We start from the raw sequence: 1,153,433 nt of genomic DNA, 5'->3' as shown, positions 1-1,153,433 counted from the left end.
TGCTATGAGTATAAACACATGTATATGTGCATATATGTAGTGAAATATTATCCCTCATAATAATTTTAAACAAATTAGCTTATAATTCTACCAAAAATGTCTAGTTCCCTATGTGTTATGCATTTGTTTTCCAGACTATAGCCCATTTGTCAGAATCACTGGTCATCTTAAATTTACAGAGGTAGCAAGAGATTGGATGAGACTGAATAGAGAAGTTTGAGGGTCAAAGCATCCACAGCTCACATTTCTATCACAAACTGAAAAGGAACTACATGTGACAAGAGCTTCAGATCTGGAACCCATAAGCACTAGTAAAATCAAAGGCCCAGATTCCATACAAACTATGCATTTTCCATCTATATCAAACTAAGTTGTTACAAATGTATGTACTTTCCTACATTTATGAAACTGGGTAAGAGACACCATATATATTAAACTCACTATAAATATATATATATATATATATATATATATATATATATTTCTTTTTAAGATTTTATTTATTTATTTGACAGGCAAAGAGCAGCAACAGCAGCAGCAGAGGGAGAGGGAGAAGCAGACTCCCTGTCGAGCAAGGAGCCAGATGTGGGGCTTGGTCCCAGGACCCTGGGATCATGACCAGGGCTGAAGGCAGATGTTTAACCAGTTGAGCTACCCAGATGCCCCCTCCTTTTTTTAAAGATTTTATTTATTTATTTGACAGAGAGTGCTTATTAAAATTATAATAAATAACTGATTTAATAGTAATACAATAAAGTACTTTGAATAATTATATAAAAAACTTGTTATAATCATAACAATTTTTGTCTACAGTGTGGCCATTTTTATCAAATGTATTTTTATTAAATGTATCAACCATTATTTTGAATCATTCTATACTCAGACAAAAAAGAATGACTACACCCAGTTATATTTAATAGAAAGGATTATTATACTGTCCTTTTTTAAAAAACAAAATTATCCCAATGTAGTATTAAAATAGGTGCTCTAGAAATAATGTGGATTTTTTTTGGATCTGCCAACAAAGGCATCCACAAATATTTGCCAAAGCTTGTTTCCTAGGCGCTCTCATCCTTGTAAGTGCCAATCAGCCAATTATACTGGTGACGAGGAGAGAGGAAGAACTTGAATTACAAAGCATATTCAGTTCCCAAAGAGAATAAATCCTTGAAAATTAATGCTACCATATTTCATGGACTCTACAATGCATACTTTCTGAAATTGGGGTGCCTTTTTGTAATCAAAATCATCTTAGATTTGATAAAATTTGTTAAATCATTGAATGAATTTTAATCAATTCAGCTTGGCACAGGGAGAAGCAGGCTCCCTGCTGAGCAGAGCCCAACATGGGATGGGACTCCTAGGGCTCATCCTAGGACCTTGAGATCATGATCTGAGTTGAAGATCATGACCAGAGGTTTAACCAACTGAGACACCCAGGTGCCCCTGAAGTTAGAATAGTAAAAAAATAATTTAAAAATTTTTTTTAAATCTCAAAGAAATGTTCATCTATATTCCCTCAGATCTCTCATGTTCCTTGTAATCCAATTACCTTTGTGCATATTGCAATTTCCCCATTATAGCTGGAAAACACCACTACATATCAGAAATCAGGATTAACTATGTATTAATTTAGAATGATAGTTATAGAATGGTAAATTATAGTAGGAAAGTAAAATAATGTGTCCAACTGAGAAATTTCTATTTTTGGACAGAATCTCTAGCACCTTTTTAGTGATAAACCAGTCTCTTATTAATGTCTTAACCATCAGTGAGTGCTGACTGTGATACACTTTACTCATAATATTTCACTTAATCTTCATGGCAATGAAACAGATATTATAATCCTCATTTTTACAGATGACCAAAAAAAGAAAGACATTAAATAATTTGCCTAAGATGAACTGAGCAGCATTTCTAAACTGGCCTTTCAAACCTCAAAATCCATTTTCTTAACCATTACACTATACTCCCTCTTGGCCCTACTGAATTGCCATAATGTAATTTGAAGGTGGGAATGCAGTGACATTACAAAACCAGGAATTGAGAACGAAGGATGTAGGGATCCCTATAATCTGCTATTTCTGATTGCTCAACATTTTCCAAATGGCATATCACGTCCAGTCAAGACAAACTGTGTGCCGACAGAAATTAGTCCATAAAAGGCAAGAGTGCTGTGGAAAAGAAGAGGCATTCATGTGAGGAAACACGTTTTTAAAAAATAGGATAGGCAACTTAATTTTTCAATTCCTTGAGTTTTACAGTGAAGATTTAAGTAAGAGTTGCAACATGAAATGTTCTGAGGTTTTGAAGAGCAGAATTACTTCCCAAATTCCTCTGGAAGACATGAAAGACTATAGTGGGCTAATATTTTTAATGATACTGAACAAATCTCACTAGAACATTTAGATTGCATAAAAGAAGCTTCTCAATACTAAATACTTAGGAAAATCTCCTTTCTTTGATGTGAATGATGATCTTTAGCATGAAAACACTTTACAGCCAGGGAGACTCTAGGCCAAAATCAGCAAAAAATGACAATCCCTGGTAGGTAGTACGTTGTTGCATGCGGATGTGAGTGAGATGCGAGAGGGCGGAAAGAAAAAGTTATGTGGCAGCAATGACATCTCTATGCTGGGAGCACCTACCTGCAGACACACACAAAAGACTGCAAAGGTTATCTGAAAATCTCCAACATTTGCACATAATCTTCAGTAGAAAAATTACTCCTTCAAAAATAAACGAATCTGGAATTTTTTTTTTTAATATACAGGTTTGATAGGTAATTCAAAATAGCCTGAGATGTGAAAGATCAAATTCTAATGATATAATAATCTTATAATTAGGTTAACAACCTAGGCTAGTAATTTTGACAACCAAATAAAAGTACCAGTAGTGGGAAGTCAGATAACATCTAAACAGGACAAAGTCATCATCAAGAACTAGTCATGAGCCAACTGTTAGTTAGGGGTTTTTGGGGGGGGGGGCAGGGGGAGGTTGGGGGTTGGCCTCCAGTCTCCTTTCATACAAGAAAAGTGAACCCTTACCTCCAAATCTATTTATCTCATTTATCTGAGTTCTCAATAATTGGAGAATTTCAGGAGCTACCCCAAGGTAACGACATACATGTGGTTCCAGCAAAATCCACATCCACCTAAGTAGAAGGAACTGCTAAAGAAGACTTACAGATTTTTCCCATCAGCCCTCCCATTCCTTGCTCCAGGGATCACTCCTCCTAGCAGCCCTTCTCTGTCTTTCATCCCACTCTGCTGGAATCATTTCACAGAATTTGGGGAAATGTTTCTAGCAGTGCTCATATCCCACTGTTGCCGCAAGTTTGAAAGAACTGTTTTGATCCCCACTTTTGCCAAACAGACTCTGACCTATACTGGGGATATGAAAGTCTATTATAATTCCAGGTACTATCTCAAATTGTTGGGGAAAAAATGAAGGTGGAAACAATCGAGTTTTGTTCTGAACATATTCTGCCAATTCCAATTAAAAACGACAGCTATAGATATGTCTTTTTCAACTTGTGGGAAATCTACTGCTTTCTGGTAACAACCTCCTACTTCTCTCTACAAAATTGCAGCTTATAAGTGTGGAGATAATGAAAAAAAAGGGCAGGCTCCAAAGGCCTTAATTTGTCTGAACCTGTTTCGTACTGGCACACAGAGCTGGAGAGGCAGGCAACTAACCCCCTCAGACAAACTGAAGGGGAAATCCAGCAGAAGGGCTGGAACTTACATTAGTCCTCCCAGACTATGGCACTGGGCTTCTTAACCATGCTGTGCCCTTAATTTTTCTTTTCCCAGAGCAGAACCAAAAGGAGGGAGAGAAAAGAGAGTGGAAAGTTGGATGTTACATCTCCAGTAGTTTTTCAGTCCAGGAATTTAGGAACGGTGCTAAAAGGAAATTCAAGCTGGAGCACCTTTAGCTACAGACCTTTGGAAAAAAGAAGAAAAGAAAAAAAAAAATCTTGTCTCCATAGCCTCCCGCACACCAGACATGGTTGTCTTTATTTTATGAAGACGTCACTCTACCATCCATAAGAGTGCTGGAGGTGACTGATAATAATTAATATATCTCTTCAATTACAGCCTCTGACAATATTACTGATAGGCATGTCATGGGTAACATTACATAACAAAAGATATGCTGAACGTATTTTGTTACATGACTATTCCATCACTTACATTTTCTACAACTGCTACTTTCCTTTCTCCTACTAGGATTGATGTAATGCTTCCAGTGGCATTTACAAAATTCCAGCTGTACCTCTAGGACCAAAGCTTCATGGAGCACTGCTATATTCACCTGCGGAAAAGCATATTCACTATTTCCAGAGATGGATTTGACTCAAGCAAAAATATCACCTAACGTGGCATGCAGATGTTACACTTTCTTTAACTGAGGCCTGGGACTAAGGGAGTCTGAATTATGAATCTGTATTTTTTAATGTGAGAAAGCCAACTCTGTGCTTTTTGAAAATGTAGCTCTTAATGTATATTTGGTTCTCAAGAGGAAACTCAGGCATCATGGTGTATTTCCTAAATTAATCCAATTATAATGATTTCTATATTTAACGATGAGCCACAAATGTTTTTAATCATGTCTTTCTCCCTATAGTACAGCTTACACAATACCATTGCATATAAGCTACAGAACAGCACAAAAATACCCTTGTACACTAAAAGAATACCTGGCAAGTCAAAGAATTCATCCTCAAAGCTCAAATCACTCTCTGAGAGGGCAGAAGCCACAGACTTGAAACCAAACTAAAGTTTGTCACGCTTGTGTTTTCTTTGGCTTTTTCTATCTAGCCTAACTGGATGATTACAATAAAAAGAATTCACCTTGGGGTCTAAAATTATGCCCTTAAAATTAACAGGATAATTACCACTTTGTATTTCTCTTTTATTCTAAAGACATAGAGTTGTTTTATGGCTTCCCGGAAGAAATACTAAGAATTTTTTTTTTTTTAACATTTTATGTATTTGAGAGAGAGAGAGGGAGCACAAGCACAGAGAGTAGTAGAGGGAGAGGGAAAACCAGGCTCTCCACTGAGCTGGGAGCCTGATGTGGACAGCATGACCTGAGCAGAAGGCAGATGCTTAGCCAACTGGGTCATCCAGGTGCCCGCACGGAATACTAAGAATTTTTTTTTAAAGATTTTATTTATTTATTTGACAGAGATCACAAGTAGGCAGAGAGGCAGGCAGAGAGAGAGGAAGGGAAGCAGGCTCCCCATGGAGCAGAGAGCCCGATGTGGGGCTCGATCCCAGGACCCTGAGATCATGACCCCAGCCGAAGGCAGAGGCCTTAACCCACTGAGCCACCCAGGTGCCCCAATACTAAGAATTTAATAGAGGAAAAAAAAATTATCAGGATTAGAACCTCCCTACATTACCTTGGGTGCCAGCATCAAAATCCAGATTGATGACTGGGGTCCTGCCTTGAAAATACCAGAAAGCATTTGATGATTCTTTTCATTTGTGATCTAAATATAGTTATATAACAGTGTAATTAAAAATGAAATTTTATCTAGAATTAAATAGAAGTCAGTAGAATTAGTTCTATGTGTTCAAAAGGATGTTTGGCAAGAACCAACCAGAAGCTACAGGATGAGTTAGGGTGACATCTTAGTTATGTGTGCTCATTTGGAAGCTTTGGCTCTTTAACTTTTGAATATTCTCCAAAGGGAAACAGTGAAGGGGATTGTGTTAGTTTCCTGGGGCTGCCAAAACAAAGTAGCACAAATCAGGTTGGCTTAAAGAATAGAAATGTATTGTCTCATAGTTGTGGAGTCTAGAAGTCCAAAATCAAGCTGCCAGAAGGGCTGTCCCTCTGAGGATTGAGGGGAACAATCTATTCCATGCCTCCCTGCTAGCTTTCATCTCACATGTTTCTTGACTTATAGGTCAGGCATTCCCTGTGCTTTCACACTCTCTTCCTTCTATAATTGTGTCAAAACTTCCCCCGTTTTTATGAATGCCAACCACACTGGATTAGAACCTTCCCTAATGAACTCATCTTAATTTGGTCATTGACAAAAATCCTATTTCCAAATAAGGTCATATTCAGAAATACTAGGGGTTAAGACTTAAAATATTTTTGGGGGGAGTGCATAATTCAACCTGTAACAGGGATTAAACTCTTTCCAAAAACACTGAGGATCTATTAATCTAGAAGTAAGTTTCCTAGAAAATTATTTTCCACCATGCAATATCACCTGCCCTTGACTGAGTAGTATATAGATAGATGAGTGGTTCTCCACCAGCTGAACAATGGGGAGAGTAGATAAAGATTAAGGAAGACATGATGGGGAGTAATGACTAAATATCATGGAAGAAAAATATACCACAGATGAGTATCAGAATCAAAACGAAGAGCCCAATGAAGGCTTGGACGCACAACCCTGAGAAGACCTAAGCTGAGAACCAGAGTCATACACTCAACTGACTGAGCCACCCAGGTGCCCTAAAAAAATAATAATTTCTAATATTAAAGGCAAAAAGTAAACTTCAGCAAAGTATTGTTGGCTGGTGGAAATAAATGAAAGATATTTCTAGTCTCTCCTTGTCCATGCTCCTCCTCTAGGATCAGTATATGGCTTGGGAGTGGGAATTTTGGAGGGTTGCACACCACTAATCTCCTGTCACTGTTCCCTAGAAACAGTAGCTTCTCTGTCTTTATTTCAGTCCTCTGGTGGTCTACCAGTTCTCATGGCACCCCTGGCCACCCTCACAGAAGCCCTGTGACATGCTGGAAATATCCACATCTGAGGTGTCTTGTGGAGTGGGAGCTGGTGATCTATAATCTGAAAGCCAATCCAGCCTACTACTTGATTTTATAAATAAAGTCTTACTGAAACACAGACACACCCATCCATTTATGTATTATCTATGGCAGTTTTTGTGCTATTACTACAGATTTGTATTATGTAGTCCACAAAGCCTAAAATATTACCTGAGTTTTAACAAGAAAAATTTGCTAATCCATGCTCTATATGTTTGCAATCTTTAGTTGTATACCCAAGGAAGTTATGCTACTACATACTACTACACACACACACACACACACACACACACAACCATACATTCACAGCCATGTTCTTGGACTCCTCGGTAACATGTAGATACTTCTGTGATACTCCTCCTTCAATTTCCTCTCCCAAAAAAGGACAATAAAACACCAAGTATAATTCTTCATTTTACTTTGGTCTTACTTTTCCCATAACTCAAGAGCGCAATAAGGGGTAGATCTTCTTTATATCCTGTTCTTTTATTTGTTCCAGACACATTAAAAAACAGAAACAAAACAGTAACTTCTATACTCTAGTAATGCATGTCTGGGTCTTGTAAATAAGGGCCAAAGGAAATGGAAAATGCTTTTCTTTTTTGAGATTGTCTGGATATCACTATTACAGCCTTGTACTCACAACAGCCAGCCTTAAGATTCAAAGCACATCAATGACCTTATGGGTTCCAGGAAGGAGCCATTCTCTCTCATTCCCTAAAGCAATAAGCTTCACCTCTCAGCCTTAGGAATGGAATGCTAAAAGGGAATATGATTTAAGCTGACAAATACATTGGTTTAATATCACAAAAGTATTATCACAATTGCATAAATGTGCATCATTATGCACATGATGTATAGGAAAATAGAAATTGCAGCATACTTGTACAGACTTTAGGGTTTGTTTGCTTGTTTTTTTTTTTTTTTTAAGGGGGGAGTCAGGCAAATGTTTTGTCAACCAGCCCTCCCCTCCACATATATCTCAATAAAAATGAGACTGTTCCTGTTGCTCTAAAACTCAATGGAGGGAAATAAGTCACTGCGTCATATTTATAACATAAAAGAAATCTCTTCTTTTGCAAAAGAAATTTGCAAAAACCCTCCTTAAAAGTTGGGAGGCCAGCCAACCTACTAAGTCGGAGAAAATATTTGCAAAACATATATCTAATAAGGAGTTAATATCCAAAATATTATATGAAGAACTCATACAACTCAGTGGCAAATAAGAATAATTGTAACCAATTTAAAAATGGAGAGAGGATCTGAATAGAGATTTTTCTAAAGAAGATCTACAAATGGCCAGCAGGTATATAAAAAGATGATCAATATCCCTAATCAGAGCACTACAAATCAAAACCACAATAAAATATCACTTCACACCTGTTAGAATAGCTATTATAAAAAAGACAAGAAATTACAAGTATTGGCAAGGATGTACAGAAAAGGAATCATTGTGTACTATTGGTCGAAATGTAAATTGCTGCAGCCACTATGAAAATAGTAGTAATATACATATATATTATTCAGCCATTAAAAAAGGAAGTCTTTCTATCTGTGACAACATGGACAGACCTTATCGGCATTAGGCTCAATGAAATGTCAGACCGAGAAAGATAAATGCTATGATTCCATTTATATGTATAATCTGAAACTGTTCCAAAAAATAGAAATGGAAGGAAAACTTCCAAACTCATTTTATGAGGCCAGCATCACCTTGATCCCAAAACCAGACAAGGATCCCATCAAAAAAGAGAGCTATAGACCAATATCCTTGATGAACACAGATGCGAAAATTCTCACTAAAATACTAGCCAATAGGATTCAATAGTACATTAAAAGGATTATTCACCACGACCAAGTGGGATTTATTCCAGGGCTGCAAGGTTGGTTCAACATCTGCAAATCAGTCAATGTGATACAACACATCAATAAAAGAAAGAACAAGAACCATATAATACTCTCAATAGATGCTGAAAAAGCATTTGACAAAGTACAGCATCCCTTCCTGATCAAAACTCTTCAAAGTGTAGGGATAGAGGGCACATACCTCAATATCATCAAAGCCATCTATATGTATAATCTAATACTAATAAACAAAACAACCAAAAGCAGTTACAGAGAGCAAATATGTAGTTGCTTGAGGTGGGGGGGGGGCAAAATGGGTGATGGGGTCAAAACATACAAACTTCAGTTATAAAATAAATAAGTCCTGGGGGTGTAATGTTCAGCATAGTGACTACAGCTAATAATACTCTATTATATATTTGAAAGTTGCTAAGAGGTTAAATCTTAAAAGTTCTCAACACAAGAAAAAAAATCAAAACTATGTGTGTAAAACAGACATTAACTGGACTTACTGTGCTGATCATTTCACAATATATATAAATGTTGAATCACTACACCTAAAACTAATGTTATATGTCAATTATATTTCAATTTTATTTTATTTTTTTAGATTTTATTTATTTTAGAGGGGAGGAGGGGGGAGGGTAGAAGAAAAGGAAGCGAGAAATCCAGGCAGACTCGGGACTGAGCATAGAGCCCCACACAGGGCTCGATCCCACAGTCCCAATATCAGACCCAGCTGAAATGAAGAGTCAGATGCTTAACTGACTCTCCAACCAGGTGCCCCTACAACTCAATTTTAAAAAAGAAAAAAGTTGGGAGGCTGGAGGAGTTATAAATATGTGTTTATATGTTTATATTTGTATATAATACCACACAAAATAATGATAGCTCCTACTTACTGGCTGCCAGGAACGTCATTAGATCTCTACACGCATGTACCATTTCATTGGTGTCTCTTTATGTTACGAAGAAGATATTATTAACTCTGCTTAACAAATAAGGAAACTGAAGCCAACTCACCTTATCAAGTTGCCCATAGTCACAGCGTAAAGGAGAAATAGAGCCAGAATTGAGCCCAAATCTACTGAATGCTAAAGTATAATCCAAGAAAATGCTTTCCACTTTGAGCGCTTACAATCTAGTGACACTTTGATAAGACGTGATGAAATTAACCTGTTAGCCAAAGGGACTCAGAAGGGTCAACTGATGAGGGAGAGTGAAGGGAAGGCACTTCTCAGTGAAGCATAGATGGGGAACAACTGGCTCAACATTTTTAGGGAGATATAGGGGCACTACGTATCTAAGCACAAGGGAGTATCTTCATGGGAAATTGAATACCTCAGAGTGGGTCTGGGCCCAAGAATTTCTTCTCCTATTACTTTTTCAACTTACCCATCTCATGCACAACAATTTGCTAAGCTTATTAGGCAATAGTGACTAATACAGATCAATGATCCCCTTCAGCAACTGGAACTCCACTCCTAACCACTAGCTAACCTTTGACCATGCATCCAAATAGACCAGTGGTAAACTGGTTAATGTTTATCAAGCAAGTCTCCGCTAAAAGATAAAAACAAAATAAAAACAAAGAGAAAGGCACGATTTGTAGTATTTACCATTTTCCACATTATAAATATTTTCCATTGTGACCAGTATTCACTACCAACATGGCAACACTCAATTCAGAGTTAGGGGAAAAATACCCATAGTTGGCCTCTGGGCGATGGCATGAGCTAGCTCCAGCATACCACTGACCCAAATGGTGTCCTTCTACCTCCCCAGAATTTTCTTCCCAACCACTTTATCCCACATTTTCTTCTTTTTCAAAATACTTACAGCTTTGAAGTCAACGGCACATTGCTTGAAAGTCTTTCTTTTATGGCCATATTATATTCCATGTTGTATTACAGTAATCTCTGGCTACATCCAGCCTTAGGAAAAGGAGCAGCTGATTTATCTTACCATTCTAAGTGTCACTTTACAGATAGTTTTGTCTATTTGTGCCCGGTATGATGAATGGTTAGTTTTCTTTTAGAACTAGTTCTCAAACTTCTTAAGGACAGAGAAAATATCTAATATTTCTTATTTATTTCTCAGAGAATACCTAAGAATGTGCTGGTGGTTAAAAAATACTTGTTGACTGATCTTTCTAGGTCACGTTCAGACCTTTGAAACTACTACAAACTTACGAACTGCAGCTACTGCACATGTGTTTTGGGAACTTGCTAAGCTTGCAAATAATACAGAGTTTTGTTTTGTTTTGTTATTTCCTTCCGCCTTCAAAAAGAAAACCTCAGGCTTTAAAGCTGAGGTCCTGAACAACTCACTCTGAACCAAATATATCCAGTGCTCTCTCCACCTCTACTCTAAAGTCTGCTCACTGCTTAGTTCCAAACATCTCTAGGAAGTCTGCTCCACAGAGCATCTATGGGAAAGGAAGAATTTGCTGATTCAGGTTGGATCCTCCTTGTTGTAGAAATTAAAATCTAGGATCATAGTTCAAAAGTTCAAAAATTTAATAGCAGTTATGTTTTTTTTTCCTTAAGAGAAGCTAGTTTCCATGTGATCAAGGATCTTTTCTGGTTTGTTCACACTTAAATCTCTAGAACCTAGAACATTATAGATGTTCAATGAATATAAATGAAAGGCAGTACAGCCATAAAAGTGAAAGGAAAGAGAAAAGTGAAATGAAACAATATAAAATATTGGGCAGAAACTCCAGTATAAAGAATATACAAATGATGCTCAGGTATGAATTTATTTTATAAGTTTGAATTCATAATATTCACTCAGTGAGACAATCGATAAGAAAACAAGATTACTGGACTGTACATGAAACTTTGAAATGAGGCACCACAATTGATGGTTGTAATCTAATTTCAGCATGAGTATCCAATTTATTTCTGCATTTGTTTTGGTTGCAGAGGCTAGAGAAAATTCTGATTTACACAGATGATGAGTAAATTATTTTAACATCTTTCTTTGTAACCTCAGAAGTCTTCAATTAAACACATCCAGAATCTTGAAAGAGGAGTAGTACAAAATCTGTGTTTGTAATATGAATTAGTAATATCTCAGAATTACATTTGATGGTTTTTCACCAAGTTTAAAATTATATATATATGTATATATGTGTGTGTATACATTATATACATCTCTTGAAATATTATGAAATTCAGTAATGTCACTGAAGAATATTATACATTTCAAATGCCCATCTCAATCACATATTTACTCAGTTTTATAAGAATCAAATTTGCTTTGTTTTTACATTGAATCCAAATTTTAAGTTTCAATTTTATTGCTGATTTTATAGGTAGTTGTAAATGAGATTAACAAGGCACGCTAGCATTGTCATACTGAGTTTCTTCAGCTTATTAAAAATGTCAACAAGAGACACAAGCAGGCAAAACCATGTTTTAAGAGAGGCTCTGTTAATGGTGTTATTACCAGGAAAGAGGGGGGAAAAAAGAGAGTTCTTGTCTCTTTTGAAAGATTTGTATCAGCACTTAGCCTTGGGAGAAGTAACTTCAATTGAAAAGGGAATTTTGGAACTCATTTTGCGCACACGTGTGCGCGCACACACACACACACAATGCTAAAAATTCTGCATTACAAAGAGTACACCTTTAAAATTTGGCAATTTCTATCAAAAAAATAAAAGATTGTTTGAAAGATGCTTATTAACCTACTTCATAGCAAATGATTGTCTACTCAATATACCACAATTATTTGAACTCATTTTGGCAACTGCTCCTGTATTACAAATCCCATAGTTTTTCTAACCATTACTTTCTCAATGCTAATTGCATACCAATCCATTTTTGACAACTGACTTGATGGAATTTTTTTTTAACTAAAATTAACTTAAGCACTTTCCCTGTTGTATATGCTTCAAGGATCTTATTCAGTAATGTATATCCTTTGTGTTTATTTGTTTGATCCTATCTTACCAACAAATTGGTGTAATGCGTAGTACTCACACCTTGAAACAGGTGAATTAAAATAGTTTCACATATTTCACTTTTTGAAATAAACAATTCTTTATGAGCAGCTTCTTGGTATCTTTTTCACACAGTATTTTAAAGGAATGGCAATAAGTGTGTACCTCATTTCTTGCTCATTTACCATGACTGTAGCAAAATCAATAGCATAGGATTGAATGAGTCTTTTCCTGATACTTTGTGCTTTTTCCTTTACTTACATGATAACTTCAAATGGTGCTGTAAATACATTTTTACTGACAGATTTACATTTTTAAGTGTACTTTTTCAATAACATTAACTGGTGGCTCAAACTGTACTAAAAGATGCTGGGAGACTTATTTTTTAGTCAATCTTTCAATTCAGAACTTAAGAACACATCAGAATTCACAGAACAAAGAACTTTGCAAATTTTAATTTCACGAACACAATGAAGACTTTGTGTAGAGGACACTGTGTTTGGGGCTGATGTAACTTAACTTGTGTCATGTTATCCTTATAATTTTCATAGTATTAGCCAGGAAATTCTATTTTCTTTGAAACTTCCTGTTTTTAATTAGTGATTGATTTCTAGTTTGAACAGCAATTATCCCACCTCAATTTTCACAGTTACACTTATGTGTATATTTAATTTAGGCAAGTAACATCTGACACTTCATTTGGAAAGTAGGGCCATGACGCAGTGTGTAGAGTTCACCTGTTACTGCACAATTGTCTAATAAGCCATGATGAGAGCATGAGCGAGCAGATGTGCCTGAGCCCTGCTTGCCATTTACTGGAGCACAGTACACACGTGCTGAAGTAGTGAGCTCATTTGTACCATTTGACATGGGCAGACATGTACAGGCTTGAATTCAAGGAAAGACCAGAGAAAAGCTCCTTCCTTCCTACTAAAGTACACACTTGTAGGGAGGACAAATATACGCATAAATAAGCAAAAGGAACCATAGCTTAAAATCTGCATGAAAACAAAATAAACCCTGTGTACCTGACATGTTCCATAGTCTCTAAAGTGCTAAAAATTGGCAGATACATTGTAGAGTCTGTTGTTTCAGCTTTAAGTTTTCGCTTTGGTTTTGATTACAGCTTTTAAAATAATGAAATATAATTTTTAGTTGAATTAAACTTGAAACTCTATAGAAGCAGCTTGTAGAAACCTGAGGTTCCCCAGAAAGCAGTTTTGTTTTTTTGTTTTTTAAGATTTTGTTTATTTATTTGACACAGAGAGAGACAGCAAGAGAGAGAACATAAGCAGAGCGAGTAGGAGAGGGAGAAGCGGGCTCCCCACTGAGAAAGGAGCCTGATGTGGGGCTGGATCCCAGGATCCTGGGATCATTACCTGAGCCCAAGGCAGACGCTTAACGACTGAGCCACCCAGGAGCCGCCGAAAGCATTTCGAAAGTACATCAACATCCCCAAAACACCTAGCGCAACATAAGGCATAGTCAAACTGTTTGGCTTGTCACTTCCCAAATAAAATCACCCGCTGAGAACAGGCATAAGGAAAATGGAAGGTCATGAAAAGGAAGAAGGAAGGGAGAGAAGGAAAGGTATGGAGGGGCTAGGGGAGGAGAAGCGAGGCAAGAGACAGAATGGGGGAGGGAGGGAGACAAGAAAAAGGGGATGGAAGGGAAGGAGGAAGGAGAGAAAGAAGAAAAAGAATGGGTCTTGAGCTAGTGTTGTGTGACTGGTCATGTTCACATTCTCTTAAGCCTCTACCTCCACTGCTTCCCCCTCTTACCTAAGAGAAGCCTCCCTCTCTTACTATCCACCTCCCACTAGTCCTGCTCTCTGTCAAACTCTCCACACCCTGAACTCTTCTTGTAGAAGCAAACCTCATTTTACTGTGCTTCACTTTATTACTCTGTTTCTTTTGTGCTTTGCTGATATTGCGTTTTTTGCAAATGGAAGGTTCGTGGCAATCCTGCATCTAGCAAGTCTATCAGCAACGCTTTCCCAACAGATATGCTTACTTTGTGTCTCTGGGTCACACTTTAGTAATTCTCATACTATTTCAAACTTTTTCATTATTATTATATTTGCTATGTGTATCTGTGATCAATGATCTTTGATATTACTACTGTAATTGTTTTGGGGCACCACAACTGTGCCATATAAGACAGCAAACTTAATTGATAAATACCGTGTGTGCTATGACTATTCCATTGACCAGCTGTTTCCCTATTTTTCTCCTTCTCTTTGGGTCTTCTATTTCCTGAGACACAATATTGAAATTAGGCCAATTAATAACTCAACAATGGCCTCTAAGTATTTAAGTGAAAGGAGGAGTCACATGTTTCTTACTTTAAATCAGAAGCCAGAAATGATTAAGCTGAATGACGAAGGCATGTCTAAAGCCAAAGCAGGCTGAAAGCTAGGCCTCTGGCATCAGCTAGCCAAGTTATAAATGCAAAAGAAAAGTCCTTGAAGGAAATTAAAAGTGCTACTTCAGTGAACACATGAATGATAAAGCAAAACAGTCTTATTGCTGATATGAAGAAAATTTTGGTGGTCTGGATAGAGCAAACCAGCCACAGCATCCCCTTAAGCCAAAGCCTAATCCAGAGCAAGGCCCAAACCCTCTAACCCTCTAACCCTCTTCAATTCTATGAGAGCTGAGAGAGGTAAGGAAGCTACAGGAGAAAAATTGGAAGCTAGCACATGTTGACTCATGGGGTTTAAGGAAAGAAGTCTTCTCCATAACATAAAAGTGCAAAGTAAAGCAGCAAATGCTGATAGAGAAGCTGCAGCAAGCTATCCAGGACATTTATCTAAAATAATTAAGGAAGGTAGCAACACTAAACAACAGCTTTTCAATGTAGACTAAATAGGCTTATACTGGAAGAAGACAGACTTCTCATAGCTAGAGAAGAGAAGTCAATGCTGGCTTCAAAGCTTCATAGGACAACTTGACTCTCCTCTTAGGGCAATGCAGCTGATTATTTCAAGTTGAAGCCAATGCTCATGTACCAATCTGAAAATCCTAGAACTCTTAAGAACGATGCTAAATCTACTCTGCCAGTGATCTAGAAATGGAGCAACAAAGCCTGGATGACAGTACATCTGTTTATAACATGTTTTAATAAATATTTTAAGCCTACTGTTGAGAACTACTGCTCAGAAGAAGATTCCTTTCAAAATATTACTGCTCGTTGACAATGAACCTAGAGCTCTGGTAGAGATGGACCACAAGATCCATGTTGTTTTCATCTCTGCTAACACAACCTCCATTCTGCAGCCCAGGAATCAAGGATTCATTTTGACTTTAAAGTCTTATTATTTAAGAAATACATTTCTTAAGGCTATAGCTGCCATAGATAATGATTCTTCTGCTGGATCTGGGCAAAGTCAACCCTTCTGGAAAGGATTTCCATTCTAGATGCTGTTAAGAACATTTGGGATTCACAAGAAGTGGTCAAAATATCAATATTAACAGGAAGTGAAGAAGTTGATTCTAACCCTCATGGATGACTTGGAAGGGTCCAACACTTCACTGGCGGCAGTAACTGCAGAGGTGGTAGAAGCAGCAAAGGAACTAGAATTAGGAGCGGAGCCTGAAGATGTGACTGAACAGTGGCATTCTCATGATCAAACATTCATGGGTGAGGAGTTGCTTCTTAGGAATGAGCAAACAAAGTGGTATCTTGAGATGAATCTACTCCTAGCGAAGATGCTGCAAAGACTGTTGAAATGAAAACAGAGGATTTAGAATATCACATAAACTTAGTTAATAAAGCAGCAGCAGGGTTTGAGAAGATTGACTCCAATTCAGAAAGAAGTTCTGCTGTGGGTAAATGTTATCAAACAGCATCACATGCTGGAGGAGGAAAAAAAAAATGTTGGTGAAAGAAATAATCAATTGACATGAAAAATGTTACTGCTACCTTATCCTAAGAAATTGTCACAGCCACCCCAACCTTCAGCAACCACCATCCTCATCAGTCAGTAGCCATCAACACTGAGGCAAACACCCTCACAAAAAGATCGTGACTCCCTAAAGGCTTCGATGATGATTAGCATTTTTAAGTAATAAAGCACTGTTTAGTTAAGGTATGTACATTGCTGCTTTAGACAGAATGCTACTGTACTCTTAATAAACTACAGTATAATGTAAACATAACTTTTATATGCACTAGGAAACCAAAAAACTCATTTGACTCACTTGATTGCAATATTCACTTTATTGCAGTAATCTGGAACTAAATCTGCAAAATCTTGGAGGTATGCCTCTAATTTTCCTTCCCACAACTCAAAGCCATTTCATGAGGTGTGGTGTGTGTCTATCCCCAGAAGACACAACAGAAGAAGGCATGAGGTGCTATGTTCTTTGCTGGACTGGTAAGGGACTAACAATTTTTATGAAGTTGCAATTAACCATGCCAATAACAAACATGACTTTTTTATTTCATTAATCTGTGACTACAGGAAACATTCATTAAACAAATGCTTCTTGAGCACCTACTGTATGGGAACAAGTGTTAAAAAAAAGATTGTAATGACCATTTATCAACCACTTATTATGTGCCAGGCACTGGGTTAAGTGCATTCCATACATAATCTTTTCATTTTTCACAACACTATGAGACAGGAAATATAATCCTCTTTTCTCATATGGGAAATTTTTGGCTTAAAAACATCAATAGCCTAAAGTCAAACAGTTGGTAAAGGGATAGGGAGAGAATTCAAACTATATCTATGTGATACAAAATCTGTGTTAATAACTCAAACTCCATAACTCTTCCTTCAAACTTGCATAATCTTTAGCTCACTGTACCTCCGACCAATTAATTGCTCAGGAGTTAAATTTTCCATCTGACTTAGTCCATTGTTGCAGATTATAATTTATTTTAAGAGATATTTTTTCTGTATCATCATTTTAACTTTACACTTAACCTGCCCAATGCAGGAGAAAGGACATAGAGACATATTTTTTTTAAAAGACTGACAGGTTTCAGTGTATTCTTAAAACCCAGGATTTTAAAATCCTGCAATTGTAACAATGGTCTGAAATCAATAGGAAACTTTAATCTGCATCTATGCTTCACCAGAAAAAAAATCCTGAACTTTTTTCAACTTTTAGTATTCAAGTAAAACTTCTGCCAAGCATTACTGGGAAAGCAAAGAACTGCAGCTTAGCTAGATGTCTATCTCTCAGTGGAGAATGCACACATGTACAGAGGAATGGAGCTGTCTGAATGTGCATTCACACATTCAAACACACGTACACACACATACACACACTCTGCACTTGGCTTCTCATCCCCTCACTCTGCTTTTTCTGCTGCAAGATCCTCTGCCTCCTGCTTTTTAATCCAGGGAAAGCTTTCTAAATGACCTCCTCACAATACAACATTGCCAAAGTTAACCAACAGATTCTAATACTCCCCAGCAGTCAGTGACACTGAGTCTCCTTTTCCTTCTCAGACATCCTCTACACGATCATTTGTAAGCATTTCCCACAGTACTCCCTACTAGGTAGAGATTGAGTTCCTGAAATTGATCAGCAGATAGTCAATCCTTGAGCTGTGGTTATTAACTGTGTCTCTCCTTTGTTCAAGTCATAGCAGGATAATATTTTTAAAGTGGAAAAGATTTTGCCCAACCCCCTTATTTCACAGATGAAGAAACTATGGCTCATTAAAGCCTAGAGAGGTAAAGTGCTAGGAATAGTCAAGCCTGCACAGTGAAGCTGTTGGAGTTAGAATCCTGTACTGCAGGCAGAGCTGATATATTCAGCAGTCCACTCCTGCACACACAGTGTAGTGCCTGTGGCATACCACCCACAAAGACGGAAATACCATCTCAACTATTACTACTAGGTCTGTAGCCTGACTCTTAAGCATTAGCTCTTTTATCAGACAACCAACTGGCAGCTACTTGAGCAAATGAATTCTATGTCTCATTTTGTAAAATGATTTTATCCTTCCTTTATTATTCTATGATGGATATTCTTTCACATTCATATTACTCTGGCATGATACACTCATGCTGGTTTATGGGGGAAAAAATACCCTACTTTAGAGTAGACTATTATTATACAATCTTGATATAACCAGTGTCACCTCATATAATGAATGAGTTAATAAAGTGCACAAAATGATTGCTTCTCTTCCCCATTTTCTGTATATCATAGTTGAGGCTGCTACAAATACATGTAATACAATAATTATTATTGTGTTCTATTGTCAAAATATATTGAAGGCTTAACAACTACTGATGAGCAAATCTCAATGGGGGTGGAGTTGCAGACTCTTTAGACAAAACAACAACATCAACAACAACAACAACAACAAAACACTCAATAAAGTAGACTTCTCATAAAATCCTTAGGGTTCCTTAGTCTCCACTGAGAGAAAAATTCTGTAATAACATTTTTCCTTATATTTCTGGCATATACGATTAAAATCATTGCCTAGACTGAGTTATTAGCTTAAATTCTATTCTCTCCAAACCCTCACTGTTAAAACGTGTGCTTCAATCAAAATCCTAATGCTGCTTTGTGTCTTTAATCTTTCAGGAGAATACTATTTATTTTTATATGCAGTATTTTTCTGACATATATCCTAGGTTTTAGGACCCATGTTTCATACCTGTAACAAAATTTTTCCTTCTATCTTTTAGTATTGTCATCCTTAATCCCAATGAAGGATGATTTATGTAATTTTTCACAGATGATTAATCCACATTCAAGTAGAAACAACATTTTCTTAACTAATTAGCATATACATAGCAGGAACGGGAAATCGCCTTCTTAAAAGTTGAATCCAGGTAAGCCTGGATTTATTTTATCTAGTTCTTGGGTCAATATCAAACAGCAATGTTGCCATGTATGCCTCATGTTGTAAAAATGCAACATCACAATACATTGTTAATAATAAAATCAGGTGGTGCCTGGGTGGCTCAGTGGGTTAAGCCTCTGCCTTCACCTCAGGTCATGATTTCAGGGTCTTGGGATGGAGCTCTGCATCGGGCTCTCTGCTCAGCAGGGAGCCTGTTTCTGTTTCTCCCTCTCTCTCTCTGCCTGCCTCTCTGCCTATTTGTGATCTCTGTCTGTCAAATAAATAAATAAAATATTTTAAAAAATCAGAAAATATCATAAACTGGATATGTTGCCCAACTATTTTCTCTCATCTTTAGTATTCTTTCTAGGTCCTTCTCTTTAGCCTGTTTTCTGTGTTCCTTACCATTCCTTAACAAATATTTATTGTCCAGATACTATGGCAGGCACTAGAAATACAAAGGTAAAGAAGTTAAAGCACACCTCCCATTTCTGTCATTTTTCAATATGTCATTCCTCAATGTCATTTCTCTCTCTCTCTTTCACACACACACACACACACACACACACACAGTCTCATAAACACACAAACACACACACACATAATTCTCTCAAACTCAGCTCAGGTCTGTTTCTCTCTAAAAAAGTAACTGCCATAATTATTGCAAGGGAACGCAGCCACACACCCTGGGAATTCAGCACATTCCCTGCTGACTAAATCTGAAGAGATACTTTGTGGTCTGGCTGTAATTCCTGGTTAAGACCCTGCCTGAGAAGTCCCCCTGAAGCACAAAGGACTTCAATTCTTGCCTTGCCAAGCCATCTAGATAAATTCACCCTCCAGCACTACTTTCAGCACCCCTCAAAGGAATGGCATAGAAAACTATGTGCTGTTCTACTCTACCCTTCATGGGAGGGAAATTTTGAGGTAGCCAAGCCCTATCTTTGCCTACACAAACAAAATTCTGACTGTTCTATTGTTCTCACGTGCCTGTATGTCTTTCCAGATTTCCAAACAAGACCTTTCTACTTTAGATTTTTCTCTCAATCCTGCTAAGGTTTCTCCCTTGCTGTTGTCTTCCCATCCCCATCTCTGAAGTCCTGGATCCCTGAAGGACCTAAGCATGTTCCATCTCCAGTCTCATTCCCACAAAATCTCTCCCTTGCTCAAGGTTCTCTCAGCCTTAGGAACTCTCCAGTCTCATAGGCAGTGAAAACTCCTTTTACACCATTATCTTGAGTTGTAGACATCTAAAGCTTAAAATAAATCCTATGCTCAGTCTTGCTCCAATCTGGACTCATTACTCTCTAGGCCTCCTGTTCAGCTGGGCTTTCACTTCATGATTCTCCTGTATTGGATTTTCCTGTTTTCTAAATCCTATGACATTTTTTCTTTTAATTTTTCTATCACTGTGCTGAAACAGCTTTTAGTATATTTCTTAGAGAATTTGTTTCCGAGAATTTGCAGGTTTGACAATTTCTTTATTCCAACTCTCATACCTGATTGCTAGTTTATTTCTTTTTATATAGGATGAAAATTCTTTCCCTTCTATACATGAAATGAATCACTCCATTATTTTCTAGCTTAAAGTGCTGCTAATGAGTAACCAAGTAATATTCTCCTTTACCCTTCACATTACTTGTCATTGTTGTTTCTCTGTGTGAGTTTCTAAGTTCTTTTCTTTATCTCTGGGTGTGGCAGAGGCTGTAGTTGCTCCGTAATTAACTTCAGTCTCTGTTCTTCCTTCAGTAGTTTGAGCTCTAAGATTTAACCAGGCACAGGGCAGCCCAAACTAAGGACTGTCATTCCCAGCTTCCCTTGTGGGCGGGATGACCATGTGACCAACTCTGGGCCAACCAGATAAGAGCAGAAATTATATACAGCCTATAGAGTGGGCCCTGGAAAAAAAAAAAGACGGGCAAATGGCCTCACTTCCCCTTTCTCTTCTTCCTGCTAGCTATAAACAGACGTGACAATGAGAGCTAAAGCAGCCATCAAACCAAGAGAGGAAACCACATTTTAAGGATGGCAAGAGCAAAAGAGGAAAGCAGCTTGGGTTCGCGATACCATGAAGCAGCTTGTGCTTTGACTAATATTTGAGTGACAAATTTCCATCTTATTTCGGTCACTATTGTTTTAGCCTTTGCAGCAAAAGAAACACTGTATGATAAGCAATATCTGTTTCCTCATAAATTCATTCATGGTCATTGTTAGGAGCACGTGGTAGTCTCTTTGAACATGGAGACCTTTCTTTAACAATAGTGAAATCCACCTTTGTATAATTTCTTGGATAATTTCCTCCCCTCTGTTTTTTGTTTCTCTCTGGAACTAATTGTTGGATCTCTAAAATTGGTCTTTTAATGTTCTTAGTTATTTCCACCCCCCAGCCCCCATTTTCCATCTATCTTTTTATTCTAATTGCAGGGAGATAAACTCAACTATCTACTGAACTTTTATTTTGAATGCTATACATCTAAAGCCTCTTTCTTTTTATTGCTTCTTTATTTTTAGAATCCTATTTTGTTTCACAGATACAGTATCTTTGGTTTTTGTTCTAAGAATATTATGACAGAGCCTTTGCTCAAGTATTTTCTGCTTCCCTTATGGCTCTGCTTCCTACGAGTTCCATTTTACAGATTATTTTGTTTTTTTTTCTCTTTCATGGCAGAGACTTTCCTCCATTAACTGGCGACCTTCCCTGTCCATTTTTATATGTTTAAGAGTCAGATATTTAAAACACTCATGAGAAGTTCTATGTGTTAGGGTGGGTCTTGGTAAGTGTTGAACCTTGAGTGACAAGCTACATTTTTTTGTGGAAGATCCCACCAATGTCAAGATTTAAAGATTACTATTTATTCTTTTAGAGCCGTTCTGCTTTTTCAAAGAAAAGTTCTCCAGGCTTTTACCTGGGTATAGGAGTGGAAGGGGGCTGTCCTTCTGGCTCTCTGCATTCTAATAGATGAGAGAATGGGAGAGAAAATAAGAAAAAGAGAGAGTGTGTGTATGTGTGCAAGTGCAGGAAAGCAGAGCCCCAAGCTGGCTACCCCACCGTTTAATATGCAAATGTCAATCTTTCATCCTATTTTCATCACTTAAACTGAGCCTACCTCCAATTGGGTCTGCGGTACCTAAAATCAGACATGCTAGTCCAATTTCAAAAGAAGTTGAACCTTTAGTCATGAGTGAAAGTTACAGATTAGCCTGGAGATGTGGGGTGGGACAGGGGATAGGGGTGTAGAGCGTAAGAATCAGGGTTATTGAGGGGATCATGTTGGGAAGGTGACCCAGGGAGCCTAACTGTCCATACACAGACCCTTTATGTGCATTGCCATGCCTCTTTCATGTCTTCTAAGGTGGCCAGTGCCTCCTTTCTGGAGTTCTGCAGAGGAAATTTAATACCCTTTCTGCAGTATCCTCTGTTGCACCTTGGCCTAAATCAGATTCAGTCCTCAATCCTCTCTCTCCCAAAATTCATACTGTTGCCTTCTCTTCTGTTATTTTTCTCATGTGTATGTGTGCTTTATTTTTTCTTTTTTAATAATTCCTTTACTATACTAGGCTTTTGAGTGAGAACTTAAAGAAATGTGTATTTAATCATCCAGATGACCTGGCACACATTTAAGCTATCTTGGAGCATAACATGTTGCATCTATGATATCTCAGTGTGTTTCAAATGGCAAATTCCCCAGATTATTGTGATAATTGCTTCCTAGTGTCAAATACAGTCCTTTACCTAGTCTCAATACATAATTTAAAAATATTAATAGGTGATTCGGGTTTTTTTTTCTCATTTTAGCCAATTTTTCTAGAAAGTACATCTGTAATATAAATTCTAGTACATAAACAGCATAAATTCTATTTATAGAACAAGCTACAGTAATTTACTTAGAAAGAAAGCAGGCTTTTTTCCTCCATGAAAACATTTCGCACGCATGACTTTGTTTGCAAATTCACTTACAAGTGAAGATAATGTTGGCCAAAGAATCACACTAAGACTGACCCCAGACAACTTATTTTCCTGGAAAACTTCCTGTTAAATTAGCCCTGTTCGTCCAGGTCAAGCCCTTTGGGTAATGGGAGAAAGTCATTGGTAGCTACTGTTTCAAAGGGTCCCTAAGATATAAGTAAGTCTACTGGACCCTCCAGGACAAGGCATGCCTGGTCTTTCCGTTATACTGTGGTCCTGAACCTCAAGTCACTACCCAGTCAAAAAAGTTGACAGAAATGTGTCTGCATCTCTGGAATGCCTGCTACAATGAAAATCTCATATCAGCTTTCGAAGGACAGACCCTGTCTTTGCTGAGTGTCATTACAGGAAATTTACATTCTCTGGTGAATAGAAATTAGTCCAAGGAAATGACATCTTGGGTTTAACAGTTACATGGTGTTGGAAAGCTACTGACATTTAATTTCTGTTAGTGTTCAAACCCTACAAACTTTGTATTATAAACCACCGAAAACTTCTATCTCATTTGATGCATTGCCATAATTCAGAAAAATCTGCCTTTGGAACTTTTCTGAGGTGTTGTGTTGTTTTTGTTTGTTTGGTTGGTTGGTTGGTTGGTTTGGTTGTTGTTGTTTTTTAATCCCTTTACATGCTCTATGTTCCATTTTGCTCACTCATTGGCTATTATTTTACCTATCATTCTTCTTTCGATTATTCAATTATATTCATTTTAATTGTACATATCCTGAATGCCATTCCAGGTCATACACTCAGCTGGTTTTCATCAGAATGTGGAGTTATGCTAATTTGCCTATCCCTACCCTTTCTGTTCCAGAAATCATGACTTTGTCTGCTCCTCTAACCTTCCTCCCTCAAATTGCCTTCTGACTCCCTTGGAGTTCAGTCAGCTTTTCATTCCAGTTGGAAAAATGTCAGGATTATTACTCAGATACTTGGTTGAAAACTTCACTCCTGAGAAAGATTTTTTTTCCCCCTCTCAACATTGTGACAGGAAATATAACACTGAGACTGTCCAAGGCAGGAACAACATAGGAACTAGGCCCAGTGCCACAATCGTTATGTCACAACTCCTGATGAAACTCAGCCTTCCACAATTCAGGCACTTTTGTAGCATAAACAGATTCCAGAGTCTACCCCAGACCTAAAAATCATTTATGGTCTACTTAGTTTGCCCTGATGAATGTCAATGCCCTAGTATTCGATTCTTCCTTAAAATAGTTCTAGATGACAAAAACGCACCATTGCATGTCTGCAAACCCCAGGCATGTTAGATTCCAAAAATGTACGTCGAATATGACAAGTTCTCCAGGTTGGCCAATGAGACTAATGAGATGAAAATAGCAGACAAAGGGATTAAGCAGGAGGGGAGATAGGTTTTTTTATTTTAGTTCATTAAAGTCCCATGCCACTGTCCTGTTACCAAATTATGAGTAGGTTATCAGACATGGCAGGATGCATTTTAAAGCTCCCACACTCTAGATTCAGCTATGTCTGAATTTGTTTCCCAACTCTGCCTCTGAGGAATGTGTGACATTGAATGAGTTATTTAACCTCTCTAAATGACCATCTCTTCTTCTGCACGTCCTAATAGGAATAGGTACTTGGAAGCTGATATTCAGAAGCCACTGAAAAAAATAAGCATTAATGACAAAATATGCAAAGCAGACAGCCTGATGCAACATAAGTACCCAACAGGTACTTATGATATTAACATCATAAACATAGCATCATTGTCTCTCTTTGAGAGGTTGCCAAAAATCATCCTAAGTGTCACTGAAAATAAAACAAAATCACCAAGTCAGGCCTTATAAGAGAAAATATTGTATGCTGACACTGACCTATAACCTTACTTGTACCACTACAACCACTTTTATTCTTTAAAATGTTACATAATAATGATGCGCATACTGAGCAGAAGCCAAATACGTTTGAAGATTTTTTTAAAAAGAAACACAGCTGCTTTTATAGGAGTTAGAGACTACTAATTCTGCCACCTGCCAGAATTAAATTTCTCACCCCCTCATGTTTAATCCTGGTTATGGTAAAGATACACAAATCAAAACTTGACAATATCTGAATTTCAGACATAAATGTTAATCAGTACATCCTCATTCTAATTAGGTTCTTCGTTCTTCACTGACTATCCCATATTCCAGTCAATGTGTCAACTTTTTAGTTAGGCTGTATTTCTGATGCTCTGGAGATGATAGATAGATAGGTAGGTAGACAGATAAATTGATACATAGTATAAAAAGATTTCATATTATTAAACATATGATTCAAATACCAGTTTCAGAAAATTTAATGAGTCCAGCTAATCTGTTTTTCAGCCTTCTTTAGGACTGAAGAAGTGGTTATTACTCATAATGTGTATAAAAATATCCTGGCATGCTTGTTAAAAATATGTTTTCTGGCCTGACCCCAGAAATTTTGATTCGACATATCTGGGATAGGGCCAAGAAGGGGCATTTTAATAGATGTCCCAGGTGATCCTCATGGGCATATGTCTAAAAGCTCACTTGGAGAAACACAGGGCTAAAGGCACAATTGATAATACTGTGCTTCCATTTCATATGAAATTCTCAATAGCATTACAAAAATCATTGTAGATTCCTTTAAATATCACATCTTCTCCCTACATACTCTTTTACAGCTGAAAAATTGTGCTCTTACACATACACAAATATGCCTATTTTTCCCCATTTTAATAGCAAGCTTGCTCAATCTTACTCCAATATTCCAGAGAACAGATATTAAGAAAATACAACTCATAAAAACACTGAAGCTAGAGACTAGACAAGTCAAGGTATGTTTTGTTTTGTTTTGTCTTTTACACAGGTATTTATTTTTCTAAAGGATATACTCTGGATTTATTTGAATACTGAGTTTTCAGTATTCAGTTCTCAGTATTAAGTGTGTATCACTTAATACCTCTTGCTATAGAGTCTGTTGGGACAGACATAATTAAAGTTAGAGTGGCAAGGCCACAACCAATTAAATATCAATCAGAAATGAAAATAAAGCAGCTCTGAAATTAGAATGTAAATTCAATGTAAATATATTCATCCATTCTTTTTATTAGCTACTATTTATTAAGCACCCACTATATGCCAAGAGATCATGTTTCAATTTATTTTAAAAAGACCTCTATTGTATAAAGCAAAATATATCCACATGGGATAACAGAGTGACATTTACTGGCTCTTTGGGGTATATTTAAATGTATGTCTGATCTTCAAGAGCAGGTCTTTGAACACAAGAAAAGCGATGGAGCTGAATTAAAATAATCACAAAAATTATCACAAAAACCTTCACAAAGTCTGCCCATCAATTTTTCCCAACCTTCCACAATCTTATTTTTAACTTCCAAAGCATGTAGCCCATAGCGTTAGTTCATGTTACTTATTTTTAAGCTGACTAAATTCAGTTTTATAATAAGTCTCTATAAAGGGACAGGCTACATGTCCTTGACATTCTTCAATATTCCTCAACAACACTCAAAAAAGCAGGAGTCATCTTTAAAACGAAATTAATAGTATTTTTTAAAAAACACTGCTGAGATATCTGGGGAGGAAGAATATTTGAAACTGTATTGTTTAATGGCTGTCTGCAGAGTATTACTACATGTGTGGCCCTGGATAAAACATAGAACTGCTCTGAACAACAATGTCTTCATGTGTTAAATAGGACAAATAACATCTCATTGCAGGACTGGTGTGTAAGAATTCACAGAGGTAATGTATGTAAAAAAGCAAGTATAGAGTCCGGCAAGAGTAAGTGATCAATAACTAGAAGTTGGGTGATGAGATAATGAGGCTGATGTTACTGCTGAATTGGTCTCTAATTGTTTCCTGTGTGTATATTTTATCTCTTCTACTAGACTGTAAATTATTTGAAAGCAGGAATGATGTCACCTTTTTTTTTTTTTTAATCTCCAGCAATCTGGTATAGTATTAAGTAAATAATATCCACTGTATGGATTCATGTAATTGAATTCATATCAATTGATAAGAGTGTAATTGTTTTTCTCTTACTAAAAGTGTGAGCCATATCTTACCTAAGAACACAACTTGAAGTGTCTCAAGTTTTGGAACAAATGTCTCCTGAAGAAAGCTAAGCACTACAATCATAGTAATAATAGCAAATTGCATTTTGGTGCTCTCTATGAGCCAAATGCTGTTCAAAGCACTTTGCATATATTAACTCATGTAATCCTTTCACCAATCCTACAAGAAAAGTACCATTATTATCCCTGTTCAATGAGTGACGAACTGGGAATGCGAGAGGTTAAATGACTTCCAAAGGGCACACAGCTAGCAGTGATGGAGGCAGGATATGGAAACTGGAGTGCTGGGCCCAAGTCTGCTCTTAACTGCTATTCTGTACTTCAGCTATGCTAGATTAAGGGGGTGGGGGAAAGGCTGGGGGAGGAGAAAAATTTTTGGTCTTAAGTACAGGAAAAAACAGATTTAAATCTAATAAAATAGATTGTTGACCCTTATGCTCATCACTTCCTTTTTAAATCGCAGGACAGTGAAATGACTGTGAGGGTGTTCACTTCCTCCCTGAGGAACAAGTTTGTGCAGAAAAGTACCTTAATTGATACTCATTATGCAGTTCAGGCAAAGAGACACATATATATCATTATGGAAGAAAGCATTTTGTTGCATTTGGAATCACCCGAAAATTAGTGACGCCAAATTTAACAGCAAGTTCCAAATTTAGTGAGCTTGGAGTTCCCTTGCCTCTAGCAACATACATGTTCTAGTCTGCTACAGAGTTTGGGGGTGAGAGCTCTTAGTTTAGTATTGGTTGTTGTTGTTTTATCTTCTTTCCCTACAGTTTTTATAGACATAGGAACAGAACTTCTAATATCAATATACTTCCAACTCCTCAAAATCTTCAAACGATTTGGAAAGAGAAGGTTAACTATTTACTTAATAGTGATCTTAATACCAGTTTTATTAGGGCCCAGCAAACTTTTTCTATAAAGGGTCAAACAGTAAATGGTTTAGGCTCTGCTGGCGAGACAGTCTCTATTAGAGCTACTCAAGTCTGCTTTTAAAGTGTGGAAGTGTGAAAGCTGCCACAGACAATAAATAAGTTAATAGGTGAGGCTGTGTTCCAATAAAACTTTATTTACAAAGGCAGCAGATGGGCTTTGAATCCCAGGCTATGGATCCCAGGCTATAAACCTAGGATCCCAAACCATAGACTGGGATCCTAGGCTTAGAGTAGCCCACGATCTTACAAGTCTAATTGTTTTTGAATTATTGCAATTTGCCTGCCACTTTATCCCAACCTAAATTATCTTATTCAATTCTCCCAGGAACCCTTAGCAGTGGAAAAAAGGGGGGGGGGGGGTGGTTGGGCAGATCAAGTGGACAAAAATTAAACATGTAGCAACTTACAGAGAAATTACAAGCAATAAATAAATAAATAAATAAATAAAACCCAAATGGTTTGTTTACAAGCTTTCATTCTGCATCTCACTCTGCCTGATACACAAGACCAGAGCACTTATGGAAACTTTAAAATAACACATTCAAATATTTTTCATTTAAATGGACTGTAACCAGAGATAATTGGTTTCAAAAGCAGTAACTTTGAGAGAATGGAAGACTGAATTATTGACCAAAATACTTAGAATACAGAGCACTGAGCTGGCCTTTGACCAGTCTTCTCATAAGAATAGAAAAGAAGGCTAGAGAATGCATGCCCATCTGATACTTCAAAACAGTAAGGATATAATTAATAGCTAGACTGGGTATAAAGTCCTTTTAAAACCTGTTCCATCAGTTTTATATTTAATCTGTGTTTTAGCATTATGAAATTAAATCCTAACTACTATGGTTATAAGATAACTCTCTTGGGACATTCTGACTTCTTAAGCTGCAGCATTATATATTGCTAATCTCAAGGTTATGATGTATGTTTTACTTGTTTGTTGTAGGAAAGTATATTTATTCATTATACAGTTGATAGATGATATTAAGTTTAATTTATTCATAGACTTTATACTATTTAATCATCTATGACTATGAAGAAAAATGCCTTCTTTCTCTTACATAGTTGTGCAAATAAAAATTATAATTGTAACAGAATCTTTTTAAAAATAATACAGAACTTTACCATTTTCTCATACTCTTCCTACTAATTTCTCTTATTCCAATACTTATTGATCTGTATTGAGAATATCCAGGGCTGGTCACCTTTAAAAGATCTGCTTTGAAAATTCCGACTTGCAGCATTTTTTTTTTTTTTAATGGTGGGTGGAATGCAACCCTATCCTGAAAACTTCACCTAGATACCTGTCCATGGAAAGGATAATATTCCCTACGGGGTAGTTTTTTTTTAATTGGTCTTTTAACTAAAAACGTTGTAAAGGGAAATTTTACAGTGTCATATCCAATCGTAATTAGAAACCATGGCTTGAATTTTCTAGTTGGAACATCACACAACACTTTTAGAATAGTGAATTGACCACAGTTTTATTATTCTTCAAAAAAAAAAAAACTATTAGAAAATGTTCAATCAACTTGATGAAAAGGGAAATGCATAATAGGTCATTAAGCAGAAAAACGAATAAAAGGAAATGGGTTGTTTTTAATTAACACAGTGGTGCTATGTAAAGTGGTCATCATTAGAAAGGATGGAAATGGTGTCATACTTGGTATGAAAGCCTTGTAATTTGGGTCCAAATTAGCCTAGGAACAAGACGGAAAGGAGGCAGATACTACTCTTCTGTTGGTAGAAATCCTGCATCCCATCAAGTTGCTGATGCTCTGGCATCAGACTTCAACAGTCCTAAATTGAACCTCTAATGATAACTGTACTTTAAAAGGTAACTCCAGGGGCACCTGGATGGCTCAGTGGGTTGAAGCCTCTGCCTTCAGCTCGGGTCATGATCTCAGGGTAGTGGGATCGAGCCCCGCATCGGGCTCTCTGTTCGGTGGGGAACCTGCTTCCTCCTCTCTTCTCTCTGTCTGCCTCTCTGCCTACTTGTGATCTCTGTCCTTCAAATAAATAAAATAATCTTTAAAACGTAACTCCAGGGGCCCCTGGGTGGCTCAGTGGGTTAATCCTCTGCCTTCGGCTCAGGTCATGATCCCAGGGTCCTGGGATCAAGCCCCTCATTAGGCTCTCCGCTCCGCAGAGAGCCTGCTTCCTCCTCTCTCTCTGCCTGCCTCTCTGCCTACTTGTGACCTGTCTCTGCCAAAGAAATAAATAAAATCTTTAAACAAAACAAAACGTAACTCCAACCCAATCAACACTTAAAAAATAACTCCACGGGCACCTGGGTGGCTTAGTTGGTTGAGTGTCCGGCTCTTGATTCTGGCTCAGGTCCTGAACTCAAGGTCCTGAGATTGAGCCTTGCATTGGGCTCCTTGCTCAGCAGGGAGTCTGCTTCCTCTCTCCCTCCTCCTGCTGGCACTGTCTCTTTCTCTCTCATGAATACACTCTCTCTCTCTCAAAAATAAATAAATAAATCTTTAAAAAAAGAATAATACCAACTCTATTAGTCAGGATACTCCAGAAAAATGGAATCAATAGGATGTGTGTGTGTGTGTGTGTGTGTGTGTGTGTGTGTCTAAAAACATATATGGAAATTACATACTGGCTCAGTTGATTATGGAGGTTGGCAAGTCCAAAGTCTATAGTGTGGGCCAGTAGCCTGGAGACCCAGGAAAGCCAGTGGTGCAGTTCTAGTCCAAAGCTGGACAGGCATAAACCTAGGAGAGCCAATGTTCCAGGTCATCTCAAGGCTGTCTGGTGGAGAATTTTCTTTTGGTCAGGGAGGCCAGTGTCTTGTTCTATTCAGGCTATTAACTGATTGAATGACTGCCATCCACATTATGGAGGGCAATTTGCTTTATCCAAAGTTCACTGATTCAAATGTTAATATGATCCAAAAACACCCTCCAAGTTGACACATAAAATTAACTATCACACCAAAGATACCAAAGTTGGAGGCAGGAATGTATTACATATAGAATTAGCTGCAGATCCCAGAGATAAAATATACTAGCTGTCTGACCTTAGGCAAAGCACCTACTCTCTCTAAAATTCACTTTCCTCATTAGTGCCTACTTCAGAGAATGGCTGTGAAAATTAAATGAGAAAATAAGGATAAATGCACTCAAACAGGTCCTTGCTACTAACAGGGCTTTTTAAATATAATTTTAAATTTCTATTATCAGAATTACTGAAGGAATCCTAACTGACAGAAGTGCCCACAGTACCCATTAAGTAAATAAAGCATTTCGAGTACTGACACTGACTGATCATCTTTACATTTAAATGAATTGCCTATGCCTTGGAGGGAGGAGGAAACATGGAACTAGGATGGAGAAGTAGTAATACATTTTTTTTCTGGACAGATGTAATATGAATTTGCACACTGAGATATGCTATAGCTCACCTGAAACACTCCATTCAACTAAACGCCATCATAACAAAATTTAAAGAAGTCAAGGGGAGAGAAGGCAGAATGCCTGTGAGGATAGAAGGTTACTGTAGGAGAACAATGTTCAAAGCCCTTCAGTCTAGAAAGGTGACAGCTTTGGTGGGAAACTCAATCAAAGTTTACAAAATCAAGAAAACTACAGAGTCACCTGTCTGAGTGGCTTAGTCAGTTGAGTGTCTGACTCTTGATCTCAGCTCAGGTCATTATCTCAGGGTCTGAGGATGGAGCCCCACGTCAGGCTCCACGATCAGTGAGGAGTCTGCTTGAGATTCTCTCCCTCTGCCCCTACCCCTGCCTGCATGCAGGCTGTCTCTCTCTAAAATAAATAAATAAATATCTTAAAAAATCAAGAAAACTAGACAAGAAGTTAAGAAAATCAAGACAAAGGCAAACAAGCCCACACCTAGAAGCTGAATGAGGATGATATAAGCACAATTCATTATGTATACACTCCATATGCAATACATCAGCAAACCTTGTTGGCCCATGGCCTTTCCAGTATTCTCCAAACCCAGCTACTTTTCACCACCTCCACGGTTGACCTTCTTGTCTAAGCCATGGTTCTCTCTAACCTGAGTTATGTCAGTAGCCTAATTCATCACTCCACTACCAATGTTGCCTCCTTACAGGGTTTTCTCAACAGGGCAAACGAACTGTTTAAAACCAGTCTTTTCTTAAAACCCTCAAATGATTTCCCATCCCAAAGCAAACACCGAGTTTCTTTAATTGGCCAACACAAGGCTGTCCAGTCAGGCTCCCGCATATCCCCCCACTTCATCCACTGCATGCAGCCTCCTTGCTTTTCCTTGAAAATACCAGGCCTGCTCCTTCACCAGGGCCTTGGCATCTCCTCTTCCCTAGACATGAGACTTCCTTCCCCTAGATGCTACATGGATTACTCCTCACCTTCCTTGGGGATTTGCTCAAATGCCATCTTTTCATTGAGGCCTTATGTGACCACCCAATTTAGAACCATCATCTCTTTCTCCCCAGACCCGAAATGCCACCCTCCCTCCTTTTCTTCTCCCTTGCCCTGTAGCTCACTTATCTCCACTTATTTTAATGTTTTTATTGTGATGATCTTTCCTTTGGAGTATAAACCCAAGGAGGGAAGAGATTTTTATCTGGTCTCCTCAGTGCCTGAAGCAATTACTCGACACAGAGCAGGTGCTTAATAAATGTTTGTTAAAAAAATTAATAAATATCTTCTAGCCAAGGTATGGAGCTCTGGAAGAGAAAAAAATATACATATGCAAACAACAACAACAGTGTTTGTGTATTCTTGGATGATTAATCCTCAGAGGGTTTTACTTCGATGTCAGGGTTTCTGCTATGCAAAGCCACCATGGCCTCCAGGAAATCCTTCTCCTTTGTGTCACTCTAAGATACAAAACACAAAGCTGAATAGGCCGCATCATCGATTCAGTACAGCATGTTCTATGTTCTACTCTGACATCTAATAGTACCAGCGTTCTCATAATACCGCTTCTGCCCCACTTTTATCTACATTTTGAAAGGTGGCATTTAAAATGATAGGTCGCTTTATATCTATTCTCCTCCCTCTCCAAAAAGTAATCATGGGATAAGCACTCAATAGTATGAAAACAAGCACCATGGTAAATGCTCAAATGGCAAGGGGGAACGCCAAGAGGTTTCAGATTTCCCGCAACATGCCTATAGGCAAAAAAGAGGTTTCATAATCCAAATCCATTCCTTTTTGAATGCCTGCTGCCTGTGTAAATACTGCTTAGATAAATGACTCCTTGTCCAATGTATTTGTTCCCCCACAGTTGTTAACAGTTCTCAGAGCAGTTGCTGCCTCAATCAGTACTAGGGGCTCTCTCTCCACTTACCAGAGTCCTCATACCCTACTTTTGTCTCCCATCCAGATGGCCTTCATTACAGAGAGAAATTTTGCCAACAGGTGCCTCCTGTGCCTGGAAATGCCATCTGAAATCCAAGGAAGAGATAATCTTCTGTGTGTGTTAGTGATGTGTGTGGCTTTAATTGCATGCATGGTTTGAGAAGCCTATACTCTGTTGACATATTTCTTGACATCCATAGGTTTACTTCCTGCTCTTAGAAAAATCTACCCAAATCATAGGAAATGAAATCTCATAATCTTAATTTCACTCTCGTAGGGCTAGATGCCACTTGGAAGAAAGATAAACTCCTTCATAAGCCTGTACAAACCAGGTATTCCTACAGAACAGTTGAAATGGAAAGAATAGGTTATTATAGAAGTTCTTGAGTATTCATTAGCAACTTTAACCAAGCTCATTCCCTCACGGACATCTTCTAAATTGCCAAGCAAAATCTTCCATTTCAAAATTAGTGTCTCCCTTCTCTTTCCAGAGTTGGGTTTTTTTGGTAGTTCCATAGGATGGGGTTCGTTGGTCGCGCTCTAAATCTGACTCCTAATTCCGTAGCTGAAGGTCACTGCTTTCACCACGTGCAAAACAACTGTTTTACTATGGAAAAAAACAAACAGACACTCCGCTCATTGATCTTAGAAGAAATTCCTGAGATGGTGGGGGGATCTGTCCTGTCAAGAAATGATTTTAGGGCTTCAAATGATCCAAAATTCTTTCTGTGGCACACATTAGCGATAATCAGAGAGCGTTGCTATGGTTCGGTAGAAGTCAGCACTGAACTTCACAGAACTCTTTCAACCTTTCCTCTCTCACTGTGTAAATGTGAAAGTAACAATAAATCTTGTTGACAATTACTTCCACGTCTATTGGCAGGAAGTCAGCAGCAGTTTGAAGAGTATTGTGAGCAGTATGTGCAGTGGAGCCAACACCCATTAACTATCTCCCTAGTTTCTCCTGTGACTTCTAGAACATGTTATTTTTCCCCAGCGAGCAACGCTTCCAAATGTTGAATTAGTAATATTAGCACCAAATACCACTAATTTGTCAGCTAAGCTGTGTTTTTCCATAGCGCTTACAGTGGGGTCCGATTACCCCTTTGCAACAACAGCTGAGCAAAGACGAAAATCTGAAGACATTTTATTTATATAATTTCGCCAGGCTTTACAAAAACACATTAAAACAGTCACAGAGGTGATTTAGTTACAGTTCAAAATACCCAGACTACAAACAGAATCCTGACATTTCAACCTAAGCCTCTGACGAAGGTGGCATTTTGGCAGAACCATGATTATTTCTGAATTCCACAAACTAAGCTTTAATTCTTTATTTTTCAATGTAAAAAATCCTATGTTCATCCTGAATAGAGCAATTAGTTGTTCTTCCTTTGAAGCTGTCTTGGAGTTTTATGAAGAACTAGGGGTGGATAGCTGCGCAGGGAAAGGAAGGAAAAAGGTATCTTGAAAACCCCACAAGTGTTTCCATCCAACACCACTGCCCAGCACAGGAGGCCAAGGCAGGATGCGTGTTCCCAGCTGCGGTGTCAGCTGCTCTGAGCAGAAGGGGTGGAATGCGTCCTAGCTTGCTTGTTTCTAAGAGCACAGATGCTGCCGAAGTTTCAAATTCGAAAGGGTTTTCAGCGTCAATTTGGAGTCCTGCATGGTTCATCAGAAACTGTACTCTGAACTTCATTTAATCAAAATATCCCACCTTAGTTGGGCAACAGATCTCCCTTACAGATCTTTGAAAGCTAAAAGGCATGCAATTCCCTACGCCCTCACAAATATCAGCCAAGGCAGCAAGCCCCAGGGGGATAGAGCAAGGGGCCGGGAGAGCACTCAGCAATGCAGACTGCCCAGGGACTCCATGTGTCCTCAAACACCTTTCCCACATGGTTTTCCAGGGAAAAACCCATTACCTTAGAGAAATTAGTTATAAGGGTTTTTTTTTTCTTTAAATATTTTGTTTCCCTATAACTAGTGAAAAAATAAAATTAAGATGATTGTATAACTTACTGCCCAGATCAGAACATTTTTGAGAATGCTAACAGGTGCTAGTATGTATGCCAAGAGGATGGGTGTAAATCAATGCCACTGGGGAAAACTGGAATTTGTGGACCTCCCCTACCCAAATAAATGCTGAGGTCTTTGGGGATGGGAAACATGCTCTTAGATGTTTGGGGATAGAAGGGAAGCTTAATTCTTTGCTCTTTGGCAGAGGACTGAGAAAAGGGATAGAGTGATCCAAATTTCCCCACACCCACAAGCACTCTCATCCAAAGTTTAGCACAATACCAGGTTTGGGATCATATCCAGTACATATCTGTTCAGACCTAATGTTTGCAGACATTAAAATTTACCATCCTATGAGTACAACCTTATGAGAGCACTTGCTACTTTGGACTCCCCAAATCCATTTCCTGGTCATGGAGCATATCTGCTCTGTAGCTTTGAGAAGAGATTTGAAATCTGTAGATTTGAGAAGCAGAATGAGAAAAGTGCTACAAATACAGGCTTTGGGTCAGTGTCACACATCCTTACTCTCTACATGACTTTGCAAGTGACATAACCTTTGTGAGTTTTCAGTTTACACTTTTGTAAAGTCGTGAAAGTACAGCAACCTTCCAGGGTTCTTACAAAGATTAAATGAGATAACTATGTGCATTTAATTGTTGAGCACAGGGCCTAGTACTTGGAGTTCCATCGGTAAACAACAGTGGTCGCTAATAACAATGTTATTCTCATCATTAAGTGTCAAGAGGAGTGGCCTCAAGTCTGTGCTGTTGCCTTGGATTTCTGTTGCCCGAAGTTAGCAGTCTTGGTCTTTTTGTCATTCTGTGGTTCAGTGTACACAAACTGTAGTTTCAACGTGGATGACAGTAGTTTACAAAACAAAGACTGCCTTGGTGCAGAATTGGTGCTCTTTTCCTTGCCTTTTTACTGTTAAACACAGATTAACTGATCAACCGTAAGGACTAGTCAATTTCTTAACATTTACTTAATAGACTTACGTCTTGGCAGCAGCGTTCCCCATCTTTTCAAGTTTTGACGTGCATGCAGATACTTGCATGGTCACCTACTGGCATTTTTCCTTGTACAGTATTTCTTTGTGTAATTCCTTAGGAAGTGGCCCCAGAGAGTTTCAGATCATCCATCAGGCTGCATGTGGAGGGGGTTAGGAAAAGGCCCTATAGGGGTTCTCCATTCAGAATGGGAAGGGGAGTACGCTAACTATGAAAAATCTAAACAATTTTGCATGGTATGTGGTTTCAACTAGCTGCTCAGTTCTTTCCCAGATGCTGGAAAGCCAGAGAACCAATAGATCTTCTTTCAGCTGACAGTTCTTCGCACCTTGTAATGCCCTTAGCAAAACTGTTTATAAGTGGTGACAACATCTACAGACAGTTTGTTCGTTGTTCTCGCACCTTCCCTTAAAAAAAAGCAGTATGTCCAAACATAAATTTGAAATAGTAGTTCTTTCTTACATGAGTCAAGTCCCAAGTGATGAAAATTCAAAACAGCAAGGAGAAGTGTGTTAAGGCCCCGGAACAGCTATGCCCAGACCTGAGGATGGCTTACTTTCACATGAAGGCAAACAGCAGAGTCCTCTTTTTGTCACAGTTCACCAGTTATATGCATACAATAACATTGATTCATATGACTTTTATTAATTAATCTTCTTAAAGAGGTAAATATAAAGATTTACAGGACAAATACATCAAAAAGAACAGCAGCAGGATATCCCTTTCCCAGCCAGCCTCAAAATAAACCTTTAATTTACTAGCATCTTATAATCCTGATGACTCTGAAGGAGCAGAGAATTTTTCAAGGATAGAACATCACAGAACCCCTACGGGGAGGACAGATAGATACCTCTCATACTGACTTCCAAGCTGAGTTGATACAGGGAAGCAATTCATGTCTTAGTGTGTTATGTGTGTTGCAGAATAAACATGGGAACAGCTGAACTCTGACACAGGCACTTCAGTACCCCCCAGGCCCAAGACTATGCTGGGTGTGACAGGGTGGTGAGTTAGAAAATAGGACCTTAGGTCCTGCCTCAGAGCTGGTCACAGATTATGTATCCAATTGATAAACCCAATCAACTATCCGAACAACTAGATGTGATTTTTCTGTATGTGGATGTTGGGCAGGATTCATATTCTACAGTGGTCTTTGTTCTCAAAAAAATTCTTCATAAAAAGGATTTTTTTTTTAATTTGAGAAGAATTTTGGCAATATATCTAGACACAGGAGAAGTATTATATTATACTGGCATATTAACTAGCTCTTTTATTCACACAACTAGCATTTTTTTTCTTTTGCCAGTCACTAGGCTAGAGCATCCAGATGCAAATTTAAATGAAACATATGAAGTGTGATCAAGGAAGGAGCCAGACGTGTAAGAAACAATTATAATGCAGTGTGATTACTGCAAAAGACCAGCACAGGGTGCCATGGTAGAATCGAACAAGACATGGCACATTCATCAGAAAGGAAAATTAGGTCCTGACCTTCAAAGATAGGTGGGAATTTCTAGAAGCAGGAAAAAAGAATTACTGGCCTGAAAAATTAAATGTGATAATATTATTATCTAATATTTTTTAGCCCAGCTATGTTTCAAGTAATAAAACTTTACAGATATCATTTCAGTGAAGCAATCCACTGATGTAGGTATAATATATTTACATTATAGATGAGGAAGCTGAGGTACAGAGAAGTCAAGCAACTTGCCCAAGATCACACAGCTACAAGGTAGTGGAGCACTCAGGAAGGCTTAAATAATCATAACATCTTTATGAACAGGCCAGGGGTCTGATACAATTTAGACATTATACATGAGATTAAATAGCACAGAAAGAAAGTGTGCATCACCCAGGAGAGTCAGAAGTATATCAGTAATATATCACAGCATTATAATATTATGGTATTATTTACCAGCAGCACTAAAAGCCCACTTGAAGATCTCTGTGATGAATTTGAAGTGAAGCCATTCTGTGTGATGTTGGGTTTGTCTCTAATCTCTTTCAGCTGTATGGTTATGAACATAAAGTAGGCAAACGGTTGTAAAGAATCAAAAGTCATGGTTTTCCTCAAGTGAATACAATATAACAAGAGTAGGGTAGGGGGCTGAGGAGCCCAGTGTTAGAAAGATCACCCCTGTGCATACTGAAGTCATCACAAATGAAACCATGAAGTTGGAAGTAATACTGGAGAGACGGGCAATGAGCTATGTATGAAAATTGTTGTGCTAAGAGGGGATCACCCGGAAGTTAGTAGATGACAGCAACAATGGGGAGTAGCTGACAAATGAGATCAAACTTGGGATTTTTAGAGGGGAGGGGAGAGAGACTGATGTGAAAAGGGCAGGGAGGATCAAGGGCACCTACTCTACCTGCAGGCCAGTGGGGAGAGCACTGTGGGGAGAAAAAGAGAGCTCCCACTTGAAAGGGATGTAAGAAAAGCTGTCCTTAGAACAAAACCAGATTTTCATTCAAATGAAACTATGAAGGGAAAATTTAGAGATAAAGTTGGGAGCATAGGATATTTCCCTAATATTACATTAGAATCACATTGGAAGAATGGCAGGAGTTTGCAGGAAGGATATGGGATATAGGTGAGTTTGTGGGGATTAGAGTATGGTAGAAAGGGGTGACCTGCACCCTGGGGGCTCTTGAGGTAACTGACATAATCAGGAAAAAGTATGATGGGTCCAAGGCAGATAGTGGTAGAAAGACTTGTGATGGGAAAGGTAGGTTTCTGGGGCTTCCTTTTCTAACCATGAAGATGGAAGCAGAAATCTGTGGGAAGAGGGCTCTCTCAGACTCAAGAAAATTCAAATTTACTACAGTATTCCAAACTGTTTTCACTGAGCTTATAGTAAAAGAGAAAATTCATCTGAACTGGAAGGTAGAGCAATCCTTCTAAGTTCTTTAAGTCCAGAAGAATAACTGAAAGAGATGCCTGCTACTCAAAGCTGAATGTGGCAGGAGCCGCAACCCCCACGGGAAGGGCTCGCATCCTGAGCCCGACAACCTGCACCCTCTATGCTTTACGTCACTTCTCCAGTAGCAACCCCTCCTTGCTGTACATTCTTTGTCCATTTCCCTCTGCCTAAAATAAAGGCAAGATTGTTACAAAATTATTTATTCCATTTGCTTTTTTTTTCCAGTTGCTTTTGTTTTAAATTATCCAAGAATCAGAGGTTACTCCAACAGCAAACTAAGAGAATGGAAGAAGAAGGATTAATGACGCTCTCTCTAAAGAACAACGAAGACATTGTCCAAAAGACAATGGTCGTGGATACTACTAGGCAAGTGGAGAAATTTTAACATGAAGAAAATAAAAAGAAACAATCCAGAAGAAAACATTAAAAATCCTTTTTAATGCTTGGGGCCTCTGTTGAGCAGGGAAACATTGAAATAGACATTAGTGTCATCTCTTGCCTCTGCCTGTCGCATTTTGGTTGCTTTATCTCCACCTATAACTTAGAAAGAGCAATTATAAACAAATGGGACCCAGCATGAGCACCTCTCTGCCAGCCTCTCAGGGTCAACTGTCTCCTCCCCAGTTCCTGCACCAGCAGAGTGATGCATAGCCCCTGGATGTCAGCATGAGGAGGAACCAAGGAGGCAAGCGGCCTGTGATTTAAACCCATGCCTGCCTTTGTCCGCTCCACGTGGAATTGCATCAGGAAGGGAGCCTGGACAAAGCTTTGCTACTTTAGAATACAGGAATGGATATGGGATATATGATGAGCATACAGAGTAATTTAAAGGAAAAAAAAAAGCGATGGAAATCATTTCCCATTATAATCCCCGTGAATTGCCTTACATCTCTAATATAGATCGCCTGGGAAATAATTTAAAAGCATTTAAAAATATCTTCCATTTTCTATTATGAGCCTTTGGATTTCCACAGTTTGAAAGAAGGAAGAGACTGTAGCTTAGAAAACTAATTACAAAACATAAAAATGCTCAAGTCTAATGGAATATATCAGATTGGAGGAAGATTCTAGCAATGGCAGGCAGTATTACAAATGTACCCCGAATGAAAGAGCCACATCTGAAGCAGAGACAGCAGTCCTACCTAAACGTCTTGTTCTCAACATCTTTGTTTTACATTTTCTTTGTTCCTGTTGGCTTACTAATTAGCTGTGATTTTTTTTTAATGCCCCTTACAGTAGGTTAATTTTGTCTAACTCACCAGCAGGGGTTTTTGTAATACATAATTCACAGAGCAATGTCAATGATTAAAATTCTTTCATTAACACAGCACCTTAAAGATAATAAATATGAAGCATTTAGCTCCCAATCTATGGGTGCAGAAAGCCTAATTCTGTATGGAAAGAAAGTGCATGCTCAGATAACTTGGCACTGGAGAACAAAATGAAATCTGTTTTAGGGTACTGCAAACACAAAGTCAAATAAATCATAGAGCACTTACTTTGAGAACAATAATGTAATGGAGGGGGTTCAGATAAGGAATTCAAACAATGTACTTGAAGAATACAAAACAAGCAGCCAGAAGTGCTCTTCTCTGGCACTGTTGTGGGCAGTTCTATGCCACTGCAGATGCTCAGCTGAACAGAGGGTCAACAACATGGCTTGGGCTGAAAGTCATCAGTGGTGCGGTGCCAAGTTGCTTTGGTCTCCATGTCCATTACTCTTCACTCTCCCCAAGATTTTTAACAGGTCTGATTCATCAGGATACAAGAAGAGCAATGCAGTAATTAGACATAGGGCACGAGATCTCATTTTGAAAAGTTTTTATAACTCTTAGAACATCTGTTCCTCTGAACTTTATCACTTCCTTTCCACCTACACTCAAATGATTCTTATATTTCATCGCTACGTGCAGGCTCTGTTTGCTTCCATGTGTTCATCCTGATACAAAAAGGATAATAATTGCAGATGCCTTGGCAACAGCAGCCAAGAAAACAGAGAATCTGATCACTAAATGTGATTTTGCTTAGAGCTCTTCCCCCTGATGGCTTTTTTTTCCTACTTCCCTTCTCCAAAGATGAATCAGATTCTTTTTTGTTTGGGGCGGGGGGTGGAACAGAGGGTATACATATATATTTGGGGAGGGTAGTAAGAACAATAATCACTTCTCCAATTCAAAATATTTTCCTGCTTTAAATATATCAACTGAGAGTAACTCTGCACAGAATTCCAAACAGCTTTAAGTTCAGAGACATGAAAGTAAAATTAAAAACCACAAAATTGTCACCCAGTCCAAAGATTATGGCTCAAATTTAACAGGTGGCCCTGACAAAATGCATTTTCTACTCTCAGCTATGGTTCTAATGGGTTTGTCTCTGGAACCAAAGTGCAGCATCAAACTAAGCCCTCAATTGGCATTTTGCACTAAAGAGACATAGAACCAAGTGAGAGAAGATGGTTCTCCAACATGTCATCCATTCAAGTAAATGGTCTGTCCACTTCAAGAGGGAGGTCAGCAGCAGGCCGGTCAGAGAGAATGTTCATGGCTTGTCCCAGCTCTGTAATTTGCCTGTGGCTCATTTCATAATTTCTATTTTTAGCATTTGGTTGCTCCCATCGCTCTCATAAGCACAAATAATTGCTCCCATTTTTTAAAAGAAAGAAAGCAGCAAATAGCCCTTTTAGTAAGGAGAGCCACTAATTTTAGCTACTAAAATTAATACTGAATACCACTAAGAGAAATTTGCTACTGATCAACACACTAACAGGAAAGTTGTAACAAATGGTTCTGTTTAAAAAAAAAATGATAGTGAGGCAAAGTTAGTTCTTTTAGCCCAGGCAGAGTTTTTAAACTAGAAGTGTTTTAATTTCACACATATAAACCAAAAATAATTGATTTTTTTTTCCTTGTTTCCCCTTACAGATTAAAGTCTGGGTAGCTTGCCAAGCTTGGTCAACCGATTACTGTTAACGATAACAGATGAGGTGGGTGCAGAGAGACTGATACCCGTAACTATTGGGCAATAGATACATATGATTCAAATAAATCAAGAATTTTATATGGATAGACAGAATCATAACTTGAGCATCTGAATTCATAGTTCTTCAATGTCACATAAAAGAGGATGGTAAAAGGCTAAGAGTAAAGCCTTTATGTCAAATCAATCACCTTCCTCCCACTGAAAAGATTCACAATTTGAGAATTTTCTTCTTCCTAGAGCATCCATGGCCATGTCTAACCAGATTGGTCTTATTGTCAAAAACTAGGTTGACTATTTGTCAGTCAAATACTCAAACCTCTATGTCCTGTGCACTCCATCTCCTCCACCACAGACAACCATATTAACAAGCTTCACCTTGGTTTTAGAAGTTGGAGTAAAGGAGGAAGCTATCTATATAGGGCCTATAGGTCATAGCCTTTCACCCTCACATCCAACCTTTCATACTAGGTATTTGCTGAGTTGCTACTATGGTCAAGGAGTTCATGGTAAGGACTTTGGATTTTGCTTTGAAATGGGAAGGGTTTTTTTTTTTTTTTTAAATTCCAGTATAATTAACATAAAATATTATATTAGTTTCAGGTATATGTACAATAATTAACTAATTCTATACATTTCTCAGTGGTCATCATAGTAAGTGTACTCTTAATCCCCACCACCTATTTCATCAATGCCCTTCCTACATCCCCTCTGGTAATAGTTAGTTTGTTCTATAAAGTTAAGTCTATTTTTTGGTTTGTCTTTTTTTTTCTTCATTAGTTTGTTTTGTTTCTTACATTTCAAATATGGCTGAAATCAAATGATATTTGTCTTTTTCTGGCTGACTTATTTCACTTAGCATTACACTTTCTAGACCCATCCATGTTGTTGCAAATGACATTTCTTTCTTTTTTATTGCTAAGTAATATTCCATTGTACATATATGTACCGCATCTTCCTTATCCATTCATTAGTCAGAGAATACTTGACTGCTTCCATAATTTGGTTACTGTAAATAATGTTGCAACAAACATAGGGGCACATATATCTTTTTAAACTAGTAGAAATGGGAAGATTTTAAAATTGAAGAGCGATATGATCTGGCTTTAAAAGATCATTCTAGATGTGCTGTGTTGACAAGAATCTTTGTTGAGTCAAAGAGCAGTAAAGAAGACCAGTTAGAAGGCTAATGCAACAGTCTAGGAGAAAGACAATGATGGCATGGACTGGATGGAAAAGGGATACAGATTATGGAAAGTGGTCGGATTTGGATTTATTATAAACAGAATTTACTGATAGAATGATAGCGCGAGGAGAGACAGAAGTCAAGTTCATTAGCATATAAACTATTTTGAGAGGGTGTATGTGTGTTTGTCCAACTGACTGACCTACAGCATTTCTAATAGAGACTGCAAATATAACAGACCCTCAGTAATTATTTGTTGAATAAATATGGTGTCTCTACCTCCAAGGTTTTGAACAGAGAAACTAGATGAATGATGTTACTAATTACTGAATGTCCCTAGGAACAGCCGCAGAGGCATGTTGTTTGTTTTGTTTGTGGAAAAGTGTGAATCAGTAGTTCAGTTCTGGGCATGTTAAATTTGAAATGCCTACAAGATATTCAACTGGAAAGAGCAAGTTGGTAGTACATGTCTGGAATGTGGAGAAAAAAATAGAGAATTATTAGAGGATAGCCCTTATTAGAGAAGAGATGATGTTTAGAGCAATGGGGAAGATGAGATCATCCAAGTTGTGAATACCAAGCAAGTTTAAGGATCATTTGAGTATGTATAGGTCACGTGAGTATGTATAGGTCAGGAAAACAAACTTTAAAAAAGCACAGAAAGAGGAGCCAATGAAATGGAAGGGAAACCAAGAGTGAGTGGTATCTCTGATACAAAGAAAAAAAATGTGTTCTGAAAAAAGTGTTAAGCAACTGTGTCTAATGCTACTGATGAGTCCATTAAAAAAATATGAAAATTGATCACTGGACTTGAGACATACAGGTGAACAGTGACCTTGACAAAAGCAGTCTTAACAACCTCAGCATAAATTAGCACTAAAAAATAAGCTGGATCCCTAGCATCCAGAACAGTGCTAACACAGCAGGTACTCAAGAGACATTTAAATGAATGAAGAGCATTATCATTCTATTTAAGGTACATTTAAAGTAAAAAATAAATAAGTAAATTAGTTTTATGAAGATGGTGCCAAAAGCTAAGAAGGAATCCCCCACCCCTCCCAAAGCCAAAGCCAAAGCAAAGGATTTGAACGCCAAGCAAGCAGTGATGAAAGGCATTCACAGTCACAAAAAAAAGATCCGCCGGTCACCTAAGTTCCGACTACCCAATACTCTGCATCTCAGAAGGCAGCCCAAATACCCTGGAAAAAGCGTCGCCAGGAGAAACAAGCTTGATCACTATGCCATCTTCAAGATTAGCCATAAAGGAAATAGAAGACAACAACATGCTTGTGTTCATTGCAGATGTCAAGGCCAACAAGCACCAGATCAAACAGGCTGCGAAGAAGCTCTACGACATTGATGTGGCCAAGGTCAACACCTTGATCAGGCCTGATGGGAAGAACTTCTTCCCATCTTCTTCATATGTTCAACCGGCCCCTGACTATGATGCTTTGGATGTTGCCAACAAAATTGGGATCATCTAAACTGAGTCCAGCTGGCTAAATCTAAGTATAATTTTTGTCATCATAAAAAAAAAATTAAAAATGTTTTTTAAAGTGATTCACACATATCCCATGCTGGTCATGCCTCAAAAGGAGATTAATTTAGACCTTGAGAAGGAAAATGTATTTATCACATAAATCATTAGAAATATATGAAGATTTGGACCAAATACGTTTATCAGAGTATTATTTGTAATAATAAAATGAATAATAACTGAATGTCAAACTATAATAGTTAATTTTAGCTTACCCATATAATGGACTAGTAAGTAGCCATTAAAAATGTTCAATGGAAAAAAGAAGTTAAGCGTCCAATAGTATGGGTTGATATTATGTAATAGATCAAATGATATAATATGCAAATAAAAAGGAGGAATTACAATTACAAGAATAACTTGAATTATTTAAAATGTTTATATGGGGGCACCTGGGTGGCTCAGTAGGTTAAAATGTTTACATGAATTTGATGAGTATGTGTGTAGAGGCATGTGTGTGTGTGTAATTGTTTCTTTATGGGAGGAAGAGATTGAAGGAACATGCCAAAATGTTAGAAGATTACCTCCATATGATTACTCTCTTCCCTTTAATATTTTCTCTAGTCTCCGTAATATATTGTATTTCTCCATTTTCTTCAAACCTGAATATTTTGCTTTTAAAATTCAAAAGAAGTAAACTTTAAATTTTAGTAAAGATTATTAATTATTGTATATATACACATATGTTGTATATGTAAAATTCAATAATTTTTAGAATGTATTTAATTGTCCACTAAACACCTGATATCAGCCAAAGACATCTATGATAACTAATGTGAACTGTAGTTAGAGTTATATCCCCCACGAATTCTGTTTTTGTATCAACTATCAAAAGATGATGAGACAGGGTATTTATTAGGGGCCATGTCCACACTTCTTGCTGTATTTTTCATCAGTACACATTCACGTGTATTTTTCATCACTATCTTAAGCCCTACACATATGTGCTGAATTTCAGAATGTTCATCCATTTTCAGTCTTCCAAGTGGACAAATCAGATTTACTTCATAGTTAATAAAAGTGATTCTGCAAAAATAAATCATGAGACTGCCTAGAAAAATAAATAACTAAAAATAATCATTCATCAACTGTGAAGACAAATTTTTGGCAAAACACCTAACATACTGACCCAGTGATGCTAACAAATAATGTGGTGTATCAGCTAACTACAGATTCAAATTAAAGAGAGATTTTATAACTTTAGTATCATAATGAAATCTGGTCCTCTAAATTCTCCAAATTATTAACTACCCTAATAGGACTCACGAAATATTTTCCTTACAACAAAGGCCACTATTATAAAATTTTAATGGAATCAATTTTAAGCAAATGAGTAGCTATTTTTTTCTTTTAGTTGTGTGACTTAATTAGTCTAAAAATGAGGCTGAAAAATAGTAAGAATATTGTTGTTCTCAGATTATTTTATTACACTTAAAATGATATTTTAAATGTTCTATTAGATGCTTTTAAACTTCAGCTACATTTGAATAGAAGAAAGGTATAATTAATAAGAGAATAAATGAAGGGGTAGATAGAGTAATGCATTTTAAAAACCACTATTATTTTCTACTGAATTCAGATTCAATAGCATATATTAATCATTTAGCCTGTGTTAGATTTCACATGTACTTAATTTTCTAAATAAAAGCAATACCTATTTTCTTACTAATCTCAGCCAAAAGAAATCCCTCTGTATAAATGACCAAATGAAAACCAAGTATTTTACCTAAGCTTTTTATCTTGATACATTTAAAGAGTCTCCTTTCTATCTTGATACATTTAAAGAGTTTATTCTAATATAAATGAAAATGCTTGTAGTTATTGAAAGGTATAATATAAATGAGAAATAAGCCAGATAACCTTATTATGTCATCAACTCTATGAATTCACCTACTTTTCTAGAGACATATACAGAAATATAATCCACTAAATAATTTCACTGTTATCTTTGACTCAACAATTTAGAGAACGCTGACACTAATCAATTGTCCTATTATTTAAAGTATAAGCCAAAGACTAATGATTTTTAAACACATTTTTACAATTACAAAATTAAATTCTTAGTATTCTTGATCAGGAAACACCAAGAATTACAAAAAAATTAATAAATAAAGTCACACACAAGACATCCCCAAAACATAATAGCTTTAACATGCAGATGGATCACTTCTGTGTTATTAATGCATATATTATTTTCCATTTTAAAACTAGACACCTCTAGTGATGAAACTGGTCTTTTTGTTTTCAGTGAAATACTATAAATAATCCCAGAATTTTAAGTATCCAGATATGAGATATTTTTAATGGCAGCTTAGTATTGCATCAAATGGATTTGCCATAATCTGTTCAAGCAATCCCATGATGAATATGTGGATCATTTCTAATTTTCTCCATTATGAACAAAATGACAACATTCTTTTAGATAAATATTTGTACAATATCATGATTCTATCATTTGGCTACATTTTTGAGTTTAGCTTATTATCAAGCTTCACTATATTTCTGAAACTATAAAAATGTATAGAAACTTGAAGTAATCTGTTCTTTCTCTCAAAAAGTAGATTCTTTATTGGAAGGGAACCCAAGATTTTGCAGGTGCTACTGCGAGGTGATTTTATAATCCTCTCAATAATCCTGTTTGATAGATTCTATCATCTCCAATCTTATAGAAAAGGAAAGTAAGACTCTAAAAGGTTAAGTAGCTTTGCCTAAAGTCACATCATTGGTAAAAAACAAAACTAGAATTTAAATTTAGGTATGCATCCAAAGACCAGGCTCTCTTAATTCAAGCAAGTCGCAAGCTTCTGTGGGTGGGGAATGATTTGTCCTATATTACACTCCAGTTCCTTGACAGGATACTGAAAACCTAATCTAAGAAGCAGCAGAAAGTGAAAAATCAGATCACAAAATACATTGTTTTTCAAAACAACCACTTTGAGGAGCAAGATTTTGTTGTTTGGTTATAATCAGAATGCAGTATCATTGGCTTGTTTTATTAACTTCTTTTTTTTCTTCAAAGTAGTTATGGTGGTTCCCTCCACATTTATCTATCTTTCTTTCTTTCTTTCTTTCTTTCTTTCCTTCCTTCCTTCCTTCCTTCCTTCCTTCTTTTAAACACTATGACCCTTTGGGGGTTTAGAAGGATTGGAAGGAGCCTACAAGTCCAAACAGTTTCACTGTCCTTATTGTCTGGCCAGGCTGAATGTCTCAACATCACACTCAAGACAACCCTGGCATTACAATTAGCCACACTTCCTTTTGAGCACAAGCCTTCTGGAATTCAAACTTCCCCCACCTGACAGTGCATGATTCCAGTAGTGTGGAACAAAGCTCCTACACATCACAACGAAGGTAAAATCTGACAAGAGAAAATTCATGGTTCTCACTCTCTATGACTCCTTCCGATAGGTTTTCCTATATCCATGACATTAGACAGAGAGAACTAAAGATCCTGAGATCATTCCTGTATCATCCTAAGCAAAAAGATTCTTCCTTTCCAAAGAAGAAAGAGAATTCAATTTAATTTTAAATTAAAACTAAAATGAAGATAAGTACTCTATGGTTATTTTCCATCTGTTAAAATTAATCATAATTATGTTGGTCAAATACAAGTTTTTATACAATCAAACTGAAAAGTATATTATCGAAGTCTGCAAAGCATTTAATTAAAATTGAATTTTTTTTTATCCATTCCACCGCTCATCTCCCGAAGGTTCTTCTTATTTGCATGGTTTTTTGCTTATTTTGTTTAATGAATATATTTTCTCAGGACCTTCAATCAAATTGTCCATTTTTCCTGGGTCTTAAATCTTCTCAACCACACATACCTGAAGCTCTCTTTCTTTCCAAATTTATCTTTCCTTCATTCCTTTTTACAAAAATTTTACTGAGCATCTACTATAGCCCAGATGTTATTTTAGCTCCTCAAAATATAAAGATTTCTTTTTGGAAGAAGGAAGAGTGAAATTATTGCATTAGAATATCCTAAATATATGTTTATAAAAAATAAAAAATTAAAAAAAAAAAAAAAAAAAAAAAAAAGAATATCCTCTGAGGGGTGCCTGAGTGGCTCAGTGGGTTAAGCCTCTGCCTTCGGCCCAGCTCATGATCTCAGGGTCCTGGGATAGAGGCCTACGTCGGGTTCTCTGCTTGGCAGGGAGCCTGCTTCCCCTTCTCTCTCTGTGCCTGCCTCTCTGTCTACTTGTGATCTCTGTCAAATAAATAAATAAAATCTTTAAAAAAAAATCCTCTGAGTAACTGGAATTCATGAGATTATTTATCCCTCAATAGCAGTTCTGATACGCAAATTTCATGTGTCAAATTTCACTTTCCCAGCAATGTGTAAGCAATGTACAAACTACTGTATACCATATAGGTATGTGGTTCAACTTATTTTTTGGTTGGTGTTGGCACTTGTCTGTGTATTTCCTAATCTGTTGATGCAGGCACTACTCATATGAAACTTTTAGAGGTGGTTTGGGGATCTGTTTACATTTAACTTGGATGTGCATAAATCAGCAAGCATCAATATCAATCCAGACGGGTATTTATTGAGCTATTCAATAATTATAACACCCCTTAAGTTCTTAATATAGGAATGACTGTATTTTAGTGCACCACCAGTCAAATAGCCACACTATTCAGGCATTGCCTAGGGACCAAAATTATACTGAAGGTAGCCACCCTATTTTGATATGGACAGAAGATTTACTCATATGTTTATCCATACAGCTTTTCACACTGGCCTTCAGCCAGGCTATGACAAAGTGAGAAGATCCTTGCCAGTTCCTATCTGGCAGATCCATGTGACTTGAAGGAATCTTTGGCCTAGAGTTTGATCGATAATGCCAGAATCGCCTGGAGAATTGAGAACATATGGACAACTTCCTGGGCTTCCAAACATTGATTAACTATATTTATTGGTTGAAGATATTTAATTATTATAAGAATATTTTAAAACTCTCCCAATGTGGTAATTTTTTTATTGGCATGTAAAACTTTGGCATATACAATTTTCTTCATTGGCAGGTGTAGTTGTTAAGTGTACATACTGGATATTGGGGTGATATAAGCCTTTTTAAGTTCCAGAGGTCCCTAAAGAATAAACTATTTTACTAAAATGCAAGCTAACATGATCACCACTTGTAGAGCTCTGAGGTATCTATGCTTTTCATTGTGGAGTTCCTCCTTTTTGGGGGTAGGGAAGAGGGACCTGGACTTCTCCTCAGAGGTAAAATGCCAGATATTCCAAATAGGAAAATTATCCTATACAGTATGGCTTACAAAACAATAGGACAATTCTGTCAAGTCTGTTTTTAATTGACTGGTTATCTTTCAAATATAGAGATCAGAAAGAAACCATTACTTTAGGTTTAAAAAGATGATGGTAATTTATCTTCTGACCAAATGATGGTTCTTACTGGTACCATTGGGAATACATTTTTCTTACCAGCTCTCTATGGATGAGGAATTGTATTAGCCTGTCCTTCACATAATACATATAGCAACACTGATAGAGGGACCATCCTTCAACAGCGGTTCCATCTCTCAATCTAGTGGCCCAGTCCCCCTGGGGGTTTGCCTGGTGGCAGTTAAATAGTTGCTATAACCCCTGTGCGCTAGGGTTCCTAATGCAATTGAACAAGGTTTTGAGTGATGACACTGAGTACCTCCGAGTGAAGGTGGTCCTTTTGGTGAGGATATTAAAGTCAAATAGTCCTGAGCCCTGCAGTTCCTCTGAGATCAAAATGCTTTCTTCCATTCCAGACTGCCACAAGATGAACATGGATAAGGGGAAAAGCCTGAAGAAATTAACTGGTAAATGTAACATGGATTATTTGCTTCTTCCCTTGTAGGAAATCATTAGGATAATAGATACAAAACTAAAATGGAATGTCATTAAAATAGTTGTATCTTTTTACAAACATACCTTTTCACTGCTATTACCTACATACCTATGTTTAAACAAGCATTTTAAAGATTTATTTATTTGAGAGAAAGAGAGAGAGAGAGCAGGAGCAGTGGGAGGAGCAGAAGGATTAGCAGACTCCCCCATGAGCAGAGAGCCCGACGTGGGCCTCAATCCCAAGACCCTGGAATCATGACCTGAACAGAAGGCAGATGCTTAACCAACTGAGCTACCCAGGTGCCCTTACATGAGCATTTTAAAGTTACTTTTAACTTTTATGAATTTGTTTCAAAGTCACCCATCACCAAAAGTTATATATATCAAAAACTTCACAAAGTTGATAAGAAGAAGATAGCTAGAAAAAAAAATCCATAAATAAGTAACAAAATGCGAATATTCATAATATAATAAATAGTTTATATTTATGAGTACTTTCTGGGCAACAGGCACTGTTCTTAGTGGTTTACTGGTAATACTTCTAACAAATCCAAGGGGTAGTTCAATTCCAATGATCCTCAAGGGAAAAGAGGATAAGTAACTTGCAGATTACGAATAAGAGAATAGCACATGAACAGTGCCAGTACATGAACCCAGAAGTTTAAAATCCAGAATCAGTCATTTGGTTCTCTCCATACCCTAAAATTAGTTTTATGAATCAGAGAAAAAAAATGAACTTCTCTTTAGGGAGAAAAAAAGGCCAACCATAGGAACTAATGATTCCAAAAGGAAAACAAATAGCAGCTTCCCCCTCTTACAAAAGAAAAATCTCACCAGTTACGGTGACATGCAGATTCCCATCATATGCACACTGCTGTGCTGTGAAAGGGTTCCAGGTTTGCCCGGACATGGGTCTGCCCAGAACCTTCAGCTGACTGGCTCTAATAGAAAGCATCCTAATCTCCTTTCCTCAGTGTGCCTCACAGATGTAATAGTCTCAGTTTCTAGGACTTGAAAAAGTCAGGCAGTTCTGATAAACGTCTTTGATTTTCAATCAATGAAGTAGTCTGTAGGGTGCTTAGCAAAGTGCTAGGTACATCATAACCACTCAAAACTAACATTACCTGCTTTAGGCTGAATGATATATGCCACCCAACAGCCCATCAGCCATTGTGAGAAATGTTTTATACCCATTTTTCCTCCTGCCAAATATTGCTGGTATATGCTAACCCACTACCCACTAGGGGATTTTTAATAAAATTGGTGCAAGGTAGCCATTATTAAATATGTGGAAGAACTAGTCTAACTGCAGGCCTGTACCAGCAGAATTCTGAGTTGGACACTTGCTCCTGTTACTGACTTCTAGGTTATGGTGAAGGTAATACTCTCTCATCTCAACCTCTACAAAGTAAAAATTTGCGTATCATACAACAAAAGTACTAAAGCTAATTACTGTATCTAGTACTTCATAATGCATCAAGAAGCAGAACCTATGGTAAAAGCCTTACAAATATCTACATGTCACATAGTATGCCATTTTAAGAACAGACGCATTTGTTTGATTACTGGATCGCTTGCTTTAAGACTTGATCATTGATCATTCCCCTGCTCCCTGGAAGGAAGAAGGGAAATGATGGACAGTAACAAGGGGAGAGAAAAAGAGACGTTAAGTCATATCCAAAAGAAACAAATATAAAATGATTTGACAGTAACAATTTGTGAGTCAACAGGGAAGCTTTGTACAGTGAAGTGCGGTGAATCAAAATGATCAAATGATTTTATTAGTTTCGTTTTATTAGTCAGATCTATTACCTTTTTTTTATGATCAGGGAAAAACAAAATAATTATAATCAGTTTATCAAGGCAGACCCTGGCGGAAAGCATACCCGAGTCCCTGATTCCACTCCAGCCAAGCTATAACCACTGCCCTTGGACAAATACTTAGCCTCCTAATTCATTCATTCCACACAGGGAGGACACTGAATGCAGCAAACAAAGGTTTCTCACAAAACGACATCACAACATCAAAAGAAAAATAAAGTGTGAGCTATTGTATTTAAAAAGCACTGGAGATGGACACTGCTCAAAGCTGAGGGGGTGGGGGGGGAGGATTCTTAATTTATCTTCAAGCCCCAGACTGTAAATACACTGCCAGCACTCACAGCAGAAGCCTTTCTCACACTACCGCCCTCTTTCCCAAGCCCATGAACCTCACCTGGAGTAATCACATTCTCAGTGGGAGAGAGGGGATTCAGTTACCGTGATAGCTAATTCCTGGACCTCCCCGAAGCAAAGACGAACAGTCATTATAAGCCATTCCAAATTATAGATGGGCACTCTGTGATGTAGACTGGCGTAGACAGGGCTGAGACAATTATCAAATGAAAGAAATATTATTATTTTAAGAAATCTAACATTTTAATACAATCTGAAAAATGATGAGGGAATAATAAATGGAGTACATAAAAAGAGCTAATAATAAAAAAGAGCTTGGTGAGAAGTCCCGCTGTAATATTTGCATTTACCCTGAAACTAATGCCATGCCATTTCTGAATGCAAATAATTCACGAGAGGAAGCAAAATGAGGGTGTTAATAATCATTTTTCCCTTAATGAGAAGCTGTTCTTTGACTGAAAGGTGCTTTAAGATGGACTAAGTGGGGCTTAACAAAAGAGTTCCTTTTGGGGGGAATGCATAAATGAAGGCAGTTGAGTTTCAGTCTGGGATTCAAAGGCAGCAGCATTAACATTATCATCACAAATATTATTTCTACATTTTTAAATAATAAAAATTCACCTTGTCAAATTAAAATTCCTCCTTGTGCTGATTTTAGCTCAAAGTGATATATCTTGTGGGGTTTCCAGGTATTAAAAGCATCTTTCAGTAATACTTTTAGCCATGTCAAACTTCTACTCCTTTTAATAATAATAATTAACATTAACTGACTGCTTATCATTGACCACGAACTGTCCTGAGTTTGACAAGGGTCACTCTCATCTTAGAGCTAATGAAACTCCCAGAGACAGGGGTGAAACTTGTCCAAGGACACCAGCGAGTAAGCAGAATTTATTTAAACTCAGGAGATCCAACTGCCCTTTCCACCTTGATGGCCCCCATCCCTTTTGATATTATGAACAGACCCACGTGGCCTCAGCAACAAGCCATAAGGACTGACACACAATGACACCAGAACACAATGTGAAGCCTAGGGACGCTCTTCTCTTCAAACTGAGTTTACAATCTGTCTTCTTTCCCTCCCTTCTTTCCTTGTTTCCTTCCTTGCTTCCTTCAAGTAGGTGCTAAGGAAGGGGTGGGGGGTGCCTAAGGACAGGGTGAGTTTTAGAAAGTCAGCCCCAATTAATATACCTGTGGCTCCATATCCACCTCACTCAGTGTGATTTATTCCAAGGTTCAATGGCCTGACTGCCAGTGTCCTTCCAATGGAACCAATTCATGTTACAGAAATGCTTCCATTCCAATAGCAAACCATTCCAACATGATTTGCCACAGAGTCAGTGTTGTATAGTGGCTGATAATACAAGTTTTATAGCCAAAGTATATTGGGAGACAATTCTCCATGGGTCTTTCACATTTCTGCATGTCTTTCAAGCAACAGTACTGAATGACTTTCTTCCAAACTATCTCTTCAAACATGATTAAATAGCAAACATTTTTGTAAGACTGAGATAGCATTTCTCTCCAGAGTAAAAGGTAGTGATACTTACTGCCTATTATAAAAGATCAGTTTCCTCGACTCAGGCATCCTGTCCTATACTGCAGCTCACTGCCTGTGCAAGTTACACCTGGCCCTCTTCTTGCCATTCTGTAGGAAATGCAGCCCAAAGAAATACTGACACGATGAGTACTATTATTAATATGAATAGTAAAGTCCTTTGTCTCTAATCTGAGAGTCTTAGGTCTTCTGCCAGCATCCATGAAAAAAGGTTAACTTGTTCAGCTTGCAAGGAAATTAAAAAGTTCCTTCATAGCCCTTCAAAGCTCTTGACAAGGCCCATATCGGAATCCTAGTTCTTTTGTTTACAAATTATATGATGTTAAGAAAGTAATTTAAACTCTCTAAGCATCAATATAGACTCCATTGTCAGGTGGGGCCAGCCTTAAGAGTTTAATACTACATGGTGTAATATATATTATCTTATATAGTATAAAACACATGCATTACCATAATGCAAGGCACAGAGTATATGCTCAATAAGTTTACCAACTATAGCTCTATTATAATGCAGGAATCACTAGGAATGAGGAACCCAATTCTAGCCCATATTCTATAGCCTCAGAAGTCACCCAACTCATCTAGGACTTTATTTTACCCTCTGTAAAATGAGACAGCTAGATGACTTGATCCTTAGTTTCCTAATAGCTTTAAATCCTGAAACTTTATTGAAGCTTCTCCTCATCATATTTCTTCTTTTGTCTGAAAAGCAGTTTCTCTCATCAAATCTTTCCAGAGGTAACAGATCCAGCATAGAGCCTAAACAGAGCTAGAACCAAGCCCAACTCTGATCTAAAGGAGAAAAGTCTGGCTGCTACAGACTTTTGCTAAGGCCAGCTAAAAATGAAGCTAGCACTGCTATCACTTTATAAACTAAAAGAGTCCTGCTAATTTTAGCCATTTCTATTCTCTCTAACCCACACCCAGCTGGCTTTCCTGTTGTAGCTAAAACAAGGGCAGAGACTATGAAAATGTTGAAGAGGTCTTGGATATCAGAAATAATAAGCAGAATCAATAACTGGACTTGTTGCCTAAGTTGATATGGCGGGTGAGCAAAATTATGAGAAGATCTAACTTTTATATCCAGCTCTGTACACAACAGACTGTGTGACCCAAATTAATCTGTTGACCCTTGCTAGGTCTCAGTTCCCTTACTGGTACTGTGAGGACACTGGATCAGACGATTCCCGAGGTCTTTTCTGACTTTATAATTCTATGACTAACTAATGTTACTAACACTTTCACCTCCGTGAATAATTTAGCTGAAGAAATGACTAAATTTATCTTAGTGCAACTGCAGGCAGAGGGATCAAATTAAATGACATCAAGTTTTTTGTACATAGCCAGGAGTGTGTAAGCAGAGAACTGTTAACAGTCATCTTGATCTAGAATCTATGTTAGTCCCATTGTAAAATCCAGCCAAAGATACGTCAGATCTAGGTGAACAACTGACAAGTCTATGTGCATCTGAGTACTCCACTCTTGATATACTTTTCCATATTGAATGACTTTTCCAATAGCAGTGATACCCTTGCTCATTTCCACCCACAAATACCTTCACTGTTCTTCTTGGACCCAAGACACATATTCATGAAACAATTTGCAGAGGTAGGGCAGGCATATAGAATGGTATCAGAGAACACAAAGTAGACCAGTCAATGACTTAGCCCTAACAATTATCTTATTAGCAACAAACTCTAACCAACCAATGTCAGGAAAATACATTACTCAGCAATAACGACAATGGGGAAAAAAAAAAACAAAAAACCTAAGTTTCTTCCCATGGTACATCATTGATATTTTTAACACTTAGCAAGATATATACTTTTTAATATCTCTGCCATGACTAAACTGATTTCTTCTGGGCTGCATCATTTTTATCTTTGCACCTACCCTTGTGATTCACTGGATAATGCTTTGGAATTTAGCATACTGGTTTTAAATTCTGGTTTTGCCATTTGCTAACTGTGTGACTCTGGGCAAGTTACTTAACCTCTCAGAGACATAGTTATTTCACCTGTGCAATTAACATAATAATATCTACCGCACAGAGAGGTGGTTAGAATTTACTGAGACAACTTTTAAGGTGTCAAGTACTTTGTCTGACCTATAAGATTTAACGTAATACAGTTTTTACTATAGCAGATCATCAATAAATACTTACTGAATAATATAGTTTCTTGATTGCTTGTGTACCAGGCCCTAAGGTGTTATTTCACACAAAACTATGTGAAGTAAGTACCATTACAGGCCTCACTGAAAGATACAGACCTGAGAACAGAGCAGTGAAGTGAAATGCTTCCATAGGTCCATCAGTCAGTAAACGGCAGAGCCAGAATTTAAACTCAGGTAATCTAGCTCCACAGCCCAAACTCCTAATAACACACAATATTTATTAAATTTATATTGTCAGTTTTCAAAATCCTGAAGAGAAAGACATGGAAGAGAAATATATTCCACTAATTAGCATGCAAATATTTCTACATATTTGTGACTTCCAGTGTCCATAGACAGGAAGATAAATTAGAAAATTCACTAAATCTCCTATAGTTTATATTTCAGTTTCATAGTCAACATCATGCAGATAAGGCTTTTCTCTGTATAGGTATTATTTGAAATGGTCTCTGGTAGAAAAGAATGAAAGGTAAAATTCTAACTTACAGATGAAACTAAAATGTAGCTTTCTTGTGAATAACTGTTATTAAGCATACTGAAAAAAATCTTTCTAGTAAAAATGGCAAAATATTTTTAACAGACTTTAAAGAATTCATTTCCAAACAATTCTTTGTAGTAAATCTTTAGCCCTCTTCCTATATTTTAAAGCTTTTTCCTTTGTTTTTCTTTGAAGATAAAGTGGTTTGTAAATCTCCATATTAAAACAAGTACATTCTGATATTATTCATCTACTAGAAAAATCTTTTCAAGCTTTAGGTTAAATAATAAAACTACAATTCAAGAGGCAATGTCATTCATCATTCCAATACATATACTCACACACGAAAGTGTGAGTTCATTGTTCTCACTGTTTTATGGAAGAGAATCCAAAACAAGGAGAAGAAAAGTCTTTGTCCAAGATCAGAGAAGAAATAAACCCAGTAAAATGGGCCTGGCTACTCAACGTCTCACCCAAGTCTGCAGAAGAAACAAATCTAAAAAATGCAGAATGATTCAAATAGAAGGGAAGCTTCTTTCTTACTTGCATAAAAGACTGAGATGTTCCTGTTAGCAGATGACACAGCACCCCTTCCCGAACCTCTACCACAAGGTAACTCAGAGACCCAGGCCCCTGCCAAGCTGTGTCCCACCCACCCTTAGTACCTCATCATGGTCTGCTTATAACTGGAAGAAAAGGAGACAGAGTGAAGGTGGGCATACCCTTCCTTAAAAAGCCTAGAAATGGCACACATAACATCCACCCTATTCATATTCCACTGGAGGAACTCAAACATATTGTTACATGTCAGATCAAAACAGTTAGGAAATACAGTCTAGTGCAGGAAAAATAAGAAATAAGAATTCGATGAATAGATAATAGTCTTTCCCACACTTTGTATGCCCTATTCCATGTGACTCCAGAACTGAAAGAATTCAGATGCACAGAATTTCTAAGAAGTCTTCCATTACATCTTTTTAAACATTCTAGAATATTTCAAGCAACAGTTTAGCCATGTGCAATGATACAATATAGCATAACTATAATCAAAATGCATTTTCTCTTTGTTCTACACAAATAAAAACCCTTTTTAATTTGGACAATCTTTGCCAGAATTCTCTTTTGTCTTACCAGAGTAACAATAACTAGAAATGGTATTTAAATATTATCTGATCCTGGGGTGCCTGGGTGGCTCAGTGGGTTAAAGCCTCTGCCTTCGGCTCGGGTCATGATCCCGGGGTCCTGGGATCAAGCCCCGCATTGGGCTCTCTGCTAAGCGGAGAGCCTGCTTCCTCCAATCTCTCTCTGCCTGCCTCTCTGCCTATTTGTGGTCTCTGTTTGTCAAAAAAAAAAAAAAAAAAAATCTTAAAAATTATCTGATCCATTGTTCTGCACTCAGGAAGGTCAACACCTACACCATTCTATTTTAATGGAAACACTTTTTCAAAGATGCGCAAAAGCAATTCCAGCAAGTCCTTGTATGCCCAATAACCCTTACAGTCAGGAAATTCTTTCTTGTTGCTAATTTAAATTTGTTATCCTATAGCTTAAGCCCACTTCCTTTTAGATTTTTCTTAGACATAAAAAACAGATGTTCTTTTATCCCTAGTATATTACACATTCCCACATTTCTACATTTAGCCTTGTCCCTAGCAAACTGAATAATCCCAGAACCTTTCCCCATAGGTCTCATGCCCAAGCCCTTTAACTGTATTTATGACTCTCCTTAGAAATCTCTTCAACTTTCTCATGTTCCCTTTAAGTCGTCATGGTCCATAATGAGGTCCTTGTAATTTAGCCAATTTGTATAAATACCTGCTCTATGAGTGCATAGCATACACAGAGAGAAAATGAGCCTAATATCCAAGAAAATGATATTCTATCAACAATAAAATAAAATCTCATCACTATATTTTGTCTTTTCCTTGCCAGTTGCCAGTTGTCATCCCCCTTAAGCAGAAGTCTTGGCTCACAATCCTCGTTTCCAGTTACAGAACTGGCAAAGCCTCATACGCCCTGCTCCACACACCCTTATCTCAGAAAACTCAACACTTTTCCCCATAAATGTTGGGACTCTTTCACAATTTCACAACCAAGACACTTAAAATATGTCACATTCAAATAGCCCCTTTACAGTTTGCAGAATGCTCTAACACATATGTTCTCATTAAATCTTCACAATAACCATGTGAGGTAAATTACATATCTTCACTTGAAGGACAAGGAACCCAGAACTAGAGGTTAAGTGGTTTGCCTAAGTCAGCTTAGGGACAGGTGGCAGTTGTACATCACTAACTCAGAGCACTTAAGGCCAAATCTAGTGCTTTTGCAGACGATACAGGGGAACAATTTCTTCGTTTTTAGATCTACTGCTTAAGAATCTTAACAGAAACAAATAATACAATTCTTCAAAGTAAAAAGATGTTGTATGGGTCATGTCAATAAAAATATCTGATTTGAAAAGTATCTCCTATTATTATTATTTCAACAGGAAGGTGTTAAAATATAACTTGAATGATTTAAGATTGATTTTCATGCAATGATTACATAAAACATTGGTCTTGACCATGATTCAATAAAAGTATGACTGTATATATTCTTGGCAGGGGGATAATGTGTTTGGTACGCAGTAGATGCTTGGTAAATGTGCATCTGAGCAAAACATCCTTATTCGTTATTCTTATGTAACTATTTGTAGAGTTTAGCAGAGCTTTCCAAAACTTAGTCAAACTACTCACATACTCATGAAAAGAAAATCCAATCCATGCACGCATTGATCAGTCTTGATAAAGATAACAAACTTTTCTCACATATAGATCTTTTTATTTCAGTCAAGGTATTTAAGAGGGTTTTTTGCATATTTTCAGAAAAACGTTTTAAGGAGAAATTAAAATACATTTTATGAGACATTGAAAACACAATATTTAATTCAAACTTCCAGGGAAAACAAGTTAATCTCATGTAAAGATACAGCTATAAATATACATATATATGTATGTGTGTGTACACACACACACACACACACACACACGTATACATACCCGTGTATATATATGTATATGGCTTATTTTTATAAAAATAAATATATGACTTAATTTTTATAAAAAATGAAGTTTATTAATTTGGAACTTTTCAGGTATTTTTTGCCATTATTATCCATTAATCTCCTATCCAAATAAGAGTAATAATAGTTAAATTAGACCAAACCTTGCTTATCCCATGTCTGTATAAGTTTTATTGGCTATTCATTTGACTTAAGAGGCACGCATGATTTTCAAAGACTCCCTCCTCATTATCCACTTGATTTTTAAAATTTTTTCTTTTGAGAAAGTTTCTAATATCAAGTAATTTTTATCAGTATACACTTCCTTTTTATTTAAGGAATAAATAAAAAATTTGCAACTATGGAACTTCCTTTCCAGAGCTATACAACACTTCAAATCTTTAACAACTAATGGATTTTAATTTTCTTCAGTATATTCTGGGCAATGCATATTTTAATTATATATATATGATTACTTTTGGGATTTTTGCTTGAAAATGAGCCTAAAAATAGATACTGTATATTTGGTATCCATTTTTTACCTAATCATGGCAAACTTATTAGCCTATAAAAGAGACATTTAAATTTAAAGCATAATTTCACATTCTTATTCTGAATGATTTCACATATTTAGCTTTTGTCTTAATTAGAAGTAATTGGCTGGGGGGGTGCGGGTGCCTGGATGGCTCAGTTGGTTAAGCGTCCAACTCTTGATTTTAGCTCAGGCCATGCCCTCAGGGTTGTGAGATTGGGCCCTTCTTCAGGCTCTGTGCTAGGTGACAGGCCTGCTTTGGAGACTCACTAACCTCCTCCCTCTGCTCCTCCCCCAAACTTAAGCACTCTCTCTCTCTCTCAAAAGAAAAAAAGAAACAACACAAAAACTTACTTGAAAATAATGTCATGAGAAGATGAATATAAATTTAGAATTTTTTTATTACTTCATACAAAGAAGAAACTTACAAACCATACTTTTGCTAATATCATATGATTACACTACAGTTTCCTCTGGTACTTTTTATTTAATTAAAATATGCAATTTTAACAATAATTTTAAAAACTTAAATAGGATGTTTAACTATCAAATGCTAATCTTATTTATTTCCTGCTAAAATATATGTTTTGTCCTAAAAATATAGATTTGTAAACCAAGCTCAAAACATGACTGCAATATTTTATATTACAGATAAAGAATGGGATAAATCACTACAAGTTTTTCAAGCAGAAAAAGAATATGCTTTGAGCTTCACAAAATATTTGTTTCAGGCCCTAACACTCTTAAACTGAACTTTCTAAGGTGCGTTAATTTTTGTAAACAAGTCTATCATTGAGTAAGGAGCTTAGCTTTGAGGGAATAATTTCAGCAACAGAAATATCTACCTAGTTGTATAATATAATTTCACACTTAGAGAGCTTGCTACATGGAAATCACTTTCCTCTTTCATTTTGGTTTGCATGTCCTTGGGTACTTGCCATTTAATTTCAGGTTACTCATGCCTTGGAAGTTAGAGGAAACAACACCTAAAATGCTGAAACCAAACTTCTGCAACCACAGAATTATGGATCATGAAGATATGATGTGAAATTCCAATGATGTTACATTCATTCATAAGGCTGCCATCATAAGCTGTTATAGAGAGTGCTGGGGATATTCACTGGTCTGGTCTGTGCATTTCTATCAAGTAGGAATATTAGTATCTGAAAACTAAGTCAGTCCATACCACATTCACTAATTAAGCAACATCATTTCAAGTTCTGCCATTTTAATAATTAACTTTTATGGAAGCTATAATTTCTGAGCCAAAATCATGGCGCAAAACATTTACAGATGCAGTTACAGCTTCTTTTCTGTAAATCAATGTTTAGCATGAGCCACTGTTGAAGGGAAGAAAGAGAAAAATAAACCACTGGGAGAAATGCCTATAAATTAATAGATTTATTCAAAGAGATTTTTTTTTAAAGATTTTATTTATTTGAGAGAGACAGAGAGAGCATGAGTGGAGGTAGGAGAAGCACAGAGGGACAGGGTGTAAAACTCCCTGCCAAGCAGGGAGCAGGACACAGGGCTTGATCCCAGGACCCATGACCTGAGCTGAAGGCAGATGCTCAACTGACTGAGCCACTCATGTGACCCCAAAGAACTTTTTTTAATCTTTTAACTTATATCTTAATTAGAAATTGGAGAAAGATGGAGATGAAAAATAAGAAGAGTACAAAGTAGGAAGAGAAATACAAGAGTACTGGCACCTTCCTTTCCACAAAGAAAAACAACATGGGCTTATCCTCAGAAATTTACAGCATGGATGTAAATAAATAACTAATAATGATAGACAGAACAACACCACAGGTGATGTGGCGATTGTAATTAACTTTACTGTCATATAAGTGACAGGTAATAGAGACCCTTCACCACCTTGGAGATTTACAGAACAAAATACCTGTGTATAATTTAGCAAATATATATTTTTATAGAGGAGATTTACCATGTGTTAATTAGGAGGTAGTTTCAAGGATTTACTGCAGCAGAGGAAAAAAGATGCATCCACAGTAGGTAAACAGAGTAAAAAAGAGAAAAGGTCAGGAATGGGAATTTGGCTAATTAAAAGGAGAAAGCAGGTGGGTGGAAGACACAAGATGAAGTGGGAAAGTATTTTTCACACAAGATACCCAGATATGTCATCTGTAAAGCATGTACCTTTGCTAGTAAGCAGGTTAAATACATATTTCTCCTCCAGTTTTTGTTTTAGACTCATAACCTTCTGCTTATCAAATGATGAATGACTCCATATGCTAATAGATACTACATTAGGAATCTAAGACCAATGGTGTCTAGCAAAACTCTGGATTTCCTAAGGAGAGTGCCAGCTAATTAGATGGCAGTATGCAGAGTTTGGATAAGGGTTTTACCACCCTGTAGAATCACTGATGTCCTTAGGACTTGAAGCCTGATTCCTTCGATAAAAATCTATTCTGGATTCACAGGCTAATGAGTTGACAAAGAAGCAGAGAAACTATATATGAAAATAAGTTTGGCTTCTTAACAAAAAAGGAGGGGGAGAGAGAAAATATCAGTATCAAATCTTTAATTCTGAAATTAAAACTGTTGCTTTAGATTTTTTCTCCTTTTTAATTTTTTTGTTTTTATTTTATTTGGGGGGGGGGGTCTGTTTTTGCCTTTCTTCTTCTTTTGATGAAAAGCTGAAAACTTAAAACACAAAGTGTTCACCAGCCCAGCAAATAGATTCATGGCTTAAATAAGTCCTTGAAAATTGAACAGGTTCCCATTCTTCTTTAACACTAGAAGAGGCCAGACTGGGGCAAGCATTTCATGGAAGTCTCAGATCTTTGCCACATTATTTACATTGTGTGGGAAAAGAGCCTTGGCCAGATAAAGGTTTCTCATTAATTTGTAATGGTGATGATGTTTTCCATTCGGCATGGAAGAGGTACACAGATGGGCCCTACGTTTCTTGATTTCCGCTCTACAAGACATCAAGTGCAATGCTTTGCACCAGATTCCTGGTGGGAGAGGTAGAAAGGAGATTTTTCATGCTCCTTATAGAAGCCAAAGGATAATAACTCAGAAAGAGTCATTTACAGAGTTTAGGGAACATTGGTGCCTGCTTCATTGTTCCTTTCACAGCAGGCTAGAGGGCAAAAGTTTATCAGAAGGAAAGAAAAAAAAATTGAGGGTGAAATGGAACTGAAAAGAAATTCAAATATGCTTAAATAAAATTTTCTCTTGGGCTTTAATTCTAGTCTTTGATTTACATTCTTCTAAAAAAAATTAAGTGATGTTTTAAAAATGGCAGTCCTTTTGTATCCTTCATTTAATCACAAAACTTTGACTTGGGGCATTGTTAATAACATTAAATATTGGGCTTAGATTGTTAGCTTAATAGTAAGTGGGAAGGATGGCTTTGTAATTGTATGATTTTTCTCACTTGAGCCTTTTCTTTTAATAAGTCAGTTTAAAAATTCAAGAGGCAGGTTAATATTAGGGTCCTTACTAGAGGAACTACTCATCCAAGAAAGAAGCATAGCCAGTGCAAATCATTTAAAATTTAGAAATTAATGAGTTTTACTAACTGAGTTTATACTTGAAAATTACCAAAATACTACCTAAAATGTGTATTAATTGGGAATACAGTATCTTGGGATTCTTAAATATTGCAAGCCAGTTTTTAAATAACATTTGAAAATAATAAACCCAATAGAAATCAGCCACTAATTCTTTATAGGACCTTCAACCCTCTATTCTAAACTAGGTTGTTTATAATATAAAGTAACTGTGAAGTTTTACATTTAACTTAGCAAAATATCATTAGTAAGGGTTATTTAATATAACTGGCCTAAAGTCATGGATACTTTCTAATCTGAGGTGCTCACTACTCAAATCAGTTTCATGAATAATGGTTCAAGGTTAAGAAATGGTCACATAATAGTTTAAAGAGTGTTTAGGGATATTCAGTGGTTTGTGTATAATGCTGTAGAAATAATGGCACAGAAAACCAAGTCAATCTGAGCAAATTTATGTCTACACAGTTTTTCTCTTAATAAAAGAAATGGTGTGTGTGTGTGTGTGTGTGTGTATAGTAGCATCACTTCTGTAACAAAAATCATTAGTTATCTATAAATAACTACTCTCTCCTTTTATGACAATAGGACTGAACTAAGCTTGCCAACAGTCCTCTCAGCTATAGAGGATATACTCTACCGTTAGAATGGCCATTTGCCTAGGTTCTAAGGAATAAGATCAGAGCAGAAGAGATAGATAGATAGATAGATAGATCTATATATATATCTGTATTGATATATTCCAGTTTGAGGATTTCTCCCCGACAAAAGATCATACATGTACTCCCAAGCTCTTTGTTCTCTCTGGTTGGGAAATGATAGCAACTGGAGTGGCCACCAGGGTACCAGAGAACGTAGATATGTAACGGTAGCACCATCTTCTTACCAGCTTTGGATCACAAAGTCTGGATTGTTGTCAGAGAAGTAAACTACTTTGAATTCTCTTTGTTAGAGAATTTTAGCCTGAACCCAGTTTAACACTTCCTATTAGGGAGGGAAAAAATGGCAGGTGTGGTGATGGAAAACACTCAATAAATGAGAAAGGGCACATGGTTGCAACTACAAAACACATCATGACAAATTTAACTCTAGTTAATATGCTAGAGTTATTTCACACACACAAAAATGGAAAAATGAACATATATTATTTGAATTTCTTTACAAAATCTTTTTAAAACATAATTCCAATTTCCTATGGTATTGTTTTCATCTACTAAAATTTAAAAAAGCCTTCTATTTTCTATTTATCTATTCATGTCAACAGTTCTTGATATTAGTATAAGAATTAATCAACTAGAAAACAAAAGCAGGGTTAAAGACTTCGTCTCTGTTATAGGTAAGCCCCACACCAATTCCAAGAATGAAATATGCTGTGTCTTAACTTGTAAGGTTTTAGACCAAGCTCACTAGGTTTTCTTGATGTATGTGAAAGTTTTTGGAAAATTTTAAAAAATACAATATACTATTGATATATAAAGGGTTGTTATTATTACTATCATTATTATTATCCAGAGTTTTTATTTTTTTCAAATTGTGATAGCTATTAACCCAATGCTTGAGAGCTAAGATAGAGAGGGGAAGAGAGATATATAAAAAAGAAAGAATATTTCTGAAATTCATAGAATAATTATAACTCACAAAGCTGAATTTAGACTTTAGATTTTAAATGCTTTACCCTCAAAATGACTCATAGTCATATACAAATATGAGTCATTTTTGAGGGTATATAAATGAAAGCAAGTGGGAACACAAAGCTCTGAAATAAGAATTACTAAATTTGATATTAACCAATCATGAATCTTATCAATATTGGTTCATGTCCTTATAGGGAGATTTGGTTTTAAAAACTGTACAGCTTATCACTTTACAACCATGACTGACAGAAAATTATCTAAGTATAATTTATAGCTAAACAGAGGACTAAAATATGCATGTGGTCATTTATCTTGATTCTTCCAAAATCAAAAACAAGACAAACTCCATAGTGTCTCTTTTTATTTCTTTTCTTTAGAGCAGATGTTGGCATATTTTTTTTTTTTTTTTTTTTTTTTTAGAGCAGATGTTGGCATATTTTTGTAGGGGGTCAGACAGTCAAAATTTTAGGCTTTGTAGGTCTTACAGTCTGCATAGCAGCTATGTAACTGCCACTCAGAGCAAAATCAGCCATAGATGATACAGAAATGAATGAACATGTCTGTGTTGAATAAAACTGTTCATGAGCACTAAAATCTTCATTTCTGACAATTTTCACATATCATGAAATATTACTCCTCCTTTGATTTTTTTCTAAACATTTAAAAACATAAGAGAAATTTTAAATTTACAAGCCTCACAAAACAGGCAACAGGCCAGATTTTGCCTGTAGGCCATAGTTCACCAATCTCTCATATAAAATGATCACAAAATCAAATCAATATATACAGATACATTTACCTACATAGAATGAATTTTAAATCTCTGCCTTATTTAGGTCAGTTAAAAGGGTTGCAAGACATAATTGAAAGTCATTCATTCACCAAAAATTAGTGAGACCCTACTGGGAACCAAGCACATAATACAAATGGAGCAAATCTTTGCCTCATGGGAATTATGGTCCAGTTTGTGGAACAGACATGAATGCATAACTCATGCAAATAAATTAATAAACCCCATCAACCACAAGACCTAGTTTAATTAAAAAACTAAGTAAAGCTATGGTTTTCAACAAAGTTTTGTTTCATTTATATAAACCAAAATTTTTATATTTTCAATCAAAATGATGATACGGAGAGGCTGAGCAAATTGAACAAAATATCAGACTAGTACCTCAAAGGTAAAGATGGAGCTAGAAGCTAGAACTAGCAAATGGAAAGATATATATGATTACTCCGTATTTTAATATCTTGACCTATTTTGTTTGAGTTTCATAACAGTCTCATATTGGATCCCAAAGATCCTGAACAATACTTCTATTAAGACACAAAGACAAAAACAAGGAAAAATAAAAGTAAAGACAATGAAACAACCCCTTTACATCTTCTCAAATCAAGCTAGTTTTCTCCAAATTAGAACCTGGAAAACTACTTACCAATCATTAAATATTTTATACATGCAAAGCATTATGATACAGAAATAACAGATACTATTTGGGGTATTTGCTATATTCATTAGATACTATAATAATATTATATAAATATATATATATATTCTCAAATTTAATTCTCACACAGCTCTAGTTAAGAGATAATATTCTCATGATTTCAAAAATGAGATATTAAGTGTCAGAAGTAAAGGTGTGAATCCAGATCTTTCTAATGTCCAAACATGTGCTCTGTAACACTAGCCTATACTACCCTCCAGGTGCTTACCACGGTAAATATAGAATGAATATAAAAGATACTAAGTTTCATGAGCACATAAAGCTAATATGAATTAATTAATATATTAATAGTATGCAGAATTTACTTGAGCAATTATGTTGTGCCAAACGCTTTTTAAAGAACTTCTACAAATTTTAAGATTTAATCTCTACTTAATCTCTTTGAGGCAAGTATTATTATCTTCCCCATTTTATATATAAAGACAATAAAGAAGATGAAAACAAAGTAACTTATCAAAGGTCAGAGAGTTCATAAGTAATGAATCCAGGATTTATATCCAAGAAATCTCTTTCCAGGGCTTAAACATTAATGTCAGGACCACTGCCCACTGCCCACTGCCACACAGGTAATAACTCTGCACAGCTCTTGGAAATATCATTCATTGATCACAAAGAACTTTGTATAATGTGGCAATGATACTGGACTTTATCTACAAATACTGGTGAGCCACTGAAATGCTCTGTTTTGGATAGAATGAATATGTTTTGGAATGATTACCCTAAAGACAGAGGAAGGACAGACTCTAATAGTTTAAGTTATCAATGCCATAGTCCTATCCAAAATAAATAAATAAATAAATAAATGCTAAAAACGTGAACTGTGGCAGCAGAAGTGGGAAGAGAATGGGTCTCAACTTAATTAATCCAGACAGGAAAGTTGAGGAGGGTGTACAGAATTGGGTGTACAGATTGGATAGAAAAAGTGATTGACGCTTGAGGTGTGCAAGTTGTAAAGAGTATAAAGTTCTGTGGCACTTCAGGAAGAGATGGTTAAAATGTTGGACATTTGGCTCAGGGTAGGAGTTGAATAGATTAACATAGTTACCAAAAAAAAACAGGTAGTAATATCTTGGGTTTTGGTTAAGAACCCAAAAATGCAAAGAAGAGAAAGACAAGATTTACAGATAAAACCATGTAAAACAGTTACAGTTAAGCAGTAAGTGAAGAAAGAGTTTTTCTTGAAAAGGAATAACAGGAATGGTCAAAGACATATAAGAATAGGGAAAAAATTATGACATGAAAGAGTCGAATGATGGCTGCTCAGAAGGCAAGTAAATCAGACTGAACCACAGAACTGAGCAAATAATTGGAGACTCCAAGTAAGAGGAATTTGTATGAAGTAAATTAAATAGTTGCAGCCTAGGTCAAAACATGCCTGGAAGACATCAAGTAGTTACTGAGTATCCATGATCCTCTCATCATTGTATCCAGTATTGCAGGTATGAGAGTAAACAAACTTGCAGTCTACTAGAAGAAATGGTTGGGAACAGGCATGAATAATACAGCATAAGTAATACAGTAGGAGTAAACATGAGGTTTTATTAGTGGGGCCCATTTGGGGGACATATAACTTAGTCTGGTGTGGTAGAGGTCATGTGAAGCAATGCATTCTGGGTGGTGGGGGTAATGTCTAAACTGAAGAATACCTTCCATTTTGCTACATATGGAAGGCTAATGTCCCACCAAACATATCCACATGGTATTCACCAGAATTTGTGAGTTATGTTACCCTATGTAGCAAGAGGGATTTAGGAAAAATTATTTAAGTTATTAGCATTTTACGATGAGGCGATTATCTTTTATTATCCAAGTAAGCCAAATATAATTACAAGCATCATTATAAAAGAGAGACTGAGAAAGAGGGAGGATGAGGGGAGTAAGAGAAAAAGTAGATGTGATGACAGCAAAATCCAAAATCCAAAATCCAAAAAAGCCTCGAAAATGCTACGCTGCATGAAGATGAAGAAAGAGGCCACAAGCCAAGGAGTGCAAGCAGCCTCTAGAATCTGGAAAAGGAATGAAAACAGAACTCAGCCCTGATGACACCATGATTTTAGCTCAGTGAAATACATTTCAGATTTCTCACCTGCAGAACTTAAGATAATACATTTGTGTTGTTTAAACCACTAAATTTGTGGTAATTTATGTTGCTATAATGCAACAATAGCAAAGCAGTAATACAGGAAATTAACTCTCCCCAGAGTGAACAATACTTGCTAAAGAATAGATGTGGGAAAGTTTACATTTACCAGTCTGAGCCTAAATTCTAAATTTGGTTATAATATCATGATATTCCCAACCATGTAGACCAATGCTGCTGAAATACTCTTGGAAACATTTTATAATCTATATCCTCCCATGGGAGTTGTCCAAACTTGGTCATCTAATAATGCTGCACACAGAATATAAACAATTTAATAACATTGGGAATAAACTGCATTACCCATGTAACCCAAACCCACCACACCCACTACTCTTCTTTACCACTTCATGATCATACCACTCTATTTGAAGTGACCCACCAAAACCTTCCATTTATACCATATTCTCTGCTGAGAAACCTTGTGTTATATGACTGAAGAAACCTGAAACAAACAAGAGTCCCAATTTTTATCAGTTTAGCTGACATAAATATAAACTGCAATCAGCAGCTTTTATTGATCAAAATTAACTCACACTTAGGAGGGGAAAAATATCACACTATCTTACTGAATACACTGTCCATGAGCATTTCCTTTCTGTAAATGATTACGTCTACCTAAAGAAAGATACATTATTAGACTGTCCAACTGTGAAGAAAATGCTAGATGGACATTTAATTTTTCCAGAGCAGCTAATTTATATAGCTGGCTTTTAAATATTTTCTAAGTGCAGCAGTGTGGAGAAAAATCATGTGGTTACATAACTGTTCAACAGACACTGTGTTCAAGTTGAGTTTAAAATTGTTCAAAAGAATGAAAAAACACTCCTTTAAAAATGAGGTCACACATAAAAATAATTTATACTGGGATCATGCTGAACTAGTAGAGGTAAGGTACACATTATATTAAGTTAAATAACTCTTATATTATCTATACTATGGAGAAAAGTGAGAACTGACTGTCCTCTCAAGCAGTAAAGAGAATTTAGATATAGACAATCATAAAGAAAATTCATTTATTTCAGCATTTCTCAAAGTGTGCTTTGCAAATCACTAAGCTCACACATAGTATGAGTAGTAGGAATAGTAATTTTGGAAAATACTAACACATTTCCTTCTAAAAGGGTCAAAATGCATATTAGCACATTAATCAGGAGAAATCCTGCAGTAAGGAAAAATTTAATTTGTTTTACTAACTGTTTCCTTAACTATCTGACCTTTGACTAACCCCACCCATTAAAATTCCTTTTAACACCTGTTATATGGAAATATTTAGGGAAACTTTCACTAGAGCAAGGTCAGCAAACTTTTTTGTAAAGGAACAAATAAGTATTCCTTTAGGCTTTACAGTCCACTGTGGTATCTGAAGCAACTCTAAATTCTACCTCTGCAGCAAGCAAAAAAATTTTAATTGATATGTAAATGAAGGGGTGTGGCTGTGTTCCAATAAACTTTATTTCCAGAAACACAGCAGACCATATTTAGTCAGTGGGCCATAGTTTGCCAACCCTGAAATAGAAGCATGATCATTCTCCCAGGAATAGAAGCTGAAAATTCACCATCTTTATCCATTAGGGTTTGTCTTCAGGGAGCAATGAGGAGTTTCCTTAAACTTCGCTGTGACTTGAAAAGACATATGCCAGGAATGAAGGTCTAGTTTTATCAACTGTGCTAAATAAAGGAAAGACACCCCAAGTACTAAGATACTACAACCTTCATCTCAAAATAAGATGCCTTCAGTTTAGTAGATGACTGGGATAATTGTACCACTTTTAAAGAGCTATATGCTTCTATGCAAATGGAAAGAATTAAGCTGGACATACACCTCAAAACCAGAATTGACTATATTTACTAAATATGCTAGAAAATTGAAAAGATAATACTTGTGTAGTTTTTATTTTGGTTAGTAATTATGCAAATTGCAAAGTTGTATTTTCTTACACTGACGTATTATTCTAGCAAGTGACTAAAAATAAGGGATAAATAGTAATTATCTCTTCACATATACCTAGTGATGTCTATCTTACCAATGTTCCCATGAAGCCAATACTATCATCTCATGGAAATAACCTCAGGTAACTAGAACAACAAATAGTGATGTAAAATGAAGTATTTCTCCCCATTACGGTTCCTTCACTGCTCTCATCCTGTTGTTTAGAAGTTCATATAACTTATCAAATTAGCAAAAACGTTAGCAAGTATTAGAGTCCTAGCTCCTAGCATTAGTTTTGATCATTTGGCTCATTTCTTCAATTCTCTGGAGGTTCAAAAGACCTTTGGCAATTCCATTAAATGATGTGTTACTTTCCTCAGTAAATGTCATTTCCCTAATCTAGTAATTAATAAAAAACAAAGAACAGTTTTCTCAGCGAATGTTGCTTGCTTTCTTTTTGTGCTGCATTTCTACCATTTGCCATTTCTTACCAAAAAAAATTAAAAAGTAAAAATGAGGTTTTTGTTATTAATGACTAGCATTTAATTAGGTTGTTTGATCTTTGGTTAAACAAGTTTGCAGATTTCCATTACCATACCTACAAAGATCAGCCCAACTATTTTAATGAATATGGATGTCTCATATAATGACAAAGCCCTTGATTCTCTGGCTGCTAAATTACTGGGCAATGATCACAAGAAAATATGTGATACACACTAAGCAGAAAACCTTAATTTTTCACAGAAATCTCACTTGTAATAAAGGATTTAGGTCAATAATTTGTATTGTATGATCATAATTACATCAATATGGAGCTTAATAAACAGGAGAGTTTCTAATTATTCAGAGTTTAGGCATAAATGCTAAGTTCATATGGAACTGATTTTTAACATCTCATTTTCATAGTATTAGAAATTTTTTCAATGGGTTGCCCATATCAACAAACTATTTGACTTGGCATTCAAAGGCATTCCTTGTGTGGTCACAATGTACCATTCTGTGGCCAATCACTCCCTTTATGACCTCCATCCTCACCAACACTGCCACTAAGCCAGTTCATGAGATGCTACAAACATACCAAATGACTGATTGCTACTTAAATATATCATCCTGGCTCACACTTCTAGGACATTGCAGATGCCTTCCCATTTACTTAAAACAACCTACTCTGCCTCACCTACACTGTTAATAGCTACCCATAAAGACTTTGCCCAAATATTATTTCTTTTATTCATTCATTTGTTCAAAAGTATACTGACTATCCCCTATATGCCAATTAATCTTTGGGCACTGGAGAGACAATGGTGAACAAGATAGCCCCCAGTCTCTGGGAGCTTACCTCTGGAAGCAGACAGACCGTAAACAAAAGTAAAAATAAACAAGATAATTACAGATCTTCCATGACTTACAATGGGGTTAAAACTCAACAAACCCATTAAAGTTGGAAATACCTTACATCAAAAATGCATTTAATAAACTAACCTACTAACCATCATGGCTCAGTCTAGCATATCTTAAACATGCTCAGAACACTAGTATCTGCATACAGTTGGACAAAACCAGGTAGCACAAAGCCTATTTTATAATAAAGTGTTGAATATCTCATGTCATTTATTGAAGGCTCTATTGAAAATAAAAGACAGGATGGTTGTGTGGGTAAAGAATGGTTGCCAGTGTATCAGTTATCTATACTCAAGACAGCGAGGCTGACCGTGAGCTAAGTTTCACTGCTACTGCCCAGGATCATGAGAGAGGATCATACACATGTTGCCTAGCCCAGGAAAAGATGAAAATTCACAACATGATGTATGGTTTCTACTGAATGTGTATTGCTTTCACACCACCATTAAGTCAAAAAGTTGGAAGTCAAACCATCGTAAATCGGGAATGATCTGTTATAAACTGTGAAAATGGCCATGAAGTAAATGGGGTGATGTGAGAGAAAATAAAGTATGGGGAAGTGTGAATGCAGATACGTGTTGAGGGAAGGACTCTCAGTAGAAGTGACATTCCAACTGGAACCTGAAGAGGAGAAGGGACCAGGTATGCAAATCCTTGGGACTAGAGTTTGCCTGCTCAGGAATTAAAAGGAGGTCATTGTGAATGGAGCATAAAACCTTGAGCTAAGGTGGCAGAACATAAGCTTCTGCTCCTAAACTTCTGGATCCCATCCTCTTGAAGTCAGTCTATCAGCAGCCCCTTTCATAACAGCACATGATGTCATAATGCACCATTAAAACTGCTCCAACTGAACTTGGAGCTCTCTGACAGCAAATTACCAAATATGTGTTTGTGTGTATATACATATGGGTGGGTGGGTGGATGTATATATAGAAATATAGCCACACATATTTTACACACACATATTTGTGTGTGTGTGTGTTTGTATGTATTTGTGTGTGTGCGTGTGTGTGTATATAACATACATATACATAACACATCTTTATAAATACAACACCTATTAGGGACAAGTATGTACTATGTATTCAATATTTGTTCACTACTAATGTCTGTACCTATATTCTTGATTCTTGATTCTAACCCCTTTTGATGCTTTCAAGGACTCACTTCATTGTTTTCCACATTTATATACACCTCAAGTAACTCAATGCATAAATAACTTCAAATCTTTCCAATTTAAAAAAGGGAGGGGTGCGCCTGGTTGTCTCGGTCATTAAGCGTCTGCCTTTGACTCAGGTCATGATCCCAGCATCCTGGGATGGAGCCCCATATTGGACTCCCTGATCAGCAGGAAGCCTGCTTCTTCCTCTCCAGCTTTCCCGTGCTTATGCTTCCTCTCTCACTATCTCTCTCTCTGTCATAAATAAAATCTTTAAATAAATATTTTTTAAAAATCTTCCTTCAGCCTCACCTTACCTCTAGCGAGGACCTCTCCAATTTACTTTATGAAAATTCCTTGAGAAAGGTATTTACTCATTATTTCTACTTCCTGATTTCCCCTACACTTCCTCATCTCACTGCAATTCAGCTTTATATTTTGGTTTTGTAATTCTTCAGCACTGTCAAAGCTGGTTCTTACGTATCTGAACTAGGGCATCAAACTGTGTGGATATGAATATTTGTTTTGTTTTATCATGTGGGTCCGATGACTTAAACTCTTTGTGTGTTAGCAGCCGAATCTGTAACATGGAGACAAAATCATAGGACCCATAGTTTTGAGGATTAAATGAGCTATCATATGTAAAGTATCTGGCAAAGTGAGTACACTTGTTGTCTTACCCTTTACATTCACAGTAGAATTTACTCATCACACTGACAGTTCTATACCTCTTCTTGGTCTTGAAACTATTTCCTCCTATAGTTTTCATATCACCACTGTCTCTTCATTTCCCTTCTCCCTTTCTGGCCATTATTTCTCGATTTCATAAATCCTTTCTTCCTGTTCCTCCTAAATGTCAGTATCTACCAGAGCTTTCTCCTTTTCTACTCCCCACTCTTCATTCAAATCCATCAGTTTCAGTCACCCCTTAAATCTTAATGAACTCCAAACCCCTATTCCGAGTACAGATCTTTTATCTAAGTTTTAGACCTATGCATCACTCCTTTCAGATTATCCCCCATCCAGCTTTTCAGAAGACCCTCAAACTCCATACCTCCATCTGTGAAATCAGCTTTCTAATTCCTCTGGGGGATCCCTGCTGCAAAGAATGGCAGGAACCCAATTCTATCCCAAGTATCCAATGCAAAAACATTAGATTCCTAGACTCTGATCTTCTCCTCTTCTTCTGAACCAGTCTTTTTTCTCCACCTTCCAGGTGTCCCCAGAATGTCTCCTCCATAGCTCATTTCCATTATAGCACCTTGGACCAGACTTTCACCATCTCTCTTGAGTAAAAATCTTCTTCCCTGATTTCTATACCTTCAGGCTCACAAACTTTGCATCTATCCATACACAGCAGCCAACAAGATCTTTTTAAAATGCAAATCCAATCATGCCATTGCCCTGCTTAAACCCCCACAATGATTCCCCAAAGCTTTAAGGATACAGTTCAAACTCGTCCGTTTAGTTCAAGGCCCTCTGCCTGAGCCAGATCAGTGCCCTTAACAGCTCCCTCCTCAGCAATTCAGGAGGCTGCAAGTGCCCTATAAAAATCTGCTGCAGCTATGTTCCGGCTGCTCAGGAAATTCCTCCAAGCCCCACATCACACCCAGGTTGCAGCTTTGAGCCTTTGCTCTCATCTAAGTCCCTGTTTTCCCTCAGTCTCTGCCTCCATCCTGAACACTGCCTGTCTGCTTCCTTAGATGTCAGATCTTCAAACTCTAAATTTCTCAATCTCTCCAAAGTATGGTCTCTTTAATCACCCCTCGTGCTCTGCTGCACACTGTGGCCCATGAGCAGGGGGCAATGCGCCACAGTTCCTGATCCAGGCTCCCCTGACACTGTCCCCCAGCCTCACCCAGCACCCAGGTCCTACCTGCTTGTAAGAGGACATGGGAAATGTCTCCACAAGCTCATCAATTCTTGTGCCCCATCCACAGGAACACCTGTGTTCCCTAAACAGTTCCTGCTTTTTCACACCTTTGTCCCTTTACACAAGCTCTTCCCTTTGAGTAGAATATGCTGGTCTTCCCCCACCACTCATGCATAACACATTGCCTAATATATATATATATATATATGTGCATCAGCTTAGACCAGCACTTAAAAGATTCCACTCTCCGAAGCTTTTGGTGATGCTTCCCCTGGTCTTAATTAGAAACCATTCTTTTGTCCTCTCAATTCTTCTATATAAATCTAACATAGTACCCTCTATTAAAAAGTCCTTTTCTCCACTATTAGACAACACTACTATCTGAGGTCAGGTTTGTATCTCAGTGCCCAGTAAAGTGCTGAATTTTCATGAGTACCTACTAAGTAATTGTTCAATGAATCAATGAATGTATTTCATAGTCCTGGAATAAACTGAATAAATGTCATTTTGAAACACTTTTTGGATGTAAGAGAAATTTCATTTCACAGTGATATGTAAGCAACTCTAATGTGTTTCGATATAGTACCTTTAAACTAGATATATTCAAAATATCTCTATTTTAACTTAGACTTATAATGACTGATTCCTTTCAAAATGAAATCAATATCCACCAATTTCCTTCTCTAGAAGGCCTGTGTGATGAGGTAGGGAGTCCCAGCAGAGATTATCCATGTGCAGATTTATGTAGTGTTTCTGATGTGAGTCCTTAATCTCTTTTTATTCCCACCAGGGAATAAAAAAAGATGCCCCCATTCTTTTTCACCGGGTATTTGCAAGGCTTTAGGAAAGAACATTTGCACTGCAACTTTCTGAGCAACTTAGCTTCAGTAGCGTTTTTAATTGCGCCATTTATACCTGACACTATTATCCCTATGACTAAATGTAATATTACTGAACATAGATAGTTATTGGATATATTATTAAAACTGGTAAAGATAAATGTGTGGAATACAAAATACTGGTATTATTTTACCTAATATAATATTTCATAGTTCTAAGCCCTAACACACACACACACACACACACATCTTTAACTATATTTAAATAGCATGTGATGCATAATGTTAAGAATAACCAACACTTCTTGAGTGCTCACAATGAGCCAAGAACTGCTCTGAGAATTTTATATATATTTTAACATTTAGATCAAACAACAATCCTAAGAAACAGGTAGTATTGCTACCCTGCTTTTTCAGTTGAGGAAATGGAGACCAAGAAAGATAAACAGCTTGAGGTCATACAGCTAGTAAGTGATAAAGCCAGAACAGAAATCCAGGCAGTCTAATTTGAGAGCTCTGCTTCTAATTTCTTTGTTATCTTGTCTTTGTACATAACATAGTATAAAACAAAGATTTGCATGGCTTTACTGAGAAAGGTGTTTAAAAGAAAGAGAAAACAGGTGAAAGTGCTTTCCATCCCATAAGCGGAATTCTATGCATGCAATGAAATTCAGTATGATTTGTGTGTGTGTGTGTACTTTTAATCATAACTACCAATCTCTTCTCCCCCACAACAGACACTAATTAACCTTATACCTCTGATATATGGCAGAGACCCTGGTATATAAAAGGTGCCAAAAAAGTTTTAATGATGACATTTATGAATACATACCAACATAGATAGAATTTCATAAATAAATTTTAAAGCTACAGATTAAACAATGTGACAAACACTTTGTTTTCAGTTATTATTGATTCAAATATTTTTGTAATTATTGATTCAGATTTACTGATATTATTGATTCGGGTATTGTTGATATTATTGATTCAGGCATTATTGTAATTATTGAGTCTTCAATAATTACATGGGGTAGAAATATCACATCTATCTTACCAATCTTTTCTGTGGGTTACAGAAATGAAATAACTTACCTAAGATTACATAGCAGGTAAATGGTAAAACCAGAATTCAAACCCAGATCTGTTTTACTACAAATCTCAGTACTATTAAAGTTTTTAAGCACCTTTAACTTACAATCTTAGTACTAAAAGAGACCAAATACTGGGTTGGATTTGCCACAATCCTGTCCAGCCACGGAAATTTTGTGTCTTTATGAGTCCTTAATCTCTAGCTGCAAAATTTTAAGACATCAACGCTGCCAATTATAAAGGTATAATACATATGAGGCAAACAAATTCATGGACATTGTTTTCTCCAAGAATTTTTTACTCCCATTTTATTTAATTTTCATTCCTAATGTGTATGCATACAAAAGTTAGGATACGGAACTCTAACATTATTATGCAAGAAGGAATTTGAGGTTAGTCAAGCTTCCAGGTGACCCTTGCAGAGCCTCACATTTCTGTTTCCATATGAGCAATGCTGCATGAGGTCAATGGAACAGGTGAGTCTAACAGAATTCTGGAGAAGCCCAAACAAAACTTATAATTCAATATATTGCTCAAAGTTAGAAAATGAGAATGTATCTTGAAAAAACCTCCTATAGCATATATTTTTTGATGTCAGCATAAAACCAAAAACACATTTAGTGGAAAGTAATGAAGAATAGAATATAAGTTTCATACTAAGTAAAGACTGGAAAGAGTAGAAAATTACTCATCATTTAATAAGGCACCTCCCCAGAGTAGGCACTCAGTAAATACTTACTGAACAAATAAATGAGGTTCACATTTGGTTCTATAAAATAGGTGACATCTCACTAAAAGTAACTTTGGTGACATACATTATCAAAATTATTATAAATAACTATAAAATCTAGCTCAAGCCTTAAAATTTCAAATAAATGTTTAAAAAGTGACAATTCCAATATCTTAAAATAATTTTCATCTACTTCAATTTATGTGATTAGTGTCTCCCCAGCTAGGTGAATAGCAGACAGATTTAAAAGTTATTTTCTAGTAACTCCAGAATTAAAAGCATATTGTGCTATTCACTAGTATAAAAGTTTTTGCAGAACACCCCTAACATACTGAGGCATTAAAATGAGAAGTGTTTACTGCTGCTGTTTCGGTTCTTGTTTTATTCAAGATTTTCAATCATTTTCCTAAAAGTCAAGAGAATTTTCTAATTCTTATTAAATCAGATTACAGGGGCACCTGGGTCGCTCAGTCGGTTAAGCATCTGCTTTGGCTCAGGACATGATATCGGAATCCCAGGATCTGGCCCATGTCACATCCGGTTCCCTCTCAGGGGGAGCCTGCTTCTCCCTCTCCCTGTGCCACTTCCCCTGCTTGTGCTCTCTCACTCTCTCTGTGTGTCAAATTAATAAATAAAATCTTTTCTTAAAAAATTCAGATTACATACAAGCTGAGATCTCATTCAAATATAGTATCCCACAAGTCTATAATTCTCCAAAATTGGTAACAACTCAATTTTTTCTTTTTTCCTTTTTTTTTTTTTTAAGATTTTTACTTATTTATTTGACAGACAGAGATCACAAGTAGGCAGAAAGGCAGGCAGAGAGAGAGAGGAGGAAGCAGGCTCCCTGCTAAGCAGAGAGCCCGATGTGGGGCTCGATCCCAGGACACTGGGATCGTGACCTGAGCTGAAGGCAGAGGCTTCAATCCACTGAGCCACCCAGGTGCCCCAACAACTCAATTTTTTATGTAAAATTGAGATTGCTATTCAATTGACCAGACTTTACAAGACAGAAAACATGTTCTGAACATTAAATGACTCTAAGCAAATCCGATCAGAAACAAGTAATAAAATCAACCTGAATAATTAGTATCACTTTTCACTGTAGGAGTAAAGGATGGCTCCTTCAGAACTCCACCATGGCCTAGATAATCTCACCAATCTACTTTTTTTTCTGTTATGTCAATTAAACATCAGACATCAAGACTTAATTTAATAGTATTTTGACCCTATTGATCACTATTTCCTTTAAATAGTTCTGAGTGCCTTTGCTACAACTTACTTTTTTTTTTCTTTAAAATTATATTAAGAAGTAGAAATGTTTCTTTTTCATTTATTTTTAAGGACAAAACCGAAACTATATATTTTTTTAAACACAAATTTTATTTTACTATATTAACAATTACATGGAGTTAATATGATCCCCCCCCCACTAAGAAGATATCTCTATCATCATCCTAGTATTGATACTAAGGAGTATAAACGTGTTATTAGTCAAATGCCCTTTCTGTATGTCCTCAGTAGTCTCTCATATAGATTAATATTGATACAAGTTAATTTTCTAATTCTAAAAATTTTAATTCAAACAACTTTGCCTGGTTCCAGATCCAAATGTATCTCCCTGAATCATTTTTTTCAGATCCTTTTGTAATATCCATCCTAAACAGAAATCCTGGTTTATTCTGGCTCTGATTCAATCTTCCAAAATTTCCTCTCTGTTTACTTGGGTCTTTGGAAAAGTTCCAAGTTTGACTCCAGTCTCTGAAAAAAGATGAATGAAATTAAAATTACATTTACTGTTCTTCTGACTCTCGTGTTTGTGCTCAAAGACAGATCTAATTTCTCTGACAATTTTCATAAAGAAAAACTACCAAATTCATTTATTTTAGCACTCACTAAAACGGGGCTTATTCACAGCTAATATAACCTTATTCCCATTCTTTTATTAAACAATAAAATCCTTATTAAATTAAAGATTATTTTTTCCCAAGTATACCTATAAAAATCTTTGTACAATCCCAAGCATTTTGAAGTAACCTAAAAGTTAAACTCCTTTAAGAGTTGAAGAAATTGAAGCCTGGAAGAGTTAGAGGCTCCTCTAAGGTCACGTGGCTAATTAGTGGCCAAGCTAAGACTGGAAACCCAGTCCAGTACTAGGTTACCTGTAAAAATTCTCAGATTATTGAACTGCTGATTTGATCTTCAAAGATTTTATGGAATGTTGAAAAGTCAACTATTTGTCTCATTCTTTCCATTACTGTGCACTGCTGTTATCCTGATCTTTCTCAAAAGAGAAATAAGAATAAATAAACATCAAAAATCATTATGTGCCATAAATATGGGAAAAAACCACAAACTGTATATCTTGAGAAAATATGTAGAAAATGGATGATAGGGTAATAAGCACCGTAGAAGTAGATGGCAGATCCAGAGATTGATTGATAGAAAATTTGCTCACTATTACATTTTCAATACATAACACTTAACTCCTCAAAGGTTTTTGTGCACACATACAAAAGAACCCTGAGCTTAGGGGCATCTATGAATTTTTAGTAGTCTGGGAAAATATTTCAATTCAAAAATACAACATGTCAAGTATTGTCCTACAAAGATGTAAAATACTTTAAATTGCTCGAGAGAAGATGTTTTGTACGAGACAAAATAAAGTTTTATATTATCATTATAATGATTTGCTTATGTCCCATATTTCTTCTGATTATTAGTTTATAAAGGCATACAAGCATCTGCAAAAGACTGAGAAATAAATATGTACCTGGCCTAATGCAATAGCTAGGTTTCATAAAATTCGGGAATGAATCAATTTTTTGTAAATTATAATCTTATTTTAAAATGCATTGCAAGCTTTCTATTTAGGGGCACTCTGCGGTAACTCTTACAAAGAATAATTCAAAACAATCACCCTATTTTATCTACAAAACAGGCAAAGAGAGAAACCGACTGGATGGATGTCTAAGGCAAACCCTGTGAGGCAGCCAGTGATATGATGGAGTGAGCATGCTAAGGGATTTGGTCCCTGCTTGGAAGGTCTGGGCCAGTTTTCAGTCCCAGCTACAATCCGTAATCAATTGGACAGCTTATAAAAATATAACAAGTCCCAGTCCCCATCCCAAACTAATTAAGTCAAAGCCTCTGGGCATCAGTATTGATAATACTAATAAGAGCAGCTCCACTGGAGTACAGCTACCAAAACCTGAAAGTGGGTTCAAGAAAAAACAGGAAGAAGAGAATTAGAAACAAAATATGAGCAACTCTTTCAGGGAGGTTTAGCCCAAAAGGAATAAATGAAATAAGCATTGGAAATAGATTCATAGACAAAAGAAGGTTTTATTTGGTTGGTGTTTGGTTTCATTTGTCTTTTAAGATGGGAACTACTGTAACACGTCTGCGTGTTGGTGAGGATGATCTGAGAGAAGAGAAGTTTGTATCATCAGAGCAAGAAGGACCAACTGCTGGTATGCTGGCCATGAATCAGCAAGAGGGAATAGGATGCAGAGCACAGGGGAGAAGGTGAATTTTACATTGGAGCAGGACAGTTCATCCCTAGGAGCTGGGGAAAGGCAGACTGTGCGGGCACAAGTGCAGGAAGAGGTAGCATTCTGGCAGAAGAAGCTCACAGAAGTTTCCTCTGGTATCTTTCATTTTCTCAGTGAAAAAAGAACTAAGGTCCTCAAGTAAGAGTGAGAAATGCAGATGGGATGTTGCAGATCTCTAGACAGGGCAGATGTAAAATAATCATGCAACTAGATGGATGATATGCCTAGAGAAACATCACCATGTTGGTCTGTTGCAGCAGAAAATCAATTTCATTCAAAAATGAAATGTATTCTTCTCACATGCTTTGATCTTACTGAGTCTACACTGAGTCCTAGTAACTACCTTTTCCTCTAACTAAAGTGTGAAACCACCTTCCTCTAGTTCATTCTGGTCTTGCGAGAGATCAATGAAGATGGTCACTCTATAGTTTGCAAAGTATTTCTTCCCTTTTTCAAAACTCTGAGTGATATTTGCTTATCTCCAGTTTGCCGAATCCTTGTCTCCATAATTCTTTAACAATAAAATCACTGAAAATTGCTCAGCAATCTCATTTTTGAGCACTCTGAAAACCACTCAGAAAAATCCCACTGAATCAGTACATGTGAACTCATTTAAAAATACTAGGATCTTCCCCCTCCACCTGCACCATAACTCAGCGCAGTGAGAAATGCTTAACCTAATCTCACTGAGTTCCATTCTATTTTATCAGCCTGATCTGTTACACACCCAGCAAATTCTGCATGCCGCATTTGCTCATTTCTAAACTCTTAAATTATGTAATAGTCTACATCACTTGTAAGTACTTCCAAAGATGAATTTAGATGAACTTTTTCCTATCGAATGAATGAAAGACCTGAAGTGACTTTTGAACTTCTGGAAACTAAAAGCATTTAAGAGACTTAATAAGCATCACTTACACTCAGAAGAAATAAAATCACATTATTCTTTTGTCTAACCGTAGTATCACCTTAGTTAAGGCTTCTTGTTTTTGGCTCTGGCTTTACTTTATTAAATTCTCAAAAAATCCTCTCATTCTCAGTCTCTTCCCCCTTCCAATTTATCTAAATATTGCTTCCGGGCCAACTTTCACTTAATATAATTTTGTTGATCTCACGGTAATAGGAAAAACACACAGCATTTGCTTCCCCCACAGACTTTGGCTCAAGTCCTCCACTGTGTTACGGGTTAGTTGCTTCATCTCTTTTAAGTAGAACTGTCCTTATTTGTAAAGTGACGATAACAAGGTAATTACACACAGTATACAAAACAGGCTGTCTTTCCCGTGCTTAGAACATACTAAGTGTTCAATAAAAACATGTTCTGGGGCATCTGGGTGGTTCGGTTAACAAGTATCTGCCTTCGGCTGAGGTCATGATCTCAGGGGTCCTGGGATCGAGCCCCCCATCATGGTTCCTGCTCTGTGGGGAGCCTGATTCTCCCTCTCCCACTCCCCCTGCTTGTGTTCCCTCTCTCGCTGTGTCTCTCTCTGTCGGATAAATAAATAAAATCTTTTTTTAAAAAAATGTTCTGCTCCTTTCTTTCCCTCTCCTATTCACAATTGGCCCCATTTTCCCAATAAGACTAAGTGTGAAGTAACACTTATTTTTTTTCCCTCTGGTAAATGCAAACAACGACCTCTATCATTTTCTTTCTTGAAAGTTTTTCACATTTTACTCAGTTCAGAGTATACTTACTCATATCACACTCTAATATATCTTTAAGTTATTTTATAGATTAATATATCATTAGTTCCCAGATGAAGAGAGAGCAAGAGAGACAGAGAAATATATAGATAAAAAGATATAGAAATTGATAGAGGTAGGTATAGGTGGATGTCTGTTTAGATACAGATATGAATATGGTTGTATATGAGAGTTTTTTGTATATATATGATTTTTTTTTACATATATAATTTTACATATACACAGCATTTTATTTTAGGTACAACAACTTAGCATAGAGAGCCAGGAAGCAAAGTCTGTTCCGCTAGACAGGTAAGACTTCAACCCCTCACTTAGGATTTAGGATTATATTCCTATATAATTGTAAAAACAAATAAAAAAGGCTTAAATTCTCTAAGCCTCCATTTCTTTGTCTGTAAAATAAAAACTTCACTGCAGAGCTGTTGTATTTAGGGACACCGTTTATAAAATCCTGGTACATAGTAGGTTCCCTGTGAGTTGCTGTCATTTGTATTATTATTTTCACAAGCCCTATTTTTTTCTGTAGTGCCAGACATTTTTAGCAGCAACAATAAATAAATGCCTGCTGAGTTAGATATTGCTATGATTTTATCTTGTTAATAGTAATGAGTAAATTGGCAGAGTTGACGTTTTCAGATTTTAAAAGATGCCATCTTTTGAGTGAGTCTTATAACATCTGTGGTATAGCTACAAAAAGATTACTCTGATAGATAAGATTTTTTCTTAACTTACACATCAAATGAAACAGCTATATGACATTATATTGCTGAAGTAGTCCTTCCGCAAGCATGTGCAGTTTTGCTACAGAGTTCCAACATATGCATGAATAATAAAGGTAGGGGCTCTTTGACAAATAAAGTCCAGCTTCTAGGACATAGTTCTTTATTTTGAATTTTCTCTCCTTCCTTTTCCCTATCTCTCTCTCTCAATCTTAATATCTTGCTCTCTCTTCCTCACTCTCTCTTCCCATATATACTTCTGATTTCATATATATTCACTATTCTCTTTCAAGTTTTTTTTTTTAAGATTTATTATTTGAGAGAAAGAGAGACAGACAGAGGGAGAAGCAGGCTCCAGGGAGCTGGATGTGGGGCTCGAACCCCAAGACTCTGGGATCATGACCTGAGCCAAAGGCAGATGCTTTTTCTTATCTGCCTGAGCCACCCAAGTGACCCCCACTGTTGTTTTTTTGATAACCAAATTTACCTTTAAAGACTCTACTACTAACTTTTCTGTATTTTCTCCATTTTTCTACATGTCATACAGAGCAGAAATTAATGAAAATTGAACAATTTCTTGTTATTATATCTCCTACTTTTTCCTTTTCATCAATAATATTTTTTGCTAAAACAAACAAATAGTAGAGATATATCTAGTTCAGTCACTGAAGCTCACTGCAAAGGAATTTCAAGGCCAAAAATACAAAACAGATATTATTGGCTTGATAGTTAGAGAGACTAGAAGAATAAAAAGTGCACTAGATCTAAAAGAATTACCTCTGAATTGATTCCTGAAAGTAAATCAATCTCCTAGTCTTTTTACACGTTGGCAAGTTAATGGAAAGAAATAGGCTTATTTATTTATTTGAGTGATATTCAACCTAGTAACATTTCAGTGAGTGAGAAAAAGAAACTAAGGGAGAAAATTCCTTAAGGGATGTAGTTAAATTGAAAAATGTAGACTTTTTTTTCCTCTTCAGAGGAATGTTTATATTCTCAAAATTGATGAAGGATTGTTTTCACATGTACTTCATTTGACTTGCATAGCATAATATTTTGGATCAATAAATATGCTTAACCTAGAGTTGTTGTCAGACGCTGGGAGTACATAGTTGTCATTCCTGGTATTTTTTTAATTCAAAAATGGTTGTGATTTTTTTCTTTAATGCACCTAAAAAAGCAACTTCATGTAACAAACACAAAAAGTTCTAGTCTTTGTACAATGATATATCCTAGAATGCACAATTTTTTACCTTTCTGACTTTGGGAAAGATATTTGGCCACAATAAGTCTTAATTTTCTCAACAATAACATACAAATAATAGTAATATCACTTTGCAGATTATTGTCAGATTTAAAATATGTATTTCATGAAAAGTACCTGGTAAATATTCTTATGAGAATGGACCATTAGTGCAGGACCAAAGTTCCCCAGTAGTATTACTTGTTTTTCATTTATGTGTGTGCTTGAATATTCTCAAAGCAAATATTTCTAAGAATTTTTTAAACTTTTTAAAAGCTGTGAAAAGAGAATAATAATAGGTTTGCCTCTGATTTAAAAGGTACCATTTGGCTAAGCCACAAAAATTTTGATGAAGCACTGACATATAAGGAAGAAATGGCAACTCCCAAGATAACAAGTATGTGTTTGCTACCTCCAAGTGCTTCACATGCATTGCACCATCAACACTATACACCCATTGGGAGATTAACATTTCTTTCCATTAAAAACCCTAAATTTATACAGATTATGAAATCTAGCTGATGATTACCATATCCGAACTCTAAAGACTGAGCTCTTGACCACTATGCTGTCAACATCTGCTTGGGGTAGGTATAATTAACTCCAAACAAATACTTCAGGTTGGTGAAGCAAAAGGGAAAGAAACTCTTCTTGTACAAATCTCTAAAGAGAACACTGTGATTTACACCCATTTCCAAATTTTTTCTATTTTATCCTTACAACTAATCATAAGTCCATTCCTGCACATCTCTTCGACCAAAATTTTCTGCCAAGAACCATGCACACTCAGCCCTATGGGACCTCAGAATCAAAGATAACACATACTAAAATAAATATTTGATGATAAAATGTGGGTAAGGAGAATAAATGTCAAATCTAATCATTAACATAAAACTATTCCTCAAAGTTTCAAATGCCCCACTACAGAGAGATAAAATTCTACAAATCAAGCTATCACAAAAAAAAAAAAAAAATTAAAATATAGTTCCATAGCCTGTGGAACAAGTAGAGATATAATGGCTTAAAATGATCAGCACAGCCATTATTAAAATAAATTTTCTTTTTAGTAAATCACAAAGTAACAGATTTAGCTCTACAGAATTAAAGGCAAAAGAAATTTGAAAAAAAGCTATGGGCACTTGGTTGTGTTAAAATGTAGGCAGAGCACAGTAAAGTGGTATGCCAGTGAGAGAAGTGAACCTTTTTATTTTGAACAACTCTAAACTTACAAACCATGGACATTTAAGTGACATCCAGATATTTGATCCTATCAAATACTGAGCATGCAAATCAGTAAACTGTGTATATAATGGATGATTAGGTGAGCATAACTGCAGTCTGTGCTTGCAATTCAAATTTACATGCTTAATCATCACACATATATTTCATGGAGAATCGTTTACACATACATATAAATTGTAAAGTTTTCATGCATATCTATTTTTACACCTATGGTTTCTATTTCTGGTACAGACAAATAACCCCCTTGTATAGATTTCCTTTGAAGTTAATCTTATTTTCTGCATTATTACATACATTATATAAACACCTTAGGCTGCTGGACTATGTGTTTATCGTTTGTCGATTTCTTTGGTTGTATCTCTGTACCCTGCTTCAGATCTGGGAGCACAGTATAGTAAGGAAGGAAACAGGTTTTCTACCTTTTGAACATACTGCTTTTTCAATAATATCTTAAGCATTTTAAACATCTAGAACATTTGATTTTAAAATTCAAAAAGAAGCTAGGTAAAGTATAATACAATATATACTGATATGACATAATTCTCAGTCCAACACAGCTAATCCTTAAATTCACACTTCGCATATCTGTTTCAATTTGGGAACTGTCCCATAGGGATCATCCAACATCAGGTTTAGAGAAGAGGAAACTGAGGTCCCATAAGGCTAAGTGTTTTTCAAAAGCCACTGCTCTCCCATAACTTTCTGATATTATTTCAAAGGAAAGAAAAAGATAATGTATCCTGTTTATTCATACAAAAGACTTACCAAGGATTTCACTTTAGCCCTTTGCAAGCTTCAACCTAACTTCCTTCATCTTGGCTGGGCATTTCTGTCTGGATGCCACTCTTGCACTCAACAAAATGTTTCTCATTCTTCCTAAATCTGTTAGTCAATTCCTAAAATGCCCTACCATTCCTGAGTCATATCACTCAGAAATGCTTCTTCCCTTTGATGCCCTCGGCTGATCAACAATAAGCCCCTTCCATTCTTCATGTCATTGTCCCTCTCTGTGTATCATGACTTCCCACCCACCATATCTGGCCCTTTGAACATCACAGCAGATCTACTGCCGAAGTATCTCACTAGTCTTGTTGCCTCACATCCTCTCCCCTGCAATCCACCACACACCACACCATCTAATTCATTCAAAACTCTTCTTTCGTTATGTATTTGCATCTGGGGCTCCACGCTCAGGGGAGAGTCTGCTTCTCTCCCTCTTGCTCTGCCCCTCCTCCTGCTTACACCCAAGCATGTTCCCTCTCTCTCACTCTCTCTCTCAAATAACTAAATCTTTTTTTTAAATTTTTTAAAAAGAACTTAAGATTATTTTCTTAGAGAAGGAGAAATCCTTGGTACCTATTCATAAGTTTTTCAAGTATGCATAGAATTAGTGAGAAGAGACTGGCTGACCTCTTGTTTCCCATACCTCATAGGAGCTGAAGAGAGTTCAGCTAAATGAACCCTGGTTTAGTTTAAGCTAAAATGTAAGGAATATCAGTTGCACATCAGGCAAAATTCCATTAGGAGAAAGGAGATAAAATAATAGGCAGTGGGTAAACTTAATCTTTTATCCACCACATTTCTGTTTTGAATATGTAGAATCCAAGATCATAAAGGCACAATGGAGATTATTTTAGACAAACTCTTCATTTTACAGGTTAGGAAACAGAGATCCGGAGAATTGAAGTGATTTGCCCAAGGTCACAGCTGCTCAGTATCAAAAGCAAAATAACCGCTCAGATTTTCTACTTCAGAGGAACATCCACTTTTCTCCATTCTCTTCTCAAATCTCATGTGATTTAGATACTCAGTAGTTAATTTCTTGAGTTTACCTTTGATTTATAATTTAGGAAAACTTTATTTCCCCAACATGTAATTTTTTTTCCCAACATGTAATTTTTAAACTGCAGTATTTCATCAAATCAAGTTGCCATTAATTGTAAGACGCCACTAGGAAATCAAACAAATGTTGACAAACAAACTAGGACACGATGCTTTCTTACTACATGGGGGTTTTATTTCATACTTTGTGAAGGAGCTTTTTTTTTTTATGATTTTAATTTATTTATTTGACCGACAGAGATCACAAGTAGGCAGAGAGGCAGGCAGAGAGATTGGAGGAAGCAGGTCCCTCACTGAGCAGAGAGCCGGATGTGGGGCTCTATCCCAGGACCCCGGGATCCTGACCTGAGCGAAGGCAGAGGCTTTAACCCACTGAGCCACCCAGGCGCCCCTGAAGGAACTCAGATTCATTTACATATAGATTTTTATCATGCAATGTTCTCATTCATAGGTTAAAATAAAAATATTAACACAATATATTGTTATAGCTTAAAAACTTCTGCACTAGAATCCAACCTTCCTGAGCTACATTTCATCTCAGAGTCATAGATATTACATTACAGGATAGTAACCTCTGTGCTATCAAGAGCATTGGTGACGCAGCATTTCTTAAAATTGTCCCCTGCCTCTTCTTTCAAACTGACTCCCATTTTGCACTCATATTCCTTCCTCAAATAATCCTGATGGTTTTTGACTGAAATGTCAAGAGGTTCCCACTGTCCAGGCATGCCACAGAGAATAACAATTAGGCTCACACATGCTACACAGTGACACCTTCCTTACAACTGCCACTTCGTCAATAGCTAATGTAAAACTCCATCAATTATAATATATTCTAACTTAAACTATGTTAAATGTGAAAAAAAAGTGCATAAGAACAAAATATAGTAATTTTTTTCTATTTTACCCCTTAAAATGAATATGCATAAATAGCTTCCATTTCATTTTAAGATTGACTAAGCCCAGGAACGCCTGGTTGGCTCAGACGATTAAGCTTCCCACTCAGTTTCAGCTCAGGTCATGATCTCAGGACACTGGGATCCAACTCCCAATCCAACTCTGTACTCAGAGGGGAGTCTGTTTCTCTGCCTCTTCCTCCTCTACCTCTGCCCTTCCCTTGCTCATGAATGTTCTCTCAAATAAATAAATAAATCTTTAAAAAGAAAAAGTTACTAAGGCTCAGGGCCCCTAGGTGGCTCAGTTGGTTAAGCCTCAGACTCCTGATTCCACTCAGGTCATGATTTCAGGGTTGTGAGCTGAATCCTGCATCAAACTCATGCTGGGCAGGGAGCCTGCTGACGATTCTCTCTCTGTCCTCAAGATTCTCTTCCTCCCTCAAATTCACTAAGCCTTTATGTACAACTACAGACCAGCAAATGATGTATTATTACGCAAGCAGAGTAAGAATCCTCTGGTTTCTCCAGCTCATACTCACAGGGAGAGTGGACAGGTATTTCTACTATTCTTTAAAGTCATTGATACAACCTTCTCATTTGCAAAAACTGTCCTATCCCATTTGGGAATGGAGCTCATTATGAGGCAACTAATACCTCCTCACTGGTTCTGCACTGTCACATACCTTTTCCCAGAAAAGAACAAAACCAAAAAGACTTGGAGATAGGTAAAGGTCAACTCACTTAATTATAAGAGGAACTCAGTTAATTTCCTGACATGCTGGCATCTCACCCCATTGTGCCATCCTCCTTCCCTTCATTCCCCACATTTACTATCTTTGATTCTTAAAAAAAAAAAAAAAAAAAGTTGCTATTCCTCCCTCTGCCTTAGCTCCTCTCTGATCTTTCCAAAGTGTATCATAGATGTTAAAAGTTATATTGTTCTACAGTTTGTCTTTCCCACTTTATCTCTGTCTATTTCAAAATCTCATTCAAGGAAGAGCAAAGAAAGGTCAGGATTGGCCTTGGCTGGCTATTATAATGTGCACCATAGCCTCACCCTTAGCCCAAGGGCCCACAAAAGGAGTAGTATCCTTTAATGCTTTTGAAAGCATCAAGAGAAGAAGAAAAAAAGAAAGAAAGAAAACCACTTCCAATCCTATCCTTGTAACCAGGAGCCCATTGATCAGTGTAGGTAAAGGGATAGCACATTAAGGGGGAATGGCATTCAGAAAGTATGATTTGATCCATACAGCTGAGTGATCACGGCAAGTTCAAATCCCATCTGAGCTAGGGAATAAATCTATACTACTGTCAGCTCTGAAATATCTCATTCATGAAGCACAGGTAAGAAATCACCTCTAGTTGCCATTAATTATTAAACATATTTGAGTTAAGTAACTACTTCACCTATGCAGTGATCCATGTATGAAGTTTTACAACTGAGAGAACAATGTAGCTACAGAAACTCAGTACCATCAGTAACCTAACATCAAGATCTGAACTCTAGTTTTTCTACTAAATGGCTGAGAATTGGGTCTCAAAAACTGCCTGTCTAGGATTCAGGTTATTAAATAAAAGAGAACAAGAAGAAGAAAAGAAAGAAAGAGTTTAGCCTATTAAAATGACCAAAATCTAGAATAGTGCCAAGACCAAACACTCCTGAGGAAACAGAGCAGTGGCAATTCTCATTTACCACTGGTAGGGGTGCAAAATGGTAGAGCCACTTTGTAAGACAGTTTGGTGGTTTCCTAAAAAACCTAATCATACTCTTACAATCCAGCAATCATTCCCTTGATAGTTACCCAAAGGAGTTTAAAACTTATATCCATGGGGCGCCTGGGTGGCTCAGTGGGTTAAGCCTCTGCCTTAAGCTCAGGTCATGATCTCAGGGTCCTGGGATCAAGCCTGGAGTCGGGCTCTCTGCTCAGCAGGGAGCCTGCTTCCCCTCTCTGTCTCTGTCTGCCTACTTGTGACCTCTCTCTCTCTCTCTCTCTCTCATAAATAAATAAATAAATAAAATATTTTTTTTAAAAAATAAAACTTACATCCATGCACACACACAAAACCTGGATGTGTATGCTTATAGTAGCTTTATTCATAATCGCCAAAACTTGGAAGCAAACAAGATGTCCTTCAGTAGGGTAATAAATAAATGGGGTTCCTCCAAACAACAGAATATTATTGACACTAAAAAAGAAATGCACTCTCAAGCCATGAAAAGACATGGAGGAAACAAATGCATATTAGTATGTAAAAGAAAATATTCTGAGAAGGAATCATACTAAATGATTCTAACTATATGACATTCTATAAAAAGCAAAACTATGGAGACAATAAAAACATCACTGGTGCCTGGACTTAAGCAGGAAGGTGGCAGAGCAGAGGCTTCTTAGGGATATGAAAATGCTCCATATGATGTTATGATGAAGTATATATATATATATATATATATATATATATATATATATATAATTATATATTTGCCCAAACCCAGAGAATGTACAACATGAGTGAACCCTACGGTAAATTGTGGATTTGGGTGATTATGATATGTCAATGTAGGTTCATCTTTCATAAAAAAATTCTAGCAAGTGAGTATGATAATGGGGGTGATTATGCATGTGTGGGGGCAGGAGGTAAATGGGAGATTACTGTACCTTTCCCTCAATTCTATTGTAAACTTAAAATTACTCCAAAAAATAATTTAAAAAAAAAAAAAAAAAGGAAGAGTTAAGTGAGCTTCTCTCAAAAGAAACAGCTTCCAGTACAAGTTAAAATCTTAAACTCTGGAGGGGCACCCGGGTGGCTCAGTGGGTTAAAGCCTCTGCCTTTGGCTCAGGTCATGATCCCAGGGCCCTGGGGTCAAGCCCCACATTGGGCTCTCTGCTCAGTGGGGAGCCTGCTTTCCCTTCTCTCTCTCTCTCTGACTGCCTCTCTGCCTATTTGTGATCTCTCTGTCAAATAAATAAATAAATAAATAAAATCTTAAAAAAATAAAATAAAATCTTAAACTCTGGAATCAGAAGAGTCTTGAGTTCAACTTCGAACTCTTACACTCACTACCTCCTAACCTTGATAAACTTACTAACTACTCCAAGCCTCAGCTTTTTCATCTATAAAATTGGGATAACAATTGTTATAGCCTTAAGAGGTATATAAAATGTGTACTATAGGTCAATAATATGGTCAGAATTCCAAGAACATATTTCAGTTTCCAAATATTGAAAAACAATTTCACATACTCTCAGAACTGTCCTCCCTACTTGTGTTATTATGAATATCAACTGAAATAACATCAAAGTATTTCAAAAACTATATATCAATGTATAGATATGAAGAAATATTCACAGTATTTTGCTCTTCTTACTTTTAAAGGTCTAAATAAAAACAATCCCTAAGATGGTTTTTATTCTCAGTATCAGGCTGAGAAATGTAAATTCAAAATAAAAAAAATCACCTAGTTTTGGCAAAATTTTACAGAGGAAATTTGAGACAATATGTCTCTAAAAACCAACTTCTAAAAATAAGTACAAATATAAGAAAAAAAACATTGAAAAATTAAACTAACCAGTATAGTTAAATTATGTTGACCAAAAATACTTTTGACTGATATGGACCTTGTTTTCTCTTTTCCATTGTATTATGATGAATCAGATTGTTTTTATTCGGCATGAATTTTAATCAGAGCTGCTAAATCACAGGTAAGAGGGTGCCAAAACAAATGGACTTCATCTCAACTCTGGGAAACCTGAAATGATTAACAATGAGAGAAAATAGAGCTGAAGGAATGTCAAATCTCATCATTTTCATCCTCTTTTCCCTAATGATTGAGTTTCTTTCTCCCATATTTCTTGTACTTATCATTTTTTTTTCTTCTTCTTCTTCTTCAGGCATTTTGGTCATACACACATACACATAAAGGTCTGCCTGTCTAGAAAACAACAAATCAAACCAAAGACTTGCTAGAAGTTGCCGATGTCAATAAATCCCCCATGCTGCTGAATTTGGAAATGCTTTACAGTTGCTTAACCTAACTCTTCCATGACTGAAATTTTAAAAAAGCAATTCATTAAAAATAGAATTTTATTAAGACAGTTAAGAATAATTTCTTTGTTTCATGCAACTTCATATTCTTAAAAGTCCTGTTGATAAAGTGTGAGAAGAGGAGAATTAGTAAAAGTCATACTTCAGTATTTTTTTTTTTAAACCACTAAGGTACGACTTCACAAAAATGATGTTGACCTGTCAGTTATTCCTTCTTTTCTCTGTGGGTATGCCTCCATTTTGCATGGGAGATATACATATTGGCATGTATTGAAATAGTCTGAATCAAATTATCATCTAGTTGAGATGAGGATGTAGCAAGGGGATGTCTCCATGACTCAAAATTCCACAGAGAGGAACCGCAGTGTCAAACTTGTGATATGGTGTCAAGATGAAATATGCTTTGAATTTTATTAATAGTAGGGAGCATATTTCACTGCTCATTCAAGTGTCATGCTAGAACTAGGTGAGTGTTGCCAATATAAGTGGATGGAAATCAACACTTTTTTGACACTCCTGCTACCAAGTGCCTATAAAATGTTTATACCTGTAATTGTGTCAAATTATGCTAATTGAGTACTGAAAAGACACTATAAGTTGAAGTATTCAAAAAGTATATTTCTCAGAATCTCCTGGGGCTCTTCAAGTTAGGCACTTGGGGAACATTTTTCCCTCCACCAAGTACCATCAAAGTACAATGTCTTAGAGTGTCATCTTGGTCTTAATTTAATTTTTAATAGTAAGTACCAGGAAAGCAAATTAATTTAAATTCTTGATCATATATGCATTAGATATTAAGGATTCTATCTTCAATAGTTTGTTTTTTTTTTTTTTACAACCCAGCTATACTAATATCAGTTAGGAATATTTATTTTATACAAAGTTTGTGTTTATTATAAATGATACTTCAAGCACAGCTCAGGGGTGTTTAACACCCTCAGCCACCGGTAGATGTTAACCATAAATCAGGTGTGATTGTGAGTCAGGAAGAAAGTGAAATAAGATATTGGTTCCTAGGAGAGATTTTTTTTTCCCCTAACTCCTTCTCTCAGGTCAAAATAAATAGGGATTTTTCTGTATGTCATTACAGAAGAATACAACTTCAATGACTTCTCAATTTTATGTGAAAATATTCTACTTTCAGGAATATAGATAACAATCCTTGAGTTCCCAAATTCTGACCATATTCTATTAAAATCATTTTTCCACTTTTCTGTTAAACTGCATTTAATCCTTTGTGTCAATGTGCTGAGGAAGATAGTAAAGATATATCTGAACTTTGCCTTAAACTTCTTTAATCTTTTTTTAAGCTCTCATTCATGTAACACAGCTTCAGCAATCTGATTTCAATACCCTGTCTCCCGGGGGAAAAATGCTAAGATTTCCAAGTTCAGAGACCAGTGTGAAACTGGTTCTCCTCAACTAAAAGGTATTTAATTCTAACTGCAGATTCTCTATAGTGCCTCCTGGAGGCCTTTCAAGTCTTTTGAATTCCAATGATAGTAAAGAGGTCTTTTGTACTGGCTAAAGGGGTCCTCGAGCTGAGGGGATTGGTAATGGCATATGGCACAGGTGGTCACAGAGAATTTTTATCTGGTGTGGAAAACATCAACCCTCTTACAAGGCAGTATATGCCGCCAAGAACACATTTACCCAAAACCTTTGTTCCCTTTGCTGGCTACAAGTACAACTTAGCAGCCAATATAAAATGCTGTTGTATTTCCAAGGCCCTTAATGATGTGGGATTCAGTTATGGAGGAAACCAACTGATAGCACATGTCGAGCCACATTCCCTTCGTTTTTCTACAGCACAAAAGGAAGAATAAATCTCTCCAGAAAATGTTTGTTTGCAGGCCTGAGAGTCTATTCCTAGCTCTTGTCTCTTCTCATCCAATTCCAAGAGCACTCTCCAGTGTGAAGTAGTTCTGAACTATTTTGCCTGTAAACAAGAAACCCCACTGTTTTCGACCATTCCTCACTGTTTCCATTCAATGTCCCTTATCTCAATTAAAATAAAAGTCACTTTATCTCATGCCTCTTTGGTATACTTCTAATATTTTTGCATGAGAAATTACATTCCAATAGCAGTGATAGTTCCATGCCTAAGGAGATCTGCTGGCAGATGGAGTGCAAGTCAGTGCTCTCTAGGCCTGAACTGACAATTAAAACATCTAGCCCAGATTGGCGGTGATTACTGTCTACCAGTTATCCAAAAGCTTTATGACCCAAGCTGATAGTGACAGTTCATGCTATGGCAACAGAACCAAATCACAGCACACACTTGATAAAGAGCCTTTCATTTATATGAATAGCTTTAGCAATTAGCTTCTTTGTAACAGAGAGAGCAAGAGATTGCATTCTACTAGTATCATATGACAAAAATGGTGGAATGATTTTTTAAAAAACCTTAGCCATCCAGAGCAAATATAAAAATTATCATTATAATACATAATATTGAATTGCAGTACCGATGCATTGTACATAGAAGCTAAACTAAAAGAACAGCATGTTATATTAGAAAAACCGTAATCAGTACACTTAATATCCTAATATAGGTTTGGTTCCCTTTCCTGGAAACACCATGGTCAGTAAAGAAACCATGGGATTATTATCGCTACAAATAACCATGGCTATGAGATAGTCTTTATAGGGAAGAAATGACTATCTTAGCTAAACTAGATCTTTCAGCATTATGAATCTTTTTCCTTTTGGAATGTGTAATGTCTTCTGAAAAAAGGATTTTTGTTGTTCACTGCACCTCAAGTCAGTGGCAGTTCTAAATGACCAACTTATCTGGCAGGCATTTTGAGACCTTCCTATTTTTCTCAGAAAGAAAAGACGGAGCAGCAAAATGGAAAGTAAAACATGATAAGTGTAATAGTCGTAGTTATTTCAGCAGATGGAAAATATGGACTGCTAACTCAGCTTTCTAGAAAATTAATCTCTGCAACAATCCAGGAAGTAGGGAAAATGCTTAAAAAATTTTTCATTTTTGCTCAAATTGTTCCACATTTAGCCATTGAGAACTCTTGTGTGTCCCCTTAGAAAATACTAAGATTTTGTTTTGTTTTGTTTTGTTCTGTTTATTTTAGCATTTCCTTGCTTTCTAGCATGGCTACAGAGATTAAATCCTGCATGGGTGGCACTGGAAACACAGCAGAGATAAAACCTCCATAACCTGGGTTACCAAGTGACTACATTGAGCAGAGCTCCCAGTTGCCCTGCAACTAGAAGAGAAATAAACTGTGATATATCTAGCCAATGGGAATTTGAAATTGTTTGTTACTACAACATAACTTGAGCATTGCAGGAGATACACACATTATCTATCACTTAATAACACAACAAGTCTCCAAAAGTCACAGCAGGAAGTTAATTCCTTAGGGGATGTGTATTTATCACAGTGTACTTAAAATATAGGTGCAAATCAAGCATTTTAGGCAGATTTAGAATAGGAATAAGACTGAGTCTTTTACATGATTGGCTTACTGCCAATTCAGAACTTTTAAACCTTTTTAGTGATTCTCTTACATTGTAACTATGGAGATTTATCTTTAGTTATGAATAGGAAAACTGTCCCTATTGTAGTTTATACTAGATTTTCAGGTAGACAAGGGTTAAATCACTGTGTCTGGAGATAATTTGGGAGCTTGCTCTCTTTTCAAACCACTCTTAAAATTGTTCTTTCTCCCTTAATGAGAGAGGACAAGTAAAATGGCGACTATTTTTTAAGGGAAAATAAATGTTTCACAAAGAGAAAAATCTTGAAAACATATCCAGCAATAAAGCATAGGGAAGATTCATATTTTTATAATGTAATTTTAAGAGGGAAAACAATCTTTTATGATCCTTATAAATAGGTTAGTTAGATATTCCTTCCACACTGATGTACATTAAAAAACATAAAAACTGTTGTAGAGAAATAGACTAATGATCCTCTTGAGGAGGTATAAAACCACCATAATGCACTTGATAGTGTGGTACTCTGGAGTATCAAGAAAGGATAATTCCTTCATTTCCCCTCTCAGAGCTCAGTTATGCAGGAAGCATTAGGATTTTAAAACTTCAGGGCCTTTATCCAGATTCTGATGGCCATATGCTTCTACCTTCAATGACATCCTCTGGCACCACATTCCAAAATCAAAATTTGTTTTATTTAAAATACATTTGCCAATTAAAAGCTATTAACACACGTGACTTTCTTTACTAAGCACAGAAACATCACTGGGCCTGGGGAGTTTAATAACTGTCATGAGAACAGCACTGTCTTAAAAATAAAATACGGGGTCTACCATATTCCTTTCTAAAAGACTATTTTTAAAAACATAATTTGTATTAAAATAACCCATCTTAAAGGCCAAACCAGATGTAACCTCAGCACATGACAGATTTTCCATAAAAGTATATTTTTAAAATATTGTATATATACACATATATATTATTCCATAAGAACATTACTCTGCTTAGCTCAATAAACTTATTTGACTGAATGAGTCTTGCAAAGTATTTTGTTTGCCTCTATAACAGTAGATTCATTACCTTATATTTATACTTCAAATAGTGATAGAAACTCAGAAAATGATTGCTTATCTCGTATACCACCAGTTTTACCATATTGTCATGGCTGACACTGAATAAGGACTGGTAATGGAAGAGAAAATTTTCCCAAAGGAAAAAAGATGACTTTCAAAGGGGCTAGATAAAGAAAAAATAATGACTTAAAAAGACATGACTTTTTACCATAGCTATACAGAATTATAGAGAACACAAATACATTTTTTGATAGATCATAAAGAAAAGTTAATTGTGTTTGGGTGGAAGGGTTGTGGGATAATGGGTTTTAATGCTCTAAAATGATCATTACTAAAATACTCTGAGGAAGGAGATAAGTTGATCAATAAGGGTAAATGAGATAAATGTTGAAAATGCAGGCAGAATATTCAAAACTTCAAGCTTTTACAAATAAAGTATATTTTCCCTGGCACCTTAAACTCTTTAAAATAACCAAAAGGTATTTTTCCCACAAAAATCCATTTAAAATAAAATGTATAACACCCCACTGAGCTCATCTCTTCTTTTGAAAACTAGCAGGTGTACTTTAAATAGTTGGGGTCTTGATGCGATAGTTCAGTTTATAAACTGCAACAACACATCTCCCCTTATTACTTACAGGAAGATCATTTTCCACAACAACTCACTGATGTTTCTCCCTCTAATCATCATTTCTGCAGCATTTAGGTACAGGATCCATGATGCCCTCTTCTCAGATGTCAACAGAATGACAATGACAATGAGCCAGCAGCAAGAGCTGATGGAGTCACAGGGAGAGGCAAACACAAGAGGACTTCCAGGCACCAAAGAGAGGTACCCTGCAAATGTGGCTCATCAAGAATACAGGCTACTCTCAAAAGAACATGTAAACTAAGGAATATCACTGCCCATAATTGCCAGATACTCTGTCTCTCGGATTTTAATGAAGCAGAGCAAAATCCGTTAGCCCTTGAGATTCATGTAGAACAAGGAAGGAAATATCCTGTCATTCATTGTCCCTTCAATTACTGATGTTACCTGACTCTACCACACATTCTAATGTTTAAGGGGGGAAAAAAAGAGGTTCCCTGGACAGTGTCCTGGAATTGAGTTCCATAACTAGCAAAATATAGTGTTTTTAAACACTTTAAAATAACCTGCGATGCTGCGATGATAAATTTTCTGTGTCAATATGACTGGGTTATGGGTGTCCGGCTATTTGGTCAAACATAATTCTGGGAGGGGAGGCAAGATGGCAGAGGAGTAGCAGACTGAGATGACATCAGGTCACAGGAGTTCAGCTACATAGTTATCAAACCTTTCCAAACACCTACAAACCCAACAGGAGACTGAAGAGAAGAAGAGCAGAAATTCTAGGAACAGAAAATCAACCACTTTTTGAAAGGTAGGACTTGCGAAGAAGTGAATCCAAAGCCACGGGAAGATAAACTGCAGGGGGAGGGGCTGGCTCTCCGCAGGCGGTGGAGGAGCAGAACACAAAATCAGAACTTTTAGAACTCTGCTCCACTAAGGGACATCACTCCAGAGTCTAAGCAGGGGTGGAACCCTTGAGGGGATGGTGTGGTCTCAGGTCCCGTGGGGTCAGTGAAAGATCAGAGGTGTCTGAGTGTGGCAGAGCTCACAGGTATCAGACCAGGGAAGCTCCATAAAGACAGAACTGAAAAGTGGGCTTTCTCCCCATGATCCTTTAGTCTTGCAAAGTTAAATTAAATTTCTCTTAATTTTATTTTTTTCTTACTCTATTTTTTTTAACTTTTCATCTTTCCTTTTTTAACTTTATAAACTAGTATCTTAACAATACCTTTCTGAAAAAAAATCTTTTTAAACATTCATTATTATTGTCATAATAATGTAATAATTGTCATATTTGATCCTTCACTGTATATAACCTTATTTTTTATAAACATATAGGGTTGTTCTTTTTTTTTTCCTAAAAAATTTCAGGACATAATTTCTTCTAATAGATCAAAATAGACCCTAAATCTAGCACAAGGTTTTATTATAGTCTCCAACCTGAGCACATTCTCTCCACCTTTTTTTTTCTCTCTCCAAACAACTTACCAATTCCCATTTTAGAATTTTTTTTTTAAATTTTCATCTTTACAGCCATATTCCATCCCTTATCATGTTTACCCTTATCTTGTAAGTGTATATAAGTTTTTCTTTCTGTAAAATTTTAGGAGGTAGTTTCTTCTAAGAGACCAAAATACACCCAAAATCAAGTGGGTGGCTCTGTTCTATTCACCTGTCATATATCTACACTATATGCATGTATAATCAACCAAAATTCATTGAAATATATTTCTTTCTTTTTACCCCCTTTCTTCTCCCCCCAATTTGGGGTCTCTTCTGACATGGTTAGTGTATATGTTTCTGGGGCCTTTGCCACCCTTTTAGTAATTTTATTCTCTCGTTCATATATTCTTATCTGGATAAAATGAAAAGGTAGAAAAACTCACCACAAAAAAAAAAAAAAAAAAAAAGAACAAGAGGCAGTAATGAAGGCGAGGGACCTAAAAAGTACAGACATTGATAATATGTCAGATCTAGAGTTCAGAGTGACGATTCTCAAAGTGCTAGCTGGGCTCGAAAAAGACATGGAGAATATTACAGAAACCCTGTCTGGAGAAATAAAAGCCCTTTCTGGAGAGATAAAAGAACTAAAATCTAACCAAGTTGAAATCAAAAAAAGCTATTAAAGGGAGTAAACAAAAATGGAGGGTCTTACTGCTAGGATAAATGAAGCAGAAGAGAGAATTAGTGATATAGAAGACCAAATGACAGAGGATAGAGAAATTGAGCAAAAGAGTGAAAAACAACTACTGGACCACAAGGGGAGAAGTCAAGAGACAAGAGGTATCATAAGATGAAAAAAATATTAGAATAACTGGGATTCCAGAAGAAGAAGAAAGAGAGAGGGGGGCAGAAGGTATATTGGAACAAATTATAGTAGAGAATTTCCCTAATATGGCAAAGGAAACAACCACCAAAATCCAGGAGGCGCAGAGAACCCCCCTCAAAATCAATAAAAATAGGTCCACACCCATTATCTAATAGTAAAACTTACCAGTCTTAGTGACGAAGAGAAAATCCTGAAAGAAGTCTGTAACATACAATAGTAAAAATATTAGATTGGCAATAGACTTATCCACAGAGACCTGGCAAGCCAGAAAGAACTGGCATGATATATTCAGAGCACTAAATGAGAAAAACATACAGCCAAGAATACTATACCCAGCTAGGCTATCATTGAAAATAGAAGGAGAGATAGAAAGTTTCCAGGACAAACAAAAACTAAAAGAATTTGCAAACACCAAGCCAGCTCTACAGCAAATATTGAAAGGGGTCCACTAAGCAAAGAGAGAGCCTAAAATCAATAGATCATAGAGAAACAGAGACAATATACAGTAACAGTCACTTTACAGGCAATACAATGGCACTAAACTCATATCTCTCAATAGATACCCTGAATGTTAATGGGCTAAATGCCCCAATCAAAAGACACAGGGCATCATAAAGGATAAAAAACAAAAGCCATCATTATTCTGTCTAAAGCAACTCATTTTAGATCCAAAGACACCTCCACATTTAAAGTGAGGGGGTAGAAAACAATTTACCATGCTGATGGACATCAAAAGAAAGCTGAGGTGGTAATCCTTATATCATATAAATTAGATTTAAAGCCAAAGGCTGTAACAAGAGATGAGGAAGGACACTATATCATACTCAAAGGATCTTTCCAAAAAGAAGATCTAACAATTTTAAATATCTGTGCCCCTAACATGGGAGCAGACAACTATATAAACCAACTATTAACAAAATCAAAGAAACACATCGACAATAATACAATAATAGTAGGGGACTTTAACACCCCCTCACTGAAATGGACAGATCTAAGCAAAAGATCAACAAGGAAATAAAGGCCTTAAATGACACACTGGACCAGCTGGTCATCAAAGATATATTCAGAATATTCCATCCCAAAGGAACAGAATACACATTCTTCTCTAGTGCACATGAAACATTTTCCAGAATAGATCACATCCTGGGTCACAAATCCAGTCTCAACTGGTACCAAAAGACTGAGATCATTCCCTGCATATTTTCAGATCACAATGCTCTGAAGCTAGAACTTAATCACAGGAGGAAAGTTAGAAAGAACACAAATACATGGAGGCTAAAGAGCATCCAACTAAAGAATGAATAGGTCAACAGGAAATTACAGAAGAATTCAAAAAATTCATGGAAACAAATGAAAATGAAAACACAACTGTTCAAAGTCTTTGGGACACAGCAAAGGCCATCCTGAGAGGAACGTATATAGCAATACAAGCCTTTCTCAAGAAACATGAAAGGTCTCAAGTACACAACCTAACCTTACACCTAAATGAGCTGGAGATAGAACAGCAAAGAAAGCCTAAACCCAGCAGAAGAAGAGGAATCATAAAGAGCAGAGTAGAAATCAATGAAATAGAAACTAAAGAACAGTAGAACAAATCAATGAAACTATAATCTGGTTCTTTGAAAGAATAAGATTGATAAACACCTGTCCAAACTTAATAAAAAGAAAAGAGAAAGGACCCAAATTAATAAAATCATGAATGAAAGAGGACAGATCACAACCAACACCAAAGAAATATAAACAATTACAAGAATATATTATGAGAAACTATATACGAGCAAATTTGACAATCTGGAAGAAATGCATGTATTCCTAGAGAATTATAAACTACCAAAACTGAGCCAGGAAGAAAGAGAAAACCTGAACAGACCCAGAACCACTAAGGAGATCGAAGCAGTCATTAAATATCTCCCAACAAACAAGAGCCCAGGGCCAGACAGCTTTCCATGGGAATTCTACCAAACATTTAAAGAAGAATTAAGACCTATTCTCCAGAAACTGTTCCAAAAAATAGAAATGTAAGGAAAACTTCCAAACTTACTTTAAGAGGCCAGCATTACCTTGATTCCCAAACCAAAGACCCCATCAAAAAAGGGAATTACGGACCAATATTCTTGATGAACACAGATGCGAAACTTCTCACCAAAATACTAGCCAATAGGATCCAACAGTACATTAAAAGGATCATTCACCACATCCAAGTGAGATTTATTCCTGGGCTGCAAGGTTGGTTCAACATCTGCAGATCAATTAATGTGATATAATACATTAATAAAAGAACAGGAACCATATGATCCTCTCCATAGATGCTGAAAAAGCATTTGACTAAGTACAGCATCCTTTCTTGATCAAAACTCTTCAAAGTGTAAATTGTAGGGATAAAGAGTACATACCTCAATTTCATCAAAGCCATCTATGAAAAACCCACAGCAAATATCATTCTCAATGGGGAAAAATTGAGAGCTATTCCCCCAAGGTCAGGAACATGGCAGGGATGTCCACTATCACCACTGATGTTCAACATAGTACTATAAATCCTAGCCTCAGCAATCAGACAACAAAAAGAAATTAAAGGCATCCAAACCAGCAAAGAAGAAGTCAAACTCTCACTCTTTGCAGATGATATGATACTTATGTGGAATACCCAAAGACTCCACTCCAAATCTGCTAGAACTTGTACAGTAATTCAGTGTCAGGATATAAAATCAATGCACAGAAATCAGTTGCATTTATATATACCAACAGCAAGACAGAAGAAAGAGAAATTAAGGAGTCAATCCCATTTACAGTTGCACCCAAAACCATAAGATACCTAGGAGTAAACCTAACCAAAGAGGCAAAGAATGTGTACTCAGGTAAACTATAAAGAACTCATGAAAGAAGTTGAAGAAGACACAAAGAAATGGAAAAACGTTCCATGCATATGGACTGTTAGAACAAATATCGTGAAAACATCTATACTACCTATATATACTATACTACCTAAAATACCACTAATTTTTTTGTTTCAAAGAGATGGAACAAATAATCCTAACATTTATATGGAACCAGAAAAGACCCTGAATATCCAGAGGAATGTTGAAAAAGAAAGCAAAAGTTGGTGGCAGCACAATTCCAGACTTCAAGCTCTATTACAAAGCTCTAATCATCAAGACAGTATGGTACTGGCACAAAAACAGACACACAGATCAATGGAACAGAATAGAGAACCCAGAAATAGACCCTCAACTCTATGGTCAACTAATCTTCAACAAAGCAGGAAGTTCAGAACGTCCAATGGAAAAGACAGTCTCTTCAACAAACTGTGTTGGGAAAATTGGACAGCCACATGCAGAAGAATGAAACTGGACCATTTCCTTACACCACACACAAAAATAGGCTCCAAATGGATGAAAGACCTCAATGTGAGACAGGAATCCATCAAAATCCTTGAGGAGAAGGCAGGCAGAAACCATGTCCACCTCAGCCGCAGCAACTTCTTCCTAGATACATCGCCAAAGGCAAGGGAAGCAAAGGCAAAAATGAACTATTGGGACTTCATCAAGATCAAAAGCTTTTGCACAGCAAAGAAACAGTCAACAAAACCAAAAGACAACTGACAGAATGGGAGAAGATATTCACAAACAAAATATCAGATAAAGGGCTATTATCCAAAATCTCTAAAGAACTAATCAAACAACACCCAAAGAACAAATAATCCAATGAAGAGATGGGCGGAGGACATGAACAGACATTTCTGCAAAGAAGATATCCAAATGGCCAACAGACACAAAAAAGTGCTCCACATCACTCAGCATCAGGGAAATACAAATCAAAACCACAATGAGATACCATCTCACACCAGTCAGAATGGCTAAAATTAACAAGTCAGGCAATGACAGATGTTGGAGAGGATGCAGAGAAAGGGGAACCGTCCTACATTGTTGGTGAGAATGCAGCCACTCTGGAAAACAGCATGGAGGTTCCTCAAAAAGTTGAAAACAGAACTACCCTACAACCCAGCAATCGCACGGTATTACCCTAAAGGGTATTTACCCTAAAGATACAAATGTAGTGATGCAAAGGGGCACGTGCACCTGAATGTTTATAGCAACAATATCCACAGTAGCCAAACTATGGAAAGAACCTAGATGTCCATCAACAGATGAATGGATAAAGAAGATATGGTATATATACAATGGAATACTATGCAGCCATCAAAAGAAATGAAATCTTGTCCTTCACAACGATGTGGAGGGTATTATGCTGAGCAAAATAAGTCAATCAGAGAAAGACAATTATCATATGATCTCTCTGATATGAGGAATTTGAGAGGCAGAGTGGGGGATTTGGGGGGTAGGGAAGGAAAAAATGAAATGAGATGGGATCAGGAGCGAGATAAACCATAAGAGACTTTTAATCTCACAAAACAAGCTGAGGATTGCTGAGGGGAGGGGGCGTATGGAGAGGGTGGTTGGGTTATGGACATTGGGGAGGGTATATGATATGGCTGAGTGTTTTGAAGTGTCTAAGCCTGACAATTCATAGATCTGTACCCCCTGGGGCAAATAATACATTATATGTTAATACAAATAATAATAAAAATATATATTTCTGGGCTTTTCTGAATGAGATTAATTAATATCTGGATCAACAGACTGGGTAAAGTACATTACCTCCCAGAATGTGTTGTGGGCCTTGTTCAATCAGTTGAAGGCCTGAATAGAACAAAAATGCTGACTCTCCCTTGAGTAACAAAATTCTTCCTGCATAATGGCCTTTAAACCAGAAGGCTTGACTTTGCACCCAAACTGAAACATCAGTACTTCCTGAGTCTTAAGCCTAACACCATTTGGATGGGAAATAAAACCTTTACTATCATGGTTCTCAGAACATTGGACTCAGACTTTAACTATATAATTGGCTCTCCTGGATTTCCACCTTGCCAACTCACCCTGCAGATCTTAGAACTTGTCAGCCTCCATAATCAAATGAGTCAATTCCTTATAATAAGTCTCTTTCTTTTTCATTCTCTGTGTGTGTGCCTATATATACATATCTTATTAGTTATATCTTACTAGTTCTGCTTTTTTCTGGAGAAATCTAATGAATACAGTCACCTTTGTAAGGGAGAAAGGTTTGGCTCACTCAATTTTATAGATGTGCTGAGCAGTGTCTGCATATACAGTGAACATAATCTTGTTTAATTGAGTTGGCCAGTCAATTTAGAAAAGCATAATCATCAACCACTTGGTTTTGTTCAATGGAGTAGCCAGTTTAAAGATCAAACAAACTGTACATGTACATGTGGAAAAGGGAAGAGGGGATTAATCTAAATTATGCGTAAGCAGTGTTTAAACTTCAATATAAAAAAAGGTCATTTATCAAAAGTTTCATTTAAGAAGATCTGAAGATTAAGCATGCACACACACACACACACACACACACACACAGGGGAATAAATTGCAGTTAGGAAAATTTCAAGAGAACTTTGCAGCCCTAATATTTGGAAATAGAGACAATTTCCAATAGCTGAAGTACATGTCAGAAATATTATGCCCCGAATTAAGGGACAACAAATGAAAGGCAGCCTTTAAATATCTAACGTTCCCCATACAGTTGATCTGGCAGAATATCAGAGTATCAAAATATCAGAAGATCAGAATGATCTGATACATAATCTGTTAGCTGCTCTCAGAAGGATCTTTGTTCAATGGTTGGATAGATTTCACCGATTGCTAGCCCCTGAGGATGTCAATAGTACCAGGTAGATATAGAAGACATAGCCCAGCAAAAACAGGAAAAACTAAGAGAGGAAGTAATGATGTCTCAGCACTCTAGTCCAAAAGGAAGAAAATTTTGCTCACCCTGATAAATATAACTTTAGTTGTAATAATTGTATGATCCTATGATTGTAGCCTCCTTTGCGAGCTTTTCGAGTTTCTATAACAACTTGATGCAAATTTTTAATGTGGTTGTAACTTTCTCTGAATTTAAGATCTCTCAGAATTTTTTTCTTCCTGTGGCTTAACAATAATGAAATGCAATAACATTAATTTCATAATTAACCTCCTTTAGTAATTCAGTTCCAGATCTATTCCAGCTCCAAGGCAACCTATGTAATTTGAAGAGGGAAACATGACTGTTGAAGACTTACAACCCCTGAGAGGGAAGTTCAGTGTTTCTATTTCTCTTATCTGTATCTTGTCACTTAAAATATTTTTAAAAATATTTTATTTTATATTCTCAATTTATAGTATCCATAGCTATTTTTACCTTTTGATTCTGACTTACCATTCCAAGGCTTCAAAGGTTATGGTCTAACAGAGAAGCAGATAGCAGAAACAGATGACAGATAAGAGAAAAGCAGAAAGGGGATTAAGCTAGAGGGAAACCTTACCATCTTATTTGTTTCCTTTGCTCTAAGTATTAGATCAAAATTTTTAAGTGAGAAGGGGTTAGGCATGAAGATCAATTACATAAGCCTTCTAATCCTCAGTTTCCACATCTGAAAAGTAGAGAAAATAAAACCCATCATATATATAACATGTAAAATACCAAGTGCAAGCACTAAGCATGTTACAAGCCCTCAAAAAATAGCAGAAAGAGGTCCCTGCCTCTTGGTATTATTTCTTTTACTCATATTATTAGTTTCCTACTAACAATGTTAGTCTCACTCAGTCCCCCAATAAATGTGGGAGTCTTCCACATTCTATTTTCTGGAACCTGTGAACAGGTTATGCTACAAGGTTAAAGGAAGCTTGCAGACCCAAACAATGTCATAGACTATACAATCCCCACCTTCCTAGGGCTCACAATACAGTGGGAGAAATAGACATGTACAAAAAAACAAAAACAAAAACACTACGAATTTGTGAAATAGAAGTCATCTCAGGAATATAATTCAGATTATTAAACTTCATAATACTCCAGATTTCAGTCATGTGCCTGGCCCAGAAGTTAATGCCAACATCTGCCACTGACCAGGTAAACAGATTCCTTGCCTCCAAGTAGAAGCCACAAGTTGTACTATTCTCATGTTCTGCGATTACAGTTCTTGTTGTAAAGGCCATAGCACCAAGGATGATTTTACATCAATTATTTGAGCCTCTTCAATACAAACTGGATTGCAAAATGAAAACTGTGGAAAAAATGCTAGGATTACTTAAACACAAAACTTAGAAAGGCAGCTCTTCTTTCTTCCTCCTTAAAATGCACATACAAACACAAACCTCCTTGCAAACTGTTTAAAATTTTGAATACTGAAAATACTGTATCAGGAAAAACAGTGACTTCACAGTGGAGAAACCCAGGAGACACTACCTTAACCAAGTGATCATGATCAGTATCATCAGTAACAAGACTTAGCCACATCACGTACTCTAGATATGAAACACATGTCATGTCTGTAGTATTCTTGCACAAATGCATAACCTTAATCTAATGTTGGAAAAACTGAATTCAAAGCAGACAAACCAAATTCAAAAGACAATCTACAAAATATTGACCAGTACTCTGAAAAAATGTCAAGGTCAAGAAAGACAAGGAAAGAGTAAGGATCTGTCAAAGATTCAAGCAGACTACAAAGAAATCCTAACTAAATGCAATGTAGGTATCCTGGCTTGGCTTCTGGAACAGAAAAAAAGACACTAAAGGAAAAACTGATGGTATCTAAATAATATTGAATGTGAAAAAAATTAAACTATAATTCATTTAATACCATGACAGACGTTTTAACAAGTGTGCCATGGTTAAGTAAGTTTAAATATTAGTGGAAGCTGGGTAAAGAGTATAGGTGAACTTTCTGTAAGGTTTCTCCAAATCTGTGTAAGTCTAAAATTGTTTCAAAATAAGCAATTGAAAATTAAAAAAAAAAAAATAATCTATCATAGCAGGAATTAGGCAGCCCCAGGTTGACTCAGTGCAAAGCAGCTCTCCCTTGTAGTGCCATAGTCATATTTGAGCTTCTAAAAAGCTTCTCTCCAAAGTGGCCAGTTAGGGACAAGTGGGAAGCTCAGTCATAAGACTGGCCAAATGTTTTGATAGAGCGGCCCCGGGGAAAGCTGGGAACTGAATTGTGAGACAGGCCTGCTAATTTCACTCAGACCACCTGCCTGGTTCGGATACAAGCCAGTGACCTAAACATGATGGGCCATTACCAGCCCTCTGCTGGCATTCTGAAATGACTACATAGAAGACAAATTTGGGAACAATGAGATTTGCAAATGACATGAGAACAATAGAGGAGTAATGACTTTTCATGAGCATTCTGAGACACCTCACACACACAACATAAAGTCACCAGGAGCTATGCTGCATGAATTAACAGGGATTATTCGCCCAAAATAAAACTTTCCACCACTAAGTTGCGATATGCAATGCAATGCATTATCAAAAAGAAAAATCTCTAAATGGAACTTTTCATCACATTTCTTGAGGCAACAGAATAAAAATTTTTAATACAATTTTTTCTTAGTTTGCTCCTTTTCTGTCAAGCATGCAACTGCTTTTCCTTTCTTCTGAAGCAGTTCATATTATGATGAGTGAAAGGAGAGAAATAAAAAGAGCTATGATCATGTCAACCACAACTGAACAAATACATTTATTAAAAAGAACTCCCACCAGAAATCTTAGAAGCCTCACAAAGTCTCATTCTTTTTCATACACTAACTCTATTATGAACTGAAACGTCCCTTTCTTTTATTTTAAATTATTGTCATCGTCCCCTGTGCATGTACCAACCAGTGATTTACGCTGTGTCAGATGATAATACACTAGTAAATTTGGTGTTTTAATGGCTGTAATAGCTCTAATAAAGAAATTAAATCAGATGTCATATGCAGAATGTACGTTTTTTGCCGCTAACAATAAACTGAATTATAGCAAGCTAAATACTATAAAGGAACACATGTATCCATTTGCAATTGAAAGCCTGTGTTGAAACTACTCTAAGATAAGCCGAAGAGGCTCTGGAGGAGGCAGAAGAGCAAGGAAGGTACTGGGATTTTTTTTTTTTTTGTCCTTTTTCCCAGTCCTTTCAACTCCATCCTTTATAATGATTCACTCCGAATTTTATCCTGAAGACCACCATGCTGTACCCTTTCCCTCCTCTGGTCCAGTGGAAATCCTAGAACCCAGGCCCGTAATTTTAATATGCATATAATTTCACACAGTTGATGAATACAACACACCATGGGTAAACAGCAGGGAGGGGCTAAATGGAAAACTCATTTGTTAGTTTTCCCTCTTGGAGGTTGTTATTTCTTAAATTACTGATATTGGACACTGTAGGAGTGCCCTTTTTCATACACACTGAAGCACTCCACTGGCCCCAGGAGTCACTAAGACTAGTGGATTTTAATAGTTATAGATCTTAAATGGAGGGTTAGAAATTGTTTCTTTTCATTACAATTACAACAAGGAATTAACCCCAAGGGTATCCACTTAATTTCATAATATATAGACTGGAACGCTAATGTGGCTCTTCTACAGTGTAATAAAGAGGCAACTGGCCCTTCTCTCCCCGGGGTGGGTTTCTATAAAATGTATCACCAAAAAAATGTAAAACGAACAAGATTTGAAGTTAACAAGCTCCCTAATGTCACCAGCTCCAGTGCCCAGCATGAGTGGGCCCTCACAGGCACTGAGCGCTGCTTTTTCTTTTTCCAGTGGGAACTCAGTACCGGCAATGTTCTTTGAACCGCTTCACTGACACAAAGAAAATGGAAAAGGAGAGAAGGAAGGATAATTTACAATTAAGCAGAGGAAGTCAAAAGGATGGAAGAGACTTGGAGCAGACAGTGAATCACCAGGTTCGGAAGACGGGACCAGCAGTACAAGCTGTCCAATTGCGATCAGGCCCATTTAACCCTTTGCACTCTGCAGTGACCACGGCTCCGTGTTATGGGAACTCCTTCCCTACTTGCTGGAACCTAAAGCAACACCAAGGGTTAGGATTTTCCATCTTCAGGCTCCAAGTGTCTGAAGCCACTTCCTGGCAGAGATTTGAAATCTTGAATCCCTGCTGATTAGCCCTCCCAGTTGAAGGCATTTTTTATTTCCCAAAGCTTTTTCATGATGTTTGACTACGTCTCTCTGGGACGAATGAAAGGACAAAAATAGAGCTTGAAACAGAAGTGGGACAGGGACAGTGGGAGAGGCAAATGGCAATTTGATAAAAGCACATCCTGGAAAGAAGAACGTTCTGCTTTTGTATTATGCATTTCCAACATGTATTGTAACATTTGGCCCACTACAGGCTTCCAGCCAGCCATAGCCTGAGACTTCACTTCTTCCTTTCCCAATGAATGTGTCAGCCTGGTAAAAATCTGCAAATTTGCCAGTCAACTAGGGAAAGAAAAACTGATGATCCAGAGAGAAGAAATTGCACATCATTCAACTCATTTGTTCATATCTATCATGCAGATCACATTTCTGGAGGCAGATAAGATTGTAGATGAAAGCCACAAAGGAACTCTGGCTTCAGTGAAAAGCACCCCTTTACAAATCAAAATTCCCAGCTTCCCTCCTGAGACAGGAAGCAGCGGGTTGAAGCAGATGTCAAGAGGCTGCCAGGAGAGCCACAAGAGATGAAAAGTCACTAAAGAGGGCTGAGGGAGATATTTATCACAAGAGAAAGTTGAGAGTTCCCCTTGCTGGCTCAAGCTATAGGAACCATTTCCAGGGGAAGTCGGTATTGTTTGCACACCCATGAGATACTGAAAGGGGAGAAGAAGGCACATCACCCCCAGAAAACAAACCTACTGAGGATTCCACCAGAAAACCAATGAGATGGGGTACATGATTTAGCAGCTGGTAATTCTCAGCTTAGCCAAGTGGCCAAAACTTTGTAAATATAAACCATGGACGCATTATCAAGGATGACAGGAGTGATGCATATGCTGCTCAATGGTTTATAAACTTTTCTATCCCCCCACATTTCCTCATTCCCCATTTCCTCTCCCTTAAAACCTCATGTCTCATAAGCTAAGCATCCCGAATATATCAATTTTTGACTTATTAAAAGTTGTGCGTATCACAAAATAACTCCTTAAGTGTTTTTCCCCAGTGGCTTTAATTGTGTTTGTTCTGGGCTCATAAACTTGGGGAACTTGAAGCATTTAAAAAACACACACAAATGTGGTATCCAAATGTTTTGGTTTTTCTAAGCTCAATGCACTCTAATTGGCTCTTTCCTTTAAAAATTATAATTAAAAGGAGCAAGCTCACCTATGTAGAAATTTCTCATTTCTTTATTTGCCTTAAATCTCTCCATGCAGTAAACTGTTAATGTTCTTTGTTTTGTTTTGTGTTAAATAGAAACAGGATACAAAATAATTCTCTAATTAGAATTGCATGGGATGTATGCCTTACAAGTTTGATTTTCTGAATTTCCCCCTGACATTTTCAAATTGAATATCATATTCAATATCAATCTAACCAATATAAAGCAATTTAATTTTTATAATGAACCAAGAGAATATCTAAATTTGGCATATTAGACAGTTTTTTTCTCTGTTGAATTATTTTAGGAGATAGTTTAGTTAACTGACTTACAATAGCAAATTTCACACCCTTCAAGTAATATAAGGGAATAGCCTCCTGATACATTATCATTATTTAGGGCTAAAATTTATTCTTATCAAACCACGCTTGCTGAAGCGTCTGAAATACCTACTACTATTTCTGCTTCTAATGGTACTTGCTTTATAGGTCTTAAGAGATGGTAAGCTTTTCAGTATCAGATACATCATAGTATCTTTTACAATGTTAGTGATTATTTGGATTCAACAAATACTTAAAATAGCATAAATGATACAAATGCTTATACTACAATATGAATAGGATAAGCAAATCTATTTATTATTTGTTGCCTCCACCAAAGGACAAAGGCTATTTCAAAAACAGAATATAAATACACCAAAAACAACAAGAACAATAAGTCTTTTGTTCTTTTCTAGATTCCCAAGATCACACTGGTAGACGGTCAGAGAAGAACAAAAACCTTATCTCTGACAGCTATATTGCATGAAAATTAGAAACATTCCCCTAATTCTTTAACTCTGGTCCCCACAGTCTCTTGAAATTTCACCCAACATGACCAGTGACCCTGGATACAGTGGTCCCAAACTGAATGCTTTGGTTTCTATCACAAAACTGTTTTTTCTCCCATGTTTCCCTTTTTGGTCAAAGGGAAAAATCATTTTCTAAGGCAACAGTGATTTTCTGAGACACGTTAAGCTGAAATATTATTAGGCTTGCATTTTGGATATATCAGACAACCATGTGAATACAAGAGTTTGGGCCTCCAGCCTGGAGAGATATATTAGGGAGACACCAATACAGAGACAGAGTTTAAATCTATAAAATTATCTAAATGGTATAAATGGAAAAGAGGAAAAATGTGAGAACTGAGTTCTAGAAAACCCCAAAATCTAGAGAAGAAAAGAGGAAGCTACCAAAGGATGTGAAAAGGAGCAGGTGGTGTGGAGGGGTAGGTATTCTGGCTCCTGCAATATCCTGTACTTCAAGTGAAGCAGGTGTTTGGAGAAGGAGAGCGATGGACCCTGTCAACCACTACTGATAGGTGAGGTTTAGATAATCACAGGCTTTATCAACATTGTGATTATCAGTGAAACCGATAAGAGCAGCGTCAATGAGTGCTGAGGGTGAAAACATTATTGGAGTGGCTCCAAAAGTGGAGTGGTAAAGACAAAGAGGAAAGATTTTAAGACATCTCCAATAAGAGGGAGTGGATAACTGAGGTGGTAACTGGTGAGGGATGCAGAGTCAAGCATTTCTTAAGATCAAAAAAAAAATTTACAATCTGCCTATGTATGGATGGGAATGAACTATAAGAAAGTGAAGATTTGGTTTTGCAATAGATCAAAGAAATGACTGCTGTCTGATTCCCTTGAATAGGAAAGAGAGGATGGAATCCAGTTGACAAGTGAGGGAGACAAGCAGGGGGAGTGAATCCACAGCACTAGGGAGTAGGGCAGAGTTCATGAGGTGGATAGATGTGGTGGTGGCAGCACATGAAAATATCTCATCTGATGGTTTATGTTTTCTTATCACTCAGGTCTCAGAGGAGCTGCCACCACTCAAAGAACCTTCCTTGACCACTGAATCTAAGGAGCTCTCCCTTTCACAGAGTCCCATACAACCCTATTTCACTACGTTTATCGCAATTGTGGCTTTTTTTGAAATTGGTATATAATTTGTTTTCTTAATAATGTGTACATTTCCCAACTAAGACCATAGACCTTACTTCTCTTCTTTACTCCTATATCCTCAGTTCCTATAACTGAAAAGCAAAGAATACAAATACAAGCTTAATATTATAACAGTTGAATGAATAAATCAATGAGAGCTTCAGAAATAAGCATTTCCTAGAATCCAAATGATTTCAAATATTATATTACCAGTTTCAAGTATTTTTTCTATATTGACTCATATAAGTAGCAAAGTCAATGGATAGTTGTGCCTGTACTACTTGCTCCATTGAAACTGTATACTCTTGAGTTTTGTAGTAGTGAATTAGGTCACTCATGGGCATGTTACAGGCTGTATACCAGAAACATTACAGAAGAAGAGCTGAAATCTCCAACACAAATGGTTTAGATAGTCTTGCTGAGGCACTGCCCTTAGCATACAAAGGAGGATGCAGGGAAGGAAAAGGTTAGTCCGAAAAAAGAAAAAAAAACCAGGAACTCAAAACCATTAAACAGGAGAAAATTATCCTTAAATGTTTATCTAGCATCTGATATTTGCTTTCCATAATTTTTATTAGTACTGCACAAAATCACTTCAGAGGTCAGTTAGTATTGTTGGACTCATTTTTACACAGCCATAAACTGAAACTCTAAGGGCTTCAGTGCTCTGCTCAAAAGGAGTTATCTACATTTGCTGAAAAAGAACTCACAATCATGCTCCCTGCTTTTCTTAGCTCTCCTGAGCCTACCATTCCCTAAAAGCCACAGAATGATAAGAGTCAATGGTAGGATGATCACTAACTGCAATAGTTGACATTTTTCATTCATTCATTCATTCATTCATTTATATATCTTCCCCCTGATACTAACTTTACTTCTCTAGGTTGACTTGCATTGACCTGAATTGAGAATATTTATAAACAAGAAACTGTTTAATCTATGAATACCAAGTCCGAATTCTGCTAAGAGCGTTCATGCTTTGGTTGAGCTATGCCAAAAAGCAATTAGAACTTCTCCAGGACTCCTGGGGTTAACCTGTTATTTCTACCAGGTAGGCAGAGGGAATTCATTGCATTATCTATGGCTAGGCACCTTGGAAATTTTCCCAGGCTATTTTCAAAGGTTAACTGCTATTGCTGGTCACCTTAGGCAAACAGAAAAAAGAAGAGGGAGAGAAATGAGGGAACTGAGAAATAGGGACACAGACATTCTCAGGGGAGAGGGAAGATGTTTAGTAGAACACAAGGCAGTTTTGATAAGAGAAAAAAAGGAAAATACAAGATTAAATCTAAGAGTTTGCCCTTTTGCTTTATTTTTTTTTCATTTTTAGAAGTGGAAGAGACTTTGTTTTGAGAAGTTGATCATTCTTCTTCCAAAACTGTGTTCCCAAATGAGAAATAACATTCCATTCTCTTCTAAGTCTCCGATGAAGGAGAATTTCACACCCCAGTTCCAAACCACATATTAGAATAATAATATTCTGCCTGAGGTGTAGAATGACTCCCAAATCCGCCCCCTTGTTCACCACACAAAGACTTTTGCAAAAGTAGAGTACAAAACAATATTGTTTGATTATGTTCCCCCAAATGAGGTAAGTGTCATTTAGTTAAGGGGAAAGTGGAAGATCAATTTACAAAACCCATAAATGTGTAAGGATAATCGAGATTTGTTCACTCTTTTGTAACTTCTTCCTCCCTTCTTTCTTTCCTTTTCTTCTCTATTAGGTTTTATGATGTTTACTGCCATTCTTGGACCATGAAAAATAATCAGATTGTGGTCTGGTCATTAATAAATGTCATCCTCAAACTGAGAGAGAGAAGAAGGCAGACCCTGTTAATAAAATAACATACTTTGGGGCCTGATCTCTTCTGTTGGTCTGACCATCTTAACTGCTTTCCCTCAACCTTTAAACCTGATTCATTTTCTACTTCTGGGATTCTATCCTAAGACATCATCCAAATTTGAGGGAAATGTTGTGAATAAAGCTATATCCATTAACTTGAGAAACAAGACAGAGGATCATAAGGGAAGGGAGAGGAAAATGAAACAATACAATACCAGAGAGGGAGACAAACCATAAGAGACTCTTAAACTCAGGAAATAAACTGAGTTTGCTAGAGGGGAGGGGAGTGGGAGGGATCAGATGGTTAGTGGGGATGGACATTGGGAAGGGTGTGTGCTATGGTGAGTGCTTTGAATTGTATGAGACAGATGAATCAAACAACTGTATCCCTGAAACAAATAACATATTATATGTTAATTATTTTTAAAATCTAATAAATAAATAAATAAATAAAATTTTTGAAAACCATATCCACTAAAGCAAATTAAAAAATACAAGAACTCTCCCAAATTAGAAGTTCTAAGTAAATTCTAAATTATTTTTAAAAGTTATTTACAAAAACATTCAGTACATATGGGAATTCTTTGGATATTCAATGTTAAATGAAAAAAAAAACGGGATACAAAATTGCATCTTTATGATTAAAGTATATAGAAAGTAAAAAGAGAAAACACAATTAAATGTTAAAAGACAAGTGAAGATCATTTTGTTTTCTCTATATTCCAAATTTTCTATGATGTCAAAATACATTTTGACCTGATTTTTCAGTTTAAAAGAGATGTGTGATATAAAAGAACCCATACTTATTCCAATTGTTCTTTTTCTTTTTTAGGTATTTCTTGGAATAGATGTTTGTGGGCAAAGAAACATTTTTGGATTAAGCCAAGTTTCTCTTCTCTAAGCCAGTTGATAAGGGCAGGGATTTAGAAGGAGAAAGAGTTATATAATCAAAATTTTATTAAAACTGTCTGGGATTTTATAGATCATCTGTTTGAGAGTCCACATTTTATAATGGAGAAACCGAGAAGGGATAGTTAGAAAAATATAACAGGCAGACATATGGGTGGATCCAACAGACATAGTGTGAGTTTAATGAAATTTTTGTAATAGTAATTATTTCAAAGAGCTCTGAATATAAATAACAATAGATCTAAGTAGTAGAATACCACTGTCTAACCCACTCTCCCTGGCCCCACTCTTTCCTAGTGACCTCCAGTTCTTTGCATCAGAAAAAATTTGTTTCTCTGGAGAGTCCGCAGAACAATGTTTACAGAACCCCGAAATGGTACTGTAAGATATCTGTTAGAACTGCCTAAGTACCAGAAACAATATATGGTGCTGTGGGACCCCCTCTGTGCTGAGGCTCCCATTCCGTTTCTGGATGTGAGGGCGGCTGACTGCCCTCTCTGAGTCCCTTTCTGTGCATCACCCTTGGTCAAAGACACCTCACTCCCCTCCTGGGGTGGCAGTCTGCACCCCAGACTGGGGTGGTTCAGTGGGGGCATGAAGACCCAGCTCTCCTGCTATGATTTGGGACAGATGAGAGGACCATTTTATTTCCAGAGCTGCCCATAGCATCAGCCAGGGCTCTGCTGCAAGTACATTCTGCTCAAATTCTCCCCATACCCATCCTGCTTCCCTTGCTCCTGAGTAAACCTCCTACAGGCAAATCTCTGCCTCAAAGTCTATTTTCCAGGGCACCCATCCTAAGGTAATGAAACCATACCAACACATGAGAAGCCCACTATAAATCTTGGAGTTCACTGTAACTGAAATTGTGTTATTTTCAACTTCTTATTGAAGATGAAACAAAAACAAGGGTCCGGTTTTAAAATTATACACCCTCTCTTCCCAAGCAGCAAAATTAAGTAGAGTTGAACAATTGTCTTTTGAATTTTATCAATTTAGACAACTAATCTTGCTTGAATACTCTTTCCCTTAATAAGAAGCCTATACACTGATTAATTTTTTCTTTATTTCTTATCCTCTCTGTTGAAGTTATAAGCATGTATGATAGGAAAATTAATCAAGGTAATCTTTATCCTTGCTACTCAAAATGTGGTCACTGTACCAGCAGCATGGGCATCACCTGGGGGGAGCTTGTTAGAAATGCAGAACCTCAGACGCCATCTCAGAATGGCGTCTACTAACTCAGAATCTGCATTTGATCAAGATTCTCAGATGACTTCTATGCACATTAAAATCCAACAACCATTGAAATGCTCCACTGTTGTCAAATCAACCTGCTAATTAAGACTGAGCATCATCAGAGGAAAAACAAGCACTGGAGTCGGAAGAATTCAGAAGTCCCAACTATGCTTCCAGCTTGTTGAGCATCTTAGGCAGGTAAGTCTTCATTTCCTGAGTACCTATTTGATCACCCTTAGAAGTTCTTATAACAAGATGTGCCTTACAGGATTTTTATGAAGATTTATACTTGCTTTTATTCAAATACATTTTCCTGTGCATCTCTAATGGGCCAGGCATTGTTTTAAAGCCTCAAGCACTATGAAGAATAAGACAGATTCAAGTCCTGCCTGTCAGACATTCCACAAACATGCATGGAGCATGGACTATGTGCTGTGGTGCTAGAATTGTAGCAATAAAAAAAGATGGACTCTTTTGGAGCCAAAAGTTGAAAACAGGACAAACACTGAATGAATTATCATGAAAAAAACTATCAGAGTTACAAAGGAGAAATATAGGTGCCAAGAGAACTTATAGTAGAGGAATTAATGTTGGCTAGAGGAGGGAGTTCCCAAAATATCTCCATGTTCATGTGGCCAGACAAATATGAAATCTAATATCAGGTATGATTCATGTCAACAGTGATGTGTGGATACATAGGGGGCCCTCCACACAGGCCTGAGGGGGAAGGGGCACAGAGTGGGGATGAGATAGGTGAAACTAAGGAAGCATATCCCAGAAGAAATGTCATTCACTGAGACTTATAAAATAAATAGGACTAATTCTCCTAAATATGGAGGTTAACGTGAGGCAAACAGGGAGAAGTGCATAAAATAATTTAGGGTTTTAAAAAAGAGAAATGAACATAATCAACAACACAATTTTGGAGAATCTCTTTTCATTATAGAGGTAGATTAGATTGATAGTACACCCTGTAAATAAAGCCTCTTCCCTCTGCTGCTTGACCAAGCCTGGTGCTTCCCCATGAGGCCTTACATGGTATGCACCTTCTCCTCTTGGGAACTGTAAGTAACAAAGTATCTTTTCAATGGCAGATCCTGATCTGTTGACCCCACCATATAAGAATAAAAATAAAATCTACACTTTAAAAGTCACCTCATTTAGCTTTTATAACACTCCTATTGGGTACAGTTCATTTTCCCCATACTTTTTTGATATGACAAAGCTGAAAGACATCTATCTCAGAGCCTTTCACTTTGTTAAAGCTAATTCAATGCACTAGGAAGAACGGAACATTTCTAGTAAAACAGATTGCCCAGGATTCAAATCCTACTCAGTATGAGCATGGTAGTAAGCAATAAGCAACCTCAAGAACCTCAGTTGCTTACACATAAAAGTTTATTATCGACAAGCCTAGATACTCTCCAAGGAAGCTGACTTCCCAAGCTCTTTTTTGTGACTTCATCATCTCGCCACAGGGCTTCTGGGATCTCCAAGACAGGCAAAGAGAAAGCAGAAAGCACTCACAACTGATCATGACCATCAGTGTCTGGAGATGACACATCTCACATCCATCCACAGGCCACTGAGTAGAGCTCATATGTAAACTAATTACAAGGAGGCTATAAAATATAGCTGAGTACATAGCTATTTGGTTAGTATTACTGCCTGTGAAACACATTTCTACCACTTTCAAACTTTTCAACCTTGGTCAACACCCTCACTCTCCATCAGCAGACTACAGTGTCCCAAGTGCAGTGTTCAATAGCTGCTGTATTTGAAAAATCGGTTGTGAATCATTCCTTCCATTTTCAACACATGGACATAATCGGAGCTGAATATGTCATTCCCTTTACAGCCACTCAAGAGTTCCAATATATTTTCACTAGTTCAATAACCTCTTTATTTAGTTATAGTTAAAATATAAATTACTAAAATTAGAATCTACTTTGTTCTCACTACCACTTTCAACTTTGGGTTTTGGCTTCTTATATGTTGTTTGGCTTCTTATATGTATATTTGGAATGTGTTTGGCTTTTTTTTTTTTTTTGTAATGTATGTTCTAAGAATTGAATCACAGAAAAAAACTGTCTCAATATTCTAACAGGTAAAGAAAGCTGGAGCCTTTTTAAGGATGCCACAGAAATTAAATCAACCTATTATTCTCTTTTTTAAACTACTTTATTTCTCTATCAGCTGCTTCTTTTTATTCCATTATCAGTGTCTCTCTCTGTGGCTTAAGAACCACTATACAGATGATCTAATTGGTTCTAGTTAGCACCTCTTTGGAACTGCAGCACCTCTTTGGAACTAAATTCTCAAATGGGGTCCCTTTGTAGATCACAAGCCAACCTGCTCATGATTGCCTTGGTCAGGCACATAATCCTAATACAGCCTGCCACAACCAGACTTGTGGAAGGTCTTAATGACACTTTGTGCCCCGTAACTCACCTCTGGCAGCTTAGCTCTGAAGGCAGCTTTGGGTGAGACAAAGTCTCACAGTTTCATAGATTCTTCTCCAAAATAGTATTGTGAATGTGTTTTCCATGAGTAGAGCTGCATTCATTATTTTCAGTTTACTGTTGGCTTTAGTATTCTAGAGAGTAGGAAAATATTGAACTGTAGGGTTAGCCACCCATGGCACAGCTAACAGATGGGTTTTTCAAGACAAAGAAAAATATGTAAGACACACATCTTCTAGCCATTTTATCTCCATTATGCATAGAATTTTTTCCTAGATTTTTTTAATGGCACCTACAACCTTCTACAGATTGTCACTATTTGTTATAGTATTGGGTTTTGATAATTTACATTTTGAATTATTACAGAAATGGTACTGTTACCATGACAAAAATGCAAACTGAGTTATTCTCTCAAACATGTAGGTCACCCAGTGAGCACAACAGAAAACTATGATAATTGTGAATTTAAGCAAGAAGAGAAAACAGATCAATTCTGAGCAAAGGGCACGACTAATCTATAAGTAACCTTTAAACTATGGAGCATTATGTAAAATATTAAACGATTTTTTTAAAGGGTAAAAAGGAACTGAAACAAAAACTAAAATTTATCTCATAAATTCAGCTTTTTATAAACATAAGAAAGACACATTAAAGAAGAAAACCTATCAGTTAACTGGTATACATATTTACTTTGGTCACTTCATTGCAGTGATAGGTATGATGGGAAGGGGATCCTGGATGAACCAAGGTGCTGAATGCACAACATGGAGCATGATGTGGCAAACAGAAACACCAAATGAGATTTGGTCAAGGTAACATGGATAGATAAAAAAAAAAAAAAAAAAAAAAAAAAAAAAAAAAAAGAATAAAGAAAAACAGAATGAAAGAACATTATCCAGTACCATTTTCATAAATTACAAAATGTATATACAAAACAGTAAAACACAATCTGAAACAAAAAGATGCACTAGAAAGTAGTTGCCTATGGTAATGGAACTAATACCTTTCAATAAACTATCCAAATAGTACAAGAATTTGCTGAATCCCCTTCAGATTACCTTGTGTGCCATCTTCGATCGCCAAGAATTGTGGGAGCTAAAATGCCCAAACTAAGGCTTTGTAAGCTCTTCCATTCTAGCTGCCTGTTCTCTAAGGAGAATGGGTGCTATAGAGATAAAAGGGAATAAAGTTGAAACAAGTAAGAGAAATTCTCTGCACCAAACAGATGCTAGTTTGTCTGCTAGAAACCAAGGAGTATAATTAGACAGCATGTGAGATGGGGGTGGGGAAGAAGCAGAGGAAGAGAGAGAGAGAAAGATAGCACTCTCTGGCTATCACAGAGATAGCATTAATGCTAATGTGCTAATGTCTAATGTCTAGCACATTAACTGGACAGTATATTCTCAGTTTATGTGGGGTTTGGTTTTGTTTTGTCTATAATACCCCAGGTTCAAGAGAATTTAGACCCAAACACCTAGGAAAAGTATTACAGTTAAGAATCAAACCTTAGCAGCCATTCTGTTAGTTGCTTAAACCTCAGCACAAATCAATCGAAAAGCAATAGACTCAAAACTACCTAGAGATGTGGATTAATCATCAACAGTACATCCATCACTTGGTTAGGTTTGGGATTCTTCAAGCCACAAATATCATGTTCCAATAAGTAGGATGTGACAAGTAGGCAGGAAAATAAAAGGGGGTCGTGGTACTGAGTATTGCAGGTTATCGGAAGTCAGGCCCTAAACCTTCCCACAATTGAAAATGATTAGTGAGTATTCCCTGTGATAAAGTTTCAGGGCACTAGATCCTAGTGAGCCTGGTAAAGACAACTTTTCTAATAGCTAAGGGAAAGGTAGAAGGACCTAAGTAATAGAAAATAGCCAAGACCAGTTTGGAAGCTTGCAATCACATGTAACAAAGCACATTCTGTTTTCAGAGCATTGTGGCCAGGTGGGGGATTGGCTTATGAAAAAGAGTCTCTACATGACATGATTTATGGAGAGAACCACAAACTTGCTGACTCGATGCCATACAATGACACACTGGACAAGTTATATGGCTTTCCAAAGGAGATGCATACGGGATTAGAAATAGAAATGATATTTTATTATCTAAAAAACAAATCACAGCCTTCCTGCAGTCACATGTTCAACATTTAATCTCTAAATTATTACAACCGGAAAAACCGACATTTCCATTCCTGCAGAATGAGTGACACAGGGTTTAATGTTCCTCTCCCCTTCTGGGAATGCACTTTCCCCAAGAGCCCAATGAAAGGAGGCTTGTCTGGTCATATCTCTGGAAAGGGATCATTGACTATGCCAGCTTTGATCTTTATTACCTTCCTACAGTGAAGCTAGAAAATTTTGAAAAAAAAATTTAGAAGCAAAACAAAGGCTGTGTCTCAGTATATTCTCATAGAAGTTCTATGTAGTTCTGTTTTGGCAACATTTTTTCTTCTCCTGAGGCCAGGGGTGACGCGACATTCACCATTATGAAACAGCCAATGTGGCACCCACACAGACCAACCAAACCACATAAAAATCAACTATACTCACACTGGTACTATTGGCATGGCATGACCTAAAGTCCTACTGAGGTAACCCCCAAATACTAAAGACTATTTTTCTACTTTGTACTGGGATAAATCCAAGGAGCTGGTTTAGTTTTCCAGAATCATCTCATAAATTTGCTGAAGGCCCCTCTAGTCCTTCACTGCATGGAATCCCAAGCCTGGGGCCACCGTACATTGTCCCAGTCAAACTCAACATGCACAAAAACAGAAGAGTGCCTCAAAATGACGGGCTACCCCCAGATTTATCCAGAGAGAAAGATATTCACTCTACTCCATATTCTGCTAAGGAGCAAAGAAGTCAGAAGATCGAAGTGCCCAGTCCCACTCTGAGCCCCTCTCTTCGGATAGATACATTCCCAGAAGGAACTGGAGCAAGGGCAGGCAACCCAATTCCACAGTGTCACCTGTGGAATTGGGTTCCCCACTCCTTCTTTCTCTCCTAATAGGGTCCTACTAAATGAACAGAAAGCCAGGGCTTTTCCCAGGATAGTGGAGGTACAGGAGCCCACAGTCACTTTCTGGGCAAGAGGAAACTCACAGAAGGAACCATAGAACAGGCTCAATACCCCGTCTGACCTCACTAACACATTCTAATTCTGAAAGAACAAACAAGCCAACCCTGCCACACTGATCCTAGTAGTACTTTTTTGTTTGTTTAACTTTAATACTTTTTACTTTTTTAAATTATAATTAATACACAATGTTATATGTTTCAGATATACAATAGAATGATTCAACATTACTCAGTGTTCATCAGGGTAAGTGAACTCTTGACCTCCTTTACTTACCTGACCCACCTTCAATCCACCTCCACTCTTGGCAACCACCAGTTTGCTCTCTATATATGAGAGTCCATTTTTTTGTTTTTCTCTTTTTTCCTTTGTTTCTTAAATTTCACATATAAGTGAAATCACATGGTATTTGACTTTCTATGATTGACTTATTTCACTTAGGATTACACCCTCTGGGTCTATCCAGGTTGTTGCAAATATTAAGATTTCTTTCTTTCTTATGGGTAATATTCATAGATAGATAGATAGATAGATATAATATTCATATATACGTGTATACAATATTAATATATATAGTATTAACCATGAAGATATATATATAGATAGATTGATAGAAGATATAGATATATATCTTCATCTTTATCCATTCATCTATTAATGGCTAATGGGTTGCTTCCATACCTTGGCTATTGTAAATAATGCTGCAATAAACATAGGGGTGCATATGTCTTTTTTTTTTAAGATTATATTTATTTGTTTATTTTAGAGAGATAAAGAGAGAAGAAGCGGGGCAGGGGAGGGACAGAGGTATAGGCAAACTCTTCTCTGAATAAGGAGCCCAATGCGGGGCAGGATCCCAGAAGCCTGGGATCATGACTTGAACTGCAGGCAGACACTTAACCAACTGAGACACCCAAGCATCCCACCCTTTTTTTTAAATCAGTGCCTTTGTTTTCTTTGGGTAAATACCTGGTAATAGAATTCCTAGATCATATGATAATTCTATTTTTAATTTTGGGGGAATGTCCATATTGTTTTCCACAGTATCTGCAACAGTATGCATTCCCACCAACTGCATTCTTGTAAACACTTGTTATTTCCTGTGATTTTGATTCTAGCCATTCTTACAGTGTAAGGTGATATTTCACTGTGGTTTTAATTTGCATTTCCCTGATAATTAATGATGTTGAACATCTTCTCTTGTGTCTCTTAGCCATCTGTATCTCTTCTTTGGAAAAATGTTTGCTCAGGTTCTCTGCCCATTTTTAATTAGATTATTTGTGTTTTGGCTATTGAGTTGTATGAGTTCTTTATATTTTTGGATATTAACTGCATATTGGATACATCATTTGCAAGTATCTTCTTACATTCAGTAGGTTGCCTTTTTGTTTTATTGATGGTTTCCTTCACTATCAAAAGCTTTTTATTTTGGTAGAGTCCCAATAGCTTAATTTTGCTTTTGCTTCCCTTGCTTAAGAAGACATATCTGGAAAAAATATTTCTATGGTTAGTGTCAGAGAAATTACTGTCTATGTTTTCTTTCAGGAGTGTTATGGTTTCAAGTTTCACATTTAGGTCTTTAATCTATTTTGAGGTTATTTTCATGCATGGTGTCAGAAAGTTTCATTCTCTTACATTTAGCTGTCCAGTTTTCCCAGAACCATTTATGGAAAAGACAGTTTTTTCCCCATTGTATATTCTTCCCAACTTTGTCATAGATTAATTGGCCATAAATTGTGGGTTTATTTCTGGGCTCTCTATTCTGTGTTAGATCTATGGGTCTCTTTTTGTGCCAGTACCATATTGTTTTGATTACTACAACTTTGTAGTAGATGTTGAAATCTGAGATAATGATATCTGCAGTTTTATTCTTATTTCTCAGTATTGCTTTGGCTATTTGGGGTTTTTTTGGTGTTCCATACAAATTTTAGCATTATTTGCCCTACTTCCACAAAAAATGTTGGTATTTTGATACGGATTGCATTAAATCTGTAAATTGTTTTGGATCATACAGATATATTAACAATATTCATTCTTCTAATTCATGAGCATGGAATATCTTTCCATCTGTGTCATGTTCAGTTTTTTTCATCAGTGTTTTATAGTTTTTGAAGGATAGGTCTTTCACCTCCTTAGTTAAGTTTATTCATAAGTACTTTATTATTTTTGGTGCAACTGTAAATGGAATGTTTTCTTAATTTCTTTTACTGCTGCTTCATTATTAGTGTGAAAATTTCAACAGATTTCTGTATATTAACTTTGTATCCTGAAACATTATTAAATTAATTTATTCAGTTTTAGTAGTTTTTTGGTGGAGTCTTTAGGGTTTTCTATATATACTGCTATGTCACCTGCAAGGAATGAAATTTTACTTCTTCCTTAACAATCTGGATGCCTTTTATTTATTTATTTTTTTCCTTGTCTGATTGCTGTGGCTAGGTCTTCTAGTACTACACTGAAAAAAGTGATGAGTGGACATCCTTGCCTTGTACTCGATCTTAGAGGAAAAGTGCTCAGGTTTTCATCAGTGAACTTGATGTTAGCTGTGGGGTTTTTATACATGGCCTTTGTTATGTTGAGGTATGTTCCCTCTCTACCTTCACTGAGACTTTTTATCATGAATAGATGTTGTACTTTGTCAAATGATTTTTCTGTACTTATTGAAATGATTATACAGTTTTTATCCCTTTTCTTGCTAATGTAGCATATCATGTTGACTGGTAAATACTGAACCACTCCTGCAATCCTGGAATAAATCCAACTTGACTGTAATGCATGATTTTTTTTAATGTATTGTTGGGTTCAGTTTGCTAATATTTTGTTGAGGATTTCTATATCTATGTTCATCAAAGATATTGGTCTGTAGTTCCTGTATCTGTTATGTTTTATCTGGTTTTGGTATCAGGGTAATCATAAAATGAATTTGGGTGCTTTCCTTTCTCTTCTATTTTTTTTTTTTAATAGTTTGAGAAGAACAGGGTATTAACTTCTTTGAGTGTTTTGTAGAATTCACTTGTGATGCCATCTGGTCCTGGACTTCTGTTTTGGGGGGGGTTTTTGATTACTTATTCAATTTCATTGCTAGTAATCAGTCTGTTCAAATTTTCTATTTCTCCCTGATTCAGTTTTGGAAGGTTGTATGTTTCCAGGAATTTATGCATTTCTTTTAGGTTGTCCATTTTCTGGAATATAATTTTTCCTAATATTCTCTTATAATCCTTTGTATTTCTGTGGTGTTGGTTGTTTTTTTTTTTCTCCTTCATTTATTATTTTATTTACTAGAATCTTCACTCTTTTTTCCTTAATGAATCTGACTAAAGGTTTATTGGTTTTGTTTATCTTTTCAAATAACCAGCTCCTGGTTTCATTGATCTGTTCCATTGTTGTTTTAGGCTCTAGTTAACTTACTTCTGCTCTAACATTTATTATTTCCTTTCTTTACTGATTGGGATTTGTTCTTCTTTTTTCTGGTCCCTTTAGATGTAAGGTTAGGTTGTTTGAGCTTTGTCTTGTTTCTTGAGGTAGGCCTCTTTATTACTATAATATTCCTTCTTAAAACAGCTTTTACTGCACCTCAAATATTTTGGACTATTGTTCATTTTCACTTATCTCCATATATATATATTTTTTAATTTCCACCTTGACTTCCTGTTTGACCTATTCATTGTTTAGTAGCATGTTATTTAGCCCCCATGTATTTGCGTTCTTCCCATGTGTTTTTTGTGGAATTTGACTGAATTCTAGTTTCATATCACCATAGTTGGATAAGATGCATGATACAATTTCAATCTTTTTTAATTTATTGGGACTTGTTCTGTGGCTCAACATATGATTGATTCCAAAGAATGTTTCATGTGTACTTCCAAAGAATGAGTATTCTGCTGGCTTTGGATGGAATGTTCTGAACATATCTATTAGGATAATCTGGTCTATTGTATCCTGGTGGTACTTATTATCTCAAAGAAATACAGAGACAGTCCTGTCCTACTGCTGTGGAGAATTCTTATCACTTGTTGGAACACTAAAACAATGCTTTGAGTGTACACATTCATGAAATCATATGCAGTGTACAGGGGAATGTTATACTGTCACTGTTGACTAATACAGATTTTACAGTGTAACCCTACTTACAGAGGGGTTACATCCCAGTAAGCCCACATAGGTTGAAAATATCTTAAGTCAAAAATGCATTTAATACACCTAAGCTACCTAACATCATAGCTTAGCCTAACCTACCTCAAATGTGCACAGAACACTTATATTAGCCTACAGTTGGGCAAAATCATCTAAGACAGAGCCTATTTTATAATAAAGTATTAAATACCTCATGTGATTTATTTAATATTGTATTGAAAGCAAAGTATAAAACAGTTGCATGGGTACAGAATGGGTATAAATATGTATATTGGCTGTTTACCCTCATGATCTCATGGCTGACTGGAGCTATGACTCATCACCCCTGCCCAGCAGCATGAGACAGTATCATACTATGTATCACTATCTCAGGAGAGGATTACAATTCAAAATTTGAAGTATAGTTTCTACTGAATGCATATAGCCTTTGCATCATCATAAAGTCAAGAAATCATAAGTCAGACATCATTAAGTTGGGGATCATCTGTACAAATTTTCTAACCACTTCTATATGAGAACCCTCATATACACTTAGAGACATATATATGTAGTAACTGAAAACATAGGCTAGAGCCAGACTAATATCCTTGCTGGCCCACTTAATGGCCATGGACTCTTGAGTCAGTTTCTTAAACTCTTCAGGTTTCAGTCTCCTCATCAATAAAATGAGGATAGGGCTAACATCATAGGATCCTTGGGAATATTAAAAAAATTTTACATGAAAGGTGCTTAGAGTAATACACATAGTAGGCATTTCATAATAATAAATGGGATATATTTTCACAGCACAGACAAAATAGTTGATTCTGATAAACCAAAGCAAGAATCATCAGACTTTCTAGAATCTTAGATAGTTTTTTGTAAAAATGTTCACAATTTACCTGATTGGCTTGTCCTCATGGACTTATGGATTTAATCAACAGATACTTCTCAAGACATAACTACATGTCAGACCCAGTGCCAGCAGCTGAGAATATAAAAACGAATGAGGTGTGGTCCCTGCCACTATAAAGATTATAATCAAGTGGTAGAGACAGATATATTCACACATAATGCAATGCAGAGAGTGGTTTTAGAAAGAAGGCATTACCCCGTATCAGAGAGCCAAACTGATACATGAACCCAAACACCTGGGAATAGTGGCACTGTGGGGTCAAAACTTATATATGATACAAAATCAGACTCATCGTACCTATAAGGCTTAATTGATGATAGAAGCAAAAACCAGATTTTTCCCTTTCAAAGTAATTTAGACCCTTCTTTTTTAAGCTTAATCTCTTCTGGATAGCCAAATTTCAGGCTTGCCCCCAACATCATTCTCCTATCCCTAAGTGGCTTATTAATTGTCTTGTCATTTGGGGTGCATGGGTGGCTCAGTTGGTTAAGTGTCTGCCTTCAGCTTAGGTCATGATCCCAGGGTCCTGTGATCGAGCCCCATGTCCTCTGGCTTTGGACTTTTTGCTCAGTGGCGAACCTGCTTCTCCCTCTCCCTCTGCCTCCTATTCCCCCTGTTGTGCTCATCCCCAGCCCGCCCCATCAAATAAATAAATAAAATCTTAAAAAAACAAAAACAAAAAAACCTGTCCTGTCATTAGAGAAAGAATATCTAGCTCTTGCTTGGCATGTAAGAACCAACCACATCCATCACTGCACCAAACTGTATGACGCCGATATCTATGGTCTGATTCCCTAGCATAGAGGTGATAGCTTTCAGGTAACTCAGTTTCTCTGACAATAGACTCAATCTCTCACCTCAGCACTAACATCCACAACTGACATTCTGAGATTTAGCTATACATCCATCCACATGGGGCCCCTGTTTTGGACTATCCAATCTGTAGTTTCCAATTTAAGTTGTGGCAGCCTCCTGGCAGACATGCAATTTTCTAATTCTCATTTTCCTTTGCTTCAAATTTGAAGAATTTTAGGGACTTTCCTGGATCTCATCTCTGAATTTGAAGGACAACTTGAGAATGGGTCGGCTCAGGCCTGATCATCTCACACACATAACACCTTAATTTCTTCTCTACCAAGGAAGCCCCTTTTAAGGAAATCACCGCCATTTAGTGTTCCAGGCAAGATGTGAGGACCAAGCTCCCTTTAATCAGTACTGTTAAAGTCACATAGGGTCTCTGACTCACCCAGGCCCAGGAATCCGACCCAACTCAGGACTTCACATTCTTGCTTTCCTCTTATTCTTTCTCTCCAGACTCCTCCCCATCAGTTTTGTTTTGCTTTGTTTCTTTTCAGGGACTGGAAAATGAATTTTGTGTTACATTCTGCGTATTTTGTATTCTGTGGCTTATAGTACACCTTTCTTCCTTCAATCCTGTAACTTCTTAATATTTTAAAGGAATAGTTAATATTTAAAGCAAAGCTTCTGATTTCTCTTTCAACAAATCCAGGTATTGCAAGTGAATGCCTTGGCTTTTCACAACTATTGTCTCTGAAATTAGCTTCAAGAGCATGATTTGGAATTCAAAAACTGAACATTGTTTCCTTTGTTCTGGCTGAGTCCTGCCCTCCCCCTGAAGCAATGGATATCATGACTCAATGGACAGAACTATAAAGCCAATGAACTAAAGGGAATTAAAAATACAGAAGAGAAGTTTCAAAATCATGCCTTCTTTGCCCCAAAATTTTAAAAAGAAAATTAATTCTGGGGGCACCTGTGTGGCTATGTCAGTTAAGCATCTGCCTTCAGTTCAGGTCATGATCCCAGGGTCCTGAAATGGAGCCCCGCCTCGGGCTCCCTGCTCAACAGGCAGCCTGTTTCTTCCTCTCCCACTCCACCTGCTTGTGTTCCCTCTCTCACTATTGCTCTCTCTGTCAAATAAATAAATAAAATCTTTTTAAAAAGAAAAAAAAATTAATTCCAAAAGATTGGGTAACAAAATGACATTGAGTACTTCTGATCTCTAACATACCTTTGCAATCCCGTGGCCTAGAGCATGTCACAGGAATATAAAAGCAAAAACGTTTTCAAACAGGTGGAGCTTTATCATCATCCTGATTCCGGGGTGAATGAACGCCCAACTTCAGCAAAAAGAAGGATTTGCCACTCTCTGCAATAAGCAAGGCTGTTGTGGAGGTGAGAAGAAGGACAATGGGAGAGGCTGACATAAAGACAGATGCCGTGGATTTAAAAAAAAAAAAAATCCTATATGACTGTCCATGAGCTGATCATTCATTCAAAATTACCTAATTATAGTTTCCAATATCAACCTTAGACATTAAGAACCATTGTTCTAGCTCTCTAAAATTAATTAGATGTGTTCCTGTTTATTTTATTTGACTTTCTCTATGAAGTAGTTACAGGAACCAAATTTTCATTTGAAGAATCCAAGGCCCACTGACTTTCTCAAAGCCAAATAGTGCTAATGATATAAAACAGGTTCAGACCTCCATACTCCACCTTGAAAAGGCTATTTACATTCTTCATCCTTCAAAATGCTGTTTCTTAAGTCTCTTCTTAAAATCATGCCCAACTTTTATCCCATGGCTTGTAATTATTTGCTTATGATGTTTATTCTTCCCAAATATCGACAGACTGAATTATCACTAACTCATGCAGGTTCCCTCCCACATTGTGTATATACAATGGCTTGCTGACCCTGAATGTCATCAGTCAGTTCATCTGCATAGTTCTTCTGTCCCCTGAAATCACTCCTAATCCTGAGGAAGCTTGCACTCTGTATAAGATGCCTCATGAGGGCGCCTGGGTGGCTCAGTGGGTTAAGCCGCTGCCTTCGGCTCAGGTCATGATCTCAGGGTCCTGGGATCGAGTCCCACATCGGGCTCTCTGCTCAGCAGGGAGCCTGCTTCCTCCTCTCTCTCTCTCTGCCTGCCTCTCTGCCTGCTTGTGATCTCTCTCTGTCAAATAAATAAATAAAAAATCTAAAAAAATTAAAAAAATAAATAAATAAATAAATAAATAAAAAAAGATGCCTCATGAGTTCTGTTTGTTAGCCACTGTTCATTCCCTAAAGAAGATACTTTCTTCTGTCACTTTCCAACTCCTACTCAAGATATCTACTGTCTCAAGTCTTCCACTGCCCAGGTCATTCCATCTAGGACTCTCCTTTTAAAGAAACGCCCCATGTGTATGTCAGATCTCACCACCTATGATCTTAGCAAAATATAGCAACAGCTATTTTAATTTAGCAAATTAAAAAAGTGACATATCTATAATAATTAACTTCTACTGCATAGTAACCCCCAAATTTAATAGTTTTAAAAAAACATTTATTTAGCTCACAATTCTGCAGGTCAGCAATTTGGGCTAAGCATAGCTGCTGTGTAGTTCTGGCCTTGGCTGGACTCAGTCAATGCATCTGTACTCAGCTGGGAACCAGTTGGTCCAGGATGACCTCAGCTGGAACGGTTGCCTAGACTTGTTCACAAAGCAAGAGAGCAGAGGGAAGATAGAGGCTTAGAACTGACATACCATCATTTTTGTCACATTTTACCAGCCAAAGCAAATTCTAAAACCAGCCAAGATTCAAGGACTGGGTAGAGACTCTTGATGTGAGATGCTGCAAAAACACATCATAATGATGAGGTGATTTTTTTTTTTTTAAATCAAACCAAAGGATCTGTGGCAAAAAGTGGTCCAACAACAAACTTTATTAAGTTTGACTACAAGACCTGCTCTGCTAGGCACCCTTATATGAATAAATATTTAACCATTTCCCAACCAATTATTTATTTGCCAAAGGAAACAATTATTTAATTAAAATTAGTTTAATTCCATTCAGTCTGCCAAACATTACTCGGGTATCTAATGCTAGGCACTAAGCTAGTCGTGAAAAACAGGCAAATAAGAAAATCACTACCATTAAGAAGCTTGTAGTCTAGTAGAGGAAACAAATAGTAACATGCAATTATAGATATTTGGGGTTACAAAGAAAGGGGACATGACTCAGAAAATTTCCCAGAGAAGGTTACAGAATGTTAAGTATCAGAGAAATCCAGAAGGATGAGAAGTACTGCATTCTATGTGTATGGGCAAATAACCATGAATCCATAGCTCCCAGCCTTGAGAGATGGTCAAGAAATTACTTCACTGACAGACTTGGGTCACCATGAATAGCATACTTGATACCAGAGGCTTTCAACAACCTAGCATTAAGTTGATTTAACCCACCAGTCCCCTCCCATTACCTTCCAGCAATGATCTTAGGTAAACAGTCTTGCTCTCTGCCAAAAATATCAAAGTCAGCATTGCTTGTTTTCTATCTCCCCAGCACTCCTCACTGTTCAATTTATGATCAACATCCAGGTTCCTCTACTTTTAGCATTTACATTCCTAAAATCTCCTTCATCCTCAATACTGAGATGTGGCTTCCATGTCAGTTGTCTTAGGCAGTTTTTGTTTGTTTGTTTGTAATATTTTAATTTTTTTATAAACATGTAATTTATTATTAGCCCCAGAGGTACAGGTCTGTGAATCGCCAGGTTTACATACATCACAGCACTCACCGTAGCACATACCCTCCCCAATGCCCATAACCCCACGACCCTCTCCCGACCCCCCTTCTCCCAGCAACGCTCAGTTTGTTTTGTGAGATTAAGAGTCTCTTATGGTTTGTTTCCCTCCCCATCCCACCTTGTTTTATTTATTCTTTTCCTAACTTACTAACTCCCCACGTTGCATCTCCACTTCCTCATATCAGGGAGTGATATGACAGTTGTCTTGCTCCGATCGACTTATTTCACTAAGCATAATACCCTCTAGTTCCATCCACGTTGTCACAAATGGCAAGATTTCATTTCTTTTGATGGCTGCATAGTATCCATTGTGTATATATACCACCTATTCTTTATCCATTCATCTGTTGATGGACATCTAGGTTCTTTCCATAGTTTGGCTATTGTGGACATTGCTGCTGTAAACATTCGGGTGCATGTGCCCCTTTGGATCACTACGTGTGTATCTTTAGGGTAAATACCCAGTAGTGCAATTGCTGGGTCATAGGGTACCTCTATTTTCATCTTTTTGAGAAAGCTCCATGCTGTTTTCCAGAGTGGTTGCACCAGCTTGCATTCCCACCGACAGTGTAGGAGGGTTCCCCTTTCTCCGCATCCTCGCCAGCATCTGTCATTTCTTGACTGGTTAATTTTAGCCATTCTGACTGGTATGAGGTGGTGCCTTAGGCAGTTTTTACCCTATTTTTCAAGTCCAATACCAGTCATACATTAATTCATGCAATAATGATTTACCAAGACCAGCTATGGCCTTGAAGTACTATATAACAATCAACAATATAATTACAGCCTTTATTCTCATGACTCTCGTAATCTGTAGAGACTGACATTAAAATAGGAATTGCACAAGTGATTTTCAACTATGTTTATATGTCCTGTGAAGAAACATATAAAAGGTATAAGAACAAAACAAGGAACATTTTAAGTAGTCCCCTAACAGATGAGCACAAATTCATCCTAAAAGAGAATTGCAGGGACCCAGAGGACACAGAGCCTTTGTCCTAGGCTAAGGACACAGTGTGAAGGAGCTGGGTGTGAAGGAGCCTGGCGTGTTGGAGGAACAGAAAGATAGCCAATGGGACTGGATGTGAGTAAAAAGATGAATCATAGGCAATGGGGCTGGGGGGTAGAGGGGTACAGAAAACAGCCAGTCTGAAGGAATGGATTCACCACTCTGCATAAAGATACTTTCCTCCAAAACCACATGAAACTTAGGATGCATGGGACTTCAGAATTAATGCAATTTAAAAAATTTTTAATTTCATTTCCAGTTTATCATTCAAAGAGTATCTTAACTTCCCAATCCACAAGTTTACCTATAATTTTAACTAATCCCAGTGTCTTGTATATTTCCTCAAAATACGGTTTGTTAACTTTGATCCAACCAGTCAGAAACTAAGTAGATAAAACACATTTTACAGGATTGTCGCAATTGAAAACATTTCCTGGGGCATAAAATAAAGAATGGTAGAGGAACCAGAGCTAGGATCTGGTTTGCTCTGCTTTCTCTCTAAGGACGTTAATTAAAGCTTAAAGTTAGTTATGCCCTACCTCCTTACTCCTAAAATCTAAGAAGGAGAGGTTACCCCAGGGCATTCTAAGAATTTCTCCAGGCCTCTTGTCTATTTTACCACCCAAAACCTTTCTTTACCTCTAATATTCTCTGTTACGTTATTTTAAAATTGGAGTTTAGAGTAGAATGTACTTTATATGCAAATAGTTGGCTGTTTATGTGTGTAAATGCAGTTGAAAATAAAAGCTATAAAAACAAAAGTGGAAAACCCTGAAACCTCTGTACATCCATTGGTCTGAAGTTGGTGTGGCTGGATATTTGAAGATGGCTGGAAGTTGCTGGCAGAAAACAAACCAGAAGGAGGAATTATACTATTTCTTATTTCTGTGAGGCTTACACATTTATTTGATCAGACTCAGATTCCACCCCCCCTTTTTCTCAAATTTTATCTAGCTGAAGAATTAATATGCAACCATTATTCTTTCCCCCCACGTTTCCTATGCCACCCTTCCCCAAAGCAGCAGTACAACAACCTTATTCTGGACTCATGGCCATTGTGGGTTCTCCTACTATAATGCAACTTAACCCATTACTTAAGTCTGTATTTTTCTAGCATTTATTTAGTGTGTGATACTTGGGTCCACACTATTCAATTCACCTGAATTCAAAGAAAGCCTGTGCTAACTCTGAGGTCAAAAGTTTGTGGGCCACTTTTTTTTCCCAGAAGGTACACTTGATCTGGGAGTGTGATGCCATTTTCTAACCATTTTCACAGTTGAAAACATAATCCCGAATTAAAACACTTTGCATTTTAGGAGCTCAGTTCCTACCCTGGGTCCTGTTATTTTAAAACTTTAGCTAAAAATTTCCTGGAGGTGACTGAGTTTTCTCAGTCTCGGGGGAAGCTGCTGCGAATGACTTTCCACAATGCCTCTTCTGAGAGTCGCCAAGTTCACTTTTTGCAACCTAAGTGCATGCCAGGGGCATTTAAATTGAAGGAACCAATGAAAATTCTAAAAGGAAAGTTTTTAAATGAACATGGGAACAGAGAGCTTAACTTAAGGAGGTAATAAAGTAAAAACAAAGCTTAGGGTTCCAATCTCACCCTAAGCCGTGGGACCCTAAGCAAACTGCTCTGGCTTCCCATTCTATCTCAGGGACTTCATGGCATTCTTTCAGAGTTTAAATGAATTAACACATGTAATTCATTTCTTGCCTTTGGCTTTCCTGATGTCTAACTAGACTGCATGATAAGACAGGGAGTAACTCATGTTCTTTTTTTTTTTTTAAATGAACTAATGGAGATTCATTGATTTATGCAGTCAATCATAAGTGTGGGCAACAGCCAAATAGGCAAGTTACTTGAAGGGGGAAAAAAAAAAAATCCTCAGGTCACTGAAGCAGCAATTAGCAAGTATTGAGGGGAGAAGAGGAAAAAGGAGGAGGAAAAAGGCCTGATGAGGCAAATTGCCTTTAATTATCTTTAAACATTTTCTCCTCTTCTTTTGATGCCATAAGACCCCCTGCAGTTCCAAAATAAAATAAGCCAGAGTTTTGTTTTGCTCTTTTAAATAGGAACATAATAGCCGCTGTGGAAACATGTTCTTAATCAAAGGTATTAAACTCCTGGCTGCTCTCCTTCTTTGAAATTGCCTGGGTTCATTATTATCAAGGGGAAGAGCAGTCTAGTCACCATTTAGCGCCCTTCTTAGTAAATTAAAATATTAATTACAAAATACGTTATTTTTATCTTATATCTTAAGCTATTGGTTACTGTGGCTGGGTTAGAAAAAAAAAAAAAAAAAGAGGGTTCATTTTGTGCTGAAGTAATTTCCCTAACAAAGCATTCATAGTTACTTTCTAGTTCCTGGACATCCAATCCGTACATGAAATGCTGCACTTGGAGAGCCATCTCAATAAATTCGATAGCAACTTCATTTATTTCTTGTCTCCGAGATAAGTGTACAATTAGAGTTGCCGTGTCCATGCGCTCGTGGCATGTGCCTGCTCAGACAAGGCCCTGGCTGCAGCCAATGCCCAGCAGAGCTCAAGAGGAAAGAAAGAATGTTTCCTTTTCATTTCCACTACACAATGCAGTAATCGATCTTATGCCCATAGACACAAATGCTCAATCTTTGGGAAAGAGGGAAATAAAGCCACAGAATAGACATCAGAGCTAACTAAAACTCTCATTGTCTGCCTCTTCAAAGACTCAAATTACCAGCAAGGTATTTTGGTAACAGTAGAAAACCTTAAGAAAACACAAGCCAAGGACCAGCAAACCCACAACCGTATGCAGATGACCTGGTCCTGTGGTGCCTCAAGTCATCACAAAGTAAACCAAAGCTGTGCTCTCTTTTACAGGTGAGGGGCACACGCAGTAAGCATGCATGTAGGCAGTTTATTTGTCAAGATTCTAAAAGCCACCCACTCTCTTGCAAAATATTCCCTCCTTTCCCTACTAACTGCATGATGCCTGAAATTTGATTTTTCCCCCCTCTTACATTTGGAAGGATATTCAGTTTAAGAGGTCACTATTTAATTCCAGAAAGCTAGAGAGATAAGACTTACAGCCAATACCATTTATTAAGTGCCACTATGTACTAAGTATTTTACATACATTATTTTCCTGAATCATTACAATAATCTTATGATGTAGACATTTATTTTAGTACCTTGTTACTTGCAAAAACTGAGGCTTAGGAAGATTAAGTAACTTGAACAACTGACAAGTGATACAGTGAAGATCTAAAACCAGGTGTCTAACTGTAAAGCCCCTGCTCTTGCTCCATCTATCAGCTTCTATCTGATAGTATGTGTTGGGGTACAAGGAACAGAGGGCTGGGGCACTGGAAAACAGACATGAGGATGAGAAAGGTGGTGGAGGGGCACTGGAGAGCACTAGACATGTCCTCGGAAGGGAGAAGTCCTCTTTGCCAGACTGCCAGATGGAAGCATTAATGCTTGCCTGCTCAGCCCTCCCACTAAACATCATCCAAACCAACCTTCTTCTTAGAACTTTCGTGCATATATCTCACTGAATTGTCCAAAACTCATGGTGCCTGTGAATGGGCAAAGAGGCTGTAATTCTTTCACACACTTTTCTATGTCCTTAGTAAATTTCTGACATATGACCCCTTCTCTCTGAAAGGGGCAGGCTCACTGGTCTCCACACATCAAAGCCCCTGGGAAGCAGGAGAGTGTAGGGTAGTGGGACAGAGCATGACTCTGCTGCCCATCTATGTGTACCTTAGGCAAGTGACTTAAGCCTCTGTTGCCTCAGATCCCTCATTTGAAAAAAAGCATCAATAATAATGCCTCCTTCACAGAACTGCAGTGGCTAGCAGATAGAAAATACTGAATGGATGTTAGCCTGTGCTGGTAGTAGTAACCCATCAACTGACTTAACTGAATAGGACAGCGTTCCTCAAAGGTATACTGTAAAACAACTCCTGAACCAAATAAATTTGGAAACCTTGGCCACCTGACCTGCTCTTACAAACACTCTTCCAATGTACCTTAAAACACAAGAGAGTCCCCTAAACTGCAATCAAGAAACCCAGTTTAATATATTTAACATGTTCATTCCATGAAGCAGGCCTGAGGGATTAGTGTTCCAACAAATTCCCTACGGGAATTCTGAATGGGGACAAAGTAATGTAGTGCATTTAACTGTACCAGTTCTCTTGTCTCTGTTACAGATTCGTACTTTAGAACCAAAACCCCTTTTTGGATTAAAAACTCAAGTGGCCAGTTAGAAGACTGGCCTTGAACAAACTACTCATCTTTTAAGTCTCAGTTTCTTACACACACAAGTCTGTCTTGTCAAAGATAGGGATCACCCTTAGTCATCTCTGAATTTCCAACATGTATGTTTGTAAAAGGGAACAATGAGTCTCGACTGGGACCTAGATGGAACAAAATGGTTGGTCTACTATCACCAGCTCCATCCAATCCCATAGACTTTTGCAGAGTCAGTGCAAATCCTTCTGCCAGCAGACACTGAAACTGCATTAGGAGTGCAAGAGGTTAACCGGCAGATACTGCCTGTGAAAGATAAAGGGGGAGGAAGCAAGACTTGGGCAGAGAGTCTCAGACTGCATTGCAGACCTGACACTCAGCCAGCCTAACCTAATGGGGAGCTCCAGAGCAAACACTGTCCTTTGTAGGTGCCGCGCAAATAGCAGAAGTGGATGAGTAGCCCCAGCACCCCCACCATGCTCAGTGGCTGGGGGCTGCACAAAATGAGCTTGGCCTTGGCTCAAATGCTGCAGTCCATGGAGGCAGATCTCCAAACCACTGCAACTGGAAAGTGTCAGCTAACCATTCCTCACAGCTGAAGGGGAAGTTCTTTCTTGAGATCAGACCCAGCAGTGCACCTCTAGATGGCTGAAATGACCCTCTTCCATGTCCCTAACTCAGATCCAGAGATGAACAAGGCTTAAACTTTACACTAGACTATAGTGTGATAAGAAAATTAACCAATGCTTTAATCTAAGAAAGCAGTACATGAATAGTTCTCTAATGAAAGACAGACCTGTTATGGGATGACCAATTAACAATGTCTCCCATGGACAAAGGAGGAGACAGTAATTGTGCAAAGAACATGTATTTGCCATCCCTGGCCTACCCCTTCCCTCTGCTAACTCAAATGTCCCTCAAGGTTCAGCTATAGTTTCACATTTTCCATAATTTTCTTGACTCTGGAAAGGTCTCTCCATAAGGTCTTTCCTTTCATAACCAGCTTCAACATTTATTACTGTCTCAAAATTCATTACAGAATTTATATTTCCTGTATTATCTGACAACTGCTTCTTTCCATTGCAGCTAGTCTCAATTAACCAACTATGAACAATTTGATAGCAGATATAATGTCTCATACTTTCTTTTTTTTTTAATTTTTTTTTTTTTTTGACAGACAGGATCACACAGAGAGAGGAAGAAGCAGGCTCCCTGCTGAGCAGAGAGCCCAATGCGGGGCTCGATCCCAGGACCTCGGGATCATGACCTGAGCCGAAGGCAGAGGCTTTAACCTACTGAGCCACCCAGGTGCCCCTGTCTCATACTTTCTTACTCTTCCCTTCTTGAATAGCCCCACAACCACTCAACACACTGTAGAGAAATAGGATTTGGTCAATGCCTACATTTAGATTATGGATCAAATTACTAGATTCATAGGTCAAGAGGCAATCAGCAACTTTGTTGGGAGAAATTCAGGAGTATATGTCCTTCAAAAGTCTCCAAAAGAAAATAGCAAGCATCATTCCCAACTGGGATGGATCTGCACACCTACTTGTAGGTTTCTATTGCATGTATTCCTTTTACGGGTCCTACTACCTACTGGCAGCTTATAGGATGTCTAAGGAGAGAAATGAAGGCTTTATGAACATTTCTATAATCTCTATCAGTTCCACCCCACTATCTTCTGAAATGTCTAACCTGAATTTTCTAGTTTAACATAAATTTCCCCATAAGCACAACTTCAAGCATCCTGGCCACCAGCACCCCTTCCAACATCAGTACCACCACTGAGCCTCACAGACAGAAATCATGGGGCTGCTTCTGCTACTTTCCTCTGAAATTCATTCAGATAATAAAGTGTGGTTTCTGCTTCTATTTTCAGGGTCAAAATCCTCTAGGGACTGGTAAAGTCAACTCCATTTCCCTTATTCCCACTTCTGCTATTTTGGTTCCCATCCAACCTCTCTTCAAGGATCAACTTTCCAGTTAACATGTTATAGAAAAAAACAAAACAGATCAAGAGAAAAAAAAGTATGTTTGGGATGAATCGGTTTTTTTTTTCCTGTAAAACAGTTTGCCTTCTATACATTTGGCTTTATTTACAAGGGGGTGGGGTGTGGAAGGGAAGAAGGACATTTGCTTCTAAACTCACTGAAGTTGAATCTACTCATTCAAATCAGCTTACCTTTTTAAATTTTAGCTAACATTACCAGTCTGCTCCTTCATACTACTCATAACATTTAAAGTAAATAGTAGCTTTCAGGAAAATCTCTTTAAACCCTAACCTAAAAATTAGTTCTCATCACAGCCCATATGTTTACATGGTCACAATTGCCATCGTAATTTTAAAGCTCACTTAAAAGAGCGTCAGAAGGTAAGTGATTTGTCAGAGGTCACAGGGAATCCAGGGTGAGTTAAAAAGAGAAGCCAGCTGTTTGGACTAGCTGCCCCATGCTCTAATCACCTCAACAACATTCATTCCCACACACCCCATTATTACAGAGACACTTGTCCCAGAGCCCTGTCCAATTCATCTTCTACAACACAGGCTGTGGAAACACTCAAACTACCCCTCCCACTTCTCAAATTTGACTCTGACTCATTGCAAAGCCTCCTTCCCAGCTATACTCACTAAGTCATTTTCAGATCAAATAATCTAGTTAGTAAATTGGCAGGCTGTTTTCTTATTTAATACTAAATATCACTGTAAATGCTAAATATTTTGCCAACTCACATGTGTAGAAATTTTTTCTCACTTCATATGTTGGTGTGAATTGAGTGAGTGCTCCCTGTGTGCTTGGCACTGTACTATTAGAGATACAAAACGGAGTCCTCAGCTTCCAGCAGTTGACCCTTTACTGTAGAAGACAAACAATTAAGCAGACAATAAAATATGCTAAGTCCCATCATAGTGGAAATACCAATACTTTACATTCACAGAAAGGATACTTAACCTCAGCTTGGAGGATCACAAAGACTGCTTAAAAGCTGAGTTCTCAGAGAACATACCAGCCAGCTATTATTGGTCAAACAGTGCCCCCCTAAGAAAGATATGTTGGGGGGCGCCTGGGTGGCTCAGTCATTAAGCGTCTGCCTTCAAATAGGGTCACTATCCCAGGGTCCGGGGATTGAGCCCTGCGTTTGGCTCCCTGTTCTGCAGGGAGCTTGCTTCTCCCTCTCCTACTCCCCCTGCCTGTGTTCCTTCTCTTGCTGTCTCTCTCTCTCTCTACCAAATAAATAAATAAATAAAATCTTTAAAAAAGAAAGAAAGAAAGATATGCTAGAGTCCTAACTCCCAACACCTCAGAATTTTACCTTATTTGGTTATAGAGTATACAGATAATCAAACTAAAAGTAGATAATTAGAGTAGACCCTTACCCAATGTGACTGAGACGGTTTGGACAAAGATACAGATGGGACACAGGGAAGTGATGTGTAGACACTGAGAGAGAACACCATGGGAAGATGGAGGATTGGAGTGATGCATCTATAAACCAAGAAACAACAAAGACTGCCAACAAACTACAAGAAGCTAGGAAGAGGCAAAGAAATCCCCTACATACAAGTTTCAGAGGGAACAGGGCCCTGCCAACACCCTGATTTCAGACTTCTCGTCTCCAAAACTGTGGGAAAATAGAGTTCTGTTGTTTTAAGCCACACAATCTGCAGTACTTTGTTAAAGCAGCCCTATGAAACTAACATGCCAGGACAAAAAAACCAAAAACTAAAAACCAAACCAAACACAGCAACAACAAAAACAAAGGAGCATACAGGTAAGGAAAATCAAAAAGGCAAATGCCTTAAAATAAAACATCTCCCCTGGCTAGTTTGAGCTCAGCGTGGTGAAGACCTGAGTGTAGAGGAGGGGAAAGCAGAGAGCCAAGGCATGATAGGGAGTCAGAGCCCAGCCCTTGAGTACTCAGTGCAACATATTTAGTCTGCCCTTTGTAATCGTGGAAACTATGGAATCCCCAGTGTTTCTACTATGGGGAGAAAATTTTCTGGATAGTCTATGTTCAGTACATCTTAGGGCATTTGACTCATTAATGGCACGCTTTCTCCATTGTGAAAGCTCCACTGATAAGCTTTAAACCCTGCATTTCCTCTGCAGTCAGCAGCTTGAAGCATCAAAGCTTCTGTTTCAGCACTGCATCAAAATTCAGGAAGCTTTAAAGTTCATCCAAACACCCAGCTTTTGCTGAAAGAAGACACCAGGACTCTGGAGACAAGCAATGTACTGTCTTCAGGGTCCCTCTGAAAAATAAATATCTGATAAGTGGTCCTTTATTTATATCCTCCAGTGTCCTTTCCTGTTCAGGTCTTCTCCAGTCAGAGATACAGGACACTATATCAATTCCATCTAAGGAAAGACAGTCCCCCAGCATAGGCCAAAACACAAGTACAGCAAAACCCTGACACTCAGACCACTAACAGCCCCTTGCTTTTGCTTTATAAAGAGACATCTAGGGCCATCACCCTGGACCGTGCAAACATGTTCACGTGGAAATGGGCTAAAATTAGCAGCTTCAATTCCTCTCTGAAATATCCCTACACTTAAAAAAGGTATTTTTGGCAGACTTCCCATGAAGTCCAGCTTAATGCATTTCCTGCCAGACATCTGAATGGAGAAAAGCTCATATGATCCACCAAACTGAGGAATTCTGGTCAGTGAAGGAAGGCTTCCCCTAGCTCAGCAGAACTGAGAAAGGGAAGAGAAAGGAGGAGATGTCCTTCAGGAAGATGTGTGAAGAGTCAAGGACTTTGTTTCCACCTTTGATGTGGGTGGATATAACCTTTATGAGAAGAGCTGCCTTGTGGAAACAGTGGAGAAAGCGTGCCATTAATGAGTCAAATGCCTGCAATGCTTGCTTTCACAGCCTGGTCACTGGGTCTATGTTTAGAGCAAGTGTCACCTGTGCCACACTTTAACCTCTCTGTGAAGACGGAACTCCTTTAAGAGGTTTGAGGGCTGGAGAAGACTGAGTTTCCCTCCTCCTTTCAAACACAAACATTGGGTTTGAATTTTGATGGTTTTTAGTTATAGCTGATTTTGTTTCCTTTGTGTTCCTGCATTGAAATTAAGGGGATTAAATGTGGATTTATTGCTAGGCACAACACCCAGTTGCACAAACAGCAGGGGATTTGATTTTAGTATTACAGTACATTTTTACTCATAGTAATCTGCATTCACCTTCCCTAATATATCCCTGGGTAGAATTTTCCCTTCAACCCTGTCTCAAGTCTTTGTCCACAGTTTAATGAAGAGCTTACCCCCACATTCACTGTAACTTAGTGCCATATCTCTTCCTTCATAACAATGGCATCTTAATCACCTTTGAATCCCCAGCTACCAAGACAGAATAGGTACACCATTAATTCTTCCCAAATTAATGAATAACATACATCTTGGACAACCACAATATTGCAGAGCCAAATTTGCCATTTCAGCTAATCACGGCTTGTCCTGAGAGTTGTACCAATACTCTCAATATGTGATTGCTGAAAACACAAAACAGCACACGTAAGGCCCCTCAGAGAATGCTCTCCTGTTGCTTAATTTCAAATTTTTCTACCTTTGATTCTTCTCACTTTCCTTAGAAGGCAGAAAATAGCTTAAGTGGGTAAGCAGCTTAAAAGATGTCATTCTAACACAAGGGAGTTGCAATTATATAGTATGTTCTACTATATAGATATTTATTTACACATAGTTTAATACTGCATTTATATAAACTATGCATGCTAAATTTAATTTCTACTCTTTATTTAAATGCGTTCTTTGCAAAATGCAATAAACTTCTTTACAACCAGGGTAGCTTGGCTTGTGATAGTTTGTCTTAAAAATACAAAGCATTTAATTGGCTTTCCCATCTACTCTCTTCACACCCTCATCATCTCAGGAAAGGAGAGGCAAAGTATTGCCCTCATTTGCTGAGGGGAAGACAGAGCCAGTGAGTCAGTGACTGAGTTAAAAAACAGCAGTGCTCTGGAACCACTCTGGAGTAAATATAGCAGACTTCAGTATAGGCCTGGTCCATCTTGGCTTTCATTCAAAAAGGGTTTTGTTAGGGAAGCAAAATATTACCTCTATTAATGAAGAAGTTATGCTCAAATGGCATACTTTATTGTCAGAAATCTTATTAGCAGAGCTCAAAATATATGAGGCATTAGGGATATAAATTGGTATGTCAGTAAAGGACCCAATTATGGTCTGATCATATCATCAACACTAACAGAAATAATATCACATGTTTTAGAACATAAAATTATGATTCAAAGATCTTATGACAAAAGGAGGGCAAAATTTGGGTTTGAGGATGTCTGAAAACAGAAAAATTATATAGGCTTCCAGTTATTGGAAGAAACATGTATAGCTAAAATATATATGGCCCAATATCCTCATCTCAAAACTTCTGGGCTCTACTCAGAACCCAGAAATAAGTCACCCAGAAACAACTATAACCAAGCCTTCTCATTTTTCCTATAAAAGTTAGCAGTCATCCAAGAGGAGAGAATCATGAAGCCGTTTTTGTAAGTCCAACTAGTAAAGAGAGACAGTGAGAGACAGTGGAAAGAGGAAACAGGCTTACAGTCCAGATAAGCCAGAATGAGAATCTTACTGTCTAAACTTGGCTAAATTACCTCACCTACTGGAGCCTTAGTCCTCCTTATCAATAAAATAAAGGTGTTTAATTTACCATGTGATTTGAAAATTTGAGAATATGTAGGTAAAGCATTTAACATGGTTCCCAGAAAATACCAAGTGTTCAATAAAAGGGACCTATTATTATAACTAAAATATTAAATTACATTTACCATCAGTACAGACTTGTGGAAAATGAGATTTAGTAGTATTCAGGTCCAAAAGCAATTTGTCTCCTATTAAAAGAATTTTAAATGTCAGCAAACAAGAGGAAGAAAGTCTTTTCTTTATATAACAGAAAGGGATATGTACAAGGTAAGTGATTGAAAGATTAAAACCACACTAAAATGTAATCAATCAATCACCAAGTATAAATTGTTGACACTAGATTCTTTTCCATTTTTGTTTTACTGGAGAAGAAAAAGGATAATAAAAAGCAGGGAAATCGAAGAAGTGAAAGAAAGAACAACCTGAAGAAGAAAAGGAACCAGAAAGGAGAGAATGGGGGTGTTCAAACTGAGTTTAAACAAAAGATACATTTAAAAGAAAAAAATGGAAAGCAACAACCATTTATAACAATAAGAAGATATTCCTATTTCCAAATTTTCCTAATCAAAACAACTAAGATGATAGATAAAATATAAAATAATATTATTTTAATATATTATTAAGCAAGCATAATATTTTTTTAAAAACCAGGGAACTAAAAACAAAGTAATAGGACCCTGGAGTAAAGTTGGCTTTGTCCCAAGAGTTCTTCATCTTAGATACAGTGTGAGCAACAGATAGGAAATAAAATTGGAGAGGGTTCAAGGTGAATGATCTAGTAGAAGATACCTGCATTGATGGAATCCCAAAGATCTCTATCCTCAGTGTAAGAACCTTGAAATGAAATATGCTGTAGAGTGGTGATTAACAAAAGGCTTTCCTGCCAGGGCCTTGGTTCTGTGGGGAGAAAACAGATTTCTCTCACCATTTTTAAATGCAACTGTCCCACAAAGAGGTTAGTGATCCAAATTTGTGTTTATATATCTATATATCTATATCTTATCTATATGATCATAAAATATCAAAGTGGGTAATTTAATATAAAGTGATCCAGAGCTGTTAGTGCCACAAATGACTGCTAGAAGCAAATATAAATCCTCCTTAAAAGAATTAAAATTCAACCTGGTCTTTGAAAAATATAACTGAATATGTAAGAAAAATAGATAACCCACAGTAAAAATCAAAACAAAAAAATCACATCACAAAACATACCCAAAGAGAAGACACAATGAATGGGAATCATAAGAAATAGCAGAAATAAGACACAGGACCACAAGGACTTCAGAAACTGACACTTATATACAGCACAGAAATGAAAAAAACATGTGTTTGAAATTTTTAAAAAGACAGCAAAACATGAAAAGTGATCAGTGAATGAGTGATTAAAAAGGAGGACCAAACATATTTGAAAAAGAATCGAAACAGAATTTCTATAAATTAAAAATGCAATTACTTAAGTTAAGGGAACCAATGAATGCATTAAACAAAAGAATAGATAGCACTGCAGAGAGAATTAGTGAACTGGAGATAAATTTTTAAAAAACTATCCAGAACATACTCTAGAGAAACAAAGAAATAGAAAATATGGACATATAGATTCACAGAAATAAAAATGAGACAGTATAATCAAAGTTCCAGATGGAATTAATAGAGAAAATAGGAAAGAGACAATATTCAAAGACATACTGGCTGAAAACTTTTCAGAATTGATGAAAAAAACACTAGCAGTCAGATAGAGAAAACTCCAAAAAAATTCCACACAGGAAATTATTAGAGTATCACACCTAGATAACTCAGAATGAAACTATAGGGTACAAAATTAAAAAGGGAACCTAAATGCAACCAGAGAAAAATGACAGCTCATTAACAAAGAAATAAAGTAATTAAACTGACTTCAGAATCTAAAGGCAATAAAACAATATCTTTGATATTTTGAGAGAAAATAACTTACAGCATAGAGTTTTATCTATGTTGAAACATGGAAGCAATCTTTCAAGAACTGAGGAGGAGGGAGAAATAGACATTCTTAGAAAAACAAAAACTGATGTTTTTACCACAAGAAAAATGTTTTTACTAAGGGAAACTGCAAAGGGTCTTCTTCAAACAGAAAGAAATGATCCAAGAAGTAAGAAGAAATGCTGAGTTGGATATTTCTTGTGTACCTCTTCAAATTCTCTTGGTCAAACCTTTTATTCCAGCCAAAGCTACACCAGCCAATTGTATGCAAACTTTAATCAACTTCACCCATCTGTAGCCTGACAGCTCTGTACCTTTCACTTCCTGTTCGGGAATTCTTACACTTACCTAACCTAGGATAAATGGAAATTTTGACCAATGGGGACTAGGAACCAACAAATAATGCCTCTACTTCTTTCCCAGAATCTGAGACTCGTTCAATAAGGCTCATCCCATGGTCTTAAAAGATTGCATATGCAGTTACCTCTAGTAGTGGTTAATTCAACATCCCATCTTTATACTATCTCTCCCTCTGTCTATCTCACTTTACTCCCAGATAAACTACTTGCTTATAAACTTTTGTCTCAGGCTCTGCTTTCTGGGGAACCTGGATAATAAAATACTATACAAAAAAAAAAAAATTATAATGACTAATTTGCGGAATGTAGAAGCAACAAGAAACAAGCTAAGTCAAAAATACTTCAAATAAAGGCATGTTAAATTGGGAAGGAGCTGGTAAGAGTCAATGCCTTCTAAAATCCTTTTATTGCTTGAGCAATGGGTAAAATATCAAATAATTTTAGACTTAGTTAAGTATGCATTTTAAATTAGCAACAAAACCACTAAGGGAATAAATATAAACTGTACAATTTCTAAAGAAGGAAGAAAAGAGGAAGACTTGGGGTGTGGGGGTGTTGAATAGGGAAGGCAGGGGTAGGCTGATTGGAAACTCATCCAGCATAAACAAACAAACTAAATTAAGGCAAAACAGGAGCAGGAAAAAAGTAACAGGCAGACACTTATCACTATCCATTTACCCAAACTCAAAGAATCCACAATAGCAAGAGTGAATCATAATGTAAACTATGGACTTTAAGTAATTATGATGTGTCAGTGTAAGTTCATCAATTTTAACAAATGTACCACTCTGGTAGAAGAGGTTGATTATAGGAAAAGCAATGCATGTGTGGAGTTAAGGGGTATGTGGGAAATCTTTCTACCTTTCCCTGAATTTTTTTGTCAGCCTAAAATTGCTCTTAAAAAAAAAAAAAGTCTTAATTTAAAAAAGTAACAGGAAAAAAGGGACAAATGGAAAACACAAAATAAAAACTAGAAACAATTCAAATATACCCATGTAGACTGCCTAAGCTTTCTAAATAAAATAAAAATGTTATTGTACAGATTAAAAGAAAATTCAGATATATGCAATATAAGATATTCCTAAAATGTAAGAAAAGAAAACAGAAAGTAAACAGTTAATAGGATAAATAGGAAAGCCAGTCTGGAATAAGCTAAATAATATGCCCAAAGTCACAGGTTTCTAGTGCTGTTTTGTTTTTGTTTTTGTTTTTGTTTTCTAATCCCTGCATTCAATTGTTTTTCCATTATGTCATGCCAGTTACTGAGGGTAGGGCCACTATTTTATTCATCTCTCTGAAACTACTATCCAGCATAGCAACAAAGCAGTATCTGCTGATTTCATGAAATCAAAATTGTACTAGTGTGCAATCCATCAGAAACATGGTAAGCCTTCTCAAAAAGAGCAACAATGTTTCATTTAATTTATGAAGACTGATTTATTCTGATATTTCTAACATAATAAATGAGCTTTATATCTCCCTAGAGGATAAAATCAAAGCATAACTCAATTTAGGAAATATCTACATGTGTGGTCATTTACAAGGTGACAAGCAAGACCATAAAAGATGGCATTCATTTATTCTACAGATATTTATTCACCTAATCTGTGCCAGGTACTGGGTAGGCATTTGGATACAATGATAAATAAAACAGACACAATCCTTGACATTTTGAAGTTTCCAGAAGAGTTGTATAGCAAAGCGCTAGTCTAAAGTAATTTAAATTTAGATTAGTTTAAACACCCTAAGTTTTACTGCTTTTAGATTATATTGTAGTTAGGAAATATCTTGACCACAAAGAAAAATTTCAGCTAGTCTTAATTTCTTAGTTTATAATCTTGGGCACATCATACAGTCAATTAGACCATTTGCTGCTCTGAAACTCAAGTTTCTTATCTCAGATTTTGAAAATAATCCCAACCTCTCATTACGACAATTATCTAAAATGATGTGCCAGGCATAGCAATGTTCAATAAATGCCAATTCTCTTTAGAACCAAATTGTTACTAGCATGTTCAAATTTAATATATACCATATCCCATTTACAAATATTAAGTATTATGCAGTCTAGGAATCAGGTTTCAGAAAAAAGGGGACATCTAGATGCGGCAAGACTGTTATTTATTAGAAACAGGTTTACTGAGGTCTAAATGGGAATATAATGTATGTATATTTATTCAAACTTTGTATCTATTACATAGATGGTGACCTAGCCACTATGATTTGAGTAGTCTACTGGCATTGACTAGCAATAATGATCCTATTATATTCTATAGAGTTTACACATATAGTTTAAGGTATTGCCTTCCACCCCCGAAAAAGCATATGATCTAATGAAAACTTAAAAAACACTGTTTTGACCATTATTTCCAAGCTCATTCTTCACCCAAGCAGATGGAGAAATGTATTATTAGATATGCTGCATAAAGCTAAAGACTTTGAAATTAATAGAGACCTGGTTGCCACAGGATATGACTACACCTAATGGGCTATTAAAAAATGATTAATATATGTCCCAGTGGGCCAGCAAAGAGAAGGGCCATGATTATGCATAAAAATGAAAGATTTGACTTACTGTGGCAACAAGAAGTGCTAGTCCAAGTTGCAAAGCACTGACTGTGGGAAGAGGCTAAAAGCTTTCGCTGGCTTTATTGGCTTCTAAAAAAACAATATTTCCTAAAGAAGAAGAAAAAAAAAAGCAAAGTTTACTAGAATGAGCTTTGTGTTTGGTCTTGCCACAGTGGCTCAATCTTTCAGCCTTAAGTGCTATTTTGCCTCTGATTCACCATGTCAGTGTGCCATAAGTCAATTGCATGAGAAGAGCATTAAACAGTGCCTTTGGGAAAAATACTAAACTCCTTAGGATGTTGTAATGAAAGGTACTTTATAATTGCAAGAATTTATTAATAACTCTTTTTATTCAGACTCTGATTTTCCAATATTTTCCATTGTAGATGCAAAGTTTAAGATGGCGATGTAGGAAGATCCCGAATTCACTTCCCCCCACAGATACACTGAGTCTACAGCTACATACAGAAAAATGATCTCTTTAAAAAACCTAAATGCTGGGGTTCCTGGGTGGCTCAGTACTTTAAGGTTTAGACTCTTGGTTTCGGCTCAGGTCATGATCTCAGGGTGGTGGTATCAAGTCCCACATGGCTGGGCTCCAAGTTCAGTGGGAAGTCAGTTTGGGATTATGTCCCTTTTCCTCTCCCTCTCTCCCTCTCCCCACTAGTATGCATACAGGATCTCTCAAATAAATAAATAAAAGCTTACAAGAAAACAAAACCCTAAATGCTGGCTGAGGGATGACCACATGTGGAGCATATGCGAAGAAAACTACATCTTAGCGGGTAGGCGAGGACAGACCCGAATCTCAGCACACACGCCACCTCTGGCGCACTGACCCACCGGGGGAGGAAAAAGGCAAGAGCTTCTCCCTGAGGAGCCAAAGATTTGAACCCCACACCAAGAAACCCCCAAATTTAAGACATGCACTTGACAAACAAGTCCCCCCAAATATCTAACTTTGAAGATCTCGGTGTCTTATCCCAAGACCCACAACACGGTAGCCATCTGAGTACCAACTTTTTTAAACGGTTCACACGCTGGGATTCACCAGGCCCAGAGCCCAACTCAGGGGCAGCAGATCCCATCCGAACTTCGAGGGAAAGAGGCTGGCCACTTGTATTCAAGCGGTGGACTGAGGACAGGCGTCTCATTCAGCACACACACCTGGGAGGCTGCTGGGACGCTCTCCACAGGAGCCCGGCCGGCGCCATCTTGGGGCTCCTGCGCCTGCTCTAGAGCGCAGGTCTGGGCAGGCGGGAGACTCCACAGCCCCCGCGGCTCAGGGCATCCTCGGGATCGCTCAGCTCTGGAGGCCGGGGAGGTTGCGTTCAGGTAAGGACACTGGAATGATGGCTGTCACCCAGAAAGGAACTTGTAGCACCCCTATGTGGCGCGCCCCTTCTCGTGACTGCTGGAAGACACCTCCCCCATTGCTTGTCTCTCATGGCCTCCGGGATTTGCTCCCGCGCCTCACAGGACTGTAATCAATGCAGAGAAAGTTTATAAACAGCCACTGTCAGCAAGGCGCAGCAAGAGAAACAGACCCAAAGGGTACCTGGGGACTTAGTATGTTGACCGTCCGACTTGGGCTCGGTCGTGATACATCAGTCGTGACACCTGGGTCCTAGGATCGAGCCTCAGGTCAGGAACCCTGCTCCGTGGGGAGCCTGCTTCTCCCTCTCCCTCTGTGCTCACGCGCTCTCTCAAATAAATAAAAATCTGTTACACACGCAGACACCACACCCCACCCCGGTGGCAACAAACCTGGGAGCTTGATCTTCTGTGAAGGAGACCTATTAGCTAATGATCACCGCTGGGACCTGAGGCGCAGGAGGTTTTTTTTTTTTTTCCCAAACCTCTCGGGGCTGACAGTAGTCGGTTACAGAGACCTGGGAAGACGGACGCTTTCTTTTGCTCGTCCTCTGCCCGGCCACAGTGCCAGCGTCTCCTGGAAGGCAGCCTTACATGAGGCTGACTCACAGGGGACACCTTCAATGACTTGGCTCTGGTGACTGAAGGGGCTTACGCGGCGCGATTCCATGGAGAGGCGGCAATCAGAGGCCTGATGTGGATAGGCTGCACCCCTAGGGCACTGCATAGATTGCCGACTGAGGAACACCCCACAGTCTTGCCACTGGGCTTGTCCTAGAGCTTCAGACTGAGAAGCAGGATTCAGGTCTGACACACCTTTAGTGGCCTATGGAGCTGCTTTAAAGGAACACAGGCTGTGGCTGCCATCTTGACACTCTCCTGTGCCCAGCTGCAGCTCCCCAGTATCTCCCAGGAAGGAGCTTCTAGATCATGTGGAGCCCAGATTGTTGTAGCTCAAGAGGAAACCTCCAGATCACCTGGCTCTAATGACAAGTGGGATGTACTTGCAGCCCCTTGGGACTATACATATATATTTGTAGCCTCTTAAAAGTTGTTCCCTGAGTGCCTGTCGTCCAACCTGAATCTAGGTGCTGAGGTCCTTCCCTTTGGGACACTGACAGGTATTGGCACATCCTCAGCTACTGGAAGCTATTAAAAATATAATAGGCTGCTTGGACAAGCACAGAGGTTGGAGAAATGATCAAGAGCTGGGGTGGGGCTGAACAAAAAGGTTTATCTTCTACAGGAGGCCATTCATTCAAGACTGGAACAAGTGGTGGTTTCATCTACTCTATACAAAGCAATACAGAAAGTCAAGCAAAATGAAGAAACAGAAAAGTATGTTCCAAATGAAAGAACAAGATAAAAAATAAAACTCCGGTGTTGGAGAGGACACTTAAATGACAAATAGCTTACCTGATAAAGAGTTCTAAGTAATGGTCGCAGAGAGACCTCACTGAACTGGGGAGAGGAATGTGAAAACACAATGAGAGCTTCGAGGTGGGAAATATAAGAAACTACCAAATAGAAGTCACAGAGTGAAGAAAACAATATGTAAACAGCAAACAGCCTAAGTATCCATCAAAGATGGATGGATAAAGAAATTGTGAGGTATATATCTCACAATCTCACACACACACAATGGAATATTAGACAACCATAAAAAAGAATGACATCTTACCATTTGCAACAACATGCATGGACCTCAAAGGCATTATGCTAAGTGAAATAACTCCGAGAAAGACAAATATTGTTTGATCTCTCTTATATGTGGAATCTAATAAGACAAGCTCATAGATACAGAAAACAGACTGGTGGTTGCAAGAGGTAGGGAGCAGGGTTTGGGGGAGAAGAGTGAATTGGGATTTTTAGTTTAAATAAATTGAATAAAATTATTTTAATAAAAAATAAGAAAAAAATCCCATTCTTTATGAACAATGTAAAGCCCCATCTCTTCTTCCAGAACACAAACTAAAGATGCTTAAAATATTATAAAGCTTTGTGTCTTTACTGTTTTGTATTCAGGGCCACATATGAATAGATTATGTCTTTCTTCTCAGCAGCTATAAGATGAGCCATTAAATCTCTTAGATAGTTTGGATGCCTTAGTTGTTGAATAAAGCATTTTTAAAATTCAGATTCTTTTTTAATTGTTACTTTTAAAACATTCCCTCTTTGGCTTCCATGTGAGTATTACTGGTTATTTCTTATTATTACCTGCTAAATACAGTCAGTCAAATGATAAAAATTTCCAGAAGCCACACATGAGAGAATAAGTTGTGGAGGTGTCAAGAAAATTGATCATGACATTTGTAAAATTAAAAACATAATAGTCAGATATCTTCTTGAAATAAATGACTAGAGACAGTTAAGTACATTAATTTTTAATTCACCATTTTAGGAATGGAAAGGCCAATCAAACCTCTTTCAAGCATTAATAATATAAGTCGCTAAATCCAAAAATTTATTTAAATAACTATACAAACATTGCACAAAATAATGAGAAAAAGCCCCTCATGGTGAGAGGAAAGATAGGAAAGAGATTTCTAGAAAAGACCAAGATGCCAGGTTTATAGATGCTTCCTCCTACTGATTGGCTATTTCAATATCTGTCCCACAAACACAAATTCACACATTTATGTATTCACAGGGGAAAGAGGACTATACTTTAGTGCTTATTATGTCCTAGACACTTGATATATTTATCTTCTTTAATCTTTACTTCTAAAGATTAGGATGCACGTATTATTATTATTAGCTCCATTTCACAAATGTTTATAGTGAAACTCAGAAACCTAAAGTAATTTGTCTAAAGTTACATGGCTAATAAGAGGTAAAGTTAGATTTTCACACACAGATCTGATTAAGACCAAGCCTAAACTCTTTCTATTATTTCATTCATCCATTCATTTTGTTGAACACCTGCTATGTTTCTGGCCATATAAGGGGAATGCAAATCCTTCTAAGATAATACTCTAAGCCTTGGGAAATCAAGAGCTCCATCCTGGGAAATGTGTAGGAAGTTGAAGTGTTTATGCTACCAGGCAAGAAGTAGAGAAGAGTTTGGTCAGAACAGATGATAGGAAAAGGTGAAACCAAAACCAAGTCTTCAGACATGAGTAGGTGTGGCCACAGAGGCCAAGCAGAGAAGGCCTTAGAGACAGCAGTGTGGACAAAGGCAGATTAGCCTGAAATTTTAAATTTAGGAGAAATTTCTAGAAATACAAGTTTCAAAGAAGGGTGTGGGATTTGGGTGCCATGTTTTAGATGGGAACTTGAGAAATTTTTCAAATGCCTTTCCCAAATAAAGTAACCTATTCATAAAATAGTGAAATCTGTATGAGAAAAAGCAAAAACAAACAAACAAATCAATTCTAATAAAATTGGACAGAGGATCAAGTGAAAAAGCATTGTCTATACGGAAAGCATGGAGCAGGATTTACCTTCCCATAGTGAAAATGAATCTAATGACTGTGCTCATAGTCTACACCCCTAGTTATAGCACCAGGGTACCCTGAGATTTTAGCAAGGGCTGGGTTGGTTTTAGGGGTGTCACTTGGAATTTATGAACATATTACTGGAACCAACGAATATCCACAAGGACATTGTATACTGTAGCAGCTCCTATTTCTTGACATTTCTTGACTCTACACCACTTCCTCTAAAATGCACAATGAGTAATTCCGTTTCAGTGTAACACTAGCTACTCTGTGATGTGCTCTAGAGCCAGTTTCACAAAGATTGTCCTGAGTAGTGGGACTTCCTCTTGGCCTTTTGGCTAATGTATGCATTGGCAGGTGACAGGAAGAAAGAAAGAACGAGGTGAAGTACTCCAATTAGGATGCTCCAAAGGTAACCCTAGATTGTAGGAAACAACGGGCAGATTAACTCAAGTTGGCACCAGGCTCCATGAGATGCTTACCAGAAGCAGCTGCAGCAGTCTCTTCAAACACCATAGCTGCCAACATCTGATGAGATTTCCTGGGGCCCTGACTGAGTGAACCAGGCACTAGATTGATTTCACATTAATAAGCTTCAGCCTCTAGGTTTTTAAAGCACACGGAGTGATGTGCTTCTTTTCGGCGGGGAGGGGAGGTGGGGAGTAGCAGGGGGAAGCAGAGTGAGGTTATATTTAAATTTCCATTGTCTTTTTGTTTTGTTTTGTTTTTAAAGATTTTATTTATTTGACAGAGAGAGAGAGAGCAAAATCAGGCAGAGTGGCAGGCAGGCAGAGGGAGAGAGAGAAGCAGGGTCCCTGTTGAACAGGGAACTCCATTCAGGGCCCCCACCTTAGGACCCTGGGATCATGACCTGAGCTGACCTGAGCTGAAGGTACATGCTTAATGGACTGAGCCACCCAGGCACCTCTCCATGATCTTTTAAACTCCTGCTGTGCAGATAAATCCAAAGATGAAAAATGGTGAGCAACAGACTGACATAATAAATTGCCCCAAAAATGTGTTCATAATCACATGATAACCAAAAATGGGAATCAGGCCACCAATTACATTAAATTCATGCTACCTTGGCAAGGATTGTTAAATTAACTTTGAAAGCAACAATTAGACACTTGGTAGAACACCAGGAAGATTTTTCCACTCCTGTCTCTGCCTCCATTTCTCTTCATCACTTGCCTTTCCTTGCCTACTCTCCCTGTCTGCCTTTCTGCCTTGCTGCCTTCCCTGGATTCTTTTTTCTCTCTCAGTATATTTCCAATTTCTCTGGAATTACAGCCACGATCCTCTAAAATATTTTAGGTTTAGGTTATTGGAATAATGGTTTCATTTGATAGAAAAGTGCCTGTGGGTTCTTGACCAAAGTAGGACACACACTCTCAGAATTAAACTATTTCTAGCAATAAAATGAGACTGAACCAGAATTTCCTTTCATGGCTCTCTAAAAATTGAGGGAATAAACAATCTACTGCAATAAATTTTTGTGTCAAAAGATAAATTGTGGATAAACCAGTCACAGAGCCTTTCCATTTCCTTCTAGCGATATTTCTTTATGCCAAGTGTTCTTTTACTTTCTTTGGAAAGGTGGAAGCTAACACACTGCCAAGTGTAGATATTGTTTCCCACACATGGGAAAGAACTTCCTTGAGCTGTACACATGCCATGTTAAAAAAAATTGATTAAAAAATTTCTTAAACTTGCCTTCTAAACTTTATGAATGAACCCATTATATATCTAATTCTGTACTTTCTTAAAAACAGATTTGTAATGAGGTGTTTCATGCCCCTTAAATAATTTAAAATCTCAAAGATGAAGTTTTCACTAAGGCTTTAGCATACACATTGGTATGTGCTGCCCTTCTTTTACCCATCTAGTCAAAAGGATATTTCAGGCTTTCAATATTTTCTATATTGGTTTGAAAGAGCTATTTATTATCACAGAGCCATCTCACCAGTAAATATTTATAGGCAGTTTTATTTCTAGTTTAGGGTTTGAGCTTTGTACCTAAAAGAGGTATTGTTGATTTCCTATTTTAGTTTTTGATAGAGAGTGTGTTTATGGCATGGCTGTGGGAGGTTTTTTCTTTAATAATTTACAAAATTACCTGCAGTAAAATCTTCACCTATTCTTTGTTTTCTTAGCACCACAAAATTGGAATTACATATAAAATCTTTCCTCCAGGAGATTTATGTCTACCATGGAAAGAAAATCTCCACTTAAATTTTTATGAAACATCGAAATTACAGTCAGCTTTAGCAAAACAATACAAAGGAGCCTTTTGTTGGGTGAGGAGTATTTCCAATATTTGAAGACATCATTCTTTATCTCCCGTTTAATTTTTATTTTCCTGTGGAAGCTTCTTTTGGTTTCATTGATTCCCCTGTTTGTAAGTGCAGTGTGCTAATTTGTCTTTCATTACAGAAAGTTCCTAGTGCCAACCACAGAGGCTAACCCCAGCCAGAGGACAGGCCTCCAGACTGGCTGTGCTTTTCACAGTTTAATTTGAGGTTGTTACATGAAAAGGCTGATGGCTGGTTGTTTCTCTCTTTTCCCCAAGAATGAGCACCCCATCCTTGAAGAGGGTAATAGTCCTCACCTGGCAGCCCCAATTTAGCTGCACAGGAAAGCAAAGAAAACCAAATGCTGTCCTTCACTTGATTTGGACCTAAATCTCTCATTATTGAATTATGTGTTTTAATAAAGGGTTTATATAACATCCACAGAGCAGTTATCAATTAATTACCCATGGAATTTAAGGGATGTTACACAGTGGTAGTTATTATACCCAGGGTATTAGACATATGTTACATAAAAGATGCAGTCACCTTGAAATTATATTGGCAAGGCTCCCTTTTTTCCTATAGAATATTTTACATTCTAATGTGAAAATTGAGTTAAAAACCTATTAGGATATAGGAATGGCATGTTCCAAATGGTTTTAGACAGGCTTATACACATTTCCAGTAAGCTCAGCAGACTTTTAGGAAAATGTGCCCACTGTTTGAGACATGTGTTACGTTCTTAGGATATTCTTGTCTTCTGTGGATTGGATTCATCCAGAGCCACCCACTTAAGTGGAGGGAGATGATGTGTGTCCCTCCAGGTAGGTGCAGTCCTAAGGCTGAGAGTTTTGTGCCTATGCACGAGCACCTAAATGCAGGTGCAGGAAAGACAGGATAACATGAATAATGGAGAAGATTGATGGATGGTGACAGTGACTCAGGGTATGACTAAAAAGAAGAAGAGAAAAGAGATCTTCCAGATCCCAGAACAGTGGTGGAACCACTGAGCATAGCAGGGCCATTGGGGGAGGGAGGCAGAGAGGAGCCTACCAGAACCTCAAGCCAGTGACAAGGCTGCCAACAAGTTTAAAATTATTCCGCTCTGTACATGCCCTGAAAACTGCCCAAACTCTCAGCGTCCAAACAAGTTTTCCATGGCTGGAATAAAAGCTTACCTTGCTTTAGGGGAGAATAATATGGTACTGTTTGTTATTTTGTGTCTTCTCAATTTATCAGGGATAAAAATTACCTTCCTTCCTGGCTGAAGAAATTAAAGAGTTGCATTAGCGATTTTTGAAGCTATAATCTAAAGTATCAGGAAATCAAAGTCATTACTTTGGGGCATTGTACTACATTGATTTTTAGAAAAATTACCTCCACGGTTATAGTTTAATTAAAAAATACCAGAAACCAGTGAAATGTTTTCATTTAGCTATTCATTAAACAAATTCGAACAAAACCTAAGTCAAAAATTCACCCTAACACACTGCTACTATAAAAGTAGAAGGAATGCATTCAAGTATTCAGCATTCAGTTTAGATTGAGTTCATCCCTGGAGAGTCACTATTGGGGAAACATAAACAAAAGACATAGCCCCTGAGCTCGACAGTAAAGGGTGAGGCAGCAATGAAAACATACAGCCAACCCTTGAACAATAGGGGGTCAGGGATGCCAGCCCCCACACAGTTGAAAATCATCATGAAGTTTTGACTCCCCCCAAATTTAACTACTAATAGCCTACTGTTGACCAGAAGCCTTCCCAGTGACATAAACTGTTGATTAACACATATTTTGTATATGTATTACGTGCTGTATTCTTTCAATAAAGTAAGCTAAAGAAAAAAAGTTACTAAGAAAATCATAAGAGAGAATGCATTTACAGTACTGGGCTGTATGTATCCAAAAGAAATCTGTGTCTCAGTGGACTTATGCAATTCATGTGTTGTTGAAGAGTCCACTGTAATCACGTCCAAGGGAATAAGTGATCTGCCAGGATACCAGGGAAGGGATGTGAACACCAAGAGGCATGAGGGCTTTATTTTACAAGCAAGATGGGCAAGGAATGCAGGGTCACAGCTGAGCCTTGACAGACTGACAACAGTTCAAAAGATGGAAGAGGGGAAAATGAGACCCGTCAAGAAGACCCACAAAGCACAGAGTGAGTCCGCCGGGGTCCACTCTCCTTTCCTACAACTGTGATTATAGAAGGCATCTGCAATGACACTTGGGTTGGCCTCTTCTGGTTGGTGTACCTGAGCCGGACTCAGACACTGAGAAGGCCTTGACTATTTCTGGGAGCCAAGATTTCCCCTGAAAAACCCACTGACTCTACGTGAGAGTGACTATGAAAGGCAGTGAGGAACCAGAAATATCACAGATTCTTTTCATCCAAGGCCTGATTTGCCCTATTAGAATTTTGGTCACTCACTGACATCAGCAATAGCTTACAGGAAAATTAACGAGGTGCTTATGATGAGCTCTTAAATGAACCGCAAATGACTTATTAAATACAAAAGATCATCACACCTGAGAATGAACTAAATCTGCTGTGCAGAGAGTGTTCTGGGGGTAAATACATGGCATTTTAATTACACAATCAGATTAGCTGTCAAATGACAATAATCTCTAATATTTAATATTTTTGTCACATTCATTCTACCCTTTGAGCCTTAAAACAAAGTCATGGAAGCTAGGAAGATGGTACTGTTATTGTCGTTTTACAATACAGAAAGGTTTGATGATATACCCAAAGCAAACTGGATCATCAGTGGCAAAATTGCCAAAGTGCCCATCTTCCTAAACCTATCAGTTGAGCCTCTATTTAGTGGTACACTCACCATCCAAAAATTATAACAAGCTTCTCCAAATTCAAAATTTTAAATATAATATTAAGCTAAAGATGAGGGATTCTTTTTCATACTAAGTCAAAATGAAGATTATCCACTAATTTAATCTACTTCTCTTCTACATAGAGGGTTTGATGTTTTCTGTCACTTATAGCATGGAATGACCTGACATGGACAATATATCATAGAACAGGGCGATGTTCTGAGGCTGCCCCAGAAGAAAGCTGGTAAACCCTTATCTGTGACATTTAACAAAGATTTAGAAGATGGAAAGAAATTACTGCTTATATTAAAATGGAAAAAATAATTAATTGACATATGAAATTAGAAGTCAGAAAAGAAGCATAGTTCAAGTAGATAATTTGGGCTACCCAAATAACCCAAATATTCCTGGCAGCATTAATTATCCAGATTCAAGTTTTACTTTGAGCTTCTTGAATAAGGGCCAAAATCATTTTATTTATATATTTATGGTTTATATTAATTGTGAATTTTAAAGCTCCATAAAAAAAATAAAACATTTGATTTATTTAAGAGAGAGAACATGAGTGGGGTGTACAGAAGGAGAGGGAGAAGTGGACTCTCCTCTAGGCAGGGAGCCCGATGCAGAATTTGATCCCAGGACCTTGGGATTATGACCTCAGCTGAAGGCAGCCACTTAACCAGCTGAGCCACCTAAAGCTTCAAGTGCCCCTAAAGCTTCATTTTTAATAAGCTTTAAATATTACTTCCATAAGATAATTGTCTTTCTCCTCCGATTGACTTATTTCGCTAAGCATGATACCCTCTAGTTCCATCCACGTCGTCGCAAATGGCAAGATTTCATTTCTTTGGATGGCTGCATAGTATTCCATTGTGTATATATACCACATCTTCTTTAGCCATTTTTCTGTTGATGGACATCTAGGTCCTTTCCATAGTTTGGCTATTGTAGACATCGCTGCTATAAACATTCAGGTGCACGTGCCCCGTTGGATCACTACGTTTGTATCTTTAGGGTAAATACCTGATATGAGGAAGTGGTGATGCAACATACGGGGTTAAGGGGGGTAGGGGAAGAATCAATGAAACAAGATGGGATTGGGAGGGAGACAAACCATAAGTGACTCTTAATCTCACAAAACAAACTGAGGGTTGTTGGGGGGAAGGGGTTTGGGGGGTGGGGTTATGGACATTGGGGAGACTATGTGCTATGGTGAGTGCTGTGAAGTGTGTAAACCTGGCGATTCACAGACCTGTACCCCTGGGGATAAAAATACATTATATGTTTATAAAAAATAAAAAATAAAAATATTACTTCCAGTTCCAAAGTAGAAAAATAAATACATTACTAATATGTAAATGAGCCTTAGTCCTTTATTCCACACTTTAAAAACATGTTTAAGATGGAAATTCAAAGCTACTAATGACTCTCTTTAAGTTCTGTAAAAATATTATAAAAGTAACATCTTCTGTAGTGCTGACAGAACAATAGATTTATTCATCTTGTCTTACTGTTTTGGCTTTTCATTACTGATAGTACATTGTGTTCTTGTTGCTGTTTATAATAATTATAATCTAAAGAGTTGTTAGGGCTGAAAGGTAACTGCCACCAGAAATCTATGAAAGCAAATTCATTAATACATTTTATAGTATAAGAGGAATATATTTTAAACACCCATTGCATTCGTGTACTTATAGTGTACTCAGGTCTAATGCTAGGTCTGCCATATTTTAGGGCTGCCATAACAAATCAGCACAAACTTAGTGGCTTAAAACAACAGAAGTTTATTTTTTCACGGTTCTAGGGGGCAGAAGTCTGAAATCAAGCAATCTCCAGGGCCATGCTCCCTTCAAAATCTAAAGGAGAGTCCTTCCTTGCCTCAGGTTCTGGTGGCTTTGGCCATTCCTTGGCTTATGGCCAGGTCACTCCAATTTTTGCCCCTGTCTTCCTGTGGCCTTCATTTCTGTGCCTCTCTCCTCTGTGTGTCTTTTCTAGAAATACTTGTCATTGGATTTGGCACCCTGACTGATAATGCAGAACAGTCTCATCTTGACATCTTTAACTTAATTATACCTTGCAAAGACCCCTTTTCCAAATAGGACCACATTCACAGTTTCCAGGAGTTAGAACAGAGACTTATCTTTTGGGAGGCCACCAGTCAACCTGCTATTGTCACCTGCCAAGGATTTTTACTCATACACTCATCCCCATTAAATGGTTATTCAATACTGTCACTGCAGGGATAGGGGCTAGAACACACCAAATCTCTGATGCCATTGCAGAGTCCCAATCACGGTGATCATGAGTCCAGGGAAGAAAGGGCTCTGAGAGGTGCACCTTTTGATTTATGTTAGCAACAGCCTCATGGAAGAAAACCCAGCCTTAGACTGCTAATGTCCTGGGCCATCAATTACTCCTGGTTTCTTGTTTTGGCACAAATTTAACCTAGCAGTTTGCAAGTACATGTGTCTCTTGTTACAGGATCCTTCAGGAGAACCTATTGAAATCATGTCCCCTCTTTTTGGTTCCTCCCATCTGTCTTGAAAACATGTTTTTCCTATTAGGTTAGGTTTGAAAGGGTCCCCCCAACTTTTTTTTTAATTAAAATTTTTTTTCATAAATCTGGACTTCACTCAGATATCAGGAACCACCCCCCCAACTGTTCTAGGACATTTTTTCCATGTTGACAAGTCCTTTAAAACTGCTGCCATTGCTTCTTCAAAGAAAAAAACACATTGGAAAAAATTTACAGCATTTGTTCAAACTGAAAGATTTTTTTCATGAGCCCCCAACAGGCAAAATAAAGAGTATTCAACATTTTCACTTGTGCAGTTTACCACTGAATGATTTTGCTGCATTTTACTTTAAATCTCAGGACACTTTCAAGAAGGCATTTCTCTCTAATGAGTGATTTGTCAGATGCAGAGTGGATACGATAGTCCCATCTGCCCACATCATAGCTACCAAAGATTTCATTTCTCATTTCTTTTTTACAGAGCCCTTAACCAAGGGCCAAGGTGGACAGATCACTGAGCTCCCCAGCTCAAGAATTAATCTTGCTGCGACAGATCAAGTTTCAGTATGCCCAAGACAGGTAATAATATCACTCATGTGCAACATTGTCCCAGACCCTGTAGGCACAGCATCTGTCTCACCCCCAGGTCAACATAGGCTTAGTGATTACAGAAGACATTTTAGACAGAGCTTCTACATATAAATAATTTAGCTGGACTTAGTCCCTGGTTCCTGAGAGGTAACTTCTAAATTTTGGAATTTTCTGAGTGGGAGGAGTGTTATTCATGGTGAACCTGACCACACCTGAGTTTATGCTAATGAAATGATTCAGAGCTGGCCCTTAGATCATTTGTGCTAACAGGATGACTCAGAATGGGAGCTGGCCATGTTAGAAAAGCCACCCACATGATTAGAGAACTGGGGCTTTGAGCCGTGTGATATTAGCCCAACTTCTGGGGATAAGAAGACCACTAGGGATTAAGGTCAACCACATAGCCAGTGATTTAATCAGTTGTGCCTGTATAATAAGGTTCCAATAGAAACTCTGGACACTGAGGCTTGGGAGAGCTTCCTTGATTGGCAATACTCTGCTATTGTCACATATCCATGTGCTGGAGGAATAATGCATCCTGACTTTATGGGGAGAAGACAGCAGAAGCTTCACATTTGGGACCCTTTCAGACCTCACTCTGTGCATCTCTCCCTTAGGTTCTAATTTGTATCCTCTTCCTATAGAGAAGTATAGTCACAGTATAATGCTTCCTTGAGTTCTGTATCGGTTGTTCTAGCAATTATCAAAACTGAGGGGTTAGTATGAAATCCTGAATCTGTAGTTAGTTGGTCAGAGTGAGAGTGGCCTGTGGACCCCAGGCTTATGACTGAAGTGGGGGCAATCGTATAGAGGACTATGGCCTTAAGCTGTGAAGTTTGGCCCAAGTCCAAGTAGCTGGTATCAGAAACCATTGCAGCCCCAAACTTACTACTTACTAGGTACTTTGTGTAGTGCATTAGTTTCCTATTACTGCTGGTCACAATCACCACAGACTAAATGGCTAAAAACAATGCAGTGATCTTCTTATAGTTTGGGAACTTAGAAGTCTGAAATGAGTTGAAAAGTGCTGCATTCCTTCTGGAGGTGCTAGGGTAGAATGTGTTTTATTTTCTGTCCCAGCTTCTAGAAGAGGACTGCACTCCTTGCCTTATAATATCATTGTATTTCCTCCATCCCCTCCATGTTACTTTGCAAACTGAGGACCATACAGGGAAGGCAAAGAGAGATGGGAGAAAGAAACAGACCAATCCAGAATGGTAGGTGGCAGTTTTGATCAAGGGAATTTAACAAGGGCCTGTCGTGGGTGACCACAAGACTCTACTAGTCTTGTGTACACAAGACTCTACTAGTAGTGTCTACACCTACCCACCATAATCTTAAGAGTTTATATAGAGACCTTGACTGGGTTCAGCCGTGTGTGTGGTCCAAATGGTATCAACAATACTTCACTTTCTAAAGGCTGTGTCCTTGGGTTGGCTTCTAACACAGGGAAGGCAAGCAGGATGCACATTCCAAGAACAGAAGAGGTGAGTGCCTGGTTCAGCTCACAGGTAAACAGGTAGTTATATCCTCCAAATGACCTCCTCCAACACTCTGTTTCTATTGTCACACAACTTCTCTGACTGTTGCCTTTCTGCCTTCCTCTTCGAAGGGCCCCTGTAATTGCATTCAGCCTATGTGCAATCCAAGATATATCAAGATTCGTACTTTAATCACTCTGCAAAGTCTCTTTTGCAGGTGAGTTAGCATATTTACAGGTTCTGGGGATTAGGTCATGGGCATATTTGGGGAACCATTAGTCTGCTTACTATATATGGCTTTTGCCAATGGAAGAAAGAAGTAGACTTCCCTAGGTTTTTGTTCAAAGCCAAAACCATACTTCGAAATCATTTCAAAAGGCACAAGTATATTTTGCTAAATGTAATTGGTTTCTGTCTACATAGGCCTTTCTTGTTAAAATTTAATTATTACTACCCTTAGGGTTGTCTTTACTTTTCTTTTTATTTCCTCTTACATACCTATTATTATTAACCCAGATCCCTTACACCAGAAGTTTATATCTGAGAACAGAGAATAGGATTCTAAATTCTATTGCTAAAGTTCATTATAATCCTTCTTAAAATGGTTTCTGATCCTAATGCCCTCATTTTTCTCAATAGCAATATAGCAGAATAGTAATTGTGGATAAGACAATGAGCAGAGGAATTAATTGTATCGGAGTTACAAGTTTGGCTCCCCCATTTCACTAGTCATACGTTCTCAGAGAAGCTACTAAATCTCTCTAAAGTTGAGTTTCTTCATCTGCATAATGACAATAATAGTTTTATTGTGATCACATTAATTAAATTGCTGTGATGATGAGAGACCCAGTACAGTGTCTTGGACACAGTAGGTCAAAAAATTCCCTTCTTTCCTTCACCTTCACCAACATTGCAGACCCAAAGGGATGCCTACCTGCTCATGTGAGACTGTAATTCTATCTGCCCACCTTAAGCCATACATTCTACATACACACATCACTGAGCCTTGGCCTGTGGGTCTGTTCCCAGTGTCAATGTTTTTTAAACCATCCAGGCATGTATTACCTGACTGTGGGCGGCGGGGGTGGGGGTTTGGGGGGGTATGAAATATGCCATGAGAGGACTGGTTCTGTACCGACTCTTACTATATTCTTCCAACTTCATCTCATTCTACTCTGCAGCCAGAGTGCTTTCCACTAGGTTACCTGAAATCTCCATGAGAAAAGAAAACAATGTCTGCCCTGTTAGTCTGTTTCTCTAGCCACTGGCAGAATGTGGGACACACAGACCTCCCTCCATAAATATTTGCCAAATTAATTGAGAAAACTAAAAAATGCCTTGCTCCTTCTTGGTTGTGTGTGCACGTGTGTTTGTGACTTCTGCTCTACCTTCCACTCCCCACTGTTATTTTTCATCTCTGACCTACAGTCATAATTTAAGGACCAGCCCAAGGACCACCCAGGCCTCGCTCTCTTGAGAGGTTTTTCTGACCACTTCGCAGGGCCGGTCCTCAATAGCTTCTAAATTCTTCCAACATTTCCACTATCTGGGACTTCTAGTGTGCACTGTATTTCTCATAACCTCTTCACCACTGTTAAATAATATCAGTTGAAAGCCCCTCAAGGACAAACAATTTGTCCTATACTTCTCTTACTAGTGCAGATGTCATTCATTTTATTGCACTTGACTTTGTTGTACTTCATAAATTCTGAGATTTTTTTTTTTTTTTACAAATGGAAGTTTTGTGACAACTCTGCATTGAGCAAGTTTATCTGTCCCCTTCTTCCAATGGCATTTGCTCATTTCATGTCTCTATCTCACATTTTACAGACTCTGGTAAGAGTTCGAACTTTTTTGTTATTAGTATATTTGTTATGGTCATCAGTGATTGCAGTGTGCCGAAAGATCAGATGATAGCATTTTTTGGCAATATTATTTATTTACGGTATCTACATTTTTTTTTAGACATAATGTTACTGAACACTTAATAGACTACAGTTAGTGTAAACTAACCTTATATGCACTGGGAAACAAACAAAAAAAAAAGATTTGATTTGCTTTATTGTGATGCTTGCTTTACTCTGGTGGTCTGGAACTGAACCCACAGTATCTCTGAGGTGCACCCGTACATAGCCCGAGCATGTAGTAGGCATTTGATAAATGCTTCTGGAATTGGCCTTCTCTTGCTCCAAGTAACACACATAGCCTGAGAACCTTAAGGAATATGACCGTGGTTGTGGATATATTTATAACTAGTTCATTTTGATGGAATTGGCAACATTATTTAATTAAATTGCCACCCATTTTTTTTTTTTTTTAAACAACAGGCCTCATTGATATACTGAATCGACTACACAAAATCCAGTTGCAATTCACATTTGCAGTTTGCGACCATTAAATGAGATGTACTGGGGGCCACCAAAAATGTTGCTGGGCTACTAATGGCATTCCCAGGTTGCATTTTGTAGAATTTTTGCCTCAAGTTTTGGGATTCCTCATTGTTTCTTTCAGCAAGTATCACTCCACGGTGTGTGTAGGGGCTGGGTGGTTATAGCAAATGGCAAACTGTGTTAATGGGAGTCAGGGAGGAACTTAATTATTCTTCCAATTTCCAAAGGCAATGATGTATCACATTAATACTTTTGCTTTGCTCTTCCTGCACGCTAGTTGCTGAAAGTGAAATGATGTCCCAATCCCCAGTGTGTTTGCAAAGGTGTCATAAATTATACTTCTGCACCTTTTTCAGTGTAAGAGCTGTTTTCTCCTGATGCTCCTTGTCTGCACAGACCGCAGACAGAATGGCACAGGCCACAGATATAGTGAAGACAATGTGTTATTCCAAATTTACTTTAGGAATCTTTTGTTTTGTTTTGTTTTATAATTCAGGGATTTTCCATAAATGATTTCCATTCTGCAGGGCTGATGATTCTTACTAACCAACGCTTCCTAGGGTGTGATTTTTTTTTTTTTAATTAGCCTATTCAATCAATTTTAGTAGTATCCTTGAAATCTCTGAAATTCTGAAAATAACACACCTGCAATTTTACAATTCTGTGATTGGGCAACTCGATACTTCATGATGAAGGATATAAATCGCTGGGGTGGTTCCTAATGGTGAGTGACTGGGGTCAGTGCCTCTGCATCACTCAATCCCCAGTGCAGATGGGGGAGTCAATTGAACTGATGATTCTCATTGTCTGAGCCAATGCAACCAAGTTCTTAAAATATCAGCTTACGTGACTTTTAGCAAAACAGGCTTTGAGTGTAGCTTGTACAACTGTCGGGTGGAATCCTCAAGTTAGAAATGTTCTGAGGATTACTGGATAAAATTGCTAAGGCAGTAGAAATTTGTAGAAATAAAACTTCCCCTTAAATTCAAAATATTATTAAAGTCTATAATGTTGAGTATAAACAACCAGTTAAGACAGAATAGTTTTATATGGAAAAAAAAAGAAAAAGAGGGAGAGCCTGAGGGGAAGAGGGAGAGAAGAGAGAGAGGAAGAAAGGAAGGGAGAGTGAGGAGGAAAATGGATTTTGAGATCTTTAAATAAAGTTGATTCTGCCTTTTGAGATTGTATATCAATTCTTGCTTATCTCAGCTTACTTTCTTATATAATAATATGTCTTATAAACAAAAAATTACATTTGTGAAAAAACTATATAGAAATGTCCAGAGTGCCAAAATATTTATTTTATGAAAAAATTATTTAGAAGTGTCCACATCCACAGAGAAATGCCTCATCACCCATTTTTCTCAGCTACCCCAGATTTCCATTTACTTACTTGCTCAAAACAGTAGTTACACATTTCTTTATACATTTTTTCATGAAAAAATGATTGGAAAATACATTTTAATTTTACTTTTCCACAATATTTATTTATTTATTTATTATTTAGTTAGTTAGTTAGTTAGTTAAGCTCTCTAGATACTTCAGCCTTATAGATCAGATGTAAATTGATGGTCCAACTTTCCTTTTAACATATTTTTTTAAAGATTTATTTATTAATTTTTGAGAGAGAGAGAGAATCTTAGATTCCACACTAAGCACGGAATCCAGGGTGGTGCTCGATCCCACGACCCTGAGATCATGACCAAGTGAAAATCAAGAGTTGGATACTCAACCAGCTGTGCCACCCAGGCACCCCAATGGCCCACCTTTTCTTAAGTTATAAAAAGGAACAGAAAAATTCTTTATTTTTAGGAGCATTCAGCTCTTCATAGCTACTAAAAGTCCAGGTATCAAGTGCAGGATGAAATGCTAGCATAACAGTTATGTTTGGTTTTCTGTTGCTTGTCTAGCTCCTTTGGTTCTCAATTAAATTTCTGGGAAAAAATTAAGACTTAAGAATTAAAATAGTCTAAAAGGAAGAGAACTGGACCTATTGGTAATAAGAAATTGGGCTTCTGTTCTTGGATCTTTCAGGCCCGACTGGCCTTGGGAAATAATTTAATGCCTCCATTGCTTTTATTCCCACCTCCCACCCCCAAGTAAGATAGGAATGAGAGCAACCCTTTCTACTCAGGGATGTAATAAAAGAACAATAAATAATAAATATGTAAAAGTCCTATGTACAGTTAACAAGGTGTATTATTACCAGATTGTTGGGGGGAGGTGCTCCAATTACCCATTAGTCTGTGACAGGCCCTATGCTAAGCACTTGGTATGCATCATATCTTTTAAGCCTTCAACAAGCTACACTATTATTGTCTTTTAGAGTTATAAAACTCTAACCGATTCAGTTTATGCATCCCCAAAGGTCTGATTGTTTGCCGTGCTGTCTAGCTGGAGAGACTAAAGCAAATGTGGAGGGCTGCTCCGCCATCAATGAGCTGGTCTCTGTGGTCTGCTGTGGCAGGTGTTCCCCACCCCACGTGTTGCTCATAGCCCAGCAGCCTCCTCTGTTGCTCCTGGACTTCCCTGTCACCACTGAGGCGTGAGGTTCTGCCACATCCATGCATACACAAATCAGAAATGTCTGGGAGCTCAAATCTCATAGGGCAAATGTTGACCAGTATGAGATGGAAGTGAGAAGATATATTTTTCTCTCTTCTTGTCTATCCTCCATGCTGTTTGGAAGCACGGTAACTTCATTCAGCTTTTCTGAAGACATCTTCAGAAACCAAACAGCTTATCACAAAGTTATGGCCAGCTCTGTACCACCTTAATATCTGTTCTTTCCTGGCCTTGCCTTCCTTCTGCCTCACCTCTACTTCCCTCGGTTTCCACTTCCATAAACTACTAATACTTAAGCTTTCACTTCCGGTTTTGTCTTCTAGAAAATCCATCCTAAGAGAGAAAGCCATCAGGAATAGACCAGATAGGGAATCAGAGAATCGTAACCAAAGGATCTATTTGGTAGAGTACCACAAAATATAAATCATATGTCAAGAAAAATTTCTTTCAGATCACTATTTATCTGACATAAGTAATAGTACATCCTTTCAACACAACAAAATGTGAAAGAATAATAGCAAACAAACTTATAAAAACACCAATATCTCTCTATTAGTTAGAGCTGGCTATACTTTTGTCACAGTAACAAACTATCCCCAAATCTCCGTTCCTGAAAATATAAACTATTTTTCAGACAATTCTCCATAGCAGTCAATCATCCATGTGATAACTAAAGGATTCAAGCTGCTTCAATCCTGTAGCTCTGCCATCTCAACCCATTGCCTCTACTGTAGACAATGAAGGGGGAGAGAAAGAGCTGGAAAAATCATGCAAATGTTCATTGCCTCCACTCAGGAGCATGATTCTTAGTCATATGTCTTCACCCAGTTGTAAGAAAGTCTGAAGAGTAGCTTTCAGTGGTTCTCTGAAGAGACATCATACTGAAAAATACTGGTGTTGTCAACTATAATCAATCAGAACCTACTTATAATTTACACATCTGAAGTAGCTACTGCTTGTCATTGTTTTATGTTCAAAAATGTGTTTACCAGGGTAATAATAAACCCAAATCTGAATTATTTATCAGAGTTCACTGATGCTACTTGGTTCAGTAATCTGTCACAGAAGTCCGATGACTCAATGCCCATTATTATTCAATATCCAAAGTCACTTGGGAAAGTCACTTCAACCTCTTGCGCCTTAGTTTCTTGACCTACAAGTAGGACTTGGGAGTAGAGTCCCTTCCAGAATTTCCATTTCGTAAGTTTGCCTCAGTTGCACTGGGCACCTAGGATAAGCTATAAAAAGACTGCCCAAGACTTTTTGCTCAGTCTTCTACTGCCATCTCGCAGTCAGTCCTGTGGGCGCCGTCCGCCCAGGATTTGACCTGGAGGATACCCCTCATTCCCATTTCAGGAATGAGGATGCTGATGTCGCACCTGCTAGTGTTTCTCGTGTTTCTCGCTGTGCTCCAATAAGTGACTGAATGTCAAAGTAAAACTTAGTGCATGACTCCTAACACAGAAAATGGTGCACTAAATTTTGTCATTTTCCCCACTGTTTTATTATCCTTACCTGTTGAGAGAGAAGTGATTAAGCAGTGAGTGTTAACTTTACTTGCAGAGTTGGAAGAAACAGTGCATGCTGGTGGAACGGCTCCTGCTCCATGATTAGCTAATGAAGCAGAGGGGAGAGTGTATGAGAGGAAAATAATAAGAGCAGCCTGAACCAGGGTTCAGGGAGAAATAACACCTTCCCTTTGGGGTGAGGGGCAGGCTTGTTAGGTGAAGTTCACTGAAGACACATGTGATTTTCCTCTTCTTTTTTCGTTTTCTTGTCCCAGTCTCTGACCTCTAGGCTCAAGCCTTGTGTCATGAAGCGCAAATATACACAGACGGATTATGGCCATTCTGCACACAGCCTGAGTCTGATTCCTCCTATCAGTGCTGCAAAATGGTACCCACTGCAGTACTTCTTAATAGTGCATTGAGTCCCGTTGTGCTACCCTTACGCTTTTCTAAACGAGCTAAATAAAATCAACTCCTGTTGTCTACATGCTTACATTTCAGACCACGCTATATTAGTGTAGTCAAATAGAATTATCCAACCTGGGTAATGTTAGTGCCAAAGCAAGCCAATTCCAAATAAGTATTACATTATGTTTTGAGTTCAGCAGTTGTGGGTTTTGAGAAGTGAGCAAGTAGCATGTGAGAATAAAGGAAAGATTCATTATCACACACTCGGACTTGACGGGCTACAGGGGGGAAGGGAAATGAAAGACATCTTTGGAGACAGTGAGGGAAAGTATTTGGCAAATCCAAGAAGGGGAAACACTGTAGACATGGGGGCTGCAAAGCATAAAGGTATGCAATTGGAAGAAAATTGAGGTGTCTCCAGAATGAAGGAGAACAGAAACTGAATGAAGGGTGGAAAATTGAACTGAGTGGTAAGGAGATTAGTATGGGAGGAGGGAGAAGAATGGGCCAAAAGATGCCAGGAATAACTAGAAGGAGTAGAAGAAGGCATGAGAGAGTCTCACCAGCTTGCTCACACTCCAGTACACACGGTGCTATTTCCTTGCATGTACAATTGGAGGTACTGCTTCTCAAATTTCTTTTCTTCCTCTATTTTCTTGGAGTTATGTATATCCAAATCCTGTGGCTGGCATTTCGGTGTTTGAACTGTTGATTAGATTCAGGTGAGTTGCCAAAAAGTCCTCAACTTTAGAACAATTTTCTGTAAAGGTCTGGGAGAAAGGTCAGCTTACCTGCTTGACCCATTCATTTGAGAGACATTTACTGAAATAATCTATTCCCTTAACTGCCTGAGTTGATTTAAATCTCTTTGTTATTTAGTCACAGATTCAAAAATATCCTTGGCTTCATTTTGCACGTGTTAAGAGACCAGGGTTTTGGCAGGATATTTAAAATCTGAATAAACAAATTAAAAACTTATGAAAGTTAATGACCTAGAGAATTAACACATTTCAGAAACTATGGTCAACTATATGCAGATACTATTCACGATACATTGTGCAGATGCATTCACCTACCTATTTATGAAATTGATAAAAAGAAAATACCCTCAGCTTTCCTTTCCCTCCCATGACATACAGTTAGCAATTAAGTTCTATGTATCCTTTCTCCATAATGTCTCAAACTAAGAAGACCTCCTGCCCATCCCCACTCTTCTCTTCCCCACCTAGCATCTAAGCCACTTCAATACCTCAAGACTACAGTTTTCACACTGGCACATATTCACCACTGGAGTAAGAACTACGCACGATGCTATAAACACTTCCATAGTTAGTCATTCCTGTCCTCAAAAGCTCACGAAGGCCTGCCTTGAATAAAATACAAACCTGTATCACAGTGTCCTAAGTTTCCCACAATCTACCCTCAGACTATTTTCCAACCAGATTGTCCTCCAGGGCCCTTCACATCTCCACATTTGTCTTAACCCTTCTGTGTTCTAATTTCTTCATCTCAGAAAAGGACAAGAAGGGGTGCCTGGGTGGTTCAGTTGGTCAAGAGACCAACCGACTCTTGATTTTGGCTCAGGTCATGACATCAGGGTCATGAGATGGAGCCCTGCATCCAGCTCTGCACTGGGCATGGAGTCTGCTTGAGCTCCCCTCACTGTGCTCTCTCTGTCTCTCTAAATAAATAAATCTTAAAAAAGAAAATTTAACTGCTTCCTTCAGGGAGTTATTGAAGGACTAAGTATCTGGAACATAGTAAGCATTCTCTGCATTAATATTATAATTATTTGTAGCATTAATGTAAACCCAGATTTCAATATTTGAACATATATATATTTCCTAATTCTCAACTATATGTTCACTACAGTGCCCAGTTTTATTTGCTGAAGTGACTGCTACGATCAGAATCTGGGTGAGGAATTTTCACATTGTTCACATTGTTACCTTATTTAATCTGCTCCAGGTGGACCCTGAGAGAATATTTAATTTTCATAGAACCACAGGGTTCTTTCAGTGGAGAGGGTAACTTGTTCTGTTTGCTTGATATTGTAACAAATCAAGTACTGTGTGTAAGTGGAAGCTATAAAGATAGAGGAATATTTTAGCCTGGAGCCTGAAAGCTGGTTTTATTGAGCATCGAGGTCTATTTAAAACATGCCTTTTTAAAGCTATCTTGCATAAGGTCTGGATTTGGAATCACAACTCCAGAGTGGTCCTTGAGAAGGTTTTTAGTAGAGCTTCCAACCTAAAACAGAAGCACCCTGAGATAGAAGAAAATCTCTTCTGTTTTAAAATATCATCTGAAAAGATTTTCCATCTTTCATAACCTACTGCGAAATTGGTATCTCAGAATATCCAAAATTCTCAACTGCAATATAAATTATCCTGTGAGTACTACTTCCTATTTTTCTTTTTTCTATTGAAGTGATCCAGTTAGTACCCTTTGATATAGTAATAATTCTACTTCTACTGTTTTAAGCAATTCTTTTTCTTAGATTTAATACATACCAGTTTCTTTGAGTTTGCTATGTAGGTCTTACAATCTAATCATCCCTGTGCTTCTTCATTGAGCTTGCTTAGAAATTTCCTACATAAATTTGTAAAGGTTAAAACAATGCAGAGAACTGTGGTTTCACTATTGACAAATTCAGTAAATATAGTAACTCGGGTTCTTCAGTTAGATACTTTGCTGTGATGTTGCACTTATTTTGCTACCTGATGAGTTCTCCCAGGTAAAAATTTATGTCTGCTTGATACAGTAAATTTGCATGTATTTTAATATTTTTTTAAAAGATTTTATTTATTTATTTGACAGAGAGAGAGTGATCATAAGTAGGCAGAGAGGCAGGCAGAGAGAGAGGGAGAAGCAGGCTCCCTGTTGAGCAGAGAGCCCGATGGGGGCTCGATCCCAGGATCCTGTGATCATGACCTGAGCCGAAGGCAGAGGCTTAGCCCACTGAGCCACCCAGGTGCCCCTGTATTTTAATATTTTTATTAAATATTGCTTTTTGTATTTATTTTCATTATTTCTATCGAGAGTTTTATGTTTCATGTGATCTAATCATATTATATTGCTTTTCCTTCATTGATCTTATGATTATAAAATCTTTCTATATCTAAGCCTCTCTATCATATTTTTAACTTTAAAACATCCAACTTTTATCTTTAACTCATTAATGTTCATGATTTTGTTTGTTTGTTTGTGCATGTCACCTCAGGTAAGATTCTATATTTTTTTCTCCAAAAGTAAAATATTTCCTGTAGTAAAATATTATTTTTAATACATGAAGGTATCATATAGACCAAAGGTCTCCTATAGGAAAAAAAAAACCCTATTTTTAATTAGTCACTGGGTCTCTTTTAAACCAGTTGTAGATAGGTAAAATAAATATTTAATTAAATAATTGATATTTTATAATAAACAGGAGATTAAACATGGGAAAACACTCCAGATAAGTTTTTAAATTATAACAAAATACATGTGACATAAAATTTACCACTTTACCTTTTTTTTAAGTATACAGTTTGGTGTCATTAAGTAGATTCACGTTGCTCTACAAACATCATCACCATTCATCTCCAGAACTTTTTTGAAACACCAAAACTGACATCCCTTTTCAATAAGAGAGGAGGCTGATATTTTCTTTCCCTTTTGCTATAATATTTTATCATGGCACCATTTTGTTTTGTTTTTTTTCATTTACCCAATAGGGTCTGTGATTGACTTCCCAGTCTTTTGCCTTCCCGGGGGCAATCCCTTGAAATCCTCAGCTTGTGGGCAGTTTGATATAAATAATTCCTAACCCAAATCCAAATGACTATGTATTCTTGGGAAAGAGCTCTCCTAGACCAGGCAATACCCAAGCGAGACCAGGTAGTACCAAGACCTCGGTTGTTTCGGTTTGACAGGGTTCATGAAAAGCAGCTGTCTGCAAGATGTACCAAGATCCTGGCTCTTCCTGACTCTGGCTACAAAAAGAGCATGAAATTACTATAATACTGAATGTCAACTATGCCTCAGTAATAAAGAAAGAAAGAAATCAGTGGACTTTGTGTAAAGCAGATTGTGGGTGGGCTTCCTCCAACTACCTGAAGGCCTGAATAGAACAAAAGTTTGACCTCCTCTGAACGGAATCGAATTATGTGGCCTGACGTGACAACCTTTGGACTTAAGCTGCAGCACTGGGTCACCCCAGGCTCTCCCCATCTTCTGCCAGCCTGCTGAGTTTGCACCTGCTGCCCTCCGCAGTAGTGTGAACTAATTCCTTGAAACACATCGCTTTCTTCATGCAGAGACACATCCTACTGGTTCTGTTTCTCCGGAGAACTTTGACTAACATAGCAAATATCAAAATATTTTTCCTTGGGAAAATTCTTTCCTTCCCTAGCCTGTTTGTTAAGGGCAATGTTTCTACCGGTTTTCTGATGATCAAACTCAACTCTGTGATGAAACAGCCTTCCTTTAGCTTTAGTGGGTGATAAAAATCCTCAAGGATATTCTACTTCATTGCAAACACCTCCTTTCACTTCATGAAAGTAAATCTTCCTCACAGACCTCTGTTAAACTGGGGCCCAGGAACATTTAAACTACATCAGCTTGCTACTGTTAAATATTCATATTTGCACTGCCAAGCAATATTGCATTTTAATACCGGTTGCATCTTTAGGAAGGCAAGAGCTTGAACTTGCTGAATCAGATTGTATTCTCGACACTTCCAAACTTCTGTCAAACTCCTCTCAACTCTTCATTTTCTTCAGCACACACTGCCACTTTTTCGCACTCATTGGCACTGTTTGTACATTAGTCAGTGTATGTCAAGACAATGATAATTAAATCTCACTTGAAGATCAGAGACAACGTGATTTCATTTAAACTTACATCATTCTGAAATAGGTAGCTTTCTTGTATTTCACAGAGGGAAAATTCTACTTGAGTATTAGGAGGAATATAATTATCTTGTTCAAGATACTAGATCTTTCAAGAAACAATACAATATTATCTTGGGTAGAAAGAGGGTAATCAGAAATTCAGAGCAGGTTTTCTTACAGTTATTTTACATTTTCAGGATGTAACTGTCCTTCCCTCACATACAGACATTTGCTGCAGCCCCAAAGAGAAAGGAGTGCAGGGAAGCCTCTGTTTACCTCCCTCAATGTAGAAGAAAAGGAGGAGAAAATCTGGCGTCTCTCTGTGGCAGAAGGACACCTGATGAGGTGATCTGATCAGCAAAAGCTTCACAGTCGCATGGCAATAGTAGCCTCAGTTCACTTTCTCAAGAAGCTGTGGGCCACCAAGATGCCTGGCGGCAGAGTCTCCCCAGGAACGTGGAACCCTGTCCCGCATGTGGCTCTAGTCCCTCTCGACTGGGTCTGGGCATAGGAGGAGGACAATCTTTGCTCAAAATTGGTCATGGTCGTTAAGGATATCCAGGTTGTCAGATCTAGTTGTGCTATCAGTGATCTCATTCAAATTCGCTTCCCGAGCAGCAGGGCGATTCCATTTCCCATTGCCCTGTGACTTTAATTCAGCTGCGTCCTCTCAACCTCCATCCAGCACTGATGAAGGAATCTGAATGCAGAAGTCAAAGCTGCATTACAAGCGGAGGCTGTGCATCAGTGCTGAAGTGACAATCATCCCTATTCTCGGTGTGAACTGGGAGCAAGCACTAATTAAAATTATAAGCTAGAGAGAACATGCATTGAAAAAAAGAAGCCGTCCCTAACCAATAATTCCAGGGATAAATTATACTTGATTTGCTAACATATAGAAGTGTCCAGGAACTATGATCTACAAATGTCTTGAATATGGTTCTAATCAATCTGCAGAACAATAATCAAGGAGGCATATAATTAGAACCGACTCATCCGACGATCAGCACATAACATTGTCTCACCTTGAAACAGAGCAGAGCATCCTCTCTCAAAAGTAAGAACTAATCGCAAACAGAGGCTGTTTTCTTATGGGAAATGCTTCCTGACAGACTTCTGGCAGTCCCTGAAATGCAGTTTTGGACTTCAGAGGTGTCCCGGGCAGGTCTCACTGAGGCTCCAGCTCTTGTGGCATCCTTCTCCCTTGGGATTCAGACCCAAGAGGCGCTACTTGGCGATGTACACTCCATAGTGAAAAAGACAGGAGACTGAGAAAATGGTCTGTCGCCACCTTTCCCGAGAGCTACTGACCACCTCCGGCAGCTGCTGGTCGCACCACTGCCCTCAGGTAGAGACGGCAGGGGAGAGCACAAACAAGAGGAAACGGAAATGTGAGCACTTCTTACTTGCTTTGTGGGTGTTCTAAGCCTTTCTGTAGATCACCACAGAAAGACTAATGCAGTGGATTATGAAAGAGCGGTGTAGAAAGAAAAATGCCTCTGGTAGGTGTTGAAGGTGATGTTTGAACCCATGTCTCTATAGCTCTAACGTGTCTGTGGCTAAAGCTGCTTTCCTCTCCACTGTCCTCCTTTCTGACCTTAAACATGCCAAGCTCGTCCCTGACTCGGGAGCCTTTCTACCTGATGTTCATGGCGCCTGGAATGTTCTCTCTCCAGATCTTCAAACAAATGCCACCTCTTCACTATTCAGTTCTTCAGCTCAGACATGCCTTCCTCGGGCGGCATTTCCCTACATGCTAACCAGACCGGGCTTCTCATCACCATATTCTTTATCATTGTACCCCTCCTAGCTCTGCGGTTATGTGCACAGACCCTGGAGCCAAACCGTCTGAATTTGAACTCTGGTTCTTCCGTTTACAAACCGGGGCACGAACCAGGGAGGACTTGCCCTCTTGAGGCTTCAGCATCATCATCTGTAAAATGGGGATCATGAGAATAACTACTGTACCTATCTCATGGATTTGTTTAGAAAAACACACAAAGTAATACAGATAAAATACTTAGAACAGGGCATGCTACGAACTCACACTGTATGCATGTTTCTTACTGTCTTCTTCATAGTACTGTGAGTGCCCAATTCTACCTTCTTCTCACCTAAATATTTATCGGGAGGGTTTTATTCCTTACTACGTCCTTAGCAGCCAGAAGGATCCGTGGTACACAGTAAACTATTATGTAATGCACTCAATAAGGTATCGTTAACTAGAGATTCAATGATTCAAACCTCATGTTATACTGCTCTTCCAGCTTTCGGATGGGATGGTCCTGGGTCAAAGACTTTGTTCTGGTACTTTCGAACTCTGTGATTTAAAACTAGTTATTTAGGAGCACCTGGATGGCTCAGTCAGTTAAGCAGCCGACTCTTCATTTTGCTCAGGTCATGATCTCAGGGTGAAGAGATGGAGCCCCACATCAGGCTCCATGCTCAGTGGGGAGTCTGCTTGAGATTGTCCCTCTTGCTCTGTACCCCCCCATCTCTTTCTCTCAAATAAATAATCTTTTTTAAAAAATCGTTATTTAACCTCCCCAAGTTTTGTCATTTTAATATTAGCTATTCTGAGTCTAGATAATGAATTTATGATGTAGTCATCAATGGAACATTATGTAACAATGAAAAGGAATGAACTACAACTGCATATGCCCGTCTGAATGGATTTTGCAAACATAGTATTGAAGAAAAGAAACCATACACAACATATGATATATTGCCATATTCTAAAGTTCAAAAGAGGCAAGGTTACACTATGGTGTTAGAAGTCAAGTAGTGTTACCCCAGTAGGGTGCCATGACTGGGAGAGGACACATGGCAGTTTTTGGACTTCCATATTCTATTTCCCATTCTGCATGCTATGTTAGTGTGCTCACTTTGTGAAAACTTAGTAAGATCTACTCTTATCATTTGTATGCTTTAAGTAATAATAATAATAATCACATACTTCCTTGTATGGTTGTGAGAATTAAATGAAATAATGTAAATAAGGGAATAGAGATCTTACTAAACACTAATTCCCTTCCCTTCTTCCAACATGGTTATCAAACAACAGATCATTTCCAGCGCCTCAGGGGCATTCAAGTCCCTTTCAATCTGGTCTCCATCTACGTCCCTAGATTTTTGGTCACCACACACCCATCAGACACATTATAATGTTCCGGCCCCGCAGAACTTCTCCCTCAAATCAGCTCATGTTTTTTCACACTTGTTTGCTTTTCACATGATCTTCCATCTACCTAGAATACTCCTGCTCTATTTTGGTCACCTAGCAGGCTCCTACTTCTTCTTCAAAGCCCAGCTCCAACACTGTCTCCTCAATAAAGCCTTTCTTGGGATTCTTTTCAGTCAATCACTCTCTCCTTTGTGCTCTCACAATAGTTAAGCCTTTATCTTATGTTGTAATTATCCTTTCAAATATGTTTTGGTTTCAAGCTGTGTAAGTTGTATCATAACAAGGTCTCTTAGGTTCTCAAGTTCTCCAGTGACTAGATTTTTAATCCTCAGCAAGTTGTTTCACCTTGCTAAGCTTTTGTTTCCTCACTTACAAGAATGTAGGTAATAATAATTTCTACAGGAATGTTACAAAAATCAGAATTTTTAAATGAAATAATATTCATGAAGGGTTTAAATACAGAATTTAGCAAACAGTAGGTGATCAGTGTTAGTTATTACCATTATTAGTTGAAGGGGAGACATCCTTCATTTCTGTGTTCTGCCACCAATTTTATAAAACACATAGTAGATACTCAATATCATTAAAGAAAGAGGCAATCAGTAAAGCAAGAGATTTGTCTACTGCTTTGTAGGCAAGAGCAAGAAGGCAAAGGGAAGGAAAAGAGGAAGTACAGAAGTCGAAAACTGAGTGACACACTTCTCTGCATAAGATAAATATTTTTTTAATTAGCTAAATTAATATTCCAGAAGGAGACTGAGAGACCTGGTCCCCTTTGCTCTCATTAACCCACATCACTGCAGGGAGCTGAGCGTTCCCTAGAGTCACCCATCTCTCACAGGCGGGAGCCGGTGCCTTGGTCCAAAAGTGTGACTGATACATCCTAGCCACATGGCTTGAGGCAGATAATGACAATCCAGTTGAAGTCCTGATGACTGATTATTTTCATAAAACTTAGAGTCAGGAGATGTTTATGCTACTCACAGTATTTTCCTAAGGAAAAAAGCTACTATCTATTGAGTGCCTATCACGTGCCGACGCTGTGCTAAGGCACTTTACATACATTACTTCTAATCCGCACAGCAACCCTTGGCAAGGTAGGCTGATTCCAATTTTACGGAGGCGGAAACAATTTGAGAGAGGTTAAGCAATTTGCCCAAGAGAGAGCAAAGTTAAACCTATGTCTATGTGAATCTCAAGTTTCCATAACCATTATACCTCTATTTGATTAAATTATTTATGTGAATATCTTATATAAAATAAACACTAAAATTGGGATAAATATATAAGAATTACAAGTAGGACTGACATGCTGGAGACTTTTTCAACGCAGCCATCTTCATGGCAGTAACTCTGGCTGACTACTGGAAGAGAAAGTTAACAAAAAAGAAATTAAAGAGAAACAGAGGGTCTTTTTTTCTTTTTTAAGGAATGTGAAGGGCAAAAAGAAAATTAGAAGGAAATTAAAAAGAGAAATTTAAAGTAGGCAATTTATATCCAATAAAGTGAATACTAAAAATAATATAAAATTATGAGATTTATAAAAACGCATATGAAGCTAGAAGATGGTGAGATTAAAGAGGAAATCCACAGACTAAAATATATATGCTCTAGTAAGAAAAAGGGCTAAAGTCCATTAAATGAAAAGATGATATATAAAAGTAGATATGATTAAGAACTAAAATAGTTTTTCCTAATAAAATACATACCACCACCACCACCACCACCACCAAAAAGCTTGAAGAGAAAACAAAGGAAGGAGAATAAGGCACCAAGGGAGGCAAGCAGGTGCCAGCAGCATTAGGAACAGCACCAAGAAGGCCATTCAGACAGCCCTCAGGTGTGGTGGTCAGGCGTGGGGGGTGGTGGGGGCTTGGGGGAAGCAGGGAAGAGACAGTGTTTAAGTGGACAGGAGCCCGTAGGACAAAGTCTCAGATCCCTTGTGTATTCTTCCCTTTCCTCTGTCACCCCAGGACCAGCTACTTAATGAGCAGAAAAGTCAGTGCTTTTTGGTACTTTTTGGTACATCCCAACTGCTGGGATGGAGATGGGGGATGGCTTGAGGCGGACTGACGGTCCCCAGACAGTGTTTAAGTGCCTGGGTTCAGGCATGAAGCTGAGTTCTGATTCCCACACACTGCTTGTAGTTGGCTAAGTTGATGTACTTAGGTAACTCAGTTTCCTCACTTGTAAGAATATTTATTTACCTTCAACAGTTGTGAGAATTAATTCAATAAATCAGAAAGATTCATATAATACCTGCCTTAGTAGACTACATTTCCAACAAACTCTTCATTTTTCAAAAGAAAAGAATAGGTTGCTGGCCGAATGTGAAAGACAGTGCTACATTATGAACTTGAAAAGCCCTAAATACACACACACACACAGACACACACACACATCCACTCACCTCATCTTACACACCATTTAAATTTAAAACAATATTAAGAGTTAAGGAAACTCAAATAATTTGATTTTTTCACATGTTTTTTTCATTGTTATTATGACTTGATTGTGAAGGAAAAGAAAAAGCATGTACTTGACTAAGCTATTTTTCATTTTTTGTGGCTGTTGACTGAATGAGCGAGCATTATTCTAATGGTCAGGCGAGGATTAGAAATTCGGCATCCATAATCAAATTCTTTTGCTTCTTTTTCCTGTCACAACTCCCTCATGATAACCTTTTATTTCCAAGGGAAATGGTAAGTTAATAACCAGTAAACTTTCCAGTAGACCACCACTTAGATAATATGCCCACTTCTGCTAAAATTTGAGGTAAATAAGTGGTCTTTTAGCTGGCTATCTTCTTCTGAGCACTTTGACTTAATTAACTGACTTCTTTACTTCATTTTTCTTTACAGCCCTAGAAACCCAAAGCCAACCAACCAACCAGCCAAACCCCTCTGACTACCACCAGAGACAGAGTCCGGGAAATAAAAAAATATTCTTGGAACTCCGAGTTAAACCAGAGGTGACCTATGTTGGCTAAATCCTCAGACTCTGTAGCCAAACAAACATCTCGCCAGCTCAGGTCTGGCCACCCACCAGCTGTGAGATCTTAAGCAAATTATTTATCTTCTTTGGCAAATGTGGATAAGGAGTCCACTTCTCAGAGGGCTGTTGAGAGGATAGAGTGCAATGGACCACGTAATATTTAGCACAGAGCCTGGCACATGTGAGACATCTATTAAATGTAGGCTGGTAGGGACTAGCACTTTTATTGTTGTAATATGTAAAAATTAGTAAATGGGACGTCATTTAGTCTGAGACATCTTTTAAAAATTACACAGTGATTCTTACAGTTCCTTCATTATACCGTTAAAAGAATTTACTGTGAGCTAGTGCTATGTTTTGGTGTAAAAGCTATCTATTAGGATTGATATTTCAGCAGAAAAACATAAATGAATCTTTCATCTAATCAATATCTCTGATACCTATCATTATTATTCCTGGGTGTTCTATATAGTAGCTGTCAGCCTTTCTAAGAGAGTATCAAAGGGTTGGTCATTTTATGCCTAATAAAATCAGACAACAAAGCCATGCTGTTGTGACTGCCAAAATGCTTTTTAAAAAGCTTAGTTCTGACATAGGACTTTAAATGCTTGTGAAAAACATTGAGGAAACTATTCAAACCTTGATCATTCATCACTGGTCTCTTAGGCTCAGACAACATTGGTTTGCTTAAGACTAACTATGTCTTTTAAACATTTCTAAGGCATTTTGGTCTTAAATTTTCAATAAGCAAATCGGGGAAATGTGTGAAAGATTAACAGGCAGTATTTTTTTTTTTTTTTTCGTAGCAGGTAGACTTTGGTCAGTTCAGTTGTGCTGGGTTATCTGTTTTGTTTCTTATTTCATACAATGGTCTCGAATGTTAAATATTAGGACACCTGACAGCATTTCACAATCTATTAATTCAGAAAAATCTTACCAGTTAAAACATTAGGCTTTAAAAATCAAACTGACATCTGAAGACTTCTTTCTCAGAACCTGCACACTCAGTAAACAGTAAAGCCATCAGGAAAAGGAGGAGGAATCCAGAGAAACCTTATTAAGGCAACAGGGAATGATCTATAATGTTTGTAGTAGGTTTAGTGAGCCTCATTATATGGTGCACCTACAGCTTACTGTTAATACATTCTGACAGATATTTTACCCTGGCCTTGAAAGTTCAGTGGCCACAGTGCCTTGAAATGAACTTGGATAATGTGCAGAAATTTCCACCAGTCCCAAACATTTTGGAACAAAATACCAATAATATGCACAAGGTACACGTTGGTTAAGTGTGTTCTCTCCTTCTGTTTGGTGCATTTAGCTAACATAATGTGTTTCTATGACCATTTGGAGAAAGACCCAAAGTGACATAACAGAAAATCCTCATTCCATACCATTCAAATGATAATTAAGACTGCTATGAATTAATCTGCAAACCACCAGTGCTTCCAGTCTGCCAGTGCATACTATTGAAGGACTACTCAAAATCAACATGGTGCTTACCAGCAGGAAGCGCGAGATACAGCGTTTTCACCAAAAAGTACACTAATTTGATTACCCTGTGAAGCAGTCCTCATCTGTATTCAGCATGCTCATAACTCTTCATACTAATGTGAGAGATTAAATGCAACAATTTCATGGAAAGAGAAGTATGTGAAACAGAGGACTGTGTGAACACTTGGTACTCAGTTTTACTTGAAAAACTCTGCAGGGATTACTGTCTTTAAAGAAAATTTCAATATCAACCAAATATGAAGAGCTGTTCTCACTGCAGAAATTAAACTTGTATGAATTCATTCAAGCTTTTCTAGTTAGGTTAAAACTGCAATAAAAATTTTCTGAGTTAAAATTCTTTACAAAACACTCTATCCTACAAGAACATGTTGAAGGGTGGCTCAGTGGGTTAAAGCCTCTGCCTTCGGCTCAGGTCATGATCCCAGGGTCCTGGGATCGAGCCCCGCATTGGGCTCTCTGCTCAGCAGGGAGCCTGCTTCTTCCACTCTCTCTCTGCCTGCCTCTCTGCCTACTTGTGATCTCTGTCTGTCAAATAAATAAAATCTTAAAAAAAAAAAAAAAAGAACATGTTGAAGGTCAGTTTTAAGTCTGAAGTTGAATTGATGTTAACATACATTTTCTCCTTTCTTAAATAAATAAAGCAGACATCCGAATACACCCCTTTAATAAGTGCACATGAATTTGTTTTTGAAATTTGTTAATGAATTTGTGCATAATGCCTCTGTGGAGAGAGGATAGTGATGGTGATTTTGTCAAATATGTGCAGCTGTTGTTTTATTGGTTAAAATATTATAAATAACTACCCTCAAATGAATGTGGAGGAGGAGTTTGAATTGACAACTATTTAAGTAATTTATAGATTTGTAAGGATTGTCTTCCTTATTCCCAAGTGATTTTAAAAGCCTATAAGACAACCTATGCGTGTGTGTATGCATGTGTATAAAAGAACAAAACCGAGCCTATATTTTAAAATAAAATAAAGTTCAATCTGAATTAACCTGTATCAAGCTGTGTCTAAAGTAAACGGCAAAAAAAAAAATCTTATTACTAGTAGACCAGTTGTATCTGTCCCTGAGACCAGGTACACTAATGTGAACAAGTTTACAGTTGTGACTATTGTAAAGAGAAACAATCAAGGATGTGGAAATTCTATATGCAGGTGAAGTCCGAGAACATCCAAAGAAATCACTGGGTTAATAAACAGACTAATGTGTCGGTCAATGGATTAATAATTTTAAATGTAAGAAATTAATTTGTACTAGGGGACATTCTGAATGGATTTTAAGGCAACATTTATGTACTTTAAAAAAGAAATCCATTTTAAAAATGATTCTTCTTTTGGTGACAAAGATGAAAGATATCTTCCAGACTGTATTCTCTAATATAGACTCATAATAAATTACATTTTCTAAAGAGAACAGTAACCGTGTAGGTACTATGCACTTACGTACCTGTTCACATCATACCAGTTTTAAGAACTGCTTCAAGAGAAAGAAATGAGTACTAACTGAATAATCAGTGCCTTTTTTGGGGGGGGAGGGGGGACGCTAATTCATTCATCCAGCCCAGCCCTAGTTGGATTATATACTGATAAGTACATATCATACAACACTATAAGTTTGATAGGAAAAAGGTGTAACAAAATAGAAAATTAAAATGTTTGATTATATAATGCCCCAAATAAAGTCTTGTAAATTCCTGAAGGATTTTAGCCAAAGAAATAAAAATGCCCTTTTAAAAGATTTATTAAATCTGTTTGAATATTAATACAACTTTTTATAGTCAGTCTCCAACCTAAATATTAACTATGTGTGAATATACACCTCTGTTGTTACTCTATTATTAAACTATGGATACCATATCATACAGTGCCTGCCTTACTATATCTGCATTTAGATATATCAATATATACTTGAAAAAACTTTTCTCATTTTTTTTTTAAATTCAATAGGCATGACGAAGTGTGTCCACATTAAAAAATCAAGCTATTTCTAACTTAGCGGAAGCACTTGAGAGCCACTACCCTTTAGAAGAATCTGGTATAAATCCTTTTGATGTAGACAGGAAAAATCTATTTGTTGAGATTCAATTATATGATTTTTGAACCTTTCTCTGATAACAAATATTGTCATTCACGGCAGCCTATAGGGATAGTTTAAAATTGTAAAAGTATGCTTTAGGAATGTCTTCTCAATTCTGCTGAAAAATTAATTTTTTTACGATGCCAAAATTTGTAGAATTTCCTACCCTTCTTCTTTTTGTAATTTTTGTTTTAGTTTTGACACAATGCAACTTGAAGAAAGTACTTTCAGTAGATTTCTCTATTGAAACTTTTCTGCCAGATCCTGTATGTGGGAAATGGGCAATTTGAATACACACATATTCTCGACAACACCCAGAACCATCAAGGCAGCTTAAGTGTATTCTTTCTCATACCCGTGGGTTATTATTATGAAGGGACCCACGTATGCCATGGGGGAACACCATTTAACACCAGTGTGTTAAAGCCAGTTATGTCTCATACATAAAAGTGCACGTTATAACTACTTGAAAAAATTCACATTTATTTACTGTCAAACCGTGTTAAACTTTACACTGGATATTAGTGATGGGCTCATTATTAACAGGTTTACACAAAGGGATGAAAAGAAAAGCAGAATTTTGCGGAAACAATTTACATTTCATTAGAACTTTATCATAAAATAAATTAATTACTAAATATAGGCAGAAGGAATATGGAAGAGTAATATTTATGTTTTATTTTATTTTTTAAAAAAGAATAGGCACCTTTTGTTCACTAGAAAGTTTGTGAGAAGTGCCCAGTGCCCTCACTGCCCTCCGTTCAAGAATAAACAGAGGGGTAACACACACTCTTTTCTAGATTTCACCACATTTGTGCAAGGCATGGCGTAACTGGCTTCGAAGAGTTTTTTTCCCCCCATAAAACGCGTTCTTTTGGCAATAAGAAATTTAAATGTAAGAATAAAGACTAACTGGTCAAAGCAGAACACTGTGTACAGTGGAAAATAAGTGAAAATGGGTAGAACTTACCATGACAGAGTGTAAGAAAAAACATTTCATAACATATGTGCAACCAAGAGCTTTTCACAATATTTTCTTCAAACTCTTTAAAATTATTTTAATGACAATTATATTTCAGTTGGACACAAATGTATTTATTTTACCCTAGCAATAGAACAAAATATAATTTCTTTAGCCATTTTTTCATGAGAATAGTTCATTGTACAGTTGAGGAAACATATGAAATAAGGCCTGTGGCTTGATTGCTAGTGGTTAAACATGTTTTCAATCTTTGCCTTAATGTAAAAGATTTGCAGCGAACGAACTGCAAACTGACGCAGAATGGCTCTCCTGCTTTTCCAAGTCTTGTCAGGAACAGTAAGGTACAGTAAATTTGTCCCACAGGATTTTAAAGCCTACGTCTTGTATATAATACAATGCAGGCCTACAAAAACGGTGCAGCCATATTTACAGATCTAGTTCACAGACTGCTGCAGTAGAATGGCTGGAAAAGTTTTGTTTTGCTTGCTTCACAATTTCTCTAAACAGCAGCAGAATCTTAAAATACCTGGTTGGCATCTCTTTTCTTTGTAACAAATAATCATTTTAGTATACTCTGTGTATATACAAAGTTTCTGTACGTTCTATAAAAATTCACAGAACTTCAAGGTTCAGTCATCTTTTTACACTGGAGAACCACAGGTCAACAGAGCCATCTCTCCGAGCAGAGTCTGAGGGAGCTGCACTGGGCCAGCGGAGTCTTTATTAATACTTGCCTGTGGCCCCTGGAATTCCTTAGCTGCTCTATTAAAGACTCGTGACCAGCTGCATTTGTCCTTCTCTAACGTCTCCTTCGGGAATACACCCTTCCTTGTTAATGGGGATTATGTAACCATCACTATTGCCCCTGCTGATCTGGTAACACATCTGAAGCTGATGGCCAGCTCCAAGATTTGGCATGCTTTTATAGTAAATGTCCTCGTTCTCACTCCTCCTGGAGGGAGAGAGGTCCTCTTCCATGTCAGGGCTGCTCTCCTGGTAGGGAGAGTCTCTAAGATTGGGCATGCTCGTATAAAGAGAGTCTCTGTTGGGGGACTGGAGGTGGTCCTGGGCCTCCGCGGTCAGCTGGGAGACGTAGCTGTCAGTCCCCTCGGGCTTCACCTTCTTCTGCGGCTGGTACAGAAGGGAGTGAGTCCGCTGAGGAATGAGCGGCGCCTCGAGCTCCTTGTGGTGGAGCTCCAGCCCCGGGTTGTCGCCGTGCATCAAAGAGGAAGCGTCCGCCACGATCGCGTCGTCTTCGCTGCTGCTGCCGCCGATCACGGGTTTGACTGGCAGCGTGAGCTCGAGGTTGTGAGTCTTGCTGCCGCCCCGCAGGTTGTTGTGCACTAACTCTGAAATGATCATTTTCTCGAAAGCGGTATCATTCAGACTTAGTCCACAGTCCACGACTTGCACGCTGTCATTATAGTCCCCCTTGCGCAGTGAGTAGCTGTTGTTAAAGTTACCATTTAGCGGTAGAGTATCCATGGCACTTGTATCCCTGGCATTGTTCAGTGAATGTCCTGAAACGGGAAAGGGGGGGGTTTCCGTTACTGCCGCTGTTCCTTCCCAAAGCATCTTTACTTCTTTTGTACAAAACTTTTTAATGTCGTTCAGGACAAAGTTGTATTTGAAAGCTAACACCTGAACAGTGCCAGGCTTTCCCGCATTCCCAACGGTAAACAGTTGCAACCCCTTAGATAATAGGAAGAAGTGTGAAAGAATAATACTGTTTTCCAGGGAGGGAAGATGGCATACAGAATATTATTTGATCAATTTCGGGGAGACGGTAGTTATCAATTGATTTTTGGTCAAATCTCTGACACTCTTACAAGGAAGACTTCACTCCATGCCCTTGCATAGTTAATGCAAAGCAATTCATTAGTGACATTTACATTTTAAAGTACGAGACTATGGTTTATAAAAATAAAATTAACAGAATTTGTCCTAAACAACACTAAATTAAAAAAGGAATAAGTCACATACAAAAACCGAAGGCAAATGTACAACATAAACCCACATAACTGGCAAGCAACTTTTTAAACAACATTCTAACATTTCCTTTTTCTGGAGATGGAGTAAAAAAAAGAATGAAAAAAATGGACAGATACAAAGAATCATGTTCAACGAAGACAGCCATCTCTCACACTGACGGGACCAAGGGCCCACAAGCACCATCCGACAACACGAAAGACAGCAGGTGGAATGACTCACTTTGGACAACTCACATCATGTCTGTCTGCTCAGGCTATCTGGCCTAAGAGTAGCTGATATATAAAAGAAAGTAAAATGATTTATTGTAACATGATGAAGAATTTCTAAGCTTCTCAGCAACTTAGTCAGAGCAAGGGTTCAACAAATTAGATTACCAGCAATAGCAGCCTTTTGCTTTTTCATTTAATAGTTATCGTTTTGATTTTTTTGTTTCCTTTTGGTACTAATACTCTCTCTAATCGCAACGGCCCCAGGCTCCTAATGGTCAAAGTTTGCCTGCAGCCCTGCAGTTGCATCAGCCACAGTGACAGCACCGAATGAACCAGCAGAGTCTACTGTACGAGACTGGCCCACAGACACCATGGGCATGGAGGTTAGACGCAGAAATGTTAGAGATTTCTTAAGTATGGGTCACAGAAATCAAACCAATAATAGATATTAACTATGGAATGGGAAAAGGGTGTCAGCCTTGGCTAATATATATTTATCTCTAAAGGAATGAAAGACTGGATAAGTCTGCTGAAGATATGAAAAGAGGTTTAGAAGGAAAAAAAAGATGGTAACATGCTCTCTTGGAATCAGAGTTTTATTTCTACAGACACATAAACATGTAAACTGAGACATCACAGTGCTTCTCAGGCAAATGAAAATAAAAAGTTTTAGAGAAAATTAAATGATCTGCACCATGGTAAGTTAGGTTATTCATTCTCAAAATCCTAGAGAAAAAAAAAAAATCACTTGTTTACAGATAGGTCTGGAAAAAAAAAAGAATGAAATGATGTTACTGAATGACACTGGCCACTGTGAGGCTGCTGCATTGTATGCAAGGCTTGGAGGAGTCGAGGAAAAATTTCATTCTTGGAAAAAATAGGAAATTTCCCTTTCTCGTGCTGACTCCACTCTTAAAGCTGCAGATTATCCTAGAAAACTCGATTTCATGACCAATAAATATGTGGGAACTGTTCAATAGCTTCTCATTAGCAGAAAATGAGTAGGTGTGTGAGTAGGTGTTGGTGACTGGTTTTATTTTAAAAAACTCTGATCCAACGTCTACATTGGAAAAACGGACAATTTCATTTTTACCAGGCTCCACATATAACAAAATGAAGTTATTATAATAGTATCTGTAAGGCTTCCTTTAGTTTGATTCACATAACTGTCTAGCTACCTAATTCATGCATGTGCCACCATCTTTATTTAGAAAACATTTGGTGTTTAAGTTCTAGGTGACACACAGATCACTTTCTAGCAATTGTTTCCTCTATCGAGGTTCGATCGTGCCATTTTTCTTTCCTTTTACCATTGCTTAATAAATATAAAAATATATACTGGGTAATGCAAAAGGTGTTTTCTATGATATACTGCAGATTTAAGCACATCTTTGACTGGTTTTGAAGAGGCAACTTTTTCTGCCCAAGTTCAGGTAATTCACTTGAAGACTTTCCACAGCCTGTAGCAAGATTACTGTGGGAATGCAGAAATGATAAGTCAATTATTAAGCTTTCTGGTTGACAGCACCTCAGGCTTTAAAGAGCAAATTATTTCAGCATTGCATATACTTAAGTATGGACAGCATTTGCTACAGACCTCTATTACTGACAAAAGGCAGTACAGACAGATGTACTGTTTGAATTTGGTACCAGTTTAGTTGGAAATTGTGAACCACTTGCCCGCTGAGTCTACTTCATGACTGCTAGTTATGTTTTAATTGTGCCGGTTAAAAATCATGCTGAAAAAATTTACATTTGATAGGCAAAGTTAAGTTTGACTCCCATACTTGTCTCTCTGTAGGTTGCTAGAGGAAAGCATAAGGAAAGTAAGAAAAACAAGAGAATGAAAAGAGAAACTGCAGTTACGTTAAAAAAGAATTTAAGAAAAAAAAAAAGGAAACAAAGTTCTTTGTTTAATTTAGTGGCAAATATCAATCACAAATAAATTTTACGTGCTAACAATAATTATGTGATAACTTTTACTGAAGTCTTGCAAACTGTGTTAATATTAAATGCTTTTTATTTTAATAAGCTATTAGAAAACATAGTAATACAGGATGGGTTAGTGACAATCTCTCCCCCTCCCCCAATAAACAACTAAAGGTATAAACTGACTAATAGTAACTTCATTCTCAAAGTTTTTTTTTTTAAGGAAAAAACAAACAAACAAACAAAAAAACCACTACCATAAAGCTGCACTATACTATAGTTTGGTTACATTGATAATGCTGGGTGTAGTTTTCTATACCTAGGCATCCAAATTATCTTTATTAGCTAATTCATTCCAGAAGCAAATTCTGTCTGCAAGCTTTAGGGTAAACTGAACAGTATATTACATAGATAGGATACCTCTAAATGATATAAATCTTGAAGATGGGCTCTCGGACCATGTGATGTCAGTCCTGTAATAATATATTAAGATTTATGCCACCTGTGTTAAAAACATGGATAATTATTGGTAAATACTATCATGACTGAATTTTTACTATAATATAGTGCAGTTTTAGAAGCCTGGCACGGGCAATACCGTAGTTCTTTAAACTGAGAAATTAAAGATGTAATAATAAATATATGGCAACTTGAGTACTCTAGAAAAGGGGCAAAGATCAGAGCTCTGTTTAGCAGCAAAGAAAGGAAGTTTTATTCGTAAGTATAAGCACACCTGGTGAGTTAAATACAGGAGCTGAAGGGGCATTACATACAACTGTTTCAGCGAGCAATGTGTTATAGGGGTTGTTAGTGCCGTGGGGTCGAAGAAGAGGGTTTGTTAGTAGGTAATTGCCAGTCATTCCTAAAGCAAAGAAACAGAAAAGAAAAATACATCAGTTCTCTTATTTTTGTGTTACAGTTGCAGTAAAGTACTTTTTGTATTCATCAAGGGTAGCAGACAAGTTGGCAATGGATTATCTGCTGAAATTTTCTGACTGTATTTGAACTACTAATTTGAAGGAGAAAGGGGAGAGGGAAGTTAAATTTCAGTAATTCACAGGTGCTTTCTAAGTCCCTCAAGTAAACACCTGCTGAGGATGACATTTACTAATTTATACAAAATCACTTTTAAACAAAAATGGCAATTAAATGCACAGAGATCAACATTATGTTTCAAGATGTTACTGCTTAATATTAAAAACCTAACCACTGAGGCCCAGAAGAGGGAATCTCAAACTTTCAGATTTACAGGTGTGGGATTATCCCTCATGAAAACATCTGTGTTAATATCAACTTTGACACAAGCAGGAGGAAAACAACTTTCACAAACAAGTAAAAAGTACGACACACTGCACAAAGCTTCTCTTAGTAAATGCGAGAGCACACATGCCAAGGGGGAAGAAAGAGACTGTGTGTATGATGAATTATTAGACCATTCACAAACTCCATATAGTAAGAATTTTCATTCCATAATCTTATTTGCCAGGTTTCAAAAATGAATCATTGAATAATTCATTTCCTTTTTGATAGTCATCTTAACAGAATTAGGTAAAACATCAGAGCAATGGAATAAACACACATTTCACTCATTCTAATTGACAAATTACAAACCTTTCAATACTTATCAAACATATGTTTTGCATAGCTAATGTAATTTGACTAAAAATACTTTAAAATTCAAGTTGGTTTTGATGCCATACATACTCCTTTCTTCATTTTAAACCAGAATCTCATCAGAACAATGTCAACAGTGAAAAATGTCTTTAATATTTGTGATAAAATAGAACATGTTCTATTATATTACAAATCAATATATCAAAACAAATTACCTGGATAAATTACCTTTTAAGGATATATATATATATATATACACAATAACATTATTTTTTTCATATCAAATTCAAATTTACTAAGCTTGCACTCAGGATTATGTGTGTCTATGTGCACTTGTGTCCTCATCCTGCTTAATTATTTTATTTGCCAGCTTATTTTAAGTAATAATTCGTCATTTATACAAGTTTAAAATTGTAAACACCTTAAAAATAGTAATTCAAATAGAAAAAACTGCTTTATAAATTCTCATTTATTTAACTAGTCGCTTATGAAAATTTACTATAAATGTTTTTGACACTTTTTTACTTTTGGAAAGAAGTGTAAAGTAAAATAATTTTACAAATAAGAATTTTCACCATAAAATTGGCAGTTTAATGTGAATAGTAGTTATTCTAACTATATTAATGTTTTAAAAAGAAAATTTCCACAAATGTCTCAGAAAAGATAAATTTGTATTCACTAAAGGAAAATATTTTTAATCTGTGGCAAAATATGTTCTTAGTAATTACTTTTTTCACCCTTATTCTGTTACTGTGGAGTTTAAAATTCTACTTTTTGCATTACATTATTGAGTAAGACGAATTTATATGTACTTTCATAAAGGATAAAAGTTGACTCAACAGGTTTAATAGCTTGTGAGATAAACCCATTTGAGAGGAAAAAAATCAGGAGTTTCTCTAGAGTTATTGTAAATTGGCAAAAAGGTACAAAATTTATATTGTAAACTCAAATTTTCCTAGTAACTGACCTTGATTAAGTGTTGAAGTGCTATTGATGTCACCTGAGATAAAAGAAGATTCAGACTGTTTTCTCACAGTGTCATTCCACATCCTTCTTATTCGACTCTATTAATATAAAATAGCAAGACATATATTATGTTAGTTTCCCCAAGCTCACCTTATGAAAGACACATAAAGATCTACCCTAAGCAATCTGTGGAGGATTATCTGGTAGCTGTTAAAAAGAAATGTGTGTTGATTCTGGTCTAAAACTAAGGAAGTCTAGAACTGAAGAACGAATATTTAATCCTCCACTCTTCGTGGAGATGACTGATTATTTAACAAACGTTTAGTGAGTACCCACCAGGAGTACCGTGCTATGTGACCTCAGGGTATCCCCAAAATGATCATATACATCTTAAAGAAGTTACACTTCTCAACAATGATGCTCACGCCTAAAGAAACACCTTGAATAAATACTTAAGAAGAAATTAAGACCAAAAAACTAAAAGAGCAAGTATTTGCTACCTAGATCATTATAATGAGGAGACAATTAGTGCATGTGAACAGAACATGTCTCGGTAGGCTTTCGATAAAGAAGGTTAATTAAAGATGTTGTCAAATTCTTTGTTACCTGTGTGCCAGAGGAATACCGAGCACTAGTTCTGGTGGTTGATGCCTTCACTGAACTGTGGGGGCTCTCAGTCGGGAGGCCGCCGCAGCAATAGGAGTGTCTGAAGCACTTGCCATATTCTTTTCGTACCTGCATTGAATAACCACGAGACCGAGAGATGAACACAAACATACCTGCTTCTCTCTGTCACTCTAATTAAATGAGCAGTGGAAACAACTAAGAAGAGTAAGTTCACTAACACTTTTCTGTGGAGCAAATATAATTGAATTTCTAAAATCAAGTTCAACTGAAAATGCTGAAAGAGTAATCAGAAAAATATCTTTGCCTCCCAGACTGACTAGTAGGAGCTTCAAAATGTGATGTAATATGTGAAAATGTTTGATGCCTATTGTTACACAAATGTTATTAATACATACATAATAATGTTTTAAAGCTTTATCCATATACTTAGCAACTTAGATTTTCTATTTTATGCTAAGAAAAAAAGGACAAAAAATTAGAATTTTCCTGCTTAATTACATTTAACCACTCATAATCCAGTCATTTAAGTTTCATACGCTTCATGTCCTTTTAGGTAGGTCAATACATAAACTTCTTTTACCGGATTGCACACTTTCGCGGATAACCTCTTTATAATGACAAGACTACTTTGGCACACGAATAAAGAAGAAAAGGACTTTGATACATATGCTATTAATTAGGATGGAATGTTTTCTTCATTTTCTGATGTGTCTAGCTTTAACATTTAGTGTAGAGAGTCTAAGATACCTATTCACTTCATTAGCACACAAGGGAACTATTTATGCAATTTCCAATCACATTAATGTGTTACCCATGTAATTTCCCTTTTCCCCTGAAGCTAGGATATATGAATAGATAGGAAAGCTGTTAGACCTAAAGAAAGTTTAAAGTCAACTTTAAAAACTGAATCCCCAAAAATTGTAAGGAATAGGGCCCCATTTAGGAAGGTGATGCAGAATTGGGAGGAGCGGAGAAGAGGGCTGGATTTTGTGCAGCTCTATTGGCCTGTGAACAAGTTCTGCTCTGGCTTAGAGCCAGACTGAAATTAGAACTCTGTGTAAGAAATTACTTTCCTTTTTTTTTTTTTTTGGTTAAATTTATTTATTTGATAGAGATCACAAGTAGGCAGAGAGGCAGGCAGAGAAGAGAGGAGGAAGAAGGTTCCCCACTGAGTAGGGAGCCCAATGTGGGGCTCGATCCCAGGACCCTGCGATCATGCACTGAGCCGAAGGCAGAGGATCTAACCCACAGAGCCACCCAGGTGCCCCAAGGAAATTACTTTCCAGTAGGTTGCCAAAAACACTCAAAAAGACTCCCCCTCCCCCCACCCCACACCTCCCTTCCCCACCCAACACCATTCTATTCTCAGTAGATCTGCTTGCAGACCCAGGACTTTGACAATTATTCCTTGAAAAAATCACAGAATTAAAGTTGCTAGATAACTTTTTAAACCCAAGTGCACTTGCATTTTCATCCTGTTAGCCTTATTTAACTACACCTATTAGAACAAATAACAATGGGCTTGAGCTTTCAAAGCATTTTCTTGGCCTAAATATGCTCACTCAAGCAGTAAGAAGCATGATTTTAACAAACTCATTTTGTATCATATTCTTAGCCATTCATTCTGGCAGCACCCAATAGGACATACCCAAGACTAGGTAGAAGGTGTTCAAAGGGAAGTCTAACACATTGTTCAAAAAATGTGATTTTTAATTAAAAAGCACAGCAATGGGGTGCCTGGGTGGCTCAGTGGGTTAAAGCCTCTGGCTTCGGCTCAGGTCATGATCCCAGTGTCCTAGGATCGCATCAGGATCTCTGCTCAGCAGGGAGTCTGCTTCCCCTCCTTTCTCTCTGCCTGCCTCTCTGCCTACCTGTGATCTCTGTCAAATAAATAAATAAAATCTTTACAAAAAAATAAAAAAATAAAAAGCACAGCAAAATCTCTTTGTTCAATTAATACACATAACCTGTATGAGGAAATAATTCATGCTTTATGTTAAACACTTTTGGAAGAAATTATGATATGTGATCCTATACATGTATACAAAAGGCTCGTTTGTGTAAGGTAAAGTAAAACCCAAAGTAATTACAAGATTATACCTGTATAATGTTTAGAAAACTAAAGTTCAGTGTTATTAAATAACACCTGATACCTCAACAAAAATTTTTTTTGGACATTTCATGGCTATTAACTGCTCTGAAATGCTGTATGACCAAGTCTATGGCAATCAAAATGGTATTTTATCCAAATAATACACTCCAGTGTTGGTTTTGCCTAATGCCTATATTGCTGTGAATGTACATTATCTGTCAGTATTGCACATCCCACTGTCATTATCTCAAAATTATAGCTTACTCAACAACTGATGGAAGTAACAACACTATCATCTTGTCAGGACTGAAAACATAATAGTTTTCACTTTCAAAATTCTATTTCGCTGTTCAATTTAGTGACCAACTAGTAATAACAGAATAAAAAGACTATATTAGATATGCAGGCAGAGAAAAGATGATACCTAGTTAAAAGGCGGCTAAGCTATTCTCTTAAGGTTTACATCTTCTTGCAAGTTTTTCATCTTTAACTTTAATTTTTGAATCATTTTTGCTGACTCCAGTTAACATAAAATCAGGACAAAATAATAAGATCTGAGATATTAAATTACTGGGTTTTAGATTTTTCACAACGACTCAAAAGGTAACATTAATATTAATTTTTTGTATGTCTGGTGCTTTTAAAGTCAAGGTCATTTATCCTATGTTCAATTTCGTTTTGAAACACTGCATTCCCTTTATCAAGCAAAAAATGAGATTATTTAACCTTTTTTTTAAATCTTGTATACTTTTTTTTTAAAGATTTTAGTTATTTTTTCATGAAAGACAGAGAGAGAGAGAGAGAGAGGCAGAAGGAGAAGCATGCTCTCTGTAGAGCCAGGAGCCCAATGCAGGACTCGATCCCAGGACCCTGGATCATGACCTGAGCTGAAGGCAGACACTTAACCAACTGAGCCACTGAGCCACCGAGGGGCCCCCATCTTATATACCATTTGCACAAAGCATGTTTGTAGACCCCACTAGCAAAGAAGAAATCTTAACATCAGTGCCTAATATTTTCAAAGTGAGATCCAAAAAGATGATAGGTATTGACTTATTTTATATGTGAAGCCTGAATTTCCAGACATGCATGACAATTAATTTATGATTAAAAATGATTCTATTTCGTAATATGTCAGCTGTAAAACTGTAAAATCTTCTCCATTTCATCTCTGATTTTCAAACCAAAGAACAAACAACTAGAATCCGTAGGTGTCTTCACTTACTTTCTTTTGGAGAGCACAGTGAAAGATGAAAATGAACACTCCCTGGAAAGCATTAAAGATGGTGAAGAGATATGCCATCACAATAGTCTCCTCATTAATAAAAAGCAACCCAAATGACCAGGTTAGGCCAAGAAGACATAGGAGAGCAAAAGCGCCAAGCACCCAAGACCTGAAAAAATAAAGTGAATTTTATTAACAAGTCCAATGAGAGAACACCACATCACACTTAAATATCAACATATCAGTAGTAGCGGTTGACTTTCTCTATGTTCACATTCAAATTCAACAGCATTTTGGCTTTAACCTTTCATTGATTAGAGAAAGAACAATAGCATTTAGTACTGCAGCCTCCAGTGAAAACAGCAACAGCAGGTATGACCTTTTCTTACTCCAGCATTAACAAGGTATCAGAACTATATTAAAATACAAGGTGTAAAACATCCCCCGTGACTTTATTGTCTTTTATGTGCATTTTAGTCAAAGAAATTAAGGAGTCCTTAATGAGTTTACTCCTGTCTTTTTATCCCTGTGGTGCACTCATGACACTGAATAATGTGACACATACAGAAAGGTTAAATGGCAGATAATCACTTCACACCTAAACTGCAGATTCTAATAAACTGATCTTAGGTGAGCCTAAGGTATTTTAACTAAAGCATGAAGAAGCCTTGCTGAAATGGGACAAAAATATGAGAACAACTTCAAAATAAAATAATTTTGGAGAGATTTCATCATGAATAGCTTAAGGAGAAAAGAACTGTAGAAAATAGGACGGAATGGAAAGGATTTAAAGTCAGTGCATTCCATGTCTAACTAATGATCTTACTTGATAAATGGCTTATTATCTTCATAGCTAGAAAGCATTATAAGCAGAAAAGAGAAACAAAATTATTAGACAGAATTAAAATAGAAAGTAATAAGAAAGCATTTATATATTTTATAAATTAGTCAAAATTAAGAAAGTCAAAATGCAGAGGCAAGCAATTAAAAAATAAAGGTATATTATAGTTTTAAAATACTACAGCAAATTAGATATTCCAAAATAACTATAAAAATTAAGGGCAATTCATGATATTGACAGATTTGTAAAAAATATAAATCATGCCATAAATTTGTTAATGTAGGGTTCTACCTTACCCAGGTAAGTCCGTATTATAGTAGCCATCACAAACACGGTAATTACTGGTGTAGATGAGAAGACAGAAAGAGGAAAAGGAAGAAAAGAGAGAGATGCTAAAGATTAGCTCTCTCTCTTACCATGCAACATGCAATGAAGCTGGCACTAACCTATCTAAAACATCTACTTTTTTAAAAGAAAAATTACCCTTACTAGAGATCTGCCATTTTTTACATTACAAATATTTTTCACAATCCCATTATAACCAACTTGAATAATACCTCCTCAAATCTTAAATTAACTCATATCTAAAAGATAACTCTGAAAATCCTTCCATAAATGACTTAATGAATCAACAGCGATCAATTATTTAATTAGATAGCATTTGCCATTGATAGGATATTGTAGTTTTTATTCAATATTGTAATAAAGTAAACATTTCTTCAATTATCATGAAAAACAACAGATAATCTCCAAGTTAACAATAGTAATAGAGTAAATTATCTTAGGAAAACAAGATTAGAAGTAGAAACTGCTCAGAATCCTTAAATCAAAAAAGTCATTTAACAAAACAAACTTAATATCATATCAGCCTTGCAAACAGCAACATCATTTTGAACTGCATTTTAAATTTAAATGAAACTGCTACAGTGATATGGAATTTCCACAAAGCCACTGAAACAATTTCTTGGCTCTAGATCAAGAGAGAAATCATTATCTAATTTTTGACCAATGTCTGTGACATGGTTAACAGTGAGACTCAACCTTGATCAGTAAAACTTCATTCTGAATAATTTCTACAGTTGAAGGAAAGCATTTATGTATTCTCTGTGGAGGGTATCTTTCACTTAGTTTGTCAAGCACTAAAATTCAAATACTAAATACTTACTTAATGTTTTCCAACCTGCTAGAATCTGGTTTCAAAGTGTTTGAGTGCTTCACCATTTTGCATAATGTGATCACCAGGAAGATAATATTTAGCTGTTACAACAAATAAAAAATTAGACCACTGTAACCACAGAGTAAAAAAATGAGCAAGTTTTGCAAATACACTTAATGAGTTAATGCAGCTAAATATCAATGACATGAGTATATAGTAGACATTCACTGACTCAGTTTTACATAGGCAATGATCTGGTTGAGTCTAAATAAAAAATACTCCAGCTATGTATGATCGTTTTTTTTTAATAGATCATTTGACATGAAATTACAACCTCATTAAATCAGCATCATGTGGTGATGATTAAATAAATTAGAAAATCTAAATTAGTTTCTTTAGCTAGAGGTACTCCACGGCCTAAAAGCCATCTAATGGAAATACTGAAGTGAATTCTTCAGAAGGGACATTTACATCATGTAGCTTACAAGGACTGTGGGATTTGGGACCCTACGACTTAGCTGAGAGTCTAGCTTTTGATTTTGACTGATCAAAGAAAGATAATCACATTTGTATGATCTATTTGTGAGGTAATTGTGAGAATCAAATGAAATAAAATATATGAAAAATTATGAAAAAATACATGAAAAATATTTATTAGTTCCAGAAAGACAAACTTTGAAAATATTTATATATTTGCTACTAAATGGTTAAAAGCCATCAGTCCTTTTGTTCTTATGCCTCTCTGATGAATGGGCGTAGGTAAATTCTGAAGAAAAAGGCTGCTTTGAGTCCCTCTAAACACTGAGCTGTGTAAAGAATCTAGGTGCAAACAAAAGCAAAAAGAGGGAAGATGGAACCAGACATGGAAGGAAGATTTGGGAGGTCAACATGAGTGAACTGAGAAGAAAAAAGACAAGTTTTGACTGGAGAGAGATAATGTTTGCCATTTTGCATTTGGTTGTACAGAAACCTAGACAGAGGGAAGGCAGTTCCATTTCTAGCTCTAAAAACAGAACTAAGCCTGATCACTCCTGGATTTCTTTACATTTTATTTACTCCTGATTATTACTTTTAAAAAGACAAAACAAAATTATATTTTGTGAGCTTTACTTGGCTTAGACAGTGCAAGCCCCAATGGTGTATTCAGGAAAGGACAAATAGGGACAAAGACAATTCCTTGATGGCAAACATTCAACATAATTTTGTTATGATAAGATGATCACTTTTACTGAGTCACAATACCATCTGATAAAATGATAATGCTGTTTTACTCATTCATCACTACTTTTGATTTTGTAATTAGGAAAATTTATATAGGGCAATAAATAAAATTTCCAAGTCATTCCTAATGAGGAGTTTAGGAACACAGTGAAGGCTTTCATCTAAGCTGTTTATCACTCATTTTGTCAACTGTGCCTTATTGTTTCTCTTAGATGTAGAATTTCCTCTTAAGGGATAAAATGAGGTCAATGGCTATAATTTGCAAGTGTTGGCAGATAGCATTCTATTGCTTCATGTTAATTACTTAATATTAACAAAAGAGGGACAAAAGAAACTCTCTGTTTAAAACACCTACTTAAACATTAACTTATTAAAAAACTTGTCCAGAGAAAAAGCAAACAAATATGTAGAAACACTAGCTTTATATTCTAATGATTATTCCAGGTGGTCACATATAAATAAATGTTTACATTTTCAGAGATATTACAATATAATGCAATTCATTCAACTAATATGTATTGACCTTACTGCTCCATACAAGAATGTGCCTATTGTATTGCACGTAAGATACAATTTCTACCTTTGAAAAGTTAGGGAGATCCTTCTGATAGGACAGTAAATAGCTGACTTAGTTTCTAAAGATGATGGTACAGTACATCTCTAATTTTTTAAAGGCAAAATCAACAGTGTTTTTATTTTTTATTTTATGCAACACTAGGGTCTTAACTAGTAAAATTAGAGAATGGTTACAAATAAGATCTCCAAATATTCTACAAACAAACAAAACAAAATGCAAGTAAACACTGATGCAACTCTTAGGGAAAAAAAGCTGCTTTGTAGATTCAGAGTTAAAATCCTTTAAACTTCTGGACCCTTCCTTTTGAATGTCGTAATATAACCATTTCTTTCTTTCACTCCGTAATTCTAGACTTTGGGTTATTTCTTCCCCCTTCCTTTTCTTATACAATTTCATAAAACATATAGGGCCACAGTTTGGTGTTCATCACTTTCTAAGCATGTTGATTAACCCCTCAGGAATAAATAGTAGTGGTAGTACACTCCAGGAAGGAAAAAGTTATACAACTTCTTTGTAAAATTGTATAATGTAAAAACTACAAGAAAATAAAGAATGCGAATTTGGAAAAATGTGGATGTATAAGGTATTATGTTATGAAAAGAAAAGGAGTACAAAATGTGAAATCTTGAAGATGAACACATACCAACATTTTTCAATGAAGATGACCATGTTAAAATTCTGAAGTAAAATAGTTACTTCAGAACTAACACATTTTCAAATAAAACTGAAATGGAAATGGAGTTCACCCACTGAAGAACAGAATTAAATTTAAGTATGATACAAAGCTATTTTTCTTTCTTTCTCTCTTTCTTTCTTTTTTTTAAGACTGAGAATTAACCAAGTTGAATGTGACACAGAAAGCCTATCTTATTTAATCCTTAAAAAACAACCTGGTAGATAGATACCTCTTCTTCCTCTCGTATCACTCTACTGAGGATTGTTAACATTATATATGTGTTTAGTTCTTCTTTCTAGTTACAAATATAGTACATTCACTTTAAATAATCCTATGTCCAGAGGTAACAGGAAGCACTTGGAGAGTCAGTTTACATTCTAAGATGTTAAGTACCTTGCCAGAGATTACTTAGGTGCTATAATATCAGTGCTGGGATTTAATACACTTTGTGATGGCTCCATAGCCCAGCAACTTTACAGATAGAATTAACCAGTTTATTCTGGTGAGAAAAGTAAGAGTCTCTCCTAGCAAAGCAAAAACATACTAGTTTTTTATTTAAAAAAAAAAAAAGATTCTACATCTAGAAAGAGTCATGCATTTTAGAAATCACTCAGAGATGATGAGTGAGTTGAAGATAAATAATAAATTCATATACAAAATACAGCCTCAAGGAAATTCTGAACATAAGGGATGTGCTCTTCAAATGACTTCTACCTGATCGACTTGCTAGAATAACTAATTCTCTATTTCTTTGTTAAACACTACCATCCCATGATCAGCAAATGACTAAAGTGTCCACACACTCCTACTCCCAGTAGACAAACAGTATGTTTAACAGTTAGTTCTGTTTTCTCAAACCTGTTTGTGTTCCACTCACATAACTAAACATCACACAAACTCATAATTGAGTCCAAAAAAGGACTGTCATTTCTAACATAGTAGAATTGAATGTTTCAAAAGATGTTTTAAAAGAGAATCTTTTAAAAAAACAATAAAATAGTAGAAAAATAATCATAAAACCACAGAAAGATTTTTGCACTCAAATTGTTTCACGAATATCTGTGATTTCTCCAATTTTAAAAGCCAAACAGAAGAATTATGATTAGCACTCTAAAATTTAAGTTGCCAAGAAATTTATAGTTAAATCCAATACTAATTTAGACTTCGAAATACAACTTGAAAATATACAAATAATGAAGCAATGGGGTCTTCAACAGGACAAAAATACCATCATTTCAAGAAAAACTAATTATGAAAAAAAGCACACAAGACATACTATAAACCATAAAACACAACAGGGAAAAAAAAAAAGCTAAACACAAGGTACTTTTCTTATCCCCAAATCCACTTTAAAAACTTCACTGATGGGGCGCCTTGGTGGCTCAGTGGGTTAAAGCCTCTGCCTTTGGCTTAGGTCATGGCCCCAGGGTCCTAGGATTGAGCCCTACATGGGGCTCTCTGGCTCAGCAGGGAGCCTGCTTCCTCCTCTCTCTCTGACTGCTTCTCTGCCTACTTGTGATCTCTGTCAAATAAATAAAATCTTTTAAAAAAAAATTTCACTGATAATGTGTTTATTAGTCTTACTAAAATAATGAAAAAGATACTTATGTCATTTAGGTATTGAATATCTTAATATATTATCACCAATATGTATGACAGAATAAATCCTGAAATGTAAACAATTTTTTAAAAAGAAGTTTTAGAGTTCTTTCTTTCTCTCCAGTGCTAAAAAATATACATATATTTTCATAGAAAAAATACTGTTGGCTGTGATCTTTTTCAGGAGGTGATAACACTTCATAAGAGTCATGATTCTGTAGAGTAAAATATTTTTTTTCCTCTCTTCTTTGCCATTCTCTTAAAAAGTAACTAAGGGAATCAGAACAAGAAATCGAAGGGCAAATAGAAATATCTTTGATTAAATCTATCATTCCAAACAGTCACAGGCAAAAAAAAGTTAGTTTCAAATGAATTACTGATTGCAAATCTGACTTGTTCCTTCTTTGCATTTTCCCCATAACACAAATGGCTCTTTCCAGACATAAACTTCTGGGCTGCTGCTGCTTCTTCTTTTTTTTTTTTTTTTTTTTTCTCCCTTTCTAATTAGAGTAAGTGATCTCTTTCTCCTCACTTTTATTTCCTCTCAATTTATTTTCCTGCATTTGGTATGCATTTAAAAAATAAAAGAAATCCCAACCATCAAAGGAATTTCTCCTATTTCTTCCTGGAAAGCAGGCAAAAAGCCAGGGAGAGAAGAATGTCTCTATCATCCAAGTGCTGCTCTTCTCCCCTCAAATTCCAAATTTTTGTCCACTTGCTTTTTTTGTTTCTTTCTTTCCAACATGAATACTAGTAACCTTAAACAGAGTACATATTTTGGGATAGGTTGAAAGGCATTACGCATCAGTGAGAAAGGAAAAAGACGGAGTTACAACTCTGTATACAAAGAACCTGGAAAGTGCATGTCATGACTCAATCATTCACAGAGAAGTCACTAGTAAGTACAGCTGTAGGACTGTGTTACATACGAAATACCAACCCACCAAGCTTAACACCCACACTGATGATTAATTTTAGAGATGAAGCAACTCATCCAGGAATTAATCCAATTTTATCTCTGCTGTGTGTGGTGTGTTTATGTGTGTACACACAGGTAAACAGGCATCTCTTAATGAAATTCTACGTGAAAGAGACGGCAAATTCAGAAACAGATTTTCCTATTCAGCTAAATGGAGTTAATTGCCAAATGGGGTACTCCTTCTCTTGTAATGACAAATAAGACTCTTTCACTTATCTCAAAATAATAATTTCATGAGTTCCAGTACAGATAATCTGCCAGTATCATTTGCTGCTTGATGACAGGGCATAGCCAACTACCCACCCACACCGGGTCACGAAAATCAAAGGACTTGGAAACAAGCAGAGGGAACCAATGATGGCGGGAGCGCACCGTTTGTTTTAGAGTCATCAACCTGCTCAATTGAATCACATCCGTCTGAGCTTAGCAGCTTAAAATTCATTCCACAGCTGGCAGTGCTGACATGGATATGATAAGACAGAAGAACAGAAACACCACTCTGAAGTAACCTAACTGAACTGCACATGTTCTGACCCTTTTTGTCCTCCCTGGAGCTTTTGCTACCTAGCAAATGCAACTCTAAACTGCACTTGTATCTCCAGATCTTTCCTGTTAGCCGAGCAGAAGCCTATTTCTCCCTGGGACTAGCAGCCAGAGAGGTGTTCTCTGAAGAAGACTTCTAAATGAGTGTGTGAGCTGAACTCTTACTGAACTGAATTAATTATTAACGATGCAGATGGAGCTGTCCAAATGATAAGAACAGCTCCTGACGTGTCATGATCCAAGCTTTCATTAAACCATTTCAGGCATACTAATGGTTTCCCACTGCTCATTACTTACAAGCACTTTTCTCATAGATATAATAACTCTAGTGCCTGTAGGCAAGACAGTCTATAGAAATACAGAAGCAAGAAGTTTTATCTTCCATAGCATGTTATTTTTCTTCATAGAACATTATAAAAAGCATACACTTACTTAATATTACTAAGTTAAATGGCTTCAATTCAGAAAAGTAGGAAAGGCAAAATTCCAAAAGGAACACAATCCCCTTCCGGGAATTGTAATGAGTAGTTTTTGTTCTAAGAGTACTCCTTAAAAGGGTAGTATATAATGGAATTTATGTTACTAAGATTTGTGTTTGTATTGACTTTTAAATATCCTTTCTCATCAGAAGGATGTATGTGTTATAAATATATTAACATTCAACAAACGTGCTGAACAATCATATATCTCGGTTTAGGTTATGCATGATGTTTTACACCTCTATACCACTCTTTGCCTCTCTGCGTCCGGAGAATTAGAGGACAAAGCAGCTGCGGGACAATTACTCCTAGGATCTATATTGTCAAAACAGCTACTTGCTGTGTTTGGGTTTTGTTGGTTTTTTTTTCCCCCCCTTAAAGTTGGGAACACTATTCCTCAAAGCCCTTCACATTTCAACCTAAATGATTGGGTACAGGATAACAATGACGACAAAACTAATAAATAACAGTAGGGTTCACACTGTAAATGGGCAATATAATGTCCTTCACTTCTTTTCTTACTAGAAACAGTATATGTGAACATTAATGTCTTTTGTCCAAGTGAAAGAAATTTTAATACTCTAAAGTGAAAAAAAAATTTAATACTCTAAAGTCAGTATTTATTTTTAGATGGAAATAAACAAAACTAGTACAACAGAAGTTAACACATACTTTTATAGATTAGATTATCTCTGAAATGGTCTTTATAATTTTCAAAGTTATCAATATGATTAGCTAAGGGTTCAGGGGGGAAAAAAAGAGAAGCGTGTGTCTTTAAGGATCATGCCACTTCAATTCAGCTGTTTACCATTTAATTTGAGAGTGGTTTAGGCTATGTTAACTTAAATAAACCGAGAACTAAAACGAGAGTAATCATTTGGATTGAGTAATTCTGGTGAGAAATAAGCTTTCCTAGGAAGACTTGAGAATGATTTACTGGCTTGATTCATACAGGCATTCACCTCAAATTTTCATTTTGCTTTGTGTAAGTGTATAATTCATTTTAAAGACAAAAGTACATACATATGAAGTGATTTTAAGTTTCCTTGAACTACTACATTTTTTCCCCTCAATTTTATGAAAGACTAGTTAAATACAGAAATATCCTAATAAGTTCATGTGTATCACCTCTTTTAAAAAGTCCTTAAAATAGGTATTTAAAAGAAAATATTTAAACTTGCTTATGTTTCCCTTTCAATCTTATAATGGTCAGTAGCATCTATCTGTAACAGCATAATGCTAAAACTCAGTGAAAAGTTTTAAATACCAAAAACCAAATATTTTAGCTACATCCTTTTATTTCAACTATATTTCAAATATTTGACTAATGATAATGTAAGCAGTTAAAAAACACCTATGTCATGTTATATTTAATGGGTAAACAATTTATTTTTTAAAAATTTCTTGAAGACCAATATTTTTATTTGGCATTTGAAAAGTAACTTTATTTCTTTTGAGTTAAAAATTGATCTAAGACTCAGTTATTAATCTAAGCTTAAAAATTTTTTTTGTGCTCTAAAAAGCTTAGGGTGTGGACATTTATTTTAAAAGCACTAAATTATTATGTGGAAATTAATATAATAAGTATTAAGCTAATGTTCTTTCAATTCCATAAAACATTCGTTTAATTTATTAATGCCACATAACTTGATACAGGGCTAATATTACAGATTTTGGAGACAAAACTCCTGAACCACAACTCTTAGCAAAAAACTCAACTATCCAAAACCAAAACACACTATACATTTCAGTTATTCCTTTCTAATTATTAAACTAGGCCCAAATCATGCAATCTAAACATAATTTACATATTTTTTTTAGATTATGACATGCATTGTTGCAAACTAAATTAGATAAGAAAAAGTATTTTTTAGAGGAAAAAGGATTTTTGAAATAGACCAATCAGCAAGTACATAAACTCTCAATAATGGTATAACATTTAAGGTATACACGCAGTTTTATCCTGTAGGTTAGACATGTTTATAAACCCTTGAATGCACAGATTAATTAAAAATAAAACCAGTTATCTTGGTTTCAGTGGCACTACAAAAGTAGCAAGCTAAAAATGAAGGGAAAACAGAGTTTGCTTACCAGAATAATGAAGGTAACTGGTCCAATGAAACTCCATATAAAATAGTTATCAACATGAAGCCAGCAACTATTATGAAAAGAAGGTTATGTATTAAGTAGCTTCAATGGATCCTCAACATTACCAAAAATATAGGATTCTTAAAAATCTAACAAAACTATCTTTATATCTGCCTTTGAAAATTCATTTGTCATGGCTAAGAACAATTTTAATAATTCTGAGTTGGCTTTGATATAAAGAGTAGTAATTTATTTACTTCATTTCAGGTTTTAAATTTGGTAAAGGCATTCATTATTCTGCTCGTATGGGATAAACAATAAACCCCACCACACCCCAATCCCTAAATCTTAAGACCTCTGACTATATCAAGGAAAACTTGAAACTCAATATTCCAAATGGTCTCATCATTTTAAAGTTCTTATCTTCAAAATTTGTCTTTCAGATCAATATCTGAGCGACAGTGTTTAACCCTATGAAACAAAACAGACAAAATATTCAGCTGTTATGCCTGTTTCAAAACAGCACAGCATAAATATAATACCTCAACTGGGAATGGATGAATACGAGATAAAAAAAATCAAAGCATAGCACTCATATAGTATTAGAGTAAATGATGCATAAACTTATTAAGACAGATTTTACTTAGTGGTTCATTTTTCATATAACATTGAATCCCCACTGAATTTTTTTTATTTGTCTTTCATCATCTGTTTAGTCAAAAAGCTTTCTTTAGTCCAAAGAATCTTTATATAACTAATTTTATCAAAGGCAAATATAAGCAGAATTGGGAGGCAAATTCATGCTCCTAGCAAATAAAAGCCTTACAAATATGGCTATGTCTACCTTCTGTCATTTTCCATAAATATCTATATTTTTTATAAATGAAAGACAGTGACTTATTTTAATCCTTTTAAACTGCCTGACAAAATATTATCAAAGTAGAACATATGGGATGGAATGTGCTATTGTCACAATTCAGAATGAGAGTTAGCTAGAGGGTCGGCTGCACAAAGAGAGCTAATGAAGCATTAGGTTAAAACTGAGTAGTTAAACCTGTCAGATGCTTTAAGTTCAGAAGAATTTTTACTTAATATCTTTCCAAGGCCAAAAAGTTATTTACTTTTTCAATTTGTTTCAGGTCAATCTTTTGTGTTAAAAATAAAGTCCATAATTTAGAATCTGCCTTGCCAGAGTACAAATCCTCTGAACCTAGAAAATTACAAAAGACTTGATTGTAATTTGTGCACGGCATGCCCATTCTCTTACCAATAAAGCTTTCAGATGCTATTTTAGTCTGTCAGGGACCCGCACTGACAGCTAACAGGCTTTAAAAAATTATTCACTTGAAAAACACTCAGGTCGCTTGCAATTACTTACGCTTTTTCTGTTCCATAGCTCTTATAGTCAATAGCAGCTGAAACCCCAACCACGGTGGCAGGAAACAAGTAACCAGCAACATAATAATATTTCTTCCTTGAATATTCACTTTCAAACACTTCAACCAACATCAGGTAGAGCTGTACACCTTCTAGACACATCCAAGCAAAAGCGGCCAAAAAGAAAAAGTGTAAAAGTCCTGCAAATATTGGACAAGCAATCTAGAAAGGAAAAGAACAAAAAACCCAAGAGAGAACACATGAATACAAGCAGGGCACCCCAAAATGATGCAATATTCACTGACAGTGCTCATGATTGTCTTTAAAATACAACATTATTTAGAGTAAATGTTTCTTAAAAAAAAATTTTTTTTTAACAAATGGAAATGAGTTCTAAACACTACAAATTTGAAGAGTTTAATGCTTAATAGAGCATAATGGCAGGTGTGCTAGAAATTTCATCACTGTGAGACCCAACTATTTTTAGTAAAATTAAGTGTAAATAAGAAAATACATGTTAATTTCCTTTCTAAATTATCCACTATTAAATCTGAATATTCTACTTACAGGTTATTTGCTCCATATGTCTTTAGAACAGTTGCTTCCAAGTATATTATTTTTATTTTTTCAGTAACAGAATTTAAAAATTCACTTTAGTGATGAATACCCTGGATCTAATTCCTAACATTCTTTTCCTGTCATATGCGGAGCATTCTTAAAATTCATTCCGGTGCAGATGAATACAGGGTAAAGCATTAACTACTGATTAAGTACTATTTCTGACACGGAGGCCTCCTGATGATGAACAAATTGCTCAGAAGACGAAGAAATGATCACTGACCAGAATGACTATGTAAGCAAAATGAAAACTGTAAAAATAGGATCTTTTCATTTCAGTGTCCCTGGCACTCTTCTATTCAAATTATGTGTCTTAATAACGACCCAGAAAAATGCAAAAGCATTTTTATCTGCAATAAATGCAAGAAATGAGTTCGCTCATAATAATAATACCTAACGATTACGCTTTTATTAAAAATTATCTGCCAAGATCACCACTGTCAACTTTATTGTTACAAGATCAAATAAATATCTATATAGGCATCGTGTGTGGATTCACACCTGATATAGTAATTGTCAGAGATCCAAGGGCGATAAGCTGAAGGGGTGCTTACCATGTATTTCGTCTTGTCAATGCCTATTAGGAAAATAAATTCCGCAATGAAAAGGTTGATACAAAGGTTCTTGTGAATAGTATTGCGGTCACTCTGCAGACCACGGAAAAAGCAGAAGGTGAAGATGCATATAGCCAGGCAAACAAGGGAAATGACAATTCCCACCCAGGTGATGACTGTAAGGAGTAATTCGTGAACTCCATCTTTGTACTGAAAACAAAAATAGTATGAGAAACATTAGTATTCCTGCATTTCTTCAACTAAAAGGTTAAGATAGCTTTCACCATGGTAGCTCATCTTTTAATACCAAACTCTATGAATATTCTTATGTGTTCAAACAGGGCTCAAAGCTAAAATGAAAACTTGATCACATAACAGATCAATCTTATCTTATATCCAAAGAATGACCCAAGAAAGTGAAAGATTTTACGTAGAAAATAATGCAAGAATCCAATCATTTCAAAATAACAGCTGAAATAATTACCTATGTAAACCCAGATATTTATATAATAGGATAAAGGATATTCAGTTATGATTAAAAATAATTGGTATCTTAATGACTTTCCTGGCTAACAAAATTTTTAAGTTTTCATTTCCCCCTTGAGTTTTGATATTTATTTATATACTGAGTCAAATACACAATAGACCTGTGAGTTTTCGCGCTCTATTTCTTAAAATGTTTTTATCTTCTGGCTATCATTCCCTTCATCACAGAAAGGAATATGAAGAAACATCCCAGAAGCTATCCTGACCTTTAAAATCTGCAGTTCTGCACAGTGTGCAAAGTTGTGAGAAAAACTTAAAACAAAAGCTGAAAAACAAATTCAAACATTCCAGATGAAGAGAGTGTGTTCAATTTTAGAGCCCTCGGTCTCTTTTGTAGGACCCATCGCTATTCATTTTTTAAATCCCCAATTGCCTCTGCTAAACACCTGCCCAAAGGAGAAAAATTTAGAATGAATCTGCAAAACACATGATTTTGAGAAGTAACAATAAATAGAGTGCCAAGACGTTCAAAAAATATACGGACAGTGTAATGACATTTAGAAATCCACACTACTTTGTTTGCTTTTTAGTTACGATAAGCACCCAAAGAAGGGACTATTATAAAGCTGTTTTGAATCTCCTGAGGTTTTTCTCTGCTACTAATTAGAAGTGCAAATACTTACTGCAATTTCCCTGTGGGCCATGAGAATTGCAAAATTGGTTAGGTGGCTGCATGCACACGTTGTACGGGTTTTATTAGTGTCAACCAGCTTGCAGCCCTGGGTAGACCAATATCCCATCATAGTTCTTTCTGAGTAGTTCCAGAAGGAGCAGTTTGCATTGAAATAATTGTCAGGCTGGGAAATAAAATGACAAGATAAAATTAGGATTTTACACTCTAAGATGGCAATAGCAATTGTTTAATATGTATAAAAGGTAATTTAGATTAAACTTTGCATGTTTCGGACTATAAAGTTTTTCATCAGCAAAATTGTAGACTATGTTATACAAGGCAGATATCTAACTTAAAAGGGGTTTTATAGTCCGAAACATTCTAAAGTGTACTCCAAATTACCAAAGACCCATTTTACACAATTACAATTTCCATCTTATGATTTTACATACTGATGGTACATTGGAATCATTTTTTTTTTTCTTTTCTGACAAAATGACACCTATGAATTTGTCCTGTCCTGAGAAATTTCTGTAAGGATCAAGTGTTTTAAAATCGATGTGGGGCCCATTTTTATTCTAAGTGACATGTTAGCAACATCAGGGTTTTTAAGAGAGTGAACCAACTGCAGCAGATGTAAGAGAATGGCTGCACGAATTTTTTTTTTCTTTGCCGATTCTGGAGATACATTTGGGCTGTCTGTGGGCACTTATTCATTCTGCTTATAACAGAAGCCAAAATCCTGCTATCTTCCAACACAGTGCAATAATTTAAACCAACTTCATTCTAAGGCACTGCAGAGAAATCACGTCTTCAAGCCTAGATTTTTAAAAACCCAATGCTTGATAACAATTGTATCACATAGGATCAGTAAAGTCAAAAAGAACAAAAACAAAAACAAAAAGGTCTGCCACACTAAAAAGGCAGAGTCCTAAGAGTTAACGTTCCGTTATCCTGCTGTTAAGGTAAGAGTTAATTTTCATTCTCAAACAAATTACAGTCATTTACATTTTCCTGTTGATTACTGAATTAGCTTTCATTAAGAATACACTTAAGTTCTAATAATCACTGAACCAGGCTCATTTAATTTTATGTTCACAGACTTAAATAAACTTATGTCTGACCTAATCCAACATTTGAAATTCAAATGGAAAGGTCTTTCCTCTCCTCTCCGCAATCTTCCCATTCCCTCTCTCCCCATCCCCAGCACGTCAAGTTTTGCGTTCTTTCCTCACTGGTTTTATAACCTTCCACTACTTCATCAGAACATAGAACTTACATCAATGTGTGGCAGGGTGAAAAGCACAGGATCTGTCAAGTAGACTCGGCTGGATTCTTTATTGAGTGAAACGGAAATGACGTGGGAATTCACTGCAATCGTGCTATTCCGACCAATAAAGTCAGCACCCAGTTTTATGGTTGCATTTTCTGTACTAAGAAACTGTCCCAAACTCCGGTAAATGATGAACACCAACTTTGCAAGCCCTAGGAAGGTTAAAGTAGTCATATGCCTTTCCAGGAAATATGCTTATTAATAAAATAAAATACATTCAAGTAAGAATAAAAGGGAAAAAAAGTCCTTATGGACTCTGTATAGATTAAGTTTCTTGGGAAAGAGTAAAGCATTATTTTAAATCTGCTTTTAAATGGTAAGCAGCATTGTTACATTAGGAGTCAAATAGTTGGCATTTTAGGGTTAATAGAGTTAAATGAACAAAAAACCTGTCAATTTTTAAAAGACTCTGCTCCATCTTACCATTCCTGCTGTTCTGTTTGACAGTATTTGCAGAGAGCTGGATTGAGCTGCCTGCGCCTTTGATGCCCAGAGGAAATTTAAAGTCTTGAACCTGTCCTTCGGTACTGAGTACTGCAACTTCCAGAACTGGATGAGGGGGAAGGAGAAAAGGGCATTCTTTAAACTACAAAGAGGCAAATGATAATTGCATGAAAACCACTGCTTCTTTTTTTTCTACTTACAAAACTTTACTATTACATTTCAATAAAATCATGAACTAAATGACTCGAGGAGGTCTAAAACCTTGACCACTCTAAAAATTTTTATATAATAATTTTAACATTTTTTCATAGTTTTGTATCTTTTGTCATCAACTAATTCCAGACATTGTCCCTAGGAATACTAATTGTGTATGAGCTGAAAGCGCACAACTTTCAAAGTTTCATTTATACTGAAAATAAACAAACCTATTTCAAAATGAGTTTTTTGGCTCTGTACATTAAATAACTTTTCAATGAACATTCCTTGACAATAGCAAAATGAAATATGAAGCATAAATCTGAGTGCCTTTATTACATGTATACATTTATTTCTTTGCATAGGATACATTTTAATAGATAATGAGATTGCATAGCTCAATTTTGCAATACTTGATTTTCTCTGATTTCTAAACATGGTGAGACCAGCACAGCACAACATTTTATGAGAAAATGTCTGGCATTATGTTAAAACCTCCCATTAATTCTCACTAGTTACTATAAATGTTTACATATTTAAGTTGGGCAAAACAGGCCCTGTGTGCCAAATCTGTCCTGTCATCTTTTCTTGTAAATAAAGTTTTTACTAAAATACATCCATGTATGCTCATTTACACATTCTTTATGGCTGCCTGGTGCTACAATGTCCGGTAAGCGTTTGCAACTCAGACCATGTGGTGTAGTTGCCTAGGATATATATTATTTGGGCCTTTATAGTAAAAGTTTACTCAACTACTGTACTTAATATTCCAAAGTTCAAAAATTCATGGAAAGGCAAACAAGCTGACATATAACACTAAGAACATTAACCTAATCAACAAGACCAATGTTAAACTTTTTTTCCATACACACACACACACACACACACACACACACACACACACACACATAATTTAAGTCATCAACATAAACATATCTACTATAATTCCAATAAAGATTCTAATACTTTACATCAATATTCATCATATTCACATAATTTTTAAAAAGAATGGAAAAGTACTATTGTTTCTGCTAAAGTCAACTATTTCATATTAATAATAAGATTATGCCATTTTATTGATGAAATGAGAGGAATTATATACAAAATTCATTAGTTTCATATATTAGCATTTTTAAAAGTAACACATACTTTTTAAATAATTCAATACATACAGTTCATACATTTTTCTCTGAACTTCACTCTACTGGTATATATTTTTGTATAGCTCTTTCCATACATAGACAAAGATGAGTATATGTGTTTGTAGACACACACACATACACAGAGATATGATTAATTCATCCAACCCCTTTCCTTTTACAGATAAGAACTTATACTATTATAGTAACTTTTGGATAATAATTTATTCTTCTAAATCTTTCATAAATTTGTTGTGTAAACTACACATAGATTTAGTTTTATCTATGAAATCAGAACACTGTAAGATTTTCATGTGTCAAGCTCCTAAAATACAAATTTATAATGACAGTTATATAAATCTTAGAATTCTATAAGCTGCAGAAGCTGGTTAAAATATTTATTTTATTGGTTTACGCTTAGAAATATTAAGCAGGTGGGTAGGTAGGTGACCTTCATTCATCATATCAGATCCCATGTGTGTGGGAAGAAGGAAAAGTAGGGGAAGAAAAGAGAAAAATATACATCTAATGTATGCCTCACTCTTTTTACACTGAAAGAGACTCTCAGTTATTAACTTTTCTCTTTTTTTCCAATTCCTAACTTTTCTTAAAGCAAGACAGAAGACAGGGTAAAAAACTGAAATCTTTTGAGTTTTCATGAAAAGTTCCAAATATAGACATATACGTACAAAAAGTTAATTTCTTTTTAAAGATTTTATTTATTAATTTGAGAACGAGAGGGAGAAGTAGACTCTGCACTGAGCAGGGAGCAGATGTGGGGGCTCCATCCCAGGATCCTAAGATCATGACCTGAGTCAAAGACAGATGCTGAACTCACTGAACCACCCAGGCACCCCCCCAAAGAGTTAATTGTGTTCAACAAATATTTCTGATCAAACTTTAATTTCAGTCAATGTATATTTACATAAGCTTAAAAATCAAATCCATAGCAAAAAAAGGGTAATAATTTGAATTTTAAAAGGATCATTAATACAGATCTTTGTAGAGAATCAATAATCAACTTCATATTAATCAATAAATTTATATCAATAAATAAGTAAATTTAAAAACAGACAAAAGGGAAAACTTCCAAGAAACAAAAAACGGAAAAAAAAAATATGAAAAGCTCTAACAGTTTATCACCATTACAGAAAATAAAATAATAGCTAAATACATACTCAATCTTAAAAAACTGTTCCGAATACAGAAAGAATGCTTTTCAACTCATTTCATAAGACTTGTATAATCCTGATGCATAAAACAGCATAAGGAAAAAATTACAGAATATTCTCTTATTAAAAGGTTGTAAAAATGTTTAACAAATTATATGGACACTAAGTATAATCTTGAACAAACTGAGGTTAAGTCTAAAGGGCATTAGAAAATATATTAATGTAATTCACCAAATTAAGAAATTAAGCACACAAAAAAATTATTAACCAAAAGAAATCAACAAACACCAAAACCAATTCAATTTAAAAACAGTTTACAAAATAATAAAAGAAAAGAAAAAATCTTTGCCTGGGGAAAGGTTTTGTTATCAGATGAAGTTTTATCTAACCAAATCTACAGGTAAAGTGAAAAACTCAGGAAGCATTCTTTCTAAAGCCAGTAAGACCCCTATTAGGGGTTTTATTTATTAGCATTGTACTAAAAGACCTAACGAATGCAGTAATTCAAGAAAAAAGTTGTATGACACCTGGGTGGCCTTAGTTGTCAGTTAAGTTTCTGCCTTCTGCTCAAGTGATGATCTCTGGGCCCTGGAACAGAGCCCCCATTGGGCTCCCTGCTCAGCAGGGAACCTGCTTCTCCCTCTGCCTCTACTCCTACCCTTGAGGGCTCATGCTCTTTTGTTAATCCTCTCTCACAAATAAATAAGTAAATAAATAAAAAAATTTTTTAAGAAAAAAGAAAAGAAAAGGTGTAAAGACTGAAGAAAAAAGCAAGCTTTTTATTTACAGAAGATATCACTAACTACATAGCAATTTTTAGAGAGCCTCCATATGATTGGAAGTAAAAGAATTTAGCAAGGGTGCAATCAGCAAAATCAGCTGTGATCCTATACACTGAGCAACAGACAATTAGAATATATAACCTTAAAAAAGATACTTTACAATAAAAACAAATAGTGCAAGTTATCTAAGAATAAACCTGATTTTTATAAGTGCAAGACATTAATGGGAAAAATAACAGAACGTCATTAGAAGACCTAACAACAAATGGAGAATTATAGGAGATCTTATTTGAGATACTTCAACAGGTAAATAAATCTGTGAAACTTCTTTCAAAATCAATCTACAAACTCAGCTTAATTCTTTTTTTTAACATAATATTTTATTTTTAATTTCTTCAAATTTTTATTTAAATTCCAGTTAGTTAACATACAGCATGATACTCGTTTCAAGAGTAGAATTTAGTGATTTATTACTTACATAAAACACCCAGGGCTAATCACAAGTGTCCTCTTTAATGACCATCATCCATATTTAACTCACCCCCCACTCACCTCCCCTCCAGCAACCCTGAGTGTGTTCCCTACAGTCAAGGGTCTCTTACGGTTTGTTTCCTTCTCTTCAGCCTAATTCTAATAAAAATTCCAACAAGACTTTTTGTAAGGAAAAAAAAAAAAATTTCCTTACTTTTTGTAAGGAAAAAAAAAAAAAAAAAAGATTTTTTTGAGATTGTGGAACTCGATGGCTGACTTTATGGAGAAGACATGCCAAAAGCAGCTAAGGCAATTCTTCCAGGAGCAGAAATGAAAGAACTCACCAGATAGCAATATCATTAAAACAAAACCAAAAGGAGCAATGCATAACACACTTCTAATGTGTATAGAAAACAACAGAGATAGCCTTACAAACCACAAGGAAAAGTTAAGAATTATGAAATAAAAGTACTGAAACAACATATTATCCCCCCAAAACTCCAGAAAACAAAAACCAAATTAGTTTCTTCCTTCATACCACAAACAAAACATAATTATTAAAAACACAGATATTAAAACAAAATTATAAAAAGGCAAAATTTTATCATTTCTGAAGTCTTATATAAGATCATTTAAAAAGTTATAGGTATAACTATAGAGAAAATTTTCTTGAGAACACCAAAAAGGAAACCTGCTTAATAACACCCTAAAAGCACCTACCCTAAGAGAACAGACTGATAAATTTGACTTCATTATTCTGTAAAACAAAAGATACCATAAACAAAGTAAAAAAGAGAAAGCATGCACAGAAAAAATATTTTCAAACTATACAGCCTGCAAAGAATTAGTGTCCAGAACGTATGAACTACAAAGAAACAGATGCATACGTCAAAGTCGTGGAGAACAAATTCACAGAAGAGAAATCTGAAATAACCAATAAAGGCATTAAGTAATCTGAGAACTGCAAATTAAAACAATAATGTGATCAATTCTAACCCATTAGAACAATAACACTTATGTCAATAACAAAGTGTTATTTAGCAAAGAGATTGATGGGGAGAGAACAATGGCATTAACAGGTGAGGATGTAAATTGGTAAACAATATTAGAGAGCAACTTGGCAGTATTTAATAAAGTTGGAGATGGGCATGCTCCATCATTCAAAAATTCTATTTCTAGGTATGTATATCCATATATGTCTAGAAAGGCACATACACATGACAACAAAGACATACAAAAACCTTCACGGTTTTCCTTCTTATTAGCAAAAAGCATACGCCACTAAAAAACCTATCATTGGCATATTAAATAACTGTGATGTACCTTAGATCAAACAAAAGAATTAACTAGAGATGAACATATTAACATGCATAAGAATAAAAATATAATGGCAAGGGACAATTATACAACCACAACTATAGTGTGAAATCATTAATGTTAAAAGTGTAAAAAGCAACTGTTAAATGTACATAGTTGTAGACCAAGTTGGGGGGTAGCTTATTAAGGAAAAGTTACACCATTCTTGGTCTGATCAAGAAATAGAGGACCCAGAAGACTTACACATTATTGATAACTCCTTATTTTCCCCAAAATGTGAAGGGAATATGGTACAATACTAAGATGTGGTTCAGCTGGGTGACTGGAATACAAATTATTTATGATATTTTCTGTATCCTTAAAATAATATATGCCTTGTACCACAGATTTCCTGACACTGAATACACTTCATTCATAGGAAAGCCTCCCTCACAACCAATGATATAGATCATATTTTAATATATTTTTCTATCCATGTACTTTTCAGATTCATTTCTGAGTAATGGCTCCAATGAAAGAAGAGGGGAAGAATAGAGAACATACAGGAAAATCTATGATGTGTGCCAGAAGACCTGCAGCATTCTAGGCTCCATCAGCCTGAATCCAAGGTACAAATAATATGGAGCTGACTAAAGATGACAGTCACACAGCCAGAACCAAACCTCAGTGGTGATGCGGTGTGATGGAGTATAAGCCTTCACTCTTGCAAGATGCTGTGACTGGGGGTTTTGTTACCACAATACAACTAAGTCTAAATTGACAATCATGTTGGCTGCTAAGCCCACTGGGAAAATAAATGATACGGAATTTTATAACAAATGGATTAGGCTGATAAAACCTAAGTCACCTAATCAATCATAAGATCACAAAGAAAGACAACCTAACATGTGCCTCTTTTGCAGGATGCAACAGCAATTTCTTTGAGAAAATAAACAAAGAAACAAACTTAAACCTGACCTGATTAAGCCTCTAGATCCAATTACAGTACATCTCAATCATGTAAAATGGTATCACGGGGATGAAAACAGCCAAATATAGGATGTGGGAAATTCCATAGTACAAATCATCTGCTCAATTTCTTCAAAAAGAGGGTAAAAGTTTATAAAAAAGATGTAGAGAGAAATGACTCAAGCAATGTTATCAAATGTACTACATGGACTTGTCTGTATCCTGGTCAAAACAAATTAAGTATTAACAAATTTACAAAATGAAGTAAATTTAGACATATTTTTGAACATACTATTTTTGTTAATCTTCAAATGTGTGAAAATGATATTATTGTTCTTTTAAGCATGGGATGCATATTAAGGTATTTACAGTAGTAATATGATACTAAAATTTGCTTTAAAATGCAATGGTGAGAGGAATAAGTGAAATAAGATTAACCAGACGCTGTGGAAGGTGCATAACTTTTTAGCAACATGAGAAACTTCTGCTCCTCTTAAGACATCATTAAGAAAATAAAAAGAAAAGTCACATGCTGAGGGAAAATATTCACAGTTCATACAGTCAGCAAGACTTACTATATAAGGGATAGATTATAAATCTTCATAACTCATTATTAAGAAGAAAAACAGAGCAAATAGAAATGGGGAAACTATAGGGACACTTTACATAAAAATACATGAATGACTGACCCATAAGCACATAAGAGTTGAATAGTTATCAGCCCTAAGAACCACAGCGAGTCTATAAATGCAAAATAGAACTAAGATGAGATGACACTACAAGCCACTTGAATGGCTAAAATTAAAAGGACTGACAATCCCAAATGTTAGTGAGGCAAGTCTCATGGCAGTCAGGAGTACGAAATGGTATGACGACTTGGGAAAACTGCAGCTTTACAAGTAACAGTGAAAAGGGGAAAACAATGCAAACCCCTAATAAGAGAATGAAAACACAAAGAGTGGTGTTTTCTTATAATGGAATACTACTCAGCAACAAAAAGGACTGGACTACAGATGCTCCTACCAACACAGACAAATCTCAAAAACACTACTCTGTGTAAAAATGCATGATCAAAAAGAGTACATATTGTATGATGCCATTCAACTAACGGTCCAGAGTAGGCAAAAATAAATTACGGTGACAGAAAACAGATCATTGGTCATCTGGGGCTGGGGTTTGAGCAGATCTACTGCTAGAGAATAAAGGGCCCTTCTGAGGTGACAGAATGTTGACCATGCTGTGGGTCACATAGTGTGCATTTGTCAGAACTCACCAACTATACACGTATGACAACTATTATATATATATTTTATCTCCAAGTTGACTTAAAAAAGCTATAATCAGATATATTTATGACAGATATAATTGTACCATTTTTATGAGGTCATATAAAGGTCATATAAGGATAAATCACACAATGAAGTTAAACTAAGGATTCAAGCAGAAATCACTAAGGAGTAAATCAAATTGTCTTAATAACCTAAGATAGTGTACCATGCCCTAAATTTAGATAAGAACTTCAGAAAAGTGAGGATATAAAGGAATAATAAGCTATTTTAGTCCTCATGTCTAAAAAAAGAACAGTTCCTAGGAAAAAGGTAAATGCTTTCCTCATACTAAAGCATGGACTGTATTTGCCACAAAATTATATTTTAGCAACAAACAAAAAGTCCTAACTGTGCAAGAGAATGTAAAATGACTTTCATACTGATAATTCTTGGGTAATCTACATGCATATGGTAAATTCAGGCCATTATTTTTGAGAAGTCAGTAACATGTGTACTGCATACTGTAAGAGTCTTTACCCACAATGTTCTTTTTAAATTTTTGTAAAGATATTTTAGTTTTTTAAGCAATCTCTACATCCAATGTGGGGCTTAAACTCACAACCCCAAGATCAAGAGTCACATGCTCTACTGACTGACCTAGCCAGGCACCCAATATTTTTTAATTAAAATTTTCTTTTAAAAAACAGAGTGAAGATTAATCCCTTATAATTCTGAAAAACAGGCATTAGAAAAAATATTTTCCTGGACATTAACATTTTCAGACTCTGCCTCAAGCTGGTGTAGAAATATCTCAGAGATTGAAGAACAGCGCATCCTGTATATGTGAGGCTCATGGGAGCATAGCACGTCGCGCTGGTCCATCCAATATTCTTGCACTCTTTGAGAGGGTGTAGGAGGGAAATAACAGGTGTTTTAAAAAAGATAGCGATTGGAAGATTTGGAAAACAAATGTCACTTCAAACAATATTTTCTATGATTCACTCTCTAAGATGATCAAGTTTACACTCTTTTATCCGTACAGGTACATTGCTGGGAAAATTTGAGAAGAATTGTTCAATGCACATTGATTCAATGCACAAGGGATTTTATGAGACCAGCTAATAAATTAGCCAAATTTAATGAAAGCTTTAGACAGAAAGAGGGAGCTTTCTTCATTTTGTATTACTGCTAAAGGTATGGTAGAGCGTCACTTTCCTTATGACTGGTATCCCAGATCATGGCCAGCCAAATTACGTATCTTGACTTCATTTAATTTGAAGTTAGAGTTATCTATCATCCCTAAAGCTCATAGTACATAAAAACATGATTTTCATAATGATTTTTTCTTTCTAAAATTTCAGCTACTTAAAATAAACTTGAGGTTTTAAATTTAAATTCCGTTATTGTAATTTGATTCTATACTTTTTAATTTTTATTTATTAATTTGATAGACAGAGATCACAAGTAGGATGAGAGGCAGGCAGAGAGAGAAGAGAAGCAGGCCTCCTGCTGAGCAGAGAGCCTGATGCAGGGCTCGATCCCAGGACCCTGGGATCATGACCTGAGCCGAAAGCAGAGGCTTTAACCCACTGAGCCACCGAGGCGCCCCAGATTCTATACACTTTTATTTTCTGCATTTTAGAATACAAATTCCCAAGACTTAGGAAGGCACAATTAAGCAATGAGATAGGGCGTCCCACAGAGCAATACCTTATTCAGTACCTGTTGTGCCAATGCACTCTTTCACTGCAAAAGTTATCTGTGTTCTCTTCTGGCTTTTTTTTCCCCACTTGAATGCTTGGGAAACTTTTTTACTTTACTAAAAGATATTATAAATATCGCTTGAGTTCAACTTCTCTGAATAACCAACAATTCTACATCAGTCAAGCCTAAATGAATATAATTTTACTGTACTTACTGTAATTTTTCAAATATTATCAAAAGTGAATTCCCACCTCTCATGGACAGCATTTAAATGCTTCGAAACTATTTGCAGCTATTTTGCAATCTATGAAGCATGGACAGTCTGCATTATGGGAGATGTAGTTCGCAGACCACATTTTCACATGAAGGCGGTTGTGTTTAGTATAAACATTTGGCTCAAATTCTGTGTGCCTAAAATATTTGATTTGGAGAATAGATTACAGAAAGTAATTTAAATTCATTAGGAACATATTACATAAAATGGAAAAGCATTTGCCAGAGTTCCATAGCAAGTACTTTCATTACTTACGCAATCCATATACTGGCATTTAAGTACTCTAAGCTTCTTTCCTTTAATGATTTTTCAGTTGGGGGTGGGGTGGGGAGAAACCCTACATAAAACCAACTTTTAAAAGATATAGACAGATTTCGGCTTTTGCATTAATTTTATAAAGTGTGATCAATAATAATTTGATGAAAGAGAAGTCTGGCCCTGGGAAACAACAGATTCAGAAAGGAAGCATCATTCTCTTAAACATTTATCTTCTAAATCAAAATTAATCCTGACAATGTACTCACTTACCGATATTTTCTGTAGGCATGGAGACCCTCGTTGGTTCTACAAGATTGTCAGCCAGGACAAAAGCTCCTTCTTCCAATGTATCAAGTAACATTGTTGCTGTATGAGCTTGCTCAGAAGAATTCATGTGTTTCCAGGATTCCAAAGCTTCAGGTCTCAGAAGATTGTCCACTGTGTCCACAATTGCCTACATCCATTAGAAAACCACCATTAGTTCTGACTGCTTCTAGTATCAAGGTGATTTTCAATCACTGACTAGTGACAACTGTAGTATTTATCTGTCATGATGATTTACTCTTACTTCAAGATGGAAGAACACTTGAACAACATACACCTGGCTGATTAGGAACATATCTTACCATCTCAAAGTAAAACTAACTGAAGATTAGTAGATTGCTATGTGATTATAAAGGGTAAATGTGAACAGATGGCTTGTGGATACTTACCTAACAATATCTCCATTGTCAAAGAGAAGCCCAACCAATGTCAACTCTTAACCTGAGGTATTACTGGTACATGCATGGTCACTCCTATTTATAACCTCAAGGTTTAAATATTCTAGATAGAAAACACTGATGTCCCTGGAATAGCCTTTTATTTATGCCTGAAAGTTACACCATACTGTTTTCTGGAACCTACACTAAAGTAATAGCCAAAATTGTGCCTTAGAACATTGTCTACTTATTACACCATTGGGGAAAAAACCAAGATGATTTCAAAGTTCATATATTATCTGTGAATATTTCACTTTTCCAATTCTCCATCCAGCTAGAAAACACTTGAGAGTACACCTTAGATGATAGACAATGATCTGTTTTTATAGAAGGATCAAGAGATCAAAACGTTTAAAGCCCATTTGAACAATTTAATGAAAACTAATAGTTTAATGAAAAATTTTAATGAACTATTAAGAAAAATAGAATAAGGTCTTCATAAACATCCAGGTTGTACATGTTCGTATTTGTAGGTTTTGTTTACTACCATGCAAAATAACAAATAAAAAATAAGACCCAGTCAGCTAAGCAACTGAAGGCAGGCCTTTGTACTGATACTTAGTATGGCTATATACTGACCATGGCTTGAATACCTGAAATCACTAAGTTTACTTACTCTACCCCATGTACCCAGCCACAACATGTCATTAAGACCGTACATAAATTGTTTTAATCTATTGGTAATCACTGAGGGAAAAGAACATACATTGTGCAAAGAACAACAACAAAAATTGCTAGTTTGAGGTACGACATTGAAATAAGCAGGGGGAAAAGTTGTGTGAAGCTACTGTCAGAGTAAGAGTAATTAGCTTAATCCATCTTAATATCCTCGTTCTATCTGCCTTGTGAGCCCCCATAACCTTCCTGGCAGGTGGAAGATACTTCCAAGTGGCGTTAAAGGCTTTTCTTCCCTCTCTCTAATGGGAGACAGAATAGTCAAAATGCACACAGTGATACTGCCGCAGCCATTAACTAGAGTGGAACAGAAATTGGTCTGCCGAGGCCAGATTCATTAGTCACCAAGAAATACAGACTGGAGTCTCTAATCTAAGTTACAAATGAATCCTCTGTCACAAAGTGGGAACTCGCTTCATTTGCATAGTGTAAGTCAGCTTCTGATTTGTAATTTAAGAAGTTTTATTAGTCTTATCTGAGCAGAGAAGCTCATTTTGAGAGATACTGAAAATGACACTGGTCAGAAATTAAGGTCATGCTGAAACTTACTACATAGACACATAACTCGCTGATGACATGCTTTTATTAATTTGAAACACTCTTTATTTATTACCATTTGTACTTTTCTAGCAGAATCAAAAACGATCATTAGCCTAATCATATTCCTTAAGTAGTCTCTCCCTGCCAAAGAGAAAAAGCTATTCTCTTGCCACTAAGATATACGTCCCGGGCAACATACCAATTATTACATTTCATACATTAACTAATACCTTAAAGGTGAACTGAAAATTTCAGTACGACAAATTCTATACACTTCAGCAGTTTTTTCTTTGCCCCCATTAAACAGGCTAAAAAGGACATTCAGAATATTACTACCTAAAAACGAACTTTCCCACCACTTTTCCTTGTCAGGTTCTCGAGTCCAACAATGTCTATTTGCAAACTAGGGACATGACTTCTTTCTTTTGTTCTTTATTTCCTTCTAGATCTTGCTGACCGAAACTGGTAGTCATGGCTTTTGAATAACCTCTATTCCACAAAACTAAAAGCTGCTTTTGTTTTGTCGTCATACTCATATGGGTTAGTTCTTAAGGTTTGATTTACTAAGGATATGGTCCTCAGATGAGTACGATTAGAAAATAACCATCCCCCTAAAAGAAACATCTAAAATTCACATAATAAAACCAAATGCAAGCTGGTAATGTTATTCTGATCTATCACACAGAACTAGAATGGCATAGTCTACCGTCAGCCTCAGCATGCTTCCTATTACTTGGATATACCAGGGAGAAAAACCTGCTGGAGTGAACAAGGATTCTGAGCCAAACAGTGACTTTCTGTTTCTATTAGCCTGATAAAAACCAACATAGAACATACATTGATAACTCTGTCACATTATGTATATTCCATTTCTAGTAACCCATCCCCATGTATCAACCTGATTCTAGAAATGACTCCTAAAAATTTCAGGACAAAGCCTATTTTATTTAAGAGTACACCACAGGGATAAGAAAGCAGTGACTTTTTCATGCACATACATTATGACTATACAGTCTTTGATATGATAAACTGCCAAGAATATATCATAGCTGTTTTAACTCAAGTTGTTCTTAAATCCACATAGATGACAACAGGAAACAAAGAGATTATAGGATTACTTTCCAATTCAGAGGATATTTCATTTAAATTCTTGTATGTTTGGATGAATGGAAAAAAAGCAAAAATTATAAAGGTAAATTATTTGCTTATTCTGAGAGTAATATACCTGAGAAAAGTCAACATTTGTACAGCTGATATGGGGCACATTATATAATTATCAAAGACTGAAATACATTGGATCATGCAGCAAGATGATAAAGCGTGGCTGAAGAAGGGAGAAAGCAGGGTGACAGCACAGGAGAGATACCTTAAGGTAAGCCCTGCATGTCTTCTCTCGTTTTTGGAGCTTTTTAGTGAAAGAAAAGAAAATCAGAGGTTAGATTTTGTCTGTTGAAAAGGAGGAAAAAAAGAAATCCTCAAAACTTAGGCTGGTGTTCCTGATTTCAAAGTTTGTTATGCAAGGTGGTCCTCTGGATTTTTGTGAGTTTACACTGATTGCCAAAACTGCATATTTATAGTTCATAGCTGCATTTTGTTAAGTATACTAATCCAAAGTATCACGATAAAACCAGAACAAAAATGTCTGTTTTTTAACCCTATAACACCATATTACCCACAGATTTTGGCTTAATATGAATCTCCTATGCTTGTTGGGTAGTATGGTTAAAATAACTATCAATTTTTTGTCGTATTAGAAAAAATTAATGGCACTAATATACTATCTCCTAGAGAGGGAAACGTGCCCTTCTCCCAAAACCTGCAATTGAAAGCAGTATTGTAGTGGATAACATTCCTCTGTGCATTACAATTTTAGTGCAACCACAAAAGCTGCATGTATTAGTGTACAGAGTATATGAGACGTAGAACACGCACTCTCTTCAAGTGCAGATAATGCATTCTTAAGAGGGAATACCGACCACAATCAGGCAATGTCTGCCACCAACTAAAATCTCCCTAGAAATTTTACCTTCCCCACCCCCCCATGTTGTTCCTTTTTCAACTGTAATTCTTTCTTGGGAAATTAACCATATCAGAAATTTTGTTTCTGAGTATATGTCAAGGGGGCCAGAGGTTTGGCAGTCCAGTGCTGGAGGAATCAAGAGCTGCCATATAAAATGTCTGATTAAATAACAGGAAATTCCTACCCACCTTGTTATAACTCCGTCCGGCGGAATCCTTTTCACTAGGTTTCAGTTCCTGCAGCTGTGCATCAAGAATGTCCACCAACTGCTCCATCAATCTCACTGAAGAACTCACATCCCCAGCAAACACCGGCCCTTTGGTATGTTTAGCCAGTTCATTGGCAAGACTAGCAGCATTTTCTCCACTTCTGATCTGAAATGACAATTTATATTATCTCAGTATGATTTCTTGCTCTGTTTGCGGCTACTTGTTCTTTTCCTGGGTATCTTTGTTGTGGTGAGAGAAATATTTGCAAATATGTCAAAATCTGCAACTAATTGAGGCCAATAACTTTCTCCTCATTTCATATGATTAAAGGTTCTTAGATCCTCAACACACAAAAGAAATTCTTAACCAGACCTTTAAAAGGAATGAAAGGAAAAAAGAAAACCAGAAGTCTTTTTTTAAGTTTTTCAGATAGCTTTCTCATTTCACCGCCACCCATTTGTAAACTGCTGTTTAAAAATCTTATTTATTTATTCCAATAATCCAGAAATTTAAATTAGAATGTAATCAGTATGATACTGGGAGTTATTATCTACTCTTCGCTTGCATTTCAGAAAGGTAGATGACAAAGAGGAAACTAAAATGCCACCGCATTGTGTTGTAATATTAAAGTTACTAATGCCTTTTAAAGTCGTTTTTACTTATTCTATCATAATCATCTGTGATATAAACATCTGCTTGCATTCTGTGGATTCAGTTGCAAACTTAATGGTATTTGATTTATTGGGCCGATGGGCTATTCATCTTACAAACATCAAAAGAAACAGAACAAACTGAATATAAATGAAATCAAGCAAGTATCTACTCATTAAAAAGCTTAACTTAGAAAACAGCATGCCCCAAAACATATGTAGCTTTGAATAAATAGTTTACAGACAAAACTATACATGATTTTCTTATTTTTCTACTGAACAAAGAACGATGAAGCCAGTTTCAACATACAAAGCTAAATTATTTATGCTAGACCTTAACACCCTTAATCATCAATGTGTATCATATTAAAAGGTTCCAACCAACCTTCTGAGCCAGCTGATTTACCCAGTGTGAGGTACAGTTGCTAAGATCAGGGCCCCTAGGGTTCCATGTTCCAGTGGAAACCATGCAGAGATAGGATGCAGTTCCTACAACAGATGTAGAAAACAGCAGTGAAAAACTATTTTTCTGCATGCATTCAGGAAATCAGCTATGATGATACTACACTACATGTTAAATTTTGAATGAACACCAATGGAACTGGTTGACAGAAACTGACAAAGAGTAGGGTATAATGCAGATTATAAACAGTAAATATAAAGTCAGCATAGAAATATCAGACGTTTATAGCAAACAAACAAAGAGCCCTTGATTTTCTTGGGACTTATCCAAAATGATACATGCAATGAGAAAGGCAGCAGTAAGGAAGCCTCCCTGGAGTCCATGGGCAAAAAAATGTCAGGCTTGACCCCTATAGGTCTTCAACAGGGAGAGAGGTAATTCGGGCCTGACCTTAAATAACTTTTACTGTCCATGAGCCTATAAGTTATCTACCAATGCTCTATTACCAAAATTAACAAAAATAGTAAAAAAATAAGCTATCATAAACGTCTCTCTTTCCTCGAAATCACTTCAGTGTAATTCAGAACCTACTCACACTAAATTTAAAAATATAAGTTTGGCATTTTACAAGAACTACCTCTTGTTCCCTTGGGACATGGCCGTTCAACCATCATTCCCCTTTGTGTCTGAGGCCACTTTATCCCCCTCGCGTCTAATGCTTCGCAGAATCTCTCTGGCAGGGGAAAAATATTTGTTACAGGAGGAATTTTGGTTGTAGAAACTGCTGGAGGTGGTTTTGTCCCTTTGCTTCCTTCCTGTGATCCAGCTACAGTTGTGCTCATGGGGCCTTTCTGTGAAGTAGTGCTTGTGGTTGATACTGTGGTTTTGAACAGCTCAGCTGAAGAAGTTATTGTCACAGCTGTGGTAGGCACTACGGAAAAAAGATGAGTATGTTAATCTCATACACACTCGCACTCATATACAGGCACACACGTGAATGTGTATATGCACACACACAACACAAAACCCCTCCCAACCAACTATCCCAAAACCACTAAAATGAGAATTAGTGGGAATACCAGTTGGGAGGAGCAAGAATAAATCCCCTCATTTATTCCAATTTATTCATATTGTTGGCTAAGTAATGATAGTTTAGACTTTACTATGGATTTTTCTGTATGACTCTAATTGTCTTAAGTCTACTTCTAAATGAAATATTTGATAATACAGCTTAAGTATACTTCATCATTTATCATCCAACAGAAACTGAAGGACAGTTTTAGTGTCTAGACCAGGTATATGTCACTATGAAACAATATAGAAAAATTCTTTTTTTATATAAGCCCATACCCTGTAAGTAATCAAATTCAAAGCATCAATAAAAATCTGAGAATTACATATAATTAGGATAACAGAAAAATCAGTCACCCACTCTACATCTTGCAGGAAAATAAATACTGTGACATCTTTCCACCCAGCAGCCATTCTTGCTTGAGAGATTTTTGAGCATGCCTGATTAGATCCAAACAGAAGATAGGCTTGGCATGCTTGTGCTGTGTTAGTAAGGAAACATCTGAGGCTTTATTAAGCATATTTACATTTGAAAACGTAGGTAGAAAATGCAACCAACTAGTTCTGGTCAGAGGTTACGATGTAATCTCTTATCAGGATAACAGGTTAGATCAAATTATGCCTAATTTGAAACCAACCCTACATACCATACTGACAATACAGAGTGTAAAAGGAACTACAGTTACACATTTGAAATTATTTTAAAAGGTTATTTTTATTTCCAGCATCACTTCCAACTGTTTAATCTACCAGGTTTAAAAAAAAAAATGGAGCTTAATGTTTCCTTCATTGATTGCCATTTAATTAGTTTTAACAACTAAAATTCTGCCAGTAAAACTTTAATGCTATCACTTAAAATCTATTAGGTGTTCACACTAAAGTTTCATCAACATTTGCAGATAACTGGCTCTTGAAACCTTATACATATGATGCTTTTAATAGAGTATAACAAGTTAAAAACTATTTTCTAAACATTAACTTTTTTTATGCTTTCTCTATAATGTAAGAAACAAACCAGAATATTAAAACTTAAAAAACAAGTTCATCTTATCACTAATATGTTCATTATTTTAAGTTTTGGTTCAAAAGTAGTTGTTTCTATAGTATGGATACTACTGACAGAATATTCTAAGTCCATCACAAAAAGTAGTGTGTACTTGTTTATAGTTCTTGAAGAGTGAGAAACTTCTTGTCAAAAAAAGACATAGATATTTTCTACACTTTTTTCCTTCTACCTCAAGAGAAATTTTTTAATCATGTGTTTTATTTCCAGGGCATAATTTATTGACCATATGAGAGATGCTGTGTCAAACATCATGTCTACCCAGCTGCTGCAGAAACCGATTCAAACCTGTCTATCTTTTTCTGTAAAGCACTTGCCTGACATCTTGTTAAACCTCTGTAATTTTCTTTTGATTACAATGCAGCCAGGCTTTCAGTGCTTTCTCAATTAACATTTGTCAAAAGCATCACCCTCTTTTACACAACTGTCAAATGACTGCCTCTGAATCAAATCTTAAGTAGTGGGAAATCGGAGCATAAACGAAAAGGACAGAGGAAAATGGTTTAGTGCCACACCACCTTATGTATCCCTTGACACTGCACTAATTACTATGTCTTTAGTCATGGAAATATGTCTTAATACTACAATTAGTGATCTGCTAGCTAAGCATCAGGAAAGCATCATGATAACTGAATCAAGGTAGGTAATAAAATGACCTCTGGTAAATGCACAAAATTTCTTGTAGCATGTGAAGTAGTGCTTCTGGTTGATACCGTGGTTTGCATGTGTTTTTGATAATAAATTTCATACATTTCACCTTTTGCTCATCAAAAGTTTAAAGGAAATCAATCTTCTTCAAAGATAAATCAAAGAAATATTGGGACATCATGAAGAACCTAAAAGTAAACTTGTAAGTGGCAAAACTAAACCCTTTTGAAAGGCCATCAGAATTTCTGGAATTTTGCAAAGCTGAAGTTTTGCAACTTTACAGAAAGCAATTTTTTCTAATGATGAAGCCATAAGCACAGAGGTTGTTTCTAAAAATTAACATTTCTTCCATAAGTGAAGACAGGTCCCAACAGGGCATCTGATAGTGATAAAAGCCGGCACTTATTCAGCATTTATGTACCAGATGCTATGTTAATCACCATTCATGGATCATCAGATCATCTTATTTAATCCTTACCACACAACCCCATGAAGTAGCCACTATGATTATCTTCCTTTTACAGATGAGAAAATTGAGCCATGGGGAAGGTTAGGCAATTTGCTTAAGGTCACCCGGACATACTCTTGAATGTTATGATCTTACTTTTCTAGGCAAAAGATTTTCATAGAATCTGGAAAAAGTATGGCATCCCACAAAGTAATCTGCCCTTATTCTGGAGCATCTAACTGATACTTTTCTGTGTAAATCTCTAAAACAAGAAAAGATGTGGGAAGATAATATAAAATACTAGAGCAACAGATGATAAAAAGTTTCATAATGTAACTTATATGGCAAAAGATTCAAAACTCAAGAATGTCCTATAAATCGTAATAGAAAACATGGCAATTCACAGCTGAATTATATCTCAAATCTAAACCTTATTTTACAAAGTTCTGTCCCAGAGTTATCAGAGTGTCATATCAAGCATCCAGATTAAGTGACTTAGCACTCTGCTTACTTTTGTCATTTGGGTATAGAGACCCAAAAACAGTACTAATAAAATGCTCATGAACATATTTAAGAACTGCCCTTGAAAATTTCAACAAACCACACATACAGAATGCCTCAATTTACTGTGGTAGTGCTTACTAACAACAGCATCCATTTATCTTAAGGGTAGTGCTTCCCTCACGGGGGTCCAAGAACTCACTCATTGTTCACTGAATGAACTCTAGTTACAATGCGTCGGTAGCCTGGAAAGGCAGAAATGCGTATTCATTAAATTTACCTTTATTCAATGTCTAAAAATAACGAGCATCTTTTATTGAGCAATCATTATCAGTGGAGAAATGTTTCAAGAAGTATATATTCTACGCTAAACACTCCCTAAATAAATACACCTAACTAGTTCTCTTGATAAAAATTTTTCCCTCATACTACTGAAGTGTCTTACTTCATAATTATTCTAAGACAAATATTCAGGAACTGTCAAAACCCAAGACACAAAATCTTTTCAATATTTGGGAGGGACACCTGGGTGGCTCAGTCAGTTCAATATTTGGGAGGGACACCTGGGTGGCTCAGTCAGTTAAGTGTCTGTCTTTGGCTCAGGTCATGATTCCAGGGCCCTGGGCTTGGGCCCCAAGTCAGCTCTCTTCTCCCCACAGCTTGTGCGTGCTCGCTCTCTCAAATATATAAAAAAAATCTTTAAGAAAAATAACATTGCAGACAAAGTAAATATAAAGCAATTCAGACTAAGAAACAGAGTTGAAATAGGACTGAAAGGGTTTTTCCTAAGCCCACTTTAGAGGGGGAGAAGGTAAAAGGAAATAAAGAGCTAGTTTAGAGATATGGAGCAACTGAACTATGTAGAGATAACATAAGGTTAAAAATTCAAAGGAAAAAAAAAACCATGTATCTGAAAACCATGATTAGGGCAAAGAAATAATATACATGCCCTGTTAGGAAGGAAAAGGCTTGTGTTTATAAAAGGGGAAAAGTTTTGAAGCTAATAGACTATGAAACAGTCCACAACAAAAATCGAAAGGAATGGTAATTTTACAGTATGCTGTATACCTTAGAAACATACACAGTAGCAAATCTAGTACATAAGGCTAAACTACAGCCAACCAGTCAATCATTGTTTTATGACGGCTAAAGATCTGAATTCTCTGACTGCTCTGTCCTATCAGTTTTGTGGATCTTGCTTCAGAAAAGCTGACAGTGGCTTATTGATTTGACCTAAACTGATGGGCCAGAATAGTTCTGCAAGGCCCCATCTACATGCATATAGATATCAGCCCATCTGAGAGAGACAGGAGTCTCTAAGAGCACATGAAGATAAATCACAATAGAGAGAAAAGAGAATATGTTTCAATCAGGAGCAAGAGAGATTTAGGTCATATAAAACTTGGTATCACTAAGAGTTTAATACGGGGACAATAAGAATTTTTACTTTCTGGGAATATTTATGAGTGGCTAACTATATTGGGTAACAAAACCCAGTTGTGGAAACACAACTACCAAATATGCCCGTTTCCCATTTTCAAAGCTGATAACTGGTTTTCAAAAAATATCTAAATTATTGAAGACTTTTTCATCTGAAATGGATCAAATTATTTACTAGAATATAAGCCACATATGGAAAATTACATCAGTACTCATCTTGCATTCACAAAGTACTTTGTGACAAGTAGACGGGGCAATGATTCTTTGTTGAATTGATATTTGTCCTCAATTTATTCACAGTCTTTCAGGTGTTGCCTGATTATGAATTTGCATTTTTAAAAGTATTTTATTTCTCTTTTTCCTAATGGAGGGGGAAGAGATTTATTGTTGCCCCAAATGTAACAGCTGTGTGAGAGTAACACAGGTTACAAAAAAGATTAACGCAGCAATCAATATACAATGTCAGATTTTGTCAATTCCTGAATTCTGCCTTTGACAAACCTATAGGATAAAGGAGAAGAATGGTACTAGCTTTTAGAAAAACAGCCGAGACATTGGGGGCTATGGTGAGTGCTGTGAATTGTGTAAGACTGATGAATCACGGACCTGTACCCCTGAAACAAATAATACATTATATGTTAATAAAACAAGGAAAGAAAAAGAAAAACAGCTGAGATACAGAAAACGTCCCAAATTGCTGGCCTTATGAGAAAAAGATATGTCTAAATTTAAAAGTAAATGATTCTGGGGCCACTTGTTTGTATAGTCAGCTGGTTAAGTCTCTGAGTCTTGGTTTTATCTCAGGTAGTGATCTCAGAGTCCTGAGATGGAACCCCATGTCAGGCTCTGAGCAGCACACAGTCTGATTGAGAGTCTCTCTCCCTCTCCATCTCTGCCCTTTGGCTCATGTTCTCTCTCTCTCTCTCTCTAAAATAAATAAATAAATCTTTTAAAAAATTTAAAAAAGTAAATGATGCTATGCTATTATCCTTGAAGATTTAATTGCTGAAAATTTAATAATGGGCATTACTACTATAAATTTAATGCAAAAAAATTCCAGCCATACATGAATTAGAATAAAAGGGGTCTTGCGTTAAGTCAATTTGTTATTATTCTCTTACTTTTTAAAGAAAAAAAATCACATATTTTTGTATACTATAATGATTCAAATTAGAAAGTCAACTATAACAAGTTGTGACTTTTGCTTTTAGGTCCTTCCTGACCCTATTACAATATTTAGAACTTAGTAACAGTATATCTTAAAAAATGTTTAGGTACATGTAATTATGTTTAAGTGTGTAGTGTGAGTGATCAACTAAAATATATTTCCCAAGATTTTACATTACTTTCTAAAGTAATGATCCTCCACAAAGATACCTAAAGAGAACACAAATTGAAAATGTTAGCTGATCCATCTTCATAAATCACCACGTGGGATCATTTAATGCTTAGTCTATGTGTGACAGTTAAAGTCAAAGAAATATTTACTTAAAACCATCACTAATTTATCAGGAAATATAAATGTGTGATTTTAGTAGGAGGATGTTGGATGACTCCCTCTCCTATCCAGACAGCAGATACCAAAACTGCAGAACATTTATGCCTGACATTGTACATCAAGCCTAGCAATTCTCCTGGGATTTCCTAACACACATTTCCCTTAACCACTGGCGCCAAGAAGTTAAAAGGTCTACACATAGATTGTAATCAATTCAGAAGTCAGGTAGGAAAAAAACAAAACAAAACAAAACACAAAGCTAACAGGTTTGTAGCTGGTATTATATTTTTAGCAATGAAAAACTGAACTGACAAATGATGCTACAATTTTCTGTCATCGACATTTAAATAAAAAAATTCAGAGAAAGAAAATAGGCCAAACTAAGGCTAAAATGTACCTGCTATGTGACGGCATGAAATACATTATCCTTTGAGCTTTGACTATGAAAAGGAGAAGGAAACAGACAGGAAAAAAACTTCCAAGTCTTTTAAAAATAAGCTTAAAGCCAAAAGCATTAGCAAGCAAACATTCTTACCTTGGGCAGGATCAGGTGGACCAAACTCCAGAGAATATCGTAAAATGAAGTTATTGTTCCACACGTAGAGTTGGTTATCTCTAGGATTGTAATCCACTGCAGCAATATACTGGTATTGGTTGGGGAAGGGAACATCTACATATTCTCCTCGGTTTAATCGGGTATTGTAAATGTAATCGATTGCATTCTTGCCTGTTTCACTCTCATTGTCTTGATAAACTGACCTGACCACATAGAGGACTCCGCAGATCATAAAAGCATTTGATGCAGCACGTTTGTCATACACAGTCTCCCACGTTGCTTCAAATCGAAGAGTATATGGATTTAGTTGGCTAATAACTATCATTCCATTGTTCTGTTCAGTGGCGTAAATGACCCATAAGCCATTTTCATCAACTGCTAGGTCGATATCAGTCTTCCCTCCCCATCTATATGGTGAGGTATCATGATAGTTGGCATAGTTAATTATGGCCTCTCCACTCTTAATTCTAGTCCTCAAGTCAAATTTCACAATGTTCCTGGTTCTCTCTTTGTTAAAGAAGACAGCACCATCATATACCACAAATCCAGTACCATCTACTCGATTTGGAAGTTTATATGTCGTTGTTTGGCGACTATTTTGGAAATCTTCTAAAGAAGCATATTCTATTAAAGTATCAGTACGATAGGGAGTCCAGGGCATGAAATAAATTTTATCTGCAGCCTGAAGAGGGTCCTTGCACCAAGCACCTGCCTTTTGTTCAGCTTCATATATACATGGTGAATCCACAATTGCTTTCAAGGTCCCAGGGCACACAAAAACTAACAGTCACAGAGAAAAGACAATAATTAAGCCAAGTTAAAAAATGAAACAGGCCAACACAAATTTTAATGATCACAACTCAGAAGAGAAAAAAAGTGTTTTATTAACATTAGATTTAACCAAAATTTATACTTAAAACAGTACCACCCTTCTTTCCTTAAGTTACAATAATCAATGTAGCAGCATACAAAGTGGCTGGGGTTTATTTTCACACATACAAGCCTAAGTTTAAGACCATTCATAACTGAGCTGACAACGTGCATTTTTGTTACGAGCTTTTAATCTTATAATCTGGTAATTAAGATTTCAAAACTTTGAGCTTTGTGTGTAACAGCGTACAAAGTACTTTAATTTAGTCCCAATGGTGTCCCCTCCCTTCCCTACCCTACTTACAAACCCCCAAAAGCAAAACACTAAAATAAAGGAAATAAAACAAAAACCCAATGTGAAGGCTTACTTAGAACTTTTATAGAAGTCAGACTGAAAACAAAGGTGGTTCAATTGAAGAAACATAAATATTCAGGAAATGTAATTAGGAACAGAGAAAAGTAAATACAAGGAAAGCAGTGATGAAACAACCGGGAGACCCTGTAACCATGGCATGCTATGGAGAGGGTTCTGGAAGCCAGGCAGGATGACACGTAAATAATAAAATATCCAGGGGTGTCCGAAAAAAGAGATAAAGGGTGAAAAAGAAACCCAGAAAGGAGCAGCTCCCCCTCGCCGACTTCAGAATTTTTACCCCATCACCAGATTTAGCAGTCATGTAATTTCATCGTAAACAGTTGACTTCTTTATGAGGTGCATTTATGAGATCCTGCTGATTATTTTAATGTCAGGAGTATTGTGGAGGGAGGGAAAGGAGGGGTGACATCCATAAGGCACATAACAGGGAGCTGGGGTTCAGACTGTATACGTTATTTACCTTTTTGCTCCACTTCTATTTTAAGCATCGGAAGAAAAACAAAAAAAGTGCGAGGAAAAAAGAAAAAAGATTAAAATAAATTGACTATTAGTCTAAGACTGAATTCGTAATAGATGCTAAATATAGGAAGAATAAGAGCTGTACTACTTTGGATAAAGAGAAACACACAACAGGAAAACCTAGCAGGAGAAAGATTCTAAAGTTACATAAAGGAACATGGATCAATCATTTTAGTAGATTAAGGAGGCAATACAAATACGTTGGCATGTTGCTTCACTTAGTGTACCTGAATAAATAATGAAACTCTTCACTAATGCATGGTATATATACTCTTGCCTTTCTAAAGTCACTCAGCATTTTTATCCAGTTTTACTTTATATACTTATGCTACAGATACAAATGCATGCAAAGGTGTATCATCCCCATCTATCTTATTATATGAGCTCATTATTAAATTGACTAAAATCAGGTAAACATAACAACAGGAAAATATATCATAAAAAAACGAAACTCAATTTTGGACCTTAGGTCAAAATTAATGAATATTGATACGGTTATATTTTAACACTCTCCCAAAGACATTTATGTAAGAATAAATATATAATTATGCATCTTAGTACTTTTTAATGTCTCTTTATTAATTTCTATTTCTAGAAAAATCCATCTTAATTATAAGAAAAAAAATGCCTCCTTTGCAGGATATATAAATCTCCCCTGCTATCCCAGTAAGGATTCTGAAGGGTGGGGTAACGTAGTGTCTTTCTTTCCCACCAAGAATTAGTAAATTTGCTTATTTAGGTTTATATATACTTTACAAAATAAAATTCTTACTAAATTCCCTATATTACATATCTCAAACTTGTTATATTAAGTCTATGTTTTTTTTAAAAAAAAAAAGTAAGCAAAAATACATACAAGGAAAAAGCAAGCACAGTAGGCAAGGAGAAAAAGGAAGAAAGAATTATGGTTAGCTTATTATGACATTGTCTACCATCATCAATTTACACAGAAAGCAAGCTAGCATGCAACGACAATCATACCAAGCATTCAAAGCAAATACCTTGACTCCACAGACCCCATAAGAGGTAAATGCTTTCATAAAACAAACCTGATTAGTACAGTTATATGAGAGAAAAAAATCCTCCCTCCAAGAAGTCTAAAGAAACGGATTATACAGTTAGGAAGGGTGCTATATAAGATTCCTGTTGGTAAATAGAAGTCTAATAATTACAAACCATAAAACACTATTTTGGATTGTATGTAGGCTATGAAGTATGTTGCCTGAATTTCATAAAGTGACCAGATTAATGTCTGTGATTCTCCCTCTTTCCTTATTAAAATGCATTAGGGTGTGCTAATATTCTATCTCCAAACTGATTACTCAAAGACACTGTAGTTGCACATTTCATTAAGATGTCTTAGCTTGATTAATTTTTAAAAATTACAATAATTCATCAAGATTAAATACTGACCTCCTGAAATACCTCAGGGAGAAATGCCATACAAATATTTTGCTACAGGAATAGCATATAACCCTCTGCATTAAGCAATATCACCTCCCCATCCAACTTGGTTTATTTGACCACTTTCAGGAAACATACTTGCCCTATAATGTGTAATTCTGACTATATCCAGGAAAAGTAAGTTCAGCGTTACTGATATGAAACAGATCGTTTTTATAAACCAGTAGGCCTAAAACTACTCCTCAACGAAGAGCAATATTATACCTGTATAGAATCAATAACGGAAGGGCGTGGTGGGAAAATGAGGATAAGAGAAATTATTAGTCTTGTGACTTCTCAGACTATATTTATATACAGCCATATTCTTTTTTTCAGGAAAGAATGATTTTACTGAGTGAATCAATTAAATGTAGGATGGGAATAATACATTTTAAAATATGTTACATATTTAAAACAGAACTTAAAACAAGTTCATTAAGGAATGTATAAAAATATATTGCTTTCCATTCATTGAAAATGGCTAGGCTTTATTATGTGATACACTAAAATGACCGTGCATTTGCTTAGCACAATATTAAATAGGGAAGTCTTCCTTTGTGATTTAACTAATCACTTGAAAAAACATAATTTAAAACTGATGAAAACAGAAGTAACAGCCAAATGTAAAAATAAAAAATAATTAAATAAAAGTTTGATGATTGATGAATCATGTAAGATATGGATATTGAAAACAAAAGTCCTTACATTATGATTTTTATGAAAACCCAAAGGACAGAGATCTGTCAAACTAGCCAAAACTTCATCAACCCAGAAGAATATAAAAATACGATAAAGTTAATGAAATTAGCATTCTTCATCACATGCCAAATGTATATTGCAACTTGTTTTAAAAGACTATGAATTAATTCATAACAATACATTTGCTATTCTATAGACCAAACATAAATACACAACCCACTAACATCAGTGGAGGAGGACTAGATGGATATGCAAAAAACAAAACAAAATTGCCCCAAACAAACTTAAGCCTACATACTCTGTATCTGAAGTGACACACTATTTCATTTTGAATAATCTCACATAGATTCATTAAAAAATTTAATTAATAGTAATGGTTATTTTCTCAGGCAAAACTTATAGCTAAAATTATGGTACAATTTGTATAATTTAATGATAATTTGAAAAATAGGGCACAAATAGCAAAACCAATCTTGCCTATAAGGTACGAAATTCTAATAATTATTTTCATTTAGTCTATAAGATCTTTATGATTTCTTTTAAACACATACACATTCAATTACTAACATTTCTGTTAATGATAAAGGATAAGCAGGACACATAACATTTTTGACACAGGCATTATCTGGGTAGGTATAAATGTCACATGTAGTATTACATGTGTCTGTCTATAAACATAAAAAGTAAAACAAACAATGACATTTCTAATAAATTCTGTTGGATAAATTTCTTATAAAATTTTCAAAAATCATAGAAAATTTCTGGATTTTTTTTTAAAAGGAGGTAAAGTATTTAGATGTGTAAACCGCTTGAGAATTTGCTCTGGATAGAAACTGGCATAAAGCCAGATGGTAAAAGACATATAATTAATGTTTTAGTGACAATTTTTATCAACTATATAAAGTTTGAAGGGGGTATGCAAATTATACAAGGTACTAAAACAAGGAGGAGGGGCATCTGGGTGGCTCAGTCAGTTAAGCATCTGCCTTGAGCTTAGGTCATGATCTCAGGATACTGGAATAGAGCCCCACATTGGGTTCCCTGCTCAGTGGGAAGCCTGCTTCTCTCTCGCCCACTCCCCCTGCTTGTGTTCCCTTTCTTGATGTCTCTGTGTGTCAAATAAATAAATAGAATCTTTAAAAAAACAAACAAACAAAAATACAAGGGAAAGGGGAAAATACGGGTTTAAAATAAAAGTATAAGGGATGGGTATAACAGAAACATAAAGAAACAAAAGGAGAAGAAAATAAGGAAAAGAGATAAGGAAATACAGAATCATACCTAATGTCAAAACAATTCAAATGATTCTTTGCATTAAATTTCTGTATTAGTGAAAATCATGCAATAGATAGTGTGTCACTACTGTACAGTATATAGGAATTATAATTCTATTCTTTAGCATGGAATAATTTGCGGGGAAAAAAAAGCCAGACTTATTTCTGCCTCGTGCAAACATCTAGAAAGGTAACAGCGAATTAATTACAGGTGTTTTTTTTTTTTTTTTTTTAAGGACACAAACTAAAAGAACAAATACTTCTCTGAATATAGCTATTTGCAAGTTTAGTGCACAATATACAATACTTCTGGAGAACTGAAAAAGTAAAATTTTGAAAGTTAGATGTTCCAGAAGATATCCACATTTTCCTTTCTAAAACAGCACAAGAAATAACTTAAGAGTCTGAAAATAATATTTGCTTAACACTGTTCTTGGTCTATAGACTAGGTTACAGGAACTGGCTCCAGAAAGACAATTCTTGGCAGCTCTGACTGATTCCACTGTTTGGGAATGGATGCTGTATTCCTTTTCTAATTTGAGGACAGAAACCATAATAAATTCAAATGGAAGTGACTTTACAGAACAAAATTTTGGTTAGCTCAAAAGAATACAATATTCCTCTAGTGGCACAGGAGAATGATTATGTAAGCCACCAACACTACACACAAGAGAAATAATATAAAGATCAGTGCACTCAGTAGGCTTCCAATCCTACAAATGGTATAGAAAATACTGAAAACATAAAAAGCATCCATTTCACTGTAACACAGGAACACAGAGCGGGGATGAAAAGAAAAGATAATCTGTGTTTGGCCTTTAACTGATACCCACAAAAAAACAATTTATCGAAACTGTGGGCAGAGAGGAGAGAGCCCGCACCATTCACAGGACATGTTAGAATGTACTACTAGTATATTGGATATATATTTATCTGAATTCAGTCCTTTGGTTTTAAAAATATTGATAGTTTGGACATAGAAATCTATCAGGAATAGTGATCTAGCTTTTGAGGTTCTAGAAAAGGCAATTTCATATTTAGTTCAAATCCACCTTTTTAAAAGAGGGAAGTGTATAAAACTTTCTCAGATCATTGCTGCTAAAGACTTCAATTTAAATGCCCATGAATCCAGGTTACAAGATATATTTTTTTTTTATTTGAAAAAGTAAAGAAGAACACTATTAAACAAACTAGCTTATGAAAATTACCTAACATACTGAAACTTCTGGTCGTCTAAAATGCTTTTTTCTACTGAAAGGGCAGAATACAATTCAGCAGTATGAATTCTGAGGTTAGGAGGAAAACTACACAGAATTAGAGCAGGAACTGAAGAGTACTTATGAAAATTCCACCTGAATTTTAAATATCCCTCTACAGGATCTAATGGATGTTGTCAAATTAAAAATAGATGCATATGCAAGGTTTTGTTCTATCTATTTTATTTACTCTTAAGATTTTAACACTGAATCTGGTAAAAGAAAGGCTCGTGTAAGGACAAGGAAACAAAAAAAGGAAAGCACTTGCCTCACTTACTACAAAAAGCCCGGTAGCTTTTACCGGGCACTAAAGTTACCACAACAGCAGGTAGCCATTCAAGTAGCTCACGATTAAAACCGAAGTCAATTCCTTCTTTAGAAAACTGTGAGCCAAACCAATTTGTCAGCAACTGGTATTGGGCAAAAGTACAGATTTCTATCTGCCCTAGTGAATAGCTAATTCAAGTTTGTTTTCTGGAAAAACACTAGTCTTAAAAGCCAAACACTTAAGAACACAGACAGACACTTGGCCAGCATCACACTGTGGCTTCCTTCCACACTTCATGAAGCTAATTGGAGGCCTGAGTCTGTTAGTGCTCTGCATGCATAATGGTTTTGTAGGCCATAAACATATGCTTCCTTCACATGTGTGGTCTTTCAGCATCAACGAGGAATGCTGGAGAAAGTGAACATCACAAACTTCATACTTACTGTAAGGGACACATTCATACTGGACTTCAAGATATTTGTATGTTCCAGGACAGGGATCAGGAAATACATCTGACCCAGTAACTACTATACACTGTGTTCGATTGTTGCACCTAGAAAACAAAACAAACCAAACTTGTGTAACGTAATCATTAGTTTGTTTTTAATAAAGAAATCTAAGACAGAACTGATTCATATTTTAAGCAACTAGTACCGTAAAACAAAAAAATTCAACTGATATTAGGTTGCTCCACATTATTAAATAAAGAGACATAAAAATCCTATTTTATATTGTTCTATTTCTTTATCACGGGCCACACTATATTTTCATTCAAAGCAAAAAGAAAGGAAGAGTTCTCTATTATTCTACTATACATCTAATTGGAATTTTTAGCATTTTCGACATGTACTAAGAAAAAAGTATATTTTGCATGTTTAAGAACTAAAATAACAATTAAAAATGATACTATGGTTAAACAGAAACAGTCAGAAATTGAATAGCTTGGAAGTAAGTTCTGAGAACACATTAAAACAAAGAAGAAGCCAGGTTTTTAGGTTTATCCATTAAATCCAGTTTGTGTTACATTTTCTATTACAGGAACTTTCTGCACTCTTCCATAACAGATAGCAAGTTGACAGATCACACCTTCAGTGCTCTGGCTTGATCGATGACAGAACACATTTAGAGCAGTGAGCACAGTGCCTGGCACATATTGTGTCTAAGACTGTTCTTACTCCTGTCATGTTCATTGATTCCCCACATGCTTATACTAAATACAACATGACTATGAACCTAGGTTCTTTTAAATTAATACTCTCTGAAATAGAATGTTAAAGAGAAGAGCACTAACATGATGTCTAAAATGTCCTATTTATTATTTTATTTTTATGTTGTCACTTACTCATCAAGATTATTAGGATTAAGGTAGAATTTTAGGTAAGATGATACTTATTTAAGTTCTATGAATTTTTTCAAAATGATCTTTTTATAAGCTTTATAAAGGCAAGAACCATTTTCCTTTACAATTTGCCCTGATTACAACTCAACGGAATGTAATGTTTGCAGGATTTTATTATATTTTGAGATAGTGCATAAATTAAGAAGGCAAAGCAAGCAGAACAAGAGCATTATAACAAAATTTATTTAACAATCTGAATACCAAATATTCTTAGAGTGTGTAAAATAACTGGACTAAAAATGGCCGATAAAAAATGGAAAAAAACCCAACAACCCAGCTACGTCTTTTTTTAGCATGACAACTAATGAAGATAGTGGAAGGAGATATGCATTAAAGAGGGGTAGGTATGTTAAGTCATGCACCCTTGCAGCCATTTCAACTCAAACCAGGCAGTTTCATCCTTGAAGAGCAGCAAGACCTGAAAACTCCTACAGGATCAAACAGGTAAGTTTCATAGGTCAAAGTATATTCAAAAACTTCAAACAAAAGTCCTAAATATTACATAAACTATAATACTGCTTGCACAGATATTAAACTAATAATAACTTTTATCACAATTCATCTAGAGTAGTGTATGCTATTTATTTTAAAAAACATACCACATAGAATAATTTTCAAAAGCACAGACAATGGAAATGGTGCAGTGTCACATTCTTAGGCAACATCATGTTTTACTTCCATTATCTGCATTTCTCTTAAACTGATTCAATCATTTGAAGAAATTTGTCAGTGGTTCTCCATTTAGTGTAAATGAATTATTTTAACGTGAACCACATAACCAATTTCATATCTTAAAATTTTAAACAACTGATGAATTTAAGATTTGACAATACATCAGTATCTAATATTTCATATTTTCTTCTTTCTTAAATTTTACAACAATAAGAGAGTTCCCTACTTTGTTCTTGATCTTCAAGGAATCCTCAACCACTACTGGTCCTTTCCTTCCTTATACTGATTTACACCTCCAAGGATCCTCCCGTTTTCTCACTCCCATACCTATCAGAAACAGGAAATCTAATCTCCTGCGACTTGACAACCCTGTTATATATTCCCTTAATGTGCCTTTTATAGCTACTCGACAAAACCCTGCCATGTTTTCGGGAAAACATGGCCAGAGTAAAGGAGTTGCACTCAAGGTTGAAATGGACCAAGACTGAAGGATTTTGGACCAGAGTGAAAGAGGGTATAGCCCAAAGGATTTAGGAATTTACATCATAAAATAAATAAATAAATAAATAAATAACCCATGCATGTGTTCTTTTTCTCTCTCTCTAAAATAAATAAATACATCTTTTGAAAAACAAAGAATATATCGACAATTATCCATCTTCCCCCTGATGATCAGATAAATAAATATGAATATAATATGGGATCAAAAATGTCTTTTATTTGGGGCACCTGGGTGCCTCAGTTGGTTGAGCATCTGCCTTTGGCTCAGGTCATGCCCTTTCCCCCTGCTCATGCTCTCTTTCTCTCTCATTCTCTCTCTCAAAAAAATTAAACTCTTTAAAAAATATCTTTTATTTCATACTTTTCAATGCCACAGATGTCTCCAAGAGGTATACAAGGGGTAAGAATTCCTTCTTCCACTATATTTTAAGAGAGACCAACACCATAAAATGAAGAATAACTATTCATATTTACTTTCTCTGAACTTTTTTGCATTAGTCATCTGACCACAAATACAAGTTCAAATGAATGTCAAACGCAATTACCAAAGTTTATATCAACCATATGATTTTTATGTCTTTTAATAATCACACTGTACAAAACATTTATTTTATGAAAGCAGAAAAGTGTCACAGGGTTATAATCTTAAGTAAAATGAAGGTAAGAAGACTTAACGGAGTTCCTGAAAAAAAAATTATAAAGATTTCTAGAATTCAAGCTTCCCAAGATGTCAAAAATATTCTTTTTATATATGGGAAATACTAGAACTTGAATTTGAGAAAAAAAAAAATGGAATTGGGGGCTAAAACAAGACCGGCAAGAGAAACGCAATTGTAAAAAGAATAAGACTATCAGATTTGCATACCAGAATCATGGGAAAGAATACCTAAGCTTTTGGAGAACAAAGTGATGGAAATAAAATACAATTATATACATTCATTTATGAATGAAGAAGTGAGAACCTGAAGTTTTCAAATTCAGTAAGTGTGGGGACACAACTGGAAAGAAAATACCAAATAAGAGCTGTTAAGACTGAGAAAAATCAGAAAATTCCTTAACCAGTATATTGTTAGTAAGATTGTAAAGCTATAAACGACTCTCATTTAAGAAGATAGGGAAAGATCAGACGAGATCGGGCGCGTTCAGGGTGGTATGGCCGTAGACCACATGGATGGAACTAGAGCGTATCATGCTTAGCGAAATAAGTCAAGCAGAGAAAGACAACTATCATATGATCTCCCTGATATGAGGAAGTGGTGATGCAACATGGAGGCTTAAGTGGGTAGAAGAATAAATGAAACAAGATGGGATTGGGAGGGAGACAAACCATAAGTGACTCTTAATCTCACAAAACAAACTGAGGGTTGCCGGGGGGAGGGGGTTGGGGAGAAGGGGGTGGGATTATGGACATTGGGGAGGGTATGTGATTTGGTGAGTGCTGTGAAGTGTGTAAACCTGGTGATTCACAGACCTGGGGATAAAAATATATGTATATAAAAAATATATGTTTATAAAAAATAAAAAAAAAAAAAAAAAAAAAAAAAAAAAAAAAAAAAAAAAAAAAAAAAAGAAGATAGGGAAAGAGAAAGCAATTAGCCACAGAAGCAAAGTAAATTCTCACCAACTGCTCTGCTTCAAGTTTTCATTCTAATGAAAATGAAAGGTACAACTAAGCCAAGAAAAGAAGGCCTTCAGTTGCTTGTGTTCTCAGTCTTGGGCATAGTTCCTGGCTTAATTTTCTCCCTCTTCCCCAACAGAAAAAGATTATCAGCAAAGGCATGGCTTCTATTAACTATTAGATTATCGGCTTATTTTGGTAATATTATATGGATTCATTGTTAAAAATCTATACTTTTCTTAAATGTTAAGCATAAAAAATTAAGTATGAATGAAAACAAGGCAGAAGAATACGGTTGTTAAAAATAGGTGCATCTCATTTACACTCATTTTTAATAACAGAAGGAAGATATAATCTTTTCCTAAATATTTGCTAGCTAATGAAAATTTCTAACACTAAATAAATCTGGAAATAAAACTTTTGACAATCTGTGAAATTACACCATGCTTCCTAGGAGAATGTCATTAAAAATAGTCACAACAAAAAAGATCCACTCTAATCACTGTAAATTTTTCTATATTCAACCTATGACTTCTTTATTAAAACAAATTTTAATAAGGTGGTTCAACTACAGGAAGAAAATAATCGTTTTTAGAACTCAAGGGCATAAAGGCAACCCTTGCAAATAACGTCTAAGCAATCTCTGGGGTATAATGTATGCTTTAACACAAACTAGTAGATAAATGTTGAAGTACCTAATAGGCACTCAGTCTCAAAGTCTAAGCATTTAATCGTTTTTAATACTTAAGCACATTTCCAAAAATTTCCCAAAGCTGGCATGTACAGACAAAAGGCTTATTATTTCACATCACTGTGTTAAAACCACTATTAAAAAGATCACCTATGTATTATTTCTACACATTATTTTAGGTTGTAACTTTCTATCATTTTAAATATTTTTTCTACTGATTTTCTTACTAATCTAAAATATACAGACTACAACACTCATCCTGAGAATTCCACATGTTAACTAAAATAAATCCAATAATAAATGCTTTGTAACATTATCAAATTCAAACACCAGAAGAAAAGTATTATTTCTGATATTAATATTCGTAAAACTTACATTTTAATCATAAAACCCATCATCTACAATGATGAAAATCCTAAATCCTACTTTATAGGTCAAAAAGCTGCTTTAAATGGAGCAAAAAACCTGAATTTTAAAAATTAGTTTAAAACTAATTTATGCAAGTCTTTCTACTTTAAATGGAAAAAAATATTCTACTTAGGAATGAAACCAAATGTACATCTCAAGAGCTGATGAAAATAAAACCACATAATTTTGGAGATTAGTACCTATTGGTTTACATCCTTTGCATAAGGGAATGACAATACCTTTGTTTCTCAGCAAAATTCAGAGTATGATATTTAAAGTCATTGATAATGTCTAGGTTTGTGCATAATATATAATAGAAAAATACTTTACAAAATATCTAATGACTCTCTTAACAATCACAATGAGCATACAGTAAAAGTTAAAAGTATTAATACTGTGTATCTATCTTCCAGATGTAATCAATATTCTCAGGTTTCAATATTAACTTTTAAGTCATCCACAGTCATTTTTGAAATTAAGTTAAACGTTGTCACCAAAATGTATAATTGATGAAAAGGCAATTTATAAATGTGTATTATCATTAATTTACATATGTATATGGAAATTACCTTAGAAATTGTCATGCACAAATTAGCAGTACTTTGAAGAAACATTATCTTTTTTTATTTTGGGGACGGTACTGATTCATCACTAATGAAATATTAATAATGCAAACAAACTATTAATATGTTGCTTTTCCTTCATCTTTTAGAAGTGTAAATGAAAGAAAGCTCAATGCACACATTACTTATAATCTGAAAATAAACTATATAAGAATCAACAATATAGAGTACCATTTGACTTTGTTCAGAAGCAAAATCATTTGCTATTAGGGAAAATTAGTGTTTAAAAGCAGACACTTTAGAGTCAGAAAAAACTGGGGTTTCTATTCCAGTTTGTTTGTTGCCTTTACTAGGAGCCCCTAAGTAATGTATTAAAGCTTACAACCTTCTTTCGAAGTTTATCTTTAAGGTTAGATGGGATAATGCAGGCGAACTCTTTGCACAATGCAACAAAAATGAAATACCAAAAATATCAATAATAAGTACTCCCTTACATAAGGTGGACATAGATTTGCAAACCTGAGGGGGATCTGACTAGGGCAGAATATCTTTTATTGTTCCAGAGTAGTTCCTATCCTGTGCATAAGATTTCCTATGTACAGTTTTAAAAACAGGCCAACTATTCATGCAATTTGTTTCCTTTCCAATTCTAACCTTGGATTGTACAATGCCCAGCAAATTGCTTTTACTCTTCTTCTGATTATCTTATGCTCATTATTACACTTTACCAAGTGCAAGGTATGGAGATGAGATTCCATGTGTAATCTATTGTGAGAGGTGTTTTAATCAATAGTCTTGTTCTGCTGATTAAGCAGGGGCTTCTGTTTTGGGAAGATAACATTAGTTTTTCCAGTCATGCTCCAAAAACCATTGGGAATCTTCAGTAGATCATTAGATATGCTACAATAAAGCTTTGGTACATTCTCTTTTCTTCCTTAAATTACTTCTCCACTGTCCCATCATTCCCTGTCTCCATGGCACTGCATTATTATTGCATCTCCCCTGAAACTTGCACTACAGCTATGTCTCCAGGCCATAGGACGCCATTTTCAATTGAAGCTTCTGCTTGAAAATATAAATTAAGAAAATTTCATTATCTCCTGCCAGGGGCCATTATTCACCACAGTTCTAAGGAAGATTAAAAATGCAAAATCTACCGACTTGAACAAATACTCCAGCATTCAACAGAAAAGCTCATGACAGAAACTAAAAATTAATGTTTGTGTAAATTTGGAGTCACCCTCTAGAATTAGTCCAATTCTTTATTGAGCCTGTAGGTTCAGTGAAGATTGCTTCCACAATTTCAGTTTCTTCATGGCATCTGTTACTTTTAAAATTCAATTATAAAATACTAGCAGTAACGGGTCTGTTTTCTTTCCTGAGTAATCTTCTACCTCAGTTAAAACTGCTCACTTTTTTTGGAAACAAACTACATGTTTTCAAGGTACCAGGGTATAATGTAATGACACTCCTTTCCAAAGTGCCATATATAAGCAGAACATTCACAAGAGTACCCTGGAAGAGTTTAAACCACATACACATGGGGGATAATTTCTTCTTAATGAACCCAACATCTATAGTTGAATTACTGCAACTGAATCCATTCTCTCATAATAAGTAGGAATGATATTAATTCCTGAGTCTCAATTACTAAAACCATAACAAAAATTAAACAAACCTATTGTATGTCTGTAAGTAAATTTTATTCTACTCAAATAAACCAGTTCAAAAAAAAAAAATTAGAAAAGTTACCTCAAAGGGCAAACATAAAAAGGAACAAAAGAAAAAAGATATTGTCAACCTCTACATTTTTATTGGAGGTGATTATATGCCTGGCACATAACAGAAATTCAGTAATTGTTTTTGAATGAATGAAATAAATGATGAGTAGTTAGCCTGGCTATTTCTGTTTATAAATAAACACAGTTACTAGAAAATAAATACCAGACATCCAATTCTGCTTCAAGCAGCTGTACCTGATTCTCAGAGAATTCTGTCAATTTGGACATAATTTTGTATCATGAAAGCCAATGATAAAAGCACTTAGGAGAGAGACTATTTAAAGACAGAGGAAAAAAGTACCCTTTAAACTTCCAAATCACTTCAAACACTAACAATTCCAAATGACCAAGAACGAATGTACAGTACTCTAGGCACTAGAACTCTTGACCTTCTGAGTCCAAATTAAGAATAAATTTTTACACATATAGCAGGTGACCTTAAAATACGAATAGGTAAGATCTAATGAGAATAGATTTATTCAAGGAAAGTAATCAAACCGAGGGGATAAAAAGAAGCTATGTTCCAAGATAAAAGGTGACAATGATCCTCACAAATCAAAGAGGGAAACTGAGGCGAATATCACATCAAACCTCTTCTTTTCTTATTGTATAATGCTTTTTTAGTATCTAAACTTCTATTCTGTAGAGCTAAGACAAGTGGGTCCAGCTTTCTTTAAATATTTATTAATGATGATTTGTGAGCCTAACTAATTGCTAGGTAAACATAACATTAGGAAGCTAAATGGTGTGTAATTATTATGGAAAAAGAAGAGGTGTTCTGTAGTAATGTTCCCATTTGTCACATAACTACGTTCTCATAATTAATTTAGTAACTTGTGCATTCTTGTAGATTTCAATCCATCATATAGTATTTAATTGTTAGGCATGTTAAGACATTATACTCAAAGCATTACAGAATATGTGTTGGTTGAAGTATTTTGAAATCACTGAAACGAAGCTAAATTACAGAAATAAAGTTACTAGTAAAATCTCTAGGAAAATATTCTTGAATATTGGTACACGACATGAATACATAATTTGGAAAAAATAACAATTTCTGTTCTGTTCAGTTTCCAATATGCGGGTGTTTTCAAAATTTTTAAATACAAATCTGATTCCCAAAAAACTAACTGTGATTACATCTCTGCAACTGTATTTAAAAGAAAAAGGTATAGAAAAAGGCAATTGATTAATTAAGTAACCAAGAGCAAAAACACAAAGTAACGTTCTTTCAGTACTATCAATACATAAATGTAAACCTAGTTGGCTGTAAAAGTGTACAGTACACAACAGAAATAGAAAGTCAAAATAAATAAATATCAGATAACCCACAGCAAGTGAACAAAAGCTTTGACAGTCAAATCCTGTTTAAGCCCATGTCTAAAATATTTTCATTCCATTTTTCAGTATATTAAAAACAGGAATAACATAAAGGTGATACCTTCCACAATCATTTTGTGTCTGAATAAAATGTTAGGAATTATAACCAGTTTGCATACTTCAATATTTGCAAGTTAAATGTGCATCTGAGAAACTTAATAATCCTCAAAAATTCCACATTAATTCCTAAAATAAGCATTTGAAATGGCAATGCTGATTTGCTTAAAAACAACTTACTATGTTTTAGAAACCTCTGAAATTCCTTGCAGTTTTTACTGGACCTTGGGGTCAGTTTAATGCAAATTAGGCTTGACTCATTCAGAGCCTTATTAATCCAGTACAAAATCTCTTGTTTGCAGAAATGCACATTCAACATAAATGTGCTTGCTTTTATTAGCAAAATAAGAAGTATTTATTTACAAAGCATGCCACTGAGACTAAGTTTCATTCACAGGGTCATCAGGTCTAACTACTTAATGAAAGGAGTAAGATAATTTAAGTCAGGATAAAAACTATAAAATTTTGGAATACTTAAAAAATATAGCTTCTGTGTCCAAATTTTCAAGACCTCTGCTTTTAATAATTCAAAAAATTATTATGACCTGTATCAATTAAGAGCAATTATTTATAAAAATGTTAACCTACTACAGTTTGCATTTGCAGAAACTATCACATTTTTAACAAGGGAAATGGGAAATCACTTTGGGATGCCCTAGTTAGATTAAATTAGCAAGAAACTTGTTACTAGACCATATAAAAGACACAGCGTAATAAGACATGACCTTGCAGAGCCTTGGAGCCAATCTGTGATGTTTTTCCTTTCTATAACCCTTGCTAATTATCTGCAAAGTTGCAGACCCTTTTGTCGTGGGTTATTTTTCTTCAAATTGTGAGGGGATTTTTGGTTTCTAAATATTTAATTAGTCTTGTTATGATACGAGAATTGTACATGCCAAGCATTTTGATTTTCATACTCTATTCCTTCTAATTATCCTCAGATTTAGATTGGTCATCCCAAATCTTTTTCTTTTGTAATTATTTACTTCTTAAAGATCATTCGGTGAAGAAATATTTCCACCCTTATGGCTCTTCTTTTTCACAAATGGCTTTTCTGGTCCGTTAATTACCCGCTCAGAGGATTAGAGTTTGAAATAATGCAAAAGAACCTGCAACTAAAAGGAGCTTTAGAGGGCAACACTGAGTAAACTAGATTTTTGTCATTGCAATTTTAAATTCACCTTAAAAGATTATTCCCTTGGTTTGGATGTGATTTTGAAAAACAAGAAAATTATGCCATAAATACATTTTTCTGCCTCCCAAGATGTTTGATGGGACATCATTTGGTCAGCATTATAGATCTCTGCATATAGAATAAAGGAGTATCTAATCTAATTGATGGCTAATATAATTTCGGCTTTTATACACCTCACTTTGATTACAGCACAGCCAACAAATGTTCACAGAACTCCTATACAAATCAAACGGCAAGCAAAGAAATAAAATCATAAAACTTGATAGCATGACTTTTAAAAAATTTCCATCTATAAAAAACTTAAGACTAAATACAACTTTTTGCTGAAGTATTTAAATGACTCAGAAGTATTTCATTTTTTATTAAAATGACCATATTCTACTCTACATGCCTGGGTTTTGTTTTTTGATCAAGAGGAAAGAAAGCACTGCTATTCTTTACCCGAAGTGAATTCTTTTGGCATAAAATCTTTTTCATATTTCACTACTATTATTTTCTCATAAAAAATCTTCAATTAAATACACTTTTCTTGTATAGCTTTTATATTAATTTATTTTCCTCATGCAACTTATGGAATATTTAGTAATAAAATATGTGGTATAGTTTATAAACAAAAATATAGGAAGGCCTTGTATAAAAGGGGATGTAAAAGCATGAGTGAGCAGTGTCTTAATAATAGGATTTGAATCAATAAATCAATAAATTAATAAACTAATAAATTAATTCAGGGAAAATACTTTGTCAACATTTCCCCAAAGGGTCAAGAAAGTGACCAAAAATAAAGTGCTACATAATTAATCTAAAAGTTATGAACATGCTTCTATTAGTTATCTCTTTTTAATTTTGCACCCATAAAAACTGTTATCTGTGTTTTCTTTATGTTGTTCTTGTTCATCTAGAAAGATGCATCAGAACAGAAATAACTATCTGTATATACTTCTTTGAACTATTTTCTTCTTAACAAGAAGACCATTGGAAGGACCTTAAGTCTCTGAGGTAGAACATTTCTAGAACTGAGGACAATAGGCTACTTGTTTGCTAAACTTTTGTTTTCCATCTTTCAGTCGTGCCTCTATGCAAGTTGTTGCCATGTACTTCAGTGTGAGGGAGACACACACATTTGCAGGAAGTATCTAAGTATCTAAGGTGGAGGTGTAAAGAAAGCCAGCACATCAACCATGCAGGTCAACAGTATTATATTCATCCCTGATTAACGGAACCTGAAGTGATCTTTGTCTCTCTCCCTATAGCAGGAATTGTCTATGTAACTAATTTGGCAATTAATCACATTCTGCTTTGTGGCATCTCTTGTATATTTTGCATTTTAGCTTTTATTTAACTCAGCAAGTACTTTGCATGTTTTGAATTAACTGGTAAACTTCTCATGTTCTTGTTTACATTCTTCCCAAATACCCCCTAAGAGTGCCAGACACTTATTTGCATCAGGTCTCCAGGTCTCATTCAATGCCTTTAGTTGTAGGGCCCTATTATTAGCTCTTCAGCTTCTTTTAAATCCATCAGAATGCCTAGTCCTGTTAACAGCAAAAAGTACTCACTCAATAAATACTTTCTATATCAGAATTCTCGTTCCTCTATTATTTTATGAAGGGTTTTTTTTTTTTTTTAAATCAAAGAGACAACTCAAAATATTCCTGTTGATAGATACCACTTGTCATTTCTTTAATAAAAAAGGTGGGGATTTTGTATAGATGTTCACTTAACTTTCTGTAAGACAAGAGATGAAAATTAATACAGACAAAAAGCTGGAACCATAGAATCTTGGGTTAGTCTCAGCAGTAGAGCAGGTGTAGAAAGCTAAAAACAACGCTTAATATCTATAATCTGAATATAAATAATCAAATTCATTAGAGGCTCTTTATAAAGAGGTGGATACTGTGTGGTTCATACACTCTCAAAATTAATGCAGTCTCACCTGACTGATAAATAATATGGCAAATTTCACTGGCTTACTTATGATAAATCAGAAGTAATCTTTAATCATGACAAAATATTCATAATCTAATCCTTTTATCAAATTGACTATCACTGCAGGAGTCTCATGTGTTTGCACAATTAAAAACCCCATGTTAGCTGTATATAATAAGGCATTACATTTGATGCAAATCCTTTTCTATTGAAATAAGTGCCAAGCTGACAGCAGGAAGTAGCTGATAAGAAAGCAACAAGGCATTGCTCATGGCATTTTTGATAACTGAACACCTACTCATAAGCATTCAGTCTTCAGCATATTAACCCAAGTGCTCTTAAAAAAAAAAGTGCACAGATCAAGGGAAGTGTCCTCTTACTACATCTCAGTCTCAAAGGCAAGAAATTATCAAACAATAAACAGATGACAGATAGGTAGAGATAGAAAGTAGACAAATAGGAAGGAAGGATTAGAGGGAGGGAGAGAGAAGGGGAGGAAGGAAATGAAAATTTTATATCCACCTGTGATTCTGGCACTAGAAACAGCAATGGAAGACATATGCTGCTATAGTCTAGATATAGAAATACCTACAATTTTAAAAGTATAGAAATACCCTAAATATACCACATCCAAACAATATGCAGAAGGAAATTAACAAATGAATATGAAATTATGCATTATAGTTCTCTGCCATAAAAAGGGTGAACTTACTTGCTGAATTAATAAAGGATCTAAAGCCCTAGTGTCATTTTCCATATTCACATTACAAGGTTAAAAATAATTTTTAAAATGTATTTTATAGAATTTTGAGAAACATGAAGAACACAATCTTTGAAAGATCCTTCCTTCCTTAGCCTAAGTACAAGAAAAGAATTTACAGTGCCCAAGAAGAAGAAAGCTATGAGATGCTCCATGGTATAGGAAGTTTGAAAGGGTGAGGTCAGAAGTTGAATAACTCCCTAAAACAGACCTTATTCAGCATTCCCTCAACATATAGCACATCTTCCTACCTCAGGACATTACTCATCACTTTCCCTTCTCCATCAGTTTTTAGTAGTTTATTGTGCTGAGAGATTTGGTATCATACTTATTTCTGCACACATCTCATCTTCATCACCAGACTACATCGTTGAGGGGCTCATGCCTGCTTTAAGAATCTCTGACAACATGCAGTGCATAATGCTGTGACTTATTCCACAATTTATTAACTCCATAAACATCTGTCTGTAGACTTACAAATATATATCCTTACCAGTTCTTCATAAATACCATTATAGAGTTTGGCACATTCGCTTGTACATCATATAGCTCAGGAATTATCTGGTTGCATCAGTCAATGAATGAAAGATAAAATATAATTTTCAGAAGTATAGTTCCATACCCATATGACAGAAACCAAATCAAAACTTTCCTGATTTACATGGTTTGTGTAGGTTTTTAAAAACAAAGAAGGCAGACGCTTCCATTCCATGTTACACTCCTAGCCTGAATTAGCTTCATATCAGTAACTTGTCTGAAAGGCTCAGTTCATCGTGACCTATAAAATGTTAAACTCAAGAGCTTTTAATACCACTAACACCATGTACAGGCTTGGGAGTACAGGGCTGTGTGCTGTGAAGCAGCAACATCCCTCCTCTGAAAGCGGACATGCCGTCTTAGGCCACAGATATAAACGGGGGAGCATAGTCAATAATGAATGTCTAGGAAACCATCTTTATCACTGCAGACTAAAGAAACAATGTATACCTTATTACATTGTACATATTAATATCTATGAAGCTATTTAAAATTTGTTACACATCTTATAAAAGTTATAGAGATATGTAATATCTTAATTTAGTAAACTGCATTTGAGGTTGTGTAATTCATAGCTAGGGAGTGTTAGAATTATTTTTATTTGCAAAAAAAATATTCTAATCCTTAAAGTTCTACACTTAACACATAACATTACAGATTTTATGTTAGGAATCATAGTCAATTTATTAAGTGTATTTGATATCACTATTAAGAAAAAGAAACACTAGAAAAGCTTGCTACTATTCTTATCTTTGACCCTTCAACTTTTCCATTTCAATAACCTCATTAATGTCAAAATGCCATGAGAATGTTGGCCCACTTTTAAATCTCTACAGCCTGGGCAAGGCAAAATCTTTTGAGTTCAACCAGGAGTGCTTTCTGCATTCAGCTAAAAAGCATAATAATACCACAAAGGTCAGAATATTACCTTTATTAAAGAAAAAGGATCAGATGACAAAGATAAAATGCCATCTGTAGACCTGAATTGGGTAATGGGGGGGGTTATAGGGGTTGAGGGGGGTAAAACTATTTTAGTTTTTAATTGCTGTATTCCTACAATGTGTGTACCCAGTCCCACTGACAGGACTTGTTTTTATATTTACTAGTAGTACCTTTCTTAGGTTAGGTAACATGGGAAGCACAATCGGAAGTGGAGATCTCTGGAAGGCTTACTGTACTCTTGGAACTATCAGGGAAGCAGAATTGGATAGAGTCTAATGTGGCTGCAACAAAGGCGCCACAAATTCCTTAGGGAGGGAGCTCTGGAGTTAGGAGAGTGCCCTTCAGAGCTGTCTCAAAATGAAGCAAAGGATGAGGAGGCCAAGCCTTTGTACTTTGGCAATCAGTGAGGGCTGCCTCCAGGGAGAAGGGTTTCAGATCCCTTTAGCCCAAGGCAGTCTTGGGCGGGGACTCACTGGGAGCCCAACAGCAGGCTGGGGGAAAGATTGGCCGGTCCTGAATGGGGAATCTGAGGGCACACCACAACATCCACTACCACACCGTTATTGTAGAGTTTAATGAATTGTTTTCAAAAACAGTTCTTTTAATGATACTTCTCATTTTCACAGATTTTATTTCATTTCATCTTCTTGTACACCCTGACATGTCAATCCTGTTTACTAAGCGATATTCAATGGGTTTCCTATAGAGCAATGAACCTTAACAGGCAGCTTTTAATTGGCCCACATAGGCAAGCGCATTACTATTAATTCCACAGCTACCGCATAAAATAAAACCATTGCTTCTCAAACTCTAGAGCAATTAGACCTCTCGGCTATTTGGCTAACTCTGCTTCATGATACCCAATGCAGTTAATTATATTTTTTGATGTTAATAGTCTCTGTCAGTCTCAAGCATAACTTCTCTTTGATGAATATTTAAATTATATTTGAATAAAAAATAATCTTGGTTACATTTCATATTCAGTAATCATCACAGCTTAATAAAGGTCTACTCGTCAAGGGTTGAAATAAATGGCAATGCACATATAAAGGTCTCAAATCAACTTATCAGATAATGTATTTGTAATGACCACTATTTATCTTTCTGTCTAACATACCTGTTTATACACATTTTCAAATAGCATAGTCTCATTCACCTAACAACCCACAAACAGATTTCAAAAGTTACTTATAAACATTTTTTAAATTATATCTACAGAAATCCATGAATTAACAATGAGAACAACTTAGGACTGTCATAATATAATATAATGTAGGGAAAAAAACCCACAAATTATAACATATCCTAGCAAAATCGGCATACTTTCTCTTGCCTCTTCTTACTACATTGTTTTCGCAAGTTTCAAGACTAAGAAAAATAAAAAGGTTTGATTTACTAAAACGTTTTTTGATTATGGATCTTATAGAAACCCATGAAATAATTACTAAAGAAAAGTAACTTAAAAAAATATATATTTTTCTCCATATAAAGGCTATAATAGGACTGTGGGATGAGGGCAAAGGAAACTTCCAAAATTGGGGAATGGGGAGAATGGAGAAAAGTATAAAAGCAAAGCCTATTAGTACAATTTCTTAAAAATTTGTTTAAACCACATTTAGTTTAAAACTCTCTTCATTTAGCCTACATCATAATAGAAAGGTTTTATATAAAACATTTATTATCTTATCTACTTAATATCCCTTAATAAATTTATGTTTTTAATTTTTCACATTTTCATCCCAAATTCTAAATCTTTAGCCTATAATGTAGACACAATGAAATAAAATAAAAAAGATACAATGAAATGTCCTGAAATGCATACATCAAGCTGTGAATGTCAAGTAGAACACTGCCAATTTCTCAAAATCAACATATTATAAATTAAAATGGTAGGGGTAGATTCAAGTTTTGTGAGGTCCAAAGCTCAAATTAAGGGGTACCACTTTAACGAAATAAACAAACAGAAAAATTACATATAGAAAATTAGGTACCAAAGTGAATAGTTATTTAGGAAAAGAAAAAAATCACAAAACAACCGTGTATCACAAGCAACAAAATCCAGAGACCTGAAATAACATTTTAATAAATTAATTGCCGGCATTCCTTTATGACATTTTCCTTAGTAATTTTTTAACCACAAATTCTACCATTGTCTCATACATAACAATTTCACAAATTCACTTTCTATAATTTTGGTTTTCCTCTAGAATAGCTGCTCAGAATTTGTTATTTATTACTGATGATTTGGATACATAAAGTGAATGAATGCCTACAAGGTCACGGGGGCTTGTGTTTGTTGAACTGCTACAGCCTATGCCCCATGAATACTGGTATCCTGGTAAATTCTATTTTATCTGATATTCACTGAAAAACAGAACAATATGTTGTCTTTATAATTTTAAGTGCTATACCTGAAATGTTGTCCATGTACTCCCCCAAGAATACATAGGAGACAACTTCTGTTTTGATTAGTTATATATAAGAACCAAATCCCCCACTTACTGTTTAACACAATTAATAACTGAAAAGATTCCACAGACTAGCTTCTGGCTCCCTACATTTCAAACATTATTTCTTCTCCACTTGCCACATATTTCAGGTGCCATAGGACACATTCAAATTGTAATATGACATCTGGCCTTGCACATTTATGTCACAATCAGTAAGGCAATATAATGAATAATAGGAGTAATTCTAGAGGCCATTTCTTCTCCAGAACAGCTAGCAATAACTAAACTGTACATGAGTGTCTGCAGAAACATAAAAATACCTCACTGAATCCAAACTGAATTTATCACCAACTGAACCTCGACTTAACAGAATCCTGGTAGCTTTTGGCTACTCCTAAGTGACCATAAATGAGGGGAAGTGTAACAGAGAAGAAGTCAGAGAATGAAACCAAACCCTTAAAAGATTGTGTTTGAATATCATACTTCATTCAGCAAACTTTAAAAAACATACGATCCTTTGAGCACACTGGTAGGGGCCCCAGCAGTGTCTTAGAAGAGCCTGGCAACTGAACGGCTCTAACATTTAAGATTCTTTAGCTTCATGGTAAATCCAATTTTAGGAAAAGTAAGATTTTCACAAATTACAGGCGAGCTCAATAACAATGACAGATCTCTGGTCTGAAAGAAATGAACAGAAAGATCACTGCTTGGGCACCAGGGTGGCTCAGTTGGTTGAGCGTCCAGCTCAGGTCAGAATCCTGGGGTTGTGGGATCAAGCCCTAAGTCAGGCTCTGCACTCAAGAGCGGAGTATGCCCCTTCCTCTCGCTCTCAAATAAATAAATAAATCTTAAAATAAATAAATAAATAGATAGATAGATAAAATAAAGACCACTGCTATAATCTCAAGACAGCTTATACAGAGTAACTTTCATTTCAGACACTTTAAGGCCTGGGGAGTGTTGTTTATGTGAGTTCTAAAATCATGTCTGTGTTGGCTGTATATGACGTGAAGAATATTGGGAAAACGGGGAAATGCATTAAACAATAAACTTGACTGATTTATATGAAATTTATCAAGACTACAGAATCGCTCACTTCATTTCTTCAAAACCTGATTTTTCCTAGAAACACCAGAAATATTAGGTCCAAACCTACTGTGGAATAGCAAGCAGCATTAAGAACTATAACTAAATTGCTTTATTTGCTATGTATTTTTTAAGAAAATATGATTTTTTAAGAAAATACATAGCAAAGTAAAAAGAACAGGTCTTTAAAACCTCTAAGACAGATAAATCTGTAATGCTATCAGAAACCTAATTAACCACAATAATTTTCTTTAGACTACATACAGAGTAGTATATTGTTACCGCTGCTATTGTTAATATAGTCCAGGTATAATTTCATTATATGATATATAGAAAAATTAGTAAGCCCATAATAAATGACAGCTGAGCTCTTTTGAAATAATTCAATATCAAATATTTCTCTCTATATATTTGATAAAATTAGCCATTAGAATATATTATAAATGATATTGATTCACAATTGCTACCTGCTTTTGTGTGGCAAAGCAGAATTCCTCATCTCCTACTAAGAAAATAAAGTAAGGATTTGGAATAAAACAAAGACTAAGGATTTTTTTTCTCTACCAAATAACATGTAAGTTTTTCTCTTTTTCTTACTTAGGAATTTCAATAAAATAAAAAAGGAAGTTAGAATGGAAGATTCTCATTTTCACTCAAAATTATATTTTATTCTCATTTATTGCATAATAAAATATATTAAATAATCAACAGTGTATTTTCAGGCAGTGAATTTTTGTCAAAGTCTTTATGAATACATGTATTAATTTCCTGGTAATAAACATGCTGTTAAGAAGTTGCACTACATATAAAAAACAACTCCAAATTCTTAAGTGAAGTTAAAATTCGCAATTTATTTTTATAATGGTAGAAAATACATATTACATTGCACTTCAGTAGCATTTTGCTATGACATTTTGATGGGGAGTGGTAAGAGAAAGCCAAAAAAAAAAGAAAAAACAGTGACTATGTATTGATTTGAAAATCTACTAAAATATCATTTCTATTCTCTATAATTGATCAAGTATCTATTTTTTGTTTAAAGTATGACTTTTTAAAAAAAGACGCTTCTAAGCACATTTATATATGATACTAGTAATATGCCATCAGAGAACAGCTATACACTAAAAAAAAAATCACACCATACAAAACAAAGTACTCATCGGGTATTTGAAGCTAGTCTAATGTAAGCAGATACAGTGTGCTTTCATTTAGTTATTTAACATTGATTATGTAGTACATTTAGGTAATATAACACTAAACTGGACTTCGTTTCTATCAATTAACATAATTAATGTTTAAACTGACTTTGTAAATAGAAACCGATATTTTAGTGTGATGAAGTCAGGAATGTTCTGAGTAAAAACTATAAGGAATGTGCTATTGTATGTGCTATTGAGATACCATTGTAAACTCATCAGAAACATCTTTCAAATGAGAAAGCAGGAGTAAATAATACTTAAAACTATGAAAAGCATTATGAACAGATTATTTACAATGATACTGAAATTTGTATGTCTAAACAATGTTCACATTTGCTCTTATTTTATTTCTTTACCTCTCCACTTTGGTTTCAAAAATAAAGACAACTTCTAAAAATAAAAACTGAAGCAAAATTACCAATTGAAATGTGATGTCTTTCCTTTTGAGAACTAACTTCAACTAACTTCCCTTTTCTCTCATCTGACCAGAATCCGAAACAAAAATCAAATTCAAACTTTTAAAGTATTATTCAGACCTCTTACTTCACTGAATAAGCCTTAGGAAATACCTAGGTTAGTAATGTTTAATCATAAGGAAAACTGGTCCTGGTTTCCTTGACCAAAAGACATAAGATAAAACCCACATATTAGCTAGAAGTGGGCAATTCACACTTATTCTCTCAGTCCTCATTAACCAGTAGAATTGTTTCACTAATTTTCATTTTAAAAGGAGAAACAGAGGACCCTGTAGGGCAGAATCTTTGATGTGACATTGTTTCTTTCTTCTACATTTGATAAGCAGGGTTGTAAGGGATATTTAGATTATTTGTCTTCTAAGCCATTTTACAATTTATTAGTCTTTCTTGCACAGTAAATGTGAATGTTTAATATGTTTCATGTTTATTACTGCCAACAGTCTCCCCTTCTTACAATGAATGCTTTGGTTTAAATACCCATCAGTAAGTGACATGCAAAGTGTGTGTCCAATTAGATAGACCAATTAGAGCTTTAATGGTTATTTATTCCTATACTAAGGTTCAAGAGTCTATACTAGTAACCTCCCAATCCTTGGCCAAAGAGAGATGCTTGTAATTCAGTTAGCAGTCTTTTTTTTTTTTTTTAAATATTTTATTTACTTATTTGATAGAGAGAGATCACAAGCAGACAGAGAGGCAGGCAGAGGGAGAGGAGGAAGCAGGCTCCCTGCTGAGCAGAGAGCCCGATGCGGGACACGATCCCAGGACCCTGAGATCATGACCTGAGGTGAAGGCAGTGGCTTAACCCACTGAGCCACCCAGGCGCCCCTCAGTTAGCAGTCTTAAAGCAGCTTGGCCAAGAGTAAAAGAATTAGTGGAAATGCATCACCTAACAGAAAATAACCTAATATATTGCACAGAGATGATGAGTTAGTAGCATCTGAGTTATTCATTTTCCCCAGATACATTTCATACATTAATGGACAAATGGCTGATAAATCTGACACCACAGATAGATAAAAGCACTTGAGATAAACAGTACAAAGGTAAGAATGTAGTTCTTCAGAAATGGCAGGCTTAAATCCTATGAGAAGGAATGGGTTCAATGAAAAAATACACTAAACAAGAGAAAAGTATCCCTGACCAGTATTTACAATAATGCAAGAAGAAAATATACAAAACCCCCAAATATTACAAACTATGAAATTAGGGGGAAAGGCAGATTGGCTTATTTTTTTCTTCTAAAAAAGTTCCATTAATAAAAAAAGGGATATGAATATTTAGAAGCACAGGTTTTAAATGTATTGATAACTATAAAGAGAGACCAGGAAACAGGAAAAATAATTAAACTCTCATACAGCTCTGACTTGGATACAAAGCTTCTTTATAAAGGCTGAATGATCAATATAAAAGTTGAGAGGGTTGTATGTGAAGGAAAATAAACCCATACCGAAATCTATAATCATGAAGTCTCCCAGAGAATACTGGCAGAACTGTGACTGCATTCTAATGGATTTTCTTGGTTAAATTGTGAGAAGCTTCCAATCTCCATCAGTTCTCATAGGAAAATTTTGTATGTATATGTGTGTATTTAAGTATCTCTTTTAAATATTTTACAAATACTTAGTATCTTACCAGTGTACTTGAAAATAGCAGAAACACGTTTTTAAAACCTAGGTAACAGAATTATTATTTAAGACTAGTTATCACTAATAATAAATTTTCATGCCATTAAGATACTAGCTAATAAGATTCCAGGTATAGACGAATTGAAGTTTCAGTTCCTATTGCAAATCACTCAACCTTTCTGAAGGTTCATAAAGTGAAAAGAGGGATATCATGTTGTCACACCTTCCCAAGTATATTTTTAAAGCAAGTGAGGAGAAAATACATGCTGCAGTGTGGACAAAATGTACTGAATGCAATGACAGTTGATTCCCTGATGTAATGAAAGGGAACTAGAATATGATGAGTCCCAAGTTCCTCAGCAGTTCTAACAATGTTATTCAATAGCTCTCTTAAAATAGAAACAATCACATATGTCCCCACCACTGACCCGCACAGAGGGTCCCTCGTTATGTGCCCTGACTGGTAGCAAGAATGGGAGGTGGAAAGGCAGAGGAAAGATTCTTGTGCTTATTCCGGACTAAGGTATGCTGGTCCTTTCCATGGAGCCTTCTAACTACATGCTGAGAATAGCACTACATTTCCGAAACTCACTCTGCATCACTACAATGGAACAAGGCATGGAACAGAATAGGTAATGCACCTACATATATAATAGCATGTTCCTTCGAATCCTCATACACGCAAGGAACTGTCACCACTTGAGTTGCTGTTGGGTTGACATGTTAAATAAAATGTAATTATGCTCGGTGATAATAGGCTGGGACCCTGATACGTTTAAAAAAGGGAAATTCGAGGATACAAAAGTTACTGAATGGGATACAGGACGGGAAGGGATTACCTGGTTCCTAGATATTTGAGCTCATCTTCATCACCCCAACCAATGTGGAAAAGATCTAGGCTCTGAAATAAGTTTTGTCATCTACATATTTAACTTCATTTAATGAAATTGTACCCAAGTTCGAGAAGCAGATCCTTTCCCTTTAAGACAAAAGTCCCTGTACTGTACCCCTACTTTAAGAATCTAGGTCATGTATTTATTCATTGGGGGCTCTGTGACTAGGGAAATACCTAATTCTTCTAGTCTAGGCAAGGCTAAGTGCCATTTTCTTGATTCCTATTCTCAAACTCTACCATGAAAACCCTATGTATTCTTTTATATGGGCTGTCTAGATAAAATAAAGATCTTTAACACCAATAAGAAAAAAGTGTACGCCTTGGCAGGGCACCTGGGTGGCTCAGATGGTTGAGCGTCTGCCTTTGGCTCAGGTCATGATCCCAGGGTCTGGGCATCAAGCCCTGCGTCGGGCTCCCTGCTCAGCGGAGAGCCTGTTTTGCCCTTTCCCTCTGCTGCTCCCCCTGCTTGTGCTCTCTTGCTCTCTTCTGTCAAATAAATAAATAAAACCTTAAAAAAAGAAAAAAGTGTACATCTTTTATACTTTACTATTATTATTTTACTATTGCTATGACTATTAACTTTGCTATTGGCTTTATGAGACATTACCTTCTTGTGCCTGTCCTGGTTCCTTTGATGGCAACTTTACCTCCGTCCCTTACATTCAGGTGTTCTCTTGAGTTTTTGCATGCTTTAACTATAGAACCTCTGTGCATGACATCATCCTTTCACCAACAACTGTCAACTTTGCGTTTGTTTGCTTCATCTATATGTTCTTTCACTAGTCTTGTGAATGCCAATTCTGTATAAACAACTGCTTGTTGAACTATTCATTTATATGCAAAATTGCTCCCAAAAGAAACTTAAATGGGTAGCACAACCAAAAATACACTGACCTTTATTTAATAAGAAACGTCATGCAGTTATGCTATAAGGTTCTAGCCAGTTGGGTCTACATGTGGGCTAAAATTTTGGCCAGAAGCATTAAAGGAGCCAGACTAGTTCTGCATGTCTAGGGCAGTCCTTTATTCTCCTTGGGCAATTCCAAAAGGACAACAGCCTATTTTTGAATCAATTACACAACATAAACCTTTCCTACAGTAAGAAAAAACTGAGGCATGTATCCTTTCTATCTTCTTGAGGGGAACACATATTAATTTCAGAACCTCTTTGCATTGATATAAGTACAATGACGCATGTCTGGTAGCATGAGTTAAATCTGTAACTCATCTGATGTAAAAACTTCACCTACCCATGCCCGTTCAACTAACATTAAATATTGAAAAAAAGTACATATTTACTTTCAGATCTCTAAACCAAAGTGCTAAAAACTTAAGGGCACATTATAAAGCATCGTTTAAGGCAGCAAACTCCCTTGATCAGAATGGGCAGGCTCTCAGAGTGAAGAACATGAACAGAGAAACAGCCATAAATGACAATGGAAGATGATCACAGATACAATTCAGCACATCACTTTAAAAACTAGATTGTACCTGAAGGCTGCAGAAACCCGATTTTATTGGGAAATTCTAATTTCCTTATTAATCAAATACTTCAGAACAGTAGTAAAGTTTTTTGTTTCTCTTGTTTTAATGAAAGCAAAGAGCGGAAACTGTTGTACAATTTTTTAAGGTATCTCACGATAATTATCTTCAAAAAGTGCTAATAACTTTATCTTTAATGGTCATTGTTTTATTATTTTTTTAAAGATTTTATTTATTTGTCAGAGAGAGAGAGAGAGGCAGAGACAGAGAAAGAAAGCACAAGCAAGGGACAAACAGGTAGAGGGAGAAGCAGACTCCCCACTGAGCAGGGAGCCTCATGCAGCGACTCAATCCCAGGACTCTGGCATCATGACTTGAGTTGAAGGCAGATACTCAACCGACTAAGCCACCCAAGGCGTCCCTTTGTTTTTATTAAGATTTTATTTATTTATTTGTCAGAGAGAGAAAGCACATGCTGATTTTTAATGAATTTATTAAGTTTATTAAAATACATAGCATTTTAGGGACGAATTTCATTTCCCACTTGTTCAGATGAGCCATTTGTTGTACTTATAAGATAAATGTACTATCAGTTTCATATAGAGCCTTGGTTTCACACTTTTGAGTGAATAGGAAATAAAAAGCGAAAGATGAAGAACAATTATTAATATTTTTACCACCACTACAGCCAAAATTGTAAGTGTCTTTATTTACTTGGCTTTCAACTGTTGAAGTGATGACAATGGAGAAAGTACCTCCATTTCACCCTCCATTCAGGGGTGAAAAAACCTTGAAATACAACACAAACATATTTTAATTTCAGTAGTATTGAAATTCGTGTTTGTCTCCATCATTATAGTTTAGAAATTTAATAGAAAACTTCAAGTGTTTTTATTAGAGCTTTCTAGAGGAATTTATCTTATCTCAGAGCAAAAAATGTCTCTTTCCCATATTATCAAATATCACATTTTCTGACAATTATAAATAGAAAATTTGCTAAATTATTAGGAATTTGGTAAAAATAACTCTTACTTTTTATCTGTAAACACTGAAAGTATTTTTCAATGAGAAAAAAAAAAAAACCAGGGATATACTTAAACAATGGGATGCCTGTCTGGCTCAGTTGGTGATGTGTAAGACTCTTGATGTCCAGGTTGTAAGTATAAAGCATAAGTATAAAGCTTACTTAAAAAACAAAAATAAAAACAAAAACCCCAGGGCACTCAATTATTATTCAGTAATAATTCAGCTGCAAAAATGTTGTCTGCATATTTTATTACAGTTTTTTGTAACTTCGTACTGGTCAAGTATGGTAGACTGAAAGTTTATATTCTGACAAAGGCAGAATGAAGTACTTTACAAGCTACTACTATGAAACTCATTTTTAAGTTCATTTAACATCGTCTTCCTCACTAAAGTGTTCTTGTTTAAATTGTTATTGTGCTGACTAAATAATTATAAGCCACCAGTATAATACAACAATTTAAAAATGGGGATGCTACAGCTAGTTTTGGAATTAACCCCTTATTTGCACTAGTACATCATAAATTGTTCGAAACTCTTGATAATAAGGGTACAGTGAACAACTGTATGCTTCCAAAGAATTTAAATACTCCCAAAACTCTAGTTCCTTTTAAAGTATTATAAAAAATGCAGCCCTGCTTTTATAACATGATGAAACAATAAAAATAACTTAGCTTCTACATGTTCTATAATATGTAATTATATTTACTAGATACAAATATGATGTAGACCTATACATTTTGTTAGATATTGAACTTTGTATTTAACTGTAGACATCCACAAACAACGATAAGTTACCTACAATGTACAGTCCCCTCAAGGCCAACTCTTCCAAACCCCTTCTTTGTACCAACTCCTCTGATCTTTGTTTGTCAATTTTGTAAAAACAGAGAGTTGCACATATTTCTCTACTTCCCACTTCTCTCTGGCCTACTTCTAAATTAAATTGAATTGTTCAATTATTATTTTTTTTAAAGATTTTACTTATTTATTTGACAGAGAGAGATCACAAGTAGGCAGAGAGGCAGGAGAGAGAGAGGAGGAAGCAGGCTCCCCGCTGAGCAGAGAGCCCAATGTGGGACTCGATCCCAGGACCCTGAGATCATGACCTGAGCCGAAGGCAGTGGCTTAACCCACTGAGCCACCCAGGTGCCCAAATTGTTCAATTATTAAACAGCTCAACATGTAAAGAATGGATAAATGGTCCATTATTAGTGGCTGCCTTTACTGTCTCTCCAGTATGGACAGTTCCCCAAATTTTGAAATACTATGTGCAAATTGTTCTATTACAATTTACTGGAGCACAGAATCCATTCTTCCAAAGAAGGTAAGTTATTTTTTACAGTTTATTTCACAGGCCAGATTCCAAATGGTACACAATAGTGAACTTCTGTTTTAAATTTGAAAAACCTTTCTCAAGTACCATTTATGCAAATAAGATTTTGTCTTAACTATTTAATAATGAGACCTTAAGAACTAAAAATAAAACAATTTTTTAAAAAGATCTTATTTTTTTCAAGTAATCTGTACATCCAATGTAGGGCTCCAACTCACAATCTTGACATCAAGAGTCACATGTTCTACTGACTGAGCCAGCCAGGTGTCCCCAGAATTAAATCATTTTGTTGGAAAATCTTTGGTTTTGATGGAAACCAAAATAAGAATCTGATGAAATCTGTTCTCTGGTTTCTTAAAAAAATCTTGACCAGTATTAACATTAAAGAAAAACTACTTATAATGTGCTACTTATAATATGGCCAATACCTATTCTCTATGAAATCAGAGATTTTACAGCAATTTGTACCCATATCTTATGACATGGTTTTTTGTTTTTTTTTTTCAGATTTTATTTATTTATTTTACAGACAGAAATCACAAGAAGGCAGAAAGACAGGCAGAGAGAGAGGAAGGGAAGCGAGCTCCCTGCCGAGCAGAGAGCCCGATGCAGAACTTGATTCCAGAACCCTGGGATCATAACCTGAGCCTAAGGCAGAGGCTTTAACCCATTGAGCCACCCAGGTGCCTCTCGCATGGATTTTTTAAAAAACAGTTTTTCTACTTTTTTTTTCTTCATTGCCTCTTAGCACCTTCTGATGTTTTCATTTTGCTTGTACTAACCAGACCCCAGCCTAGAAATTTTGCTATTCTACTTTAAGGTACATTAATAAATAAGCTAGAAAGTTAGACAAAATATTGTGTCCAGTGGGGGAAAAGAAGCAGGAGAAAAGGGTGAAGGCTTTGAAGGGAAAGATGAAGGGTTTTCCTAGTAAACAAAATACAAAAGCAATAATGTATAATAAACTCTGTGATATTTAAATGTTCCTTCAGAGAGTTTCTGTGTTCCAAATAACTACAACTGCAGGATATTATTGTATCGGTTGACCATAACTAACCACAATTTTAATATCTTATATATAAGAAAATTTTAATTAAGATGCCAAGTGTAGCAAAATTGAGAAAAGAGAAAAAATAAGGCCAGGAGTTAGGTGCTCTGTAGTAAGGCCGAGAAAAAGCAATATCCATTCTCAGCAGTTTTTCTGGTATTCTATCTATATGTAGGAAGGTAATTATCCCCTTAAGAGATATCATTTATATATTTTAAATTTTATAACACACCTTCCAACACACATCATTTTCAGAAATCTTTTTTTGTTTTTAAAGATTTATTTAAGAGAGAGAGAGAGAGAGAGGGTAACAGGAGGGGCAGAGGGAGAGGGAGAGAGCTCAGAACCAGACTCTGGGCTTGATCTCACATCCCTGAGATCATGGCCTGAGCTGAAAACAAGTCAAGACACTCAACTTATGGAGCCACTCCAACACACCATTTTAAAAAACATAATATTAATCAATGAGATAAATATATGGAAGGAGAGATAGACAGAAAGCACACTATTTGTTTTCTTAACCTGAACTTGCTGGGTTTTTTTGTTTTTTTTGTTTTTTTAAAAGCTGTTTCGAGAGAATGAGAAGGCAAAACACAGGCTGATAGGAAATATTTGCCAACAACCCTATCTGATAAAGAATTGTTACCCAAAATATATAAAGAACTCTTAAATGAACAATTGACTAAAAAATGGACAAAAGACCCGAATAGACAACTCACCAATGAAGATATATGATGGCAAGTAAGCATATTAAAAAATGGTCAATATGACATGTCACTGGGAATGCAAATCAAAGCTATGACACATCACCATATACCTATTAAAAGGGCAAAACTACGTTGTACGATACTACAATGATGGACACAGGCCATCATAAATTTGTCACAACCCATAGAATACTCAACACTAAGGATAAACCTTCACGTAAACTATGGACTTTGGATGATAATAAGGCATCAGTGTGGGATCATCTATTCTAACAACTGAGCCACCCCAACACAGGGCGTCAGTAACTGGGGAGGTTGTGTCTATGTAGCAACAGAAGTATGATAACTCTACTTTCTCTGCTCATTTTTGTTGTAAGAAATATTAATCAAAAAATTAAGGACTGGGGTGCCCGGGTGGGCCAGCCAGTTAAGCGACCGACTCTTGATTTTGGTTCAGGTGTTGATCTCACTATTATGAGATCGAGCCCCATGTCAGGCTCCATGCTCAGCAGGGACTAGGGTTGAGGATTCTTTCTTTCCCTTTGACCCGGCCCCTCCCTGCTCTAAAATAATAAATAAAAAAAATTTTTAAACATTTTATTTATTTATGTGAGAGAAAAAGAAAGTGTGAGCAAGACAATATGAACGGGGGGAAGGCAAAGGCAGAGGGAGAAGCAGACTCCACTGAATAGGGAGTCTGATGAGGGACTCTGTCCCAGGACTGGGGATCATGACCTGCACTGAAAGGCAAACATTTACCCAACTGAGCCACCCATATGACCCTAAATAATCCTTTTTAAAAAATTAAGGATGAGGGCACATGGGCGGCTCAGTCAGTTAATCGGATTGCCTTCAGCCCAGGTATGATCCTAGAGTCCCGGGACTGAGTCCCACATCAGTTTCCCTGCTCAGCAGGGAGTCGACTCCTCCCTCTGACCTCTCTCTTCTCATTCTCTCTCTCTCTTTCTCAAAAAAAAAAATAAAATCTTTAAAAAAAAAAATTAAGGACCAATTATGCCAAAGACCCAGAGGGTTATATATTTTTAATGTTACAAAAAAATTCCAAAATCCTGCAGACCTAAAAAAAGATTACATTTGGAATATTATTCTTACAATGTATTTTATGATATATAAAAATCAAAGAAAGGTATTACATATTCCTTCTGATATGTCAAACTATATAAAAATGATATTGAGATTTAAATGTTGAAAGCTTAAAAGGAGAAATCAACATTAGTAGGTAAAAGCCTCTTTCAGTTTAATAAATGGGCTGAGATATGGACTCTATTCATCTACTTTGGAATTATTATAATTTTACCAGTTTGGATGCAGTAGCTAAAATGGGATATTAACACATAGGTATTTACCTTTGAGTCATAATTTTGAAGGCATCTGGGAGGTAGCAGTCTGTATTCTCCATCTGAAATGGGTCAGCATCGCAAATCTTGTCATCCGTCCGACCATAGTTAGCGCTCTCAATCATGATGACATCACTGCCTGGACATCGCAGATCTATAGAATAACCTTCACAGGATAATTCTCGCCTAACTAGCCCGAATGGTAAAGCTGCTCTGCTGAAACCTTAAAAATAAAAGAAAGAAAAAAGGAATTAAAATCAACACATTTATGAAATATATTATTTTTTTTAAAGATTTTATTTATTTATTTGACAGACAGAGATCACAAGTAGCCAGAGAGAAATGAAGAAGCAGGCTCCCTGCTGAGCAGAAAGCCCGATGTGGGGCTCGATCCCAGGACCCTGGGATCATGACCTGAGCCGAAGGCAGACTAAGCTTTAACTCACTGAGCCTCCCAGGTGCCCCTGAAATATATTATTTTAACAAGGCATTTCAAGTAATATGATTCATGTCTACATTCAAGAGGTGTCACGAAAAGTATGTTTTTTAAGTCACCCATTCACACATTAAATAATTCTTTGACTCCTTATGTTAAGAATTTTTTAGTTTTTTAAATATGCATCTTTAGCTGAACTATTCACCTGCATAATTTAAAAATTACACAATCAAAATATTTTCTGTATAATCTAATCACAAGCAGAAACTAAATGACTCTTTTGAGTAAATCCAAAGAAAAATGACCAATTAAAAAAAAAAATGACCAATTTAATCAATGGATTTATAAATAATGATGTTTTACAAATACAGAATGGAACAACTAATCAAGAAACAATCTTCATTTAGACAGTGGAATAAAATCTCTGTATATAATGACTTGACTTTCTCATTTAATGTAGACATATTAATTGCTGTTAGTAGCATTATCTTAAAAAATACTTTTGTCTTAGCAGTTTTGCACCCCTCCAAGAAAAAAAACCGAAGATACTATGACAACAACATACTTATGGCATATTAGCTTATGTCAATTTATAGACACTTTATTTAAAAGTGGCATCAATGGACGCATGCAGCAGCTAGGCATTCAAAGGCGTCAACCCCCCCCGCCCCCGGTCTGACAAGCTGAAAAAACCCAGGAAGGGCAAAATTTGTCTAAGAGTCACTTTTGTCATCTACAGAACGGAGATGAAACACCTGTGATGTGACTTTTCCTACCTGGATGACTCTAAGATAAGATCATGTACATAACCGTGCTCCATTAAAAATGCTATATGAATGTAAGTGTAGTGTATTAGAAAGAGTGCAGACACCTTCTGTTCATGAGTGCTGAAAAAGATCTGCAGATGGAATAAAAGATTAGGATTTTAAGTTACCAACCAGGGACCCATGAAGTAGCAACACAGCGTAGGACAAAGATAAGTGAATAAAGTCCATCTTCACTGTGCTGGTGTTCTACCCATGGTTAGCTACCACTATCAAAAACTTCTCCAGCATTGCCTCAATTTTGTATTTCAATTTTCTAACCTGTCACCGTCTCAAACATTCCTGTTATAAAAGACTAGCAATCATTTTAGTATTTTTTCTTATCTCTATCCTTTTAATTACTCTGCATCACGTAAATTATCCTTTATGTCCCTTTTTGTAGGAAAAAAACCTGACCTTCAGAAGTAAACGGTTCCAAGTTATGAACTTCAAGTTCAAAACTAGGTTATGGAGGCACCTGGGTGGCTCAGTGGGTTAAAACCTCTGCCTTCGGCTCAGGTCATGGTCCCAGGGTCCTGGGATCGAGCCCCAAGTCGGGCAATGGCAAAAGCTTTGTGGAAATTCAAAAAAGCAACATACAAAATTTTGAAGCACAAAGTATTTTAAAGACATATATTTTGTAATGATAACTCCTTAATAAATGAGAATAAATCATATTACTAGAAAATACTGTGAATTTTAGAACACATTAGAAGACAGGCTAGGAGCCATAATTCACAACTTTCATTACTTGTCAAAAATATAGGATTGACTATGAAGCATTGTGGTTTTTAAAATAAGCCCTTAATTTTTGTTGCTGTTGATAGTATGCAGGATTACAGTTATTAAGGTTCTAAGTTAATTTTTCTCTGCTTTTGAAAGATATTTAAGAAATTGCATTGTTGAGTGTCCTGCTGTTTCGGTAATTCGGTGAGAGGATTTTTAAACCTTAGCTATAGTCATCCAAACAGGTAAAGTAAGGAAGAAAAGAAAAAAAAAAAACAAGGGAAAGGGACAGAAAGATCTGTATACTTTAATAATTTCGATTTCTAATGTAGAATCTTCTGGAGAAGAGAGATCATGGTGCTTACGCTTTGCAGAGAACTAAATGAGTTCTTAATAGTGAATATTGCTTTATTAAATGCCACAATGTCTATTGTTTTGAATCACAAGTGTTCTTTACAAATTCTTGCTCTCTCCCCTCTGTTTCCATTGAACTTTATACTTCTTCACGAAATGCTTATTGTTACCACACAGTACTATGCATATTCATTTTTAATTTATATCTTCCCTGCTAGACTATGATGATAGAGTTCTTATAATTCCAATGCCTAGGTGGGTACGTGACACGTAATTCCAACAAGTATTATCAAACCAAAGCTAAATCGAACTGGTGTTTGTTAAAACCATAAATAATTACAATCTTTCCCCTCTATAATACCTATTTCCTTTGGTCATGGAAATAAAAACAGTTAGCATTTAGAAACAGATAAATCACTTATAATCAGTGAAAATGATATGCCATCCTCAAAAAAGAAAAAAAATTCTGCCAATTATTTTCTAGGTACTGCTGGGGTTCATTAATGTTTAACATAAAGACAGGTGAGTAACATGTTTGTGAGCTTTCATTTACTTAAACCCTGTTTTTCCAATCAGAAACACAGAAAGTCAAATAGGAACACAGAAAACTTGTTATAATAGCTAACATTTACAACACTAATTATTATGTTCTGGCACTGTGCTAAATGCTTTATATGGATCACTTTTTTAATGCTAACCAACATCAAGATCAACAACGGAGTAAGTTACTATTATAATACCAGTTTTACAGAGTATGAAACTAAGGCATAAAGTTCGGCATCTCAAGGATTACTACAAGCTTGTCTATAATGTACACAGGTTCTCAGACTTCTGAGCTCACGCTCTTAGTGGCAATAAACAGAAGAGTATTGTGTGACTTCTCAAGCCACCTTACTGATAATAATTTTATAAATTTTCACACAATCTGAAAATCTACCAATGAATATTAGTAAATTTGACAGGACAAAATTATGGGAAAGGTTCACAGAACATATAGATAATAATGAAAATTCTATTTTTGGAAATGTAGTGTAGTATGCCATAAATATAAAGAGAGCACAGCCTACACTCTTCAAATAAATATACATGGCAAGAACATGGGATACTAAAGCACGTGTGTCTGGTGAGGCTTGTGGGTTTGGCAAAAACATTTTACATTCCTGGGTTATAATTTCTTTTTCTGAAGAATTAAAGTCATTTCAAATTTGCATCAAATTTCACCAATCTGTGATTCTAAGTAGGCAAGTTCCTTTTTATCAGATAACACATGCTATTCTAACATTCTCAAGCAGTAACCGAGTAATAAATTACTCGCTGTTTTCTTTAAAATATAAACATACATGAGAAGGCTAACATGGATGTGTCATGGCACAACTGTGTAGCTTACTACTGTCTGTGTAGCTTACTACTACAGCTTACTACTGTACTTACTACTGTAGCTTACTACTGTCAAGGTAATTCTCCAAAGCACATTTGACGACTCGGCAGCCAGGGTTCACACAAATCATAAGCAGACATCATTCTGGATTAACTATTTTAATCAAGGACAGTCAAAGGGATAAAATAAACATAGGCCAACATGGGATCACAAGAAAAATTCACATTAATTTCTTAGTAAAATGTAAATGGCTGTGCCTTCTTCAGCCACTTCACACTATTTTTCCTAAAAACTTCAAGGAGTGGGTTCAGTCTCTTCAACAATGGTACACAGGAGAAGCTTTGGAAAAGTCTTAAATAAAACTGTTGCCATTGATATTAATTTTTTTAATTCAACATTTTCACTAAGAAAATGTGATGGGGAAAAAATAAAACAGAACAGATCTTATTCCCAAATACATTAATTTACTCCTTTATTTACAACACGTTAATGACTTACTATATTGAGTCACAGAAATAAAACATTACAGGTATGGCTACTATTTCTTAACCACACTTTCTTCCTTTGTATATGATGTAACTCTTAAGTGTTTAAAGTGGGTATTTTTAGGACTTTTTTTTAAGTCACTTGCCAGGACTATATAAGTCATTCCCAAACATGATTTTGCATCAGAGTCTACTGGTCAATGTTTTTAAAAAGATCTTCAAGCCCTAATTCAGACCTACTGAATCACAATTTCTGGGTTCAGATAAAGCTGGGTATCTGTATTAGGGAAGGAAAATGTTAATTTATTTGCAACACAATGCTATAATAACTAATATGTGCCAAGAATTTCTCCAAGGCCTTTTTAAATTAGTTTTTATTTCTCTATTGAGATTACATACTTATTAAGTCATTGCCATCATATTTCCTCTTAATTTTCTAATATAGATGTAGTTTTACTTTAATCTTTGAACATATTCATAATAGCCACTTTGAAATTTTTATCTGCTAAATCTAACATCTGGGCCTACATCAGACACAGTTTCTACTCAATGCTTTTTCTCCCGAGTATGGGTCAATTTCCTTGTTTCTCTGCAAATCTTGTAAATTTTTTGTTGTTAGAAACTAGACATTTTAAAAAATATTCTGTTAGCAACTGGAGATCCAGATTTTTCTCCCCAGAGAATTGCTGCTACTGTAATTATTTTCTCTTTAGAATCTTGACTGGATTTAAGCTACAGAATCTGTCCCCTCCATCTTCTTCCGCTGCTGTCTCTGCTCACTATTGTTATTTTAATTCTTATTTTTATTTTCTAGCCTGGCTTCCTAGGGATCATTCCTGTCTCTGCATAGCTTAGTGATGGGCCAATGATTGGGCAGAGTCTTTAACTTAAACACCATGAACACATAACAAGGTCTGTACCCTCTGCTGACTGATCTGAGTATGTGTTAGGGAGAGTGTGCAAGGTTCAGGCAGTTTCCAAGTCAGCCTCAGTTATTTACTTTCTGCCAACTCCTCTCACATCTCTTTGGCATGTGTGTGTAGCTTCCCACTTAGTCAAGAATGCATAGAGAACTTTGGCTCTTTTCATTTCAAAGATTCCCTGGGTTTGTTTCAGACTGGCCCTCCAGTCTCCCCAATAGGGACTACAACCTCAGGCTAGCAGAGCTGTGAGTCTTTCCCATCTGTTTTCCGCAGTGTTTACTACTTTCATTGGCAACACTGCTGGACACGGGTTTCCATCCTCCACTTCAAATCAAGCCAACTCTCTCTGGCAGCAGTCACTGACTTTCAAGGCCAGCCTTGCCCTAATGAAACTAGCACAAAGACTTAGTAAGGAGTGGAGGGTAGGAGCAGCCCCAGGCTAGAAGGCTTTGAACTTCCATTGTTCATTCCAGAAGTTGTAGAGCTTTTCATAAATAAATGCTTCCCAATTTCTTATTTGGCTCTGGTTCATTTCCACAGCCTTAAATTGTTGTGGTTCACAATTCTGTACAGATTTATACTTGTTTTGGGAGAGGATTTGCCACCTTCTTCATCCCCAACATCTGAAGAAGCTCCTCAAAGGACTTTATGAATATTTACTGAGTAAAATGCTCAAAACTGTATGGGGTAGGTGATATTACCATTATCACCATTTTAAAGAGGAAGAAACTGAGGCACAGAAAAATTACTTTTTCCATCATCATATCATCCAGTAAGAATGAAATCAAGGTTTGAGATACATTAATGCAGATACATTAAGTTCATATCCTTAAATGTTACTTTAATGCCTCTTAGAAGCAGGTCTGCAGACCCTGGAGGCAGGGGAATTAGTTAGTAGGATGTACTGGGTGCTTTCCAGTCTTAGGGGAAGAAGAGCAGGAAAGGAAATAATAGTGTGTTTGATTGTTAAGCTTACTATGAAACTGTCCAATCAACATAATCAACATAAAGAAATTCCCAAATTAAGGCCCTTTAATTATACTATTACTATGACATTTATTCTAAGTCGTATTTTCAATCTATTTCTATTTCAACAAAGCGGGGTGGGGGTGGGGGAGCATCCCAGCAAACAAATCCATCGTGCAACCCTGACAATCAAAGAAAAAAACTTGTAGGAGACCTTGTGAGCAAAAAAATCAATATTGCAGCTTTGTGCTGTGCAAATGTGAATATCCCCAAATAGTGGTGCTTAGAGTAAAATGAACTGTTTTGCTCCATTTTCTCCACTCTGAACAAATGATTTTGAAAAGACGGGGGTTTTTTCCCCCCAAGCTATAAAATGTCAAGCAATAATTCTCTGTGCTTTAGGCTAGTGATTGGAATAAATATCTCCCAGCAACAGGTGTGGTGACTTAGGACTAAAATCATTCACATTCAGAGGGTAACTCCTAATAAACAGATGCACTTTTTTGAGATGTGAATCTGTAAGATTGGAATTGGAACTGTCATTGGATTTTGCATCATATAAGCATTTTTGCAAGAATAGATGCTACTCTGGCGACAGTATACTCTGCCATAAGCTTACACTTGTGATAAACTTTAGGCACTTGATTATAAAAACTTTACTTTTCTGACATTGTCTCCATTCAGTTTGCTCTTTATATAGATTTCTGCAAAATCATACATTCCTATATAAGTCTTATTAAGCTATAATATAAAAACATCAACTTTTCTGGAACAGTTTTTTCTTAATTACTTTGAACTAAACCCTGTCATGGATGCTACTGCTCTTGCTGTCTGGGGTCCTGGTAAGCACCATGTCTTCTGATTATCAGGGACCTCTATGGAACTGAGGCTGTGACTTCAAGCTCTACTGAAACATTAACGCAAGTCACAGTCTACTACGAGTGCTGGCATATTGAAATCTGATTTATTTCTGTTTATATATGCTAATGATTTTTTCCCCTAAAATGGAAATGAGAAAACTACTTAATAGGTGGGGACATGGTTTCAACCAGGCTGACCTACAGCCTACAAGCTTCCAGAAAACTTTTTTTCCATTCCATTTTCGTTCAGATGAAAAGAAAATGTTAAAAATAAGCCTAAAAGATCATTTATTTCACTAATGGTTCAACATTTTTATTTCTTTCTGAATATTCATGATGTCATCAAGACAATGTTAAAATTCAAGGATGTATAAAAAAAGCTTTTGTTGGTAGGGGAACATGATTGGCTCAATTGATAGAACATGTGACTCTTGATCTCAGGGCCATAAGTTCAAGCTTGATGTTGGGTGGAGAGCTTACTTAAACTCATTATTAAATCACAAGTGCCACTAAAATACAGCAACTTAGTGATATAATACTATCAGTTTAATATTAATTCTTAATATTAATTAATTAACTAATATTAATTCTTTTAGAAAAGAAAAATTCCTGATAAGCATGTCTACTGAAATATTACATGCAACATGAAGAGGTGCTTTTAATTGTTTCAGTAAAAGCTATAACTTCTTCAAAGTTCAGAAATGTAGGATACTTTAATTCTGATCTACTTCTAAAAGAAATTAGTAAATTTTGTATTAAGCCTCAATATTTCCCTGCCTATGTTTAAACTGTGCCCTCTGTGTAGAATATTCTACTCATTTTTCTCTTAGGCAACAATTACTCTCCAAATCCTGTCAAGCCTTCTCTACACAAAGAGGAAAAGCATCTGAGCTCAGGTTTTGGGTCATCTATTTTTTTTTTCTTCCAATAATATTTACTGCCCCCCTACTATGTGTCTAGCACTTTTCTAGGCACAGAGGTTAACAGTGAAAAACATGACAATGATCCCTGTGCCTAGGTAATTTACATGGGTAGTGAGTTCTTGAGATAAGGTATCACATCTATCTAGTTCACCATTACAATGCCAAAACCTAACAGTTAGCTGAGGGGGCTCTCTTTATAGAAGGCATGAAATAAAGATGTATTAAATAAATGGATGTGCAAAAGAACTAAGTGAATGAACAATTATGAGCTCCTCTGGCAGAGGAGGCAACATGCTTCTAAGAGTCTCCTTACTTAATATTCCTCCCCTGCTGAACTCTGAGCTACTCAACAGAAAAAAGTGAATCCTATTTACTTTTGTATCCTTGGTTTCCTGCACAATGCATAATACACAATAGGCATTCAATTTTTACTTAATTTTATTTAGTGCTGTATTTTATACCTTAATTCCTTATACAAAAAGATGTCAAATACACCCAGGAACATAAAATGAAGATGTTTTTACAAGGGAAAAAAACAAAAACACAATTCTATATTAAAATGTTTTAAAACTTAAAATAAAATCCAGATATCAGGAAATAAAGAATACAAATGTAACAAAGATGACATCTTCACTGGAGTCCCCAAATCAGTGGGCCTCAGCAATGAAATGCACCCCTAAATGACCAATCATCTGCTGGACTTCACAATCATCCAGGAATCCATGTAAAAACATTACAAAAACCAGAATAACAACTTTACCCTGTTTTCCCTACCCCACTAAATAGGAAACACTCTTTACATTTATTATTTCTTAAAACTAGTTAAAACCAGTTTAACATTATGAAGTTACTATCAGAAATGCAATTTCTCAAGTCAGTCACATTGGATTATCCAATTTAAAGTCTTAACTAATTCTGTATAATTTATTCATTGACATCAAAAAACCCAGAGGTAACAATCACAGAATAAGTAACAAAACAACAATTCCATCACCTCCTCAGGTACAACAATTTATTTCTACTTCCACATTGATTAACACAACTTTCTAACGATTTTCTTTCTTTTACTGTTCTGTTATAAATTCCATTAACAACTCCCAATCCCAACCAGGTCGAGTGTTTGTTCTCAAAAGCAGTTAAACAAAAAGCAAAAATGGAAAACTGTGATTTGTTCCCTCATCCATTGACTTACCCCAAAACATACTAGCTAAAAGATTCTATCCCTTTCCTGTCACTGTATTATTAGTCTGACAAATAAAACTAGTTAGAAGCAGAGCCCTCATTTAAAGTACTCCCCAGATAGGTCTCCCAGGTCAAAGAGAGTCAAAATTTGGATTCTGAGTCTTTTTCTTAGTGCCATGTGTATTTAAAATAACCAATATTTTTTAAATGCCTCCCAAAACCCCCCAAAAACTGCTAGGCATTATTTCAAAACGTATATTTAAGTAGACTCAAAAAGGGAAAACAATGTACATGAATTTAAGATTTCCAGGTCAATTACATTTATTTGACAACAATTAACTCTATATAAAAAGTCGTAAAGAAGTTACCTGTGTAACAACTGGGTTCCTCATTAAAGGTATCTAATAAGGGGGCCAAATTAATACTAATTCTAAAACTTATTTGAGTTAACTACATTGAAACTGCACTGAAACCACCCACTCATTTCTCTCAATCCCAAACAGCAATCCAAAGGTAATCACATTCAACGACAGTGACTCAAAAAGTGTCCTAGAAGGAAAAGACATTGTATCTCCATATACATTTCTATGAAGTATTTATTTCTCACTTCAGGTAGGAAAGATTAATGTAGCCTGAAACCAGTCTCAACTGTTACCCTGACTTTTCACAAAATGTCACGTACACTAACACTTCAATCATTTAAATAAAAAGTGTCAGCCATTTAACCTTTTTCCTACTGAAGAAGGGAGAAATTTCATGTCTTTCCTCTACATGCTGTAAAAGGTACTCTTCTTTCCCTAAAACCTCAAAGGACTCCTGAAAGTTAGTTTTTTGTTTTGGGTTTTTGTTTGTTTGTTTACTCACAGTAATACTACAGAAGAGGACAGAAAGGCTTTTCTGTTACAGGAGTGAGAAAGCATCTTCCAATAAGATTCTAGGGAGAAAAATGCTTACAGGAGTACTGTCCCATCTCAAAAAAGCTATTCAGGACACCAAAGTTGATTTTTAAAATTTCCTACCTTTTTTCTCTTAAATAATGCTTAAAATTTGATTCTAAATTATGCTATACACATGAATTTCTTTTTTCAAAAGAAATTTATTTTATTTTAGAGAGAGAGAATGCACTCACACATGGGGGAGGAGCAGAAGGAGAAGCACAAGCTGACTCCCTCTGATGCAGGGGTTGATCCCAGGACCCTGAAATTATGACCTGAGCCAAAATCCAGTCACACGCTTAACCGACTGAGCATCCAGGTGCCCCTACGTGAATTTTTTTCTAGCCCAAACTCTGGACTATCATTCCTAACATGTAAAACTTCCTTTAAAGCTGAAGGTTATTTTTAACCCATGAAAAATTTGTAAAGATACATTTCTAAATGATACATGGAGCTTATGGAAATAACTAATCACGTGACTAATACCATCTACAGGAAACAGAATTACTCCACTGTACTATTATGCTATTACTTTTTTCAATGAATATTCCTGGGCAAATTAAAAACGGCAAAATGACAAAATGAGTGAAACTAAACACAGCAGTGAGCCCATTTTGTGAACTTTACTTCAAAATACAAACTCAAAATAACCCAAACCACCACTAAATGAAAATAGCATCTGTAATGTTATCTCTTACTAACATCTTTGGCAGCCTCACCCCAACACTTTATTGCTCATTCATCCATCCGTCCATTATGTACTTGTCTCTGTAGCACATTCGAATTCCTCCATCAGGCTATTTTGGAATAAGCCAAAGAAACTAACAACTCTCAGGTTGGAGGCCATTTCACTACTTCTCCAAGCTACAGAAAGCCCACACAGTGGTAAAAATCCTCCCTGCAGTAAAGAGATGACTTACAGAAGTACTCACTCCTCTACTAACTGTGATAGTGTGAGTTAAAACAGAAACAGCTTCCCAAAATGCTATGAAGGTTGTCAAATAATTCCTTAAACGACCGTATCACCGAGTTCATGGTTAGTTTTGCTGTTATTATTTTTGTGTTGGGCTGTTGAGGGTTGTTCCATTTTTAATGAAAGATGAGATTTCCAAGAACACACAAACTATTCTCAAATATGTGTCACCAGAACATTCTGGGAGGGAAGCAAGGAGAAGAAGAGAGGGAGAGAGAGAGAGAGAATAAAAGAGAGAAATAAGTTTAGCCTGACATTGTAAAGTTACAAAATGCTGCCTTATAAAAGAAATACCACTACTTTTCTGCAGTTAAAAATTATATCCTCTCTCATATTTAACTGCCAAACTAAACATCAAGGGAACTAAGAAACAGCATGGTAGCAGATCCAAAAGCACAGGCCCTGCCCCTACATATATAGCCCATTGTTGTCTTTCATACTCGCTCCCTACAGGTACCAACAGTGCAGAGACAAAAGAGCAGTTCCAACTTCTGGACTCAGACATTCTAAGGAATGGCAGGAAAAAGGCTCTAAGAAATCCTGTTTGAACCAGTGTTGCTATGTCCTAGGGTACTACTCTAATGCCACTTCCCTGGTACTTAAAATGTTGATTTCCCTTGGGGCCACCTGGGTGGCTCAGTCGGTTAAGTGCGTCTGACTTCAGCTCAGGTCATGATCTCCGGATCCTGGAATGGAGTCCCCCGCCTTTCCCCCGACCAGCGACGGGCTCCACACTTAGTGGGGAGTCTGTCTGCTTCTCCCTCTCCCTATACCCCTCCCTCTGCCTGTGCTCTGTCTCTCAAATAAACTCTAAAAAAAGAAAAATGTTTCTTTACCTTTGCAACCTCAAATACTTGTTATTTCATCGTTATGAAGCTGAAGTTTTACCATATTAAAAAAATCTCCCTTACTGTTCAAGGCAAAAAAACAAAAACAAAAAAAAACTTGAAAGAATCTCAAAAACAAGCAGTGTTTCTTATCAGAAAATGAGAGTAAATTTAAGTGAATCTGATTTATAATGACAACAGGAATGTTTCAGAAGATTACATATCCCAAGATAAACTGTCTAAACAAATAATCAAAGGTTAAATACTTTATATAAGCAGTGCTTAGAAATCCTGGTATTAATTTCAAAGTAGGTAAAGAAAAATAAAAGAAAATGAAATAAAATACAAGTAACAAATAAACATACACAATGCTCAGTTTAAGTGATAAGAACAAAAAGAAGGCAAAAAATAAAAATTTGGTCAAATCTTTTCCTATAAATTACCAAAAATTTATTGGGAGTATTATAAAACAAACAGCCTCATATTATTTCTGAGGCTTTACAAATTAGTACAATCTTTCTAAAATAACCTTATCAAATTCCTTCTGTAAGTATACATTCTAAAAAGAAGCCAAAAATTTGCCAAATATTTGAATATTTGTAACAATGAAAATTCTGAGACAAACTCAAGGTCCCCATTAGGGAAATGATTTAAAAGTAGACTGACAAAATAGAATATGATAAAAACCTAATCAACAATATAGTAAATATTATAAATAATAATGACTTGGGAATGTATTCCCAGAAAATTGTACAAAAGAATTATATATGTACTTCAATACAGACAGATAGATAGATAGACAGACAGACAGACAGATACATGCCTAGAGGAAAAAAAATCCAGAAGTGGAAACTCTTTTTGGCATAGCAGTGACCACTATGGTAACCAGCTGGGAGCTGAAGAAAACTAGCCACCAACCCTGAGATACCAAGAAACAGTACTCAGGTTAAAGTGAACAAGTGAATGAAAAAACATTCAGTCTGGGAAGATAAGAGAAATCCTGTTTTCCTTTCCAGGAACAATCTGAAAATAAACCATATCTCAGCTTGAGAATGAGGGTGCTTCCCTGACTTTCCAGGTTCTGAGTTCCAGCCTTTGTGTAACAGATGCCTAGGTGGACATGGGAGATCCTGGTGGTTTTTCCAAAGCTACGTAGATCCGTCCTCCCTACATCACAATTCCCTCACTGCAACTGGGATACATATTTCTTGGATAATCTATGCCGAAATACACTTACTCCGTAAGAAATATTTTGCTCATGCAGGGGCCTGTCTCCTATAGACTTCATGGGTTTTTCCTATTGCCCATCCCTCCCAGCTCGTACTTTCTTCTCACTGTTTGCTCCAAATTTCCTGCCACTTAATCCAGACTTCCTCCAAATACATCCCAGGGTGGCAACTTTGTTGTTGTTTGCGTTAACTTTTACATGCTGAAAGGCAGATGAATAATCTATTTTTATGGAATTAACTATTTATGTAAAAGAAAGAAGCAAATGGTACTTGAGACATCAGGTGTTATGCAGAAAATTCTAACTTATGTATTCCTTATAATGTATTAAAATGTACAAAGCTAATCTGTTTACACTATGGAATTGAGTCTTAAATAATTTATTCTTCATCTAAAATCTAGTATATGCATTCCTGACTTTGTAACTTTTTTCATACAACTCCCCTTGCTTGGAATTCCTTCCTATATGCTCAGTTTCCCGGCCACCCCTCCTTTCCCTCTTCTAAAAGCCTAGGAGAAGATACAAAATAAAAACCTTCAGAAGCGAACAGAAGGTACACTTGATTCAGAGATGGGATAGTAAGTTTTGCATTTATACCAATTATAATCACAAGACTCCCCAAAATCACACTAATAAATGGTAGGTTTTTCAAAGAGAATTTATTGCCAAAGGAACAAGAGCGTTAAAGGAGGGGTCACTGGCTATCACAGTGACCCACATTTCACCACTCTGTACAGAGTCTTACTGAGAAGTTGAAGAGTACAGCCAGCACATCCATATTCCTCAGGATTCCCCAAGAATGCAGAGACAAAGAACCAATACTCCCCTTTAGTGAGATGCTCTCTCTAGCTACCCTGATGACGAAGAATTTTGACTTCCAGTTTCAGCTTTGCAACAGTATTCTGCAAGCTTGTCGGCCATATTATCTTGTAGGAAAAGTATCCACTTATATTCCATAAACTAATTTGTTTCCTATGTGCCTTGAAACCTAGTTATTGGTTGCACATTTATCTTGAAAATTTTAGTCTTCTGGCACAAGAATGCTTATTTCTAGGACCTTCTTAATCACATGCTATTTTTCAGATGAACACTGTCCAGCACAGACAGTCTAGATTTGAACCTAGGCTCCTCTGTTTATTAGCTGAGTGATGTTATTCAGATGGAAAAGTCTGTACTTCAGTCTCCCTATCTGTAAAATTGAGATAATAATAGCTCTTATGCTTCATAGGGTTTTGTGCTGACTAAATAAGTTACTACATGTAAAGTATTGAAAAACAGTGCATGGCAATTCTAAGTGCTCAATTTTGCCAACAGACTTTTCTTAAGTGATTCATGCATGATATCTAGTCATAGGTTCTAGGGTCCACCTCCAATAAACTAAGGAAACAGCGTAACTGGTAAATTACAAACCAGATATAATTGAATAACTCATTACATGTAGATAATTTGCAGATTATATTTAATTATAGGTAATAGAAATAAGCTGGACTGTGTCGTTCCCATTTCTCTTCCCAATAGTTTCTTTGAGAGCACAAAGTTCACTTGCTAATTGGGTCTGTGTGTGAATGTGCGGGTACAACTGCATGTGTGACCAACTCTATGTGCACACAGAGTACACTGGTAGACAGGTCAGGAAAAAGGCGAGACACAGAGTACATTATCTCACTTAATTATCACAATAACCCTGGCTGCATCCACAGAATATACTGCCTGCATAGTGAATTTTTACTCATACTTTTTAACATTAGAGATAGGAGAAATCTATTCTGACCATCTAACCATGCTATCCCATTCATCTCCTAAAATGTATCATAACCTGACCAAGCGTCCATGGGCATTCTCTGCAATTATCACATGGCTTCAAGGTTATCTAGTCATGTGTTACCCCTTTAAGACTAAAACTTCCTTGAAGGCAGGAATACTTACTCCTATTTTAACCCAAGCATCTAGCAGATTGCCTGGTTATAGTAAACCCTTAATATAGATATGATATTAACTTTAGAGCTAAGAAAATAGAGGTTCTGGGGTATTGATCTATGGTCACATTACTGCAAAGGAAATCTGAAGACTGGCTTTAAGGCTCCTCTCATTATATACCATCATACCTTGTCAAGTCCAACTGTCAATACTTACTTTCTGAGATTCCAAACCACTCTCTTTCAACACTCTTTTAACCTATTTTACCATGGGCATCATTGCAATCCTAAGAAGTTTCTCAAAATCTTTCCCAGACTTTTAAATTAAATCCATCAAATACACATTAAAGGGACATACTGATACTTTTTATTTTCAGATTTTCCAAAGGTTATATTAAAGCTGTTCTGTAAACTGTGTTTGAATATATAATTCTCTCACCTAGTAACACATATGTGTATTATACAAGTAGAATATTTATTTGGAAATCTGATAAGCAAAATCTCAAAGCCATCCAAATGTTAGTAACAAACATTATAATGATGAAAACTTCATAACACATAACATTACTACCATTTTTTTTCTGAGCATTCAGATGCTAGGATCTCTTATTACCCAAACCAAATGATCAAAGAGCATAAAAACTCTATAGGATTCAAAGGAAATAGACTAAGAGGTTCTATATATCTTGGTCTATTGCCTTGCTTTCATGGTGTCTAGCACAAAGTCAGTTTGTTGAATAAATTAATCATCTTACTAAAAACCCATTTCATTATTTCTGAGGAAATATGCTTGCCCTCACATTACTTTGTAGAAAGTATATATTTAAAGTCTATAAAGATGTACCCTCTGTGGATATGAAAAAGAAAGAGATCATTCTATACAGGAAGCCCAGATAAGTTTTCCTAAGCCATAGAGAGCTTTAAGAGGAGTATGCTTTCTGGAACTGGAAAATATGTGCTTATATTATAATAGAGGCATTGTCATTGTGCCTCAATCCCATTCTCAATCTCCAATTTCACTAACAATTTTACCTGAACCAAAATAATCATATGGCACTCCCTATTCCTGAAGAGTCTTACCATTCACTTTTTCAGACTTAATATGTTAAACGTGAACATGGTCTGCAAAAACAGTCGATACTGTGGTGATAAACGTCTAATGTCAGTAACTGCTACAACAGAAATTATAGAACTACCTTTAATAAGCAACTCCACTATTTTCTCAAGTATAATTAGGAATTTTTTATGACATTTTCTCAGTGTCCATCATGCTGTAATTCGCATTTCACATGCTCTCTGACTAAAGATGAAAAGGCCAGTCTACAGGAATGTATACACAGTTTCTGTTCCATTCAATCATAATCACAGCACTTGTAAGGTGGGTGGGTGGATACTTAATAAATCCATGTTAACATGCCAACAGCAACCATCATATGTCCAAATGTTATCAGACCAAATTTTAAAGTTTAATTCCTTGAGATAATTCTATTGTTTTTGTTTAGATTTTTATTTATTTATTTGACAAAGAGATCATAAGTAGGCAGAGAGGCAGGGCGGGGGGGGGGGGGGAGAGGAAGGCTCCCTACCGAGCAGAGAGCCCGAGTGGGGCTCGATCCCAGTACCCTAAGATCATGATGGAGCTGAAGGCAGAGGCTCAACCCACTGTGCCACCCAGGCTCCCCAAGATAATTCTATTTTTAAATCTTTTAAACTCAATGCCCTATTTATTCCCTTAACTTTATTGAATATTTCAGTTTTGGTAGCTCATTCACATTTACAGAGTGGTCACCATATACATGTACATAAATGTGGTACATATAATATACCATACACGTGAGACACAATATACTAAAATGAATATTGCAGTTTCTAGTTTTAAGCAGCTCAGTCTAAAAAGTATGAAGCAGGAGTACATATAGTGAGGGGAAGGTGAATGACTTCATAAAAGAGAACCGTCTTGACAGAAGGGACATCAGGGAAAGTTCCTCAGGGAAAACAATGTTTTAAAAACCCCAGTATCAACAATATGCAAACTCAAACAGGTAAGGGTCTAGCCAGAAATGAAATTAGAGAAAGACCACATCAAGTTCATTTTCAACCTATTAACACTAAGTTTTTCTCACTGCATTTTTTGTTTAATTAACAAAGGTGGTCATTTGTCACTCAAGATTTCATGTTTGCTTGGGTATTTTGCAAAAGTATAGAAAACTGCTCCAGTATTTTCAAAATACTAAAATAAAACTCGGGCACCTAGGGGACTCAGTGGGTTAAGTGTCTGCCTTCAGCTCAAGTCATGATCCCAGTGTCCCTGTCCAGTGGGAAGCCTGCTTCTCCCTCTGCCTCTGCTCCTTCCCCTGTTCATGTTCTCTCTCTCAAATAAATAAATAAAAACTTTAAAAATAAATAAAATAAAATAAAACTCAATGTGTTGGGAAACTCAATATAATCAATTAGTGTATTGTATAAGGACTAAAATTAATCAATTTTATTGTTTATCAGAAAAGGAGTTTCTTACTGTCTACAGCCCCCACCCTCGTCAATTCAAGAATGGCCCTTCTGAAATTCTCCCACAGCTCATCATCTCTACACTTTGATCTTTCTCTACTTCGGTTCAACCACCACTCTGCTACCTTTTTCTTTCTTAAAAGCAGATCTAATTCTAGCAGGCTTAATAGGTTTGGCGCTCTCCCTGGTCTTCACAATAAACTTCACATGCCTAAGTATGGCATGCAATGCCTCTTGACTTTCTAGCCACATTCAAAGTGTCCAGACTCATCTCTCTCAATTTTCTATCTAAAATGAATCTAATCATACTCATCTTTCAAGGATATACTCTAATGTCATGAAGTATTTTCTGAGCCTGACAATCACAACTAATCACTTGTTCTTTATGCTCTTATAGCTTTCATACAGGCCTAAATTATCGCATTTAGAGATTAGGAATAATTACAACTTACATAAGTTTTACTCTTTCAGAATATCAACTGTTATATCTTATCTTTTTATTCCTAGAAGTATCTGCTTGTGGTAAGTTTTATTTTTTAAAAATGCAGTCTCATAGGACACTAGGTGGCTCAGTCGGTTGGGTGTCTGCCTTTGGCTCAGGTCAGGATCCCAGTATCCTGGGATTGAGTCCCACCTTGGACTCCTTACTCACTGGGGAGCCTGCTTCTCCCTCTGCCTGCTTCTCCCCCTTCTGCTTTCTCTCTCACACACACAATAAATAAATAAGATCTAAAAAAACAAAAATAAAAATGCAATCCCAGGAAAGCCTAAGCAACTAAAATTTCATTTGGGGATGCTGGAACTGGGACAGACCTTTGGAACTACTCAGCCCAGTATTTCTTCATATATATACATTGATAGTATCAAGATGTAATATCTTTATGTTCACATACAAAGTTACATATTTCATGAAAAATATTCTTCATATATAATGTATTCTATTTACTATTCTCTTTCACTCAAGTGCTGATCATACCCACTAAATACTGTATTCACAGTCTGTTATTCAATGGCAACCTACAACCTGAAAAGCACTGATCTAGTCTAAATTCTTAAATTAAGAAATGAAACTCTGAGTCATTATATGAATTCCCTGAGGTTCCTGAACCAGTTAATATTAGACACTATATTCTAAGACACTGGTCCTACTAACCTAGGCAACTAGTCTGTATATTCTTAGTATGCATATCTGTGTATTCCATCAATTGGTTCAGTAAGAAATCTGAGGCTTCCAATGAACACTTAAAGCTCTACTCTGACATAGTAATGATTCTCTTCTAATCATATTTTATAGCAGTTATAAATTTACTTATAACAATCCCTATTGAACATACAACAGTATATACTCACAATGTCTATCTCTGGCTAATTACACTAGAGGGCACTTTTCAAAATCTCTAGACTTTAGAACTAAGTGCATCTTTCTGAGAAAGTGTGTCACATTCCTGGAATTTCAGAGCTTTGGTCTTTTAATCCATTACCAGTTTTCTATCAAGGGATTACCATCTTGTTTTTCTTACATTAATTATATATAGAATCCTCAGGCAGAAATTCTGACAGAAAGAATGTAAACGAGCTAAGCAGATGCTATTTTAATTAAAAAGAGTACATGCAAATATTTCATTTTGCATAGGAATTTAATGAAGGTTTAAAATTATTTTTATTTGGCAGGTTTTGTTGTTTAAATAAAAACCACATGTTAAAAAGCTTATCGCATTTGATTATTAATGATGCAGAATAAGTAGTCAACTAAGAGCTTCATCCGCAAAGATAATAAGGAGTATTTGGGAATCTAAGGAATATTTGGGAAATGGAAAATTATCTATGGCTAACTTGTTTTAAGAAGCTGAACTTCTGCTTTCTGGTGAAAAATCATCTGATTACTATCAAATTTTAAAACCTGCAATTTGAACAATATGAAAGGTGTATAATTATAATTGTAACAGCAAAGAAGTAATGTGTAGTTTACCTTTAAAATTATATACTGAAATACAAATCATGTACAAACTATGTAAAACTGCTTTCAAGAAAAAAAAAAGATAAAATTCACTTGTTGCAACCATGCTGCACTGAATATTTCCAGGGAGGTCATTACTAAGTTATTAATGAATGTTGATTAACATCAACTAATATAAGATCCATTTAATTTCAGTTAACTGTTATCTAAGTGACCTGCCTAGATTTTCACAAAGCTACAGGCTAAGCCTAATTTGCCCCTGTTTCAGAGTAACAACAATTTGGAATTGTCTCAATGTACATTTTAACTATAGTAACAGGATATTCAAATTTGGAAAAGACAGAATTTATGGAAATCCCAATGCTTAATTAAATCACAGAATGAGGTTTTGAAGTAGTAAATAATAAATCACAATGAATCCTCAATCTGGTTGTCAAGGAAACTACTTTGCCTCTGCCATAATTGCTGTGATCCCCATCTTGCCCTTTTTGACACCAAGCCTTATCATGCATTCTGGTCAGAGACTGAGAAAGTAGCTTTTCTATTCCTTTTAGGCAATCATGTAACATGCATTGAGCTTGACGGAACAGGGCCATGCGACCATACAAACGCTGAATTCAAGGCCTTTCCTTTTCTATTTAGAGACAGTAATTAACTAGTGAGCAGCAGTATATTTCTATCAAGCTTTAGATAGGAAATGGGACCAAGGCGCCTTGGCAGGTCTTAACAGCTGTGTTTACAGAAAGTTTTCACTAATTTACTAATTTATTATCAGAAGACCTGTTTGTGAACCAGCAATCATTAATATCTTAAAGTTAAATATCATTTTTTGATTGCTCTGAAAATAAAGATCAGATTATAGCTCTGAAAGAGATGTATGTAAAATAAACACAAATACACCAACAGTACATTTAATAATGGTAAACCAAATACTTTTAGTAAAGCAGTAAAAACAGTGCCAAATAGGTATTACCAGCTCAGAATGGTTTCCTTAAGTCATCTCTCTTATTTTCTTTTATATTGGTCATGTTTCAAATAATAACTATTTTAAAATAAAATCCTAAAGTAAATTGGCAGTTTTATGCCCCTAAATCCATACACTGCTTCCATGGTTTTCTATTATTTTTACTTCCTTAGAAGTATTTGTTTTCTAATACAATTCTATTCATTTTCAAATTTTGAGGTTCTCTCTACTCATTTCAACCACTAAATAGTAAAAAGCAATATTACCATTCTATCTTCAGATTCTATCAGTCTACAATGAAAATCAAAATGATCTTCACCAGGAGGACAACTGCCATGATTCAGTGTCCTCAATCTTTCTTCTTATTTACGTAAACTCAGTATGTTTCTCTAAAGCTCATTACTTACCCAGCAATAAAGCTAATAAAACTGACTATCTCATAAGTCTTAAAAAGTTTCTGAGTGTTATATGAAAGAACGCATGCATAGTGTTTAGTTCTGCTCAATACCTGTTTAGTCAGAAAGCATTCAATAAATTTTAGCTTCCAACATCAATAGGAATCTTTCCATTTTCAGTTCAAAACTAAAATACCCGACAGGTAGAGGTACCTGGTTGGCTCAACTGGTAAAGCATTCTACTCTCATCTTGAGGTTGTAAGTTCGAACCCCATATTGGGTATAGAGATTATTTAAAAAGAAGATCTTAAAAAAGGAAAAAAAAGAGAGAGAGAGAGAGAGAAAGAGAGGGAGGGAGGTAGAGAGAAAGAGAGAGATGGAGGGATCTAGCTATAATCTAGAGGGAGGAAGAAAGAAAAGGGGGGAGAGAGAGAAAAAGAAAGAGAAAAAAAAGAACGGAAGAAAGAAAACCTTGTCTTGCCTAAGCACGGAAAGTAACTAGTTAAATAAAACTAATAAAGTGTAATGATTATGGGAACACAGGCAGAACTTTAGAAATGGAAAAATAATAAAGTTAAAATAGCTAATACCTGGAAGAAAAGGATCTGGAATCAGAGTTTAGTACAGTATCAAGAGAAACTCAGGGCAAGTAGCCAGGATGTAAAAAAAAAAAAAAAAAAATCACACAATATGAAACTTAATGCTTAAATATTTTCTCCCCATTTTTATCTTATTTCAAATTAATGGATTTACTTATTTTCTTTTAGAATTAGTAACTACAAAATGTCCTTGAAAAGAGGAGGAGCAAGAGGGTATCTATACTTCTTCCAAAATGTGCATCAAAGTAATATAATCAAAGCTTAATTAATCATGCAACTAGATGCAAAAGGAACATGATCCCACACATTCCTATTGGCTCCACTATGTTAATTCAATGTTACACTGAATACTGGTACTTGATTTTCTTGATGCAGCTGATAAACTTAAAATAAGTACTTTCTATAGTACTTAAGTACTCAAGTAGTGTTAGAATGCTACATATGATTCTTATTCTCTGCTTAAGTTCTCTCATATAAAATGCACCATCCAGAAAATAAACTGCATAACATCTCAGACTAAAGCAACATACCCTATGAAATCCTCTCTGTCCCACGGAAACACACCATACCTTAACTGAATCAGTTAATTACATGCTTTGGTTTCACAAACAAACTGCTGTTGCCAGTTGTATTCTAAATGAAAGTAAACAGAGACAGTCTGAGCTGTCAACAAAAGATAATTAAATGGAAAAAAAATGCTGTCAATAAGACATGGCTACAACATTTAAAACTTTTAAAACAAGTAAGGTCAACCAGATTTGGAATAGACCATCCATCAATACATCTTAACCACTAACTAGATGGGTCAGATAAGAATAATCTAGAGGGGAAAAGCTCAAAGAAACATATTTGTGGGGAAATATTTTATGTAAAAGAAGGTTAAAAGAGATTTATAAAACTTTTTTTTTAGCTTTTTTCAGCTAGGATTCCACAAGAGAATAAAGCCCTACCTAAAATGATTGAGAGTCTTATCCCCCAATTTTGCTATTTTAAATACATTGGAAATAAGTTGATTCATTACATATGAACGATGTGTTAGATCTTAATTACCTACAAGAACAGACTGAAAGGCGTAAATAGAGAATCTCCTTAAAACCTATAAAAACAGACTCCATATTTTTATTTTTAAGTTTAAAAGATGCTACGATTACAAAAAGCTACAGTTAACTTTTCCTTCAGGGGTATCTTATAACCATAAAGCTAGTTTGTATGTTTACAATGTTCTAATTTTCTAACTGCTTTCCCATTTGTTTACTATGTCATTACCCATATAAACAACTCTAGTTATTTGAACACGTTTTTACAGGAAGCTTAAATTCATATTGTTTAAAAAAAATTACTGTAATTTATTTTAGATAAAATTAACTTCCATTCTGATAAATACTGAAAGGGCCAAGAAAATATGTAGGACATTTTAATTATTGGTAGTATATTTGGCATAATCAAAGTCCTTCCATAGATTTGCTAAAAAGCAATCTCTTTTTCCTATATGATAGAAACCAGGAAACTCACAAACCCCAAGGATTATGGGGGAAAAAACCATCTCCACCTATTTAGCACCAACCTAATTTTTGGTTGCTTGATCACCTTTCTCATTTCTAGTTAGAATCATTTTTCCTAATACCTAAAATCAGAAAACAAACTGCACAAATTCTGTATAACCTCAAGGCTTCTACAGTACATCTATCTATGTCGCCGTATCAGAGAAGCAAGGAAGTCAGGTCTAATAGCAGACTCAGGAAAAAGGGGGTAGGTCTCTAAACAATTCTCACCATCACTGAAAGAAAATATGCATCAATCAAGTATCCACTGACTGCCACTTAGCTGCTTTAGCACAGGGTCTGAGGCAGATTTAAGGCAAGATTAAGATAAGACATTGTCTTCACCTTGGATAACTTGGGGAGCAAAGAAACAGATCTATACAAAGAATATATATATATCTCCATTCAATTATGCAGCACAGACTGTACGGTGTAAAAATTGGAAGTAAAGAAATATTAATGAGCATTAGTACGGTGAAATAAGATGTTATGAAGGAAGGGAAATCTCTTTTTAACCTTCAAGGATGAGCAGAGAGACAATATCGAAAGGATGACAACCAGAAGTTAAGAACAATCTTAAGAGTAGGTTCCTTCCTGGGGTGCCTGGGTGGCTCAGTGGGTTAAGCCTCTGCCCTTGGCTCAGGCCATGACCTCAGGGTCCTGGGATCCTGCCCCACAAAAGGCTCTCTGATCAGCAGGGGGCCAGCTTCTGCCTGCCTCTCTGTTTACTTGTGATCTCTCTCTGTGTCAAAGAAATGAATATAATCTTAAAAAAAAAAAGGTAGGTTCCTCCCTTCCTTCCTTCGTTCCCCCCCTTCCTTCCCTCCCTCTTATTCTTACGTCTATCTTTCTTATGTGCTGTTTATAACAACATGAAAATAACAAATGTGATTTGACAGGAACAATGTAAACATTAGCATGGGATTAATATTTAAAATACAGAGGAATTAATACCTTGCCAAAAAAAAGTTCTATTACTCATTATTTTGAGTGCCATATTCATCAATCCCCACACAGTTTCATAACAATCTAATTTTACACTTAACATATAAACCTATTTAATCCCATAATATAGAATTTGAGTACACTGGTATTTCAAAGAAATATATGAAGAAATGAAGCTGGGGGCCTAGGGGAGTCATACCACCACAATGTTAAAAACTGAAAGATGCTATTGGTTCAATTCAGGGTTTGAAGGGGTAAGACTAAGAGATTTTAAAATTGTTCTCTACAAAAAAACTTTCAACGCCAAAAGAACTTAATCTTCTATCTAAAACAATCAAAAAGGTTGTTTCATGTCCTTTGCTCAGAGGGACAGGAAATGTCCAAGTACTTGAGAAAAAAAACTGCCCTGACAGTATCTGAGGTTTAAGTAATAAGACAGAAAGCATTCTAACAAGGGTGCCCACAATATGTGCAAGTGATCACGCTTTGAAAAAGGGGGGTAAAAAAATCAAGGAATTTCTTTAAAAGAAGACACAGTGAGGCAAACTGAAGTATAATTTTTTTTTTAACCTGCAGTATTATTATCTTCAGTGTTCAGAAGAGGAAACAAATCTCAGCACATTTAAAGGGCTATTTTTGTTCACAGTACTAGAAATTAGAACTGGAAATCAAATTCAGTTGTTTTATATTTTAGCTTCCATAACATTTGATTTTTTTTTACCACAAGTGTGAAGAACAATCACTTAGAAGAGCTCCATTTCATTGCATTTCAGTTACATTTCATTGCAATACATTGAGATACACCTTTCTCACTTGGGCAAATTCATTTTAAATATTTTATTTTGGTTGAGTAAATAATCACCAATCAAGTAGTTATAAAGCTTTAAAAAAACATGTCTAATCCAACTGGCCTTGTTCCAGATAAGAAAACGATAGTCCATAAATAATAAGTCTCTGCCCAAGGATATGTTTAGTGGCAGATTAGTGGCAGGGAAAGGTCAAAACAAATGATTTACTTTCAACTGTGATGATTCTAGCTTTTCAAACAGTTATAAGTATTTTGAGATTTTTCCCAAGCCTCTTAAATGATAACTCTATGTTTTAAGAACAGTTCTGTTTCCCCAGATATTTTCTAATCACACAGACTCTGAATCTACTTATCCATACGATGCATTTCTAACTCCAGAGTGCTAGATTCTCACAGTGTGGTTCTACGCTGGAAATGACTCAATGGTTTCAAAGTCAAGCAGACATACAGATCATTCCCGAAAAGTGTCCAGTGAGTGTAAAAGGAAGAAACAGAAAAATTACTTTAATATTTTATGTCATTGTTAGGTTAACACATTTGGTTTTTTGCTTTTGTTTTTTTTTTTTTAAAGATTTTATTTATTTATTTGACAGACAGAGATCACAAGTAGGCAGAGAGGCAGGCAGAGACAGAGAGTTGAAGGGAAGCAGGCTCTCCGAAGAATGAAGAGCCCTTTGCGGGGCTCGATCCCAGGACCCTGAGATCATGACCTGAGCCAAAGGCAGAGCTTTATCCCACTGAGGCACCCAGGCTCCTCAACAAATTTGTTTTAATTAAATGCTTTTAGGGGAAGTACTGTCTTTCAGAATGTGGTTTTGTTTTGGTTTTTTTTTTAAGGTTTATTTATTTATTTATTTGACAGAGAGATCACAAGTAGGCAGAGAGGCAGGCAGAGGGAGAGGAAGGGAAGCAGGCTTCCTGCTGAGCAGAGAGCCCGATGCAGGACTCGATCCCAGGACCCTGAGATCATGACCTGAGCCAAAGGCAGAGGCTTTAACCCACTGAGCCACCCAGGCACTCCATCAGAATGTGTATTTATTTATATTTTAAAATGCTAATTTTTATATAAATCAATTATAACATGTTATCTTTTTAAGAAAATACATCCTAGTGTGTTCATGAATACAACTATAAGCTGTATTTATTTCAAGTTGCCCATGGTGCCATTTACTCTAGTGTTTAGCCTTTTATGTGACATTCAGCCAGTTCATGATTATAAAAGAGTTGGAAAGAATAAGCTGTTAATTTAAAAGGGACACATTACAACATCTCTCTCTGGTATTACAATATTTTAATTTCTTTTTTGAAGACAAACTCCTTGGAAAGATACCATCTGCTAGTGTGTTAGTACTACTCAGCAAAGTAATGAATAAATGTCCTCCTCTGCTGTGAGAAGGGGACCATTAAAATGAAATACAGAAAAAAAAGTATGACTAACAGACTGATTCAGTGCCATGTAAAAAGCATTTTTCATTATTTAGTTTCTAAACAAAAGAATGATTTTTAAATGCATGCTTTAATAAAAAGTATAAATAAAACTTCCAAAATCTATTTTTTACACTAAGTAAAGAATATATTAACAAAGTAAACAGCTAAAAATCAAGTTTCCTATCATTTCTTTTCATGTGATATCTTCACCATCTATTTATACATAGTTAGGCTCTGTCCCCAACATAAATATAATTTTAAAAACATACACATAATAACTTAGATTTTATATGTTGCTACATTTTCATGTATTTTGAAACATTTTCCAAAATTGTGTCATCAGTATTCAATGAGTGGAATAAAGTAATGTCTATTTATAAATAATTGTAAGAATAGCAAATCAATTAATAACTACACTTCTGATCTCTATTACAGTAATTTCTATGTATGTGTGATATGGTACCTATGTACCTTATGAGAAACTGCGTCATCTCAGGTTACGTTAGGGAAGAAGAGCAGGGCAGGTCACTGTCTAGTCTTCCTATGCCTAACGGATTGCCTTTGAACACAAGAGATTTACTCACTTAGAAAACTATGGATCCCCTGAATCCCTATGGAAGCTTACCAGAGGAGAATAAACCTCACCCATTACTGTAGTACAATTTCAGGACCAAAAAGTATAAATGCTTATTCATTAAAACTACATAATACTCTAATATAGTAAAACAAATGGAAAATTCTAGATTTTTATAAACACTCCCACGTAGCTTTTTTTTTTTTTTAATCTGTAAACATGATTTACAGAGATTTTTCTTTCTTTCAAACACAATTAAACTTCCTTTGTCAAGCCTGACTCATGATTAAAACCTGGTAAACATTTCAAATGGTTCTGATGGTTATTAAGTAGCTACACTGTACTCAGTAACTTCTAAGGGCAAGGTATCCTGTTGGCTATCTGTTTAAGCTGGTGGCAAAATTTCTTTTAAGATCCATCTCAAACCTCTTTTCCCAAAATACCAAGTTTTCCTTTTAAAACAAAGTGTCTTAGTGCTTTATAAATATTCATTTCTTGAATCCTCCTAACAGTGCTATTGTAATCAACCCTCATGTAAAGATAAGTAAAACCAGACATCGAGAGGTTAAGTAAGCACCCCAAGGTCATGTGCAGGAGAGTACTCCTATTTAAGACTGAACAGGCTGATTCCAGACCTAGACTATGCTCTTAAGCGCTGTGTCATGCCACCTTAGTCATGTCCATTACAGCAATAAATTCTGATGCACAGCGATAAAGGCAAACACTTTTTAGTTTGAAAGTCAGTCTGGAGAATCCACATCATCTTAAAGTGAGAATAACTATCACAACAAATGTTGTTACTTCACTGGCACTCAAAACAAACAAGTAAGAACTATAAAAAAGGCTGATTAGGGAGACAGGCATAGGAATTAAGACTCAATATTGTAGAATGAGGGGCTGAGCAGGAGTGGTTAAGAGGAGCACGGGGGGCGGGGGAGGGTGCACCTGAGTGGCTCAGTGGGTTAAAGCATCTGTCTTAGGCTCAGGGCATGATCCCAGGGGCCTGGGATCTAACCCACATCAGGCTCTCTGCTCAGCAGGGAGCCTGCTTCCTGCCTCTCTGCCTACTTGTGACCTCTGTCAAATAAATAAATAAAATCTTTAAAAAAAAAAAAAAAAAAAGATGAGCACCCAGGGAATCTTGTTTCAGAAAAGGAATAAACTTGACTTTCCATTCTACTACAGAAGAAACTGAGCTTGCTGATACATAACCTCAGCAGTCCACAGTTTAGAAACTGTGGCTGGGAGTTTTTGAAGCTGAGCTTTCATCAGTAGATTTAGCTGGTAAAAACCAAGGCAGAGAATAACAATGGAAGTCAAGAATTTTTAAATATTTTTTTTTTCTCTAAGTCTGAGGGTTTGAGTAACCTTGAATCTGCTACTAACTTACTGCTATCTTGAACAAATATCAACTCAAAAAATATTTCTCCACTTGATCTTAGCCAAAAGGCCGAGAAGCGATCAAAAAATATTTCTCAAGTGAAAATGAAGGGGTTGGATTTAAATTATCTCTGAAGTCCTTTTTAAATTCCACAGTCTTTATCTTTGTCATTCAAGTTAAACAAGCATTTATTGATAGTCAGGTGACTCCACTTGTTTTTACATGAATGGTCTGTTAAATGTAAATCAAGGATTTCTTTTGTGGTCCAAAATGGTCTAACAGAATCAATGGAAAAAACTCACTTTGTAGTACATCTGCATTAGTGCAAAAGATCACATGTTGTCCATTTTAGTATCATTAAGAGCTTTGTAACGAAATAATGGAAAACAATATACAAAGGTATAGCCTTAACAAATGTTGGAATTCTTAAATTTTATTTTAAGGTAGAATACGAAGTTATGACAGGAGTAAATGAGAAAAGAACCTGTATCTGCTTTAAAAGAGATTTCAAGATCACATACAAAGCATATGATAAAACCATCCTCAATTTCTCTTTGGCCAGGCATTAAAACTTTTTATACTTTTGATTTCACTTATATTGTATACAATCATATGTGAAAAGCATTTTGATAGTTTAGCTTTCAATATTTTAAAAATTAGCTCAAATATGCTAATTTTTAGAAAATGTCAACTTTTTAAACTACCTACGCCATTCAGTGAAAGACACGCAGATGTGAAAATTTTCAAGGTCTAGATTCTTATTCAAATGAATAAAGACTTATTTCACAAGCCCTTGATATACAGTATTCTCCTTTATGTACTTTAAAAAGTTGAACTACTATCACAAATACATAATTGATTTATGGCGGAGAAGTTCAAGTGAAGGACATATTACTAACTGTGCATTAAAGAGGCAGGGTGGAAGAAAACGTACCTCTCTGGAACATTTTAAAAGCAATATTTAAAAAATGCAAATGCTGGATACAGGCAAAGCTCTCCATTTCACATCAACACGTAAGTCACAAAAAAACCAAAGTCCCCCTCCAAAAGTAGTAACAAAAAGGGAAAGTATGTATCAGGACACAAATAAAAGGCAAATCTTTTTCCATGTGAACATGTTAGGAAGGGTGCTGCAGCACTCAATTACTCTTTTAAGGAATAAGATTTAACTGTTATTCCAAGTTTATAAAGTACATCAAGGATCTAATCACAACATGGTACAATACTAAAGATTCAAATGTGTCATAGTTCAAATGCTATGTAACAAGAAACAATGCAATTAAAAGTCTATGGAATGGAATGTATTCACAATGTTTCTGTCACTCAAAAGCATTATACAGGTGCTTTAATCAATTTTACTCCATAATTCTCTATTTTTTTTTAAAGGATAGAAATGGATCTTTATTTTCTTATCCATTTTCACCCCATACCCTTAAGAAAAACTACTTAAGTCAGTGACTTTTTCAACCAAACAGTAAAAGATAATTATTATTAGGGAAGTGGGCTGGCAGTTGGACAGTTGTTCACTCTGCCTGTCACATCCCTTTAATGCAACTCTGATTTGCCTTTGTTCTGACAGTAGCAAACAGCTGCTTGTAAATGAGCCACTATCCTCAGGCTGCCTCCCATTATTCCCCACTTTTGTTTGACAAGGTCACTGGCTGAAGGGATTTTGTGAAGAAAGGATGTGCTACCTATAGAATTAAGAGTTTAGGACATAAGCAAGCCAGGTATTTTTCTTTTGGTAGCATGAGCAAATCACAACCACAGAGAACGTTTTCTGGCCATTGAGGAGGTCAAACATTTCTCCTTTAATACTAATTTCAAAAACCTAAAGTTATATCACAAATTAAGACTTTTCTGTAAGTTCTCTTTCCTTTAAATCTACATGACAGTTGTATAAAAGACAGACAATCACAAAATAATATTTACAAGCCCATGTTAATAGATGCTAAGATGTTACTCCTCTGCTGTTTTATAATGGGAGTTCATCTGGAAAACAGCAGCTGGAGAAATATTTATGGAAAACTGGAGAATATAAACCTATACTTTTTTTTATTTCAAATTTCAATAAAAATTTCATTTATGACTAATTTCATTAAAAGAAAAAAGGAAAGACCTCCAGGATCAAAAATTTCAGTTTCATTCCATGTTGATTGTTACCTTTAATGAACTTTACACATTATATAAATTAATCCACACTGAAACTGATTATTAAAATGTTTGATCAATATTCTACCAATGTTCCAAAAGGTGTAATTGACACTATAAAGCAAGGCTCACCTTTAATTTTCATCTTGACCTATGATCTTCAGAAGGACTTAAAGATACATTATGATACTCTCATACAATTAAGTTGTTTCCAAAGAGAAGCATGCAGAAAGAGTGGAATGGCAGGTTTTTGATGTCATGGATGAGTATAAAGGGCATGTTGGAGCAGCCACTCATCCAAAATGAATCATGGTTTTGTGGTTTTGAAAGTCTATGAGTGGGAAAAGATCTAGGAAAGTCTTTATGGATTCTTAAGATAAAACCACCCAAATGTCTCACAGAAACCTGGAGATAAAGAATTATTCACAAATATGACTTCTCACTATTCCATCTTTTTACCTATATCTAAAATTAGACAGCTTTGTACATTTTTCTCATCTTAATATATAACCATCAGAAGGAATGCGAACCTACAGTAAACTTTATCAATAACTAAAACTGAAATTCTTTTCAGCAATACCAGCACACTTTGGATGTGTTCACTGGTGAAAATGAGGTATTTCCAGGGCGCCTGGGTGGCTCAGTGGGTTAAAGCCTCTGCCTTTGGCTCGGGTTGTGATCCCGGGGTCCTGGGATCAAGCCCCCCATCAGGCTCTCCGCTCGGCAAGGAGCCTGCTTCCCCTCTCTCTCTGCCTGCCTTTCTGCCTACTTGTGACCTCTGTCTGTCAGATAAATAAATAAAATCTTAAAAAAAAAAATTAGGTATTTCCATATTAAGGAGAAAATTAAGAATCATGTGATTATCTCAAATTCCTTCTTTCTCTACTCAAGTATTACAATACTATTCATAGAATATACTATACAAGTTTTCAAAAAATTCCCAGCCTCCTGCCATTTAATAAACTCAGCGAATTTTACCAGTCTTGTCTCATGTGGAAGGCACCTGAACTCTAAAAGTATTTTTACTACCTTAGCTAGGCTGACTTTGTATACCTCGTAAAGGCTACTCCTCCTCATTCTTAGCCGTAACTCTGATCTATCATTTATGGTATTGGAATAAAATGTTTTTTCCTACATTTCAGTCAGAATATGTCAAAGCACCTTCACCAAGTACCATATTTAAAGACATATTAAAGAGTATTATAACCAAATTATATTTGATTATCCAGTGTTAACAAGTATTCGCATAATAAAAAAAAAAGAGCTAATGGTAATCCCTTATAACAGCCTTCACTATTGCACAAAGATTTGAACAGCCTAGTAGTTCACTACTGAGAGCACAGGACAGAAGATTTTCAGCTTCATTTATATTCAGAGGCAGGCAAATCACCCAAACTCATTTACATCCCTCCATTTTCCTTACAGTGTGTTAACAGCAGGTGGTCTATCCATACCATCTCAGAAATAGGTAGGTGGCTTAAAATGCCTTTACATTTCAGTCAAGACCCTGAATTAAAAATAAACTTGAGCTTTAACTTCATTATTTTCTCTACAAGATGCAGTAATACAGAATAAACGCAGTATAGTTTGTTCTTATTTTAATCTACATTTCACATTCTGGTTTCATACCATACATTTGCTCATTTTAATCCTTCACGTTCCCCAAGAGTTAAGCATTTAAGCTAACAAAACAAATAAAATGATCTAGTAATAAATTGTAAGTGTTTCTGATAGTCTTATTTTATTTTATTTATTTTTGTACTCTATAGACTTGCCAGCATTCCTTTTTACTGATGAACACTACAAAAATAAATAAATAAAAATAAAAAAAATAAAAATAAAAATAAATAAAATAAAATAAAATTGGGGGGGTGCCTGGGGTAGCTCAGTCAGTTAAGCATCTGACTTAGGCTCAGGTCATGCTGGGGGTTCCCTGCTAAGCAAGGAGTCTGCATGTCCCTCTTCTTCTGCCCCTCTCCCCACTCATGTGCTCTCCCTCTTGCTCTCTCAAAAATCTTAAAAAAAAAAAAAACAAACAAACAAACTGTAAAACATTTTTTTAAAAAATAAAAAACTATTTTGACACCAACACAATAGGAAAATCATGATTATATAGACTATGTACTACTCCTAAGATATCCAGAATATACCTACATAGGTAAAACATTTTTTTAAAAAATAAAAAACTATTTTGACACCAGCACAATAGGAAAATCATGATTATATAGACTATGTACTACTCCTAAGATATCCAGAATATACCTACATAGGTATTTATAAAAATATTTTTGTGTCATCTATTGGCAATGAATTTTCAGAAACAAAAGTACAAAACATTTAATAAAATTTCTAAAGACATATGCCTCCTTCTTCTTAATCTGAAATGAGTATTAGGACAGCCAGATTAAAACAGAAAAATCTGTTAGTATCAGTACTTAACGGTAAATAAATAAATCTTTGTGAGAAGAATATGTCAATACAAAAAGGTTACAGGGAACATTCAAAACATTAGCATCAGAAGGACCTTCAAAATAAAAATATGAGGGGCTCCTGGGTGGCTCAGTGGGTTAAAGCCCCTGTCTTGAGCTCCATTCATGATCTCAGGGTCCTGGGATCCAGCCTCTCTGCATCGGGCTCTCTGCTCAGCATCAGCATGGAGCTCGCTTCCCTCTCTCTCTCTCTCTGCCTGCCTCTCTGACTACTTGTGATCTTCGTCTGTCAAATAAATAAGTAAAATCTTTTAAATAAATAAATAAATAAATAAATAAATATGAAAGATTTAAACTACACAGTGGAAAAATTGGTAAGAATCCTTCGAGGCAAGGGAGGTGATTCTACTACTTGAAGTTTTTCACACTAGAGTCAAGATTTCTAAGAAACTGTCTCCATATCCATGAAAACTTACAACTCAGAAAGTTGTGGCCTGACTTTCAAGATTTTCATTCCTACTTTGGTCCTGTGCATTTCCTTGAGAATACAAAATAGGTAGGGAGCAAATCAATCTAAATCCCCATCTTTTAAGAAAGATGCCAAGGGGTGCCTCAATGGCTCAATCCTTGGGCATCTGCCTTCGGCTCAGCTCATGAACCCAGGGTACTGGGATGGAGGCCATCATCGGGCTCCCTGCTCAGCAGGAAGTCTGCTTCGCCCTCTCCCTCTGCCCCTGCTTGTGTTTCCTCTCTCACTGTCTCTCTCTCTCTAACAAAAATAAATAAATAAATAAAATAAAAAATTAATAAATAAAATAAAAAAGATGCTAGATTTGATTTCTAAAAATTTTAATCTCTCTGCCTATCCATGTCTAGTGACAAATACTTAAAATCAATGAGAAATGAAGTAAGACTTATTTAAACACTTGACCTGAAAAGTAGTTTTACTTTTCATATTCCACCAATAACATAGTCACTTAAAATTATGTATATAGTTCAGAACCAGACAATAAAAGTATTGTCTCCAAAAGAGGCAAAAAAGATTATCATTTACTAATGATTAGGTAATAACTTTAGGTAAAATGGAACAACTTGTTTTTCAAAAGTAGTTTCATATAAGTACCAATGAATGTAAGCCTATGAAAGTATTCTCGAACAGAAAAATAGAAAACCTACCAAAAAAATAAAAAGTATGATTATGGGTGTTTTAACTATGCTAACATGTAAATGAATATACTACAAATCGAAACTATTTTTGACAGTATAACATCGATAAAAACCAGAACCTTGATTCTTCATAATATTGCCTGCAAATGTAAAAATGTTTCCATTAGGACTAGCTATTCCGACAACTTAAATGTAGTTTATATTCCTATATCTTTAAAATAATTTCATAGCCCAATTAAATTATCATTATGGGTACTTTCAAAATGCGAGACCATTACTTGAAATTGACAGAGAGAAAGTCCCTATGCCTACCTGTTTCACTTGAAAACTGATTCTTGCAATTAGAATGTTACCTTATAAAGTGTTACTTTGTGTTAATATATATGAAGATGTTGCAAGAAAGGATAAACAGAGTATTTACTTTTTATTAGAGAATTTCAAGTACTAATGGGAAAACAACACTGGTAAATTCTTGTTTTTAGACTAAGTTAGATGTACTAAATAAGATCGAAGGAACCTAATTATTCCAATTTAGGTAATTAAAGTTAAAAAAGTTTTTGTACAAGTCATAAGCTTCAACAAATGTTAGGTTATCAAAAAACGTATTTTTAATAAATTAACCACATTTTATTCTCCTTTCATAAAAACTCTCATGAATATGTATAAAAAGTTTTATGTGCAGATACACAATATGTATGAAATTAACTCTGAATAATTGTCTGGCACAAACCAAGTCTTTTAATTTCATACAACTCTCATAATGAATGTTACCAATTTTGTGTTTTTGCTCCATATAGGAAAATGTGCATTTCCTACTGTTCAATTTCAACATGATAAAAGACTACAGTTTTCAAGATTAGTAGCTATAATATTTGCCAGTGTAGCTCAAATAACTAACAAGTTGTCATACAAAGATACGGACACTTAATAAATAAATACAAAAGAATTCAAAATTAAATGTGACCTTTCTACACAACAGTGAGAAATTATACTTTTTTATAAACTGTTGAGAGAATAGTTTAAGTATTGAAAGAATACCTATATGTTAGTGATTTTTATAGTACTTTTATATGTATGCTCAAGGGTATTTACCATGGTTGGAAGTCATTATACAGAGCGATCTAATACTACTTCTACAGTCTTTGAAAATACTGGAAAACATACCTTGAAGAGGAAAATGAAAGAAAAAAGAGACCTGGAGAAAAACACAAGAAACAGATTTGTACCTGTACCTGGACAACAACGTGGTCTTCTTGTATCTCAGTCAAAAATACCCACATAGGTTGCACAAGCCAGAAACCCAAGAATCCACCTGACGCCAGCTTTCCCGCCTCAAACTCTGGCTGGTTTTAATGTTTTATTTATTTATTTTTTCATGTCTTTCCTTTTCTTTGTCTCTACTTTCAGCAAGATAATCCACTTACTGATATTTTGATTCCTGAGCTCTCATAACATCTTCTCAAATCTCCCGCATACATTTTAGTTCCACCCCCTTTCCTCACAGCAACAATGACCTTGCCAAACACAATCTAATCAGGCCAAGCTCCTGGTTATGACCAGCTCTTAGCATAAAGATGAAAATCCTGAACATAGGCCATAGGGTCCCACTTGATCTGAACACAAGATCTCTCAGCTTACACAGTACATTTTACTTCCATTAGTCAAATGAGTCAAGCACCTTTCAATTCTCCACAGAAGAATAACACGGCTCCCCTAACTCGGTCAAATATTCCCACCTACATTCCAACTTTTCTTTTTATTTATTAAAGGATGAGAGCATACTATGTACAAGGAGCTGGCTAATACAAAGATAGGATTCCCTGCCGCATGGAGCCAAAATTAGTGCAAATAATGGGTACCTATCTACCTCTCAAAAAATGTAAAATAAACACACATTCATGCTGCAGAAGGTACTAATAAAGAAATAGATGAGGGGTTAAAGTGTTGTATGTCTGGAGGATGTAGGAGAAGAGAATATTTTAACTGGGTAGGTAGCTTCTCTGAGATAAGAATAGTTGAATTTTAATCAAAAAGTAGGGGAGGGAAAATTGTCAATAGGGCAGGGGGAAAGAATTCTGAGCAAAGAAACCACAGGTGTAAAGGCCTTCAGAGGTTTATAGGAACTAAAATAAGACTGGTAAGCCTGAAGACAAGGTAGTCTATCCAAGAGTGGCTTCATGGAAAGCCAGAGAGGAAAAACACAAGTTACATCATGGAGGGGTTTACACCAATTGAGGACATAAAAGAATTTTGAATATGGAAAGAAAGTGACTCAAATTGTGTTTTATAGAGCTCATTTTTGCTAACCTGTGGAGAATAAATGGAGAAAGAGCAGGGGAAAGGGAGTGGGGGTGGGAGGACTCAGATGAAAGTGGCCACTACACCAAGAAACCATCACTGTAGAACCTACCCCATTTGTAATTTATTAGTTAATGTGGTCTCCCCCAGATTTTAACTAAGTGTAAGTTAAACCTTGTCTGGTTTTTCTTCAACAATATCACCAATGTATGGGATAAAAGCACGTGGCAAAGATGGATATAATCAATGAAAGCCTTAAAGACAAAAAGAAAAGGTCAGTAAAATTTTTATAACACACACACACACACATCTACTCAAAGTGGAACTTCATTATTAAGTAGATTCTAGGGGTATAATACTTTGTGTCTGTGTGAATCTTCTTATTTACCTGGGAGTTGTTGTCCAGCTTTTAGCATATTCTCCAGAGGGGGTCTATAAGCTCCAAAATTTTAAGTGCCACTGAAGCCTATATCTCACCATTAATCTAGAAGGTAGAGTTGTCATAGGACATAGAATAATCTAAAATAAAACAGTGAATAGAATCTGAGTTTTTCACAGATGCATCAATTAATATCTGATACTCAAATGAAGTGCAGATACCATACGAATTAAATTTTTTAAAAACATTACTTTCTTCGGTGCCTGGGTGGCTCAGTGGGTTAAGCCGCTGCCTTCAGCTCAGGTCATGATCTAAGGTCTTGGGATCGAGTCCTGCATTGGGCTCTCTGCTCAGCAGGGAGCCTGCTTCCCTCTCTCTTTCTCTCTCTCTGCCTGCCTCTCTGCCTACTTGTGATCTCTCTGTCAAATAAATAAATGAAATCTTAAAAAAAAAAAAAGACATTACTTTCTTGACTCAGCAATTAATTATTTGGTTTTCCTTTATAATTGTATTTCATTTTGGAACTTCATTTATTAGCAATTCCAAGGAAGGAAAAGCAGTGCACAATCACACTTTTTAAAAATGTTTGTGTATAAGTATTAATCTATAGATAATCAGATATTGTTTTACAGTGATTTAACAAGTTTCTTTCAAGTACAGAATTAAATACAAAACTCACTCACCAGCCTCAATTTTGTTTTCTCTCTTGTATATTAGTAGAGATACCTCCTAATCTCTGACTTTCTGGTACATATCTAAAAAGAGCTAAATGGCACAGGCCCATGTGCACATAGCAAAGGAAGTCAGAACGCTCCAGGGAAGGAGTTTGGTTTGTTTTTATAGACACCCAAAATAGCACTCCCCTCTTCCCATGGGGCTTAGCAACAACACTACCTTGTCCACTCTAGTTTCACAAAACACTATGATATCCAAGCTATGTTTTGTTATTTTTGGGAAGTAGACATTTCAAAACATTGAGATTGGGGCAATCACCAAACACTAATCATAACAGTAGTCTTCTGTCAAAATCAAGTAAGATGCATAAGAATTTTGAGATATGAAAATATTGTAATTTTTAAAGCAGAATCATTGGCTACTATAAGATCACTAGAAATATTTTACAAGGTTAATCTCATTTATCTTGTCTAATTAGACTAGAAAGGAATCACTCCTATTAAATTTACTTAAGAAATACTACTTAAATTAGTGGAGTTTTTTTTCCCTATTCTCCATAGTTTAAAAAGAAATCACTATTCTATGTAACAAAGATTTCAAATTCTTTTGTCTAGAAGCACAATGCAGTCCTTAAATAGCTTAGTATACTTTATTTGTAACCAAAGGTAGCAACTTGCATTCTAGCAATGAAAGCATTTACTTGCCACTTACCATTTTGAGCTCACCTTTGGTTAATGTTTGTTAAGACTTGTGTAAGATTCTGATGCTAAGCACAAGGTCTCCAGAGTACCTATTTCATGCAAAAACTGAAATCACATAAATCCCAAATATCCATGAAAGATTACTTTCTTTTGTGTAAGATATACAATCAAGTTAACAGCTCAGTAATTAAAATACACTTGCAGAAGTGGATCTTGTGTGGAAAATGAATGCAAGATTACAAAATGTCTTCTATCAGCAAAACATAGCTTCAGTAAGAATTTCCAATAATTTTCATGGAAATTTACATATAGGTTATTATTTCTTTAAAATATCTTCCCTTTAAAAAAAAAAAAGAGTTTATTTATTTATTTGACAGAGATCACAAGTAGACTGAGAGGCAGGTAGAGAGAGGGGGGAAGCAGGCTCCCTGTTGAGCAGAGAGTCCCACGCGCGGGGTGCCATCCCAGGACCCTGAGATCATGACCTGAGTTGAAGGCAGAGGCTTAACCCACTGAGCCACCCAGGCACCCCTAAAATATCTTCTGACTACCACAGTAACAACTGGAAATTAACAATGAAGTGCAGTTTTAATGATTTCTTTAAAACTTTTTGAGAAAATAGGACTTCTTTATCTCTACGTATTTAAAAGGGAACAAGATATATAAACAGCTGTATTTGTTCACTGAACCAACAGCGACTGAACATGCTAATGCAAGCCAAGTACTGTTAGGCGAAATAAAACTTGAGCAAACAAAAGCGAAAAATGACAGATCCTTGTCCTCATAGAGCTTATAGTGGGACAGACAAATAAAAGTACTTACAGATACTAGAACTGTTAAAAAAGAAAATAAATAGGATGATGTAACTTGGGAGGTGCTTTCCATAAGATAGTTATGAATAGTCTCTCTGGGGGTTGACATTAATTAGAGCCAAGACCTAAAGGATGAGAAAAAATCAGTGATGTGACAACCCAAGGAATGAGTTCCAGGCGCAAGAAAAAGTCTGGCATGTTCCAGAAACAGAAGGAAGGTAAGTGTACGAAAATGTTAACATTTCTTCCCTATTCCTCTAAGTTCAGCGTGCTTTAGGAGTAAGAACATGGACTCTGGAGCAAAGTTTGGATCTGAATCTCAGTTGTACTAACTTAAAATTTGTGTGATCTTGGACAGTAAATTACAAAAATACTTAGACCATTTATCCCTAATCTACACAGTACAGAAAATAAGATCCATATTTTATGACCATTAACATAAAAAATCTTCCGGAAACAAAAAATACCCAATAAACAATTCCTTTTTACAAAAGTGGCATCACTTTTATCTTTCTGAACTTTAAACAATTTTTTTTAAATTTCACAATCTGTACAGAACATTTTAAATAAATATATTTCAAACAAATTTTTCAATGCCCTTCAAAATAATTAAGTTTTCATGGAAAGTGATGATGTAAACCTTTGTCCCTCCCTTTAGGGTGAGGAACTATCTCCCTGGGAGTTCTGTTCTCAGCACTGCCTGTGGGGCATACAACAAAGGTTACTTACAAAGGCCACTACACTTCCCTGGGTATTTCTTAGAAGAAACAAACTACTGGCTCAAAACCAGTAGCTAAAACTACTTATCCCACATTTGAGGAATCTAAGAAGCTAGGAAGAATTAGAGATCATTTCCTAGAACAGGTAGTTCCTAACCTACAGTGTTCAGAGTAAAGTGATCTCTTTATATTGGAAGGAAGGAAGGAAAATTGAATAAATTATAATCATTAAAGTAGATATGATGGGAACGTTCCATATTCCCAAATAAAAGTGATAAAAAATAGCTGCAATGTAGTGAGGCTGATAAAATGCTTTCAATTTCAATACTTCACATTTATCTTTGTATTAGTAAAAGCCTAATTAGGGAAGGATTTGGCTGACTCACCAATATCATTGTATTTTAGCTAGTAAGAACTGAAACATGGCAAGAAAGTAACTGGAAAAAAAAAAATGTCCAGTGCTTCACAACTGGGTTTGTGTAACCACCTGAAATTAAATTAAATTTTCGATAAACAAAAAAGGTTATAGTTTTAGAAATATATCTAGGAAGCCGAAAGACAATGGAGCATTTAATCTAAATTATCCCTTTAAGGTAGTTAAGCCTCTTTGTTTAGAGTGATAGTAAATAGAGAAAAAGGATGGAGATAGCACATATGGAGAATCTGCTACCTGTAAAGCAGTATATGTGAGTTTTCTCAAGTTTTAGAAATAAAGTAAAATGGATGGTCAAATCCAGGGAGATGCGAAAATCTAATTTTCCTACTTCACTGTAAATATACTTATAGTGACTGAAACTTTCATACTAACAAAAATGCAAATGAGGCTGTCAAATTAAATAGAAAACATGCAATAATCATGTAACTATATATACACATATGTAATTTTAATCGTAATAAGCCACTTGCCAATTCATTCACTTGTGCAATATGGTATCTATGTCAATGGCTGCTATTTGGAGGAAAAGGAAAAAGGATTCTTCGAAGCACTGTCTCAATGCTATAGCAAACACACTGATTTTTTTCCAAATCAGAAGGAGGTCCTCACTAAATATGTACACATTTGCCAAGTGGTATGCTGCCTTCAGACTCATCACTTGGCAATTCATTTTGCATACAAAAAAATCTTCATGCTTGATAGTTCTGAGGCTCACACTGAGTACTTTACTGTTAGAAGGATATATGGAATTAAGCCATGAAATATATGTGATGAGTTACTATTTTGGAATGCATGTGACCGTTGCCATATTGTTGTTGACCCATACTCAGTAAAGTATGACTCATACTTACAGTAAATAAGTGCATACTAAAGTATGAAATTAAAAGTCCCGAAATGCTAAAAATGTAAGTTTTCACAGTTTTAGTGACATATGATAAAGAAAAACTTAATTCCAGAATTTTGAGTTCTTCCTCCACAATAGATTGCTACATGTATCAGAAAATTACAATGGCTTTCTAACATTTTTTTCTATAAATACCTAAAGCAGTTTAAAAACAAAGTATCTGATGCTATCTAGATAAATTCAATTCCCAGTACTAAGGGACTACAAAAGTCTGGAGGTGATATAATACTTGTGACACATAATTCAATAAGTTTGGGTCAAATATATTAACTTCTAATTTTTTCAGACAACATCATTATTTTATATACAATGTATATAATACTACCTCCAATCTTTTTGTGTGAGAAAACGTGCTCCTTCATTCTTTATCAGGCTCTCAATATATGATACCAGGTTTCTTGGGTTTCCCCATTAACTAGCCCTAATATAAACAATTAAATCTCACTTTACACTAAATCAAATGTAAATAACAGCAAGAGACTGAGATACCCCCACCCCACCCAAACAGCTAACTTTTCATCTGTTCATTACAATCCACTACTGGCAACTTAAGAATCATCACAGGAGAGAGTCACTGTTGTTTAGGGTTCAAAGGGGTGGTAGGACAGGCACGAGTGGAGGAAAAGGATTGTCAAACATGGTTTTAGATGATTTTTTTCAGTTTCTAGGAGAAGATTCTTCCTGGGATTATCATTTAAAACCCCAGGCTCCTCGGGCACGAAACATTAGAAGACAACAGGAAAATACTATGACTGAGCAACCCCGAGTCACATTCAATGGGTACTGTGGGGTGGGTACTTCGAAAGCATGCTACAATATGAAGACCAACATGAGCTGTCCATCTTCAATTCAAATGAACAGGGCCTAAAGCCATAATGGAAACAACCCTACAGAGCAAAGATCAATAGTCCAAGAATCATACAAACCAACTTCTAATTCTTGTTCTGACAACAGTTATCTCTAACTAGTCACAAACAAATCACCTAAATTAACTGCACTGTTAAACTCCCACAAAATGGAGGCCCCTTGCTTTTGTAAAATCTATACAGAACAGTATCTATGAGAAAGTATAAATATGACACTAAAAATCATATTCCCAGTCTTCCAGTGCTTGCTTATGTTTCTCTGTGACTGCGTACTTACAAACCAGAATAGTTTTTATGTCATCTGGGTTCATGGAAAGTTTTTTTCCACCAAAACAGGGTCTGATCTTTTCTTTCTTTCTCTCCTCTCTGCTTTTTTTTCTTCTTCCCCATTTCGACAATAGTGTAAATAGAGAAGGGATTATTCATTTACTCATTCTACCAAAAAATATTTATTGAGTATCTTCTCTAGGTCATACCCTGCTTTGGCTGCACAGTAGACATCAGTAGATGTGAGAAGTGACAGGTGCACTTTCTTGGTCAAAGAATAAAAGCACTATGAAAAACTGTCATCTTTTCTCTAGAGTTTATAAAATGTGAATCCAGTCCAGAAAAAGGCTTACTCAGCTCTGTTAATATAATCATTCATTCATTCATCTAGTCATTCATTCACCAAATATTTATTCATTTAAAATGTATTTGTTGTGCCTTGCCCTTTCCTGAGGTCTGAAAATCACACCGGCAAAAGACATGATTCCTGCCTTCCCATAGAAGCTAAGTAAAACTCCCTTCAATCTAGATCTATTTATCACATGAAAAGACTGCAGTTACCTCATTACTGTCAGAGAGGAATGGTAAAGTACAGAGGAAGATTAAAAAAAATGATAGGAGCTACTAGGTGGCTAAAAGAAAGTTATAAAATTAGTGACAAACTAGAAGGGAAGCAAGAGTTATTAAAGGTGTTGGCTCATTATGGTTTTTTCTAGTGCATTTACCGACAGGATAATGTAAAAACATGGTTAATGTATTCTAAAAAAAAATCTACTTTTCAAAACTTAAGTTCTTTTCTCTCCTCCCCTCAGACTCCTTCTTTAACAATAAAATTCCTTGATACTATAGTATGATAAGTACATATTAATTTTCTCTTAATTTACAAACTTTGCTAGTTTTAACTTTGGCAAGTGAAATAAAGTTCGAGGATAAATATAGGATTTCTTTGTTCACAAAGTGACTTCTGCTGTACTCTATAATGACAAAACTGTACATAAACACACTGATGTAACACAAAAATACTAAATCCTTTTATGACAAAATACCACACAGAATATGTTAAAGGTCTATAGTAAACACATTCATGGATTTGTTAATAAAGAACAATATCAAATGTTAAAAGGTATTTTTGAAGTGATACTGACAGAGTCCATAAAATATAATATATAACATATAAATCAGTGAAATTTATATTTCTCTGGTCAATAGTGCATAGCAGCACCTTTAAGCCAACATGCAGAACTGGCCATGACACTCTTTTTTGTCTTGTTTTTTGTTTTTGTTTGTTTGTTTTTTTAAAGATTTTATTTATTTATTTGACAGAGAGAGAGAGAGAGAGGGAACACAAGCAGGGGGGAGTGGGAGAGGGAGAAGCAGCGCTGTCCCCCCCACCCCCCACTCCCCGAGAATCCCAGGACCCTGGTCTGGGATCATGACCTGAGTTGAAGGCAGATGCTTAACATGTAACCACCCAGGGGCCCCCTGGCCATGACATTCTAACATCTCTTAACAAGTGGTAGAGAAGTTTCTTACCTGATTTAATATTACTGAAAACATTAAAATCTTTGCAAAATTAACTATGACAAAATACTTTATCATCCTATTAAAATGTCAGTCAAATGTGCAAATGTTCTAAAATTAATGAGGCAAGCACGTTTTTAAAGTTAAAAACAAATATATTGCTCCAGTAGACTTAACTTTATTTCAAAGTTTAGAGTCAGCATAGATACTGGCCCCCTCCCAATTTAATTTCTTAACTTTTGGTATTAAGAAATTTGGACAAGAGAAATTGTTTAACTACACTCCAAGTTTGACCAAAAACCAAAATTTTGGATTCCCAGACGCTTTTTTTTTTCCTCTAAAGCATCTCTTGTGTCATGTTACTATGGGACATTCTTCCAGCTAACACAGACACCTATGTAACTGAAACCATAAAACATGTGATTATAAAATTTGCTAGAGATAGTTATACATTTAACATGTTAATGTATACTAAAAAAAATCTAAGGTAAGAACATATCATTTTGTTTTTTTAAAATATAGAAAACTGAAGTATATGGGGGACCTGTGTGACTCAGTCAGTTAAGCATCTGCCTTCTGCTCAGGTGACAACCCCAGGGTCCTGGGATCAAGCCCCAGGTCAGGCTCAGTGAGGAGTCTGCTTCTCCCTCTCCCTCTGCTGCTCTCCCCTTGCTTGTGTTCTCTCTCTCTCTCTGTCAAATAAATAAATAAAATATTTTTTAAAAAGAAAAAGAAGGGTTCTTTAGTGCCTTTTTTTAAAGATTTTATTTATTTATCTGACACTGAGAGAGAGACAGCGAGAGAGGGAACACAACAGGAGGAGTAGGAGGGGGGAGAAGCAGGCCTCCCGCCTAGCAGGGACCACAACCCCGAGCAGGGTCCCAGAACCCTGGGATCGTGACCTGAACCCAAGGCAGATGCTTAACAACTGAGCCACCCAGGGGCCCCAACAAGTTTTTTGTGTTTTGTTGTTTTTTTTTTTAACTTAAAAAAATTCACCAACAGATGTTTCAAGAAAACATCAGTTTGTTGATATCAGGATTTCAAATCCTTTTTATCCCCACTTTTTAATGACATCTAAATTTACTTAAAATACTTAAAAATATTAAAATATCTCAAATATCTTAAATATTAAAAAATATCAAAATACTTCATATTTTTAAAAAGCCTCACACAGTATGACAGACCAAAAAAACAAAAAATAAAAAAACTCATACACACATATGCCCCACACAAAAGTGAGCATTTATCAAATAATATTTCAAAGAATACTTAAATTATTTTTTGGTCATTTTTACTTAAGAGAATTTCAAATCACATAAAGGGTGAAGGATGAAACATTTAAAAAATACTACACAGTACAAATAAAAGTAATACTATTGGATTGACTCAAAAGATTTCAACAACACAATTTCTTTCATAAAAATTAAAGAACATTTATACACAATCATATCAGAATTAGAGTGGCAAATGTTTTAAAATCATACAATGCTCAAATCACTAAAATATTATAAAACTCAGTTACTTTAATTTACTTCCCATCTTAAACTATGCCAGTTATTTACAGCTTGTATTGGTAGTATGTTCTCAATCCTTCTCAATTATTATTAAAATATGAATGTTCATAGTTACTTAAATTCTGCACAATTAACTTCATAGAGGTACCCAGCAAAACTATTTATTCAATCAATATTTTCCAATGTTAGAGAAACAAATGGCAATACACATCATAGGACTATGAAGTCCATGGCATGTTAAAATAAAAACTCCATAGCAGGCTGAAAGTCACCCATATTCAATAGAAAATAAGCACTCTAAGTTACAAATACCACAACTTACTCTTTATTACGTGGGGGTGGGGGTGATGTGTAAACAGTTCATTTCATGTGTCTTAGGTTTTGTAAATGATTTTTCTTTAGGACTTTCTCCATTTGCTATCATTGTTAAATTTTAATCTGGCCTCATCTAAGTAATCATCCTAAATTCTTATAATCTGGGAAGTAAAATGCTAACTCAAATACTGACCCTGTTCTAATTCAAGCTGAATCTCTAAAGAGGTGAGAACATACCCTGCTTCAAAAGACAGCAAAGATAAGATCAGGAAAATCCTGCATTTGGTCTTAGCTCTAAATAGTTTCATAATACGTTTGTTTTTGCCTTAAGAGAAAGTTTATGGGAATAGGTAAAATGATGTTCATTCTTTTTGGTTTCAGTTCCTTACACCACCAACTGCAAAAAAACCTGCACACAGGGGTACCTGAGTGGCTCAGTGGGTTAGGCCTCTCCCTTCAGCTCAGGTCATATCTCAGGTCATGGGATCAAGCCCCACATCAGGCTTTCTGCTCAGCAGGGAGCCTGCTTCCCCCTCTCTCTCTGCCTACTTGTGATCTCTCTGTCGGATAAATAAATAAAATCTTAAAAAAAAAAAAAAAAAAACCTGCACACAGGGGTGCCTGGGTGGCTCAGTGGGTTAAGCCACTGCCTTGGGCTCAGGTCATGATCCCAGGGTCCTGGGAGCAAGCCCCACATCGGGCTGTCTGCTCAGCAGGGAGCCTGCTTCCCCCCTCTCTCTGCCTGCCTCTCTGCCTACTTGTGATCTGTCGGATAAATAAATAAAATCTTAAAAAAAAAACCCAAAAACCTGCACACAGTAAGACTCAAAAAATGTATCATTTGCTGAATAATCTGACAAATGACTTCAGGAATAAATACAGTCAAGGAGAAGTAGTACTATTGGCTCAATGGCATTAGCTCTCTCCTAAATGTCATTGGGTCTGGCTTTCTCCTGTCTCACGTGCCATGTATAGACTTTCAGACTTTCTACATGTAGCCTCATTTAAACCAACACTGCCTGAACCTAGGAGAGTAACTGCAGGTTTCAATGGCAAGAACTAACTGCTTACCTCAGAGAGTTAGAGTACTATAATATTTAACTTTCATCCTCCCTGATCCAGTTTCACCTCCATAAGTCCAAATGTAGTCAATCTTTATCTTTACATTTCCTTATTTCCCTAGTGCAAACTAACAGCTAATTTTAATTTTCCATTTGAGATCAAATGTTTTACCATTCCTGTACATTTTCAAGGGCCACTTCTCAAACTATCACAGTAAAGATTTAAATGACAGTTCTGAAAGTAAAGATTAACTGCTATATAAGCACAAAAATAATTTTTCTAAGAGGTCCATAAATGGTTCTATCAATGGTACACAGCCAATAATATTCTATCTAAAGTGATAAAAGGGTTTTAAAAATTGCATTGCTTTTTTTCAATTACTTATTTAAATCCTATACCAAGAACCCACAAATTTAAAATTAAAAAAATAGTGTTACATTCAAATCACAACATAATCACCCAATTGCGTATTTATTGATGAGGAACAGACCTCTCTCTGAATAGAAGCTGTCAATGGATGGTGCATTTGAGAGAACTGCCACCAGAAGGAACCATCTGTGGGCTGATAGAGGCTTTTCTACTGATTTGTCAACACAATGCCAAAATATGTAGTCAACGAAGTAAAAAAATAAAGCTAAGTAGGATGTCTGGCACCAGAGACAAAAAGCATATGTTGAATGCCTACATATTCCACTTTCTCAATAGGCTTTCTGGTGTCCAACAGACCTAGCCTGAGTCTGAACAGTGCATGTACATCAATGAAACTTTTAAAAGCCATTTCCTTTTTATCCATATGCATTGCTTAAAATACAAATGGCTTAATTGTAAGCACCACACAATATACATCTAGAAACATTCCAAAACTGAAAATGAAAGTGGATTTTCATGAAAATGCAAATTAAAAATCATCAAGAACGTGGTGTCGCACAGTCTCAGGACAATGCATCTCCTCTCTGCATTTATTATTGATTTTAATGCTGCCTAACTCGCCTATCTGTGAGTTTCCTCACGGACAAAATTGAGAAAATAACACAAACCCCACAGAGCTATTGAAAACATTATCCAGCACAATGAAGAAAAGAATCTTGTAGTCTCTGATATCTAGTAGGATCCCAGGACAGCCCTTGTTTTTAGATTTAAATTAAAAGCACAAACTAGAGAAATTAAAAACTAGTTGTCTCTGTATGCTTAGAATAAAAGTTTCAAAACTTTATTCATTTTTAGTATTTAATGAATAAGGCAAGTTTCATATTATATGATTATAAATCATGGAATATTAAGACGCTAATATATTTTTAATTCAGTATGTACGCCCCACTTACACATTTGTCTGAGTCTGAACTTACTATTATTATGCTTCTAATGGTAGCATCTGATGTAGGAAAGATGTTAGGGTTCTAGGCCTATGGCCAAGAAAGAATTCTTGACACCTTTGGTGCAAAAAGGTGGTTTTATTAAAGCACAAGGGGCAGAAAGCTGCACTGGGTCATGAGAAGTGGCCCATTACATACTTTCCATTTGGGAGGGATTATGGATAGTGTACACCTCCCAGGTATTTTGGAAACAGGCTTCCAGGACCTTGAGGGGGTTAGCTATTGTTAGGAAAAGGTCATTTGTTATTGTTATGTATATCAGTGGGTCACATGCTTGGAGGATAATTACCAACATGCATTTTGGGGGACAGAGATAAAGGAAGTTTCCTAAGGAATTTTTATATGTTAAAGTAGTTTTACAGGATCCTGGGGGTCGGGCCTTTTGCCCTTAGCAAGTTTTAATATCGAGGCAGCTAAGTTCCTAGAGGAATGTCACTCTAGGATTTGTCAATGGGTTGTAAGTAGTAAAGACATTTAATAATTTTTCTTCTGCCTTTGTTTCCCACATCAGGAACTTCATTAAACTGACCACACAAATTACCCATCAAATCCACTTCTCTTTTTATATTTCTCATCTTAGTGAATTCACAATTCAGTGTGACTCCCCACATTCATCACTTACCATATCTAAATATTAACTGCCATTCTTGCCAGCACTCAGTTCATTTTAACTAAAAATGCTCTGCTTACTACAAGCACTGCCGAGAAGACAAAGCCAATCTGACTATGAGATCCTATCAGCAACCAGACCCACAGCTGATTGAAAAAGATGATTCCTCAATGCAGGAACAGTCGGTAATCTCAACAGAAATGTATGTGACTTCATACAAAAGGAGTGAGGCCCATGGATTTCTCTCTTTCTCAAGAATCTCGATTAGGAAAACTGGGCCAATTCCAAAATTAAAAGAATTAAAAGAAAGCGCTTAAGCTAGGGAGAGGGTGGCTGGGTGATGGACATTGGGGAGGGTATGTGCTATGAAATGTGTAAGCCTGATGACTCACAGACCTGTACCACGGGGGCAAATAATACATTATATGTCAATAAAAATAAATTTTAAAAAATAAAAAAAAGAAAGAAAGAGCTAAAGCTGTCAAGGTGGAACAAGGCTGGGTGGGGTATACTAAAGTCATCCCAAGATAAAACTGAGAGGGAGGAGAAATCATGCCTAAGGCAAAGGGGGGAAAAGATAAGAAGAAGAAGAGAAAAAGAAAAGCCAACTGGAATCCTGGATTCTGGAAGAAGAGTAAATGGATGCCAAGGGAACCCACAGCAAGTAAAGAGAGTCCCCCAAACCCCTGCTGCTCCTGATCTTAGATAGGTGCTGGATATGACCAGTTTCCTTGCATCTTTCAACCACCACAGGACAAACCAGGCAGTATGACTCCCTGGGAGAGTCCAGTTTATTTTACTCCCCCCATTAATTTCACATCCTTACTACCAATAAACTTGAATAAATCACCTTATCCCTCATCAATGATTTAGCAAGTCAATTCAACTTTTTATTCTACCTCTGAAATCTCATCTATTCATTCCTTTTTATCTAATCTCATCGCAACTTTTTTCTCATTCTTTCTCACCTAGATTACTACAGAAGTCTTAAGAAAAAGAGTTTAAATGGGCAGACAACAGGATGATGCCTACTCACAGGCACCCCCACCATATTTGAATTTGTGTTTTGAATTACCTGCCAATGTTTCAAACTGTGGAAACACATCATTCAAAATCAATTTCTGGGGTGCCTGTCTGGCTCAGTCAAAAGAGCGGAAGAGACTCTTGATCTCAGGACACAGGTTTGAGCCCCATGATGGGTGTAGAAATTACTTAAAAATAAAATCTTACCAAAAAATCAGTTTCTGACTTCTGTTGGGGAAAATAAATCAGATCAACTGACAACATGCACTGAAAATAATCACCTGGAGCTGAGTAGCAACTGTCTACTTTAGACAAGCATGCATTTCTCCAGTTTTGTTCATTTCTTTATACTCTGCCTGTTTCAATTTTCTATATTAATTGCCTGGCCCCACAGGAACCCATTCAACATTCCCTCTCTATGCTTTCAATAGTCAATCCCATCCAATGCAAACAAATGCATCCAGAATAAAAATCCATAATCACCTTTGAAATTATGCAATAATTATCCTGTCACTTACAAGATAAAACCTTAAACTCTTTCATATGACCTGTCCTATATTCTCTATCCAGTGCTATCTTTTGTCACCGCCCCCTGGCCCCCCACCCCTGCCACCTTACACATGCATTTGACCACCTACAATTCCCTGCAGTTTTTAGTGGCAATGTTTTTGCATACTCTAGTTTCTCTTCTTCAGCTGCCCAGTTCTTACTCATTCAGGTATCTCTGCCAGAAATTGTTTCTTGACATATCTAGTTTCAGCTGGCTTTGACACCTATGCACGTCTCCCTGGTTCCTTGTAGGTGTTGTTATGTACCATAATTACTGTTAAATTCATTAAAGGCAGAACCCGTGCCTATCACACAGCACAGTCCTAGCACTTGGCAGGTGTTCAATCATTACTGATGAATAAATGATTTTTTAAACATCTCATTTCTAAGCATCAACAGTTCTAAAAAGTAGGCATTTTCCCAACTTTATAGTAAATAAGAAAATGCAGACTCAAGTTAAATAATTTGCACAAGTTCCCACAGCTGGTAAGAGTCAGAATATGAACCAATGGACTTATAGCAAAAGTTGCTGCCTTTGACTATATACTCTTTTTCACTCCCATGGGAAACTCTGGTATAAATGTAATTTCACTACAGGATATGTCAGTGAAAGGAAACAGAGACCAAGTCAATACAAAAGACAATAATGTTTAATCCTAAATCAAAGCTGACAGGATAAATCCTGTGAAATGTTCAGCAGTATCACTGAAATGTGACTGGCTGTCAAAATGCCATGACAACTTTCACAGTCCTAGGCAAACTAGAGGAAACTTCATAAAATCTTCATACTTTGAGCACTTAGCACTTCATTATCTTACCATAATGGAAAAATGATTAGAAAAAAAGAAAATGAAAAAGCAATCTACAATGGAGAAGAAAACTCAATGCCCACAGGACAGGCAAAAGATAGATCACAAACTCTTAAGAAAACTGTTTATGACAGTCAAGAAAACACAATTAACAGAACTAATTAAAGGGTAGTTTTGTGATTCAAGTTTTTAAATTTCAAAAAAAGTAACTATTATAAACGCTTCGAGCACAAATTAATTTGAGCAATATTAGCAACAACTTGTGATATAAATTCATAAAGCATAATAATTCTAAATTTTGTTTCAAAATATCATAGTAATACATTGCACAAGAATTTCTTTTAAAAAGATAGGGGGAAAAAGACAATTATACCATGTAATAGTGAAGTAAGATAAAAAAGTTTGAAGGAACAAAAAAATCATCTTTAATATTCCCTAATAGTTGTTTTGCCTTCCTTTTTTAAAAATCTTTGAAAATTTCACTGCTCATCCACATAGGTTGCATATCAGGAAGTTTGGGATTTTGTTTTTCGTTTTTAAAGAGACTCAAAATAAAGCCTAATTAAATGTTCTAGCATTCCTAAAAACACTAACTCCCATGTTTTTCCCCCCCGCACAGTATCTCAGGGCCAACAAAGTACTGACAACTATTGTTTTCAGTACATTAGAGAGTAAAACCCTTGAAAGCAATAATCTTTTCTACACAGATGGATATAGATGTTTTCAGTGTTCTGTATGGCATCTTCTTGCCACATAAGCACCTGCAGTCTTGCATTGTCCTGCTAGGCATTCCTAAAAACACCTGGGCAAGCTGTTTACTAAAAAAACTAGACATTGGAATAGATGAGGGATAATTAGCAAATAGAACTATTCCTGGCACTCTCTCGACATTAGTGCAGAATGGAGCTTCAAGCCGGCACCTGGTGAAGGGAACTGCTAGATGTGATAATTCCAATTTACACATTCAGCACAACATTCTGTCTGCCTGTCAATTTGAAACAGTTTCCTATTCAGTGATAACAGATACCCCAAAAGAATGCAGTGTCGAAATGCTGACATGAATTTTTTATGCATCAACTGGACCCTCTCTCCTCTGGACCAGCTGCATCTGCCTTCTTCACTCTCGGAATGGACTGACAGTTGGGTACTTTTTTAAGTACACCAACAACAAAAAATTGAAATTTAGAGAGTAAATTTAAAAGTATCAGATCTTCATGCAGAAAAAAAAAAATACCAATAATACGTCCTTTAGTTAAGAAAAATAACTTAAATGAAGTTGTAAAAAAATTCACTGGGTAAGTATGTCCTAATTTATATAGTGCAGTATTATTGCTCAGCTGCCAAAAAACATGAAAGTAAATATTTCTACTAAATACACAATGTACTTTTTTTCACAGTATCTTTTGTGAAAGACACACAATACTTTCTTACACAATATCTTTTTTTCTAAATTGACATAAAGAGAACAAAAGCAAGCAAGCAAGACACACAGAGACAGCATGGTAATCGAATATTTATCTGCAAATGCTAAATAAAAAATAAAGAGAAATTAGAACCTAAATCCATGCAGGTTTATTTTCCAGATACTTTCATATGATCATAGTTTGAAAAATGACTATATAAAGATAATGAAGTCAAATGTTATATTCAGGAAATTATAAATTTTAGACTTTTTATTCTCTTCATATTTAAAAGGCAAACACATGAACTATACCTTTAAAGTACTACTATTTGTGTTTTTTTTCCATACGTATATGAGATAATATTAAAAAAATCTCTCCCCGTAATATGAAAAAATATCTCAGCATAATAAGTCACCTGGAGGTTTATTCATTTGTTCTATTATCATAGCCATGGCTCAAGAATTTCTGGAACTCTCCTCTTACACCTGCTGTATGAAATGGCAACACATTCTTTTCAATTATTTTCAGTGATACCAAATACCCATTTTAAGAATGAACTGACTTGCTAAAATAAATATAAATCATGCAGAAATGAAGCTAATAAAATAATGCTTCGATCTGAGAGACACCATTACTGTTATAAAGCAAGAAGTGGTAATGAACTATTAGATGTGGGGCTCATAAACCAGCACTCCAGAAACCTCAAATCAATGCTGAGCACGTTAATGAAACTTCTTAAGTTCTCTGAGTAAAGCTTTTAATTACAAAGTGTTTAAGGCTAGAATAGTTAGAAGTCCCAAATAAAGTATTTTTTAAATCACCAATATAAGTGAAATATTTTCTTCTGCATAAGTTGCACTGTGCATTTAGCTGCTGGAGAATTTGTCATTTTCCTACATTAGAGACAGAAATAGGTAGACAGAAACAGACAGCATGTTAAATCAAACATCCATTTGCAAATGCTATTTAAATAAAGAGAATAAGAAATGTTGGTAATGTACAACACTGATGACTATAGCTAACACTGCTGTATAATGCATAGAGAAGTTGTTGAGAGTAAATCCTAAGAGATCTCATCACAATTTTTTTTTCCTTTTTTCTTTTTCTTTTCTGTTCTTTATAAAACTACCTATATGAGAAGATGGGTGTTAACTAAAACTATTGTGGAAATCATTTCACAACATATGGTAATCAAACCACCAAGCTGTATACCTTAAACTTGTAAGCAACATATATCAATTATTTTTCAATAAAATTGGAAAAAAATTTAAAAAGAAATTTGAATGACGGTATACATATGCACACACACATATATATATGCACATGTGTATATATATATATATAAAGATATAGATCCACATAAATATGTGTATATTATATACATATATAATTAAGACATTTTATGAATCTTTCCTCAGCAAAGCCATCAATTCTAATATTATAAACTATAAATACTTTAATAATAGTCATTACAAACATATTAAACAAAATAGTAATAATTTTCAAATGTGATATATAAGTTTATGTAAAATGTCATTATACTTAAAGGCTATTATCTATTTTAAAAATAAAACTCCCTCTGTCTTAAAGCTAAGCTAAAATTAAGGAATTTTCTAATTGCTAAAAGAAGAAATTCACAAGGTAAGATCACAAGAATTTCCAAAATGACTACATTACTCATCATTTTTAAGCTGATGCCTTCATAACTACTTATCCTCTAAAGCATTTTCTCAAACCATCGAAAGCAAATGGCAGCATCAGCTGAGTTCATCATTAGATTTCAAGACAGAAGCCCTATTAGGGAACATAAATCAACACTAGCTCACTTAGATTACCATCCAGATAATTTAAAGACCTATCAAAATCATGTACAAACTGAGGCTGCAGTCAGCAACTAGGGTTTGCTACCATTACATCTAAAAGTATAAACTCAGCTGTTAATCCCAAATACTCCATTCCTTCAAGCTACATACTATGCAAACAGCTACATTTGCTTTTGAAATTCACAAACACAACACACTGCTTTCACTGATAGTGAAACTGCTCTACCATTAATGAAGTATATATTTAAACCACTGCTTTGGTACTAACACACCTTAAATGCATTTCTCAACTAACTGAAATATTTTTCTAAGCACCACAGCACAATGAAAAGTATAGAAATAAGTAAACCATTTTCCCTGACCTCAAGGAATTCACGAAGACATATAAAAGACAATAGCTGACCCAAAAAAGGGGTGGGGGTCAAGTGAACAAAGAAAACTAGAGTGCCTATGAACTGTTCTGTCCATTACTGTAGCTACTAGCCATTGTGGCTACCTAAATGTAAAATAATTAATATAAAATTAAAATGTACGTGTTCAATCATATTCGCCATAGTTCAAGTGCTCCATAACCACTGGGGACTAGTGACTGACTCTACTGTACTGCTGCTATGTAAATTCAAATGATTCCTGTTTATATGAGAAAAAGCTTCGCAAAGGTACCAGCTTTTGAAAAGGATCCTAAGGGACAAATAGGAACTGAACAGGTGGGAGGGTAGATTTCTTGGCATTTGTTTTTCCTTCTTCTTTTTAATTTATTTTTTAAATTTAAATTCAACTAATTAACATATAATGTATTAAATGTTTCAGGGGTTACAGGACTGTGATTCATCACTCTTAACAGAACACCAAATGCTCATTACAACACATACCCTCTCCAATATCTATCACCCAGTCACCCCATGCCCCATCCCCTTGCCCTCTAGCAACCCTCAGTTTATTTCCTACCCATAAGCTTGGCATTGTTTTTAAGGAACACATAGTAAACAAAGCGTGGCTGGAGCGATGGGAGGAAAACCTCACTTTGAAATCAAAGTTCAGGTCTTTGAATTTTATGCGATGCCTTTTAGATTTGGTTTTATTCAGTGGAAAACTCATAGAATTGACATGATTAAAGGAAATAATGCATATATAAAAGACTTAGTGTTAAAGTTGTAAAAATGGTCAGGAGAGAGGAAGAGGACAAAGAGGACCAAAAATGGTCCTTTCTAATAAGAAAGAGAACAGAACTGCAGGCTTTTAACTTCGTTCACTGTGCTAAACTAGTATTAAACAGCTATAAGACTGCACTGAAATGTTACAGTTAAGTCTCAGAATGGTCTACTGATGCCTACAAGTGTTTCTTTTATACTTTTCTCCAGGACACAGATTGGTAAGGAACCAAAGTGGCATCCACCACACACAGCCATGAAGAAAGTTTACTTTGGTAAAGGTGTTCAAAATTAGGGTGGAATCTTGTAGTGCAGAGAAAGCGTATTTAAGAAGGTTGTGTTAAATTTCAATTTGTCTACTGACTGTGGCACAGGGTCACCCTATCAGGTGTCCTTGGGCTAATTGGTATATAGCTTACTGGTATCAAATCTATAAATGAGATGAGTCTCTGATTGGTGTTCAACTGAAATGCATTCCAAAACACAGAAGTGCTAGTCATTCAAATTATTAATTTATCTTTCTCTTCTAAAGCTACGTATTTGAAGTTGTCAAAAAACATATATCAAGATTTATAAAGCAGACATTGCTTACAAAGGTTTCCACTGTGACATATTTGTCTTTAATGTTTTACTACTCTATTAAAACACGTGATCTTAAGACACATTTATGTATTTATCAATATCATCAGGAAGTCAATCTTCCCAAAAGACCAAAATATTATTTAAAATTAAACTCAGTTCAATCCCTTTTATTTTTTTTTTTTTCTTTTAAAGCAAAATTACTAGAAACATTTGTTTGGACCTTGTCAGAAGGGTTTCAATTTTACATCATTACGTTTTAACTTGCCTAATCAGTTGAACAAAAGTACTTTATGTAAAATGATTCTTTTAGTTGCCTTAGCTACAAATCCCTGCAGGATACTATAATTGAAATCTACTCACGTAAGTTAGGAATAATTAGGGCCCCAAATTAAGCCAAACACAAAGTTAATTCAAACAGTCAGCTGCTGTCATTTAAATGGTTACGGAGTTTTATTGTTGCTTAACATTTCTGAATGCTTTTAAATGTACTTTGTTCTTCTAGTCTATATTTAGTATTTTAGTACAAATAGAAATGGGATCAAGAAGCAATGATTCACCAGCCTTGAGACTGGAGTAACACCTATACCCAGTCTTCGACACTGACAGTTCTCCACATAATTTTCGCTATCAGTCAATTAACAACACGGATGAAAGAAGAGAGTGACAGCTCTCAAAGACAAGCTTTCTGGTAAATAAAGAGGGATCACAGAATGTACCCTGAGTGCCATTAATGCAGGAAAAGTAAGAGCTTTTGAAAGCTAACAAGGATGGTCTCTATTTGCCTAAACTCTAAAACAAAGCAAAGGATTAAATCAACTTCCTGTTGTAAGCAAAGAAAAGAAAAAGGATAATGTCTAAACCCCATAGGCGAAGGAGGGGCTCCAAAGGCTTGCCTTCAACTATTTTAATGGTGACTGCTAATAAGTGTGAACTGATAAACTAAATACAGTAAAATAAAAATTACTGTGGCATATTTCAGTTTTCCAGCGTTGCGGCAGTAAATCCTTCTTAGCAATAGTTTGTACTTTCAAAGAAAAACTGATTTTTGAAAAAAATACATGCCTTATGGCTGTATAACTTCTCAAGATCATTGGAAACTTGCAGAGTTAGCTAATACTTTTTTTAATCTGCAATGGTAATGTTTAAGAAAACTGAAATAGAGGATTTTTTCGATCACAACCATTAAGTTAAACAATGTTAAGCAATATACTTTAAAGTATATCTTAAATACTCCTGAGTGACAGCCTCATGAGGTAGGAAAATATACCAATGACCTGAGGCTATTTATCAGGTTCTCCAGAAAGAAAAAGGGACTGGCAGTAAATAGAGCTTAGCAGAGGGTTGAACTCTGCAGACATTTCTTAGTTTCTTCATCCATAAACTGAAAACTTCTAACTACTAATCTCAAATTGTGGTATTACGTCTATAATTCTTCAATCTATCCCCCAAAACAAAACAAAACAAAACAATTTTGACCTTTCAGATACCCGCGTAAAACTCTTTGTTTAAAATTTGCTTTTTAGTTACTCTTCAGATGGCTTTAAAAAGTGGAAGAATCTAATAAACTTCATGACGAAATAAATGTAATTTGTGATTTGTATTATCATAAATCTAAAGTAAATAATTATAGTAATCTATATCTCTGACAGGAAAAGTAGAGGGAGATTATGTCCACTACCAAAAATGAATAAAATCCTTGATTATGTATAACAAAGTAGAAAAATCATTAAATAATCTTAAGCAAATAAAAAATCTTTAAGGTGTTTTTGATAACCAGTTTACATTCCAGTACTCATCCTCACTCTCTTACGGGGCTAACATGTCAGGGTGTTAATATTGAAGTGAAAGTGACAATTCTTAGTTGCTGTTGTTGTTGTTTTTAAATACATGGACTTTGAATAATTAGTAAAATATAAACTTTTTCCAGATAGGTTAAGAAAATATACAACCTGCATTATATGATTTTTTAATGTTACTTTAAGTAATAAATGCATTTATAGTAAAATGTTATTAAAAATAACGCTTCCACATAACACAGAATGAAAATAGGACAGATCAACGGGGAATAGAAGGAAATATTAGGGGGTAAGGGTCAGGCTGCATTGTTACTCAGGGATCTTTAAAACAAATCATCAGATAAAAGGTCAATAGAAAGCATATAAAATTGGGTTACAAGTGCAACAAAATGTAAAAATGTTCAGTAACGTTTCAAGATAGCTTAGTTCCTTTTTAAAATAAAATGAATTACAAAACTGAAAGTGATATTTTTTCTGTATTTCAACTATGCTATTAAGGTTAGAAAAAAACTTGATTTGCACTGGTAGAAATCACTGTCAAACAAAATCTGATTTTCTAGACTAAACATTTTAATAACCAAACTCTGATACAGATGTCCTCTCACAGACCAGAAACCTCAGCATCACCTGGGAGCTTATTAGAAATGCAGACTCTGGAGACCCATCCTGGATTATTGAGTCAGAATCTACATTTTAACAAGATCCCCAAGTGATTTATGTGTGCATTAAATTTTGAGGGGCATTGTTCTAGATAAACAAGAAGATTAAAAGCATCCAGCATGTCTGTCTTAAATTTCTTTTTCTCACATACACATCTCTTCCTGACTTTTCCCCTCCTTGGATCATCACACATATTCTTTCTTCCTAGATGAGGAGTCTTTCTGTCCTTGCACTGGATCCCATTGCCTTTCTGCCTGGAAATAAATTCAGGTACCCAACCTATCTACTAAAAACAACTAAAAAAGAAAATTGTAAAAAGTACTTTCCTTAAACAATGGAGTATACTGAAATACCACCTGTCTCCTTTACTTTAGAGAATCCCCTGCCACCATCACCTCCGCACAGCATTCTGCCATGTAAATGTGGTTCTCTTAAAATCCCAGACAGCTCTCTCCCCACTACCCCCAGGAACAACCCAGTCATCCTTCCTATGGTGTTTGACTATTATGCTTGACTAAGTTACGAAGTCCCTGACTCATAAGCATATTGTCTCTAATCAAAACCTAAATATTAGTTATGTCTACCACATGGTTTGGATTTAAATACCACAAAGAAAAAATAAAGAGGAGAAAGAACTAATGATTAACACACATACATATACATAAACACACACAAAGAGACAGGAGTAAGTAGCATTCTATAAATAACCAGCAAAATGAATGAGAATTTTACTTGATCTCTTTTAGATTAAACCTCGATGCCAAACAAAACTCTGCTATCTCTGAATTTCTCTATTTTTTCCAGAAATTTCCTGTGTTTCTTGACACTCCAGAATTCCTAAAATGTAAACTCTATTTTTACTATGAGGTGTTTTAATTACTGTTGTCATGCTTTTTATTCATTCTTCTCACTCACACACACAAAATTTCTCTGTTAAAAATAAAATTTATTAAACAGACTAGATAAAAAAAAATTTAAGCAGAGAAGAGCACTATTACTGAAATCAGAACAGTAACATTTCATCCATAATTCAATCTGTATAGATATAAAATTGTGTTCATTGCTTTTTCTTTTTTTTTTTATTATCCATTATCCTTTTTTTATATAGATAATGTCCCAATTTTATCTACTTTTGTTAGTTAAAATCTGATTCATTTCAAATCAACTGAATGAGAGCCGAAAGCTCTCACCTAGTAACAAAGTTAACTACTAATGGATTAAAAATTAAAAACATTTAAGAGCTATAGGGAAATGCAAGTGAATAAACATTTAACCAATCTCAAGATAAGAACTTTTAAGATAAAAATAATGGAAGATCTCACAAAAGAAAAGAGCAATACATCAAAAAGCAAGAAAAGAAAAAGACAAATAAGAGCAAATGAAAAGTTGATAATTTTAAATCTGTGATTGTTGTTATTTTATAAATTTTTCTTATTTGAAATTTTCGTTACAAAATTAAACAGAATGGAGCGCCTGGGTGGCTCAGTGGATTAAAGCCTCTGCCTTGGGCTCAGGTCATGATGGAGCCCCCCACATTGGGCTCAGCGGGGAGCCTGCTTCCTCCTCTCTCTCTGCCTGCCTCTCTGCTTACTTGTAATATGTCTGTCAAATAAATAAATAAAATCTTTAAAAAAAAATTTTTTAATTAAACAGAATGAAATGAATTATAAGGCAAATAAATTAGGATTTTCATAACAAAAAATGACATAAAGATATTACCAAAGTTTAAAAACAAGAAAAGCTAAACAGAAAAGTTGACAAAGGCAGTGCACAAAAAAATTCACATTAAAACTAAAACTAACCAATAAATAAATCCATGAAAACTAATTTTTTCCTCACTATTAGCCCAGAAATTATAAATTTAACTTACAGATACCCTTTTTCTCCTATCAAAGTGTCACTTCTTCTAAAATTTAAAATCAATGATGGAAAAGTATGTAAGATCGATACTTTGAGACACTGGAGATCAAAATGAACAGTGGTATAATCGTTCAGAAAAACCAGTCTGGAAGATGTACACATCATCTAGACATCTACAACATCAGAATTTTAGAATTCCAGTCTCAGGAAATAATGAGGTATGAAGAAAAAAGTTATATATATATATTTAATTTTACTTATACTTGAAAGAAATTAAATTCAAATGGTCAACAATTATAGACCGAGGATTTTATATCATTTTTGACATACAAATGATAAATAACCATGCAGGTGTTAAAATCCATTATCTAAATATATAATGACATGGTAATACAAGTTATGATAATATAAATGAAAAATCAGAATATAAAAGTATATAGAAATGAAAAACCTAATTTTGCTTCACACATCATAATTTTGTTTTAGCTGTAATATCAAGCAAGTTGGTGGGGCACCTGGGGGCTCAATCGGTTAAGCCATCTGCCTTGGGCTGAGGCCATAATCCCAGGGTTCTGGGACCAAGCCCCACATCAGGCTCCCTGCTCAACTGGAAGCCGGCTTCTCCCTCTCCCTCTGCCCTCTCCTTCCCTGGCTCATTCTCCCTTTCTCTCTGTCTTGTGCGTGCGTAGGCGTTTGAGATGTTTCTCAAATAAATAAATAAATTAAAAAAAAAAAAATCAGGTATGTTGTGAAAGAAAAAGAAAAAGAAATATGCCATGGTTATGTCAAAGTCCTACAATTATGAACATTTTATTTCAACTTCCTAATTTTTTATCTTTTCTCATGAGAATGTATTACATTCAAAATCAGAAGGGGGAAAAAGTACTTTCAGGGAAAAAAAAAGCCCTTCAAACAAGAATAATGGCAGACATAAAAGTCAAACTCAGTAGAGTCCCATGCTGATAAGGAGGGATTATAAATGTTGTTTTTGCTTCCTGAAGCTCTGATATGGAATTCCCTTCTCAGCCTTACATTTTAGCCAAGAGATCCCAGGGCCGGCGCTAGGTATTCTCCTGAAATCACTTCTGTCAAGTTGACAAAAGGAGTTCAAGAATAGGGTTGAAAGATGTCATGAGATATTCACTAATCCACATTGATGTCTAATACATGTAGACCGCACGGCTGTCATATGTCATTCTCTGTCATGCAAGAGGTGAAAAGAAAATAAAGAGTACCATAGGGTACCAAGCATATGTTTCAGTAAAACACTCCCTTAGTAATGCGGCAGATAAATCGGTTCTTGGAGACATACCAGTTCTACATTAATACTCCGAAGTGCTCAGTCATTTGTATTATCGTATTCTTTAATACCATAACCTAAGTATATAACATATAAAAAAGTGAAAAGCTATATTAATTCAGAAAATGAAACAAAAGATTCATCAAAACTGAAATTACTCAGTAAGGAGTAATTAACACAATTACTGTTTGGCAAAATTAAGATGCGTTACATGCTTCCTATGCTTTTAATTAAGCTACCTTTAATAACACTGTTCTTTCAAAAAAAATATAACAACTGTGATAAATTCCCAATATGGATGTAAAATCAATACTTCAAATATTTACTCTGATATGGACAAGTTCATAACCTCTTTACTTTTAGCCAAGTATTGTTTCATAACAACAGATTTATTTATTTAGCATTTAATGCAGTCTTTCCTGTCAGAAAACGGAGGCTTGTAAAAATCGAACAGCCACACAGTACACTGTTATTGAGGTCTGCTGGGCGGCTGTTGTGTGTGCCACACTGATTCAGAACACTTTTCCACCAGCAACAGACCTACCTGTGAATCAACATAGAGTGTGGCTAAACAGACCTTTTCTAACATGGGAAGAGGACAAAAGAGCATGAAATAGGGGAGAGGATGGGCAGCAAGTGGGCAATCAAACACGGGAATTCAATCTCCAATATATGAAATATGGCATATTTTGACACTGAATATTGGTACATAAGATGAGAAATGTATATTCTAAACTAACTTTTTAAAAGATGCTCGTGTCTCCCAGTAAGTTTAATCTTAATTTTTTTCGATTTTGAGTCATATTCTGAACAAATAAACCTTATTCTTAAATCTTGGTAGTGATATAATAATGCATTTGGATTTTTACAAGATAAGAAGCAACATTATATAATTTGTAAATGGCATTAATATTTATATGTTTAAAACTGAATTACATCTCTACCTATACAGAGGAAAGCTGCTGCAATCAAACTCCATTACACTCATATAATACAATAAAATGTCCTAAGAGCAATATAGTTGGGTACTTTCTCAAGGAGTTAAATCACATTGATCTGCACTAAACATATAAATAAAATCATTATTTTAAAAAATGTATTGTTTTAAACCAGTGTTAATTTACATAATTTGTGAATTTAAAAAATAAGGTTACATTTGCTATGCAGCCAACATAGATACGCTGTACGATTCCTATTAATTTAATGAGAGTTGTGACTCCCATTAAGTTTAATAGGAGTCATACGGCCAAATCTCCAAATACCTTGCTGAAAATTTACTTGCTAGCTTTCAACTAATCAAAAATATACTGAAATGAACAAAAGTAGTCAATTTTGCTAGACTGGGAAATATAAAGTCCCTACAGTAAGTCAATTCAGCATTTTCACAGCAATGGCCATATAGTTATTCCCAACAAGAAAAAGAACAAGGTTATCACAATGAAGAGACAAATTGAAGCAAGGGTTTAGGAGCTCTGAAAATGTAACAATTTCCCTTAACAGAAAATATGTCCTGTTTTTTATAATCTGGAGCCAAGTTTTCCTTTTTTTTTTTTCCTTCTCAATACATTGTCAAGAAAGAGGGGGGGAAATCCCATTTTAGAGCCTAAAATTATGACCAAGAAGCGTGATCAGAGGAGTAAAACACCATATGAAAAGATACAGATAGTAACTCCTAGTAATCAACTGGTTACTATTCTGGGATCACAGTGAATTAAATCACAATTTCTTTTCAAAAACCCTTTCAAAAAAGTAACGTTATATCCATATCCATCATCTCTACACCTCATCTCTACACCTCAGCTCAACTACTCACACACATACAATACTATAATGGTCAAGTGTGATGCTGAGGGACATCAGTGTTATCCCTCAAATCTGTCAGAAATACAATGCTTAGGCCCCATCCTAGGCCTTCTAGGCAATTCTGATGCTCTAAGAATCACTACAGTGTTTTATTCCACACCATGCTGTTCTGTCTTTTGACTTTTTTGTCTCCATCCCCATGCTCACCACTGCCTTTACATAGCTTGGTCAACTCATACTGAGTCAGCTCAAGTATCATGATCACCTCAGCTGAAAGCCTTTACTGATATATATCCAGCCACCTCCTCCCCTTCATCCCAATGAGTATCATCATCATGGCACTTACTACCCTGGTATTACAACTGTTTATTAACCTCTCAAAAATTTCGGGTTTTTTATGTGATGGATATAAAATGAGTACTTACTATAAGCCAGGCATTGTTCTAGGCACTTGGACACACTGATGAAATAAAAACAAAAACAACTGCTGCCCTGTGATGCTGACATCGTGTGTGTATGAATATATATTTTACACATTTTCTTATATGTGTATGTAAATAAAAGAAATGAATACAGACAGGTCTGAATTATTGTAATCCTTAAGTTTAACCTTGGATAAAAAGCTACTACTCCTGGGGCGCCTGGGTGGCTCAGTGGGTTAAGCCACTGCCTTCGGCTCAGGTCAGGGTCTTGGGATTGAGGCCCATATTGGGCTCTCTGCTCAGCATCTGCCTGCCTCTCTGCCTACTTGTGATCTCTCTCTGTCAAACAAGTAAATAAAATCTTAAAAAAAAAAATGCTACTACTCCTTCCAAATTATGGACCAGTCTGAAGGAAATATTTATATGACTAAAACAGTTTTTTAACTCATACTTAATGCCTAGATCTACTTTTTTCTGTCACTCAACTAGCAAAAAGACCCCACAGCCAAACATCATTAATACAAAAGTTATTGTAAAATATGCTTAGAGAATTTAGAAGTACATTTAAAATTGGTTAAGACACTTTCTACACCGATATTCTTAAAACTTCTGGATGTATATAAAACTAAAAGGTAAAGCTGTATCTTGCATAGCTGGCATTTATTTGGACATAACATTTTTTTTTTGGAAATATGGATAAACAATAATGTAATTTGAACTAATTAAAATTTTGACTAATGAAATCTAATTAAATACTCACTGCATAAAGAAGTCAACCTGAAACCCATTTTAAAACCGACTTTGCTGAAGAACTGCTATTATTTGTAACTTGTCACTTGAGCAAGCCTTCACATGTCTGACTTATGCTTGCCAGGGCTCCATTATATAGCATAATTTAATTCTCTAGGACACAAAAATTCAATTTACTTTCTTACTTACTGATACATGATACCACAGTGGTTATTCTGCTTATAAAAATTGGCCAAAAAAATCAAAGCACACCAGTTTCTCAACAAAACTGATTTTTGAAGGGCTTGAGATTAGTTCTGTAGGAATAAAATCAATTCGAAGAAAAACTTACAAAGTATTTTGAAAGTCTGATCTTTCATAATCATTTTTATTTGGAAATTCTAAACAACTTTCCAAAATACACAGGGGAAAAGAGACTAAGAATAAATAAAACATTGTTCTTATTTTGCAAAAACAAGTAAATTTAAGGAGTGAGACTTGATTGTTCAATATTAGATGACAAAGTTAGAGATAAAGGGAGAGAAGCTAATTCTAACAATTAAATCTTTATGTAATTAGATTTTACTGTGGTTAAAAACTTAAAAAAACTGTTTCGTAGTTTGTTCTTTACTGTGTACCCAAAACATGACATATTTATAATATTCACCTGAACATAAAACAGGTAAGTCCTTACAAATGTGGAAATTTACCTCTCACAAGTATAGATGTAAAATAACTCTAAAATTATGTTTGGCCTATTTTAAAATAATATACTAAAGTGAAACACTACTGCAAAGAGGAGGAAAAATAAAAGCTCTGAAAAAGGCAAGTCCATCACTAAATATAATATACACTTGTTCTATTTTGATCTTAATTAGCTACTACTATTTAAAATCCACATTTGATTTCCACATAAAAGTCAGAAGATTGGCAAAACCAGGCTAAATTCTGGCATGGCAATCATGGGTCCTCTGGCAAGCATTTCCCTGCCTACTGCAGACCTTCACTGGCCTGCTGGCCTGAAGTTAACTTCGCCTGCTTGGCAGCAGTAAGTACCTGAGGTTTCTGCCCCTGCACAGGACTGTGAACTCCTCAAGAAGCAGAAACTGTGCCTTGTGCATTTCAGAATCCTAGCACCTGGCTCAGTTTAGTCACTCAGTAAATGAGAAAGGAAGAAACCACCTAGGAAACTTTATCTAAGTCATAACTGTAAGAATCCAGAAACTAATACAAAAAGTGCTCATCTCTGTGAGATTTGAAAAGGTAACCATCATGCAAGGGCTCTGAAGAAACTTAATGGGCTGAATGGTTAAATTTATAACTCCTTTCCTGTGTTCTCACACCTAACTTTGATTGGTTTTCTCTATAGGTGTTCACAGAACATTATCTGCTTTCTGGCAATAAAAGACGATCATGTCATGTAAAACTTTACTAAGACAAAACCACGTGATGCTGGATCAGTATTCTAACAGTGTGCATTAACTGTGTCTACTCTCACAGCCAGCAGTGTGGATTCCTCCCAGGTTCTTTTTACCCGTAGGAGGGAACTGCTTCAAAAGCAACACCCCCTGGCCTGATGCGCCAAAAATGAAATTTCTCTTAACAGCGATATGAATCCTGACCTGATAGGTGACACTAGAAATAAAACTGCAGTATCTCATGAAAAAAGTCTCTGTTTGCTAGCCCCCCCCCCCCCCCGCTGAGTTAAGCTATTGTGCCAGCAAAGTGGTCTCTATCTTGATTGGAAATTTTTTCATTATGTGGACTAATGAGCCATTGGTCCACACCTGGAATCTTTTTTAAATGTATAAAAACATTCAAACATAACAGCAGGAATTCAGTTAGTTTCCACCCCCCCAAAAAAAAACAGATGCAAAATTATAGACTATACACAAGATTTTCTGAACAATCCAACCCAGAGATTCATATTCTTAAACTCTGTTTCTGCTTGTTTTTTATAATTATGGTACTATTCATTCAGACATGCTGCATTTTACTGTTAGATTTGATATATCTTTCAGTTCTGATGCAAAGAGCATTATCTTCTAAAAACAGAATATTAACCCATTTGTAACTTTCAAGCTTGACTTAAATCCAAGTGAACATTATTTACTTTCTAAATACAGAATTTATTTTAAAAATATTCCTAAATTTGTCATTTACTTGAATTATTAAGTTATGTCAATACTGAAAGGAGGGGACTGGGAAGGTAAGAAGATTATGATGAAATATAATTTTGGGACAGCAATTCAAATAAAATTCTTTCAGCAAAATAAAATGTTAACACTGAAGCTTATTACAAAGATACTGGAATAATAAGCTTCTCTTAGTAGAGAGCTGCCTCTAACCTCCACCTATCATTTTGTTACTAGGTATAAATAGGGTCACTTAAAAATACATATAAAATCAATTTTAAAATTCTAAAGTATTTTCTTCAAGAATATTTAATTGGGACAAATAAAAATCCATGTGTTTCTCAGAGATTTTGTATTCTCCACAGATTTTACAAGATTAATATAGTTTCACGCTGAATACATAACTACCACTATCAAGTAGCTATAAAATTAACATATCTTAGCTCCATATTAACTTCTGACCTGCTCTATAAAAAGCACCTGAAAGGGTGTTATTTTCACATGGAAATAATATGTAAAACTAAAGAAATAAGATACTAAAAAAATCACATAGTAATTGATAAATGATGGTTTCTATTATTTCACTAAGCCTCAAAAGTATTTATTTCTTTAAAAGTCATGTCCATCTTCAAAACGATATAAATGACATTCAAAAGGAAGCACTACAAATTAAAAATATATATATATTTTCCAGAAGATATGAAAAAAGTTTATTTAGCAGTTTTAGAACTAAACTATGACTCCACTTAAGAAGCAAGGAAACTAAAGAAGTAAAAACACTGACATGAAATACTTTTGATTTTACTGGAATAAATTTAGTCACTAAGTGTAAAATATTTACCAAAGCAAAGTTTTCATTTACTTCTCTCAGGATATTAACAATAATATTTTACAAATTTATGTGAAACATAAATTCAGATTTCTAGCACTTTCTTCACTACAATAATTGTGTGTAATGAAAATAAATCAACCACCAAAAGAAGAATTTGACAGTCGGGAAATCTTCTTAACAGCTACTTTTTAAAATAAAACTCATTCTAGCCACTTCTGTATAGAGAATACTGCACAGTTTAAACCAAGTTCACCCAGATTTTAAAAATAAAATTTAAATTGCATCTTACCTTCTATATTCGGTAAGAAGCTGATTATAATGACAAACCACAGACTTCGCATTCTGCAACCAGAAGACACCATTATTGATCCCTTTAAATATTTTCTTTGTATTCCTTAATGAATCTAGTTATAAATGCCCAGCTTCATCGAACCCAGCAGTCTGCATCATTGATCCTCATATCTGAAAAACAAACAAATCCATCATTTACTCTTATGGTCCTGTTACGTCACAAAAGAAATGCAAAATAAGTCTCTCTCTCCTTCCCTGCCTCAATCCATCTCCTAAGAATAAAATTTTATTTTAAAACAGTATGTATTTTGACTCTATATCCAATATGGTAGCTGCTCCTACATACTGGATATCTGAGCCTTAAAAGAATATAAAGAAAACAATCAAAGCTCGAAAAACATTTATAGATAACCATGACATATGAATTCGTAGAACAGCAATATAAATCCCTAACGATTTTTTTCTTTGAAAAGCTTAGGAAGTCATTAGAGAACAATACATCTCTCTATGCCACACATCAGTCTTTTAATCAAATTACTAGCCTTAGTATAGGTTAAATACATATATGTAATATATATTATATATAGAATTTAAAAATTTATTAATACCTGTAATTTTTTTGTTTGTTTCTAATGATGTTAACAGTAATATTATCAACTATTTTATCCTGTTATCTTGCAGGACAGATTAGAGATAAATTAAGCAGTTTATTTTTCTATACAAGGATGTAAAATTTTTGACACACGGGTGCACATAATTTATATAATAATGACATTCTAAAAAATCACATTCTTAAACACCATATATCAAATTGCTATTATTACGGTTATTCATAGACAGAGAAATTTAATAAAGGGTCTCTTAACTATTTCATTTTAAAGTTTCAGATTTTCATATATTGGGGTTTTTTTATAGCAAAGTATAACTTAGTAAGATTAAACCTGTATCCTTGAGCAGGTCCATCTCCTAGACCCAAATAAAACCCCAAGACTATGATGACTGCTTTTCCAAGGTTGTAACACTATTTTTCTAAAAACTTGGAGAAGAGTAAAGAATATAAAACCTGGAGCCAAATCTAATTCTGACTAGCCCTTAAGAATCCAGTTCTTCAACTGGAGAGGCTACAAAACCTTCAGAAGCATGACTTAATCAGAATTCTCAGTTCCTAGGACATAAGACCAGGTTATTACCTGGGTTGTACTGAAGTGTTTCACTTCTTCCTAGGTTAACGTGAGGAATCAGAGTAAATACTAGCCCTACAATACACATAAATGCAGACAATTCTCAGGCGTCTGGGTGGCTCAATGGGTTGGGCCGCTGCCTTTGGCTCGGGTCATGATCTCAGGGTCCTGGGATCGAGTCCCGCATCGGGCTCTCTGCTCGGTGGGGAGCCTGCTTCCCTCTCTCTCTCTCTCTCTCTCTCTCTCTGTCTGCCTCTCTGTCTACTTGTGATCTCTCTCTGTCAAATAAATAAATAAAATCTTAAGGGGATATCTTAAGTTTCTTCATACCAACTTCTGAAATTTTCTTCTAAATAATACTCCTACCAAGTTCTCTCAATCTACCCTTAATCTGCTACAGATAAAGAGTTTCTTAAAATGGGGGAGTTAGGGGAATATCTCCCATTCTGAAGCTGTATCTATAAAAAGGAACTCATATAATTTAGATCTTGACACAAAAGCATAAAAACTTTTAGGAAAAAGTTCCTAGATAACCCTGTAGTTCTTTCACATTATCTGAGCTATTCTGCATTTGCTACATGCTTCATATATCATGTGAGTCTATTAGTAGTTTACTATATCCTATTATTAGTTCACTATATTCTATTATCAGTTGACTATGATGTAACTTCAATGGAAAAGCAGTGAGATTCTAAATGGTTTGGAACACTTATAACCCTACAAAGTCACTATCTTGCTTCACCAACAACCACACCGAAAAGAATATAAAAAATTAATCTGAAGCTATTATCCGGTGTTTAAATATAAAGATCCATAAAAATCACAGATGAAACTAGCAAGATATTTCCATAATACGCAGTTTGTTTAAGCATGCCTATAGTTTCAGAGATGAAACTGCTTCCCTATACATCCCTCCATGACCCAGAACAGCCCAATTTTAGCTGTCTCTGAAACTACTGAAGACATCTAGGTATCATGATGAAAGGAGTCAGAAATGTTATTACCCAGTTCTGAGAACATTTCAGATGATTCTGTGCCCAGAGAAATAAGACAAAAAGAGCAAACTTCCTCTCCTGAATACCAAAAATATTCAAAAAACGATATATCAAAAATTAATCTGATGGGGAAACATGGCACAAAAACCTTGTAAAATGGGCAATCTCTATTCTTTTTTCACACTGAACTCCCAAAGACCATTCAAAAGACAAAACGCAAATGAACCTGTAGTTTATGAGCGCTGTGGTCAAGTACTTGCCTTAAAACTGCGAGGTATTTTATATAAAGCATAAAGAGAAGTCCAATAATTTCATGACCTGTCAGACTGAAAAGGCTAATCAAGAAACAACTTTTTTAAAAAAAGATTTTATTTATTCATTTGACAGAGATAGACGCAGCCAAAGAGAGAGCACAGCACAAGCAGGAGGAATAGAGGAGGCAGAAGCAGGCTTCCCACCCAGCAGGGAGCCCTATTCGGAGCTTGATCCCAGCACCCCTGGGATCATGACCTGAGCAGAAGGCAGACACTTAATGACTGAGCCACCCAAGCGCCCCAAGAAACAACTTCTTATATCCTCTATGTTGTTCAAAGATCTGACCAAGCAATCAGAATAATTTTAATGTTATGGATGAGGCACATTAATTAGTACACATGAAATTAAATCAGCCTCTGGACTGCTCCTGATTTGAGCAAGTCCAAGTTCTGCTTGTAAGGAGTATTTTCATTTCAATGACATGAATACAGGCTGCCTGCCCACATGCACACAACTCTTGAACACATTTCTACATTCTTAAAGCAATCCAAGTTTAGTCTGTCTTCGGTCATCTGTTATTTGAAAGAGTCCTTGTTTGTGGGGAGAAAGGGAAGGAAGAAATCAGAGACTGATGACTGCTTTGTAGGAAACAGCTGCCAAGATAGGAAAACCTCTGTTAGTAAAGGGAAAATGAGGAGGAAACCACACAACCAAGACCTCTTTTGTGGTCGTTGGCCAAGGCAGATATTTCATGAGCTGATTCTAACTATACTAAAAATTTAAGTGTATTCTTAAGGATCTTAATGTGAAGCACAATTTTAAGGTTTGAGAATGTGAAACACAATTTTAAAATTACACCGTAGTCAATTATGACACTTAGTATAGATGATTATTTCTAACAAATAGAAACAAGTTCTGGAATGTAATAAAATCATGGTTTTCTTTATGCAAATAAAGCTTACGTCCATCTGTGCAATAAGTAAAAAGAATATCAAATTTATTTTTCTCACCCTACAATCTACAACCAATCATCTTTAAATAAAACAGAACTATTTATGAAAATTCAAGCTTTAAATGCAATTTTGAAAACTAAAGTCCAAAGATTTTATCGCTGTGATCCAAATGAAGAACAACCTTCCATTTAAAAACGTCAATGAAAACTGAAATACTTAACAAACCACAATCAGTTAAAGACAGAATGAATAAATAATCAAACAGGGTGAAACTAATCTTAGGAAAACATTGCTCCTAACCAAAGTGGAGCCAAAGGACACTTCCAGGCATAAATGTAGCTAGCTAACAGACTCCTCCAAACATTTTACCTGCAAAATGAAGCTCAGCAAAATCTTCTCATAATGCAAAACAAAAACAAGGAAGAGATCAGAAAAGAAGCTATTAAATTTCCTTTCAATGAACAGAAAAGATTAAGTAACTCTCCATACCAATAACCAGTTTGTCCTTAAATTTTGGAAAACCTCTTTCCAAAAACTTTGGTGAGGAAAGAACTGTGACTATAAAGGCACAGGAGACAGATCAAACTCCTCTTAATGCTAAGTAAAGTTTCATTTCTTAATAAAATCAGAAACACTTGTACTTAAACTATAAATGACCATGGTTTTTAAAATCCCAACCCACTTCTAATGCACAACCTTGTTTTTATCCTTCAAATAAGAAGATAAAATTCAAACAATTTTTTTTAAAGATTTTATTTATTTATTTGACAGACAGAGATCACAAGTAGGCAGAGAGGCAGGCAGAGAGAGAGAGAAGGAAGCAGGCTCCCCGCTGAGCAGAGAGCCCGATGTGGGGCTGGATCCCAACACCCTGAGATCATGACCTGGGCCGAAGGCAGAGGCTTTAACCCACTGAACCACCCAAGCTAAAACAAGGATAAAAACAATTTTATCCTAGTCTTAGTTCTATCAAACCTCAGTCAAGATTTTTTTTTTAGCTCTACACAGCTTACGACACTGTCATGTAGAAAGTGAATTAATGCATCCTTACTCCTAAATCTTCCAAAGCTGAAAAATGACTTCCAGGAATACACCTCAGGACTGCTTATACCCCTCGATGTTTTATACACTACTTACAATGTACAGTCAGGTGTAGTCCTTCAAACAGTAACCTGCTTATATTTATCAGTTGCATAAAACATCCCATGCTTTAAACTGTCAGTAAAATTAGGAAAGTATTACTAACCAGTTTTAGCATTCAGGTGTTTATGTTACATTACCAGGAAATCACATTTAACCTCATATGCAACATGCCTGTTCAGCAAAAATAGAAAACAAAACAAAACAAAAAACCAAAAAAAAAAAAACAAAAAACAAAAAACACCACCTGCTTGTTTTTAAGTATCAATGAAAGAGGCACACTAGACCATGCTTCAAATTAATAAAAGGAAAAGATAATTTAAGGTTTTCTATCACAGCTTAACTAAGGCTGATATTCTATTAGGAGTAAAGCCAACATAAAGATTCATATACAAAGATTTGTCTTTGACTTCTACTTACAGACACTGAGGTACTAAGACCACAAGATGATAAACCCAAAAATAACTAAAAGCATGAGAACAGGGAAAGAAAAGCACCATCTAAGTATGAGACCTATCAAAGTCACCCATCCTTGTTATTATACACTAATGCTGTGTAAAAGGAAACATCAATGCTTATTCTATGCCCTAAATGTATGTCAGCACTAAATGAAAGCCAAAGAAGCTATGTACAAAATCAGTCTTTCTAATCTTATTTGCACTATAAAATTATAATTATGAAATGGAACTTACTAGCAAAAGAGAGCTGCTATTCTATATTTTGCCCATACAAACAACAAAAATGGATAATACTAACCCCATTATGCCCCCAAGCAAAGTCTTAGAAAATGAAAAATAAATTAGTTTAATTTCAATCTAAATCTCATTCGGGATGTTCACTTTCCAGAAATATCTTATGTGTGGGCTTGACAGGCCAGAACTCCCCCTTCTTGTTAACATCATAGAAAACACTGATACTCTTGGGAGTTTTCTTTCAGTAAGTTGTCTAAGTAAAACCCTTGCTATTGGTAATCAGTGAGCTTATTTTAGCTCCAGACATTCAACGTTCTTTTGTGTTTCAGTTTATTTTCTTTCCTTTCACAAAGATAGTATGAGGCTGGGAATGCTGATAGAGATTTGAAAACCACATGGCAAACCACAAGTTGCCACCCTCTTTCTCCATTTCATTTCTGTGGACACTGGTATCAAGTCCAGAGTACTTTAATTAAACTATTTATGCCTAAGTCCCCTTAACATTCATTACTGGTCTTACCCTTTACTGAAACTTCTGCACTGCGAGGGAATAAATTCTTCTAGGTCTCAGAGCAGAGAGGGGAAGAGCTCAAGAATGCTCCGAGAAAATTACATCAGCAATCTGCTATAACATCTACCAGCCATGCTGAGCATGCAAAAGAGCCTTGTAGCTGTGGACACTGGAGGCACAATGTAGGGCAGTCTGCCATTCTCTTCATTAAAATCCTTCCAGTTGAAATAATAAAAACAAGTTACTGTCATTTTTCAAATCAATGTAGGGGACATTTTATGACTGAACATAAACTTGCAAATTAAGTCTCAAAAGAAAAAAACAAACAAACAAAAAAGAAATTACATGCCCAGTTCAAAATATCACCTATATCATAAAAAGTTGATGCCTTCCTCAACTCTTCTACCAAAAAAAAAAAAAAAATCATTAAATCTGTTTGTTGAAGATATTTTGTATTTATTATTAAATTATAATCCACTTACACAAGAAGTTAGTTTTTTCCCCATTTGGGGGAAAGGGAAAGGTATTTTTATCTTTATTCTTTTTTAATTTTATTTATTAATTTGACAGACAGAGAGCACCAACAGGGGGAGATGCAGGCTCCCAACTGAGCAGGAAGCCCCATGCAGGGCTCAGTCCCCGGACCATGACCCCAGCCACAGGCAGACACCCGACCACTGAGCCACCCAGGCACCCTGGGAAAGGTATTTTTAAATGGCAGTCCTCTCCAACTTTAAGACATTCTATTTCCTCATAACTTTCTAATAGTCCAGAATTCTTAGAAAATTTTTTTAGTTAAATACAAATTATGGGTACTACAGCCTAAAATTATTTCCTGGATGCCTACTATGGGCAAAACACTATATTATACATCATATATTCATGAAGAATATGTATTCTTCATGAGATCAATATTATAAAGATCAGAAATCTGAGCCTCAAAGAGGAAAAGTTTAACTCTATTAAAGTTACTCAGCTAGCAAGTAGCAGAGCTTGAATTCTAATTAAGGCTAATTAGAAATCCATTCTTTCTGCTAGTCACTACATTATTCATTCAACAAATATTTACTGAGCACCTATGATGTGGTAGGTACTAAGGAACAAAAGAGATAAAACTCCTTACTCTTGGGAGATTACATTCCAGCTCAAAAATAAACCTTCCCCCAAAAAAGTTGTAAGTGCCTGGTACACAATTAGGTCTAAATAGTTTATTCACAAGACTTCATGAAATCTTCACAACTTGAAGAAATAGATATTTTGCCGTAAATTCATCACATAATCTGTTCAAGGACAGTAAGTAAATACCAGTGCTAGGATATAAACCCATGTTCTAAAACCACTATTGCCACTAATTAAGTAGTTCAGATAAACTTACTTTATGTTTTATCATCTTTCCCTTTAGAATAAAAAAATGGAAGTAAAACAAAGGCATTTTGGGATTGGGAAAATGAAAAAATACCAAAAGAATAATGAGTTGATTTTCAAAATGTTTACATTTGTAAACCTAACATCCCTTAGGTAATGATAGCTAAATGTTAACTTAATTTTTATTATTTCTAGTCAAGCTATCTTAATTTCATTCATTTATAGTGCTATTTAAATTAACAAACTATTCTTAACTAGTAAGTCTTATCAGCCAAAATACTTGTAAAGTTGCTTACAAGTCAAATAATAAACTTAAGTATTTCCAACATTTATAATTAATAATAAATCCTAACAGTCCTGGAAAGAATGTTTTCACATTAACATCTATAATATTATGGACTAATCATTCATTGTTCAGACAAACAAAAAGGAAAAAAATCTAATGTTGCTCATGAGATTCAATCTTATGTTTGGTTTACTGCACTGGATCCTTTGTTCATAAATCATTGTTACTAGTCATTCCCTAAATCAATATTCAGATTCCCTCTTGGTCTATATATATAACCACTAAATGAAATAATAATGACCCAGGATCTGTTGTATATTAGATCATCAATATCACCATCAGAGGTTTCTTAGAGATAATTAGGTAATCTGAGTAAAGTATGTCAAATGATCTTAAAAATAAATATGAAAAAATATTATGAATACAGAGTAAGAAGCTGAAGAAAATTTTGTGAAGTATAGCACACTGCCTTATGTAATCAATAAACGATACAACTCATTTGCAAGCTATGTCAATATATAGTGTCATATAAACTTACAATTTTCACTTCTAAAATAAAGTAGATTATATTAACAATATAATCACATGTTCATCAGTTTAGGTCAATGAATATCTAGTGATTACATTCTAGATATTTCTGAATTGAGTACTGGAAGGAATGTTACTTATTTGTTAATTATTTTTACCTTATATATTATTAGTTGGTCCTGTGTTAGGTTCAAAAGGAATTATAATACAGATTAAGATATGGTTGCCACCTTCAAAAAGTTAATAATCTTCTAAGGAGAATTAGAAACTGAAGAAAATACTTAAGACCCAAACTATGTATTAGTTAATAATTGTTATAATTCCCCCAAAATCTATGGTAATAAATGTATTTCATACCAAAATAGAGAGAAGAGAAATAAAAGGATTTTCTGGACCTGTGTTTCTCCTGAGATGTGCACCTAGATCAACCAACATCATCTAGACAGCAAGAGTCCAAAATTGAGATCAGGAGCAAACTCTGGAATCCAGACTTAACCTACCACTGTGAAAGTTGATACAATTCACAAACATGTAGTCCCAAAGTCCACCAACTATATATGAGTGTAGGAATAGACAATAAATCTACTATCTCATTATTTTTCCAATTATTCCAATTATACATTTATGGTCCTGATTCCACTTTAAGTAATCTTAGATAAGAATTTTAGGGGTTATTGCAATATGTTTGACTAAGGGCTTGTCCCATCTCTCAAAATATGTCTCAGCAATTATTCTAATAATTCACATTCTAAAAATATCTAAAGGAGTTGCTATTTCAGAAAAACATTTTTTGAAACCTACTTATACATGATCACATTGGCAGCCATAATAATAATAACCTAAGTTACTCAGCTCACATATTTCACACTCTGACTTCATTGGAAAACTACACATGATCAAAAAGCAAGATGACATCTGGGACTTCTTCCAGAAAAAGCAAATTTTTTGCCTTAGCCAGGGTTGCTTTCCATCAAACCCTATGTTCCATACCATTTAATGTGTGTGTACAAGTAAAACTCAAGACAATAGCATTTTACTGAATTGTAAAAATATATATATCAATTATTTCTGAAAATTAATTAACACTATTCAAGTTGTAGCCTAAGTGTAAGAACAGAATAGACTCTTACTTTATTGTTAAACACATTCTGTATAGTTGGTATGGCTGACTCCTCTAAAAAACATTAGGACTTAGATGGGAAGGCAAGAAAAATCATCATGGACCAACTATTAAGAAGTAGTAATGGACTGGGTTATTCTAAATGGTTGTTAAACACACACACACACACACACACACACACATACAAAATAAAAACTCCAGTTCATTAAAAAGTTGAAATCAGGTTGTATGTGCTAGTGCTTCTTAACTACTCAATCATGGAGTAGGGGGAGGTATGTGGTTTTTAGAAAAGGGATTTGCAACTTTAAAATATAATTTTACAGCCTCTATTAAAATTTAAAATAATATTAAAGTGGCAATAAAAGAATTGTTGTTTAATAAAAAATATAGGTTTAAACAGCTGAGAAAAACTGACTAGAAGCTTGAATTAACTTGCTAACACTCTTTTTTTTTTTTTAAGATTTTATTTATTTATTTGAGAGAGAAAGCACAAGTTGGGGGGGGGGAGTAATCAGGAAGCACAGAGAGAAGCAGACTCCCCACTGAGCAGGAAGCCCAATGCACAGGACTCCATCCCAGGACCCTGAGATCATGACCTGAGAAAGGTAGATGGCTTAACTGATTGAGCCACCCAGGTGCCCCAAGACTCTCTTAGTTAATAAATAACTAATGTATTTCATAATATTTCAACAAATTTTTTTAAATCTCCAATTCAGAAAACTTTGAGCAAAATATATTGTTATTAGGCCATATATAAAGAATAGCAAAAGGCTGTACTTAATAACTACCACTGATAACTAGTGAGTCTTCAAATCTCATAAGCAAAAACTTATCAATAGTATCCCATTATGTTTGTAAAGATTAGAAGCAAGGGATTGTGTAGACTGATATGACAGAGCAGGTATCAGGAAACATTTTTTACAAATGACCAAATGGTAAATATTGTAGGCTTTAAGGACTCTATAGTCTCTGCCATTATAGCATGAAACCTGCCATAGACAATACGTAATAATGAATGAGCATGGCTGTGGGCCAATAAACTACCACAAAAACAGTCACCCAGCAACAGTTTGCCAAACCCAGCTGTAGATGAACTGGCAGGAAGAAGATAACTAAATGCAGTTCAGTCAAGTAATGAATTGACCAGTAACTATCAATGTCTGCCAACATAACCAAACCAATTTTAGTCTGTTATTTCAAGAAATTAATTTAAATGTTAATGTAAAGGTAAATTAAGCATGCTGGAATAAGAAAAATAAAACAAAGCAACGTTATACTGACCAAAACAAATGAGTGTTTCACTGTGTGTGTATAACAAAGCCATTATGTACAGCTTACACCGTCTGGGGAGAAACTCCAGAAAAGAAAATAAAGGACATTACTACAGTAACATATCTTGCTACTTTGTTTGGCAGAAGAGAATGTAAAACCAATCAAAACAGTAAGTAATGGAAGACTGAAAAATAATGAGGTTTGGACAAGACCCCTGAGGTATTCTACCATTAGCATGATGGTTTCAAATAGCTGTTGGTAAAAGTGGCTTCAGACTCCTGAAATTTCTGTCACCATTGCTACTCACCCATATGAAATACTGGATATTCCCCAGTTCCACATTGTATTCAACAGGAAACTGCTAAATTCTAATTTGCTGATTTTCTGCTAGAAAGCTAAAAATTCTACAAGGCCAGAATCACCAATCTTAATTCCAAAAAATTATTAAGTCACAATGAATACACACACTTCTTTTGGAACATAAGCATTTTTACTGCTTTCCAATTCCCTGTATCTAGATTCTCCCCAGTAAATATATTTTAAGTGTTACTAATACAATAAATATTTTTATTTTCTGCTATCTAATATATCTTAAAATTGAATAGCCATCCTATGACATATCATAAGAGTAAGAATAACATTTCTAAGCTACAATTAATAGGTATCATTAAAATACATGAAGGCTAAACTTTTCTGCAAATATTATATATAAGACAAAAGAGTGGAAAAGGTTACAAATTTTTAATAAGAGCATTATATTATGGTAGTAATAATCTAGGTGTTTTACTGAAAGTGAAGTGGATTACTGTAAATGAAATTTTAAAATGTCCTTTCCATTCTACAGATAACACAAAATGACTTTTTTTCATGTCTCTAGCGATAAGGATAAATTTGCCACACATTTAAATGGTGCCTTCACCCTTTCCACTCTGGCTCATGAATTAATAATTCAGTGACATTAATACAAGAAGATAAATGATAAAAAGGTTAAGGCGCATGGGCCAACCATACACACATACTTCTTTTAGCACAGTTAATACTTCTCTGCCAATTATAGCTAAAACTTTTTAACAGTTTTCAATAGCGTTTTTACAATCTAAGTAGCAGCTTATGCACACACAATTTCACACAATTCAGGCTTAATAAATCTCCTGCTGGTACCAAACAATCATTCTAGGGGATTAAAGTGCAACATCTGTTAACATTAATAATGTTTTATATAGTCATATGTATTAAAGAAGCCTCTACTCCATTATTAGTCTCCTAAAAAACCTTCTAGACCAATATACTGATTTAGTATGAATTATACATATATCCCTCAATTGGTGACTTATAACAACAAAGAAATGCATTAGTATGAAATGGTAAAAGAAAAAATTGCATTCTCTGTGAAGTAATGGGGTTTTTTTGAACCCAACTTAACTAAATGTATTTGAGTGTACATGTGCAGATATACACACACAAATGAAATTAGCTCAGTCTCTAATAGTTTTTAAAACCAAAAACCCTCGGTAACATTACTCATTATAAATTTCAGTAAGCCAATGTTCTGTAAATATAAAAGGTACTTCAATGTAAGGTGGCACACATTCACTCACAGCTGACTCTGAAATGTCTTAATCCCCTCTCACTGATTTCATTCCCAGGGCCCTAACACCTTCTCTCTAAACTTGTGTAAAAACCTCATAGGTGATTCTTCACCCTCCATCCAACTTGCTAATCTCCACTGGAGTAATCTTCCTAATTTCACTCAACAACATAAAAATGTGTAAAACTGGAACCAATCCCAGAGATCACTTCATACATATGACAAAGAAAAAACTTGGGGTTTTGAATTGACAAAGGCAGATCACAGAACTGCTGTTTTTTTAAATTGCCCGTTAAGTTACATATATTGTCTTGCTGTAATTCAATTATCACAACAAATCTAGTATCTCTATTTTAACAGGGAAAATACAACTGGGGGCTGAAGGAGTAGTAAATGGAAAGTTTAATAAAAAGTGGCAAAAAGCAGAACTAGGAATAGAATCCAAATAGATCTAATTTCAAAAATACTTAAATGCTCTGCTTCTGTCAAATTTATTTGCTCAGTAATTCTGAATATGCCCTTGGAACTGATTTTTACCAAGATACCCATATACAAAGCATCACCCTCCTTTCCACCTAAGGAAATTTATACGGATTTCATAAGTTTAAAAACCACCTAAACCATAAAGCCAACCTGACTGCCTCAAGGTGGAAAAATCTTTCCTTCCACAAATTCCTATAGTCATCATCTTTATCATTTGTATGGTAGGGGATCTTGGGTTATCTTAGGACCCCCCTTCAATTAAGCTTTTAAACTATTTTTAAAAACCTCTTTTGTCCAAATTTCTCATATTTATCTTTCTTCAATATAAAGTCTCTTCAAACCAAACCAGAAGGTTTGGTTTCCAACATACATACTTTGTTCAAAACACTGAGGCTGATACTACAAGCAATACAAGGATACAGGAGATCAGGAAATGAAACAAATAACTACAAATTACTTCAATGTAATTAAGAAAAGTGGTCCTCGCTTTAATCGAGTCTGATATGTAGCATAATATCCTGGTGATCAACAGTGAATATACAATAAATTAAACAGGCTTCTGGAACTCACTATTTTTTAATGGATTTCCTTTTTTAGCTAACATCTAAGCTTGAGAATGACCATCATTCATTCATTTCCTGTTCTTCCTCTTTAAAAATTAGGGAGATTCAGTTTTTGAACCAAAGGAGGCTTGCCCTCACCTCTATACCTTTCCTGGCATACTTATGGTGTTCCTTCTCCCAAAATGCCCTCTGCCACTTGTTCCCCTGGCCCACGACTATTCTTTTTCCAATACTCAGTGTAGACCATGACTAAACTAACTCCCTCCTTCCCCTAAACCTTAGTTAGCACAAACAAAAGAGCACTACCATTTGTATCCATAGCACAACCTGCTATATCACAAAATATCATCTCAAATTATTGTAAGTTAACTGAAAACAGAACCAATGGCTTTCGCATCTATAATCTCAGTGCTAGGCAGCCTTGCCTAATGCTTGGCAAATAGCACATAACAAATGCTCTTGACAAAAAGAAAGGAAAACAGGGAAGAAAGGAGAAAGCTGTGAATGAATAAACTGAACTACAGATGCAAAGGAAAGACCATGAATGGTGGTAAGAATAAAGAAAAGTGAATGGAACCCAGAAACTAATGTGTGAAAGAAACATAATATTTTAAAAGTAGAAACAAATGGAAAATCTCCTAGAATAGGGTTTTTCAAGGATTTTTCTTCCTCTACAAGACGATTTTTAATTAAATGTTTAATTAAATATTGAGAAAGCTTATTTAAAATACAAAATACAAAATGAATATTTTTCAGAAAGCTTAATTTGCCATTGTTTGACATAAAATATTTTAACATTTTAATCCCTTATAGAAGCCAAATAAACTGAGCCTCCTAATTATAAAAGCAAAACAGGAAGGTCACAATTAATGGGGAAACTAAACCTACACATCAGCTCTAACCAAAACCAAACTACAGAAAAATAATCTCTTGATGGAAGTTTTCCTTTAAAATACTTGAAAATCTGAGGTGCCTATGTGGTGCAGTCAGTTAAGCATCTAACTCTTGGTTTCAGCTCAGGGTCCTGGGATCAAGCCCTGCGTCTGGCTCCGTGCTCAGCAGACAGTCTGCTTGAGACTCTCTCCTCTTCCTCCTGCCCTTCCCCGCAAATCCCTGTTCTCTTTCTCGCTTTCTAAAATAAAAAAATCTTTATGTAAAATAAAATACTTGAAAATTTAATAGATCTATGAAAACAATTTGTAATTTTAAATACTTTAAGTAATTTAAAACTTCAAGCATTATGAAATATGAAGCTCCATGAAATTATGTTAGAAATGCCTGATAAGTAAGCTTTTAAATAAAAACAGACTGGGTATACTAAAAAAATAGACACTGATTTTCAAAGTACACCAAAAAATACAAGAAATTTTTTTCTTGCAAAACTTTTTGACAAGGTAGGCTTCACATCTACACATTGGCCCAGCAATAAATAAATTCCAAATACTTTTGGAATTTAGAGAAATGCTATTTCTGTATCAATAATTTTTTTTTAATTGTAAAAGTTCCCTTAAAAGTGAAAGCTTTTAAATAGAGAGAGCAACACATGGATACAACACACTTTTATCACCATTCAGAACAAAGAATGGACAAATTAAAATCCACACCTCTTTTCTCTCCCAAAATTACGAGACTGACCTTAGCACTCCAATTCAATGCCATTTTGAGGGCTTATACCTCACCTCTAAATGAAAAGACAATACATTTCACAATGGGAATTACACTTCAGCCTTACTCTGCAATTAAGTTACCTGATATTACCTATAAAGCATGCGGCATTGTAGGTTATTTCTTTTTGGTATTATGTTTTGCTGAGGCTGTTGAAAAACCACAGCAATTTCCAAATCCTAACTTTCTACCCTTCCTCAAACCAAAATTTGCAATTTAATCAACTTTAATTATATGAATCAAGCACTGATAATAAATCTAAGCAGCTTGTTTGCAGAAAGATATCTGAATATTAAATATGAAATTTAACAGGTTTTAATAATTAGACTCTGTAAGTTGTATAATATATATATGTCTGTCCTAATTTGGGAAGATGCACTTCTCACATAACACTCATCAAACTGAATATAAGAAATTGCTCTGGCATTTCACTAAATTAAAATCTTGAAACCCTACAGCTACAATGTGCAAATTTAGAATTTATTAATACTTTAAATCAAATCATAGTTATTATTCAGTTTCATATAATGCAATTTATAGTAGTCTTCTGCTGTAAGTGCAAGAACACAATGAGATTTTAATCAGAATCTACTGTTAGTCACTAACACACATTTTGGAAGGTAACAACCACCATGACCAACCTCCAAAAACACTATCATTTAACAGTTAAAAGATAAAAATTATCCACCTGTGATACCCACGGAGTAAAGGAATTGAGGAAGAATGGCTCCTTACATACCAGAAAATGTTTCTAAACCTCGGATTTAGGCTACCCTTACTAGAAACTTCCATGAGATATTAAATGCTGTTTTTTCATGGTTTGCTAAATGCCTAGATGGATTTGTTAAAATACTTTGTCACAATTTTGTTAAAATACTTGTTAAAGTATTGGATTTGTTAAAATGCTTTGTCACAATTTTTCTTGATATATTTTATCTCATGACCATTAAAATATCTTTTTAAACATTTCTATTATTCTTACAGTTTCCTTTAACAATTAAAAAACTAAAATTCACACTAGAATATCAATACCCACGTTTAGTTAACCTCCCTTTATTTCCTGTTGATTACCTTATGCAAATCTATCTTCAGCATAACTGGTCAACCAGGAGAAAAAAGAAGTCAGCCTTCATACCAGGGCACAGTTCTGACAAGCAGCCTCTACTGACTTCCTTTTAAAACTGTTAATACATGGGAGGATCCTAATCTTTGCGATGATTTGGGGGCAGGGATTTTGAAACTGTGATTGTAGGTCAGGGGGAAGAACTACAAAAAAAGAGTCCTACTTGCATATTTTCCATATGGTAATTCAATCAGATATCAGATTATAATAAAATGAGGAAAATTATCCATCTTTTTTTCTTTAATCACACAGTAAAAGTGGAAGCAGATGTTTTTAGGTGGTGGGTAGGCATCAACATTTGTTTTCAGTCTCAGAACATCAATTTTGATAAAGGCAAATCAGGTCAATCACTAATTTATCACCTAAAGAAGACACCGACATAAACAGAAAACTCTGAGCAGAACTTAGAAAAGGAGGAAGAGAGAATCTCCCAACAAAAATGAGGGAAAAAATAAAATAAATCTAAAGAGTGAAAATGGATCCCAAACAACAGGAGCCACTGTGAACCAAATATGGGAACCAAATTTAATCCACATCAATAATGATAATAGTAAGTATTTACTATGAGCTTTCCATGTATGAAGCTCTATTAAACTCTGATAAGTGTATCACACATTTTTTTCTCTATTATATGTAAGTAAGAATATGTTCAGATCACCACTGAGAAATCAGTACTAACTCTTGTATTACTACCATTATCATTCTTACATCTATGACAGGAATCTGAAACTGGTTAGGTTCTAGCCCAGTTTACTGTGATCTTTATTATCATAAATGACAACTATTTATTCAAAAACATATTGAGAGCCTACTCTGAATTAATAACTGATGGTAGGTGCTGATAGGGGCTTGTGGTTGTTGTTCAGCCTTGTCACCCATAATTAACCAGCTATAAAACCCCAAAGTTATTACTGGGTCTAAAGAATTGGAAAGCTATTGAGGAAATAATTGCATTGTTCTTAATAATGAATAAGATGTAGCTAGGTAATTTTCTAGGTGCCAACAGAATAAATAAGTAAGTTCATGCTAACAAAAAGAGAAAGCCACAATAAATTGTAATGAATTACCAAAAATGATCTTTGAGGGCATAGAAATTCCTAAAGCTTTCCAAAAAGGGACAAGACTTGCATCTAAGGAAACCTAAGAATATCAAATTAGTTTGTGAAAGAGCTGTTAAGAATGTTAATAAAATGGCCCTCAACAAAGCCAAAAGTATTCTTTCACAAAATAAAAGATTTCTCTCTAACCAGATTTTAATAACTGACTTTTGTAAGTCTTGCTTACCTTAGAAGAAACCTCACACAAAATACAAATAAACCAAAAACCTACATCTTATAGCCTTAAATCCACATAATAAAATTTTTCATTTTAATCAGCACTTGAAGAAACTTGAGTATCATTTAAAACATAATTAGGTACATACTCAAGAATATTTCTAGGAACATCTGTAAAGGAAGCATAATTACTATTTTTTCACAAATATAACATTTAAAATATGCGTATCAACTTAAAGCAATTTTTTTTCGACAACTGGTATTATTTAGGCATAATGCATGCCCCTCAAAGTCCAGGCAAGAAAATGAACTCGTTCTTTCTCCTTGCTCTCAAGCAAGCTAATGGCAAGAATGAACGATGTTTTGAACTTGGGTTTGATTTCTAGCTCTCTTTCTACCCCACATTCAATTACCAAATTCTACCCCATCATTACAAATATTTTCCCATCTATAGGCATTGCTTCGCACCTGGACTGTCATCCACACCTTCTAAAGTTCTATTTCCTCCATTATTTCTCTGTTCTAGTTCACTGCTTACACCATCTTGAGAGTTAGCAATTAAAAAATATAACACATTCTCAATCAAAAATATTAACAGCTTTTTATGGCCCACATGTAAAGTCTAATTTTAGTGGAGTAGGCTCTTTAAAATCAGGTCCCAAACTAACATATCATTTTCATCTCCTTCCATTTTCTGTACAACTCATACCCTACATACACATTCTCCTGAAGGTACCATATTTCTTCGTTTTCCAGTGCCTTTACCTCTGACCTGTCCACCTCTCAAAAAAAAAAAAAGCCAGAACCTGCTAAAATCATCTTCTGCCTTCGAGTCTACCTCAATGGAGTCTCTTTTTTCCATATTTCTCATTTTGAATTAACCCCACCCTACATCCTGCAGACTTTACTCTTCATTTTGACATGTGGCTATAGTATGCCTTATATTATAATTATTTGTTGAACTACCTGTTTCTCTCACAAGATTGTAAGTGCCTTTTATAGAGCAGTCCTTAACACAGCAAATTTTTCTAGGCAGGACCTTAATAAATGGCTGTTGTCTCAAAATGAATAAAATTAAAGCCCAAAAGTTGATGGATAACTAGATGAAATGCACTTATAGATAAAACTGTTCTTGTAAAGGATAAAATACAATCAATATTGTAAAACACAGACTTTAAGACCAATTCAAGCAAATGCATACTTTTGGTCTGGCAATTTTGGCGAACTCAGTAGTAGGAGTTCTCACATTTTTAAAACCACATGTGCTGCCATAATAACCCCTGTGGCACTGCAGGAAACCAAAAATAACATCTTGAAAGTAAAATCCAAAGCATTATAAATACTGTGAATTATTAAAGTAAATCCAAGCCCTCATCTGTCACTTACACACATGCAACATTATCAAGAATGACTGCTCTGAACTACAAAAGCATAAGGGACTTTAAGAGAATGTACCCACTTGGGGCGCCTGGGTTGCTCAGTGGGTTAAAGCCTCTGCCTTCAGCTCAGGTCATGATCCCAGGGTTCTGGGATCGAGCCCCGCATTGGGCTCTCTGCTCAGCAGGGAGCCTGCTTCCTCCTCTCTATGACTGCCTCTCTGCCTACTTATAATCTCTGTCAAATAAATAAATAAAAATTTAAAAAAAGAGAGAATGTACCTACTTATGAAATATCAGGCTTTTCAAAGGGTAATTTGGGTTTGACTTTTATTTTAATTGGACTCTTAAAAAATTTTTATATAGTAAGAAATCTCTAGTACTGTGCATCTTAATACTACTTAATTTAATCAATATTGGGACTGAAAAGTAGGACAGTGGCAACAATTAAACCCTCTGGCTTGGTAAAAGCCTCTGGCCTTGAGAAAACTATAAATTGCACAACATAGAAGGGTGACAAGGCCGCCAAAAATGAAGATTTACCTCATCAAATTTACCTTTATGATCTTAGCGGTAGCCTTATAAATGTCCCGATAAATGAAAAGTTGACTTAAGGAGTTTTAATTAGATGAATATAGTCTTGAATACAATTCCAAAGATGGAATTTCACCTAAAAAGAAAGATGCCTTTCACCTAAACAGCTAAATATACCAAATGCACTATATTCTGAAAGATAAAAATGAAATTCTACAATATTTAGAAGAGCAATTTTCAATTTTTTAAAAATTTGTCATATTTACATACATTAAACCAAAAACTGCTATTCTAGATTATTCAATTCTTTATCTGTTGCATAAAATCAATAAAACTCAAAGTCCAAATAAAGAAAGCTTACTACTAGAGATAGGGATTTTAATTTGTACTGAATTATTCATTAAAATATTTTTCAACCTATTTACAAATTTTGCAATAATAAAAAAAAGCGGACTTAAGTCCTACTTTTAAAGCAGTTTCTATATCACCATGACAGGTGATTTCAAAACATTTTAACCTGGATGTTAAACACTTCAATTTCAACAACTTTTGATTGTATGTTAAAATGATGTAAAATATTAGAGTTTTAATGAGTACTCAGCATTAAGAAGTCAATTTAATAAGTAAAGAATTAATTTTCAAATAGATAAGCAGAGCTTTATAAATTCTGAATGGTATATTGTGAATTCTGTCCAAAAGCTAACCTTTATAAGCAGTGTTAATGAAAATCTTAACTATTTAGTCAAAATTATATATTGTTTCCTGGAATTTTTCCTAAGATTTTTAGTTTAGCTTTCTAACTACTTGAATTATTCCTCCGTGTTATATATAGTTCCTTATCTAAATACCTACCCTTATAGAGGGTTTCTTAGGTTCTAACAGGAGAAAATTAATAGATACTTAGGTCTTAGATATAATGCAAAAATGTTTAAGTTTAGAGAACAGACAGCCTACTCTTCAGCCAAAAGTGAGATCAAGACAATGCTGAATCCTTGGCCACTAACATAAACATATTTGCCTTACTATATTTTGGTTGAAGCAATAAAAATAAAAATAAAGTACAATGGCAGGCCAATCAAAGACATCAATTCCCACACAAATCCTTCTTTATACAAACATTTTTTTTCTTTTAAAATCATTTTTTGGGGGCAGCTGGGTGGCTCAGTGGGTTAAAGCCTCTGCCTTCGGCTTGGGTCTTGATCTCAGGATCCTAGGATCAAGCCCTGCATCAGGCTTTCTGCTCAGCGGAGAGCCTGCTTCCTCCTCTCTCTCTCTTTGCCTGCCTCTCTGCCTACTTGTGATCTTTGTCTGTCAAATAAAGAAATAAAATCTTTTAAAAATAATAAAATCATTTTATTCATAACACAAATTAAAGAATGGCAAAATATATACGTTCTTCAAACTGTCATTTAACATGCTTCAATAAAAATTTTCATTATTTTCTTTGAGTAAAATTACATGGATTGAAATTTTTATTTTGTAGGTTAGACAATAAGCAAGTATTAAAATACACTCATATATCATTACAAAAGATGGATTATCAGAACAAAGATTAAAAGAATATTTTACAGGAGTTAAATAATGCCAAAAATGAGGTATGTATGTGTGTATATACATACATACACATACACATTCAGTCATATAGAAACCATCTGAAGACCATTACCACATAATTCCACATTAAATAAAAACTTATATATTAATACTAATCACTAAATTTACACCTTGGTCTTTTTCAGAGGTAAAACAGCATTTACTTGGGAAGTCAAATGAATAAAAATGTGATTTTTTTAAAAAAGAAATGAGACCCTCAGCCATCAATTCAGAAATGAATATCAAATTATTAAGGATGAAAACATTCTATCAGAGGAAATACCAAAAATATTATAAAGCAATACACAAAACACAAAGAAGTTTTAAACATAAAAACATCAGAAAAGGGGCGCCTGGGTGGCTCTGTGGGTTAAAGCCTCTCCCTTCGGCTCAGGTCATGATCCCAGGGTCCTGGAAAAGAGACCCGCATCGGGCTCTCTACTCAGCAGGGAGCCTGCTTTCTCCTCTCTCTCTGCCTGCCTCTGTGGTACTTGTGGTCTCTATCAAATAAATAAATAAAATCTTAAAAAAAAAAAAACTATTTAAAAAAATCAGAAAATAGCAATTTTACAAATACACAGGAGTTGATTTATTCTTCATAAACAGACAAAATCAATTTTAATAAAGTAAGCTAAAAAATTAAGCTTATATTTTAATTTATTTTCAATTAAACGTTAACATTGTGGTGATTTAATTGTAACTTTCTTGGTAATGTTCTTGATTTTCCCAGATTTAACAGGCAATACAGAGAATGAGATTATTAGTGTACATAATCTATAAAATTCTCAATATTCTTCAAATACTGAAGCAATAGTTGTACTAAAGGCTATTCAATTTAGTATTGTTCTAAAGCGTTCTAATTTTTTAAGAACACTCTTAAGCTATTAAAAATCAAATCTAAATTTTTTTTTAAAAAAGCCGACTCTGGAAAATGTGAATTCTAAGATACCTAAGATTTGTTCTTCAATTTTTTAATCATGTAATATTAGCGACTGAATAATAAATGCTTTGAAAAATATCTTTTCTCATGTAATGAAACCAATTATAGGTTTCAGGCTGAAATGTCAAGGGAACTTTGCACTTAACATATCAGGAACACAATATAAGAATATTAGTAAAAAAACAACAGCAAAACAAATGGGAGGTGTGAGAGAGTGACTACCCTATTAAAATAGACTACACTATTAAAAGTTATGCTTGACCATCAAGTTCATTATAATTTTATGTCACCATAATTCAACAAAATATTTTATAAGCACTAATCAACCCAAAATTCCTACGAAGAGGACAAAGAAAAGTGCTTTTAGAGTGTACTCTTAAATACCTTAACATATTGCAGTTGTTATCTGAGTCCCATGTAGCAAAGATCTAAAACAAAGATTTTCCTGAATGTAATTCAAATAATTTCAGAGGTCCAGGTACTTATTTTTGCATCTGCCAACAGCTACAACAGGCCAGTAATTACTACTAAGAGATAACAAAGCATCCCTTATGATGCTCTGGCAAGTAATAAAATACTAGGCTAAGCTATTTCCTTGAAACTTCAGGCCTCTGATATAAGTAATAACAACTACTTTTCTGCTTCGACTGGTATTTGGTCAAAACAAAAATGCCTTTCAAATCAGTATTCTGAATTAAAGAGCACTGAATATAAACTAATTTTTAAAGAACATTACATATAACATTATATGTTATATAAAAATAAAAATTCAATGAATAAATGGCTTCCTTAGTTATGTCCCAAAAAGATTATTTAAATTTATATTAAAATCGTATTTGAATTAAAGTAAGAAAACCAATCAAATATGAGACAAGATTATTCATGAATAGAAAGTATCAATATTTTTATCTTGAATTCCAGTTATATCCATAGGTCTTGTGTTTATTCTTATATATAGGTAATGCAATCATGTTTAAATTACTGGAGAAAAAGATACACTATCTTATAATTGATTCTTTTTAAAAATGAATAGAATTTTGATATTCTAAGATTTTAACATTTTCACTCTTCAGTGCAGCTTTGAATTAGCAATAAACTATGAATGCCATAGAAGCATATACATAAAATGTACATAATAAAAAGTAGTCTTTTAAATCTTTGTTAGATTTCAACTTGGTGAAATCTATGCTTTTGAAAAATTTTAAAGGAAAAAGGAACTAATATTATTTATCTATTATTATAATTAAAATGAGTCTTTAAATTTTAAATTAATTCTATTAATAAGACAATATAAGATATATTTTTCCAACAGTTATTAAAACATGGAGATTCTTAGTTTTGAATTCCAGACTCTTCATATAGGTAGACATAAATTTTGAGTAAATATTATTTAGGGTTTTTTTTTTACATGTTTTATTAACTTCCATTTAAAATCTAACCTATTAAAATATTTGACTTGGTTCAAAGAGAATAAAACATAGCAAGTTTTTTAATAGAAACTTCCACTTTTATAAGATGTATATTTAAAAAGATTATTTCAAGTAAACATTCGTAACATACACTACTCTTATCTCGAGAATTATTCCTCATATTTTATTTTACTCAAAATACAGCTTATTTTTTTTAAAAAGTCAATCAGCTTAAACAGATGTAGAAACAATTTAATACATACACATTCATTCAACATATATACAAATGACCAGAAGATATTATATCATAATTAATAGTTTTATTATTCATTCAAGAATATTTGACTTTGTTAACTTACAAAGAATGTCAGTTATTTTAAACTGAAGAGCACTGCCAATTAACTTCCTTGTCATAACATCCCCAGTATAATACCAATAACTTTTACAATAACTTAATTAACTTGTCAACAAAACAGTTTTTTGCAATGGATTAAAATTTCACTGCTTTAAAAAACACTCAGTAGTTAACCTCCAAATTTAAGACAAAACATGTAGAACTTACCCTAGCTGTGCCTTTCCAATAACCTCAAAGAAGTTATGCACTCTGTGACAGTTACTGTTCCTTACGTAACAATTTTCCTGGAATGAATTCTCTAGTAACCCTTACCTCTCTGTGAAGGGAGGTGTGATATTCAAGGGAAAAGGGTAATGAACTGTAATATCAGATTCTATTTTCCAGTGCTGATCATAGTTAGCATCAACAATGATAAGAAATCTTTTTTATCATATTATTCAAGACAATGAAGTTGGCAGTACAGGATGCCTATCAGTAATTTTACCGAAAAAGAGCATTTGTATACTTGCGTAAAAACATACCATCATAATCCTATTGAAGTGTAATTGCTGTTGCTAATATTCTTACCCTGGTATGAAAATGCTCTGCATAAATGTAGCATAGACTTGTTAAGATAATACATGACCATGCTGAGAGGTTAATACTTATATAAAAGCCCATGCCAGTACCATAAATCTCTTTATTAGACAACAGTTTCCTTACTCAGAGGGTCATTCTGTGTAAGAGTAACAATCTGATTTTTCACATTAGTGAAGCTTAGCTAATAAAACAGTAAATCTATGACAACGAATTTCATTAAGAAACAAGGCCTCTTAAAATACAAAATAAGTTATTTTTACTTGTCATATCATTCCTTGGTAAACTAAAGAAAATGAACTACTATATCTCTTTTCAAGGATGCATTAAAGGATAAACTTTCTTTTATTTTTTTTTCCAACAAGCAAATCCTGAAATAACATTTTTATACTAAAATGTAAAAATAAAAATAAAAAGGTTCATCTTTAGTATAATTTAATATAACATCTTACCCTAAATTTCCTGGCACAATTACGCATATGATGTGAAAATTTTAGCTAAATGAAAAGAACCAAATGCTCCTAAAGGCTTTTAACAATGATTACCAAAATACCTGATCGGAAAACTCTCAAATATTTCTGAGTATCTGGCTTATAATTTCTTTAGCTGACACAGTGTTCATAAATATAATCCCATTTTTTAATTAAGTACTGCCTATCTTACCTGCATTCGTGTTTTTCCAAGTCACTCAGCAATTTTCTAAACCATTTAATATTAGATCTTTGCTGGTGGTTTCCCTGTTTTTAAGTGTCACGGCACTAATCAGTCCGTTATTGAAAGCAAAAGTCATTAATCCAAAGTGATCATTTTTGTTTTTAGAAAAGAGCATATGCAACTCATCTACTTTGATCTATTAATTAAATATAGAAGAATGTAATGTACTACTTATTGTTCAGTGATCACTTTATAATATTTCACATAATCTGGAAAATTTTATAAAAAATCCGACCTCTCTTTTAACAATTATTCGATATTTAAACAAGACACAGTTCTAGTCATCCAGAGTGTTGGCTGATCATAAAAACAGCTAGCATCTCAAAATAAAACTGATTCATTATCTTCATTACCTTTCAACTTATTTTCACTAATTAAGGAAAGGTAAAAGGCACATTCGTAAGCTGTGAATACATGAAATGATAAATACTTGGACAATTAGTATATTAAATTTCACTACAATTTGGCTAATCCCAAATGCTTTATATTCCTTAGAACAATTTTTCTCAAACAAAATTTAAAAATACATTAAAAAATACAATTTTCAAAAATGCAATTCCAATTGATATTGCCTTGATTATTTTATCTCATATACAAGCTCCCTCTGCAGGTAATAACAAGGGTTAGCAAAAATATCTGAAACATGTAGGCAGTTGCCTGGTAAAGTTGCAGGTCACCATTGTATGAAAATACTATTATCTAGAGTCTCCTCCTTACCAATTATCTGATTAAAATAACTGCTTTTGAAAATTTGCGGTTCAACATGATTATTCTTGTCCTTCAGCTTGGTTAAGAATGTGGCTTGAGTAGGCAGAATAGACAAACTTTTCAAAGTCACCCAAGAGCCACTCTTACAAAGTGTATTTCAAGGAAAAGAAAACATCACCTTGCTTACACAGCACCAGCCTGAAATGATAGACCACCCAAAACAAAGCTGTTCTACCCGTTTATCTGATGCATCTTCTGATCCCAAAGTACACAATCAAAGATGGTATTTTAGGATCGACTTATGGTGAAAAATAAAAGATGAATTTCAAATAAATGCAGTAACTACCGTATTTTCTTATTTAAAAAAATTCTGAAATGTGAACCTGGAAGTATTTACTTTCGAACAATAAATTTATTTTCACTAATTCAATACGAAAAGAAAAACTGATTTGATTTACAAATCCATCATATTTTTTTCAGAATCAGTTTTAGATTTGTGTTTGCACACTCTCCTCACCATATTCCTTTCTCTGTGTATACACAGATACAAGGTGCATCTCTGACAAGGGTGCAGGGGAATAAAAGGCCAAGTTAAGAAAATTTTCAAGCTCTTGGGGGCAATGTGTTACTAGAAATTATTACTGGGTAATTTGATGTCCCCCTGATTTTCCCCTTCAAACATGTATGCACCACCTTATAGCATATAAGCAGTGACTAGAAATTTGAGGCATTCCATTTGACTCAGCTATAAATGAACTGACAGGCTTAGAAAGTGATTTTTTTTAAACTAAGATCTTTATTAAACACCTATAAATTATAAAAGATTTGCTCACTTTCGTGCTAAACATACAAAAATGTCATACAGAGATAACCAGTTAAATTTTTCTACTTGAACAAAGAAAACAAGGTTAAGGGTAAAGGCAACTTGTAATAAGCAGCACTTGTAGTGAGTTTTTCACTTTAGAGAAAGATAAAATTTTGTTTCACTTATATTTTTAAATATTCAGGCTGCAGACCTAGTTTAAAACCAATGATAATATGAACAGTGACTTCCATGAAGGCTGTGAGTATCACAGCATTCCCAGCAGAAAAAACAAAGGTGGGGAGACGTCTCTATTGCTCATCTATAGAGCTATCCAGAGGAAGCAACCAATATCCCAATACGACCTTTCTCATGACATTCACGGAACTTTGAAAGGACAGAAACAGTTAAACATCCTTAATAAAAATGAAATGTCTAGACCATCAAATTTTAGTATAATTTTAATCTGTTGATGTATGAAATGAAATGAAACATTTCAGAATTAGATTTACCTTTTTTTGAATGCAAGACAAGATACATAAAGTGTTTCAATTCTTCATTTAATACATTAAAGCTTTGTCAAATTCTGTACAAATATGCATAATCACTGGGATGCAGATGTGTAAACCTACAACACCAAAATGAATGTTTCCCAAACTGTCTTGGACATTAACCGTAGGAAGACGAGGAATTTTAAGAATTAAAATACCATAAAGCATCACAAGATTAAGAACACAAAAATGAGTGGAGAAAATATTGTATAAAAACATGTGTTCTGTAAGTTCTAATCAATAACCACAGTAATAACCACTGAAAAAATGGTTGGCTTTTAAGGCAGAGGAATAAAATTTCTGTATGGAAAGTGCCAGCGGAATAAAGAAATAATAATTCCAAATAAAAATAATTTGTCTCAAAGTAGAGAAAAGGGAAATAATTTTCTACATGATTTTTTGATGTAAATTGTAGTTGAGAACCAATTAAGTAAATATATCTACATAAGAGAGAAATATATCAACTAAAGACCTTTTCTAAAATTTTGTAATGATTCCCTCATTATATGAAGAACTGCTGTCACAGTATTCTATTTTAACAATAAATGATTAAAATTAGAACTTACTTTATGAACAAACCAGAATTCTCTTTTGTTCTCTTTATCGACACTATTTACTGTACTCTACAAAAGAAAGCATTAGTCAAAAGCAAGGTCCCCGAGCCCACCCTTAGCAGCCTAGAATCATTTTCTACAATAATTGGGGTTAGATTATTTTATCATCTAAATACAAGGCAACAATTTGTTTGAGGCATGGGCTGATGTCAAGTACCTACATAATATTGCAAAGCATGGGTAGTACAAGCATTTTGTGATCCAAAAGTAGTAAAGACCTTTGAGAACGAAAGACAGATTAACTAAGCCATATCATTTTCAAAATCAGTTTAAAAAGCTATTTCAATCGTAGATATTTTACATTTTAAACTTATATTTGCAAAAATTTTTGGTCAATTAAAGTCATAAATATTGATATATACAAAGGAACAGAATATAAATTCCATGCTTATGTATGTACAGGTGTGTATATATTTATTTGATCAAGAAAGGAGCTAAAGAGAATTACCTAATAATTGAAAGAGCAAAACTAATCCTTCTTCTTTTATGAGGAACTTCATGGTGCATTTTTCACTGCTATAATGGCTAAAGATTTTATTACTCATCTAGAAATAGATCTATCCGGTTTTGTTCTAACAAAATAACAAGTCTTTGAACTGATCTAGGTCTAAAGTTAACCATCTTTTCAACTTCTTTCATCTGTCATGGTCAAGAACTAATAGTTCATTTTTATCTCTTTCTTTTTTCTAGTATCAGATTTATTAAAACAACAACAACAACAAAAACCGACACATTTTTGAAGTTACTTAATGCATCTTGAACAAAATTAAGTCATTGTTTAGGATGTTAACTTATGCTTAACCTGCCTGCTTTTTAATATTTCTATTTTTATGAAAATACTGAATTTATCCTCACAAAACGTCTGCCAAAGTTTTTTTTTTTCTGTAGGCTTCTTTTAAAGCAACTAATTTCAATACTGAAATTCAGAGATTAAGATGTAATCCCTGTGTGTGAATTTTAATGTTTATAACGTATTCCTCACAGATTGGAAAAATCAATGACAAGACCAACAGGGGCCCGTTTTGCTCAGCATAGGTTTTCTTGTCAGGTAGTGATTAATGCTGTGCTCTGTAGAGGGAGACATTACATCCGGGCTAAAACAGACCTAAATTTTACCCTCAGGCAGAAATCTGATTTAAACATCTCTATTTAAAGTGACATTTGTCCTCCCTTTTCAACTGGTTTCCCCAGAAATTCCAGAAAGTTGACTTCATGACCTAAAAACAGCTGGGTGGCTGTGAGCAGCAGTTGTGGCCTGTTCTTGCACTTCGGTAAATCTGGGTGCCAGAATCAATCAAGGTGGTAATAAAACAGGTGCCCGGCTATCCGCTATGATGAATCCCATGTCACCTTATTGCTACAAGAATTTAAGACTTAAAATTCCTTATAACTCTAGAGTCAGTAGTAAACATTTCTAAAATATGTTTCTGTTGTTGATAATAACCTAGCTATCTATACTGATGGGCTAGATCTCTTTTGATGTCTAAAATTACATCGATATTTCACTACATTCATCTGAAATATCAGCAGATTACAAATACCATGAACCCAGAAAAGCAATTACAAAAAGCAAATCTCTAAAAAAAATTAGAATATGCAAGGGGAAATGGCTTCTTGCATGAAATATAACAGCTTCCAAAAAATGGAAAACAAAAAGAAAAAAAGTTTACATAGCAGAAGTCACCAAGTAAACAAAATATATGCATACTAAAACAGGCACAATATCCTTATAGTGTGAAACATGGTAGCTTTTGATATTATTAAGCAATTTAAACATTGCTGGCAAAGTCCTACTAACCAAGGTAATCTAATTTCTGTTGCTTTTCAATGTAAATTGATTTTTTTTTTCTTTTAGCCATTCTGGTAATTGAACAAACTTATACAACTGTGATGGGATTTTACTTACCACCACACAATGCATAAAATTCTCTATGAAGACAAACTATATTACTTCATAAAACTACATTTTTGTTGTAATTAAACAAATTGTATTTAAACTTGCTCTGTGCTTCAAAACAATCAATAGTGTTTTGCTGTAAGCTGTACTTTACTTGCAGGTGTTAAGCGCTAGGTTCCTTCACTCGACCTACCTTTTTTAAAGATAATTTTTATTGGCAATACATGGGAGGTTATTTTCTTCTTAAGAAATAACTTTGTAAAAAATCACTGCATAAGACTATATTAGAAAATATCTGCAAATTATTGCTTACATATAGTCTATCAGTTAAGTGATGTAAAAAGATTTTTAAGTATTTTTTGTTTGATTAAGACCTTTTATGACACAGTGATCCACTTAAAAAAACACCCACTTATGTCAAAACACCATTAAGAGATTTTCATTGTTTATAACATACACATAACAAAATCTATAAAAGTCAAAATGCCACACTGACATCCTGAATAAAATTCAGAAATTACAGACCTCCAGTTATATAGTTTCTCCTTTAAAAGATATTCACACTTAGATCAAGAAAAATGTCACCATTTCAGGATTCTAACTTCCCAATTCCAATCATTAACTATCTCTATATTCACCCATTTCCTAGGCGTTTTTCTTAAAGCATTAAAAAAAAATCACTACTTGACCAATCTTGAGTGGCAAAAAGATTTCAGAGAATAGTCTCAATTTTTCTGATAACATCAAGTCTAATTACAGTAATCGGGGTGATTAAATACTTTTCAACCTTTCAACCTTCAATCAAGAATTATTTGAAGAGATGAATATTTAGGTGGGGCTATAAACTAATTAGTATTATGTAAGAGAGACTTTAACTAAGCTATGATTTTAATCTATCTTTAAAATAAAAATGTTTTAAACTTTCTTGAAAATAGTTACAGAACAGTTATCTATTTAGGTAATATGAACTGATATTTAAACAAATCACCTGAAGAACTGATATGACCAAAACATAAGTAGGATTTCAAGGCCTTTTCAGGACTAGGAGCTAAAGTTGTTATTTTTAACACTTGATCAAAACCATTAATTTGCAAAAATTTTTAGCTAAGTATTCTTGCAAATAATTTGATCAACATTTCTAAATAATCATGCACTTTATTTCTAGAATTTATTAGTTTGAAAATAATTCCACCTTAATTTTACAGGAACCTTTTCCATAAAAAAGCAGAGAGATGTCAAATGTGTTCCTCTCCAACACTCAAAATCAGATACAGTGGACGTGAAGAGGCAAAGTGTACAGTCTTTGAGATTTTTCGTAAAAAGAGCAATCCTGAATTCTTCAATCACTGAATTCTTCAAATTTCCAAGACTGTATTTCATTCCTAATCTAAATACAGTTAATCTGCGCTCTTAAATATTAGCAGTTGAGCAAGTGGTATGGATTCTTATTAAAATGAGAACAGATTTCTCTCAGGTAAGTTTAGTGTGTATAGCCCATACCTAAATTATAATGCTCTCTTCATCTCATACTACTTCTGTCAATAAACTAAGCATGATTTGAGTATTTATGCACAAAACTTAGGTCAAATAAATATTTTGATAGAAAATACAGCAATAACATTTTATTACTATGGTGTACAGATTTCCAGTTACCTCTTGACCTTCCCAACTTCTCAATCTTAGCTCACATATTCCATAGTACTTAAGACATTAAAATACTATGTCAGATTTTTTGCTAAAACACAAAAGGCTTCAATAATGATCAAATAAAGATCCCACCTTAAGTAAACCTTGGTTTTAAAGCTCTCCTCTTGCTTATTTTAAGAAAGGAAACGCCCAGAAGCTTGGTGTTAACGTTTCTGCTGATTGTGAAAATTGCAGCAATAAAAACTCCAACTGCTTGTCTTAAATTAAGACCTGTAGTACTACTCCATGTGAGATCCGTATATTTAATATTAGTTTTTATAACATTTGGAAGTTTTGTTGTCTGCTTTGATGTTAGTCCATTAATAGAGCAGAATCAAAGCCTTAAAACATTATATTTATTGGAAATTCTCAAATCAAAACCAGAAGTAATGTTTGTTTTACCTCACATTACTTAATATTCTGATTCTCCAGCTACCTGGTCCCAGAACTATCTGTATTTCTAAATTCATTTTTTGTTGCCAACACATAGTAACCCACAATGATTGAAAATGGCAGCTGAAGTGCTTCTACAACACATTAATTTTTCTCTAAGTAGTCCAATTTTGTCATTGAGATGTTGAAAAATCTTTTCACTGCATTTTACACCTTCAGAGATTTGCTGAATTCAGGCTCACCATCATATAAAATGAAGAACAATGTTTTCAAGACAATTTTTAGATTATCACTAATAGCTCTAAAGGATAATGTTTTCTTTATACCACTCTGCATTCAAAGCAGACTAGTTAACAGCAACTTAAGTGCAATAATAGCAATTACATCAATGTGGGCATTTTTACCTCAGAAGTACTTCTTAGATAACCGAAAGGACCAGATAAATAAACTATAATAAAATGATTTCAGGGGAATGATATACAATAGGAATGCCACTAAAAAAAAATCTTCTCAATCTAAATAAAGTATCTTATTAAACGAAAAACTAAAAATGTTAGGCAATTAATGTAATGATATTTATCCCTCCAAAACTGAGTTAAGTTTCAATATTAGAATAAAACCAAGGAATTGCGAACATTAGTTTATTTAAAAAAAGAAAAGTCCTCTTCTAATGAAAGAATATAAGCTTCTGTTCAAAATCAACTAACCATCAAAGGTAAAACTATTAAAAATATAGGTTCCAAAATCTTCTCTGAGGTTCGTTTTCATCTTAAAAGTAGGTTTTAGGAAATCTTAAGCTAAATAAATAAAACCAACACTTCCCCAGAAGTTGATAAAAAAAGTTCTCCCTTGACCCATCTGCTTGCCATGAAATGACCCAAATGACCCAAGTACTTGTTCTTATTTCTCCACTAATGGATATTGAGTTGTTAAAAGAAATTCAAAGAACTTCTCTCTCTGCAAATGTAAAAAAGGCATTAACAAATATGCTATAAATATTAGGAAAAATAAACCAAATGTAAGCTGAATTCTCCAGCTTACGGTGTTTAGAAAATACAAAACTTTTGAGACAAAACAATCAATATTCAGAAAGAATTACTACTAAATAGAATTCACAAATAATCTGAGTATCACCTAGAACCCTTTTTCAAATTTACACCTACAAAAGTTACATTAACAAAGTTCATGCTGAGTTTTTAACATTCAAACCCTCCTTGGATTTTTCCCCCTTAATTTAGCAAGTGTATTAAAAATAAGTTTCCTAGGTGTAAAAATGAGTGTCAGTGTCCCTTAATCACAAGATTTCTATTGTTTTATACTCTAATTAAAAGTCTTCCCTACCCATTTTAATAATATAACAAAGTGTAGGCCCTAGAAAAGTATGAAGTTGGAAGGAAAAGCTTTCTCACTCTCTTCCTACTGAAGGGACCCCAAAAGACAGGCAACAGTGACTATCATAAAATAAAAGGTCACCCTTTTTCTAGGAACAAACCATTTATCAATAGAAAATAATTGTCTTGCCATTTGCAAGGGCTCCACAGCAATAGACAATGTTTTTCGCTCACATAATTACAAAACAGTGAAAGTTCAGAAACACAGCCTGAATCCACCTCCCTATTTTTACCCTTTACAATTCTCATTGCCCTTTGGGCCTCTGCTTGGAAGCAAATGGAAGACAGGCTGAAGTTTTCTCAATTGAGCTGAAGCTAAGAAACCTTTGATATGCTAATAGTCCCCTTCAAACGGTAAGAATTCACACTTGCATTAATTCAAACAATTTGTGCAGAATGATGTGAAATGGCACCTCTTTTAGAGGCAAGCAACAAAAGGAGAGAATCGGAATGTCTGAAGGAACTAAACAACAGAACATTTGTTCTGCAGTATTCTCTCTATCATGCATAAATTTCCTAGAGGGCGGAGGGAGGGACAACAAAAAGTTCCACAACACACCTGAACAGAAGTAGATTTTCTTATATAACGTTTTCCAAATATTAGAAACATACTAAATTTAAAGTTACCAAGTTACCTTTAGTTACCTCTTAGGTCAAGAGTCCCATAACAACTTTTCTAAACTACTAAACACACCACACAAACTATTCTATTTTTTCTGCCGTGGACGCACATTGCCTCCTTAGTACCCAATTTTTAAGGTTTGCCCAAGATCTAACTTGATTTAGTAAGAGACATCCCGACAGGAAATTATTTACCAAACGGATGTGACTTTTCTTCATTTGTGCAACTCGAGCTGAGCAAAGAGCAAACTCGGTGGGGCCCGTTGCAGACACAAACACTGACAGGGAAATGAATGAAACAGCGTCCGTGAAATCTACGCCCCTGGAAAGGGGACGAGAGAAGTACACATACTGTAAAGGCTGCAGAAGAAAATTTAAGAATTGGGGCGGGGGCAGGGAGGAGAGTGCCTTAGAACCGGGCCTTTTGTAACGGGAACCATATGGTTGGTGGCTGCGGCTCAGACGCTCTCAGGCTGCTTGGAGGAGCTGCTAACCAGCCTGACACCTTTCAAGAAACAGGAGGAAAACATTTCCTCGGTCTGAATCCGAGACAACACAGTTTGCATCAGGAAGAACGGAATGAGAGGGCCCGGGAAGGGGGGAATGGTGAAGGGGGAGGAGTCCGTAAAAGACGAGAAAAGATTTTTTTTTTCCCCTCCAACTACGTTTTTAGAGGACGGAACGAAAAGAAAATAAATATATAGAGAGGAAACAGAGAGAGAGAGAGATTGAGGAAAAAAATATATATATATGTATGTATATATGGCATACGTTCCTTAGCCTCCGATCAGAGACACTTTGGGCACAACGTAAAGCTTCCAGCGATTTCCCCTACCCTAAGCCCCGTAGTTTGGCGAAAGGAACAAACTTTACTGATCCCAAGTGAAGCAGTCCTGCAAGCGTGCCTCCCCACTGCTAAGACGCTTTTGTCGCTTCGCCCGCCCTAGCCTCCCCACCGGAGGGGTCGGCTCGCCCCAGCCAATCAAGGAGCCTACGCTCGGTTAGCCCGGGGGTCTCGCCTTTCCTCGCGCTCCTCCCACGCCTTCTCCTCCCCGTGGATCCTCACCCGGCACCCCCATCCTACAAACCAGACTTCCCAAGGTTCCCAGCCCCAGCCACCCCAGGAGCCCACGGTTGGTAACTTCTCCCGCAGGCCCAGCGCGGCCCGCTGCTGCCCTCTCACTGCGGGTCCGGGAGGCTCTCTGCCCTCCTCCCCAGGGCCCGCCGGGTGCCCGGCTCCGCCGCCAGCTCGCCCCGTGGGGCCGCCCCTAATCGTTGCCAGCCCCCGCGCCGGCCTGGCCACATCTGGCTGCGCTTTGCTGTCATCCTTGCCACTCCACACCACCTAACCACCGACAAGAAAAAACAACAACCCGCAACAACTCACCCAAGCCCCCCAAACCGCCCACTTCCCCCGAACTCGCTCCCAGAGCCCGGCCTCCCTGCTCCACTTACAGCCCGGGACAGGTCTGCAGAGGGGGGCGGGAGGGGCCCCGCACCCCAAGCAGAGCGGTCCCACGGAGGGCGCGCCTCACATCGCCCTCCCCAGACGGGCTGTAAGAGGGAGACCGACACCTTCCGACCCAAGCTTTCAGAAAATCAAAAAACGCTAACCCAAACGTACTCCCCCACGCCCCCTGCAAACAGACTGATGCCTAGAGAGCGTTACAACCGCTCCCCGAGAAAAGGAGAAGCTGGCTGGACGGGACTGGAGTTCTGCGTATCGATTTCTGAGCAGAGGAGGTGGGGGGAGGGGGCGCAGCAAGAGCCAGCGCGGGTCTCTCCCTCGGCCGGGCCGAACATAAACAAACCGGCGAGCCCCAACTCACCCGCGGCTCCCTCCACCTCCAGCATCCACCCCCGGGCAGGAGGCGCAAAGCAAACAGGTCTCCGAAGCCCGGCACAGAGGCACATTGTTCGCTCCTGCGGATCTTACCTCGGTCTGCGAGCGCGCCCCGGGGGCGGGCCGTCTGGCGCGGGGGCCGCGCGGGGAGAGGAGCAGAGGGCAGCGGCGACCCGGGCCGGTGAGGGCCGAGGCCGGCCGCACGCGGGTCGCCGGCCGCCGAGTCCACGCCGGAGGCAGCGCCGCGGCTCGCCGGCGGGACACGGCGCCGCTGCTCGGCGCGTCCTCCTGCTCGGCCGCCGCCGCCGCCGCCTCCTCCAGCCAAGCAGCCAGCGCCGGGCGGCTCCTGGGGTTAGGTCAACATTTTCCCGCAGTTTCCCACACGCCGCTCCGGAGAGGGGTCTTTTATACAAGCGCGCACACCCCCAGACCTCACGCTCCCTTAGAAAAATCAAAATTTCGGGAATCAGAGCGAAAGGGGTGGCGGAGGTAAAAGCCCGACAGAGGTGCGCAGACTTGGGAGTCCCCTCGGAGCGGCGGCCGCGGGAGGGGCGGGCAGACGCCGGCGGCGCGAGGCCAACTCAGTTTGTCAGGCGAAGCCCCTCAGCCCGCGGTCTGCGCCGGCCGGACTGGCATCCCTCGCGCCGACCCTGCGGCCTGGGGCGGGAGACAGCGGCGCCCCCTCCTCACATTTCGGGGCTCCGGCCCGAGGCTGAGCGGTGGCCGCTGCCCCACGAAAGGCTGAAGGCGAGGACTCTGGCTCGGGGAAGCTGGGAGGTGCACGGAAGAGCCACGCCAAGCACAGCTACGGAGGGGAGATGCCCCCCAACAATCCCAAGGAATTCTCCGGTAAGCTCCCGATTTCGCTCCGGCACCTCTGCGAGTGTGTGTGTGAGCGGAGAGAGAGTGAGAGGGAGAGAGAGAGGGAGAGAGGGAGAGAGATGGGGGAGTGCGAAGTCCTGACACAGACTCTCGGCGAGGTCTGAACTGGAGTCACCTCCAGCCTCCTCCTCCTCCTCCTCCTCCTCCTCCCCAAATCCCCACCTACCCACCCCCCTTCCCGAGTTCGACTAATCATATAAACATATTAGCGTGTACAGCGGCAAAGGACAAATCTCTCCCTCCTGATTTTTCCAGCAAGGGGCTCAGGCAAACTCAAAAGAAGATTACAGGCAGCTAAGTACAAAACGTGGAGCAGATAATCTATAACTCATTGCCGCCCAATGGCCATTTTCCACTCCATTTGAGCAGCTGCGGCGGCGGTGCGCCCGAGCAGGGGGGAGGGGAGCGAAAGGGGACACTTACGGGCTCGAGCAGTTCGAGTGGCGGTGGCGGTGGCCGAGCTACCGCCCTAGGACAGGCCGGCCCCGGCTCCGCCGGCGGGGCGGCCGCAGGGCTGTCCGGGCAGCAGCGGCGAGGGATGCGCGCGCTCGGCCTCGGAACGCGCCCCGGAGACGGCCTGCGGCGGCTGGCGCCCCTCCTCTGCCTCTCCGTCGGCTCTCGCCACCCCCCGTTCAGTCCCAGGGCTTCGCATCCAGCCTCCCCCCTCCCACCATCAACACACGCCTTCCACCCCGACCCCCACCCCCAAACTCCACTCACTGCGCGCGAGGTCCTCCGCGCGCTCCTCCGGCGCGCGCTCTCCATCCTGTCCACACACACGCACTTTAAAAACATTTATTTTATTTCTGGAACGGGGTGAAGGGTATTTGGGAGAGCACGGCGGAGTGCGGCGCTCGGGCCTCCGAGGCGGGGCGCAGGGGACTGGCCAGCGGCTCGGGTTGGGGGGGGGGGGCCTTCCCCTCTTCCTTCCAGGCCCGGGAGCTTTCTCCTTGCCTGCACTTCGGAGAGGCGCCCAGGATGCGTCTTTTACCCACCCCGTCTCCAGGTTTTCTCTTTTCTCCACGCAGCGAGCCAGAGGCTTCGAAACTTTTAGTTTCCGCAGCCCTCCTTTTGTGTGACTGCTCCGAGGAGAAAAGAACGTCTGTTCGCCGCGGTCGCCGCCGTCCGGCTGCGGCGCGCGGGGGACGCTCCAGGGTTAATGCTTCTTTGATACCTGAGATTTCCGGCGCGCTCGTTAATGAAAGTTACATTTTTTAAAATTGCGGTGACTTTTTCTTTGTAGTTACAGAGACCTCGCCAAACTTTGACTTTATTGACTATATTTCACAAGAGCGTTTTGTTTGTTTTTGATTAAACCCACCAGGATAAGCAAAGGAAGGAAAGGAAACTACAAGGCTCTCTTCACTCGCAAGTGCATTCATCGTGCTGTTAGGTCTGTTTCCCTCATTTCCTTACATTGAAACTGCTTTTGCTCTTGTCCTCTGACCACACTTCCTTGCCACCTCTCTGATGGTAGGGTCAGTAAACAGCCAGGCAGCGCCAGCGATGAACCTGAGCTGAAGAGAGCAGACCACGACGGGACAAATTACGCTTGAAAAATATTTTAAAGCCAGTTTAAGTGTCCTCTGTATACGAGGAAGGTCAAAACTGGATTTTTTTTTTTTAATTTTATTACAAAATCTCTAAGCTGAAATTCCCTAAATTTTCAGACGTATTTCTCAATCACTAATACTACTAATGAACGCTGCCCTCAATTAAAGAAGCATGTATGCATTGGTTTTCAAGAAAAACCGATTCATCAAGGTTTAAAACCTTTAGAAAATAGGATGAAACTTGAGCTGCTTTGCTTTCAGAAACTATGCACTTTTCGTTGCTGCGGGTTTGTTGTAGTCATCATACTTCAGGAATCATTTCAAACAACAATGTTATTAAAATGTCAACAGCAGACTGTTAAAAGACTTGAAGCCTCTAAATACCTATCAGTATTTTGTCACAGAGCCAGGCATTTGTAGTATTAAAGTAAATCCAGCTATTGGTCAAGTTTGTTCTCAACTTGTAAAAAATCACAAGTTAAAAGTACACATGTGCAAATAACCAAAACCTACTCTTTCGGTTGATCCATTATACTTCTCAAATCAAGAATCCTTGATGATCAGATTTCCTTGTACTTAATGTATTGATGTATTAATATTCTCACCATTCCAAAAGATAAGAGGAGCCACTCAGAACATTTGTGTTTTAAACTACATAAACACTTCCATTTGGAATTTCATAGATAACATAATTCAAATATTATCGATAGAGGACACAAGCCTCATCTGGGGAAAAAAAAAAAACACGTGTGCAGAGGTTGTATGAAACCTTACTATGTACCTAAGGTTTTTAAATCTGTCAAAATTACACATACAACAGATCTACCTAGGAAAATTAAATCAGGCTTCTTTAGTTGAAAAGAGGTAAAATTATGAGATTCTTAGACCTCAGAGGTTATTTATATCTTGGTCTCTTCTAGAATTTAAACTTGTCTTATTCAAGATTATAAACCAAAATATGTCAAATAATAATCTACATTTACTGAAAATTTTTAGCCCTTTCCTTTGTTCATCTTTGAAGGTTTTTCACTCATCCGGGCATGATTCACAAGAAGCCCCAATGAGTGCATAGATCAGTCTAATCCTATTTTCTTTTGGGAGGCAAAAACTGGGCTGAAGTTTTTATTTAGTGAGCTTAGTAAGTGATCAATAGAAATTTTTGACTGAATTAAGCAGGCCATATGTTGGCTCATTTACTTATTTATTTAACTCTCAGAAAGAATCTCTGGAAGAGCCCACTGTCTACATTTCATAGGTCTGACATTCTTTGATGCTCTGGACCTAAGTAAGTCACTCTCCACTATGTTCCTGAAAAGAGTTGTCAGAAGTGGGTTAAAACTATAGGGAGTGGCAAATGCGTCATACAAGTTTTTAATTTTAATTCAATAGGATGTGTATTTTATAGAGTTCAAAGCATTCAAAGCTTTTTTGCAAAGGATATAATAAGCTTGCTGTGTTTTTAAAAATACAGCTAAATGTATTCCTTCTCTAGGATGTTTTAAATATTAAAGAATTTTTAATTCTTTCCTTGCACTTTACCCATAATAATGGTTCAACCTTCTCTGTGTCCACAAAAAGGAATTAAAAAGAGCTTTTAATTGCATTGATATATTAAAGATTAAGCTGTTAGCCACAAACCTGCCATTACAAAGGAACCTTTAAATGACACATACACACCAGAAAACATAATTTGCCTGACACTTCATGACAATTCAAAACATAATTTATAACAATACAAGTGTTATGGCAGGGAAAAAAATGAAATGAGAAGCTTAATAATGTCTGCAGATGTTAGCAAGTTAAGGGGAGTTGGAGTATATTATGCATTCCCTAAAATCCAATCAAATTAACTACTCAATCTGTATTATTATTTAAGTAATGGCAAAATCATTGATTTATTCGTAATACTTGCTAATTGTTTTTAAAAACAAATTCTGCAAAGGACAAAGGAAACACCCATTTCCATTTGTTTTATGTTAAATCAACATCTAACCACTCGTGATTTCATTCAAAGAAAACAGAAGGTACTCGTTAGCTTACGTGGTTAGAGAGATTGATGGGCTTCAAACATTTTAACCATATATGTTTTTTCCAACTCTAGAAACTCATGTTTTTAATTTAAGCAACTTTAGGAAACTAGATTATCTTATTCTGTGGGTTCACATATTTCTGATACAGAAATTATGCTAATTTTTGAAGCTATTACCATCTAAGCACCTTTGTTTAAAGGAAAGTGATGAGGTACTTGTCAAAATACAAGTATGAATAACAATAGTTTGGGTACCAAATTAAAGAATCTGAAGAAGTAGGAAAATGGGCATTAAAATATTATGATTAGTACAAGCCAGTAGAACAGTAAGTAACTTCTCCACTGCCCCACTCTGCCAAACTCCGATATAGATAAGACAGTTCTAAAAGGGGCTACATGGAGGTGGGCTGGGGTGGAGTGGGGAGATTTGGGACTTGATACTGGGCCAAAAATTCTAAGTTTGAGCTATGCAGCTGTAGAGAACTGTTAAGGAGAGTAGGCCGTATTCATTTTGGGGAGTATATTTTTGCCTATGATGAGAGTGATGTGAGTTCTAAAATAAAACAGACAAGTAAACAAATAACAGGTGAAACTGGTCTGGTTTCTAATACACAAACAGAAATAAAATTCGCTAGATTTCACCCTAAAGTTAACCAGTTCCCATTTCTTCATCTTTACTATTCAGTGATGCTTAGTGCTGAAACTAGCTTTCCCTACTCTAGAAAGTAAGTGTTATAAAGCTCTGGAGCAGATCAAAGCAATGTGTGAATACCAAACTTAACTAGAACTGGTTGAAAGTTGCTAGCTTTGTTTTTCATTTTAGCTTTGCCATGCATGGAGGCTGAGAAGAAATCAAAACTCATTTTCCATGAGAGTAGAAACATATGAAAGCATTTGGCAAAGCCAATAAATTTAACTATTCTCCCAGCTCTCTTCAGGCAGAGTAAATCTTTGTCCAAGAAAGCCAAACTCCATCTAAAATGTAGAGATGCAGTCTCCAAAAGTAATGACATTTAAACAACAGTATACATATAATTATGGTGAACTGTGCTTAATGATATTGTTTAGAAGTATATAATCACCACATATATTATTATTATTATATACTATCATTTTTTAATTAATACTTTTTTAAAAAATTCACCAATACAACTGGTAGCATGACTGTGCACTTAGAGTGTTTATATGTATAAATATATATAAAAGATTATAAAAATTTTATACCATTGCCATTATGATTCTCAAAAGTAAGCAAATTAAATAAGATGTTCTACGTAATCATTGTTCCACTGAGTCTTATACAACTCTAAATTAGTCTTTCTTTCCCATAGATTGTTCCCATAACTCTTGTTAATCTCTGCACTTTGAGGATTTTCTATAATTGGGTCTTATAGATCTTTTACTATCAATGTTTCTGTCAAACCATGAAGTATAACTATAATAACCCTTATTTTATACAAAGCTGTCTATAACTTCTTATAGTAATTTTTTGTTCATTGTACTCACATCCAAATATTTTATTAAAGTCCATAGTTTAAAAATAGGTCTCCTCATGCCTTTTTAAAATATTCAGAAAACCTGTATCAACAATAGAGATAAAATTTCCTTAATTTTTTAAAAAAACATTGAAGCTAAACTAAGAGTATCCTAAATCACAACTCTTTGTTTTAAATATAAAATATTTGGATGGGCAATTCTTCGTAAAGCAAACATGTATATCTTAGATGAGAACAAAAGCAAGTCAGTGGTTCATAGTAGAGGCAACTCCACTCTATTGAGTTATCAAAGATTACCAAAGACCAATTTCAGAGAAGTCCAAATAGAATTTTTAGTGTCTCTGTGAATGATTTTGATTATTCATGTCATTGTTCATGATAGCACAGCAAACTTGCAAAAGGCTTTTAAAAGTAAGAAAACAAACTGACAGAAAGCCTCCTGCACCTTAGATAGTGAGTCAAAGGTACAATTATATAACATTTTCATATTGGAAAATGTTATGACTTTCTTAATGATAAGCATGAAATAATAAAATCATAATTGTAATCTATGATCTCAGTATTTTTTCAACAAAAAATGATTTCGTTGCAGTTTTGAAAATATAGTGTACAACTGTATAAAGCGAGATGTTTGACCTTGGCTTTGGTTGATCCTTTTGATCAGATAAATAACCTATTGCTAACACTTTTCATTATTTTGTTCTCTAATATGAGAGTTATTTTTTAACTCCACTTAACTACTTTATTTTTTAAAGGCCTTTCTTTATTATGTATATTTCAGTAACCATAAATTTGTCTGAGCATGTGGAAAATAGAATAGCAATTTGCAAAGATTTTTCTCCTAAGCCTAGCTCTCATCATAGTTTCTTGATAATAGAATGTTGCCATCTCTATTTTCAAGAATAATTTAAATCTTTATAATTAAGTTTTAACTTATTGCAACTCATTACAGTGCATTCTTAAGGTCACTATGAAATCAATCACTAGGACCTAGACCAAACAATGATGTAATGGGCATATGTTTTTTGATAAGTAAAAGTGCATTAGAAAAGAATTTGTTTTCTTTAAAATAAGCATCCAAATTTCTAATCATGCTACAATGTCATTTATATCTCAAAGGACTACTGAAATGATTTGGAAATGATAAAGTTTTGTGGAACTACGTTCAGTGAAAAATTTTTGTTTTAGGTTAAAAAATAAAAACACATAACCTCTTCAGCTATTCTACATTAAAAAAGAAGTTGCTGAACTGTCACTTGAACAATATATTCTTTGAAAGGTTTTGTTTCAGTGGTGGAGATGTGTTACATTGAACTATCCACCCTCTTATCCAGCTGTCCTGGTTACCAAAATCACATATCTACAAATAACTCTTTTAGTGCATTAAAAGAGTGCCCCCCTTCATTATGGGAATGTAATTTATGACACCAGTTTAATTAGAACTATGTCCTTACTACCTGAATTAATGACCCAAATTCAAACCACATATATTTCATTGTTCAGACAATGAAGAATACACTACAAGAAAAACTAATTTCCTGTTTATTATCTAATGATAATTGAAACACAATAATTCATTATAATACTGGATTACATCTATATATGAAGTAACATGTCTCAAAGAAATAGGTCATGGAGATAAGATGAAAAATATTTTAAAATAAAATAAAATTAGAGAAATGTTGAGTAAGAATGTTAGGTATAAAATGTAAATATTTGAGTATTCAAGAATATAAAATATTTTTAAATAATATGGATCCCCAGAAGACAATCATTTATCATTAAAAAAAAACTATAGGTAATCAAATAAAGAATCTGAAAAATATTTAAAAGAATGAATTTTGACATTTCATATAATTACTCAATATTTACTTTCTCTCCAATACCTTATTGCAAAGATATGATATATATAAATCAAAGTGTTTTATACAGGTGTTGATTTGAGATGATAATGCTAGCCTGTTTGTTTATAATGAATATTTCTATACAGGAGGGAATCATGTAATGTCAAAAATAAATATTAGATTGAATATTTAGAAAACTACCTTTAACAACTTAGGTAAGTTTATAACTTATCAAAATTTGTAGATAAAATATTACAACTTATAACTAAGAAAAGTCTATCTTTGTCTCAGTTTTCCAGTTAATGAAAGAAGTGTTTAAATACTCTATAGTTAGATTATTAACTTCTACAAAACTGAAACAGATGTGTTTCTTAGTATGCCATTAAATTTATGATTTACATAGAACCCTTACATAGAGCTGAGCAGAGGCCAGCGATTCTAATTTGCTCTAGATTTATAATAACCTGATCTGGGTTTTGTAAGTATTGAAACACTTTAAACAAAATTAGAAAGCAGTTGTGCTTTGTGTGATTAAAGATGCAATTCTCTTTGGAGTAATGAGAAAAGTTAGAACATGTTTCTTTCTTTATGGATGTTTCTATTATAAACATGAATACTATACATTATATAATTTTGTTACTATGATTTCCTTGTTTTTAATTATAAAATAAACCAGTTGAATTTCACTAGAGTCTCAGATTGAAACTGTGCCAAAATTTGGCTGAAGAATGTGTACTGAGCTTCATAAAAATCCTTAAAACTTTTTTCCCAGGGTCTTAAAGTCTTGTTATACAAATAGTAGTTCACCATAATTTTCTAGAGCAAAGCATCTTTTTGATGAAGACCTGTGCAGCAAAACGGCGTAAGTGCTAAATAAATTCCAAACCCTAGAAAATGACATATATAAAATTGTTCAGGATTAATGACTCATATAAATTACATATAGAAAAAAAAGCCTATTTTATCTCATTACACAGATTATAACATTTATAGCACTATTATTTAAACCTTCTTCTACTTAACTTGGTGAATTATAATCCATCAGCTCCTAAAAATCAGATCTATAAAAACCCTTTATTTTCAAAACTCTGAATACTATTTCCTTAAAAGTCAGTCAAAAATGTTGATATAAATATCATTGTAAGCATCCATGTGTATATTTATGTATATAGAAAATAAGTACATGCAAAAGTATTAATTCATTAAAAGTTTATCTCTCATAAAACCTTTATTAGCCCTTGAAGTCTTTGCCACTTCATATAAAATGATTTATCTTTTGAATAACAAGGTTCCATTAATCTGTTTGACAAAGGAATTTTTAAATCATTTAAATAATTTATTTGAATGAATTATTTAAATTCTGTAAAATATATATGCACATGTATATGTATATATCTGTGTCTATATATTTGTGTTCTGGCACAATATCACAGAAGAAATACGAAATAGAAATTCAGAATACATTGTCCTTGACACCACCAGTGTGACTTGTTGTTTCTGCAAAGTGTTCTTTGATCACCCACTGTTTGCATAGGACCCCTGTTAGAGGGCCATTTGTGCTACATTTGGCACAACAGGGTGGTTTAATGTCAGAGAAATGTGCACATTATTTCTTATACTCAGTTTTAATTTTGCATTTTTACTGAGATTGCAGGTTGACATATATTTTCCAAAATGTAAGAATAAGAAAGACAATTATTCAACACTCATAGAAAACTTGCTTTCCTCAATTCAGGGCTCTAGGTGCTAGTGGGAAGTGGTAAACACTCCTTCCCCAGAGAAATAAATCATGTGCGGAAGCAAAGGGCAAATATGCATGGAAAATAAGTAAGAATATACCCAAAAATTTATAAACAAATACACGAAACTAACTAGGACATAAAGATTTATATGATATGCTTAATGTGCATGGCATTTAGGAATTTTAGTTATATACTATTTCTTCACAGACTATTACTTCACAAAATTTGCTCTCAAATAGGTCTTATTGTTCTTTTTTCCCTGAAGATCCATTTTTACTTATAAAAATAATGAAAATGATGAAATATTTCCCCAGTTTTGGTAAGGTTATAGAATACATTTATGAAAGGTTCTCCCCAATTTTAGTTTTAAACATGCAGGAAAATAAGCTTTCACCTAAGTATCTCCTACAAGGAGAGAGAGAGAGAGAGAGAGAGAGAGAGAGAGAGAGAGATGGATGGATGTTGTGTTTTTACTTTCTTTCGGAAATTCCATCCAGTTTTTCCTTTGTGATGCTATACCCCTGTCCATTCAATTAAGTTTTGATGGGTTCATTCAGGTTTTATTTGAATTTTGTGACCCATCCTTTCAACAAATTCATTTTAGCTTGATTTACCAGAGAGGTCCTAATTTTATGCATATTAAAATCTCAATCTATGTTTGTGACAATTAGTAAAATTTTGAAGCTTCTATTTTCTCCAGTCCTTTTCTCCCTTACCCAACAATCCATAAACCCAGTTATTACACAATATGGTTTTATATCCGTTACCCACAATACTCAAACCTTAGTAAGCAGGTATAAGAAGCTCTCAGTGGACTGATACAACTATTAACGGTGGGGAGACAACAGTTTTTCAAAAATTCATTACATGCCTAAAACTCCTATTTGGAACTTTCTCTCTAAAACCACAAGTACACACCAATCGTGTAAAGTAATTTTTTCAACAGTTTATCTACTCTCAGATTTTTTTTTAAGATTTTATTTATTTATTTGACAGACAGAGATCACAAGTAAGCAGAGAGGCAGATAGAGAGAGGAGGAAGCAGGCTCCCCGCCAAGTAGAGAGCCCGATGTGGGGCTCGATCCCAGGACCACGGGATCATGACCTGAGCTGAAGGCAGAAGCCTTAAACCACTGAGTCACCCAGGCACCCCCTCCTCTCAGATTTTTGAAAAATAGTGGCCCCTTTAGTGTCTAGCAAAGGACCTGAGCTATAGTTGGTTATTGAAAAGTATTTATAGAATATATGAGTCAGAAGCCTATAATCATGAATACTACTATATTATTTAGTTCAATAATAAGGCTACTTCTTATCCAAATATTGTAGCATTGCTTTGCTGATATGGATATTACAAGTCAAATAACCTAGAAATCTTATACAAACATACTTATCACAAGTGTACATATAAACACACATACATAAATTTACTTAACACATTTGTTTAGTCAATTTATTGAAATATTTCTATAGACCATCTGTAAATATTTTACTGTCTTTACAAATTGGTGATTACAATGAAAATTTGAATGTTTTCCTAAAAATTAATGACAATATTTGTGTGTGAGTGTGCTTGTAAGTAAAGAGAATCATAAATACAGACAAAATTGTTCAGGGAGTATATAGCACTATTATCTTCGTGTGTGTGTATGTATGTGTGTTGGAGAGGTGGGAAATAGTTCAAGGAAGGCAGGAATTAATATGTTTGAGTTTTTTAATTCAGAGAAGTTGAAAAGTTGGCTGTCTGTTCTATATTACCTAGAACAAGCTTTCTCCCTTCTACTGTTCTCTCCCAACAATTTATATAATGTAACGATGTATCTAAGGAACTTCAGAAATTAGAATCAATAAGACTTAGATGAAGCATTTCAAGGGTTTTATATTGTACCCTAGTACTTTTATTCAAACACAAAACATCTGATATTTTATGCATTATGGTAAAAGTATCATATTTCCATCTTCATTCATTTATGATTATTAAGCAAGGACTGGAACCCTACATCCAAGACCCAAAAAACATTTTAACTATTTTTTTTCCTACCAAATCACTTGTAAATTCTATTAATGTTATTTTAAGGAGTAAATTAATTAAAATTTCCAAAGAAGATCTCATTTTCTGCTGACACTTTGCATTCTATTTCTTTTTGTTTATATTCCTAGTTTTTAAAAAATCTTTTCAAAATATATTAGTATAGTACTTTGCTATCTAAGAAAATCATAGTGAATATTATTTTTATCTTTCTTTGATGACATGCAATTTTTGAGTGTTGCAGAACCATAAAAATGAAAATTGATTATCATAGCTCTTATTACACATCATTGTATTTATTGATTTACTCCTCTTGCACTAAAAAGTTAGCTCCTTAAAATCTCACTAAACTCTCTATGCCAGCTCTTAGCACAGCATACAACAGAGGTCATGAACTGCTGCCCTATATAAAATCTAGCCAACAAATGTAACTTATTGGCTCCATAGACCTTGGATTACATAGTATTTTGTTTGTTTTTAAACAGTTATTTGTCAAGTTTTAAAAATTAGGAGGTTTTGATCAAAACATGGATTTCCAGCTTCTGGGAGAAAAAAAAAAAAGGAAAGGTCTAATAACATTGGGTGGATGTTAGTTCATAGTAACATTCAGCAGGAGAGGCCTTCCTTTTTTTTTTTTTTTTTTTTTTTAAGATTTTATTTATTTGATAGAGACACAGAGAGAGGGAACACAAGCAGAGGGAGTGGGAGAGGGAAAAGCAGGCCTCCCACTGAGCAAGGAGCCCAATGCAGTCTCGATCCCAGGACTCTAGGTCACGACCTGAGCCAAAGGCAGATGCTTAACAACTGAGCCACCCAAGTTCCCTAAAGCCTTCCCTTTTAATAAAAACATGTCTCCACCATTCCCTATGACCTCCTTAAAATTAAGGCAAAGTATCTTGTGCCCAGGTGCCTGGGTGGCTCAGTTGTTAAAGCCTCTGCCTTTGGCTTAGGTCGTGATCCCAGGATCCTGGGATTGAGCCAGGTACCCACCAGGCTCCCTGCTCAGCAGGAAGCCTGCTTCTCCCTCTCCCACTTACCCTGCTCATGTTCCCTCACTGTGTCTCTCTCTGTCAAATAAGTAAAAATTTTTTAAAAGTATCTTATACCATGAATCATCTAATCATTGATAATGTTTTGTGTTCTACTTTAAGTGTCATTAAAGGAAAGTGAAATATATCTTCACCCACATCTTTGTTTTTGTTTTGTTTTTTAATTAACTTATTTATTTAAGTAAGTTCTACACCCAACATGGGGCTTGAACCCATGAACCCAAGATCAAGAGCCCAATATTTCTCCAACTGAACTAGCCGGGCCTGCCTTCACCCATATCTTTGGAAAGTGAGAAATAACAAGATAGATCTAGAGAACTATATGTTTAACCTAACTGCCCTTCTCTCACTTTTTCTTTCTTATTCCTATAAACATTTTAATTTTTTAGCTCCAGTGGTCAAAAACTTATATGTGAGTGAATGCATGAATTACACTGTCAATATATATTGAAAGATATGAAGAAATGTATTGTATAGTAGTAATGGTGCTTTGCTGTATTCAAAGGGTATGTATATATACTACCTCATCTGTGTACTTACTGCACAGCTAAGATATTGAAGTTACAATGCTGCACCCCCATTGCCACCAATTAGCTCAATCCTCTCTCTACTTATATCTACATTCACCAGTTTTCTCTTTTTCTCCTCACTTGACAACACTTTCTAGCATTCTTTCACTGATGTTTACTCTTACATATTCTTTTCTTTCTGTGATCTGTTCAGTTTCCCCCTACGTGGTGAGGTAACTTGACAATAACAAATGATGGTTTTGATTATTTTTGTATTACCTAATATCCCATAAGTGTAGTTCACCAAGGCAGGACACATGAAAGGAATCAGTCTTTTCCAACCAAACAAACAAGTGGAAACAAATATCCTTTGAGTATTAATTCACAGGGTTTTAAAGTCTTAACAGTTAAAACAATTAAGACACACTAATACAGCAGAAAAAGCTAACCACAAAATGCTTTAAGGCAAACAAGCTAAGCCTTTACTAAAAAATACTAGAGGCAATTGATTGCCTCAGATATGTTTAAAAAATGTTCTTTGTTTAGGGTGTATTTTTCAAAGAGAGAATTTACCAAGAATAATGATAATTTATTGAACCTGAGTCAGGAACATTTTTATTTTATTATCCCAAGTTTGTTATGCTTCTTATTTCTGAGTATTATTAGTACTATTATCATAATTCCTAATTTTATTTTATAATTTATATTTTCATATATAAAAATTTTATTATGATTATAGGTCAAAACATTTTCCCATATGAATGTAACTCAATTTTTTGTAAGTATATCAACTGGAAAATATGATGATAATGAATTAACTCCATAAAGTGAGAATCACCTATATTAAATATACCAGTTTTTAAAAATTCTTATAAGTTATAGTTTGCATACTATCCTTTGTATTCAGTAAAAAATCCTAATACACACTTTCTGAAAAGAGCCTTTTGTGCTCATTGTAGTAGTTCACTAGTTCAGTAGTTTTACTGAAATACTGTTGTCCTTATTTAAGTTTCATAAAATTTTAGGGGCAACTGGGTGGCTTAGTAGGTTAAGCACCCGGCTCTTGATTTTGGCTCAGTTAGTGATCTCAAGATCCTGAGATGGAGCCCAGCATCAGGTTCCACACTCAGTAGGGAGACTGCTTAAAAGACTCTCTCTGCCCCTCTCCTCCTCAAATAAATAAGTAAATCTTTAAAAAAAAAATTATTATAACAATTATATATGGCAATTGTTGAGACAGATACTATTTAAAAAGAAACAAAAAACCCTCAAATGTCCCATGCAAAATAGAAACTGATATTGACATATATGATTGGATCCTTTTCATATTAGAAATTTTCAATTTTTTTCACTAAGCAAAGCTCTTCTATAATAACAAAAGTAAATTTGTTTCTAGTAATCATAGTATTTAATTTCAAAAATTTTGTCTTTTCTCCCTTTTCATTTTTCCTGTCAAATTGTAAGACAAAAGGTATATTCCATTCATAAAATTGGATAATTAATTTGATCAATTAACTTAATCTATGTCATACTAAAGAGTATGAAACATTTTTATTATTGTTTTTGACTCCTAACAGAACACATACATTGAGGAGTAGAATTTCTTTTCTTAATGCTTAATAAGCATCCCATGAGACTATACCTAGCTTAAATCGTTTATATTCACTTCTTAAAATTCTATGTTTTGGTACAGTCAAGAATTTGGTAAATACCATTTGAAATCACTTAGCTCTGCCAAAGTTTTTGAAACACCACCATTGAAGCATTTGACATATACTTTCAAAAAAAAAAAAAAAAACCCACAAACAGACCTACTTTTTTTTTTATTAAAATATTTTATTTATTTATTTGACAGAGATCACAGGTAGGCAGAGAGGCAGGCAGAGAGAGGAAGGGAAGCAGGCTCCCTGTTGAGCAGAGAGCCCGATGCAGGACTCGATCCCAGGACCCTGGGATCATGACCTGAGACAAAGGCAGAGGCTTTAAGCCACTGAGCCACCCAGGTGCCCCCAGACCTACTTTTTTAAGATATGTTGAAGATGAAACTTTTCTTCTACCTTATCTTGAAAAAGATCTGTAAAGGGATTCATAAAGTATAAATTTACTTAATTTGATGAATGTTAATTTTAAGGTATTTGAAAAAATTGTTTAAAAAAGGAACACAAGCTAAAAGCTTTGAATTTGGACCAGACCACCAGTAGTTTCAGCTCTACCATGTTCACGCTTCCATAACTTGCTCAAGTTATGGAGGCTTGTCTTTATTTTACTTTCATTTTTTTAAAATTTTTAAAAAATTTATTTGTCAGAATGAGAGAGCATAAGCAGGCAGAGCGCCAGGCAGAGGGAGAAGCAGTCTCCCCGCTGAGCAAGGAGCCCAATGCGGGACTCCATTCCAGGACCCTGGGATCATGACCTAGCTGAAGGCAATCACTTAAACAACTGAGCCACCCAGGTGTCCCAGGAGGCTCATCTTTAAATTAACTCTTTCTTTCTTTCCTTGTTTCTAAAATGGAGATCACAATAGTGTGTATTTTATAGTGTTGTCATGAGGGTTATATAAATTAATACAAGTAGTCTTTAGCACATAGTAAGTCAGTTCTCAAATATTTACTACTACTTTGGTACATTAATAGCATAAAACAGTTGATCGCTCTTCAAAATGTGTTGCTTCATAAATGCCTAAAACTGTATGAGCTAGGGGTGCCTGGGTGGCTTAGTGGTTTAAAACCTCTGCCTTTGGCTCAGGTCATGATCCCAGGGTGTGGAATGGAGCCCCGCATCCATCGGGGCTCTCTGCTCAGCAGGGAGCCTGCTTCCCCTTCTCTCTCTGCCTCCTCTCTGCCTACTTGTGATCTCTGTCTGTCAAATAAATAAAATCATTTAAAAAAGAAAAAAAACTGCACGAGCTAGTGTGAAACAATTTTGAACATTCCTATATATTCTCACATATTGGGCTGTATTATAGCAGATTTTAAACATAGAGCTTTAAGTTGACTAAATAAAATTTTTTGTCACACGAACTGGTAGTTTTGATTGCTTTACGCTCACAATTTGAAGAAACCGCTCACTCTTAGTTATGTTCACAGCTTATGATTTTCATTCTTTTTTATTCAAAAGTGCTTCATTTGGGGGCACTTATTTGGCTCAGTCAGTTGAGTGACTGACTTGATTTCAGCTCAGGTCATGATCTTGGGGTCATGAGATTGAGCCCTGAATCTTCATCCAGCTCTGCACTAGTTGTGGAACCTGCTTAACCGAATTCTCTCCCTCTTTCTCTGCCCCTCCCCTCTGCTTATGCATGTGCACTCTTTTTTTTTCTTTCTCCATAAAAAAAAAAGCTTATTTTTTTTCATAAATCCATAACATTAGAAGAATATCTGGTTACGCTTATTATACTCCGAAATAGCTAAACACAATTGATGACAATTCTCTGTGAAGCACTCTAATTTTTATTTATTAATTTATAATCCTTCATATTCCAAAAAGAATTGAAGCCTGGTGGTGGGTATTAAGGGGGGCACATATTGTTTGGAGCACTGGGTGTGGTGCATAAACAATGAATCTTGGAACACTGAAAAAATGAAATAAAATTTAAAAAAATTTAAGGATATTTAAAAATAAATAGAAATACAAGTAATAAGAGCAACTAAGAATAACAAGGCAAAGACAAAGTAAAGATTGGAAAGTAAAAAGCAGGAAAATAAGTACAGGCAAGGTATGCTTATATGCACACCAGCTTTATATTTTTGCCTTTAGTCTAAGAGCTACACAAAGAGAAGGGCTGTTACAAGTTTCCCAATGCCCAGCAAATGCATGACCTGATGGTGAGACCCGCGAGGACCCTGACTAACTAGTGATACTCATCAATTACTTATTCTTCCATCCTGTCTCTACTTCTGGTCCATCCCTCCTTGCTGTGTTCTCCATTACTGAAGTTTATAGTCCAATTTTGCCTTTGCTTACAAAGGTGTCCTTCCTTCTTTCCTCTGTTGTTCCAATAACAACAGAAACTCCCCAAAGGCTAGTTTAGCGGGTTTGTTTGTTTGTTTGTTTGTTTTAAGCCAAATTACTTAAAGAATCCAATACATACTTCCGTTGGTTCATTCTGGCAGGTTCTTTTCTTGTAAGAGAGCATTTCTCCATTGATTTAGGTCTTCTTTAATTTCTCTCTCAGAGATATTTTGCAGTTTTCAGTGCACAGGTCTTGCACATATTTTGTTAAATTGATCCCTTAGTATTTCGTATCTTTTAATGCTCCTATAAGTATTTTTTTACATTTTCAATTTCAATCACTTTTTGCTGGTTAATACAAGTAAAATTAATGCTTTTATTGAGATATAATTCACATAGAATAGAATTCACCCTTTTAAAGAATATAGTTTAGTGGTTTTAGTATGTTGAGAATCCTGTGCAATCACCACCACAATCTGATTTTATAATATCTTCAGCACCCCAAAAAGAAGCCCCATACCCATTAGCAGTCACTCTGCATATCCCCTCCTACAGCCCCTGGCAACCACTAATCTATTTCTATCTCTGTGGATTTACCTATAGAATTAATTTTTATGTATTGACCTTATATCATGAGACCTTGCTATACTCATTATTTCTAGAGCTTTTAAATAGATTCCTCCCAATTTCCTACATATATGTTCATGTTGTCTGAGAAACTGAATATACAAATAAGTAATAGGCAGACCAAACATGACAGTAGAACTCTGACCCACAACCTCTATAGCAATCAACCCAGAATGATCAAACTACATCAGCTATTGCCAGCCCTGCTGTTTTTTTGATCCTGCTTCTAACTCAAGACAACCAGAAAAAGACAAATGTATTTCCCAAACCATCACAGGAGATTCTCACTTCAAGTTAACCCACCTCTATCTTTCCCATGCCAACAGCCTCCAATCAGTGCTTACTTGAAGCCTTCCCCTTTTTTCATTATAAAGCATCCCCACTCCCCAGCCTGACCTCCAGTGTGCCAAATGCAAGTCTTAGTGACTATCTGCTATAGCAAACTCTGAATAAATAGTCATTCTGGAAGATTCATAATAGAAAGGAAGACACCAAAATCTCTGGAAGGACTTTGGGGAAGTGGTTTTGGTGGAGTGTTCCCCATTTCCACTGCCAACACCTGGGAAACATTGCCTTAAAGAACTGTAGAATCTAAGTAAATTTAAGAAATTAACCCTTCCTAGTAGGGAAATTATAAACTCCGAGGAGAGAGACAATGGTCCCACTGGGTATAACTTAAGATATAGTAATAGTTAACAGCTGGGTTCTAACTGAGGGAATAGTTTACAATTAATATTTTTAAAAGTGTATCCATTTTAAAGTGTATCCATTTTACTGTAGAGCACAGAATGAATTTTGATATTATTGGTGTGAAGAGAAATGATCTCCATTAATATCCCATTGCCATAAAATAATAAACTTGACTTGTCTGGTTATCTGAGGCTATGTCTTCTTGGAGTTGCTTTTTTGCTTTCACTGGAGTTTGTTCAAAAGGAAGTTGTGAAGCAGGGTAGGAGATTAACATTAATCAAACACCATCTCTGTGTGTCAGATAGCATGAGGACATTTTAACGTTATTTTGTTTTAAGGCTGGCATTCATCTGGCAAGCACGAGCAAGGCTTGCTGGTAGTTTATGACCAGCATCTGTTCTGATCTATTAGTGCCCAAGCTCAACCATTTACACATTGCTAAATATCTTATTGTTACCCTTACTTTATTTAATCTTCAAGATAAACCTCCAGGGAGACAGGAACACAGGAAGCTCCAGGCGGAGATACTATTCAGGGGCCCCTGACCCTGGCTTTGCCTGCTCCTCTCCATCCTGCCCAGAGGAGGTTTTTTCCCTTGTTCTGGTTTGGCTCTAGAACTGGGAGAATGTGTATCAGTAAGCATTTTCTTACATGGAAGTACCTACGGTATAAATCCTTCTAGAATAGAAAGTTTGAGTTTAAAAAACTGTGTTTTTCAACCCTGGCAGTAGTGTCTCTGGCAGCTGTGTGGCCCATAGGGAACCAGAGGAAGAGAAAAGCAAAGCCAAGGTATACTGTGTCCGCATCCATCTGCTTCTGATACAGACGGCCACCTGCATCCAAGCGGAATCCACTTTGGTATTCTTGGCTAAATAGTGGGAAATGGCAGGTGTGTATGTGATATCTTTCGGTCCATCTATAACCAACCTGAAGTGCTGTAAATTCTAGGATACGTGAGGAAATTGTGACAAAGAAAGGTTACTTTGTCTGAGGTGCTAACAGTAAAATAAGTATTAGATGTGTCTCTGAGACTCTAGAGCATACACATCTTGTTTCAACTTCTCTTAGCTGAAAAACATTTTTCTCTAAAAACAATCTTACATAGTAACCAATCTGTAAATAAACAATTAATGTATGCTCTGATTAAAGCAAAATGAAGCCCAAGAGTTCACACTCAGCTACGCCTTCTCTACTTTGAGCAGTGCCCAAAGTACCTCCGTGAAACTTAATATAGTGCTCTTAAGAGTCAGGTTGGAAAAACAATGACTTCCAAAATACTGCTGCCCTCAGACCCACTCTTGTTCACCTTGGTAAATAATTTACTCAACAAACATACTGTGTAGCTATTGAGTGCCAGACTCTTAGAATATGAAGATAAATAAATACTGTCTGCCATCAAGAAGCTCATAAACTGAGGGAAGAGAAATATACAGGAAAAATAAATTAACAAACAAACAAATAAAAACAACCACCAATATTGAGACTTTCAATCAGTTCTCACAACTTCAAGAGATAGAAATGTTGAGGGGCTGCCTGGGTGGCTCAGTGGGTTAAAGCCTCTGCCTTCATCTCAGGTCATGATCCCAGGGTCCTGGGATGGAGCCCCACATGGAGCCCCACATCAGGCTCTCTGCTCCGCAGGGATCCTGCTTCCTCCTCTCTCTCTCTCTGCCTGCTTCTCTGCCTATTTGTGATCTCTGTCTGTCAAATAAATAAATAAAATCTTCAAAAAAAAAAAAAAAAAAAAGAGATAGGAATGTTTAGCTCTTTAACAGATGAGAAAACTAAAATCAGAGAAGTTAAGAGGATGTTGTATTGCCATGCATCCCCTGAGTGGCAGAAAAGGATTATCATCCTGGTCCCAGGGGCGCCAAAACCCAGATTCTCTTCTGTAGGATGCAACCTGCAATTTGTTGTAAATCTTTAACAAAGTAAGCACATTTCACTACAGATTTAAATTTAAAATGCAAATCTCAAACAAGAAGGGGGGAAAAGCCCACAGAAACCAACAGATTAAATCATTATCATAATAATACCGCTTAACACTGTTACTGTCATTACACACCTATTAGCTCCTTCCCTTTCAACAACAACTCTGTGAGGTTGGAACGGGCAGGCAGTATTTGGCTTTTACTGAGGGGAAGTAAGTCTCTGGGCCATTCATGGAAAGCAACCTGGTGGGGGGAAATTTACTGGCCTAAGGGAATAACACCTTATCTTGCAACCACTCTCTCTAACTAGTTGTGAGACTGTGGACAAGCCAACTAACCATGTGAGGTGACTGTTTGCTCCTCAGTGAAAGCAGAGTCCAGATCCATCCTTCAGTTAAGGGACTTTCAGTTCTGACAGCAAGATACTATATGGCTTGGTCAAGAATAGAATCTACCTTCTATTCCAAAGCCTTCTATGATTTCGTGCTGCTTGCTAATATTAAGCTGTAGGGAAACTTCCTGGTTTCCTAGGTGTACAATTTGGTCATGTTCAATTTAATTTCTAATCTATTTTTAATTATAATTAGACCAAACTAATTGCAAAAATAGGTGAGAATGGTCCTGACTGGTTAGAAGTTGTGAATACACGTGAAAAGTCAAGAACCTGTTGGTGGGGGAACACTGGAGAAAAATTTAGATGAATATAAATAAGACACAAAGAAGTGATAGCACTATGTGACTGCACCACAGACTTCCTGTAAAGAAGGATGTTTTTCTAGTGCTGACCACAAAATTATCAGGGCAGAAAGATATCTTAGCGTTAGGGATTTCTATCTCAAAGTATCTGCAGAAACTTTCATTCCTCAGAAAGCAAAACACCGACAATTTCTTAACTGACCTTGCTGATAATTTATTTCCCAGACGGCAAAGTAGGCAGTAAGAAGAACTCCTACACTAAACCCAATTCTGACAGAAACCAGTAGGTAAGACGGAAATGATGGGAACCTTGGGGAAAAGCAACCATGCACTCTCAAGAGTTAGATTTTAGCAGTGTTCTGCCTATGCAAACACAAATGATTCGAATGAGCAAGAAAATGGGGAGGAAACCAAAGAAACCGGTGTGCAGCACAGGCACCAACTGACACGCTCTGAATTTAAAACAGCATGTGCAAAAGATGGTAAAAAGGGGCACAGAATCAAGCACAAATATGGGAAGGTAGCACATAGACCTATAAAAATAACATCAGCAACACTGCACAAAAAGAGCTGGGGCTTGTGAAAGATGCCAAGGAGAACAAAAATTATTTCCTTAGCACGAAATGAAGAAGAGCAATACAGGAATAAGCTCCTCCTCCTTTTTTTTTTTTTCTTTTTTACATTGAAGATGTAACATTTATTCATGAAAAAGAAAGGAAAGCATCTTTACTCCTCTTGTTTCTTCCCTGTAAATTCATTGGTATCTCGGTTCACATGTCATCTCTTCAGAGTGGACCCTGACCATCCTTTATAAAATAATTCTGACATCCTCTGATTCTTAAACTTTTCATTCTTCCAATCATTGACTGCCATTATTTCAAATACTTTGGTGTTTTTCTTCTCCTGTACTAGAATGTAAGCTCTCTGAGTGCAAGAAGTTTGGATTTGCTCAGTACAGTATCTTGAGCACCTTGTATGTACCCAGTACAACTCGATAAATATTTGTTTAATGAATAAAGTCAAGGCCATTAGTCATTGGCCAAAAATTGAAAGACAAAACAGCTAAAGTGATTTTAATGTAAATAAAATTTATTGGTGACCCAGAAGGTGTCATACACTATGTATTGATTTGCATTTTTTCTTTTAAAAAAAAAATTTATTTATTTATTTGACAGAGATCACAAGTAGGCAGAGAGGCAGGCAGAGAGAGGAGGAAACAGGCTCCCTGCGGAGCAGAGAGCTTGATCTGGGGCTCTATCCCAGGACCCTGGCTGGGATCACTACCTGAGCCAAAGGCAGAGGCTTTAACCCACTGAGCCACCCAGGAGCCCCGATTTGCATTTTGTCATTTAATCATCCTAGCTATAAAGCATTATCATTCATTCATCATTATCAGATTGAATAATTTGTCCCAAATGATACAACTAGAGAGATGTAGAGCTAGGATTTGAGCCAAGAGTTAAGCCCATTGTTTGAGCCCTTCACCTATGTGCTATACTAGGAGAACCTGACTGGTCTAGGTGCCAATATGTTTCTGGACCCCTCTGAAATATTACCGGAGACCTTCTAAGTGAGATTATGGAGTACTTAGCTGGTTACCTTTGAGAACAGAATGAAGAGAAAAAGAGAAGAATATTTTATGTTTAAAAAAAAATGGCAACATCTGGAAACTTCGAATCCATGAAACTAATGTTGCTTGGAAGAGAATAGCCTCGGTTATGCTTATGAAAGACAGTTACAAATCACAATCACAAATGAATTTTGTGAGCATTTTTTAAGTAGCTATTAGGAGAAAGTATAAATTCAACAAGAATAAGCAATTCAGCTCAATCTTACATATTCTTTTCTATAAAATTGATAAACCAGTATATTAGGGCAATAGAAATAGACATCTGGATTCTAGCAAGTCATTTAATAAGGTTTTCTTTATATCCTTGTGGACCAGATACAGAAATATAGGTTAGGAATAGTACTATTATATGTTTTCATAATTGGCTGAATGATTGCACCCAATGGTAATTTTAAGGAATCTGTGTCAGCCTGGAGGAAGGTTTTTCAAGTGGTATACCACAAGTCTTGGCCTTGGCTTTGTCTGATGTAAACATATTTATCAATGACTGAGATAAAGCTGTAAGAAGGCATACTTGTCAAAAATTGGTTATATGAGATAGGAAGAGTGAGTAGTATATACATTAGATTAAAAGATCAAGCTCTAAAAGTTCTTAACAACTAAAAAATCGGCAAAATCTAACAATATATAACTTGGTTGGAATAATTGTGACGTCCTGCCTTGGGACAAAACACCAACTGCCTAAATTCAATTTGAAGGATATGAGATTTACTAACTGTATTAAGAGGGAAAAAAAAAGAAGAGCTTTACTTGGCAGTGAATCCATGGTATAAGATGGTTACAGAAGAAGTACAAGGAAGAAGGTGGAGGAAGAGAAGGAGGAGAGAAAGAAAAAGATGAAGAAGAAATAACTTCAACTGCATTAATAAATTTAGGAGTGAACAGAGTAATGGAGGACATAATCTGATTATATTTCAAGCTCTTCAGATTACCAAAATCAGATCTCAGAGCAACATTTTAAGGAAGATACGAATGGAAAGGTTATAAAACTTCCGGTATTTAGCAGCCTTCATGGTTAAGGGGACTTAAAAGTATCTCACATGAGAAAAGCTTAAAAGAATTGAGGAACTTTTAGTCTGAAAGTTATTAAATTTGATGGCTTTATTAGAATAGTATAAATATAAACATAATAATTCTAATCATTATTCAGCATTTACTATTTGCTAGATACTGTGTTAAAATACTGTGTTAATTAATGCTAGTCACAATCTCAAGAAGTAGGTTCTAGTTATAGATTAGAAAATGGAGATTGAGAGAGATTAAGTAACAAGTCTGAGGTTATAAAAGCTAACAAGATAGTGCTTGACCTTGAATCTAGGTCTTTCCCCAGTGCCTGTCCATGTATCTTCTATGGTAGATTTCTTCCACTAGATGGGAACTCAATTATGTATTGTATGTGTGTGTTTACATATGTGGTGATAAAATTATGTTAAATGAGAGAGAATCCAAACTATTCACAGTAAAAAGCCTGGAAATGAGACACCGATATTTTTAAATGTGGGTGTCTTGGGTAATGGGGATATGACTAGTTCCTTCTTTTATCCACTTCTTTTGATTTCCAAATTTTCATGATTAAGCCTATCCGAATTTCATGAAAGTCTCACCAATATTTTTTGAATTAAAGGCATTATTATTTGAAAGTGAGAGTAGCTTAATTCTGAATGTCCCAAGATGCTGAATTAAGATGCTTCAAGGTAAAATGAGGCATGATTCAGTTTAAAAACAGAACCACTTACAGTCAGAATTTTTCAGAGATGCAGTATCTTGATTATAGAAATAGTGATCTTTCTGTTTCTGGAGATGCTAACCCAAGTCTAGAAACAGTACAGTTTTATTGTTCTATGTGGTTAAGATTATAATTTGAAGGATCAACCATGTTAGATATATGAGCCAGGAAAAAGTGAGCCAAGGACTAGGTAGTTGTTAATATGTCACTTCATACCAAGGCCTTTCAGTCTGCTTAAGAAACCTTATTTTTATAGGTACTTGTAATAAAATATTTGTGTAATGAATACATGAATGTATACATTTAGAACAGGGAAAGTAGACCATGGATAATATTTAGTTTTTGTACCAGACTTTTTACAAAGTGTGCACAGATAGCAAAGACTGTACTGAAAGAGGGCATGCTCATTTGTTTATTCAAGTTCTAAAGTACTCCTGGCTGTTGACATCTGAGTACAGAATAAGTGGTCCCTCCAGGAAGTATCATTTGGGCATGACCTCTACTCATATACACTCTCCTTCCCTGCCTCTGTTTCAGGCTCCTATAAGGATACTATTTTTATTTTATTTTTTTTTCAAACCAGGACTTCCATTAACTAAACTGAAAGTTCCACAAAATCAAGAATCAATATCTATTCTGATATTTCTATATTATATAATGCTTGATATCATAGACACAAAACACATAAATTAATGGCTTGGCAGATATATTCAGCAAGTGTTTCTTTTGTTATCTAATTATGGTGGGGAAAAAGTGCTTTTGATTTCAAGTGTAGATAATGCAGTTTACTTTTAAGTATTGCCATTATTTGTTATCTTTCTTTTTAAGAGTCATGTTTCCTATCTATGGGTAGATACAAAGACCCACTGCTTCAGCCTTGAAACTTTTTTTTTAATCAATTTTTTTAAAGACTTTATTTATTTATCTGACAGAGAGATAGAGAGAGAACACATGTAGGCAGAGCAGGAGGCAGAGAGAGAGGGAGAAGCAGGCTGTCTGCTGAGCAGGGAGCCCAATGTGGGATCATGACCTGAGCCGAAGGCAGCTGCCCAACTCACTGAGCCACCCAGACACCCCAAAAGTATTTTTTTTAAAGTAAGAAGAGTAATATGATTTTTCTTCTCAGAGCATAAAGCCATCAATTTTTGCCAAATGATAAGTACATAAATCGAGTTTATAATACAGAAGACAACATTAGAGTTTGAGATCTTACTTCCTTTTCGAAGGTGAACTCTAAACCTGCATTCACGTGTGGTCCCACCACACAATTTGTGTCACTATGAATAGGGCCAGGCCACAGAATAACTAACTGCAAGAGAAGTAATTGTTTCTGCCAGTCCTTTTACATAGTTGGAGGCAGTGGTGAAGGGTTTTACAGTGAACAAACTAGATAGGCTTCATATATTTTTACTATTCTACATATTAAAGTATCTTTATGACTTTTTTGTAGCTTCTCAGGAGGCAGACATATTGTAACCTACAATAGGTATAGACCTTTAACAAGAAAATTTCTGAAATTGCATTGTTAATGTAAAAGAATGACCAGTTTACTTCAAAAAGGTGTAATATTATTCAAGAAACACTGTGATCACTGGAAGGCATAGTAAGAAATATATTTTCAAAAGGCTGAGGTCAGAAGTTTGGAGGAAGCTGTCATATGATCATTAATAAAAAGATGGGCAAATAAACTTAATAGATTCTGTTATTCATAAGATCAACTTAGGAAAATATTAAAAATACCATTTTCTAGACCACATGCGCATAGATTTTGAATCAGTAGAAATTGTCTGGGGCCTGAAAATCTATAATTAAAAGAATGCCACCCAAAATTCTGATGCACAGCCAGGTTCAGGAACCATGGGCTTTACCCTAGGGATAAGAAGAGACCGCAGAGCAGAACTTGTTCTCACTAAGTGGGTTTGCCAGCATGACTATGAATGTTTAAATTAGAGTGATGAGAAGCTGGTGGCTGCTGGAATATTTCAAGTAAGAAAAACAAAGCCTAAACTAAGGCAATAACTGTGGGAACAGAGAGTAGATCAGACATTTCTGCAACACATTTTATGAGTAGATTTGATAGACAGGCTTATTTCTTCTGAGAACTTTCCCTGGCTTATAGATGGCAGTCCTCTCCCTGGGTCTTCACATGGTCTTCCTTTGTGTGTGTCTGTGTCTTAATCTCTTCTTAGAGGGACACCATCATATTGGATTAGGGCTCATCCATATGACCTCATTTAATCTTAATAACCTCTTCAAAGATTGTCTCTGTAAATACAGCCATATTCTGAGGTGCTGGAATTTTTGGATTTTTTTGAAGTAATCACTATTCCCAACATGGGCCTTGAACTCATGACCACAAGATCAAGAGTCACATGTTCCACTGACAGAGTCAGCCAGACATCTCTAGAGTCTTGGATTTTAATACATGAATGGGGGGGGGCACAATTCAGCTCATAACACCCAATGAGGAAAGGAATTAAAAATGGACCAACCAGGTCTTTAATATAGTGTCATATGCTCAATAAATATTACATTCTTCTTTAAATTTCAGCCCTTCCTCTTCAGGCCATGTAAAAATCTCTAATTGTCAAAATAATAGGGATCCTAAACCTTATTATAAAGAATAATCTTAGGTAATCCTTTTAACTTTGACCTGACTCAAGAATAAATCAGAGGGAAGAAATACATTCTGGTCAAGGCAGGACTTCAAAAGAACTTACCCAGCACTCTTTCCAAGTCCCTTCCCTTGTGGTGGAAAAGGTATTAAAAGTATTATTCATCCATTGCCTTCTATGACTATCAGCATGCAGTGAAACCATCTCAGAATTTAATTTTCTTTATATAAGTGTAGTTATCAGGACCATTTTCGTTGCAAGTTATAGAAATAACTCAAACAAGCTTGAGCAAAGCAATTTACTGGTTCATGGATCCCTAGAAAGTTTAATAACTGGAATTAAGTCTCAAAATCAGCCTTCCTTGGGATCCATAAACCAATGTGTTCTCCCTTTGCCTACAAATCGGCTCCATGATTCCAATTTAAAAAATTAAAAGGACAGATCATGATTGGCTCAGCTTTGGCCAGTGGGCACAGTAAGACCAATCAGGAGTTCAAGGTCAAGTGAGAATACAATTCTTTTGTAGAAAATTTCAAAACACAAATGTAAAAACATTTGAAAATCCTTGAGATTTTAGGTGAAAATAACATGCTACACAAATAAAGCATATTCTAAGAATTTAGAATATCCCTATTTTAAGTATTTAACTAAATGGAATCTGTCTACAAAAAAAAAAAAAAAAAAGCTTGAAAACTAGATTTTTTCAATAGCCACCAATATATGTTTTGGTATTTTTATCCTAATAAAGTATTTACCATCTTATTGGTTTGTTTAAGCTGAACAGAAAAGTACCTATTCTTATTTCTATTCCTTTTTTGTTTTCCAGAATTCTTATAGCTTGGTAAATAAATGTGATCAAATTCCATTTCAGTATAACCAGGCTTAGCTTGGTTATACCAAGTTAAACTTGGCTATATTACTAATTTATGACATTATAGAAAGGAAAGTTTATGTGTTATTCATGAGGAAATTAAATGCTAGAAAAATATTTTTGAATTTAGTTTTGTGTGCAACAATGAATGAGAATAAAAAAGAAAAGAATGAAAATGGTAATTCCAATATTTGAAGTCTTTGTAGGTCTGATTCTGCTTTTTATCTTTTTTCACCTGATTCTTGATCATTTGTTCCCCACCTCGCCCTCCTTTTTTTAAAATAGTGTGTTTGTGATTTCTGTCTGTGGGCTTATACTAATGGAATTTTATCTGTTAAAATTCTTGGAGTAATGGCATAAAGGTGAGCTCTCTAGAATGGATTTTCTTTTGATTTTACCAAGCCCAAAAGGCACAAGTAGGGACCAGCTTAAATTCTTATCTGGAGTATTTAGACCACTGAGATTATGTGAATTTTTGCTAGAAACAAAGTAAAGCTGGTTTATGATTATGACTTTTCAGAGGAGAATTTTTTTTCTTTTTAGTTATACATTTAAGACTTACAGTTTTTCTTGCAGTCCTCTATGGGATGGATTTATTTGTAGACCAAGTTAATGATGAGGATATATCCATTTTGGATCGTAACGCTAAGCCTTGGGCTTTGTCACTTTTCCTAGTACCAGCAAGAACATGAAAAGTAAAATTCTTGCTCACCTCATTCAGTAAATGTCCTTAAGGTAAGAAGTACTTCAGTGTTAAACAACCATTTGTGAGAAAAATTGTGTTGTCCTCTAAATTACTGTAGAAAAACACGATAAATTTCATACCCATCAAAGATTAAAAAAAAAAAAAAGGAAAATTTCTTAACTTGATAGAAGATATCTGCAAAACCCATACAATTTAATGGTGAAATTTTCATAACATTTTCTTTTTTAAAATTCAGGAAAAAACAAAGTTCCATACTATCACTATCTCTGTGTAATACTGGGCTAGAAGTTGACTTGGAATACACAAAAACAAAATGTTATAAGAACTAGAAGAAGTAAATCTGAAATTACTCACAGAAGAAATCATTGTTTTCATGGGAAATATAAAAGAAAATACAGATAAATTATGAGAATTAATAAGAAAGTTAAGATACTTGACTTGCTGGATAAAATAAAAATACAAAAAATTGTGTTTCCATATATCAGAAGCAAACATTAGAAACTATCACTTTTTTTTTTTTAAGATTTTATTTATTTATTTGAGAGAGAGACGGTGAGAGAGAGCATGAGCCAGGAGAAGGTCAGAGGGAGAAGCAGACTCCCCATGGAGCTGGGAGCCCAATCCGGGATCATGACCTGAGCCAAAGGCAGTCGTCCAACCAACTGAGCCACCCAGGCATCCCAGAAACTATCACTTTAAAAAAGAAATCACTGGGGCACCTGGATGGCTCAGTCAGTTAAGCGTTTGCTTTTGGCTCAGGTTGTGATCCGGGGGTCCTAGGGTCCTGGGCTCCTGGGATTGACCCCCACTTGGGGCTCCCTGCCCAGTGGGGAGTCTGCTTCTCCTTCTGCCTCCCCCCACCACTCCTGCTCTCTCCCTCAAAATAAATAAAATCTTTAAAAAAAATCATTAAAAGTAAGTAATTAAAATAAATTATAAAATAACATTTAGAGATATATCTAACAAACTTACGGTAAAAATAAAACCTTTTTGAAACATTATATTATATATATTATATATATGTATAATCTAAGAGTTGCACAGAAAAGAAAAGGGACTTAGGAGCCAAGATACTCTTGAAGAAGAACAAAGAGAAGAACTTACCAGATTTTTAAGTTAGCAGTATAATATTGGTGAAGAGATAGACAAATGAATAAAACAGAAAGCTAAAAACTAGATCATAAAATATAAGAAAAAGCTGGCTTTGAAGATCGTTATGGAAAATATAAACTCTTCAGTACACGGTGTAAAGACTATAATTTCTATTTAAAAAAATATTTCTACTTCATACTATACACAAAAGTTTCAGAAGGATGAAAGGCTTAAATATAAAAAGTAAAATGTTAAAATACTTAAACGATCAAGGGAAAAATTTCTTATGTAGGAAATGTAAGATACCAGCAAAAAAGAAAACTTTGTTAAATTTAACTGCTTTAAGATTCAGAGTTCTGTCTATAAAGGGGAACTTAATAAAGGGAAAAGATAGGGATCACCCAACCACTGCTGGTTTGTTGCTGCTCTTTTTGAATCAGTATTTGGTGAAATATACTCTTTATTTTTTTTTTTTTCAAATATGCTCTTTAAAAAAAGTAGGTGGGGGGAGGCAATCCACAACTAGAAAAAGATATTTATTACACAAATAAAGAACAATGAATTAGTAAAGATATTGCCTATAATTCAATTTTTTTAAAAATATTTAATTTATTTATTTGACAAAGACAGACACAGCAAGAGAGGGAACACAAGGAGGGGCAGAAGGAGAGGGAGATGCAGGCTTCCCGCTGAGCAGGGAGCCTGATGCAAGTCTTGATCTCAGGGCCCTGGGGTCATGACCTGAGCCAAAGGCAGATACCTAACAGCTGAGCCACCCAGGCACCCCTACAATTAATTTTTTTTTAATATTAAAAGATTTTATTTTTAGTGTAATTTCTACCCAAGGTGGGGCTTGAACTTACAACCCCAAAATCAAGAGTCACATGTACCACCAACTGAGCCAGCTAGGTACCCCTACCTACAATTCAATTTTTAAAAATTGATTGATGGCTGCATAGTATTCCATTGTGTATATATACCACATCTTCTTTATCCATTCATCTGTTGATGGACATCACTATTGGGACATTTATCTTTACACTATTGGCAGGAATGTAAAATTGATACATTTAACAAGTTAAGAATTCTCTAATAAATTTGAAATCTTCATACTCAGTGGCTCAGCAATTTCTTTTTCAAGTGTATATTCTAGAGTAGAGTTTCACAACTTCACACTATTGGCATTTTAGTCCAGAAGATTCTTTGTGTGGGACTCTCTTGTGTCTTACAGGGTGTATAAAGCATTCCTGCATTCCTGGCCTTTATCTGCAAGAAACCAGTAGAATCCTGATTGTCAAGTTATGACAACCAAAAATTTCCAGATAGTGCCAGGTATTGTGTGAGGGCAAAATAACTCCAGGTTAAGAATATCTTGCCCTAGGGAAATCTTTGTATATATCCCTTTATACGTGTTCAAAAATGTTCATAGCAGCACTATTAAAGAGTAAAAAGCAAAACCAAAAAACTGGAAGCAACCCAAATATCTATCAGTGTTGAAGCCAAATAAATTATGTCACACAAGGGAATACTATACAACAGTGTGAACTAATGAACTATAGTTACGTGCTGCAAATGTTTGAAACTGGAGAACTTAATGTTGAATGGAAAAGTCACAGACAGATACATATATTTTCACTTACGTATCATTGTAAATATGTCAACCAAACAATAATATGTTTAAGGGTGCAAACACATGAAATTAAATTACAAGAAAAATAAGGGATACAGAAAATTTAGGATAACTTTTAGTTCTAATTGAAGAAGAAAGTTAAGGAATTGTAGAAAGGCACAAAGAGAGCTTGAAAGGTCACAGGGGACACAGGTATTCATGATATATTTCTTATATATGTAATGGAAAAAATGTTTTGGCTACTAAATATTTAAATTTTTTTAAAGGGAAGCGAGTATTTTTATCTTATAAATTTTGAAAAGTAATGCAATAACACACGAGAAATGTCTCTTTATTTAATAATTTTTATTTGTATGTTTTAACTGATACGGTAATAAATCATTCTTAAGCCAATTTAGGATATTGCTTAGGAATGTTCTGAGGTTAAAACAAAATAGATTAATCACCTATCAAAAAAGACATCCTGTCTTCAAAGAAAATGGTTATCAACAGATAACATATTTAACTGCTCTAAAAGCAGAGCTTTATTATTATTATTATTATTATTATTATTAAACAGAATAATCTAGTGGCAGTAGTCAGTGCATGGAGTGAATTCCCTCTTATAAAAACTCATCAACTGTTTTTTGCTAATTAAGATGAATATTATTCCTGTGAAATGAACCAAAAAGTTATATGAAACCAGAAATCCCAAAAGAGATCTATAATCTACAAGAATAATTGCATGCAATTTTAATTGAAGGAAAAGGAGAGAACTGTTTTTAATCTTTACTTTTTCAATATCTTAAAACTAATCAACCTGTTGGCCAATTAACATTTCTTTACTATTGCTACATCTGACCTAAAAATTGACATTTGATGTATCAGAAACTGTTGTGGAATTTTAAGAGATAAATGGCAAAGTGACTTGGCTATAGTTAACTCCAATATGAAATTTTTGTCATTAATGAAATAACTAACAAATTTTTATTAATGTTCTCAGAAATAAAATATATTTTATTATTCATTGAAGACTAGATGCTGTGACTATTCACAGAAATATGCATTCAATCTTTGTTCATTAAGTCAGAATTGGGAATGAGAGGAAAGATCTATTTTGTTGAAGTACAGATTAATTACACTGAGAAATTTGCTTTATTTAAATAGTTGGCATTTATCTCTAATCTACTAGAAAAACTTGTTAATGCTGAAGATTTATTTTATTTTAAAGTTAGTTTGAATAGATACATGTCAAACAAAATATATATTTATATTTCAATTCAGTTTGTGTAATAATTCAGAAAATGAGTGGCTTGCTTAAATTTGTATAGTTACAAATCAGAAGGAAATAATTGGAATGAGGAGCTGTTTTAGTTATCCAATAGTTTTTTTTTAAGATTTTATTTATTTATTTGACAGACAGAGATCACAAGTAGCAGAGAGGCAGGCAGAGAGTGAGAGGGGGAAGCAGGCTCCCCACTGAGTAGAGAGCCCGATGTGGGGCTTGCTTCCAGGACCCTGGGATCATGATCTGAGCCGAAGGCAGAGGCTTTAACCCACTGAGCCACCCAGGTGGCCTAGTTATCCAATAAGTTGTTATGTTGAACTGATCTAGGTTATGGAGGAAAGTTTATTTTTTTTCCCCTAAAATGTCATGATATGTCAGTTGTACTAAAGATGAGTAGATGTAAAAAGAGAATTATGAATTAAAATTTTGATTGCCCAATACATCAAATTAGCATCTTGACAGAATAAACCTATTCGAAATATACATTTCCAGGGGTGCCTGGGAGGCTCAGTCTTTAAGCATTTGCCTTTGGCTCAGGTCATGATTCCAGGGTCCTGGGATCAAGCCCCCATCGGACTTCCTGCTGGGTGGGAAGACTGCTTCTTCCTCTCCCAGTCCCCCCTGCTAGTGTTCCCTCTCTCACTGTCTCTATCTCTGTGTCAAATAAAAAAAACAAAATCTTTAAAAAAAGAGAAATATATATTTCCATATACAGATAGGTATGAATTTGATTTCCCATTCGTTAGAAAAGACTGATGCTAGATTTTTCCTTCACATTATTTACAGTGTTATTTAAAGCACAGTGAGAAATTTCAGGTTAAATTTTTAGGCACTTTTTTTTTTTTAAGATTTTATTTATTTGCTAGAGATCACAAATAGACGGAAAGGCAGGCAGAGAGAGAGGGGAAAGCAGGCTCCCCCACACCCAGCAGAGAGCTCGATGTGGGGCTCGATCCCAGGACCCTGAGATCATGACCTGAGCTGAAGGCAGAGGCCTCAACCCACTGAGCCACCCAGGTGCCCCTTTTAGGCACATTTAAAAAGTAGTTCTGTGAGAAGAATATTATGAAAATGCACAATATATAGTCTCTTATTTACACAATATAATTTGTGTTTTTTGGAGGGCTTGATTTTGTTTTTAAGATTTTATTTATCTATTTATTCGACAGAGAGCGAGCACAAGCAGACAGAGCATTAGGCAGAGGAAGAGGGAGAAGCAGGCTTCCTGCCCTAGCAAGAAGCCTGAAGCAGGGCTTGATCCCAGGATTCTGGAATCATGACTGAGCCTGAGGCAGATGCTTAACAAATTTGGATAAAAGGGGCACCTGCCTCTCTGACAACTTGTGATCTCTCTCTCTGTCAAATAAATAAAATTAAAAAAAAAAAAGTGAATTTCACAAATGAATGAAAATAACCCTTTTAATCATTAAAACCTTTTCATTCTAATGACTCCAAATATCACAATATTATCTTATGCTCTGTATAGTAAGTTTAAAGATACATCATTCTATTGTAAAATTCTAGGGCTAGAAAGGAATTCAGATTTCATAAAAAAATGTTTCAGTATAACTTTCTGATTTAAGACATCATGAATTTTAAACCCAAAGTACAGGATATATCTTCTCAAAATCATACAGCTAGTCTTTGGTCTCTCAATTCTTAAAGCTGATGAATAGTTATGAAGGGACTCTAACTTTTCAGTTCATTTCTCTTGCCCCTCATGGCTTTTATAGTATCCTTTCTCGTTTGTGAGCTAGACAAGCAGAGAACAAGTTCTGTTTTAATTTTATGTAAACTGAGAGCAAGTGGGATGAAGTGAGAATTCGGGAAGCATTAAAGTAAACAGGATTAAAATACCTGCTAGAGCACTCTTTTTTTTCTTCCCCAAATTTCTTCTGAAATTATTGGCCTATGTCCAGACAAAGTTGCTGGATATTCGAGATACAACAGCAATTTATACTTATATGCTAAGTTTTCACCCTATAATAAGTCACTCTTGAGAAGAAATTTTTAATCTCAGAAATATTCTATTTGTTCTACTATTGTGTTTATGATTAAGAAATTATTTATTAACATCATTTAGGTTAAAAAAAGAACTCTGCTAAAAATTCCTTATAATTGCCTAGTTGTCTATTATACTTTCTTTTCATCTTGGACCTTAAAATAATTTTGCACATTAAACTTGCAAAGATGACTCTTGGTTGTAGATGAGTAAATTATACAGATTTTAGATCAGTTTTTTATTATTACTGAGTAGTTTGATTTACTGACTTAAAATTTGAGTTATTTTAAAAGTTTCACCTTCATGTTTTAGCTTTTATGTAGCTAGACCTTTTTTCCTTTTAAAAAAAAAATTATTTTTATTTATCTGTAAAAGATTTTATTTTCAAGTAATCTCTATACCCAACATGGGGCTCACATTTACAACAGTGAAATCCAGAATCAGATACTCTACTGACTGAATCGGCCAGGTGCCCTTAGACCTTTTCTTCTGAAAAAGTTCATAAAATATCAAATTCTTTTATACTAAACACGAATGTGAATCTAAAGATTTTTTAAATTACAGTTTTAAAATGTTTATTTTTTACACATGCATTTCCTGAATTCTAGGAGTACTTTTGTATTGTAGTAAAATTAATAAAATTGATAGCTTTAACCTCATTTAAAATACTTCATTGTCTTTTTTTAAAAAAGATTTGATTTATTTATTTGACAGAGAGAGATTACAAGTAGGCAGAGAGGCAAGCAGAGAGAGAGCGAGGAGAAAGCAGGCTCTCTTCAGAGCGGAGAGCCCGATGACGGACTCGACCCCAGGACCTGAGCTGAAGGCAGAGGCTTTAACCCACTGAGCCATCCAGGCACCTTTTTTTTTTTTAAATCCAAGTAATCTTCAATTTCTATTTTGGCTCCTTCTGTGACTAGGTGAAAGGGTCTTTTTGTTTTTGTTTTTTCCTTTTTTAAAATTGTATAAGATCATTTTGATTATGCAATTGGCACACGTGGTATTTCCTCTATTATATATATCCGTATTTCATTAATAATAAATATACTATTTAAGTTAACTATTGAAATAATACTTTCATTCTGATTACAAAAATAATACATATATTTTTTAAAGATTTTATTTATTTATTTGAGATAGAGTGAGAGTGAGTGAGCGAGCAAGAGCACAAGTAGGGTGTGTGGAGGGGGGCAAAGAAAGAGGGAGAAACAGGTTCTCCACTGTGCTAGGAGCCCAACACAGGGCTTGATCCCAGGACCCTGAGATCATGACGTGAGCCGAAAGCAGATGCTTAACCACCTGAACCACCCAGGCACCCATAATACATATTTATTATACGGAATGAAGATGGAGTGAAGACTATTAAACTACCCATATTCTCACTGTTTTGTGCACCTTTTGTGAAACTTTTCTAAGCTTACCACCAGGATGCTCTCAATTTTCTCTCCATTGGATACACATGCACATGTGTACACAACATATAATATATGTATTCTGTGCCTTGATTTTTCACTTAATAGCACTTTTGATGATTGGTTTATTTCAAAGAGATTTTTTTCCTACTGTGGGAAATTCCTACTTTTTATAGGGACTATCCAAGACCACTGGGGGGAAAAAAAACTTCATAGGAGACAGTAATAACTTCCTGAGAAATGTCACTTTACATTGACCTTTCCCATTCAATAAAATTAATTTTTATTGTTATTTGAATTGTAAAGAGGCTATGATTAAGACTAAAACTAAATATTACCTTTTTGCATCATAAAAATGTAAAGGCAAGAAAACTATGTGTTTAAACAAAATCATACAGTAGCTAGCTTGCCTAGGAGAAGTTATGATATATACTCTTAAAAAACAAACACTTTTAAATTCACAGATGCTGCAAAGCCCTGGTCAAACATAAATTACAATCAGTTTTTATGTAACAGTAAAAATTCCAAAGGACTCTTACTCACCCACTCTCAATATGTATCACAGATATGCTTTTTCTCTATGTTCATAGAATATAAACCAAATTTATTTCTGTATCTGTGTATATTTTAAAATAAATTACCCCCAGAAAACAAAATGTTGACTCCACTGTGTTCAAATTCCATACAACCAAGAAAACAGAAACCTTATATTCCCTTCAAAGAGCCTGTAGCATATATGGTGAGAATTTTGGAATGCTTATAGAATTTGAATGCAGCATCCATTTATTTCAAGAGTATAAGCTATCTTATAATTATCAGATCATTTAATATATTTAGCAAATGCCACTCCACTTTTATTATAGCAATTCACTTTTTCTTGTTTGTGTTGAGTACTATCCTATATAGAAAGAGTTCTTTACTTACCGTTCTGGGAAAGATGAAATTTATCATTATGCCATAAATACCCTGGAAAGCAAAGAAAATATTGTTATTTATTATACCTCCATCCACAGGGGTTCTAACCACCAAATGTAATGCATCAGCAGCAAAACAAAAATGAAGTAAATCTATTGCAGAAAGCATGAATCAGTGTTCTAAGAATTATTGAACACGTATTGCATGCCTGTGGACAGAGCTACTTTAAGACTAAGCAGTTGTTGTGATAAGTAATTTCAAGGTCAGAAATAAAACATTTTATTTTCCCCAAACAAATATTATAGGATTAAGAAAATATTGCCAATTAACTGTTTATTCTTCTCCCCTTTCGCTCAGTTGAATCTTTCAATGATACAGATGGGACAGCTATGGCTAAAACTCTTGAAGGGGAAACTGAGGGTCATTCTACTTTCTTGAAATCAACATTAATGACTATTTATAAAAAAATCTAAATTAGTTTCCTGTTTGGAATCTTGAACTGGAAATCTAACGTAGGAACTGAGAAACAAAATTAGAGTCCAAACTTCTACTTTTTCATACTAAATAAATGATAATAAAGCATTATTTATATATTTATATTATTTTCTGTTAATTAAAAATAAGGTCTTAAATCGCATCACATAAAATTAGAGCAAAATCATATTTTAAAAAGCTATTTTCTCTTGAATTTATTGTGTTCTTTAAAGATTTTTAATCAACATTTTCACATTTAATAATTAGTTAAAAATAAAAACCTTTCTTAATGTCAATAATTCTAATATAAAGAAACATGTCCAGATGTGAGAAAAAATGCTTTTCTCATATCCTGATAATGTTATTACATATTAGTCATTTTCCATTCCTTTACTTAATTATTTTTTAAATATCATAAACTTAACTTAGAGAAAAACACAATGAGTTCATCTCCCTTAACTTCTCTATCAAAACTAGATGATGGCTAAGGAAATTTTAATAGATAACATACTCAGAAAAGGGTTTTTACTTGAATTTTTGAATAATGATATTTCAGACCCTTCAGGATTATTTTTGAAGAAGTAAATTTGAATAAAAATTTATCATGTGTTAAGTAATCTGAATCATTATTTCCAAAAAAGATAATGTTTCTACAAATGAAAACTAGCTAAAATTTCAAATGGCAAATACATATTTTTAAGTAAACTCTATGCCTAACCTAGGGCTTGAACTTATGACTCTGAGATCAGGAGTTGCATGCTCTAATGACTGAGCCAGCCAGGTGCCCTTAAATGACAAATTTTGGTGTTCACAAAATTTGCTTTTTCCTAGAGAATAAAATTAAGATTTGAAGTGTGTCCTACTTAGATTTTGACATCAAAGATATCTTTTTTAGTCATTTGTATTCTTAAAGAAATATTTGGGTAGAAAATATGGAACTCTGAAATTCTGTAGTGATTCAGGAATTCTGCCAATGAGTGTAGTTTCTTTTAAGAAAACTATTTTTTTACTTAATTGTAAATATTAATAATTTATTTCAAAATTTATATTTATTGATTTTTCTTGAAATATTTTAATGGAAAAACTTCTTTAACTTAGAAATATTTTACTAATGTCGTGCTTATTCCCAAATAATTATCAATACAATATTTGATATTATAATTCATATTTATAATTTCTAAACTGCTAAAAAAAAAAAAGTAAAGTATTTTTAAGCACCAGCTCCTGAAGAGGGCAGCACGTTCTAGATATTATTGAATTCTAAGCTCAAATATGACAGCTTTGGCTTTAGTATACTTTTTTAAAGAACTTGAGGGGAAAAAATTGGATATTTTTTATAGATGTCTGCTCCCATGATACAATAAACTAGCAGAAATTCTAGGCAGCTGTAGACCAAGGTCAAAACTGTATTTGATTATTAAAAGAGAACATTCAAATTAGACACCTAAAGCAATGTAGTTAGAAAGGGAACAACAAAATACTAGTAAGGAGACTTTCCATGAGGAATGTGTTTTATCTTAATACTGTAGATAACTTTTCCTATTGGCAATGCATTGACTGTCAAAACTACTAAAGGGGTTAGATTTAATTATCTCACTTCTTGCACATTTCATCTCAATTGCTATGGCAACATTCAGTTGCCTCAGCAGCAATGCACACTTTAATCAGATATTTCCTCCTTATTTCTCTATGAGCCAAAACTGTGTAGTCAAATTTACAACCAAGTCCTGATGAATCTGATAACACTTCCTACAATTTAATGGGCAACTTGCCCCCACCCACACATATAAATATTTTCAGAGAGGCTTGTAACTGTTGGACAAGTATAAGACTTGATAAGAATATACATTTGGACTTTCCTATTTCACAGATTTTTTTTTTCTCTCTTTCTGCCACCATTCCTTTATTAGGAGTTTTTTTAACCAATTTGAAACTCACTCCAGCAAGTCGCTGCAATGGGTCATCTAACCTCAGTGGGAGAGCCAATGAGTAAGGGAAACAGCCTCTCACATTCAAATGTAAACTTTCCTGAAGAAGCCTATTGATTTATTTGCATTTTATCTGAATATACTTGGAATTGGCACATTAAAGAGCCTCATTCTATTTCTTGAAAGCAGGTAAGAGAAGGAAGGAAAAATAACTGAAGACAAAGCCAAACGTGATGGTATAGGAGGAAAACTGTAGGGTTTCAGACTTATACAGAAGGCCAAGCATGAAGAAAATTTAGTCGAGCTTCAGTAATAGCAATTTTAATGAGAAGAAAAAGCATGATGCATTAAATTGTTGATGTCACTTGGGTGAATATTAACCATCTACATTGTTGGACAAATATAATCATGTTAGCATTTTGCAAAAGACTAGAGAAACTTTTGTGGGCATATAAGGAATATTCAAACTGTCTTCAAGTCTGATTTAAAAGGTTAGCTCATTATATTTTCATAAATGCTTGAAATTTCTCAAATAGTAACTATATTTTAATTTGATACTGTATAATAATTTTGGGGGGAAACTGTAATTAAGAAGCAAAGTGTTCTAAGGTGTTCCTAACAATTTTAGGGGCTGCTAAAACTTGTATTTAGATAGCAAACATTTAATCCCAAAGTTCTCATAGTTTTCTGGTGAGAAATTTTACACCAGTAGATAACAGTAATATTTCAGCATGATTTTTCAATCACCTCTTAGTAGTGTCCAGTAAAATTTTCATTAACAGAAGCAAACAAAAAGATGCTTTCTGCAGCTGGGTCTACTAGTCTGACATTTTAATAGCAATTTCTGATTATATCTTAGGTATTATAGACCATTAAATATAGTATTCAATCAAAACTTAACCAAACATAAAAAAGATTATTTAACCTTAAATTTATATTTAAGTAAGTTGTACATATTTTTTATTTTAATTGAGCTGATTATTAACAGACTATGTTCAAAATCTGCTCATTAATGATGAAGTTTGGATGCCATATAACCTTAGGAGTAGCCGAAGGAAGAGTAGTTTAATTAAAGAGAAACCTGCAGAGGAAGAGAAGCATGGAAACTATCTTTAAATATTCAAAGGGCTTTTTATATAAAGGAGACAGTGAGTATCTAGAAAACCAAGAAAAATGGCAGAGAAGTGGATTCCAGCTCTATATAAAGAAAATTTTAAAACAATTAGAATTGCTCAAACAATGGCTCAAGCTATGAAGCAGTAAGTTCCTCATCTAGGCATATTTTATAAACTGTTTGCATACGGACTCTTTATTTTCTGCTGTTTGGATTCTGGAACAACACTGTAGAAAATGTGGTAAAATCACTCCACAGATTGAGATCTGGGAGTTCAGATGAGTCACTTCTTAATGAATTTTTCAAGTACCAGTGCTTTATGTCAGTATGGAAACCAAGCAATGATCTGCAAACAGCATATTCAGCAGCAAGTTTGCAAATCCTACTCTGGAGAAATGGTCTAAATGAGAAAAACAAACAGTTCTTAGTGAAGAGTTATCTAAAACCTCCAAGGAGACATGTAAATCGGTCCTAATTGGCATTCTTTCAAGAACCTCAGTAGATGCCAGGGAGTGACTAGGGATGAAGAATGAGTTTCCCTTTCAGTCTTCACTTGGTTCTTCTACCTAAAGCTGGGGTGTTGCCAGACAACGTATGCCGCTGACTGTGTCAGACTTGTTCTCTGGATGAAAGGGAGATGTTGGCACTATCCTCAAACTCTATATTCACTTAAGAAATAATAATTGCTCAATTAAGGGTCCAGAGCTTTTTTTTTTTTTTCCCTGCACCCAGAGAAATTAAACATTGAAAAGAAAATTGCACGGGATGTGGGAATACTCACCTTCCCCAAGATTGCTGAAGAAGATAAGGGAAGGTTGTAACTAATTTGAAAATGATAAATAAAAGGAAGTTGCTGGTTCTTTAACCAAAGTGATGGGTACTTTTTGTTTAATACCAGATCCTATAACGTTCTAGTTTATGTTATTTATAGTCTTTTTACTCAGTTTGGTTTGAAATTTCCTTGTGTGATCCTGCTCTCAAATCACACTGAAGAAAACAAGAGGCTCACAAAAGGTCTTGCATAATATCTAACCTTAATGTACTCTGGTGCTGTTGTTTGGAGCATGCAACCTTTTGAAGGGTGACTATCTTCCAAAAACATCCGTTTCTATCCAAAGAGCCAATGGGTAGTTTTGCTACTATAAGAAAAGCTAACTTTGATTTTTACCCTCAAAGAATATGGGATGTTACCTACTTCATTTTCTCTCTCGTTGCTCCTCCAGGCTTTTTCAGCTGAAGCCTTTATATTAACTTATGTTGTTTAAAATTCTACCTGCTGAGGTTTAGCTGGCAAATGGTCTTGAAACTTGTTTCCAAACTGCTCACCCACAAAAGCTTTTACTAGCCAGTTCCATTTGGTTGGCTATACTCCAAAACAGTCTCTGGTGAACAAAAACATTAGCTACAGAGAAACAGAAACTTCCATGGCACCCTGGAGGAACTTTTTGATCCAAAAGACACTGCTAGTAAACCAAAGTGTCATTGCAAATTCATGAACATTTCCTTATGTCATGAAAAGCAGTAGGAGGAAAGGGCTGCATTTGTGCAATGGTTGTTCCATGTGTGTAAACCTAGTCCCTGACTTGAGATCAAAGACTGTCTTCCATCAACAAGTATTTATTTAGTGCACACCATGTCTGAAGCCTAAAGAGTCAGAAAAGGACAAATAAGGGCTATTTTAAAATTCTGCTATTTGTTGAATGAACAAAGAAAGACATATTGCCATCCTATTAAAAAACCCTTAATCATCTGTAAGATCATAAAATTAACATGAAACCAAGCACAGTATCCCTGTCTTGTCTCTATCAGTTAAAATGTTTAATCTATTTGATGCCACAGAAAGTTTTAATATATTTCAACAGCACTACTCCCTTCATTTAGGTAGTTTTTACAACAAAAAAGCACAAATCATGTTGCTTTATCCCGTATGGCCCTGCACCTCCACATCTACCCATTTGCCCTATATGTCTGTGGAGCAGAAGGCATCTCTACTGAACTGTTTCTTCTCCATTTGTGAGCTTAAGGAAAGCAGGGAAAGTCTGTGTTTTTGTTTGCATTCTGACCAATGCAACAGTGCCCAGTAAACAATACTAAACATTTAGAAAATGATTATTCAATGAATAATGAATGATAATAAATAAGAAGAATGAAATGGTACTTCCCTAAATGCAGGAATGTTCAGCAAGGTTAGTGTGGCTTGAAATGGTGTTGGTTTCATGGAAGGTATAGGATTTTTTCCATGGGCCTTTAGAAACAGATAGGATTTAGATAAAGGGGGAAAGGAAATAAAACATTTCTAGTGGTGTTAAGATTACGAGCAAAGGGATTGTTTGGATGCAGAGATATTAATGAAAGGACTTCATTCTTTTTGATGGGACCATGGGTTGTGTAATGGGATAGTGATTTTGTTTGGTTTAGATTAATGGAGGTTGTGTAGTACTGTTTCTCAACCTTTAGTTTGCATTCGTGGGGATTTTGGTAAACTGCAGACTCTAATTTAGTAGGTCTGGATTGAAGTATGAGATTATCTATTTCTAACAAGTTCCCAGGTGATGTTGGTGCTGGTGCTGTATTCTGAATTGCAAGACTATGGGTGATTCTTGAGTCTAGACACAGTCATATGGGCTTTATACAGCAGTTATTTGAAAATTACTCCATGTTCTTCAGCAGTTTTGGCATGATGAAAACTGCATGAAAGAAGATTAGTGTGTCAACCTTATGAATATAAGGTTCCTTATGCTAAGGAAGAAAGAATGTGGATATAGGAAAACCAGCTGGGAGACTGTCTTATACTTTATCTGCATATTTCACAGATTTGGTTTTCAATTACTTGTTGATTGATTAGTTTGTGTGGACATGGTCAATTCAAAAGTACTTTCTCAGTGGAATAACTGTGGGCCCACTGACTTTTTGAAAACAAGTCAAGTTTAGATAAAACACATGGGGAATTCATGAATGCTCTTCCCTTCCTCTCCATCTGGAAAAACTGCATTCCTTCTTAAAAATAGTTGAAATGTTAGCTCTTCTGTTCTTATCATAGTATAAAATTGTAAGTGTACCCTCACATGTATGTCTCAGACTCTGATCTTATTTTATCATATAGATAATAATAATAATAAAACAATAGTAATACACCTTGTGTTTTTTGACTGCCAGGCAAATTGCTAAGTTTTATCATTAAATCCTTATAACAATGCTGTGAGGAATACTGCTATTATCATCGCCATTTCTACAGATGGGGAAAAAAGGAATACTTGCATAACGCCTTAATACGGCGTTAGTTATAGGCCAATACATATATTTACTCGGAGTGCAAAGAGAGTGTGCTCGGCATGGGGGTGTCTAGCTATGTGCTAGATGAAATGCCCTTCCCGCAGGCCAGCACTGGAAAGAAGAGAACTAGCTCAGGCTGGCATGAAGGAGCAGCAGCTGGGGAAGCCAGAGCAGATGTGTAGCCACTGAACCAACTAGGAAGTGGCCTTGATTGATCAATGTTCTCAAACTAGTTTTAAGAATCTTTTCTGTCTGGAGCAAGATGGTGGAGGAGTAGGAAACCTAATATCATAGGGTCCCAGGAGTTCAGCTATAGTTATTTAACCATTCTGAACATCTACAAACTCAACTGGAGATCGAAGCAAAAAAGAGCAGCAATTTTAGGAACAGAAAAGTGACCACTTTCTGGAAGGTAGGAGAAGTGAATCTGAGGTGATATACAGGAAGAGAGATTTCGGGGGGGGGGGGGCAGCTCCTGGCAAGTGGCAGAGCATCGAAGCACAAAATCAGAACTTTTAGAAGTCTGCTCCACTGAGGGACGTTGCCCCAGAGGCTAAGCTGGGGGTGGAGCCCTCATGGAGACAGTGTGGTCTCAGAACCCATCAGGTCACAAAAAGACCAGAGGTGTCTGATGTGGCAGAGCTAACAGGTACAGAGTGGGGAAGCTGGCTGCAGAGATGGAGCCAAGCAGTGGGCTCTCAGCTTGAGGTTACCTTAAACTGTTATCCAAGGCATATTCAGGCCACCGTTCTTCGAGTGGCAGATCCGGGTAGACTGCCTTCTTCCTCCTCTGTGAGAGGTGGTATGGGAGCATGTTGCAGGAATTCGCTGGGGTTGGAGACTACAAACAGGGCCATGACCAGACATAGAAATGCTTGCTCATGGGCTGTGTGAGCTCAGAGTGTGGCTGGAGACCAGGGAGACAGGAGAGGTTGACTGCTTTTCTCTGAGGGTACACTGAGTACTGTGGCCCTGAGCTCTCAGCTTTACAGAGCCAGGGATTGGGAGGTCAACATTTTTATTCCTGTTCTCCAAAGCTCTACGGAAAGCGTTCAGGGAAAAAAGCCACTGAAAGCAAAAATGAGCAGATTGCTTAACCTGGCCCCTGGCAAGGGAGGTGCAATTCTGCCTCTGGTAAAGACATTTAAGAATCACTTTAACAGCCCCCCCCCCCAACCCGCAGAAGATCAACAAGAACATTCAGCCAAGACCAAGTTTACCAATCAATGAGAACTGCACACTTCAGAGCTACAGGAATACAGCACATAGAATTCATGACTTTTCCTCATGATTCTTTAGTTTTTCAAAGTTAAATTTTTCAGATTTTTTTTTTAAAGATTTTATTTATTTATTTGACAGAGGGAGAGAGATCACAAGCAGGCAGAGAAGCAGGCAGAAAGAGAGGAGGAAGCAGGCTCCCTGTTTTATGGATCCTGGGATCATGACCTCCCTGGGATCATGACCTGAGCTGAAGGCAGAGGCTTAACCCACTGAGCCACCCAGGCGCCCCCAGACTTTTTTTCTTATTCTAATTTTAAAATTTTTCCTTTTTCCCTTTCTAAAAATTTTTAAATATTTTATCTTATCAATACCTTTAAAAAAATCTTTTAAAATTTTCATTGTTATAAATTTTCATTGTTATAGTCATATTCTATCCCTTCATTATATTTAATCTTATTTTCTTTTTTTAACATATAGGTATTTCCTTCTTTAAAATTTTGGGATACAGTTTCTTCTAATAGATCAAAATTACCCTAAATCTAGCATTTTGTTCTAGTTTCCAGTCTGATAACATTCTTCCCCCTCTCTTTTTAAACAACTTTTTATCTTATCAATTCCTTTTTTAGAACCTTTTTAAATTTTTCATGTTTACAGTCATATTCTATCCCTTCATCATGTTTAACCTTATGTGTGTGTGTGTGTGTGTGTCTCCATGGAGACAGTTTCTTTTAACAGACCAAAATACACCAAAAATCAAGTGTGTGGCTCTGTTCTAGTATATATATATATATACATATTTCCTTCCTTCTGCCCCCGGTTTTATATCTCTTCTGACTTGGTTACTCTGTATTTTTCTGGGGTCATTGTTACCCTTTTAGTATTTTGTTCTCTCATTCATCCATTATTATATGGATAAAATACAAGGTGGAAAAACTCACATTAAAAAAAAAAAGAGGCAGTAATGATGGCTAGGGACCTAATCAATACAGACATTAGTAATATGTCAGAACTAGAGTTCAGAAGGACAACTATCAAGGTGCTAACTGGGCTTGAAAAAAGCACAGAAGATACTAGAGAACCTACTAGAGAAAAAAACACAGAAGATACTAGACATTCTAGAGAATCCCTTTCTGGAGAAATAAAATAACTAAATCTAACGAAGTTGAGGGGCTCCTGGGTGGCTCAGTGAGTTAAAGCCTCTGCCTTCAGCTTGGGTCATGATCCCAGGGTCCTGGGATCAAGCCACACATCGGGCTCTTTGCTTGCCTCTCTGCCTACTTGTGATCTCTGTCTGTCAAATAAATTAAAAAAGTCTTTTAAAAAATAAATAAATAAAAAATAAAATCTAACCAAGTTGAAATCAAAAAAGCTATTAATGAGGTATAATAAAGAATGGAGGCTCTTACTACTAGGATAAATGAGGCAGAATAGAGAATTAGTGATATGGAAGGCCAAATGATGGAGAATAAAGAAGCTGAGCAGAAGAGAGACAAACAACTACTGGACCACAAGGGGAGAATTTGAGAGGTAAGTAATACCATAAGATTAAACAATACTAGAATAGTTGGGATCTCAGAAGTAGAAAGAGAGAGGGGGGCAGAAAGTATATTGGAGCAAATTATAGCATAGACTTTCCCTAATTTGGCAATGGGAACAAGCGTCAAAATCCAGTAGGCACAGAGAACCCCCCTCAAAATCAATAAAAATAAGCCCACACCCCATCATCTAATAGTAAAACTTACAAGTCTCAGAGACAAATAGAAAATCCTGAAAGTAGCTCAGGACAAGAGGTCTGTAACATTCAATGGTAGAAATATTAGATTGGCAGCAGACCTATCCACTGAGACCTGGCAGGTCAGAAAGGACTTGCATGATATATTCAGAGCACTAAAGGAGAAAAATATGCAGCCAGGAATACTATATCCAGCTAGGTTGTCATTGAAAATAGACAAAAAGCTTTCAAGACAAATAAAAACTAAAAGAATTTGCAAACAACAAACTAGCCCTATAGCAAATACTAAAAGGAGTCCTCTAAGCAAAGAGAGAGCCTAAAAGTAACAAACCAGAAAGAAAAGAGACAACATACAGTAACAGTCACCTTACAGGCAATACAATGGCATGACATTCATATATTTCATTAGTTACCCTGAACGTAAATGGGTTAAATGCCCCAATCAAAAAACACAGGGTATCAGAATGGATAAAAAAAACAAACCCACCGATATGCTGTCTACAAGAAACTCATTTTAGACCCAAAGACACCTCCATATTTAAAGTGAGGGGGTGGAAAACAATTTACATGCTAAGGGACATCAAAAGAAAGCTGGGGTGGCAATCTTTATGTCAGATAAATTAGATTTTAGGCCAAAGACTATATAATAAGAGATGAGGAAGGACACTATTTCATACTCAAAGGGTCTGTCCAACAAGAAGATCTAACAATTTTAAATATCTATGCCCCTAACATGGGAGCAGCTAATTATATAAACTAATTAATAACAAATCAAAGAAACACATCAACAATATGGCAATAATAGTAGGGGAGTTTAACATCCTCCCCCAACAATGAAATGGACAGATCATCTAAGCAAAAGATCAACAAGGAAATTAAGGCTTTAAATGACACCTTGGACCAGATGGGCATTGCAGATATATTTAGAACATTCCATCCCAAAGTAACAGAATGCACATTCTTTTCCAGTGTGCATGGAACATTCTCCAGACTAGATCATATTCTGGGTCACAAATCAGGTTTCAACGAGTACCAAAAGACTGGGATCATTCCCTGCATATTTTCAGATCAAGTCTTTCTCAAGAAATAAGAAGGCCTCAAGTACACAAACTAACTCTACACCTTAAGGAGGTGGAGAAAGAACAGCAAAGAAAGCCTAAACCCAACAGGAGGAGAGGATTCATAAAGATTGGAGCAGAAATCAATGAAATAGAAACCAAAAGAATAGTAGAACAAATCAATGAAACTAGGAGCTGATTCTTTGGAAGAATTAATAACATTGATAAACTCATGGCCAGACTTACAAAAAGAAAAGAGAAAGGATCCAATTTAATAAATCATGAATGAAAGAGGAGAGATAACAAACAATACCAAAGAAATACAATTATAAGAACATATTATGAGCAACTAAACACCAGCAAATTAGACAATCTGGAAGAAATGGATGCATTCCTAGAGAAGTATAAACTACTAAAACTGAACCAGGAACAAGTAGAAAACCTGAACAGACCCATAATCAGTAAGGAGACTGAAGCATTAATCAAAAATCTCCCAACAAACAAGAGCCCAGGGCCAGATGGCTTCCCAGGGGAATTCTATCAAACATTTAAAGAAGAATTAATGCCTATTCTCCTGAAACTGTTCCAAAAAATAGAAATGGAAGGAAAAATTCCAAACTCATTTTGTGAGGCCAGAATTACCTTGATCCCAAAACCAGACAAAGACCCCATCAAAAAGGAGAATTAGAGACCAGTATCCTTGATGAACACTGTTGCAAAAATTCTCACCAAAATACTAGCCAATTCATTTAAAGGATTATTCACCACGACAAAGTGGGATTTATACCTGGGCTGCAAGGTTGATTCAACATCCACAATCAATCAATGTGATACAAAACTTTAATAAAAGAAAGAACAAAAACCATATGATACTCTCAATAGAACCTGAAAAAGCATTTGACAAAGTATAGCATCCTTTCTTGATCAAAACTCTTCATAGTTCATAGTGTAGACATAGAGGATACATACCTCAATATCATCAAAGCCATCTATGAAAAACCCACAGCAAATATCATTCTCAATGGGGAAAAACTGAGAGCTTTTCCCCAAGGTCAGGAACAGGGCAGGGCTGTTCACTATCACCCACTGCTACTCAACATAGTACTAGAAGTCCTGGTCTCAGCAATCAGACAACAAAAAGAAATAAAAGGCATCTGGATTGACAAAGAAGAAGTGAAACTCTCACTCTTTGCAGATGATACGATACTTTGTGTGGAAAATCCAAAAGGCTCTACTCCAAAAGTGCTAGAACTTATATAGGAATTCAGTAAAGCATCAGGGTATAAAATCAATGCACAGAAATCAGTTGCATTTCTATACACCAACAACAAGACAGAAGAAAGAGAAATTAAGGAGTCAATTCCATTTTCAATTGCACCCCAAACCATAAGAATAAACCTGGGAATAAACCTAACTAAAGAGGCAAAGAACCTGTACTCAGGGAACTATAAAGTACTCATGAAAGAAATTGAGGAAGACACAAAGAAATGGAAACTCCTTCCACACTTATGGATTGGAAGAACAAATATTGTGAAAATGTCAATGCTACCTAAAGCAATCTACACATTTAATGCAATCCCTATCAAAATACCATCAATTTTTTTCAAAGAAATGGAAAAAATAGCCCCCAAATTTATATGGAAACAGAAAAGACCTTGAATAGCCAGAAGAATGTTGAAAAAGAAAACCAAAGTTGGCAACATCACAATTCCAGATTTCAAGTTCTATTACAAAGCTGTAATCATCAAGACTGTATGGTACTTGCACAAAAACAGACACATAGATCAATGGAACAGAATAGAGAGCCCAGAAATAGACCTTCAACTCTATGGTCAACTAATCTTCAACAAAGCAGGAAAGAAGGTCCAATGGAAAAAAGTATCTTCAACAAATGGTGTTGGGAAGATTGGACAGACACATGCAGAAAAATGAAACTGAACCATTTCCTTGCACCACACATAAAAATAGACTCAAAATGGATGAAAGACCTCAATGCGAGACAGGAATCCATCAAATCCTTGAGAAGAACACAAGCAGCAACCTCTTCGACCTCAGGCACAGCAACTTCTTCCTAGAAACATTGTCAAAGGCAAGTGAAGCAAGGGCAAAAATGAACTATTGGGACTTCATCAAGATCAAAAGCTTTTGCACAGCAAAGGAAACAGTCAACAAAACCAAAAGATAGCCAACAGAATGGAAGATGATATTTGCAAATAAAATCAGATAAAGGGCTAGTATCCAAATCTATAAAGAATTTTTCAAACTCAACACCCAAGGAACAAATAATCCAATCAAGAAATGGGCAGAAGACATGGAAAGACATGACCTGAGCTGAAGGCAGAGGCTTCAGCCCATTGAGCCACCCAGGTGCCCCACAAATCCTCATTTCTTAGTGTAGCTTCCATTTTTGCTTGATAGCAAATTTGATCCCAAATAATTATAATAAGAGATAGGAATTTGTGTTTCTTATGTCCTAGGTACTACTTTCAGCAATTTACATGTGCTGTCTCATGTAATGCTCATAATAATCCCATGATTTAGGTGTAATTATTACCCTTGTTTTACATATGAAGAAAATGAGGCACAAAGAGGTTAAATAATTTGTCTAAGTTTCCATATTTATAGAGCAGAATTATAGTTTGAACCCTCTATACCATGTTACTGATCTTAGCCTAACTTGTTTTTAGTAATATAGAGTTCTCTTTTCTTAAGTGAACACCATAAATTTCTTCAAATCATATTTGTGGAAAGTTAATTTTCTCACAAGTTAAGAAAGAGTCCATGAAATGTAAGAGGTCTTATTGTTATATTTTTGCTTCTATTAGTACGTTGCAATGCCTGACTAGGAGGATATCCCCAAGACTAGCAGACATTTAGACATGGGGAAATGTTTTTTCTATGAAAGCATAGCAAATTTCAGATATCCTGGGGCTCCCATACTCCTAACTTCTCCAGTCATACTCCAAACCCCTCATGCCCACAACTCATTTCTACCTAAGAATGAGTATTCTCCAAAACAGGGGAAAAGAATATTCGAAGGATAGTCTCCTTTAAATATTTTTTGCCTTTAGGAAGATATAGTCAACCTCTGTGATCCCTTGTTAGGTTAATTATGATAATCTTTCAGCTATTTTAAATGCCAGATATAAAAATTATTACTTGATTGACCAACTAAACAAGCATTCAAATACAAGTAGAATATTTTATGCCACACAAACTTAATATTGTAATTTTCAATTTTTTAAAAAGATTTTATTTATTAGGGTACCTGGTGGCTCAGTGGGTTAAGCCTCTGCCTTCTATTATTTGCTATACTATTTAAAAATGGTTGTATTATAGTAATGTGGGTAAGTATAAAAATGTTATCTATCCACATATTATTTCTGCTAAGTTTTCTGCCCCTCAGGAAGTATCATAACTTCATTTTAAAGCTTATTTATTTATTTGTCAGAGAGAGAGGAGTGCACAAGCAGGGGGAGTGACAGGTAGAGGGAGAGAGAGAAGCAGGCTCACAGCATGGGGCTTGATCCCAGGACTCTGGGATCATGACTAGACCAAAGGTAGATGCGTAACCAACTGAGCCTCCCAGGTGCCCTTCATAATTTCCCATTTAGACAATATTCATTGATGTCTTAATACCTATCAGAGATTTGACTCCTTCCTACTAAATTAAATAAAAAGACCTTTCACATTTAAACAAAAGAAAACAGAAAACCATCACTATAACCATTAGTACCAAACATCTGAGAAATCTTAATTGTTTTCAATGGAAACCCCACAAAGCATATTGTTCTTTTTTAATTATTTACCTACCTTATTTTAAAAGGGGAGGCCTGCAGTCTACACTTCAGATTGTATTATACAAATTCACGAAATATACATGACTTTTCTATAACCTGAACACTACTTTAGGATTATGACAAAATTGCATGGAAGATGTTGAATTTGAATTTTTTAAGTTATTTTCTTACTTTGAAACAATTCCAAGTTACAAAAATGTTGTAACTGCAGTACAAATAATATTGTTCCTGAATGATCTGAAAATTATGATAATTTGAGAGTAGTAACAACTGAGCACTTGAACATATTTTCCCCACAAACATGGACATCTCTTTATAAATGAAATGCAGCCACTAAATTCAGAAAATAGATACTCACTACCATATAATCCTCAGACTGCATTTAAGTTTTGTTGCTGGTTTCAATAATACTCTTGATAGCAAAAGGATCCAGTCTAGAATCAAGCAGTGCATTTCATTATTCTGCCTCTTTAGTCTCTTATAATCTAGATTTCCTCAATTTCCCCATAATTTTCATGGATTTGACATTTAAAAAAATTACGACTTAGTTATTTTGCAAGATGCTCTTTGAGGTTTATCTTCTACTTTCCTATTACTGGATTTAAATTGTCTGTCTTTGAAGAATCATGAAAGGGATTTTTTTGTTCATCTCACAGTATCCTATCATTTGGTACATAACTTGTGAAGTTAGTATTAATTCATGATTAAGGTGATCATGTAAAAGAATTTTTGGTAAGTATATTATGGAGAAGTACATTAACTTTCAACTTACTGACTTACTAAGATAAATATAAGCTCATGGATATCCATTTTATCCAACGGGTTATCATTTGCTTTTATTATTATTCACTTTGATCTTCTAATAGTCTTAGATATGGGCAGTATGATCTTCTTTAATCTGACTTCTTCTTTCTTTGACATGTCCCTGGCATTTTTTTGAGTACTTCCATATTTTTGTACAATAAGAGAGGCTCTTTTTGTCTTTCTCATGCCCCAGCTGTGCAAACAGCTACTTCTCCAAGCAGTCCTAGTTTCTTTTATTCAGAAATGGTATTTAGAAACCAAGATTTGGGAGGTAGGTGTGCCCATTGTTTGAGTGTGTCATTGTTCTCAGGATTTGGAACTAAGAAAATATATGTAGGAAAAATTCATCTATCCATCTATTTATCTATTTTTCCATATATACACATATTAACATATATCTTCTATCTATATCCATACACTAGGAATTCACACTGATATGTGCGTTTTTAAGCCAACACCACAGGATCCAACATAGTTTCTTTCTTTTCATATTTGTAACTTCTTTCTACAACAGTGGAAACCCTATCTCCCAATTTTGCTTAACATATTTATTTGATCAATTTCCTCATGTATATTATTCTATTGATGCTGAACATCCCAGTCCTCCTTCCCCACACCAGATGCTCTTCTCATCCTTCTTGAGCTCCAACACTGCTCTTCAGGCTGCTGAGTTCTCCCTATACTCTATACTCTATAGAGTCTATATACCTATACCTATACTCTCTATGGATGCTAACCTTACTTGTCCCCATCTAATGAGTTTGGGTCTAAATTATTCAGGAAAGAAAGATAAGTAAAGAGAAGGGAAGATGGAAAGGAAGATGAAAAAGAAGAGAACGGGAAGAACTTGTAATATTTTTAAATTGCTTATTTGTCTGTTATGTGGATTCTAATGTCATTGCATATTACATATTTAATTGAAAAATTCTCTTTTTATTGAGTAACTAAAAACAAAATAACAAGTCTACTTTAACTAACTAAACTTCACATATTTGACAAATATTTATTAGGTACCTACTCTGTGCCAGTAAAAATAAATTTTAGTAAAAACCCAATTAACTACAGTTCTCAATTAATCAATATATTTTACTTACTTGCTTTTCAGCGAAATTGGCCCATTATAAGAAATCACATCCAAATTGAAGATTTATTCCAAACAAGGTCAGTCATAAAGCCAGTATGGATTTTACTGTAATTCTCATGACTTATGTATTATACTATATAATAAGAAGTGATATTCAGGATTATGACCCTGAAAGGGAATATGAAACTCAATCACAATCTAAATACTACCATGCTCATTAGAGACAAGTTATAGATATTTTCAACAAATATTGTTTTATTTTGTTAACCATAAAACTATTTTTAGTTTAGTTTGGTTTCCCCAAACAACCAATTTCTCATTTATTTATTCATTCTACAAATATTTAGGAAACCTATGTGTCAGGCACTGTTTAAGAAAATCTATTGAAGTTCCTGTTTTGATGGAGTTTAGCATCTTAGTGAGGGGGAAAAAGTCAATAAACAGGCAATTTGTGCTATTCCAGGTATTATAAGTGCAAGAAGAAAAATAAAGAAAGCTAGGGGAGCTGCCTTAGACAGATGGTTAATTTAGTTTTCCTTGCCATCAGTTTGTCATTTATCCAATGAGATTTTCCTTCTCAAGGTGAGAAATACATTGTTCTCATATTTTTTTGCTGGATTTCTTTAGTATGTTTGGGTCAAATTTATAGTAAACTCTTAGTTGTATCTAAATCATTTTGAACAGACTAGGTAGATATTAATCAAGATAGCAAATTGGGGAAGGTAAAAGGGAAAGGAAGAATTACTTGAGGAAGGAGTTTGAGTGGATTTTTAAATTAAAAAAGAATCTTCTTCATGTTACTTAGGTTTTCTATGTGAGTTCTGATATCTTCATGATCTTTAAAAACTATTTTTGTTAAAAAAATACTTTCATAGTGGTTGAATTCTACTTCAAATAATATGCTAATAGCTTATGTATCCTGAACAAGAATGAATGGAAAATGAAGTCATTGAGATGGACAAAAGTCTGTAAATCTTTCTATTGTTCATCAGCCACTTTCCAGATATGTATGTTTTACTAATTCCTATTAATGGTGATTCGACTTTAATAATTTAAATTATAGATAAATGGCTGAAAACCCTTCTATTATTCTCAAGCAAAATTTGGTATCTTATTTCTTAGCTCAGTAGATTTCTGTCTACTCCAATGGTACTGTTATAAATTTAAAGAATTAATAATATCAGTTTGACAGAAAGAAAAATAAGAAAATGAAAATGATTAAATTCTAGAATAAATTAGTTAATAGAAGTAAGTAGCATCCATATGTGAAAGAAAGAATACTGGACAGGAATTTTGAGATCTGATCTGAACTTTGGGCAAACAAATTCTAGATAGGTAACTTTGGGCAAGCAAATCCTATTTTCTTATCTTGTCTTCTTTTTGGCATAACTTTGGGCAAACAAATCCTATTTTCTTATCTTGTCTTCTTTTTGGCATAATGAAGATGATGTCAGTTCATGTCCAAAGTCACCATTTTAGAAACAAAATCCTAGAAGTAAAACCAACAAACCCAATAAAAAAATACCAGCCTCATGTGTTTTGACACATGCACTTTCTCACACTGTACACACATACTGTATACTAAGAGAAAAATTATTTTTCAGTCCAATAAGAGAATATGTTGAATACTCAATTATTAAAATTCCTATTCACTACGATTACTGCTCTGTTAGTTTCGATTCTTTCAAAAATTATAATAATCCTCTCGAATGATTATATTTGAGAAAAAAGGATAGGAGAAATAGCTACATTACATTTCTCTTTTGATGTTTGTTTTTTCAGTAGGGTTCACAAAAGACCTCTCTATCTCAATCATTTAGACTTTGCATATGTGCAAAAATACATTTTATGAAAAAATTTCTGATGTATTTTATATTATTTCTCAAATAAATAATAATGTACAGGGTTGAATTAGTTTACTCATAGCCAGAGAGAAAGGGACCCAAAATAACTATTGTACTATTAAAATTATTGGGGAAAAAATCCAATAATAAGTTTTGTTAATTATAATAATACCTTGACTTTTTTTAAGATTTTTAAAAAAAAATTATTTATTTGACAGATAGAGATCACAAGCAGGCAGAGAGGCAGGCAGGGGGTGGGAGGGAAGCAGGCTCCTAGACCCTGGGATCATGACATGAGCTAAAGGCAGAGGCTTTAACCCACTGAGCCACCCAGGCGCCCCCCTTGACTTTTATATAATATATTTATTCACAGTAGAGAATACTTTACAAAATATGCATGTGATCTTTCTGGTTCATTTTCAAAGGCATTTTTATAAAATACAGATTAAACAGTTTCAAAAATGTATTTCTTTTTTTTTTTTTTTTTTTTTTTTTTATTTTTTTTTTTTTAAAGATTTTATTTATTTATCAGAGAGAGAGAGAGAAGAGAGCGAGCACAGGCAGACAGAACGGCAGGCAGAGGCAGAGGGAGAAGCAGGCTCCCTGCTGAGCAAGGAGCCCGATGTGGGACTCGATCCCAGGACGCTGGGATCATGACCTGAGCCGAAGGCAGCTGCTTAACCAACTGAGCCACCCAGGCGTCCCTCAAAAATGTATTTCTTTTACTCATTTTGTCTCCATAATATTTAGCATCCTATACTTTCAATTTTAATGAGTTATTCCTTTTTAATATGTACCAATTGAGTATACATATTATATACGTATTTACATGTGTATAATGCATATTGTATACATGTTATATGCATATGTGCAAAGGCACAATGTTCACTGGCAAGGACCTTACAATTCATATTTTATTTTATTTATTTTATTTTAAAATTTTTTTATATGGGACACTTCATGAATTTGCATGGCATCCTTTGTGCAGGCACCAAGCTAATCTTCTCTGTATCATTCCAATTTTTAGTATATGTACTATGATTGATATTTTAGAAGTTAAAACCAAAATGGAAAAACTTTCCACAAAAATATCAGAATATAAAAACAAATAACTCTGAATTTTTATTTTATTTCTTCCTGTACATTATATTATATAAATTCCACTTTATTTTTTTTTTAACCAAGCAATACCTGAATCCACTAAAAAATTTCCTCTGACATGCTTTTATACCCCTATCTAAGTTGATGAGCATAAAGCTACTCATTTTTTTGGCCTTAAGCCATTTTATAAGGTAAAAGTCCCATGAATATTTGTTAAAACCTCAACTACAAAACTAGTGACGCATCCAGTGGATGGCAAATTTGGATGGGAGGGAAAAGCAGCTCAGAGAACTTGTTAGCGGCTGATACAGTATATATACATTGAGGAGCCTAGAAAGCACTGGACAAAGGGTTATGTTGCAGTGGTATTTGTTGTAAAGCTACATTCCTCCCCCTTATAAATCCATAAAGAGTATATGTTTTTTCACATAAATTTATACCCAAAGGTGGAACCCAATTATCTGTCACAGGACTGTTTTAAGAATGAAGTGAGATCATATTTATAAAATTAACACTGAGTGTGTACTAAGATCTTGGCCCTGTTTTAAGTGTATTCATCTTTACAACAACACTACAAATATTAGGTTAAAGCATATGAAATTGCCAGTTCTCTACATGAAAAACAGTTGAATATCTGCAGAATTATATTTCAACCTCATCCTATCGTTTCATGTTACAAATGAAGAAACTGAGGAACAGAGGGGTTAAGTAACTTGCCCAAGGAGAATTATTGTTTTTCTCACTTTACAATTGAGAAAGCTGATATTTAAGAAAGAACAAGCAACTTTTCTGTGGATACACAGCTACCTGCCTCTCAGGGAGTTAGATCAAAAGAGATTATATCTGCTTATGCACTTTGTAAATTTCATATTGCTTAAAATGTTAAACTATTTCTGCTGTTAACATAAAATCTTCTTTTCCTACGGTCATATTGGGTCTTTCATTCTCCAATCACCAAGGATTACAAGGAAATCATGCCTTTGGTTTGGTTTCAAGATAAAATGGCTATCATATTTACTCTCCTCTGAGATGTTTCCCTCCAAAATGACAGGGTGACTGCAGTCATCCATCCTGCCCTTTCTGTTATCAACTCAATGCCAAATGATTAAGGTGTGAGAGTACTTTGGTTTGTCCTCAAATTATTTTCCATGATGTCCTTGGGACAGATGAGGTGCAAGGGCTATTGGAGATAACATAAAAACATTGATGAAACATTATCATTTCTCAAGTAGCACACAATAAACTTCAAACAAAATTTCATGGGATTTAATTTGAGCTGGACCGAGGGATATTTTAGAAAGCATACATGGCAGAAGAAAGAAGAAACTAAGTAGAGACATCAGGTTGCTCTTCTTCTCATTATTATTTTTTTCTCTTCTGCTCTACTTTTGTCAATGCCCTTGTAATAAGCTAGGCACTTTGACACATTTGAGCAGCATTTGGTGCACTGCAATGAGGCCAGGAGAGACCATCTTCAGCCTTGGCAGAAAGAACCTGAAGATCTTTCTTAGTAACCTGTGCTAGGTGTGCTAGTTCAATGAAGTACTTCAATTCCATTAGTGGTTTCCTTGTAAAAATTTCAACTGCAACAGTAACAGTGTATCTTTATGGTTCTCTTGGACACAGAGGGTATTGTGACTACCAGTGCCTACCTCAGGAGTCAACCTGTGCATGAAACCCGATTCCACCTGCATTTGAAATTTCTGCCACTTAACTTCTTGTGTGACTTTGGGCAAGCTTCATATTTCTTTACATCAGTTTTTCATAGGGTATATATTCGTTCCTACCTATATTATTTAGAAGCATTTTAAGTGGGATAATGCTCGTAATCTTTAGAACATTGCCAAACATTCTCAGCATTTTAATCGGTATTGATTTCTTATGAAATTTTGAGCATATCTTAATTTAACATTTAGAAACACAAGTGCTTTCATGTGTTCACAGAATGCTTAACCATCCATCAGGAATTTAGGTTAATTTCCTTAGGAAATGATTCATCACACTCCTTGCATTTATCTTATTCTCACTTTATTTTTCTAGATTTATCTTTAGTGTATCCTTTCCCACTTCCCAACATTTACATACCACCTCGGTTTTCCCAGAATAAATACACTTCATCATCAGTTATATCCATCCTTGTCCTTTCCTTCAATGTTGTAACACATTTCATTGTTTCTTCTTATTTACTGATAACTGTTGTATTACCAAAATAGACATCAGTTGCAAATACACAGTAGCTACACTGGGTGCTATTTGAAGCACAGAGAAATTTCCCCCTGAAATTGAAGCTGATGAACTAGAGGCACATTAAAAACAAATTAAGATCCACTCACTACAACCAATATGGGTTACCACAACAGAAAATTGCTGTGGCTATTATACACAGTAACAGAGAACTTGTACTAGAAGAAAAAAGTAGAATGTGAGTTATAAATCACAGTAGGTTAATAGAAGACTGTTAGCTCTGATTTTCCTTTTTTCTTGTAGAACCTTTTAATTACTGCATTTTTAATGCACTTACATTTGCCAGTAGTTCTCTTTTTTATTCTTCTAATAATAGTTCCTAAGGTACATCCTATAAATTACACCTTTCCTTTTCCTCTCCCTCTTCTCTTTAAACAATTCTGAGAGAGAGAGAGAAAAGAGCAAACTGTAATTTTAAGTAACTCCTTTGGATTAGTTCATGTGCTCCTTAAAAAAAAAAAAAAAAAAAAAAAAAAAAATCTCTGTCATTAGCACCGTGCTTTCCTGTCCCCATTCTTATACATGCCAATTTATCAGCGGCAGCATTACTGCTGGCCTGCCGTTTTTCTATTAAGGCACCAACTCTAGACAAACAAGCCCTCTCCATTCACTCCCTACATTCTTAACTTTTTTAACTTGTTCTAATTCCAGGTTTCCTCTAAGGACCCTCAATTTCAAAACCCTTCATTAGACCGGCGGAAAGTACTTCTGTTTCCTTTTACACTATAAAAGGCTAAGTTTCTCCACAAACTCATTTGTTCAGTTTTGTTGCTTAACCTCCTTACCTCTTACATCACTTTTTGCAAGGACAGTGCCTTTTTTTTTTTTTTTTAAGTTCTCTAAGTCTTGTCCTTCTATCTTTGAGATGTTTCTGGAAACTTCACCTCCTGATTAAGTAGAAAAAATGTGTTACCACTGAACTTGCCAAACAAGTTAAGGGATGACTACAGGTCCTACATTTGATAAAATGCCAACGAATCCCAATTTAGAAACCATAGGAAAAGCAATTATGTGGGGGACAGAGAAAAATTTGTGGTAAGAATGACTCCATGGCAAATAATTAGGTATATGAAGAATAGGAATTATTTTTTTTTCTTGCAAAGATAGAGACATTCATTCATATAATAAATATCCCAGATTCTCTACTACACTAGAGCCTGGGATGATGATAATGATCCACACAGTAAAATATCTACTTTCTGGCATATTCATTTATGAAATAAGCTATTTTTTGTTGCAGTCTTTGCTTTCATTCTTCACTCTTCACATGATACCATTCAAAGTCAAAAGATACACATGAGACATCAAACACGTGTTTTTAAGTATTGAATTCAGTATCATTTCCCTCAAAAGCTTCAACTAGAATAGTTTAAATTACGGTAATAAAGTGATGGATTGGAGAAATAAAATGTTTTTATCTCTTCCTCCCCTTTCTTGCCTTTTCTCCCAGTAGAAGAAAAGTCCAAGATATGATAATTTGAAGAAAAGAGAGAGAGCCATATGTTGGATAACAAATGTTTAGTGAGTGAAGTTGTTTATGACCCCTAAGGAAATTACACTTAAATAATGAAATTATGTTTCATATGTTTTTATAGATTTTGTTTAAAACTACATTTCTATATTCAACAAACTAGGTAAGGAATATATTATTCCCAGTTAAAGAGAGAAAAAGTTGTATGTCAACTATATTTCAATAAAAATATAATTAACCAAAAAAAAGATGCTTGTCACAGAAAAAAGAGAGAGAAAAGTTAAACAAGCGACATAACTTATAGACAAAAGCAGGATTGAGGCTAAAACATAGGTTTCCCAGATCCTGGTTTGCTTTTTATTATTATTATTATATATACTTCTGTCTTTTAAAAATTCTCATGCTTATGTATACCGGCAGTCTTTGTCATACAAACAGTATACACCACATTCACATTAGCTTATGTTTTATATATTTCATAGATACTAAGATATCTGAAAACAAATTAAGTTTTTGTCAAAATTCTTGGTAAAGTGTGCACTCTCCTTTTGTGTGTTCAATTTTTTGATAAAATTTTAATATGTATATTTTATATTACAGTAGGTAAAAAGCATGTATACTTTGATTTTTCAAAGTGAAGTGAATCTTGAAATTCTGAAGCATGGCTCTGATATCAAAGATAGTCAAATAATCACCACACTGATAATATTAATTGATTGAATATTGCAGTCTTATTGGTTAGATGTATTTAAAACTGTCTTCAGTTGATTTCTCTTACTTAGAAAAATGCAGCTTCTAAGGAGAATTCAGTTAGGGGCGTTAGTGTGTTAGCTTTCAGAAAAAATGTGGGTTGGTTTGTGTAGACTTCACATGCACCTTTATTTATTTATTTATTTTTAAGACCCCCCCCCCTTTTTTTTTTTAACAAACAGAGAGCACTAGTAGGCAGAGAGGCAGGCAGAGAAAGAGGGGAAAGCAGGCTTCCCGCTGAAGCAGAGAGCCTGATGTGGGGCTTGATCCCAGGACCCCGGCATCATGACCTGAGCCAAAGGCAGAGGCTTTAACCCACTGAGCCACCCAGTCACCCTCACCTTTATTTTTTTATTTATTTTTTTCCTTTTTTTTCTTCTCAAACTATTTCATTTTATTTTTTTCTCCAGTGTTCCAAAATTCTTTGTTGATGCACCATACCCAGCGCTCCATGCAATACGTCACTTGCACCTTTAAATTTTAAATGTAAAATATCCCACGTCTTGTGAGAAGTAAGGGTAATTCTCAATGAAATTTAATTAAATGTATGTAATTATTGTGTTCTGAGTATGATCATTACTATGTTAAAGTTGCTGTAAGGATATGGATCTTGAAACTCAAAGACTACATCTCCCTCGATCAAGTTTCAGTATCTTGGTGGTTAGTACTCAAAATTGCTAAAATATACTGCCCCAAAGGTCTGTTTTCTAAAAGTAAGATGACCCTAAATTCAAAGGAAAGCGTAAAATTATTTTTGTATGCTTTTCTTTTCCCTATAATACGCTTTCTTTATCACTGATTCCTTTTTTTTCCAATTTCCTGTATCTATTTTGGCTTCACTCTTCATTTCACTGTAATTTTCTTTACCCTGATCCTATAACCTGTCACTTCTCTTAGAATTCCCTTGTCTCATCTTCACCTGAGATTAGCCTCTAGCCTATAATACACAAAAGAGGGGTAAGACCATTCCGTGTACTGAAAACATAACACTCCAGTTTATAATATATTTTTTTCCCATTTGAGGCCTGCCTTTCTGTGGTAATAGAAACCTTTACCCATGTCTTTCTCCATTCTGTTCTATAATCCATCACTCTGCTTCTCCACACTCAACTTGCAGGTTTTGACCCTCCTTCTCTATTACTGTCTTTGAGATCTGAACCTCTTTCATCCCTTTTGCTATATTGCATGCCTGTCTCCTCTCAAAAGCTCCCTACTTCTGTTCATGGCAGCTGATCCTCTAGATAGCTCATCCAGGGAGGGGATATAGAGGAGAAAGCCCACCAAGTGGTTTTACTTTCAAATACTAAATGTGAATGTTGGCTGGAGTGCCAAGTGGCAAGTCTGTACAGTACGAACAGTAAGCACTATGGGGGCTCAAAACTTTAGAATTATTTCCCTGTGTATGTCTGGACTCCATATCTGTGTCTGAATAGTCATGCGCTTGTCTCAACTTTGTTAAGATTATTCAGTGCAGTCATTCAGACCAAAAGGCATTGAAGTTGTAAAAGATATACTGCCAAGCCAAAGAGTTTGACTTAGGCTCACAAAATAACAAAAAGTGAAAAAAGAAAAGAAAAGAAAGAAAAAGATTTTTAAGCTATATTGTGTGAATGACAACTACTCAAAGCTCAAAAATAAGATGCCACTTCAGACGTGGCTATTAAATAGACTAGAAATCATATTCAAGGATGCCAGAAACTCACTGTGCTTTGTTCTGATTCAAATAACCCTTTAAAGTGGATATGTATCCAAGACTGCTATGTATTCAGTAGCATTTAATAAACCCTTGTTTAAATGGATGGAAACTGCATAATAAGAATTTTGTGAGAAAATTATTTGGAAGAAAAACCATGAACTACACTCTTTTCTTTAAAGTAACTTCACCCCAAGAGTTCCTCTGTTAAGAAATACTGGTAGTGTCATGGAGATTTGCTTGGTAAGCAGGTGGGTGAGTCTAAGCCCTATAAATATAGGGCCCCTGTGGACGTGCATATCCCCCATTTCACTTACCTGCTTTATTTATCAATCAATATTTATTGTTCATCATGAACAATTTAGGTTCTTTTTTGATTTTTCTCAGCCCACAGGGCTGGGCTGGGGTAGAAAGCAATTAGTTTATATTCTGCCCTAATATAAACAGTTAACAAGGCCTTATGCTGTCTCCTTCTCAGTGTTTCCGGCCAGGGCATTTTCTCGAGTGAGCTCATGGTTTTGTGTCTAAGGTAGAGGAAATAGGTTGATGGACTCTATCAAAGCACTCATAATTTTTTGAGCACTACATATGTGCCAGCACTTTTGAAGATATTTACATAAACGATTTCATTTTCAGGCTCCCAACACATCTATCCTCATTTCACAGATGGATGGGTAAACTGAGGCACTAATCAGTTAAAAAATTTGTCTAAGCTTATGCAGCAAGTGGGAGAGCCAGGGATGGAACCCTGACTTGAGAGCCTGCCCTCTCAGCAAGTAAGGTTGTCCTAGGGTAACTGAGTTAATTAATTCAACTCTTGTTGTATGAAGTTGTGGTTTTGTTTTGTTTTGTTTTCTGTCTGCCAGGCTTACTTTGCCAGGTTGAATCATGCTGAATAGACTGTCTTGTCTACAGTTGCCAGCACAAAAGCTTTTGTTGTTGTTTTGTTGTCTTGTTTTTGGGTGAAGCTCTTTCTCTTGGCCTGATTATTCCAGAAGTAAAATACCAGCATTATCAGGAGGACACTAGGCCACTGATCCTTGGGGCAGCAGGTATAGAAAAGCACCCAGTGGAAGACATGACAGCAGTATCCCTAAGTCCTGCTGGCTACAGCTCTCTAACAAGGTTAATTGTTATGAAGATAGAATCTAGAGAAATGATCACTTAGGTCACCAGGTTAAGGGTGCTAGCTAAAGAACACAGAGGTCAGGGCCTGAGGTAAGGCTAAGGGAGCACCAGGAAAAGGAGGTCAAAAACACAGGTGTTAGAATACCAGACTGCATCAGGAAAACAGGGGTAGGAAAGACATACCACAGCTCAGGCTCACTGTGTAGAATGGGGAAAGGTCAAACTGCCAGATAACAGAGCAAGCATAGTCCACTGGTGGGGTCCCTTTTGCATCTGTAGCTACTATGGCAACCCCTTTGTGCCTAGCCTATCTACTTTTTCTCTATGGTTCTGATAGTGAACACTAATCTCTCACTTTTAGTTCTACGTTCCTAAGCTTGTAGAATTACATCTAGGAATGTGTGGAAAGGTTTCATTTTCCACTGCATTTTCATTGACCTTCCTTGTGTTGGGCTATTGCTTTTGATGGAGAACCAGACTGAGACTGAACAGTTTCTTCAACAGCTGCTGACTCTCATACTAGAAGCTACCATAGAAGAATGAGGGCTAGCTCAGAGAATCTGTCATTCTTCTAGTCCTGAGAATTAGGGCCTTGGTTGGTTAAGGGAGACATTAGTTGATATATTGTTTGTAATGTAGCTTAGCATTCAATCTTGACCTAAATCCAGATCCTGCTAAATCGTATGACACCCTAAAGACAAACTTTGGCAACACTGATACATTTCCTGCATTGTAGGATACACAGAACTTGTTTATGACATCACTATTTATTTATAATTCGTTCTGAGGCCACCATGATCTGTCTTACCAGACAGTTTCAAATTTTGAATTCTAACCTGGGTTTCAGTTTGTTTTCAAGGCTTTAGTTATATCCAGTGAATCAAAGGATAGTTTGATAATTTGAGCAATAGTATTTTACAGGGTAAACATATTTGGGGTTGTGGAATTTGGACATCTAGTTTTGCAACTATAAATACAATTTATATTAAATACAATTTAATATAAATTGTATAAATAATTTATATTAATATAAATTAAGAAATATATATAAATATAATTTATTTATATTATTATATAAATAAATAATTAATATAATATATAATTAATATTTTATATAGTATAAATAGAAAAATAAATAATTTATATTATAAATTAATATAAATTATATAGATACAATTTACATTTAATTTTAAAGGCCACAAGTGAAAGTTTCCCCTTGCCAGGATGACTGTAGAAGCTCAATGACTAGTATCCTGCTTGTTGTTTAGTCAACTTCTGTTTCTGTTTGTTCAGATCATCCTTACAGTATCACACACTCTCAAAGAAATGGAACATAAACATATTCTATGGACTCAAAGTATGTAAATACATGAAAATATCTGAGCCACGGAAATATTTCCTGTTTAATGGTTCAGACTTAAAATTAGAAAAACTGAGTTCCATCAACATGACAGAAGTCATCAGCTGGAACCCGGGTTAGGGATGGGGATTGAGGGAGTTTTCTCTAGGATATTATTGGAGAAGAACAAAATCTTATAAATAGATGGGGCAAGAATGCTCACGTAAAACTCCAGCTGCTATCTCAATCTTTATTCCTGATAAATTTGTCCTCAGTGACCACTTCTACTCTGTTCATGATATGTAGAGTCCAGAAAACTGAAGAAACAGCTAGGAATCAGATGGAGGTTACTAAACACAGAGATCTGGGTATAAAGAGAAAGTCAAGATGGCAAACTGAATATGGCCATATCAAGGAAGAGCCCATTCCTGCCCAACAATGAACTGCAGGTGATACTGAATTCAGCAGAGCCTTGAGGGAAGTAATAAAGCATAGGAACACCAACTGACATAGCATGGTTGGAAAAGAAGGGGACCTCATTCCTCTACCTTAGTTTTGGGATGATGCTGGGACAAGGCTTTCCCTACAATAGTCCCTATCAATATCAATTCCCTATGATATGTCTTCTGCCTGCATGTTGCCTTTCTCTGTAACTGCCTCCATGGGTCACTGCCTAAACTCAATAAATTGAGCCCTTTCAGCACAAAATATTTAATTCACTATAGCTCCAAGTTACTTTTAATCTGTCAGTTTGATGCACCATAATGGAATGACCACAAGACCACATCAAACCGATATCAGTTTGAATTCTGGCTTTGACATTTACTGTCTGTGCCTCCCTGAGAAGTTTACTTAACACCTCTTTAAGCCTCAGTGTCTTCATTGTAAAATGGGTGAAATTGTACCTATCTCACATAGATGATAAGAGGATTTAAGGGATGATATATACATAAGATAGGGCCTTGCACATGGAAGTCATCAGTACATGGTTTTTTCATTATTTCCCTATACCAGTATCTGTATTCATTTCCCGTGGCTGTTCCAACAGATTATCGCAAGCTGAGTGGCTTCAAACAACAGAAATTTATTCTTTCACAGTTCTGGAGGTTAAAAAAAAAGAAAAAAAAATCCAAAATTAAACTGTTGGCATAGCTGGTTTCTTTTGGAGACTCTTGGGGAGTCTCTTGGGGAGAATCCTTTCCATGTTTCTCTCCTCACTTTTATGGCTGCCAGCAATCTTTGGTAATCATTGACCTGTAGGCACAACACTCCAGTCTCTGCCTCTGTTTTCACGTGGCCTTCCTCTCTGTGTCCTGTGTGTCTTCTCCTGTTCTGTTACTTAAAAGGACATATGTCATTGGCTTTAAGGTCCAACCTAATTCAGAATGATCTCATTTGGAGATCTTTCCCTTAATTACATTTGCAAAGATCCTTATTCCAAATAAGGTAATACTGAGAGGTTCCAAGTGGACATATCAATTGAAGTTCCAAGTGGACATATCAAGGAACATAGTTTGCTCTACTATAAAATATATGGTTAGCTGAATTGTATCCCTCCATGTTCATATGTTGAAACTCTAAACCCCAATACCTCAGAATGTGACTGCATTTGGTAGGTAGGGCCTTTAAAGAGGTAATCACATTAAAATGAGTCCATTAGTGTGAGCCCTAATCTAGTCTAACTTGTGTTTTTATAACAGGAAATTTGGACACAGCGAGAGACACCAGGAATGCACACGCATAGAGGAAAGCATGCTCTGTGTGAGGACACAGTAAAAAGTGGCTATTTGTGAAGCCAAGGAAAAAGACTTCAGAAGGCCAACCTTCTGACACCTTGAGCTTGCAGCTGCAGCCTCTAGAACTCTGAGAAAATAAATTTCTATTGTTTAGTCACTTAGTCTGTGATATTTTGTTAGGCTGCCCTCATAAACTAATATAATACATAAAATTAATGAGTGGCCTATTTTCTTTTTTTAAAAATATTTATTTATTTATTTAATCAAAGAGAGAGAGAGAGCGCAGAACAGGGGGGAGGGCAAAAGGAAGAGGGAGAAACAGACTTCCTGCTGAGGAGGGTGCCCCACTCAGCGCTCTATCCTAGGACCTTGGGATCACGACCTGAACTGAAGGCAGAAACTCAAGCGACTGAGCCACCAGGTGCCCCCTTTTTTTGTTTCTTTAAGGGTCTAGCAGTTTACACAAAGAAACTGACTTCTCTTTTTCTGTTTTTCACCTTCCATACAGTGTTTATGTTTTATTTTTTCATATTAACATACATTGTATTACTAGTTTCAGAGGTAGAATTTAGGGATTCATCATTTGGAATCCGTCTTCTTACCATGTGCTCATGAATCCCTTGTTTGCAGTCGCCTTACAATGAGGAAGCTCACTTCCCTCCTGCTCAGATACTACTTAATACAGTAGGTAGTGCCACTTTACTGAAATCCTGCATGATTTTGTAGATGAATTAAGTGAAATACAATGAATATAGTCAAGTACCTGACAATTAAAATTCTGTAGTATCTCAGACCATCATAATGAATAGTATGGTTATTATGAAATCTAAAAGGTACAGAGGATTTAGATTAAAAATGACAGTTTGTTTCTTGTGATCTACCTTTTCCTTTTGCAAATTGAATGTTAAAAAAGAATCTGGTTAATTGACAATTTTGGTTATTAAGGTAAAAATAAAATTCTTAAGACATATACATGATATTATACCGCATTTCAAATTAAGAGCCATTTCACTTGTATATTAAGTTACCTATTCAATCATCTTCCATTTGCAAATTCTAAAAATAGCCTTCATGAGCATGAAACTTTGCATCTTTTAATTTATGGGCTTGAAAAAACCCTAAACTCCTAAGTGTTATCTTTTTTAACTAGCTTATGATTAGCACAGCTGTTATTTTAGCTCATTGTTTTATTGCTTTTGTAAAGAGCTTTGGGAGTTTTATGAAGGTGCTATGCTTATAGTGTATTTTTAATCACCAATTCAGTTATCATTATCTTTGTCATTAAAAACAGCACATCTGTAACCCTATGTTGGCATTCAAATAGTATACATAAGCAATTAACAGTAAATATTAATAATGATATTGTCAACCTCTAAAATAGAAAGGCAGAATGATTAAGTTAAAGAAGCATATATAGTTCTCTTAAGATTTTCTCTGACAAGTATCATTTCAAATATATTTATTGTTGAGATATTTATCTGGCATATTACTTATGACTGGCATACCTAGAGGTTTTAGGGCAATACATCAACCAGTACTCTGGGGGTGGATCTCACATTGTACTCTCTTAACAATAGTTGGCAGCAGGTAGCATTCCTTTCCTCTGTGTTTATTCTGACCTGCTCTAAGGTCAAGACAATGAATATGTGATCCACCACTGTGTTCCCTCTGAAAATTCATGGATTTCTCACTGTTACTGTAATCTACATGTTTCTTCACTGTGTTAGCATGAATAAATAGGTTACTGAGCAAAGCAAGGGAGACAAGGCTACTGATACTCTAATCTCTACGGCTAACATCTGAGAGTTGGAATGACACCAGAAAGCATCAGGATTCAAGTGCCTTGAATAGACTCTTGGGTCTAGAACTGTTTCTCACTTCTGTCATTGTTTCCCAGGTCCTCAGCACAGTGCCAGGCACCCAGGAGGTGATCAATAAATAATTTTTAATGGGTAAATTAGTGAATGAGCAAACTGAAAAATATATCACCACTCTTCATTAGGAAAAATATTATCAGTTGCTTAGTCAACAGTGATAAATGGTACTGAACTCCATCTGGCGAAATTAAAACAAAACCCAAAAACACATAGGCCACTTTGCCTCAGGCTCAAGCAAAGCATTATCAAGATGCAGAGAAAGGAGCAAACACAGACACACATCTGTGAAATAAGGAAACAACAGCAATTACATATATCTCATAACCCATCAAGCAGTTCAAACAGAATATATAAACATGGTGTCTATGCGTTTACCTCCCCAGTCCTCCCCCCACCACCAGTGATAGGACATTTGAAATCTTAGGAAGTCTCCAGAGGAAATGCAAAATCAAATGAAAAATACTGTGAAAAGTTCTTGGAGGAAATAGATTTGCTCCAAAAAGTCCAGTTTTGAAGGAAGTGCAAGCTCTCATTTGGTAAGAAGTGCAAACCTGATAGATTAGGAAGCTACAGTAGGAACTTGACATGCCTAATGGAATTAAGGGACAGAATAATGTGGACACATTTTCTAATGAACTCATACAATAGAGAAACAGAAAAACTTGATATAGTATATGTAGAAATGTTCTAAGAATGTATTAAGCATACTGCAATGGTTCATTTCTGTAAATAATATCCCTGGGCCTAACAGAAGGGAGGCTGTCTCAGATAATGGCCTCCTGAAGTCAGATTGTTGTCCTTGCCTACACAAGCCTACTTAATAATCTTTCAAAATCTAACCACCTGTGAGTGAGACATTGAGGAAGTGGTAATAAATAAACTATTTTACTGCACCTTAGGGAAACACACTCATAATTTTACCCTACCTGAATCATGGGACAGTAACTGTAATACTTTAGACATGGTTTTCTATGAAATCACAGGCTTTGGCTGTATAGGTGAATTAGAGAATCAAATCAATCAATAATGTTGAATAAAGAATAAAACGATAAAACAAAACTTCTCCCTCTATTACCTGAATCATTAAGGTAAGAGTGGGTTTTATAAAGAGTACATTTTCTAGATCAGTGGTTATCATCCTGTTTAAACCAAGATAAGCAGTATCTGTTGACTGAATAAATAACACGTTTCACACCTTTTGGGGAATAAGTATAAGTGTTATGATACTTAGAAAATCAAAATTTCATTTACAAATATTTCTGACTTCAAATATAGCACAAAGTACCATTTCTGTAGATGCAGGAGCAGTTCTCAGAGAAAAGGGGTTGGTTAAGGCAGTGCAAAATGTGTCAAAGAGTATTTGTTACAATGTTCCTGGTTTGGGTCATTGTATGCTTTTTAAAACAAAACGAAAAGTGGAATTCTTCAACAGTGTTTTCTGGTATAATACATTCTTATAACTGGAAAAGGTTAGGGACCATCGAGCTAGACAATTGCTTGGATCTGTGCTGACAGTTGTGACTTTCTAGGATCACAGGATTAAAGAGCATCTCAGCAGATTTGACATCTTTGGCTGTCTTTGTGATTGATGCTCATCGCATAGCCAGAACCATGATGAGACTCTCCCCATCAGTCATTAAGGAAGGCTGTCATTTCACGCATATTGCCATAATTTGAGGACATGTCTGAATAGTGGAAGCAATGAAACTGCAACATGGCCAATCCCGTAAATTTAGCCATTTATCACATGTTACAAGATCTAGAGTCAATGGCCAGGGTGATGGATATTAATGATGGAGATGACTTGATTTAAATAGTTTATTGTCCACAGGTATAACTTAAGTGTAATTTATTTCCTTTTTCCTCAAAATAACCATGGTTAAGACTGGGAAGATTAACTGTCAGAAATTACTTAACTAAGAAAGAGAAAATGATTTAGTTTATCCCATAACAGATTTAAATTAGATCAGAATTGAAGGAGAAAAATATAAAAATTATGAAATAGAAAGAAAATGAAAATATGGAAGAAATACACACATCATCAAGTCATTAGTTCAGACGAATCATTTTGCTTAGTATATAAAGCATAGTTAATAATGGATTATCTCCAAAAATGCTTGAAATATGGCATTGCAGAAGGTAGTTCTGTTCATTTTAAAAAATTTTTTGCAAAGTCAGAATAATTTTGAGAATAACAGTACTGTAGAAGGTAGCAAAATTGCTAGACACAGCATCTCAGTTAAAAATAGTTACAAATAGGAAGCTATCCTTGGTAGAACAAAAAATAAACTTGGAAAAAAAAGTTTTGTTCCAGGGAATCAAAAATCTCTAGCAGGGACGAATGGCAAAAACCTTAAGTTGAAAAAGAAAAGTAAAGGAGCTTAGACATAGAATTAAAACTAGATTGAAAACAAAACAAAATCCTGATGATCATAAATGATTTTTTTAATGGTAAAGTCCAGAAGACATTTTAAAATTATATATTCAAGTTAGATTAGTGAATTATTACATAATAAGGGCCACATTCTACCTATATTTATAAGCCCAGCTTCTAATAAGTGAAAAGCACGTATGATGTATTCCTTTTGAGATGTTTACTAGTCCTAACCCTCTTCTTCAAAAACTAATCCCATTTCTGTAGTGGATGCTAGGTCCCAAATTTGAATGAGGTGGTCCTTCCCTGTCATCATAGCAGATAGGACTGAGGACAGAGTGAAAGAGATCTTCCCTAAGATAGGCAGAGCTGATTCTCTAGAGAACTGGAAGCTGAAGCAGTTAATTAAGGACTGGAATAGGAAAAGAATGGGCAGCCAGTTCAGGGCTATGTTTGGGCATGTGCATGTGCAGAAGCAGAGAAAGTCACCTGAGAGAAAGGGAGGAAGAAAGAGATGCAGAGAGCATGAGAGAGAGAGAGAGAGAGAGAGAGGCTGAGGGGCAAAAGCAAGAAAGGCAGATACTCAGTGAGAGACAGCCCCATGAATCTTTCTGTTGTTCTGTATGGCTACAGTTTCACATGAGCTTTGATTGGTCCCCAATCTGGGTTTCTGAGATCTTTTCCCATAGTTTTTATGATAATCTTCAATTTGCATAAGGATTAGGCTATGAGTTAAATTTAGGGCATGGAGGAAAGGTAAGGTTTTGCAGAGGTTGGGGGGGGGAGCTAAATATGAGGCAGAATCATCACATTTCTTTTAAGATACTCTATTTGGTAATTTATTAAAACATGATACCTGCATTTATAGACTCTGTATGTTAACACATAATAATGAAATAAGTAGGTTTAGTAACTTCTCTAGGTCTTTCTTAGTGGTTTAGTGGTTTCTTAGTGGACTGAAATATAATTTCCGATCACATAATTCTCCTATCAGGTTTTACTTAATCAAAACTTTAAGATTTTGAAACAGTTACCCAAAATTAGGCTCAAGTTCTTCCTCTACATAACATGTTTTTGCCTAAGTAAGCCTGATGTGCCACAATTTGTACTTCTGGTAGAAATACAGATGTTAGAAGAAAAACTGTAATAAGATGCCATCTTTTGTCTACAAAACTGAAAAAAAAAAAAATCCCCCCAAAACCTAAAGTTTATGAGTGTTTAAGGAAATGGGCCATCTCACACTTGGGTATTTGAATTATAATAGGAAATACAACAACACTCATTCATTCAGCAAATATTTATTGGATGCATTCTCAGTGTCAAACACTGTTCTAGGCGCTAGAATTTAGCAGTGAACAAAAATCTGCAGACAAAAATCTGCCTGCATGGAACTTACATATTTTTCAAAAAGTTTAAATCTGTACATATCCCTTTAACCTAAAAGTGGTAGTTTCTAGATATACGTATATGTATTTTTTCCACACAGTGAAATACTATGTTGCACTTAAACACCTGTTTTTAAAGAATATAATGTTAGGTTAAGTATTAGGTTACAAAGGAGTAACTACAGTAGTTTCTCATCCTTATGAAAAATAGTTCAAATAGTTTAATAGTGAGATGAGTACTCACACACATATGTTTTTTAAATCAAAAGAAATATATGTGAAAACAGTAATGGTAGTTGCCTTTATGATAAGATTATAAATAATCTTCATTTTGCTCATATCATGTCTCTAGATTTTCTGTAATAAACCTGTAATAGTTTGGTATCTTTTGCCTCAAGTATAAGATACATACTGTTTCACATTTTTGCATTTTTAAGATTGAGAATTATGAGTTCAATGTGGGCAGGAATCTGTCTGTCTTGGAGCCTTAGTTGAATCAATGAATGTGTTAGTGTCAAAAAGAAAGCATCCATACTTTAGGCAAAGGAGTACATTGTAGTACAATTGTCACTGTTCATGTTTAACATTAATGATGCCTATAAGCTGATTAATACCTTTGTCCCTCCAGTTGAGCTATTTGTTTCTGAAATGCCACATGAATTTTAACTTGTTTGGATCCATATATATATATATAGTTTAAAGTGTCCTTTGAGAAGATGAGCACAGTGTACCTAAAAGACAATTTAATTAAAGCTAGTGGATCCCTAACAATAGTTTCTCATTCAAGCCTGAACAGCTCTGTGTCCAAAGTTTCCATTGTATGCATTTTAATTAAGGAAAACAAAACAATAGAAAATAGAAAAACTGTGAGTAATATAATGCAAGCCATATAATATGAAATTAAACTGTCAGTCTAAAAGATGTTAATAAAAAGTTCAAGTTTTAGGGTACATTACAGTGAACATCTATTGTTTTTACCCCTTGGCATCTGTATTTCCTACTCTGGAAGATAGGACCTGCTTTTTACAAAAACTTTTCCTTTGGGGAACCCCCTCTCCACTCCTGTCATCCATGTAGTTTTGACCCACAAACCAAACTCTAGAGCTGCGCTATTCAGTGTCGTGGTGGCTACTATTTTAAATCTAAATTGCTTAAAATAAAATTTAAAATTTTGTTCCTCAGTTGCATCAGGCATATTTCAGGTAACCAATAGCCACACAGGACAAATGGCTACCATTTTGGACAGTGCAAATTATAGACATTTCCACCATCACAGGAAGTTCTTTTGAATCGTGCTGTGGAATTAAGTAACTCGGGAAATCCCATGTGACTCGCCATAGTGATGAGTTCAGAGGACACATGATCCAATCAGGTAAGTGAGAGCCAGGACCAGGACTTTTGTAAGTGTTGAAAGAGAGAAGTTCTCATGACTCTATTGGGGCTATTGGGGAAGAAAAAAAAAAAAAGCATATGAAATTGGAGCTAGTGCAGTTTCCACAAGGGACAAACCTGCTGACTATGGAAACTGCATAGAAGAGAGAAATGAGATCATGGTAATGTTTCTTGAGTCTATGAACTGGCAGTGACTGAAGGCTATTTACAGATTTTTAAGTTACAAAAGCCAATAATTTTCCTTTTTGCTCAAGATCATTTGGGGGCTGTTTGGTTGTTTAGTTACGTAACTGAAGAAGTATTGACTGAGATATATAATCGAAGGTGAATTAACTGAAAGGCATGGTAGTTGTCTCTTTGATGCCACCAGCAACATTAGAAAATGACTCCAAGGATACAAAAAAGATTTTGAGTCAAACTTTGTAATTCAAATACAAGAGTGATATATAATTATATAGATATATGTAAGCTGTTGCCAATTAACAAACAGAACTCTTGTGTGTAAATTTCATGTCATTTCTTCTCTGAAAAGCTGTTACCAAATCAGTGGAAGTAGATTCATATAATTGATAGCTTCTTAGAATCTATGAGCATGATACATATTCATGTGAATATAGAAAACTTGGGGAGGACAATAATTTTCCCCCCATATTCATCAACTTATACATTCTCAGACTTGCTTTACTTGTGTATCCATGTTTATGATCTTTTGTATACTGCTTGACGTGGCTTGTGTTTCATTTTGGTGTAGCCTTCTTCTATTCAATAATTGGATACATAGTCTTTTCATATTTAGTCATAGTTCTTATGATGATATAGAAAGAAATTTGTGTAATTTATTCCTAACATTTTGGTGTACCATACTTAATTTATATTTCTTTTCTCTTATTTCTCTCCCCTAATTTACACCTACTATCACTGGCTTTGAAGGTCCAAAAAAGTAGTTATAATGAACTGTAAAGCATAAGTGAGGAAAATGTAAATACCCAGCTTGTTATCATTAAATAAAGAATGATTTCATTTCAGTGAAGGTCTTGTCAAGTATTTTATTTGTTTGTTTTCTCCTTTAAATATCTGTAATATAGCTAGGAGAATCATCATGTCCCAAGTTGAGCTGAGTTCTCTACTTTCGCTCTGATGGCTTTTGCAGCAATTTGTTTGCCCATGGTTTCATTCCATTTTCATAATGAAATATAGTTAACAAAGATGAAATGCCAAGAAAATAGATGTGTTTCTAAAAATGGCAGGGGATTGGGTGTGGTAACGGGACGTGTCTTCTAACAGAGTTTACAAAATTACATTTTCTTCCATTTCACAACTCTTAAACAGACTAACCAGGTAGAAGACAGCCCATTTTCAAAAGGGCTCCCTCAGGAACAGGTGGGAAATATTCAAAAACCACTCTGAGTCAACATGCTGACAGTGATCAGGAAAAAAAGAATAAACTCCACAAACTCCACTAGCATTTGGGCTGTGTACAAAAAGCCATCACATCCCCAGACTTAGGGAATGATATATGATGCACCTGGAAAAGTGCATTCAGTTTGGATAAACTCAATTCCAGAAATATGTAGAAGATTGGAGAGAGTTAAGAGGGAAAAAAATGATGAAGTGACTGGGGAGGTGGGGTTGGGAGGGGGCTTGGGAGGAAAGATTAAAGCAACGGATCAAGTAACTTTTAAGATCTGACATGATAAGAGCCAACAAATATTTTAAAATAACAAATACTATTGAGACAGAGAAATTATTTGGAATGGCAAAAAACCACAGGAAAATAAGCAGTACCGAGAAATCCAAAATTCTGGCTATGTGGGGGGAAAATGAAAAACAAACACACACAAATAGTAACTTTTGAAATAATTCTCTTGAGGAGACCGAAGGAAGCTTTAACTCATGGCAAATTCACTACTAACTACAAAGAAAGTCATGGGTGTTGTAAGATGGTTGTAAGGAATGGGCGGTGGCTGATACAACTGCAGATGTTTTCCCCTACTTAGTATTTCTACAAATCTACTATAATATGTAAATTCAAAATTGTCTTGAATAAGGGTATATTCCTTGCCATGCAGTGAGGCTTAAACCAAACTTTTAAAGAACCCATTATTATTACACAGTTTGCCCTGGGATCTCTGACTAACATAGGGGAGAAAACAGTTTTTAATCTGCAGTTTTCCAAAAACAATTCAATTAAAAATAATAAAAAATCTGAAATGCTGCCCACAAGGGTTAATAACTACAGAGGTGTCCAACAGATATTCAGTCACAAAAATTTAAATGCTCTTTTTATTAAGCCTCTTGTGTCTTTTTCCATGGCTAAACCAAGATAATTGTTTTGGGGCTAATTTCTGAGGCTATTTAATAACACCTCCTGCTAAACTTCTTATGTAAACTCAGCAAGAGGAAGCATCCAGAGTAATAGAAAAATAGTTGTGCTCATTTTACAGCTCAAATTCATACTTTTCTTTATAAAAGAGATCCTGCTGTTTGAATTTGGCAACTGCCTTACCAACTGCATTGGGGAAGATTGGATTAGGAGGCAAAGCTGACTATGCAGTAAAGTCCCCACTCTCTAGCAGGATTTTTATGTAAATTCCATTACAGTTCATACTTCTGCAGATAATGAAATGGATACAAAAACACTTCAAGGTTTCTAAGTCAGCAAAATAATGAACAGGATAGCCTGTAAACTGCTATATTTAATACATTTTTGACATTTGGTCACTCATAAAAATGGGCTTTATATTTCTTTTTTTCATGTAAGTTTTCTTTTTTAGTGCTACATTCTAACAGCTCATAGCTCTACAGGTTATTGCTAATGTGTGAACATGAACTACAAAGAGTTCATCGTACTTTAGATTTCAGCAAGTGGCAAATTTTGCATTATGTTTTCTTAGGAAAATAGGGACAATTTTTTCCCCCAAAATGTCATTACTTCAGACTGAAAAAAAAGCACACATACCTTATAGACTAATGGCAGTGCCAGAGGGATATGCTTTTGTAATTAACTAACCACAAAATTAAAATTATGTAGATTGATCTATAAGTATTCTTTTATATAATTTGTGATGACATGTATGGGTAAAAGTGTGTTTTCAAAAGACTAGCCCCTAGAGACAATATGTTTTCAGATTTCCAAATGGATCTTTTTAGCAATAGTCAATGACTATAACAGAAATAGTCAAGAAAAATATTATGTAGCACAATGTAGAAAATGTATTCTTTACCTTCTGCTATTGTCATTTTAGTTCCATATACTGTCTGTGCTAGAAGGTGAAATTCCCATTAGTGTCAATGGAGAATCCAGGCATGGGGTAAAAGAAACTTAAGACTTTGGCAACAATGACACAATTTTCCAAGTGAAGCAAGAATGTGGACAAAGTACCCATTTCAAAAATAAAGCATTCTGGTGATCCATTATCCCATTAGTGTAGCTGAACTTTTTAGGAAAGTACACTCATCTTTATTCTGGGATGACTAACATACATGCAATATTCCCTTTGGTATATTCAACAATTTCAGTCAAAATAGGAAGCCTATTGACATTTCACCTCATTGCCAAGTCAAACAAGATTAGTCATATGAACTGAGTCTCACTGATAGATGATTTTTGATGGTGAAATGTCAAAACATGATGCATGACCTTTGGCTTGTAGTTAGTCTTTTGGGAACATGCAATGCCCTTCTCCAAAGAGAAGCCCAGCCTCGGGTTCCTGTGGGGCTATGCAGAGAATCCTATATGACTGGCTCATAATTTACATTTTAAAATGTTTCACTGTCATGGAGCTCTCAAATGCACTCAGGTGTTCTGGAAGTAAACAGTCCAGGACTATACATTAGGAAGTCCTGACGACTTAAGAGAAACAGCCAGATTAAAAAAAAAAAAAAAAATGGGGAAGTGACCATGCTAAACAGAGGCAAAATGCCCACAAGCACTGGTAAGAATATTGAGTGCTTACTTGGGCTTATACTTATTGTTTTATATGCATTATCCCATATAAGCCTTGCACAGTCTTATAAAGTAGGTCTATTATTGTCCCTATTTTACAAATGTCCCTATTTACTTTACAAATGATTGAGGATTAAAACCATATAGCACTCTATTTTTTCTGAAGATCAAATGCTGTGTAGTAGAGTTGGATTTTAAACATTCTTAACCACTTTAAATACTGTCTTTCCCTTCAATCCTCCCCAACGCAATCACCACCACCAACACCAAGAAGGTAATTTGCCCTTTATACATACTTTTTGGGGTACACATTGGTTTTTGTAGTTTTATTCTTTTATGCTGCTTTTGATGGTTTTTTTTAAACTCGGTTTAATTCAGGTCTTAGATTATGATTTTGTTGGTGGTGGTGGTAGCGTGCAGCTCTTTGTACGACCCTGGCCAATTACAGTTAGTTCTGCTCTTATTTCCCTCTAAGAGATTTTTTCTTTAAAATTGGTAACCATATATGGAAGAGAAAATAGAGATTCCTATCTTTGCTGTTGGTCTATATGACTCTGACAGTAACAAAATGTAATTTCTGGGAATATAATTATATTTTCAAAGACAAAAAAAGCAGCCAATGAGGGGTGCCTGGGTGGCTCAATGGGTTAAAGCCTCTGCCTTCGGCTCGGGTTATGGTCCCAGGGTCCTGGGATCGAGCCCCGCATCAGGCTCTCTGCTCGGCGAAGAGCCTGCTTCCCCGCTTTCTCTCTGCCTATCTCTCTGCCTACTTGTGATCTCTGTCTGTCAAATAAATAAATTAAAAAAAAAAAAAAAGCAGCCAGTGAATGTATGCACACTCATATCAGCCCCTATGCTAGGTCCTTTGGGTGTAGAAACTCACTCAACACTCATGTAACTATTTTTGTGACCATTTTACAGATAACGAAATGGAGCTCAAACAATTTTAAGAACTTGTTTAAGATTATAAAAAGTCTGTAGCAGAACTGATTCAACACATATCTGTCTGCCTCTGGACCTTGTGCTTTCCATATCCAGGAATATTAACTCCTCCAAGCTACTTTGTTTTAGGCTAGAAATAAACTTTTAGGATCTCACATGTTCTGTTAGAGACAAATAGTGAAGATCATTAGCGTAAGATACAGTAGCATAACTGCCTTTCTTTCTTCCCTTCTTATCACTTGCATCTTCCTTCTGTCCACTCTTGTCCCATTTTTACGTGAAATGATACTATGTATTTCAGTACTTTGAGCAATTGTGATGTTGTGGTTTTGGATGTCTGGCAGTGATTGTCCTAAGTGAAGGGAGGAAACAAACCATCCCTAACGCTAGAAGTGCCAAGCCTACTGGTATCTGTGGGAATAGGCTGCCTTGCCTACCTTGATCTAGTTGGCCTCAAAACTTTAGCTTTTAATTATAATACCAGGTTTTACTAATGTGTACCCTGGACCTAAGAACTCTGCTTCCTTTGAATTCTGTTCCTCATTATGTTATGTGTCCCTGGTCTCACAAAGAAACAATAAAAGAGAAAGCAGGGGGGATAAGAGATAGTTCTCCCAGCACTTGGCAATTTGACATGTATGCAGATCTGTATTTATCTCTGTCTCCCCCTTTTGAAGGTAGGCTTGTGGGGGGGAGGGTACCGTGCATGTGAAGTTGCATTAAGTACACAGCACACTCTTACTCTATGCTTAACATAATAATTCTCATATCCGTTCAAGAGAAAAGCCTTCTTTTCTTATGTCCAGCCAACTGAAAAGATTCATAAGGATGATTTAAAAAGATTGAAAGGCTACTCTAAGCACAAAAATTTACAAGATACACAGAGAGAGAGACAGCAAAATCTCACGGTGGTAAAAGATGCTCTGAGTTGTTGCTCTTTCTCTTGTTTAGACCTAATGTCTGCATAAAATGTTTGTTCAAAGCGGATACATACTGTGTCACTCAAGAATATATGTATGTCTCTTCAGAATTAAAAAAAAGAAAAAAGAGGGGAGCATGGGTGGCTCAGTCGTTAAGCCTCTCCCTTCGGCTCAGGTCATGATCTCAGGGTCCTGGGATCGAGCCCCTCGTTGGGCTCCCTGCTCAGTGGGAAGCCTGCTTCTCCCTCTCCCACTCCTCCTGCTTGTGTTCCCTCTCTCGCTGTGTCTCTCTCTGTCAAATAAATAAAACCTTTAAAAATAAATAAGTAAAAATTAAGAAAAGAAAAAAGAATAACATCTGTTTGTTAACAAATCTGTATTTTTGAGTGGCCTGTTCAGTTGAAAGTTTATAGTACTTTACAAAAAGCAAAACAACCCCCCCAAAACAAAAGATCTTACTAAATTAGCTTCTTCTAGGAAATAAATCTGGATATGATTGGAACAGTCAAAGCAAGAAGCAGTAAAATCCAAAAATAATATTATAAATAGCTTAAGTCATTTAACTTTATGTAAATCTATGGGGGAGGAAGAAAATGAGATCAGAAAAAAAGATACTGAACAAAGCAGGTTAAAAACTGGGAGGAGAGAACTCTTGCATCAAAGAAAAAGAAACAAAAGAAATTATAAGCTATTCTTCTTTTACTGGAAAGAAATTAAGACTTGCACCTATGATACATTGGAGTAGAAGCAACTATAAAAGAAGAAGAAAAAAAAACATGCCCAAACCTGTATTTGGATCAAGGTGGAGTAGCTACCTGCCACTTATATAAAACCATCTCAAGTTATTGTTACAGGATTATTTCTGAAATGGGAAAATACTCAAGTATGCAACATGCTTCCCAGAATTTTCTCCCCTCAATCAGTAAGTTATAGCATTTCAGAACACAGCAAGTGCCACATTCATTAAATTCTAATACTGAATTAGAGTTTTCTAAATCGTCTTTATCCCCATCAGAGTTTTATACCTGACTTCTGTTTCATTGTGTATAAAAACGTATCAAAAATTATGCATATTTTTTAAAGTATACTGTCATTTTTTAAATTGCTAGGTAAAAATGTTTTCTCAGCTATCAAGCGTACACAAAAGTGTTTACCGTTAGGTCACAAAAGTTTGCTTAAGGTAAAATGATTAGTAAATACTATAAAACAAAGAAATATCAAAATGTATTATTTTTAAGAAGTTTAATACCATATAGTCCCCATGTTTGCCTAACAATAAGTAACCATTTATCTGGGCAGTCCCAATTTATATCTTTTGCTCTGGTACAATTATTAATAACATCTCTTTTACTCCCAAAGACATCCAGGTTTATATCAAAATTATATAGTCACCCCTACGTAGTATCAAGGCAGCATGGCATGAAAAGATCTGAGGCTTTTGAGACAAGCCCATGGGGGTCTGTGTATTTTTCCTTCATTTACTTACTGTGTATACTTGGGCAATTACTTATCTACTCTGAGACCAATTGTGTCGTCAACAGCATATGGATAATAATAGCTCATAGACTTGTTGGGATCACATGGATGCAAGAGTATTATGTCTGGGTACATAGACAAATGGGGATAATAAGATCACCTTATAAGATTGTTGTGCAGTTAACTTAAAATGATGAATTTATGCATAGTGCCTGGCACATGGTAGATACACAAAAATACAGTTTTCGTCACACTCATTCTCATAATTATCATTATCATCTGCCATTAGTGGCTGTTGGTAAGTAAATATTAGAACTAATTGCTTCTCTCCTTCTAACGTCATCTTTTCCAGTACTCGAGTCACATCTGTGGAAGATATCCCCATAACATCCAGGAATTAGGAGCACTTTCCTAGCACTTTAGACTGGCACTGTGTTGAAAACTACCAGGGCAACATTTGGTCTAGTTCCTGGGGTGACACATTGGTTCACTTTGATACAGGAATGAGTATCTCAGAGTGCATCTCAAAAGTCCTCTCTAAGCAGAGCAGTATGAACTCTGACTTTTGGACAATCTGGGAAAGTGCCTGATTCTCCCCTCCTGAGAGAAAATTTCTTAGACGTCTCCATCTAACTCTTTATTATTCAAGTGGTTTCCACTTTATTTCATTACATACCTGTTTTTGTTTTGAATTTTAGAATGTTTTAAAAATTTGCCACCAAGGCCACTCTGTGGGCTGCAGTGAGGTGGGTAGTGTGTGTTCCTGATGCTCTCTATCTCCCGATACACTTCTGTCTGCTTCCAGGTTACCTCTACCCCAGTTTGAGAAAGAACAGAGACCCCCTCATTTGTACTGCTGGTTTAGAACCTAGTTCTGCATTTTATGTACTTTGTGGCCTTTGGCATACTACTGAATTCCTCTGAACCTCAGCATCCTGGTCTTAAAAATAGGGCTACTATGGGGCACCTGGGTGGCTCAGTGGGTTAAGCCTCTGCCTTTGGCTCAGATCACAATCTCAGGGTTCTGGGATCGAGCTCTCTGATTAGGAGGAAGCCTGCTTCCTAATCTCTCTCTGCCTGCCTGTCTGCCTACTTGTGATCTCTATCTGTCAAGTAAATAAATAAAATCTTTAAAAAAAATGGAGCTGGGGCACCTGGGTGGCTCAGTGGGTTAAAGCCTCTGCCTTCGGCTCAGGTCATGATCCCAGGGTCCTGGGATCGAGCCCTACATGGGGCTCTCTGCTCAGCGGGGAGCCTGCTTCCTCCTCTCTCTCTGCCTGCCTCTCTGCCTACTTGTGATCTCTGCCTATCAAATAAATAAATAAAATCTTAAAAAAAAAATGGGGCTACTATAAGTACCTATCGAATTGTTTGATTATGAAATGTGATCATGTCTGTAAGCCTACTAACTCACATATTAGGAATTCAATCCATGTCGGTTATTTTAAATTCTTTTTTGTGTTAGTAATATGGTTAATGATACCTAACCAGGTCACGCTGATGAGGACCAATTTGAATTTATTTCTGTTGGGACACAGAGCCCAAAAGCACATAAAATAGATGACATCTGGCTTAACACATAAAAATGTCTGTGCAACACAACACGGAGCCTCATGCAACTATCCAGGTTCTCTCTTTCAAATTCCCATAGTAACTCAGCTTTGAGTGGTAATAGCTTATTAATGACCTTACTTGACTAGGCATGCACGTTTTTTGGAATCCAGTTGCCATATAGGAACCATATGGTTGAGATCTCTTTAGACTTTACAAAGAGCATTAGTAAAATGAAAACAGAAATAATGTTGTGAGGTACAGGATTCAATCAGCCAGACTCCATCCTTTACCTGGTAGATACCTAGTCGTCCTTCAGGATCCCAGTCAGACACATTTTTTTGTGTGTGTGGGGGGGGAGAATGTTCTTCAAAGACCCTGTGCTTTATCCTTTATCACTGTACTTATCACAAGTCACAGAAAATTAATGTTCATTTATGTATCTGCTCCCTTAACCTTTCAATCTCTAGCATAACCGTTCTCAAAGTGAAATCAGCAGACTCCTCAAGGTCTCTGAGACCCTTTTAGGGGGATTTGCAAAGTCAAATTTACTTTCAAAATAATACTAAGACATTACTTGTCATTTTCACTTTATGGACATATCTACTGAAAAGCATTGGTGTATAAAACTGCTAAAATTTTGAATTAAGGCAAGTGGTACCAAACTTGCTTTATCACCTAACCCTTGCAATAACAGAAAAGCAAAACAATACCAAACAAAGAACAAAAAGTAACATACCAATCTCAATTAAGAATGCCCTTTTATTCCTGCCCCAGGGATTGGGAGGGAGACAAACCATAAGTGACTCTTAATCTCACAAAACAAACTGAGGGTTGCCGGGGGGAGGGGGTTTGAGAGAAGGGGTTGGGATTATGGACATTGGGGAGGGCATGTGATTTGGTGAGTGCTGTGAAGTGTGTAAACCTGGTGATTCACAGACCTGTACCCCTGGGGATAAAAAAAAAAAAATTAAAAAAAAGAATGCCCTTTTAAAAACAATGAAAATTAACATTCATTTGATAAAGTCCAAATTCCTGAATACACATCTTTAATATTCTGCCAAAATATTCTGCCAAATGGGATGTGTATAAAAAGCACTCGCACTATAACCGAAGGATGATAATTGTCAAGCACTTGTGAGATAAATGTTTGGGTTGCAAGCTGAAATAGCTTCTCTTTTCATGGAATACCATTTTTACTTTAAAAAGCAACTGACAGACAAATCATGGTTATTCAGAGTTGGGTACTTCACAGATATTTTTCAAAAGATGAATGAAAGCAAACAAGGAAAACAACCAATGATATTTATTGCCAATGATAAAATTCAAACATTCATACCAAAATTATAATCTAAAGAACAATTTATATCTGCCACTGTGAACTTGACAACTTCCCAGTACTTTTCTGGTAAGCTTGGCGGTGATATTAACAGTGGTGATTAAAAAAAAAAAAAGTTTTATGACATATGTCAACTTTTGGGAAATCTGCATAATTCAGTAAACGGTATTTTCCACCATGTTATAAAATCATGCAAGTAATGCATGGGTAAGAGATCTATTCAAAATGTGAGATAAACCAGGGTTCCTCGTTGGTTCAGTTGGTAGAGCATGCGACTCTTGATCTTGGGGTTGTGAGTTTGAGCCCCATGTTAGTCATAGAGATTACTTCTAAAAAGTGTAAGATAAACCAATATGTTTCAATGCAACAGATTTTAAAACGTTCTTTGATATGCTTTCAGATTCCATCTTGCAAATGACCTTTAAAGAACTATTATTGTTGAAGTCTGGTTTAGTACCAAAGAAGAATATCCCATTTATCTGAAAAGGCTATTAAAATAATTCTCCCTCCTTTCAACTAATATCTGTAAAGCTGAATTTTTTCATATACTTCAAACAAAACAATACATTGCACTAGATATACAAGTAAACGTGAGAATTTGGATGTCCTCTTTTAACATAGATATTAAAGACTTGGCAAAAAAAATGTAAATGATGCCAATTTTCAGACTACATTTTTGTTTTCAAAATTTTAGTTTGTTTTCATAAAAATGTGGGTTTTTAAAAAAAGATTTATTTATTTTAGAGAGGGAGTAAGAGAGAGAATGCAAACAGAGGGAGGGACAGAGGGGGAGAAAGAGAAATAGAATCTCAAGCAGACTCCTCGCTAAGCAGTGAGCCTGAGGTCAGGCTTGATCTTAAGTCACTGGTAATCATGACCTGAGCAGAAACCAAGAGTTCGATGCTCAACTGACTGAGCCACCCATGTGCCCCCAAAATGTGTTTTTATGCCAAAGTGCAGTGAGTTTATTATTGCTATTTTTAATTGAAGAAATAAATATTAAAATTTTTCAATAGTCTAATAGGAAAAATATCAAGAGCTATAATCCACAAAAAAAGCTTTGGGGATCCTCAATAATTTTTGAGGATGGAAATGGGTACCAAGATCAAAAAATGGAAAAATCACTGCTTCAGAGGGCAGTGCCATTCATCTTTCTACCCAAAATGTCTGTTATTCACTAGGTGTTTTTTTTTTTTTTTTTTTTTTAAAGATTTTATTTATTTATTTGAGAGAGAGACAGTGAGAGAGAACATGAGCGAGGAGAAGGTCAGAGGGAGAAGCAGACTCCCCATGGAGCTGGGAGCCCGATGTGGGACTCGATCCCGGGACTCCAGGATCATGACCTGAGCCGAAGGCAGTCATCCAACCAACTGAGCCACCCAGGCGCCCCTCACTAGGTGTTTTATACAGGTTTATTTAAGAGATGGATGGTTGATAAAAGAACTGAATATTGTATATAATGCCGCAAAAGTCTTTACTATATAGAACATATCTTGATAGGCAATATATAAGGAATCCATTACAATGCAGTTTAGTATTATTGTATTATTATTTGTCTATCATTGTTTCTTGCTTCATAATGCCTATCTCCAAAACTGAGATAAGGAAAATGACTCTTTGGTCAAAATTTATCATTTAATTAAATCACTCTAGAGACATCTACTGGGAAAATACTATTTGCCCAGCTCTAGGTTGGATATAGATGGTGATGAGAGGGACAATGAAATAGTTTATTTTTCTTAAAGTTCATTATTTGACAGCCAAATCAAAGAATTTACTTATTTATATATTTTACAACAAACATGTTTGGGATAAAATAGTTTTAACACCTTTTGAAGATTTTTACAAATTTTGGTTGACTGTTTTTTATATTGCTTTATCATTGTGCTGTAAGGAATATTTAGTACCCACCTCTTTTCGAGTTTCCTGTCATAAAAGCTTGAATACCTATTAGTCCCAGACTGCGTTGGCGGGGGAGTTTTGATGGGCAGAAAAACAGAAACCTGAGGGGATAGAATGAGTGGGGACACAGAGTCTCAACTAGATTAACTTACAGACTAAACTCTCACATGAATCATGTCAGAATTTAAATTCTAAATCGTAAGGGTTTTTTTTTCTCTTTGTATATACTATTTTGCCTCCTTCAAGACAAAGTCAACTCTGTCCTCACCAAAGGAAGAAAAAAGAGAGAGAGCGAGAGAAGGAGGAGGAGGAAGGGGAAGAAGAGGGGGAGAAGAAGAAAAGGAAAGGAAAAAAAAAAGGAAAGAAAAAGTAAATATGTGTAGGGATGGATGTGTTAAATAAATCAATGGGAGAAATCCTGTCACTATACATATATCAAATCATCACAATGTCCGCTTTAATAGCTTACAATTTTATTTGTCAGTTAGAACTTTAAAAAGCTAGTAAAAAGAAGTCAAAGTCTTTCAAAAGGGAGAATATCTTCTTGATAACTCTTATGAATGAGAAAAGGTAGAAACAGTTTGGAATACGCAGTACATATTTTTAGTCCCACTGAATGAAGGAGATAATAAATCTTCTCTTGCCAAGAAAGAAATGCCTTTCAGTTGTGCTGATGTAGTTAATATACTATATCCAAGATCTAAAACTCTGTAATTATTTCTTATATGCTATTTTATCCATTGTGAGATCCATTTTCTCCCCTTGTTTTAACATTTCTGAAATTAGGATAAGGCTATTCAATCAATGATATATCACAGTTTCATTGGCATAGTTTTGAATTTTCTTTGTATAATATAAAATATTGGTGCATCTTACTATTGACAGCATTTTAAATTCAAAGAGACATAGTTTCTCAGAAAACTCCATAAGACTTGATTCTACAGTCATATGGTGACACTGTAATCAGGATAGTGGTCCTTAATGCCTTGAATTGGTTCTATTTCCCTTTCCTGTCTCATTGGAAAATACTACTATTTTTTCATCTAAAGAGCAAATAAGCTGATTTGCTTCAAGGCAAGGTAAGCAAATTTGAATGACACTATTTGATCCCAGAGAACTTCAGAGTTTGGTATAAAGTTTGCACAGGCCCAAAAGGAAAAAAAATCCAGATGTTTAGCTAATGTATAAATAAGATGTGATCACAAGGCAGAGATTTCTATATAGTGTATCCTAATTTTTATGTTACAAAATATTAAACATTCCCAGCTTACAGCTGATTATATATATTTTTATATATATAAACAACAACATATGCAATTTTGCTATGCATCACCCTTTTCTTCTGAAGTGTCAAGGAAAATAAATGTGTGCAAAAGCATTTATGCCATGTCACTATCTGTACATTGGTTAAACAATCCAAAGTACTTCTGCAGATGCACGTATGAAAATTATGAGCATTCCCACTTCCTCAGTCAAGACAGTCATGCTTTTCTGGCCGCACAGATGCATAATGGAAACACAATTGCTTTAAATAATCAAAATACACAAAGGCACATTTTTCTGAGTGATTGGAAATAACCCTGACAAATGCTCACATTTGGTAAATTATGAGCTAGCCAAGGTACATTTGCATAAATATAATGAAAAACATTTTTTAAAAATTTAGTAAGCATATAAAGCAAGTCATTCTCTTGGTAATGAATTTCTTTGACAGATCAACCAACAACCACGCAGGACAAGTTTATGAAGGTGCTGGAGTGAGTGCTTGACAGTGTGTGCCTGTGTGTGTGTGACATGCACGCATGTGTGTGTGTATACATATATAGACAAAGAAAAATCCTGTAGAACTATGTGAGACAGAGATCTTCCTGTAACTAAAAATAAATATAGAAAAAGCCTAGACATATCACATAGCTACTAGTATTTTGGAAAGAACACAAACGATATGCAATGGAACACTATGATAATATGGCCCACAAATAATTCATCTTTCCCATACATAACTCTTTGGTAACAGAGAGTATTACATAAGTAACCACATAATTATATTCCCTCCCAACAGTCTAGATACTACACCTCAGCTGTACACTTAAACAGGCATCAATATATAGTTGAGAGGATTTGTAGGTGTCTGATAATAAAAGTGTTTGAATAGGGCAAGAGATAATTTTCTACTCCCAGGTAAAAATAATTTTCTTTTCTTTTTTTAAAAAGATTTTGTTTATTTACTTGAGAGGAAGAGAGAGTGAGAGAGAACTTAAGAGGGGAAAGGGTCAGAGGGAGAAATAGACTTCCCGCTGAGCCATGAGCCCGATTTGGGACTCAGTTCCTGGACTCCGAGATCATGACCTGAGCCAAAGGTAGTAGTTCAGCCAACTGAGCCACCCAGGTGCTCTAAAAATAATTTTCTACCTCCATGACACTGTTATCTGATTGCTTTGGGTAGGTCTGAGTACTGAGCACTACATGTGGATACAACAAAGCAAAAAGCTTTGGAAAGATGTTATTTGCTTAATATTTTCTAGGTTAGCTTATTTCTTAAGAGAAGCATAATAAGGTAGGGAGAATGACCACTGAGTTTGCTACTTAGATAGTCAAGCTATTCCAAGAATTCTGTAGTCTTTAGAAATTACTAGAAACTGAAGAACACACCTTTAAACGAACTGGTTGTTTTATCAAGGTATTTTCAAATGGTCTTGCCCCGGAAGATAATCACCCACATCTATAAGTGTAAATTGTGCTCAAAAAGATAAAATAAGGGGCTCCTGGGTGGCTCAGTGGGTAAGAAAGCCTCTCCCTTCAGCTCAGGTCATGAACTCAGGGTCATGGGATGGAGTCCCACATCGGACTCTCTGCTGGGCAGGGAACCTGCTTCCCCCGCCCGCCCCTCTCTGCCTGCCTCTCTGCCTACTTGTGTTCTCTGTCTGTCAAATAAATTAATTAATAAAATATTTTTTTTAAAAAGATAAAATAAGCCAAGGACAGTGGGTGGAGTAGAGATGACTTTTTGGAAGGTGGGGGGTGGGGTGGGAGTGGGGGAGATACTTTTAATTCCTAAACATGAATTGTAGGAAGAGCCTGATTGTCTTTTACAGCCTTAGTCATCTTTGAACATCATCAACTTTTCCCCATTAACTGCCACCCACATTCCCCTAACAACAGGAAATAAAAGCTTGAGAGAAACGAGAATTACAACAGGGCACTGGTTGGGTAAAATGGAGCAGCCAACCAAGTTAAACTGGTGTCACTTGCCTCACTCTTTGAGGTCCTTCTTATTTTTATCTCTTCTTCCTCTCATTTAAGACCCAACTCCTAGAAAGCTTAATGCTTTGCTTTACTTTCAATATTCAAATACACTGAAGGTATTTGGTAAAGATTTATCACTTAGCAATATGATTTCTCTTCCCAGAATTTCAGTGAAATCTCTCTCCTATTGGTCTCAATGACTAACTCATTGGGACATCCAGTGTTTTCATATTTCATCTTCCTTGTCTCTGTATCCTCCTTTTCAGCTCAACAGTCCTTTCTTTTAGAAACTCTCCGCCCTTCCTCTGTATGGACATTCCCAGTTTTCTTTCTCGCTCCCCTTCTCTCCCCTCCCCTCCCGGCCCTTCCCTTCCCTTCCTCCTTCCCTTTCTTCCGTTCTCCCTCCCTCCCTCTCCATCTCCCTCTCTCCCTCTCTCACTTTCTTTCTTTCACTGGGGGAGGGGCAGAGGGAGAGGGAAAGAGAGAATCCTAAGCAGGCTCCATACTCAGCTTGGAGCCTGATGTGGGGCTCGATCTCACAACCCTGAGATCATGACCTGAGAGGAAACCAAGAGTCGGATGCTTAGCCAACTGAGACACCCAGGCACCTCTCCTAGTTTTCTTTCTAACTGTGTGACTGAAGCTTTTGTCTCCTTCCTCTTCACACGTTCTAAGAGTTGGTTCCTCAACCCTCGTCTTGCCTGTTCTCTGTCTTTTCCTAACAATCTCATCTACTAGTTGGGCCTTGAGTATGAGTGACCCCATAGTTCTGTTATTCTCTCAAAGGGCTGGATACAGGTGTCTACCTGTACACTTCTCTATGAAGATAGGCCCTGGCACCTCAAAAAACTCAGTATATCCAAACTGAAATTATCCAGTATATCCAAACTGAACTATCACATTTCTATCTCCTCATGTTTCCTATTTTTAAAAAATGTCATCACCAGTGTTTGAAATCTCAAAGTCAAGTATGACCACTTTCTTGGTCATTTCCACAATAATTTACAAAACCCTGTCAATACTGCCTCTGAGATATTGCTGTGATTTATATCTTCTTTTCCAGCCATTCTATAGACTTCCCAATAACCTCATAAATGTTCTTTAGGTTCTTCGACATCTAAACCACTTTATATGTTGCTGCCAGAAAAATCTCTATTTTTAAAAATATTTTATTTATTTGTTTATTTGTCAGAGAGAGAGAGAGAGAGAGAGCAAGCAAGGGGAGTGGCAGGTAGAGGGAGAAGCAGGCTCCCCACTGAGCAGGGAAAAGCCCCATGTGGGACTTGATCCAGGGACCCTGAGATCATGACCTGAGCTGAAGACAGACGCTAAACAGATTGAGCCATCCAGGCATCTGAGAAAATCTCTTTAAAACAGAGTTTTTTCATGTTAATGTATATTGTCTTACCTAAATGCGTTTGCTTCAGTCATTTGCTTCGCTAATATTTTCCTTTTCCTACAGAAGAAATCTCTCTCTTGTTGGTGCCTTTAAATCATTAAGTATTCTAATCTAACAGGATAGACTCATTTGTTAGTGAGCTCTATAAGTAAAGGGCCTGATGTGTCTACTTCAAATCTCTAACATACCCTGTAGTGACTGACATAAGGTAGACCCTCACGAAATCTTTGACTTCGGGGTTGGGTTTATTTTATTTTATTTTTTTTTAAGATTTTATTTATTTATTGAGAGAGTGCATGAGAGGGGAGAAGGTCAGAGGGAGAAGCAGACTCCCCACAGAGCTGGGAGCCCAATGTGGGACTCAATCCCAGGTCTCTGACCTGAACCAAAGGCAGAGGGTTAACCAACTGAGCCACCCAGGGGCTCTTGGGGTTGGGTTTAGTATCATTCATTTGTTTAGAAACCTTCAACATTCCCTATTTGTTATACCCCACGAACTTTTACCTGGTCAGTCAGACCCTTTGATTTGGGATCTGGGAAAGCTTGGCAAGAGGATAGTCCAAGGCGGGGGAAGAGGCCCAAACAAAAAGGAAATTGAGAGAAGCCCAGCAAGTGGCAGCTGGAAGCATTCTCAGACAATATTTGTATTGTTCTTTTGCCTGCTGAGTGTGGCCTGTTCCTTGGGGGCCCAGACGTGCACATACCACAACCACCAATCTCTCCAGGAATCATGGAGTGCTCAGTGCCCCTGTTATACCACACCCAGGCCTGCCACTCCCAGGGGATGCCCTGTGTCTGTTGGCAACCACTCAGTGACTGATGTGCTATGCTCCTGTCTTCTGGCAGGAAAACTGGAAGAGCCAGTTAAGCCTAAGAATGCACCTGTCCTGAAATGCTAATGGTAATTCCATACATATCAAGCAGAGAGTTAGACTTTTGGGGCCTTCTCTCTGCCAAATGACCCATGGGTACTGTATTAAACTCTGGTTTTTCAGAAGATGCTGCCCTGCTGTTGGTGCCTAACCCAGGGGGTATGAGTCAACAGGAATCTGGGTTCTGTGGGAAGAAAGTATTATGATAAAGGGAGACTTGGGCAGTACCACAGAGCTTTCTCCTTTGTTAAATAAATACATTGTCACCAACAAGGATGCAGGAGAGCAGAGGGAAAGGGAAGCTCCAGAGAGATGGTAGGTTTTCTCCCAAAGATGAAGCTCCTTTGTGCATTGAAAGTGTCTTCTATTTCATGAGCACATGTCTTCCCCAGAGCTCCTCTCTCACTGTGGAATGCAAGAGTGCTACATTGGAAACAACTACTTTAAGTGTACTGATAGTGGAGAACGTAAACTTATAGACTATTAGGTAATTACAAGTCCAGTCCTATTACTCACTTTACCTGGGGGCGAGTCTATGTCTAAGTGAACCTTTTATAATAACCCATTTCCATTTCTCCATTGTCCCTCATTTCTTCACCTAGTTTCATGGTCATTTATTTTGCAGTACCCCCCCTTTTTTTTTCCAGTAAGAAAGTAAATTCATTGTTATCTCCCTGCCATGTCCACCCTTTCCTACACCTTCCCAGGAGACGATCTCGATAACGTCTTCACTAGTATCAGAGGCATCTGGCATACAGTCTCAAAACTTCCCTCATTCTTACTCCAGATTTTTTCTGTCACCATATTCTTTTCCTCTTTCTTCTTGGAGTAAAAAATAAATAAATAAATAAACAAGTTTCTTTAGCTAGCATTATAAGCTGGACTCTCCCCAGTTCCTGCCCCATTAAGGACATATTTCCTCCTATACTCCAAATTGTTCCTGCTCCAGCAGCTCTTCCTCTCATGGTCAAATCTCCACTTTCCTAAAAAAAATTTTTTTTTCTTGCTTTACTTTTTTCCTTTCACTTTTTGAATAAAGATTCCACACATTTTCTATTTCTAATTATTATACCTTCATTTTTCTCATGCCCTTGAAGGACATATTCTGTACCCCTGAATCTGTGGAAACAGCTCTTGTTGACCTAACTCTTGCTGAATCATTCGCTGTTGCCAGCCCATCTACGGTTCTCACTCTGTAATAATCTTCACAGCAGACCCTTCTGAATCATCCTGGTTGTGCTTCTACACTGGGTTACAAGCTTTTTTTTTTTTTTTTCATAACTCTTCCAAGCTAGAGCTTCCTCAGATTTCCTGAACACCTTCCATCTCCATAGTAAGTCATCTTCCTTCTTCTCTACACATTTATCCTCTTTCCTTCTAACCCCATAATTGTTGCAAGGAATCACTTCTATCATCTATGAATAGAGGTCTTTTCTTAAATCATCACAACCCCACACTAGAAGTCATTTTCTGCAGACAACATCCTCTAAGGTTTTTTTTGATCTCCTTGGTAAAGATACCAATATATCTACATCCCAAATGTGTGTGTGTGTGTATAAAATATTTTCATCCCAGCCAGAGATGCAGACATATTTTGGGAATTTATTTTTGGCTTATTTTTGTTTTTCCTTTCTGATTTATGGGTGTCTGATTGTCATAGAGCTTCGAGGAAAAGTTGTTTCAGCTCATGGTACTTGGGATTCATAGTTAGCCTTTTGAAAACTGCTGTTTCCAAATTACCATGTACATATCATGGAGACACCCTTGAATTCTTGCACTACTCTGGATTTTCTCTTTCCTTCCTTGCGTATTTTTTATATGTAGGTGAAAGGATTAGGACTGCCCCAAAAGTGAAGTGGGAGCCTCCGTGATGTATATGGATGTTTTCATTGTCCCCTTTTTTCTTTTCTTTCTTTTTTTTTTTTTTTTTTTTTAAGATTCTACTTATTCATTTGACAGATCACAAGTAGGCAGAGAGGCAGGCAGAGAGAGGAAGGGAAGCAGGCCCTCTGCTGAGCAGAGAGCCCGATGCGGGGCTCGATCCTAGGACCCTGGGACCACGACCTGAGCCAAAAGCAGAGGCTTTAACCCACTGAGCCACCCAGGTACCCCCCCCCTTTTTTCTTTATACACATGCATATCTCATATCTGTAGGAAATCTTTAGCCATGGGATATTTGAATAGGCTTTTTAGGAAGGAAGGGTCATGTTAGCGACCATTCTATCCCCAGCATATAGATGAAGACATGTAGATGGCTGCTTACTTTTGGTCAGATCAAATGGTGTGAAGCATCCTATATCCAGCCACAGGATGTGTCCTACTTGCCTCCTTGAGAAATGACTATTCTTACGGATATAGGCTTTCAGAAAAAGATATTGACAGCCTTCCTCTTCAATCTATTCTTCTATAGATGGACTATGGGGCTCGCCTGATGGAGTGTTTGACAAGTCTCTCACAGTGTCCATTCAGCCCTGGGGGCAGAGGCAGCTCCCTTTATCTAACACAATAGGGTCAAAGAAAAGTCAGAGAGGGAGTTAGTCTCCCAGAAAGGCCATGAGAACTCTCTTTATGGAAGGCCATAGATTCAAGTTTCAGTAATGTGGGCTTCTCTGAGGTAATAACTGCTAAAAGCATGTATTTCCCAGGGAAACTGAGTTAGGTTCCTTTGTACAACTCCCAAGAGAAAAGAGAAGGCAAAGGCAGGGATCATGTCTATCTTGCTTACTTTGCGTCCTCTGACAGAAAGAGGTTCTCCCTAAATATTTGTAGAATTGAAATGTGGCCAAAGAGGTAGCACTTGATATAGGTAGCACTTGATATAGTACTAGGTTTGGGGGACTTAAGCAAATTTCTTATTTTCTTATATTATTTTCTGAAGAAAGTATCACATATTCCTGGGTTTGTGACTTAAGATTTTTCCCTGAGGCATTGTCAAGGAAGATAGGAATTGGTAGAAATTGATCTCTGCTAAGAGATTCAGTGGGCAGATTGGAAAAACCCACCTTAGTACATTTAAGGGTTAGATGCTCTCCTAAAGAAAGCAGTCCTTTTCTTAAAGGCTCTGGCCCTAGCTGAAGCTGGCCATAAGATACTAGATTTGGTAGACAAGCAGACAATTCAACTGTGACCACTGCTTTATTCCTCCCGGGATTTAATTACCAATGTACCTTTTTTGAAGATAGTTTCGCCAATTATGAAAAATGACCTCTTTGGATAATTACATAAATGTCAAATAGAAATAGCCTATAACCAGTATAAATGTTACTGCCATCAAATAGTTATAAATAGGCCTTTCAGCAATGTTTAGTGTACCCTCAACAGTTTTTTTTTAAAACCCAAAACATTTTATTTTAATCAAGAAGAAAACAAGGTATGTCACAGATGAAAATGACACACATATTTTTGTGCTTATTATTTAAAGAAAGGGGAAACATCTGAAATCTGTTTGCTAACTACAGTATAATACAAATTAGCCTGCAGGCACCGTGTGTGCCGTACCCTGTCTGCTTGCCAGCCCTGCTTAGTCCCAATGTATTAATGAGCAAGTGCAAGTATTTGAACAATCAGCATTTCCGCATTTGCATGCAAACTCTCATGCTGTGTAATTATACACAGAGCTGGCACTCAAATTAATTAAAGCTGATTTCTCTGTGACTGCAAACTGGTCAGATCCTCAGCTTTGCCTTCCTATGAAGTCATCACTCTACATTCAACGTGACACTTCTGTCCCTGGCATTCTCAGTAATGCTAATGTTCGACAACTGTGAATCCGGCAATATTTTAGACTGCAGCTGACAATGGCTGGGTGTTCTTGTGCTTTTCCTCTCCTCCCTATTTTTCTCCCTTCTGGTATAAAGATAAAGAACAGCTTTTGAACGCCTGCTTTGTAATTATCTCAAATAATAATGCAAACAAATTACATATATTGTTTCAGTCGGTTCCCTCCCTCTTTTATGACTCCACCCACTTGATTAGTGCTTACAAACAATTCATCAAACTTAAAAAATCTGTTTGTTTGATAGTAGCAAACAATTAGTTTTGATGGCTTTTGTCTTAATTTTGAAAAGGCTTTAACAAATGGTGTTTTATTTTCATAGATAAGGATCTCATAATTCAGGATCAGGAAGATTAGGAGAGAAAGAAGCAGGAATGACTGCTAGATTTGATTAAGACTTTTTGAATCCTCATCAAACACAGCAGTATTGCAACAGAGACTATTATTTGCCAAAGAGATCCATAAACGTTACCTTCTAGGACATGGGCTTTGCTCAGCTCTTCCATAATAAAGTCATCACCTTTCGGTTTCTCAGTTCCTCAGAAGGAACTGTTTCTGTGACAATTGCTTTGAAAAGACATCCTTAGAGCAATTAAGATATCATTATGAGTCTCTCTTCATAAATGTAAATCTCTGAATACAGGTGGCTACTAAAAAACACTATCATGTAGGGCCCAGGAGATGAGCTGCTTTGACACGTTCCTCTGAAATCACTCCTTAGCACTCAACTACGGCTCACCATCGTCCTCATTCCTCTGTATCCCATTAGCCAGAAACCGCACAGATAACTATTTGCAGGGGCTGGATGTCTCTTTTTAGAGCAGGCACCAAACAGTTCTGTCCCTCAAGTTCAAGACACTGAAATACACTGCCAAGAAGATTGCCCTAGTAATCTACATTTGAAAGGAAAGATCCAGCAGGGAAATCCTTTATAATCAATCTCTAGTGATCAAACCAGGAGATATAATTGCCCTTACCTTATCAGTAGTACTTCTGGGTCCACATAGAACATCAGTTAGCAAGCTCCCTTCAAATTCCAGGTGGCATACAGGTGAGAAAGGAGCATTGAGTTTCTCCCGGAGAGGCTTCTGGGGAGATCACAGTCACTATTATTGTGATCCGAAGCCTGCCCTTCTGTCTTGTCATGAATTTCCTACGCAGACAGGTGTCATATTGGCATGAATTTCGTTGCCAAGTGCAGTTTAAGAGGTGGGCGTGGCCGTGATCATGTAGCCAGTTCCACCTGTCTCTAAACCCTCATAACCTCCATGCTTTCAAAATTTCTCGCTCAGGTCTTCGGTGACTTCATGAGTTACCCACGCACTGGGTCCGACTAACAGAGGTGTGGGAACAGTATCGAGTTAAGCAGCACTGTCATTGTAGTACACAATGCACATTGCTACTGGCAAATACCTATTTGCTGAATCAGGATTGGGCTGCACTGAGCAGGACTAGGCAGTTCTACCGCTTTCTGTTTGTTTCCTTTTTAGAAACCATCCTCTTCTAATTAACCATTTAGCAAAAATAGATTCTTTTTGATGTTTTGATGTTCATTCCCTAAAAATACAGCTTTTATAAGCATAGAGAATTACTATATTTTAACCTTTTTTTTTTTTTTTAAAAAGCAAGCACATGCAAAACAAAAGGCAAAGAAAATTAGAGTTCCCCAAACAATTAAAATGAACATGACCGCATATGTTGTACTTTCTGCTCTTAAACTTTCTGATAGCAAGTTGAATACATTTGTTAGTTACGATTCTTTAACTTCTTATGGGAGAAGGATAGTAGGAGAAATGTTCTGTAAACCTTGTAAGAAAAGGGAATCCTTTACATCTTAAGGAATAATAGATAGCTGGTACTCAAAAAAGTCTTTTTTAATTACTGGTGGTATTTTATAAAGTTGATTGACTACTCATCTTTAGGTGTATGTATAAATGGAATTCAGGTTTGCAAGTGACTAGATAAGATTTTAGAAACTTGACAGCGTTATATGTTTTATTAATCATTGTAAGTATAACATGATCACAACAAAGTCTAGAAAATAAGGAGCTCAATAGATGTAAATGGCATATCTTTGAATTACAGTTTCTACCCATTTTATCAGTGTACTCTGGAAGTGGTGGGCTATTAATTTTTTTAGACTCCTCAATTCCTCAGTGACATTTAAATCAAGAAAACTCTTTTTTCTTTTAGTTTGGGGGTGTGGGGAACTGGTCTAAATTCAAATATCAAAGTATGGCCCAATATCCTACCCAAAGCAAACATTTCTTATGTAACTTTGCCTTTTCTTCAATCTGCCCACCAGCTAGCACAAAACTGATAGGTACATAATGATATTTAACTGATTTTTTTAAAAAGATTTTTTATATATATTTGACAGACAGAGATCACAAGTAGGCAGAGATGCAGGCAGAGAGAGAGGAAGGGAAGCAGGCTCCCTGCTGAGCAGTGAGCCTGATGTGGGGTTCGATCCCAGGACTCTGGGATCATGACCCCAGCCGAAGGCAGAGGCTTTAATCCACTGAGCCACCCAGGCGCCCCTATTTAACAGATTTTTGCTAAGTAAATAGTTAGTGGTAATTTAAAAACTGTGTATGTGGACTTTGTAAATGATATAAATCAACTAACCTCAGACTCTTGAAGGTTTCCTTCTTGTACGGGGCTTACGCAAGGTTTGCATATAAACACAAATGGAAATCATTCTCTAAGTAAATTGAAATTAAATAACTTTGACGAGAATACATTAGTAAGTCTAAGATGATCCACTCTGATTTTAGAAAGAGATCTTCCTTATTTTGACCAATATCTTCCTGAATTTTCTATTCTTCGGTATGATTTTTTTCTGAGGCTTCGCGAAGCTTTGAGGATAAATTTAATCCCTATTCCACATCAAAGTTATTCAACTATTTGAAAAATGGCTATCATTTTTCCCTAAGTCTACTCTTTTTTCAGTCAAACATTCCTTTAATCATTCTAATATGAGATGGCTTTTAAGGTTTCTCACCATATTGGACAGATTCCAGTTTGTCCATGTCTCTTCTAAATGTGACATCAGAATCGAATGCATTACCTGAGACATCGTCTAATTATGCAAAGTACATGGATATTGATGCCTGCCTTGTTCTGCCTTCTATTTCTAATAATTCAGAATTTTATGGAGGCAGGAAATGCATTCTGAGAAGGGGTTGGCATCATTATCATACTCTTAGTTTTTGAATTTTTTAAAAATGAAAAAGTTTAAATATTTTCATTCCGAATTCTTTCCATTCCAGCCTCTCGGGACGTGTTCTTACTGTCGTTGAACTTTGGATGGAAATAGAAGACTTTATATCCATCCATACTAGAGCTCACATTTGGTACCAGCCATTGTTCTCATTCCTTGAGGCATTTTTGAATCCCGATTTTGCTACCTGATGTCTTAGTTACTATATTTTGTGTTGTGTCATTTTTGGAAAGACATCTGCGTGGCTCCTATGGGTCAGGCACTATGTTAGTGTCAGGCAGTGATGATACCAAAGGCAAGGAGACATGGTCACTTTCCTGAGAAAGCTCCCAGCAAAACAATGACACTGCCAATGTAATTATTATGCCTTCCGTGGTTTTTTTTGAAATCACTAGCAAAAAAAAAAAAAAAAAAAATGATAGTACAATTCTCAGAGATCTCTCTTCAGATTGACAACACTCAATCACCCTTAGCTCATGAGAATAAAATGTTAACACCTATCATTTTTATTGAGCACTTGTGTAAAGAAAGGTAAAAAGCACTTCATGTACATTATATCATTTAAAAAGCACAGCATCTTTAGGATGTAGATAGCTTTAATCTCTCACTACAGTTGAGAAGATTCAGGCTCAGAAAGTTAATGCAACTTGCACAAATTGACATATCTGGTAAATTGCAGGGCTTTACTTTGAACTGCCGAGGTTCTGTGACTCCAAATTTCATTCTTCATCACTCTTAAAGAGGTAATTCTGTCATTCTTGGAAACTTTCTAACTATACTACAAACTAATCTAACTTATCTTCTAAGAATGCATGAAAGTTTTGATTAAAAGACTTGCCAAAATTCAGTTATACTTTTTTTTTCTTAAGAGTAAAAGTGATATATTTTACCCGGTGCTATTTTGTTCTTAATGAACCCATATTGATTCTTTTTTTTTTTTTTTTTTAAAGATTTTATTTTTTTAAGGTTTTTATTTGTTTGACAGAGATAGAGAGAGCACAAGCAGGAGGAGTGGCAGGTAGAGGGAGAAGAAAAAACAGACTTGATCCCAGGACCCTGAGATCATGACTGTAGTGGTAGGCAGATGTCCAACTGACTGAACCAATCAGGTACACCGAACCCATATTGATTCTTAAAAGTCACTGACATTGTCTCAAAATGCTCACTTTTACTTTAATAATTTTGTCCAAATTTTGCTAGAGAGTGATGTTGAAGTCACTGGTTTGCAGTTTACAGAATCAATCTTTCCTTTCTAATAAAATCAGATTAGTATAGACTCATCTTCGGTTTTCTTGATTCTTCCCTATTCTCCATGATACCTCAGAAATAATTGGTAGAGGTTCTATGAACACATTTGAAATCCTTTCTTTCTTGAGCACACCATAATGTATTTATGTAGCTATCTGCTTCACCTTCTTGGGGTTTGTTTCCTGAAAGTGAGCTCTTGAAAGTAAAGACTGAATTGTTCTGTACCAAGTTTTATATGTCGAACACACTTTTAAATATTTGTTGGAAAAAAATTGACATAGTGGAGAGGGAAAAAAGCTCTACAATCTTGTTTTATATAAAAGAAAAGACCCCTATTTTTTGCCTTCTTGGGAGGAGAAACATTAATATCACACATAAATGGTTCTTTTGTTAGGGGGGAAAAAAAACAACTAGAGAAATCTGTATGAGATATTCAAGTTGAGAAAGTCAAGGTACGTTTGGACATAGCCTGATGGGCAACATTAGCTAACAGGCGTGCTAAATTTCCCTATAATAGATGATGAACAATTTGTCAGTCTGGGAAGTGGGACTTGGACATGGGCAGAAGGGAAGAGATATGAAAGTGTAGTGATGTGAGGGGCTTCCCAAGAACATGGCAGAAAGGCCAGAATACAACAGAGGAACACAGACAGGAAGGAATTCTGAAGCTGCTTACATGCAAATCTCAAAACATGGCTGTGCTGGCCCAAGAGGGGACTCGGAAATGATAATAGAGGACAGAGAGTCCTTTTCTTCACAACAAGGGATGATCCCAATTTTATAAAGTGAAAAAATACCTTTGAAAGAGGAAAGACCTTCTCTGGGGTAACATTAATTATTCTAGTTTGAGTGGATATTAGGAAATAATAAAGCCCTGATATTCTATAACAGTCTTTTGATAGAATTTTCCCTAATTGTACTTTTATTACACTATATTTTGAAGAATTGCATTAATTCTTTCATGGAGTAGTATATATTTTTAGTACATAGAAAAGTCCAAGATTATTTCTGGTAGGTAAGCAGAGAATGAAACGAAGGTATGTCATCCAGAGAATGTCAAGTCCTCCGATATGAAAGGCTCTTAAAAATGTTATTTTACTCTAGCTAGAAAAGACTAAAGCATCATTTTAATATGAATTTCACAGAAAGAACCAAAAAACTGTCAGGAAGAAAAAGGCTTTTTAAGACCATTTTCTTCCAGAAGAACAGTGTATATGTGTGCATACACATATAATATTATTTTCAATATTCCTAAAATATTCTTAATAAAACAAATGTTTAATAATAAAACTAATTCTGATGGGAGTATCAATAATTTATATATTATATTATTAAAAGAGATATGTGTATATATGTGTAGGTGTGTGGCAAAAAAAGATTCACAATTTTTAATCAGCTCGAAAGTAAAAATTTGTTGCTGAGAATGTTTCTCTTTGGTAATATGCAGTATTGGAAGCATCAGCACAGTAGTATTATGCTAATGCATTACAGCTGGAAGATGAACCTCGCTGAAAAATTCAAGAAACTGAATACTGAACAGTTAGTTGCAGAAGGGCAATTATGAGACCTGGTCTGGTTTCATTATCCAAGATGAGTGAGAATAAAATGCAAAACTGAAACATAAATGATGCAAAGCATATTAGGTATTAGATTTCTTTTTTGTTTTAATTATCTAAGTTTTCATTAATAAGTGCTTTGAAATATATGATCTTTTCTTTGATGCTGCCTATTTCAAAGCAACATATTATATAGGCTTCTACTGCATTATATTATAATAATTCTAATAGCTAACTTTTTTTTTACTATGTGCCAGGTATTGTGCTAAACACTTCATGTACATTATCTTTTTTATTGCTGCAATTTATGAAGTAGATAATATTATCATCTCCTTTTAAAAGCAGGAGCAACTGAAACACAGAGAAGTTAAGCAACTTGTCCAAGGTCACATTGTTAGCAAATAATTGAGCCAGGACAAAACTCATGTAGAATATGGAGACTGTACACTGCTCATTTATTTTGCATCTACTGTGTACTATCTTTAAGTATCTGCTATGTGCTTAAGTGTTTTCATATGCTGTATGCCATCAGGAAAGAAAAATCCATCATTCTAAGTTATTTTGTAATGCTAACCAGTTCTTAATATTTTATTCAAGGGATGTCTCAGTTGGTTAAGCATTTGCCCTCGGCTCAGGTCACGATCCCAGGGTCCTGGGATCGAGTCCCGCATAGGACTCCTTGCTGAGCTGGGAGCCTGCTTTTCTCTCTGCCTGCTGCTCCCCCTCTTGTACTCTCTCTCTTTCTCTGACAAATAAATAAATAAAATCTTAAAAAATATATCCTATTCAAAGTGAATGTAAAATATACTTTATCTGTTAAGGCTAGCTCAAGTGTCAAGTTATTTATGGATTTTGTTGATTTCATAGAGCAGAGCTGACTGCTGTCTCTCTCTGGAATCCCCAGTGCCCTGTTCAGATGCCTGTATACACCCAAAATATCCATGGCTCTTATTTATTTACATATCTACTTATCTGAGGGGCCTACCTTGATGTTGAAATGCAATAGCTGTTAACAAACATTTGTGTAATGAATCAATAACTGAGGTAGCCCTTATCTTTTCTGCATCATTTTTTGACACATAATTTTCCCTGCCAGGCACCAATTTGTCTCCTGCTGGGGGAAAGCAGAGTACTGCCTTTTCTACACTTTGAATTAATGTTTTTCCTGTTGACTAAAGTAAAGTGGTAAGGAAACATGAGTTTCTCTGCTCAAACTAGCAGTACTCTTAGTAAATATATGAAAAATATGGAATCAACAAGCTTTGTGATGGACTACCCCAAAGAGAAGTTGCCTAAAATTTGACTATTGTGCCTGTGATAGATGAGGCTCAATATTATTCTTCCCAAAAGTCTTTATTATTAAGCAAAGTGACCCATAGTTGAAACAGAGAAGAAACTATAATGTTTTCACCCCAACAGAGACCTGGGAAGAAGAGAAAGTCAAGTGCAGACTAGTGCATTGGCATGATACTACTCTTTGCTTGCTTTTATCCACTCATCTGACATTTATTGAATAGATGAGAGGATGAAGAAATGACAGGAAGAGGGGTGGGACACTGTAGGCGGGCTCTGAGATGGCTGCAGAGAGCAGGAGACCTCTGAGTGGAGCACTAGAATAAAATTTAGTTAAAAGAGGGGAGAATGACTGGGGTGCCTACGTGGCTCAGTGGGTTAAGTATCCAACTCTAGATTTCAGCTCAGGTCATGATGTCGGGGTTCTGATATCGAGCCCCCAGTCGGACTCTGTGCTCAGTGGGGAGTCTGCTTTAGATATTCTCTCTCTCTGCCCCTCCCCTCCGCTAAAAATAAATAAATAAATAAATCTTTAAAAAAAAAAAAAAAAAAGGAGACAGTGGAAAGCCGGCAGTGTGAAAAATATAAGGAAGAGCATCGACCACATGGAGACCCAGGGGCACAGGTCCTCTTGGGTGACTGTAAGAAGTTCAGTGGAGCAGAAGTTTCTTGGAGTAGGGAAGAAAGTGTTAGCCACATGGTCTAGCAGATTTTATGATCAAAAAATGTGGCAGTAGACCTGTACTGGAGGCCTACCTCTGTCAGGACTTGAAGAGTCAGACTTATAAAAGTCTTTTTACACTATGGGTGCAAAAAGGAAATGCCTAAAAAGGCCTAGTAAGTAATGGTTAATGAGTAGGGAGACTGGGAATAAGGCAACAGGAAGTGCTATACTGAGTTGCTGTGGGCCACGTGGTAACCACTGGGAGCAGAGCTTTCAACTATCCCAGATAAGTCAGCTACCCAGTTTTGTTGTTGTTGTTTTGTGAAATCTCCAATTTTTAAAGTATGGACAACTAGTTTGAAGTTTTAAAAATATTATCATGGCAAAAGTAATGCCTATTACCATTCTGTAGGTCCTGATGTAAGTTTTCTATTCTATGAAGTGAGTTGACAATACTTGCCCGATATTTCTCAAAAGAGTATTAGAAAGATTAAATCACCTTGTAGATAAAAACTTAAAAAATTATAATGTGCTATAATAATTAAAATATCACTTGTATTATTATCAATGCCAGCAATTCTCATTTTTAAAAAAGATTTTATTTATTTACTTGTCAGAGAGGAAGAGAGGGCACAAGCAGGGGGAGTGGCAGGCAGAGAGAGAACCAGGCTCCCCACTGAGCAAGGAGCCTGATGCGGGACTCAATCCCAGGACCCCAGGATTATGACCTGAGCCAAAGGCAGACACTTAACCAACTGAACCACCCAGGTGTCCCAATTGAGTCTTTAAACAAGCCAATCTGTGTCTCACTTTACTCTATCCCATCTTTATTTTTATCTAACAATAATCCCAAAAGGAGCAAGGCACACTAGAGCCTGACGTCAGAGGAATGAATCCAACACTGCTCACTGCTGAGTGAAGGTGGGTTGGCATGTGTGTTATCCCACCTGATTCGAGTTAGTTGAGCATCGGCTCCCTTGGCTGTAGGGTGGGTAAAAACACTTTTAAAATGTATCAACAAATTCGATGACACTATAAATGGGTATATATGTTTATATACATATGAAAGCCATTTTGTCTCAACCTCATAACTCCGGATTATCAAAAATCTAAAAAAGAAAATGGAGAGTAGACAATACCTAAACATACTGGTATGAGCTATCAAAATAGACTCTGTTTCTAAATTATTATTCCTTTTCTTCAAAGTAGAGATTCTCATGTACTTACAGAGATTTGGGACAAAGTTTCATTTATCCTTACCCAATTTGTAGGCTAAAAAAATTAATACGCCTGGCTGACACCAATAAATGCTAAAGACGGGGTCCTAGAACTAAAGATAACACTTAGATGCCGGCAAGGCTCCCCAGTTGAAGTTGCAGATTCCCTTTCTCTGACTTGAAGTCTTTAACAGGATTTGTCTCATTTGTCTAGGAGGATTTGAGTGTGGTCCTGCCAAACAGTGACCTTTCCAATTTTCTGTGCATGTCCTTATTCTGGTTGAGAGGCCTGTACAATTTTCATAGAACGTATTCAGATTCTCTGTGGCATGTGTGCTCTTTTAAGAAACCAAAAATCTCATAAGCATCCCATAAATTTGACCCTGCTGCTGATTGGAACTTCTTCAGAAGCAGCACCAGAACAAGCGGGTCTTCTTTAAGTGTTTGTATAAAGACTTTATTTCAGCAGCTGTGGTTGAGGCTTCCACCGCAGGCAGCACAATAAGGTTTAGATTAAAAACGGGAAATAACCCTCTTGAAGTCGAATCCTGAATGTACCTACCAGCAAGAGTGAAATGAATCACATGTTTCCTGGAGGTGACATTTTACTCTATGACTTAAGGAATCTCAGCAGGAAAAGTGTAGGTTTGCCTAGAGAGAAGTGTAGGAAAAATTTACAAAGAAATGAAAAACCTAGAAATGAGGAAGGCAGCTTGCCAATTCTATGATTTTTAACTAGGAATGTTCAAAAACCGAGCCCTCTGTATAGATAGCCAAAACAACTTTTATAGTTTTCAGAAATAGGACTGTAACTCCATTCCACCCTCTCCAACATCGCCCCGGATTTCATGATGAATAGAAGTTGGGCACTGAATTTCACATTCTGAATGAGGCTAAAAGCAAACTGGATAGTGAGAAGTTCAAACCTACAGAATCTGCTCTTGGCAGTCTGGGTCATCACAAGAGAGAATTGGCAGTACTCCATTCCTGCTTCCTGTCAACTTCTTTCCCGTTTTCTTTGTCTTCCTACTCCCGCGGATACGTTGGAGTCAAAGAAAAGTTAGGGACAGAGTGAGAAGAGCCTCAGATGTTGGGGAAGGGAAGAAACAGCAACAAAGCCTGAGTTTCAGGTGTCCAGGAGAGCTAGATCTCATCCAGAGACAGGGCCTGGTCAAGAAAATGGAAGGGCCTCTGTGTGTGTGAAATCTCCAGTAGCACTACCCTCAAGACAGTTGCAAAATCACCATCCGATGGAATTTTAGGCAATCTGCGAGATCAGATCAGTCAAAAATAGTTACTGAGACTCAATCTCCAACAAACTGGTTCCTCCTTGCCTTTTGATGACCTTTCCTCCCATTCCACTCATGGGAGCCACTTGTAAAGGTCCCTTCCTCCCTTCTGTCACCCACACAGCCCCCTCTCCTGCCAAGTCTGCGGGTGGTGGAATGGGGTGGCAGAACAAACAGGTTTGGGTGTGGGACGGGTCTTGTCAAAGGGTCACAGTCATTTGTTTTTAACCTTTGTATGTATGTCTGAAAAGAAGGATGTACAGCATGTCTTGAAAATCCTCACATTATGTTTTCCCCTTTTACAAACAGATCAGTCAGTTTAGTTGCTTTTCCTAGTTTATGGTTTTTGCCACAGGTCTGGGACCCTAAAAAGAGAGACTGCCAGGTAGTTCTGAAATCTAGAAGTACCTTCGATGTAATAGGTGCTTCACAAATATATGTTGAATAATGAAACACATCTAAAAATTTAATAGCCTCTTAGATGCTCATTTACCATAGTTACAGGTTAAAGATAAGGGAAGAATGATGATATCCCAGGGGAGGGAACTGGGCAGACTTCTAGTGTGAGCTTAGGTCTAATTCAAACTGAGATACGTGACATGAGGAAGGCTGACAAGCACTATATTTTAGTTAAAATCATTAGTCCAAGTCAGCTACTGTATTTCCTTTATGTTAAATAAATATTTATATTCACTTGAAAGCATTCTGCGTAAGGCAATGGGTCTTAAGATTTTGGGGGTTATAAGTTCTTTTCGGGAATCCACGAAAAGCTATGGACAATCCTGAGATGAAAACACACATTCAAAAAAATCTTTTAAAGAAATAAAACCACAAGAAACTTTGTTCCCGAGTACCCTGAAGCTCATTCAGGGACAAACCTGTATCCCAGGTTAAGAACCTTTATAAAGGCGAAGCCCTTGAATGGTGACCTGCAAGGTTCAGAAGAGGGCTTTCAAGGAAAAAAGGAAAAAGCAGTTTTATTTTAAGGTTTAGAACAGTAGAGTCCTATACAGCATAATCACAAATTCCATCCATTCCAAGAGACTGAACTGAACGAAACAAATATGCACAGAGCTGCCCCCTTTCTGGGAGGTAATGGAATTTTCACGCACACCCCACAGGGCAGAAGAATTCAAAGGTGCTTGTTTAAGCCAGAAGACCAGGAGATGTGCAACAGTATTGTGGCCATATCACACCGTAGTCCCATCCAAAGAGTCCCACAGTGCTCAAACACATTAAGCCAAGCGGAGATATGGGGGTCTGTGCCCTGGAAGTCTAACATGAGCTTAAGATATTTCTTAAATTAAAAGAGAAATTACTGTCATTAATCACTCTCTGAATCCTTAAAATATTTTTTCCTTGGACCTAAAATTTAAGCTGATTACCAGCCATTCCCAGAGATGCAAAGGAAGGGGTTGTGGGGAGAAACTTACAAGAGAAAACAATTGGCATCTCAAGTGTCCTTTCTGACCCCTTGTCTCCCCTCTCCCCAGCAACTGCTTCCTTTCTCTAATAGTTTCCTCCTTGTAATGGCAGAAAGAAAAAACACTGAACTTCCTAACTGAGCCAACTTCAGATTGCCAAACTAGAATCTGGAAGGTTGCTTTTTGAGATGCTTTTGTAGCCAAACAGATGTATTTCTAAATTTTACTTCACTTCATTCACTGGCTTCTCCTCCACTATATTTAGGATTCAATGCTCATTTTCTTATCATTTTCCATTTCATTGCTTTTGTTTCACATTTGAGTAACTGTAGGTCAAACGTACTCCAGATCTTCTGTTAAAGACATGTTAAAATCAAATAGAAACTGTATGATTAACCACATGAATCATCGGTTTTTTAAAAACAGGAAAGTAAACAAGTGCTTGGTGAAGCCCCACCTGCTTTGCTGCTGTTGTGGTGCTGTGCCTATCATGAGGAAAACAATTCCCCCTTCTCAAGGCTGAACTAAAATTAGGCTCCACCTGCAAGATGTTAATGAAAACTTACACAGCTGCATTCCAGAAACAAGTTACCCAGATTGCTTTTGGAAAGCTCTGTGTAAAAGCAAACTTGTTAGCTCTTTGCCTAATTCCCAAAATGTAGTATTAATTTTAATGGCAATTATTAGCACAATAACCAACTGATAAGTAATCTCAAAATAGATCCAATATTATCAAATAGGAAATATACTGTAATTTTATCGCACATCCTGCCGGGTTTAACCCCTTACTCACAAACGCTAACTTCCTGTCTCCTTTTTGGCACTTGTGCTCAAACGGAAGACATGAGAAAAAGTGAAGTCACAGGAATGGTCTTCTGACAGTTCCATTTAGCATGGGGCTCCCCTTATCCACATGTGGCTAATGAGAAGAAGAACGCCCTTGATTCCTTTTGCAGATTCTCAAGCTTTCTTTGGAAGAGAAGCCTCAAATCAGAACCAAATCACATCAGACACCCTTTTCTTGCAGATTTAAGATACAGTGGGCATTCATACATTCTCATCAGAGAAGGTGGTCTCCCGTTCCATTTCCAGGTCAAGTGTTCACCATTCCATTCTATAGACCAAAGGACTCAGTTTTGATTCCCATTACTTTTCCAAATCATACCATAGTGCTTACCCTCAGAGAGAGAGAGAGAGAGAGATGTTACAGTTTAATTATTTACTAAACTGTGCGTGTGCAAAATTAAAGAAGCTGTCGTTTGGGGATGGAGGATCTCTGCCTTTTAAAAATCCCAGACTTGGGAAAAAAAAAAAAAAAAAACCCGCTTCACTTCCTTTACTTGCAATTTAGTCTTATCAAAGGATCAGGAAATGCCTACAGTTGTTCTGATTTGATCTATGTTCCCGATGTTGCATGTTATCCTATAGATTCTTAATATTTTCACAATTACACCTTCGTAAATGCTCTTTGGAACACGTTAAAAAATTGTTTTGAAGTCAAATAGGCCCAATTAAACCTCGAGCAGCAAATTCAGTTTCTGTCAGAGATTAAATAATGAAGAAAATAGCAATGCTAACAAGCAGGAGGCTGCCTTTCATTACCCTATCTGATTTCATTAGCCTAATTCACGCTTATTAATTATTGGTTGGATGAGATCATCAATATAAGTATGCCAGCCTCACGATGGTTGCATTTGGGGAATAGTCTGCCTTTTTCAGGACTTCTCCATGGTCCTCCGATGATACTCCCATTTCATTTCCATTTCAGGCTGCTGCCCTATTCAATAAATGTATCTGAACCGCCTATGAAAGCAACACTGCCAGAATAAACATTTTGTTTACTACACAGCCCTGCTTGCAACTGTCAACAAAGAAATATAAAAGGAGATTTAAGTTTTCATTCCTAGATAGTGAACTCCTGTGTGTTTCTACAATACAGGTCATTACTGACTCGGCTGCCCCCCTGAGATTGAGCAATTCTCACGCACGTTGTGACAAAGGGCTCCGGGTCTGGCAGTGTGGGAATGGACTGGGCCACTTAGATAAGTTTCATTCACTGTAGGAGCCCAAGGGAATAGTGCATCAAGGCAGCCACACTGCCTCAGTTCATGGTGTAACTTTACACTATTTTCCCTTTAAGTCGCTACTAATCCCTTGGGTTTACATGTTTTGGGGGCTGCATCAGAGAAAAGCAGTGTGAAATTGCCTGAAAGCCTCCTTATAAATAAGACGTATGATATAGACCAGCTCTGTTGATGAAAAGACTGAGAGAAATGCCCTTGAGGGCCCCAGGAGCCATTTTACAAGGCTCCCACTGGTAGTGTGTTTTTTTTTGTTGTTTGTTTTGTTTTGTTTCCATCTGATGGGCAAGGAGAAATTACTAACTAGGTTAAAAATCTCACTGGCTCTGAATTCAGTTAGAAACGAGCCTATCATTAACATAAATCCCGTCTACATATTTACGAACCAATACTGCTTGCTTAAACTTGATTTTGTCCTCGTAGAAGATATCTTCCTCCTTTTGACAAAGAGAGGAAGGAGAAAGCAAACAAAGCAGGAAACTGGGATGTCACTGATGAGAACACGATCATAAGTTTCCAGGGGCTCTGGATTTGCTTCCTGAAGGGTGCACAAGGCACCCGTGTGGGCCATGTATGTGCTTCATCTTCTTAGGTCAAGTCTTTGAAGTGTTATTGTTCCATTTTAAAGATGAGGGAACTGAGGCCAGTAAATGACAAACCCATTCATTTAGCATGGGAATGTCTTACTTCAAAAATAATTATGCTTCGGGGCGCCTGGGTGGCTCAGTGGGTTAAAGCCTCTGCCTTCGGCTCAGGTCATGAATCCCAGGGTCCTGGGATGGAGCCCCACATCGGGCTCTCTGCTCAGCAGGGAGCCTGCTTCCTCCTCTCTCTGCCTGCTTCTCTGCCTACTTGTGATCTCCATCTGCCAAATAAATAAATAAAATCTTTAAAAATAATAATAATAATTATGCTTCTTCCCTTCCTGCCAATCAGGGAAGCTAGAGGAAGAGTCCCTACCAGCAAAAGGAACATGGAGAGACAATAGAAAAAACTCTTCCCTCATTATTCCCTTGGGTTCTTCAATATCATCAGTGCATCTCCCCTGTTCACTCTTACACTTCTGGAAATTGGCCTGATTTCCTACCCTGATCCTTTTATGAAAACACTAACTCCTCTTACTCGTTCCATTTCCTAACACTGTGTCCAATCCACCGCACCCTGCTGCCCTTCAGTTTTCCTGCTCTCTAAATCCTCCTACAAACAGGCATTTGGAAACAATTTGGAGGTCCACCTACTTTCCTGTGCATCTGTCTTTTGTAATTTAGAGGTTAGGGACTGTGTGTTTTCCACTTGTCATGTTTATGCCTCATACTCTGTGGATACCTAATAAATGCTGAATAATAGCAGCTTTAAGACAGTGCAGAACCGGAAACACAGGTTCTTATGTTTAGTATTTCATCACCAGCAAGGAACATTTATTCACTGTCAGCACTATGCTAGGCACTAAATGAAGTTAATTACTGAAGCTGGGCTCCAAGATGTTTTACTTTTCTCTCTTATTTTCTTGATCAAAAAAATAAATAAATAAAAATAAACCAAAAAAAAAAAAAAAAAAAACCATTGAATCTTCTCATTAAAATCCACAGTATCCTAAAGATATAGCTACTTCTTCTTTTTTTTTTTTTTTATGTTTATGGTAATTGCATGGAAATATTAATTTGGGAAAGAATTCAGTTTCTGGCTTAAAGAACTCAAGCCTTCATTCAACTGAACAAATTTATACAATATTAAAAAGTAGAGAAACTCCCTTTGGCCAAGGGTCAATGCTAGAAGACTCATGAATCTAATGTCACCAAGAGGGCCTGGATCCTAGAAAAAGGTTGCCAAGCACATTTGTTGGCTCTGTTGTTGGTAAGTATGGCTTCTAAGCCGATCCTCAGCACAACCATACCAGCTGTTGGAAGCCTAGGTTGTCAGTCCAAATGGATGGTGGCCACTGGTCCTTGGAACTCCACATTCTATCCATGCCGCAGCATGGCTGACCATTCTCTGGGAAAACAGCCTCCATGGGGGCTGAGCTGTTGCGGTGACCGGCTGTAAAACTCCACACTGCCGATCACCATCCTTTAGCACTTCAGCACTCAAAACCTCAAGGCATTGCCAGTGCTCATCCCTCAAATACCCAGCGGCTGTGCATGTGATCACACACTGGCCACCCCTCACTAATTTGTAAACTGGGTGGATGGAGAAATTCAAGGTCACTCTTCAGATCCACGGACTTCAGGACACAGGTATTTTTTGTAGAAAGAGGAACCAAGGTGCAAAGTGTGCTGAATGAGAACTTTTTGAGACTCACTGATAAAGTCCTATGTAAACACCAGTTTGCTGTTGTATGCATGTCTTATTTCCTTTGTGGTTGCCCGCAAAGGGAAAGAACAGACTATCTCAGTGGGGTTATGCACATTGGGGAGGGTATGTGCTATGGTGAGTGCTGTGAAGTGTGTAAGCCTGATGATTCACAGACTAATACCCCTGGCGCAAAGAATATATGTTAAAAAAATAATTAATAAATAAAAAAATTAAAAAGAGGCAAAAATTTAAATATTAAAAATCAGTAATTGAAATAAAAAGAAAATGAGATGAGTGCAAAATATTAAAACACTATAGAAATAAATAATTTTGAAATGGAAACCATGCCAGTGATGATCAGGGTCCAAATTTCAGTGTATATTGCCCAAATATATTTCAAGGGACATGTTAATATTTTCATTAAAATGAGATTATACATTGAGTTCTAAAAAAAAAAAGAAAAATAGACTATCTCAAATTTGTGTTTTCTAAGAATAATAAAAATACCTCTGAGTTCCTGCTGTGTCTAAATAAGCAGAATAAATTGGAACTTTTCAATGTGAGATAATTTAGGCCAAAGATATATTTGTTTGTAATAGCAATATAATTAATTCAAAAGATTTTTTTGTCCTATTTGTTTTGTTTTAGATTTCCCTAAAAAATGATCTCAACTCCATTTCTTTTGGTCCCCTGTATGGAAAGAGGTTACGAATATACAGTAAAAATAGGAAGGTACTTGCCAATTCGGGACATTAATTCATGAGCAGACCTATGGTAACATCATTGATTTTTTTATTGTTTTTCCCAATCACTAATTCAGCAAATATTTTTCAAACACTACCTACCATTTCTTGGCTCTATGCCGTGCAGTGGAGCTCATAGTATTGTGTAGAGAGAGACATGTAAACAAGCAATTAATAAAACATGGTGTGGTATAATAGATATAAGTCCTACAGAAATGATAAATTCTTCCTGTATGCTCTAAGAAGGTGACATGTGGGAGATGACATTTCAGCTGTGTCTTAAAGACAAATAGTTGTCCACTGTCAGAGGGTGGGAAATACATCATAGGCAAAAGGAACAGCAAGTGCAAAGATAGAAATCCATGGGAAAGGATAGTATAGTGCATTTATTACATAGTGTATATGATAAGTAGAAGATGATGTTGAACTACCTAATGGTAAATGCCTTTTTCTCTTTATCTCTAGGGAAATTAAATTCTGTTTTATGGGCGTCAGGAAATCATGAAGAGTTTTAAGCAGAAAATAATATAATTATATTTATTCTACTAGAAAGAATTCTGCATAAAGAATGGGTTGGCAGTAGTTGAGTCTGTAAGTAAGGGTTAATTACATGGTCGTCCTATTAGTCAAGGTATAAGGCAATGAGGGTATTTCCTTAGGAGGTATAAACGAAGACTAAAAAGATGCAATTAGAGAGAAAGGAGGTATAAATGAAGGACTTGATAACTAACAATTAATACAATATGTGGGAGAGGGAGGTTAGCTTGAACAGTTGTCCAGATAGTGGTGCTCCTATGGTGAAATATTAACATTTTCTTGTTTTCCAAATATTTCAGGAACTGTAATGAGTTATTTCCATATGTTAGTTTATTCAACTCTCACAATAACAATGTGACATAAACAATAGGGAGTTTTATCAGAATTTTGTATGACACTCAGGATGGGCAAGAAAGTTGCCCATATTCCAACTAGAACACAATAGAGTCAGGGTTGGAATCTGCATCTTCTCTATACTTTTCTGGAAACCTGCTGGTAGCATTAATGAAATTTCCTTGTTAAAACCCTGATATGAATTTTGAATCAAAATAAATCACAAATTTGACTAATGAGTATTATGACATATTTAAGACTTTCATTTTGAGGGAAATGACTTCTTTTTTCTAGAACTAGACTATTTTATTATCATTTTTTTAATTTTTAAAAATTTTTAGATTTTTTTTTCCTGGTAAACAAAAACATAACAGAAAACAAACTTAAATTCCCATTAACTGGTTTGTAGTAAAAAAAAAAAATTGACATCTCTTTGCTAAGGAAAAATTTCTACCGTAAAGTGCTCTGCTATAGAGATGAGACCTAACACATCAGTAGAATAATGGGTTTTCAAATAACTAATCATTTGATTTCAACTCATTGGAGATTTGAATTTCAGTATTTCAATATTACTGATTCAAAATACTTAAGAAAATGTATTATCAAATATAAATATTTCTATAGTGACCTGAGCAAAAGTTTCTTTTTTCCTAACAAGCACAGTGGGCTTTTATTTATTACATAATAGGTTATTAGATGGGGGGGGGGGAAGCTGTGCTTTTTATTTATTACATAATAGGCTATTAGATGGGGGAAAAAAAAAAGCTGTGCTTTTTCATGCTGAGGCCACTTCATTTTCCTGTTGTTTCCATTTCTCAGTTAAGTTATCTCATTCTAAGTATAGTGGATGCTGTATTTCCCAGTATCTTCTTTTGCTTTTGTGGTGATTGGGAAGGTATTCGTTTGCATGAGCTAGTCGCACCTGGCCTGAGATCTGTGAAAGAGAATAGGATGAAAAAAATGACATGGCCTCCAGCATTTTCTTCTTTCTTTTTTACTTTCTTTTATTTATTTTTTTATTTTTCATATGAAACATTTTCCTGCAAGGATCTTCTATATACAGTTGGAAGATGCTTTTGATATGTAGATCAAGCAAAATGGTAAATACATAGCCCTCTCTTTTCAAATATTCCCTTATTCTACAATGTGCCTGTAGTGTCACTTTCTTTGATTTCCATGAGGCTTGCCCTTGGGTTTGTATTGTAACTTGGTATCTTTCCATTGTCCCTTACCACAAAAAATTCCTTTTAAGAAACTGCATCAGAATGTAATCCATCAAGCTTTAGCTCCTCTTTCTCCTTCCTTCTGGAAGATTTAGTGACTAAGCCTTTGCTTTGATTTTCTTTCTCTGACTTTGAATGCTCTCACTTTCTCTTCTAATTGCTACAGTGTGGTGTCCCCTTTTGCTGGGGAGTAAACAAAAACAGAAACAGTGAAGAGACAAACAGGCTTAGGCATTCTTGTGTCTGACTGGCTGATGGATGGCCAGGTCTGACTGTCAGGGACAAGATCTTCCCAGCACACCATGTCGCCTCAATTTCAGGATGGGCTCTCCACTAGGCAGGATGGTTAAGTGCTTTACATGCATTAGAATCCTCCAACCAACCGGGCGCCTGGGTGGCTCAGCGGGTTAAGCCTCTGCCTTCGGCTCAGGTCATGATCCCAAGGTGCTGGAATTGAGCCCCACATCGGGTTCTCTGCTCTGCAGGGAGCCTGCTTCCTCCTCTCTCTCTGCCTGCCTCTCTGCCTACATGTGATCTCTGTCTGTCAAATAAATAAATAAATAAATAAAATCTTAAAAAAAAAAAATCAATGATAAAAAGGAATCCTTCAACCAACCTACATAGGCCTTGTTATCACCTCCATTGTTTCAGATTAGGGAACTGAACCTAGAGGACACGAAGTACCTTTATCAAGGTCATTCAGCTAGTAAGTGAGAGAATGGATTGGTAAACCCAAGTTTTTCTCATTTCAGTGCCTGAATTTAAATGATTAATTTATATATTTTTTTCATCTGAAAGGTTCTTCATGCCATTGCCAAGGAGTTCTCTGAATTGGAGGAGTAGATTGTCATTATACTATTTCTTGAGTTCTAATACTCCAGAAAGTGTATTTCCTTTGATGCCGGTGGACTTGTTAACAATTTTCTAAAACTAGGGAAAATGGAAGAGTTGCTAAGGTCACCCATTAAAAGAAAAAGGAAAGCAGAAAAGAAAGTATATAAACCTATTATTTTATTGCAATAAATGGAAGTTAAAAATGAGCTGGGGTTAAGCATTAAAATTGGCCCTGATTTTCTATTGGCCTGTCCTATTTGGTTTCCTACAGTAGTAAAAAGCATACAGAAATTATCATTGGGTGTGTTTTTATTTATGTGTTCACTAGAGTAGTACACTATTTTGCAAACTACAAATACTATTTGGAATGCACATGGAGGTATCTGGACGTATCGGCTATCCTATGAGCTATACATTGAATATAGATGATTCTATTTATTTTCAAAACAAGAGAGGTAATTGTTCCATGAACTTTTGAAAATAAGAAAAACACCATTAAAATGATTGAAACATCCATATTAAAGAGATTCATTAGACACAAAGCATATTTTAAACTGTGATTTTCTCTTATCCAAATTGTATTTAAATATTACATTTTGAAATATTGCCAGGGCTCTATTACTTTATAGTAATCATTTACTAGGTTGTTTCTTAGAAAGTCAATATGATGATTGGGTGATCTTAATAAATTCATTCACAGTGCACTTATCCATAGTCATTGACAATTAGAAAGGTTTAATTCAAGCATTATACACTACATGTTTATTATGAGAAAGCACTGGATTATGCTCTTTTGGAAAAAAATAACAGTAAAAATACATTTAAATAAATGTTTTAAAATTTAAATAAATTAAATATTTTAAATAAGAAATAAGTAATATATAATGACTTTTGTTCCCCAGGAGCTCACCTTCTAGTACCAAACATATCTAGTTGCACTCCACAAGGATTATATGAAGGATTTAATATTACCTGTGCATAAATTCTACTTTCAGAATACAAAAGAGTGAGAGACTAATTCTGACTGGAGGAATACAGATCTGGAAGAGAAGGGATATTACTGATCTTCAAAACATGGGTAGGATTTTAAGAGGTATGACTCTGAAGACAATAATGGGTATTTTAAGATCAAGTAGAATTCCTCTGTTTAAGAATGGCTTTGTCTCATTGAAAAACAAAGCAGATACACTTCTTGAAAAAGATAGGTATTTGTGTCTTGAAATGAATCTTAAAGAGTGGATATCTTTTGTTTAAAGGCCAGAAATAAGATATTTTTTCTTTCTTATTATGTGGAATAAATAAGGGTAAAAGCTGGAAAATTATAAAAGTCACTTGATTAAATGAGGCAGGCAAATAAATGCTTTCTAAAGGTCTCAACTCAGTGTGCTCTTTCCCCGAGGCTAGTTGGAACTAATCCACAGTCACAATTGCTCCATCATATGGGTGGCCAGTCAATGTGGTCCCAGTAATAAAATGTGTAATCAACTTTCACATGTTTTTAGACATTCCCAAATCTTTTTGATCATGGCTAACAAGAAAACTGCCATTTCAGTTAATAATCTATAAATTCCCAGGGGGAGGATTTAGTCCACTACCCAGCAGAATATTTCACATTTTATTTTAAAAATGTAGACGAACACAATCTAGAAATATATCTACCCCCTAAAACATTAGTCAATTTTCCATTATGTAATCTTTGTTAATGTGAACTTGTTAAATTGCCATGTCTTCCCAGTCTGGGGAACTTGATTACTGACATTACGTTGGTTTTGAAAACATACGTACTTCAGATCCCACTTCATCTAAGTAAAATGAAAATGGCAACTTTTGTGATGGCTTCAAACCTGCTTTTTGCAGTGCAACCTGTGGTATCATTGTCCTTCTTCATGTAATTGAATTTTGCTCAATCCAAGGAAATATAGTTATTATAGAAAAGAAGATACCAGCGTAAAATCTCTCTAAGCCAAGTGCTTTTTTTGCTGTGAAGATGTTCTTAAATATCTCTCAGTTCCATGCCACAGGTCCCAGTTAACATGAGTAGTTAGAAGTGTACCAAGAACAGCATCCATCCAAGAAAGTAACATACAAGAGCTTGTTGAGAGTAGGAAATGATTTGGAGTGGGAAATTTCAGAGATGACAGCTGTTTAATTCTAATCAAAATTTCTTTGCTACACCAAGAGACATTTAGTCTTCCATGGGCTCTAATATGTATCTTAGAAATTTGTAAGGTTTTGGAAAGCTGCTACAGTTATACCTGAGAGCCCGGTTCAAAAATAAGACTCGGTGACATCACTGATATCTGATTAATTGGGAGGAGGAATAAGTAGGGATGAGAGGCTGTTGTCTGGGACATCATCGGAGACAAGAATCTTAATAATGATCATCTAAAAGCTATGTCTTTTAAACTCTTGCTCCTGTGTGATTTTTCTTTTTACACTCAGTATTAAAACTTCCCATCCCAAAGCAGCAGCATGTTCACACACAAACACATCCATACTCAAAAGAAACCACCAAAACTCTCATGGGACTTGCTACCCAGAGTGTGGGCTATAGACAGATGTGACCTGGGAGCTTATTCGAAGTGCAGAATCTGGAGCGCCACCCCAGACTCACTGACTCAGAATCTGCATTTTTACAAGATACCTGGCCTGTTCTCATGCACATTAAGTTTGAGAAGCACTGACCTAAAAGCAAGTTTTAAAAAGTTGCACAGCCCTCTCATACTTAAAACCCATGCATCTTCCGTTCCAAGCTATTATGAATTTCCGCATTATCGAAGAGTAGTACACTTTAGTGATTGCTTAAGAGCAAGTGTTTCCAGAAATTCCCTGTCCAAATTGCCTGAAGCCCGCTTCCACGGCCAATTTAGGCCTCTTCTCTGGGTCAGTCCTCCTAAAGGTGTGGCTGTCTGGGGTCGGGACAGGTAAGAGACAGAGGCTGGACATGCACTTGGTAGGCCCCTTGTAGTCCTGAACAAAAGGGGGTGGGAGGTGGTCTGGCTGGGCCCCCGTTCAGCCCTCCATTTGTACTCCATTTGCCCAGGCAGCAGGACTTGCAGATGTTAGGGAGTATGGTAATTATTAAAAATCAATCTGTGACTGTAAGTTGGCGATTTTATGAAATAGAGAGTCTAGTCTTAAAAAAATATATATATATACATATATATATATTTGCAATTTCTTCCACCACTCCTCCTACTGCTCTGGTTGGCAGGATCACAGGTGCTAGTCCTGATGCCATGTCCTTCCTTTCCATCTATTTTCTCTCCTTCCATTCACACTCTTGCTAGTGTGGCACCGCCGAGAGCAACGTTTCCTTAGAGATTCACGTGTATGCTCGGGCTTCCAGGCTCTGTGCCAGAGGAGGCTGACAGTGACACAGAGGGCAATGTATTTTCCCTAGATATACGGGCACAGCTCCCGCTGCCATCAGTGGGAGTTCCACAATCCGATTGAGAGCTGAGGACAGTCTAGAATTGGAAATTTGTCCTCAAGGTGAGGCAGTGTTAAGTGGCTGGTTCCAGAAAAGCCAAACTCCACTGTTAAGTAGCAAATGCACTGAGAATTTAGAGAAGAAATCCCCCAAGTTCTAGAAGGAAAAGCAAGTAAAAGTAAGTTATGATATGGCCAATCATCAAAGGAATTTTTTAAATTCCGTGAAAGAAATTATGTAGTAAGCTAACAGTTTATTAAGAGGTCTTTAAAATTAGCCATTTTACCTAGTTAGAAGATTCTGGAAATAAATATTTTCTAAGCACTGCTTATTTTCCTTATTTGGCACTCTTAATTCCACCCCACCTCTGGGACTCAGCTGAAATGGGAAAGCATCATAGATTGGTTCAGGTGCCCTCTTGTAAGTGTACTTTTCTCCTCCTGCATTTCTCCTCCACAGCACCTATCCAGTCCAATTAATTAATTGGCTAATCATGTGCTTTATGTTTATCTCTCCCAGTAGACTGTAAGCTTCCTGAAGAAAAGGGCTACGTCTGAATAATTATATACCTGAAACACACAGGCTACTCAATATATACTTGTTACATAAGTTCACACTTAGTAGCCTGAATATAGACTCCAAAAACTCATATATAAAACACATCCACCAAAATTTAGAGGAACCTACTGGACCCTCACCCAGACTTATTTACTGTTTAGACAGAACCAAAGGGATTGTTTATCCGATTTCCTAAATTACAACAGACCCAAGTAGTCAACTAGAAAGAAAAAAAGGACGAAGAGGGGGTGAAAAAAGCCAACTGGATGGACAGTTTCACAGAGAAAGAGGACAGAACACTACAGATAAAAGAACTGAAAAAACATCGCAACAACAACAACAAAAAGAATCTACCAATGTGGAGCCATTGTCAGGGGCAAGATATTGCAGAGGGGACCTTTGTAAAATGTCATAATCCCACGATTACTATGATAATTATCCATTCCCTTTAAAAAATATAGGAAAAATTGTATTCCATGTATGTTGTTTAAGAAAGCAGAAAAAGTAAATATTTGGGAAACGCTTTTAGAAATAAATTATCTGAAAACAAGTTTGAAGCATAATAAAAATAATAGTATCCGTTATAATGCATTTTAAAGTTTATAGAGCACTTTTCTATATGTTATCTCACTTGATTTTAATGGAAAAAGGAGGGGCTAAACTGCAACTGTCAGAAAAATTTGTGTGGTACATCATATTCCAGGGTGAAGCTGATAAATTAGGCATTACTACAATTTTCTCACCAAATATTATTATTGATTGATTTATTATTACTTAAATATTTTATTTATTTACTTGAGAGAGAGCATGAGGTGGGGGGAAGAGCAGAGGGAAAGGGAGAAGGACAAGTAGACTCTGCGCTGAATGTGGAGCCTCATGTGGGGCTCCAGGCGGGGTTTGATCCCAGCACTCTGAGATCATAACCTGAGCGGAAACCTACTGAGCCAGCCAGGTGCTCCCTTCTCACTGATTATCATAAGGAGTATTTAGATGTTAATTTTTTCAAAGAATTGTTGGAAAGAGATTTCATAAAGCTTTAATATCCAACTTTTTTTCCAATAATGATTTAATGAGAGTTAGGCAGTATATTTAAATTAAGTCACCTAAATCTTACAACAGAGATGCATAAATAATATAGACTAGATCTTATATATATGTAGTAGATGCAAATTTTATTATTTATAATATTTTAAAAGTAGGTGTGTCCTGGACATTAATTTATAATTTTACATTAATTATGCTCCTGTGTGTTGGCAGTGCTCTTATAGAATGCCGAATTTTACAAAAACTACACTCACATACACTCTCAAAATCACACTTACTTTAAAGTATACCATGAATGCAAAAGTATATTTTAAATTTCCAACTGTTGTTAGTATCCAGAATTACATTTAATTTTTTTCTTGAAATAAAGAATAGTGATAACCATGTAAAAAGTACAAAGTATGTCAGAGATGATAAGGAGAACTTGTTGACAGACAAAAGACAGTCCCAGGAAAGTTGTTTCATCAATAGCAGCTGTTACATTGCAATATAAAACTGTCTTTATATAAAATGTTCACTTTATGGTTCCTTCTACAGGAGATCAAAAATTAAATATATGCAGGAACATAATTAGAGAATTAATGGCCAGAGACAATGCGCAAAGGGGGAGATTTCCAGGAAAAAAAAATGTGTTATAAGCAGTTTTTTAATGACTATGCTTTAAAAACAAACCTGAATTATAACAACAATTGTTCTCTTGTTGTGTGGGAAAGGTCACATTAAATAATTCCTCTCTGATTTTATCCAACCAACAGCATCCACCAAACAGGGACAGGTTTTGCCTCTTTGATTTGCTAGTGTAGTGATTATAGCACAACCCTTTCTTTTTATAGTTGTATAGATAATCAAGGGCAAAAAATAACCAATCACTTCTTTGTAATGTTATAAAGACCCATGTAGGTATCTTTGCCTTCTGATTTCAGTGTGTGCATTCTTAAATATAATAGAGCTGCTTTCTAGCTCTTTCATTTTGGTGACTTCTCTTTCCAAATCTCACCTAGTCAACATTTTCTTTTGTTGTCAAGGATATAGCATATACATCCTAAAAGCAGAGACTTGTTTTCTGCCATAATTAGAGGTACATTCAAATCCAATCCCTGGCATTCAGTCTGTTTAGTAAGATATCTAGGGTGGTTGACCATAAGGCCAATATTTAAGTCACAATTCTTGTGGCTTAGTCTGAACCAAGAATGGGATTCCAGGCCTCTGGGATTAAGCATGGTGAAGCTTTCCATGAGCTTCCAAACATTCTCTTTGGTAACAAATAGTGAACTGCTTGACTCCAACTGGGTTGTCATATGTTTTATTCATGGACCATCATAGGAGCCGCCAAACAGATTACCATGTTTACATCAGGCCTCCTTGGAGAGAAAAATTCTTTAATAGTTGAACTAGCAGGGTCAGTCAGTACAGAGATGCCTGCGGGCGACCAAATAATAAATAAATAAATAAATAGAAGAAGAAATGAAATCAAACATTGAGAGTTTAATGATGTCCTTCAGCACGCACCAATCAATATGTTTTTATCTCTTGCTGAAAAGGTTATATTCAGGCTCCCTCATTTTAGTAGTTTTGTTTATTTTCTCATTTGCTTACTTACTTATTATAAGAGTGAGGAGATGCAGGGGGCACAGAAAAGCACACAGTCCACAGAAACCACTTCATTAGAGTTGACAAACCTTTCCCGTGTCTACTTAGGGTATCTCAATTTTATTTTATTTTATTTTATCTTATTTTAACTTATTTTATTTTATTTTTTAGCAATTCGGCCTTTTTCAATAAGCTAAGTGCCACATGGAGTTGTTCTATTGTTTCTGTTGGAAGTAAATGCACTTTAGCAGATGTTGTGACATGCAGTAACATTTCCTTTTCTTGAGAGTCTGATTTCAAGATTGATTTAAAAAGACACATTACAGTTTGGCCGGGCAGTAGCTCTCCTTGGTTGGGCTTGCTTCTTTGTTTAGGGATTTTCTACAGCCCTGCCTGACTGAGCCCAGCCATTCAGATTCAGGCAGGAAACTGTTTTCTAACTAGAAGGAAATCCATGAGCTAACAGGTGAAGTCATTATTCACAGGCGTTCTTTCCTTTGAGTTCAGCTGACTTTATAAGGTGTCAAAAAAAATGTTATTTTGATCACTCAGAGTATCATGGTGTATCCTGGAGGTTATTGATGTAAACTAGACCCTCCACAGGTTCATAAGGCAATTAGTCATGGTGTTCTAGAAATGGGAGGAACTTTAAACATCTCCGTGTAGAGGGATACCTGCACTGTTGTTAATATTGGGGGTTTCTAGGTGTGATAACTCATTCAGAGGTTGACAATTTATAACATCTAGAAGATCCTATGCAGAGACAATATGATATTTATGGAACATGTTTGTCAAAGGAAGAACAACCTCCATTTTGTAGACTAAGACTCATAAGGGCAGAAGACCCAGTATCCACTCTGGCTACTCATTTTGCAGACAAATGTAATTGTATGAAAAATAACATTTTAAAATTGGAACTGGGATTAGTAATTCCTTCATGAGAATTTATTGCCTCTACTAGCAAGTAAGAAATGAAGTGCCTCTCAGCTTAGATATTACTTTATTTAAAGATAATGGTCAAAAAGGATCAACTATTTTATCATTTGCATAGAAAGCACGTAAGATATAAATTTTTAAAGGAAAAGACTACTTTTATACTAGGATACTTCCTCTGTGATTTCCAGATACTTAGGATCTTTCTATAAGGTACATTTGCATGTCCACTACCTGGAATGCTTTCATGTTTACTTGGCTCACTGTACTAATTCTAAAAGATTCAGCTTACCCATCTATCTCTGAAAATTTATTTTAAAACTTCACACAAAGCTCATTTGGAATCACTTTCTTCTCTGTGTCATCACTGTGCCTTGATCAACTCTTTCTTATTCTCTGAGCCACAGCATTTATTTTAATTATTTATTGACATTCCTCCCCTCTCTGACTATGATATACTTATGGGAGGGCCAATGTCAGATTCATTTTTTATTGTATTCTCACATCAACTTCAGTACCTGGCACAACATAGTGACTCAATAAATACATATAAAATAAATGAATGTGGCCTGAACATCACATATATCAAATCTGTTTCAGACAAAAGTTTTACCCAGATAAATATAATAAACAAATTAAATGAGCTTAGGCAAAGACAAAATATTTATGGATACCTTAGGACTATAGAGGGACAGAGAGAAGAAAATGATAATTGTGATACTCTCATGCATGGACTGAAATGAAAATAGCTTAAAAAAAGATTTTATTTATTTCTTTAGTTAGTTATTTTAGAGGGAGAGAGATTATGAGTCAGTGGGGGAGGGTGGAGGAGCAGATGGAGGGAGACAGATTCTGCACAGAGTGTGTAGCCCACCCAGGAGCCCCAATAGAAGTGGTTTCTTAAATTGTCTCAATTATTTGTGCCCTTGAAAAGCTTGTCAGAATTTGGAGGCTTACTATGTGTTCTTTTTCAACCATCCTCTAGTAAGCAAGGCAATCACTGAGAAATATCTTGAATCTATGCCTGGTTAGGAAAACTTTTGAGAATTGAAAGTATTTGATTCACAAAAAGCTTTGGTACCATTTGTGGAATGCATACTCAAATCACTACTTGTTGTTGTTGTTTAAAGGAACTGATCATTTCAGAAGGAAGCACGTCAGCATTACTATAGCGGAACCAGAAGGGAATTATAGGTTTTTCTGCTGGAAAATCTTTTACTGCTTTTGTGAGAAGAAGGAACATATACATGCAGATGCTAACAGACCCTTGAATTATGAAAATGTAAGAAAATATTTTTATTTTAAATCTGAGAGATAGTTTATCATATATATGTACATACATATATATATATGAAATCTGAGGTATCTGTTAAGATGTGAAGAATCCTTTCATTTGTTCATTTGACAAGTATTTCTCCAAGTATTAGTTGTAAGGTATTATGCTGGGCAATGAAAATGTAAAGATTTCCTAGATATGGATAATTTAGAAATACAAATACAAAATAGAATGGTTTAATAAAAAGAAAAAAATACTTCTTTCAATACAGTATTTTCCTCTGACTGTTGAGATATTTTATAATCTGTGGTCATGCTTTAGGGTAGCAAGATATACAATTTATCAATGATCCTTTTAGCTTTGTGAACATATGATTACCCAAATCCTAAGATGGACATCCTTCCTTTCCCCTTCGAAAATAAAAACCGTAGTAATATTTGTTTAAATATTTTATTTTTCACTTTTATCTACCAAATTTTTTTTTAAAAAATAAAACAACAAAAACCCCTATAAATCACATAGAGGAAGTACTATGAGAACAAGGAGCCAAGTCTTAAAGAACATTTTCTCTTCCCTTATTATGCATCTAAACTTGACTTTAACAATTAATATGGTTAGCAAATGTTGCACCCTACAAACAGCAAGACAAATGGCCAAATGCTCACCACCTGCCCACACCCTCTTGCAATCAATCAGGACTAACTTAACAAAGCAACCAAAATGCAATGATTAAAAGAATTAGACCAAGTGTACTATTACCAAACGACTTGGAAGTAATTTTGCCACCAATACTTGAAGAACATTTAAGCAGACTGCATTCCTTCTTTTTCCTCCTGTACTCTATCACAGGTAGTACTTACCTGGAAGATATTCAAAATTATACACAGACAATACGAAGATAGGCAGTGGAGAGCTGGTGTGGGTTAGGGAGGTATATACCTGTTATTTCCAACCCATTTGACCAGAATATGGTGAATAACTAGGGTGATCATGTGGTTTATTATTGAAATCAGTACTTCTCAAGTGAGAGAGGATGTTATTTTCAATTATGACAATTGGTGTAAACTGGGATTATCCCAGGCAAACTGAGATGTATGACCAGCCTATGAATAATTAGCCATAATCAGACAATTTAAAATTAGTTAGGACAGACTGGTGACATTAGTTGTATACAATCTGTGTAAAGTAAGAGTTTTTATTTTTTTATTTTTTTGAAATTTTTAAGTAAGGCTTTTAGAGTTAGGACCACATAATTGGTTAGCTTGTCTTTGAAAATCATGTCTTTGACTCAAAACATCTTGTTCCTCTGTATTTTCTCTGGTTTAAATGACATGTATTTACATACTTTTTAAAAAAGACTAGTTCAGGATTTTTCACTTTTTATTTTTCTAAAAGCTTTTATCATCTAAAACACTCATAGTAATACAATTTCCTGGGCAACCAAAAACTTATGATGATTAACAAGCAAGATGTAGAAACCTGAAGCTAAATGGAGAGACCATTAGACTAGGAGTAAAGGAACCCAGAATATTGTTCTGATTTTAAAACCAGCACCAAGTAGGACCTACCTTCACTGTACCTTTAGTTTCTCATTGCTACAAACATAATAGCCTCACTTGTTAATTTCCTGGGGAGGGCTTATGGAAATACTTTAAAAATACCTAAGAGAGGGGTGCCTGGGTGGCTCAGTGGGTTAAGCCTCTGCCTTCAGCTCAGGTCATGGGATTGAGCCCCACAAAGGGCTCTCTGCTCAGCAGGGAACCTGTTCCCCCACCATCCCCCCCTCCACCTGCCTCTCTGCCTACTTGTGATCCCTCTCTCTCTGTTAAAAAAACAAACAAACAAAAAACAAACAAAAATACCTTAAAAACAAAAAAACAAAAAACACCTAAGAGGTTTAAGTTTAAATATCTCACTTTCAAGAGCTTTGTAACAATAAAGAAGGCAAAAGAGGAGAAGTAAAGCGTCTTAGAATACAGAATTAAGGGTACAGATAAATATATTTAAATAAAATGGAAGAAAAGTGCGTCTTTCTGACTGGAAAACTTTCAACATTTGATGATTTGCTAACACTTCCAGAAAGCCTTCTCAGAATCCTGTAACTTCCCCCTGAATTCCCTTATGGCACTTAATTGTTATCGTTATTTATGTTCCCAATTAAACTATATGTTTTGCAAGACCCAACTATGCTTTATCTGTCATTAAATTACAATGTCTCACCCGAAGTGGATACTCAATAAATATTTTTTTACCAAATATATTCATGTTGGTGACAGACTTAGGAAGACAGAATAAGATACCTCTATTTGAATATTAATACTCTTTCTTAGGTTTCTGCCAGGTTCTCTTTTCTTTAGAATTTTATGTTCGACTTTTTTCAACAATCCCCTTTCCACTAAACCTGGAAAAGGAAGCTTATAAAAACTACTAAAAGTTCTATAAATTTTCACTGTAGGGTACCTCTCCACTGCGACACAGGAAGAGCTGGTTTGGAAATTGGATGTGAATATGGCTCTGTGCAAATCATCTATTTGCTTTTGGAGGTGTTAGCTCAGTTGGTGAGAGGACAGCACTAATAAGGGTAAGGGTGCAGGTTTTATTAGCTTTACACAGAGAGAAACTGCCCCAGAGTCACAGATTGTACCTCCAAGCTCAGTGAGTTCTCCTGGGTCACAAAGAGAGTGCAGATTACTCAGAACAACCTATTAACAGTTTGGAAAACAAGCAGCTGATGGCAGATCTGGTACATAAAAGATAACACTTCCTTACTTTGCAGAGGGCTAAAAAAAAAAAAAATGGAACCCATCAAACAAGTGTCAATTTAAGAAGTGTCCCTTTGTCATATATCCCCTTTAGACTACAATTCCAAAAACGGGCATATTGTGAAGGAAACTTTAAATCCAAATTCTGAGAATACATCCAGTTCATTACTGGATTCTGTGCTTAAGGGTACAGATAAATATATTTAAATAAAATGGAAGAAAAGTGCGTCTTTCTGACTGGAAAACTTTCAACATTTGATGATTTGCTAACACTTCCAGAAAGCCTTCTCAGAATCCTGTAACTTCCCCCTGAATTCCCTTATGGCACTTAATTGTTATCGTTATTTATGTTCCCAATTAAACTATATGTTTTGCAAGACCCAACTATGCTTTATCTGTCATTAAATTACAATGTCTCACCCGAAGTGGATACTCAATAAATATTTTTTTACCAAATATATTCATGTTGGTGAATAGGAAGAAAAGATGGTAGGAAGAAAAGATGGCCATGTGATATTGATAATAGACTGTCAAATGGCAAAAATCAATCTGAAAATCATTTGTAGTGATCACATTAAGCATTTCCACGGTGATAGATTCTGAAAATATTTGTATATTGAAATAATGGTTTTCTTTGCAAAAATGTGCTTTCCCACACACAAAAGAACATTGTCATTGTATGTGAAGTTCTGTTTTTCTAATAAACATTGATTCATGGCTCACTACCTAAATTAATGCCAGAAAAAGAAAATAATTTAGAAATATTTTAGATACATTCTGTTAAATTCAGTTACGGTAACTTCTTCTTCTCCTTCTTCTTCTTTTTAAGATTTGTTTAATTATTTGAGAGAATGAGTGAGAACTCCCGTACACACATGTGTCAGCAGGGGAAAGGGCAGAGGCAGAGGGAGAGAAGCAGACCCCACCCCAAGGGGAGAGCCCTATGTGGCCTTGATCGCATGACCCTGAGATCATGACCTGAGCCCAAGTCCAGAGTTGGGTGCTAAACCAATTGAGCCACCCAGTCACCCCAGTTATAGGAATTTCTCCTAAAACGTGGTAAACCAGTTGGATGCTCTAAAAGAAACTGTTGAAGAAGCTAACAGTGACATGTAATGGCTATCTGTTAGTCATTCAGCAATAGGAAACTATACCTACTTTTTAAACTTTTTTTTTTTTTTTTAAGATTTTATTTATTTATTTGACAGACAGAGATCACAAGTAGGCAGAGAAAGAGAGGAAGAAGCAGGCTTCCGGATGAGCAGAGAGCCCGATGCGGGGCTCGATCCCAGGACCCTGGGATCACGACCTGAGCCGAAGGCAGAGGCCTCAACCCACTGAGCCACCCAAGCGCCCAGAAACTCTACTTTTTAAGAGCTCTTCACTTACGGCAATGGTCTAGGGTCATAGATGTTGCCCATCCTGTGGCCAATCCATTTTTATTTTTATCTATTTATTTTTTAAAGATTTTATTTATTTATTTGAAAGAGAGAGAGAGAAAGAGAGAGCATGAACAGGGGAGGAGTAGAGGGAGAGGGACAAGCAGACTCTGTGCTGAGCAGGAAGCTCATTGCAGGCCTTGATCCCATGACCCTGAGATCATGTGAGCTGAAATCAAGAGTCAGATGCCCAACTGACTGACCCACTCAGGCACACAGTCAGTCATTTTTTTTATTTCCTTTTTTATCGCCAGTCAATCCATTTTAAAAATGAACATGTTCTTTGGGAATGTCGATAAAAGGAACCCACTATTTTTACCTGATTCTCAGGCAGGTGGAGAATCCAGATTCTAGGAGTGGAAGACTTAGATAGGAAAAAAACTATACTAAATTCTTCTGCAGAAGAGTTCCCAGTTTCCTTTTAGTTAAAGGTGTACTTCTTTCATTCTTATTGCATGTTCTTTTTGGGACAGGTACAACAAACAATCATCACTCTCATCTCAAAATTACAACTAATAAGCATTTAATAAAGCAAATGTCATATTAGAAGCAAGCATTTATAGGGAGGGCACATGATGTACTGAGCACTGGGTATTATATAAGACTGATGAATCAGGGCGCCTGGGTGGCTCAGTGGTTAGGCCGCTGCCTTCGGCTCAGGTTATGATCTCAGGGTCCTGGGATCGAGTCCCGCATCGGGCTCTCTGCTCAGCAGGGAGCCTGCTTCCTCCTCTCTCTCTCTCTCTGCCTGCCTCTCTGCCTACTTGTGATTTCTCTCTGTCAAATAAATAAATAAATAAATCTTTAAAAAAAAAAAAAAAAAAAAAAGACTGATGAATCACTGAGCTCCACCTCTGAAACCAATAATCCATTATATGTTAACTAATGGAATTTCAAGAAATAAAAAAGCAAACATTTAAAAATAGACAATCTTTAACTAATGTAATATTGTGTGTTAACTATACTAGAAAAAGCCAGCCAGTGTTTGTGTATATAAATAAATAATGATATGATTAAACGTTAATTAATGTGCTATAGAATATGTGTTAAAACTCGATGAACCTATCAAAAACATTCTGCCAGGTACGCTAGGCCTGTTGTCTTGCCATTCTTTCTATTTTTATGCTTTATAAGTAACTTACCCATCCTCACAACAGTGAAATAAAGATACACAGGCACTGAGGTCATACCCCCCCCCCCCCACACACACATTTCTCACAATTGACTGCTCCTCCTGGCGAGAGAGTTGAGATTTGGATACCCAGGGCTTAGTAGGAAGAGAGCAGAAGTGCTACTTTTCTTAGGATATTTTAACCATGAGGGAATTATGTTAGCAGACCAGATTCACCAGACTTCAAGCTGTGTCGTAAAACAGAACTCTCTGTATCACTGGTTTATATTGGAGTCTTGAATTGCTGGCTCACCCTCATAGACACTGCATGACTCTCTCAACATTTTAAAATTACATGGGGTACATGGTAAACTGTCTCAGAATGTGGCTCTTTAGTACCTGTTGAAGAAGATTCAGAGACTAGGGCACCTAGTGTTTTCCCAGAAAATGTTACAGTAGACGGTATAGTGAAATAACATTAGCCAACATTGGTTAAAAGCCAGACATCTGGCATACAGAATCTAATTCTGGAAACAGTATGTAGAGGTATGGTTCTGCCTGTTGTAAAGATGAGATTCAGGAACATCAAATACTTTGTCAAGATCACAGAGCTAGCTAAAGACAGACAGGGATTTGAATCTTGGTCCATCCAAATTCAGAAACTGAGCCAGACAGATCTTGGTTTGAAATCTCCTCCATCACTCACTAGCTGTGTGAACTTGGGCAGATTTCTTAACTTTGGTGAGGCTAGTCTCCATTTACATATTTTGAGAATGGAGAGAAAGCCTACATCGCACGACTGTCCGGAGGTTTAATATTTGAGACAGGCCATGCTAAAGTGCTGAGCACAGTGTCTTCCGTCTGTGGACCTGTCTTGAATAAGCAGTCTGTCATGGCCCTGAGCTAGTTGCTGTTGGAGACACACTCTCCATAAGACTCTCTCCTCTCACAAAGTGTTGGAGATGCAGTGGGAGAGAGAAGACAGTAAGTTATTATAGGAGGTGTTTAGACGTTTACCCCAAACTGTGGAACAGATAAAAAGGGGACATTCTGTGTGAAGCGCTGTAGGTGTGTGTACAGGTCACACACGTCCGCCCACTCGGGCTTTCCCAGCCACCTTTGGCCGCCCTGGACCATTGTCCTGTGAACCTCCTTTGAACCCTGGGACCCTGAAAAGCATAATCAGGCAAGATGATCTCTGGGGGATTTTCAGACATAAAATCCAGGTTTCCATTGTAGGTGCACAAATATCTGTGCTGAAAGGCATGAATATGATAACAGAGCATATAGTTCAGTTCAGACAGAGATTGAGATCACACTGCTTGTTTCATGGAAAAGGGCAGAAGAGGGTCAGTGATGGTATCAGAGGGAAGGTGGCCTTTCACAGGAATGGGCAGGATTTTAAGAGGCTGAGATCACCACTGAAGAGGAAGGAGAGGAATGAAATGCATTTCAATAGAAACGTGTCAGGAGGAAAGGCAAACCATGAAAAGAAGGAAAGGGAAAGGAAAAAGTACAAAGCATCTTTGAGGCATGTGAATAAGCTGACTCAACTGGGGCCGTGAGCACAGATGTGCAGGAAGTAGGAGAGAAGGGTCTGGAAACCGGGGGCGGTGACACACTGTGTGAAGACATGGGTTGTGGAGCCAGACAGGTGTAGCTGAGAGTTCCTGTTCTGACAATCGGCAGTTGTGTGAGCAGGGGCAATTGACCTAGCCTCTAGGAGCCCCGTGTACTCTTCGGGAAGATGGAGATATTAGTATTAATAACAGTCGTGATAGGAGTAAATGGACATAGTAACCTTTATTGAGCACCATAGGCCTGGGTCTGAATATTTTAAAATTCACAGCAATCATCTGAGGTAAATGCAATCACTACCATATTTTGCAGGTGAGGAGACTGAGGCAAGAGAGGTTAACAAACTTGTTTAGCAAGTCATTTGTCACACAGTTGATAAGATAAGGATTGGAATCCAGGGATTCTGGTTCTGGAATCCCCTTCATTATTAGAAGTTCAGCCATTTACCTCACACAGTATGGGCAAGAATTAAATGAGATTAACACCTATAATAGTCCCAGTGATGGGGTCAGGACATGCTACCCCCAAACTGAATATATTAAGCTGAAGGAGCTCGAGAAAATGGCAGAAGCAGGAAGGTCAGGGTCCCCCCTCTCTCCCTTTTTCTCTTGAAACAGGTCATAAAATCCTCATGGGAGAGGGCCCTCCCTTTGCCCAGAGGGAAGCTGCAACCTTATCTCATAAGGCAAAGAAATGCCAGGAAGAACCTGGCAATTAGGTCTAGCTATTACACTTACTTCATTCTCCTTAAACTATCATATTTGAACACAATGCTGACTCCTCATCAAACATAGCATAAATGTACTCAGGTCTGTTTCCCTGGGTCTTTATTTCCTTATGAGGGTTCCCATGTTGTGTGAAATTTCTATATTAAATAAATGATGCACGTTTCTCTTGTTAATCTGTTTCTGTCAGTTTAATTTTCAGACCCCGCCAGAGACCCTAAGAGGATCGAGGACTATTCTTCTTTCCCTACACTAGCAAAGTGTCAGGAGTAAGAGTTCAAGTGAATAAATCATAGCATAGAAAAGGAGACAGGGAGTTTGAAGCCAAGGCACAGGAAGGCTCTTGAATGCCATACTTAGGCATTGTTTTTGACATATTCCAGTTCACAGTTTTTAATTATATATGGAGTTGCAATAAGCTTGTGATGTGATCAGAAACATGATTCAGAAAAATGAACCTTTAGGACATATTAGCTTAAAACAAGAGAGAATGAGTGTAGAGCAATTAGACATTTTTTGCCACAGTCCTTAAGTAGGCCTGACAAAGTGGGGAATGAAGGAGGAAACAGAGTTGTAAAAGCTATTGCAGCCACTGAAGTAAGCACAGCCAAGGAAACATGACTCGAGATTTCCAGGCTGGGTGACAGGGAGCAGCGACTGATGTCATCAACAGAAACAGATCAGAGGGAGAAACTGGACCATGATGGAGAAAATGATGATTCACAGAGTTTGAGGTGATGACAAAAATTTTAGGTGGAGATACACAGAAGGCAATCAGCTTTGCAGGAATGCAGCTCCATACAACAGTATCTAAACTTTTTTCCTCAGGACATCCTTTTCAATTAAATATCTTGAGCACACACTTGCTTTATATACACATGCATACATAATATATACATATGTGTATATCTGTATATATGTATTACACATCTATAATTTGTATATATTTATTGACAAATTCTTTGCATATACTATTGCACTTTATAAAAGATGCATGTTGAAAATAATAGAATTCCAATATTTTTCCTATGCCCCCAAACAGAAGGACGTTTTTGAGTACCCTATGACAGGCATATAACTCATTTTAGAGACCACTGCAATATCTTTGACCCCTTTCCAGTGTTGGGAAGGGACTTGAATGCATTTGCATTGAACTAAGTGAACAGATGAACAAAACTACTTCTCCTATGAATGAAAAATTCCCTTTTCAGAGTCTCTTAATGCTCTCAGAAGGAAAAGCAGTAAAGACCTCTTTGCCGTAGAAAACTCTCACTTATGTGCACAGAGGTGTGTAGATAGGATGTTCAATGTAGCATTGTTGATAAAAATGAAAATAAGGTCTATCAGGAAGAAGATAATACAAATTATGATAAATCATTTTATGGAATAAAGAAAGAAGGTAAACCAACATGTACTGAGAAGGTAAGAATCTGCAAGACATATTAAGTAAAAAAATAAGTTGCAAGAAAGACAAGGTCTTTTTTTAAATTTAATAGTCTCCACAAGTAGACTTGTGGGCCCACTGTGGCCCTGAAACCATGACCCTGAGATCAAGACCTGAGCCAAGTCAAAGGGTCAGACGCCCAACCAGCTGAGCCACCCAGATGCCCCAAGAAAGACAATGTCTTGATGAAGAATACCCCATAACTTATAAAGAATTTTGAATGAGTAATACATTTATTTACATATACATATATTATACATATTTTTGGCATGACATTGACTCCAAGTAAGCCTCTAGATCAACTATCAATTTTTAGAAATTACAGAGAACAGTTATATTGGATAACACCAGGAATGCAATCAGTAAAATCCAAATTGGAGTGGGAGGAGGGGATCTGTTTAGGACAAATGATTACATTATTTATTTTACTCAACAAATTACAATAATAAAAAGAGTGAGAGAGAGCTGGAAGGGAGTTATGATTAAAGAGACTTCAAAAATGGAAAAGTGGCAACACTTAAATATTATAATATTTAAGGAACCACTTGAGTGAGTGATAAATTTCACCTTCCATGTTGTTCTTTTCACAGTAATGTATTCATGTGCTATTTGTGTAGTTAAATATAACATTAAAAGATGAAATATTGAAACATAGAACATAGGGCATGATTTGGCAGAATGGAAGTTCTAGATGTATGTTGAGTGGCAATCCCACTTATGAATGAATAAAGCTGAAGATGGATTTATATTTATAAGGACATGTGTCCAGTGTCACATTATTACATATTTTCAGTTAGGAAACCATAGAAACATAGCTTATTGCAGAACCAGTGAAATGAACTAGCTTGTAAGTTTCCTTTTTCTCCCAATCCTAGCAGTCTTGCTTTTTTTTTTCTGTTGGATTCCCAAATAGCTCAGAGAATTTTTTTTTTTTAATTATTTGATATCTTTGGTCTTTGGGTCTAGACCCTAAGATAGTATGACAAAATTGGCATTAGCCCTATACCGGAAGGTTACTAACTATTGAGATGAAAATCTCCTGGCTGATAAATTCAGTTATTCAAACTAATTCCAAAAGATGACAAACTGATGCCTAATAATGAACCTTCAGATCTAAAGGATGATTGAATTCAAGAGTGGGGGAACTTCAGCATGACAGAGGAAATAGGTATTGTTTCAGTATTCTTTATTCTCCTCATTTGCTTCAGGTCTTCCAAATCACATCTTTATTTGATTGCTTCGCCTAAGTTCACAGAAAATTTTGCTTCCTGAAATACCATTATAAACAAGTTTTTTCTTTTTTTAAGATGTTATTTATTTATTTGACAAAGAGAGATCACAAGTAGGCAGAGAGGCAGGCAGAGAGAGGGGAGGGGAAGCAGGCTCCCTGCTGAGCAGAGAGCCTGATGCGGGGCTTGATCCCAGGACCCCAGGATCATGACCTGAGCGGAAAGCAGAGGCTTTAACCCACTGAGTCACCCAGGTGCCCCATAAACAAGTTTTATTAAGCTTATTGACCAGAGGAGTATTTGATTTGAGAGTAAGAATTTGTTAATCTGTTAGCAAGGCTCTGTCCCAAGCTACATTTACAAACTGTTTTCAACATATTCTTGGTTTGATATTTAGATGCTAACAGAGATGGTAGGAATTGTGCAGTTGGATTTTTTTTTTTTTCTAATTCTGGTAACTAGTAGAGAACTCTAAACTGAAATGAAAAAGAAAAAAAAAAAAACCCAGTGTGCATCTTCCCTTTTCCACGACCAACAATTTCTAAGCTATTTTGCAAATATAGGACAGCTGCTTTATTGAGCTAAAAAAACACTACAAAATGTAATGATAGCACTTTGGACTCTATTCTGATCTCCCTTAAACTCCACACAGCTTGGATTTTTCTGTAATTTTAATGAAAATGTGGCATGGCACATCTCTCTCATTTAAATTATGCACTGTCAGTATTTTCCTTCTTTGCCACTGAAGCACTTCTTGGGAAACATGCCAGGTACAAGAAGGGAGGGTGAACGCCAAAAATAGCAAATGGAGTGGGGGTGGGGAAGGGAACTGGACTAAACAAACACACTCTCCATACAGCCATATTTTTAAAGACTTGCAAATCACTGGGAAATGGGGTACAGAAGTTCAAGTAGGATTAAGATAGCTTTAGCAAGCCTAAAGGGGGCTAAACACAGGTCAAAGTAGGGCTTCAAGTCAAACCTTGAAAACCCTGTTGATTTGTTAAAAACTAACACAAGATCTCATTCATTTTAATGTGATATCAGAGTATATCTTATTACTACTTAGCGACAAAGGGCTCCATAAAAGTCAATAGTGTTTCCTCATACCAGTGACAATTTCTCAATTAAGAAAACCTTCTCCCTTCACCTGTCATGCTCCTCTTTGGTTCTCCATGCAAGAATCGGTCATTCCCTTATTTAACCAGTATTTGTTGAGTGAAGAGCTTGAGTGAAGAACAAGACAGAGAAGGTCTCAGGACGCTATCCTCAATGTTCCAAGTTCATCTGGTGTAGAATTCGCATAAACATAGAAATAATTCCTTTGGTGTAGAGGTGGTTAAAAAAGAAGAAGAGGCACCATATTTATATCAGTGAGAAATTGGTACCATTTTGTAAATCACTTCTCACATTTAACTCATGTTAACCCAGCATGATGTTTGTTATTAGCCTGTTTTACAGATTAGGAAGGCGTTTTAGAGAAGTTAAGGAAATTGGTGATTATCATTCTTTAGTAGCAGAGCTACAACTCAAATCTGGGTCTTCTGACTGGGAGTTAGTGTTTTTCTCACAACGGTGCAGGGGTTGAGAACATGGGCTCTGGGATCTGAACATTTGGATTTGACTCAGGTCTGCTTCTTATCATGACCTTGAGCAAGTTACTTAATGGTTCTAAACTTGTTTTTTTCTAAAATGGAGATGTTGATAGAATACCCCTTAGAGGGTTGTAGGCAAGAGTAATAAAAGATTTGTGCTAAGTACAAAATCCATTTTCAGAAAGGGTTAACTAGGATAGATCAATCCATCCTTCCACCAGGATCAGAAATACCAGTTAACTTTCTTACAGAACTCTTTAAAAACACAGAAAGTTCAGGTGAGTGGAATTCTTAAAAGAAATGAGATGTTCTAGGAAAAGAGAAATGGAAATTCACCACTTAGTGCATCTTCCTAGTCAGAACAAGTGCTGGGACTAGTAGGGGTGTTCAAGGAAATCTGGGATCTCAGCACAAAAATACCCTTTTACCCTTTGAGAGATTCCTTTAGGATAAATCAACAGATGTTTTAACATGCAGATCTTTGAGAGTAGGAGGAGCAAAGGGATAGTGTTGGTGAGTGATCGGCCTGTTATAAATTATTTTAATCAAATAATATCTTATTTGAGATCTCCTACACAACAAGGAGAAGGAGGAGCGTTTTTGTGCACTTTGGGTAGGGTAGATCTAGAAGAGATAGAACTGAATAGGAGGTAGAATGCTTCTGGCCAGGATGGTGGAAGCCTGAGGGCCCCAGGTGCTTGGTGATAGGAGGCGGGGCATTCCAAAGGAGGGAAGAAGAATCTGGAAAATGTGGGAGAGCTCAAAATAAACTTCCTTTGTTTTGCAATTGAGGTTGGGATTGTTAACCCCTTGGTCAGTAACAATCATCTCCTGTCTTCCCTTTGGCACCGCTGCCATGGTGCTGATGCCTGAGCTGGGATACTTGGTCAGAGCAAACCCTCCAGGATAGCCCAACACCCTGGTCCCAAGTGTCCAAGAACTCCAAGGACTGTGCGGGCAGACACTTGTCCAGTAGGACAGTCAGAATCCCGGGGAATGCAGAACTGATTTTCTCCCTGAAACCTGCTTGCATTCATTATTTAAATTATACTTTTACACATCGTCTCTGAAATATGTCAAGCTAGGAAACCCAGGAATACCCCCTCCCCACTACTACTAAAAGCTTTAGTTAGAATGAAACTGGAGGCTTATGGAAATGTCACTAAGTAACATATATCCTTAGAGCTGTGGGAAGCCCCCCCCCCCCCGCCAACCCCCCCCCCCACCCATCATTCAAGGAGGATCGGAAATGAGGTTTTCTTTAGAGCTTATTAACTCTTCATTCCCCTCTTCCCATTTACTGCAATCCTTCCCGATGACATTACATTTTAACTGCAATTAACCGTAGCATTTATGTGTGATCTTGTGCCCAGTCTTTTGGGAGAAGGAAGATGTGTTTTTCTTTTGTTTTGCCTCAGCAAACAGAAATGATTTATAAAGGGTTAGGTTTTCCAACATCAGTGGTGCGAAGCCACAGCTAAGAGGGAGGCAGGTGGCTGAAAATAGCACTGTGGGGTGGAGATCCCTAAACTGAGCCCAGAGTTCTGGGTTTGAATCCCACCAGCTGTGTCTCCTATCTGGACTTCAGCTACCTGATCTAGAAAATGAAGGCGTGGGATTCGGTTGGTCTGCAGTTCTAATCCTCTGAGTTGGCACAACCTAGTCATCCTTGCTATCAAGGTGGTTTCCAGTTCAGCTTTAAATTAGCGGCGCAGCCCCTTGATTCTTATCTCACTGCGGGTTCTGGCATATAACAAGCATTTGCTCTGAAATCCCTCTCTTTCAGCCTCTATTTAGAAGCCGAAATCCCCACCTGCTAGCTTCCTGACTGCTCTTATCATTCCCCACGTTTAGTGTGCTCTGCATTTTGCCACCCAGTGACCCACATCTAAATCGGTGGAGGTGGCATGACAAAAGGCAGAAAGTGAAGTCAGAGCCGAACTGTAGATCAGTGGCTGCAATTTCACCCCAGAGCAGGGCTGTGCTTCTGCAAGGACTAAGATTTATTGGTTTCAACACACGAAGATGTAAAATGTGCTGTTATCATATCTCCCCAGAATGTGTACTGGCACCAGCCTGGGGAAATTGTGTGGAAGAGCAACTTCCTCGTTGCTCTGTCAGGCCTACCATCCATTTCGTGAGTCCAAATTCCAGTACCTTACCTATTGATAGATGCCGTTTTGTTGGGAGTGAACCTTGAAACTTACACGCTGTGAGGGATATTGATACGACTAATGTTATAACTTAGATACTTGCATATTTAAATAAAGTGAAATCTCATGGCATTCAGAGTTCTGCATTTAAACACATTAAATTTTCCTTTATGTATTCACTTAAAATGCAGTTATTCAACCTATGAGGTGTGATACACTGTAAAATGATGAAGGCAAAGTCCGTGCAGGGTAGAATCTAGATTTTAGACTCAAAGATTTTATGTGAATTTTGTTGTTGGTGCTGTTTACCTTAAATGTGATATTCAATCTCCCTGAGCTTCCACATTCTCTTGCGAACAATAATATTTACCTCATAGGATCTTTGTGAATATAAATATGACTCTCAGGTATGTGTAGGTATTCAAAAATATTGTTTTATTTGTTTATTTATTTAATAATAATTGCAGCTCCTATCTATAGTTGATAAAAGTACTTTTGCATATTGCACAACATTTCAATCTCTTATCACCTTGTGAAGCTGTTAAGGCATTTTACCTTCATTTAAGAGAAATTTGAGGTTCAGAGTGATTGGAGTCAGACATTTCTTCAAACTGAATCCTTGACCCAAAGGCAGTCCTCAGAGATAGCATATTTGCTAACAATAGATTCAGAAAAGCTTTATTTATTTTTAAGGTTTTATTTATTTATTAAAATATTTTATTTTTAAGCAATCTTTGCACCCAGAGTGGGGCTTGAACTCACAACCCTGAGATCAAGAGTTGCATGTTCTACTGTCTGAGCCAGCCAGGCACAGATAATAAAGCCCTGGAAGAGCTTTATTAATAAATCCAGGAATGGACTTTCTGAGTGGTTGAAATGTTTGTCTTCTCTTATAAACTTGGAGAAAATATTTCTGATCTATAAATATACAACCACACCTCAACAGGGTTCCTGTTAATATAAATGAATTTTGTTGCAGAATTCTAGCATCTCATCTTTCCTCAATAGTCATACCATGTTGCCTTTTAGAAAAGAGTTTAGTGCATTTGCTACTTGAAAAATTCTCTGATACTGAGATGATTTGAATAGCAGTTGGCATAAACAAGTGTTTTCTAACCAGAACATCATGATTTTCCACACATCAATAAGTCACTCTTAGTGGATCTTGTCTAAGACCTTTAATAATGTGATTTCCGGAGCTATGAAAAACCCCTCATCCAAGAAATAATTTTCCTCATATAATTTTGTTTTGTTTTGTTTTAATTATTTATTTACTTGATAGAGAGAGAGATCACAAGTAGGCAAAGAGGCAAGCAGAGAGAGAGGGTGAAGCAGGCTCCCTGCTGAGCAGAGAGCCCGATGTGGGGCCCGATCCCAGGACCTGAACCAAAGGCAGAGGCTTAACCTACTGAGCCGCGCAGGCGCCCCTCCTCTTATATAATTTTTAAAATCATTCCACAGTCTTTTATTTTGCAATTAGATATGAAGTTTGGAATGCAATTATCTATAAGAATAGTAGCTAATTGACTTACATTTGTAAGAAGGCAAGTGATACCAGATTCTTTCCTGAGAAAAAAATTGCTAAAAGGGAACTAACCAAACTTCTTCAGGGGAGTTGGGAGGGATAGAGACCAGAAACTGTGATGGGAAGGTCTAGTACAGAAAAGAATGATTGAAATCAAGGATGAGATAACATTTTTACCTCTTAGTTTGACTTATTTGGTAACATCAGACACTCGTTAGGATGTGGGGTTCTTTCAGACTTTGCTAGTGAGAAGAGTGAATTGGTTCAGTGACTTCTGAGGATGAATTGACAGTATATTAAAAATGAATTTCATCTTAATATCTAACCAAAGGAACATTATACATATGACCAAAGACACACATGCTAAGATGTCCAATATATCGTTTATTTTTTTTAATTATTTATTTATTTGTGAGAGACAGAGAGAGCACAAATGGGGGCAAGGGGTGAAGGGAGAAGCAAACCCTCTGCTGAGCAGGAAGCCCAGTGGGGCTCCGTCCCAGGATGGCAGATGCCCAACTGACTGAGCCACCCAGTCATCCCTGCAGCATTTTTTATAATAGGAAAAGAGAAAAGGAACAGTCTAACTGTCCAGCAAAGGAAGATAATTTCACGGGACAGAATACATTCATATTATGACATACTAAGTAATAGTTGTAGAGAATAAAGACAATCAATATATACTGATATGGAAAGAGAGTTAATGCACACTGTGAAATTTTTAAAAATGGTGTCTCTCCCTTAAATCCTACTATATCTATATATCTATATCTATATCTACATATCTGTAAGTATATGGAAATGCACAGAAATATACTAGAAGACGTAGTACTTAAAATAGATAAAAGTGATGACTCTAGGTCTAAGATTGGGGAGTGGTAGTTGAAGGAGATTTTAGAACTGTAATGTTTGATTTTTCTATTAGAATGTACTCACATATGAAAAAGAAGGAATGCACTGTACATGTATTAACACCTAATTGATAGGCACTCTGAAAAATCAAAAGTGAAGCATTGAATGTGAGAGCTACAAGGGGCTCAAAAGGTTTTAAGCACAAGCTACCCCTTTCTTCTTAAGTATGAAGAATTTGCTGAAGGTCACATTGCTTATTAGTGCTTCAAATGGAGTGCTATCTTGGATCTCCTGACTTTGGTTCTAACACCTCTTCTACAACCTGGGGCTCACTCTTAGGATGCCAGTACATTTTGCTAAAATCCCCTGCTGTGCAAATGCAAGATGCTATTACTCTTATGGATATAAGGTGAGGGGTTAGGGCAGGGACAACTTGTGAGAAAGGGTGACTTCAAGGACAAAAGCTGACAACCTGATTCACACACTTTCAGATGGGTTAGAAGAGTCTATTTTATACCTTACTTTTAAATTTTCAACTATAAGAGCAGGAACTACTGAGAAGTGTGGGAGATTAAGGCAAAGAATGGCTCTTAGATGTCTTCTTTGTGGCTTTTCCACTTTAATAATACCAGCCTAAGCTCTGATAGCAACAAAATGAAAATGGCTTTTGCAAAGAAAATTTATTAAATTTTGTTTAATTAAAGAGCTAAAAGACATTCTATGGTAATGTAGTGGAAAATGCTTTCCAGATAAAGAAATCTGGGTTATATCCCAGTTTGCCCCTTAAAAGTTGCATGAAAAATCTGAATATAGTATAGGAAGAATGATATTTTCTTATCCAGGTTGCTGGTAAAAATAAATATGATAAAATGTTTGACAATAGCTGCCACATTGATAAAAGTGCACAATAAATTCTTGTTGAATTGAACTCTATTATGCTATTCCTCAGTACTCTTGTGTGAGAACTTCTGCAAATTAAAGACAAAGAGAAAGATGAGATACAGAGAGGATAACAGAGATGCTGTAGCACACTTTAGAGAACTGAGACAAAGAATCATAGAATTTTGGAACTTATAGAAATTTAGAAACATTTTTAGTGATTCCAACAGCCTCCTTCTACAAATAAGAAAATGGGGAGCCTGAGAGGTTCAATGACTTGCTTAAAGTCACTCAGTTGGAGATAGGGAGGTCTTCATGGTTTCATTCAGTTGCTTTATTTTTCAGGAAGTTTAGTGATGGGTTCTTTGGAAAGTAAAAATGTAGACATCCTATTTGCTTCCCAAAAGGATGCCAGAAAATAATCTACTGTGAAACTGTGTATAAATGGCTGCTCGGTGAGGGAGAGGTTTATATGGTGTACCCCAACAATGTGCTATCAACTCCTTCACTGTCTGTTAGCTCATCAAATTGACCTACAGCTCTTACTACCAATAGGGACAGGGATATATCTATCTCAAGGTCTCCTGGTTAAAAATATGAGTGGAAGAAGAAAAGTTAAAGACTTGGAAATGGAACTTGGACTGATTCAGTGATGCCACCTAGCTTATTCTACCACCGGAAAACTGCTCTTCGTATTAAAAAAAAAAAAAAAAAAAATCCCAATAATTTTTCTCAATAGGGTTGCCAGATGTTCAGTAACTAGAATTTTACAGTCCTGTATTTTAGTTTTTTTCTGGTAAAATGAAAAAAAAAATACAGAGCATGTGAAGTTTTAAAAAATGATTTAGACTATTTAAAAATTTGAATTAAAAACCTGTATATGATAATAACTTTGGTATGTGGATAAATGTGGTACCTTTCATAAAGTGTTTCCTTAGGCCAACAAACAGCATTCACTAGTGTTGCTGAGTGTTGCTCTACCATTCATGGTCCTTCTAGCAGGACTAATAATCAAGTTGATGTGTGACAGACTAACAGGAGAAAATCAAGTTTAATGGAATCCACACATACAGGGAAATTCCAAAGACACTGTGATAACATGACGCTTAAATGAGCTAAGGAGAGGAGTAGAGATCTGAACATACGAAAGGAAGAAAGACCATTAGTGGAAAGAGGAGAGGAGATGTTTGGAAACACAGGTTGCCCTATTATGTGGATAAATTTATTTAGTAAAGAGAAATTTCTGTTAATAGCTCCTTTTTAAAATATAGGTAGGTAGTTGAGGGGGAGGTAAAGAACTTCTCCTGAATCTGCTAAGTTTTTATTTCTTTTAACTCAAAATAATATTCATGCCAAAGTGGCCCATCTTGGGGTGCACTGCCCTTGTGCCCTACACTAGTTATGCTGTATGTTTAATTTTAAGTTAATATTTTCTTAATTACTTTAGAAATCTTAATGATTTCACTCTTACATGCTTCCATGGGGGAAAAAATTTAATTTTCAATATACAAACCCTGTGTGGGCTGATTATATAAAATAAATTCAAACTGAAATTTTGACTTTTTTTCAAAATTCTATGAAATTGTTGGAAATAATTATTCTTAGGAGGAACATAGCCTAAGCAAATATTTTACAAACAGCAAATAAAAATATCAGCTGAAATAAGCAATAATTTTAAAATATTTAATTTTTTATTCACCACCTCCCCTTTGCCAAGTCCCTTATTTTTCGGGGACATCTGGCAATCCTATTCTTTAGCTTCAGTAGATGCTCTTTCTAGGTCTTTTTCAACTGTGTTAAATAAGAAAAAGGGCCCTTGGAACCAGATCAACATGGTTTCAAGTTCTTTCCCCACTACTTTCTAGCTGGGTCAAATTATTTTACTTCCCAATTTTCTCTTCAGAAATTGAAAATTATATTTCTACCTTGAAGGTTTTTTTTTTTTTTTTTCCCTTAGGATTAAAGGAAAATGAAATAGTCACTCATTTACCTTATAGGTATACAAATTCCTTTGAAAAGCATTTAGCATGGTACCTGACTAGGAAATGTGCTCAGGATTTGAAATATCATCTTTTTCCTCGTGGGTCAGCACAGTATTTCCCAACCTCATTTTGAAAAGCTCTAAAAAGGATTTCAGAGTCAAGTAAATTTGGGTGAAGACCACATACATACTTGGTCCCTCTCTTTGGGATAAGAAAATGTACATTAGTATAGTAAAGGTTCCAAGGAGACTTAATGTGTTGTTTTCCAATCTTTTTTTTGAGCACAGATTTTCTTTAATCTCTAGAGAATGTAAGTTAATGGTTCTGAGGAACTCAGTTTGGGGAAAACTGGGCCAGAAAATGGGGAAGTATGGGTAATGGCTTTAAGGCTCCTAAGAACAGGGAGAAGCTTAGAGAAAAAAAATAGGGATAGCTTGTGTCACAGTCCTTTCCCATTAGAGTTTCCTTTCTTTTTCCAATTAGATTATGGGTCCCTTAGAGGAAGGTTTTCAGACTTTTCCATCTAAGTACCCCTAAAGCAAGGGACATTGAACACTCACTTTTTTCATGAAAGCCCATGAGAATCTCCCATGTTACTTCATAAGGCATCTGTTTTTTTAAATAAAAAAATAAAAATTTTAATTATTGAAAAGTAAATGATTTAGTGCTTTCCTGCACATATACATACATGTACTTTTTTCTGATTTAATTCATATTCCTGGATCATGTATCATATTTCATGCTTATTGGGTATATAAACACAGAATCCCTGTACAATATGAAGCAGACTTGGGAGAAGTCCATGTACTCCAGGGTGAGAAGGAAGGCCTTAAGTCAGCCAGTCAGACTGCTTTCTCTAGTCTGGGTACTGTTTTGGGAGCTGAGCAAGGCAGAGTTTGTGCCTTTAAGGAATTCTTACAGCTTTGTGTGTCATGGATGCATGGGGTGGAGTGAGTCATGTGCTGAACTTGAGGAGGGGAGACGTGAGACTGCCAATAAACTCACAAAATGATAAATAAGATAACTTTTACTTTTTAATGTTATGAAGAAGATATGACAGTGATGGAGTGACTGGTAGAAGTTAATTTGAGCTAAACAGTCAGGGAAGCTCTTTGAGGATGAAGCATTCAGGTTGGAGCCCGCTGATAAGGATGCCACGCAAAGGTTTGAGGGAAGAGATTTTTAAGTTGAAGGCAGAACAACTTCCAAAAGCCAGAGGATGGAAGTGGCTTATTTGTGTTTTAGTTTGGGTTTCTCACAGTGGACCCTGAGATAAGGACAGGGTACAAGTTTATTTGGGAGGTCACCCCAGGAAGCACCAAAGAGGAAGCGGAGAATATAGGCAAAGAGAGAGAAAACCCAATAGGGGCAGTGTTAGCCGAGGTTCATTGTTATGCATAATAGGGGCTTATCTCCTCTGGGGTGGAGCCCTTTAGAGAAATCATTTGGGACTCACTCCACAGTCATCCTAACCAGAGGGCTGGGAGGCTGGGTGTGTATGTGCCTTCTCCCTTTTCCTACAGACTGAGTATTAACCTCAGGGTGTTCATTCTCTTGCATTTTTAGGTTGTACCTGAGGAGGTCAAGCAAATTCCTAAAGAACTAGAGAAAGTCCGCAGGCAAATAAAAGGAAACATGGTTGCCAAAGATAGGAGACTGTCAGTGTGCTGAGAACTTTTCAGCTGCAGGGAGGAATGAGGCAGGCCACTAACAACACCTGTTGTTCACCGAGTATGAGTCAAGGCTCACTTGGTCATAGCATAGTGGGAGAAAATGAAGGGAAATGAGTTCAGAGAGGTAAGCCGATGTCAGATACGTCTAAAATTTGCCAGTTTTAAGTCTATGTGCAAGCAGTAGTATTGGAGATCTGAAGTGGGGAAATGGTCTGATAAGATCAAGCTTTAAGAGCAATAGCTGCGGGGAGGGGGGGTTGTTTGTTTGTTTGTTTGTTTTTGTGGACAATGGCCTATAAGGAAGCAAGGCAAGAGGCAGGAAGATGGATTAGGAAGCCATTGCAGTAGTTCAGGCAAGGATCATAGTCTGTTAGGTTCAGTGGTAGATTATTAGTCTTCCTTTTATTCAATCTATAAACAGTATTTGACATAATCGATCACTTCCTTTTGAAATACTTTCTTGCCTTAGCTTCTGGAACACCATTTTCTCTGGGTTCTCCCACCACTTCTTTGGGACTCTTCCCCAGTCTCCTTTCTTGGAGTGTTTCAGGACTCAATTCTGGGACATTTTTCTGTATCTTTATATACTCCCTGGGAGATCTCGGGCAGTTTTCCAGCTTTAAATACTGGAAAGTCTTTAAGCTGGGTCCCATAAGTCTTTCAAAAATATATCTCTAGACCAGACCTCTGTCTTGAACTCCAGAGTCGTTTATGTCACTACCAGCTTCATTGCCATTTGGGGGTCTGACTGACCCCTCAAACCTAACATGTTAAAAACAGAACCCTTGATTCTCCTCAGCCCTGCAAGTGGTGGTAGGGCTTAAGGTTATAGCAGTCGAGGTGGTAAAAGTGGTTGGCTCATGAAACATCTTGGAGGAATAGCCCACAAGTCTTAATGATGGATTAGATATGAGCACCAGGAGGAATCTAAGACGGCAACTTAGTTTTGACCTGAACAACTGGATATGCAATAGTGTTATTTACTGAAATGCAAAGGAGTAGATTTGTCAGAGAAAAATCAATGATTCTCTTTTGACTGCATTAAGTGTGAAATGCCTATTAAGTATCCAATAGGATGTGTGAGGTATTGGGGTGCTAAAGGAGAGGCTCCATCACCCACAGTTATATTTAAAAAGCTAAATGAGGGGACACCTGGGTAGCTCAGTTGGGTGAGCAGCTGATTCTTGATTTCAGCTCTGGTTATGATCTCAGGCTTGTGAGATCAAGCTTCATGTCAGGCTCTGTGCTCTGTGGGGGAGTTTGCTTGAGATTTTCTCTCTCCCTCTCCCTTTACCCCTTCAATCCCACCCGAATGTGTGTGTGTGTGTGTGTGTGTGTGTGTGTGTGTGCATGTTTTCTCTCTCAAAAACGAGTAATTCTGAAAAAAAAAATTAAAGCTAAATAAGAATTTTAGAAGATTTAAAATAAAGACTCTCTGTTTCTCTCTGTATATTGGGACTGCAGAACTGAATAGTTGTCTAACCATTAAACCCTTGGGAAAGAGGAGAAGATGATATGGGCTGAAAAACATTCCCATACATATATCCTAAAATGTTCACAGGCAGGTTAGCCACCCAAAATAGTAGTGTATCCTTATCAAAGACAATTTGATGTAAAAAAAAAAAATCTGTGATAGTCAGGTAAGTCCTATTTATTATTTAAGGTTTTGTTTTGTTTATGTATGTATGTATGTATGTAATCTCTACAGCCAAGGTGGGACTCAAAGTCACAATCCCAAGATTGAGTTGCAGGCTCCCCCAACTGAGCTAGCCAGGTACCCCAAATCAGCCCTTTTTAAACCCCCTGCATATATACCTCCAGAGCCTTCCCATTTTATTTAAATAAAAGTCCTGACTATACATGATCTTATTGTCTCCACCCTTGATTCCTGCCCATCTATACCGTTTTTCCAGCACAGCTCCCTTCCTCACTCAGTTACACCTACATCAGTATCCTAACTGTCTTAAACATTCCAAGTTGCCCACTCCCCTTTGTCCTAATTGCTTCCCTCTTCATTCTTCCCCCCAGATATGTGTGTGGTTTTTCCCCTAGTCTTGCTCAAATATTCTGGTCTTGCTCAAATATTTCCACCATAGGAGATGGTCCTTGGACCATTCAATGTGAAATATCAGACTCTGTCATTGTTTTTCCATTTACTCTGTTTATTCTTCATAATTTTTATCACCACTTGAGTTTAGTTTATCTATCTATTTGCTTATTGCCTTTCTTTTTAGTATGTAAGCACCAATAGGCTAGGGACTTTATTTGGTCTATTTTGTTTAATGCTATATCTTCAGATCCTGGAAAATTGCCTGGCACATGAAATATACTTGGTAAGGATTTAATTGAATAAATAAATGAAAAAATGATTCTTTTGAAGTTTATATCATCAAATATTTCTTATGTGACTATGGAATATTATAGAAATTCACATAAAAATATTTGATGGGTCAGAGAGATCTGCTTTGATAGGAAATCTCAGAGCCTACATTCAAAGAGCTAGGCAGGCAGGCCCTATAATCAGGAAGGAAATCTCTCAAAATTTAGTGAGTTGCCACTAGCCATTCAGGGAAAGAGCTCCAGTGTCTGATTCAGGGGTAGAGGTTAGAATGATAATAATCATGGTCGTCTGGGTGGCTTGGTTGCTTAAGCGGCCAGCTCTTGGTTTTGGCTCAGGTCATGATCTCAGGGTCCTGGGATGAAGCCCCACTTTGGGCAGGATTCTCTTTCCCTCTTCCTCTGCTCCTCCCCCTGCTCATGCTCTTTCTCTCTAATAAATAAATAAATATATCTTAAAAAAATAAAGAATGGTAATAATCATATTGTATGGACTGTTGAAACTAGATCTCAGGCAAAGTAGAACAATCAAAGATCTAATTATCAGAACTAGGGTAAATATTAGTGTCTCAGACTTTGTTGTCCATTAGAATCTACTAGACAATTTTAAAACCCTCCATCATGAGGTCTCACCCCATACCATTAAAGTCAGGATGTCTAGGGATAGGATGTGGGTCCAGTAAGCAATTTCAAGGTGCAGACAAATTTGAAGAACAGTAAACTTGTGGTTGCTCTTCAAATTTTCTTCCCCAGACTGGTAGCTCTAGCATTATCTGAAACTTGTTAGAAATGCAGAATTGAAGGTTCCATCCCTCTGTACTTGAATAAGAATCTGCATTTTTAACAAGAGGTGAAGACTGAAATTTGAGAAGCACTATTATAGACCACAAGGTCAGAGCTAGGCAGGAGATAAGGTCATTAATCCTCAAGTCTCTGAGGTGAATTAGAGGACCATAAACCCACTATGATCACTCTGCTTTCTGATTTGGTAAGAGTACCAGAGCCTGGGAGTGGGGGTGGGGGTGGGGTTAGGGGTCATTCAAATGGAGAACAAATGGTCTTAGCCTTAGAAGAGGTCAGTTAAAAGAACAGGGATCTAGGCAAGGTTTAAATCCAGTGTAGACAACTGGTTGGAGATGGCATTGGAAAGATATGTTGGTTCCAGAATGTAAAAGAGCCACAGATAGTGATGGTGTTGGAGCTGGTGAGTGACATGATTAAATCAATATTTTAGATTCAGATTGACTAGGTAGAAATTCTTGATGCTCTCCTGAAAAAAAAAAAAAACAATATTGAGATAAGGATAGTAAAAGAATGAGAATAAGCAGTAGTTTTTGCACTATTCTTCAATATTGCAGTATGTCCACAATTCTCAGAATTAGATTGTGTAGCTTATTATTTTAATCATCCAAATATTAAAAAAATCACTTAAAATTAGGAGAACATGTAGAAACCAACAGTAGATTAGGAATTGTTTTGCTTGGTTAGCTTTGTTAAGATGCTCTAAGTTCCTTTCTTCAGAAATATAAGTTTTTATTTCCATGTCAATAGAATAGTTGACTTTTTTTTTTTTTGCCACTTCATATAACTATTCTTACAATTGCAAACTTTAAAGTTGTAACACATTTTACATATTTTAAGAAAGTATTGGTATATTCAGAAATTCCTCTGGGCTGCTAATCAAGCTTAATATATACCTTCACATTCATGTCACCTCATTCTAAATGCATGTGCTAGTTTCACTGTGAAGGGTGAGGAAAATACAGGAAAACTAAGGAAGGAGAGAAAGATAAGGATTATCTAAGGAATCTGATTTGCAATGTAAATGGCCCCTTTTTCTGTTATAAAGTATTTTATGATATGTAGTCTATGTTTTCAAAAATTACAATTGGGCACTGACCTACTAAACTATAATCTCAATGAGGTGAAATCAGATTCAAAAGTGAACACCATTCTTGGCATGGAGTAGGTGCTCAGTAAGTATGTGTTGAATAAATGAATGGATAATTATCAGCTTATCACTGCCTCCTTCTCTGGAAGGGGGATGCCCTTGGCTGATGGGAAATTTCCTAGAAAAAACTGGGAGGCTAGACTTCTGAAACCATAGCTTTGCCTTATTTTCTCTCCACTTTCTACCTTATAGGTGTCTCCTAAAAATGCTCTCTGTATCTCATTTGCCCAGGATCTCCTGTCTCAGACTCTGCTTCTGGGAAATCTGATCTGAGACATATATTTTATATATGTATGTACACATACTATATATATATATATATATATATATATATATATATATACACCCATGTGTATATATGCAAGTATATGTAAGTGTGGGTATGTAACACGCAAAATTTTTAAAAATTTTTACCTGCCCTAGGTTAAAAAGTCCATTTTACATTTTGATCCAGTATAGAAGATTAATAAAAATTTATATATCTACACATACATATTCATTCATTAGCAACAAATGTGTATCTGTTTCCTATTATGCGCCAAATCCTGTTCTCTGTTCTATTTGATGGGGAAATAGCAGTAAAAATGGAGTTTACATTTGTAACAGAAGACTTAACTTTACCATGTTAAATCTGTAGGCTGATACACTGTATTCTACTCTAATATTTTATTTTATAGTCTATTGTGTCTTTTCCTTTAAAAAAAAATGCTGTTCATGATCCACTAAATTGATTTAACAATGTGCTTGAGACTTATAACCATTAGTTTAAAAATATTGCCTTAGATAGTGTCGAGCCTGATTTTATAAGGCTTAAGGATGTTTTTGTTAATACCTTCAGGCATTTAATATGATATAATACTTAATATGGAGGAAAAATATGTAACTGACATATGCATGGTATTATTATCTTCTTCCTTGAAGGCTTATATGATTCAACCTTTATTTTTATTAGTATTTCTTTTCAAAATACCCTTTTCATCTTCTTCAACTAGAACTCAATAAATGGGGTTTTTGCTCTATGTCTAAACTGTCAAGGTCTCTAAGAGAAAATGTGCTTTAAAGCAGTAGGAGTTAATGGTCACTCTTGCACTATAAATTCTATTGGCAGATACTCTACTGGCTGGTAGATATAAGGATGACTTTCTCCTTGAAAACTCTAATGAGACCTGGGAATAATATACAATCTGTGATTCGGGTATTATCCTCTAAATGTAAAAGCTTTTAAACAATTTTAAAACCTTATCTAAAATAAATCACAGTATTTCTTGTTACTTCTTTGAGAAGTAAAGATATCTAATATAGGCTATAAATATTTGTGAAGCAAAAGAACTTCAGTTTTTGAAAAAATCATTTTCCTCTTGAGAAGAGGTTATGACATATGTTTGCACTTGATTGATTGAGAAATGATGAAGTTTCATAACTTCTACAAATAATTCTTCCTGGAGAGGGACTTAGAAAGGCCAAGACCGAAGCAGTTGTGAATGGTGGAAAGAAAGCACCCTCCCAAGAGTGACCTGGATTTAAATACTAATTCTACCAAAGGAGTGTGTGGCATAGGGCTTGCCTATGAACTGTAGTTTCCTTCTCTGTAAAATGGGATAATGATGCTAACTTTGCAGGGTTATTTTGAGAAAAATATATGATGGTATGTTGAATGTCTGGCTCATTATCACTCAGTAGACACTCTGTAAATGTTAGTCTATATCAATCAAGATTCATCAAGAGAGGACATCCATGGTAAAAGAAGTCACAGAAACCATAAGAAAATTCTCTGATTGTTTAACATACCCACTGAGATTTCTGTATCCCAACAGTAGCTCTGAGATGCCACTCGTAGAGCCCAGTCATGATGTTCTCACTCCAAACATCTTCAAAACTCCCCTCCGGGAGTTGCCTTCAGAGGAAATCTTACTTTATAGTCACATTTTATTAGTGATGTTATTCAGTATTTATCCAGCTGTACCTTTCTCATCAGACTTAGATCTTAATGAGTTTACATGGTTCTGAAAGTCCAATTCAACCTTAAAAGGTTAAGTCATTGGGAAAAAAAATTATGATACAGGATCTGAGGGCCACACGGAAAGAGGAACTCTGAAAAATACTCTGATTCTCTGCGAGTAACATGATCCTTAGGTGATCAGCTTGGCTTGTCAAGAAGTAGAGATAAAAACAACCGCAGGTGATCCTCAACATTAAGCCAAGGACAGTTCCCAGCTGCTCAGGGTCATACCCCAGCGGCAGGTCAGAGTCAGGCTCTGAAATCTTGTGGTGTACTGAGGCCAAGAGCTTAGAGCGTATAAACTTGGGAGCTTGTATAAATCTAGAGCTTTAAGGGACCTCTCAAGGGTCCACGCTCAGAATTTGTCTTAGCTAAGATATGGCTGGTTTTACAGTTCTCACCCAGTTCAAGCTCTGTGTCTTACTGTTTTAAATTTGCCCTTACATCTCAGAATCTACTTTTACTCAGAATGAGACAGTTCCATGATGATCACGGGAAAAGCTGTTTGACTTTTTTGAACCTCAGATTCCTTATGGAAAGTGAAAGTAGTAATAATGCATTCCAGTAGGGTGGTTGTGAGGTTACATAAGATATTGAAAATAGAGTGGGCAATGGGACACCTGGCACATAGTAAACTCTTAATAGATTATAGAGATCATTATTATTATTATTACTATTATTCAGAGCAACCCGATCTACCTCTGTGCCCAGCTCAATGCCTAGGAAGCCCCGCTCAATCAGATGCATATTTATCAAAAAATGGGATCCTCGACAACTATTAATTGGGTAAGAAACATTTGTGGAGTTCTGAGTTCATACCGTGGGAGAAGAGAAAGACATTAAGGGCACCACACTGGTTGGATAAATTGGATATGTACATTCAAGTACTTTTTTAAAATGGTCATGTGCCTTTATAGTCACATTGGTTATGGACAGATGGATTCAGTTTTCATGACTTCTGAACCCATTACCCACTTCTAGAATAAAATAACAGTAATAAGAATAATAGCTAACATTTACTGATAATTACTAAGGGTACTATAAAAACCCTCGGAGTAGTATGTATATCTGGTTTGACATCACTGTAATGAATAAAATATCAAAGCAAAAAGAGCAGAGCCTTCCCCCATCCTTCACTCAGCTCTCCCTGCCTCTCCACCCACCAGGCCCTTCCCTAGTCCAGTGCTCGTGAGGGTGGAAGGCATCATTAAACTGTGTAACCGCCAATTTTCTCTTCCTTTTGATAAAGTAGAGATACAAATGCTTTCACTTCCACACCAGCACATATTTATTAAATGCATTCTCGGAGGGACTGGTCAAAACACTGAAGTGAAATATTCCTTATTGTACCCTCTAGTCCAGAGGCCTTGGGATGTCTCCTAGGTCCACTCCTCTGACCAGTTCATTAAGTTAGAGTGAAGAATCTTCTCACAAATTTCCCGTGTGTCAGTTTTTACATGTCTTAAATGATGATAACATTTGTCTTATTTTATAGCTTTTATGACTGACTCACTGACTCGTCACTGACTCAACAGTTCGCTGATTGGTGACACCACCACTACTTTGGTCTTTGGTGGTGTTTATTGGTCATTGGTATTTACTAGGCAAGAGGTGGAAAAGAATGGAGTTCTTCCAGGGAAGCGCCACTAGAAAACTATGTTAGGAAGTCTTCCATCACTGACGGGGTTCTGTGGCAGGATGTTTAAGCCACTGGGTTTTGGGTCTCAAGTTCCTGCAGCCTAACCCAATTTCCAATCATTTGGGGGTGGGGGTGTATCACTTGGGATTTTTATTGTGCCATAGTGGGAAAAATAGAGCTGAAATTGCTGCAGGCTAGTCTCTCTTCAAAGGCAAACGAAAGAAGGAAACTCTTCTCTGACAGTTTTTTAAACAGAGAACTTTTAACTATATCTAGTCCAAATTTAGCTCATGCAAACCATGCCATGATTTTTACGTGTAATTTACTCTTAAGATGGTAATAACTTAAGTCTTTACACTTAAGATGGTAATAACTTCCAATAGGAAGTTATGGTTGCTGATGGCCTATGTGTTTTCCTAAGAATTGTTTGATGTTGGTTGTTGTTTTTCAACTTTTCAGTAACAGCACCCCAAAGAATGCAACTATAATAAGAAAGGATAAAATTTTAATATTGTGGAAGCACATCAGGAACGTCTCTTTTGAAGGGGTGAGACAGCTTAGGAATTGACTTTTTCTAAAGCACAAAATGAGGCCCAACTCTCATGACATAGATTTGGCAGCTCTGTAGTTTCTTTCCATAAGGAAAATACCACTGATAGCTGCTCTAGTCCTTAAAGACTGGAAAAAACTGACAGCTTTACAGAAATGATAGAGTATCTAACATAACTATTCTTTATTCATTAACCCTAAGAAGGAGAACCTTTGAAATAACCAGGAAGAAAAATACCTATTTTCCTGATCACCCAACATGTCAATTATTTCTCTTTTGTTGAGTGTCAAATAATTCTGTAACCAAAAATCTATTTTTACAAATAGGGGCAAGGTAATTTAGAGGAGAGAGGGAGGGAGTAGGGAGAAAAGGAGGAAAGGAGCGGGGGAAGGTGGGGGATTGTGATGCGTCTTCTAGCAGCATTTCTAGGCTCTTTATATTGTCATTAGTTTTTCTCCTGATAAGCATTCTGCCTCATTCATACAATATATTACACCGAAGACTCTTTTTCATTTAACTCTCCCGTGTCTCGGTTTCTTTATCCTTTAAATGATGATAATGCTTGTTCTGTTTCATAGTGAAGGTGTTAGGATTAATAGTGTATTACAGATAAAAATGTTTTGAACTTCCCAGAAAGACACAATACAAAGTATTCCTACTGTTGTCATTATCACCAAACATACTCTGTACTCCTTCTTATTGCTTCTTATTTTCCCAGTGTCTAGCCAAAGTGGGAGCTTAATGAGGAGTGTAAAATAATAGAGCTGCAAAAGAACTAAAGGCTGTTGAATTCAGCCTTTTTTTTTTAAATACAGAATTGGATAGTGGGATTTAGAGACATTAAATCACTTTTTGGGGTTACTATACTTCCCTGCTTAGTTTCCTCAACTGTGAGTGATTTTCAAGATTAGGTTGTCAATTCTTCTTTGTATCTACTTCTTTTCTTAGTGGCTTGAAATATTTAAACTTGAACTATAGTCTCCATTCTGAAGTTTCTAAAATTGGCACCACTATCTCTGACAAGTGTGTTCTTCAATATCATACTTCTATTTGTTTTCACACCTTAACAGTTAGATAACCATATTAGTTTCCTAGAGCAGCCACAGTAAAGATCACAAACTCCATGGCTTAAGACGACAGAAATTTATTCTCTCATGGTTCTGTAGGTAAAGTCTGAAATCAAGGTGTCGGTAGGGCAGTACTTCCTCTGAAGTGTCTGGGAAGGCATTTTTCTTTGCATCTTCCTAGCTTCTGACTGTTGCCGGTAATTCTTGGCATCCCTTGGCTTGCACCTTCTATCACTCCAGTCTTTGGCTCTGTCATCACATGACCTACTTCCCTGTGTATATACATGTCTCCAAATCTCAATCTCCTTAGAAAGACACCTGTCATTGGATTTTAGACCCACTTCGATCTAGTATGACTTCATCTTAACTTGGCTACATGTGCAAAGTCCACATTTCAAAATAAAATCATTTGCACAGGTACCTGAAGTTAAGACCTCACCATATCTTTTGGGGGGACACAATTCAACCCATCACAGTAACCTACTTTTATGCCATATTCAAGATGGCTGAAATGAATTTCACCACAGTCTTTTGAAACTGTCTTCATTTCTGTTGAATGGTATCACTAATCTTGAGGTGTTTGGGAACAAGAAACACATGATTATGATGCTTCTACCACTCTTATACTCTAGATTCACTTTGTCATAAGGCTGCATTGTTTGTCCTTTGGCCATGTTCATCAATTTCTTTTACTGTCTGTTGCGCTGTGTATGTCCTGGGCCAGCCCTTTGATTCCAAGTTAGTTATTGATTCCAGCCTCTCCATTACCTAGTCCTTTGCTACTGAAAGTGTAATTCAAGGATTGGGAGCATCAGTTTCAGCTACATGCTTGGTAGAAATAAGAATCGGGCCCTATCTAGACCTGATTCTGATTCTAAATTAGAATCTGCATTTTAATGAGATCACCAAGTGAGGTTCTTTAGAGTTTGACAAACTTAAAGTAGGTTAGGACAAATTTGATATCCATTTAATAGTTTGTCGAAAAATTTTATTTTTTATTTTTCATTTTTTAGTAATCTCTATACCCAATGTGGTGCTCAAACTCATGAGCCCAAGGTCAAGAGTTGTATGGTCTTCTGACTAAACCAGCTGGGTGCCCCTGGAAAATTTTAAAGTCCTTTCAAATCTACCTCTATCTAGATTGGTTAAATAAGTTAAATAAAATTTGTAAAATGGAATGTCATATAAAAAACATTACAAAACTAACAATGATGTCAAAGATCATTAAATAACTTAGAAAATATGCATGGTGTATTGCTAATTTAAAAATGCTAGTTCTAAAGTATACATAGGGCCAATTTTGAGTATAGATATATATAAAAGGACTAATGAATATTGGATAATGTTAACAGTGGGCATTTTTTTCATGCTACTGTTTTAGATGACTCCTTTCCTGTTACGATTTACTTCTTGCAATGATCACATATGTATTCCGTCATAACGAGAAAGGAAGTTGTCAAAAATCCTAACTATATAAATGTATGTTTCTCTGCTTTTTAAGGTTTATTTGCATATTGGGAATGGAATGGATTTTAAAATGGTAATTGAAGAGAAAGACGCTTTTGACCTATGGTAGAACTATGTATTCTTTTTTCTTTCTTTCTTTCTTTTTTTTTTTTTTAAGTAACTCTACACCCAATGTGGGACTCAAACTCATGACCTCAAGATCAAGAGTGGCACACTCTATCGACTGAACCAGCCATGCACCCCAGAATTACTCGTTCTTGGATCACCAAAGGAAAAATGCCAGTGTATGGTGAACTGGCAACTCGTTGCAGAGGAAGGAGTGAGGGAGTCAAGTGCTGTCTTAGATTCAGATACCGGTGTCATTTGTCTCTCTGTTTGTTCAGGCGAAAGTCAGAATGTTAATTTCCTGTTGCTGCATAACAGCATCAAACTCTGAGGCTTAAGACAGTACAGACATCTCTTATTTCATATATCTGTAGGTTATCTGTAGATTAAGAGACCACAGTTTACTGGGGTTCTTTTCTGAGGGTCTCAATACGCTTTAATTGGGGTGTTGGCTAGGCTGCATTCTGATCTGGAGGCTCAGTTAAAGGAGAACCTACTCCAGTTTCATTTAGGTTGTTGGAAAAATTCATTTCCTTGCAGCTATATGGGCCTTCGCTTCTCACGAGCTGTCAGCTGGGTGCCCTCGGGCCTTAGGTGTCACCTGCGGTCCCCTGCCACATGGTTCTCTCCATAGGGAGCAGACATATGGCTGTCTGCTTCTCTAAGGCTTCTAGGAAAACCTCTTTTTCCAATCTGCTAAGGCAGAATGTTAGAGAGGTGTGGCATGCCATCATGTTTACATATTTTATTAGCTAGAAGCAAGGCAGAGTCCTGCCCACACTCAAGGAGAGATAGAGCATAATGCCAGAGCATGGAGATCAGGGAACCACCTTGGAGTTCTGCCTACTGCCCAAACCAAAGCACAGTGTGAGTTTCTGAGAAACACTGAGAGAAGGAGCGGACAAATGGACTTCACCCTGAAACCAGTCTCTTCCCTCCTCAGGCCTTCTCAGGTGTGGGTTGCTGTCCTTGGGAGCCAAAGAGAAGAAACTCTTCAGCCTTCAGAAAGCAGGAATAACAAGAAAAGACATAGCGGTATCTACAACAAAACCACTGGGGCATAGGAAAAAAAGACACACAACATCCCACCGCACACCTTGGGAGATTCTGACATAAAAGTCTGGAGTACAACCTTGGGTATTTCCATTTTTTTGAAGTTCCACAGTGAGTACTGGTGAGCTTCTCCGTGCTCCCTAACATGTGGAAAACCTTGCCACCTGTGTAGAGCCTTACATATTTAGAGCCTCTACAAGCCCCACTCTGCTTCTGTGTTCACGTGAAGCCTTTTCCGATTATTCCAGTACATGCTAATGTCTCCCTACCCTGAACTTCTATATTTGAAGATTGACTTATGAATACTACCTCGCAGGTTAGTCAGCTTGTAAGTTCCCTTTCACTTCTTTTGGATCTTTCTCCTCAACTGAAGCATTCCTTCTTCAAGGACAGAGTTCTTACATTATCACAAACCAGATTTCTGAGTGTATCACAAGTGCATAATTTAGTTTCATTAATTGGCTAAACTCAGAAAATAGGGATGGAGCACTTCCCTAGTGGTCCTTAACTCGAATTCAGATGACTATTGTTTCTGAGGAGAATGTAACAGTATGTTCCAGTGGAGTATTCCTGAACTCTAGACATTCGTGGATAGTGAGTTAATTTGAGGACCATATTTGTGTTTATCTTATGCTACATTTAAAATAATATTTTTCTTTAAATAATATTTTAATTACTTGACCTTAATCTAAACACTAGTATCCTTGAGGCCATGTACTTCATATGCTACTTATACATTTTACATTTTTCAACTTCCCAGGAAAGTACTTAATATTGAAATAAAGTATCATTCATGTACTACCTACAAATGTTACAAGTGGTACATTCATGTACCACCAACAGTGCGTATCCAACCTGTGGGGTATGACTTGCATAGTGCAGAACACTTCTATTCTCATAATAGGGCTCTATCTGCTCTAGATCTTAGCTCTCTGAGCCGGAAAAATACAGGATAAGGACAATAGTAGTAACAATTAGTGTTTATCCTTAAACATTAGGTGTCTGGTAAATCTCTAAGTGTTTTATATATATTCATTTATTAAATCTGCGAAACAATCCTATGTCATTATCCATTTTGTTTTTTCAGACAAGGAAATGAAGGCCCGGAGAAGTTAGGTAACTTGTTCAAGGTCACACACCTGCTAAGCAGGAATCCGGGATTTGAACCCAGACAGTCTGACTCCAGAGGAAGTTCTCTTACCTACTTCATGCACTGCTTCCCTGGTTTAATCCGATATTATGAAGATTACATGCAAAGCAAAATACAACATACACACACACACACACACACACACACACACACACACACACCTTACCTAGCACCAGACCTAATTTATAGAAAGAATCAGTACAATTTAGTGATCTTTCTAGAAGATAGATTGGTATATTTTGTTTCATCCATATGTAGGAATCACGAAATGTGTTATATCAGTCTTTAAGCCTCAGACTGGATACGTCTGTTGCCTTCTCCTGGAGACAACTAAAACAACTTCAGACAACTTTCCGGGGGAGGTGGGGGGTTAGAGAGCAGAAGTGCATCTGATTTGAGGAATTTTACATTGATCCCTGACACAACAAAGGTGGCTTAAATTGACCTTCCTGAAAGTTTGCAGGTCATGAAGACCAATTAGTTGCTATGGTGTCAATAAGTGCAAATTGCTTTAGATCGTTGGTGAATAGGGAAATCTCCACTGGGTCAGTGCCCAGGGCAATGAGGTACTAAAGGCACTGCAGGTGGTTTGAAGGCAGACTTAAAAAAAAAAAAAAAAATCCACAACTGTGCTGGGCTCCAGCAGTCCACTCATAAATGGTGATATGCCCTGGCTTCTTCAACCTGGTCAAGCAAATGAAGATGCAGATCTCAGCCTATACATCACTGTGTGGCCTAGATTAGTTTTCTTTTAGAGATTATATTTTCTTTATATATGGTACAGCAATTTGGATTAGACAGAATTGTTTATTTCCCAGACCTTTTGATTATCAGTAAAACATCAAGGTATGACTAATTAATGATCTTTCCCCTCCAAACAGTTTTCATTTTAAAGGACTTCATTTCAAGTTAACAGAAAAGAAAATATATAAATAAATGTCTGAGTGGAAATGTGGAAACCAAATGTTCAGCCTTTTAAAAGAATGAATTCAGAACCCAACCCAGAATGTCATTATGTTACAGTAACAGTTAAAAAAAAAAAAAACTTTTCCAAATTAATGATGCATATACTGTCACAATAAACAGAGTTAACTGAGATAATTAAAAGTATTTTTATTCAGCTAATAAGACAAAATGTCACAGTTGAGAATGATTACCCTGAACTTCTGCAGATCGGGTAGAGCAGAACACCTTGTCTTTGTAAAAACATAACTATATCCAACAATTGCAACATGTTTTATTCATATGGTGTTTATGTCTGGATATGTCCAAGCTATTTGCTAGGTGAACAGTCACACTTGATAGATCCAGGAGGGAATTTCTTGGTACAATGAACAAAAAGAGCTATTTTGTTCTTGTGCTCCAACCTCAGACCAAGGGAAAAAAAAACCTGTCATAAATATATGGTCACCTTTCTGCCTTTAAAACTGTGCTGGTGCCTGGGGAAGGATTCTCAGAATGTAAAAAAAAAATTGGTGACATTACATGGGAAACTTTCTGTTCTTCCTCTTGTAATAGTCAATCTTGTTTAGACAGTAGCCTCTGAGTGGACTGGGAACAGTGTATTATGAGTGATGGCAAGGGATTCAGGGGCAAGGGATCCACAAAACTATTATATGGTGACCAAGAACTGATTTTTCTACTAAAACTTTACTATTGAAGCTTTGTTTCTAGATGCTTTGATATAGTCAAATGTCAATATCCAGTGCCATAATCCAAACTACCTATGATAAAAATAAATCACTTACTATACCTACTTAATGCTCTTTTCCTCTCTTTACTTTTCCTATGCTGCAAAGACAAAGATATAGTCTCTATAATTGGAAGGGAAAACAGGCAATGTGGCCTTTAACCATAAAGCTTTTCGTTATGTAGCTGTAAAAATTCAGCAATTGAAAATAAAGGAGTGATATAACAGAGGGGAATCCATAACCAACTAAGGTTATGCTCTTCCACATTTCAAGGGTAATATTAGGTCGCCATCAGAAATAAGAGTGGGTGGAATTTTTGTGTTCATTTTAGTTGCAATGACCCTGGCAAAGGGCTACTTACTGAAGTGTGTTTGTTTGTGGAGGTAACTCCACAGGGACTATTTTAGATTATGCTACAGGAATGGAGCTTGCAACAAAAACACCATTTAAAGAAACATTGACATAGCATCTGAGCTCTGCTACCTTTCTGGGACAACTAAGAAGTTAAGCTTGTTCTTGAAAAGGAAAATGTTCTCTGTGAGCCCCATATCAATGACATAGTTGTAAATCCATGACACAACTGTAAACCCATGGCTGTTCACATCCCAGGTGGAGATGAAGTACTTAAAAGCAAAATGTGAAATGAAAAACTGAGATTATTACCAAAGCCAATAAAGAAAGCTGCTGTGGGGGTCATCTGGGACATTGGCAATAGGTAACCCAGGAGGAAGATGCCTGAGAGAGGTATTGCCTGCTGTCCCTCCAGTAGTCCTATAGACTGATGTTCAATGAACTTGCCCATGGTAGTAAGTGTTTGACCTCTTTGAAAACTAGTATTGTGTACTAATGTGTAGGCATCCTCACAAAGTGAAAGGGCTCATAGTGCTAAAGACTTAGAAGTAGTAACATTATAAAATGGAACACTTGAGGCACATTGACCTCAAGGAGTCAACAACCACGAAAGCACCATTTCTCTGAAAAACTGCTCTACCCTCCCTGAGGTGAATGTGAAGGGGCAGGACCTGAAAAGAGAAAATGTAGGCAAAAAGAGAAAAATAGGCAGCTACAGAATAGAAACAGCCAGACTTTGCAAAATTCCAAACATAGTAGATGAACTTGGATGATCAGACCTGCCTCTTGCTTTGGACAACTGAGGCGACTTCCCTGTGTCCTGTGCTTGTTGTCTGTTGGAAGAGAGATGGGGAAAGGGGATGCATTATACCTAATTCCTCCTTTCTGAGCTTCATTAAAATTCAGTTACAAAAGTTTCTTAGGGAGCCTGCAGGAGTTGTGTACAGTGTGGCTTCCTCTTACATTTGATGATTTGGGATCAGCCCTGGACTGGTTGAGATGCTCAGGCTCCAAATGCTTCTGGGGATGGCTCTGTAGTTGACTAGGGCACCAGTGAGCAAGGTTGACTGTTTAAGGTCTTGACTTTGGTCAGAAGTGGGAAATCATTAGGTATGGGTATGCAAAAAGATAAGGTATTGGCATGGCGGAGTGAATGATTGGCGTAGGTGATCTGAAGCTTCTGCTTTGAAACTCCCAACTCCCTTAGGCGAAAGCATGTCCAAAATAGAAACATTTTGATTATGGGGAAAAAAATTAAAATGCTCAAAAATACAAGGTCTGGATTGCTTTCCCCATTTATTCCTCCCAACTAGATTTAGCTTCCTGAAGCTAGAGACCAGTTAGTCTTCATTTTTCAATCTTGATTTTTAAAATTTGGGGGGTTTCCTAGAGCACACACTAGGCCTGACAATTAGACTGGGCCTCAAAACGTATTTGTTGAAGGGATGAATGGGAAGGCCAAATCTAGCAGTCAAGATTAGAATGGCCTGCAGTATTCTGTGTTTATGTTTACTGCCTTTTGACTTACTGATACCTGTTTTGAGAATTGCCCCTTGCAATGGAGACAGCCTCCCCTCTTTCTTACATCATTTCTTATGCCATTCCAGTATGCCCCCCCACACTGGCAGCTTTGACTTCTTAAAGAGCTGGAATTTAGGAGTAGAACTGGAGGTGGAGGTGAGAGATGGAGAGGCAGCAGTGAATGGAATGCTAGAGAAGATGTCTGTGACTTACTCATGCACTTCCGGACTCACCTAAAAAAAAAAAAAATTAGAAAAAAATATATATCCCAGCCACTGAGGAGACAGCTGTCTTCTCTGCAAAGAAGAGATTTTGATGCCATAGAATCTGGCTTTGGAAACTCATATCCCCAAAACACACACACACACACACACACAGGGCCCGCAGGGCCCCCAGGAGAGGCCTGGCTGAGCAGGCAGAGCCCCTCAGCCGCAGAAGCAGGTCCTCCCCCCCCCCTCCCCGCTGCCTCGCAGTCCCCAAGGCCCGCTCACATGCCGTCTATAGGTGACTTCAGCCCCGAAGGGAAATGGGGAACTTCAGGACAAAAACGAAACCTCAGAAGTAAAAAGGCTAATAAGTGTAGCAGAGTGATGCCGAAGTTATATACACAGGCGGTGGCGGCCCTCCTCAGAAACACACACATACACACACACACACACACACACACACACTCTTCAATCACTGTACTATGGGGTGGAGATATTGATTAGGTCTATCCATTAGGACATTTGCATTGAAGACATGGAGCAAGACCTCATTGATTTACATATGCATCATCAAGTAACATCTTTTTTGGACTGCATATATGCCCTTGTTTGAGATTAAATCAAGATGGCCAAACCTCATAGGACCAGCCTAGAGAGAGCCCTGATCTTGCCTAGTGAAATCTACCTAGTTCATAGATGCGGACTAGAGTGTACTAAGCAAATTTCAAGGAGTTTAGAAGTATTATGTCAGTAGCAATCAGCATATTGAACTAGGTGGAAGTGTTCAGGGAGGGAAGTGCCAGGGGCAGTGATGGGTCTGGTTTTATTTAGCGCATTTAATAATGATCTGGGAGAGGGAGAAAACACATTAAAATCACAGATTATACTAAATTGACAGGTGGTGTAAACACAAATGAGGGCAAACAAAAGGATATAAAGAATTTAGAACAGAAATGAGATTCCATCAGGAAAAAAAAAGCGCTTTCACATCTGTGCAAAGTATCTTAAATCAGCAATGGAAATTGTTTTAAAAGTCATTTAGCTCAGAAAATGTTCATAGACATTGCTCACATTTATAAGTGCTACCCCCTCCCCACTCCTAGCTATTTTTATTCCACTGGATTATATTGTTTATTTTTAGCATTTAAAATACAAATCTGATCATGTCATTCCTCTGATTAAAATCTATGAAAGGCTCTGGGTTTTCTATAGGATGGAATCCAAGCTCCTTAGGGCTATAGGAAACCTTTCCTTTGCTATTTTTGTCCATCTTCCTGGCCTCTTTCACATATCTGTCTGCTCTGAACTCCTTTCTGCATCCAGGCAGAATTATTTGTAGCTCCCTGATTGCATCCCACCTTATTACTAACCACACCATCTGCTTAATGTGCCACTCCTTTCTCCTTTCTGGGTTATCTCCATATGACCTTCAAGATTCAGTTTTGGCCTCTCCTCTTTCATGGGCTTTTGTACACATAAACCAGCCCCAGCCCCAAGTTTGGTTTGGTTCCTTGGCACTGCCGTCACACACACTGCCCACTTCTAACATAACCGGTTGACCACCACGATGGCCATGTTTAGTGAGCACTTAATTATGTTCCAGACTCAGGGCTATGTATTTTCATGCATTGTCTTTGTAACCATCACAACAATCTTAGGAGATGAATATAATCATCTGTTTTATATATAAGAAAATTACACATTTGGTTAAGTAACTTGCCCAAAATTGCCAAGCTAGTAAGTGGCAGAGCTGGGATTCAAACTACTTCCAGATTCCATATCTTTAAAAAATTATACTCTTATAATAATTTGTTTCCTTGGCGCTCCAGGGTGGCTCAGTTGGTTAAATGTCCGACTCTTGATTTCGGGTCAGGTTATGATCTCAGGGTTGTGAGGTCGAGCCTGTGTCAGTCTGTGCTTGCACTTAGTGGAGAGTCTACTTGAGGTATCTCTCCATTTTCCCCTCTTTCTCGCACTCTCAAATAAATAAATCTTTTTTTTTTTTCAAATAAATAAGTCTTTAAAAATGTGTTTCCTTGTCTGTTTCCCCTACTAGTGTCAACTTCTAGAGGCTAGCGACTGTGTCATAATCGCCTAGCATCTACAGTACCTTGCATGGTACACATAGCTTGATGATGATAATAATAATAATAATAATAATAGTAACAACAACAACAACAAAAACAAGGACAAGAATAATTAATATTTAATGAGTGTCAATTGTGTGCTTAGAAATTTACATGTATTTTTGTGTGCATTATTCACAAACATTGCAGAGCGGGTAAATTATTTTCAGCTTATATTGGGGAACTTGGGGCTTAGAGGGTTGAGAAACCTTTTTAAGATTATACAGATCTGTCTCTCCATCCCCCACTCTTTTTGAGGTGCCCTTTTGCATTCTCATCCAACAGCAAATAGGCATAAAATGTCTGTAGGATTCTCCAGCAATTGTCAATGAACCCCAACTTAAATGCAAGCCAGAGACCAAATATATGCATCAACATGGGCAAGCTCTCTAATGTTCATTAGGCCTGTTGATCTACTTTACTTGAGCCCATTCCGATTCACTTTCAGCTTTAATCTCATGGGTCCCTGCTTATTTTTGTGATTAAATGAAACAGAGAGATTCATGTACCATAGAGGATTAGCTCTGACTATTGCTACCTCTCAAGGTTTTTTTATTTAGAAGGATCAGCAAGACCCAGGCCCGTGATGGTGCCCTGGCATGCATGGGAGTCATGTTGGTCCAGACTGGAAAACAAGGCTCTCAATCCAACTGTGTTATTGGGTCAGTCAATTTACTTCTCTTCATTTTGGTTATCTCACCGATAAACTGGCTTCCCACGTGTTGGGTTGTGGGCTAGCTGTATCACCATCACCAGGGGAGAATTTGATACATATTGATCCCTGGGTTCCAATTCACAGATTCGGATTCTGCAGGTTTGGGGCAACCGTGTTTGAAATCTCTCCAGGTGATTTGCTGTAGTGAATTTCTGCATACCATTGAAATGACTTTAGCTAAGAGATAATGTCATTTATTATCCAGGCTCACTTCTTGGAGGCTCAGGAGAATGTATTTTTGTTAAAATTGGTAACTTATTCACGGCAAAGACTTGTAAAATGAGGGCTTTAGATGTAGTGGGCTCAATGAACGAGTTTCATATTTATTACAGTCACAAAGGAGGTCTGTGTTTTGTGGAATGTTCTTTTTTATAATAAAAAAACTGATGACTAATATTACACAAAGTTTTACTAAGTTTAAAATTCTTTTGCATATATTATTTTATTCATGTTCATGTCATTGATTATTTCCTTTTTACAGATGAGAGAACTGAGGCAGCTGGGTTTGTCGAACGTCATAGTGTGAATCAGGAGCTTTGCCAGAATTTGATCTCATATCTCCTGAATCCCAAGGCCATGATACATTCAGCCCTTCAGTCACTGCCTTGTGGTCTATCACTGTCACAGTAGGACGTGTAGTTTTTATATGAAAGGGAACTACATTTCATTTTCACAAAGCTTTTAGATTTTTAGATAAGAAGGGTAGGATTTTTTATTGCGAGACTGCTGAACGAAATGGATGGCATAATGCTGCTGAAGGCTTTCGTATACCTCTAGCAATTTCCACAAACCTGAAAAAAAATCTGCCAGGCTCATTGGATGAAACTGTCTTGAGAACCACCGGTTTAGAATTTGTGGCCCTATAGGCGGATCCTGATCTCCATGTTGAAGATCTTGTTCTAGGGTATTGATTCTGCTTCCTATCTGCTCCCCGAAAGATTATATTTGTCCCTCAGCCCTCCCCATTTTAGCAAATAGAACCACAAGCAGTCTAGCTGGACAGTCCAAACTGAGGTTCTTACTCATTTTACCCTCACTCTCTTTCCTAATTCTTACTAATCACTAAGTCCAATTGGCTCTAGGTCCAAATATATCCTACATTTTTCCATTTCTCTCTACCTTCTTCTCTTACCTCCTCTTCAAATTAGACCCCCATAATCTCTTCCATAAATTGCCTGGGCTGCCTACAGAGGGCTCTCAGATTCCTCTCTTGGCCCCCTGCAGTCCATTCTCCTCACTTAGCTGAGAGACCTCTTTTAAAATGTAAATCCCATGTCATTCCCCTGCTTACAACTCGGGCGATGAATTCCCATTACATTTGGGATAAAATCCAAACTCCTTAACATGGGTCCTTCCGCAGTCCTGGTTCTCCTGCTCCTTCTCACCTCATCTCCCCTCATTCCAAATGGCATCTCTCCATGCTAGTCACATGGAACTTGTTTCAGCTCTGAACACATCAGGCTTCCTTTTGCAGGCGAAACTCTGTACTCTTTCTCCTCTGCTTGGAATGCACTTCCCCAAGATGTTCTTAAGTCTAGCTGCTCTCCTCCTTCAAATATTAATTTAAGTATCTTTAGATATCACCTGTTCTCCTCCCAGGGACCTTCTCAAATAAACTCCAAGTACCTAAGTTGTTTTGTTTTCTTTCTAGGACTGAGAGAGGTCATACTGTAATTTACACAAAATGTATTTGATTATGTGTTGTGATCTAACAGTGAGTTAGTTGAAGCTATACTCCAGGTGCAGACAGCACTCTCATCAGGAATTCACACTCCCAGAGGAGGGTGGGAGGCTGTTAGCTAACACTGTTCCAAAAGGCCACACTCCAGAGGAGGCTACTCCTAGCACTTCACTATCTTCACGCTAAAAATGCTCTGCTAATTAAGATCATAAATCTAAGAAGTGGATTTTTTAAAAAAGATTTTATTTATTTATTTGACAGAGAGAGAGAGAGAGAGAACAGGGGGAGTAGGAGGAGGAGAAGCAGGCTGTCCACTGAGCAGAGAGACGGACTTAATCCCAAGACCCTGGGTTCATGACCTGACCTGAAGGCAGACACTTAACCGACTGAGCCACCCAGGGGCCCCGAGAACTGGATTTTTATTGGTGAAATCAGTGCCTTGTTAACTAACATGATGGATGCTGGAGATAGAGTCTGGTAAAATTAAAGGTGGATGTGTCAAAAACGTTTTGGTTATATCTCCTAATCTGGCATGCACAAGGCCTAGAAAACTTGAAAGCACTTTCTTTTTGGAATTGGAATGCAGAACTTGATCTTGAAATCTCCCACGTCTAGCTTTTGGTTTTGAAGACTTGAGTGCCTTCTGCAAATCATGAGGGTACCAGAATCCTGCCTCTGGGATGTTGTCACATCCATCTTGAGGAAACCTTTCATGGAAGATAGTGATGGGAAGATCTGAAGGACAGAGAGGTGGCACACCATCAAGCCACAGAACAGATTTCATTAACTGTGGGAAGCCTGTTTGCTAATCCATTTTATTTAATAAAGTCCTTAGTGTGTGGTAGGAGTTAGTGTGAATCTTGCTTTTGTTTATAACCTAATGGCAAGGTTGTAGGGGAGTAGCTCGCCCTTACCTATCTCAAAGCTTATGATGGTAATTGCTATCTATCAAAAAGAACCCAAGACTTGTGCATCCCAAATGGACTTCGGCTTGGTTTATAAGAATTAGTAGGTAAAATTCACTTGCATGTTCGTTTACTTGTTAAGTATCTCCTCGCTGCACCCCTGACTCCAGTGTAAATCTCCCAAGAGCAGAAGTCTTACTTGATCTCTTCCCAGAGCCTTGACAAGAACCTGGAACCCAAGTCACTATTTCAGTCACTCAGTGGCTATTTTAGATTTCCAAAAATGGAATAAAGGGAAGGGAGAAGGAACGTAAAAAGAATAGAACAGCCACCAGGGTGGCTCAGTGGCTTCAGCGTCCAACTCTTGATTTCTACTTGGGTCATGATCTCAGAGTCATGAGATTGAGTCTTCAGTTGGACTCTGCACCCCGGCATGAAGACTGTGTGGGATTCTCTCTCTTCCTTTCCCTTTGCCCGTACCAGCACCTCCCAACCCCGCTTGCTCACATTCTCTTTTTCTTTCTCTCTCTTAAAAAAAAGGGGAATAGAACCGAGAAACAGGGGTACGGGAAACTGGAGAGAAGAATGAAGAATAGATGTATGGAGAGGACAAAAGTGTCCTTAGTCTTAAATAGGCAATGGAGAGAAAAGTAGTGGAGCTAGGATTCCAACATGTGTTTCTTGGAATACTGGCTCTGTGAGATGCTATGAGAAAAAACATATTGAGTAGATCACTAAGATTGATAAGGACTACACAAACCTTTCCCTCAAATATCCACAATGCACATTAGCATATTAACAGCTCTGAGAGGCATTTTAGGGAACACAGGCACACACACACATACACAGGCATATGTACACACACCACAACACCTTGTTAACTTTGTTTTACCCTGCATTTCTCAAACTTATTTGAACATGGGGTTCTTTTTTTCTCTGTGACATTTATTAACAAACTCTGAAAAGGGCTTTAGAAAAACATAAAGGTGGTAGATAGGGAAGCGGCAAAGAAAATACCAGTGCTTTCATTATCCTGTGAAGCTAGTTCTGGGGCAAGGGTCTAACCTTCCCTTCCCACACGCCTCAGGCATGGAGGGCATCAGCAACTGGGTTCTGAAGCAGCCAGGGAAGCAACTCTCAGTCTACTTCTGCCTTCTGACCCACCCTTCACCCAGAGAAAGGAAGATGGGCTGAATGGCTGAACCTTCCCAAAGCAGGAATACGGAGAGATAACCAGGAGCAATCATGCACTGAAAATCAGATATGAACGTGCTACCCAGTGTAGCAGAAAAAATGAACCCATGAGAGTTGCCAGTACAGTGAAACCCACTTACTACATCCTTTTAAAGATCAGCCTAATGCTCACACATGCTCAATGCTTCCTTTTCTTGGCCCTAGGAGAAATATTATGAAGGTGTTTCACTTTAATAGGGTTCATGAGTTTATGGCTTTGAGAATGCCCTTGAGGATAAACTCTAGGGATTGAGAGAGAGGAAAAGAAAAACCACTTTTAATGGATTTTGTCTCTATTTCTTTTCCATAATATTGCAACTAAAACATATGAATTAAATTTTCTAGACTCAGTAAATGCCACAAAGAGATGACTATTTTCATTCTCTTATGATCTATAGTTAACTAAAAATCAAATCGAATCAGAGAATTAAGGAAATACATTTTGGGAGAGATTCCTAAAACATGAATACTCCAAAAGGCATATGACTAAACCATTACATGTTTGAATAACACCAGGGACATATGAATGTGTGCAAAGGTGAAACAATAATAAAATAATGTGCTCTTTCTTAGGCCCCAAACTTCACATGGGCTTTTCTTTCCACTTGGAGCTCTTTGGTCTTGTCTTTGCCTCACTAATTACCATTCATCGTTCAGTCTGCAGTTTTGATGACATTTACTTTGACAAGTCTTTCCTGGGCCAGCTATCTAGTCTGGAAGAACCTGGTCAGATGTCCCTATTGTAACTTCCCTTATCACATCTGGTTGTGTATTTAATTGCCCACTCACTGCTAGATTATAAACTCCAAAATGTCAGGGACCACATATATCTCATTCATTGGTTAGGTTAGTACCCAGAGCCTAATGAATTGTCTGGCAGAAAAAAGATGCTAAATAAATTAGTTGATTCTATAGATTTTGTTTAACTAGAACATAACCTACATTTTGATATCCAAAATTGCATTTGGGGAAACTTACATCAGCATAAATATGAATTCCTTGTTCATATATCTACCGGCCATCAGAGAAAGATATATTCCTGGGATTAGCTCCAGGGTAATTTAACCAGAATTCAAAGAAAAGCTTAGTTTAAGAATTATGAAAATTAGAAATTAAAAACTTAAGAGATAAACTTTTTAAAGTAATCTTGAGTTTTGCAAGTTTGTGAAATTGATGCACTTTATGAAACCACTGTTTTTGGTTATAAAGGTTAAGTTAGATGATTGAGAGGCATTTCATTGTTTAAGATGTTTGTTTCATTGAAATGTACAGTCTGCGCTGTGGTTTTGTAGTCACATGACTGTAAAGGTCACATACTTATGTGAAAGCTACAGAATAAATAAACAAATAGTTGAACAATCTAGGTTACATACACACATGTTCTTTTTTCGAGACCTTCATTTGCATGTGGGTTTGCATGGCTATATTAGGGTGTATAGAGAGGAGGAAAAGAAAGAGAAAAGAGGAAAGAAATAAAGAAAAGTAAAGTAAAGAGACAGGCAGAAAGAGCAAAACTTGGGTTCATAGCTGAATTCTGGGTTCCTGGTATAAATACATTAACTAAATGAAAGAAAATCGATACTTGATTGAGATAAGCTAAACTGAAGCCTCAGGTATGGTGTGTGTGTGTGTGTTTATGTATGTAGGAGTCTTTTCTTAGTAATGCACTGTGTTCATTAGCTTATGCACACTTTGTATCAGAAGTCTGTAATCTTTGATAAAATTCTCCTCTGTACAAATAAAATAAGTACTAAAGCACTTTGCTGATGACCAGAACGTGGTCACACCTTGCAGAAAGATGAAGTGAAATGGAATAGTATGGAATTTTTACTGTAACTAGTTGCTATGTGACAAGTAAATCTTTACTGGCCAATCACGACTATACACACAGAATGGTTTCAAAGTAGCAAAAACCCCAGAACAAAACCCAAGAATATACAGAGTGGGAACTTTGAAAGAAAACATAGCCTGGTATAGAATACGATGATGTCGGGACAGGAGAGAAGGAGCACAAACTACATTGTGGAGGAGAATACAAATTTTTGAAAGTCAAGTCTCAGAATGCTCAGTGTGAGTGCAGTACAAACTATCTTCACTTCATTCTAAAAAAAGCTGCTTGAGCATTTGGAGAGGTACAAAGAAGGAACAGAAAGATCGAGGAGCTCACGATGAGCTATAAATCTTGATGCTTAAATTGAGTGGGGGGGGAGTTGAGACAATACAGAGCAGTACTTGTTAAAAAAAAAAAGTGACAAATGGTGTTTCCATTTGCAAAAGTCATTTACAATTGGCCATTAATAAACGGGTCGGGATGGGGGAGCCGCTTGCAGAAGTTTTAAAATTTCAGTCATCGGATTTAGCCTATTTCATTTAATTCCATTTAACAGCTTAGAGTTGATTTTATTCAAATATGTATAAGGTCTCAAATGGAAAACATTTTGGTAATTTGCATGGCTATTTTCAAGACTGCAAAATCTAATTGTCACAGACAATAGAACCAGACTGTCGGCAATGGAAATAAGGGACAAAAATGACTGATGTAAATCAGCCCTTGAGAAGTTAGGTTTCTCCCAAGATAACCCAAATCAGCGCAATGTCCTTGCTCACAGAGTTGATGTTCACAGAAGTAGCTGATGACATTCCCAGAGAAACGGCAAGTCCTGCCTGGGGCCATGGTCTACTTGCGGCTGAGTCTCCCTGTGGTGCTGTCTTCTACTGTGAGGAGATAAACCTTTTCATCTTGACGAAGAAGGGTCTCGACATGTTTTATTAGTTGTGGCTTAGTTTAAACTCCTTTTCCTTTAAGTGTCTTTGGGGTGACTGTTAGATTCCTTGCTCTCTTGATATCCTGGAGATCCATTGGGTGCTATAATTATTATAATTGTGGGCCATAACTGTCTTGTTTTGGGGCCATCTGCTCTTCTCACTTGAATAATCTAGTTTGTCATTGGGCACACATAAATCACAGACACGATAGTTTTCTCTCTTCCTGACTTGACAAACACCAAGCACGTTTAGAATTCAGCCTTGTAATTAAGCAGAGCCCCGTCTCCTCAGGCAGGGCGGATACAGAAAGATTTGCAGCCTGGGGAAGGGCTTTTGTGTTGACCTTGGATGGCAGACATTCTAGCATCGGAGGGGATTGCTGCCCCTACACCATTCTCATCAGTGACCCTAAATCACATCTCCACATTATGTGGTTAGTAGGACACTGGGCACTAAATTGGAGTGAAAAGTCTCCAGTTGGTCTTTGGGGTGTGTGTGTGTGTGTGTGTGTGTGTGTGTGTGTAATGATGTGTGCATAACAACACATTTATCTGTTTTAGGAAGAACCAACTGGTAATAAGAATAAACGCATTAAGACTTTCTCAAAGTGTATGAGCGTGTTTGTATACCTGCTCTCTCTGTTGTGGTTTATAACAGGGGCACCTTTTCATTGTGCCCTGCCCCCCCACATTTCCCTAACAAAGAATCTAGAGCTCCCTAATGCCAACCACACATGGCTCAGATGAATCCTAATGGTCTGTGTTCTCTGTGGGAAAATCTTGATGTTTCTACCCTCTCAACATCGAAAGACATGAGTCAACTTGTTATCTGGACCCTCATAGAGGATCCCTTTGGTAGGGGGAAACAACTGTCTTGATTTGCCCAAGACAGTCCCAGTTTTAGCAGTGAAAATTTTCCATTCCCAAACCCCACAATTTGGGGCTTGATTGCTTCTCATTTCTTAGCGTTTGCTCAAGAAAACTGACCAGGGGCACCTGGGTGGCTCAGTGGGTTAAAGCCTCTGCCTTCGGCTCAGGTCATGATCCCAGAGTCCTGGGATGGAGTCCCACATCGGGCTCTCTGCTCACCGGAGAGACTGCTTCCCCCTCTCTCTCTGCCTGCCTCTCTGCTTACTTGTGATCTCTGTCTGTCAAATAAATAAAATATTTAAAAAAAAAGAAAGAAAGAAGGAAAAGACTGACCAGTGTGAGGTGGTTGCTTGCAGTTGGCACTCTTGCCTGTTGCTTTGACAACCTGCTTTGACCTTACCTACTTATTTGATTCTGCTGGAACGCAACTTATGCTTACCTTTGTGCTAGGTTCTAACCTGAGGGTTTTCAGACTATAGCTCACTGCACTCCAGGAGTCCATGGAGAGCACTGCCACAGGAATTCAAGTACTGAGAGCTCCAGAGTTCCTCTCACCATTTCAACCAAAGTAGCTCCTCCACATTCTGCATAAGATATTGGGTACTATATTACATTGACTAGCAAAACAATGTTTCTTAGGGGCACCTGGATGGCTCAGTTGGTTCAGTACGCAACTCTTGATCTTGGTGTTCTGAGTTCGAGCCCCACGTTAGGCACAGAGGTTACTTGAAAGTAAAATCTTAAAAAAATATATGTTCCTTAAATGAAGTTTAAGAACCATAGATGTAATTAAGTTGCTAACTTTATTTAGACTTTAATAAAAAAGCCAGACTGGCCTTTAAGAAAAGGGAAGGAGTAGGACTAGCCTTTGATAGCCTTTTCTTTTGTTGGGTATAAAAAAAAAAAGTGCACTAGTAGTCAAATGTTGGCAATTAGTAAAATATTTTCTCCAAATGTCCCCTCTTTCTGAGCATCTTTCCCTTTCTCTCTGATGGCAGAGGTTACCATGTAACAGTCTACTTGTGAGCATTCTTCTGAATGTCGGGGATTCATTAAGGGATAGGACTGTCAAGTATGAGAAAACAGTTTTAAAAGCTTGCAGTTTCAAAGTTTTCCTTAATATGTCAGAAATGTATGTTATCCTGTGGGCCTGGCTGTTGGCAGAGAAACCTAGTGTTATTATAGGCTGTGATTACTATAATCACATAACTATAATATCATTATAGTTATGAAAGGGATTTGTTGCATAGATAAGTGCATCTATATTTTCTGGAAAACAAGTAACCATATTGTAATGCATATATCATTACACACACATACACACGCAGTCACATGCCCCATCTTTGGAAAGAACCAAACCTTGAGCTGGACCCTACAAAGAAAGCAGGACAAAGTGCTGAGGTCGAAGAACAAGTAGCCAACTGAGATTGATGAGAATTTCTTGGGGTTACCTTATGAGAAAAAAGCTTAAATTCAGGTTAGGTTCAGGTTAGGAGAGAGAAACCAAGTATTTCAGGTCAAAGAAAAGATATTCTAATGAAAATTCAAAGACACAGGAATAGCCATTAGGAACATAAAAGAGTGGAGGGACGCAGGTGTAACGCATTGATTCTCTTTATTTTTCCATTCGCTCACTAACTTCCTACCATCACGTGGTGTTGAAACCTTCATGATACTGTAACACCAGCCTTCCTCACTTCACCACCAAGGCTTCCTGGGCTGGTCATTTTTCTGGTTTCTTCCTCATTTTTAATCTCTCAGGTCTATATATCGAGAGAAGTGGATTTGAACTAGGAAGTGATATAGGTCTTTATTTATATGGTGTGGCTTCTAGACTAAAGTTCGAATTTGGGTACAGGCCCTGTCAGCCTCTTCAGGCCTGTCACCCAGACACTCTCTTTTCTCATACGTTATCTCTTGAACTGTTTCCTCTTCCTTTTTCTCTCCTGCTGCCTCTTTTTTCCTCTATGTGTATGTTTTTCTGGCTCTGATGTTCACTAAATGGTTACATGACTCTTCCCTTCCAGACTGAAAACATAGGCAGGACAGTGAGGAATGATGTCTGAAATAAAAGAGGGTCACTATTGTCACACATCTGAGGGAATCTGTGAAGTACATTATTAACTGGGAAGAGATTGGCCACATTCCCAGATGAATCTAGAATATTTCAGTGGCTTTCCTGGTATTGCATTCTGTTAGTTTTTGAATTTTCTCTTTTATCTATTTTTTTTTTTTTTTCCTTACAAACACAAGGAATAGTCCTGGGCAGAGATGAAATGGCCTTTGTCAGGTTATGCTTCCACAAGGACGTGGGGGGGAAAGGGTTGTATGTGAATGTGTTAATACGATTCTAAGTGCTTTCAAACCATTCTGTTTAATTCTCTTTGTGGCATGTAATTCCTGAGGGACGTGCACCAAATTGATAAGCTCAGTGCTAAAGTGAACTGTCTCATCTAGTCCCCGGGAGCCTCTGACGGAAGTGTCAAAATACAATTGTGCACCAGCGGCATTGCTGTCGTGCCGAAGAAGCCCACTGTTGACATCACAAGCAAATTAAAAGACCCACCAAAGTTAATATTCTCACATTATAACAACATCTCCTATAAATTATTAAAGCCCACACAATTTATTACCCATGTTAGGAAAAAAAAAAGCAAGTTGAATCATGAGCCATGCTACTTAATGATTTATTTTTTTGGTCTTCACTGTGTTGAGGTTTATAAATCATCCCGCTTGACTCTACACGGCACCAAGGAGAAAGCAGTTGCTAGTCATGCCCTTCCCTCACCGATGATCACCTATGCACCGGGTGGAAGCATACTCATTATTTTAGCATCTATCACCAGCCTCTGCGTTTCAGACTGGCTGTTCCTTTTCATTACTATAATGCTTAAGCCTGGCATTGAATGGATATGATTTAAGGCTTGAGATGATAGATCTAAGCCTTTTCAGAAATAAATATTAACCTCATTATTTAGGCAGGGAGGCCAAACCGACTTGCTGTATTCTATCTCAAGGCTTCTAAGTAAATCAAGATTTACTCGGAAATCTTGTGCTCTTGAGTCAGTCCACCAGCTTCCCCACTGGTCTATCTTGATTATGTTTTATGTTTTTAAGCAAATAGATATATTTTATTTCACCCTGAGTGGTGTGTTTTATCTCTAGCTTTACCATTGACTTGGGCAAGTCATAGACGTTCTCAGAGACCTGCTTCCTAATCTAGTCAATGAGTATATTATTTTAAATAATCTCTAATTTCTCTTTCATGTTGAAATTCTGGTAGTCAATAGTGTGTAACTGTAAATCAGGCAGTGATTTCTCCTACTGTTGGAGTTCCTGAGAGCCCTGTGAGTATTTGCCTGAGGCCTCTTTCTGCCTTTGCCCTAAATTAGCTCTAAGAGGCCTGGGGTCTATGCTGGACCTGTCTGTCCCTACTTGTCTGTGCTGGCCATAGAGCAGGAGAAAGATTTCAAGAGAAATGAACTATATTTGAAAAGAAGAAGTTAGAGATGGGTTAGAACCACTGCGATTTTTCTAGAAATGTTGGGCAAATGTTGTGAAGACTAAAAAAGTCCTCTGAGGTTAGGTAACAGTTCAAGGCCTCTGGTGACCATGTGGTCTGACTCTTTTGCTTGTTGCCCATCCCATGCTGGGGTTCCCATGGTGTGTGAGCACTGATCTGTGCTGCAGAAACAGTACATTGGATTTTGCAAATAGTGTCACGTTATATCACTGTCCTAAAGTTAGCAGTAAAATAAATACTTGAGAGTAAACTAAAAAGGCATGTAAATACAAGTTGTTTTAATAGTTTCTTTTGTAAAGGCAATTTGATACACATACTTCTTAGGAATTAAAATAATAGACATCAATAATGCATGGACTACACATTTAATTTGCTTTGCAGAAGTAAACAAACATGTCTGCATTTTTTATGTGGCATCTCGAAACTTAGGAAACATAGTTTGAACTTCTAAAATGTGCTATTTTTTATTATGTATGATAAGCTTGCATCAGTATCCCAGTCTCTGATGTCATCTGCATGGAATTCTGACTTTTCTTCTACATAAATATGTAAGTCTGGGGCCATAACTTAAGCTCAGTGACTGAGTTTTCTCATCTGAAGAATAGAGACAGTGGTCCTTAGTCACTCCACAGGGCTGATGTACCACTAAAAAGACATCATATATTTGTGAACGTTCTTTTTAAAATAATATATTTGTATAGAAGGAAAATTATTGTTTGGATTTTAATTGATATATGAATAGTGACTATACCCAATGGAATTCTACATTTCTAAACCAAGTAGAAAAGTGGTATTTCATTCACCTACCATGAATACCTTTCTCAGATCACATTTCCATATTACTTTCCATGCTTAAAAAGATTGTGGGATGGGTGGGGTGAGGGAGGGTATTCACTTTTACATTTCCTGTCCCAGAAACTGTACCATGTTGCAGAAAGCGTGGAACATAGAGTGGTCAAAGCTGATAGCTTTGCAACTTGCTTGTTAAGTTGGGCAAGCATTTATTGGACTCCCACTATGTGCTCAGCCAACTATGTTCTCGCCCCTTATTCACACAGTCGGGTAGATGGGTGGACTAAGGATTTACTACACATAGGAAAACAATTTTGCTGTGTAGGTATCTTTCCGGCCCCCCCCCCCAAAGTCTGAGTATTGGGAGGTGGTGAGGATGGGGTATTTATACTTGGGAAAGTTAAGTTCAGGCATCAGTTGCCTCAGATCTCTGTACAGACGTTCAACTTATTGTAGAAGTTGTAGGATAATGCCCCATTGCAGAACAAAGGCTTCAGCAGGCTTTGCTAAAATGTAAGGTCCACTCTGCTGATTAGATAGAATCATTGAACCTTATGCTACCCTATATATACAATGGAATCCATAAGCGCCCTCCTAGGAGGGAAGGCATTTAGATGAGGTCTTTAAGATTTAGGTATTGTATACCATGAATGAACATGAAAGGCTGGTGGGCATAAATAGCCATTCATTCTGTCAACAACATTAATTGAAAACTCAGGGGTGCATAAAGCCCCATTCTGGTTTATTGAGTAAGCCACAAGAATACCTTCACATCTGTATGCAAATATTTCACAACTGTGAAAACCCACTACTGTCGGGAAGTGAGAGCTGCCAGTGTGAAGAGACCGTCAAGCGATGGCACATACATGTCGGCTGTGACCCTTCTACAGGGCTTTTGCCTAACCACCTGTGTGTCATAATTTTTCTGCAATATACGTGTCCTTTAAACGTATGATGGCACTTATAAACACTAAAATTGGTTCCAGTGTCCTTGGCAAAATGCCTCCGTTGGAAAGTATCTTGGCAGGATATTAGTATGTCGGCCACGGAAAGGATCATGTATTGATATCGATATTTGCATTCTATGAAAGCTGCAGGTTTTGAATAATTTTATTATAAGTACAGGGTGACTAAACTTTCAGTTACTGGAAGACCTTTGCAAAGAATACTTTTCCGTGTTTTAGTATAGTATCTCTTCTCTCTCCTAACCTACACTTGGAACACAAGGACCTCCTTCTTTTTTGACAGTATTGGGGAATCCACCCCATCTCTTCCTGGCCTTGCTCACACCAACTGTGTGGCTGGGGATTGATTAACCCCACTCTTGCAGACGCTGGTCAGCAGACTTCGTCCTGCCCTGTCCATGTTCACTCAGCATCCACCTCTGCACCTGAAGACGGCTTCCTTACTGTGAACACCTGTGACTCTGGAGGGGAGGACATTTTTTTTTTTTCCCTCTGAAAGTAAGCTTGCTTTGCAAATAAAGCAAGCCAGAAATGCCCTAGAATTGTTTTCTTCAGAGGCCAATTTCAACCAAAGATGGACAGGGAGTTGGTAGATAAATATACTAGCTTCTTTGCCCCTTGACTAGGCTGATACTAAGCTGTGCTCTACACCATCCTTCAGGGGTCCCCAGTAGGGCTAAGCTCCAGTTGCCACATTGGAACTGTCTTGAAAATGCACTTTTTATTGGCTTTCTTCCATTCTCTGTCTCATTCCTCACACCCTGTCCGTGTTTCCTGGGACCAGTCCCAAAGAAATTACAATGGTCTTCCTACCTCATCCGGATTTCACTTTCCATAGCTTCAATCCCCTGCAGTCAATGGCAGTCGGAGAGCAGATGATACTCCTTCTGCGGTGCTGTCGGAAGGTCAGTAGTAGCCTAACATTCTGTCACAGCGCCTACTCATTCACATCCCATCAGCTCACTATGGAAGTGTTTCATCTCATGTCTTCACAAGAAGGGTGAGTACAATAAAGTCTTTTGAGAGGGAGAGACCACATTCACATAACCCTCATTACAGGATCTTGTTATGATCGTTCTATTTCATTATCAGTTATTGTTGTTAATCTCTTGCTGTGCCTAATTTATAAATTAAGCCTTATCATAGGTATGTTGCATGGCAGAAAACATTCTCCATAAGGTTTGGTACTACCACGATTTCAGGCATTTGCTGAGGTTCTTGGAACGTATCCTCCTATAGTGCCCTTGAGTGTGTGCGTGTGTGTGTGTGTGTGTGTGTGTGTGTATTCAATTCAAATATATGCTTTGAAAATTGTGCAACTCTAAATAAATTCATACTAAAATTTTAATCATTATTATTGCCATTGCTATTGTGTTTTTCAAACTTTAATTCAGGTGTGTAAAATATTTGCAAATATAATCTTTATATGAGCTAAAGAGAAAAATATCTGAAAAAAATAATGTAAGGTAGAAAGTTATTGACAAAGGGTAGAGAATTAGCACCATAAGGTGAAGAGAACTTTTCAACTACTACTGTAATACCACCCAACACCCACATAACCCTCTCCCCAAAATGACAGATGTCAAAGACAAAGGATTAAAAAAGAGACAACTGGCTTTCCCTATTGTCACTTACTTTTCTAGGGAAGAATATCTTTCCATCTTTTCTTTGTTTGGAAGGTGCCTTTTCATTACGTTATAAATTCATCGGGCAGGGACTGTATTTAAATCTTTATTTTGTAGAGTGCTTTTAAAAGTTAATCATGTTATTCAAATATTCAGAAAGATAAAAAAACAAAACAAAACAAAACAAAAAAACCAAAAACAACTTACTGACCAAAAGCAGATGGTTTGGAGACAGACAGAGGGAAGAGTTTAAGAAGCTGCGATTTTAGATGGCAGTGGCCTCTTATCAACCAAAAGGCAAGTTGACCATTGAGGCAGAGAATTAAAGACTATTCAACCTTGTGTGTTACCTCCCAAATAAAATGCAAGGGGGGAAAAATTGTCAACCCAGAGGTTTTCATCGCTTAATACCCTTTAGCCATCTTGCTCGGAAACCCATCTAGAAGTAAAATCTGTGCATTCTGGGAGCAAAGTGGAGGAGAAGTAAATCAGATAAAGAACTTTGGTGGTTATGTATTTAACAGCCTACAAAGATATGAAAGCAAATGCCAAAGCAAAACATTCATATTACAGGTTTGTGCAATTAAATCTTGCCGACTAAATCAGTTTTATTTACTGAATGAAGAGCTGAGCATGTCACTTTTTGTAACTTACTTGATATCAATCCATTGTGACCACATTTATTCCAGAATTGAATACACCACAGTGCTAGTTTACTTGTAGCATGTGGCCATCTGCCATGTTGAAATAATGATCTTTTGTCATTGTTAATGATTTTAGTGAAATTTAATGCGTTCATAGTTACAGGGATACTCTTGCACAGAATGGGATCGGTCATTAGAGTCACAATTTAGTTCCCATCAAAACATTCCTGAGATGTTAAAGTAGGGACAGTGCTCACAATCTGGTGGCTCTTTGTGTGTGTGTGTGTGTTTTAAAGATTGTATTTATTTGACAGAGACAGAGATCACAAGTAGGCAGGCAGAGAGAGGTGGGGAAGCAGGCTCCCTGCTGAGCAGAGAGCCTGATGTGGGGCTCAATCTCAGGATCCTGAGATCATGACATGAGCCGAAGGCTGAGGCTTAACCCAGTGAACCACCCAGACCCCCTCTTCAAGTGTTTTTACTCCAGCTTTTCCTGGGAGATTACAGTGAAGAATTTTCCTCTCTCTTTGTCCCAGGAACAAAGATTAGCTTTTGTTAATCTTTGTTCATTTACTCACTGCCTTTTTTTTTTTTTGGTGATCCTTGGCTCTTAAAAAGTTCTTACTGCATTTCCCGATTTTAAACCACATTTGGGCAGTCACTTTCTTGCCCCTCCTCCCATAATATTTAACTGGTGTTGCTAGTACAGCACTTGTCATACTGGATTACAGATAGTTGCCGCAGTGGCTGTCGCCTGCATTAGACTATGAATTCCCTGAAGGCAGTAACCACTGTTTCATTTTTGCATTGTTAGCACCTGTCACAGTCCCTGGCATTTAGTCGGCTCAATAAGTGTTTGGTGATTGAATCTAATAGACACAACGCAATGTGTTGATGTTTAATGTGTTTGTTGGCTCACATGACACCAGTTGTTCCCTATTATATTATACTTAAGTTCTTATTAAAAGAATGAATTTTTAAACCAGAAAGGCATAATCACATTGAGGTTGAAATAATTTAGTTCTTTAGCTGAATTATCTTTCAAAGGCTGTTTGTGTCCAATGGCTTATTGATTTAAATGTTTTCTTTCTGAAGAGCAGGATTTCAAAAGATTTCTAATTTTTTTTTAAAAAGAGATTTTTACATTGCCAAAGAAACAGTGAGACCTGTAATAGGTGAGACCAATCTTTCACCTGATAATTCCTACCACATTATGACTTGTTCAATTCAAGCCACTGATTTTCAATAGGAAAGGAATGGAATAAATGTTTTTAAAAATCCCAACTGTTGAAAGTTCTGTAATATAATCTAAAATAAATACACCAACTTAACTTTTCCTTATAAAAAGGAAGCTGGTTGGTTTAAAAACCATCTGCAGAATAAATATTTATGGAACAGAATGACAACTTGACTTATCCAAAGCATTGGCATACATTTTCTTAGTTAATGTTTGATGAAGCACTTCCACTTACAATCCTTCGGTGAACTAAAAGAAGAGATTCATTAACTATTTTTGAAAGATAATGAGGCCATGATCCCTTTCCAGATGTTTCACTCGTCAAATAATTGTGATCTTTCTTCCAAATCTCCCTGGTTGCTTGGTTCCTATTTTCTTGTTTATTGAGCAGTGATTTATGAAGATGAAGAGAGGTAGTGATTTATAAAGATGAAGAGAAGAAGCACAAATGCTAGACAGACAATAAGGATCAGAAAATTAAGTCATAATTTTACCTTACCAAAATTGGAGGCTCTTGAAGTTTTATTACTAACGGAAAATTATCTCAGATGTGGTTAGAGAAAAAAAAATTTTTCTCGCTTTCACTTAGAAGCATGGGTGCACTTCCAGTGCTTTCTCTACAGAAGGGACACAAGAATATGGTTCTTTGCAGAATTTCCCTTGGGGTTTAGAAAGGAGACTTGAAGTTTTGCTAATCTAATTCTCTTTTCTAGCATTCTGAAGTGCAGGACTAAGAAATAGGACTCAAAACGCACAGTGAAATTAAGGGTACACTGAAAAAGTTACTTAAATATAAGAGTAAAGTTAGAGGTCACAATAAATATAATAGCAACAACACAATAATAAAGTGAACATTCACTAAGTGTGTACTATGTACCAAGTACTATTCTAATAGTCTGTATATTAATTCATTTTTTCCCCCTACAGTGACCACAGGAGCTAGATAGTGATATTAGCGCCATTCTACAGATGGAAAATGGAGGCACAAACAAACATTTAGGTAACTTGCTCAGGTTCACACAGCTAGTATGGGATTGAGAGGGAGAGCAACTGAAGCGGCTGGTCTCCATGGTGATTGCTGTTATACTATGTGATAGTGAACACCAGATGATATGAAAACTTTGAGCTATTTGTTTTACATCTTGGTACTCCCCATGTTTTCCTTAATTGCTCCCCAAACTGTCATCTCAATTCTATCCACTTTAACTATGTTGGTTGTAGTCTGACAGAAGGCCAAGGAAAGTGATAATCAACACTATAAAATATATAACAGAAACGTTTTTGGATACTTTTAAGCATCGTCACTATTCTTTGTATTGTAACCATTTCATTTCTATCCTTTAGAAATTAATGAAAGATGTTTCCAAGCTATTAAGAAGATTTTGGGGTAAAGGTTGCCCCAGGGGAGGAACAGAGAAGTACCCATTCTCCAGCTGCTGGGAGGGGTGGTTACTAAAAGCTCACAACTACCTTTATTTTCTGAGAAGGGAAGCTGCCTTGCTTGGAATGTTCCCCCATGGGGGCAGCCAGCAGCCATGATCAACTGATATATATGGAATGTAAAAGGTGGATTGGAGAGTGGATTGAACTCTGGTGCTCTAGGACTTCCCGTAAGACCATGCTCTCACAATTTCCAGCTGAATACACATCTTTTCTTAGCTTCTTCCCTTACTCACCTCGGGCTCCTCCCATCAACTTCTCCTAAGAGCTCTGCCTCAATAAATCATTTTTGTAAGGATCTTTTTCTTAGATTCTGCTTTGAGAGAACCCAAGCCAAGATGGATTATACTAGAAGTGGTCCCAAGAGGCAGAGTCTAAGATGGGATCCTGGAGGTTGATAGAGATGAGTCCTCTATGTCACCAGTGGTAGATATGCTCTGTAGCAGTGTGATTAAGATCAGAGGTCAGCAAACTATGATCTTTGGGACCAATCCAGCTCACTGCTTTTTGTAAATCAAGTTTCAGTGGCGCACATTCATTGGTATTGTATTGTGTCTTTAGAATCGTATAGTGTCATTAGTAGAGCTGAGTATCTGAGACAGACACCGAATGGCCTGCAAAACCTGAAATATTAATTATCAGTTCCTTTTTAGAAAAAACAAATTAGCTCCAGGCTAAAGTTTTCATTCATGGTGGTACGTTGGATTGAGATACAGGTAGAAGGGATTGCTGTAGCTAGTTTAATGTCTTTGGCCTTGAGAGGTATAAGGAAATTGAAACTATGAGGACTGTGGTGTTGGGTAACTGTTAGTATCACTGATGCATTAAAGAGAGAAAATGACATGCTCTATTAGTTACTACTGCTGTATAATAAATGATTACAAATTTAGCAGCTTAAGATAATACACACTTATTGTTTCTCTGTTTCTGTGGATCAGGAGTTAGAGGAGTTAGGGGTCCTCTGCTATTGGGTCTTTTAGAAGGCTGCAATGATTGCATCATTTTGGGCACAGTCTCACCTGAAGGCTTGACTGGGAAAGCATCCCATTGGAAGCTCCTGTGATTTTTGACAGGATTCAGTTCCTTGGGAGCTATTGGCTGGAGGCCATCCTTAGTTCCTTGTTACATGGGCCTCTCTAAGATGTCAGATTAAGTCATCAAAGCCAGCAAGAGAGGGATTATGCTAGTAAGAAGGAAGTGACAATCTGATGTCACCTAATCATGGAAGTGACATCCCATCACCTTTGCCATATTCTGTTGGTTAAAGACAAGTCTCAAAGCCAGGCCATACCCAAGGGAGTAGATTATACAATGATATAAATGCCAGGAGGCAGGGCTCATTGGGAGCCATCTAAGAGTCTCTTCGCCACATAGGCTCAGATCTATTATTCAGACTTTAAAGCAAACTGTGGGAGTCAGAAAGATTCATTAGAAGCATTTAAAGAGACACTCATCTTTTGTAGCTAGGGGGCAGACACATCTGAAGATCAGGCTCACATCATAATTGTAAAAGTGGCAGAACTTTAAAAAAAGAAAAAAAGAAGGAAAAAAAAAAGAGAGCTTAATTCTCAGCCTTGACAAGTCTCTTAGGCAGAAGTCAGAGCTCTGAAAGAAAAGGAGTATCATCTTGCAGTTTGGGATAAGAGGATTTGGGGAGTTGAGAACCTTACCTCTGTATGTTCTCCTGAACACTGGGTTGGCAGCAGTGACTAGTAAGCCCCTCCTCTCTTGTTGGAAAAGGGACCCTCTGTTTTAAAGACTATAAAGAAGTCTCAGATGAGGCAGGTTTCTTACAGGACAAGCTTCAAAATCTGTCTGTACTTTCCATCACAGACTGATAATTTGGGTCATATCTCAGCATCTTGACTAGGAAAGTAATGGCCTACTAGGGGAGGAGTCGAGCTACATACCAAGGGAATGCCAGGTATTGGCTGACATATATGCCTGGAAGTGGACCCTGAGGGATCTGGATCGAGGTGGGGACAATATGGGCTGTTCACTGATATGGGCTTACTCCGCCATGACACTAAATTTAACACCTGGGCAAAGCCCTCGATGATATGCCTAATAAAGGCTGGGAGAGCTTGGTTGCTTGGAAAAAGTGATGGTTCACATGAAATGAATTAGGGATCCCAGCGCTCTAGTAATAGATTGTGGAAGAAGGAAAAAATAGATAGGAAATAGACATGAAAAATGGGCCCATTAAGTAAGACTGAAAAATCCATATTCGACTATGTTCCTCAGGAGGGCTTGCGGGACAGTCTGTTTATTAACATGCTGAAGAATCTGTTGATGAAGGGGATTCCAACACTGGAAAAGAACAGTTCTTTTTAGGCTAGGGATAGTTAGAGATGCTGTCACAGGACTGGAGTCCATGGAATAGCAATGGGGATGGTAGGTTCCAGATTACCAGAGATGACAGGGCAACACTGAATTGTCAGAAGCAGAGTAGGTGCAATCACCACAAAGGGAAGCAAGCCTGGGATGGCTGTCCTATGGGTGGGAGTGGAAGGTGTTCCGAAGTACCTATGGAAATGGTTACCTTATGTTAGGGCAAGAGGGATGGGCAGCCAACCAGGGTATTATCTGTATATATAATCAAAAGAGATTAAAAAAAAAAGATTGGCAAAAGGCTGAGGTCAGGCAACTGAATGAAAGTCTTAATCTCTTGCTCTGTTTTCAGACCTGAGCCAGTTCTAAGACCCAGAATCCACTGACTGAAGGAAATTCTGGGTCTCATGTGAAAGGAACTGCAACACTATGGCAATTGTAGCTCCCTAGTCCTTCCTCCAAGGGGCGAGAGCTATTTACTCAGGAAACTGTACCCTAGGGGAAAAGGGGTACCCTGACATCTCAGTGACGATTAGATACAAGGTATGAGTTGAGGTTTACAGCACCTCATGGGTCCCTATTAAAGTGGGAATACATAAATGTTGGGAAGGAAATAGAGTCATGCCCCAGATTCATTTCCTGGTGGGTCAGCTGGGTCCACATGCTCACCCAGTGGTCATTTACAGAATCCTTGAGTGCATAATTGAAGGGATCCATTAGAAATTGGAAGAATTCTTTTTTTTTTTTTTTTTAAAGATTTTATTTATTTATTTGTCAGAGAGAGAGAGCGAGCGAGAGCGAGCACAGGCAGACAGAGTGGAAGGCAGAGTCAGAGGGAGAAGCAGGCTCCCTGTGGAGCAAGGAGCCCGATGTGGGACTCGATCCCAGGACGCTGGGATCATGACCTGAGCCGAAGGCAGCTGCTTAACCAACTGAGCCACCCAGGCGTCCCGAAATTGGAAGAATTCTATTGTTGTTTTCTTGATTGGCTATTGCATTAGCAAAAGCCATGTGGAAGTCCTTGAAACTATCTCGTCTGCCAAGTTAGTAAATCAAAATCAATGATTACATCCTGGGGAAAATTGCACAGATTAGTACCATTCTCATAGATTTAAAGAATGCAGGGGTGAGGATCCCCGTCATTCCTCCATGCAATTCAATGGTCTAGATGATACACCAACTAGACGGGTCACGGCAGATGACAGTGGAATGCTGCCAAGTTAACAAGTGGTAGTTTCAATTGCAGCTGCCGTGCAGTATGTGGCATATACACTGGGGCAAGTTAACTGGATATGAGGTATGTGGTTATTGTTCTGGCAAATACGTTATTTTCAATACCCATCAAGAAGGAGGATCAGAAGCAGCCTACATTCATATGGATGAACAACAGCAGTCATGGTCTTGTCTTAGTGTTATGTTAATTCTCTGGCTTAATCAAAATATAGTCTGAAGGAACTGGAACTGTCTGGACATTCTGCAGAGCATCATGTGTGTGCACTATATGGATAGCATCATGTTAATTGGACCAAGGAGCTCACTTTATGGCAAAGGAAGTATGGCCATAGTGGACATAGTGGACATAGTGAGCATAAAGTTCACTGGCCCTACTATACTCTGGTGTAAAAAAGGCACTGACTTGGGCGCCTGGGTGGCTCAGTGGGTTAAAGCCTCTGCCTTCGGCTCAGGCCATGATCCCAGGGTCCTGGAATCGAGCCCCGCATTGGGCTCTCTGCTCAGCAGGAAGGCTGCTTCTCTCTCTCTCTCTCTCTGCCTGCCTCTCTGCCTACTTGTGTTCTCTATCTGTCAAATAAATAAATAAAATATTAAAAAAAAAAAGGCACTGACTTAGAGACGATATCCTGTGAGGATAGGTACCATCTTTCAGGGTATTGTACACACTCCATTTTTAAAAAGATTTCATTTAGTTGAGGGGCACCTGGGTGGCTCAGGTGGTGGAGTGTCTGCTTTCGGCTCAGATCATGATCCTGGAGTCTTGGGATCAAGCCCAGCGTTGGGCTCCCTGCTTAGGGGGAAGCCTGCTTTTTCCTCTCCTCCTTGGCTCATGTTCTCTGTCACCATCTCTGTCTCTCTTAAATAAATAAAATATTAAAATCTTTTTTAAAAGGTTGTATTTATTTGAGAGAGAGAGAGAGAGCATGAGTGGGGGGACAGGCAGGGGGAGAGGGACAAGCAGACTCTCTCTGAGCAGGAATCCCCCCTCCCTGGTGCAGGACTCGTTTCCAGGACCCCAAGATCATGACCTGAGCCAAAGTCAGACACTTAACTGACTGGGCCACCCAGGAGCCCCTGTATACACTTTAAACCACTAGCTATTATATGTTGCTCTATCCCTGATAGGTAGAATACATGAATCCAGGAATTAAAGGGTAGATACAAAAGGGACCTAACTCATTATCAGTTTGGGAAAGCCATCTCGGGAAATTTAGGTGTTGGAGCTTCTAGGCCCCAGTGCAGGGAAACCTGGCCCTGGGAATCTAGCAAGATTCTCAGTAAACATAAAACTATTGCCACACTACTTTGGCCTCCCTGTGCCGGGAAATAAGCCGGCACCACAAAAAAGTTACTATATCGGCAGAGAAACTGACCTGATGATCATGAGAAGGAGGAAGGGATGACACATCAGAGAGAAGGAGCAAAGTACTTGTCACTCAAGTGATCTGTTGGGACATATTTTGGTGTCCCTGTCCCTTATTTAACTGTAGTGGGCAAGTAGAGCAACCACAGCCTGATTAGGGCAGGAGAGCCCAGGGCTCAGAGACCTCAGAGTTGATCATTCAGTTTACTTTTCCGCAATCTACTTAGACCTGCAGAAGTACCAACCCGTAAGCAGGAGCATCTAGAAGGGTGATCGAGGAGGGAGATCATGACCGTGACTGGACCTTGGAACACACCACAGCTGGGGAAGCTCTCATTGGCTCTGCTACCTCTTCTCTTACACGTCAGCCCAGAAAATGCGGCTAACCAGAATCCTGAAGCGGCTGGGCCTGAAAGGAATTTGCTTGATCTGAGAAGCAAGTGGGTCTGAGCCACGTAAGGGACGGACCGCGGGGGCGGTTGGTGGCGTCGTTCCCACCCACCCGCGGCTGTGTTTGGCTGCGATCTGCTCATGGCGCTCCTCTTCACAAAGATTTGCCCTCAGCTGAACAGTGCCAGCTCCGCGGAGAATTACACTTCCTGGGAACGAGAGGCGTTCACCCTGTGGTACAATTTATGTCCCAGAGTCCCCCGAGGGGACCCGGCTAAGCTGTCGCTGGTTTTCAGCGGAGACCACATCCTTCTTGGCTAAGTGCTTTCACCTAGTTGACTTCTCCTGCTCCCCTTTTGGGAGCACTCCCTTGATAAATTATTTTCAGAAGTATTTCAATCTCAAGCCCTATTTCTAGGAGTTTTGACTTGAGATACCATCTTCTGCTATTAACCCTGCTGGAACAATCTTTTCTTCACCCATTTTGTTCTGACTCAAACTTGGTAGTGTGCACATGAAAAGTTATACAGATTGAGGTTGCCAATTAAAAAAAAATGACCTTCTAAAATCTCTCCTTGATTTATCAACATGACAAAGCTCTCACTCATTTTCAATTCTCAACTTTACTATAACTGATGACCATTATTCTATTCTTGTTACTCTCCAAGGCTTTCTCTACACTGATGTCAACTATCTTTTAAAATGCCATTCTTATCATGTCACTCCCCTGATTAAACCTTTTAAACATTTAGTGACCTTACACTATTTCCTGGATGAAGTCTCAAGTCTTTAATATGACATACAAGACTTTGCTTATTGGGTTGCAATTTTGAGCTGAATTGTAGTAGACTCATCCCCCTACCACGCAGCCCACATGCCGCATGCTACAGTCAGACTGAAAAGAGTCTTCTTCCCTGAATAAGGAATGCTCAGATTCAAATCCATGCTAATTCCTCTGCCTGGGATGACTCCTCTTTCCTCTTCTACTTGTGAATGCCTGATTATACTTTAAGACACAGATATTTTTATCAGCTTTTCTGTGAAGCAGTTATTGACCAACTCTGAACTTTTTCCAGACTCGAGGAAGAATTAGTAAGTTCTTTCTTCGTGCTCTTATAGCATTAAGTAGTCACCTGTGTTATGATGCTTGTCCGATTTTTTTGTGATTAAACATTAATAAACATTAACATGTCTTTCTCCCCCACATAAATTAAAATTCTTCAAGGGCCATGTAATTTGTTTTTGTAACAGTACTAATGATAACATTGCTTAACATAGTACTCTTAATAGATATATACTATATAAGTATGTATTATATTTATATATATATATATATATATATATATATATATATATATAATATATATGAATAAAGAATTTGACTGGTTCTGAGATAGTTCCTCAACCCGACAGGCTGGACAGGCTGGTCAGTTCTTCTTTTTTTCTTCTTTCTTTCTTTTTTTAAAGATTTTACTCATTCATTTGAGGGAGAGAGAGAGAGAGAGAGAGAGCACAAGAGCAGGCTGAGGGGAGGAAGGAGGGAGAAGCAGACTGCCCCCTGAGCAGGGAGCCCGAAGTGGGACTTGATCCCGGGGACTCTGGGATCATGACCTGAACCAAAGGTAGACGCTCAACCAACTTAGCCACCCAGACATCCCTGGTCAGTTCTATTCTAGTTCTTGCCTTTGATCATTTTCCTCTTGTTGGAGTTTTGGAAATTGAAGGGAGTCTTTGGACAACTGTCTGTTCGTTTAAACCAAATAGCTGTTCGCATCTTCAGTCCATTATTGTATGAGTTTAGGTAACTTTACCTGCTACACATTCACACAAGTTCATGTCCCCTGTGATTTGTAAAAAACAGGGCCAAGAAATATACTTCCAAAGGGTAAGAGCCAGCCTGAAATTTAGCTCAGTAACATAAGTGCAATCCTATATTTGATCTCTGCTTGAAAGAGGTAGCAAGCAAAGGAGAACAGAGAAAACACTGCTTTCCCAGGATAACCCCCCACCTACTTCATAACTTCTTTACACTGTAGTCAGCCTGGGGATCAGTGTGTTTGACTGGCGTTTCAGATTCATCTAGATTTCCATTTATACAGCAAATGGTGCTTTTAAAGTTTTCAGAGTTTTCTTAGAAGAACCATTATTTCTTTATATTTTTGAGGGGCTGGAAGTTTAAATAAATATACTTAAGAAAATCCCTAGTATAATATTAGAAATTGTATTAGTGATCTTGAAATAAACAAGAAGGTAAATAGGATAATAAAAGCCTCTGTGTTATAGGAAACTCAATGGTTAATGTGGCACAAAACCTGGTTATAAGAATCTGACCTGATAATTTTCATTCTTTTCCTCCAGCCACATTTCTCAGCCTTGGCTCCTCCAGCTCCCTCCGACTTCAAAAGAAATTCTGAATAAAGAAGGAGGGCACACAATAGAAGAATTGGTCTGATTATCCCTCTCTGTTTGGAAATGGGTAAAGATTATAGATATGTTTTCTTCTTTCTGTGCTTTAGACTATGTAATGTCAATTACCTCAAGCAAAACCCCCTACTCAGGCTAATACACAGATTTGGATCATGCCAAAATTGCATAAAATTAGAAACAAGATATTAATAATAATCCATAATAGTGTGACCAAGTGGAATGCATGTTTATTCTCATTGGTTTTAGCCGGTATAATAAAAAAAGGTAAATTAGTTTAGAGATTTAAATTTATATTTATTATACCCTGACCTTTTTTGCTCTTCTCTTACCACTTTATATTATGAATGAGGTAATTAAAAAGAGTCTCTTCTCTTTTATTCCATTATGGCCCATTTTTGCCCCTTTAAATGTATTTGTGTGTTTGTGAATGTGTGTGTGTGTGTACATTGATTATTTTAACCAATGTTTGAAAATGAAGTTGTAGTGCTAAAGGTCAAACAAGTGAATTAGCTTGACCTGGTAATTAAAAGACCATGTATGAAGTACTAACCAGAAACACTGTAGGACTTTTCATTCTCAACCCAAAATGAAAAGGCAAAGCATAATAATCCCTTATCACCTGTGAAAATGATGTCAGGAAATGTTTTCTCAGAGTCAGCTACTGGTCAAGACTTACATCAAGTTAAACAAAATAATGAAGGATCAGGATTCTGGAAGGGCCAAAAGTTCGAACAGGAGACCTTTAGCCTTTCTGCCTGCAATGCATAATAATACTTCCTGTTTGTTTGATAGGTGCGCTCCCTGAACATAAAAGCCTTTATAACTTTTAAGTTAGGAACTAAGTACTCTGGTCCCATTCTTCCTATTTAGGATGGCTGTCCACAGAAGTGAATCGATATAATTTGAACTACTGAGTGAAAACAACAACAAAAACAAAATCCTTACTGGACCAATCAACTTCAAGCTGTGTCTTATTAGGCTTCCAAAATATTTGGGATTGTCTGAATTAAAAAAGAATTATATGTGATTATGAATGAATTTCATCCAGGTTGGTTTGCTGTTCAGATGCCTTTAATAAAGAATCCATTTCCTTACAAGAGTCTAAATAGACCACACCGTTCTGTATTAACCAGACATACCTTATGGCAATAACAACAGTTGGAGATTTGACCTGAAGAATGCTTCAGTTTGAACTATTTCTGCTCACGAATAGAGAAGATTGCAGGTAAATAATGTGAAGTAATTTTCACTACTAAAATAGTTTAGAAATATATAAGATATAAAAGAGGTTTTTTTTTTAAATGAATTGAATTATTTAGTAAGCCCCAAGCTTTAGTGGTTTATCAGTTTTTAGCCAGTTTTTAGGTCTGACTTACCAATGCCCCAAGAAAACAGAACAAGAAACTTGAATGCAAGCCTTTCAACCAGGTAACTCTATAGTTTATAAGTGGCAATGAATGACATTTCCTCAGGAAAATCTTGGAAATTACCAGTGTTGCACGTTTTATTAATCCATGTTTAACCTGAAGCCTAGAAACTAGTGCCCCTTTCTTCCTGTCTTCAAAATTTCTATTACCAACTGTACTATGTTGAAGTTTATATGACAGGCCATTTCAACACTTTTGTTTAGTTAAATGGAAGTGCATCACTTTTAAAGAAAAGCCCTATTGCCAAAAAATATAAACAGCCCTAACTTTGATTAATATAAATATTTAAAAACCAGAACATTCTGTTACATCTTGCAAAAACAATTCTGATGTAGCTGATGGGAAAGAAAAAGTGCTTTCATGCCTTAGACGAATCCAACAAAATACAGCTGCAGAACAAAATTTTAAGTAAATATGAATTGTTTGTCTTTTCACAGGGCTACGGTGTTTACCTAAGTGGAGTTATTTTAGAACACTTTATGTTTTATTAGTAAAAATGAAAGTTTTTTTTTTTTTTTTACAATTTCAGTTCTGAAGTATTTTATTTAAATTTGAAAGTCCTCTAATTAAAAACACCATTAAAAATTATTCCTCCTGCCCAGTTTAGCATTTTGCTAATAAGCCACTGGACAAGAGATGTGTGAAATGAATAGATGAAGAAAAACGTTGACAGCAAAAGCAAGGTCTGAGGGGGTGAAGGTAGTTTATTAGGCCCCGTTTGTCACGAATGGCCCTGCTGCACATATAAAAGCAAATCCCTCTACCTTAGAAGATTAATTCTGAAGGAGGCACTCTTGGGTCAAAGTATACATAAGCGTGTGCCTAATCTCAGAGAAATCAGGCTATTTTCTCACAGCAATTAAGCAGAGGTCTGGGGTTTCACCCACAGTGTATTTAAACACAGGATACAATTAAAACCCAACGTATTAATATCTTTGCTCTGCAAAATTGCTCAGGAAATAGATTTTGCTCTCTTTCAAATGAAAAGCACGGCAAATTAAGAGAATAACTTGATGCTTTGCTAAGTTGCTTGAAATAAGAGTGTCGTATTTTCTTCTAATTGCAAATGTCTTCTGTACCTAAAGACAGTTCTTACTCTAGGATAGGGTTATAAAGTTTCTAGTTCCTTTGGTCTAAACAATGAACCTTAGAAGTTTGCATGAAAATGTATTGTTTTAAACTGTAATTTAATTTCTTATTGAGCATACGCTAAAAATCAACTTCTTAAAAAGAACTCACTGTTTTATAAAGAACTCACTGTCCACTACCACCAAAATGTCACAATTAGGAAGCTTTGCAACCTATGTAAAGTGTGAAAAAGTAAATGTAAATCTTAAGCAATCAAATGTTCAGAGGGACTGCTTTCTGCAGAGGTTTTTCCTGAAGCTTTTTTATTCATATACTCATCTCAAGGCAAGAGCTAATCTTCCAGAGAAAATTACTGCCAGGTTAAAACACTACTTCGAAAATGCTAAATTTAAAAACAACAAAATAACTTTTATTTCTTGTGTGTCAGTTCCCTAAAGACAAAGATTTTAATAGTACAAAAGCTATATGAATAAACCATCACCTTCATTCAGATCTTGAAAACAAACAAACAAACAAACAAACTCTTCTGGTATTAAACAAATTTTACCCATATTGTAATTATTGTTACTTCTCTTTTGTCTCCCTTGAGATTAATATTCCATTTAATTGCCCAAGCAAATGCTCTGTCTTTTTGAGGAGGGAAGTTGTTCTTGGAATAGGAAAGGATAGAAATAGTTTTTCATATATATAGCTGACTCGATAGTTATTTCATTTATATAAGAGTTTCTAGCAAGATGGTTATCAGTATATGACACAGAGAGAATTCTTATCATTCATGACATATAGGCATGTTCATAGAAATTAATAAAACTGAAAGAATGAAGCAAAATTGAATCTGATGGGCAGTGGTGTGTGTGTGTGTGTGTGTGTGTGTGTACACTAACATGTTTCCCACCTAATACTCCTTTGTTGCTTTTAAGAGAAGAGTACTTAAGGTACTCATCTTCGTAAGGTGAAGTACAAAAGGCAATGTCCCCTAGAAACCACAAGACAAACAGCTTAGGCACTTTTTTGATGTGTGCTGGGCTATGTGAGAAGGCATGCAATCTGAATTTTACGAAGGATTGTTTTAATAGGACCAATGACTTTAATATAGTCCTCCTTGCTGACATCACTGGCAAATTGGTCTACTCTGTAACCTTTAAAAGTGCAGCATATCCCAAAATGAGTTACTTATTAAACAAATGTTCTTTTTTTTGAGTGCAACTGACCTTTAAATGATTATTTCTCAGCACTTGCAACAAAGAGAATCTCACCTATCACCTTTACACTTTTGATGCTACAGTGAGTAGATCCATAACCTTTTCACAACACTTACCATGCCACACAACATGGAATTACAAACGCTAATGAGCACCTTTTCTTTTAAGGGGAAGTCGTGTTACTTTATTAAATTGTTGCAGTATACAGAAGCCATGGGAAAGTCTAACAACAAATCATTATTTTTTTGATCAAGCTGAAACCATTTTAGAAAACAGAATTCCAAGGCACCAAAGCGTAATTTACTCCTAATAACAGTTTCTACTGAAGTTTTCCCCCTTTGGCTTCCAGGGTGTGTGTGTGGCGGGGGAGGGGATGGGGGAATTAAACAGTGGTATTTGACTTAAAAACATCATCTTTAGGTTCAGGCACTTACAAATATTTGCAGGCAATTTGAACTAACTTACAGACAACTAGCACAGCACCCTTTTTCACTAACTAGAAGGAAAAGCTTTGAAATTTCAGAAGTATTATTGATGGAGTGTATATATATATATATATATATATATATGTATATTTATACACACATATGTGTATAAAATATGTATATCTCCTGTGGTGTTAGAGATTTTAAGATTATGCCTTCCTCAGAAACTGGCACCTTTGTAAGATGTAATGGGTATAATCAAGTCCTGGTTTTCTTTATTAAATAGAGCTGGAAATTATAAATCTTATTCTTCAGGAATCAAATCAAATCAGCACATATTCGAAAGAGTTAATGTTTTCTGGGATCTCTTTACTAATGTAAGGAAATCCATGTTACTCTAAGTCCCAGTGGTCTTTCCTGGAACAGGTAACCTATTTATACTTTAGTAGAACTACTGAATCTGTTAAAGGTTTCATTAGCCTAAATATTTTCCCTCTTAAAGAGAAGCAATATTCCAATTTTGAAAAATTCTGAGAAAATTTTCTTGATCTGAAGGATTCAAGTCCTGGAATAACCTAGTATGTCCATCCCTGACATACATTTTACCCGAACAGTAAGGCACAAGTACTTTCTTATGTTCCAATATAAGGTGTGTTTTTTTTTTTCCCCCTTGCAAGGCTGACCATATTTATAAAATACTGTTTTTTAAAAAATGGGGTCTTAACGATTCTTGAATATGAATCCTCCATAACATAAAAAGGTGTTTTCATGTGTGCATTCTCTGTCTCTCCTATTTTCCCACATTTCTTACCAAGTGAGCCTTATTGGCATGAATTATAGAGAAATCTGGGAAATTTTTCCTTAATAATGAAAAATAACTTCTTGAAATAACATTCACTTACGGTTTTCTTTTCGGCTCTGACGCAGTAGTATTTTGTAAAGCATGAGAGGCAGACAAAAGACTTCATCAGAGAAATCAAAGTTAATGTCCTTTGGAAACATTGGGCTCTGAAAGGGAAAAAAAAATAGCAGAAATATGACTTATTTGGCTCCCCCTAGCTTAATTTACAAAAAGGCAAATCAGTTATGTTATTGGCATGTAATCACAAAGAAAAATACACAGACTTAAGACTAAACCGACTCATTGTCAAGACTTCCAGGGTCTTATTCATTAATTATGGTGGCTGCCAGCAAACAACAGAGGAAAATCAACAATGCTGGATAAAATAATCATCAAGGGCTTCTATGTCTGTAAACTATTTAAATTCTTGAAATTGAATATTTATGATGAGTGATGCTTCTTTAATGTATACCATATTTCCATCAGCTCTCCGCTCTGCCTGCGCTTGGAAAGCCCAGACCCACCCGGTGCTTCGTTCACACCCACATTTCACTCGGTTCCATCCTGGCCCCCTCAGCTAACACCATCCCATCAGAAAACTGGACACCCAGAGTCACTTGCTGTTTTTCCGGGGCCTGCTTATTTTCTAATACCCCTCTCATCTTTAATAATAGCACAGTTCAGTATCCTCTCCGCCTGTGCCCAGGCAGCCCCCGTGTAAAACGGCTGTGAAGTTTATTTTGTGCCCATCAGTACAATGCAAACCAGAGTGGGCTTACCTCCTCGGGGTTAGTGAACCCACGTTGTCTGTGAGCACAGACAGCACTTTGGCCCCAGATGTGCCTGGTTAACTGTACAAGCAAAGAGGATAAATCCACATAACAATACTTCATTCACCAAGGAAATCTGCAGTGGATTACAGCTTCTCTATGGTTAAGTCTGGTCTTAATTTACTGCTTTTATTCAGTTTTCAACCACAAACGAGCCCCTTATGAGGCATTCACTATGCAGAATTGACAACTCTTTTTATCTACTTGAAAAATATTTTTGGATAATAATTTATGGTTACAAAATATGTTAAGCAGTTTCAATAGTTATATTATATTCTTTCAATGCTTAATGATGCAGTATCCCCTGTAAAAATGGAATGCCAGGAAATCTGGTAATTTTACATACAGTATTTATAACAACAGAGCAATTTGGCCATATAGAAACACAAATTAAAAAAAAATGCTGCATATTTCATAGGAAGTCTTTTAAAGACATTTTTTTAAGCTCTTAAATTGTATCTCAGGAGAAAATCAGAGTTCAGAACAGTGTCTAAAGGCCCTATATATGGGTGAAAAAATAATTTTGGCAAACACTGTATTTTATTTATGGATTATTATGTTTAATATAGCATATTTTGAACACTCTTCAGAAGGAAAAAAAAGCTGCAGCTCTCTTTGAGGACATGAGGGAGAGTTCATATGCTATTTATATTTTATACATGAAACCAAAATATGTGGTAAGTTTGTACTTCTTTGCCATCAAAAGTGTTCTCTTAATTTATATTCTGAATTAATGCCATCTTTTTAAAAAATCCATCTGAAGGTGTTCATTATTATTGGGCATAGAGTCCTTTTTCAAGCACTGATTGCCAGTAACTGGAACTACTCTGGAAACCCCAAATAGACTAAAAAGCATCATATCCCTTTAATAGTGGCAAGTGCCAGTAACAACGTTTGTCATTTTAGTTGTACAGCTTCTAATATTGCCAGCCTAGTGACCCTATAACCCCAAACGGAACCTATGTAAGTAAATAAGAAGGAATGTATTTTATAAATGGAGACAATGGAAACAATGTGGCTGATGTTCTTTGGGATGATGGAGTTCCTTTCCATCGCTTTAGATTAATTTAAACTGCGGGTATCCAAAGCTTTATAACTTTCCTTTTGGCAGAATTTGAGCACTTTCAAACTCATTGATACTAAGGGATTCTTCCCATTGCAGAATGAACTCCCTGTAGATAAACAAAGGGAAACATTCAATGGAGGTACTTGCTGTGTTTTCCTCATTAGTGGCTACACTGTCTTGAGCAGGGAATGAGAGCTTGGGGAAAAGCATCCTTGGCATTAACAAGAAAGGACATTGCTTTTACAAGGAAGAACACTTTATGGTTTTCTAAAGCATCTCTCCTCAAGTGCCATATGTAAATCATATGAAAAAAAAAAATCCACCCAAATTGTATGTGTGCTTCAGGGGGGAAAAACTACGTAAACGTGCAATAGAAAAATAATGAACTGTATCACTTTGGTTAGTTAAGCAATTATTGCTTCTTTATAGACCCAAATGCAGTTTGGTTTTCATCATAAAAACAGGTGGGGTTTGCTCTTGTTTATTGTTGGTGGTGGTTTATAATTTTGCTGGAAAGAATTCTTTATGTTCTCGTTCTTGTTATTTTAGGACTTGGCATGTTCTGCCTTTAATCTGGTAGCTAGGTTTCATTACCTTCCTAGGTGTTCTAATGAAGGTGTAAAAGAAAAGGTTAGAAAGGTGATAAATTAGACAATAGAAGCATCAGATTCAAATGCCACTTCCTATAATTCCAAAATCATGTGTCAGAATGGTTTCAGTAACAATATTACAGCTCCTTTCTGTTGTTTATCTCCAACATGTTAACATGTAGTTAAGAGCAACTTCTGGAACCGAGTATAGAGCTTTGGATTTATGACAATGGCGGCGAACCAGCCTCATTAATCTGGGCAAAAATAGTTTCTGATCATCAACCATGGGTCGATGAACTCAAGATTCTGAGGAAGGCTTGGTACATTCTTCCTGAGCCATTTAGTACGCAGACCCAGAATGTTCCTCCGTCCTTTATACTACATCCTGTGTACCCGGATGCTAGTCTCCTTCTCCTTCCTCTTCCTGCCAAGCAGTATATGTGAAGCTAGAGTGGGAGGGTCATTTAACAATGAATTTCTCCATTGTATAACCATTACAAAGCTATCCAGGCTAAAAAACTTGTTTTTTTTTAAGTCACTGTGCAATTTCAAGGTTTTAATGGTCCTTAAAATATAATACCCTGTGTCATTTATTTCCTGAAGTGAAAGCTAGTAGCAGCCTTTGGAATTCATGTAAAACAAGTGGTTCAAAATAGTTTGAAGAGAGAATGAAAACTTGATAAGCAATTAATCTACCCTGAATGCTTTCCTAATGGTTTGTGCCTTTTCTTGCTGGTTTAAAAAAAAAAATCCAGATGTATTCAAAAGAAAATCAAAGAAAATATACATCTAGATTTTTCTATAGTGCATTTGTTAGAATGAAACCCACACACGGTGAGGCAGGAAAGATTGAACGTTCAAATAATTTAAAAATAAAGGTGTTTCTGGTTGAACAGTGGCAACTTGATTTCTTTTTTTCTTTTTTTTTTTTTTTCCCCGCTAAAAAATTTTGTGCCTGGAGCTATGGGAGAAGGGAAGGATTTGAAATGGGAAACTGCATACATGAACATAGAGATGGGGCTAATTTCCTAACAGGATAATCCAGCAAGTGACACCTCGTTGAGGAAAAGAACTTGTCCTAATCTGACTGCTAATTTGTAGAGGCCCAGGTTTAAGAATTAAGGCAAGCCAGAGACACTGAGACTCAAGATTCAGCTACGACATAGAGCTGAGCCCACTTGATGTGTCTGCCAGCCTGTGTATCACCAAGGAGCATGGCGAGACTAGATAGAAGACCTGCCGGTCTGCTGACATATTGTCTGAGACACTGTATAGACAGAGGTGACTCTTGTTGGAGAACTGTGGGTGGCAGACAGATTGAAGACCCAGGAATCCATAAGTAGAAGGGAATGCATCTCAGTGGTTAATGGGACCAAGAGGATGAACACCCGGCACAGATTCATGCAGGGTGTCAATAGCTGAGATGACAAACAAGATCATGACCTTTCCCACTTATTAGAGCTTATGTCTTTCTCCCTCGGCAGAGTGGAACAGGGCAAAAATGGCAAACCCAAAGACAGAGAAAATCAATGAAAGGCTGAAGAGTTACATGAACAAAATTAACAGGGATAGGAACAAAGTCAGAGAGCTTACTTTTGAGCAAATGCCAAAAGTCTTAGGAGCTCCTGGAAGCTGGGACATTTCGAAAGATATTCCTTGTAGGAAAAGGATAACCATGCCTAAAATGACAAGCATGGGATCCAGCAAGATGATGTGGGTGTATGGGACTGATCCCGAGACCGTGCCTCTTTATTTCTGAGTGAAGAAGTACTAGAGGTTGAAGAACTTCATAATACCATACTTACTGCATAAGTATGGGGATTGCATACATACATACGTATATCCCCACACCTAAATTAATTGCTTGGTAAGCATATATAGGCTTATAGCACAGGTTACCAAAGTCCCAAGGCATAGAACCCTTACTTAGGGACCAGGTAGAAACACCTGAAATGTGGGTGTGTGGTACTGGGCATTCCATCCTATTTTTTGGCACCTACCAAAAGACAGGCCTCGATGGAATCTGCCATACATTCTGTAACCCGGATGAGTACTGCATGCCTGTTATCTGAATGGGGTTAGTCTCTGACTGGAGTATTGCCAAGTAACCCAATTTTAGAATAGCACAAATTTTAATTATATGTTTCATTTAACTGACACCTGTCCTTGGAGGCTGTCATTAAAATCTAACAAGCTATGATGTGGGAACTATTATTATCTATGATTTATAGAGAGGCAAAAATAAATAAGGAGAAAAAAGGAAAGGGTGAGAGGTTTGGAGGAGCGGTATGATTTAAAGACTAGAAATTCCACTGGCAAAAAAGCGCATCATATCAACTACCTAGAAAACGCATAGGAAATGAAAACCCAGATCATTGACTTACTTGTGTTTGTGGTATGATTTTACTAAATGTTCATTCATCCTTCCCTTCATGTTGTGGATATAATATGCCACTCCTTTCCTCGGTAAACTGAGAAAAAGTATATTTTTAAGTAAAATGGTTGAAACTGAAATGCATCAGTTTTAAAACTAAGCTGCACCAGGGGCACCTGGGTGGCGCAGTGGGTTAAAGCCTCTGCCTTCAGGTCAGGTCATGATCCCAGGGTCCTGGGATCGAGCCCCCGCATCAGGCTCTCTGCTCAGCGGGGAGTCTGCTTCCTCCTCTCTCTCTGCCTGCTTCTCTGCCTACTTGTGATCTCTGTCTGTCAAATAAATGAATAAAATATTAAAAAAAAAAAAACTAAGATGCACCAATTGTAGAATCCCCAACTATTCGTCTTGCACATTTCGTCTGCTGAAGAGGAAAAATGTGGTAAGGAAAGGTTTAGGGTGCAAAGAAAACAAGGTAATGTGTTGATGGTTAAAGAATTTGAATAGTGGGTACATGGGGGCTCATTATACTATTCTATTTACTTTAGTGTAAATTTTGAATTTTCCATAAGAAAAATTTAAAAGAGTGGTGCCTGGGTGGCTCAGTTGGTTGAGTTGCTGCCTTTGGCTCTGGTCATGATACCAGCGTCCTGGGATCGAGCCCTGCATCAAGCTCCTTGCTTGGTAGACAGCCTGCTTCTCCCTCTGCCTCTCCCCCTCCCTCTGCCTGCTGCTTTGCCTACTTGCATGCTCTTTCTCTCTCTCTCTGTGTCAAATAAATAAATAAATAAATAAATAAATCTTTTTTTAAAAAGAAAAATTTTAAAGAAATTTAATTTGGAGAGGCTTTTATTTTAGGTCTTGTACAAATTTATTTGGGAAAATTCATTTTATGCTGCAAAATTTGGCTATAAACAGGAGAACAGTACATCTTACATTAATTATATTACTGTATTTATGTTAATGATCCCACTGTAACGATACTATTCTCCTAAAAATGGAAAAACCAAAAGATCTGTATATACTTTTCTACTCTCCACATTCACAACCTGTCTTTTTTTCTTTTTTTTTTTTTTTTACAACCAGTCTTTTTATAACAGCCCTGGGTTTCTAGACTGAATGCCAAATATGCTTCCCGTTTAGATCAAATTTAGCTTTAACTAAAATAATTAGCCCTTGGTCCTAATTCTAATGGAAATGTAAGACTCTTAATATTCAGTAATAGTAGCACCATTAGATACTGCTGCTAACAGTGATTTATATGAAATAATTAGCAGACTGTTTCTGTGGTAGATACATGCAGAATTTGTCCTAAACCAAAGGCAAAACAATAATAAAAACTACTGCCTTTTAACCTTTCCATGAATTTAAATAAAAAAATGTGTACTGGAATTGCACATTAATAAGGCCTGTTAAGCTCTGAAGAATATTTTACATTCATCTGTAGTTCATCAGACAGGTTCATGACCTCAGTGGAATTGCTTGTAGCTCCTGCAGTTCTTAAGCCGGCATGGGAGAAGACACGAAATACTATTTTATGATTAGAAAATTCTACCAGAATTGACAGAAACAAGGGAACACATTCCCATATTGAGTACATGCTATGAAATGAGCACATATAAAAATACAGATATTGAGGAGTGACTTTTCATCCTCTAGGTACCTTAAAAAGAAGCAGCTAACAAGAGCGAACTATAATGCCATAGTTCTAGTCTTAAAGCAGGAAATGGGAGGGGTCAGCCTCTTCCCTGTGTCTGGAGGTGCACACGAAGGGAAACCACAGCCTTGTTTCCCAGTTTTCTAAGTTACATGATCATCACCAAAAAATCCGTATGAAGTTTCTCATTAAAAAGACTTTTTCCTCCCTAAGCAATATCTGTTTGGAAGTATCCTAGAGTTCATTTATCTTGCGGTTCCCCGAATCCCCCCTGAATGGCCGGTATTGTGTGAAAGGCATTTCCCACAAGGCTGGGCTTGCGGCTAGCAGAGGTCCCACTACAGCCGGGAAGTTAGTCCAGTTGCTTCTCCATCCCTCAGCCTGAGAAAATTTCATCCACAGAGCTGATTCATGCTACTTCTTTGGATCTGCTACTGGCAGCACAATAAGGGATGAATGAAATAAGCACTCAGCAGCTGAATGCCCTTAAAGACCACTTGGGAACTTTATTTGGTGCCAAATAAAGTGACCTGCCAGTGTCAGCTGCGGGAAGCATATTGTACTGGGCTCTGCAGTCTGTCCCAGTAGCCTATTCATTTCTGAGGAAATTTTCAGGTATTGAATTTTAATCCATGATGCCCAGTTATAATTTGGGACCCTTTTACATTAGAGACTGGGCTGCACCCCATTTGGCAATTAAGTCAGAGCTGCCTAATACATGATTTTAATTTCCGGAAAGCAGGTGCTTCCTTTGGTCAGTTACCAATCCCTGATTTTCCTTCATTCTTTAGCTTAAACCATTTTCATTTCATAGCCCCCGCCCCCCCCTTCTATAAGTATTCACCACATGTTAGATGATTTTCCTGCTTAAGCCTGTAGGGATTCCCATAGACTTCTTTTTAAAAAGTGCATATAACTTCTTCAAAAACTCATTTTGTAGGTATCCATTTGATCTCAATTTCATAATAACTTATTATATTTTTTTAAATAACCTGAATAAAGATTTGCTTACCTTACCTATCACTTGCAGTTATGAAGTGAGACTCTCCAGAAATATTTTCTGCATTAGCTTCCTTTGTTTCCTATTTTTACCAGTTCAACTAAAGACTTCCCTAACGATTCGGAAATAATTTTTGTTTGAGTTATATTTACAACTCTGTGTCTTCTCCAAACAGTGCTTTATGGTTCAAAATAAATGCTTGAGAAAGCACCTTAAAATACAAACAACTCAAGTATCAGGTGCCAAATTTGGAGGCAAGTGTTGTATAAGTTAAAACCTATTCCGGAAAGAAGTTCCCCTCCACACACATGCACTGAGATGGTGCAGTTTTATCTTCCGAAAGTACTTTGTGTAAGATCAGCCAGTACCAACAGAGCTGTAGCGAGGAGATTGGGAAACCAGATGTCCATTTGTGCTGATAATGACAGTGTCTTTAGCCCTTCCATTGCTATGAATGAGCTGCCTACCTCACTATTTCCATTCCCACATATGAATTATAAAATGCTGTTGAAATGCTGTATAAAATGCTGATGACCACCCTAGGATTAAATTTAAACCTTTGGCGGCCATAGATGGACTTGTCATTCCTAAGGGAAGTGAGTAAAAGGAAGCAGAACCAAAGCAAGATGAAACAAAATACAAAACCAAAAATAAAGAAAAGGAAAAGAAAGAAAAGACGTTAAGAAGAGAGAAAAAAATGGGGGAAAGCAAAGAAAAGGGGTGCTGAAGTTGAGTGCTACCATCAGTTGGCTTGATGAGCTCATTGTTCTACTCCTCCTCTGCAGGCTGAGGCCACAAATGCCTCTTGCTACCTAGCTTGACTCCACTGAATGATGTTTCATAATTAACTGAGGATTAGCAAAATTGATCGTCTTTAATGGGACCATGGCAAATGTTTCTTTTAAAAAGACCGAAGCAACCAAATTCTGGATTTGAAAGATGCAGAATTAGAGAAATTTACAAAAACAGTCTGTTACCTAACAAAAAGATCTATTTAATATTTCAGTTTAAGAATTAGCTGTCCTAGAATATAATAAATAAGATTTGATTAAAGTCTGTGAAATTGAATGCGGTTGTGTTTCTCAAACTATGTTCTAAGAAACACTAATGTCCTGCTAGATATTTGATGCTTCCTTAAAAAAAGCATGCTCTCATCAAATACACTGTAAGACTCCAAACCATATTTGCCCTCTAAGGAAGTCACAAAGCTTATTAACACATTATAGACGCTGCGAAGACTGGCATGGGAAAAAACAAAACAAAACAAAACCTGTTTATGTTGAATCCAGCATTTTATACACACACACACACACACACACAGGCTATGAAACTTTTTTTTTTCTCCTTAAAACACTGTTAATAATTTGCATTTTCTGGAACACAGTTATAAAGCAGTGTATTCCAATATTAGTACTTATTATTTTGTTGTTGTTGCTTTTGTTTTGAAGAGTAAAAATAGCTGAATTACAGGTTTGTGTTGACTTTGGGACCAGAATATTAAAATTTAGTACATCTGCTTAATGCACAATTCATTGAAGCTGGGTATGAACCTTGTACTTCATGTCACTGCCTGTGTTTACCGTGCCTGTTTTTCTGTATTCAGCCCCTTAGCGTTTTAGGGTCCATATTTAGTTTTCCATTGTATCTATGAGGACTTGCATGGTGCTTAGTACAGTGTAGGCACTCAGGGAATATTTGTTCGAATGAATAAATGAACACTGTAGTAGACATCTTTTTATATTTTGTTTATAACCACATTAGAATGTAATTTTGGCCTCAAAGTAAAAATAAAAGAAGTAAAAGTGAGAATGGCTAAACTGAACTGGTCTTTAATAGCTTTGTCAGAGGCCAGTAAATTCCTCACCAATTACTCTATTGTCTGATGCTTCATTGCTTCTGTTAGCCAGTCTGTTTGAAGTCAATATTCATTCTATTCTGTAATTTTCCAATTTGTTTTTTAAGTCTTTATATCTTCAATTATCTTCATATAGCTATTTTTTACCTGCCCTTTACTTTTTGTTGAATGACTTCTTAAAAGCAGACTCATAGTGAACTTCATATATCATAATATGCTCTGAGAAACTTCACATTGAAGACAAGAGAAAAGGCAGTGAAGGCGTGGGAGTGAGTGTGTGGTATAGAAGAGGTAAAAGAGGTAAGATGTTTAATTCATTTGACAAATATTTACTGAATGCCTATCCTATGCTGGGCACAGAGTATAGTCTAGACAATTCAAGGTCAGACAAAAATATGAAATATTCATCAGACAGGTATCAACAGAATTAAGAATTTTCAAAATTTCATCCCCCCCCTCCAGTTAGTTCATACTAGAGAATGGCTTGGTATTTTTAGAGTGATGATTTCATGTGTAAATTGTTTGTCTTATCTATTTTGCTCTGTTTCTATCTTGACAAGGCTGCCAACTTTCCTGAAATTGTACAATATTTTATGGGTCAGGACAAAACCACGTAATATGATCTATCACATAAAATTTAAAGTAAATTTAGTTACCTTAAATCAAAGTAGTAACTATTCAAAAGTCCACCTAAAGAATGGTTCTGACCATTGGTTGGTAAACTATATCCTTTGGGCCAAATCTGTAAAGTTTTATTGGGACACAGCTACACTTACTCACTTACATCCCATCTGTGACTGCTCCAACTGGAAAGTTGAGTAACTGCAAGAGGGACTGTATGGCCTACAAAGTCGAAAATATTGACTATCTGGCTATTTGTGGAAGTAGCATAGATAACCCTTGGCAGTTCAAGTAGGAGCAAAATGGTGGATCACTAAAAATACATTTAACATCTCCCTTTGGATATTTTTGTTCCTATATTGGAGTGTGATGAGAATATTATTCTGGAAATTCTTAAAGATCTAAGTCAGTAGCAGTTGGAATTCCATTTCACTGTTGCTCTTTTGTTCAATATTAAGTATGGACATGAAAAACTAGAATGTTTGAATTTTATGTCTAAGTTTTTATATTCTATGCTGGCAATATAGGACTTGTCTCTGCAGGCGGAATACTTCAGTACATATTGTAGGCAGGTTCCAAGGGGATCTATTTCCTGATATCCACTTCCTTGTGTTATCCCATTCTTCACAGAATAGGGCTGACTTGTGTAATCAATAGGACATTGTGGAAATTATGGAGTGTGACTTCTGAGTCTAGGTCATAAAAGGAATTGTGATTTCTGTCTTGTTCTGAAAGAACCAGCTATTATGTCTGGAGGACACTCAGGCAGCTCCCTGGAAAAAGGAACTGAGCCATCTGCCAATGGCCAATGAGGAGACTGAGGCAATCCATGAACATCCAGTGAGTGAGCCATCTTAGAAGCATACCCTCAAGTCCCAGTTGAGCCTTGATGACTACAGCTCCTGCTGACATTTCCACCACAACCTCCTAAGAGACCTGGAGCCAGAACCATCCAGCTAAGACACTCCTGAATTTCTGACCCTCAGAACTATGAGATAATCAATGTTTACTGTTTTAAAACCACTAATTTTGGGGTAATTCATTTTCATTATGCAGCAATAGATAACTAACACAATGGGGGTTCCCGGGTGACTAAGTCGATTAAGCCTCTTACTCTTGGTTTCCGCTCAGGTCACGATCTCAGGGTCCTGGGATTGAGCCCCACATCAGGCTCTGTGCTCAGTGGCGAGTCTGCTTGAGATTCTCTCCCTCTCCTTATGGCCTTCGTCCTCTGCCACTTGCACACTTGCATACATGTGAGGGCGTGCTCTCTCCTTCTTTCTAAAGTAAATAAATCTAAAATTAAAAAAAATCTTAAAATCTACCATGGTGTATGAGAATGTGGGCTCTGACGTCACACAACTTGTGTTTGAATCCTGGATCGACCACTTACTAAATGCATGACCTTGGGCAGATGATTAGCTCTGTTACTTAGTCTTCTCATCTAGAAAAATGGGGGTATAATTTACATCAATATCATAGAATTGTTGTAAGGAATTCAATGAGGTAATGAGTGAAAAGACTTCCTAGGAGGTAGTAATTGTTGCATAAATGTTAGCAATTATTTGCTTTTAATTACCATTAGAATGGGCTCCAAGTTACAAGTAAGAATTCTTTCAGACCTCATTTTGTTTTTTTGACAACTAAGTGAATCCATAGTAGAACTTTAAAGGACTTTTATCGCACATCCTAGAGTTTATACGATTTAGAACAACTCAACTAAATATGGGGTGCGGGGAGTCAGTAAAGCAAGTAACTACAAGAAAAGGCCATTGTCATTATTTTGGAAAACTAAGATATATACTAGTTCTGCATAATATTATGTATAAAAACAACAGAGGATGAAGAACAGGCTGTTATCCAAGAAAACAGGTAAAATTCTATAGTCTAACCCGGACCACAAATTTTAAAAAACACAATGACAAATGAAATTTTTCGTCTAATTTGCTAAAACCTAAACCACACATAATGTTTTTTGGTAAAAATAAAAGATAAATAGCAAAATAATATGATGCTTTGCAGGTTGTTTGAGTTATCTAACCCTTCTTTAATCCAGGGGATTATTGAACAAAACCAATGTTCATTCAAAAACACTTAGGAAATCTGTTGTGGATTACCAATATCATCAGTTAAACCTGTTTCAAATTTATTGCTTTCATTCAGGTTAAATAATAAAAGGGTCCATTTGTCCCACCACATGTATATACATGAATTTAGCTTTCATCATTCTCTACAAGTTTAATCCAGTGATTTATGTTTTTTAACGCATATTCAAGGAATCTGTTGAAGAAACTCATCCAGACAGACAGAAGAGCTAGATGGGATTAATAGGGTGTAGGCAGGATTTAAGCTGGTTGGTTCAGTTCAGTATAAGTTAAAAGAAACAAAGAATAGAACACAGTAACCCTTCTTGAGGTTCTAATCATTTTAATGACTTTAACAAAAAAGAACAGGCTAAGGTCAAGAAAGTTCAGAGACAATGATCCCTGTTTCTAGAAATACATAACAGGAAGAAAAGCCACTGCCTCAGCTGTTCTTTTTTTGACAGTGAAAAAACACCACTGTATTTTTTTTTGGGGGAAAAAATCTGCCTTCTCTTTAAGTCATCATATTAATGGTTAAATTTGAGGTTTCAGAATTCTTGATTTTCTTTGTGAAACCATTGTATTTCACTTACCACCACAGCAGGCAGCAAAGGCTAGGAAAAAATTGGGCTTGCTGACTTTTTAAAAAATGTTTTACAGCAAGACAATGTATTACTTTGAGATCTTCAGATAGCAACTGCTCAGATACAAAAAAAATACTATGACTTATCTTATTATTGATGACTTTGAACCTTGAAAAACATTCACTTTAAGTCTTACAAGAACAAAATATTGGAACATGAGGAGGAAAAAGCTTTTTCTTTTCTCCCCCCAAGTAAAGCAAACGCGGTTCCATTCTCTCAGGTATTTTGTTTCGGTGACATTCTAATCTTTATACACATTAAGGACTTTCTTTGATAATATTGTTTCATTAGTGTAAAATGTATTTTAACAAATATGCTCTTTTCCATTAACTTCTTTCCAAACACAGAGGACAAATGGAGACTTGATAAGCATATATCAGCGCTTCATTGCACCCGATATGTCTTTTCAACACTTATTTTGTTATAACTTTCATAGTTTAATGGAACACCTTGGGCCATGAAGTATTTTGTGTTCATTAACTTTTAAAAAGGAAGAGATATGCTATCTAATTACCAGCACTAGAGCCAGAAGATGAGGTGCTCTTCATAGTTTTCTGTTTTCTGATTCTACCCATGACACAGACCAGATGTGGGGTCATGGAGAATGGGAAGTAGACTTTGGTGCTGTCTGATTGCACTCTGTGATGGTGGGAATGCATTGTCGCTGTGCTGGCCCAGAATGCAGCTGCGACAGGTGGCCCTTGTTCACTTGAAGTGTGATTAGTACAAGCGAGGTACTAGGTTTTTTAATTTACTTACATTAATTTGTTTCAGTTTAAGTAGCCCCATGTTGTTCGTGCCTACCACAGGGAACAGTGCGTTTCTGACCAGATTTTCAGAAAGGACAGCCATTTCCACAACAATTGACTATCTTAATTTGTGGCTCCCGCCATTCTTATTTCCTGTATAGATAATGTCTAAAAAAGATCAACCTTTGTGTTATTTTAATTTTTTTAAATTTTTTGTTTTGGGGGGTTTAAATACTACAGGTTTAAATTTGCTAGGGAATGCCTGTTTTTTGAGGTACTTTGCATATACAGACACTACAAGATGTATTTAACTGCTTTCTACAAAAAGTTGAGCTTCTCAGATAAAATTAAATTTACATGTAATTGTTTCAAATTTATTATTTATTTACATAACTGGGTTTCTGTCTTGTTCAATGTCATGATTAGTTTAAAATTTCTTCAAACAAGTTTTCAGAATTATCTTCAGTATAAATAAAATACTATGAGATCTTAACTTCCTAGTTATATGGAAAAGTAAAATATTGGTTTCAGCTTTGTCTCAGGCAAAATATGCCTGGAAATACACAATATCATATTATTCAAGTGTTGCTTACATGATGACTTGAGTTCAAGTAAATTTGTGGAGTCAAAGAAAAGAATGGATACAAAATCTGCAACAGACTCCTGTATTTCTATAATGGGCTGGGTTTAACGTATTATGTTAATATACATTTTATCCTTTTATTCTAGTTATGAACTTCTTAATTCATCATTTTATCTTTTTTTAGTTCCTACTATGTTGTATTACAAGATTATGGGCAGGCCATTTAGTTTAAGGTCTTTTGTTTGTTTGATTCCAGTTAAATGGGTAATGCCATTATCATCTGCTGATAAAGTTATTTTAAAACTGTGATTGGCCAAAGCCAGTTAAGAATAACCTAATGGCAACCAATACCTATTTGTGGGAATAGGAATAGTTTTTTAAATTCACTGAAATACCCTTGAATTTCCTTTCTCTTATAACTCTGTATGCAAATCCCTTTTTTGTTGTTTGTCTGAATTTATATATGCAACCAAATCCACAGCATATGCAATATTTCAGTACTCTAAATTCCTCATTTTCCTTTCTCAATTTTTGTTCTTTTCAGATAAGCCCTGTCCATGTATCCCATAAAGAGCTGCAGTATCTTAACTATTCCAGCCCCAAATCTATTCTGCACTGTCAATCACATCCCCTCCCAAGGTACTTCACTGCACACAAATCAAGTTTGAGTCAAGTCTACTTCTAATCAATAGATCCTTATAGATTGTTTTAGTATACCTAAGTCACTTCCCAGAAAATATCTCGCCATCTCATTTCTAATGGGAAAACATTAGATGAGATTTCAATCTGGGCCACTAAAGAAGAAAGGCTAATGTACTCTTCTGGTCCATCAGGGGCCTAAACGCCATGTAGTTCTTACATGAAATGGGAAAATGTTTTCTCTCAAGTCAAAGACACACACATGAGGGGAACATTTTAGTGCCAGGGCAGCGTAGAATGAAGGAAAACGGCTGAGGGGCGTGCAGGCTGCCGGATTGTTTTGACACTGTAGAAAGTTTATGCGTTGCCTTGAAATCTCTGCAGTGTGGTCAGGCAAGTGAGTTCTAAAAACACAAGTGCCTCTGAAGCAAAAAACGCTAGAAATCTTTTCTTTTTTTTCCCCTCTCTTTAGCAAATCAACAGCAAATGTGGCTACTAATGGTACATTTTGAATATGGCAAAAACACAGTCCATTTATTATCCATATTCCAGAAATATTTATTGCTCTAATAAGACAGTTAAATAGTATGCCAGGCAGCTGTTCTTAAAAATCTGTCCTGTTCTGTAGCTAAGGGGAGTACTGACAAAATTTGTCTTTATATGTTGTACTTTCCAGTTAACAAAATGATCTCCTACCGATAATCTTATTTAATCTTCATAGTAGCACTGTGAGAGCTAGCACGTCCTTGAACCACAGTCCAGAAACTGAAGCTCTGTTGGGTAAGGGAGTTGCCTGTGTTCAAACAGCTGACATATTAGAGCTGTATCTTTAAACATGAACAGAAGATTCCAGAAACTGCCTGCTTTTCATTATAATATGCCAAAAATGGCTAGGGCACCTGGGTGGCTCAGTGGGTTAAAGCCTCTGCCTTCTGCTCAGGTCATGATCTCAGGGTCCTGGGTGGAGCCCTGCATCGGGCTTTCTGCTCAGGAGGGAGCCTGCTTCTCCCTCTCTCTCTGCCTGTCTCTCTGCCTACTTGTGATCTCTGTCTGTCAAATAAATAAATAAAATTCTCAAAATTGACTTAGAGAAAAAAAAAAAAACAAAAATGGCTACTTACACTTACCATTTTATTTTTTCTGATATTTTAAATGAATATTTAGTTTTGGAAAAATAAAAGAATTTTGGCCTATGTGACTCCTAGGCAGACCTACAGTGTTTCTCAGGGTATGCTGGAAATCCATATGCTGTAATCTGCATAACATTAAACTCTGTGTGAATTTGGATGGAGGCTATTGAAGGACATTTGCTTCAGGAGTTTTGCTAAACCTAGACGTAGACCAGAGTCGACAGAGATATTGGTCTTCAGTATCCTCTGAGAACAGTTTCTTGACTATGGTGGGCCACTTCTAAGACAGCACCAGTAATGTCCTTCTCCTAGTACTCATGTAAAAATCTCCTCCTCTGGAGAATGAGGAGGGACCTAGTGACTTACTTCTGTTGAATAAAATATGGTAAATAAGATGGTGTGTCACTTCTGAGATGAGTTTACAAAAAGACTGATTTCTGTCTTATCCATGATCTCTTGTTTTTCTGCTTGCTCATCCTCATGGAAGCCAGCGGCCATTCTCCAGGCTGCCTGTCCTATGGGGAGGCCTATGTGGCAAGGAACTGAGAGGGGTTCCAGCCAATGGTTCATGAGATACGGAGGCCTCTAGTCCAACAACACACAAGGAACTGAGTCTTGTCACCAACCATCAGAGTGAGCCTCTAATCTAACCTTGAGGTGACTGCAGCTCTGGGGATCACTTTGGTTGTGGACTTGTGAGGACCTGATCCAGAGGATCCAGTTAAGCTGAGCCCCAATTGCTGGCCCAGAAACTATGAGATGAATTATTGGTTGCCTCATACTGCTAGGTTGTGGAAGGATTGGCTACACAGTGATATATAACAAATGCATTGATTAAAAGAATTCCTTTTCCTACCCTTTATGTACACAAGGCCCATCCTACTATCCAGAATAACTTCTGGAAATGGATTTGATGTCAGTAACTATGAAAACTGCATAGTGGATAAAATCATTGCTTTGGGATTAGAAACATCTGGACTATGTCTGGATTTGTCATTTACTACTCTGAGACATTGGTGAAGTTATTTAATATCTCTGATCCTCCCTTTCCTCATTTGTAAAAACTATCTATCTATACTACTTCATAGTGCCTTTTAAAGCTAGATTATGAAAACAAAACAAAAATGTTTAGTATCTAGTAGACATCCAGAAAGTATTAGCTATTTTTATAATTTGAATTTAAAGATATTAACTACATCTACCCCTTTGGTCTTGCATTCCTAACATTCTTATTCCTATGGAAAGGATCAATCAAAAGCATTTTGTAAATATCAGTGAACACATATTAGCCATTTCTTTAGATAGGAGGAAACTGGTAATCAAAAGCTCCTACTAAAAATATAAATAATAATGTCCTAAACACCAGAAGGATGTCAAGGAATAACAATGAAGCCATTCTAAAATATTTTGCAAGATGTGAAAATAATGTAAGTGCATGATAATAACTGGCATGTAATGTCTTAAAATAGAAGCCAAACGACAATGATTTTCATTAGATGCTTCTCAAATCCTATGGGTGACATGAACCCATTTCCTCTGTCACATTTCTGAAGAGATAATTGCAGGAAATACTGTAAACAGCTTAACATTCACAGGTCATATTGAGAAATGTTTATAGATATTGACAGCTAAATACAACATATCACAGCCTCCTGAACAATGTAGCATCTACCTAACAATGAACTTCCACAAATCAAAGTCAAAAAGTCAAGCATTGCTTTGGCAAAAAGGAATATAGAAATATTTGTTGAATGGGTGAATGAATGAATAATGAATGAAATGCTTTCCAGGAGGATAGGCTTGTATGAAATATTATAGAAATAATATTAATTTAAATATTTATTTTTCTTTCATAATACTTAAGTGTCCAGGCATTAACCTCCTGAATTTAGAAATTAAATAATAGTTAACCCAGAATAAAAAAAAAAATTCCCTAAACAAATCTACTAGACAGATAGTAAATTTAAAAAACATTTCCTAAGATTCATAGAATTAGGGTATCAAATATTTTTTTGAAAACTGAAAAACTGAGCCTGGCAGGGCTCAGTGACTGTAGCATGCAACTCTTGATCTTGGGATTGTGAGTCTGAGCCCCACATTGGGTGTAGAGATTAAAAATAGAGTCTAAAAAACAAGCAGGGGCACCTGAGTAGCACAGTCACTTAAGCCTCTGACTCTTGGTTTCGGCTCAAGTCATGATCTCAGGGTCCTGAGATGGACTGCAACTTGGGCCCTATGCTCAGTGCAAAGTCTGCTTGAGATTCCCCTTCCCTCTCTCTCTGCCTCTCCTGCTCACGCTCTCTCTTTCTAAAATAAATAAATAAATATTTTTAAAAACAATCAAAAAACTGAAAAACTCATTCAGTTCACAAAAAATTAAAAATGAAATTTGCTAAACTCTTAGATAGAAATATCTACTAAGAAATAGTAGCAAATTAACAAAGTCTCTATATAAATTATATTTTCCAGCTGATAGGGTGTAATTTAATATTTGGGTTTAAGTGGAAACAAAACTTATTTACATTTATTGAACAAGAGAAAAATTTAAGTGTAAATATAGAGAAATGTTTACATTAGGAAAAAAAGGGTTAACGTCTCAATCTTTGTTATTTAGTACACTAAACATACACAGTCTGGGTGTAACTATTTCCTACTCTTTTTTTTTTTTTTAAAGATTTTATTTATTTATTTGAGAGAGAGACAGTGAGAGAGAGCATGAGCGAGGAGAAGGTCAGAGAGCGAAGCAGACTCCCCATGGAGCTGGGAGCCTGATGCGGGACTCGATCCCGGGACTCCGGGATCATGACCTGAGCTGAAGGCAGTCGTCCAACCAACTGAGCCACCCAGGCGTCCCTATTTCCTACTCTTTTAATGAAAATATGTGTGGGTAGAGTGGAGATATATATACATACACTTGAGAATGTATATACAGAACAAAGTCATTGGTGCTTCCAGTTGAATTACCTTTCTTACCTACCTAAGAGTCTCAAGACTTTTAAATTACTGTATATCTTAACTAAACAGCCCCTCCTAAAAGTTCCCTAATCTATTCATATTTGTCATATCTTCTATTATTTATTCATTGTATTTTTCTTTACAAGCAGAAAAACTATTTCAGCTTCTTTAAGAAAGATTTGAATCAGGAGTGTTTTTAAATAGGTAATACAAACTTTTGTATTTTGTGATTTGCCCAGAAAGTCATGAAGTTTGGCTGAACATAACAAAACAAAGCAAAGCAGAATTTTGCTCTTTTAAGCTGTGTATGGTCTTTGCTCATGTTAGAACTAGGACAGAATACAGAGTGTCAATTGTTTCATGGAAATCCTATAACCAAAGTAATACCGGTGCAAAATGAAAATTGTCATTGGATTTAAACAGCAAGAAAAAACAATAGCAAGAGGGAAAGGGATTTTTAAAAAATGAGAAATTATGCCACTAATATTTATTTAACACTGATTATGAGTCAGGTACTGTGCCAGGTCCTTGGATTACATTAGTCAATAAAATCAATAAAAAACTCCACCCTCCTTAGGCTTTTATTCTCATGGGGAAGGGGCACTTGAGTGAAGGGAGAGAGACACTAAATAACAAACATAACAAATAAACTATATGATGTGTTAGAAGGTGTGGTGTGCCAAAGACAAAAGAAAATGTAGAGCCAGGGAACGGAAGTGTGTATGGGGGCAAACTGAGGGTTGGCATGACCTGGCTGGTATTTATAGGAAGCTGAAAAAGTGACATTTGAACAAAGACTTAAAGAAGGAAATTATCCCAACAAATATCTGAAGAAAATATGTCTGAAGCAGAGAGAATAGCTTCAATGAAAGCCCTAAGGCAAGAGTGTGTGTGATGCATTCAAGGAACAGTGAGAAAGTGAATATGGCTGAAACGGAGGCAGGAAACAGGGGGAGAAGTGATCTTGAGGGGCTTGTAAGCCATTGTGAAGACTGATTTTGGATGACTCCTGATTGGCCAATTTTGTGTCCTTGCCTTATTTTTCTCTGCCTCCTCCTCCATCACCAAGGTCACCTTCACTGCCAAGGCATTTATTTACTGAACACTTTTCTTGATTTGAACAATAATAAGATTCTAAAGCCCTAGGAATGTATTTCCAGATTTTTCTTCTTTTCATCATTTCTATTCAATACAAAAATATGTGTTGGATTCCTAATGTGTGCAAAACTGTGTGTTAGGCACTATAGTCTATCGACTCTGACAGTAGAATATGGTCCTCTAGGCCACCATTGAACATGATACAGTACTTAGAGTTCTATATGTGGTATCTCACTCAGTCCTCCCAACAACCTATAAAATGGATGCTATTTTTTTTTTTTCATTTTAAAGATGAGAAAAATGAAACATGGGAAGATTAAATAACCCATCCAAAATATGCAGACAGTGAGCTACAGAGCTAAAACTTCTCAAAACTAAAAGTTCTCAGGTGGTTTTGACCCCACAGTTTAGGATCTTAACCATTCACAATACTGCCTTCTATTGTTGCAATCCTTCACAATACTCATACTCTTTGAGATGTTTTCTTTATCCACTTGTTCATTCAGCAAGTATTTATTACCACTCTACTGTCTTCTCAGTGCTATTAGGCATTGAGGACAGAGGGCAGCTGTGGGCCTCCAAGGTATCTTTGTGTGAATTAGAAAAACGTGTCTATTCCTGAAGGCACTTTACTTTCTTCTGGTGGAAAATTACTGTAATATTCTGATCTTTGAAGAGCAAGTCATCTAACCGCTTTTGCTGAGAAATGGTTATAATAGATATATAAATTTATTTGCAGGTGCACAAATAGAATATATATGAAAGCCAAGATATTAAAGGTGTTTCTGAAGTAAATACTATCCCTTAGATGTGATGCCCTAGTGAAGTCCATGGTGGTGTGCATGACACCATCGTATGAGCCAAATGAAAGAAAATAAAACATTGCTCCCCAGAGATGAAAAATACAACACGCATAGTAGGTCAGAAAACTCATTTCTTTTCTATAAGGCCTTTTGGGGCTTTGTTGATAGACTCTTTCAAAATCTTCGTGAACTCAAATAACTCAGCAAAGTTGAAAATTATTATTTGAATGGTAAAAAGACACTAAAGTTTTAGAGAGTGTATTCTTGTCATTCTTTGAGAATCATCTCTTATTTTATCAATTCTATTCAGTTAAAAAACGTGTTGAATTTTGAACAAGTGCAAAATTGTGTGGTAGGCATATTTGTTAAGATTTTATTTATTTATTTGGGAGACAGAGAACATGAGAAAGAGCAGGGGGAGCAGTGGGAGAGGGAGAAGCAGGTTTCCCGCTGACTAGGGAGCCCGATATAGGGCTCCATCCCAGCACTCCGCACACTGAGATCATGACCTGAGCCAAAGGCAGATGCTTAACGGACTGAGCTACCCAGGTGCCCAAGTGAACATATTTTTAAAAATTCAGACAATAGTCTGTTAGCCACAGACCGTATACTGTTATGCATGAGAGCGGTATTGAACTGTACATGATACCAACTTTTTCTAGTATTTATATCCATCACAATGGACATTAATCAGTTACCTACTTAGAAGAGGATTTTCTCTCATCAGGATCAGAGCATACCTATACCATTACTTTTATATTAATTAGCACTTATCCTCAAAAGATTTTGAAGTTTGACTGGTTACTAATTGTGTCTTCACAAATAATTAAAAAAAAAAAAAAAAAAAGAGGTTTGGGGAAGCTAACTAGTAGGGCCAGGTTGAGTCAAGAATTTCTGACTCCCAAGCCCACCACGGCAGGCTGCCTCTCAGCATATGTGGGAGGATGACCTACTCCCAGGCCCCAAACAAGGGGATAGAAGAATCAGAGGTGAAGATTATGGAAGTAAGAGGGCACATGGCCAGAGTGAAGGACTAGTGAGGATCCTCTCTGTGCCAGGTTCCAGCTTGCTTACTCCTCCCCAGACCAGGAGCACCTTCTATTGTTCAGCAGCCAATTCAAATGACTAAGCTCTGAACTATAATTTCAAATGCACAAAATAGTCCCAGAATTGGCTTCAAGGTTCATTAGATCCCTTTCCTTTCCCATGTGTATTGCTTCTAAGCTTCGAGCCTTTTTTCTGAAAGGGTAATTTGAAGATATCAGGGGGTATGAAATGAGAAAAACAAACACATATGGAAAGTTAACGAGGTGCCAGATACGATCATGAGCACTTTGCTAAATTCACACAGAAGGAGTGAGAATCAGGTTTTGGGGGTTTGGGGGGGTTTTGGGGTGTTTTCCTAAGAAGCAATCCTAAGAGCTTAGATCCAACTTGGAAATAGAGCTGGAGCTGAAAGTTTGGGTAAAGGAATGAATATAGAGGAGCTGTTGTACCTCCAAGTCTCCCATGTAGCAATGTGGCCCTGAAGGCATTGTCAACAAACCAGGGGATGAGACATCTCAGCCACGGGAATAAGCGAAAACATGCTTACGAAAGCTGCTGCGGCTTCACATAATTCCTTCATTCAAATGGCCGTTTATGTTTTACTTATTCATGTAGTCTCTAAATGACTGGTGTGAGAAATAATCTTTCGGGGCTATCCTTACAAAGAAAGTCAGACTTTCTCGAAGCTGATAAAAATCATTTCTTATAATGTTTTCTTAGTTTTTTTCTCCCTCTTGTAAAAAAAAATCCATGTCTGGGCTCTGTTTTCCCTGCCCTGCTGGAAGCCCCTCAAGAATAGGAGCTAAGCTTTAAATATATGAACTCTTTGAGATTTTTAGTGATTACCCTTTCACTTGACACATGGAAGACTTCAATCGTTTGCTAAGTGGTGATTTTTTGAGTTCTTACTTATGTGTCAGGCGGTGGACTGGTTGAGGGAGTACAAAGGGAAATAAGATGCAGTTTTTGCCAAAGTTGTCACTGTTGTGGAGAAGCCAGACAATAAATAAATAAATACATTTCAGTAGGTATAAATACAGGCTAGGGCAATATAGGGGTGCTCCCCAGAGTAGAGGGGTACTGAACTCAATCTAAGTTGATCAGGAGAACTTCCCGGAGAAGGTGACGAATATTCTAAATCATAAAGAAAGTAATGGTTAAGAGGGGAAAGGGCAGGTCAGGTGACATTTACTGCGGGAGCCAAGGCCTTGAACCCATCAGCAAGAGTGCGGTCTGTTCTGGGAACTTCCAGTATCTCATTCTGGTTAGCATGGTGAGACCTTGTCTGATGAGAGTGGATGTGCAAGCAGGAGACGGCTCAGGAAGGCGACTGCACCAATATTTGTTTGTGATGCTCCTGAGGCCGTTGGTAGGTGACATGATTACAGCTGGAATCCCTATAGGTGTGCCTAAAAAGCAGGTGTCTACACAGGCCAGTCATCATGACAAACACCAAGGGCCTCTCACAGAGGACAAAACAATAGGCGTTCTCATTTCCAGGTGAGTCAGAGAGCGGGGTAAAATGGTTGAAGGATCCAGATGCCATCTCTTTCTTGACCTGTATGCTATAATTGTGAGAGTATTAGAAGAAAGGTAGAATCTGCTCCGTCGATGAATATTCTTCAGCTTCTCCAAACTTGTTTGCATATCATCTCTATGACCTTTATGTATACGTAACCTGAATCTTCTAAACTCCCAGTCCGTACAGAAGCAGAATAGCTTTTGTTCTATTTGCATTTTGCAAATTAAGCATCCTCTCTGGGTATCTATCCCATCGCGAGTAGCTTTTACTTCTCTCAACCTTTCTTGGCTCTGAAAGTGTTTCTCCAATACGAGCTAGGTACTGAACTTTGAAGAAGAGTCCACTGTAATAACAGTAAAGTTTAATGATGCATAACTTTGAGAGACTGACAAATTTCCAGCCAAAGTATTGATTCTTACAGAATTTATGAAGCACATGCTGTATTCTGTGTCATTATGGTCCATTTTTGGCTGAAAGAATCATGTAAAATAGATTTTTAAATGAGTGGTAATAGCCAGACATAAAGAAGGTATTGATGTGCGTCATGAAGGGTGAAATAGCGTGCCAGATTAAGGCATATACCAAATCAAAAACAATGGTACCCTCCACTACTACAAACATAAATTTGCTTTCCCCCTTAATCACCCCTTCTATGCACCAATTTGCACATTCACAATTTCCTTTCCTATAGAACTCTTCTCAAGGGCATTAAAAATGTGTAAAATTTTTGCATAGTTGCATATATTGCTTTGGGGGATACAAAAGTTCAGAAACTGGTTGTTTAAAGTTGGCAAAGTAATTGCTCTTATATGTAAATACTGCCCTTTGTAAATAATGCTAAAAGCTCATAATCTAATCTTAATTACATGCATATAAATGGACTATTTAGCAGATCAATATTTAAATACCTTTATCAAGTCAATACTTTTAAAATATTTCTGGAAAATTTTATTTGTTTTTCAGAAATGTAAAAGTTTATTCTTCTTTTCTAACTTCCAACTAAGCTCTTTTTGGTCCTCAGAAGACCTTGCGGATGACACTTCTATGTCCAACTTGTTTGAAAAAGTATGAAGTGTGTTCCTGTGGTCCTCTGCTGCCTGTTTGTGCCCTGTCCATATTAGTGTCTGTTATGAATTCGTTTCTCAAGAAACAATTGAAATGTAAGTCTTTGCCCCTGCCCCCACCAGTCTACATTTTGTTTTGACACACTGGGAGAAAAAAGTGGCTTTGAAAAAGAGTAATTTAAACTTTGATTTTACGCTTCACTTTGGAATACATGTTTATTAAATGCGTGTCTCCCCGACAGAGTAATCAATACAGATTGTGTAGTACATTAGGAGGAAACCATGTCTGAGATTATTAGAAAAATCAAATGCTTTTAGTTTTGCTTACTTGAGCAATATGTGAAAATGAACAGTTTAAAGACTTTCAGGCATCTGACCAGACTTAGCCTTAGTCAGAACTCACGTTACTGTGGCTGAGCTTTCTGTCTTGCTTTTTCCCCCTCCCTACTCCTCCCTCCCCTGCCCTCCCCTCCCTGCCTTCTCCCCCCTAACTCTCCTGCCCTCTCCTCCCCTCCCCTGTCCTCCCTTCCCAACCCTTTCCTGACCCTCTCTCTTCTCTTCCCTTCTCTTTTCCCTTCTTTCTCTTAGCAAAGCTGTATGTACTCTCTCTGGTTAGCATTCACCTGATGAGCACCAAATTACTGAAATCTTAAATCTTGTATATAGAAATACCTGCCTTGAGATGGGACACAGGAAGAAAAGTGATTGAGTGGCTATGGCTTTCTCTGAAAAGCGGTGCTGTGTTTCCATCACCTTCCAGAAACCTTGTCAGAGTCTGAAGGAGAAGTGGTAGAGCTCTGTGCTGGGGACCAGTAGATCCCAGTCACAAATCTATCTCCCCGACATCCAGAAACCCCATAAGAATAAGCGAACTCTTTTTTTGAACAGCTGCTTTTCAACAATTCAGGAGTTTAAAAGCCTAATAAAAAAGTAACTTGGCAGTAAGAAAAAAGCTGAAAGTCTCAATAGGCTCTTCTCAGGCCTAGTGGAGCCTGAAGAACCCTTCAAGGTCTTAGTCCACAGTGAACACAGGAGCTTGAATGAGCGCCCTCATCCACACCACAAACAAGCTGCTGAGAGACCCGGAGAGAGGTCAGTCTTTACATAAACATTTTTCCCAGGCCACAGGCAAGTAAATTCAAATAAAATCGGCCAAGTCCTGGTTGGAGGATTAGAACAAAAGCTCCGGGAACAGGAAAGCCAGTCCCTTGCTCCAGGATCATATCCCACAGCAGTGCCCATTTAAAAACTGCATTTAACCTGAGGCATTTCAATTCATGATGTCTACGTCCATAGCTTTTCCAGCTGGACTTTTTATTTATTTATTTCTTTAAGAACAATTTCTAGTTTAATGGATTCATGTGCTAGAACTAAAATTTTAGAAAGTTAGACATTTTGGAAGCACTTTTTAAAAATGTAGCCACACTCAAAGATATTTGAGATACAGAGGTTGTCATTCATCTTTGGATCTTAATTTCCTTTTTTTTTTTTTTTTTCCCCCAAATCCCAGCATTTGTTAAGACACTCTAGGCTGACTATAGATGTACAATGTGTCCATAAGTGTACATAATTGTAGCATTGGGTTGTGACAAACTAGTTTTGTTAAAATGGAAGATTTAATAGATGAAATGAGGAACTATGTCAGTGTAATAGCATATTAGATTGTGCAAATGAGCTATTCCTAAGGCAACATGAATTGCTTTGCTTTTATATTTCCACAATCGTTCGCTCGTTTGACAACTAACATTCAGAATCCATCTTTGATCTTGGAGGACTAGTACAAATCAAAGTACAATAAATCTTTACACTTGGGAACATAAAATGGCACTAACAGAGCTCATGGCCTGGAGAATATGCAGACCCACCCAAGACCTGATGGCAGGGCTAGCTTTAGGTAGGCTTGGAAGGCAGTCAAACTTGTCTTCAAGCCTTTCAACATTGCTCTCTGCCGCATTTCCCACCGAGCACCAGGATCCCAAGATTCTAATTACCCATCGTGAAGGATTTGTTAGGTGCCATACGTTTATACGAACTGTTTCTGATCCTCACATGACCTTGCAGGATCAATATTTTATTTCCATTTCACAGGTATGAAAATGAGGCTCGTTAAGTCTAACTACTTCCAAGGGGCAGAGCTGGATTTCTACCCCAGGTCTTACTTCAAAGCCCCTCCTTCGGCTCATGACATCATTATGTCTCATCCAAGACCTGAGACTTCCAGGTGGAGTTCACGCCCAAACTTGTTCTTCCTGTTTTGACTCCTGACTCCCTTCGGCTTTGGGGCTGTGGGGCTTTGGAAGACAGACAGCAATTAATTTTTTTGGTGCGGTGTTGGGGGGAGGGTAGGAAATGGAAGGCGTACACCGTTCTCCTTCTATTAACTTTTATTACCAGAATTCTATCTCGTTTCTGAGAGGGACCTCTGGAAACGATACCTTTACCCAGAGGACTTGCAACAGGATAAATTTAAAGCAGCGTAGCATCTTGCTGATCACGCAGACGACATGACTGCCAGTTTAGCTTGCTGTTAAGATTAGCCGCTTGTGTTGGCTCTACGATGTTGTGAAAACTCCTGTTAGCTTCTTGGAACTCCAAAACCTGTGATGAGCAATTTTCCTTATTTTACTTTGTGACTATCTGCCATTTGATTTTCACTCTAAAACATAAACTGACATCTCTTGGGTTTGTAACAGAATTTTCCCATTGTGAATAAGTCCCCCAAAACACACTTGGTTGGCAGAGCAGTCCAGCAATCTGTTAAAAATCACCAGAAATCAGTATTTCCATTAAAGACTCCTCTCTGAAATTTACTGCGTGACTTTGGGCAAAGCCACTTAACCTCCCTAAACCTTCAAATATAAAATGGTCATCATGAGGATCAAGCGAGATAATTTCTACATAAAAGGGTTTTACAAATTGTTAAGTATTATACAAACGTTAAGGGCATTTCTGGGCATCATTCTTAATCTGATTCATTCCTTCCAGGGAAGCAATCTTGCAATATAAAGGCCTTGACTTGAGTCTTCCATCTGTGATATCCTTTTGACCCTACCCTATAAAGGAAGAATCAAGAGTCCTAGAATTCTCTCTGTAATTTATCACACAGCTCTGCCAATAATCATATGTCATGAGCGCTGAACATTTTCTTCTTGGATTTCCTAATCCTGATTAAATGGTAAATCCTGACGTTATTAGGTAGCAAATGTTCATCCATCAAACCCTTAGAAAGTGGCTTCTCTTTTTGGAATTTTTTCCTTCTCCTATCAGTTAGCAGTTTATCTTTTATAATCACAGGTTGCTGTCTAGGCAGTCTACTTGAGATGGAAGGCAGGGAGTAACAGAACCATATGAGGAATGATAAATGAAGGTATCTCTCTGTTCCTTTCTTCTCCCATGCCTCCTTACACTTGGGGTAACAGGTACTTCTCCTGTCCATGCACGAGTCTTCTTCTAAAAGGAACTTAGTGCCCCCTGCAGGCTATAGGAGTTTCTCCTCCCACAATCTTGATACCTTTTTTTTTTTTTTAACCCTCTCCTGAAACGGACAAGTGCTAGGCTTTTCTCCATTTGCTGGAGTCCAGGAGGATGGTTATTTCTAGCAATCTCTGAAATACTGAGAAAAACGACTCAGCAGTGGTGATTTTGATCTCATGTGCCATGTGAGGGTACTAATGGATCCTGAGTATCTGGCCACACGTTGGTCACTATGAGACCATTGACAGGTGATAAGCTTTGGGGGACACATACAGGTGGGAAATCTGAAGTTTAAAAGGCCAAGTAACCCACCGTGGGGCTTCCAAAACTAAGTTGCAGTGGTTGCAGGGCTAGAACTCAGGTCTTCCAGGGCATTTCTCAAGTGCCCTTTACTGTGTTTTGAACAGCTTCTTTTCACTATTTTCAAAAGTACATGTTTATGTCTCAAAAAACCTAACCCTGAGAGCTACTAATGTCATCCATGGGCTTCCATAGATAACCGAAGGATTAGAGCTTCCAGCCTGCAGAGAGGATCTGCTCGGCAATACTAATCCAATTTGTAACCACATCCTGGTGCTATTGCAAATGTCTCCGAGGTCAAAGGTATAATTTAGTGAGAACTAGAAAGTGCAATAAACATGGGGGAAGCCTCATTTCTTGATTTACTTGCAAGTTGCCTAAAGCAAAGTACTTCAGCACACAACCTTTTAATGATTCTCTGCTGAAAAAGGCAGAAATCTATTGAGTTTTTCTAGGTTTTATGATCTTGAAATTCTTGAACATTTTCTGAACCTTCTGTTTCCTGAAAAAAATAACTCATTCATCCGCAAATTCTTCATTGCCATCCTCGGTCCTGTGTTTGCCTTGCTAATTCTAAGTGCAGAATGTCTGTTGACTCAGATTATTTGTCATCTATAAATTTGGAACTCAGGAAAGCCTTTCTTTTTTGAAGCTATTTTGAGATTTTGAATACAATATTGAAGGAACAAAGGCTATGTTTTCATCTAAATCCTTGGAAGATAAATTAAAATTCTGGGGTATAATAATTAAGTCCTGTAGATCAAAGTGAAGGGTGAAAATCTCTAGGTAGAAGTTCTGAAGGCCAAACTGAAGAAGACTTTGCAAAAGTGGTAAATGTTTAAACCACAAATCTATGTTTGTTCAGCTTGTGGATTTCCTCTTACTAAGTAGTTTTAAAGCTACTTAACAGTATTTAATTGACATTTTACTCACTATTTTACTTGCTTGAAGTCTTTTGTACTCAAGCTCTCCCAATTACAACATGTACACAAAAAATTACCTTCGCTTATTTCTAAATGGCTAAATAGTTTGATGTAATTTCTATTAGAATTCGGTAATATTGATAGTGCAGAGGCTGGAGCAGCATTTTTCAGGTGTCAATTCCAGTTCGTTAGTACACTGTAAAATCGATTTTGTTGGTTGTGCCCGGCATGAAAAAGAAAAGAAGGACAGAAAGCGAGAAAGAGAGAGACAGAGAAACACAGTCGCATGGAATGTAGGAAAAGAGTGGTGCTTAAGTTTTGTGTGGAATTCTGCTTTGGTTCTTGTGTGTATTTTGACTGTGACATAGATTGTCCTTCTTCCTGGCATTGTAGTCAGACTGAGAGACACTATTCTCGACCTCGGTGGATAAGGGCAAGAGCTCCTTATCAGCTGTAGGTATCATTCTGGGCCTCGGTTTTCTTCTCTGAAAAGGTGTGAACTAAGACTGATAGAAGAGGGGGTGCCTGGGTGGCTCAGTGGGTTAAGCCGCTGCCTTCGGCTCAGGTCATGATCCCAGGGTCCTGGGATCGAGTCCCACATCGGGCTCTCTGCTCAGCGGGGAGCCTGCTTCCCTCTCGCTCTCTGTCTGCCTCTCTACCTACTTGTGATCTCTCTCTGTCAAATAAATAAATAAAATCTTAAAAAAAAAAAAGACTGATAGAAGAGGGTTGTTGTAAGAGTTAACTAGGAAACAAAATAATGTTGATGCACAGTGTCTGACATAGTGAAAAACAAATATTGTTATTATTTCAGTATAATTTATACTTGAAATCATATTTGAATCATTTGAAATGATAAATCAAAGTACTTACACTTCTCCCTTATATCAAGATCTCTTACCAACTTTTACCTACTGAGCATATAGCCCCAGGAAAGAAGCTGGGCTCTCCCAAGTTAGAACAAAGAAGCCATTGATCAGTTTTAGATCTCATAAACGAACTCTTCTGAAACAACAGTCATGAAATTTGGGTTATAACAAAGAAAAGGATTTTCTAAATTGTTTTACCTCTTCCTTAACATACTGAGAAGCTGGCCAGACAAACAACAACGGAGAGTCTTAACTGAGAGGGGGACAAGGTAAGTTACGAAGAAGGTGGGACGTGCCTGGCTTCTCAGGTACCACAGGAGTCTGGATAGAAGAAGGAAGAGAGGTAGGAAAGCATGGTTTCATGTTTCTCTACTCTTCACAGATTCCTGGAGGTGAGGGTTCAGTGGGAGAGGAGAAGTAGAGAGTTGCTCTAGGGAGGCTGAGGGGAATGATGAGAAGAAAGTGGCTGCCGCCCTCTAAGAGGCTACTGGAAGCTATTGCCTACAGGCTTCTGCTTTAAGTTGGGGGCTGTTATATCAAATTAAATTCAGTGGCTTTACCTAGGTTTGTACAGAAAAGTCTAAGTTTAAGCCTCTTAGAGTCTCACTCAGTTCCTGTGTGATGTGAAGCTATCCAGAAGTTCCTGAGTGTCCTATGGAATGAACTAGAAGAATCTGGCTGAAAGTAATTGAAGGACCTGCCTGGCAACTTCACCTAAGGAGATTGCCTAAGGGGAATGAAGCCATCCGCCACAGACTAAAGTCCAACTTGGAGTCACAGTCCCGTCCTCTGTCAGGGATACACATTATTAGAGAAAGTGGAGACAGGGCCCAATCTCCAAGAGGTAATGGTGCCCCACAGCATTGTCAGAGTTGAGTGAACAAAATAAGACCCATTATCTCGAAAAGCAGCTTTTAGCAGTGGGTGCATCAGAATGCCCAGGGTATGTACAAGTCACTCCTGAGATATTACCAGCTGTGGGAGTAGGCCAAACCAGGAGAACCAAGAGGATCCCTCGGGCACTCCAGGACTCCTCCTCCCCTAAGATAGCATACACTTCAGTCATCCTACAGATATGCAGGTGGAAAGGGCAAAACTCTGACGAGCATTTCCCTGACTCATCTAAGCAGAAACCGGGTTATGAAAAGAGATGGGCTGATTTACCAAGGAAGACTGAATTGACAATTTAAAACAATTTTTCTAAACCACCTGGTAGGTGTAGGATTGTAGTGAAAACCCAATCATTTAAAAAAAGAGTAAGGAATCCTCATTTCTCTGCACATCTGAGCAGAGTGAAAACACATTTCTGATTTATCATTATTGCATTCTATCATTATATCTGTGGGAATTGGCTTTTTCTAAGACTTTATTTGCTCCAGTCTCTGTGTCATGGAGTATTTTGAGTAACAGCTTCTCTGATACAAATTAACCACTAATTAAGATGTCTCTATCCCAAACTGCAACTATAGAACCAACCTCAAATGAATATTGAAGAAAGAAAAAGGGGGAAGCCAGTCTCTGAGTTTCCATATAAAATGATGCCCAGCCCCAGTGTAATCCACAGTGATGGACATGAAATTAATGGTAATTTTTTTTTTTTTTAAGTTTGCAGAGGACCTTTCTGCTTTGATAGTCAATTGAAATTCAACTCTAATTTTTGTGCCTTGACCTTTAGAGTTTAGTCTCTTCCCAACAGTTGTAGAGGAAGGATGGTGGTGGAGGTAGAGGGGATATAAATTATTAAAATGAAACAGGAAAAGGACCTTCTATGTTCAGGGCACTGATTTGTCCAGAGCTATTTGTGCCCCCACCCCACCCCCACAACTGGAAGGGTCCATGGCTGCCCAGACATTTGCTAAGCAGAGAAAGCAAAGGGCTCGCTGACACCCAAGGCCGACAGACCATCGAGCTGGTCAGGGCTAGGCTAGCATGTGTCCTTGCTTTTCATACCATTGGAGGCAAGATGATACAGTGGGAAGAAGTGGAGTTGATTGACAGTGTGGGGGTGGGACCTCTCACTGCAGTTGCTGGAATGGGCTGCCGTGCGTAGAGGCACCATCTCCGGGCTGTGTGAACAAATTGTGGAAATCTTCCTAACTTTAGCCTCCTATAAAATGGGGAAAAGAACTGAAGCTTCTCATGAGGCTGTTGGAAGTGAAATGTGACAATTCATGGAAAGTAGGTGTCACACTACCTAGAGCTGAGAATGGGTTCATCAGCCAGTCTTATCTGTTGATCCTCTAGAGCAGCTTTAGTGTTGAACCTGACTACCTACATGAAACAGCATAAAATACTTAAGTTTTTTGAAACGAATTTCCCCTCGTTTGTAAAGTGGGACTAACTCACATTACATGAGAGTGTCTAGAGATTATGATAAGAAATATATGCCAAGCTCATCACCTTTCCCCTACTTCCTTTGACCGGTGTGGGTAAGAAGTCCAGAAGACCTCAGAAGAGATGCAATGGGAACGTCTTTGGGTCTGTGTCTCTGTTGCATATCCAGACTCTCTTGGAGAACTCACAGGTGTGGGATAGGATTAGATAACCTCAGAGAAAGCAGATACAAAACTGATGGAAAGAGCATCACGAGAAGGGAAACCAAGAGTTAGTACAGAATTAGAAATGAGAATCATCCTCTGTCTTTAGCTCAGGTCTTGGTCTCAGGGTCATGGGATTGAGCCCCGCATCGGGCTCTCTGCTCAGCAGGGCGCCTGCTTTCCCCTCTCCCTCTGCCTGCCTCTCTGCCTACGTGTGAACTATCGCTCTCTATCAAATAAATAAAGAAAATCTTTTTTTAAAAAACTGAGAATCATACTGACCTCCAGGCCATTTGATACATCACTGTCAGCGATATCTTTCTACCAGTTCTGAGGTTTCTAAAAGTTCTCCAGATAGCGGCTCTCTATTGTTTCCCACAGAAAGTCTAATTGCCTCGAAGACCACCTATGTTAAGGTTCCGGCCTTCTCTTCAGTATTATTGCCAGCTGTCCCCCTCTATGTGCCTTTCCTAGTAGGGAAGGAGGGACGGAAATTAATGAGGAAGTTATTACTGAAATAGAGTTGGAAGGCCTTCACAACTTGGCAAAAATTAATTTCAGATAGAGGAAGGTGAGTGATAAAATTAGAGAAAGAGAAGTCATGAATGACATTAAGCTGTTTCTTTCTTACCAGATATTAAATTAACTCTGGCAGCAATGAGTTCAGAACAATGCAAATGTCCCCTGATTTATATTTCCTAGATTCTAAGACATAACTGGCTGTAACATACATCATAAATTCTCTAAGAGGAAAAAAGAAAACATATCATTTATATGACACATCTTGATTTTAAAAACATATGGCAGATATTCTTTTTTTCCAACATTCAACAAATATTTCCTAAGAACCTAGTATATGCTAGTCCCTATTCTAGGAACTAAAAGTAGAAGAAAAGTAAAAATTCCTGCCTAATGGAATAAGTGAGAAAATAAACATAATAAATTACTTACTTATGTAGATGATAAAGTACAGTGGGCAAAAGGTAAAGCAGGATAAGGGGAATCAGAATGCCTAAAAAGGTGCAGGCAGATGTTGATATTTTAAATGGGTAAGTGAGAATCAGTCCTCCCGAGAAGGTAACATTGGAGCAAAGCACTGGAAGGAAATGAGAGAGCAAACCCCATGGTCCTCAAGGAAAGACCCCTCCAAGCAGAGAGAATAAGCTGTGCAAATATATCCCAGATCTGGTAACATACGTTCCAGGGTTCTAGAATCACACGAACTGCAGAAAGACAATCCTATCTACTCGATCTCCTTTCTTGGAGGTCAAAATAAACCTTAGCGAAACAAAAATAAAGCACTTTTAACTGTTTTAATGCACACATCTCAAACGTGTTAGGTGACATAAACTGTTGTGATGGACATCTACAAAGCTCTCTAAGGACACCAGTTTTCTGTGAGAGTGATGCTGAGTTAGAAAAGTATGATTTCTATAGCAGGTATTATTTTCTGAGAGATACCGTCTATCCAATCTGACTAATCCATTGACATGAATATCTTTCATATTTCTTTTTGAGCTTTGGAGTATTATCATGTGGCTATTAACTAGGCATTCAATCGCAATAATGCCCTGATTCCATTTATTGAATTGATCATCACAATATGAGACCACTATATTCTTGGATTTTATACCTCTTCTAGGAGTAGAAATATCATACAAGGGTTATTGACCCTACTATTCTGAAAATGTCCTTGCAAATGAGGACCTAAATGTTTAGATTATATCCTTGCCCTTGCACAGGTTTGAAAAGTTGGTTCTAGATGACAACACCCTTTCATTCACTGCTGAAGCAACACTTGCTGGCTGTGTCCATGCCTCGCCTAACAGCAAAAGAATGTTCAGAAGCATGATGCCCAGCTAATTGAAACTACAGGGGGCATTTAAGTAGGCAAAGTGTTATTACTCAGTTTCAAATGTTTCCAGGATATCAGAATTAGCATTCCCTACTCCTGCAAAAGGCACTCTGGGAATGGTAATGGCCACAAGTGGCTTCCTTTTCTTTCTCTTGTTCCAGTTAATCCTAATGGAGTCAGGGGATGAGAATTGAGATTACCACGAAGAATGCAAAAGTCTGGTAGTTTCCCATGCCATTGATGTGAGGCTATCACAAGAATTTCTCCAATGTCAGTAATTTTTTTTTAAATTTCCCTCAAGGAATAACTTAAGCAGCCAAAGTATAGTTCTTTCCTTCTAGGACTTTTAAGTCTGAGACAAGTTACTCAGTTTATTTCAAAATATTGCTTTGAAAGGTATTCTTAATATGGCTCACTGATTATTTTAAACGAGATCATTTGCTACACTTGATCTTCTTTGCTGATTTCAATTAAATCAGTTTTTTTAAAAAAAATAATTTTAGAAAGCAAATAGCTATCAGTCTTCTCTTTAGGTAGAAGTCTTTGCAAAAAGTGGGTCTTGTGAAGAAGCCAGAGTTCAGGATCTCTGTAAGCAGGTGTGAGTGAGAGCTTGGAATATACTGGCAAAGTCCAAATTGAATGTTCTTTTAATCTTTCCACTGCCTGCTGCAATCTGGGGCCTACCCCCTGTCCAGAACCTGGCTTAAATGAAGAAAAATATGATAGGTGAAAATAGCAAAATAGCCTATTTGGACATTGCTCACATTCTGGTTACTGGCACAGGAAAATCAGGCTACAAATATTACAAGTAACAGCAGTGACCTAACCCAAAAATATTATCTTCAGATTTCTACATATTTTCCCTGTTAACCTAAAGGAATAACCTTGCATAAGGTGTCAGGTAGAGGTTCTATGAGATTACTGATACAGTTTTTTATGTGTTAATCCACCCCTCCCCCATTAAATGATAAGTTCTCAGAGGACAGGCACAATACATCATATAATTTCTGTCTGGACACATGGTGTGCCCTCAAAAAGTGATTATTTGTTGGTTGGTTGTGTGTAGTGTTAGGTATAATGAAGCATTTAAATTATACTTTGTAAAAGTTTTTGGTTTGGGTTTTGGTTTTTTTTCCTCTCTCTTATTGCCACCTCTCTATCTTAATTGCTACTTTTCTCCCTGGATTATTGATTTCTCTGGTTTCTCTTTTGTTTCTTTTCCACCAAAAGCAAAAGTGACATTAAATTAAAAAATGAGGGGCACCTATTTGGCTCAGTCCATTAAGTGACTGCTTTTGTCTCGAGTCATGATCCCATGGTCCTAGGATCGAGTCCCACATCAGGCTCCTTGCTCACCCTGCTTGTGCGCTCTCTCTGTCAAATACATGGAAAAAAATCTTGAAACAGAAAAAAAAAAAAAAAAAAAAAGAAAGAAAGAAAAAGAAAGGAAGAAAAGAAAAAAGAAAATTGGTTCACATAATTCCTTTGTTTGAATCCCTTCAATGTCTTAACCTTTCCTTGGAAATAAATCGGAATACATCCACATTTCTTACTAGGATCTATCCGTGTCGGTATGACCTGGTCCCTATTTATTTTTCCATTCTTGAGTCACTTTCCCTCTCCCCTTCCCCTTACTAGTCTCTAGCCCCACTGGTCCTTCTTTCCACAGCCCCACCCCCTCCTCCCAGGTTGTAGGACCTTAATACAGGTTGTTGTCTAGGCCTGGAATGCTCTCCTTATCCCCACGATATGCATAGCCAGCTCCTTCTCATCTAAAGGTCTCTGTTTGGTCTTTTGTGATTGGTCTTATGTAAAGCTGGTCACCTCTGTTAGTCTCTTGTTTAGACATTTAACTATTTCTTTCATTGTGCTTGCCACAAACTACAATTGTATTCTGTCTATTTATCTGTATGGGAGAAGAGATGGTGCCAGTCTCGCTCACCATTACATCTCCAGTGTGTAATTCAGTGTCTGGCATATGGTAAGTGTTCAATACGTACTTGTTTAAAGGAAATATGACAAAGACAGAGTAAATCTTTTTTCATTAAATTCTGTCTTTCTCCCAGAAATAAACCCATGCATAAATGATGAATTTATTTACTACAAGGGAGGCAGAATGTACTGTGGGGGAAAGATAGTCTTTTCAACAAATGGTGCTGGAAAAACTGGACAGCAACATGCAAAAGAATGAAACTAGGCCTTACTTTATATCCTGAACAGAAATTGAAATGTAAGTTCTGAACAGAACTTACAGAAATGTAAGTTCTGAAACCATGAAACTCAAAACATAGGTGATAAACTCCTTGACATAGGTCTTGGTAATGATTTTTTTTTAATTTGATACCAAAAAATGAAAAGAACAAAGCAGAAAGAAACAAGGAGACTGCATTAAATTGAACTACAACTGAATAGCAAAGGCAACTATCAACACAATGAAAATCAACACGACTTACTGAGTGGGAGAAAACATCCGCCAAACATGTATCTAATAAGGGTTAATAGGTGAAATATATAAAGAACTCATAAAATCAAAAGCAAAAAACCATGCAATCCAATTTAAAAATGGGCAGATCCAAATAAACGTTTTTGCAAACAAGACATACAAATGGCTAACAGGTACATGAGAAAATGCATAACATAATTAATCATCAGGGAAATACAAATCAAAACTATAGTGATCTATTACCTCATACCTGTTAGAATGGCTGTTATAAAAAAGACGAGAAACACGAGTGTTGATGAGGATGTGGCGAAAGGGAACACTTTTTGGTGGGAATGTGAATTGGTGCTGCCAATAGAGAAAATAGTATGGAGATTCCTCAATAAATTAAAAATTGAATTACCATATAATTCTAGCAATTCCCCTGGGTATTTATCAAAAGACAATGATAACCCTACCTCAAAAAGATATATGCACCCCCATGTTCATTGCAGCAGTATTTACAATAGCCAAGATATAGAAACAACCTACATGTCTGTTGATGGATGAACGGAGAAAGAAGATACAATACACACACACACACAGTGGAATATTATTCAGCCATAAAAAGAATACAGTCTTGCCCTTTGTGACAATGTGGATGGACCTCAAGGTTATTACGCTAAGCAAAATAAGTCAGAGAGAGAAAGACAAGTACCGAATGCTCCCACTTGTATGTGGAATCTAAAAAAAGAACATATTTGGTGGGAATGGGCAAAAAATGGGTGAAGGGAAGTGGGAGATACAGGCTTCCAGTTGTGGAATGAATAAATCACTGAGATAAAAATTACAGCATAGGGAATAAAGTCAATAATATTATAATAGCATTGCAGATGCAGTGACAGATGGCAACTACAGTTGTGTTGAGCATAGGATGAGGAATAAGTTTGTGGAATCACTATGTTGTATACCTGAAACTAATGTAACATTGTGTCCAGTATAGTTCAATAAAACAACAGCAGGGACTAAACAAGACAAGAGATAGCTAGAATGGAATTGTAGTTGCCAGAGGCGGGGAGGAGGTGGGAAAAATGTGTGAAGGAAGTTAAAAAAAAAAAAAAAAGATTATTTGGTCACTTTGTGCAGTGTGAATTAAGAAGAACCAAGAGTAGGAGCAGGAAATTGAATAGGACATTAATACAGTAATACAGACAAGAGACCATGGCCATTCCAACTAGGATTGTAGTTGAGGAGAGATGAGACTGAGTTGGGGAACAGGTTTTAAAAAACAAAAAACAGAAAACAAAAAAACAAAAAACAGACCCCTATTGGACATATATGGCAACAATCTGGTACAAAGGTGTGATGACATTAAAGTATATTTAGTAGCTGCTCCAGCCTAACACTGACCAATTAAAATAGACTTGAGCAGTGGCCATGGAAAACCCCCAAACTTCTAGTACTTTGTAAAACTGGCATGGCTTTTGAAAATACAAATCAATAACCTACAATGAATGAAATAGAAAAATTTTAGGGAAAAAAAAGTTTCAAGACAGAGTTTAGTCATAAGATGTCCTAAACTTGGGGCGCCTGGGTGGCTCAGTGCATCAAGGCCTCTGCCTTTGACTTGGATCGTGATCCCGGGGTCCTGGGATTGGGCCCTGCATCATTCTCTCTGCTCTGTGGGGAGCCTGCCTCCCCCTCTCTCTCTGCCTGCCTCTCTGCTCTCTGCCTACTTGTGATCTCTGTCAAGGAAAAAAAAAAAGATGTCCTAAGCTTTATAGTATACTCTGGTACTCTGGAATGGAAATTTGAAATAACCTATTCAACACCCCTTTTCTCATTTTGCAGAAGAGAAACCAAATCACAGAAGTGAAATGATCTGCCTGAGATCTCAAAGCTGATTAGCAGCAGGGCCAGAATTAGAGTGTCTAATTTGGGGTTCATTTCACCATGCTGCTAGTCTGGTAGAACAGTATCTACTAGTTACTCATAGTTCCTATGAGTTATAATTCATAATTTAGAAAGGTACAGACACATGTGTTTCAGGCATAAGAATGATGCTTCTATTTATGTACATATGTAACTACATAAATAAGCATCCAATATCCCCAAATAGGCACACTACCATGCCAGGTTTCCAAACGTATACAATAGATAAATCTTACAAATTTAAAAATAGTAATTTGAAAACAGAATAAAAGCAGGTTAAGGGACATGGAATTTTTTAAGTGTTTAGCAAATATTTTTTACAAATAAAGTTCTTTCATATTTAAAGAAATATGATCTTTTTTGGATAATTATCCTTAATTTATATAGTATTGGCCTACTGGGACATTTATATTTTCACATAATGACAGTTGCATAATTATGTTGTGATTTAAGGACCAAATATATTTATGCAGTGCGTAGTTCAGTGCCTGGCACTCAGTAAGCACTCACTAAATATTTGGCTACATGAATGTTGAATGATTATATTCCTGAATGATGTACACTCATATTGACTCCCATTTTATCATTATGTTGATTATAGAACAGACCAATTAAAATATTCTAACAAAAGAACTCAAATAATTCTTTTTTTTTTTACTTTTATTTATTTGTTTGACAGACAGAGATCTCAAGTAGTTAGAGAGGCAGGCTGAGGCAGAGAGGGGGCAGACAGCAGGCTCCTTGCTGAGCAGAAAGCCCGATACGAGGCTCGATCCCAGGACCCTGCTGAAGGCAGAGTCTTTAACCAACTGAGCCACCCGGGAGCCCCAGAATTCTTCTTTTATTAATTATTTTTATTAACATATAATGTATTATTTGCCCCAAGGGTACAAGTCTGTGAATCATCAGGCTTACACACTTCACAGCACTCACCATAGCACATCCCTCCCCAATGTCCATCACCCAGCCACCCTCTTCATACCCTCTCCCCCCAGCAACCCTCAGTTCGTTTTGGGAGATTAAGAGTCTCTTATGGTTTGTCTCCCTCCTATCCCATCTTGTTTCATTTTTTCCTTTCCTACCCCCCAAAGCCCCTCACCCTGCCTCTCAGATTCCTCATATCAGAGAGATCATGTGATGATTGTCTTTTTCTGATTGACCTCTTTCGCTCATATAAGTCTGATCTTGTCCATTAAAAAAACACACAGACATAACAATCAAAGGAAACAAAGAAAGAAATGAAAAAAACTGGAATCTTGGTAATCAAGTGAGTTTCTAAGAGAGCAAATTCTGAAGCCAGAGATGAGAACAGAAGTCGTGGTGGCTGATTCCCCATTTCAGTGCTTTGTTTTAGCTGACCACACTTCCTCCCTCCGCAGAGAAAATCGATGCACAATGAAATTATCTGTACTCATCTCTGGTAAATAAATAGCAGAAATCTTTCTTGTGTCAAGACATCAATGTGAAACAATTGTTCACATGAAGATTTGGTTTCTTTTTCTCAATAGCGTTTCAGTTTTCCATTTTGCCAATTAAAACAAAATAAAAATTTTCATAAAGTGAGCAAACAGCAACTACAGAGATGAAATATAAAATTTTAAAATTATTTAGAGTAAATGTCACTCAAGTATCTGCTTGACATACATTATTCAGAAACTACAAAGGTTTGCATGTTAATGCAAACTCATAATTTAAAAAAGAATTTGGAAGGAATTAAAAATGTAAAGTAGATGAGCAGTAAAGACAGCAATTCTCAGGTGGAGGCCTGCATTTAGCAGCTAAATGTATCACCCTTAAGTTGCACATCTGAGACCGACGTGCTTACATCTGCACACATATCAGATCTGTGTAAGTATGACTCTATTTACAATGTCTGTATGTACGGTTAAGGGATTTAACAAATTAGGTCTGAAAGTACACTTAGAATGCCCTGATGACGTTTTTACATGTGTAGAATGTTAGGCTTTTTCTGGGTATTTTATACTCTGCCTCTCCAATTTGTTTTTAGATTTCAAACCTGTTTTGCAGGAACTGTATCTAATTCAGTGTTCTTTGCACCATAGGCATACTACTTGTACTAAATAACTGTTTATCATTGTCGAGCGCCTTAAAGTAAACACAGCACAATTTCATCTGCCAAAACCCTGCTATGCATTTATATGTTGCTTTTAAAAACACATAACCCCAAGTAAATCACTTAAACATGGTCTGCTGTACCATTTGGATCTGCTGTCTATTTCTTCTTCTTTTTCCAATGTTACACATTTCACGGCATCTCCCTCTTTGTGTATAGATCAAACCATTTTACTACAAATTCAGTTCTTCGCAAAGATAAGTTTTTGGTCTCTGATAAAACTTTAACATTCAGAGAAAATGCTGAAAGAAAAAAAGGAAACAAAAGGACAGGACAGAACACACACACTCTTACACTCACACACAAGTACAGTAAAGAACGTACGTCATTACAGAGCAACATTCCAAAGATAGAGACATTGAGCTACGGAACGGTTAATCACAGATCTTTAATTTGAAAAAGATTGGAAAACCAGAGATATTTAAAATATTTTAAAATCACTCTCACATCTTCCTTTGCTGCTTCTTTTCAGTTCTTTCAAAGAAACCTGACAGCTCTGGGAAAACAAAACCCTTCAACAATTCTCGAAGCATAGAGTCCCAATCCTCAGAAAAGAACTCTTTCTATGCTCTACACACTTACAGCAGACTTGAACTCAAGTACTAAGCAACAGCTCAGGAGGGGCGATTTCAAATCACTAAGATTCATTCAGAGATGCCAAAAAGCTTAGAACCAGCAAGTCCTGATTGTGGGTTTAAGAGAAAAAAGAGGGAAAGAGAGAGAAAGGAAAGCTTCTCACATGTATGCTGTTGTCATTGAAATTTTTAAAAAAATCACAGCTTTCACCCAATATCTGAAATAATAAAGAATCTTTAAAAATAACTTGCATGTGATTCCGTAACCTTTGAAAAAAACTTTAAAGAATGGCAGCATTTTTCTATTCTTATCAGACACCAAATATTCTCTGGCACAAACCATGTAAAGATGCTAGAATCCTAGATTGACAGAAGTGGCATCAGTGAGGTGTAGCCAGAAACGGATGAGTTCAAGAATCAGAAGACCTCACTAGGTATTGGCCTCAAACACTAATTCACTCTAACTTGGACAAGCTGCTTAATCTCTAAACCTCACTTCTCTTACCTGAAGATTCTCTCTCCCTGCGGCCCTGTGTACATTCATGTGTGCCCACTTGCACTTTCTCTCTCTCTCTCAAATAAATAAATTAATCTTTTTTAAAAGGTGTGTGAGTAGTCCACATTTCTTTAAAAGATGATTATGCAAATAATTCTAATCACTCTTCAGTGGGTCATTATTGTGATACAAATTACTCCTTTATTCATTAATTTCACATAGATTTTTGGGGTTTCCAGGTGGTAAGCCTAAATTATTCTGTGATTTTAGTTTTCCTTCAGTCTGAAAATTCCTTGGAATAGTTTGGCGAGAGGGTAAGATCTGCAGGCCAAATTATTATTCATAAAAGATTAGTGCTTAAGCTCAGACTTGTCCTCAATGGATGTTAAGATTGCAAAAATTTAAGAAAAGGAAATGTGCTTTCTGAATTTGATACAAAGCTCTTGCAAATCAACATATCCCGAAGCTCTCCAAGCAGGAGAACTTGAAAAGTAAAGGAAAAGTTATGGTAATCTTATTTAATGGGCTTCTAAGGATTTATAACAAAATGTCAATTATATATAAAATTTTAAATGGGAAATGGGAAAAATGAGCATAAGAATCACTGGACTAATTAGTAATAATAATAGAGCTGCAATTTATTGAACTCTTATGTACATTTAAGCTTTATAATAACCCCGAGGGGCAGTTATTAGTATTCCCATTTGCAGATGAGGAAATTAGAAATAGTCGACCAAAGCCATGGAGCTCATGAATGGCTTAACTGGAATTCATATTGAGTTCTAACTCAACCCAAAGTCTAGGGTGCAAACTTCAGTTATCTGGGATGATGAAATGGCAACAGAAATATTCAGTTTCTTGCACCAGCTGAACCTAATATGTGGCTGTGGTTCAAAGATGGGTCCAGGTATGGTGGGATCTGAAGCCTATAAAAACTCAAGAAACAAAAACAATTTAGATATAGGGGCTTGTGCAAGTGAGGGATCCACTGACCTTCCTGATAAATCTATCTTAGAGTTACTTGGTTTCAGGAATACAGCTAACTCCTCACCCAGGCCCTTCATTCTAGTTAGGATTCTCATCTTAATCTTAAATCAACAATACCTCTAAGTATTTGTGCTAGGCCTTAGGACAGTGGTCCTCAATTTATTATTAATTACTATTATTATTATTTTGTTTTTTTTCTGCTCTAAGTTATGAAAGGATACAACAAGGTCCTTTCCATGACAGTGATTCATTAAGACATGAATTCCTGGCAGTAAATGTCATTGTTCTGAAGTGAAACTCACAGCATCAGAATATGAGAATGGTTTTCTTCTTAAAACTAATATTGCATATTATTTATTCAAAGCCCTAATTATTTATTGCCTGTCTAGTATGTATTAAGTATGCTGCTAGTTTCTAGGTTACAACACAGAACCACAGAGATAAACCTACTCTAAAGAAACTTTTAATTCTTGGAATTTGTTTGTTACATCACCTCCTCTCAAATACGCAGGTTAAAAGCCTTAGTGGCATCCATGACTTTTTTCCTTCTTTCCCCACATATCTAGTCTCTTGTGTTTATTTTCCCTGTGAAATATCTTCTTCTTCTTCTTCTTTTTTTTTTTTTTTATTTGACAGACAAAGATCACAAGTAGGCAGAGAGGCAGGCAGAGAGAGAGAGGAGGAAGCAGGCTCCCTGCGGAGCAGAGAGCCCGATGCGGGGCTCCATCCCAGGACCCTGGGATCATGACCTGAGCCGAAAGCAGAGGCTTAACCCACTGAGCCACCCAGGCGCCCCGAAATATCTTTTGATTCAATCCTAACTCCCCTTTTCTGCTAGCTCAAGTCCTTGTGTCTTCAAACTCTGATTATCAGAATACAACTCTTTCATTTTTCTTATTTCAGCAAATATTTATTGCATACCAGGTATGCACCAGATAGAGTGCGAGGCACTTCTGCTTCTATGCTCTCTTCTTTTTCTTCTCCGATCCATTCTGTACACCAAAAATAAACTCTCCTCCGGTCACGCAGAGCCTCTAGAGGTTTTGTTCCAGTGAAATGAGGCTGAGTGTGAGGAAGAAGACAGTAAGAATGTTTTTGAGTTGGTGCCGTCCGGAGAAAGGAGCAGCTTGAAGTGATCTGAAATAAGGCACGTGCCTGGATGGATGGTGTCCTGAGATGACACTGATGTGCAAGAAAAGCAGGAGCCCAGGAAATGGGAGAGGAAGCCCTGTTCATCCTGAACTCCTGGGCCTGTCGCCATTGGAAAGATGACTGGTCACCAGGGAGTGTCGATGAGTTGATGGATTCCAGCATGTGCTAAGCCACAGCTCTGTGCCAGGCAGTAACCCTCAGCCATCATGTGGCCCTGATTTATACTTCAATGGTCTCCCCCTCATGACTCACCCTCATGCAACAGTCAGGCCAGTCTTTCCACATTCGTTCCTTTCTGTGTAGTTTCTTCTGTAACTTCTCTTGTAAGCCCTGTCTCTCTCCTTTGTATCCTGAACCAAAATTCATGATTCAGGTGTTCCATTAATGACTTCTATCCATGGTGAGATTGTGAGCTCAGGGATCACAGTGTTGGGACTTTATTCCCGACTCTATTATCTTCCAGTTTGTTATACCGGGCAAGTTAACCCACCACTGTAAGACATAGTTTCTGTGTAAGTGTCTGTGTGTGTGTGTGTGTGTGTGTGTGTGTGTTTTCCCCTTAAGTTATCTCTGTACCCAACATGGGACTCAAACTCACAACCCTGAAATCAAGAGTCTTATGCTCTACTGACAAAGCCAGACGGGTGCCCCCTTGGTTAAGTATATCAAAGATAAATTGTAGCATCTCCTTATAAAGTTGTTGTGAGGATTAAATAAGACAGCCTATTTAATGTAGCTAGTCTGGATGTACTGTGTGCTCAACACACACTGCTATTAATATTCTTAATATGCCTCCTCATCAGTATCTTGAGGCATCCACGTCATTGACTCACTTCCTTGCTATTCCCCATAGCACCTCATATAGACTGGACAGAGGGTAATTATCCAATAAACACATAATTGTGCCCAGCATATATTGGATGGTTCGCTGTAACAAATAATGCAGTTATTCTCCGAAGAATGTCGCAGGACCCATCTAAAACGTACTGTATGTTCTCGCGGTGATCCATTATTAGCATCATTTTCATCTTATCTTCCTGGCTCCTCATCCTTGGGCTTCATATTACAAGTCACTAAATATTCTGGGTTCTTACTTGAGCATCTCTCCCAAATCTCTTCCTCCCTTGTCGTTTCCACTGCCCTTCACCTCCCCACCAGCTGTTTTGCTGCTCCAACCTCCCCTGGTGGGCCGGCAGCTCCAACTTCCTTCCTGAATTCCATCCCCTCCCCCCCCAGGTTAACTCCCTAAAACAGCAGTTTTCATCCTGTCTTCCCCCCACTGCTCATTTACTTACCCAATAAAGCCCACACTCCTCCACTTGGTTTTTAATGCTCTTCGTAAATCTCTTTTCACCTTTCCGAGGAACGTTTACATTTAGCTCCACACGCTCTCCATTCTAGTCTGGAAACCTTACTCGTGGTCCTTGTAACACACGCTCTTCTTCGTTTCCTCCCCAGAGTTTGGCTTCTGCTCTTTTCCCCACTTAGAATATACATTCCTATTCTCCTCATCAGTACAGATCCTGCCCATCCTTCAAGATGGAATTAAAATTCTATTTTACGCATAGATTTTCTTCCTACATCAGCCAGCAATGAATGGTCAAAGGCTTGAATCCTGCCACAGCGGTTTGAGCAATCACTACATGCCAGGCGCTATGCTGAGGACTTCGACTACCGGGGACAACAAGGCTCTGTGTCTATTCTAACGAGTCTCAGTTGTCCCCTTTCTAAGCCCCATAGTACTTGCTGCATCACTAGTCTCAGTTGTCCCCTTTCTAAGCCCCACAGTACTTGCTGCATCACTAATTTGGTACAAAACACACGTTGCTTATTTCATCCCATTAACATCACTTTGAGACGAGGAAACTGAGGTTTGAGGCGGCCGCGTGACTCCATCGGCTTCATGCCGCTGACAAATGATCTACTTTGAATGTTCCTAAAGGGCGGATAGATCCATGGTTAGCAGAGTTTTTGGTGATGCTAACAGTACCTGAGAGAGCTAAGTGCTCCATTCGAATTTCTCGAATAAAAACATCTGGATTTTTGTAAATAAATTTTTGGTTTTGCTTTTGCAACTTTTATAGCTAGGAGTGATTGAAAGACCATTGGCTTTTGATTTTTTTAATATCTCAGAAACGCATCCTTTAACCCCAGAGCCAGGAATGTCACAGTCAGAGGTGTCTCAAAACAGTCAATACAGCTCTTTCAAAAAAGGTAAGTACGTGTGTGCGTCGAGCCATATGAGTAGGTGAACTTGTGTTAGCTTTGTCCTTAGGCAAACTTACTCCAGAATTTTAGTAAGAAACAAATAGAAATGGGTTCAATTTAATTTTTGTTTCCCAAATATGGAGAATTTGTCTGTTTGAAGTAGACTGCCCTTTGGACAGTGCTCTTGTAGGTAATGGCAAGGTAGGCATGTTTACATCAGCAGGAGCTGTTTTTGAAGCAGGAAAAAGATAAACATTCACCCAAAACAAAATCTTTTCCCTCTTGAACATGTATTTACTTCAGAGAAAACCGTCAGTAGAAGGGACTCTTAATTGGGGCTTATAAAAGCTTAACACAGGATGATGTTAAACATTACATTTCCTTTTTTTTCTTTACACATTCAAAGTAATTTTCCTTTGAAGATGTATAGGACATTTTGCTTTCTCTTTCATCACATTTATTTTAAAAAGGTTAATTTTATTTTATGGCCATCCGTCTCTTTACAAGTAGTCTGCTGCTTATCAAGCTGTTACATCTAGATAAATTGGTTGTGCGAATTCCATGTGAAAGGGGGCATTCTTGTAGGGAAAATATCTACAGTACATAAAGTGCAAAATAGCTGACCAGAGTTTTTATTATCATAACTTGCATCATTTCTGGACCACTGTCACTAGACATTAATTCCCATAGGGTCAAAAGTTATTCTGCATGCCTATGTGTTGCAAAGTTGCTTTCAATTATTAATAAAACAAGCAAATATTAAATGAGATGCACTGTATGATACAAGGAAACAAAATAAGCTTGCAAATCTGCTTAATTTTCTCTCTTTAGTTTTTATATACTTGCTTACAAATAGGACATAGAGCATTAAACTGGGCAGGCACAGCGAATAGCATCTCCACACTCTCATTCTTCTCAATGAGTGCCCCTGCTTGTGCAACAAGGTGGGGATATATTTGTAATTATGAGCCCTCCATGCTTATCTTTCCTTATCAGCTCCATTATCAAGTAGATATCAACCCAGTTATTAGGAAAGAATGTCACGTAATCGGAAAGTTTCAAAGAAAATCATGGCAAGAGTTAGAACGTTTGAGTCGAAGCTGTGCTGGGAGGTGTCTAACCACTGGATTTCCCTGTCGCTCACGCTCATAGTACCCTGATTTGTAGTGTTTGCTGATTTCCTTGGGATAAATGCGTCCATCAGTGTCACTGAAGTGCTGAGCTGGGAAGATATTTTATAAATTATGTCAAAAAGTATACTTAGGATGTCCATTTTGACATTTTTCTGTGGGTAGAATATTAGGTTCTTTCTGGACGCTTTTTAGACCCTGCCTTTCTAATTGGTGTGTAGATTTTAAGTCTACCTCTTTGAAGGGAGCTGGTTCCAACACACCACTGGGGGTTCTCCCTTTAACTCTCTCCCTTTAAGAAATATGTGCTTGAAACCAGTCACACTGGGTTATGGGGTATAACTGTTAGTCACAAGCTAAAGTGTTTAAAGTTTATCATATTTCAATTTAGTTTTTAAATATTAATATATTCAAAAGATTCTGATTCAAAAGATGCATAAGTTGTGAGAAGTCTATCACCCCCATATCCTAGCCAAGTTTTATTCCCTGGAGATGAACCATGTTGTCAGTTTCTGTATCTGTGTTGTATATCTACACAAAAATATTCTATGCAAATGTTTATAGCCCATTCCTTCATTTTTCAATGGTAACACACTATACATACTGTTTTTCACCTTTTGCTGTTGTTAATGCATATTGATAAATGTTTCACATTTATATATGAAGAGCTTCCTTATTCTTTTTTTGTTTTTTTTAATGATTTTATTTATTTATTTATTTGCCAGAGACAGTGAGAGAGAACAAGCAGGGGGAGCAGCAGGCAGAGGGAGAAGCCGGCTCCCCATTGAGCAGGAAACCCAATGCAGGACTCGGTCCCAGAACTCTTGGACCATGACCTGAGCCAAAGGCAGATACTCAACTGACTGAGCCACCCAGGCATCCGGAAGAACTTCCTTGTCCTTTTAAATACTGCATAAATATTAAATAGCATGGCTGTCCCATTATATTTCTGAACTGTCTCCTATTGGTGTGCATCTGCTTACGTTATTTCCTATTTTTTGCTTTTATGCATGCACAAAGTTCCCATTATGGCATTTTATATGTGTGGTTTTGCATATGTGTATGTATAGTCTTAAATACGTTCTTGATTAAATCCTAGAAATGTAATTTCAGTTTCAGTATTACCAAACTTGGATCTTTGCTAATGTTATACCTGGAAAAACAAAAATCTCAGGATGACTTTCATTTTTATTTCCCAGATTATGAATGATACTATCTTTTGTTTTATTTTAAAGTGCTTGCTTTTCTATGAAGTTTCTGTACATTATAGTTACTGTGCAATTTTTAAATCTTTTCTTTTTTTCCTTCCTTTTTCTTTATATATATATATATATATATATATTTTTTTTTTTTTTTTTTTTTTTTTTTTTAAGAGAGAGAGAGAACACCACTGTGGGGCAAGGGAGAGAGAGAATCCTAAACTGGGCGTGGAGCCTGATGTGGGGTTCAGTCTCACAATCCTGAAATCATGACCTGAGCTGAAGTCAAGAGTTGGACGCTTAACCGACTGAGCGACCCATGTGCCCCGTAAATCTTGATATATGGTAAAGATAAGTTATGTATCCAAATTATTATTTTTTTCATATGACTACCCTACTTTTTCAATGTCCTTTATTAACTCTCACTCTTTTCTCCGCGGGTTGATATGCCATCTTTACATGTTAAACTCTTCTATGGTTTTATATCTTTCTGGACTTTTAAAACTGTTCTATTTATGTTTGTACATGTTCACACATTTGTGTGTGTATACACGTGCATGCCAATATTATACTGTTTTAATTATTAAAGCATTATGAGGCATTTTGGTAACTGGAAGATGGAGTTCCCCCTCATGACTTTTCCTTTTAAGACTTTTAATGTGGGGCACCTGGATCCGTTGGTAGAGTCCTGAGTTGGTGAGTTCAAGCATGGGTTGGGTGTAGAGCTTACATACATACATGGATATATACATAAATATTTTTAAAAAAGACTTTTCATGGCTCTATTTGTGTATTTTTTCACATGCGTCTGCTTATCTTGTTTCAAAGAGCCATGGATTAATATTTTATATTAGGATCAATATTTATAGGTAAATTTAGGATAATGGACATCTTCATGATGTGTGTTTTCTTATCGAAGAACATCAGATTGTATGCTTCTCTGTTTATTCAAGTCATTTCTATTCTTCTGTAGTTTTTAAAGTTTCATTATATGATGTTTGCCCCTTTTTTTGGTTAATTTTTTCCCCAGATATTTTGGATTTTTTTCTGCTGCTATTGCGAAGCCAAACTTTTATTGTACTACAATTTATAGGTTTTGAATGACATAATTGGAAAATTGAAAAGTATGGCATCTTCCTCAGAACATGTTCAGAGATGAAATTTCTATTAAGCCTTTGAATGTAAATAAATGACTAGAAATGAAGCCATAGACTTCTCGTTGGGTCAAGTTTCTATTCTGTTTATTGGACTGGAAAATGGCTACAAACCACACATGAATTAGCTTTATCATCCTTACAACTTACAAGGTAAAATATCAATTATATCTTTCTTATAATTACATGTTAGCTCACTGATTTAATCATTTTAAATGTTAAATTTTAGTGCCTTTTTTTCTCAAAAAGTCAGCAAGCAAGCAAACACAGAAGACAAGAAAAGTACTGCCTACACTATACATACCTACCCTTTTTAAGGTGTGTATCACTTTTATTGCAGGTCAATCTAGGGATTCTACTCCTTCTTGATATGTGCTGCGACCACTCCCGCTACCATTTGGGCAACGTTGTGCACGCACTCATTGAATGGAGATGAAGATCTCCTGAGCTGACCCAGCATATTCACAGTGTTCCTCCAATAATGTTTCTTCCTTCTCCTATGTCAACGTACTCCTTAATCACAATGAACCAGCCATTTTTTCTAACGTTTTCTCAAGTTTCTTGGTCTTTACCATTCCACCAAATCTTGGCATTGATTTTATTAAATCAGCACATAGTCTTAAAAAAAAAAAAAAGATGTATCTCATTGGCATGTATCTCATGCCAATGACAATGTCTTCTCAACACTGCCCACAGCAGACAGAGGTGAACACACACAGGGGAAGGACTACTAAATCACACTGCACATTTTGTATACTCAGCCAAAAGAAAAGAAGAATTTAATTCCTCCACATCATCTTTTCCCATGTCTCAGTAACCTGACACCTTCTTCAATCACCTAACTAATGTGCGGAAAGAATGAAAACTCTTTGAGAAATCAGTGACCCAGAAAGTTACAAACCAAAAATTATGAAGCATCAAATGACATGCTATTTATCATTTTTCTTCTTCATAAAATTCAACACTTATACACTCTACTTAGTGGCTATATAAAAACGTTTTCTGTGTGGTTCATGTGATTTTAATATGGCAAATACACACACACACACACATATGAGTGTAAGATCTTTTTATTATAAAATTATTACTTGATTATTAAAGAAGACTTAAAAATAGAGAAGTGTAGGAACAAATCCCTGATTCATTCATGTTCCTAAATTCCAATGCAACCTCTCTTTCAAATATTTTGAGAGCATAATTTTACCTATATATATTCTATATAAAACTTTATTCTGTATAACATATCAAAGCCATTTTCCTTTTTATAGTGCACTTGAATGGCAAACTAGTTTAAAAATAAAGCATATAAAATAACAGACTCCTTCCATCATTATACAGTCTAATTAGCTACAAGAGACAGTAGACTATAGCATGGCTTAAGAGTCAGACAGATGTGGGTTCATCAACCATATGTGTCTTCCTCTGTATGTTTTACACTTTATCCCTACTGATTGAATTGCTGATTTTTAGCTGAGTATATGACCTCCCAAGATGAGGATAACATGTTCTCCCTTTCTTACAGCTAGCAGTTCTATCCAATATGATGTGAGTGAAATGGTGTATGAAATTTCTCAACTTTATCTTAAAAGTAAGATTTTATCTTAAAAGCAAGGATGAGCATGCTTTTTCTTGCCCTTTCCTCTTTTCTGCTGGCTGGATTGCATGTATAAAGGCTGGAGCTCAAGCAGCCATCTTGATCCCAGTGGCAAAACTCACTCCTGGGATGGAGCAAGATTAGAAAAACTTGGGTCTCTGAGGACTTTGTGGAATGCCATATTCACCCCAGACTGCCTACCACCATGGGCTTTTCTGATAGAGACTTTTATACAAAGTTAAGTCCCAGTTAAGTTGGACAAGTTCTAAGTCACTCGCAGCCTTATTTAATTTTCACTAATACAATTCTTTCAGTGCCAAATAATAGATGAACAGTGGTTTATACCAAAAAGATGTATATTGTTCCCATAAAAACAAAAGAAAACAAAACTAACAAAAGAACCCCTCAAAGGCAGGCAATACCAGTGTGGCTTGGCAGCTCACTGCAATTGGCAAGAACTTAGATTATTTTCCTTGTTTATTTCATCATTTTCATTTTTTTCTCTAATCCCTTCATGATCCCCAAATGGCTGTTTCAGACTCTAACATCATCTACTTACATAAAAATGTATAAAGACAAGACTAAAGGGAGCAGAAAAAAAAAAAAGAAAAGAGGTGGAAAAATCTTAGGAAGCTGTTTTCAAGAAGCCCCCAGCAAATTTGTTCTTAAATCTCATTGACTAGGATTATATCATATGCACATCTCTAGATTTACTACTTGCAAAGGAGTTTGGGAGGTTGGGACTACTCTAATCAGTTTGGACTGGTTATTTAACTTTCTTCTCAAATAAAATCAGCACTCCATTAGCAATAAACAGAATGGCTGAAGGATGAGTCATTAGTTGCATCTGTCACACTTGCTGTATGACCTTGACTTTGTGGCATTATCTATGCAATGGGGTGACAATGATGCCCAAGTCCTAGGAAATCAAAAGAGATGTTATTTGAAAGGAGCTAGTAGAATGTGCTGCTCATACTGGGTGCTTAATATACGGTAGTTATCATTATTATTATTATTATTTCCTTGAGTTGATGTATCTGATCTTATGCAAAGGATATTTAGGGTTAGTTTTCTTTTTTAGCTATTATATATAACCCTAAAATTAACATCTTTTATACAACTGTTTTTCCTCTCTCTCTGTTTAGCATTGTTTTCTTGGATATGCTACTAGAAGTATAATTACTGGGTCATTCAATATTAGTAGAATAAATTATGGCCCTTCTGAGATACCACAAAAATTACATAGAAATCAGGAAGTCAAATACTCCTTATACTTTCTTGGCAAGAATACTGGGCTACACATATAGGAAGACTCAGCTTCTGGGAATCATTAATACTTTCAAACAGAATCAATCCTAAAACGTGTTCATCATGCCATGCAGAAATCAGTAGAAATCAGTGTGGCATAACAGAAAGTTCATCAAACTTGTCTTCAGATTTCTGAAGAAATCTGCTTCAAGTTCATATGGCTGCATTCAGGCCCCTCTGTCCAGGGGAAGGAAAAGGGTGGGCTCCGCAAGAGGCTACTTAACTCCAAGTCTTCTGATCTGATGTTAAGGTATTGGGAAAGAGACATTCATCTTAGCATTTTTTTAAAAACACAGAGAAACACTGTAGTACTGTGGCTCAGCCCAGGCTTTCTGGAATCAAACTGCCTCTATTCAAATTTATAGTGACTGTGGGAAAGGTATTTAACATCCTTGCACCAGTTTCTTCATCAAAATGGTCATAATAATGGTATTTATCTCCTTAAGGTACTGTGAGGATTAAATGAGGTAATAGCACTGACGTCCTGAGAACTATGTCTGGAAGGTACAAGTATTTGCTTTATTAAGTTGAAAGCATTCTTCTTCTTTTTAAAATTTCTGACCTTTCCATAGATACTATATAATCATCTGTATATCTAGATTCCTTTACAATTTCCAAAGTGTTGCCTTACATATTTAGTCATCACCGTGTAGGTAGGTAGGCTGGTTCTATCATCCCCATTCTACAGGTGAGTGAATGGAGTCACAGAGATTATGCTCTTGCTCAGATTTACACAGATGGCGACAAGGTGCTGATTTTCTTTCCAAAGATAAATGCAATATCCTTCAACTCACGCAACTGAGCCTGTTCTGTCTCAGACAGGAAGCAAGTAAAAGAAAGAGATATGGTAAAAAGAAAAAAAAAAATAAGGATGGGGTGGGGGGAGGGGAAGAGACATTTCTGGCAGGCAGACAATTACTCTGGTTTTCTTTGGGAAAGCCAATGCCAGCTCTCCAAACCTCCCTTGCAGTGAGGAGTGGCAATGGCCCATGAGACATTCACAGTCTGCTCTGGATTTCTCTGGTGGGTGCTTCACCTCCCTTCTGGTCACTTCTTTCCTCTCCTTTTCAGAAATGAGGACATGGGATTAAAACAGCAGCAGCAGCCATATGTTGATGGCTGAGGGAAAAGGCTAAATTAATCCCAAACAGCTTGGTTCTGACATCCTTAAGCCACTAATCAACACCAACAAGCCCTACCTCCAAGAGTGGGATTATGTGGGAAAGAAAAAGTCCCTTATTTATTTAAGTTACTCTTTTTCTATTACTTGTAGCAGAATACAATTCTTAATCAATACGACCTCTGGCTGAAATGGGCTAAAGGCATTTAAAATGGCCTTCGATGATTACCTTGCACTTTCCCTGTCTAAATATATCTAAAGGATCTGCTATTGATTAAGCACTCGTTGCATACAAGGTGTTTCTCTAGCACCACTGACTTCTTACATAATGGTATGAAGATGATATTATTAGCTTCTGACAGAGGATGCTGAAGGTCAGATAGCTTGAGCCTTTTGCTTAAAGTCACACGGTGTCAACACTGGGTCTTTTTCTGAAAGGCTGTCCTGTCCTGTCTCTTAGGCAGGGATAGAGTGATTGAATTCCCTGATCACTTCATTCTGGTTCACCCCAGTGATGTCACAGAAGATTACACCCCCACATGGAAGCTGGTCAATGCTGGACTTACAGGAATTTTTATGAAAGTGCCTTAGTGGCTCAGTCAGTTAAGCATCTGACTTCAGCTCAGGTCATGCTCAGGACATGCATGATCTCAGGGTCCTGGATTCGAGCCCCACATGGGGCTTCCTCCTGAACGGGGAATCTCCTTTTCCCTCTGCCCCTCCTCATCCTCGTGCTCTATCTCAAATAAATAAAATCTTTCAAAACATAAAAAAAAAAATTAAAAAAGGATTTTTATGAAATGAAGACATTCCTTACAATTAACTACTATTTTATCAAACCATCAGGATTCATTATAAAAATGGTCTGCATTCGTGGAAAACACATGGGGCTCATGGGTAGCTTAAAATAGACCTTAAAGTTGAGGTAATACTTTCAAGGAGTGAGAACGGTTTTGAGAAAGATAAAGGGAAATAATAATACAGGAAGATGAAGGAGGGAGCACAGGACTCTGAATCTCAAGAGGGAGTGTTGGAACTACACTATGTTAGCCCCTTTGGACTTGATGACCACCCACCACCTGCTACCTTCCCAATCTTCCGGCCATCTTGCAAAGGTGAGTGATTGGTCCTGACAAAGATCAGATGAAGTCATGGAGACAGGCCCTATACCCACTATTATTTTGAAAGAAAAAAAAAAGTGCATTCTATTTTTGTAAATATACTTCATAAGCCTTAACATTTTGAATAGTCATCTCAGTTCTGGACATTTATCCTAAAGAAATAATTATTGACATGGGCAAAGATTTTAAGTAAAGATGGCATTTGTTGTGCTATTTATATGACCAGTAGCCACTATATTGGAACAACCTGAAAACTAATATTTTGAATCATTAAATTGGAATAATCATATTTGAATAGTTGGATGATTAAATAGTTCATTCCAACAGTAGAATACCACAGAGACATTTAAAATATGGCATAATTGTCTGTGACTCTGTATGGCCAGTGAATAAGGAGGTATGGGCTATATGATATCATTTCTTTCTTTTTTGTGTGTGGCCTTGTGGCACTGAAAAGTGCTCCCCAGACCACTCGTCCCCATGCCCCCTATATGATATCATTTCTGTAAAAACAGAACGCATGCATGTTTATGCATAGAAAATATGGTAGACGGACCTATATATGGCAAGTATAAGTGACAGTTATTTGGGGAAGAGAGATTTCAGGATTTTTTATTTTCTTCCGGTTGCATTCATTTTATGTTTCTATACTGAAAAACTATTTTTCTCCATATCATTTTTGTTCTAAGAGAGGACACACTAGAAGTAAAACTAGTGAAAACAATAAAAGCGCACATGCGGATTGCACAACCAACAAAGCGAATGGCCCACTCCCACACCGTCTGTAGACACTGCCGTCAACCATCACCAGAAGATGGTGACTTACTTTCTGCTAACAGAAAACTTTTTTTCCTGAGGTGCTTGGCTCCTTGGAAACATGATGCCTCTTTCCAAACGGCTTCTGGTTGGAAGGCACCATTGTCATGTTCTAAGCAGAGGCAGAACCACATTCTTAGCCATGAATAAAGGGAAGCCATTATTTTAGAAGCCCTAAAAATAGCACTATCAGCCACAAATGGAGATTCTTTTATACTACCTCCTCTAAGACGTAATGCTGCAGTTTAAATTATTTATTTTCACTCCTGCCTGTCCCCCTTCCACTGGTATCTGTCTGGTGATGGGGAGGGACACTGCCGACCAGAAAATCTAGCATCTCCCGCATCCTGGTGGCAGAGGTAGAGCTCCAGTGTGGGTCAGAGACTGAGCGGAGAGTGTCTGAAGGATGGAAGAAAATTAGGTAGAAGCTGTCACTGCACATATCATTTGCCTCCCATTGCAGATAATATCCTGTTAATATTTACATCAGGTAGGAGTACCGGAATAATAATAATAAAAAAAAATTTGGCCTTGTTTCTTTTCCTTGTCCCACTTTTCCTTTCACCAGATCAGTATCAAAATTGTATCTATAGAGAGCATATGGCCAGAGAGAGGCATATCTGCACGTCCCCAACACTGGAGACATGGCAAGACACATGCCTTATTAAATTTTATGCCCTATGCCGATTTTTTTAAGTTTGTTGTCTTCCACCCAAATTTAATATTTTGGGGTTTCAGTACATATAAGCTTGACAAATCAACTTTCTGTTCTTGAGTTAAAGGCAAATAGAAAGCATTCAGAAAACCTCATGAACATCAAATGTCAATTGCAACACAAGATTTTGATACAACTCTAAGTAAATCTGAAACATATGGATCGAATTTTCCTTGCAATATTCTAGTGTTTGGAAGGAAAATCTGTGCAGAAATGTGTTGCGGGTTTTCTGAAACCCCCAAAGTTGAAAAAACATTTTGATTTATTTAGATTTAGAAGTGGGATAACCATTTTGCACCCCAGGAAACTTAATTAGGTACCAAATTCAGTTCAGTGCTGTGTGGCACAGGGGCCTGGATGAGTGAACCCCTCCTTTGCAGTTCAAATGAACGGTTTTAGTACATTGGAAGTATGGAATCTAATCAGTGGCGGAGCCAAGAGGTTTCTTTCTGGGGCTCTAACTAGTCCCTATAATCTCCTTCAGCTTCCCCTCAAGTCACCTCCAATAAACATACAATAAATAAACAATAAACAAACATAATATGTAAACCCAAACAACTATACCACGTAAGTAAAAACTTCAAAGTTGTTACACAAACCAAGTCTCCAGACAAGTTTTCCGATCCTACAGAAATTCTTACCGTCTCCACCGAGTTAAGTACAGAGAAACACTGACGACCACCCTGATTTTGCTTTGTTTTATTTTGGTTCTTATCTCTGACCCGAATTCTTTCGCTTGATTTAATAGCATTGCTTTCCAACCCTTACTAAAGTTCCATTGAGGAACCATGTTCCAGCAGTTCACACCTTTCTGTGGCTCTGTTGGGTCAGGGGATTCGCAAAAAGTAATGGAGAGAAGAAGTGGACTAACAGAACCTTTGCAGGACAGTTGCACTGCGGTGGATTTTTCTAGCCTTAGCTACACTTACAGCAAATTAGTGTTCAAAGACACAAATTTGCAACCGAATTTCAGGAATCTCCTTCTTCAGGTTAGAAATCTCCAAATTAGAGATTCAGTCATGGAATTGGTTTAAGACTGCCTTTTGCTTGACTTTCCAAAAAATGTGAAATCGTTACACATAAACACAAAAGCAAAACAAAAAAAAGTGTTAGCTTTTGGATAACATTTTGGTAACTCTATGTAAACACTGGAAGAATTACCTTAAGCCATGAAACTCATTTTCCTTCTTTATAAATATGGACCTACTAGTGCTTCCTTCACGGCACTGTTTCAAGAATAAGAAAAAGTGGGGTGCCTGGGTGGCTCAGTAGGTTAAAGCCTCTGCCTTTGGCTCAGGTAATGATCCCAGGATCCTGGGATCCAGCCCGGAGTCGGGCTCTCTGCTTGGCAGGGAGCCTGCTTCCTCCTCTCTCTCTGCCTACCTCTCTGCCTGTGATCTCTGTCTGTCAAATAAATAAATAAAATCTTAAAAAAAAAAAAAAAGAATAAGAAAGAGAAAAAACAGTTTACCTGGCAGTGTTTTGTACGTAATAGAAGCTCAGTGAGTGTTAATTCTTCCTTCTCATTTCTTTGAATATTCTAATAACCACATGGCCTGGTATTTTGGTACAAATCATCAAATAAATAATCAAATATGAACAAAAAAATCATCAAAAACAGTACCCATAGTTTGTTGAGCTATTATCTGATTTTTGATGCCCAGCAATATGGAGCTTGTATAAGCATTCACTCCAGAAGCATGACCAATTGTAAAGTTTTATTCTCAACAAATGGGAAAACTGTTGCAAATAATTAGAAAAATGAAAAAAAAAAAAAAAACCTCTCTCATTTTCAAAAACCAGTAAGCATTAAAAAGAGAAAACAATAGAAAATTTTAAGGAAGGTAGATATTTTAATTATTCATATAAAAATATACAATTTTTTCCAAGGCCACAACTGCATTTCAAATTTAAAGATTCATGCTCCCCACCCCCATCGGGTATGAAACACTGGTTTGAGAGATATTTGCTGTTACCAGGCATTGGGGACTAGGTAAAAAAAAATTAGTGAAGAGAAAGCAATGATTCTGATTAAGTAAATTCCATTGAACTCTTTCTAGTAAGCATTATTCAGGTCATGAATGCTAATTTGTCCTGCAGGGGGCTGTGGGTAATTACCCAGAAAAACTATCAGCTTTATTGAGTTGCTACAGAACAGTATTACTGAATGGTACACGGTAAAGGAAGACAACCTTGATGTGTACTCACAGAAGTGGGTATTTTTTTTCCCCTACTGGGAAGATTTGATAGCCTGGATAGAAATGATAATAAATGGCATTTTGTTTAGAAAAATAAAGGCACGTCAGCATCACTTCCTGTTTCATAGTCAAATAAAATTCCTGACAGGCACAGACATATATCTGAGAAGTGCCACCAAAATACCCAAACAATTTTAGCTTCGTGCATATTTAAAATTGTGTAGAATCAGAACCATCTTAAAAAAATGAAGCAAATATGGCACATTGGCCGCATTCCAGCAACTCCACAGAACTGCTGACATTACTAAAATCTAGATAATTTAGTCCCATATGGGAATCCATACCACAATTATGTTGTCCCTGCTCTGACACAGCCCTGATTTTGCACTTCTTTAAGCCTAGCTTTTTATAATCTTAATTCCCTTCACCAATAAAGCAATTTGCATTCACATAGTCTTCCTGGCTAAGACAGAAAGAAGAAGAAATCTGTTACATGACCTTGGTCTCTTTACAGTTGATTACAAGGAAACAAACTCTTCAAGTAACCCATTCTCTCATCTCTTTTAAATTGATGTGAAACATCACACTATAAACTGTGGGAGACTGCCCGCAGCAGGCTGGAAACCCACATATTAAAATGTAGGAGGCTCACATGTTTAAAATCACTTGGTTTGCTCATTTAGCACGATGAGGTAAAATCCATACTGAGTTAATACAGACGTGCATCATGGACAAACACCTCCATATTAAAGAGATAACTTTTCCTCTACAACCAAAATGGAAAACGCTATCCCAAGTCGTTGAGATTTAAGAAGTTGTTTTTACAGCTCCCATCCTTTACTGAAATAATTTGAAAAATGTGCTTGCTTGATTCACTCAGGCTTATCCCGACACTTCATAAGTTTAACAAAAAGTAATCATTTCCAGAACATTGTTTTCTCTATAATTTGGTCCAAATAGTGTCAAAGCTAAATATTCACATGAAATATGTTTTTCTTTCTGCTTCACCTTGCCTGCCTTAAAAGACAAAGCAGCACAGAAGAAACATGTGGAAAGTATAATCGTATCAAACAAACTTCGATGGAAAAAGTGAGATTACTAATTTAAAAAAAAAAATCCCTTTCCCTAATGCAAAGCAAATAAAAGGTGCAGGGTACTGATACGAATCAACAGTAATGCTGTTAGAGGACTGAGAGATGAAGTCCCTAGTCGTCTGTGTACTGAGAAGTCTGTGGTCTTCTTCAGTTGTGCCCTTAGTCGAAGGGATACGACGTCTCTTTCCAGGTACTGGTAGCATTCTGATTGCCAATGATTATTTATTTTGGCTGCAGCTACCTGAGACATTTCATGTTATTTTAGATTTACTAGAATGTTTACTTTAAAGGTAGGGATCTGTTTTATTTTATTATTATTATTATTATTATTTTTGTCCAAGATCAGGAAAGAACTCCATCCAGTCTTTGTTCACACTTGCACGAAGCGCCGAGCTTTGGTTAAGATGTGAAGCTTGATTGTGTTCCGAGTTAATATGATTAAGCTTGCAGGACCTGCTCCTCATTTACTTTCTTGTGAAAACTTGTGAAAACTTGTAGGTACTCACATATCAAACCCTGAAAGCTATTTTTTTTCTTGTCAAATAGTTTTTTAAAAAGAGCCTGCAAAAGGCACTGACTATGAAAAAAGGCGACCCAATAATGGAGAGTTCAGACTGTTCATGTGTACTAATAATGAAATCCACCAAAGTATTTTTCATTCTTTCTACACCTTGACAGTGACAAAAAGGAGCCAACATCACTTGTCCCCCCCAGCGGATTAAAAGCGGCTCTTGGTTTTCATTGTAACTATAACCTATGTCTAGTAATAGCCTTTCAGTAGAATTAAAAAAAAAAATCAATATTATCACCAATGCATATCTTCTCTGGTTCTAGCTTTGAGAATATAAAATTGTTTTCTTATCATGGCTCATTTTAAGGGAAAATGAGTACCATATGTATTTCATATATAGTATTAAAGAGATTCAATGAGTATGTTTGTCAGGTTAACACTTTTGGTTTTAATAAGGAATTTTGTTTCCCAGCCCTCTTTTCCTTGCTCACCTAGGACCTCATCTATCGTCCAGACTCTGAAAAACTTTCCTCCAGTCTGCAGAATTGGGCCGCGCGGGTCCTGGTCCAGTGGGCTTTCAGCGGGAGGATATGCACCTGAGAAATAGCATTCCATTCAGCCTTGGCATTATTGTTACCACGCCGAGCACAGCTAGCTCTGTAAGTAATAATTGTTAAGGCGAATGCTAGTTTAGTCTAATTTAGCTCATTAGCCGGGTAACTCCTTTGTTTTCCAAAGAAGCATCAGGACACTTGCATTCGTGGGTCGCCCCAGCCTGCGTACTACCATCAGGCGGTTCACGTTGGCTCCTCGCGGTGGAGTTTGTTGAGTGCACAGAAACTGAATACACACCAGAGCTCCATCAACTTTCTCCCCCGGACCTGAGCGTCCGTGCCAAGACAGACCTGGGGTCTGCCTTCATCAGTCGTCACCCTGGCACGCCCTGACTCGGGCGGACTGGCCAGGGGGAAGAAAGCGGTCCCGGGCATGTCGTTCGCTAACTCTTCGCATACCGTGGCGAGTGGCTGCCGCCTGGACACGTTCCTCCTGTTTGCACACAAGCCATGGCTGGTGCAAACAATTCCGCAGAGAGCCTGCCTGGCACAGTGAGTCGGGGCGGCAGCTCAGCTTCGTGCCCGTTGTTAATCCATTTGCTTTACATAAAAGATGGAAAATAGGGCTTTGTTGCAGGAGCTGGCTCTTGGGGCTCCGTGTGAAGGAGTCCTTTTTCATTCTTCTTCTTTTTTTCTTTTTTAACAGTTTCTAACCTCATAATCCTTCTTGTTAGGAATCTGGTAATATGATTTCTACCACGATGCAGGCAAGCCCCAGGTTTATGGTAAATGCATGGAGCTGTCTGTCAAAATGCTGGGTCTTCCGCTTCGGTGACAAAGCGCGTATGGGGACGGGGCAGAAGGTCAGTACAGTGTCGGCGGGCAGATAGAGTGGTGAAGAAGGAGCCGGGAAGCAGCTTTTTTGTGTGTTCCTAAGAGAGGCGGCATCTTTTTTTTTTTTTTTTGCCATGTCACTGATGTATTTTTTTTTCTAAGTGATTTCCCACTAAAGGAAGACAGTACACCTTGAGCCGAACAAGGGCTATGTTGTCCCCCAAGAGAAGCAGAGGCCACCAGACCTTAAGATGCAGTTAATGGGGTGTCAGAGTTGCGAGCAGGCTTGTTGGCTTTGTGTGTTTTTGTGCATTGATCTCCGATTCATTTTGGCACTTGCGGCACTCCATTACTCTAGATTTTAATCATCCTGAAAGACAGGGATTTGATACACAAGGAGTGTGGCAGTGGTTGAAAGAAAGGAGGAAGCAAAGGGCGACTTTAATCAAAATGTGATTTTAGCAGGAGAAGAGGGAAAGAGGAGCTATGATATCGCATACATTAAAAGATGGAAGAATTGCTCCATTAGCGGATCAAAAATTTCTTGAGTTGAGCCTCCAGGAAAAGGGCACATGGGCTGAGAGCATTTTGAGCTTAGTTGTACAAACTAAGTCCTGAAGCTATTTTCAAACTAATATTTAATATATATTCTTGGTGAGTATTTCACCTTCTAAAGGTTATGTCAGAGGTAGATCTGGAAAACTAATGAAGGAACAGAGTGTGCAACATTTCTTGTGAGGTGTCTATACCCTCATCTGTGGTCTCCACATTGCACTGGAGAAAGTTGGCAGGGCCGGCTTCTAGGGTATACGACCTGAGCACATGGCCTCAGGATTTAATGCTCTGCTGTCACAGTCTTGAAATTCCTTTTTTTTTTTTTTTTTTTTTTAAATTGTGGACTGTGCTTTATTACGAATGGTGTAATCGGATGGATATAATATGGCATCAGCCAGTGAATATCTTGTATTGAAACAACTAGTTTCTTCTCCCTTTCTTTAATCCAAATTTGATGCTATTAACCTATTCCATTATTTAAATTGACTATTAAGGGGCACCTGGGTGGCTCAGTGGGTTAAGCCTTTGCCTTCAGCTCACGTCATGGTCTCAGGGTTCTGAGATTGAGCCCTGCATTGGGCTTTCTGCTCAATGGGGAGTCGGCTTCCCCCCCACCCCCCTCCTGCCCTTCTGCCTAATTGTGATCTCTGTCAAATAAATAAATAAAATCTTAAACAAATAAATTGACTATTAATATTGGAATCAGTTTGATTTATCAGGACATATTTCCCATTAATTAGGTTTTCTTTTTTGCCTCTTTCTGTAAATTTCATTCTGTCCTCCATTTTTCCTGAGATATAGTTGACCTCGGATGTTGTCTAAATTCAAGATGTACAGTGTGGTGATCTGATATGTACATATCATAGAATGATGATCACAATAAGGTTAGTTAAGAAATCCATTGCTTCACATAATTGTGCTTTATTTGTGTGTGATAAGAACATTTAAGACCTACCCTCTTAGCAACTTTCAAGTACATAATATTCTTTTTTTTTTTAAGATTTTATTTATTTATTTGACAGACAGAGATCACAAGTAGGCATAAAGGCAGGCAGAGAGAGATAGGAGGAAGCAGGCTCCCCCTAAGCAGAGAGCCCGATGCGGGGCTCAATCCCAGGACCCTGAGATCATGATCTGAGCTGAAGGCAGAGGCTTAATGCATTGAGCCATCCAGGTGCCCCCCATAATAGAGTATTCTTAGCAATAGTCACCACACTGAGTATTAGATCCCTGGAACTCATTTATCTTCTCACTGGAAGTTTGTACCCTTATCCAAAATCCCCTGCCCCCATTTTCTCCACACCCCACAGTCCATTCAGCCCATTTTATTTTGTGTTTCTGTGAGCTTGGATTTTTTTTTTTTTTAAGATTCCATATAGAATTGATATCATACAGTATTTGTCCTTCTCTGCCTGACTTAGTTCACTTAACATCATGCCTTCAAGGTCTATCCATGTTGATGTAAATGGCAGGATTGTCTTCTTTTTTAATGGCTGAGTAATAATCCAATATTTATCCCATATATATCTTCATAGCTATATAGATATGATATCTATCTGTCTTATATACAGATATCACACTTTCTTTTTCCAGTGTCATTTACGTTGTTTCCATGTCTTGGTTCTTATGAATAATGTTGCCATGGACACAGGGCACAGATTTTTTTTTGAGATAGTGATTTTATTTTCTTCAGACACATACCCAGAAGTGGAATTGCTGGCTCCAAAGGCAGCTCTATTTTTACTTTTTGGAGGAACCTCCATACTGTTTTACATAATATACATACAAATTCAGATTCCTACAGACCAGGGCGCCCTTTTCTTATAACTTCGTGAACTCTTGTTATGTCTTGTTTTTTGATAACTGTCTAGAACTCTAATAGGTGTGAGGTGATATCTCAATCAAAATCTCAGTTTTGACTTACATTCCCCTGATCATTAGGGATGTTGAACATTTTTTCAAGTACTCTTGGTATTTGTATCTTTTTTGGAAAGATGTCTAGTCGAATTTCCTGTCCATCTTCCACACAGATGATGAGGAGGAGGATTGTTATTGAGTTTTATGAGTTCCTTATATATTTTGGATATTAAACCCTTACTGACATATGGTTTACAAATATTTTCTCCCACTGCCTCTTCATTTTGTGAATTGTTTCTTTTGCTGTGCAGAAACTTTTTAGTTTTTTGTATGAAATTCTTAATAATTTTATCTTTGGGGATGCCTGAGTGGCTCGCTCAGTCAGTTAAGCATCTGCCTTGGGCTCAGGTCATGATCCCAGGGTCCTTGGATGGAGTCCTGCATTGGGCCCCTTGCTCCATAGGGGGCCTACTTCTCCCTCTCTCTCTGCCTGCTGCTCCCCCTGCTTATTCTCTTTCTCTGTCAAATAAATAAATACAATCTTTAAAAATAATAATAATGTTATCTTGGAACTTGTGTTGTATGAAGTGAACTCCGCTAGAACAATGGAGCATGAACAACACCAGAGGAGATGTATGTGGTCTGTGAGTCTGTTGTTCCTTATCTCCCATGCACATAGACCATTTGTGATGCCTCAACGGGCACAGGTCCAGTGGGCCCATAATGTGTGGGAGAATAGTGAATTTGAAAGTGAGCACAAGGTAGGGGGGTTACATCTGTCACTGAGGTTCTGGTGATAATGATGACATGGAAAGGAAATAAATTATAGGGCAACACGTAGCTCTTTTCCTGTTTAAACTTTCCTACTCTTCAGTAAGATACAGAGTGACTATAGAACGTGCATGTATCAAGAAGTGAAATGAAAACAATTGAGTTAGTTTTCACTGTTCTGGTAAAAATAAAATGCATATACATATCTAAGCTACAAAATAGGAATTGTGTGATTTCAATGTTTCCACGTGACTTAAATGCTCTTATATATGCATTTAAAATGGGCGTTGCACAATATAAAATTGAACGGTAAAATTCATGCTAATTTAAAATGTACTTAGAATGGCACGACATAGCAAATAAACACCAATGTAAGTCACGAGAATGGAGGCTATGGAGGAAAGGAAAAGAAATCTGTGTATTTTAGGACCTTTACTACCACTTTCTCCAGTTTTTTGAACAATATGCCCGTATTTTAATTTTGCACGGAACTCCACAAACTATGTGGCTGGCTCTGAAACTGGGAGATACTTCTACCAGGGAAATGGAAATTAGGATGTGTCCCCAAGTCCTATAAGACAAACTTTCCAGCTTTCTAAATTACTTTATCTTGGAAGGAGTCATTCAATCTTGATCACAACAGTAGTAAATGGAACCCCTTCTTCTGGTCTCAAGAATCAACTCAGGCAGCAAACATGTCAGTGCCCTGTCATCGTTCCCCTCAACACAGCTCAGCAACTTGATAGCTACCTTTCTGGTTATGACAAATAATGTATGACCCGTGGCTCCCATGTGCTACCTCCTTTGTGAGGAGCAAGATGAATAGCCATAGTACAATGTGAAATAGAGGACTTGAAAGAAGCACGATTCCAGAACATGCCGTCACCGAGGAAACTGTCACTAACTAGAAGCCAAGGAACAAACAATTCGTAGATTAATTAGTAAATGAACAGTGCCCTAGAAGCCCCAAATAGTTAATTTACCACAAGGAGATAAGCCATTTACCCATCCACATTGGTAAAATTGGTCCCTTAATAGAATTGCTTAAAGCTAGTGTGTCCATGTAGAACTTCCTTATCAATATTAAGTCTCCTCTGTTGAAGAGAAAGTGCAAAGGGGCTTCCTCTAGAGGGAATGTTTGGTTCCCATATTCCTTGTGTGCTGCCATTTGTCCCCCAGAAACTGATCAGATCAGCACATCTCACCTGTCTCCTGTCCTCTCAACCTTGACCACTTTCTCTAAAAAAGCAAGCAACCCTTTCCCCTTGCTCCCTGAAAATTTTTTCAATTGCACTTAACTCTTTCTGACACATTATATACAGTACTTGTTTTGTTCAGTCTCAGTCTTCTCCTCATAATATAGTTGAACAAAGCAAATACTTTGTTTTTTGTTCACTGCTGTATTCCCAGAGCCTAGAACGCTGCCTGGTTGAAGTAGGTGCTCTACCAAGGAAATGGAAAATGGGATGTGTCCCCAGATACCATAAGGTAAACTTTCCAGTTTTCTAAATTATTTTATCTTTGACGAATGGGGGTGGGGGAAGAGAGGGAATAGTTGAAGGTTCAAGAAGTTTGGGAAAGACTGGATTAAACAAACATAACTATCTTCTTTATTGCAGGACTTATAGGCCTTTGATAGCTCAATGTTCATTGTCAATCTCTAACAGAGATAGAATGTACAACTCAGCTGGGCCCTGGGACTCTTTTTTATCCCCACGTAGAACAATATTCTGTGGAACACATTTTGGGAAATGTCATCTTAAGTGATAATTTATTGACCTCACAGAATTGCAAATGAACCCTGTACCAGAGTAAATCCACCTCTTCCCTTCAAGCTCTTAATATTTTTGGAAACAGCCTTTCTTGGGCTGATTAGAAAGGTACTGCCATTGGGGTCCTGCTCTTTCCAGATTCATCATATTCTTGCATTTCACACTAAAAGAAGTTTACTCTTAGCCTGTATTTGATGTAAATGCCACAGTCTTGGTTACTGTGCCCTAATGTTTTCTGTATTTCCTATCATTCTTCATGCTTATCAGTCTGGATCTCTCAGAATAAGAACGGAAATGCCCCCAGGCAGAAGGAAAGGGCCCTTTGCACCTGTAATGATCTTTAGCGCATTATTTAGGCCTTGTGCACAATGTGGTGCTTTCTAAATGATTTTAATGAAAATGGCATAATGATATTGATCCCCTATTAATGAACAGCAGTGGAGGTAGATGTAAGAAAGTAAAAACAAAATAAAATAAAAAGTCAGGGTTTCTCAGTTCCAGGCTTCAGGACCCCGCTGTTATAATTGACGTTCACGTTGAAACAGAGACCCTCTCTGTACCTAAATGAGCGAACCAAAATACAAACAGGATAAGGTATACAGTTCTCTCTCAGAACAGAGAGTGAACTATTACTGAGGGACTTCTAGACAAATCATCATAAGTCTGTAGTCAAACCCATAAAAATTTGCTCATAATTTGAGGGATAAAATGTTGCATTTTTAAAAGAAGTGAACAGAATCAATTTTATAAATATAAATACTTTCATACTGGTGTTTCTCTAATATGGGCATCAAATCTATCCTTAATCAATTAACACTGCAGAGACTAATCCTGAGGGTACTAAAGAGCACCTTTAGTTTCTAGGACAAAGGGTACGAATCCAATACAAAGAATTTTTGATCTAGTTCGAACATGTTACCATCAATTGACAATCCACAACTGTGAGATTTTACTACAATTAAAGTCAATACATTTATATGAGTTCCTTTCTGATAGAGTTAAGTTATTAGTTCTGGATATCAACAGTTTTGTCGGGGTAGGGACTCTATATATTTAAGAAACGTACTTTTTTACTGTGGTGAAATACATACAACATAAAATTTGCTACTTTGGCCATTTTTAGGTGTACAGTGACATGAAGTACATTCATTGTTTTGCCAACTATCGCCACCAACCCATCTCCAGAATTTTTTTCATCAATCCAAACTGAAATGTTACACTCATTAAAATATAATTCCTCATCCATCCCTCTTCCCAGCCCCTGGTAACCACCATTCTACTTTCTGTCTTTATGAATTGATTATTCAAGTTACATTGTATACATGGAATCATATAGCATTTGTCCTTTTGTGTCTTGCTTATTTCAGTTTGCATAAAGTCTTCAAGGTTTGTCCATGTTGTAGCTTGTGTCAGAATTTTAGTCTTTTGGAAGGCTGAATAATACTCCATGTCGTGTATATACCACGTTTTGTTTGTCCATTTCTCTGTAGATGGACATTTGTTTCCATCTTTTTGTTATGGTGAATAATGCTACTATAAACATTGGTGTATAAATATCTATGCAAGTTCTTGCCTTCAGTTCTCTCAGGTATATACTGAGAAGTGGAATTTCTAGATCATATGTACAATTCTATGGTTAATTTCTTGAGGTCCACCATACTGTTTCCGCAGTGGCTATGCCCATTTTGCATTCCCATCAACAATGTGTTCAATTTCTCCACAATTTCACCACCACTTGTTTTCTGTTGTTGTTATTTTATAATAGCCATTTTAGTTGGAAACCTTGTTTTACCTTTGTGTTTCATAAATATTTTTCTTCATTTTGTATAAAACTCTGGTGATAACTATTTCTAAGTTACTGATACTGAATTCAGTATTTTTTTTCCAGTCCAAAAATGTATTATTCCTTCTTTCTCATCAGATCTATTAGTTTTGTTCAAGACAGCATGATAATATTCTATGTGTCTGTAACAGGGATTATGTTTATGTGTGTGTGTGTTTGTGTGTGTGTGTGTATAATATTCATATCTAATAAATAAATAACTAATTATTACCATGTTGTTTTTGGTATGTTATCAATACTTATGGCATAAGAATAATGAAAGTGAATATAAAACTACTATCAGAATTATAAAAAGGGTACTCTAAACACTTTCTTCGGACACTTGATTTTGTACGTATTTGTAGAAGCGGTGGGTTTTTGTTTTTTGTTTTGGGGCTCACTAGCAATGCAGTCAGTATATCTCTTTTTAACTTTTTGCATTCAGGTCAACATTATGCTGCCTCACACAAGCTTCATAAATACAGATGCTTTCTGCCTGAGAGGTTCTCACAAGGGCATAGATTCTAGACTCCAATGATGAAACATGACCTTTGTGAGAACCAACACCAGCAAGATGTTCCTATTAAATAAGACAAACAGGTAGCTTGATGTTTTGTGATAATTTTCACAATCGGGTTCAAGTCCATTCTCTCTTCTAAATTAAGTGCAAGGAGATACATCACCCTGGCCAATAATTTCATGGCCGGTCTTGCGGACCTCACTATATAGGCTCCTGCGATCATGAGTGTGAATCATAGCATTTATACTGCCTAAGGCACTGGCATATGAAAGCATAGCCTACACCCAGCTGATTAAGCTGTAGCATAAAACAACACTTCAGTAGTCAGGAGCATGACAGCCCACAATGGTTTATTGGACCAAAGAGTATAACATTGTAATTTACTTCTCTAATACATGTCATGTTCTCTCTTATTGTTTCCCCTTATGGAGTGAAATATGTAGGTAAGAGATTGCTGTACAAGCTTCATGTGTTATGCCCCTCCAAAATTAGAGGGTAACAAACTGTCTTTATTATCCTGTGCCTTTGGTAAGCTGCCACAAATCACAGAAACCACTGCAGGTGAGCATCTAGTGGTTTAAAAAGTCAAGGCAAACTAAAAGACTTCATGTCTCTGCCTGAAGCTATTTTTGAACTACAGTACAGCTAGACACAATTATTATACTTCCTGGCCCTTCCTTTTTATTGTACGTTCCTACCACTTTTCTTTCTTATTGACAGGAAATCAGGATTTATGAAGTCTGGCTCAATGCAAATATTTAAAGACTTAATTTTTTCTTTCTTTCTCCCAAAACATAACAAAATAAGTTGAATGGTGTTTTGGTGAGTTTATTTTTCTTTTTAAACTGGAATTCATGGCTGTTCTCCAGCTGCAAACGGCACTAGTCACAGATAATTTAAAGAGAATAGCTTGCTTGTTTGTCAAGCAAACATGTGTAATCTGATGAAATTATTAATGTCATAGTGTTAACTCTCTTCTCATAAATACAGTTAACAGTGCTGACACTGCAATTATACTCGAATGTTCCGGCTCTTTGCTTATTCGCTCAATCTGTCAGTCCAGTATGGGGGAGACAAATTGTGGTGGGCACTTGACAATGCACAAAAGAGATATAAACCTCTTCTGATTAAACCTTGATGAAAGATTAAACTGTTCTGAATGCTTGCCAGATTCTTGTGATATGACATTTTTAACCGGTGGTAATAAAGTTCTGTTCAATGGAGGTTTTTGAAAAAAGATTATATATATATCATGCCTCTATATAGATATATATATCTCTCTATATAACTCTATATATAGATATATCTATACCTATAAAGAGATATATATCTACATAGAAGCATGATATATGTATCATATATACCTATGCATATATTAGATAGAGTAAGAAAGAGCACAGTCATCTCCTAACTTGGATTCAAATTTTGTAAAGAAGATAATATCAGGGGCACCTAGGTGACTCCGTGAGTTAAGCCTCTGCCTTCAGCTCAGGTCATGATCTCAGGGTCCTGGGATTGAGCCCCACATTGGGCTCTCTGCTCAGCGAGGAGCCTGCTTCCCCCGTCTCTCTGCCTGCTTCTCTGCTTACTTGTGATCTCTGTCAAATAAATAAATAAAATCTTCAAAAAAAAAAGATAATATCAGTTCTGATACTGACAGGTTTTTATAGCTGTTTTTTTTTCCTTATAGAAATGAAACAACACATCCTTGAACGTTACCAATCTTATCGTCCTCTGTTGTCTTCAATCTCCCAACGTAATAGCTGCTCACAATATCCCCTTCAAGTTGAAGGGTCCCTACTTTTATTCCGTAAAATTCTTATTCAAATTTTTTTTTCAGGTTTTTTTGTTTTGTTTTTTGATTTTTTAAAATTTTTTATTTTTTATAAACATATATTTTTATCCCCAGGGGTACAGGTCTGTGAATCGCCAGGTTTACACACTTCACAGCACTCACCAAAGCACATACCCTCCCCAATATCCATAACCCCACCCCCCTTCTCCCAACCCCCCTCCCCCCAGCAACCCTCAGTTTGTTTTGTGAGATTAAGAGTCACTTATGGTTTGTCTCCCTTAGATCCCATCTTATTCAAATTTTTAACATACCTATTTGTCAGTAGGTAAGAATGAGAAAAGATTTAGTGTATGCGCTAATCTTGTTATCATTAAAATGAATTCACATCTTTTCATTGTTGGCTTTGGATCAAATGAAAATGGACTGGCTCATAATAACGGCTAATGATTATATGGCACTTACTATGTCCCAGTAGTGTTCTAGCACTTTATATACTTTAAATCACTTAATTTTTACATGATGTAGCTACTAGTATTTTCCTCCTTTTCAGATGAGGAGACTGAGGCTCAGAAAGATTTAAATGACTTGCTGAAAGTAACGCAGCTAATAACGAGTTGAGCTGGAAATTTAATACAGATCTGTTATAACATAAAGTTGTCATCAACCTGTAGACTGATGCATAAAATTCATAAAAATAATTATAGTGTATATTTTAAAAGCCTATAGCATCATGGACTGATAATTATTAGTATTTATATTAAGAAGTGCACTAAATCAAAAAGTTTCTTTAATTTTTTAAAAAAAAAAGCAAAAACAAAGAAAAAGCTTTTGCATTTCAATATTCCAGTGTCTGGAGCAAATGCATCCATTAAATGTGAAGGAAACAGGGAACCCAGACAAGTTGAACCTGGCCACCTAGACCTTTTAGTTGACTTACTCTGAACAGATAAATTGAAATAATAAAGAAACTGGCAGCTTTCTACACTGTGTTATTACTACAGCCTTGTTGCAAATTCCGAAGGAACCTATCGCAAGTCATTCCTGACCCTTTTGTTCTCTATGTTGTTAACAGAAATAGCATAGTTGTGCTTTCTGTTTTCCACTGCAAAACTTGTGTGAGGAAACATCATTTTAGGATGATGGAGAGGGAGAGAAGGAAAAAACTTAGTGTCAGGTAGAAAGGCAAGGACAGCGCAAAGGTGCCAAAGAGAAAAAAAAATCGTTTTCTTTTTTAATTGTGCTAAACAGTTGTTTCCCTCTCTGAAAGTTCATTAAATTTATTTGTCATCAGGGTAATTGAGCTACACTTGTTGCTAAGTCTGTTGCTTGCCTTCTGATGAACGGATTCATTAAGTTCATTTCTAATCTCTGTCTTCTAAATTCAATAAGCACTATAAAATTTCTTTCCTTGTATGGGAATTCTAAGGTCTTTTTTTTTTTTTTCCCTCAACAGCTTGAATTCCTGTATTCTGATTAAGATAGATGAAGTATTTGCATTCTATCCATATTCATAATCCTCTTTCAGAGTCAACCTAAAATACCACATTTGTTGCCCAGGCAGACACAGGCAATGTGTTCCGATGGCTCTGTAGCTTTTTGTTTAGATGGATAAGGACCTATCCCTCTTCAAATACAACAGAAGAGGTGGTCAGTAGGTGAATTCAAGCTGTTAAGAAACCAGAACAATCATTGCGTCTTTTGTGTGTGACAGAAACTGTAATTAATGATTTCCCCCCTTTTTTGCTCAAGAAAAAAAAGAGAGATGTGCAGTTGACAGACATTTTATTAATAGTTTCTGCCAACTTGCCATGCATAAAAGGCTTTATTGGTTGCAATGCCAGTGTAAGAAAAGTTCTTTTTGATGAAATGCTCAAGATGGCTGTTTGATGGATGAAAAATGAAGGCAATCTGTCTACCGCCATTGAAAGTTTGGGTTTCAATAATAAAATTAAAACTATTGTGACATTTCCTATTGTGTTATTTAACCATCTACCTCCCACTGGTCCAATCAATAGTAGCATTACCTAGGTCCTCTCTAGTCAACAAGAAGACCTGCCAATATGGTGTCTCATGGTTAATTTATGAGGAGATTTATTATTGATTAAGGTGTTTATATATTTGGTGACTGCTGTTCTTCCTATAGAGGGGAAATACTTTAGTCTCGTTTTGAGGGTTAAATATTCTCCTTGACAAAACATGGATGTTTGTATCCCTTCAGTAACTAGAAATCTAGGGACTCTACGAGAAAGCAACAAGGAATGTATACCAATGACAAAGTCTCATCAGGTGTGTAGGATAGGACTCTAATTAAGCACCTATTGTTTTCTTGCTTAGCATTTTAGCATTTCATTAAAAGCATATCCTCCAAAAGGTTTTTTTTTTTTTTTCTCAATATTGGCACATTCGATCCATAGTTACCTGAATTAGAATTTTTCCCCTTTTAAAATTGTTTCATGCAAGTTTTTATTGAGAGTAGATGTGTGTTTCAATGATTTCTGCTCATCAGTCAAGAGGGAAAACACATTCTGCCACATGGATTCACGATAAAGCAATGAAGGTGCTTCACTGCAGCTCGTTTAATCCTCCATTACACAGGGGTGAGAAGAAAAGGGATATTCAATATTTTAATAAGTCTTTGGACTTTGCTGCAGCCCCAAATGGAATTTAGTCAAGAAATGTGAAGGGTAAGGTACTAAAGCATTCTAATCATTGCACTGACCAACTTGCAAATATACTAGCTTTATTTTGTTTACAACCGTCATCATTATTAATTTAAACAACCTTCAGTATTTGCCCATACTTTTTACAAACTTTAATTTTTAAAAGTCTTAAATAGCTCATATTTCGGAAGAAGGCAGGCAGCTGGAAATGTGCTCTTTGCAATTGATCTTCAAGCAGTCATTCCTTTTCTCTGGGAATTTTTATGTAAGCTCCCTTATCGGGAATATGCTAATGACATACGCCATGATTACTGATTTTCTTTGAATCGTTATTCCTCTGTGGGCAAAGCAATCAGAAAGGGAGAACAGGAGATTTCCTCCTTGCTTGTATGCCTTCTTCAACCATCTGCTCTATCCTGACTCATTTGAATTCGATCAGCAGTTTTTAGATCCTTTGCTCGTACATTCAGAGACATTTGAAAGCTTAAAAGGAGTTAATAGTTATCTATCTATGTCACAGTGTGGTTCTCGGATGGGTTCTGAGTGCGAACTTACCCACCCAGGGTTTACATGAGCAGATTAATTTTGTTAAAGAAAAATATGGTAATGCAGTTTAGCAGCTTCATCATACGGGATGTGTCGTTTTGAACACTTTTATTATTAGTGACCTTGAGCTCAGGCATTGAAAATATAAAAAGCTAACTATAATACTTTGTGTTGAAACAAAATATTCCAGGAAAAGAATTGTTGATTCTAAACTTCTCAAGGGGAAGAAAAAGTGAAACTGGACAACTGGAGAGAGAGAGAGAGAGAGAGAGGAGAGCAAATTTGTAAAAAACAAAAACAAACAAAAAAGCAAAAAGGCAGTCATCATGTACACTTTTTAGGGTGACATTTGTAGGAATTCAGACAAGAAGTCCAGATTAAGAATGAAGACTTCTGGGTGCCAGTCTGTACCCTGCCACCAAAGCATGATTTTCTCTCTCTTAGGAAAGTTACTTAATTTCTTGGAGCTTCTGTTTCCTCTGAGGTGACATGAAATGAATGGAATACTCTTCTGCAGTGACATGAAATGAATGTCGTAGGTGATATTTAAGGTTCCCTCCACCAGTGAAATTGCGTGGCCATATTATTTATTCCCATGAAACACACTGTAGATGATGGGACAGTTACTTTATGGATTTGGTTTTCACAGGGGCATTTGATCTTGCCCAGGGAAAAGCCATTTCAAAATAAATCATCCACCTTCAGAAGAGGGGCTCCGAGCCTCCTGATTACACTTTTAAAAATGATGAGTATGGATGAAATTTTAAAAATGGGACACCATATCTTGCTTCAGTTTACACAGAAGGGATAAATTGCTAAAGGTGTTGCTGATTGATAGAAGCAAGTCTTCTACTTCAGTGAGAGAAAATCAGCAAGATTCTGACACCCCTAGCAAAACAGTGCTAACTTAATATGCAGAGTTGCCATGTAGGCAAGAGTGTTTGCAAAACTTGATGCTATTAGGTCAGTGAACGTTGTCAAAACATGAAGGAGACGTGAGTTTGGGAATGTTGACACTCTCTTGTATTCAGCTCATTCAAAAGCGAAGGGAGCTATTAATGTAAAATTGTTCCAGAAAGCGCCTCAATCATACCTCCCCCAATAATACCTCTTATTTTCTCCCCATCTAGAATGAGATGGGGAACAACCCAGCTGCCCTTGTCTTTTACACAGTTATGAGGTTTCTGAACAAGGCTATTGCATCCACCGACCCTCCCTTCTGCGGAGCCTGCTGGCTTGTGCTGTGAATGACCACTGACCACACCCTCCACCTGATGAATGCGAGTCTTCTGATTCTGTGTATTTTCTCTGGCCACAATTCCTGATTTGGGTCCTGATTTCTGTTGGATAGTTCTGGCATGTTACAGACGGAGTGGCAAAGCCAAGACTTAAATAGAAATTACTTCACTGATGTGTTTCGGCTGACCAGAGACAATATGCCCAAAATAACCTCCACTCCCTTCCTTCCACATATCCCAACAAAGGGAAGAAACATACAGCCACTGTCTTCTTTTTTGATGTATTATACAAATAGAATGCTTTTGAGAAATAGGACTAAAAATAGGAGAGCACAAGCATATCTTAATATTTCATGAGATAAAATTTCAAAGGCCTGAAATTAAAGATAGGCAGGTAGCCAGTGATATATGGAGAGAAATGTTTATTGCAACCATTGGCTTATGTTTGATGGACAGCAAATATTCTTTCGCTAGTAGTTTAGCTTTTGGTTACTGGCATATACTGTCTTGGAATTGCGACATGCTGGGCAACCTGATATTGTGTCTGCTTAGCTATCAAGCGATTGCATTTACTTTTTTAGGATTTTGTTTGTTTCCTTGCTCCTGAAATATAGTTCATACATCTCCTTGATGTTGAATGACTTTGCCTCTTGTAATGGTTAGAGCATATAACATTTAGATGTTGGTATTTCTCACTAGCACTAGGCTTACATAGAGAGATATGTTGTTTAAAACGGATTTTTATTTTTTTTGCAGGTTTTGTTTATCACTTACATATATTTTATATTTCCTTCTAGATTAAAAAATATGCATTACATATTCCATGTCAGAAGAGATCATAATCCAAAGAAGTCATTTTATACTTTTCACATACTCTTCTATTGTGCCTCCCTGTCGTGTCCCTCCTACCCGTGCCACCCCCCCTCCCCGCCCCAGCAGATGATCTTCCTGTTCTGTTTCTGGATGAGGAAGAAATCCAGAAAGGAAGTCTATTCACCAGTTCCTGCATCAGCAAATTTCGGATCTACGTCAGTAGCGCACTCTGCACACTGCTCTCAGCACATCAGGACAGTGTCTGGATGGCAATATTAAATGCTTTGCTGTTTAAAATGTCTTTCTGAACACAGATTATTGAACATTATATCCAATTTTGAGGACGATTTTATTCACATGAAATCAGTTTTTCCAAGTTTAGAAACGAAGCATTCTTAGTTTGAATGTTGCACAGTGATGATTTTCAATGATTAGAAACACATTCATACTATAGCACGTCTGGGCCCAAGAATCCCTCATTTACAGCCCATTTTTCTCCAGAAACAATCTAAGTATTTCTAGGTCGTATTACATTTCTCCCTCCCATGTGCTCTCAGTCAATAGATTGTCATTATCAGAATAAAGTTCTTTATATTTAACTGAATTTTGAACTTATGAAAGATACACAAATCTACTTGAAAATTGATATGAAAAGGTGAGTAGAATTTAAAGTGTTCTTCACTTCTTTGGTCATTTTACAAAGACATTTATGTAAAAATGCCATTATGTATGTTCCACATCTCTTTCTGTCTGTCTTTCTTTTTTTAAGTAGTTCAAACCACCTATGCAAAATCAGCCTATTAGGTAAAGATAACCGAAATATTATTGGAAAAGATGGAAGGAATATCACTGGAGATTTGCTGTTTTATATCCTCCTGGAAACAAAAGGCATGTGCTCTTTACCGAACTATTTCACTGAATTAAATAAAGATATTACCAAGTGTAGCTAAAAAATCCAGCAATATCTAAGCATTTGTGAGGGAAATATACTTTAGACTGACATTTGTGTACATTTTTCTGTATCTCCTAAAGCCTGTCCATTTTTCAAGTAAAGGTTTATTCAGATAACCTCTGCCTCAAACTCTAGAATATAACCTTGAATGATCACAGGAGTCGGCAGCATTATTGAATAAACAACTTCAGCTCCTTTGTACCCCAGCAATATTCCTCACTTTCTAATATATCTTTTTTTTTCTAATTTTATTTAATGCATTTTTAAAGATTTTATTTATTTATTTATTTATTTATTTGACACAGGGAGAGAGAGAGAGAGAGAGAGTGAGAGAGAGAGAGAGAACACAAACAGAGGGAGTGGGTGAGAAAGGGAGAAGCAGGTTTCCCGCGGAGCAGGGATCCCAATTCGGGGCTCTATCCCAGGCAGACACTTAACGACTGAGCCACCCAGACACTCCTCTAATTTATCTTTAAGTGGACTTTTATTGGTAGAACTTCAGATGTAATTAGCCCCTTTTATTTTCATTTATTCATTTACTCAGCTTTAAATTGATAAAGCCATTAGCTCCCCCTGCTACTTCTTTCTGGTAGCTGTATCACTTCCTGCCTCCTTTCTAAAGTCTTTTTTTTTTTTTTTTTTAAGATCTTTATTTATTTTGGAGAGGGAGAGTGTGCAACATGAGTGTGTAGGTGCAAGGGGCAGAGGGAAAAAGAGAGAAACTTGAGCAGACTTTGGGCTCAGCATGGAACCCCTCCATGTGCTTGATCTCATGACTTGGAGATCAGGACTTGAGCTAAAACCAAGAATCTTAACTATCTTAACTATCTGTTCTACCCAGGCACCTCTCCCTTCTAAGGTCTTAAGACAATTAAAAAAAAAAAAGATTTATTTATTTATTTGAGAGAGGGAAAGTATAGGGAGAGGGGCAAAGTGAAATAGGGAGAGAGAAAGATGAAAGCAGATTCTGGGCTGAGCACAAAACCCCAGGCTCCATCTCATGACCTTGAGATCATGAGCTTAGCCAAACTCAAGAGGTGGATGCTTAAACAACTGAACCCTCCAGGTGCCCCAAAAGACTTCAGATATTTTCAAAAAGGTGTACATTTTGATGAGGTTACTTTTCCCCTGTTGAATCAATAATCACAAACTAGAATTAAAAATTAAATAAGAACTAGAAACGAAATTAGAAATTTATCACTTGTAAGTCTGCCAAACGTGAGGTTGGTTTTCTAATTCATATATGCAAAGCATGAGGAAAACATCCACATCTCTGTGTTGTCTAAATGAACAAAAGGCAATTTAAGGAAGATTTCTATAACTCTGGAAGTGAGAGATGAATTCGGAGTTATACATGCTACTTGGGGAGAAAAAAGAAATAATGATATAGAACTTGATATGCATTTTAAATAATTTGCAACAGCACTATACACTATTGAAATTTTATCAATTTGTAGTAGATATTCTGCATTGATCTACAAATAATTGGATTTTGCCTTTAAAATTTCAGAACATGTGTAGTTTTATTCATCCAAATAGTTAATACTTACTACAAAGATGTTCACGTTTTATGATTCTCTTTTGGATTGCCTTCAGAGGCAATTTATGAACCATACAAAAAGATCAGTTCTTTTTTTTTTTTTTAAGATTTTATTTATTTATTTGAGAGAGAGAGAGAGCAAGCACGAGCAGGGTGAGGGATGAAAGGAGAAGCAGACTCTTCGCTGAGCAGAGAGCCCTACTTGGGGCAGGATCCCAGGACCCTGGGATCATGACCAGATCCAAAGGCAGAGGATTAATCCACTGAGCCAAACGGGTGCCTCAGATTAGTTATTTTCAACCAATAAGCAATGTGCTAGGAGTTGATACAGAATGATGGCAATAGTTTGATTCCTGACTTTGAGAAGTTCATGGTCTAGAGGGACTATCAGTGACGTTTTATGTTATTTATTTTTTTTATAAAGATTTTATTTATTTATTTGACAGAGAGAGATCATAAGTAGGCAGAGAGGCAGGCAGAGAGAGAGAAGAGGAAGCAGGCTCCCCGCCCAGCAGAGAGCCCGATGCGGAACTCGATCCCAGGACCCTGAGATCATGACCTGAGCCGAAGGCAGCGACCTAACCCACTGAGCCACCCAGGCACCCATCAGTGACGTTTTAAATGGATGACATCTATCAGCTGCCGTGAAGGCTGACACAAGGACGTGCACACAGGGGTTTTGGTCCCATGTGCCTTGTTTGGTTTGTTTTTTCATGTGATTCCCTGAACAAGGGTACAAGCAACTCTTGCCTATTTTCAAAACCAAACCCCTCTCAGAAATTACCACCTCCTCCTGCTGAGGATGTTCAAAGGAAAGAGTTGGGCACATTTTCCTAAGAAAGCTAGCACAGTGACTTAAATATAGAAGTTGTTAGAAAGCTATCGAGGCTGCCCACGGGCATGAAGCACGAAGGAGGTGTGTGGAGGGCAGAGGTGCTGGCTCAGTAGATGTCTAATCTCAGGTGGAGGTTAACTCTGAGTCTTCACTTGTACGTGCCGATGGCCTTTGATCTTCAGTCGTTCATTTGATTTATCATTTCTACATGATTCATTGATAGGTGAATCAGGCTGGACTGCTAATCAATGTTTACTTGAGTGGATCTGATTCTCTCTTTCCCAAATGTTTGTGTATTCATCATGGAGGCAAGGACAGTGTGCCTCGGCAACCTTCTCACGCAGAGAGGTCACAAGACTCTTTGGCATTTGTTGATACCTGTGTGTACTCTACAGTGATACTGTCTAAGAAATTATCATTTCCCTAGGAGACTGACTTCATTGCTCTTGAGGCATCCTAGAAACATCTTTTTAAAAAAGAAAATACTGCATTTAAAGGAAAGCACGGAAATACCATTTAGACCATATAAAGGAATGTTTTGATGTTCCTGTTTTTATTCTGCTTCAGTTTAAAATACAGTTCAAAGTATACCATTTTAATATATGATAGAAAATTTTTATCATAAATAGATTTCTGAAATTATTTAAAATTTTAAAACAGGAGCAATATGGACACCCCCAGGCTTTTTATTTGAGGTAATTATGCCTTTTCAAGTAACCTCTTCTTATGGACCTTTATCATTTCCCCCTCTAAATTATTCTGATCTTAAAAATCCTCTTAAGATTTTGATTTTTTCCCCCTAGTTTCTAATTACTGTGTGTCACGAAGGTAGGTAACTTTATTTTCACTCTTCAAGCATATTTTTCCCCATTTTAATTCCTTGCTTTTCTTCTTTAGACTCAATTTCTCTGTCTAAGCTGAACTAATACTTTTATATTGAGCAACATTTGAATATTATAGTTTGTCATATCGTATACTTATTGTTCAGGGCATATCGTATATTTATTGTTCTATGAAGTTCTCTGTTTTTCTTCTGAATTTTTCCTCTAAATCTGGTTTCAGGCATAATTACTAAAACATAACAAAACTAGATTTTTCAGACATTTTTATGGGTATAATCTGTCAATTGCTTCTACTAACTTTACTCAAATTTCCGTTACAAAAAGGTTATCTGAGATATGCAAACTTATCAGTGTTAAAGAAGAACAAATAAATGCTATTTGGGCATTTCAAAATTGTTTTCTTAGTATAGTGCATGGAAAGATGGAAAATCAGCACATCAGAATACATTTTCTCTTCTAAGATGGCTATTTTTTTTTTTTTTCATTTTAAGATGCTTTGTGCCAGGCTGTCCTGTATGTGAAGTAAAGAATGAAAATGCTGCCTACACTGTGGATAAGATAATCTACTCTACAGAGCTCATAATGGAAATACTATTGAACCACATCATAGTTATGGAAGAAAATAAAACGTGGTTCTCCTGCTACTGACTTTATCCAGCAGTAAAGAGAAATCCTTGCAACTGTTGCTTACACAGTACGAAATCCTTACAGAGTCATAGTGGAGCATGTCTGCTCTCTGACCCAAGCTTTAGGGCTCCTTAAACACCTGTGGATTTATGCAGTTCAGATGTCTGTAAGGGCATGTGTGGAAGTTCATTCAGAAACCTGGAGCCCAAATAAAAAGATCTGATGACATGGGCAAGCTGTTTCATTCCTCTGTAGTCCAATCAGTCTTTTGAATTAAGAAAGAGAGTAAGATTTAAGAATGTGTTCTTTAAAAAGAAAAAAAATTCTGTAAAGAATCGGATTTAACAAGGAAACACAGATGCATTTTTTATTTCATTGTGTGATTTTGCCCAGTTAATCTTTAAATTTATTTTCAAATTTAAATTTATAAAAGCCAGATCATCAGGGTATTGGGTCCCCCACGTTATCCGTGTCTAAGTAGCCCCCGGCAGGTATACACAAACATCTGGTGAGGGGAACTGGCCCTTTTATACTGAAGACCTACACAATTTAAAACATGAAAACCTATACCCTTTAGAAACTTATACTCTTTAAAAATGATCAAATATAGCCACAAAGTTGTCTTAATTAACTCCACAATTGCTTTCTTTTTGGGATTTGATTTCACCTTTTGAAAATCAGAGACACCATGACGTAGAGAAGTTCAGTCTTATTCTAAAGAGTTTCAAATGAACTTATCTTATAATTGTTAAACATGTGTCTTTCCATATGTCTTTAAAAGGTCTTATGAAAGGAAATATGTTTGAAAATACCTTGTTTAAACTCAAACTTCAAGTCATATCCAATGTGAAAAATAGCCTGGTCAACTTCTCTCTTATTTTTATACTCTAATCATGCTGTGCTTGACAGTATGTGTGGAAATGTCGGTAAGACCACTATGCCTGGCGTCTTGATTCTGTTTACACATGGCTAAGACTTATTTTTTTTTTCTTCTGGAAAATAATATATAATCCTATGCAGACTTGGGTTTTACTTAGGGTTATCAGTGAAAGAATGAATTACCCTGAAATAAAAATAGCTATCAGATACTGATTGGTTCTCTATATACTATTCTGTTCCCTCTTCTGCTTCCTTCCTCCACTCCCTCGCCTTTTAAATTTGCCCCAGGAATATTCTATTATTTGTCAATATACTTCTTTGCTTCTAAATGCACAAAAGTGCTGGGGCATTTGTCTTGGATGCTCTTTACTCTTCCTGGCGGCTTCATCTGCCCTATCTTGCTAGGATGTAACAACCATGAATCTTTTTTAAATGGATTAAATAACATGCAATATGCACTCCTAACTTGAACTTAAAGGTCTAAAGAATGTTCCATGGTGGGCTGCACAAAACAGACATGGTTTTAGGAACAATTCTATGACATTCCCTTTAGTTTGAGTTCAGGTTTCATAACACCTGATAGTCGTTTTATTGGCGAGTCTAGGTCCTGAGGATGACAATTTGTTTCCCTTTGTGGTGTCATGTGGTAGTCAGCTTTCTACAGGGAGTTTGGAGACAAGCCAAACAAGCAAAATAAACCCACAAATTTGGGCAAATTCAAATATAGATAGATAGATAGATAGATAGATAGATAGATAAACAGATACATAGATAGATAGATTGATTGGAGGGAGCAGGGGGAGTCAAGGAGGAGATGGTGAGCAGTTTAAATAAAAATATAGTGGTATATAATAAATCTCTATGTGGTCAGTATAAAACGTAAGGATGTGTATAATGTAGGCGTAAGGCTTAGAATGATCATAAATTAGAAAGAATTTTGTTACATCTAGAAAGAGAACATTAGCTAATATCTGCTGGTCGTAAGTACGAAGTAAAGATGTATTCATGCAGTGATACATTTTAACAGTTTTACAATTGCTACTATTCTCCCAGCAAAATACACTGATAGTGATGGAACACAAATTAAAAGTAAAGGAACTGAAACTAATATAACATTGAATGTCAGCTATACTTCAATAATTTTTTTTTTTTAAGTAAAGGAAGAATACTCAGTGAATTCTCACAGTGTGAAGTGGAAATTTCCAGAAATTTCAGGTATTTGGGCTTCATCTTCAGAATCACACAGCTCAAACAAGTTATAAATGGCTATCAGTCTCTTTATAATAATTTATATGTGCCAGTTCAAGACAAGAAAAAAAGGCAGTGATTATGTATTTTTAAATTAATTTTTTTCCAATCAACATGCATTACTTGGGTAGTAAAAGAAGAATATACATTTTTAAGGAGATACTGAAATGAATCCATTAGCACTTTCCCAAAGGGAAAACAAGGCAGAAACATGCAATGCCTTATTCAGACTTTTTTGGGGGGCCACAAACTATATTCTGCTCTTTATGTCAGAAATAACCAGTATCTGTTTCTACTGAACGCCAGATAATTGATTAATGTACTCATAACACAGTTAAAATATTGAACGGCTTGATATTTTAAAATAATATAAGCAGGGCACCTGGGTGGCTCAGTGAGTTAAGCCGCTGCCTTCGGCTCAGGTCATGATCTCAGGGTCCTGGGATCGAGTCCCGAATCAGGCTCTCTGCTCAGTGGGGAGTCTGCTTCCTCCTCTCTCTCTCTCTCTCTCTGCCTGCCTCTCTGCCTACTTGTGATCTCTGTCTGTCAAATAAATAAATAAAATCTAAAAAAAAAAAATAATAATATAAGCAGTATGTGGGTTGGATTTCCCCCCCCCCAAGGCAACATTCAACCTTGTATAGATTCAGTCTTTACAGACTGAAAGAGGGATTAGCAAGGACTGTTAGGAGACAGAGAGCTGCAGAAAACAAGTCTTGGACCCATTGTATCTGGAAACCTCAGTGGAATACAGAGATGTGGGAAGGTCCTAAGGATTCACTAGCAACTGGCTTGGAAAGATGGGAAGAGGAAATGGGGAAATGGGTGAGAGGGAAGGAAGACACAGGGAAGGACTCAGCCTGGAGGTTGGAGGGTGGAGTGAAGGAGGAGGAAAACAAGGGATCTCTACAGGCATAGCTATGAAGTAGTTGCATGCGATCTGCCTTTTTCAAAGTGTTTTCTGACCCTCTTTGAAAACCACTCCATGCTATAAATGGGGCCAAAACTGGGTTAGGGAACATTGTAACCTCATTTCACCTTATTTAGCTATGTGCCAGAGATCTCAGCAGGTAGTTCAATTAACTCCCACTAGTTAAATGAGAGGAAAATGAGGTTACCCAGATTAGCAAAACACAACTCTTGGTTCTCTTCCAAATCAGGGGGAAGACGGCTCCTGGCTGACCGAGCTGGTTCAGCCCTGGGCAATTGCCCATTTGCCCAGGAGCTTCTGAGCTAAGGGCCACAGTGCTTTCTGCAACCTCACCAATGGCAGTGGAGACAGCCTCAAAGGATGGCTGAAGCTTGAAAAGTGATGTTGAATATTGTATTTTTCCAATTTTCTTCTCTCTCTTTATGGAGCTCATGTGTAACCTCCATGGGGACAAGATGTCTCATGGGATTTTACATCTTAGAGAATTGGAATAAGAAAGTTGTATTTCTTAGACCTTGAATTTTGTAAAATTATTTCCCTATTGACAGTTTATTGGGTTTCTTGGTTTAGAAATCTCAATTAGCTCCTTTATTATTGTCACAAATTGTTTTCCAATATCTGCAGTTATTTTTCGTATGTTTAAAATATTTGTCACAGATAATTATAGAAATAACGGGAAATTTTTAATGAACAAATATTTTTAGTGTTATCTAAAGTTCAAATTAAGTATCTTTAGTCTGTATTTATGTTCAACTTTAATGAGTAGTTCTATTGACAATGATTGATGTTAACAAGTAAAGAAATGACATAAATGCTGCAATACACTGAAGTTCTAATCTGGGAACACAAGAGTTCAGAGCATGTCTTCATTACTGTTATCTATATGCTGATGAAGAGTTATTAGTCATAGTTTATTTATTTTAAGGCAATATATTGCAATGATATATATGGGCATGATCAGCAGACTGGTGTAAATTCCTGCACTGGATGGCCTTGCCTCTGTGCCTCAGTTTCCTTATCTGTAAAATGGGCTTAATAAAAACTACACATCAGATAATTTTGTTAGGAGGATAAAATAAGCTTGTAAAAAGCACCTTGTGATTACATAATAAGTGTTGGCTATTGCTACTAGTCTACCATTATTATTATTAATTATATAAAGCTTTAAAAACTGTTTAATTCCTTTCCACCAATATGTTTATCTATACCTTCTGCTCTTTAGAAAAATATTTCTCATCTGTTTTATACAGAGGCAGGGTAGTCTTACACTATATGTTCTAAAATAAAACTTCTATTTGACATTAAAACTTTTATTTCACACTGCTTCAGGACAGATTGTCAAGTTTAATGTCATACAGTTCTTAGCTGAACAACTGAGACAATTTCAGTTTCACCTAGTAATATTAGGTTGGGCATCTACATTTTTGGTATAAAAGAGAAATGAAGTTAACTAACAGTTACCAAGCTAAATATTTGCCCTTTTACCTTATTTAGTCTTTAGTTACATGAGTGCAGCATTTCTCTATTTTACAAATACTAAGCTAGAGTCTGAGAAATTCAATTACTAGGTCAAGGTAACATGATTGATGATGTGTGAGGCCCCTCTTAATGCGTAAGGGCTTCTAGTTAGTTGCCCTTGATGGAGGTTTACTAGGCAAGAGATTCTGGATGAAGGTAAGTAGGTCTGTTTAGAGTCACCTAGCGGATTAGCCTTGTGTTATAGAACAGGCGTGGGCTTGGGATCTGCCAACTCTGTCATCAGCTGGGTGACCCCAGCCCACGATGCAACTTGTCGGAATTTCTGTTTCCTTACCTGTAAGATTCAGAATTATCATGAGAACCAAATTAAATAGTGTCTAGAAAACACTAGGCATACAATTTAAGGTATCATTATGACATGGAATGATAATTTCAAAAAAGGGTGATCGTGAAGTTGAGAGAATTAATAAGGACATCTGGTGGGAGCTTAGACTATTACATAAAAAATGAAGTTATTTTATTTGGGCACTTTCATTCTTTACTTCCAAAGTTCAGTTATTACCTGATACCTCAAGAGCATACAAAAAGGTTTTCAAAGAAATTAAAGAAAAGACAAATATTTTTGTCTTGGGGACCAAAGCCAAGAGACATACAGGCTGATTATAAAATAGATAAAAATGCTATTTATGTAATAACTTTCAAGTGCAATACATATCAAGATAATTTATAAGACATGAGTTGAAGAATGATGGCACAATAGTGTTCAGAAAAATAGAAGACCAAAAGTTCTTACATGCTCATTGTGCAGTCTTGGATATTAGCACCTGTGTTATTTAGGAAGCACTGCAATGAAATGGAGAGCATCTAGAAAGCCTCCCATTTTTGTCCCATAGAAACAAGAAAAAGAATCTCCAATAAATGCATGTAGATGCCAGCATTTTTCTCATAACTTGCACTGATCAACAAGAACCATCAAAAATGCTAAAAGCGATCAGCACAAACTTTGAACCACAGAGACAGCGATGGCTGTGTAGAGCCTTCCTTTGAGGTGCATATCATTAAGGAGTATGGGAACATTGCTACTATTAGTAAGACTACAAATTGTAGCCGATCAAACCAGAAGGAGCCTTGAATGTATTTGCTGGGAATTGCTTAAGGCTTAAACACCAGGGACTTGAAACAAACTGTTCTTATCACCTTTTTCCAAACAGAGATTTAAATTTACAATGAAAGTGCCAGCACCAGCTGCACTTGAAGAAAGCACCACATGTCTCCATCAGCCCCAAGAAAATGGAATGGAGCCCAGTTCAAGCTGGAGGTGTCGTCGTGCTCTAGCCAGCTGGGTGACACCAAGCTGGTGTAAGTGATGAGGTGCTAATTAAAGGGGATGAACAGTCTTATTGTAGGCACCTGCCAGTGGCCTCCGCGGACTCAGCCAGAGCCTTGGGCATCCCGCCGGGCCTGCCGCGCCATGGGAACCACGCGTGAATTTCGGCATTTTTCTTACGGCACCTCACCTTTCATTATTTTACCCCACTATGGTTTTCGTTGGAGACGATGATGACTCCTCTCGCCCCTCCCCCTATTTATCTACTCTCCTGAGTAACAACGATCACGTGATCCGAAGTGTTAAGCACAGACCCTTGCTGCCAGCAGAGAGTAAAACAATAAAAACTAGATTAAAGTCTTGAAAAAGCACAAACAAACAAATGAAACCCCAAACTACATAAAATGCAGATATACTGCACCTGGGGGGGTGGGGGCAGGAATCATACCCAAACACACAAGGAATGTTCTCTTCAATTTCCCAGCAGTTTCAGAGTTGTTCCATTCACCCCGCTTGGCCCTCTTCCTGTTGAAACCACACAGCGTGGCGATGCTGCAACCAGAGCTACGTTATAGGGCAGGAGCATTTAGAAATACTTGCAGCAGCCTGTGGAAGCTGCTTTTCAAAGACAGAGAGCATGACATAAACTAAAGCAGCTGAACCACTGAAATAAGAAAGGAAAAAAATCACTTTTTTTCCTATTTAAAATGATTAAGATTGTTGAGTCCACAGTACATTGATTATCCAATATTCACTGTATCTATTAAATGTTCATGGGCATCTGTTTAGTTTTTCATGTGACTAGTAAGCAGACTATTGAATCTATTATCCAAAGGAGGGAGGAAACATTATTTTATAGTGAATTTTAGGAGTGAGTGTGATCTAAAGTTATTCTCTGTCCCAAACACTTTTCCCCCCCATAGTGCTAAATCTGGAGCCATTATTTTGCCTACAAACTTTTTTCTCTGTGTTGTAATACCACTTTTAAAGAAGTTCTTTGATAAATTGGTTGAAGTCCTTATTCATGTAGTTTCTGTTCATTGTTCCAGTTCTGCCCTCTGTAGAAACAGAGTAAACCCACCTCTCCTCATACACGTTTCCTTCAGGGTCACACAATGTTATTGTGCCTCAAGATAGTAATTGTTGGTAGGGATTCTGACACTACAACCTAATAATCACCTAGTATTTTCTCACGCAAGTTCCTTACCCAACTAGTGCCTCCATATCCCCATCTGTAAAATGGTTATCATAATCCCTCTCAGAGGGTTGTCATGCCTCTTCTATGATACATCACAAGTAAACCTTAGCAAAATGCACAGTGGGTATTGAGTATCGGTTCAAGAGTAGTTCACCAGGAATGGTCAACCAATCAAGAGAACAAAGGAAAAGCAGGTCTGTGAACACAAAAGATATATTTGATTTTGGACAAGTTGAACTGAAGTATGTACGGACAACCATGGATCTTTCTAGTGGGCAGCTGGAACACAACATCAACATTTAGGTGGTCTGGACTAAGCAGGTAGACTTGAGTATTCGTGAGATAAAAATATGGTTTAATTCATGGTTGTCATGAACATATAGTGTCTGAAATGAGGATGGAATCTAAGAAAATACTTATAGTCAGAACAGGAGGGGCCAGATGAGGAGCTTGAGAAAGACACAAGGTGACTACAGGCAAACATATGGTCTTGTACATTAAAGTAACACAATGTTATCTGAAAGCAAGTGTAATGAAAGATATTTAATGATGTGCTACAAACCGGACACTTAGCAATTCTTTATGTAAGAATTTTGTGAGATTCCAGTGGAATGAAATGAAATCCATTATAAGGAATTAAGAGGTCCTAGAAGATGAAAAAGGGAAGGTAGCTGAGCATACTATTCTTTCATTAAATTTGCTTAGTTAGAGAAGAAGGAAGGCTCTTGGCATGACAAGAGGGAGCACAGGTGGAGGTTTTCACTTTGGAGAAGAGAAAGGGCATTGTTTTCCCTGCTAAATGCAATTCATCTTTTTCTCCTCTTTTTGAGCACTGAAAGAATATTTGCCTTATAGCTAGATTCATAGCACTTTTTGTACCTCCATAATTCATTCTTCCTTCCTTCCTTCCTCTCTCTCTCTCCTCCCATCCCTGCTTCTCTCTCTCCCTCTTTTTTTATTCCTTTCCTCCTGCCTCCCTTTCTCTCTTTCTCTCTCTCTCTTTCTTTCTTTCCTTCTTTCAGTGGCCCATCTATTCAAGCTTTCTCAGTACTTTAAAGTATAATGATGGAGACCTCAGAGATGTGAACTCATCTGAAACCGTCACGTGATTTTATTCTCCTCCTTTTTTCTTCCTCTTCTTCTCCTTCTCCTCCTTCATCTTTTTTTTTTTTTTAATGTTCTTTCCAAACCATAGATTTGTTTTAAATTTAAATGTCTAGTAGGAAGAGTTTTCTTTTTTCAATGGAAAAAGTAAATTTGGAACTAGTTCTTAGGGTTCTTTGATATTGGTGGTGAGTCTGGAAGTACATGGATTTTGTGACCCAACTCCCCCTTCCTGCACTGTGATCAAGACTCTCTTTTCTACACAGCTTGGAATAGCCTTTTTTTTTTTTTAAGATTTTATTTATTTATTTGACAGACAGAGATCACAAGTAGGCAGAGAGGCAGGCAGAGGGAGAGGAAGGAAGGGAAGCAGGCCCCCTGCTGGGCAGAGAGCCTGATGCGGGACTCGATCCCAGGACCCTGAGATCATGACCTGAGCCGAAGGCAGCGGCTTAACCCACTGAGCCACCCAGGCGCCCACAGCTTATAATAGCCTTAAAAATTTTCAAAACAACTGGCTCCAGGAAAGTCACTCTGAGTCTAAGTCGATGCTTGAGTTGACAACAATTTGATATCCTTATAGCTGGCTCCTTTTCTATTTGATCTCCTTGCTCCCATCTTTATCCCTGTACTGTTGTCCTTGTCTTCTGTACTACTCTGCCCAACTCCTCTCATAGCTTATCCTTTCCAGTGTGACAGCTCCCTCTCATTTTTCTCCTTAAGAAAGACGAAATCATTTCTGAAATTATTAAAGATTACAACATTCTTTTCCCACCGTCTATGAGGACAGCAATTGGACTAAAATTGGTCAAATTTTTATTTCAAGAAATAGAAAAATAGAGAATCCTAATTCTCTTTCATAAAATACTTTAAAATATGCATAAATGCTTTTAAAATCTTTGGAGAAAGATCTCATCTATATAGCTTAAAGGCAAGTTGTGGCCTTTGAACAAAGTTGTCGGGCAAGGAAGAAAGGGAAAGCGGTATCAGGACATGGACCAAAGTCATGGAAACTGTGATGGTCAACCTGAGCTTGAGGTAGGGGCTGACTGTGCACACGTATTTTTAGCTAAGTACCCACACCCAGGTAAAACAATCGTCACCATTTTTGGTATACTTTGAGATATAATAGCTGTGAATAGAATATGAGTATATTTTTATGCCCATAAATATATTTTTCAAAACTGTTCAGGCACAAACTTTTTTCAACTAGAAGTTTAGAGTTTTATCATACCCTTATTGACTTTGAAGTACAAAAACTGATGTCCATGAGTTCCAGAAAACGGACGAAATAGAGCACTAAAGTCTTAGAAACCTAAGAGCCCAGCACGCTGATGCTGATTGCTTTAAGGCCCTGGTCCTCAGGGCAGCAATCACATACTATCTAACAAGGTGCTTTGTTAGAGAAGGTTAGGAAGCGTGCAGGTGGCAGCATCTATCTTCGTCAAAGTTACAATCTTTCTCACTGTTCCTTGAATCTACATAAAATAATGATGAAAAGTGTTCATCATACTCAAAACTCAATCTCAAACAAAATGACCAGTAATTGAAAAAACAAAGGTAATTGGCCATGAATGATAGAAGAAATTTCACAAGGGATCTTACTGACTGAAAGAAGTTCAATAACTCTAAAACACTGGAAATATTTTAAGCACCACCAGCCTTAATGTGAGAGTGTTGGTAAGGAAAATTTACAAGAGTTCTTGATAGAGCATCATGCAGTGATTTGACTATTCTCTGTAATTTCTGAAATGGACTGCACTTGCTGAACTGACCAGCAATCCCTCCCCTTATCCACCAGCAACTTCATGCTCATTAAATGACACAGGCATTGCTTCTTAGCCCAAGTGTTGAGTTTATTGAATGTGCAAAACTCTATAAGTACAAAAGGAAGCATTTTCTCTCCAATTTATTCATCCATTCAACCCATATTTATTGCATATCTACTATGTGACCAGATACTATTTTAGGTCCCTTAGGTTAAGCAAATGAAAATAAAACAGAACAGACACAGTAACCCTGCCTTCTTGGAGCTTAAATTCTAATGGGGAGACAGATAAGAAATATAATAGGTCTTTTACTGCTTCAGAACTCAGACATATTCCATAGGTTTTTTTGCTTTTACATGAATTAGACATGTCACTTTCAGCTATTAAAAAGTACAGTACTGTGCAAGCCAAAATGTTTCTTTCACATCCAATTCAGAACTCCTTTCTCTTCCCTAACTCAAGTCTGCCCACACCAGGACCTCTACTAGGGACAGGAAACCTAGCCTCTTCCTTCTACCTCTTCGTTTTCCCTTCTCCCATCACTAATTGAGCTTCTGAATTCCTTCAACTGTAAGAAGACTGGGTGGTTTTTCTTTTCTTTCTTTCTTTCTTTTTTTTTTTTTTTTTCCAAGATTTTATTTATTTATTGACAGAGAGAGGCAGAGAGGCAGGCAAAGAGAGAAATGTGGAAGCAGGCTCCCTGCTGAGCAGAGAGCCCGATGTGGGGCTCGATCCCCGGACCCTGAGATCATGACCTGAGCCGAAGGCAGAGACTCAACCCACTGAGCCACCCAGGTGCCCCCTGGGTGGTTTTTCTAAGAGACCTCTTACCACCTTCAGTTCCAGGTACCAGGAGAAAGAGTGGCTTAAACATTTCAGCACCCTAGAGTGAGGAGTTGGTCTCCTCTTCAGATCTACATCTTGATTGGAACAAATGGATCTGTTTTGAAGTTCCTTGCTTGACTTGAAGTGGGGAGAAAGTCCAGCCCTTGCTCCATGGAAGGAAGATGCCACGATGTCACTCCTGATGACAGGCCTTAACTTTTCCTTTTCAAAGCATTTTTCACTTTTCCTAATTAGTTTTATGATGTTAAGGTGGAGGTGAGTGATGGTAAAAGCTAAAAGCTGACAGAATCATTTTTGTTATCTGTTAGAAAGGCCTTCCTGGGTGGTGTCATGCGTTGGTGCCCGGTGGAAATACAGGGTCAACAACCATTACAGAGCTCGTCCCGTGTCCCAGTCCTGCAACGTGGTTAACACTTAGTCCTTGGAAGAGGAGATATGATACACACCTCTAGGTTACCCATGAGGAAACAGACCACGAGAGGTTAAATTGCTTGCTGAAGGCACAAGTGCAATCAGGGTTTGAAACAAATCTATCCCCTTCCCAAATCCAAACTCAGTGCAAACCACTTACATAATTTTAAATCTTTTGGTAGCCATAGTGAAAAAGCCAAAAGAAAGAAATGAGGTGAAGTTTACTAAAACATTTTATTTATCCACAGAAATCCAAAATTGTATTTTAATGCATAACTAATAAAAATATTAATGAGATCATTCATATTCTTTCTTCTAGCCACATCTTTGAACGCTGGTATGTATTTTATACCTACAGCACATCTCAGTTCAACTAGTCACATTCCAAGTGCTCCATAGGTTCATGTACCTAGTACCTACAATGGTGGACAAGGGGCTAGTCCCTCCCTTGAAAGCAGGGTACCACTTTTTATTCTTGCCTTTTAGACCTCAGGCAAAACTCTGGGGCACTGAGGTCAATTGAACATTCTGAACCAACACAAATCTTTCCTGCCTACCACTCCGCTCCCTCCGTCACTCCCTGTATGTTCCACACCCACATACCCTCCTCCTCTACTCTCCCTGTGTCTGCTCTGCTTACTGTGATCCATCACATAACAGGCACTGGGCTCCTCATTGTTAAGAGGATTTTCATAAAATGGTTGGGAAATTAATGAGTGGTCTCAGATGGAACCTCTTGACCTCACTTTCCTCCCTCTCTCCCTACTGTTTTTACTCTTTCTTCCTTTGTATAATATTTAATACGTTAAGTTATAATCTTACATAAAATATTACCAACTTGCAGTGTAGATGGGGAAAGACAGGCAAGGAAAAATAGAAACTTCCTAATATTGTCCTAAAATATCATTTCCTGTCTTAAAATGTTATTACAATACAATTTTGCTTAAGGTTGGGGGTTAGCAATGTTGGATACTACTAGGATACACAATACAAAATATTGAGACTAAAGATCAGGCTCAAAATCTGTCTTAGGTTAGTAGATCTCCAAGTTTTTTGTTAGCCTTTTTTTCCCCCTAAAATGAGCAGATATGGTACATGACAGATTGAAAGAAAAAACACAAAAATTTGGGACTGAGGGAAAAAGCATACATCTAATAATGTTCCCAGATAAAGATAATATGATTTCTTTTCTTCTTTGTTTATCTGATTTTCATTTTTTATTTGTTTTGAGATCTTTTTCTAATTTACATATAAGTCAGGACACTCTAATGTCAAAGGAAAGGAGATTTGAATTACATTTTTCTACATCAGTAAGAGGTTTCAAAAAATAATAGTTATTTAGTATGTTCAGAAAAAAGTTGTTGACTCTAATTTGAGGGTTAAAGATTGAAGAGTAAATACTCAAGCCTTCCAAAGCTCAGTTTTGACAGGAATTTAAATGATCTTTAGCCAAATAGCAAAATAGCCAACATCCCAAAGGAAATGGTTGTAGAAATACATTAGTATTTCTTCCTCAGAATTACTATTGTAACTATGAAAAGTTAAGACGTTACCTTTAAAATGCAATATAAAATGTAGGTCTTATCCAGTTATGAATAATAAAGATCTCATTGTCTTTCTGCAAGTAAAGTACCTGGAGAAAATCCAATTAGGGCAATTATATTCTGCCTATATACATTTTTCTTAGCAATTTAAATTTGATTCAGGCTTAAAACTCTTTCTATTCAGCAACTATTTATGACTGGATGAGGCAAAGCATTTCATTTGTTGGTGGAGTGACTTCCATAAATATGACAGCAAAATGTTCTGAAACACTTCGATATTAACATATCTTGCAAAAGAAATACATTACTTAATCATTAAATAGGATACTAATGAGTCTTTATTAAACTTCCCAGATAAACATTGTATTGGCATCTAGTGGCTATAGAGGCTGATAACAGATAGACTATTTTGAAAGCGTATGGAGTATTAATATTTTCCATTTAAAATGTTCTTAAGTGAAAAATGGGCAAAGTATACCTAATACTGAACAATGCTGAAGTATGGGTAAGAAAGTATAAAATTTCTTTGTGTTGATATGTTAAAAGCCAGGGATGGATCTGGGATGGTCTGATAAAAGAATCCTATCACAGCTGTTCAAGAAATATAGGAAAAACACCTAGATACTTGGTAATAGGTGTCATAAGGTACATCAACAATAACAGGTCAACAACCATTACAGGAGCTCCTCCCATGCCCCAGTCCTGCAACGTGGTTAACAGATCTTTTCTCACTTAGCTCTCGGAAGAGGAGATATGATATACACCTCTAGGTTACCAATGAGGAAACAGACCACGAGAGGTTAAATTGCTTGCTGAAGGCACAAGTGCAATCCGGATTTGAAACAAATCTATCCCCTTCCCAAGTCCAAACTCAGAGAAGCCATGCTGTGATTAATACCCAACTCTACATGCTAATGACATCCTTTAAAATGAACAAGTTAAAAATAATCATATTCATCGTTCGAACTCACTTAAAAAACAAAACAAAACAAAAAAACCAACAAAACAAAAGAAAACAAAAAAAAAGCACCCTGTGATTTTGTGACAACCGAATCTTGCCTATTGATTCTTGAGCCATTATTATTCTGGGGTGTTACTTTGAGCTTGTTTCTACCTCCGGGATTGACATTCATAATCATTTGACTCATGTGCATTGAATAACTTCGAAACGCCGTGCATCCAGAAAGAAGATAGGGTTCTCCTCACTGGTATAGATTCTTGGACTTTAAAAAAAAAAAAAAAAAAAAAAAAAAAAAAAGTTGTTTCTTTTCCTCTGAAAGAAGACTTCTTTGAAAAACTATCATAGAAAAGTATCACGGCAAGAAGAAAATTTACAGGAGGGAGTTAAGAAGTACGAGGTGGTGGCGACCTGCTAAATGAGAGTGTAGAACTTGAAAGAGGGTAATGGAGACATGAAAGGGAAGAAGGAGCCCAGGAAGAAGCTGAGTATAGCATCGGATGAGAGGGAAATGGTGGGCGGCAGTGGTGGGGGACAGAAACGGGGTAGTGATGGATTTTACAAAACTCAGCTCTTATGGGAAATAGGCCCTTAGGTGGAAGGCAAAAAGGTACCCCTGCCTTCTACAGTTTTTCAAATAATGTATAATTTGCATAATCTGACAAAGACTAGAACACAGACTTAGATGTACACACATATATATTTTAAGGTTCCGAATGTACTTTATTTCTTCAATCATGCCCTATTTTAAAGGGTGCACAGTGCTTCTAGTTGAAATCAATTCTGAATTGGTTTTCAAATAATTTAGTGTTATACCAGCTGGGCTGATTACTGGTCTCTCCATTCCTTTGGGGTGCCTCTGCTAACAGGGGACAGGTTCCATTCTATTCCAATGTGTGTTGCTGTATATGCACATACAGCAGCACAGAAAGTGGCTCCATAAGTGAATACAGCATTACCATATTTGTCATGGAAATCAGGTGTCCGCTTCTGGCTGCTCTGCCTTGCCATTGTTTGCTGAATGCTTTGAAGTTGGAGATGACTTAGAGCATTTTTGGCCATGGGAAACATCCTGAAGACAGAACAGTGTGACTATAGCGGCTGGGTTGCTACAGCTTCGGGTCAAGTCCCCTCGTCCAGACATAGATGTATATAACTCTCCGTTCAATGTAGCCCTTCCTGCCCCTTTGGGTGATCCCAGCTCAATGTCGGCTGTGTGAATCTGGATGAAATGTGTTGAGGAAAGGAAGAACAGGGGTGAGGAACAATTGCATTTCTAAGGCTTACAGTAGCTCTAGGAAATCTAGAGAGGCTCTTGGTCATTTCTGTCGTGGAACAGTCCTCTGTATGCCTCCATTTGGTATACAAGCATTTAGGAAGTATTTCTATCAATTCCCAAAGCAGACACTCCTCCAGATCTAAAATTCTGAGGTTAACTTGGAACCGAAGGAGGCTCTGGGAAAGAGAATAGGGAGACAAATTGGATAGGATGTGTTTAAGAAACACACGGGTAAGGTGTTCATAATGAGCAAGGGAAATGACAAGAAGTCTGACAGTAGTGTTTTGTGCAAGAAAACAATGAGCATTTGGGATGAGACAGAAAACTACAGTCTGGAACAGAGAAGTTCACTTTAATGAGCCAAAAAAATCGCTAAGAGTCTTGACTTTGTTCTTGGGTGAAGATTGAAGAAAGGAGTAGAGCCTGCCTGTGGGTTTTCGGATAACGAGAAAGAAATGGGTAACACTGCTAAGGAAACCTTTTCATGCTTAATCTGGCAATGAGGTACCAAAGATAGCTAAAGATAGGAAATTGGATAAGGACTGGAAACTCAGAGGATTACAGCTGATCTGTAGTAGTTTGGGGATGAAAGAGTATAAAGGGAAAATGAGAAAGAAGTCGAGAGCAGACGAGAGGCTGTAAGCGGGTTTGCCGGAAGCAGGGAGCACTGTGCTGTGATCCTTCTCAGAAGACAGCAGATCAAGGAGCTGTGTGCCTGAAATCAACAGCAAGATGGAAAAGCATTTTTTTAAAAAACTATGTGTGAGAGAGGACATCGGCATCTCTTCAGACCAATTCAGAGAAAACTGAGGCAGAAAAGCCTTGTCAGCTGTTTGCCAAATTTGGCTGCACGTTAGAATCTGCTGGAGAGCTTCGAGAAGTCTCCTGATGCTTACGTGGAGCCCCACGCCAAGAAATCAGAGTGTGCAGGGTAGGAGTCATGCCTCTACAGTTTTTAAAGATCAGCAGGTGATTCCAATTTGCAGCAAAGTGTGAAAACCACTTATTAACAGAGCATGCCTTGAACTTTTGGAGGGAAACTGAAGAGCAGATGGTGAGTGAGTTGATTAAAAAAGAATGACCAAAATCATCTCATGATATGGACGTGTGCATTATGCATGACCCACGCAAATCCTAACACTAGCCATTCATGGGGTTGTGCTTGTTTTCCTGACCTCTCACTTCTACCGAGGTTCCCTGGCAGTTTATTTTTGTTATCGTGATGCATTGGATTTTCTCTTCCTATCTCAGGATATTAACATACTGAGCACACAAATTACAGAACTTTGTATGTCAATTGAAAAATGAAAAATGCTAGGTTGATGAAAACTTGGCATAAATTAGTCACAACATATTCAAAAAATGCAGCTTGAATGCTGAGCTGCGCACAGGATATGCATAAAAATCTGATGCAGTGATTATCTCGTGCACGGGGTATTGGATTTATGTGGTCGTCCTTTAAATAGTAACAACTTGCAAGGTAGTGGAAATGCTTCTATCCGAATTTGTGAGGTGATTCCAAGTCACACAGTTTGCTCCGATTTGGTTTTGTTTTTTTAGAAACATAAGTTTGTGTGCATTTTTGTCAGAGAACACTTCTTTTCCCACGAGAAGTCAACCCTTAGCAAAACATCCTGAAAAATGATGGTGTGCATCTTACTTTTCTTCTTTGATTAGGCTTGCTTAATTCTGTAGTATCTGCCTTTGCTTTGATGCCAAACAAGATTAAATTTTCAAGTGTAGTATGCTAAATTTATAATGTGAATTTAAAACAAAATTACTTATAAGAAACCAACATCAGCATCTAGGGACAAGGCTGAGCTATTAGCATAATTTACACCAGTAAAGATATTCTACCCTAATTATTTGTGGCCAATTATCAATTACTGGTCAATGCTAGAATCATTCACTGTAATTATTTCCCTGAGGAATCCTCCCTGGATATAATGGAGAGCTTCATCACTTTTCTTTTCTTAGCAAAACAGTTTTTGTTTTTTTCCTACAAGATTTTTCATGTATGAGAAAACCAAATCTAAACCTTTGCTACTGTGAATGTCTCTAAGATTTTAGATTTTGGGTCTTAAATATCCACAGCAAAAAACTAAATGTATCTGTGGTTGACATAAGACATTTCTAGAAAGAATGCCTAAAATATAATATTGCTATTTCATTTTCTCCTTTTTATTAATTTCAGTTCTGAATTCATCTTCTCCTTTTTATTAATTTCAGTTCTGAATTTTTTTTGAAATTGAACAGATTGATTTATACTTCCTAAGTTAACATTTCAAACATTAATTCCTTTCCTTACATACAGGGTTTTTTTTTTTTTTTTTTTTTTCCTATTAAAATCAATTGCAAAGCCTGCAAACACTAACCTTACATTTGAATTCCTAATGACTCCTCCTATTGTCTCATTTCTGTTTGAACCTGTCAATCAATGGTGAAAAGTGCTAATCACTCCCAGAAACCCCAATCTTGCTCACAAAAGTACCAGTCACTGAAAAATAATACCGATTGGTCATGGATGGGCAGGAAATCTCACTAGGCATCTAACCGCACAATGGAGTTTATTAAGTCCATTTTGCTCAAATCCAGCTCTCCCTGCATGCAAGGGTTTGGAACTTTAATTTCAAAGTCAGCTAAAACCAGCAAAGGTAACTTATATTCATTAGCCTAGCTCTGACTGAAGCACTGGGAAACCTCTTGGTTAGAGCTTCTGGCCCTTGATAAGAGCAGAAGCATTTATTTTTACTCCTTATTTCTTCCACTCTTTATTTTTTAAGGTTGTATTTATTTATTTGACAGAGGGAGACATGGGGAGAGAGGGAACACAAGCAGGGAGAGTGGGCAAGGGAGAAGCAGGCTGCCCACTGAGCAGGGAGCCGGATGCGGGACTCGATCCCAGAAACCTGGGATCATGAACCGAGCCGAAGGCAGACGCTTAATGACTGAGCCACCCAGGTGCCCCCTCTCCTTTTTAGAGAGGGGGAAAGAGTCTCAGTTGGATGCTAGTTGTTTTTAAATTCTTAATTGGTCCACGTTCTTATTCAGCTGCTTATTATTTTGACATCTTGTTCTTTGGAGTGACTAGACATCCACAAGAAGGATATTTCCCATTAATTCTCCCTGTGCAGCAGTGTTCTCTCAAAAGCCACGGCCACATTTATTACTAAAAAGCAGTTATGATGTGTACATACAGCGTGGGCCATAAAGTATTGCAGCCTCGGGTCACAGAGAGGGATGAAGTTTCGGCAGGCTTATTGTCCACATTATGCAGAACACCAACTTTCTTTCAGCCTCTCTCTCTCCCTCTTTTTTTTTTTTTTTTTTTTAACTGCAGCTTATTTGCTTTCTGTGAGGTGGCAGCTGCAGGGGGCTGGTGTGAAGAAAGAAGAGGAAGACGGTAGTATCATTAAAGAATAAACAGTAATTACCTTGTAGAAATCTCTAGAGTGATTGATTACCTCTCCGGCTTATAAGAATAGGCCTGGGAATATACAATAATTGATTTCTATTACTTATGTGTGTTTTCCTTTTAACTTTCCGAAGAAGCAACGTACTTTAATTGACTTTAATTCCAGATTACGTATTTTTATGACATCTTCTGGAGTTTGCTAGGGAGGAATACAGTTGCTAGCCCCCTGAGCCGTATTACCCATTGGAAGCCGGCAGAGACGTGTGTGTGCCCATGTGCATGCGTGTGCGCTCTCGCATGTCGTATGTCATCCCACATCTTGTGCTCATCACTGGGTTGCTCCTGTCTTTTCAAGTAGGTACTCATTTAGGTTTAGATGGGCTCAGAGGAATTTCAAGGTTTATCAAGATTTCAAAGTGAGCAGTGGTTTTAGCCAGGCCCAAAATGATGAAATTATTTATTTATTTATTTGAAATAAATAAATAAATAAATAAACTTATTTATTTCAAATAAATAAATAAATACAATGGGAACAAGATTGCCCCGAAGCAAGCCTGCCCTATGTTGTGGGACAGTCCCTTGAGCAGGGTGAAGCTGGGTGACATCAGACCTTAAATTGTGCCATTCCTATTGTGATGACACAGGTCTAGCCATGTCCCTGTGAAATTGCAGGGCACCATCGACTTATATTTTGACATTGTGAAGATCAGACATGTTTTGGAATAACTGTATGCCTTTTGCTGGCTGGAAAATTGAGGCATAGTTTGCTATATAATGCATCTAGAAGAAAAGGAATCAAATGACACCAGACCTTGCATTGGACAACACTGACAGCAGCTCGGACTAGATAAAATTTTGAGACTAGACTAAGTAGAGAGAACGTTATTCTCTGAAGCATCGTGTTTCCTGGCTTCCTAGGGAATTAAATTACTTTTGGTTTCTCTGACAATTAACACATTCTTTATACACTATATATTCATATGTATACATATATACCTATGTATACATACCATATATATATACATACCGCATATATACATACTATTATATATATGTGCGTGTGTATATCTATATGACCTTTCACAACAGGTAATGAATATGGGTTAACTTACTTTTCTCCTCCTTTTTAAAAACAATTGTTCCCTTTTCATATTTTTTATTCCATTGCTTAGCCCTGTGTCTGGCATATTTTAGGGAACTGAAAATGTGTGTTGTGAGTTTCTGATTCCTGAAGGACTGATTACATCATTTGGGCAGATGCTGAGATGTCCATTTTTTCTTTGTTTGGACAAAAGCAATTAGGATAATATTTATTCTTTGGTATATACACAAAGCAATGTTACAAAATAACAGAAGATAGCAGAAGTAAACAATGCCTTCAATACTTCTCTAATTTCACCAGTGCCAAAGAGCAGCAGATGTTGGTTTGGGCATGCAAAACTCGCTAGGAGCTAGGACGTCAATATCTGGGGGGACTAAAGAAGTTTTTGAGTTCTTCATATTCTTGTGAACTAGGATTCCATTAATGAAAAATCTACTGGATTAGCAAGAATCATGGTAGCAGTTAGCATCTGCAGCTTAAAAATTTAGGATTTTTTAGAATGAATTTTTCCCTCCTTCTAAACATGGACCCAAACTGATTATTTTAGCGGAACGGGTATACAAAATAGGAGTTCATGTTTGTTATCCTGCTTACACAGTGCCTTATAGAAATAAACTCAGCTGCCAATTATCCAAACTATAATTCTGATATCTAACTTACACATTTCCCTAAAAATAGTATGGGAGCATTTTCCAAATTCGAACGTAAAGACTCTGGCTCAGGAAATTCTCAGTGAGTCGACACTGCCCGGTAGCTCTCTGTCAAAATAATGATTGCTTTTATGTTGTGTAAAATATTTGTAACTCCAGGAAGTCAGATCGTAGAATTTGAAGCTGTCACCCTAATAGTGAACGGTTTCACAAACAATACGGTGGACCTAAACAATGCCGCTGAAATATGTAGCCACAGACATCGGGGTATCACTTGGACAAAGCCACCAATAGCGTGAGTGACACTTGACGGTGGAACACTGGGCCACTGGTACTTAATGGTCTCGAGCTTTGTCAAGTATTCCTTTTTCTTTCCTTTTATTTTCTCTCCCTGGTGGCTATTTGTTATTCTCCGAAGACTACAGACTTCCCTTCCCCTGGACCTTTTTGAACTCTGCTGTCTTTGAACATCATGGATATTGCAAAAGAAACTATTTACTAGGCAGTAATTATATGCCACCCCTCGTGTAAAGGTAAATGATAATGAGGTATGTGCGAATAATAGGCAGCTCTGTCAAAGGGAAAAAGAGCGGCTTTTAAACGTAGAGCCATACAAAATGCCTTATAGACTTGTTCTGGAGTAACTGTATCAATTAAGCAGGCTAAAAGCTCTAACTCAGATGGGCACTGCACACAGCTTGTCTACTAGTGTTTTATTATCAAGTCCATTATGATGAGTTCTTGTCCTAGACAAAGGGAGAACAGAAAAAGAATTCAGGCTGACAAATTAGACTTGAAATCAGTTTCATTTACATAACGACTGGAAGTTCATTAATAACAGAGTTTTAATTATTCATGCTCTTGTTTCACTAGATACAGCAGTTTTCCCCCTGCTGTGCGGGATGTCTGGATTAGCTAAAATGAACCTTAGCAAACTGATAGGCTGCCCAGATACTCAGATGCTTTTCTATTTTCACACCACTAGAGATGGGGGTGGGGGTGGGGCAGGACAGAGTGTGTGTACAAATTGGGGCTGAGTAATGAGGGGAGTGGGGGGAGAAGAGGAAGGCACTGAATAGAGAAAAAAGAAAGCTGGCTAGCAGGTTTGCGGAAAAGAAAGAGAAAGGAAAAAAATGCAATTGTTGTATAAATGTGTTCTTGATGGGAGCTTCCACCTGAGATGATAACACTTTAAATATCAATCAGTTTAAGATTTCCTGATGGGGATTACTACCAATATGATTGTGTGTGTGTGTGTGTTTAGGAGCACGCATGGGTGCAATTCTTTTCCTTTGGATATGGGAGCATTAATAGGGTTTATTTAGGTATGTTTGCATTCAAAAGAGAGAGAGAGAGTGAAAGAAGAAAAGAAAAAAAAAAACTTTTTTCCCCAATTCCACAATATCAGGACAAATCCGAGAAACAGATTTAAAGTGGGCTTCAATACAAAGTTCTTTAATGAGAGCATTAGTGATATTTTCATTCCTGCTAGTAATAAATACTGACACGAAGGACACTTTCCCGCAAAGAATTTAAACTGTTTTCACACACATCAATCTCCTGCTACAGTCTCCGTGCCACCTTGTGAAGTAGCTCGGGGCTGATTGGACAGGGGATTATTGCATTTCTGGTTCATTTGCTGGCTGTATATTTTACGGGCTAATTTAGGTAACTATCTCACAAAAGGAGAATCCATGACAAATAAAAACAAGGCTCCGCTCTTCCCAACACCCACCTTGGCTCGGCGAGGTGGGGAACGAAGCTGGAGGAGAACCTCTGGTCATTTTGAAATCGCACAACAGCTGCTGGTTGAGGCTCCCAGGGCTGTGTTTGGAACAACTTTGTAATAAAAGTTCTTAGTTTGGGGAACCATGGTTACCAACACATTGAAGAAAAAAACAATTAGTAAAGAGAAATGACATTTAACAGGAGTGAACTGAGTGCCAAGCACTTTGTGTTCTCCTGCTTGATTGAACCTACACAAAAATTTTATATCCATTTTACCGAGGACAAAATCAAGCCTCAGAGAGACCAACAGTGCAGCTAGTGAAGGAGCAGGTAAGAAATCAGTCTATGTTTGTCCACACCAACTCTCCCCCTGCTACATCCTCATCCTGGAGACAATGATTACTAATATTTGTATACAAAGTTGACACAATTTTTTTGTTTTTGTACCTTAATTTTCTTTGCCCTCCCACCACGTAATGATTTTCTACAGAATAAATAGAAGAGTCTGGTTTTTTTTTGAGAATATAGCTTTCTTAGATCTTGACTAACCAGAAAGTCATAAAATCAAATATTTAAACAGGTAATCCAGGAGCAAGGTGCTAATATGAACAAGGCCTATTTCTAGTAACAGAATAATTGAGTAAGAATTAGACAGACTACTCTACCTGATAACTTTAAGTCAAATGCCACATTTGTAGATCACACAGGGAAAAAATTAATCACCAAGAGCTGCCACCTCTCATTACTTGAAGTTTGCTTCTAAGTGGGCATTTTGTCCACATACTGTGAAGGGCAGCTACGGACTAATAAAGACGACGTTCTCTTGCTTGCTTGCTCCTCTCCCCTTTCCTTCCTCCTTCCCTCTCTCTCTTTCTTCATTCCTTTCTCTCTCTTCCTCTTCTGTACTTCTTCCTCTTCCTCCTCCTCCCCTTTTCCTTCCTCTTCCGTTCTTCGGCAAGGCTATGCTCTGAAGAATTCACACTTACGGGCTAGTTTTATTTATTCCTTTTCTTGGGCATGTCCACCTTCCCCCCACCCTGTTTTGGCCTGTTTTATAAAGCTATCTATCTTTCCATCAGAGATTTTGAATGGTTAATTAGCTTCAGAGTGATCAGAAGTTCTCAACTCATTTACAGTATTTCACTTTTTTCTCTCTCCGAAGTATAGAGATATTAAGGTACAAAGAGGGTACATGGCAAGACTCAGGAGAAAAACAACAACAACAAGTGTTTGAAAAGATAAAACAAGGTCCTTCACTGGAGAGCAACCCCAAGCAACACACTAGATTTCCGAGTAAAATACAATAAATCGGCAGATAGCAATATGCAAGCATCAGAATCCGGGGGGGTGGCTGGGACTTTATTGACTCCAGGGACACCCAAAATGGCACATTCGCAAAAGTTGCCTTGGCAATCTGAGAATTAAGCTAAGGATACTCTTCTTCTAAATCTTTGACCAAGACTGCTACAAAAATCGGATGGTTTTGGAAAAGATGATGAAAACCATCCTTTTAAAAAGCCGAAACAGCTAATTTTTCAAAAACGCCTTCACTGCGCAATGGGTGGTGTGTCTGTTCGGCTTTACACTCATATTTCTTCCGATTTTCTGGGCCCTTTGACTCCTTTAGAAATGTAGAAATATTGCCAAAGGACAAGGGAAACAATGGAAGGCTGTGTGGGAAGAGGAGGAGACGGGATAAACATCTGGATTGCGTTTGATCCGATGGCTCTCTCCCGGTTAGGTGGCCGCTGCCCTGGGCGAGCGGGAGGGGGCTGCCTGTGCTCGTATTTGATTTCCAGGTGCAAGTATTCACTCATCTAAATCCTGACCATATGCTGCCATACATCTGCGGAAGTACTGCTGTTGCTTCTTGAACTGGACATAAAACGTACACCTGACTGAGGCGTGCAAGATAGATGGTCCCGAAGCCTCAAAAGCTCCAGCATTTTCCCAGGGAAGACTGAAGCCATGGAAGTGTATCGAATAGCTTGTGTCTTGATGGGTCTTTTGCCTGGTTAGTATGGCGTTCAGAGGCAAGTTGCAGGACCCAGGAGAGAAAATGTCTCGAGCCCCACCTTGGACCATTTTGTTCATCATTTACAAAGTGAAAGGAGTGATTTTTTTTAAGCTTTTATTTATTTATTTGACAGACCGAGATCACAAGTAGGCAGAGAGGCAGGCAGAGAGAGAGAAGGAGGAAGCAGGCTCCCTGCTGAGCAGAGAGCCTGATGCGGGGCTCAATCCCAGGACCCTGAAATCATGATCTGAGCCGAAGGCAGAGTTTTTGTCTTTTTTTGTTTGTTTTCTTTTTTAGATTTTATCTATTTATTTATTTGACAGATCAGAAGTAGGCAGAGAGGCAGACAGAAAGAGAGAGCGGGGGAAGCAGGCTCCCTGCTGAGCAGAGAGCCCGATGTGGGGCCCAATCATGACCTGAGCCGAAGGCAGAGGTTTTAACCCACTGAGCCACCCAGGCGCCCCGAAAGGAGTGATTCTTCAATCCCCTAAGGGAAATCCACCCTGTGTAGGGGGAGACATGTTGAAGACAGCAATCCCACTGCCCAAGATACAGTTTAGGGGGAAGAGTAAATTCTGGAGGTCTACTGTGCAACCCTGTGCCTCTTGTTGTATTATACACATAAAGATATGTCAAGAAGCCAGATGTCATGTTAAATGTTCTTACTGCAATAAATGAACCCAACGAGACCAAACCATTCACTAATTGTTGGCCAACTGCAATCTTGCAGGACATGGCTGTTTGCCAAACAGAACCGAAAGTTTATACGGGATGGTTAGTGATTGTGTGATTTTGGAAGACATTGGTTTACATATCTGATTCATAGTTTTCTCATCTTTAAAATAAAGGCAATACTAGTTCTCATATTGGGTCTTTGTTAGAATTCAATATAATGCAAGTAAAAGCATCATGGTTGCTTAAAAGGTGGCAGTTATTGTTACTATGGGACTAAAAGTTAGGAAGCCAGTTTCGTCCATCGGGCATTCAATTTATAATTTGAAGTTCCATCAATTCCACGGTGGCAAATTGAAAGGCATGTGCGGAATGCTTTCAGGCCTAGGGTCAATAATAATCGCAAAGGTGGCTCCCATTGTGGAATGATACAGGGCCTCCATTTGGAGACTGTAACCAGTACTGAGCTGTGATCAGAAGAAGAAAGCCCTTAAAAGGAAACACTTTGAAAGTGTCAAAACTTTTTTATTTCACCTCTGGGCCATTTTATATATAAGCCCAATATTTTTTTAAAAATTCACATGGCTGGAAATCTCTGTTAAGTCTGTTTTGTAAGGTTTTTTTAAATTATTTTTTATGTTTATTACAAGGGAATGTAATAAACAGGAAGAATTACAAATATATTTTTGTCAGAGATATTTTACTGTATTCCAATCTTTTGATTGTTGGTCAAGAATCAAATACTGTTAACAGTATTATTGTATTAATAAACAAAAACTTAATTCCCTGACAACGGTAAGGAATAATACTATTAAAAAAAAAACTTTCAGAAAAAGCTGGTTAATATTGAATGTCTTTTTTTTCCTAGTGTATTAAAAGTAGAGACCTATGTTTTCCTTCTGTAATATTTTGATGTTTTTAAGAATAGAGAATGGAAAATTACTGTTTGTATTCCATATTAACTTATTATTGAGTAAAAGCATTTTTTTTTTTCTGTATCAAAGACTTAAAGACCTTGAATTTTTGTTACACTGAAGGAAAAAAAAAAAAAAGGTAAGGCGTAAGAAAAAAAGAAATTATCCTTACTGCATTTTGCAGCTTATGAGTTTGGTAGAATTCTTGTTCCCTTTCTTGTATCAATCCTTTCTTATGATAGATGGAAAATGAATTTAGCATCACACTGGGGGATTCCTTGGATTGTTATTTAAAATATCCAAAGGATGGGGCACCTGGGTGACTCAGTTCGATAAGCGTCTGACTTGTGATTTCAGCTCAGGTCATGATCTCAGCCCCATGTCCTGCTCTACACTCAGCAGGGGTCTGCTTGAGATTCCCTCTCCCTCTCCCTCTGCCCCTCCCCTAGGTCTTGCAAGCCCATGCACATACTCTCTCCCTAAACAAATCTTTTTTTTTTTTTTTTAATTTATATGAGAGAGAGAGAGCATGAGAGAGAGAGAGTATGAGTGGGAGAAGGAGAGGGAGAGGCAGACATTCCACTGAGTATGGAGCCCAAGGCAGGGCTCCATCCCGGCACCCTGGGATCATAACCTAAGCCAAAAGCAGACACTTAACTGACTGAGCCACCCACAAACACCCTAAATAAATCTTTTTTTTTTTTTTTTTTTTTTTTTTTTTTTTAGAATTTATTTACTTATTTGACAGACAGTAGGCAGAGAGACAGGCCGGGGCAGGGCAGGAAGCAGGCTCCTCACCGATCAGAGAGCCCAATGTGGGGCTTGATCCCAGGACCCTGGGATCATGACCTGAGCTGAAGGCAGAGGCTTTAACCCACCGAGCCACCCAGCTGCCCCTAAATAAATCTTTAAAAAATAAAATAATGAAAGGATAAATAAAGTGTGAGTCAAACTTACAGTTCTGTGCACTGGGTTTCGGTTCAAGTAATAATGTACTAAGGGCAAGAGGAAGGGAGGAAGGAGCGGAGGCAGGGAAGTGACGTGGGGAAAAGCAGGGGTAACAGAAAAAATAATGATGGCAAAGAAGGAAAGGAGAAGAAGGGAGCAAAAAGGAAGAAAATAAAAGGCAAAAGAAGGAGGCAGCAAGTGGAATAAATTCTTTGGGAAACTATAAAATTAGGAACTATTTTGTGGGAAGGCAACTTGAAAGAGAGATACACAACAATGAAATAAAAACATCCATAAAGAAGCCACCTGAAAATGTTCCTTATTTGGGAAAGGGGTGCTATGCAAGTGCCAACTGAGTTTCCTCAACAAATGAGTGTTAATGGACCAGGGACATGACTAAACTCTGTGAGGCAAACAACCTACACAACATGAATAATGATTGGAAAAGGAAAATAATTTGTATCATACAAACATTTGCTATTTCTTTATGGGTCATGTCCTAGTGATGAGGGAGCAGGAGGCTGGCTGAGGACAGAGCAAGAGCTGGCGCCTTGCACCTCCTCTTCACCTGCTCCCCTCCATATGTGTAGCATTCCTCAGGCACTCCTGACCACCATAAAACGATAAATAGTTCACTTGCAGGGATCGCAATCCTGCAGAACAGGAATCTCCCTTGCTCTACAAGATGTCCTAGAGACCTAAACAGGGAGGTTACCTTATCAATAGCACAAATTTCCAGAGGCAAGTAACTCTCGGTTCCTGAAGCCCTAATGTCTCCCTCCCACCATAAACTGGAGGAGGCTGAGGTAAAAGGGAATGTAAATGACAGCAGGATCATAACACCCCACCAAGAATCTCCCAACTAGCTTGATGTTAGTGCCTGACCTAAAGACGACATTGATCAGGCCATAAGGGCAAGGCCTCCCCCCGGCACCTTGTAGGCCCTCCTTAACATGTGAAAACTCTGTTGAAACCTCCCACCCCTTCCCCTCCCCTTCCCCCAACCGCAAGGTATATAACATGCCGACCCTCACAACCCGGGGCAGCAGCTCTTCCTGCCCACGGGTCCTGTCCCCGTGCTTTAATAAACCACCATTTTGCACCAACAACGTCTTAAGAATTCTTTCTTTAGTCGTCGGCTCCGAACCTCCTCACCCCACTGAACCTGACTTAGGTTCTGGGACTTCATCACTAGGTAGTTACTTGAAATCCATGCTTACATTGCAAACGTAATACTTTGAAGATAATCTCGGCAAGAAGTTCGACCAGTACGTCGACACTGAAATCAATTGCTTAGACCCTTCTATATTTACTCTTTTGTTTATGAGATTTTTACAGCTCATTCTGAAAATGAGAAACTTTGAAATTTGTGACTGTAATATCTGGTGGTTTAAAAGTTATTTGAATTCAAGGTTCAAGTACCTGAGTGCTACACACCAAAAACACACCATGACTTTAGGAAAATCTCACGATGGCCTGCATTCTTGATTCGTCCCTTTTCCTTCCCAGCCCTTCTAAAGCCTTGACTCAAATTTCAAAAGTCTTAAAAATTCTATTCTTCAGTGTTGGATGCTACATCCCTAGTGCTGAAATTATGTATACACATACGTTTAGTTCTTTCTTCTAAACTTCATCAAAAAAGAAGAATATATACAATTTTTTTGAATTGATCTCTTTTCCACCTGCTCTTAAAGGACTTCTCCAATTCCCACGTAAAGGATAAAACAACACCACATGGGTTCTTCTTTTATCATTTTCTAATAAGTAACATGCCTTTAAGGTGCCTGGATGAGGTCCCTCCTAATCCGCATCCGATGCACTGTCACTTTTAATTCTCAAGAGAAGGAACTTGTAACTTTCACCCCTTTTTCAGGGAGACAGCGAGTGTCACACAACACAGTGTTGGATGTGGAATAGAATTTAGGTGTGGCCAATTGCAAAGCCATATCTTTATATATTCTGCCTTCTAGTCTTTTATCACATATGTCTCAGTCTGCTTCCATCTTCCGCCCCTTGACTTCTGAAGCTAAGGTTCTCTAGGGCAGCTATCAAGTTCTCCTCAGCTGTGCTTCGATATAGGGATGGGCATGGAAGGAGGTTCATAAAAAATTTTTGGCAAGAATACAGTAAACCCAGTTCCAGCTTTATAATCAAGCTACCCTTAAGCTTTGCAGAAAGCTCCTACATCTTCTCAGTCTCTTGTTACCTCAAACAGATCTGCATGCTCTACGCACAGGGTTCGAGAAGGAAATTAAGAGTATTATATATACCTGGTCATATACGGGGACTCCAGACTAACAGACCCAGTCCTAAATTTCTTGTTTAAACTCATTTACACAAACAGGATATTCACTCTAGGTTTCTGCAGAGAAAGCCCTTCTATTGGTAAACTGGGAAATTCTCAAATCCCAGAGGCACAAGTACTTCAGAATCATGGCGACTTTTCTGCTACAGAAACGTATGAGCAAACCTGGCTCTATGGAGGGAAAGGGAAAGCAAAAAGCATTCTGATGATGAGGGCCCCAGATGAAGGGAGTGCTCTTAATTTTGGAGTGTTTGTGAAGTGACATTCCCAAGTCTGTAGTCCATTTATTATGGCTCTGTTCTGGCAGGCTTTCACCAGGTGTTTTTCAACGAAGCACTAAACTTCCCCTCGTTGACTCCAAAAGGAAACCTTCAGGTAGGTTTAATGCAGAAGATTAAGACTGCATTAAGATTAAGTCTGAAATGTTCTGCTACCAATTAGCCCTCTAGTATTTCTGTAAGCCTTGAATTTTTGATGCGATCAATGACACCAGTGGAGCCATCTTCTGTGGAGTGGTTATTAAAGATATAAAAATCAATACAAAGATGATACTTAGAAATCTATATCACAAGATAATGAATCACCATGAGAGCAGACTAAGAAGAATGTCAGCAAACCAAACAGAAGGTTTGTGCATAACAAAGTATCTCGTGCCAGTAGAATTTAAGCTAAATTTTGCATGAGACAGAAGTCTTCAGGCTACACTTATGATACATTTGCATGACAAGGTTTTAATAAGATGAAAACACAAGCCCAACCAGGCAAAGGGCTTCTAGTAACATTTTGGGGGGGGCGGGGAGTGGGGATTGAGATGTTCACGACTGAGCCAATAATGGCATGATTTAACTTTAACTAATGATAAAATAGCATTAAAACTTTCTCTGTCACTAACCCTCATTCAATTTCTTTTAAATGAAACATTATTTGCCTGCATTTTAAGTCCATAAGTACTGATTGTTATTGGAGCTACGTATCGGAGCTTCACAGAATAGCCCAAATTTAATTTGAACTGGGGATTGATTTCGTTTCCTTCAAAGAAGATTTTTTTTTCCTTCCAAAATTGAGCTGGTGCATGACTTTGCAAGTTCATTTTGGTTTTCTCCTTGACACAATTGTAAGTGACAGGAGAACATTTATGTGTTTTGTCCTTAAGGGACATCACGACGTTGCTAATGAAGCCACAAATGACTGGGAGCTATTCTACGGCTTTAGAGATATGGATTCCCTATGATCTCATGTCATCGCTGACAGAAAAAGCACAAATAAGCAAGGCTGCCCTGTCTCCAGTACACTAAACCACTGTATATTTAATAGATATAGAGTTTTATGCTTGAGATTTTCCAATTTACAACTACATAAATAAACTTTTATAGACAGGGATTAGGTGAGGGTGTGTTTTTGTGTATGTTGGGTGGTGCAAAAGTCATAAATGTTTCTATTTCGTTTTTTCTCCAGGCACATATACGAGTCCCTCATTAGCACTCATCAGTGGCAACCCTTATGGAAAGACCTGCTCATAGCCACTAAGCATCAAGTCTTAAAGAGCAAAGCCTGGCTCTCCATTAACCAATAAACTTACTGATTTACTGAGAGATGTCTTTGCTTTTCTTGGAATTTTTTCATCCACGTCTCATCCTAGTGACAACACCATTTCCAGAAAGTGAAGCGATTTGTTTGTGCTGTTGTGTATTACGTATGGTTTTCTCAGTGTTTTTGCAGGTTTGAAAGGTTGCCTTGATCAGTCAGGGTGGGTTTCCCACAGATTGATTTTTTTTTTCTCCCAACATATCATGTAACAATAAGAGAGCTAGATACATCTTGTGCAGTCTTAACAAGTCTTTGCAGTTTTGACTTAATTTCTTTCCCTCTCTTTTACCCCCTGAGGGTCCCACAGCAAATGAACCATTCAGTAGCATAAAACAAGGGGAATTAGTTTAGATTTTAATAAAACACAAACCTCTTGCGGGCAGTATCTGCTCTGATGTCGAACGTGTGCAGATTAAAATATTGTGGTGTTTTGATTATTCTGACAACTCATGATAGTGCCCTTGAACCCCCATCGCCTGGGGGAACCTCAGCACCCAGACCGGTTCAGTTCTCAGCCTCATTGATGGGGACAATGGGGCCATCTTGGTGAAGATACTTTGTTGTCTGTAGAATCTACACTACAGAGCCATCAATATACTTAGCTGTTTCTCAGTACTTTTAGACTCAGGATTTAAGTTGAATAGTCCCTCTTATCTCTTTTAGGTGTTGTGAGGGGTTGGGGAAGGGTGAAAAATGCTATTCTCAAGGACAAGAGGCTTATAGGTAACATTTAAGAAAGTGGTTTCTGGAACAAAAAGATTTTGCAAGCCATGGAAACTTTTAGCCTTTATAACCTTTGTCCTGTTAGCTTGGGGATGGGTTTTGTTGTCTTGAAAGGCATTTGTTTCAAAGCTATTTGTTTACAAATAGCTGATGATGGTATAATTCATGCTAGTTGCTAAGGATACACCTTATGATAGCAGAGGAATTGTGAGGAAGGTATTCAGTAAGACTGAAAAGCTGTTTCTCCTATGAGGTCACATTTTAATGTTTTTAGGGGAAATGTTGGTTAGTGTCCTTACAAATTTGGTTACCAAAAAACCCAAATTGGATAAGTGTCTATACCTGGGGAGAATAATCAACTATTATTTTTAATAGGTGGAAGAAATGAGATGCTTAGCAATTACGTAAGGGCAAAGTCCTTCCTAACTGTCTAAAGGATAAAAACTTGAATCCAAAAACTTGGCCAGGTAAGTTGCATGGAAAAAGTTAAGTTTTCAGACAATGTCTGTTCACCAGATAAAATCCCGATGAATCACTCTTGATAAAATGAGCTGAGGTGATAAAAAGGCTAGATATCTGAACAAGAAAATTTCATTTTCCATGCAGTTAAGATGGGCCTATAGGCAGGAGATAAAACCCACAAAGAACATTTACAACATTAGATGAACACAAAATAGTTTTTTAGGTCTTTAATTTAATTTAGAAATCAAGAAGATAAATGTATTATTTTATAATACCATGTCATTTTTTTTTTAAAGATTTTATTTATTTATTTGATAGACGGAGATCACAAGTAGGCAGAGAGGCAGGCAGGTGCCGCCGGGAGCATGATGTGGGGCTTGATCCCAGGACCCTGAGATCATGACCTGAGCTGAAGGCAGAGCCTTAACCCTCTAAGCCACCCAGGCACCCCTATAATACCATGGCTTATATAATGTAATATTAATATATTTTTCTAGTTTCTCTGCAATAAAACAAGAGTAGTTTTAATTAACAGAAGGTTAACACATAATGGAAGCAAAAAGAATTATCCAGGAGTTTCACATAAGATCTGATCTTTGTAAACAAGCTCAGAATTAGGACTACTTCTTGACCTCTATGAATCAATGCTTCACTAGGCATTAAGGGTCAACCCTCTGACTGGTCACTTGGCTTTTATGAATCCAAATCTTAGAGGCTCTAATTTTAGGAGAAACAAAGCAGGATAAGAATATATTAAGGCAGGGAGAATTGAAGTTAAAATATAACCAAATGAGGGGCACCTGGGTGACTCAGTGGGTTAAGCTTCTGCCTTTGGCTCAGGTCATGATCTCAGGGTCCTGGGATCGAGCCCCGCATCGGGCTTTCTGCTCATCAGGGAGACTGTTTCCTCCTCTCTCCCTGCCTGCCTCTCTGCCTACTTGTGATCTCTGTCTGTCAAATAAATAAATAAAATCTTAAAAATAAAGTATAAACAAATGTGTTGAAAAAAGCTGGAAAGAAATATAACAAAATGTTAACCATGTTTTTCTTGAGGTGTTGGCACAAACAATGACTTTTATTTTCTTTCTTGTATATTTTGAAATTTATAAATCTTCAACAATAGCACTTCTACTCTACCCAGAAAAAAAAATAGATCAATGGAAAGCACAATCTAGTGGTTGAAATTACTGTTCTATACAAAACGAATGCATTTTACCACTGGTAACGCCTTTGGCTATAGAGGAAAGAGGGTTTCCATAGAAGGATTACAGTGTTTTATATCTAATTAGATGGGAAAGCTTTAGGCAAAATCAGAACTACCGATCTTGGAAGCTGAATACAGTGAAGACTTAAGAGACATGAGAAGAAAAGGTAAGATCAATGGAAGATCTTCCAGACAATAAGAACAGTTGGTTAGAGAGTGGGTAAGAACATGAGGAATGTGGAAACAAGACAAAGTGAGCTTTATATGAAAGTGAATAATAAATGAGAAGAGATTAGGAAGTAAACTGGCCTTGAATCTGAAAGTAAAGAGCCACGACAGAACTCTGTATTTTGAATGTCAAAATTAAGGAACTCCATTGGGAAATAAACCTATGGAATGAGCAAAATCAACCTTAGAGTTAGATTGATTTCTACTGGGATAGGGGGACTCGAAGTTATTAGCATTGGGTCCGGTTTATTAACATCTTAGCTTTCCCTTTACTTCCAAGAAAAAGCACATATGATGCTTTTACTCTTCATAATTCACTTGCTTAGTCAAATACTCATTGATTTTTCTGAATCTGTAGCCTATCTGCTTGTGAAACATTCATTGACTTCATGGGACTAAATAATAAGTATTGGTTGATGTTAATGTACATACATGCAATAAAACTGTCAACTTAGTCATCTTCCTGGTCTACCTGAGTATATAAGAAAAGCATCATTAAACAGTGAGCAGCACTGTCTGAGAGGTAGTACACATAATGGAAAGAGCATGCCCCTTGACCTCAGATAGACACAGGTTTGAGTCCTGACTCTGCTACTTGCTCCTTGTTAAATCTGATCAAATTAAATTTTTGAGCCTCATTTCTTTATCTTTAAAACAGGGACAATACCTTCTTCTGTATATAAATTTTGTGAGGATTAAATGAGATATACATAAATTAAAGCATAGACAGAATGCCACATATGCAATAAATACTCTATCCACAGTAGCTATAAATATCACTGCCATCAACATACTCACAGTTTACTTTCACAACACAATGCGACTTAGAGTTTCAAGAACAGTATCTAATTTTAATTTCTTTTGTGTGAGCCAAGTTTTGGATTATTAATATAAATGTTCTTATTTTTTTCCTTAGATGGCAAATGGTTAATTCATAGAACTAATTCAGGGACTCATCTTCCGTATTCTCCAGTCTTTCTCTATGAATGTCAATAATGGTATTAGCTTTCTCTTTCTCAATCGGTTCCTTTTGTGATTGGTCAGAAACCCAAAGACAGCAGGGACAGCTGAGGAGAATGAGTCTTCAGGGAGAGAATGTTTATGCTTGATGAACCTCTGAGACCCTGGGTTTTTATTTTGAATAGATGAGGTTACTCAGTAAGCTTTATGCCCAAGCCCAACATTTGGGTCTTAAAGACTTGAACTTAGCTACAATAACTGTAGTTCTTCCTGAGGGGAAGGAATTCTTTCTATCCAAGATGGATCTTTGCAGTTGCAATGTGATGGGCATGTCTCATAGTCCAGGAAAGCTTGGGATTTTGGTAGGATGTCTACTCTCGGTTTCACTGGGCACAGATGAGTGAAAGAAAGACCTGTTTGCTGGGTTTTACCTGGCTTTCATGGTGAATTAATCAGCCCCTTCATCTGACTACTCCTTTGTCTTGTTTTTAGGGGTCAAGTAGCTCATTATATAGACCCTGGATAATGTAAATATAGGACCATGGGTTATTTGGTCCTGAGAAGAACTACGTCTCCAAGCTCTACTCATTATTAAAATCCCCATTTGGATCCCACCTCTTCTATCATAACGCTGACAGAATTGATCATTTATAATACTGGAATGAACACATACATATATTTTTTGCGATGATATATTTATTTTTATATGTTGATTTTACTTTTATAAATAAACTGGAGAAAGCAACGATCACAGTTTTTACTCTTTTTGTACTCCCTTGTGGAACAGTTGAGGAGATGTTAGAGACCCTCAATAAAATTAGTTAAATTACTTTAAAAAAGCAGTTTCTAAACATCTAGCCAGTGAGACTGCAATAATATATTTAGCTCGTGCTTTTTGTGATTTTAAGGTTTCTAATGATTGTGAACAGGGTTCATTTGAAACTAACCCGTTCATTCTTGAAATGATGGGATCCGGGCGCAAGAGGAAAGGGCAGAGGTTGAAGGAAAGCCTGAGAACAGAATGTGGATTTGGTGCCTGTTGGAATTCACTAAATATTTTTGTTGCTTGAAAGTTTTTCTTAAAAATCAGCTTCAGGGGCGCCTGGGTGGCTCAGTCGTTAAACAGCTGCCTTCAGCTCAGGTCATGATTACAAGGTTCTGGGATCGAGCCCCCCATCGGATTCCCTGCTCACCCAGAAGCCTGCTTTTCCCTCTCCCACTCTCTCTGCTTGTGTTCCCTCTCTTGCTGTCTCTCTCTCTCACTCTGTCAAATAAATAAATAAAATCCTTGGGAAAAAAAATCAGCCTTCACTTTTGAAACTCCTTTATTTATTTTTTCAAATTTTATATAAGAAAATTTTGTTAGATCATTGTTAATTGTTCAAGATCACTCGGGAAATTCAGTAGAAGGTTTGGGACTAGAACTCAAAAATGCTATCCCAGCCATGTATCTTTCACAATGACACTTACCTGAAATGCTGGTTACAGGGAATAGACATTATCCACTCATGTCTCTTACATTACCATAGCAATCAACATTTATTTGTAGCATAAAGACCCCCCAAAATTATGCTGGAATAATTTAAGATAAAACAATTTAAAATTTCTGAAGTGTTACACTAAAGCATTGTCTTAATAGTTAATATTGCTTCCACCATAACTGTTACTTGCCTTATTTTCAATATTACAGTGAGGTGATCTTTTTCAAGACTATGTTAAGACAATAATACGTGAGTGGTCATTATTCAAGACTAGATTGAAATCTGCTATATTTACTGGATTTTTTTTTTGAAAATAGGAAAATGAAAAAACTTCATACCAACATATGAGTAAAAATCATGATGCGGAATGGTCTCTATTATTTTTACAAGAAATTTTCTCTTCCAATAGACTGCCTATTATTAATATCTATTCTTTAAAAGATACCTTGTTATTTCTACTTTGCCAAATATTGCCCATTTAAATGATTTTAACACTAAGTATCACTGTGAACTATTATAATAGTATGGTAAATTAAAAAAAGATTCTAACTTCAGTTTAGGTCTTCCTTCTTTTTCAAATTAATAGTCTAAATGGCTCAGCAGATAACTTGTTTAAAACTTATAATTACCATTTTCTACATATGGTTATTAAAATAAAAATATAGTCATAATCAATGATGGCATTTGTAAGAAATATATAAATTATGTTAAATAAACCATCTCCCCTATGTGTGTTAAAAGATCAATTGCACATATTTGCATTTTCCAAGTTATCTTCAGAAATAGAATAGTGATCAATTGCATTTTGGAGCTGAGAAAACTAGGTCAGAGAGCAGTTACTGACCCAGAACTGAAGCTAGGTGCTCCAGGGTTCCATAAACCATACGCTGATGTTATTTATTTTCTTTTCTGTGTTCTGTTCCTTTCAGTTCTGAAACTGGTGGATGGCAGATTTTAGAAACATGCTTTTGCTCATGGAGGAGGAAGAAATCCAATGACTTGTTCTGACCAACTAGTAGGATGGTTACGTTCATTAGAAGAGAAGGATGGATACCAGTGGAAACACAGACTACTGGCAAATCTACTGGAGAGATGAAGTCATTAGCCATATATAGGCTCATTAAGCTCTAATGGGGATCATAATCATCCGTTTGTGATTTGAAAGAACGGTGCCTCCATCCTTTTGAAAGGCTTTTTGTTTTGTAGATCCCTTTTTATTCTGCTTCCTGAAACTCTATGCCAGTTGATGTTTGCGTGTTTCTGAAATGGCTATGAGTCTTCTAATTGAATCTCCCACTCCACTGTGCTGGAGAGCTGACAGGTCACTTTACACGTCACACCACCTAGGGTTAGCCAGGGACCCATTCAAAGGGCAATGGGATGCCAATTATTTTCCTTCCTGGCATTTACATGAAAGGTATAATATATCTCCTTTAGGAAAGAGGCTGCTAAGAGCGAATTGGGAGTTTGCTTCCCTTAGTACTTCCCACAACCACCAAGTTTCTGGACAGGAAAATTAAGAAGCTGAAATAAAATGAGGAGGTAGAATGAAAGCCCTTTCGTTAATCAGTAATTTCAGTGTTTACTAGGTGCTAGGCAATATTTCAAATGTTTTGTGTCTACTCATTTGTTTATACTGTGCCGCAGCGCTTGGAAGCAAGTCTTCTGGTTTCCCCCACTTTGGCACTAAGAAAATAGAAGCCCACTGTATCATAGCCAGTAAATGGCAGAACCACAATTTGAATTTGGTTTGGCTCTGAAGCCCAGGCTCCTCACCACTTCGCTGTAGGTGATATCAAAGATCCTGTACGTACCTTCATCTAGATTTGATACCTTCTAGAAATGAACAATCATTTAACAAGCAGGAAAGCAAATGATGACTGATCTAGAGAAACAAAAATATGAGGCCATCCTCTATAAATTCCTTTACCAGGTACTTCCTCGTCTGACTTCACCTGTGGTAGAGGTGGTCTTAAAAGGATATTTTATAACCCCACTACTTCAACACAGGAATGCATCCCAATACTTTTGGGCTTCCTGTATGAAAATAACGGCTCTTGTCACTTTCCAATTGACTATGTGATTTGTAATGTCCTGGCATACCCCAGGGCAGGTGCCCCCTAAGATCATAAAAAAAAATTTATAAAAATTCAAGGTACATAGCAAGCTTTAAGTGACACACAGTACAGAGCCTGACTCTGTAGAGCGCCAACCTAAAGCACAACCCAATTTCCAACAGATGAATGAGAAACAACACATTTATACAATGCTGGATTTCATCCTATAATTGAATCCATTGTGTCATAGTTTGAAATTAATCATTTACCTTATGAATCTACGTAGGCTCCATATTCTTCAGAACTAGTTGTGTCTCTCAGAGTTGAGATGTCTGAGACCTAGAAGGAAGACAAACAACCCACCGTTCAAATTCAACATGGAAAGAATGTCAGTAGGATTAAAGATACATTCTCAATGTACGTAAAATATTGCTTTGAGTCAGATGCAAATTATAAAGGCATTTACTGTTTTGGAGTCTCAGAGAAGAAAGAATTTAGATGACATGGGGTATCTGTGTCGGTGTCCCTACGCTTTGAGAATCAGCTCAGACAAAAACATGAAGGGGTTTAAGATGTTTCTGGAACTGAGCCAAGTAACTGAACTCAGGAGGGAGGAGCAGGCTTCCCTCGCTCCACCTCTTACCCAACCTGGGGCATTGGTTAATAAAAAGATCAATTGCACTCTTATCTTGTTAGTCTTTAGACTGTCCATTGATGCCACCTGCTTACTTTAAATGTGAAAGCCTGGGCCAGCCATTGGAAAGCTGCCACCATCACTTGGGAACTCCCTTTCTTTCTGCTCTACTGATAGGAAGGAAAAGGCCAAAGTCAGACCCTTGGAAGCCGAGCATCTGTTCCTTTGGTAAGCACAGATGTGAGCGAGGGCAAATCAGAAAGCAAGTCTTTACCCAGGGAAGGGAGGGTGCATGGTTTCCTCTTCAATGACTATACCACGATGTGAGTAGGTAATAAGTTAATATTAATGTGAATGCAAGAAACATTTAAAATGCATATAATAAAATGGCTCAGAGGATTTTTCTTCTTTCTTTAGGTAACCATATCCCTCAGATCTGCCACAGCCATGTATTAAAAACACACAGATTACACAAACTCTGTGTTCGCTTTCATGGTCTTTGGGAGTCACGTGTGTTTTTCAGTTGTCCATTCTTCTTTTCCAAAAGCGTAAGGAAAGGTTAACCCAGCTCGTTTTAGGATCAGTCGACAGTGATTAAAGTTTCAAAAGAAACATAACACATGTCCTAAAACAAAGAAAGCGCCTGCGAACCATTGGTGGACAGGGAAGAAACTTTATATTTTTTATATTGGTAATGGGATCTTTTTCCTCAGAAGCTAGTGGCTACTTCTCTGAGCCTCTGCAAACGGCACCATAAATGGGCCTCCTGACTATTTTCTCACCCCTGACACTATGTTTAACCCACATTGCACACGTGATGGGAAGACTCCAGACCATTCATTCCATCTCTGTAGAAGATAAGAATTCATTTCTCTCTTAATAAAATGAGTATGTTTAATTTACCTTGTGCATATTTGATGGAAGACATATTTATTATTTATTGATTATTACCATTCAAGCGGTGAGCATTTATTTTACTACCAGTCATAGCTTTCTCTCTCTCTCTCTCTCTCTCTATTTTACATGTCGATTCCAGTCAAAAACATTTTGCAAGGAGTGAAATGCTAACTTAGAGAAACGGTACTATGTGGCAGTTAGCTATGGTTTCTCAGAACACTGAGATGGTAAATCCAACTCGTGTTCTGTTAAGTACTGTTCTTTGCTATGCTCACTTTAGGCTCTAAAAGTCAAGGTACTATTTGTAGGTTCTGAAGACTTAAGATTAATTCTTAATGCAGCAGTGTGTAGATGGACAGGTTTTCCATCAAGTGATTCATACCTGCAAAAGAAAATCGAGCACTGTCTCTAGCCTAAAAGGGACAGAATTTAATAAGGGAACAGACCAAGAAATGACTTCCTATTAAAAAAGTAGTATTTAGTGAATTTTAAACAATAGAATTCCAAGATGGGCTAACTATTATGTATTTTGGAGGCTAGATGAGGTAATAGTTGTTTCCTGAATGTAAAGGGACTTATAAATATCACTTGTATCCTTGATGGAAATATGTGGCAAAGAACAGGGCTCTCTCTCTCTCTTTTTAAAGATTTTATTTATTTATTTATCAGAGAGTGAGAATGTGGTTCCCAGAGAGTGAGAAGCAGGTTCCCCATTGAGCAAGGAGCCCGATGAGGGACTTACTCCCAGGACCCCGGGATCATGACCCAGGCCAAAGGCAGACACCCAACCAACAGAGCCACCCAGGTGTCCTGAATATGGTTTTCTTACACTTTTATATGTATAAATTACTAGTAAGAGAACAAGAGAGTAAGTTTTGGAGACCAGTAATTTTTAGTTTTTTGATAAATTTTAAGTTTGATGGTAAACAGAGCAGGATTTTTAAAAGTGTTTTATGACTACATAAGGCTTTGACCAGATGGCTGAAGGAGGCTACAAAGCTTGATCTTAAGATGGTTGATGGAAAATGGACATACGCCCTTCTTCCATGTGATCTTGCATCAAAATGACGATTCTTGGATGCAGTTCAACCAAGTCTAACACTGAATATTTCTCCCTAGCACCATGTTTTATGATGAGGGTCCAACATAACTATAAGGGTTCTACAATGAGTAACGAAGGAAAGTTTGCTAGGTAGACTCATCTTCAGGCTTCATAATGTCCTTGGTAAGTCCACCTCCAGATGAGCATAATATCTTAGAAATAAAGTAGCACTAAAGTTTTTTTCTTGCCAATTTCGTCATTTCACCGTTAGCTAGTAGAAATGAAATTAACGTAGAAATAATGGACACCTGATTATGTAATTTTGTGAAAGAGGGATATTTTCATCTGTAATGAAGCTCATTTTAGAGGTGCCTGGCTGGGTCTGTCAGTGGAGCATGAGACTCTTGATCTCAGGGTTGTAAGTTCAAGCTCCACTTCTGGTGTAGAGATTACTTAAAAATAAAATATCTTTTTTTTTTTTTTAAAGAAGCTTATCTTGTGGGATGAAATAATATTGGCTATCAGACTATGCTATCTTTAAGGAATCAAAGGTAACTTAGTAATTATTGATAACTATAGTAATGAGTATAGCTTTTGAACAGACAGCCAGGCTTCTATTTTTTGAATAGGCATTTATATTTGAAAATGCAGGGTTCAAAAATTTTTCAATGTTTAATTGACAGTTTAGACATGTGGTTTAAAATTTTGAGGTACACTATATCAGATAATTTAGAATATTACAGAAATAGAATTAAGTTTATATATCTTTTCTTTTTTAAGATTTTATTTATTTATTTATTTGACACAGAGAGAGAGATCCCAAGGCAGAGAGGCAGGCAGAGAGAGAGGGAGAAGCAGGCCTCCTGCAGAGCGGGGCTCAATCCCATGACCCTAGGATCATGACCTGACCTGAGACTTAATCCACTGAGCCCACCCAGATGACCCATTATTTGAGTAACTCTTACCCAGGCTATAGAAGTGGTATCAATATTAAAAGAACACTCAAAAGAAACAAAATAAAATAAAATAAAATAAAAATGCAAGGCCAGAACTTTAACAATCAATTTAGAATGAGTATTCTTTAAACCATGCTTTAGGGGGAAATTTATGAGATTCAAGAAGAAATAAATTCCAAGTAATATGAAAACAACATTTTGATCATCAAGATGCAAATGGAGAAACTATAATTCTGAGTATATACCGAGCAGAGAGTACATAATTCAATATGAGAAAAAGCTCAAGAATGAAAAGGATCCAGTTTAGAGAAAAAGTGCATCCGATGCTATCTTATCTAGACAAAAAAAGGCAAAGTGTAATGAATTTAAGTAAACTAGAGGAAATTTCTAGTCTTATCTTTTTTGTCTTTTGCATCTAAATAAGGCAAAATTATTTTGGTAGGATTTGCGAAAATTCCGCAGCCTTAATAGTTTGTTATCTTGAAATAGGTACATCCCTTTTCCGTGGCTCCCACTGGAGCTATGATGATCAACTCAAAATTCTTAACTAACTGCAACTTCGGTTTCAGAAGCAAGTGTAATTGTTGGGGATGATTAGCTGGGCTGCTTTCTTGGTTCTGCTGCATGATGTAGGCTGGGGAGGCTTTTGAGGTCACAACTAATATTATCAGTTTCCTAATTTAAACAGCAGCAACTCCGAATATTCTGCGTGGAATGGAGCTTTCAGAGAGGCAAGCCTGGCCTCCTAACTGGAGCCTCATATTCCAGGAAGGGGACATACGGCGGTAGGCAATCAATTGGGAAGGGCTGAGGATATTTGAGCAAGGGAGTGAATTAACTAGAAATCCAATTTAAATAGATGAAGTGTGTGTACTATAGATCAGAGCAAGGACAGAAAACAGATTTCTTCAATAATTAACTCAACAAATACTTTGAGCAGTGTTTAACATTTGATCGTATATTTTAATAGTGATATTCTATATTAATTCTATAGTATATTAATACTATAGTAATATTTAATAGTAGTAGTACTAAGTTTAATAAACAGTTCTTGTTGGTACTATTAGATACTGAGGATACAGAGGTGAACTTGTTAGTCAAGGTCTCTGCTTTCACAGATGAAAGACAGACATAAAACATCACACAATTGAGAGAGAAGAAGGGAGGGAGGAGAGAAACATGTGTTTTAAGAGTGTCTGATTCTGGAAGAATGCACTTGTTATGTTAAGCTGAGTCTAGAGCTGTGAAGATTGGAGAGTAGGCTATTGTTATAGTCCAGACAAGAAAGAGATGAATGAGAACCAAGACGAGGTGGGAGCAGTGGGAATTAAAAGGAAGAAAAAGAGGCAAGAGGTATTTCAGAGACAATCAATAGAAATTGGCAACTGCTGAGATGTGCAGTATGGGAGAGAGAAGAGACATAGATAAATGAGAAAATTGGAGCCTCACTGGAGAAATCAGGATGCTGTTAACAGAAATACGGATGTCAGACCCCACTCGTGTGATGGGGTAATGATGGATTTGGGTGTGGTACCTTGTGTTTTCTGTATCAAAAACTCTCGTGGAGGTGACATAAGTAGCTAGGACTGTCATAGTATAAATTAAGAGAGAAACTAGCGCAAGAGAGTTGGGTGTTATTCTGATAGACAGTTAAAGCTGTGGGATCGTCTATAATCCTCAAGGTAATGGAAGAATGGGGCCTCCATAGATGTGGGGATTCTGGGAAATTATGTCATTAGGGGAAAGGGAAAGAGGGAAGGCAAGTAGAAATAACACCAGACAGTTAAATACTGATTCCTACGTCATTGACACTGCTCACAGCACTCTACGGGAAGTCAGTTCAATTCATTTTCACAATGACCCCAAATGAGCAGATTCTGTAATTAACCATACTTCATAAATTAGGAAATGGAGCTACAGAGAGGTTGCTGAGGCCACACAGCTCATAAGAGAGAGAGACTCAGAGACCCTGTCTTTAAGACTATGCTGGAGTGCCTCATAGACAGAACAAGGGATTATGAAAAGAGGGTTGCTCTTTACTAAAACTGATTATTTTACAGATTAAATTTAAGTGGTTAGGTTAGCAAAGCATAGGCCTGAGCTTGAGAAGTAAAGCCACATGCATAAGAAACATGGGCAACAGAGAGGGCTTTCATATTAAGCAAATGATGACCTATGAAACAGTTTAGTTAATACTTTTGACAAGTGCTGTAAGGACAAGCTCAGGATTCTGTGAAAGTCTATATGCGAGTATCCTAACCTACTATGTGGGAGACACAGAGGGTTGCTATTAGGGAAGTCTACCTTGAGAAGGTTACCTTTTACATCTGCAAGAAGGGCATTCCAGATGTGAGGGTCCTTTGGCAGGAGGAACTTACAGGATTCAGGGAGTAAAGAAATCTGGGGCAAAGATAAGGGAGACGAAGCCCTAAGGACTCTGGACTTTATCCTAAGAGTAGTGGAAAGGCAATGAAGGAGATTAAGCAGGAGAGTGACAAGTTAAGGCCCAGAGAGTTTAAGGATACTGCCCGAGATCTTAGAGTTCCTAATTGAGCCCCAAGGAAACCAAGATCATCCCAGCTCCAAGGTCCTCCCTCTCACAAGATTCTATTACTGTCCAGAGCTGGGCGGCAAAATTTTTTAACTACTAGCTCTCTGGGGGAACAAGTAATGATTTGTAGCACCTTTTTATATTAGCAGTATAATCGCCATCATGTATTTTAAGCTACTCATGTGTCCCAAGTTACCGATGCACAACTGGGAAGAGATGCTCCCCATTAAACCATGATATGGCATTTTTAACATTCAAATGCAATAAGCAAAAACACCCACAGGAATACAGAAACCAGTGCAAGGTCCTGCAATAATTAGGAAGTGGTGAGTTCTGTGTATTTACTGACTTTGTTTTTAATATAATGTATTTAAATAAAAATGTATACAACTAATTTTTAATAGTGATTCTGGGGGAACAGACAACCTGCCAAACTCCTGAAAACTTAATAATAGGGTCTCCTGAGCAGGTACAAGCTGCACCGCCTCAAAGAACCATTCTTGGGTGCAGATTTTTATTATTGGTTCCTGGACTTCTAAATAAAACCTCACTCATGTGTTTGTACTTATCTCATTGTGTGGATCATCGAGCGTATTCAATGAGAAGAAGGCATTATTTTTCCCCCCAAAAAGGAGTAGGAGAGAGAAACTTGGGGGAAGCGGGGCTGTGCAGTGTCAGCCGTGGAGACACCAGGTGACTGATGGCAAACATTTCTGGTCCACTTTTCACCTTCACTTTCAAATAGGAGAACAAGTTTCTGGTTTCAAATACACATTTATAACTGTTGCACTGAAGCTAAACTTATATTCTCTGTATCCATTATCGTTCAGTCCTATGATTGTCATGCAACCTCCTCTTTAGGAAAACCACTGGACCTTAAAATAAAATGTTCAGATACATGCAAATGAAAATGGCTCAAACTCTCAGACTTTGGCAGTGTTACTTGAGTTGCTGTGGCCTCAGAAGGGACAATCATAATATTTTTCTGGCTGTCTTGTCTTGATTTATAATTTGAATCTCCATAAATGATAATAGAGAGGGCAATTATCAAAGAAATGGAAAGGGCAATTATCATTAAATTGAAAACACATCACACATCCAAGAGGATGAATGACTGAGCTAAAAACAGATTTTGTGGATCTTGCAACAGTTCCAAAAGAACTTAATGGAAACAACTTCGTCTCCCCACCTCCTCCAATTAACCAGATGACTTTGGATATATTTTCCTTTTTTTTTTCCCTCTTGGATGATAACACAAGGCCTGTTAAACTAATCTGCCGGAATACTGACACTACTTAGGAGATGCAAATTTAAGAGACTAAACGAGTTGCTGTTTGCCTCGTGTGAAAAAAAGCTTCCCCTCTCCCCCTTTTTGTAAAAACAGTAGAGAAAAATTAGTTTCTTGTTTGTACATTTGTGATTCCGGGAGACTGCAGACGCCCTTCTCATCTGCCCTTAACCCTTGCAATGAATCTTTTTAAGTGAGGCAACACAGTGTTTTTGTTCATGAGATTAAATAGTAGACTAGACAGTTAAATTCCCCTAAAGGGCTTTTGTCTTGGTAGGATAAATTGAGTAAATGACAATCTAAACTATAGGTATTAGTGAGCATTACTATAACTATGGAAGCAAGAGGTAAATGTTTGGATATGCCTTTTGTGGAGAATTCATGCCATTTGGATTTACTGTTTTAGAGTAGAACTAGAGACAATCTTTGGAAGGGGTAAAACGTGGAAGGAGGAAAAAAAAAAACAAAACAAAAATTCCTTTTCGTCAGCACATCTGGATAGTAAAATAGTGGCGGCATGAACTTCAACCTCTGCCCACATGAAGCCTTATATAATTCTGATCCAATCAGATCGTGATAGGGAATAACGAGAGTTCTGCCTTTCATGTTAAGCTCTCGTATGCTTCTCTTTGTGATATATGGATCATGAAGAAACTAAACATGGAACGATGGAAATACTCAGATGAATTTAATTTGTATTTATTTCAAATGAGTTTCTGCTTTCCGCATATTGGTTCTTGACTGAGCCATTGGTCCTTGTTAATGCTTAACGGAGATTAGGTTTGTTTACTTGAGAACAAAGAACCATAGGATGATACCAGCCCATGTAGCTAAGAGCTCGGGCATTGAGGTAATAGATGAAAAAGAAAATATAGTTCAGAAGAAAGAGGGAAAGAAAACTGATATTTACTAACCACCTATTATTTCTCAGGCACATGTAATTTTAATGTTGCCATTATCTGGTATCAAACCTGTATTTGTACATCCTCCCCTGCCCAAAGGAAAACAAATCAATTACATTTTACTATGCTGTACTGTGACTTTTGCAAGTACCTTCCCCTTCATGTTGGAGGACTGAACTGGGCTTGCTTTGTGCACGCTCTAGGGTTCTGTTCCTTGGAGAACGGAATATGTGCTGTACTCTCTCTAGCTGCCGGCCGTATGCAATATCAGTGCTGAATATTGTCCTTTCAAAGACATGTGACTGATTCTCTATTAAGTCCTTTTTTTTCTAGTGTCTATCTTCCACATATTCTAGAGCAGTTTTTCAATGTAGGAAATATTTGAGAGCTTTTCCAAAACAATAAAACAGAAAACAATTTGTCCAATTTCCTCACTATAAATTTATAGAAGTATGTGTGTGTATTCATAAATTGCTCGTCTTGAATTGATTTTGTGTGTGTGTATGTTGAGGAAACAAAATTGTTATATTTATCAGTTTATCTTAGTTGGCAAATTTATTTTTAAATAAGTACACTGAAAACCAAGAAGTGGTTTCCTTTAAAAAAATTCCCTAAAGTTCTGAGTGCTTTGAATTTTTTGAGCTCTCAACCAGTACCATCTGTTGATTAAGTAACTGACTTCTGGACATCCTCATGAAGGGGTTGGGGCGGGGGCATTCCCCTTGAATTCTAGGAAGTGTTCCTTGGACATGATGTTTACTTCCTTTGATGTCACAATTTTTCTTGATAAATGTAAATATTTATTTTTAACATGGTTGTTAAGACTTCTGCAATATTCTGTTTCAGTTCCTGTGTCAAATACTGGGTGGAGCAGAGGGGTTAATTTACGGATTGATACGCTTACAGATTGAATGTTGAATTCATCAAAAGGGAACTTCATATTGTTTTAAAATGGGTCTGGAACATAAGAGGACTTTTTGAAAAATAAAAACTGAAAAGCCATCCCCTCTAATATAAAGTACAAGTATATTCAAAGTCATATCAATAGTTTCTTTATCATCAATATTTTTAGATATTAGTACATGTTTATCAGTTGTGTCCTGTACTTGTGTTGAAACCCTTTGTCAATTGTTTTTAATTCTCATAGGAACCCCATGAGGTATGCCTTGTTGCCTGATTTTGCAGATTTACAACACAGAGAAGTTTACAAAAACTTGTCAGGTCGGTAAGCAAGCAGATAAGCAGATAACAAAGCAGGGACTTAAACCCAGGCCTCTCAGATTCTAAGGCCCATGGGTGGCAGTTTTCAAATTGTGCCAGTTGTTGACTGTTCTGGAGGCAAAGTGGGACTTGTTCATATATTTGTGTTTCTTAAGACAGTTTCAGTTAAAAGCTATGCAGATAACAGATGATATCTTAATTTCTAAAACATTTAAATAAATCAGAATGTCAGTCTTCTCTGACTCTTCTCTCTGATCATAATATTCCCCCAACCCCAATCACACTCCCATTTTCCACAACCAAACATCCAAGTTCTATATTTGTCAGGGTTTTGCTCACTTATTCATTCAACAAACATTCATGATACTCTTATTATATACCAGGCATTTATCTAGGTCCTGAGGGGAAAAAAATTGAAGTCACTGTGGTTGTGAAGTTTATATTTGGATAGGTGAGAGAAAATAAACCCATATATACATAAATACAAACATTATTACAAGTAAATTCAAAGAGCAATAAATGTGAAGAAGAAGAATATAATGGTGTCAGGACTAGAATATAAAAATAACTGACTTTTATTGAAAATATATTACCAGCGTCAGACACTGGTCTAGGAACTTTCCATAGATGAATTACTTAATTCGTATACAAGATTCTATGTGGTAGATATGGTATCTGCGGTAAATTGAAGATGGCGGGAAATCATTAGCTACTCCTGAAATTGAGAGGTAGAGTTTATCTTCTCTCCCTATGAGTCTGAGCTGGCCTTAGTGTCTTGCTTGATGAATAAATAGGGCAGAAGAGACAATAGGGTAGGTCTGGACTTCAGGCTTTTTCCTTTGGAACCTTGAGCTGCCATGTGAGAAGTCAGACTAAGGTTTCCGTCCTGTGAGAAAGCTCAAGCCACATAGAGAGGGGAGGTGTAAAGTGAGTCTCAAGTTAGCTGTCAGCCCACAGTGGGAATGAAGTATATTGGATGGCCAGCCCCCGCAAGCCTACTATCCAGTGAGTATCTGACCCCCCGAAGTAACCAACCCCAAATGAGACCCACCCAATGGAGTGTAGTCATTCATAGAAAAGTGAAGGATAATAATAAATTGCTGGTATAAACCTACATGGTCTAAACCAAGTTTTGGGATGTTTTGTTATGCAGCAATGCATAATTAGAAAGATTATGATCTTTCTTTTATAAAGGAGAAAACCAAAGGAAAGAAACGCTGAGTAATCTGCTTGCGGAATGGTGGAATCGGCATTCAAACCCAGTCAGGGTGACCCCCAAGCTCCATTTTACATTCTATCCTATAAGCCTCACCCCTAGAGTGAAATCAGCATTCTCAGCGTGTCCCTGACTAAAGTCGGCAGTTAACATCTAGTTTACATTTCATTTTCTCCATTGAATCACAATGGTTAAAACTCAGGGCACACTGCCATTGGAATATGATTGCTCAGCGGGGTGCTTTTGCAAAGAGACCTTGTGGTGTCCTTGACCCGGAAGTATTATGTGGTCCAAGACCTTTTGTGGATTGGAATCTTAAGAAAAATAAGGAGAATATGGAGGAGATTGACCTGTGCTAATCTATAATCCTTTCATTGTGTTGTAAAATTATTAGAATTATTCAAGTGAAATAGGAAATTGCATGGCATTTTGATTAAAGAAAGGGAGCATGAAGTAATTTTGTTAAAATAAAGGGCAAAATAATTGTCACCAAATCAGATTTCTTGGCATACAAATATGTTACATCCCGTGTCTAATACACAGAACTGATATTTGGGTGGGAAAGGAGTAACCGGATGTCTGTAGCATGATAGCATTCACCGGCAAGTGGCTGAACCAGATGTTCCTTCCTCAGCAAGGAAGGACAGATAAAAGTACAATGTTTCCAAGCAAGCCCACAGCACAGATTTCCAAAGCCGCTTTTCCTTAGAGTATTTACAGTTTAGTTTAGCTGTTTCCATTCTGAAGACTTTGTATACACAACAATGGAACAGCTCATGATAGCTCAAAGGAAAGAATTTTATAGATGCTGCACATTTACCCCCTCAAGCCTTCAGGGGAAACTCCTGGTATTCTTGAAACTTTCCTGTCAGACAATTATACAATCCAGTGCCTTTTCCAAGCAGGAAATAAGATGTTCCAAAGACAGCTTGACCTCCCGTTTGAAAATGGTGGTGGTGGTGGAAGGGGGAAAGGTAGGGAGACACAACAGGCATAGTCTAAGTATACTTAATTCCTAGACCCCCTCACAAATACAAACAAGTTAATGTTGTTAAGAACGCAAGATAACATTTCACTTAAGACAAAATCCCAATCATTTATTCTCCTCTGGAGTGCTTCTTAGGCATCCTTGAGTTTTTAAAAGTTCAAGTGTCGCATAAAAAATCAACATAATTACAGAAAGCAGTCCTTAAACAAGAATATCCTGTTTTGTTTCCTGCATACTCACTGGGGTGGCTCATCTGAATCCTTGACAACATCCAACTCCAAGAAGAAAACATCAAGACTGCTTGCTGATCCTGGTTTTTACATAGAGCTCCTCAGCAGTAGGGCTATTGGCCCCAACGTGTAAGCCAACAATCACCCTATTGTTTACTTTCCAGTCAGAAAAGCGATGCTGCTTTTCTTCACTCTGTATGGTCTCTATAATCCTAACAGTCATGTTCACTCAGCAGTAAGCCCGAATATATGTTTCCCAGAGGAGTTTCAAATACATGAGATAGATTAGCATCTCTGTGGCTTGATGCAATCTGCGACAGATTCGACAGTAATAAACATTTGAAAGTGTGGTCAGTACTAAATTATTTGCTGAAAAACAATTTTGTTCCTGAGGTAGAAAAAAAAAAAATTAGCCATAACTTTTGGGTAGTAAATACATTGGCTGAGGGATAATACAACACCCTGAACCTCTTGCCCTCTCGGCATTTCATTCTGTGTAAAGAGAGGAAAAAAAGCCCAATTGTGTGCTGATGAATTAGAAAACTTCATGAACATTCAAGAAATACACATGCCACTACAAATTAACCATTAGCAGGGCAAGGTATTCATCCTTTCTGTCAGATTCTGTGGGAAGTATGCCTTATTAGCATGGAAGCCCAAAGAAGTAATGCATCAGTCCATGTTCACTGATCCTACAAAAAAAGAACAGGCAATCTCAGTTCTGGAAAAATAAATAGTGTGGATCTTTCCACCCTCCCCAGGGTTGCAATCCTGAAACTGAAAATCACTAAATGAAATCCTACTTCTCCTCAGCTTCCAGTTTGCCTGGGTGTTTACAATGGAACGCGGTTTTGCATTTTAAATCAGTTTCATCATAACCCTGAAAGTGATCACAGGGCTGCTAATTCTCAGTCTCCAGTTTCCACCACCACCAGCAGCCCCCTCCTTTTGAAGCTTTGAATTTGAATGGGACCAGAAGAATCTCTGGGGGTCATGTTTGTGGCCCTTGAGAAGCAGCCTCTCTACTGCTTTCAGCTGATTTCCTGGCATGTTTCGTGGGGATTTGTGGTGAGTGGCAGCTCTGGAGTCACTTTTCATTCTGTCAGGTTGTGGTTAGGCTTAGTGGGGTTTCTTTGTTATACTGGCCACTACTAGTAAATTCCCTTGAAAATATCTGGTTTTCCCTTTTCCCCTTGAAGAAAAAAAGAAAAACAAAACAAAAAAAAAAAAGCAAAAAACAGTTCCAGACTCTCCACCTTACCCCCAAAACACAAACACAAAACAAACACGGATATCCCTTGGAAATCCTGGGGGCAGATAGAGAAGGAGGAGAGGCCCAGATGTTCTCAACATCCCAATTTAATTTTGATATCAGACTATAAAAAATCTTGGGAGGGCCCCATTTCCCGTACCTGTTCTGCTGACATGCTGTTTTATTAAAGAATCAGGGATAGATTTTACTACCGCTTTTTCATGTTAAAAACAAACTAAAATAAACCAAACACACAAAATGTGCGTTTTTGAAGCCCCGTGTTTCCCTTCTCATTCAGAATAAACCTGGAAAATAAGAACTATGTTCGAACATTAGTAAAATAAAACAAACACGAAGGATCCCATTGAGATGGACTTTTCCATGGGCCCGGTGTGGGGACCGGGAGGGACTTGGCACTTTAAATACATGTCGTCTTAAGCCAGAGCTTAACAGAGTTTTGTATTTCATGAATTACTTTGGGGGAAGGAAAGAAAAAGAACAACATAAGGTTGCCAACATTTTATATTGCCAAGTCAGGCTATTTAAAACACACACACACACACACACACAACTAACATTGAAATCTTACATCATTTCTTTAAAGAAAAGACATGTTAACATCAGTGGGGGGTGGGAGGAAGGAGCAAAGCCCTAATCTTAGAATACGAGTCAGCCTTTACAAGAACGAAGCCTTGGCAATTTGTACACCAACAGGCCACAAAGGCCTTCAGAAACAGCCCGTTCCTGACGCACACCATGCCTCTTCCCACCTTCTTGCCTTTGCACGCGCCGTTCCAGTGACTGGAAGTCTATTCCCCGCGACACTGGCAGAGCTCTCCACTCAAACCCAGCCACAAGAGGCGGGGCTTCTCTAATCACACTGTTTAAAGCCCCAGCCCCCAGCCCCCAGCCCCCGGCCCGCAAACCCTCCACCCCACTTCCATTTCTCTCTGTTTCCTTACTCAGCTTTAATCTTTGCTCAGTATTTGCGACTACCGGGCTAGTGTTTGCTCATCTGTCTCTCCTGTTAACAACATAAAATAGACAAGGTCGGTGGCTTTACATCATGTGTTTGCCCCTTTTTCTCCACTATCCAAAACATTGCTGGCACCTGTGAGGCACTCTGTACTTATTCGTTCCATTTATAGATGCATATAATTTCATGGTCCTTATTGTCCTCATATTAGAAAAAAGTCCACAGTGCCTGCATTGCTTGGTGTACGGAAACTATTGTTTTAAGAGAGAGATTGGGAGTGCCTGTCTGGCTCAGTGGGTTGAGCCTCTGTCTTCAGCTAAGGTCATAGTCTCAGGATCCTGGGATCGAGGCCTGCATCAGGCTCTCTGCTCAGCAGGGAGCCTGCTTCCTCCTCTCCCTCTGCCTGCCTCTCTGCCTACTTGTGATCTCTGTCTGTCAAATAAATAAATAAAATGTAAAGAGAGAGAGAGAGAAATTGAAGAATGCTTTAGTCATAGATGAGGATTGCTCTGAAGGAAGTAGATATTTGATGTATGCGTTCTTTAGGCAACTGATTTTGCCCAGTAGGAGTGAGGGTTGTGCTTCTGATGGGCAAGGCACTGAGGGTGGGCTGAAATCCTGTCCCACTACTGATTTAGGGACAAGGAGTACTCTTTGAGCAGATTTAGGCCTTATCTATGCCCTCTTCCTCCCTTCCCAAATTACTGAATAGTCTAGGTTTGGCTCTTTGGATTGTGTACACAATTTAAAAATATATATATATATATATTAAGATATTCCATTTTTTTTTTATTTTACAGAGAGAGAGAGCACAAGTAGGCAGAGAGACAGGCGTGGGGCTGGGGAGCAGGCTCCCTGCTGAGCAGAGAGCCTGATGCGGGACTCTGATCGCAGGATGCTGAGATCATGACCTGAGCCGAATGCAGAGGCTTGACCCACTGAACCACCCAGGCACCCCCCAATTTTTTTTAAACAAGAGAATGTTTTCCGAAAATAAGAGACTATAAGAGTGCAAATATCTATTGGATTAAAAAAAGAAGTAATAGTAGCATCCACGTGATAGCACAATAGCTATGGTCTGTCACTGTTACTCACAGTGAAGTAGTGGAACCAGGAAGTTAGGTCCATAGACGGGCCTTACTACCAAAAACAGCGGGGCATTGGAGAACAAGCTGCTTGTGGAATGCATTATGAAGAGTTCACAAATGTAGGTAGTAGGAGTCAAAAGTGTATTTTCCAGGATTTTGTGCCATCTGGGATCCTGGGTAGGTGACTCTGATTTTTTTTTTTTCTCAAAAAATATCACTTAATGGCATGTGGGGTTCATTTTGGCATAGATTTTCTTCCCCTGAAAAATAATGAGTCCAAGATGTACCTAATGCACTTTGCACAGATTTGTTTTTGTTTTTGTTTTTAATTTGGGTACAATATTTGATGTGGCACCAAATACCTCTTGGTGCCACACTACTGAGTAGCAGTTACAGGTTGTAACATGACAGTGTACAAATAAGTGCGATCTGGCAATTGGTGAAGAAAACAAGAGTTTAGAGTACATGCGTGAGTGTGTGTGCATGTGCGCGTGTATGTTTGTGTTCAGTGTATGTATGTGATAGGGTTGACATATGTCGGTTATTATAATAACGATGATGCGATTAAAGGAAAGTGTGAAAGCGTTGATCTTTTGAAGTTCCTTTCTTTCTCTCTCTCTCTGTCTTTCTGTGTCTCTCTTTTCTTTTATGCTCCAGAATGGAATGGAGCGGGGGATTTAGAAAGCCTCTGCTGATTAATCCATCATATTCTGACAACTGAATTCCCAGAAACAGCGTATCACACTTTCGCATAAAGTGTCGTTTTGACTGGAATTTTTCAAGTTCCAGAAGGCTCTGAAGTCCTCAGAGGAAGACTGCCCCATAGTGGGGCCTCAAATAATAATAGTTTCTAGTGTTGTTATTAATGACTCACATTAAAAAGGCAAGGATTTCAGTGTCTGAGGAGTCAATTCCTCCATCTCAATACTACCTCAATTATTGTGTCAGAGAATGTTCCGGAAGAAGCAAAGTCTGATGATGGTTGGACTTTTACACTGAAGGCTAAGAATAAAAACTTTTACTGTTAAAAAAAAAAAATCAGAAAAGTGAGATTTGGGGCCATCACCTCGCCAATGAATTTATTTTAGAATTGTATATCCCAAAGATTAAAAATGAAACCGAAGCTTAACTTCACTGATATTTGAAATAAAAATGTGCACTTACTTTTCAAAACTGCCCCGGCACAATGATAGAGGCAGTTATTTTTGGTAAAAGTGGACTGTGGACAGAGTAGCTGGTGAAAATTGCTCTTAAGTATTCACGTAGGACAAAAACCTTCCTGGCACTAAGAAGTCTCAATTGGTTTTTCAGCTGTACTGTGGTTTATTGTGTGCTTTAAATCAACTCTAAGACTGCACTACATACCATTGTGTCTGTTAGAAAATCATTATGGGGCAATTAAAAGCAATGTTGTTTCACAGATGAACATGGAATTTTCCTCTGTGTCTGACGGCTGTGCACTTCCTTCGTGCCTCTTGTGATGCTCTATATTTGTGATGGCCAAGAGATACAGCTGTCGGGAAAACACTCAACAGATGGCTGTTGTGGGGTGATGCTTCATCCTTTTTTGCAGGCTCTCGGATACCTAAGCTCAGGATTTCCGTAAGTGCTGGTGAGCAATGGACTCCTTTTGAGCAACATACGTTTGGAATGTTCAGTGACAAAATTCATCCTCCTCCAAAAAATGAGAAGAAACTGATGTGTCCATATGAAATGAATGTGCACTATCATACTCAAATGTATTGTCCTTGGAAACTTTGTAACCAGTACTGAAAAAAGCAAGTAACTAGATAGAGAGCCTGATATGTTGGGTAGATGGTTAGATCGCTTTTCTTTCAGCAGGAGAGTGAGGCAAGATCAATCAGTTCTTTCATTTTTGTAAAGCTCTTTAAAGATTGGCTTTATATTTTTTAGAAAGAGCAATTTAACCTTGGCTTCAGTAATGACACGACTTGTTGAATGACTTAATCTCTGATGAAATTAGTCTGAGTGGTTTAAGAATTAATTAAGTGGTTTTTTTTTACATTTCAGGTAACATTTTGCCGTGAAATACTTATGCTTCTATCTTTGTTATTTATACAGCACGTGGATGTGTAGAACATTATTATGGGGACGGGAAAATAAGAGGAAGTTGATTGACAAAGATTCGAAACACTGCACTGAACGATTCTTGTAGTTGTGCTAGAGTATCAGTATTCAGAATCTGTGTTACAGAATCCATTATAAATTATGACCAACTCATGTTTCTTCCTCTTAAGGACACAAACTCTAAAACCTCATTTCTGTCCAGGGAACATTCTGGGTTGTCTGGATGTATCTTTTTTAACACAATGATGAGACAGTATTGAATAATAGGTATATATCGTGCTTCTGTGCTCTAGACAACGTCCTGAGCATGCCTGCCTTACCCTCAATCCCCCTCTATTGCTACTAAATAATATTTGACTATCTTCAGTTTGACCTGAATGTGAGTATAAGCCAATAAAATCTTAAAAGCAGCAAACATGAGGATAACCATGTCCCAGAGGGTTAAGTTTAATTTTGTGAAAATTGTCTTTTCTTTTTTGTGTTAGCAAAATCATGTCCAGCAGTTCACAGAGATTTGTATTTCTTCTAAAACATGACACTGTGACATTAGTGACATTTTCTATTTGTCTATTTATGTCCCCAAAGAGGTAACCGCATGCCATATATGTTTTCTGTTAATATATTTGCAAGTTGGTCTCACTGGTTGGTCTCAGAAAGATTTCCAGTGGATAAAACATGTGGAATGAGAAGCTATAAAAAGAAGTCTTTTTAGGAAATGCCTAGCAAAGCAGGGAAGGAGAAGAGGCTGTAAGAAACATGGTAAACTGCATAGTAAAGTTTTGAAACATACTATATGTGTTTTGGAACAAAACCAACATTTCACTTATTCTGAGAGGTTAATATGTGCCAGGTATTATGATAACTACTTATTTTATTATTTTATTCTCACAAATATATGAGATTGGCACTATTATTGCCACAGCACTAATGAGCAAATGGTGGCCAATAGCTGATAAATATGTTCCTAAGGTCACACAATAAGATGATCTTCCAAGTCCTCAGAGTTCATTACAAGAGTATAATTCCTTCTTCACTAAAGAAAATAGTGCATCATGTGTATAAGATATTCCCTGGTATTCTTACTGGATGTACATGCCATTTAATAGAAAAATGAAAAGGTAGATTTGTTCTTATGATAAAATACATCACAATTCCGATAAAAAAGAAGTTTGACAGATATAAAAATGTGTGTCTTTCATCTTTTTATCATTATTTAAAAAAATGTGTTTTTTAAAAAAATAACACAATTCCAATAAAAAGAAGTTTGACAGATATAAAAATGTGTGTCTTTCATCTTTTTATCATTATTTTTTAAAAAATGTGTGTTCTTGGGTCACGTGGGTGGGCTTGGATGGTTAAGCGTCTGCCTTTGGCTGAGGTTATAATCCCAGGGTCCTGGGATCGAGCCCCACATCAGGCTCTCTGCTCAGCGGGGAGCCTGCTTCCCCCTCTCCCTCTGCCTACCTCTCTGCCTACTTGTGATCTCTCTCTCTGTCAAGTAAATAAATAAAATCTTTTTTTTAAAAAAAAGAACATAAATTTTAAAAAATAAAAATATGTGCTCTTTTAAACTTTCAGGTATTTTTAAAATAAGTAGAGCACTCATGAAAAATTTTTTCCTCTCAATTTCATTTGTTCTATGACTGATGCAAAAATAATTTTATGACATCTTTTAATAGAAATGAAAAGAAAATTCTTCCTTTCATCTGTTGAGTGAAATGAGTCTGTAAGTATAACTACTCAGAACACTTTAGAGGCCCTCTTTCTACCGTCTATAGAAAGTAATATGTTTCCAGCAGAGACAAGTGTCGGAAAGACATGACAGGATACATTTTCAAAATAAGCATATCATAAAAATGATCGGTAGACTGTATATTCAGGGGAGGGGAAAAGAGCACGTGGTTGAGATGCTCTGTGGTTACCTCCAGTATCTTGCCACGACACTGGCAGCTAGTACGACCCCGGCATGACAGGTCCAACACTTGGGTGGATAGTACAAACCCACGGTGGGCCAAGGCACCATGAAAGCACGTGCGGCATAAAGATAAAGACCTTTGTCTTATGACACGGCTTGCACTCGTGAGTGTACTTACCACTCTAAAGCTGAGCCGAGCGGGGAGTGGATAGCATAGTTATAATTGCCATTTGAGATGATTCTGCCACCTAATTCAAGTAGATGAGAAGGGTCTAATTTTTCTAACGGTCCTGCAACCTTACTTTACGGCATCTATTACTGTACAGTTTTAGTTTTGAATAAGTATGAGCTATATCTCGGGTTACGATGTTCACATCCCCATAAGTAACAGGAGGATCAATAGTAAAAGGAAACCAGCAAATTGTAGGCTTTGCAGTAAATCTGAGGTATTATGTGGACATAATTTAAACAGTTGTTTTTCTTTTCCTGAAGAATAAACACATAATAGAAGGAAAAAAACCTGAGGCTCTAAAGGGATTATGCATTCCTAAATATTTTATAGCTGTGTTAAATGCAATGTTGTGCTTTAGTTCCACTGCTGAATATTTGCTGATGATCGTTTACTCACCAACTGAAAACCCAAAAGATGCTGTTTGAGGTTTTTTGTGCGGTTTCAGCCTTGGCCCTTCTGTCAGTGTTTTCACTACATGATTGTAAAGAGCAACTCTTTGCATGTGAGAAGACAGATGCTGGTGATTTAAGCAGGGAACACACCACAGTGCTTTTACTCAGTGGATATTTAATGATTTAGCTTTTAATGTAGTTCATCTTTCATAACCCTGAGTTCAAACAGAAGCAGCCGCTATTGGGGATGCAGTAATACTGAACTTCCTACCAATGACCTGGGAGAGCTTCTTTTGTAGTTTTAGCTACTGGACCTATCTGGCCTTTCCACCAAGCGTGACAATGGAAGGAGAGAAATAGTTTGCTTCCCATCAATAGCATCCTGGACAGAATGTATAATTATGCCACATAAAGATTCTTAAATCAAAACTCCTTGTGTTAACATCACTGCAATGTTGGTGGATGAGACAACACACTTTATCTCATAAGCAAAAGAACACTGAGAAAACATGGAAAATCATGCTGAGTTGAAGTCCGTGAAAAGGGTAGAGGTGTCTCCTGCTGCAAACCTAGAAGACGAACTCATTTTCTTATAATTTTGACTTGATTTTATTAGTATGGGAGGTTTTTGGTAAGGTATTTGAAAAGGCTTCTTTCCTCCAATTTTAGAAGGTATCTAGATAAATATAGAGATATAGACATTTACATAGGTGGATGGATTGTTGACAGAGGACAGATAGAAAACTTAAAACAACAACTTAACAACTTAAAACAACAACAACAAAAAGCCTTTCACAAAAACTGAAGCATAGAAGATAGACATGAGATTGAAGTCTTTTGGAGAAAGGATGATATCTAATATGCTGATGAGAATTATGATATTAACGTTTTCAAACAGAGTGCTTTAAATGTGTATTTCCAATCCAAAGCATTATCTAATTTAATTATCTGTTTTCACTTTGGCATTATTGGTAAATGATCAAAAAGCAGATTATAGGCCAGTGGTTTCTTCTCTCTTTCTCTTTTTTCTTTCTGATTTTCTTTCCTTGTCTGTATATAATTTTAATATCTGTAAGTGAGTATTTACAAGAAAAGAAAAGGATTATGAACTTTCATTACAATCACAGGCCTACTGACAAAAACATTGCCTAGTTATGAGTGTATTTACTTTCTGGACTGCTTAGGGTAGATGAAGAATACTTTCCTTTTCCAGTAACATATTTCTAGAAGACAGTGAAGGCAGGTAGACCTTCACTGGTGAGATGCTTTCACTGTGAGACACATACTTTAGTGGTGTCAACTCTGATGGGCTTAGATGAACTGAAACTATAAGATGAACTCTCTCTGCCTCTTGACAGCATTTTTCGTTTATAAAGTGAGTCAGGTCTTTCCTCAGGGGATTTTCCTGTTTAAAGATGTTTCTTCATGGGCGCCTGGGTGGCTCAGTGGGTTAAGCTGCTGCCTTTGGCTCAGGTCATGATCTCAGGGTCCTGGGATCGAACTCTGCATCGGGCTCTCTGCTCAGCGGGGAGCCTGCTTCCCCCTTTCTCTGCCTGCTTGTAATCTCTCTCTCTGTCAAATAAATAAATAAAATCTTTAAAAAAAAAGTTTCTTCAAAGGCTTTGCCCATGGTTCCAGAAAGCATTTGTATTTACCTCTATCCATCATTTGAAAACACTGTCCTAAAGGTTTTCATGTGTTTTCCAAAGTTTAAGGATGCTTAGTATTTTGGATTCATCATTCAGCAAGTAATAGATCATTTGCATAGCATTCATAATTATGCAATTATGACATTTAAAAAGATAAAGAAGATTTTCTTCATGAGGTTGCTGCTCAACAGTCCTAAAAAGTGTAAATGTGCTCTACCTTACATTTTACTATTGTAAAGGTGTTGATCAAAAATTTCTTTGTCCACTTTTGAGGTGGACTTCCACTGCCTGGTCTGGCCCTGGCTCCCAGTGCCCAGAATCCCTGCATTCTCTGCCTCAGCATTATTTGTGGAGGAACTATTTCAATTGTTTATTTATTTGTGCCTCCTAACAGAACCATATGTGGGGAAATGGCTACATTGGTCAAAATGGCTACATTGGGTCAAAATTATTATGATTTCATTTAAAAAGGAAAGATCGAAGTATATATTCTAACATGGAACTGTTTAGGTAAATTGCCACAGTTTGGAAAACAGGTATAATGGATCAACTTCAACAAGTTAGAAAGTTTGACTTGGAATCCTATCCAAATTCATTTTTTCGGCTTGGATACAGACAAGTATTTTATGAGGATTTTATTTCCCTATTTGCTCAATTCCAAGATTTATAGGAGTTCTAATTGGAACCATGGCAGAAATGCCACCACAAAACCAGTGGGGGGTTTTCTCCACAAAATTTTATTGTAATTGTTTCCAGGCCCAAGGGCATATTATCATGTGGAAATATATATTTTAAAACAGCATTTCAAATTTATTTAGTCTTTAAAATTTTCAAAATTAAAATCCATTTTTTGATTGTTTTTAGAGGGGGAGATGTTATGGTTCATTTTATTTTGATTGGTCCTAACATATTTGTTGGATAACCAGGTGTTGGACACAATGTTTTCACAAATAGCTAGAATGGCTTTCAGTCTTTAGTGAGCCGGATTATTCAGGTGAATGTTTTAGAGCACTTAGAGAATCTGAACATTTCAAAATTGTCTGTTACTATGAGCTGTTTCCAAGTGAGACTCTTAAAACAAGTTCTTTTTAAAAAGGGGGAAAAAAAAGTAAATGTGTATTGTTATGCAAAGAAAGTGTCTAAATGGTGCCACCTTTGACTGAAGGTTGCCCTTAGGCTAATATCAACTGAAATCTCCTAAAGCAGCTTGGGGATTACTGATTTATTTTAAACAACAACAACAACAACAACAACAAAACTTGCAAGAAAGAGAAACAAAGAACCAGACTCTTAACTACTGAGAACAAACCTATAGTTACCAGAGAGGAGGAGTCTGGGGGGGATGGGTAAAAGAGATAAAGGGGATTAAGCATACATTTATTTATTTTATTTTATTTTTTTTTTAAAAGATTTTATTTATTTATTTGACAGACAGAGATCACAAGTAGGCAGAGCGGCAGGCAGAAAGAGAGAGGAGGAAGCAGGCTCCCTGCAGAGCAGAGATCCCGATGTGGGGCTCGATCCCAGGACCCTGGGATCATGACCTGAGCTGAAGGCAGAGGCTTTAACCCACTGAGCCACCCAGGCGCCCAAGCATACATTTATTGTGATGAGCACTGAGTAATGGATAGAACTGTTGAATCACTACCTTGTGCACCTGAAACTAATATAACACTATATATTCATTAAACTTGAATTAAAAAAAAAAAACCCTTGAATTAAGAAAAATAAAAAGTCACCAGATCCTACAATGACAACATTCAAATTAGAAAAGGTTAGAAATACATCAGATTTTCTTTTATTTCTTTCTTTTTTCTTTCTTTCTTCTTTTCTTTTCTTTCTTTCTTCTTTCTTTCTTTCTTTCTTTTTCTTTTCTTTTTTTAAATTTATTTGACAGAGGGAGAGAGATCACAAGTAGGCAGAGAGGCAGGCAGAGAGAGAGGAGGAAGCAGGCTACCAGCCTAGCAGAGAGCCGGATGTGGGGCTCAATCCCAGGACCCTGAGGTCATGACCTCAGAGACTTAACCCACTGAGCCCCCCTGGCGCCCCTATATCAGATTTTCTTAATGAAATGACCTATCAACCTTAGTAGCAAGAAAATCATGTCTGGAACTCTTATTATGAAATAATAAGCCAACATTTCTAAGGGAGGATGATAGACCCTAATAGAAGAAGTAGAGGCTCGTCACAGATTTTCTAACTATTCTGACCTTAAATAATGTCATTCTGTCCACAACCCGTAACATGATGCTATATTACTGAAGGACTTATAGAGAAAAATAATTCATTCAGAGAGTTTGAAGTAAGGCATTATTGACATAAGAAGGAAAATAGATCTTACTTCTCTTACTCTTTTCTAAAGGCCTAGGTAAGATTTATATTAGGACCCAACGGAATATTTTGAGGGAAAATTACAAAAGAAATTGTTAAAAAAAGTACTTAGTGGAAACTTCTGAAAATTATTCTGTAAAATGATAGTTAAAGTAAATGACCAAAAATCCATCATTTCCCTCACAATAAATTATCAATTTAGAATTGGATGATGGCAATTGAAGTATTTTTCTTATCAAAATGTGAATTTAAAAAAAAAATTACATTTAATAATCCCCATGAATCCCCATCCTTTTAGAGGGACAAAAAAATACTATAGTAGTCCTCATGGATCACAACAGATTCTTCTGTAATTGTTGAACACAATTCAGGAATATTTAAATTGTGTTTTATAGAGAAAAAATAATGAGAAAATAAAAGAAGATACATGTTGTACCTGGAAATTTAATTCTTAAAACAATGATTCTTAATGTATGTGCTAAAGACCACTTGCCTGAGAATTACCTGGGATACTTGTGAGAAATGCCACAGATTTCTGGGCTCTGTGCCAGATCTACTGAGCCTGATTCTAAGGGAATGAAATTCAGAACCTGTTTTACTACATACATGGTCACAGGTTCCTAGGTACGGACAACATGGACAACATTCAAAATCACTCTCGTAATGGCACGTCTTCAGGCTATATGATCATTTAGGACCACTGGCCAAATCAAAGCAAACCAGTGGGATTAGGTGAACTCTGAAACATGTGGCATAAAGAGAAACTGAATGTTTTCTGTTGCATCCTTAAATTTTGGTAGGTTATCTTGCACATGGTAGACACTCACCAATATATGTGAAGTGAATGGATAAATGGAATTTTATCCATTGAATACAAAATAGATACGTTAGAATAGAAGATCACAATTAGAAATGTTTAAAGGATACTGATTATTTTATTTACTACAAGTGTATAGGAATATTTGGAGTATAGAAGATGAATAAATTACGAGGAGGTGAGAAGTGAGAGATGAGGGGACAGACTGAAATACAACTAGAAACTCTTTAGAAAGTTCTTGCTAATATAAGAGTTAGAGAAGTTGAATTTGCTAGCTATTTATTTTCTTAACTCTTACTACTCTTAATCAGGAAGGTTATTTAGGGTAGCACAGTGTAGTTTATATTTTTAGGGATAAATTAATTACACTTAAAAAAAAAATCAAGAACATGAATTGTCTTACTTACCCAAGTAAGATTACTTCCTTTTAGCAACAAGAAAAATGAGAAACTAACTTTTACATGTTTCTTCATTTACTTATTCATTCAGCAAATATTTACTGATTGACTACTGACTATTCTGCGCATAGTTAAATATGTTCCCTGGCCATTAAAAGTTCTTAGCTCAAAGTATTGAGAGGAATGGCTAAATCACATGACAGAGGGATAAGGGCAAGCAGAGGTCTTTAAACATGTCATGTCATATTTTGTGGATGATTAGCAGTGTATCAGGGGCTATAAGTTTCTTTCTAAAACCTCTGCATGAGTCTGCTTGGAGACCACATAATTTGATAGGTAAATACTTATTGAAGGTGAAAATCAAGGACTAGTTGCAGGAATCCTGTCTCCGTTGGTATTTCTGGGCTAGCCCAGAAGGAAACATTCCCCTCTCTATCACAGATGGTTACCCACTGAAGTCAGATGCTCTGATTTGGGTCATACTCATTGGGAGTATTTGTGAGCAAAAGGCATTAGCATGTACATCTAATTCTGTCTTTGTTGAAGTGAGCTGTCAGAGGCTTAATAAACATGAACTGGAGTGTTTACAGACCATCAGTAAGCATTGCAGCAATATTTCCCCTTTCTCTTATCATATCTTTGTTAAGTTCACCTCCTTCCCCACTATTGTTAAACTGGGTGTGTCCATATCCTGCTTCTATTGTAATATCGACTTAACCTCTTTGATGGTTGTGTCTACTTAATGAATGGACCAGCCCCTAACTGCTGAGGCCACCACTGCATAATTTTAACAAAGAGATTATATAAACACACACGCTGGTGTCTCTTAATTAAGGATGTGACGGTTAGATGAAGGTATTTGGCAATAATTGAAATCAGTAAGTCATTAAAAATTCTTCCGTGATACTACTAATTTGTTTGTAATAGTCTTGTAATTGCAGCATATTAAACAAAGACGAATGTGGGCTAGACTACATGTAAAAAGTATCTGTCTTGTGTTTTCCAGCCAGCCACAGTTTTCCAGCCACAATTATAATTTCTACTTCTGGTACAGCTGAAATAAGGACTAAGGAAAGGAAGCTACATCCCGTGCCTTTGGCTGACAGGCTTCTAACGTACAGGTGCCTTTCCTGAAGGGTGGTCTTCCTTTGCACAATGTTTGTTGTCAGTTGGTAACATTGTGTAGTCTAGGAGAAATCCCAGAGATGCAGGTGCCTTATGAATACCCAGATGGGAAATGGAAGATGATCAGACTTCCTCTTAGACCCTATGAGTCAAAGGAATGACAAAAGATTTTCCTTTGAAACTTTGGAGAGCGACTGAATCTAAAATGTCTCGTATACAAATGACGATAATTCCTTGCACAAGCCTCTTTCTCAAAGACACGAAACCTGTCTGCTAGAGCTTTTCCCAAAACCAAAATGCAACCAGAGTCTGTGATGAGACTCAGCAGCTGTTTAACAGTGCCAGAAGCACTTACGAACTTCCACAACGCTTCCTTCAAGCCAAAAGAAAACAACAACAAAAAAACAACACAAAAACCCCAACCCTCCAAAGAGCTCACTTTGAATGCATTCACCACGGACTCAGAGGGAACAGTGCCCCCTGTTGAACCATGGCCTCAGTATTCTCAGCACCTGACGGGTCCTTCCCAGGCTCCCTTGCAACTGACCCACTAGCACATCCTGTCTCCCTCAGAGAGCTGGCTCTAACAGAGCTCTGAGGTGGTCCCAAGTTCACGTGTAAGCGTGCTCATATCATGCTCTATAATTTGAGGAAAACACATGAATTTTAATCAGTTTTTAAAACAACCAGGCCTCTCTTCTCATTTACTAGAATGGAAAAAATTTCACTTTTATTACCTTAAAGATGCCAAACAGTGCCATTTTATTACTGTGGGAAGCTGGAAGTCATTTCCGAACTCTTTTGGCAAGGGTGCTATGTAGAGCATCCAATTCAGCCCTTTAAGTGTCTTCTGAGAACCACCACACAAACTGTGATTTACTGTCTTCAGGAGTTAAAGGGACTCTTTCTACCCTGAAACCAAAGAAAGAAAGGTGAAGTGTGTTTAAGAGGTGTCCCATGAGACTTGCAAGAATATGAGTCAGTGCAGAGCAGGCCAGACATAGAGAATGTTTTGATAACCCACAAACATTTTCCAACTTGTAATTTTTAATTTGGTTTAAAAATTTACGTTGGTACTTTTCAAAATTGTGAGGACTTTTGTGCATGAGTCCATCTGTCTTAGGCCTCTCGGACAAACTTTTTACACCCAGTGGCTCTGTTTTCTTGCTGTTTGTATCCTGTAGAGGTTTAGGAACACATCTACTGTGAATATATAGTGTCAAAGTTTTAAAAATATTTAAATATATAAAGTACATAAGCATATATATTCATAAATGCATATAAAACACATAGGCATATATAAATACATATTTTATGTATTTATATTTATTTATACACACACATATTTACACACACACACACACACACACTCTGATTCTGTGACAGTGCCTAAATTTTATACACAAATATTTGGCCCAACAAGAGTGGAGATTTTGCATATTTTCTCATTTACATAACCAAAAGATGGCAACACTCCAGTTACTTCTCTTGCCATTCAGTAGCAACCAACAACAATTTGAATTTATGTGTTCTAAAGCTGACTCAGATCTCTAATAGCTTAAAATTATGTAAGCTGCAGACTGCTATTGCTCTTAATTAAAATAAACTCCCACACATGTATATTTTGCCCCCAATGTTATTTTATTTGGAGACTTTGACCGGCTAGTTTGTGTAGTCATAAACACTAGGTCATTGAGGGCAAAAACATAGTGAGAGAGAAACAAGATATTTAACCACTAGTCAGAAAATACATTACACTGTGGTGCCTGACAAAGAGTAGGCTATCGACATCTGAAGAAATAATTGAAGGGATAAATTATACCACTTTGGAAAAATAATTAGTCTATCAGATCAAAAATGAAAAGCTGTTTAATAGTGTCAAAGGAAGTCCAGTAAACTCTTTTTCTTGACTAGAATCAGGAAACTGTTGACTTTAAGTAAAAGACCAATCTTTACTTGCCTTTATATTTTTAAGCTTTGACTAGTAATTGTCCAGTGCAACTCTCCAAGCAGTGGCTATATCTCTGGTTATAAACAGCCCCAAATCCTTTGTGGAAAAATTTTTCTCTGGTAATTATACTCTAAACAGAGAATTATATTCATAAATGGTATCAGAAAGGCATCTGAAGGTAGCTTGCAATTTCTGTGGGTTTTTTGGGGGGGGCAAAATTAATGTTTTCTTACAATGTTGTGATTATTAATGAGGAAAACATTGTTTTTTTCCTTGTTCTGACAGGTAGGTAAATATAATCTGCCATTTGGAATGGCATAATATTAAAATACAGAGATATTATGTGGGTTATTCCTTATTAGGACCAGGAGGAAATATCTGTTGTGAAGAAAAAGATTCACACTTGGCAGTAGTTTAGGATTTCATGCTATTTTCATTGCTAAAATCTTGTAGGGGTAACAAAGGCTAAATCTTCAGGGACCATCTGCCAGGCAAATGGTGGAGAAAACTATGGAGTAGCTGAAGCTAGGCAGCCAAGAGTGTGATGCATCTCTTCTATCCAAAGGTATCTAGGGTGTCTGACTTCAGAGGAGTGAAATCCAGCTCCAAAACCCAAAATTTCCAAGAGTAAATTTACCACTAACTGGCTGAATCATAGTTAATGACTACTGAAAGGAAACACTAGCAGAAAGAACAGTATTCAAAGGTAAGATAGTAAAATGGATTTTTTTTGAAGACCTACACCCAAGAAGCTCTGTTCATTTGAAGTTTGGCCCATCCATTGGACGGATCCATGAATTTCCTGTCTGCATGTGTTAGGTGTCCTTTTCTATTGCCACCCCTGCATCTCTCATCCATCTTTCATCCAATCATCTCTCTCTTTCAACCAAGTATTTACACACTGTTTTCTTTCTTCGTTCCTTCATTCATCAATGCAACCTGTTTTGGGCACCTTCTACATGACGAGCGCTACTACCAGTGACCAAATGATGTGAAAGACGGAGTGCCTTCCCTCAAAATGCTTCAAGTCCGGTGGGAGAAAAAGTCAGGTGTATCAATACAGCCCAGTGTGACAGATCTCATTACGGCACGACTCTGCGAGGACAGAGCGGCTTGTAAATCACACTGATGACTCCGGGAAGGTGAATGGTAAAGCCAGATTTTAAAAGACAAGCAAGAAGAATGAGGTAGCTAGGGAAGAGAAAAGGTAATTCTGGACAAAAGATATGCATATGTAAAACATGTTCTTAATAATTGGTGTTCATTTATATTCGCAACATAATCATGTAATGAAATGCCACTCCTTTACGTACAGTGTGATATAATGATTCGATTAACAATGACCTGAGGAAGCAATAGAGCTAGCTGGTGGTTATTTATACTGTCTCTGGAACCAGACAACTTGGTCTAAATCCTGGCTCTATCCCTTTCTAGCTGATAACCTGGGGGGAAAGTACTCTACATTTCTAAGACTCAATTGCTCTTTCTTCAAGTTGGAATAATAATATTATGTCCTGTCCTGTATAGTGGCTATTACATTAACTTATGCAAGAAATACACCCATATCTGTCATGAAATAATCTCTCAGTGTATATTAGTTAGAATGATATTTTTCCTTGGCTAAAATTATTGTATTGATAAGAATAGGGCTGAAAATGACAATAGTTTTTGTTCTGTTTTTAACCTTTTGAAGGTACGTCTGAGAGCTCTCAGGAGCTGAGATTTACTATGGTCAGAAGCCCAAGAAGATTTTGCCTTTTCTAAAACTTGAAACTGCTCGCAGCACGAGGAAGAAGGCACTGGAGCTTCTTTTCAATGCCCTGAGTTCAAATTTCATTTCTGTTGCCTTCTAGGGTCTTGGACAAGTTGCTTAATGCCTGTGCCGCATTTTCTTATCACACAAGGAGGCACTAAAGACGCCAAGATCTCCCTCAGGGAGGACCCAAAGGGATAACAGGTGTAAGTGTGGCTAGCTTCATCCAATGATTTCTTGCATCCTCCCCAAACTCCTTGAGAATGCTTAGAGAATGCATAATGGCTAATCTAAGGACTGTGAAAAAACATCTCTCCCAAAATACTTTCTATAGTTTGAGAGATCACATATAAATATTCTCTTCTGCATTCGCTAACTCTGGAAAACACTCTCGAATATTACTGCTGACTTTGATAGGCTGCCTTTGCAGCTTTGCCAGAACTTGCTCTGGTGGCTGCTATTCATAGAATGCCCTTGGATAATGTGATAGGTTGAATTCGAATTACTCCTCCAATCATTTCGGCAGGAATGATAATGGCAACTAAAATGGTCATCTGGAGAATGAACTGAGCGTGGACATCTTCTAATAAAATCTCTCTCTCTCTCTCTTGTCCTTAGAATAACCCAAAAACACATAAAATAGTGCTACTTGAATAAGTGAGCATTAAACATGCTAATATAAGATGACTTTCCTGGAGGTAGATAATATATACCTTAAAAGACCACTGATCTCAGGGGGAATACAAATACCAAATAGTTTTTTTTTCCCAAAACCTAAACCACAGGAAAACAGATGCTGCACTAGATCTTTCCTGGAATTATATTTTGGTTGACAATATTGTTTTAAGGCTGAGAACTCACCCTACCCAAGCAGTATATACAGTCTAGTTTTAAAGAAATTCAGCCTATCATCATGTTGCTAGTGCTATTAAAATCTTTGGTCTCTCCAACATCTTTTCTTCTTTCTCCCCCTCCCCCCCCCCGCGTCCTTATTACTTAATACTGTCACATCTAAGGCCAGAGCTCCTTAGTCTGCCTGAAGGAATACAGAAGTACCAGGCTGGCATAGCTTCTATTTTATTAATTTTTTTTTTCTTGTCTGCAACCTGATTTCTTCTGGGTCTGACCTAATTCCTTTGATGCCTGGGGCTCGGAGGCCTGTGTTAATCTACATCAGGGATGTGTGGAGAAAAGCGAGACAATTGAGAAAAAAGTAAGCGAAAAAGGAGTGGCACCTGAGCAGGGGGACCCTTCAAAATCAAAATAAGCATTTTGAAAGCAGGACATTTCTGTTCTACCCCATCCTTTAAAGAGGAAACTACATTTACTACATGGCCTCAAATATACATTTCCCCCTTCTTTCTGATTCTTTAAACCCTGTTATGACCAGGACAAAACAGGCAGTGGCAGATACTAATTGTTAGCATCGTACAATAAATTTCGGTGTAAGGAAAATGCCCATTTATGAAAAAGAAGTCATCTTCTAGAAGTAAGATTGAAAGAAATCGTGTGTGCTGACTTTGATGGACAGATTATGCAATAGTCTAAGCTTTGTTACTAAGCTCTGGAACGTGCTGATATTGAGAGCTCTTTAGACCTGTCCACAAACTTATTGCTCCTCTGGGTCTGTTCCCAGTTTCTCCTTCCCTCTGGGAAGCAGTTCTTCTTCCTGCTCGAATAAGTGGTAGACATATTGTAGTCATTAATATCCCAAAAGCAGGGGATAAAGGAGCAGATTTTCAATGTGTCTCTGCTCACTTGATTTTGGATTACTACGAATCTCAGAGAAGTGGGAAGGTGAAATTTATGCTTCCTTGGTAACAAATCACAGGTTTTTTTTTTTTCTTCTTCTTCTTCTTTGAGATGCTAAGAAGTTGTGATTTCGTTTGCATGGGTTTACCAAAAATGTGTGCGTGGGGGGGTGTTGTGTCCATATGTGATTTGATTAGTTACTGTTCCCAAAGCCATGAGTACACCTGCTCCCACCAAAAGAGACATAACTTGATCTAAAGCAGAAAAATGATCAAGAACAGTAATTGTTTTCAATACAGTAGCGTGCCTTGGTTCAGGGATATTTTCACTTCTCAGATGTTTCAAGTCATTTGGCAGTCAGCCTTCAAACTTGCTATTCATTTGGTCTCCAAACTCATGTCTCAAAGCCACATGACTATCTAATGTGCCATAAATAGAAACAAGACTCTGAATTTCAGGGCTAATACCCTTGGCCTCCCCTGGCTCCCCTGGCTGTCTAGCCTACGGGGCTTCTTGTTTCCGGATTCAAGTTCCTTATTTGGGTGTATTGTTTAAAACCATGTATTCTTCAGAGATTTAGTGCCACTCATTAGCATAAATCTGTGTACACTTTGTGTTCCTCTCCATGGTGATGGGTGTCTTCTTTATAGTCTCTTTTTATTTGCAATTCTTTCTCAGCGGTAGGCACAGCAGTGAGTGGAATGAACCTACCCAGGTGCTTAGGAGGAAAGAAGAAGAAAAGGAGCTTGGGGTGCAGATAACTCACAACCTGGAAAACTAACATAGCCATAGTTGATAATGAATAGACTATTTGAGTATCAGTTTAAGCCATTAGGAATGATCACTTGTGTGTGTGTGCATTACTGCTATATTTTAACATACGCCCATGGAATCCACATTTTTCACACTGATGAAAAATTTTTGCAGTTAAATCTGAACACTGTTCCTAACTGATCTGGAAATGCCATTTCAAAACACTGGTTTGCCACATTATTTCCGATTGGATTCAAAGAATAGAATGTCATAGGGTGGTGCAAGGTATTGCTACTTTTCCTTGGCCCCTTGAACATAAACTAATGAACGTCTGAGAGCAGAAAATTCAGCTATAATTCAGGACCCCAAGCCATGCATTATAGTTTTTCTTTGGCAGAGCTATCTAAAACAATCTCATATTTAGTGGTTTATGTCCTCCAACTTTGAAATACATTGTAGTTTGAATGTTGGGCAGATAAAAGATTAATTCGCCTTTGTAAAATTGCACACCCTTGGGGGTGGTTGTATTTTATGCACAGGTGAACAAGAATTTTTTTAGCAGCAAGTCTACAGAGCTGACATTTTTAATGCTTTCTACTTTTCTTTCTTTCTTTCTTTCTTTCTTCCTTTCTTTTATAAAGCACAGGTCTAAGCTTATGAACATTAGATTCCCATTTTATTATTTTAAAATAATCATATAATAAATAAATAAATAATTTATTTGACACAGAGAGAGAGAGAGAGAGAGTGAGATCACAAGTAGGCAGAGAGAGAAGGGGAAACAGCCTCCCCGCTGAGCAGAGACCCCGCCCCCCATACGGGGTTCGATCCCAGGACCCTGAGATCATGACCTGAGTCGAAGGCAGAGGCTTAACCCACTGAGCCACCCAGGTGCCCCAGATTCCCATTTTAAATTGCTTGTTGAACTCTTTTTTTTTGGTTGAATGTCATACTTTATGCAGGTCATAAACCAAGGTTAGGTGTAAACTTTGAAAATGTATATATTCAAAGTTTACACATACATAGGCTTCCCTTTTTATTATCAAGTCTAGTAAAGGGATCTATTTCTGCTTTTATTAACACATAGGATCCATTTCATAAAGGATGCTACCTATTGTGCTGAAATTAAAAAAAAATTAATAAGTGAACACCGTCATCATATAGTGCACCTAGGAGAGATTGCCTATTTTCTTGCTCTATTTTTGCAAAAAATGAAGAATCACGATGATTATCAATTTTATAAGTTTTCTGATGACCAATGTGAGATGCTGAATCCCTGAAGCAAGCTACCCCGAATACTTATCATAACCATTGGAACAATTATAAACACAAAAGATGCATGTTGCCCACGTGAGATCTGAACTCCTGATAAAAGGAAAACTGGACCTCTTCCTTTTTCCTGTCCGTGTCTTGGTTAACTGCCCCATTGTCCATAACTAATAGATAAAAAAGCGAAGAGGTGTTTCTGTAATCCAACATACAATGAAATAAAAACCCAATTGCTTGCATTTCTACTTGCTATGCTAACCCTTTTCTCAGATGATCTTGGCAGCTTTGCTTTCCTCTAATTTTGCTAACATCTCACAGTTATAAAAAAAAGTACGCACCCCCAACCCTCTGGCTCCTTCCCCTCCCTTCTTTTCCCCTTCCCGCTGTTTCATTACATTTTCTTATGTGCATACCATCAAGTCCTCTTGGACACATAATAAGATTTGTGCCAGACTATGTTTCTTGGCTTTAATGGTTAGTTAGCTTTCCAGAATACACATGCTGCTTTATACATGCTTTTATTACTGACATCATGAGAATGCATCTCTCCTATGTTTACAATTGGGTGTTCACCCTTAAATAAAAGCAACGAGATCAGGTTGTTTAAGAGAATTTTTGAAAAGCAGAATAAAAACAGCTGTTATCTGCTTGAACCATTTCATTTTCTTTCATGATCTGAATGATAATGATGTGTAGCAGTGGGTAGTCTCCGGCTCTCATTATACACCACACATCAGAGCCTCTTTCAGGTTGGAATTGGGTCTCTGTCCCAGAGTTCCAACAGGATCGTTTCAACCTCACTTCTAACAGGTGTTGGTGTTTGCAGGAGGGGGTGAAGGGCGGATAAAACACCTTTGCTTGTTCCCCACTGACCTCTGGATTCAGGAGGCTGGTTTTCATTGGCAACGTGGGTTTGAAAGTCAAGCCAGGTCCTTGCTGAAATCTCTCTCACCAGGAACAGATTACAAATATTTCCACATGTCAGACAAATGAACAATAGGGTGGTCCTTATTAATCAAAGCTCTCCTAAACCAAATACAGATGGTAGCAATGAACTTCTCTTCTATGAAGATTTCTGGACAGGGGAGGAAATCTATCTTGCAGGAACACACATTTCTTCCAGCAACACCAGACAAGGAATAAGGAGCTTAAACCAAATGGAACCCAAACCAAAACATGACAAAACAATAATAAATAAATACAATTTTTATTTATTTATTTTTTTTTTAAAGATTTTATTTATTTATTTGACAGAGAGAAATCACAAGTAGGCAGAGAGGCAGGCAGAGAGAGAGAGGAGGAAGCAGGCTCCCCGCTGAGCAGAGAGCCCGATGCGGGACTCGATCCCAGGACCCTGAGATCATGACCTGAGCCGAAGGCAGCGGCTTAACCCACTGAGCCACCCAGGCGCCCCAATAAATACAATTTTTAAAAATCCCAGCCTTCTCAATGATCCAAACTGGAAGGTTGATTGAGCTTATTTCCATTCAACACTCCCCCATCACAAGCTGTTTCTGAAGATTCTGCGGCATTTGCCTAGAGACTGACAAGCTTAAATTGGTTTTAACCTCTGGAGTCCCCTTTCATACTGCAGATGTTGCTGATTGGGGCGCAGGGTTCTGCTTTCCCTAAAGTCAGTGATTTTCGGGCTGTGGTGGCATCTACCAGGGAGAAGCACAACTTCTCTCAGACAACAACGGTGTTTGTTATTTTTAATTAACAGAAAAATATCGATAGGACTCGTTGAAACTGCACTGTAGTCAAAACTTGAGAGTGAGGAGAGTCAGAGAAACAATTCTACTTAAAGAACAGCCCAGAGACTAGACCCATGGCGGCACCTCGTTGACCTGAGCCATGTTCCTGAAGCCTCTCGAGCAGCAGAAAACTGGGTTGGGGAATCTCCTGGGAACAAAGACTCCTTGGGACTTTCTGCATGACCAGGTGTTACTATTTAGGAAGAGTATATTTCAGATGTTTTAGCAAAATCGGTTCCACTTCTTTACTCAAGATTGGTGCTATTATGGTCTGGTTCAGCCCTTCAAGGTGAGGGATCAAAAGATGCTGAGATGCCTCTCAGTTCACGCCTTATCTCAAAACAGTGTTAAACCTAAATTGTATTTGAAAGGTGAAAATTCTATTGTGAAGCCCTTAACACAGAGGGTCTGTGATTTCCACTGATAAAAAAAATTCCATGATGTGAGAACTACCAGAGGCCATTTCTCTCACTAGCCTAAATCTTTTGTACTGCTGCTAAGAGTATATTTCCCCTTGGTCTGTTCTTGGAAAAAGAGAGCAATATTCAAAATTGTTTAATGCATGGGTAAAGATTTTTTAAAGTCTCATCTCAAACTTTTTCAACATAATTATAGTAGAGATGGAACATTTTTCTACTAATAGATTAAATATGTGTCTGAAACCTCAGATTAATTATAATCTTTTTCAAGAGGACTAAAATTTTATAACTTTTCATGAGGAGATAACATTTTATTGGATTTTAAAAGGAAATGAAATAAAAGTATTATATATAAGAACAATTCCCTTACATGCCATAATCATGATTCCACAATGACTCCCCCCCCCCAGAGGGGAGGAGATGGCCCAGCTGATTTTTTAACATATTAGAAAGTAGAAAAAACCTTATGAAAATAGTCTCTATTATTATTTTGAGGATGTGATATATTTTCTTTAAGGTATGAAATAGTATATTTCAATATTCCAAATAGTTCCCTGAATGTGTAGAAGTAGACTTAAGTCCAGGTTTTGTCCTATCTGGAGCAGATGATCCAATTCTAAGTTCACACAGAATCATTGGCAGATGCCAAAGGAAGACCTAATTCTTCTGATTTCCTTGTGGTGTTGAGTAAGTGATAATATCTCAATGAAATTTAATTTTGAGCACGCTCTCAGCCACCCTTCCCTCCCCTGACTGGGCATTCCTCAGAAAGTACTTGTAACTCTTTTATGTTCTGTGGCATAAATTAACCTGGTAATTTCTATGAGAAGACAATGGATATTAGTGTGGGTATTGAAATCTCAACCCTATTGAGGAATGCCTGAAGAACTGTCTTAGAATATAAACATGGGATTTTAGAATCTTAGCTACCTAAGCCATGTTTATACTCAATTCAGATATTATACACTTCCATAAGCATTTTATAATACTCCTGGCTTAATTAAAATAAGAAGAGGTCACATATCTGCCCACTAAAAGAAATCAATGAGAGCACACATACAAGAGAGAAGAAAAAGAGAATGACATTTTTGTCCAAAGAGTAAGGAGGAAGAAGTGGAAGAAAAGGAAGAGGAGGTCTAATTGTGCATCTAGAACATAGTAGTAATTTGGGGAAAGTTGTAATTGCTACTCATAGAGACATACATAATCAAAGTGAATAGGAATTCACATTTTTTTTTCCCCCTGTGGATATGTATAAAGCACTTTCATTTAGTGCTTCCATGTGTAATGGTGGAGAGAGCAGTTCTGGGTTTGATGGTGAGACTTGCCTTTTATTAGTTGTATCACCTTGGCCAGGTCACAGGTAAAATGTGATAAAGTGTCCTAATAGAGCCATTCTTATTGCTATGTTATGAGGATTGAATAAACATTGGGAAAGTTCTTGAAACTGTGTTTGAGACACAATAACCACTATATAAATGTTTATTAAAACACATACTCATTTAATTCTCACAAAACTCTCTTTGATTAAAAAAACAGCACATTGTTTTCATTTTAAAGCCAAGACAGCTGAGGTCCCCCAAATTGATGTAATTTCCCTGAATACTAGTAGGTGGTAGAGAAGCGGTTGGTATTTTGTAAGGTTAATTCCAGGGCCCAGAAGCTTCACTGTGTTATACGGTGAGCTAATAGGGCATGAGGTCTGGCCATGAACTTTTAACTGCCAAATAAGATACTATAATCAGATCTTCTGATAAAAAAACAAGGACACTGACTTTATCTACAATCTCTGACATTTTAGGAAAGAGTGGTAGATAAAGACCAAAATATAGAAACACAAATACGCATGTAAATGTGTATTTTCTTTGTCTAGTAACTATTTTTAAACCTATTTTTCCTTTCTAACAGTACACATTTCTTGAATTCTTTGACAATACCACTAATTTTGGTAGGGGAACTGGAGGTATTATCATTAAAGAAAAGTGTTATGCAAATTCCAGTGGATATTTTTTATTGTTACTATTCTAGAATTAATTGCTTGTTACCAAGGTCATCTCATCAAGAACATATTCCCTGATTCCTCTGAGTAGATTACACCTGTTGGTTAGATCATCTCTCAGCCATGTGAACTTTTCTGTTTTATACAAGTCACCATTTTTAGCATAGATTTTTAAAAAAATGATTGAAAATATGAATATCTTCTCCATTTTATGGAAAGCTCTATGAATGTAAAAACTAATTCTGGTTTGCTCATTCTTTTACTTCTGATATCTAGAATGATATCCAGCATGGAGTGGGATAATGGCTTGGTAAAACATTTGCCAGATAAATAAGCAAAAGTCACTGGTCCCTGCCAAGGCTGTTTGGGGGTGGTGGTGAGTAGTTCGGGACAAGCTTAGTTGCCTCTCAGAGACAGGGTGGAAGCTGTGTGAGTAAGAGTGCCCTGTGCAGGGGCACCTGGGTGGCTCAGTGGGTTAAGCTTCTGCCTTTGGCTTAGGTCATGATCTCAGGGTCCTGGAATCGAGCCCTGCATCGGGCTCTCTGCTCAGTGTGGAGCCTGCTTTCCATCCCCCTCTCTGCCTGTCTCTTTGGCTACTTGTGATCTCTGTCCAAAAAAAAAAAAAAAAAAAAAAAGAGTGATCTGTGCAAAAAACCATTTCGTGGTTGTTTTAAATAGTAAATGTGGAAATATAAGAGTCAGAAAAATGGAGAAAACAAGATCTGCTTAAAAGGAAAAACATGAGAAAACATGAGTTATTTTGTTTCTGAGGAGGATAGGAAGTTTACAAGGGAATTTAAAGATTTTTTCCAGTGTGTTTTGCAGTCTTGAGTTGAGTCTCTTTCTGTAATTTTATTAAAACAAGCTGGCTGTGGTTAGAACCTGCAGGTTAGAACAATGTATACCAGAAGGGTTGATGGCAACAGTAATATCACCTTTATATGGTGGAATCTCTTGCTATGTATCAAGGAATCATCACCCATTGACCCTGGGTGCAGGAACTCGTATGTGATTAATCAAGGAAGCACTTTCTTTGTTGAACTCGGGAGAGAAGTTTCTGTACCCAGCAGGTGAAATAACAGATCGGGGAGCCTGGCAGGCAGAGTGGCATATTCCCTCCTGACCTCAATTTCCCAAAGACACTGTGTAGTCTGTTTGTGGATGACACACTCAATGGGAAAAGCACCAGTCTAAGAAAACAGTGAGAATCCTATCATAACCTTATGGTATAGGAAGATAGTTATCTTCTCATTTAGCCAAGACAAGAGGCCAGATTTCACTGGTCTGTGAGGATGAAGAAAGACTAATTCAGTTACAAAGAAACCATGCCGTCTATCCATCTTTTAAGTCCTTTGTTGCCAATTCATATCCATTCAGTTTACTACCTTGGAATTGAAAAAAAAAATCTGCTTTTAATCCTTTAGAGAGAAAGCCTGGTTATTGTATTATTTCCTCTGTATAGTTGAAAGAGTGATTATCTTCAAGGAGAGAATGCTGCTAGGGATTTAAGCATAATGTATATTTGTACTTACTTTACATTAAATTTAGAAGTTAAAGATGCGGCATAATTATGTGGGTTTTATTCCCCTAAACAGGCAATCCACGAATGCACAGTGGGTTCAAGCAGGTAGTTGAAAATGATGCTGCTTAATTACTTCATGGATGACAAAGACATTTCCTGACTTGGTTAAAGATTTTTTTTCCGAGAAAATCAAGTTTTTATAAACACTCAAAATAGCATAAAAGGTGCTCAGTTGTAATTGGTAGATTGATGCATATCTATGAAATTCTATGTACGTACAACGATTTTTCTGGGGCATGGAATTTTGTGTTTTATCTGAACTTTCTGCATACTCAGGTTATAATCACTGATCTCCCCACCTCAAAATGATAGAGACAACTGGGAATATTTATATACAGCTTGCTGAGAATTTCTGATTTGTTAAAAATGTAATTGCTAATAAAATTTTTACCACACAATTTATCTCTTCCATAATGAGAGGCCAGGGAACTAGTTATATATATTTTTTTCTTCCTCTTTTCCTTTGTAATGTTAGATCTCAGTTGGAGAGAAAAGGACTAACAGCTGGAACTTATAACTATTTGGAAACATCAACAATATTGAAATTTATACTCCCATGTGCAGATGTTATCAGACAATCAAAAAAATGTGTACAAACAATGGAAGAGGAAAACAATTTTATCAAAGTGTGATTTGGTTGGATGGGGCACAAAAAGTTACACTTGTCTGTTTTCAGAAAAAACTTTTGGATCAATAAAATGAGATAGATTATATTAAAGTGAGGTTTTGCAAAAGATTTTCTAACTCAATGATAGGTATGGTCTATACCAGATGACTGACTATGAAACATAAAGTTTTACCCTCACCACATTGTATAAGCAGGAGAGGCTGAACTAATAAAAAGAAACCATGCCAGTTGGCCACCTTTCCCACTGGATTTCAAGATTGTAGTCAAACACATTTCTCCCTAATACTATTGGGCATGGTCTCTTAATAATATGCTTCCAGCAGAGAGGTTGGGCCAACCCTTCCATTGCTAATTTATATCTTCCTTATCTAAGAGAGATTGGTTAATCCAAGTACAGTATTTTGGGTTATGGGATTAGGCTAATACTACTTTAATATAGATAATTTTTTTTTCTTCTTTGGGGCTTTATCTGTCAAGCTACCTCCTTTGTTAGCATTAGCTTTCTCTTCCAGCATAATTTAGTAGAAATTGGTAAAAATAGTGAGACTTTAGTATCCATAAAGACCCTTAGGCAACAAAGTAACACGGGAAGATAGGTATAAAACTTAAATATCTCAAATATATTCAAAACTTGACTCCTAAAATAAACTTTATTTTTATTCATTGTATCCAGGCAGGAAGTATCTTCTTAAGTCCAGGAAACATTGCTGTTTTGGTATGGGGGTGGGTTGGGGTGAAGGGCGAGGAGTATACATTTGGTGCTTTTGCATGTGGTTTAGAAATATCAATACCTGGGGCGCCTGGGTGGCTCAGTGGGTTAAGCCTCTGCCTTTGGCTCAGGTCATGATCTCAGGGTCCTGGGATCGAGCCCCGCATCTGGCTCTCTGCTCAGCAGGGAGCCTGCTTCCCCCTCCCCTTCTGCCGGCCTCTCTGCCTGCTTGTGATCTCTCTCTCTGTCAAATAAATAAAATCTTTTAAAAAAATTAAAAAAAAAATCAATACCTGCCAGATTTGAAAACAATCCTTAATTGTGGAGGTATTGTGTAGTGGCTGAAAGTCTGCACAAAGAAATAGACAGACCTGGATTTCCATCTTGGCTCTGCAGTTTGCATCTTCTATGGCTTCATGAGTTACCTCTTCCTTGCCTCATGCTTCTCATGAGTAAATCAGAGAAATTGATTGCTATGGAAATCAAATAAGATGATGAAGTGCTTAGTGCAGTATGTAAAGCACTATCAAGGTGGTAAGGATTTAATAAATGGTTGCTATTATTATTGTTATTTTAGATGTATTCTTCTTCTTCTTCTTTTTTTTTTTTTTACAGATTTTGTTTTTTTGTGAGGGGGAGAGACAGAGAGAGTGAGCACATGAGCACATGTGAGTGAGAATGAGCAGTTGGGAGGGGCCGAGGGAAAGGCAGCCCCCTTCCCCCACCGGAGCAGGGAGCCTGACACAGGACTCGATCTCAGGACCCTGGGATCATGACATGAGCTGAAAGGAGATCTTAAGCCAAGGAGCCACTCAGGCACCCTATTTTAGATATATTCCAAAGCTTCTTGACCACAATAAAAACACTTGCTCTAGAAGAGGGATCCAAATAGGCACCTTCTGATCAGAGAAAAGACTACACAGCATTCGTGGTGGCACAGGTTTGCATAGAGGGTGAAGTGTAAGTGGTTAAATTGTCACTTATTAATCTGAATTTAACATAGACAGACTTCTGCGAGAAGAAACCTCTGCTGCATTTGAAGGGCATATAAAGATACACAAAGGAACAGAGGACTTGCTAGAGAGGTAAGAGGAGGGAGATAGATCCCTCCTTCATTTTGGAGGAAAAAAATACATGAACCACAGATAGGAAATGATTACAAAGCACATGAAAACTAAATCTGTTTGCCAAATTCTCTGTTGTTTTTGTTGTTTTCTTCCACAGAGAACACCGAACAGCTACTGAAAATGCCTAAAGAGCGACTGCAGACACGGGTAGAGAGCTCAGCAGCTCTAGTCCATCCTTTTCAGTGTTCACATTAAACTGGCAGAATCACAGGGCACCTCTTCTATGACAACACTCGCTACATTGTACTGCAATTTATGCGAACATGACTGTCTCTCCCACAAGTGCTACAAGCACAGGACCATATCTTATTCGTGTAGTGCCAATGCTGAGCACAGAACAAGTGCTCAGAAAACGAGTTTGCTGCATCAGTGAATCAATTCCGGTCTGTCCCAGATAAGGGCATTCATTTACCTCATTTGTTAACAAACTTGGTTGCCTGTTATACTTCAAAACAGCATATGCTAAACTAATTTCTGACCCAAAACGAATTTCTGACCCAGTAGTTACCAAGTTACATGAGGATTTCCTGTAAGCATCAAAAATTGTCATGAGTGTTTGCACTTGAATAATCTCTTGATTGAGAAAATACATGACACAGCATCGAAAGCAGCTCCCACTTCTGTTCGGAGCTGGTAGCAAACGGAGTGTTTGTGGCAAATGGAGTGTTTTTTGCAGCATCCTGGTAATAGCGAAACAACTGGAGACAGGTTATAAAAACGTAGTTAAGTGTTTGCCCATAGTGGACGGGTTAAATCAATTATGCTACACTCACGTCATGAAATACTTTACAGTATTGAAAAGGAAGATGTACTGATACAGAAAAATATCCAAGGTATATTAAGAGAGAATATTAAATTATATGTACAGCATAACTTCCTTTGTGTTTGAAAAACTGCACAAGTCTGTCGGAGAGGAGTATGGAAAGGTTCTGGAAGAATACAGAATAAGTGGAAATGAGTGTGCTAGGAAAGGAGCATTTGCTTTTCAATTATAACTTAGACTGTTTGAAGTCTTGCTTCATGAGCATGAATTATTTCTATCTTAAAACTCAAAATGTATCTCTGTATATATTAACTCTTTCTCTATTTTATCTACATATCTGTATGCTTTATAATATAATTATAGAATTATATATTATATAGCTATAGTCTTTATACATTTTATATCTAGATATATAGATTTTTTTTCCCCTTTCACTTTAGACCAATATGTTCTGCCAGTGGCTGATGTTTCGTCCATGCTTCCAAGTGGAAATCCTTTGTGATAATTTGCAATTCCCCCTTAGTGCTTTCACCGTCAGAATGAAAAGCAGTCTTACACAATTCTTATAACTCTTTTACCTTTTCAACAACAACGAAAAAATCAATAAACCAAAAAAACAGTAGGTTTTCAAATGTTTGTGAGCTTCCCATTCTTTGTGCATGCTCAGGAAATGTTACAGGAAAACCCAATACTTGGAAGGATAATGGGGAATGCTAGTGTTGATTTCCAAGCAAAGTTTCAGATGTGCCCTCCTCCCTTTCTTTGGGTAGCGTCAAGCAAGAGTGAGGAAGAGGGAATCCGCAGAACACTTACTCTTCCAGGGAGCCCGGTGTGAAAACTGCCATCTTAATCTACACTATCCAGATCATCTGGTTGACTCGAGGTCAAACTACAGAATTGAGATTAGAATTCGGATTAGCAGATGTGAAGTTTTATACATAGAGTACCCCTTCCCCCGGCTGTATATTAGCTCCATATTGCAGGAAGTGCAGAAACCCTGCTTTGCTCACCTTCACACTGACTTTCTTTGACCATCTCCATCTAGTGCCAAGCCCAGTGCCTTGCGTTTATAGATAACGCAAAAACTGTGCAATGATTTAGTGGTTAAATCACACTGACTAGGTCAGATGACTTTTCCAAGACCAATACTCACCAGGGAAATGACTCATGGGCTCCATCCCTGAAACCCCATTCCCCATCTGGTCCTCTTACTGTTAAACCCTAAATCATGCTGTGCCTGAGTCATCTGTTACAAGGCATTTAATTTGATGTTAACCTCTTTAAAATCTTAAGTTCCTTTCTAGATTATTGTTGGTTTTCCAAGTTCCTTTGAATTTAGGAAAAACAGTAAGCTTTTATATAATATCTACTCCTCTGCATCCCTCCATTAATATCTATGTCTACTCACTGTGCATTTTCTTCATGGTTCATATTATAATTCAGAATCACTTTTTCTTTTTACACCATTCTTGGTACAATTCTCTGACTAGAATGCAATCCCTCTTAAGAAAAAGACATTGTCCCATTATTTATAGGGCTCCTCTTTTCAATAATGTCTGCATCATTGAATGTTGAATGGTTCCATAAAGGTTAAATCATTCAGAGAAATCTCGTTGAAAACAAAATCTGTATTTAAAGGTTTTCTGGGGGTGCTTGAGTGGCTCAGTTCTTTAAGCATCTGCCTCAGCTCTAGTCATGACCCCAGGGTCCTGGGATTGAGTACCACATCTGTCTCCCTGCTCAGCCAGGAGCCTGCATCTCCCTCTCCCTCTGCTGCTCCCCCTGCTTGTGTGCATACTCTCTCTCTGTGTCAAATAAATAAAATCTTAAAAAAAAAAAAGATTTTCTTTAAAGCATCTAAGAGGTGACAAGATGGTAAAGCCTACAAGACAAAATTGAAGAAGAAGTTGAGATATAGCAAGGTGAGTAGAGAATGAAGCTCTTAAGTTGCCAGTGTCCCAAGGATATTTCTATATTTTGTCAAATGAGAGTTATAACTTTGGCAGATCCTTTGAGGTCTCCAAGTATGGGAATGGAAAAGGACATACTACTTATGTTGAGCTGGGGCCCCAAAGGGTCCTAATCCTCAAAAGACAAGGAAACCAGCAGTAACAATGTCTTTGCCTTTCCAACTCCTGCTCCTAAAGGATTGTAGCGAGGATGGATTTGGCACATTGTTGAGCAAAAAAGAAAAGGAAAAGGGAAAATAACCTGTCCTAGAGAACTTGCGAATATTTTTAAAGATTTGCAGCCTCCCCTATGCACTGCTTTGGAGGTCTGGGGATCTCCTATGAAACTTTGATTTGAGATGGTTCCAAGAGATGTCTGGCAAAAATCAACATAATTTTTTTTTGGAGGAAGGCATCTCTGAGTTAGAGCCCAAGGAATCCCCATGACTCAGTACAGCAGGAAGAAGGCCCTCTGCAAGACTGCCAGGACCAACATTAATCAGAAGGGACATGTCTACAGACTTCAGACATTGGGATTATAAGCAAGAGACATTTAAACAGTCACCACAATAAAGGAAGTAAAAGGCAAGGCTGAGAAGAGCTGCAGGGAATAGGAACTGTAAAAAGCTGCAGAGAAGATCTGAAAAGACTATCACCTCAAATTTGTTCTAGAAAACAAAACTTCAGAAACCACCACTAAATCCAATGGACAAATGTAAGAAGACATAGAACTCCAAAGATGTAGACAAAGAAATAATTCAGACCAAAGCTTCAAGAAATAAAAAGATGGGAAACAGAGGAAAATGTAACAATATATGGGACGGGCTGAAAGATTTGAGTATACGTTAGACACCAGAGGAGAGCTGAGGATGAGACGAGTTTTATTTGGAGAGAAAAGGGGCTGAGAATTGTTCTCGGCTGAAGAACGATAGTAATCCTCAGTCTTGAAAAAGACAGGATCTAGAAAATTCCCAGGCAGGATAAATAGAAAGAAAGGCATACCACCTACGTCATTGTGAAACTTCAGACTGCATTAGAACCTAGAATGCAGCATTTGGTGAACAAGTAACTTTCTAGAAATGAAGCAATTTGTTCTGAAGACTGAAGGCTTTCAGGTTGGACCGTCTTTCAGTCATATGACACAGGCTAAGTTACTTCATTTCTCCAAGGTTAGGTTCCTCTTCTCTCAGTCAAAGAGGATAATAATAGTATTGACTTCATATGATGGTAGCAAGAAATATTGAAAGCATGTGAAATAATGCCCTACTTGAAAAGCAACATAATAAATGTAAACTACCTTTGCGGTTGTAATAGAAAAAATAAAAAGACTACTTGTATGATGAAGCATTTTTGTATGAAAAATTTCTTCATTTAGTTTCCCAATTTTCTAAAAGTTAAGCTTTACAGTACATACATTTTGGAATAATCAGCGTGTCTGAATTTGAATTATTTTAGAAAAAAATATTGGTGAACAACATGTTCTACAAGTTTTGGCACAGACTCAAAAGGACAATCATGATAACAATAAATATTGGTATGTTGTTGTATAAGTTCAAAATGCATTAGTAATATACATCATTCCATGACCCACTTTGCTAACATTATCATCTTCTGGAGAATGGGTAACTTCCTGTGGAATATTAAATCACAAACGATACTACCTGAAATTAATTTTGAAAATAAAGGTCACCTGCTATTAAAGTTAGGATATATTATGATCAGTTCAAAAAAGGCCACGACTGCGTAATATTGTGACATATTGCCTAACGACTCCTCAAGGTAATGGCGAAACATTGGTTTCAGCTGTCCTCATGCAATATAGACTGATAATTGATAGACAACAGAGTAGAAAAAGATATTATTATTTTTTTTTTTTTTTTTTTTTTTTTTTTTTTTTTTAAAGATTTTTTATTTATTTATTTGACAGGCAGAGATCACAAGTAGGCAGAGAGGCAGGCAGAGAGAGAGGAGGAAGCAGGCTCCCCGCTGAGCAGAGAGCCCGATGCGGGGCTCGATCCCAGGACCCTAGGATCATGACCTGAGCCGAAAGCAGAGGCTTTAACCCACTGAGCCACCCAGGCGCCCCTAGAAAAAGATATTATTAAGGACAGTTAGAGATGAGAGAAGATTTAACAGGGTGTAATTTGAAAGTGTGCTTCTATTCATGAGAGTGGTAGCAAAGCTGTATTCTGTAATGACAACTGATTCAATGCCTATTTATTTAGCACCAACTGTTTGCACCAAAGTGGTCATGGATCTTTTAAACTTAGTAAATGCACATCACATCATTTCTTTTAATGTGCTTTTATTAGCCTAATATATATTATTTTGTAAGGTGTGACCATCAAAAAATACAGGGTACCAGCACAAAGACAATGTGTGTGCTTCTAGGCTGTTGCAGAGAAAATCATGGTGAGTTATTGTGCATTCATTTGATTTTGACTGGGCATCTGCTATGATGTGATTACCAAATAGGAGAGGAGAAAGAATTTTCTTGAAGATGTTTTGGTGCACAGTTAAACACACACACACACACACCACACACACACCCACACACACAGACACACACACAACCAAAACCCATGAGAGAAGGCAACATGGAGACCAGCAAACAAAACCAGTTCAACTATCACCTCACCACACATGAAGGACTGCTGGTCACCTTTAAAACCAAGGCCAAATCAACTAAAGTAAATGAAATGGTTTCCTGCTTATTAGGTTGATTCTATTAAGTCCTTTATAAAAGAGCCTGTGTCTGTTTTATTTCATTTAGATAGAAGAATAGTCAGACATGTCATTAAATTACCTTTGAATTTGACCTTGTACCTGTCATTTTTTGTGGTAAAGAGTAAGACTTTTTTTCAGGAAAAAGAAAGAAAATTCTTTCATGTTAGAAACATGGAAACCTAAGAGATTGTGCTATTTAAACAGAAAACAAATTAAGATTGCTCTGGAGTCTTTTTTTTTTTTTTTTTTTTTTTTGTAATTAGCCACAAGTTCCTAAAGGACATTAGACAATTATAGAAACATACTGAGCTATGTGGTCTTAAACTTCAAATTAACACTTATTTTCCTGGTTTCTGAAGACCTTTCATTTTCTTTAGCAATCATTTTGGGGATCATTCTCTTTTGCTTCTGAGCAAATCTTTTTATTTACTTTGTGGCAATTCTAGATTAGACAAGTAGAATTATCTCCTTAGTCTTCTTCCAGGGAATCATCTTGATATAAATATTGCAGGTCCTTTCTGGTTTTTATTTTAGTTATTAATTACATGAAGCCCATATTTCATAATTAGCACACTGTTAACTTATTTTCCAATTCTCCTGAGTGAACACCATAACTTTCTGTAATCCGAGGGCAGGCATTCCAGTTTCACTGAGTAATAGGTTGGGACTTTTTCCTTGCCACTCTCTCCAAAACAGTGTTTAATAGCCTTACGTATCAGGGAATATTTCTATATGTCTTGCCTAAATCACTCTTGTGATTATTCTTTCTCATTGATATGACACTTCATCTGCCTTTTCCCTTGGATTTAATTTACTTGACATCAACCAGTTATTGTGACTAGATCAAATTTTCATAAATTTTCGCATTTCACGAATGTAGTCATATGACATCTTTCTAGCTCTCATTTCAGGCAGGCTTTGGAACATATTTCAACTTGCGGAAATAAAGCCAGTTTAAAAACTGTATTTTCATGCCAGGTTTCTATTCACATGGCTTTATGATTTTCCAGGACTCACCTAAGCCCCCAAAGCTGTATCTCACTAAAGGAAAATAGAGGGTTTTAAATAAATTTATAGGACCATCACTTTTATATGGCCATATAATAAAAGAATATGTGGAAATAGTATTGATAAAATTTAAGTATTCTCTTCAAGTAGAGCAGAAGAACAAAGGAATGGAATACTATGTCCCCTTTTTATATATTTATCAAAGACTACCTGACTGCAGGCAGCATTTATAGAACTGACCACAACTTGGTATCTTGTGAGACAACTGTGGAGCTTATGGTAGCAACTGGGTTATGGTGTTTAAAATAAGTAGGAGGAAGATAAAATCATTTTTTTTTTCATAAACATTAACAACCAGCAAAGAAAACAATATATATCTGAAAACTATTTGTAAAACCTCCTGTACTTCAAGTGAATGGATGAAATTGATAATGTGGCTGTTTCTTTTGACCACACCTATTACCAGTTACATCATGAAGTAGCCTTTTAAGCCACATTTTCAAATATATGAGTCATTGTTACATTGTTACATTGTCAGTTACTGTGTTTTAAAAGTTCAGAAGGTTTATGGGTGGAATTACGCCCCCCTCAAATTCATATGTTGATGCCCTAACCTTCAATGTAACTGAATTTGGAGATAGGACCTTTAAGGAGGTAATTGAGTTGAAATAAGGTCATATGGGTAGGACCTTATTCTAACAGGACTAGTGCCATTATAAAGAGACGAGAAGACCTCAGAGCTCGCTCTTTTCTTGCCACACAGAGGACACCCTGAGAAGGCAACCATCTGCAAGTCAGAAAAGTCTTATCAGAAACGAACCCCACTAGTACCTTGACTTTGTACTTCCATCTTCCAGAACTGTGAGAAAATAAATGTCTCTTGTTTAAGCCACCTAGTCTGTGGTATTTCATTATGACAGCCCCAGCAGAATAGTACAGAAGGCATTCAAATGTTTCAGATCACATAGCAGTAAAACTTCAAAAACACGTAATGTATAGAGTTATGGTGATAGTGGCAGAAATCGGATGGTACTTCCTGATTTCACATCTGTTATAAACTTGTCATTTTATACAACTCAAAAAGAGAAATGAATGATTCATTATTTAAAGATTATTTTTAAATGTTAAAGTAATCAAACAATAGGCAGAGGCACAAAGGAAAAGAATCCTTCTCCATCTCCTCAGAACTGCCCGCCCTCCCTAGCCTGGTCACTGTTTTAAGAGCTTCCCAGATATTTTTCTGGTATCTTCTACTCATTCACACACACATACATACACAGACATACACCCTTTTTTGTTCTGTGCAAATGAGATTGTACTATACTTTAATAACTTATTTTTAATCCCTTTTCAAGCCTATTTCTCAACATATAGTATATCTAGATCTTTATCATTTTTAAAGACTCCATAACATGCTGATATGAGTGTACCCTGATTTGTATAACCACTTCCGAGTTGATGGGAATTTAGACGGTTTCTAGTTGTTTTCTGTGATAAAGCCATAGTGTACATTGTCACTTATATCTTTGCACATTTACATGAGAATTCTCATGCAAAAGAAAAAAAAATCTTACAAGTACAATTACTGAAAGTGTTTGTACATTTTTTAGTTTATTTTTAGTTTCAATAGGCAGTGTTAAATTTCCCTTTAAAAATGTTGGACCCACATTGCTTTCCCACAACAGTCCACACACTGCTTTCCTAAGGCTTGATTAAGATTGAGTAATGTAAAAGCTTTTAGGTTTTTAAAAAAATTCTATCTTTAGCATTACTTTTACTATCAGAAGTTGGACCTCTTTGACAAACTCTTGTCTGAAGGACTTTTACTGTTTTAAATAAATGTTGAAGTTGCTTTTTAAAAAGCAAAAAATCTAGCCAGTGCCATGTCATTGAAAATAGTTCATTTTTATCTTCTGCATGTTGGGTCACCGGGTACACAATACAACTAACAAGTGGTTACTTCACAATGGCTACCCCTATTGTGTGTTTGTCTTTAATGGGCATTCAGATTGTTATTATTTTATTTGAGTCTAAATAGCGATAGTAGTCTTGATAATAATGGGATAACAAAAATTCCCAAATGTTGAATCTGGGTGATTTTAAAATTTTAATCAGGCAGAGGAGAACAAAACCCTTTTTGTAACAAGGAATGTTGATGTGATTTGGTTTGAGAGTGAAGGGTGAACAGCAGAATAACTCCCTTGGGAAAATACTATGGAATGATGGTTATGTCATGTATGTCATGGTATCCTGAGACTTAACTTAGAACCTTAAAGCACAGAAAGGCTCAGTTAGGCCAGTGCTTAGGAAGACAATCTTTGAAATTCTTTTCTGTCAAAAATTAGTGAAACAGAGGAACACGGAGAAAAATCTAAACCACTCTTGGACAAAAGAATCATGACCAATGAAGGGCATGACCTTCCTCAGCACAAATCAGGCCAGACAAGCTTAATTGTTTTTTTTTTTTTTTTTCTTATAGGATTACCAAATTGGTGGATAAAGAAAGGCAAGTGGGGTTATAAGAGCAGGACGTTAGGGAAATGTTTGATACAACAATTATTATTTGTTTAAATTCTTGGGTTATAAGTCCACCATTGGAGTCTTGTGAAAAGTAATTTACCACAGCCATGTGAGGTTTAATCTCAAGAGGGGAGGCAGGATTCAGTATTATAAAATCTATTCATGGAGAATAGCAAATTGATACGTTAAAAGGAAATGATATGTTTATAGGAAAAGGTGCTGAAAAGGACACTGAAAACGTCTACAGACATTCTTCATGAAAACACTAAACACTTTTCCTTAACATGATAGTCACTATTTTAAACCAACCGCCAGTATTTATATAATGGTTAAACCTAGAAATAAGATAACAATCCCCCTCATGATCATTAATTTTTATTACTATTTGGGGGTTTCTGATTAACCAGTGTAATGTGAAACCAAATGTGGAGTATAAATATTGGACAGTTATAATCCCCAAAGAGTTATATGAAATCACTTAAAATATAATTGTGTTTAATATAAAGCTAGAAATATGATTAAAAGAATTCACAATCAAAACATCAATAAAAGATATCAGTAACATAGGATAATCTTAAAAAGAAATCTCTAAATCATATGTAAAGAAAATTATAAATATAGCTATAATCTCTACAACTAAAATATATATGAAAATTTAAAACTTTATTGAGATCTTTAAGGATAAAAGACATGATTCTGGAAGAAACGATTGAACCTCGTTTATTTATACATGTAATATAATTCCTACATTTATTTATGTTTTATGTAAATAAAATAGGAGCTCTTGGGGAAATTTAAAACTTTTTTTCTAACATAACATTCATCTAGAAAGAATAAATAGGCAAGACTATCAAGGTAAATTGGAAACAACCACCACTAATACTACAAAACACATTATAAACTTATAATAAGTAAATTTGTGGTTTTGATATAAAAATAGACAGCTGGATGGAAGAGAATAAATAGCTAAAAAATAGTTGTTATTCTTTAAAATGCCGTGTGTAATAAAGTCATTGTAAATCAGTAAAATGGGGGAGGAGAAGGCTTGATCAAAAGTGGTCAAGGGTAAATAACAACTCAGAAAAAAACATGTATTTCCTTACCTCACATTTTATTTCCAAATAAGTTCCAGATGGATTAAAATGTGAAAATGAAAAAAATCGAACCTTTGTTAAGGTAGAAAAAAATCGAATAAAACAAACAATGAAACTTTTGGTTAGAAGACTGAATTTATAAATGATTAAAAAACAAGCATAAAGAAAAATGCCAATAAATTTAGCTTTATAAGTATTTTTAAAAAATCCTTATTTTGTAAAGAATACCTCACTCTATATTTGACAAAGGGTTGATAACTTTGCAATTAAAAAAAAAAACAAACCCATACAAATTCATAAGTACCGGGCACAGGACAGGAACAGACAATTCACCAAAGAGGAAATACAACTAGTAAACAAACATATGGGAAAATGTTCACTTCATTAGTAGTCAAGGAAATGCAAATTCAACTGAGATTGGAAAAATGAAACGTCACAGTTTGTTTTTGTAACTTAGGCTTCTGCAAAGAGAAGGGGAGTAGCAATAGTTTGAAAAAAAAAAGTAGTTTGAAAAAATAGTTAAAAAAAAAAAAAAAAAGAAATAGTTTGAGTCCCAGGATTTTTCCCCAGCTGGAGACTGGGTGGAGACTCGAACTAGCAGGAGAAAACTATGTCATTGGACGTGCTGTGTCCTGCATCTCTCTCCCTGAAGGTGTCCTGCGCACAGGTGGCTGGATGGTGGGGGAGGCATAGAGAAGGGAAATTTGGATGAAAAAGAAATTGGTCAGTGTGCTATTATTTCCTTTAGTTGAGTTGCAATAAGAATTTTAATAAACAGCTAACACTTTTATTAACAACTATGAAATATGACACTATCTTTCCCTGGTCACATCAGCAAAACACTAAAAAAAATATATCCATTGATAGGAAAGGGTGGTATGAACCTGGAATTTTGCTACCTATAACATCATTTATAAGATTGCATTAGTAGCCACTAACAACCAGTTAGGACCAGCTAAAAGACTAGGGACTACTGTCAAACATTGAAGTACTGTTTTCTGGGCACTGCAGGAGGACTTCACATAGATGCTCTGATTTAGTTTTCACAGTGAGGTAGGCGTCGTCATTGTTGTTACTATTCCTTTGTTTTTACATAAGCAGAAAAGAGTCTTGGAGAGGTGAAGAGACTTGTAGAGATTACATGGATGGTAGACAACAGGCTTGCATTTTGAACCTGGACATCTTGATGGCCAAACCTACTCTTAATCCCTGCAATCTACGTGATAGGAAAGACCATGCTAGGATAGCATATACACATTATTATGACTAAAACATGCATGCAGATCCAAAACGAAATCACAAAAATGCTGAGAGATGTGGTATTAAGGTAGCAGGATAGATAATACGTCAGTTTTCTCTTTCTGAAGTTTTTTAAAATTAAGGCTAACACTAAGATATTTTTAAAATGAGGAACAACTGTCAGGCAATTTAAAATATTCACACATATTATGTCAGCACAAATGTGCCACACTAACAGGAAGCCTACCAACCGACCTGCACTTGGGCTGTTAATGAGTGTAATGTGGTCCACTCAGGAAGCTCAGCGGTAGTGTAAACCTTAATGAATCTGAGGGTTTTCCTACCTAAATTGCTTCTGAGATAATACCTCTCTGGCTATCTTAGAATGATTATATACCAAGCAATATCCAGCTAGTATCTGAATAAGATTTTACCAAATCCTTAAGATTTTACCTAATTTTAGGGGTGCCTGGGTGGCTCAGTCAGTTAAATATCTGCTTTCGGCTCAAATTATCATCCCAGGGTTGTGGGATGGAGCCTCGCCTTGGGCTCCCGGCTCAGTGGGAAGCCTGCTTCTCCCTCTCCCTCTGCCTGCCCCTCTCCCTGTTTGTGCTCTCTTTTTCTCTTCAAATAAAGTTAAAAAAAAAAAAAAGATTTTACTAATTTCAATGCTGACCAATACTAAAGCATGAGAAATGTGAGAATGATGATGATAACACCATTTACCAAGCATTTGTTAAATGTCAGCAATGGTCTGAATCTGAATACTTTTCTCATATTTTCTTCTTCTTCTTCTTTTTTTTTTTTTTTTTTTAAGATTTTATTTATTTATTTGACAGAGATTACAAGTAGGCAGAGAGGCAGGCAGAGAGAGAGGAGGAAGCAGGCTCCCTGCTGAGCAGAGAGCCCGATGCGGGACTCGATCCCAGGACCCTGAGATCATGACCTGAGCGGAAGGCAGAGGCTTAACACACTGAGCCACCCAGGCACCCCATGCATTTACTTTCTTGAGCAAGCTCTGTGCTATTAGTGTTGGCAGTCCCGGCCTGACCACACTACACCTCCAACAATCACAGCTTGTGTTTGGTCTGGTTGGGTCTCAGGGAAGAGGCCAGACACGTCCTGGCAGTGCTTAGCCTCTTGTAACATGCCTTATTAGCAGAATGGACCTCACGCCAAATCACAAAATACTGGGGTGTAAATAATTGATAGGAGATATGGGAGGGAAAGAATAAGAAAAGGAGACCAGACATGTAGGGAGGGAAGGGAGGAAGGAAAGAAGGGAATACAGGCTGAAGGGAAGAAGGAGGGAAAGAAAGGAAGTGGTGAGACCCTGACTAAAAAGGCCATAACATACAATTGTGGGAAATCACTATAGGCTTCGTCAACCCAGTCAGGCACGTTGAGAACACTATGGTGTTTGAGCTGCTTGTGTGAAGCAGGCTGGAGAAATTCCCAGATTACCAAGTTGCTAGGCAGTGTTTTCTTGGTTGGCAGTATTGTGCCGTTCCCTTCTCAGAGCTGGAAAAGTGTGAAAAGTGAAAGTTATCCCACAGGCAGCTGGGTAAATGCCTAATGGTTCTCTGGAATAGGTTAGCAAGAAACCAGTAGGTCCAGCTTTGAACGTCACAGTTTTGAGCTGAACGAAATAGACTTTTTTTTTTTTTTTTAAAGATTTTTATTTATTTATTTGATGGAGATTACAAGCAGTCAGAAAGGCAGGCAGAGAGGGGTGGGAAGCAGTCTCCCTGCTGAGCAGAGAGCCCCATGTGGGGCTCGATCCTAGGACCCTGGGATCATGACCTGAGCTGAAAGATCAGCAGAGACTTAACTCACTGAGCCACCCAGGCACTCCAAAAGAGACTTTTTAACAAAACACTGTAAAATGACTTGTGAAGAAAGGCTGAAGTTATCTATATTACTCAGCCTAGTAAAAGGAAGAGAGAACAAAGCCAGTGCCAGGAGTGGCAGGGGCCAGTCCACCAGAGAGGAGAAGATGGTATTTACTGCAATGATGTTATTATAGTATTAGAAAATGAATTCACTTATTTTATCGAACACGATAAGCATAGGTCCAATATAGGTCTCTTTTTTTCTAATTAACAGAATGTCAAAAGAGGTATTCTTGATTTTAAAAATAGCATCAAGGACAGCATTTTGAAAAAAAAGAAATCATTAAGTTCAAGTGATGAAGCAGAGCTGAATTTCTCCCTCAGGCCATCACTCCATTATAGCATGAATCTAGTACATGTCTCCCTAGAAGAGGGTCCAGGAACCCCATTTACTAAGAGACCACTGTTAACCATAGTCGAGGAGTCATCCAAGACAGAATGCTGAATAAATAATGTCAAATCATTCCACGCACTGATACCCTTGCAACATTCCACTTTAACATTCCCTAATCTGAACCAATAGTAGAATGTCAGAAGTACCTGAAGAGGGTCATGTGCTTGTAAGTAGGACCATGTTCTTTCCATTCGCACAAGTATTTCTGACAACACAATGTTCAACAGATACTTCTTGCTAGAGTTAGCTCATTCAGAGCTTCTCAGTCAAATTGCTCTTTTTGCTCATCTCCATACATTATGAGAGTTACCAGTTCTTGTTGCTGTTTGTTTTCTTAGGTACATTTGAATACGTTTCAAGGTCCTTCCTCATCTTGTCCTATTTAACTGTCCAGCTTTATCTTCCGCCTTTTCGATGGTGAAATCTGATCACTTGTCTTCAGCAAACACCTACTCATTTCTTCATTTGGAGGCTTAATGATAGCCCCATATGAAGATTTCCTTAGTACCCTGAGCCAGACTTCAGTGGTCAGTCTTGTTGTCACGATGCTTTGTAAAAGCGTACTTGTAGAAACAAGCATCAAGTGAGACCTGCTCATGGGTGCTCATATCTCATTTGACTACAAGCCTCCTGGAGATGGAGACAATATCTTATCTTTGTGGGCTTGGCAGCCCGCGTGTGGTCTGGAACAAAACTCCACGATGACTGGCCTCTGTGGGAGTCCTGAGGCAGACAGAATATGATTGGTGCTAGGCACGGTCTTTCTCCTATCCCTGATCTCCAATGAGGGCTGACTGAAAAGGGGTATTTTCTATTCAGGAAGTGGAAGGCAATGAATGGACCTCCATGTCTCCAGTACTCTCTCATCCTACCTACCTGCATGGGGACCAATGAAATAGGTGCCAAATAATTAGGAAATGTCTGAAATAGCTGTGACTATGCTGAAATTCTCAATAAAGACTGGAATCCTAAAAGGATATGGGAACCAGTGGGGACAACACAGTAGGTCTGTATAAGCTAGAGTGGGTAGTTTCTACCATGGCTGGGCCCTGCACCTGTTTGAACTGCATGTCAGGATCTCCAGAATGGCCAGTGGATTAGCTGGCACGTTTGCCCTACTCATTCCATGGGTCTCCTAACAAGGCATTTTTGCATTTTGTGGAATCCTACATTATAAAAAATTTTAAAATTCCAGTTAGTTAACTTACAGTGTTGTATTAGTTTCAGGGGTACGATATAGTAATTCAGCCCTTCCGTACATTACTCAGTGCTCATCATGAGAAGTACCTTCCTTAATCCCCACCATCTATTTCATGTGTTGCCCACCCACCACCCCTCTGGTAACCATCAGTTTGTTCCCTGTAGTTAAGTATCTGTTTTTTTGATTCTTTTTTCTTTTTTTTCTTTTTGCTTGTTTGTTTTGTCTCTTGAATTCCACATACGAGTGAAATCATATTTTTCTTTCTCTCATCAACTTATTTCACTTAGCATTATAATCTCCAGCTCTATCCACGCTGGAGTTCAATATTTCATCCCCTTCACTCTGTCATGTTGGGGCTTTCCCGTGTGTTTTAATACATGGTTTGAATCAATAACTGGATAAAAGGATGTGATGTAGAACTTTGATTAGTCTGATTATCTCAGTACCTTAAAGAATGGACTATTATCCTACTCATTCTGATTCTACTCTCTCTCTGTATATATGTTTATATCTATATCTATATCTATCTATATCTACATCTATATCTATATCTATATATCTATGTGTGTGTAATGTATTACAGATATCTATATATGTGTGACTGTATATTTTATATGTATATTTATATTCATATATATTTAAATAAAATATTGTTGGGTCCTGTTGAACATATTACTGATTATCAGCATTTCTCATACATGTTATACTGAATCTAAGGTTTATGTAATTAATCTTTGGACTCACTTTATTTTCCAACCACCAGATTTATGAAGTGTAATCTTTGCTTCAGTTTATTACCTCAGACTGCCTGGATTCTTCCAGATTCACATTCTGTCTCCTAAATTGCTGATTTTCCCCCCAACTGTGAATCCTCTTCAATTTTGGTGGTTTACAAACCATGTCATTGTCCAAAGAACGAGGTACCCTATCTGTGCCCTACCACTAAAAATCATCTTCTGGTCTGACATGGATATATATACCTAGGTCTTTATTAATTCATCTATATAATTTTTTGGACATCTAACTTACTTTTCCATGTTATACTAGAGAAGCAAGGCCTTTTTGTGGCCCCACGTATCTTATAGCTCTTGCATGTCCTGTCCTTGAAGTACTCCATAAATCACATTGCTAAGGAAGTGCTGCCCATCAGCGTCTGTTATGATGAACTGATAGGATTCTTTTGATTGCTGCTTCCCTTTTTTACATTTTCACAACCCATCCTTTTAGTAACATGTTTTGAATTTTCCAAGGATTTATGCGGAGCTCCTTTGTCTATCATTGAGGAAACTGAAGATGGAAATGTTGTTCAACATTTCCAGTCATAGGTCTTCAGCTTTCACTCTGGTCTTGTCCTCAAACTCATCCCACTTAGGGTTTTTCAAAGGCCAACATTTTGAATGAGATCTTTCCACCTTAGAGAACGAACCCAGGTACAAGTATTCATTAATTTATTTAATGTTTCAACATTGATTGAGCTATGTCTCAAAGGTTCTGTACAGAAGTAAGACTTGGTTATGACCACTTAGGTAGTTACCAGGTATTGGATAGGACAACAGTTCTTCAAGTGTGATCCCAAATTAGCAGCATCAGCATTATATGGAAATTGGTAGATAGGTGTTGAAACTACAGAAACTCTTGAAGCTATGTTTTAATAAACTTTGTCACGTTGTAGAATTACAGTGATAGACATCAAACTTTAGAACTCCTGGAATAAGACACATGTGTAGGGAAATAGAGTGTTATATTGCTATTGTTGTCAACTTGCTTCTAGAGGATAGAGGAGTCACTAATCAAAATGATATGGTTGTGCATCATAAATCTGTGGGTTTCAGTCACATATACAGGTGGACAGTTATACTTTGGTTTCAAGGGTTTCCTTGTGGGAAGAAAACATCTACCTGCTTGTTGATGTACATTATTTTAACATGGGGTAAAATCTGTATTAAACCACCAGAAAATTAGTTATTTCAAAAAAGTTTTTGGAATGAGAGGGGGTAACAAACTTATCAACTAATTAATTAGAGTGTCATAACTACAGGAAGCCAGAATCTGATGAGGCAACATCCTGAAATGTACTCAAACTAACTTATGATCAGTCAGTCCAGCTACCGGTTAGCTTTTCAGGTTGATAGGAGCCAGCAAATAGAGACAAGTAGGGTACACGTAAGAAAAGCAAACTTGACTGCACTGGTATTCCTTGCCTTCGTTACATGAGGTGAGAGTGTTTAGCTTTGCCCAACACTATTCAGTCTTAGAGGGACATGGTTCCTGAGCTTTATGATGCTCTCATATTCTTTGAATAATTTACAAAGACTTTTGTTGACTTTTTATTTCTGAACAGAGTTTAATCTTTATTCTCAGATGTGTCACTAATTGAAGAATTCCTGTAATAGTTTCTAGGTTTCTTTTCTTTTCTTTTTTAATTAAACATTTTGTTTATTTGAGAGAGAGAGAAAGCGAGAGAGAGAGAGAGCGCACAAGCATGGGGGGGGGGCAGAGAGAGAGGGAGAAGCAGGCTCTCTTCTAAGCAGGGAGCCTGATATGGGGCTTGATCCCAGGACTCCAGGATCATGACCTGAGCTGGAAGCAGACGCTTAACCGACTGAGCCACCCAGGCACCCTTCTAGGCTTCTTTTTCAATAGATTGACACACAACGTATGAAGTCTTAACTAACATGGCGGATTCAAGGATGACCTCCCTTCTCACATGAACAGGGGTCAGTTGTTTGTTTCACGCTGGTATGTGGTATCTCAGATCTTTATGCTTTAGCTTACTATTGGGGGAGACAGAGACCACAGTGTTCTAGAGCTCCTGTGCTGACTCTGCTCACATGACTTCCCTACAGCTGTACCTATAACAGACCCCCACATCGGCACTTGTTCCTTTGTTCTTTGTTTATCTGTTGCTGTATCTGCCACCTCCATTGCAGTTAGAACATACTGTTCATTTCTGTGCCCAGTAATTAATACCATGCTTGAGAGATGATTTGTTCCATAAGTATTTATTGAACATATGAGTGAATGTTTGGATGATGAAGTACATGATTTTTCTTGTTCAAAAATCGTGGCATATTTTCTGAAAAATAGCCTCTCTATTTCCTAATAAACAATTGCAGTAGAAGCTGACACAGAGATTTAAGTCTATACCTTTACATTGTATTTCAGGTTACTCCTTATATATGATAGAACACTTCATTTATAAAGAACAAAAGTGATTAATGATGGAATACATATCTTGCACTGTGCTGCTTTACAAGTCTTCTCTCCCTGTATGTTCAAAACAAGCAAATGTTTAGAAGTGGGAAAAGTAGTAGACATATTTAATAATTTCAATGGAAACATTTGTTTTGGAAGTCCAGGTTTAATTCCACAAATTCATCCTTTTTATTTATACTTTTCCCTCATCTTTATCCTGTTCTCCATCTTTTAATTGCCTTTCTCTAGTTCCAGTTACTTTTTCTGCCTTATGTTATTTCACCCTAATTTGGTATGTAAAAGAAGAATTTTGGGGAAATAAATACCCCAATTTGTGCAGAACACTGAGGTTTTATCCCTGTGGCTGTGGTCCAAACAGGCAGAAAAGGGAGCGGTGGTTGCTTCTAGTTGCCGTGGTTCATTTAATGATTCTGTGGGTGGTGGAGCCCCTAAGGATGCTTTTCCACTTACGGTCAATATTAATGAACTACAGAAAACGAGAACTTCTTCCACTTTTTAGTAACATCTGCTTCACTTGGGTACACATGGCCCCAATAGATAGATTTTTAAAAGCATTTTATTAGCATACTGAAAATTCCCATTAAACGCTAGACTAGAGAACTTGATAAGTCACACACTATATTGAAAACTGTCCTTCATGAGACTTCAAAGGGTAGACCTAATACATTTTTCTCATCTCTAATATCAATGATTCTATTATACTTAGTGTAACTTAATTCTTTTGGTATTTCCAAATGAAAATTTATTACATAAAGAGAAGTGTTTTTTTTTTTTTAAAGCACAGGGGGTAAAATCATATTTAATGAGGGATGAGATAATTTTAAGTGCCACAGTGTATTTCTAGTGTATTTCTAAAAGGATTAGAATCATTCAAAATTTCTGAAGTACTCTGCCCTAAGCATTCTGATGGTAAGATAAGTTTTAATTGTCTTCAGAGCTTAATATCAGAAAACTTTTTTTTTTTTTTTTGCCTTTGGCAAGGGAGAGTCTTCTGAGGATGAAACACACAATGATCTTTAGGATGCCTATATTTGGTTGTGCAAATAATTTTGTGACTCTAATAATTTCCATGTAGAAACGATAGCAATTATTTCAGTTTCTTTGGTACACAATATGGTTTTAATAAACCACCCTCTTTAGAATTTTGTCTTAGATAAAACAGACAAAAGCATTACCTCAAATAAAATTAGGATTTTTTTTTTGTTAACAACAAGCATTGTGCTATTTTATGAAAGACCCCACCCCCAAGAAAATTCCCCCCCAGCAATTATTGAGTAGTTTTAGATTTTATAAAGTTTTATATCTTTTCTTTAAAATTCTGGGTCAGTTCCAAAGTTCAATTTCTCCTACACCAGTTGTATTCCATAAAAATGGTAAAAATCAATTAAAGTTATATATTCTGGAAGAGCATCTAAATGTATGGAAACATTATTAAGTTAAAGCCTTTTTTTGTTTTTTTCTGGCAGTTCTCCTCCAAATTGTGTCCAAACCACTTTGTTTCACTGTGGAATAAAGGAAGCTGTGTGTTTTCTTTCCTTGGCAGGTGAAGGTAGAACTAATACAGAGAGGAACTTCTTTGGTAGTGTATGGCGCGACGGAAATTGGCTAACTGATGACATCACCCAGTAAGGAAGAAACTCTCAAGGCTATTCCCCTGGCTTTGGAAATCAGCACAAACTGCTGTCAGGTTTGCGGTACCAAAAAGCTTAGTGATAACAAAAAATAAATAAATAGAAATACCTAATCCCAATACCAAAGTCGTCTAGTGCTTCCTGTAAGATTACAAGTGCTTTATGCAGATTAATGATCAAATTCAATGATGCCTTGTTTAATATAACATGTTTTTCTGCCATGGGTTTTCTGAGCCCAGAGTTTTTTTGTTTTGTTTTGTTTTTGTTTTTCTTATGTCGTAGAAACTACACACTGATTTAGTCTGGTTTTCCCTTGCTCATGGAAAAAACAAAAAAGGATACATGGCCTTTCAAATGAGCCAAACACGTCAGAATAAGGTCATCCATTCAGCTGAAGCAAGGTTAGTTTTAGAAACAGAATAACAGCTCTGCACAGGGAGGCATGCATTTTGCCCGAAGTAGACTATATCTGAACGCTTTACGCTAAATCCTTTAACCCTAACTCAAAATGTGCCAAGTGGCTACTAGTCTCAGACAATTAATGTGTGTGTGTGTGTACATACACACATATTTATACACACACATATGTATTTATAGCTATATGTAAATGTACCTAATCTCTAGCTGCACACGAGCACCCACATTCTTTTCTTTTTAAAAAAAAAGAATTTTATTTATTTATTTGACAGAGAGAGAGAGATCACAAGTAGACAGAGCAGCAGGCAGAGAGAGAGGGGGAAGCAGGCTCCCAGAGAGCCCGATGCGAGGCTTGATTCCAGGACTCTGAGATCATGACCTGAGCTGAAGGCAGAAGCTTAACTCACTGAGCCACCCAGGTGCCCTGAGCACACACATTCTTTATTTTATCTCTGATATATCTAGTTTGATTGAAGAATAAATATACTTTTACATCACCATATATTAGTTGTCATTTGTCAAAAATGCATGCCATGCAGTACCTGGGTGGCATAGTTGGTTAAGTGTCTGAATCTTGGTTTCAGCTCAGGTCATGATCTCAGGGTCGTGAGATCAAGCCCCTCATCAGGCCCCGTGCTCAGGGGATTTCTGCTTGGTATTCTTTCTGCCCCTCCCCCTCCCCCCACTCACTCTCTCCAATGAATAAATAAATCTTTTTTTTTTTTTTTTAAATCATACAGTTAAACATATTGTAGCATTTGCTTGAAGGGAAAATTCATTTAAAAAATCTACTTAGCAAAAAAAAAAAAAAATCTACATAGCAAAACATAAACTACACTTAAGCTATCAGTACATGAACAAATATCTTTATACTGTTGCTGATTATAAATATTTAAGGATTTTCTTTTGGTGAATCCTCACAGAGTACCGTTTCAAGGAGAAACAATAACCCAAACTGCAACTATTTTAATGACTATTTTATTCTTGTGGCCAAACACTGTTTTTATTGAATCCCTAAATATATATTTGTGCATTCTCTCTTCTTGTCCCCATTTCTCTTGTTCTGTGTTACTTTTTGTTATCTTGTTATCTCTTTGTCTCTGTCTGACATACACAAACACATTCCTACAAACATAATTTAATATAAACATTAATATAATATATATGCTAGGTATAATAACAAAAATATATAGAAGATTCAGATTTGGGGGTGGAGGGGGAAATGGTCTTGTAGGATTTTTTGTGGTGACAGAAGGTTTTGAATGGGAGTTATGCCTAAAAGTAGGTAGAATAATACGAATGAGCTTCCCAAGTGGATGGGGACATACAGATGTCAGTGAACACATTCTGTGCATCAGTAAAAGACATTCAGTGGAACGCAGGGATAGAAAACCATAGTGTGGTAGGAAAATGGGGGCATAAAGATAGTGGGACAGACTGTAAGCAGTTCAGTGTAATACAAATGTAAATTTTGAAGTAGAGACATTAAAGACAGATGCTGAAATCATCAGGGGTTAAATGGTAAAGGTCTTTGTATGCCATTGATACAAATTTTTGGCTTTACCTTGAATGAGAGTTGTTGGGGGCTCTTATGGAGCATGAAATCATCCGTAATACCTGGCTTGCTAAAATGTAACATGGAGGCTGCTGGAGGTGATGGATGGTTTCAGAGAAGGGCATAGATAGGCCTTTGGAATGCCGAGTCCTGTGTGACCTCTCTGCCCTAGAAATGTCCCAGGAGTTGCCTTCTCCTGACAGCTTTCTTAGACCAAAGAGCCGCCCTGTGCTTTAAGATACTTATGCTTTGTCCCTTAGGCTATGTTTAGTACACTACACGGGTTAGCATATCACATATTCTATCTTTCCCAGTTCCCATAAGACCCCTTGTCACACATCATGTGCTTGAGAAACAGTGATAAGGATTTGTAATTATCCTGAAGAACCAATAAAGGTGGGAGCAAAAAAAAAAAAAAAAAAAGAGCAAAGGGTCATTGTCCCTGAGTGCTGACTCCCTTGCCTTCTCCTCTCTTTCACAGGAAAGTCTGGAGTAATCTTTCAGCCGTGGGTACAGGGATTGCTGGCCATTCCCAGCAGAGAGTTATTACAAGATTTCGAACATTGGATTGACATATCCAGATGTACATTTAGATTCATCACTCAGAAAGATGTGTGGTGAGTAGGGATGGCGGGGGCAAGGAGATATATGGAGGCTTCAACTCAGGAAGTGGCCAAGGGAAGTAGAGTTAGCTGAATTTTTGAGAGACATTAAGGACAAAATTGATGAGACTTGGCAAATAATTAGGTAAGGGGAAAGGAAAAACAAGTTAAAAAATTGTTGCCTCATTACAGGTTTGTTCAAGTATACAGAAATTTGTGACACCAAGACAGATATATGAGGAAGAAATAGCACTGGTAGGAAAGTTGCTAGACATTTGAGGATAGTTGACACATAATGTTTCATTAGTTTTAGGTGTACAACTTAGTGATTTGACAAGTTTATACATTATGCCACTAGTATAGTTACCATATTAGTATAGTTGCCATCATTACATTGCTACAGTACATTGACTATTCTTTATGTTATGCCTTTTATTCCTATGACTTACTCATTCCATAACTGGACACCTCTAGCTCTCTTTCCCCTTCACTTAGTTTGCCCAACGCTCTACACTCCTTTATTCTCTGTATTTGTAGTTCTGATTCTGCTTTTTGTTTATTCATTTTTTAAAAAGTGGAATGATATGATATTTATCTTTCTCAGTCTGACTTATTTCACTTAGCCTAATATCCTCTAGGTCCATCCATGTTATCTCAAATGGCACAATTGGATCCTTTTTTATGGCTCTGTAATATTCCATTATACATGTATACCACATTTTTCTTATCCATTTGTCTATGGACATTAAATTTGTGTGGCTATAAAGTAATCAGTTGACTGTCTGGGTCTAGAACTCAGGAAAAGTTAATGGTAGGAGAATATATAAATCACAAGCATTCAGAGTGAGTGAGATCATCTCAGGAAAATAAGTAGCATAAAAAGGGAATAAAATGTATGATAAATCACTGGAGGTACAACAATACTTCAGGATAGATAGGAGGAGAGGAAGGATAGAAATGGTCAAAGAAGTAGAAGAAGAATGAAGAGAGTCTTATATCACAGAACCCAATGCATGGGAGGTTTTCAAGAATCATAGGTTTGAAAAGAAGTAACTAAAATTCATTAGAGAGTCTAAAAAATATATAAGGATAAACTTTAAATATTGAGAAATTTCATATTATTTTATCTCAAAGGGGTGTTAGTTGAATTCACAGTCCAACTGTGAAATTCAGGTTAGTGCACAATATTTCTCTGTTAAATCAGAACAGAAGCCAGGGAGTTTAAGAGATTGAAAGAGAAATATCTTCTTGGTATGTATTAAAGGATATGTGATCCTGGGCCAGTGAAAAGCATAAAGATAGCCCCAGTGAAGCAAGAAAACCAGAAAACCTAGAATCTGTATAAAATAAGCTCTACATTTAATTTTACAATCCTTTGTTTTACTACCTTCTGGCATCTGAGGCTTTGTAGGATTTCTGGCATGTTCCTGTAAATATTTGTGCACTGAACCTACTTCTTTAAATAAATGTGATTTAAAAAAAAAAACACATATCATTCCTAATTGAATTTACTGTTTCTCTTTCTGGAGCCACATGTATTATATCCAAGCAAGTTCCCTAGTAAAGTGTTTATGAAGATGATGGAGATGCATGAGTTTCCTGTTACCTACATGACTTATCCTTAACTTTAGTATAGTAACCAGGTCACTTATAATTCAATAGTAGGAAAACATAAGACATTTATGATGACTGAAAGAGCCAGGTTAAAGATTTTCATAACTACTTTCAGAGGAATGTGTGAGAATACTTGTTGAGAACCAATGTAAAATCCGTCATGTCTCCATTATTCAGCAGAAGAGAAGGACCAGTAGAAAATAAATAGAAAGAAACTACCATTCTTTAAGAGCTTATGGGGAATTGCACCCTTTTGCTAATAGTGTTCATATATGTTAATAGATGCATTTGGTCTTTTAAACAAAATTTTTAAAGATATTTTACCCTATTAGCCAATGAAGAAACTGGACCTTGGGAAAATCAGGTAATGTGTTGAAAATCAGATAGCTAGTCCATGGTAGAGATATCATTTAAAATCAAACTACCCAATGTCAGTGGTATGGTTTAAAATCCAACAGATTTCAAATAAGTTTCAATAAGTGCAAAAATTGAATCAGGGCAGTAAAATGTAGATGTCATTGAAATCATACATATCATACAATATCATAGATATTGTGGTCATCAAATGAAGATTCTCGAGTGTTTTTCCTAACCAGTAATTCGATGCCATGAAGAGATGTCTTTTATGCCACAAAGCTGGAGGATCTCACTTCTTTTGATTCCAAAAGGAAGAAAGCACTTGATTTTCTTTTAATCTTGATAGAAATAAACATCACAGAAGTGGGGTTAGCCATGAGATAAACAGTGACAGTGGCATATATAACCATGGTTTTTTTCCAATTTGAAAGAGAGTGTGAGATAGTGAGATATTATATATGAATAGAAGTGCAAATGAAAGATCAGTATTGATAAATTCCATTAATTACTTTCCCTGTATTTGGAGAACTTTTAAACTCATGTATACTTTCTATGCCACTAGTCTTTGCTTTGGTCTCCACCTTAGCTCAGTGCGACTTACGTCTAAACCACTTCCTCATCTAGTTCATGATTTGCTGCCTCAATTCTGTCTTGACCCAGCTTGATTACACACAGATTGACTTTTTAAAAAAATTCATACCCCACTTGGGTAGATGTCCCAATGGGAAGCCTGGTAAGTCTTGGTCCAATATACCTCCACCTGAGATCTAACCTCAGGTGAACCAGCTATCAGGATGGAGAAGCAAATCAAATCAAGTAAACAATTGGTTATCACAATCCAAGTATCAGATAAGTCACAGATTCAAAATATTCATTACCAGCACATTATTGTTCCTGACATGAAGACTTCTGGTGACTGATTACCAGAGTACTGCTTAGAATTTTGCAGTTTTACTAATTATTTCATTCCTCTTACCCCTCCCCAATCCCCCCTGCACCTGGCTCCCACCCTCCACCCCCCAACAACAATGCAGGTAATAGAAGGTGCAGTCTTAATCTTTCAAGTGCTCAATTATCTCATTACATTTCATGTTAAGAATGGTTAGGTCTAGACAGCAGAGCTAAACATCCATATCTGCTATCTAATTGTCCTACACTTTGCTCTATCATATTAAAAATGATAAATTTTCAACTCCTTTTGTAGCTTTATTTTTCTGTGTCTTTACTCATGGAGTGAATCTGTAAGTTAAATCTTTGGTTGTAAAGATGACCCATGAAGAACTGTATTTGGATATGGAAATTGGTCAAAATATGATTGGTGGGTTTCCACTCCAGTATGAAGAAAAGAAAGCATGAGCCTGGACAAAGAAAAAATAGAAAATTTCAGGGCTTATCCTTTCTTTGTTCTATTAAAAAAATCACTCTCCCCCTACTATGTTTTTCTTTCTGTCTGGCTTTCTGTTAGGGTTTAGAGTGGTGGGAGGCAAGGGACAGAGTGAGAGGAAAGAGAGCTGGAATAATAGATTATTAAAACAAAGACGGAGCAGAGACAAGCACGGAGGAATGAGTTTAGTCCTCTACAGATATTGAATTTAAAAACGAATTACCCTCACAAAGAAACGGAGGTCTTTCAACAACATTAAATGTTCTTAGAAAAGTCATTTGCAAAGCAGTCTAATTGAAGGGAGTTTAATTGTTCATTGCATACTAGAAATAGGAAGGTATTAATAAAGTAGATATTTTCAGAGGGGCAGGAGGAAGATACCATGGTATGTTTCCATAGATTTTTATTGTTAGGTTATTGTTTCCTCCATATAATTTATGGAGGCATTAATTTGTATCCCAATGTGTATTTGAGAAAATTTCTTAACCTGGCAAGGAAGAAAGCTACCTCTCTGAATTGGGGAAAAAATAAATAAAATACAGCTCTCTTACAACATTGTTGCTACACAGAGATAACATTTAAATGACTTGATTGATTAGCAGTACACTGGATGACTTTTGTTATTTATTTGACCAAATGAACCAATTGTTTATGCCTAGGGTTAACATAGTTTTAAGCTCCCTGGTGACCACTCCTATGTGAAAATTCTACCCAGTTGCTGGTCCTGCTTTCCCACAGAGGAAGAGTAATTCTGTACTAGAACACATTTTTTTTTTAAATTGTCAAACTTTATGGAAAATTTGTTATGTATAGACATCTCTAGAGAAAAAATTATTCAGTTGGATTACCATAGGATTGACTCATTAATAGCCTAATTTGAATAATGACTAGGTTACCCTTTAGCATGCTTGACTGTAGCAAGTTATTAAAATATCACAGAGAGTTTCGTTTTCCAAGATTAAATCAAAGTTTCCTATTCTTGATGTTATAGCTGTCAGGAATACTACACATTACTAAATTTTGTCTTCTAATTGCAATGTATTTTTTCATGTCAATACATCCATAAATGCTGATAAATGGGAGAAGAATCCAATGTGGTGAATACAATAAAGTGTATATATATCTGGAATAATCTAACAAGAAAAGTGGCAGAAGGTCCTACAGATGATAGAACCAAAAGATAACAGGGTTACAATGAATAAAAAATAGGAAACAGCCTCCATGATTAAGATATTAGGATAGGGTAAGTAAATTAGGCATATCCACTCAATGGAATATCACTTGATCATTTGAGAAGAGGTTTTATACCTGGGAAAGTCTTTGAATCTTAACAGATTTTGAGGAGATGTAATAAAATATTAGTCATATGTGATCAGTTGATGATCAAAGCATAGGCATTCTTCTGCCACTTCTTTTAGTTAAAAAAATAGGAAGGAAAAATACAGACAATAAATGCTAAAAGAACAGGTAATTTTTGATGTGTATTGATCACTGCTCTATTCCCTCAAAAAGTGAAAAACATATTTTTTGAAATAAGCTTTTGCTAAAAACTTTTTTACGTGTAAATTTAGAGACTCCCTATTCTCTTATCTTGTGGAGAAATCAGCTTAATGTTAGAAGGACAATGTGATCAATGTAATGGCTAAAGTTTAGTTGTATTTCCAAATCTAAGCTTTTTGTCGTTCAAAAATTGAAAAAAGCAGCTGCCAAAGTTATAAAATTAATTTTGAACATAATGAAAAGAATTCTTTGGGAGAAGCGGGGATTTACCTAGCTCTTAGTTTTGAAATATCTTCTCGTGTGACATATCATAGAGAAAGGGGACTCAGAGTGAAATAATGAAAAAAAAAATCACGCTCAAAAAAATTCCCTGTGGGGCGCCTGGGTGGCTCCGTGGGTTAAGCTGCTGCCTTCGGCTCAGGTCATGATCTCAGGGTCCTGGGATTGAGTCCCACATCAGGCTCTCTGCTCAGCAGGGAGCCTGCTTCCTCCTCTCTCTCTGCCTGCCTCTCTGCCTACTTGTGATCTCTCTCTGTCAAATAAATAAATAAAATCTTTAAAAAGAAAAAAAAGATTAGTTTACTATTTAAAAAAAAATTCCCTGTATTAAATGTCAGGGTAAGATTTCTACAGTTTTTGTCACTATAGGATGGCTTAACAAAAGCCTAGGACACCATACCAAAGTATCTTGGAGAAAGCAATCCTATAGAGGGCCCAAAATTATCATTTAATGCCTAGTTTCTTGGGATACCTTAAGCCAGACACAGTGTCTATTAAAGCTTGAAGGAAGAAGAGACTATCCTTAATTAAACATAAACCAGAAGAAATAATGGTTTTCCAGGAATGGAGGGCAGCACCAACAGGGAATTTTTGAAAAAAATACTGTGAACTCTACTAAAGCAGAAAATTATTGAGGGAGGCAGGAAGAATGTCTAAATATAGGTATGGTTCTTAGTGGGATTGTCTCTGAATAGGTTTTTTTTTTTTGAGGACAGAAAAATTCTTAATTGCTGTGTGTTTATTCCATGCCTTGCATATAATACGTGGTTATTAAGTGTTCATTGTATTAAGAAAATCAGGGAAAAGAAAGTGTTTATACCATTGCCACTTCTGAAGGAAGTTTCTACTTCACTCTTGAGTCCTGAAGTGGAAAAATCAGATTAATAGGACTGATTGCTCATTTTTCTTACTATGCAGGTAGAAATTAATATTGATATATTTATTTATTCAGCAAACATATAGTGAGTGCCTGTAATGTACCAGTCCCCTGTGTGATACACTGATTTATACCACAAAGTCCTTGTCCTTAGGAAGCACTTACCCAAGGACTTCTTCAAGTCTTTGGGCCATCCTGTGTAGAATCAGAGAAATCTCGGGCAAGAACTCTGATATGATTCATCAAATTTGAAGTGCTGAAAGTAAGCTATAAGAGCAGACAGAGCCATCTTCTCTTAGCAAGAATGTAGCTCAAACCCCAATCAGGGTGAGTCTGAGTATAATTGAGAGACTGTTTTTGCAAAAAGCACATCAGAGTATTTCAAATGCCATTATAATATTTGCATTCAGCAGTCTCCAAAATGGCAGCTTTGAGACTTTGAAATCAATGGAGCTCCACTCGGGAGGGAATAATCACAGTGTGAGAATGTAGCCCAGTGTATCATCTACTGAATGATACCCAACAGAATAAACAAGCATTTGAACTGTCATTGTGGTTTGTTGTCTTTTTAAAAAATAAAACAAAGGAGAAGATAAGATAATGCAACTAACACTGCTCAGCAGTGCAACATTAGGTTCTTCTTTTTTCTTTTTTTTTTTTTTTTTTTGTTTCTCTTGTCTTAAGTATTCCTGTTTTATCCACAGATTTACTACTCCGTTTTTAAAATGTAGATATTAGATAAGTAGACATTTTCCCCAGGGTACATTAAAATGTTTTTGGAATGCTTTGGGAGAAATATTTTCCCCCTTATATCTAGATTGGAGACTGATAGTGAAAGATAAGGGATGCCAACTTGTTTTTATTGGACACAGTAACCTTGTATTTTCTTTTCCCCTTCATTTGTTCATTTACATATCATTTCTTCCTTCCTTTTTTTCCCTTTCTCCCCTCCTTCCTTTTAATAAGTATTTATGAATCACTTTTCCAGGTACTAGAAATAAAGACAAAAAAAGTTAGGTACGATTCCTGTTCTCACAAAATTTATAATTTACTTGGAATAGGAAAAGTAGGCACATTCAAAAACAGATAGTAAGAACAACATAGAAAACAAAACTACATACAATTATAGGGAATGATTTGGATGAGCAAAATACTACATCATATTTTTTGTTGGGAAAAATATCTTTGATGAACTAATACTAAAGTGACAACTGAATGACACACAAAAAGAAAAGATCATGGGGCAGAGAGGTCCAAGAGGAGGAAACAGCAAGTTTAATACCCTGCTTGATTTTTTTAAGCATTAGTAAAATAGCTTATGTAGGTGAAGCTGATAACAAAAATAGGAAAGCACTGTATGAGGGGAAGTAGGAGACCTAGACAAAGAGTAGTTCTGCTTATGGGTATGTTAATTTTGAGATGCAGAATCTCTAGGTCGAGATGATAAGGATGTGGGTAGACATACAAGGCTGGGCCTCAGGGGCAAGATCAAGGTTGAAAATAGCAATTTTATCATAAGTTCATGAGATAGTCATGACCCTCCTTCTCATCTACCACTCGGGGAGGTGGCATACTTATACTCCTCATCTTGTCTTTTTTTGTGATTAGTGGCAGAGGGTTGGAGAAAACATTAGGAATGCAGTCTACAACTTCATAACCAAACAAAGCAATCAATACTTTCCAATGACCATGACTTCATGAGTGCCATATTATTAATGCTGTGTGTTAGCTCTTCACACAGCAAAAAATTTACTTATGGATTCTCCAAGGAGTACCTATCACAGCTGCTGGGAACTTACACCCGGATCTCTGCAGACAATTGAAATCTAGTGGGAAAGGCATGGGCAGAGCAACCATGAGTCTTCAGAAATGTTTAAACCAGATTCATGAGCAAATTCAGAATTTAGACTAAAAGATATAGCTTGCTAAATCACTCTTTCTCCCACATATGTCTGGATTTGTAAAATTATACCTCAATTGATCAAGAATTTTGTTTTGTTTTTGAATAGGTCCATGTAGTAATCTGAGTAAAGATACACTCTGTAGAGCTTGTTTTCGAAAGGGTAACCAGAAATGTATTTTTTATAGAGCCATTAGTTTTTCCAGAATAGAGGACACAAAAGAATGAATGAATGAATGAATGAATGAATAAAAGAAAGAAAGAAATGTAATATTTAAACAGCTACTATTGAAACCTGGGATTTATATCAAAACCTGGAGTTTCTTTTTCTTTAAAAAACATAGGTAACCGGGAGAAGGGGGTGGGATTATGGACATTGGGGAGGGTATGTGCTTTGGTGAGTGCTGTAAAGTGTGTAAACCTGGTGATTCACAGACCTGTACCCCTGGGGATAAAAATATATGTTTATAAAAAATAAAAAATTATTAAAAAAAAAAAACAACATAGGTAACAAAAATGGATTGAATCTATAGACTCTGAGCTTAATGTGGACAGAAACCATTTTTATTTTTATCTTTTGGGGAGAACTAAAGGCCCTCCTACATTAGGGCTTTTACATATGCTATATGTAATTTTCCCTTTTACATGTGCTATATGTAAATTTCCCTTTTCCTGATTCTTTTCTCTTTTCCTGCTCCTCTACCCTCTTCCTCTAATTAATGCCTGCCAATTTTTTAGAATTCAGCCTAAGCATCACTTCTTCAGTGGATTTTTCTTGATTTCACTGAGAAGATCTCTCTTCTATCACTTTATAATGCTCCTGTAGAGCAGTTACTAAAATTTCCAATTATACATTTGTGTAATTGTTTAATTGATATCTTACTCTTTATAAAACAGGTTTTGCTCACCATTGTATCTAAGTGAGGACAATAATAGGTGTTTATATAAATCAAATACCCTCATTATTTCCAAAGTGACAGGAATCATGGAATCTCTAAAATGCAAGGAATAAAACCAAGCTGTTTTATTCAGGCTCATGTTTAGCTGTACCAAGAGAAATTAATAAAACTATCCATTAGATTTCTACCAGAAAGAAAATTTCACATATACCCTGTCTTTGAAGAAATTAAAGAACACAAAGGCACCATTTCCATATATCTGCCTTTAAATTGGATTATTCAAAGATTCAAACTGAATTTAATACAATAAAAATCTAGGGCACCATCAGCTTTCAGAAAATCTAGATTCAGTGCTCGTACTTTACCCTGAGCACAGAGGGCATGCAATGGCATCTTCGACTTAGTCATCAAGGCACATTCATTTCACGAGAGGTGAGGTCACTGCTTTCTCTCACCGCACCTTATTCACATGATGTGGGAAAAATATTCTCATACCTGCTTATGAAAAATCTGTCTTTCCCCATTGCCTTCACCTAGTCTTAAAGGTATAAAATTTATCCTGTTTCCAGGATAAATTAGCTTTTGTGATTATTTTGGTTAAATTATGTTGAAAAGGGAATTAGAGGTCTAATTTCCATACTTGGGGGTTTCATTCTTCTAAGTAAAAATGGCTAATTAATAAGTGCCTTTTTGTTTAATATGTATAATAGCTTATAGAAAAATGATTGTTACTCTGCATTTACTAATTTACTTTACTATTACCCCATATTTTTACAACACTTTAATGTTTATCAAGCACTTTTATTTCTTTGATTTTCACAAGAGCATTCTGAGCTATGCAGAGATTAATACCCTCATTTTGTAAATGAATAAATTAGGGATTAAGGGCTTTAAATAACTTCTGAGGCATAATAGTGTTTAGTGAAAAAGGTATGCACATAAGAGTCAGGAGTGCTTGAATTTGTATATGGATTTTATTAGTAACTGGCTATAGGACCTTAGGCAACTTACTTATAAACTCCCTCTCACTCTCCAATCCTGCCAAACTTCATTTATTCACCGGTAAAATGGTAGCGTTATTCATCTCCTATCATTTTTGTACAGAACAGAAAACAAGACATATCTAAATTAAAAATATATATATATATATATATATATATATATATATATATATATATATATACTTAAATGGTGCTAAGAATTTCTTTTACCAAGTCTGGTATTTTTTCTATAAAGCCATGCTATGTAACAGTAAGCACAAGGGTAAAAACAGTTTGAGTTGCATCTTAACCAGTATACTGGAGATTTGGAAAGAAACAACTAGTCAAAGAGTAATTTAGTAGAGCTAGCAGACCAGTCAGCTGAGAGTAAAGGAGGTGGGAAGTAAAGGAAGTGGGAAGGTGTTGTAGTTTCAGACGTGGGATATTTGCAACCTGAGAACTGAAGAGAGGAGGAGTCTAGAAGGCTGATTACAAACATTAGTCTCTCCTAGTCTGTGAATATAAACCATAAGCCAAACAACAAGGCAAACAAGAACAAGGTCCAAAGACTTCCTTCTGGCTAAAGGGGAGGGCCAACTTGGGAAGGCAAGTCTTGCTAGGTTTACACTTTCTCCGAAGGTTATTAGATGTGAGTAACCATGATCTGGGCATCTCTTGGACCGATGAGCTTTAAATACCCAGCAGCTCGGATGAAAGGAGGTCTGTGACTCTTAACAGGATTCAAAAAGAAAACTTTTCTTAATGCTCCTTTGAAGACAGACCAAAGCATCCCACTACGATGTTTTCGAGGCTTCGGTTAGAAGAGACTCTGGTACATATTGGTTTATAACTCTGAGAAAATATCCAAAGATTCCTTCACAGAGAATTGAATGTGACCCTCTCACTTCTTTCTCCTTAATCTTCCTTTTGCTTTCTAATTATTTCAGTCCCCCTTTCAACAAAAATTAATTTTAAACTTAGGAATTGTGCTCAAGGTCATACAGTAAGCAGAGGAGACATAAGTTCAATCCACATCTGGCAAAAATTCCATATTGTTTTCATTGATCCACACCTTTTTTTTTTTTTAATGTAATCTGAGAATCTTTTTTTGTTTTTTTCTTACCCTGAAAGGAGATAGCATTTTGCAAGGGATAACCTAAGCCTCAGTGAAATTTTAGATTGAATTTAGCATGCTTAATTTTTTAACATTCCTGTTAGAGATGATACCATTTCCCTTAGTTCATTTTCAATCTAATTGAGGAAAGCCACTGTATAAATATGGGGGGTGGGAGAAAGGGAAGCATTTGAGAATTGTCCTGGAGTGCTGTCTCGGGTGCTTCCACTTCTATCCACTGGCAAACTGTTACCCACTAGACTAATTTCATATCAATCGGGAAGCATTTGGTCAAGATTCCTTCAGCCAACGATGTTCATATCTTACCCAAGATAAAAAGAATACCAGGATAGAAGAACATGTCATGGTGGCAATAAGAAAACATTTTCTTAATTTTGTAGAGGATGAGGCTCCTAGGCAGTTGTCAATGTTACCTGTTAAATGCAGACCAATAATCTAATTCAGGGGTTATGAAGACAGTTGAATAGCTCAGGCCAAGAGGGAGTAGGTCACCATTCATTGTGTAATGGCAGATACAAAACAACACTTATTGCTCCAAAGCACCTGTGAGAATTCAGCAATGCTGTGGGCCCAGTGAACCTGCTGCTAATCACCTTTCTTTTCCCATGAAAGATTCTGCATGTTGTCTGCAGCACACTTTCTGGGACTTCGTTCTTTTTCAAATGCTAGCTGACTTGATGTTCCCTCTGTGGACAGCTGTGGACCTTCACTTTCATCGTATCCAACTAGGTACCCGAAGGACTTGGTAATTTACTTTTTGTGCCATACATCCAAACAAGTTTACAGATTAAGATAATGCAAACATACCTATTTGAAACTTAAAATTGCATGCCAACTTTCAACTGAATATAACTCAAAATGCATAAGAAGTGAAAACTGCAAAGTGGAATTTATTAAGGCATAGCAAAAGGTTGTCTGCTCTAATAGTAAGTAGCAAAGAACATTACTGAGGGTAACTGTGAGTGTCTGGCACGTATTTTTTTTTTTTCCTATACAGTTGTCTTTGCTAAAATCTATATTTTACATCTTTAGAATCTTTCTCAAAAAGATGAAGGGAGCATAGTGATATTTGTGACACAGCCATGGGTTATGTGCCATTTAATATTCTGATTTTAACCAGTTAAATCAATTGGCAGACAGTTACTAAGACCTATCTGGTAAAAGGCATGGGCGTATTTGACCTGAAGAATACAGAAGTAAAAGGCATGGGTGTACTTGACCTGAAGAATACAGAAGAATACACAAATTTCCGTGCAAAGCTCACAGGCTGCTTTTGAAGCAAGATAGAAGAATTCAGGAAGGGAATATATTAAGACAAGACCGAATAAATTCTATGTATGCGGTACAGACAAACGTTGTATGCATACAGGGGAAGGAGGCCTGGCTTTGGATGAGCCTGATAAGAGGCCTTTATGAAATAAATGTGAAACTAGTGATATGCTGATGGCCACTAAGATTAGTGGGAAGGCATTCGGGGAGGAGCCAAGAAGATGAAAGGAAGGACAACAGTTACTCTTCAACACTTATTCTTTTTTCATTCAGTCAATGTTTATTGAAGACTACTCTCTCTCTCTGGGAGTACATTAGGTACAGGGAAATACGGTGTCCAACAAGATCTTCGTCTTGGCATCTGAAGTGTGAATTTACAGAGGTAGTTAAGCAGATGATTGATTGGGAGTGCTGGCTCTGGGGGAAGAAGTGGGGTCCCAGATCCATCAGTAGATTGTTAAGTGACCTTAATCCTAATATTTATTTCCCCTGTTAGAAAGGTAAGACTGGCAATTGAAGGGGTGCCTGAATGGCTCCGTTGGTTAACTGTCTGCCTTCAGCTCAGGTCATGATCCCAGGGTCCTGGGATCGAGTCTTGCATTGGCTTCCCTGCTCAGTGGGAAATCTGTTTCTTCCTCTCCCTCTCCCTCTGCCTGCCACTTCCCCTGCTTGTTCTCTCTGTGAAATAAATAAATAAAATCTTTATTAAAAAAAAAAAAAAAAGACTGGCACCTGTAGTTTCCCTTTAGGGCTATTTGTGAAGAGTACATGAAATAATGTGTGGAAATACACAGTGCCTGGCTCATAATATTTGCCCCATAAGTTCGAATCCTGTCTGCTGGTCTCCAAAGTCCCTTTCCCATCATGTTATCTTCCACATTCCATCTTTCTTTGGTGCTATTTCTCCCCCTTTCACCCCTACAACTCTTCCAACACTCGTTCTCAGATTACTCTTTTTATACTCATGCATTAAATGCTACATGGGCGCATGTTTGGCCCTTTTCTCCTACTCCACATATTTTAGCCTGGGACATATTCTTCCTTTCATGATGGTTTTAACTACCCAATGCTCATCTGTAACTTTATCCAAAGTTTCTCTTGGGAGCGCCAGAACCACAGCATCCTCCACACGTTCACACTGTCGTTCCAAAGCCATTTTAAATGCAGCACATCCCTCCTTTTCTTTCTCTTATTGATTACGTTTGTTTGTTATGTATGTTTGATATGATTGTTTGAAGGCAGTGTTGCCCAAGCCAGCCTTTAGGCACCAACCTTGGCATCAACCTGGCGTCCTCTCTTCACCTTTCCGCCTCCAATCAATCATCACGTCCCATTAAATCTTCTTTCACATATTTCTTTGCAAATTCACTTCCCTTTCTCTAATGTTCTTCCTGCTTCACTTATGAAGGTTCTCATCATTCCAGAAATGGTCATTTGTAGGTGTGATGTGGAGCCCAAGAATCTGCATCTTTCTAAATTCAAATGTGTCCAGTGGCCCACATCAGAACCTCTAACCTGGACTATGGCCCCTCTCCTTCCAAACGTGCTCATCAATTTGTCCTTGTAAATTGGATAACAAATCTGATCATGATATTCACCTGCTCAGAAATATTCAAAGTCTCCCTAGTATTTATAGAATAAATGGACCCAGTTTAAACTTGCCATTATGCCAAACAAGGCCCATGATGCTCTCACATCCTTCCCTGGCAGTCTCATCTCAAGTATTGCTATTAGCTGTATGGGTGGTCCCCGAGTGCAAGGGTCTGGCAGAGAGACTACCTGGATACAAATTCTGGTAACTAAAGTGAGGTTAATAAGAGCATCCAGCCATCAGGTTCTTGAGATGATTAATTCACACGCACATACCCCCACCCTCATACACGCAATATTGTCCTCTATGTAGTAAGCAATCATTACACTTTGGCTATCAATAATTTTTCCAACCTACTTTGCAGCCCCCAACATTGAATTTAAGTTCCACCACTATTATCTCTGAATATTCTAAAAACATCTGTTTATCTTTCTATCCCACTCCCTAACCTGATTTGTTTACCTAAGCCCTTTTACTCCTAGTCAATACTAATTCAAAAGTCATCTCATTTTTGAAGTCTTTTTTGACTTAACCAGTCAAATGTAAATACTCTTTCCCTTCACTTCCACGGCTGCTTCTTTAATTCTACTAAATTGGATGTATTTCTCCTTTCTACAGTGCAAGTACCTAGAAGACTAAAAGAAATGCTTATGAACTAGACAAGTGCATAAGATGAACCAAAGGAGCTTTAAAAACACCCCTGTTTTCTCACATGGAACATCTTTCATTGGATGGAAGCGCATACAATAGTAACACACAACACTATTTAATCACCATTGGCTTTAAGAATTTAAATTATTGGGGCACCTGGGTGGCTCCATTGGTTAGCAGCTGCCTTTGGCTCAGGTCATGATCCCAGGGTCCTGGGATCAAGCCCCGCTTCAGGCTGCAAGAAACCTACTTCTCCCTCTCCCTCTGCTTCCCGCTCCCCCTAATTGTGCTCTTTCTCTGTAAAATAAAATAAATAAATAAAATCTTAAAAAAAAAAAAGAGTTTATTACTATGAAGTCCAACAAAATTTTTCAAGTTTTCCAAGATTAGTTTGTCTGGCCTACCCCCACTGGGAGTTCTGGTATTCCCTGGCATCTCCCTAACTAGCACAGTGCCTGACCGACAACTTAAGCCATTCTTCATAGTATTTAGGCTGTTCAAACTCAAGTTTTTATGGGTAGGGCTTAAGCTTGTTGTACCTCAGCTATAAGTGGAGAGGAGGAATATGACTTGTGGGGATTTTGCTAGGTGTTGTGTCCTTCCAGTGGATAGGCTGGAGGTCAATACACTGCAAGAAAATTTCAGCACCGGAAATGCCAGGTGTGGTCACCAGCATGTTCACGGGGGTACTGAGACTTTGCCCATCAGGTATTTGCGATGGTGCAAATTCTACTCTGTGGCCAGCAACTTCACATGGACATCCAGGCACCCACAGTGGGGCACCAGGCTCAAGAGTTCAGTTAAGAAATGGTGATAGGTGAGAGTGAATCAGGGCAAGCCAGAACTCGGGACACATGCGTGCACTTAGCGCCGATCTTCGCTGCGACTCTTTTGTCTATGCAACCTATTGAGGCTGTGCCTTTGAGGTTACAGGCAGCACAAGCCTTTGGAAAAGACGTGTGTTTGCCTGTGTGACATCTCTGCTGCCATTCTCTGGCTTTTGTGTTTTGGCTACCTGCCACTGAAATGAATGGCTTTCAAATTGCTTCAAAAGTGAAATGGCACTTTTGTATAATTTCACAACAAGGGAGCCACTCTTAATCTTTTTAAACTGACTTAGACACTTGTCAGTTATTTGAAGGGGTTTATAACTTTGTCACCTATGTAGTCATTCAGGTTCTTAAAAAGCAAGTGCAGTCGATTAGAGGAACCCTTTTTTTTTTTTTTTTTTTGACAGAAAATGTAATCACTAAAAACATTATTTGACTTGAACTTGATTCTGAACACTCAGTACCTTTCCTCTAGGATTCAGCCCTCCTTCCACCGACTTGAAGGTTTTACACGCTGGGTAAAGGACATCAAAGACTTTCCCACAATTAATCTGAGCTCATTTTTTTTCTTTGTGCATTTGTCAAATACCTTGTTCATTCAGTGGGATTTCATCATTGGGTTTAATATCACTGGATTGTTACTATCATTGGTCTTTAAAATTCATTTTTATTTCTAATCTTTATCATAATATATATAAATAATTCTGGAATCTGGTGGGCTTACTTTCATCATGGTGTGGGGAGCAGATTCCTTCATCTTATCATATTTTTAAATAAAAATATTGATGGCTCTGATGCAGGAAAATAAAAAGTTTAAAGGTTTTAGTTTTTGTGTACTTTGGAAGGTATCAATAGTTTTAGAAACCCTTTCAGTGCATCAGGAAAGAAAAGAAAGGGTAAAAAGAAAAAAAATCTCAAATAAATAAAAAACATCTGTTCTGACAACTTGTATAAGTTCCAGACTCCTGGAACTTTAAACTGCCAACTTTTAAACCTCTGAAAGTCGAGATTTGTAATGGAAATGCTAAGTGACCCTTAAAAGGCTTAAAGGGACACTGTCAAATAATTTCGGGTCAAATTTTGAGCAAGCTTTAAATTGTCATAATCTAGTGGGAAATATGTCCCAGATTTAAAATATTTTTATTTTTGTAATTTTGTACTTAATCACAAAAATCAATGAAAAGATGATGGACATTGTTATTTAGAACCATCCTTTTGAGTCAGTCACAAGTCAATAAAATTGAGCAAATATTTTCTTTCCATGATCAGAGAGCTGCTGATAGAAAATCCATGCTGTTATAAAATCAACACTAAGTCATATTGTGCAATGTTTCATCACAATCAAGAGACACATACGTGTGTGAACAAACACTTATCTGTGAAACACCTAAAATTTTAAAAATTGAGATGTGAGGCATAAACACTGTCAGATATCATAAACCAGTTTTACTGTTATTAAATTTTGCCACTGAAAGATATTACTTAGGTAGATATGCTCCCTTGCTTTCTTTGTATTTCCACGCAGTCTGGCCCCAAATTCTGTTAATGAAGTCCAAACTGTCTTAGAGTTAACAAAAGAAATTCTTAAGTATTGGCAGCGGCTTTCTTCAATATTTGATGTTGTTACATTAGCTTCTTTACTGATTATTCTTTAGATTCAAATCTTGGCAATTCTTTTTAAATTGCCTCCAAAGTAATTTTTGGTAGTTTTTCCTGAAATTCTTGAAGATCCAATTTAATTTTGGCTCACAGGGAAAAATGTCTTACAAATATTTATTTGAATAGATGTCACACATCTTCAGACCCTGTTTCATGCAAATTTCTGATAGCAATAAGCACTTGTATTTTTGTCAGAACATTCTCAGGTAAGGTAAACAGTGCATCATTTCAGTCCATCCTATGAGAAAGTGTGTGGCAAAATTATATGCGTGCACTAGCAAAATCAAAGTGAGTTATTTGCCACTTAATATGTTTTTCTTAGAAATTGATTCCTAAAAACACAATCAGCTTTCAATAGAAGTAAAGCTCAACACAAGAGGAACAAAAGAAAGCTGCATAATTAATTGTAAGGTTGCCTAAATATTTCATGAAATAATTGATATTTATAATAATTATTTTAAATTTAATATGGACAGGAAGGTTGCAGGGGAACAAAATAAAAGAGTAGGAGAATAGAAGATTATAAGGCGCTATCCTGACTAGGGAACGAGTGTCTAAAGAGTGCTTTCAGAAAGTATTTATTTCTTTTGTTTGATTCCCCCCTCCACCTTTTTATGAAACATCAGAAACTGGTCACTCCCAGAGGCAAGGTACAGAAATAGATAAATGTGCGGTTTTATCTGATATGGCAAATTGGCTGTTTCTATAGTTTCCTTGTATCTGCTTCCAGTCAAGCATGGCCATGCTGACGAGAGAGTGCTTGGCTTTCCTGAATGAGCGAAAGCTGGTGTGCGTGTGTGCAGCTTGCAAAGCATGTCCCTCTTTAGCGTCTCTTTCTTTGCATTTTTTTGGAGACACTGGTGCAAGGAAAGATACCGAGGAGAGAAAGTGTGTGAAAGACACACACACACACACACACACACACACACACACACAGAGAATGTGAGAGATGGAAGCTTTTCAAGAGTTCAAAATTCAGAGCACTAACATCATCCCTACTTTTCTGTCATTCTTGTCCTGACTTATCCCTGGTTCTTGGGTTAGCTATGTGCTAAGCTTCTCTGGCAACTAGGTTAAAAAGAAGTGAAAACAAACAGGGAAGTTTACACTGCATGACATGAATAGAAAGATCAGCGTGTGACTGAACCATCATATAAACAAAGACATTCCCTGATAAGAACAACCACCCATCACGGCCTTTGTCCAGCAGCATCTGGTTACAAACAGACATCTCTTTAGTGGCTGTGGAGTGAGGCCTGTGGGAGGGCCTGGTGCCAAGCTCCCCACCATGGTTCATGGTTTCGCTCGCATTGATTTAAGCCTAACCCTCGCTATCGGGAGGCAATTTTGCTCGGGTGCCATGATTCTTTCCAAAACAATCAATAGTTATGAATATACACTCATAAAACTTTTTTCAATGAAGAAAAAAAATATATATGGGTTAACATGTAATCAAAAATCAGTGTGACTGTTTGAATCTCTCGGAATATTACTGCATATTACTTCCCTTGATGCAACAAAAGGTCACGCAGTTATACATTACCTTTAAAAATCAGTGAATGCATAATAGTTTTTGCTACTCGGAACAAGAATCATTAAACAAATTCATAAATCAATGAAGCATACAGATGCATTACTTTAATTATCATTTCTGCTCAGACGGTTGGTTTATATAATGTAATTGTTTACTGTTTCTGGAAAGGCTTGGTTAGGCCACTGCAAATTTCGTACTGTCCTCACTTAAAAACTTTTATTTTGGGGGGCACCTGGGTGGCTCAGTGGGTTCAGCCTCTGCCTTCGGCTCAGGTCATGATCTCACAGTCCTGGGATCGAGCCCCACATGAGGCTCTCTGCTTGGCGGGGAGCCCACTTTTCCCTCTCTCTCTGCCTGCCTCTCTGCCTACTTGTGATCTCTCTCTGTCAAATAAATAAATAAAATCTTTCTAAAACATGAAAGTAAAAATAAAAACTTTTTATTTTTTTAATAACAGCGACAAAGTATAGTCTTCAAAAGATATTCACCGTGCACCCTTTTTGTTGTGGCTGTTTTTGTTGTTAACTTGTTCTTGGGCTTTCTTCCCTTTTTTGACATTTCTAAAATCTGGCTGGCTCTCCCACTCAAGAACTGGCATCTCACTCCGTGCTTCTTTTAGTCAGGCTTAGGGAAATCATAGCAAGTTTTTAATCAAGTTGCCTTTGCTCTAGACCTAGCAGACCAATTGTACTTTTGAGGGTCAGAGAAGTGGAGCGGAGGTGAAGTAGGGACGACTTTGATGAAGTCAGAGGCTGCATAGCGCTTAGAAACATTGCAGTCCCCCAGGATATGCCTGTCCCAATCCTGTTTTAAAACACCAAGAGTAGCTGAACTAAGTCAGTGGTGAGTGTGTGTTTGGTAGCGGTGGTGGGGTGTGTGTGTGTGTGTATGTGTGTGTGAGAATCTTAGCTACAGAAGAAGGTAAAATCTGTTAGACTCGAAGATTTGGGGGGCCCTGCACTGCTGTCTAGGCCCACTGGGGTGGGCCGGGGCACCTCCCTGGCTCTGCAGGGTGACCTCACCCCTTAGGTTCAGTGGTGGGAGAGTCAGAACGTTTTGCAGACAAATAGCCCTGTGGTCTGGTCCTAGAGAATCCTGAAGTCCAAAGCCTTCCTGCATTTCGTCCTGCTTTCTCGGTGCCCTTTATTTCTGACTTGCAGTGGTTCTCTTGGTCTAATCTCTATTTCTGGCTTCTGCTCAGACAGGTGCAAGTCATGACTGGCACTCACGACCTCTGTACCTCATTGGTCGTTCAGCCACACACTTGGTGTTCTCTCTTTTTTTTCTTTAAAGGTTTTATTTATTTATTTGACAGAGGGAGAGAAGCAGCAGAGGCAGAGGAAGAAGCGGATTCCCCACTGAGAAGGGAGCCTGAGGTAGACCTTGATCCCAGGACCGTTGAGGCAGACCCTTAATGGACTGAGCCACCCAGGTGTCCCAGCCTCACCCCTCAGTGCTTTCTTCAGCACTAAGTGAGAAAATGAGAACAAACGAGAAGAGGGAGAAAACGGAGAACAAACTTTCTCTGCTTTTCGCAATATGGATGAGTTGAGAATTTTCCAAATCTCCCAAGTTACGGTTCCTTTTGCTTACCAAGTCCTCCTTCAATTTGTCTTTCTCTTCTTGCATTTTACTATAAGCAGTACAGAGAACTCAGGATTCAGCTTCAATTCTTTACCTAGAAAGCGCCTCTGCTAAATATTCAACTTCACCACTCTCATGGTTGACTGCCCCTGAAATTCTAGAACACGATTCAGTCAGGTCCTCTGACATTCTGTAACAAGGATCACGCTTCCAATAACCAACCATCCCGTTTCCAATCACCTGTTCCTCATTTCCATCGGAAACCTCACCGGAGTGGCCATTAGGGTGCATATTTCTACCAACATTCTGTTTCTGATTATGCCCGCATTCTCTAAGTATAGGAAAGTTTTTCCTCCAGCTCTTTTCTTTTCCTTCCTCTCATATTCAATATCATTTTCCTACCAACAGTCCCTTCATAGACATCTCGGGTTTTTCAGGCACGTGCCTCGAAACTCTTCCAGCCTCTCCTCACTATCCTGTTCTAAAGCCAGTTCCACATTTTTAGATACGTTATAACAACACCCCGCTTCTCAAGACAACATCTGCCTTGGTCTCCTCAGCCTGCCACAACAGAAGACCAGAGACTGGGTGGCTTAAACAGCAGAAATTTCTCACAGTTCTAGAGGTTGTAAAGTCTGATATCAAGGTGCTGGTCTGTTTGGTTTATGGTGAGACCTCCTGGTTTGCAGATGCTGCTTTGGAGCTGTGTGTTCATATAGCAGGAAGAGAGGAGGAAGGAGGCGGGGAGAGGTTTCATGCTCTCATTATCAACCACAGTCCTTCCAACTGGATTACAGAGCCTTATGACCTCATTTAAACTTAATTCTCTCCAAAAGGGCCTATCACCAGATACAGTCACACTGGGGAATAGATCTTCAACATACGAATTTTAGGGGGACAAAATTCAGTCCACGGCAGTCTCTGATGCTGTGGTCATCGAATCTGGAATGTGAAGTACGTAGCATTTGAATGAAGATCATAGCCCTGAAGTAAAGATGGCCAAATTGTTCTTCTGATTATGACATTGTAATGCCACAAATGTGGAATGGTGTTTATACTAGTCAAAAGGATTAGAACTGCAAAAATGGGACTGTGACCTATTTCTACATAAATATGATGGATACGTTTTATTTTGCAGATATTTTGCAAGCCTGAGTAAGAAGCATTATATTCCCAGGTAAGTATCTCCCACTCCATCCCCTTTTACCTCCCCACCCCCAAATACCTGTCACATTTCTCAGCATGCAATTTAGCTTTGGGTTAACAGACAATACTTTTATAAACTTGCTGCAGAAATTGTTATGGAAAAGCAAAGTATTACTGTTGCTGTATTATATCTTGTCACAGAAAATCAAATGTGAAACAATAGAGGCTAGAACTATAAAAAATTATTTATTCATAAAATTCAGAATCCAAGAGCAGATCCAACAAAAGCTCAAATCCTTTGAAGTGGTACTTAGGTAAGTGAATAGAATATATAATGAATATTCCAAACTTCATAATCTCAATTGAATATCAGATTTTTACTAACAAATTTTAGAATATAATTAAAAATTCCTTAAGCATTGAATTTTACATCATTTTACAGTTTCTTCCTTCCTATCTTCCTTTCTGCCTTTCCCTCTCTTTCTTACTTTTTTATTAAATAATTCTAAATCTAGGACAGTTATGGCTAGTAGGCCAAAAGCAGATCACCTAAATTTTCCAGGTGCTGTACAGATTCTCTGACATTAATATTTATAAAGAGAACATTGTTCCGTATATGTATTTTTCATCCTGGCATTAATGGGTAATTTTACTTATCATTTCTCTTTCCGATATTCTAGCAAAATACTATTAGTCTTCCCCTTACTTCTGGAAGAGGGATTGTGGGAATACGGATAGACGGGATGATTCAGGGGGATGCATGGCTTTCAGAACCTACTGGGCCAAAGTGTGGTTCTTTAAAAACCATTATGCATTGATGGAATCTGGCAGCTATTGTTGAGATTAAGTATATCACCTTGGAAAAGACTGAGAGAGAGATTTTCCTCCTTACCTTGGTTGGGGTCTCGGCTTAGTGACAGACTTAGTGTTTGGGCTGCTATAGTAAAAGTACCGTAAACTGGGGGACTTATAAACAACAGAAATTCATTTCTCACAGTTTCGGCAGCTGAGAAGTCTGAGATCAAAGCACAGGGAGATTTGGAGTCTGGTTCATGGCTGGCCATCCTTTCACTACAGCCTCATGTGAAAGAAATGGCCAGGGAACCTCTTTTATTAGGCTTCAGACTTTTTAATAAATCTCTACCCTCATTTCCTAAGTGCCTCCAAAGTCCTCATCTCCTATTGCCTTCACACTGTGGGGTAAGTCTTCAACATCTGAAGGTATGGGTGGCGGTGGACACAGACATCCGATCTATCAATAGCAGTGACTTACATCTACCTGAACGATCTCTGAGAACAGCCCTAAATTTAGGTTTGTTTCACGAGAGAGAAGATGCCACGTGAGTGCTAAGGGTAGGTCGTGAGAAGGGTAGTTTCCATCTGGTTCCACCTCTCCTGCTTCCCTCACTCTGGTGGAAGTCAGAAGCCATGTTGAGCAGCCCTGTGGAGAGGCCACATGATGAGGAGCAGGGCGTCATGTTAACAAGCAGCATTGACTTCCCAGCCTAGTGAGCGAGCTGCAGTGGAAGCTCAATCAGCAAAATGGTATGCTGGTAAATGCTTTCCTGTTCTCTGAAAAGGAACGCATGTATCTTTATTTCAGTAGGTGCATATACCCACATTAGTTTCTTACAAAGATTTATAGTATTAGGGGCGCCTGGGTAACTCAGTCGGTTAAGCATCTGCCTTTAGCTCAGGTCCTGATCCCAGGGTTCTGAGCAGGGAGGGTGCTTCTCCCTCTCCCTCTGCCTGTTGCTCCCCCTGCCTGTGCTCTCTGTCTCTCTGTCAATTAAAAAGAAAGAGAAAAGAAAGAAAGAAAGAAAGAAAGAATGAACTTATGGTATAAAATTTTACCAATAATAAAAATATATAATCGTCTTTATTATAAACTCTACATCCCTACATTTCAGCATGATCAGCTAGTCCTATTTCTTGCAAATTTTAATATCAGTTTTTGTAATTTATTTCTAACAAGACTTACAAAATCAGACTTTGGATAAACTGATCAGTAGTCAATTCAGCAAAGAAATCACTCATTGAATTAATGAGTATAGTTTTGAAATGGATGCTGGTTGATATTTTTGTTTACATCAATGACTAAAACAAAAGCAGAAAAATAAACACTTAAGCTTAAACTTCACTTGTTCATGAAGAGCATGTATGACTTCTCTGCTGAATTAGTAGTTTTCAAATACTGGAAAACGCTTCCTCAATTTTTTTTTTTTTTTTTTTTATGTGACAGATAATGTGACAGCTATGGATACAACACACTTTTAAATATAGTTTGCATTATTGGGGCGCCTGGGTGGCTCAGTGGATTAAGTAAGCCTCTGTCTTCAGCTCAGGTCATGATCCCAGGGTCCTGGGAGGGAGCCCCACATTGGGCTCTCTGCTCAGTGGGGAGCCTGCTTCCCTTCTCTGAATAAATACAATCTTAAAAAAAAGGAAATCCTATTGAACAGCTTGACAGCAACCCTGTGAGAGAGACTGAGTCAGAATCACCCAGCTAAGCCACTCCCAGATTCCTGATACATAAACCTTGTGAAATACAAAAATGTTTATTGTTGTTATAAGCCCTATGTCTTAAGATAATTTGTTACACAGCAATAGATAACTCATAATCACACGAACTTTGTATTAGCCATAAATGTTCAGTGAAACATAAAAAAATCCATCATATTTTCTTAAGACTAAAAGAACAAATCTTATCAAGATAAGATAAAAATGGGGTACCTGGGTGGTACAGTCGTTGGACTCCTATTTTCAGCTCAGGTCCTGATCTGGGGCTCTGAAATCCAGACCCAGCGTGGGCTCTGCCCTCAGCACCAACTCTGCTTGAGATTCTCTCTCTCCTTCTTCCTCTGCTCCTCCCCCCTGTGCTCCCTCTCTGTCTCTCTCTCACAAAATTAAATAAGTAAATCTTTTTTTAAAAAAGGATAAGATAAAAAAGAAAGCATAATTAATTTTGCATTTTGGGGGAAAATTTTACATGCAGGGAAAAAATGATCTTTTTTTAATGAGAAAAAGACTGCAAAAATATCATTTAGCTGTTTGATATGAGTACCGAGTGTTAAGGAAAGAAAATCACTAATTACATGATCTGCACAGTGAATTTGGATGCTTCAAAAATAATTGTTTCATGTAGAAAAATCGCTTTATGATTTCTGAGAACTTAAAAGCTGAATTTGCTGATTTGTATTTTGACTTGTTCCAATTTTCATTATTTGATTCAGACACAAATATTCTTTTCATTTAAAATATTCTACCAATCATGAATTCATGGGAAACATTTGTTATATAATTAACATAGGACAAAAAATTAACAATCCAAAATACTTATTAAAGTTAGAAGACAAATTACAAAGCATAGTCCATTATGAGCATGGAGGTTAGTTGATTAAGGTTGCCTAAGCTTAAATGTAGACACTGAACCACACCATCCTTTTGTCAATCAGATGATGTCCCATTTAAATACTGGGTTTCTCAATATGGCAAAAATTGTTTCCCTCTCTTTTTCTTTCTCTTCCCTACAACCTTCCTCACTTTAGGCACCCAAAATTGGATCAATCATAAATCACACAAATTGTAACTCTTGGCTCACCCCCATCACTGGTCCATGCACATCCTTCATTTATTTATTTATCTTTTACTTTTCTTTGTCATTTGTCATTAAACCCCCAAACTAGACAATTGACAACCATTTACACTTTTTTTGTGTCTTACTTCCTTAAAATACCATGTAATAATTTTCTACCTGAGGCACTATGGAATGAATGTTTGCATCCTCCACAGATTCATCTGTTGAAGCCCTAACCCTAAATGTGAAGGTATTAGGAGATAAGGTGTCTGAGAAGTGATTAGGTTTAGACGTGATTATGAGGGTAGAGCTGCCATGATGGTGTTAGTGCCCTTGTAAAGAAAAAAAAAGAGCTACCACAGCTTACTGTCTCCACCACGTGAAGATCAGGCGAGAAGGCAGCCACATGCAAGCCGGGAAGAGTGCCCTTGCCAAGAACAGAATTTTCTAGCCCCTCTTCATCTTGGACTTCTTAGCTTCTACAGCTATAAAGAATAAAATGTCTGCTGTTTAAGCTGCCCAGTCTATACTATTTTATTATAGCAGCCTAAGCTAAGACATGGAGAAACTATAGTTCTGAATTTTCTTAATCTCTTACTGGCTTAAAAAAATATTAATGTAGGGGCATCTGGGTGGCTTCGTCATTAAGCATCTGCCTTCAGCTCAGGTCAGGATCCCAGTGCCGTGGGATCAAGCCCCGTGAAGGGCTCCCTGCCCAGCGGGAAGCCTGCTTCTCCTTCTCCCTCTGCCTGCTATTCTGCCTGCTTGTGTTCTCTCTCTCTCTCTCTCTGTCAAAAAAATAAATAAATCTTTAAAAAAATTATTGTATACACTTAAAACTATAGCAAATATTTTATTACTAAAGGAAGATTATTGTATGATAATGTCAAATAAGTGTAGTTATTATTTTCTTTACATATACTTTAATTTTCTTTTATTTTAAGGAAAAATAATGTTACTTGCATTTTACTTGTTTACTTGCTACTTGTTAACATTTCTAGAAAAACAGAGTACAATTGGGAAAACACTGATGTTGTGATAAAGATCCAGACTTTGCAAACGGAAAGAACTAAGCTCAAATCTAAATTACACAACGTACTTACTGTATGTCAGGAGGCAATTTGGCTAACATTGTGGACCTTGATTTTTTTTCATCAGTAGGGTGGAGGACAATAATACTGGCTCCCTTAGGCTGTTATGAAGATAAAATAAGACACTAAAACTTAACACATGCATTAAGAATTCAATTAGGAAAAATAAAGTTACTAAATGGAAAATTAAAATTTATTAGATTACTTCAGGGCCTTTTTTTTTTTTTAAAGCCTGGATGAAGGGGTTGACTCAAGTATATTTGATTTCTACTGACATCTATCTAAAATTATATCCAAATAGCCAAATGGAAACTTTCAAGCCATCATTTGCTGTAAAATGGTAACTTGATCCATGAATCACAGGGAAGGCATAGCTTGATATCAGTTAGTAGAATAGCTAAATTCAGATAAGGCCAATCAGTGTCTTTCAAAACCATCACAAAATAAACAGAAAATTGTTGAAAGCCATGTGATAAATTAGAATATAGATCTAATTTGGTTTGATCAATCCCAGTGTAACTCCATGTTTCTCACTATTTGTTGTAATTTCTATAGACTCTTAACATAGGATCTATAATATATGGGCATTTAAGCGATTTTTTTAGTGGATTAATTTGGGCATTTATAATGAGAATTTTAAAGAGTTTATTTATTTATTTGACAGACAGAGATCACAAGTGGGCAGAACGGTAGGCAGAGAGAGAGAGGAGGAAGCAGGGTCCCTGCTGAACAGAGAGTCTGGGGGGCTTGATTCCAGGACCCTGAGATCATGACCTGAGTCATGATCTGAGGCTTAACCCACTGAGCCACCCAGGTGCCCTTATAATTTTAATAGGGGGAAAACTGTAGGACATTTTGGTTGCTATTAAAATTATCTATTCTAAAGTCCTTATGCTTGGTATATTATAATTTCAGACCTGCAGTGAGGTGTAAAGCAACCTTTGTTTCTCAAGTTCTGTGTCCAAGAAATCAGACTTTCACCACGTAGGCAACCCAGTCTGAGGGGAACGCATTTGCCTAACCAACATTAACCACTGCTCATCTTCTATTTTTTCCTTAAGAAGTAACTAGTTTTCATGCAATTCATACTTTCTACAGGAAAATGTAAAATTGTAAAATTTGGACACATGTTTGTTTTAGTTTAAATTTTGATCCAACAAAGATACAATTACTAACGTTTATCACAGTGATTGGTACTAATTCTCCAAGTTTTGAAGGGTTTTAGCAGATAGTTACATAATGGATACATAAATGTATATAACTCCCAGTGAGCTCTACAAATGTATTTTTATAGAAATATAGGATCATCCAGTAATGTGATCACATGAAAGTAACAGAAGCATCACTTCCATTAAAATGCTTAAGAATAAGAATAAAATAAATAGTAAACTGTTACTTCAAACCTGAAAAGAACCTGCTTTTATAAAGAGAATATAAATGCTCAGTTGGTAGAGAAAACTGATGTTTGAAGCAAAAGGCATTTAAGTGTTGAAATGCCAGTCCATGAAATAAAAGCATAAAAATAGGCCTATATAAGAAACAAATCCTATATAAGAAACAAATGCCTTTTTCTAAAAGGCAAATCGCCCGGCTGATAAATCATTTTTGTTCTTTCTGCCCCATGTGAAGAGGCCAAAGAGATGACATGTCTTTTAAATAAATCTAGGCGCCTCTCTCATTTAAAGTCTCTTTGCTGCTGTATTTATTCCAGGAACTAAAACAGTCCCATAACCTTTCAAAAAAAAAAAACAAAAACATTTTTACTCTTAAAAGAATCAATTTGAGTTTCCTGTTAAATCTAACATTTTAATTTTGTTTCTTTTATGGACATAGGATTGAATACAATTTTAAGTCAGGATGCATAATGTTGGAATATCTTAAAATAGGCATTTTACCTCAGCTCCATGTTATGCCAGGGATACATTATCAAGAAATTATTATCTTTTTCACCAATTGTTGTACCCACCCATGAGCTTAAAAACGTAAAGAGGTTTCAAACAGATGCTTAGAACTATGTTAAAAATAAAAATAAGTAGAATAATATGTGCTTATTGACAAGGTGAATAATGAGCTTGTTGGGAAGACGTTTTCACCTTTAAGACCTTTAGGATTTTATTTAAAAAGACCTTTGCTCCTTAAAAACTTCCCATGAAAAGAATGCTGGATGATTTGAACTTATCAGACATCAACCTAAATAAGATTTGTTCTAGAATGAAGTTCTGTATAGACCTTCTCACACTGGGGCACACATTTCCTCTCCTTCCCCCCCACCCCCCGTATGTCTCTAAATTCTAAAATACCACTGAGAAAAACACTTTCTTATCTGGTGTGCCACAGACTTACACCATCAATTTAATTTGGTCTTCACATTTTTATTGTCATAGAAATACTGCCAAACTGCCTCTTCTTCTTCTTCTTCTTTTTTAATTTTAATCATAAATGAGTGTCAGAGATGGTTTGGGCATAGATAATGTGTGAATCCTTCTTAGAATGAGTAATTTCCTTTGACACTGCCATTTAATTCCCTTCCTATTCATCCAGGACCATGGAAAGCCCAATCAGATGACCCTGTACCCTAGAAGAGAGAAAAGATTGCTTCTGTACCAGAAGCATTGATGTGGACTTGTGACCCAAGCAGAAGTTGGGCAAAAGGATTTTGACTCTTCAAAAAGCAGAGGCTTGTATAGTAGCAGTAAGGTGAATGTGTACTCCTATCATTAATTATATACTGAAAAAGCAAGAAAAAGATGGAATAAAATATCAATCTTGTTACATTAAATCTATATTTTGAAATAAGAGTTAATAACATATTATTTGTTGGTGACCACATCTTCAAATTACTTTCATTAGAAAATGACAGAACAGTAACACATAACTTTCCAATGAAAGAGACCTCTTATAAAGATAATGTTATTCAAAGTATCTTCTCCAGATTTCACATTTATTCATTTACTACATGATGTTTTTGAGCACACTTTACATGATCCATTCTTCTAGGCCTGGGTACTGAAATGAATAAGTTCCTTTCTGTAGTCTTCTAGGGGGAAGAGATCCAGGTAAACACAGAATTGTAACACGGTGCAAACCATTAGTCCCGCTATCATAGAAACATGAATACAAAAAAGCAGAAAAGAGCACCTGAACCCAACGAAGCTCAAGGTTAAGCTGAATTCAGAAGAACTTATGGTTTGCCAGTCAGAGAAAGGAAGGAAAGGCATCCCAGGTGAAGGGTGAGCGTGTATGAAGGTAGGAAGAAAGACAAATACTGGGAGACCTCAGTAATGGTACTGGGAATTAGGGAATCACAAGATACAGGTGGGACCTACAGCAACAGCAGTGAGGCTCACCTAGGTGAGAAGCCCTTCTAAGAACTGAAGCCCCGGGAACTAGGTATCAGGTGAGGGAGTAAAGGAAAAAAGGAGGGAACCAATAGGAAAGAATCAGAAAAACTTAAAACAGTTAAATTTTCTAGCTATATTTATTTGCTATGCACCCTGGGAGGAACTGGGGAGATGAAGTCAAATTTGTTATCACTCTGACTCTCGGGGTGCTTTCAGTACAGGTGAGAAACCAATATAGCAAGTAGTATGATTATAGTTATGCATGTGTGTGTGTGTGTGTGTGTGTGTGTGTATGTGTGTGTGTGTGTGTCTGTCTGTCTGTCTGTCGCATCTATTTTTTTTTTTTAAGATTTTATTTATTTATTTGACAGGCAGAGATTACAAGTAGGCAGAGAGGCAGGCAGAGAGAGAGAGAGAGGAGGAAGCAGGCTCCCTGCTGAGCAGAGAGCCTGATGCAGGGCTTGATCTCAAGACCCTGGGATCATGACCCAAGCCGAGGCAGAGGCTTTAACCCACTGAACCACCCAGGTGCCCCTGTCTTTAGCATCTAGATGGATATGGTGCTTAAGGCGTGTGGACTCAGGCTGAGTCTGAATCCTGATTTTTTTCAGTTATCATTATTTGATTAATTACAGTTATAAGCAAATTCCTTACTTATTGGTGTACTTCAGTATTCTTTCTGTGAAATGGAGTGCCTTCCCTACAGTGATGTTGCAAAGATGGAACAAAATAATCCATGGAAAGGCATTAGTGCTTGGCACATAGTAACACTCAGTAAATATCAGTTATCACACACACACACGCACACACACACACATGCAAGTATTATAGCAACACAGGCTGCATCCAAATTAGAATAAAGATTTAAGAGAGAGAGTAAATTATTAGCTGAATTTTGTAGGATAAGTAAGTTAGTGCCACAAAGAAGACGCAGAGAAAAACATTCCAGGCATTAAGATAGTGTAATGAGATGAAAGAATAAGAAAAGAGTTGAAACTCTCAAAACAGGAGTAAGAAGAGGGCATTTTAAGACCCAGAGGTCAAGAGCAGAGTTTAAGGAGAGGCTGTCCCATGTACTTGTCAGAAGCTTGATGCTGACGTCAAACTCTCTGGGTTCGATTTCTAGCCCTGCCCTTTGGAGGTTGTCTGAATTTGGTCAAGTGACATAATCACTCTGTGGCTCAATTTCTTCATCTGCAAAAGAGAGATACCAAAATTTCCTATGGGTGGAGTGAAGAATTATACAGAGCATTTTCTGCATCGAGCATGCTGAATGCTACATAATTAACTATTATTATTAAATTCCCAGGTTTATGGTGCAGTTAGCCCAAAGTAACATCAGTGATTGTGCGCCCTGAGTACTCTTTGCCTTTTCTGAGTTAAGTCATTTAATTTCTATCACTATGAACTCAAAGTTAGCTGCCAGGTAGTATTAACCCTTGTACTATGAGTTAGTATCTTAGTACTTAGTCTAGAAGAGATACCAAGAAAAGTTTGTTGATGTATGCTGAGAGGAGAGTTAATTGTGGGAAGTCAACATTACTTCAGGGTAAATGATTTCTAGATAATCATATAACTAAATATTTTCCCTACTTAAAGAAGGCCACTGGAAAAAAAAAATAGGAATTGAAATTTGAGAGTCATATTTCATAGACTTAAGAACTCTGGCTCTATTTTGACCTCCATTTGCAAATTATCTGACTAAAGACTTGAGCAGAATCACAGATTTATAATACACATTGTAGAACCTCCAGTGGGTGGAAACGACCATTTGATACAGTCCTATATTCTAAGAATTTCTTTGAACAAAAGAATATGCTAGTGTATGAAATGTACGGTAACTGTTGTTAGCAATTTTTTGTTGTTGTTTTATTTTGTTTTCAACCAGATCCTATAAACCAGTAGCAATCTTAAAATAGATCTGAACAGCGGAATTACTCATTGGTGAACTTGGAAGAAGACTATATTAGCAGCCATGGAAACTAAAGGATGGCTCAGTCTTTCCTAGTTTAAAACAAATGGTATTTCTCTGAGAGATCTCATGGTGCTAGGATGACACATGCAAAAGTTTATGAACTCTTTCCAGAAGGATCAGACCATCGAGACACCCTAAATGAGGATGTTCTCTCCCCACTCTTGAGGATTATGGTATTTACAGAATAATCTTGTACATTGACAGCCATGGATAGATACATTGGTCCAGCTGTCCTTTATCTTAACAACCCTCGGGGACCTGGGCAATGAGCATAAGAAAACTACCAAGGCAATGACCACGTATTCCCAACTCAAATGCAACATCAAGGAGACGGATACAATTGACTGGCTCCATGAAGATTTACAGTCTCACCTGGCTGTGTGTCTGGCTAATATTTGAAACTAGAAAATGATTTCTACTGAACATTAAGAGGGAAATAAAAGGGAGGTTGCAATAACATATTGTGTAACTATTCCTTTTTCCAATCCTTGGTCAGTATCAGAGTCACAGTCCTATTTTTATCAGCATATTTATAAAAAGGAGCATTATTACAGCTTGCACACACAATTTTCAGAAATCTGATTCTGAATGTTACAGTCAAGAAAGAGAGGTGAAACAGGTCTGGAAGCGGCAGATTGGCACAGTAGAGGAGAAACTGTGACAAGTCGGCTGAACGTTAATCAGGAAGGAAAGGAATGATAAAGTGAAGGTCATCACAACGGAACTCTGATAGCAATCGCTCTTGTCTCACAAACAGCCACACTTAAAGCAGCTTCACTCGAAACAGGGACTTGCTGAAGAGAAGGAAGTGTTAAGAAATTTTGAGATCTAGACTCCAACTAATTGTACTATTTACAGAACTAATAGTTTTCCACTAAACATTGTTAAGAATTGGTAGTCTCCCTGAGTGGGACAGGCAGTGTCTGTTTTAACATTGTTGCCCCAGGGCTTGGTTCAGGATTGTAGCTATTAGTAGGATTTAATAAATGTAGAATGGAGGAACGAAGGAATCTCAAAATCCGTGAAAACTGAGACAGACTGTGGGCGAAAAATGCTTGCATTACATTCTTTCTTCCAAAATTGATTTTGAATGACCAATACTAGGGGAACATAGAGGTAGGAGGAGTGTGTGTGGGGGGGGTAGCTGGAATCATGCATGTAAGTTACATTTAATTCTGTATTTGCTCATTGGCTCCATGGAAGCAATCTTAAATTCTCTTGTACATGCAGATTTTATTTCTCACACTAAATCATATGTTTTTGTAAATGAGGATCACAGTTTTTGGTTTGGAGGTGAAGGATTGGTTATATGAACTTCATTTTGATAATCTGTATATGTAACTAATGAATGAAAACAGGTTGGTGTACTAGAAAGACACTAGACTAAGTCAGAAATTGTGGGTTCAAGATTCAGTTCTGGCTATGTGATATTAAATTATTTGCACACTCTGCGCCTTGCAATTTTATCTGCAAAATGGAATAATGATATTCGACAGGTCTTCCTTTTCTTTTTTCTTTTCTTTCTTTCCTTTCTTCCCCTCCCCCCTCCCCCCCCCCTTTTTTTTTGGTAAGGATCAGATGAAGTGATTCCTCCCACATTTTTAAAAATATAGAATCACATGCAAGGATTTTTTTTTTTTTAATGTGTCTTTGTCTTGTTATCACTGCAGTTATAAAGCTTTCGAACCAATTTGGTTCATATTTTGGCTTTTCCTGTCTCAGTCCTTGACATAATCCACTTCCTTTAATTGCCACCCTTGACACTTTTCTTTTCCTTTTCCTAAGACACTTTTCCTTGCCCCTCAGCTTCCACTGTCCTCCTCACATCCGTCCTATGAGAATTTTTACCGTCTGTCTTTGACAGGCAGCTAATACCTCTAAGGTGTTGACTGATAATCAATGTGTGATAATGACTTCAGGCAGAGGTGAACAACCATTTTTTTTTTTACAAGTGCCAATTCTAGGAAAATAAATGTGTTAATAGGCAGTATAAAAAAAGGAATACAGTAAAAGTCATTTGAAATCCTACTATCCATTGATGGCTCAATTTAAATGTTAACAAACTACTTTCTTTCTTCTTCTTCTTCTTCTTCTTTTTTTTAGTAAGACTTTCGGGAAAAGTGTATTCATGTAACTTATCAATGTATTGGCCAGAAAATCATAACTAAAACTGGTATTTCTTTTAAGCCCCTGATGGTAATACTGGTGAAATTTGGGGAGGTTGCAACATGTAAGTCATTTTCTAACCTTTCATCCTAAAATTAGCAGTGTTTGAAAGGAATAAAACCAGTATGGCAGAAAGACTGGCTCATGGGTCATAATAATAATTCCAGCTAACATTTTTGAGAATTTATTTTATGCTAAAAAAAAACAAACTATAACATGCACTTTACATGCATTATCTAATCAATGCTCACAAGATTACTGAAATCTAGGTATTGTTTTTAGAGACGAAGAACCCAAGACACAGGGAGGATGAGCAACTTGCACAGTCTCACAGCCGGCCAATGGGGGAACCAGACTGAGACCCAGACTTTACAGAGTCCGTGCTATAAACTGTCTGCTATTCTGAGATATGGGGAAAGGTTCCTTATTTGCTGCTTCTTCAATCCTGTTCTGAAAGCTAGATCTGGAGTCTGGGATTGCAAGAAAACTCATATCCAGGCAAAATCGGATGGGGGTTACTAATATTGTATTGTGTATTCTTCTCGTGACCAGAATCTAGTATAAGGGATTTATGTTTTCATATTTTCCTGTATAAATAGAGATAGTGAAATCATTTTGTAGTTTGGTTAAATTACTATACACATTTTACTGAACTTATTTTGGTAAAAAATACCTTGGAAAAAAAGAAAGTTGGAGGTCACCCCCACTGCCGCCCACCACCATGATGGTGTCACAACTTCATGACCACAGTAAGAATTTTAATGATTTTTTTACTATAAATGTTGAGTGCTTATTGTATTTAATTACTGAGGTGCTGAGTTAAGCTCTTCAGATTTGCTATATTGTTCAACACTCACAAGACTTGTAAGTAGTTACTATGATTTCCATTCGGCTGAGGGAAATTGCAGCTCAGAGAGGTGCAGCAACTTGTCCAGGGTCTCACAAGTCCGAAAGGATATAGCAGAGACTTGAAAGCAAATGTGCTCAAATGCGCTTTGGTTACTTTGTTACACTGGTTTCTCCACCTGTCATTCCTTGTCGAGCGTATTGCATAGGAAGCTTTATTGCTATGCATTCAAGTATATGTTTCCTTAGAGAAGTTGGACATTTTTGGTACATTTCAAGCTTGTATAAGTTTCAAAGGTCATGTAACCATCAGGTAATGGCAAACAAAAACATTTACCTGGGATTAAATTGTATTTTCATGAGGAAATTTAATGTTTTTTTAAGCTTTTGGAATATAGACATCACCGAATCTGATGAATACAAATCAATTTGGCCCCATGAAGTACTTATCCAACTTGAACGGCATATGAAAGTCTATGAAAACTCTATAAAGATTCTTACGTCTTCCCCCTAATCTCTGCAAAAAACTTTCCTTTATTTCCTATATTATATCAAATATATTTGATATTAATCAAATATATTTGATTAATTAAATGGGAGACTCCAGAATTTAGGGCAAAAAGTATGTTATCTATCAAGAAAAATAGGGGTCGCTGGGTGGCTTGGTCAACTAAGTCCGGGTCTTTAGCTCAAGTCATGATCCCAGGGTCCCGGGATTGAGACTTGTGTCAGGCTCCCTGCTCAGAGGGAAGCCTGAATCTCTCTCTCCCTGCCTCCCCCTGTTTGTGCTCGACCTCTGTCAAATAAATAAATAAAACCTTAAAAAAAAAAAAAAAAGGAAAAGGAAGTGAAGTTGTGAGAGAAATTACTCTAGAACCTTCGATGTAAATAATTGTTTTGACTTCTCTCATGATAGTTCTGAATGTAAAACCTACATTGTGATTTTGCACTTAAATGAAAGGTGTGGAGTTGAACTTTTTTTTTTTTTTTTTTTCATTTCAGCTGGAAAGCTGCTACCATGATGTCTACAACAGTAAGCACCCTTGTGACTTGCAGAATCCATTTGTCACCCTAAACTATCCAGCGTGACTCGGGCCCATGGAAAGTATGCGTGCATGCGGGTGGAACAGGGATTTCACTTGTTCGCAGGTCAACAGTGACTACTTATCTGGCATAGTGACTTACCTACTTTTGTTTGTGCGTGTATTTTCTAAAATTAGCTGGCCGGTTTAATTTATGTTCCAATCTGATGTTCAGTCATTTGGTGAATTTACCCTGGTTAGAAAGCTGTCATGAAATCTTCAGGGAAGTGATATTAGGTTTTTCATCATAATGCATAGTAAGCACTCACAGTTTCAACTTTTTTTTAATATTTAGTAAATGTCAATAAATCTATGGCATGTAAAAGGGCACTGCTAACATGGCAGCTATTTGATTTCTATACTTTGTCAAATATATGTACCTCTTAATTCAATAATCCTTAAAGGCAATGCTCATTGTGGTTTCCCATTCATGATACCTGACCTTTCCTTAATGTCAAACATCATTTTCCACTAGCAAGGGAATAAAGTATATTATTTATATAAAGCTAATAATTATTTGGGGAAAATAAATATAACATAGAGGCAATAATCGTGAAAAAGATGAGCACTTATTCACTGCTCTATTATGTCTGTGACTTGATATGTTATTGTCTATATTTGTATTGCCTGGTTACCATGGTCCCAATATAAAGAAAAAATAACATACTCACCAAGGGTCAAAATTTACCTAATCATTATTTCAGAGCCAAACTAGTAACATGAATTAATTCCCAAACCATCCATTTTACTTGCAAATGTAAAATCTCTCTGTAACTTACTTGTTGTCATTAACATTCTGTGTATTTCTTATTATTCACGGCAGTCCCATACGACTTGATTTTTTAAAAAGGAATTAAATGAGAAATGAATATGGGGAAGTTAAGAGATCTAAATTTCAAAGATCTTCTCCTTTTCAATCGATGTTTTGGTTTGATGTTGACGTAAGGTAAAATACTCATTATCATCAAATATTTATTGAGAGCCTACAGTTTACCAGACACCGTGCCAGGCACTATAGGACATGCAAATAAGTTTGAGATGTGGTTCCAGCATTCATGAAATGTAGGATTCAGTCATGTATGTACTCATCAACCAATAACAATTATTAACATGTGTTCTTAGAATATCTTTTGGGCAACCCTTACATGTTTTCTCAGATGCATACAGCAAGTAATAATAAATACAGATCTTACACACTTTTTTCCCCTTCTACATGGCGCAGATGTCAGCCTCCAAAGGTGTGAAACCGTTCTTTCGAGGACACGATTAGAATACATTTGTTGTTGACTGATACAGCTGTTGGCAGCAGGTGGTGGTGATGATCAGGTATGCTGTGGCTTAACGCCTTGTGTATACTTGAGTGATAATGGCACAGTGTAAGAGGAAAGATCCACTAAATGTAACCGAATTTCAAAGGTATCCCAGTTTAAAATAATATTTGACCTAAGGACATCCAAGCTCTCCAGATAATGACCGCCTACAACGTTCTTGGTCTCTGGTCAAATAAGACGTCATAGCTATTTTGGGATTAAATTTAGACAAATTAGAGTTGCATCATTTGTGTGGTCCTCAGCAGTGGAATATTCTCCAAGGGGGCGTGCAAACATGTTAACATAAAAATGTGTGACCTCTCTCTTTTTTTCGGCTCTCAGCTACAGATGTCACAGACCAGCCCGTGTATGACATGTGCTTCATTCTGTGGCATGTGATGCTTTTAGAAATCTGTTTGAATTAATCTCTACTGGGTCAGTATTTGAGATTATCTTCTGACCTTCTTTTTCTATAAAACATCAGAACATTTCAGAGAGTTTTGGTCATCCTCATCATAATGATGAGATGCTAAACATGGCCAGGAAAAATCCGTATTTTAATAGTCTTTAATCTTGTGATGCTCTAGTTCATTAGCTTATGGCAAATACCGGCTAGAAACTAAAAAGCTTCTCGGATGACCAAAACATGGCCATTTGTATATGAGCAATTTAATTAAAATGAAATTCTTTTTTCTATTTCACTGTAACTCAGAATAAAAACTAATCATTGGAAATGTGAAAAGCCAAAGAAGGACATCTGCACCAGTGGAGTCGTCAGATGACAATCTGTGAAGATTGTAATTTCTAGAATAATAGAATAACGTGCTGGTAACGTTGCATTTGAGGGGAAACAGAATGAAAACATGTATAATGTAAAACCAACAATTTTTCTCTCTGATTCTCTTAAGCTGTGAAAATAAAAGGTGCTTAAATCATAGGTGCCTATCACAAGTGAAAAATACGTTGATACCTAAAAATATAGTTGGGGGTTGGAACAGGTTTGATTAACCAAATTATCTTCAAGTTGCAGTTTATATTTGGAACATTTACTGCTACAATACAATGCTGTTCAAGCAGGCAGATGAAGCTAAAGGATCTGAGCTCACAGAATCTCCATCTGGCTTTTGGAAAAATAGTTTGCATTAGATTTGGGGCTACAGGTCCCCAAACAAGCCACCTTGAAAGCATGTTTAAAGGACCAAATTTCAAGACCGTATGGAAGGAACTATTACCTGCCCACCTTATACATATCCCCCTTCTCTTCTTAAGTGAGAGAATTCCTATGTTGTTGGAAACAGCAGAGTGTATGTCTACAAAACTATCTTTCAGCCTCTTTTCAAAATGAGGTTGGATAATGAGATATAAATACGAGTCATTGGGTATGTGGTGGTGGTGCTATTTTGAGAAGAATGCAGTAGGATGATCCGGCAGGCCATTTTCCCCTTGCCCTCTCTGGTGTTTGGGAAAAGAATGTAATGGCTAGAGTATTAGTGTTATCTTGCAAACAGGAGAGAAACTGAAAGAAAGCAAGCCAGTATGCTGGGGGGAAGAATAGAAAGACAACAGGAGCATGGGTGACTTGTAACTATGGAACCACCATACTACTCATGGGCAGACTAACTCCAGATTCCCTTTGCATGAAAAAAAAAAATCTATCTATCTATATCTATATCTATATATCTATTAGCTGGTTTTAGCTGCTATTAATTCAGTTTTACATTATAAGCAACTAGACCCAATCCTAATACAGATTGATAAATCCTCTATAGATCATGTAAAATGTCATTTACTAGCAAATAAGGAAGGAAATAAAAACTTTATTCAAATAGTCCAGGTAAAGGGCAGACTATAAAATGATAATTAAGTACATCTGTACCCTTTGATGTTTTGAGTCAATGCAGTGTCAAATAGCATTTTTTTTTTTTCTGTGTAGTTGAAAAGGGGACGGTGCCTAGAGATAGCTTATTGCTGAGTTGGGTAGTTACAGATACTGAAATTGAGGTGATCTTTATCCCTGGTAGTTAGCTATGTTCAAATACTGAAATATTGTTCTCTCCATGTTATCTAAGTGGAACTATATGATGTTTACCTTGGCTAATTACTAAATTATATTTTTATGGTGTGCCTAATCAATATGTACTGTTTAACTATTATAAATTCACCTTTTAGTAAGTTTTCCAAGGTAGTATACAAATTTATTACATAGAAGCTACAGTTCAAGAAACTAGACATTATGAGGGTAAAGACAGAAAAAAGGAAACATAGTTAAGCTTCTAATCTGGTACTAAAGCTTAATTTCTACTTTTTTTTTTCTTTCTTCCTTTTTAAAATTTTTTGTTTTGTTTTGTTTTTTTTGTTAAGGATGGGAAGTTGGCCTAAGTTTTGTGCTTACAAACATCTAAAATTTAAGACTAAATCAAGTTCATTTTCAGGGGGCAACAAAATTTGATGTTGCCTTTATGCTTTAGTGATAGAATTTTTCTGGCATCCGTGAAGATCTTAACATTTGACTTCCTCAGAAGTCTTCCTTTACATGAAAAATACAAATTCATTCTTCTTTGGATTAAGATTATAGCCACCTAACATGAAGCCATTGAGTCTGTGGTCGGCAGGGAGTCTTCCCCTTTGAGGTTTACTGAGAAGAAATGTTGGTGCCAAGTCTCTCTTGAAAAAGAAAAGGTTTGAAGGCTGTGATATCCTATAAATGCTCTTTACTTCCAATGAAATATAGTAAGCTTGTTCTCTGGGACACAACTTTATAAAAGCCTTTTTGTTTTTCGTAGAGCGTATAGATGTTTTGAAAAAGTGATTTTAGCCACCATAGTGCAGGGTCAACTGGGGGCCGTCAAACTCCTTCCCTGGGTTATTCAAATCTAACACTGAGCAAGATAATAGCTCAAGAAGCAACTAATGAGCCTTGTCCATAGTACTGAGATCGTGTATCAGGATGACCCACACATTTTAAACAGTCTTTGTATTGATTCACAACTCTTTCAAAGTTTAAAATCGGGCTGCGTTGTATACAAGAGCAAAGTCATAGAACAATGATCGTTTAACATACAGAGGGCATGACATTTGATTATATCTAAGCTTCTTCAAATGCCAAGAAGAATCTGGAGAAAGATATTTGATATTGACTTTTAAAAGGTCCACATAGATAAAATTAATAAATCTTATTAAAGTTTATTTTAGAGATATTGATTTTAAAGTAGAAATGCACCCACAAAGAAAGTCCCATGATAAAGGCTAATGTGTAAATTCCTTTAAAACCCGTAGTTACTGTAATTATATGGAGCATTTTACAAGCAACTAGGGACTTCTTTGGATAGATGACTGAAATTTAATCAGTTTCTGGCACAGGCTGCCTTTCTTTCCCACCTCAGATTTCTAAAGCACTATTTCTAGGGCAGACCTGCTCAGATAGTGAACCTTTATTATCACATTTGATCTGTCTTTGAGCACTTTCCGAAAGAAAGGCTCCCACAGATCTCCTAGAAGATAAAGCAACGGACGATTTTTCTCAATAGCCCATGTTCTTCCTCCCACCCCATTCCATTCTCAGCAAACCTAATTCAGCTCTACAGTCCGGATTTTATAATCACGAGGAGCATTATGTATGAAATGCATAAAACATCGATGTGCTAATGTCACCACCAGAGACTATCAGATGAAGAAACAGGCATATCCCTTTGTACTCCTGGACATAAGTGTTTGCCCTGAACCTCTTAAAAAAAACAACTCATTTCATTTCTCAGCATTTTGGGTTTTATTTGAATTAAGTGGCCTTGTCCTGCCAGTCTGCTGAAGGGAAATCTGAGTTTGATATAGTTTTTTAGGCAAGGAGGAACTGGAAGAATGATCACAAATGATAAATGTGAAAATTAAGCTGCCTCTGGAGTTTATGTTTTACAAGTATGAAATCACTGAGTTTATCTCCCAGATGATTTAGATTATTTCTGATGGTTCAAGATGTCATGGTCCGAAAGTCTAAATAGAATTCTTAGACTTACCTTTATTAGAACCTGAGGATCTGAAGATATAACTGTCTGGATTGTTGACTATATTTCTGCTGTGGAGGAAAATAACAGTCTTGAGTCACTGCTTGTTGTCCACATCTTCATTAATGGGCTTAATACATTTCTGTCCTTAGAACAAATTAATGTGTTTTTTTAACTTCTTTTATATTGTAGTTCACTTAAACTTAGATTCTTTGAACATAGCTGGATTGCAGGGTGACATCTGAGTTCTAGAGATCAATTGATAGTTCTTAAAGATCATGAAGAATGGCCCATTAAAACAGTTAGTGTATGACAAATAACAACGTTTGTGTTTAGTGTGGAAATTTATCAACTAGACAGAGCACTTATTCCTGAGAACCGAATGAAAGTCTACTTGAACCAACTTATTAATCAGTCAGTGCCCTAGTCTTAACAGACTGTCTTATTAAAGAGCTCTAGATATATTAAAATTGAACTCTAATGTGATAGGTACTATCTCTGAACCACAGTCACAAAGCACACAATTATTACTGAAGGCTAAAGTCTATGAAAAAGAAAAATAAGCCTTTTTCTCCTCTCCCCTGCCCCCCCTCCTACTCCCGCCCCGAGGACTAAAATGTTTTGCCTCAAATCTCTGGCTCTGATTAGGTACAGTGTCTACAATGGGTTGCTGGCTATGTGGCCAATTCTTTCTCTCACTCTTCACTTAATGTAGGATCACATACCAAGTTATTATGACAAACCTAAAGATATAGCGATTTTTTTCCACTCACTTGTGTTTATAAAGACCACACTGCACCATAGTCTTAAATTTGCAAAGCTTTTTCAGGGGCGGGGGGGGGGGGATGAAGCAGTACCAATAGAAAAAAAGAAAAGACTGCTCGGGCTGGCAAGTGGCATTAATTCTCAGTGAGATGCTCCAGTCCTAGAAGAAATCATCATAGCTTCTCATTCCCTGGGGTTGTCTGTGAGGGTAGATGCCCTTAAGAGCTGTGAGTCATGGGGTTTAGCCCTCCTGACAGCCAGGATGGAGATCATCTCAAATGACAATATCAGTCAGAAGGTATTGATTATCTGGGAGTGCTAGGTGGAAAAGGATGCTTGAGGCTAAGTTTAAGTACAGCAAGAAAGCAAGCCATAAGAAATTAGTGACATTTGCATGAGGAGAACTTGGGGTCATAACAGAAGAGACATCTCTGATTCTGACCTTTGCAGTCCATTTCTGGAATGGTGCTGACCTTAGCTTACCCAAGAGGGAAAGTGCACACACTTCCCTAAATAACCAATAGTTGCTCGATGCAATCAATAACCCTTCTGGTAGAAAGGTGCCAGGTACATGCCCGGTAGCAATCAAAAATTAAATGGTTTACTAAACATCTGCAGTGACCTAAGTGAGAATCTTCTTTGTTTTCTTCTCAAAGTTTTATTCTATTTACTTATTTTTAAATTATTTATTTATTTATTTATTTATTTATTTCAGAGTGGCCGAGGAGACATCCAAGCGGGACAGGAGGGAAAGGTAGGGAGAAGGAGAGAATCTCAAGCACACTGTGCACCGAATGAGGAGCCCTACATGCCACTCAATCTCATGACCCTGAGATCAAGATCTGAGCTAAAACCAAGAGTTGGAGTGATAACCAACTGAGCCATCTAGGTGCCCCTCTTCTCAAGGTTTTAAAATATGATTCCCGAAATTGAACACAATAGTGCTGGAGGAGACCCAAGTCCTTTCCTACAGACCTTGGTCTCTGCCAATAGACCTACTGTGAGAAGAAATTTAGCCCCTTCCAAGTCAGTCTTCTTCTTCCTTTTTTTTTTGGACAGTTTAGTTCTTAGAAATCATTCTTTCATGGACTGAGTTGAATCTGACTTCTGGTAAATTTGACATTGTGGTTGTAGATCTGTTTTTGTAAAGAAGACAAAATAATTCTTCTCTCTATTCTGCCTGACAACTCACCAGTTATTCACCCAAATAATGTGAAAACTTTATAGTTTTTGTTTAAGATATTTATTTATTTATTTGAAAGAGAAAGGGTAAGCAAGGGTGTGGGCTGCAGAGGGAAATGGAGAGAGACTCTCAAGTAGACTCCCCACTAAGGTCTGGGCCCTGTGGGGGGCTCCTGACCTTGCTGAGATCATGACCTGATCTAAAATCAAGAGTCAGAGGCTTATCAGACTGAGCCACCCAGAAGCCCCTGTTGTTGTTTAAACAACTGATCCTGCTTTTCAAACTTATTGTGGCCAAGCCAAGGCATTTCAACTTCTGCTTTAAAGTTTCTCCACTTCTCAGTCATTCATCTCCTTACATGTATCAGAAAATGGGGGTCTTGCTCAGTCCCGTATTTTGTTCTCTGCGACCACATTCAATCCATCGACAGAATCACTTGATACGACCTCCAAAATGTGTTTGAATCTTTGTTATTCAATCTCCTTTTTCCAGTGTAGGTGAAATGAGCGTTCTCTCTTGTCTCTTCTACTGCTATAGCCTCTGAAGTAGACCCTTCACCACCTGCAGCCCCGTTCTGATACATCATCCACACAAAGCTGGAGTGATTTTTGTGAAAGGCAAGTCTCCTTACCTTACCCTGCGCTTAAATGCCTCCACAGCTACTCCTGGCACTTAGAAGACGTAATGTGTCTCCAAAGGCCTAGAACAATCTGGCCTCTCTTTCAAATCACACTATTTTTCCTTATTCATTAATATGCTCTAATCATCCTCCCCTCTTTCCATTCCTCAATTCTGCTAAGCTCTTTTCCTCCTTAGGGGCTCTGATGATGAGACTTTGCATGGCCATTATCATTGCTTGCAAGGAAGCCTGCCCTCCCTCCTCCCCCACCTTTATTTGTTTGATTTAAATGTCACTTCTTCAGAGAGACTTCCTTGATGTTGTGCTCCATCCCAATGAGATCAGTTTATTTATTTTTTTCATTGTAGCTTTTCTTTCCCTTTCCTAGCACTATTTGTTATCTAATGTTCATTTGTGTGATTATTTAAAGTCTTGTCACCTCTTCTTGACTTTAAAGTCCATTAACTAGGGGATAAAAGATCAGTTTCTTTTTATTTTCTCTGTTTAGCCCAGTGCTTGTATTAGGGTGTCAATAAATATTTGTTGAAAGATATCTATATCAATTATTTCTTACATTTCCCTTAGTCTTCTCTTTTCTAGGCCAAATATCTTGGTTCTTTTGCTATTTCTCACATGACAGTTTTTAAACTCCTTTCCAACTTGGACATATTTTTTTTGACGCGTTGTGTTTTCCAATTTTTTCCTTTAAATACAGAGGACTAATTGCAGTATGTTAGATGTGATCTAATAATTAGAGAATTTAATAGGATTATTCTTTCCAATGTCCTTCTTACAATGTCTATTAATTTAGCCTAAGGTGTTGGAATTTTTTTTTTCTTTTTTAGCAGCTGGATCTCGCCATTGGTGCATATTAAGCTTATGATTAACTAAAACCCATATATCCTTTTCTCCTTAACTAAGGTTCCTTCCTAGAGAGCTTCATTTTAAATTGTGCATTTAATGTTTTTAACTGATGTTCAGAATTATCATTTATCTCGTACTAAGTTATACTTATAGCTTATTGTCACATAAGGTACTGATTATCCTTTTCAGGTTGGTCTCATGTGTAATCTGGGTAAACATATTTTCTTTGTTCACATTCAGTGCGACAAAGGCAAGGGGCAGAGATAAAGCTCTGTGATTTAGCCCTTTCTTATCCTGGGTAGGGGTCAAGGATCCCACTATTTGATTTATTATATATATTAGTTTATATAAATAAAATATTTTTATAAATAAAAAATATTAAATTAAGTATATAATTTATGCACATAAAATTATGTAATGTGTATCATGGACATATGTAATATAATTCATATTACTTTAATAAACTTATTTTAAGTTTTTTTTAAAAAAATAGCATTTGTTTTTTAAAATACATTGATAAAAGGGTAGTAGTTCATCCAAATTTATACTCAAAGCATTTTATTTCCTTAAATTTTGAAATAAGAGTTATGTCTCAATTATTTTAAAATTAATGAAAAACAAAAATATTGTTAACATCTAATCAAAACTGCATCCTATGAAGAAGTTTAGCTATACGTGTTAATATAAAGATTCAAAGAACAATTCCAAGAAAAAATTAGAAAATGGTACATGGGTCTTATTTTCCTCTTTAATTGTTGTCTTATTCCAAGAAATAAAATTAATGAATGCAATAAAAACTCATGATCATTGGACTCATGATTATCTTAGCCTCTATAGAATCATTCCCTAGAAACGTTCATTATTCCGGTTCCATTCAAACACATCTGTTGAGCTCCACCTCTATGATCAGCTTTCTAGAAATGCTGTTCTCAGACACTTTGGCCTCCTGGGATCAGAGGAGAAGAAATCGATGAAATTCTCCTAATTTAACAGGAAACTTACATATTTCACAGCCTTTCTTAACTAGGATGTCCCTCATTAAAAAAATAAATAAATAAACAAAATTAAAAAAATTCTGGTTTTGTATTTACAATTATGTTGCTCTGGTGAGTCATATCAAGACATGGAGATGTGGAACACAATGTCATTGGGTTTACTAGAGAAATGTAAGTCTGAAACTTGCTCTTAAAAATTCTTTCAAACAAACTTGTAAACATCTTAAAATTGGTAGGGTATAAAATGAAAGTTCCATGCAACACATGGATGGAAGTAGAAGAAAGCAGACAGACAGCATCAGAGAATGAATGCTGTTGGATATCATGACTACAGTTTAAAAAAAAAAAAAAAATTGAGAATTTATTTCTTCCGGGAACCTGGGTGGTTCAGTGGGTTAAAGCCTCTGCCTTTGGCTCAGGTCGTGATCCCAGGACCCTGGGCAGAGTCAGGCAGAAAGATGGAGGGGGGAGCAGGTTCCCTGCTGAGCAGAGAGCCCGATCCAGGGCTCTATTCCAGGACCCTGATATCATGACCTGAGCTGAAGGCAGAGGCTTAACCCATTGAACCACCCAGGCACCCCCTGAGGTAATATCTTAAGTACTATTTAAGCTAAACCCAAACACCCTGGACTGTATTGTTCTTAGAGATAAGCCAGATTTCATTCAACACCATGTCCTAATAGGACAGTTATATCCCACAAACCGTGTTAGATATCAGCAATAAAATGTTCAATTTTCAGGAAACTTTTGGTCTAGGATGGGATACAGAAAAGCAAATCAATCAAGTTTAGGGATATAGTGGTGTGATCACATAATGGTGTATAATTACGATCAGATGACAAACCAGGAGAACTTTTCAGAATGCAGTGATGACTACCCTGAGGGTTCTGAAGGATGAAGAGAAGTTAGCCAGATGCAGTCAGGATGACGGAGCATTGGGCTATGGGAAAAGAGATGCTATAAGGTTGAGATACATAATGAAGAATCCTCTCTCTCTTTCTTACAAGGGAGGTTTTTCAACCTCAGGGCTGTTGACATTTTGGGCAAGATAATCCTGTGTTTGGAAAGCTCTCCCGTGTACTTAGAAGCATGCATGACTTCTGCCAGCTACATGTTAGTAAGACGAACATCCACCTCTCCCCACCAACTCAAACAAAAAGTGTCTAGTACCAAAGATCCCTTGGGAAGTAAATCACCCCTCACTGAGAAGTCCTTCTGTAAGCAAAAAGAGAGAGAGCTATCTTTGGGCACTAGATTAATTTGCTAACTCCACATAGACCAAAAAAAGGGAGGGGGGGGGACAATTAGTATTTGCATTCTCCTAGTTTGTTTCCTAGATGCTGTTAATTGGGGTAGGTGAGAGATAGTTATGTGGTTTTCTTACGCTCAACAATCTGGGCCCCAGTATTTACAATTTAGGGATTGACTATTTCTAGGTATGAGTGTAGGTATATATACACCCATATACCACAGAGACATAAATCAGAACATTTCCGATTTGGACATGATACTTAGTGACTGTCCAGCTTTTATTCTTATATCTTTTTTTATTTTTCAAGATTTTATTTATTTATTTGACAGAGAGAGATCACAAGTAATCAAAGAGGGAGGCAGAGAGAGAGGCAAGCAAGCTCCCTGCTGAGCAGAGAGTCGGATGCGGGACTCAATCCCAGGACCCAGAGATCATGACCTGAGCCGAAGGCAGAGGCTTTAACCCACTGAGCCACCCAGGTGCCCTCATTCTTATATCTTATCAGAAAACAAACAAACAAACAAAACACAACTTCATAAACTTACCAGAATACATTATATGTCTTCTGGCAGAAATGAGATTTGAATCAGCCTTATAAATACCACAATACTGCATGAATTACAAGAGTGTCCTTAAAGGGGGAACATCTGTGTAGTGAAGTTTGATTACACTCTTCTTTAAAGAAAGAACAAGCCATGAAAATGATAAAATATGATTGACTTAAAACACAATATATCCAACTTTAATCATTTTCTAAATCCAAAGATATTTTTAGATGAAAGCAAAGGAGGTCATTTCCAAATCATTTTGTGAAACTTAAGCCTACCCAGAGGAAAGGTAATTTTGTTTGATCCTGAACATCAAGTGAATTTGTTCACCAAACCATTTATTCCAAAAGGTAATTAAAATAATGTAAAATTGATCCAATATATGTTTAACAAAATTAACTAATTATAATCTGCTTAAGCCATTTAACCTTTATAGTTCCTATAAAAATGTTTGATTTTCTTTGGAAAAATAAACAACGTGCTTTAAAAAGGTAGTGTCTTCTTGTCTATCTTTCTTCTCTTTTCTCCTTTTCTTTCTTTTTGAAATTTTCTTTTATTTTTTTGGATGATCTGTTAAGGTGCCAATATAGCAAATAGAGTAGACAAATAATTCGGTGGTGGTGGGGTGGGGATAAGACCTCCCCTTAAGTCAAGAGCACATGCAAAAAGGAAAAGAAATATTTTAAGATGACAAGTCGGACTCTTTCCTTTTTGATAATAAGTTCTGTTACATGAATCATTGATGTATGACCGAACAAGGACTGTATCTTGCAACTAAGCATTTGTTTGTTTTCAGCTGCTTTCCATTTATTCAAGTCATTGTCACACCACCTTAAAAAGTTCAACCAACTGACAAAGCCTAATTGTCTGCCACCAGCTACACTTATTTTATACATATCCCTTCTAATCAGAGACAGAAACACCGAGTAGATGTCAAGATTTGGAAGGGTTTATAAGGGCTCTTAAGTGTCGTGAGAGGTAAAAGTAGTTATGTAAGGGAAGAAATGTGCTGTGACAGCTCCATCGTTTCAAAAGAGTGGAGGAACTAGGAAATATCTTGGGGGAAAAAAATGGTAGAAGTAACCATAGGTCCTCAGGGACTTCCTAATCCACATCTATTATTAATTCATTAAAACTTTCTATTATATTTTGGAGATAAAACTGTCATTTATGCCATTCCTAAAACCAAGTGACATTATAAAAGACAACTAATGGTAAGAGTAGTAACAGAAGTAACTGTCACTGCTACACAGAGACAAACAAGTTAGACATTGGGAAAAAAAGAAAAAAAATCTGTGAATATTTTTGATCACAGTGAAGCAAGTCACCCATTATCCTGAGGTTAATTTGTTGACTCATGATTTCCACTTATCCAATGATATTGAATCACATGAACAAACCTCTACATCTAATCAGATTTTTTTTATTGAATTGTGACCTTTAATCCACCTTCTTCTTGATTATGAATGACAGTGACCTTTATCTAATTTAAAGCAGACACTCTGATGCAAAAATATGCAAACTACACATGTAAATTCTGAATCAAACTGAAGATGTGCATAATCTACTGGGGAGAAATTATTTCAGAAGACATTTATATTAAGGCCGAATGAGAGTAAGTGAATTAGTCAGCATACGAATGATTGGTCAGAAGAGTTGCAACGACCAAATGCTGTTTATATTTGCTCAGCTTCTATTTAGAAAACTAAAATGTCAATATACGTATCAATTTTTATTATTCTACTCAGCATTTTACAGCATTCAGGAAATGATCACAATGTAATAAAGTCAGACAAAATTATTTTTCAGAGAGGCTGGCACACTGTGCCTGTATATTCAATCCATTTTCATCTCTATTCGTTTTCTGCTGCACAAAAACCTGGTGGAATTGAGCCATGGCTAGTGTGATGTGTCGCCTTCCTATACTGTTTTATCTCCTTTGAAGGAAAACTTGGTGTCCAATTGCAGCCGGCAGGCAGTAGTGTCTCTAGGATGTATTTACACTGTACTATCTAAAAAAAAAAAAAAAATGCTTAAAAGAATCAAAGAAGCACATTGGCATTGAGAATCAGAGCGACGCCCTCTACCAGACCGACCTTCTCTGAGTCCCCTTCTTTGCACTGGCTCTTTCCTTTCTCTGGGGATTAATACAAATGCTTCTGAGCTGCCATTATGGAAGCAAACCCTGCTCTGGGCACAAATGAAAATGCAGGCTAATCCTGTAACCCACTCTTGCCTTTCTCGAACTTGTCAACTTTGTTTGCTACCCGTATGAAAATGCCCAAATGTAAGTACGTCACAAATGCCTAAAACACATGATCGCACGTCTGTATTTTATTACTTAGGACCCCATGCATATGAGCTTATATATGATAAGGATCATGCCACAGCAGGAGGCCATTGACAGCATTCTGCTGTCAGACCCCACCACACCGTACCCGGAACGAGAATGTACTTTCCCGATTAACACCAGGGGGTTGTCGGATTGCCGTGTCTCAAATAAACAGATTTACCCTGACAGATAATCAGCATTTTGCACTGCCTAATACATGTTTATCTTCTACTATTGACATAATTACACTAAAAGTGCACTTAATATAATCTTTCATAGGAAATTAAACAGGTTTTAATGATATACTTATAATGGATTGGGGACAGAGTTGAGGGAGAGGAATATCGATACTAGATGTTTTGGGAGAACACATACATGAAGCAATGATGACGAGATCAATGAACATCGGGAGAAATCAATGACAGCCTGTGTTTAAGGAATTCATTTACATAGTTTCCAAAGAAATCAGAAAAATCCTACAAAGCTGTGAAATGCCCTCCTGATTTTCACATGTCCTCATGCTTGCTTTCTGATGTGGGCCTCGAGCTCGTCTCCCACACAACAGACACTAAAAATAAGAGTGCTCTTAGGAAGGATTTTAGATTTGACTACTTCCTGGTCAATCCTTCCAAAATTTCTCAGTCTGGCTTTTGAGCGTGAGTACTGGAAACTCAGGTCTGCACAGAACCTACTCAGAAGGAATTCCACAACTTTGCAGCTCAAGCCCATTACCCAAGTGCCACAGGCAAGCGGTTTCAAAAAGCTGTGAAAATTAACACACGCTGGGCATTAGGCATCAGGCCTTCAGGATATATTCAGTCAGGACCTGAGAAGCAGAGGTAGGTGAAAATAGTAATTTCAATCAAAATTATAAATATAACCCCCAGCATGAGAAGCATCTTTCTCGAAACATTTGCTCTTCGTGGCTATGACTGACCTCACTGCTGTCCGAGAAGACTTAAGAATTTTAAGTATCACCACCTTCAGATACTAGTTTAGTAACAGTTAGGATCAGTGCTTTGTGGTCTTTTGAATCTTTTTTCTTTCCTTAGCTAGACATTAAAATAAAGCCATTAAGCATCAAAATACTTATGTCTGTGAGAGAGGTCCAGGGTCATGCGAATCTGAATTCGAATAGAAAGCAAAATGAATATGGGGTCGTATTGTAAAGCATCTTTCAGAAGCTCAGCATTGTTTGGGGGCGTATGGCAGATATTTAGTTTTTCTAGAAAACTGAGAAGTGCATGTTTTTATTTCTAGTTTACAGATGAGGCAGCTGTAACTCTGAGAAATGAAACGCTATGGCCAAACGCTGGGATTCCAGCCAGGGTCTGTCTGTCTGTTCCTGTTGCTCTTTCTGTTTCATGATGCTACCTCTATAAGTTCAGATCACGTGATTTTAAATGCCTTTGATTGTTGTTTTCCAAGAAGGCCGTTGATTAAAACATGGTCCTCTATTTCTATCATTAATTAGAAATATGCGTCTACAAGTCTCCTGCCGGCTGCTCTGTCCCTCACTGAAGTCCACAGATTCCAGGGAACCCAGATGCAATGGCTTTTCATCGGCTCAGGGGAAGGATCTCACGAAGAGCCTTTACCATCTCCACAGCTAGGTGTGGAAACATGAGACGACAGAGTGCTGAGACCACCAAGTGCCGGTCCCCTAAGGCCAGAGTGCCCCAGCAAGGAGGGGCGCAGCTCATCTTCTGAGGAACTGGGAGATTTTTCCTGCCCTCAATTCTGGGATTCAGAAGGGGATAGATGGGGAACCCTACTTTTGCCCCAGGTTGGTGACCCTCAAACTGCTTCTGTTTCACTTCTCCCAGTGCTGCCTCCTGAACCCTATGTCTCACTTCACGCATCCCAGCCTTTTTCCGGGAGCATGCTGGCTGACAGTCACACCTTGGAAGCAGCCCACTCTGACAGGCTCCATCTCCACCCGGCCTAGGTGTGGCAGTGTGGCTGTGTGGCTGAAGAAGACGGGACTTGCCCAATTCCTTTTACAATCCGATTTATGGTTGTAAGCTCCCTGCGTGGGATCTCTTCTTGGATTGACAATTCTAGAGTTTGTTTTAAAAGCCGCCTCATATCCTCTTTGCTTTCATCCTTACTTAGGACCCCAACCCTGCTTAGTATAACCATTCCCAAGGAGACAAAGCTTCAGGCCATAGAATAATTTCTCTTTGAGATTAATTACGATTTCTCTTCCACTTACTGTGTATGGAGATTTGATGATAGGAATTAAAAAGCTGTAAACTGTGGTTCATAAGAAAGGCCAAGGTCTGCATTCTTTCAAATCTTCTAACCTCCTCATCCCTCAGGACATCTTCCCCATTCCTCCACCATCTTCTATTTTATTTCTCTTTGTCTTTTTTGTTCTCCTCCTGCTCTACCTTCTATCTTAGCTCTCCCATGGGTCGCCTGCTCCTTTAAGTTCCAATTGAAAAGTCATATACCTATATATAGCATGTACTTGTAACATATATGATATACTTATATATATATGATTTTATCTATTGGAATAATCTCCTTTCCTATTGCTGTTTTTAAAAATTGAACGGTGAACTGTCATATACTATCAGAGCACAGGTCCTGCGTCTGCTACATAGCTAGGTCTTAAGAAATGTTTTGAATGAATAGATGTTCCTCACTTTGCCCTTGAAACAAATTTAAAAGTATATACATAACCTAAGCTAACTAGATTTTTTGAAAATTCCATCAATCATTCACATATTAATCAAGACTGATCTCTGGCCTTTACACTGGGCCAAGTTCTGTGAAAGACACAGAATAAGTATAATTTTTACCCTTAAGTAGTTTACAAGCTACTGGAGATACAGCAGACTATGACCCATAAAACAACCAGAGAAATAGGAGAAAAGAACAGTTAGAGGCTAACTTCTGTGATGTAAACTGTAGGCTCAGTCAGTAGAGAGGGAAGAGGTCTCAGTGACTGGCGGAAGGGCGTTAATTTAATATTTCTGGAAGAGGATTGATAGGAAAGTAACATACATAACAACAGTTGGAAACAAATAGGATTTCCAGTCGTGGTGTAAGGCTGTGTAAAAGTGTTGACTTTGCCTCCCCAACAGTAGATCTTACCAGTGAAATTTTGTTTTTTGAGCTTGGCTGTGTTGCTAACCGTCCAGTCAGCGCCCATACATTTGAGAATTAATTTATCTGAATATTTTTGGCTCATATCACAAGCTTTCCACAGTGAGAAAAATCTTTTGATTTTACTTTTAATTTCAAGAAATTGACATCTTTTTAGATAGGAAATTCAATTATGCAGCTGAAGAATTTAGGAACCAGGGACACAGTCTTCAAATGGTTTTAGGTCTGTTTTAACTTCCTTGACTGTTTATGTCAACTCACAGCTCGTAACAATCATGCCCTGTCCTCCCGCCCCCTCTTTTTCTTTCAAAGTAGAAATATCCACCAAGTAATGGAGAAATCAAATCTGAAAGGAATGTCTCACAGGCTAAGGAACTCACTCAGCAAGAGATGATGGAAGGGTAAGCTCAAATTTAAATTAATTCCCAACCTTCCCTGTACCAATGGTCGATGTCTAACTTAGCTAATCCGGGCAAAAGTGATATATTAAAATAACTTTAAAGATAGGTTCTCGGGCTTTCTGCCTGCCAGCAGATAGGGGTTCTGGATATACAGGGCAGTCCATCTGCCTGATACTTCAAATAAGATCTAAAAAAAAAAATATGCTGGTATCACAGAATGGCATCAAAATTGTTTTTCATTCGTTACTCGAGAAATGTGTGGCTTGCTCAATTGCTACTGACCCATGTTCCCCACATTTCTGCCTCTTGATTATGTGTTGGTGCTGTTCAGATTTTTGTTTACATTACATATCGGATATTCAGAGGTCAAATGAACACAGTCTTTGAATCAGATTCCTATGAGTTACATGTATAATAGTTTATCTGCTCACACTGGGTAGAAAAACAGTGGGAGACAGTTCAAGCTATCCCAAATAAACAGACAGAAGTAAAGGCACAAATGCTTTTCTGTATAGACCTGTCCTTGCTCATTTCTCCTTGAGGAGATAACACCTTCTAACACAAGGACAGATAACTATTTCAGGATTTCAGAGTCCGACCATTTAAAGATGTATTTTCAGTCCATTTGTTTTCTTTATCTGCTTTTTTAATGCGTTGGTATATTTCAACTTGGGAAATTTTCCTTCAGATGCACTCAGTAGAAAGAAAGACAAGGAAAAGGGCTTCCTTTTCACTATCTAGGAGATTTTGAAGGGTGATATGACAAGATAGAAGAATATGTATTTTCTGATGGGAATAGTTGTTTGCATGAAAATTTTAATTGTTACCAGAGCTTCATTGGAGTTGCAAGAAAAGGTAGTTAGATAAAGCCTCAGGTTAATTTCCATCATTACCAAGCATTTTACACGACTGAAAAATTCCAAACATGTAAAGAGTTGTCAATCTTGTTCTTTAGATAGAAAAAATAAAATAAAATAAAAAATAAAGGTGGGGGGCAGTGCTTCAAAGGCTGTCAGTAGACAAGTCAGCCAATTACAGATCTGATTTGGTCCTTAACCCCTTGAGGTAAAAGACAAAATGTTCTGTAATGTTCTTGGCATGCATTAAATGAAACAACTTAAAACAAAAACAAAAACAAAAAGCCCTCTGCTTTAATGTTTATATAGACAGACGTAAAAAGCTCTGGCGAGAGTTGAAAAATTGGAATCAGATATTAGAATCAAGAATATAAATGGAGCAATAAAAACATTTCTGCTATTGGCATGTGGGGTGGGTATCCACATTATATTTAGTTATGTGAAGGAGGCATGGTTGTGTGAAGTTTTGAAGCCAGTAGCAGAATAAATGGGTTCAAATCCCAGTTCTACCACAACTGTGTGGCTTTGGCTGTACCACTGAAGCTCCCTATACCTCAGTATCTTGATGTGCGAAATGAAGATGATGGTCCCGTCCACCTCACAGTGTCGTGCAGATTAAATTAATACACACAAAGCAATTAGTATCTGCTGAGTGTTCACTTGCTATTATGATCAAACCACACACAGCAATGTTTCAAGATAGAGAAAATATGTATGGCACATTATAGTCCTTCTTGAGGATTTTTTCATGTCTACAGATGATAAAGGCATTGAATGTCTGCTGATGAGGCACATCATATCCCCTGGAGCAGGGACGGAAGTTTCCCGGGCACCACTGAACACTCCGGAAGTTACAAGAACTTATTAACACCCTCCATAGCATCCCTTTAAGATGATAATTTATCTTTTTAACAGCACTCAGTAAAACCAGCAGAAGAGAGCCAGGTGGGAATAACAACATGGTATTATATACAGCTACAGTTTGACCAGTTCTATAGACTCTGCTGCAAGGCACAGTAAAATGGAGTAAAATGTAACTTATCTCGAACAGTTGCTCCAATGAGTTACTAGAGGAGTGGCAAGTTTACAGACCAAGCGCAAGAAACCCATGCGAGTTAAAGGCTGTGACCTTTTTATTTAGGATGCACAGTAAAACCTAATTTAAGGCTTGCAAGTTACTAGGTCTTTGGAGAGTTTCCTAGGAGCTTTGCAAACAAATGTGAAAGTCTGTAAAAGATGTGATTTTGAAATAGCTAGGAAATGATGGGTTGAAATTCCACGGGGGAACGCCGTCATACCTATCAAATACTGGTAATTTGGTTGAAAAGAGAATGCCTCGTTGTTTGCATTTTCTCTCTCCCCAGATCTCCCTGGCCACTTTTTATATCTCTGCTCAGCTTGACTGCTGACAGAGTATTGCATAGTGTTCCTTTGTTCTGAAGGGGCAGCCTTTGGTTTCACACTAGTCTCAAGTTCACACAACCAGGCAATCTCACACACCTTTCCATCTGTTCAGGCTTTCCTGAGTCGGGTACTCTTCCCAAACTCGCTTTAAATATGAAAGAATCACCCTCCACCATTCGTGAGGAATCCATTTCTTTCCCTGTAATCCTGAAGATGTGAATGGAATCCTCCAGTGACAGTGTCTGGCAAGAAGATATTCATGGGCAACTACATGATTCGAATAGATACATTCAATTAGCCCTTCCTGGAGAAGCCTCAGTTTCCTTTTTACCACTCAGTATTTCAATGGGTTTTAAAGAAATTCTAATTACTGCATAGAAAATAAGTCAAATTCTTCTTCTCTCACTGCGGAAGGCTTTTATTACCACTGCTATAAAACATATATCCTTTTTTTTTTTTTTCTGTTGCTATCCTAGCAGAGTAGCCTGCATACCAATAGGATCACTAAAATGCCACGAAGCAGAACATATTCATCTGTTAAATTCTATGTACAGTAACCTAACAAATGCCAGAGACAGAAAGATTGCCCTCTGCACAGTAATACTTGTGTAGATGTCTTCTTTATGCTAACAATGACAGGGCTTCATGCCTTGTACTGTACTCAAAAATCAGAGTGCATTTTTTTTTCTCTGTAGAAGAGTCTGTATCCAAAAGAAAAAGAACTGCACATTTTTGGCACTGAGATATTTTATGTGGATAATAAATTTTTTCCCTTGAACTCCACTAACTACAAGTATCTACCTGGAAGATGAAATCGAAGATTTATGTCATCAGAACTATTCAGCATACCAGAGGATCATTTTTTCTTCTTTTCAGGACTGTCAACTTTGTTTACTGTTTATGTTCAATTCCATACTACACAAGCGATTAAATGGTCTTGTCATAGCTACATGTCAAACCTTCTTAGGAAAATAAGGTAATAAATGTAAAATTATATTAATAGGGAGTTCTTTGAAAGACATATTACATTTATTGAAAACTAAATTGTAACTGAAATGCTATAATTATATTTGTACTAATCAAAAAGAGATTTTTGAGTCTATAATTTTACAGCATTTAGATGTTTTAAAATTGAAATGACTAAGGAATGATTAAAATATTATTACAAGGAACTTCAAGGAAACACATAAGAAGTCATGGAAGCCCAGAAACTGACTTCATAAATCAACATGGATCTCGTCAAATCTGTTAGCCTTTTAGGTGCATCTTTAATCGAAACGCAACAATTTGGCTATTGAAATCAGCCTTAAAAAATGACATCAAACAATGTTGTACAAACATAAGCTTTTTTGTTAGCCCTGCGATGTTAAACTTTTTTATAATCTGATTTCAATCTCAAAACAATAAATAAGCGCGTGTACAATCGCAGGAACTGAATCCTGGCTAATTATAATACTTCTGCATAGCCTCGTAACATTTGTAAATTGTAAAGAATAAATCTATTTGACAGGCCTGTTAGCAATAAGGCCTTCAGCTTCTTGCTTTGCAGCTGAATGAAGTAAAATCTATCCTTTTCTGGCTGTGGTTAAAAACATTTCAACAGTTAGTTCTTTCTCACAGAAAATGCTGCAGGTAGGTGCCAGGTTAGGGGGAAAACAAAACAAAACAAAAAACCCCCCAAAAACAGAGCCCCAAAATTAACACGACTGAATTTTACCCTTGACTATGCTTGGCCAGGATGCATGAGAAGTTAAAACATACTGAGAGATTATTATTTTTTTTTTTAAGAGGGAAAAACTTGATAGAAAGGATTGTATTTCTAGATCAGAGAGTGGACACTCTAATCTTTCTGACATTGTAAAACTGAAGCTGGCTGCAGGGAAAATAAACATTACAATACCCAACACTTAAACAATTGTACCTCTCCCGCTAAGTAACAAAAGCGTGAGGCACCTGGAATCCCAGCATTTCTGCCTAATGCCAGCAACAATATAAAGCATTCAAGTGACATTTGATAATGAGCAGACAGTGCAGGCATTACACACGGTCTTTAGAAGAATCAGACTTCCTACCTTGAAAAGACAGATGGAGGTAAGTTCCTTTAAAAAAAAAAAAAAAAAAAAAAAAAAGTTGTAAGTAAAGCCAGGCGGCAGCTGCAGTAAATTGAGTCCTTTCAGTCACTGTATACATACAGCAGTTCTGCAATAAGGGGAAAAATATAATGGGAGGAGCGGCTGTGAACGAGTGACCTCCTCAAGCCGAGTCCTCTCTGTGAACCAAGCATGGAAAGCCCCTGCTCCTGATTTGCATGGATTATCTCCACTTGAACAGATACAGAGCAGATACATTTAAATTGAGCTGGCACAATGGCAAAAAGATGGAAGAGTGAATGAATGAGGGACAGCGCAAGTAGAGGGAGAGAGAAAGAGAAACAGACACGAGATCGGAGAGCGTGGATAAGCTGGTTCTTGCAGAACTGTGTCTCAGAAGAGCTACAGCTCCCTCTTCATGTCACAGTTGTAAGATAAGCAACGTTGTCATTAAGAACTGGTTAATCATAGGGAAAAATAGACCAGATTAGCTGACGCTCTAGCTGAGCCAGGTTTTGTCAGCCTTTTAGGAGTCTTTCTGTTTTGTCATCAGGATTTTAGATGGTATAGAGAAAATCTTTTATTAGGAGCCGGGTAAACACATTTGGATAAAACTCTTGAGTTTTGAATGCTATCAGAGCTTTGACTTCATTGGTGTACCCGTATGTCAGTGAAGGAACGTAGACAGTTTGTTAAGTAGAATGTTTATTTTGAAAGAGAATTAATCCCTGTTAACTTTTAAAGAGGTAGTGCTATATCCTGCACTGCAAAAAAGGAAAGAGTATTTGAATATTTATTAATGATTAATTCTCTGAAAGAACCCAAATGCACAACTGAAAGGGAATTCGTGGCTTTTTTTTTTTTTTTTTTAATCTCCTTAGATTGTTAATTGGGTTTCCCCCCACCTTCATGTTGTCTTTCCCTGGCGTTTCAGAACAGAAGAAATCCTTCTTTCTCTACCGTACATGTATCTTTAAACAGACAATGTTCATTTGCTTTTCCATTTAGCATCATCAGAGCTTTATATATTCTTATCCTCATTTTGAAAATGAGAGAGAGGGAGTGGAATATGATTGTAACTCTTGCCAACAGTCACTCAGTAAGTCGGTGGCAGATCTCAGAAAGAAAAGAATAACCCTCAGTTAGCAAGTTAACGTGAAGCCTGCCTTCTCTTTGTGTAAAGGTGTCTGCAGATGTCCAAACAGGCAGGCAATTAGGTCAATTCAAAGGAAAAATCAGTCAAACCAGCCAGTTGACTGAATTGATCATAGCCTTGGGGAAGCCATGATTAACTTGGTGTGAACCAAATGACATTGGTTAAATATATTTCAACAAATGACATTAAAACTCTCAACATACACATGTGTGGGATATTTGCAGGGAGTAGTAAAGAGACCAGTCAGATTTTTGCTGCTGTTGGGAATCCATATCCTGTCAGGAAAGAGAATGAATTTAAATATACTATACTTGGGGCGCTTGAGTGGCTCAGTGGGTTAAAGCCTCTGCCTTTGGCTCAGGTCATGATCCCGGGATCCTGGGATCGAGCCCCGCATCGGGCTCTCTGCTCTGCAGGGAGCCTGCTTCATCCCCTCTCTCTCTCTGCCTGCCTCTCTGCCTACTTGTGATCTCTCTCTCAAATAAATAAAATCTTTAAATATACTATACTTAAAGGAACTCTGTCTTGATGGACAGAAGTATTACTTTCAAAGAAATCTAAAGGAAAATGCCAGCACACATTTTCATGAGATTTCGTGATGATCTGCAATTTCTGAAGTGTGCAGATTTAGTGACTATAATAGCGTTTAGGAAACAATTGCTTGAAAGTAAAAGGGTGAAGACAATAGTTATTTTATGTCTCTGGCATCCAATGGTCTGATTGCTCTTTGAGAGGATGGGGGAGTTCTCAGGTTTCTGATACCAATATGGACACAGCTTGCACACAGGTTGGCTTTGGATGGTTATTGGGATCTTAATATTACTTTTCAGATGGTAAACTTTGGAGTCAGGGGCCATATAATGTCCTTTAAATTATCTCTTCAAATATTTTGAAAGTGTCCTTTACATATTTGGGATATTTCATAAACGCTTATGGAGGAGGTATTGGAAATAATGGTAAAGCACATAGATGCTCTATGCCAGTCGTTTAAAGTAAAAATTGGATTCATAAATGGTGATGTCTTCTGTACCTTCATGAAATACAAGGAAATAAAATTAATACCATGAACATGTCTTGCCATCCATGGGAGTATAAGTGGTGTTAGGTAGTATATTGGCATGGAAGCTTATTTAGGCATCCCCTTCCTCATTCCAGAGGGTACTTTCCAGAAAGTGTGTTTAGGATTTAAGTCACACCTTTCTAGGCACCAGTACTGACTCAGATAGTTATCAGCCTCTGTGTCCATGTGCAAGTTACTTAACTTCTGTGTAAAATGGGGATTAAAAAGGCCTTTTCTTGGGGCGCCTGGTTGGCTCAGTTAGGTGTCTGCTTTTGGATTGGGTCATGATTCTGGGGTCCTGGGATTGAGCCCAGATTAGGAATCCCCACTGAATGGGGAGTCTGCTTCTCTCTCTGTCCTTCCCCCTCCTTGTGCTCACTCTCTCTCCCTCTCTCTCTTTTCTGTCAAATATATAAAATCTTTAAAAATCCCTTTTTTATATGGTTGATGAAAGGAATAAAAGAAAGGGCTTAGCATAGCACGTGGATAAATAATCAGTGTAAGCTATTGTTGAATTATTTTAAATCCATTCCCATTGAACACTGTTGTCTCTGAATTGGGAAGTGTTACTATGGGGTCTATTGGATGTAGGGGCGGAAAATAAAAAAAAAAAAAGAAAGATGACTTCTTTGTCTGTTCTTGGCTTTTTCTTGCCATTGTATGAAGAAGGCTCCTTCCTGGTCCCCGACAACCAGAAGGACTGGTGCCTCTACCTTTTTATAAAAGACAGAAATAGAAGTACTATTCTCAGGAGAGCTAGAGAGTGTTGTAGCAAGCAGATCCAACCTTCTGTACAGGAATAGGAAATGGCTTGTGTGGTACAAAGTGAAGGGCATCCAGAAGCTGCTGGTCCAGAAATATCTTCCCATCTGTCCTCTCCTATTTCCTGAAATGCCACCATTAGAAGTTTATTTCTATGTTTTACTGGCTTCCCATTCTCTTTTCAATGCACATATTACTGGCAAAATTGACACATTAACAAGTTTACACTTAGAGTAGCACATGAACTCATAGTTATTTTAATTATTATATCAGAGATATTTTCTTCTAGCAACGAGCTGAGGACCAACAACGCCAAGGAAAAGCCAGATTTCAATGAAGGTGGAGAGAAAGCTCCTTTGGTGAACACCAGACAGTGTTTAGGGATGAGATCCTAACAAGGGTAGTGCTAGAGCTGCACTTGAGTGCACTCGGACCCAGGCCATGAGAGATCTTGCAGCAGGAGGCCCTCAGAGACCAAGGTGCGGGTGCTCACGGCCTGCCCCTCCCCCGCCCCCTGCCCCCCACCCCCATGTGTGGGAACAAGGAACAAGGGTGCATTCATTCATTTAGTCATTCAGCAAATATCCATTGAGTGTGGATATAGCAGCAAGAACCTAGGGCTGCTTATCTCAAAAGAGATGGTCCTTGCTCTCATTTTTATTGGAAATGATGGAAGCGAGCATGGAATCAGATTTAGTCTAATACTGGACATCTGAATGAAGGAAAAGAGTACAGAGGAAAGAATGCAAGGAAGGCAAAGCACAGTTGGAGTGATTAAGGCCTTTACAAACTAGGCAACGCTTGATAGGACTCCTGAAGGCAGAGTGCTGTTGGACAAGCAAGGGGAGCTGGCGGGGCTGCAGGTGTGGGCCAGATCTAGTGAACACAGGTACGGAAGCAGGGCGGCACGAGATACACAACCAGCTGGGAAAATCAACTGGGTATGCTCAGAGCCAAGGATAAGATTTTATTTATTTATTTGACAGATATTTATTTATTTGACAGAGAAAGAAAGATCACAAATAGGCAGAGCAGCAGGCAGAGGGGGGGGCGGGGGGGGCAGAAGCAGGCTCCCTGCTGAGCAGAGAGCCCAATGCGGGACTTGATTCCAGGACCCTGAGACCATGACCTGAGCCGAAGGCAGAGGCTTTAACCCATTGAGCCACCCAGGTGTCCCAGAGCTGAGGATAGAAGGATGAGTGGGAAATGTGGAGAGATGTGACTGCAGTGTTACAAAGAACCGAGGAGCGGGTCTCAGGAAGGAAAAACGGGGCACAAGCAGGACAGATCCTTTGTACCTCTGGGCCTCAGCCAGGCACCTTTGTCTCCCCTCAACCCCACCTCCCTATGCCGCCTGCACACACTCATCAGGGCTCCCCAGCCCTGGGAACACATACAGAGAACAACGTTTAAATGACAAGGAGTGCTATCCCCGGTGAGGAAAGGGGGATGTATTGCCAATTAGATTAGAGATTGAAGTCTGTAGGGAATTGAAATATTCCAAAATCGTTTGTGAGGGGCCGCCACCCCATTCTGTAACCTAAAGTGCTGAATGGCATATTCATCTATGAATTAAAATTAATTGTGTTTGGAGACTTGGGGATGTAGCAAATCAGGGTGGGAATCACTGCTGGAGCCCTGAAACTCATTTAGCATATAAAAGAATACAGCACTTTGAAATCCTTAGTGAGACAGATTACCAGCATTAGTGCCATTAATACTAATGATGGTTAATAATTGGAAAATCATATTTATAAAAACAGTAACGATAACGGACTCAAACCGGATAGCAAACCTCCCAACTCTAATCTAAAATGCTGTATTATAAGCTTCCTGTTCTCTACTGTTGCTTGAATCTTAGTTATTTTGACACATTTATCCAGAAAATATAGAAGTTTCTATACTTAACCCAAGAATGACAAATTGCTTCTTGTAAATATTACACTTACAGTAAAATTCACTGTAAGATAAATGATTACATAGATATTGGACCCAGTAGTAGGAAATATATTTGAATTCTAATAAGGACTGGTTCAAGCTGAAAAACAATTAATAACTGTCAATTTCCCATAAACACAATGACAAGTAAAACCTCCAAAAAGGGCACACAAACCACAAATGATTAAAAAATTATGCTGATTAACAGAATGACCGAATACATTAGGATTCTTTTAAATTATCTTTTGATTGCCATCTTCGTGCTGCCAGCCACCTGCCCAGTGGAGGTGACAAGAGTTCTGGTTAGTCCCGTATCCAGCTCTTTCTCCAGTATTTTAAAACTACTTCCAGTTCTCTGGCAGCCAAGGAAGGGGGTGTGTCACTTGGATCTCCCTTCAAGGAAAACCCTGGGGTGCTGCTGCAGGGAGGGAAGGGCGCTGACAGCCAGCAGCCATTGGCATTGGCACAATTCTCCTCTTCAGGCAGCTCTTAGACAATGACCAAGTGTAATGGGGCTCTGAAGGCCCATCTCTGTTGCCCAGGGCAGGACTCCTCTGAGGCTTTCCCTGCCCAACCCTGCCTCTCCCAGCATTAGACTTTCGCAGGCTTGGGTCCCTCCTTGAACTCAGACCCCTTAACTCCTCTCAATCTTCACTTCCCAGCAAATGCAAGTTCCTAATCGTCAACAGTATATTCACTTGATGCAGACCAACTTCTCTTTCTTTTTTCTTCATCCTTATTCCCCTCAATTTCCAAAGAACTGAACTCTCACTCATCATTTATCAGTAGGACCCCTAGAAAGCTCCTCACTGTGTTTTCACTTCCCAGATGTTTTTGTTCTTGGAAAAAGGGAAGATTCTTTGGAGAGCTGAAGCTTTTCCAGGTGATACTCTAGGGGAATGGCTTCTCAGGTTCCTCCTGTGTTTCCACACTTCTGATATACTGAGTACAAAACACAAGGACCCCACCAAACACAGAACTGAACAGTCCAGCAGGCTTATTAGACTAACTGCAGCAGACAGACAATCCGCACAAACGACATGTTGATGTATTTAGATCAATGAGGCTCTGGAAGACATTCAGGTTCAGTGTTGAGAGAAGTTCGCATGAAGGAGGGTTTGAAAGATGTAAAAGAGTCTAAAAGGAGTTAGAGTAAGGGAGGTAGGTAGGATAGGGAAGGAAAAGCCTTCCCTTTTTCTCTTCCACATTTTTTGGATGGTCTAATAATTAAATTGATACAAAACAGGTTAACCAAATTTAATTTCCCACATATGGGAGCCCCATAAAAATGTGAATCCCAAAGGCAGTCAGGCAATTGAAGCTTACATAACATCCTTAACTAAGGAAAGGAGTTGGGGACTGGAGCTACAAAGAGAAGAAAGGCCATCACAGGAAGGGAGAGGAGGTTTTTAGAAAGCAAAGGTTGCCCTGTTACGAAGATACAAGATATTTCTTGGGTAAAAAGTTGTCTCTGGTGATGGCTATCTTCCTGGTACAGGCCCCTCTCCAATGTAAATTTAAGCAGTTGACAGGGAAGGAAAAGAGCTTTTCCTGGGTTTGATTGTCTTTCACTCAAAATAACCCTCATGCCAAGGAGACATTTTGGGGTGACAGAACCTGCTCTGCTTCAGTAGTGTAAATTCTTCAGGGTGCATGGAGTAATAGAGAAAAATGAATGAGGCTTTGGGGATGAAGTCATTAGTGAGCACTGAGATTTTTAAATTCAGTTCTTATCTCTATCACCAAAGCCCTTATATGTTTCCACTGCAAAAAGAGTAACAACTTGCTTCTGTATTCCATTTGTAAAACACTTGGAGTTTCCCAGACAATAGCATTGTTTAACAACAAAGGCATATCACCATTAATGAATCCTTTGCCTGAGATTCTAAGATGAATATCAGTGAAGAACAAAAGCATGCTTTTGAAAAACTTTGGTTTCTGCAAGGCTTTTCAAAGGAGACCAATGTGACTTATGCAAAGAAGAGATTTACTTGAACTCTAACCCTTAAAGAAAAATGAATCTGTATAACCTCAACTACAACTCAAGAGGTAACTGTGTTGTTAACTTATATACACAAATACAACTGTTCCACAAACAATCTAAAATAAATCATTGTTCTAGGTGACTATAAAGCCAATGAGTATCTAGCTCCCTTAAAAAGTTACTCCAAATATGTATTGTATTTTTAAAAATTTAGAAATAATGTTTATTTTGACCATTTCTTACGAATGCCCACATTAGTTTAGATTTTTTTTCCTCACTCATTCTTTTTTTTTTTTTTTTTTTTTTTTTTTTTTTTTTTTAAAGATTTTTTATTTATTTATTTGACAGAGAGAAATCACAAGTAGATGGAGAGGCAGGCAGAGAGAGAGAGAGAGGGAAGCAGGCTCTCAGCAGAGAGCCCGATGTGGGACTCGATCCCAGGACCCCGAGATCACGACCCGAGCCGAAGGCACCGGCCCAACCCACTGAGCCACCCAGGCGCCCCTTCCTCACTCATTCTTCCACTCATTCATTAAAAAAAAAAATGTATACACACACACACACACATATATATTCAGCATCTATTGTTTTGGGATACAGCAGTGAACAGGAGAGACTTGTGTCCCTGCTTACAGGGTAGTTAATTGGGAAGAGAGACACAAAAATAAGCAGTTATATTAAATGACACTATAGATTTGCAAAAACCTCAATAATACATAGTAACTTCTCCAAAAATAGAGGGGATCTATTTCCTCTTCCTTTGATGCTGGACTGGTTTTGCGGCTTGCTTTGACTAAAATTGGAGGAGAAATTGTGCCAATTCTGAACGTGTCAGTCTTCGAGAGACCTTGTAACTTTTGCACGAACACTCTTGGAACCCTTGTACTGCTTTGAAAATAAGTTCAGGCCAGCCTGTAGAGGATGAAAGACCCCAGGCATCACAGTCATCTCACCTGAGACCATTATGATTCCGCCAGCTCTTGCTGACCTACTAAAAAATTATAGATGCATGAGGAAGTCCAGGCAAGATCAGCAGTCCATGGCCCAGCAGAAGTACTGTCAAGTTGTCGGTCTGCAAAACCATGAGCTAAATATATATTTTCTGTTTGTTTGTGTTAATTACTAACTTCTGGGGTAGTTTGCAAAAACAAACTAAAACAAGTGACCAGAAACTTATAATAGGGATTAGCTTAGGGTGCAGAGCATAGAGACAAGTTTATCTAAACTTCTGAAGTCAGAGAAAGGTGCCAAAGGGAATGACATCCATCCTGAAATTTGTTAGATGAGGACTAACAGCTAGTTAATGACCTTGACCCCCCAAATATAAAAGCTTTATAGAAATAGAGGCATTCCTACTGTATCCATCCAAAGTAAGTCACAAATATTTAGGCCCAAGATCTTGGATTCACCCTTGACTCTACCTTTTATTTTACACTTCACATAAAGTCTTTTGTAATTCTGTCATCTCTACTTTCAAAATATATCTAGAATCCAACCACTTCTCACTGCCTCCATTACTACTGTTCACATACAGGCCACATACTCACCTGAATTTTCACTTTGTGTCTTGTGGTCTTGGGATTCTACTGTGCAATTGTCCTGATTCCCTATAGTCCATTGTCACCAAAGGAACTAGAATGAAATCCTGCCACTCCTTTACTCAGAACTCTATGAACAGATTGAATTTGTACCCACAAAAGTGATGTTCACACGGTAACCTCTATAACCTCTGAATGTGACTTTATTTGGGGAAAAAAAGAAAAAGTCTTTATATATAATTAAGGTAAGGATCTTAAGATGATTATCTGGGTGGGCTCTAACTCCAATGACCAGTGTCCTTATCAGAGACAGAAGAGGAAAAGACACCAGAGTGATACAGAGGAGATGACATGAACATGGAGACAGAGATTTCGTTGATGTAGTCCCAAGCTAAGGAATGCCTAGAGCCAGCAATGGTGGGAAGAGGCAAGGAAGGAATCTCCTTTAGAATCTTTGGAGGTAGCATGGAATTTTGATCTCCATAACTAAGAAAGAAAAGAAATATCTCTTGTTTTAAGTCACTTAATTTGTGGTATTTTGCTAAGACAGTCCTAGAAAAGTAGTAAACCTCCAAGGGCTCCTGGTCTCATTCAGACTAAAGCATAACTGCCAAGTCCTTGCATTGATCAATGAGTCCCTGCCTGGACTCCTTCCCCCCTACTCTGACCCCTTTGACATCATCTCCTACACCTTCTTCCTACCTTCTCCACATGGACCTCCAGCCTGCTTGCTGTGTTCCGACACAAAAGGCATGTACCTTTTCAAGTCCTTTGATTCACTGTCCCCTCTATCTAGCATGTTCTTCCTCTAGATACCTTGCCTGCACGACTCAAGATTTTTATGATATATCTTTTATGTGGTGAGTGTGGGGAGTGATCACTCTATTAAAATTCCATTTACTGCCCAATATTTCCACTCTCAGCTCACAGTCCTGTTCCCCTTTCCTGACTTACTTCTCTCTACAATATGTGCCATCCTCTGAGCTAATATATATTGTACTTACTCATTGGTTTGTTAACTGTCTTCCCAAGTAGAGTATGAGTTCCATTAGAGAGAAATTTGGGAGCTTTTCTCATTGCTCTTTGCCCAGCACTTAGGAGATATGGCCAGTAAATAACTGTGCAATTTAATAAATGATGCATTTATGAATTGAGGAAAGTATATAGGAAATCTAGGAACTTCCTACTTCTGCTACTAGGGAACATTTCCAAATCTCTCCAGAGTTCCTATTAGCTGTCAAGTGCATTCATAGTGCTAATTCTCTGGAGTAGAAGAGCATAGATTCTCTAATTTTAGAGGACAATGACACTATTCTGTTATGGCAAGAAGATCATATACAATTTGTACTTTGAAACGCCTTGGTTTTCACTTGTCACTTTATATTTGACTTCATACCAGGCTCCAGAACTCCCAGTGAAATAGTAATGAGGGAATAGCAGCCATGCTAGCAACCGGTAATGCAAGTTAAAATTTAGGGGCTTAAAGAAGGTTTGAGGGGAACAGGTTCAAAAGGTGGATATGCATGTAAAGCGGTCTCGGGATGAGGGACTGAGAACTTGTCCTTTGCTGATTTTTTTTGACGGTATTTCAAAGAATTTAGAGTATGCTCTTACAGAATGGCAACTTCTAAGCATCAATTACATATATACTTGCTTATATAAACACATAAAGAGTTTGCACTAATGCTGCCAGCTCATGCTTCCGACATTGGGGACTATGAACTTACATGTCAACATTAATGCACTTGCCAATTTATCTATATCTGTATCTTTATCTATATCTATCTATCTATAGTCAGTATTCCTTTCTCCAAAATGTACAGGACAATAAAAAGTGTCACAAGACATCTTTTGCATCATGCTCAGTCATCAGAGGAAGAAAAATGGATAAAACAGAAGGCTCCAGAAGTTTCTGTTACCATATCTATGTTATCTGGCTTTAGTAATTTTGCTTTCTCTATGTAACTCCAGAGATGTTTTCACAGCAAAAAAAAAAGCAAAAAAACAAAAAAAACCAGGCAATACTTCTATCCTTTGAAAAGCAATGGGAGAGCCGAAATGAAAATATAAGCAATCAGCAGAAACATAAATGAGAGGCTGTATTCCAGAAGTGGAATTAGTTCAACTAAACCAATGTCTAACATAGTCAAGGAGTTAACAATGTTGTGGTATTTTAATTAGGGTTGGAGTTCGGGTTTGATTCAAATAAAAATCCTCAACTGCTTATTCCTGGCATACCAGGACTGCCCAAACATCTTGGTTTGCAAAATTAGGCTGGGAATAACGCCCAAATAGGATTTCTGAAAAGATTTTTGGGATTTTCTTCTTTGACTAAGGCTTGAAATTCTGCAAGGATTGTAAGAACAGTCTTTTTTTTTTTTTTTTTTTTTTTTTTTTTTTTTTAATGTTTTGGTTAGAAGTGGGAGTGTACTTGCAGTGAAAAGTTACCTATATTGCTTATATATCTAAGTGATGTTTGAGTGTAATCATTTTATTTATTTATTTTTTTATTTTGCTCAAGATACAAACAATAGAGAAGCAGACTTAACTATCTGCTTCATTTTTGTAATAGAATAAATGGATATCTATTTAAATATCCAATTCCAGATAGCTGGAAATTGGTCATGTATGGAAAAACAAGAAATTTGGTGGTCAGTGGAAGTTTTTAAAAATGAATTATAGCATTTTAAAATACCCTGCAGTGTTGTTTTCTTAATGCTTTGCAGTGGAAAGGAGTAGGTGAAATGTTGTCTCTTCTATTCTTCTTTGCACCTAGTAGAAAGTGGTCAGGGGAAGGAATTTTTAGACATCTAAGTAAAATAACTTAGAAGTATATGAAAATTAGTTACATAAGTTCAAAGAAAAATGATGAAAAAAGACAAAGGTGTATTTCATTCATTCAACAAAAGTTCACTGAGCACTTTGATGTTGAGGATCTGGTGAATAAAAGAGACTCCATGGAGGTTGCAGTGTATTGGTTTAGTGGGGGAGGCAGACATTAAAGAAGCAAATAACAGCCACCTATCTGTCTACCTTTCTGTTGATCTATCTACCTATCTATCATGCATGACTATAATCTATCTAATTACAGGCTGCAGTATGTTTTATGAAGGATGTGAATTAAGTGCTATGGTATAAATTAGAGGAAGACTATTGGCTGCTATAGAGAATGTCATGGAAAGAAGCATAAGTGGAAGTGGAAAAACCCAGGAGGAGGTCTTTGTCATAGGAAAAATGTGGCATGAGGGTGGCTTGGACCAGGGTGATAGTAATGGAAATAAATAGGAATGGACAGATCCAAAATACAACCTGGAAGTAGAAAAACTAAAGGACTTGGTGATGGGGAATGAGGAAAAAGGAAGACACATGAATGGCTTCTAAGGCAGTGGGTAGATGGTCATGTCATTTACTGTCAGAGATAGTGAAGATTTGGAGAAGAACTAGATTAGAAAGAAATCAAGAATTTTGATTTTGCTATGTCTGCAAGATCTGTGATACCTTCAAATAGAGAAGTAAATAATATAGGCTGTTGGACATATGAATCAGATACTCAGAAGAGAGGCCTAGTCTAGGGGTATAAATGAGGTAATGTAATTAAAATCAATATCTCTTCTGCTTAAACACTCCTAGTGGATTCCCATTGCTATAGCATGCAGTTCAATATATTTAAGGTGTTATTGTTGAAACCCATCTACTATCTTACCTTTACAACCTTATAGGATTTGTGATATATGAAATTATTTTTTTTCTGAATGCTAGTATGAGTTAAAATATAAAATGACAAGTGAAAAGTGAGGTGCTCAATTCTGCGTGAGATCTTCCTTCAGCAAGATAGTGTCCTCTCTGCATTCACAGTTTATTTTCACCTCAGTAATAACACTTAATAGACTACATCACATTCCTCTATTTATCTATTTATAGTTCTGTCTACTCTACTAGAACATGCATTCATCAAGGAAGGAATAGTTTTTATTAATCTTGCTATACCCAAGACCTAATATCCAGAGCCCAGAGTGCTTGATACATAGTACATGCTTAATAAATCTAACTGGTAATGCATACTAAACAGTGCAAATAAAAATTAAATTTGCTTGGACAATTTTATAGACTCTATGAGTCAATTCTAGAGTATTGTTGGACCAGTGCTAGGAATCCCATGTGGCTAAACTAAATGTTAATCTGTGATATTTTGATCTTCCATGAAATGTTAAACTGGGGTGTCTTGTAGGTCCTATGCATAGTAGTGAGAGTTTTGAATTCCACTGACATGCTTGGTACTCAAGAAGGAAGCCGAATGGAGGGAATGTCATACGAAAAATGTAGTGGAGTTTCTTTCTGCCCTCCTTGCTCCCAATTTGACTTTTATACATATCATTACCAGAAGAAAGGGATACCATTTCCTTTCCACTTCTAAACATATTTAGTCTGCTTTTTAGATATTTCCTTCCCTCTTCAAGTCTGTACTGGAAGTGAATTTTCAACTGTTATTTCTATAATAGTATGTTTTGGAACCAAGGAGTATATTTTATGAGATACTATGTCTGACCTCTTCATTTCCTAGTATGATCTAGGATGAGTCCTGTCCCAGTTCTTCTTCAAGAGAAATTTAAAAGATCTTTAGAGCCAATCTGGTCTCTAGCTGGCAACAAGCTCACGATTTCTGGTATGTCTAGTTTTTAGGCCTGAACTATTCTGAGTGCCGTAACAAGTCCCAGAAGACTTGGAAGTTTTAGAACTATTTTACAATTCAGAATGTTAACATGGCAAGGTCTGAGGAAAACTGGTGCATCGAAAGAAAAAAATGACACATAAAGGGTAGCAGCTTGAGCTTGTGTTTTAAGAATTGTTCCCTATTATGTGGTAAGAGACAGAAATTGTAAGAGCTTGGAATAAGGGTCACAAATCCAAGTGCCACTGGAGGCAAGATAGGTAAAGTAAATGATCAGACAGAAAATCAATAAGGAAACATTGACCTTAAATGGCATATGAACCAGAGAGACTTAAGAGATACATACAGAGCATTCCATCCAAAAGCAGCAGAATACACATTCTTCTCAAGTGCACATGGAATTATCCAGGATAGATCACGTGTTAGGACACAGCACACATCTCAGTAAATTTAAGAAGATTGAAATCATTTGAAGCATCTTCTCCACTCATAATGGTATGAAGTTAGAAATCAATTATAAGAAGGCAGCTGGAAAAATCACAAATATGTGGAAACTAAACAGCATGTTACTCAATAACCAATGAGCCAATGAAGAAATCAAAGGGGAAATTAAAAAAAAAAGTTAGATACAAATGAAATGAAAATGCAACAATCCAAAATCTATGGGATACGGCAAAAGCAGTTCTATGAGGGAAGTTCATAGCAACCGGGCTTAACCAAGAAACACGAAAAGTCTCAAACAATCTAACTTTACACCAAAAGGAACTAGAAAAAGATGAACAAAGCCCAAAGTTAGTAGAAGGAAAGAAATAATAAACATTAGAGTGGAAATGAATGCAATAGAGACTAAAATAAGAATAAACACCACCATCAACAACAAAACAATAGAAAAGACCAATGAAACTAAGAGCTAAGTCTTTAGCTGTAGCTTTTAGTTTCTTTTAGCTAGACTTACCAAGAATAAGAGAAAAATATCAAATAAATACAAGTGGAAATTAAAGAGAAGTTACAAGTGATACCAAAGAAAAACTAAAAATCATAAAAGATTATTATGAACAATTATATGCCAACAAATTGGACAACATAGAAGAAATGGATAAATTTTAGAAACATACAATCTTTCAAGGCTGAGTCATGAAGAATAGAAAACCTGAACAGACCAGTTATGAGTAAGGAGATTAAATCAGTCAAACACCTCCCAACAAAAGTACAGAAGCAAATGGCTTTGTTGGTAAATTCTACCTAACATTCAAAGATTTAGTAGCTGGCCTTCCCAAACTCCTATAGAAAATTGAAGAGGATGAAATGCTTCCAAGCTCATTTTATGAGCCCAGCCGAAACTAAATCCAGACAAGGATACCACAGAAAAATTAAAAAGAAAGAAAAAGAAAGAAAGAAAGAAAGAGAGAAAATTATAGGCCAATATCCCCGATAAACATAGATACAAAAATCTTTAACAAAATATTAGTAAGTAAAATTCAACAATATGTTAAAAAGATCATACATTGTGATCAAGTGGAATTTATTCCAGAGATGCAAGGATGGTTCAACATCACAAAACTATGTGATGTACCACAATAATAAAATAAACGATATAATCATCTCAATAGATGCAGAAAATGCATTTGACAAATTCAACATCAATTTATGATAAAAACTTTCAAAAAAGTGTATATAGACAGAATGTACCTCAACATAAGTAAAAACATATATGACAAAACTATTCTAACATTATACTGCATGGTGAAAACCTGAAAGCTTTCCCTTTAAGATCAGGAATAAGACAGAGATTCTCACTCTTCCCACTTTTATTCAACATAGTGTTGAAAATATAGAAAACCTTGCAGACTTTACCAAAAAGCTGTTAGAAGTAAAATATGAATTCAGTAAAGTTACAGTATACAAAATTAATATATGGAAATTGGTTATGTTTCTATATTCTAAGAACAAATTATCAGAGAGAAAGTTAAGAAAGCAGTTAATTGCATCAAAAAGAGTAAGATATCTAGTAATAAGTTCAACCAAAGAGGTTAAAGACACTGAGAACTGTAACACATTGATGACAAAAAATTGAAAAACAAATAAATGAGCATTCTATGCTCATGGATTGGAAGAATTAAATTATAATTAGAATATCCATGCCACCCAAAGCAGTCCACATATTCAACTCCTATCAAAATTCCAAAGGCATTTTTCACAGAACTAGAGGAAATAATTACAAAATTTGTACAGAACCACAAAAGACTCCAAGTTGCCAAAGTAATCTTACAAAGAAGAACAAACTGAAATTATTACATCCTCTGCTTTCAAACTGTACAGCTAAGTTACAGTAACCAAAACAGCATGGTATTGGCATAAAAACAGATGGGTAGATCAATAGAACAGAGTGAAGATCTCTGAAATAAATCCACACATCTATGACCATTGAATTTGTAACAAAAAAGCCAAGAATATAGTGGAGAAAAGAACAGGTCTTTCAGTAAATGGTGTTGAGAAAAATGGACAGCCACATGCAAAAGAATGAAACTGGACCACTATCTGACACCATACAAAAATTAACTCAAAATGGATTAAAGACTTCAATGTGAAACCTGAAACCATAAAACTCCTAGAAGAAAACATGGCAGCAAGATCCTCGACATCAGTCTTGGCATTGAACTTTTGGACCTGACTCTAAAAGGAAGGGCAAGAAAGGAAAAAACAAACAGATGGGACTACATCAAACTAGAGAATTTCTGGAAAGGAAATCATCAACAAAACGAAAAGGCAGCCTACTTAATGGGAGAAAATATTTGCAAATCATACATCTGATAAGTTGTTAAGAAAAAGAATATGTAAAGAACTCAACTCAATAGCAAAAAAAAAAAAAAAAAAGTGATTAAAAAATGGGAGGGGCGCCTGGGTGGCTCAGTAGGTTAGGCCGCTGCCTTAGGCTCAGGTCAGGATCTCAGGGTCCTGGGATTGAGTCCTGCATCAGGCTCTCTGCTCAGCAGGGAGCCTACTTCCCCCCTCTCTCTGCCTGCCTCTCTGCCTACTTGTGATCTCTGTCTGTCAAATAAATAAATAAAATCTTAAAAAAAAAAATGGGAGAGGATCTCGTGTCATTTTTCCAAAGAAGGTATGCAGACAGCCAACAGGCACATGGAAAGATGTTTAATAGCACATAATCATCAGGAGAATCAAATAAACACCACAATGAAACGTCACCTCACACCTGTTAGAATTACTATTATAAAAAGACAAGAAATAACAGATTTTGGAAAGGATGTAGAGAAAGAGAACCCTTATACATTGGTGGTGGGAATATAAATTTGTATAGTCACTATGGAAAAGAGTATGAAAGTTTCTCATAAACTTAAAAATAGAACTACCATTTGATTCATCAACTCCAGTTTTGGGTACTTTTCCGAAGAAAATGAAAATATTAATTCAAGAAGATATATGTGCCCTTATGTTAATTGAAGCATTATTTACAGTAGCTAAGATATGAAAACAACCTAAGTGTACACTGGGGGATGGATGCGTAAAGAAGGGTGATATAATACACAGTGGAAGAATACTCTGCCATAAAAAGAAGAAAACCTTCCCTTTTGTGGCCATACAGACCGGCCTTATGCTGAGTGAAATAAGTCAGATAGACAAAGACAAATACCGAATGATTTTACTTGTATGTGAAATATTTAAAAAAACGAAGCAAACAAAACAAGCAAAACAAAACAAAACTTTGATACAAAGAAGAGATAAATAGCTTTCGGAGAGGAAGTGGGGGTTGGCGGAATGGGTTAAGAGGATCACTTGTATGGTGTTGGATGGTAACTAGATTTATTGGGGTGATCACTTTGTAGTATATACCAATATTGAATTGTTATGTTGTACATCTGAAACTAATATAATGTCTTCCAATTTGACCTCAATAAAATAAAAAAGAGGGTAAAGTGCACAAGTGGAGCTGACCTCGCGTGAAACAATGGAGTGAGCATAGTACACGCAGCCAACTGGACAGTGCATGCTGTGCTTGAGCTCACAACACACACAGTAATTTAAAAAAACCCAAGTGTGAGAGAGTAAGCCTTAAAAAATATGCATCCAATCATGCTACCCCTCTGGTTAGAGCTCTCCTATTATCCGCTGCGCTCTCCCTGTAGTAGAATGCAAAATGTTTCCATTGCCTATGAGACACTGCTTGATGTGGTCCTTCTCTGACTACAAGTCTTACCACCTTCTACTGTTTCCAGCCCTTCCAGCCCCTTGGCCCCCTCACTGAGTACAGAACAGAACCAGCATGCCTTTGTTGCATCCTCCACCTGGAATGATCTTCCCCCAAACTGAAAACAGAGTCCATCAGCTTGACAGTTCAATATTCAAATGGTGCCTTGTTATAGATGCTGTCCCTATTGCGTGACAACGTGATGCCTCCATCATTGTCTAGCCCTCTTATTCTGTCTAATCTTTGTAATACTTACCACAAGCAAATATTTTAATATTTCTGAAAACACTTGATGTGAACATGCAATATTACTTCAGTAGATTCTTTTCTTAAATAGATATGTGTGCATGTGTATATGTGTCTATGTTTATATGTGTAAATATAGTTACATATCTATCATATATACATAAAATTAACCAGCATAACTTAGTTTAATCCTGATTAGACATTTCAGTGTATGTGTATAATGAAGGAGCTGGATTTTGTTGGGTTTTAAGTAGCTCACAAGTTTATTATTCTCAACTTCTCTTTCAATATACTCTGCTGAATTTCTTTCCTGCCCCAGTGTGAACTTTGCAGTGTAGCAAAAGCCCTATGACTCAAAGAAATGCAAATGAACAATTATTCCTCAAAAATATGCTATAGAAATGAGTAGAATTATGTAAAATATAAATGTATATATTTGAATGATTTTTACATTTTTTATTTATATGAATGCAGCATATACATTTAATAGTCATTCAATGTGGAGGAAGATCGATGGCAATATCTGTTAATATATTTGAAATTCCATTACAGTGAGGACATTACTCTAAGGGAAAAATACAGTAGAATGAGTTTAAGAAAATTGGGACAAGATTATCTGCAAATCTTCTCAACAATTTGTCTATAATGACACAGAATTTGTGAACAATATCAAAGAGAATAGAGGAGTCTTTATATTTTTGCAATAAATAACCTTTTCTTTTCTCCACCCTATAAAACAAAGAGAAACAATTTTAGAGAGAATGATGGTGAAGCATTATGAAAGTAATGGAAAATGCTAAGGAACTATTTCTGTGTCTCATTATACATCTTAAATTGCTATTCCAGTATCCTACATTTGCTTAAACAGTTAACTACTGCCAAACATAGCAGTAGTCTACTCTCTGGAAAAGAGACAGTGATTGTGCTGTCTGCTTGTAGAACATGGAGCACACAAATGTGGACGGACCCCCAGACAGGATGGAGGCCTGGCCCAGACTGAGCCATGCGGTTGGTGTTGGAGCCTTGGCAGAATCTTGACTTTGAAGAGTTGAAAATTGAATTAACCCAACTTGGCAATGAAGTTAAAATTCCCACCCTCATAGTTCAGGACAATAAAATCTAAGGAACTGAAATGCACAAATGATATAAGCCATAGAATTGTACAGAATTTTTGTTCTTTGAATGTCGCTCCTACATAAGAGAGCAGGCTTCAGAAATTTGGGGCTGTCTGAATCATCCAGGCTTTCTTCTTTTCCAGGTGTTGAGAAAAGAATATTGGGTATAAATCCCCCAATGTCTCATCCATAGAGTAATAGTTTAACTAGTTGCTAAAAAGTGGAGAAAGGGACCAGCGCCGCTACCTCCAAACTGGGGTTTTATTTCCAAAATTGAAACATTATAACAGGCTGAAATCATTAGTGATCTTCTCATTTGGAACAGATTTAATATATCACAACATGAAAATGATACTAGAGGGAAGAAGAAGCACATATACATTCAAATCATGTAGATTATTAATAATACATAAACATTTTCTGATTTGGTTTTGGGAACTTCTTGTAAGTTGAAAAGTAAAGTTGAAAAAAACTGAAATTTCACATTTGCTCACAGTCACTACTTGGTTATCTTTTAATCAGGAAAAACACAATGCTAAAGTCAAATCTTCGAAATCAAAGTGAATTACCAAACATCAATATGAAGACTAATATGATCTTTGCTTTAATTCTCTTGATGAACTCTACCCAAAGTATTGGGTACTGTACACTATCTAGAGACACAGTGGGAAGCCAAGGGAACCTAAGGACAGAGATCAACGAATGTTTAGGTCTAGGGGAACCGCAACTCAGAAGCTGTAAAAAGATAAGATCACTACCCCAAGCCTACCTAGTAAGGTTATTTCTGCTTCTCGCTTTCTCCATACCCCTCTCCTGCCAAGATTCCCAGTTCTATAGCTGAATAGTCTGGCATTACTTTATATGCACATGAATGGGGAGTTTAAATTAATTTCTCCAAATTTCAGAATTTTCATCAATTATATAGGGATACAAACAGCATCTGTCAAAAGGTTTAATAGTGATGTGAGTTTTAGAGTAGATGGTGGATGATAAACATTTAACATAATGTCTGGCTCAGGGTAAACATTCAACATTGGTTAGCCATTGTTACTCTTCCTTTTCTGCCACTAATCCTCAGTCTATACTAGTTTACCCAACCTCAGAGGTTATGTAGCTTTTAAGTTTAATTCTTCATGGCTAACTAACTCAGTGTCTTAGATGTTCCATTCCAAATTCCCAAAGGAAGATCTGATTGGCTTGGGCCACAAGTCACTATCATGTTTATGGCTTATGAACTGCTTGCCTTTTCATTGGTGTCCATCCCTGGTTGAATCAGCTGCACTGGGGTTGGGAGCAGGGGGAACATAAGGCAAAAGGTGAAATCAAGTGAATTACCATGCATAAAGCAGGAGTTATTCATAAGGAAGTATTCTTCAGGATGTATGTGTAGGTTGAAGAGGCATGATATAAGTTCCTAGTCCACTAAGATTCCCACACTGCTGCTACAACATACATCTAGGCTTACTATTGGCATATCACGTAGATTGTTTAGGTCTCTACATCTGATTTAAGAATTTTCAGGTTTCCATTATTGACCAAAGTATACTGGATGATTTTCATCTCTTCCCTTCCCTCTGATGGCATGAAGTAGACTCTGCATCTAAACATGAGAAGTAACTGGTTGCCTACGTGGCTGAATTGGTCAGTCTTGTTTGTCACAGCGGGTCCGCACAATCAATCCAGAAGTGCCACGGTCCTGCCGCAATCAGGATTGATTATTATGAAAGCCAGCTGTGGCTCATCTATTTCACTGCAGATGGCCACAGCCTTTGATTCCATTGAGAAAAGTAATTTGTCACCAAAAACTCAAATGCCGCCTTCACAGTATTTTATTTTCAAAGACATAGGGAGGATAAATGGCCATATGGACCTGAATGTGGATTTGTCAAGCCTGTGACTGAGAGTCTTGTCTGGGTTGCAAGTGATGAAATGAAGGGTTGTTGGTTCCTAGTTTGAAAGTTCCTTTGCTTAAACGAATTTCAGTGAGTTCAACTGGACACAATTTTTGGTTCTTTGCCTTGCACAGACATGACATGTCTGGGTTCACAGCTTTAAAATAAATCCCTCTAACTCCCTATGAAAAGACAAATGTATCACTCTAGTCGTAATAATAATATACGAAGCTTCTAACAAATGGCTTTATTGTTGTACTTATTGCTTCCCAAGTTTGATAAGCATTTACGTTTCCATACAAAATTACTTTATTCATTTTAGTAATAAAGAAAGAAATAGATGAAATAGAAGTTTGATTTAAAAGTCTCTGTTTTGCTCAAGATAAGCTGGTAAAAAGACATTTGTGGAAGTTATGAAGGACCAATTTTCAAAAGCTCACTGCTAATTTGAACCCTATCAAAAGAACACACATATATGCACCCATTTTTCAGGATCAATCAGGAAATATGAATAATTGAAGTGCTTTTGTGCTCTAAATTTTCATTAAATATAACTCAAATAACTGAGTCCCAGGACTCAGTCTCGTGTAAGGTTTACTTTAGCAAAATAAATTAGAGAAAAAATGGACCAGATAAAGCCTTCTATTGGAAAATGCACACAAACTGAATTAAAAAAAGTTTAGAAAAAGTAATGGATTTCATAGATTCCTGTAAATGTATTCTTTTATTATTTTTAAGGGTACATTATTTTGGTCATTCCAAGAGCTGATCTTCACTGCCTAAATGAAATCAGATTGCTATCCAGTGTAATGAACTCCCCAAAGAATGGGTAGAAACGTTTCCAGGGAAAAAATCAGGAAATCCTGCTTAATAAATTGTTGCTAAAACTTGAAAAAAAATACACAAAAGAAAATCAATGGCTGCAGATCTTTGTGAAACAGACCAAGTACATTTCAGCTTGTTATTGGATAATTTATGAAGCATATGTAAGTCACAAGTCATGATGCTGTGTAAAATATGTATGTTATGTTATTGTACTCATTCTAGATTTGCACTGAAAGGAACATATTATTAGCATGCGTTTTATGGATAAACTAAAATGTAAACCTTTAAGATAGCTTGAGGAATTTATGTGGTTAAACAACCTTGGATTCTGAATATTCTGTAACCATGTCCGGTCATCAGATATCTAGAGGTTGGCTTTATTTTGTCCTTCACTTACCCCCCCCCAAAAAAAAAAGAAGTGATGATGTTTATCAGAAACTCTTACAGCGGATGGAAGAGCAGCAAAGATCAATAGGTTAATACTTATAAACCACAATTCAGGTGACAAAAAGTCTGCAGATGCGTATAATAAACATTATGCTAATGATAGACTATTGATCATAAAAAAAAATTACTTTGCTCCTTAACATCTTTCACTTGTTCTGTAGGTTATATATATGTTAGTCTCAGATAACTATTAAGTAAGAGTTATAATGATCATTTAATAACCCCAAGACTGATGTGGAGACCAGTAGTTTCAAGATACTTTCTAAAGATTTTTTTTTTATTACCACAGTTTTACAGCTGAGACATGAATAAATTAAAACCTTTCACATTCTGTCAGACAAAGCAAAACACATACTAACATGGCATAATAAACTCAGCCTTTCTGGCTTTTTGCTTAGGAATCTTATAAAGAAAAGCATTTTGAAAAATAATTTATATTTTGTGTAATATTATAAGTTTCTCAAAGAATTTCTTATTTTTGAATATTTATATTCATTTGCTGCTTATGAGAACCAAATGAAGTATGTAGAGATGTAGGAAGGTCAGAAAGAAATTACTATTCTTCATTCCAGTTGATGATATTAGAATTTTTTTGATCATTCAGTCATAACTTCAGTCTAATCTCTATTTTTTCTCCTTGAGTCATTTGTCAGTTCTATATATTCCTCAACCAAAATATCTCTTACACCAATCTATTTCTTTTTATTCTCATTGCTTAGACATGATATCTTTTCATCTGCCTCAGTGTCATAATCTTTGAATTGGCCTTCCTATCATTAGCTTTACCTTTCTTAATTCATTCTTCACTCTGAAGATCCACTTTGCTACTTTCTCTGCTCAAAACTTTCCATGATTCCCTACTGCACCTACACTAAATACAAATTCAGTATTCTGATTTCCCTTTTCAATCCCAGATTCTGGTTAAATACAGAGCCTTTACTGTTGGTTTGAATCAAGTTTAAATCCCAGTTCTAACTCTTGCTCTTTGTATAACTTCACAAATATTATTTAAGATATTTGAGCCCATCATAGGATTCATGGGAGGTATAAATGACATAAGTGATTAATTAATTAAACAAATATTTATCAAATGTCTGTTGTGTGCCAGGCATTGTTCTAAGACTGGTCATAAAGCTGGGAACAAAGTTTCTAGGAAAATGGGCAGTAATCAAACAGCACACACACATACTTTTTAATTAATTAATTTGACAGGCAGAGATCACAAGTAGGCAGAGAGGCAGGCAGATAGAGAGATAGGTGGAAGCTGGCTCCTCACTGAGCTGCAAGCCTGATGCGGGACTCCATCCCAGGACCCTGGGATCATGACTTGAGCCAAAGGCAGAGGCTTTAACCCACTGAGCCACCCAGGCGCCCCTTAGATTAGATTTATTAAACAATTGTAAAGAATTTAAAAATTGTAAAGAAAGTACAGAGAGCTCTCTTATACATAGTTTTCCTTATTAATGACATCTTACATTGATATATTATTAACCTTAAGTTCATAGTTTATTCAGATTTCCTTAGTTTTTACTTAATGTCCCAGAATACCATCCAAGATACCATACGACATTTAGTTGTCATGTCTTCTTAGGCTCCTCTTGACTGTGACATTTTTTCAGATGATCCTTGTTTCTGATGACCTTGATTGTCATTTTAATGTTGTTTAGAGACAACTAAGAGGAAGGAAAATAGGCTAGGTAAATGGTTTGAGGGAAAAGGGGGCTGTTATTTCAGATAACATGGGTAAGTAAGCCAACTTTTGAGGAGATGACAATTGAACAGAAACTAGACTGTATCAAGAGATTAGGTGATTAAACTGTCTACAGAAAGAACTTTTTAGACTCATAAAATGTCAATGTAGACGTCCTGAAGTGAGGCCTTTGTGGGCTGAAAAGGTAGCAGAGAAGCTATAAATGGAACCAAGTAAATGAGAAAGAAAAGGTGATAGTTACTGAATTTGGTGTGGCAGCCATGGGGATCATGTGGAAAAGGTCTTGGATTTATTCTGAGTGAAATGGAAGTATCTTGGAGCATTCTGAGCAAGGGAATAACATAACTTGTTACATGTATTTTTTCAAAAGCTAAAGTATAATAATAATTTTGCATCATATTCCAATCACAATATTTTTTGATTACTAGTCATGTATTAAAACTATAGCTCACCTGGATTACTATTTCTCCAGTCATACACCAGGGTACCCCAATTTTTGGTCTATATTATTCCCTTTGCTGAACATGTTTCTGTCTTATATTTCTTTTGGAATCTTATCTAATCTCAAGATCTAGCTCAAATTTCACTTTCAGAACTCTTTCCAATCCTTCCCTCTAGGATATGTCCTTTTTCCTGTGTAATACCCTGGGCAACATGATTGTCTAGAAATATTATAGAACTTAATGTTGGACAAACTCTTTTTTGAATCCAGGATTGATCTACAAATTATTGGGTTACTCTGAGTTTGAATTCTTTACATACAAGATAAGGATATTTAATTGTCTCATGAAGTTATGTCACCAACTAGATGCCAAGATTTGACCTTTGCTGCCCATTTGCTTGTACTTACTCACCTGTGTCCTATATTTCCTCTTGAGCTCTTCTTTCCAGCTTACATCTTTTAAAATATATATATATTTAATATTTAATTTAATTTATTTAATAATATTAATTTATTTAATAATAATTTCATATTATATATAAATTTATATATAATATAATCTATATTATATATCTAATTATATATAATTAATTTAAAGCATATATAAATTATATATAAATTACATATAATTTATATATAAATTTTAAATATATATTTAAATTATATATAAGTTATATATAATAATTAAATATATAATATACTATATAATATATAATAATTTAATAATATTAATTTAATACTATTTAATAAAATGTTTATTTATGTATTTATTTATTTTAGAGAGGAGGGAGGGGAGGGACAGAGGGAGAAGGAGAGAGAGAAAATCTCAAGGAGACTCCCCTTTGAACAAGGAGCCCAATGTGGGGGTTTGATCCTATGACCATAGAATCAAATAAGAATCAGACACTTAACTGACTCTACCACCCAGGTGAGACCACAGTGTATGTCTTAACTCAGGCACGTGGAAAGAGAAGCTGGACTTTGAGCAACAGTGTCTGCCATGACAAGTCCTCCAGCTGGCTCAGATCACCCAGACAGTTTGAATTTAACTCCTGATTTGTGCCTGTGCAGATGGACCATGAAGTGACACCTAGAATGACAAATGACTACCTTTACTTCATTATAAAGCTAAAATTTCTACCCAAGGAGGAGCACAAGCCTTATTTACATATCATACAATGTATGTATAGGCATGTTTCCCTAACCTTATGCTTGCATAAGACTTGTCAGATGACAAGTCTTCCCTATCTAAGTATTCATCTTAACCTTATATAAAAGGAGCATATCCACCCTTGCTCAGGGAGTCATATCTCTGGAAGTCATTCCCCATGATCTCCTTATTTGCTACAAATAAAGTTTTCTTTGTGCAACAACTCAATTTGGTGCAATTTCTGAATCACCAAGAAATGAACTCATGTTGGTTTAGTTACAGTTGCCTTTGAGATAATGGCATTAGAAGTTTAGTATAAACTCCAGTTATTCAGAGTAAATTCCTTAAACTTCCATTATGACATTTACCAGTTCCCCTTTGATAACAGCTCTTTTTTTTTTATATAGTTCTAAATTCAGTGTCTACCATGTCTAATGGCTTTGTCAATGCCAAAGATGAGAATAGGAGATAAAAATAATATTATCATAGAGTCCCTGCACTCAAAGGAGCTCTTACATGAGTGGAAGACAAGATATGTCCACATATATTACAAGGCAATTAATGGAAGGAGGAGAAATGTGAAGAAAATGGGTTGAAAGTAGAAAGAAGCAACCTCAAGACTCAACAAACAGGCTGCTGATACTAGGTTCGGTGAGACAATTGAAGGCATCCTAGAACCACAATCTCTTGCCTGAACAGTTTTTTTGATTGTAGTAGGCGCTTGAGAAATGTTAGTTGAGATAGATTCGTAATTTTATAGAGGCGAACACAGGCATGCCTGGCATGTCCAAGTACATAGGGCCACCCAGAAGAGTTAGGGCTAGAAGAGAGCTTTGCTGACGCTTAGCCTGTGCTATGTACTACAATCATCTAGGCAAAAAGGCAAGGGGCTACCTGTAGTCACACATTCATACAGATTTCTTTAGCAAAAACATAAGACCTGTGGACCCTTAGACTTTCTTCATAAAGAAATGACATAAGAAATAGGTTATATTTGGCTATGAGAAACCTAAGACAAGTTCTGAAAATAGTTTGATCTGGAGAAGAAAGCCAATTATTTTCCTAAGTCTCAATATACAATGAGACATTATAATTGATATTTTGCTAATCACCTGGTTTACAACAACTGCAAATGCATCCCCCCGCATCTTAATTTCTGACCTAACTGCCAGGAACACCAACCAGTCACTCAGCAGGCAGTCATTGAGTGTACTAGCATACTGCTAATACTGAGTGCTTCCTTCTAAGCCATTTTTATTACTTAAAATAATCAGTTAGATTATGAGGGTGCTTTTAACTTGCCCCAAATAAAGTATACACAAAAAGAAGTCCATAACCTTATCCGTAAATGCCTTGATGTTCTCTATCGACCCTGGCCTGTCACTATCAGAGCTAATCATAGGGGTGGTGACTTATCTCCTACAAAGTGCTTTTGCATGGATTTTTAAGTGTGTTCCTTACAACAGCTTTGAAGTAACTTTTTCTATTAATATTAGTTTTCTAAATGAGGAAACTAAGCCCAAGTAAGTTTTTAAAAACAGCTCATTTTGCAAATGGTCCATACAGGAGTTGAACTTAGATATTCTATTGCTAAATTCCATCCTCTACAAGAATAAGTTAAAAAATACTAAAATAAAATAATACTAAAATGTAGTTCTCTCTTGGTGGAGGGATGTGATCAAGTAGTACACAAGACAACGTTTGGTTCAACCATATTATTTTCCTTCCTACATCCTTGATTCATAGCAAACTGTCCCTTTATCTTATCTATAACCTCAGAGGCTCAAGGTCCTCATGTTTTCCAGATGACCAACCTCTCTGGAGTCTTTCACTCAGCTCTGCCCTGCAATCAAAATGCTTGAGATACTTTGATCCTTTCATTTCCTCATTAAGCAGCTCCTTGGTGCTGCGGATTCTCGCATGGTCTTAGGAGGAAAGAAAGCTCATGAACCAGTTCAATAATGACTGTTCATTTCCATTCTTTACCAAGTGACTTTCATCCTGAAGGGATTTCTCTTCACTCATGAATTCATTCATCCATTCACTTAATAACTATTTACTTGGCAACTAGTTATGCACTAGGCACTGTGCTAATTTCTGTAGAAAAAATGGTGAACAAAGGAGACATAGATCTTGCTTCATGTTTTTTTTTTTTTTTCCTACCAGCAACTACTTCTGTGACAAATTAAGTGTAATTGTAATTAATGCAATGATCAACATGTACAAGATGTTATGAACGCTGATAACCTTTCTGAGTCTAGGAAGTTCTTGAAGAAATGATTTGTAAGCAGAGATCTGTAGATGAATAGAAGTTTACAAGATGAAACAAATATTGATTAAACAATGAGAAAGTACAGAAATAGACTTAGCAAAGAACTCAAGATAAATCAGACTCAAATTCTGCACCCAAGGAATTTTAAATATAAAAGGTTAGATTAGATTTATCTATAAATATAGTAGACGATAGAAAGTGTCATAAGAAATATATAGCAAAGTTCAGTGAGAGTTCAGAAGAGAAATATGGATTTTTTTCCCTCTTAGAAGAAAAAGGATGGAATTTGACGGAGATTTTCAGAGATGGTGTAGTGAATGCAGGGTTGTACCATCCAAATCTCTCATGATCAAGATTTTCATTCCCTCAGATTCTATGAGTGAGTATTGTGCTAAGAGCTCATAGCCCTGTCCCTCTCCAATAACTGCTTTTGACTGAAAGAAACACATCATTCCCAAGTGTACACTCCTCTTAGGGTTGTGGGGAGTCCTCAACCAGGCACTAGTTACTGTGGCATTACAAAGATCAGGGCCCCTTGTCTGGGTTGAGAGAACCTCTAAAAATCATTTGTTTCAGAGTTTCTAAGGGCATGAGCTGAAGCCGTATTTGCAATTATATCACATTTCCCTTTCCCCTTTCTGCCCGATTCTACTTCCTTTTCTCCTTCTTTACAAATGTTCTCAAAAACACTGTCCCATAAACCTCTGCACACAAATCTTAGAATTTCAGTGTCTGTTCCCTGGAGAACCCAACTTGTGTCAGTTGGTATTGAGAGTGGTACTAGAAAGTGGACTGCAAAATTGAATTTTGGAGCTGAGCAGACTAGCTAGCCATGAGGATTCCATCTCTGGTGGTGACTGGAATATGGATAGCTTATGACATGCTATACAAGCAGGGCAATTATTAACACTTTCAACAGTCCAACAGTGAATTGGACATAGGATAGGTTACTGAGGGAAAGGAATACACTAGTGGATGCAATATTTCAGTATTTTAGATGTTTGAGGAAAATTATAATTAAAAGTGTTGTGGCATTGGATGGCTGTTGTTTGGGGGAATCTATATATTGGAGTTAGCCAGTGGAAGGCTGAGCATAATTGCTAGTGACAAGCCACGTGTAAAAGTTGAATTCTCCATATTAGCAAACTTGCTCTGTCAAGGTGAGAAATGAGTTAAGAATGTCTAAGTTTCCATTCGAAAGTTCTCAAATACTTAGATTCTCTGAACTCTCTTGGACTATAGAAGTGGTCTACTGCTTCCAATTCTGCTTGAAGTTGATGCAGAGGTCTCTGCTTTGGAAGATAGCATATTTACCTTCTGAATCTAATCCTACCTTCCGTCCTGGCCAACAGGCCAATAAATACGGTCAAATCACAAGGATAAATCTAGTGGATAAGTGCTTAGCCCGCTAATTGGCAAAAAGAACTATACCTTGATAACAAAAGCCATGAAAAGATCCCAAAATATTACACACTTATAAGTGCATATACTTATAAGATATGATACAAGTAAGGTGGAGTTGTAATCTGGATGTATAACAGACAGGGTGTGATTTGCTGAGACAAATGGAGATGCTTGATAGATAATGTTATTTCTAGATAAATTGGCAGCCATCAAGGGTACTGTCTATTTATGCAATTAAAAAAAAAAAAAGAACTGATAACCAGGAGTGCAAGGGCAGCTACCATAAACAAATCATATCCCTTGCTCTATTTCTATGACAGTTTGTTTTCAGATCTGGAATCATCAATGACTAAAGAAGTCACAGGAAGTAAGACCCTGCAATACCATAGCAAGTAAATATAATAACTAATGCCCTAGTTCTTTTAACAAAATACCTATGCCATTGTACATTTGGAGGACTGTTGGATATGACGACTCAGTTGATCTTAATATCAAGGTACCTGTTAGAGTGGAGTTTATGAGGTCCAAGAAGAGACATACTTGGTAGTGGGCAAAACTCTCACATTGACTACTTTACTCTGTGGAATAAAAAGTAACACAGGGAAGTCCAAGCAGAAGCGTCTAAACTGTTCTCTCAAAACCCTGGCCAAGTCAGTTGATAAAAAACAATACTTCATCCTGGAAAGAATGATAGATATCTGTGCCAGTATTAGAGACTTCAAGGATACAGAGATGGTGGTCTTCATAACACCCTCCATTTAATTCTTCAGCCTAGTTTCTATGGAAACAGATGAAATCTAGAAGATAACAGATTTCTGCAGATTCAACCAAACAGTAACACCAATTGAAACTGTTATGTCAAATGTGCTGTCTTTGGCGGAAAGACTAACATGGCCTTAGTCATGTGGTGTATTACTACTGATTTGGACCATGTACTTTTTTCAATATCCATCAGGAAAGAGAACTAGGAGCAAGGAGAATTCTCATAAGGTAGAGAAGAGTATTTCCTCACTGTCTTGCTCCATATCTTGTACTTTCTATCAGAATATAATCAGGGTGCACCTGGGTGGCTCAGTAGGTTAAAACCTCTGCCTTCAGCTCAGGTCATGATCCCAGAGTCCTGGGATGGAGCCCTGCATCAGCAGGGAGCCTGCTTCCTCCTCTCTCTCTCTCTGCCTGCCTCTCTGCGTACTTGTAATCTCTGCCTGTCAAATAAATAAATAAAGTCTTAAAAAAAAAGAATATAATCAGAAAGGACCTAGGTTGATATATGCCATCCATATATACCACATGACAGCACACTGGACTCCTATATTGATGATACATGTGAATCAGATAAATTGAGCATAAAGTGGCAAGTACATTGAAGGCTTTAGTAAGTACGTGAACTCTGAAGGATTGGAGAGAAATCAAACAAAGAGTCAAGGTAATAACTCATTAGTGAAATTTTTAGGGGAGTGGTGTTTGCCAGGACATCTCTTCTAAAATAAAGGCAAATGATTACATCTCATACTCCTACCACTAGAAGTAAATATGGTATCTGGTAGGCTTCTGCAGGTTGTGGAGGCAGCGTATTCTCATTTAGGAATATCCAACCCACTTACTGAGTGACATGGAATGCTGCCACCTTTAAGGAATATGCTCTGTGCAATCCAAGCTGCAATCTAAGCAGCCTTGAGGCTTGTGCTATCCAGTCTGGCCCATCCTCTGGCATTATAGGTATGTGGTGGGTAAAACTCCAAAAGAGAATCACAGTGAGGCATGCAGTTACCTGGTGCCCATCATGCCACCCACAGCATAGTGCTACACACTATTCAAATAAACAAACTCCCTATGAGCTCCTGAATTCTGATAGATGTGGAGAATCTGACTATGAAACATCAAATACTCATGGTTCCAGATATGGCCATTGTGAGCTGAGTTCTGGGAGATCTACTGAGTCATAAGTTTGGGCAGGCCAGGCCAAGTCATAGACCATTGTAAGATGGAAGTGATTCATTGGAATGGGGCATGAGTAGAGCCATGAGGTACAAGTAAGAGTCTTAAACAAGTTGCCAAGACCCCATATCATCTATCACAGTTGCATTGTCACCTTTTCCTTACCTTATACGTATGTCCACAAGAGGTAGACTGTGACCAGGTGATGGAAGAGGGAAAAAGAGGTCCGATGTGTTTTGCAGTTGGATTGACTTGGAATGTGAATACCCGCACACTAGAACTCCTCTTAGGGCTGCTCCTGACAGAGTGTGTTAAGGGAAATTCTCCCATTAAGTCTGGCTTTGGTCAGTGTACCTAGTTAAGCACTTTATGTGGAAAGGGTAGTGGCTCTGGCTAGGAATATATATGGGCTTGTGGACAGTGTCAAATGGCTTAGATTATTGGTTATGTGGCTTGAAAAGAGAAGGAAAGGAGTATTCAGAAGGAGGTCTAATATGTGACTAGACCTTTGTGAATGGGCACAAAGTGTGGCAATCTTTGCATTGCATGTTAATTTCTGCCAGAGACCACCCACTATGGAATGTTATTTAGTTACTAAATAATTAAGTAGACTGCACCAGTCATCCAGTTGACATCAATCAGCCTTTTGTTGCCAGCCACCCAAGAGCTGCCAAATGACTTAGAATCAGAGTTAGCCATGTTAGAATGGGTGGCACTCTAACATATGTGTATCTACTTACCTTGACTAATCTAACTACTGTTGCTACTTCGAGTCTAACATGTTGATAACAGAAACCAATGATGAGCCTCAGATATGGTACCATTTCTTGAGGGGATCAAGTTGGCAAGTTGATTTCACAGGATTCCTTTTACTCTGGAAGAAGCTGTGACTGATATGAGTAAAATCAGGAAACAGTCCAACTATGGGTTTCTATTTCCAGATTACAGAAGCTCAGCCAGCACCACTACCTGAGGTTAGTTGATCCATGAACATAGAATCCTGCCTAGCATTTTCTTGGATCAAAGAAGCTTCTGTAAAGCAATAGAGATGTGACAGTGGGCACAAGGTCATGGAATATACTGGTCCTGTTAAATACTGCACCACCCAGTTTTGCTGACTGAATATCTCTTGAAAGTACAACAAAGGTGCTAATTTGCTGATAATACCTGGTGTGGGTAATTACCACCCCATGGAATATAATACTCAATTAAATAAAGGATGATTATAGGGTGCTCTAGCCCCAATATGTGAAATATGTAAGTCTGGGAATCAAAAGGTAGAAATATAAGTGGTCTTCCCATTTTTTACAAGGACATCTTTGGGGAGTTTGTGATCCCTACATCTGTAACTTTAAGCTCTGTATGTCTAGAAATTAAAGTTCTTAGGCAGGAACAATTACCTCCGGGGAGATCTCATGTATTCTATTGTTCTTTCATGTGATCGCCCCTGCCCAGTCACATCAGAACTATAGATATGGAGAACAACAATGTTGTAATGTTATAATCAGGAGGAGATAGGACTGCTATTATACAATGTGAGCAAGGAACAATAGAGCAGGCAATCCACTGGGGCATTTCTTGGAACTCCCCTACATAACTTAATAATAGTAAGAGGAAAAAAAAAAAAAGGTACATCAGGGGCGCCTGGGTGGCTCAGTGGGTTAAAGCCTCTGCCTTTGGCTCGGGTCATGATCCCAGCGTCCTGGGATCGAGCCCCACATCGGGCTCTCTGCTCAGCAGGGAGCCTGCTTCCTCCTCTCTCTCTGCCTGCCTTTCTGCTTACTTGTGGTCTCTGTCTGTCAAATAAATAAATAAAATCTTTAAAAAAAAAAAAACGGTACATCAGTCATGGTCTGAGAAATTGGTGACCGGGGGATAAGACCCTTCAGCAATTAGGATATAGTTCACTCTACATATAACCTACCTAAACTAGCAGAGGTGCTAGGCTAGAAATTAGGGAATCTATAGCTGATATTGGAGGAAGGACAGAGAGTATTAGCTGTAGTCTTGGGCTCCACTTTTCCCACCAACCTGCATCTCCTGAATTACCATAAGAAAAGAGACCTACCAGAATTCTAGAGCTTTTCCTAGGTAGGATGAACCTGCGCTATGAGGAAGTAGTTCTGAGTGGCACAGGGAAGTGAGTGTGTTTTCTTATGCAGATCTGCTTTTAGGATATGCCTGATGGTCGCTATTTACACCTAGCTACATCCCATTCTTTTCCTCTCAGCTGAAGACAGCTGCCTTGCTAAAGTCTATGTTCCATTTCCAAGGCAGCTTGCATTCAGTGATAGGTCGGTATAGTGGTACAAGTGCCTGCCTGGCTCCTCTCTACCACTAAGGATATGATTGGGGATTGGGGACTGGGATATGTCTGAAAAGCATCCCCAGATTCTTAGTTCTCTGCAAGAGTTGCTGAGCCCCATGTTGCAATATTATCCAACTAGAGCTTCAATTTTTACCAGAACAGTCCTATTTCCCTTACTCTTTTATAGGCACCATTCCAGAGGTCACTCTCCAATTAAACCTTCATTAAATCCCTATCTATATATTTCAGAATCTCAGAGCCTGTTTTTTAGGGAATCTGTCCTATGATTCTTGGGTAGGAGGAGAGAATATTTCCTTATAAGGAAATAGCTTGCACATATGCACAGAGGTGGGGAAGTGATAGGTATGAACACTTAGTAATTTACTGTTGGAGTTTAGATGTATTGGGGAACATGCTTGGGGAGAAAGATCAAGCCAAATCATAAAAGACTTTGAATGCTAGGATGATTGCTTTGAATACCTAATTTAATTGGCAATCTGGAACATTCATGCCTTTTAGAGCAGGCAACTAAACTGATCTGAACCTTGCTGTGGGAATATTGCAAGATATGTAAATTGCATTTACATGCAATTGAGGAAGAATTCATATTAAAGACCTATTGGAGGGATTACCTTCGGTTTCCTTAGGGAGAAAGCATTGTTTTTGGCCATGGTTAATGATAGTGGAAATGGTAGGGAGAGCTCCCAGGCCACAGTGTAGAGGTAAATGAGGCTGGGGATTTGATTTGTTGTGGCGAGAAGTGGGAACTGGCAAAATGTGATATTTCTGGAAGTTTGAGAAAGATGCTTTGGGGCCTTTAGAAGTCTTTAGAAGAACCAGGAAGTGCCAGTTCACTGGGTTTCCTTGGAGATGATATTCTAGATATTTTCAGAGGGCATGGGGAAGCTTTTTGTTCAGCAGCTCCCTACTAAAATCCTCCCAACTGATTACAGAAATGTTTCCTAATCTTTGTTCCCATTTTCTCCCTAGATTCAGTCTGCTCCATTCATTCTGTCTTTGTTCTTTTGGGGATTAGCTGAGACAGACTGTGCGTAGGTCCAATAGCTGCTTCTCTCTCCCACAAACCAGGTTACTATTGTATAGGCCCTTTTTAAGAGCAAAGGTTTTTAATGTCCCCAAGCTTTGACTTAATTATTCTTATTATAGTGTTACTTAAACACATTTAAACATAAAAATTGGTATAAACTCTGTGTGCTTATCGGTTTTATATGACTATGTATAAGAAAAAACATTTTATAAGTTCAAGTCAATAAAAACTATAAAACTAATAAAATTTAAATTAAGATCATTAATTTAATGGACAGATGAAGTTGTTCTGTGAAACTTAAATTGCTACTTACAACCTAAATGACAATCAGGCTCTTCTGAGTTTGGAATGCCAGTGCTATCTTATCACTTATTGTGACTTAATTTGTTCACCATTTTCTGTATTCAAACTGTAGAAAAATCTTCATGAGGATTTCAAATGAAATTAGCTAACCTTTTCTGAGCAGGTACCCTTCAATTGCCTATGATGCACATTTCTCTTTAGCCTTAGACAATTAAAGTGATGCAATTTGATCCAGTGACATTCTGAACATACATGTGTATCTGGGAGCCAAAAGTGAGTTATATAGTATTTGGTTATAGACTTTTCATCCCGATGATTCACAATATGATTACTGAGAAGATTTTAGGTTACCATACTAAACATACAACTAAATTTTTAGGGACTCAGGAATGCAGCAGATTTTTTCTTTTTTTTAAATTAAGTGTCTTGGCCCACAGCTTATCTTGAACTGCTACAATAATATTAAGTTCTTTCTTTGTTTTTTTTTTTGACCACTGGCAAGAAATTCTATAGAATTTCATCTTAATGTACAATTAAAGCCTATTTACCAGTAAAATACTATGTAATTTATTCAGGGTTTAGTGTTTATAAGCCAAAATTTGTATAATCTTAGATTTGCTAAGTATCTTTTTTTACTAAGTGGTCTGGTTGCCTCACACAGCTTGGACAGTCTGAGAAACTTCTGGAGGTGAGTGGCCTTCCATCTTCCTCAAGAAGGCTGCTTGCAGAAGTGTTGCAAAGCCTGTCTTACACTGGTGATGATTTTTAATTATTATTCTTGGCTTCTTGGCTTTAATGGTAAGTCCCTTTAGGTTTAGGTTCATCATGATCAACATTGTTGTGTATTTATTTAATCATGCTCTATAGTGTTAGCAAAGCATAATTATACTACTAATTTTCTGTCCTCCAATCTTATAATAACTTGACGTTAAAGTATGTACTGTGAATCATATATGAATCATCTGTATTATCTAATCCTAACCTCCTCCCCCAAATTTAATTGTACAGTGAGTGATATTTCACTGCCATCATGGAGTAATATTTTCAATGAAAATTAAGAACAGAAAAATTAAGTGAGTTTCAGGGCCATTTGCCTTGTTGAAATGAGTACAGGTCAAAACAGTTTGAAAGTTACTATTCTAATTAGCAGGACACCTCAAACTAGGTTATTTGTCTTTGTCTCCGGCTCTAGAAAAGTCACACTTAGTAAAGTGATCTTTGTGTAAACTTAGTTTTCATAATTTTCTGCCTAAAATCCATGATGACTGGGACACTTGGGTGGCTCAGTCAGTTAAGCACCTGACTCTTGATTTCGGCTCAGGTCATGATCTCAAGGTTGTGAGATGAAAGCCCCTGAGTCGGGCTCTGTGCTCCGTGGGGAGTCTGCTTGAGATTCTATCACTCCCTCTGCCCCTCCCCCACCTCTTTCTCTCCCTCTCTCTCCCTATAATAAATAAATAAATCTTTTAAAAAAATCCTTGATGACTGGATCACAATTTAACTAAGAAATAATGTGAAATGGACCCTTAGTGTAATTCTAGCCCTAATAGGTCAGATTTGGTATCAAACTAGTACATGTTGGATCAAATCCAGATGGGTTTATTACCAAATGATCTTGTTAGAAGACTTTTACATCAAACATGGTCCCACAGAATGGATTTCAAGGATAGCATAGTGAGAATGTGGTGCAAATGAAATCGACATGGATAGCTCTTTTGATGCATGAGAAACATAGGTAGAACAGGGGATAGAAAAAAAGTCTTGGGGAACACAGATGAGGATGGTATAGGGAACCTGGGTCTGGAGTTATTTTAAGCATTGGCCTTCGGGTTTGAAAGGCAAAGGAAACAAAAAGCAAAATCTATGAAATTTACTTGAATATTAGACAAGTGCCTGGCTGAAAACATTTGAAACTGTTACATCTCAAATCAGTTCAATATGTTCAGTATTATTATTATTTTTATTACTAATTTATTTATTTTAATACTATTGAGCACTGTAATAAACCAACACTTCTCGGAATTTTTTTCTGGCACCTTTTTACAATAGAGTCAAACCCATTTTCTGCTCTCTGGGTTTATTTAGAACATTCAGTTGTCTACTCATTTCCCTTGGTATATTAGGTACAAAAATATGAATTTGAGACAATAAGGGAAAGGCCCAAATTTTTATTAAAAGAAAGTTGCTGAGGGTTATGGGTAGCCTAACAGAACTTTGTTATATTGTATTTCATTTCTTATTTTTATTGTGTTTCTTTATTATTTACATACAATTAAAGATCCTTCCTAGGAGATATAAAGACTTTGGTAAGTGCAAAGCAATGGCAGTACTTTCGGAGGAAAGCTTGGTGGTTAGCTGCTGATGGCAGGATTTACAGGAGCTCAGGAATTTAAAAGATGTTTTCTATTGCTTAGTCTTTCTACAGAGTGAACATGATATGGATGAGAACATGTAATTCCAACACTCTTCCTTAAAAACACAGGAATTACCGAGGTACTCTGTCTCTACAAACTTACTTCTAATTTCTCAGATTCTCTTGAAGACAAAACTGATGGGTTTCTCTTTCTCTGGTTACGTATTTTTCTGGTTAAATCTACACATGCATAAAAATCACAAAGTGAATAGATAGAGTGCATTAAAATCATTTTTTGATTCCATGGCATCTTAACCAAACCTCTACTTCTTGATTTTTGCCCCTGCCTAAGAATATATATCTCAAACATTATTTTCTTATACTCATAATGAAAGGGTAGTTATTTAGGCAAAAGTTTTCCAATAAATTCAGTGACTGAAACGCATATTCTCTTTAATCTCTGCACTTCTTCAGAGCAGGGTGTTAATGGCTATGTCTAGAATATTGAAATTCCAGAAAACCAGGAAAAGTGAATGTGTAGATTTTAGGTCTGAGAACCAGAGGTGCCCTAGTTTCAGTACAGTTCTGTCTTCCCCAAGTTTGTATAATCCTTACCTACTCCTTATCCATGCAACACTGTTTCCACACACTTTCTGCCTCTGGGGTCTTTCCATTTATGCTCTGTCAACTGTCCCTTCCGTTGCTTGCCAACTACTTCCTTCCTTTGGTCTCTTTCTCCACAAGGAGACATTTTTTAGTCTCTTTTGGTAGCTGCTTAGATTGAAGGAAAGGAGACAATTCTGAACAGGAGTATACTTTTACATTTCCCCCTAAAAATTGGAAAACTTGAAATCTCTCCCAGACTCAAATTTCTTCATGTTATATATAGTAATAAAGTCAGATACAACTGCATTATCTTTGTGTGTGTAAACAACTTTCTGGAACTTATTTGGATCTTTAAAATATACCTATGTCCACATAATGCCCAAACATCCTGTTGAAAGATTCAGTCAAATCATACAGTTGTTTGGTTGACAAAACACCGGTTTTTGAATATTTGTTTAATCAGAAGATATTGAACATCTGCATCTTAATAACTGGATGAATGGGTATTATTTAAATAATGAAACAGACATCTCTCTTTTTTTTTTTATTTAGTTATTCTGGTTTCAGTAGTCACAGCTTTGCTATTAACACCTAGAGAGTAATTTATTCACTGTGACCACATTGCTGATATTTTTCTATAATCAGACTGATTCTAAGAAATAAAAATGTTAGTTTCTGTTGATTACACAGATTTATTTTTTTCAAACAGATTTGTTTTTATTCTAAATGTCACATAATAAAAAAATCTTTATGTATATATATTTACATACATACTTTTATAGGTTTATATATATTAAGTAATAGAGATATTCATAAAACTCAGTTTTAACAAATAAAACATTATTTTATTTTATCATGCAGTAATATATAAAAATAGTAGCTGCAAAATTCATTTTTTATTTTCTTATAAAATGTGCAAAATAAGGCATTTAGACAGGAAGGGGAGAATAAAAGAAGCATTTACTTAGTCTTATATTGGTGTGACTATAAGTATTCTTTTTCAAGAAGTTACTGTTTATTACATCATTGGCATTGGCACACTATTTTTGATAAATGAATATTTGTTTATTTGTTTAATCAATTTTTAAATTTCTTTCCTTTCTTTCTAACTTCCTAAGTATTTACATGGTCTTTTTAAAAAAAAGATTTTATTTATTTATTTCACAGAGAGAGCACAAGCAGGGGGAGTGGCAGGCAGAAAGACAGTGAGGTAGAGGGACAGGGAAGGGAAGAGAGAGAAGCAGGCTCCCTGCTGAGCAAGGAATCTGATGAAGGGCTCAATCCCAGGACCCTGGGATCATGACCTGAGCCAAGGGCAGACACTTAACTGACTGAACCACCCAGCACCCATACGTGGTCCTTAACTTGAACAGACTTTTACACAAACTTGCCAGGAAATATTTCCATATTGCATTGCAGATGTTGTGTGTGTGTTTTAGATTTTTATTTACTTATTGGACAGAGAGAGACAGTGAGATAGGGAACACAAGTAGGGAGAGTGAGAGAGAATCAGGCTTCCCACTGAGCAGGGAGCCCAATGCAGGCTCCATCCCAGGACTCCATCCCAGCTCATAACATGAGCTGAAGGCAGATGCTTAATGACTGAGCCACCCAGGCACCTCTGGATTTTGTTTTTTTATTTGATTTGTTTCTAAAATTTTCTGAACTTGAGTCTACACATGCACACACACCCCATTTTATGGAATACAACCAATTCTTTAGGCTATTAACTAGATTTTTCTGTAATAATAATGTAATTTTTTGGTCACAATAAATAATTTGCCTTTTTCCTTTTAACCTAATTTAACAAGGGTTTATTAAGTACCCATTTTATATTTGAAATGATATGCATATGTAATTGACGAAGTCTTAGAATATAAGTGAGCTTCAGTGGGGTGAGGTCTGGAGCCAATGACCAAGAAAGAATTCTTGAGACATCTTTGGTGCAAAATGGTGGTTTATTAAAGCATGGGGATAGAACCCCTGGGCAGGAAGAGCCGCTGCCCCTGGGATGTGAGGGGTGGCAGGTTCTGTATAATGATGTTGGGGAAGTAAGGAAAAGGGAGGTTTCAATAGAACTTTCATATGCTAAAGAGGATCTACAAGATACCAGAGGCCTTGAGGCCTTGCCTTTGCCAAGGTTATTTTTCCCTCTAGCACGTTATTAACATTAAGATAGGTGGGAGATTCCTAAAGAAGGTCCCATAAGTCCCACCCAGGAGTGGGGGTGGGGGAAGGTTGCAGGGTGTCAGCTTTTGCTTTGTCTTCAGCCAGCATTCTGTTCCCTCATCATAATGGCTGTTTAATGCAGTCAGAGCAGATATGTGGATTTAAAAATAAGAAATGACATTTATGCTTTTTGGTTTTGTGATCTGGATGCACTTCTCCACTCAACTTATTCCTATGCTTTCTAAAATAAACTTTTTATGCAGGTATCTTATTTGCTGAAAATTGAGAATTTAAAAATATTTATTAGTTAATAGCTTTTGTCTGGATAACTTAAACATCTTAAAATTGTGACTTAAATAATTTGGAAATTTTTATTACCTCCTTTTAAAAATTCCTCTCTTGTTTCTATCCTTGCCCATATTATGTGCATAATATTTGATAGTTACTTTATTAATTTATACTAAATTGTTATGACTTCCATGTGAATTTATATTGCTTATTTCTTTACAGAATTAGCAAAATTTATTATTAGAAATACAATTTATGTAACTGTGTATAGTTTCTGCCATAAAATTGGCTGTAACTGTGACAAATATTTGAAAGTAGAGGAAAAAATTATATGGAATCTGGAGTTGCTATGATTGATTCACAGAGCATTTATTCAAGGGCTAAGTTTAGCTTTCCTCTTGGTAGTGAATATCAAAATATTTATAGATAGTATGTGTACACACACATGAACAAAATATACACATTCATACATATGAGTACTTAAAATTTTTTTGTGACTTTGTTTAAACAATAACAAAAACAAAATGGAAAAACATCTCTCTAAAATTATATAAAAATACTTTCCTCAAGTAATATTTTAGAAGAGTAAAATAACAATGAAAAAATTACTGTGGGCAATAATATTGGAAAGTTTCCGCTTTCTGTAGCAAAAATAATAGGGTACATGTTTCTGAATAAAACGAGGAGACAGTATAAGATATCTACCCCAGGCACATGGCTTAAATGAGCACATATTGATTTTTAAAAATGAAGAATTCATACAAAAATATCACTATTGCTGATAAAGAACATTATATGACCTTCCATCTTTAGGACTTCAGTCAGCAGGAGTCTGAGCTTGCTTCCCACTGTCAGTGCTAAAGAGATTAGTGATGTAATTGTCATTGAATCCGATGTCCTTCTAAAAAAAGACTTGAATTTGAAATGCAAATCAGAATTTATTGAATCTTTTATGACAGGATGGTAGAATTAAAGAACTTGGTTTATGATGAGAAGACAAGACTGACAACTAGATAAGAGCTATGTTTTTCGCAAAGTAACAGAGCAAAATAAACAATGAAATCAGGTTTTTGGTGGTCTCATTGTAATATGCAAACAATTTTTTAGTAATTCGAGGACATCAAAACACTTAAAAGATCATCTTCTAGGCACCTTACCATTGAAACAACTACCTTCCCTTCCTCTGAGCCAATTAATAGACTCCAATGAAATGCATGTCTAAATCTTAAATACTTGAAACCCCAATCGGTGATAACAAAAATTGCACATACACAAACACTATGCCCAAGAGTTGTAATCCTGAACTGTGTCAATAATAGTAGATATATCTCTTTTGGCTTCAGGAAATGGAAAGATCCTGACAGACATATCCAAAGTCTCTATTTATGTTCTATAATGCAACACAAGACATATAAGCTGTTTTGGAAATTCTGCATTATAGAGGGAAACTGTAGCATCTTGGACTTTGTTGGACTCAATCCAAGGAATTTTAGAGTGTGTGTGTTTTGTAGTCCAAAGGCAATTATGGAGTTGCCATTAAAGGAACATGGATTATTGTTTTGTTTTATTTTGTTTTAAATATTTTATTTATTTATTTGACAGACAGAGATCACAAGCAGGCAGAGGCAGGCAGAGAGAGAGAGAGAGAGGAGGAAGCAGGCTCCCTGCTGAGCAGAGAGCCCCATGTGGGGTTTAATCCTAGGAACCCAGGATCATGACCTGAGCCAAAGTTAGAGGCTTTAACCCACTGAGCCACCCAGGTGCCCCTGGATTATTGTTTGTTTGTTTGTTTGTTTTAAAGATTTTATTTATTTATTTGACAGACAGAGATCACAACTAGGCAGAGCAGTCCTCTGAGCCACCCAGGTGCCCTTGGATTATTGTTTTTAAACAAAACAAAACAAGCTAGTTCTCCGCTGATTCAATGGGGTTCTCTGACTTGCCCAGGACAAATAAATGATGTTGGGAAGAGTGGCTAGAAAACTCTTTGGATTAGTATAACTTTAACTGTGACTGGTTGTAGACCATGTATTACATGTCAAATTTAGGCACAAGAAACATAGCTAGTGTTCCCTTCTCAAAGCAACTCGTACATATAAGAAATGTTTAGAGAATAATATATATATATTAAGCTGTGATTGGGAGAGAGGGCTGACATAAGTTCCAAGAAGAGAGAGATCACGTTGAACTGGCGCTTAGCTGAGGCATGAAGAAAATATTTAATTTACAAGGACAAGACAGAAAGGGCAGACCATGTCAGGCAAGGAGTGTAACACGTTGAAATTGAAAAGCTTGAACAGTATTAGGTTGAATGATAATATCAATCAAGATAGAAACAAACATTTACTGATTTCTTATGGATGTCTCTGTTCTAAGCACTTTCAACTACTACGTCATTTCACGATCAAGCTTTTTTCATAGAAACGAAGAAAGAAGATTCACAGAGAACTATGTGACTTCCCTAGGAAGGAGCTGGATGCAGGTAATCTCTGTTAGTTTAATTGGTCGAAATGACAGATGTAGAACTTGTTTATTGTGGGAAAGAATCAACTTAGTGTTGACCTGGTATAGACATCTTAGTTGGTTTTATTAACTAATGTCACTTATGACATATTTTATTTTAAAATCAGATTATTGCATTTGTCTATCTTCAATTGTAGGAAACTCCAATTCCAATGTTTGTATAAATAAGTTACTGGTCACATAGCGGTAGATACATAGCAAAAGAGAACCAGTGTTATCTAGGAATTTTTAGTTTGTCTATTTACTGAGTTTCCTTATTGCCCCAGAGCAAATTAAGTTGTTTAACTCAGAAAACAAAAACAACAACAATAAAAACCTCATAAAAGATAAAGTTTGAAATGACCAGTTGTTCAATTAGAAAAAAATAGAGAAAAGTCTCAATTTCTGGACAGTCTAAATGTGGAAAAATCATTAAACACTAAAACTTGAGGCAAACTTACAAATTCTCTTCCTAAATTAAAATCGAAATTAATATTGCGAAGTCATTACACTATAGAGCTGGACATAAATGTAATTAATTGATGTTAGAAATACCATACAACTTAATAGAATTATTTTGCTAATAGATTTTTAACTGAGACTCCAGACTATAAAAAAAAGTCAGTTTGATGGACTTTTCAGTAGAATCATAATAGACACAGTTAATATACATTATTTATGTTCAGCAGTGTTTTTTATTATACACATGTGCCCAAAGGCTTAGGCAATGGGCACAGATTTTTTTTTAAATAAATTGAAAGAATAAATAAATAAAATTAAAACCACATGTTACATGTGGGGGTAGGGGAAGAGCCATATTCATGTGACTGTTGGCTACTCTGGATGTTAAGCTTGAGTCTGGTTTCAGGTAATCTTATGATTAGAGACCTATTCCCTAAATAATCTAGGGCCAGTCTCTAGTAACACGCAGAAAAAGCAGTGGATGGAGACTCAGGTCCAGCACATCCTCAGAACCTTGAACAATATCCATGTGGGTTTGTGATCCAGCTGTGAGGCATCTTGGCAATTTAAAGGGACACATTCTTCTAACTAGGTAACTTTGAAGAGGGAGGTGTTCAGTATAATATTGGATAGTTTAGATGATCAGACATGGATTTATATGAGCTTCCTCACAATCCAATACTTGAAAAAAATATGAACCAATTAGAATTCTCATCTTTTCCAAGGGATTATCTGGAAAAGGGATAAGGGAAAACAACAGACTTCTCTCTCTACCTTTCTTTTCATTAAAACTAGGGAAAGAAAGGAGAAAGACAATGTCTGGAATGCAATGTGAGATTGTTTTCTTAAAAAAATCTGCTATTATGGATTTACTTCTAATCATTCTTAGACTATATGATTATGTATTATGACAAAATGTCATAATACCAACTTTTTGATGGAATGTCAGAAACATTTTATAAAGTATGTGGCTCCCTGAAAACTCAAATGCTTTTATAACTCCATAAAGTTACTATAATAGGCTTTATGATTTCTTTTAAATGACTGTCAGAGGGACCTACTATTATCTTGACACTTGTATTTGAGAAACTTTTGCTCGAGCTCTTATATACCTTCATGGCGACACTCAATGTCTAGGCTCTTTTACGACTTCCTCTTTCTGCTTCTCATTATGTCTAAGCAGTAATGTTTTGTCTGTTTTGATTAGCAAAGTTAGAAGTGAGCTGAAGTTTGAACACTTTTTTCATGCGCTGTTATTCAGTTTTGTTTAAGAAATATTTACTAAAGCTCTGGACCCATAAAAATGAAGTAGATTTTGAGATTTTATTGATGTAATGGAAGAGGAAGTATTGCCCTTTGTTACTATACCCAAAACATCTCAGAAGTACAAGCAGAGAAAAATGTCTCTATCATGAGAACTTAATATGAAATCATGTTCTTCTTCTGTCATACAGAAAATTCGTCATAGATTTTATCTGCAATAAAAGCTATGTCAATGGTGCCACGTAATACATTTGTAAAGGTTAGAGATATTTTAACCCTCATCTGTGACCAGAATAATATTAATAAGTAACCCAGTGAAACGCCAACGGCAGATGGTTAATAGTATAAAAACTGTCTACACATATTAATGCAAAACAGCATAGGAATCCCCACATTGTAATGCAGGGGGGTCATTTCAAATGGTGTCCTTGGAATGATAAATTTATTACATAAGTAAAAAAATATATGACTACTAATTCTATCAATCTTATGTCCTTGTCACAGATTTGTGTTTTTAAAGTCCAGAGAGATTATACTGCTGTATTAGTTCAAACTCTCACAAAGGCCTGTAAAACATAACAGCCACGTTACTACAATGACTTACTTTTTGACATGTGTCTTGTAACAAACCCTGCACAATGAAGAGCGTATTCTCAGAAATCTAGGTTTTACTTATCTGGCTTTCAATTTCCAAAATTTATATAATTCTCTATTTTTAACTTCTGCTAATTGGGAAAACAAATACAGGAGTAAATATTTATACCTGGATCAAATATTCCTCCAAAAATTAAAGTTGCTGGTATTTATTTCTGTAAAATTATAGTATCTCTTGTTTTTCTTCCCTATTTATATCTCCTTTTGTGGCTTTCCAAACAGAATTTACTTTCTCCTTTAATTGCATATTATATTTTTATATGAAAAGCTGAATTTGGGATGTTAAACCTTCTTTATCAGCAGTTGAACTATGGCTAAGCAGCCACAGGACATATATTTAAGTCTCCCTATACCCAACATTGGGTTAGAGCATAACTACAATTCAGAACTAGCTAGAAAACATAAAACACATTTTTAGATTTTGTCTTTCACTGAATAGACGTAAGAAACAATAAAAGTTTTAATTGGGAAAATCCAAATAAAACTCTCCTCCGCGTCGTCCTCCCCCCCTCCTGTCCTCCCTCTCCTCCTCTTCCTCTTCTTCTCCCTCCCCTTCTTTTTCCTTCTCCTTCTCCTTCTCCAACAGCCCAGACAGACAATGTATCTAAACAACCAAATTCCTTTCTTAAGGCTCACATTGACTTCCGGTCATTTTATTCTGAAGTGCCGAATGTATTTTGAATACAAGATGATTTAATTTAGTTGGTTTAATCCACAGTTTCAACTTTTGCCTTTTCTTTTAAAACAAGTTCCATGAAAGCATCCACAGAAGCCTTGTTTTGATTACCCTTTATCCTTCAGCCTTAGATCAGTATCAGCTCTTTCCCCGTGCTCACAATCCATTATAGAAAATACTGTAGATTTCTACAGCATGACCAAAACTCACATTATGTTTGCAATTTTCCGTAAGATTTGTATAGTATAAAGTAAAAATGTTTGCTTTAAGAGACATCTGCTATAAATAAAATGACAGTGTAAATTTTCAAGAGAGCTGCAGAATTGCTGTAAAGGTTCATAACATGAGCCTTCTAGAGTGGGTTCCAGCACTTAGCAATTTTCCAGAGGGTCAATAGTATTCACCTCAATGTTCTTGAACCCACACCCAGCTCCCTGTTCTCCCACCCTCCCTCCTAGCTCCCCAAATTGCAATGAAATTAGTCTGTAATGCTTTCAATGCCCTTGCAGAGCAGCTTTCCTTCTCAGAGAAACATGGGAATGGCATTAAAATATGCTTCCCACTCTTACAAAATATTTCCTCAAAGTGACTTAAAAACTCAAACCAGTTACTTCAGAGTCTGATAGTATCTTTATTCAGTAGAATCAACCAGCTTGAAAGGGTCAGCCATTCTGGTCAGCGACACATATTGTTTAAGAAGTTTCCAGAACTACTCATTAAAGCTCTGCCTCAGGAGAAATTTGTTAGGGAGAACAGAGACAGGCTAGCATTGCTTCTTCCAAATTTTCCTGTTAGTGTTCTTCAAAAACAAAGAACAGAGTTCTCATAACATGTTTTTTTTTTTTTTTTTTTTTTTGAGTGACAGAATCTTTTATGTTACGTAAAGTAAAGATCTCCATAGCAGCTGTGGTCAGAAACAGTTGAGAAATCATTAAGTAAGAATGATGACCAGAAGTCAAAAATATAATGTAGTTCAGAGGGAGACAGAGCCACTTTCCTGTACATTGTTGTTGAGGAAGATTTTAAAAATACATTTAAATACTCCTCGATGATGTCATTTTTATATTTTAGTATAGATGCTGAAATCAGAGCATCAACCGTTACTTTAAAATTCAAAACATACCATTCTATAGAATGACAAATACATTATATTCAGGCTTTGACATTAAGAAGGGCTTCAGGGGTTGATGAAGAAATGTGTAAATTAAGGTTCACTATTTTTCCAATAAAAAGAAGGTACTTCCTAGCAACTTGTGTATTTTTTCTCTTATTTACTGCATAGCTAGTATGACAATACTTTTCAGTATTTATAGGAATATATTTTAAATGGTTTTTTCATTAGGTTACCCCAAAGGCAAAATAATTTTATGGGAAAATTGATTTGCTATCAAATAAAACAAAGATAAGTGTTTAAAAGGCCCTAAGTAGTCAAATGATAGAAATTTTGCTCACTAACATTCCCGCAAGTGTTATACTATAGCTTTGTGCATGCACATGTGTGCGTGTATATTTTCAAAGCTTTCCATATTTATTGTTCTCAAAAATTACTTTTTTGTAGCAATGGGGGAAATGTTAGGCTGCCACTTTCTCAGAAAGCAAGTGCCTAATGCACACAGAAATTACATAAATTGTTATGACTATCAAAACCAATTGCCAAATTTTTTTTACAAAATACTTCCCCCTCTTATAAATGGTTTAATTTTCCCCTATCTCTTTGAGTCCTTTATCTTCTCCAATGCCCTACCCTGCAATATGTGTGAAATTTTATCAAAAGCTTTCTGATATTACCATAAATTACTGTGTAAGCAGAGCTATTGCTTATCTGTCAAGGGGGCTTTTTTCTCTTTCTTTAGCAATTTTCTCCATTCCTATATATGTGTGAAAGGTTTCCCTTGCTATTTCTTACCAAGGACTGTACCTTAAAGGCTTTGACTTTTACTAAGGGGATATGGTAGAAAGTCGTTCATAGAATAACCTCATGACACCACACCTGGGCAAGAAAAGCATTGTATTTCATATGTTCTTTTTTTAGCAAGTATTTAGGGTGAATAATTTCTATATGACAGGACAAAGTCCTGTGTTAAATATAGAAAATGTATTTCTTTATATTTAATGTGTTTTTCTAACTTTTTAGTCCATTTTGTTTGTATGTTTTGCAGGCAATGACTACTTCCTCTTTTTTCCAATTATTTATTTTTAAATCTCTTACAATATGTTTCATTAGTGCAACATGGTAAATGTTACTCTTTCGATAGGAATTATTTTACGGGCCCTATTGTACCTGGTTAGTCATAATTTTTGACAACTATGCAATTATCTTTTCTATTGTGAGCTTTCTTTAAAAATATTCAAGGTTAATTGGATGGATATTATACTTTGGAAAGAAGTTATGATGATATCCTATTATAAACGGTATCATCTGGAAAGAGGCTGAATATCAGGGTTGTTTTATTATTGCCACAGGCAGAGATGGAGTGAAATTTCTATTTTGGGCAGTGCAGGGAAAAGGTCACTTTGAAGATCCAGACTTTGAGAAGGATTGCCATGATAACAGAATATCTGGAAAGTGCTTTAAAGAAGAATAACATACAGCCCTTAGTGATGCGCCTGGGGGGCTCATCAGCCAACGGGAATTCTGTTTCACACTCAATGACTCATCCTGCCATATTTTTAATTCTACATAAATGTCACCTCAGGTATATTTAAAAGCCCTTTACAAAAATTAGATAACCCACTGTTCCTTCTATAGCACACACATGTTAGGCCCCCAGATGAATTAAAAAGCAAAATAGAGAAGATGTGTCTTTGACTCTGTTTGTATTGAGATCTATGCAGTAATGTAGAAAATGTTCCTATTTATCATCAAGACTATGTATGTCAACAAGGATCAAATTGTTTTCAAAGGCAACAGCAGAGATAATAAGCAATGACAACAAACTATTAGGCTTCCTTCTTGCATGGTAATTTTCTTCTCAGCACAGCTACTCCATACGGATGTCTTCGCTCTGACCACAAGAAGTGGGTCGTCACTGCACGTGTGATGAGAAAAACACTGCAGCTTCTGTGTCTTCCAGCTCTTCTTTTATTGCTGTATTTCTCTTATGTATTTAGGCTTTTGGTGAGAATAAAATCGAGAGCGCTGCTTCTGGCGGTGATCCATTCTGTGTCCACTCATACAGCTTCCGAGGATTAGCCATATGAGCTTGGACAGGAGTCAGGTAAGTCAGGCAAGGACATTTCCCCATTTTCAAAATAAAGACGACAATAGAAACTACATCAAAGAGATTTTGTGAAGATGAAACAAAATTAATATATTTTTCTATTATCCAATTAGTAACTAAATATATTTCTTTTTAAGAGAGAAAGCACAAGGTGGAGGAGAGGGGCAGAGGGAGAGAGAAAATCTGGAGAAAATGCCCCACTGCGCCCCATCCCAGAACACTGAGATCATGACCCGAGCTGAAACCAAGAGTCAGTGCTCAACTGACTGAGCTACCCAGGTGCCCTATAAATCTATTTCTTTATTTAACTTATTAGAATTTTTTTTTAAAGCAGTTTACAGAAAGCTTGTGCAGGAAGTACAGAGAGTTCCCATGTATTTCTGCCCCCCTTTTCCCCTCTTATTAACATCTTGCATTAGTATGGTACATTTGTTATGACTGACAAATCAGTATTGGCACATTAACTAAAGCTTGTGGTTCACATTGGGATTCATTCTTTGTGTTCTACCATTCTGTGGGTTTTGACAAATGCACAATGTTATGTATTCACCAATACGATATCATATGAAATAGTTTCTCTGCCCTAAGAACTTTCTGGGCTCCACCTGTTCATCCCTCCCCTTCCCCCCCCACCCCAAAAGCCCCAGTGACTAGTGATATTTTTATTTTCTCCATAGTTTTGCCAGAATCTCACAATCCATTATGTCGCCTTTTCAGACTCACTGATTTCACTTAGCAACATGTATTTAAGGTTTTTCCATGACTTTTTGTGACTTGATAACTCATTTATTTTTATCACTGGAGAGTATTCCATTGCTGTTGATGTGCTACGTTTTGTTTCTTCGTTCACCTTCTGAGGAACATCTCGGTTGCTTCCAGTTTTAGTGATCGTGACTAAAGTCACTATAATCACTCCTGCGTAGGTTTTTGTGTGGACATGTTTTCAACTCCTTTGGATAAAAGCACAATTGCTGGATCATACAGTGAGAGTATGTTTAGCTTTGTAAGAAACTGCCAAACTGTCTTCCAGAGTGGCTGTACCATTTTGCCTTCCCATCAGCTGTGAAGGAGAGATCCTGTTGTCTCACAACCGTAGCTGTGTTTGCCATATCCATGTTTTGGATGTTATCCATTCAGAGAGATAGGTAACGATATCTTGCTGTTGTTTAATATGTATATTTTTAAAACAAATATTCTTTAGCTATTTTGTACCAGGCCCTGTTCTAAGGACTGGGTTTCAAAAGGGATTGAAACAGACAAAAGAAAATCTCCCCATGTAGTTTGTCCTCTCGTTGGTAGAGGCTGGAAACAAAGAAATTAGTGGTAACTGTATATGGAGGATGGTGATAAATGCTGGTGCGGAAGAAATTTGAGGACAGAAAAATGCTGGGCTGAGGACTCTGATTTGCAAACTGTGTGGTCAGAGAAGGTGTCAGGGAGAAGATGGCATTTGAGCAAAGACCCGAAGGAAGAAAGACAGCAGTTACACACACATCCAGGGGAAGTGTTCTAGGCAGAGAGACTACCACGTACTGGGTGCAGGGGGAGGAGTGTGCCATGAAGTTTTAAGGAGCAGCACAGAAACCAGGTGAGCAAGGAGGAGATGTTATCAGGAAAGTCCTGGGCGCCGCCTTAGGTAGCATCTAGGAGGACATGATAAAGGCTTGTCATACTCCTCTAAGAGAGGTGGAAAGTCATCAAAGCAGGCAAATTTTTAGCAGGAGAGCCATATGGTATGGCTTATTCTTTAAAGTATCATTGGGCAGCTACACTGAAAATAGGCTGTAGGGGTCAAAGGCAGTAGCAGATAGACTAGGTAGCGAAGCTCTTGCAATAAAACCACACAAGAGACAGTGCTGCTGACCTCAGGTTTGAAGGGAGTGATTATAAAGTGCTCGTAACAGTTCCTGTCATGTGGTATTATAGTTAGTATTAACTTTCTTATCATTTTCAACACCAATATAAATATATAAAATGCCCATATTTCCTACACCATGTTTCCAATTATTATGACATATTCTGATGTTGATTATTCAACTTATTTTCAGTAAAATTATTTATAATGTGGTTATGGATCTTTAAATCCATAAATTTAAGTCAAAATCCAAAAGATTTAAATCAAGATCTTTAAATCTTTTACTTTGAAAAGTTGCAGAAGTTCCTAATGGATTAGATTTGCATGATATTTCTAGGATATGTCTCTTAAATATTTTTCCCCTTGTGGAATATATTTAGTTCATTTGAAATATAATTCAGTTCCAATCTGCAATCCTTCTATTTAGCAAGTCGAAGTGGTGTCATAGGAAATAAAGGGAGAAGCTTGTTAAAGTTTGGGGCTTCTACACATTGTTTTTTCTTCCCCAGGAGCAGCAAAATTAGGGGAAGGAGTGTGGTTACAATAGGTGTCATTCAGAATTATGAATGGGAGTCTTTGGTTGGAGAGTCAAGTCTCTGAGAGAGGGACTGAGTGGGGAGATGATGAAGAGATAGCTTTTTTTAAAATTTTTCATTTTTTTTTTAAAATAAAAGATTAAATCAGGAAAGCTAAATGTCCAGCCAGCTGTGGATGAGAGAAACTAAAATCAGCCCTCCTATCCTCCAGTTTCGTGCTAGATTGGAAAAATGGCCACTGGGTCTCAGGGAATCTAAGGAAAGCATTAAGCATACTACAAATGAGTAAGAATTCTCTAGAATCTCTCCAGTAATTTGCAGGCTGAAGTGGCATTAGGCAGTTATCTAAATCAATTCCAACAATAACCTAAGTGTAGGTATAAATATAGACATTAATTCACTTAAGAAGTATTTGCTGAGCATGTTCTCTAAGAAACTCTTCTAGGAACTAAGGATACAGAGATAAAATAAAAAGTCCCCTCCTCATGGAACTTACATTGTAGCGGAGGGTTGAGAGAGCTGATAAACATGTATGGAATTGAATATATAATATAATGTTATGTAGTAACAAGGACTAGGCAAAAAACATGAAGTGGGATAAAGGAGTGAAGAGTGACAGGAGTGCATTTTGATTAGGCTGCTTGGGAAAGAGATCTCTGAGGAAATAACATAAGAATGAGACACAAATCAATCAAAGATGTAAACCATTGTCCGAGAGAAAGCATTCCAGGCAGAGAAAAGTCCAAGCACAAAGGCTCTAAGGTGGGAATATTTCTAGTTTGTTGTAGGAATAACAAGGGGGTCATGTGACTCCCTACCATGAGGGAGTGAGGAAAACAAGGGCAAGGGGATGAAGCTGATGGGGAAGGACGTGGGTTTCCATGCCATGGACAGCCATGGGTGGTTGAGAACATTGAAGTGTTATGATCTGATTTTCATTTTGGAAAGATCATTCTGTGGGGCAAGGAGAGAAAGGAAACACAGGTAGAAACAGTAGGTCTAATCAGGCAGCTACTGTAGGCACCCAGGGGAGACCTGGGCTTGGATATCTTGGTAGTGAATAAATCCGATCTATAGGTAGAGGTGACAGTATTCACTCATGTGAGAGAAAAAAAAAGAAATAGCAAATGAATAGCTGTGTGAGTGGTGATATTTCACCCAACGAGGAATGTAAAGTCAGGAGAGTGCAGCTGGAGTGCAAGGGAAAGTCTTTCAAAATTTGTAAGATAGGTTGCTTTCTTGGGTTCCCCAGAAAGTCCACAGCACTTCTGAGACATGAAAAGCAATTTCTATTGTTCCAAAAAAATAGGATAACTTGAGACAAAATGGAAGCGGGCCATTTAACTTTACTCCGTTAAGATAAGCATAAATATGATTTATCACAATAATTCTCAAAGAACATCCTGTGTCCCATTGGTGGGCTTTAAGGGGCTTTCCACATAACCTCAAACTGATTGAAATGTCCCTCTCAACATTAATGTAAAATCAGGCCTTATCCCATAGACCTATCTTATTTTTACTTGTAACTAAGAAGTTTTTTGTTCTTTTTGTTGTTGTTGTTTTGTCTGTCTGTTTGTTTGTTTTTACTAGCAACCTATGATAGTAACATTTGGTATTTATATACCAAAATACCAAGTTGCTAGAGCACCCTGAAGGCCAATTTAGTTTTATACTCAAAAGTGTTGACAATGCTTGACAATATTCCCTCAGTTTAAGGGGAAGATAATTTGTTATAGGTGAGCCAGAAATGTCTAGAGTTGGCCTGGATTTTAAAATTTGCAAAAGAGTGAAGGAGCCCGTGTCAATAGTTATTAATATGTAACATAATCCTGCTCTTATGAGGAGGTTCACATATTGAGGGATCATCACTCTTTGAATGTGAAAAAGTTAAAAAGTTAGTATCCTACTTTAATCAGTTTAAAAGATGGTTTCAAAAAATTTAAAAAATTAAAAAAAAAAACTTAAAAAAGGTTGCTCAAGGTATTATAGAATTTCAGTAAAGAAGAAGTTTCAGTGTTTTGATATTTGAAGAAATGATTATATCAGGAACCAAAACATGGAGTTGTGAGGCTACTTGTGAATGCATTTCAAAAATCATAAGCTGGAAGTTGTGGATGAAACCCAGCCCAGGGACAAAGGGATTAGTCTCTGATGGTAAGCTTGAAGACATTTAGCCACTGGTGTAAAAAAGCCATTTTCTTCTATTAAGGTTTTTGCTTTGTCTAAGAAAGCATGAAAGAGCTTTAAGAAAGTTTGTTTCCATAGCTGTAATAAATGTAGTCACACATGCGACAAATGAGTCCCCATAAGACCTGAAATGATTGGTTTCATGATGTTCCCTGAGCCTGTCTTACCCAGGGATGGTGTAGAAAATGACCTGCCTTCTGACCATGCTGCACATATGGGACAGGAAAGGGCATTGCTAGAGCCTGGTGGTACATTCCTGAACTTCTGCCCAAGTCCTGATCCCCCTGCATCCTTAGATGCAGCAAGTCCAGAAAGAAACTGGGAGGATACTACTGAAGCAATTGTTTAATATAATAGTTCTTTGTTTCTTGCTTTAGCCATAGTTGGGTTTCTGTGAATTTTTTCATGCAAAGTCCTTTCATTACTCTTCATAGTAATGTTTTTGTATACCCCTTGTTTCCTGTGATTTCTCTCTTGAAGAGACAGTTTAGCAATCTAAAACTATTTGCCTTCCCAAGGGGCAGCTACCTGAAAAGTAAACTTTTAATGAAGGGCAAAATTTTACTCCCAGTTCATGAGATCATGAAGTCTTGAAAATGTGAAGGGTCTCATAACGATGAAGTCCCTAACTGAAAGAAGGCAGAAACGACACCTTTTTTTATTACCACTGGGAATCCCAGTGTACCATTACAAAGAGGGAAGTCTAAGAGCCCAAGGGTAGGCCATCCCAAAATGTACCACAGTGGTGCATTGATTATTTTGAATTGAAGTTACTTGAAAAACAACCAGTGCAAGGAGACTCAAAGCCTCTCCTGTCACCCTGAAAGCAGGAAACATATCTCCCATATGAAAAATACCCTAATTGGCTTAAGAAGTAAAAAGACATCCCTATTACCAGAGGTAGGGACTTTAAAATCTATAGAAGGATGCAGAAATAACAGTGGGTATTACAAATAAGTGATGGAGCACTAAATTCTACAATATTACGCTATATGTTAACTAACTAGAATTTAAATAAGAAATTTGGGAAAATTAAATTTTACATAATGGATTGTTCAGAAAAAATAAAAGTTTAATTGAGTTTTATAACAAAAAGAAAAAAGAAGAAATAAGCTGTTACCTTTTTTAATAATCTACTGCTTCAACCCAAATTCCACTTGCAATCCCTTGTTGATTAATACTCCCAAACATCTGTTTTCCTTATCCTGTAAATTCCTTATAAATGTATTGTTTGTTTGAATAAAATGTATAAAAGCTGCCTGACTCAGTCATTTCCTTGGGTTTAATCTCATTATTGGGTCTCAGTACCCAGGTAATAAAACTTCATTGTTGTTATTTTTCTTGTTAACCTGTCTCATGTAAAATTATCTCTTGGCCTGGTTGGAAGACCTTGAAATGTAGAGGAAGAATCCTCTTTCCCCTGTGGAGGCATAGCAAAAAGAATCCCATGACAGCTAATTTTGGGGAGTATTTATAAATTAAGGCTTTGTGAGTTATTAGAATCAGATCAGTTTAGAACAACCTAAATTCACAAAATTGCATCTGTGCCAAAGTACAGTTACAACACACTTCAGAGCTAGAATGGTTACACTTAAATTCCTGCTGTCATTCACTAGCTGCAAGGTCTTTGGCAAGTTAGTCACTCCCATGTCTCAGGTTCCTCATCAGGAAAATGAAGATCCTAATGGAATCAACCAAATAGGGTAGATTACATGAATCAATAGGTGGAAAACACTTAGGAAAGTGCCCAATGTCTCAAATTGGCAAATACTATGAAAGCAATTAGCTTTGTTATAATTTGCTAGTTCTTCAAGACTAGATATTATGTTGTACTAGGTCAGTTTTCACCTGAAAATTACTAAATTGCCTTTCTCTTAGATGACTTCTGGAAAATATGATATCTAAATTGTAGGCTTGGTCTGGTGTGTGTGTATGTGTGTGTATACCTGGGTTAAATCCATGTAAATACTTGCCACTGTTTTCATTTATTGTTATTTTGTTGCAATCTCAAAGTATGCTACTTAGGGTTTTTTTGGTCATTTTTTATTTGTTTGTTTTTGTTTTTGTTTTAGGGATATAAAAAAAGTGACTATTTTAGTTCTTCCATACCATTTAAGGAGTTCACACATTCGTTTACTCTGGAAAGCATGCAATTGTGTTTACAAAAACATATGGATGTTTACTATAAATGCTTCATTCCCAAGATCTGCTTTCACATGTGCATATCAGGCATAATGATAATATTTTAACCCTGGTAAAGTATTGCATGCTATATAAATGTGTATAATGTGCTTCACAAGATCATTTTCATCCTCAAGTTAATTATTTGAGCAAAATGCAAATATTTAATTGAATGAAAAAATTGATCCTATACATATTTATTTGCTCTATCTATTCTCAGAGTAAATTCAGTATGATTACTGCGAGCATAATTTCAACTGACTTCTATGAAGAAGATTTCACAGTCACCTGAAGTAACAGCCTGCAGCTTTTATTATGGAAAGCCCCTGAAAGGAGCTTGCAGAATCTTGGGAGGATTTTTTAAATCTTATAAAAAAAAAAAAAAAAAAAGAGGAGGGGTAGGGGAAGAAAGTAAGAGAAGACCTCGCCTTGAAAAGAAATCTGAAAATGTAGCATTAGAAACGGAAGAGTTCTTTATCTATTGACATATGAAACTCTTACTACGGAGACTACGCTTTCATTGATCATTTGATATTATTATGTGCCTCATTTCTACAGTACTTAAAAATTGCTGCATGTTCTAAAGTACCAAAAACAAATGAAAATTGAGATGTAAATTTTTGTACTTTAAAAGTAATTACAAAATTATTTCTCTAAACTGATTCCACACTGACAAGGGATAACATCAATGTATTAAGAGAAGCTAGAATACAATATGGTGTGGTTCACCACTGAAAAATACAAGTGAGGTTACTTGATTTTATTTCTACCAAAATGAATCTTGAAAACCACTGATTAGATGTCTCCTCTTTTCAGTGTATTGTTTAGAGGCTAGAGTAAAGGACGGAAGTACTGATGAAAAATAAATGGACCGAGACGGGTTTTGTGAATCCCAGATCTTGCTGTTAGTATGTTCATAAACAATATGTGAATGTTACAGTCCACCAGTTTTTTGCCCTCTTTAGAATAGTGTAAGCCAAAATACTTTACATAAAATGCAAGTTTTTATTTTCTTGCCTTGTTTTTCTGCTTTGTTATGTTCAAGTTATACTATGTTTTTGATATTATAGCAACTTGGGAGTTTGTACCTCTAAATGGGACTCTATAAAGGGCCTCTGATACCGTACTTTCTTTTATTTATGCTTTTAAAATTAAAAAAAAATCTACCCTCGAGGGTAAACAAAAACTCAGAATTGCACAATTTTAACTCATTTGCAATGTGGCTTGTTTGACATCACATAGAGTATACGTATATCACTCATAAAACAAAATCTCTGATTCTTGTACTAATTCTAGAATTTCAAAAATTTCAAGACTTGCATTTCATGACATTTTAAGAAAATAGGTAGCTTTATAGGCCACCTTACTTAATCTGGGATTTTTATGTAACTAAAAAAAAAGTTCTAGACAAAGACAAGTGAACAAAATCACTTGAGGAGTCACATGGGAGACTCACATTGCTTTTATTTTTTTGAAAAATGCCTTATCAAAATTTACCTATCTATGAGAATGATCACTAATGATTTTATAATACTATTTATCAACTTTCTTATAATAATCTTTATTAGCAACTTTCACCAAAAAAGTTAACTCTTTTCAAATCTTTATTCATGTACCCTATTTTGGAGCTCCTTTGGTGGGTTGTGTTAGTCCTGCATCCAATATCAAATTATACTCACACCCTCACAGACACACGAATATTCATGGACAAAAACAAAAAACAAACAAACAAACAAAAAAAACCCAAACCTGAGAAACATGGGACAGTAATGTGTGTTACCACATACTTGGAAAACATGTGAAAGATAAAGGAAACTAGAAAAAGAATTACTCACACAGCTGTGGATGACCTTTCCATCGTTTCCATGGACTCTCCTATCCATCTGTATTCAGCAACAGCTGAAAATGATCATGCCATTAAATTTTCTCAAAATCCAAGATACTCTGTTTCTCACATGTGACCCTCAATAGACCTCACTCTCTCTTTTTTGTGTTCAGAACATGAGTTCCACTTGGAGTGCTATCTAATTTGCTGTGTAGCTTTAGGCAAAGCACTTAGCCTCTTTGAACTATACTGTTTCTTAATATGAACATTTGGGTTAAAATATTGGTCTTTGTCTACTCATAGGGTTGCATGAAGATCCCAACAGGAGGATTAAATCAACTCTAAACATGTACATATAGTTTATATGAGCAACACTTAGCTAGACACACAGCATTAGATCTAAATAATTTTCATTCCTAGGAGTAATCCGTGGTTCTTTAGGTTTTATAGACATCTACTTCTATTTTATTTATTTGTTCTGGAACCTTTGTTTAATACTCCCATTGTGAAAAATGGGCGTGCAGCTGAGGTATTCATAAGGGAGCGTTTCAGGGGGGACCTGTGGAAGGAATAGGTTTTCGAGTCACACTTTCTGTACCTGCGCTCGCTGTTAAACTTTCTGGAACCTAATCAAGAGATGCCGGCTTTAGGTGCGTAAAGCCTGGAGAGATAAGATTTAGAGTCTTCTCTGCTTCTCAGGAAGTAAGTCCTAGAGATGCAGAGAAAGGGGAACCCTCTTACACTGTTGATGGGAATGCAAATTAGTTCAGCTGCTCTGGAAAATAGTAAGTTTTCTCAAAATGTTAAAAGTAGAATTACCCTGTGATCCAGCAATTGCACTACTGGGTATTTACCCGAAGACTACAAAAATGCTAATTCAAAGGGATGCATACACTATGAAGTTTAGAGCAGCATTATCAACAATAGCCAAGTGGGGAAAGAGCCCAAATGTCCAGTGACTGATGAATAGATATAGAAGTCGTGGTATATATATATACACATACACATATGTATACATATATGTATATATATACGATGTACATATATATGTGATATTATATATTTAAATACATACATGTATAATACAAAATATTACTCAGCTGTTGAAAAGAATCAAATCTTGCCATTTTCAATAGTGTGGATAGAGCTAGAGAGTATTACGGTAAGCAAAACAGGTCAGTCAGAGAAAGACAAATACCATATGATTTCACTCATATGTGGAATTTTAGAAACAAAACAAACATGGGGGGAGAGAAAAAGAGAGGCAAGCCAAGAAACAGACTCTTAACCACATAGAACAAACTGATGGTTACTGAAGGGGAGGTGGGCAAGGGGATGGATTAAACAGGTGGTGGATATTAAGGAGGGCTTCTGTGGTGAACGCCAGGTACCAGGTGTTGTATGTAAGTGAAGAATCACTGTATGTTAACTAGCTGGAATTTAAAACAAAATTTGGAGAAAGTAAATAAGTAAATAAAACTTAAAAAAAAAAAAAAAAAGACATACATCCTAGAAAGGGAGCTGCTGTGTCTGCTTGGAGTTGGGGGTTCTTTTTTCCAGTCTTCAAAAGCCGAAGAATGAGGTAATTCTGAGTCCCTTCCTTTGGGACTACCTCTCATCTCCGCAGGCTAAATAGCATCATCATTCTTGGCCCTCTAAGAAATGCCAGGTTCCTCAAGACACATTTTAGATAGTTTTTCTCTAGGTCCTCACCATTTCTCAGACTATAATACAGGGATGTGCCTGATCATATAGTTCTAACAACCCCACAAATTCCACCACATATTAGAATGGCACCAGGGACAAAACTCTATCAACAAGACAGAGCGTAGTGCCTGCAGAAGACGGTCTGTCTAACTTGTTGTTAATCTTTTTGTGGACATTGCCTTTTAGCTCTCAGGGTCAGACAATGACACATATTTTATAAACTTTTTTATGATTACAGTTTCACTGTAGAGTATTTGGGTTGAAATTCTCTGCTCTTTCTGCAAACATCAACATAATTAGTTTCTAAAAATATGCTATTGATATGGTTTGGAAAGTTTTAAATCTTGGATTGTACAAAGAGAAAAGGGAAAATTTTAAATATATATGTCCAGTCAATCTATAAAGCGATCTTTAAATATTCTCATATATTCTGCCTCAAAAATCCTTACTTTCCATTCAGACAAAAATCATGTCATAATCCAAGAATATAGAATTATTAAAACATATAATTTCTAAAACTTGTGACTTGTTCCTGGAAATAATTACATTGATTGAGGCACTGTGAATTTGTAGTAGAATGTTTTTGCGAGTTGCTGCAGGAGAAAACTCTTAGGCTTCATAAATTTAAATTGAGTGACTGAGGAAAAAAAAAAAGAAAAGGTCTATAAAGCTATGAATACCTATTCTGGTAAAAGATGCAAAGATTTCAATAAAGAAATAATTGGTAATCTTGAATTCAGTGACAGAAAATTATAAATCTGTCTCTTTTATGAAGTCTCTTGTGTGAAATATGGATGAATTGAGGTTATAAAAAAACATGTTTACCAGCAGGAGCCTAAATCAACAGCTTTGAACATGATAGTTCAGAAAGTAACAGGGAGACACTATTCCTGACATGGGCAACACTAACCTTTCTTTAATTTTGTACTTTCCCACTGTAAACCTCTCTTCTCCTGCCCGGCCTTTCTGCTCTTCTCTCCCTTTGTCCTTGGTTAAAAGAAACCATCATAGCATTAAATCTGTCTCCCCAAATTAATTACTGCAGTTATGTGTGAAAGCATTTAGTTGCAACACCTTCTCAATGGGTTTTAAAGACACAGTTTAATATTAGTTCCTATGGTGGTTGCTGTACATCTTCAAACCATAAAGACCATGTCAAGTGCTCAAAGGAATAATGAAATATTAATTTCGAGACAAAAAAATTAAGTGGCTTAAGGAAGAAGCTGTTGTCTATCCCATGAGTGGCTTTTAAGACATTGATATCCATGCTTTGAAGATATCTATTCTTAGCCATTCAAACCACATGTAATAAGCCCTAAGTAACTGTCTGCTCTCAACCGTGTAGCACACATATTGAAACCACCAATCCCTTCTCTCCGTCAGAGTGCAGCTATGAAGAAAAGGCCCCTTTTTCTTACCTACAGTCTTGTATTTTTTTTTTCTTTTTAAAGATTTTTTAAAAAATTTATTTGACAGAGGGAGATCACAAGTAGACAGAGAGGCAGGCAGAGAGAGAAAGGGAAGCAGGCTCCCCGCTGAGCAGAGAGCCTGATGCAGGACTCGATCTCAGGACCCTGAGATCATGACCTGAGCCGAAGGCAGCGGCTTAACCCACTGAGCCACCCAGGTGCCCCACAGTCTTGTGTTTTTGACAACATGAGGCCGATATGGAAGATCTGCAGTCTTCTGCACACTGGAGAGGGAAAAAAGAAAAGGACATCTAGTCCTTAAAGAAAGAGTAACATGCGTGTATTTTGTGGTAAGTACATATGGATTTGGTATTGCTTTTCCATACTTACTTCATTAAATACTTTATTTGTGAAAAGAAAATCCCAAAAGCCAAAAGGACACCTTTCCCTCATTCAGTCACACAATGAATGGTCCTAGAGCATCTTTTGTGTGTTACAGTTGATACATCAATGATCTTGCTTATCCAAAATTTAAGAAATGATGAAGACAAAAGTGAAGACAAGTTGTTGTTATAAGAAATGACTGAAAGGCCCCCAGCAATCCATAGACATTGAGCAATAAGAAAGTTGTTTCAGGAAGTTAAAAAAAATAACTTATTTTGGGCTACATATTGTGGGTTTTAAAATTGAAAGCTCCATCAAAAATGTTACAATATTTTGATGACGGCATCAGCTTTTCTATTTTGCTGCCAATTTTCTGGCAAAGTAGGAGTATTTTGAATGCCTAATTGACTCTTAAATCACAATTATTTGTAAGTGGTTTGTGGGATTAGGGTAAGATGGGGGGGTGTATAGAGGCCAATCACAATAAGGGCTGGCTGAAGCTTTAGGACAATTCTTGAAGAAGATACTGGTGGAAAACCTGAGTAGATATGTGAACTAGCAAGCACTTAGAAAAGCCTCAAAGCAACAAGATAAGAGGCTGCTAGAGAAACACCATTTAAAGAGTAAAGGCTTAAAGGAATCTCTTTTCTCATCAATAATTTTATAAAATATACATGGCCCACATGGATTATATGCGCACATTAGGTTGAGGGACATGATGTCATGAGAATATCTTTTCTGTTAATGTTCCCAGAACTCTTTGATAGAATCAATACTCACAGTCTTAATTCACTAAAATATACATCTGTCTCCGATATAATGAAAGCTTATGTAACCCAAGTTTTTAAGGCTTTCCTATTTAATATTCAAGACCTAGATGAACAAATAGGATAAATACTCTGCGGATTCATTAGCAAATGCCTGCAACATACCGCGTTTAATGCTCAGATTCAGTATCCATACTGGGATTGCTATTAGAAAGACCCACAATTTGATTTTACAGACAGAGCATGTTTGTAATCTTATGACAGTCTGAAAACACCCAGACCATCCAAGAATGTACTGCTTCCAATTATCCTCTCTGAATGAGATGGTCCCATCTCTAAAGTCTCTGCTCTTCATATTGATGCTCTCTCATATTGAAATTCATTTGGTTTAAAAATTAGTTTATTTTTTCCTAAGACAATATGACAACTTCATTTTAATTTCTTTGCCGAGCTTCCTTTTTAAAAGTCCCACTGGGAAGCAGATTGAGGAAACAGGATTGAATGTTGAATGATTACATCTGGACTTTTGTCCACCCACAGGTAGAAGCAACTGCCAAAAGTAGAAGGAGGAGGAGGCTCCACAATGGCCATGCTGTATCCACAGTGTTCACCTCTGGGTGGCATTTGTCAGTTCCCATCTAAAACCCAGCTAGTGTTTTTAGTGACACCTTTCCCGAGTTGTTACTTTGAGCATTCTCTCTGTATCATGCACTAGACACAATATATCCTCAGTAACTCATTTATTGTCCCAAATTTAGCAGCACTCAAAGTATGATTATTTGTTTCTTGGAAGAATGCACCTCAGCAAGGTCAAACTGAGCTAAAAATGGGATTTTTCTTTTTCTTTTTTTTTTTTTTACCTAGAATGTCAACGTATTCAATACCCAAGAGATGTCTCTTCTCACTAACAAATAGAAAGGTAAACTTCAAGAAGTGTATCACTCTGGTGTGTAATGTCGATGTGGGGGAGGCTGTGAGTAGGTGGGAGTTCGGGATTATGGGAACTCTGTATACTTTCTGCTCATTTTTGCTGTTAACCTAAAACCACTTTAAAAAATAAAGTCTAAATAAAAAATAAAAAAAAAAAAAAAAAAAAAAAAAAAAAAAAAAAAAACACATTTTTCTGGGGCATCTGGGTGGCTCAGTGGATAAAGCCTCTACCTTGGGCCCAGGTCTTGTCTCAGGGTCCTGGGATCAAGCCCCACATCAGGCTCTCTGCTCAGCAGGGAGATTATCCACCCCCGCCGCCGCCTGCCTCTCTGCTACTTGTGATCTCACTCCCTGTCAAATAAATAAATAAAATCTTAAAAAAAAAAAAAAAAAAAAAAAAAATAAAGTCTATTTCAAAAGGAGGGGGAAATTAATACCCCATTTATATAAAGAAATGACACATTTACATTTTAAAAGAGGAGAGATTTAGTTTCTGACTCAGGTTGATTTTATATTTTGCATCATTGAGTCTCTGAGGTACACTTACTAGTGAATTTAAAATCTTAAGCCAACTTTTTCCATTGATGCTTGCTGCATGCAGCTTTCTCTGAAGTTGTAATCACCATGCAGAAAATTGTAAGGATGTTATATGTACTTTTCAGCCTGAACAGCTGAATGAACGAGGACATTGAATTAAAAAGATGGCAATGTAGAAATATAAAATTTTGGCTTTTGATATTTTTATGTATATATTGTAATATGGAAGAGAAACGACATGAAAAGAAATATGTATGGGGAAGGAGAGTGTAGGAATAATTGGGAGACCAATCTTACTGAAAACAAACTCACCATTGAAGACTGTTGGTTTTCTTTTTCTTATGTGTTCATGATCTATCCCTGTTTGAGTCACCATTTTGTTAATGAAAAAAAAATTTTTTTGGTCATATCATGATCTAGAGGACACCAAATCTAAACCAGAAATGATATTCAGTGTTAGAGCCTTAGACTGTATATTAATGTCAAAAGTACATTTGATAAACTATAAATCAAAGAATCAAACTTACTCATCAAAAAAAAAAAAAAAAAAAAGAGCATGGATATAGTTGAGTCACACTCACCCAAACAAACACATAGTTTAGGAGTAAGAATTTATAGAGACATAATCTTTTCTAATCTTCATCCCACATATATATTGCATGCAACCACTCAAGATTTAGAAACCAGAAAACAGAATTCACAATGTGAGACTTGGTTCAGAATGTTGAACAAAGAATTTGACACTGTTCATTGCTTCACAAACAGAATTTTCAGAATCCCAGACGGCCAAAGACTCGTACTTCGCATAGAATGATATGCTTAGATCTAAGAGAAGAAATTCAACAGCGCTGACAGTGTCTTGATGTTATAGAGTCCTACGTGGTAAATGGACTTTTCTTCCCCCTCCCCCCAAATTTTTGTGATTTCCCAAACTACAGACTTCTTTTAAATCTACTTAAAATATGCAGGTTTGTTTGTTTGTTTATTGCTTCATGTGCTTTTGTAGACTAAGGTGATTCTAGGTCCACATAAGCTGTTTGAGGGATTCCTAAGTGCTGGAAGGGGCTAACTTACCTCTGGGGTAGTCGCAGATCCACAGAGAAAATTAGATGCTCTCACACTAGAGCAAAGTTGGTAGCTCTACACAGCGGAAGTGTAGGGCAGTTTCTCTCTTCTCAGCTCCTTTTCAGTTAGGTTAACAGTAAAAGTTGTGGACATGAAGAAAGGACAAAATAACAGCAAATACAGATGACACTGGGATATTTGGTAGCTTGTAGGGGCCACCTGATTTCCTTCATATTTACAAAATAGAGGAGTGTAAGAAATAATTCAGACTATATAAAACATAGTCTTCTATAGATTTGAAACCCGCTGCCCATCACTGAAGAAGAGAACAAAGCAGGAGATATTTATACACACCCAAACCAAAAGAGATGACCCTAGTCAAAGATAGCACATAAAACCACAAAGACACAGAAGAAGGGATAAAGTGGGAATCAATATGTAACAGTGCAAAAAGAAAAGTTTGAATTTAAATCCAAGCTGCTAAATACTGGATGAGCAAGTTCATTGTTCTCTTGAAAAAGAAATCGCTACTTCAGCATCAAGAAAGCCCCTTTAGGCTTTGACTATTTTCACACTACCCAATTAAACCGTACTGGCGCATACTAATGAAGGTAAACACGAAGGCGGGGCACTGGGAGACCAAGCGGGGCGGTGGGGGTTGAGAGAGAGACAGAGGGGGTGGGTAGAGAGGAGAGGAGGTTCAAGCCTCTAGGTTTCTAAGTACTTTCTTTCTTTTCCCAAGAGCATAGAATTTTAAGTTCCTGAAAAGCAGAGTTCTCAAACTACTTAAGAATTCATTATTACCTTTGGTTTTTGCTGATTTCATTTGACAGTACCGGTAGCCCTAGCAGAAATCTCAGAGTGATTGTTCAAACAGGAACTAAGAGAGAAGGTTAGAGGAAAAGAGAGAGAAAAACAACACCAAGTGTAATCCAAAAACCAATCCCAGAGCAAATAGGCTAACTTAGTCAGTCCAGGTGAGTCTGTCTGAAGGGTTCCCACTCCTCTCCAGTTCCAGTCAGACTTTCGCCGCTGCAGCTGCCTTTCTCAACTGCCTGTGGCATTAAACTCTTCAAAAGTGAATGTTCCAGTCTGATGCCAAGCATACCTGAGATCACTTATGATGGGCACGATTAGCCATGCTCCTTCTCCACAGTAACCGTGGGGTCTTTACCACAACGAGAAATGGAACTTTAAAAACTTACTCTGATATACAACTATACAAATTCTCACAACGTCGTAATAAAGAGGCTACATGATGAAACCTGACAGGATGTTAAGCTTCCTGTGCAAGTGTGGACAGCTGAAGAGGCAAGAAATAATACAGTTGTCACCGGGCTGTTTCACCTCAACATGGAGCAAACAAAAAGAGCGTTGTTAATCAGTTCAACTCTTCGGCTGGGTAATCCTAAACCAGTAATTCATAAATGGGAAAACCATACGGCCTCAACTCTGTGATTCATAAAACACATGAATATTCATACCATCTCCTTTGGTCAAGAGGCATTCTACATGCTCCTAGGCAGGCTTTGAAAGAGGAATACAAATAGCTTCTTGCTCCGCAGTAAAATACTGCTTCCCTTTTAAGGCCCATTTTCTCCTATTAAAAGTGAAGTTTAGCAATACACAGAGGACAGTAAACACAGTAAATGTAGGTAAATGACAAATGGTTCTGCAGGAAGTGCTGTATTTTCGCTTTTTCATACAGCTGCATTTGGAAAAATATTAAATCCATAAAGAAAACGGAATACTTACACTACCAGAAAACGTGGCAATAACACATTTTCACCCTGGACATACTTAGTCTCTGCATTATAAGAATCATTTATTTTTTCAATAAAACTTAACATGAGAATTTCTGATATGTTGGAGACAGTTTAGCCTGTGGATGGAGCTAAAATAATTTCCATTATAATGTTGATATAAAATACACTGGGTTCATTCTTAATAAAATTAGCTTAAAAAGTACTTAAAAGTAAAGTTTATGGTATTTGTACCGATTTATTTTACCTTTAAGAAAGGTATGGAAATTCTAGTGAAATAAACTCAACATACATATCAACACAACAAGTTTAGGTACTAAGGCATATAAATTAAAATGCTATAAATACAAGTACACTTTAAGTGCATCTGTAGTTAGAGAACCTATGGGAAACCATTCATACAAAATGAAGAATTTATTCACAGCTTTATCTTTTCTAGAAATTGATGTTCCTATGTGACTTTTCCTTAACTCAGAGCACCTGTTGCTATAGCTCATCTACGATATAAAAAATCATCTGTTACCTCAGACCTCAAAGATAAAAGCAAATGAAGAACCAAAAATAATTGAAAAGAGTGGTATATGTAGCTATGTAAAAATATCAAAATGTTCAATCTAAGGGTATTTTACAACATCATTTAGAATACCAGCTAAGTGCTGATCAAACATGGCCATCCACAAAATAAAAATTAATAAAATAAAATAAGATATGCCTATATGATGACATTCTAGGCAGCAATTAAGTCATACCTTCAAGAATCTTTAATGATATGTACAAATTCTCATGTTATATATTTATTTTTAAAATGGATTAAAATGCACATATATATATATATATACACATACACACGTGTGTGTGTGTGTGTGTGTGTGTGTGTGTGTGTGTGTGACTAATCCACAGGTTTTGGAAGATTTTTCAATTACCAGATTCTTCCCTGTAGTTTTTTTTTGAATATATTAATTCTGCCTAACTACTCTATTCAACTCCCTTTCTCTGAATTTCTGCTTGAGAGTTGATTTAAAATGTCTTTTCTTTCATCATGTTAGTTTTGTATCTCCAACTAAATCATATGCAGTTTGAAGATGGAGAAAATTGCATATATATTTATTTATATATACATATATGTATATATGTATTTGTATATTATTTTTATATAATGTATGTATATATGTATTTATATATATAAATTACATGTATACACACACATACATACACACATATATATGATTTCCAATGAAGTACTGCACATAATAAAGTGTCAATGTACTCTATTCTTTGACTTTTCTATTATTTGGATCCTAATGATATTTAAAAATTAATTGCCCTAGCACAACACATGGAAAGAAAGAACCTTTCCAACATGTGTGACATTATTTTTCTTTTCACTCTTCATCAAAAGGAAACAGAATTTAAAGCAATTCAGTGATCCATTTTCTGTTTTACTGATAACTTTTTCAACAAGGTTTATTTTACATATAAAATAGAAATAGAAATAACCTTTCCTAAAAGATAACATAAGCTTTTGCGCAAAATATAAAAATTCAGAAGAAATGAAAGTCTCTTGCCAATTCCTACCCTTCACAGCAAAAACTACTGTTAGTAGTTTGATGTATAATTTTAGACTGTATTTAACTGTCTCTAAAGCTTCCCCCACCCAACATTTTATTATGAAAATTTAAAAAAATTAAAAACATACAGAAAACTTGAAAGTATTGTACAGTAAACATCCATATACCCGTAATGGAGCTTTACCGTATTGTATCCTAAGCTTTTTGTATTTCAAAAAATTGTGCATCTTATTTCTTAATCATTAAATGGCTTTTATTTTACAGATATGAAAAGTATGTCATGAAAGGAATCCTTCCATAAGAAGAAAAGAGTCGTTTGTATTTTTTCCTGGTTCTCTGAGGACTTAAGCCTCGGAGTGAAACACAGTGAGAGCTTGATAGAAAGGGAAATGTGTATCCTGTCTATTTAATGAACCCCCAACCCAAATCAAAGAAACAGAAAACTTTATATGTGCACTTAAATAAAATACGTGTTACTGGATTGCTTTACCAAGTGCTTGTGTTTCCATAAATGTTGCCTACATCTACTGTAGTCTTCTAGGGTCAGCCCCATAAGGATGGTTTGTAAGAGCTACAATACATCCAATTCTATCATAATTGGGGCCAGAAAGCAGCTACAGTTTCCTACAATTGCTTATTTATGCACTTACTGTTTTGGGTTGTCTACAAACTGCATAACAAATCTTTCAGCAAACTTGAGGACAGACATTCTAGAATCCTAGAATGAAGACTTAATAGCTCTTATTTAGCCAATGGTAGATAGTTAAATAGAGTGGGCAGAATAATAGTAATTTTTTGAAAAAAGTCTTTGTATTTTTAGCACAGCGTAGAGCATTAAACCTAGAAGAGTCATTACCTAAGTTTTCTTATCTACAAAATGTGGTTAAATACGGTGCCTCTCACAAATATATTTGTGAGGTAACAAATGAGATAACAATTAAAGCCTGTAATATAAGACTGCTATATAATAAATAATCGGTACATATTAGTATTGGCTTCCTAGTGCTGTTTTCATTTTTCAGTGACAATTTTTCTGTGATTATACTATATCACTAAAAAATAACCAGCCATATGGATTACACACACACACACATACACACACGCACACAAATATTAAGCCATTTAATGATTAAGAAATAAGATGCACAATTTTTTGAAATACAAAAATATATAGGTATATCATCAAAATATATAGGTATTCTTTCCAGGTCAGTTATAAATATTACAAGAGTCTTGAACTATGTCTACAAATAGAGTGTGTATTTTGATTCAAAGTCAAAAGTTTGGGTTGCACTTGAGGAAGAGAGAGAGGGAGGGAGACCTACATATAAACATATTATCCTTTCATTCAGCAAGGAAAATGGTTCAAATTCTGTCTACTAAAGCACTACTTGTGGCAGGTTTATGAATAAGGTAAAATGCCACCGATTTCTTTCTGCCTGTGGACGCCGCCGAGTAAGCATCGTTAAAATCTCCCCTCCCACCGCCGTCATGTCTATGTCAGAGTCTCCCAAAGAGCCTGAACAGCTGCGGGAGCTCTTCATCGGAGGTCTGAGCTTTGAAACAACCGATGAGAGTCTGAGGAGCCATTTTGAGCAATGGGGAACACTTACGGACTGTGTGGTAATGAGAGATCCGAACACCAAGCGCTCCAGAGGCTTTGGGTTTGTCACATATGCCACTGTGGAGGAGGTGGATGCAGCCATGAATGCAAGGCCACACAAGGTGGATGGAAGAGTTGTGGAACCAAAGAGGGCTGTCTCAAGAGAAGATTCTCAAAGACCTGGTGCCCACTTAACTGTGAAAAAGATTTTTGTTGGTGGCATTAAAGAAGACACTGAAGAACATCTAAGAGATTATTTCAAACAGTATGGGAAAATCGAAGTGATTGAGATCATGACTGACCGAGGCAGTGGCAAAAAGAGGGGTTTTGCTTTTGTAACATTTGATGACCATGATTCTGTAGACAAGATTGTCATTCAAAAATACCATACTGTGAATGGCCACAACTGTGAAGTAAGGAAAGCGCTCTCTAAGCAAGAGATGGCTAGTGCTTCATCCAGCCAAAGAGGTCGAAGTGGTTCTGGAAACTTTGGTGGTGGTCGTGGAGGTGGTTTTGGTGGGAATGACAACTTTGGTCGCGGAGGAAACTTCAGTGGTCGAGGTGGCTTTGGTGGCAGTCGAGGTGGTGGTGGATATGGTGGCAGTGGGGATGGCTATAACGGATTTGGTAATGATGGAAGCAACTTTGGAGGTGGCGGAAGCTATAATGATTTTGGCAATTACAACAATCAATCCTCAAATTTTGGACCCATGAAAGGAGGCAATTTTGGAGGCAGAAGCTCTGGCCCTTATGGTGGTGGAGGCCAATACTTCACCAAACCATGAAACCAAGGTGGCTATGGTGGTTCCAGCAGCAGCAGCAGCTATGGCAGTGGCAGAAGGTTTTAATTACTGCCAGGAAACAAAGCTTAGCAGGAGAGGAGAGCCAGAGAAGTGACAGGGAAGCTACAGGTTACAACAGATTTGTGAACTCAGCCAAGCACAGTGGTGGCAGGGCCTAGCTGCTACAAAGAAGACATGTTTTAGACAATACTCATGTGTATGGGCAAAAAAACTCGAGGACTGTATTTGTGACTAATTGTATAACAAGTTATTTTAGTTTCTGTTCTGTGGAAAGTGTAAAGCATTCCAACAAAGGGTTTTAATGTAGATTTTTTTTTTTTTTTGCACCCATGCTGTTGATTGCTAAATGTAATAGTCTGATCATGACGCTGAATAAATGTGTCTTTTTTTTAAATGTGCTGTGTAAAGTTAGTCTACTCTGAAGCCATCTTGGTATACTACCCCAACAGTGTGAAGTTAGAATTCCTTCAGGGTGATGCCAGGTTCCATTCGAAATTTATTTGCAACCTGCTTGGGTACAGAAGCCATTGTCTCCACAAACCTTGGTGTAGTTGAACTGACAGTTAATGTGTTGTGACCTGGAGTTCACCATTAAAAGGTCACCCAAGCAAAGTCCTGGAGTTTATTTGGTTATTAATATGATTGTTGGCACATCCTATGCAATATATCTAAATTGAATTATGGTATCAGATAAAATTATAGATGGGATTAAAGCTTGTGTATCATCCATTATCATGTGTAATCAATAAACGATTTAATATTCTCTTGAAAAAAAAATGCCACCGATTTGAGAATTTACCACATATCATGAGAGATACATTCTACCTTTCAGAGTAAGCAGGACCTAGTAAATTTAGAATAAGATCTTTAGAAGAAATGTTCTATATGTTCCATATGTTATAATATATATAATATATATTATATAGGATATGTATTATGTATAGAAATTCTATGTATTTTAGATATACATATATATGCATGTACACGATAGGCTTACTCGTAAATATGAGTTTTAGTCCTATATGATATTTTGGTCCAATGTCTTTTTAGTGAATCACATCACTTTTTCCCCTTTAAAAATTATTCTCGGGCGCCTGGGTGGCTCAGTGGGTTGGGCCGCTGCCTTCGGCTCAGGTCATGATCTCAGGGTCCTGGGATCGAGTCCCGCATCAGGCTCTCTGCTCGGCGGGGAGCCTGCTTCCTCCTCTCTCTCTCTGCCTGCCTCTCTGCCTACTTGTGATTTCTCTCTGTCAAATAAATAAATAAAATCTTAAAAAAAAAAAAATTATTCTCAATGATTGTTTTGAATTAATAGCAATAAAATATTTAAGAGGCAACTTTAAATGTTTTTTTTTTTTGTTTTAATCTTTTAATTTTTGTTAAATTTGAAATTTGCTTATTCTTCCTAATTTAATCAGTTTAGAAGTGGACATGTCCCTTTGGAATTTAAGAAAATTATAAGGACTCTCCCAGCAATGCTTAGGAACCCAGAGACTGTGCTCATTTTTAGTGATGAGGATTTAAATAAGTTTGGAAAGAGAATTAGGTACATAACTGAGAGAAAGCTCTAAGACTGAACTTTCAGACATTCACTTACTAAAATTATAACAGACATTATTAACTGACATTTAATGTGAATAGCTCTGGGCAGATCCAGACTCAACCTATTTTTGTCCGTCAACACTTTGCTGACAGATTTAATGGACACCTTTGTAAATTATTTTAACTGGTATTAACAATACCAGATCCTTAAGCCCCCTCAAACCTTATCCCACAGATTGACTCCTAATGGATTAACTGAATTCAGCAGACAAGAGCTGCCAAAGCATTAGCATTTCTTTACATTTCAGTTTTGGCTTTATGCTAAGATGTCAATGTTTACTTTAGAACTAAATCCAGTCTCTGAAAAATATTTATACTTTATGTGCCAGTAACATTGTCTCACACCATGGCACAGGTAATTATATCTAATGGAAATCGGCGGTGATAAACTTGCTTTATAATGATCTCAGAGATGCTAGCTGTATATGGAACACATGCTTTTTCAATCCATTATTAAAAACATCTGATACATTTGTGAGAACTGGAGTTTCTCTTTTCCTCTTCTCTAGTGTTCTGAACACTGGGAACAGTTACAAGTACATTTTAAAAGGCTGTTTTCTGGTTGTTGTTTTGTTTTTCTTTTGCTTTGTTTTGTTTCTCTTCATACACACACACACACACACACACACACACACACACCCATGAAAGAAGCTTTTACAGGAAGTAACAAATACTCCTAAATGACATTTCATTAAAAATGTGTTCCCTTGGAAAGCGGACAGAACTAAAAGCCATGCTTTTACTTGGCAGAAAAAGTAGTACAGCAGGCAATGTGTGAAACTAAGGAGCATCAAAACCTACTTGCCATGGATGTGAGCAGCATTCTGACCTAGAAAATAAAAAGGCCAAGGGATTTTACATGTGTTTTGATATCTTTTAAAGTAAAATTTCAGTAGAATTCCCATTTCAAGAAAAGAACAAACAGAAAACGCAGAAATTGAATAAACTATGTTAATACAAAGCTACCAGATCTTTTCTTGGTCTTTTTTTGTTTGGTTTTGTCATTTTTAGAATTCTACATTATGGCCATAAAAGCTAAAGGTTTTGCTTTTTGTTTTAAAGAAAAAATGATTTGGTCATGCACCTGCACTAAATATGTCAATTCTCAACTCTGGATAGATCAGGGATATTATGTCAGTCTTTTCCTTGTATATCTTCGTCTTCTCTTTTTTTCCTTATTGGATTTTGTTAACCCTCTCAAATGTTAACTGTGATTAACTGGAAAATAAGAAGAAGAACTTTAAAGTTGTAAGCACAGTGGCCAAAATAATTAATACTTCAAATCATTCTTGCTTAAGACATCTGCTTCTGGCTATTCTTACCCGAAGGACAAATGATTAATCAGTCATTTCCTTCTCTTCTAGATAAAAAAAACATGCCCAAGTCATCCTTCCCTTGCCCCCCTCCTAAATCCTAAAAAGGAAGATTAAAATTGTCATTGAAAAATCTTGTGTCTGTGACAAGCTTTAACATACTCAGTAAAGGAGTTTGCAAAGCAGAGTTAAAACTCTACTGGGAATGGCATTGCCAAGTTGTTTTTCAAGGTTACTTTCTCTTCATTAAAAACTTTGTAAAATAATAATGAAGAAGAAACAGCTTCCCATTAAGGAAAGAATAAGATTACTTGTCGGCTTTACTGCTCCCTTACTCGAACTTTCTCTTGGTTTGAGGGTAATGCCAGCTTGTGTTCTGTAAGAATTCTTTGCATCACATTCACTGTAAACAGAAAAGAGCCATAATTATGCCATATTTGATCCATATCAAAGCAGCTGATCCGTGTATCGATTTACATAAAGTAAAGCACGTAAAACATTTTTGCTTTTCACTCTTACTTCATCACTTTCTAAGGAAAGTTTCCTTTTGCATACTTCATTTGAATACAAAACCCTCCCGTTGAAATTTGTGATGTTAAACAAACCATACCAGTCATTCAACTTTTTAATTAAGGATTCAGTGTTCCATCCCTTTTCAGACATTAAAATTCAGGTGCAGTCATTAATCTTTCTAAACGAATTCACCTGTGGCTAATACTGATGTATTTTCTATGAGGCTTGTCATGGGCTACATGCCGCATGCATAACCGCTCTACAGTTAATTACACAAGGGATTATCGTTAGTGTCATAAAGATAAAGCCTTGCTTGCAGCATTATAGAGAAGGTCTTTTTCTTTCTCCCGCCTCCCCTCTTTTTGGAGCAATGCCCTATTTCGTTTTGTTAACATCCACATAAGTATTTAAGAATAATACGTCCTGTTTACTTCCATGGCCGACTGGAAGACGTTAAGTCAGGAAAGGAGAAGATAGTCATGAAGTCTATTTTAGAGTTTTGCTCTTGGGAACTGGTTTGCAAGATCTTGCCCAAATCCCAAAGAAATGAAAATATAAATGAAATGGACCTTGCAGTGTTGGGCTCCTTGATTAAATCTATGCAAGGTTTTGTTTGTTTGTTTGTTTGTTTGTTTTGGATTGAATGAGAGCTCATATACTGCATTTAGAAAACTGAAAGGAAAATGTTTGTTGGCTTTACTAAAAATCCCCTTGAGATATGTAATGAGTTAAAGTTACTGAAAAGTAACTTAAAAAAAATGTAGCTTTGATAGGCTAAATTAACAATAAAAACAAAAAACATATAAAACAAAACCAAAAGATAAACAATAACCAGTATAGCAGGTAGATAAATGTATTTGACTTTAACAACTTAGACCAAGCATATATAACAACTCTATACACTTATACTTTGGTAGAAATAAAGTCAGAATGATTCTTTCTTTGTAGGCACGTATCAAAATGTAAATATATATACTGCTGTTGTAATTAACTGACCATTTTCTTTGAACTTGTTGTCCAGGGTATAGTTGTACATTCCCAGAAAATAAAGAAAAATGTGTCGATACAAAATAGGAGTGAGAATAAGTGAAAATACAGGAAGTGCATCAGCATTAGTTTAAGACAGTTTAAAATTAGCTTAATCAAAAAAAAATTAGCTTGTTGATTAACAAGAAGTCACAGTTAAGGAGCCTGAAATGCATTCCAATACATTAAAATGGGTGGGAGGGATTAAAAAAAGAAACTTCAAGAATATTAAGTTGTCATCAGATGAATAAAAAAATGTGAGTTTTCTTTCAATTTGTTTAATGCAGATTAAGCAGATTTTAATTTTAATAAAATTTGAAAAAATAATCTTTAGTGTATCTTTTTACTACACCTTTGTATTCAGATATAAGAATTATTCTTGTCAGAAATTTAGGCATTTCCAAAAGATAGGTAATTGTCTGAATATTTTTTCTCCAGTTTTGGATAATGAAATAAAACCTTGTTTTTTAACAACCTGGGGATGACCAATTTGACATTTATTTTTCACCAAATAGATCCTTTCATACTGAGTAGACACAGACTGATTGCTAAAATTAAAAGGATTACTTAGGAAGCTCAAAGCACATTAATTGCCACAAAGTTTCCAATTTCCCCAAATTAAAAATTTAAAGGGCAACGTGTGATCATCTTGGTTTTTCAAGCCGATACCTCCCTCCCTGAAAACTCCATTTATACTTTGCTCTTTTTTTGTTGTTGTTTTTTGGGTTTGTTTGTTTGTTTGTTTTTAGCTCTAAAGATTTGTTTCTATTAAAAAAAAGCACAGTAGCTCATTAGATTTATGCGTGTAATTTGATTTAAATTGATTCTAACAGTAATGGAGTAATGCTGCGGTAGACACTGAGCTGTCAGTAGATGATCTTTTCACTAACACCACTCTCTTTGTCTTGAATGATCCAAAATGGAACCAGGTTTGTCATAGGCCAGATATATCTTATCCAGGCGTTGGGTCATTAAAACACTTCAGTGCAGCTCTCTCCCCTGTGCAGACATAACTGTGAACAAACAGGCCCCAGGATGTGATTGTGGGTCCTTGTTCTTTTGATTAGGTGCATGGTGGTAATGTAACTGGATCCTTTCTCATGAATCCCTTATGTTTCTTAATGTTTTACATTCATGTATTCTGAAGACTATCTGATGTTTTTGTTCTTTCATTCTTCATGCATAAAATTAATAATAGAATTATAAAAATTAATAATAGAAGCACCTATGAACTTTGTTTAAAAAGAACTAAATTATTCTTACCCACTCAACATCTAAAAAGCTTTCAGACTTAAAAATGATGGAGAATGTTTTTAAAAAGTTTTCCATCCAAGTTATAGAAGTATATTCCAAAGCTCTGATGTAACTTAAAAAAAATCACCTGTAGCATGGTAGGCATTTATGCCCTTGGACTATGACTTTATACTAGTTGATTTTATCAATTTTTTTTTCAGAAATGAAGTGTTTTCCTTGAAGCAATCTTTATAAAAAAGAAGATTTTGCTTTTTATCCTCAAACTGTAATATAAAAGTTATTAATCTCTTGATGAACCTTAAATTTGAACTAATCTGTTAATCTGGAAAAGAGAGTGTATGAAGATAGATGTATTTGGATAGGGAAATTTTCAAAATTTGTGATATTTACTGTTTTCTTCTCCTCATTACATGTAACACCGACTATAGACATACTTAAAAACAAACAAACAAACTGGTTTTCTTTTTGCTTTAACTTAAAATGATTTAAAGTCATATGGACTTTATAATACCATGCTTTATTTCAAGACTTCTTTTGGATTCTCAATAGTTCTTACCACCCTGTCTGCTTAAAACTGAATTTCTCGAGATCCTTTATATGGACCTTATTCCCCTCTCTCAAAACTGTTAAGAATGTAACAATATAGTGATACATAAGCACTTTAGAATATAAAGCTGACAAATCTTTCATTTTAAATCTATTACTCTATATAAAATCTATTTTAGCTCAACTAGTGTAAATATTATTCAGGGATGCATATGTTGGTTTCTGAAATTCTTGGGTAGAGTTAATAATTGGATTAATCAAGCTTAAATATGTATTTAATCTCTTTAAGTGCATATAATAGTTGGAGTTTAAATGGATGTGTCCTCAAAACAAACTGAGGGTTGGGGGTGGGTGGGAGAGGGTGGTTGGGTTATGGACATTGGGGAAGGTATGTGCTATGGTGAGTGCTGTGAAGTGTGTAAATCTGGCGATTCACAGACCTGTACCCCTGGAGCTAGTAACACATTATATGTTAATAAAAAATTAAAAATTAAAAAAAAAAGGATGTGTCATGTGTGTTAAATGCAATAGTAAATTTTATGTATAATAAATGTATTTTGGCAATTTTTAAAACTACATTTCTCTGTCAATTGGACAGATGATTGGGGAAAAAACCCTAAACCCATGGACTATTAATATATTTCCTTGACAAACATCTAGGTCAGTATATGTCTTATTGATCTATAATAATGCAAACCATTATAAAGCTTTGCATAATTTCTAATTATAAGAAGGCAAACGACTTTCTTATTTGTTTGGCAATGTTGACAAATATCTGTATATGTTCATCTGTATCAAATATTTGTATCTATAAGACAAAGTTAAGACTTTTAAAAAATACTGAGTTGCAATATTTATTCAGTTTTTATTTTCCTTTATTGCCTACAACTTAATCGTAAGGGCTGGTAACACTAAATAAATGTATATACACACATATGTGTATATTCCAGATGTAGAGAAGTCTTATGTAATTTTAGAGCAAAGAAAAAAATGTGAGGGAAAATCAGTGTAAATAGTATTTGAGATATGCCTATAAATTCTAATTTTAAATTTCAGAAAGCAAAACACTGATTTTAGATTTTTTCCTTTTTTAGTGGAACATATCTTATTGTTCAGTGTTTTTGATCAAATGAGTAATAAGTAACAACACTCTGCGAGGAGAAAAATTTTGTATATGTACAATTTTCCCTGTAAACCTCCCCTTAATACTTAACTAAAGAAGTAGAAAATCCTCTCATTTAAAAAACATCTCTTCCCTTCATTGGGTTACAATCAATAATTAAAACACCAAGTATAAGTTCCAAGAAGTTATTCTCAAGAAATATTTTGAAATGATTTTCAGACCACGACCACTTTTTTCCTCCCTTCTTTCTTCCTTCCTCGCTTTTTTTCCTTCCTTCCTTCTTTCTTTTTTTAATTCCAGACCCTGGCTAAATCTCTAATTTGAACTGGCTGCCAGTGACTAAATTGAAAAACATTTAATATGAAATTAAACTCATACTGTGAAGACAATATCCTGAAAGACAGAGACGAAATTTAGCGTTGTGAGCTGAGATCCCCATTGACCTCACAGCATTTGCCTTTAATCGTCATGCTCCTTTCCAGTTTTTGCATATTATGTATACTCCTAATCTTCCAATGCAGGATCTTGAATTCCTCATTTATCAATATCTACTCCAACTGAAAGCATATCTCCTAGCCTCACTTTTGCATCAAGAGAAGAAAAAGAATGTTCCATTTACCTTTCACACTGGTTACACATAGTAGACATATGCTACACCCCTAATAGTTCTATACCATGACTTCGGTTTTATTGCAGACAGCTTGTAAACCTACTGACAGGATACAGTATAAACACACCAGGCTTTATGGAATTAGTTGATGCACTTGCAAGGTTAATGTAGCATCTGTGATGCAAATCTGTGACCATTCTAATAGCTCTATTGGTAGACCGATGCCATTTCTCAGATCTGCTCTTGAGTTCCATTAAGCAGTTTCCCAGTCGCCATTAACTTCAAGTATCATTTACGCAGTAAATATATGAATCTATGGAAAGGAATACCAGAAGTGCAACCCATTTGCACACCGCAGGATATTGTGGAATCACAGAAGCACAGACCACATTTAGAATATCCTGGCTGGATGACACACTCTGAAGCATCACTTTGCATCTCTGGACACATGTTCAGCTTCTGCTCACGAGTAAGCTGGTCGCTGGCCTGACACATTTGCTATGAAAGGCTTCATTTTTTCTCATTGAGAGGTTTCAGCAACGTGTCTTGCTGAAGATATTTACAAGATGTCGTATTCCTACAAGCATGGGATAGATGGACTCCGGAGATCAGGAGCGAATTTCACACAGGACAAGCTCTCTTTCACATTTGAGAGCACTGGGGCTGAGAGCCCAGCAGGATGCGTCTGGCCCACAATAGCTCTTCCAGTCCTGCATATGGTGTGGGCTTAGCCAGAACACCCACGCATCGTGCTTCCTGACCAAATGACATTTTCTGGCTGCTCACTTCATATTTGTCGCTTGCATACGACGTGGCATGTCTAAAGAAAGCATGATCAGCGTGGGCATCACTAATCTCATTACTGTAATAGCTCTGAAAACATGTAACAAAAAGTAACTGGTAAGCCACTCCGCACAGGCATGCCATACTCAGCATGCCCCTCATTGAGACACGTGAGTCCCCGGCTGCTAAGAAAGGCAGCAGTCAGCAGTGCCAATGGGACTCCTCACTCCCTGCTGCAAATGAAGAATAACTACTCAGACCTAAATGAAAGGAGTGCTGACAGGCCTATCTACCTTAAAGGGCTGTCAGGAATGAGGGTGCCGCATAAAACCCACGGACCTTTCAGATCTGATGGAATATTTCTCTTTTTTGGAGACAGGAGCCAGGAAGCTCTGTCTGTTCATTGGAAGTTTTCTTATTGTCATTTATTCGCCCTTTCATGAGAATATGACTCCTTAGATTTCAATTTGAGGTCTCTCGAGACCCAGATTACATCATTACTGTTATGCGGTATGTTCCACACTAATCATAACCATTACCACTTACAAGTCTACAGCTTCATTCAATTAGCTGCCTGACATGGATTTTTCAGTTAATTCATGGTGAAGGTCAGCAGTGGTCAGAGAGGCAGGTGCATTCTGCTACCTTTTTGAATGCCAATTATCAGTCTTGGATAATTAAAGGGACTCATAGACAAGTTAATCAGAGAGATCAACACCCAAGATAAGAGGCTTATGGTACTGTCCGATATTATAAAATCAGATAGCATAGTCTATGTATTTAAATAACCATTTATCCCTTAATTTATTTAAAATTAAAATCTGTATCTTTATGCTTATCTCCTTTATAGTTATTACAAAAGGAAATGTTTCAATCACAGGTAGAGGGGGTATATATGGTGTATACCTATATGTAATAGACTTCAATGAATAAGTCATCTTTCGAGTTCTCAAAAATATGGTTAATAATAATTTCAAATATTTTCTGTATAATGTTTGTGAGCTAAATCACATTTCCAGTTTAAGGCTCACCCCGCCCCCTTCCGAAGTTGTTTTTCTTGAAAAATTGAAATCTTCCTTTCTGATAATTAGAATTCTATATCATATGGAACTCCTTTGTGCTGTGGTTATCAAAAAGCTTAGAGCTTATTATGGTATTCATTTAAAGTATTTATGTTAGTCGTATCCTTAGCATACTGCCCACTTTCCTGACTCAAGGACTTCAATTATTTTAAGTATCTTTTACATAAGTGCTCTAAACATATATATAGTCTAATAATAATATTATATATTTAATAATTTAACATTATATATTTAATATTTATATATATTTTTGAGACCACTTAACTCCTGCCTCAAATACATATATGTTTGTATTTGAGTGCACATAGGCACACACACATGCGCACATAAAGACATAGATACTAAAATCATTCTGAGGGGATATAAATAATGATATAAATCAGTCACTAATTAAAAGCCGGTTGGTCACTATAAATTGTTTTGAATATTAATGATATCAACAATATATTTTCTAGGTTTTTCCTATTGAGAATGTAAGGCTCTGAATCCACATAGTATCTGGTGAGTGTGCCCTGTGCCAAACACTCGGCTGGGTGGGCAATGGGGTTATAGTGATAAAAACCATGGTATGAGGAAAGGCAGAATAATAACTGTTTATCTAGTTGACAGCTGCAGGGGAGTTCATTATATCGCTCTTTCTATTTTGGTATTTTCGGAGGAAACTAAATCCTTTTTTTAAAGTTCAGTGTCCTTTGTCAGGAGAAAATTCCGTATCAGCTTAGACAGGTTGTGGTGGAATCAGTCAAGTGAAGGCACGCGCAAGGAATGAGTGGGGTGGGCTATGTCTGTACTGTCTCATGCTCAGAAGACCAATGCAAGTGAGGAGGCACTGAGTACCTTCTAGGCAGTGAATGGATTATAGGTCAAGATGAGGTCAGAGTTTCCAATTTATTGTTTAGATTTTATTTTGAAAATAATCTGTTCTGTCTTGGACCAAAATTTCTAAAGAACTATATAAATAGTAATATATTTTAATAACAATGTTACATTTTCAAGGAGTTAAATCAATACCTTGGGGACAATTTCTTTGTGTGTGAAAAATAATTAGAGGCTTTGAAAACATGATACAAAAATACAAGAAGCTGGTACTTTATAAGAAGGCTAGAGAAAGGCGGCGTGTCTGGGTGACTCAGTGGGTTAAAGCCTCTGCCTTGGGCTCCAGTGTCCTGGGATCAAGCCCCACATCAGGATCTCTGCTCTAGCAGGGAGTCTGCTTCCCCCTCTCTCTCTGCCTGCCTCACTGCCTACTTGTGACCTCTGTCTGTCAAATAAATAAATAAAATCTTTAAGAAAAAAAAAAAGAAGCCTAGAGGAAGAGTTGAAACTGGTTTTTCTAAGTGCATACATTTTAAAGCCAACATTTTAACCCTTCATACAATAGGGAGAGTCCTCATACAACATAAAGAGAGCCACATCTCTGAAAGATTTATTGAAGTGTGGAGGTGGCATGGATGCTGACTAGGACAATTTGTCCCATCTGTGAAAGGCCATGCAAATGGTATGGGATTGTTTGTTCTGGAGCCAACTGCTGTGAAGACAACGATAACCAGAGATAATCAACTATTCAATAGGTCTTATTTGCTTGAGTTTATATTAAACATAAACTAAATTAGTCATGAAAAAACAAGATAAAAGGAATGTTTCATACACACACACAGAAATTTTGAATATTAACTTATTAAATGACTAACAGTTTGTGCAGTCCTTCAACCTTCCAGAATTTTATTTGTTGTTGTTTATATCAGTCATTGTTGCATTTTATTGATTCTTACATTTTCTTACATTACATTCTACAGTCTCCTATCTCTTAAAATGGTTAATCTAAGCAGTGGTAATGAAAATCCAATGGCATCTGTTAAAAGCACTAACTTTTCAATTGTAACTTGATAGCCTCATTCCCAAAAGTTATAAAAAGTATCCAGGCATCCAGAAAAAGAAATTTGCACGCATCTCTTTTTTCTGTAAGACTTTTACTATCTGTAGCACAGAATACTTCAGAAAATAACATTATGATTTGTAAAAGGTATATTTGTAATATACCTGGGATTTATTGATTTTTAAATTTGTTAAGAAGGTAAGAGAAAAATAAAAGACAAATTTAACGTCTGGGCCAAGTCAAAGACTCACCATGAAAAGTTGGTTATCAATTCTGACTTTCCTGTCTTTTGCAATAAGAAAATAACATCGTATTCAATAATGGGACAGAGGCAAGTAGAGATATTTAGGTTCATAAATACCAGATGATTGCAGAAATGTGACTCTAAAAGGATCACCCTGATTTAGTTTTCTTCTGAAAATTAATGCTCTTTATTTACATTGATTGGGAGTCTCCTTCATTGGAAAATATAAATCACCCATCATACGTCAAGGACAATATGTCACTGCTATAGTTTGGTGGATTACTTAAAGTGCTGGAGAACTTCTAGCATTTTACGTCTCTCAAAAGAAGTAGCATATAATTTAATAATCATAACATTCTGCCGATTATCATTATGTTCAATTTTGAATGTACTGTGTTATTTTACTAAATATTTGAAAGTTCAATAAAGTGTCAAATATCAGAACATTTAAAACATGATAAAATACCTGAATAAAAGTAATATGTTCTAAAACACTCTAAGAAAGAACATTGGTGATATTATCTTTGAGAAATAGTATTAAGTAAGGAGATTTGAAGCAAAACCAGTTACAAATGTTTACAAAAGGAAGATCTATTATCTCATTAATTAGCATCCTATTTTTAAAAAATATTTTATTTATTTATGTGACAGAGGGAGAGAGATCACAAGCAGAGCATCAGGCAGAGGGAGAGGGGGAAGCAGGCTCCCCCGCTTAGTAGAGAGCCCAATATGGGGCTCGATCCCAGGACCCTGAGATCATGACCTGGGCCGAAGGCAGAGGCTTAACCCACTGAGCCACCCAGGTGCTCCTAGCATCCTATTTTTGAGAAATAATTTTTTCAGTAGAATTTGATATCCATCCAAATATGAGATGCCCAAAATATAGTTTTGTTGTATAGAAACTATTATCATTAAGTTACATGAAGAGAATATGTTTGCCTATAGTAAAGAAAAAAGAAAGATGAATGAAGTTTGCAATACAAACAGAATTCTAATTTTTCCCTATTCAAAACACCATCCCCTTTTTAAAATTTTTACTGATAGTACATAATCTTTAGATTAAGTCAAAGACTTAACATGAAACCTAGATAATTACTCCTGGCTTTCATGTCTTTGGCAATAAGAAAAAAATGTCCTATTCAACAAGGCATACATACAAGTATAGACATCTAGGTTACAAGTGTCCAACAGCTGAAGAAATTTGACTTTAAAGGATTATATTGATTCTAAATATATACTGATTTTTATTATGGCATTAAAGGAGAGTTTATGGAGAAGCAGAATTGACTTTTGACATTTCTTGAGAAACTATTATACACAAAAAGTAATAGTGAATAACAGTTCATAGATTTAAGAAAGGGGAAAATATATATATAATGGCATATATTAGAATTGTGATTTCACCATTCATGGATAGTGATTTGCTTGGGAATTATTCTTCGGTGCCTTTCATGGAAAGTAGTTTGGCTTACACTTAGCTGCAAAGGGTACAAACTTGAAATGTTAGCACTGTTTCCAATTGATTTATTAATTATTATAGAAGCTTTTAAATGAGAAGCTTATTAAGAAACATTAGTTGCGTGCTTCACTTCTAAAATGTTGCCTTTTCATTTTCAAACCATAATTAAGTTTACATTAGAATAAAAAGTGGCATTCTACCTACAGATTTTTATATATATCCAGGTTCCAATGAAATTAGTATTCATATGAAATATGTATTCAATACATACTTATTATTTATTTACTATATGCTGAGTCACACTGCTAGGTGCAAGGATACAAGGATAGAGATTTATACTCAATGAAGTTCTTTTTTTGTTTTTTAATATCACATCTGGCAAGTAACAAATGAAAATTTAACTTTTTTTGTTTTACTTTATTAATATGGCAAATATGCATCCAGTGCTTAGAAGTGAAAAACAAAACTTTCACTTATGATATAACCTGATCTTTGGAATTTACTAGTGAAGGTCACTACATTAAGAAGTTAAACGGAAATTGAAAGGAGCTGCCACCACTCACCATAGTAGGTCTGAGTTGAACAATCTCAAATGAATTCTGCAAACTTACAGAAGAGTTACCTAAAGTAGTCCCTTTAAGATTAAATTTGCAGGGTTATGGATAAAATCTTTCTCTTCTCCCACCCAAATAACCCTAAATGTGTTTTGATTGGTTTTTAGAATATTTTTAAAATCTTCCTTTGACCCTTGGAGGTAACAAATATTGCCAGTAAAGGTGCCAAAGGCCAATTGTTTATCGTGACTTAAAAAATTTAAGTGAGGGACGCCTGGGTGGCTCAGTGGGTTAGAGCCTCTGCCTTCAGCTCAGGTCATGATCCCGGAGTCGTGGGATCGAGCCCCGTATTGGGCTCTCTGCTCAGTGGTGAGCCTGCTTCCCTTCTACTCTCTCTCTGCCTGCCTCTCTGCCTACTTGTGATCTCTGTCTGTCAAATAAATAAATAAAATCTTAAAAAAAAAATTGTAGGTGATAAAATCCACTGATTTATGACCATTGTAGGAAAGCCACTTTGAGTCATGACACAGGTATGTCATACACATATGAGAAAAGTAACAAAGCAACTCACAATTATATAAAACTATGTAGTGATAATACATTTATGTAAAGTGTTTATGTACTTATACATTCATATATAGTACATATTATGTGAAATGAAATGTTAAGGTTGTGTGTGTGTGTGTGCATGTGTAAATTTCCAGAGATATAACTTAAAAGCTTTCACCAGTTGCTTGCTACTGTATGCTGAATAACTAATTTACACAAGTAATCTAGAATAATGAATATGTTTCACATGATTCTTCAAATTTTACCTAATAACTTTAAATATAAAATTTGTTTAGTATAGATACTAATGCATTAAATTTTAATATTTTTGAGCTACTTAGAGCATAATGTCTTCTATCATAATTTATCTATCTCTGTTTCACCTCTAAAGAACAGTTTCAACTTTGTAATATGTATTTGCTTTCAATTAAATTTTATAAATTTATGTAAATCTGACATTGTGACCAGATTACGTGGTAAAAAGCAAATAGCATACATTATAGAGAAATCCTTTAATATACTTTATAACAATTCAGTCACTTTTGCTTATTATTTTTTATTTTCAAATAACTTCAGCAGAAAGCCAAGAATATTGAATGAGAAATATAATTTTTATTTCTTTAAATGACTAAAGATTACCTTCCTCAGAGGAAGGCAATGTAGAGACAGGGAGCTTGGTATAGGTTCTTAGTTCTAACAATGACTAGTTGTTTCTCCTAGGACTTCTTTCTGCCTCTTTTTTTCTCATTTACAAAGTAGGAAGGTTACAAAACAGAACCTATTCCAAAGGATACAAAGAAAAAAATTCACAACAAATGCCGGTAGAAACAATTGGTAAACATTAGCATTGTTAGCTGGTGTTACCCATTTTCAGTATATGTACATGTTTTTCATCATTATAATTTCATATATATGATTTTATCCTCACCATGGTAATATTTTTGTACAAAGGCAAGAGGATGAACAATAAATATTCTTCAACCCGTATTTTCTCTGAAAATGATTATCTTAACTTTTTGGTACAAATTGCCAAATTTGAGAAGTACTAAAGATTTAAAACATGATAAAATCCAATGAACATGCAAAGTATACTAGATAGACCAAAACATGTTAGAAGGACAGGCAGCAAGTTTGTTTTTCTCTTAATTGTGCCCTATGAACAGAAAGGATGTAACAAAGTAATTTTTTAATCTCTAAAAAGAATTATTTTACTCAGTTTTTTATGTCCTACCAAAATTATTTAATTAACATTAAATTAAATTATTAAACATTTAATTTACATTTGGGAAATAAAAACAGAACATGACATTATAATTAAAAAACATATATTAGGCAATTCTATACTCTTGGTATATTACTATGTGTTTTTCATTGTAAAATTAAACTATTGGTCCTTATCATTAAAAGCATAGAAACCCAGAGCAATACTGATCGTACAAATATTTAAAGGGCTTGGAAACAACTGAAAAAATAAGGAACTAATACCAGTCAAACAAAGTTCTTATTTGAAGTACACATTGGTGGGATTAGACCTTATTTACTTTGAGAACTGTGATTGTATTACCTGCAGAATTGGGTGGGTGGGTATTATTGTATGCTTTGTATACCACCAGGGTTCAAAAGTTCACCACCCTCTTTTCACCCAGGGTTAGGTCTGTTTGTTCAGATTTTCCTTCAACTGCTCTCCCCCTCACCCTGCATGCTGGCATGAACACACGGGTGCACGTGTACACACACACATACACACACACACACTCCTTGTAGTGTCTTACTAAATTGTTACATGTAATATGTAACTTGTTCTTCACTTATCTCCCTAGATCTGCACTTAGGTTTTACTTATGACAGGTAGATTAGCTGTGACCCTTCGTCCAGTTACCTAAGCTCCCTGAACCTCAGTTAATTGTGTTCGTTAACTCATTGTAGCTCTTACAATTTTTTGCCAGTGAGATGGTCAATAAGTAGGTAAAATATTTGTTAAGCTAATTTTATGAGAATCACATCTTTGCTTTAAAATAACTTCTATTAAGTCAATGAACCTATATCTTCCTATAAACAATTTTCAGATATAAAGGGTCCCTATGAAGTACCCCAAATGTGAGATTGTCAAAAACTCTATCTGACAAAAACATGTTATAAAATGCTTCCACCAATCAAAAAATACCACTTTAAAAGAAAACTCTGAAGCCAGTAAAGATTTGATTAGAGGCATCTTCTTTGGGATACTACCTGGTTTGCAGAGGTGACATTAGTTTTGTTCTGGAACTCTCAGAAATTTGACAATACCTTAAATGATGTCTGTTTCCCTATTTCTCAGAGCTCTCTTGGCTCATCATTTATATGCTTTCTTTGTCTTGTTATCTCACTAGACAACAAAGCCCCTCCTGCCTGAAAACTCTTTCCCTTTGGGTCTGCCAAATCAAGGACCTCTGTAGATTCCCTCTTTATGCCTGCTTTTCTGAAGTTTGCAGAATGCACTAGGTAGAACATCAGTAGGACAACAATAGGCACCCTAGAAATAGACTGATAAATAATACATGGAAAGACAGAGATGGTAAAAGCTATTGACTCTTTCCTTCCATAGTTAAAAAAAGAAAAAGAAGAAGAAAAATGAGCAGGAAAGATGGATAGGTGATGGAAACAAAACTGGCCAACCCTTCAAATATTGAGCATTTTCTTGTAATTCATTAATACACATATTATAAATAACAGTCAGGAAATACTTCTTTTATTATGCTGAATAAATATGTAAGACCAACATTATTAAATGGATTAAGTTTCAACTCCTAAAAATAAAGAGTGACTTAATAAAATGTTAGTATTAAAAGTGAATGAATTAGATGCCAGTATTTACCTCTTCTGAAGATCGGTGCTTCCACATCAGATTGCTAATCTTTATATAGTGTTTACTATGTCTCTAAGTAAACTAACTAATTCTACATAGATTAATTAATTTGATTCATACCAAAAAAGCCCCCAAATTTGAGGAAGATACTATTACTGAGGCGCAAGGAAGTTAGAGACCTTTACAATAGCATAAAGAACTTGACCGAATAAATTCAGTTTAGAAGCAGAAAAGAGTGCAGATATGGATGCTGGTCATGTGATGCCTCTAGAACAACTGCTCCAAGCCTTTATGCCCAAAGAACTAACAGAAAAAAACTGGCATTTTTTTTTTTTTTTGCCAAAAAAGAAGTAAAATTGTGTATTGGCAAATGACATGAACAGCAAGACCTACTTTACAAAAAGGCAACATAATTTCTGAAGGGCATTGCTTTATGTTAGAATGTAATTATCTGAATAAAATGTTGTGTTAAATTGTTCTTGTATCAGATTCTTTCCATGTCCAGGAGAGGTTTTTAGGTGATTGGTTTTTTTATTTGTTTTTATTTTATTTTATTTTATTTATTTATTTGAAGGAAGGAGCAAGACAGCATGAGCAAGAGGAGGGGCAGAGAAAGAGGGAGAAGCAGATTCCCTGCTGAGTGGGGACCCCAAGGCGGAGCTCTATCCCAGGACCTGAAGATCATGACCTGAGCCAAAGGCAGCTGCTTAACTGACTAAATGACTCAGGTGCCCCTGTACAGGAGAGGTTTTAATATAAGATATTACCTTGCTGGCATGCAGACAGTTTACAAAATAAATATATTTTTATAGTCTGTTGACAAACATTTCCCCAGAGTATTTTGTCTCATGTATGTCCAACAACATTTATTTCACCTCTCAAAAAGAAAGTAAAGACTTACATATTTTACTAAGAAATACTTATTAAAAAATTACACATAATTCCAATGTATTTGCCTATCCATATGTCCATTTGAGAAATGTTTCCTTCCAGATTGTCAATTTGAAGTAAGCGTTTTTACATTCATCTTTATATATTCCTCTAGTACATTATGTTCTTATACTATGTATATATGAAGTAATTATTTTGTGATTTCAGTGTTTTAAATTATAGATATATCTGCATTTCTACAAGCTCAATGAGAATTTTTTCTTTATATGTAGGTGATTGGGACAATAGTAAGTAATATTTTTTTTCTCCTGAAAGGACTTATTTGAAAAGTCACCTTTTGAGAGAATACAGACTCAATTTTTTATTCTTAAAATGTCAGATTGTGTTTTACAAACTGATTTTTTAATAATTGTATTATTTTATTTTCTTATATCACTAAGAAAAGTCATTCTTAACAAATAGAATTAAGCGTGGTGTTGCACACACACACACACACACAAACACACACACATTACATATAAGATTTTGATATTATAAATTTAGATTAAAACAAATGTCAATAGATACTGCCTATTAAAATTGAACTTCCCTAAGTTCGAACTTCCTATTCAGGTGGAATGAAAGTTGGAAGCTGAAAACAATATATTCTAAAAGAGAATTTTGGAAATTTATCCTAAGGAAAAGGAAAATTTCATTTATGTGATATATACACAGAACATATTAGTGCGACTGTAAAGACTTAAGAATATTTTAATTACCTCAAGGACTAGAAAAGGAAGAACAAGCTAAGTCTGAAGTTAGCAATAGGAAGGAAATAATTAGATAAGATCTGGAATAAATTGGAGACCAGAAAGACAACAGAAAAGATCAATGAAACTTCAAGTTGTGTTTTTGAAAAAACTGAATCGAAATCCTTAGGTGGATGAAGAGAAAAAGAGATATGATACAAATTAATGAAAGTATAAACAAAAGAAGAGATACTGATACCACAGAAAAACAAAGAATCATAAGATACCACAACAAATAATTATATACTAACAGAATAGACTCTTGGAAGAAATGGATACATTTCTAGAAACACATAGTTTATGAAGACTGAATCATGCAATAACAGATAATCTGAATAATCCAATAATGACTGAGGAGATTGAATCAGTAATCTAAAATCTCCCAACACATCAAAGCCTAGAATCAGATGGTTTCACAGGTGATTCTACCAAATGTTTAAAGAAGAATTAATACATATCCTTCTCAAATTTTTCCAAAAACATTGAAGAGGAAGGAACACTTCCAACCCCATTTTATGAGACCAACCTTACCCTGTTACCAAAACTAGACAAGGATATTGCAGGAAATCAGTAGTTGGATGCTTAACTAACTAAGCTACCCAGGTACCCCCTTAGCCAAAGTTTAGGCAAAAAAAAGACCTAAAAGGGGAACCTGTATAGCTCAGTTTATTAAGTGCCTGCCTTCCCCTCAGGTCATGACCCTGGAGTCCCAGGATGGAACCCTGCATGCTCAGCAGGGAGTCTGCTTCTTCTTCTGTCCCTCACCCCGCTCTTGTTCTCACTCTCTCTGTCTCTCTCTCAAATAAATAAATAAAATCTAAAAAAAAAAGAAAAAAGAAAAAAGAAAAAAAAGACATCTGAATTGGAAAAAAAAAAAGAAGTAAAATTATGTCTTGGCAAATGACATGATCTTATTTAGAAAACTCTTAATAATTTCCCAAAACATTGTTAGAGCTAATAAATGAATTCAATAAATTTGCCAATACAAAATCAACATACAGAAATCAGTTTCATTTCTATATGCTAATAATGAACTATCTGAAGGTTAAATTAAGAAATAATAAACAAGGAAATAAAAGATCTGTACATTGAGAACTATATGACACCAAGGAAAGAGATTGGAGAAGACACAAATAAAAGGAAAGATATCTCATGTTCTTGTATTGAAAAATATAGTGAAAATGTCCATATTATCAAAGTAATCTCCAGATTTAATCTAATCTGTATCAAAATTCCAGTACCATTCTTTCACAAACAGAAAAAAACTATCCTAATATTTGTATGAAACCACATAATCCCCAAATAACAAAAACAATCCTGAGAAAAAACAAAACTGGAGGCACCACACTGGTTAATTTCAAGCTATTTACAAAGCTTTAGTATTTCAAACAGTATGGAACTGGCATAAAAATAGACACATAAACCAGTGGAACCTAATAGAGAGCCAGACATAAACTCACACATATATGTTCCACTTAATTTTGACAAGGGCATCAAGAAAACACAATAGAAAAGGGTAGTCTCTTAATAAATGGCATGTAAAACTGGATGTCCACATCCAAAAGAAAGATACTGGAACCCTATCTCACACAACTCATAAACATTAGCTTGAAATGGATTGAACACCTAACTGTAATGTTTGAAACTATAGAGCTCCTCAAAAAATAATGAAAAAGGTTCTTGACACTGGTCTGAGCAATGATTTCTTGGATAAGACATCAAAAGCATAGGCAATAAAAGCTAATAAACAAGTAGGACTACACCAACTTGAAGAATTACTGCACATCAAAGAAAATAATAGCCTCAAATGTTAACTTACAGAATGAGATTAAAATATTTGCTAACTATATAACTGATAAGTGGTTATATCCACAATATATAAAAAACTCATACAACTTAATAGAAAAAAGCAAATAATCTAATTAAATAATGGACAAGATACCAAAAAGATGTTTTTCTAAAGACGACATATCAATGGCCAACAGGTACATGAAAATGTGCACAACATTATAAATAATCAGGGAAATGAAAATTAAAACTACAATGAGATTTCATTGCACACCTGTTAGAATAGCCATAAAAAGAGAGAGAGAGATAGATAAATGTTAGCAAGGATGAGAAAAGGGAACACCTATACAATGTTGGTGGGACTGTAAATTGGTATAGCCATTGTGGAAAACAGTATGGTGGCTCCTAAAAAAATCAAAAAGTGAAGGGCACCTGGGTGGTTCAGTCAGTTAAGCATCTGACTCTTGGTTTTAGCTTGAGTCATTGTCTCAGGATCATTGGATCAGCCCTGCCAGCAAGGAGTCTGCTTGAGATTCTCTCTCATCCTCTCCCTCTGCTTACTGCCCCCCCCCCACTGCTACTAGTGCTCATTCTCTCAAATAAAATAAATAAATCATAAGAAGATTAAAAATTGAACCACCATAGGATCCAGGAATCCTGCTCCTGGGTATAGATCCAAAGAAACTGAAATCAGTATTTTGAAGAGCTATTTGCACATCCATGCTTATTTCAGCATTATTTACAAGGCAAGATATGGAAAAAATCTAAGTGTCCTTTAGCAGATAAATGAGAAAGAAATTGTGATTATATATCACAATGTCACACACACACGCACACACAACGGGATATTATTCGGCCATCAAAAAAAAGAAAGAAATCCTGCTTTTATGACATGGAGACAACTGGAGAGCATTATGCTAAGTGAAATAAGCCAGACAGAGAAAGATAAATACTGTATGACATAACTCATATGTGAAGTCTTTAAAAAAAAAAAAAAAGCTGAGTTCATAGAAATAGGAAGTAGAATGGTGGTTTTCAGGGGATGAGGGTAGGGAGAAATGGGGTGATGTCGATCAAAGAAGATTTTCTGTTACATGATGAATAACTTCTGAGGGTCTAGTGTAAAGCTTGGTGACTATAGTTAGTAATGTAATATTATATTTGAAAGTTGCTAAAAGTAGATCTTAAGCATTCTCAACACACTCACACACACACGCACACAAATTAACAATGTGAGGTGATCTATTAATTATCTTGGTCTTGGTAATCATTCCATAATGTATATATACATCAAATCATCACATAGTATACTTTAATTGTATATAATTCTATTTGTCAGTTATTCCTCGATAAAGTTTAAAAACAACAATCATATTAACTTTTAAAATCTGGCTTGGGGGAAGAAAAGGAGAACACTTCACTGCTTTCTGTTTTCAAAGTGTTCAATTAGTAATCCAACTTCCCTTCCTGACACATACATGCATACTTAAAAACACTCCAAATTAAAATCAGAAGACAATTGTATATTTTAAAATAACTTATAATTTAGCAAAAACCACAAGCAACTAGGATTGTCTCATGAAGTTTACCTGGCATGCTTGATATGCAAGAAATGCCATGCTTGTCAAATTCTACTTGAAAAACATGCAGGTCCCCAGTCTCTCAAGTCTCTTTTGGAGTCCTTAACCAAAGCTGAATTTCAGATATGAAGACTATTAGTCTCCAAAGGAGGTTCCCTGCTGACTTCTTTCCCTGTTAACAGTATTAAATCATCTTTGAACAGAAATCCTTTATAGTTTATCATAGCCTGGCAGCCCAAAGATACAGGTAACTTTTATTCGTGGTCATTCAGGTGGGGCACCTCAAGTCATTGATATATATCTATTTCTGTAATGTGGTTTTGAAAGAAAAGATTATCTGTTTTCTTTTTTGTTCTTGATGTAAATATATCCCCTCCCCTGCTTTCTCCCCAGCCACTTTCTCCCACCTCCAGGAGAAATTTCATACACGCTGAAATACACACACACATCAAAGCAAAGCAAAACAGAACAAAATTAAACAAAACAAAAAAACCCAGGAAGCTGAAAGCTATTCATTTAAAAAAATTAAAACAACAACAAAAACCCAACAGAAATGCAAATTGAAAGAGAGCTTCTGAATGCTTTAATTTTCTTCCTACATTGCATAACATCTATCACCAAATTGCATTGCCTGTGTTGTAAAGATTTATTCGCTTTAGCCAGATAGATCATGAAATGCACTGTCACTGCAACTTCTATAGGAGAACTGGAATGCAGCTGAGTGTGTCTATTTCGTAGTCAGGCAAGGCAGACTTCATATGCTGTTTGATAAATACCAACACTGTGTACATAATTAGGTCAGTTGCTTACTTCTTAATTATTTCAAGCTTCAAACTAGACTAAATCAAGAAAATATATCAGTCACTTGAATTCATTTGCTTGAAAACAGAAAAGAATCCACAAGAAATGGCAATTTTATGAATTTGGTGACCAACCAATTAGCAAACAGCTATACATTGGAGATAATGGAAAAGCATAAAATTTTATTCTTATTGGGAAGATACTTCACATTAATTTAAAGATGACTAAAATGAAATGAAAATAATTTTTAAAGTCTGGGAGAATTGTCCAATAATTTAAAATTTTTCATTGGCCAAATGGTATTTAACTTATCACTTTGTTAAACTGCAAATTAAAATATATCTTCCATCCATCAGGAAAAGATGAACTAGGTAACTCACCAAAAAAATTCTTTTGGCTATGAAACCAGAAGTGTAGAAAAAACAAGAATTGTGTTTCCAATCTAATGAAAAAGGAGATACCTGACATGAATTTAAAAAAATAAAATCCTGAATTTAAAATGTAGAATATTTTTCTCATTTTCCTTCTTGTATTTATATTTCAAAATCAACCACAATGAAATCATCTAGAGTATTGATTTTGGCAAGAATTAAAAGGAGTATTTTAAATGGAGGAGAGCTCCCATATTTGAAATAAATAAAGAAAAAATCTATATTGTTTCTTATTTTAGTTGAAATCTTATAAAAGTGATTCATTGCTTCTTTTGAATCTAAGCAATCATCTGTAGTGTAGCCTAAAATTAACTAGTTTGAAATTAAATTTTATGGTGCTATTCATATTACATCCTCAAATGTATTTTAAAAATATTTTATTACTTAGAATAGCTAAAAATGGAATTTAAGTGAGTATACAAATTACTAAGATTTTTAAATTCATATATACATAAAGAGACTGTAATACAAATTCTCTCTGAGCCTCTTGTAGCTTTTTGTAACTTTAGGCAAATTCGTTAAACTCTGAATCTCAGTTTCTTCATCTTTAAGACAGAGACAGTTTCCATCTCACAGGACATGGGTGGTGATTAAATGAGATTCTTTGTATGTACAAGGTCTAATTTGGTTTCTGAGTAAGAGCAGTAGTCTATAAACAGTAAAGAACAGAAATTTACCCAGGTGACTTAGACACATAGTTTACAACTGCAAGGGGAGAGAAAAGAAGCAATGTATAAAATACATATGATTCTTCCTCTTCCCTCCTGTCCTCTAATCTTCTCTTTCCCCACCTCTAGCCCTTCCCTTCCTCCTCCTCCCCCCCATATCCTTAACCCCCCCTTCTTTTCCTCTCCCCTCTCCTCTTCCTCCTCTGTCTCCTCCCTCTCTTCCTCCTCATTTTTTTCCCGATGCTTAATCTTATCAAGCCTACTGCTAAGTGCATTTATTTTATATAATTTAAACCTCAGGGCAACTCTGTGAAATAGTTATTACTGTAACAATTTTTGTTCTCTAAAAACTAAAAGTGGAATGGCCAAACGGTCCTGTTTAATTAACAGTAGATTTGCATTTTTTTCTTTTTAAGCCCCTATTTTTAGCCTCATAAACAACCTTCATTCTAGATTAAAAAAAAATCTATTTCCCCTAGTTTTTTCCTTTTTGATTTGTTTAACAGTTATTTAGGGGCATCTGTCTCCCTGCTCAGCGGGGAACTTGCGTCCCTCTCTGTCTCTCCCACCTGTTGTCCTCTCTCACTATTTATCTCTCTCTCTAAAATATTAATGAAATCTTAAAAAGAAAAAACCCACAATTATACAAATCATGTTTATTGTTTTTTCTGATGATAAATCATTACAAAAAATCAGAAAGCACAGGAAAGCAAAATGAGATAAAATCATGACAACAACCAGGAATAACTAAATGTGTATGAACTTCCTTTGACTCTGTAGGTGTAGATGTGGGCTAAGTTAAGAAAAGGAACAGTTTACCTTCAGAAAAGAAAGTGTCAACATTGTCCACTTATTGTATATGTCATTAATAGGAATAGCTCAATTCTACCATTCACTAATATAGTCACCAAGCAAAGAACAATAAACAAAATAACATGGTTTCTCTGTTCAAAGAGTGTATTGTCTAGTTGCAATGGTTGAATAAAAGAAATTTCAGGTAAGTTTTCTTGGTGGACTAATTCCAGAAAGATTTGAATCAGAATATAAATTAAGATATTGAGAAAAGTATTCATAGAATATTGTGTATTGAATTTCTGTCTATGTGGATTCTGAGAGATGCATAAATGGGATAGTGTGGGGACACCTGGCTGTTTCAGCTGATGGAGCCGCCACTCTTGATCTTCAGGTTGTGGCTTTGAGCCCCATGTTGAGTATAGAGATTGCTTAAAAATAAAATCTTAAAAAAAAAAAAGATGGAAGAATGTGGTAATACTATGTCCCACTAGAGGTCAAAATTTTTTTTGGAAGAGAATATACCAGAAACAAGTCATACTCATCACAAGTAATAATCTAACATGACAGTTCAAAATAATTAACCAATAATTCTATATTTATAAGACCTCACAAAAATTATTTCCAAGTTTTTAAAATTTTTAATTTCTATTTGATCTTTTATTATACATTGTTTTATTATATATGTATTGTGTGTAATGCATCTCAAAACTTTTTCTGATGTGGGTAGGGTAGAAATAACATATATTTAAAACCACACAAGATCTTTTGATTCATTTTCCAAAATTACACACAAATCTGATTGATTACTGATAGTAAAAGATAGAAAGCTCTATAATTTTCTTCCTTAAACTGATTTAAATGATTTCTTAATATTTGATTAAAAGGTAAGAAATAAACCATATGTTAATATGGAGATTTTTTACATAGGTAGAGACTATAAAACAATCTTGAAAATTATGTGAGTTTAAATTTGGACCTATTTAAATTTTCCACTTATAACCCACATTTGCAAAGTTTTAAATAAAAGAGGGAATACACTTAACCTAAACATATAGATTATAAATAAACTGATCACTAAGGCACATATTTTGGTTCTGAATTACACATTTGTCTGTTCTGACACTTAAAGGGCTTCTTGTAACCATTCTCTTCATCTTCTGTTTTATAGTCACAAAACAGTGTATCTCATCTGAGAGCTTTAAGCTCCAGTCATTGGTAATGAGGCTGCAGTCATTAATAATACACAAACATAGAACTATTTTTCCATCTCTACCTTATGTCCACTCCTATCCAAAATTAAATAAGGTTTTTTGAGACTATGCAATGGTATACCCTAGGAGCACGAGGAGCACGTTACAGTCCGCTTCTTCCATTTGTAATCTTAGCATTGTTAGTGCTAACAGGACATCCAGGGTCTTTTAACATTCTGAACAATGCACCTTGAAGCCTCAGTGAGTCAGCAAAGTCTCAAAGGTTGTACCATGTAAAAGTCAAGTAATTAAACACTGATTACTTACTGTTTTTTTTTTTTTTTTTTTTTTTTTTTTTTTTTTTTAAAGACTGTTGGGAAATGTTGGATTCAGATTTGGTTTTATATGGAAGATTTCAGAAAAAATTAAGCTTTTAACTATATTCTGCTTGACTTGATTTGGAAAGAAAAGAATAAGAAGAAAAGATTATTTTAAAAAAAGAAGAAAAAAAAGATTATAAAATCTGCTCAGTACTGTTTTTCTGCAGCAGAGTTTTGGGAAGTGACAAACAGCTACTGGTAATTCATTCAGTCATCTTTTCCCAAAACCGCATTTAGATTCCCCTTCAAAATTTGGTCACAAATCTTTGGTTTGATTATTTGTTCAAACTACCAAAGCTCCTCCCTCCCTCACTATTGACTCCAGTTGAAATGTTTTGCTCTGTATATACAGAATTTCTAATGAAGTTTGCAAACATAGCAAAATCTACTTTGCCTGATGCTGTTTTATTTCCCATACATGAAGAAGAAGTAGAAGAAGAAGAGGAGGAGGAGGAGGAGGAGGAGGAGGAGGAGAAAGGAAAGAGAGAAAGAATGAAAAAGAAGAAAAAGAAAGAAAGAAAGACAGGAAGAAAGGAAGAGAAGGAGAAGGTGGGAGGGAGGGAGAAAGGATAGAAAATAGGAAAGAAAGAAAAAAGGAAGGAAGGAAAGAAGGAAAGAAAGAAAGAAAGAAAGAAAGAAAGAAAGAAAGAAAGAAAGAGTAAAGAAGAAAGAAAGATCAGGATAATCAGAATTTAAAATATATTTGGGTGTTCTTCTTTCTGTTCAACACCTGCCCCCCAATTTGTCCCAATGGTTAATATGAAAAAAATGCTATAGATGGCTCAGGAGCTAAAATTATTTTTCTTTCTGAATGTCATCTCAGTTTTTATGTCTTTCACTTCCACTCTATATGTTATAGAAGGGCATATCTTGTCATCACAAGGATGAGATGTAAGATTGTCTAAATAGAAATAGTGATACTGCCTGTTAAAACTTAGTTTTTTGAAATATCATCAACTCTCTGTTCATAAGAACATATAAGATTATTTATTTTCTTATTGGTCTAGAATTACATGTGTCAAATTTAACAGATATTTTCTTCTTCAATTGTTCCTAAGAAAGAATATCTATTTTTATTGACAGGGAATTGGTTTAGATTATTAATGCCTACCAGAACACAACATAAATGAGCCTATTCACACCTATTTATATTATAGGTTAAATACTATTGCAGGAACTTTTTGTAGCAAAGACTGAGGAGCAAAAGAGAGTGTCAAATCATGTATAAGTTACTTAACAATTAGACATCTTTGAAGATGCTATTGGTAAAATCTATTGCAGTTGGAAAAAAAAAGACCTTTACATAGGTAATATTAAAATATGAAGCATTTTCCTCTTGAGTACCTTCCTTGATGGTGCTGCTTTTTTGGATTAGTTTTTATCTTGTGTATGACAAAATTTGAAAATAGTAGAGTGAACGAAGATTCATAGATCTTGGCAGCCAACAAAATTTTTATAAGAATAAAATCATAAATATGTACTCGTAAAAAATATTAAATGCTGGCATTTTTAATGGTAAAAATATTTTAAATACTGGTTAGTATAGGGGCGCCTGGGTGGTACAGTTGGTTGAGCCTCTGACTCTTGGTTGGGCTCAGTCATGATCTCTGAGTCATGAGATCAAGGCTACATCAGGCTCTGTGCTCAGTGTGCAGTCTGCTTGAGATTCTCTCTCCCTCTCCTCTGCCCCTCCTGCTCCTACTCTCTCTCTCTCTCTAAAACAAATAAGTAAATCCTTAAACACTGATGAGTGTAATCACAAGCATAAATTCAATGTACACCCAGTATTTCCATGTTCTTCTCTCGGGGTAAGTTTTTTTAATCAAGGGGAAAAAAAAATCCCACAAAAAAACAAAAATACCACTGTTCAGCAGTAAACTGCCTGAAAGACAAGTGGTTTTCCAAGAATATTTGTATAGTGAGGAGTAAACGTATAGTGAGAAGAAAAATGTGTCCTTTTGTAAAGAAAACAGATATCATAAGGGGGTATTAAAGTGGTTTTCAAAAAGTGCCAGTAGAAACATGCCCTGTATATCTCTGTATTTGACAATAAGCCCATTAATTCAGATTCTTTTCTTTGAAGCATTTGCATCTGACTTCTGAACATTTCCAGAGATTGAAGATTTTAGCATTGTCATGGCTAATAGAATCAAAAGGAAAGCAAGATGTTGCTTTTGTGATATACAAAAGTGAAAGAGTGAACATTAATGTCCCTTACGAGGAAATACAACCATTGGATTTCATCAAGGAAAACAATATCTTTGCAGATGAATTCATATTAGACAGAATGGTATTAAAATACTTTTCCTTGAATGACTTTCAGAAAAATGGGCAAGCGATGTGGATGGTATCTTGACCACTTATCTGGCAGAAAGACTGGAACAGAAACTGAAAGTCAGAAATATTTCATTTGTTATAGGATCTTAGTCTTATCCTCATTCTGGCAGCATCTCATTTTACTTATTAAAATAAAAATAGCAATCCCCCTATTTTAATATAGTTCAAAGGGACTGTGTCGAAATGAGGGTATTTCCTTGATTTATGCCTTTTTTTTCCTGTCTTTGATCCATCTATGAAATTACAAAATCTCTTTATTTTATTCTTCAAGTTAGTATTAACTAACTGTTCCAGTAATCTTTAAGACACACATGTTTTCTATAGAACTTTTACTTTACTTTTTTTAAAAAAAGATTTTATTTATTTATTTATTTGACAGAGAGAGAGAAAGAGCACAAGCAGGGGAGTGGCAGGCAGAGGGAGAATCCTGCTCCCAGCTGAGCAAGGAGCTCGATGTGGGACTCGATCTGAGGACCCCAGAATCATAACCTGAGCCAAAAGCAGATGCTTAGCAGACGGAGCCACCCAGGCACCTGTAGAGGAACTTTTTCCTCTGAATGTAAATACCAGCAGTAACAGTTTATTGGTTACTAATATTTCTTTTAGAAAGTAAGCTTGCTAATAATTTCAGACTTGGAAACTTGTTAAAGATTAATCATTAGCTAGAGAAACTAGATGCCAGAGGCTTTGTTTTGATAAATCACAATTGCATTTTGGCAGGCCTGTTACTTTGAAAATGTAAAACTATGTACTACATAGGGGAAACACAATCATTGACTTGAGATCCCTGTGTTCTTTTATCATCAAAATCTTTCTGAGAACTAATTAAATGACAACACTAATCTTATCAATTGGAAATTTGTACTTTCCTTTACTTTTTTTTTTTTCTCTAACAACTAGCAAATAGCATATCCTTAATACATTTAAACACAAAAGTGTCCAAGTTATTCTGTAATCCAAGCATTTGGGGATTTAAAAGATTTTTCATATAGAGACCAAAGGATATCAAACCCATAATGATAGTGATTGCATATGCCATATTGAATCAAAAAGAAAAAAAATATTTTGGCTGAAACAAAGTCTGTAGAGTAGTGGCAGAAACCAACCGAGGTTTAATTTTCTTCCACGTTAAGAGTATCAAAATCGCTGATACTGGTGGAATGGCTAATGGATCGGAAGGCCAGCCTTAGACTTTCTGTTATGTTCCAACTCAGACATGAAGTTTCCATTCGAAGCTGGAAAAACAGGGTAAGTGAGAGGGGATAACAGACAACTAACAGTCATCAGCAGGAAAGCTCGTGTTTTCTCAGATATATCCCAGCAGATGTCTGCTTATATCTCATTATTTAAGCTCTGTTACATGGTCTTTGCTCTCTGTCTTGGTAGCTAGAGATAGAAGGGTTTTGTTGTGATTGACTCCTTTAGCTTCTAACGTGAAGGCAAACAAGAGAGGAAAAGTTAGCAATGGGTGTTGGGTTATGGGGCTTGGCCCCTTGATTTTTTTCTTTCCTCTTTAGAGAAAACTTATAAAATAATAAAACACTGTCTTAAATTGGCAAATGGAATATTTTTTAAAAATCACATGTTTCAATATTGTAACAGAGTAATTATCATTTCATCTATCTCATTCTAAGTTTCTATATTCCCACTTTTAAAACTTTGGTTTTAATCATGTTATGCTGCAATGTAAGAGGCTCCTTTTCTTTTACAATGTATCATGAGACTTTTCAACATTTCTATATAGTCTTTTAAAGTTTTTTTTTTTTTTTTAAATTACTTGACAGACAGAGATCACAAATAGGTAGAGAGGCAGGCAGAGAGAGAGATGGAAGCAGGCTCCCCACTGAGCAGGGAGCCCAGTGTGGAGCTCGATCCCAGGACCCTGAGATCATGACCTGAGCCGAAGGCAGAGGCTTTAACCCACTGAGCACCCAGGTGCCCCTCTCTATAGTCTTTTTAATCATTATTTTTAATGGTTATCCAGTAAGAGGCATCCCTGTTTTCCTACTAATCCCATATACCAACGCATATGTCTCCATTTTCAGATTGCTATTGTTAACAACATTTCAATTCAAAGCATAGTAGAGGCTTCCTGAGGATTGTTTTATAGATGGCAGGGAGCAAATATGACACAAAGCCAGGTGAGATACTGTTAAACTGATGGAGTTAACCTCAGTTAGTTACTGGAAACTTTTCTGAAAAATAAGTGTTGTAAATGTTAGAGTATGTTGTCATGGAGGGAGAAGTGTCATCTTTACAGAATGTTCTCTAGAAGAGAGTCATATTGATTGATTTAATTTCTGTTCAGAATAAAGTTGGAAGAGTAAACTGGTTGGGTTCTAAAGCATCTTTAAAGCTTGTGGATCTATGGTCATGTTTATTGTTTCATGACTCTTGTTCTTAAGTTATGAGTGCCTTTTAGAGAAAGTGATACCCTTATATCGAAGGATCCTTAGAAGTGGTTAATATTATGATTTAATGCAGATTTTATTTTAAAATAATTGTTTTATTGATAATTCCTTTTGAGCCTGAAGTTACAGCAGAAAATAAACTATCATCTGTGTCTAAGCTTAGAAAGCATTCATAAAAGAGACATAATAAAAAATTGTAAAAGAATATGTATTGAAATTAAACACAGTTCTTCCAAAATTACACACCAAAGGATTTCACTAACTTGAGAGTTACAAAAGAGAAGTCATGAATAGAATGTAACAACTTGATAGTATTTGAAATAATTCCTACTTTAAATAATCGACCAGATGAAGCCGTCAAATGGCATTGTATGCTACCCAGTGGGAAGGTTTTCTATAATTCAGCTCTTAGATATAAATGGAGCTATTACCATGGTAACTATTTTTGAGGCTAATAAAAGTGTAACAAATATGGACAAAAAAAACCCCCTCCCCAACCCCACCCAAAGAGTAAATTTTCCTATTTTACTAAAAACGTCACTGAAAAAAGTAAAAAACTTCAGACACATAGACTGCTTTGTTGTGTAGGGAACACTTGTTTTCAGCTGGTTTCTTCTTTTTTGTGGAATGTAAAGCTTCCCTTCAGGGTAAGAGTGAGATTTATCCTGCTGCATAAAGGGAGGAAAGCCTTTAGTGAAACTGAAATTTGTGGAATGCACACACTTTTAAAAATATAGTTTTCTTAGTAACCTAAGCATAAATCATAGTTTATGAGTATGTTCTATTGTTCCTCCTTTCTTTTAAAGCAGACAAGGTTATAATGCAGTATTGGTAATTTATAACTGTCCAGGAAAAAAAAATCTGTAGATTTTTCTTCCTGCAACTTCTCTGAAAATTATATATATATAATATATATATATATATATAAAATTTATGTATATTTACATACATATATAATATTGCATTTATATTACATAGGTATTTATGTTTGTAAGTAAAATTTATTTTATTTATTTTATTTTTATTTTTATTTTATTTTACAATTTTTTTTAAAGATTTTATTTATTTATTTGACAGAAAGAAATCACAAGTAGATGGAGAGGCAGGCAGAGAGAGAGGAAGGGAAGCAGGCTCCCTGCTGAACATAGAGTCTGATGTGGGACTTGATCCCAGGACCCTGAGATCATGACCCGAGCCGAAGGCAGTGGCCTAACCCAGTGAGCCACCCAGGCGCCCCAAATTTATTTTATTTTTGATGCCATTTAAAAATTAGTGTTAATTTTTTAATTAAATTTTGAATTAGCTGTAGGAGGAGTATAGATGAGGATTTGCAATGGAAGGGAAATTTTACAAGCAGTTTTCAAAAAAAACTTTTTTTGAAGTTCAATCCACTGGATTAATAACTCCTATCTCTTTATATGACTAATCAAATAGTGTTTCATGAAATGGAAGGTAATATTCTGGTTAATGCAAGAGGAATAAAGGCTAAATATAATTCAGTTCCGATTCATTGATAGACTATTCCAAAGAAATTAAATGAATAGTTCACTGAACCATAGTAGTTACCATCTTTCCACGAGGTTGCAGACATCAACACCTAGTCTCTCAGACATTTTCATCAGCATCCCAGTATTCTTCTGCGGTGCTATAGAAGATTCCTAGCTCCAAGCAGGTGTTGCCTGGCCAGACTGGATAGAACAATATGCACTATTATCCAGATTAAAACAATCCACTGGAATAGCTCATATGGAGTGTGAATAATCACTGGGTTTTCCAAGCACAGTGGGCAGAAGAAACATAAGGATATTGACAGCATATCTTCAAGCCCCGTGACATTGGTACAAACTGCCTGAAAATGCTACCAGTTAGTCCGACCTGATGTACAGTAAAATAAGTGATGGAATTTTTAGCCAAAAGTAATGAAGCAAAGGGCCTGTATAGTGGCAGAAGCTTTGTAATAACAAAATTATAGAAAGGAAAATTACTCCAGGCTGTGGGCCTTGTCTTAATACTACTTGCAAAAAAGAAGAAGAAGAAGAAGAAGAAGAAGAAGAAGAAGAAGAAGGAGAAGGAGAAGGAGAAGGAGAAGGAGAAGGAGAAGGAGAAGGAGAAGAAGAAGAAGAAGAAAAGAAGAAGGAAAAAGAAAACAAGAAAAAAAGCCAGAATCCATGACATCACATCACAGATATTTATTAATCACCTCCTACTACTCCAGGCACTATGTGCTGGGGGTGAATAATGAGTAATACAAAGTCCCTGCCCTCATGGAGTATGTGATCTTCTGAAAGAAGATCCAGTCAAACGAAAATATATCATTCACTTCCTATGTTAGGAATCGGATAAAGAAGTTATCTACTATTTCATTTAATCGTAACAACCTCATAAGATTATAATAATCTATTCAGACTGCTATAGCTTGGCTTATAAACAACAGAAATTTATTTCTCACAGTGCAAAGGTTGGAAGTCTGAGATCAGGGTGCCAGCAGGGTCGAGTGCTGATGAGGGACCTCTTGGTGGCAGATTGCTGACTTCTTGAATGCTCACGTGGCTGAAGGCAAAGAGCAGCAAGTTCTCCCCTGACACTTACAAAGGCAATGAAGCCATTATGAGTACTCTGCTATGATACCTCACCTGATCCTCATTACCTCTCAAAACCCCAACCTCCTACTACCATCACATTGGGGGGGGGATAGGCTTTCAACATATGAATTTAGGGGAGATACAGACATTCAGTCCATAACAAAGATGCCGCTAATATTCCCATTTGAACAGTCAAAAAGCTGTGTAAAATAGACTCAGAATTTGAACTTAATTTTATGTGACTCCATAAAAGCAACCAAATTCTGTGGAGTATACCATCTATCATCTATCTATCTAATCATCTATCCATCTATCATTTTTGTCAATATTTTTCAAGAATGTTTCTTAGCCTCTACGAGGAAAACATATAAACAGAAACCACGTGATTACTAGTTGCTACATGAACAAATTGAAGTATAAGTTGTTATACTTCAGCTATAAAAAACATATTCAAGAACATCCTATGTGGGCTGGACAAGTCAGAAAAGGTTTCATAGAGGGATGACTGGGAATTTTTGTTGTGGTTAAGGTAGAGTTGACATACAATGTTACATTAGTTTCAGATGTACAACATGGAGATTTGCCAATTCTATACATGAAGTTATGCTCACCCAGATAAGTACAGTTTGCATCTGTCACCATATAACATTATTACAATATTATTGATTATATTCTCCATGCTGTAATTTTCATCTCCATGATTTATTTATTTTATAACTGGAAGTCTGTACTTCTTAATCCCCTTTACCTATTTCAGCCGCCTCCCCTCTGGCAACCACCAGTTTGTTCTGTTTTTATGGGCCTGTTTGTCTTTGTTTTGTTTTTCAGATTCTATATATAACTGAAATCACATGGTGTTTGTCTTTCTCTGTCTGTCTTTTTTCACTTAGAATAATACCTCTAGGTCCATTCATGTTATTGCAAATGGCAAGATCTTATTTTTTTAATGACTGAGTAATATTCCATTGCACATACACACACACACACACATCTCACATTTTTAAAAGTTTTTATTTAATTCCAGTTCGTTAACTTAAAGTGCAATATTAGTTTCAGGTATTGGTAGAATTAGCCCGGGAAACCATCCAGCCCTAGACTTTTGTTGTTGGGAGATATTTGAATATGGATTCAATTTCTTTGCTGGTTAATGGTCTGTTCCTGTTTTCTATTTCTTCTTGTTTGAGTTTTGGCAGTTTATATGTTTGTAAGTATTTATTAATTTCTTCCAGATTGTCCAAATTTTTGGCATACAGTTTTTCATATTGTAGTTGTATTTCTGTAATGTTTGTTGTTATTTCTTCTTTCTCTGTGATTTTATTTATTTGGGTCATTTCTCTTTTCTTTTTGATAACTTTGGCTAGAAGTTTATCAGTTTTATTAATTTTTCTAAAGAACCAGCTCCTATTGTTTTTTTTAGTTCCTATATCATTTATTTCTGCTCTAATCTTCATTATTTCCTCCTTCTGCTGGTTTTAGGCTTCATCTTTAAGTTTTTTTTCTAGCTCCTTTAAGTGTAAGGTTAAATTGTTTATTTTAGATTTTTCTTATTTCTTGACGTAGACCTATATTGCTATTTACTTCCTTCTTTGGACCACTTTGTTGCATCTCAAAGGCTTTGGACTGTTGTGTTTCATTTTCATCTGTTTCCATGTATTTTTTAATTTCTTTCTCGACCCATTCATTCTCTAGTAGGATATTCTTTCACCTCCCTTCATTTGGGGGTCTTTCCAATTTTTTTTTTTTTTTTTGTGGTGATTTCTTGTTTCATAGTGTTGTAGTCAGAAAACATGTGTTGTATGTTCTCTTTTTGTATTTATTGAGGCCTATTTTGTGGTTTAATATGTGATCTGTTTGGGGGAATTTCCTATGTGCACTTGGAAAGAATGGGTATTCTGCTGCTTTAGGATGGAATGTTCAGAAAAGATCTGTTAAGTCCCTTTGGTTCAGTGTGTCATTCAAAGCCATTGTTTCCTTGTTGATTTTCTGTTTAGAATCTTTCCATTGTTGTGTTATTATGCATTAGTTCCTTTATTTTTGTTACTAATTGTTTTATATATTTGGGGGTTGCCATGTTGAGTGCATAAATATTTGCAATTGTTATTTCTTCTTGTTGGATTATCCCCTTTAATGATTATAGAATGCCCTTCCTTATCTCTTTTTATAATCTTTGTTTTAAAGTCTAGTTTAACTGATACAAGTTTTGCTACTCTGGATTTATTTTGATATCTATTTGCATTATAAATGTTTCTCTACCTCCTCTCTTTCAATCTGCAGGTGTCTTTAGATTTAAAATGAGTCTCTCTAAGGCAGCATATAGATGAATCTTGTTTTCTTATCCACTTTGACACCCTATGTCTTTTGATTGGAGTATTTAGTCAATTTATAGTCAAAGTAATTATTGATAGATTTGTGTTATTACTCTTTTATTACTTGTTTTGTCATTGTTTCTGGAGATTTTCTCTGACCCTTTCTTGTCTCTGTCACTTTTAGTTTCTCCTTTGCACTCGAAGAGTTCACTCTTATATTTCTTGCAGGGCTGGTTTAGTGTCACGAACTCCTTCAGTTTTTGTTTGTCTTGGAAACTCTTTACCTCTCCTTCTATTCTGAATGGTGGCCTTGCTGGATAGAGTATTCTTGGCTGCAGACTTTTCTCATTTAGCACTTTGAATATACCATGCCACTCCCTTCTGGCTTGCCAAATTCTGTTAAGAAATCTCCAGCTAGCCTTATGGGTTTTCCCTTGTAAGTTAAGGACTTCTTTTGTCTTGCCTCTTTTAAGATTTTTCCTCTATAAGTATATTTTGCAAATTTAATTATAATATGTCTTGGTGTTGGCCTGCTTTTTTGATCCTTTTTTTTTTTAAGATTTTATTTATTTATTTGACAGGCAGAGATCACAAGTAGGCAGAGAGGCAGGCAGAGAGAGCAAGGAGGAAGCAGGCTCCCCGCGGAGCAGAGAACCTGATGTGGGGCTCGATCCCAGGACCCTGGGTTCATAACCTGAGCCAAAGGCAGAGGCCTTAACCCACTGAGCCACCCAGGCGCCCCTGCTTTTTTTGATCTTGATGGGCATTCTCTGTGCCTCCCAGATCTGGATGTCTATTTATTCCCAGATCAGGAAAGTTTTCAGCAATTATTTCTTGAAATAAATTTTCTTCTTCTTCTTGGCCTCCTATAATATGAAAGTTGTTATGTTTGATGGAGTCACTGAGTTCCCTAAGTCTATTCTCATGTTCCATAATTATTCTTTCTCTCTTTTATTCAGCCTCATTATTTTCTATTATTTTATACTTTAAATCACTAATTTGTTCTTTTTCTTCTTCCAGTCTGCTGTTCATTGTATCAAGCCTGTTTCTAAGCTTATTAATTGTATTCTCACCTCTGATTCTTTTTTAACTCTTTTATCTCTGTGGTAAGGGTTTCACTGATGTCTTCCACTCTTTTCTCAAGTCCAGTGAACAAAAATCACTTCTTTATTCATTTATTGATGGATACTTAGGTTGCTTCTATATCTTGGCTATTGTAAATAAAGCTGCAATATGCATAAGGGTGCATATAGCTTTTCAAACTAGTGTTTTTGTTTTCTTTGGTTAAATACCTAGTAGTGGAATTGCTGGATCATATGGTAGCTCTATTTTTAATTACTTGAGGAAGTTGCATACTGTTTTCCACAGTGGCTGCACCAAGTTACATTCCCAACAGCAGTACACAAGGGTTTCCTTTTATCCACATCCTCGCCAACACTTGTTATTTTTGTGTTTTTGATTTTAGCCATTCTGACAGGTGTGAAGTAATATCTCTTTGTGGCTTTGATTTGTATTTCCCTGATGATGAGTGATGTTGAGCATATTTTTATATGTCTGCTGGTCATCTGTATGTCTTCTTTGAAAAAATAGCTATTCAGGACTTCTTTCCATTAAAAAAAATTTTTTTTGGTGCTGAGTTGTATAAATATAAATTTTGGATATTAATCCCATATCTAATATATCATTTGCAAATATTTTCCTCCATTTAGTAGATTGTATTTTATGCTGTTGATGGTTTTTTGTTGTCATTCTTGTGCAAAAGCTTTTTATTTTGGTGTAGTTCAATAGTATATTTTTGCTTTTGTTGCACTTACCTGTGGAGACATCTAGGAAAATGTTGCTAGGGTCAATGTTCAGGACAGTAGTGCTTATGTTTTCTTCTAAGAGTTTTATGGTTTCAGGTCTCACATTTATGTCTTTAACCCATCTTGGGTTTCTTTTCATGTGTGGTATAAGAAAGTGGTTCAGTTTTATTCTTTTGCATGTAGCTTTCCAGTTTCCCCAACAACATTCATTGAAGAAACTGTTTTTTATGCATTCTTGCCTTCTTCATAGATTAATTAATGATATAAGTGTGGGGTTTGTTTCTGGGATCTCCATCCTGTTCAATTGATCTGTGTTATAATAATCAAAAAAGTATGGTATTGGCACAAAAATAGACATACAGATCAACAGGAAATTCTTATTATTGTCACCTCTTGGAGATTCCTCATAACTTATACTATCTTCACAGTAATTTTAAAATCAAAGACATATGATAGATTTAATATTTTCCTTGTTATATAGATGTTCAAATACAATCAGAACTACTGTTTCCAATTTTACATATCGAGTTTTGTCAGGTTAAGATAAGAAGAACAGGGCCCCTGAGTAGCTCAGTTGTTAGGCATCTGTCTCTGTCTCAGGTTGTTGTCCCAGGGTCCTGGGATTGAGCCCCACATTGGCCTTCCTACTCTGTAGGAAGACTGCTTCTCCCTTTCCCACTCCCCCTGCTGTGTTCCTTTTCTCCCTGTCTCTCTCTCTCTCTCTGTCAAATAAATAAATAAATAAATAGACTTAAAAAAAAAAAAGATAATACAATTATTTCTGTGCCTTTAGCATGGCAAAGCACTAACCTAGCTACTTAATATTCAGTCCTTCTGGCAACCAAATGAGTCTGTTATTCTTATTAACCCTTTTCGACATATAAGGAAACTAAAGCTTAAATAAATAACTTGTTTAAACATAGAACAAACCTGGAGCTATTTATTCATACATTAGCTACCCTATACTTTATTACCCCTCTATACTACCTCATAATCAAAAGAGTTAAGCAATTTCATTTATGACATGGAGTAGAGCTAAAGATATTTTTGACTAAAATCATGAATTTATTGGTTTGGTGTAGATTGGGTAGATACAGATTTGATATCCTTATGTGTTACGTTTTCTTTCCCTGAGGCCGAAAAATCTCCTCCCACTGGGCACACAAACCTTTTCTTTTATGCAGTAGTGACTAAGAGTTGCTTCCCAGTCTGTCCCTGCCCCAGCTGCCAGCTATAAGCCACTAGCCACTGAGATAAGCTGGGGAGTGGAAATGGGGTGGAAGAGAGGACAACTTCTATATATTCTAGTTACCCTGATTGGAAAGATTATAGACTTGAAAATAGGTCAATTATCTACTCCCCCTCTATTGCAAAAAACAAATTCACAAATTTTAAATAGTCACATAGGCCAAATTACATTTTCTAAGAGGCTTTGAAATTAGATTTGGGCTTGTGTTTCAGCTCTGCCATGGGTTTGTTGTGTGTAAGACCCACTTCTAGGTCTTGTCTTCAGAGACAGAGAGAACACACAATTGCACCTGTACACCCCTGACACGCACACAAACTTCTTTCTCTCCTGCTTGCTGGAATGTAGTTAGGAGCATTTTGTACACTGTGAACCAGAGCTTAGAGGTGGTTGGGAAATAAATCAGCAATGAGCCCATGATCCTGACCCTGGGGTACCATCATAGGCCTGATCTGCTTTCACTTTGACAGTAACACGGGAGAGAAATAAAATTCTATCTTTTAGAAGTAACTTAATTGATATCTTCTCCATAAAACCACTCTCCTACCTCAATTGCTCAAGCACACATAGCTCTAGCAATCCTGTTCTTTCTCCTATATGATAAAGTTTTAACTTCCTCCTGGAGTTTCCCCATCATTATACAAATATACTGTTAGTTTTACTATCTTAAAAAAAAAATCTTTTCATGAACCTCCTTCCTTTTCCAACTGTCACTTCTCTCTTGTCCTTTGTAGATAAATTCCTTTTCATCTCTACTGCATGTTTCCACAAGAGTCAGGGCACTCTTATCAATCCACCAAAATTGCTCTTATCAAGGTTGCCAGAGACTGCCATATTGCTAAATCTAAGAGTCAACTTATGCTACTACTTGAGGACATTTGCTTTTAATTTTTCTTCTTACTTTGAACCATTCTTCTCCAGATATCAATAGAGTTTACCTCTTGTTCTCCTCAATGTTTTCTCCAATGTCCCCTTCCCTGAAATGTTTTCCTTGACTGACTTATTTAAAGTCTTCAATCCACTACAAACTATCCCACTTTACTGATTTATTTTTCTCTGTAGCATTTGCTACCATCTATTACACATTATCCATTTTTATTTTATTTATTACTTAGCCCAACCCATGACAACAAGATAAGCTCCTCTAAGGTAAGCATTTTATCTGTCATGTTCACTGTCGTATCCCTAAGCCTAGATGTAGTAGATATTGAACAATTGAATGAAGGAACAGATACATATTGGGAATTTATTAGGTGTCATTAACCATGCTAGGTACTGTGATGATAAAGTGAACAAGATAGATGGGGTCTCACCTTTAAAACTACTTATGATCTATTTCATTCAATTTCTATACCACATGAAAAATGCTCTGGAGATGTATAATGGAGATATGCAGAAGAAATATAGAACCTAAAATTGAGGCATCAAGGAGAGCCATGATATAAACCAGTGAAGAAAGTCCTAGAATCAATCCTAGAACCTTAAAGACCAGTAGAAGTCATCCCTGTAAAACGAATGGGAGGGAAAGGGGTGGGGTGGCAGGAAGGGTATAAATCTAGGCAAAAGGAATTGGTTTAAGTGAGACTGCTATGCTGCAAGAACTTCTAAAAGTTCAGGGTCCACTGGAACGCAGAGGATAAAACAGAAGTGATGAAAGAGATGACATTATATAGTAATTAAGATTAGGGCTCAAAAGACTAATTGCTTGAATCTGAAACTTCATTGTGCCACTTACCCATTCATGTGTGGTGGCAAATTATTTAATCTCTCTGTGCTTCAGTTTACTTACCTGTGAAAGGGAAAAATGGTATCCTACTTGGTGTTCCGAGTATTAAATGAGGATTAAATGTAAAGAATATAGCATCTAGTCTGATAAACAAGAAATCCTTGATAAATGCTGCTTGATATTGTGGTTGTTCAACTTGTTAAATGATCAGAGAAGAGATTATTACAGTTCTTGAAGGTCATGTCCAGGAACTAGATAACCCATCCACTTCAAACAATCTGTGAGACATTATGTATTGCTAGTCTAATCATTTTGTGATTTTATCATAAATATTACAAATACACACTTTTCCTGTTTCCCAGAATCATTTTCATGATATTGAATAGAAGACTGATAAACTGGCTTCATGTTAGCCCAAGGAGAAGTGGGGATTGATTGGGGGCAGGGGATTGTACACTTTCTTAATTAAAGTTCTTGCTGAAAACACAATTCATTTTATTTACAGAGATATATTTTAGGAGTGTGCTTGTGGTAACATACAACAAAACTTAACAAATCATAGGTGATTGAAACAATGCAAAAAATGAATATAATCATATTTATTTATTTTATTATATTTTTTATTTTACTTAAGCTGATTTTTAAATTTATTATTTTACTTATTTAAGCTAAGATTTTATTGAAGTCTGTATCTTCTAAATAGGCACCTGAAGTTTGTTAAAATTAAATTCTGGGACAATGTTAAAATGTATCTTCACGGGCATCTGGGTGGCTCAGTTGGTTAAGCCACTGCCTTAGGTAAGGTCATGAACTCGGAGTCCTAGGATTGAGTCCCACATCAGACTCCCAACTCTGCAGGGAGTCTGGTTCTCCCTCTGACCTCCCCTCTCATGCTCTCTTTCACTCTCTCTCTCTCTCTCAAATAAATAAATAAAATCTTAAAAAAAAAAGTATCTTCTCCATATCCCATTTAGTAACCTTTACCGGTTACAGGAAAGAGACAATTGAATTTCAGTGTATTTGGGAGCCTAGATCATTGGAATAATTACTTTAATTCTCCAGTAAAAGAAAGCTATCTTAAAAGGGATCTTTGATTGACATGTGTCTGCATTTTTTAGAAAAAGACATAGACAAAGAGATAATGTAATGATTGACTTTTATTGCGTGACACAATGCCGGCCGTCAAGGGCCCAAACCCTGGAGATGTGGAATACCTTACTGCAAACTCTTTTCTGGTTACTTAAAAGGCTCTCCTCACTTCCTATTAATTACATGTCAACTGTGCAACTAACTAGCAGTGAAACCGAACATCTATTTCTAAGAGGGTAGAAGGGTTGTTTTTAAGCTTCGTTAAGTCCATTGTGCTTTCTCTTGTTCATTTGTTATATTGTCTGCTTTTGGCACAGAAGTGTCAACAGGTGTAACAAAGTTTAAATGGATGCATAATGCCAACTGCTTCTCTAACTCTGGCATGAGAAAGGACCTCCTGTAAGAAGAGCTGCCTCCTGAAGCATTTTGTTAGCTGTCATTGGCTGGAACTCCTGTCAGCCTACAAGAGGCCAGCCAACTTATGAGTAGGCAACCTGCCATCTAAACAGATGGGCATTGGTTTGGCAGCCAAGAGGCCAAGTGTATAAAGTGAATGTAGGTATCAAGGCTTCATTTCCAACTGAGCTTACTGAGAAGTCTGTTTGTCCTGATACCATATAAGCTGCTCTGATGGCTTTGATCAGTTTTTAAAAGGCACAAACGACATTAAATACTTATCACAATAATATTTCAATATCTTTAATTTAATTGATTATTAAAACTTATTAAGAAAATTAGAAAATTAAACTGAGACAGCATTTGTAAAAGATTTAAATCCATAGAAACTGGTTTATGTACTGATATGCCATATTTTCATGGATGAAGCTAAAACTCAGGATGATTTATATTGTCCCCTTAGACAACAAGTATTCTGAGGCCAGGGAAAGTTTTTAGGGTATGTCTGTGATAAAACATGCAGCAATACTCAATAAATGATAGGCAATTGAATCAGTACAAATAATGCATATGAGTCTCTAAGTAAAAACTCTGTGAGGGAAGGGGCCTTGAAAGTCCTACTGCTGCTACTTTTCTCAGTACTTAATAAATGCTTGGGGAATGAAAGTATAGCAATATAATTCTCTGCTTACTATGTAACATGTGTTTTTCATGTTTCAAATAAATTCAATGTAATACTTAAAACATGAGACAGGAGTGAACTTGATTAAATCTCTGATGATTCAGAGGGTACTTAAAAAACTCACAATATGAATGTGTGGATATTTAAAAAAAAATGTGTGGATATTTGAATGAAACCTGTGCTGACTTAAAATTTGCATTTGCAAATTTTGTCAATGTCAAGGATATAAGATTGACCTCATGTTTATTTTCAATATATGCAAACAGATAAATACAGAAGTAATTATATCCACAGGCTGGTGCATATATTGCCTAGCTCTGTCCCTTAAGATATATTCAAAACAGTGACACCTACTAGCAATAATCCGACCTAACACCCAGATCTTGGTTTCTAAATACCATTCTCTAATTAAAGGGGAGAGGGTTCCTTGGAGAAATGATAGATTCTAGGCCTGGGCCAGGAAATAAAAGTGAGCCTGGAGCCTTAAGGAAGTGCTTAAGGAAAGAAAAATTAAAAAAAAAAAAAAAAAAAAAAAGATGGGATCATACTATAAGGACATTAGAGTCAACTTTAAAAAAGAGACACCAATGGCCAACTCTGTGCATTTTGAGCAAGAAATGAACAATAACCATAGTGGATTATAAGGCAAGAATAAAATTAAATGATCATGGATCCATATTGATATATTATTAATTAATAAACAAGTGCTGAAGAAAGTTTACATTTTCCTCATAGAATTCCCAGTACTAAATGTACATGGAATGAGGGAAATAGAAAATCACAGTTAGAGTACAGCAGTAATTGCATCAGGCAAACCTACTGATGAATGCCAAAATTGGGTAAAACATTAAGGAGAAACAGGATATTTGCACAGCCTCAAAATATCTTTCCCCATATATTTATTAGTTGTTAAATATTGTATGATCCTTTTTCCTCCAGGGGTGGGGAGAGGTGGTGTTTTGTTCCCAACCCTTGAGTATAGGCTGGACTTAGTAACTTGCTTCCAAAGAATAGAATTTGGTAATTGTAGGTTTTAAAGTAAACTGTATGCCTCACATGGGCTTGAACTCATGACCCCGAAATTAAGAGTCTCATACTCTACCAAATGAGCCAGCCATGCACCCTGCAAAGAATAGAATTTAGAAAGATAAAAATAGTGGAGAGGGGCACCTGGGTGGCTCAGTGGGTTAAGCCTCTGTCTTTGGCTCAGGTCATGGTCTCAGGGTCCTAGGATCGAGCCCTATGTTGGGCTCTCTACTCAGCAGGGAACCTACTTCCCCCTCTCCCTCTGCCTGCCTCTCTGCCTACTTGTGATCTCTCTCACTCTCTCTCTGTCAAATAAATAAAATCTTCAAAAAAAAAATAGTGGAGAAATCAGGCAGACACCACCTTAACCAAGCAATAAAGGTTAACATCATTTCAGTAGGTCATGTTGATATATACATCCTATACGGTGTGACATGAGAAGGACACTTTACCTCTGTGATGTTCTCCTCTAAATCCACAAGTTCAGCTTAATCATGAGAAGACATTAGTCAAACCTAACTAGGGAATTCTACAAAATACCTGACCAGTACTTTAGAAGTGTCAAGGTAATGAAATACAGCAAAGGACTGAGAATTATCACAGATTTGGGGACCATAGGAGACCTAAATGTAGCATAGCATACTAGATTGTACCATGAACATGTTGGGCTTTAGTGGAAAACCTGGGAGTCTGAATGAAGTTTCTAGCTTTGCCAACACTCTCATGTTTTTGTTAATTTCTTACTTCTGAAAAATGTCCTGTGGTTAGATAAAATGCTAACATTAGAGGAAGTTGGGTAATGGATAGACAAGAACTTCTTTACTATCTGTACAGTTTTTCTGTAAATTTAACTTAAAGTTGAAAGTTTATTTTTAACTTAAAGTTAAAAGTTAACTTAAAGTTGAAAAAATTACATTAAAAATGCCTATATTTACTTGCTTATTGTTTGACTTAGATTTTGAAACAGAGAGTAGAAAGTAAATACAATTTTGTTTACATGATTTTGTTTTGAAACAAAAATCTCTGTACTGTTGTAAGTATTCCAGAATAAATTGCTAAAAACTTGATTATTGAATTTAGTTATTTATTTGAAGACATTATAATTAGGATGATCATATTCAGACCAAGATGTAATAATGAAATATGGCTACTGAATATTTTTTCATTCTTAAGAATAATCAACTTTGCAGACTTCAGGTTTACCCACAAACTATTACAGATGATCATATAAGGGTCACTATTTTCTTCTCTATATAAATCACAAAAATCTGAAATATATATCAAAAGCTAACTTAATTTTGAACATTTCCTCAAAAATTAACCATAAACATAGCCACTTTACAGCTAATGAGAATTGACTGATTTTTAATTTTTTTTAAATTGCATTGCAAAATTCTAAAATCATCTCCATGTCCCAGCTTTGAGCCTACCAGAATAGGACATCTGAGGAATAATGCATTGCTATAGAGTGCTTAACTCAAACACCTCTGGGAAAAATAAGAAAAACAAAAAGAACACTTCAGAAAACTTGAGTTTCTTATATTTGTTTGGAAATGAAAAGTTATACTGGGTTTCTTGAATAGCAAGGTTTTGGCAATGATCACATAGAAAAAGTCTGGGTGGAATCTTAGTATAAGTTCCTCTATTTCATAGCAGCTTGAAAATTATAGGAAATTCTAAACAAATTTCCCAGATTCAAACTGTACTGAGAAAGAGCAAAAACATGAAAATATTTACCGTAATTTTTTAAACTAAGTTTTCTCTAGTTCACTTCATTTCATCAGATTGGAAATTTGGGGGCAAGTGGGAGATTCAGTGTACATGTTTGATATCTGGGAAATGTGTTGATTGAGGGAGGAAGATTTAAAACAAGAATATTTCAGTGGTCTGAACTCAAACTTCTTATTCCAGTATTCGAGATCTTTTTTGTCTGACCCAAGTTTATTTTTTAAGTCATTCAGGTCAGGAAGTATTTGGTTTCAGGAGAAATAGGACCATTCAAATGAGGTCAAACAAACGGGTGTTTTTTTGAAAGGGTGAATTAATTTTAAGGACAGAGGGACCCACTGATGTGGGAAATATAGGCAGGAAAATGATGGCTTAATGGTGATAATAATAATAGTTACCACTGCTTACCATGTGCCTGATACGGTTCTAAAAACTTTGTGTACATTATCTCACATAATTCTCATAACAACTCAAAGTTGATTCATGCTACTTCACCTACTCTACAGGAAAGTTTAGTAACTTTCCCAATATCGACACACTGGTTAGAGGAATAGCTGGCATTGACTGCTGGGGGTCTAGTCCCAGACACCCCACATTCAGACAGTCTACTGTGTATTTCTCTGTATCTTTGGCTCTGTTCCCCCACTCCACCCTCTTCATTCAGATGCCATCTGCTTTCCCATAATAACTGTATTTTGCATGTGCCTTCAGTTTGTCACAGCACTTACTCTGATTCCATGAAATTGCTGTTTTGCTTTTTACAGCTAAATGACTCAATTTCACAATTTCCAGATTTCTGGAATAGATAATCTCATTCATGCAGCTTATGTCAGGTGTCTAACCCTGATCCAGTCAGGTGAGGGAGAGAGAGGGAGAAGGAGGTAGAAAAGCAGATTTGAGTCACCTTATGCAAACATGCTAGATTTAATCCATTTAGAGTCTAGATTCTTGGAAGGAATTTAGATATAATGACTAGCATCTTCCTCCATTGACTTCCTATCCTTATTTTTTTTTTTAAGATTTTATTTATTTATTTGACAGAGAGAGATTACAAGTAGGCAGAGAGGCAGGCAGAGAGAGAGAGGAGGAAGCAGGCTCCCCGCTGAGCAGAGAGCCAGATGCAGGACTGGACCAGGACCCTGAGATCATGACCTGAGTCTAAGGCAGCAGCTTAACCCACTGAGCCACCCAGGCTCCCCCTATCCTTATTTTTAAGCCCTATTCTACAAACCCTTTACAGTAGTAGGCCAGATACATTCATTAGTCTCTGAAGACATCTAAAGTGTTCTTCCAATGGTGCTTTTGCTCACAGTATTTTTCTGGCTTGAAATTTAGTTTGTCTTTAAGACTTAAACCCTCTGGTTATTATCAGTACCTCAAGGCCCAGACCATGTAGTACTTCCTACTTCTGAACTCCCACATATCTTCTCTTTTCATGTGCTTGGAGCTTTATCAGGTTCCCCCTCACATTGCCATTTATGGTTTTATTAGTATGGCTTTTGTCCCCACCTATATTAGTCAAATTAGTCAAAACCATAACTTTCTGGAGATCATAGCCTGTGTATTTAAATTTGTATTCCAACCACAATGCTAGAACTGTTGTGCATTGATTGAAGTACCTATTGAATGATGAAAGGAAGGAAGGACCAAAAAGCACAATTAGAACAGAAAGTGGAAGCTGTTAGACTGAGGGGGAATATGAAGATATTTCAAAGTTGAGTTTTCATTTCATTTTGCCTCATTTTTATAATTCTTTCCAGGAATTACAAGAGAATTTAAATTCCCAATGAGTGATTTTCCCTTTACTATTTAAGTCTCATCTAGTTCCAAGTAGATGTTGGCCATTGGTTTTATTTCAGTGTCTAACTTCTAATAAATTGTGTTAGGTTTTTTTAAATATTCCAATGCCAACTATAAACCTAGTAAAATTTTGTTTTGAGATTATAATATAAAATGGGAAATATATTAATTATACATCTTAAACTTGAAATATATTTTTATCTGTAACTCCCTCAGGCCAAATCTTCAAAATTGCTAACCATTAAAAGACCACATATGTGGGGTGCCTGGGTGGCTTAGTGGGTTAAGGTTCGCCTTCAACACAGGTCATGGACTCAGGATCCTGGGATGGAGCCCCACATCGGGCTCCCTGCTGAGCAGGGAGCCCACTTCCTCCACTCCCCCTTTCTGCCTGCCTCTGTTTACTTGTGGTCTCTCTCTGTCAAATAAATAAATAAAATCTTAAAAAAAAAATGATGACATATCCTTCATTATTTCCATTTCTGTTTGAAATCCTCCTAATTCTATGATTAGAATACATATAGGTTAATCTTAAAAACTCATTTCAAATAGTTTGGACTTGTTTCCCTAACTCAGTTTCCGGAAATATTTATTCTCCGATGACGGATGTTGCTTTTTGGATCTGAGAACTGGTGAAGACTAGAGATGCACAGCTACAGAGCCCAGGGCAATTTAATCTGTTCAAATAGTCATTTAGGTTTAGTTAGTTCTGGGTTCCATTTGAGGTAACCCTAGAGATTTTAGTCAGAAGACGATTTTCCAGGGTTACCGCCATTCTGTTACTCAACAAAGATTAAAGGCCTGCATGGTATCATCGTTCCAGGCTTGACCCAGAACAAAATTGCGCGTATGTGGTGCTTGATGCCAGTCATCTTTCCACTCAGGTCTCCAGTGCCATGTCCTGATGGGCCTCGTGCCACATGCAGCCTTGCCCCTGGACCTCCTCCCCTTTGGAAGTGTGCTGGAGTCATTCTCCTTGGTTAGGTAAACTATTTTTCCTTTTTCTTTTATTATATTTTTTTAAGATTTTGTTTATGTATTTGACAAAGAGAGAGCACAGCCAGGGGGAATGGCAGAGGCTGGGGGAGAAGCAGGCTCCCCGCCTAGCAGGGATTTCCCCACTTCAGGCTCCATCCCAGCACCCGGGATCATAACCTGAGCCAAAGGCAGGTTGCTTAACCACTGAGCCACCCAGGAGCTCCCCAACCTATGCAATTTTTTGTAAGAAATATTCAATGATGTAATACCCCTCCTAGTAAGGTTTTTTTGGGATTTTAAGCACTTCTAATTTCCAAGGAGGAAATATATTTTGTATTGTGACCTAAGAAGAACATGCATGTTTGTCAAATGAATGTTTTATGGAACCATACTTACACTTACAGCTGCAGTGAAAGTCACGGTCAGTGCTGAATATGATTTTATTAATAATGAAGTGTGAGTTTATATTTGATTCCGTTTCCTTAAACTACCAGTCAGAACCTACTAAATTTACCTCCAGACCTACTAAAGGGTCACAAACAGGAACGACTTTATTGTGGGGTGTTTCTGGCCTGAAAGTGGCTTTTCAGCACACTCCAAGTTATACAAAGCGGGGGGCTGGAGAAGCAGCTCCATGATATTCACCCATGTTTCCCCCACACTTTCGCTTTCTTCGAAGTTTGGAAGAAAGTGAAAGGGACAGCAGAGAAAAGCATATATTCCTAAGGAGCACTTGAATTATCTTTTTACCATTTAGACTCCACAGAATTCTTGGGGAAGGCTTCTTTGAGCAATTAAACACTGACACATACGTCTGTGTAATCAAATTTGGAAAAGTGATACACATGCAATTTTGCCTCCACATACAAGTCTGGTCTCCTTCTTCCAGTCCAATGAGTGCACTCTTCTTGAGTGTTGCTTCCTGTGTTTTCAAATTTAAATAGTCATTATACACAAAAGTTATTTTTTCCATGCTCACGAGCGTTGTATAACATCTAATGGGATCAGACTCCTGACTGAGTAATGAATATGGAAATTAGATAATCAAACTACAGGAGAAGGTTGACATGAACCCCAAGACCTTACACTAATAAAGCTGAAGGATGTGGGCAATTTTGTGTCAATGAGTGAGAGTGTGTGGTCATAGTTGCAAAGGACATGTGTGTGTGTGTGTTTAATCCAGTAGTTTTTACAATTGTTTTGACCTCTTATGATTGAGTACCACTATAAGTAGCTTCTAACCTAATGACTGAGATGAAAAATATTTCTGCAATTTACTTAAAAATCTTAAGTAGCTATACTCCTAATTTAGGAATTGTTGTTGTTTTTGTTGTTTTTAGGGAGCCAGCTAAGGTAGCTCATATTCTGTGATCAGACTCGTCCAATTTTAAATCCACTGAATCAATAAGCCAGGTGTAGCCAAGCAGTGAACAACATTTAGTACCATGCTTTGGGCACTTTCTATTGTCTTCTTCTTCTATCTTTTAAATGTCTAGGCTTCTTGGTTTCTTATTATTTGATTTTGTGTGCATACAGTCACCTCTGCTTATGGTCATGTAAGTAAGAAACTCTGTCAGCAGACTGTACTTGTCTCTCCCACTGCATAGTAACTTTCCTAAAGGAGAGGAATGAAATCATCTCCTTCCTTTGCAGTGATCTATAGCCTCTGTTCTGTTCAGAAACACGCTCCATGAATGCTGTCTATATGCTGACCAGTTGCCTGTAAATGGAATATTTTATAGATTCTTCCTAGAGTAAGGGTGCAAAAAGGTCAGAACTAATTAACTTTTCTGGAAAAGCATTCAAATGAACCCAAAGGTAAATTCTAATTCAAGCCAGATGCTCAGAAGTTGAAGGAAGTCCCCTTGAAGGCATTATTCAAGCCATCCAGTCAAAGCTACTGTAATTTGGTCTCAAATATTTGAGTTCATTGGTTATATCCAGTGGATAAGCATATGTATAGAAAATTTAGATCAGAAGATATATTTCATGTAAGAACAGATTTAAAATTAATCACAAATGAACAGAAGTGTCACATAGAAATCTCCATGTTCTGATCTAAGTGCTATGCAAAGGGACACATTTTAATATTTTAATAGTCATCTTCTATGTTGTAGGACCTAAGCTCAATTTCTTATTACTGAAGGAACAAAAATAAAATGCCCTCTGTGTCTCTCTCTCTCGTTCAATGTGTGTGTGTGTGTGTGTGTGCACGTGTGTGTGTGTGTATTCTGCTTCTGATAAATATAAAAATTGTTAAATAAAAAAACAGACTTATTCTTTGGCATACTCTTAATAACAAGACAAAAAAATCTTTCTTTTATTCTCCTTTTGGTAATTCGGTAGCTTTATGATAGATGGCTTTGCTCAATTTAAAATAATAAAAAAAGAATAGAGAAAAAAAAGAAGCAAGCTATTTCTTTTGCTTGAAAATGAAATAATTATACCAGAAATGTCCCATATTCCTCTGTATCTCATCCTCCCAGAATCTTCCCTTATGGGCAGTCGTGCTCTATAGGCCTGGGCTGGAGAAATGAGGAGAGAACCCTGTCAATATTTGATGAGGTCAAAGGAGAAAGTCTTGAAGAAAAAGGCTTGGCTTCTTTCCTTATGTGAGTTCTTAGGGGAAATTGCCTCTCATTCTTTCAGCCAAGACTGAGAGAAATAATTGTTCAGTTAATTTGACAAAACAATGAAAAATTTAAATAGGACAAGTGGAGTTAGCATAATAGGATCAAATTAATGCTGACTTTCTTTACATTACTTCTATCTACTCGTGAAATACAGCTGAAAAATTATTATTTTTACCCACTTCCTCCTTTGTAGCTAAAGTATGTCAGTAAGTTCTGCTATTTTACCTTCAACATGATCTTTCCATCTCTGTTACCACCATCCCTCCTAGGATAAACCATCACTAGTCCTCGTTTGGAAAATAGCCTAATAATATGTCTTTCTTCTTCTGCTCTTGCCCTCTTTTAATCCGTTACTGGCATAACAGATGGTGTGGTCTTTGAAGAACCTCTGTTAGATGATGCCGCATTCTTTGCTTCTCTTGCATTTGGAAGCAAGCAAATGAAAATGCCCACATGTCTTAGACCATTCATAATCTGGCTCTTCCTCTCCAAATTCATCTCACTGCACTCATCCTTTCCCTCTTGCCACACCCATGATTTTCAATTCCCTGAGTTCACCCAGTCTTTCATCCTCGCAGGCAGGTGGTGGCCAACTGCCTGCATTTCTTTCCTCCTCTCCCAATTCTTCAGTTTACTCAAACTTCATTTTTCAGATCTCAGCTTAATTTCGCCTTCCTGGAGAAATCTGCCTGGATCCTCCAATCTCAAGTAGATCATCCTTATCATTTTCTCCCACTGAGATTTATTCTATTCTTCCTCCCACTTTGCAGAATTTACAGTGACACATGTTTATTGGTTTGTTTGTATGTCTTCTCAAACTGAATACCAAGAGGGCAAAGACCTTGTCCCAGCATTGTCTCCAACACTCAGCACAGTATCTGAAGTCCAGTGGGTCCCTGCACGGAATTGTTGACTTAATTCACTAATTAGTTGTTATATTAATAAACAACTTAATTAATTCGTTAAGTCATATGAATACATTATAGTATATGGTCCAATAATAAAAAATTTTAAGTCTCTTTACTTAAGGAATTGAAATAGGACCTTAAGTACATATCTGAGACAAATTGGATTATTCTCCTTCCCTCTGTTAAAAAATGTCTTGTGGTCTTAACTTCTTGACTCTTAAATGATTTTTTAACTTCCAAACCCTAGAAAGATGCTCTGCCTTGCTTGGTCTACAATGATCAGCGGTCTCCACTTGATCATGAATGCAGGGAGATACTTTAAACTTTTTTTTTTTTTTTTAAAGAAGGAAATCTCTCTCTGAAGAGAATCTAAAGAGAAAATAACCCATCCATTGGTGAGAAAGATGAACAAGCGACTTCCTGTATAAAAATATGAAGCATCAATTTCTTCAGCGCGAGCAGCTCAGAACTTGGGAATTCTCAGCATTCTACCTGACATCAGACCTGGTTAGAGCCTGAGAGAAGCAAGTGCTTGGGCAGCCTCTTCATGTCCTGCCCCATCAGTGATGCCTTGTATACAAGCCTCAACTGCCTTCAAAACGATGGAATGATTCCTGAACCAGCATCCTTCCAATCCATGTAAATGGAATCACTTAAGAGCCAACTGACAAGTTGAGTTCCAGCTCTGGTTCTTGGAACATTCTTCTTCCCAGGGAGAGAGAATTTATGTTCTTTAGTCTAACGGCACAGCAGAGTTTGGCAAACTTTCCTAGTCTAATGGCAAAGACATTTTGCTGCTCGTCCACTTTTAATAGCGGGTCTGCATTCTGGATTCCATCTTGAAACCTCTGAACAAATCTCCTGAATCCAGATCCATTCTGCAGAGATTTAGGAACTGCTTTCTGTTTTAAAAGCTTTTCTGAAAACAAACACAAAAACAAAAACCTCCTCCACCAGGAGCTCTTTTCCTGACACATAGTATTTTAGAACTTGGGCTCTGGGACCAGCCATATCTTACTGTGAATTCTCAGTGCATAAATGCTATGGGTTTTTCAGAACAAATTACGTAATTTCTCTAAATCTTAATTTTCTCAGCTACATGGAGATTAAAAGGACAGCAGTTTTCTCAAAGGAATATTGTGGAAATTAACTGTGATTAGTCATGTACTGTTTTGAAAGTAGTATGAAGTTCTATCCCTAGAAGCTATCAAGCAGTGACTATTGGTTCCCATCTATATTGTCCTTAGATTGCAGAAGCCATCTTGTATCAGGAGGCAGAACTCTTGATTTTCCTATCTTCCTGAACCTCTCCTCTGTTATTTTCTCTGCCAGTTAATGAGGCTACCATCTCCCAGATTTCCTAGGAGCTGTTCTTGATTCCTTTTCTTTCCCTCAGTCCTTACACACGATCCTTCCGTACGTATTTTAGGGTCAGTCTCAAAGCGTTTCCTGAAATGCACTACTTCTCATGATTTTCACTCTTAACCACTCAAGGTCAAGTTACTATCATGTTTTATTGAATGATTGTGGTAGCTTCCTGATCTCTCTTTTAGCCTCACTTCCCTAAGACCCCATCCCCACATAGCGATCGATGAAAGGGTATTTTAAATGTATAACCTTACCGTAACATTCCTTTGCTTAAGACCATACACAAGCTTTTGATTTTAGGTTACAATAAAAGGCATGATTTTGCCAGGGCTTCAAGATCCTCCCAGTCTGCCTTTCAACCTACTCTTTGGCTTTATTTCTTCTAAGTCTTGCCCTTGCTCGATTTTTTACCATGTCTCTTTTCCTCACATGCCAAATTTATGATTAGCTCTGAGCCTTTGCACTTGTGGGTCCCTATGTTTGAAACACATTTTTCTTAGGCCTTTGCCTGACTAACTCATTTTTCTTATTTATTTATTTATTTTTTATTTTTTAAAGATTTTATTTATTTATCAGAGAGGGGGGGGGAGAGAGCAAGCACAGGCAGGCAGAATGGCAGGCAGAGGCAGAGGGAGAAGCAGGCTCCCTGCTGAGCAAGGAGCCCGATGTGGGACTCGATCCCAGGACGCTGGGATCATAACCTGAGCCGAAGGCAGCTGCTTAACCAACTGAGCCAGGAGTCCCACCCAGGAGTCCCTCATTTTTCTTATTTAGATGTCAGCCTCAAAATTCTCTCTTCAGAGTTGCCTTTCCTACTGTGCTTTCCTAAGTAAGACATTCCCACAACCCAGTCCCACTCTGTCCCACTCCAGTCACCTGTTTTCTCCACAGAACTGCTTACCAGCTGAAGTAATTTTTTTTATATTCCATCTCACCTCATCATATGCCCCCAAAGGCACACTCTATAATCTCAAAAATCCTATTCTCCATGTATCCCTCATCTGTAGAACAATGAAGGCACATGGTAGATCTGTAATAAATACTTGATGTGTCTTCTTCAATGAATGAGATTTGCGAGTTTGCACTTCTTTGCTCTGCTAATTGGTACCAGAAATGATGTGGGAAGAAAAAGCATAAAAAGAAGAGTTGATTCTACAAAAGACTCTTGCTACCTTTCAACAATTAAAACCACAAAAAAATGACAGGTCGTATAGACCTGACCTTTTAAAAGTGTACCTATAGCTGAAAGGGCATACTTCATTTTGTTTCTACCACATCTGCATACTTAAAACAACAGTTGGCAATAAGAGCAACACTAAAAAAACAGAAGACAGGAATCCTTCCTTTGACATTTATATCTTTAACTATTTTTAGCAGTGTTGATGACCTATGTTTCTTTCTTTGGAAAAAAGATTCTTAAAGAGGGGTTCATAATATTTTAAAAAATAAAAACAGATGCTAGCAGCAAATTCAATCACGGATTTTCTTCTCATCTCCATTCCCTCTCTTTTAAGACTTACATTTCAAATTAATTATATTATGTGCTCAATGAAGGAAGATTATTTGATTATCATAGTTTAGGTTCATCCCTCATCCCCGATACTCCAAGGAAAGGAGGTAGTTCACTGTTACTCTAAATATTTTTGTATTCACCATAGAGAAGGAAGATACTATTTGTCAGTAGAAGAACTGCGAATAATAGTATATAGTAAAGCCTCTCGTCAAGATACGTTGTTCCCAAGGTTCTGAAACATTCAATTTTGAACACTTGTCGAGCAGGAACATTACTGATTACAAACAAGAACTGAAGAGTGCATACAAATAGGACACAACTTATGTAGATATAAAAGTTTAGGTTTGAGTAGAAAAACAGAACAGAGAATTGATATTAACTTATGAACACAGGCAATGTGGACATTGCAGTTTGAGGACACTTGATTTCTTTTTTACTTCTTCTTTTTTTTAAGGTTTTATTTATTTATTTGACAGAGACAGAATGAGAGAAGGAAGGCAAGCAGGAACAGAGGTAGAGAAAGAAGCAGGCTTCCCGCTGAGCAGGGAGCCTGATCCAGGCTTGATCCCAGGACCCTGTCATCATGACCTGAGCTGAGCCACCCAAGGCGCCCCCATTTGATTTCTTTAAAAGCAAAATTGTCAAATATCTTTGCCTATGTTTCTGTCTTTGTGTCCAGAAATATATGACAATACTTAGATAATTTTTAAAAATTATCATCTGTTTGGAAGATAGTATATTTTCATAAACCTTTACAATCTTGAAGTAACAAAGTAAGGATATATGAAAAAATCTTTAGAACAAACCTTAAAATAAACCAGAAAAAAAGAAAAAAAATGGAAGTGGATGATGGATTAATCTATTAACTTAAAATTGACTCTTTTTTAAGATTTCACATGTGAGTGATGCCATGCTATATTTATCTTTATCTGGTTTACTGCATTTAGCATAATTCCATCCAGTTTAACTCATGTCTAAAATGGAAGGATTTTCACAACTTTATTTGTCAATTATACCTCAATAAAGCTGAAAAAAAAAAACCCAATAAATGGAACTTACGTTGCATTTTAAGGAAAAGGCTTTTGTTTTTATTTTACTTTTTTTAAAGATTTAATTTATTTATTTGACAGAGAGAGAGCACAAACCGGGGGAACAGGGGAGGGAGAAGCAGGTTCCCAGCTGAGCAGGGAGCCCAACACAGGACTTGATCCCAGGACCCCGGGGTCATGACCTGAGCTGAAGGGAGACACTTAACCAACTGAGCCACCCAGGCACCCTAAGGAAAAGGCTTTTAGTTAATACATAAATCATATGTGTGGAAATCTGTCTTTGAATACACATCTGTAAATGTGTGGATAAGAATCAGAACATGCACCTAAAGAGATGGTTTTCATTGTACAGCAACACAAAAGTTGGAAGTATAAATTTCCAACAAATGTACACTTCTCAATTGTATGACTATAAGGTAGAAGAATGGTGAACTTGACATAGATAGAATGGCTAATATCCTTTATGCTCTGGGCATGTGCTGATTGTGCAAGCTACTTGTAATATCCTTAATGATTTCCACATGCCATATTCCCAGTCTTGTGTAGAAAGCTTATGGGACAGTTTTCTAGATGGTGAGTTGTATCACTGATGAGGAGATAGATGAGTGATTCCTGAAAGTTACTCTGTGATTGAGTGGAGACTGGGAAAGGAAAGATGTCTCAGAAGGCCAGAGAAGTTTTAAAGTAGCATTGTGAAGATTGATGAAGATAACCAATATATGTTAAATAATCAAGTTATTCAAACATGACAATTAAAACATACTTGCTGAGAAAACACTCAGTCTGCAATCTACATGTTAAAGTGAAGCACAGTCAAACTGAAATATTTTTAAATCTCCAAACTGGATGTCATAAGAGTTTGAACATTCAAGCTTATTCATCTACTGTTAAAAAATTCCCTTAAGTCCTGACAAAAGGAGAGTGTAAATATATTAAGTATAATATAAGTAATATAGTTAAGTATAAGTATTAATATATTACTTATGTAAGTAATATATAAGTATATATATATATACACATTTATGTACTTTTATAGATTTTACATATATATAAAATTTGGACAACTTTTACATTTAGTTCTCATTTAATACATTTTAGAAGATTAAAAGTGACCCCCCCCCATAGAAAGAGGTTATAGGCAAATTCATTGCCTTGGGTATAGTGTGACTTGGACAATATGGGGGAAATCAGAAATGTATATCAAGCAGTTCTATGAAGTCTTTGAAATCCAAATCATATTTTGGACCCTTTTAACATATGATCACACAGCTTTATATACTTCCTTACAAATAAATATAAGTATCTGTTGAAGATATGCATTCTATTCAACAACGTTTAGGTTTCTTGAGGCAAAGACTGAGTCTTCACAGTTATAGCCCCAGCATGAGTCTAGTAGCTGGCAATAACAGGAGCTCAATAAAAGTCTTGCTGTTGAAAGACTGAGTTTATATTTTGGGCTCTAGGGAGGATGTATGTCCTCTCTTTGTATATCTTTTAATCTAACTCCCTCATTCTTGGAAGACTTCAATGTATGTCTTTATGTTGATCACAGTCACTAGTGATGAGTGTATTGTTAATAAGTTATAACATGGCTGATTCTCTTAAGTGGCAGGTTCTAAAAGAGGATGCACCATGTGGCTTGAACATACAGCAGTTTTCTGTATAACTTTGGACCATTCATTTAACCTCTCTATGACACAGGTTTCCCATCTGTGAAATGAGAATGATACTATCTCCCGCCCACTTCACAGGAATAGTATGTCCACACTTGAGATAATGGCTATTCATCACTTGAAGCTCATTGGAGAAAAGTACTATTTAATTACAGTTGTTACTGTTTCCTATACGGAGTGAATGATGATATGGGAAAGAAGAGATGTTATCCAAGTTACGTATAAGTGCGTCTAGGGTAGGGAAAGAGAGAAAAGGAAAAAGAACATCACTAAAATTCCTGCCGACTGAAATATTTTTGCTCTGGATTACCCCCTAATTAAAATATTTTCTTCTAAAGAGACAAAAAGAAAATGGGAAAATAAAAAAAAAAGAAGATAAGAAATAGGGTTTTTTTTTTTTTTTGTGATTTTTATCAGAATAGGGATAAAGAATTTTAAAAATGGAAAAAAATTAGCAGGAGAGAAAAGTTTTAATAAGGTTTCTGGTTCACTTTTTACAGACAAGTGCCTCTTGGTTATATGTTTGTGGCTTATCCACTTTCTGTACTATCTAGGTTAAATCTGCACCCCTGGGCAGACTTCTCCCTTGTCTGCAAGTTTCTGGGTCAAATCCCTCTTTCTGTGACCTCTCCCTGAGGCAGTTTTTATGTCAAGGAATGCAAACCAATTTTAATATTAGCCTAAGGTAAACATAATTAGAAGGGTAAATTCTCTGCCAGAAGGGGGTGAATCGTGCAAGGCATTTCAAACTCAAATGTAATTTTTGTAAAAACTGCTTCTCCAAAATGTTATACCAAAGCAGCTCAGGGTTAGATGTCATCCATAAATGATTACCACTTGTCCAATGAGTAGACTATCTTCGACAATAATTTTTAAAATGTCACTAAACCTGCGTTTTCTTGCAAAATATTTAACAGATCCCTCCAACTTACCAATAAATTCTAACACCATAGATAATTATGTAGAACTCCATAAATATTTAATATCCATAAAATGCAATTCAGGTGATTAAAAATAAGAAAATAAAATAAAGGGAATGTGTGAAAAAGTGTAAAAGGGGAAATAATTGCCATTTAACAGGGCAGTAAGTTAATGAAGAGGAATAGAAAAGTTGGTATTAAGAGTATAGGTATGAGCTACTTGAGCACAGAAAGGGATTCCTTTTTCATCGTTATATTCCCCCAGCAAACAGAGGAAAGTCTCAGTAAATCACTGGAGAATGAAGTATAGGACAGAGTAGGCAAAGGATAAAACAAGTTTAAGATTAGTTCAGGAACAAAAACGAAAGAGAGAGAGAGAGAGAGACAGAGAGACAGAGTAGGGATCTGGCAGGAAGAAAAGTTTGTAAGTAATGAAAACAAATATTGTTTAAAAAGGTTGATTTTTTAGAAGTTCTATAGATAAAATTTCAGGTCATTGTGACTTTCATGGCTATTTTCTAGTTTTTTGGTTTTTTTCTAGTATTTTCTAGTCAAGCTCATTTCTGTCCGTAGTGTTCCTCTGCAATTCTTACGTTTGTATATGTTCTTACAGTCTTGAAATTTACGCATAGGAAAGAGGAATCATTTTCTAGTTAGCAACAGGAGGATCACCAATCTGGATGACAGTTGACTTCTAAAGAAGAGTTTACCCAACAAGGGTGATTTGACTCCTGACCTCCGGATGCAGAGTTCCCCTTTTCCCAATGCCCTTCTCTGTCAGAGGATGCTAGATTTGTAGGCCAGAAGATGGGAGTTCCAAAGCAGAGAACACTCATAGCACAAGGGTTGGTGAATTCCACACATATCTCAAAGCATTTCCATCTTTTATTTTCGCCCATCGCGGCTGGTGCTCTCTCGTAAGTAGATTTTAAACATAAATTACACTCTGCCACTGGTTAATTTAAAATATTTCGAGTATAACTTTGACCCTTCCCTCAAACTTGAGGAACTTCTCTCTCATTTCTTCCACTGACTTAGTATCAAAGAGCTTTCTAAAACAACCTGAGAAGAAGGTCAATATTAAAGAACAATTATGTTTTACTTTCAGAGCTCATAATCCATCTGTTTTCGGAGACATACAAACCTAGGTGGTTTAGAAGGAATTTGGTCAAGTATCTTTTTATTTGTTTGTTTGTTTATGTTTGAGTATAGTTGACACACAAGGTCTCATTAGTTTCAGGTTACAACATAGTGATTTAACAGGTTTACAGATTATGCTGTTTTCACCAAAAGCGTAGCCACCATCTGTCTGGATACATCACTATTATGGTATCATTGACTATATTTCTCATGCTGTGTCTTTTATTCCCATGACTTATTCACTCTGTAGCCTACTGCCCCTTTTAATCAATAGCTTTTCTTTAAAATACAAATAAATGAATAAATAAATAAAAATAAATAAATAAAAAATCTACCTGTTGAAGAAAGTAGTTCAGGTGTTTCAGTGACTTGAAGTTGGGAAGTCGGGATCTACCAAATCTAATGGTATAACACAACTTTCTGACTCTCTGTGAGCCACAGCCCAGCAGCACTGCAGCCCCTGATCCCATCTCTGGGTGCTACTCTGGGGACAGAGGGTAATTCGCATAAGCAGTTTCTGGGGGAACAAATGATCTCTGCAACAAAAGTCTAAAAACAGCAACTAAAAATAGGTAAACTTTGCTGCGTGAGAATTCAGTACTGGCCCCTTTGACCTTAGTCCTCTTTTACAAATGGATCTGTGATTCTAATGGGGGTTTTATGGATATTAGGCACAGAATGGTAACCAACCTACACAGTGAGATGAGGGAGTAAGTTGCATGTTTCTGCAATCTTTGAAGATGAGAGAAGTCTGTCAACAGTCGGATCTTGCCCATCTATGATTATTAATGGCTTTCCAGTTTTCAGAACCTGGCTGTATATTGTTTCCAGCATTTCCCATCATTCTGTCTCTGTTTATATCTCCCTGGTAGACACACACTCCACTCTAAATGAGAAGCTTTGCCTAAGAGACAGCTGCAAAGGGTTCTATTTATGCACACAAGACTTGAAATAAGACATATCCTAACCTTTAATTATGAATTACTACCTAAGTTTCAAGGAGTGTGAAAGGGGTTGGAAAAGCAATGAGAAAATCATGCAGGTTTTTTTTTTTTTTTTTTTTTTTTTTAGATGACAAAAATCTTAAAGTTGATTTAACAGGGTTTCTTTGACTTTAGAAGTCATATGCTGAAAGCTCTTGTAAAAAAAAAAAAAGAAGAAGAAGAAGAAGAAAGAAAAAAATATTGCACAGGTCACACTGCCAAGGATAAACAATCATTCTTAAGTCCTTTGTTTCAGGCCACAGTGAAACTTAATCCCCGAGGTGTTCCTGTCCGTCCATGCATGCATGCGGAGGTTGCCATTCCTCTAGTCCTGGTGCTTGCTTTCAAGCACAGAGCTCCTGACTGCAAGGCATTTGATTTCTGGTAATTAATCAGCTCATCATACCCGCTGTGTTTCTCCCCCAGGCCCAGCTCAAGTGAGTGATCCAAATCTGGCTTCGGGAAAAAAGAAAGCATTTATGCCCTTAGAGCACAGAACGAAACACTGATAAACAGTTCTTGGTAAAACGTGGGATTCAGATGGCATTATTTTTCTTCGTAAGCCATAAGTCATCTTAAAACACACACACACACACACACACACACACACACACACAGCAAAAAACCAAAACCAAAACGAAAACCAAACAAAAACATGTCGAATGCCCTTTAAGCAGAAAGCAGTTTGTCTTAATAAAAAGAGTTATCAAGATTTGCTGGTGCTTGTGTCTGGTGCCACAGCCTTTTAACGTGTTTGCCTGTAATGTTAATGTTCGTTTTTTAAACACCATTTTGTTTGAATCTTTAGACACAGTACTTTATCTCAGAATTTCTTGTTTGGCTTGTCTCTGTAATAACCCAGTTTCTACTAATTTTATCAGTTGTTGTGATCAATCTGAACTTGTATTAGGAATTCCTCGTGCCCAGAGATTTGGCAACGTTCATTCTTCTCAAGACTTATTTATCTGCCTCAAGAGCCAGTTGTAAAGTAAGGTTTTGTTATTAGAACTGAGAATACCCTTGTGTATTTGTCTTGCAGGTAGTTTTGAGCCCTTTTGTTTCTATAAATAATGTAGTCCTATAATGGGTTCCCATTTCTTGCCAATTATTCTGCTCAAAACTGAGATTAATCAATCAATCAGTTGTCAAAAACATTTCTGAATTGGCTGTATTTGATTTATAGAAGCTATGCATGAACATTAAGCAGTGGGAAACATGGCGTATCAAAGCTATAATAGACTTAAATGGTTTTGAAGGTAGCATGAATTTCAAATAATGCCAAACCACAGGATCTTCTCCATGTATGATAATACTACTCTTGCTATGAGGAAACAGTCTTAAAGAACTATTTCTTCTACACATCTGATATATACTTTTAACAATGATAGGTTTCACCAGAGGTCTCAAGATTTTGTTTCCCAGGAGACATTTGACAATCCTGAAGACACTTTCAATTGTCCCAACTGGGAAAGAGATATGTGACTCCAATCTAATAAGTAGAGGTTAAGAATGCTACTAAACATTCTACAATGCAAGGGGTAACCACCACCCCCACATATCAAAGAATTATGTGTTCTAAAATGTCAATAGTGCTGAGATTAAGAAAACATGGGTAACATACATAAATATTTGTATATTTATTTTTCATTTCAAAATAAATAGAGGGAGTGCCTGGGTGGTGGTGGCTCAGTCTATTAAACATCTGCCTTTGGCTCAGGTCATAATCCTAAAATCCTGGAATCGAGTCCTTCATCCGGGTCCCTGCTCAGTGAGGAGTCTGCTTCTCCTTCTCTGCCTGCTCCTCTCCCCAGTCACGCTCTCTCTTTCTCTCTCATTCACTCTCTCAAATAAATTTTTAAAAATGTTACTAAATAAATAAAAGGATTAAGAAAGTATATATGTCCTAAATATACAACTTAAACATTTCAAAAATTGAATGCAGGGGCGCCTGGGTGGCTCAGTGGGTTAAAGCCTCTGCCTTCGGCTCAGGTCATGATCCCAGGGTCCAGAAATCGAGCCCCGCATCGGGCTCTCTGCTCAGTGGGGAGCCTGCTTCCTCCTCTCTCTCTGCCTGCCTCTCTGCCTACTTGTGATCTCTGTCTGTCAAATGAATAAATAAATAAAATCTAAAAAAAAAAAAAAATTGAATGCAAATAACAACAAGATCAAGTAAAATTAGATGATCAGCATGTCAGAAGTCATCTCATGCTTCCTTTTACCCTTGACAGTGATGACCACTGTCCTGATTTCTAAGAGCATCTAAATGGAATCACAGAGCAGGTTATACATATATGTTTATATGTCTATAAACTGTATAGACACATTTCTCTCCTTTGAATCCTAAAGCCATTGAATCCTACAAATTAAAGGTAGGACTTATTCTGGCCCAGGAAAAATTGGGGAACTTTGAGATTATGGTGAATTTGTTGAGGGTTCCCATTTATTATCACTGAAGCTTTGAAAGAGAAGGCTGTTCTTCCCAGTGCATTTCTGTTTACACACCTCCCCCCTACCTCATTTCCTACCGCTTTACCATGATGGGACAGGAAGACCCGGATTCATAAAACAAAGTAGACACGTGCTGGTCAATAAAATAAAAAGAAGACGTGTTCTCTGAGATTTTGTTTATTTTACTTCCAACGAACTCCCATGCAAAGAGAGAGCTGTCGAAGCCACCAGTAAATGATGTAGACGCTTAGCCAAATGGGAAAAAGTGCCTTATATGTCCTTTTTTGTGCCCTTCTGCTGTTTCCAATTTTTCCTGATTCTTATTTCTAAGCATACCATCCACATAAGTGAAGTAAACCGCATTGGGCAAAAGCTTAAGTTAAATATCAAAATCACTGCCTGCTGACCGTGAAAACTCACTCATGCTGAACATTTGTGGGTTATCGGGATCAAAGAAGACTTCGATATTTATCAAAAAATTTAGCCCACCATGGTTTAGCCTTCATTAACTTGGTATGTATTTGAAGAATTCAATGGAATTAATGCAGGCCAAGCCTGCACTGAATTTTTTTTTAACTTAGGAAAACCCTTATCCTCCTGAAGAGATGGGTATCAGTTTTTAAATATTGAGAAAGGGCAGAATAACATAAGGTTCACACATGCTTTGGTTGTCTGAATGCAATGAACTCTCTGCAGGACTGAATTATGCTTTGCACATGAAGAGACACAAGAACAAATTTGTCTCTTATATAATGCTTCTAATGCTGATTTGAAGCACTATGGGAAATCAGACTGAGTCTAGACAACACAACTTTTCTGGTTCAGGTCCAAAATTATTTTAAATGAGGACAAGCCTAGTTGCAAAATCGTGGGCTGCAACAGATATCAGAATAAACAGAGAGACTCTTCCAAAAAATTTTACTTACAAATCTATCCCCTGTAGAAAGGTCTGGATGATGGGGTGGTCCCTCCTGAACCAGAGACAAAGGTAAGTTTACTTTAGAAAAAGGACCTCCTCATTTATGCTATCATTTTCTTGCTGCATACAAAGTGGTTAAATACTCCATTATTTTATTTAAAAATTTCAATATTATGATCACTGGTGTGTTTATTGCCACTTACCATTTCAATGTATTTCTTACTCAGAAGCAGGAATATTTTATTAATTTACCTGTTGGGGAATATTGCTGGTGTGGGGGAGGAGGAGGGGAGGTTGGGTGGAGAAAAAAATAGTAATAATAATCAGAGATTATTTAAAATGCTAAAGAAAATTTTCCTAGATGATTTCTTGGTGTAAGAGAAATGCCCTGACTCAGAGAAGGATAGACAGACATAAGGAGAAAATCACACATTTAAATCAAGAATCTAAAAACTTCCCAGGCAAATATATAGCATAACACTTATTATTAAATGATTTCAAATATGCCACCCCTATCTAACATGGAGATAAAAGATAATAAAAATTTTCTAGGAAGTATGCTTAGGAAAAAAAAATAATTTGCTGTAACTACTTTGCTTCTTTTATTAAATGTCCATTATTTGTATAACAAAAATAAAGATTTGCCATTTTCCCTTTAGGTGGAGTTATAATTCAGTGCTTTATTACTTTCAAGGTCAGTTTCTTTTCTACACCTCTAAGAAACACTATCTGGTAATAGAGTTGCTGGTGCATAGTAAGTATGCAAAGCTATAATTATTTCAAAATGTCACTTAATTTCTGTAACTATAGAATCAATGTCATACAAGTCGCACCTGTGTTTTTTCTGTTAGTGCAAAGCATTCCTTGAGAACTAAGATATAAATAGTTGCAAACAATCACAGGTATCCGTTGGTGAGAAAGTTTCAAGTTCATTTTAAAACAATGTTTTTCTAAGTGTAGTCTGAGGATTACCTGCTTCAAATTCGTTGGAAAGCAGAGGATGTTTAGTGAATCATTGGATCCATGGTCCCTGCTCTTTTTTTATACTGTTGAAGTTTTAATTTCAACATGTAACAGAAATCTGGATTTTTTTTTTAATTTTTTAAAATGATTTTTATTTATTTATTTGAAAGATCAGAAGTAGTCAGAGAGGCAGGCAGAGAGAGAGAGAGGAGGAAGCAGGCTCCCTGCTGAGCAGTGAGCCCGATGCGGGGCTCGATCCCAGGACCCTGAGACCATGACCTGAGCCAAAGGCAAAGGCTTTAACCCACTGAGCCACCCAGGCGCCCCAAAAATCTGAATTTTAAAAAGATAATTTTTTATTCGTATAGCTAACCTGACATATCCATATAGTTAAGATAACCATGAAGCAGGGACCATTTTAGAATCGAGGAAATTTAGGCTCAGAGATACTGTGACTTATCAAGTTCACAGAAATAGCTAATTGTGGAGCTGTCATTTACAGCAGGCAATTTAATGCATTTTTCCTATTTAAATATTATAGGATGTTAAATCTGATTTTTACCTTAGTTAATGCCAAAGCTGAAAAGAAAAGATTCTAGGTAACCCTTTATTCCAAACTTGGCTATGTTTCCACTGTCTGATTGGTAAGGGAACTGGTACTTGGATTTCTTTTTTGGGGTCTGGGACACCATGGAAGGTAACCAACCCAAGATGGCATTGCTGGGTTCCCACCTAACCGAGGTTATCCTGCACTGGATGTGGAGAACCTATTAGCTCTTGCTTAGAAGCTGAAGATGAGTTTGAGCCCGAGTCTGAGCAGAGTATTGAGGAAGCTCCACTGGGCAGACCAAATCTCATACTTGAAGCCACAAAGGTCAACATTCCAACAGTGATGAGAGGGCATCAGTACTAATCCAAAACACTTGCAACACTCTTGCCCTGATATATAACAAGATGTTTGCCTTCCCTTCCTCATCTCTCTTCCTTAACCTAACATCAAAAATTTAGCTGGAAGGGAGATGTGTAGTGCAGTGTATGCTTCTGTCTGTGTTCTTATTCCATGTGCCCAGAAGCTCAATCTCTGTTGAGAGAAGGAGAGCTTCACGAAGCAATACATGACTGAAGTTTAACCAATGTGAAGCTAGTTGTAATTGTCAAAAGCACCCTGAGAGTTCAAGGATCTCTCACTCTCTTTAATGGTTGAGGTCTCAAAATTCAATAAAGTGTGACTAGTAGGAGTGATTGAGGAAAAATCACATTTATACTACCCTCCCTTTAATTAAGACTTGTAATAAGTTTATTTAAACTACATATTTCAAGTAGAATTTCTTTTTTTTTTCTTTTTTAAAGATTTTATTTATTTATTTGACAGAGATCACAAGCAGGCAGAGAGGCAGGCAGAGAGAGAGATGGGGGGAAGCAGGCTCCCCGCTGAGCAGAAAGCCTGATGCAAGGCTTGATTCCAGGACCCTGGGATCGTGACCTGGACCGAAAGCAGAGGCTTTAACCCACTGAGCCACCCAGGCACCCCTCAAGTAGAATTTCTTGATCATAATACCCAAACTTGTACTGAGAGTTTATAGTAAATATAGTAAGGTATAGTAAGAACTTCCAGAAATTTCCTAAAGATTAGAATATAGGGCAGAGAGCTCGAGTTTATATTATGTATATTTAGGGCTATATAAGTGGCATTGAGAATCTGAAGATATGCTTTGGGTTTAAAATTGGAAAAAAATGTTTATGGACCTTTTAAAAATAGATTATTTTGATGCTAGTCATCCATTATATACACATAGGCTTGGTAATGATTATTCATGTCAGGATATAGGTCCTGATACCAAAGACTCTCTATCACAGACTTTCTTCTTTTAGTCCAGCAATAAACTCTTTTTTTTAAAAATTTGAGTATAGTTGACATACAATGTTACATTAGGTACAGGTATCAACATAGTAATTCAACTTCTGTACACCTTATACTATGCTCACCAAAGTGTAGCTACCATCAGTCACCATACAACACTATTACAATACTGTTGACGGTATTCACTATGCTGAAACTTTTAGTCTCACGGCTAACTCAGTCCATAACTAGAAGTTTATCTCTCCCACTCCCCTTCACCCATACTTCCCCTCCCCCAAGCTACCTCCCTTCTGGCAACCATGAGTTTGTTCTCTGTACTTGTAGGTCTGATGGTGCTTTTTGTTTGTTTAATTATTATTATTATTATTATTATTATTTAAGATTCCATATATAGGTATGGTATTTGTCTTTTTTTTTGACATATTTTACTTAGCATAATGCATTCTAGGTCCATCCATGTCGTCACAAGTGGTAAGATCTCATTCTTTTTACAGCTAAGTAACATTACATTGTGTGTGTGTGTGTGTATGTATGTGTGTGTGTGTGTATATATATGACAACATCTTTATCCATTCATCTGTCAATGGACACGGGTTGCTTCTGTATCTTGACTCTCATAAATAATGTTGCGTTAAACACAGTGGAGCATATATATTTTTAAATAACTGGTTTTGGTTTTGAGGGGTCAATATCTGGTATTGAATTATTGGATGATATGGTATTTTTATTTTTACTTTTTTGGAGGAGACTCAGTACTCTTTTCTATAGTGGCTGTACCAACAATAAACTTGTTATATCAAGCCAAGGGGTCAAGATTATGTTCTTTTTTTGTTGCACATCCAGTAATCTTTACTTACTGTCAGGGTTAATGCAGAACTGACCATATAGAAGAGAAACTGGGTGCCAACTGCTTTATTAATAACCAGAACTGAGGGCCCCTGCAGCTTTAGAACTATCCATTTTGAATGCTTCCAACACACATTTTGACTATCCCCACTTGGTTTTCTAGAAGCTTTCTCCAAGAGCATTGCATTGTTCCTGTAAGAACATGAAGATGTGTATACAAATCTTGGGGTCACACGAAATGGCAAACATGAGTTGTTCAGTGAATCATTTAGCTTGGAATGGGAACACAACAGTTTATCTGTGTATTAATTTTACCACTTAATTCCGTTGGTAGTGAGAAAGGTCATAACATTTATGCTGGTCGCTGACTCAAATTTGAATACTCCAGGAAAAAAAAAAAAGAGGGACTACCCCATAACCCTATGAAGTGTGCAAAGAATAGGAATGCTCACTATGGAGCTGGTGGAAGAGGCTCCAATTTACATTTCCATGAGTACTTCACAGGCCTGTGTGGCTAACCTGTAGCTTCCCTATTATTCACAGCATACAGCACAGCTCCAGTATGAAGAAGCAGCAGGCTACCTATCTTTATTAAATATGACACACTGGAATGTATCTGCAGTTGTTTGAATTGGGAGAGGGAGCCAAATTATTTTACCAGAAATCCTCTCTTTGGGACAGAATGTTTGCACATGTATATTGTTACAGCACTCAGGGATTGACGGAACACTTTGCTATTGTTGGGGACCCGTCTCATTGTTCAAGGAATGTGTCTGGCTGGCCATCTGGGACCGCTCATCACTTTATGGAAGACTTATTCCAAAAGTAAACAACAGGTCTAAGTGAGATCTTGTTTATTCACTTTACTTCTTGCTGTCCTGGGGTTTTTGAGTAGTTTTCATTTAAGAAGTCAGTAGACACAATTGTTTACTGATAAGCTCGGATGGGAGCAGAGTTTCAACCCAGTAATCTACACCATATTATTGAGATGTGAATGCAAGGAGATAGAACACAAGGATTGAAGTACCATCAAGAGACTAGAATCATTCATCTATTAATAAAAAATGTATTAATAGAGTTTCGAGGGGGAGAATAACACATAAATATTGTGACTTTGTTAAATATTAGGGCCTAGGTTGAAAACAACTGCCTAGCAATTTGGTAAACCTGGCAAGAGTTAGGGATAACATTTATAGACAATTTGGTGTGGCATATTTTCCTGAACATTCTCAGAGGCAAGATACAAAATTTTGCTTCATTATCAAATTCATTTGATATTTTGCCTTATTTAGAACCATTTCCCTTGACCAGAGAATGTACTATCCTAGATTTCCATGGGCACATTCATTTAAAAGCAGTTACTCAACAGATTCATAGAAGGTCAAGCCAGTTAATCATGTAGCCAGTCTATGATTGGGGTTGTGGTGCACACTAAGGTGGATTTTGAGGCTTTTAGACATGCTTGGCATAACATCACTTTCCAAAAAGAATTGCCAAGCCTTTCTCATTTGCTTGAAATACCCAAAATATATTTAAAGCAGTGTTTTAAAGGCATTCATATGTGAATTCTATCTTTTAGAGGTAATGATATTTTAAATGTTGGGGAACTTCAAGACATTTCTACAGCCCAGCTGCAGAATCCATGTCACCCTGGGCTCTTCTTTTCTCTCTTGCTGAAAGCTGGCAAGATTCAGCCAGTTTTCCTTTTTTTGATTAGCCTCTGTTCCCCACTCTATCTTTTGGGGTTTTGTTATCCACCAAGAAGGAAGGCAGAGGCTTGTGAAGTCAGGCCAGTTTGACCCTTTATTTACCTAACTTTGACAAAATCACACAGGCTTCTTTTGTTTTAAGGATTTTCCTGCTAATTCCTCTGGGAAAAATATTGAAGAGATAAAAATAACAAACGTGAGAAAGTGATGAAGGTTACAGACATTTACAAAGTTCTTACAGTTTTATTCCCTTGGTAACAGTTCTTGACTCTCTTCTGAAGACAGGAATTGAAAACTTCCCTTTGAATTCTGTCCTGTGATTTTATTTCTAAGAGCAGGGATAATCCAGTGTCACTCTCCCCCTGACCCATCTGTGAAGTAGGTGATGCGCAGTCTTTTCTCCATGAGGCTCCTTGCTCACCATGGGGAAGGCTGGAGGCAGATTCGGGTTTTTCAGATTTTTTCCCCATTAAACTGGTCTTGATTCACACAGAATTACACGTTTCAGACACTTTCTCACAATACGTTACATTTGACTATCAAAAGTCTTGATTCCTTACCCATGCCAAATAAAGCATGTTGCTTTTCTAACTTACTTTTTTTTTTTTTTAAGATTTTATTTATTGGGGCGCCTGGGTGGCTCAGTGGGTTAAGCCGCTGCCTTCGGCTCAGGTCATGATCTCAGGGTCCTGGGATCGAGTCCCGCATCGGGCTCTCTGCTCAGCAGGGAGCTTGCTTCCTCCTCTCTCTCTGTCTGCCTCTCTGCCGGCTTGTGATCTCTCTCTGTCCAATAAATAAATAAAATCTTTAAAAAAAAAAAAAAAGATTTTATTTATTTATTGGACAGACAGAGATCACAAGCAGGCAGAGAGGCAGGCAGAGAGAGAGGGGGAAGCAGGTTCCCTGCTAAGCAGAGAGCCTGATGAGGGGCTCTATCCTAGGACCCTGGGATCATGACCCGAGCTGAAGGCAGAGGCTTTAACCCAGTGAGCCACCCAGGTGCCCCTGTTGCTTTTCTTTCAAGTTTTAACTGTGTTTTCCCTTGTTCTAGAGTTTCATATTTTAGTCATAGCCCCACACACTCTTTATTTTCATCTCTTCTCATACGTGACTACTTTTCTCTTAACTTTTTTCTTCTTAGGGATTTTTCTTGTGGTGTGATATCTTGGAATACAAATGATTCCAATTTATTACAAGGTCAGATTCTCCCATTTAGCAAACACGTATTTATCAGCTGATGAGGGCCAGGGACTCTTGCTGTTGAGGACACAACTATGAACAAAGCAAAAACACTTTGCCCTCATGAAGGTTACCTTTTAGTGGGTATAGAGAGACACTATACAAAGAAGCTAGGCACATAGTACTTTAAATGGTGGTTAAGTATTTTAGAGAGTATAAATCGGGAAAAGGTAGAAATTGTTGGCTTGTAGGGGAGTGTTAATAATTTTGGGTTAAGTGACAGGAAAAACCTCATAGAAAAGATGTATTTGAGTAAAGGCTTTAAAAAGATTAGGAAGAGTGTCATGTGGATATCTAGAGGAACAAAACCCGAGTATTAGCCATCCAGCTGCAAAGGAAGAAACAAAGCTAAAGCCCAGAGGTGGGAACATGCCCAGAATATTTGAGCAAGAGCAAGAGGTTTACTGAGAGTGGTGTAGAGCAAATGAGGGGTGGGGAGAAAGTTGAATAAACCAGAAGGATCAGTGGTAATGCTTTTCCCCCATTATGGCTGCTGTTTTTTATTTTCTTTTTTTAAAAAAAAGATTATTTATTTATTTATTTATTTGACAGAGAGAGAGAGAGCGCGCGGGCGCGCGCAAGAGAGGGAACACAGCAGAGGGAATGGGAGAGGGAGAAACAGGCTCCCCGCAGAGCAGGGAACTCAACGTGGGGCTCAATCCCAGGACTCTGGGATCATCACCAGAGCCAAAGGCAGATGCTTAATGACTGAGTGAGCCAGGTGCCCCTAAGGTGGTTGTTTTTTCTAATAAACCCAATGTTTTGTAGGACATTTTGACAACAGATATAGTACGGTATCTTTAAAGACAATCTTCAAAGACATCAGTCCAAAGGTTTACTACTCAGTCGTTGCTTATCAGAAATGCTATTTCTGGTTGAAACATTCTAATAAATTATAAAAATGCTAAGATGTTTGTCCAATTCTTGCATTTCATCTCAGCAATCACACCAGAAAACATAACACAATAAAAATACCCTAAAAAATATATTGGCAAATCAGCCAACTAATGGCTCCTTGGGATTAAACAGCTGAGTACCTGTGAGATCCAGGGAGCTTAAAATATTTGCCAGGAGTACCTGTGAGTGAGGGCAACTCATTTTGTTAGTGTATTCTCATGATTATCAAAGATAAGCACTTTAGATCAGATTCACTTTAGGAAACTAGACCAATCAGAAATCTGTTATTTCTAAAAAAATAAAATCCATATTCAACTGACTGCAATAATAGAAGGGAATTTATTGGTTCACATAGAACTGAAAGGACTAGAAGGCTCAAGTTTCAGAGGTAGCTTCATAACAGTAATTTAATGAAAGCACCAAAGGGTACTTTTTGTTATCATTTCTCCCCCCATATGAATACTCTGGCCTCTGTGGGGTTGGTTTCATCCTCAGGTTAGCTGTCCTTAAGATGGACATTTGTCTGCAGGGAGCTCAGAGGATTTTATATTCCCATGATGCCACCAAGTACAAGAGAACCAGTGATTTTGTCCCAGAATTCTCAACGGACTTCTGAGGTTCAATGTGATTGATAGGATTAATTAATCTACTAATCTCCAAACAAATTATTTTAGCCAGAGAGATGCTATATGATGGGAGCCAGGAAATGAATCCAGATTCTCCTGAAGCTCATAAGCTTAGAGTAAGGTGTAGGACAAATTGAGGGAATCTTGCCCCAGGAAGGAAGAATATGACAGGAAGTAAGAAATGAAAATGTCCCCACAGTGATACAACACAGTGATACAATAAATTGTCTTTTTATTCTCAGGACTCTGTACTGTCTGGTATATGGTAGGTGCTTATGTTGATCAACTTAATAAATGTTTACTGAGTGAATAAATGTTCCTGATTAAGAATATACGTGGACAAGACATAATAATCTTTGCCTTTGTATATTTTGTAGAAAACTTTGTATTCCAGAGTCCATGTTGAAACCTACATCTCAGCTATATCATTTTTAAGTAATAATCTCTCTTCTGATTTTACCTTTAAAACTCTCAATAGAATGATTTGGAGGATGAAACATGAATCTTGTTTGGAATAGAATTAAAGTATTCTGAGAGGAAAGGATTTCACACCTAGAGATGTATAGTGAAGTTCAGGTAAATGTTCTTTGCACCTGAAAAAAATAGAAAAACTTTTCTTTGCCTTTTCCTCAAAGTCATAAGTCAAGTTTCACTTTCAAGTAAACTCTTCTCTTTTGCAAATTTCTCAGTTCATCAGGGAATCAGAGGGCACTCAGAAGTTGTGTCTTGGCACATTGCTAGATACCTTAGACACCTTGCTTCATTTAATTCTCACAAGAGTCTCACGAGGCAGTATAGAATAGAGGTTAAGAATCCAGATATTGGACTTGAACTGCCTGGGATCGCAGGCTGGCTCCTTTTCTTGCTAGCTTTGTGACCTTGGGTCTATTTAATTTTCTATGCCTCACCTTCAGCATAGGTAAATAGGGAATAATGGTTACCCCTTAAGTTCATTCTAAGGAATAATTGTGTGAGAATACGCAAAGTACTAAAGAACATGCCTGGAATATGGTAAGCATTTAATAAATACTATCTATTGCAATAATGCTGGTGCTGCTCCTTCTTTTCATATGTGGAAACGGGGGCTCTGGAAGTCTTAGGAACTCTATCAGAATTCCAAAGCTATAATGGCATAAAGCCAGACTCAATTATATAGTTGACTTTGATTCCGCAGCTTTTTGTATCACACCCTGACCCCTCCAACACTTGTATTTTTACTGATGTGTGCTTACCACTTTCTTAATATTAAATTGTCCTCTCCATGAAATCCAGGCCTTGAGTATTCTTCATAAGTACCACATGGCCCTCACACAAGGTTTGACACCCTGTGGGAGCTCAATATATACTGCTAATGTGTTCAGAGATGTCCTGCAGGGAATGCTCGCTCCGGGTTGGCAATAGATAAGACACCAGCACTAGAAGGCATCCTTAAAAATGCACATCTTCACCTAGGAGGATGGGGCACAGCAGCCCTCTTCATTAGCTTTTGCTCATAAATATCATGCCACAAAGTGATTTATCACATCTTGTTAAGCAAATTGGGAGGGCAAAGAAAATCAGATTAAATTAAATAATAAAAAATTACATAATAAAAGGACATTTATGGGTTCACATATAGCTAAAAAACCTAGAGGACTCAAGTTTCAAGGGTGGGTTAAAACAGCAATTTCATGATAGCATCAAGGATTGTTTTTACTGTGATTTTTTTTTCCATCTGTGCACATGACAGGATGAGACCAGAAAAGATATATCATTATATGTGAACAGGGACCATAATGTTCACTGGGTCTGGTTAAAGATGGTACAGAAATGAGGGGCATCAAAGGTTATGCAGAGAGACTGCTGCCCTTCTATTGTATTTTTAGGATGGTTATAACTAAAGTCATAGAGAAAGCAGTCTGTTTTAGAATGCAATAGCTGAAAGAAAAACTTCAAAAAATTTTCAAAATTAATGGAGGTAGGATTTTAACTATTTAAATATTTTTCCATATTTTCTTTTGTAATGTATATATTAGTTTATTTAAAATGAATTTGTGCATGAGAAATATAGCAATATTGAACTTTCTACTCAAGTTAAATGGTCTAGAATAATTTTGAAAAATTTCAACTTAAAAACTCATTTATATTTATTCATTTATATTTATATTACTCTTCATTCGTTTATATTTATATTGCTCTATGTTGAGTTAATGAGGGTTTTTGAGGGGTTGTATTGACATAAAACTCCATGAACAATGATGCTATATGTTCAGTAGAAGCAATTCTCAAGAATTGTAAGATGCATATTTAACGGGGAGACAGAACACACACACACAGACATACACACACACACACACACACACACACAAGCATCAACCACATCAGAAACAAAAAACAAAGATTCAATGAACTCAAATTTCCAGGCACTTGCCAATGAAATTAATTATATCAATATATTGCACCTATTATAAAAGAATTTTAGGTCAAACTGAGTCATGTAACAGATAAAATGTAACAAATTAAAATAATTATTGTATTTTCAATCTTAAGAATTTTTTTTAAACCAGAAGAAAATGTTATTCTATATGTTTATGTACATGGGTGTATGTACATACTGTTAAGTGATTATCCAAAGCATATTTAACAACATGATTTGTGGTAACAAGACTGAGTTAATTGCATTTCAAAGAATACTTTTGATCTCTCAATGCATGCATTTTCAGTCTCCAATATTTAGAAGGAAGTTTAAAGATGAAGACATGTCAAAAGATGCTCCTTGTTGCAATTGTCAGAGGATTCTGGCAATTTAGTAGGATCTAGAACATTTTGTAGTAAATGATCCAAAAGGAGAAAGGCAGATTAGTCTGATCTCTCACTGTGCTAAGTTTGATCAAATTAAGCTGCATAACTAACCCAAAATAGCTAGCTAGGGAGATGGGCAGTGGGGTAAAAAGTCAGAAATAAAAGAATAAAGAATTCCCATAAGAAAAAAATATGACCTTTTGTCTTTGGAAGTAGGGCACTTGTCAAAAAGGAGACTGCTTTTGAGTAGAATCTAATTCAGAGCATTGAGTTTCATAAAATCCCTTTGTCAGCATGTTAGTACTTTATCTATTTTGTCTATAAACAAAGAGAGAATAGAACATTTTAATGCTTTCCTAACACTATTCTGATATGTAAGAATTATTTTTATTTCTTTTATTTTGGAAACAATTATACTGGATAGAAAAATTTGAAAAAAAAAACTGAAGCAGATCATCATTTGGTTAAACCTATTTTCCCTTTGTATTCTGCATTCTTAGGTTTATAATAATTCTATTTTTAATCCTCAGGAACTTTGGTCCATGGCACATTACTCTTGCAATTCTCATGCTCTAGTTTCTTTTTAGTCTGTATAACTCTCTCTCTCATTCTACTGAAAATAATAAAATATATTGATATTTATAAATGCTTACTGTTGTAGAAGTTCAGAATAAGTTAGCCCATGATGTGCCACTTTGGCTGGAAGATTATTTCAAGCTAAAAACAATCAAGGCCCAGAAAACTTAGGAAGAAACTTTGATCTTCTCTCTACCTGCCTAAAAGGATTTAGATAAAGCTCCTGCTCCAGCAAGAGAGCTATCACCATAAATAGCTACATTATAATGTGAAGTAGGGGTAGTAGACAGGGAGAAATTAAGCAATGTCTGTTTGTTAAAATTCTTTCCTATGTCGCATCGTTTCTGAAGGGGCCAGCAAATGTTTGTTTACCAAGCATGTACTCTTTTTCATTTTCCTGTAAGTTGCTTTCCTTCCCTTTGAAATCTTAGATGCTTAGTCTTTTTAGTTTAAAATGACATATAGATCTCACTTTGCATGATTGTCTTTTAAATCTTATGTTTATGTGGATTTCTGGTATCTACTCAATTAAATTTTATTTCCTCCTGCTACTCTTTCTCATGTCCATTTAATTCTTAGACCAGACAGAAGAAGGTTGAATGGTATAGGTAAATTTTTTCCTCCCCAACAGGTTTCATGCAGGATATAAAAAAACAGCTTATGAGAGAGGAGAAATCCTACATGGGTTCATATGCATCCCAGGCTTTCTCATGGACATTGGCACAAACTCTCAGGATCCACTCTGCCCCTTTGGTTGGTAGGGCTCTCAGGAAATGGGGATCTTGGAACACCCAGAGTGGAAATGGGTTGCAGTCTGACAAACCTATCTCAATTCTTAACTGTGAATGAATATTGGAGAATACAACTACAGATTTTATCCTGAGCAAATTTCAATTTTTGTTTTACTCCTTCAAGTTGAACCAGAACCATGTCTATGGCCATACCACCCTGAACGCGCCCGATCTCGTCTGAACCAGAACCATGAAGTACTTGAAATGGAATCCTTAAGACCTAGGTCACTTAAGCTGTCTTGGAACTGTACCACATTGCGAGTATTTTCTGCTGAAGATTAGTATGAAAACACCCAGGTCTGAATAGTGTCTTACCAGCTATAAAATTAGAGTGGGATTTAGAGATATGGACCTCATTTTGTCTTGCATGTATTGAAATGGTCTAGAAACTCTCTGTGCCTCTATAGCCCTGAGCCGGTGTTGTCATGATCATTCAAGAAGAGTTGTTAAAATGGCATGAAGGCAATTATACATAAAATAATTATATTCATGTCTTTTTTTGTTTTGCTTTGTTTGGGGCCTTAAAAATATGCAAGAGCCAACAAACAAGATAGACCCACAAGCTTATTGTGAACTAAAGCCCCAAATCAATATTCAATGCTTGCAACTCTCCTATCTATTCAGTTCTCAGCTTTGTGTCTCTCTTTTGCATGGTTATAGCTTTATTTATTTAGTTAGTTGTTTACAGCTACTTTATCTTCAGATTTTTCTTATTCAATACAAATTGCATTTAAATGTACTCAGCTAATCACTAAATGTACTTTGTGGAAAAGAAAGCCTAACCAGGAACATCTGAGGCAGTGACAGCAAAACAATACAATCATTTATTTAAATGAATTAACCTAAATGTTTTATGCATAAAAAGTTCAATAAGTTATAAATCTCAGAAGTTAGCCTGTGTTTATCAGAATTTTAAGGGCCTTTTATCCTCTGCAAAATATTTCTATCTAAATCATGGTCGTGGGTGCCTGGGTGACTCAGTGGGTTAAAGCCTCTGCTTTCAGCTCAGGTCATGATCTCAGAGTCCTGGGATCGAGCCCCACATTGGGCTCTCTGCTCAGCAGGGAGCCTGCTTCCTCCTCTCTCTTTGCCTGCCTCTCTGCCTACTTGTAATCTCTGTCTGTCAAATAAATAAATAAAATCTTAAAAAAATTTTTTAAATAAATAAAAAAAATAAATCATGGTCGTGACATTTCATTTAAAATAAAAGGAAGGCTCTGAAAAATCTCCACAATTTCCCTATTTGTAATCAGGAATACTGATGAACACAAGTTCAGTTTTCCATTACAGGGTAATACAATGATAAGATAAAGCTTCAATTTCAAGGTTGAAATAATACTGCTTAATTCTACTGTGTGTTTTCACCTTGAATTTTTTTTTTAAACTGGGGTAGTTACATTCCAAGTAATTAAGATGCTGCAACTCTCTTTGAAGCCCCAAGAATCTAATCACTTATACAAAAAAGGTTTTATTCCCATAAGTTAACTGCTGGCAATTGCAGATGTTTTTGAGCAATTTTACATTCCAGACTTCTGCCACACCTCCTGACTAAAGAATAGGATGAACTTTGCTACTTAGTGTCATCCACAATTTTGTTAAAGAAAACCAATTCACTTTTAACTTCACCTAGACTTTAGCCACTTTCACCAAAGCAGTATATAGTAAAATGATTTTTATTGATTTTTCCATAGAAAAACAAAGCTTTCTAAACATCAAGCTCCATTTTCTTTGTAAGAAAACAATCAGGATTTGTAGCCATCCCCAGTTAAACCTGTTAGCCCAGATAATTCTCCATTTACACTTTTCTTTCAAATCCCTCAACAGACAAGCTGCAAAACAGAAGTCCATAAACAATCTTTCCTCTAATATTCTGCAATACGTTCTTGATTTTTTTTTTTTATTCCCCCAGAGGAGATATCTTTATTTTGGACAGAAGGTCAAGAATTTAACGTCCTTGAATTTATACAGTGGAAGTATTTCCATCTGTGACAAATGGATAGAACCAATTAAAAACCAAAGAGAGCAGAGAATGATTGAAAAACAGTTTTACAGTTGACATCAGAGATGACTTGAGAACAAGATGGCATTCAAAATTTACCATACATAGGACCCTTTCTCACACATACCTGAAAGAATTGAGGGACATTTTGAGGTAGACCTTGAAGATAATCAGATGTCACACAGGAGGTAGTTGCCCATCTCACAGATTGTAAAATATAATCTTATGTCAAACAGGTATAACTCTTAAAAGGCTAGTGTACTGAATATTTATGGTCATGTTTTGACATGATCATGGTTTGACACTAGAGAAACTTCTGTTACTACTATTCAAATACATGTACCGGCACACAAGAAATTTGTATTTGACAGCTCAAGTGGATAGAAGGAGACTCAAAACCAAAGCATCTGCCTCGGACATGGTGTGGGGTAGGAAAAACGATTTTCCCTTTCCTCTTCTAGGTTCTTGACTAAGACATGCCTGTAATTCAGAGAGATTAATAGGAGAAAAAGAAACAAGTTTAATAACATGTGTACTCCCTATAGACATGGTAGATACCCAGGAAAACTGAGTAACTCCCCCAAATGGCCTAAGCCATTATTTTAAGTATCATCTCTAGCAGAATAAATGGATGTTGGTGGTGACGTGGGCAGTTTTGAGAGTTTACCAGGAAACTATGTATATAGTAAACAAGGGTAATGTTGTTATGCAGAGTTAGATCCTTGCTTTCTCCTTTCAAAAATTTCTAGAGATTCAGCCACCCTTCTTTTCTTGTTACAGAGAGGGTGATTTCTCTTATAATTTCAAATGTCCCTTACAAAGAAATAACCTCTGCTTTGTTTTCAGAGCTTCTCTTGTGTCTGCTGTTTCTTAAAAATAATTATTGTGTCAAAGAGGCATATTTTGACAAAATATGCTCCTTGTCAGCAGGCATATTTAATGCATTATTACAATGGATACACTACAGAATACTATCAATAATTTGTTGACCTGGAAAACACTGATGAGCTCAAAAATGAAATAGTGTGTTTTTAATGATATTTACTTTGCATAGCCCTTAGATATGTCAATGGAGTGAAAAGGAAACAAAACAAAGAACAGTCAAGTCAAATTAAAAGTAATTATTTGATAGAAATAAATTTTAGGACTTCCAAGCACTTGAAAAATTATATAATTTCCTAAAATTATAATATTTTCATATATTAGTTCTAATTATCTAAAGGCTAAAGAAGCAGACAAAAAAAGAAATACAAGCTTGTCATGAAATTTCAGTCTCCTGTTGGAACAAAAGTCTCTTTATTTACCAGAATAGATGAATATGTAATGTGTTTGTTGAATGCAAATACATGTTGATTGAATGCATGAGTGACTGAATGAATGAGTTAAATATGTAGAGGAGGAAAATCTGTCCTCTACCCTTCTAGGTTCTTTTGGCTGTCTTATTAATTAAATTGACGTAAGACAGATTAACAGGAGAAAAACAAATTTAATTGCATATGCAAGAGAGCCCCACAAAGACATGAGAGGCTCAAAGACAGTCAAGTAGTTGAGGTTTATATGACACCCTGAGCTAAGGAGAAGCAGGTAGAGATCTGAGACTTAGAAGGGAAGGAAGAATTCACAGGAAGATGAGAAGAGCAAATATTTTGTAAACAAATGTTTGTCAAGCCCTGTAGAGATAATGGGACACAGAGAAAAATTTGAACAAACAGGCCCCGCTGAGCTCCCTACAGTTTAGCTCATCTAGCTCTTTGTAGTAATCTCTGGTGATGGCTGTCTTTCTGGACAAGTTTCTCTATTGAAATGCTTAGAATCAGTTAAGGGGAAGGTAAAAATCTCTTCCTGAGTGTTTTCGGCCTTGATAATTTTTAATTCAAAATAACCCACATATAAAAGTGGCACATTTGGGGTGGCACATTTGGGGGATGCTCATTCTGAATCACTTCAGATACCTTTCTGTTAGTCCTATGAACATTGTCTAGCCTCTTGAGTGGAGTACTTTCTGGTATTATCAAAAGGAAAACCAGAAGAATGTTGCCCCCTCCAGCTCTAAGTGGCAAACCTGTATGAAATATTTATTTCTGTGATATGTTTATTCATCTTGATGGAACCCCAAAATAGTCCATGAAAGCTTTCCAAACTTCTACTTGAAGATTGTTGAAGAATTAAATTTGAGGAATGTTCTTTACAACTTCTGTAACAACAACCCAAGTGATAGTAAACCCCAGATCTCACCAACCTAGAATTCACTACATTTGACCTGTCATTCGACCTTCATTTTTATATGAATGGCTCAATTGGCTGAAGGTTCTCAAAGACAAAATATTTCAGTGAGTTCACAGCGCAAAAGAGAAATTGGCCACTAGAATACTAGAACACTAGTATCTAGAAATTGGCCTCTAGAATACTGTCCTGTAGACTTTTCAATAAATATCATCTTACAAAAGCAAAAGTGGAGCAAGTACAACAAAAGAGAGTAAATAGAGGAGGTAATTGGGAGTTTCAGTTTCAAATTCTGAGTATTTGGTACCATAACAAATTCAATTCACATTTTAGCAGGAGAGTCTTGAGAATATCACTGAGAAGAAAAATCTATGTTTTCAACATCGATCTGTGTAAATGTTTGAAAACAATATTTAAAAATATATTGGAATTATATTACTCAGCTATACTTTTTCATGGTCTTGGACTTACTGGCCAGAAGGATGAGCTGGCTGTCTTGGATATGAATCTGCCTTAGGTAATAATCCTTATGAGAAGTTGAAATAGAAGCAGAAGCATTCAATTCTGCTGTTATTCTCCATGAATGCTTTGATGCTGGAACATTGAAGAACAATCCTCACATTGATGTTCTGCATAATTAAAAATATCTACTACACATTGAATGTCATAGCTGTTGAAATTTGAGAGTAGTTGATAGGCTAAATCACACCTGAGTTGGTAAAGAAAGATTCACCTCAAAGTGAAAGTAAGTTTAGTATAAAATTTAGCCTTGAAATTTGTACCAGTTCCCTTCTAAACTCATTGTATGTGACAGACATTGTGTCATTATACAAATATACCCCAACATGTCTCGAGTTTAGTACGGCCAGGGGAACATCCTTTCTTCATTTATTATGTTGAAATTTGAATATTGCTGTTAGCTTGTCTAATAGCTTTGATCATGGGCACCATAGAAATAGATGAATAGATAGAAAAATGGATTGAGTTAAGTGTTCATCAAGTTTCATGTTTGTTGTTGTGGAGGATCCACTAACCCACTAGTTTTCTACTTAAGCTTTGTTGTTGTGTTAAAAGTCTCCATATTTTTTAGTGAATGACGATCACCTTCGAGACCCAAGAGATCACTATTTCAACTAGAACACAATAAAATGTCTGTGAACAAAAGAAACAGTGGAGGCTCCTATGTAATTGATCCCCATTTATTTTTAAAATAATCAATAGTTGTTTGCAAGTAATTGCACAGTATAATCTGTAAGGTAAAACTGAAAACACACATCTGAGTTATGAGGTGGACTAATCTGTTCACATTAGGAGACAAATTACAAATAATCCTGAAACATCTAGTTTTGGTAAATTATCGTTGTGACTCTTGCAAGGTTAGTTTTGTACTACATATTCGGTGTGAATCTCAAAGAAAGAGTAAACTTCCTTGAACTACTGAACTACTATACTGATTGAAGTTAAGTACTACATTTCTATAGAAATCAATGAAGCTAATCACACAGGCACAGTTCAACGTTTCCCATTCAGCAGTCTTGAAAATACTTGAATATCATAATTGGTCTGCAGCTGAGCACATTTGGTCTTCAGATCTAAGGGGGATGAAGTATCCTTCTAAATTCACCATGCAAAAGTGCATAATGAAAAATTTAAATCACAGAGAGGTATGGTTGCTGTTGCTGAAGGGACTACTCTCGAAATGGTTGCAGAGGGCTAAAGTCTCTTGTTCCTACTACTTTTTAAATGAGTAAGACTGAGCACTGCAAACATCCTAATTATTTGTAAGTATACAATGGATTTAAAACTGGAGCTTTACCTTTTTGGAAAAAAAAAGAAATGACTTTTTTCAGTAAAAGGACCTCAGGTATAATAACTCATGGTTTTAAGGGACATGATAGGTTAAGGCATTGTTCTAAACACTTAATCCAGCATGTGCTCTGAAAACAATAGTTATCTTATGAACAAGATAGTATTGTTGTTTCTGCTTTTCAGATTAGAAAACTGAGATGTAAGGCAGCTTTCCAAGTGTACAGTGAGAGCTGTCTGACACCTTTGGACTTGAGTTTAGACATGCAATCCTTTCTCTAAAGTGGCCAAACAGAATTATCAATGTGGGAAGTGTTCTGTTTGTAAGAGGGCAGAAAGGTGTATCCTTTGTGTATTTCTTTTTTTTTTTTTTAAGATTTTATTTATTTATTTGACAGAGAGAAATCACAAGTACACCGAGAGGCAGGCAGAGAGAGAGAGAGAAGGAAGCAGGCTCCCTGCTGAGCAGAGAGCCCAACGCGGGACTCGATCCCAGGACCCTGAGATCATGACCTGAGCCGAAGGCAGCGGCTTAACCCACTGAGCCACCCAGGCGCCCCTCCTTTGTGTATTTCTGCTTATGGGCAACGCATGTGTATAAAGTGCAAGTGAGCAAAGCAGAAAACCTTGTTTTGAGTCAGTGTCCAGGTCTGGTTTATGCCTCAAATTACAGTAGTACCACTAATGTAAGCAGATTTTAACTTTCTTTCCTTTCTTGGTTTTTAATCTACAAAGTTAAGATATGTCTAGCTTCTATGTGTTACAAGAATATTGAGAATGTATCTTGCACTTAAAGAACATATTAATGCATGGCTTTGACTATTTCAAGACAGCTATTTCTCAAAAGGGGAGTCCAATTCTTCTCCCTGGAAATGTCTCTGCAGTGATGTTATCAGGGTGTCTGGAGTCCTGAAAATGGCCATTCATGCATGTTTTGAGAGAAGGAAAAAGGAGAGGAAAGTGTAATACTTCTTATAAAAGGTAAGATAAGCCCCATGACCCCAGTATCTCAAAGCAATGTTTCAACTAGGGCTGCAGAATATAGAGTATTTGGGAGTCCCACACTACCACAAAGAAAATCAGTTCCACTTGCTGTCCATCCACTTAAAGAGAAATGCTCTACCTTATTGAAATACTTGGTTTTCTGTCCACATCTAAAATTTGGCAAGGACATTTTTCACAGCTTGTGAAGCCTGACACAGGCAACTAAATTGACTTTTTGGGGAGGGGGGGTAAAAGTGCATGTAGTTACAAAACAAGATGTGTCTGCTCTAATATGCTTTCTGTCAATTCCTATTATCTCTACAAATCAACTCCTTCCTGAGTGGCCCAAATCCTGTCGTGGCATTTCCACTTTCCATTCACCAAGGCTCAGTAAACTAATTCACTTCTCAACAAATATTTATCGAACGTCATTATTGTCTCTCTCCTCTCCCTTGCCCCACATTTCAATCAATTGTCAGGTCAGCTACCTCAAATCCTTTTTTGAATGAAATTAAGTATAAATAAATTACAAAACAAACAGACAACATCAAATCACCCAATCTTATTGAATCAGTCCCTCCAACTATTCTATAGACTCTGTTTTTTTCTTAATTTCTACACAAAAATAAAAATTATGAAGAAATTCTACAGCTCTTTGAAAATCCACCCAGAGTCACGGTTCTCAGTAAGCTTTTTAAACTAAATTCTTCCTCTCACTCCATTTATCACATCCCTGTGTTGACTCATCCTTTCTGCATAAATTTAGTCCAGTCAAGCATGTGGGTTTTTATTAAGCCATCACTATTTCCATGAACTTTTCCTCAATTTCCCCAACTGAAATAATTCTTTCTTTTTCTGAGTGTCATTAACTCCACTCATATTATAATGAATTTTGTTTTTCTACTTGTAATGATTGATGCATTTACCTTACTACAGATTTGTAATTTTCTTAACAAGCATTTTTTTTTAATGGAATCCCAGAGATTATATTCTAGAGCATAGTAGGAGGTTAATGATTATTTTTAAATTAATTCTTTCTTCTTAACAATTTTCTATTTAAGGTGAAAGAAGAGTAAATTCTCACTAATATGTAAATGACTTAAAATAATCCTCCCAGAAGTGCTGAAATTAAAAAAAAAAAGCCACAATAGACATTTGTTGTTTAGTTTCAAAGTATCTATTTCCCTTCTTATGATAATGGCACTTAAATTTATGTGGCAAAACCTCAGTTCTCTTCAATTATTCTTTTGAGTGGAGCTTATTCCTACTAATTCTGTTCCAGGGGTAGGGCATAATGCATAAATCTGATAAAGGGAAAACAAAACAAAACAAAAACCCCAATTCTGATAAATGGGACATTTTGTTATTTTTTTGGTCAGATAATAGCCCTTTGATCAAGTTAGAGCCTATTATATTCACTGGAACTTTTGCTGGGATTGCTAAAGAGGCAGGTGGTATTTGGACACCTGGATGGCTTAGTTGGTTGAGCAACCAATGCTTGATTTCAGCCCAGGTCATGATCTCAGGGTCCTATGATTAAGCTCCATATTAGTCCTGCTGGACATTACCTCCCACTCCCTCTCCATCTGCTTCTCCCCAGCTCATGCTCTTTCTCTCACATTCTCTCTCTAAAATAAATAAATGAAATCTTAAAAAAAAAAAAAAAAAGCCAGGGTATCTTTATCATAAGACTCCAGTTGGAAGGGTGCCTGGGTGGCTCAGTGGGTTAAGCCTCTGCCTTCGGCTCCCATCATGATCTCAGGGTCCTGGGATCGAGCCCCGCATCGGGCTCTCTGCTCAGCAGGGAGCCTGCTTCCACCCTGACCCGCCTGCCTCTCTGCCTACTGGTGATCTCTGTCTGTCAACTAAATAAAGAAAATCTTGAAAAAAAAAAAAAAAAAAAGACTTCAGTTGGAGAGGATTAGAAACTGGGCTGTCAAAACCATTTTCCACCATACCTGAGAATGCAGTCAAGATTAAAAATGGTGGGGGCACCTGGGTGACTCAGTCAGTTAAGTATCTGACTTTGGTTCATATCATGATCCCGGATCCTGGGATCAAGCCCCATCTTGGGCTCCCCACTCAGAGTGGGGTCTGCTTGTCCCTCTCCCTCTGCCCTTCCTCTTGCCTGTGCTCTCTCTCTCTCACAAATAAATAAATAAAATCTTAAAAAAATAAAAAAGATAAAAATGGTCAAGCAGAGAGTAGCACTGGGTTATGTTGCTCTATTCTGGAGCTACCCTGTCTAAAGTCATATGTAAGCCTGGGTATTTCAGTTATGTCAGCCAATAAATTATCTTTACAGCTCAATATAGTTTGAGTCAATATATTGATTAGCATTCATTATAGAAAATGGGAACCACAAGGTAGTTTAAGCAGAAAAAAATGTAAAAGAGTGAATTAAGTACTTACAAAATGATTGGAAATCCCAGAGTATCAGACCTCTAGAGAAGACTTCCAGAGCACTGCAGAATTGTCCTGCCAGGGAGTCTCTAATCTTAACTACATCCAGAGTTTGGAGTGAGGAGAACTCATAGTTTAAGAACACAATGCAGGAGTTAAAAATCTGGCAACAGGATCAATAAGCCTCTCACTCCAGAATCTTCTTTTGACATCATCAAAACTAGAGCCTGCATACAGGAATGTGGTACTTGCTGTCCATCCTGCCATCCTGCCAGCCATGACCCACAGGGCTAGAGGTAATGCAATGGAATGCAATGGAATACTTCTTCATGACCTTGCTGACCAACAAAAAGAATAAACATTAATAGCACATGGTTCTGAATCCTTCCCCTCTTCTTATTGTCTTTTCAGTATGTCTAACTGCAAGAAAGCCTGGAAAGTGTAGTTTTTAGCTTTTCAACCATTACCATAGAGAAAGGTACAAAAGAAAGGGGTGAAAGGAGAAGATGCTGTCAATTGATCCCAGAGAGTTTGAGGAGGGTTTCAATCACTTGAGATCAAGATTCTTGGCTAATACAGAAAGCTCTGGTTAACATAGGTGAATATCTATTTTTTAAAAAATATATTTATTTTTTTACTTTTTATTTATTTATTTATAATTTAATTTTATTTCTTTTAATTTCTATTTATTTATTTATTTTTATTTTGTTTCTTTATTTTTTTTTTTACTTTTTATTTATTTATTTTAGAGAGAAAGAGAGTGAGGGAGGCGCAGAGGGAGAGAGAGAGACAACCCTGAGATCATGACCTGAGCCAAAATCAAGAGTCACCTACCCAACCAGCTGAGCCACTTAGGTGCCCCTCATAGATGAATTTCTAAATGATAGAATTTCAAGGAGTATAATCCAGTGCAAATACTTCTGTAAAATAGAAAAAAAGTACCATGAATTATGTGGCATTAATGTCTTAAAATACAATGTCAGGCACATCATAAACCTTTGGATAAATATTGTTGAGATTTTCAAGGAATGAGGACTCTCTTGTTTCATTCAATGACATCTCTTTTTCCTAGTTATAAAATCACATTTTTTTTTCAAATTTTTAAGTTTTTCCTTAAGTCTTCTGAGGCAGGAAAGGTTATGCATAAGTAAAACATCCATTATCATTTTTAAAAGTGTTAGTTTATACAATTTGTGTCACACTTTTTCCAGTAAACACCTTTTAAACATTAAAACACATTCAGACACCCATGTGATTGTTACTGTACTTTTAGTATATTAGCTTGAGAATGTGCTCTAATAAATACACAGGTAACTGCAATGACATTTTTGTTGAAGCTTAAAAAATAAAACACAATAGATGCTACATACATTTTGCAGATAAAAACACACATTGTGAGAAAAAAAAGTGCGAGCAAGAGAGATGTTCAAGACATTTTATTTGGTATGAAGACATTATCTGGTACACACATAGCATGAAGGACAGAAATCATTAATCTATACTAGAACAGAATACTGATTGCTATAAAAATGCCATTGCAGCATCTGTGAACTGGATGAGATAATGAAATTTTTGGAAGTGTTGAGGAAGTTTGGATAAAAGCAAAGTATTTGGTCCTCAGCTCATGAAATTTCACAGGATGTAGGATGGCACCTTGTAGAGCTGTCACTGACATATTTGGTAATTTGATATGTTCTACTTTTACAAATATTTCATCCATTGTGTTACCTGCTCTAGAGTTAAGAAAGAAAAATAGAACTTGTATGTGAAGTGTTTATGGATATTGGTAAAAATTTTGATCTAATAGCTTGCATGAGTGAAAAATATTTTAGTTGAATGTGAAAAACTGGCTAAAGTGAGTAATAATGTGTCATTTATGGCTGGCTCATGTTTTTCCAGATAAAATAAACTGAAAATGACTGAAATGCAGAAAACCTGTATAAAAATGTAAACTGCCAAATAAAAGTTGACACCCTAGAATAGTAGCTTAGTGAAATCTTAGAACAGTAATTATGTAGCAAAGAGAAACCATTTTCCCTGCTCTGCCCTGAAAATGTATTTTAATATGACTATAATTTGTTTAACTTCTTATTCTTATGTTTTATAGTATTATAATATTATAAAATGAAAATGCAAACTACTTCTGTCACTTATAATCATGTTTGATTAGTAAGTAGACAAAAATCTGATATGACACTTCAACTTAAAATTGTCTTTCACTATCTTAATGTTTTGCTTAATAAAGTGGAAAAACAACATTTTATTCATTAGAAGCTTATTTTCAATGGAAAGTGGAATAAGGGGATCTATGAAACATGCATAAATATGAGATTCACACTAGATAAATAGCATGTTAGAATCTGTGGAAATAAAATTTGTGAGCAAGAGATTGCCTGGAGAATCTGAAGAGTCTAATGAGGTACCACTCAGAAGACTGACTTATATACTTCCTCTCTCCCACAAATTATTTGAGTATCACCACAGTGATTTTCATTCCTGAGGACACCATGTTTTACCTTGGGGTTATAACAGTTTCAAAAGATTCTTTCTTCAGAATTCTTCAGAATCTTCAGATTCTTTCTCTCTTTTTATCTCCCCTCACAGTGATAGTGAACACTGCCTTTTGTAGATTTTTCATGTAGTAAGAATCTGTGGTTTCACTTTCCATAGTTTCATTTACCCATGGTCAACATAGTCTGCAAGCGCATGATCCTCTTTCTGACAGAAAGAAAGTTCAATAGTAGCCTATGGCTATTGTACTGCCTATAGTGTCGTTCAACTTACCTCATCTCATAGGAAAAAACGAAGTAGTTACAGGGTTCAGTACTATCCATGATTTCAGGCACCCACTGGAGGTATTGGAATGTATCCCCAACTGATAAGGGGGGGGGGGCTATTGTACACCTAAGATCCCTTGAGATAGATGATTCAGTATTGCAGGATGGTAATGATGATGGGTAATATATTTTATGTTGTAGTGTAAGTATAAGTAAATTATGAAAGATGTTTGGTGTTTCAAGTGTTTGATAAAGAACTTCATTGTTTCACAACTGAACTCCAACCAGTGAAAAATAAGACAAAAAGGAGAGGTAAATGGGAAACAAAAGTATCAGCCTTAGTATTGCTATTGTTTTCATGGCCTATATGGCTCATAGCTGAAAATAAGCAAGCTTCCTGATCTTAAAACTCAAAATTAGATAGAATATTAAGGAGTCATCAACTTTCACCATGAGGACAGGATTTTTCATGGCCATGGTGACTATTTGACTATAGTATTTGGGAACCCATACTCTTTATGGCTAAGTATACTCTCAAAAAGCAAAGCAAAGTGACTTGGCCTCGTAAGACCAGTTTTCATTCCAAACTTTTCTATCTGCTTAAAAATTCATGTGTGAGGAAGAGTGAAGGAGAAAATGGAAAGGCCAGGAAGCTGCATAAGTACATCTTGCTTCACGCAGAAGAAAACTTCAGGGTGGGGGAAAAATTTTTCTTCCTAACAAAGGGTACTGAAAGAATTTTATACCAAATCTAAAAACGATTTAATCTTAAAATAATTAGGGTACAAATAGATGTATTTCTAGGATTAGCTATCACTTAAAAAAAAAAACTCAAGTCATTAATTCATGTTGTCATTATAACTTTGTTGAGTTTGTTGGCTCAGTTGGTTAAGAATCTGCCTTAGGATCAGGTCATGATCCCAGGGTTCCTGGATTGAGCCCTGATCCCATTTTGAGGCTCCCTGCTCAGCAGGGAGTCTGCTTCCCCCTCTGCCTACCCCAAGGGGCTTGCATTCTTTCCCTTCTCTTCCTCTGTCAAAGAAATAAATACATAAAAATATTTTCTTTCTTTCTTTTCTTCTTTCTTTCTTTCTTTCTTTCTTTCTTTCTTTCTTTCTTTCTTTCCTTCTTTCTTTTTTCAAGAATCCAATGTTCAGAGACACAGTGTGTGAGACAGTCTCTGTTGGGGAGGTTGGGGAATGGCACATAACTGGATTATAAACTGAAGTGAAAAACAATCGCCCAAAACTTACCTTGCGGCCGGCAGTTTGCTAAGTGTTTTGTGTGGGTGGGTTCCCATTTCTCTCCACAACAACTCTAGGGATTCAATAATATTACTGTCCCCAGTTTACTAAAGGAAATGTTGAGACTTAAAGAAATTTAAGTAATTTTTCCAGGGTTGGTGGTGAAACCGAGATTCAAGCTTGGGTAGCTTGCCTCTAGAGGGTGTGCAGTAGCTACCATACTATTTAGCTTCTGAAAGGGGACTGAGAAGAGGAGAAAGTAGATATGAAGGTGGAGACTGCATCCTAACATGACTTGTGGCACCTCGTCAGGGACTTAGATTTTATCCTCTGATCAACATGGATAATTTGTCATCATGATGGACAAAATCTTTGCATAAAATACAAGTATATCCCATGAAGATACCTTTTTTTAAAAGATTTTATTTATTTATTTGACACAGAGAGAGATCACAAGTAGGCAGAGCAGCAGGCAGAGAAAGAGAAGGAAGCAGGCTCCCCACTGAGCAGCGACCCCCGCATCCGCCCATGTGCAGTTCGATCCCAGAACCCTGAGATCATGACTTGAGCCAAAGGCAGAGGCTTAACCCACTGAGCCACCCAGGCATCCCAAAGATACTTTTTCTTTTGTTAAATATTTATATGTAAATTAAAAAAAAAAAAGAAAAGAAATTTTTTCACAGTTAAAAATAAACTTTAGTTCTTAGCCTATCAAATTTCAAATGCATTTCTTGTACCTCTTAATGCAAATGACATCATTCAAAGAGAACGCCACAACTGTAAATACTGTCTATGTTCTTTCTTTTTTTCTTTCTTTTTTTTTTTTTTTTTTTTAAAGTAGGCTCCACACCCATCATGGAGCCGAGCACAGGACTTGAACTCATGACCCTGAGATCAAGACCTGAGCTGAGTGTAGAGAGTGATGCGTAACCAGCTGAGTCACCTAGGTGCCTGGAGACTGTCTCTATTCTAATTCTATACAACTGAATAAATATATCAAGGGTCTTTAGTGAAGAAATCTTGAATCATTTGGTCAATCACATGTTAAGCTAAATCATTAGTTCATTATCCAATATTTATTGAACAGCTAATATGTCTCAAGGCCTGTTCTAAATAGTGGGGATACAGTAGTAAATAAAACAACAAAAATCTCTGCCTTCATAGAGCTTGCATGCTATTAGAAGAAGATAATAAAAACATATAGATATATAAAACCTGTGGGATGTGAAATGTTAAGTGATATGCAGAAAGTAAAGTGGATGGGGTGGATAGGAAAAGCTGGAGGGTTAGAATTCTAAATATCGTGGTCAGAGAAGACGTCATTGAGAAGTCGCTCTTTGGGCAAAGATCTGAAGGAGACAAGGAGATGTGAACCATGTTGCCAGTATTCTAGACAAAGGGAATACCAAGTGTGAAAGTCATATGAAAGATGAGTTGTGGTTATTGGCCTCAAGGAGTTCATAAAACTAATGCATGCTAATAATTGATTACAAGATAGCATAAAAAGCAGTAAAGTGTAGTGTAATATCAGGCTCTTTGTTACCTTGGTTTGAATCCTGGTTCTTCTTTTTGCCCATTATTTTAACTTGGACAAGTCATTTAGCTTTTCTGTTTTATTACTTGTACACAATAGTATCAACTATAATGTCGTTCCAGGTTTGGGAGAACAGTCCATGGTAAAACTGCACAGGAAATGCTGGGTATTCAGAAGAAAATTGTCATGGTGTGTTATATTCAAAGAATACTTTAGTATTTTCAGAGTACTTTTTCAGAGATGATCTTAGATGATTTTGCAGCTGACTTATGGAAGACGGTTATTATTAAACCCATTTTTCAAATACGGGGACAGAGACCCAGAGGGTTAAGAGACCCAGTCAAGGTCATGCAGTTGTTATGTATTAGGGCTGGAACTAAAACCTGGTCCTTCTTCCTAGTTTCTAGATTTTGTCCGGTTTCCACTGCAGCACCACACTGCCAAGTCTACTCTGTAAGATCTATGCAGATGCAGAAAAATTCTTCCAGAGTGAGTGGAGTTTGGAAGGTGGACACAAAACGGCAGACAGCTAAGTGGAGGGAGAGAGGGAAAGTGGTTATTTCAAGCGAAGAGAGAGAGAGAGAGAGAGTTAGTATTCTACAGAACACTAATTTTAGAGAATACTAAGAGAGAATTAGAAAACTCACTGGAAATTTTATTCAGGGCTCTGAAAAAAGGGTGATGGAGTAACAGTGCTGAGATCCATTTGACTAGGGGATGAGGCAGAAACCATAGGCAAGTCGAGGCCAGATGGCAGAGAACTTTAAATGTCAAACAAAGGCATTTGAGCTTTATTTTTGGCATCAAGGAAACCATCGATGGTTTTTAAGTAGAGGAGCAATATGGAAAAAAATGTGCATTTTAGGAAAAAAAGAATCTGATCAAACAGATAGGAGGTAGGAAGGAAACAAAGAAATGAGGATCAATTCCAAGTTCAGAGGAATCCACAGGAATTATAAAAGATTCAGAAGGTCCATATTAGGATAAATTAGTCCAGCTAAAATTACATTCATTTCAACACCAAGTCTTCCTATTCTATTCAAGCAAAGTCAACCTATGTTTGGGAGTTTAGTTATTTCCAGGTGCTTCAGGTGGGCTGCAAGCAGGCAATAGACTTCCTGGAACATTTAGCCTGTGTGCTGTTCTGTTTCAAATGGTGACAGTTTGAGTGTGATCTGTTGCACATGCTGCTTTGGAAACATATGAAGAGGCATCAAATGCACGTGTTGCGTAATGCATAACTTAGAGGAAGATTTTTTTTTTTTTCTTCTCCTGCTTAGCAGCTGCAGTTAGCAGTTTTTGGAATTTGAAGTGCCCTCCCACCCCCCAGTATCTCTTCTCCTGGCTGCAGTAGAGCAGCAGCTCTGGGAAAGTAGTGTAGCAGCTGGCTGTGTAATTCCCAGGGTGCATCTAAGGAATGCAAAGCTACCTGCTGGAAGCAAGGGGAAATGGTCCACCGGGAAGCAAAGCATAGATGAGGAGAGAACTAATAACCAAACGTAATGTGATCTGCGAGATCATGTGAGACTCACCTCTCTCCTTTTCTTTCTAGTTTATTAGTAGTTTAAAACAGAACCAAAAAAAAGAATCACATATATGGCCAAATGAGTAGACTCCCCAGCTATCATTGATCATTTCTTGGTATGTGTGTCCTGGTGTCAAATACTTGTATGAGGCATTATTGACAATGGTGACTAGAGAAAGAAATTATTATTTTACTGGACTCATTGAAAATACCCGTTAATTACCTCCGGAGGGGGTCGGGGGCTGGGGGAGGGCTTTTTTCAGGCCTGCATCCATTCCCTGTCAGGTTCCAATCTCATTAGCTCTCCTGAGCTAAGTAGGGTCTGAGCCTCCAGCCCAGTCAGTGAAATCTCAGAGGCTTCCACACACAGCACTGGAGACCAGGTGCATTCCTTCTGCTCTTTGTAATGATGAAGGACTCTGAATTGCCGAAGGTACCAGTATGGCCCCTTTCATGTGGAGATTCATACTGTGGGAAATATCGAATTGAATTCTCTGTGCACATTGTCCATTACTTCCCAACTCAATAAAATCTTTTTCTTAGGGAGATAAATATTTTCTGTCAAGTCTGAGTTTCTTTTAAAGACATGAAACTTGACTCAGGATCATGGCAAGATACTCAGTTTCACATGAAACTGGATAAAGATTTTCTTTCCCCATAATCAACTGATAGAATTTCAAAATCTTGTAAGCTATTTCATTCTATAATTAAGCATACATGTAGGGGTAGGGAGCAATTATCGGAACACAATTGATGGAATAATCCAGTGGACAAATGTGAATTTTCCTGATTGTTTTTTGATGTAAGAGGCAGTGCATTTATTTTGGGGGGGAGGGGGATTAAGAAAGAAGAAAGCATCCAATAGGTAGGAAGAACAAGAGAGAGAGGGGGTTGATAGCCAAACAAGAAAATGTATACAGAAGGAGGCAAAGAATTATGGACATTGGGGAGGGTATGTGCTATGGTGAGTGCTGTGAAGTGTGTAAATCTGGCAATTCACAGACCTGTACCCCTGGGGCTAATAATACATAATATGTTTATTAAAAATTAAAAAATACATATATATATCTATATATATATGAAAGAAGGAGGCAAAGAGGACAGGAAACAAGAGGAGGTGTGAAAAGAATAAGGAAGAAGCTGAAAGGAAGGACTTATCCTGGGTGGAAACACCGTTTGATATCCTGACCTGCTTGGTCAGCGTAGCTGACTCCATTTTCCAATTTTTAGAGTTTGAATAGCTGCATGGCTTTCTTCTCTTCATAGTTAGGGAACAACAAATGGTCATCAGGTTTATTTATTCTGGATAGCAGAAGTCTTTGGCACTTCCACTGGAGATGATTTAAAACTAGTGGAAAATGTCAGGGTGGAGTGCTTTCATTTACTTTGATGAATTATTTAAAAATAAGGTGGACCGCACAAGTTGAAAGGAACTTTCATTCCTCTGATAAAATGTCTCCTCGATAACTTCCTGGGGATAAGACCTATTGGAATTTCTTCCTCGGACTTTTTTAGCCATCAGATACCCCATCAGGATGCTTGAGAGAAGGCTCTGTAGGTCAGATTGTACTTTGGTCCACTCATGGAGTTGTCGCGGTCAATGGAATTGTCCTCAGGATGACAGCCAGAGAACTTGCCTAGGCCAAGATAAATGCATTAGAAAGCAAAAGAGGAATGCAGCTCAATGGGCAGTGAAAATCAATGAGAGCAAATTGGCCCATTTTTGCCTCACTGACTTGTACTGTCCATTAAGCCCTATTTGCTGGTTCATGCTTGTTCACTTCATTTACTTTCTAATCCTTCTTTTGCCAGCCTGGCGCATCTCCAGGTTAGTGCAATCCTGTTAATTGCATCGCCTGCTACTGACTAACTGTGACACAGGCCTTATCACCTCGTTACAGGGATTGGACATGAAACTCTACACATGAAACCCAGCATGAGTCCTGCTTTGTTTAGGATTGGGACTTAAATCAGACATGATCTCACAGCTTCTTGGGAATGGAGATTTTCCATGTCCTCATACCTCCAAAGGAGCTGGGATTTATTTTAGCTTACTTGACTTTATAGCTCACTGCCACTGTGATTACTGAAGTGCTTTAGACAAGAAAGTTGGGAAAGTGGAACACTCTATGAGGACACAGTTTTTGGAATTTTCTTTTCCTTTGGAATCCAGGTCTGCCTAAGTTATTAAGTAGCGGGCTGTGTTAGCAAATGTATTAAACTGTGTTGTACTGCTGGTCTGTGTGTTTTTGCACCAGAGAATGAACTTCTCACGGGCAAAGAAATTATGCATCTTTTTTTCATTCCCAGCAGCTAGCCCAGTGCTGGCCCATAGTAATTTGTTGATTGAGTACACCGCATGGCATTAATGTTAGTATAGCAGCTACCCTAAGATGGCTCATTCTCAAAATAACTCTATGGGGCTGAATATTATTATTTCAAAAGTCTCAATGATGGAACTGAAGTTCAAAGAGATTAAATTTCACGTCTGTGATTGGCAAAGCTAGAATGCAAGTTCAGGGTGCCTGACCCTAGAGCCCCTACCTTGTTTTCCTATCATATACTAAAGAGACTTAGTAGATATGATTTTAGAGTGAGCCCATTAGAAGTGGACCACATACATTAAAGGATCTTTTGGTAAACTGAAGATGAGTTACAAAGTTTTTGCCTTCATAAAAAATTGCTAAACATGTTGACATTTGAAATATGTATATAAGCCTTATTTTATAACATATCTCACTTATACTGAAGTATCTAATAATACAGAATAGAAAAAAAAACCCTACTCTTTGGAGAACATTTTATTTTAATCTTTCCTTTTTTACCCTTATATGGTATGCTTAGATGTTCAAAGAGAGATCAGTTTGGGCTTGTCTTGATATTTCATAAGAAAATCTGATCTCACATAAAAGATCTAGTGACTTTATGAACCCCAGTCTCCAATGGATGACTCTCTTTTAGTTACTGAAAATTGTTTGGAGCTGTAATATTCTGTTTCTGAGTCGAAATGCAGTCAACTGCAGAATTATTTTTGGTTAGAATGGTTAGAATTCTGCAGCGTGTTGGCCTCGTTCATGTATGTGTAACAGCGTGAAGACCTCGTTCATGTGTGTGTAACTCCATGATCCCACACAAAGGCTTGTATATATTTTCCCCCAATTCCATCTGATAAGCTCTACATGGCTCCTGTTCCAGCCTCGGTGTTCTGGATAGATGCCAATTTGATTCTTTATTTTCTTACCTCAGTTCCCCCTCCAGCTCCAGATACATTCCTCTCTTCGATGTTATATTTTGAACTTTTGCATAATGTTATTTCACAGTGTTTGAGAACTATTTTTATGTGACTTTGTTTTTCAGCTTAAATATCAAAATACTCACTTTTTTTCACTCTGTAATAAGTGCGAAGTTTTGAACTTAAAAAAGAAAACTCAACTGGCAGTACATTTTTTTCATATTTGCATAAAGTTGGTGCACCAAATTTATGTGCTAACAAAGATTTCCCATTTTTTCTATTTTTGTCTTCCTTCAAACTCACTTTCTAAGCTATTGTCTTTTTCATCATTCAACTCCATCAATTAAAGATGCAATTATTTTTCATTTTAATTCTGTCTCTGGCTGCCTTTAAGCTGGTTGTTCAAAGTTATGTAAGATGTCTCTACTCCCCCTGCCCCTCCCCGCCTCGGTCTCAATGGTAAATATCAAACTTACCAGGGGCAAAATAACAGTTGGCAATATTTGGCCTACAATCCTCTACATCAGACTTCCACAATCATTTTTTCTTTGTAGCACAGAATTCAACTGAGAATTTTTTAACAACTTCGCTTTGTTTTTACCAAAAAAATCAGTGTTATATACTAAAGTGCACATAAAAAATCTTTGGTAATTTTTAACACCAATGCTTTTGCATGGTGAGGAACTTTGTGAACCTATGGTCTCCCTGTTCCTTGCTACACCTTTCCAACTCTGGGTACTGGGTTGTTCCAACAGAGACAGTAGGAAAAGAGGCACGGACAAATGCCTTTTATAAGTCAAACATTACCAGCTCAGATCTTGAGTATTTATTTGCCTATTTACTCAACAAACATTTATTGAGCAGCTAGTGATGCTAGCTTGTTTGTGGGGATTTCTTGGTAAACATCACTTTTTTAGACCATTGATATCTGATTTTTAAATCACTAACTCAGTTTGGTCTACTCATTGAAGGTAGCTTCAGTTACCTTCTAAACCAAACCTGAAAACTCTCTGGACTTTCCCTAAAGACTACAGTTCTTATATTGAGATGATAGAATTATTTTCATCTGAATATAACACAAAGGAAATGTTTTTATTATAGCTACACTATCTGATGCAGTGGTCTGAGCTCAGAGAGCCCACTTTGACAAGCACTCACAATTTGAAGTTGTATATTTGTGACCACTTTTTATTCAACCAAAATACACATGCAATGTTTAAACTAGCTCAGTCCTTCTAAAATGAGATGGAAACAAGTTTTGTGGCTGAACAAATGTTGTACTGTCAACCATAAAACTATCTCTCCCATTAAAATCAAGTAAAAAGTTGGATTTCTACTATATAATTTACATTGAGATAGAACTTCAGGATTAAAGTAAAAATATATGATTTTATGCTGTTTTAAACAAAGCTATTATAATTAAGTGAGCAACTAGTGAACTGTAATATTTGTGTAATACACAAATACACGTATATACAATGATTTACATGGTATAAGAAAAGATAGGTATGGCTTAAGTCTTTAAAATATATAATATTTATAATCAAATCCTTGTAGTTATAATCCTTATAAGCAGAATGGCCTCTAGAGGTATATATAAGAAAATAATTATGAAAGGTAGATGCAGAGAGATCCTCAAGGGAAATAGTATTATTGTCTATATGTTTTAGTTCACAAATATACATTAAAATGAAAATAATATTGTTGGAGCAGATTTCAAAACAATTTAGAAAATCAATAATATTTTATTTTGATTTTGTGGCTAGAAGACTATTTATTTTGATTCCATTTTGGATGACTTAGACACAAAAATATTAGTGACAGAAATAGAAAATAAGGGACTCTAATAATTTATTTTCCTCTTATTGTTTCTTGGCAAAATTTAGAAAATTCTAGAAAATCCAGAGTATATTCACACAGAATTTCCACTCTTTTATTTCTCTATAATGGCAATCTTGGAATTTTAAAAGATCAATTAAGAGTATGACACCTAAACCTAAAGAATAAGAACAGTCTCACCAATTAGAAGCTCATGCAATGAACTAACTAACTAAATAAATAAATATCCCAGTATCACCATCCAAGATATCCTTACTTAAGTACTTACAAGAGAGAGAAGAAGAAAATGAAGATATAAAGACATGGCACTTTCAAAAGTTTTTTTTTTTTTTTAACTTTTCTTGAAACTGCAAAGTTAGTAAAATAAAAAATTCTAAACACATGCCATTATAATTTTTATAAATGTGCTTATGAATACATTTAAGGCTTTAATTATTACATACATAACACATAAACAGGTTGCTAAATATTTTCGTGAGTTCAATAAATCCAAGAATTAAAATTAAAGCTTAAAGCTCCTTCATAATAATTAATTTGGTTGAATTTAGACATTTTGTACATTGTAATCTTTAAATAAAGAGTTTTGGATATTTTAAAATTATTTTTTCAATAATTATTAATTGTTGTACTTAGTGAATTTGATCATTAAGATTTTTGTGTTTTTTCAAATGTGTGCATAAAAAGAGTGATTTATTTAAAAGTTTATACTTAGTAGACATTGGGAAGTTGGGACTAATGAACCATGATATTTTGTGACATTTCATTAATAAGGTTTTTTCCTCTGATCTTAAATGGTTTTTGTATACTTAGCAATTTTCTGCCAAGTTATTATCAACTAGTGACTAATTTTTCCTGCCTATTCGAGAAATGTGAATGAAATGTCTTTGTGTCATAACCAGAAATGGTCTTTTTGCAGCTTAACTTTAACAATAGTCTCAGTTCCTACATTATTATATCTTGGATAAATTGTTCTAAATATTTATGAAGCAATATTTTGTGGGATGACAGTAAAAACTAAGGGTCAATCCACATACACTCTCCAATCAAGAGGGCTACGTTTAACTATGTTTAAAACCCTTCTTCACGATGCTGTTGTTAAAACATTTTTCTCTTAAAAACTTAATAAAGACTTCAATCTTAGAGCTATGGGTCAAAAGTTGAGTAAGCTGGACTTAAAGTTATTAGGAATTATTGACAGCTACTTAATATTCCATGAAATTGCATCCCTACTTTGATTTGTAGATGCTAACATTTCTTATTTTACTATATTGGAACCAAGCTACAGATTTTCAGGTTCTTTCTGCCACTTGCTCCCATTTCGGCTAGGAGTCCATTTTACAGTGTCTTGTATCATTTAAGTACTTGATAGAGAAACACTTGAGAAATGTTCGAATAGTTTATTATAGTTGCCTTGACGAAATAGTTCCCCTTCGTTTTCTTTATTGTTTTAAAAGAAGATAAATATGTAAAAATTTGGTCTTGAAGAAAGTGTCAAAAACAATGATAACGGTGAAACTTGAAATTGGGTGTGTGGTAGAATATTCAAGCTTTGCTATGCACCACAGCTGAGTCAGAATGCAATAAGTAGGTAAGCCCAAATCAAATAAGGCAAGTTGGTGCACTTCTGACTGTGAAGTTCAAGTAATCTGGCCCACGTCTACTTATCCACTAGAACACATTTGCCTAGGATCTGCTGGATATGTAGAGCTTCTCAATGATGAAGCAGAACTCTTTTTTGATTGGTTAGTCTGGTACTCGACTAACCGTAAGATCATTTCTGTGTATAAAGGATTAGATGGGCAGGACCTTAAATGTCTAGATCTCAAAAGAAATTATTAGAGACAGGTAGGGAAAGGAAAATGATGTTTGCCTAGAACCTACTATGTGTTCATTCCTGGTTAGGACTTTTTATATCTTCGCAGACTATCCATTATAAAGGTGGGGAAATTGAAGCCAGGGTTTGAGATGAAATAAAATAGCACAAGTAAAATGCTTAGGTCAACTCTTCTGCTCTTCATACCCATTCAGAAATTCATGAGCACTGAGTGTTGTATGTCAGTGATGAATTACTAAATTCTGTACCTGAAACTAATATTATACTGTATGATAACCAACTGGAATTTAAATACAAACTGGGCAACATTTTGTAACAGATTCATAAACCTGTGCTTTCTGAAGGGGAGTCCATTGTAATACTTAAATCCTTTAAACCATTTTTTCTAAAGACCAGTGATTTACACATATGAACTGTGTAGTCCTATCAAAGATAGACTTTCTGAGAGAATAGTGACAGATTGTTACCATGGGAAGTTAGCTTTTTGATTACATAAAGTAACCTTTTGGCTTTTGAGAAGCTGTGAAGTCATGGAACAGAGAAATTACATGATTTTCCCAATCCCTGTATTATTAAAGTCAAAATTACAAATTTGAATGTACAATAAAGGCTGTTCTTGTGTTGCTCTTAAATTAGAAGATACTAAGCTACTTGAAATTGGGACCATGTCTTCCATTTTCTTTCTATTTCCATGTTATTAACTCTTTAGTGCCAACATATGTTTAGTACAAATGTGAAATTTGGTTATGATTTGGTTGACTAATTCATTCAACAAACATTTTGAATCTCTTCTTATGTAATAAATACTGTGTTAGAAAAACAGAAATAAAATGATGCTTGTTCTTGAGGTTACGTAATATTAGGTGAGGTGGACAAGGACAGGAATACTCATTAGATCATGTGTGATGTATGGTGGTGGGAGGGATATGCGAGCTAATGGGAAAAAGACGGGAAAAACTGTCAGTTCTGTGCATACTGTGTGCCTTGCAGAAGTTACTCAGTCTCATGGGATATCTGTTTTCTCAACGCTATAACAGGTACTACCTAGTAAGCTTGTTGGAAGGGTTTGATTCATACTAGGCACACAGGACATGATACTACTATTAAATATATTATTATTATTATTATTGTTATTACTATTATTATTTACGAAGTGCTGTAACTCTTCCTAAGTGTATCAGGAGAGACACTATTGAAGCGGAACTATGAGTAGGGATTTGAAGTACAAACAGAAAAGTATCAAATAAATAAGAAAGTATTATAAGCACATTGAATGATCCCCAGAAATTTAGACTCATTTTAACAAGCTTAAAATGATTAAATTACTCATTTGGGTGGGTGTCAAGTTTGCTAGCTCTGTATAGAAAGTAGTATAAACTCAATGACTCACTGACTCACCCCGAGAAGAGGAAAGTAAGTGTGTGTGTGTATGTGTGTGTGTGTACGCACATGTGTGTAATTAGCACTCAGTTTTGAACTTGTTTGAACCTGGCCTTTTTCAGGAAAACAGGAAGATTTTTTTTTTTCTTTTTTACAAACTGAAGGCTATATTCTTTCACAGGTCCATTAAAGCACAAAGTGGGAAGTCATTCTCAAGTAACAGGCAGCTATGGTAGACGTTTTGCTTCATGTGCACCAAAAAAATGAACTACGTTAAGTCCTAATATTTTTATGGGTATCTTGAGTAACAAATTAGGAAAAGCACTAACTGGATCCAGAGAAAATTGATTGATTCATCTTTATATCTAAAGTTGATGGTTGATAAGTTTGCTATAATATAGATGTGGTGAACTTCTGGCTATGGGTATGCCAACTCTGATGCAGATCAGTGGACATAGCACATGAATGGGCATTAGTAGACTCAGAGAAGCTAACTAACTAACTAACTAACAATAAACAACATCAACAAAAGACCTGGTCAGACTAGGACTAGTCATATCAGAGTATGGGGAAGGTACTGTAAACATCCCTAATTTACTGAGATATGACACACAGAGACATTAAATAATCTGTCTAAGCTTATAGGTAGTAAGTGAAAGAACTCAGCTCCAGAAGGCATGTTCTTATTCACTGTTCAGCTAGGATGAGATCAGTTTGAAATGTACTTTGTTTGAGATCTAGATATAGGTGTCCAAATATATTAAGATATAGGGAGTTAGAAATCTGGCTCTGGTGATCAGGTTAGAGATAGTAACTGGGTGTAGATTTGGAAACATAAACATGGAAGAGATCACCCAAAAAAGAGTGTCTAGAAGGTTATATCTTTGACTGAAGTAAGACATACTAGAGAAGAAACATGCTGTCACGAGTACAGGTGGAACCAGTGGTAGGAGCTGGAATGGCTCAGGGATATAATGAAATGCAGAAGTATTGACATGAAGTGATTGGTTGAGAAAAAAAATGAAAAGGATGAGAGGTGTTAAACAGAACAATCAGAGAGATAGGAGGTAAAACAGAGAAAAAATAATATTTCAGAAGTCAAGAATATTCAGGAAAGAATATTGAGAAGATAGAAGTGTTTGGCTGTGTTAAATCATATTTAACACATATTTGCCCAAAGCAGAGAGGTCTACAAAGAGGCCTTTGAGATTTAACAATGAATAGTCAGTGGTAAGTTTTGGTGAAGGCTGAAGTCAGAGTAGAGTGGGTTGAAGAGTGAAATAAAGTGAGTGAAGATATTAAGTAAAAACAGACTTTGGTCACCTGTCTGGCACTTCTCATACCACCCAGATGTATTTCCATTGCTTTTTTTTTTCAACATGAAGATAAGAATTTCATGTCAGCCTGATAATGATCCCATATGGACATCAGTCTAGTCTTACGTCCAGGTTCTCAGGCTCAGGAAGGAGTCAGCTGAGATGATTTAGAGTGGAAACCAGGGAGGGCCACAGTTCTCATCCTCTCATTAGTCCATCTGAATATGTCTGACCTCTTGACTGGGAGAAGGAAGGAGACAACTGTGAGTTTGAACCCAGCTTTGTGCCTTCAAAATTCTGTGGCCCAGAGATGCTTGGGTGGCTCAGTTGGTTAAGTGGCAGACTCCTGATTTCAGCTCAGGTCATGATCTGAAGGCAGTGAGGTAGAGCCAGCACTGGGCTCAGTGCTGAGTCTGCTTGAGATTATCTGTCTCCCTCTGCTCCTCCCCTGGGCTCACTCTCTCAAGTAAATAAATAAATCTTTAAAAATACAAACAAAACAAAAAACCCTTGTGGCTTTGACCTATTAAGTTCTAAATCTCAGGCTTCTGATCTCTAAAATGGAGGAATTGATAGTGTTTATTTCACAATTTGTTCAGATGATCACAAGACTAATCACAAGCCAAGTATTTATCATTGTGTCTCACATCATTAAATGCCTAATAAGTGGTAACTGCTATAATTATTATTTTTTATTATTATCAACTGTACTTTAATTCCTTGTGATTAAGGATAGTGACGTCCTCTGGGAATCTGCCTGAGTTCCTTTATGGCTATCCTCTAGCTATAAGTCCACAACATGTCATTTAGAGAAAAACAGAAAAAATTCTGAGTCTGGTTACACTTATTTTTAGCTATTTCATCCCCAGAAAATGACTTATTTGTTCTATTTGTAATTTCTTCATATGTACAATTGGAAAAAAATAATACTTTTCTTAGAGGACAGTTGCAAAAATTGGATGAAACAACATTTATTTTAAGGGTTCTGTGCTGGCACTTCCTAAATTCAGTAAAAAGGTATGTTTGCGTTCATTTATTTTCAGGATTATACATGAAGAAAGAAGTCGGGTTACTTCTTTTCTTTCTTCTTTCTTTCTTTCTTTTTTTCAGTTGACACTTTTTTGGTTTCAGATACTTTGCTCTTTCTATTTTTCTTTGCCTGTGAAAAGTCTGCAAGATCCAAGGGTCCATATCTATAAAGGGCCAGCCTGTCTCATGAAAATATGGAAGCACAAACAACAAAATCATTTCAAGAAGATTTTATGCTGGGCATGGGAAGAGATAACAGTTCTAAATAGATGAGCCATGTGCTCACTATCAGAGTTGTCACTGCCACCGAGATCTCACAGGATCTGGTGGATTCAACATGTTGTGACATTTTGTTCTTATTTTCACACTCTTTAATCCAGAACCAAATTTCTGCTTCAGCTTTTTGATAATCTCATTCACTTTGTGGAGAAACTGCTGTATACCCAGTGTGGCGAGGTTCCCCTCAATAGTCCCCCTTGTATGGCTCTAGTACTTGCTAGACTTTCACTTTTAAATAAAATGGTTAATAATTCCTCCGGTGTATTTGAGATTTTTAAAAGTATTTTTTCAATCTAGTTTAATCTGTGCTTAATTTAATATATTAAATCTTAATTTAATATTTTATAATTTGAGCTAATATATTTAAAATGCATTACACCTTAATTTTATATATTCAATCACAGTTTAATAAAGTTTCCTTTTAACATCTTGATTAAAAGGACTGTTGCACAGTAGTTACGCCTTTCAATTAAACTCCAAGCACTGTTGTCTCAATGGGCTTCTGGATTCCTTCAAGGGCTAGAAGCCTAAAGTCCGAACAAGGAAGAAGAACTGCCTGTAGAAAAATGTAGAAACTTTATTATTGACATGGACTTACGACCCTAATGATTTCTTTATTAGTAAGAAGAATGCTAGTCACAGGCAAATTCCTAAATTTTAGTGGCTTAAAACAATGGAAATTATTCACTTAATCTATAAAACTAATGTTCGTGGTCCATGTGTGGTTTTTCAAATGTGATTCTGATACGCAGTGTTGTTCCATCTTGTTGATCTATCATCTTCAACACTTGTCACACGAAGGTAAGAGAGTATTGTGGAGCATGTGGGGTGAGATTTAATGAGCCAGATCTGGAAGCAGTGCACATTATGTCTATTCTTTTTTCAGCTGGTGAGAACTCAGTCACATAACTCTGACCTCCAAGGGATGATTGGGATTGTGGTTGAGCTGTGTGCAAAGGAGAAAAAGAAATAGGATTTTTTGTATTTAAGATACTATTATTTATATCCCAAAGTACATAAAACATTAGTTGGACATTTTATTCCTAGAATCCTGTCTTTGCACCTAGCATGAAATTCAGTACTTCTAAGAAATTAAAAATCTCTAACTAACAAAACAAAACAAAACGAAAACAAAACCCCCTGCTATTTGAGAAAGAACACCAACAAATAGAAAGCCAAAATAGAAAATTTCTCATTACTTCTATATATCTGAGAACCATAGTCTGCTTACAGTCAGTAAGCTTCTGTACCAAAGAAAACAAACAAACAAAACCAAGCTATAACAACCACAAAAGTACTTTGATGGGAACACCCAGATCTTTGTATGTTTGTATAACTGTACTTTTTTTTTTTTTAAGATTTTATTTATTTATTTGACAGACAGAGATCACAAGCAGGCAGAGAGGCAGGCAGAGAGAGAGAGAGAGAAGAGAAAGCAGACTCCCCGTGGAGCAGAGAGCCTGATGTGGGGCTCGATCCCAGGACCTTGGGATCACGACCTGAGCCAAAGGTAGAGGCTTTAACCCACTGAGCCACCCAGGTTCCGCAAGTATAACTCTACTTTTGAAGACATCAAGCAAAAGTGTGTACCAGGTGTTCAACTATTCAATATACAGGTAAGTACTGATGGCTAGAAACAGAAAATATAGATGCCTTGATCCACCGTCCCTCAAAAAAGATAAGGAATTATGACAGAGCCACAGATTCTTATGACTACAGCATTGAAATTTTGCTAACAAGCATATTCTGAGTGACTCAGAGAAAGATCATGGTATAAGGATGATGAATAAGGACATGAAAAAAAGCCCCAAATGTTATTAGTCATTAGGGAAATGCAAACTGAAACCACAATGGGATACTACTATGTACCTTGTAGAATGGCTAAAATTAAAAAGTCTGCCCTTATCAAGTGCTGGGGAGGAAGTGAACCAACAATATCAATTCTTATTAAATACTGGTGGATGTAAAAAGGCACAAACGCTTTGGAAAAATATTTGGCAATTTCTTAAAGAGTTAAACATACACCTACCATATGATCCAGCTATTTCATGCCAAAGTATTTTTCCAAAAGAAATAAAAGCATATGTCAACACAAAGACATGTGCATGAATGTTCATAGCAGCTTTATTTGTAATAGTCAAAAACTGGAAACAACCCAAATGTCCATCAACAAGTGTCAACAACTGCGGTATACCATGCAATAGAATACTTCTTAAAAATAAGGGATAAATATTGATACATGTAACAACATGCATAAATCTCAAAATAATTATGCCAAGTGGAAGAAGCCAGACAAACAATATTACATTTAAATAAAAATCTAAAAGATATAAACTAATCTACAGTGATAGAAATCAGATCAGTTGTCTGGGGGATGAAGGATGAGGGATGGAGGGAGATATAAACAAAGTCTTCAGGATACTTTTGGAAGAGTTACTGATGTGTTCATTATCTGGATTGTAGTAACAGTATATACATAGGTCAAATCATTTAAAATTGTATACCAGGAACAGTTTATTGCTTTTCAATTATATCTCAGTAAAGTTGTCTTAAGAAACTAATAGTATCCAATGATAGGAATTAATCATCACTTCCAGATATTTCCACAAAAAATATATCATCAGAATTTAAACCTAAAATAAAGGACATTCTTCAAAATAACTGACCTTTAATCTTTTAAAGTGTCTAAGTCCTAAAGATATAAGAAAGAGTGAAGAAATGTTGCAGACTGAAGGAAATTAGGAAAGCATGAAAATTAAATGTGAAGTGTGATTCTGGAATGGATTTTTTGTTTTCTGAACAATTGGTAAAAACTGGAACAACAATTTTTTGGAAAAATTGCCAAAACTTGACTGGTGTTTGACAACTAAGTGATAATGACATATAATGTTAATTTCCCAATTTGATGATAGTTGTATCATGTTTATATAGGATAATCTCCTTTTATAGGAAATATCCCCTACTGATGCAGTAGGGGATATAAGGTTGACAAAATACCTTCAGATTGTTGAGGACCATGACATCTTTGTGTATTTTTTAAAAGTCTTATTTAATTGTAGTTTGTAAGTATCTCAAAACTAACTATTTCGAGGAGGAAAGTCTCAATCATAAGAAAGCAAAAATATTCGAGTAAAAAATGGGCAAAGAATTTGAACAGATATTTTACCAAAATTGATGTATGGGTGGCAAATAAGCATATGGAAAGATGTTCAACATCATTAGTCATTAGGAAAATGCAAACCAAAACCATATGGAAACATCAGAAAACATGTATTAAAGTGTGGGAATGACTGACAATATCAAATGTTGGATGAAAAAGTACAGAAACTGGAACTTTCATTCCATGCTTTCGAGAAAATGGCATAGTATAACCACTCTGGAAAATAGTTCGATAGTTTTCTATAAAAATCAAATATTACCTACCATATAATACCATCATTCTAATCATGGATATTTGCCCAAGAGAAATGAAAGCATACGTTCATACAAAGATTGCACACAAATAGCCACAGAATATTTATTAGTAATATTAAAAAAAAAAAACCAACAAAAAACTAGGAACAACTCTTAGCCAGGGAGATACATCCTTGTAATGGAATACTACTCAACAAAGAAAAACAATCAACCACTAATACACACGATGGCATGGATAAATATCAAAATAATTATGCTGAATGAAAGAAATTAGACAAAAGAAAGAGTATATACTCTATGATTACTTTTGCATAAAATTCAAGAAAATGCAAACTAATCTCTAGTGATAGAAAGGAGAGACTGGGAGAAGGGGAGAACCAGACAACGGGTTAAAAAAGGACACCAGAAAACTTTTGGGAGTGATGGATATGCTATGTCCATTCTGTGATTATACTGATGGCTTCACTGGTGTTTATATAAGTCAAAACACATCAAATTGTATTTTTTAAATATGTGTAGTTTATTATATGTAAATTCTACCTTAACAAAGCTTGTAAAAAAGGTAAGTGAAGGAGGAAGGGAGGGAGGAAGGAAGGAAGTCAGAAAGAGAAACACTTAGCTGAGTTCTTGGTAAGTTTAAGTAGAAATGAGCACAAGCTTATACACTTGGTGGGAATCTGAACTACACCAGTCCAATGTTACCAGGTGAAGGTAGACATATCTGCCTAATAGACAATGAAGATGAGATTATGGTTAAAGGTTTTTTTTTTTTTTTTTTTTTTTTTTTTTTTGGGTGAAATCTGAGGATGCTCACAGAATGCTTGAGAGTGGGCCAAGGAATTCCCTTGAGCAAAGTGAAGGCACAACTCAGAAATTTTTTTTTTTTCAATCTGATCCACCTTCCAAATGAATGATTATTAAATAGTTTTTTTCAATTTTCTGGTGTGGAAATATTTCATAGAAAAGCAGAAGTCCAAAGATGCCAGGAAAGTGGCAGATAAATCCAGTTTTCCCACAGGAAATCTCAGAGACTTAGTTATACTAAGTGCTTTGTCTCTACCAGCACTAGGATATGTACTGGGGCCATCAGTTCATGGGGTTGCAAGTATCAGGAAGGATGTGAATACCAACATCAGTCCATATTTTCTAACTATCAGAATCCAAGGCAGAGAGGTGAATGCCATGCTCTTCTCTTTCCTTCCTTAGTTCAACAGGCATTTGTCTTGCCTTCCCTCAAGGACTGATTTCTCAGGCAAAGTTGCCAGGAAGAAGCCATGTATTTGAAGACACCGAGATGTTAGAGGTATTTATTAACACCACACAATTTTAACTATCCTGGCTCATTGTTTTAAAAGAACTTGCATTTGATAAATTATGGACCCTGAATTTCTTTCTTAAAGGTCATTTGTAGTTAAGACTTAGACTGAAATAGAAGTTATGGTCAATAGAAACAAATTGATCCCAAGTCCACAGACAGCTTCCAGGATTTTTCCACTGCATTAATTAGTTTGGAAAATTGAGAACTATTTAATCAATACATAATATAATCCACAATTACCCCCATGACAGTATTTGCATTCAATTCTACATCTTCAGCCATGGAAGCCACAGGTTTTTCTAGAATTAAGATTTGGTATAAACAAAATGATGTGGACTACTGAGTACTAAACATGCAAAGTTTAATGCCTTAAACTTATGAGTTAACAAAATAATGATTCGGGGTGATGTCCAAATGCTCACCGCTAATGTGAGATGAATTTTTGTGTGGGCAAAGGTTGCCCTTCAGGTGACCTGCCTACTTTGCGGGATGCCTCCGAGTGGCAATCTGCTCATCCCCCTTTAAAACTGAAAGAGGAGACTGGTATGAAGGTAATAAAGAGGTTGAGAAAGAGGGAAACAAACAACAACAAAAAAAACATGCAAAGTTTACATCTGTTACATACATGGCCGACATGTACTAAATTGCCTGTAGCTAAAATGAAAACAAACGTATTATCTCCCAGAGAAGATAAAGTGAATATTTGGCTATCTGGACTCAATGTCAAGAATAAGGTAATTATCTCAAGAAAGGAAGAAGACTAATATGACAGTGGCCCAAGCAAATCTCTACATATTTTTAAAATATTATCATTATTGGCGTTGGCCCACTCAAATGTAGTATTTAATTCTAAATACACAAAGTATTTCAGAAAGATAGCTTAAGGGTTTTCTTTTCTTTTCCTTTCCTTTCTTTTTTCCTTTTCTCTTCTTTTTTTCTATTCTTCACCAAGACATGATGCTACAAATGCTCCTTTCAATAATTTGATAAAATTGAGCTCTAAGCCAAAGAGAGCATCTGTTAGAAAACATGGCAATATTCTTTCTATTTATGGCTCTTTCTTTTCAAACTACTGCATCATTTCTGTTGTGAACACCCATTCCTTGAAAACACAGATCACAACGATAAGATTTTGGAAGAAAGGAATTAGGAAAAATCACCCAACACCTCTCAGCAATGGGAAATAACTCCCTCCCTTCAATAAGTTCAGAGATTTCTCTTTGCTATTAGTTCTGTAGAGTTGGGCCCCATCAAGGCTCAACCGAAGTGGGAGACTAAAACACCCAGCCAGAAATGAAATTGGAAACACATGTGAGCCACTACACTTAGAGAACATTTTAAGACCAGAGAAATTATGCACTGAACCCAAACCACTAATTGTTGCACCTTATAAGATTAATAACTGACAACAAAAGTGATATTCCAGAAATTAGTCTGACATATATGATAAGGACAGAAAACTAAACAGAAGACCATGCATGTTTCTAATCCTCTTAACGTTACTCAGCTGCCAGTGTCCAATAACTTGGGGTAAGGAGAATCAGAAAAAAAAAAATGGCTTTTTTGCTTTTTTGTAACTTGAATGGATTTCCATGTCTAGGAAGTTGGTTTTCTCATCAATTACAGTTTAAGAACTTATAATGGCTAAGCTATAAAGAGGCAAAAATGCAATATACCTACCCATTATCAATTTCAGGGAGATAGTGAGCTACTTCGGTCATTACTGTCATGTGGATGTCAAGGTGGCAACTCTGAGTGCAGTTGCCATGTGCTGTGGTGGCTTTCCCAGGAAGAGAATTCTTTTTCTTTTTCTTTTTTTTTTTTTTTTTTAAAGATTTTATTTATTTACTTGACAGAGAGAGAGATCACAAGCAGGGAAGAGAATTCTCTCCATTCCTCTGCTCAGAGTCAGGGGCAGAGTCGGGGAGGAACTCTGAATATTTGTAGTAAACAAAAATGACTTCATGACATAGCTTAGGTAAAGGGAGAAGGAGACCATGAAATAAGGGATCCTCAAATTATGAACCAAGTCAAAGGCCAAGAAGAAAAGTGAGTGAACATAGATTCTGGAAGATGATATCTTTTTTTTTTTTAATTATTTACTTATTTATTTATTTATTTTCAAAAAATTTTATTTATTTATTTGACAGCCAGAGATTGCAAGTAGGCTGAAAGGCAGGCGGAGAGAGAGGAGGAAACAGGCTCCCTGAGGAGCAGAGTGCCTGATGCGGGACTTGATCCCAGGACCCTAAGATCATGACCTGAGCCAAAGGCAGAGGCTTTAACCCACTGAGCCACCCAGATGCCCCATCTTTTTTTTCTTTTTTTTTAATAGAAAGACTCAAAGGGATCTAGTAAGGGATCCAGGCTTCAAGTTATACTGTTGTCCTAAGTGATTCAATCCTTTCATTCTCAACTACTTTATCACCCGGGCCCCCAATACATTCTATACCCTGCAACCAAACTAATCTCTTAAAAGCATATATTATATCATATTACTCCTCAGCTGAAAATCTTCCAGTGACTTCCTATTAAAAACACAGGAGCTTGCCTTATAATACTTTAGAATGTGGTGATTAATTTCACCCACAGGTATTGGTCCTCTCTCATTTCTTATCACTCTTTCCTTTGTTTGTTGTGGTCCCATTGCAATGACTCCCTTTCCAATGCTGAACACACTCCACTGGCTGTTTCCCTTGATTTTACTCTAAATATTCACACTGACTGTTTCATCTTTTTCATCAGTAAGTTCTCAGTTCAAATATTATCTCTTGAGAGAGGACTTTCTGCAGGTTATATGGCCCCGAGTCATTCTCTGTTACATATATCTTTTTATTTTCTTGATCATAACTATAATTATGTTTAATTCTTATATTTATTGCTTTGCCTGTTTTAATCTGTGTTCATCCTAGCTCTAAAATGAAAGTCCTGTGACAGTAAAAATCTGGATTGCCTTTTTACCATTACCCAGTTCATAAGAAAGGGCCTCTCACACCACAGTTACACAATGATTTTTTGAGTTAATCCAAACATCTTTTGCTCAAGTTGTGTTCAGGGAAAACTACTAAAGTCTAGATCAGCATAAAATGAAGTTGGGAAATTAATGAAATAGCAAACCAAGGAAATAGAACATTTCATTAGGGAAAAGTAATTGTCTTTCTTGTTTCAGCTTGGTTACATGTGAGATTTCCTGTTTCATGTTTTCCTTGTTTAAGAATCAAAAAATTAAATACATATAAGATAAAACAAATTGTCAGTTTTTTTTAAAACTGCTTTTGCAGTGAGTGACAAGCCAAGAAAAGAAAAAAAAAAAAAAAGAAAAAGAAAAAGAAAAAAGAATAAAGGGATATTCTTATACCACACAGAATTCTAATTCAAATGTCACAACTCACATTTGAAAAGCATTTCCATTCTGCATTTTTCCAAGGAAGACTGACCAACATTAGCCATATATGCCACTTACTTATTTAGGCAAATGGCATATGGTGATAGGATTGGGAGAAGAGAACCTGACATTTAGGTACTGGTGAGGCCACAGTTGGAGTTTCATTTAATTTCACCCAGAGTAAAAGCTCTTTGCCTTGGCCAGAGGCACAGCCTTTGAATCTTGGCTAGCTGCGTACAAAAGTCATCTCCTTTTCTCAAAGCAAGGTTTATGCGAAGGAAGGCAGATGAGTCTCTAGTGATCCATCATATTGACGTAGACTATTTATTTTGCTGATAAATTGGTATCATGTTCTTAGACAAAAGTCAGAATTTGTGTTGTGTTTATTTGCAAAGACAGATACTACTTTACACAATAGATGTAGTCTTAAAAAAGTACACAATTTTGTAAATAATGCTATCTTTTTAAAAGTGTTAAAGGAAACAATTACTTATAAGAAACTTTTAGGGGATTCTCTCTGGAAAGGAATAGATACTTTGTAACATGAACAGGGTTGCTGAAAATGCTTCCTGACTGGGTCAGTTTGGCTCAGAAATTAGGAGAGGGTGATCATACTGGAATCTGTATATAGCTGGACAGAAGTGAGAAAAACAGATAACCTTAAAAGATGATCTTTTAGAAAATTGGTATGACTAGGTTCTATTACTGACATACACAAATATGTGAATGTAATTTTTGTAAGGTATGCCTATGTCCCCTAAACCTCTAAAGTTTGTTTTGACTTTGACCATAAAGGAGGGTCCCTCTATCCTATGTCATGTGGTTAGAGGGCCCCATGTTGGCTCTCATCTGGGTACACCCACCACATAGGTGAGTGGTAGGGCCTGTCTATAACTCCTATACCCCCTTCTAGAAAGTACTACAGGTTCCAGGGCATCTGAATTTCCAGTCCATAACCCCCACACCCCTTTCTAGAAAGTTCTACAGTTTCCAGGGCATCTGAATTTCCAGTCCAAATATCACTGAAATTGTTTCTCAGGCTTCTGTGGGTCTGTTCCCAAATCTGCCTTCCAGAAAGCAGACTAGGCTATTGGTGGGGAATACACCCTTCAACGTGGGAATGTGGATCAAGCATGGAAAGGCTGCTGGGAATGTGTTAATGACATAAAGGCACAAGGCCCTTTGGGTGCATGGAGAGCAGGAGGGTGAAAAGAAAAGGTCCATCCAAGTGGACCTGGCATCTGGGATTGGGCAGACTGTCTTTGTTCTGTTATGTTCTGAGGAGCATCTAGCCTTCTCAATCGTAATAAGAATTTATGTGGAAAGTTAGAATGTATCCTACGTGGGGCGCCTGGGTGGCTCAGTGGGTTAGGCCGCTGCCTTCGGCTCGGGTCATGATCGCAGTGTCCTGGGATCGAGCCCCGCATCGGGCTCTCTGCTCAGCCGGGAGCCTGCTTCCTTCTCTCTCTCTCTGCCTGCCTCTCTGCCTGCTTCTGATCTCTCTCTGTCAAATAAATAAATAAAATCTTAAAAAAAAAAAAAGAATGTATCCTACGTAATAGTTTCTGAGCTTGTCATGATTTGAAAATATTTAGACATACAATATATGAACTTCCATTTGTATTCTTGCTTTGGGCCCTGCAAATGTTTGGACTGTGAGAGTGTCTACTATGTTTAGAACCACATTAGACACTGAAGGTTGAATGTATTTGGAGGTCTGATACCAGGTAAGTGTGTATCTCCCTGCATGTCCGAAACTCTGCCCTCCAGTGTGTCCAGACAGATGTGAGTGAGGGCAGCCTCATGTCACACTCCCCACATGTGAAAAATGCCTATGACTGCCTGAAAGAGATATGGTATGCCAGAAAGTGGCCTGGGGAGGGGGGCAGAGAAGACCAATGTGCTGGGATAGATTATATTATTTTAAAAATTTGTTACTTCTTCCTGGTAGAGTATTATATTTCTCCACACTGTTAAAATCAGACTTGGCCACAGGACTCCTTCTGGTCAATGAGATGAAAGTGGAAGTAATTTAAGCACTTTTTAACAGGAGCTTTATGACCTACTTATATTCGGTTCCACTGTCTTTCCTTTCCTTCTACTGTGAGACTTGGCAAGTCTTTGATAGGAGCCACTCATTCAGACATACATTCATGGATTTCCTGGAATAAAGACTGACTTCGGATGATACTGCTACTGACCTTCATTGAATATGTAGCCCCAGCAGGAAGTAAATCTTTGTTGTCAGAAGCCCTTGTGATTTGGGTTTGTGGTGGTGGTTGTTGTTATTGTTACTGTAGCAAAATTAGCCCATTAATAAAAGTGAGTATAATGAAGACACACTATGAACTTCTTGCCCAGAGGCCACAGGGGTCATGGACATCAGCTAATGCACAACGAGAACTGGTATGAACGTGTCATGCAAGAGTGGAGAGCAGCCAGGGTGCAGGATGGCCTGTGGCCATGGGGACCAAACAGCTCTGACCTGATGTCTGGACCATAAATAAGGACCAGAGATGAGAAAATGCAGAGGGATCAGGTGTAAAATATTAATTGGATCCAAAATCCTGAATTAAAGTCATTTTAAAACTGGAATGACTATCACCTTGAAGTGCTAAGAAATTTGCTGATAGCTGGAAACAAGGTTGCAGAACTATATTAATTTTAATTTTTAAGGAAATAAATATTAGATTTTTTCAAATACTCTTTGAGGCTGAAAATGTGAACTCATTACAATAATAGTACATAGATAATATGTCTAAGCCCTTAGTAGTCCCAACAACCCAATGAAGAGGTTCTATCATCATCTGAGTTCTACTGAGTAGTCAACTGGGCACATTGTAAGTGTTACCTTGCCAGAGTCTCATAGCCCATGCTCACAGGCACAGTAGCATCACGCCTCACTCGCATCTACACTCGAGAGCTATGTCCAAACTTCCCAAACTACAAGAGTAGCTCATGTGAGGCCAGGCAGCTAGACTATCTTGTCCCCACCAGTCAGCTGGCTGAATTTTTCACATGGGAATGAAGATAAAGGTAGAGAGAGAACATCATAATCACCCCTTCTATTGAATAATGCTTTAATCTTGTCTCATTTACTAAGAATGCATTTACTAAGAACTCTACTGCACCTACGACGTAGTTATTGCAGGCGCGGTAGGGTTGCTACTCACACATTATCAATTTTGAAAGAATGGAGTGAGTATAGAGTTGAGGGTGTGTTCCTAAGAATCACGTCATCCTTGAAGCTTCACGTGATTTGATAAAGGGGTAATATTTTCTCTATTTTAAGGTCACAGACAAGGACCCTACAAGATGCATTGAACTAAGAGACATGAATAATGTCCATTTTAAATAGAGTTAAAATCCTAATAAGAAAATGTGTGGACAACCCTATAATAAATGTATTGATGGAGGAAGTTCTATGGAGTACTGAAGAGGGGGCTGGCATTAAGGAGGTCATTATAGACTCACCTGGACCACTGTTGAGAGGGTTCCTGAATCTGCTTGCTGTCATCTTATTTCAGAACTTGAGATCTGCATTTCCAAAAGTTTTCTCTGCAACACCAACATGGACAATTGGTTAACCCTTAAAATCAGCCCTACTGATCTTCTCACAACTTGTTCCTGCTCCTGGTTTCCTCAGTTCTGTAATAGTAGCAGAATTTTCTGTTACCCACTGTTAGTGCCTCAGATTATCTGTAAATCTTCATTTGATATTGCCTCACACAATTTAAGTACTTGTCTGTAGAGTCTGCCTCTTCTATTAACAAACAAGCAACAACAAAACAAACAAACAAAAACAACACCTTCTCCCTTGCTCTCCAGTCTCTCTGACAGAAGGTTAGTTCAAGCTCTCATTATTTCTCTTCTGGATCATAAAAATAATCTCTCTGCACTAGCACCTCCTCTCTCTACAAACGCACATTTATTATTATTGGGCTACTTTTGATTCTAACCCCAACTCTAACTCTTTTTCATGCTCTTTTTCAAACTGAATTGGATTCTCATTGTTTATGGAATTAAATGTGGTTTTTTGTTTGTTTGTTTCCAAGTTGGAAATCAAGAGTGGGAACAGTATTTCTTTACTGTAACATATAAGTCTCCTTTTTTCTCATTGTTCCGCTGCATATAGCATCATCTCTAATCAAAGTGAATTACTTATTTCATAAGATGCCATTTACTTTCTCACTTCTTTTGTTTTTGCTGTTCTTTCCATATTTGAAATCCTTTCTTCACGTCTACCTCAAATGACTATACTGTCATGAAGGCATCCCTTCTAGGGAAGATTAAATATTATCTTTATGCAATCATGAAAGATCATGTTTTCATAAATCATCATTAAAAATCATAATTGATATCCCCTTCACATAATCATGATTGATATATAATAATTTTAATTTTAAATCAATTATGTGAAATGTAGCTACCAATACAGCATACATTCTAACCTTGCTCCACTACCTAGAATATTGCTAGGTCCTAGGGAAGTGAGATTGTTTTTATTTGACATCTTATTCCATGTCATGTATTGCACCTAGATTGTATATGGAGGCACTTATTTATTGAGATGAATTAAAAAACATTAGCCTAAAATTGTAGTATACTTTCTAATTGCCTGAAAAATACTTGGAACTATTATTATGTTATCTATTGCCAATAAAAACATGAAGTCAGAGACTGGAACTGTTGAGGAATAAAACTACTCTATTTTATTATTTTAAAAATATGTATTCTACATTAATAATAAAAGGCAATATTGATTTTGGATATAATCATATAAGGAGAATGATTAGGAATTATAGAAACTTGTTGCTCTTGTTGCTTTTCTATGACTCTCATGAAAATTTGAAACTGTGATTTATTATCCTCAAATCATTTATAGAGGCCACATAAAAATGAAGACTGGAGCCCTGCCCAACATAATGCCAAGATCAAAGGCTTATTTTCTATTAAATGAGAATCCAGATTTTTATATCACACGTTTACAAATTTATGGAAGTATAAGCCTTGAAATAGTCTGTCACCTGGTCTTTGCATTTCAACACTGAAACACTGTAATTGTTTAAAAACAAAAGTTAACTAGAATATCAAAAAAATAGAAGTATGAGGGACAGTCAAAAGGCATATAGACTTTGTTTATGTTTAAAGAGGGAACTGTAACTGTCCATAAAATTTGGTTTAAGGAAGGAGTGTGCACTTTAGGTCATCCCTGAGTTCAAAGGCCACAATATTTAATGAATATGTTGTCAAAATTGACCACTGCTTAAAATGGTAAAGAGGTGAGAGGTTTATATAATACCAGGCCCCAATAGGAAACCAAAATCACAATCTGATTGCTTCCCAAGGACATAAAGCACGTGGGTCAGTAAGAGTTCAAACAAGAACATGATGCTGAAGTCCAACCTGGAGCACATCAGCCTGGATGAGATAGCCCCAGGTAATGTTCAGCAATTGGGGTGACTCTACTGAGTGATGATCATTGCTAGCTTGAATAGTATTCTTTAAATCTTTTAATTCCTACAAAAAAAAAATCCACTGAAAATTCTAGAATTGGAAAAACTTCCATTAGCAAAGCACTGGACACTAAGATGTAACTGTCAATAAAAAAATTGGCAAACAGTTTTTAAATTCTTGCAGAAAGAAGAGTCTGTAGACCTGATCCTATTGATTTTCTAGATTTGCCTTTAATAAGAGACTGCTAAATATATAAGAAACAATTTGATACAGATGTAAAATCTTTAGATCTCCCTTTCTAATTGTTATAATAGTCCAAACATTATAGCAAAATAGTTTCTTTCATTAGAAAAGGTAATTTTTTTTCTAAAAATGTATAATTTCCAAATGCTTGTTTGTAATAAAAATAAATGTTCTATTTAGCATCAAAGTAATTAGGATATACACAATTTTTAAAAAAGTAATTGAGTGCTTCTTTGTGAAAACTAGCTTAAAATTGATTTGTGGTGGTTAATAATTACTTGCCAATAGAGAGTGAACATCTTTAGAGATGGATAAAATATAGGGAATGGAGGGGGGATTTACATTTGACTATTTGCGTGTAGCAAAAACAAACACCAGTACATTGTTAGGGAGATATATGGTTTTCTAAAAGAGTGAAAGTTATTTCTAAGTGGAAAACACCAATTCCATACAATACCATATAACTTTGAACAGAGAGCTATCTGACCACTTCAAGGGATGCCCTTGGTGAAATGAATGTAGGCTGCTTTAATGTTGCTTGGGAAATCAATGGAATTCAGGAAGAATGATTTATTGAAATAAGACCATAGTAACTTAAACATAAAATGTTATTCAGGAGTTGAATAAAAGTATACATCCTTCAAAGCCCATCTTCTCAATAAAGCCTTCCATGACTATATAAGCCTTTTTTCCTGGAAGGAAAAAACCCTTTTAAGACAAGATGTGAATAGTTGCAAGTAATTCTTTAAGAAAGCTTAAAAATGACACACTTCAGGAAGAAAAAGATTATTATGGAGATTTAAACTTATTTCTGTACTGAGCATGCTCTCTTTCACTAACATGTTGATAACTTTATCACATCCCCCCACCACCACCAAAGGGGGGAAAAAAAAGTTTTGGATGTTTAGTGAGTGAATCAGTTGTTGTTTATCACCCACAATGTAGGTTAATTGCAATGTGGGACCTAATGAAAGTCACTGTGTGTCACATGGTGAAAAGAAGCTGAGAAATTCTTGTATGGGCAGTTTTTCTTTGTGAAGGTAAGATATGTCTCATATACTTTATAAATTCTTCCAGGGAAAGAACGATACCTTTCATTTATTCAAGGATCAGTTATAGGGTGAGACACACAGTAGTCTCTTAAATAATAGAACTAGATCAGCTAATGTAGTGACTTATTAATTACTATTAGAAAAACTGAATTACAAATAACCTATTTTTCATCTCTTCTTTGGAAAAGTGGTAATAATAGTAGGTTTCTTCCCATACCAGGGGTGTTAAAATTTAGGAAAATTTTCTGGAATTTTAGGAAAGAATTAGAAATGTAAATCTGTTGAATAATTGTAAAAAGCAATTGGAAATGTAAATTCCCTGAAAAAAAGTTTACAGAGAACGTTTAGGCTAAACATTTAGATGTTTAAGTTAAGAGTAATGGTGATTATTTACAACATACATATTTATCTAATGTAATTCAAAAATCCCTATTCATGTAAAAAACAGCAATCAATGGGCTGAGACTGTAAGGGCACACAGCAAGTAAGGGCACAAAGTGCAAAGCCCAATAGCCAGGGCGTGAAACCCAGTGTCACTTCCCTTCTGTGTGGCCAAAGGTAAATGAGGGTAAGACAAGCCATCTCCATAACTCATTTCTCCTCATTGGAAAAGTGGTAATAATAGTAGGTTTCCGCTCACTGAGGTGTTGTGAGATTCACACTGATTGACAAATAGGAAAGCACGTAGAAAAGTCGTTGGCATATATTAAACTCTTCATGTAATGTTTGCTGTTATGAATATCGTCTTAGGTCATTCTTAGCATTATATCACTGACTGAAAGAAATACTTAGCAAGAGGATACACACATATACACACACATAGATGTATATTTATCATAACATTTTAACTAAATGAAATGACAGTTATCAATATAAAGCATACCTTTTAAAATCTTACATAAAAAGTCATTGCTGATAAGACATATAAAACACTGAATTTTAGTTCGCTTGATGCATAACGTGTCAGAAAGTTTGTAAGAAAAAATATCATTTTGATTGACTATTATTTTGATTATCACCTTCTGATTTTACAGATATACTCCTCCTAAAATTATTTATTTTATTATATATTATATATTTTAGAATATTTAGAATATTTAGAATTTCACCTTAACTATCACCTTTTTTCATCAATATGTGGTCTGAACCACAAGTTTTCTTTACTTCCAAGTCATCTCTGAGGGAAATTGGTAAATATTAACATAAGTGTGTCTGCATGTGCATGGGTGTGTGTTTACATTTATTCCAAAATATACATTTACAGTAGTCATTTTAGGACAGTCACCAAAATATTAGCCATGGTTAACCCTAAGAAAGGAGATTAAAAATGATTTACTTCCCATTCTAGAAAATAAATTATATTTTTCTTTGTATTTCAAAATATGTATTATAATTTTGGACTTCTTCCATGAAACACAAAAAAATGTTACATTATAGACACTGCAGTTGTTGTCAAACCCATAGTTCCTTTCATCTGAAGTCTTCAGAAAACATACATACTAGCTGCAAAGCTTGATCAATAATCAAGGGAGGAATATTTTCACAAATTCTTAATTCTACTTTTAGTCTGTGTCTCTCACATCAAGCACTTATTTGTACATTTTGGTAAATAACACATTTTCTGAACCAGACTTCAATTTATTCAACGGCAGTCTATGAACAGGCCAGGTATTCTTTCTTACCCCCCATGAAGTGAGATCGTTTTCAATCTGCCCTAGCATGTGCTTACACATTCTCATTTTGAAAATGTAGCATTCAAGTTTAGTCAGGGCAGACTATTGTTGTTTCCCTTTTGCAATTTGTATGCTGCTCCCAGAAGTCTTCTGGGCATTTTGAATTCTGTCTTCAGTGCCTCTCTCCTTGGCACAGATCCGGGAACACCAGATGCAGCTGAGCCGAGCTGGTCGCGTGGACCCACCGCGACCTCCGGGGAGCCCAGTGCATCAACGCATCGATGTCAGCTCAGCGCACGGCCCAGCTTGGCAAATGACATTTTTACCTTCCACTAATACTTGACTATGTAAAATAAAGGCTATCGAGGACTTGTAAAAATTTAGAATGTTAATTTCACCTTATACTTTCTTATTTCATATTAGTCATGAACTGTATTGGCTCCCTACGACTCCTACCCAACAGGTCAAGAGATCTAATTTGTTTGAAACCTTCTGCACGTTTTACTCCACACGTTTGGGCAGTCTGAGATTTGGTGATGTTAGAGAAATTAGGCATAAAACCCCCCTTAGGCAATTTCTTCTTGGATGGGAGAGTTCCCAGTCTATCAATGGGCCCGCTTGACTATGAATCCCCTGAGGGGCTGGAACTGTGTTTTGTCCTCTTTTGTGTACCCGTCAGCTGTCAGGTGCAGGCCCTTTGGTGTCCACTCAAGTAGAATGGAAGTCGCCATGCGGCTTTCCTGGTATGTGGGCTCTACATCCTGCTCCATACCAAACCTTCCACATCTCAATCAGTAAGAGTTCCATCCCTCTATATGTCGTGTCTTGGGCTAACACCCATGGATTTCTCCTTAGTTCGCACCTTTCCTTCACACCTCACACCCAATCCATCCTAAAAGACTATGTACTCTACAAAGTGTATCCAGAATTCAGCTCCTTCCTTACATTCGCTGTGTGGTGTCAGCCTCCTCCTCTCTCTCATTTGGATTTTATCAACAGCCCCCTGACTTCCTACTTACAAGGGACATTCCCGTCCCTCTGCATTCTAGGCCCAACAGTGCAGCCAGAATCTTCTCCAAGTTGAAATTAGTTACTGCCCTCCTTTTCAAAACCGTTAACAGTTCCTATTTCACTCAGAGTAAAGAGCCAACGGTACACAAACACCTACCTGATCGTGTCCCTTACCTCTCCCACCTCCCCATCTACTACTCTCTCCAAGTTCCTCCTCTCCAGCCAGCCGCCATCTTTGCTCTCACTGAATGCTGCAGGAGCCTGAGAGCCTTCACACTCTACCTGAGTATCTCTGTGGCTATCCCTCACTTCATTCAAGGTTTTACTCACCTCACCTTCTCAGTGGTGATAATGTCACCAGCCTCTCCAAAATTTCAAACTCTACCTCCTTGCTTACTTTCTCAGTTCCCATTTCCCTGCCCTGTTCTCTTTTTTCCCCTATGGAGTTTTTGACCTTGTGGAATATATATATGTCAATCTCAGATGTTAAAGTACAAACTCCAAATTAGGAATTTCGTTCTTTTTCTCTTTCCCTAGTGACTTATCCCAAGTGTCTACAAAAAATTATTTGTTGAATAAATGAATGAATGAATTGCATTTATTTGATTATGTAAAGTGTTCTTTTCTCCATTATTTGTAGTTTGAGTGTATTTTTTATTAAGGTACAATTGTCACCGTATTTTTTTATTAAGGTACAATTGTCACCTTAGTTCATGTATGCCTGTATTTTATTTCCATTTTAATTCAAACTGTCATTGACCTTGTTTATTTATTAAATATTTATGCAACTGCACTGTATCTTTGCTTCATAATAAAGAACACATTGGAGAGTCAGAGGAATGTTGAGGCGAAGCCCCGATACTGAAAGCAATCCTTGAATATGCTCTAAAAATAGTTCTGATAGCAATGTGTTTAATGATCTAATGACTGTATAATTGGTAAAATGAGATTCTAGGTTCTTAGCATTTCATTGAAAGAACCTGCTTTTAAGGTTAACTAATCAGACAAGAATTACTGAAATTGTTTTAAATTCACTTTGTGCATGCTAAAGAGAATTTAAACACACAGTCTATCACAAAAATAAACTGCTACCATTAAAATTAATTCAATTAGTAAATTTGACCCTAAACAAGGTAAATATTCATAGTGGCTGACCTGTATAAATAACTAAATGTATACATAAATTAAAAAAAAAACATTTTTATATAAATGGTACCTTCATGTTCAATGGTGATAACATTTGCTCTCTTTGATTATAACAGAGATTTTAAATACTTATGTTAGCTAATTTTAGCAAAAGGAATCGTACAGGTATTAATCCATTTTCAGGTGAGGAAATTAAGGATTTCTGTCAATTATCTCATTAATGAACAGGTAAAATTTTCACTCCTTTTGTTTCCCCTTCATTCTTTCAAACTTAGCAGTATCTTTCTCCTATAAAGTCATTTATTTTCATTTTCAATATTTTCTGGTTCCTCGGCTGTCATTCCACTTCTTCTGATGACTTTAGTCCTTACAGTGCTTAAATATATTTTCCTTTCCCAATCCAGACCTTGTCATGCGTTATACAACCATAGCATTTAAGTTAATAATTAATATTCTAAATAGTTTATTTTTCTCATTGTGGCTTTATTGTGTATACTTGATGCATATTAGAATGCACATACTACATATGAAGGGTATTCTTGGTTAATTTTGGCATATACACATATATAGCATAAATTTCACGAGAAAATTTATTTGATGAATTTATAAATATACATTTATATATTATAAAAATATATACTTGCGAAACCATCACAGATAATGAAACATATTCATCAACCTCAAAGGTTTCCTTGTGCCCTTAGTTAATTCCATTCTCTTCTCCTTCCCTGCCCCCCTCACCCAAGACAATTATCGATCTATAACTATAGAATAATTTGTATTTCTAGAACTTTATATAAATTGAATCATGCAACACGTATGCTCTTTTTGGTTGATCCTTCTCACTCAGCATAATTACTTTGAGATTCATCTATACTGTGGCATATATTAGTAGTTCATTCTATTTTATTGCTGAATATTATCTCAGTGTGATAACAAGACAGTTTGTTTTCAAGTCATTTGTCAATGGACATTTTGTTGTTTTCAGTATTAGGCTATTAAAAATAAAGCTGCTATAAACATTCATGTATAAGTCTTTGTGTGGATATAAACTTTCATTTTCTTGGATAAATATACAGCCTGGATCATTGCATCAGGTATGTTCAAATGTTTCAAGTAACTACTAAACTCTTTCTCCAAGCATGTGAGCTATTTTCTATTCCAATTAGCAGTTCCTGAGGGCTCCGGTTGCACCACTTTGTATGCCGAGACTTTTTTAGTGTTAGGCATGCTGGTGAAGGTATTGTGATATCTAATAGTGATTTATATTTGCATTTCCCCATTTACAGTGATATTGCCATGACTTTTCACATGTTATTTGCCATTTGTGCTTTTTTGGGCAAAGTTTCTGCTCAACAGTTTAGCCCATTTTTTATTGTGTTGTCTTATTATTGAAATGTAAGAGTTTTTTGCATATTCTAGCGGCAAATCTATTGGATGTATGTTTTGCAAACATTTTCTAATCTTCAGTTTGACTTTTCCTTTTCTTAACAATGTCTCTTGAAGTGTGAGTGTTTCTTTGTGATAAATTTCTATTTATTGATTTTTTTCTTTTATAGTATTTGGAGTAATATCCGGGAAATCATTACCAAATCCACATCACTAAGATATTCTCCTCTTTTATCGTCTTTGCTCTTACATTCTGTTTGTGAGCATTCCAAATTAATATTCTGTATATAACATAAGACCAAGGTCAATGAATTTTGTTTTTTATTTTTGCATAGAATTCTCCACTTGTTCCAGTATCATTTCTTAAAATGACTTTCTTTTCACATAGAATTGCTTTGACACTTTTGTCAATAATCATTTGAATAATATACCTGTGAGTCTGTTTCTGGACTCTATTCTGTTCCATTGACCTATTTATCTCCCTTTATGCCAATATCACACTGTCTTTATTACTATAAAATTTTAGAAGGTCTTAAAATCAGATATTGCCTGTCCTCCATCTTTGGAAACTAATCCTTTTGAAGTTTACTTTTTAACTCAGAATGATTAAATGGGAGTAAACTTTTAATGTATGACTATTTGAGAACATGTGGCAATCTCCCGACTGTGCTACCCTATACCTGTGAATTATATTTTCCCATTATCATTGAGGAGGACACAGATTATCTCCAATTCTCTGTGACTTCAACAGATTATTCCCTCTCCTCTTTTGGGGCTCTTCTTTCCTGATATGGCTGTGTTGATCAGTACTCAGCTGAACACTCAAGAGGAACCATTTGCTCATGTCTAGAGAGCTTCTTTTTCTTTCTTTCTTTCTTTCTTTCTTTCTTTCTTTCTTTCTTTCTTTCTTTCTTTCCTTTTTTTAAAGATTTTATTATTATTTGTCAGAGAGAGACACAGCAAAAGAGGAAACACAAGCAGGGGGAGTGGGAGAGGGAGAAGCAGGCTTCCCGCTGAGCAGGAAGCCTGATGCAGGGTTTGATCCCAGGACTCTGGGATCCTGACCTGAGCCGAAGGCAGACACTTAATGACTGAGCCCCCCAGGCACCCCTCTTTTTCTTTTTTCCTGTATGAGAACCTTTCTGATACTCTGTCTCACATCTCTGGGTGCTGTCCACTCTCAGCATTCTAGTTCTGTTTTGTTAGCACAGATAGTTTCTGGGTTCCTGGGTTCTCTATCTGTATTCTGCAACTGGGATACCCTCCCTACTGACAGTGGTAGGATGTTCTGCACATCAATTGTTCAATATCTGAAAATCTTGGTTTCATGTATACAGTCTAGTATTTTTTTCTGTCTTATTTTAGATAGTGGGTAAATCAGTTTCCAATTACTCCATCTTGACAGGAAATGCAAGACCTCCATGGAGTTTCTAAGTATCATCAAATCCGAAGACCTTTTATTATACCACTCTTTCATGAGTTGGAAGGAACTTAGTCTCACTTGGAATCATCCTCTCACTCATATTTTATCTCATACTGTGCCTCTTCCTTATGGTATCATAATTTCTTATTTCAGTTTTTCTTTTCTTTTAGTTTTCTGCATTTCTTTGCATTTGTGACTGTATATCATTCAGCTAATCTTGATTGTTTTTCTGATTTCACTGATTGCAATTTACTAAAGTTTTTGAAAAAATTCTTGAAGTTACATAGTTGATAGTATATAGAATAAAGCTATCTAAATGTAGAAAAGTTTGAAGTAATAAGAAATATTTTCCAACTGTAATGGATTGAAATGGAAGTCAATAAAAGAGGTAACACGGGAATAAAACCTCATAAATATGTGGAAAGGAAACAACACGTTCTTAAACAACTAATGTTGACTAAAAAGTCATTGAAGAAATCCATAGAAAATTAGAAAATACTCAGCAAAAGCTCTGCTGAAAGGAAAATTTGTAGCTGTAAATATCTACATTTAAAAAGAAGAAATATATTAAATGAATAAACTAACTTTACATCTTAATGAACTAGGAAAAAAAGAGAAATAATAAAACCCAAAGCTAACAGGAATAAGAAAAAATGAAGATTAGAGTGGAGAAAAGCAAAAATAGAGAATGGAAAAACAATGAAGAAAATCAGTGAAATTCAAAATTGCTTTTCTTCATCAACAAAATTAATAAACCATTAGCTAGACTGACAAAGAAAAATGAAGAATATATGAAATAAATAAGAAGTGAGTACAAAGACTTTACTCTCAACCTTACAGAAATAAAGATGATATAATAAACAACTATCACCCAAGAAACTGGGTAACCTAGATGAAAAGGACAAGCTCATAGAAATACACAAATTGAGGTTGAGATGCTAGCACTTCCTTCCTCTTTTGTAGAGCAGTCAGAAAACGATGCCTGAGCCAAATTTAGCCTTCAGCCTGTTTTGTTCTTTTTTCTTTTCTTTTCTCCTATTTTTTCTTTTCTTTTTTGCCATCAAGCTAAGAATACTTTTTGTTTTGTTTTGTTTGTTTTTTACATATTTAGATTTTAAAATAAATAATAATGTGGAACAGGGACTGTATGTGGCCTGGAAAGCCTTAAATATTTCCTATCTGGGACTTTACAGAGAAAGCTTTCTTACCTCTGCTATAGAGGAAAAGTCTAAAGGCTTTGGGAGATATAATACTGCAGTGGATTCATTATGTGAATATTTTCATTTATGCTAAGCCATATTCCCCCACGATGTTCTAGAGAATATTTCCTCCCTAAAGTTTTTAAAAGGGGAACTGGGGAAGGAAACACCAGTATCCTTTAATAACATTTGAGGGGCTCTCTTCTAGAGGTTAGAAAGCTGAGAGATGGATCCTGAAGAGAAGGGGCCATATGGTGGCCCTTGTTTAAGGAAGACAAAGGGATACAATGAGGATCTGGATGCTCTGACCTGTGGGATATATGCTGGTATGTAACTGATCAGAGTTTATAGCAATTAAAGTAAGTGGACCACATCCAATCTATATTTGGTGGGTTGAAATAGCTTTCATTTTCTGGGTTGTAAAATATTTCCAATTTCTCTATACCCTTACAAACTCTTGCCATCATCAGATTATAGAATATCACCCAATTTGATATATATCAGATGGTGTTTCATAATTATTGTTTTGCATATTCCTAATTACTGGTGGGATTGATGTTCTATTTATTGACCATTACATTTTCTATTTCTGTGATTTGCCTGTTCATATTTTACAACTATTTTTTTAAATGAGACTTTTTTCTTACCAAAATTTAGAGTATTAGTGTTTTATTTATTTGACTGGATCCAAATATTTTTCTCATTCTTTGCTCACCTCTTATTTTTGTATATTTTTTGTTCTTTTAAAAGTATCATAAAATATACTCTTCTCATTTATTTCTTAATTATTTTTAAAACTTCTTTTATTCATTTTAGTAGTATTATTTTTTGTATATTGAAGAAGGAATTATTCTATGCATTCTTGGTACAAAGATATTATATATTTTCTAATATGTTTGTTTCTACATATAATAATTTAACTTATTTGATTTTTGGTTCTATTTTGAAAATAATTCAGTTATTGTAAAATATTAAAACAAATTACCCAACTTTCTTTCCCTCAAAGATTTTTGATTGCCTACTAAGGTCCCAAATATATTTGCTTCTGTTTTTTAATTCTTGATTTTGCCTCATTTATCATTTATCTCTATGTAAATATGATGTTGTCTTAATTATAATTTTAAAATAATCTTTATTTCAAATCATGAAACTTCTTTTTTATGTTTTGCATTTTCTTCATGGCTGTTCTTGACTTTACTTTTAGATGTGATTTTTGGGATCTATTTTTCAACTTCCAGAAGAAAATCTTCAGTGGATTTCTTTCAGAACTGTAGGAAATGTATGATTTTATAAAATTTGATGTATATTTGATGCTTTTGTATTCCCTTACATAAATATGATATGCCTCTCCACTTATCCAAATATTTCTTTACTTCCTTCAAAATATTTCAAATTTTTTTTTCAAATTTTGCACATCTTTTATTATACATATACCCAAGTGACAAAGTTTTTGCTATTATTTGGCTAGCCTCTTTTCTGTTAAACTTTCAGATAGTTAATATGAGTAAATAGGAATGCTGTAATATTTCTGTGTTCATTTTGTTCCCCAAAACTAAGATACAACTCTTATTAGTTATAAAATGTGTTTATAGATTCTGTTCCCTTTTATAGATAAAGATTGATTTTCACTTTTATTCATGAAGCTAATGATACTATCTTCATTTATAATCCTTACTAACGTATTAATTTTTCTTGTATCAGTGCACTAAGATTCCAAAAAGTATTAAGTTCTCTAATTAATGTTTGGCATTCTTCTATTGTTCCTAATATTAAAAGAAATTCTACTAGGGCTTTCTCTTAAGTATGACATGGTCTGATTTTGTGGTTAAAATAATCTTTCATTCCTAGTTTCTAACGGTTATTTCTAACAATTATTCTGTGTTTTAATCAAGGAAAGTAAATTTCATGAATATATTTTACAAGGTTTAAATTTTTCATTTCTGAGATAAGCCCTGTTTGGTCAGGATGCAGTATTATTTCTATTCTTTTTCAACTTATGATTTTATATGCTAAATTTTATTTAAGATTTTAAAGCTATATATGTAAGTGTGATTTTTTTTTTTTAAGATTTTACTTATTTATTTGACAAAGAGAGATCAGAAACAGGCAGAGAGGCAGGCAGAGAGAGAGGAAGAAGCAGGCTCCCGGCTGAGCAGAGAGCCTGATGTGGGCCTCGATCCCAGGACCCTGAGATCATGACCTGAGTAGAAGGCAGTGGCTTAACCCACTGAGCCACCCAGGTGCCCTGATTGTTTTATAAATTTAGTATTATTCTCTAGTTGGGTTTCAAATTTATTATCACTTCATAAGTAGATTGGTTGATTTTTCTTTTTTTTTTTTTCTTTTTTTCTTTTGAAATATTTCTACAAGCTAAGAAAATCTGTGCTTTAGAATTTGGCAAAATCTTTTCAAGGAAATTTATGCTTTATTGTTGTTGAGAGTTGGATTAGAGATGTTCAATTCAATTATTACTGTAATATCTTTAATGGTTACTGGTTTATACTGATTTTCTATTTATTTTCTGTGAATTCTCAAGTTCCTACCTTCTAGAAAATTGTTCAGTTTGTATTTTTTCATTTTTTAGCGTAAGTTTAAGTGTAATTTTCTTTTGTGAAATTGCATATTTGCTGTTAGGTTTCTCCCTATATTCCCAATAGTGTTCATGACTTCTATTTTATAAAATCAGTTTTGTTCCAAGTTCCTATGTTTTATGGCTCTTCCAGGAATCAGCTTTTGGTTTTACTGATCATCTCAATTTTTCTCTTTCTATTTTATTTAATTTTTTTAATAGTATCTTTATTTTTTTATTCTTCTGCTATTCCATGGGTCTTTATTACACTTTTCTAGATTTTAGAGTTGAATAATTTACTCAATTGTTTTTCTGCCTTTTTTGGTTGGGGAATAACAAACTAAAGCTCCAACTTTCTTAGATTATTTTAGCTGGATCCTACAAGTTTTAATATATACTATGTTGTGTTGTGCAGTTCTAAATATTTTATAACTTCCAGACATATGGTTTCTTTAGACTATTTTTTAATTATTGATTTCAAATGTAATTTTATTGTGGTCAGAGTGTGGTGTTTATAATATCGATCCTTGGAATTTTTTGAGACTTCTTTTGTGACTTACTAAGTGGCCAAATTTTGTAAATATTTTATTAGTACTTAAAATACCTGCTCGATGCATGTAGTTTTTATTAAAAGTTTGTTAAAATCTCTAGGTCCAAATCTACTGATAAATTTGTTAATATTTATTTTTAAATCATTAAGTTTTTATATTGCTTCTTTAAAGACCTATCTTTTTATGAATATTCAAGTTCATAATTGTTATTTCTTGCTGCTGGATTACTGCAGTTTTCAGAATTTAACATCCCATTGAATTTCTGTCAGTGCTTTTACCTTTAAATTGTGCTTTGTCTAGTATTATGACTGGCTTTCTTTGATTAATATTTCCATCAAAATTTATTCCATCTCTTTATTTTCTGTGTTGTTTTAATGTGCGATATAACTTGATTAAACACATACATTCACCAAACTAACCTCCCTGTTCATGCATAAATTTAATTTATAAAAATTTGCTGTGGTTGCATAGTTCTATCATCTTATTTAATGCTTTTAAATTTGCTTCTGTGGGCTTTGTTCTTTCATTCCTTTGATTTCATTGCTAACAGTTATTTTATTTTCATTTTCTTCTATTTGTTTAGGAAAAAATCACTCTTATTTTTAACATATATACTTATCTACGTATAATTTAATAGACTTGAAAGTTGAAATGAGTATTATCTTCCTTGTTAGTATAATCTAGCATGATAGCCAAATCATTTTTGAACCAAATAAAAATTACTTTCTCCTACCAACAATTATTTACCAAATTATTTTATTGAATACTTAGCTCACACACCCCAATTTTTTTCCATCTAGATTAACCCACCTTTTTTTTTACTGCCTAAATACAATGGTAATGCATTTTATCAACTCCCAGAAGTTTTCTATTATTACAACTATTATTTATTCGTAGAAAGTACAAACTATTCTTTGATAGTGTTGAATCTACTTTTATTTGCTGATCAAAATTTGCAATGCCCTTTGAGTCGATAGATTCTATAATTCTTAAAATACCTTAACCTTTATATTTCAAATACTACTGGTCTGTCATTCTTTTTCTTTTCTACTTCTAAAATGGCCGTCAAAATAGTATTTCTTCTTGGGCGCGTGGGTGGCTCTGTCAGTTAAGTGGCTGCCTTTGGCTCAGGTCATGATCCCAGGGTTCTGAGACTGAGTCCCCAGATTGGACTTCTGCTCAGAGGGAGCCTGCTTCTCCCTCTCCCTCTGCCTGCCTCTCTGCCTACTTGTGCTCTTTGTCTGTCAAATAAATAAATAAAATCTTCAAAAAATATGGTATCTATTGTTTATTGCATACTTAATATTTGCCGAAAATTTCTCTAAAAATATTTCAACTATAGTTAACCTTGAACAGCAGGGATTTGAATGGCATGGATTCACCTATATGCAGATTTTTTTTCAATAAATATGGTACAGTACTATAAATATATTTTCTTTTTTCTGGTTTTACTGTAAGAATACAGTATACAATATATATGACATACAAAATATGTGTTGATTGACTCTTTATGATACTGATAAGCCTTCTGATCATCAGTCAGCTATTAGAAGTTAAGTTTTTCGGGAGCAACTTATATGTGGGTTTTCAACTCTTCAGGGTGTTGGTGCCCCTAACCACCATGTTGTTGGGGAGTCAACTGTAATTCAATCTCATAGTTACCCTCTACATTAAGAATATCACTATTTATACTTAAAGAAACTGGGCTACAGATGTCTAAAAAGATCCAGACAAAAAGAATTAGAACTTGGTTCATATCTGTGATATTAACAGTGAGCCTCTGGGATACACTGTAGAGTCTGTCAGTTTGTCTTCTGTTTACTTTCATTCTCTTTTCATATTTTTCCATCTTTGTACTGTTTATTTTTATAGTACCTTCCATTTTATTAGTTTTTTCCTTAGCTATATCTAATACTGAGTTTATTCTATTGGATTTCTTTAAATGTTACTTAATCATTATTTTTCTTACTACCTGGATTTTAATTTGTTCCTTCTCACAGTTATTTTTGAGATATCTTCTTGTTTTTTTGTAAGTCTTCTTTAACATTTACTTAACAATTTTTTTTTTCTGGTAGAAAATTCCTTAAGTTTATATTTATCTAAAAATTGTCTTGCTCAGAGGTGCTTGGCTGGCTCAGTCAGTCGAGTGTGCAACTCTCGGTCTTCAGGATGGTGAGCTCAAGCCCCAGATTGGGTGTAGAGATTATTTTAAAATCTTTAAAAAACTTCTTGTTCATCTTCATATTTAAGAACATTTTTGTGGACATGCATTTCTAGTTGATACATTGATAATTCTTTTTTTCCTCTCCTTCAATCTATTGTCTTCAGGCTTAAATCATTTCTATTAAGAACTCAATGGTCATTTTTATTTTCCCTTGAAAGATTTGACAGAAAGAGTGAGTGAGAGAGCATGTGCAGGGGGAGGGGCAGAGGAAGAGGGAGAGTGAAGGAAACTCAAGCAGATTCCCCAATGAGCATGGAGCCTGAAAAGGGGTTGGATTCCATGACCCTGAGATCATGACCTGAGCTGAAATCAAGATTTGGATGCTTAATCGACTGAGCCACACAAGTTCCCTTCTTAAAAATCTTTTTAAGATTTTTCTCTTGGACTTTTTTTTCAAGCAGTTTGACTAGCATATGCCTATACTTACTCTTATTTTTATCTTGATTACTCTGAATTTCTAAGAACTATGGTTTTATGTCTTTTATCAATTTTGAAAAATTTCAGCCATTTAATCTTCAAATATTTTCCTCTACACCATTCTTTCTCTCTTCTTGTTCTGAGACTTAAATGAATGTTAGATTATTTCATATTATTCCACAATTCTCATATACTTGAATTTATTTTTTCTCCAGGATAGTCTTTGGTCTACCTTAAAGTACACGGGTTCTTCCTTCTGCTGTGTTCTACAACACACATGATGCCACAGTGAAAGGAAATTTCAGTCTAGTCTCACTGCACTTCTACTTTTTAAAATCTATCTACCTCTGTAATTTTTTGACTTGACTATAAATATTAGCTTCTAACTGACCTCAATTCTCTACCAACCATGCAAACATTAACATATTAGTCCTTCTGATGAATAGTTTACTTCTTGCTGTCTTCTTCACCAAAAGCTTCCGGTAACTTCCTATTGCCTACCAAATTATATATCAACTTTTTAGCTTTGTTTGAACATCTTTCACAATCTGGTCCCAATTTATAATATCTGGATTATCTCCTCTTATTTATTTATTAATTCAGCAGACATTTATTGAGTGCTTAGATATGCCAAGCACTGTACTAGGCACTGAGGAAAAAGTAGTAAGCAAAACAAATATAGTTCCTCCTCAAAAAATGCCGTAAACTCTGGTATTCGATCATATATTAATATAATGATCACCCAAAAGATCATAAAATTATAATTCTAATTTTAGTAGCAGAATTTCATGCTGCAATAAAATAATACAATAGTAGATTCTAACTAGATTAAGGGGGTTGAAAGTTCTTATCTAATAAAGTAATAATTTATGATGAAAAATAAAAATGAATATAAGGCAAACTTAATGAAGAGAGGGATTAAGGATATCATCCAAAGGAAGAAAGGGAACATTTTCAAAATCTCTGAGGCAGAATGTAGACTGTATCGTGTAAGGAACTAAAAACAGTGCTGTGATTGCAGAGAATAAAGGGTTCCAATTTTGAGATGGAGTTAGATAAGTAAAGTAGCTCAGGAACCAAGTATGCAGTGCCTTGTAGGATTTCAGACTTTACTTCAAGATCAGTGGAAATTCACTGAAGGTTTTCAATAGAGATGTGACATGATCAGACTTGTATTTGGGGGGAAAAGGTATTAAGGATGCTGTGGAAAGTAGGTTTGAAAGAAACAAGAATGGATATGTGTAGAGTGGTGTAGTTAGGAGGGTATTGTAGCTCAGGCTAGAGATGATGAGTTTGAACTAGAATAGTTGCTATGGTTATGTAGTTGCCATGGATATAGAAAGAAATAAATAGACCTGAGAAATATGTAGATAAAATCAACAAGTCTTAGTAGCAGATTTGATATAGTGAGTGGGTTATGCAAAATCAAGAGTGACTCTGAGGGTTTGGCTTGTTTAATTTAGTGGAACATGAAATCATTAATTAATAAGTATTGGCAGAGAGAGTCCATTTCTGGGTTTGTTTTAGAAATATGAATGTTAAGGTGTCTTTGATTTACCCAAATGAAGAATTCAGTAGGAGGTACAGGTCCACAGTTCAAAGTCATGATTTATGTTTAAGGTATAAATTTTGGGGTCATCTGAATGTTAATAGTAGATAAAGATATGTTAGATGAGATCATCTAGGAGGAGTAAATGAAATGAGGAAAAAATAGGACTAAAGAAAAGTCTTTGATTTGTTCTATATTTTTTCACTAGTTAGAGAAAATTCAGGCTGAGACAGGAGAGAGCTGGACAAACCAAATAGGTCAGAAAAAAAGCTTTAGAAAGTGTGTTATTCTGCAAATCAAGGGGAAAATACTAATTCCAAAAGGAGATGAAAATGTTGATCAAATTAGATGAAAATCAAATATTTTTCCATTAGATTTGGTGATGCTAAAGTTATTACAATGATATGTAAATCTATCTCAGTGGAATACTGGTGGTATATGCCAGGCTGGAGGAGGTTACATGTTTAAAAGAATTAAAAAGAATCGGAAAAAAAAAAAAAAGAGTAAGAGGAGAGAGAGAGAGAAAAATATACAAATATTCAAAACCTCTGAATAAAAAAGAAAAAGATCACAAATCTATATATGCATTTCATGAACTCTTTTCTAAAATAAAAGAAGAATTGTATCTTCATAATAAAGGAACGTACCATCTTCTGAGGAATGTGACTGAAATTAGATCTTATAGGGATATATCTTAAAACAGTGACTGGGTTTCTAAGATTAAAAAATAGAAACTCTTGTAGGCAAACCAGACAAAAGATCATAATTTGTTTTGTGCCTAACATAATCAGAATTGAAGTAAAACTCATACTAAAAAAATGCAGACTTCATGTGTACTATTTGATGATTTTTGACAGGCACATTGCCATGTAATCACTGAATTGAGATAGAGAACATTACCACCTAAAATTTTCTGATGCCTCTTTCTCGTCATTATCATCTCCAATAAACAATTTTTGTATTTCCATCATCATATAGTAATTCATGGTAATGCAATTACACAACATATACTGCTTTGTGGCAGTTTTTCTTTTTCTTTTTCTTTTTTTTTTTCCCACTCAACATAATATTTTATGGATAAACATGGTTTATCCATGTTGTGACATTGCTGAATGGTATTCAGTTATATCTATATACTGGATTACTTTATTTGCTCTTCTGCTGTCAATTGGCGTATTCAGGCACCTTTTATTTTAGGAATTTAATATTATTATTGTCAACTACTAGACGTACATTATTTAATTAAAAATAAGTGCCCATTTAAAATTTATACCAGTTTTTTAAATTAGGTATATATTTTTTACTGTAGTAAAATATACATAATATAAAATTTACCATTTTAACCACTTTTTTTTAGATTTATTTACTCATTTCAGAGAGAGAGAGAGTACGAATGGTAGGGGCAGATGGAGAGGGAGAGAGATCTCAAGTAGACTCTGTGCTAAGTTTGGAGCTTGACATGGGGCTCAATCCCACGACACTAAGATCATGACCTGAGCTGAAACCAGGAGCTGTACACTCAACCCACTGCACCACCCAGGTGCCCCACATTTTAACCATTTTTAAATGACTAGCTCAAAGGCATTAAAACATTTACATCATTGTGCAGTCATCACCACCATCCATCTCCAGAACTTTTTTTTTATGTTGCAGATTGAAACTCTGTACTCATTAATCAACAACTCATCATTTATCCCTTTTGTCCTGCCCCTGGCCACCATCATTATATTTTCTCTATGATTTTGACTATTCTAGGTGCCTTATATAACTGGAATCATACGGTTTCTGTTCTTTTATGATTGGCATATCTCACTTGGCTTAATGTCTTTTCATCCACGTTGTAGCATGTGTCAGAGTTTCCTTTCTTTTTAAGATCAAGTAATAAGTCACAGTATGCATATTTCATTTATCTATTCATCTGTTGATGAATACTTAGGTTGTTTCTATCTTTTGGTAATTGGGAATATGCCCCATTTTACATTCTCATCAGCAATGCACAAAATTCCAATTTCTTCACAATCTTTACAGCACTGGTTATTATTATTTTTGATAATAGCCCCTCAAAGGGTGCAAAGTGGCATCTCATTGTGGTTTTGATTTCTACTTTCCTGAGGATTAGTGATATTCAGTACTTTTTCATGTATTCATTGTCATTTGAAGGAATAGTAATTTAAGTTCTCTGCCCATTTTTAATCATATTTGTTTGTTTTTTTTCTTGTTGAGTTGTAGGAGTTGTTTATATATTAGAGATATTAACTCCTTTTCTAGATACGGTGTGCAAATGTTTGGCAAGTAACCAATAAAGATAAAAAATCATGGTGGCCTTAGATTTCTACAAAAGAACACTTAATACCATAGAAAAGTTGAATAAAATATCCAAGACAATCTAGGACAGAAAGTGTGAGCCAAGGATGTTTGACCTGACAAGTTGCCTTCAAGTGTATAAGCCATAGAAAAACCAGTATTAAACACTCAAGAACTCAGGAAATACTGTTTCCCTAAAATGTCAATGAATTTACCCTTGTATTAATCTTGGTCAACCAAAGTGTGTGGTGAGCACAGAATATATTTAATTGTAGAAATCAGATTAAAACAAATGTGGACATTATGATGAAAGAGAAAGGTAAAGCTGTATATTACTTTAAAGTAGAAAGTTCATAGCTTATACAAAATTAAACATTAGTAGGGAAAATGGTAGGAAAGACAACACTTATACTGATGAAATTATCCCTAAGAGTCGTAGAGAAAGAACCTAGTTTCATCTCTACAAATCATGTTCAAAAGAGTAGAAGTATATTTAAATGTGCTAAAGTAAATAGTTGGAAAGTTAATACTTTCAGAAGAGTGCTATAAATTGATTAACATTTTAGTATTCTTTGTATGCTTACTTAGATGGAAGATCAAAGGTGTATTAAGACTAGGGAATGCAGGGGCACCTGGGTGGCTTAGTTGATTAGGCTCCTGACTTTTAATTTTGGCTTGGGTTATGATCTTAAGGTTGTGAGATCAAGCCCCTTGGTGCACTTCCCTGGATATGGAGCCTGCATAAGATTCTCTCTCTCCTTCTCCCTCTCCCTTTGCCCCTCCTTTCACTCAATCTCTCTATCTCTCAACAAAACAAAACAAACTAGGGAATGCAGAGATAGCAAGAAAGGAGAACAACCAATGTAAGCACTTAGAATATATAACAACAATAAAACAACATTTGGCATGTAAGCGAGTTTAGTGGTAAAGCATAGTGAAGAAAAGAAAATAATTCTGAGAGCTTTGCTTGGAAGGTTAATGAAAGAATGGTGATGCTTTCTGAGTCCAGGAAGCTTAGCATAAGAGGAGACTTGAGAGGAAATGTGAACATTTCTGTCTTCCTATGTTGATGTTGATTGAGCTGGATTATCACCTGGCCTACTGGTTATGTCAATTTCAATTCCAAGTGACTCCAAGTAAGAGAGCAACACTCAATTGAAAGGACAAATTCAAGGGACATATATTGATCAACTTTGTCTTCTGTTTACTCATGGAAAGAAACGATGTAGATAAGTCTCCGGAAAATAAGGATAACTACAGGAAATCCAGGACAATGGGGTGCATGATAAGTGTGCATAGAGTTAATGGAAGTGAGGAGGATGAAGTAAGGGTAATTAAGTGGGGCTGAGTCTTGATGCCTCTATTTCTGAAATACCAATAGGCTGTTGGAGTCACTAGGAGACTTCATTTGTCTATTAAGAAACATAGATGCTCTCTTTTATCAACACTAAATAAAGTTTACACTTCAAAGAAGATATATCACAACCTATCAACAAATATTTTTAAGCTGAAAAAATGAAATTGACCAAGCTAATAATAGGTCATAAAATAAATCCAAAATGATATAAGGAAACATGGTTAAGAAACATAGACATGAGAGTTGATATTAACATCTATTCCAAATGAAGTGCATATGGCATAATATTAAGGAACATTTATACATATAATTCTCAATATATAATAACTATTACACATAGTGGGAATATGTGTTGCTATTATCTTCTTGCAGTGTTTTTATTAAATAGGACAAGTACATCCAGACTTACATATGTATTTTTGGAGCTATTATGAAGATAGACCCATTTAAAAAAGACAAATGGCTCTTTTCTATGACTAAGATAAAAAGGATTTTTGAAAAAAGAGCAATAATTTACAGAAAGATAAAAACTGCAGGCAGAACAATGAGTAGCTGTTCTCCTTATCTGCTAAGAACAAAACAAGAGAAAATAGGCCTATGTTGTAGACAAATGGATTTAAATTTTATGTAAGTTAAAACTTCCTAACTGAAAGAGTTTTGAGATACCGGTTTTTGTTTTCAAAATTATTAAGTATTGGGGTTCCTGGGTGGTTCAGTTTGTTAAGTGTCCCAGTCCTGATATCAGCTCAGGTCATGAATTCAGGATCCTGAGATCAAGCCCTGAGTTGGGCTCTACGCTTAGTGGGGAGTCTGCTTGAGATTCTCTTTCTCTCTCTCTCTCTCTCCTTCTGCCTCTCCCCCTGCTTGCTTACAGTCTTGCACATGTGTGTACCCTCTCTCTCTTTCTCTTAAAAAACAAACAAAAAACCAAACAAAAAAATAAACTTAAAAATCTATTAAGTCCTGACTCTCATTTATGTTTTTAGCCATGCCAAAATGACATAAGGCTGAACTTGGCATAAGTTTGCTGTGGTATTCTTAATATTGCTGTTAAAGTATATAAAGACTTCTTACACCAAGAATACTGACCATTTTCTGTATCAACTTTAAACAATAGAGCAGATGATCTTTAATTGTATCAGAAGAACTTGGTTAACTACGGAGAAGAATTTCCTGCTGGAGAGGAATGTTAAGCATTGAAATGAAATCCTATGGGGGACAGGAAATAATAATAGAACACAGGATGATGAGGCACAGCCGTATGATGGTGGGATAGGAATTCACTGCTGGATTTGTCAGCTGGGTGTGCCCAGGGAGGCCAGTTCAAACACCAGTCACCATAAGAGTGGAGGGCAAATGAGAGAGTGGGGACTTAGGATCTGAGAAATGGCTTGGGATCACTTCAAATCTCTCAAGGCCATGCTAGACTAACAAACAAGTTCAGAGCTCAAGCTGTTCAAATCTCCCTCCAAATCAGGAAGACTTCTAGGACAGGTGAGAGTTGACCTAACTGTTAGGTTAAGTGCTAGGTAAGAACTTCACAAGCATTATCTTATTTAACCATTACAAGGAACTTGATAGGGAAAAGGAAGAAGGTATTATTGCAAAAGAAGATATTGAGACTTTGGATATTAGAACTTTACCCAATTTCTCATAATAGGTAAAGTATGTCAGTCTTCCTCTAGAGATAGTATTCTTAATCAATATTCCATATATTGATTAAATTTTATTTTGAAAATACAGAAAATTTTAGTGAGTATGGCTTAAACAAGACAAACTATTAGACTTTTTATTTACAGAGTTATTGATTTATTTATAAAATTATAAAAGTTTAGAGAACTGTAATTTTTCATTAGTAAATCATTACATGTAGTTACTGATAAAATGTCTAATTTCCTTTTTATGTTATGCTAATTTCAGATGTTTAAAAACCTTATTAAAATGCATCCATTATTTGCTAGAGTTAAAAGATTAGTTGTTCCCCCTTATGCATGAGAAAATGGAATAATCCTCATTTCTGACAATTTTTGAAGTAACTGTGCTCTAGAGGAAAAACAAATTTCAATCATATAAGATTTGCCTTTCAATAAGACATTTATGTCCTTTATTTGGCCTCCAGTAAAATATGATTATGTTAGATCACATTTCCTTAGATATATACAAATTAGGCATATTGTACAATGGCTAGGAATTACTTTCCTAATGTTTCACAATAGCTCAAATTAATTGAAATCCTTTAGGGTATATGAGGCCGGAAGTGTGTCGTGTTCATGGTATAGTAGGAAATAATTAGATCTGTAGTGAAGAGACACTCCCAATTAAATCTTTATAGGGAAATGATTGTGAAATTAGCTCTAAGAAAATTGAATGGAAGCAGATCATAGGCAAAATGCAATACTTATGCATAGTATTAACAAGTATATATTATATCTATGCATGGAACTATCTTATCTCCCTTCGAATTGGGTGATAATTTGTGTGACATATTAGACAAAGTTAGGTCTATACCAGGAAAAAAAAACAAAAACAAAAACATGGAAAACATTTTTGTCACAATGGGAGGTAAAGTTAATAGCAACAGTTAACCTCTTACTTGTAATCATCAAATTCATATATAAACCTTAATAGAAAAATTATTAATGTAGTTTGTATTCTAGAATTCATATGAAACAGCTACAAACTGATACTGAAATTTCTTTTTATTTCAGTTTTATTGAGATATAATTGACATACTCATATATAAGTTTAATGTGTCCTGCATAATGACCTGACTTACATATACTATAACTAATTCCCACGATAAGTTTAGTTAACATAAGAAAAATCTTGTTAGATTCTGGAAGTTGTTTCTAAATCTCTCTGTTATTATTTAATTAATACAGGATTTACTAGGCTACATGAAAGATACTATATAAGATTTTCTATTTCTAAGTTGATTGATAAGATTTGTAACATAAAACTCTCTTGAAGTCACATGAAACAGGATAAATTTTGAAAAAGTCTGAAGTAAGCATATGTGTGTAAACCCCTGAAATTCTTGTTTTATTCCCTTACCTTGGAAGTGCTAGGACAAAATCTCTTTTTTCTTTCATTTCTTGCCAAAAATGTCTAAATAATATAATTTCATAGTATAAAATGTTTACACAACTCTTGATGTAACTGAAGCATTGTGTATTTGTGAGGGAATTTCCAGTTTTATAAATGAGAATATTTAGATGCAGAGAGGGTACGTAACTGGTCAATTGTACAAAGTCTGGTTGCTGGCTACACATGTGCAATGAGAACTGAATTCAGTACTCCTATTGTAGAAGCTCCAATTTGTACACGGAACCGAAAGGCTTTTAGTGGGTAGCTGCTTGCTTGTATTTGTCCATCCTTGGACAAATGCTCAATGCATATTGAATAGGAACACTCTCTAAAAGTTAAATTTGAGGACATTTATACCCGTGCTGAGGTGCGGCTTTAAATGCTTTCCTGGACATTATTGACATTCAGTTATTGTGTGGAAAGATTGTGGCCTCCAGGTTTTTGCCATAATATTCCAATTATAATTTACATAGTGCTTCCAGTGATTGGCAAGGAGACCGCAGTGTTATTCACATGTGGAAATTCAGTCCTCAATGAGTAAGCTATTATGTATAAAAGGAAGCATTTTAAGCAAATTGATTTTCTGTGTAGAGCTTTAGCCCAAAAGGACTTCTCTGTACAAAAATCAAGATCAATAGTTCTAAGCAAAGCTAAATTGAATCATGTCACTGCTTCAATTTTATAATAGTTTAAACGAAAGATAAATCATAAACTTGCGTTGGAACCTTTCTTCCTGGTCGTCCTAATTTCAATAACAATCCGTGTGTATTTCATCACCCCACCTGCTGTTGACACCAGAACCGTAAGTAGAATATCCAGTAGAGGAGGCAGACCTGATGCGTGAACACCAAGGGCAGTGTGCATGACGTGCCTTGTCAACTACTTAACCAAAACGCTGGTGAGACTCAACTCTATGATAATTAACCTTGCAATTTGTGGACGTCATGTGAAAGAACGAAAATGAAGAGAGCAATTCCGGTCACCGTGGGGAAGTTGAGGTTAATGTTTGGGTAGCTTTGTGTTAGTGTATTAAATTACGATTAATGATAATTATATTTTTAAAGGACGGGTGTGGTATCTCCAAAGAGGAGGGGTTAGTTGGCTTCAGAGAATTATTCTGACAATTCAAGCTTAAATGCACAGTTGTTCCGATAACAGAAATATTTGGAAGAGATAGAGTGAAGGCAAATCATTAACCACGCAAGAAGGAAGGGGAGATAGCGTTTGTTGGGTGCCCTCTGTGTGCTGGGCAGTGAGCATACTATCCTGCATATTCACCAAGCTCATAAAACAAGGATTTTTCAACTCCTACTATGGTGGGGGTCAGATATATAAGGTTGGACAAGAAAGAGTTTATGCCCTTTTAGAGCTTACAATAACCTTGCAGTGGGTGTCCAAGTAACCCCAATTTATGCTGAAGAGAACAAGAGCTCTGAGAAGTGAAATAACTCATTCAAAGTCATCCTTTGAGAAGTGGCCAGGAAGGGATCCAAACCCATGTCTGTCTGTCTTCAAAGCCTGACATAATTCTCTGTCACAGTGCCATGAACAAAGTCTGATGAATAGTATTTGCTCACATATATCGGAACTCACATGCTTGCAACTATTCATTTAGCAAATTTCCAGGCCCCTAAATTTCTCTGGGATTTAAAAAAATAATAATAATGAAATAAAGAAAAAAAAAAAAGCAGTTCATTTTTCAAATCTTGGCAGGTGCTTATGTCTGGGCCTGAGTACATTTCATTACATTTCACTGTCACACATAAAAGCTTTTTTTAAACCGTAATTTGCACATATTTTTGAAAATTAATTTAATAAAATATTCACTGAAAACAAAGATTAATTACTCCAGGTTTGTCAGCCAACATAACCGAGTGATGACTGTGGCTTTCTTTTTTGAAACAGTTGTTACTTAGACAGAAATTATGATGCATTTTTGGAAGCAGATAATTCCTAAATTCATATTAACTGCTTCATAAATCATAGACCAACTGAAAAATTAATGAAAACGCACTAACGTGTAGGTGTGTGCAAAATGAGGCAAATCTGAAGCTAAAAACGAATACAACTCGCAAGCCCTTTATTGCTTCAGAAATTTGTTAACTCCACCCTTGATCTCATTTAGGAACGATATTTTTGGTAAGAAATTTCTGAAATACTTGTATTTTTTAGTCATGGGAAGTTGTTTAATTATCTCCTTTTTGAAAAGCTAGTTTGAAAATATTGAAGCATGTAGAAATACACTGAAATATTTCATATTTTTTTTAGTCAGAGAAAATTGTATACTTAACCCTTCTTTTTAAAATTGACTTGGTGAAAAAAATGAAATGTGTGGACTATGCTGAGTCTCTGTTTGGGAAATGAGTGAGCGGAGGATACGTGAACAGCACCTTCTGTATGTGGTCTCGGAACCGTTCAAAGGCAAAGGTCCCTCCCTGCAACATTTGATCCTGATCGCCGCATAATACAACTGTTCAGTGGCTTCTGCTATGGAACAGGCATCAGTGCGTGTACTTGGGGCATTACTTCAGGTACTTAGTGAATAAAATAGGAAAGAAAAAGTAGGAAGCCCTGCCCTCATGGCACTTACATACCCTCTTTATGCCAGGTTTCTGCAAATATTTTCTTTCCTACTTTATTGTTGTTACTCCCCTTCTTTCCAGGAATCCTTTATTGCTAATGTTTTCAAAGGCTTTAATGACATCCTTTCTCCATATATGATTTCCCCCCATGTAACCTTCAACTTCTTCTCTAGTTTGCTCTGAGATCTCTTTCTTCTTATCCTGGCCTCTCCTGCACTCTCAGTTCATGTGACCAGGAGCTTACACAAGTCCATTTGGAAATCTTGAAGTCGCTTCACCCACAGGATCCTGAATTAAAGCATGATTACCCTTTCCTTCCCTTCCAAGGAAACCTTTCCTCAGTGCCCCTTTTATTCCCTAGTAGCATCATCACAGACCAAGAAGTCACCCAATATAAATGTCCATAGTCTGAGTGATTAATAGGTCAGATCTCCGGACTCTGGCAGCCTGTGTTTCTACAACTTTGCCAATAATTAGCTTAGTAATATTGGCAACCGACTTAACCTATTGGAGCCATAATTTGCTTATCTATAACTTGAGGATTAAGGGTGCTAGAAAGATTGACAGAGGTGATGTGATTAAGAGTTCAGCACCTAGGAAGATATAAATAAAAAGTAGCTTTTGGTATTGGTTTTTCCTTTATTATCATACTTTTATAGCTACCACTAGTCAGTCATTTCAAAATCTGCTTGGCTCAAAGTCCTTGGGTGTTGCAATGCTTTGGGGGGCTTCTCCTGGCTTTGACTGGGTCTGAGCACCAGCACTTCCAATTGCCCTGCAAAGAAATTTCAAGCAGAGCACCTCTGATGTTAGGTGATTTATTTAATGGAGTTCAGTTTTGAATTTTGAGTGCAATGCATTCTACTCTTGAACACAATTTTACAAATCAATGATGTACTCCTAGCGATGCTCCTTTGTTTTTCTATTCAAATCTACTTTTTTCAAATACTACACTTGAAGAGCCAAACTTCCCACTTGGCACTGAATTTTTCCTTAGCTCAATCCTTGAAGTGTGTGCATTTGGCTCAGACCTTCTGTCTTGTAGGATGAATTCTCCTGAGAAAAAGTCTACATTTTGTGAAAGGTAGGCATGCTGTAGAATATAAGGGAGGTGACATGGCCTGCTCTCCCTGAGACTGCTCTAGTTAGGTCGAGCTAGAACTATGGCATTAATTAAAACGAGGCTCCTTTCATTTTTAATGTGTTGCACATATTTGCAAAGCTACTAGTCTCCAACGGCAAACCACAATCTTCCCACCCTACCCCCCAAAAAAAAAACTGCATGAAAATGAGCCAAGAATAATTACTAGCTTTTTGACATATCAGTTTCTAATGAACGTGTTATTTATTTTGAAATACCAGTGGCATGTCTGTTTTTTTTTTTTTTAAAGATTTTATTTATTTATTTGAGAGAAGAGACAGAGAGCAAGCACAAGCAAGGGAAGGGGCAGAGAGAAAGGGAGAGGAAGACTCCCTGCTGGCTGGATCCTGGAATCCTGGGATCATGACCTGAGCCAAAGGCAGATGCTTCACTGACTGAGCCTCCCAGGTGCCCCACCAGTGGCATGTCTATTTAATGAAAACTTCCAACGTTGTCTCTAGAATGCCTGTACTATCTCACAGTGCAAAAAAATGTATATGGAGCCAAAATGTACATGCTATATGGAATGTGAATTCATTGATAAGTTTAGTATTTAAATGAGTGAGGCAGTGAGCAACTGATGTTTATATATACTTTAATTATAAATTTCAGTCAAAATACAGATGTGTGAAATTAAAATTTCATTTTTTTCTATTACTGAACTTGAGCCCCTATTTCTGACTCACTCAAGTTTCCACTAAGTAAACTCAAATTAGTGTTCACCATTTCTGGTTTTTACTCAAAGGATGTCCCTCTCACTTGTCCTCAGAATACACCTAAATTAGAAGGTTTGTGTTACTGCGTGATCCAGATGATGTGCCAACGGTGAGAATGCGGGCACCTTCTTGACCATAAGCAACCTTTGGCCTCTTTTAGACTCTGTAGAGATGTAAATCATGATGTCAGGTCTTTGATCATTGGTCTCATTGGTCTCATTTTCTACAGCATCAGCAAGTTGATCCACAGCTGACCTTGGCCACATACCAATGTGATTCATGCCACATACCCTCACTGAGTGTGTTCCCCTAGACACCATAAAGAGATATTGCCTTATCTGGCATTCCTCTCTCAACTCCTTCAGTCTCATCTGGCTCTCTAGCCTGGAAAATATTCACAAAGATTACCAATGTTTTTCTTGAAGGATGGAAGACTTGGGGATCTGTTTCAAATCTTCTTTTCCTAGACACACCCCCTCACTTTCTGCTTTTAGATGAAAGCTCATGTTGGTACAGGGAACTTTCATCTGTTTCTTCCTCCTTGGCTCTCTGGTTTCCCTGTTATTATTCTTCAGGTGCAGAGAATTGGGTTTATCCCTCTCTAGCCCATGACACATCACCATTATTGATCCATGCGGGACATTTCTAGCTATACTTGGTTTTTTCCTCTGTTATCTCATACAGGTTGAATGATATGAAACTGATAATTTCTTATAGTAAAAATGGCCAAATATTAGCACTTTCATATGGTCCAACTTAAACGAACCCATTTCCCTGGTGACAAATGACTAGTCTGTGGCCAATTTCCTGCCAAGACCAGTAGTACATTAATGAACATGCTTGTGTTACCTGGCACATATGCCAAGAAATGAGACTGTTGGGTAATACTCACTTCATTTCATTAAGAACTGCCAAATTGTTTTTGAGAATAGCTGTACTACTTCTCCAGAAGTCATAGGATAGCGCCATCTCAAACATCACCAGGGTGGCAAGAAATAAATCCCTATTACACCTATTGCACCAAACTCTTTTGGTGCATTTCCCCTTTCCTATAAACCAGGGCTTAGCCAAAAAGGAGGATGCTCTGTTCTCTGTGGATGGCAGGAGTTGTGTGGATTGGCAATTATAATACAAAACGAAATCTTGGTTAATATTCCTAAATTATATCTCATTATATGTGGCTTCATGAAGAAGCCTCTTAGTTCTAATGACAAAATCCCAACTTGAATTATTTTAGTCAAAAAGAAAAGATTGAAGGTCTAAACCACAGAGAGTACAGATGCATTTAAAATCAAAAATATTAGGAGCGCAAAATGTAACAGGACATTTTCCTTCTCTAGTCCTTGTCACTTGCTGCCTGTCAGCTTAATTGTCTCTTACTAGCTTTTTTTTTTTTTCCCTTCCCCCAAATAGTGGGAAACTGTGCTTGACAGCTTCTGAGTTTTATCCCATAATTTTTTTTTTCCACCTGAGAAAGTTTACCTTTGTCACTTCGATTCATTTAAAAAATTCCATGGGAGGGGCACCTGGGTGGCTCAGTGGGTTAAAGCCTTTGCCTTCGGCTCAGGTCATCATCCCAGGGTCCTAGGATCGAGCCCTGCATCAGGCTCTTTACTCAGTGGGGAGCCTGCTTTCTCCTCTCTCTCTGCCTGCCTCTCTGCTACTTGTGATCTGTCTGTCAAATAAATAAATAAAAATCTTAAAAAAAAAAATTCTATGGGAGTTCTCTGACATTCCTAGGTTAAATGAGTGCTCATTTCTGGATCACTCAACTTTAGTCAGGGAGGCTTAGGGTTATGTAGGCACATTTTAGTTTAGAGGGTATCATGTGAATGGGGAAGAAGTTCCAGGAGCGAGGAAAGGCAGGTTACTTGGTGGGCTTTGAGGCTGGGGAGTAAGCAACAGTGTCAGGGTTACGTCACGTGCAGCCACACTGCCGGAGGAGCAGTGATGAGGCCATCACCACTGGAAGCAAGTTTCTGCCAGTCCTTTTCTCTTGTTCTGTGCTCCTCTTGGGCCACCTAACACCACTGTGAAGCTTCCTGGAGAAGGTTTTCTGGAATTTCTCCTAACACAGAAGTGTCTTAAGTAAAACCAAATTCAGCCCTTTTGACCTTGCTGCTATACAAACCATTGTTAAAAAGGAGATCCATGGAAGCAAAACGTTTATATTCCCGAGGTTTCCAAAAGAGTTATTACAATGATTCTGCACATCAGAAATTGTTTTCTCCACGATACCAGAGCAGTATCTATTTTCTAATCAACAGGTGAACTTTAAACTGGATAAATCCTGCTAATGCTGATATAAGATGTACTTATTTTTAAGATACATTTGGGAGGGAAGGTAACTGGGTGGTGGGGGGGCGCGGTAAGGCAGGCATCAACCATCAACAATTACACAGGTTCAGTCTTTGTCTATAGTTAATGGCACAGGTGTATAAAAGAATTGTATATTTTTCTGTATGGCTTTTTCCCTCTCTCTCTCTTAGACTCTCTTTTTAAGTGTCTCAGACTAACCTCCTGTGGCCAATTGTGGGTTGAAGATAATTAGCCTTTAATTATCACCAGTTACATTTTCACCTGTTCCACTTGCAAATCCCCCAGAACTTCTAGTTTTCCAATTAGCGTACTCATCCTCCAACAAGCAAGGGTGGGGGAACAGCCTCTCCCTTTGGGAACTAACCCCATCCCCACTAACCTTTCAAATCATATTTTAGCTCGTGTAAGAACACCCTGGAGAGGATCGACTTATTTTTATTTGCAGTATCTGTCTGCAGAATCTCAGATCAAATGTGTGCCCTCAGTGCAGCAGCTAAATCCAGGTAGACATTGGGAATACCATCTCTGGGGAGATGAGAATCATGAATGTTACTGGAGAGAACAGAAGAATTAAAATTCATTTAAAGAGGCAAATCCTTATTTGCAATTTAAAAAAGAATTTTCTTCTCTGTTTTCCTTTTCTTGGTTGCATATGGATGAAAGTCAAATGCAAAACAGTGGAATGGGGGGGAAAAGACTGAGAGTTTTTTTCATCTTCATTTTCATCAGGAAACTGAGTCTATATGTCATTCAAGCAAGAGATAGAAAGGACCCTTGGCTCACGCTGAGGAAGGTGATGGTGGTGTAAGCTTTCAAGAAGTAAAATAAATAAATAGATATATAAATGGGTAGACAAACTTACACAGTTGAGAAGAACACATTGGCAACAAGCTAGGAAATGTAAAAACAAAATTCACTAATCCTCCAGAAGAATATTGCCAAGGGGTAAGGGCTAACTCACTTCACAGAACTTTTGAAGTTCTAGTTATCATATGGTGTCATATATACCTGATAGGAGAACTATAGGGAATCCTTTAGAAAGACTCTTTGAGGAGCACAAACTCATTGACATGCTAATCATTTATCAGGATGCAAATAATTTAATGATAGTGTAGCCAGGATCCCCAGAGTAAATAATTTCCTTTCCATTACTGTGTATGATACAAATACCCATATTATTTTCCTTGGAAATTACAGTACTTATTTAGTACACTTTGATCCCCTTGCAAGTTTTGTCTTACTAATCCACAGTTTAAAGCAGGTAGGTGGAAGAGGTTGTTTTGCCAACTGCCAGATAAAGAAATAGAAGACAAAGAAAGGGTCAGATTGGTCACAAGAATGAGTTAAATACATACGGTGTCCAAGGTTCCTAAGCTTACTGTTCACCAGTTCTTCATGCGAGTTTTAATTAACTTGTCACACTTCATTCTAATTGTAGGAAATTAAAACACACACACACACACACACACACACACAGAGTCACACAGTTAAAGTGTTATTTGGCCTAGTATCAAATAATGTAGCATTAAAATTTAATGTCATAAATAAATAAACAAATCTACCTCGCAGTATGCAAGTTATTGAGACAATGGTCTTGAGAAACTCACGTGCAAAGAATTGTGTGATACTCCTTTTGAAATAGCAGGATTTGCAAGTTGCACAGAGCAAATTCAGGGACATGATTTAATCCTCTGGTTTTCAACATTAAAGGAAGAGAGGAGGAGTAGGGGGAATGGAAAGAACCAAAAGATGGCGGAAGCAATTGAGTAACAATATTTTTAGCTGCTTGAATTACTTGCTATGCCCATATAAGCTATTAATTTCAAATTGGGAACATAATCTACCTATGAAGTTACCTAGTTCATAGAGTTTTATTATTTATATTTGAAAATGTTGCAAAGGAGATGGCTTTTTGTAGTCCTGCCTGTTTGTCTTCTCTAGTATTTCCCACATGGGGCTGCTTGAGCTTCTGACCTGAGGGAGAGAGAGAGCAGGGCTGAAGTTTACAGTCACCTTGCATCGATGGCCACTACTGTGGGCTTCACTGCTTATACAGTAGTTTTTCACAAACAGGACCAACCTTCTTACTGCCACATATCCCACTGTTTGGGCCTCCTGATGATTTGTTTCCCAGAAGCCAATGGCTTTGTTGCCTGTCACAGTCTTCTTAGTTAGTCTTCAAAACTATGGTTTCCAGGCTTCTTTGGAAGTAGTCTAATTTATCTCCTAATACATCAGGAAATGCCTTGAAGTTCTCCAAGCAAATAGTAACCTTGGCAAGTAGAGACTTCTGTTTCTCGACATCTCACACCTCCAAAGAAATTGACCTTTTGTTCACATTAATTATCTCATATGTGATCTTGAACACTTTGGGGTGAGATAAACTGTTATTTTCTTAGAGTTGTTAAACTTGAAGTATTTGGTCAACTGAGACTTCTTACCCGGTTGATAGCAAGCAGCAAGAACTTGGCTTGAAAAAACAAAGCCTTGGCCTCTAGCTTTTGATGTTAGAAGAGACCCATTGTCTGAGAAAGAGGTTGGTCATTGAACTCAAATGCAACAAACCAAGGTTGAAAGAAGCATCATTCACACTGAACAGAGAAAGATAAGGCTTCTGGTGTTTTATTGTACTGGGGAAACCCCCACTCAAACTTACTTGTGAAACACTTCAACAGGGCAAGTGAGAATGAAAACACTAGTAGGAATCCTGTCTTTCTAATGGGAGAGTAATAGCAGAATGGCAAATCCAACCCTGAAATAGTACATCACTGAATATGGGCTCAGTGAAGGCTAGGAATGTTCTTCACATTTATACATTTTTCTAACTCAAGCCTCTCATATGTGCCAGGCAAGCAGGAGATACTTGGGCATAAGGCATTACAATGACATTCTTAGTGGTGAGTTAGCTTAAGGTAGATTACCTTTGTGGTATGGTATTTTTCAACTGAGATATAACTGATACATAACATATTAGTTTCAGGGGTACAACATATGGCTTGACATTTGTATATATTGTGAAGTGCAATGTTGTGATTTGATTTGTCATTCTGGATCCCTGTCTCCCAGCAGCTGTTTTCGTGTTTACATTGATATGTATCCATATATGTTGTGTGTGAGGTGGAATCCATCAAATGCCATGCTTCTAATTGGATGCTATGTATTGTTCATGGCACAGAACAAGGAACACTGTATTTCCTATTCTCAGAGATTGAAACTATTTGTTCATGAAGAGACACTCATGACCGTATGTCCAAAACTTGATTAGAACTATACTACTAATAATAACATCTACAGTCAATTGCTGACTTATTAATTATGTGTGCTTATAAGTGGCACTTATCATTTACAGCTATTACCTCTTTTTATTATCACAACATATCTGGAAGTTGTGACTGTGATTCCCAACTGGCAGGTCAAGGCAAACTCACAAAGACCAAGGGCAATGATTTCTCTAGAAAAATATGGTGTCATCGGTTGGTCACTGTACAAACTAGTATCTCAAGGTAGTTCACAGCTCTGACATTAAAAATTGCTATGGTGACAGTATTTTTCTCAACATTTTCCTATGACATCATATCTCTGTGAAGCTGGATTTCCAGTGGTTACTATAATAAAAATACAATGCTACACGAAATGTCACGTGAAACAGAAAGAGATGGTAGCAGTATCCACTGTCTTTGGAACCAAATTTTTGATTCCAAAGTCTGAGAAGTTGTGCTATGCCCATTAAGTACTAAGTTTTTAACATGTAAATACATATTAAGTTTTTGGAGTTAATGAGCTAATAAATAGAACCTGTTAGATGTTACTTTTGGCCTGAAAGTACCATGATAAAATTACAAGACATTAAGTTTGCCTTGAATAGAGAATATTTGTGTCAGTGTGTCAGTTAGGATTGCATTGGCCAGAAGTAACTGACTCTGAATCATGGCTATTAAAAAAAAAAAAGAGGTTATTTTTTTCCCATATAACTTAAACTCTAGGACAATCAGTTGAGTGCTATTGTAACTATGAAATAAGATAATAAATGTTGTTTCTTTCTGTCATTCTATTTTGCCCCCATCCCTAACAAGCTATCACCTGATCTCTTGGTCAAAATACGGTTGCTTTTGCCCAGGTGGCACATTCATGTTCAAGAATAAAACAGGGTGAGGGAGGTCAGGGAATCTATTTCTAGGATAAGGGAAACACGTTTCCCCATAAGCCACCATGCAGATTTCTGTTATATAGTATTGGCCAGAAACATTTGCATAGCCATTCCCAGCCGCAAAGGTATCTGGGAAAGGGGGCACTTACCATTTCCTGTAGTGAACACAGATGAAGGGACTGAGAAGGGTATCTTCTTACTCAGCAACAGTATCTGCTTTAGTTAAGTATTGCCGTTTTTAGGGTTATGGTGTCTTATTTAGAAGGGGTTAATCCTACTAAATGGTTGAGCTGGGATTAAGTTCAAATTTCCCTGTTCTCTAAGGGCATGTTTTTCCAATTATGGTTAGGTACCACATCTACTTTTTTCACTTTCCCTTCCAATTCATGACCTGTTCTTGGGACACAGAAGCATTCCCTGAGGGTGAAGAAAGGGCTGCATTAGATCAGAGCATAGCAGCTCTGAAAGCCAAGCAGAAGAAATCTGGTTTCATATAACAGGACAGAGGAAGAGACGATGCTTCCTGAAGTGAACACTGGTGTTATAAAATCAGTTTAAAACTGTTGGAGTGTTGTCATAAATATGCGTACATCATTGCTCTGAGGCTATCTTTTGGCATGCCCATTGTGCCAGGATTCCTCAAATGCTTTGTTACTCTGCTGGCAGAAACATGAGATTAATAATACGATGAATTTTTATTTTCTTTTCTCTGTCATTAGGATGCAAAACATTTCTTGAACTGTCTTCTAGGAATTAAAACCATAATGATAAAATATGTTTCAAGGCTTGGGGCCTTTTCTTAATAGATAGTTCTAACCTGGTTACTCATAAGACAAAGACTTGATGTGGAAATGGAAAATGATTCTCTTCAGATTCTTTGCCTAAGAGTCTGAGACCCAGTATTTGCAAGAAATGAAGGAGAAGAGAAACAGTTGAGACCTGTTAAAAACAAAAACATTTTTGTTACCAACTTTTGAGCAATGTTTCTTTCCAAAAACAGTGACATTAGACTCACATCAAGTGTAGGATGTGGGATTGCACTTGTTCAAGTATTTCATTTGGCAACAGCACAGAAGAGAATATAATTTGCCAAGAAATGTTTCACTCTGTCTCCCTTAGTAAATGGAGAATTCATTATCAATAAGAAGCTGTACAGGAGATCTATTCACTTGGTTACCATGAAGAGTGTGCCCTAGTTTTTATTACATGTCCTTCTTTTGCCAGGTTTTAAATTTAGTCATAAAAATTGGATAAACTATAAAAATTGGAAAAACAAAGATGTTTTTGTCTTACTACTCTGTGACTTGAAATGACCTGCATTTTTTCCGGTGAGGAATAGTCTTTGGCTTAGAATTCTTTCTGCTTAAAGGAAACTCACTTAGTTGACCAGGGATAATATGACAATCTGCAAGTTTCCTAAATAGAGGAAAAAATCCATTACTGTTAGCCCTTCAGATTGATTAATAAATTATTTTTATTAAATATTCCCCATGGCTTTATGTTGCACCGTATGGTAATTGTTTGATTAATTATATTTATAACATTTATAAAACAATAGGTTTCATTTGTGAAATATACATTAATTCAAGACAATGATAATTAGGAATGCAAAATATAATGATTATACACAGCCATGCTGCTTTTGAAAAAGCAAACTTACTGTTTTCAAATTTATAGTTGCTGACATTTTTTGTCACAGCGTCATATTGCCCAGCAGTCCCTTGCAGAGGAGTTAATTACTCTTTCGTGCATACAAAAAACCCCCTACATAAGCCTTGACAAAGGAAGGAAGACCCATGGGTAAAGGTATTTCTTCTGTAAGAGACACAGACCTTCATTGCTTATATTCACAATTATCTGTTGTGATGAGTGGCATTAGGTGACACATATGGTCTTCTAAGAACTAAAGGCAAGAACTGAAATAAATGTTACTCATAATATTACATTATTTAAAAAGTCATTAGTCACTTCAGAAATCATGATTAGTATGGATGACTTCCCAAATTGACAAATGCTTATGATTCATTCAATTAAGATTATCGTGTGTTTACTTTAAGCCAACTACTGTACAGCTTGATGAATAGACCATGGTGAAAAAGGTTCACATAATCTCTGTATGTCATGGGCTTAAAGTATATAGTGAAATGAATGAAATATGAAAAATATATGACAAGGGAAACACGGAGAAGCTGGGAGAGAAGAAGAGGCAGTAACATAGTCTAGAGGTATTTATGGAGGGCAGTGAAATCTTTGTGGACAAACAGAAGCCCTAATCTGTAACTAGCCAGCTGATGTGTGTGTGTGTGTGTGTGTGTGTGTTTGTGTGTGTGTGTAGGGTAGAAGGATGTGGGTAGGTGTAGGGAAAAAAAGAATATATGCTGATTCATTAACACTGATTAACAAGATTAACAAGATTGGACAAAGAGAACGTTAGTTGGCTTTTGAAATAATTTCTATCAGAGATTGAGGTGACCTGAAATATGGTGAGAACTCAAAACATATTCTGATAAATTGTATATAAAAGGCAAAAGGAAGCCATTATGAAACCTAGTTTATGACTCAACTAACTAAGCAGGGCCTATCAGTTAAACAGAAGACAAAAAAAGAGCAGACTGGAGAGTAGATCAGAAGGCATGCTCAGTTGTGTTTGTTGAATTTTAGAAGTCTAGAAGATAATCTAAGTAGAAGGAACTTTGAAGTAGGTTATATGTCTATGAAGCTCCAAAGAGCTGTTTAAGCTTCATATACATATTTGGGAGTTATCAACATATCGATCAGCTAGAATGTGAAGACCCCACACATGCAGATGGAATCTTCCAGAGAGACTATGTAGACTAAGAAAAGGATAAGACCAGGGTATAACCTGGATGAACAAGAACATTGAAAAGATCTAGTAAGCAGTGAAACCTAGTAAGAAGAACAAGTTGTAGTAGCTAAAGAGTTACTCTTTCTGAAAAAGTGTCATGAAATTTAGCAGAGGTTGACAAGCGTTTTCTGCCAAAAGTCAGATGGTAAGTATTTTAGGCTTCATGAGTCATATGGTCTTTGTTCCAACTACTCAACTCCGGGATTAGTCAATGCTTCCAAATGGTGCCCAGGGATGAGGGAAGATGAGGACTGAGAAGAGTCCATAAAGTTTAATGTAAGCAGTCAGTGGTGATTCTGGTGAAAGCACACTTTCTGTGGAATGTTTTAGTATCTGGAGGACTGGATGGGATGTCAGGAAGAGGAGGCAGCATGCAGATGACAATTAGGTGAAAACATTTACAGGAGAGAGCTAGAATTGTAGCTAGGGGAACTTGAGGTAGAGGACGGCATTTTTGTTGTTGTTGTTGTTGCTGTTGTTTAAAAATAAGTCTTAAGTATATTCAAAAGCCAAAATGTAGAAGTTAGTAGAATGGGTGAAGGGATTTAGTTTTCTGAGAAGGCAGAAGGTGTGGCTATCTGAAACAGATATAGAGAGATTGTTTTTCAATTCAAGGGAGGATACAACACACCCTCATTTGTAACAGAAAGGAAGGAAAGAAGGAAAGAATATAGTCTGGCAATGAGATGTAAAGAGAATTCCCTCTTACTGATTTCTGTGGAGTAGAAATCTATTCACATCAAAATAAGGGACAAGATCATGGGCCCAAATATTTGAGGAGAGTGGAAAATATAAGTTGGTGTAAGAAAATATGAAAAGGAGTCTTACAAGAGTCTGGAGGCAAATTAATTCCAATGACACCAATTAGCTAGATTGTATGATTCCTGCCCCACTCCTAATTCTCACCATCAAAGATACAGATATAGATAAAATGGACAGTTGGATGGAGATAAGGAGGGCCTTCCCCCAGCAGATGTGTTGAAATCTTGAGATCTGATGAAATAAATGAAAGATATTGCAAAGAAACTGAAGAGTTGTTGAAGAGGTAGACCCAGGAACCTAGATGGGAAAGAGGGGAGAACAGGCAGATTATAAATTAGACACACAGACTCGTGTATTAGAAAGATTATCATGTGGAAGAGTAACTCATCTCTAAGGATTCAAAATAAATATACACAATCATTCAAATCAGTAAACGTCTCTCTCCAACCTTTATCCAGAACACTGATGCTATCTGCAAGGGCTTTTGAAGCCCAGGCTTCACCAGTACTGCCCGTTAATGGTGCCACACACACAGAGTTTAGTGGTCACATCATGAATAAGAATGTACTCTTGTTAAAATTTCTGTGTCCTTATTTGAACATCAGGAACCAAGATAAGAAAAGAGACAAAGCCATGCCATAAATTATAGAAGAAATAAGTAGAAAATATTTGGAAGTAGTTGTCACGACCTGTGAGAATGTTGCAAACCAATTCTTAATTCTTGAGAAAGAGCTAACATATCAACTACATAGTTGTGAAAAAGACATATTCACAAATAAATGTTTTAGGAGAATCCAAGGGACTTTGGTCACTACCAGACAAAAATTATTAAAAAAAATCAATATCTGACATTTCTGGAAAATAAGCAATTTAGGTCAAAACACAAGCAGATATATATGTAAATAATACCTAAGAATATTTTAAAAGAAACTAGTATGAAGACATTTGCTAAATTTCTACTAATAATGTCTATTATTTGAATTGTTCCCCTCCATTGTGTCAATAAAGGAGTACTTTCTCACATTTTAATTACAGTACTGCATAGCCTTCTTAACTGTTTTAATACTTCATTTTGTAATTATTTGATTCCCAAGCATCAAAAGAGTGTTAGCAGAGGGCTACACAAAAGTGTTTATAAGTTAACAATTGTGACAATTCAAATTAAGAAATAAATTACACCAAATTAACTCTCCTTCTCAAACCACACAGAGAATATGTCATTCATATATCTATATATATATACACTCACACTATACATACACATGTGTGTATATGTATGTGTGTATATATATATGTATTTATGTATTTGCTTGTTTTTCCTAATGTTAAGAATATTTCCCCCTGCCAAGAAAAGATTATATTTAAATCAAGTCCTCAGTTCACTTTAGATCTTTTTTTTTTACCTTTTCACTGCTTTTTAAACTTTAAGGTACAATTTAACTCTAAGTCACGATGGAATAAGTTAATGGAAATTATTTGAGAACAGACAACCAAATCCTTTTAAAAAGTTAATATGAACGCAGAACATTCAAAAAATACAACAGGAGCTCCCAGGAGCAGTGGCTTCCATCAAACACTCCACTTGTGACAGTGATTGTGGAGGGGAGTTTGAGCGGTCTTGCTCATTTCCCTGTTGATGATTGATAGGGTGACCTCACTCAGGACATGAGAAAGACAATTTACTGGCTGACAAAATGTCGGCCTCTATATTTACATTCCCTCAATATGAAAAGCAGCCATAGCACTTAGGGTTTTAGTTTCTGGTTTATTAACCTGCTACATTTCACATGAAAATATTTTCAATTACCCATTATTTGTAATAACATGCAGTCTTCTTTTAAGAACAAAGTATAATTGCTTTCAGCACAAGTTCATCACCTAAATGTTATTTAAAATACAGTCTTCTGTGTTAATTTGGAATATGGTCTGTTTTATTTATTTAATTATTTAAGGGGTGATTGCAACCCCATGTTCACAATTTATTTCTTTCCAAAAACCCTAAAAGCATACTTATTTTGAATGAGTGCATGAGAAAAGCACATTAATGTTGAAAGTAATAATTAAGCTGCCTTTAGTCTATCTACAAGCTCAGCCTCATTATAAATAAAGACAAACAAGTGCAACATAAAGAACATTTATTCCTTTTTAATGGACTTTTAAGTTAGTTTCTCAAATTGTTGATGAATGTAATAAAATTAAATTAAATTAAAAGAAATGTCAAGAAGAAAACAAATTTAAAAATTAACAAAGCCCACAATAAATTTGCAATTTAATTTGTCCATTAAAGGTTTTAAAGGGGGTTAATCTTGGCAAAAAGAAAAAAAAATTGACACTATTGGAGCTTTAGCAGGAGCAATTATTATCATTGCAAATTACTTAAACTATTAAGCTGAGAATAATTCTGAAATATCATTAGCAGTCAAATTACTAAAAAAAATCAAAAAACAAAACTTGTTTTCTTTCCCTCTTTGTTTAATTTAAACTTAATGTCTGCTTATTCTCACACAAGCAGAAAATGCTGATAAATAATTCCAGAGCATGCCTAAACATCTCCCTTCACAGCTAGCTTCTAATTTGATCTCTGGAGACCCTTCTCGGTAGCTGAATAAAATATTTTCATTTATTCTAGGAGAACCTCAACCACCATACGTTTCTAATCTCGAGCTGCTTGGTAATGCCTCTAGATGAGGTCCTCAGCAAATCATTAAACTTGTTCAATAACAACGTTACAAAACACAGGAGATTTGCCGTTAGTGAAACAAAGAAGTTTTTCAAACAGGGGGAAAAAAAACTTTAATAAGCCAACTTGAGTTTCTAGGGCAAGTTTGAGAGATTATTTAACATTTTAAATTTTCTGGCAAGTCACAGTACACAGAGACTTCAAGTTCGCGGCGGCAGAATGTTTCGTAAGGGCCATCCTTTCAAGAGGTAGTAATGGAGTGGGAGCGATTGCTCTGCTGATGGAACCTAGTGGCCGGCCACCCGGGTCCCCCAGCCGCTGCGCCTGAGGCTGCGGGCTGTGCACGAAACCTCAGCTCTGCAAATATCAGAAGCGCTGAACTATACATTTGTTTGTTTTTTTTTTTAAATACAAATAAATGGTCTGATGATCAGATAATGGAAATTACTTTGCCCAAACCGATCTTGGACCATCAGGATAAAATGTGATGAAACAAAATGTGACTTGATAATTTTTCTTTGTAGGCTGGGAATTCATGATAGGCAGCGATAATTTTCTAATTAAAAAGAAATGGTAGGAGAATGAAACAACTTTTTAATATATTATAAGGGATCAGACTCCACACCAGGATGGGGACGGCATCTGATATTCTGGATGGACACAGACAGTCTCTGGGGAAATTTTAAGGGTTTTAAATCCCAGGAGGCAGGAGGAGGAGTGAGTCATGTTCCTTAACAGCTCATTGGTCTAGTTTTGTTGTTGGATTATTGTATTTTTATATTTAAAAAAAAAAATCTTAGTATGTAGAAAAGTTAGGGGAACCAGAAGTGCAGTGTCAGAGTCTTCTTGTACAGAAGGAAAGACAAATAAATGAGTATAGAGCTAGAAATAGTTGAAGAGAAGGCTTTTCCCTCTAAATCTTTAACTTTCCCACTCTAAGTTCCTAGGTTATGAAGCTTCCTTTAAAACAGTTCACTCAGTGGCAATAAAAGAAAAAAAATGTGTTTTAGCTAATCTTACTGTTTTCATTTCATGTTCACTTGATTTCTTCTGCTGTCAGAGCACCCTATGCTCTTGAACTGTAGAGTTAATTACATGTATTTTTCCTTCACCAGCTCTCCTTTCTTAACCTTCAGTTTCTTTTGTCAGTCTTTTGCCCTAACAACTTCCTTACCTTCCTTCTTTGTGTGGAATAGAATTTTCAGAAGATCTTAACGTGCATTAGAGACAAAGAGAGAAACACAGAGGGGAGTCCATTGGGTAACTAGTTCCCATCACCTTGCAAGACTTATTTTAGGAAGCTCAGAGAGCTGACAGGTCTGTTCTCATGCATGTTCCCTGAGTTAACTTGGCAGTCAGCGCAGCACTTAGTGCTATTGTTACAACTAAAATAAAAGTTATAGTTACTGAGTCTTCAAAAAAATATATATATGTATATACATATATATATTTAGAGTAAAAGAGTCATTTTTTTGTTTTTTCTTTTTTTGTTGTTTTTTGTTTTGTTTTGTTTTTAAGAAGGAGTTATATGTAGGTAGAAATGGAGAATTTGCACTTTACCTTTAACACAGTTTAATTAATTAATTATAGCTTTTTCTTTGTTCTCATAATGGTTATTATCCAGCAGTAGAAATTAGAAAAATGATCCATAAAAAGATTGTACTAGTAGAATTACATATATATATTCATGTACTATGTATATGTGTATATGTAGGCCAATTAAAACCAACTACATGCCTATTGTTTGGAAAAATATCTTCTACTACAAAAGGTCTATGATTCCCCACTCCAGCACAGATGCACATTTTGTCCCAGTTAATACTTGAATCACAAAGCATTGCTCTCTGTATGATAACTTTCTGAAAGTTCACTCCCCCAGATGGAAATGTTCAGTTTCATCCACATAAATAATTTTTTCCCTGCTGATTGAGATATTTTAGTGTATTTTGAATTAAAAAAATAATCGCTGGGGATTATTTCACAAATAGACTTATTGAAAAGAAAGTCTGAGTGTACTGAGGGGAGAAGTGTGGTCTGCCTTTGTGGTTCTTATGCTTAGAGACAAGGGGCTCCAACACACCTGGGACTCACGATCATGGCCATGCAGGCCACAGGTGTAAGGTTGCTGGCTTGAGACTTCTGGGATGTTGCCTGGGTTTGGGCACAGATCTACCAAGTGCTGTCAGCCGTGTGACCTCAGGCAAATTATTTAATTTCCCTTTATTTCAGTTTCCTCATTTGGAAAATGGTGAGAAGCGTTCCATTCTAGGTTGTTGTGTGAATTCATTGAGGAAAAACAGAACTACTTCTTTGGCACCCAAAACATTGTAAGTATGTAATCGTGATTTATTATTTTTCTTACTGCTATGGCATGAAGATTAAGGTGCAAGCTGAAGTTTATTTATGATCACTGAATTTCTGTTTATGGCATGAAGATCTAGTTGCTCTAGATGAAGTCTGTTTATACTTTAATTTCTGTTTCACACACTGACACAGAGTATTTCGACACTTACCTACCAAAGTGTTCCAATCATAGGTCGTCTAAATCAACTATTTTCATACTTTTTGACTAGCTTTCACTGCATGGGTTGGAAGGTGTCCATTGAGATCAGACAGAGATGAATGTGGGTTCCAGCTTCTCTGCTTACCAGGCAGCATAATGTAGTGGTTAAGTACAGAGGCTCTGTCTGACTCTGTCTCCTGCTGGGAATATCACTGTAAACTGGAAATATAATACATACCTTGTTGCCCTGCTATAAGAGTTCAATTATAAATACCTTAGAATGGTAGTGTTATATATTTGCTTCTAAGCAGTCTCTACCAGTGTGACCTTGAGTCTCTGACCTTCAGTTTTCTTGTTTACAAGATCAAAATAATAACTCCTTCCTTATAGGATTTTGGGAAGAGTTAAATGAAATAATGTATGTGTAATGCTTATTAATTCTCTTAATTTCTCTATCGTGATTATCAAGACAACTCCTCTGAAGACATTCTCCTAAAATATTCTTCTGCTAATGTTTTTTTCCACTTTAAGAAGTGCCTTCTTCTTTGTTCCCTGTGGAGCATATATACTTGCAAGCCTAGCTTCTTTTCCATTTCCTGCAGTCCATATTCACATACCAACATATCCCTTCTTTAATGTACTATTCAAAGGACCACATCCAACATATTTATCAAGACTGGCTCCTACTTAAGCATAATCGTGCAGTGGTAAGATCGTAAACTATGTCATCAGAAAAACCAAACTTTAAGTCATGTCATACTAGATAAACCACCTAGTTGGGAAAGGTACTTCACATCCCTAAAGCTCAGTTTATTCAAATAGAAAACCTGTGTTCTATGCCATTGAGAGCAGTCACCCATCCAGTGTAGCTTATCTTGGGAGTGGTAGCAGATTGGTTTCATCACAAATGGCAGAGGTGTCCAGACAAAGTCTACATCAGAAAGTAGGACCCAGGACAGCTTAAGTCAAATATCAAAACGCATCAAATTTAAAATAACATCATGTGCTTTGTACATGTGAGTTCGCAAATCACCTTAAGAAATATGTGGTGCTCATTTTTCTAGGTGGAACACTATTTGGCTCTGGAAATTTAAGAAGTTCTGTAAAATCATTTATTGCTACTTTTACTTTACTTTGCTACCTCACGTCAAGTGATGAGCAGCCCAAAATGTAAGTGAAAAGAGAAGAGGCGTTCCGTCGTTCGGTCTGCGTCATAACAGGGAAAAGTGTTAGGGCTTAAATTTATCCCAGCACAAACAAAGCCATTTCATTCTGTCCTAAGTTTCTCTGTTCATGTGTCATGTTTACCTCCAGCAGTACGGGAGCACTACATAAATTTACTGTGCCCCAGGGAACAGCCGGAGACATCATGAACAAGGTCTATTTTTTGGTTAACAGTACCCTTCAAACCCTTCTGACCATTCTGTGAAGTGTTTGCCTCCTCTCCTTTTCTGATTACAAATGAGATTTTATTTTCCTATCTGTCTGCTAGCATTTTCATCAGCAATTCCCATTCACCAGTCTCTAGGCATGATGGTAATTACTCAAAAAGATCTTGGGGTGCCTAGGTGGCTCAGTGGGGTAAGCCCCTGCCTTCGGCTCAGGTCATGATCTAAGGGTCGTGGGATCAAGTCCCACTTTGGGCTCTCTGTTCAACAGGGAGCCTGCATCCCCGTTTCTCTCTGCCTACTTGTGATCTCTCTGTCTGTCGAATAAATAAATAAAACCTTAAAAAAAAGAAAAGATCTTTACTGTTCTTCCCTTTGTTTTGTTACTGGAGGCAGCAATCTTTGCCCCTCCTCTCAAACTCCCACTCCGGCTGGCTCCATAGTGCCAGATTCTGCAGATTATTTTTAGAGTCAGACTGAGCCACACATGGTGCAATGTATCACCTAGGTTAGATAATGACAATCATGATTTATTTTCTTTGATAATAGATTACCCTTAATGCCATTTGTGATATTTATTATTGCTGAAGGACTGTAAGAGTGATCATCTCTTACCATGTGAGCAAATCAAAACCACAGCTTCTTTTGATTTATCACTTGCAGTGACTCTAATTCTTTTTTTGACATCTGTGTCATTTATATCTCTTTCTTTAGTTCTGGTGAGAAAACTCCGCATAAATCTGTTAGGCTTTAGGTATTCAAAATTGTTTAAAACCTTTTCTTTAAGCTCATCTTGAGGAATTTTAACAAGTTTTAAAAAAATAATAAGCATTTATGTTTGCAGTAGGACATATCAGAACCTTTATTATGCTAATGCTGATTGTGACTCTTCTAGCACTGTTGAGTGTAACAGTGTCTCCCCATGTTTAGTACTGTTTTTTTTTTTTTTTTTTTTTGATTTGTTTTGTTTTGTTTTTCTCCACAAAAACATCACATGGGCCCAGTGGTCCAGGAAACACTCTCTGGGCAGCAGTAGTATGTATATAATATTGTTTCCTTTCAGGTGAACTTCTAGCAAGAAATAGGCTCTATTAAAATGAAAGTTGACTGAAAAAGGTAATAAATTTTATTTATTCATTTAATGTTTGATACATGTATCTAACTATCTTTCCTTTAAAATTCAGAAAAATTGAATAAGTTGTTTAAAGTCAATCAAATTTGCCATGTAGAAATGTGAAGACAGGGGTGCCTGGGTGGCTCAGTGGGTTAAAGCCTCCGTTTGTCTTCAGCTCAGGTCATGGTCCCAGGGTCCTGTGATTGAGCCCCGCATCGGGCTCTCTGCTTGGCGTTGTTTAAAGTCAATCAAATTTGCCATGTAGAAATGTGAAGACAGGGGTGCCTGGGTGGCTCAGTGGGTTAAAGCCTCCGTTTGTCTTCAGCTCAGGTCATGGTCCCAGGGTCCTGTGATTGAGCCCCGCATCGGGCTCTCTGCTTGGCAGGAGCCTGCTTCTTCCTCTCTCTCTGCCTGCCTCTTTGCCTACTTGTGATCTTTGTCTGTCAAACAAATAAATAAAATCTCAAAAAAAAAAAAAAAAGAAATGTGAAGATAGTTGTCTGGCTCCCACATTTCATAGGTTTCAGTATATGTGAGATTTGTAACAGCTCTAATACATTTATCTCAAGATTTGGGAGGATCATTCCATAATTTATGGTCACCAGTCCATGTAGGACAAAAAAATATGGTGATAAAAAATAACTCATAGTTTGGGGTTGGTGAAGGAAACCGGAACATTATATTAGAAAAAGTTTTCTTACCTAGAAAGAATCATGAGATCAGAGAAAGAGAGAAAGAGATTTATTGATTTTTCAAATTTGTTACCTAGAGAATCTGTCACTTACTTTCCTTTGAAGAGTTGGGGGATTCTTCTGATTCAGTTACCTGTCTGGGGATACCAGAGTGATTATAACTCTTGAAATCTCAGAATGGAGGAGAAAAAAGTTTTCTAGCCTTGGTTCAGGGCACTGTACTATTTACCTATTTGAAGGAAAAATAGCAAATGGACATATAAATAAGTAATAAACAGGGACAAATACTCCTTTTAATGTCTATATTTACCAGACAATTTGTATTTGCTCACATTAGCACTTTACCTTTCAATGATCATTTTAGCTTTTACACAATTTTTAAAAATAGTATCTTAACATAAAAATATGGTCTGATGGGAGTTTTTCTAGAGTACTGGTAAGTGTTCTGAATGGTTGTTTATATGGCTATCAGGGTCCCGTATGAAGTCACCAATACCATCTAAATATAACTGGAATGCAAGTTCTCTTAACCACCTCCATGATCTTACTTACTAGATTAATTAACACTCTCCGATAGCAGCGTAAATCAAACTAACTCATGCTCATAGACATTGTGGTAGGCACAATTATGAGAGGATTTCCAAGTTTCTGACCCCTCATTGTACATATTCCTCCCCTATATAATCCCTCCTCTTCTCTAGGGGTGGGTCTGCGACTATGATGGATTTCACACCAGTGGTTAGGTGTGACAAATGACAATGATAAAGTGATTTTGCAGATGTACTTGAGGTCTCAAATCAGTTGAACGTTAGTTAATCAAAATTATCCTGGGTGGGCCTGCTTTAATTAGGTGAGCCCTTAAAAGAACCCTTCCTAAATGGAGAGATTCGAAGCCTGAGAAATGCAAAGAACCATGTTTTGAATGACCTACGCAGTCAGTTATGTGGCAAGTCGTGTGGCTTCTACCTGTTGAAAGTAATACCTGGCTGAGAGCTAGCAGGAAAACTGTGATCTCAGGCATACAGCCACAAGAAAATAAATTCTGTTAGCACTTAATGAACTTGCAAGTGGTCTTTCTCTTGTGGAGCCTCTAAATGAGGACGTAGCTAGCCAATGTCTTAATTTTGGCTTTGTGAGACCCTGCGCAAAAGACCCAGCTGTCCCAGACTCCTGACCCACAACATCTGTGAAATAACAAGTATATGCTGTTTTAATCTGCTAAATGTCTGCCAGTCTGTTACACAGCCACAGAAAACTAACACAGCCACCAAACACTGATGACCAGACTGCATGCTAGTAAATCCACACCATCATGGTTCCTGCATTTGAGCTCTATGAGGGAGAAGGGTCAGTGACATTGTTTCCCAAGCCTTCTGTGCTTTCTGTGTTTCATACAGAAATCGATGAAATATGAGAGCATAAATTACTGAAGAGTGTTTCTATTAAAACTATATAGACTATCTGGGACAAAAGCTTGAATTTAGGAAAAATGACTTGAGGTAAACTTTTAAATAAAAACTTTATTTGAGGTGAATTTAGGTTGAAAGAAAGGAACTTCTGTCAAATTAGTGAGAGGGAGTCAGTTGTAAAGAGGAGGCTAGGAGAAAATACCCCAAGTTGGGAAGGAATTTATAGTGAGATTGGTCTTCTATGCCTTTAAGTCCTCTTTGCTTTTTAAAGAGGATAAGATAGGGACACCTGGGGGGCTCAGTGGGTTAAACGTCTACCTTCAGCTCAGGTCATGATCTCAAGGTCCCGGGATTGAGCCTCACGTTGGGCTCCCAGTTCATCAGGGAGACTGTTCTCCTCCCTCTGCCCCTTCCCTTACTTGTGCTCTCTCTGTCTCTCAAATGAATAAATAAAATCTAAAAACAATAAAGAGGTATAAGGTAGACATAGATGTTGATATCTAGGTAATAAATACATCTTCTTACGTATCCCCATGAAACAGTGTTATGTAGATGTAACTTTCACAGACCAGTTAGGAAATTAGGAATCTCTCAACAGATTTAAAAAAAAAAAAAAAAAAAAAGAGAGAGAGAGAATTTAATATAGGAAATTGATTACATCAATCACGGGAGGACGAGAAGCTATCCCTAACTCTAGAGGTACTCTGAGAGATAGTAACTCTGTGTGGATCTGGGGCCACCTTCTAGAAGGTAGAACAATACTGAGTCTGCCCTATGGGTGCCCATTGAGTGAGCGGCTTATCCAAGTAGGACCATAGAGCATAGGATCTGCTGGAGATTCCCCAGGAAGCCGAGAGAAAGGCAGAAACATGCCATGCTCTCTCTTCTCAGAGGACTCCGAAGACCAGAAGAATCCTACAGTTCCTCCCCATGGTTGCATCTGCCTAGAAGCCAGCAAGGAGAGGAGACCGGGAAATGTCCCCTGCAATAGAAAGGTGGAATACGGACAGCGCAAGAAATACATCTGGGGGCTCGAAGGCAAACGGCTCACAGGCATGGTTATTAACTCTATTTCTTAAAGTTAGGTAATGGATAGTAGAGTTGGGATTTGAAGCAGGACACTTACTCACCAGATTCTGCCTCTCCACTACCCTATAGTGAAAACAGAAACTACTCTCAATTCGGCACTAACTGAAAATACTCCAGAAGAATTCACGGAAAGAACATATTCTACATTCAAAGAGTAAAATCCAGCTGGCATCCAGAAATACATAATGGATAGTACACTAGTTAAAATACACTAGTTAAAAAGCCCGGATTTTAGATTTCCTTTATGTTTGGTCCACTCATCCTGGTCTGTTTACAAAGAGGCAGGTGAGACAGAATTCCCATGGTGGCTGAAATATAAACAGGTAACGGGCAGGACTTATGGCAGTGGCTGGTATGTGACGTTAATCAGGGCCATTGTCACCAGGATCTATATCTCACACTTTGATGCACCGTCTATTGAAACATTTGTGGGTGTTCATTTTGATGTAGGTGCTTCGCTATTAGCACACCTTATAATTGTTCAGATAATTGGCCTTGTTTCTTCTCCATTCCTTTGGAAGAGTAATTATCTGAGACTGTGTTGTAGCAGTTTGGTCCTGCAAGAGAATTTGTTTTTGTGTACCACTTAAAATAAACCTGGCTTGTCGAGCTGTTGTTTTACCCATCCCTCTTGCTCTCTTTCAATTTAGAGAGAACTCTCGGAGGTAAACCATAGGAAGATTCACACATGAAAATTCCCTGAGGTCAAAGCTAGTAGCTGTGCCAAGTTGGAGACTCTAGGCATATGACAGCTCTTTGGGAGTTAGTTTTCACACTGCCTGCCAAATGGGAATTTGAGATAAGCAAGGCGAACATTGGGCTTCTCGCAACTTTACTTGTGAAGGTGAAAAATGAAGATGCTTCTAATTAGCAAAAAATGGTTTGTAACAACAGCTCGAATTCCAAATCCTGCGGTTGGTAAAGCATACATATGGACGTATAGCTAGGTTCAGTTGCCAAAATTTACAATCCATTTCCTCTCTGCAATATTTGAATCCATATGGGTATTAGAGAGATCCAATTATTGTCAAAGCAGCTTCCATATTTATAGGACGAGATAGTTAAGCTTGGGTACCTTTTTAAGATGTGTTCAGGTTTAGTTTCAAAGTCCATAATCCACTTAGTTAAGGCAGAATACTAAGAGATGGCTGCCTCAAGGTGATTTTTTTCTGCTCTTAAAATACGATAAAAATTACATGCTGAAGTATCTTAAAGCAACTTGAAAATGAAATTTGTAGGTGTTCAAAAGGAAGCACATTTTAACATTATTTTAGAATGTTGATCACACTTTGACTAAAAGAAAATAAATAATCCAGAGTAATAGAGGTTTCCTTTAGCTCTCTTTTATAATAAACATGTGTAGATTTAAGTCAGAAGGCAGCAATGGTAATTACCTTTATGAGTGCCCTTCTAGGTAAAAGTTTAAACTGTAAATCTTAACTTATATTAATGTAAATTATTATACTTTATGCATAAAAAGTATGAGATGAACAGTCATAACATTTTTGAAAAAAGCAGTATAACGATGTGTTAATTTCTTTAGGGATTTTTGGTGATGTACATCTTAAAGATACTGTTTCACTCTCCACTCTAATTTTCAATATTGAATATTGTTTTCAAAAAGGCAAGGCATTTCGGGGTGCCTGGGTGGCTCAGTGGTTTGGGCTGCTGCCTTCGGCTCGGGTCATGATCTCAAGGTCCTGGGATCGAGCCCCGCATCGGGCTCTCTGCTCTGCAGGAAGCCTGCTTCCCTCTTTCTCTCTCTCTCTCTGCCTGCCTCTCTGCCTACTTGTGATCTCTGTCTGTCAAATAAATAAATAAAATCTTTAAAAAAAAAAGGCAAGGCATTTCACAGTAAGTGGATACTACTGCAATAATTTATATGGTTCTGCACATGTATTAGTATACATAACAAATGAACATACCTGTATTTATCTTGGTTTTTACAAATATTTCAAACATTAAGTATTTACAGTAGCCTCCATAACTTGGAATAGGCAAAAAAAAAAAAAAATATTTAGTGGTTTACCCATATTTTAAAACTCTATTATTTTTGCAGAGATTTGTTCTTCCTTCATACTATTCAATTGCTAATAAATAATTTGACTACAAAGGAAAACATTATAAGTGATTATAACTTTATGATCTCATTTGTTAAGATATCATCGATTAGTGCCGTGAACATTAGCTGCTATCCTCATGTATATAGTTAGGTTTGGTGTAGCAGGTACAACCCTCAATTACTGCTGAACTTTTGTAATTGCCTCTTGTAACCCTTTAGGAATCATAATCTTTCAGGCCATGTAGATTTTTGTGAACCCACTGTTATTTTTGAAGTACATATTCAATTGTTGAATGGTAAACATAATTAGTAATTAAGAAAAAATGTTTAAGTGTATCTATGTCACACGTAAGGATGCTTCATGTGACAAGATGCTTCCTTGGGAAGCAGATTCTGAGTTAAATACTGGTGCGCAGGCAGTTTGCTAGGTTATGCTTTTGGGGTCCCCATCTATGAAAGGAAAAGGAAGGAAGCAAGATTAGGCATCCAGGCAGCTGGGCGGCCGGGCATGTCAACCAAGGTCTTAGCCGACCCAGTGGTGAGGTCTGAAATTAAGATAGTTAGGGGATGGGACTGAGCCTTTATCACATCACATTGCTCTGTCACAGGATACGGGCTGCCTAGGAAAAAGGGCATCATCTTGGTAAGGCAACTCTCCTCTGACAAGACATTACAGAAATAGCCTACAGTTGTGGGCTGTGTACTCACAGAATAATAAGCAGGTGGTGGGTCCAATCCATCAGTCTTAAAGGGGAATCTGCAAGGTGCCCACCACAGTCTTTCGTAAGTCAACTTTCTGTCAGATTCATCAATGAGATGTGTAGTATTGGAAGTTGACCTATAATTCATTCACTCCTTTATTTATGCACCCAAAATTTATTAAGTATTTTCCATTCTTTAACTCAATAGTTGGCACATATTAAGAACTCAATAAATATGTATTGAACGAATACATGAATGTGTAATGACCAGTTTGAAGGGAAGAAACACTGTGCTAAAATTTGGTCAAATAAGTATGAGTGCTGTTTTTCCTTCATTGGTAATAACATTTGTTGAAGAAATGTTCCTAATCGATCTTGGTGATTTCCACTCCTATGTCCCCCCTTGTGTAATTTAAGAAGGCAATAACTGTCTTTTCCTTGTTATAACCACAGGAGCTAGAAAAGTTTCTTGCTTATAGAAAGCATGTCATAATATTTGTTGCATCAATGAAACAGCTTTACGATACCCCTTAAATGTAGTGGCAATGGATGTGAACTGTATATTAAAGACCATGAAAGGATTGCCATTAAAACAGAAATTAAGCTGTAACCTCAACCATTTGAAGGTTGGGAAATCAGTGTGGAAGAGGGATGCAGGACTGAGGTCAAAGATGAGTCTGATTGCTAGGTTATTATGAGAAATCTGGCAGGAATGGAAGGTCTGAGCAAAGGCAATGAACATGGGGATGCGATGTGATGACTTTGCCATTTATTGGTAAAAGATTAGATGCAGGTGTGAGTAAAGAGGATATGGGGGCAAAACGGAGGGAAGTTTTAGTGCGGGGTAGAATTAAACACCTCCGTAGAAAAGCGAGTAGCAGTTAGTACCACACAACAGACGAACAAACAACTTCTGTGTAATGACTGGGTTAACATTATTTGGGTTAGACATTATTGTAACTTCCTGCCTTACTCTGCTCTATCTACCACTCCTTCTGCAGCCATAACTCGATAGGGTGTTTCGTGTCAGGGGTTCTGTTAGGCCAGAATTTTTTTTTTTTTAAGATTTTATTTATTTATTTGACAGACAGAGATCACAAGTAGGCAGAAAGGCAGGCAGAGAGAGAGAGGAGGAAGCAAGCTCCCTGCTGAGCAGGGAGCCTGATGTGGGGCTTGATTCAAAGACCCTGGGATCATGGCCTGAGCTGAAAGCAAAGGCTTTAACCCACTGAGCCATCCAGGCACCCTTGTTAGGCCAGAATTTAAGAGCATATTTCTGACAAGAAGGAATTAAAATTTATTCAACTGTTGTTATTTCTGAAATTTTAAAATCCAAGAGTCAACCCTTTAGTGTCTCTGCTTTATAAGGCATATTGTTTCAGAGAAGCACGTGATCAGCTTCCTACACAAAGAAAATTAGGTAATTTTGCTGTTCTTCCTTCTTTCCTTCCCCCCCTTTCTCCTTTCCTTCTTCTAAACTTTCTTTCTTTCTCTACTTTCCCCTTCTCTCACCAGGGACCTTGGGTTTTGATATCCTTCTTTCCTTTTCCATTTAGTATGTAAATGGCATCCTATTCAAGAGCAGATGAAGAAATGATGGACCAGTTTAACTGAAGCTTATTTTCCCAGGAAGCAATGCTTAACAGTGAACATTCATTAAGACATAAGTAATCTGGGCGCCTGGGTGGCTCAGTGGGTTAAGCCCCTGCCTTCAGCTCAGGTCATGATCTCAGGGTCCTGGGATCGAGTCCCACATCCCTGCTGAGCAGAGAGCCTGCTTCCCTCTCTCTCTCTCTGCCTGCCTCTCCATCTACTTGTGATTTCTCTCTGTCAAATAAATAAATAAAATCTTAAAAAAAAAAGACATAAGTAATCTGAGAAAACAATGTGCAATAAACAGTAGCGATAAGAAGGAGAAGGAGGAAGAGAAAGAGAAAAAGAAATCAAATAAAAGTTTCCTAATATTCTAATTGCTTGGTGCACAGCTATAATATATATTCATTCATAATGTACTTTTGTTCTATTTAGACCTTATTCTTATCAGTGAAAATAAATATACTCATGGAATATAGGTTTAGGATAAAGTTAGTATTTGCTGCATTTGGCCCACTAATTCCTCTATGAAAATATGGTTGTAAATAAAATATCTCATTTTATATTAATTAATTCATATGTAACAAATGTGTACATATGATGTTTCCTTGGTGGCAATCATTGGGCTGAAAATCCTGCTGTAAAACATTTATGAATTATCAAGCAGGGACTGAAATTTTGGCTCCCGGGAAGTACCAGATGTGATAATGTAGCGAAGTGTAAAGTTACAAAAAAATATATAAAGTTGTACATCAGGCTGGTTGGTTGGTTTGTGTAGCCATCAAACTTTGACTATCCTTGGGTTGTTAAAATTATTCCGCAGGTCCTGGAAAATGAGACTTTAAATTCCCTAATTCTGTGTGTGTCTGTGTGTGTGTATATGTGTGTGTGTATGAGTGTGTGTGTGTGTGTGTGTGTGTGTGTGATCCCAAGGGCATGCAACACTTCCATCCTCTGACTGGCACAGCTGTAGCCCAGAGGAGAGAGCAAAGGGCTAAGTTGGGCCGGTATGTTATTTGGAGTTGAACTATTTCATACTCAGTGTTGTAGATGCTAAAAATAGTGTTCTTTTCTTTCTTTCTTTCTTTCTTTCTTTCTTTCTTTCTTTCTTTCTTTCTTTCTTTCTTTCTTTCTTTCTTTCTTTTTTTTGAAACGAAGAAACTTTCCAGCTTGTTTGTGTACCCACAGCTATATGGCTATCCTTGAACAAGACATGAGGATGTATTTGGAGGGCTATTCAGTTTTTTGATCTGTTTATTTTAAGCAGGATATTGTCTAAAGTAAGTCTATAGAAAACAAACATTACTTTGCATGCACTTCTCATCTCTTTTAAGTCAAATTACTAGAAGGCTTTCCATGGAAAGGAAAGCTATACTATATTCAGTCTGTCCATTTTCATGTTTATCTTTTCTCTGATTTAAGATGAAAGAAGAATCAGAAGCATAGGAACTCACACCACTGCAGCCAATCATCTTTACCAGCCCTAATTTAAAAAGTGGGAGAATTCTAAAATTTTACCTATATTTGGTGTTTTAAATAGAAATCTTATACATCGGCTTGGGTATGTCATACTAAATTACAGAAGGTAATGTGAATAATATATATAAAAATTAAACTGTTATTCAAATGTTCTTAACATAGTTGTCTTTAAATGGTTTAACACATTCCTATTGACTTCTATTATCACAGAAACCTCTGAGTAAGGGTTTTATAAGATGATATTTTTTTTCTTAGCCAATATTTAATATTTTTATTAAACTACACTTTTTATAAATTAAAACCCTGACAATCCTGATATCCATCTCTAAAAGTACATAAAGGCAAGTTAGCAAGCTGCTTGTGCATTTACCCTGAATATTTAATGTTTATTTCTTCAGTCAGGTTCTCTACTTATTCTCTAAGCACCTCATCTTTGCTCCAAACTTAAAATTTACTGTGTTCCTGCTGCCCCACTTTTCCAACCAAAAACTACGAATAACTCAGAGTGTAGCTCAAGCCCAACCTAAATCCCCCCCCATTGTTTCAGCTTACATTTCTTTTCCCATATCCTTCAGCTTTCATTGAAATTATTATCCATAACTTTTGTTGGCCCTTAAAATGTATTACCTTAAAGAACAATAATAATAACAGCTATGGTGAGTTCAGGGTCTACTATGGGGCAAGAATTGACTTAGTTGTTCTCATAACTAATTCTAAAGTACAGAACAGAACAGCCTTGCAAGGTAAAAATTATTGTTCTGTTTTAGAAATGAGTTAACTAAATTTCAGAGAGTTAAATATTTTTCTACAACTCATACAGTGAGTGTTAGAACCAGTGCTCAACTGGTTTAGCTCCAAAACCCATGTTCCTCCCATTAAAAATGTAAAATATCATTTATTTATCAAGTAAAATAGGCTCAAAGATATTGAAGTCCAGAACCCAAGTTTTAATTAAAAAAAAAAAAAAAAAGACTTCCTGGTACACTGCTTTATTTGCTTTAAACCCAGAAAACCAGAAAAGGCTGACTTTTTTTTTTTAATAGAGGGGCAATGTATATTTCATCATTCTAATTCCCACATATGAGTATAATTCAATGTTTTAAAGTATTTATTTAAATTACATTTAGTTAACATACAATGTAATATTAGTTTTGTGTGTACAATAGAGTGATTCAACTCTTCCATATAACCCCAGTGTACTCCTTAATCCCTATCACCAGTTTAACCTATCTCCCCACCACCTCCCTTCTGGTAAACATCAGTGTCTTCTCCATAGTTTAGAGTCTGTTTCTTGTTTTGCAGAAAAGGCTGACTTTAAACGAACAAACTTAGATAGTTTTATATTTTGTACAATTTCATTTATTTTTAGCAGAAAAGTACTCATAAGGAAGGCATAAGATGTAGGTTTATGATTTCCCTGTTAGCCCAATGGTTTGGGTTAATTTGAGGATAACTGTTAAGATTCATATTTCAAATTTTCCTTTGTGTTCCCAAGTGCTTTGTGATGTACAATGAACTCTCTTATGGGGAAAAGTTCAGGTAAAAATAATGGTGGGCACATATAAATAATTTACATTTGTAGTCCAATTTAAGTGTACTTATGAATAATATATTTAATATTTTTATGATTTACTTTGAAAAATAAAGCTAAATAAAACAATGTGATTAAGGGGTGCCTGTCATTAAGTGCCTTCTGCCTGGATTGTGATCCCAGGGTCCTGGGATTGAGCCCCACATGAAGTTTCCTGCTCAGAGGGAGGCCTGCTTCTCCCTCTCCCACTCCCCCTGCTTATGTTCCCTCTCTCACTGTCTGTCAGATAAATTAAAAAAATTAAAAATAAAATAAAAAATAAAACAATTGTGAGTAAGATGACAGGAAACCTTTTTAGTTTTATGTTTTTGATCTCTAGTAACTCAGGCCATGATGAAAATAAAAGATTCCCTTTGTTCTTTGCACGAAGTCCAAGTATGAAGATTCTGTGTCAGTTTTCCCTGTAACAGATAATGGTTAAATGTTAGGGAGTGACAATTGCTCACCAATATCTTGTCTACCTCTTCTTCCTTGGTGCTTTGCTCAATTACATTTCATGCAGTCAGGACCAAATGACTACTTCTGGCCAATGAGATGTAATTGACAGTGTTAGAGGCCACTTCCAGTTCTGATCCCTAAAGCCTCCAATCAGTTCGTTATACTTTGCTTTCCTTGTCTTCAGGCCTTAGTGAATATCAGATCCACTAAGTAGAACAGACTAGAGCCCTGAATGACTGCATGGAGCAGACCCCTTCACAGCTCCCAACCTGCATTCACTGTTCACTATGAAGTGAGCAATTAAAAACCCACGGTTAAAATCTCTGTTATTCTTCAGTTAATGAAAATGAGGAGATGCTTATTATAGTTAGCATACCTTGACTAATGAAAACTGAATTGTAAAGTTATAACAAATTGGGTCTATTGCTTGACAACAAATATGTAAATATACCCTTAGGTGCTAATTTCCAATGCATAAAGTGATATTTATTGTAAGTAGATCAATGTTCACTATTTGAAAATAATTACTATAGATTTTACTAGCTAAGGAACATTAAATACAAATTTGATTTTTACTTAGCCAGAAAGAAATTGGACTAACTAATCATTGAAATACTATCCAGTTTGTCATTTCTATTTTATCCATTTAAGAAATATTTTTTGAGCATCTACTCCATGCTAGACACATTCTAAGGCTACTAAGTTACATCAGTGAGCCACACAGATGCCCATCCTTATCCTCCTGGAGTCTACCTGTTAGTGGAGAAAGACCATAAACAACATAAACATTTGTATTTATACTTAGTGACTCTGACATGGGGGTATCCTGATGGGACTGTTCCTTGACTCTGTCTGGTTGTATCCATATCCATGTCATGCCTGCAGTGTGACTATTCAACCTGACATTGTATCCTGGAACTAGTTAAGTTTGCTCTTGTCACCTTAATTTGATTTAGGTTTTTATTACCAACAAATACATGATTTCAGATTCATATACTCTCTGTGATCAATCTGTACTAAAGCTTTATCCAAGTTGTTAGAATTCTTGGTTAATACATCTTCAGCATTCCTTATATCTATCATGGAGATATGGAAATTCAAAAGGAAGTTAACCATCCGGAGTTTTACTTACTCTTTCTTTCTTTCTTTCTTTCTTTCTTTCTTTCTTTCTTTCTTTCTTTCTTTCTTTCTTTCTTCTAACATCTCTAGAAGGGATATTATTATTATTTTCCCCAGAGTACAAGAAAACAAATTAACCTTTCCTGATGCGCCATCACACCAGTGTAATCCCAAGAAGGATCAGGCACTTGTCACCATGGCTTACAACACGTATTTGAGTGAGAGTCCTAAAGAAGGGCTCAATTGGTAGAGATAGAACCTTTTTATGAATCTGACCTTTGAAACCAACATAGTGGGCAATAACCATTAACAGATCAAATATGAGAAATGTCAGGTGCAGAATAATCCCTGACAGGAAATATTTCATCAGCCGAGACATTGAAACAATCCCTGACAGACCTTGAAGGCCATGCTGTAGGCACCCTCTCCCTCTAGTCAGTGACAAAGAGGATGCACTGCTTCCATTAGCACCGCCCCCCTTAACTCAATGTTCAGCTAAAAAGATAATCACACTGACTCAAGTGTACCATAATTCTGAGAAAATTACCACTGTGAGGGACTCTTTTTTTTTCTTTTTTCATAATTGCTATACAGAAGGAGTCCTGATAGAAAAATAAATTATTATATTTCAGTACACAGTCCTGTAGTTTTCTAGGCTACATGTCGTGTGTCATAGCATTGTATATTTTTTTAGCCAGAGGCATCTTCAGCCAGGTTCCTGAAATCTACTTTTCCAATTGTTAAGTACATCTCCCAACATCAGGTTTAAGGTTGCTGTGGAGCTGGTAACTGGGAGGCAGGTAAAAATATTATTGGTGTAGTATGCACAGAGTTACTATTCTGATACTTCCCGCTGACCACGTTTTGACTTACAGCTCTGTCACTTTCTTTTGACGCAGCTGCCAATTAACCAGCCTGGTTATGAAAGAAGTGTAGGAGGACCACCAGTACCACGTTAAAAATGCCACAAAGGCCTTTACCACTGGCAACATAGTTTCCCTGAATGTGTTTATGTCCCAACTCATACTTGTATATGCTAAAGAATCTAGTTGTTGCTGAAATGAGAAATCCCATTAGTGGCACATTTGGGAGTGTCTTTAATATGGTCCTCGTTCCTGAACTGTGGGAGGAAAATCACTGGATACTGCTCTGTCTGTGGCAGTGATCCCTGGGCTCTTCTTGTAATAATCCATCAGCATCTACAGTTCAGAGGGGAACATAAATTGAATGCATCATCTAGCACCCAGTAAACACTAACAAGTAATAATACAAAAAGTTGAAGTGCAGGTTTGTAACTACAGGGAAATAAGACTGAGTACTAAAAGGGAAGGGAACATTTGAGTTTTCTTTGTAACAGCTACTTCTGTCTTCTTACTTATGAAGTTTTATTTCCTTTGCACTCTTGTACTTTCATCCTGATGACATGGCTATTATTTTATAGCAGTTTCAAGCAGTTAATTAATGAACTGCACACAAGTGACATGATACCACCTTGCCCAATTATCTCTAGCATCTATTTTTACAGTACAAAGCACTGCCGCTTTGTGAATTGTCTCTGTTCGCAAATTGGCTCAGGAGGCAGTTACTTTAATAGCCAAAACAATGCAACAGTAGTGCCACACTGGTGACACAGAGTAATTGTAAATCACCATGTGAGATCTCATAAAACTCACCATAAAAGCCTGGTGATATCATGTAATAAAAGTGCTCTTTTCTACTGAGTTAAGCAGCTATCGCTCAATTTACCGTGTAATCTCATGAGCCCCAGGCTCATTAGCCCATCTAGGACGGGATGTGGCATGAGGGGATGGTGGCCACGTCGAACCAGAGAATCATGGAGGTTTCTTTTTTTTTTTTTCCTTTCTTTTACCCTCGGTGTGTTTTATAATATAGAGAAAACTGCACTGGGGGATTGGTATCTTTCAAATTTGTTCAAGCAGCTTAATCTTCAGTCTGCTTTTTCTCCCTCATCTGCCTTCTTTCCCTCTGGTCACCAGGTCCTTGGATTTCTGTTACGCTCACACACGCAATTGGGCTGTTGAGTATGCATGTCCACCTAACTGTATGGCTTTCCTTTCACAGTTTGTACAGCAGTCTCTGTTTAAAAATCATCTTAAGTATACAGCACTATCAACGGCATGCCCAAAGCCAAAAATGTTAGCTTTGAATAAACCAAGGGTAAATTTTATAATTTACTGTTTGCATAAGGCAGACTCACCATGGTGAGTATACTTCCCTGACACAAATAATGAAAACACATAGGTATGCTCTGTGCTTATATATAATCTGTTTATGTAGTTTATAATATTCATCTGTAAGAATGCCTTTCGGTCATAGGTAGTCTTAAGAATCTCAAATTTTGGGGTGCCTGGGTGGCTCAGTGGGTTAAAGCCGCTGCCTTTGGCTCAGGTCATGATCCCAGGGTCCTGGGATTGAGCCCCACATTGGGCTCTCTGCTCAGCAGGGAGCCTGCTTCTTCCTCTCTCTCTGCCTGCCTCTCTGCCTACTTGTGATCTCTGCCTGTCAAAAAAATAAATGAAATCTTAAAAAAAAAAAAAAAAAGAATCTCAAATTTTATCACTAAAACCTATACAACGAGTCGTATTTGTATAGTCTATGCCATTTGTGACACAATTTTCAACTGTGTTTGCATTTCTTTAATAAAGTCATTTCTGTAGGACTAAAATATTTTATATATATATATCTCATTAAAATTATTCTTTATGAAGCCGAATTGTTTACAAAATAGGAAACCAGGGATATAATTTTCTACCATTTACCAAACTATTGGTAAAAAGAAAACAAAGCCACATGTCATATTTATGTTCTCTATTATTTATGCTTTTTAAAATCATTTATGAATATCTCTGCCTATTCTTTAGTAAGTTCCTTTAAAGGCTTTTTCTATTTGTGTGTGTGTGTGTTTGTGCATGTGTGTGAACTCTACCTGTCTAGCAGACTTTGTTTACCACAGCTTTTTTTTTTTTAAAAAAAAGTAATATTTAATAGATATTTATTAAGAATCTTCATTAAGCAGAAGAACCAAAACTTGCTTTCTAAATACTATTTGCATTTACAAGAAGTCACTTTATGAGACTACATAGGCCAGTAATATTGCTGTGAATTTTTTGAAATTTCTTTCTGAAATGCATCTTTATTTTTTTAAGATTTAAAAAAAAATTATTTATTGGCAAGACAGAAAGAGAGAGATAGTGAGATAGGGCAGATGCAGGGTGGAGAGGGAGAAGCAAGCTAACCACTGAGCAGGGAGCTCGATGAGGGACTAGATCCCTTGACTCCAGGATCACGATTCAAGCAGAAGTTAGTGCTTAACCAACTGAGCCACTCAGGCTCCTTGAAATGTATCTTTAGAACCATCTCTAAGATGTAGAGGAAAACCATGTTAAGCTTCTGTTTTATTTTTAAATTAAAAGAAAGGTTGGGGCGCCTGGGTTCTCAGTGGGTTAAAGCCTCTGCCTTTGGCTCGGGTCACGATCCCAGGATCCTGGGATCGAGCCCCACATCGGGCTCTCTGCTCAGCAGAAGCCTGCTCCCCCCCTCCCCCCACCTTCCTCTCTGCCTACTTGTGATCTCTCTCTGTCAAATAAATAAAATCTCTAAAACAAAACAAAACAAAACGTTAAATGTCTGAATCCTTTGGATATCATTAACTCCTAAGGGGTTCTGGCTAACTCTAAAATCTAATCTACTGGCAAAACTGGTTATATGTGTGAATGTGCCAAGGATTCTGCTGGTCAATCAAAGTGGCGTTGAAATAACAATCACACTGAAGGAAACCGATGGCTTAGTAAAATAAGGGCTTTGATTTATGTAACCAATTTTCTGTTTCAGTTTTAGTATAGTTGTTAAAATTGCTCAGCACCATTATTTTATGGCAATATTTTGAGTAACTATTCCACCATGATGCATTGTTATATTATAGTTACTTGATTAGAAACAAGTAAGTGTAAGACTACAATTGTGTAGGTTATAGAATAACTGAATATTTAAAAAATTGACACAGAAAACATTATGTAATATGTTTTATTTACGGAGAAACCTTTAGGAACAAAGAGGCAAAATGTGCATTACATGCTATATAATTTAACACAAAATTCGGAATCTTTTGTATTGCACAAAAATATGACATTTTCTTACGGGTTAAATATGATGTAATAAGGTTTGTTCTCATGGCATAAGTTAATTGTATCATAAATGAACAAAGATGTGTGTATTTTAACTTTGCTGACTTTTCCTGTCTTTTACATAGATACAGAATGCATTTCTGCTTTTAGATATTTTTTCTAGAAAGTTTCTGATGGTAGCAGATGCTAGCTTAAATTGAAAATAATTTGCTGATTTATTATGCCAAAGCCACGTCTACTATTAATCTATTTGGGCAATACAAATATCAGAAGAGATAAACACCTAATTTGATTAAATAAATTGGCAACTTGTTATTTATTAAAGGAGGGTAGATTGCAGGAATAAGGTCCATGAACATAGACATCATCTTAAACATGTTCAGAATCTAGTATACCATGCTATATTCTTTGTACTGCCTTTGAGAAAAAGTATTACAAGAATGATGATGACACAGAATGTTGAAGGGAAATCCTGTAACTATCAAGCATGCTGCAAATTATCTGTAGCTTACATATTGCTTGAAGCAGGAATCATGAATTTGTGGTTATCAGTCATAAAAACAAAAGTAAGTTCCCAAAGTGGGTCCCTGTATCAAAAGATCCATGTGGATATACACTTTCTAGAGTTCGAAGCCTTACTGGATATTCAAGCAGGTGTTAGAGGAGGGACCCAGGCAGATTTCAGTTTTTAACTTGTGTACTAGAGGTTTCAACTATGAATGTAAGACGGGAGGACACTAGAGGAAGGAGACCTGCATTTACATAGCTCTGCAGAGAGGTTTGTGTTCCTATCCTGTCGACTCCTCCCAATAGCTCTCTGATTAGATTCATCCAACAGATAATTTACTTTACATCAGGCAATGAATGTTCTGGCTTCAACAAGGACTTAAGACAGGGCGGCTGTTCTCACAGATTTATGTCAGGGTTTCTCAACATTTACACTATGGACATTTTGGACCAGATCATTTTTTGTTGTGGGGCCATCTTATGCATTTCTAGGATATTGAAATTCCTCCCTGTACCATATCCAGTAGATGCCAGTAACGCCCATGCAAGTATGATAACCAAAAAAAAAAAAAAAAAAAAAAAGAAGAAGAAAAAATGTCTCCACACATTGCCAAATGTCCCCTAGGAGACCAGACTGCCCCCGTGGAGAACCACGGACTTACATAGTAGTGAGAGGGGTACAAACAGTTGAATCGTTCAACAAATAAATTTTACAATATCAAATAATGAGAAACACAATGGTGAGATAGAAAATTCCTAGGGGCTGGGGAAAGAGTAAGAGGATTTGTACAGAATAGTCATGCTACTGGAAAGTCTCTCAGGAGGAAAGTCTTAAGAAGATACAGAAGGAGGCAGAGATCTAAGAAAAGAGGTTAGAGACACAGGAATGTATTGCAAATGAAAAGGTTTTAGTTGTGAAGACTCTTAGCCTAGAAAGGTTTCTCAATCGCTCAAGTAGAACTAGGATACAAGTCACATCTGTCTGTTTCTTGATCCTGTGTCATTTGCATGCCTTTCTATCACCTCACTTTAAATCAAGACAACTGCCCTTCAGAGGTCCTAGAGTAGAAATGTGGTGAGTTCTGCAGGTGGAAGAATGATCTGAGCATATAGCCAAAACACACTAGTGGCTGCTCATGCTTATAGGGTCTGAGAAGGGAAAAGAGTTGATGATATTAACAGAGGAATATAGTCAAGAAACACAAATTTCTCACAACAGTAATAAGAACATTAATATGTAAAATATTGATAAGATGGCCCATGCCTCGTCTCCCTTTTCCTTCCTTCCTCACAATAGAAGCTATCAGAGACATTTTTCTTTTTTCCAAAGAATAAGTTTTACAGAAAACCACACTGGGTGGCATAGTAATGCAAAATTAGAAAGTCTTTTTATCTGATAATAATTCATCCTAAAATATAGGGTATCTCTGACACCACAAATTAAAATATATGTTGACAAAGAAATATTGCCTTTTACACTAGGTAATATACTTGTTATGGATTTATGGTTTGTACATAATATTAAGTGGCCCGGACAGAGAAATTTCATTGAACTCTTGGGAAAGACGGTAACTTATATTTCCTGCTGACTTCTGTTTTGCATGGTGCCTTATTAAGATTTATGGAATATTTAGTCTTTGATTCTTTAATTATAATTGGCAGGTGTCCCTGAAGTTGTAAAGCAATTAGGAGGCTTTTTTCTTACCACAGCAGTGCTGGTGGACTTGAGTTTTCTAGGGTGTTTATCATGCCCTATTTCCTCTCATTTATCATTCCAGATTGGATTCCTCAAGCACAGAATCCTAGCCAACCAATACCTCAGGGCACAGATGGAGATAAGGAGCCTGGAGAATATACAGGTAACTTTATTGCACATGAGATTTGACCATCAGTTGTAATGTTTAACACCTTACAATACGAACTTTATATATTGTCTCTAACAGCCGAGTCCTCTTTGTTTTAAAAAAGACTACAAGTTTTAAATACTTGTGGCCTTTATTTATCTAAAGACAGTAAAATGTTCCACAGTTTTAAAGCATTTTAAGTGATAAAATAGTTCTTCTTAGTTTACAGAATAGAATTATAAGACATCTTAAAAATAAACAAACAAAATAACATGTGTATTTTTTGGACTAACTCTATGAAGACCCTTTAAATCTGTTTTATTTTCATTCAGGAGGAACTTTTATATTCTTCAAAAGGTTGTATGCTTTTCTTTCTGGAAGAGGAAGATAGTTTAATTAATCTTTTATAGTGTTTGCTATTTGTGTTAGTATTTTAAACTGGATAATAATATGATATATGCTAAATATTCTCAAGGATATGTTCATTTGTTTAATAAAAATACTTATTGCCCTATTTTGTATGTGCTAGGGAGTTGATATATTGGCGGAAAAAAATATATGGTCCCTTCCCTTATTCAGTTTATAGTTGGAGGTTGGGGAAGGGACTTTTATTTATTTATTTGTTTGATAAATGTTTGTTCTACCAGACTTCCTTCTTGTACAATGGTAAAGAAGACAGGCCAAGTCCTGAATTCAAGAAGTACATATTCAGTTGAGGGGCATTAAAAAGTAAACAAATACATATATTATGGAATTTTAAAAATAAATCCGAGGAAGAAGATTACAGCATGGGGCTTGAGGTGTTTACTTCTAAGAGCTATTACTTTTCTGTACCTTTAAATATTGCATAACATTAATTCTAAAGAACAAATGGGAAGTATGGGAGTTGAAATGATTTGTTTCTAATATTTTGAACTGCTTGACTGTGAAGAGATCAAAATGATAGAGAAATACAGAAGGTAGATATATGGGGTCAGAGGAAACATTTTAAAGATGGAGGATCCTCAAACGTGTTTGAATATGAATAAGAATGAAATGAATGAGACAAGAGGGAAAGGGAAGTTTAAAATAAAAGCAGACAGAGGGTATTCCTAGAAGAGCCAGTTCTTCAGGAGGCAAGAGCTCTCAGAGATCTTACGGAGTATCTGTGTAGGGAAAATTTCTTTCATCCATTTGTTCATTCTTCTCTTCACTTATTTAGTCACACGTTTTACTCAATTATGCATTGGAAGATATAAAAAATATAAACACTATCTTTACTAATGAAGAGTTTATATATATAAAATATATGACTGAAAAATAATCATCCATGAAAACACAAATGGTAATAACAATTATTGCTATCAAAATTCAGAAGAAAAGATCCCCACAGTCTCAAGTTTTAATCCATATAAAGTGTTCTATTCCCAAGCTTTTGGCTTTTCATAGGTATTTCACTAGTCATTACTCATGGAGGAAGTTAACTTGACTTAGTCCTTGAAGAAGTTGCAGAAATGTGTGGAGAGGACAAAGGACTACTTAGACAGGGGAAGAGCGTGAGCATGTCCAGGAGTCGGAATGATTTTTTTCTGTATTGTATGCTGTGTGTTAAATTGTATCCCCACAAAGAGATATATTGAAATCCTAACCTCTATACAACAGAATGTGATCTATTTAAAAATAGAGTCACTGCCAATGTAATTAGTTACAATGAGACCACACTCGGGTGGGCCCTTAATCCATTATGACTGGGATCCTTATTAAAAAAAAAGAGAGAAATATACATAAGGAGAAGACTGCCTGTGACAGCAGAAAAATTAGTGTCATGCATCTACAAGGCAAGGAATACCAGGGATTGCCAGCAGGACCAGAAGCTGGAAGGGGAAGGAAGGATCCTTATCTACAGGTTTCACAGGAAGCTCAACCCCACTATCATTTTGATTTCAGGCTTTTGGACTCCAGAACTCTGAGTTAATATATTTTTATTACCTAAGCTACCGGATACTTCATTATAGCAATCATAGGAAACTAATACACATGATATAAACTATAATGTAGGTATTTCCTTAATTGTATTTAAAATATGGTAAATTTGTCCTTCTTTAATTTTATATTTCATATATGTGAAAACATAGTCTATCTGCATAATAGGAAGACACTTTCTGTAACTGTTAATTGTATCACATTTTATCTTACTAACAAAATCCGAATTATTCTTAAGTTCAAGTATCCTTAAATTATCATGATTGACTTCTAAAGCTTTGTTTATAGTAAATATTTTAAAATATTGGGAAGCACAATGTAATATTAAATGATAAAGCTATATATAAAAGTGTACACATAAACTGAGTTTAATATCTATGCCCATCCCCACATGTATATACAAGAATGGAAATGGATGAATGGGAAGTAGGGAAAACTAGAAGAAACTATAGCAAAATAATTATAGTTTACTATGGCTAGATTTGTCTTTAATTCTTGAAAATAAGTCTAAGAATAATTTCTGCATTCTTAGGGGAATCTGTTTAAAGACAGATTTATCTGTTTAAAGACAAGAAGTTAACTCTTATTTGTCTATTACCATGATGGATGTTTATATGTTAAAACAACTGATCTGCTGGAATGTGTACATTGCTCTCTGTATGTTATATTTAGTAATACTTCAATTAGGATTGGTCTTCTGAGAAAAACAACTTGCTCTTATGAAGTCAATCTGAGTTCAGAAGTGCAGAGAGCATTGTAGATGTTCCACTATCCCCAGACCTGGTTCAGGTCACCCAACTATTTGGTGGTGGGGCGGGGGGTGAGATTCAAAGCCAGGCTCTGTTGAGATATCCAGAAGACAGTAATTTGCTTTCTTACTCCCTAAGCATGAGGCTCTAGCCACTTTCATACACAACTTGAGAAAGGAGTTGGTAGCAGAACCCAACTCATGATGAGGAGATTATAGAAAGATCTTGCTTACTATATATGTGATGCTTTTCTGTGTTGTTTTTCCTAGTTTTCTATGTTGTTTCTCACTCTATCAATAAGGTTTCTGAGAATAACGGCATACTGAAATCTTGGTAACACTCTACATGCAACAAGACTAGACATTAATCAGATCATTCCAGAAAAAAAATAAGATGTGGTTTTGCTAATTTCAGGTGAGACCTCCCTATATCTAGCTGGCTTAGCCATGGATTGGGGCTAAATAGTAAGTTAGTTTGATTTTAAGAACAAACCAGCATTCAAATGATTATAGTTCTGCGTTAATTTTCAAGTGCACTCAAAGAATAATTGGGTTTTAGAGCATGAAAGGATGGGGGCTTTGAATTATCTAGTGGACTCTTATTTATATATGTTATACTGGAGGCAAAGAGAGGTAAAGTAACTCCTTAAGTTTCCTTAGAAAGTTTGTGTCAGATCCAGATGGAACAAAGGCCTTCTGACTCTCAGGTGACGGGCTCTTCCATTATATCATGCTCTGCTATGATGATCTGTCAGAGATATTCAAGCACAGGCACAATGACTGTCAGTCACCCTGAACATAATCCACTAAGTTATGCTAATTCCCATAAAAACTAAGATGACACACAGCTGAAGGAATCCCCACTAGGATTTCGTTCGTATAAATTTGCCCATTTATGGCAAATTCATCCTACTCTTTGGAATCTTTTTGTTCTCTTTATGCTGTCTCTATTGTCATAAACCCAGATATCTCTAGGATTAAAGGAAGACAAAATGAGGAAAAATGAAACAGAAATGAAAGTGTTGCTCTTTTCTACCTAAGCTGGTTTTTTTTGTGATGAGTACCTATAACAAACGAAGTGGGGAAGCCATGAGATGGCACGCCCTGGTGTCCAATAAGTTTTGTTAATATCAGGTGCTAACTGAAGGAAGAGCCTGTGCTTAAACAGGTCAGAGGAAAAAGGAAATTTGCATGTGGTAATACAATTGTGGTAACAAGGGCTTTTAGTAGTCTAAAATAATTTAGCAAATGCAAGATTGTCATGGACTCAATGAGACTTTAAACGTAATTAAACTATGAAAAAATCTACTGTTTTGAATACCCAATAACTGTTATTACTATTATTTTCAGTTTCAATTTGTTAAAAAAGCTTAAAAATTTTCGAAGGAGACACAACTTTCCAGCTCCTTTAGGAAAACTGGGTTTTTGTTTGGTGAAGGTAATACCGGGGAGAGAGATTCTGTGGGAAGGAGGAGCTATCAAATTGCTCACTGGAATGCCTGGGTTAGTAAGGATTTTCATTTACGAATCAGAAGGCCAAATCTAGGAGTGAAAGAAGAGAGACTATGTGGGTAATCCTTTCCGGAAAATGTTCTTCAAAGTTTTTTGCTTAGTTTTGTTTTGCTTTTTGGTTTAGTTTACCTTGGTCAGGAGACTAGACAAGATATAGGAGCATTTTCTTTGAAGACATCCTCCAAATTTCTGCCAGCATCATTTTCTTCACAATTTGAAAATCTCATTGTCTCATGTCACCATTTGAAATTCAAAATAAAATTCTGTGATTCTCCCTTCAAAATCAAAATAAAATAAAAATATTTGAAAGTTTAGAATTGTCAGCGTGTCATTCCAGACCCTTTGAACCATCCAAGCCTTCTCTCCCATGGTTGTCTACCATTTAGATTTTATAAACGTTAATCTCCTTGTCACCCCCTGATGTGCAAAGTGTTCTGATATTTCAGTGACTTGACTCAGACACTTTCCTCCGTCAGGTATCTCAACTGTCTTTCTGTCTAGAGACTCTTCTTTGAAATCCAGTTCAGTTGTCTACTGTGGAATCTTCCTTAGCCCGTTCTGAAAAGTCTTTTCTTCCGTTGTACATCTGCAGCATTTATACATGATGCAATGTGCAGATCTTATGACACAGGACTTCAGTTATGTGAGAGTGAGTATAGAATTTATGTCTTGGTCATCTTCCTATCTCCAGCATCAGCTCAATGCTTGACACATAATGTGTGGTCAATGGATGCTTTAAGAATGAATGGGTGAAAGAATGCATACGTTTGTTGAAGCCCAATCTAAGCACAGAAAAATATGCAGGAGTAAGAGAATGCTGTGTGCTTGTCCCACAGACATTTAGAGATCGATGAGTGCTATTAAGCTAAAAGCAACATCAAAGGCAGCTTTAAAAGCAGAAAGAAGTCCCACCTGAAGGGAATATGAAAGAAGTAGAAATAGCTTTCTCACATCTTTGTATTAAGCATTGTTCCATGTATAGGACTTATGGGCTGACTATATGCATATATATATATATATATATATATATATAAAACCTTAGGCCTTTTAAAAATAGATTTTCAAAGGCAGATGGGATAGATACCTTTTTTTGGCCCTTCTGCTTCTTCTCCTTCATGCTAATATGGATTTGACCTTCCCTAGATGAGTTGGTTTCAATTATTCTTTTCTAAATATGCTTCACCTGTGGAGAAAAGGTAGTTGACCTTAGTAGACCAATCCATCATGACAAGATAACATGATTAGACCCAATATTTCAAGTCTTTCTTACCAGACAAGCAAATAGATTGCTTTCTTCTGAAGAGTGTCTCAAATACTATAATTAAATACTATTCATTTGGATGCTTTTTTGTTTTAAGTAACAGAAGATCCATCTAAAAGTCTCTGTAATAAGTAGAGGTTTATTTATTTGATATATTAAAGGAATTCAAAAGGAAAGCATTGGTTTATCTAGTCAAAGATGTCAAAGACCAAGGCTCTCCCCTACTTTCTCTTCACCATCTTTCGGACGTTGGCTTTTCATTTTGACCTAGCTGTTCCATTGTCTCAAGTAACTACTCAGGTATCATGACTGCTTTGAAAAGCAGAAAACTGGAACGATCGTTTTTCTATGCTAGAAGTAAAGTCTACTTACTGTTCCTAGCTACATTAACAAACAAGAGTGTCATCATTTACTGGAATCTTCCAGAATTATAGACATAACCCTTGACGGACATACAGAATCTTTTACAAATTTAATTTGCTTATGGTTGTTGTAACAAGACACGACACAGGAATCTGAACTTTTCATACACCAACTAGCATAGGGCCTTATAGGGAGTAAATCTATGATAATTATTTTTATATAAGTTAATTTTACAAACATGAAAAATAATGATAATTATATGAACAAGGGGTGATTTAAATTTTTAACAGGCTAGAACTATTATAGGGACAGACTTATTTATGAAACAAACTCAAGGTCTGAACTGCTTATGTTCTGATAAAAGTAGTAGAAGTTTTGCTTTAATAACACTTTCTAGAAATTGGTTTATCTCTTTTGATTTAAGATTTTCCAAAATATTTTTGAGATGAAACTCTAAAGCCACTAGTTATAATGAATTAAAGTAAATCAATAAAAGATAGTCAATAAATTAGTTCTTAAATTTTTTAAGCTTACTTTCTTTGCCTATGTTTAAGGGCAGTTTCTGGGAAGACTAACTAGACTGGAGAAAATTATTTTCATTTCCCCCAGTGTAAACACAAGGCCTCACTTTTCTCTTTCCCCTTTACTCTAAGAAGGCATGTTTGTTTTTTTCTTCCTGCAGAGACAAGACTTAAAGTAATTGCTGTTCACAGCTTGAAAGAACAAGACCTTCACTACTTTTTAAGTCTTTCTTCCCCAGAGGTAGCCTTTTGCTTTAATAAATTGAGACTTTAACCCTAATGATTTTTTTTTTGTAAATTTGGTTCAAGGGTAAAGGGTAGAAAGGCAAAACTCAACAGGCTATATTATTTCTCAGTCATGTAAGAAATTTATCATCATAAACATATATTGCACTCACTAATAAGTTATCCTATTCCCAAATGCAAAATCATAAAAAGGAGATGATAGTAAATATCCTTAGTACATATTTGTTGTGAAAATTTTTTAACATTGGTCATTACAGGAGTTAAAAAATATACTTTGTACAATTCAATTTGGGGACGGGGGATGTTAAATCTTCCAAGTAGTTGCAATATAGTTGGAAGAAGACATTTTCGACTTTCCTGAGAATTCCCTGTGTGAGATAAGACAGTTAAACATAACCATGAGCTCTCATTTAAAGAGATTCTAGTATTTTAAAGTAAATTTATGTAACTTGTTTTTGAAATTTCTTATCATTTGAATGACTTCAGACACCATTAGATAGAACACAAAATTGAGCTTCAATATTAGAAAATTAATGAAAGGTGATCAGAACCTAGAAGGTTATGAAAGTTTTAGTCATTTGTCATAGGAAGAAAGGGAAAGAGAGATCAGTAGTGATGATGTTATTTTATAAATTATCAGAAAAAATGTATAAAATTCTCTAAAGAAGTAAATGAAAATATGTAGAGAAAAGTAGATTATGATCAGTATATGTATATACCTGGTAAACATTCAATATATATTGATTTAAGGTATCAAAGTTTGAAGAGAGCTCTGGGGAAAATGGGTATTTTTTTTTTTTTCTTCTAAGCATCACTCTTTTCTTGTTTTCCCTTTGCCTCACGGCACATCCTTTTTACTTTTTCTGAATTTCTTTCTTTCTACTTGTTCCCTTCTGTCTTTTCCTCTTTCTTCTCCCTAAATGTTTTTGTTTAATTTCTTTTTCTCTCAAAGAACACATCTGGAAGATCAGGCTAGAGCAACATTTCTGTAGTGTCCCTAGAAAGGTGCAGGTCCTTCCATCTTTCTGCTCGGCCATCCTTAGCATTTGACTTTCAGTCTCATGGTCATAAGAGAGCACTTCACTTAGAGACATGATTGTATCACTGTTCCTGCTAGGAGGAAGGAGGAAGGTAAAGTGTAAAGGGCCAATGATAAAGAGAATATGTCTGCTAAGTTAAATCTCTTTAAAAAGCATTCTTATGAACCTGGGTGGTTCAGTGGGTTAAAGCCTCTGCCTTCAGCTCAGGTCACAACCCCGGGGTCCTGGGACCGAGCCCCACATCGGGCTGTCTGCTGTGCAGGGAGCCTGCTTCCTCCTCTTTCTCTCTCTACCTGCCTATCTGCCTACTTGTGATCTCTGTCTGTCAAATAAATAAATACAATCTTAAAAAAAGAAAAAAAGCATTCTTAAATCCCATGCAGAACACACTTGCTTGCAGAACTTGGCCATAAAGAGAACCATAGCGACCAGAGTCTTAGGAAGTAAATAATATCTGGAATCCCCTCCCAAAATCATCCTTTCCAAATAGAATTTTATAAGTTAAGAATAAGATTTAAAAAAATGAAAAATGACAGTGACAGACTAAGAGGGGTTTCTCTGTTATCCCCCAAGGCAGAAATCTAAGAGTCAACCTCAGGTTCACAATCTCCTTGAATTCATTCTTCAACACAGTTCTTCAGTGCATTGTTTACTCGACAGGTTTTATCGATCTCCAGTCAAATCTGCCTTTCTCCTCTTTCTCGTTCCATTATAATGCTCCAGTAGGATGAATGGTAGTCCCCATTTTTTTTTCATACCCTGATTGCTGGAAACTGTGAATGATTACCTTATTTGGAAAAGTGGGTCTTTGCAGGTGTAATTGACAATCTTGGGATGAAAAGATCATTCTGGATTATTCAGGTGAGCCCTAAATCCAATGACCATACATGAGATCCAATGATCCATACATGAGAAATATGACAGGGGAAATACAAGAGAAAGAAGAGAAGTCCATGTGAAGATGAAGGCAGATTGGAGTGACAAGACCATGGTCACAGAATGCCAGCAGTCACCAGAAGCTAGAAGAGGCAAGAAATAGGATATCCTACAGTCTCTGGAGGGGGAAGGTGTGTATCCCTGCAGACACCTTGATTCCAATTTTTGGCCTCCGAAATTGTGACAATATATTTTTGCTGTTTTTAGCCATAAGCACGTGGTAACTGATTACAACAGCTTCAGGAAACGAAGTTGCCTTAATTTGCATATTTTTTTTTGTTTTTGTTTTTGTTTTTTGCTTTTTTTTTTTGGCCTGGATTGTCACAACTGTGCTTAATTGTCTCCCTCCCTTCTTTCTTGCCCTAGTCCTATCTATGCAGCCACCAGACATTCTTCTTAACACAAATCTGATTACTATTTTGTCTTAAAACTTTTCAATGGCTCCCCATTGGCTATAGGCTAATGATTAAATCCCTTTGTAAGTCACACAAATGCTTTTACAATGAAGCCCCTATCCATACAAATTTAGCTCCTTACACTCTTAACTTGAATCATACATGATTTCCTGCAGTGCTGTGAATTCCCCTGGTATATCATGCTTCAATTCCTTTGTATGCATTCTTTTCTCTGCCCAGAACACTCTCCCTCCTTCTCTATCCGTTAAGCTTTTTCTCTTTGTGTGCAGATAAGTGCTTCTATGACCCCTGGTACACAATGCCTTAATATTTTACCCCAGCTTGTCAGACTTAAATATGAACCCCTCAAGGGTCTAGCACTCTTTGTATTTCTCTGGTCTAGGGAGTAGCAGCTGCATAATAAGCAGTTAACAAAAATCTAGCCAAATAATAAAGAAGTGATGTATATCGTGGCCATTAGAATTAGATGCTGCAGTGAGGGAGAATCCATAGAAGAGAGAGGAAAGGCCATTGGCTTTGGCTAAAAGTAAATGGTTAGATTCCTTAGGGATAGTAATTTGGATGCTGATGACTGATTGCTGGGAATTAAAATGTAGCAGGTGTTTAGGAAGTAAATGGAGTGACTATAGATTCTGAGTTCCAGAAATCTGGCTCCAGAAGAAAAGGAAATTATATGTGTCTAGCATTTTAATTAGTTTCTGATATTATATTCTTTCTTAAAAGAGTATAGATTATGATTTATAGTACTAGATGTGTTGTGAGTACTATTACTATTTATTTATTTATTTATTTATGGACTGGTATCTATTACCCTTGCCTTTAAGTGCCTCTTACTTTTATTTAGTAGAATTGCTTCTCTCTCATTTAGTAGTATTAATGAGACTGAAAATCAAGATATCTTGACTTATACTAATTGAGGTATGTTGTATGACCCAAACATGGCCAATAGTTTCCCATTGTTGATATTTTGATTCCTGAAAGAATCAATGGAGAAAATAGTCTAAGCTCATTTATTTCAATGGGGATACTTGAAAAGATAACTGAATGTTTCTTGACACTGAAGCTTTCATGTCTTGTTCCATTTTTTTTTTTTTTTTCACATTCACAATCCTATTTATTTTTCCTTTGAGTTTTGGAACTACCTATTATTTTTGCAAGTTTTCCTGCTTACATTAACCACAACTTAATTTATCTAATTTACAACCAACAAATCCAAACTCTCCTAACTGATAAACTTGGAATTTTTGTTGATTTTAGTAAGTGGAGAGAATTTTCTTAGAGAAAGGAAAAGAAAAAAAAAGGAGAAATTCTTCAGTGGAAGCAAAAGCTAATGTTGCATGATGGCTGCTATTCTTATCATACTAGTCAATGGCTCATAAGAAGGAAAAAAAGTTGTCTTCTTCTGGAAGGAATTGAAAGAGTTAGTTTAAAAATAGAATTTTAAAAGTCTTTGTAAAAAGTTAAAACCTCACAGTTTCAAGATTATTTAAATTTACGCAGGGAATGACTTAGAGGAGAAGTACTCGATAAAAACTGTGATGTTTGTCATTTCTAATTTCAGTAATCAAGTGCGGCTTGCTTTCTGCTTGAAAAGGCCTCTATGGGATGATATTAATGGCATAATGGAGAGTCAAAGAAAAAAATCAAACTGTTATGAAAAAGAATGATATTGAAAAATTCATGAGCTGGAACCTTCAGAAAAGGAGCGTGTTTATGGTGATAGATGATTAGGATTACTGGAATGGTATGTGGTCTTTTGTCCTGAAGGACATGCCACCTCTTATATTCCTAAAATCTATATAATGCATTAAAAACATTCTCACAAGGAAGACTAAGCCCAGTGCTTTACTCAGCTTCTTCCATTACAATTCCGTTATTGAACGCTGATTTCTTCTCCGTGATGCTGGTGATTATTTTTGAGAGAGTCGATGTGTTCATTATGGCTAAAAGTGTTAATACTTTATCATTTTTGGAAATGAGGAAAGTGTCCTGCTTGGGCCCTAGAGATGTGACCCTAACAAGTGACAGTTATTATTTGCCTGTGTTACCCTGATTGTCTGCCTTCACCTGCTCGGACATCAGCATTCTGACCAGTGGCTCTATTTAGCCTTTTCTGACAGGGACATCTAGAGCAAAAGGCAGGGAGGTCTGAGAGGGGTTTCAAAGAAAGACAATTCGGAGAAGCAGACTTCGAGCCCTAGGAAATCAAGTAATTGTATGACTTTTATCAAAATACTCAACTTCCTTATTTCTTAGTTTTGTTTTGTTTTGTTTTAAATCTCTGAAATGGAGATTATTGTACCTAATCCATATATCTCATAGAATGGCTGTGAAGGAAAGGAATGATGTGTGAGGGAAATTTAAACTAAAACATTTCTAAGGAAATGAAAAATATATCATTAATTGGGACACATATCATGCTATAAAACAACTTAGGGGAGTGTGCTTCTCCACAAACAGCAAAGCTCATGAATTGGTTAAAAATCATTAATTAGATAAGAAGTTAAAACAAAAATATATTCAAATGCATTAAGACAATTGGAAGGGGAGGTGAATCATGAGTAACTATGGACTCTGAAAAACAATCTGAGGGGTTTGAAGTGGCGGGGGGGTGGGAGGTTGGGGTACCAGGTGGTGGGTATTATAGAGGGCACGGATAGCATGGAGCACTGGGTGTGGTGAAAAAATAATGATACTGTTATGCTGAAAATAAATAAATGAAACAAACAAACAAACAAACAAAAAAAGACATATAGACCTTAAAAAGCTATTATATACACATACTTTCAAAGGAAAGCAAAATGCATCCAACTGGTATAGCCTAACTAATTCTTTCTTAAAAAGAAAGTGTTTCTGGAGCACCTAGGTGGCTCAGTTGTTAAGCATCTGCCTTCGGATCGGGTCATGATCCTGGGGTCCTGGGATCCAGCCTTGAGTTAGGCTGCCTGCTGAGTGGGGAGTCTGCTTCTCCCTCTCCCACTCTCCCTGCTTGTGTTCCCTCCCACTGCCCCCATCAAATAAATAAATATTTTTTAAAAACTTAAAAAAAAGAAAGTATTTCTAACAATATCAGTAACAATATGTGATAAGATGCTTATCCTTCCTAAGCTTGAATGTAAGATTTGCCTAAGGGCTCTGTCCTGTGTCATCATTGGCTTTTACTCTTAAAAACACTGAGCCATTTCTGTTAGTCAGCCTGCAAATGCTCTCATGTCAAACCTGGAGTACCCCACCCCTTCTATGTGACATTTTCTATTCTTATTTTATAGCCAGTTGTAATGCAGAAGGTGCAATGCTGTCTCTTGTAAATGTATACTCCTAAGACATGTGATCCATTAAAAAACTTCCTGTGGTAGGTTCTGTTGGCTGACATTGAATATTTACACAATATGGCCTATTTTTTATAATTACACTTTAACTGAGCCATATATAGCATAAAAAGATAACTGCTTATGCATTGTCTACTTGAATAATATTTCAAGGTACATCTTTTAATTTTACTGCTTTTATTGATACTGTTCCAGTTTGCGATTTCCCCACAGCTGTTTTTATTTCGTGAAAATCATTCATCCCATGAGCATGACTATAGCTCTAAGCATTTTATAATAAACTGTTATGATCATTAAACACATGTACTTAAGGACTTCTTTGCATCAATTTTCTTGTTCTTAGTTTTAATTTTTCATCATCTTTATTAATTTTATATATCAAATATAATTTTTAAATCCCCCAATTAACAAGCTACATATGTTCTGTCTGTGTGCCGAGAGCTGCCTCCCTCCATCGTTTCCACACACAGTGCGTGTCTATCTCTTCCCTGGTACAGACTTCCCAGCAGCACATTGGCTCTCTTCCTGCTCATGTTGTTGATTGCCTCCCATTCCTGCCGTATTCTGTGGTCCTCGGTGATTTCCCATCCTCCTGCTACATCTTCTCCTCTTCTGGTCTCCCAAACAATGATCCAATTACGCCTCTCCTCTGTAGCTCCCCTGATAATCTCTTCGTCTTGTTCCTGCTGTCTTTTCGATGTGTTGCCTACGATGGTCACAAGATGCTCACTTTCACACTTGGCACTGGCTATGAGTCATTCATTCATTATTCACTCAATCCTCAAGAATCTCTTTAGGGCCAACTCCTTATCAACGTGATGCTAGGGACCAGGTTACAGAGAGGAACACAACACAGTTCCCTGCAAGGAATGTAGAGTTCAGTGTACTATAGGAGAGCCGTCAGAATCTGAATGCCATAAGCAATGTTCTCCATTTTAAAAACTGGTCTCCAAGCAAAATTTGCTCTGAAAAATGCCCATTATGGGATTCATTTTCCCTCCGTGAATTCCTAAGTTACATAAAGCTTGCTGTGAGTGAGAGACAAACTTCATAAAATCTCAGTTCAAGGGCTTTATTCCTGATACGTAACAACCTGTGAGTAAATATTAGCTATTACTTTTACATCGTACGTGAACCCCTGGAAAAATCAATTCTTCATAAATAATGAAAACGGTAATCAAAATTTTGCAGTAAATAAACCCACCATAGTTTGTGTTACAGTTGTGTCAGTAATTTGCAAAATTAGTTCTTGGCTTTACCTGATGCCAGACTGTGAAGCTGTATAAAATTCAGATTGCTTAAAAACATGCTTGCACAATTTCTTGTGCTTGGTGTCCCACAGGATAGCATTTCTGAGGCAATTGCAAAAGAAGCTAGACCCCAGGAACCATAAAGGTATGTAGACTCAGCCCAATATAAACAAAATATAAAATGTAGACTAAACAACAAAATCCACAAACAATAACAACAGCAAGCTTGCTTTGAATTTCCAGAAGGTTTGGGGGGAGTTTTCTCTTCTTCCAAATCAATTTACCTTTATAAAAATAAAATTCTATTTCATAGATTGTATTTTATATGTAGTGATCCCAGAGTTCCTATAAAGTATACACATAGAGCCAGTATTCAGTAAGTGGAACAATGTCACTCAACATCTGAGTAAGATTCTTACTTATAATGGTTTTTTAAAAAGGCCAGATGGGAAACATTTTCTATGATATTAATGAGGAAATTCTATCCTTGTTGGGGTGGGAGGGTAGGAGTGGGGAGGAGTTCTTTAGATTGTAAAAGTCTAATTAAGCTGGAGAGAAGTCAACTTGTCAGAATCTGACAGAAAAGCCACGATGGCGGACCTCAGACTGTAACAGGGAGCTAACAAATTTCTGCAAATGTAGACAGCAGGAACAGAAACACAGTGTGCAAAACAAGGAAACTAATAGTCCCGATGAAGAGTGCTATATGATTTTAAGTTTTGGCTGCCACAATTTCTGATAGACTTGGAGTAACTAGAATGCATCCAGGGGAAGAGAGCCAGAATGGCAAATAGTCTGAAAATCTCATTTCTTAAAGGAGCAAAGAATTGTTAGTTTGGAAAAGAAAACATCATAATGGAATTTCAAGAGCTGTCTTAAAATATTTGAAGGATGGTAATCTTTAAGAGTGTAGACGACTTTCCTTTCTTCTTCTTCCCCTTCTCCTCCTCCTCCTCCTTCCCCCCCTCCCACTCTCCCTCCCCCTTCCCCTCCCCCTTCCCCTCCCCCTCTCCCTCCTCCTCCTCCTCCTCCTCCTCCTCCTCCTCCTCCTTCTTCTTCTTCTTCTTCTTCTTCTTCTTCTTCTTCTTCTTCTTCTTCTTCTTCTTTTTTCCCAAATGGTAAAGAAGAATGAAATCAGTCGAAAGTTTTACTGAAGCTGATTTTAGTTCACTGTTAAGATTTCAACTGTTAGAGTCATCAAAAAGAGTGTCTGGAGGGCAGATCCTGTTGTGGTAGGCTCCACGGGCTCCTGGGGCATTGCCATTTTGGACTTAAATGCTCAAAGGCCAAGATGAGAATTGACATACGAGGCGGTGTTAAGTAGATTATTATCTCTGGCTAAAATGGAAAAAGCTAAAGATTTGGGGGCAAAGTAGTAAATAACTACTAAAAACTTTAATTAATAGACACGTGACAGTTTGGTTTTTAAACTTAGAAACTTTTCTCTTTTTTTCCTCTTGCAATTAGGATGAATATTTTAGGAACCTAAATTAAGCAGTCAAAATTAAACTCATACCCTCATTTTATTGTATATCACTAATGTATTTAACATAAAAACAAACAAACAAAAAAAAAACTTCCAGGAGGCTAGTGATTCATCAGTCATGCAATGAAAGAACCAGTGAGTCAAGCTAGTAAGCCTTAAACTCTCCATCTATATAATCAAGTTCTTGCCTTTGGGAATCTTATTGCAGAAAACTCATAAAGCAATAGAGGGCATTGTAAAATGGTGAACTGTGTAGACAAGACTAGTGGTTTCTGAATGTTTGTCTCTTTGTTTGTATTTAAGAACTTGATGTGGAAGTTCTCGCAGATTTGGCTTTCCAGAAGCAGACACTGACACCAAGAGGAAGTTTGGAATGTCATGTACTTATGACGGGTTGACAGTATTCGTGGAAGGGAGAAAGAAGAAACAAGGCTTGGCAATAGAAGAGGCTCAGTTGCAACCTAAGACAGACAAAGCCTTGCCCAAACCCACAAGGAGCTCTGCAGCATATGTGGCCTAATAAAATTGTCCGGCGATGAGCAGGTGACATGTGAGGCTCCCAGAGTGCTGTTCTGAATAGCCATGGGATATACTCCTGGGAAGGATATACCTTTGGTATATCCTCAGCTTTTGCAACTGAGGCAAACCTTGAAACTTTGATCTAGATTTGTGTCCACCAAAGAAGCCAAACATAAACTGATAATACTAGAGCTTCTTTGGGTAAAGCTGGGGTAAGAGGTCTCTAACCTGTCATCTATGAAGAATATTCAAAACACCTCTAGACTCCTGTAGACTTTAATAATAGCTTATAGTTACTGAGTGGTTGATAAGGGCCACACACTCTCCTAAGTGTTTTGTATGTATCAGTCTTTTGATCCTCTCACTACCTGTGCAACATGCATACCACTTACTTCATTTTACAAATAAAGAAAGAGGCTCAGAGAGGTAAGTAATCTGCACAAGGTCACCCACACCATTTGGTTCCAAAGTCTGTATTCTAAACTTCTACACTACTCTGCACACCTAATTCTTTATGTGAAGTTTTATGCAAAGGCTTCAGGTAGAGTTTAAGGAAGAGGGCATGTCAAAGGATGTGCCTTGTAAGTCTTTCACTGTTAGACCTGGCATGATCTTTGTTATGCTGGGTACAATAGTCAGTTGTGCACTCTGGTGCAGGAGACCCGAACAGCAAATGTCTGTGGCTGCCACAAGCTGTTCTTCGTAACATGCCTTCAGCTGGAGTAAATTCCTCTGTCTTCTTTGTTAGGAATGGCAACTGACTTTTTAATCAGTTGGATGGGAGCGTAATTGAGGTGTGACTTTCGAGTACAGCCAATAAGATTTTGTTCCCGGAAGTTCTTCCTCTCTTCTGCCGTGTGATTGGCATAATGACTTCCCCTTGGACAACCTTGAAAACCATGTCCCAGAGATAATGCCATCTCTGTTGTCATAGATATCAGAGTGACTGAATGAAACGAAGCAACCTGACCAACAGAACTGAGTGAGAAATGCATTTCTCTTATATTTATATCCTTAGATGTTTGTTCTACTTGATACTGTTATCTAGCCTGCTTTAATTTAGATATTCTTCCCACTCAGAGAGATTTTAAGACATCTCTAATATCATTATTACACACAGAGGACGCTGCTCACATACAAGCCGGGACAGAGGCTCTCCCTTTGCCATGCTGGCTTCTTCTTTGGCCAAGATTGACTTCAAATGAGCATCAGTGTGTGTACATAGTATTATATAGTTCCTTTGGCTAAGAATGTACTTGGAAGAGAGCATCTCGGACTCTGTGAGAAGGATAAGACTCAAATCTGGCATGAACGTTGGGGTACAGGTTAGAGGGAATGTCCAGGATGGGAGTGCACAGGGGTAAGATGAAAATACGCCCAGCAGTGTTGACAATGCTTCCAAAATGTCCGAGACAGCTTCCTGTTAGTAGCTCTGAGGGCAAAGGGGAAACAAGGATGAGGGTAAATGTCACCCTGGTGAGCTCTGTCAGGCTCAGGCTGCCAGCTGAGTAGGGTGGGTGAAGTTTCGAAAGTTCCTGTCCTACAAAAACAGGATCCCTTTGTTGGTTCTAGGTCCAATTAAACAATTTAAAATCCTTTTTACTGAGCTCTATTACAAATCAACAAAATTATTTTTTTTGTTAATATGGGGCTATAATTATTGAAGGTGGGTTGATTCAGAAAATATTTATTGAACTCCTACTGCATGCCTGGCACTGTCCTGGGCACTGGGGATATGATGGGGAACAAAGCAGAACAAGAATCTCCAATTGTTTAGTTCTATTCTGAAGTGAAATTTGAGTAGGTCATAATGATAGTGGTGATTGTGCTTCTCAGATTACTAAACACGCTGGACTCTCCCTGATCTAAGATTTAGAAGTTCAGCATAGGTGAAAACATGTATGAAGCAACATGAAAAGCATCTTTCTGGGAACACTCCACGTTAGAGCAGTTTCATTTGTCAGCCTGGAGCTAAGAGGCAATCTGGAAGTAATGAGCAGGGTAGTCACAGATTCAAGGCTTTATTATGCCTCATAAAGCAGAGTTTTCAAAAATATGATAAATGCAATTTAAGAAAGAGCAGAGATATACAAAAAATATATATACACAGGTATTTAAAAGATAATGCCTCGAGTATTTGGCTTGAAACAGAAAACAGGCAAAACATGTTAAGGAAAAAAAAGAGAATTTAGAAAAACAGACTGCTAAGTATGTTGTAAATGGCTTATAGAAATTCTAATGAAAATACCATAAAACAGATTACATAATTTGTAATAGAAACCCATTTTCAAATATACACATATGCACAGACTACACTTCAAATATGTGGCCCAATTCACAGATTTGGTTTTTAAGTAACATAACAATTAGCATGACTCTTGAAAATGTATCTGTAAATATTACTTGTGTTGAGCATCACTGGTAAGATCAAACTTGTCACAAATGAAAATCCTGCCAAACTAAATGAGTATTTAAAGATACACATGGCCCATGTATGTTTCTGATTCACTTCACACATTCACAAACCTGATTTTTCACACTTTTCTGTATGAATAAATGTAATTCGAACAGAATTGAGAAGATGAACTTTTATGCCTTCTCCTTACACATCTGTAAGTGACAGAAGAAGAAGCAAATGGCTTTTTTTTTTTTTTTTTTTTTTAAAAAAAAGGCTCATTTCCAGGCGGAACTCTTAGACACCAATCTGATCACACTTATTTAATTTAGTTGAAATTAATAATTATTGCTTAGATCATTCTTTGCACCAATTTAAAAAAAACCCAAAACCAACCAATCAACCAACCAAACAAACAAAAAAACCCAACCCCCAAACTGTCCATGAAACATCATGTTCAAACTTGGAAACTTCTAATCCAAAGTAGCGCCTTGTCCCCCTGCTACTTTTGCTGGCCCACAGGCAACTCCCAACAAGACTTGAAGCAGTGAGGAGTTGTGCAGTATTTTTCACTCAAGTTGAATTTACTCTTCCTAATTTGGTCTGGAAAAAACAAAAGTGATGGAAATTCTACAGAGACAGATTAATTCAGAGGTCAAACAATAACAAAATGGGGAAGAGAAGTTAATGAATCTTTACCATGTGAGGCAATGCACAGAAGGTCCTAGAGAATCTATAAGCCTAGCAAGAGAAGCATGAGTAGTTTGTTAATGACACAAGGGCTTTGAAATTGAATTTATCTTGTATACTCAGCTGTTTGGGGAGTACATCATTTATAAGACATTCTTGTTATTAATATTTTCCATTCCATAGACACTCTTGACAAACTATATACTTTTTCACCACATTAATTTTACATTTAAAATGAACATCTGGTAACTGCATTTATTCATCTGATTCTCAACCATCTTGCTCTCTCTGATTTTCTTCTCCTGACGTTCTAAATAGCTGAAGAAAACCTGAATTTGGGTACTGTAGACTTAAAGTCATCAAATGCCTAATGTTCAGATGAGAAAGATGATAGCTCCCTCCTTTGACCACTCAGTCAATCAGTCATTCAATCAACATGTGTTCTACTAACCATATATTCAGTTCGAAGACCATTTGCTTATCTTATTCCAATTACAAGTGGTTCTCCTCTGTTCCCAGAGCACTGTCCATTGTTTTGTTTTGAGTTCACCCAAAAACAGAGGCTGAGACAAGATTTGATGCACATTGTTTCTTTGCAAAGAGAGAAGATTAAAAAAAAAAAAAAAGAGTGGGACACAGAAGGAAGAAAAGTCTATGTAAGCGTGCATACTTGAGGTTGCCACAGAAGGCAACAGGAGCTCAGTTACCTTAGAACCTCTGAGAAGCATGCAGAATACTTCCTTCTGAATAATGAAGTCTGGAGCAATTATTCACCGCCTGCTCTCCCTCATTAGCTGAGAGTTGCCTTTGTGGATTAATTCCCTAAATGTTCAAGCAGAGGCTCCCATTGTGTTGGAGAAGTCCTGAGAGTAAAAAGCAGGAAGACTGGTCACTGGAGTTCAAGGTGTATCCCTGTCACAGCAATGGGAGTCTGAGGTCACACGGAAACTTCTGCAGCTGAAATCTGAAGGGGGCCCAAGAGATGTGAAGGTTGGGTATCAAGGGCGTTGGTAACATTCTACCATGGATCTCAACATTTCTTTCTTTCTTTCTTTCTTTAGAAAGAGAGAACAATCATTATTTATTTATTTATTTGACATAGAGAGATCACGAGTAGGCAGAGAGGCAGGCAGAGAGAGAGGAGGGGAAGCAGGCTCCCCGCTGAGCAGAGAGCCTGATGCAGGGCTTGATCCCAGGACCCTGGGATCATGACCTGAGCCGAAGGCAGAGGTTTAACCCGCTGAGCCACCCAGGCGCCCCTGAACATTTATTTCTTGATGTGAATTTTTCCATCTCTTTACCAGACTGAGAATTATTCACGGTAGAAGTTGTATTTTCTATTCTGTTGCCAAGAAGTGTGCAAGGTTTATAGCAATGTCCCTCGAATTCTTGTTGAATAAACAATGAAATAATACTTTCCCATTCCACTGTACAATGGAATTGATTGTTTGCATAGTGCCACTTTTTTGAAAACTAAAATATTCACTTTTACTAACTTAAATATAGCATATTCATATACATGCATTCATTCGCTTATGTTTTGAAGTATGGAAGTCCAGCTCCAGAAAATAAATCAAAACTACATGCCACTTATTATTTATTTATTTATTTATTTATTTATTTGACAGAGAGAGAGACCGAGAGAGACAAGAAGAGGAAGTGGGAGAGGGAGAAGTAGGCTTTCTGCTGAGCGGGGAGCCCAAGGTGGGGCTCAATCTCAGAACCCTGGCATCATGACCTGAGTCGAATGCAGATGCTTAACGACTGAGCCACCCAGGCACTCCATACCCTTATTCTTAATCATGTATTGCTACATGATCTAGCACCCCCAAACTTAATGGCTTGGTAATGTAATATTTCTGTGGGCTTAGTAATATAATATTTTCTTACTTCTGTGGGTTGCCTATTCAGTTATTCTTATTCATGTACTGTTTTCTGGGATGTTGGGCTAAGTGAAAGATCCAAAATGGCCTCATCCACACAGACAAGAGTTGGGGCAAACTTCTATCAGTTGGAAGCCTCAGTTTTCTCCACTGGGGCCTCTGCACCTAGCTATTTGGGCTTCCTTACAGAATGGTAACTGGCTTCCATAAGAGTGTTGCAAACAGACATGTAAGGCCCAGCCTCGAGGACCATACAGCATCACTTTTTTCACATATTTTTGGTCCGAATACCTAACAGGGAAAGCATGGATTCAAAAATAAAGAACATCAGTGGTGGATCTTTGTAGGAGAGTGGCAGAACCTCATTGTAAAAGAATATGTAAGATGGGAGATTATGATCATCTTTGGGAACATAATCTACCATACCCAATGTATACCTAGATCTATTCAAGCACATTATACTAAATGGAAAGACGTTTGAGAACAGAGCCCACATACAATTTATTTTGTATTCCTAAAAACTAACCCAGGATCTGACAGGTATCTGTACATAATAAATGTTCGTTGGATAGAGATTTAGAAGTGAGACAAACCATAAGAGACCTTAATCTCAAAAACAAACTGAGGGTTGCTGGGGTGGGGGCTATAGAGAGGGTGGTTGGGTTATGGACATTGGGGAGGGTAAGTGATATGGTGAGGGCTATGAAGTGTGTTAGCCTGATGACTCACAGACCTGTACCCCTGGGGAATATAATACATCATATGTTAATAAAAATAATTTTAAAAAAGAGATTTGGAAGTTAAAAAAATATAAGCATTCCAAAAAACAATTCTTTGGCTGTAAATACATTGACAAGATTTCTCCCTTAGGTACCAATTCTCCATGATCCTCTGGTACCAATGAGTGTATAAGGACTATGTCTTATCTTCTCAGACAATACTTAGAGAAGAAAAAAGGCCTCATTTTCAGGGAAGAGTTTAAAAGGAAAAGCTTGAACCAGGAATGTAGGTTGGGGATGAGAAGAGAGGCCTGTCCAAAGTTTTTGCCTTGGGCACCTGGGTGGCTCAGTTGGTTAAGCATCTGCCTTCCATTCTGTTAATGATTATAGGGTCTTGGGTTCAAGTCCTGCATCAGGCTCACTACTCCGTGGGGAGTCTGCTTCTTTCTCTGCCCCTCCTCTGCACTCATTTTCTCTCTATCACTCTCACAAAAATATATAGAATCTTTAAAAAAAAATTTTTTTAATTTTAAAAAATTTTTAAATTTTAAAAAAATCCTTTGGTTCATTTGGAGAGGAGAGTGGAACAGGGATGGGAGTCAGGAAGAAAGTATAGAAGGTGGGAAACAAGAAATAAAGACTGATGTGTGTAGTTTGACAATGACTCTACAATTTTTTTTTTTATTAGTGTTTCCCTAGAACATGGGATTCCAAAGGCCTTCATAAGTGTCCCACATGAGACACTGAAAAATGGCAAAGCTGGAGCCAGAGGAGGGTACTCTGTTGGAGATTCAGAGCCAGAAAGATGAACAAAAGCTCCACAGATGAGCCTGTTCACTTGTTGGTGCAAGAAAGTGTTTTGTGTTCTCATGGACAAAAACAAGTGCTATGACTCTTCAGCTGTGTCAACAAAATATAGTCCAGATGGACTGCTGTCATACTATTAATGTGGCAGCTAACTTCCCACTCCTTTCTTTCCTTTTCTTTCGTTAAACATTTCTGTGGGACAAAGATATCTCATGCCTTACAAAAAATTTGTTTAATGTATGAATATTACTCTAAAGACTGCCTTTCTGGAGCTCATCTATTTTGAATATGTCAAGATCTCTATTGCACTGACAGAGAGAGTATTAACAATTCTTGCCAGTTTACACACCTCACTTCAAGCATAAATGTTTTCTCTAAGCAAAATCTATGCAATTTTTGGAAAACTTGTTTTACCTACGTAATTTTGAATCATAATGAAAGAAATAACAGTGCCAGAGGGATAATGAAATGTTATCAGTTGAAAAATTGCAAGCAATAGAAAGTCTTGAGAAATTTTGCTTTCTAAACTTTATTGACCTCTTCCAAAGAAAATGAATGTATTTATTAATATATCAAAAGCTAAGATCCTGCTTTTTGCATTTCCTTATTTGGAAGTTTTCTTTATTTTTTTTTTAAGTATGTTAAATTTGCTCTTTATTTTGACACAAGTTGATTCCACAGCTCATGGTTTTGCTTTCCAGTTGAATTGCTCTTTTAGGCTCAGATTTTCTCTTGCCAACAGCCCACTGTGTTTCTCTGTTAGCCCCTTTTCTGAATGATCTAAGGCAGTCTTAGCTATGTTCTGGATGAGGTAGTAATAACTTAATGGATAAATCATCTATTACTTGCCTTTAAATAGTAACTTGGTCCAAAGACTCCACAGGTAGCATGGCAAACTGTGGCATTTTCCAATTTATGCTACATGAATACCTATCTAATCTGCCTGGGAAAGTCATCTTGTGGACTGATAACATGGCACTGGCTTTGATAGGCAAACCTACGGGACTTTGCAGTATAGTTTTCATCCTCTCTGAGATTCAGTTTTTTTGGAGCTATGGAGATAATCATAGGGTCTTGTACTGACTTTACAAATCATGTATGTAAAAGATTTAACACAGTTCTAGGTAGAGTAAAAATCTTTAAATGTCAACTGTTAATATCATTGTTATCAAGCCAAACAATGATCCAGAACATGGGTCATTGAAAGAACATATCCTTTCTGCATAATCTTGCAGAAAATGAAACCTAATAGGTTCTTGAGTTCAAATGTACATTTTAATTTGATCAATTCCTGGACAGCTCACTACAGCAAGGGACTTGTTACCTCTTAGTTTCAGTGTCCTCATCTTTATAATGCTAAAAATAACATCTCATAAGTCTGAAGTAAAAAGAAGCAAAGAAGGTGATATAATAAAATATTTAATAAGTGCTTGAGCCCATGAACAATGAAAGTAGTCATTGTCATTGTGTAGCTGTTGCCACTCTTAGTGATACAGAATTTGGACAAATTTAGAACTTCTGGAATACTATTAATAATGTACTATGTGCTGCCTAACTGAACATATTTTTAAAAATTCTAGTATTTTCTTAAAAGGCTTCAATGCATAATGTCACTAAATTAAATTTAAAAAGATAAATTAGAGTTTGGATAGTAATAACTCACTTAATGTTGTTTTCTTTAATGAAAAGAAAGATAAACTCGCAATTCTTAATAATAATGGAAAAGAACTAGTTAAGCAATATGGGGTCCAGTAATTGCTATTTTCTCCACCATCTACAAGGTTTTAAACCTTAGATCCCTTTTGTCCCTATGAGAAAAAAGAAAGGATAGAAATTGTGTGTGTGTGTGTGTGTGTGTGTGTGTGTGATAGAGAAATTTTAAGTCAGAAAATTGGTTCTCAAGACCTTCAGAGTATGTTTCTTTTTCCTTATTGGGATATCTAAACTGCAAATCCCTCCACCCCCGCCAAAACAAAACAAAACAAAACAGAACAATACAAAAACAAACAAAATGGTGGTAATGAAATGAATTGGTCATTTTCTTGCTCAGTGCACTAAAAGCCATTTAGAAAACAAAGGAGACACCCATTGCCCCAAATTATGCTAAGCATCACTAACTCACAGAAGCAGTAACTTGGCCTGGAAAAGTCAACTCTACCATGGGAAAACACTCTGGCTCTGTTCTCCATCCTCTTCCTTTTATTTATTTATTTATTTCTTCCGTAAGTGTCACTAACTCATCTGAGTCAGCAGGTATTGCACGTTATTTCCGTTTGTTGGATCTTCAATATTGTGTTAGTCACTCATTCTAGTTCCTTAAAGAAATTTTTTCCATAGTTTTGAGACCAGCACTTTAGCAGCAAGCTTCCTTTAATTAGCTTTGAAAATAACAAGTTGAAAGGAGTTTTACAATCCCTTTAATTACTGTAGAAAGGCCTTGTGTTACATTTTCACCTGGGTTCACATGTAACCCTCCCCAAAGGGCTAGGATGTAGGATCCATTATGAGATTCATTTTAGGTATGAATACAATGAGGCTCAGAGAGTTGAAGCCCTATGCCAGGAGTCTCTCATCTGAGAAGGGGTAATGCTGCATTTAAATACAGGTTATCATCAGTACTTTTTACTTCTTACACTGTGTGGTTATGATTTTAGGGAATTCTGTTTCAGAGATTTATTTAGAAAGAAGAAGAAAATTCACTTTTTATTAAAAAATATAAACTCTGCCCAGAACTTATTAGCAACTGAAATTCCACTATTGAAGAATACTTCAGGAAAATTGCTCAGGTATAACTTTGTAAATTGGTTTTTCCTCAAAAACATGTTGTTCTGGAAGAGGCTGTAAACTTCTAAAAACTTGGGAAACAATGAACACCTCATTCAAATACCATAACTGATGGTAATCCAGAAATCAGCAAAGGATTTTAAAACAAAACAAAACAAACAAAACAAAATAAACAAAAAAAAACCACGATAGAACTTAAATTCCTATTTTAACCAATGGGATTTTTTAATTGAATGTCAAAATAGTTTAATATTCTGATTGAAAAACCTTTACAACCATAAATCTATCTTCAGACAAAATCCTCTCCAAATCTAAATGGCTCCTAAATCCATCACCCCTTCACTAAGAGCCAATTATGGGAAAGGATAGATAGGCTATCTTGTTAATGTGTCCCAGGGTTTTACTGAGGATATACCATCTCTAGGAAGGGGATTGGCTTCTTCAGATAATTTTCTTAAATGGGATATTGTTGTTGTTGTTGTTGTCTTTTCACATGTACTCCATTAGAAGGTTTGCTTTATTTATGTGAGTCATCTATGTGTTTTGTACTGGCTCCTACTTAGCTCCTAAGTGCAAGCTGGTTGCATTGAAATATTGATTTAAAGTCCTGTATGGTTTGGGTATTGTCTGGCTTCACTAATTTTCCTTCCTAGAAGCTGAAGTGAACTAGAGAGGGTTCTCCACTTTTCTCTCTCTCTTTCTCTCTTTCTTTCTCTCTTTCTTCCTTTCTTCTTTCTTTCTTTCTTTCTTTCTTTCTTTCTTTCTTTCTTTCTTTCTTTCCTTCCTTCCTTCATCATCTATCTAACCTAATCTATGTACCCTAGGGGCAGGGACAGATCCAAGATTTATGGGGCCTGAAGTTTACACAATGTGTGGAGCCATCTAAAAGAAAATATTGTTATCATTATACATGAAATAGGAAAATAAAAAATATGAAAATATGGAATTTTTTAAAAAAGATTTTTAATTATTTATTTGACAGAGAGATCACAAGTAGGCAGAGAGGCAGGCAGAGAGAGAGGAAGAGAGAAGAGGAAGCAGACTCCCCGCTGAGGAGAAAGCCTGATGTGGGGCTCAGTCCCAGGAACCTGGGATGATGACCTGAGGTGAAGGCAGAGGCTTTAACCCACTGAGCCACCCAGGCGCCTCTGAAAATACAGAATTTTAAAAGCTAATAACAAATATCATGAAATTTTAAAAATAGCAATATTTTAGATTTATAAGTTGCCTAAGACATTTCTATTCTATATTTTACCTCCACTTTTTTTCTTGAAATTTTGCTGCATGTCGTCTGGTTATGACTTCACATGACAACATTTTAATTTAATTCAATCTTATCTCAGATAATTCTATACTCTGTTGATTGAAATATTTCATTGTTAGCTTTAGAAAAAATTTCTCCCAACTTCACACCTCATTACTGGTAATATCAAATGCATTTTTAGGATTATTGTCAATGTTGGAAAATCATCTCTCAAGATTCTTTTATACGGGAGCTGTAAGGTATCAGAATATTTCAAAGGTTCTTATTCACTAATGTTAAATATTCTTTGACGGAAACTCATGAACTGTTAGCCACCCATTGCTGTTATCGAATGTCATAGGATTATTTTCACACAACTCTCTGATCTCTGACCTTGCAGTGTCAGTCACAATCACAGTGGGTCAGCAGCAGTTGCTCTGAAACCATTGCTGAATCTTTGTTGGTAGCAAGCTACCCTAGAACTATCTACAGAAGTGACTGCAAACTACCAAACCCAAACTAAATAGATTCATATCTTCTCTACATCTTTCCTGTGCCTGTGCCACACTGAAGCCATAAGACAAGAGGGGATGTGCAACTAATCCTGGAAATACTGTTGTATAATATGATAATGAATAGATAAAATTGTGGTAAAAAGCACTTTTTCAGATTTTACAAAAATGCTTAACCCCATGTGAACATATTGTTAGATCCCATGCCATGGCCTTGGAAGTACCTGACCCAGATGAGGGTCCACCTCTGCCTAGAGATTCCGTGACAAGAAAACTCTTTAAAAATATTACTCCCCCTACTAAGGCAATTGATATTGCATTCAAACATAGATTCATCCTATTTTAGATTTTGATCTCGAGTTTCTATTTGAATTTTGAGTGAAATAGCTCTGTTTCCATTTAAAATTTTTAAAAAATATATTCTAAGAGAAAAGAAGCATCTTGAAACAGTTGGGGCTGTGGCAATTTCAATTGGGTCTCCTTTGGGAGGATATTTTCCATACCTTTGGTCTTGCTTGAGCACTTGCATGAACTCCTTTGAATAATTTCAATAGAGTACAGACCAGAAGAATTAAGTGATAGAGTTTATACTGGATCAACCAAAACTCTTCTGCTACCAGACACCTAAAATAGAAAAGTAAGGCCTTCTTCCCATCTATGAGTATGGTCCTGAATACTAGTGTAGTCTAGACATGTTTGGTGGTATGTTAAAAATGTGAAATGCTCTTATGTGTTTGTTTGTAATGACTGTTTGAATGAGAGCTAGACATATTGCATATGCAATATGAATTTCCCATCGCTTACCTTCATTCTTTGGAAAGGAAGACATTTGAAAGAAAAGAAAAAAAAAAAAGAACAAAGAAAATAGATACATCAATCTGCTTCTGCTTTTCCTAAAATGACAATTGCAGCCTAAATCTTATCAATTTCTGCCTGAAATTAGAATTCTTGAGAGCAGGATAAGTGAGTTCTTTGTTTTAAATATTTTATTTATTGATTTGAGAGAGAGGAAGAGAAGAGCACAAGTGGGGAGGAGGGGCTGAAGCAGAGGGAGAAGCAAACTTCCCACTGAGCAAGGAGCCCAATGCAGGACCTGATCCCAGGACCTTGAGATCATAACCTGAGCCTAAGGCAGACACGAAACCAACTGAGCCACCCATGTGCCCCAAGATAACTGAGTTCTTAGAGATTTCAGAAGACAGTTGCCAAGAGTCAGGAGAAATGTGAAAAATCATGGTCTAAGGTTTAGAGCCGTGTAGAGATGTGACAGCAGTGGGCCACCAGACTGTGCTGGGTGGCTAGAGATTCGGGTAGCCACAGTACCAAGACAAGCCAGAAAGATTTTGTGAAAACTTCATCACCAACCCCTTGTGACTCAACAAGGGGCTCACTGAAGCCTGGTCTTACCGATTTAGTGGTCCTTGAAGAGAAACATTCTCGAGGGAGAGAAGCTAAGAGAATTATAACAAAAAAGCTTTGGGAAACACAGAATTTTGGTTAACGCAACAAAGCCAAAGGGAGTCTAGCGGAGATTAATGCTGGTAGCACCCATCGTAAAGTACAACCAGAGTGAAAAGGAGAGTCTTATGTTTTTCTGATTAGGCTGAGGAGTCTCCTGGAATGCATCGTCATGCATAAACAAATATGTAAATCTGCATCGAAGAGACAAATGATAAACAAGGAACAGTAGCAATAGTTACTTCAGAGAGCCTGCTGCATTAGAAATCGAACTTAAGTGTGTAGAAGGGGAAAACGCTAAATAAATAAATATTTAAGTAATAGGCTGTTCAATAGGTTCTTCCCATTTAAAGCACTGAGGCATTCCCCCTCCCCTCTGCTTTGGAGGAGGAAAGGGAGATGCTGCTACACAAATCATACCACAGAGGAAGCTAGAAAACCACTTGGAAGACAGTGACCTGCTTACCAGAAAGGAAGACTGACCTCTTACTCCAGGGGGATACTTTTCAGGCTTTGGAAGCTCCTACACTCCTCTCATGCTGCCACCAGAAGAAAGCATGGTGAAGGAGATTTTGGAAGAACTGACCATAGGGATGCTTGAGTGTCTCAGTCAGTTAAGTATCAGAATCTTGATTTTGGCTCAGGTCATGATATTAGGGTTGTGAGATGGAGCCCTGAGTCAGGCTCTGCACTCAGTGGGGAGTCTGCTTGAGATTCTCTTTCCCTCTCTGTCTCCCTCTGCTTCTCCCTCCGCTTGTGCTCTTTCTTTCTAAAATAAATAAATCTAAAAAAAAAAAACAAAAAACTGATATTTATCTAAAGTTTGGACTATATAAGAAGTGTCCTTGGGGCTCCTGGGTGGCTCAGTGGGTTAAAGCCTCTGCCTTCAGCTCGGGTCATGATCCCAGGGTCCTGGGATCGAGCCCTGCATCGGGCTCTCTGCTCAGTGGGGAGCCTGCTTCCACCTCTCTCTCTGCCTGCCTCTCTGCCTACTTGTGATCTCTGTCTGTCAAATAAATAAATAAAATCTAAAAAAAAAAAAAAAAAATGAAGTGTCCTTGACTCTTACTTTAAAAAAATTAAAAGAGGGGCGCCTGGGTGGCTCAGTGGGTTAAGCCGCTGCCTTCGGCTCAGGTCATGATCTCAGAGCCTGCTTCCCTCTCTCTCTCTCTCTGCCTGCCTCTCCATCTACTTGTGATTTCTCTCTGTCAAATAAATAAATAAATTAAAAAAAAAAAAAAAAAAAACTAAAAGAAAAAGACAATGGATATGGCCCAGATTCCTAAGATTTGGTGAGTAAGTGTTTTCTTGGTCATGGTGGTCAGGATAGAAAGCAGCCAAGCCTAGCCTTCTTGAGAGAAGCATATTCAAGAGGAGAGCTGTGATGGTGACTCATCCGAGCAGAAAGGGGTTATTACAGAAGCAAGAATTAAAATGCTAGGTATGCAGAAAGGTGTCAGCTGAAGATGAATTGCCCCTATTGGAGATTTCGGAGGAAAGTTTTCCAGCAGGAAGAGTAATACACAATGGTGCCTTGCCGGGGTAGTAGCCGATACTTGAGTATCTACCAGACAGTTGACAGCAAAGCCAAATCACGGCCGCACAAATTAAAAAAAAAACAAAAAAGAAACAAAAAAAAACCTTGCCATTTTCCTCACTTTTGATCTTTGTATCTTTCTGCTCATTCTTGGAGAATGAATGAATTGACCATGTCCTTCTTATCCAAAGCTGATATATGGAATTTGAAATTCAGGCCTAAACTCGGGGGAGAAGAGAAGCTTTAAACTGGATGTGAAGTAAAAACTTTAATTGGATTCTAATTGTATTTCTTAATATCTGAAAATGCTGCCTTTCCATTACTTAAAAGCTAGGTCTACCCAAAATATCACCCAGTGGGTAGGTAAGAAGATACAGTAGAAAATCAGTTATAGGAGAAAAATAAAGTAGAGGGAGTCTATTTTCTCCTCTCCCAATAATGCAGATACATAAATAATTCAAACAAATGATACCCAAATTCATTTCTTGAATCATTGCCCACAAATCTCTACAACCTTCTCTGTTGGAAGGTGAGACCACATGCAATAGACAAGAACACAAAAGCACCCTAAGAAATTAAAAAAAAAAAAAATTGCTGGAGTAGAAGGAAATAATCCAAAGGAATGAAAGGATGAGAAGAAATTAATATTTCTTCAAAGCAAACCCTTTGGTGTTATTCTTTGAACTTTTTTTTTTTTTTAAGATTGCTTATTTATTTATTTGACAAAGAGACCAAGCATAAACAGGGGGAGGAACAGACAGAGAGAGAGGGAGAAGCAGGTTCCCCCACTTCTCAGAGTAGGGAGCCTGATACAGGGCTCGATCCCAGGACCCTGGGACCATGACCTGAGCCGAAGGCAGATGTCCAACGGACTGAGCCACCCGGGCACTCCTGTGTCATTCTTTGGATGGGGCTAAGAATGTTTTGCATGCAGAGAGAATGTGAATAGTTTTTGACGAGGAGACCCACTGTCATATGAATGACCCTTGGTGATGTGACATCCCTGACTTTCCATTAAGAATGAGCATTTAGCCACTAGACAATCTTTGACCAATAGAACATTCAGCCATAAAGAGCACAAGGTTTAGAACACACTGACACTCTAGTGTTTGTCCTGTTTTCAGTACTCTGAGAGTACCACATAAAGACATCTGGACAAGTTTATTGGAATATGAGAAAGAAAATGGCTCTATCACCCGCACAGCACCAGCCACTAGAAATGTGAGTGACATGATCTTAGATCATTCCATTCTAATTGAACTACCAGACAATGGCAGCCACATGAATGATCTCAATTGAGGCCAACAGAGGCATTTTTCAGCTGAGCCCAGCCCAAATCCCTGACTTGTAGAACAGTGAGCAAATATAATGGTTGCATTAAGCCATTAGGTTTTATTTTCATTTTCATTTTTGTCACAACAAAGAACTAGTACATATCTGTCCCATGGTACTGTTACCGTTCTGTTTAACTTCTCTCTTTCAGCAAATTAGAAGTCAAAAAACCACCATGATTTGGTATCAAGTACATGCACCCACCCATTTTAGTCATGATGCCTACCTATGAATTGTACCTGGTTGGGTCCTTCCATGGAGTCTCCTAGTAGAGGCATGCAATGGTTAAGCATGTAGGGACTTTGCCTGATTTAAGGAGGGAGTCACTGGTGCGCAGATAGTGCATGTATAGGATGTGTGCTGAGGTGAGCCAGAGGTACGAGAGTATTTCAAGAATTACTAATGATCCAAAAAAAAAAAAAAAAGAAAAGAAAAGAAAAGAAAGGTTAATTTGTAGAGTCCATGACAATTCTTGCAAGTTTTATGAACAACTATTCTTGGAAGAACATTGTTTAAAAATGAAGAAATTCTTTCCAGACATACCAGTAAAACTTTTTCTGAAGTCATCTCTTTGTGCAAATGCAATGATTCAGGAGGACAGTGGGAACTGAAATTTTGAAGCATATCCAGGTGGTATAGTTGTCTGCATTTTGGTCTCTCTCGAGGAAATTGCCATTCTGATCACAAACAATCTTTTCTTTAAGTTAAACATGTCGTTCTCCTGGGTGTTTGTTGCTAATGGAGACAGAAATACCACTCTCATCTGGATTTAATACATTTCACACACATATCCACCAAGTGAGCTATTTTCTCAACAGAAGTAGAATTTTAGCGGTTTTTTGTGACTTTTGACACATCATCACTTACAAGAGGCCTTCCTTCAGGGGACTGTGTAGAGAGATCCCATACAAAATACGGCTATGTCTTGTTCACAAATGAATAAACAGATGTCATTTATAGATTTTTACTAACAAAAGCCAAATGACATCACACAAAGGAACTGTCACAGCAAAGTTTCTCTTGTTTCTTATGTTATATTTGACTTGACTGCATATCAGAATGTTCCTACTACTTCCCAACTTTCTTCCAATAAATATGTGTATTTACATGTTTTGGGACAACTGTGTCTTTCACAATGCAAAACACTACTTAGAGAGGATCAGTAAGCCTATCAGTTGCTATCCAACCCCCACATCCCCACCCTGGGATTTGCTTTTCTGAGTTTGTTTTTCATTGTTGTTATTGTTGTTTTAGATTTATTTATGTATTTGAGCAGGTGGGGCAGAGGAAGAGAGGGTCTTAAGCAAATTCTGTGCTCAGTGTGGAGCCCAGTTTGGGGCTCGATCTCACATACCTGAGATCACAACCTGAGGCGAAACCATGACCAACAGCACCACCCAGGCACCCTGTGTTTTTCTGAGTTTTAATACATGAACTCACTTGAGAGAAATGGCAAGTGTGGTAAGAGCTGGCAAATTAAAGCACAATCATTTGGAGGTGTTACAGACTTTATATGAAAATTTTTGTGATATAGTCAAAGAAAATAGGCTTTGGAGCTAAATAAACCTGGGTTTTCCTTCTATATTGAATTCAACAGGTGGTTCTGAGCAGGTGACTTAGGTTGGTTGACACCCCCCCACACACACACCTTTTTCTAACCTAAATAATAGAGGAAGATCTCCTATCTACTTTGAAGGTTTCATCATGAGGCTTAAAATCTGTAATAGAGAAAAAGCATGTCTGGCATTAATATATAATCAGGATCTCAATTACCTTTAGTACTTCGAAAAACAGTTGCTTAATATTAAATAAATAATAATAAAGGTAATTATGAACATTCTCTCTTTAAGCATAAATTATATAACTACTAGAAAATACTCATCAATGATTGTCATTAATTTTCCATTGACCTATCTCTACTTGTCTTTCTCCATATCCTGCGTGTTATCCTGGGTATTTCACAGCAACTTGAAAGTGTTTGGGCGAGAGTTGGGCCCCTTCCTGTCTAGTGCAATGAACTGGGGGATATTATCAACCCCTATCTAGAGAGGGTCTGGAATGGCCAGGGCTAACCTAAGAGCTTCCACATTCCTAATCTCCTTCAGTCCTTGTAAGAGAGAATCCCTTTACAGTTGAGGACAATAAGGTCTTGAGAGTTTAAGGAACTTGCTCATTAGCACGCAGATCCTGTTTCAAAACCCAGATAATTTCCTAAATAATTCTTTGGTTCACAGAAGCAGGGTATGTTTAACAAAGCTTCCAATAAACAAATTATTCCTGGAGATGAACATTCTCTATTTCTCGCAGCGTCATGGGGCATTAGATGTTGAAATACTTTTAGAAATTGTCGATATTATCCTATCATTTTTGAGTAGTAATAAATCCGACAGTAAATAAGTGCTAGCTCAGGATTATATCAGAGCTAGAGCTCATCTCAAAAGTCCCAGAAAAAAATAGAATAAAAACAAAGCACAGTAAAATTTTTCAGTTAACTTTATTCTCCATTTTATTATTTGCTTTATTATTTACAGATCAATCTCTGTAATATTTTGACCCCTTTTAAATTATAAAATCACAGAATGATAACAATGGTGTGATAGAGCTTTGGTTATCATTTAATTTTAGTATTCACATTTTACAGATGTGGAAATAGCAGGGGTTCTGTTAGGAAACGTCACTTGTCTATTTCATTAACTAGGGAGGAGCAACATCATGAATATAAATAAAACCTTTTAATTTCTAGGCCAGAACTGTTTATACTCTGCTATCTTATCACTTTCATTACATCTTGATATCTGGCCTATAATACAAAGATTTTATGGTAGCTGAAGTCAAATACATGAAAGCATTTTCTTCAACTCAGTGAACTCTGACAATCTTGAAGGAAAATAAAATGTTGTTAAGAAGCTGGAAGATGGGACACCTGGTGGCTCAGTTGGTTAAGCGGCTGCCTTCGGCTCAGGTCATGATCCCAGCATCCTGGGAGGGAGTCCCAGGTCAGGCTCCTTGCTCAGCGGGGAGCCTGCTTCTCCCTCTGTCTCTGCCTGCCATTCTGTCTGCCTGTGCTCGCTCTCTCCCCCTCTCTCTCTCTCTGATAAATAAATAAAATCTTAAAAAGAAGAAGAAGAAGAAGAAGAAGAAGAAGAAGAAGAAGAAGAAGAAGAAGAAGAAGAAGAAGAAGAAGAAGAAGCTGGAAGATGTCCCTTGAGTTTGTATCTCCTTCACTGCATTATTTCAAGCAGGCTATGCCAAAGTAACAGATCCGAATGTATAAAGGCTCAAATACTATGGAAATAAAATTCCTTCTATTTGATGGTCTAAGGTGTTTACCTTTTTCCATTAATGGTCCGAGGTGCATGGTAAAGTGGCAGAGAGGAACTCAAGGAGAGACTCAGTCCCAATTCAGAAATCCAGGTGAACAGCATCTCTGCTGTCTAACACAGCTTAACTGCGGTCATTGAAAATCTTAGCTCCACCCCATCCAGCCAAAGCTGAAAGGCACATAGGATATCATATGGGCAAAGTGTGGAAATGGGGGACGCCTGGGTGGCTCAGTTGGTTAAGCAGCTGCCTTCGGCTCGGGTCATGATCCCAGCGTCCTGGGATCGAGTCCCATATCGGGCTCCTTGCTCCACAGGGAGCCTGCTTCTCTGACTCTGCCTTCCACTCTGTCTGCCTGTGCTCGCTCTCGCTCGCTCTCTCTGACAAATAATAAAATCTTTAAAAAGGAAAAAAAAAAAGTGTGGAAATGGAACTCTTTAGCTTCTCTCTTTCCATTCTCCAGAATTATCACATGATCACATCTGCAAGCAAGACTGGAAAACATTGTTTGTGTTTCCAAAACAGAGGGAAACAGATTTTAGTGAACATTTATTAAACTTCCATTTTAAAAACATTTTTAAGAAGATTTTATTCATTTATCTGACAGAGAGAGGGCACAAGTAGGCAGAGCGGCAGGCAGAGGGAGAGGGAGAAGCAGGCTGCCTGCTGTGAAGGGAACCCTGCGTGAGGCTGCATCACAGGACCCTGGGATCATGACCTGAGCCAAAGGCAACCACTTGACCGACTGAGCCACCCAGGCGCCTCTTATTATAATTCTATAGGAATTTCAAATCCATTTTTTGGACCTGAGTATCTTCCTCCCTTCCTTCCTTCCTTCCTTTCTGAATCTACTTATTTCTCTAAATGTTTGTGTGTCTCTCTATATGTATATGACTTGCTCTATTTATGGATGCCTTTTGTGATATACATTTGAATCTTTTTCTGGGTATTGTACTTCTCTCAGTATGTATGTACTGATTTTTCTCTGTGTCTGTCTTAATATGTGAACACAACTCATTTTGATATACGTGCTTTCTTCAATTTGGAAAATAAGCTTTTGTTAAATACTGGGAGCTATAGGGATTAAATGATTGTTAAACAGTAACTGAATCTCTAATAATACCTAACCACCATTCGTGGACTGTTGAAGCATATCACAGATTGCTTTCCTACATTTGCTGAATTTTCAGCATTACAAAACCTGTCTTTTGCTAATAAGAAGTTATCAGCTCAGCTTATTTACATAGCGAAACTAAATATGCAGTTAATTTGCACATTTAAAAATGTTTAAAAAAAACGTTTTCCCTTGCACACTGGGGGAGCTCTAAGTTGCACAAATAAGAAACTTTAACTCAAAGACAACCAGAAAAGCCCATGGATATACAAATAGGACTAATTGGTATTTGGTTTATAGCTACATGCTGACAACGATTAAGCTAATTATAAGGCGCATGGTGCTAAATTACTATCTTTTTCATACATTTTCTGAAATAGCAAGAACTCCAGAGAGGTTCTGGTTCAAAGTCTAGTCATTCTAAACAAGATAGAGTTAAGATTATTTTTCAGTTAACCAGTTAACCTACTCCAGCACAATCATATTGTATTCAGAAAAACATTACATTTTATAATAAGGAAACCAAATAAACATATTTAGTTAGGTGAACACTGATAAAAATTTCAAATCTTTTTACCATGCTTTCGTTCTGAAAATTGAGATGTCAATAATGAGTTCTAAGAGAACATTTTGAGACAAGACAAGAGGAAGTTTGTTCTGGAAGCAATAGGGTATCTATTGGCCGTGTAGGAGAAAAATAGAAATTGATGCCAAGAACCTTTCATTCTTTCAAATAGAACTAAGCCAAAAAAAGAAATAGCTGCAGAAGAAGATTGTTTGTAAATTAAAACATTGTGTTACAGTATAGATAAAATCCTCCTTTGAGCTCTAGAGAATAAGACTGAATGCCACCAAGACCCTTGTTAACTTTCAAACTACAAGTGGTTTGTTGCAAAGTCATTAATGAATCCATTTCATTCTGTTCTATCATTTAGATTTATTGAAACCATGTGTAAATTCTAATCTATTTAAACTACTGAAATTTACCAGAAGTGGAAGAGAAAGAATTATTTCTCTAATGCTTTTGGGGATGAAATGTATTTTTTTTTAAACAAATGAGCTGTAAGCTTTTACCACACAGTAACTTCCCTCCAATGGATATCCAGAACTGGGCCCTTTCCGAATTATATAAATGTGTGAGCACCAAGACTTTAGTTATACAATGATTATTGTGAATAGTGGCGTTACTGATATCTGGATTTAGGAGTATAATTGAAAGGAGCTTAAAATCCAACCTTGGAGAAAGATTCAAAGAATTTATGAACTTTATCATCTTTTACTGACTCCTAACATGTTTTTTTTAGACCCCAAGGGATTATATATTTGGTGGCAAAGAAATTCAGAATTTTAAGGAAAGATGTGTAAAAAATTAAATTAGACCTGATAGAGAGTCTTTAGTCATCCTAACCTTCTACCTTTACCTTCTTCTCTTTTGCCCCTATCTTTTCTACCTTCTCCCTATTTTTTTTTCCCTTGACCTGAACCTTAACCAACCAACACAACACAAGGCTTATATATAACAGTTCTTAAAAGGAATATGTTGGCAGTTATCAAGATGGAATTGTACCAATGATACCAAGAAAGATGAAGGGGAAAAAAGCCAAGAAAACAAACAGAATATTCCCCAACTGTTGTAACCACAGTTTTCAGAGCAGTCAGGGACAAGAAGTATAATCTGATCCAAGCCAGAAAGGCATGTACTCTCTTCCTCTGACTCTGTGAATCTCCAATTTTGCTTCAACTTGGAGACTTAGCTGGTGTCCAGATATTTGCACATTAACTGAATATAGCCTTTATCTTTTCTCTGATACTCTGAAATTTTTTTGGATAGATGTGGGCCAAGAGACGACTAAGGATATTTTTTTCCCATTTTTTTTCTTCTTTCCTTTGACCCTTGCCCAACTTTATTTAAGCTGTGGGGCTCTGCAAACCTGTATGGTTAGCATTATTATTATTATTATAATTTATTAATTAATTTATTTTTTGAGAGAGAGAGAGCCCGTGCATATGCACGTGTGTGAATGGTGTGTGGGGAGCAGAGAGAGGGAGGGAGAGAATATTAAGCAGGCTCCATGCTCAGCATAGAACCTCATGTGGGTCTTGATCCCAGAACCCTGAGATCATGACCTGAGCTGAAATCAAGAGTCTGAGGCTTACTTGACTGAGCCCCAACGTTATTAACTTACAACCAGTCTTAAGTTTATGTGCAATTGCAATGATCAAATCATGCATGTTGAAACATTTGAAGCATGATTTACCTATATAAGAATGGCAGACCATCAGTGAAGTCATGAGAATTAGCTTATTGTTTCTCTAAAGTTCTTTCTTCAAGCATTACTTATTAAAAATTTCAAAATTGCAAATATACCTTCAGAAAGAAAATCTAGATAAACAAAAACAAAAACAAAATAAGACTTGTGTGTCTCTTTTTATGTCATGAGTAAAACAAACAAAAAAGTAACTCATTCCATCCATAAGTAAATCTGTGTATGAGACATGGGAAATGTACAGCTAGATTTAGGGAGCAATACAATGTTAGCCCTACATTTACTGCTTGGAGAAAGAAGCAAAGAGAAGCAAGAGTTAGGGAAAAGAACTTCAGCAAGCTTTATTTTGCATATATAAAGATCTATCCCTAAAGCTGTTGGAAATGTGCCCCAACATTTCATACTCTTCAATTTAGACCAGTTCAGTATGTTTAGAGAGGGTTACCAGGTAAAACATATTTAGTGATATTTAACATCTTTTTCATTCTAAAAGTTATAGACAAATCAAAAGCTAAAATTCGGTGATTTATAAATGCAAACTCTATATCACACACAGATAATGACTTATAAATTGTTCATTTGCCCACATGTATGCACTGTTCTTTAGAGCACAATAGAAATGACAGGTTGCATTATTCCCATTTAAGGGATGATACAACTGAGACGAAGACGACTTACTTGGATTGCACAAGGTCCCCAAGTAGTCTGCAGAGGAATTAGAACTACAAATCAGATTTTCTGACACTATTACAGACATAAGATTCAGCTGTTGTAACAGAAAATATAGCATGAGACAGGATGGTCTTAACAACCAAGACATTTTTTTAAATTATAGAACTTCTTGACCAGCATGGTTTTGATATTTAAATCTATTACAAGTACTGGAATATAAAGGACATGTGGTCTGCCAAGAGAACAACCAACTTGGATATACTCTTAATGAAATTGACTGTTATTTGGGAAGTTTGGGGGAGGAAATACTTCCTAGGCTTAGCATAAGGTTTGCATGCTATCTGCTATTACAGAGAATATGGTTTGACAGAATATACTGCTATTAATATAGAAGAAACTCATACAATACAGTCTATTTTCTTTTTATATTCAACCACTTGTACTGGGCTGCAGTGTGCCACGGAGAACCGCTAACAGAAGAGTCGTCATTTGGCAGTGCGTTCAGATGACATGCTAGTCAAGAATATATCTGAGTTAGAACACCTGGCAAACCCAAGTAGCTTCTAAAGCATCCCTCTAAGGCATACTTACATCTTAGAACAAATAATTATGAGCTATAATTCCCATGAATGCATGCTTTGGGTGGCTGAATCATTCTGCAATTTGCTTAAGTAAAATTACGCCTCAAAATTTTAATGATGGTGAAGGTGAAAAAAGGAGATTTAAGAAATAATTACAATTCAGTTTTAAAATTTACTATTCAAACATCTTTTTTTTTACTTGATTTTGCAGGGACACATACTAGTGTAGCTTTAGGCATCTTATAGAAAGATTTCAGTGGGAAGAGTCTACCGTGAATTAAATAGTAAGGTTCTCAAATTGCCTGTATTTACAGCAAAATCTTTTAGTTTCTATTTTTCTATGTTCTAACTCATACGTTTTAAGGATACTCTAAGCAGAAAATTAAAATAGGTATTAGACAACTAGACAAATAGAATATAATGTTTCATGTGTTCTTAAGAATGAATTAAAGCCCGACTTTATAGATATAAACAAATTTTATCAGTTACTATGAAAAGAGGACTTAGGACAACTAGGTTCTGGTTTAAAGAGGCTGGATCCTAATTCAAGGGTAAAATTCACTAACAGGATTGACATGGCTGGTAGAAACAGAGCTAAGTAGCCCTTGGAAGTTCCAAATGTTTAGGATTGCTCATAATTTATCTGTTTCCTGGATTAGATGGGAGGGATTAATAATCCCTCTATATTTTTTCCATCAGTGAGGACAGCCGGATATAAAGTATTGAGTTCCCTGCCCTTCCATATTAACCAAGAGAGCACACATTAAAAGCTAATATATCTCTTTTATGGTTCAAATAGGCCCATTGGTGTGGGGCAGGAAAGAAATCAAATGCTTCTCTACTAATTGGGGGCCATTGACTCAAAGAGCAGACAGGCTCCTTGCTAATTGTGGGGGGCGAAAAAAAGGATTTCCTTTTTTAGTATGGATTTAGACTATGGCCAAGAGATAAGTTAATATCTATCCCTGATAGATATACTTACTTGAATAGCTCCAGTTGTTAAAGGAAGTAGTGGAGCAGAGTCAGGTGAGAATTTTGATCAGGGGAACACTAACTCTTTGTTGTTCTTCATTCATCTCTGGGGCTGATGAAACTTTGACATTGGGTACTCGTAGATATCCTGTCATTTGGGCAACCCTGGGGCAGCTGCTTGAGGCTACAAGTCTCTGACAGGGAGCAATGCATAACAACAACAACAACGATGACAAAACACATGCTGTGCTTCTTCCAGGACAGACACTCTTCAAGCGTTTGTATATAACAGTCTGTTTAATCTTCACAACTGTGTAATAATATTAGTACTATTACTATACTCATTTCACAGATAAAGAAATATGGGCATAGGGAGATTTGAATAACTTTCCCATAGCCATAGGGTGGCAAATCCAGGATATTCACCTAAATATTTCGAAGTTTGAGTCTATGCTCTTGACACTGCTTTCTACATTTATAATAATGGTGATGAGTGGGAATAAGATTTGGAGGGAATGATCTGAAGCAAGATGATTTCTTCTACAAGAAGAGAAGAATAATTGAATAATTGAAGAATAATTGAAGTATAATTAACATATAATGTTATATTAGTTTCAAGTATACAACATATTAATTCAACAGTTCTGTACATTACACAGTGCTTGCCATGATAAGTATAGTCACCATCTGCCACCATATGATTTCACTTATAGGTAGAATCTAAAAAACAAAACAAATGAACAAACAAAATCAAACAGACTCTTCTCTAAGGAGAACAAACAAGTGGTTGCCAGAGGGGAGGTGGGTAGAGGGATGGGCAAAAATGATGAAGGGGATTAAGAGGTACACACTTCCCTTTATAAAGTAAATATAGTGCTGGGGAAAAATACATCCCATGGAATATAGTCAAGAGTATTGTAATAATGTTGTATGGAAGGCTTTTGTTTTTATGGAAATCCTCAGTATTCAGATTCCTTCCGTATTTAGACCCACAGAAAATTGAAGATTCTCTGAAATTTTGGCAGGAATGTGGAGATTTTCCAGGGTGTATGGAAATTCCCTTCTAAAGTTACCTTAATCCTTCAGTAACAACAACAATAGCAAAGTACATGCATAACAAAATCTTGTGTACTGGACTTGGGAGAACAAAACTGGCAATAAGCTCCACTCCCAATCCTTCCCCAAAAAAGAGAAGTGGATAGCAGCCCATGATGTGGACTCTGACATGAGTTTCCCCTGCTTATGCAGAGTAACAAATGACAGCCCAAAAGCTAGGAGATATGGAATAGAACTGTAGCATTACTGAATAAACAACGGGAGACAATGACACCAAAACTTCTACTTTTTGCAAAAGATTAGAGAAACAGAAGGAGCTCAATAGAAATCTGGCTGCACATGTTAGGTAAATGTGTTACATAATATTTTTGTTAATTAAATAGCACTATATGAGGCACCAAAGAGTGAATGCATCCTGCATTTTATGTATTTTTAGGAGGCCTGGTAAATGAAAAGAAATGCATAACTTAGAAATGCTCCCTGAAATTAATTACCTGGATACCTTTATAAAAATTTTCCATTTTCCATATTTTTACAGAATTCATTACTTCTTTACCGCATGTTAAATATAGATAATTCTATATACTCCTCAGAGTTGAATTTACTTTAGTGTTATTTAGTTTAATTTAGTTTTACTTTGTTGAGAATAAAAATGAGATGCTATAGGTAATGGGTCCATAAATGAAAATGTAATAAGAATAAACTGAAAATATTTTAGAGATTTTATTTCTCTTCACTGGTAGGTATTCATATATTCTCTTCAAACCTAAACATAAGAATTTTCTGCTTTGAACCAAGATTTATTTGTGATGTAAGAAATAGAAGATCAATTAATTAGAAGGGTTTTAGATTATCTCACAAAACCCAAGAAGGATTAGGCTTCAACAGAGACAGAACCAAAGAACCCCAAACTCTAGGAAGAAAGTCAAGTCTCTGTTCTCTTAAAATTTCTCTACTGTTCTGTCCCTCTCTTTGAAGCAAGCTTGCTCTACATGGTTAGCCCCAGTAGTACCAGGTCTTTCAGAGGACCCACCTCTGCTGAACAAATCCTGTCACATTTAATTATAAATGTCCAGGAGAGATCATTTGATTGGCTCATCTTGGAAGAGGTGCTATGCCCTGGTCAATCAAATATAATGTGTGGGAAGGTGGGAGTTGGGCATTATGTAGGGTGTTACAGGAGAAAGGACGTGAAGAGACCATGACCATGTAGGTCATGGACTGAGCAAGTCTTCCAAAGGATAGCAATGTGATCTAAGAATAATTTCTAAACAGGTCTATTTCTCTCCTTACACTCCACACACACATACATATACTCATAGCCATACATATTGTTGGTGAACATTGATGGGGTCAATTCCACTAAAATAGCTAAATTCTTCTGTAAAAGACTGGAAATGCTTCCTTTGAACCAGGTTATTAGACATCTATTAATGTAGCCTCAGTTTATCATTGCATTTAGAAAAATAGGGAGCATTTTTCTCCCTGGTTGGCTCAGTGGGTTAAAGCCTCTGCCTTTGGCTCAGGTCGTGATTTCAGGGTCCTGGGATCGAGCCCCGCATCGGGCTCTCTGCTCAGCAGGGAGCCTGCTTCCTCCTCTCTTACTGCCTGCCTCTCTGCCTACTTGTGATCTTTGTCTGTCAAACAAATAAATAAATAAAATCTTTATTAAAAAAATAGTAACAGCTGACCATGGTCAATTTAAATTTTGTTTAGCAAATACTCACTCTAACCCAGTTTACATCCGTTGGAAGAACGTATTTCCTATGGCACTGATGTTGGGCTTTGACATGTGACTTGTCTTGCAATGGCCTACTAGCAGACAACAAGCATGTATGAGCTGGGGCTTCATACATGCTTGTGCAGGGAGGCATGTTTACTTGTGCTCCTGCTTTTGACAAGAAGCAGCATATGCTTTGTGCCTAATGGCTCAAGGGGATAAAAGACCTCTACGTCCAAAAGACTGGGACCCATCCCACATCTTGGACACCAGCCCAGGGAAGCTTCTTAAATCCACTAAACCCAGTTGTGCTAGACATGTAAGCAAGAAATAAATGTACTGAATGTTACTGAAATTGTGTGTTGTAATTCAGTGAAAAATAATTGATACACAGCATGTATTAGTCATGTTATTTCATTTCATTAACTACCTGACTTATACTATGGGTTCATATTAAGTTAGTATGAAGTTAAATGCCTAGATTTTTATCATAAAACATCTACTATGTTGGGTTTTAATATATCTTTCATAAAAATTGGATGTTTTCTATTTATCTGCATTAAATGTACATGTTTACATGTTACTATGTTTACATGTTACTATGGCCATTTTTTTTTCTCCTTTTCACCATGGAGGTTGTCTAAAAGCCACTCTGAGTTTAAATTCTTAACTCCAAAAATTGGGGTTTACTGTATTTATAGCTGAATATGAACTCAGAATTCAGATGCATTTGTCCACATTGACATCAAACACTGAAAACTTTAAATGTTTATGGGTAAGATTTGTAAATAATAACAAAGAATAAAAATATGGTAGGTAGAGAGAACTTAAACACCTTTTTGATTGTTCTTTCTACTACTGGTTCTTAGCTCATGACTTCCTTTAGTAGTTGACTTAGATGTGGTAGTTGAAGATATATTGACTTTCAAAGGTGGAACAATTGATTCACAAATTTTATGTTTTACAAATAATTTTTAAATACTTTCTGAGTAAAACAACTTCCCAAGTCAACTGCATTAAAGAAAATAATTGCATGGAAAGATTTCATATATACAAATAATGCATTGCATCTAACTGGTCCAGTGTAACTAAACCATTTTTGTCTATACTGAATTTTTGCCTAGTGAAGACCCAATTTTAAACATTGTCTAGGGTGGCTAGGTATTTCTAATGCTATTTTAATCTAGGAACTTTTTGACATTTGAACAAGGAGAGTAATAATAAGAGTTAATGAGTTTTCACAAAAATCATGTGCTTCTCTAATAGACTTCAAGTGACCTCATTGAGTTTTCACTTTACCTTAAGCACAGTTTTCTTGAACGAGATGTTTGGAAATCTTTGAAGAAAATCACTCAAACTGGGTATTCAGAAAATAGTATGAATTGCTTCATAAAAGGAAAATATGACCCAGTTTCATTTTATAATTTAAAGTTGTTACTGAAGTAGAAAAAGTCAATGTAGGAAAAACCAATAAAAGTTGCTCTGCAATTAAGTATTATTGATGAGGCACACATTCTGTTTTAAATGCATTCAGGAGAAACAATGATATTTTCATTTATTCATTTACATGCTCACCCAACCACATGTAAAGCTATACAGATATATGTGTTTGAAAGATCAATTCTTAACATCTGTGTCTTTCCAACAATATCTGACCATTAGGGAGCTACAACTCCCTTGTAGTTGCTGGGGAAACAATGACAGAACTCAAGCCAGGAATCAATTAAACTAAGGAGACTGTTCCATATCTTTGTTTTCTGGGAAGAGAACAGGTGTTTAATAATTTACATAAATTATGCAAAATCTAAAGCATTTACAGTAACTAGACACTTAGCAACAGACATGAATGAAGAGGTAAATTGGCTGATGATGTTGGGTATTATAGCGGCGCCTGCTAGCACTGCTATTGTTATGGTTCTGTCAACATTTCCATTATAAACACTATTTTTCAGGATTTATATATCATTCCTAAAATCTGCCTTAGTGTTGTGCTTTTTTCTTTTCTTTTTCTTTCTTTCTTTCTTTTTTTTTTTTTTTTTTTTGGCTACTATAGCAGATATGGTCCTCTACTGGTAATGTATCTTATTTGTAAACTAAATATTTTGTGTGTGTAGAAAATTATTGGAATTATATTTAAGTTATTGAAACAAGATAGTAACAGAATTTCAACTCTTTTGTTTAGCTAATATTCAGAAATGACTGCAATTGAAAAATATGGATTTAAAATGTGCAGTGTGAATTTGAATCTTTGGATAGTATTATAGAAACCGAGTTAGGGACTTTATGCACCTGAAGTGATGAAGTTGATCATTTCAATTAATGAAGAGATTTTTGTTGTTTTTGTTTTGTTCTGTTCTGTTTTGTCTTTTTTGAGAATTTTCCATGTGCTTTGTCATATGCTAGGTTCAGTAGGGAATACAAAGAATAAAACATAGTATCTGTCTAAAATAAACAGTCACCCTAGTTGGGAAATAAAAGACACTTCTAACAATAAATGAAAATGACAGCTGTATATATAACTACATTTAATGCTGATACAACAATAGAATCTTGAATTATTTGTCATAGTAAAATGTACTGTTTCAGTATGTTTTTCCCCCCTTGTCAATAACTTTCAACTAGTTGGCCAATACACCGACTTTTAAAACTTCACAATTAGAATATGCTGCTGAATTCTTGCCAGACATGTGGGAGCCTTAAATATCCCTGGGTAAATAAGCCCTTAGGAATAAGACACTTTTGTTTCCTGATGTGATACCCAAGAGGTTTAAAATTCCTTTCACTTTGCATGTTTTAGACAAGTTAAACGTAACCTATGTGCCCTGGGAATTTTAAACTCATTTGGCAAAAGCAAAATTTTAGTTAAGTTCGACTCTTCACCTACTCGATACCTGTACCTGTGCAGCTAGCCAGAGTTGGAGGAAAATGCACAACACTGATGACTGGTCTCATTTCAAATTCATGACTGTGAGCCTCAGGAGGGTACTTAACACAGCCATTCATTGTACAATATGTCCCAAGTCTCTTATTTTTCCCACTCTGATGACTAGTTCCCATTTCTCTTTTTTTTTTAGCCTCAATAACTCCTCCCTCATCTTTACTTTTAGGAAGGATCTTGCTTTCTTCTTCATTGAAAAAAATTAAAGCATTCAGATAATTATATCCCCCACCTCCACGGCTAACCTCCTACTCCTTTTCTGCACTCAAATACTCTGCTTTCTTACCTAGTTCTGTAAATGAAGAGTATCACTTCTACTGCAGTTAATCCCTCCCGGTGGATACTAGATTCAGCCCCCTCATCCTTTCTCAAAGAAATAGCTCCAGCAATTCTCCCTTCTAGCTACTACATCACTGTGTTTTCCACAATACTAGAAATGGCCATTACCATAGACACATAAGATTATTTCTGCCGTCAAAATCAAAATCTTTCTCTTGATTCTTTACCTACCACCAGCCCCCTTTTCAGGAATACTCGAGAACTGTCTCCAGTTGCCACCATGTAGACCCTTTTCCTAGTTCTCTATATTCTCTATTAAATGTTAATTGAGTTTTTGCAGTCCACTCCCTCAACCAAAATTGCTCTTGTCTCCATCACTGTGGCTTTTTTGTTCTCAATTCCAATAGCCAATTCTTGTCTTAGCTCCAACACTCAGGGGCATTTGATCCAGCTGATAATTTCCTCTTTTTTGATACACTTTCTTCATTTGATGTTAATAGTACACCACACTCTCTTGGATTTCCCTTACTATATAACTCATTGTCATCATTGCTGGTTTTTCTTCTTTTTCCTCACCTCTTATTGTTGAATGATCAATACTTGATCCCTACCCTCTATCCTTGCTCCTCTGTCAACCTTATCCAGTCTTCAAATAAGATCTAAATGTGCCTGATGCCTAAATTTATATCTCCAGCTCAGACCTCTGCCTAAGCCCCAGATTCAAATATTCAACTTCTCATTTGATTTCTCCACCTGTTTGTCTAACAGACAACCAGATTCATTGTGACCAGAATAAGATTTCCAATCTTCCTCCAATACTTGAAATCTTCACTTTTCATTTAATGGGAACTCGTTCCTTCTACTTATTCAGCTGAAAAAAATATGAAATCATACTTGATTCCTGTGTTTCTCTCACACCACACAAAAAATCAGTTTCACTCTATCATCAAAATGTCCTCACAATCTGATGACTTTTCACCACTACTCCATTTCCACTGTTATCACTGTGAGTCAAGACACCATTATTTCTTACCTGGATTACTGCAATAGCCTCCTAACTGGCTTCCATGTTTGCCCATTTAAATCAACTCACAACACATAGACAGACTTTTCTTCTCTCTTTCTTTCTCTTTATTTTTTCAGTGTATCTTCTCTCTCTCTCTTTGTTTAAGATTTTATTTATTTATTTGACACAGAGAGAGAGAGAGATCACAAATAGACAGAGAGGCAGGCAGAGAGAGAGGGGGATACATGCTCCCCACTGAGCAGAGAGCCTGATGTGGGACTCAATCCCAGGACTATGGGATCAGGACCTGAGCCGAAGGCAGAGGCTTAAACCACTGAGCCACCCAGGCACCCTGTCTTCTCTTTTTTAATGTAAGTCAGATGATATCATTCTTTTTCTGGAAACACTGCGAGAATTTTCATTTGATGTAAAGGAAGGCTCAAGTCCTTAAAATGGCCTATGAGATTCTACAGGATTTGCTCCTCAAAACCATCTACTTTTATTCTTCTTTCTTACTCTTCTTCAGCTAAAGGATCTCCCTGTGGTTCCTGAAAAATGCTAACAGTTCCTTTGTAGAAGTACTTTTGCATTGACTATTTCTTCTCCTTGGAACATACTTCAAGATATTCACAGAGCTCACTCTCTCTTCTCCTTGAAACTTTGCTCAAATTTCCTCCTCCTCTCAGTCAGGCCTGAATGATTCCTAATTCATACTACCACCAGGCCCCCATCATTAATATTCATTCATTCTTTCTTTCTTTCTTTTTTTTTGACAGACAGAGATCACAAGTAGGCAGAGAAGCAGGCAGAGAGGGGGAAGCGGCTCCCTGCTGAGCAGAGAGCCGGATGTGGGGCTCGATCCCAGGACCCCGAGATCATGACTTGAGCTGAAGGCAGAGACTTTAACCCACTGAGCCACCCAGGTACCCCCCCCCATCCTTAATATTCTTGATCTTCAACTTTACTTTTTCTCTAAATGTGGACCTTATCATCTCTTAATGCATTATGTAATCACATCAGTTATTTTGATTATTATCGATCTATCTTCCCCAATAGAATGTAAGCTCTATGAGGATGAAGGTATTTGTTGTACTTACTGATACTTTCCAAATTTCTAGATACAGTATTAAATCACATAGATATCAAATAGGTATGTATATGAATTATGGAACTGACCAAGACCCTAGAACAGAGAGTGTCTTGAGTTTGGGATCCAAAATAGGGAGGCTCGAGTAGCCTAGAAATGTTCCAAAGCATTCTTCTCATTCTTTCTTCTCTCCGGGAACGGCTTGCTAAGGAAAATGGCCACATGGGAGAAAGTCAAAACAGGAAACATGCTTTTGGGGGAATTATTTGAGTACAGCCATACAGCTATAAAAAAGCCAGGGATTTCCAGGGTGAACTGAGAGAAGTGAAGCTCTAAAAAAAATTGACCTTCTCATCATCACCTTATCCTTCCCCTGCTGTCCCTCTTCTTCTTTCTCTCCTCATTGGCTTCTTTTCTTTCTTCTTTTAGCTTGAGACAAGTTTCTGTCACAGAAGTGTTTTCTGTTTTCTGTGAAAAAATAACAGAAGTTAAAAGATAACTCTCCAATAAGAGGTAAAATCCTAACAATTATAGAAATAAAAAAAATAAATGTGTATAAATGATTTTATTTGATTTATTAATGAGAAAGCTACTGAGGCATTACAACCAATTCAAAGGAGAATCCAAAGAACAAACGCAGTTGTAGATCAGGAATATTGAAATTAATGTGTAAATTGACACAAAACCAACTTCTTCCACAGCAACCAATTGAAGCTGTACTGGACAGAACAGGATTTGCATGTGTATAGGCAAGAATTATCTTGCATTTTTATTAGTTATCTACAATGTAGAGTTAGAAAATAGCTCCCATCGACTCAGAATTGGATAATCCAGTGGAATGTGGTATAGACAGTGAAATTTCCTATTGAAGCACAAATTTTTCCTGTACTCTTAAAGATATTTTAGGATCTCTTTTACAATGATAAAACAGATGGATTTTATAATAAAAGCCATACAGTAACACTTACTAGTTTCTTATTGCTGTTGTAACAAATTAGGACAAATTTAGTGGTTTGATACAACACAGATTTATTGTTATATTGTATATGTATGAAATACCTTTGTATTATTTTTGATCTTTAAGATAAAGAGATAATATTTCTAGCCTTAGAGAAAAAAACATTAAAACTCCATTTTTATTTTTATTTTGTATAGTTCCAAAAGTCAGAATTCTAACGTGAGTCTGATTGGGTTAAAATCAAGGGGTTTTTGGGCCTGTGTTTTTTTGTTTTGTGTTGTTTTGTATTTTCCTAGAAGCTGTAAGAAAGAATCCATTTTCCTGACTATTCTATTTTATAGAGGGTGCCTATACTTGTTGGTTTGTGGTTTCTTCCTTTATCTTCAAAACTAGCATAAAACCTTCAAATCTCTCTCCCATTCTGACCTCTCCTGACTCTCTTCCATGTTAAAGGACTGTTGCTGACCCACAGAATCCATAATCTTTTTTATTTTAAGGTCATCTGATAGCAATACTAATTCCATGTTCAACCTTAATGGCCCTTGCTATGCAACATAATATATCACATTGCTATGCATTACAATTTACTACAAATTCTGGGGATTAGGAATTGAACATTTGTGGGAGTCATTATTCTACCTAACATAGTGCTAGATGAGAAATATTTAATCTTTAGAGATTTTACCTAGTTAAAATCAGAAATACTATAGTTCACTAGGATCATACATAATTTTGTGTTTTTCAAAGGTAATCTCTAAAATGAGAAAGGAAATGCACAGATTGTGGTCTGTTTATTTAAGAACAAATCTCAAGACATCTATAGTACTGCTATATTTGTGTCCATAAAACATAGGTATACAAGTTTGCTTCTGGTGCTTTCAGGAAAAAAGCCCACTCTTTACATTGGCCTGAAAATTCATCACAAACATTCATAATTTAAGATATCTATTCTCCTCTTCTTCAAAAATAAAAATGCTCTCATTCTTTAACTCTCTAGTCCTTGGATCCTTTGGACCGAAATACAAAATAAACCTAACTTTCCAGCTGAAAATCCCATGTGCTACTTCTCATTTCTCTTGCTTTATGGTGCAACAAGATGTCTACACAAATACTCTGGCGGTCTTAGGAATCTTCTCAAGGTTATTTGAAATAAGCAGTGTGAGTTAGAGGCACTTTTGTTATCCAGCAAGTTTCAAGGATTCACAGATCATTCAGTCCGTTAGGCCTAGGATAGGTAGAACAAAAACTGTGGGTACTTGAAACAATTTATTTCACGTGCAGGTGTGTCATGAAAGGAGTAAAGAGAAAATATGACACTTTCCCACAATCCTAAATGTTGCCCTTTGGGTAGGGTTTGTGCCAGGTGAAGCAGTTTATTCCTCAAAACCTAATCATGTTCATAATAGAGATTTTTTGATACCCTTTAGCAGTTTTTGACTGTGTGAAGTTTAATTCCTGGCCCTAAAGCAAATTGTGGTCTGCGTGCTCTCTGCGACACTTAACTCCTGCTTACTATCTGCCACTGAAAAGTTCCTTCAAGTGTTTAAAAACAGTAGCAGGGTGGGGCGTCTGAGTGGCTCAGTGGGTTAAAACCTCTGCCTGTGGCTGAGGTCATGATCCCGGGTTCTGGGATCAAGCCCTGCATCGGGCTCTCTGCTCCGCAGGGAGCCTGCTTCCTCTTCTCTCTCTCTGCCTCTCTGCCTCTTGTGATCTCTGTCTGTCAAATAAATAAATAAAATCTTAAAAAAAAAAACAGTAAAAGGGTAAACAGCAATTAAAAAACAAACAAACAAACCAAAAAAAAAAAAAAAACCAAAAAACAGAGAGAGAAAGAAACCAAGAGAAGAACAGCTTTAGTTCTTTGTCTTACATACATTTTTAGAAGGTAGCTTTTAAATTCATCACGCCCCCTGCCATTTGTGACCATATGGGTGGACCTTGATTGAATGCACTATGCTAAGTGAAATATGTCAGACAGAAAAAGACAAACACTGTAGCATCTCACTTATATATGGAATCATCAATAAGTAAGTAAGTAAAATCAACTTCTAGGTATAGAGATCAGAAGGGGGGGGGGGGTTGCTGGAGATGGGAGTGGGAAGGAGGTAAGTGAAATGAACGAAGGACATCAAAAGTTTCAAACTTCCAGTTATAAAAGAAATAAGTCCTAGAGATAGAATATACAGTGCAACTATAGGTAATAATACTATATTGTATGTTTGAAATCTGCTATGAGACTAGATCTTAAACGTTTTCACCATAGGAGAAAAATAGGTAACTGTGTGGTGATGGATGTTAACTAATTTTATTGTGGTGGTCATTTTTCAGTATATACATTCATTGAATCATTCTATTGAAACTGATATGTGAAAGCAACATCATGTGATATGTTAATTACCTCAATAAAAGACATTAATAAATTTTTAAAAAGAAAGAAAAATGTAATAAATTTTATTAATTTATTTTATTATTATTATATATTATATTATAATAAAATATAATCTAATTTTAATATTATATATAAAAATTTAATATAATTTTATTAATTTATTTAATACATTTCTTGTCTAAGGCTAGAAAATATTACCTCTTTTTCTTATAGATCAAAAATGAAATAGAAATATTTCACACTTTGTTTCTGCTAAAGCTTTAGCCCTTCATTCCTAAATTTCCAAGACATCAAAAACGTTCCCTGGGAAATGTATTTGAAATCCAAACAGAATTTTTTCCTCTATTCTCCAGAAAAAAATTTTTTTTTTAAAGATTTTATTCATTTGAGAGAGAGAATGAGAGAGGAATGAGAGAGAGAGAGAGAACATGAGAGGGTGGAGGGTCAGAGGGAGAAGCAGACTCCCTACTGATTAGGGAGCCCAATGCAGGATTCCAGGATCATGATCTGAGCCAAAGGCAGTCACTTAACCAACTGAGCCACCCATGCACCCCTCAAAATCTTTTGATGATATTATAAGCACATTAACTTAAAAAAACACTATATCTATATCATCTATATCTATCTATATATATAAAATGCAAATGCAAGAGAAGAAAACCTCATTTCACAAAATTGCCTTTTAGAGCAAAATGATCGGGAAACTTGGAATTAGATTTGTCAGTGCATTAACACTATTTTCTCTCCTTATTTCTTTCCCCTTTAGTGGTTTTATTATGAAGAATTCTCTCAATAGGACTGCGGCAAGAATTGAACAGGAGAATACAAACTTCAAACTTTGTAGGTAAATTAGTCAATATCAACTCTTCAGTCTTCCCAGATCCTTTTTTGGCATAAGGCAGGCTATAAGTAAATGGCTAACAATAAAAGAAACAAACAAACAAACAAACAAACAAAAAATACCCCTTCTATCTTCTTCAGTAACAAAGAATGGCAGCGAGAGCAAATGCTAACTTATTTTTAAGACCCTTGGCCAAGAAAAGAGAAATAACCAAGAACATTTATGTGATTTTGAGCATTCTCAAGGTAGACTAAGGGTATCTTGGACAAGTCTACCTTGGTGACCACTCTATGACCTGAAGTGGCCTGGAGCACAAAATTGTCCCCGACTCTGCCCTCTAGCCCCATTCTTTCTTTCGTTTAACCACACCCTTAAGTACACCCTGGGAGTATAATATCATTGATTTGCTCTGAAGATATGACTAGGAATTTCAAACTTTCTTGTCTGTAGCTAGACACCAAGATCTGGCCTTTACTGCTTGCATGCTGGTACCTAGGACCTTCCGCCTACACTTTCCTTAAGCTCTTCTTTCCGCCTTATCTCTTAACTAGGGCAAAGGACCCTCTGGTTGTAGCATCTTGTGATGGAAATTGAAACTGCACCTCAAGCAATAATGACTGCCCAGAAAAAGAGCTCTGGCCGCCCAGACCAGTTTGAGCTAAACTCCTACGCTTGGGCAGATGGACCAAAGAGTGACCTACAATGACCTTTACTTCACTGTAATGCTAAAATCTTTGCCTGAGGTAGAGCATAAGCCTCACTGACATAGCATGCATTGTACGTACAGACATTTTTCTTAAGAAGCATACGCGACATTCTGCCCAGGGGATCCAGGATGCTCTCCTTTCTAAATAGTAACCTAACCCTAAATAAAAACAACCCATTCAGCTTTGCTCTGGGAGACAAAGCTTTGGAAAGTTACTCCTCGAGATGTCTTTATTTGCTACAATTAAGATTTTCTTGGTGCCAAAGTTAACCTGATGCTAGTTTTCATATGCAGTTCACCAAGAAGCAGACTTCTGCTGGTTGAGTTACATTTCCTCCCAGGTGGTCTACCAGCAAGTAATCTCCAGCCTCTAGGGCTATCAGAGGCTGGGGTTAAGGAAGCTGGGTTTGCAGAGATTTTCTCTGGCAGCTGCCCACAACGAGTTTCTATCCTTAAGTTCTCTTACTCTTAATAAGCCTTTTTTTTTTTTTTTTTTTTTTGGTTAAGATGGACTTGTGAGCTTTTTTTATGGCTCCTTCCATCTTTGGAGGTCGTTTTCCACATACCTTCCTTTTATAGAATAATTAGCAAGCAGACAGGAGGCACCTACAGATGGAAGAATGGACCAGGGAGATAAGGCTTCTGTGGGGAAAATCCGGGAGTGGCTGAGCACCTCCATGTGGGGAGGCATGACTCATTTGCTTGCTGTCTGTAGACCACTGAATGAGGAGGGGATGCTGAAATCGGTGGGCAGGTTAGTGTGATTGCTATTAGAAAGTCGCATGACCCGCTGGGGTAAGGAAGGCTGCTGAGTGACAACTGTGCTCAGTTGGCCCCTCTTAGGGTCCTTCAACTGCCCACCGATGCCCAGCTCGCAGCAGAAGCAAAAGTAAGGCAGGTCAAGGAAGACTTATAATTGAGACTATCCACATCCCTTTTGGCTTCTAACTTGGCAAATGAGATCAGCACCCAGGATGCATAGATCAAGACCTTTGTGTGCTATCTCTCTAGGCATTTGGGGGACCTTACATGTGGTGGCCTAACTTGGAACTGAACCGAGGAAACCAGACTGGGACGCTAAAACAAAACATCGTATTCCTGGAAATTAGGATGTGTTTTCAGTAAAAGAAGGTATGAGAAATGGAGATGAATTTTTTGGTTTTTTGTTTGTTTTTGTTGTTGTTGTTGTTGAGAGAAAAAAAAGTAATTTTGCCTTAAAGTAAGTCTGGTTGTTCTAAGAGAAAAAGATGTAGGACAAAATTCGTATATGGAAAAACAAAGTTGTGTAGAAGGTTTGTGGAAAAGGAATTTTTAATGTGTGGTCAAACTGGCTAAGATTTAAGTGAATTTATTTAAAAATGAATTATAATGTCAAAAGTAAGGGGTGCAATGTTAGAATTTTGTTTTCTCGCTGTTAAAAGGACACAAAACTTGGGGCGCCTAGCTGACTTGTGGGTGGAGCATGTGACTCTTAATCTGAAGGTTGTGAGTTCAAACCCCACATTGCACATAGAACCAAGTTAGGATAAAAAAAAAAAAAAAAAAAAAAAAAACAAGGACATACATATTTTAAGTGTCTTCTCCAAGTATAAGTGGAAAAGGCTTAAACTACCACAAACTTATTGCATCTACCAGAAAACAACTGAAAACAACTTTTTTTTTTTTTTTGAGGATTTTATTGGGGTGCCTGGGTGGCTTAGTCGTTGGGTGTCTGCCTTCAGCTCAGGTCATGGTCCGGGTGTCCTGGTAGAAGGACCTGTGTAGGGCTCCCTGCTCAGCGGGGGGCCTGCTTCTCTTTCTCCCACTCCACCTACTTGTGTTCCCTCTCTCTCTGTGTCTCTGTCAGGTAAATAAATGAAATCTTAAAGAAAAAATTATTTTATTAGTTTATTTGAGAGAGAGAGAAGAGATAGCAAGAGAGCAGGAGTGGGAAGGAGAGGGAGAAGCAGGCTTCCCACTGAGCAGAGAGCCCCATGTGGGACTCCATTCCAGGATGCTGAGATCACAACCTGAGTCTAAGGCAGACACTTAACCAACTGAGCCACCTAGACACCCCTGTAGATCTAGCTTTTATAATGAGTGACTTTTGTACCTGTTTCATGGCAGCAATTTAAAACAGAAGCTCTAAAGGCTCTGCATCTTTGTGTGGGTAGAGCCTCTTTGTACTCCTAGAGTGCTAACGTGGCAGGATAGCACTGGGGCTCTCTGAGAGGCCCAAATGTCCTTAGCAGGTGGGATCTTTATGGAAGATGCCAACAGCCTTGCTCTTCATTGTACCAGCAGTCTGTCAATTCCATGGAAGCAGGGTACCATTGGTTCTGTTGACTGTGGTTTCTCTGGCACATTTTGTTTAGCATTGTTATGGGATTTCTATTTTTTTAGTGCTTGTGTCACCCAGCATTCTTGGTCCCACTCCTTGGAAGAATGAAGAGGTAGACCCGAGGAAGTGTGGTGGGCAATAAAACAAAGTTTATTGAGTAATAGTACAATGCTCCTGGAGAGGGAAGAGACCCGAGAGGGTTTGCCCATTTGACGTTCCAACTAGGGGTTTGTATAAGTTCTTTTGCCTAAGTATTTTAAGCAGCTGAGGCATGCGGAGTCATGCCAGTCAGGGCTGGATCATACCTGTGTGTACCTGTGTGTAAATAGTTTATGTGCTGATGGTCCTTTGGGGCTGACATCTGGGGGCTTCTGTCTTAAATGCCCCTTGCTGGTTATAGTGACAAATGCTTTGTTAATTGCCTTATTTTAGGACTTTTTGCAGAAGCCAATTCTGCAAAGGCTGCAAAACAGAATGTCAGGGTGCTCTTGTCTAAGCTACAAAACAGGATGCTAATACTGCTTGGTCTTAGCTGTCCTGACTTCCTGTCTTCGTGTTGGGGACCCTGGCCCTGACTGCCTCATGGGCCAGCTAACTCCTAACAGTATGCCAGCTCTGAATTTATGAATTAGGGGTCTGGATATACATCCTGTGACTTGTCAAAGCTGTAAGATGTTGAGAAAGTTTTCAACACTTTCATTTGTAAAGTGAGGGGATAGTACCTACCTTGAGAGTTTATTGCAAGTCTCTAATAAGATATCGCAGGAAAATGCTTGGCATAATACGCTACAGCAGGTTCACAATGAACATGCTTCCTTCCTGCCCAACTCATCAAGTTGCATCTAAAATATGCAATGGTATCGTTTTTAAAGTTAATTAAAATAGGGAAGAAACAAGAGCATTCCTGTAAGTGTGGAAGTATTTCTGTTTGTTTCTTAAAAACTCCAGTGCTCCCTTGTGAATTGTAGTATAAAAAAAAAAAAAAATGTCTGAGTGGTAAGCACCATATGCTCTACTGGCTTTATTTTATTTTATTTTTTCAAAAGATATCTCATATCACATTAGTGCAAAGCCCATCTCAAAATGCTATACAGAGACTTTTTGCAGTCTATAATGAATTGTTAAAAAAAAAAAAGCTTTAAATGAGCGATTAAAAACAGGAATTTGTTGAGTTGAATAAAAGCTATCCTTGGAAATGTGGTTTCAATTGAAAAAAAAAAAATATACATGGAAGTGTTTACTCATAAAGCTTGTTTGATTATCCTCACCTGATGTGTCTCATCCTATGGTCACCACAGGGTAGATTATATAATGTACATTGGTTTTGAAAATGTATAATCTATTCTCCTTTGCCTCAGTGCTTGTATTTCATGCTGACACATTCAGCTGAAGCCCTGTCTGATATATCAAGCTCTTTATGTTGGCTTACTTGATGGTCTGGGAAAGGAAAAAGGTCATTAGTGTCTCTTTTTGCTCTTTGGGATACCTTTTAGAGTAATCTCTTTTCAGTAATGGATAAGTAATTTTAAATATATACGTGCATGTGTATGTGTGACACGTCTTTTTTTGTCTTTGATATCTATCCTAAGGAATATCCAATTAATGAAACAGTGTGCTATACTTGCTCATAAAGAATTAGGTCTGTGCTTGCTCTTATCAAAAATAATATCTGATTGCTACCATTCCTAAGTCTTTTTTACTTGGGTTTGCTTTCCAGCTCTCAATCTTGGCAGAAACTCAGCCCTTTACTGATCTTGCATTCCCCTCCACTACTCATTTTTAGGGACTTAGCAATTCATGTTGTTCCTTGACTCATACCCAAACAAAGGTTTAATATTATGTAATATGTACAGCAGAGTCAATTAAATTGCCAGTCAGCCAGTTAGAATATATTTATACCTGTCGCTAATTGTTCAGATTCGTGGTTGTATTGATTCAACTTTGACAGCTCACGCCAGTTGGAAAAGTTACAGACATGGATGGCAGAGATGGGCTTCAGTCTTACTTAGTGATTTTACAGATATGACCAAAAAAGAGTAAGTTACATGGGTAATAAAAATGGCAGCCTTAACTTAATTGACTTGAGTAATGGATCTAGAAATAAAGTTTATTTATTTGAAGGCTCCAGCAAGAGAACTCATCTCTTCATATAGCCTTATTTTAAGAACGGTTTACCTTTATCTGGAAATTGATTAAGAATTGCAGCTTTAGTTTGACACACATGAAATGAGGGAGAAGCAAAGGGAGGCCTATGAGCTCTACCAACAATAGTGATCAATGGAGCTTAGATGTCACAGGCAGACCATACTCATTTCTGGAATTTATTCCAAGCATTGAGCAACTACCTGGGAAAGGAAAAGCGCTATTTACACTTTATCAGCAAGGAGAGAGAAAGCGTCCCATGCCTGCCATTTTCACATAGTAAATTTTGCCGAAGATCTCTCCTCAATCTGCTAGGGGAATATAGAAAAACCTTGATGACATATTCATGGGTTATTCTCTTAGATGACCTAACTTCCTTTCAAAAGGGAAGTTCTGTGTGAAGCTTATTGCTCTGAGATTGGTGGAGATGAGGGCTGCTTGTATTGTTTATTTAATCTGTTACCAGATTTTTATGATTTTCTATTCTCTTTCTCCTGACAAATTGTGAACCTTTATATCCTTCCTATTGGATATAAAGTAGACTTGAGGATAAGTACTTTATCAATTATTTTCTTTCTGTTTTATTTCCTTCCTTCTCCAGATTAGCATAGTGATCCATACAGAACATATCCACAAAATGCTGTTCATTGTATGAATCTACTCTCTTTAGATAGACGTAACTTGACAAATTTGAAGCTGTCAAAAACTACATGTAAAGGTCCTAATTTTCACATTCAGTGTTGCATCCACCAGCCAAGAAATGCTTATTTTAAACATTAAGAAATTCTTCTTGCTTGATGAGTATAATTATGATGTACTGAAGATGTTGGTTTGAGTATTTAGCATTCATTTGTAGGAAAGACCTCTCTTTTAGCATTATTTTTAAAGAATATATTTCATAGGTATGCACTGCATTCCTGTCCCTGTAGACTTAGTATCACATACTTGATGAGCATTTGCCCAATAAGACCTATTACTTAAATACAATACCAGGGTTTTCTGGAGTGCTCGAGCATAGCACAGATGACTTGATGTGTGTTCTTATGGCCATATTGTTTTGTATCATTCCTAGCTACAGAGTGCAAATTTTACATGAACTTTGTGCAAAAACAGAGCTTCAAATGTCTAATTCTTTTCCTTTAGGAAGAGGTTCTGTCAATATTCATTCAAATTGGAAGAGAGAGAATATGAACAGATGGCCGTGGCAAACAGCACATTGCAATTGGGAAGCAGCGTACAGGTACTAGTGAATATGACATTTGGTATTCCATAATAGTCTTGAAAATTAATTTTAAATCAGGCTTCAAAATCATAATAAAGAGCAACTCATATATTATTCATTTCTTTATTCCGAGGGCTAATGTTCAGAGTGTTAAGTACAATATATGCTGGAAGAAGGTAAAGGGAATGTGATTTTCAATTAAACACATAAAGTGTGTTTAAAAACTGCTGGCATGACCTTAGTTATTTTTCTAGGATCACTGAATAACTTTTTCAGTACCCAGAGACTTTTCGCTCCAAGGACTATTTACAATTAAAAGAGAATATAAAGTTAAAGAATGTAAGGGAACTTTTTAAAAAGTTTTAATTTTATGTTTTATGCAGACTCTGGTTGAATTTTTGAGGGTAATTAGTTGGTCGGATGCCAGAAGTGGTAAATATTTTATACTTGCTCATGGAAACAGGTAGCTGGAATGTCAAATTCGTACACATCATCAAAAAGCAGGCAATTATCATCTATGCTAATGTATAGATGGCTGACTCCAAGGTTCACAGGTAATCAGACCTTTTCTGAAGAGTTCAGCATATATATCTGTTTCTATTCAAAATAAATATTGCCATCTGAATAAAACTTTTGATTTTTTTTTTTGGAGGAGTTGTATGGGGAATGGTGATATTAGGATGGGAAGGTTGGCTTCTTACAATATTATTCCTTTGGGTTACCAGTTCTGATTATCTTTGTGATATTGCAAGCAGAACATTCTTTAAATTAATAGGAACTTTCCTAACTAAAACATTTCAAATTACATCTATTTTTTTCAAGAGAGGATAATTATGTGAAGGAAAGAAATTAGAAAATGAGAGGTAGCTCCATGAACAAAGGGATTTCAGTACAGACATGCATTATTCTCATAGCATTTGTTAATATCATGTGGATCTATATGTGATGTCATGTGTGTGTGTGTGTGTGTATGTGTGTGTGTATTTGCCTTTAAAACAAATTTGAATTGTTGGAAGGGGGAATGTTTTGCAATTGTGAGGCCATAGTGGGTATGTTTTTGTTTGTTTGTTTGTTTGTTTGTTTTTTGCCCTGAGAATATCTCAGTGATAATTATATGTCAAATAAGAGAAAGATTACCTGATGTAAGTGATAGGGATATTGGTGTCCTGTAAACATATGCTGAATTCTTTCTCTAGCACCTACCACTTATGAAATTTTGTAACCAGTTATTGTAACCTCTATAATTCTCATGTGTGAAATAGGTATAAAAAGAATAGAGATGTCACAGTGCCATTGTAGGGATTATTTAAGTATTATATATAGAACATGATTAAGATGTTTTACCTATTTTTATTGTTTTCCTTTTATGTATCAGTAGGGGTGTACATATGTGTGTCATTGGAATATTAAAATTAAGGGACTTAATTTTAAATAGTAGATTTTTAGGGAAAGTCTACTTTGCAGGAGGTATTATGATCAATAATGAAAAAAATGTATTTTTCCAATATGGAAGGATATTTTTGTTGGGTTCTGACATGAATTATCTTATTAGAGTCTCATAAATTCCCTGAAATGAGGAAAGTCAAAACCAACTCGGCTGAGATTATGCAAACTCTTCATGGCAGATAAAGGGTTACTGGTCTAGGAATCAATTTTATTTTTGTTTTATGTTTTGTTTTGTTTTATAAAGTAAACTCTATGTCCAATGTGGAGCTTGAACTCACAACCCAAGAGTGAGGTCAGATGTTCTACTGACTGACCAAGCCAGGTGCCCCAGGAGTCTTCTTGTAGTACCCCATGACTTTCCTATGAAAGTGAAAATTCTTTTTTTTTTTTTTTTAAAGATTTTATTTATTTATTTGCCAGAAACAGAGGGAGAGAGAGCGAGCACAGGCAGACAAAGAGGCAGGCAGAGGCAGAGGGAGAAGCAGGCTTCCTGCTGAGCAAGGAGCCTGATGTGGGACTCGATCCCAGGACCCTGGGATCATGACCTGAGCCGAAGGCAGCTGCTTCACCAACTGAGCCACCCAGGCGTCCCATGAAAGTGAAAATTCTTTAAAAAAAAAAAAAAACGTGAAAATTCTTTGTTTCTGATTGCAAGTGAAAATTATTTTACATTCCCCCACTGTCTAAAAAGTCTTGCATCTATTTTCATCATTCAGCCCACTGCGATAACCACATTAACGGTTTATAATGGCATCTTACTCGTTTGACTCCTTCCTATTGATTCTGTCAAATTAAAGGCTAAACTTCTCATGGGGAAAATCAAGTGTGTGCAACATAATTTAATTAAAGGAGACAGACATTTATTAGGTGCTTATGCTGTGCAAAGAAACTACATGGTACATTGTTGATAAACATGCATGCATGTGTAACACCTACATTGTACTCATTGGTCTAGGGAGGGAAGCAGGTCTCATCGGTCCCCAGCAAGATGTCAGTGTAGCTGTTACTTGCACACATTACATGCACACATGTGGTCCAAGATTGTTACAAAAGCATTCAGTACATTCAGGCCTACCTATGGCATAGTTGTGATGAGTGTCTGGAAGATCCTCCCACAGTGGTCTTCTTCCTTCTCTTATCTGTCTATGTTCCATCCTCTCGCACTCTGCCTCCTCTTCTTGCCTCCTTCCTGGAAGCAAAGAGTTGTGTCATCTTCTGATGATGATGGTAATAGAGGATCCAGAACTTACAGATTTTTTTCAAGGAGGACTGTCTAATAATAGAAAACTTTTTCTTATAAGTAATGACTGTATCTAAGCCATGTATTAAAGAAAACAAAGTCTTTTCTCAGGCCATGATTGTTAAGAAATTAAGAAGGGCTGAAATGTTATTAATTTGAGCCTGGGCTCTGTCACTCAGAACTGTGCAACCGTAGCAAGTTTCTTAATCTCTCTGAGTCTCAGTTCTTTATTTACAGTATGGAAGTAATAAGAGGGACTATTCTTGGGGTTGTTGGGAGGTTTAGAGGAGTTAATATAAGTGTAAAGCTCACAGGTTATTGCTTGATGCCTAGGAAATGCTTGGTGCATTCATATTATTGATATTATGGTTTTTAAATTTATATATTTTGCCATAAACTTACTCATTACCATGTTGAGAAGGAAGGAGTGAGAGGAAAGTGAAACCTAGCCTCTAACAGATATGCACACTAATTGGTTAATTAAATGATTAAACCAAATTTTCTGTTTATTCAGAAATATTTTGGTGTTTTGAATCTCTTCTCATATACGAGTGTTATACATCACATGCAAATATACATCCAAACAACAAGAGAGTCTCTGCAGATGTTGAAGGGAATATGCATTTTCTTCTTTTTACAAAGAATATTTATTTTATTTTAGAAAGAGAGCAAGAGTGCAGGAGAGAGGGGCTGAGAAGAGGGAGGGGAAGTCTCAGGCAGATTCCGCATTGAGTGCAGAGCCCAATGCCAGGCTTGAACTCACCTCAGATCATAACCTGAGCCCACCTGAGCCGAAACCAAGAGGGAGACACTCAGCCGGCTGCTTACCCAGGCGCCCCTGCATTTTCTTCCTTTAAAATACTTTTTTTTTTTTTTTTAACTTTTTACCATTTTGTCACCTATAAATAGAGAAAAGAATGGAAGGAATATAGTGCTGTAGGATCGCAACTAATAGAATGATTAATTTTATTTGCTGTAAGGAGTAATGGAACACATTTGAATCTTGATCTTAAAGGATGAGCAGGAATTCGTGTCAGGTTGGAAAAGAGAATTCGATCTGAGGAATGAAAATGGGATAAATGAAATCACAGAAAGAGAAAATACTCAGAGGGTGTCACTAAACCATTGGAGGAATGTTTTTTAGTGAGTTTTCTGGAAATAGACTTAGAAACTGAGGGTTCCACATGGAGGTTTATTGGGGAGTACTTTTAGAAGGGACACCTGTAAGAAAGGGAGGAAGGCATGATTGGGTGGGGAAAAAAAAGTGACCTTCAAAGCAATGGTAGCTGGATTCTCCACCCCTCTGGAACTGGTATGGCCTTCAGAGTTGTCCCTAAGTGAGGTGAGAGGGCTGGCTGTCTGTGTCCCTACATCATCAGTCTTAGGTGGGTACTGACTTTGGAAGGACGAACCTTGGGCTAGACCTCTTCTTGGCCTAGAGCAGAGCTTCTGTGAGCTGTACTGCCTCTGTCCTAACCACTTCCCACTGTGAGTGGTGCAAAGCTATGTGGAGAGAATATGGAAGCATGAAACCTTATGTACTGAAGTAGGCAGCTCCTGTAAGGCGTAGTTTGCTAACCCTGAGCCCAGAGTAATTCTCACTGAGGGGTACCCCTTGGAGACCTCAGCAGTTGATACTAGAGGGGCTGAGTGATGGGTACTTGACCCTCCAGAGGGCATTTGGACAGAGCACTGTGGGTGCGCTGCAGTTCACCCCCTGTCTCTTTCAGAGCTACCTGTTTCTTAGGGTGAAGTTTGCCTCATCCGTTCGCCTTCATCTAAGGCAGTTCTACATTCCTACTTCAATTGAAGTAGGTCAGCTCTTTTTCTTCAAAGGTAATCATAACAGAGTGGTAATACCATCTCCTTGTCAGGGCTTTTATACAAGGGGAGAAAGCTCCCGCATCAATAAACTCTTTGTTAGCCAGTTTGATGTATCACTTCCCACCACCCCCACTGACTTGGTCTAGCATTCTGAGAATCCAGGGCCATGCAACTTTTCTGGCTCATGCTGGTTCCTGTCAGCTAGGTTCTGCAGGTCCTTTGGCATTTACCCCCTCTTCCTCAGTACCAGGCCCAGCAGATCCCCAATCAAAGCTGTGCTGAAACTTGTCCTCAATTCCTCAATTATTGGTCTGATTGCCAGAGGGGGAAGTAGGGATAGACTGTGAGTGGGAAAAGCTTCAGGGTCCTGAGAAGAAGTTAATCTTGGGGCGCCTGCATGGCTCAATCGGTTAAGAATCTGACTTTATTTCAGCTCAGGTCATGATCTCAGAATTGTGAGATCAAGCCCTGTATCAGCTCTGTGCTCAGTGTGGAGTCTGCTTGAGATTCTCTCTCTCTCTCTCTTTTCCTCTATCCCTCCCCCTGCTGACATGCTTGCTCTCTCTCAAAATAAATAAAGCTTTCTTTCAAAAAAAAAAAAAAAAAAGTTAATCTTGATTTCATATTACCTGCCCTTAGTTCAAATGTACTACCACCTACCACAGTTTCTTAAATTACAATTACACTGGCAGGTTTTTCAGCCTGATAAATAACATAGCAAGAGGGGATGGAAACAGCTACTATGCCATAAGTCTGAAAATACCTCATAAATACAAAATAGGGCAATTGGGCCTTTCTTTTTAGTACTAGTATGCTAACAACAGGGGGCTCTGAGGTCAAATAAAAAGGAGGAGATTTTGCATATAAAGGAGGAAATCTCAAACAAACTCTTTAACAAACACTGTTAGGTCCCTCCCAATAGCATTGTCTCCTTTTCCTTTACTGAAATATTCCTGATTTTTGTTCTAGCAAATTACCACCGAGACTAGAGACCTGTACCAGCCTCCTTTGCACCTATAGTAAACTACATGACTAAGTTCTGGTTAAGGAATTGTAATTAAAAGTATTGTATAAGACTACCAGAATCTTCAAAAAAGATTGGGAGGAGGGGCTCTATTTCACTTCCTTTCCTTCCTGGAACATAAAACAATGGGTAGAGCTCTAGTAACTATCTTGTGAGGGGATTTAATCTTCAGGCTTGAATTTTGCCCTAGAGATTTGATAATTACAGGGTAATTTGTGTTCAAATTTGGTATTTTTACCATTGAAATGTCTCTACAATGATAACTTATTACATTATCCTAGTATTTTCCTTTGATCTTATTACAGAGTCTTTGGTCTGCTTATTTTTTTTAATTTTAATTTTTATTTATTTGACACAGAGAAAGAGAGATCACAAGTAGGTAGAGAGGCAGGTAGAGAGAGAGGAGGAATCAGGCTCCCCGCTGAACAGAGAGCCCCATGTAGGGTTTGATCCCAGGACCCTGAGATCATGAACCAAGCCGAAGGAAAAGGCTTAATCCACTGAGCCACCCAGGCGCCCCTGGTCTGCTTATTTCTGATAGCATGGTTGGACATGAGAAATAGAAAGAAAACATTTTCGCCCTTGGGCATAAATTGGCCTTTGGTGTTGATGTGTTTAATGTACTGTGTAATCATTTTCAGATCAAAATCTATGTGGTCCCCAAATCGATTTGGATTCAAGTCTTTACTGCCCATGAGTGGTTATAAGAGGATACTCAAAGGGAATGGTATTGGGAGAATGGCTTCATGAAGGTAGGGACAATACTGTCTTTGATGTGCTGCTGATTGACTCTCCTAAGTGGAGTGGTCACAAACACCAGGAGTCCTTAGGTTTAATGATTAAGATCAATGATTTAAAATAACTAAAACTTCAGGAAGAGTATTGGGTACATTGGCGAGGCTTACTCTCTGCTTGTGATGTCTCCTTTCATGCTGATGAAGCTTTAGGAACATAATGCTCCTGGTGCTGTCCACCTTCCTTCTCACTCCCCCACCTCCCAGGGGAAGTAGAGTGATTTATTTAACTATGGAGAGATGAGGAGAAGGGCGTGCACAGACCAGACTATTGCTCTCTCCCTCTTGTGCATCCTTTGGGCAGCTCATTCCCATGTTCTCAGTTCTCTGTCTGGTAGTTCAGCATTGCCTCTGCCTGCATAAGTCGATGTTACTGGAAAGTTCAGTTTTGGGAAACCTGCAATATAACACAATTTTCAATATCAAATGTGATTCAAAGAAGTGTGTAATATGTAGAGACTGTATTGAATTATTAAGTAAACACCTGTGTAGTGATTACCAGAGTAGTCAAAGAGCATGGCTAACACCTCTGTGTGTCCTTTCTGGGATCTCAACTCTATTTCTACAATCAAAGGTATTGTTATCTGCACTTTATGTATGCTTTTCTCTGCACTTTTTTTTTTTTAATTTCTTTTCAGTATAACAGAGTTCATTGTTTATGCACCACACCCTGTGCTCCATGCAATACATGCCCTCCATAATATCCACCACAATGGAATGGGAGAAGATATTTGCAAATGACAGTACAGACAAAAGGCTGATATCCAGGATCTATAAATTACTTCTCAAACTCAATACACACAAAATAGATAATCATGTCAAAAAATGGGCAGAAGACATGAACAGACACTTCTCCAAAGAAGACATACAAATGGCTAACAGACACATTAAAAAGGAGTTCTTTATAGATCCTAGATATCAACCTTTTTTCTGTACTGTCATTTGCAAATAACTTCTCCCATTCCATGGGTTTTCTCTTTGTTTTGTTGACTGTTTCCTTTACTGTGCAGAAGCTTTCGATCTTGATGAAGTCCCCAAAGTTCATTTTCTCTTTTGCTTCCTTTGCCTTTGGAGACATATCTGAAAGCAGTTGCTGTGGCTGATGTTGAAGAGGTTACTGCCTATGTTCTCCTCTATGATTCTGATGGATTCCTGTCTCACGTTGAGGTCTTTTATCCATTTGAGTTTATCTTTGTGTACAGGGTAAGAGAATGATTGAGTTTAGTTCCTCTACATATAGCTGTCCAATTTTCCCAGCACCATTTATTAAAGAGACTGTCTTTTTTCCACTATATATTTTTTCCTGTTTTGTCGAAGATTATTTGACCAAGAGTTGAGGGTCCATATCTGAACTCTCTACTCTGTTCCACTGGTCTATTTGTCTGCTTTTATTCCAATACCATGCTTTCTTGGTAATCACAGCTTTGTAGTAAAGCTTGAAAGCAGGCAACGTGATGCCGCCAGTTTTGTTTTTCTTTTTCAACATTTCCATGGCAATTCGGGGTCTCTTCTGATTCCATATAAATTTAAGGATTATTTGCTCCAGGTCTTTGAAAAATACTGGTGGGATTTTGGTCAGAATGGCATTAAAAGTATAGATTGCTCTAGGCAGTATAGACATTTTAACAATGTTTATTCTTCTGATCCAAGAGCATGGAATGGTCTTCCATCTTTTTGTTTCTTCCTCAATTTCTTTCATGAGTGTTTTGTAGTTTCTCAAGTACAGATCCTTTACCTCTTTGATTAGGTTTATTCCCAGGTATCTTATGGTTCTTGATGCTATAGCAAATGGAATTGATTCTCTAATTTCCCTTTCCGTGTTTTCCGTGTGTAAGAAAGCAACTGATTTCTGTACATTGACTTTGTATCCTGCCCCATTCCTGAATTGCTGTATGAGTTCTAGTAGTTTGGGGGTGGAGTCTTTTGAGTTTTCCATATAAAGTATCATGTTATCTGTGAAGAGAGAGAGTTTGACTTCTTCATTGCCAATTTGGATACCCTTTATTTCTCTTTGTTTTCTGATTGTTGTTGCTAGAACTTCTAATATTATGTTGAACAAGAGTGGTGGAAGTGGGCATCCTTGTAATGTTCCTGATCCTAACAGGATGGCTGTGAGCTTTTTCCCATTGAGGATGATATTTGCTGTGGGTCTTTCATAGATAGATTTGATGAAGTTCAGGAATGTTCCCTTTATCCCTATACTCTGAAGCGTTTTAATCAGGAACAGATGCTGAATTTTGTCAGATGCTTTTTCTGCATCAATTGAGAGGACCATGTGGTTCTTCTCTCTTCTCTTACTGATTTGTTCTATCACATCGATTGATTTGCAAATGTTGAACCATCCTTGCAAACCAGGGATGAATCTCATCTGGTCATGGTGGGTAATCTTTTTATTGTGCTGTTGGATCCTATTTGCTAGGTTCTTGTTGAGAATCTTAGCATCCATATTCATCAGTGATTTTGGTCTGAAATTCTCCTTTTTGGTGGGGTCTTTGTCTGGTTTGGGGATCAGGGTAATGCTGACTTCATAAAAAGAGTCTGGAAGTTTTCCTTCTGCTTTAATTTTTTTGAAACAGCTTCAAGAGAACAGGTGTTATTTCTTCTTTGAAAGTTTGGTAGAATTCCCCAGGGAATCCATCAGGTCCTGGGCTCTTGTTTTTTGGGAGGTTTTTGATCACTGCTTCAATCCCGTTACAAGATATCTGTCTATTCAGGTTGTCAATTTCTTCCTGGTTCAATTTTGGAAGCTTATAGTTTTCCAGGAATGCATCCATTTCATCTAGGTTGCTCAACTTATTGGCATACAACTGTTGATAATAACTTCTGATGATTGTTTCTATTTCCTTGGTATTAGTTGTGATCTCTCCCTTTTCATTCATAATTTTATTAATTTGGGCCTTCTCTCTTTTCTTTTGGATTAATTTGGCCAATGGTTTATCGATCTTATTGATTCTTTCAAAAAACCAGCTTCCAGTTTCATTGATGTGTTCTACTGTATCTCTAGTTTCTATCTCATTGATCTCTGCCCTAATCTTGATTATTTCCCTTCTTGTGTGTGGAGTTGGCTTAATTTATTGCTGATTCTCTAGTTCTTTAAGGTGTAGAGACAGCTGGTGTATTCTGGATTTTTCAATTTTTTTGATGGAGGCTTGGATGGCTATGTATTTCCCCCGCCTTTAGGACCACCTTTGCTGTATCCCATAGGTTTTGTAACGAAGTGTCTTCATTATCATTGGTTTCCATGAATTGTTTAAGTTCTTCTTTGATCTCCTGGTTGATCCAAGCATTCTTAAACAATGTCGTCTTTAGCTTCCAGGTGTTTGAGTTCCTTCCAAACTTTTCCTTGTGATTGAGCTCCAGTTTCAAAGCATTGTGATCTGAGGATATGCAGGGAATAATCTCAGTCTTCTGGTATTGGTTGAGCCCTGATTTTTGACCCAGTGTGTGGTCTATTCTGGAGAAGGTTCCATGTGCACTCGAGAACAATGAGTGTTCTCTTGTTTTAGGGTGGAATGTTCTGTATATATCTATGAGATCCATCTGGTCCGACATGTCATTCAATGCTCTTGTTTATTTATTGATTTTCTGCTTGGATGATCTGTCTATTACTGAGAGTGGTGTGTTAAGATCTCCTACTATTAATGTATTCATATCAATATGACTCTTTATCTTGATTAACAATTTTCTTATGTAATTGGTTGCTCCCATATTGGAGGCATAAATATTTACAATTGCTAGATCTTCTGGGTGGATAGTCCCTTTAAGAATTATGTAGTGTCCTTCTATATCTCTGACTACAGTCTTTAGTTTAAAATCTAATTTATCTGTTATGAGAATTGCTACCCCAACCTTCTTTTGAGGCCCATTGGGATGAAAGATGCTTCTCCATCCCTTCACTTTTAGTCTGGGAGTATCCTTAGGTTCGAAATAGGTCTCTTGTAGACAATATACGGATGGGTCTGTCATTTTATCCAGTCTGCAATCCTGTGTTGTTTTATGGGCACATTTAGGCCATTCACATTGAAAGTGATTATTAGAGATAGGTTTTTATTGACATTGTGTTATCTGTGAAGTCTTTGTTTCTATAGATGGTCTCCATATATTTCTGTTCAATGATATTCTTAGGATTTTTCCTCTTTTATAGAACCCCTCTTAATATTTCCTGCAGTGTCGGCTTGGTGGTCACATACTCTTTTAAACTCTGCTGGTCTTGGAAGCTCTTTACCTCTCCATCCGTTTTGAATGTCAGTCTTGCTGGATAAAATATTCCTGGCTTCATGTTCTTCTCATTTAGTGCCCTGAATACATCTTACCTGCCCTTACTGGCTTGCCAGGTTTCTGTGGACAGATCTGACTTTATTCTGATGGGCTTTTCTCTGTACATAAGGAATTTCTTTGTCCTAGCTGCTTTTAAGAGCTCCTGTCTACAATTATGATTCATCATTTTCACTATCAGGTGTCTTGAGGTCTTTCTAGATTCTATGATCTTGGGGGGAGACTGTTATGCCTCTAGTACACGAATGCTAGCTCCATTCACGAGACTGGGAAAATTTTCATGGAGAATTTGTTCAACTATATCTTCAAGTCTTCCTTTACTTTTCTCTATAGTTTTATCACAAATGTATATATTACTGAACACAATAGTTTTGCTTCTTTCTGGATTCTATAAAATTGAATCTGTTATGGGTTGAATTGTATTCTGCCTAAAATTTCTATATTGAAGTACTAATCCCTAATACTTCAGAATGTAATGTTATGTGGATATAGGGTCTTTGCAGAGGCAATTATGTTAAAATGAGGTTATTAGGGTATCCCCTAATCCAATATGATGGGTATCCTTATAAGAAGAAACTTGGACAGAAGGAGCTGATGTGAAGACACAGGGAGGAGACAGCCATCTACAAGTCATGGAGAAAGACCTGGAAAAGTTTCTCCCTTGCAGCTCAGAAGGAAGTTACCCTGCCAACGTCTTTATCTTCCACTTGTAGCCTGCAGAAATGCGAGACAATACATTTTTGTTGTTTGAGCCACCTGGTCTTTGGGATTTTGTCTTAGCAGCCCTAGAAAAGGAATATAGATTTATGCAACATATATCCTTTACTCTCTGACTTCTCAATTTTGTGAGAGTCATCCCTGTTATTACATGTAGCAGTATATTTTCATAGCTAAGTTATATTTCATGGTATAAATATTGTCAACATTAATAATCACTTTTATCCATTTTGTGGTTGATGGGTATTTTTCTCAGACAAATTAGATTTTTTAAATTTTATTAACATATAATGTGTTTTTTGCTTCAGGGGTACAAGTCTGAGAATCATGGATATTTCTTTTCTAAGCCCTCAAGCAGCCAGTCAAACCATTTTTCACTGACCTTCAGCCCATATATATTGTAGTCTTGGGCCACTTCTTTTTATACTCAGAGTAGATGACTAGATTTGCTGGTTGGAGATCTGCCCCGTGGGAAGATTTTCACTCACCATTGTCTTTCAAGACCATCTGAGTGAAGCTGTTCTATAGATGCCATCCTTGTTCAGCTAGTACCTACCCTCTGGGCCAACAAGTCTGTATTAGCATTCTCTATTTCTTTCTTCTTTTTTTTATTTATTAATTTTTTAATTTTTTATAAACATGTATTTTTATCCCCAGGGGTACAGGTCTGTGAATCAGCACTCACTGAAGCACAAACCCTCCCCAATGTCCATAACCCCACTCCCCTTCTCCCAACCCCCCTCCCCCCAGCAACCCTCAGTTTGTTTTGTAAGATTAAGAGTCATTCTCTATTTCTAATAACATGTTCCTCATTGTCATCTAAGACCTCACCAGAAGCACCTTTAACATTTATATTTCTATCAACATCCTCTTTGTGTTGATATACTAGAATGAGAGAAGCTTTCTCTCTAGCTCTCCTCTTTCTGAACTCTTGCCAGAATTACCTTTAACATACATATTTCTGCCAATAATCTCTTTAAGGAATTCCAGACTTTTTCTAGCACGCACTCCAATTCTTCCAGCCTCTGTACAATACCCAGTTCCAAAGCTACCTCCAAAAGTTTTTAAGGTTTTTTTTTTTTTTTTTTTTTTTTTTTTTAACAGCAAAACCTCACTTCTTGTTACCCAAACCTATTTGTTTGACAGGGCTGTTCTACCAAAGAAGAATTTATTTTCTCACAGTTGTAGAGGCTAGAATTCTGATATCAAGGTATCGGCAAGTTTGTTTTCTTCTAAGGCCTCTCTCCTTTGCTTGTGGATGGCTGGTCATCTTCTGTTTCTTCACATCCTCTGTACCCGCCTGTTATTTTAATCTTCTCTTCTCATAAGGATCCTCGTCATATTAGATGAGGCCCACCCTGGTGACATCTTTTTAACTTAATTACCTCTTTAAAGACACTATATCCAAATATAGTGACTTTCTGGGATACTGGGGGGATTAGGACTTCAACATATGAAATTTAGGGGGGTACAATTAGGCCATGACACTATCCATGAACCAAGTTCAGAGATTTTCCTCCTCTAGGTAATCATCAGGATTCCCCATGTGAGCTGGGAGAGGTTTTCTAAACCAAGGCCAGTAACTGACTTAGTTGAGCATTTTAGTTTTCTCTGACGTTCAGCTACTCTATGAAGTGCAAGGCTGGAGCCTGGGTTTTCTCCAATCCTGCCAAGAGAGTTGATGAGAGCTTCTTTGTATACAACCCAAAAGGCCCTGGGGGTTATAGATCTAGCTTCCTACTGCCAGTTATTTGCCTGCAGCTATGGATTATCTTTCTGTGCTTAGCAAAAGTCAGCCAATACCTAAGAGCTACTGTTGTCTCCAAACAGTGGCAAGCCTGATACAGGGGGATTCCCTTTTACCAGCCCACCCTCCTGACTGACTGCCAAGGAACATTACAATATGGCCAACACCTGCACACCAGGGGCTGTCTATCACTCCTGATAGAGTTTCCATTGCTAATTGGGCAGCGAATGAGCTAGCCTCAATTCCTCACGTGTAGCTGACACTACTTTCTCAGACCACTCTTAACACCAATGGTGGTAGGTCGATCGCTCCAGGACTTGCTGAGATGGAACACAGAGTATGCAAAGTGTTTTAGAAAACAATACCCCATTAGTAAAGGGGGTGGTGACAGGACTGGGAAGAGAAAGAAGCTGAACTGAGATATAGGTCTTGCAGTATCTTGGCAAAGCTAGAAAACCTGGAAGACAGGTCTGATAGTGAGTACCTATGGCTGGAAGGGTCAGGCCTTTAAAACCTGCCTCCCTCAGTAAACAGGAGTGGGTATGAGCAGCTGGCCTGGGAAGGGTGTGACTTTCGGTGCTGAGCTCTGGCTGCTGAAGCATCTGATAATAGAGCTGAGAGCGGGAGGCTGCTTGTAGACCTGCTTCTGGCAGTGGGTCCTCTCTTTGAGGATCTTGGTGAGAATCTCCAATCCAGTGAAGGTACATATTCTTAGAGTATAGCTTAGAAGTTGGATTTCTGGGTGCTAGAATATGTGTATATTCTAACTTCGGTCCATGATGCCAAACTCTTTTCCAAAGTAGTCGTTCTATTTATACCCTTATGAAGGTTACAAGAGTTTTTAGTTACTTCATTTCTTTTTCAACACTTGGTGCGATCTGTTGTTTTTATTTTTGGTGCACTAGTGGGCCTGTAGTGGTGTAATAACTTGGTATTAAATTGCCTACCAACTGGGGTGATTCTTGGTGGAGTGGTTACACAAGAATTTTGTCCATTAAAGAAAAAAAGTGTTGTATTTTGGTCTATAAGCTCTTCATTGGTTATATAGATCACAAATATCCCCCCCCCCCTTTTACTCAGGGGCATTGAATGGTATATTTTAATATTTATTTTAAAATAAAAATAAAATGTTTAATTTTTATTTTATTTTATTCAATTTATTGGTCTGTAAAGAGAATGCTTTTTGTGTTTTGTTTAGAAATCATGCTTTTGCTATCCTAGCATCATAAATATATCTTCCTACATCATCTGCTACTTTTGCTGTAGACCTGCAACTCACTTAGAATTAATTTTTGTGTATGATACGAGGTAGAAAAGTTTCTAAAAATTCTTATCCATATGGAGCTAGTTTTACCCCAGCACAATTCACTGAAAAGATTACAGATTATTGCCTAACTACTCTACAGTACAAGCTCTGACTTAGAAAGGCTAAGTTTTACTATAGAGACAAATAATTCTCAAGTCTTTGAAGCTTTAAACCTCAAAAGTTATTTCTTATTTATATTCTTTGCTCCTTATGGTTGAGATCTGGCTTTATGCTACCAAGGGTCTATCTGGAACATGGCAGGTCTTGGTGGCAGGAGAGGATGAGGGAAGCATATACTGGTTCTTAGATCTCTTGTCCTGAAGTGATACTAACTTCTCATCATGTTTCATTGACCAAAGCTAGTATGTGTCCAACAATTCAGCAACTTTGTGTAATATTCCCTTCTGCAGGGCAGGCCGGCAAATTTTAATGAATACTAATGTGTGCTATCACATACCTTTGCAATAAAACAAGTGTCTGTCTGTGAGCTTTACAAGCTTATCTGTTTTCAATTCAATCCTTACACCACTATCACACTGTCTTAATTAATAGAACTTTATGTTTCCATAACCAGTACAATAGTATTCGTGCTTTCTTCTCCAAGAATGTTTTGTCTATTTCTTGACCTTTTGCATTTTTGGTTTTATTTATTTTTAATTTGACAAGTTTCACAGGACATAAAAAGGGTTTAGATTTTGATTGGAGTTTTATTGGGTTTATGACCTTATAAAATGAAAATTATTCATTGTTCTTTTGGTTTGGGGAAAATAATGAAATATCTACATACAACATTAACACATTCAAAATATATACTATGTGGTAGTAAAAAACAAAAACAAAAAACAAAACAAAACAAAAAAATACCCGTGTCCTATGTACTAATTAATACTTCTTGGAGTATCCTCTTGGAGGTTCCTTCTTGGAGATCAGGAGATTGAGGAAAAAGTTGTAAGAACTTGTCAGATTAGTTAAGAACACAGGATTTGAGGGAAGAAGACAGCAAATTAGTCATTTGAGTCCAAAAACATGATTCATTATGTACTTGAAACACTTTGCTATGTATTGTAGGAAGAATCAGTGTTGAATTCTAAACTTGTGAAGGTACCTAATGTAATGCAGTGATAAATGCCTTGAAGAAACAACAGCTGTAATTTGAAAACAATGAGCATGGCAAATAATGTTCCTGCTATTGAAATCAAAGAAGGCATGGTGGGAAAACTAGGGTTTGATGAGGGTCCTGAAGCAAAATTAAGACTTGGGTAAAAGGACATTGGAGGTCTTAAACGGTAATGATCCCCTCATCATTACACCCCACTGATTTATAGAGCTTTTCCGGGAGTTCTATATACCATTCTACTTTTAAAATTCTGGATTTTATTTTTATTTCAGGTGACAAATTCTGGGAAAGGGAAAAGTATAACAGCTGCATTTATTATAATGAGAACAAAGTCATAAAAGGATACATAATTAGGCATTTAAAATTTTGTTTGCTGAATTTCAGATCACCTCAGAAAACCCATTAAAAGTGAATTAGGAATTTAAAATTTTTTGCAGAGCTTTCTTCTTTATTTACTCTTTGCTTTGGGAATTAATTGTAAAATCTTATATTAATAGAACATTAAGGGCAAGCTTTCTAAATGTATGTCAAAAATTTCCAAGTTATGTTTTCTTTAGTAAGTATAATCTTTTTGTGCAAATAACAAAGCAAAAAAATTAATATGATATACCACTGTGCAAAATGAATATAAAATTGATTTATAGCCTGTGTATAGTAAACATGACTGCATTTTAAAATCTAGTGTATTTGAAGTTCTGACTTGAAATTTGAATGACTGGGGAATTTTAGAATGTATTTTTATATGTAAATCACTTCATTTAACCTATTTTTAAAAATCACCTGTTTATTTCAATATCACCACAGTAGATTTCAGGTGTCTCTGAAATTTAATATATCATTGACTTTTTAAACAATTATTGCTTTTTTATCTAAACATAATTTTAGGACAAATGAAATCAGTTTTTACATTGGTCACAATGTTAAGCATTTGAAATAATATTTGAGGTATATTTGTGAATGGGCCTCTTTATAACATAGATAAAAAAAAAAGAAACCTTCTGAATCAAAACCAGAGTTATCTGCATCTAGGATGGCAGATTGAATCAAATTTTTTGCTAACATTATAGATCTAGTTTCCACACATGCTAAATGTAGTGCTTTGCTTTTATAGCTATATTTCACACAGTTATCCTGGCGAAATATTTAATCAGTGTTTGTTATTTATTTTAATAGGAACTAGCAAGAGATTGTAGAAAATTCAGTTAAATATTATTTATAAGCATAACCTAGAAAAGTATATGGCTTAATGCAAGTCATCAGTAGAATCATTTTATATACAAAATTCATAATGCCAAGTATTAGTCAAGCTAGAAACTGGGATACACACAAGTAATGACCCACCAGGCTAAAAGATTAATGAGACCATAATCCTTTGCTTACAAATATTTAATTTTGGCTTTCCTGCCTTCTGTGTTCTTGCCTGGTTCTAGCATTGGGTATTTTATCTTTTTGAATTCCTTTGGTTATTTATCTATATTCCATTTCTGCTCTCACCATTGAATATTTTAGATGTAGTTGTTCATGATGTTCTCAAGTTGACATTCCTTTCATTCTTGGTTTGAGAATTTAAATCATGAATGATTTATATTTTTTAAATGCTTTTTCTTCATCTACTAAAATTATTGGATGTTTTGGTCCTTTATTCAAATAGTATCATATATTAAATTAATTGTCAGATGTTAAACCAACCTTGCATCCTAGAGATAAATTCCACTTAATCTAAGTGTATAATGCTTTTTATGTGTTGCTGAATTTAGATGTTGCTAAGTTTTGTAGAATATGTTTCGATACCCATATTCATTAATAATATTAGTCACTAATTTTCTCATGAATTCTTTGACTTGCTTTTGGTATTAGAGTAATACTGAATTCATAGAATGAGTTAGAAAGTGTTTCATCCTCTATTTTTTGGGAAGAGTTTTTGAAGGATTGGTATTATTTCTCTTTTAAGTGTTAGAATTTCTCTGGTGAAGCCATTTGGCCTTGAGGTGTTTTTTTTTTTTTTTGTGTGTGTGTGTGTGTGTGTGTGTGTGTGTGTGAGATTTGAAATTAATAATGCTATCTTTTCCTTTCTGTATTTTTTTTATGTCTTAAAGAAATTCTTGGTATAATTGACTTTCCTAGTTGTTTTCCTGTTTTGTGTTTTGTTGATTTCCACACATTTTTATTATCTACTTCTGTTGCTTTAGATTTTGATTTTTTTTCTTCTAGATTGTGAGGTAGGCTCTTAGATTACAGGATTTTTTTCTTGGGATATAGTCATGTAACAAAATAAATTTAAAGTGTATGATTCAGTGGGTTTTAACATTTTCACTATAATGTGGAACCATCAGCACTAATTTGGGAACATGTGCATCACCCTTAAATGAAGCGCCAAATATATTAGCAGTCAGTCCCAATTTTCCCTTCTATATAAGTTCCTGGAAAACCATTAATCTACTATATAGGTCTATGAATTTTCCTATTTTACACATTTTATATAAATGGAATATATAATATGTAGCTTTTTGTGTCTGCCTTTTTTCACTTAGCATAATGCTTTCAAAGTAATCCATATTGTTGCATGTATCTGTATTTTATTTACTTTTAAGCCTTAATAATATTCTGTGTATTGATATGTCTCATTTTGTATATCCATTCATTATTTGGTGAATATTTGAATTATTTCTATCATTAACTGTTGTGAATAATGCTGTTATGAGCATTCATCTTACAATTTTTGTGTGAATGTATGTTTTTAGTTCTCTTGGGTATACATCTGGGAATGGAATTGCTAGGTTATACACTAATGCTATTTTTAAAGTTCTGAGGAAGGGACAGGGTTTTCACCATGGCAGGTTATTGATTCATTTTTTTTTTTCTTTTATGGTCATTTAAAGACAGTAAGTTTTCCTAAAACGTGCTTTAGTAACATATCATAATTGTTATGTTGCTTTCATTTTCACTCAGTTTGAAAAACTCTATTTATTCATTGGTCTATTGTCTCTATTTATTCATTGGTCCATGGGTTCTCTATAAGTATTTCTTAATATTTGAGAGTATCCCAATTTTCTGCTGTTAATACCTACTATGTTTACCTTATAGTTGAAGAATATAGTTTGTAAGAATTTAATCCCTTAAATATGCACTAGTTTAAAAAATGTACTTGTTTTAAAAAAATATATGGACTTGTTTTTATGTCTAATATAGTATTAATCCTAGAAGATGTTTATTTGTGCTTGATGTATTTTATTGTTAGGTGAAGTGTGTAATAGATACCCTGTCCTACCAGCTGATGATATTGTTGAAGTCTTCTATATCTTTGATTATTCCTCTAGATGTTCTGTCAATTGAAAATTAGTATTGAAGTCTCCATCTATTACTGTTAAACTATATATTTTTCTAAAATTTTGTCAGTTTTTGCTTATTTTAGAGTTATATTGCCAGACAGGTATATGTTTATAATTTTATTTCTGTTATTTTTATTTTATATGTCTCATTTTATCTCTAGAAACAATTTTATCTGTAAATTATTCTGATATTAGAATAACCATTTTGAATCACCTATAGTTATTGTCTGTATACTATACCTTTTTTTCTTTTCAACCTATTCATGTCATTTGATTTGTAATCTCTTGTAGACAGCATATACTTTCTTATTATATTTTATCCAATCTGAAAAGCTCTGTCTTTTTTGGAATGTTTAATCCATTCATATTTATTGTAATCATTGATATGGTTACATCTGTCATTTTCCTATTTGCCTTCTGTGTGTTTCATATCTTTTTTTCTCGTTATTGTCCTGTTCTTTGTTAAATAGAAATTATCTCTTGTACCATTGAAATTTCCTTTTTGTTGTATACTATTCAGTTATTAGTGGTTTCTGTATGGAGTCACAGTATGAATCCTATTACATTCTGCTTCAGATTAATACTTGTTTAATTCCAGTAAAATATAGAAACTTTAACATAGCTACATATCTTTTCCTGTTGTTTATGATAGCATTGTCAAATATATTATGGTTTTGTATTTATGGGCTCAAAACTCTGTTTGTAACTCTTGTCCTAGATGTTTAAAAATAATTTTAGAAAATGTAAATATACTGCCTTTCATATTAACCGCATAGTTATTATTACCAGTGTTTTTTATTTCTTTGTGTGAATTCATGTTGCTCTCTGATGTCATTTTCTTTCAGCCTGAAGGGATTCCTTTAGTTTTTATAAGGCAGTTCTGCTGGTAAGTAATTTTCTCAGTATTTGTATATCTTGGAAAAACTTTATTTCAGTTTCTTTTTTTTAAAGAACAGTCTTCCTGAATATGGAATTCTTAGTTGACAGTTTTTGTTTTGTTTTGTTTTCCTTTTAATTCTTTGAATACTTCATTCGAACAGTTCCTTCTGATCCTCACTTTTTTGATTGGTTTGGTTTTCTAATGAGATGTCAGATGCTATTAATTTTATTATGGTTCCTCTCTATGTGATCAAATCATTTTCCTTTTGCTGCTTTTAAGATTTTTCTGTTTTTGAGTTTGAACAGTTTCATTATATGCATGTAAGTATGGATCTTTTAAAATTTCTCCAAACTGGAGTTTGTTGTGCCTTTTGGGTCCATAAGTTAATGGTTTTCGTCAAACATGGGGGATTTTTGGACATTATTTCTTCAAATGTTCTTTCTGGCCCTTTCTGTCTCTTTGTTTCTTCTGTGACTTCCATTTTTCATGTATTGGTGTGTTTAATGGTGTTTCACAGGTTTTGGAGGCTTTTTAAAAATTTATTTTTCAGATTAGATAATTTCTATTGATCCATATTTAAGTTTATTTCTTCTTCCAGATCACCTATACTCCTGACCTCTGTAGTGATTTTTTTTTGTTTTTGCACTTTTCATTTATATTTTACAATTGGGTCTTATAATTTCTATTTCTATCGACATTTTCTATTTGTGCCATTATAAGGTTTTCTTTAATTCTTTGGAACATATTTATAATCATTGCTTTAGAGTCTTCCAAGTTCAACATACGGGCCTCTCAGAGACCATTTCTATTGACTTCTACTTTATTTTATTTTTTCCTGTCTGTGTATCACACTTTCCTGTTTCTTTATGGTTGTCACATTTTTGCAAAATTGGAAACTACCTTGTTGTAAATTTAGATTCTGAGTAACCCCTCTTTTCAGGGGCAGTTATAATTTTTTTTTTCTTTTTTTGTCTTGTTTGGTGCCTTGCACTGACTAATTTTGAAGCATCATTCTCTTCCTCAGTATAGGGCTACTTGATATCTCTGCTAAGGTTTTTATTTCCAAGCCTGACATCCTAGAGATGAATCATCATAGCTCAGTGATCAGACAATGATTGGCCAAATAAATCTTGAGTCACTGAATTTCTAACTTTTGCTGGTGAATTTGGGTGTCAATCAGGGTATGCATTCAAAGTTCAGGCAGTTTAAGAGTGTGCCTGGCCTTTACTTTTTGCTAGGCCATCTCCTGTCTCCTCTCTGCAGTAGGCCTTATATTCAGGCCTGGATAGATAGGGACCTCTCTGGGGTCTCCTGAGGCTATACAGACTCTTGAACAGACTGGAGCATCTCCAGGCCACAAATATATGAACACATCTCAAGACTCAATACGTTTGTTTTCAGTTCTGTTCTAAATAAGCTCTTTGCTCACTGTAGGGCTCAAACTCATGACTGTGAGATCAAGACCTGAGCTGATATGAAGAGTCAGACACTTAACAGACTGAGCCACCCAGGTGCTCCAAGACTCAATATGTTTGACTTACTCTCTGGATATACTGTTAAATTTCTGCCTTGTGTGTTGGCCTTTTGCTTGACACAACCAATAACAAACTTCTGAATGGCTGTGATTTTTGGTCTGTCTTGAATATCATCACCAAGATTGTTATTGTTTCAACAACACCCCGGGGGATGTACATTGCTCCAAATCAAACAGCACCCTCTGGCAGCAAAAGTGTTTTCACAACTCTCTTCAGCTACTGAGCTGATAGAACTAGGGTTGAGTGTGGGATGAGAGCAGTTTTAGTTTTAGGCTAAAACACCACAGAGTATCACTGTTTTTAACTGAAGTTCAATAGTTTTTCTTGAATTAAAGCTTTCAACTTGTTGTATGGCTTTGGTTGATTTTTCAGAGAACTGAAATTGTTGTTTTTGACAAATGTGTCATGTTTTATCATTACTTTTGGAGACAGAATTTGCTGAACTTTTCACTCTACTATTCTTGGAGTCTTGCCTCTTTTTTTCCTTTTTATCAGAAAGAGCAAGTTTTCCCCAGAAGCCCATTGTAACTTCTAATTACACATCACTGAAGAAGAATGAAACAAAACAAAACAAAACAAAACAGAAAACCATGTCATGTGGCTCCTCCTTATTCAAGGGAAACTGGGGGGAAAGGTAGTTACCTTTGGTAACCCCTAATAGTGAAAGCTGGCAAGTGAGAAAATGTGTGTCTGAAATGGGTTGGGTGTAGACAATAATGTCTGTCACCCAAGTCTAACTGCTGTTCCCCTAAGTAGGAAGTACAATTATTCTTAAAACATTTATAACAAAGGCAATTGGACATTAATTTTATTATGAATCAAGTTTAGAGATTTAAAGAAAAAGGAACTACATGGGCTTTACATCAAACTTACCATGTACTTGTGTTGTAACCTTGGGCAAGTTACTTAACCCTCTTAATCTTCAGTTTCTCCATATGTCAAATGTGAGTGATAATTATTCTTTATTCAAGAGTTGTAGTAAGAAGTAAGTGCCTACAAAGTACTTTGCCCAGTGTCCAACTCACAACTAGTGTTTAGCAAATGTTAGTGCCCAGTGAGCATAGGATACTTTTTAGGAAACAAAATCCAACTTAATATGGAATTGTTTCTTTCTTCCCACAGAATACTTTCCAAGATGATGAAATTGAAAGGGAGAATGCTTTATTTCTATGTCAGCCATGGAGTTCTCCAAGGACTGGTTATAGAGGCTATTCCATGAGATCAATATTGGCTTATGTATGACACTGAAACTGGGCAAGTTACCAACTGATGTTTTAGCTAAGCTCTTTCCTTCTGGGATTGAGTCATGGATCTGACAACTATGGATTGGAAATGAAAGACAGCATTGTATGAAGGCTGTAGAAATCATAACAGATTATTTACCATTTAAAATAGAAAAGAGGAAGAATAGAAAAGTACGGATAAGAAGAAATAGAATATTTCTTTATTCTATATAATAGAAATGTACTCATGAGAAAACATTAATTAAAAAACATGGGCCACTTTAGTCACTCTATGTATATATACATATGTGGTATATATTTCTCATGGTGATCAAATACTAAATAGATTTCTGATATTACAAAATGACAGTTCACTTATAGATAATTGGAAAGGAAATGAAAAAAATGAATGAGATTTCATGAGTATACTGAGAATAACTTGCAGTCAGAAAAATAAGTCAGCATGTAGACATAGGTGCCATAATGCAATTTCATTTTCAATCAGCTAAAAGTAATTGATAAAATTGGTTACAGTGAAAATAAGTCTTAATGATAATACCCTTTATGTCTGCGATGAATTAATGATCACTGGAGATATCTACAAGTAATTCTAAAGATTTTCATAATAAGATGTAGCAAAAGTCTTGGTCACATTTTAGAAAAAAACAAACAAACAAACAAAAACCAGTGACAGCAAATTTTCAAAAGGAACCAAAGCTTTTGTGATGAATCAGGAACGCAGAGTTCCTTCCAATACAGTTTCATTTAGACAGGAAGCAATGGGAACCATCTTCTGTTATGAATACTGTAATTACCATAGTTCTTGCCAAATTTTCCACCCACTGCTTATTATCTCATTTCTTCAGTGAAGCAATGGCTGAATATATCATTGTTGATGATCCAGACAGTGTGAATGAATTTGTTCTTTTAAGGGGGGGCGGGGAGGAAGGGATGAGGGCAGATGTACTTTGTACACACTGGCTAGCTCCTCATTGGGATGACAGTGATGGTATTCTTATAAGTGGTCTCCTCTGAAATGTAGGTCATCATTAATGCTCTGTATCTCTTTCATTCCTCAGCTTTCATTCCTGAAAACTGGCCACCTTTCCATTGTTTCTTTGCTACCTCATAATAGCTGAACCCTAACTGCTCTGTTTCCTCATTACCTGAAACTGAGATCAGAATTGGTACCTAATAAATCCTCCAGCTCTGTACCAGCATTGTGTAGCCATATGGCAATTTCAGAAAAGCTAGTCAAAACCCATGAGAGGTAAAAAGGTACAGACTTTTCAGCAAAATTCATTACAAGGAGAAGGTCCTTAGTAAGACACATATCAATTGTGTCATGTTGCTGCAATTCCATTGTGTAGGTATGGCAAAGGTATAATTCTCTCTCAGACATGTTGAGTGGGGAATTGAGAAAGGTCCTACTCACTCTTAGGTGACCCCTTAAGACTTGAAAGGGGTACACAGAGGCCATTTTTTAAAAAGATTTTATTTATTTATTTGACAGAGAGAGAGAAAGAGAGATCACAAGTAGGCTGAGAGGAAAGCAGAGAGAGAAGGGAAAGCAGGCTCCTTGCTGAACAGAGAGCCCAATGTGGGGCTTGATCCCAGGACCCTGAGATCATGACCTGAGCCACCCAAGCACCCCAGCACAGAGGCTATTAAGAAAAAGCAGAGATGGCGACCAAGGCTGAAGGTACAGAATGGAATAGGAATAATGAGAATGATAAAGTCTGAGAAAAATAATTTCTAGATGCATAAATTATATTCCACTTCGAGCACAAGACATGTCAGCAAATACCTTATTTCAGATCATCTTGTAGTGTTATAAAATTGAGTTTAATACGAAGACCTTTGCATGCAGGGATACTCAGGGGTTCAAAAATTCACTTGCAAATTTCTGCCATCTTGTAAATTCTGTGTAAGTGTATAGTTTAGGATTTGACCCAAGGTAGAGGGATGGATTAAAGATTCTTTGTTCTTTGCATACATAGACCAGATGTACACTGGGGCCACAATATACTAGGGCTTGCAGAAAGTGGTAGTAAAGAGATAGGCTCTGGGGCCAAACTCTATTTGAATTCCAGCTCCAACACTTACTAGGTGTGTGATTGATTCCTGAGCAATTCACTTTGCCTCTTTCTACTTCAGTGGCCTCATCATCAATTTAGAAATGATAGTATATGGCAGGTTTGCCCCAGGATGTGCTAGGCCTCCTGTCCCAAATTTTAAATACTGCCAATAACCCAAGGGAAATGTTCTAATATGTTCGGTAGGCGGGAAATAAATGTGTCAGGAATGTGAAATCCTGTGATAGATTTAATTTGGATCCAATGCCTACATTTAGATTCATCAACAGGGTAATGGTATGGTCTATAAACCTGTGGGGGCTCTAAATCAAATTCCAACCTTAGGATGGGGAAATCTTCTCCATAAGTAGTGGAGTGTGATCCCAAGTGGACAGACAAAATGAGCTTCTACTCCAAGGCATTGGTATGATTAATTTGAATGTTTTGAAGGAAAGGACATTCTCTCTGCATCAGACTCCTGAGGTGAGCCTGGGCATTTGGATGCCTGAAGAGCCGATCAGTGGCCATCCTCATCTTAAGGTTGCCATTCTCTTCATCAGGCATTCTTTGTTTCCTCCTTTTTGGCACATTAAACATATAATTAGAAAATGAATTTGGGAATGGAATAATCACTTTTTTTGAGTGAGTTCCTCTGTTAACTCTCACAATACAATCGGTGTAGATCTTGGTTTATGGAAAAATAAATTACTTTTTCAAAGAATTGAATATGTTTGACTTTACACAATCAACCTAAATAATATTTTCCACAAAGTTCCATAATGTTTAATAAAATGTAGCTTGAAGTGCATTGTCATAAAGTTGATTGTATTTGCCTGTAGACCTAGTATGACCTAGTACGTTATAATAAGTGATTGATTGAGGACTTAGCAAAAATATCCATAACAATATAGCTAATTATTTAAATATAACAGTTTATTGCCTTTCAAATCAATTTTACGAAGTGGGTCTTTTTTATCTGTTGACTGAATATTAGACACTGTAATATGTGTGTGTGCATACACACAGATAAAACTATAGCAAATTCTATCACAATTGTGACCTAAAGCCAACATACCATCTGTAACATACATGTAAACCTCCTCTTAAATTATAATTTTGTTTTATCTTAAATTTAATACATTTTTTCATTTTTGAGACCTTTATATAAAGGGTGACTTCTAAGTGTCAAGCACTCTTTAGGGACCTGAAATAATGGAAAGAAAAACCTCCTTCCCTGTACTAGAGGAACTTGGAGATAATTTTATAAGCAAAAATAAATTTCAAAGACCAGATATCAGCCATAATCAAAGACTTTATAAATGTATGTATGTGTGTGTGTGTATTTTTTTATGTATTTGTGTATTTATTTATTTATTTATTTAGGCCAGGGGAAGATAAAGTAGTATCTTTAAACAAGGTTGTCAATGAATGTTCAGCTACTTTTTTACTTAATTTTCTCATAATAAATGCATTTATTTTGCTGATTTAATAAATATGGCACATTTGTAACTTTGTCATTTTGATCAGTTTTCGTGGTTCTTAATACTCAACAAAAACTCATGAAGACACTTCTTCCGTCATTAGCATAGACATATATGAAAGCTCCAGAACATTTTAGATATCCTGGCTAGTACTAACAAAATCTAGAATACTTCTGAGGCTTTGTGAGTTAGAGAATTAAGGGATAAGTAGAAAGATTAAAAAGGGACATCTGACATATTAATAGTAATAAAAAAGTTACATAAATGAAATGAGAGAATTTAAATCTCTATTTTTAACTCTAAAAGATTAATTTGTAAATGATTTCTAGAGAATTTTATATCCATGGCTCACTGCAGTATCATGCCTGGGTTTTTTTTAGGATTAGATCAAAACATAAATGCCCATGGATGGGTTTTGTAGGAAGAAAGGAAGATTATAATTGATGTATTACTAGCCTATTCTGCTATAATGCATCACTTTGAATTAGGAGAAATGGAATATTGATATTAGATAATTTTAAAATTGTATGCATTTAAAAATTACAAATCCCAGCAATAGACGTTCAATAATCAAATTACACAGGTGGTTTTATGTGCAGATAGATACATTTCAGATAATTGAACACCATCGAATGTAAGCAGAAGGCTGTAGGTGTAAGTGGCCACTCAGTATGTAGGCTAGCTTTTCTACATAGGCATTTGAGGGCAGTTATGTTTCCAGTTTGCCATTTGGTGTTTAAAAACAAACACAACATTGCCAGGAGTGATCTTGAATGAGAATCTTTAAAGGAGTAATGCATAATTCAATTAAGCAGGACATGGTGTGTAGTTTTTTCAAAGCAGTACTCATATTTGCTGACAGATTATTATCTCTAAAGAGACATTTTTTTTGAAGCTAAAATTGCTAGATTTTTCAACCAGCATGAATCATAAAATTTTCTTACCATTCATTGAATAAGCTTTTATTGAATGCTTATTACATTACTGATACAGAAGTGACTCCTCATTGGAGATAGAAAGAAAAGACATTGTTCTTATCTTTAAAAACTTCACATTCATTACAGTGGCATACTAAAATATATGTCTCTATATACTTATTGTTGTATTTCATGAATTCCCTCAGGTAATTTGTTCTGTGGACATTTTTTGTACCACTCAATGCTATTTCCTTCTGTGACTCTTTCTTCCTGTCACTCCTTTCTTTTGCACTACTGACTGTTTACAAGTATTTCTAACAAACTTAAAGTAAATGTTTATTAAAAAAAATTCTTTTCTTCTTAAGAAAAAGATATCTGAGTGTCGATAGCTGGCTCTCCCATATTCCACTATAAGTGCCTGGACAAAACTTTGGAGAAGGCCAGCCAGGCACTTTCAGTTTTACCTCGGGCTAATAGCTCTCTTACTTGGCTGTGCTCCCACCTCCAGCAGCTCAGGCTGAAATTGTTTTATTTTCTCTTTTCCAGCAGAACAGAGGCCTCCCAGCAACCTGGTTGGCATAGTCTCCACTCAATGTGTGCACACAGCAGGAATCCACTCTGATTTTGTCAGGGTGGAGAGAAGCTGAGTCACATCATATACAGCAGCCTTATTATTTCCTTCTCTGTATAACTTTTTGTGTCTTGGCTAAACCGTAGCTCTCCCACTGGGTCCTCCAAAGGCCACTCTTGTCTTTTAGATTATCTTACTATCATACTTCCACCTGTCATATTAAATCTCTCATTTTTAGACCTCTAGCCACACGTTTACAGAGGAGTGCCTCTCAAACTTTAGTAAATGTGGGAACGACCTGGAGAACTTGTTAAAGCATGGAGTCCTGAGTTTCACCCCAGAGACTCTGATTCAGCATATCAGAATGGGAGCAGGGGTTGAATTGGGTTTTCAACAGCCTCCTAGGTTATGCTTGACCATGGACCGTTTATTCAGCACACTGTATAGTGTGAGAGAGATTGTATAATGGAAATATTTTGTGAGGCCCAAAAAGAAGTAATAAGTTTCACCCAGTGCTTTCAGAATGCAGTTAAAGAATAACCATTTAAGCTGAGTCTTGAACAATGGTTTATTTTTCAGGCATAACATAGAAAAGTGGATTCCAGGAAAAGGGCATTCGAGTAGGTCGAGCAGGGTAAGAACAAGTAGAAAAAGGTAAATTAAAGCGATGAAAAGAACTTTGCATGGCTGGACGCTAGAACATATGTGAATGAAAGTAGGGCTGGATCATGAATGATATTTGGTTATATTTTAAAGAGTTCTTTAGATAAGAAATAATAATTCATGAAATAATGAAATTACGATTGAATTCTAATGATATGACTATTGAATAAAGAAATGAATTCATGAAATAATAAAATGACTAATTAGATGAAGGCAGTTTGGTATAGAATGTTTTCCTGATCTTAGAGATTACTGGAACAATTAATTGAAATGACAAGGTAATGACTGTAGGAGAAATCACAGGATTGATGGTAAGTGGGGAGGGGAAGCTGAATTGATTGAGTTCTGATTTGGAGATGTGGAGTCTTAGCTTCCTGGGCCTATCTATCTAGGTCTAGAACTCAACAAAGTAGTTTGGGCTGAAGATCCAAATTTTGGGTCATCATTTAATCATCATATAGTTGTCTTTGGAATAATGGGATTCAGTGAGATAACCCTAGGAGAACATGGAAAATTGGGCAGGTTCTTAAGAGAGACAATCTAAGGCACATTTGTAGTTATTTTAAAAAATGGGGTTGCCAAGAAAGAGGATCTCACCATGGATACTGAGAAGGTTCAATTAAAGAGATAAAAGAACTGGGGAAACAGTAATATGTAAGCCAAGGGAAGAGAAGCTCAGAGAGGAGGTCCAGATGGCTTAGGACACCAAATACAGTGGTTATTGAAAGGACTCATTCAGATTTTGCGATTAAAAATCATTGGTGCCTCTAGTGAGGGTTCTATCAGGGAAGTGATAAATGTGGAAATCTTATCTGAGTAACCAAAAGACTTAATAAAAGAGTACAAATTCCTCTTTCTAGATGAGGGATTGAGCCTGATTACAAAGCAAAGAAAGCAGAGGATGTACTTCCTTGGACAAATGCTTTGAATAGTACCTTGAATCAACATAGTAACCTATACGTTGAATCCAGTTTGATAACCAAGATTGGTGACCAGTCAGAGGTCGACAAAAGGACACCATGCGTCTGATGTAGAGGGCTCACAGGAATATCTAAATCATGAAAGAGGAGGGGATGGCTGTCAGGGAGATGGAGAGGAACCCCCAGTAAGCAATGACTACTCCCCAAGTCATTCCAAACACTTCCAGCTAAAATATGTGATCAAAGCTTCTGAGAACTCTGTCTCAGAAGTCTGATTTTGCAACCCAAACTTGGCAATTAGTAGTTGAAAACCACATTCATTGTCTAAAAACCACCCACGAGTACTTTGACATTTATTATACATAGGAGAATACACAACCTTGATCTGAACCGAAATGAAAAGGAAACAAAAGCCATTTGCAACAATTCCAATCAAGTTTCTCCAAACATCAGACTGCTGAGTGATATTGCCAAGTCCAATAAATAATCTCTTGGGTAACAGTTTGCTGCATTTTAAAAACTCTCTATTCCTGATTTTTATATGCATATACATGTTTTGTTGTGATGGAACCAGTGTTCCTAACTGCTTAAAATGGCTTTCCTTCACTATACTTCCCATGTGAAGGATACTTAGACTAACTACTTTTATACTTGCTTCTTAGAAATTATACTTTACAACATGGAATGGACATTAGAGTTTCTCAACATGATGAATGCTGGTCTGAGAAATGAGTGATGGCAAATCATCAAGAGAAATAGACTGGAGACCTAGTAAGAAAAATAGAGTAAAGAAGAAGAAAGTACCATATCTATACTGGGGACTATTACATTTTTGTTGAGGATATAAGTATTATCTCCTTATTAAAGGGAAAAAGAGTCTATGGAGAAACTTGCCTAACTTGTTTCATTTGTGTCATCCATACCCTGGTTCAACAATCCCAACTCTTTTGCCCACAGCTGTTCTTAAACTGGGTTCCTCAGATTATAAGTAGTTTTTCAGATGTTAATAGAGGTTCCTTAAAAAAGGAGTCTGCATACTTTAATCCCTGTACTAGGGCTGTTGGAACAAGGTATCGCAGACCAGGTGGTTTAAACAACAGAAATGTACTTTCTCCCAGTTCTGGATGCTGACAGTCTGAGGTCAAGGTTTTTGGCAGGTTGGCTTCTTCTGAGGTGCCTCTCCTCTTTTCCCCTTTTGTACCTCTTTTTGTACCAAATTTCCTGTTCTTATTAGGACACCAGTCGTTTTGCGCTTATGGCCTACCTTAATGACCTCATTGTAACTGAATTAGTCCTATAGAGACTCTACTTCTAAATACTGCATTTTGAGGTACTGCATATTAGGACTTCAACATATGTACTTTTGGGGGGACAACTCATCCCATAACATACTTTATTAACTATTGCTACATAACAATATTATGACAAATTTTGAGACTTAACACATTATCTCATAGTTTGTGTGGCTCAGAAATTTGGCCATCGTTTAGCTGGGTGTCCTTTAGACAGCAATCCTGTTGTGAGTCTGGGATAGGTCTCATCTTAAGGCTCTCCTGGGGAAGGATCTGCTTCTAACTCATGTAGTGGTTGGCATAATTCAGTTCCAATTGGCCTGTTGGACTGAGAACTTCAGTCTCTTCAGTGGTGACTTTCATCAACTTGTCATATGAGTGTACTTGAAGCAGTCAACTGGCTTCATCGAAACCCAGAGAATATCCCATAGCAAGGCTGATGTTACACTCTCACTATGAAAAGTAACTGTGGAAGTGACATCCTGTCATCTTTGCCAAATTTTATTGGTTAGAACCAAGTCACTTGTTCTGCCTACTCTCACCAGAGGAGAGTTACGTGAGGATTTGAATACTGGGAGGTGGGAATCATGGAGGCCACCTCAGATTCTTTCTACCACCACCTTTTCTGAGAGAGTTAAAATGTTTAAAAGACATTGAAGTCCCTGGAAGTTCCATATGGGAACGCTACTATGATAAAATGTACTCCTTATCTCTGCCTACTGAGATAAGCAGCATAGTCATTCCCAACCTACTTCTCTAGGATGCTATCATTATATATGCCTTATACAGGCATACCTCATTTTATGCTACTTTGCTTTATTACATTTTGCAGATATCACTTTTTTAAAAACAAATTAAAGGTTTATGGGCACCCTGCATCAAACAAACCTGTTGGCACTATTTTTCTAACAGCATTTTCTCACTTTGTCACATTTTGGTAATTCTTACAATATTTCAAGTTTTTAAAAATTTTATTTGTTATGTGATCTGTGATCATGATTTTGATTTGCTGAAATCGTAGATGATGGTTAGCATATTTCAACAAAATATTTTTTATAATTAAGGTATATAGATATTTTTTTTAGACATACTGTTATTGCACACTTAATCGAATACAGTATCATATAAGCATAACTTTTATATGCACTGAGAAACCAAAAAATTTATGTGCCTTGCTTCATTGTGATATTTGCTTTATTGCAGTGGTTTGGAACCAAATCCACAATATCTCTGAAGTATGCCTATAGACCATATAACTCAGTACACTAATGTAGCTATAGCTCTCTCGCTCTCGCTCTCTCTTTCTATATATATATGTGTATATATATATGTACACACACACACACATATATATATATATATGTATATATATATATATGTTTTCCCATTTGAACTTCATTTTCCTTTTAATTTCTTTTTTATTCATCAATGCTTCTTTCAAAATTCACTAGCTCTGGGAACATTTTCTTGAATATTACCTGGGTTTATATATTCATTCATTTACTCCTTCAACAAGTAATTATTTTAGAATATGATAAAATGTTAATCATGGAATTTATAGCAATGAGGAAATCAGATATGGTCCCTGTTCTCTTAGAATTTTACTTCTAAAAGAGGAGGGAGGCAAAAATTGTAAAGAAACAGGTATAATTACTGATAACAGTATGTTCTATGCAGGAAGATAGCCATGTGCTCTTGGAAAAATAGTAGGAGCCTAATTTTATTGGGATGGTCAGGAAAGATCCAGAAGAAGTGACTCTGAGTCTCTGAAGATGAAGGATGAAGGATGATGATAGTTTCTGGCGGAGAGGAACTTGTGTGAACTTCCTGTGTTGGGACAGAGCTTGTCATTCAGGGAAATGAAGTTTAGGCTGGTGCGGCTGGAAGGTGATGAGCATGCAGCAAATGTGAAGAGGTCAGCAGTGCCCAGATGGCTGCAGGCCTTGAAGACCACTTCACAGTTTTGTTTTAATGTGAAGTGCAGTGAGCAACCAGTAAAGGACTTCAAGCAGGAAAGCAACATGATCAAATGAATGTTTTCATAATACCACTCATGTTCTTCTTTGTGAATGGATTCACTATGGAAGAAGAAGCAGAGAGATTGTATAACATTGAACTTTTAGTGTCCATCTAGAAATCAGCTCATGGTAGCATGGACTAGACCCAAAGTCAGTATACTACCAACAACCTGTAGATTGAACTCTATCCATCTTGCTTTGTATGACTCATACATTTTCTTTTTTCTTCTTTTTTTTTTTTTAAATTTTTAAATGTTATAAAAAAAAAAAAAAAACAAAGATGCAGAAAAAATGCTTGTGGTCCACAAAGCCTAAAATACTTACTATATATGAAATCTTATAAAAGAGCTTGCTGACTCCTGATCTAAATAGTGATAGTGGAAAAACAGAGAAAGGGAGGGAGTTGAAATAGGTTTGGGTGGGCAGAATTTGTAATGGATCTCATGTGTTTGAAACGAAGGGGATTTAAAGGAAAATGTTCAAGTGTTGACTTGAAATGCCATTATATAAAATGTGAAAGACCCAAAGTAGAGTGATTTGTAGGGAGGAAAAATTAAAAGCTCTGTTTCAGCTACCGTAGTGTACAATATGTCCTGTCTCTGTGTGCTCAGTACTTTTCACCAGCGTTGCTATGTTCAGGGAAGCTTTCTGATTTATAAATTCTGTCTTCCCAAGATAGAAGCCAAACAACAACAACAACAACAACAACAAAAACTTATTCCAGTTTTCCTTGCAACTGGATGTTATGTCCATGAATTACATAAGCTCATGCAAGAGGTTGATGGGCTCTTGAGGATCCATTCTGCTAATGGACTGTATTAGCTCCAGCTGTCAGGCTCTGGGGACACTGGGTGCACCACCTTGTGTTAGGATGTCTGTGCTGTTGGTCAGTCATGGAAAACTCTCAAATTCATGTAAACAGTAGCTTTCAGAGTGTGATAACGGCAGCAGCTGCAGTGGTTTTCTCAATGGGCCACTCCTCTTGTGGGTGCTGTTTATTTGCCCTGGAAAAGTAGGCTTAAACCTGGTTTTCTATGCTTCCCAGCAATTCAGTGAGTGTCTCAATATCCTTTTAAAAATTCCTTTTAGACTTTTCAGCCCGAGTCCATTTCTGTTGCTTGTAACTAAGAACTATGACTGATAAAGATGTTTAATTTGTTACGCCTGTGAGACATTCAAGTGAAGACATTAAATAGAGAGTAAGCAATACAAGTCTGAAGCTCAGAGGAGAAGTCTTGGCTGGAAACAGAAATTTGGGAATTGTTAGACTATAAATGTTATTTAAAACTACAGGAATGGATAAGATTGTTTAGGAATAGAGTGTAAAGTGAGGACTTAGGACTGAAAATGGAAGAAATTCAACATATAGATGTTGGGTGAAGAAGGAAGTTTAATTTTTCTTCTTTCTGAGGTCCCTTAGGATTTTATGCCTCCCATACCTAATATATTCTGCCCCATATTATAGATATTTGTTTACCTCTATGAAAACAATTTACCTGCTTTTTCGTTTCTTGAGGGAAATGACTGTAATTTCTTCATGTTTCCTCCAGGAGAAGCTGTAATGCTTTATGTGAAATAGGCATTCTATATTTTTTCTACTTGAATTAATTTTTCAATCTTAATAGATCCCACCTTGGGTTTTTTTTTTTTTTTTTTTTTAAACATAGGAATGAACTAACTTTGAGACAGTTGCTTTCTGTTTTCTTTGGTATGTTGGCAAGAAACTCTATGAATTATTTATTTATTTATTTATTTTGTTTCTCCCTTGGTGCATTTTGTAGATAGCAGGATGGACAACTATTGGACTAGTTTTATTTTCAGAGTGTTCTTTGAAAGGCTTAATTGGGAAATCTTTGACACAACCTTTTGAAATCTTCTATCATATATGTATAATGGCCTCTTGTTTCTTCCAGAAATTCCAGAAATGGGACACTATTCCAAGGTATGAAATATCTTAACCTGATGATTGGTTGGATAGTTAAATTACATTAACCTCCATTTTAAACAGGCAAATTAAGTTTAGTGTCACTTGCGTTTATTTAAAATTCCTATTGAAACTATTTCAATAGGAATGTCTTGGTTATTAGGTTCATGGTCTTATATATAATATTGGAAAATTTGATTCATTTTAGTTCATTTAGTGTTTGTAATACTTTAATGTATATGTCAGAAATCTGTCTTAAATATTAACTTATTTAAAATCAGTTACATGATTACCGTAACTCCATCACATTTTTCTATTAGAGAATAATGAATGGTCAGCTGAACTTCTGAGGGCACCATAAATACAGGCATACACTTCAGGC

The 1,153,433-nt window shown here is 36.6% G+C and overlaps 3 protein-coding genes, 3 long non-coding RNA genes, 2 other non-coding genes and 1 pseudogene across 26 annotated transcripts; 5 read left to right on the top strand and 4 right to left on the bottom strand.

Moving 5' to 3' along the window:
- Positions 1-14,886: 14,886 nt before the first annotated feature.
- LOC131810522 (tigger transposable element-derived protein 1-like) lies at positions 14,887-16,659 on the top strand (annotated as a pseudogene).
- A 130,139-nt stretch (positions 16,660-146,798) lies between these two features.
- On the bottom strand, positions 146,799-152,112 carry LOC131809289 (uncharacterized). Of its 2 annotated transcripts, none has more exons than XR_009345108.1 (3): positions 152,054-152,112; positions 150,894-150,994; positions 146,799-146,900 (listed from the first exon to the last, which is right to left on the bottom strand). It is a non-coding gene; the product is annotated as an uncharacterized LOC131809289 (long non-coding RNA). The 2 variants fall into 2 exon arrangements; XR_009345107.1 differs by having other exon boundaries at positions 151,907-152,087.
- A 35,283-nt stretch (positions 152,113-187,395) lies between these two features.
- ADGRL2 (adhesion G protein-coupled receptor L2) lies at positions 187,396-792,406 on the bottom strand. Of its 17 annotated transcripts, XM_059136196.1 has the most exons (26): positions 792,348-792,406; positions 714,594-714,768; positions 687,938-688,007; positions 569,642-569,747; positions 411,326-411,367; positions 339,427-339,599; positions 272,056-272,269; positions 243,372-243,481; positions 236,203-237,003; positions 229,636-229,929; positions 228,981-229,084; positions 227,925-228,110; positions 227,083-227,121; positions 224,011-224,194; positions 214,192-214,317; positions 213,715-213,920; positions 212,446-212,619; positions 211,277-211,486; positions 210,106-210,326; positions 208,731-208,797; positions 200,575-200,666; positions 198,569-198,737; positions 195,231-195,359; positions 194,626-194,722; positions 192,778-192,906; positions 187,396-189,434 (listed from the first exon to the last, which is right to left on the bottom strand). In XM_059136196.1, the coding sequence occupies exons 6-26, from the start codon at positions 339,497-339,499 to the stop codon at positions 188,680-188,682; spliced, it is 4,380 nt and encodes a 1,459-aa protein (XP_058992179.1). In that variant the 5' UTR covers positions 339,500-339,599; positions 411,326-411,367; positions 569,642-569,747; positions 687,938-688,007; positions 714,594-714,768; positions 792,348-792,406; the 3' UTR covers positions 187,396-188,679. The 17 variants fall into 17 exon arrangements, with proteins under 17 accessions (XP_058992179.1, XP_058992180.1, XP_058992181.1 ...); XM_059136197.1 differs by lacking the exons at positions 411,326-411,367; positions 569,642-569,747; positions 687,938-688,007; positions 714,594-714,768; positions 792,348-792,406 and adding an exon at positions 376,028-376,174; XM_059136198.1 differs by lacking the exons at positions 411,326-411,367; positions 569,642-569,747; positions 687,938-688,007; positions 714,594-714,768; positions 792,348-792,406 and adding an exon at positions 375,731-375,884.
- On the bottom strand, positions 430,591-430,696 carry LOC131810648 (U6 spliceosomal RNA). The gene has a single exon (XR_009345647.1). It is a non-coding gene; the product is annotated as a U6 spliceosomal RNA (small nuclear RNA).
- LOC131809287 (uncharacterized) lies at positions 630,191-651,287 on the top strand. The gene is made up of 3 exons (XR_009345106.1): positions 630,191-630,815; positions 635,691-635,768; positions 650,107-651,287. It is a non-coding gene; the product is annotated as an uncharacterized LOC131809287 (long non-coding RNA).
- Positions 655,323-671,636, bottom strand: LOC131809285 (cytochrome c oxidase subunit 7B, mitochondrial-like). Its single transcript, XM_059136213.1, has one exon. The coding sequence runs from the start codon at positions 665,005-665,007 to the stop codon at positions 664,765-664,767; it is 243 nt and encodes an 80-aa protein (XP_058992196.1). The 5' UTR covers positions 665,008-671,636; the 3' UTR covers positions 655,323-664,764.
- On the top strand, positions 700,493-705,546 carry LOC131809286 (uncharacterized). Of its 2 annotated transcripts, none has more exons than XR_009345105.1 (2): positions 700,493-700,661; positions 704,331-705,546. It is a non-coding gene; the product is annotated as an uncharacterized LOC131809286 (long non-coding RNA). The 2 variants fall into 2 exon arrangements; XR_009345104.1 differs by lacking the exon at positions 700,493-700,661 and adding an exon at positions 702,962-703,086.
- An 85,134-nt stretch (positions 792,407-877,540) lies between the features above and the next one.
- LOC131809971 (heterogeneous nuclear ribonucleoprotein A1-like) lies at positions 877,541-879,251 on the top strand. The gene has a single exon (XM_059137474.1). The coding sequence runs from the start codon at positions 877,574-877,576 to the stop codon at positions 878,468-878,470; it is 897 nt and encodes a 298-aa protein (XP_058993457.1). The 5' UTR covers positions 877,541-877,573; the 3' UTR covers positions 878,471-879,251.
- Positions 879,252-987,634: 108,383 nt separating this feature from the next.
- On the top strand, positions 987,635-987,784 carry LOC131810741 (U12 minor spliceosomal RNA). The gene has a single exon (XR_009345711.1). It is a non-coding gene; the product is annotated as a U12 minor spliceosomal RNA (small nuclear RNA).
- The last annotated feature ends 165,649 nt before the right edge of the window (positions 987,785-1,153,433 follow it).

Source organism: Mustela lutreola, chromosome 10 (assembly GCF_030435805.1).
Source record: "Mustela lutreola isolate mMusLut2 chromosome 10, mMusLut2.pri, whole genome shotgun sequence".
Taxonomy (NCBI): domain Eukaryota; kingdom Metazoa; phylum Chordata; class Mammalia; order Carnivora; family Mustelidae; genus Mustela; species Mustela lutreola.
This window is presented reverse-complemented; position numbering and strand designations above follow the sequence as displayed.

What these genes read in the sequence shown, in the direction of transcription:
- LOC131809285 (XM_059136213.1), bottom strand. Translation starts at nt 665,007, where the DNA reads ATGTTTCCCATGGCCAAAAATGCTCTAAGTCATCTCCAACTTCAAAGC.
- LOC131809971 (XM_059137474.1), top strand. Translation starts at nt 877,574, where the DNA reads ATGTCTATGTCAGAGTCTCCCAAAGAGCCTGAACAGCTGCGGGAGCTC.
- ADGRL2 (XM_059136196.1), bottom strand. Translation starts at nt 339,499, where the DNA reads ATGGTGTCTTCTGGTTGCAGAATGCGAAGTCTGTGGTTTGTCATTATA. An exon ending in AGCTATGGAACAGAAAAAGC is followed by an intron (nt 208,798 to 210,105) that starts GTAAGTAATTGC and finishes TTTTCATAATAG; the next exon opens with TTGCTGGCTTCATGTTGATA. An exon ending in AGCAGGTTGGAAAACATTAA is followed by an intron (nt 198,738 to 200,574) that starts GTAAGTATTTAG and finishes TTATTTTTTCAG; the next exon opens with GTCTTGGGTGCTTGGCGCTT.